The 1,132,711-nt window shown below is 37.0% G+C and overlaps 2 protein-coding genes and 5 long non-coding RNA genes across 20 annotated transcripts; 4 read left to right on the forward strand and 3 right to left on the reverse strand.

Annotated features, from left to right (window-relative positions):
- Window positions 1-2,542: 2,542 nt before the first annotated feature.
- Window positions 2,543-323,502, reverse strand: cadm1a (cell adhesion molecule 1a). 4 transcript variants are annotated; one of them, XM_088618969.1, is made up of 12 exons: window positions 323,345-323,502; window positions 96,774-96,794; window positions 85,329-85,475; window positions 77,949-78,101; window positions 74,424-74,561; window positions 64,747-64,905; window positions 60,698-60,794; window positions 57,598-57,770; window positions 47,701-47,790; window positions 38,518-38,550; window positions 9,480-9,608; window positions 2,543-6,378 (listed from the first exon to the last, which is right to left on the reverse strand). In XM_088618969.1, exons 1-12 carry the CDS (start codon window positions 323,418-323,420, stop codon window positions 6,260-6,262), a joined length of 1,335 nt encoding a protein of 444 aa, XP_088475095.1. In that variant the 5' UTR covers window positions 323,421-323,502; the 3' UTR covers window positions 2,543-6,259. The 4 variants fall into 4 exon arrangements, with proteins under 4 accessions (XP_088475095.1, XP_088475097.1, XP_088475096.1 ...); XM_088618971.1 differs by lacking the exon at window positions 47,701-47,790; XM_088618970.1 differs by lacking the exon at window positions 38,518-38,550.
- Window positions 323,503-326,223: 2,721 nt separating this feature from the next.
- Window positions 326,224-329,038, reverse strand: LOC148641058 (uncharacterized). Its single transcript, XR_015930289.1, has 3 exons — window positions 328,973-329,038; window positions 327,030-327,168; window positions 326,224-326,443 (listed from the first exon to the last, which is right to left on the reverse strand). It is a non-coding gene; the product is annotated as an uncharacterized LOC148641058 (long non-coding RNA).
- Window positions 329,039-354,888: 25,850 nt separating this feature from the next.
- LOC148641059 (uncharacterized) lies at window positions 354,889-358,441 on the forward strand. The gene is made up of 5 exons (XR_015930095.1): window positions 354,889-355,693; window positions 355,956-355,998; window positions 356,259-356,451; window positions 357,141-357,250; window positions 358,333-358,441. It is a non-coding gene; the product is annotated as an uncharacterized LOC148641059 (long non-coding RNA).
- A 2,008-nt stretch (window positions 358,442-360,449) lies between these two features.
- Window positions 360,450-696,979, reverse strand: LOC148641060 (uncharacterized). 9 transcript variants are annotated; one of them, XR_015930023.1, is made up of 15 exons: window positions 696,884-696,979; window positions 664,778-664,857; window positions 537,669-537,791; window positions 449,937-449,984; window positions 444,361-444,537; window positions 369,179-369,243; window positions 366,451-366,531; window positions 365,464-365,618; window positions 364,254-364,367; window positions 363,910-364,039; window positions 363,211-363,403; window positions 362,726-362,786; window positions 361,782-361,891; window positions 361,246-361,330; window positions 360,450-360,540 (listed from the first exon to the last, which is right to left on the reverse strand). XR_015930023.1 is itself a non-coding variant. In XM_088619270.1 (11 exons), the coding sequence occupies exons 5-8, from the start codon at window positions 366,517-366,519 to the stop codon at window positions 362,746-362,748; spliced, it is 417 nt and encodes a 138-aa protein (XP_088475396.1). In that variant the 5' UTR covers window positions 366,520-366,531; window positions 369,179-369,243; window positions 444,361-444,537; window positions 449,937-449,984; window positions 537,669-537,748; the 3' UTR covers window positions 360,450-360,540; window positions 361,246-361,330; window positions 361,782-361,891; window positions 362,726-362,745. The 9 variants fall into 9 exon arrangements, 1 of the variants encoding a protein (XP_088475396.1); XR_015930027.1 differs by adding an exon at window positions 363,676-363,713 and having other exon boundaries at window positions 365,464-366,531; XR_015930024.1 differs by lacking the exon at window positions 369,179-369,243.
- On the forward strand, window positions 517,702-548,220 carry LOC148641061 (uncharacterized). 3 transcript variants are annotated; one of them, XR_015930031.1, is made up of 4 exons: window positions 517,702-518,092; window positions 519,905-519,974; window positions 531,541-531,619; window positions 544,046-548,220. It is a non-coding gene; the product is annotated as an uncharacterized LOC148641061 (long non-coding RNA). The 3 variants fall into 3 exon arrangements; XR_015930032.1 differs by lacking the exon at window positions 544,046-548,220 and adding an exon at window positions 530,058-530,152 and having other exon boundaries at window positions 531,541-532,314; XR_015930030.1 differs by lacking the exon at window positions 544,046-548,220 and having other exon boundaries at window positions 531,541-532,314.
- LOC148641062 (uncharacterized) lies at window positions 592,321-619,473 on the forward strand. Its single transcript, XR_015930063.1, has 3 exons — window positions 592,321-592,619; window positions 616,564-616,664; window positions 617,410-619,473. It is a non-coding gene; the product is annotated as an uncharacterized LOC148641062 (long non-coding RNA).
- A 207,380-nt stretch (window positions 696,980-904,359) lies between the features above and the next one.
- LOC148641063 (uncharacterized) lies at window positions 904,360-962,913 on the forward strand. The gene is made up of 5 exons (XR_015930304.1): window positions 904,360-904,475; window positions 952,429-952,514; window positions 954,307-954,355; window positions 954,934-955,001; window positions 962,131-962,913. It is a non-coding gene; the product is annotated as an uncharacterized LOC148641063 (long non-coding RNA).
- Window positions 962,914-1,132,711: the final 169,798 nt, after the last annotated feature.

Below are 1,132,711 nucleotides of genomic sequence, written 5' to 3' on the forward strand. Positions count from 1 at the left end.
CTTATTGGTACAGCAATCTAGTAGGTCTTCACTTTTGTAAGGAGAGTTTTAAAAACAGAGAGTTTTTCAGAATTACAGCTGAATTTTGATTGCTGTTAAAAAATCTTTGCATTTAAAGATTCCCAGAACTTATTATTAAAAGCCCAATTGATTCCAAAGTGTCTACATGGCGTGTCATGTAAGCCAGGGGATTTCCATTTATGCAAAGATTGGGCAGTTTAACTGCTGAAAAGTTATTGCAGCATTTAAAATCTCAGCTTGTCTGGGAGTCAGCTGAGGCTGTTCCTGTGGTTTTAACAATTGCTTGATCTTGATCAAATTGGTACCATCTTCAGTAGCCCAAATATGTGCAGTTCTTGAAAAAAGTTATTAACCTGTTGGACTGTACAACATTATTAATGCAGCTGGGTGCTTCAAAATAAGCTCGGTGCTTAAAGTTTTATTTCTTAACAAAATAATGCACATTTATAGTTGGACTGCTTCATGTTATGTTAGCATGAACAACTGTTTAACTCTCCTAGATAAAGGAATACCACTTTTCTAGAAGAAGGGTGACAATGACCAAAAATGTTTGCACTTTTTCGAATTACAGATGCTTAATTGATTTTTATTTGACCAAAACCATGAAAAGGATTTTATATTTTTAATTAAATTGTTATTGGTGACACTGTTGTACTACCATACAATTCTTAACCTGGATAAAAGTAGGCATAAAGAAAAACTAAACAAATTTAACAACAATTGTATACACCTCATGTTGAGTGTTTATCAAATTCTGTTATCCATCCTGTTGGTGGTCACAATTAAAAAAAAACACCCCATGACACACTGAAAGTTGGTTCAACATGTTCAGTAAAAAAACAAATGAGAACTTTGCCCCGTCGGTAATGCCTATATAACAATGGATGAATCCAACTGATAGAAAGGAAGTGTGCATAAGTTCAATCGGGAGCTCAGCTAACAGATAGGCTTTTAGTTTGTTGTTCTGCCCTATGCTAATTGGCGTATTTTAACTCTGTAAATAAAGGAGCACTGTTGGTTTGCAAACTCCTATTTTGAGTGCCCCGTTATCACCCATCCCATGTGGCATCACAACGTGAAAGCGTTTTCTTTCAGATTCTTGAGAAATCACAGAGGTCCTCATTATCCAAATTGCAGATGGCCGAAAATCCAGGTTATTCCTCGGAATCGAAGTGAATAAAAGTGCCTCCAAAAGCTGAATGCAGCATTTTATGTCATGCCGAGTGGTTCACAGCATCTTCAGGTGGACCAGCAATCATAATGCACAGCACAGACCTTGTAATAATTTAAATGAAATTTAAACATTGCTTTTGTAGAACTTTCCATTTCAATTTATTTGAAACAGCAATCTGGAAAACCCATTGAGCAACACTATTCATTGCGTGTGCTGTCAGGGAGAACAGAAAACTGGAATGAAGATTTGGTTTGACCAGAATTAAAATAGGGAGATGTCTGAATGGCAAGTGACTTTATGTGCACTGAAAATTTAGTCTGTACACAAGTATTAACAGTTTAAAGATTGTTTACGGCTGATGCAGCTGATGTCATATATAGGACTGTTGCAGAGTGGGGTTGTGCACTTTGTACTCTGTGATTCAATTTTCTCCTGAAAGATTGCTTAGGAAAACTCCATTTTCTAGTTTTCTTTTTTATGCTTTAATGTTTTGGCAATGCAGGAGATACTTATTTTTTAGGTCAATTTAGTCTCTCAGTATGTGAATGTGTCGTTCTATTGCTGTTTATTTTTGCTCACATTATGGTTCCTCCATTCAGTTTTGAAGCCCTCATTTAAATCTGAGCACATTTGTGGGAAAGAATTTTCAAGACCTCGAACTTTTGGATGACCTCTGCTTCCTTCTCATCTCGTCATGAATTAACTTTATAAATGTCTAAATGAACCTGACCGTTTGAAAAGAATTCCCTTTTCTGCTGTATCCCAGAGGTCACCTCACAGCTTCTGCCTCCCAAGGGGGAGGTTCTGCATGTTTGTGTGAGGGGTTGTTACAACACAGGGGTACAGTAGCTCTACAGGTGTTTACTGCCTGAAACAGTTGAAACAGAGCTCTGTTATTAGTACATGGAACTGCACCTATATGGCCCCTTTTCCTGTTAACAAAGGTGCAGCTTTTCATAATTCCATGCCAGTATTTTACTTACTTTTTTATGTACCTTAAACAGCAGTTATTCTTTTTTAATAGTAATGCTTTGAATTCATACAACGTATGAATACAATCATGTAGAATCCTGCTTGCACGGGATAGTTGTTTAGAGTGTTGCAAAACTACAGTGAAGGAAGAGGGTTCGTAGCACAAAGCCATCCACCCAGGTGTCTGCTCCAAATTCCACTACACACAAGCAATGAGACTTCTGCGTTCGCAAACACATTGTTTGTACACATAAGAACTGGTTTTTCAAAACCATTTTATCCAGATTTTATTGACTTTATCCCAGAGCTAAATAGATAAATGTATTCCAAAAAACAAGGCTTAAATAAGGAGAAAAATAACGATGCCACAATTACTTTGGAACATTAATATCTCTTTTTTTATTAAGACAAGAACTCTTCAGTATTTTTTTGTAAAAATGTCTTTTTATGAACCAATACAAAATGTGTATGGGAACATGTGGATATTTTTTTTTCATTAATACACAGTAACATTGCCCAAGTACAGCAGAAAGACAAAATAATTGATCTAAAAACAGCTTGAGTGATGCAAGACCAAACCTCCTGGGCATAAGGAACGTTCATAAACCAAATCTCGATCAGTTCTTCATTACACACTTTGTGTGTGCATGTTGTATGCATGTGAGTGTATAAGATATATACACATGTGTATATATAATTGATTGTTGCACAGCAAGTTTGTTCTTTAAAGAAATGGAGCAATCTTCCTTAGTGAACTAGGTCTATACAAAGTAATACTTAACACATTTAAAACAGTGCACTGTATTTTAAGAAAATACATAAAACATGTACAACTAAATCTCAGAATTTGCCACATTTTTTTTTTCAATTTCTTCAACATATGGGGGCCTAGACTTTGCATTCTACCTGAGATGCAAAACACACCATTCAGTACACATGAACCTGAGACATGGCTAAAAACAACAATAGAAAGAGAAAATGATAAAAATCATATTGGTAACACTGTTGCACTACCATACAATTCATACCCTGAATTACAGTGGGCAGAAAAAGAAAAATGAAACAACTCAAATTCAATAGCAATTGTATACACCTCATGTTGAGTGTTTATCAAATTATGTTATCTTCCAGTTTAGGCTCTGTTCCATTCCTTTTTTGTTTGTAAGCGATACTGAGGTGTTCTTTTTCTGTTGTTGTTGTTTTTGCACTTGTTTTGGGAAGTAGAGTGAATTCCTCTTCTTTTTAAAATGACTTTTAAAATCCATCCTGTTCCCAAAAGGCCCCTTTGGTGGTTACAATTACAAAACCACCCCATGACACACTGAAAGTTGGTTCAACGTGTTACAGTAAAACAAATTATAACTTTGCCCTGTCGGTAATGCCTATATAACAATGGATGAATCCAATGGTTTTGTAATGTTCACCTACATTAAAATCATGACAAACGCTGTCCAGTTAGCAGAGGATGAATTCTGAATATCCAGTTTATATAGAAGCTGCCACACTTTTGACCCAAGCTAAATAATGCTCACTATTAATAACAAGTCACATTATCTCAAATTTTAATTTAAAATACTGTAACTTTATAGTCTCTGTTCTACATCACTTTGCTTTGTAGTAAAACTCGAAGAGAGGAAGCCATCAAAGGGTTCCTGAAATCAAAATATGCGTCATGTTATATTTTAAATACTCTAAGCACACGAGTGCCCCCTCCCCTCCCTTCCCCCTCCTTTTATGAACTAAGACAAACCGTTCTGCTCTTTTGAAATGATTATCATTTTTGAAAGAGTTTATGATCGGAAGTTTTAAGGCAGTGGTTGTTTCTCTCTTTTTTTCTTTTAAAGAATCCATTTGGAAAAAAAAAACGCACAGAAAGACCTTTACCTTCTTTTCCCACCCCTTTTCTTACCGAGGTTTACAGCACGTGTGTGTGTGTGTGTGTGTGCGTGCGTGTGTGCGTGTGTGGGGCAGGGGGCTAGGGCACGAGAAACAACCGCCAAGCAATGTTATGTTCTGTCCACTTTAGCACTCAGAAATTAAGAGAAAATATTTCAAGGTGGTCAAAACTTGATTTCTTTTTAGACCACCCGGCCAATTCCACCCCCTGGCCCTCTGAGGTGAAATTAAATCAAAAGTTGGGGAAAAGAAAGTAAAAGCAAACGCAACACCTACACTTATTTATGTAGGAGTAAGGTAAGTGGAGTCCAATTAGGAACGGCCCAGAGGACAGTTGTTCATTTCTGAGCAGACTTCGTTCTTTTTTGTTTGTTTTTCCTTGTGGATAGGAAAAGACTGCCTCCCCCTCCCCCATAATGCACCGGGCTCACGGACTGTACTGTCTGTGCCAGGGATACATGTGACTCTCTGGTGCCTTTAGCCAAGCTAGAGTGAGAACTTCAGAGTCAGCAGCTTCCAGACACACCGTTAAGAAAGTTCTCATTCTCTCGGTGCTCGTCAGTTGCAGAAAACTCTGCGCAATCCCTTCTCTCCGAACGGGTTTTTTTGAGAGGCGGCCTGGCCTTGTGTCTTTTTTTTGTCAGCATTTGTTAATTCTGAGCTTTTCAGTAGCAAATGATTTTAGAAAAAAAAAACAACATAGAACTATGTAATAAATATTTTGAACACCATTACGATCTGGCTCTCCTGGAAGCAATACCGGGTAGTATTTTGTTAAAAAAAATATAATTCAAATTACAGATCGCCTGTGACTTTCAAAACATTCTTCTAAAAAATACCGACTCAGTATTTCAATATCAAAGGGCACGCAAGTCAAGCTAAAGTATTTTTTATAAAGCTATTGGGATATGAAGTTCTTATTTTCCTTTCTTCTACCTTGGTACATACTTAACCGTGTGTGTTTATATTCACACTTTTCATTACAAGTACCTTCTTATAGAAGGATCTTTCCAAGTGATTTCTCTACTTTGGTAATAAAACGTTTTATGTCCGTTGAATTATATGTGCATGTCTCCAAAACCGATGATGCCACGTCAGTAGAGTTAATTATTTACAAATAGTGGTGGATAAGATAAAGGCTGGCATAAAAAAAAACATAGCAACCCTTGGTTGTTAATAATGCATAACAACTGGACTCCCTCTAGCATTATATAAAATTACTTTCTGGCATAATATTAAAGTGCAAGGACCTTAAAGTTACCATCCATATATTAAAATGATGCTAGGGCACAAGTTCCTAATTTCACAGTTTTTGGACATTGATCTCACTTAAAAATCGGCCATTGTTGAATTCAAATTTATGGGAAGTCCACCATTAAGACTTTGGCAAGAAGAAAGCAAACTCAAACAAAACAAATTTAGGCACCAGGTCCGCTGCAGTTGTCTTCATTTTTATGGGATGTGTAGTGAATGTGGTCCAAAAAACGCCGAGCTTAGAATTTGTTCAGCTGTGCCATGGATTTCAGCCAATGGAGTACAGGACTGGTTCACACGCACTGTTCGACCGAGAGGATTTCCTGAGCTGACGACAAAAGGCCCAGTGGCAACCGAACAAATGTGGTGAACGTCCTTCAATGCATTTTTTGTCAAAAGGAAAGAAAGGAGGTGCGAGACGACCTGGAACGTGCTGGTGAGAATGTGTCTGGGGAGAGAATGAGAAGTCACGGAGGCGTGCTGTAATTTTGCTCCCTTTGGAAAGCCGACCACAAGGGGATACAGGGTGGGGAGGTGCCGAAGAGGAGGGGGGGGCACCGAAAACCAAAAAATATATATACATATATATATAAAAAAAAATAGAACAAGGCACAGAATTTTCTGCAAATGGTTGAACTAAACTAAATCAAAGCCTTACCAGCTGTTTCTGAGGTGTCAAATGGTGAAGCTCACTACAGTGATTTCTTGGTAAAGTCCTTTCCCATAGTCCCACCCCCCCCCACCCCGCCCCCCCAAAAAAAACCCTACTTCCAGACACGCTGTCTTCCACTCCACACCTTGAGATGCACAGGGTGCCCAGAGACCACCTGAAACCCCACGCTTCTCCCCCTCAATCCTGACCCCAACCAGACTCCAGCGCACCCCCACCCCAACCCAACCAACCAAGTGCCCAGCATCGGACACCTCGTAACCCAAGCAGATTTAGATGTAATATTCCTTCTTTTCATCGGAGTTGTTGTGGCCACCCTCTGCGTTGATAATAGCGGTGTCGGCGTCGGCGGCGTCGTCTGCTCCTTTGGCTTCGTGCGTGAAGTAGGTGCCTTTGTGAAACAAGGCAAAAGCGACACTGTCTCGGTGCCAGGAACTCTCAAGAGCATCGCGAAAAACATTCGGCTTCGCTACCCAAGACGACGGTTTCCCTTCAGTTTTGCGTCCAGATTGCTTTCAGCTGCATTTGCTTGTAAGGAACCAGTTTGGAAGTACCAAACAAACTTTGACTGAATAAAGAAAAAGAAGGCCTAAGCGGCTATTTTTGGGTCCAGGAAAAGGGCACACAGCTAGTTTCCACGTGAAAACAATAAAACAAATGCGGATTTTGATAATAGCAGATGGACAGACAAACGTAAGGATGATGTTAGCTGCTTTGAGCACAGACTGATGTCAAATGCAAGATAACAGTTACAAAATGGGGATAAATGGGAGTAACGCCTCAAATTGCTTTCTGATAAAAACCTGTGCTGCATGTGCTAATTAAACCAGCAGACTTCATTCTCGTGGTTTTTTTTATATTTGGACAATAACACTCTTTTCATTCAAACACTTAAGGGAAAGCTTTTTCTAGTAATCTGTAATATACAAAAGAATCACAGCATCAAGGCTTATCGCTTTAGTTTGATGTTAGTAATCAAGGATTTATAATACAATAACAATTTTACCACCCAGAGGAAAATGTTCTTTGCTTTGACATGTAAACCAGTAGTTTTAGTTCTGGAAGTTATCCAGGCAGAACTTCACATTTCTTTTGTTACTCTGATATTAATGTTTTTTTTTTTGCCTCTACCAAAATAATAACCATGCATCTTTTCCACAAGTTAGAGCCGTCATGTGGTGATCTATGACAAAGTGGTGATCACAGAGTTATTTTCGCAAAATCAGACCCAGTCTAATTGCCATTTGTGGTAAAAAGGTCCTATTGTGAAAGGTGATATACAAATCCAGAATTGATTCTGACAAATCAGGGCTTACAAATTGTGTAGTTTGAATAGGGCTTAAGACTCTTTATTTACTCAATTTTTAATCCTACCACACCACATACAGTGATATGAAAGAGAAAGTACACCCCCTTATGAGTCTATGGTTTTCCATCTGAAAACATGTCTGACCTTCACCTAGTCCTTGCCAAGTCCAGACAGAAGATAAATCTGACCTCACGTAACAGAAAACACACAAAATTTACTTTGCCGTGATTTATTAAACAAAAAAGTCAGCCAACATTCAGTAGCATTAATTGAAAAAAAAATTGTGGACCCCAACTGGAACCCCCTTTATCAGCAATAAATTGAAGTAAACATTTCCTGTGAGAGCCGATCAGTTTCTCCCATCGCTTGGGAGGACTCCTCCTCACAGACACTGCTTCAGCTCAGTGATGCTTGAGAGTATTTGTTTATGCATGGCTCTCTTTAGGACCCACCACATCATCTCAATGGGGTTGAGATCTGACTTTGACTTCCAAAATTTTGACCGTTTTCTATTTTAGCCATTCAGTCTTCGATTCACTAGTGTGTTTTGGATTACTGTCCTGTTGCACGATCCACTTTTGGCTAAGCCTTTCCTGTTGGACACCAGCAGGAGCTTGACAGTTGGTTCGAGGGTCTTGTGGTCATTTTGCAGTGTTTGGTTTTCGCCAAACATGACGTTTTGCATTATGGCCAAACAACTCCATAACACTTTCATCTCATCGGTCCGGTCCAGAGGACATCGTTCCAGGAGTCTTGTGGCTCATTCAGGTGCAAATGTAAGCCATGCAGTAAAGTTCTTTTTGGAGAGAAGGGGTTCTCTCCTACGACAAAAGCACTTTTTGATGATCAGCTTATAATGTGCATGTTTTAATGCACCTAATTGTGATTACCTCCTTAACTGATATACAGTAGAAGCAGTAAGGGTGCACTTACTTTTTCACACAATGCATCTGAATGTTACCAATTGTTTTGTTTAATAAATGATGATGAAGTAAAATTTGTTTATGTTATTTGTCACATGTGTTGGGTTTACCTACTGTTAGGACTTGGTGAGGACTAGGTGAATGTAAGATATTTTTTAATACGTAAAACCATAGAATCTTAAGAGGGTTTACTTTCTTTTTCTCATCATTGTACGTAAAGCATAACTTTAACTAACTTTATATTAAATTAAATAAATAATAAATAAATATTAAATAACTTTAATTAACTTTCATTTCCCTGAACATTTTTTTTTTCAGTTTTTGATGTCCATGGCCATGACATTCTTTGTAAAATCAATCATCACTCTGGTAATGGAGGCAATATCCCCGGTAATATAAAGAAAAAATATGGAACTTGGTGTCCATGAGTAGTGAGAGGATTTCAAAGACATTAACTGCAAGATTGATGATGGCTCAGGTTACAGGCTTATGAAAATGAAAAAGTTCCTTCAAAAAAAAATTCTTACTGAAAAAAAACCATAATGAATAACAGTGCTAGTTGCATGTTCTTAAAATCCAGGCAAAAATGTTTTGCCTCATCAAATCTCAACAGAAACATAATGTACTTAACTCAAATGTGGCTATAAACACAAACCATTGTAAGTAACCAATGAATGAAAAAATGTATTAACATCATAACTTTTAGATATTTGATGTCAAAATGAGTGGCAGAGAATTATAGTAATGTTAAAATGATAGACTTTGGCTGGGTGAGATTCAAGTGTAAAACATACATTAGATCGATCTATTTTAATATGAGGCAATGAATTTGCTTGACAATTTTGCTCCTGGCTCTGTATCTCAAATAAGACAATACTGTGATGTACACAGCAAGCTGTCTCTTGTGTATATTTTTACTTGATGCATAACTATGACATTAATAACATTTTGAAACACTGTCAATTGTTTTTACAGATAAAATCCTCTGGTGCTTGCATAAAAAAATATTCTCTTTCTGTTGAGGGTAGTCCATAGTCATGATAGCACTAAAATAAAGACTGCTTGGTCCTGATCTAGGACATCATTACCAGAAGTAGTTGACTTGAAAAGACCCCACATAACTTGCTTCTTTTGGTAATTTAAGTATTACTTGGATTAGGTGACCGACTGTTGAGACAACTAAATGTATGTCTAGTAATCGGACTTGACATATCCAGTCTGTGAATGTCACACAGCATGCTGAAGTAATGCAACACTTACCTTTGTGTCTTGCGAAGTATCGTCCCAGAATGATGAGCAGGCATAGCATAGCGAAAACAACAACAGCTACAACTCCTCCTATGACAGCATGGTCAACTGTTCTGGGCACTCCTTCACCTGCTCTTGAATCTGCAATCACAATGAAATCTCATCGTTAGCTAGCAATTTAAACAGTTCAACATGCGCTGAAGAACACAGCCAATGGCAGTAGATAATAATGCATCACAGTATTTATTTAACGGACTTCAATATTTTCAGATTTATACATAGTCAGCCAAAGCGGAGGACTTGGTTACACTCTCATTTTCGTTGACAGAACCCCATTTACACAATGGAGTTTGAAAAATAACCTACTGTAAATGAAAAAAACAGGCCATCTATGCAACCAGAATAACCAAAATATTTTTGAAACGGGAGCATATTAAAGCATTTTAAAATCATAGAATGATAGATTGGATATTCATGTTTCCAAATTATTTTGCTCCAAAACAGGGTAAGTAGTCATAATAAATAATGTTGAATGATGAAATATATTATACTACTGTAAATATGATCCTTAGACTTTGGGCAGAGCTATGTGAAGGTACATATTTCTGGTTTCTGAGTGGTATTAAGGCTTTTATTGTACAAGAAAAAGCAGGCCAGTCCCAATAGAACATATTCTATATGGTACCTGTTAGGATAATGGCAAATACAAGAAAAACGTTTCCACAGTTCCTGCTGGGCTCATAAAGGAAAATATGATTTCACAGCTGTAGAAATGTACTGCTTTATAGAGCCCCTCGTGTATGAACTGAACTGCCTCTTAACACATTACACATTGTTTTTGCGGATTTGACTGAAACAATGCAAGTATTTGTCAACGGAACAGCAGTTAATGCCCCTGGTCATTTTCTGTTTTGTAACACCTTACAGTCCATAGGACTCCTGTCGACATGTTTTGTAAAACAGGATTTATGCAGCATTCAGCAATCTGATCTTTTATTCACACCCAAGCACAGTGGATTACACCTGATACCCTCATTTCACATAAACGCACGTACGAAGACAGGTGTACATATTCTCAGCAAAGCCTGAATAATTGCTCGTCTCATGAATGCAGAGAATATTCTTGACCTTTCAAGACAAATATTGAAAGTAAAAGAAACTTGATGGGCATCTGAAACAGGAACAGAAATGCCATGTTGGAGATAAATGACTATTTAAAAATAGAATGACTTACAAAGATTAGACAAATGTCATTGCTGATGTAAGAATTTGCCTTGTCAGCACACACCACTGCATTTCAGTTCCTCCATGCTGTCTGTAGATGTAGCCGAACACAACATGCCTTTTAAAGAAAATTAAATCAATTTTCCTTATCAATCAGGATTTCCGCTGTTTCTAAAATGTAAATGTTAATTTATGGCAATGTAAATGTTTTTTTTTTCCTTTCATTCAAACTGTGGTCCAGTCCACTGTACTGAGTCTTTGAACTATTTTGCTTAATTACTGTACTTAATTAATCCCTTCCCCTCAGTAATTTCACCCTCTTTGCTTTGTCTTTCATTTGCAAACTTCCTTGGGCTTACATGACTTACTTTTTTGCTCTCAAGTTTGTGGTTGAAATAAATTGTATTAAAAGGCTAGGAGATCTGGGGAACTCAGGGGTCACCTGTCTTCATATTCCAATTGGGGCTGTTTTATAAACCTCTCGCCATCGGTGTTATGTGCACTAGCATCTTACATTGTTAGGAAAGTTAAAAAAAGAGAAAGGGTTTTGTAAAATGTTCACTGACAGTTCCATTAAAGTGATATACTAGGCATACCTCAAAATTTAAACAGAGCAGCACCCGAAACAGTAAAATATTCCAACTTGTACATGATTTGTGAAGTGATATTTGAAGGATCTCAACTTCAATCTTACTGTGCAAGCACAGCTCAACAAATAAATCTGCCCTCCTGCGCTGTCTCCAGTCAAAGCGAAAGAAATACATTTTGCCCGCAAGACTAAAAGTGCGAATCTCAGTCAATTTTTAAGAAAGATTTATAACTATCTTGCTAAAGAACAGGGCAGGTCTTTGAAGCTCCCAACCCTAATAATATTTGAAGTGTATTGATCAAGTGTACGGATCCATGTCAGCCAAAGTTAATGGTGGTTTGTGGAGCTGAAACCAGAGAGCCTGCTTTGCTGCATAAAAATAGGACCTACATTTTCTATCAATATCTTTAATTTGGCTCTGAAATTAAGTGTACTGGGTGGAAGATGGGGGAGGGAGAGCAGTCGTTGGGGGTAGGGGGACAGGTAATGACTTTTCATTTGAAAGCAACACAAAATGTTCTCCCAATAAAATTAAAATTGAGACGGAAGCACTGGGGAAAATGGCAAAGAGAAACAGCCGAGCTTTTGTAATCCGGTCGCACAGGGTCCTTCAGATTTTCCATTTACAGCTCGCAATCTCCTGCGCTCATCTCTGTGCTAAAACGGAGAGCAATGAATTTCCTGTGGGAGTTAAAAAGAAAAACGGCGGGCCACGACTTATTAAGAATAACAAAGGCGAGAAAGCACACAGCTTGATAGAAAGGAATGGGCATACACAATTCACCTGTCTCTCCTCATAAATAGCTTTGAAGCAAGACCCAGGGAATAATACTACAGTGCTACCTGCCAGACACAACGAAACATTACTTGATAATCTTAATAGGTTATTTTGCCTTTAGATTTTCTTTCCATGGGGGCAGATTCAATTAAAGTCGCCAGAAATCCTTCTGACACCTAATTCGCTCTTGTCGGAGTAGAGGTAAAGACGTGCTTTAACACAGTTTCCTATTAAGATGTTAATGGGGAATGGTTTACGCTGGCTTCAAGAAGCAGCAACAGGCCACGACGTGAAATAAACAGCGTCCAATGAGGATGTCAAAGATTTCCCTGTTTCGGCGTAATGTCTCGCGACTGGCAGTACTGAATCCGGCAGCGAAGTCCTGCAGCATCGCCTGTGTTTTTTTTAGATATCTTGAATCAGTCTTCTAAAAGCTTCCAAACTCACTTGATCTGACTATACATACCTGATGGAACAGGGCAGGGCTTATGCCACGCCGGAAGGAAAAGAAATGAAACACAATGTCTCGGCTGTGGAGCCTTCTTCAGGTGTGAGGCAGAGAGGGACAATAGCAGATGATCTCACACCTCTCTCCTCCTGTTCTCCCTGAGTTTGGACACTCAATTTCACCTGCTTCATGCCCATTTCTCCACAGCTCCCTGCCCCTTCTGCCTGTCTTCTGTTCTCATGTGCTTTATTTATCTGCTACTGTCCCTCTCTGCCTCACACCTAAAGAAGGCTCCACAGCTGAAAAGTTGTGTTTCTTTGCACTTCAGCAGGGAATAAATCATTACCCGTTCCTTTGCAGCCTACGCATGCTGATGCAGCTCCCTGCTCAAACTTTTACACATACTTAGCGCTAATTAACACAGATAAGAATGTCGGTTGCTGTCCTCCTCCAGTGCAAGTTTCCATTTATCACAGCCAGTGCCAGCATCAAACGCAGAATATCTCAGTTTTCACTTGGAAGCAGGAAAGGAGAGCGAGTCTTAAAACAGCAAGATTCAGCATGTTCACAATAATGTACAACCCAGCACGACAAAATGAAAGTACTCAATTGTCTAAAACACACATGCACACATAAAGTCCTGCGAAACAGTGAGAGAAGGAGCAGCTTCAACAGAACAGAACCTGCAGGAGGGACTGGAAACACCAAGGACTTCAGAAGCGTATGATTGAGCCAGACTATTCACAGGCTTATAAATCAGTCAAGATCTTTACAGGCCACCAATGAAGAGATTCGAGAGGAGGAGTAATATGCTGCCAGGGCCTTGTGAGTAAGAAGGCTAGTTGCTGGGTTTTCAACTAATTGAGGAAGGTGCAATTCTCACAATTCTGTGCTTTTGTCATTCTGTAAAGTGCTTTGAGAAGCCACCTTTAAAGGCGCCATATAAAATAAAGTTAATTCTTTATAATAGTAGCTGTGAAGCTGTTTAAATACAGAAGAGAATTGGTAAATATTAGCAAAATAAAGAAGTAGACATAGAAAAACCTATACACTGCTATGAGAGTACAAAAGTGAGTCTATAGACCTTCCACTTGGCTACTGCGCTTATTATTGACTAGAGTTTCACAATATACTACTGCAAATGTGCTGACAGCTGAGCAGGGGGCTAGTCAGTGGTCACTGGTTTCTACTTCTCTCACCTTCAGTGTTAACGACAATCCGTGAAGTTTTCACACCTCACAGGGAACACCTACCTATAAATTAACATTTCACTTCAATTATTCCACCTGTCTGCTTACTAGCAGGAGAAATCATTATGCCTGACAAGGTTACTCAGAAGGTGTGCACCAAGTGATAAGGTGTCTTGTCACCAACATGTACAGATCCTAGGGTGCCCAGGGCTTTTATTTTTAAGTTGGCTTCATGCTTTGTTAGCCTAATTAGATGTTATTCCCCACCTTGTTTTTTTTATGAAGCGACCACTCAGAAGCTGCCAGATTCAGAAATCAAGGCAATCTATTAAACCGAGACTGAGGAATTGAAATACCTCGTCTTCAGACAAATGTACAATTTATGTAGAAAAAGTAAGCACGCATCTGGGAAATGCTAATTTCACTAGAATTTCACTTCATTGTTGCTAACGGTAGAAGGTTTCGAGATTGGATCATTGGTTTAGTACAGATCACAATAATGCGGAGCTGAATACATCCACATCAGAGAAAAATAAACAGCGGGACAGCACTGTAATAAAAATTAACTGACACTCGTTGAATGCAAACCTCCTTTCAAAAATGACTGACACCATCGGATAAAACTACAGTCTTCACCACTGCGATCAAATGTAGGTTTTTCCAAATTAAGCTTTATTTAAAACAAGAGGAGTGGTGGGAGTGAGTACTGTATAAAGTAAACACAGAGCTGCTTTCTGAAAGCTCACTCACTGAAACATCTTCAGATAAATGTCTTGATGGCTTTTTCAGATCATTAAACTTCCAGTAACCCAGTGAGCAAGATGGGCTGCAGGTCTTCTTAAGTTCTTAAAACTATTAAGAAATTTTGCTACAGCAGACAATAAAGCAAGTGCTCTGAATGTCCATTTATTCATGCTCTGTTCTACACAGTAATATTTTATAGTGAAAACTAATATTTCCTACGCTGGAATGCCATAAAAATGTACTGAATGCAAAAACAATCTCTGTTCTGTAAAAAATCCACCTTCACAAGAGAAAAAAACACAAGAGCAGTGTGACTGAATGAAATGCTCTAAAGTGCATCGACAGCTTCTGAATGGTACAAAGTTAAACCTAACATCTTTCTGCAAACTATAATGCACAATTTATGTGCTGATTTTAACAGATTGAAAATAATTTAAAAAATGAACGTGGCATGTGCAAAACTTCATTCATTACTGCTTTCTTCAATTTGTGATTTTCAAAGGCCCCATAACTTGATTGACTCATTAGGCCTTAAATTAAGTCAGGTGAAGAAACTTCCAGGGTTAAACAGACCCTTCTAACCCCTCAGATTGTGCCTGTTGTTCTGCCTACTTTCAACAACCATGGGTTCCTATAACCAGCTGTCTGAGGATTTGAAAATAAAGATAATTCACTCTTACAAAGCAGGGAAAGGCTATAAAAAGGTCTCTAAAGGCTTTCTGCTTGCAATTTCAACTGTCAGAAACTTCATTTTGAAATGGAAGTTAAAGGGATCTGCTGGAGCCAAGGCAATATCTGAAAGACCCAGAAAAATCTGATAGAAAAACTGGTCAGATATGCGAAGCAGAACCTAAAGATCCCTGTAAATGACCTGTAGGAAAGTTAAGCAGAAATTGGAGTAGTTGTCCATAAGTCCACACACAGCGCTGCTAACGGAAAAATGATCTGCATGATCCGAGAGTTGTCGGAAGGAAAAACCTTCCTATGACGTTATCACAAAAGTTAACATCTTAAGTATGAAAAACAAAACCTTGATAAGCAGCAGACTTTTTGAAACAAAGTGCTGTGGACCGATGAAATGAAATGTGAACTTTTTGGCTACAACCACAGAAGACACATTTGGAGAAAAACATTTGAAGAAAAGAACACGCTGCTAACCGATAAGCATGGGGGTGTATCTATTATGCTATGAGGTTGTGTGGCAGCCAGGAAATATTGTGCCTGTGGAAGGAAGAATGGATTCAACAAAATATCAACAAGTCGTAGAAGCTAATGTCCCAGGGTCTGTGAAGAAACTTGATTGAAAAGTGATTGGATATTTAATTTAGGCAAGTATCTAAAACATACCTCAAAACCTACCATGAAGTACTTACAGGAACCAAAGACTAAGGTTTTGGAACAGCCTTCACAGTCCCCAGACTTGCATATTCTTAAAAGTCTGTGGGGAGATCTCAAACATGCAGTGCACACAAGAAGGGCTAAGAATATTTTTGAGCTATAAAAGGAAGAGTGGGAAACAATTCCAAAATCAAGAAAAAAAAAGACTCTTTTGGAAACAGACCGGGTGCCCAAACGTTTGCATGTGCCATATTCACCATTTCATTATTTTGAATATCTACAAAACTGTAAATACATACTAATCTGAAAGATGTCAGATGTTTAAGTTTGTACCACAGAGAGTTTGCGTCACTCTTTTTTACTACAAGATTCACTGAAACATACAATTTGACTAGGGGTACCTACTGTACATCTTTGCACACAACTATACATCTTCAAGATTATTCAACACTAATCAAGCACAGAGTTTAAAATCATTGTTTATCAACTGCTTTAAGATCCTGTTGCCACCAAAAGTACGTAAAAGTACGATTGTACAGTTACCAGTTTTTACTGAAATAGCTAATCTTTTCTCAAAACAGGTAAACTGTACCGTGGATGATGTACTGTTTCCTTAAAATCAGTTGTGAAGCACAATGAAGGAATATGAAAGCTATAGGAAACATTCACTAAAAACCATCAATGATAAATTAATCATAGTAAAGTTTCCTCTGCATATGTGTACATATATAAATAATTTATCTTTATTATTACAATAACGATATAACATCTGTTTCTAACTGCAAAGCTGTCAAAGTTTTTGTACAGGTTTCTTCCATTTTTAATTCTATTACATCACTTCTCCATGATTTCTACTGTATCTTTCCTTTCTGGTAAGAAATGGGTGTTAATGAACTCGAATAACAAAATTACAAGCAATGCAAAAAACATTTTTCCTTCACAACAGTTCATACAGAATATGGAGTTTGTGTGTACGAATGAACAGCTATGTTTTTGCAAGCTGTTATAAGTAAAGAAGGTACTTTCTTCCTGAATTCAAGCCGAGCAGAATAAACATGGTGTTGTCTGAGGCAACTTGTCACAAGGAAGAAAGAACCTTACAGACAGCACCATGCTTCCAGACTGCAACAGAGGTAGCTGTTAAGCCTGTCATTCTTGACTGATTCAAGCACAATGCAATTATAAACCATGCGACTCAGTCATAACCTGCCTACAGCTAATAAAATGTTTTAGCTCTTTGCTTAAGTCTACCAGCTTTGGAAGTCAAGATGAAGATCCTGCAACAGTTTAAAGAGAGAGTGTTGTCAAAGTTATAGAATATCTAGTGGGGATGTATTATTAGGAGCTTGTTCTGGAAATGCTTCAGTTCATCAAAGAGAGGAAGACTGAAAAGGAAGCAAAGCCTAAATTCTTATTGTGGTTTAATGTAAAATCAGAGTTTAGTTCATGGCAGCATTATCAGAAGAGCAAAAATAACAATGATGTTAAAGGTAAGTTTCTAAAACAGGCATGTCACCCTCAACATGAGATGAGAAAAAAAAACTAATCAAATAAAAAGGCTGCATTTGAAAGGTAATAATTTAGTGAGAACCAATTAGATACTGGATTCTAAAGAGACCAGCTGTGTTTTATTAACTACTGCAGGTAGCGAAATGAATTGCAAAAGTTCATCTGTCAATTACCTTTGAAATAGGACATTCAATAAAAACCATGTCTAATACTAGACAGGTTTAGATTCAGATTATATATCTGTATGTCAGCTGTAACATTAAAAAAAAGCTTTCTATGTCATGAAAAGATTAATTTCAATTCAGTCAAGTCAAGCAATGGGTTCTTTTAGCAAAGGTTTTCTTCTCAAATGCAAACCTACACCCTGCAGCAGTCACTGAATAATATACATGCAGTATATGCCACTGCATAACTCTGCCAGTACTTAATTTTCATGTAAATTAGTATGGCTGATGTGATATCCATAAGGGTCTGCCGTCTAATTTTTAATGCCCCCACTACCACATCCATTAGTGAGACCAGTGCAGCAATTTCAAACACAGTGTAGGAGTACAACAGAGGTTTAATTGTATAGAAAGTGGCCCAATAAATAAACAGCCTATTTTGAGTACTTCCTGCACTGCAATTTCCTGCATTGCTACAAAATGGCACATATCAAAGCGTTCTTTGCCTTTTTGCTCAGTGTTACTAATCCTTTCAAAGCACATTCCAACAGCTAATTAAGGTAAGACAGAACTCAGCTCAAATGTACCCATCTGAGCACAAAGATCACTGATCTCCCTGTTATTCGCTTATCTGTAATGAAAGGAGAGGAAAAGTCTGCTGGACCAGTTTTTGTAATTGGTTATTTGATCTTCACACTTGGACAGAAGTGAAGGTGGACATATCTGTAATAATAATAATAATAATAATAATAATAATAATAATAATAATAATAATAATAATAATGTTATTTTAAATAGAGCCTTTAAAGGTGTATTCTCAAAACGCTTTACAGAATTACAACAACAAAAAAAGATAAAACACAATTACAATATACAGAGGAGACTGTGGGTGGTGGTACTAAGAAAAGCAGAGGGGTGAAGAATGAAACCAGTTAAGTAAAGGCTCTTCTAAAGAAGAAGGTTTTGAGTCTGGAAGAAGATTAGAGAAGGTGACTCTCTGATATTCTTGGGGAGAGAGTTCTAGAGCTTGAAGGCATATTAGGAGAAGGCCCTGTCACCCATACAATGTAGACGGGCTTGGGGGACAGTTAGGAGACCAGAATTAGAAGAGCGAAGGTTGCGAGGTGGGCAGTAGGACGATAACAGTTCAAACAGGTTTTGAGGTGCCAAGCCATGCAGCAGCCTTATAGGTGAGCATGAGGATTTTAAATATCCAAAGATATGTGTGTGTGTGTGGTACCATAAAAAGTTCCAGAAGAGCACGCTGTGTTTAATTTTCGGTCTTGCAGAACAAAGACAACAGTCCTGTTCCAAAAACTTGGGCCAATACTAGCACTTAACAATGAAGTGAACAAGTAGAAAGGCCAACAGTTACAGTCATCTTTTTGAAACTGGAAACAAATAATTAAAGAGTATATACTGTACCAGCTACAAAGCTGGTTTAGTCACATTTGCTAATCAGAGCTGCAAGAAAATAAAAAAAACGGGATTTCGGACAATAATAATGAGTAAAAAAATATCTAGGGTGGGATAGCATATCTCATATATGGGTTATTATATTTCAACTCCTTTTCAAAGTCACCACTTTCAAGTATGTTTGAAGTGGAACCAGAACAGTGCTAATAAACCTGAGGTAAAAACCTTTTCTGTGTAAAGCCCCATCTTCTCTGTTGACAGTCACCTACTGTAACACATTCTCCTCTGCTCTGTTTCTTTGCGAAACTTCAACAAAGTGAGAAAACATGTTTTTAAGGCAAGGCAAGTTCACCCAACAAAGAGCCTGACCTCGCCTTTATCTTCTTCCTGTTTCTGCCTCACAGCAGGTTGCTGATAGATCAGAGTGCTTTCACACACCTAACTTGGGGCAAGTGGAGTTTCAACAAGAGCCAGAGACTAGAACACAGCAACTGATCTCAGAAGAATCCCTTCAAAACCGCTTGAGGCAGCGTTAAAGCGAAGTGTTGCACTTTGGGGGTCTCAGGTGTGTACTGGCCTCTGATCTTAGCTTAAAAGCTAGTGTTCAGATAAATTTTGTGGTTCATCTTACATATAACGTTGCTAATATGTGATGCTAAATTGATTATCTTGTAGTCTGTCTGAGAACAGAGTAGTCTGGCAACTTGTCAGTAGAACACAAGTCTTTAATATTTATTTATTAGGGGGCTATGACTTCTTTACAAAGTGACTTATTTCACTAATTGCCACTCTCTGGCAAAGGATGTTCTCTACGTTTTTGTTGAATTTTGAAACCTCAGGAAACTCAGTTCCCTCTCTGAATAATCTGGTCCCTGGCTACACTGTAACTAGTTAAGTAAGCCAGCTGGCAACATGTTTACTTCTCCTCAGGATACGTTGATTGTTTTTTTTTACAGCTCACAACTGCAGCCTGCATTCCAGGTTCTAAAAGCGAATACTGTCTCATTGCTACCATCTCTTGTGGGTAATTAAATTGTATTTGACTGTTCCTACTTTCATTTACCTTCAGTATTTTGATATTATGAAGAAGGTGGTTAGCCACATATTAGGTATTTGAATTTGTGGCTGGCAGAGTATTACTGTCTCAATCACTTCGTGAATCGAAATAGTATAATCTTAAATGTCATAAAATACACACAACTGTATTTATTGTGGTTAATTGGCTGGGACAAACATGCAATGCCGACCTTGGCTGCTAGAGGCAACACATTCAAATGTAATAATGGAAATTCCACATGCAAATATATAGAAGGAATGATGCATCTGAAATATGAGTTAGTTTGAGATGGAGTGCGTGTGCTTCTTAGGATATACTGTAGAAGGCCAACCTAGGAAGTGAGAGAATGCACTACAGAGATTGCAGAAATCCCACTGTGCAACAGAGGTGGACAGCAAGCATGTATCCTGCAAGGTCAACAGCTGTATAACCTCTTGGTCCAGTGAACCAAGGAGGCAACATTCCCTCCTAACCAGGGGAGAGACTTTCCTCCCAGTGGTGGACGTGGCCGTGTTGGAGGTCAAAGAGCAGATAAAGAGAGCAGTGGGCCATGGCAAACCAGGGCTGGAGAAGCTGTCTTACTCAAGGAAGACTGTGCCACAAACCTGGAGGGGAACAGTACCAAGACTAGTACCATAATCGAGGAGTATTAACTCTGGGAACAGCAGTCTGCGGAGGGGAAGAAATGATTTCAGTAATGATTTGAGAATCTCTCCTCGAGAGACGGACAAATCTCTTGGGCTCCCAAATGGGAGAGAAACCTCCTGAAAAAGAAAGAAAAAAATGGAGAACTGCTGAGATCTGACAGAGGTAAGGTAACTCTGCCCATTTGTAGGAGTAATGGGACTTAGTTACATACCTAAGAAAAGTGACTTAGCTCCCTTCAGTCCTAGGAGAAGACAAAGGACTTGGTTACTATGTAAACACCCAAGCTCAAGGTTGTATGACCCTAAAGATCCCTTTTGTTCGCATTTTGTGCATTTTACAGACACAGTTGATTCTAAACAATGGTAAGAGACTAGACTAGTTTTTATTGAACCAGAAGGTCATGGGGAATGACCTCAGTCCGACCTGACCCATAGGTGGAAGACAACTGCACCAGAGGAGAAGGGAGCAGAGAAAGAAGTGACTGTTAAAGAGTGAGAGGAGTGAAGTTTCAGTTTATCTGGAAGAGTTTTTTTTCTGAGAAACTTTAGTCTCAGAGAGAGACTTGTTTGTTTTGGTGTTGGCGAGCAGCTAATAACCTTCCCAGCTAATAAACAGAGAGTGACTTTCAACAAGTCTAGTTAGAAGCTCACAGAGGAGCTGAGGTTTTGTTTGGGATTTTCTTTGCACAGTAAATAAAGAACGCATTTTGTCTACCTTAAAGTACCCAAGGTTTTTTTTTCCTGCCTTTGTTTTCTTCGAATCCACCTATTTAAAGATCGTGAGACCCTAACCGACTTCTGGATATGTATCTTTAAAGTTGCATGAAGTATGTCGGGCTGTGTGTGTGTCACAGCAGCTAAATGATTTGGACATGGCCTTTTCTACTGGAATATTCTTCCCACGTGGTGTCCCAATGGTACCAAGAAGGAAGAATGGACGTTTTCAGCTTTAATTCTTAATGATTAGTCCTAATTAAACAGAGTCACGAGTAGGCCTATAACAGAACACTGCTGTTTCACTGGAGAGAACACTATGCAGCACCAACTGAATCTTTTCTACTCCTTAGTCTGCAGCATCTTTATGTGGAACAAGTAAAGGTTTATTCCATGCTTAAAAGAGAAGAAAAGAAACACAACGTTTTGGCTGTGCAAGAAGGTTATGCATGTTGACACAGCTCCCTTCTTGAACAACATCCTGACACGATCACTGTTATAAAGGGCAGAGGTTGAAGATCCTCTCTGCTTCCAATGTCTCTTACAGTGGTATCAAGTATCCAAGAAAACCGCTGGTCTGTGATTTTTTAAGGGTATGGAGGTGAAATGCGGAAGAAGTCAACTATTTTTATTCAAAGTACCGTACTCTGGGACTGCAGGTGCAAGTGTACTTGTTTAGGACTCTCATCCTTCCCAAGATAAAACTACTTTTCATACCCAAGAATGACATGAAATCAGACCTTCAGAGGTAAACCATAACTAAGTGTAACTAACCTTGTATGAAAATAAATCTGAAATGAGCTGGTATTGATCACGCATTTAAGCATAGTGCTCAAGGATCTCCAAAGATTCAGATCCTCAACTAGGTAAACTTATAAATGGTTTATACATTTTCAATTTGTGGATGATTCAGCAGATACCAACCAGAACCTTTAAACTGCTGTCTACAGTAAATGTGGTTCCCCTTATCGACACCCAATAATAGGAGCCCCCAATAAAAGTTATAGCTGGATTTTAAATATTCACCTTCCCTTCCTTCAAGAAATGGCTAGATGTGATCCTCGGATTAAGTCGTTTCTGAAAACAAAATGGCTTGACTGGCCGAATGGCCTCCTCTTATGGGTGACTGCTCTTGATGTTCATATACGAATGAATGGAGCTTCTGAATGGCTTACTGAAGTGCGATATGTAGCTACAATACAGTACCTGCACCCTTCTGCTTTAAACGAATCCAATTAAAACCTCAAGTGAATCTAATTAAAAGCCCATTAAACCTATTTAGCGATGTCTATTTAAACCTCAGCTCTTGCATTATGCTTCATTCTGTTTGTGAATAGTATTTAACTAAATGCAATTAAAGCAAATTTTACACTTTTAGCTATTGCATGTGATGCATGAGGCTCTCAATTAGTGTTTACTCAGTAAACAGCTCTGACAGATCTCTCTCTCCCCTACGTTTATTGTCATGCAGTGTGCTGGATTCATTCACTTTTCCTGTGCCTGGGAGGGGCACTTTGATTCAACATACGTATTGACGTGTTTAATTTAATATTTATGACTACATTTCAGTTTCATATGTATCCTCTTTACGTTACTCCCCTTTAAAAATGCACAAAATATCTGAACAAAATACTCAGGTGTTATACCTGCGCAGTGCACCACCATTCTTTCTAAATAATCCTGTTAACTCCAAACAAGGATTTGCCAAGCTTGGCTGAAATGCAATTAACTAATTTTACTATTTTACCTGCCCTCTTTATAATTTAATTGATCCCCAGATTTAAGGTACAATTTTCTGTGTAGGAATGTTTACTTTATTTAACGCTCTAACTCTGCTGAGTAATGCTTGAAAAGGGCAAGTACAAATCGTATCATTTGCACAATTAAGGGCTCTGTTAGCTAACACATGTTAACTGGAATGTCCAGCTGGAGCCGGAACTAGCACACTGGGGTGACCAGGACTGGCACTGGGAAACCATGCCCTTAGCAGTCTCCAGCCTTTGCTCATCCGTCATTGTCCTCAAGAGCTGAGTAAGCCAGTGTTTGCTTCGCAGCCTTAAGACCTGTTTTCACTAACAGATACCAAGTTTTATGTGCAAACGGAATAAAATAGGATATAAAAAACTACACAGTACTGTTATTAATCTTCTGAAACTTTACGAGCTATAAACATTACATACATCTTTATAGCTTACAACTGCTATTGTTATTACTATGGGCGATACTACTACACCTCCTAACTTCTCATGCAATTAGAGCATACGAGGCGATATTTTAAGACGCCAGCAGATTGATCTTCAACATAACATTCTGGTTCCACCTGTTCATGCACGTTAGTGCCGTGTTGTTTCTTTTGCACTATGGTAGTAGTTGCAAGTACAGCTTGACAGAGGAATTTACGACCATGTCCTTTAACAGCTCATAATCCTCCCTTGTTCCACTACTAACTCCCACTTTCAGCTTTGATGTGGGGAAGCGTAGGTGTGATGTTGGCATTGAAAAAACAAAACAAAACCTTGGTTCTCTCTTTTAGTGTTAAATAGCCCATCCACTTGTGAATTACTGCCGTTCTGTATTCGTATATTGGGTATATTATTCGCAATTACTCAAAGAAACGAGTCTGGCTTACGCCCGCCTGTCAGCACTAAATTTTACAAATTTAACAGTATGTAATCAATACCACTATATAAGGGTTTACAAATCAGTCCCCGCAAACAGAAAAATGACGCCATAATGCAGTGCCATTCTTCGTGCTTTTTACAAGTTCAAATAATTTCATTAATATTAAGCCTATTGACTTTGCGTACAGAATAGTGATGAGTGTTCTAGACACTCGTATGTTATATGAACCTGCGTCAATGACCGGTTTCACAGCAGTACAGATCATACAGTCTGAGGTTAATTGCTTTTATACGTGTAATAATTGTTTTTCCTAATGGCTGCAATTAAGTAGTGTTCTCACATGCAGGAAATATTTAATTTTTATAACAAACTGCTTTCATAATTTGGTGATTACACTGAAGCACGGTCTGTGGAAAAAGACAAACATGGTTGTGCTCAATTTCCTCTGGTGAGTTCTCAGGGGCCCCTGTAAAAGGTTTTCAGTTAAACTCATTAACACTCAAATTACTTTACAAATACAGAACTCTAATGTGGCTGCACTGAAAGGGAAAACAGAAAAAAGGTTTCCCACTTTTTAAAATACCAGGACCACTGGGAATAAAAGCATTTACTATTATTTTATTTTTGCAATGCAAAAAGCAGTACCAACTCTGCACTCTCACCTCTTCAGAACTGTAGTGATTTAGTAATCACACTTTTTAATAAGTACTTTCACAAATAACACATGCGAGACAAAAAGCCTGATTTACGAAGGGAGGTGAAGCAACTTTTACTACTTGCTCCTCTTATTCTGCCAAGCAAAAACTTTCATCTTAGATTTCATCTTTTATAAATCTTAAAATATGCTTAGTATCGGATTTTGTCAGATAAAAAACGTTTTTCCACTTTCTAAACAAAATTGTTCCCAACTTAGCCTGCTTTAGCCATGCATGGTTACACAAAGTTAACGGTTTATATTTTTATACAAATCTTATAAAAATCCTTAAATCCTTTACATGCAACCCATTTGTCCAGTTTTAATATTAGACAGTTACAATGCATACGTAATGATGGCTTACACTTTATCAATGAAAGCAAAATAAACGCACACTTGCATGAATCATTGAGCACACAGATGAATCCTAGGTTTACAAGAAAAGAAACTATCATTTATCACGATGACCCGGTACATACTGTATGCAAACAGTATCAACACACATTTGTATTCCTAGATTTCTGCGACCTTCCTGTTCACTTTCAATCTACTTTTCCTATTCCAGACTCCCCTGACATGAAACTCCACAGGGTGTGAAACAGATGCAAAATATGACAACAGATACAAATGAATGGAAGTCAATTAGACCATCCATCCCATGTGGTTATTTGCAGCTAATTGATTCCCGAATCTCATCCAGCTGGTTCTGGAAAGAAGCTATGGAATCATCTTCAACAACAATGGGTTCCATACTCCCACAACCATTTGTGTAAAGAAGCAAGTCCTGTTCTCAGTTTTTGCATGCCCTTTCACTATTGATTCTGGAGGAGTCCACTGGAGTGACTTTGCCAGTTCCTTTTTAAAATGGGGATCAGATCCGCAGTATTTGAATCAGCTCCCCTCGAACCAAGACTTTTGGGCACTTTTTAGATGTTAAGGGAGGTGCCTTTTGGTTTAGAAGAAAGTAATTTACTTTGTGGGGATGTCCCCTCATCATCTGTTTGTCAGGAGTTACCCTCTCTGTGGGGATCTGCTCTCCGTTTTTACATCGTACATATTATGTATTAAATAATACAAGTCCCCTGTACCCAGAACAAAATAAGTCAGTGTACAATTAAAAGTAGAGGCACTCTGCATGTTTCAAATAAATTCTGTATTCCATCTTTTCATATGATCACTCAATACATTGTGACAGTATTTCACACAAGTGCCAGAATTCAATGTCAAAACACTGCATTTTTAAGAAAAATGACACCTGTTTCTCAGGCTGTCTCATTGAATTCACTGCAGAGTTTCATTCTTGTTCTGATATCTGGCTGACAGACATCAAAGTCTGTATTTTGCCCCTTTTTTTTCTGACGTTTGGTGGGGTTTTTTTTTTGTGTGTGCAATTTTAGGCTGGAGACTCATGAGAGCTCTGGTTTTGCAAAGAAAAAAAAGGAAATGGAAAACAAAAGACACCATGGGAGCTGTAGGAAGGTATTGAGGAAAAAGGGGAGGCTATGATGTGGAAAAAAACAAACACACAGGCAGCGTGCATGTTCAGCTGGCACAGCCTCTCACAAGACAAGATTATTATACTCTCAGTAATTCAAGCGTACAAGATAAAATTAGCTCCCGTATAGATCCCTTACACACACCATTTTCCCACTTTTAATGTCCTATCAACATCCCCGGCATCACCATTTAGGTGCTTGGCAGGTGCCCTGTGTGATAACGGGGCGTCCATATGTTTGTTATTAAAATAAGGTAAAATCAGAAGGGACAGATCATTGCTCCAAAATGTTTCTGAAAACAGGCAACACAACAAGCACAAAAGAAAACCAGTGTTTTACCGTCAGCAGTGATATAATATTTGTCTGGTCAAAAGCCACCAAATATTGTAGTGGGGTTATGTGAACCTTTGTTAATCAAGTATAACCAACCAGGAGAAAGAGAAGCGAAACGACTTTAAAATGAAGATCATGTCTAGGGGTTTCTCATGCTGATTTCGAGAGCACAGACTCCAGGCCTGACTGCCGACACGCCACCGCCATAGGGAGAATGGGGCATCTCTTTTCAGCAGCCGGGAGTGGTGAGCAAACGGGGAGATCGGTGTGGCGAGAAGGTGGAGCACAGGAGGCTGGACTGCATGTTGAAAATAAACTACAGCAACCAAATGAATCTATGGCTGCGAACAAACAGTAGAGTAATAACTAATAGGGTTAACATCAAAGCCCCTCTCGTTCTCCCAGCTGTCTACTTATCATTTCAGCTCTATTGCCGCCTACACAATCCAACCTTTTTCTGTCATATAGTGCCTGAAGCTGTGTTGTTACTCCGCTTAAAAATGACTCCCAAAGATCTATATTTACAGTACTGAAGAGAGGGAAAAACTGGGCCAAGTATCCCTAATGCTCAGGCAAGGGAGAGAGACCCAGGCTGTTAACCTCTACGAGCTGCTGTACTTTGGGTCTGGTGAGACTGTGCTCCTACAGTACATAGAGACATACAGTAATAAATAAGGGATCCGTTTTTGCATAATAGTTTTGCAAATGGAGTACTTATTAAAATGCAATACCTCAAAACATGACTATACATAAAACTGCCCTTACAAGAATATCCTATAGGATATACTATGAAGGACCAAGGGGGGATTATCCAGTAACCCATAAAATAAATGCTAAATCTCCAGTGCAGTGTCATAGAAGCACAAAATGATTTATCACAGAGTGCAATAGCCTCCTTAATTTTTTTAGGCTTCCTGCAATATTTCAGATAGGCACAGCTGTTATAGAGAAACATCCAGACTTTTGCAATCTTCTTATCCTTCTCGCTTGCACCACGATAAGCAAATTAGTGCAGGCACCACTTTCTTGCCTGATCCTCCAAACTGAAACTCGGTAGGTACCTCCTGTACTGCTACAGATTAACAGATTTATCAAAAATGATAATAAGCACAAAAATGTCATGGTAAAAACTGAAAGCTGTTGAGCAAACACAACAAATGAAGGAGCTGCTTTTCGCAAAGCATTGCTCTTTTTAATGCATATTTTAATGGTACTGAATCCATGGGATTCCGTCTTTGAGAGTAAGTGCAAACAGTAAACTACCTTACAAGCAAACCACATCTAAGCCCTGTTTATACAGTCTATCCCACCTGGAATTGGTTAGAAGAAAGAGTTCGTCATGGGCATCTTCCTTCTTTAGAGAATATTGCTGAAGGAGGCGGCAAATACCCCAAACAGTAACTACCGTGTAAATGGTGCACAGAAAAAAGTCAACACAATTTCATGAATTTGTTCCAGGTCCTACATGTAGATACCTCAAACAAATATAATATTTCACCTCCAAGTTTAGAGATTACAAAAAGTAAATTAATCAATTTTTTGGGTTGTCCACATGCTCATCTTTTATGCCCACACCTGAATTATCTAAGAAATTGAAATTTAAAACAAAGTGTGATTAATTAATAGAAAAGTAATACCATATGTATATACAGTAGCTGTGTTCTGGCTATCAGTTATGGGATTTAGATCTTGGGTATATCAATATACTATTGCTTGCACTGATAAATATTGGACATTCATATAGATTTCCATTCTTTTACCTGTACTTTTTCATTATTTTCAGTATAAATCAAGTTCAGAAGATTGTCAACTTTCCTGTTTCGTCATTCAATACCTTTCCTGTGAAATACAAATCAAAAGCCCCTTCTAATTATTTCCTTAATGCTACAGATCTTTTAGTCTTAAATTAGAACGTGACTGCAGTTCTCCTCCACGATGGTCATTTCAGCAGGGGATTAATGTAATTTCTTTGGCAGCTGTTGTGCTCTTTTATGAACACTTTATTAACACTTCAGTTTACACAGTCCTACAGTACCTCTTCACACAGTGAGCTGACCAAATTAAGCACTGTTTTCCCGGTTAATACCATTTGCCTTTTTTTCCCCCTTCCCTATAATCCAGTTGTTGTTTCTAAGTGTGGTGTGAATTTAAGGTGAGATGTCTGAATCAGTAGTTAGTGTCAGTGTTTGCTTCCCACCCCAGAAACTCATCACAATCCCCCTCCTGTCCAGTGTGAGAACTGGCACGCCAAACTACAGTTCATTCTCCTTGCTGAATATAATCCCAGCCAGCTCAACTTCCTGGTGTGCTGGGCACTAATTATCTACAGGTTACAGCTCATGAATGTCATTCATACTGTGCTTTTCCCAACTCTTCTCACAACACAGGCATGACTATCTGCTTGTCTGTAACTCTCTGGATATCACTGTGAAAGCCGGTATCTAGAATTCTCAACTGCCTCTTCCCAGAAAAGTCTGGGACATATAACCCTAAAAGAGGTCTCGCTGGCAACTAAGTATGGTGTACAGCAGTTTTTGTAAAAGATTAAGCGAACAGTGAATAAACCTGTTTTGGTTACAGGGTGTGAACAATTAGGTCTACACAGGAACACAAGTGTCATGGAAATGGAAAGGTATTCAGTTTTAGACAACTCTAGATATATGCACAGCGCACACTGCAAAGGAAAAACTACTACATCAAAAAGACTTTATTTTCCATACCGAAGACCTGCAGTTTCAACACTAGGAAAACCTGCAGATCTCCCTACAAGCTTACAAACCTTGGAAACAATCAAGCTGTTCCTTCCCAAGAGCATTCCTCTTCTTCCCAAACCCATTTACCAAACATTGGGATCATGGCTAATCCTTTTCTTATTTAGGCACAATCTGGCCAACCAGCAGCAGCAACAAAAATCATGCCTGCTTCATATTTCTTATTTAACCTCACATCACCTTGTCATGCTAGCATCAAGAATGGCACACTGAAGTGCCTCTAATACTCTTGTGGGGGCAAGTTGTCAGCACAAGGACCGTAAATCGCTTTGTGATGGATTACCACGAAAAAATGTGAGAAATACATGGCATTACACGGTATTCCATGTGGAAATTTCATTGAATTTGCTACTAAGTACAAGGGCTCTCCTCCTCAGTGTACATCGCAGACTCTCCTGTTTGGTTTGCTGAACCATCATTAGTGCATATCAGAAAAAAACAACATATTTGTAGAAAAAAAATGTTTTTACAGAAGTTTATCACCGGCTGACACTCAATCAGATGAGTTAATTTAAGTGAATTAATAGGTGTCACAATGATTGCTGTAACACTCTTGAAAGTTGCCCTTATTTTTCCACTTCAATCAATGTACTACATTAAAAGAAATAAAAATGATATAAAAAACATATATACAAACATATACATATATGCCTCTTGAAGTAATTTAATATATACTGTATATCCATTACCTGACTTGTTCTGTTCTGCAATGGGGAATACAGGCCCATATGTTTAAAATTACTAATTAAGATGCCAATTTGATATGCAAACAGATGATGTAAACAAATAACCCACCCAACCATTTTCTAACCACTTCTTCCAATCCAGAGTTGTGGGGGTGCCGGAGGCTATCCCAGCAAACAACGTGCGCAGGGCAGGGTAGACCCTGGACGGGACACCTGTCCACCGCGGGACAGACAGACACACACACCGACACAGTCCCAGCAGGGTCCACTCTCCCAGAAGACAATTAACCTACCAGCATGCCTTCGGGCTGTGGAAAGAAACCGGAGCACCCAAAGGAAACCCGAGCAAATATGGGGAGAACATTCAAGCTCCATGCAGATAGTACCCCAGGTCCGGAATTGAACCCTGGGTCCCAGCACTGTGAGGCAGCAGTGCTCCAATCACATATATCCTGTATTAATCCAATCTATGCAATAAGATAACAATTTTGACCACAACATTAAAAAATAACGCATAATAATGCATCAATGAGACCCTTGCTTGCAACCATATGTATCCCATATTGATTAACAACAGGACACCACATACAAATGGGCAAACAGGGACAGGGATAACAGTATACTGCTCTGACACATAAAATATAATCTCTCAGAGGATCTGCTACAGTCTGCAGTGTTTACTACTCAATTGAGAAGCATTCAAAAACAACAACTGGTCACAAAAATAACAGTGGGTGAGGAGACGCCTAAATGCTATTTTCTGACAGCTGTTTTTCATTTTCATAATATGGGATGTTGGCTTAACAGGAACAGCATATACTTTGTGCAGTGCTGCCATGAATTAAGCATCCATCTACTACTAATTAGAGTGATCGTTAACCTGTAACGTGACATTTCTTTAAAAATGTGTCATCTGTACTTCTCAAACACCAAAACTGCAGCTCAATTAGAAATTGAGAGTGAGATTATGCAACATGTAGTGCGTGGAAGAATTATTTTCTAGTACTGACACTGCTTGTCTCCAAAGAGTGACAAGACTGATGTGCAGATGTTTCATAATGAACAAGACTGTATTTGAGCCAGGGAGCTGAATTTTAACAGCTTTGCTGTGTGTTACTGTAAGTATTCTGGAAGCCCCTTTGTTATCCTGTGAACTGTTTACAATCTACCACAGTGCTGTGTCAAAACCCAGAGGAGAAAATTAAACCATTCACTGACAATCAAATAAGGGCAATGTACCTCAGATGGATTTTTTTCCAGATCCATCACCTCTCTGAAAGCAATGGCTCTGTAACACACCTGCAACAAATGCTTTAAAAAGTTTCTATTCAGCTCATTTGCTGCTGAACAGCAAAGGGACTGCGGCACACAACATTGACTTTAATGTCATTCTTAATTGGACTGAAAAAAACCCTGAAAGTTTGGACTGAAAGTTTTTTTTCCTAACAGTTTCGGCACAGGTTTATACACATTCTTAGAAACGACAAACAGGTTCTCCGTCAAAATAAAACCGATCGGCCTTTGCAAAATATTTCGCCAGTGGAAATCAGGGCAGACAAAAGGGTGTGAGCTCGGGGAATAGGTCTGCCTTGTCAGAGGAGGAGGAAGATAAGTCAGGGAGGCGATGAGAAGCTAGGTAAAACAAACTGCTTTGAAACAAAACAGCAACAAATATTTAAACAGGTTCCCTTTAGATGAAATGAAAATATGTAGGCGGAACTCCGCTACCAGTGCTCGATGCAGTTCTCACCTGACAAGACTACAGGAAAACACAAAACAACAACATCTGCTGGAATTCTCGAGTTGCCTTCTTTTACAGCCACAGCATGGTTACTGCTTCAGCTGCTACTGTACGTAGGGTACCAGATCCCCAAGGCTTTACAGTCATCAGCAGTGGAGAGAGCACTGGCATGCATCAGGCTATAGGAACCCTGAACTGCTCCCTGCCCTTAACGTTAAATATTTAAAAGTGCCATTAGAAAGCAGCAGCTAATGAATCAGACTATTCACAGAGGAGCAAGCTTTGGGTATCTCTGTCTCCATGCACAGCACATTACACTTGCTCCCTGATGCGCTCTCCATTTGTTCTTTTTAATCGCAGCTAATACACCGTAAACCATTAACCAACTCCAATGTTTACATATTTGCAAGGTCCAATTATCCAGCAACATAATCAAACCGGAAAAGTATTCCCCCCTCCCCTCTGTTTTTGCCTTTTGTTTTGAGATTTGGGGGGGGGGGGTGTTGGCAAAAGTGGTGGGGTTATTCAACTTATAAGGCCACATGGTAGCGCTGTGTGTGATGAAAATGTCAGCGAGGCGCCCGAGCTTTGTATTGTCATGCACAGTCATTAAGGGGGTAGAACCAGATTAGCCGTTGGAAACGAGGAACTGGCATTTACAGGGAGAAAGAAAAATGGAAATAGGAGCGAGCGAGCGGGGATGAAAAGGCAGGGGAAACAGGGGAGTGAATCAACTAACGTGCAAGGGAAAATAAGCAACACCAGAGGGGGGAGGGCGGGGGAGCGAATAAAAGCAGGGAAGCAAAAGCCAGGGGAAACAAAAAAAAATAAAAGCTAGAAAGCAAAAGCCAAAGCCAAAAACGTAGTAAACTCTGCTCTAAAAGAGAGATAAATGGGTTCTATTAAAAAGAGCTTCTGTTGTGCTGTCCCTTGCCAGCATTTGAGAAGCTCCAGACAGCAGTGTGTAGCCTGCAGCAAACACATACCAAAAAGGAGGAAGAAACACACAGACGAAACCCAGGGATGAAGCCAGTATAGCAGGCGCTAAAGACAAAAGAGCTGTGGTAACAGCAGTTGGGAATATGGTTATCCAAGTGATGGAACTGATTACTAACCCAAGCGGCGGACTCGTCTCCAAGCCTTTCGAGCCGCAGTAGGCTGTTGGGTAGCAGACACTATCAAGATTGATTCAGTCTCTCCAGGACTGTGAGATCAAGTTGTCTCGCCCTGTTAAACTTACCAGCAGGCAATGCAGGAGGTGGCTGGGGGTGTAGAAAGTGCAGTCTGGGGACTCTCAGTGTAGCTCCCAGCTAATATGCAATGTTCTTTAATTGGATCTGAGTCTGGAATTAATTATTGCAGCATATGTACTTCACCTGTGCCCCACAGGTAGTCTTTATGCCTCCTTGGAAAAACTCTGCTTATAAAACCAACATAATTAAAGCTTAACTGAGAAAATGTGACTTCAAATAAAAAGTGCAGAGAACAAGGACTACTAACACACTCCAAGAAAACATGTACAGTAGAAGAACTTTACACAAAAGCAAAGCACACAGCAACTAATACAGGGTGAAACTGCAGAGAATTAGAAGTGAAATCTCTAATCAGTGGTGTGTGAAAACTTAGGCTGGGATCAAATTAAAACTCCTGCAAACCCAACAAAAGCAAACCACGAACTCTGTATTTATTGGCAGATTTCCATTAAGTAGCAGAAAGAAGTCTCTGGCAAATAAAACACTGCTGTCAAGTACTGGGGTCATTTGCAATTGGCGAGTGGTTTGAAGTTTTAATTTGATCCCAGCTTGTCTCACACATCACTGCTGAGAGGCTCCAGATGTACGTCCCTGTAGTCTGTCCCTGGATGTGTTGCTCTAGTAGTCTCTTGTGCAGTTTTGTTCGAAGCACTGTTACATTTTTCTTGGATCATTTTAGTCGTTGTTGTGAACTGCCCTTCTATTTGAAGTTCGACAGGAAATACCTGAAGACGAAAAGATACAAATAAGAAAGGTACACAGAAGAAAGCGCCCACGCTTACAAGTTTGGGATTGAGTGCAGAGGTTGATTTTATCTCCTGAACCTTTGCTAGGCCCTGATGCCATGAAACATTTTCCCCAGAAGCATTAACTCCTTTGGCTTTTGTGACATTATTTACTCTGTATTACTCTGGTTTGACAATTTATCTTAAACACCAACAAGATTATTTTGAAATACTGTGCAATATTTTAAAATACTGTAAAATATTCTTTAAAATAAACTAAGGGAAAAGCTTTAAAGAACAGTGCAACAACCTAAATATATAATACCGGAATTTAGTGGTCTCAGAAAATACAGATACTGTAACACTCTTTTAGAGAGACAGAGTGTATAAAACCACCAGGCATCTCTCTCCATCCCCTGCACTTACTGCCCTGTGAGCATGATAAGAATGAAATGTGAATGAAATGTGTTTTTTTAGTGTCTTGCTTGGTCACTTCAAACCTGGCTTTTTCTCAGAAACACGGGCCTGCAGCAAAGCAAGGGAAACACACTCATTGAAGCAAGCTACGTAAAAGCTACGTAAAGAGGAGATAAGATTATCATGGCATTCGGATACTGCTGTAGTGTCTTTTCTTTCCCCAGACATGCAGTATAAACGCCATTGGAAAACACTCCTGAAATTATTCATCCCTCCAGAATCATTTTGCTCCTCTGCCAGTCACTACTTGGGTAGCTTGTGAGCCAAACCACTGAGCTCGTTGGGTTATTTCCTATCACGCCCATCCACTAACTGTCCAGCAAAGGCCTTCAGTGTCAGCGCCAGTGCACTTCTGCCCCCTTTTCAGGTTTCTGTGCTGGCACATGGACTGGACGAGATGGCGACTAAAGCAGAGAAACGGTCACGGTTTGGAACAAAAGAACATTCTAGGAGAAACACGCTGCCATGGCCAAAGTATCACCTTGGAGACAGTTCACATTACAATTCTTACACTAAAAGAAAAAAGGCCGACATCACTGAAAGAAAGCTCATCTCATGCAGTCGTTCTTCAGGGATTAATTTACTTTTAAAAGTCAATTTGTCAGTTGTTTTTTTTCTAAAAAAATAACACTCATCAGTCAAGTCCCTTTTAACATCTCTAACTTGCAACTGCCAGCAACTTTCCGAACCAAAGAAATGACAAATGGAAACAATTACAATGGTGCATCTTCCAAGGAATGTAAATCAACAAGTTTCTTTGCACTCTGAGCGCACTGGGATGTACTCTGGCACACAAAAGGAGGCTTTTAACATGATGATTTACTGTATATAAGAATAGTATAAGAATAATACAAAGAATATATATAATGTTATATATAAAAATATAGAATACATAGTCTGTTAGAGCTTAAACAAACTGACAGCTATTATCCAATTCCATCCAGACACTATTACTAAATATCAAAAAATCGTTTTTTAAATCAATCAATGAAAAAATGAATCCACCCATTTTCTAAATGTATTTTCTAACGAAAGGTCGCAGGGGAGCTGGAGCCAAAAACAGACATGCACGTACCGGAGCAATTTGTTTCTAGAAGCCAAACAACCTACCAGCTTGTCATGGGACTGTGGGAGGAAACAGGAGCCGGAAATAAACTCAGAGCCCCCGTGCTGCAAGGTAGCGATGATAACCACTGCGATACACTGCCACCATAATTTAAAATGTAATTTATAAAAACACACCTGTCCCTGGTATCCGTCAAATAATTTAAACCGTTGCCTCTCACCTGAGCCTTAAACTGAAGTAGCTGTGCCAGATTTACACCTCATCTCTTATTCTAATTTCAAATAAGCACACTAAAGTACAACATGAAATTGTGGCAAAAATAACATTTTCATGAAAATGTTTTTCAATCTAGAAACAGCAGTCCTCTGGGACTGCTTACACACAATCTGCACTACATACGGACACTTTTCATTCTAAATTAGCCGCTTTAATTACTTGTCTTTTACCACACGGATGTTGGATATACAGTACACTCAATCTAAGTCGGTGTACCAGAGCAACCATGTCTGAGCCATCTGTGGCAGTATGCGCTGTAGGTGTGTGGCTTACAGACCAATCAGAGAGAGGAAAAAGCTCAGGCATTGACATGGCACAGTGATAATAAGATCTTCCGTGTCTGTGTTCAATCACACTCTCTATAAAGAGGTTCAGCCCACGGTTCTTAATGTCTAATCGCCTAGTCACGGTGTCAGGCTAGTTCAAGCTTATGGTTGGACTTCCCAACAGGGTTGCAGGGAAAAGGTTGGCTCTCCAGTGGCTTATAGAGGGGAAGCAGGTTAACTTTCCCTGTGTTTAATGTTTGAAAGGTGAAAGCAGGTTAGCTCTTTCATAAGATTCAGGTTAAAAGGGAAAAGCACAGTGTCAGTGTTAGGTTTATACAGGGAAAAGCCGCCGAGGTGAAATGGCTTACGGACACCAGGACTTGTGCGGCCTCAGCCCCAGTTTTCATAATTGCCCAAAAATACTATTAAAACTTACAGCGCGTAGGGAGCAGAGACTGTGCTCTAAAGGGGGTGTATGAAAATCAGGTACACTCAAAAACACTTGGCTTCAAATCATGATCCTCCTCCCCAGAATGTAGTTGAGAAAATGCTGTGACTTAACACAAAAAACAACGCTTAATGCTTCCCTTGAAATGAACTGATTAGGGAGAGAGAAAAAAAATGTGCGAACTTTCTGTAAGCTTTGACAGAAATGCCAGCAATATGATTTTTGATCTATGACTCCATGTGGCAAGGCCTGCTGTGTCTGTAGAGTTCAAGCAGCAGAACTTTGTTACTGGGGTAATAATGAGCCCAACATCACATCTATTAAAAGAGAGTGAAAGCCCTGTCAAACATGAGTTGTCTGAATTATTTAAACAATCTTTTTTACTGAAACCACACACACAAACAACTAATGCAGCAACATACAGTATTCTGTACGCTTCTTGCTTTGATCAAACATCTTGTTCTTCCTCAAATGAATTCTGTACTTGTTCTAAGAATCCTGCCTCAATTCTAGATCACACACAGCAGTTAAAGAGATCAGTGCTGGGGAAGAGCTCCTAAAATATCAATGCATAAAGCCTGGCAAAACATCATATGGATTCATTATCCACAGCAGCACAAACAAAACACTTGTGATACCCAAGCAGTCGGATATACAAAAACCACTTAAGGATAATTATATTTATCAGGACAGTTATTTGCTCCTGGTCTACCCTGCAGTGCATGTCAGATGATGTTTCCATACTTGTTAGACAAATATCAGAGGTTACATAAAGTTTTCAAATACCTCATAGTTAAATAACACAGAAAAAAACTAGGATGTATATTGTAAATAGAACACAAACATTTTAATGTCATGCTTTTGTAGTTTCAGTCACATTCAATGCAGATAATGAGCTTTTGTCAAACAAATCAGAATGATAAAAACAAACAACTCTCTTTACGAATTGCAGTAGAATTTAATGCTAATATCTGGCAAATTGTGACTGTTGTATTGAATTTCCAAATTGTTCGGAAGCCACAGTTAAATTCTTGGATAATTTAAGAATTTTTCCAATGTAATCAGTAATGAGAATGCATCAAATTAAAGTTTTTCTTTTCTATTCATTTCTTAAAAGACTCCTGTTATTTCAAAAGCTTAACATTATTCAATTTTCCAAGGGGAAAACCTTTTGTATGTACATCATAGAGCTTTGTTTAAACTGTAACAGAGAAGTACAAGCAATAAGATAGACTTGAGATTTTGTTACAATTTAAAATTTGGAGTTTTTGAAGCAGTGTTATTAAAGTGCCCTTGTGTAGATTTAATCAAGCGCTGCATGTTTGTACAGAGCATCTAATTGAAAAGAATTATGATGTGTGAGCAAAGATTTACTGGATTTATTTTTGTGCCTGGTAATTATAATTTGAAAGGTAAAACCATAATCTCATAGCAAACACGGCTTTCTGATAGCTGATCAAAAATTTATTAAAATATAATCAGCCTGATAATGTAATAAAGGTTGACATTTAGAAGTACAACACAATAGAATATGCAATTCCTAGGATATGAAGTTTAAGCAAATTGCACTGCATTGTGCGAGTCAATTTATCTCCATCTTTATCTTATGTACTCTTCTTTTGAGTTCTATTTGATATTCAAATAACAAATTAAGGTAATTTCAACAGATTTCTCAATGGTTTACATGAATACAATGTCATAAATCAAAGCCTGACGTTACTGAACCAGGTGGAGGTTACCGTTATGGCACAGTATTTATTGCGACACTGAAATGCCAGCAAACACAATCAAAGTTTTAGTGAGTGATGAGCATAAATCCTTTTAATTCATTTTAAATGTATTCGTCTGATGCAGGATGTTTTCAAAGCATAGCCGATGTGCAAGTGATCGGCTATGATTACAGCCTGCTTTGTTACTTGAGGTTACAGGTATGCACTGGATTAATGACGAGCACTGGCTAGCAAACATCCAAACATCATATTCAGTGTACCTAAATGAACAGTAATCAAACCCTATAAGTTAAACCTTATAGCATTTCTTTTTCTTCAGTAAAAAGATCATCTTGATCTTTGCAATTTAGAAGTCCTTTTAGGAACGCATCTCACAACAGAGAATAACTTTTTTGCAGAAGACACTGCCCAAAAGTTAGTGCTCTTCTTCTAGCTGTGTTAGTAGTTAAGAGTGGAAACTTTTCAATTAACATCTCAGTTGTTGAAAGGACAGCTGTGGGAAGGAAAAGAAGTGTGTACGTTTCTTGTTTTTAACCATATCGGCTTCCCACAGTAAAAACAAACGGCAAAGCATTTCTGTTTTTAATCTGCTGGTCTATTCTGCTAGAGCTGCGTGGCTAGAAGTAGAAATTAGGGGGTGATACCAACCGTGAGCTGCAGGTTCTGTAGTCAGCGCGGTGTCTGAACACACACAGGGAGAAGAGGTTTGGAGGAAGGAAGGAAACAGGAGGAACAGCATGCAAAAAAAAGGGAGAATGGAAACAAAAAATGGAACAGATATAAGATGTGAGAGGCAGGCATTGAGAGACCATCTGCATGAGAAAGACAACAAGTTCAGAAAATAAAAAAAAGCAATTACAATCATAACAGCAACTACTGCAACAATAACAAGAAGGCAGCAACAGAGCTGTCTTTGTGACGAGAATAGCACAGACTCACACATTTTCGCCACACGGGTGACTGCTGCAGGGTTGGGGCAATCTTAACTGACCTCTTCCTAGCTGGACACTGGACACTTCGGCTTCTGTCCATTTCCCTCTTTACAGTTCTAGGAATTAAATTTCACCTGCCGTGTCATTGTGTGAATAATCACGGAGCTTCCATTTATGTAATTCTGTTTAATATATCTGTCTAGTTTCAAAGTATTACTTAAGTATTAAGTGGGGGGTGGGGGCAGGTATGATTCTGCTACTCCCGAATTGATGATTACCTTCTTGGTGGATCTAATCATTTTTGTTAACAGGACTAAATGCTTCCCTGCAGGTCTGAAAATGCAGCATTCAATTTTTTGTGTAAATCATAACATCACTTAAATAAGCCCAAGAAATCAAAACAAGAAGACCTCATGTCTATCGTGGACCCGAGGTTTCCTCCTCTACCTCATATCATTCATTTTCTTTAAAGCACTCATGCATAAAACATCAAGGATTACTTCAGCACCATAACAAGAAAATGTATCATATTTCTGTGGAGTGAAAAATGCATACGGCAGACCCGCACCAAAAACAAGCTGTCATATTGGCTGGGCAAAAACAAAGTAATCCTAAAAACGGATCTCCAGTCAAGTACTTTATATACTTGAAATGATATTCACAGGGGCTACGATACAAAAATAATTTGTACAAAATAATTTGTTACATGAGCAAGTAAGTGCTAATTTGATGTATTGCTGGATGAGAAGCTTGAGGAACAGAAGGCTCTAAATGACCAACTCCAATTAAAAAATAAAGAGCTACAAAACACGGACTGTATTTCAACTCTTTGAGTAATGCAGTCCTCTAGGGGGTATATTAATATAGATTTAATTAGCTGTAAAGGCTGCTTTTGGAAAATGACAAAACCTGGTAAAATAGCACTGTCTAGAAACTCCTGTCTGGATGAACTATTGATTTTTTTTTTGAGAAACAGTTATAACTTTGGCTAATTCTAAACCCTCCCAGCAATGGGATGTGGATCAGCTCACAGCAGCTGAAAGGTTAACCAGTTACATCACATTTTGAGCTGCTTTTCAAGGTTACCGAATGGGGGATGGCAATTTCTTTTAAGGTAGAAACAAGGCTTAAATCAAAATTATAGCACTGCTTCTGCAGTTAAAATGATGGCAGACCATGTCTTTAGAGTGTCATTGACCCAGCAGTGCTTCCTCCACTGTAGGAAATACAGACATGAATGATGGTTGTCAACCAGATATATGAGGTGACTTCCCTTTACTATACCTAGGGGCACAAGACGCAGGGCTCTAACACATCAGTAAACATATACTACATAGTTTGGGAGGCGTTTATTTTTATTTATTTTTTCCTTAACCTTTTTATCTGTCCATAATACGTAATACTCAGTCAGAAACAAAGCCCAGCCAGATTTTGAAACCTAGATACCAAATCGCGCATACATCTCTTCTTTCTTTTTGGCCAGACAAGAACAATGAAGTTGGCTGTATTTTGGAGATTTTTTCTTTCATTTCGAATCGCAATCGGTTTTGGAACTTTGTGATACCTCATCTGCTTTGCACTGCTCCTACCGATAGAGGACGGAGTCTTGTAAAAACACTCAGACATATTTTGAGCCCTGGGGGTTTTGGAAGCTCCTCTGCCTGTGCTCAAGGAAATGTGTGCTTTTCAGTCAGTGCTATTCACAGTCCACCATGGCTTTTTAATGTTTTAAAGAACTAGGAAAAGGAAAACAAAACTGTGCAGTAAGTATAATGTACATGAACAACCACATCATAGCAATTTTACAATGACAATGACTGAACGAATATCCTGACCTTGTTGGTTACAGAATTAGTAAAAGCATTTACAATACCTCATCTTTTGTTAAAAACCAAGTACAAACATGCATTATGATAACGATCAGGTTAAAGTTCATTCTATGCTGTAAGGCTAAGAAAAAGAGACACCTGAAGAAGGCTCCAGAACCGAAATGTGTGTTTTTTTATATGCTAAATATGCAGACAAGATATTTTTGTTTCTTTTTTTAAAACTGGGTTTTTCTTACAAGCTCACCCAATCGTGAACAGCCAGCTGTGCGTTCAGGCTGTCTTGGCGAACGGTTATAAGCCCAGTAATCACCCATGAGGGAGAATGAAGAAGTGTGGGCCGATTCTTCCGAACTTCCCACCTCTGAAACCTTCATCTTTCAACACGTTACAAGCTATGAAGCCCCGTGTAGGAGAGTAGACGACGTGTCCCCGGCCAACAGTACCACTAGCATACAAGTGTGCTAGGAGTCACAAGTGTGACTGTGTTGCTCGGAGCCAGGAGACCCTTGGTTGTCGACAAGCACCCCCAATATTTGATCATATTACTGTTCAACCAGGGATGAAGGTATTTTTACTCTGCACAAGTCTAATTTGTGAGCTTACTGTAGGATGCACAATGTTAATTATTATGTCTTGTCCTGAACTCCTTTGTCAACCTATAAGACTGTTAGTTAATTATGATTCATTTCATTAACTGGTTGCCTTTGTGCACGCAAGATTGCCACTACCCATTAAGGGAACCTAACGGGATCTGTATCAAGACACAATTCCACATTCTGCACTGAATTTGACTGAGAGTAACAAAAAATGATGGCTAGCAGGAGTGCAATGGGAAGGAAGACAACCCCCTTAAAGTATTCTTACTATTCACGTAACATAATGAATTGCTTAAATTTTGTATTAATTTGAAAATCTGGTGCCTATGGTTACAAAACCAGGAAGCCTGGATCACAGAGCTCACTGAGCCTGAATTCGGGAGCCCCACGCAGAGACCATACAAGCGAATCCACATAAACATATTTTGAAATAATCTCAGAAGAAAGCCTAGGGTACTGCAGTAGGAAGGTCAAAAAATGATTTGAATTAAAAAAAACAACATTGGGCAAAAAGGGCCATAACCCAGGTGTTCCCCTTAGTTTGATGTCAATTTTAGAAAAGGGTACGCACTTATACACAAATATACAACCGCAAGGTAACGGGTTTAAAAGGTGCTGCAGTTAGAATGCTTCTTGTGATTATAAATGGGATATTCTAGCAATCTGAAAATTTCCATTTATCCCTATTGCAGACAATTCAAGATTATTCACCTGATTGTTGTGTGAGAAACTGCTTGACCTGTTAATCAGGGAGGAATTTTCCTTCCATTCCCTATGGCAATAGACATTTCTTCTACAAATTCACCCCTCCATTGCAGCTTCCTTTAACACTGCCTCTGCCTTGCTGTAGGGCTGGAAATCAGTGGAGAAATACAATCTCTTTTCTCTTTAGTGCTTCTCTCAGTCTCTCTCTCTCTTTCAAGTCTCTTCGAAGTTCTTTGCTGGAGAGAGGAAAGCCCACTTTCTGTAACTGGGTGCAATTAAACAGTGCTGGACCTGTGAGAGGACACCAGCACAGCAGCCCCTCCGCCTGCCCTCTGGTGCGACGTGCCAGAGTCGCCCATCGCAGAAGTACGGGGATCATGGAACTGCCACACAAACTGCACTGGCTTCTGAACACCTGAAACCTTTAAGGTTTAGAAATCAAGCGCCTTTGCTTTTGTTTTTCGCTCACCCCAGAGACAATCAGTTCACTACCTAGGATGTCCTCCTTGTGCCTACTGGAGGGCCCCCACATTGAAGAGTTCCCTGCTGACCTGGGATTAACTGTCAGAATCCGAAAGGGAAACAGGAAAGAGCTTTGGCAAGCGTCTTGCTTTGAAAATGCTTTCCTACCTTGAAATTATTACCACACACAAAACCTCTAAACGAATTGCAATTAACTTCCTTCTAAACTTCAGAAATCTAAATGAAAGGCAGTGATGTGTCCCTGTTGGCTTCATTGTTTAAATCAAAGAGTAACAATGAGCGCCTTTTTTTTAAAATGCAGACCTTTGTAATTTGTAATAATTAACAAAGGCGCAGACATATCTTTGAAAGTAACCGAGATTTATCAAACGTGAATTATTCCAACTTCTTAAATATTACACAAAAAACTGTTTTTGAATAATAAATCAAAATCACTTAATTGTATCATTTAGCTCCCCACTATGCTCAATATCCTAGCAACACATAAAAAAAATTAACAATTATTGTACAAAGGATAAACTTCTTGTAATTAGGCTTGCCTTTTAGTTTTATCTCAAAGGGACATTTCATCAAACACGCAGAGTGCCAGACTGGTTGGTCAAGACTACAGCCCAAAGTCCTTTGATTTCTGCCTTCAGACTGTATGTCTCTTTTTTTGTTTTCTCTGAATTTTTTTTTCTTTCACCTTGAGCATTAATAAAAACCCCTTGGCTGTGTCCATTATACTGAACAGGGCACCTGGATCAGTGAAAATAATCTTCAAATGATTGTTTGACATTTTCTTATTTCAAACGCAGTGCACTTCACATGGGATGGATGCAAGTCACCCGGCTGCAGATTACTGGCTATTGCTACAGATCACAAGCGGGATAAGGCAACTTTAAAGCAGCAGGAACCCCCGTAAGGTGGGATTTCTTGCTTACTAAGGGCAAACCATGATAATAGAAGCTAATTGATCCAACTTGGAAATTAAATGCAAAATGAATGAGCTTAAATCATCATCAAGTACCTGGTTTCTTGAGCTAACTCCATCACTAAGTTGTGGGATTTGCACAAGTTGGTCAATATGTCATCAGATGAGCAAACAAGATTCCCCAACCCAATCCCTTCTCTTCTGCACAGGCCCCAGGTCAGCATGAACATGAGATCATCAAGAGACACTGTGGTGGGGAGAAAGTGTCCGTGATAATTGTTTTTTAAAGCCTCTCGGGTTCCTTTTCAAGTCATCGAAATGCCATCCAAACCACAAAGAGAACTGTCCTGCTAAGCCTGCCTACATCAGTATCTCATCAAGAGTATGTACGGCTAGGTTTTTGGTCAGAAGCATTTCATTCTACATCTTGAGCGGTCTCACTCTTTTAGCAGGTGAAAAGCAAATATGATACACGTACAGAGCAATACTGAGCAACAGAGGAATTGCGTCGCTTGTAATTCACAAAGTTATCAATTAAATGACAGTCTTCTCTGAAGCAAGCGCACTGATATTTTATGAAAATATACATGCCATATGTAAAGTCATTATGCTGATTAACATCTGACATCAAAATTTGTTTCTTTAAAATAACACAATGGACTATAAAGTTTGATGTTTTTTTACTATATGAGACTACAGTATAATTCTGGGAAAAAAAAGCCTCACGAATATTTTTTTGGGAAGGGAGTGTTTAAAAACATGTTTGTAGACTAATGCTGACTACCACGCGAATATTTAACTTTTTTCCAAGCTATGCGAGTCATCATGGAATCCAATCACAGTACTAGCAACAATATATAAACAATAACTCAGTACATTGTTTATTACATTCAGGAGCATTTCTTCCTTTGCATCATGCTAAGCACGATAAATTCAACTTGATAGTCTGCCTTAGCTGTGTATCATGTGAGCACAGTTGCTGTTTTCCCAGTGGTAATGCTATTGACCTTTAGAAAATTAGCCCTTTTTCAGTCTGGGTACTATCTCTCTGTCTGCTGTTTATCTTGCTGGAGTTATTGGACAAGGAAAGATACCGACTCTACCACCTCCCTCATCCAGAAGCTCTTTTTGGTAAATTTATTTATTTTTCAAATCTCCAGATGGCATATATGCTATTAAATTCTACACAATAACCTCCAGACTTTTTTGTTCAGGGCCAGATACATTGCTAGGTGATTTCTGCTCAATGCTTTTACCAAATATACTGCAGATAACAAAGATCACAATTAAACAAATCTTTACATCTGCAAAGTCCATTAAATGAAACTTGGTGTCCCAGCAAACTGAGCTGATGATCTCCCTTATTTTAATTACACACAAAAAGAAAACATGGCATAAAAAGTAAAAATATGTTGGGATGCTTTGTGGTTAGACTCTGCAAAAGCTTATTTTTTTGTAGGAGATTTTATACAGTATACGCTTAAGGGGTTATTATGAATGGAGTTACACCTACAAACAGAAATAGCAACTTATTTATTGGGTTATTATATATATTATTTTTATTTATTGTTTGATATATTTATAAACTGAAATTTGACTCCCCCAACTACTTTAGTCGCAAATGTCAACGTGCTCAACAGTGGTACCTTTAGCACAGTTTACCACTTGTGGTGTGAACGTCAGGGAAAAATCACTATCAACTGAGCAAACTCCCTTCTCCTAATGAGTCAAGTTTTGAAATGACTGTATTTAAGTAGGAGCAGGTGTTCAAAGTTGTGATGGAACACCAAAGGGAAACTTCTTAACTGTCAGCAATAAAACAACAGGAAACAGCATTATGGGAACTGGATGTAGTTCTGGAATTTAAAAATGCCTTTTGGCATGTAGTAGGGTTCTGCGTTTTGCCCCCTGCAAACAGTCAATTAAGTTCACAGGATTGTGTAATTCTGTATGCCATTTTACTGTGACCCCTTTCCATTCTCAGACCTGTGGATGGCAGCCTTTTCCTGGGCTCCACAATCATGCCTCAGAAAACGATACAAAAGCACACAGGAGACGTGGAAGGCCTCATTTCACTCTGTTGTTCCCCCCGAAAAGAGGGAGTTCATGTCTTTGCTCAAAACCACAAAATCTTTTTTTTTTTAAAAGGCATGCTTTTACTGTAAATATCGATATACATCCATTTCGAAGCTGTGTTTAGCAGGAAAAGCAATACAAATAGGAATTAATGACATCTGTCCCTGATGCGGACAGTGGTGAGAAGGGCCTTCCATTTAGTCATTTATTTTGCAGTATAAATGGCAATTTAGTCATCTCTAAATGTCACCTCCTGCAGCTGTTAAGCACTTTAGCCCTGTGTTAGACTTTAATAGATTTTTTAAAAGTGCAGTATGCCCTATTCCATTTCTCTTATAGCCAGTTTATCAAAAATGTATTAAATTTCTAAGTGGCCTCTACCTCTTTTCACTGATGAATTCATTTGGCACTCATGATCTATAACCATAAGCTAAATGTGAATAAATGGAATCAGCCTTCTAAGGGTATTATGGTTTTAAGCAGCTACCTTTATATATAAATACACACCATTTTCAGAAGAGGAGGGGAACTTATAAAGCTGCATATATACAGTATATTTCTCTTGAAACTCAGCAAAAGATATGCATAAAATACTAATGCTCAAGATGTATGCTGAAATGCCTCTTTTAATGTAATATATGAAACTGAAACTGCTGCCTTTCTAAAGTTTGTTTTTCGCTGTATGTAATTCAGAACTGTCTGTGCTTTAAACTACTATAAATCTGGACAGTATTAGCTAGAGGCTCCAAACACTGAGGGAAATATCACAGTATTATATTATGAGCTAAAAATGTAAGTTACAAATAAGGAAAGGGTTGGAAACTACGTTCCAGGGTTGGCTTCTTAAAGTACTGGACTACAACCCGCCTTGAGTCCTTAAGAAAAGACGTGAAATATTTTCCCTGGTAGACGTGTCAATTGTGTTGGAGGAACAAGGAGTGGCGATAACTCTTCAGCTCTGGGCCAGAAAGTTTGAATGACAGGCCCCGAAAGCTGACTGAGGTGCCATCCTTTGGGTAAGACTTGGTTTCTGACTTTGTGGTCAGAGAAGATCCCATGGCGCTGCTCACAGGAGCCTTCATTAATCTGACTTATCTAAACCTTCCCTTTAATTCAAGTGGCGAAGTACTGTAAATGATCCCTTTTCTACCTCCTCAGAGGGGGTACAGAGGTGGGTGAGGATAATTTGGTATGAAAAGCAATATAGAAATGCTAGGTACTACTACTACTAAAATCCCTGTCAGTTAAAAGTGTGAACTGGTACTGTAAATGTATTACATGTAAATGTTAAAAATATACAATTACAGATATATATATATTTCAGAATAAACCACTCAAATAAAATATCTCTAAATGGAAACTGAAGATAAAATAGTATTTCCATAAAGCTTACGCCGTGGGGGCCGATTTTTAAATATTTCTATTTTACAGTTTAAGTCAAGCTAACACCTTCTGACCAAAACCTGCAATAAATAAAAGCGTCAAAATAAAACACTTTCCCAACATCAAGAAAACAAAGACCTCAACCTCCGGCACTGGTTGTACATTTCTATTACATAATTCTATCTCTACAGTCGAACTCGGCAAGCCAAGAATTTATACAAAAGAGAAGAATAAGCTCACTGGCAGTTTGCTTGTGGTCCACTTACCGTAGTTATTTAATAATAAGCTTAACAGCCTAAATTTGTTGGCGAAAGCAAAAGAAGTACAGGAAGAGAATACAGCCACTCTTTAGTAGGGCAAGCAAAGCACTCTGGACAGAAAGGTCACCAGAAAACTTAATAAAAAAAGGCCCAAGACTTCAACTCCTTAGGGTAGTAAGGACAAAAACCGATAAAAAAAAGGCAGACACACACACACACAGCTGGGCCAAACAGTCCTGATAGCATCCTAAGAAATTCAGTTTCTTGGCATCCAGGGAAAAAAAAATATGATGTCATTGTCACCCATCAGGAAACACAATGGGTTGCTGTAATCTGTCACTTGGACAGGATAGGAAACAGTGAGATTCTGATAAGATTGTGAAGCCTGGGAAATGGTGCTAAATTTGGAATGATCAAAGATGTGACAGGAATTGGTTTTGACAAGCAGCATTCACCTTACTGCACTATGAGAAAGCACTGCCTGTGCAACTCAGCTATCCTTATCAGCTATAGGATCTTATCAGGTTCAGGCTGTTGGCTGTCTCTCCCCCCTCTCTCTCTCTGACACACGCACACACATATGCCACCTCTTATCAGAAAGCCCAAGGAGACAGGTGAAGGAGGAAAAGCCAGGGCAGGTATGAAATACTGTACCTTCGGCAGTAGCTGGAATGATGGTGGTGGTGGTGGTTGTGGTAGAGGTGGTGAAGGTTGTTGTGGGTAAAGGGGTAGTTGTGCAAGCATCTGGATGAAAATACAAAAATTAAACATAGAGAAACAAATAATAAATAAATAATGAAAAAGCAAAATGAAAGAAGTAACACAAAGGGTGTATACATTTATGATGGGCTTTTTGCATACAGTGTATATACTGTATATGCATGCGAGGATGTATGCACACATATAGAGAGGTACTGCATATTAATACAAACCCATCATAATTTCAATGACATATTACAACAAACCCAATAAGCAAAGCAATACCAACAAGAAAAAAAAATGACAATTCCAAGGGTGCAATTTCTTAGCACAGACAACACGGACGGATGTGATGGAAATAAAGGCAGAGAGCACATTCTGTGAGATGTCTTCGAAAGACATTTCCTTGACTTGTACTAAAGGGCTCTCTAGTGTTGCAATTCCAATTACTTTCTCGGATGTCTTTTCTCCATCATAATACTCAGAGCAAAATAAAAAAAGAGAGCTATTGAGCCAGGCAAAGAAGCGGGCTATCATTATGAAAGGTGACAATCTCCGTGTCGAAGTAATGATTTGCTGAAAGACGTGACATTCTCGCATCGCCAAAGGCCCTAGTGCTGACCCCGTGATGGAAGACATCAATGCAGATTGTGTGAAAAGTGCTGGAAATTGACATCGGTGTGACTCAAGGAAAGGGAAATCTGGAAGTCAAAACAGAGCCCATGCAAAAAAATGGCGGAAATGTGTTATCTCGCTATTCAAAAAGTCAAACATTAAGGGGGAAAAAAATATTAAAAAAAGTTTGTTGCAACGTTAAAGTCTGTGACAGTAGACATAAGCGATCTGAATATTTGCCCATCTCTCCCAGACAAACATCAGGGCCCCTGCTGGGGTTAACTGAGTGAACATCAGCGGCAGATGAAATTGTCTCTCTCTCTCTTCAGAGCCGTGAGCTTTATTGTCCTTGCTGCATCAAAACATCTCAGTGGGAGCCAAAACACTTCCAAACTAATGATAAAATATAAAGGAAATGATAATGTCACTGGAAATGGGGATTCTGAACATCTTCTGACAGGCGTCCTTTAAGGGGTGTCATGCTTCAAGACAGATTGCTGTACGCTTTGAAATTTTAATGTCTGTCCATAAAATTGTGCATGCATGGCACTGCCTAATACAAACATTAAAACAGGACGAAGCCCTTGCGATAATTTGACATATGGATTTCGGAAGATTTATTTACAGCCTGGAAGTGTCAAAAACTCCAGATGACAAGGGCAGAGGGCCGGATTTGTTCAAGAAGGGAACTTCAGTGTTCATTCAGCATGTCTGTGCGGCAACTGTTTCAAATATTTCTGAGCCTTCACAGATAAACATAAAGAGCTGCAGTGATGTAAGATTGTCATTGTTGCTTGCCATGACAACACCCTTTTAGTTGGGACCCTTCAATTACAATATTACAAGGTTTTCTTTTAAAAAAAATATTTTGCTATTTATGGATCCACCATTCATAGTCAATCTATGCTGAACCATGAGATTTTCTTCTTTACTTCAACAAATGCTTTCCTCTGACGTTTTCCTACAATATTCATGGATGTTATGAAATTCTCCAGAAGCTGGCCTGGCGTTTTTGTAATATAGTGTCATATTAGGTTTAGGCTTAATCGAAGCTCAGATATTATTGTCAACAAGAAAAAGGAGGACATTTAGTGTGAATGAGACCAGCAAAGATGCTGACATCTTGCATTGGGATGGTCATTTTTTTACTAAATTGTATTGCGACTGCCAGCACTGAAGGTTGAAAAACAAATTCCATAATAAAAAATAATTTTAAAAAGGCCTAAGGCTAAGACACAGGATCTCCACTGGACTCTAAGGGATTGTCTGCAAAGGCTACTTATTTGGTTATAGTTCCATCATTTTTTTAATCCATGTTTACTGCTATACTTGTTTCCGTGACTAATAAACATGACAAATTTTATGTCTATCTCTCTTTGACCAAGCTTTGCCTGGAATTTAATCCATAGTCTAGTCACTTAACCAGCCATGTGTGCTCAAAATGCAGGTGTGTCTTTTATACAGAAGCATATAACCAAACCTAAAGTGCATCTCTTTTACCACGCAAAAGCATTAGAAATTAATATAAACTGCCACTGTAAGAAACTCAGTTGTTTAATTTCTACAATATACAGATATTCTCAATCTGTTACAAAGCACTGCAAAGGACCTTTTATTTACTTAATATTTACAAATAAACAAAGTGAGAGCATTTTAGTTTTTGCAATGCAGACAACACTATATAAACATACCCAGTGATTTTAGCTAAGAGTTATGTTTGTATATTTGTATATTTATTCACAAGTAATGAACTATTAAATTAACCACAAAAGGCACATTTGAACATGGAGGAAAATAATTTAAATTCAGATAAACCTGAAACATTGTAAAACTGTTAAAAATGCCACATGTTCATATACAACATCACAGTAACGTAATAAAAAAATTAAATGTGATAAAAGAGCAGCACAACACATGCACTTTAAAAGCTGAAGGAATGATGTTTAATACATGACAGAATAAATCTGCATATATTTTCATGTTAACTCTTGCTTCAGATGCAGCAACTGAAGTAATCCAATGCTAAATGTGAAAAAGCACAATATGTGTGTGCATGCATTTGTGAATTGGAGGCGCAGAGCAGATGTTGCGTTGTGTTACCAAAAGCAGAATATTTTAAGAGATTTGTATGTCTGTGGTGTCAATAAACCTCTTTAATAGATCACAACCTGTCAAAGCAAAGTTGTTATCTGTCCTAAACTATGGTGATTCACTGCACATATGTGTTAGCGCAATTGCCTTTTCTAAACTTCTGTGGACCATGCTTCAATCTTGATTACGCCTCTTGAAGGCAGGAACATGGACAGCATGTGCCTCTGTCGAAATGAGACAAGGTTCGGATCCTGAAAAGACCATGACAGATCCCGGGAGCTCCATTAGACTACAGCCCTTTAAAGTGAAGGACCGATGCAGACAAACTTCCCCAACTTGGAATGTTTTCCGGGAACAGATTCACCTGGACTCCAAGTAACAGTGGAGATAACTATTTCACAATGAAAGGATCTACATACTTTAGACTAACTCAAAAAACTAACTGTATTAATTTGTGGTGTTATCTGCTGTGCAAAACTTTATGATTGTGATTCTCCCTTTAATCATACATTGAGAAGCCATTCAGAAAGCTGCTATTGCATTGGCAGCATAAAGCTTAGCTTTACCTTCAAAGGGGAGCCCAGTGAAAATCTTCCACCGCAATAATTTACCATTTTTTCCAGAAATAACAATCCAATTACAATAATACTGTTTGTACTGTACCATTACTATAAGTGTTGTAATACTAACTGGCCAAATGCATTTTAAAATATTTTAATTGAGAAGAGATGAAAAACACATCGCAGATCCACACAGTTTTCCAATTAAATTCTAAATTCCAATTTAGACTGATTAGCAAAAATCACAATGTGCCTGAAGTGATTTTGCATTGGTAAATTAATTTGAGACTGGAAGAAAATTTGTTCTATGGCAACAAGCCTCAGTAATAACTTCAAAATATCAGGTCAGGACAAGAAAAGATCAAATCAAATCAAAAACGTGGATTTCCTTGAAAAAAGGGAAAAAACAACATTCAGGTACCACAGTAGAATTACAGTTTTTTTTCTTCAGGTTAACTATGAACACTCCTACATTATCTGACATGGAACAGATGTCAAAAGTCAATGTTTTTATTAGCAAGAAAACGTGCTGTGTTAAAACACAGAGTTACTTTGCTACACAAATCTGAAAATGCACATTTTAAAGGTGTGCTCTTCTTTAAAGCCTTAGAGCTTATGACGTTCAAACTCTAGAGGGTCCCCTGGTGTCATATAGGTGTGTTTACTGAGGCTGATTCAAAATCATCTCCACCATTTGGAACCTAATGAGCAGACTCATTAGACCTCTGTGCGGCTGACAAGACACATCCCTTAAGGCCTAGACTGTACTGGAAACTCCCTGGAATTGGTAAGACAGGTGGAGAACGTGAAGCAGGCTCTTTCAGTGTTTGCTGTTTTCTTTCTCCCTATAGGCTCGGAATAAGGATATCCTTGCATCTGCAATTCAAACACAGGATTGTTTGCCCATTGAGCTCTGGGCCCTGGCGCAGGGCTATAAATGCTTTAACCTGGATCGCTGGTACTGAATAAAAAACCTGCACAGAGGGGCTTGTTAAGGACTAACAACCACCCAGGAAAGGCACATAAAAACAATCAGGCTAATAGACTATGCACAACAGTGGATTCTGGATGTTGATAATCCCCAGCAACTACACAGGCAGCTGTACAAGAATTCTCTTGCTTTATCTGGTAGGTGTTCTGAAATGGTAAAGAAAGGGAATCTTCAGAAGTGGGTTTCTCCTTTCTTATAATGGAAAACAAAGGCAGTTCACCTTTTCATCATTTTGTTAAGGACCCATTTCGCATCTCTGGGACATGCTGTGAAGCGAATAACCGGTGGAAAAGCAGCGCTACAAGGGAGATAACAGCTTGTAAACAGGGGCGTCACCATTTGCAAATTCCGAAATTCTATCAAGAACAGTAATGACAACAGCCTGGACCATCGCAACAGGATGGTGTTACTTTTAAATGGGGTGGGGGGGGTTGCTCCTTTTTGTCTAACACCTGGTTGAAGCAAAGCCTCTTTTTGTCCAACCCATTTAACCAGGTTTAAGCAACTCAGCACTCCAGATGAAGTTTTGCCTTGATAAGCAAAACTTTTGGAGATTTAACACTGACATTAGCCTGAAAACACAAAATGTGCTTGCAATTAAAAGTAAGTCAATTAAAAGCTGTTAAAATAAATGAGTAAAATGCGATACAAAAAGAACTCAGAGCTGTCTCCAATAGCATTAAAGCTCAAATTAAGAATCACAGTAAAAATACAGATATTAAAGGTGTGCAGGCAGACAGTAATCAGGTTCTCTGGTGCCCAGTTAGCCTCCACAGCCTAAATCACTGCCAACCTGCCAACTGCACATTAAGACATGCAAGATGGATGGGCTCTTTCAAGCCTCTTTTCTAATTAAGAAAAAAATGAGAAACAACGGGTATCTCTGGCAATGCTGATGACAGAAAAGCCAATTAAAACCTCTCAGCATACCTGCAGTGATAATTCTTCCCTGATAATCAAAGAAAGAAACTGATGAGTTAATAAACATATGCTGTAAATAAGCAACTCCCATTTTTAGGTGAAGATGTATATGAAGTAAGGAAAGAGGCAACCTTGTAAAAATCCATAACCAAACCAAAAACATTAATTATTGATTTGATATTTTATTAACTCCTGTCCAGCCACAACACTACGAAAAATAGTACTGTCTTATAATTTCTTTATCCAGGCTCCATCAGCGTGACACAGATACCTCTGATCAATGCCACTTCATACTCTAAAATCTTTGTCATAGCAATTATGTATTTTCATTGGGAAAGGGCTGAATTGGTCCAGGCAACTGCGCTCCAAAAATACAAACAGGCCAGGCTCACTTCCATTTGAATTAGGAAAATTAAATTAAAAAAAACATACCTATCTTTACTACGAGTGATCAAGAGATAAAACACGTTAGCCATCTCCATCATAATTACACTCGTGTGTAAAAAAGGGCTTCCACAACTGAAGTTGTGTCCTTCACCAAGAAAATGACGTTGCTCAAAACGAGTCATGTGGACCTCCAGTGGAGATGAGATATAATGAACCACGAAAAGATCTACAGCAAGGGTGATGATGAGGGCAAGAACGGATGTCAAGAGAGTGTAAGAGGACCCGGGGAAGGGTCATCTCTAACAGGTATTTCCGAAATGAAACACTGAAAATGCTAGAGATTGACCTTAGCAAGATGGCGGACAAAAAGAGTCAGCTGACCAGTAGATGGAAAGGGTCTACCTTAAGAAACAACGAGACACAGCTGAGACGCATCAGGAACCGGAATATAAGTGGCCCAGAGGCAGTGAACGGGGCGGAAGCCGGTAAGGTGAATGCGTTTTGGAGGAAAAGAGTGGAAAGAGGTGGATGTTAAGGATCGGGCAAACGAACGACTGCAAGGAGAAAGGTTTATGATTTTGGATTACGGACACTGGTTTAGGATACATCGCGGATTGTCTTTATTACGAACTTTTGGAACTCGGAACGAATCAGGACTAAGGGAACGGATTACGGACTGTATTCGGAAGACAGTTGTTGGAAGAAACGCCACGGATCGGAGGACAGTAAAGTGTGGTGTAAGTACGACTATCGTTTACATAAACTATTCCCCCGGAGACACCACAAGAGGAACAGTGGGAAGAGGTATTTTTTACGTGCCTACTGTAAATACTGAGCTAGGTCAGTGAGGGTGGGAGTGAGCTTCAGTTATAAACTCAGTGTGAAATTTTTATTTTCACGATTACCTGATCACTTACAGTACATAGTACGTAATAATATAGATCATGTATGCGATGCATTTTCTGGGGGGAGGGGGGGGTCGGTGTGAGTTCTTCAGTGGAACTTGTCCTAAACGTTATTACACCTGCTGGTTTTCTCAGAGCAAAGAAAACAAATAAGAAAAAAAAGTACCCTTTTTCAAAAGAACACAAAAGGGGCGGAAAAAAAGAACAGAGAAAAGGCAATGGGATTTCTAATGGCTCTTAAACGAAAAGGCGCTACATACTTTTTGAACTGATAGCTTAGGTTAATGACTTCAGAGGTTAAACCACACAGCTTCTGTCACAGAGTTAGAGATGGGGAATCTGATACGAGAGAGTGGCTGAGCAAGAAAGCAAGCCTGGGTTACTCAGCAGACTGAAAAACAGCAGTGGTGTGAGCAGTACAGGAATCGATCACTGAAGGAATCTGACCCCCAGCTTTTTCCAGTCACTGATGTGGGGATCACGGGTTAATGACGCTGGAAGAGATCCCAGCAGCTATGGGCCAAAACGGTTTATCTGAAATCACTGAGACCACAGCCCTGGCTGCTGATGTATCGTTTTACTTGAAAAACGAGAAAAAAAAGTTCTAAAATAGTAAGCATTTAAGCAGGTAAAGTGATTTTTTTTAATCTTGGGGGATACAAATGACTGCACATTTGACAGGCTGAAGTGGGCTCTACAATAAGAGCAAAGCACAGAGGTACCATTGCCTTTTATTAGGTTAGAAAGGCTTTATAAACTTTTTAGACTCCTCCGAGGTAGACCTCTTTCTACTGCAGGGCTTTCTAGATGGGTGTGTAAATTGCTTTAGAAATGCATCTCAAAGAATACATTTTTCACTTTAACTGGTTTAGTCTTCACTGCCCTGGAAATGCTCTCCATCACTCAGCCTTTGCAGACTTCGAAAATGAGCAGATTAAAGAACTGTTGAGAATTCTACATCTGTCTTCACCCTGTCACTGTTGTCTTCAGGGGGCACAGGCCGGCCAGCAGTAGCAAGTGAGCTGTCACAGAAGTGTCCTTTTCTTCTGGGATATGTAAAACCTGGGCAGCCCACACTTCTCTCGATGGCAAACAGGGGTCTGGACTTGCACAGTGCGAGGTTTTATCGAAACGTACACAAACTGTGTGAATTTCCTGAATGAAATGAAGGAAACGTGGCCTGGAATGCCAATTAGAACTAAAGTGTTATTTTGGACTGCGGGAATACTCACAATGCAGAGTAGTTTAAGTCATTTTATATATATATCTATATGAGTTGTTGTCGTTGATATAAAAAGTTTCTGGACATTTTGCACAGTAGCCTTGTTTTGACTAAGGCTGCCCTGGATATTGGGTAGTCAGAGTAGTGCAAGAAAGTATTTGCTCTTCTGCTATATCATTAGCCTGTATATACTGTAGTACAGCTTGAAATACAATAATAATACAGTGCAATACAATAGTAAGGAGTATGGATCACACTTCCCATTAACTACTAACTACCAAACGGGCTAGATGACACAAATAGCCCCGCCTTGTTTTCAACCTTTCTTATCCTGAATTCCTATGTTTCAACAGGAGTTAGTAGATGAGAAAACAGTGATGCAAGCCCAGAAGAAATACATTCAGGATGCTCTGAGTGCGCCAGGGAAGAAAAGGCTGGTTTGCTTCATAGGGAGCCAAATGTGGGGATCAGCAGTTTGAAATTACAAAAGCGGCCACTTGAGATATACTGTACAGTATAATGCAGTTTTAACTTTAAAAAAGTTTGTACAGGGCACAATTAATTTAGTCATTACAGACCATTTATCAGCACACAGAATACAAAAACTGGTGTGGTTGTAACACATGGAAAATCCAGGAATCCAAAAATTAAATGGAATCCAAGAATGCGACCAATATTCCCACATCTTGCTTTTCCAGTGTTGCAGTAATGAATAAAAGATTATTCTTTTGGCTTTCGTTTGGGTCTTTTTTTCATGTAGGAAATGAAGCCTGTCAGATCAGTGCTCTTCAGCAGAACCCTTGGTCATTTGCGTCAATAAAACTCTCTCCGTGTTAGTTTTTTTTTTTATCCCCTGCTGATTTTTCACCTTAAAAAACCATCAGTATTCGAGCAAGGTGTCGCAATCAAACGTTGCCTTCTGCCATGGAGCACTTACAGGTTTTATTAGCGACAGAGGCTGAATCTATTTTTTTTTCTAATGGATGGAATTGAACATTATCAGACTTATCAGTTCTGTTCTAGTACACGATCACAGATATGTCAAAGCCAGGCTGTTTGTAATAAGCAGATGTCACCCTTATATGTGAAGAAGAATAATTATAAGAGTATGGAGCAGCCAGATGTCACTCCTGCCTGCTTCTCTGTGCGTGTGCGGGGAATTCTTTAGTGTGTCAGAACGCTCTGTTAACAGCAGAAGCTCAGGTGGGGGTGTCAGAAAACATGACGCAAGATTAACTGGTGACAACGGCAGTGCAGCATCCTGATCCCTGCATTAGCAATTCTAATGTTCAACATGATGAGCTGGAGGATCGGTGCGGATACCGAAGTGTAAAACACTTCAAACGCATCAACGTCCAGACGTTTACGCGTAATATCAGGAGGCGGTTTAATGGCTGATTAAGGCCTTGTGTCATCAGTAGCCGACAGTCAACAGGTTGTCTTCGACCGCCTTTTCCCTTTTTTTTTCCCACTGTGCTAGGAAGTGTGGCTGTACCATTCTACTCACTGAAAACCTGGAACTGCTGTGGACTCTTGATTACTGGGCTTTATAAGCGGCGAAAACAATGTTGTCCGCTTTGTTCTTTACGCTATCAGATATTTGGATAAATGCTTTTAGAAAGTTCAGGGAGTTTGTGGAAAGTCTGTCCATCCACGGCCCAGAGATAAATTCTGCTCTCATCTTTGCTCCCAATTTTGTTCAGTTGCTTAAACTATCCACATCTGTTACTAACAGCAAATACGTTGCTGTTAATGTGCTCTTTGTTGTCTGAAGTCCTGTGTTAGACCTTTTTAAGGACGGTATTATGCTGCCAGTCATTCATTTAAAAAACACCTCACCTAAACAGCTTTTTGGCAGCTGATAGTCTGGCCGATGTAGTTTACTAAGAGGGGAGTAGGCCCTTTCCCACTTCATTCCTGCAAACTTAAAATAGTATCTAATCATTTTGGCACAGGCTAGCTCAGCACGCAGTGAGTGGAATTTAAAAGTGCAATCAGAAATAAAGCACGGCAGACCTGTAAGAATGTTAACAGAAACTTACTTGACTTACTTGATTCAAAGCAGGGATGTGAAATGAGTTTCAAGGATAAATACTCGCTGTACTGTACATATCAGCGGAGAGGAAAACTGCATTCAGGTTTATCAAAGCCAGAACTTACCATATACATAGAGGATGTAGTCATCGTAGGACTCTCCCACTGAATTTGACGCAATGCAGCGGTATGTCCCATTGAAAGACTTGTTCAGGTTTTCGATATACAAGTCTGCGCCAGTGATGACCGCATGGGCTGGGACATCATCATCAACTTTCATCCAGTTAATGCGCTGTGGCCTGTAGGCACAAACACGCAGGCTTAGGACAGGGGCGGCACTGGGTTTCAATGTCAAAAATGGCAGAAAATTGCATGAAGATTCAAGTGTAGGTTTCACCCGATGGAGGAGAAAAAGACAGTGGTGACAGATCTCATTGAGGAAGAGAGGGGTATTAAATCCTTCATGTGTAGCATGACAAGGCCACCCAAATGTCAGTGTTTTAGAGAGCTCGGCCAAAAAACCATGAGGTAAAGGCAACTTTCAGACTACAAACCGTTCGCAGCAAGGCCAGCTCCTGGATGGGCTCAAGAAAGAGGGAAAATGTAGAGGGTCTGGGCTGGGGGGTGGCACTCTGTGTCCATTACTTCTAAAGCAATCACTTCTGAAGCTTCTCAGTGAGAGAGTAATTGCTGGTGTAGGTTAATATAATGGGATTGAAAAGAACACCTTCTAAATAAATTTGATGCGGGTCTAGACAGGAAGAAAAAAAAGCACTGGTCACAATTTCAGCAATCACTAAGGGCTTCTTCCTGGAAACCATTAAAAGATATTCTAAGTAAAAAAAAACATACAAGTAATACAAGTAACTGTCCTCAGAATAAATGGAATTTGCTCGGCAAACGTGTCCTAATAAGTGCAATGTTTACTAAGCAGGAATCAGATCAGTACATCAAAGTCAAAAAACCTCAGCCCCAATATGTCACTAGCACTGCCTGAGTCAGGTAGGTTATTAGTGTAGGAGGAAGTGACAGATTTATAATGCCAACCTTGTCAGGCTCCAAACTATTCTTTGTGCCGTAGTCTGTGAATAAAATTATCAAAATGATTGACAGTTTCTGAAAGGACAACCTTCTTCCCATTTAATAGTCTTTGTTTTGTGACATTTTATTCACTAGTAGGATGCAAAGCTGTGGCCCATCAGCTACAATTTTTTAATTGTGATCCTTTTTTAAATAGACGGGTGGCACGGCTGCCTCATAGAGCTGCACTTCTGGGTTCGATTCTCCCGGGATGGAGAACTCTGGGAGCCTGCATGTCCTGTCCATGTGTTTTTTTTTCTCTGGGTGCTCCAGTTTCATCTCGCCTCCCAAAGACCTGATGGTTGGGTTTGATTGCCCACACTAAACTACAGCGCTAGGCTCGAGCTTACCAAAAACAGCCTGGCATGCTGAATCACACTCACACACGTGACAAACAGGAAAAACTCTTTTAATGTTTTAAGGATTTTAGGGACATCTGAAATTAAATCTTAAAAGTTCCTACTTTGTGTTAGAATATAATGGCGATGAAAGATAAAAAGTGGAATAATGACAGGTAAAACTTGAGCTCTTTGGGGACCTTAATTAATTAAAACAGAAACTGTTTATTTTTTTTGCTTTCCCTCAGTTCAAATTGACTGATATTCTCAGTATAAAATGAAAATTTAAATTGACCTGTACTGGCAGTCTGAAAAATATCTAAAATGATTGTTTTGTATTTCTGTCTGTGAGTTTGCATACTGTTCGTCATATCCCAAGGGTTGGCACACTATTGCAGTTGCCTTCTGTCACTTTTAAACCTGATCTTTTTGTATTTTGTGTGGTGTGAACTGATATCACAGCCATGGTCTGTACTGCTCTGCCACTGTGCAACAAGAAACATGTTGTAATAATACATACAGTATGCAAAGAGTACAGAATTAATACTTTTACAAAAACATAAATATACAGCTTTGTTATATTCAATTAACATGTTTTTGGTAGAAATATTATCCCCCCTATTTCTGTACTGAAGTTGGAAATAAATGGATCGATTGACTTCAAAACAGACGTCCCAATATGACAAAGGAAATTAATCGGAAATAAGAATCATGAGAGTAATATCTTTTTTTGGTCTTTTGTCATATTTGTTACCTGTTAGATCAAACAATACTTATATTTTCACATGGCCTGAGATGTTATTTTACGAGATACATACAGTATAGTACTTCTTTCTCCTGTCCAGCTATTGTCAGAAAGCTGCTTATTCCTGGGAAGGAAAACCGAAGCCAATCTCGGAAGCAGAAGGCACAATGTGGGTCTACAGCCGAGGAGAGTGACCTTCAAGACACTCTTTTTCTGCGTAACACGGTCTTCATCTGAATGTGCAATGTTTACAGCAGGGCTCTGTTAGGGTCATGGAAAACCCAGCACAGCACAAGCAGGGTTGAAATATTTTTATTCAGGCAAAAATCTTAATCGCTGTCTTCTGAACGCGCATGGCACATGTGTGAGACTTAACAGTGCAGCAGTACATCCAAAGAGGGCATTGACAAAAGCCACTATTACCAGTAAACTAAGGCCAACTGTGCCACTGGTGTATCTGAAGGTTAAACTAAAGTAAGGATTAATTTCATAGGGAGCCCTCATCCGAAGGACGGCACCTGTTTACAGTATAGTGTCCCCATCACTATACTGGGGCATTAGGGCCCACGTGGACCACAGGGTGAGCGCCCCCTGCTGGCCCCACTAACACCTCTTCAAGTAGCAACCTTAGTTTTTCCCAGGAGGTCTCCCATCCAGGTACTGCCGAGGCTCACACCTGCTTAGCGTCAGTGGGTTGCCAGTTGTGGGTTGCAGAGTGATATGGCTGCTGGCTGCAAGATGCTGGCTTCTGCCAGATGCTAGCACGTCATGACATCTTTCTAAATGCGACCCATTAGCTACACGCCTCTTTAACTTTCCTGGCCATTGAGCATCTACTTTAACACTGGATCGTACTGTAGAAAGTGTGCTGGTGGATTTATGGTGGTTATAGTTTGTACATGAGAATGATCTTCTGGGAACTAGACCAAAACTCTATTCACATGAAACCCTGTGCTGCAATTTTAGAAGAAATTGGAAGTACAGCCAGATTTCAGATCCACTCGTCGGACAGCTCTCACTGTTTGGTGTGTGGGGTGTAAAAAGATGGTAAACAAAACCTTACTTTGGTTTGCCATCAGCTTTGCAGGTCAGTTCTAGATTTTCCCCTTCTCTTGTCAGCCCTTCAGGGAAGCCCACGATGATTTTCACTTCCGGTTTATCTGCAGAAGAAGAAACTGCATGAGATTGACCACAAAAAGTTCCTATTGTTTGGCCGAGCGATTTCTGAAGCAGAGTTGTCTGGGTTCCTGTTTTAACGGCCACCTGGCAGAGATTTTTTTTCCACCTTTTGACTGGAGATGCCTATAGAAGGAAAGATAAACTGGAGGAAGGCAACATGCACTTAGCGCCTGTTAACTCAGTGGGATCAATTTCGAAACCGTGTTCTCCAGGGGTTTTAACGGTTCACATATCAGAAAATAGAAGGCCCTGGAAAAGGTGAATTCTTTTAAGAGGACACAAATTAGCGGCAGCTCACATGGTAAATGACAAATGACAAATAGTTCAGATGGTAATCACGAATGCCTGACACCTCTAAATATGGAAGTGTACTCTGTATGGATCATTTTTTCTGGGACCGGCCAAACTCTATTGACATGCAACCTGTGCAGTAGCATACTGTAAATAGCTCTGTCTAGTTTGGTCTCTAAATGTGTCAACAATCTGCTCGCCCAATATGTTCCCAACTGACCCTTATGGTCAACAACTAATAATCTGTTCGCTGCCTGTCCCTTTAAATTACAGCCTACTAGAAGGTCCATTTCTCTTACAGCAATGGGCAGCAAGGCAGCAAAATATCACGAAGCCAGTGGAGAAATGGAAGTGATTGCAATTTGCTGATTTTTAGAATGACAGAAAAGTTTGAGTAATATTCAGCCTTTCTGCTACATGTCGTGATGCAACTGTAAGTATAATGAAGACTCATATATACCTGTACCCAGTAATGCATTTTGCATATGAGTGCATGAATAGACAGAAAAACAAATATATTGTGCATACACAACATACATTTAGAATATATATATAAACAGTATTAATGTGTGTCTGTGTGCAGAATCACAAGCTTCAAAGGGTAATGTTATTTTAGCATTAGGAAATTGTGGCCTTTTCCCTTTTTTTTCATCCAGCTTCTTCCAAAAGATAAAGCATGTCTCATATCTGTAAGGCAAGGACCCAAAAGAGACAATTTTGAAAAGCAATCATTTACAGAATGTGGTTGCAGTTTTACTATCTCTCCAATCGACAGTTGTGCATGACCAAGCAATAAAAAGGTGACTTAAAAATACATACAAATGAGAGGCCGTGAACTGTGTTGCAGCTGTACATTTTGTTTTCTGACATTACAAAAAAGAAAAAAAAAAGAGTTCAAGACTGTTCTCTCTATATTAACAATATTTGTATTAGATACGATGGGAGAAATGCCACTCTTCTTCCTAATTGTTATGAAAAAATGCCACTGATGTTAACTCGCCAACAAAGTTCTTCACTTACCGTATTTTAAAATATATCACACTGCTGTGCAAATGTTATTCACATGGGTTTTTTTTTCTCACCATTATACAGCCACTGCTAGCAAATGCTACCACTCCTGAGCATAAAGTCCCCATGGAAAGGACTGGATGAACGAATAAATCAAATGCAAATAATTAACAGACTTATACAAGAGATCAAGCCCACCCCTGAAATTCACACCCTGGCGATCTGAACATCTGTAGCATTTGCCAAGGGTGTTTTTTTCTGTTAATCTTGGATACTATAAGCAAATGCTAATCAGCATCTATCTTGTCTGTTTGGTAGGAGCTGCGTATTTGAGGAGTTCCCAGAGCATTCAGAAAGGGATGCTTGAATGTTGCCAAGACTGCTAATGAGAGCAAGACAAAAAAAACAACTAAATGGAAAAAAAGGAGCAAGCTAGCACATGGTCCTTCTTTCAGGTTGTGCTCCGACACTAAGGTTTATTAATGAGCCTGTATATAAAATCCCAAGTGGAAAGTGATCCAGTGCTCATAAAAGCTAAGCTCTGCCATTAAGTGGAGCTGATCAGACTTGAGGAGGTTTACAACAACAGTACTGTAAGTCTCCAAAAAAGAAGGCGATAAAAATGATGCAGGATGTCATGCTAATGTAGCTGCTGATCTTTGCCTCTCACTAAGACTCTTGTCATCTCCCTGTAATGCAGGCCTCTCACAGCTCATCGTTCTGAGTGCAGCAAACTCTTATTTTAAATTCTAGCACAAGAATTGGCTAAATTCCAGTTCAGGCATCCTTGATTTGGCTTTACTAAGATGTCCTTCTCTAGTTTAAGCAGTTAAGTACTTCTTCACTTTCCACATTTGCAGCTGTACAGTATATTCAGCAGCAAGCTCAAAATGGCTGCTGAACTCCACAGTGTGCAGCAATTGAGTAATGGGGTTCCTCCTAATTGTAAAGATCTATAGGATTATTCAGGAAAAATGTGCTGCTTGAAACCAAGTTATTCCTACTGTACTACATAACTTTATTTGGTGTTGCTTTTATTTTCATGTATGACACATGAATAATTTTTCATTGTTGCCCTTATTATATAATAGTAATTTCACCTCGGGATGCCTACCTTCTACTGCATTTTTTTAACCCTTTGTAAATAAAAGACACTTCTTCCATATTTTTCCAGCAGAGCATTTCTTTCAAAACTTTACTGCTGACATATAAAGTGGTTTGATCTGTAAATATGTCACCAAATTGCTCAGCCAATATGTTCCTATTCGACCTTTATGGTCAACAAATAATAATCTGTTAGCTATCCAGGCCTATAAATTACAGCCTGCTGGGAACTGAAACAGTTTTTTTCTAACAGTGATTGACAACAGGAAGAAGGACATTTTGCCTTGTAATCAGGAAACGTTAAAGCCAAGATACGTTTTAAATTCGTGTTTAAAGTTTTGACTTTCAACCGAGATCCTGTACGAAGAACTGGATAATTAGTTTTGAGCCCTAACTCTATGAGAATGGGCTTCTTTCTGTCTTCTCGAATTTCATGACACAAGAGGCGCAAAATGTTCAATATGTTTTATTGTACATCTGCCTCAGCTCCTGAAACAGAGTTTATGCATTATGCATGCAGTTATAACACACTAAAGATAGTTTACTGATGTTTAGATCCAGAAAAAAAAAACCTTATTCTGGGCAAGTTACTTTTTCACATTTATGCTGCTGTTTATTAGACTCTCTTTTATTATTTGACAACTGAAGTGGTACTGTAGAGTTGTCTGCCCAACACAGCTTTACAAAGGGCCCTGGGGGCACTGAAATACCAAGCAGTATCATCAACTCATTTTCATCAATAGTGTCACCTTTTGCTCATATTTAGAACATCTAGCAATACAAATATTAAATCAACAACTCTACAAGAAATTGCTTTAATTCTTAAATGTGTTGGTATTATACGGCTGAAGAAAGGGTATTTCCATGGCAGAGTCAGTCTTCAGCAGAAATCTGTTTTTTTTTAATCACAACACCTGTGAATCCAGACCCGTAATTTTACAGTACAGGAAATGTTTTCTTTTTTTATCCACTTTTATCCAAGATTGCTAAAATGTCAAGTTGCTGCAGATGAACTGATCTTTCCTGTCTTTTATCCAGAAAGGTCAGGCGAAGCTTCTTTCTTTTAAGAATAAATGAATGTGCTACAAATGGCAGAAAGGGTTTGTTAACCTTTCATTCAGCTCCTGCGCTATGCCACGTACACACTGTATTTTAAGACTTTACTTTTAATCGATAAAGCCATAAGAGAGAAAGCCATTTAATATGGAGTATAACTGAACTATTTATCTCGCTTACTGCAGCCTTTTTACTCTAGGATTTCTTTCAAAGAAAAAAGCCTCACAAAACCTGCCATGCCCCCAGGCCCTGGAACAGTGTCCTGAGCGCTTTGTTTCCAACTGGCAAAGAGTCTGATCTTAACTAATTTGAATTCAATTAAGACTAATAAGCTTGTCCACTTTCTGACAGAGCTGCTACCAGATGCAAGGAGAGAAGTTCGGTAGCCGGGTGATTTCTTCGTTTTCAAAGACAACAAAAAAAATGCAGTCCGCCTGGAGCACAATCAGAGATTTGAGCCAAATCAATACTCACACAGCACTTCTAAATACTTCTGCGCCTGGAAGTCTTTGACTGCAGGGTGGTCGAGCATGCAGATGATGGGGACTCCGTCATCCTCCTTGCTGACAGTGAGTGTCAGAGTACTTGTCACGGTGAACATCTTGTCCTCCATTTCCTCCACCACTGATTCGCCTGGAGAACAAAGAAGAACACGATAGTTACAGGACAACAGTGTGGAGCAACTGTTAGGGTGCGGGATTCCAAAAACCAGAAGGTTTGGGGTTCAAAACCCAGGTGAGACAGGGCTGTAGTGCCTTTGAGCAAGACGCTTGATTTGAACGTTTCTAGTAACATACCCGGCTGTATAAATGAAAGTCACTTTGTATAAAAGTGTCAGCCAAATAAATGGGCAATAACAATAGGAGTAATGGAATTGATAACAAAAAAAATACTTGATGTGGATTCATTTTACATTGTGCTTCCCAAGAAGCAATTGGCTCAGTTAAGCTTTTTCCACTGAACACTTGCACTTAAGTGGTAGGATTATAGCTTCATATATGACAGCTGGATCAATTCCAGTTTTGTTCTGCATTACTTTTCTTTGCTTTGAGGAAAGGTGCTATACAAAACTTCTGGTTCAGTGCGAAAACCCCAGAATGAGAAACACACTTATAATCACATATGCGGTGATTCTAAAGACATCATGATAACCCTGTGAATAAAACCACCATCAATCTGGCCCTGTTGATCCAGTTACACAGGACAAGCTACATTACTCATCTTCTCATGGGATGTTACCCTTTCATGCTGAGAGAAATGTACACATTGTTTATGGATGAGAAACGTTCTAAGTCATACTCTGAAAAATAGGTCTCACGTAGACTTTTGGGGACGGTAGCCACTAGCACATCTGAGTACACAACAAACTTGTTTAGTCCTCCACCCCTAACACAAACCCTACTCTTAACCTAAATCTAAGCAAATATTTCTGACTGACTGGTGTAAAGTATACTGGATTCTGAGTCAACAACGATACCAAGGATACAACGAGTATTTCCGCCCGGCGTACGTTTAAATCATAAAATCTCGGACACAGAGTAGTTCAGAAACACAACAATGGGGAAAAAAAGAGTGCTTAAGACCTTGAGGTTTAGGAGCAACGGCTTGCTTGATACGGTAAATAATGGGTTTCCACTGAAGAATTCAGAGGTCAATGGAAGGATATCAGTTCAAAATTGCTTCCTGTCAAGAGCTATTATTTGTGAGACAATCATTTGCTTCCTTGCATATGACGGTTTATCTGGGCTTTATGAACTGAGATACTGTATGATGGCTCCATTTCAATACGCTGACCTGCAATGTATAAGCCTCAGTATCACTGAGCGTGACGTACACATAAGAACATTACCAAAATATAAATTATATTCTTTTCAGCATTTACCTCACTGTCCTTGTGGTACAGTATAACACATGAACCACATTCATACAGATGTACTGTGTCTGTCTCTACACAGTAAGCAAAACAAATTAGGAACTATTTCTTGCTAAAATTATCTTTCCACAACAAGTTAAATTTCTTAAAACAACAGTACCCACAGCCGTTTTATCTATACAGTGTTGTACAGGATGATAGCATAATAATGGTTAGCTGAGATGGAAGTCAGGCCCAGGTCGTCCAGAGAGATTCCAGCTGAATGAGAAGGAATTATAGGAAAGGTCTCCGAGACCAGACCTACAAAGCCCCAGTCCTGTACAGTCAACCCCCAAATTTGGGTCAGCCCCCAAAAACGTTTATCTCCTAAGACAAGAAATGTAGGATATTGATCAACTGAGCAATTTCTGTAATTAAGGGTAATTTTCACCTTGAAGGCTGGAGAATTTTGTTTCAAATCATCTGTAAATGACTTAATTTACAAATCGCCTGCAATTGATCGCAAGCCATTTTTTTCAAGCCCTTTGAAATTGCTGGTTAAACGGTTTTGTATAAAACCCTCTGTATATGGGCTCTGTAGGAGCAGGGTTGGAGAACGTTGAACAATAGGAATGCACAGCACCAGAATGTGAATGTGTAGCAGACGACGACATTGCCACTTCATAACTGTAATCATTCTAGATCAAACTGGACTCAAAACCCCTGCAGTGGGCAATCTGAACTTACACTGAACTTGCATTCAATTTCAAATGCAAGAATGATTTGGCATGTTTAATAAGCAGGCCTGTTTCACTGATGTATTCATTGGGACTGGAGTGCCAGGTTGCAGAGATCATCGCACTCTGCCTGTGCTCATGTGGTTATTTGAACATGCATTATGTTCAGGACTAGAATATTCAATTGTTACCGTGGCTAGGGGGCTTCATGGATGATACAATATAATTATACTGCTTCACTATTCTCATATTAATGCATGGCATGAAATCTTCTTAGTTTACATATGCATATGATTAACTAAGTTGTTGACATAAGCATACAAGTGTAAGGCAACTTAGCACTCTAAAACATATGTACAGATTTATTTAATGATTTAAAGTTTCTAATGAGCCCAACTTGCAGTGCTTCAAGATCAAGAAAAGTACTAATTAATCATTAATTAATAAGATAACGTAAGAGTTTCTGCTTCGGCAATTAAGAGAATATGTAAAGCACAATGTGACAGTTGAAAATATGACTTAACCACACAGAGCATTACAAACTGTAGCGTTTTACAGGAATAATGAGCCTCAAGGTATTGTAGCTTACTTATATTAACGTTATCCCTAGGGCCGGAAAGTTCAGCAGGTGAAACCAGAAACTTAAAATGCATTGACCCTGCTCTGCATTTATATCTACACAGAACACAGTACATTTTTAGTGAAAAAGCAATCTGTTTATTAGGGTTTAGTCAGCTTCTGACTTCATTAATTAGATTAGACAAATTTCACAGCTTTGAGTGTAAAATTATTGTCCAATGGAAACATGTTTTATTTCTGATATCTATCCCATGCAAATAACTTTATGCTTTAACCTTGCCTTAACAAGCCAAAAACTAATACAGATCTGTTTTCTTTGTTGATGTTGAGACTTGATCACCTTTTTTCCCTCAAAAAGACATTTAAATTATCAAACACTGCTGAAATACTCCCTTCCTTTGAAACAGCTACACAGTTTCAGCAACTATGGCACTGAAAACTTTGTATTATATATTTCACTCTATAAAGGTCAGGCTTCAAAGACTGTGACATATATTTCATGCCTATGCTGATGAAAAATGATAAACCTCCCTTTGATACAGAACTGCATATTATTTACCAAGAAACAATCACATTTATCACCCAAATTTACAGTACAGCACCTCAATCACTCAGGGGGTATCACTGTGAGAAAAGCAGTTCGCTGTCAACCAAGCAGTGAAAAAGTAGGTTGCCACAATCTTCAAGTGTGACATGTCCACACACTTACTCCACCACCTGTAAGAAACACTGTACAACAAAAACGTACTTGCGCAATACCCGAGGGAAGTGGCAAACTAAGGATCTATTAAATAGAATTAGGAGGTCAGGCTTTTTTTCCTGAACTTAATTTTAAAAGAACAAGAAATCTGCTGTAGATTGTGGGCCATCTGTCCACCAGCACTAGTGCAGTTTTTGGTCTATCTATGTGCAAACCAAGCTAATCTAATTACACCGTGATTTAATTTCTGCTGAGGAGGCAGCATCCGCCTTCTGCTCTCCCCTTAAAAAACCGAGGGTTACTTTGTCATTGTATTTTCAGTGCAAAATGTGTAAGGATGCCATCATTCAGGAGCAGTGATCCCCACAAGAAAGAAGCGCCTAATAATTAAATCATCATAAAAGACTGAAATATCTAAGTTTTACATTTTTCCTTCTGGACAAAATGTCTAATAAAGACATTTATTAGAAATTTAATAAAGACCTATCTGGGAAAGGTATACGAACAAAAAGGACAGGAATTATGAAAGAAATTATGACAGGAATAATCCAACTGTAACAGCGCAACTCATTATGTGTGATGAGACATGCTGCACACTGTAAATTTTAAACAAATACATGTGGAAACTAGTGTATGTTCTACCACACAGTACGCTCACCACACATCAGCTATCAGTGGGGAGGAGAACAGAGTGATGAAGCCAATTTGTTGATGAGGATTGTTAGGAGGCCATGACTGGTAAAGGCCAATGGGAAATATCCCTACTCTTCTCTGAAAATACCTTGTCATAATACCTTCCCTGAAACCATATAGAAAAATAAGATGTTTTTAGCACATTCCTTAAACCAGTGGTTTCTAATCCTGATCCTGGTGACCCACACACCTGCTGCTTTTAATTCTTGCACACCATCATTAGGTAACTGAAGTTTTAGTTGATCTTAGGAGTTGCTTCAATTGAATATTTGTATTTGGTTTCCTGTCGCAAGATTTGACTTCACTTACAAAATACAGTGGTAAAATCTTTAACACGTTTAAAAGCTGGGAACAAACAGCTCAAATTAATCTTATTCTTGTTAAGTCAAAGAAGGGTTTGATTGTGTAGCTGAGGGCTCGGTTGCAACAAAAACCAACAGGTGTGTGGATCACCAGGACCAGGACTTGAAACCACTGCCTTAAACACATCTTTGTTTTAAGCATGGTATTTTTAAAATAAAGTGCCACCAAATGACCATTTGTTTAAGAATACAGGCCTAAGACAATTGCCGATTCTTGCTTAAATGCACTATTAAAGTAGGCTGTTGGTGCTTTTAAATCTACTAATATAGTATACAGTGCGTTACAAAGGATTTAAGATCCTTCCGTGTTCCAGTGTTCCATTTTGTAGAATTATAAAATGATGCATGCATATTTTTTAAAACTTTTAAATCATGTTTTAAAGTTAAAGTCAGCAAAAAGTAAAGAGGGAAAAAAAACTGAAAAATGTTGATTTCTTGAGTATTCAGACCCGTAAAACCACAGGCACTAATTATAGCTTCAAGTCTACACCAACTTTTGTACTCAGGACTCACTTTTTATTCTTAAGCCACTCCAGTGTATTTCTGGCCTTGTGCTTTGGATCACTGTCCTGCTGAAAGGGGACTTTTTGTCCCAGTTTTACATCTGAAGCAGGTTTTCCTATAGGACTTGCCAATATTTTATCAATGCATGTTCCCATCAGTCTTGACAAACTTTCCTGTCCCCGCGAATCAGAAATAGAACTACTGTATGACATAATGCTGCTATCCCTACGCTTGACAGAGGATGGTGTTGACGGAGTGATGTACCATACTATGCTGAGTTTGTGTCAGATGTAATGCTTTCCATTTAGACCAGAAAGTTCCAAGTTGATCTTGTCTGATTGCAAAGCCTTTTGGCAGTTTGCAGTATGCAAAATGCATTGTAAGGAAGGAGACCAAAAACTGGGCAGTGTCTTTGCAGCTTGACATACATTCCAGTCCTGAATAATCAACTTTCATCTCAACCATCAGACATAAAGACGGTCTTTGAATGCTGTTGTTCATTTTTCTTGATCTGTAATCTTTGAAAGCTTCACGGTTTTCATGGTTGCATCTTTGCTTGCAATTATTCTCAAATCATATGAATTATTGCACACAGAACAGATGCAACTGTGTGGTGCATTAAGTAATTGGGTGTGTCTAAATTAATGCAGATTTGCCACAGTAAAAGCTAAGAACAATTATGCAATCATGACTTTTTATTTTTCTTTCATAATGACGATTTCCTTTTGATTTTTTTATTTGAATATGAGGAATATGTTATGTATACCACAAATATACACAAGAGGTTAATTGCTACTTCAAAGTGTCATGAAAGCAGCAAAATGTGAAGATGGAGCATGGGTCTGAATAGTTTTGCAATGCGCTGTATAAAGTTAATAGATTCACCTTGGAGTTAAAGCAGCTTTCTCCACCGTGCACTGAACAACTAAAAAGACAAATAGTACTCTACACTAGAGTATTAAATAATACTTAATAATAATAATTATTAATATAATAATAATTAATAATTATTATTATTAATACAAAATAATGCCCTAGGTTTATCTGCTAGCTTTCTGCATCAAAGTGACCTGCTGGCTTAACGTTTAGTGCAGGTGCTTTCAAATCACAAGTCTGTGGAAACAAAGCCTTCAGAAATGAAGAAGCCTAGAGTCAAGGTCATAACAAATCCTCCTGGCCCACCTTCCTACATTCAGTAATTAAATCAACTTTAAGGTTTATCTTACATGCTTTTGACTTATCAAGTATTTATTTAACTTCAATTCATATTCCACTCTGGAATAGGTTAATCCACATAGGTCACTTCAGGTAACAGGGTTTTAAATCTGCAGAGGACACTGGATAATTGACACCACTGCTTCTTGAGATGCAGTTCCGCTGCCCAGTTTAACTGTATTTCTGCTTGATCCTTTGAGAAAACTCATGTTTGCCTCTGTCACATGGTCTGGTGCATAAACCCAAAGGAAGAAACAAGATAAACTGGATGACAGTTTCATCTTTTAATCACAAAACATAACACAAAGATATACCAACAGCTGTTTTTTAACAGATTGTGCTTAAACAGAAAGTAATAAGGATAAATCTAGTTGATACGATGAGACTTATGCATGACAAGGACATTTATTAACATATATGAATGAAACAACTAAATTATTGCCATCAGGCAGGACAGGTGGCTTTCAAACAATGAAAGATCATGGGGGAAAAGAATATGAATATTATAATGGAGAAGTAGGTGGCTATTCCTTCTTGCAACACAACATTGCTTTCCACTGAAATCTGATGGAATTTACATACATTACAAACATCTTAGAAGGAAACAGAATCTACCCCAATTCAGTTATATTTCTCACTGAGCTGATCTGATCTGATCTGCATCTTTGATGAAGAACAGCTTTATTGAAACAACAGCAAAAAACAGATCCACCACTCAATATATTGTTACAGCTATTGAAGTGCTATCGACGTGTGTCAGGATCTAGAGACAATGTTCAACATCTAGCTAGTGTCAACATTTACAGTTGCCTATTAAAATTAATTAAGGCCTCATGACTCTCACTTTAGCAGGGGACCAACATGCCTATGTGAATTCTGAATAGGACCTATGAGACAAAAAACACATAGAAGATTTCTATGCCAGACCTGCCAGACAATTCTTTGTGGAAAACATCAACCCAAACAACACTCTCCACCTTATCAGGCGCACTGAACATTAGGCTTGGCAACAACAACTCACTGATTTGCCTGATGAATGGAAACAAAACCTGGGGACATTAATTGTCTAAACACTGGCACGTGACTGAATATTTCAGATTCTGTGCCTGAAATTACAAATCAATACATTATTAACCCACTAGAGCAACATATTATGTATATCAAGCTGGCTCCTAATCCTTGCCTATGAAATATCAATATCGAAGTACTGAAATATCCAACCAAAACAAAACACTTTCAGGAATACAACAGGGAAAAACTCTATGCATCATGTCTCAAACAAAAGAAAATCACTTGATAAGAATTCAACCAAATGTCACCAATGCCTGCAAAGAGACCTTGGCTTAGAATTTATACATGGAAACACCAGGATTGGTTTGATAAAAATGACTAGATGATCAAAGAGTTTACTGATCACAAGCACAAGACTTTCTGTGCATGGCAGAGTGACCGAAACTCCACACAGACAACGCTGATCCACCAACAAAAATTCAACATATTGCAAACAGCTTTGACTCCCTTCAAGGCCATATTAACTGTTTACAGCCTGAGTACCCAAGGACTAGTCCATCTGAGAACTAAGGAAGGGGAGGACAGATTAAGAAGGACTTGGCATTTATGGATGATTTAAATTATCAAGATGGGGGACAGACCTGTCAACATCAGTGCTCTCAAATAGGCACCATATGCAGTGAACATCCACCATAAGCTGCATTGGGCTGGTCATATCATCCAGATGTCAGACACCAGACTCATAAAAATGGCCCCTGAATGTACTGAAGGTAAAGAAATAATATCCGGGAAAGGCCAAAGTGTACAAAAGACATCAGAATGAGGAAGTCAAGCACTGTAAGAGAGTTAAAGACCACGACTGGGCTGCACAGTCCGCAGTCAGATATCTCCAGAGACAACAACTGCTCAACGTGCCAGAGGGTGCCCTACTGGTGCTCACTAGGTCAAATGAATACATTTCTGAACGCACAAATGTCCCATGAGATTCATCGTCTTCATAAAGTGTTGTGTATCCACATGGAAAATAAGTCAAAAACCATAAAGTCTAGTCTTCAGGACTGTCTAGCACTACTCATAGTTCGGGTTAACAGGCTATTATCACAGTATTTCCTGTGCTTTACAGAGCTCCAGTGCTTCTATCCCTATTCCAATTTTTGGCATCTCTGACAGCTAATATCCTCTAAAGCTGACCAAGGACATAAGGTTCTCTCTAAGGGTTAGGAAGCCTCAACAACTGTTATTCAAATTTGAGTGAACCCACTGCTACTTTTTTTCCGATTTGTAACACCTGGCCTGTTCAAAATCATTGCACACGCTGCGGATTAATCCTGGAGCTGGTTAAGCAAAGTTAAAACCCTCTGCTTCTTGGCTTTCATTCAACATGCGCCTTAAGCGTGAAGTTTTCAGAAGAAAAAAAAAGGGGAAAAAGAAAATATTAAAACATGACCAAAAACAAGCCAGATAAGAAAGAATAAATAATGATGGACTAACTGGCTTTACATTGTAGGGTGTCTGTGTGTACACTACCAAGTTAAGTTGGTGTAACCTTTAAATGATATTTGAAAAGCTTAAATATCCAAAAGGTAATTAGGTTGAATGATGAAAATGTTTAATTAAAAATAGATCCACCCAGCAGGAAGGCCAAAAGCAATTTATTGCCTCTAAGTGTTGGCTTTCTGAATAGCAATGTCAGGAGTTGAAATGGCTCTCTTCTCTGTACTCAATTAAACTCCAATACTCACTAATAAACTCACTGCATAGAGAAAACACAAGTCCATGGTCAATCTCTTGAGGCCTTCGGACGCCCACTCAGGAAATTGACATAGTCTTAATCTGAGATTTATTTTGCACCTCAGATTAAAATCATACGGGGATAAAAGATAAAAACTAAATATTATTAAGACTTAATAATTAATTGAAGTGTTAACAACTGCCATGTGTCCTTTATAGTAAAGGATTATGAGGATTAACACATTACTTCTAAGATTATATGCAGTTTTGGTACTTGCTGGCACCTTGATCTGATCAAACACAACAGTAATGGAAGATTCATAATCTAAGCCATCAACCTGTCCCTGAGAGCATCATTGAGCTGTTACTCCCTGCCGCTTAATGTGAGAATAAATTTACGAGCAGATTAAAACATGGTAGTTAAAGCCTTTCACAACAGCCCAAACAGTCAGCTCCAATCATGTGGGCAGAATCTACAGGGTGGGAGCAATGATGGCGCTTTTTGTTTTCCACATACACTACAGCCAGACTGCTCACTGGGATAATTTGCCGATTTTAATGGTATCTTGTTTTTAGACGAAACCATGGGATGATTTTTTTGGCTAACAAAATTATTACGTACATTATCATAAACACAACAAAGTAACAAAGAGAGAAACCCCCTTTTAACGGTAAGTGCCACTGGCGAGCTGCTCCTTTACAAAGAGCAAACCATAAAAAAAACTCAACGAAAATGAATACGCACAGTGAGATTTTTTTTGACCAACCTTGCAGTTCTTTGCCTCCCTTCATCCATCTGATTTTGGAGGCGGGCTTGCTTCCGATGGCAGAGCAGATGATCTCCGTCTCATTCCCTTCGCTGACGATGTCATCCCGGGACTCGATGATGGGGTTGCCTGGCGGGACTGACACCAGACAAGCAGCAGTGGGATGAGAAAGCCGGATGGCGGCAGTACTGAGCGGGGCTCAACCCCAACCCTAGCAGGCGGGACTTTGCTAAGAGGAGATGCCAGCACTGCAGGTTACAATGGGACTGATTACACCTCACCGGAAACCGGGCTGCTTCAGAAGACGATCTCATCGCTCAAGCTAGAGCTCAAATTGTTTTTATGCTGGCCTATATTAGTACGTTAACCGCTTTCTTGAATGTGGATTCTGATTATTCATACAGGAGAGAGTATTAACTTATTCTGCCATTTGCATAGCGTTGCCCCGCATACAGTACACTTCATGGGTCTTAGGATTTGCACAATGAAAACATTGAAGCTGGTTCACGTCACTTGCTTGACTCCAACAAATGACCTCCAAATAATCCCATCTCCTCTCAAACACTTCAGCATTTTCAAAGCGGTAGCACAAAATGAACTTCTCAGACACCCCGACTTGATAAGCGCTACATCTCATCTTCCAGCCCAGTCTAATAGGATGATATTGCCTCTTCTGCTGGCTCTGAATATATGCAAGTGATATTTAAAGAAAAGAGAAAAGTGGGTTTTAGTTGTCAAAATCTCTGGCCTTCAGAAATCATAACACTCCTTTTACAACCACTGTCTGACAAGACTGTTTTGTGAGAGTTCAGAGAGAGTTCACATCTTGAAAATCCACTAAGTGCTTTTTTCAAGGAGTTATCAGAACACAGGAGTTTCTTTTTGACGTACACATTAACAGAATGGAGGGCAGGGGAATGCTCCAAATAGGAGTAATTAAATTAAAGGTTCTTTTAAGACCTTTGAAACATCAAAAGGATATAATTAAACCCTCAGATCTGAATTCCTGCTGACCAGTTCACATTCAGAAACACAACAGGAGAAAGGGGCTTTATGAATAATCATTGTTAAGTGCATTTAACAGACATTTCAAAGCATGGACATTTTGTATTTTCACGTTCATGTTCAAAATAGTCCTGGTCTTTTATAGTATTGGAAATAATTATGTAAATAGAAGTGAGTTACATAAAGCAAATAATTTTAACCGAGAAGATTTAAAATACTTCCATGTTCCAATGAATGCATTATTATAAAAATATGGAAAGAATATGGAAATTAATGTCTTGTTCAGGTAACTAGTATTTTGCATAGGTTTTTGTTTTCGAAACCATTGACATTTTGTTTTTATCAATCTTCTCACTGCTTTACCCAGTACAGGGCCACAGGGGAGCCAGAGCCTATCCCTGCAAGCAACAGGCTCAAAGCAGAACACAGTACACCCTGGACAGGACCTCGGTCCATCACAGGGCACACACAGACACACCTGGGACGATTCCCTCAGAAGCCAATTAACCTACCAGCACGTCTACAGACTGTAAAAAGGAATCAGAGCAGCCGGAGGGAACTCACACAAACACGGGGAGAACGTGCAAACTCCACGCAGACAGCACCCCAGGAACTGAACCCAGGGCCACGGCACTGCAAAGCTGCAAGGCTAACCACAGCACCGCCATGCCACCCTCTTGTTTTTATGCTTACATATGTTTCTCGGTGAAGGACAGTGTAACAGTATACCAAATACCCTTCAACAGTTCCCACATTTTCCATTTCTTCCATGGCTGCTGCATACTGACTGTTACAACAATGTCCAGTTTTACTATGAAACACCCGTCGTTGATTATTTCCAGACGACTCAGAGTTGGACTTGTCCGTAAGGACCATCTCGTCGCAGGTCTGATTATCCCGTTTCATTTAAGCCCCCTGTTTCGATGCCTCTCCTCAGCAATGCTTTCTGAGTAGCTTTGTACACATTGACACCCTTTTCCCTAAGATTTATCCAACTGTTTCTCAGATCTGAGTCAACCCCCAGTACCTGCAGATTTATCCCATCAAGCAGAGTATTCACTGTATTGAATCTGACATCTACTGGTTTTGTGAAGTCTGGGTTTTCATCGTCAGGTATTCCTATTGTCAAGACTACCAGCATCACAAACACTCCCCGGAATCTCAAACACAACAAGGATGTTGGGAGCCATCTGCGGAAGTGAGAGCCCTTCATTAGCTAAACCTTTAACTTCTATACAGGTGGTTGTTGTGTGAGCCATAGTTTTCGCCACATGTTTTAAACTCTGCAATGTAATCACTGCCTGTACTTATATAAGCTTTGAGCTGTTGTTGCACTTTCTGATGGGGTTCTTGTCCGTACGATTCTGTGTTAAAGAACGTTTCACTTTTTCAAAAAGATGTTAACCTATGATGTGCCATTTGCTTTATTTTCCCTCATTTTTGTTTCCACCACTACTTCCAGTATAACACATAACAAGGACACAGGTATTTGTTTCAGTTGCAGGACCTGAGTAACAATCACCCGGGGGAGGCGTTTTTGATTGTCTTCAAGCACGTGTCTCAATTGTTTTAACTATTTTTGGTAGCAGGGCGATTTCTTCCCAAACTGTGCAGAACAGCTGAAGCATTGCAGGACATCATCTGCTGTGGCCCCGACTTGATAATTCCAAAAGATTTCACAGATCAGTGTAATTGCCAAATTTAGCTTTCCTAACTGATCTAAGTACTGTCAATCACATACTGCAAGATCTGTCCCAGGATTAGGTGTGATTGGCAGACCTCATTCTGTTATTGGAAATTACTTCTGGACTTCACAGGTTGTGCAGAGAGTCAGTGTTCATCCATGTTGTGAAAATATTTGTGTGAAATTCTCTATTTACATTCCTATCGCCTTCATAGTGCTGGAACACATAACATTATGTGGGTGGAATAATTTAAATGTTATTTTCTTCCTATTTAAAATTCAAGCTGATGACAACTTGAAAAAGCAAAGTAACCAGGGAACTTTTTGACAAAGAAGTTAATAAAAAATTACAATCTGCTCTTTAGGTGTACTCAGTTAACTACTGCTGACAGCTCCTTAAAAACGAAGACAGGTGAAAAACTACACCTCTTCTGGGAACATAGTAGAAAGATTGTGTGGATTGTGTAATTTGATGTCAACACCCTTAACAAAAATATAAGTAAGGTTTTAGAAACATCTGAGCTCGTGATAATATGTCCTGCCCTAATTAACAAGAAATTAACTTTATTGCTTCTCCTTGGAATAACTTTTCACGTTGGCTGATAAAGTATGTACATACAGTATATACTGTCAGTGCTTTGGAAAATTTAGAGACCAAGACGTCACATTCCCCCCCCCCAAAAAAAGTTTCCAGTATACAAATCACACACACTTCAACATGTCACGAGAATTTCCATTGGCCACAGTTCACACTTTTATTTCTGGATCCAAAGACCCTTGTCTTTCCTTTGAATTAGGTTTTGCATAAAAAGGGGAAAAAAATGAAGACATCCTACCCAGCACTGTTAAATCAGCATAGGCTTCCTGTGGGGGGTCAGTGTAGAGCTGGCACACATATCTCCCTTCATCAGAGAGGGACACGTTAGACAACGACACTCGTAGCTCATTGTCTGAGAAGTTCACCAGCTGAAACCGGCTGTCCTTCAAGGCTGTCGTGAGATTAAACAAGAGAAAAAAAAGGCAATAAATATCTGAATTTCAGACATATACCACATACAACCAAACATTTTATGTTCCTTAAGCTTGGTAACCCATTGATTCAACCATTTTCCAAAGCTGTTTCCCAGAGACGTCATGTCTAAGTTCCAGTTCTGGATGAGGACCAGTCAGAGGGAACCAGATTCTCATCTGTGCATCCAGGTGTTAGGGTAGGAAAATCGACTCTTTGCACTGTTACCCTGCTAACTGATGCGCCACTTGCCCTGGGCAGCCAAAGGTACAATTTCAGGGTTTTTTTTTGTAGTGACTAAACCGCTTGCTGTTTAAATCTAGGGTGATTGCAGAAGTCACAAAAAAAATAGGCAAGGCACAAATATGAAGTGCAAAAGCCGAAAAGAGGACAAACATCCTACAAATATAGCCTAACTGTAGTTTAACAGAAAATTCCCCACTAACAGTATTGAGAGGCCTAAGCTCAGCCTGTTTTATGTTATACAGACCAGGTTTTATTAACTAAAGAGAGAGAATGACTAACTCTACAGTGTGACTGCCAGGTTAAATACACTAAGCAGCACCCTTGACTCCTCTTGATGGACAGGTCAGACTCCATTTAACAGAGTCAGAGTCTGAAATCTGAGACAAAATGGCAGAACAGACAGGAAACAAGGAGAACATCGAGAATTAATGCACACATAAAATACCAATGACAACATCCAATACACAAAATATCACAAAAATTGATAAAAATAATACTTGTTAATAATAAGGATGAATAAAAAAGCTAAACAGAAGTCCTTTCCTTTCCAATATGTTGATGGATGGCAGTGAACTTGGACAATGATGATGATGGACAGGTACATGAATAGTGATTATGACAGACCTCATAAAAGGTCAATGTGACTTTCATGACATACAGTATGTCTGTTTTTCACAGCACAAAATTACATCTGAATATCTGGCAGCACAAAATAAACTATATCCTAAACACAAATCTAATTTTGTCATCGTATCCTTAGTTCTAGGGCTCTGTATTAATTAGGAAGTGTAAAACTCGTTACTTTCTTTGCGTAAATCCCTTCAAAAATAAATGTGAGACAGATTTGTCTCAGAGAAAATATCGTATTTTGCTTGTAACTACAACCCTCAAAGAACACAGTCTATACATAAGATGAAAGGCCAACACTAAACAACTCAGAAATTGAAATGTAGCCAACATGAAGTATTTACAACTGCTAAGACAGTGTTACCAGTGTGCTTCTCTCAGATGTGATGTGAAACGGCTTAAGGGAGCTGAAAGGTACGTCCAAAGCCTTTCTGTCAGGTCCCTTTGATTTCCTAATTTAAAATATGAGCAACAGAGCTAAAAGAAAAAGCCTAAAAAACCGACATCATTACAGTGCATTAGAGTATTTGAAGCTGTGTGTTCTAGAAATCTCTGTCTGATGGTGAGCAGGTTTGACTGATCTATGTCCCTGCTGGGTTGTAATGCTCCTAAGCATTTATGCTAAAAAAAGTTCAGACGGGGAATTGTTAGAAAGGCCAGGAGACATACTGGAAATAGAAGCACTTCATATTTTTGCCATCCTGAATGAAACTGTAATCTTAGGAAACAGAACAGATTCTTGGTGACACAGAGCACAGTCCTTTGACTGCCTGGCGCATCTGTGAGGAGTTCTGATAAGGGTCCTGCTCATAAGCGGCACCGTGATAAATGTAACAGGTGTTTGTTCAGTTCAGGGGCAAAGCACAACCGCTTTGGGAGTGCAGACCTGTGTCATCCCCGATTAATGCATTAGAGACACATCAGCGCGAAACGGGTTTGGTACAGGCAAGACAAAAAAAAACAAAACAAAAAACCACCAGTGAGATTTGTTTATACATAGACAACAAATCAATCAATCAATTAAGCTTAAAGAAATAGGCAGCTTGAGGCAGAATGTAACTTTGTGACTGAAAGGTACTGTATAGCAGTGGCACTCTGGTTCAAAGCACCATCTGAAACATCACGGGCTTCACTCCGTTTTGAGTATGTGCCATTTCTTGCCTTGCTTTTCAGCACTGTGTGGCACCATTTTCAGGAGCATGAGAAGAAAGTGTGACTAATTAGAGCACATGACATGAAAGCAGGGGATAGCTCTGGCAGGGAGAGGGCAGTTAAAAGCTAATGATTTAATTCAATTTATTGATTGAAGAATGCAAAGGGATTAGAAAAAAAATGAGTGTAATGCCAGTGATGCAGTTTATAATCTGTTGTGACAAACGTCTAGTAGAAATGATGGAGAATAATTAAATCATTATAAAAACACTAATAACTATAATGTCAGGTTTAATGGGAAGCACATGGACAGCATGCACAAGAGCTGAATTCATATCCAGTCATAATGGAAACTGGGGGAAACAGTTCTCTATTCCGACTGCTTTGTGCCACAAGACTGACTGACAGGGGTTCTAAAACGAGAACCCAATAAATACTTCAAATACAACACTGAAGGTCAGACTGTTTCAGACAACCGCTCACAACTAAATGTGTTTGACACCGTTTCTGCTTGCAGATGGGCACAAGCATGTACAGGCACTCTTCGGATCAAGACCCAGTTGACGGAAGACCCACAGCCTGCACTTATAGATAAGGTAACAGACGCTGGAAACACCTTTGTGAAATGAACACAGAGGCAGAGATGTGGGAGGTCTAAGGATGTTTAGCAAGAAACGTGGGAAAGGAAAGGCTTATTCCTTTGTATTTAAAATAAACCTGGGCACGAAGATAGGCATGGGTCATGAACACGGGGCTGTCTTCTCTCCTGAACGTCCATTCCAAAAAACCCACTGATCTCCATCAGCTCACCAGCAAGGTATGCCACATTGCGGCTGTCTGCATCAATTGCCTAAACGACAGATTTGATCTTAAAAGCTCAACCTCCGTGCATGTCTAAACCCACAGTTCTAAAATCACAAGCTCCAAAAAAATAAGGGGAAAAAAAAAGAAGCTCTGCAAGGAATCTGAACCTCCAGTCTCGACGTTCCAGGTCACACAAGCTGTCAGCGTCACCAAAATGATTTTTTCCTTTACTGCCATAAGAGATTTCTTTCACTGTTCTCCAGCTGACTATTTAAAAGCTCAGGCAGAGTATTAACCGAGTATGCCATCAACACACTCTCTTTGCTGCTATACCACCATACTGTTGTACAGCAGATTTAATTATGCTTCAATTTTCTTTCTTGAGAATTCTATCACAACTTTCTCAAGAAATCTGCGCAGTCCTAATTCTGCACACAAAGTCTCCCACTGTGGGGTGTCTATCTTTTGTGGCTGTTGTTTATTCTTCAAACAAAATGATCTCTGCCTCCCTTGCCAGAGCAGCCCACATGTCCCTCCAGTGCAGCCCATGTGAATGAGAACACTCAAACACAGCGAGAGACGTGCTGTTCGCCACAAGGGGCAGTCCCAGAAGAAGTGTGGGGTTGGAGCAAAACATTTCTCCAACATCTGTTGGAGGGATTCTGTTCCTACACAGGTGGAGGGAAAATCTGGCTAAACTCGTAATTCAAGAAGACTGTGAGTACACACCACAAGATTTGTTCTGTTGGGATGTAGATCCTTGAGCGTTGTGCTTACAGCTGTTGATGTTGATGGAGGTGAGCTTGTAAATATCAGGAAAAAGTTTTCTTGGCTCAGTGAGCTACAAACAAACGAACTAGTACAATCGGGGGTTCTCCCTGATTTTGTAACTCTTCTTACCTGCGGTCTTGTTAAATTCTTGAGCCTTTACAGCTAATTACTGCCTTAAACACAGTAATCACGCCTTCTCTCCCTAGTGCTCCAACCCTATCATTTTATGGTGCTTTATAAAATATTTATTGCGCTCTAAAGAAAACTGTGAGGCTGCAAGTTCAACTTAAGCCTTCCTTGCTTTGTATTTATATATACTGTTTATACAAACTCAAATACAAAACAGAACAAACGCTATCTGGAATGCGTAAAACACAAATTGAGTTTTACCAGCCTGTAAAAAGGACTACTTGACATTACGTGGTCTTAATTAAATGTGTGGGTCATGTTAGACAGACCCACTAGCAGGGGTCGGACTCCTTCTTGAGAGGCTGTCATGCTCCATCAATCAGACCTAAAGACTCTACGATTTGTTAATGTGGTGGATTAAAACTGAATCAGGAGGGCACCAAAATAGTAAACAGTGCCTGATTTATGTCATAATAATACTGTATACTGTGTGTGTGTATTATTTGGGCACGTTTACAGGTTTTTACATCAGACTGTCACAAAACACCTTATGTCAAAGGGGCCTGAAAATCAGGCTCCACAATCCTGAACAAGGCTGCTGACAGATGAATGAAGACCTTCCTGGATACTGCGTTTGCACTACTGTAGAGCATGCAGATCTTTAGAAATACAAATGCACACTTTCAAGAACCCTAATGGACATTTGAACAATTGCAACCATTAAGATCGGAAACACGGAGTAGGTTTTTAAAATATTTTACAGAGCAGTTATGCCCACAAAGAGTTCTTTTAATTATATTCTAAGTCCAGTAAAAAGATGGCAGACTGATCCAGCTATAAGGAAATGTGATCTGTGAATGTGGCAATCCCTAAAACAACAACAACACACAAAGTTAAATACCAGTGTAGCCTGGATTGGGGTCTGACACAACAGTAAATATCAGACAGAATAATAGATAACAAGATAAGAAATGGCTGGCAGGCTGGGCATCTCTCCAGAGAAGTTATTTCCTCTCTAATAATGTGTAAGCTCCAGGGTGAAACACTTCTGCAGGCTTTCTCTTCCCTGGCTAAAATGCAGTATAAAATGGAAGACTTCTGTCTCCTTCTCTCAATTCATCTCAAAAACAAAAAGCTGGTAACAGATGTAACAGCAATACAACGTACCTAAAAGCAGAAATCCATATTTTTAAAGAAATAAAACAGCATATCAATTAAAAAAACCCTCAAAAAAGCCATAGTGTTTCCTTGTTCACTGTCAGAAATCGATAATGAGTTCCACAATAGTGATTGTTCCTACAGCAGGTTCAAACGGATGTTTGTATCACGCTGTGGATCTGTGTACGGGGGAGCTCTCTGAAAAGTTTTAATTTTCAACATTAGGCCTGGAGGCAATCTTTAGACAAAGCCTGCATAGTCTGACTGAAATGATCAAAATATACTCAGGCGAAACAGGTCATTCATTTAGCAGCTGATGTGCTTCAATTAATTTTAAATGATAAATTATAAGTTTTATAAAAAGATAAATACACCTGTCATGTTCAATTTTAAATCAACGTGTTTCTCATCTTAGAAAGGCTATACTCCTGAAACATTTACCACGTTCTCTTTTCACACTTCTCTATCCCTTTCGAAACAAATCAACAGTGGAAACAATGTGGATGACTTTGGATTGCTCTTTCATGTAATCCATGCTTCAGTAACTGAATAACAAACTGCATAACAAAACTAATTACATAGCCAAAAATAAAATGGCTTTTTATCATTACTATTACGTGGCTGATAACTGAAAACTTTGTTCTTAGGCTGTTTTTTACTCAGAAAGTTGTAGGAATTATTTTAGCAGCACACAAAAAAAGCACAAAGCATTCTCAAAAGGTAGAACTCAAAGAAGGAATGGAGTACCTAGCCATCTCACAAATGGAATTAAGCTTTAAGGAAACCTAATTGCAAACTTCCAGTCACAATCAACAAAGAGAATAGCTCTCCAGATGATTTTCCCTTCTTTATTATTTCCTTCTCCCGGGGTTTCTTCCTCATCTCATTTGTATTGTTTTCACAGGTTTAATACAGGAGGCTCCAGTGGACATGCCATTTATCCCAAATAACTGCAATCAATTCTGATTACTAAGCCAGACCATCTTCCTTTAAAGGAGCCCATCAAGGTTTTATTAAGCAGAAAAGGGATAATTATACATGTCATATGGACCCAGCTGTAAAGGGCATGAACTTTATTATAATTGCAAAGTTAAAAAAATAAAAAAGGCTGCTCAGCAGACACACTAATCCAAGTAACAAAATAAGACATTGTCACTGGCTGTGGGTCTGGGAGAGATGGCGACAACCTGGTCTCCAGCACTGTCCTGTGCAAATTCTTTTTCAATTCATTTGCTGACAATTCCACAGTAAGTAAGACACACGGTATCTGACTGTACCACTTCTCATCTTGTAAGGAAAAAAAAACACATTAATCCAAAACACAGGATACACTTTTCCCCCCAAAAAAGTCGACCCATTGTGACACTAAATCCTATGAACATTTGATTTTATCAAATAACAAAGCACCGGAACATAAAAAGGTTTTAAATGAGAGGCGGCCATTCTGCACAACTTTTTATGGAGTAGCATAGTGGGTAAATCTCTGGGCTCATAATTGGGGGGGTTGCAGGTTCAAATCTCTGCCACAGATGCTGCTGCTGTACCCTGATTGAGGTGCTTTTCCAGAGCTCTTCCAGTCCTCCTAGCAGTATAAATGGGGACCAGAATTGCTGGGGCCAGTTCCTCCGATGGACTGGCATCTTTGGATATAGAAATGATCTACTTACCTAAACCAAAACATACATAGAAATGTCTAGAAAATTCTGCACCAGAATCGAAGAACTGCCTCTATTAGGCTCCTGCTATTACCCATTCAGGGTAATCGACTTAAAACTTCATTTAAGTATTTAAGTATACAAACTTAAAAAATAAATAAATCCGGATTATGGCTCAGATACAGTATGAAAGCTTTATGTCAACGGTTCCTTTTTGGTTACTCTTCACTTACTTGAGTTCTAAAGGCTGTGGGTTCAGTCGTATCGAACAAAATGGAATAAATGCTTCACAGCACCTATCAAAATCTTTATACAAATCTTTGGCACTGTGTGATCAAAAACAAAACACCTCTCTTTAAAAACAAAACAGTATCCAAACAGCTCCCTGTTCAGATGCACAGCAGCCCTGTAGCATATGCTCCACTGTTATGATGCAAAAAAAGTACTACCGCATTCTTATTTGAATACAATTTCACGATAATTTGACTGTTTCACTTAACATCCACAAACGGCAATCCACATTATAAATAACAATATAACTTTAAAAAAAACAACAAACCGCCACCCGTGGAATTTATACTTTGAAATACCGGCTCATTTTCAAAGACCTCCTGGAGGAAAAAAAAATGAAGGAAGTAACAGAAGTTGTGAGAAGCAGCACTTACGTCTTACGTCCCTGAAGTAAATGGTTTGTCTGTTGGGGTTGAGAAGCTGAATGACAGAGTCGTCGTTGTTTTTGACTCTGCAGCTGATGGTAGCCACTTCCCCCTCCACTACAGAGACATTATCCGTCACCAGATTCTGACCTTGCACTGAAAAGCAGAGGACGGAAAGAGAGAGTGGGAGAAAGGACAAGACAAGAAAGGTGAGAGATTAATGGACATACTGGATGGATGTCTTTTATATATCAAATTAAATGTTTCCTTTATATTAAAAACGGTCTAATTATCCATTTTTTAAGTCCCCTTTCCCAGAATCACATAACAACGATACATTGAGCAGAAAGGACATTTTTTAAAAGGGATTTCCATAAGCTTGTCATTTGCTGAAGTCTAGTTCCACGCACTATTTGCAACTTTGTGTTTCCAGAACAATGCTATAAGCTTCCCCAGGAAAAAAAAATACAGAGGTTTTTATTTGACAACAGTTGCAATTCAGAGAACACTGGTTGGTGATACCATTGCCACTGCTACAACAGTTACCTAGAGTAACAAGAAAAAAAAGCCACAAAAAACAAATCAGAGCTGTTCTGTCTGATAAGCACAGAAGAATACGAGAGCATCACAATAAAACAACATGCTAGAACAATAAAAGGTGAGAAGTTCACCATTTCATCATTCCTGATTGTTAACCTTTAGAGAAATTTCAAATATCCTGGATATTCATGCCTAATTTTTACCAATTTATTTTTTTCATTTAATTAATGAAACACTAGAATATTAACTATATATACACACACACGTCACCTCAGAGCTTTTAATCTATAACAAAGAAATCAGCCACAGAGGGTATTAAAATCTTTTATTTCAGCAGGGAACCACCATAAGGAAAAAAAAAATGACACTGCAGACCATCCTCAGATGAAAAAGTACCATTGCCTAGATGCAGCTTTAAACCTGCTAAATGTAATTTAGTACACAACCCTGCTACTTTTAAATGAACAACCTTGACATAGAAAAAAAAAACATGAGAAAACGGCAAACTAGCCAACAAAAACCGTACATACTGTATAGATCTGAAAAAGTAACCTTGAGCATTATGGAAGGTCATACAGAAGGCTGATATTTATGTGGCAGGCATGGGAGTACTGCAGGAAAATGACTGCGCTGTTTTCGGAAGACATCGTTTTAACATGGAGTTTGCCTGGCAAAGGTAATGAATTCTTATTTTTTGCCAACCAACCAAACGCTGAGGAACGGCACAAGAGCCTTGAGATAAACTTTTCAGATAAAGGCAGGAAAAACCTAGAGAATATAACATAAGAAGGGTTACAAATGAGAGGCAGCCATAAAGCATCGAAAAAAAAATGAGAAAAAAAATGGATGGTATCACACCAGGCAGCAGATTCTGCTAAACTCTTAATCCTGTGGATGTAAAGGTTCTGTACAGTGCGCAGAATTATTGATTTTGTGGGACTACCTTTTTTTTTTTGTCCCAGCTGGACTGAAACATTACAGATCTGTAGCACAGGGATTTGCGAACCCAGTAATTGCTGCTCATGGCTGTGCTGTATCACAGCACCAAATCACAGAACGAGCTGATGGAAGTTGGCAATCTTGAATCAGCCTAGTGCAACATCACTTCCAGTGAAGGAAAGCCTAACACCTCTGGCTAGATGGGCTGGATTTACAGCTCACATTTACTTTGCGTAATTTCCACAATCTTCTGGGGTCTCACGTTAGCAGTTAATTAAAGTATGAACAGGAAAATCTCTTTTTAATCCACTTAATTTATGGCCAGTGTGGGATTTTTTTTGAAGATGAGAAGGTAAAGAAAATAATCATGCCCATTTCTATATTTAGCTATTATTCTGGGAGAAAAAGGGAACAAGAGAGTTTGAAAATGCTTTTAATTTTAAGAAAAAAAAACACCTCACTAACAGGAAAGGAGAAAAAATCCCTGTGCCTAAAAGAAAATGTGTAGATTTGCATGCCTGAGTTGTCCAACATCTTCAGACCTCACTGACATTTAAGGGAGAAAAAAGCAAAAAAGGATCTTTAGGGGGTGATAGATAAGGAAAGACAGCTCAACTAACATGATTTACACTGGACTGCCCAATGCAGAGTATATTTGAACAAAGAACATTTAACCTTTAAGGGAAAATGTTTCTGACTTGTCATACAGAATGTTTGAAAAATTTAATACTTACGGTAAACAGGAACATTTTTAGTCCTACCGACAAAAAATGTAGTCATATACATTTTACATTTATACAATCATAAAGCATTCCTGCTGCAGTTTTTAAGGTTAATGGTGCCTAGCAGTGCTGAACTTCGTGGTCCTTTCTATGGTTAGATAAGCATGACTCCTGGTTTCACATTACTTTTAGATGTGTATTTGAAAAGCAAAAGCGGAATGAAAAGCTGTCAAAGGCTCAGATCAAAAGCCCACATTACCCAGGGGGTAAGTTAGTGGGTCAGGCTGTGGGTGTTGAGACCAGAAAATAGACAGACTGTATGTATAGCGGCATGGCGGATTCAACGCATTGTGGTGTGCAAAACAATAATAATTAAACCGTAATAGAATCATAACTATTGGGTTCACTTGCATCTGCCTGGTAGACAGTGGAGGCACAGTACAAGAAAATAAGAGCCTAAGAATAGTTACAAACAAGAGGGAGCCATTTGGCTTGGCTAGCCTCTTTGGTAGTTGGTAGCTAATTGATCCAAGGATCTAACTCATCCAACTGTTTCTTAAAAGAAACCAGGGTGTCTGCTTCGACAACATGGCTAAGTAGCTTGTTCCAAACACGACAGCCCTTTGGGTGAAGATCTGCCTCCTGTTCTCAGTATTAAATGCACACAGATTTTCCAACTGTGTCCTGAGGTTCGTGTTTCACTCTCGATTCTGGATCTGCCCAATGGTCTAACTCTGCCGTTGAGGATTTTGAATGCTTATATTGAAACACCTGCAGCGTTATTTAGCCATCGGGTACAGTATGAGACTCTGACCTATGCCTCTCGAACCAGCTTGGGTCAACAAAAAACACATTAGACCGCTAGGACGTGATGTGATGTTATGTTTAGATTTTGGTGGAGGAATTCATAATTTATCCTTAAAAAGTAACTTTCTGTTGGGATAGAGAGGCTTGCACATTGCTCTGTTAATGTTCAAGCTATATTAGATGCTATTAATTTTCAAAGTAAAAGATTAACCACAGGCTGAATTCAAATTCATCAGAATTCAGGTGTGGACTTAAAATCCACTATAGGAATATAGAAACCCACCCTTACAATTTTCACCATCAAGTGGAGTTATTCTTTGGAATACTTATTGACAGTTTTGTGGGCTGGTGAAATGTCATTTCTTTAAAATAAAATCATTATCTGATACTGTAAACGCCACAATCATAGTACTACAAAAAACTGCTGTATGAAGTACTCTGCATACTTATTCTTATGTGAATATTTCCCATAGCATAAAAAGATATGAAATGTTTTTTTACTTTAAATACTCAAAGGCAGAACCATATGTTTAGCTGATTTTGCCCGATCAGTACTGTGAAATGATGAGCTAACATCTCTTCACAAAATGAATTAACACATACTTCTATATAGCAAGTATCTGCAAGTTTGGTTGACAAAGTTTTGAAACTATTTATCTATTTCTTAAATGGTAACAAATATTACACATAGCATTTAGCATACAAATATACCAATGCAAAAAACCAAACCAAAAATATCTGTACCTAAAAATCACCTGACACAACAATGTTTGAGCTTTGGCATGCACATATTGGACATCTTTCATGACTCACTAAATCAATTCAACGTTGTCAGTGAGATTCAATATCTACAAGTATCTTCTTATCTAATATTGAAACACCCCCCACCAACACTACCACCATCTTCCAACAAATCGTTATAACATTAAAAGGAAGATTTCAGAATAGTTTTGCAGCAAAGTAATTAATCCAATAATCCTGCTCGCTATCTCTTTCATTTTAATGTCAGACTTTACCACGATTGCATTTTTGTTGCTCAAGTCTCTTTAGATTTGGTTCTGAATGAACTGGATAGAACATCAGTGTGTGAACGTTTACAAAATAGAAATTCAGACCTTTCCACTGGAGACATCATGTAACCTCAAGGATGACTTTTCCTGCCATTGTAGCCGTAGCTACAAGTTACTGTAAGATGTAGTAGCTCAACGTTGTGTTTAATTTCTGATGCTCCTTTCAACCGTGTTGTTTGGTTCTTTAGCTTGGTTCCTTGGCCACGACAGACAAACAAGAGTGTTTATCTCCTGAGAGTGTTTATATATATATATCATTTTGGAACTGGTAAGCCTTTATTTAAGATTTCTCCTATAGCCCTCATACAAGTACAGGAGATGCAGACATCATAAGTCAAGAATAACAGAGTTAAGTGTGACATACTGTAGGTGACTGAATGACACAGCTCTGGGTCATAACAGCATATCGATGCTTGGCAGGCCAGAGGGGCAGCTGTTCTGCAGTGTACTATGAAAACACTTGTCCACTTCAAACCCACCCATTTATGATGGCGCTTATTCATTTGTGTGTTTCTGCCTATATGGGCCAGACTGGAGTAAGTGATCCCTGGACTAAAATGCCCATTTCTCCCCATTGCATAGATCCTTCAAGAAGTTGTGAAAAAAGAAGCCACTGTTAACTTCACATTTCTTTAAAGTTAAACTTCTCAAGAGCATATTTGCAGTAGCAATGCATATCAAGGGCAACCTGAAAAAAAACCCTTTTTTCTAACACATTTTACAATAGTAGCACTTTAGAATGCTACAAATGTTAGGCGCTCCACATTTTCCGGCGAAGACTTACACAAATGTTTCATTACATTGCATATTCATTCCTTATGAATTGTGAGTGATGGGAGCACTTAAAGTCCTAATTATTTATCACCCTCTACATCTGCCAGTAGGAAACACATCTTGGTTGGTACAAACATAGGAATCAAAGTGCCAAAACACTCTAAAAAAGATCTTCATTAGTCAACAAAGAGGAGAACAGCTGAAACATTTTAACCAGATGAAGTTTCTCTAGCCATTTTCTTCATCCACAGTTTGCATTCTACGACTGGGTACTTGTATTTATGGATAAAGCATTGTATTTTACATCAGGCTGACAGAGGAACAAAACAAAAAAAGAATGTCAGGCCTTTGAAAAAAGAGGAAAAAAAATCCCTAAGGCTAAGTTGTTTCTAATCTGATACATTATTGAACTGAGGGAAATCTTATTGACATGACTCTGCTGATTAATTACATACCCACTGTTAGACTGCCGTCTCTGGCAATGTCTGGCTTTTCTCAAAGATGTAAACATGAAAGAAAAACTACTTATGTTTTTTTTTAAATGTATTTTTACACTGAGCGTGGTGCTTAAAACACCCAATAGTCATATAGTCTGTCTCACAGATCTAAATAACAGAACTTACATCGTTTCAGAATGGGTTCTATATCTGCCTGAGACGTGGGTGTAATGTAAATGTGATCTGTCTTTATGTGATTATTTTTTTTTTACTTTCAGATAACTTTTTGCACACTAACATGGTTTCTGACAGATGTTGAAATTTGTATGAACACAAGAGAAGCACCTACCCTTTTCAAACAGAAATAGATCCACGTGTTTTTCTCCTGTTCCAATCTTTTTCTTTTGTTTATAGTCATAACTAAGGAGATGCATACACTGTGCACTAGTCTATTCATGATTTCTTGCATCACTTATGTGTTCATTCCTGTCTATTACATTCTGTAGGGTAACACTGTGGTCTAGGGGTTCACACCTCAACCCCACAACTCTAGAATCCTTTATCATAAAGAGGGATTACAATTTACTGTATTCCTGGATGAAGCAACCTTTGACAATCGGAACATGTTTTCACAATTCTCTGTGTGCTTTTGTGGTGATAGGGTCTACTTTTGCAGAGTTAGACAAAAACTCTCTTACAGAAACTCTACAACTCTCTTAAGAAGGTTTGGTACGGAGTAACGATTACTGTACCTTCCTCATTACGAATGTTGTTTGACTGAATGTGTCTCATTCAGAAAAATAAAAGAGAGCAAAAAAAAAGCTGTGCTTGGGAAGGAAAATTACAGCATATGAAGCAACATGGAAGATACAGTACCCAGTGTAGTATAGGACAAAACCAATAACAACTCAAGAAATGAAATGCTAGAAAAAAAACTATAAACCTAAAAACTGCTACATGATACCCCGGAGAGTATTTAAGCTTTACTGTATTTAATTAAGAACAATACTGCCTTGTTTTACATGCAGATTATGTGACAGCATTTATAAGCTGACCTCCTACGCCTCTTTGAAAGTATACCAGAACAAATCCCTGAAAAGCTATTGTCTCTTGTCTAGGCTGTTCCCATAAGAAAGAAAAAGCCTCTCAGCAAATTAAAAAAAAAAACAATGCTAATGAAGGGCAAAACAGATAGAGAACATAATTCAGGCTGAACTTGCACTTTTTTTTCCTCTCTGCACGTTATGTAGGCAGCATTCGACTGGGTGCAGGCAGGAGTAACACAGAAAAGCTGAAATCAGCTGAATGCTGTGGAGATCGCCAGTTAATGATTTATGCATCAAAAAGGTTGCAGTAGTGAAGCCCGGCACCAGAGGGCACGCCATCATGCACTCTCACTCTGAAATCTATTTCAGGAGCTCTTCGTTTTTTTTTCTCCGCTGTGCTGGATAAACAAGCCTAAGCAGAACTTACATAGAGCGCAGCAGAAAAAAAACCCATTAGGAGAACAGACGGTCGACTATCTCTGAAGTACTGCAGGTGTTGCGGTTCATGTTTTTTTGTTTTATTTTATACATATAAAGAATAGTGAATAACGCAAATCAATTAAAAAAAAATCCCAGACATAGAAAACAATTTCAAAGCTAATAAGAGATCACATTGTCAGTTTTCATCAGCGTACAGTGAGATGCCTGCACACTTAGGGGAAAAATGATTCAGCTAATGGACGTGCATTTTAAAAGGCAGCTATTTTCAACTCAGTATGTTCTTCTCTTTTGCCCTCCTGCTTTTTTTTTTCTTCCCAAGTGCAGACTTTTGTAGTACAGCCAAGCCTTAATAAATTACCTCTGTCTCCCATTGTGCTGCTCCAATCCTGGCTTATCGTCTGAAGGAAGAACGTGAATAGGCAGTCTGTAATGATATCATTTCCTAACAAAACCCCTGAATTATGTACTACTGCTTCTCTAGTTCCACTACACTAGTTACTTTGCTCCAAACTGCCAACTATCCAAAGACTAGAATGCTGGAATTGGATACAATATTAAAATGTTCAGTATGAGAACATATTTGTATAAATCTTTTAAAATGTTGCTCATTTGAAGTTCATACTGTATGTATCCTTAACATCTAATGATTATTTAAAAACTAGTACATCAGAATTTATATAAATACTGGCTAATACATTACCTAAACCCATCAAAATAAATCCAAAAATGAAACAATGCAACATTTGTGAAGCATCTCTGAAGGTCCAAATGTCTTCCATGGATATAGTGTAAATTTCCTTCTCTAACGAAAGCATCTGGGAAAAAATATCCTACAGATGACAGATAGACCTGCTTGTGCCCTGATCTTAGGTGTGTCCCCCTATAAACAAGTGAGAAACTCTTCTCCCCTTCCTACAAACTGAAATGTACTTTACTTCAACACAAAATGCTCAGTTAGTAAAGAAGCCATTTATGTGCATCTAATTTTGTTTTTCATAAAAAATGCAGCCTATGCTTTTAGATCATAAGATGCCACGATAAGGAGCATTTTTGTAGTGTATATTATAACAATTTCATTTAACAATATACTTTTTAGGGATGTTCTGCGGCTAATTCCTGCTTAAGGGTCTGGTTATCTCTGGGAAGACATTGATGAAAACAGCAGGTGTGACATCCTTTCAAAACTGAAAATTACTGTATACTGAGAAACACATTCTGAAGGGAATTTGCACCCTCCACATTATTTGTTTCCTGCCTTTTGCCTTTTGCCTTCTGCCTTTTGTTGGAACAGAATGCTAAGAACACCTAGGATAGTATTACCTTAACAAAGAAGTCTCACAGAGTTCGCAACGCTGGTTATTGTTTCTGAATGTCCAGCTACGGTACAACGCACTACTAAAAACGTGAAACAAGCGTGCTCGTGTCACTTCTCCAAATATTACTGACACTCACGATAAAACACACTGGAATGGAAAACTGCAGTGAGCTTAAAACTAAGGACATTTTCCCAATATATTAGGCAGACAATTCTGGGTACCGCCAAGGATAAGCCAAGCGGAACATAGCACACATATTGAAAAGTTTGGGCTCCATCCAATGCCCCTTGGGAATTTCCTCTTAAGTTCAATTCCAATTAAGGCCCACTAACTTGGTAGTAAATTAACAATCGGATCAAAGGCCTACAGAACCCATTTGCCAAGCTTGGGCTCTTTTGCAACTACAGTAAACATTACAGATTGCCTCAGCATCATTTTTCATGATTGGCTGCAGATGGAAAAGGCTATAGCTATTAATCCCTGGTGTCAGAATGCAATAGCTGGGTACGGGCTGCTTCCGAACACATTTCCCCTAATTCCTCGTCCTGTCTGCAAGTGAACTACGTACATATTTCAGCTAACATTTCCTTTGCAGCCCTGACAGCATAAGCTGGTTATTGAATCTTGTAGAAAGTGGAAGTGTGTGATCTCAAAAGCAGACCAAAGCCATAGGAGTGAAAATCAGAAAATCGTCGTCGGAATGTACAGTAAGTGCAACAAAGAAAAACACTAATCCAATTACACAAGCGAAGGAGGTGAGATGTTAAGTTTAAGTCTTGCATTTGTATTGTGATCAGAAAGCTTTTTTTTTTCCTCAAGAAGGGCACCTTTAAAGTTGGCAATTCCATAAATCCTTTCACTTTGAACTTTTTTCCCTTCTTCTTACATGAAAGAAGCATGAAAGTTGAAAAGGATACAGGGACTACAAGTTTCTTAATGCCAAACCCAGCCACTGTGGCCAGAAGCAAGCCCTCTCTATCATAATTAACAGGGGATTTGCAAAATTTGGAGGCCAAGCCTGAGGGAAAGTAAAAAAAAAGTGCTAAAGTATGGATATAGGAGTCACAGATTTTCATTTACATTTGATCAAAAGAGATCTTACGTGTGTCTTAATTCTGATAATATTGGATTCTCTGAGTAAGCTGCCATGTTTTTAAGTTTAATGTACGCTGTGTTTAGATGATGAAAGGGGGGTATAATCCAATGGACACAAAGAGAGAAAACAGATTTAAACTAAATACTGCAGCCTTTTTTAAAGGAATATCTGGGCATGATGGAGCTTCCCACATTACAGGTTTGAGAACCATTTCTTGAGGATGAGTTGTGCACTGACATAATATAAATATTTATGTGTTAGAGGTTTTTTATATCCGGGACCTTGATTTCTATTTTCAGACTGTTTCATGCCATGTTGAATGTTTCCCCCTCTGTAAGAGTGGGGAAGCTATTTTTCAACAATGTCCAAAACCAAGTCAAATGCCAGGTCATACAGTAGGTGTTTCAAGCTGGGTTATTTCCTCTTTATGACAACAACATAGTGTTACACCTCTGTACTTATACTGCTATACAGGTGTTTACTGTAACCAAACACAAAAGAATACGGAAAGGTCTTGTGTTTGAAGTCCAAAGAAGTCAATATGTTTTACTGAATACATTAAATTACAAAATAAAAAAATATTGAATAATGTATTTAAGTGAACCAAACTTCATTTTGTATTAATAACTTTAATAATAAAGTTTGTAATATATGAACTTTCTTTATATAGCACCTTTCATACATTCAAATGTATGGAAATAAGTGAAAAATCTTTAAAGAGCGAGCATAGACTAACATAAAAGATAATGACAATAATAATAATAATAATAATAATAATAATAATAATAATAATAATAGCAATAGGAAATCCCAAAAAACAAAGAGTCATAGGAGGGAATCAAAGTAAAAACGGTAACGATGTAAAATGTGATTGAAAAGAAAAAAAATGTCAACATAAAATATCAACATAAAAGGGAAAACATAAAAATCATCATTAAAAAACAACAAGCAATAAGAAATATTATCTAAAATCTCTTATCTATTACATGGTTTATGTTGTCATGAATCTTCCAGGAAGATGCTTAAGTATTAAAAACCACAGAAAGAGAAGTACTGGAAATTAATGTACGTACAGTATAGAACTCACATCGCAGCCAGGACAGGATTAAAAGTAAGTTCACCTTACGAGAGCCTTATGTCTCGAGTTCGCAAGCTGCCATCTGTTCTTCGTTTTTCTTGGCAATTTAACCTGCCTGTGATAAATGTTCTATTGCAAAAATGCACTGATGACTAAACAAACATTCTATATTGGAAAAGAAAATCAAATTAATTGAATTTATGCAGTGGTTTCTCGCCCATTACAGACTAAAACCTCTGCTAAGCCTGCAGGCTGTCATGGCTGAATCTGCTGGTGGCACTGTGTTTTATTTCTTACAACAAGGATTTTGTAATTATAAGAAATGTATAATTACAGAGCTTTGACAGTGCTTCACATTGTTGTGCCTCCATTTACTTAGCAAGCATTCTCAAATATACCGAACTTGAATAATAATAAAAACAACACAAGAACCCAATTAATAATCCTCAGTGTCAGTGTTTTGTTACCTATAAGGGCAATTATAGTAGATGTGCTCCTCAAATATAACCATTAGAGTTTTTTAATCAACAAAAAAATGCCTCGCCTAATGATTCTGCTCCAAAGCAGATGCGTTAAATAAAGGTTTAACCCTTCCCTGCCGCCTTTGCATTAATCCAGCCAATAAATCCCATGTGACTATACATTCCTTTTTCTTATCATTTAAAAAAAAGAGGTTAAAGGCCAAACAGACTGCAGGCTGATGATTTCAAAGGCAAGCCCAGGCACTTTCTAAAAAGCTACTGAAACAGTGAACAGTAACCCTAAAATGCCAAGATAAACTAAAAACATTTTTTTTTAAAAAGACACAAAGATCCAAATAATGGCCTGTGTCTGCAAATTGATTGCCTGGTCAACTATGATATTAATTTGTCTGCTCACAAAATTAGAATTTAACATTGCCTGTTGTCGGCAGGGGAAAGAGAGGCAGTGCTACTGAGGCATATGATTCTTACCCCTCTCATTTTCAAGCACCATTTCCCCTTTCCAACATGTGCTTTTGTCGAAAACAACAACCTCTGCCAAACTGAATTCAAAACAAAATGATTGACCAGGCTCTCTCAAGGCACAGGAGTTAGATAGTTAACCACCAGCTAGACTTAAACCAATGGTTTCCACAGGTGTGTGGAACAAACAGCATGAGCACACACGAAGACACAGGACAATACAAGTTGTTTTCTTTTTCTCTACCTGGGATGTTCTGCGCAGCTCCTACGTCAACGATGAGACAGCAGAGAAGGAGAAAAAAAAGAAGAAAGTCAAGATGTAAACAAGAGTTTTTATTGTAATACAATACAATGTAATAAAATAATTAATTTTGGAATCACAGGAATCAAAAAGAGACTTTGGATGGATGGGATATGTCTTCCAACCCACCATGCTGTCCCACATATTTTTTTATATTTAAATATGTTTATATTTATTTCTGTCTTAAAAACACAACTAATTGTCAGTGGTCACGAGCTATTGATAATGTGTTTCTTTTGAATTCCCTTTCCTTCCCTCTACAAACCACTGCCGGATTATCCCTGCTAGTTAGGTCAGGTAAACTACAGTATATCAAGCAGGCGTGACTGTGCCGTCATCCATCAATCAGATCTGCACTAAAAAGTTAGGAGAATTTATCCTTCGTTTAGGAACTGATTAAATATGCACATTTATTTGCAAATCGTGCATATGCGCTATGTTGTACCAGCTTTTCATGATCAGTGCTTGAGATGGAACATGTCAGTAAAACTGTACACTACAAATAAGTGAATTTACACTACGGTAGGTGTGCTCAGCAGAAAGGGAAAGATCAAAGAACACAGAAAAGTCAAAGACCATTTAAAACACAATACGTGTCAATGAGCGACCACACAAAACTACCAGTAACATAACTGCGTGTTTCAAACACTGAACTCAATAAAACAAATAAAGCATGACTTTCAGAGGTATTTGTAATAATTCACCTGTCACCATATTTATTTTGCAGGTGAGCAGTATTTTCCCCAATACACTACTGTGGCACACAATGTATTTGTTGATGTTTTGGAGACGGAAGACTGTCATAATCCATGTTGTGAGGTCAGGATTTTGAAAAGAAGAACTATTGTGCATTCAGGATATGCCAAATTGCAATTTCAGTATGCTGACACGGATTATAACATATTCCTAGACTTGTATTTTTACCTGCTGTAGAACCAGGCAAGCAGTGACATTAAGTGTGAACAACCTCAATCTTCAAAGAAATGATCTGACTTTTCTGCAGTGATTCTGCTGTACTTTAAAGATAAATAGCATTTTTAAACATAAGCATTTTATTTTCATATTCCTGCATAGGATGATTAATTTGAATAATGCACTGCAATGTTTTCAAAGTAAAAAAATACACATCTAAAAATATTTCTTACTACATATTGAAGTTGTATATATACTATATAGTATATGCGTATAACAAAAACCTCCAGTGATAAAGGGATAATGACTCTTTTTTAACTTCTAAGAGCTTCCTTCTTCTTGAGAAACTTATAAAGCAAACCATTATAAATATAAGTAATAGGTTTATTCCATGCTGAAAAAAGAAGAAAGAAAACACAACATTTCGGCCGTGGGGCCTTCTTCAGGTAAGCATTATAAATATATGTGTCTTGAGATTATAATTTAGGACATGTTCAGAAAAAATGATGTTTATGATGTCTTTGAACAGTTTTGTTTAGCTAATCAAACCATTTGATGTTTGGTCAGTTCATGTTGAAAAGGTATTGCAATGTTTCTTGCAAAGTTAAGCCAAACGTTCTCATGAAAAATAAAATGTTCTGTTCACTTGCAAAGGTAGGTTGCAATTTGTTTTGGCAATGTGGATTTAGGAATATTTAAATGATGGGCAAGATATACAGTATTAGTTAATTAAGATTAATGAACCACAGTAATTAACAATCAAATACAGTAAACATGAAAGTTACCCAAGACCATACATGTATATTTTTTTCTGTGTTGATGAGACTGCCTCACTCATTTAAAGCAACTCTGTGAAGCAAAAACAGAATGTAGAAAGTTACATGATTAAACTACAAATTCTGCAAGAGGTACTGCTTAGATGAGTGATTATAATTACAAGTAATCTAAAATGTCACAAGTCTTAATTCAAATCCATTCTCTATTGGAGTTGTCAGACGGTTGACAAAAAGTAATTGTCAAAATTAGCAAGCACAGTTATATAATGCAATATACTGGCAATGCAATATCAAATTCAAAATCATAAGGCTCCAAACATGAACCTTAAAATTTTGTATTTCGACACCCATTGAACTGTCTTCAACTTCAGACCTCATCTGAACACAGCTATGGCATGTTTGTCACAGAGAGCATGCCTGTGTTTAAGTAACATTTAACATAAAAATATAACCCTGGGTTGACTGGCTGGTAGATATTAGAATCTTTCCTTTGAAAGATTTGCATCCAATTGGAGGGGAATTATTTAAAATAAAACTTTTGCACTAAAAACATCTGAGTATACTGGCCTTTAAGCCATCCAGAATCACATCTGTGGCAAGATGTACTTCTTTAATTACTTTTCTTGACTTGCACGCCCTCTGATGCAGAAAGATAAATGAACTAATAAATGCACCTCCTTCTACTGCTGCTGCTAATAATAATCATCCCCACAACATGTACAAGAACAACAATAATAACCTGTGAGTTATTATTAGTCTTAAAAAAGTCCGGTGGCCAGCTAGGTTCTGCTACGGACAGTATGCAGTTCTGCGTATACATTTCTCATCAGTGCTGTGTGCCTGGAATACCAACAGGGAAACTGAGAAAAGATCCTTGATGTTTCTTTTTAAGAATTCACGTCAGGGCACAGGCTGAGCCGCTAACTAGTTCTGAGTGCCTGCTGGCCCCCAGGCCAGCCTGGGAATCACAAGCTCCGAACACATGCCAAGGGAAAGGTCCACCCGTGTTAAGTAAATGCAGGGCTGAGAAGAATAATTCTGTGTTGCGAAATCCCCGGTGTCTCATTGAAGCCATCTCCACCTTGCAAGAACTGTCTGTGTTGATGCCTGCACTTTACACCCAAGGTTAAGCTACCGGTTTTGACCACAGAAATGCATTATGCATGAGTTATTTCAAGAAGAAGGTGCCTCCTGCCCCAATGAGAGAAGCACATTAACTGCGGGTCAGCATGCATGTGCTCTATTAACAAACTTCTATGCCACTGTACCACATTCACACCTCAAAGACTCACTGTGTATGTGACATCCAAAGGGCGCACAAGAACAGTCAATTCATAGTGGGGGTTAATTACAGTAAAACACCAAAGGCATTAGAAGAAAACTCTTTAGCCCTGAAAGACGTCTGTAGGTTGGTTTGTCTTGTCAAACCTTTCAATTTCAGAAACTGAGACGCACAGGTGGAAGGACATACTCCATTTTATTCAGGGTAGGTCATCCAACAGTATCTGCCCTGCCTGTTTTGAACCTAGTGAACTTCCGGTTTTGCGCTCATGAAAGCAGGTGTTGTGCAGAAGCAGTTGATGGGCTGGTCAATTTTGAGGTGCTTGCACCCGTTGAGCTGGTGAACAGCCTCCTGTAACGAAAGTGTTCTTTTAGGACCCTATGCAGACGACACGATCCAGGGTAAAGTGAGGAAAACACGGAGAAAAAGCATGCGGGAGTCGGGAATGAAAACAGGGGGCTGGTGTTTGGGGAAGGTGTGGCCGAGGCAAACAATCCAGAAATAAGTCCAAGGGGGAATCCAAGAGAAGGCAAAAATCCAAAACCGGGCGGTCCATCCAAGACTAACAGAATAAAAACGGGAACCGGGTCGGAACCGGCAGGAACAGGAACTTAAAAGCTTGACGGGACCAGGCGCTTCCAGGTCCTGGACTCGCCTGGTATGGAAACCAATGCAGAGCCCGGAACAGAGTAGGCATCTGGGGAACTGGAAAGGGCTGGAGCGTCCTTAAGAGGATGGGTTTACGAACGTGCAATGTTAAGCAACAGTTCTGTACCAGCAGAGTGATGCTTCCTATTTTATTACTGAAGCTTCAACAAGTGATCTCCAGTCTCCCTAGAATACATCCCAGCTGGCAGCCCTGAAGCAGGCTGAGTTTGCTTTATTAAGGTTTGCGACACTGCACTCGTGCATAATATTCTACTCAAAGAAAGCATGCGTTGCTCATTTCAAAAATGGGAACTTTTTATTTAACCACATTTTTTTTCTCTCTCTTTATAGACAGGGTTCAAAAGTATTAATGTTTTGATTAAATCTGAAAGGAGCTGCCTACAGGCAATTAAATATGACATGATATGTGTGCCACATTAAAAAAGAATTAGGGAGTGGGGAAAAAAAGAACATTTATTTTAACTCTTTCCCACAGCGTTTTCCAGTGTGCCAATACATAAGACATACATTTAAGAAGATGTATTTTTGGATGAGAGCTTTTGATCACTGGCTGCCAACTTTGAACTTTTTTTTTGCATTATGCTGCGCGATTAAAATACATTCATCATAAAGTTCGTAAACAGCTCTAACATTGTGAGCAAGCACTCGAGCATGAATCCAGGATAAATGCATTAGGGCAATGTATTTTATCTCAGCATGGCAGCGTCGCTGTCTCCCAGGAAGGAGCAATCCATAACAAGGGAGGTTTAAGGAGCTATTTCACAACGCAGACAGGTTGGAGAATAGAAAGGGTTACACATTCCTGTTGTATGCACTAGAATGCACAGGGACAATAAGATCATTTACAAAAGTTGCAGAACATTCAGTCCTGCCGACACTATTTATAGAATATCTGCGCCCGTCCATATGCTACTGTACTTGAGCCACATTAGCCAAGGATTTATGGGCTGTCAGCACTGCTGTGATTAGATGTCGTTGCTGTCATTCTATTAAGCTGATATTGATGGCCAAAATTCTGTGAAGATGCATTATGTGCCTTTTGAAGGAGCAAGGCCACCCGATGCTGGTAATCGATTCTACTGTAATCTGTCAGCAGCCGAGGTGAAGGAAGGAGGGACAGAACGGAGCCACGTAAAAAAAAAACAACCTCTCGTTCCTGGGAAGGTGGCAAAACATTCCCCCCACCTTCTCTTTAACAAGGGAGATTTAGCTTCTTCCCTGAATCCATAGGCATGGCAAGATAACTTGACATTTCAGCTCTCGGGAAGAGAAAACCACACTTGTGATTGGGGTCACTGAGGATAGAGTTTAATGGAAAGGAAAATTAAAAAAAAAAGAATTAAAAATTACAATAATGTCCCCTTAAAGAAAAAAAAATCAGCCGAATTTTTAAAGTCCATAATACTAAGTGGACCACGGATTCAACTGTAGATACACCGATTTATTTTAATCTGTAACTCTGAACACTTAATTTCTTTTATCAGTATAACAATGGTGCACTACCTCACTGTCCTGGCAGAAGAATAAGTATTTGGAAATAAATCTGCATATCTAAGGTAACTTGTGCAGAAATTAATTCAATAGGTGAATTGGACACTTGAGAGGAAGAAGCCTCTTGCATAGTTTTCAAATTTGGTTCCTTTAAAGCTTGCGGTCATGCCTCTTTGAAGTAGCAAGTCATATTTCTTATGCGGACAACCTGCTCCACATATTCAAGGCAAAAAGCAAAAATAAAAAGCAGACAGTTAATATGAAAGAAACATGGAGAAGTCAAGACTGCATACTGTAAGTATTCAAACCTGTGTAAAACCTCAATTTAGGTGCACAATTAGTTGAGTGGCCTCTACAGACAAGAACAATGGTTATTGAATGATTTTTGAATAAAATCATCTGTCTCTATGAAGTCCCTTGGTCCGGCAGTGAATTTCAAGTGAAGAACAAATCATGAAGGCTTTGGAGCTTTCAAAGCAAGTTAGCGATAAAGTATATGAAAAGCACAGATCGAGAGAGCAAAGAGGAGAAGCTTCTGAATATATCTGTGAGCACAGTCTTAAACATCTAGAAATGGAAGGTGTATCGCATCAAAGAGACACTGGCATGATCAAGCTGGCCCTCCAAACTGAGCAGCCAGGCAAAGAGAGATCTGGTGTGGGATAGTGATGAAAATTTGCAAGAGCCACAGAGTTCAATGGCTGAGGTGGGAGATTCAGTCAACTGTATCCAGAACAGTCTTTATGGCAGGGTGGCAAGAAGGAGCATAGGTTTTTTCAAATCCTGCACGGAGTTTACAACAATATACCTGAGTGGTACTGAATAAACACGGCAAAGGGTCATATTGTTGGATGAGATGATATAGAGAACTTTTCAGTCTAAATGCCAAGAGTTACAGGATGTTTAGTGCAGACCCAACTGAGCACATCTTGCAGTCAAAGACATCGCTGCAGTCAAGCATGGTGGCGGCAGCATCTCGATATGAGGATGCCCCCCCTTCCCAGCCTTTCCAGAACATGGGTTCAGCACAGAAGTGGCAAACCCTAGACGAAAGCCTACATATCAGTCCAGTAAAAACTTAAAACGGGGGGCAAAAGGTAAACTTTCAGCAGGTCAACGATCCAAAGCACAACGCTCAACCGGAGTGACTCAAAAATAAGAAAATAAATGCCTTGCGTGGCCCCTCAAAGTCCTGGCTAGAATCCTGTTGCGAAACTTCGAAACTGCAATTCAGAAGCTATCCCCAAAAAGCAGGCAACAAATGCACCAAGCTGGTGTGCAAAGTTACAGCTGTAATTGCAGACGAAGGTGCTCCCTCCGAATATTCAATATTTTAGTTGAATACCTAATCTAGACACAGATTTCCCTTTTTCCTCTTTAGGTCTGCATTGCCTGTAATCTTATCCATAGAAGTCTTCAGTTTGGGTATTCCAATTATCAATAAATTTCAAATTACAAATGTGTATGCGTTTATTTTGTATTTACATCCCACCAACTGAGACACCATTTTTAGCTGGATACTGGATATTAAAGCTGAATAAAAAGGTTATATTAAAATGCCATACATAGAAAACACAAATAGAAAACAATGTTTAAATCTAGGTTACAGAAAGAACACAGGTTAAGATATGTTTGAAAGCAACTGAAATTCTTTCTAAGTAGAATGACAAAATTTTGAAAAAAAAATGTAAAAGGCAGCAATTAAAGTTAAAGTGGCTATTTCAGTCTAAATTATAGATGGCTTATTACAATATTTTATAAAAGATCACCCTTCTTGTTGATGTGGGTAACGTAAGAAATGTTTGCAAATACATGTGCTTACCAACACATGTTTTTTAAGAATAAGTTAGGTATTGTCTTAGAAGCACTTTGGTCATGTAAACTAGAAGCACACTTAAACACCTTCTTCATATTTTAAGTTGATGATAACCCAAAACAAGCACACTAAGCAGTCAGTAGGAAAACCAAGTTCTGATTTATAGGAAAATATCTACTTCATTTACAGATAAAACACAACTTCACTATTCTTATTATTCACATTGCTCGGCTTTATTTAGTGTCCAGGGCACTTGACAACAGCTTTATTCCTTCACACATTCAGAGGCTCTGCAGGCATGGGGACAGAATATCACAGCTAGTTTGAAATATTACATTTATGATTGATTTTCGGAAGGAAATGACACAGACAGCAGTTGGTACCTAGAAATGCTATGAAGAACCTTCTCTAGTTAATGTATATAATTTCCCCTGGCATGAGTAATCCAAAAATTCCAATCCTACATTTATAACATCTTCAGCTCCTGAAATAAAATATAGGCAGATAACAAATTTTAAAACATCTGTCATCTCCTCCTTGTTAGTTAATTTATAAAGCTGTGGCAAAAAAACTAAAGTGTTTGGTACCAGTCTACACTTTTTTTTCAAAAGTGTTATCATTTTTTAGAGTTTAGCAATAGACTGGTAAGTATTAATAATTCATTAAGTGATTTATAGTACAAATTGCCAGAGCCTAATATCCATGGTCCCTTTCTCTCCTTATTTATGTATAAGGCTTCAATTTAGAATTATGGTACAGTTTTCTCCCCTAAGAGGAAGTTGTGCAATTTCCTTACATTTCCAGTAAATGACTAGCTAAGTGTTATACACCAAGATCACCTCTAAATGTTTGTTCCATATTAGAAATGAGCATAAACAACAACTTCAACATTACTTGAGTTAAAGGAGACCAGGGAATTTGAAAGGCCAGATCGTTCTTTGAAAAATCCAAATAAAGTTAAACAGATGAGCATCATGTCATTGTTACAAAGCTAGGAATTCTGAAAAAACAAAAAGGGGGAGACTTCTCAAGTCAAGAAAGGGAAAGATCTGCTAACAATGGTGACCCTCTTTCACGACGCCTTTTAAACAAAACTCCCTTCGGGATCCCAGAAATCTATAATCTTTCATTTCCTTGTCTCACACCGAATTGTGTTTCATCAGATGCTGTTGCAGAAATTGGTAAATCTGTCAGTCTAGTGATACACTTTTAAAATGAAAAGAACTGTCCTCGCACAGTGCACTTAAGAGTGGAAATGCCCCTTTTCTTTAGAGGGTGGCAGATGGATAAAACATTTGAGATAGCAGATTTCACTTACCCCCCTTAAAAGAAAAGGGATAAAACAAAATCACAATCTAGGGAAAACGTTATTAAGGAAATGGTAGCAAATAAACAGGGAAAGAAAACATAAGATTATAACAGGCAGTACTGTTTTAGAACATCAAGCTCTTACTGTATATAAGCTGTTCTTTGAACACGCTGGACTGGGATCATGAATGGTTAAAAATCAGGGGATAATTTACATTAAATCCCAACAGTGCAGATCAGAATCTCTAGATCTTTGGTTATCACTGGTCCAATTTGAGTCAAGAATGACAGAAAGTAAGAAGCAGGAGAAGTTATTAGTAAAAAGAGGTCTGAGGCAATAAACCTTCATTTATATGGAAATATATATATATAGCTGTCAAAGAATATTAAGAGGCCTGAACTTTTGTGTTAAGAGAGGAGTGGACTTATTTCAACGAGATTACTTAAGGCACAATACATGCAACCAGAACAAGGATGACTGGTGATGACAGGAGAGATGATTGCAGTCTGCTTGATGCCTCCAATTTCTGCGCATCCATTTGGAAAAAATAAAAGTTTTTTTTTAATTTATTTTTGGCTTAAAGATGTGGCTTATCTTTTGTCACCCAGCTGTGTGGCCATATTCGAGTATTCTGAACATGGATGGCTTGACTGCAGGATCGAGCTCTGAAGAATACAGGCACTGGTGGTGGTCTGGACCCATGCTTCAGTGTAACCCACTGTGTTGTCATTTAATTAAAAGGTTAGAAGCAAAAGTTCTAAACTTACTTTAGTGGGGATTGTATAGAAAAGCCCCGGCTCGCTGTGTGGGTTTGTGGCACAAAGATTGGCATCCGGGGTTATAATTTGAAATATCTGAAAAAAATATTTTTAACTGTTTAACCCTTCAGTACAAATGAACTGCGGATCAGTTAAAGGATTTGTTTTTAAAGTCTGTGCAACTGACTCATCTTCTTTCCCCCAAAACTGCACTTTGCAATTGATCGGGTGGACCGTCGCGAAACAACAAAATGCATTTTTAATGAGAAAAACTGATCAAATGCCTAGACTCCAGACAGTGAGAGACCAGCCTGATAAATTTCTTTGATATGACTGAAGGATCAATGACTTTTTTTAAGACACAAGCAAAGCAATGATGTGGCAAGTTATCTGTAAATTACAAAGTAACTCTTCTTGAAAAGCATTAAAGTATTAAATCTCTAATGTACCTTCTGAATCATTTTTAAAACTAATTTAATTTTATTTTTAATCTGAGGATTAATTTTAATGGTTAAATTAACTGGTTTATAACCTACAAATTTTCAAAATCTTTTCTGCACTCCAAAAACCTTTGGAAATAAAATGCCAATTGCCTTTTTATCATTCACTTTAGATATTTGTGAAATATGAGTCCTGAAATTCACAGTCCTACGGATTTTGAAAAAGTAAAAGTTTAATTAAGTAAATGGGTCAATCATAAAAGAATTAAACCAAGTCTTTGTCAAGTCTTTGATGATAATGCTACTAAGAGTAAGGCCTTTACTGTATATTTTAAAATTTCGCAAGGTTTATTCATGTCCACACTGACATAATGTAATGTAATTTGAAGAATATGTATTTATCTGTGAAGAACTATTCTGTGATCTAAAAGATGGAATGCAATGTTAAAAATACATTTAACAAGAAAATAATATGAATACCCTTGGACTAAGTCTACAGATGCAGGACAATTATTTTGAAGAGGTGTCCTTCTGTGAACACTAAAGCATCAGGAATTTTAAAGGTCTGCTGTAGAATCAACATGGACCTTGAGGAAAGATTGAAGACTTTCTACATCTGCAGATTGAAGAATGGCATAATGGATGGATATCAGATGGCTAAACTTGTCAGAGGAAGAATTGTTTCCTTTTACGACATAGTGCCAAACTGTAAAATGAATAATGTAGAACTTTTGTGCATGAAAAGAAGATTACAGTCATGTTGGGTTTAAAAGTTTTCAGAATTCGAGAGACATGAAGTGTAGTTCATTTCTTAGAGCACTATAAATTGCTGGAAGTGCAAGAGGATGGTCATAAAACAGGGCCATGAAATCTCTAAGAAGCAGTGAACACACCTGGATTTTTCTTCAGTGCAGTATTATGAATGGTAACATTCAGAAAAAAGATACCATTAAAACCTAAATATTTGATCATTAATGTTCAGTCAGCTAACCAGCCTGGATAATAATAAACTGGAACTGGGATGAAATCATTTGTAGTGCGATAAACAAACTGTATGAGTTCTTGGCAGCTTTGTAAATAATTTCTATAGCAACATTATAGAGGAAAGAAGATCACAAGGTTTTCAATCTGAACTCTATATAAACATTTCCTGAAGTCTCTGAATCAACAACAAAAACAATACTATACAACATAGCCTCAGGTTACTCTATAGGACACAGATTGCACAGTCACAGTGTATTATCAATGAAAGATGACTACAAGCTCATATAACGAAATTAGCTTTCAAAATGAGACAGCACATATTAAGTAACAACTATTCTCAGTCTAGCTAGCACTTTGCAAAATAAGTGACATTTCATGGTGAAACACTTCAGAACAAAATAGATCCACTCTAGTGCTGAATATCAGAATTTGTATTAAGTGAAGCATTGAGACATTCAAACATTTTTTGTTCCCCCTTGCAGATGCTTTTGCTCAAGTCTTTTAAAACACGACTTGCAGTGAAAATAATGCAGAAGCAGTGCATGGATTGGTGTTTTCTATTTGTTTTCAGATTTGACTGCATGAAAATTACATCAATGCAAATGTGCAAGTTCTTGCAGATGAATTTTTATTTTAGTACTTTTTTCTGGTTATGCTTAACCATGAACCAGGTCTTTTATTAAGAAATATCACTGAACTAAGGACCTTCCTTTTTCAAGGAAGAGCCGGGGATTGAGGATAAGCAGAGAATAGAGTTTTTTTTTCTCTTTCCTTCTCAAAAATACAAACTGGACTTTTAGTAAGCAGCAGTAACGCAAATCACAAAAGATCTTCTGGCTTCTGGAAGGTTATTTTAGCCTTGTATACTCCTACAGCAGACAAGGCGTTCCCAGTTTTAAACAAAGCCCTGCAGTGGGAATAAAGCCGATCTATAGCTTTTATGATTCAGCATGGTACATTATGGCTGGGAATACAAAGGCATCACAAGTAACATTTTGTGACATGGTATAAAATTCTGGTGCATTATCATGATGAAGGCTGTCAGGCTGAGAGATGTGCTCTTCATGCATTGTGGGCCTTTTGCTTAAATTGTCAATACCAACAAAATGCCAAGATTAACAAAGGCCCTGGAAGTCTCAAAGTATGCGCATTTGTAACAGACGAAATAATGACAATCGATGCAAATAACACAGAACGAGTTACTGTTGTACAAATTAATTCAAAACTGACTAATGCAGTCTGTGAAGATGCAGTACGAGCTGAGCTATGCAGTCGAGTTGTCTTTTCAGCCCATAGAAGACAAGCACTGGTATTTACAGTGGAGGCCAGAAGCAGCCACATTAAAGTACAATAAGGAATGATTGATACAGCCCCCCCCCCCAAAAAAAAAGCTCTGTATTTGCAAAGCATCCTATCGTGTTCAGCTCATGCAAGACTCTCCTAAATAATGTTTCACAAATCTCTCAACACTCCAGGGATTTCTTGAACTAATTCCTTCCACCAACAGATTTAAAAAGTGTTAATCCACTGGGTTTAGATGTGGCAAATTCAGAGGCTATTCATCTCTCAATGGTTTTCAATATGCATGTTGGGGAGAAATAACTCGTTCAATATAGTCACAGGGGACTTAACTTGTCAAAGCAGTTTTTCAAATATCTGAGGAAGGTACAATTGCACCCAACTGCTAAGACATTACAGCACCATGAAACCTGTCACTGATGCTCGATCTGACTAATGCCTACTTCAATTTATTCAATTATCAGATAGCCTTTGGTTGACTGCAAAACATATCTGTATCTTTTAATACAATGAGAGAAATGGAGAGTAAAAGGGGATTTTAATGCTTGGCATCAGTACCACCAAAAAAATGTGGGGTCTGATGCATACAATTAAAACATAACTGCTGTTAAACCATATATTGTAACCCATATCTTGAGTGACAACAAGATAATCCTTCACTATAAAATAGTTTTTATTCATAAGTTCAGACAATTTAGTAATTTAGCAAATAGTTCAACATGGCTTCTTTAGGTGTATCTAGACATTACAATTCCATAACATCTTCTTCTTTCTTTATTTTGAGAAGGATCTGGCTGAGACCAGACAATCTGCTCATTTTTCAATGCAATGTTATGCAATAACACTACTTGCGTTTCAGGTACTGTACATCACATGAACCTATCACTGCACTTAACTGCTGTAAAAGTGCAATGAAGTTTTGTTATATAAGAGTCACAAAAACCCTTATTGATGATTAGCACTGGAATGGAAAGTAAGATTAGTTATATGAATTTTCTTTAAAAAACAATGCACGTTTACTGTGCTTATTATTCTTGTACTTGAACTGGAGCATCAAAGAAAAAAACAATATCTGCCTCTCTATATTGATTAACCTGCATTTGATCACTGGCATTTAAATATCCCTCAACCTATTGTAGCTAAGTGAACAAATTAAATTTTAGAGCAAGCACAGGTCAAAAGAATAATCGAAAATAAGGCGCTTGAGCTGGATATTTTCGTTTATGAAGAGAAGTACGTTTTGCTCTTATTGCCACTTTTCCACTTAAAAGCATTCATTAAAATTTTTAATGTGCTGCTTGTAATACAATAATACTGTATATTTTGCCTATGGTTATCCTTGTTGGACAACAGTTCATAGGCATACTGTATGAATGAACAAGACAATTCAACAACATTTTAGCTTACCGGGAACAACAGGAAAAGTATGGAAATGGAGATGCATCTCTTCATATCTGAAATCTGTACCTCAGGGGGACAAAACAGAGTAACCAGGCTGATGTCATCCTTTGGCTACCTTAGCTGCTTAGCTAACAATACAGAGTAAGTCAATTCTATTTTGCAGTTATTTACCTCTGATTTGGCTCCCTGAATAATGACATCCAGAACTCAAAACAAATTAGCAAAATATCTCTGTTTAAAAAAGAAAGGTGTAGAAAAGACAGGAGCTGTGATCTATTTGATGGGACTGGGAAGAAGTTTCCCCAAACCTATTTTTGCACAGTCATAGGCCATTATTCTACCCCAACCTGTTGCACCCTAAACCCCTCAATTGGGAAGTCAGTGCAGATCATTATACTGTAGGGAGCCATTACAGAAACACTCCAACAGACTGATTTTCCCAACATGCTGTACATACCCTACTGTCGGGATTTTTCTCCGACTCTCTTTCCCCTCTTTCTTTTTATCAGTGGCCAGCAACCGTGTAATGTAGTCTATAGAGACCGTATGAGCAGAAACAACTGATGCAATCAGCTATAAGTGTGCATTTCTCTACATTATGATAAATAGTCCAACATTATAAAGCCCTTAGTTGTACTGTATTTTACATACGCAAGTGATGAATCCAGACCTCCAGGGCAAACGTAGTTCTACATATACAGTACAGTATCTTTTTTCCATAAGGGAGCAATACATTTTCCAAAGCAAAGAGAAAAAGTCCTACATGTTCTAATTTATACGCTCTAATTCATGGAGTGTCTTTCATGAAAGTGCATAATAGTTGTAAAATACAGCAACTTGCAAAAGTTAAAAGTTATAGTAGATCTGCAAGTCAGCATTTTGGAGGCAGGGTACATTTAACTAGATTAAAATGTACAAATTCACAGAATTTTCATTTGGACGATCTCTCACATCATACCAGGCTACAGTTCAGAGAAATGCAGTAATGCAAAAGCACTTCAAAGCGCTGAAAACGTAGCACAGCAGGATAGTTTCCAGCCAATCAGCTTTCAGTTTTCACCGTCACTTGACATATAACCACAAAAGAAAACAGTTTGTGAATTAGTTTCAAGGGCAAACATTTGAACCATCCTTGATCTGAAAGACAATCTCAAGGATTTTTGCTTAAAAAAGAATTCAAAACATTTGCCTGATTACACTGACACAGGTTGCATGGAATCAGTTTGAAAATGGGTTTTATGTTGGAGCCAATTATCCTTCGAAATGTCCTCAAAACATATTGCATTTTGCCAGTGAGTGACCTCCAGCAACGTCACCCCCCTTGAAAAACAAAGCAAATGGCTTTAAAGCTTATTTTCCTCAAAACTGAAGGAAAGGAGAAATAACTGACTCAACAGAACCAACAACAGTTCTTCGGCCTTGATGTCAGAAATATAAAAAAAAACAGAATATCCTTTGAATAAACCCCAGAGGAATTTACATGCAACAGTAACATTTCTATCGTAGAAGAAGCCTGTTGGGACCACCTCAACTCCTTTTCAAGGCTTTAGAGCTTTTCAAAGGTCTTCTCCATTCACAGCCAAATAAGAATGGAAATGGAGCACCTGTTCACATAAACAGCTATTTATCAAGTCAAGCCTGTCCCTTTTCACACGGAACCTAAAATTTAAAGACTAAAAGCAGAAGACTCTACAGTGTTAATGAAACAAATTTATGGATCGCACAATTAAAAACCAACACGCTTTGGAGTAGACCTGTAAGTTGCAGCAGGAATCCATAACCTTTGGTTAGAAAACCAGAAAATCCAAAGCTTTTCATTACTAATTCAATTATTTGCAAAAGTCAAAACAGAAACTGCCTAAAGGTAGCTGCTCACCAAATACTGGAAGGCATATGTGACATTTCACACATGTCCTTCAAAGTTCACATACACTTTGTGATGCTGTTTCATATTAAGAAGAGTGGTGAATATTTTAAGGAAATACCTCAAACCCACATACCAAGTTGAGGCTACAAGCATTTTCTGCTACAGTATATAAAAGAAGTAAAGACTTCTCTTGTTAGTCATCAGACTTAAACTAAACTAACAAAAGGGCAAACTGAAATGAAACCACTGGCAGCTATCTAAACAAAAATATAAAAATTGCTTTTAAGCCTCATAAGTTAAGTGCTACAAAGTTTTCAATGAAATTGTTTTGATATTTGACCACAAATTAATGCTTTGATACAATAAGTAGGTGGCAAAGCCTAAAAGCAGGTATTCTTCCACATGCAGTATATTCTACAATATTTTGTTTATACTGTGGGCTGATCCTATTTAGGTGCAGTGTTGCAATACACTAATAATAATCCATTTAAAAAAGTGTCAAGGAGCAAAATATATCTTTGCAATTGTTTGCCAAGCAGTTTATATGTGCAGCTGTGCAACATACTGAATGTACATTTCTTCATTTGACAAATCCTTCTTTTTCAAGGATGAATGCCAGTACAGTACTCTGTTGCGAATACAAACTGTACTCCTTTCACATCATTAACAGCGAAAGGCGATGAGTCCAAACATTGGAATTTAATCAGTAAAGTGTTCAAGAACATGGTTACTTATTTTTAATTACCTTGGCACTTTCATCACTGCCATCAACAAAATTCCTGCTTCTCAAGTGCCAATAAGAACACAGATTCCTTCAAAACGAAGAGAGCTTCATTCCTTAGAATGGAGAGTAAAAGTTTATCAACCCATGAACAAGCTGTAATTTCTACTGTCTGAAATGAACACCGAACATCATCGATTGTCAAAATTACATTTAGTAAAGCAAATGTGTACATTTTAATGCATTTTTTTTCCAGTGCCAATTTTTCATATCAGGAAAGGGCAAGTGCTCGCTCATTTTAAATGGGTTATACACTGTTTGTTACTCATTGCCTCAGAAATTGTGCTTACCACATGTGTTCCTAGTGCAGGTGGGTATTCAGTTTGTACTGCTCCTTCAGATTCTATTTAAGAAGTGGCTTAAATATGCAGGAACATTATTACGCAACCCAGCACAGTCCACAGTCTTACAATCAGTAGCAGCTGAACAGTGTGCTCTACAGAATGCAGATGATGCAACTACCATTTACAAAATTACAGAATAGGATATTTATGACAAAAGGAACCATTTTGTTGAATCCAGAATAAAAAAGACAAGGATAATGCAAATCTGTAGTGTTCCTCACCTTTTATTTCTAACCAAGTACTGCAAAAAGACCTATCCTGAATAATTTTTATACTCCTCTGGGCTCCTTATCAATTCCAAACTCTTGGTGATCTGGAGATTTGCAGAGCTCCAGCTCAGTGTTATTCAACACATAAGAATTGCATACTGTCGTCAGTACCAGACCTCCACACACATCAGACTTCACACCTGCCACAATGGCGCATTGTACTGGATTATAATTCAATTTAACACTCAATCCCATTTTCATGGCCTGTTCTATGTCTGCCGGCAAAACCCCAAGATCTGTTGCAAAGCTCCAAACACATTGATGTCTCAATTGCACAAATGTGGGTAGCTTCTGAAAATGGATTACAGAACCGAGTCAATATTAAACAAAAAGCTTCCGATTTTAAGACTCTACTTACAAAGGTATTAAGATCTCGGTACGTGATAAAACCACATGATTCCTACACTGGCTGGAAGGATTGAAAAGGGGACTCTGAATGTTGCCCCAGTTCCGCAAATATTTTTCAAAACTCCTGCTACAGGGTCTTGGTGAATACGAAAATGAGCTGTTTGCTGGTAATGGCCTTCTGAAGCCCTGTTTTTTGGCAAAATATATGGACACTTTTCTGCTATAACTCCATCCAAACATTTTCAAATTCAGGGATGCCTGGATGAGATGCCACTCCACCTCAGGGTGGACACACAGACACTCACATCCCAGGCCAATTTTTCCAGAAGCCAATGAACCTACCAAGCACCCAGAACAAAACCACACGAACACAGGGAGAACATACAGGCTCCACAGGCCCTACAAGGCAGCAATGCTAATCACTGTGCCACTATGTAGTCCTTGTTCCAGAGCTGATTCCAGTGTTTCTGTATTATTAGGAAAGCTTGAAATAGGGGGTTCAGGAGGCAAAAAAGCAATCACAAGCAACTTAAAATGACACATTTAAAACTAAAACCAGCTCAACATCATTCACAGCACATAAGAAATACATTTCGTAATGCTGTTATGCTATTTAATGTAACCATTTCGTGAGTAAGGAGCCTTTTTTGGCCAACAGACAAAATCATCCTGCAATTCTCCACTGGCAGCCCACTGAAGCTCAGCAGGTGTGAGCCTGGCCAGTACCTGGATGTGAGATCTCCACGGGGAAAAAGTCTGCTGCTGGAACTGGTGTTAGTGGGGCCAGTAGGGGGCGCTCACCCTGAGGTCTATGTGGATCGTAATGCCCCAGTATAGTGACGGGGACACTATACTGTAAAAAAGGTGCCATCCTTCGGATAAGACGTAAAACCGAGGTCCTGACTAATGTGTGGTCATTAAAAAATCCCAGGCCATTTCTTGAAAAGAGTAGGGGTGTAACCCCAGCGTCCTGGCTAAATTTCCCCCTGTCCTTTACCAATCATGGCCTCCTAATAATCCCCATCTCTGAACTGGCTTCATTACTTCATTAGCTGATGTGTGGTGAGCATTCTGGCGCACTATGACTGCCATCGCATCATCCAGGTGGGGGCTGCACATTGGTGGTGGTGGAGGTGATCCCCATTACCTGGAAAGCGTTTTGAGTGGAGTATCCAGAAAAGTGCTATGGTATATGAGTGTAAGCAATTAATTAATTAATTTTTATACATCTCATAAATGTGTCATTTCTGCTTCCTGGGGAAGGAGAGACATCACTTTTTAATACAAACTTGCAAAGATCACAGTTTACTGCAATCTAAATTGGGCTAAGGAGCCACAACATTTGTTCGTTAATCATTTTTACAGCCTCCTTAGTGTTTTGTGACATTTACAGTGGTTTGGTGTGGCATTTTATATCCCTCTTTTGTAAAACGAATGTGTTTTTTTTCCTCCTTACTCTGTGGCCTCTGCTCGTGTCTTTCAATTTACTGAAAGAAAAACACATCGCTCTTTTAAGCACTTCTCTGAAGTTAACATGGATGACAATTTCCAAGTACCAACGTACAGCCCGTCCACTACAGCAAAAAAGAAAACGGAGAAAAGAACATTTTTTTTTCTGAGCGTATTTTGTTTTCCCTAAAAAAAGAAAGAAATCATGAAAAGACAAAGAGAAAAGAAAAATGTAACAAGCATGTCAGATAAGCATAATTAAACTTTTAAAATTAAAAGTAAACCCTATCACAAAATGATTCATCATTTTAAAATGCAGTTAAAATGCTGTGTTTATCATGTAGTAAACTGTAGTGGAACAAAAGGTAGTCATCTACTTCATTAATATGGCTGGGAATGAAGAAACGTCTCTAGGGTATAAGCAGTAGGATGTTTAATTAGAATGTTTTGCATGGGGATACATAACATGGCTTGGCATTTTCCCTGTTTATGTCCATTCAGCACATAAAGGGAATCTGACAATTGCCCTTCATTTCTCATTACTGAAACAGCCAGACATACACAGAAAATCTCAGGTGTCTTTTCTTATAAGGTCAGTGGAATGCCTCATTCCATTGTGTGGCAAAGCACCATAATTCTTACTGGCATGTAAACATACATTACAGTCTCAAGTCTGGACTGCCTGAGGAAGGCTGCTTTATCAAAACATTACTCCCCCTTCCAAAACAAAATATTTTTTACTCTTGCGAGTGTCTTGCAGGTAGTGTTATTTCAATCCCTGTAACCTCTGCTGTTCCCTTATGTAAAAGAGTGCATATTTATAATTTATGGTACAGCACACAGCTGTGATGCGGGACTTCAAGTCGTGTTTCATTACTGGGAGCAATACTGTGTTAGGACACACATTAAAATGGTTGTTAAATAAAAGATAAAATGCAATTACTTCTCCAAGAACAGGTTCTGTTACATTTAATTAAGGTTTAGAAGTATCACAAAGCAGCCTATCTTTATCTTTTCCATTAAAAATATAGGGTGCCTTGCAAAAGTATTAAATTGTACTATATTAACTTATGGTTTCGATGTATTTTAGTTTTTAATTGTTCTTTGCGGTGTTCGCTGAATTTTAATTTTTTTCTCCTGTAAAAGTGTTTGGCTTGAGCTTTCAAGTCACGATTAAATATTCATTTTAAAAAGGTACAGTATATACAGTACAACATTTATAATTCAACAAAATGAGACGTCACTGGAGGGGGGGAAATGCATTTGTAAGGCGCTCTATATATGCCATCTACGAGGTTGCGTTTTTTACGCTGCTTTCTTGCAGCTCTTCAGTTTGATTCCAGACCGGAGATCATTCCGTGGGGAGCTTGCACGTTCCTCTCCTGTTCATGTCTGCAGCCTTCACCAGGACAAGTAGCGTTTTTGATGCTAAAAAAAGTCTAAAAGATGGACGGGCATCTTGATGACAACACGCCAATTCTCATGGCTTTGTAACGGCCCAAGATTGTTTGTTACAATGCTGCAGGTTCTTACACTGGAATTTTCTTTTCTCTCCTCCACTGAGAACACCTGTGCTATGCAGCCACCGAATCCAGCTACCGTATCCCTTGATAATAACATCCATCAGTACCAACACCAATCACATGAAACCCACAAAATGCATCAATTTGTTTGCTATTTTAATGTGTTTCTGTGAGGCACAATCAGACACCTGTCACAAACACCTGCTGCCTATTCCACAGAGCGTGAAAAAGGAAGAGAGGCCTTTTGTTTCCGCTCAAGAGTTTATAATCAGCTCAGGCTTTCTAATCTTCACCAAGTTCTTCTTCTGGATTTTTCTGGGATATCTCGCTTATCAATTAGTCTTGGCCTTAGGCGAGATACAGAGCTCCTCACAACAAAGACATACTGTATCTGCAATAACCTGACTCTATTTGTCTCTGCTATCACAAGGACATACAAAATAATGTTCACTGAATTGAAGTGGTGTTTGCTATTCCTCTGTCCCTTGGCCATGGCCGAGGCAATGTAAACTAAGACATGTTAGATAAGACTGTTAGAATATAGGAAAAAGTATTTGAGGTGTTCCATGTGCTGGAAGTGTCAAGTTTAAAGATATTAATTTTTGTGCAAAAAAGTAGGTGAGAAAAATTTTTAAAATCCTCCTAATGGAAAACATCAAAGTAAAGGCTTTGTCATTCTTTTATCCAACCATCCTTCCAAAGAGACCGATCTGAAATCTCACCGAGGACGATCTATGGATAAGCTTTATTGAGAAAATAAGAATGTTTCTTAACATGTTCGCATTTCCTCATGGGCTGGGGCCATGTAATGTAGAGCACACTACTGAGTTTACAAAAAGACAAAACATGGGCTGAACACCCTCTTCTGATTTGGAATCTTCTGTTCATGTTCTTATGCAGCAGGTGACAGCGGAGCCTAACCTGCATCTATCAAAACCTCACACGTAACCTTTTAATGCGCAACCTGCTTTGCATTTGTCAGGTAGACCCAACTGTTTACAATTTTCACAATTCGGAGATTGATATGTACTTTAAAAAAGCAAGATGGGGAAAAAAAGACAGACCTGACACTAGAAAGGCAACTCATTAAAATAAATAGGCAAAAATAAAGAAGATGAGACAACATCAAATTCCCTAAACAGCAGAACTTCATGACCCCCCCGCTTGAATTACATGTATCACCTGCTCCCTCCGGAATCATGGCAAAGTTAATCACAAGCTAGAATCCAACAGAGAATCCAGATGAGGTCTGCGTTATGGCTGTAAAAAACACTTCCTTTATCTCATCAACACAGAACAGAGACATGAAGCTGTCTGCTTCCTGGTGCCAGTGTAAAAAAAAAAGCTGATGAGACCTGAATCTGACACTGACAGGGTGAACATGATGAATTGAGGTGGTGCAGCATTACAGTAAGAGGTTTTTAGAGTTTTTTTTTTTAAACTGTAAATGAGGACATTTTTTTAACAATGAACGATCCCATGATTTCCTGTATTCCCAACCGGCATTGCCAGCTAATTATCAAAGGTCTCATCCCTGCCACCGCACCACACTGTTTATAATGAGGCTGTTACTGTGACACCACCTGCCAGGGTCTCTCTAGAGCACCCGAACACCTATGTAGTATGACCAAGCTTTCCAGATCATAGTTGGCCAAGTGACTTGGATGCTCAAAGATGCCACACGCATGAGATCCATAGTGTGATCTCTAAGCAGCAAAGCCTCACAGTCAAACAAGCATCCAATTTAGTGTACTAAAAGAGGACTTCCCCAGTGCTGGAGATGCAGTGTGAATGCTTCGGTAATTATTACGATTCAAGATTGCAGAAAAGTTGTTAAAAACAGTCTTAGAACAATCCCATAACAATAATGGCCAAGGTTAACATAGATAAACAGGATTGAGATCCTGACAAAATTCAACAAAACCTGCCTTCACCTGTCATCAGTGGTGCTTAACGAAATGTTATGATTCTTGGACGAAACAGGATATACAGTACCATAGTACAATACTTGTGACATGTTTCATAACACCAGGTCTTCAACATTCAAGGACATATCAATTAAACTATACCGACCCCCCGCCCACCTCAAAATTGAGTTATCAAAAACTGGATCACCCGTTGGGTTTTCGGATCGAGCTGAAACTCAAATTTTGTTTGCCTTTTCATTTTTATTCCTCTGTGCCTCAAATTTTAATTTGTGTAATACCCTTTCCAGCAGACTCTCTTACATCTTGATGTGTTTTGCAAAAGGTATCATCCTGCGTACAAACAATGACAATGATCGCTGGTAATGTAGGGAATCTGCAGAACTGCATGGCCTTAGCAGAACTTGTTTTACCACACAGAATCAACCGTGCAGTAAAACTGTACTTCTATGTCAATTCAGTGCATACTGAGAAGATCTTTAATTCCATAACCGTAACTCTTAAGGTTGATGTGACACTTGTAAAGCATAGCTGTCATCGAGCTTCTGTCATCCTTGACACAGAATCACAGAAAATAAAGCAAATCTAAAGATGGAGCAATTTCTTTTTTTTCTGCATTATATTAATTAATATTACTTTTGTGATGGAGTAAGCTGAGGCATAGTTAAAGTCTCTTCCTGCCCTGCAGTAAATTGGACACACCTGCCCTGACTGAGTGATTGGACTCCTGTAGAATGGAATTCCACAGGCAGGGAAGGGATCAGCTGATTGGCCCTGTGCTTAATTAGACATTCCTCAGGAACAGCAGCAGTCAGTGTAACAGCAGTCTGGTGCAGAGGGCTAGGGAGTTTAGATAGCAGAAGAGTGTTTCTTCTGTTTTGAGTGTTCCAGGGAATGAAAGTAATAGGTTTATATTTGCAAGGAAGAGAAAGGGAGAACTTGGTTGTTTATTGGGAATTTCAGTTCTAGCTCTCAGTGAAATAGAGGACTGAAGATCTTTAGGGGATTAACAGCTCTATGCCTCTGTGAAGGAGTGTTCTTTTGGGACTGAGCTGGCTTCTCAGAAAGCGGACCACCACCACAATTTAGGAGCCCAGGGGGTTTGCAAGTCAACAGTGACAGACTGCCCCAATGTGTGTGTGTGTCATTTGGTGATTCTATTAAAATGCACATTCTTGCTGTAAATGTGTTTGACTGTGTTTGAGAGAATAACTGGAATTTCAATTTATAAAAGAACTGGTGACTAATGAAAGACTTCAATAAGGAGAAGAACATAATAGTAAAAAAAATTAATCTGTTCCTTAGGTTGAGAACTGAATTTAGTGGCATAGGGGACCATTCATTGCATTTCTGAGAGGAAACATTTGCTGTGGCAGCTTTTAATGATAGCTAAATATTACAGATCATGAGGGTCTTGTATGGTGTTTCAGGCTCCAATCGTTTCTTATGGATGAAACATTTCAGAAATTAAGTGCTTTTACAGAATCACCCCCGGAGTAGATTAAAAAAAAAAACTGAATAACTAGCCATAAACATTCATCAAGTAATGTATTTTACATTCATCAAGGCATCACAACAGTAATGTTTTCTCTTGAATACAAAGACACAAATTCTCAAGTGCTTTTTTCATTACAATAGACTGTCATGCTTCAAGACCACAGAGGGAGCACTCTTCTCACGATATCAGCCATTATTAAACCAAACAGGCATTTGGCATTGCTTTGGAACGAATGGGGAAGTGTCTTTTAATAAGGGGAATAGAAAAGGCTAGAATTACTCTACATGGCAAACCTCTATGGGCTTATATAATTGGCTTGTTAGTCTTGAAATAGGTCTTACTTTGCTCACAAGCATCCCTAGAAGAAGGAAGAAAAAATAGAAAGCTTTGCACTCAAAACATGTAAAATTGAAATAAACAAGCACAGCGCGCCAACGTATTTTAACACCGTGATATGCTGGATGGAAGAAGTCCAATCAAGCAAATAAAGAAAAAATAAAAAAAATTAGGTGTGGCATGTCATCAATAGTTATGTAAAGAAATCATAACACAAGAGACATACTAGACCCAGGTTGACATAAGAGGTGGGAAGGCAGACCGATCGATATTGAGCTTTCTCGTCAGCTTAAATCGCTGCAACCATTAAATTGGGTCCCACACTTACTGTATTAGCATAAAGTGGGAGTAAGAAAAAAAAATGGTAATGCCACCCCATATAAAAAGTGAAAGACTGAACATCAAGTCTATACTTTCACAGCATGAACTTAAGGCCTGGCACTGGATGCAGAGATGTATCTGCATATATTTCCCACCAAATCATTAACACATCCTCCAGCTGCACTCTGTTCCTGCATTCCTACAAACAATATGATCCTGAAGTTCCTTTTGGCTATTCCATGAAGCTAGACAGGAACTGAATTATTAGATTTCACATTACTGTGCAAGACATATTGCGGTGCAGAAGGAAAATAATGAAACCTCAATTATATCCTTTTTTAGCTCTTTGAATCCTCTGAAGTACAAAGGCAGTGCTTGTAATGCATTCCTTTAACTTTAAAGCAGATAAAAAACATTCACAACGACGCTCCAGCACTTCAGATGGCACAAAGCTTTTAGGAAACTACAAAAATTGAAAGAAAGTAAAAACACACACCACATACAATATATAATTCAGTCAACTTAAAAGTAATAAGCATTCTTAAACATTTTGGGAGTGTAAAGTCATCTTACATTTACATTAACTGTAGATATAGTACAAGCTTAAAATTATCAGTCTAAGCAGATTCAATGCTACAGAGTGAATTTCAGAACTTTTCCCCCCACTCATTCAGTTTGACATGCGCTGCATTCAATGAAAAAAAAAATCAGAAGCTAATAACTCTGAAAACAATTAGAAAACCACAAGCTACTGATCAACTTCACAATCGAGACAGTGGACAGTGTTGCAAGAAACTCTGCCCTTACGAAAACAAAAATCTTATGGCAGAGACAGGAAGATGATAGCAAAGGGTAGATGAAATAACGTCAGCGGTACAGGTGAACTGCAAGGGAACTAGAACTACAGTATACCTACCAAGCTTGTGTGCCAAAAAATAGGTATGAGACGTGTTTCATCAAACATGTGACGACCCATTTTGGGTATAAAAGGTATCACAGTATGAGGTTCACGTATAAAGCAAGTTTTATTGTGAAGAAACTCAAGTTTCAAGTCATTTGGTACAATGCTTCCTAAGACACTTGTAGTTTAGCTTATACAGCAGCCTTATTGGGCTGTTTTATTTTGCATTGTCTGTTTTCTGGAGTTAACTAACAAGCAGTCCTTAGTTAGTTTGCATTGCAGTTAACCCAATATGGGCAAGTAATCACCGCAGTAACGAGTATAAATCAGGACAAATGTCTAAGTGTTGCTGATACAAGTATGCAAAATTTAATGACGAAAAAGCTTTAATTCAGTGGGTGTGGAGGTTTTTGCTCTTCCCAAGAACAAAATGTTGGTGATGTGGCCATCTTGGTAGACACAGGAACAACAGTTAAATGGCCAAGAAGCATTGAAACCGTACAAGTTAAAGTTACAGCAACAACCAAGAAAAATAAATGTAAGTCAGGCAGCCACCTTTGTTTATGCAGGAAGCACATTATCATACATATCCACCCTGTTGGTACTAGAAAAGTATTTAAAGATTAGCTAGCCAAAACGTTTTTGGAGTGGGAGCAGTTTACAGGATGTGCCATGTTTCTCAAGAGCTGACAACCCATAGCAGGTGTAGAAAGGATTATTTTCAGGCGCACTTTGAAAGAGCTTTTTTTGCTTAGCCAAGACTCAATTCCATTGGTACAGCAGGTCATAAGAGCAGGATTTGAAAGTTTTTTCACATCAGACTTCCATCCTGGTTGATGTAAGACCCTAATTTTTGCCACAAATCTAACATCCTTTCTGTTCCAGTTGTGTCAAACAGTATGAAGTTGTTCATTTGCAGTTTCAGATGTGGAAAAGGAAACAGAAATTCTACAATATATAGTTCCGTGACAAAACATTGTAGTGTACTGTAAAGACTTTGACAGACTTAAGCCTGTTCAGTTAATTATAGGTCAACATCTACCTTACTTTTCTGTCAAAGAAAAGAACAGGTTTTCTAGAACAAGCTGAAGTTCAGTTACAAGCTCACTTATCTGTAAATAAGCTGTATAAGCCTTTCCAGTCTGGGTTTAGATCAATGCATAGCACATAAATGGCTCTTGATAGAGTTACTAATGATCTCCTGATGACTGCTGAGTCTGCTGCACCTTAGTGCTGCGTTTGACTTTGTTGATCAGACCACATTGCTGAATAGTTTAAAGGTGGTTGTTGGTTTTGCTGAACCACACTGTTATGGTGAAATGAGTCACTGTTACTCCTCAACAACATTGCTCACTTCTGGTGTTCAGCAATGCCATTTCTTTCAAGTGTCTATATGTTACAATCAGGTCAGAATCCTTATTGGTGTAGCATCATAATAAATAATTTTAGGTTTATGTTTGACCCCAGCCTTGCATTTCAACCTCATGTTCGTAGAGTTGTGAAGTTGTCTTCGTAACATTGCATATATACTGGATGTACACATCTTTCCCAGTCTGGGTCTTTTCCCAGCCTAGGGATGCCTTTTCCACACTTCATTTTTATAATTTAGCAAGCATGGTCTAAACAAGTTGCAGCATGTTCTGAATCAGCTATTCACTAAAACGCATGAGCATACAGTATATCACCTCTTTCAGCTTCCTTACACTGCTTCCTTGTGGATTTCAGAATGAGATTCAAAATGCTCCGGCTTACCTTTAAAGTTTTTTAAATGGTTTGGCTACTGATTGCATCAGTACACTGCTCACCCCCTATACACCCACATGTCATTTACCATCTTTGAACTCTGGCTTCCAATATGAGGCTCCAAACACTGGGATGTTTTCGGTTCTGTTCCTCTAATGATTCCCCAGCCCATATCAGATCTTCTAATTCTTAAAATTCACTTTCATACTTTAGATTTTAATTCTATTTAATTCACTGTCTTAATTTGTATGTATCTGTCTCTTTTTTGGTTTTTGTACAGTTCCTTGAAGTAATAAAACATGAAAGTCAGTATATAAAATAAACCTTCCTATTGTAACACATCAGAGTAAAAAGGAATACCAGCTATGATAAATAAATAAAGCCAGAATATTATATATATATGCAATAAACTGCAATGCACCTTTAAAACAAGGGTATAACAACTTGATAAATACTTGCAGCTTCTCCTGTTTATGCACTGATGTAAAGGACTTGTTTTGTTAATCAAAAGGATTAAAATTCAAATGTAGAGAACCCACCTGACTGTATGCACAGGTAAGACAAAACATTGCCCTGCAGTAACAAATTTCAAACAATCAAAGGTCTGCGCAGAACAAAAGGAAGACTGATAAGAGAAGATCATCTCCTCATTGAAGTCACTCCTGAATAGATTATGCATAATATACATTAAGTGTGTCTTTTCAAAAGATTTTGCAGACAAATTTAGCTTTGAAACAAGCCTGTTACTCAAACTTTTCTTTTCCTGGTCTCTTTGAAGAACGTTATCCAAATTATCATAAAAAAACATTAATAAACATGGCAGATCACACTGTCTTAAGAAGTAATGTTTTATTTATATCTATTGTACAGCGGAGCTCCAAGTGTTACAGCAAATGGAAGATTTGGAACAGTTAAGAGTAATAACTTGCACTGACAGATTCACTCTACAAAAGAAACAGGTCCCAACAAAACAGAAAAGATCTAAAGAGTAAAGCCTTTAACATAATTAATGGAAGAGGCTCTTGTTTAGGAAGACTATGTAAATTACCACAACTTATGAGTCTCTTTGGTGTGCCTGGGTTTGCTTAATACTTTATTATAATGATATTTCAAAATCTCAATTGTTTGGCTCTTTTGGGCATTTCGCATAATATAATACTGAATACAAATTAGTGCAAGCATTTAGAGCTATGGTGATTTTTTATGCTATACAGCCAAAACTCTACCAGTACATTTAGGAAGGATTTATTCCTTATTGTCCATCTCAAACGATAGACCAGGTAGGGCAGAACCAATGCCCATTAAAACTTTTTGGTCACTGATGCCACAAGATTGTGCCATATGATGCACATTTCTTTGTCAAAGCATTTATCTATCTCCGACTCGTTGCCACATTGTGCCAGTGCAGACAAAAGATGACAAAAATATCTTTACCTATATCACTGTTTATAACCTCAGTCTCCCAGAGGCTCAATAAGATGAGACAAAGATACATATACGGTGTGTGTATATATATATACAGCAAATGTCCACATTGTGCGAAAAACAGCAACAATTTCCAAGTTCCTTATCTGGTTGAGAGGCATAGTGCTAATGGCTCATATTGACTGATCTATTTATTGAGGTTTTTCGAAACATTGTGCAGTATGTATAGTTGGTAAACAGTACTCTGATAAGTGTGGGTTTGACAAAAAAGGGTGTGAGGTGAACCACTGGCTTCAACTGTGCTTTATACCAGTCGCTGTGCTTATCTATGACACCAACAACACATTCCATCTTTCTACAGATGCCTCTCGCAGCAGAAGAGTACAAGCCGTAATCATTTGTCCTAGTCCACATGGCTCCATTACATGGTTAGAGGGCAGATATAAGCTTCCAGGAAACTCCCCCCACCCCCCACTTCCTCTCAATCATTGTTGATGGCCACCAGTGATGTTACACAGTGAATCTTGTTGGCAGGATTTGAACACCAGGGTTAGGGCTGTCTCCCCATCACAGTTCAATTCAACAACAGAATCTGGGCATCTTTTAATGCTAAGGATTCTCACTTTAATTCTCTGTTTATGAGCTCTTTTGCTGCGAGTTGCCAGTGCAACCAATTCTCCATTCCAATGAAGACCCATTAACTGTGGTCTGATATAAGGCTCATTTATAATAGCTCTTAGTAAGTACACAGAACATATGGAGCTTCAATAGAATTCTGCTGAAATCTGAACATCATCCCATTTTCTGCCTTTAGAATACTCCGGTGCTCCAGACTATAGTCTCCATATCTCTATGAATAAACTAAGACATAATGGTCCCAATTAATAAACTGCCAACATTATATAATCATAGTTACTAATAAAAAAAAAGAAACAGAATGTCATTTGTGCCACTTTTGAAGTTGCCTCCTGAAACATTCACACCAGGTTTAACAACACAATATTGGCTATTTTTTTGTACCCATAAATATGTCAACAAGGGATTAACCGTTATGGCAAAGTCAAGTTCTTAAATTCATGTCCATTGCTATAAATGCACTGTACAAGCCAACCAGAACTGACAAGTTTTATTTTCCTACCACTGTTGTACTAACTGCGTAATTCACCAATTCCCCAGCCTGTTAGTTGCTATTAAAAGTCGGTTTTCAATCCATGACCTTCCACTCTGAGTTATTGCTTTTCTATACAGCGTGCGTTATTTATGCAAACGGAAAGGTTTAGTTTCATGGACGATAATCCTGTATTTCGGCAAGCTGCAGCCTCAATTCAATCAGTACCTAAACATTTACTCTGCGGTGAAACGAGGGGTTAGGGGTGGGGGGTGTGTGATTCAATAGCGTGCTCTGTTATGCAGCCTTGGCAAAATATGCTAGTGATTTGCACAGTGTATTGATTAAAACTGAGATCTATTAGGACTGTCTATATTTACTGACAGGCATATTTACAACAGCAGCAAAATATACAACTACAGTGCTTTCATTTATTCTTTGGGTGACATTTCGCTCCTCAATACAGAACACATTTTAACTGTATGCCAATGGGCATATCATTTAGACTTGTGGCTGAACCTGCATGAATATTTAATACCAGCATACCAGTTCATGGGTTCAGGGAGAATGAATTATTTTGTATATGCTTTAGAGAGACAGCTAGGAACTGCTTTAACGGTTTTGATGAATTGCCGAATAGTTTATGTTATATTAAAAGGGCAAAACAAATGACTATCAATCATCTGATGACTCTGTGGCACTACTTCCCCCTTTCCTCCTTTAACCAAATGTAGTGTGCCCGATTCGGAAACTGCTGGTTCAGCTGCCAAAACAAACTACACAAAGCGCTTGGCCAGATAGGCATTTGTCCCCAACCCACCACACAAGAACTGGGCGTGAAACTGGCAGTTACTGTGTAAAGTTGAATTAAAAAAAAAATCTTCTTTAGCTACATTCTTAGTTCTGTACATGATCACTGAAATCTCCCTCTGTGTGAGAGCAATTTTGAACTTGAAAGAATTTCACTTGCTTTCCTTCTTTGCTTTATAACATAAAATAAGGGAATGCATCACTTCCTTGAAGACTTAAGAACCTCTAATGGAACCATATACAGTATAAGAATATTCACAAGGCGGCTACATAATGTGTACTTAGAATGCACATTATGGGAAAAAACAACTGATTTCCACTAGTGATATATATATATTGAACTTAGCCGTAGAAAGACCAGATTCAACTGATTGGAAAGCAAGAGAACTGAAATTTGAGTTACCCATTTCAATCAAAAATCCCATTACTTGTATTTAAAGTATAACCTAAAACATTGGTACCTAATTTCACTGCGCCTACTTTTATTATAAGTAGCATTACTGAGATGCAGGCTTTATGTTTTGAGTATATACTGTTAAAATACAACAGCACCAGCATGCCATCGATCTCTCAGCTCCAGCTAGAGCAAAGTGGCCAGCTTCCAGCATCCCGTTCTGTCACAGCTCAGCCTGGGGCGCAGTTATTAACTAGGTCATTTATGCAATTTAGAACTGAAATGCACTACGTATGCAAAATGCCTGAGTCCAGGGCATAAAAGTTAAGAGATGGGGAAACAGTGGCACATGCAAGGAACTTTACACTACAAAGTCTCAGCGATACGGTATGCAAAACACAGTGCCCCAAGAAGAAAAAGAACTGTTTAGACATAGGGCACCATTTACCTCCAGTGTGTTACTGCAGTGTTACTAATAGCTTTCTATTCAGTTTCTATTCAGCTTTCTATTCAGTGGGGCTATACAGGTGGTCCATTAGATGGAGTAATGCATTGTAAAGTGGTCTGGCTCAGCAGGTTGTCAATAAGATATAAAAAGACTCATCAGCAGCTAGCCAGTTCATCTGTATAATAGCTTAGGTCAGCAAATGCAACCTGTTTTATGTATTTCTGCTCAATGAGGTTACAACAATCCAGCAGGGAAAATGTAAAATAACAACATAATTTGCCATTGGGACAACTCGCCAATTAATATACTTTATATATATATATTAACACAGTACGTACTGCATCACTTACATAAAAGCTCCAGCACCCCCACAACCCTGAAATGAATGAAGTGGTTAGAAAATGGATGGATATACAGTATACTTTATACACCGAATATGTGCATATACAGTATTGTGCTTCAAACCCTCAAAAAAGGGTGTGCAGGTGAGGTAGAGTATAAGATGTACAATGACTGCATAAAGCAATCCTGCAACAGCAGATACACCTCATCATCTTGATCCCAGCAACGTCACCTGACGGGAGTGTACATACCCTGCACAGATGACCAAGTCAGCAAGTCATGAATGCTAATCTCACCCAAGCGATTGATTGCTGTCTGTGGATGGATTCTTTGTTTGCTGTCTGTTGCCGATGCCGTCTGAAGGCAATTACAGACTTGCTTGACCCTGATCCATCTATCTTGTGCCAGTGTTGTTACATCCCGACCTCCGGAATATGCCCCGTTATTGACGTTCTGACTGGTATTGTCAAGCCTCAGAAACGCAGTCACTAGCAGTGCTTCTGTGACATCTGAAGCAGTCTGCAAAGTCTTGTCAGGATGATCAAGCTCACAGGTCACTGGTCCACCACTGGAAAATCATGGCATCACTGTGAGCTGGGCAGAGCCTTTCTAATGAATCTGTGCTTGCTCATGTCTTGTTTAGAGATGTCTCCCTAAATACTGCATAGTTATCACACATGTGCCAGTGCATATATACAGTACAGTCAACCCATTGCACATGTAAAGCTTTTCTGTGCCACTAGTATCCATACAAAAGATGTTTGCTTTTTTGTTTTGATGTGATTGACAGGGACGATATTTTGTGAGTGTAAAAATATGCTAGAATCAGTGTAATCACCTCACACGTGGTTTCCCTTTCAGCCTTAAAAGTCTTTAAATAAAGTCTTTAAGCAAGTCTTTGACTGTTAAGTTATTTGACTTTAAAACATCTTCCTTGTTCGTATTAGAAGACAAGATATTAAAGGACCTAAATAGACTTAATTTAGTGCACAGAGCACGCCAGTGTTTTTGAAATCACATCTAATTTCAGAATTCTGCAGAAAGCAAAATAGGGAATTATTAAGATGGGAACAGAGAACCATTTCACTGAACAAATTCCGATTGAACTGACCTAGCAAATAATTCATATTGACTAGCTTCACAACACACACACATACTGTATATATATATATGTGTGTATGACCTTGTAGAAATACACAGTGATGAGACACAGTGCATGTCAGCTTGCTTTTTTTGTCATGCTTTTCAGACTGTGTATATGAAATGTTAACACTGTGAACAGATTGCAATAGCTCTAACTCCGGCTAACACAAAACTTTAGGCCTGTTATGGTAATCATTCAACATCGCTCATACTGTATCCACAAATGAAAAAAACATTGAATTCACCAGCCATTTTCAGGTTTCACATCACTGGTGCAAAGCGGCTAATGTATTTAATCTTCTAGACGTATTGTTCCATGGTGTTCGTTCTCTTAAGAGTAAATGGTGCTGAATTCTGCCACACCCAACACCAAACGAGGATATAACAAGATAACAACTTCCTTCATTAAATGGAATTATCTTTTGCCCATTCAGAGAACTCTACCTTCATAAGTGACATAAGTGATGATTTAAGAGTTACATTAGTGCTTTCCATGATTATTTGTTCAAAATCATTGATTATGTGTCACTTCTTCTTTGTGCTATGCAGCACCCATTGTCAAGTGCATTTGGGTGTCGGCCCTTCCTGGACTTCCCTGAAAATGCCAAGTTTCCTCTAATTGGCTGCCTGGAAGTCTAGTATTTTACACTAAATGCTGTAAAAGAGCAATGACAGATACAGGTCTGGAGGGTCAAGAAGGATTCTCCACCCCCTACAACACTGGTACTGATTACTTACAAAGCCTAGAGCAAGTGCATTTTTCAAACACAAGACAAAAAAAGACCTCCAGCAAAAAATAGCTCGGCCCTAATTGGACTACCGCTTCGGTCGAGTACTTTCAGATGCAGAGCGCATAACCTTAAACCTCTACCCATCAAACACTTACACACACAAACACAAACAGACACACCGAAGGAGAGCAAATATCTTCTCCCCTCTTTTACCAAGTGCATAAAAAAAAATCAATGAGAAGGAAGCTGCAGACCAGAACAACAGCTTAACCCTTATACAAAGAACATCAGTCTGTTTGAAAAATCACCCCAGATTCTTTCACTCCGAGCCTGGATTAAAACCCACACTCGGGGAGATGTGACTCAAAATCTGTCTTTCAGGACTCTGTGACCTCTAAATGTCATTTTGTAAAAAGGGTGTGTGTCAGTTTGAGGGAGAAGGGTATTTTCGGAGTATCACCGAAGAAACTGAACACTTTGCAAACTCTCCACAATACATACTGCCTTTTGTCAAAATGAACTATGGATATTGTAATTTGCCATTCAAGACTTGCATGTAATTATAGTAGCTGAAATGTGAACTGTGTGTGAACGATGTTTAAATCAACACTAATTTTAGAGCAAAGAACATGCACCTTTATTTAACACTAACGTGTTAAACATAAAGGTAAAATACAGGTTTTTGTCTGAAACATTGTGCAAAATGAGCACTTTAAACATTTTAAGGACACGGGAGCTTACTGCAACCTTAGTGGGTATTTTTCCAATTCATAAGACATAGTTTCATTGGCACGGTAGTTTACATTATTGCCATGGAAGGCAAAAAACACACCCTTTCTCCCTCATTTGCATTGACTGAATGTGATAGAAATCTAACAGAAAATTGAAATTAATAATAAATAGAAAAGAGAAAATAGACAGAAAAAATAAAGACTATAATTAGGTTTTATCAACATACTCACCTGCAAGCAAGAGCAATACTGCCTTATCAATAGGAAAAGAATAACATTATTTATTCTGTTCTCATGTGATTAATACATCGGTGTTTGACATGACAGTATTTTTATCAATATTAATTTAAAGTATGAATGTGTGGTTGTACCAGCAAAGCACTGTAGTGACATTTGGTACTTTTTCTTACTTCTGACTACGACATCAGTGCAACTGAATTAGAGCAAGATACTTTACATTCTTCTTTAAGAAATCCTTTAACTTGATTTGGTCAGCTTGTAACATTAAACCTCAAATCGATAATGCCTCTGTTTCTGTTCATGACATTTAAAACATACAGACTGCCATAACGAAGTGGGATATTTCTAGAGAAACCCTTTGGCCACCCATATATGTTATTTTGCAGATGGGAAAGGCTTCAGCTCAACACAAAACGACTTTAAATACTGAGGCACGACAGATTTTTTTACCCAAAGGGTTGTGGGAGTGTGGAACTATCCAGTCATGCTGTTGAAACCAATACCCGGCATCTTTCAAAGGCTGTTTGAGACCCTTTGATCAATTAGCTTCTAACTACCAAAGGGGCTAGATGATCTACTGTATAACCTTTTTTGTGACTGTTCAATATAACATTTTTCATTGCCACAGCACTGCATTATCAGTCTTGAACTGAAATGGAGTGAAACAGACTTACTGTCTATTTTTATGAATAACTTCCAATATACACTCTACATGAATGTACATTCATTTAATATCTAACAAATATGTAGTACCCTTATAACAAACACTGTAGTACACTTAAAGCCTTAGTATTATTTCAAATGTCATTCACATTATTGTTTGTCATGCAGAATACATACAGTGAGTTAGATACCATTCTCTGTATTCTAAATGTTACGATACACTCTTGTTTGTATGAGTTTTTCAGCTGAGTTCTTCAGCCTATCAACACTGATTATATTAACACAGAAAACAGCACATGCTGACTGTAAGAAATCCTAAACAATATAATCTCTCTTAGCTTCTTAAAGTCAATCCCTGTTTTGAAAAAAACAATGGAAAAAATATGGTGTTTGTTCATGCAGAATCAGTACACAAGCTTCTTTGCTGTAGAAATATTCTACTCAACATAAACTAAGGATCTCCTTTTTCTATGAAAAAAAAGTGAAGCTCTTTGGAATCCCATTCAGAAAATAAACAGAGACACAGTGTACTTGTGAGAGACAAGCCAAGATATGAAGTCTCCATACCATTATCTCCGGTGAAAAAAACATAAACAGAGGACTTCTCTGTCCTGCCTGCCCTTTTATCATCTGTTATTGCTTACAATTATACTGAATACCAAAACACGTTGATAAAATCAGCCTAGTATATCCCCTGGCAAAGCTTTTACTGAGAGCATTTTGAAAAGATGGAACTGCCTGTAGTACAATCACAAACATAGGTACTTCGATTCAAAAGAATAAAGTAGAGAATTATTCTAAATGACCTTTTTATAATTATATAAATGATGGAAAACCTCATCTAAATTACATTAGTTTTAAAATATATATTATAAAATGATTTTTTAAATTAGAATAATTTGTAATATTATACCGATTCCAAAAATCCTAGACTGATACACCAAAAAGGCAGATGAAGATGCAGGAAAAACAGTACTTACAGATACAGTATAGATGCAGATGCAGTACTCCAGTGCAGCGTAATGACCATTATTTGTTAAAAATATCTTTTAGAGAGCTAGACAGAAGATCGAGTAAATTTACTGAGGGGACCATGATGTGCAAGAAAGTAAAGAGTGATAAAAATTTATGGGACCAAACTGAAGTCAGTTTAAAACCATTAAATTACACTACTCACCGAAAAGATGAAAGTCACCCAAGCATCACATAACCTAAGCCAAAGACGGGACTTCACTGACAGATGTGGAAATTAACTGATTCTTTGCCATATGCATCTATCTAATTTCTAAACACTATTAGGTGCAGACCAGCTTTCCCAAAAGATAAAAGGTAAAATGGTCTGTAGCCAAAGTGCGCGGCCTTTATCAGCAATTCTTGTAGACCTTATGTACAGTACATTTCCCCTCTTACATCTGGTAACCTGGAGTGAGAGAATGCAAAGAAAAACACGATGTACTTTAAATTTTAATTCTTTCAAACCTCTCATACACTCAACAAGTGTAATTGTGTATTACTGCTATATTTTTCCATAAAGCAGAAATATGTTTTTTTTTTACATTTTGACCAAGAAAAGTCTCTCCTAGAAGCAATTAAAAACTTACAAAATGGGAGAAGGGGTTACAAAAACAAAAAAAGCGACTTGTACTTTGTCTCACACAATGTTTTTTATGTACTGTATGCAGTCTGTGAAAAAAAATTCAAAATGCACACATCAGAAACTCTGTATCATAAACCATTCTTGACAGTATTTATAAAAGTTATCACTTCACAGATATGTCATTACAAGCAGGCTTGTGTGGAAAGAAGGGTATTAAAACCTTAATATTGCTGAATGTAAATTACTATTTTTGTATGAGACATGAAGAAACTTATAATTCTCTTTCCCTACACAATTACTGCTCAAGTCCACAGATCTCCCAGATGACCTAAGCTCTAATCTCAGAGAAATGTTTGATTAACTCTGAATTTATGGCTTAGTGTCCTACATGGGCTAAATGCATCCCCTGAGTTATTTTTTCATTTTCAAGATACAAGCTCTATATTAGGCAAGTTCATTAATACAAAGGAAGTCGACACTGCTCAACCAGTTCATCAACTTGCCACTGCTGTTGAATGACACTTACTGTATGTCTGTGATGTTTTGTGTAAAGTCTCAAATATACTGGGATACTGGAGAATTGCTGAATCGTTTATTTTAGAAAGCAATAAAATGAAGCCTATAAGAGACCACATCCATAACTATAAACTCTTACAGGACAGTGTGTTAGGGGCTATCCCAAACAAATTCAGTATGTCATCCCATGATAAATGTTTTGCAGCCTCAACCTTTGGTGTGGTACAGGGAAAGATCTCAGTTTTCACCTTTTCCAGCTAATAGGCTTCACCTCCCATTAAACTAAGGTAACAGGACACATAACTAAATTCAAACCTAGAGAAACAAATGATGTATGATGCTACACAGTATGTACAAAGAATAAAATGAGAAACACTAGCAATGAAGAAAAGACAAAGCAGGACAAGAGCACGAAGAAGATGGCTTATATACAGTGCCCTCAAATGTATGCCTTCCCTCAGTGGAAAAAAAAATCATCACAGAGCAGAATAAGTTAAGGGTTGAATGTGTCTCAATTAAAAATCATTCTAGTGAGCAGTGCACAGTGAAAAGAACATAATAACATTACATCAAAACAAAAGGGCCACAGTTTTTCACACCTCTCAATATTCCTTTAAATCAAGTTAAACAAAAAACAAATCTACAGTGATCTACGAATCAACACTGGAAGTCTGAGGAACGGCAGCAGACAGAGACCTCTGGGGATTTTCTGTGCTCCTGAGGTATAAAAGAAGGGAATGCACAGAAATCATTCAGCAGTAGCATGCATCACCATGCTTAAGTTCTTTGAAGACTGTAAACAAATTGTCATTGACCTCTACAAGTTGAGGGTTGGCTACGAGAGAACCCACAAAAAATCTGGATCTTCCACTTTCCACTGAAGTTTCGATTAATAAGAAATTTAAGGCTACTGGTATAGTGGCAAGCCTGCTAAAGGTAAGACACATGTATCTTGCCACCAAGGGCAGTGGCAAAAGAGGTTTAAGGAGGCAACCATATATCCAATAGTAGGAGATCTCAGACACGTCGAAACCTACAGTACCTTTAAAAGTGCAGCTTCATAGCAAAAGGAGAGCAACTTGCAAAAACAAGCAGTTCAAACTTGCCAAACATCATCTGCTTTTTGCTAATTTCTCATTAGCATTATGTTTGTTGCAAAACCAAAAAGATAAAGCTCAGGTTGGGTAAGTGCTCTTGCCCACTGTAAAACATTGTGGGGGGGTCTATAATGTTTTGGGGTTGTTTTGTATCTCAGTACTCTGGTGCCCTTGCACTGACAGGAGAAACCGTGACCTCTAACGTGTGCCGAGCCAATTTGACCAGACATCTGATTGGTTCTACTAGGAAGCTAAAGCATGGCCAAAACTGGACAGTTCACCATGCCAGTGATACAAAGCATACCAAGAAAATCAACAAAGGGATGCTCAACTGCCCACAAAATAGCACAAAATGCCAGCAGCCATATCACCTGGATGGGAGACCTCCTGGGAAAAACTAAGGTTGCTGCTGGAAGAGGTGTCAGTGGGACCTGCAGGGGGCGCTCACCCTGTGGTCTACATGGGTCCTAATGCCCCAGTATAGTGATAGGGACACTATACTGTAAACAGGTGCCGTCCTTCGGATGAGACGTAAAACCGAGGTCCTGACTCTCTGTGGTCATTAAAAATCCCAGGGCGTTTCTCGAAAAGAGTAGGGGTGTAACCCCGGCATCCTGGCCAAATTTCCCATTGGCCCTTACCAATCATGGCCTCCTAATAATCCCCATCTATGAATTGGCTTCATTACTCTCTGCTCTCCTCCCCACTTATAGCTGATGTGTGGTGAGCGTTCTGGCGCACTATGGCTGCTGTCACATCATCCAGGTGGATGCTGCACATTGGTGGTGGTGGAGGGGAGACCCATTACCTGTAAAGCGCTTTGAGTGGTGTGTCCAGAAAAGCGCTATATAAGTCTAAATAATAATTATAATTATTAATTAGGGAAACTGGAGAATATAGAGCAAATCAATGGAGGCGCATTCATAAATTTCCCCTCTGAAGTATCAGAACCTGATACACTACAGGAGGTGTCCAGTCAGTGTATTCCCTGCCAGAGGAGGATTTACAAGGTGTGAATAAATGTGGCCGTTACGCTTCCTGGACTTATTTATGACAAATATTGCAATGCGCAATGCTGTTAAGATTACAGTATGACATTTTTAGATTTATTAAATAGATTTATAAACTAGCCAACCTGTAAACCTGTATATACTGCTTATAAAAGGTTGTTGTTTTTAAAAAAATTCGAATTGCTTGCTTAGACGTGAAAGCTGTCTTGTTGCAGATAAGATAATTTACATATACTGTATATAAACACAATAATAATAGTTCAGGAGATATGTGTCTAAATATGTATGTCTCTCAGCCACTTTAATGTTTCTTTAAAAGTTTCCTGTTGCAAGATCATTTGTCCTTAGCCACTCAGGACTATATACATATAGTATCTTTCCGTTTATTTCTTTTATCAGTGTTGATTGATATTCAATGACCATTTAACAAGAACAAGCTTCACACCTGAGCACTGCAGACTTGAGACGGTATCTTCTGCAGGGAGCAAATGAAATGTACTGTATAGTAACTGGATATGCCTTAAGAGATGAAGCGCGTGAGTTTATAAAAGCTGAGAGCTCCGTGTTCAAACTCTAGGGAGCGTCTCACAACTTGAGTGATCAGACAAGGAAGAAATTGGAGCTGTAATGACAGAGAGCTGCCTGTGATCTGTGCCAAAAGAATGAGGCAATTAAAAAGTGGAGAGACAGGTAGACAGATGTGCATCTATATGAGCGGGACATGAAATGCAGGAAACAAGGGCTTTGATCATTACCTGGATGCCAGTCTTTCTTCCCAGGGGACCTGCCCATTACCTCTGCTTATGTAGAGTTCTGACAGGTGGTAGATACAGGAAATAGGTTCAAAACACACCTTGAAGCAGAACTGCTGCCACACTCTACACCTAATTACCAAAGGAGGGGATGAAGCCATCTTGATAAAACACTTCAAGAGAATGGCTTTTAAGAGGGGTGGATTAGGTTGAGAAAGCACATTTAGGTTTGAGCTTGGTTCAAGGTAAAGTTACAGAAAATACAAGGGGTGCACCGGAATAATGCCAAAATATACTGAAAGAAATATATCAATATTTAAATGTAAGAAATTGCAAAAAGGCTAGCTTGATGTCCTTATTTCGATGTGCATGAAATGATTTGCCTGGTATGTGGCCAACAACTAAATTTTATGCCTTTTTGACCTAAAGATGACCCATGGAAACATTCCTATATTATAAATATCAAATACTTAAAAATTAGAAATAGAAATGCTTAAAGTTTGAAAAGCTCACTATAACACAATAAATACAGCACAAATCAGAGGTAGCAAACATTACTTCTGGTATTATTTGACCAAAGCAACAGACATACTGTACAAGAACAGATTCAAACTATTTCAAACTATGTGGCGGTATAACAAGCAACATGTTGAGAAAAACATGGTGCGATGCAGAATATGACCAAACAAGTATTCAACATACACTTGCATTTACTTTATATCCTGACATGAATCAGGAATCTCAGAACTTTGAGAGCTGAATGACAAGAAACTTTTGTTATCAACAGCAAAATGACAATCTTTTTTGTGGCAGATAAACAGATACATTTTCTCAGGCATGACAAGCATGACATAGGTCAATTCAAAATGCTTTTTAAAAATTGTCATTAACGGGGTGATTACACTTAAAGTCACAGGCTTGTAGCATGAACGGCTACAAGCGGAAGTAAAATAAGCGGAAAAAAGCAACACACGCTTTGCGTGAGGGGGCAGATGCTGTCTTGTGGGATTCTGTCCCATTGCTCTCGTTGCTGAGCCCTAAATGCCTCAGGTTGTCTCAGGTCAACGCTCAAGTGTTCAAAGGGTCAAGCCTGACAAGTAGTGCATCCCCTGCATTAATATCGCATTCAGATGATGTTAGAAAGCTGTTGGTACACAAGCAGCATGAGACTTGCTTTGTCCTGCTGGCTGTAGAGAGTAGGACACTCCTTCCCAAACCATCACATCAGTGGACCTCTCCATTGATCTTGCATCATATGGTCTCCTAGATCATAGCCTATCATTGATGGATTAGTAATGTCTTGCCAGGATGAAAATGACTCCACCCCCTGACATACTGTTTGCATGAAGATATTGTTCCCTTGGTGGGTCATTCTGGATCTTTTCTATACTGGAACCCTGTGTAATGGTTGTATTTTCTATTTTCAAGAGGCTTAGCATTCATCTGGTTAAATCACCTTAGCACCTGTGTTCAATCAATTCTCTCACTAATTCAATTCAGTTCAACTTAAGCTTTATTATTCTCTGGTGGAAATGCATTTCGCAGCAGAGTCCAACACAAACAAGGCGACAAAAACAAACCAACACCAGCAAAAGATTCACTTATGCTCATAATGTAGAGATTCGAAGAGAGTGCTCTTGTGACAGTCCAAGTCATTCGATTATTAAAAAATGTCATCAAAAAGATTTGACCAACATCCAAAATGTTTATATTTTATTAGAAATATAAAGAATAAATACAGTGATCAGCTTCTTTTATTCTCAGTATATTTTTCTTGTTTAATTAGTTTTCATATTTAATTTTGTTGCCAAGTCAAAACAAGAACATAATCCTAAATGTTGGCTGTTTCAGATCAGAAGTGTTTAAAGAATTGCAAACTAATAATGTATCTAGCATGTTTCAACGCTAAATGAAGTTATGACTTTTTAAAAAGTGCATTTGTGTTGATCTCAAATCTGCCTCCACAAAAAAAACTACTTTAAGCTTGTCATCTGCCAATTTCAATAGATTTTTCCATCTTTATCAGGTAGATTTCATCCATGCAAACATACCCACTGAAAGCATTACCAGCAGGACATAAGACTCAAAAAGACTCCAAAGTCTCTGTCTACCCACACACTAGCCTCACACTGTGAGTCTCGTCAGTATATGATGCACAGCTTCTGCAAAAAAGAAAATGCTGCTCAAGCTGATATGATCTTCTGCTGGCAACACTGGTGCTTGTTCTGAAACGGCAGCTGTGGCATTGCTGGAATCCGCTTTCCAGCTTGTGGGAAGAGAAAAAAAATATCTTTAAAAAATCTGACAGCAGTACAGTATCCCTAGTAGACCCGGTCAAAAGTAAATTAATTCTGAAACCAACACAAGCCTTTGTGTAAAGCATAATGCAGTAAATCAAAACAACAATGCAAGCATACCATCATATCCACAGTTGTCCCAGTGCTTGCTTAGTATTCTGCAGCTGCACAACCAACTTTTTTTTCCCAGTTTCCCTAATGCCTTTTCTTGATTACAACCATTCATTACCTCTGTATAATTACTGCTCTGTCTTTATATACAAAAGCAAAGTTGACGCAACAGTCTAGGGTTGTTAACACAAAGGAAAAACTCAATGAAACAGATAAAATTAAAGTAATATAAATTACTAATGCTTCTATTACAACTATTAACGCAGTTCTGCTCACTATTACTAGTCTTACTATTATCATCACCATTAGTAACACCACCATTCGAGAGAACAAACAACAACAAATACAGCTGCTACAGTATATGCTGGCGTACATGAGTACTAAACAGCAAGGAACGCAAGGAGAACAGAGAATGTGTGTAACTCCTTCTTATCATTTTAAAAATGACCCTTAAAAAGCGTGACCCTCTATCTGCATGCCTAGAGCAATTACTAGCATTGTAGGATACAACCCACACGCATTGTAAATCTCCTCAGTCTCAGCTAGCACACCCAGGCTGAGCTGCTGCAGTGACTGCAGTCCTGCTTGGCAACTAGACTGGAAAGGATTAAAGCGTCTTTGGGGAAAGTGAAATGGGCTGGTCTCTAACTCGCCCTGTAGGGAGAGTGCAGCAACGGAGCCACACAAACCGCAGCTCTGCCGCTGAATCTCAGGTAGAATGTTCTTGGGAAAACAAACGAAGGGGAAAAAATGGAAAAGATTAATTTTTGGTAGTGGATTGCCTCTTGCTGCACAGTGCCTTGCTCACAAACAGGTTTTGGAAAATTCCTACAGTATATCAATCCATGTATTAACACCTGTTGCGTAGACAGACTTGCATCTTTTCTAACACAGTGCTAGCTTCTTGTCTGGACTGTATACAGGGTTGGGGTGCTTTCAGGAGACAAATCAGATTCAAGACAAATCAATATTTTTACTATTACTATTAGTAACAATTACTACTGCTGCTAAGCTATACATGTACAAATTCCCACACTACTTCCATATATACAGCACAGTTGAACCGTTTGCACATGTGTGCATTTGGTTTAAGGAAGCCGGAAATAAAAGGACTAGTCTTTTAAAGTACTGGGAAATTGCACTGAAGCATTTTACTGATGAGGTTGGCCGCTGACCAGTGGGGAGTGCCAGAAAATGGCCTGGGCATTGCACAGATCTATGGAAGGGGATATCAACGTGTGCTTGGCTCACTCCACTATGCTATGCATCTCCTCCCTATGCAGACAGGAACCCTTGCCAGCCAACGGCAGGAGAGATCAGAGTGTCATCATTCAGTACGAGGTTCAGTAGCTTGGCAACACGTACTGATTACGCACTCAGCAGGGTGAGTCATATAATACAGAGGCCACTGAGCATGGCTGGGAAACTCGCAGAGAGCAGCGACTTGCTGCTCGGACCCAGCAGGCACCCACTGCCTCAAGGAGGGGCCAGGTCAAGCAGAAAAAACGTTCGGAAATAAATAAATCAGAAACAAAGACAGCACTGTGCATGGGTTTAGCAGTTTAATCAGCACCGTGAACTGGTCTGCCCATGCAGAAGCCAGAATTGAGGCTGCTAACTTCATAGGAGCAAGCTGGCTTGCTTATTGACCCTCAATCCTCACGGTGCACACTGCAATGGCTTTTTAATTAAACAAACTCCTTCAATAGTAAGTAATTGCATACTATAGTGAAACCACAGAGCGAAAGCCCAATGTTCGGTGAACTGAGGAACATCCGTCTGTATTCTGAGTAGGAATCATGGCCTTTCATCGTGTACTATGATTTGAGCTAGGAGGGGCCCAAGACTTATCGACAGGTATGAAAACGAAATGCGTCCAAACAAATTGTCTAAAAGGTCAGAAGCAGGGAGGAGGTCAACTTCAGGATGAAAAGATTTTAGGCAAGGCACACCCTATAACCTGAAGTGCATAAATCAATACTGTACTTTTTTGTTATTGACAAGTAAAGGTTGCTAAAACAGCTGAATGACAGCAACCTGTTCTGGAAACACAGCAAATAGTGAAACAATTCTAATCTTCCGGTGCCAACTCATGTAAAACAAAAGCCTTGGCGTCTCAAAAAGAAAAAAAAAAGAAGTGAGAGAATCTCTTTCCCCTAGCTCCTAAATGAAGTATGACAGATACAAAGACTAATCACCTTCACAGCTCTGGGCCTGGCTTCACATTTTCAGTGGCTGGTGACCCAAGGAGTTACTATGGCAACAAACAAAGTCTGCTTTATCTGTAAGTCACATTTGCATTATATTTGGTAGGGTACTAGTTCATTTTTCCTCTTTTCTTCTTCTTATTTTTTTTTACGTGAAGCTCACATGGTTTGCTAATTTTTAAATAAAAATGTCTCAGAACTGCCTTGCAGATCGAATGTTTCCAATTACACGCAGTATAAAGATAACCCTATTATGCTTATAGGTCTTTAGGGACAACAAAGAAGTGGTTACATGCAAGGAACTGTATAAAATAATAATCATATCCAGCTTATTATTACAATTATTATAACTGCCTATATACTGTATATGTTAGAAACACACAGGTTAAAAAAAACACTGAAAAATAACCACAAACTTGAGATTTAAGTTCTGTAAGCTTAATGTAACAGTCTTCATTAGCACAGTGAGAGGCGATAACGCAGTTAAGATGCTTGGAGGGACAGAAAAGAGAATCATAATTATGGCTCTTTTACAAGCACTTGCACCTCTCACACTTCATTACAGAGTTTAAGAGTCTTTCCTTGAGACAGAGATCATACTGACATACAATATAGGCCTGTGTTCTGCGTCCGTATCCCAAGCCACATTAAAAAAGTCCCTGTGACACTGTAATATCCATAACATTCTATTTGATAACACTTAAAATCTGATCCTTACATAAACATGCGCATACTCTTTCTATCCTTTCTGTGCAAGACTGGTAAAAAGGCCATTTCTCACTACTCAGAATTAGGCTGGTGATCGCAACTGTTTTACATGAATTACACAGTTTACAAAGCAGAGCAGGAGAACCTATAATGCACTTAGTTTGTTCATACTCAAACGTTCAAGACAGAAGGAAAACAATTTAACTAATGGACTTTGCACTGTGCCTTAGTCTATTGAGAAAATGTCAATCTCAAGCCTGTTGAGCACGTTTACTTAATTAGCTAACTTTCACTTCGGCATTTATTTTTCAAACCAACTATTTACATTGTCTTTCAATACAGTGCCAAGGCAGCATGGAGGAATTGATCAGGACAGGCGGCAGAACTCACTGTCGCCACTGAAACAGACTGAAACGACTGAAGCAAACAAAACAAGCTCAAGCCCAGTGTCTGACCTTAATAAATACAACATTCTCGAGTTGCACAGATATTTTTTCTTCTTAAGAACTGTAGACAGTGCTAATATTTTTATTCTGAAAATACCTGATAGCATCAATTCTAATCCGTTTAAATTATGAAATATGGTCACAGATCTTATAATACACATCATTACTTTAATTTGACTAATTTTCACACCATGATCATGTGAATGGAAATCATCTACTTTGTACACAGAGTATATAAGAAGCTGCTATATTCTGGGGGGGATTTAGTTTCTTTGCTACTGCATGTTTCCGAATCAGAACTGTTTTGAGTCACGTGCAGGAGACTCTTACACAAATAAAATAATTTACTTTTCTTTCCCAAATCAGTTTATTAGCATAGTGTTATGATAATGTAAATACCACACTTTAAGCTGGAAAACAAACATCTTTTTGTAATCATGAAAAAACAAAAGGTAAATTAATCCTCATTAAGGAAACACAACACTAATGTGCACAGTAATTTAACTAGGGCAATATTTAGATCAGACAGTATGAGATCACAAAACAGACTTGATTAAGTTTAGAACGGCTGGTATTCCACACCACAAAATGTTACCACACTACATCGAAAGTATATGAAGTAAAATCTGTATTCAGACCTACTGGTTTATTAAGATGGGTGTTTATACTAGTTCTTCAAAGCACATTGAAAACACATCTGTCGGACATAAGATGGGTAAACTGGATTGGAGCAACAATGCACAGAAGGGTCTGTATGTCAGTTTAAATATTAATATGGCAGTTCAATGCCTGTGGAACAGTAGGTACTGTACATGCACTTTAGGTTAAATCTAGTATGTAAATCTTATCTTCTTATTAGTCACAGAATACATGTGCTTATTTTTCAATTGAGTGCTACCCCTGTGTTATTTAATTCTTTAAAAGTAAAACGGTAACAAAAAAAGAAAGCCTAACCCAGCATTCTGTTCTTGCTTTCAAATGAGCAGACACAGTATTTCACATTGTCAAAATGATTCCCAACCAAGGAAGTTCACAGAAGATTTAAGATGTACAGATTTGTATACACATGACTAACGTATTGGGTCTCCCATACCACCTCGCTATTATAAACTCCTTTAGAGAAGACAGGCGGTACGAAAACGCTGATGTAAGACACATCAGCACATCTGAATTAAAATTTAAAGTCATTCCTCACTGTAACATGCTTACTTAAAGCTTTTAACTCACAAATCTACTGCTACATTTCTCATCAAAGACAGCTAATGCTTCACACTTCACTTGCGTGGGGCTCTCTGGTTATTGCTTCAGCTGGGATTTCATACAGTTGAAAAATAAAACACTTTACCCGTACAAAACAATAACGAGAGCAATTTTATTTCATTCTGTGCCACCTTCAAAACCCCAGACTATTTTCTGGATATATAACCTGGCAACAGAGAGACTATAAAAGGTGCAAAGCTACTGAAAATCCACCCCTAATTCACTGGGCCGTGAAACCTTCAAATTTTGAATGCCAGGCCAAAATCTGATTAGTTGAAAATGCCAAATCCACTCAAAAGTCCCTGATGATGAAGTTCAGCGAACCTGAGACGTGACCATAACCCGTTCCCCCCAATTCAATTATAAGCCGGCTTTACTATGCACTGATATCGTCCTACCAGCCCTTGTTAGCCTTCGTTTCAAAATTCATTACAAGTAAAAGGACTGCCTCTTGCTTGGTTGCTCCCAGCTAGGACTGCATTCGGAGAGGAACATCTTTTAGAGGCATTAAATAAGAAGTGATTTTGCTGCAAAACCTTTCATGAACCATCTACGCAAAGTCATATCTGAACTGCAGCTCAGACAATACAAAAAAAATATACTCTTTGAAATACGATGGCCTTGTGTGATGGAATACAGACTCTTGGAAAAAAAACCTAGTAAGGAAAAAAAAATAATCCTGCTCTTTGAAAAACATAGAGACACCTTTACCTGACATGCTAATAACGAACGTTTCCCCCAAAACCAAAATGGTAAATGCAGTCAAATAAAAAGACATTTGTTTCTATATTGGTACTTATGGCACCACTGACCATAATGACTAGTCTGAGTATTATATGAGAACTATATTTTTTTCTGTTTACCCATTATCAATAGCCGAGCCAGGAGTGCAATGCTTTTGACATGTATCTTGACATGAAATGAAACATAAACATAAAAATGTATGGACAGTCCCACCCTTTAGAAGAACTTTAAAGATTAATTTTAATTGAGAAGCATATCCCTCTGGTACTGAAGGTGCTATAAGCTAAAAGAAGATTTCATTGAGTGAAGCCTGTCTTTTCAGAAATCGAAGGATTTCATTTCCCTGTCTGGCCTCAGACCTGTAACAGGCTACATAACATGCAAAAAACAAAATTAGGACCAGCAGATCTTTGACTATTACAACTGTATATCAATAGTTAAGCTTAGTATTACTACTGCATTTTAATAATCAGGTTTAGTCCATTACAATTGCATTTTTATAATTAGGCTTAGTTCTTAGCTTAGGGTCTTGAAATTGTTTTGACAGGATAATGACTAACACCTAATTAGTGCAAGCCAGGCTTCCTTCACCCTGCCCGCACCCAGGAATTCTGTTTCAAAGTAGCTGGAACAATGCCCAAGTTTGTCAGGCAGCACAGGATCCACATTTGAGGGACAGAGTTATAGTCCTCTGTGCTCACATCCACACAGCTGAATGTCCACAGTCAGAAAGATCCCTGTTTGCTCAGTTGACATGACAAATGATACTGAGTTAAAACTAAATGTACTACACCCAGGTGTCCCTATGCTTGGGGCTTTTCGGCAAAAAGGGATGAGGTTGGATTAGGCCGGGATGAAATTCTTTATTAACATGACATGAATATCCATGGTGGCCATGTCCTTGTTTTCCCCTGATGCAGGTTAGCATTTTGAGGTGCTTTTCAAATACAACAGTGTTGAACAGTTTTTTAGGGTGGCACTCCCTCAAATATGGTATGTGTTACTCTGGCACAGAACCAATCCACCCCAGGTACAATTTGTGGACATTTTTGTACAATTTTTTTAGCTTAACTTGAACTTTATTGCCCTATGTAACCGGTACATGTACTGGTACAATGGAATTCTTACTTTTTTTTGCTTAATACACAGTATATTCCTAAGCAGCATGAGCAGGAATGGGTAAAAGGGATACAGTGATTTGTGGATTTAATTCCCAACCAACATTTATTTACTTGGTCAACACCCACCAGCTACATACTGGATTGTGAATACAGTCCTTGTAAGACGAGGTATATCTCAATGCTCTTTGAGATAAAATCCATTACAATACACTTTCTCCATAATATATGGCATATTGTTACACTGGTGCCCAATAGCACATCCAGATCACTTTAATACAACAAGACTCTTTTCAGCAAATCTCTGAGAAACTCTGGACACTGAAGTGTATTTTCTATTTCTTCTGTTTTGTGTGTCAGAATACAGAAGAACAGGTCTCTGTCTTCCGCTATAGAAAACAACAATCTTTTGCACACGTAACCAACAATAGAAATGAGCATGGCAGAGATATTAAACAATAGAAACATGAAGATGAACTTGATACAGGAGTCACACAGCATTCAGTACAGCACTAAATATTAAACTAGCATTTCGATCAATTGATAATCACATTCTTAAAAGAAGAGTTTCTCATTGCTGGCTGCAGGTGAAATGCTATGCTATATTAAAGATGTGTTACACTACGCAATGTAGAGCTCAACATGTGTACTACTATTCCAACATACTGTATTAAAGGCCTGTTACATAACTCTGCCAGGCAAATTTGAAAAGTCCATAGTCCTTTGTCACAGAAGAGACAACGTTCTTCTGATGTTGTCAGAAAATAAACACGCCAATTACCAGTAAAGAGAAAAGGGCTTATTGAAAACTTTGTAACTACTGCACGACTACTGTATATGTTCCCAAACCACTGGAAACGTAGTGACTGCAGAAAAAAAAAAAAAGTCTTGTTCATGAACATGTAGACAGCAATTAGTTAGGAAGAGTGTAAATAACTAATTTTTGACAGTGTCTGCCTAAACACTTGGGAGTTTAGAGTGTTTCTGCCATTCAGATCCGAAAGGTATCAGCCCCTGTAAAGGAATGGTACAACTTTTTGAAACTGTACATCAGTGTCACAAACTATTCATTACAGAGTTTTTACATGACAGCTACCAAGTAACGTGACTTCTAACCGCCTGGTTTAGCTGCTACACATAAAGTTTCTATTCATCTTTGTTTTCAGGCACTTTATGCAAAATAATTGTCACCACTCAGCTTCCTTTAGTGGAACGGTGTTGAAGAGGAGCTTATTCTTGTCAGTGAACAGAGGAAAACCTTGAATACCTAATGATCTCCATAAAGGACAGGAAGGTAATGCAACCAGAAAGAAAACCAAAACACAGCAAATAAAAAAAAATAGTGATCATGAAAAGAGGAAAGCAAAACGAAAAGGCTTAGAACTTCCAACACTCTTCTTCCCTTCAGGAATTTATGGATTTTTTTTTGTTTAAATCAAAGACTTGAAAAATGAATTTCCTCTTGTGTTCATGGTTCACAGTTTCTGAATTTGCAAGTAAAGATGCAACAGGGATGAGACTTTAGTAATCATAAATCAGCAAGAAAAATACTGGAAGGTGGCGCATATTTTTATTAACCATTTTTAAAAACAGAAAGGTTTTTTTGTTGCTAAAGCTAGATATAAACCAGCTTTACTTGCTTGTCCAGCTGTGTTTACGAAAAATGTCAAATGCTACAATATTCCTGCTGTTCATTTTAATGATCACTAATGGAATCAATGTACTTGTTTCTATCGGAGGGTGAGGTCATTGTAAAAGAGAAAACTGACTCCATTTTTAGGCCATGATGGACCTTTTAATGGGAGGCACAGCTAAACATTAGCTTTTTGCTATGGACATATATAAAACAAACAGTGACAGCTTCTAGTTTAATTCCTGCAATGTATACATGTATATTCCTACATGGAATATTCCTAAAGTTTTTTAATCTCACATAATTAGTGGAATGGGCTGGCACAGTGGCTAGCATTGCTGCCTCACAGTGCTTTGGCCCTGGGTTCAATTCCAGACCTGAGGCGTGGAGTCTGTCTGCGTGGAGTTTGTATGTTCTGCCTGTGTTCGTATGGGTTTCCTCTGGGTGCTTTGGTTTCCTCCCACAGTCCAAAGATATGCCAGTAGGCATATGAGAAAACTGGCCCTGGTGAGAGTGTATATGTTTCTGTGTGTGCCCTGTGTTGGACTGGTGTCCCCTCCAGTGTGTTTCCTGTCTTGTGCCTGTGCTTGTCGGGATAGACTGGCTCCCCCGTGACCCTGTATTGTATAAAATTGGTTAGAAAATGAATAGATGGATGAATCAGTAGAATGACTAGACTGTAAAAAATAGGCTTTAGAAACCAAATTTGTTATTATTTAACATTTTTATTAAGACAGGAGCAACGTAACTGTGGGATTATAATGTCTGTGGGGGACTGAAGAAATGAATGAACAACAAGTATTACCGCACTAAAATTTAATGAACATCTTTTAAATATGTCCATGCTACTCAGAATTTTAAGTGTCTGAAATTTACAAAAACATTTTTTTTCCGCCACAGAAGCCCCAGAAGATGAATAAAGGATATTTATTCAAGACATCTGTTTCTTGATTTCAATTAGATGAAAAGAATACATCTGTCTTGAGGAAAAAGAAGCTATTCTGATGTGCAAAAATACCGCCAGCAGTTCGTTTAGACAGAATGAGGAAGGAGACAGCTCCGGTAGTCTGAAAATGGCATTTGAGTTGGCATGAAAATTGATATACTACAGTGGCACTTCTCCCTGGAACAAAATGCAAAGACTGGAAACGATGTTTTCATGTGCTAATTTTTTTAGAACTACAGCTGTACAATTAGAAAAGCATTTTGCAAAAAAGTGCTCCATTTCCATACTGCGACCTCGACAAACACTTGAAACATATTCCAAACCCCTTCCCTTCTGCTTTCTCATAGACCAAGTCATTACACATCACACCTCCTCACATATTCACCTGGCAGTACTCTTGCTGTCGGTACTTAACATTTCAAGCTTTTAATAAGTGTGCTTCTGAAGGCAGTGTTTTTTTTAAAAAGGACCCTTGGCTGTATTTCAAAGGAAAAGAACTGTGGTTTGTCAAGAGACATACTGTAAAAACAGAATTCATGTGATGCATAACCTCCTCATGAATAATAGCATGGAGATATATAGTTTGATAAAGAGGTATGTGAACTTAAATGACAAATTCCAAGAATGTAATTAATACAAATGAATTAAGTCAATCATAAAATAATAAACGTTGCTAGGCTTCATAACATACAATATATTATTTTTTAAATAAATGAAATATGTTGGTTTTTACTAGCAAAATGTTATCCTTGTTGCCTGGGGGGCAAGGTTTTCTGCATTGTTGTCGGTTTAATTTATTGGATGGCTTCAGCATTTAATAAATGTAGAAATCACATTTAAGCATTTGGGACTTTGCAGGAGGGAGTTATATCAGGATGGTATATCAGGTTTGAACTGCTTACTGTATAGATATTCTGTACTCAAATCTGCAAAGACAGTTACCTGGCAGTAAAATGTAAGGATTTTTTTTTTCAATTTGATTTTGTTGGTGAAAAAAAAAACAATACCTTCCACCCCAGAATCCTGCAAATTAAGTACAGAAGCAAAGAAACACAAAAATATTTGAAAGAAAAACTCTAGTAGGGCAGACTGCTAAAAAAAAGTACTCAATTAAGTGCAAAAATCTGAATTAGAGTTTAGAGGAATAGAAGTCAAGGACCTTTAAATATCTGCACAAATGTCAACACAGACACATGGAACAAGGTTTCTGAAGAGCTGCTTTTCTACTGGAGGGTTAAAGGGTCTTAGGGCAACAGAGGCATTTTGATAGGATATCTTTCATGACCTGGTTTTGTCATTTTAAGAAAATGTGGTTAATTTCTGATTGGCCAAACTATGTGAGTATGTTTCTAAAATGGATTATCCTGTTTATTTTCTGTTTATTTTGCTTCTTTTTTTTAGCTTGCAATGTAAACAGACATATCTGAAACAACCCAATATAATATCACTACTAATTCTAAAAGTCTTGAATATCTAACAATTACTGCTTGGAAGAAAAGCTGGGAAATGAGCCATTGGTTTATATCTGGTTCAATGTACCCCTGTTAATCTCAGTATGTTTATGCATTCAATCAGGAATTATGTTGGCAAGCATTATTATACATTTTTTGGCTACTAACATAAGAACTAAGTAAAAAAAACTACTGAAGCCAATGAGGTCAACAACAACCCATAAATTATTCCAGAGACAAAGACTCTGCCACTTTGCATTATTCAAAGAGGATCAATATAATTTTTGATTTAAACACTAAATCCCATTCTTCTTGCTTACCCGCACAAGTTCTACTAAAGCACTTTCCTGTGATCAATTATTAAAATCAACTTAAAATTGCTGGCTTTGTATACAAACAAGGAGACCAAAGATTTATTTGGTAGCTTCAGCAATGAATGGGGCCATACGTCTTTTAATAGGCTAAGAACTTTGCTTTTGTTGGTGTCATCATTGTTTTGGATTCATCCCCATGGTCAATTTAATTTTAAAGGATTGTGCACGTGTTACAAAGTGTGCTCAATGAGCTTCACTGTAAAATCGCTGGCCTCACCCTGGATCACGATTTTAAAGCACTTTGGGATCCCGAATGACTGGACTACAAGTTACCATTCTTGCTAAAAACTGAAGCACTTTGTGTTTATAAGTTGTAAAATTTAGAAATTTAACTTCAATAAACAGTGGTTATAAACACTCATTAGAAGCTGGCAAAACGCTATCCAGTACAAGACATGCTGGCTGGAATATGGCCGTTTGATCTTTTCTTCTATTGCTGTGATTCCCCATTATCAGAAACCATACTAAGTCTGAGCGTATTTTCTTCTTTGCTCCTCGTATCTGCAATTCCTCAGCACATTCGATTAGATTATCTGAGTGTGTCATGTATCTTAAATCCCACCTAGAGGCATTTTCTCTCTTTTTTTTTTGGTACGTATGTTTTTTTTGGGGGGCTTGAAAGCCTCTTTCCCTCTCCATTTTCTGAGAGCATTCTTTCCTATTAGATTTGTTTAATGATGGCAATAGATTAAGTGATGAATTGATTGCTCTCTTTGATGTCTCTTGAACCCCCCTGGAAAAAGGGGTCTTTGAAAGGTGCTGTGAAATGAAATTTCTATTATGCAGTATTAAGCTATATATCATTAGCACTGATAATTCGAAAATCATTTCATAAGTTTTAGAGCAGCAATTCCCAACATGTTTCTCATGAACTACTTGAGTTCCATTAATAGTCCTCTATTTTATTTTAGCTGTCAAGCTTTCAAAACGGCGTAACATATGCCGTAGATTCATCATTTCTGCTCCAAAATAGATGCTCTACAGGAGATACGGCCGAGGTGCTCACAGACTCAAAACCATAAATCGCCTCAATCAAAGCAAGCTGTGTTCAACTTTTATTTTTCGTGGTTTGATTTCGATCAGGGAATTCACAAAATACTCTGGCCTCAAGGCACTGATCTTTAGAAAGATCGTGGCTTTGTTTGGGCTTGTGCTGCTGGTGGTCTGTGAGGGGAAAGTGAGAAAAAAAAAAGGTGTAAGATGCTGCAAGCCATTGTGTCAACTGTTAAGCTTTATCTGAACATAACAAGGCTTAAATGTCGAACTCATAGGGAAGGTATATAAATACCACTTAACAGGCAGTATTGACAGTTTAAACAACTATACTTTTACCAACTAGAAGAGTAATAATAATAATAATAACAACATTACTTTATTAACCCTTTACAATTTCTAGCATTAGGAATTTGTCTTTTCGCATACCCCAGTTTGCTCTCCATAAGACACACAGACAGGGAGAGAAGCTTGGGGTCAGAGCGCAGGGTCGGCCATTGTACGGCGCCCCTGGAGCAGTTGGGGTTAAGGGCCTTGCTCAGGGGCCCAACGGAGTAGGATTTCTCTGCCGGCTGCTCCACCCCAAATGCATGGTGTACAATGAGTTGTTCTATGCACTTACAGGCCTTTCACTTCATATGTGTTCAATATTCTAATACACTGCGATGCTGTTCTCAAACCGGTCCATCAATATCACCAGGAACTCACAAAGATAATACCAACATCACAAGCCACAGGCTATAAAAATCAAGAAGTTCTGAACTTTACAAAATTAGGCCAGCCATTGGAAAACACCGCTATATTTATCAGCTCTGACAAACCATGCAATACATTTACCCAGAAGACTAATGCCAAATGCCACCGGCTATATTTTAAAATCACACGTACAGTAGACATCATAAAATGAAAGAAAGATACACAAGACAGGGGCAATAGATTAACAGTCCACCTTTACTGTGTCTTAGTTAATCTCAAGGTAAGTGAGTGTCACTGCAATTCAATATTGAGCTCAGTCTGAAGAACTCCATGATGATGAAGCGTGATCATAAGGCGGGACGTGACCCTAGTCATCCACCCACAAGTCAGACTTCCGCTGCACTCTGAGTGAGTGCTGCCCTCCTCCTCCCCCTCCCCCACATCTCTCAGAGCCTCAGGCATCACTGCAAGGGCTCTCCCACAAGTGATGAGAGAGAATTAATCAGTCTTCATTTTGATTCAATTCAGGGCCTTCTAAGACCACAGATTGCAGAGCACTGGATTTTGAACTCTGCGGCTGCTTTACAATGAAGTCCTTAATCCACTAAGCAACCAGTGTGAACTCTCAGGAGCTAGACTGCAACTTGCATCGCCAAACAGACTGAGGGCAGTGAGGGTGATGTTTCAGAAATTGTTTTCATAAATCCCTCTTAACATTTCTTCAAAGACACTTTTTATGTAAGAGCTGACCTTTGAAGACCAAAGTGAAAGGTAAGGCTACCAGAAACGTTTTGGTTGTTGTTGTTGTTTTTTTGTTGTTTTGTATCTAATGGGACAAAATGCCCTTGTATGACCTTTCTCTTTCCAAGCTAAAAGAGAAATCAGAAATCAAAACCTGCATGATCAGCTAAAAGAAAAAAGAACAAAACCACTGACATTAGTGGATTCATCAGACACTGAAACCATCTGAAGATCTGCTAGAAATTGAGAAAATATGACTCACTTTTGACTAGCAGAGCTCTCTACCTTACCTACGGTACCCCTAGATTTCCAACACGTCTGACAACTGCTAGATCTGTTGGCCAAGCAGCTCAATCAGATCTTGTTCCCCCATCTCTGCGCACACAAAGACAGCGATTATCTCAAGCGAGATTTGAAATCACTCCTTACTATTATAGCCATGTCACCGACAACCCTGTGTTTCAGGAAGATGAGATGCCACCTTCAAAATTAACAAAGGCAAACAGGCAAAGGCACTGCGGAGAGACAGCGTTCCAATGGGTTTCGAATCTGAGTGCTGACACTTTAAAACAGTTTAATTTTGAATTCGCTCCCAAAGGGGACTGCCTTGCGAAAAAGCAAATGCCTTGAATCACTCCAAGGTAGATTTCCTGTCAAAAACATCCCTCTGTGACACGAAAATCAATTTCCCTTTCTCCTTCCCTGGGTGCCTACCCTTCGGTAGGAGATATGAAATTAACTTATATGCAGTGGAAAGCGGTGACAGTGCGCTCTGATTTGGCTTGCGGTAATTAGTGATCTTTGGGATAATAGGACTAGGGCCGGCAGGCTTGCCACTCATCTGTCCTAATAGCTCAGATCGAGGCCAGCCTTGGTTAGACAGTGGTACAGATAATGGTTTTTTCACATGGCTAGGAGATGTACAGGAGACACTAGTCTCACAATGAAAAGAGAACTCATATCATGTACCATGCATCATGAATCGCATATCTGCAAAATACGCATTCAACACGCATTCAATGTGTCACACTTATTCTGCGTAATAATGCATCATGACTTACAAAATGTATGCAAATTTAGCCCGACTATTATAAAAGCCATTTACTGCACATCTCCTTAAAGACACTCAAACAGATGTTTACCTGTCTTCAGCCAAAAATCCCGTTGGAACACCTGGTTGGAGTAACTAAACTGTTAAAAAGCAGCAGACAGCACCCCCCATGCTACAGATTACAACAAAGCGCACAATAATTAAAAAAAACGAGGTTAAATGTGATGACCATAATGATTCCTCTTACTATTGTAAGCTTTCGTTTTGGCATTGTGTTGGTCCTTTTCTTGTGTTTTCAGTTATTAACTTAACTTTTTTGAGAAACTTACACTTTTAGCGTAAGTGCTTCACATAGGATGCAAGTAAAATGAGTGAGAGGATCATATTCATGGTGTCTCCTGACAGTGATTGACATAATAAGGGTAACATACATTGCCAGAGAATATATATATATATTAACCTTTTCTCTTCACATTAGCAGAACTTAGTTCTGTAGTTAATTTAGGCTTCGCAAATTAAAGAAAAAAAACGTCTCACCTGACCTTAATATTCATTTCAAACTGGAAATGCGCAAGTTTTGCAGGGTTGACCTAGTAATTAGTCTGGTCTTGGGTAACCTTCAGCTCTCCACAAAACTCTCAAAACCACTTACCTAAAAAACAGAAAAGAAAGAACATTTCAAGATTAGACAAGGAAAGGTGACTCTTCTTGCTTTCAGTTTTGACGGGACATCGCAGCACATCTACAAAATGCTTTGCACGGTTTCTCTCACACACAGGTAGGTACCTGTAGGTAGGTCTTATTCAAGCCACACAAGCCCACTGGGATAGGGTGTTTCATCCTGGTTTCCATGGAGTTACACAAACAGAGAGTATAATAACCCCCCTGGAAAACGCTGGTCCCCATTCACACAGCCGGGTGGACTGTAGCAATTGGGATAAAGGATCTCACTCACATTACATTAGTAGTGTCTGCATAGGGGACTTGAGCTCAAAAACCAACCTGTTAAGAGTCTAGAGTCTTACTCTGCTAGACTGATCCCCACCACACACACACAAAGGAAAATAAATCAATAACTGTGTAAATTAAAGAACAATGAGTACAGCTTTTTTTTTTTGCTTTTTAGACAGGTCCCATATGGACAAATCTCTTGCATATTTTGCATTATGAATGCAAATGCATGCTTCTGGTTGGCAAGGAGGCAGTCTGAGATGGGATTACTGTGATGTGAACTGCACAGCCATCCTTCTGTCTTGAAGGCACAATTAAGTTGGAACTTCTGAACTGCGTGGCAAATTGCAACGAGACACCAAACATTTTTATTTTCTGCATAGTATTAGACTCCAACTGATTAATAATTTATTATTAATATATTTCTGTAAATTAAATTCTCTATTGAAAGCAGCTTACAGGGAAGAAATGAGAGAATGTGAAGGATGGGAAAGAAGTGCTGCTACTTAATAAAGATGACACCCAGGGATTGCAATTAAAGGCTCACATAATAATCTGCAATCTTGCTTTATTAGGTAGACCTGATGTTAGTGACTAACGCTTCATGCAGTTAATTACAGATTAAGTTAACCTGCTGATACTCACTGGAGAAACATGAAAGTTTCAAAATGAGTTTTAATCAAGTCAGGGATCATCTGATTTAACTAAACAGCACAGAAAGTATAGGAAGCTCATACCCCCTTCACTGCATTCTCCATTAAGATTTTCATGTTCTCTACAATATTGGCACAGTGTTTGGCAGCATTAGCTCAGGAATACTTAAAATATTTACTTAAAATATTTAAGTTTAGGGACACATTCACAAACTATCCAGCGCTGCTGTAAATTCGACCAAGTCTTGGTAAAATAAAAATGGATCTATTTCAAAACCTAACAATGATGTACAATGAAAGCAAAAGATCTTAGTTTCCCCATAGTAGCTCACTGGACATACACATGACGTTGTTTCATTTGAAAAACAGTTAATAGAAAGGTTTTTTGATTATCACCATTCCTTGGGATGACAAAACACTTTTTATCCAATGTGAATCACACCCATTTACACAGCTGATCAGTTAACTAGCAATCTGGCCATAATACCTTACTCGAGTGTACAATGGCAGTGCCTACTTACCACTTAAGACTTCATCCCTAATCCTTCCAGTGAGACATCCAGAGCTCTAAACACTATGCTGACTATTGACTTGAACTTGAACTTGAACTTGAACTTTATTGCCATATGTAACCGGTACTGGTACAATGGAATTCTTACTTACAGAAAGTCTCTCGATTATAAAACAAGTGTAAAAAACAAAACAAAGTGCAAACAGTGCATCAAGACAATGTACAAACAAACAATAGACAATGTGCAAGTAAACATGCAGACAGTTTGACTGTAAACAATACAGACGTGTAAACAATGACTGGAGACGTACAACTCTCTCTCAAACCAATAGGCAATAGGCCATTGCAAGTGTAATGATGTTAGGGGGGATCCTCTTCAACACATGATTGCCTCCGGTGCAGAATAAGGGCACTGATTCATTTTAATGAAATCCTTGAACCAACTGTGTTTTCATCCCTGTAAGCCAATCTGCAAGTGTCGATTTCCCAGCAGGGTCATGCAAGATCACCCAGTGCTAGGGTTACAGTGGCACAACTTTGGGAAGCAACGCAAAGGACCGACATATCCATGAAATATTAGCAGGATGTCCCACAGCAGTCAGTCCATAGGCTGAGGGGGTCTATGCGTCAACAGTATCCGGAATTGTGTTAATGCTCAGGGAAGTAATTTTCAACATTCCAACTTCCTTCGCAACGTTTTCATTTTGATAGGGTTTTAATATCCCATAATCAAAAGTTATCAAGCCAATTTCAGATGCTTTTCCATCCGCAGGGGGAGAAGAAGGAGCAAGGTGGGTCTGAGAGCATGCAACTGCTCTCCCTCTGGACAGAGTGCCAGCTCACTGTCTAGAGAGAAAAGGTTGATTTAGAGTGAACCAGTCAAACCTTACCTGCAATGCCTTTGGGAAGTGGGAGGAACACTGTGAGAGCACAGGGGACTCCTGATATATTCTAGGGTTAGCTGCCGGAAAAGATCTACGTACAGTGAAGTTACTTTTTTCAATATTTATAAGGGAATTTTTTTCAATAAGTAAGAAAAGTGTGTAGGGATTGGAACATTAACGTAGTCTTTGTGACATCAATGCAGGGATTTTGTCCCTGGAACAAAACTGTCCCTGGGGAAATTTAGGAAACAATGGAATATGATAGGAATACGAACAGTAAAGAAATAACACTTGCGTTATATGTTTTTTTTTCACTTTACTACATATGATATACAAATATTTAGAACAACTACTGAGTTTACTATATTTGACATATTTTACTCCATCTTAATAGAAAACAAATTTATGTGAGATTTTTGAAACATTTTTACCCCAAGATGTCACACATTTATTAAACATTTCTTTAGCCATCATTTGCGCAGAAATCCCTTTTTTAGTGTCACAGAAGCGCCTAAAAATGCATTTGCCAAATAAACTACCTTAGTACTTATCATTTCAATGATCTCGCCTTGCTAAGTTGACGAGTTGCTTTTTAACTGCCCCACTGTATGCACTTTATGCTTACTCATCACTCGAGATATTAGAGACTGTACAGGAGAAGGATTGAACATGAAGAATATGATTTTGCTGTTTTCTACAGAAAGTCAAAATTACATACATGTTTATGTTTGGTTACTCAAACAGTTGAAGATTGTACGAGGGGTAACATATACGGGCGAAACGTATTGGAGATTCTGTCTCTCTGTACATGGGGAAAATCTGAATGAACTGGGTGAACCTGGATGAATTTAGAGAGAGCTTGTGAATACCACACAATCTCAGATGCCCCAGGCTCAACCCAGACCCTGGAGCTCTGAGACAGCAGCACTAGACATTAGTGGAATCTATCGGATGTGTTCACATTTACAGTTTCTGTTCAGTATCTGTGTTTAAGGTATCTGATAAATCCATCCAATCCAAGTGCTGTGTGTTTCTTTTAAGCATCGGTCTATCTGACAACGTTTACAATACAGTGCAAGAAAGTATTGTTCACCAAATAAACTCCTTAGGCATGAGTCAGAATTTGCATCTAAGTCAGTCAGTACAGGTGATATCAATAAGGGAGCTGCTGGCGTTCTGTATGAAGATTTATTTGACAAATGTGGGACTAAGCAGATCTATGTACTGTAGGTGTTATCAATAAATATCTTATTGGCATTTTATTTAAAGATGCTTTTCTAAATACTCTGACCACTGAGTTTAATTTTTGCGAAAACAGATATAGAGAAAATAAAACAATATTTTCTTGACATTTACCATGGGGTTTCTTCCTGATTTCTAAAAGGAAGTTTTTTGCAAGGACTGTAAGTAATGGCCTAATGTTTAGAAACCTGCAAGCTGTGTACTTAAGCCATTATGTGCTTTAGCAATCATGCTGCAAATAGAAAACCCATTAATTCTGTTCCTGGTTTGGGCATAAATATGCTTTTTGTGATGTGCAATTTTGGACCTTTAGTTTATCTCGAGTTTCTTCGATTACATTCCCTGCTTACACTCAAAGAAAAAAAGGTGGTGTCTTTACCACCAGATTTGCACCTCCAACGGGTTTTCAGCCTGATCATGAAACTCCTTGGGCTTGAGTGTATGCAGTTCCTGGGCAACTCTTGTTTGGCTATTTTCTAACAAGAGCTTGAATCATCTTCATGTTATATTATATTGGGACAGTGCATCACGAGGGCTAACACGCTTAGGTCTATAATGTACAGTAATTCTTTGCTATAGGTAATTCCTACCTGTTATTTTTGTTTTACTCTTACTAGCCAGGCTCTCGTAAAGCCCTGCCGAGATTCTTGTTTTCTCGCATCTTCTCGGATCAGGAATTTACTCTCTATTTTTATTACTTTTTTTACAATAAAGGCTAGAGTGTTAGGTGCACATCGTAAAGGATAGTATCTAATGTTGACGCATTTGCTAACAACTGTACCTGTATGAAGCAGAAAAACACTTATATACAGTGCCTTGCGAAAGTATTCGGCCCCCTTGAACTTTTCAACCTTTTGCCACATTTCAGGCTTCAAACATAAAGATATAAATTTTTTATTTTATGTGAAGAATCACCAACAAGTGGGACACAATTGTGAAGTGGAACGAAATCTATTGGATTTTTGAAACTTTTTTAACTAATAAAAAAATGAAAAGTGGGGCGTGCAAAATTATTCGGCCCCTTTACTTTCAGTGCAGCAAACTCACTCCAGAAGTTCAGCGAGGATCTCTGAATGATCCAATGTTGTCCTAAATGACTGATGGTGATAAATAGAATCCACCTGTGTGTAATCAAGTCTCTGTATAAATGCACCTGCTCTGTGATAGTCTCAAGGTTCTGTTGAAAGCGCAGAGAGCATCATGAAGACCAAGGAACACACCAGGCAGGTCCGTAATACTGTTGTGGAGAAGTTTAAAGCCGGATTTGGATACAAAAAGATTTCCCAAGCTTCAACATCCCAAGGAGCACTGTGCAAGCGATCATCTTGAAATGGAAGGAGTATCAGACCACTGCAAATCGACCAAGACCTGGCCGTCCCTCTAAACTTTCAGCTCAGACAAGGAGAAGACTGATCAGAGATGCAGCCAAGAGGCCCATGATCACTCTGGATGAACTGCAGAGAACTACAGCTGAGGTGGGAGAGTCTGTCCATAGGACAACAATCAGTCTTACACTGCACAAATCTGGCCTTTATGGAAGAGTGGCAAGATATCCATAAAAAGTCTCGTCTAAAGTTTGCCACAAGCCACCTGGGAGACACCCCAAACATGTGGAAGAAGGTGCTCTGGTCAGATGAAACCAAAATCGAACTTTTTGGCCACAATGCAAAACGATGTGTTTGGCGTAAAAGCAACACAGCTCATCACCCTCAACACACCATCCCCACTGTCAAACATGGTGGTGGCAGCATCATGGTTTGGGCCTGCTTTTCTTCAGCAGGGACAGGGAAGATGGTTAAAATTGAGGGGAAGATGGATGCAGCCAAATACAGGACCATTCTGGATGAAAACCTGTTGGAGTCTGCAAAAGACCTGAAACTGGGACGGAGATTTATCTTCCAACAAGACAATGATCCCAAACATACAGCAAAATCCACAAAGGAATGGTTCACAAATAAACGTATCCAGGTGTTTGAATGGCCAAGTCAAAGTCCAGACCTGAATCCAATCGAGAATCTGTGGAAAGAGCTGAAAACTGCTGTTCACAAACGCTCTCCATCCAACCTCACTGAGCTCGAGCTGTTTTGCAAGGAAGAATGGGCAAGAATTTCAGTCTCTCGATGTGCAAAACTGATAGAGACATACCCCAAGCGACTTGCAGCTGTAATCGCAGCAAAAGGTGGCTCTACAAAGTATTAACGCAAGGGGGCCGAATAATTTTGCACGCCCCACTTTTCATTTTTTTATTAGTTAAAAAAGTTTCAAAAATCCAATAGATTTCGTTCCACTTCACAATTGTGTCCCACTTGTTGGTGATTCTTCACATAAAATAAAAAATTTATATCTTTATGTTTGAAGCCTGAAATGTGGCAAAAGGTTGAAAAGTTCAAGGGGGCCGAATACTTTCGCAAGGCACTGTATATTATTGATGGAAAATATATATATAATTTATCTGTATTCAACACTACAGTGTTGGTTGAGGCGCATTGTTTAATATGTCGGCTGTTTTAACATATCTTAAGCAGCTCCAACAATTACAGCTACACATCAAAGGACAAGACTTGGGACAGGACTTAGCAGGTCAATTCATGTTACATATCAAAGGACAGCTACACATCAAAGGAGAGGACTTGAGACAGGACCAACCGGTCAACTCATGCTACATATCAAAGGGCAAGACGAATACACATGAAGCGGTGAAACAAAACATCTTCCTGAGATCATACTGTATATAAGAGCTGGGAAACCGTTGCGGTTTGTCTGTCCTGCGACGCAGACCCAACGCGCGTTGATGTCATTATTGAGCTCAATAAAAGAACTGAATCCACAAAGACTGTGTCCTGCTCCTTGGATGAAGGATTTTCCACAACACTGTATAACATACAGGAATGGGACTGTTGCTGTTTTCCTACGAATGGCTTACGCATCCGCTAATGACTTTAAGCAAGTTACTTGAATAATTAACCAGGTATGTCACTGTTTTCATACTTAGGCACCATTCTGTGCTGCTTTAAGGTTAAGTTAATAATAAGGTTAAGTATTATCGTTCTAACCTTTCATGAAAAAAAGGTTCCAACCTAGCTGTTCAATGGGCTGTTTTTGGATTCTTAAGGCAGCTGATTAACATTGATTAAAACATCAGATTTTTTTTAAAGATTAACATCTTTAACTCACCTAGGGCATTCCACCCATTCACTGAATTTCAAGACTTCTACAACACCATCTCTCTAATCTACCAACAAGACAGGTTCTGTTCCACTTTCCAGGCAAAACTTGGCAATCTCAAATCTGATTTATCTGTCTCAAGGCAAACAAACTCATTAACACACTCCAGCAGGCAGATGTCACTGGCTAGCTACATTTGAAGCTGAAAAGCTCTCCTAGTGCGTTAAGAGGGCTAATCTCTGCTTCATTTCACATCCTGGCAAATCCTGCTATTGCAATGCAATGAAATGCCAAAACGGACATCATTTAAAAAAAAAAAAAAATGAAATCAAATTACAAAGACAGGAAATATGAGGGAAAAATGTCTGTGCGTATGTTTATTCTGAGCTTTCAAGAGCACGTACAGTTCATTGCAAAACAACCTATTCCTTTCTATCAAAAAGCTGTTTGAATTTCTGTCGTAGTCATGACAGCATCTAGGGAATTTCCACACCTGCGCCCTCTTATGTCAGCCAATCAGCTAACTCAGAGGGGAGATTACCTCCCCAGTAGTGCTGCTTACTGATCCCTGATTAACACATCTTTCTTAGTTAGTGCTTCAGTTGCTTCTCGTCTTCTGTCAAGTGCATGTTCTCTCAATGGTCTACTGATGTCACAGTGTGTAGAATAGCAACACCACCATGCAGTGCTGGTTAAGTACCGTATTTATAGCATTTCCAAGGAGGGAATGCCCCATCATTCCTTTTCACCATTTGAACATATTGTGGGATTATTTTTCTATGGATAATTCCCATGTGACAGCTAAATGATGTTCAACAGGTCTGAGAGCATGTGAAACATAAACACATTTTTATGTATTTAAATAGCCCCAAGGGCCATATGAGTTTGGCATACATACACTGCAGATACACACTCACACATTATATATAATACAATACACCTGCTGTACCTCAATATGGGAATTGGGCTACTTGAACGCAAAGCAGATAGCTGAATATGCTCAGCCACAGCTGGTGTTCCTTTGAAATTTCCCCACCAAGTGCTGCTTGTTCTAATCACTATACTTAGCACCTTAGCATTGCCAAGAACAGAATCCATTCTGGTATACTTGTACTCACCATGCATGTTCAGTCAGTGAGAACAGTAAGCTCTCGTAACACTTATTAGTCCAAATGTAAACCTTCCATGAATTAGCCACTGAAGTATGGGGAATGTACTGTACACGGTAACAGAGTAATAGAGCACTGCAACATCAACACAACAAACCGAAAGCTTCAGAACACTTTACTGAATTATAAGACAATTATAAGAGTTTTGGAAGCATGAGAATTACGCTGTAGAAACACGCTGGGTTTCTTCTATTGAGGCCTGTGAAAATATACAGTACATCACTTTTAAAATTGTGTCCTTTGTTCCCTATTACTGTTCCCACTACACTGAACTGTGTGCTAATGCTGAGTAATATTAACAGACCATTGAATCCCAGACTTTAGGCTTTATCTTATTTAATTATTTAGCTATTTAATATTTGCTTTTCATCTCCAAGTTAATCACGAAAGCAGTTTTAAATATTTTAAAAGCTACATCCTCAGCGCCAGATGCATTCAGGTGATGAGCACAAAATGGCAGAGTTTGTGTTCTTTATTCAGAAAACCTCAGGCCTCAAAAAGATCTTCATCTTCATGGGTTGAATACGGTTCAACTTGACACCCTTAAAATGCTGCTGCAGGCAGTTATTGGAGAAACCAGTTCTTGTATTGTGAGAGAATCAACTGTCATTTTGACTTCTAAACTTTAACATTCCCCCCTCAGGCTATATAATTTAATGCGTGACCTTTAGCTAGACAGCTTTGAATGTCTACATGCAAAGACCTGAAGCTTTGACTCTGATCTCTGAAATGACAGAGAGAATGGAGATTCCCTAAAAAGAAGAACACAGAATCCAGCAGTGGGTGAGGCTATGCCTTCAGTCAGCCTGTGGGGGTCAATGGTTGTGTAGGTGTACCACAGGTTTTCTCAATAGGCGGTCCTCTGAGAGGTGGAGTCCTTTGTTTGGCAAGCCGGCGTTTAAATCTGATTCCTGCTAGCAAAAAGTCTGGTGGCCTCATCTTGGTGAAGACTCTGCAATTCAGCATCAGCAACATGGTCATATTTACTTAAAGGAGGCTCAAAACAGACAGGGCATATACAATCCATAAACGTTTTGCTTCACTGTTATGAGGCTAAAGTGTGTTTTAGCACTCTGGTTGAATGAAGCACCAATAAGGAAAATAAAAAGAAATTTGTAAGCTTTTTTAAAGAAAAATACACCTGAAATAAACCACTATATTCTTCATGTCCCTTGCTACATCCTGAAAAATGAAAGAAAGGTCTGAAGAACTATTATGGATGATTTCAGCTTTTGCAGTTCTTGCAGAGTGAAGAACTCACCAAGGCTGCGTATCGCACAATTTACTATAAATGGCAGATTGCAACCTGTTGGTCTTTCACCTGTGAACAGCACCATCGCATATTGCATTCTTGCACGGTTACATGTAGGACATCCCTTCCCCCGTAAGATAAACCTCTCTTTAGCGTCTCGGTCACACCGCAATTTCATGTGTCAGATCCAGTGCCCACTGACCGAAGTCAGAAATCCACCACGCCGTCCAAATTCAACTTCCATCTCCGCCGCTGGTTGACATGTCTGTGATATGGCCAGATAACTGTTCAGGTCTGACAGCTGTAATTCACTCAGTGAAAATAAAAACAACACAGCAGAAGCAGTAGAGTTCTGCCTCCTGAGACCTGGAGACTGCCGAGTCCTCCTGGAGCGTTAGAAAATGTCCTATCCTGGTCATCCACTTGAGTAAATTGTAAAGACTGAGGCCAAAGAAAAGACAAAGACGTGAGGAGAGTAACCACACATTTTTTATTTACCTGAAGTATCTAACAAAAGTTAAATGCCACAGGGTATACTGTATGTATTTCAATGAGTGCATTACTTGTGGTTGGGGGGAGAATTTTAAATATTTTAAATATTAAAAATCGAGCATAGCTAAAACCAGTCCTTGTGTCCTTCAACAGACCAATTTGCTATGTGATGTACAACTGTTTGGTACAATAGGAGAAGTTGGGTTCACAGTGTAAAAGACTTGTACTTGCTTTTCCAAATGAGAAGGCAAATGTTTTAAATATTTCACAAGAACCACAAAGAGTGCTCTGTTATCATGCTTGCCATGAGCCACGACAAATATTTCCCATAATAAATTTACCATATATGTTTTGCAGCATTTACAGCCTCCTATAAGACTTATAATATTCAAAGCTGCTTGTTTTAAAAGGTGAAGCAGTGGATTATGCAAAGATATGTCTGAGTCATTCCTAATAGACTGAAAGCTCAAGTCTTACGTGACAAAAATGGTTAGGTCCAAGCTACTGAGGAGTTGGTTGCTAAGTGAATATGTGCATTTAAAATTCAGTGTTGATATATGTATTTATGTCTCTTAATTTTAATTCAGAGTGGCAAATTAACTTCAGTTTGCATTATATTAGCCTAACTTGCATAAAATTAACTTCTGTGGGCCTTCATAATTATGACACGGCAATAGGCATACTCTAATTGTGATATACTGTACACTGCCTCTCGTCCTGAGATTTAATGTGAGCAACCAAATTATTAAATTCCTTCACATGTCATTTCCTAAACAAGGAGAAAAAAAAAGCTGGCGAGAAAAAATGAAATCAGACCCTGCAAATCCTGCAGAATTAAACTGAGTCACAGCAAAGACACCTCTTATATCTTCCTCCACAAAACGTGAAGCTTTTGATCATCCTATTATCTGTGGAGAAAGACAGCCAGGGCACTTTTCTGCAGCAAATTCACAATCGATCACTTCCCCCTCCTGTCTGGCTAGGTCTCATCCAAAAGTGCAAAAGTGGGGCCTGAAACCTGGGAGATTCATTTCAGCTTGTAAACCTGTACTCACAATAGGGTGGATCAGAGGTGGATTGGCTCCATGCTCACTGCTCAGTCCAGAAATGTGGTTCTGTATCAAAACACAGACTGCAGTTTCCTTCAAATGTGTCTTGAATGAATCCCTGGTTGTACTGTTTACCCTAACAAAACTGTGTAGAAATCATTTCAAGTTACATCTGTATTTAAATGTTTGTTGTACTATTATTCAGCCTGCAAAGGCTTCTAATTTCTCATACAATGAATACAAATCCATCTTGAAAAGTCCTCAAATCAGAAAAATCCCACTACCTGGTCAAACTGAAAACATTTGCTCCCGGTTTAAAAAAAACAAGAGCAATTCTGAAGGTTGACTTTACAGACCACAAATAATGTGCACATTGACAGCAAACACTATACTATTCTTATTTTTCCACAAAAATGCATTCAACAAGTTTTTAAGTCTAAATGCTTTGCTATAATATACTGCATGTATACAGAAAATGAGTCTGGTATGTAGAGAATGTATTGCACACACACACCTAGGGAAACACATAAATTAGTTAATTTGAGCACTGAAGGCAGAATACTGCACCAAAAGATGCTCATCTATGGCTTGAAATTGATTTCCTAACTACGTTATGACAAATCTTGGCCACTCCGACAGGAGAGATAGATCACACAAAGCTGTTTACACAATACAATTTGTATTTCATACAAAACCTTTCTCATACCGTAAGTCGTTACATACTTCTGGCTCAGCCAGCTTGGTGTCTAGTTATTTAATTTTAGAAGGGATAATAACAGTATTTCCCTTAAGAATCTAATGTGGAGTGAAAATGAGTTTTGGCTTTTTTTCTTCCTGACCTCGCTGTACACTCTCAAACTTCTGGACTATAATTTTCAGCACATGAAAAAACAGACAGAGATCAAACTTTTGTACCACAAAAGGCTTAAAGAACCTTGCCCTTCAAGTGCCAAAGAGCTCCCCTTGTTTCTTCTCCAGAAAAAAAAAGGACTGGCAGCGAGAGAGAAAAAACAGAAATCTATGAATATTGAACAACATCTCCTTCTGTCAATGTTTGACACAGCCCAATGTCAACAAGGAGGTCTCCGAGACAGTTTCAGCCCACAACTTTTCATCAAACAAGATAAAAAAGAAAGACTTCTGCAAGTGTAACTGCTGTGTAGTGACAATACTTTTATTCTGCCATGCAATACTGTGGTTCACCACAACGCAATTGTTAACACAATTTATGCTTTTAACTTTTAGTGTATCTCATCGTGTCTTCCTTATAGAAAAATGCCCTTACAATCCTTTTCAATCGTATCTTGATGCCAGTCTCACTGATGCCAGTAAGGTCCCATTATTAAATACAAACACGCCACAAAGGTTTAACTCGACAAACTCTTGCACAATTTATTCTGCATTACTCTATTACCCAATAGCCAATTATAATATTAAGAAACTTGATAGAAGCAAAAAGACCAGAATGCAGCTAAACAAATTTAAATGATGTATACTTCAAAAGCCCACTGTGAAGCTCAAGATGCAAATGAAATCCAAGTTCAACAAGAAACCAAATAAATGTTTTGTTCTTAATAGAGCGAAAGTGGCCTAAATTGCTGAGAAGAACTGTAGTCTTTAGATAGCCTGACTCCATAAGTCGCACTCCATGTTGTCCACAAGAAATTTAATTTTGTAGCTGTGGTGTCCAATACCATAATACTTGATGCTGTCAAATGTTTTTTTTTCCTTCATTGTTACAGGTTATTTCCCCACTGTCTTATCTGTCACAGGCATTATCGCATCTCCGATTATATAGACGATCCCTTATCTGTCCCTGCAAACACATTTTATAAGAATGGGAAGAGATGTTTGAGCAAGTCCTTACAAGTTAAGCCTCTCATTTAAAAACAGTATGACAGAGACTATTCTTTTTTGTTTTTCATGCGCTCATGAGAATTCTGCAGTGGTCAAGAAGTCAGTCTCATTCCCAGTATACGTCCTGTACTTTATCTAAAATCGTATAGAAAAAAACAACCCCTTTCAACATAGTTAAGCTCATCTATTCACTAGCTCTATGCAATTGCTAAGACTGACACTATCACTGGAATATGATATACTCATAACATATGAAAACATGAACATATAAGCATACATCTGTCAACTAACCTACAGAAACAATATTACTAATAGTATTTATTATAATCACAAAAAATAATACCTCTTTGACCTATTATAGTTCTGTACTCACTGATGCAGCTGTCAGTCATGAGACATAATATGACTCATTACAATAAAAATAAATCAGATTCACACTAAATACAGAGTATATTTTGTCTGCTGTTCCACTTCTAGAGACAAATCAATTTAAAAAAACTACTGTTCATAAGAAGACTGAAGGGATTAAGCTACATCTACAGCACAACCCACATCTTTACCTATTTCAGGAATCTATGCAGGCTTAAGACAATTCTTTTCCATTTAAATAATACTTAACCTGAAAGGGATTAAACTGAAATGGAAGTAGCATACACTTCGTCCTACAATAGAAAAAAAAACCTTTGTAACACAAAATCATAAACTTCCTGTCTCCTCTAATTGGTATTTAGCAATACTGTGTGCCTAAAAGAAGACATCAATACGGGAATGTGACATGAAAGAGACCTATCCCTACCGAACTGCCAAGTGCAGAACATGTAGCTGCTCAAACCAGAGTTAAGCAGTGGTTTGTGAGGCAACGCAGGTGCAGGCAAAGGAACACAGACAAGTATGATACCAGCACCGGCAACCACAATGCAGAGATGAAGACAGGGTCGAAGTAAAGTTAAAAGGTTCAATGTAGCAATGTAGCAAAACACCAAAGGAATCCAAAGCTAAAGTCTAGAAACAAGCCGAGTTCTGCCTATATCAGACTTAAGCAGCCTGCTCCACCTGAGACAGTGGAGGTCGTAACTGCCCAAAGGTGAAACAAGCTTCCTGTCTGACTGTGTAACCACAGCAACCTATGGTGACTGACAGATGAGTAGTGGCTGGCTGCCGTGGTAATGCTTGCTTATGCTTGATTACTCCACAGGGTTCCAGCAGGGACGACCATGACAGACCTAGGCTCCAAGGAAAGGTTGTTTTTAAGCCTATTGTAACCCCCAACACCTGATTCTTACAATCAGAGCCACACGATGAGTGACGCAGTGAGTCACTAATGGACTGTTCCAGAGCTCTGTGTGTTTCCAGCGCTCAATCATGAAGCAGCACTTTTTTTCATGGAAAACCTTTCTTGTGCTCTTATGAATACTTGGACCACATACAACAGTCACATCAAAGGAAAAAAAAAGAGATTGAACTGTAATTGCAGGAAAAGGGTACTCCTTACCACCATGTATGAAAAGCATAATAGCATGGGCAGGATTGCAAGAAATTTGAAGGTTAGACACCAAAATATATAATCTGGTTCTTTTTTGCTCTTTGAGTTCTATAACAGAGCAACAGACTTCTCCAAAAACGCTGAAGCCTTCAAGCATTGCAGACTGCTGTAAAATTGTATTTTAAACACCATATTAAAAATGTCCCTTTTTAAAAAAAACAATTATGATTGTTCTGATATTTCTATACGTGACTTTGCTATTGCAGCCAAAGGATATTTATCAAATGAGGAATTGCCACCAAAGTCATTTGTTTGCAATCTGAATTTTGTGTCCCTGCAGCAAAGTAACACGAAAAAAAAATTAAATCAATTGAGGAGAATGGGTAATTTGGGATTTTATTAATAGTGTTTATATACTGGTGTTTGTTTTTTGAATCCAGAAAGCAGTAGATGTGGAAAAAATAACGATGTCATAAAAAAATCAAAACTATATATGAATATGTAATTACAGGATTCTGTATCCTTTGCATAATGAATGGATAAACGGCACCATCAAATACTTAAAGAGTATGTACATGAATTCCTTGTAAGTGTCTTTTGCATTCCTTCAAGCCAACTTTTTTCCAAAGCACATTTTACCATTGTTTACCGTGTTCAATTACCCTGTTTTGAGAATGCCGTGCTTGATGCAAAGATCACCTGGACTAAAAGAAAAACAAAAGGCTACATACCCTCTGTATGATAAACTGAATCTGTATGTACAATGTGTAATCCAATACTGGCTATAAATGCCTTCCCAAGAATTGCTTGCATTTTGAATCACCTCAGCTCTGAGTTTGAATATAAACTTTAAGCGGCAGTGCTATCTCTGGAGGAAGAACATTTTGTCAAATAATTACCTTAATTCTTGTAAGTAGTACAATAAATTACCATGGATCTATCTGTTCTGTTTGAAAATATTAAAAATTATTTCAAGCAAGGAACTCGAGAGCCTATATACAGTACACTCCACATCTCCAAAGACATCTGTTTTCTATGTAGATATCTTATGGAAAGAGGACTTTCATTTCATTATCTGTGATGTTTACCTGGTGCCTATCAGGAGCAAGTGTAAAATTAAGCAAATAACTAAAAAAAACTGTGTGAATGGCTCTTGATTGCAGCCTTTTCTTTCAATTAACTTGCATAATGTATTTGGCTATTAGTGCAAGCTAATTTCAACTTTGCAAATGAACTTTTAAACATCCCCTTAGGTAAGGACCAGAATTGGAGAGACAAAAGTGCAAACAAAAAAGTAATGATAAACAGCTGCTACCATCCTCAGCTTGAAACAGCACAGTTATTCTGAGTCAATGCCAAAACTAGCAATATGTTCACTGCCTGAGTGCTTGCACACAAGGTAAAAATGAGACGAGTGCTGCAATCTCAGCTTAAACAGAATAGGTAGATTTGTTATCATTACACAGACTAAAAAAAACTCAGCTGTTTTTAATTCCAGAACAGTGTCAATTAAAAAAAGCAAAATTCTTATTTACATTCCCTTCACTATGGTACTCAATTCAAACCCCTTTTGAAGGGCATTTCACTTGAAAGTGTTTTTAGAAACTCGTATGTAATTTCTAAACAGAAAAAAAATGCATAGGAGCCTTGCAAAATCTGTCTTTTTAAATTGAAACTGACTACAACAATCAAAGGGCAATACACCTCATCTTACTCAAATGCCTTCGTCCTCACAGAAATGGTTATTTAGGTTCAAAAGTAACTTCAAATGAAAATACTAAAAGATTATGTGAATGTCGGGAAAATCATATTACTTCAAATCGAAACATTTGATTTTTACCTGATCCGTTTTACCTATCTGTAAACTCCTGGTAGAGGAAGGGCTTGTTACCAGTCTCCATATTGTTCTTGCATAAACTCGCCTCTCCTATTGCGGAATATTTTGTGTGCAATAAAATGTTGAAAACCAATATTAACAACATACTTGTAGTTTAGCAGCCTGTTTGGAAAGATACCTGAATGAAGGAAACCCCACTGGTGTTGATATATGATATGATATAATGCTGCATTAGTCTATTTTGCTAGTTTTTTCAAAGTCTGCCCTGATAAAATACAATCAAGTTCCCTCCTTCCATCATCTGAACAATACTTTAGACTTTAATGTATTTAAATCAAAATAGTTTTGGTAAAGCTAGCATGTACGTTCGAACTAAAATGACTGCCCTGTACTTTCTTGCATTCTCTTCTTATAAGAAAAAAGTTTGAAAGGAAAAGCAGAGAAAAAAAAACCCACTTCGAAAATCTTAGGTGAGCTCAGCACAACAGGCCCTCGGATGATCCCAAGCTCTGGTGCACAACCCTACAATTCACACAGCAACCCAGCCGTGAACTGACACAACACAAAAACACAGCTGACTGTCCCAGAGCACCTGGGATATATTTGTACAAAAGCAGCTCCAGGCCCACAGGAGAGCCGTAGAGCTTGAATTTAGATTTCAAACTGTTGCAAAACATCTGTCTACCTACAGTACTCTGTGCAATAAAAGAACACATTTCTCTATGTCTGTTTCTCCATAAGGTTCTCCAACAAGGCTGGACAGACTTTTCTCAGTTGTATGCTTGATGAACTGCTGCAACAGGAATCATATGAAGACCGCAGAGACAATGCTGCCCTCTGCCAAGAGCCTGAAAAACTGTCCTGTGCAAGACCCTACCTACTTAAACAACAGACCAAATGCATCCTTTATATCCTGAGCAGATCTGTCCTTTTAAAATGTGCTTGTTAAAAAGGAAGAAAGTATTCTTGCTTCATGCTTTCCTGTTGGGGAAGTGAACTATCATATGTGCAGGAGCAATACAGAATTATATAGTAATTGTGCTGAGGAAATTAGTTCATTTAAGAAGATCTTCTGATCTGATGCAAGGGGCTGCCAAAGCAGACTGTTTCATTCACTACACTATTACCAAAATACCACCTGCCCAGTATTTATCACGCCCGCTGACGCCTGGCCACAGATCTCATCGATGCAAACTCCGCGCAAAAGTAACGATGATGGATGCTTGATTAAAGTAATTTATTAGGCCAATTTAGCCGGGAGATTCATTTTGTAATTAATGTCTCAGTTCCGTTATCTCTCATTTATTTCAATAGAGAGAAGGTGACTCTTTCAGTAGATGGAGAACAATGGCCATTTAGACAGACTCCCCGCTTGGCAGAGAGCTGGGAGTGCAGGGAGAGTAGAATAGCCATATCTTCATCCATCAAACTGCGCTGAAAATGAGCGCGCTGAATTCAGTCTTCTAAAGTACTTCTGGGAAGCAGAGACAGAAAGACAAAATATTTTTTAAATGATAATTAAACTTCCCAAAACATATATCTTAAGGCACTGTACAGTGCTATTCATCAGGAGGTCGGAAATCAAAGGGGAAGAGATTCCCTTTCTTGACCATTAAAATCAGAAGCAGTATCTATACTTTACCATTAAAATTTAAATCTTTAATGTGTGTACGGTATGTATATTTCAAAATGCAAGGATGCAAACATTTCTGTCTACTTTGTCTAAATGCCTTTACGTATCAAAATAACAAAGGTTGAAGGACTTTAGTCCTTTACTGCAATTAAAATTAAAAACTGTAATAAAGTACAAATACAAACTGGTAGTACAACTACTTGTACTATCAAAATAAAAGCAATGCTATATTGTCTATAATACGGTATATACACATATTTAGTCTCCTTATATTCTGTATAATGGTAATATGAATTTAATCGTTTTTGTTCCACCCACAACCAAAACCAAAAGCTTTAAAAACAGTTACAATATATACACAATAGAACTGATGAAAAAAATCCAAGAAAAAACAACAGGTGTTTTCTAGAGTTATTTAGAACGTTAGTAAGGAAACCAGACAGAAGAAAAGAGCTTGAAAATGCAACCTGAAAGCTAGGAATTGTATCACAATTCACCAAAACATTTTTAACTGTGTTGGGAATTACCGTTTGTTTTGTTTTTCAACAAGTGAAAGTGTACTTAAGAAATACAGTATATTTGTGTTTCATTACAACTTTATTTCAGATTCATGGCTGTTTATCTGTACTGCACATGGATAATACCAACAAAACAACAGGTTTTAGAGATATAAGATATATATACATTTTAAAAAATCATTCGGGCCCCTAGAGCTTGTGTTCCTGTTCTCTAAGCTGTAAGTAAAATGTCAGTAACAACTTAACAACAGGGGTCTGGCTTTGTGCTCTTTCAGTGTCTGAAATCAATCAGAATTCTAGTGGGGTACACTAGCACAAACATGTCTTTAGTTTAAAAGAAATACTTCCAGCTGACCCAAGACAAGTAAGGCATTAACTGTAATACCACCAAGTGCCTGAAGGGGGAGAGTGGTCCCAAACCAACAGGACTTCAGTATTGCTTTTGTAAAGAAGCAGAAATCAATAAGAATCCTTACAGGGCACTGACAAGCAGACATTGCAAAACCTTACAAGTAACATATACCAAAAACCAGTTTACCTAAAGTAATGGGCTTTTTAAATCATCCATATCTAGGGTCTTACAGATCATGAAATTCTCCAAGAGATTGAAGTGATGCTTTCCAAAATTGAAAGTGGCTTTGTTTGCCTGAAAAAGACATTTGCCAGCAGCCATATCACCCTACAGCTCACAACTGGCAACCCACTGAATCTCAGCAGGTGTGAGCCTGGTCAGTACCTGGATGGAAGACCTCCAGGGAAAAACTAAGTCTGCTGCTGGAAGTGGTGTTAGTGGGGCCAGCAGGGGGCGCTCACCCTGCGGTCTGTGTGGGTCCTGACGGAGACACTATACTGTAAAAAGGCACCGTCCTTCTGATGAGATGTAAAACCTAGGTCCTGACTCTCGAAAAGAGTAGGGGTGTAACCCTGGCATCCTGGCCAAAGTTCCCACTGATAGCTGGTGTGTGGGGAGAGCAAAGGCACACTCTGACTGCCGTCATATCATCCAGGTGGAGCTGCACATTGGTGGCGGTGGAGGAGAGTCCCCATTACCTTAAAGCACTTTGAGTGGAGTGTCCAGAAAAGCGCTATAGAAGTATAAGCAATTATTATTATTATTTCATCTCCAAGGTGGCTTTTTGTTCAACTTTTTGCTCTGGAACTGGCTGATACTTTATGTTTCACCCTGCTGAGAAAAAAGTGGGATTCTCCACTCAGGTCAGGAGCTGTCCTTTGAGGCACAGTGGCAATTTCTAGATTGGTGTCACGCATTAAACAAAAATTAGCAATACATCTACACTCATGAATCAAAGGGAATTTGCAAGTACAGTGTTTTTTGCAAGCTGCTTTTGTCTTCATAAAAACAACACTGATCTGATTAACAACAAGGAAAGAGTTCATACGAAATGGCAGAAAAACATTGAACGCTTCCTGGAGGCCTTGTAGTAATAAGAAAGTTAGTAGTAGTGTAATAATTAAATGGCGGTCCTGCCATTTAGTACAAATGAATTCAATTTGAAATAATACGATAAATAATTTATCATTCAAAAGCAAATATTAAATTCCACATAGACACCTATGTTTTTCATTTACAAGTGTGAATATAGCTCCAATAAAACACACTTGCTTAAGAAAAAATAACTATTTGAATAACCATTAAACAGAAAATCCTTCTTACAGAACACACTCCTGGCTACTATCACTACTTCTTCAAACTAATTTTTCACTGAACTCAATCCAACAATCCAGTGTTTACATAACCTTTTGGAACATCTGATTAGACCTGCATAGTCTACCACACATATTGGTTTGCACTGTAAAAGCTACATTAACAAGGTTATAACTGTGACCAATGCCTTAGGATGAAATTACATTATTTTGTACAGTATGCCCAGTGATATAATTACTTCATCTCCAAAAGCTCTGCTCATTTCCAAGTTTCCAGACTCCAGATGTGTTATACGTCCATCCCAATTAAAATTAATTGGTAAGGACCATCTTCCCTGTAGCCTTCTTGCGGTTTTTTTACCTGCTAATTAAGTGCAACACTTTCATTTTAAAGCCAATCAAACAAAGCATTAGGTTTTCTTAGCAGAGAATATTCTTCTTAAAAGATAGAAACAGCTATTTTATGTTGTGATGATGTTTATTTTTGGTTTTGTCACCCAAATGTTTGAAAACAAGATTATGTGTATATAGTCTAGCTTACAGGTAATGAACTATGAACTCTCATGCTAAAAAGTCCAATTGAGATCACTGGGGAAATGAAATTTATCAGATCAGATCAGAAAATCTGATGAAATTTGTATAATGAAGTATAAAAACCATCTGATTTTTTTTCACTTAAATCACAGTAAAATTGACACATACTTCATGACAGTCACATTTTTTTCTGCTTTGAAAATGGGGCTTTAATTGAGAATGTGAGGCAATGTTGTTTTCTGACTTGAGCCCATGCTGACTGACTGTTAAAGCACCAGTATATGGGCAACCATACAGTCCTATCAAGAATATTACCCGTACATCACAGCATTAGAACATTATTGCATTGCTTGTAAAACCAACTTAATCATAGATCTGGAACTTGCACAAAGACTCCTCACTGCAGTTCTTCAATTAGCATAATTCCAATTCTCTCTGTTTCATTTGAAAAAAAAATACACAACGTTTCTTTATTTCTCCACTGTGGCTGCAGCAGAGGTGACATATGCAGTAATCCAGAAAGAGGATAAATATGTAAATTCCACTTAAAATTGTTTTACATTTGCCATAAAACAGACTGTTGCACAGGAGGCAGTGGATGGGAGCCCAGACAGCAGATTTTAGAAGAACACTCCCTGGAAGCCAAAGCTTTTTCATTTAACATGCAACCCTGCCACCCTCCAGCCTGTGCTGTATGACCATAGTAACAACCGTTCACCCTTCAACACCTCTGCACACACACCACCCCAGACCCCCTAAATGAAATGTACAACTCTGGATCTAGAACAAGGCAAACCACTCACACAAGGCCATTAGTGGGCTGAGATCACAGGTCTGACTTCGATGTTCCACCTGGCTCATCTGTCACCCTAAGCGATCAAAAGATCAAGATGAAAAGCTCAATGATTTCTAGTGGGTCTACTATCCTACTACTGTAACGGACAGTTCTTTCCGGACCCTATGCGGACGACATAATCCGGAGTTGAGGGAGAATACACGAGGGAAAAAAGGCATGCAGGAAGCGGGGATGAGAACAGGGGGGCGTGTCCAGGAAGGGCTGGTGGTCGGGGGAGTCCAGTGCGAAATCCAAGATGAAAGCAAAAGGTCCAAAGCCGGGTGGTCCATCCGAGACTGACAGTTAAAAATGGGAACCAGGTCGGAACCGGCAGGGGGAACGGGAACAGGAACAGAAACAGAAACTTAAAACCATAACGGAGCCAGGCGCATCCAGGTCCCGGGCTCGCCTGATGAGGAAACCAATGCAGAGCCCCGAAATGAGTGGGCGTCCGGCTTTTAAGGGGGGCTGGAAGGAGGCTGGAACAAGGAGCAGGTGCACAAAATCAGGTCCGAAGTGAAAGAGCTGGGGCGCCCTTAAGGAGGAGGGATTACAATTGTGACAACTACACTGGGGTCAGCACTGCGGCGGAGCAACTCCAGACAGGACAGATTAATGAGGAAGGGGTTTGACTCCTGCTCCTCATGAGATAGATGCATTAGCTATGCTAAACTGTCTATTATCACACCTACAGAATGGGAGGTGGGAGGTAGCTGGAGCAGCCAGAGAAAACCCAGACAGAATGTGCTTTAGACCAGAATCTAACCCAGGACCCTAGGACTGGGACAGAGGCACAAACTGCAATGCCCCTGTACTGCAATAGAAGGAGAATCTGACTGTATATACTGTATGAAATTAGCTGATCAGAGAAAATATCGTACTGATACAATTAGCTAATGTCGAAGATTTTCCTGAGCCAAAATAAAAGCTGAAATCAGCTAATTAGCTGAATAGAAAAAAGCATGGCTCTTAAGTATAGTCAAGAATAGGTGGGTGCGAACGATTCTAAAATAAACCCTTAGAGACAAAGGTTTTCGCTGTTCTTTGTCATGCAGGTCTCATGGGATCAGCTCACAATAGGATAGTATGAGCTGGAGGTGAACTGCTCACCTCTTTATCACTGCTCTCAGTCACAGTGCATGGAGTTTTTTTTAACTGTGTCAGGAACTGCAGAGACACAATACTTTCCACTATAACCTGAAGACGCAGAAATCCATTGTCAATGTGAATGTCAAATTTTAAAAAGTAGTATTAAAAATATATATTTAAAAAAAATCTTAAGGAAAAGAGTCTAGGTGGTGATTTTAAAGTAACTTCAAAATTGCAACCAAATTTCAACACAAGGTCTTTCTCAAATGCCTTTCTTTTAAAAAAAAAATTTGTAACCTGCAGTAAGTTCCAAGTGAAAGTTTAAGATACGAAACTGTAACATTACATGCAGTACAAAGAAAAGCCAACAAGATCTTTGCAATCCCCCGAATGAACGAAAATGTTGTTTGCCAAAAGTGCTGAGCTGTGACGTGGAAATTGTCGAAGAAGAAGCCGTTGAGCAGGAAAAAAAAGACATTCCCAAAAGTACAGGACTCCTGATCCCACAGTTTTAACTCTAATGAAATCTCATTAGCAGACAGAAAGATGCTGGGCACCAGTTAATGAATCCCAGCGCACACAGCATTTCATTCTGCTGTTGAATAGCAGCTCAGAAATGCAGAATTATGGTAAAGAGAGGACTGCGCTCAGCATCTGTGATCAGGCCGTCGGGAAAGTGCTAGGAAAGGGAGAATGTCCTGAGCTGAGGAAAACCTCAATCCTAATTGACAGTCAATTTCTGCATGTTGTGGCCTTCACCAATCCAAAGGTTTGTGTAGTCTCCCTCACATCTAATTAGGGTACAGCAAAATTCCAAGTGTTTTACAACGGCAGCACTTCTGCTTGTGCTTCAACAGACACCTATCTGACAGTTCCCTGAATGAGCTGTGTAGCCCGACAATACATTTATACCCCCTTTATCTGAACAATCAGAACGGGGAAGAAAAAAAAAACTTATTAAAATGAATAGTCCAAGAGAGTGACAAAGCTCTTCTCTTTATACTTTATTTTACTGTAGTTCCAAGAAAACATGAGCCTCCTACACTTCATTTACAGAGAAAGCAGAGGAGTAAGTGCTTTACTTAGTGAGTTTTCACTGGGTTTTGCATGAAATGCCTACCAAACATACAAACACAGCCAGAAAAAATAAATAAAAAAAGGAATACAGTATGTGCTTCTATTCTAACAGACTCACAGCGAGTCACATCTTACACTTATTCATCTGGTTGTGACTAATCCTGGAGCCAGGAGGCAGGTGCTGGGGTCCAATGCAGCTGTATGTTTTTTTTTTTAATCTTTCTATCTCTTCAACACAGATCTAATGCCTGCCCACTGAGGTCTATGTGGAATATGGATCAACACAGCTTGAGGAAAGAAAAAAAAAAGAAAAACGATAGTCACATGTATTAAAAAAATGCAATTACAAAGAATTACATAATGGGAAGAGGTCAGAAATATTATAGCTATAAAGAAGTCATCTTTATGGCATGATTACACATTTACTTTAAGCCCATTGCTTACTTAAGATTCACAACAGGCCGCTGTAAATTGATTTAGCTATATAACTTATTTTGTCATTTGTCCTGATCATTTCGAGCATTTAATATGGACTTGCCTTTTATTTAATTAATAAAGTCCGGCTTACCAATTTCAGCCCTAAATTTCAGCGTGTCAAAGTGTGAGAACAATGTTTTCCCATTCTCAGTCTTCAGTACGCTCTTGATTTGCATTCAGCACAAGTAGTTCTAAAGAACAAGTGTTTCTTGGAGGGAAAATGAAGTGCAAAACCACTGGATAATTTATTTTCCTTTCTTAGTGTGTGTTCAGTCTCTGATCTATAAGAGGTAGTAACAGGGACAGTTTTGTCATCGACAAATTTTACAACAGCAACGGTAATGATTTAAAATTGTTTGTATTTTAAAAACGCCTTTCAAAAATTAAATGTGATGCGCTCCGAACAGTGGGCAGCAAACCCAAAATATTAAAAAGAACAAAATGACAGAAAAGGTAGAGTACAGTTAATATATACTGTATATCCCAAAAGAGAAAGAACATTTTAAAATGTGATTTCAGAGAGACATGGGGAAAGAGATTTCCAAAGCAAAACATGACTGTCAACCACCACTTGGCCTTACGTGTCAAGCACTTGTGACCAACTTCCGTGGTATTCTGGGGAGGCCGTTGGCCGCGAAAATCAAGATGTTCCAGCAAATCAACAACAAGAGTCAACAAAGTTGACTTCAACAGCATTTTGTTTTCCAACTGGTAAAAAAAAAAAGCATGCTGTAAAATAAATTATTTCTGCCCTTTCTCAGTACAGATCATTAGGCTTCATCCATTTCCACGTCAGTATTTCCAGCCAACAGACGTGCCTATGTGACTTCTCGGGACAGACAGGCTCTGCTATCCAATGCTTCTGCTGCCTGCTGTCCTAATGGCGGATGATGATGATTCTAGCGAGTTTAACCTAGGGATTTAAAAACCATCACTATTAACCGATTTTTATTTTCCTTATTCCAAAGGTTGTGCTAAAATGGGCAAATCACCTGGGGCATTCCCATTTGCTTTGATACACATTTGACGCTTCCTAATGGCCTACAGAAACAGTGCCCGGAATGGGAGGCTGGCCTTTCCCATAGGAAAATGCGTCTCTCTCTTCTTGCAGGCAATCACTCCATCAGCTCCATAGCTGCAAATAGAACCTGCTATGTACTGACCGTGACAGAGCTAGCTAGCTCCACTGCATCACACAATAAATCCATTACCCTGATGCTGTCATATGATATGTCCAAAGTGCAATTCATTGATCGCAGTGTGCTGTGTGCATCGTCCTTGTGGTAACAGTGCACATTCACAGGCTGTCCTCCCCCCCCCCCCCCCACGACGGCTGAGGGCATTTGCTTTAGGGGACAGTGTGGTCAGCCTTGCACCTGTGCGCTGGAATCTTGCTGCATCGATCACCCGCCCAGCTGAATTGGAAAAGCTTCCATTTAAAATAACCGCCTCTGTTCTTTGAGACGAAGCGAAGTAAAGATATTTGTGCCCGGCGAAAAAGAAAATATCATAAACACGCGACAAAACTAGTAACTAGTAACATACTGGAACACATAAATCTTTTTTTTTCACATACAGGATTTCTCTGTTTGACTCATAACAAAAACTCACTAACATGTATGCTTGTGTTTAACTTAATGAATGTCATCTGGCTCAACAGAGCAGTCTGTAGGGAGCAGTCAATGTGAGCACAGTTCTAAGGGGTTCCTACATTCCTCTAGGTCCTAAGCTGTAATGGAAAGTTTAATTGGCTGTGTAAGCCCTTGGTTCCAGCGCAGACTGAAGTCGCTTCAGAATATGCTGCACTTTAGGGCTGGATAGAAGGCAGAACTCTCCCACCTAAAATGCACTCTGAGATCCTTTAAGACGGAAAAGTGTTAAAAAGCATATCATGAATTTTATGACTACAATGTTCTGAAGTCTACTACAAAGAGCCTTTGCAAACGTGACTTGTGACTTGTGTTACAGGCTACTGTAAAGCTGTGGTAGTCACACATGAATAACAGCCAAATGTGTGACATCATTTTACTTGCAATACATTCATCAACTTAAATAAAGATGTCATGAGGGCAGTGCAATGTGTATAGCACGTTGTATCCAAGCATTATGCTTTTATATCGGCAGGATTTAATGAGCTTCAGAGGATGCATCTCACCCCATGATCACTTTCTTTACACTTCCCTCTTTTTCAAGGGATTTGATTCGCACAGCTTAGTTAATTCCAATGAATGAAACTTTCTAGAAAGGTTAATCATTACTTCCCATGTTCAGCCTTCTTAAAAAGGGTCTTCTGGCTAATGCTGCACACTATCGCATCTCTTTGCCTGTGCTCTTGTCAAGGACGTTGTGGAATTTACTATTCTAGTGCTTAGCCTTATTCATCACAGCCGGGTGGGTGTACTAATTTGTATCCTTGGTTGTTTGGTCACTGTTTTCATAGCTTATTTTGCCAGGAAGACAAGCCATCAGCTTTACAAAATGAGTTCTTTCATCTTTTAATGTCTTCTCGGAGGAAACCAGCTTAATTTATTTTTTCATGCCTTGATATATACAGTAATCGCCGATTCTGGGGGGGGGGGGGGGGAAGAGGGCACACACTCACCTTTTTCTCTTAGAGCATATTTGTTGCATATGAATTAAACTCCAAATTAAAAAGACGGCCTCATGTCTCTGAATGATGTGGGACGTTAAATTAAACAATGGAGGGAGGGGAGATTCTTTTGCACATTGTGTACTTCTGATGAACACAGACGCCCAAGACTGCATCTCTTCAAATCCTCCAGGCTGTGCTTTGTTTTTTTTTTTAAACTAAATTTTTCTAGCCTCCACACATCTGACATGCCTTCTTAAATAATGGTCACACCACACACAGACAAAAAACAACAAATAATTTTGTGCCATCTCAAAAGATTCTAATCAATAAAATAAAATTAATTAATATTGGCAGAATTTGCATGTGACTCTGTGGAGAGGCAGATGTAGTCATCCAGGTTAGATGGACTGTGCTGGGTTTTTCATTAGCCCAACTACAATTCCTGAACATCTTTCCCAGGAGATTTCACATAAAATGCGCCTCTCTGTTCCTTAATACAGATAATAATCTGGTCTTCCACTCTCACTTTCTCTGGATCAACATAGAACTTCAGAGAAATATAAAAGCCAGACCAGATTTAATTTAAATTCATGTTGGCTTCTTTCCTTTTTTTTTATTTTCACCATAATTTAAATCAAATTACACTGCCATGGTATTTGAGGAATTAGAGTGCGGACCCAATCCAATTTTGACTGAGGACAAGCAGACCGATTCACAAAGTTAAAACTGAAATAAAAGCCTGCTAAAATTAAATCTTCCGTCTTTTCATTAGAGACGCATGGTGAGTACAGAAGTCTCTAAAATTAGCAGCTTAAAACAGATGGCGTGTAGGTAAATATGGTGCCGTGATGTGATTAGAGTTTATAGCTAAACTGAACTTTTCAATGAGATTTTAAGAACCACTGAATTAAATATACAATCAGGCATCAGAGAGCTGCACTAGTGACCTATTCTGTAAACAGATATCAAATACGGTATATTCATTAGCATAACACAGTTTACTTGTACAAAGGTGCAGCCTTTGCAACTGTAGCTGTACAATAAAACCAATTACAATGCTAACACAACCAAATGAGTAAATCTGAATCTATTCCCTGAAGTACTAGTTAGCATATTAAAAGTTGTTCTTGTTAAAGCGTTTTTAGAAGGATAATTATATATGCATTAAATTATACACAGATGTAGACAGAAGTTGAAAGTTTAGTGTGGGCATCTGAAACACATGTTGTTTACTCCACTATTTATAACCAGATAACATCCTTTGCTGGGAGCAGGAATATAGTTTACATTTTCCCCAGAAGCAATAAGCATGGAAGCCAGCGTTTGTAAAACAACAACTTTTCTTTCCATACGGTGAATGGTGAATCTAACAGAGCTCATCTCAGTTCAGGGCTCTACCTTCTTTTACAAAAAAGCCTTGCAGCATCTACTGTACTGTTGATTTAAGCCTCCAGCTCTTAGCAGGCACAATAAAACCAACACACAATTAAAGTCACCTGGACTGCTTTTACGCAGTACCAAGAGAACAGGTATGAACAATGAGCTGTTCTCAAACTCCTTAAGTAGATGGTTTTTTCCTTTGTAAAAAACTGACAGAATGTTCTTTAGCACCGTAATGAAGGCACTTAAATGAGGATGTTTTTTCTGCAGTACTGAAAGGCTCTCCAAGACAAGCTACAGGCTCTTCCTAACTGACAAGAATGTCCACAATATAGATTAGAACCGAATGTTACAATATAAGGTTAATTTCCCATTGTGTGGGACGAACCTGCTTAGGAAACAGGACTTCTTTTTAATTTGCTGTATCTCCATTAACTACAACAAGACTTAATATAATTGGGAAAAAAAAACTTTTTTTTTTTCACCACGGTATCCGTTTGGGGATTTTTTCACTGCCCATGGTATTCTATTCTAGGATTTAAATTTTTTTACTTAATTTGTAAGAAAAGCCTTTGTGTTCTAGTTTAACTCCAACAGTGGTTAAAAATGGATAAATCCCTTTGCCCTGCTTAATTTAATTTAAAAATTAAATCCCCATACTCTGTAAATGAGGGCAGAAGGATCCCTTGAAATGACAGCCTCGATCCCGGTGGACCTACATAGGAAAGAACAGTAATCATGGATGCATGGTTTTAGCTTATTCCTCATTGCAGCAGCAAAAATTCTATTTTATTTAGTTAGTTTTTAATTAGAAGAAAGGTTAGGGAGACCCTTTTGGGTTTTATTTTTTAAAGACATCAGAATGAATGTGGAACTGCCATTCTATTACAGTATCATTCAAAATTAAGTTAAGTCAAGTCAATGGAAATCAATGCATTCATGTGTGTCTTACAATTTACTATGTACAGTATCTTGTTACAGCAGGAAGAATAATCAAGGACAAAATTTGACCACTTGATTACATGTGATTTACTATGAAACGCATACCGTAAAGCAAACAGACGATAACACCGAAAACGATATCAATACCTAAAGGCATCACTTTTCTCGCACCACAGATAAAAGGCATAACACAATATAATGCTGGCGCCGCCCATGTTCAGTGATTGTGCAGCGTGCTGGCCAGACGATTCTCAACACAGAATAGCCAAGCCTGTAAGGCTAAAATATTACTAAGAGCGCTTAGTAAGTGTATTAAGGATTGTTTTATTATTACAGAAAGAAGACACGGCAAAACTTAAGTGTCTCGTTACAAATGCTTTTCGGCACACACCAGAAAGTGAAAGTGGAAGAAAAAAAAACTTCTGAAGTCGCATTTGCCAAGAGGAATTGCGCACTGGAAAGAATCAGTAAAGCACCGCGCTGTATCTGTGGATGCCATGCCATGTGATATAGCTTTTCATTATGCAATGTTGCCTCTGGCGGCTTTTAAAAACTGATTAATTTCTGAGCAGATTATAACACTTTTTAAAGGAGGAAACTGAACCATTAAATCGGTATTGCCTTAACCTTATTATAGATATTGGGAAATTTTCCAAGACGGCTCTTTACTTTGACCTCAAAGCTTCTGAGCTGTGCTATTTGCGCCCCACTGGCAGCTCTCCTGTTCATCATTTTGCACTGAAAGCATGGAAGTGTACGTATATATAGTGGCCATTCCATACCAAGGCAGCCATAACAGGATCTTCAGATAGGTGGGTCTAGGTAAAAAAATACAGTTCTTTTATTTACAGTGCAGGGAAAATAATCAAACTTTTTCAGTCCCTCTCTATAACACAGATGGGCTGCTAAGCTTCTTACCAGCTTCAAAATACCCAAGACTCTCTCCAAGACTTAAAGTTTCTCCAAAGAAAACTATTTTGCTTTCACAGAGTGTCAAAAAGTGTTCTTCCAAGTCAACCCATTCTCTCTCCGAGACTCCTCAAAAAAACAAAATCACACTTAGTGTCCTCGCTGCTTACTTCCTTTCTCCCGTCTCCTCTGGGGCAGCGCATCCCAACTGACAGCTGTTCATGGTCAGCCTGGACACCACAGCTTTCTGGTTTTTAGTGTCACCCAACCAATCGCCTTCCTCCAATTCATCATGTAACTGAGGCCAACATTTCCCATTGCTCCCTGGGAAACGTGGTCTGGCCAAGGCCTACATCCTGTCTACACATGCCGTCCTCTTACTGTACATATATTTCCAATAAGTATTGTAAAATTCAAAACCACCAAATTTTCTTCTCTGCCACTGCATTCACACTACATGACTTCTCCATTAGTCACTGTACATTCCCTAATATTTTAAAAACTAAAAAATTCAATCATCTTTGCATTATTTTCCTCTAAGTTAGGAAGGTCTCGCAGATCTTGCTCGATTGGTAAACGTCTCTGGGAATCTTGCTGATAATACATAAACTTGTACGGATTCAAGGGTGCATTTTGAAAAAAATCAGATCTCAAAGCTCAGGACCTTAGCTAACTGTGACACTCCCACAACACGATTAAATGCACATACTGTACAGTACAGTATATATAAGTATAGGTTTATTCCATGCTGAAAAGAGAAGAAAGGAAACACAACATTTCGGCTGTGGAGCCTTCTTCAGGTGTAGAAGGAATTCTTCTTCACCTGAAGAAGGCCCCACAGGCGAAACGTTGTTTTTTCTTTCTTCCCTTTTCTGCATGGAATAAACCTATGACTTGTTCCTTTGCAGCCTACACATGCTGACGCAGCTACCCACCTGAGCATATATAAGTATATCCATACAGTATGTATAAGTACTTATAATGTACTGTATAAGCTATATCAGCATTACAAGCCTTTTGAGGTGGAATGGTTTGTTTGTTTTTTTTAATATCACAGTTTAAGTGTTAGCCTTACTAAGATGCACACAAATAAAAAAAAAAGGCAATCATGAATTTCTTTGCATAAGGAGTGGATAGCACTTATAGCAATGATTAGGTGACAGACAGCATGCTGTGGGAAGATGGCTTCCACCCCCCAATCTCTATCAACAGGCAGTAAACTCTGGCATGTGAACCTGACAACATAAATGATTATTAGACTAAATGAGCAGAGCGAGATAGGTTCATTTAAATCACACCGTATTCAATCAGAATCCAGCCGCGATGCACAAGGCAGTGTTCGATTTAATTTCTTTTAAACATGCCACTGTGATTCCCTGCACCCCTCAACCCGAGTCTGAATCTGAAAGGAGGAGGTTATTTTACCCAGGTGATTACAGCTCTGCAGACGACTTCTCTCTAGCTGAATTCTAGCATAAAGATGCCTTCCGTCCTCACTGAATTCTGCAATTATGAGGCCAACAGGAGCCTTTTATGTTTAAAATTCAAGGAAGCACATCTGTACAACATCGCTGCAACTCCGTCTTTTCATTATGCTGTTTTTTTCCAGCAGCATATAACAATTATGTGAATAACAAGGCAGTACTCTGGACAGCGACAGACTAACTCTCCCTGCTTGCAAATGAGTTGTATTTTCATAGTTCTGGTAGGTTTTAAATCCCTTCAAAGTTACGTGTTTTACCTCGCAACACATTCTTCTAAATCGGGACCATTGTATTTAAAAGAGTACCACCCTCAGCTCCTAGTAATTGAAGGGGGAGACTTGTTAGGGCCGCTAATTGCATTTTGTTTTGTTCACAGCAATGCGTTTTAAATAGACAACCTGTCATGTCTCAGCAGATCAGGGCACAAGGCAAAGTAATTGTGTTCTCGGGGGTCCGGGATGAGCTAGAAAAGGAATCCAATGAAAACAAAATGAACTCTTATCACATCAGCAGTGCTGATATTTCTTAACAGTTTTAAGACCATAACAGGCCGTTGTGGCCATCAATAGTGCTGGGTACATACTGTATGCTGTATACAGTATGTGCAAAAATATAGTTTTTTAAACCACGATTAATCAGCAACTGTACCACCAAAAAAAAGCAACAAAACAGTTTCTAAGAGTCGACAAAAAACATTTTTCATTTCAAATCCCAGTCCAAATTTTGAATAGTTTTCATTAATAACATAAATAATTGCTTACACTTATATAGCGCTTTTCTGGACACTCCACTCAAAGCGCTTTACAGGTAATGGGGACTCCCCTCCACCACCACCAATGTGCAGCATCCACCAGCAGCCATAGTGTGCCAGAACGCTCAGCACACACCAGCTATCAGTGGGGAGGAGAACAGAGAAATACAGCTAGTTCATAAATGGGGATTATTAGGAGGCCATGATTGGTAAGGGCCAATGGAAAATTTGGCCAGGACCCTGGGGTTACACCCCTACTCTTTTCGAGAAACGCCCTGGGATTTTTAATGACCAAAGAGTGTCAGGACCTCTGTTTTACGTCTCATCTGAAGGACGGCGCCTGTTTACAGTATAGCTGGGGCATATACTATACTGGGGCATTAGGACCCACACAGACCGCAGGGTGAGCGCCCCCCTGCTGGCCCCACTAACACCTCTTCCAGCAGCAGCCTTGGCTTTCCCAGGAGTCTCCAATCCAGGTACGGACCAGGCTCAAACCTGCTGAGCTTCAGTGGGTTGCCAGTTGTGACTTGCAGGGTGATATGGCTGCTGATGTTATCTTTGCATTCACTTACCTAATACCAGCCGTTATTTTAATTGCCTATAACGTACAAGGTTTATCAGTCAAAATGTTGCAAATGAAAATGAAAAAGGAGATCACTTGACTGCTTGACCATTTGACCAAGCTACAGGTTATTGCACCCTCCTATTAAAAAGACTATACGCTAGTCAAATTTACAAACCCTTCACTCGGGGGATGCACTTCTTTACTAACGCACATCATTCCAGGTGAGCGGTCTTTGTGCTGTCATGGTTAAATGAGTCTTGTTCTGAAACCCATGTCTGTATTTTGACACACCAGTACTCTGTAAACCCTGTAGAATTTAATGACAAATTCAAGAAGATGGGAGCCACTTTTGAAAGGCTGCTTACTTGTGACATGTTGCTCCTTGCCAAACAGGGGCATGAAGGGTCTGATTTTGAAGACGAGGTAATTGGACACCATTTCTTTACATGTTGCACTCATGAAAGTGAATCTGTACAGTTCAATTTTCATGGTTAAATCTAAAAGTTTAACCAAAAAAAAAGGAGTAGCAACACATGCTACATGGCTTCAGAAATAAGGCCTCAAGGGAAGTTAAGGTTCAAACTCTTGCAAAATTTGAGAACTAATAAGAAAACAGGCTATTGAACAGAGCTTTTATATTCACGTTTGCACTTGTAAGGTGGAGTTACTGATTTGCTCTGACAGTGCAGCCCACTGGAGACTGCTCTCCATGAAGCTATTCTGACAGATAAGCACAGAGTGAATGAATAAGACTCCTGTGTAAGGTATGGTTTTCCATGTCAAAAGACTTCAGACTTATGCTTATTTTTAAAGGATTAAATGAGATTTCCATTTTTATTCTATTGAATTCAGTGCTTAGTGGACCAGAACACTTTAACCCACTTTAAGGATATGAGAAATCAGGAAAAGAAAAAAAACAAGGAAATGTGTTTTCAGCTGAGTATTGTTGTAGAAAACACAGGAGTGCAGTACCACAATAAAAAAAAATACTTGTTGTTATACATTAATAGCAAAACTATTCTTAGCCTCAATATATTAGGCAGATAACACCAATTCAACTACATTAACAACACATTTCTACAAAAAAAATGAAATCTGACATCATACAACCTGCTATAATGGAAAAATGAATGTACGAAAATCTGTTAACACATACGTATATAAGATGACTCACCTGCTGTTCTTGTGTTTTCATCATACCTCTGCTTATGTACTGTATGTATGTGTGTGTATTTTTATTTTTGTCTAAAACGTTCAGAAATTCTAACATGATTAGCTAATGCCCATGGAAATCTGTAATGATGCATTTTCAAGCCCTGTGGACCTACAGAACTGAAACAATTAGTTTCAAAACAACAAGAACAAAAAGGTTTGATATGCCTCAGCAGCATTGCTGTTGTTACCGTAATCACGCCACACGAGAGCAATTCTTGTTCAGAAGGATAACTTGCTCAGTGGCATCTTCTACGACTGACTGCATTCTGTCACTGGTGATATTTTATTATGGAAACATGTTGCTTGTCCTCTCATGGACACCTATGATGTTACTACCCCCTATTTGCCCATCAGTCCCTTTTTGTACGTGTTTCAAATTCCGCTGCTTCACAGTAGTTACTGCGATGCAGCGTTTTCTAACAGGTTGCCTAAATTTACAAGCAACACATACCTATGTCACCTACCATCTCTCATCGGGAAAAGCTCAGGACGTTTACCGTCGTACGTCCAGCTATGGGGAGCTGTCCTGTTTTGGTTTCGGCCCTGACTGCAACACACATTGGGGACTGTCCCCTTTTCCGCTGTCCGCCTGCTCCGAGCTATTATAAAGCATAACTCTGACTGGAGTGCTGGAACTCCTCAGCCTGTCATCTCAATGAGGTTAAGTAAGTGGGCTGGCAGCTTTTTTTCTGAAGCAGGTTTTGGAGACAAAGAACAAAGTTGGCTTGTAAATATAGTTTCCTGCTTTGTGCAACACCTTGATATCGTGTCTTATCCTCTCACACTATAGTATAAGCCTTGCATGTTTTCCTTTTTTATACTAGTGTAGACTGTAAGGGTATTTTTCTGCTGTTTAGTTACTATGGTAACATGCAATCATTGCGCATGTTACTTGATTTAGCCAAGAGAACACCTTATTTTCTTGGGCTGGCATTCAAACATTTAATTGTAAATTGTCTAACAAGACAGGAACGACAATCATTATTTCACCAGAAAGCCAAAAGGAGCCATGATGTGCCATCCATCCATTTTCTAACCACTTTATCCAATACAGGGTCTTGGGGGCAGGAAATACCCTGGGCAATAAAGAGATCCCGCAGCCGGCAGAGGAATCCCACTCTGTTGGGCCCCTGAGCAAGGCCCTTAACCCCAGCTGCCCCAGGGGCGCCGTATAACTGGCTGACCCTGTGCTCTGACCCCAAGCTTCTCTCTCCCCGTCTGTGTGCCCGTGTGTCTCATGGAGAGCAAGCTTGGGTATGCGAAAAGACAAATTCCAAATACAAGAAATTGTATATGGCCAATAAAGTGATAAAGTAATAAAAAAAACAAGAGAACACAAGGAGAACACGCACAAATAACAACTTTGGTCTAGAACTGAACTGTGGGCCCCAGCACTGCATGTTAAGCACTGTGCCACTGTGTCACCCACTCACGACAAAATATGTTGGTCTCTTATCTAATGTTTATAATTCTATTTTAATTTGCTTGTTTTAAGGGTTCAGAGTTTGAGATACATTGACTTAATTTTAAACTCAGATCTCATTAAACTTTATTTGTAATGAAAATCTAAAATTAAATTCACTGCGGTCAAACTAGCTGAAAGTGACTCCAAAAAGTTAATCGCTGAGGTGAAGACTTTTAGCAAAAATGTCAGAACAAAAAGAAAAACTGGTTTGCTTTTGTTAATATCCTTGAATGGTTCATTCCCTACTACATAAACTCTGACTGAAGATGTATCTTGTCAGGCAGAGCTCGTCTTTAGAAGTTGTTAACGGGTAGCTTCCGTTAATTTAAAAAAATGAGATAGTTTTTGATGTTGAAATGGAAAAAAAAACAGTATAAAAAGGCTTCAAATCACCATCAAGCTCTTCTCCAGAACACAGATTGAGAAGTACGACATGTCAAAGGGAAATTCTTTCGAAAAACTCTAAAAAGTCTGATTACTTCAAGAATACACTTCCTTAATCCTTTTTGAGGAGTAACAATAATAAAAAGGCTACAGAAGAAAACAACTCGGCTCTAGAAACATATACTGTATAACTCATAGGAGTTCATTAAGAACATTAACACACCTCAACGTTTGTGAAGTCCTTAAGTCAGTGACAGCACTTGTTCATGTGTGAAATACAAGTCCAACTCTGCAAACTGCTTACATTCCTTTTCTTTGCCATTCCATGAGCCATCTTTTTTTCCAGCCTACAACGTAATCCCCAAGTTGATTTTGTAAACGGAAATAAACTAAATAAAATAAAAGGGGAACCCAAGCGCGTTCTATTTGCCTGATTGTTGCTCCTTTACACAAATGGATGTAGAAGCGTGGAGCAGGTTGTGCAGCCTTGTTGTTGTTAAATCTGACACCCTGACACCTTGCAAGAAAAGTTTAAATAAGATACTTATGTCAATTAACCACTAAGAAAATCCAAACAAGATTAAACAGGTCAAATCGACTCCTCTAGTTTGCAACCTTTCTTATGCTCTTATGTTCACTGCTCCAAAGTACTCCGGCACATAACTCAATGTGAGAGAGTTGCTATTTTACAACATGGAGCCCTATGGCTTTTGTTGCATCCTTCAGAATTGAAGATGCTTCAAACAAAAACTTCATCTCTAAAGTACGCTGTGAAGTGACTGAGGAATACGAAAATCGGGACATGGTAAATACACAGTCTCGTGAACACTTTTCAAACGTCTACTGGATGTGGAAAATGTTTCAAAGATACAGAAACTCAGTCAGGACTGCAGCTGCTCTCCTGAGTGAATTCTGTGCTAAGAAGTTATTATTTTAGAGAAAGATAACTCTGTTTATAAGAGGCCTGGGGAGAACACATGTGTTCTATGTAATTGGCAATATCAGAGACTAAAGCCACTTCTGAACAGCATACTAGAAGCCCAAGCTTTACATGGATTAAAATCTTTTCAAGAGAAAGCCTCCGGGCTCTCACCATTTAGGAAAGATCAGAGGCCAAGCAGTCACTTTCTGGGCTTTGCTACTGAAATGTCATCTGAAGCTTGATTGCCTTGTTTGTAAGAATAAAAAGCCAGCTTCACTGTCATGTCCTAGATGTCTGTGAAAGAACAAAAGGCCAATGTTAACAGACGTAAAATATGTTACTCAAGGTCCGAAATTATCGTTTTCAGCAAAAGTAATAATCAGATTTTTTTTCTCCATAATGCATCTCAAGATGTAGCCAAAACCTGCTATGGTCATCTGTGCGTGACAGTTGAAGCAGATCTCCTGGTTCAGTTCTTTCCTGTCGCCAAGCTCCACAGGGTGAGTAGGCTTTGAAGCAGCCTCAATGCAGTGTTAGGTACTCAACCTTAGAAAACGTAAATATTAACATTTTACACTGGTTCCTTCATAGAAACAGAAAACAGTATAGTAGAAATGTATAAATATCTTTTTTTTGGTTTGTGTTGATCTGCTTTTAAATGTTTTCATTCTTTAAAATTTGGAAATGGTTATTTGATCATATTGTGGGGAATAAAATAAAAAGTGCCCGGATTTATTTCTTCTTCCCTTAGCTGTACAGTATAAGTAGATTCGCAGTCTTATGGATATTCTGTGATCTCTCTTTTCTACCACCTCTTATTTGTAACTATGAATTACTTCAATAGAGAACAATTTAAAAAATGAGCATGAGTAAAACATTATGCTACATTTGAACATGAGACATTAAACTATTTAGACAGCAGGGAAAAAAAAGTACTAAACTCCCAATTTGAACCACCTCATCCAGCATTTTTTGACCTCAGTAACATTTTCTAGTGCAGTACTTGAACTCCAGTTCACCCTGAATATACTCCACGCTCCATCAAGTTCTGTTAGCGCTATGGCAGAAGTGGTTTATTTTTAAAGCTTTAAATTTTAAGTCTAATAAATTAGTTAGTATACAGCCATGTTCTTGTCTTTGTTTTTTTTTTTTTGGTTTAAACACAAAAGTAATTCCAAAGTCAAGTTATCTGCAGTACTTTGTCAGATATGGTGCAAACATAATAAAGATACATTAGGAAACGTTAAATATACTATAATCCTTCTTTTAGCTCTAAGCATGTTTTTGTATTTGTTGCCAACTTAATTACAATTGGCGGTGGAGACGTTGATTATTCACTGAACTACAGTGGAGCTTTCAACCAGGTAGGAACAAAAGGTCAGCATTAAAAAGAAAGAATCTATCAAGTGTAGGTTCTGAATCTCAAATGGTAGATAGTTCTAAATGTATATTTATGTTGGACAGACAGACCTCAAACCTGAAATAAACCGATCAATAGTGTTCCGAATTACATGACGTTAAACACCCGTTCATTAAGAAAAAACATCTTTGCTTCCTTGATTCCCTAACAATTTAAAACCTTGAAAACATAATTGCTCAAAGGTATGAAACTCTTACATACACAATCAATAAAATGACCAAATCAAATAAAAGGTCAATTACTGGGTAACTAACCAATAACACACCACTTTAGTGAAACTGAATAAACCACCTTGTATCTTGCGACAAAGATGAAGCAAAAAACTGCATATTTTCAAGACACATGTCATTGTTGATGCAGAGAGCTTGAAAACTCAGAACAGAACCAAAATAAAAAGTGAACAATATCCACTGGAGTCACATGAATGTTACTGAATACACATACAATTCTGTTGCAAAGACAAGACAACAGGGATATTAGAAACATCTTGGTCTGCAAAACCTTCAGTATTACCATTTACAATAGCCAATAATAGTACATTAAAAGTGCACTTAAAATATCTTTGTATTCCCCCACTTCATTGATTATCCAGAGATAAGACCCTGCCTGTCCAAATTCAATAGACTGAGACATATCGTCTTACTACATCTCATCCTCTGTACAAAAACGTCTAAGCCATCTCAGTGGTTGATGACGCCCTCTTCCACTCCCAAAAGGAACAGAACTTATTTTTTAATAAAGCACTTTAACGGACCATGCCACCAGAAGGCATAAACAGTATCTGGTTCCGCACAGGACATCTACTCATCACCAGACAGCCGGTGCCTCATGGTGAGAGATCCAGACATTTGGAGCTTATCTTGGAATGACAGGGCGCAAGGCAGGACTTTGAGTCTTTTTGGAATGCCAGTCCATCACAGGTCCACGGCAAGAAAGGCAATTAAGCATCGCCAATCCTTCTTAGCTAGGTGTGTCTTTCGGAGGAAACCAGAGCACCCACAAAAAAAAAACTGAAAACACATGGCAAACTCCAAATCTTAAGCCAGAATCAAACCCAGAACCCTGCGAGTGTGAGGCCAAGAGCTATCTGCCACGCCAACCCCACCCGGCACTCTGTTTAATTACAATGCAAAATGGTTCTGATTTAAACAGAACATCCTGTGTGACTGAAACAGATTTTCGCAATATAATGCCTTTCACACTGTTAAAGTAAGAGAACAGCAAAAATGAGGACAGAAGATAGAAAGCAGACACTTTGAATCAAAGAGGTGATGTACTCTGAGCAATATCAGAGATTCTAAGCTTGCCTCCTTGAAGGAAAAAAAGAGCTTCAAATGGACAGTGGTCTTTTATTTCCTGAACAAGCACAAGTCAAGTCCCTTGGTGAGTAATTATGTGGAACGTTTGTTTTGTTTTTTCACCTATATTCCAATTCAAGGCCTAGTTTAGTCACAATAATGACAAAAGCAAAGAGTTTTTGATAGAAAAGCGATTCTCTCACAAATCACTCACTTTAAAAAGCACACAGGAAACCTTCAGTGTCAAATTCAGAAAACCAAAGCCCTTAGAATCTGACCCGCCCAGCACAAAAATATAAGATACATGACTAGTGCTGCACTAAATCAAAAGCAAAAAGTAGGCCTTGGACGGTATTTTATAAGCAAAACTGTCGGAAACACAGTGTGCTACAATAGACCATTTCTCTCAAATGATTGCTGGTTTATTTTCTTCTTCTAGGCATCACTTTTTCATCTCACAGTGTATAGTATTAGCAAGTTTTGATTACAGCTATTTGTTTTTCAGGGGCCTTCAATTTGCCACCTATTAAAATTAAATCACACAGAATATCCTTGTCAGACTTTTCTGTGCAAGTTGCGCTACAGAATAACAACAGAAAACCTACTATAGACAGGTCCTTTTTTTGTTGTTCCAGACTTTGTTTGACCTCTAATACCTCTAAGAGTCAAGCAATTCTTTAAATAAATAACTTGTTTTTGACACGTTTCCATTCGATATGAAGACTACGGCAGGCAAACTGTCAGTCACTCTGCCTGACAGCCACAGAAAGGACTGTGGACAATGCCTAAAATTCACCTCAGTCGGTTTCATGAGCTGCCACACCAAATCCGTGTGTGGACCATCTGAGACTCTCCAAGTTTGAATTTATAACCAAGAAAGATTACTCTTACATTCCATGCTCAAAGCAGGTGTGACACAATGAAATCCACTTATTTGGAATGCAAGATACAGTATGTAAAAACAGCTTTTAATTATGCAACGGATGAAATTACACTAATGACATTCAGCGCCATTTCTAGTTACAAGCAAAAAGGTATTTTAAAATATTGATGGAGGTCGCCCTGTGCCCTCAACTGTAACGGCCTGACAGCAGATGGATTGCCTGGCTACAAATGGAAATAATGGCTGAGCACAGGAAACAATGAGACAAGGTGAGTGCAAACTGTTACCATTGATCTGAGGTTCATTCAGAAACAAGGCATTAAACTCTCTTGCTTCGTAAGGAAAGTATAAGGAAAGTAACAGAGTATTCTCTGTTACCCCATCAAGTCCTTCAGAGCCAAACTGCTACAGGTTTTACTGTATTTCCATATAAAATTCTTACTTTAATTCTTTTCTCAATCTGCTTTTATCTAGAAACAAAACAGTTAAATTCCACATCAATTGTCTTATGCTCATCTTTTGTAGGGACTAACTTACAAAAGATTAAACTTGTTAGGGTCTTGACCAAATTAGAAGGTGAAATACTGCCTATAATGTCATAAACAATGGAGCTAATGCATCTCAGACAATGTGTTTCACAATCTTGTAATTGACAGCATCAAAGATGAAGGGAAGAAACATGCCTTTTGATACCATGTTGAGGTCAATGCCATTTCTATACGATTGTCCAGCTTTTTGAGGATTGTCACAGTTTATATTTGAAGAGAAAGGTAGCACACAGCCACATACTGTGAAGCATTAAACTGCTATTTTTTGTGATACCAAACCATTAAATTCCTTTAAAGATCCAAGATCAAGTTTTACTGCTACCATCTAGACCTCAAATGTACGGGCTTGAATGGAAGATATGAAGTTAAGAATAATGAATAGCTCTGCTTATAAATGATGCCCTAGAGAATGAGAGCTAAAGCATTATTAAATATTTGCTTGTAAAGAAATATAAGTGTTGCTCTCTTTTGTGGTTGTCACATATGTTGAAATAGGGCATACTGGATAGGACCATTTTATTAAAGCATGTATCCAAGTTGGCTTCACTGTTTTGATTGAAGTAAAAAACACTCCTTATCTATCACCAATCAAAAACATGCAGTTTTTAATTCATTACTGTACTTCATTATTGCTTTTAAATGATGTCTTTATTATGTAACTAAAATATCGCTCTTTTATGCACAGCAAAGCGATAAGTGGTGTACCCTGTGAATGATAGCTCTGTTCTGGAGGATTCAACCTCAGCAGCCCCTTCCAGTTCTCTCATCCCACTCCAAGAGACTCTTATTCTGTGTGAAGTGCCTCCTACTGCCATTGCTAATACATTATAAATCAATTATCTTTGGGAACGGATTGAGGTCTCTTTAATCTTCTGCTTTTATCCAATTAAACTATATGACAGCAGTACAGTGGGGATCAGATCCCTACTCATTCAGCATGCTTCAAACCAACTTCTGATTTTATTTTTCCCATTTTATTTTTTGCTTATGTGCAGCATGTCGACTTGGGACCTGAATGAAGATCAAAAAGTAGCTAGTTTTTGGTGAATGCATATGTACTTATTTAATCAGTAAGACTATAAACGAGTCTTATATTTTGTTTAAAGGCGCCTGGTACCCACAGGTACATACCAACCTCAAAACTGCATTTTTTTTTCTAACGTCAAAGAGATTTTTTCAAGGAAATGAGACTAGAACAGGGAATAATTATGACAAACAGAGTTAAGTTCCTTTTACAAGGGCACAAAGGGAAATAAAAGGTGCTTTTTCATCCATGACTTAAACTGTAAAGGGTTTTCTTTTCAATGTGCTAAAAGTTAAAGGCAACCATTTGGGATCCATTAATGGAGTCTGATTTTTTTGTCTTTAATTTTGTTTTTTCTCCCACCTCCCTTCTGTAGTGCCATAGGCACTGCAAGAACATCTCAAAGAATTCCCTTCATTTGTCCTTTCAGCCTCCAAATATATATATATATCTTATATAGTGATGAGACTGTCAGGTTCTCAAAAAAATCCACACATCACTGCATGATGGTACCCAAGACATTTCAAATCCCATTTAGATTAAAGGCAGTTGCCTTCACTTCTTATCCAAACTCTTGCACACTGAAGAGGTCCCTGGCGTGTTAAAAGTTATTTTAGCTACACTTCTTCTTTTAACATTAATGTTTGTGTCAGGAGCATTCATTTCTTGCTTTTTCTTCTTTTTTTTCTGCAATTGACCTCCTTAAGTGATATCTATCTGCTTTTCCTTGTCAAGTTCCCCAGTGAGATTGCAGAAAATCCCCTCCAGGAAAGACAAGCTAAGGTTAAGTTTGACTATGGTTAATCTGTTCCGCGAATTGCTGCTCCTTTTCTGGGTTTTTTTTTTCAAATAGTAGCACCTCAGGAGTTTGATGAGGAGGAACAGACACCTCTTTCTATGTCTCAGAAGCTTGGCATAAGGAGAGCGGCAATCTCAAACATGAGTTTGTCTTTCATTCAGAAAAACAGGTGCCTGGTTGCACAAAACGGCTCGACCTGCTGCGTTTCTCCAACACACAAAAAGAAAATTGCCTTTCCCACACCACCCATGAGGGGTTTGTGCAGGAACTGATCGTTGAAGTAAAGCTCTCCATTCACAAAGGCTCTTTTCCTGCCCGTGTGGGGACTTTTCAGACGGGTTTCTGCCATATCTGAATGATCGCAGGGGGCAGAGTTCCCGAAATTTCGGCCGTGTCCATTCTAGCTTATACATAAGTTTTATAACTTCAATCCTTCAATGCCTTTAATTCCTTTCATGCTGCAAGCCTATGTCTCTAATAACTGCCACTGTTTTTTTTTACCTGATTTCCTTTTCTCTTGCAACCTAAGATGACCGAATCATGGAAACAATAATTACAGTAATAAATCTCCCCTTTTTTTATTTGAAGTATTTGAAGCTTCTTGTACACCATTATTTGTGAACGCACTACAAACTGTTCTGAATGCAAATTACCATTATTTATGCACTTGAAACGGAATTCAATTATCTACTTATTATTAAGTTTATGCCACACTTCTATAGCATGTTGTGACACTTTGTCCTGAATTGGTAGCATCAGGCATCAGAGGTCACAGCTTAACACTTAGAATACTGAAAAAGATTCAGAACCAGCTCATTGATAAATTAAATGTTTGTTAATGAGCAATGTCAATAGAATTAATGATACAGTATTTAAGTGTCACCCACTTTTTTATTCCCACTCTCACGTATAATTGGTATGGTGCTCTCCACTGGCACAAATCCACGCTAACTTTCCCGGACTCATTATCAGACCAGAACATCAGAATTTATTTTTGTCTTGCACATTCGGCACTGGTTAAAGCTAAAGCCCCGCGGAATCTGAAACGTCTGTTTGTGAATCCAGCCAAATTCCGATGTATAGCGTTGTCTGAAAAGACAAGAATTGACTGAAAACATCACCCACAGCAAATCTGCCAAAGTCTGAAAGCAGCCACTTCACAGAGTTGAGGCTTGGGCACCAACGCTCCCCTGTGTCACTGAAGAACTGCTTAAATTTCACCGAAGCAGATTAGCAGAAACCATTTCTAGCTGGACAAGAGTAACCAATGGCAGCTGCATGTGCAGCACTTTAAGTATATCTGTGGCAGGCAAGGCACGTATATCATGACATCTGCAATCAACAGAGTCATGAAAAGAGTGAACTTACTGGGACACAGAAGACGACTAAACTAAATGGACGGAACACCATAATACTGCAATTTAATTGTCCTGAACTCTCAAAAGAAAAGAGTTGCTCCCTGAATTGTAAATCAGATGAAGAAAGTAAAGGAGTATGTCTGATGAACAAACCAAAGGGGTATATATGACAAATACTTATTGGAGCCACTGTATGTATTTGTACATCAATACAATTTCTTGTGTGCTCCAAATATTTCTCGTTCAATGTTTTTATTTTTCCCCAAAAAGCTATTTTATATTTATTTCTGTATAAACAAGCACTGCCCCTGAAGCCACATTGCCAAGCAAGAAACATTTCATTTCATTTTGTATTGTCAGAACATCTCAATTCAAACCCCAAAGAAGCACTTTTTCTCCACCAAGGAGACCTTCAAATCCGGTTTACCTTCGAGCCATGACTGCTTGTCTATAGAAAGATGCTAATTGCTGTCCCGATTCTAGACATGTTATCAAGAAGTGGGAGGGATTTTCCCCGTCATCAATGTCGTCCCTCCCTTCTTGGAAAACAAGTTGGTAATTGTTGATTTTTTTATGCTATGATTTGCTTGAGGGCAACATCCTCTGCTCTTAATAAATTAAAACGTAACCAGCACCCTCGCTAATACTTTGCTTCTATGGCAACCTCCACCTACCAGCAATAACATGCCACCACTCTGCTAGGCTGAAGGATAAAAAAGATTTTTTTTACAGTGTTGGCTGGAAAAAAAATAAGAATTAAATTTGCTTATCAACAAGCATGCTAATGTGACCTTTAATATTTGAAGCAAAAATTATTAATGCTTAGAAACTCAATACCTAAAAGCCATAAAAATATTTCTTAATATTTAAAGGCACCTAACATCTATCAGCAGTGATTTATGTTCATCCCCCATTTAATAATGTATCACGTGTCTGGTATCCTACTAATTAGCTTAACAGCTTCAGTACAGCTGGAGTCTCAGTAATGTCTAGCACAAAGACAGAACTGTCAATTCCCATGACTGTAACTTACAACTCAAGGCTCAATAGCTTTGCCCCTTCATTCAGAAAATTTTACATTGGTGTGTTCACTCAAAAATAAAGTTATTTAAAAGTTATATGAAAAATAACATTTTTCATTATAAACTACCATTTAACAGTCATTGTGCATCCTTTTAAAAATTGACTAAATATACAGGGAAATGCAAAAGAACAGGAATAAAATAATGCTAATCACAGTCTCTAGTCTATTATCAATGTGGAAACACGGTCCACTGCATTGCAAGTTATACAGATGGAAAAGCTGTAAAAACAGGCCCTGGATCTGCATGCACCTTTAGACAGGAGCCTGCAGGTTTTAAGAGATATTGGAAATTGGCAAAAAGGTAAGCTTTAAGTTTAGATTTGAAAAGAGTTAAAGAACTCTTTTTGAGAGTCATTCCTCTAGCGCAACCTCAGCAACTCACAGGTTTTGGAGTCTAAGTAAGTAATCGTGATCGTGTCGCTACAAAGACCTCAGTTTCAGAGACACCTCCAAGTGCTCAAACAGCAAAGTTCAGACAAGCCCCATGAACATTACACCAACAGGAGATCCCTTAATGTGGAGGTTTTGGGCACTCTTGAGAGTCCTGTAAAGTGACATGTTACAGTCTTGTGTTACTGTAACATGTCACTCTACCTATCACATACAGTAAGCACAAAAAATAAGACTATAACTAAAATGGAGGTGAAATGTAACCCACAGTCATCACTATAACATGCCACTATATGGTCCATAAATTATTAGGACATAATACTACCCATGTGTTTGATTGTATCAACCTGCAGCCTGACACCTGCAAAAATATGAATACGTACAATTAAACAGTTGGCAAACCATCGCAAGGTACTCATTTATATCTCATTTTACACTGTCTTTTCTGTTAATTTCCAAAATATTTTGTGACAGGGATTTATTTATTTATTATTACAAAAACACTTCATAGAAAGTGTAAATCTGAAATTGCATATTTCTGATTAAGACTGAGTTTAAAAACAACGAAGATCCTTTCATAAACAGTAAGATGTTAAATATAACTAAACAAAATGTCACAGGTGTATGGCTATTATATATTTATGTATCTTCATACCAATGTCTGCATAAAAATGTTTTTTTTTTCAATTCTAGAATCTACCTTCTGTTTTCTGATTTCAAAATCTCACATTAGTTTCAACATAAGGGTAGAAAATGAATGTGTTATACTGAAGAATGACAAATGAAACCATTTTCTTAAAATCCCCTAATTTTTACAGTTATGCATATTTAATAGCATCAGTTTCTTAACATGGGTAAGAAAAAAAAACTAGTTTATTTTTTCAATTATATTACAATTTAAGTTACTATAATTAATATTATTTTTAAAATAGACATTTGTTACTTACAATAACAACACAGAACCTATGAACCAAGATGTAATTTTCATTTGTTTTAAATGTTCTTGTAGTGTGCAAATTGTATGAATATTGAGCATCTGGAATACTAATCAATACATACACGTTTTAGTTGAATGCAATATCTATTCTGAAAAAAAAAATCTATAAACCAAACAGAAGATGACATTAAAGCTTTATTAAGTCTGAAATTGAAACTGGAGTCTCGCTTCACTTGTTGAATTACTTCTCAAAAACATTCAGTTCATTAACTTACAATGTTATTTTTTTGTTCTCAAGTACTGAACTCGTTTTTAATTCTGAATTGCACTCTGGGATGTCTAGAAAAAGGGCACTAACTGAACTGTACTGCACAACTCACATTGTCGACCTCATGCTTGTGGTTCAGTCTGGACAGAGGTCAATACAAATACATTAAACATGTAGGACCAACAGTTCTTACTTATGCAGTTCTTTTAATTACTGTTTAGTATGCACATCTCTGTAACGCAAACAGTATATGTACTGGCTTAAAGATTCATTATTAGTTGGAGCGAAAATATGGCGTATCTGAAAAAAAAACAACCTCAATTAGTGTTTATGATAAAACTAAAGGTTGGAAGTTCTTGCAAAGGTTAAGTCTCTGGCCTCGGGAAAATTAGAAGTAAATCCAATTAGCTGTACAACCAAGATACAAATTAACATGTCCGTGATAAAAAGCGCTTCAACATCAGTTTATCAAGGAGACCGGAACAGGCAGTCACTGTTAAAACAATTATTTCAAGAAGGCATTAAAGAGATGACAGGTAACTAGAGCAGAAGTGCATGAACAATTAGAATTACGTAATGCAGGCCTTTGGACTTTATTAATCATTCTTACTGAACACATATTTCTTCTTGTGGCCAACTGAAAAGTCTTGCAGCAACCTAAAAATGGGCAAACTGTATCTCCTTTCTGCCTGTCATTTCCTGCTCATGAATTATCCCGAACATTTAAATTTTTTACGCAGTCTATTTAATTTCTTCTTGTCAGAACAAGCCCTTAACTATCCCAAGTACAGCTTAAAACAAAGTGTTTACAGGGAATATTTGGTAGGTTAGGTGTTTCACAGATTTATCACTCTTCTGCTTTGACTAATGGTGGTAATACACATGTACTTCACAGGACTTCCTTTCTCTTAGTAGGTGTCAAACATTTCCAATTTTTTTGTGCCTGTTTTTATAATGAATCACTGAAAAATAGCTCTCATGATATTCTATGATAAATTTTGTACTTAGAATTACCTTCTAAGATTTTTGGTGTCACTGACGGATCACTGACGAAGGAATACACTCTTTCAGCTTTACCGCCATTCTGCCAAACGTCTTTGTGCAGGCCGTGCTTATTTGCCTGCTCCTTTGTGATGTGAGAGGCTAGGGAAGCCAAAGAGAGCAAACTACAGCAGCAGGAGCAAAAAGGTACTGTAGCAACGCCAATGGGACATTAGCTGAATGAGCTAATGCAGGAGGGATATCTTCTAATAAACATTTCCGACATGCTTACAAAGGCATTTTATTGACAAAGAAACAAACCTTTACCCAGCATTGCACAATACCAAAAAGTGGCAAGCCCAAAAAATGCAACTTGTGCTAAAGTGCTAAAACGGGTGGTTTGAAAAGAGCATATCCAATTACATTTCCTAAAAAAATAGAAAAAGTTGATTCTCTCAAATGCCAAGCAATGCAAGTCACCAGGGAAAGTACGGAAGGAGATATATTTTTTCATACTGAATCAACTGCCAATAATTACTTAAAAATCATTTTTTTATGTCAGGTAATGTTTAGATTCATACTGTAATTATTGCAGTCCCTCTGGTTAGAAGATCTGTGGAAATCTTACCCAAACATACAACAAGGTCTGTTCCTTACTCATTTACAGTCTGTGTCAGTGCCAATGAAATATCTACCATCAAGAACTGTTTTTCATTAACAGAAGAGCGGGGATGTGCGAGAGAAAATACTTTAAAAAAGGTTTAATGATGTTGACATGGCTGTAACAATCATGAATCAGTATAATTTAGAGGGAAAAAAAAGGAGAAAAAGATATGCACAGGACTCTTCTTGTTAGTATCAGATTTGTCAAGTGGGTGGAAATGACTAAGTCAGCCAGACATCCAGTGTCAGACAAATGGACATTAAGAGTCAGAAAACTCTTTTGCTGCTGTAAGAACATTTTGGCAGCTTCTCTAGAGAAACCTTTCTTTTTGGGTGTACAGTACGTCATAAATCTTACTTTTTTACAGATCAATGTATACTAAGAAAAATTAAGATGCCCATCGTTTGATCACCATTTTACATTATACTACTGTATCTTAATCAGATTTACCCAAACAAAAAAAAACATTGTTAAAAAAAAACACTGGAAAGTTAATTAAGTTTGTTATCATTCAGTTAAGGACAGAATTAGTCAAAATAAAGCTTTTCTGCAATTTGTATATGATCCTACAAAACCCTGTAGTATTTATCCTACTGTTATAATCAAAACAGGTAGAGAAATCCACCAACATTATGGTACAGTACTCACTTCACATTTGCCTTTGCATAAAAGTTGTACATAGAACAAACACAAAAAAATGCCAGAGCTCTGTGTTATGCCACTCTACTGAGATCTATACTGGCTCCCTCATGATTCTGCTGTAAGGTAATGTTGTTTCTTGGTCTCAGCCTTTCCTTATGTTTTAACTTCAAAGAAGACAATAAATTGAGACCAACCTGGTAGGAAGTCTTTATTCACAGATTGCAGCCAGGCACTAGATAAAAAATAATCCTTGTTCTCTGCATGGCACATTTCCTCCTTTTGCACTAGACATAACTGCAACACATCTGTGTCAAATCCGTCTTTTGCGGGGATAAACACTGCCCTACAGATGTTTCGGGCCAGCTGAAACCTTGTACTGACAAGCTAAATTAAGGGATAAGTGGCCAGCTTACCATTTGGGCTGGAACCTGCATTTCATGCTTATGGAAACGGAAGAAGAAAGAGTGAATGACTGCAGATGGAAACATTGGCAGATACCCACTGTTTACTTAATCCCTGTGAACCTTCAAGTGCTCCCATTTTTTACTGTACTTTGAAACGTTTGTACAGTAACCGGAGCCCAGGCTCTGAATCTTCATCATTAGCATTGCAGACTGTGTGGTACTGTATATTCATCTGAGCTACCTATTGCACATGACTATCCAAACACCTTCAAAATAATGATGAAAGCAGTACAGAATATACTTAAAACACCTATAAGGTAATGTTGATGACAAGTGCCTTTTGCAAGAAAGAGGTCACTTTGTCTGCATGTGGGAGAGTTCACTTAGTGATACTGTATGCTTTACCTTTATTCAGTGAACAAGCTAATGTACACACACTGACTGAGGCCCTGCCACTGTGCCAAATCATTCACATGTAATTCAGGTAGTGGGCAGTCAGCTGCATTGTCCAGATTGTGGTAGGAGGAATAATTTCCTTCCCGCATCCAGTACCATCTGCTTTAGAGGTCTGGATGAAGCTAGTTCCCTTTACACAGAGCTAAAGAGTAGCCTGTAATTTAAAGATTTTCCAGCAGATGGTGTTTATGTATATACTATGGTTAATATAATGGCATAACATTTGGAAACTTATGTTCAGGTTGAATGTATGTCTTATATAGTTAAGGCTAGCTGTGGCTGGAGATTTGGGACAGTAGTTGCGGCTTGGCTGACTTACATATTACATATTACTCCCTCTTTGAATTTTTAATAGAGGCACATCAAATTGCATGTACAGTATATATACACAACTTGTACATGAGTTAATGTAAACATTTTAGATTACAGATTTAAAGTGGTAATTTACATATGTTAACATCCCTGTGGTATTTATATTTAACTGTATACTTAATAAATAAACTGTATACTGGATTACTTTATTAACCACACAGTATATTAGTTTTCACTTAAAAGTAATTCTTGGTAATGGTGTAGCCCTATTGGAACAGAATGAATGTCAGTACATCCATCTATTTCAGCTGCAGAAATTAGCAGCTCTCTCATGCAGTGGTCAGTAATAAGTCAGCTAAAGACAGGAGCTCATACTATAAACACATTGTATCCAAAACCAGATTCCCCTGGTGCGCATCTTTACCCAACATGAAGTGTGCAGTAGTGCTGTACGTCACCTTAACCAGGCATTCACTGCTTCACACAGAACAATCATGTCTTGGCTGCAACAGGGGCTGCTCCTCAAGAACGCGGTTATTATGAAAGAAGCAAAAAATGCTTACCTACAAAAAAGAAAGGAGAGAGGGGATTATTAAATTGGTGCATAGCATTGCAGTCAGCAGTCTATAAATCTGCTTTTGTAGATTATCTAATCACCCCCAAAACACCTCACTGCTGTAGCAGGTGTTTTATGTTAAATGAAATGGACAAAGAAACGATTAGCCCATCCACACCAGAGCTCAGCATTTTGTGATGACCGCAGTAGCCAAACAGAAAACAGTGCAGTCACATAAAATACTAGCAATTATGAGGTAAATCTATTAATCCCAAAGTGTTCATGGTCAACAGGTTTTTCTGTTGTCATGGCAAGAGGATTTGTAAAACCTCCGAAAATAACATCGTCTCTGGTTAAGTCTCTGAAAAGAGGTTTATGCAGTTTACTAAAAAAAAGCATATAAAAAAATATTAAAATATAAATATAAAGAGCCAGGTGGGAAAAAAAACATCACCGGAAGCAAAGAATTCTCCCTTTTTCGATTTAAAAGATTAAGTGTGGAACAGCAAGACTGTCAGTTTGGCCATACAGCAACTTGAGCATTATCTTTAAAATATAATCTGACAGCAGCATTTTCCAACCTAATACCAACTCACACAGTATACATAAAGTAGGCCAGTACACTAAACCACTATTTCAATGCCTTAAGCTGTTCTATACATTCCGGTAATCAGTTTTAAGAGTTAACTTGAGTTTCATACGGCAGGGAAACATTCATATTCCGAGACTCCCACAGCACAGAATTCCTTCACCATAACCTCTCACATCTGATGTACAGTTTAAATCACTGCAGAAGAAGCAATCTCACACTGACCAGGGTTTTCATTCCTAAGGATGCAAGAGGTTTTAAGGCCACAGATTTCCCCTAATTGAGTTATTTCCATTTCCTAGAAAATCCCATGTTTGTGACGGACTGAAATACAGTACATTCCCCTTGAAGACGCCTTTGAAAATGTCCTTAAATTGTTAAAACTACATAAAAGGAAGTTTGTCAAATCACCTTTATTTCTGTTCAAGTCCCACCTTAAAGAGACATATAAATTCCTGTATAAGATGTTAATAACTAATGACACTTTAGACTGTGATTTATTATTTTTAACAATTCAACACCTTTATTGGTTTCTTATTACTGTATTACTGTTTGATATCTATATTGCTAAGGTTCAAGAATGTCATTTTATGCTATGTTTTATGCCATTCATATCTTGATTCAAGACTCAAATGATTCCACCAATTACTATAAGAAGAACCAATTACTGGATGAGATGTAAAGAGTAAAACTACCTTAAGTCTGAATGCCTCTTCATTATAAAACCTATCTTTCCAGTCTTTATTTTCTTGACTGACTGATTTATAATGACAAAGCTGAGAAAAAAAAGTGTTAGCTGACCAATATAAACTGAAGTGACTTACAGTTATTACAATTGTAGTTTTGGACAAAGGCTGATTAAAAAAAAATCTAAAGCAAATGTGCCAACACCTGTCATGGTTTGAATGAGCAAAAAAGGCAATATTACGTAATGTATGAAGCAGAGCCGTGATATGACAGTAAAAATGATGCAAGACAACACACAAGAAAAATTCTACTGATCTGAAAGATCTAAAAATCTAAAGTAAAGGCAATTGGTGGAAGAACTTAAACAAGAAACATTACACTAATGTAGGAATCCAAGATACACACCTACTGTATACAATCAATGAACCCACCTGTGAATCGTTTTAATTATTTTTAACCAATAACTAAAAATATATTAAGTTAAAATCATATTAAGGTTAATAAAAATCAATAAGAAAACTATGTAAGAGACCTGGAACTCAAAAAGGAACACAGAAACTTTGATGTATCATGACTACCTATGCTTTAGGTTCCCAAGCCGTGAAAGCAAGACACATCTCTAAAGAATCATAATGATGTCAGACTACCTTGCAAAAGTTAATACAAGTTATTAGTGTAATCCTGTGGTTGTTAAAATAGACATGTAGCTTCTTTTAGTTTGAGAAGCTACTGGAATTGTTGCCGTTTTTGAATATATTTGTGATTCTTCAAGAAGAGGTTGCAAGCCGTTCTTAGACTCTTGGGAAACTAACTAATATCAACTGGCATAAAGACATTTTCCTATCTGACGACCCTTCTCGTGTACAAGTGTCATGAGGTATAGAAACATGTATTTACAGTACCTACTGTGCGGTGAAGTTGGCAATGCTTTTTTGACCAAGCAGGGAACTATTTTCACAGAAATTATTAGTCCGCCGCCAGGGAAAAATAGTGAGTCCTCAAGCAAACAGCACCGCAACACAACTTTGTCTCCAGTGAAAGGGCAGTTGATTTCTGCCAGTCTACTGAGCCACCAAGTTTTCAACAGCCGCGCAGCTTTGTAACTTTAAACTTCACGGGGTCTGAAGGCAGCAGGCAACCAGACGCAAGCAAAGCACCGCAGGGAACCGCAGAATCGATACTGGTAATGCAGTCCAAGCCTTAAAATGTCAGCCTCCAAACACCACTTCTACTTAACAATGGCCGGAGAACATCATAATGATAATAATAAAGCCCTGAAGTCGGAAACACTGCGTGAAAAAAACAATAACAACAAAAGTTCGCATTACACTTTCACCTAAGAAGTCATGAAAAAGAGCTAAAACCCCTGACAAAAGCTGAAAGCTCTCCAGATGCTAATTTGCTTAACAGACAGCAGATGATGCAGAACAAGGCTTTCACCTACTTGTGCCATAAATTATTCATAATATTGATAGAGGGCTCATAAAGCTATGTAACTTTCACTTACTTACCGAAGCCAGAAAACCTCAAACATTTTCATACACGTACAACACGTAACATTCACTAAGACCACAAACAGAAACTTTGAAATATCAAAAAACCAGCCTACATACCATGCAAATTCACAATTAAGTGGGAAGATTTTTTTTTTTAGAGGAAACACCAATTGTTCCCAAAGGACACGTTAACTGTAAATGAACTGTGCATCTTAGTTTGACCGACTCTGAAGTATTCCTTAGCAACTACTAGCTATGGACTCTCAGCTATTTTACAATGTAACAGTAATTATTACAAAGTCATAATTACTGGGGTAAATCATGACCACGAACTGTACCTTATGGACTCCCATATTACCACATATTAACTACAGGAAATGAATACATATTTGTTCAAATATCATGACTCAAGACCATGAATTAATAATGCACTTTGTTCTAGTTATAGTGTTCTTTATATATAATATTTTATGGCTCAGAACGTGTCCAGAGTGACTTGGATATCTATAATTAAACATATATTTCATATAACTTCATTTTATTTGGAAAATATTGTTTTCCAAAAAATACTGGAAGAAAATACTTTAAGTATATAACAATACCAAACACACTGCAAAAGGTGCAAATCTGTCAAAATATCCACATAAGGCAATATTTGCTTATTTGATTATGTAGTACGTTATCAGTGATTCCCAGAGGCACAGGGACCAAAAATCATGCCTTCTGTCAGGAAATGTACCTGTTCTTGTCATTAATGTACAACAGGACTGCAAGACCTAATGTGCTGTCACTTTGCACTCCCACAAAATGCACAATATGCCACACAATTCAAACTGTGGCGTGTGTGAACATTCAGACACCAACCCATTGCAGGTCACACACAGACACAAAAACACACACAAAACACTCTCCCCAAGGCCAGTTTTCCCAGAAACTAATTAACCCAACAGTATGTTCCCAAACTGTGGGAGCACGCTGCAGCCGCCGAACACACAAACTCTGTACAGAAAGCACCCCAGGAATTGAAATCGAAGGGCTCCAGCCCAGAGAGGCAGGAATGCTCACCTCTGCACTTCTGTGCCACCCTCCTACAGAACACCCTGTCCTGTAATGTTTTGGTAGGTCGCCGTTATACACTTGAACAATACAAATGCTTTTCTTTTTGTACTCTATGTGTGAGATTTTAACAAAAGACTGCATTGGCTGTGTCCTTCAAATACCAGAACAAATTATACTGTTAATTATTTTTTTAAATATTTCAACAGTGTTAAACTACTGTGTGTTTATTAGATCTTACTGCACGTTTTGTGAGGAAAGAAATACACGAAAGCAACTGCTTTCACTTGAAAATGTATGTATTTTACTGATATGCCTATAAATACAGCAAGATTAAAACCTCTATAAACCACATAAATCCCCCATGTACTCCCTGTGTTTTGCTGCAGACAACGTGGGGGAAATGTAAGCTAGGAGAGAGCCTAATGAAAGAATAGTGCTGTCTTTGCTGTCTGTCAATTTCAATTTTATTTATATTTTGGGGGGATAATTAGGTACCAAGAGGTGTAGTTCTCTTATGAGTGCAGGCAATTAGGACAGTGCCTCAAGCACAGTGTGTAGTTGGTGGTCCCAATTTCACTTTGCAACAGGCACCTATGCATTTTTATGTAGTTCTGACTCGAGGATCCCTTACTGTTTTCATTATCGGGGAATTACAGATACACCAAATTCAATAAACTAAAAAGAAGTAAAAGAAAAAAGTAACTTCAAAGTTTACGACTTGAATCTGGTAAAAAGAACACCAGATGGTGACATACATTTAAAGACTCAAAATCAAGCTGGCACAATTCCAGATTTTATTTACTGTCAAATTTATCTTAGTCTCCTTAGATCCCGTGTGTCTAAGCCTTTGTAATTGTCAATCAACACACCAGTAGGTGGTAAACAAAAAAAGGAGACCAAGGGTCTGGTCAAGCACATATTTAGAAACACAGTTCTTCCTCATCTTTTTTTCCCCCAAGAAATGTTGTACATCCAAGGACGCACACCACAGCATGGCCACGCCAATTTTTTTTAAAGAAATAGCTCATAAAATAGTTCTACAGAATAGGTAAAGAAACAAAGAATGAAAGGCCAAAAATAAGTACAAAAACAAAATAATTTGTCTGTATGCAGCACCTTGCCAATATCCCTCTATGCTGAACCTGAGCAGATGTGTGCTGTCTGTGGATAAAGCTCAGTGTCTCCATTCCCAGAGCACTGTACCGGATGAAGCTGTAGGTTGCAACACGCTCCACAGCACAGTCACACATACACATGGAAAGAGGGCAGCTGATGTGCTCAGACAACACACCATTCCCACAGGCCGAGCTTCCTCTCTCCTGAGCTCCCAGGGCTAGAGTGACCACACTGGCCACCTTTAAATAAATAAAAACACTTCACTTTGCAAGTTCCCAAGCTCATGCTAAGACTTCCTTTTACCTTACAGCTGCTACTGTATCAATGCATCACCGAGAGCAGAAACCTCTTGTGATAAATGTGCAGTTGACTAGTTGGTGTGACTGATCAGAGTTCTACTGCATCTCAGAAACTGTATTAACAGACAAGAGAAAGCTAGAGTTGTGAAGGAAATAACAGGTGAATCTTTTGAATCTCTTCAAAGAGATAACTCCCCCTAAAACGTTAAAAGCTTGTTAAAAGCTGAAGAACATTTACAACTAAATCGCTTCAAAGTTACAAGACCGATGCAAAACAAAACCTTCTGGATAAACAACAAGTAAAATAAACTCCTTGAGCAAACAAGAAGTTATTTCAAGTACTGGTAAAGCTACTACTGGTTCCTAAAAATTACAAAAACAAATTGCAAAAAAACATCACAGATGTGGTGAGCCAAGTATTTGTAAAACCCAAAAGGTTTCATTACATTAAATGGATTTACTTTCAAATTTTAAATTACAGTCTTTCCACAGTGTAGTATATTTCAATTTAACTCTAGGTTTTAAAATGTCTTCATTGGGTGATGGAAATGACCCACTACATCTGGGACAAGGAACGCGAACAGAATAAATGCCTTGCAATGAACGCAGATCTTTTTTAGCCGGAGATTCCCATCAATTTGAGCCGTTAAACAAATGTGCACTGATGTTGTGTGGAGAAATGGCCCATTTGTGAGGAAGGAAACAAAAGGGACCACAACAGATGTCCAACTCAGGAGGGGGGTTTTAATGTATGATTACGACAATCACTTCATCAAATAAAAGTTATCAGAGTTGAACCAATCAGCACACACCGCACTCATGTTTCCTGCAGGTTCTGGTAACAATTCAATCTGCCTCCCAAGAGCTGTACAGTGAGGCAGCTTGTGGTCCTTGTTCCATGAATTTCTTAAAAAATCAACAAACGGCACAATCAGAACCATAGTACAGTACAATCATTCTTTTAATTTCACCAATCTGTCTTCGGTGAAAAAAAAAACTTTGCTGTATTTCTTCCCCAGAGATCACTCTAACTTCCAAATAGCACAGTGCCAGAAGCGTGCTGGTAATGTGTTTTTGTACACTTGAAATAAATGTGGAAAGTCATATTACGTTCATACTCTTAATTCACTGTAGGTTATTTCTCCTTGCAAAAAGAATAAAAAACAACCATATATTGTGCTGCATGAAATTTCAGTACAATTCTTAGTTAAAAGTGCTTCGGAGTTAAAACTTCCTTCAGCTAAACAGACACAAAACACAGAATGAGGGAGTTTATTCTTTGTTGTCAGAGCATTTTTCCTCACATGCCTCTTTTACATCTAATCTGATGTGCAGACAGTTTAATTTCTTCCTAGTAGTAAGCTACATTTTTTTTTTTACTGCAGATGACAATTAATTCATGAGAAACGTTCATGGGACACACAAAATGAATTATCATGTCTTTCAAGATGCATAAGTTTAGATGTTTAGTACACAGACCAGTCCCACTGGTATCTAAATCAACTTCAATTCTGCTCTACACCATTCACATCATGTCTTGTCCTGTCTCACATTTGTCTCCCTATTGTATCAACAATATGGTGATTTTGTGGGATGGACTTGCATTTCTAAACGGCTTGTTTAAAATCAGATTGCAATATCATACAACACTCACCACTGACATTCAAGATTTGAAAAGGCAGTGAATGAATTCTTTAATCTAGCGTTTCTCAAGGAACACTTAAGTGTTGTGACATGTGTCGACCCCAGTAGTACAAGCTAGAAAACTCAACTTAACACAAACTTAACACAAAATGAAACAACACATAATCCCATAACAACTCAACTTTGTTCTAAACACAATACCCTATGTATCCTTTCATCCCTTCTGAATATGACAGTGTTAATACGCTTTCCTTAATGGTTTGATTAATTTTGATTAACGTTCAGGCCAGCAAAAATCTGTATTTTACAGAAACCATTTGGTTGGATTTTCCAAGAGGAAAGCTGTTCAGACATGTAACCATTTTTTTTACTTAAATTTACTTATGTGTTTTTGCATTTTACCAACCTAATAAAACACTTTAGGAAATGGTCATGTTTCAATGTAATTATACCTTTCAGTGTGCATATTGATTTGATAAAGTCTGACTTCCATAGTTCATGTGATTTTAATAGACGCATGTACTGTCCTTATTCATTAGGAAAACATTTACTGACTTTGGAAAATTAGACCCTAACTTCATGCTGTGCCTAGCCTGTCTAATCTGAAAGTGCTCTTTTAAAACATGGTTCAGGATTACCATTTGTCAGAGATGATGTCTGGGCAAGGTTAATGAAGGATTTCATGGTTTTTTCGTGGTATAAGGCCGCTGAAAAACAGTGGAAACCACCCAAGTAAAGAAGGACTGCTTTGTGATAACACCATAAACTATTCTCTCAAGGGACAACTTGGTAATTGAGCAGCTCATTAAAGTAAAAACTGCTTTAATTATTAATTGGCCATCTCACAGTTGTCCTTTCGAAGTCAAATTTAATTTCTTCCCTGAACAGCCATGACATTTTCAGATTAGCCTCTCTGTTCTGAGTCTCCACCCTTAGGACGAGCGTTAGAACACACACCTGCCACATCAGAAAAAGCAGTATTTCCCCATCATGCCTTGCCACAAAAAAATAGGTACTGGAAGTCTGCGTTTTCAGGAGGAAATCTCAGTTTCATATCTTCACCCTCAGCCCCCTGGGCTGAAAAACTGAGAACACTTCTTCTCCGACCTGTTTTTCATAGGAATCTGATTGTCTGATAGATGCACCAAAAAATGGACAGACCATAAATAATAAACAATCCTTACACTTATAAGGAACAAGTAATAGCTTTATTCCACGCTGAAATGAGAAGAAAGAAAACATGTTTCGGCTGTGGAGCCTTCTTCTTCAGCCTTCACAGCCGAAACGTTGCGTTTTCTTTCTTCTCTTTTCAGCATGGAATAAACCTATAACTTGTCCCTTTACAGCCTACGCTTGCTGACGCAGCTGCCCACCTGAACTACTTACATTTATAACGTCATTTTCTGGACACTCCACTCAAAGTGCTTTACAGATTTTTTTTCTATCAAAATAAACTGTATTTCACAATAAGTATCTCTACTATAAAACAACTGTTCTAAAAGAAGAGGTGATTGTCCTTTATCATTCAATCGGAGTGGGTGGATGTTGGGGCTGGATTTGCATAATGAAAGAGTCCCTCCAAGCCCTACCACTTGCTTTTCCCTGTCCCAGCTCTGAAACTGCAGTTACCCAGTCCTCCACAGGAGCTCCAAGGATCAGGGATTTCCTCTTTAGTCCTTGTACAGGGCCCACAGTCCCTTCCAGCTCTCCTGTCCTCCTTCGTTACAGATAATGGAGACTCCCCTCCATCACCACCAATGTGTAGCCCCCCACCCAGACGATGCGATGGCAGCCAGAGTGCCCCAGTACGCTCACCACACACCAGCTCTCAGTGGGGACATGAACAGAGTGATGAGTCACTTGATATGGCACTGGGCCATCACATGCAGCCTGTGTAGGGCCATACTTACAGACTTACATATTCTTGCAGCCTATCTCACTGGAAATATAGGCAAACAGACCTGTCCGGCATTTCGATACATGGTCCTAAATAAGCTGGGTTAATTAATGCGTATGTCACACACATGGGGAAGCCTTTCCTTTCAATGTATTTGATGCCCCTAATTTACACCTTAGTGTTTCCATTTTTTTTGTCCATTACCTCTACAGAACATTTACACAGGATCTATTAATGCCTTTTTATTATCCTATAATGAAGACTCAAAAATGACAGTTTTATTATCCTATAATGAAGACTCAAAAATGACAGTCAAGCCCAAAGAACTACTGCCGGACTTTTTTTTCTTTGATCTCCTTAGTGCCCCATCTAATTTCTCCACACATTGTATGACAACTTGCACTTCTACTGCTAACTCAGATATTTTGTTACTGCTTTGGAAGGCTGATTTGACAGTCTACTGCAGAACATCCCCACAAACTCTACTGCAAGCCTTCACATGAAAGGCAAAATGAAGGAGTATGAATCTGAAATTGTTTTTGACCACTCTTCCACATTTGGAACAAACCGTGCTTTTGTGAATTTACTTGGCTTGCTCATTTTAACACTAGAGTGAGCACTGACAAGTTTGTTTCTTCCTTGATTCTCAAATCTATTTGTGAGATTCTGTTACTGGAATAAGGGGTTTGTCTGCATCGAAAAATACCTGGCATGCGCACCAACAAAATGTGTTTGAGACGTGAAGTAGAATTAAAAGTTATTTCCTTCTATTTTGCCAATTAGTTACTTTTAGCACCGAAATCAATCAATCGCTCAAGAGTAAAACATCAACCTAATCAAATGCTTCTTAGTTGGATTTCTACCATATTTTGCTTAGTGCCCACATGTGCCAGTATATATTACACCATGATGTTCCAATGCAGTTAATTCATTTTCCTGTATACCCTCTCCAAATGCAAAACAAAACAATCCACAGCCAAAAGCTTGGCAGAACATCAAAAGCTAACGAAAGATCAGATAGATCTTGCAGTGCAATTAAAAGACTTTAGTAAAAAATGAGGCCTGCATTCAAAAGAGGTGTTAAAATCACACGCCGCTAAGACTGCACCAATCTATCCATGTGAAAGACAATTGCTTCTAGTGCTTATCTCTATCTAAATTAGGTCTCTGAGAACAGTGCGATTTTAGCTGCTCCTCAACGTTTGACATTATGGATGAAAGTCGTTTCAGCTTGCATCACAAGAGATGGCGGCCTGTGCTTGGAAAGGATACAGCAAACAGCGAGGAGAAACAGAAGATTAGTTACGGAACCTTGTTTCTCACCAGACACATTATGAATTCTGCTGCTCCACTGTCCGCGGCACAATTTCCATTAAAAAATGAGATCATTCTCTCTACTGTCCAGATTAGAGAATCTGTTTTTTTAAATATATATATTTTATAAATATATGGAGGTAGGGAAAAAAACAACTTTTAATTTAAAATAGGAAGTCCTGGGTAAGTATCAAAAAAATAATTTCACATTTTACTTTTACCTTTACTTAACTGGTTCTGTTCTTTACCCTACCCTGCTCTTACTGTATTCTGTATCCCCATCTACTGTCTCCTCTTATTGTGTATTCTCATTGTGGTTATCTTGTGTATTTTTTTTATTGTTGCTGTTGTCATTCTGTAAAGCGCTTTGACATGCCACCTTTAAAGGCGCTATATAAAATTAAGTTTATTATTATGATTTTATCTGAAAAGGTACAATATGCATTCATTTTTGTCAATTCTGATTGCTAAAGTGAAATTTTGCAAGGTAACAATGCCATTCATAAAAAAACTCCAGCTGCACAAATAATAAAACAAAACAACTAAAATATATATTTGTCAAAGCCTGCTGCTTACAGTAGGCTCCAGCAGTAATAACTGCAGGATTGGGAAGCAGGCCTGGGAATTCTTCCCACATATTCCCAATCAGAGTCTTTCCCAGGCCCTAGACACAGCCAGAGGGGAAACCGTCTCCCACTGTCTCCCTAACTGCCTGTCAACTGCGTCTCAATGAAAAGGAAAGCACTACTGTGAGAGACTTAAAAAAGAAAACCGGTTTGTAACCTAATTAGGAAATGTTAATGGATAATAAGGGCAATCAGATTTAAGGTCAAAACTCCCTCTGGATCATTTAATCTGCAGCAATACAGTACATTATAGACTAACATGAATGACCACTGTTTCTCGGTCAAATTGTGACCTTTTTTAACCCCTCTTCATAACTCAGACAGCACGGCATATTTTATTCATGAAGTTAATGGCTTTCTTATTTATTTATTTCCATCTGCCTCCTTACTAGAAATGATGCCTGTACATGAAACACATTAAAAGCCTCATTTCTGCTCATTTGAACACTTAATGTACAATACCCTGCAGACGTGTTCAGACCCTTGGACTGTCTTGCCCATTTTTGTTTAGCTTTAGAGCTTACAGTCATGACAACCTGTTCCATATGTTCAGATCAAAATTCAGAAGTGACTAGATTATTAATATGAAAGAATGATGAGGAAAGAGTGTGAGAATGGGAAACCCACAGCAACAAAACACCTGAGTGCGTTTTAGCTGGATGAGACCAAATTGGAACATTTTGGTTTAAATGCCAAGAGATATGTTTGGCACAGACTCAACATAGCAGAGCTACTGTACCCCTCAACACCATCTCTACAGTTGATGGCGGTGGTGGCTGTATTACGATATCCGAATATTTGTCCGCAGCACGGCGGAAGTTTGTCAGTTGGGGAATACAAACATGGAGCAAAGCACTGACAACCTGCTTCAGACCTAAACCTGGGACAAAAGAAATCACCTTACAGGTGACTTCACCTAAAGCACAAAGCCAGAGCTATACTGCTACAGTCTAGAATTAAGAAAGTGAATTTCCTTGGCTGGTCAAGTAAAAGTCCTGGCTTGACTCCCATTGAGAATACGTGTAAAGAACTGTGGAAACTGCAGTCCAAAAGTGATCCCCAAGCAACCTGAGAAGGCTTGAGCAAATCTGCCAAGAAGAAGGGGCATGTACCAGTGTGTAAAGCTGAAGGGACTTACGCAAACTGACCTCTGGCTATTTACTTACACCAATTACGGAGTTGATGGGTCTGAATGCTTAGGCAATCAACACATTTGTTTCCTTAAGTTCTTGCTAGTAAATAATGTATCTTACCCTTAGAAGCCTTCACTTTAAACCCTTTAGATTTTGAATAAAAAAATATTTTACTAAAACTTGTATGCACCATTTTGTGATTTCAATTTGACTACTTTTACAAGGCACTATACAGTACATCAATTGTATAAAAAAAGTTTAAATCTCTACTTCTTCTGTTATCGTATGCCATCTATAGATAAATAAAGGTTCATCATTGGATGTTCATCATACCACACAAGCAAATACAATGTTTGACAGTCTCCTTGGTGCTACATGCTGATACTTAATTAGTCAATCTAGTATATCTCTCCCTCATTAATGAAACAGCTGCTGACACTCTATTAAAGTGTTTGAAAATGATTTCATGAGAGACACGCTTCTGATGTCACAGCAGTTTCGTGGTGTGGCATTAAACTTAAAGCCACTGCCGCCAAAGATAACCCTCATCTCCTTCTCCAAAACCATTTTTGATGGATCAGTACTGATTTAGTTCATGTCGCTTAAAAGCAAACTGGTGATGGTCCTTGATTGATTTGCTGTAAAAGATTTTGGCCTTACACTGCTGTTTTGCGAAAGCACCGCTGCGATCTGATAACCAAATGAGGCCGTGTCCTTCAGTCTTAATACGCAGCATCACAGAGCAACATGGAGTTTGGGAGCTATGAAAACTGCGAAATTGAGAGTGATAACGAGGGCGCTTGAAAAACAGCTTTGGAAAAGCCCGTGCAAGACAAACACTAGAGTCATCTGTAAATATTTCCTAACTGATATGCCCTTCTTTGCTATTTGAGCCCATCTCGAGCCCATTTTACTAATATTTACATTACAAAGAGTTTCTGTCGCCCATGAAAGAGCATCTGAAATGCTTCACACTTCACCTCCTTCAGAAACCGATCAATTTCATCTGAGAGTCAATATAGTTCCCACTGCCACTCATACGCAGCACAGAGACAGTTACCCAATAAAGTCAACATGCACACTGGTTTATTTGATACCTGTTTGGATACAGCAGATGAAATTTCCATTATTCTTCATTTCAATTCCTACTACATGCAATTTCCATCAATGTGCCTCGAAATGCTTAGGCCACTGCCAGCCTCAGCAAAATCAATTTGAGCTCATTTTCACTCAGTGGCTCCAGATTCTCATTTATTTATTTTTTGTCTCAGAAAAAGTATGATAATACCGATCTGCATTTTGAAGTTTGGCCCCCAAAAATGCAGTCGCTACTTATAATAAAGTAGATCTGTAGTCAAGCTGTTGTTTAAAATTCTTTCTACACTTAAAATGCACAGAGTACTAAAAAAAAACCGCACAGAACTGAATTTTATTGTCAAACCCGATTGCCTCTAGAATGTCTAACCACAGAAAATGTATTGTAACAAGGTAAAAAAGCTGAGGCCTAATTTCTGAGCACTTCAGACTTTTTTATCCTCACACAAAAGATATTGTCACCTCACCTCTTAATATCAAGGAGAGCTAAATTACATGTTCTCACTAATGTAGGAACTGGAATTGTGTTCTTCAAAAGGCCTTCAGGTTTACACAGAATGACAAGCCTGAATGAGGTCAAGTTGTAATGGAACAGTGTGGGAGGTCAGAGGTTTAATCTACCAGCCTTGTGGGACTTAAATCTTTGGAGTACTAGTAGTCTTCACACCATGGTGGGAAATAGTGACACATCGGTAATTCAGTAATCCTCTTTCGGTGGGATTGTTCAAAACTGTTACCTGATGGAGGGCAAGGATAAAGGAGAGGATATGTTCAGAGAGCCAGGTTTTGAAAAAGCCTGGGATTTTTTTTCCTCTCCGACTACTGACAGGTACAAGATGAAGAAGCTATTCCACAACCTGAAAACGAAATCTAAATTACTCTTTCCTAAGCTTCGAACGCATACCTCCACGCCCGCGGGCGAGGAGGTGCGTTATAGTAGAAGGTCAAGGGGATAATCATGTATCGTCACCCAGACTCCTGATACTGTTTCACTCCCGGAAGCACGTCCACACCACTCTCCATTTGCATTAAGTACTCAGGCAGTACTGCGGGTCATTTAATTAAAATTAGTCGAACTGTGACATCAAGGAAGAGGAACTAAAGCTCTCATGCACAGTAAAGAGGAATGAGCTTTGCTGGGATATGCAAACAAAGAAAAGACAGATGGGAGGGAGTCTGGATCCTCTGGTCACTATGTATGCAAAGACTGCTTAAGTAAACGGCCTGCAGCACATTTTGGCTTAATTATCAACTTTTAAAACAAAGACTCAATCTCTCACAGGGGCTCTAATGAGACAGAGCTGGGCTGAGAATTTGACAGCCTGCGACGTCGATCCACCAGCAGAGGCAGCAGAGAGAAAAACAGGTAACAGTGAGTATGGACTGTAAACCTGAGACCCCACTAACCAATATGTGAACAAGTCAATCAAAACATTGAGCTTGATGGGCTGGGTGTCTTGAATCAAAACAAGGACAAGCCATGAAGACGATTGAATAGAACAGGCTTATATTAGTTGTTCCTAAATATTTACTTGTAAAAAAGCAAGACACAACAGTCTCCAAAGCACTATAATGGGGACTCTAACCCCTGTACAGCAATTCCCTTTCGGGTTCATCCATGCAAAGTCAGCAAAAAGCGCTTACTTTAACAGGTAGCCATGCCATTAATAATAATAATAATAATAATAATAATAATAATAATAATAATAATAATAATAAACTTTATTTTATATAGCACCTTTCAAGGTGGCTTCTCAAAGTGCTTTACAGGATGGCAACAACAATAAATAAGATAAAACACAATTACAATATATAGAGGAGACCGTGGATGGTGGTACTAGGAAAAGCAGAGGGGTGAAGAATGGAACCAGTTAAGTAAAGGCTTTTCTGAAGAAGAGGGTTTTGAGTCTGGATTTGAAGGAATTAAACTAAATTAAGGATTAAACTGGGAAAAGCAGGTGCTTTTTTGCTAGGAAGACCAGAACATGCTGACAAGCTTGTCTTCAAATACCTATCAGGACATCTTTAGAATTCTAAAAACACGTGTACACAGCATGTACTAACAGCTGCACATGACACAATAACCAAGAACAGCCAGCAGAACTGTTAAAAAAAAGGCATGCTCTTTTGCTAACAACTGTTTCTCCTCATTGCAGCAGAAGCCTCTTCATTTGAAATCAAACCTGATATGCCAGCAATGATGAGCCTAACTGATCCTGAATGCATTAACCCAAGAGAGATGAAGTATCCTTCACCAGCAGCAGGATCTGATCTTTGTAGTGATACAGGAGGCTCCCATCCTTTCTTTCCCCTAGAAACATGCAACCTCCCCCCACCCACAACCCCCCACTACTGTTCTGAATGTCAGGCTCCATCCTTCCTAAAAGATGTTACACAACTGCGATGCTTCATTCAAGTGAGAGGGAGAGGGGGAAAAAAAAGGATTTTCCTATCATCATGAAGCCTGTAGCACGAGCAACAACAAAACCCGATCATCGCAGTGCGACCGATTTTCCATCGAGTGGTCACGTGAGAAAAAGGCAACAACATAAAAAATAAACGCCTCCGCTACAGGCCGAAGCGCCATCAGATTAAAGTACTGTTTTTGTGTGTGTGTGGGGGGGGGGGTTTCGGTGGAGAAATGAATTGTGGCGTCCATTTCCTTAATAAATTCGAAATGACGTGAAGAGTGAGTGGCTTCTGCAAAGAAAAAGAACAAGCTTTTTCCATCTAATCTCTTCCCCCACCCCCACCAACATGCCTCCTTGTCAGCAAACTTACATCACAGTGTAAACCGACAGTTCCGTAAGAGACAAAAATCATACTGTTGTTTTCAGCCCAGAACAAGCTATAGGAATGCTAACCTCACAGTGCAGGTGATGCACATCTAAAAGCTAGGGGAAATAAATGAGCTCTCAATTCTGAACATAATTTATTCCAAGCACAAGAAAGGTACTGTATTTTAAAATGTAAACTGGCTGAATATCTGAAATATTTGAATGTCATAACTCTCAATCTTTAACCATTTACCTCCCAGAAATGAAAAAGTAACAGCTTAACAGCTCCCCAAAAACAGTGCTTGAAACCTGCCGGCTTTGTAACTTCAGAACCTCCAACGTTAACGTTTCTTACATGCCTCGTGATAAGTCAGAGGACAGAGGGGAAAAAAGTTCATGCTGAGCTCCTCTTGAATAAAACAAAAATCCCCAAAATATTCTGAAGCATATCGCATTCATTTACAGTTCTGTTTTGATATTTATCTGTTTGGGGATACATCTTTAGGTTATACACTGGAGCAGTTTCCTCTCCCTTCCGGGTGAAATATCACGTTTTCTAAAACGTATCAAGACAGCCTGAATAAAGCATCCACACTCTTCTCCAGCATGATGAAGCATGTGCAACACCACAGTCCTCAGCCTCGATTGAGAAAGAAAAGTGTTGGGGCCCATTGATCTCTTTTTCACATATAACCACTCATTTTCCATCAAAAGGTATGGCAATACTACGCATGGCTTCTTTAAGTATCTCTTTATTAGAGGATGCTGAGCTCTGGAATAGTGAAGAACAGTGCGATCCATTATACCAATACAAAAAAAATTTCAATCACTCTTCAAAATCTGGCAGAGAGGGCATGAAACGGGCAGCAAGGCCCTGCGATTGCTATAAAAACATTTTTCAAAACTGGAGCCTGTGACACACCTTGAAATAAAATTAAATTAAAAAATCCTGTCGCATTAATAATAGTCCGCGTTAAGGGATTAAATTAAATCAGAAGGAAACGCAAAAAAAAAGGCCCTCCTGTATCCAGAAAACTGAGAGATTGCACACTTTGCTGCAGTATTTCATCAATTTAACATTGACAAAAAGGTAATAAAGCTTCAGAGAAACACTAATGATCAACGACAGCTTCCCCAAAAATAGATGAAAGGTATAACATTACGACAGGGATTGTAAAAGGTGATGGTGTGCAGTTAATGAGTAATTAGAAGGCTCTATAGAAGGACAGGCTGAAAGCCAAAAGGCCAGGAGTAATTTAAAGAACTCTACCCAGAGATGACACTAATTGCAGCTGTCAGGATGGCATTGATTTTCATTTGCAATAATATGAATCTGCAGCTCTGACATGCTGCTTTAACAGGCACTGTCTGTGACAGTGGTCACAGTGTGGCTACCTGCGGTGTGAAAGTGTTTTTTTTCTACTTTATAAAATCACCAGATCACTACTGACTTTCTTCCAACTTTTCGATGGAGGGCTTGTCCTACCAAATGCCACCTAAGAATCGTATGGAAAAGGCTAGGTTTGAGGTTCTTGTGTCGAGAAGAAACACTTGGGAAAAAAGCTGCAGGTATCCCGCCCTCTGAGTTTCAAAGCCGTGAGAAAGTTCCGGTAAGTCTGGAAAAATATAATCAAGACTGCTTTTCATCGCCATCATCATTCCCTATTTCAGAAACCAGTAGCACAATATAAAAATGATCTAATTTGATTTACTGTGCATATTATGTTGAGGTCACAAGCAGTTAGCTTCCAGTACCACAGACAGTGTTCAAGTCCCCCAGGGCTTCTGAAATCATCAAGTCTCCCTCATCTACCCATTCTGCTAAAGAACACAGGCAAAGAATTAAAAGCTACCATTTACCAATTCAACTGTGCTAGTTTAGGAGCACGCTTGCTGAATATATGGTGGACTCAGGGCTGGAGAGCTGCCAGCTCCCAAACGATAAAACCCATTTGAAGCCGCCTTTATTTCCAGTTTCCGCCAGGCTCCCTTTAGCACTCCAGAGCACATTGCGGGAAACTGTAAAGAAATATTTGTTTACTGGTTTAGGTGCATTAAGGCATCTAAATACATGATAAGCCTGAAATACAAATGCTGTGCTGAATTTTTCACTAGCAGCAAAATCATATAACAGCTGTTAAATGTTACGACGCTGCATTTTAATGCATCTTCCATGGAAACTGAATCCAAAAGGCGGAATTACTCAGTTGCAGTGTACAGATTACAACAGATGAGAGATACAGTATTTTTTGGGTGTTGTTGGCCTTTCACGCGCACTCATTTCAATGGACTGCATTCACAGCCTTGTATTCCAAAGACATTTTAAAAATAAGGATTAGACTTTACTGTAAAGGCTTAAAATTGCAAACAGTCCAAAAAAAAAAAACACCCTGTACCTCAAATTCCTTCATTCACCACTACTTAACTAACCACTTGCAAAGATGAAGGACTGCTCAGTAAACTCAAAGGCATAGCTGGCATAGAGGGACTCAGCAGTTTAACAAACAACAGGCATTTTTTACACTTAATAAATTAATGCATTATCTTTCAGATAGAGGAAACCAACGGTCATGTCTGCAAATCCTTATTATAGTGAAGTCAGCAGGATATAATGAGGCTCTATTTTCCAGAAAATGATGTAACAAGAAAAAAGGCAAATCAAGTACTATACATTACCAACACCTCATAGACTGTTCCTTAAGACTGAAACTGGTGGGGAGGTAACGCTGTTACTAAAATCAGTTTAAAACAAATGTCAGGCTTCTTTCACATGTGTAAAACACGTGATAAAGGGTCAAGAGGGAAGAATGAAGGTCACAAACTTGAAGACACACTGAGGTGACGGAAAACCCTATAACATATGGGAATGGTTTATGGGAGGGAAGATGGAACACAAACGGCAACACAGAAAGATAGCCTTGGACAGGAAGGTTAACAGAGAGCAAATGAAACGGCAATGCAATTTCACTTGTGTTTTATTCGTGAAGGAGTGTTTACACAGAAGAAGAAAAAACACACACACATGCACAAACTCTAGGGGAATAATTTGTTATTGTCACTCGCACGAGATATTGTCAAAAACAAAACCTGAAGAGGCCGGGGATGCGATTCCGCCGCTGTCTAAGGAACCGGCACCAAAGAGCACTCAAGTACCTCGGCTATCAGTCAGGCTAACGCGCTGTGAAGAGAGGTTCACAGCGCCCGCCCCTTTCAGCAGGAGCCGCCGAACGGACTGTCGGAGTGGATAGTTGGCGTGATCTGTGTGGCGCTCTGCAAAACAGACTGACAGCTCTAACGCACCCAGGCACTTTCTTGTATATATCTAATGGGCCCCGTCATGGAAGCAGTGCTCCAGAGGCAGTTAAGGCCATCGGAAAAGACCTCTGCACTGCTTGGTGAAATTATTACCATAAACCCTGGTAAGAGAGCCCAGCACACCGCTTTAGAGACATTGAAGAACACCTCTGCAGATACACTGCAGATTAAAGTTAACCATGCACACACATACACACACACGGCTGTGCAAATGTCTTAGATCTTTTGCACTGTTCTAATCTTCTCAATGTTTTCCTTAACGTAAAAACAGTAGACCTGTAAACTGCAATACAAAAGGCAATCTTTTACCTTTATGGATGTGCAGAGAGGAGCAAATGCTGTTCACGATGATGAACACCTGACAAGAAGTCAATTAGACTAGAGTGGTAAAGGTGATGGATTAGCTCCTGGAACAGTTCCTATTGTCTGAACGTGTATAGTTTTCCTTGAGTTGCTGCAATCACGTTTTTTAAGGATCCTGATCAATGTGGGTTTTAGTTCCTAAATGTCAAGTACGGTTTCTTTTTCATTCAGACGAGTAAATGACATTTAAAGTAAAAGCACCAGTGAAGACTTGTGAGCAACTTATGAAAAATTAATTAAATCTGAAATTCTCTAAGACCCCGATGCTGTTATTCCTGAGCGTCAACAAAAAAACACCCATTTGAATTTTGAACATTTGAAAATAAAGATGGCAATTATTATTTTAGAGTCTCGTACTAACAGGTGTTCTCTCTATTGAAGGACAAAGAAAATATTATGGTGAAAAATATATCAATATTTGTTTGGGTTCTTGTGCCTTCAGCCTGAGGAATTGTAAAGCTGCATATCTGAATCATGTAATTATTCAGTTTCTAAATATATACTGGTTTAAAGATCATATAAAATAGTTTCTAAGTTTATAGTTTACACTGGTTAATGTTTCTTTTTCTGCTGTCATATCGAATCTTTGGTAATCGTAGTCAAGAAGACTCACATTGGAACCCACATATGATTTAAAAGAAACAGAAGCATTTCACTCTGAATATCATGGAGCATTTCAAATTGTTCCAAATGTCATGAAACATTTTATTTAAAAAATGCCTGTGTCACATCCTGCCGATGGGTTTAAGATGCTGAAATGAAGAATATTAGTGAAACTGGTCTGGACACTGGGTCAAATGTCAAATAAGAAACATATATATATAACATTCTTAGTAGAACACCAGGACACTCAAAAACCAATTACCATTATTTTGCAGAAAAAAATAAATGACATTAATGCACTTAAAAGGTTGTTGGAAAAAAAAGACCACTTTAAAAAGGCCACGTAATAATAAACAGAAGAAAAGGTCAATGATGCTGTACTTCTGCTCTCCTGGAGCTCCTTTTTTCTCGGTCACAGAAAGGGAAGTTTCATAATGACTTAAAACACCCCTATTCAACACTGGCATCAATTTGCAATCCGCATTCCTGAGAAACCATTCGCAGACTCTTCCCCAGGGGGGAAAAAAAAACCCAACTTCCTGCCAATTCAGATCTATTACAAAATTTCCGTGACACAATAAGCGGACTTATTTTTAATAAAATGGCAGAAGATGGAAAACAATTTCCTCTGGAGTTAATACGGAACCCTTCAAGTCACAGTGCATTTGATGGTATTTGAAAGGACTTCCTCTATGTTACAGGGAAGAATGCCGAACATTCACTGACTGCGAAATTTTGCCGAATCCTCTCACCTCTTGTCCACTTGCTCAAGCCTCCCTTCCCAGCTGTCTTCAAACAGAAAGAGCTAGATTGTTAATGTTTACAATTTTTAATAATAATGCAGGGAACTGCCACCCTAATCACCCCTGAACTCAGTTTAGCCTATCTTTATTCCAGCTATTACGGCAGTAATTTAAACCACCCCTGAGAATCTTTAGATTTCATTTAGGCCTTTTGGGATGATGCTGAGCTGCGACACTCGCCATCCATCTTTCTTAACAGTCCTAATCTTAACAGAGGATCCAAACCTAAGATTGTGCCTTTGATGGATAGCCCCCCATTTTTCACATGCAGCGCCTAAAGACATTCCATTATCACAGCACGAAAACCACATGCTGCAGAAGGGGCTACTGGCTCATTCACTGTCCAAAACAGTTTGGAAGTGGACAGCGGCCCCATAAACAGTGTGGGCAGTAAGAGAGCTGCCTTGCTCTGTAAAGGGCGGCCTGCGTTTTGCTTTTCTGCTGCTTTGTGCACATTTATTCTGACACCGACACTAAATACTCCTCTCGGTCTAGGAACGCGCAATGCGTGTCACATGAAATCTAGTGGGCTCGTGTCGTACATTTTCTGATTAATTAACGTATCTGGCTGATATAACAGCATTATCGCTGATTAAGGAGAGTGAAATTAAATTAAAAATGTAAGGACCCATCTCTGCTGGACTCTAGACCAGGGAGTGACTGAAAGAGGTCAACAGATCTCTGAGAAGAGGGGCTGGTAGTATCTCTGCTTTTTAATTACACAATGTAAAGTAGTGGAAATACACTTAGATGGAAATATCAATGTAAAGTCCAGGGCCATCATGTGGCAACTATATACAGTACAGCCTGTATGTGCCATGGTATAGAGTCGACTGGTGTCTGGGATTCTGCAGGAGAGATGCAGCACTATTCTTCCATGAGAAAGTCAATCAACTCGCATCTGGCTCATGGAGGTGGAAAAGGCTTTTTCAGACATCTTTCCAGAGAATCCCATAAATGCTCGACTGCATTCAGATCTGGTGACAGACAAAGCCTTGGCACATGGATAACATCAGTGTCATGCCCATCAAACCACTGAGTGACCACACGTTCTGCAGGTGGGTGGGTGGTTTGCTCATGCCATCCTAGAAAGACCTCCTACCAACAGGAAACAAACACTACAACAAGGGATAAAGATGATCATGCACTAGCATAAAATAAGGATTAGGTCTGACCTTGCCTTCTAAGTGAACAAGTTCACCCACACCACACAGGGAAAAAGCGTCCCACGTTACAGAACCCCCAGAACCCTTTACTGTTGGCACAAGGCAGTCAGGGCCAGAGTTCTTCAGGTTGGCACCACACATGCACTTCTCCATTTGCTGAGAACACAGTAAAGTCTGAATCATCGGACCATATCACATTTCTCCATGGCTTGGCAGTGCTTGAGCCCTTTGCATCAGAGGACCCGCAAGTGTGCACTGCCAGGTGCGAAGAGCAGATCCTGCATGGCAGAGGGACTATGGTATGCTCTGGCCAGCTCTAGGTGGACTGCTTTGATTAAACAGGCTGCTCATGCTGCCTGGTGGAAACCTGCATTCAGCTGCAGCTGCTTGCCTGTTTTGCCAATCACATCCCACTCTTGCCCTTTGCTGATGAGGTCTTTCCCTCAAAACCCAATGCTGACTCAAGCTTTGTCTCGCGAAACATCAGCAAGTCTTGGTCACGCAGCTCCTTTCAAATGTGTCTCAAGATTTACCCCTCTTTTAAAGCTGCTGAGCCCTTTTCTGGGAGCCATGCTCACCACAATTCTAGACAAAAAGGGTCTGTCCTGCCTTTTTATTTCTTAACTGTAAGCACGACATTTGCTTAATGAACATATGAACCACACCTGTGAATAAGCTCATGCTTTCAATATCCTTGGTGTTCCTCATTTATCCATTTATTTTCTGTTTTTGCAACAAGTCGTAAGGAAAGTATTAGTACCAGAGCATGTTTATTTCTGGATAAAGATGCAGGTTGGCATTCTGGATGCAAATGGTGCTTAACATTGGAGGTAAGAAAAATTACAATTTTTAAGTTAACTTACAATTTATGCAATGGACTTTTCTCTATACCCTACATGAAACAGTCAAAATTAAAATACCCACTTTTATTACTCAAGTGTGAAGACCAAAAAACCCCAATTAATAGCTACACAATATCAAAGTCAAGTTTTAAAAAAGACAACAAGGCAGAAAGCTGATTCTGATAAGGCACAGAAAATTACTGATCAAACTGCACAGCAGAGATAATTCATTTTGTGACAAGACAGCCTCTTTTATTTAAGAAATCTACGAAAGACTTAAAAATTAACAAAACAACTTAGAGGGGAAAAAAACTCCAGCTTAATAAAAACAGTTATAATATCTTATATCTGACTTCTTTTGGGGACAAGAGATTTCCAAAGCACACAACATAAAAGCCAGAAATACATTTAGCCAGAAAACGTTTAACGGAAATACTTTAAGTCAGAGACCACGGAATTTGTTCCGTATCTGCCAGCCTAGTATGGTGCTTTCAGTATATATTTTTTATATTATTTTTGTTGTTTTTTTTCATACACATGACAAATATAGAAATGTAGGCTGGGTAGTACCACTAATGGAACAGAAAATTACATTCAAAAGCATCTAACTTTAACATGGTCAGATGTGTGGTAAGTGCAATACAACATAAAGAAAAGCATATGATGATTTAGTGTAAAGTAGGAGAAAAGTCTCGGAACAAGACTTCTTCAGGTGTGACACCTGAACTATGACACCTGAAGAAGGGCTCACGGCCGAAACGTGTTTTCTTTCTTCTCTTTTCACCATGGAATAAACCTATTATTGTTCCTTTGCAGCCTACGCCTGCTGACGCAGCTACCCACCTGAATTGCTATTACATGCTTATAAACAGCAAACAATAGTCTGGGTTTGCTTAAAGAAATCCACATACCCCTAGTGAGGATTTTAGGTGAAGATATTACTGGGTTGTAGTACCTTTCATTAAAGCTTCCTCCTCACTGCTGATGCAGTGGAAAGTTTAGCAAAGCTGCTTAAGGACAGCATCACTCAGAAGAGTCCATGCCAACCTAGACTTGACTGAAACATCCACAAAGCAATTGTGAAGGCTTCTCAAAACATTGCAACAGTGAAACAGAGACCTGCTTCATTTCTAAACAGTGTGAACTATTTATGAGAGCCTTCGGTACGCAAGTTTTTCAGTTTTCTGAGGTTTGTTTGGTTAGTGTTTCCACAAATCGTTTCAACAACAACAAAAAAAATCAATAACAAAATAAGACTGTTTACTGACACTGCATGGTACAGGCCAGTCATTAAGCAATTATGGCAGGCATCAATGCTTTAGTAATTAATAAATCAAGACTTTAGCGATTAGATAAATACATTTGCTAATCCATGCATTAGACAACATCACAGACCTCCTGTCATCTCACAGCACGGTCGTCGTCACCATCTGTATTTAACTCATTTGAAGACCGTTTAACAAAAAATAAAGACAGAAAAAAACAGCATGAACAGGAGAAAATCTGCTGTCTGACTGGTCTCCAAATGTGTTTGTTCATGAAAGTTCATGAAAGTTCATGAATTTCGTAAGCATATCCCATCTGCATGAGCACAGAATCGGCAACGGGGAAAGTTTTAGTTGGGTTAATTCCAATGACAAAATCACATTGAGACATATTTCAGGACTTTGCTCAAGTCGTATCTCACAGCATAAAAGAAACGTCAAAGCGACTCAAGGCCTGCGTGCTCTACATGGGCATTTTATTAAGATAAAGGAGCATATTCAATACAGTATATACAGTACCTACCGTACGACGCACCTGTGATCAGGATTCTTTTTGTAAACATTTAAAAATCATTCTTTTTAATATGCGAAAAAGTAAACCACTTTCTTTTGATGTTGGAACTTTTAAGTGGATTCAATGTTTTTAAAACACTATTATGGATAACATCTTCCGCATTAACTGCATCGCTGCCTCACAGGAGGGGGCCTGGGTTCAATTTCAGACCTGGGGTGCTGTCAGCGTGGAGTTTGTATGTTCTCTCCATGTTTGTGTGGGGTTTCCTCCAGGAGCTCTTCTGGGAAAATCGCCCCTGGTGCGAGTGTGTGCATGTTTGTGTCCGTCTGCAATGAGATGGCCTGGTGTCCCATCCATGGTGTACCCCGCCCTGTGCTTGTTACTTGCTGGGATAGGCTCCAACTCCCCCATGCCTCTGAATTGGAAGGAGTGGTGACAAAATGGATGGATGGATTTTTCATATTAATAATTTGTCCATTTGGCTGCAACATTTATCCAATGCCAATCACTGGAAAAGATACAACTGCATTTTATTACATTGTAGGCTAAGGGTAAAGAAACAGAACCCAGTATATACTAGAGCAGTGTGAAAAGGCGACACCTGAGGAGACCATGAAAGGTGGTCAGACAGTCCAAGTCGCACGAAGGATCTACTGTATTTACTATCACATCCCAAGCAGACATTTTTACCATACAGATCGGTGGCTTTAAATATTATAAGATGGGATGTAAACTACTCAAAAATAAACCTATTTTATTACAGGAAGAGAAAGAGGCCCAGCACTATTATTAAGCATTACTAAGATTCCCTCCCATCTGCCTATAAATCCAATTACAATGCACTAGAATGCTCGTCAGTACCCTGAATAGCGCAATTAATACAAAAACATAACAGTTGTGTCACAGATGTACTGTACTCTGGTAATTTATGTGTGCTTCACTATCTCAACACTGTCTTTCAGAGCTGTTTCTCCTCAGTTTATCACTGCATCATTGTATGTTTAAGTGCCACCTAAATAAATCATTGTTTATAGTCTTCATATTCATTATACCTTAAGGGAGCTGTGGAATAAGACATGATTTGTAAAGTTAATAATGAAACTACAGAAGAATGCAACATTTTTTTTATATATTTAAAATAAAAGTTGATCCATCATAGAGACAACTAATCCTGTAATCACTCAACCCAGCTTAATAACACCATTCAGAAGCAACTGTACAGCACTGAAACTAACTACAGTGTTGACATGACAAGCTGATAAAATGAAGACAGATTTTTTTGTACAGAGCTCTTTTCTTTTGGGCTGAATGTTTATAGTGCCTGCAAATACTTTCCACAAAATAAGGAAATCACAGAAGACCTCAAAACATTAAAACACACTTTGAAGCTTGCTAATACAGGGCAACTGCACACAGCAACGGCATACAACAGAAAACTGAGTATCTGAAACTTTTACTGAAGCTTTTTTCATGCAATAAAAGTAAAAACAGGCCACTTCACATCCACCTGCATGCATGTTCACACATATACCTTAGCATGTTTACACACATACAGTACACTGCATATATGTACTGTATAGTCAGTGGAGAATTTCAGATTGAAATGAATGAAGGGAACATCTAAAAGGCACTTGGCACCATAAATGTGAAACATAAACACTTCAGTTAAAACAACATGCTTGCCTATTTAGAGTTTTTCAACAGTAAAGCTGACAGAGAGCATGGCTCAATCAGAAAGCAGGTCTTTTTCAGCATTCAATGTTTTTATTCCCTAAGGAGTATTTTGGAAAATGGCACATATGCTTCCTCTTTCCTGGAAACCAGTACATCAGCTTTCACCAGTTTTCAATGCAGCATTGTTTTGACATTGGCGGGCCTTAAGATTGGAACCTGAAAGGAGAGTCTCTCTCCCGATTAAGCAGTTAGCCTGAAACTTGAATTACTGACGTTGTACTGAAAGAAACAGAAGAGGAAAGCCTGTATTTGCCTTTCCATAATATACCTCGGTGATAAGAAGCTGAGAAAATTGGAAATCGGATAAATAAGATAAAGTATTTGAAAAGGGAATAAACTCGGCACCTCTTAAAAAAACAAATAATAATGCAAATAATGCAGGATTTAGTGATCTGTTCTTTTTGTCACAATCATTTTAAGCGTTTTCATCACACATACTAATGTGCTCATATAAAATCACCTCAATGGGTGATGGTGGCATAATTTCTTTTGGGGAGGCTTCATAAAAACCTTTAGTAGTCTTCACTATTGGTTACAAAGGTTTGGGAGAAATTTTCATGGATAACATTATAGATAATATAAATTCAACTTCCAGTAATCATTCGTGAGCCCTCGTTGACACTATCATATGAAACTGGCCCCTAAACCCTTTGTTACATAAAGGAACATTGTGGGCTACAGGCCTAGGGGTTACACTCTTTTCATACAGGTTGTTACACACTTTGGGATTGGGATTGAGACTGTGACTTTGGGATTGTCCAGATGTTCCTAAACCCTGCATCTGGGTTTCCTTCCGCCTTTCAGTGTACAATTCTAGACAGGAACATTGCTTGCTTCTCTTAAAAGGATCACTCCTTTCTTGGTCTATCAAAGCAGCAGAAACAGATCTGTTAGCCTACCTACAGTTGCTCCTGTGGGAATTGCATCTTTATTACACTGGCTTTCTAACCCCTTTGTATGATTTGACTTTCAGAGTTAAATTCTAATCGGGTTAAAACTTCTTGAGAAGCAGAGTTGTGGTAGGAAGAAATGTTGGTTTTCTTTTGCCTTTGAGTGGTAACATTTCGGAAAATTAGAAATGTATTAAAAAATCTTCACCAAGATACAAAGCTGAGGGCTCTGACACATATTCTTCTGTTCTTTCAAAAGAGAGTCCAAGAAGGGTCTGTTCACAGTAGTCACTGTTCCTGAAGAATCCTACTCTTGTTTAACATATGTGTCAACATAATGATCCCATTCATTTTGCTCTCAGGATGTGCCTCTGCTCCTACTATAAACAAGGAAACTGCAGTATCAGACAAGGCAATGAGTCCAAAATGACACTGATGAACAGAACACAAAACTGGGAAGATTTAATTCATTGTGCTGTCTAAAAAGGCCTCCTTTGTCGTGCTTCTTTCAGTCTCCCATTTCCATGATAATACATCATTAGAGTAATTAATGTAGAGCTGCTCGCTATTGCTAGACTTCCAGTGCACAGAAGACCTTAAGTTGGCAAGGTCACTCACTATTTCTGCTTGCTTAACTTTGAAATCATCCTCTGAACCATTCTCTCTCTCTTCAAGGCTAACTAGAAGACTAAAAATCTGGTTGATTTCTTAAACCTGAGTTTCTTTTTTATTAAAGTTGTATTAGTTTTGAAGCACCAAGGGTACATCCCAAATCCACAACTTACATAAACAGCGGTAACTTTTAAGCATGCTTATTTTGGCCTAATTAGCTTATCATACAAGCCGCCACACCAAAAATAAGAAAACCTCACTATTTGTTGTCGTACCTAAAATTAACAAGATAGAACCTCTACTACTATTAATTTAAACTTTTTAGCGCTGCATTTTACTTTTAGTTCTTTCTGTTGAAAATAGGCAACTCATCTTCATTAAGTCAGGTTTACATTTTAAAAACAGCAAAGAGAAAGAAATTCTGAAACCTGCAAGACAGCATTATAATTGAAGCCATAGCCAGGAAGCTAAAATTCCTTTTGAGGACATTCAGTACAGTAACCACTGAAGCCTTTTCTAATTTTTAATGAACTCTGCATCTGAAAGAAGAAAAAAATGACAACATTTTTTTTTAGCCCCTTCAATCCTTTTTAGCCACTAGGTAGACCCATTAGAGTGAGCCCTGCGATTTTGAATCTCATCATTAAGAGCATTTGCGACACTACTAAGAAGAAAACATGCCTCTGTGGTTACCACATGAGAACACTGTTATGACATCTAAAAGGCTTTTCTGATTCTCCACGGAAGCAGTCTTTCAAGTCCTTTCAACATTATTCCCCGCTCTTTTAAACCTGCATGTAATTTCTGAGGGCTAATCCGCTATCGGAGAAAGCCATATTTCTGCCTTCAGTAGAAGAATGCATAGTGCCAGACCTTCCACTGTACAATCTTGCCTCTAATATGTGGCAGCTTTACAGCTAGGTTCTGCTGATCCTTGCTCGTGACTCAATGACCCTTGACTAAAGAATAAGCACATTCTTCTCTCTTCCCTTCTGTTTAATTTCATCTATTTTTATGAAGCACCTTTCAAACAAAAAGGGCATCTGTAGAAATTACTTCAGTTCAAAAACATTCTAATTCCAAATGGCAAATTGAGTAGCTGCCTACAGAACAGACACAGGCCACACTAAAAAAAAGAAGAATAGGCAATTGACAGCCATTCAAAATTACAGCTTTGTCCCTTTGTGAATCCATGATTGTCTCAAAGAGAGAAAGAAATCAATGCACATCACTGTCTCGAAGACATTACTCTTTCTGCAACTATCATCGATAATTGAGCTCAATTAGACACAAAGTAAGACTTGGTTGGTTTATCGTCTCCAATGCAAACATTTTCAGAGCTCTGAGGTTTTTTTCCCTTTCACTGCCTGATACTCTACTTAAAGCATATCATGCAGCACTCATAGAGTACAATTTGTAAGCATCAATCAATTTTTCTTTTCAATCATAACAAGACAAATTCTTTGTTCTATATAAAGGCAGCTCTTTCTAGGAACTTATTCCGTGCTGTAAATACATACAGTATATATATAAATATCTCTGAGAAGTAATCATCAAGTCTTTTGATGAAATCTGAATTTCATATGTCACAAAAGATAAGACTAAATGACACACCCACAGATTCAGTTTCTCTAAATGAGACATCCTATACCAGTGAGTGCCATACTGTAGGTCTTCTTATCCCCAAAATCCTAACCTGCAGATCTATCCTGCAAGTAATTTTCTTCTTTTCTTCCTTAGAAAATGAGAGCAATCACGTATGTAAGGAAACGGCAGGTGCAGCCGTCTTTGTTACTGCACTTTAGACACAGAGAGCTGAAAAGGAGACAATGTAAGTCAAATACCTTTTGTGCCCATGGAGGGGAAACAGCACTTGCTATCAGCAGTCATCTTCACTCCAGAGTCTAAGAACAGTGGGAGTTGTCACACAACTAAGGGAAGCCTAACAGACCAACTGAAGGGATTGAACATTAAAAAGCCTAGAAAAAAAGAAAGAGAATCCCAGCTTGCCTAAACAGAAATCCTGGGAGTTGAGCACTTTCATATGGTACTAAAAGGGATCAATCAGACATTTTTCAATTGCTACCTTAGACCATGGTCCAGCTGCGCTAATGTTCATCCATTTTAGTCCGTCACGAAACAAGCTATCAACTAAACGCAAAACTGGATCATGCACAGTGACTGTGCCATATATGGCAGCCATTAGACTTGTTTTATACCATAAAATCTACAACAGACAGGAGAATGTATTCTGTTTATTGATAGTTGCCCATATCAACATCAGCTCTGCAATACCATGGTAGCTGATGTCAACTGTAGCAGAAGAACAGAAAAGACCCCCAAAGCCCATTCCCACTGTTAAAATAGCAGACTTATTATAATGAGCAGTTCTAAAATTCCAATGACTCACCTACTGTACCTGAAGCACTCCACTAAGACAATGAGACACCTGCTTAGACAATGGGTGAAATTAACACGAGTACGAAGTCTATTCAAGTTCATGGATTTTATATACGGCAAAGTACAAAACAAACAGTCCACCAGAATGGTTAGTTTTTTCTTGTGGATAGATCAGTACCAATGCCAACTGAGCTTTTCAATTGGATTGGAAAGCCAGATTTCAGAGACACGGGGAACAGCACTGAAAATACAGACACTGTATACTTTCCCATTGTACTTTCTGACATGCAGTTGTTAGGAATTTATTCATAACTAATGTCTCCTGCATATAGTCAGAATGAAAAATGCAAAACGTACGCAAAGGTATCAAGGAAATACTAATGAGACAGGCAATGGAATAAGCTAGAAATAAAACAATAGATAATTTACTAGACCGCTTTACGCAGTTCAAATGGAAAGATTTAGATTAGACGTTTTCACAGTGGTAGACCACACAGTGGGCGCTCCTCCTTGTTCAATACAAGTTTCTCTCTTCCCACCAGAAATCATATACATGCAGCAGACGAGCTGACATATTGAGGGATTTACAGCTCCTGCTCTCCTCTGCAATGGCTCTCATGTTTGACAGCAATTTATTAACAGCTCCAGAGAAGCCCGAAGCAGCACTGCTGTACACGTTCCGTCTGAAGCATATTACATTTCCAACAAGTTCTGATGAAACCCTGCAAAGTGTCAACATGCTGGATATGTGTTAATAGAAAAAAGTTAACAACTTGAAAAAGGTCAGGTTCTTCCTAATTTAAACCTAAAAGGATCCCGATTCTTTTGAAATGAGACTGCTCAACTTAACATGGTTCCACACCTGCAGAAAATCAAAAACAAAACCTGCAGTCATGTTGTTTGCTATCTCGCCAGTTGCAAGAATTGCATACGACCAAAACCATCTCAGAACACCTTCTCAGCAAGACATAATTAAACTCCTTTTTGTTGTAACTTTATCATTTCCTCATCCTGTGTTGTTCCTACTATGTGACATCACCGCATATACAGTAAGAAGCTCGCAAGTGCATGTTCTAGACTGAATAAGAAGCAGCAGATTTTAAAAAGCCTCAGTCTCCAGAGAGAGCACATGAGTCATCAAAGAAAACTCTAAACTGAAAGCAGTTATCCAGGTAAAACATAACTATTAGGCTATATCAATGTGAAGACCCTTAAAAATGACTGTAATTGTTATAAGAAATAACTATCATTATACTAGCAGTGGAATAATCCATATAATGCAAAGCAATCAATACATTTTCACGTGTTGCTTTAGGGGGATAAGACATCGTTGTTTATAAGCCTCGGAATGCCGATTTCTCCAATTGCTTAGAATTGCTTATGTACAGAAAGAAATGCTCCTCTTCTTTGACTGAACAACCTGCCGCAAGATGATATGTCCAGGCACTACACACAGGAACAGGTGGCGAAGAGAATGATTAAATAAGTGCATGGTTAATTTATATTAGCCAGAATTCTTTCAAATCAGCCAGGAAGTCCAGCTTACTCTTCCGAAGAGTGCAATGGGATCTTTAATGAACAAGTAGTCAGGACCTTGACTTGTCTTATCTGGAAGATGACACCCCAGTGTGCCTGTTCACCATACTGGGGTGCAATTTTGGACGTAGTGGTCCAGTGGAAAGAGCCCAACCTACAGATTCATTTACTGCTGCAGCCTGGTTTTCCCTTCCTTGTACTAAGGCTTGCTTAGCTTCTGAGACCAGATAAGAACAGGCTACAAGGTAATATGGAAATGTTACTTGTGTGAAGATGATCAAATCCCATACGATTCTCTCAGTCAAGGGTCAGTTTCATTTTGATTTCAGTCGCCAGGAGGAAGATGAGAAGGTAACGACACACTTCTGTACCAGACCTTGAGGGACATGTGACAAGGTCTTGGAAGCACATATGTTTAGATGTGTTAGACAGATAATCAATAGGAAAGCAAAGGAAAAAAAAATGCCTGTCCCCCTCAGAAAGCCTTTTAGGCCATGTGCTGGAAAGCATGGCAAGAGCTTTACTATCAAATTTATAAGTCATTAGAGGAGCTAATACAAACACTGACAAAATAAAATCAACACCGGGAATAGGAAACTAGTTCCAGATACACTAAACACATTTTAATCCTGGCCATCTTCCTGTAATAGAGGAAAGTGATCATCTGGATTTAGAAACCAGACTAACACTAGACTTGGCTCTCAAGGGTTCAATATGTCAGGTAGCTAGAAGATTTTGTACATAATGTTAGAAAAAATGATGGCAGACACTGCCCCCAATTATTCATTTCTCCAGTTATTTTATAGAATGATAATAATTTAGGTCCTGTAATTCAGTTCATTTATTTCATGGAAAGATACAGTAAGAGTAAAATTAAAATAGAGGTATTTTACATTCCAATTCCATCAATAAAACAGAACTTCTTATCATGCAAGCTTTGTGCCCTGAAATGGCTTTACTGATTTTTAGTATTTTCTATTCCTGGTCTCGTCCTCAATTAATTGCTCAATTTGTTACCTCTTGCCAGAATTCGTCATAGCAAATGGCACCAGGATGTGTTGAGTTCTATTAAGTTAAATATTATAAAGTCATATAAAAAACCTATTGCACGGTTATCAAGTAAAAAGAAACCAAATTAGGCTGTTGAAACTGAATAATACATTATCTGAGCTTTATAAAACTTTTTTTAACATGCAGAGAGCAAGACTGCGTATAATTGGGGGCCAAGGTGTGTCGGAAAATTCTGTGAAATCAGGAATTAAAGTGTTATAAAATGTTCCTATTTAAAATAGTATTGCAGTTTTGTGAAGTAGCAGTAGCTTTTAAAGTTGTATCTTAGAAGGACGAAATACTTTATGACATCAAAACTATTTTTTACGCTAATGCAGAAGTAACAGCCAAAAGCAATAAAAGATCTAGGCTGCTTGTTGTGCTGTAGAATTTGCATTTAACTTGTAAAGCTCAAATATGCTTTATGCATTGTGGACAGGCCACATAAACACTGGCTCTGAACATAGAACTGAAGGAAGCAAATAGATGAGGCACATTTTGAAGAAAGATGCACGTGTACCAATGAAAAAAGCAACCTGGATGTCTAATTTCACAATCCAAAGCGTAGAGACATAAACTCGGGGTTCTTGAGAGTAAAAACCTTAAGAATACTTGCTATTCTATGACAGATAACGCTTAAGTCATTTCCAGGCTCAAAAAGGCATTATCTATGAAGGAAGGCTAAAATCATTTTCACTCGGAGCACGATCAGTTTATAGGAAGCAGTTGTAAGTGACATTTGTAAAATTGAAATGCAAGGAATATGTGAAATACCAATTACTATTTCCAATTGAGCAAATAAGGGAGAACAAGAGGGCAAGAGAAAAGAATCAAGAGAAGCAGCAATACAATCTAAGATTATTCTTCTTCTACTGCTGCACAGATAGTAGATTTCTGATGGCCACAACAGTCGTGTTTATACTTGAGAAAGGATGGAAGCATTTTAGAAACATTATTATTTCTTCAAGAACTCACAGGCTGTGAAAGAGTGAAGGAAATAGCTCCTTCCTGATTTTCTGGGTTTTCTGTAGAGAAAGCAGAGCTGTCTATGATTGGCATGGAGGGAGACACAGACATAACAGCTCCAACCAGATGAATATAACTGCAATACCCCAAAGTATAAAAACAAAATTGGCTCTTGTGGCAATACCTCTTAAATTGTGTAAAACCTCTCCAACTCCCAAAGACCCTTCACCAGTAGCATCCATTCTCGTTGATTCCTACATTAAAATCAGTTTAAAGCAAACAGGTCATGTGTGCTTGGTTATCCAATAATTCAGTCTTATGCACATTTATTCACCAGTTTATTATTATACAGGAATTTGAGAGTTAAAATCTTGTAATGACCCCAAATTATAAATATTATATTCTGATAAACCCACTGCCCTAGTTTTCTTTTTCAGATTAGCATTCGTGTATTCACTGTTGCTTTCACTTTCTATTATCCATCATAATTACACAATAATATTTTAATGAGACGACGACAGGGAGACAGCACCAAATGCGTGCTTTTTTTCTCATGGGAGAGTTGAGGTTCTCGTTAAGACACACTCCAAATGCAAGACGTCTTAAAATACATAAAACAACACAGATGTTGGGCTTTTTTTCTCTCCTATATAATAAGCCAACCAAGCATTGCCTAAAAAGTAGCTTTTTTTTACCGTTTTAATTAGCTGTCTGCACAGAACAGTGTAAAATTAAGGACTGCAGGATGAAAGAGAGTGTACAGCACTGTGAAATTCTTTGAGGGTTTTACTGTGAATCAAAAACTAACATGTGGGTGAAGAAAATTAATTCTGATTTACAATTCTGATTTGGGGGCCCAAATATAGTTATATTTGTCAAAGACAGACACACTACCAAAGCTATCAACAAATAAGTCAATCCATTCACCATGAATCAAAAATAATCCTCGACATTTCCTAAGAAAAATATATACTGTATTGCACTGATTACAAATGTGTTTTTAAAAACAGCCACAGGTAATGTGCAGATAGCAGATGTACACACAAACTAGATAGATCAGTATCTTACAGCATGACAGTCTAATGGCACTCTACTGTCTCTATCTACTCTCTGAAGCTGGCTAATATTCCACCATGCTGCATTTGAGCCAGAGTCAGAAGTATCTGTGACTAGTGGAGATGCTTAATTAACATTTACTTTGATAAGTTACCACTTCATTTATCGTGACCATAAATATTTTACTCTGACCACCTAATAATGAACCGCAGCACTTGTGAACGTGGTGCCAAGAAATTCGCAAAACTCTGTCACCGATATTTCTTCGACGACTGATAAGGTCCTGCTATGACCCTTGAGCTAAAAAAAATAATTCCAGATACAGATTACCCGTTTGCACCGTAAAAGCGATACAAGATGTCATTTTTTTTATATCACAGAAGTTCCCCTTACTGAATCCATTTCCCTTTCAACACAGTAGTATGAACCCTTGTAATGGCACCTTTTAACTGTTAATCATTTTCCTTCACAGATTTAGGGAAATATAATAACAAATTAAGTAAAACAGGGAAAAAACAAATACAGGGAGCTGGTATGCTTTCAGAAGCTAACCAACAGCATCTGGAACCTGTAAAAGATGTTTAATAGCAAGCCACAGCACAGTAACATACAGCTCAAGAGTAATTATTAACAGACTATCCAACACGCTTGCTGTACATGAGCCCAAAACCCGAATCAAAATAGGCTGTAAAAAATAACTTTTGTATTTTCTGTATATCAAGGAACACACGGCAAATACATCAACTCAATTTGTCCTAATTTATGAAGAGGTAATATTATACAGAGTCAACTACATAAATAAATGCATTGGATGCACAATATATTGTATGCAGAACAGATCTCAGACCTTAGGCCAGTCTTGTTATTTTGACCTTGAGCAAAAAACATTTAGAGAACTACTGTATAACTGGACCATTGCCAAAGCTTACTGAACAGACTCTGATTTAATAAATTTAGAAAATATCCTCGGAAATTATATAGAAAACAGGAGGAGAACATACAGTAACCCTCTGTTTGGTTTGATTGACACAACATAAATCATCTTTTTTCCCTCCTGTTCATTACAAATTAAGTCAATAAGGAATAATTAAGCTTGCGCTGAAGCAGTTTTCAAATTCATTAATTTCTGAACTTGAAACGCATTAAAATTTCATCATTAAGCCCCGAAACAAAACAAGACGAACTAGTCAAACAATCTGTACAGATGTGATAGCAACAGCCTGTAAACTTTACTCACAATTATCCCACCACCCCATTCTTGTGTTCCTGATTAGAAAACCATAATACAGCTTTAAATGTCACCAATCTGAAGTTACAATATGTGATATGTATATGCTATCTAGTGTTTTACTTTCTGTTAGTATGTTAACACCACGCACTACAGACATAGAAGAGTCTAACGCCGAATGTGCCCACAGCTGGATAAGATCAGGAAGCAGGACTCAAGGCTGCTCCAGTGAGCTACAATCCCTCATTCATCCCAGCCACATCCCCGATGAAATAAGTCTCTTTAATTTCGAGATCTGTCCTCTCAACCTATAGAGCTAAAATAAACCTCCATTAGGCATCTAGATTTCCTTGTTAACATAGATGTCAATAAATTGAAAAGGTATTAGGAGTGCCCTTGCAAATTAAACAAGATCCAATGTGGGGCTGAGCTCATAAAACTGAAGGCAACTGTGCGTACAGCTTTTCTTTGCAAAACAGCACCATTTCCCTTTTAATTCTAGGACCAAATGGCTTTTTTGTGTTCCTTCAAATTCCAAAACTAAACAATCAAACCTTGGATTACGATTAATAACACTGTAATTCGTACACATTTCGGTTTTACAATTAATAAACCAAAATCTGCAAAAAGGAAAGTAGAAAAAAAACCCCAGATGAACAAGAAATACTTAAATATCACGTCAGTAACTTTCTGCACACAAAACACCTCTTTTGATTTTCCCAGTGATTGCAAACCTTTAATTAGTCTGTCGCCTAAACTATAGAAAATGTTAGGTTTTTTTCCCTTATAAACATAATGGACACATTTAACAGCTGCCCATGTTTATGCAGCCCTTAGCTACATAAACATAAATCTTAATTATAATTGATTTCACTGAGGACTATTTTAAAACACCTCATATATTACTGTATATTAAGACTCACTTCCTGAAGATTACAAAGCAGCTAGCAGGTTGCCCTAAGGTTCAATTCATAAGTTTTTAATACTGCTGTCTTTGCACAAACATCTTGAAATACAATGATCTATGGCCTTTAGAAATCCAAAAGGTGGGTTCTGTTTCAGGTTGGCTCGGCTTTTAAGATCAACATGACACAATCGCTGTCAGCCGAATAACACCACACACCTCGACACAGCAGACGCTGAATACTTTCACAGGTGGCACAAACTGTGGGGGAGGAAGAAAGCTTTATTCCCCTGGTTGTGGCACAGGTTGCTAAGGGAATTAAATAGTGTACACACAATATGGTGAGCTTTCACTCCTCGGCTAAATTCTTTCCTGGTACGTGACCTCTTGTGGCTTGTGTCAAGCTTCCAGAAGAGCTCTAAAATAATTAATGATCAAGACGATGCATGGCCACTTCCTGCACGTTAAGATCTGCAATTGTATTCTAAAACTGCAAAAAGCCCCATCTTTGTGTGAAACGCTTATAGACTTCAAAAATACTATATCTCCTAGCCAACTGATTTATTTAACCCTAGCTTGTGAGCACGTCAGGCAACCTATCTTAAAAACATTAGGCAAGGTGTGCAGACCAATTAAAACCACCAGTCTGCCAAATCGATCAGGAGTTAGTTCTAAAAGGAACAACATGCTTAAATTAATCTTTAAAAGGTCGAATTAACTGCAAATTAAATCTTAATTTGGAAAACACTGAAAACCGGTTTTACTAATTTCGCTGCAGACCCTTTATCATGTTAAGAAGACCAGGGCGGTTATGTGGCAATCATGTTGCAGCAAACCTAAGACATAGTCATCTTTAAATTGTGTGTCTGGGAACACGCATGATGATACTAATCAGCGATCTACTGTTTTTATTGAAAAAAGAGTTACCTGACCTCCCAATAAGGACTATACTAGCATACGTACTGTACAAGAATCAGTTACTCTTCTGTTGAGTAATGAAAGTAATATGCTGCACATTGGGGCAGCACAGTGGATCAGTGGTGAGCATTCCCACCTCACAGCACTGGTGCCCTGGGTTCAATTCCAGACCTAGGGTGCTGATTGGAATTTGCATGTTCTGCCCATGTTCACAGGGTTTACTGATAACTGGTAGGTTAATTGCTTCTGGGAAAACTGCCCCTGGTGCGAGTGTGTGCATGTTTGTGTCTGTGCCTGCCCTGTGATACCCCGCCTTGTGCCCGCTGCTTGCCAGGATAGACTCGGGCCTCCCCCGTGATCCTGTATTGGATAAAGCTGTTAAAAGATGGACGGAGAAGTTGCACATTACGACAATGCCATGCACTCTCTGAAAATGGACGGAAAATGGACTCTCTGATGGACAGAGAAGTTGCACATTACGACAATGCCATGCACTCTCTGAAAATGGAACTACAGATAGATTTCCACAAATGGAAGAGGAAGTTTATAAGAGGAAAGAAACCAACAGACTTACCAACCACTTAACCACAACCAGTGCACTCAATACAAAAATTCACAGCTGCCATTTAGAAATGTCAAAATAGTCAGGCTGTATTCAAAACTATACCGCAACACACATATTCACACTATTCCTGCATGCTATACATTTTTTTAAAAACTGCCACCTTATATGGCAAATCAAAAGGATGCAGAATGGGAGCTTAGGAGTCCAGAAAAAAAAACTATTTTTTCACATTGACTTGCTAAACAAAGGCAGCCTGAAGAAAATATATTTGGCCCCAACAAACTCCTGATCAAAGGAAGTCTCCATGGGATTGTGTCACCTCCTTGCTACCACTGCATGTGCCACTGAGGTCTTTCTTTCTGAGATCTGGTGCTCGCTTCTTCTGCAATCTATATCGAAGAAAACTGACCGGACACAACATACTTCACAGCATCATTACTCTTAAAACAACTCTATGTAAGAATCAGACCCCTGGATTTTAAACCGCCAGCTAACAGTAAATGTATCAAGGCCTTGGCGAATTCAACAGCACTCTCCTTCCAAAAGTGCACCCTGTTGAACCATAACTAATGCCATTGCCTGAAGCAACACTCCAGCACAGCAACACTTTCTCTCACTCAGAATCACAGAACCACAACATTTCTGCTGCTCCTCATGCTGCTGAACTGCTGCCTCTGTGCTCAGTCTTCTTCAGCCTGGTTCACCCAGGTGGTTGAGAAATTCTTGCTGTTCCAAGTCAATACCAAAGTAAAATTGGAATCATAAAAATAACAGGACTGACATTTCTGATAAAACAGTGCAGCTGTTGTGCTTGTTTTCTCACAAGTCCTTTATTTTAATGTCTTTTCTGGCATTAAACAGCACCGTGATTAGAATAGGGCTACCCAACATGCAGTTCCTTCCAGTTCTCTATATTGCAGGACTTGCATACAACCAGCTCCATAACTGCTATATTGATCCTACTAATTTTCAATTAAATAACTAAGGAATTGGCTGCAGCTGTGTAATGGCAAAACTGTATAATGGAGTGGACAGGAGGAGTTGTGTTGTCTTGAAATAGAAGAAAGTACAGCATTAAAAACATTTTTGTTCTCATAAGTATAATATTTTCATTTAAGATCTTAGGACTGTTGATCTCAGTTATTGCACTAACACTGTAACTAAGTGTGGCTTCTCAACATGGGTTAAAATGTTGACAAAACAATTTTACGAAATAAAGATTACAGTGTGGGCAGACAAAGAGATCTGTTGTTTGAATGTTTCATTTTAATGTTTCACATTTAAAAGCTGTTTTGCGTCTATAGGCGACGAATATCAGCTTTGAGAGTAACGTGTCATTTATTTCATGTATACTACTCTCTATGCACAGACATTCAGAGAAGCAATAAACTGCCTTTAACCATATCAATCACTAGTAACCTACTTGTTATTCCAAGTAAAGGGACAATAAATGGTTTTACCATGGTAGTCAAAGCAAATCTTCTTTACAACATGCACACAATAATCACAAGGTGAAAAGCAGGAGAACTTAAACTATCACAACGTGGCACAGAAAGACGGAAATCAGTTTAAAGCCTGGCATTATGGAAAAAAAAAAATTATTCTTCATAAAAACTGTGAGCTTTGGGATCAATTGTAAATCACTGCAGAACAGTTACCATAATAGCTAAGAGAAGAAAATGAACCTCTGTTGTCTTGAAACAACTTTATAGTCCTCCTTTACATGAAAAACTCTTTATAGCAAACCCAGGTGGATTTCATAAACAAATTTAACATCTGTATGCTTAAAGGACTTGATAAGGATGTTATGGAGTTATGTTCTTTTATAAGCTGTTATATATGAAAATATTCGTGCCTTGTTCAGCTGTTCTTTGATAGTTATTTTTGCTTTAAAAGAATGTAACTGTAAAAAATCCTGTATCTTTTAGGAATCAATTTGAATAACAGTTTGTTGGGATGTTCTCCATCTCCCCCACAACCCTAAATTGGAAGAAGCAGTTGGAAAATGAATGAATGTATTTGAATAACAAAACAAAGTGAAAAACCGAGCACTGAAAGAAACAACACTATCCATGCATACTTTTAGGAAAATAAATATGTGATTTCTGGATATAGAGTGATTTTGGTGTCGTTATGATAAACAGATTATTCAAAATTGACCGTGGTACAGTTGAGTGATTCTTACTGTTAATAAGTGCTACATCACTTCATTAACTGACCCTTAAGTGAGAACAGGCGATGAAGTGATTTAACTTGTTGACTGTTGAGCCACGTGAAAATTAATTAAAAAACTAAAGAACACAGAAAGAAACCAAGATGCACTGCGTATCGAGCAAACAGTGGTCTTTGTGCAAGTGGTATCCTCCAGGCTTGACTAAGTCACCTCAGGTGGACTCGGTAGCAGTGGAACCAAGTTCCTTTTAGGGAAGAATCACACTTTGGCTTAAATCACTCTAAAGATTATCAGTGATCGTGGCAAAGATGTGCAGAACAATCCACTAACTGTTGCATTTAACAGATCAAAAAAAACAAAACAGGTCCAAAACAGATGAGCTGGACAGTAGTGCCCAGTCACTACAGAACTCCACCTGCAGTGACTTGACAATGCTCAGGCTGCACAGCAGTACAGAAATCAAATCCTGGGATCTCCCCCGCTGCCTTTCCTGCAGGCTCGTCCTGATGTGACAGCGTTCCAGCAAGTTTCATTCTGTGAGCTAGGGATGTCATGTGGCACCTAGACTTCAGAGACCATCAAACAGGCACATGCTTGTCTTGTCCGGGTCCTGCAAAGTGCTGCAGCCCGTAAATGTGAACTGTCAGGTGTGATGAACAGCTGAAGCACTGCAATCCGACTATGGTATCCCGCCCTGTGGAGCTCTCAAAGGAAGGTTTTCTTTTATGGAACCAGCTGCTCACACCCCAGGTTGCGCTTTTAGCACCAATATATGGCTGCAGTAGCTCCACCGTTTGGCACTGCACTTTGAACTGCTGCGTGAATATCCTGATTCTGGCATGTTGGCGTCTTTGTGCATGTTGCTGTCTTTGCCCGAGAGTTCCGCGTTGACATCACCTGAGACACTATTGCTCGTGAAACATCAGCAAGACGAGCTGTGTTGGTCACTGAAGCGCCTGTCAGATGTGGCCCAACGATCACCCCTCTTTCAGAGTCACTGAGGTCTACACTTGCAGTCATCCTAGCCATAATTAGAGGCATTTTTATACATGACTTGAAGTATGCTAAAATGTCATTTGCATAATTAGCCTAAACCATGAGCCACACCTTTGCAGAATTCCTTGCTTTCAATATACTTGCTTCCCTTGTTTCCCACATGTTCCTTTTTATTGCCCACTACCTGTATATAATGTCTGTTTTATCAGATGTCAGGTCACCTGCTACACAAACAATATTTTGTATTGTTTGTGATAAAAAATCACTTTTTGCAGTTGTAAGCGATACGTTTCCTCTGATGCCTGGTGTAAAATACAAAACTTAATACAGATAAAAGATCATGCTAAATATCTCTCAGGGGTGAAAGGGTTACATCAAATTATGTGCTTAGAATTATAACGAGTCATGTTTCAGGCAATGAACAATTACACTGAAGAGAACAGGCATAGGCTTGTGAAGACCTAGCCTTCCATCTGAGAAATCAACACCCTGATATTTATTTCTTGAATTTAGCAATTGTTATAATATCAGCAATCCTGGTTTTATGGGTTTTTAAAAAAAAAGACATAACACTTGCTACAGTAATCAAACACCTACATCACATAATGGCAAACCTACACAAAACAAACACCTACACAAAATAATCAGAATGATGAAAATTTCAAAGAACTGATTTATTTTTTGTTCTTTGCTTTTCTCAGTTATGGGAGAAAGTGGGCTATCTGTATACAATATGAAAATGGAAGCAGACAGATATCCAAAACAAATTACAGTACCCCAAGGCACAAAACAGGTGACTATTACACATAGGCACATACTGTAGTACAAAGAAAAACATCATGAGGCATTAACTGTACAGATAAAATACTACCACAGAGAGTAAAAATGCAATTAAATTAATTCAACAGGAGGCACCTATTAGATTCTTTAAACTGTTTATGGAATTGTTTGTTAAAAGACCACAGTTGGATCAGAGGATTTTGGTCTAATCTACTTAAAAACAAAAAAGGAATGATAAATAGAAGCATACATTAATGAAAAAGTTTTGTATAAGAGCTGCTATCCTCCAGATTGAGACCTGCTTACATATGAAGGAAAAATGATATCTAAAGAATTCATAACCTGTGTTTGAGACATCTGAAGCAATTCCAATGCATAGTGGGGAAAAAAGCATAGCTCACATAGTTCTTTTCGTTTGGTGCTGTTAATATAAAATGTTTATTTACTGCATCAATGACATGATTGAATGAACAGCGAAGGCATGGTTATGAGATACTGTCAACATCTCTCCGAAAGAATGTATATACACACGCAATTCTTCTGCGTTAACAAAAACATAAAAAAACAAGGCCTGCTGCCATCACTTCAGAGTTTTCAAACTGAATCAAAAACTCAGTGACTTTGAAAGACTTTAACAAGAGCTGTTCAAGCTTAAAATGCAAAATTAAAAATTGCTGTTAAGCTCCTGCTGTTCCAGGCTTGATTCACCGTTCTGTGACTCAGTGTGTATGACTGCTTCAGATGGTTCCTTTCACTTGGTAAATTGAAGGATCTGTTCAACAACACAATAAATCATCAGCTAAATCCATATGAACACGCCTTGACCATTTCCTTGCTTGCACAGACTCCATCTATTGGACTAAAAACAAAATAACGAGGGTACTCTTTTCCTCTTTATGTTACGTTTAATGACTTCCTTCTGCTTTTTAACAATCTTGTCCCGACATCCACATCTCTTAAAACACTGAGGAAAAAGAAGCTAATTATGTTGCAGAATCTCTGTTGAATTAGACTCCAATAATACTCTCACAATAATACATTCAAAAAGGTTATCCTCATGATAACTGCACTAGTACATGTTTTTAGATCACATTTTGTAAATGTCTCACAGGGCCCGAGCTTGATAAGCTGGGATGTAGGGCATACTCACTGCCCTACCACTAGAGTGGGTAGCCTGTACAAAGACAGTAAGTTTGAACGCAAGGGGCATACAGTACAAAGCAAACCAAGTCAAATCATTTTGCGCAATTACTGCAGAGAGGACATTGAAAATCTCTAACCAGCTGCAGGCCACTAACACAGTTTTGAAAGGACTCTTTTCTGCAGCCTTGGGAAGAAGAAATAATGCCAGCAGAGTAATGCCTTTTGCATCCTGCAGCAGTGTTAAGGAGACACTAATAGTTGCAATTGAACCCACTGCTGCAAGAAGCTGAAGTGCTTGATTCAGCCCACATGGGCTTGAGCCCAGCCTGTGGGAGATGGAGGCAGGAGAAATGTATATATGGGACAAAGGTAAAAGTAATCATTATAATCAGTATTATTATTAATTTGACTGAATTCTGTCTAAATGTCAGTCATAGTATCCATATACATCCCACTTACTGTATATTGTTGCCTGATTGTCTTTTCTTACATACGAGTATGGCTGAATTCTATTTTGTTCGACTACATGTGACATTTGTCTGTAATAAATCCAAAATTATACTGCAGTGTGCTCAGGTAAACCCCAAATCTAAAGTTCAGAATCAACTGCCCTCGCGTTAGTGTTTTCGCCCATGATCAAAGTCCTATAAATGACTATACTAGCTGTAGTCTGTCTATTATACTTTGAACTGGTCTGCTGCAGCAGACAACCGTGGGTTACGGCACTAGGAGTCTCTCGGGAAAACAACGTGAAACTTTTCAGCCCCACACCCAGCCGTGGATAAACCTGACACTCAACTGATCTGCTCTGAGACGACGGTGGATGTGCTGATGTGCACTTCTGCTTTTCCTACAATCAACACTATGTATAGGTAAATTTAACTTCTTGCTGAAATAGGGGATCCTTAACATGGTTAGCCTCTTGAGGAGGACAATGTGTAAGAGAAAATGTTGAAATGTTGTCTGGAAATGACGAGTGTTGCGCAAGAACACCTATTATTTTATTCCTTACTGTTCAGCACGTGATAAGCACATGGCTGTTTCTGAAACAGTCACTCTGGATTAACTGAAACAGTTTTTCCCCCAGGACTGAACAAGCCTTTTTTCCATAATTTACACATTTCTTCCCTGTAATCAAGAAACTATCTTTCACATTCTTTTAAGTACCGCTTAAAGGGGAACAGATCAATGTAAAAATAAACCAAATGAAAAGTCCCTTATATAATACAAAACGGCACTCAGCCAACTGGTAATCATATGGATGGTGCCATTATGGCAGCACTTAAGAGAAAAAACAATACAAAAATCATTAAAAATAGTAAATTAAACAGTGTGGTAACATTTGTTTTCTAAATTTACCAACTGTGAATTGCTTGGCTATGCTTCAGCTATTATTATATGTGCTCACAGTCCAATCTGTGAATGTTTTTTTTTTATCAGTCACAGACCATGTCACTAACCATTACCACTTAATTACTACATCTACAAAATGCCCCTTTTTTACACAAAATTGGATTTCCTCTTCCACTTTGTTAGAAAATGCGTTTAAAAATGAATTGCATTTTAAGCACTGCATATATATTACTACACATCAACAGTCAACCCTTATCAAAACCATTCAGTTTTCTAAATGCCTTAGACAACATCACAGATTAGCTTCACTGCAGATATTTAAATCTCAACTGATCTGTACCTTTAAAAAAAATACTGTAGATTTACCAGTTTTTCTGCAGACTATCAAAAAAAGTTCTTCTTTCAAAACAACAACATTTGATTCACCGGAGATTTTGCCCTGCATTTAATTTCATAAACAAAATCCTAAAAGCAGTTAAAGTCTGCCATTAGGCTGACTTTTCTGAACCCGAACAAGGCTTATTTTGTGGTGTTCTTCTTCAACACTGTAATTCAAAGTGTCCTTATTTGAAAGTCTTTGTAAACTAACAAGACCACAAATTGCATTTTAAACCAACACTTATATGAGGAATAAATGTCGGCATAAAACAGTACTATCCTGCTGTTAATTACAGTTTTTTAATTTAATTTTCACCATTTGGTGTCAAATACAGCACATTCCAGAAACAGCAGAAAGCTTAGAAAGCAGAGGTCTTCAAACAGTTACACGTGGCCAAGACAAATTTGTATTATGGAAAAAAAAGTTCCCTTTCACCAAAAATCAGCTGTTACAAATAGAAATTGACCTTTTGGTATTTAAGTCTCAACTCCCAAGTAAAAAGTGAGGCATTTCTTGTTGGTCGTGGATAATAACAGACTTCTATTTCTGTGCTAGAAGAGGTTCGGGCGTGGTTACTTCTGTGCTATGCACTTGTTTTTGATTGCATTTTTTTATTGCTGTGGAGATTATTATTTGATGTGAAATGTTTTTTTTTTTTACAATGACAGAACTTTAATGGCAGTCATGTTATGCTAGTCTACGTAGTATATATGCATATTTGACTTAATGAAACATTTTCATTATGTCCCACCCCATACAAACGCATACATACTGTACAGAATATGCATGTACAGTATGCCTTCGATTCCTCTTTTACTTAATTTACTTTCTAGACTTGAAGGAAGAGATTTTTTATACCACTCTCTGCCCCCCCCCCCCCACACACACAACAACGAATCACCTCCAAATGCAATCAATTTCTTCAGCTGCCGCTCATTGCTTTCTTGGGTACAAGCAGGTTCAGGATAATATCAGACGGCAAAGATCACTTACCTAGAGGAATAAAGAGAAAGACAAAAAGAAAAATTAAAAGCGAGCCCTTAAATTAAATTGCATTTTTTATTCTTATTAAAAAAAAAACCACAGATTTTATATCAGCTATCAGCTCCAAGTGACCTTTGCCAAGCTGGGACAGCTGGGTGTTTCTTGCTCATTATAGTTTTTGCTTGGGGGGAGGCCTACGTACATGGGTGCCATATGGTTCTAGATCTTGCAGCAGTGGGACAAACTGCCAGCTAAGACTGCGGGTTTCTGGCCACCAGACCCCAAGTTTCCTTTTGAAGTCAAGTGCATCTTCAAGTATGTGAACCAATAAAAAGTGTCCTTGAGGGGCTTCTCTAATGCACACTCATTCTCAGCACACCCTGTGTGGCCTGTTGCCAAGACCAGTTATAACTTCCATTCCCAGAAAGCTCACACCCCACTGGCCTTGAGCTGGGTGAACGTGGGGGGACCTCGGTATTTTGGGGTTGACACGTAAATGCAACCCCTGTGACTCGAAGTCAACGGACAGCTGCGTTTTTCCCCGCGAACAGTTCGAACTCTGCTGCGCACACAGTTGGATTCCCAGGGTTCAAAATGGTGAACACCCATCACTGTTGGCTTTTCGGTAGAAAGCATGCACGATTGTCTCTCGCGTGCTAGGTGCAGGGTCACAGCAACAAAGGCTGATGATTGATGAACAATTGACGATTAACTGATGAACAACTGGGGATTCCACCTTGTGAAGACAAAGTAAAAAAGAAATACAATATAAATGACAGCCTTAATATTGCTATGATCAAGAAGTCTAGCAACTTGCTGTCTTGGTCACAGGGCAGGTACGAATATCATTATTTCTGTTTACAGTTCACAATGACAAGATGCCCATGAAATAGAGCTTGAGAACATACACGGGTACCATTTCTGACTTTCCCTCAGTGTTAAATCACACAAGAGCTGGAAAACAAAGGTCTACTGCTCTTGCCAAATTCCACACACATTGTGTTGGCCCGTTTTTTGGCCTCTGTTCTGAACAGCAGGCACTTCATATCTTTCAATAAAAGCAAAGTCAACGTCAATCAAAATGCAAAGCCCCGCTTTTATTAGAAAGCCAACACCACTAAAGACAAACGATCATTATTACCAAGGGATATTTACATACTGAAAGCAGCACTGGTGAACACAGGCGATAAACAGTTATAAAAGATCTAATTATAATTATATCAATTTCTTTTAGTATTTAGCCACAACATAAAATACTGCATCTATGGTGAAATGAAATATAAAAAAGAACACCCTCTAAGAAAGCAATTTGAAATTGGTTGATTATTTTTCACAGGTTGTGTCCTAATTAAGGTATTAGTTTATTTCTGTTTACTGTCATTTTTCCTCCTGTTAAATAAGAAACCCACTGACCTCGTTATTATATTATATATTCAGAATGGCAAATGGCAAATCTGCAATCCATTAAACACTACAAATAACCTAATTCCACATTAATGTGCCATCAATAATTGATGGATACTAAAGGAAATGTGAAAAGAGCTATTTGAAAACCCCTTTCGGTGACATTTAGACAGTTAAGAGTCTACAAATGATTCTTGATGATTCAGGTTGGTTGTATACTGCTGACTCATCTTACTTCCATCCTAACCAGACATCTGGAACTCCCGTTAGAAATCTAGATTTAAGGTCAGAATGCCATATTCCAAATGGAGATAAAATATACTGCATCTTGTGGATTAAAGAAGTTTTACAGATTAAAAATTTAAATTAAAGAGTTACTTAAAAGTCACAGAAGCTGCCCAATGATTTCCCCTTGTTTTTTTTTAATGCTGGTGGACTCTACTAAACATCTTCATGTCATTCTACATGGGACTGCCAAACTCAAAATAAGGAATGGTCTTGCTAGAGGCAAGTACCTCTGTGGTCCTTGTCACTGTTATCACGATGCCATTCAATCGGCAGCTAAGCCTGTTTGATTTATATTTTTTTTATTAAAAAAGGAAAGTGTTATGCATGTAATATAAACATTTGTGATCCGCATTGGGAAGCAAAAAGTAAGACTTTTGGCTTTAATGATCAATCAGGTTAATGTTGCTTACATTTTCTTTATTCTTCATTAAAAGCAGAATGCACAGCCATGTTGGACAAAGAGTTAAAGTGCATTAAAAGATTCCTCATAAAGACCTAATACCTAAAAACAAAACTGCAAGTCGTTCTCCTTGTTCTGCAAGGAGAAACCGGGCTTCCTCTTCTATAGAGATTCACATTATAATATTAAAAAGAATCTGTACTTAAGCCTATTAACATATGCCACATACATAAGATTTTGCCTTACCCTATGTTTTGTGTCTCTTGATAATTGCTGTATGTTGATTTTTTTTTCCACTACAGAAAGAGGAATAAATATCTCCAAAAGACAAGGATGCAGTACATCAATGGTTTGCTGATGTGGTTTGGCTGCATCTAATGACTGATCTTAATCATTGTCTTAAATTATTTTGAGTGCTTTAGCTTTTACTTCATATAATCTAAGACGCTCTCTGGTGTGGGAAAAAAACAGCCTGAAATTACTCTTGGAAATGCCTGAAGAAAACTTAAATTGTCGTTTCTGTTGCTATCATGATAAATAATGCAGTCAAAATGGAAAGATTTTTGAGAATCTACTGCCATTTAGTACACAAACAAAACTCCTAAAACAGCTCTGGAGCATTTAAGAGGCTCCACTGTTTTTTGCGCTGTTAGTTTTTCCTGACAATTTATCGCTACTGGTGTGAGTTTCCATGCTCTTCTTCGGTCCCAGCCTGAAAACTTTGGTAACCATTATGAAGAGCTTTCGTAAGCTTCTGTGACAGTTCCGAAAATTTTGTTGAGCTACTGTACACTGTACAGCGTAGGCTATACTGTGCGCAACACTGAGGACCTGTCAGTGTATACGCCTTGTATGCAAATAAACAATAAATAAATGATAAACACGGGAACAAAATTATAAATAATACAGTGAGTCAGGACAGAAATGCAGACAATTTTGCCTGACAAGGCTATGAATAACACACATGATTCCACAGTCTCTCTCTCCTTTTTAGTGCTGGTCAGTTCAGTTGCTACTCTATAATGCGTTTCTGAGCAGATGTGACATCCTGCTTGTTAAGGTGTCCTTCTTCTCCAGAGATTCACCCACTCAACCTCCCAGTCCCTGAGCTCTGGGACTGTCTGGTGACCTTCTGCTGCTAACCTTACAGGGAACAGCTCTAATGGACATTAACAAATCACTGTGCCAATCTAGCAATTCTGACAGATGGATCTTCAACAATTGAACTGGCAGGTTTCTTCAGAGATAAGGGTATACCACAGGAAACCTTTTCTCTTGAATCTTTTTATTTTGAAGTGAGCTTGTCTACAGTTAAACAATATGGTCATGGAACACTCTGTACATTGTGCTGTTCACTCAAGTATAATATGTTACAAAGCCAGACTCCTGCTGAATGTTTAATCTTGTTACAGTTTGGAAGGTAAAGACACATTATTACACTTGCAAACAGTACAATTAAAACAACATTCATAGGTTTTTCCTTAGTTGTAACGTCAAGGACTCTAGTCTATCTAGTGTCTAGTAAGTCTGTTTCTTATGCATATTTCAAAAAGCAGCTACTTGTTAGAGCTTCAGATGTTCTATACCATAGTGTTTAATATAAAGATTTCTTTTCCAGAAAAACGATATCTGAGGTAGGCAGAAGAAAAATATAAATGAAATTCTATAATTCAGATGATAATCATGTAACCAGGAAAGTAAAATACTAAATGTGCCTGCAATATTATACAATTCACAAAAAAGAGAAAACTGAAAGAAAACCACCACAAGCTGGGGAATTTCTATGGCTTCACTCCCTGTGAAAATCTTCAGTCGTCATTCTCTGGGTAGTACGCATTACGAATTTCAGAGATGAGCTTTGCTGTGCATCCAAAGTGTGTTGGCCTTCCTACTTTTCCCCACCTATTTCTCAAGTAAATACAAACCCAGAGAACAACGTGAAACTCATTGGCTGTTACAATAAATGTACTTTTGCTTAAGATCGTAAGTCTAACTTAGACTTAACTGTCACATTTTATGACAGCAATACTTTAGGTAAGCACTATAGCCTTCCCATTAATTTTCATAAGATTCAATGATCTCTCAAGATAAATCCCTGTACTTTACAGCTCTATCCTGTGTAGATGTGTGCATAAAATGTTACAAGCTTTGCACAGGGATAAAAAAGAAGCAATAAAACTTGGATTGTAAAAAGGATTTGATCACCTGTCCGCCCAGTCAGGTTCACCAATGCTTGTCATTTGTATTCTAAAAGAAATTAGATTGAAACAGAATGAAAGCCATTTGGCTTCTCATTTAATTGAAACCAAATGGATGGAATACTTACAAGTGCTTTATAAATACACACTGCATAACATTCCGACTCTGATGTCTTCCATTTGGCAAACATTTGGACGCAAACTCCTTGAAATGCACAGCTCTCTGCACGCGCCAAGACTAAAACGTTTTGGTAATAAGACACGCAATGACTCTTAATGGTCTTTTAGGGACGGTAGCAGTCTGAGAGGCCTGCAGGGGTGTTAAAAAGCTCTGGAACTGAAAAGCCCAACTGAGAACATCTGCTCTGCAGGCCACAGGACTGCAAGGTCACATAAAAAATATAGACTTAAAGAGCTGCATCTGTTTTCTCCAAAACCTTTACAAAGGGAGGGAAAAAACGCTTCTCAGGAATAGCCACAGCTACCGGAAGAAAATGAAAACAAGGTTAATGCATTCAGTTGTCATTATCTCTGTTAGAAGGAGCCACCCCAATAGTGCAAAGGAGCACGCAATCAAAACAGCATGAGGTACAATATAGCAGCATCCCAGCTGCACGGCCTGCAATTCACATTTCATTGTTCCTTTTTCTGTGTAGGACATTGTATGTAATTTATCTAGCGTACATAATAAAAGAATCAATGTCACTTGCAGGGCACTGTTGCACTACTGCATTAGTATGTTATGTTAAGGGTGAATGTCAAGGGACCTGATGAGCAATTTACCAGATTAACTGAGTTTTAAAGAGCCCTCTTGTGATACCCCCCAAAAAAGGGACATGACATTGTTTCTGTAATATGGGTTTAAACTTTTCAGTGCGCTGACATCAACTTAATATAATCGCATATTTCATTTTAGCATGCATCTTAAATAGTACTTAAGCAGGAGAGGAGAAAACAGCACACTGCTATCCAAGCCACACTGGTTTGGTTCAATGTACATGTCAATGAAATTAATGTAACAGGCATTTTTGTAAGCTAGCCTGCCCACACCGAACAGCCCGTAGGAGGTAACGACAAGTGTAAAATCAAGCCCAGACTGATCTTTGCCAGAATCGGAAGCTGTATTACACATAATCACTGAACAAGGAGTACCTTGCACCCAAAACATACCATCCATCACGCTAATGGTGCTCTACTTTAAATTCATTATAAGAATCTAGCCGTGTAAATATAATAAAGGCAAGATTACACTATTTGCATAAAACTTCAATAAAAAGTGCAATGATTGGACTAACAAGCTCCACGTTAAGGGATGCATGCTTCTGTTAAACAGTTTGTGTCAGAAAGGGAACCGCGAGTGATATATATTTTCGTGGGAATTATCTCAGCTCCATTTAACACAATCTGTGCCAATCAGCTAAAGTGCAGGATTCTAGAGCTGCGCCTGCCATTCTCAGAAATAATATCCATTACATGATTTCATAAAGGAGCCCTTTGACAGGTAAATGCGTCTCAAAAGAAATCTGCAATGATGAAAACAGCCAGTCCAGGATGAGTGTTACTCCCCATTCATCATTCTTATAATTTCTGGCGCCTTGCTCATTTCTTGATACTGCCTATCGTCGGCTCTTTCCACAGAAACAGCTTAGCTCCCATATCTGTGTAATAGATCTATATTCATACAGTAAACCCCTATTGCAAAATGTTTCACTATAAAATCTGGTGTAAGATTTGACTACATATGATTACCGGGGCTATAAGCCAAATATTGGATTAAGCACTGAGTCAAAAAATTAAAAAAAAAACCTTTGTGTGATATTAATAAAAACAATAATCAAGTGACAAAAGCAAGGATTATCCTAAATATTGTTGAACACATTCAACAGTTCAGACACATGAAAATTATTCATCCTTTTGTTCATTTTGTCTTGCAGCATGCAACAAACGATATACTGCTCAAAATCCTGTTTGCCGTTGCTTTGAAATAAGGTCCACAGGTGTCATTAAAGTCCATTACCAAAATACTGGAAGACACAGTTAAAGATCCTGTGTCTTATTCCATCCCTTACAGTTTTACAGACAGAACAGTAACTATAAAAAACCGTCAGAAATTATACCACAAAAATCATTGTGAACTGGTATGCAACGGTCATTCCCACTGTCTTTATTTTCAGTCAGGAAACCCAACCAGTATGTTAGATGTGCCTTCACATCTTAAACCTTTAATTTTCTATTGAGAACATGAATACACTGTGCATTCGGCAGAGACCTAGAATATAGCAATCTGACAACTTAAAAATGCGGCATGCAACTTTGCACAGCTCTGAAGCTTCAGTTCACATACTTAAAACTTGCAGACTCCGCAACAGAATCTGCCTGACAGCACAACGAAGTCATTTGCCGACATGTCTGCCACCGTGTCATTTGAAGTAAGGTGGCATATACAAAAAAAATAAAAATGCTCTTGGGAATCATTTCCAGTAATGAGATTTGGAAAGTGCATTTAAAGTGGAGTTAAAAACAAACAAACAAAAAAAAACACTTACTACAGGAACAGCTTCAAACAGAACCCAGTAAAGCCTAAAATAGCAAACTGCCAGCTGAGCAAACCAATGTTTTCTTTAAAGGAATAAGAAATGAATAAAGTTGTCAAAAAGTCCTAAAAGCAACAACTAGTTCACAGATCACAAGGTTACAGTCTTAAATACCACCTGAAGATTCGCATGTCAGAATTGTTTTCCTACTTTGTAAGTATAAGTGTATACAATATGTGGGTGTCTGTTTCAGTGACGTGTCCTACTCAGTGCTTGGGGTTTGTACCATCTGACAACACTGAAGATTCCCTTGGAGACCAATATTAGATAAAACGTGTTGCTACAAATGCCCTGGTTTATGAACAGGTCCCCGAACAGAAGCCTACATATGTTACATACCAAATGTAAATGCGATCTTAAACACTTTATGATACACTAATAGAGGCAGATTCTTCTGTTGCAGGTAAACTTCCCTATACACCGTTAACCATAAACATAATGGCCACAGTACTATTACCCTAATGTATGATATTACAGTCTTATCATTTGAGGACAAATACTCTTCTACAAGCCTAGTGCTTTCAGTTATAATAGTGCTACAAAAGAACCTCTTGCCCTCAGCCACCAACTGTTGAAAAGATTCTAAATAAAACACTTAACACCCAGAGTGGAAGATGACAATTCACAATGCAAATCCAGCATTTGCAATATTCGAAAGGATACCCTCCAATGACAAGGCTCAAGTGTTTGTAATCTTACAGTAAACACTATTTGCTCATTATCAATAAACTTCAGGTAAGGCTAGAGACAAACCTTAAGGGTATGATAATTCCTCCATATCTCCAAATTGTCAACCATTAAACTAAATCAGTGTTCAATAAACCAAAGCTCATTTACACCGGAAATTGTCAAAGACATTGATGCAGGTGCTTAGAGGGATTTTTTGCCTAAATGGTGCCTGGTTTCTTGAATTTATATTAATCCTGTAGGATATTTGGTGACAAAATTTGCAATATCCAACCACCCAATATTAACGTTACTCAAAACAAAACAGCAGCTGGCATGAGATCACAGCTCAAAGCATACCCTTTCAAATGATTTAATTACAGCTTGCAGGAGAGTATGTATTTTAAGCCTTCATTAGCTGACAGCACACGTGGCTGCAGAACTGTAAATGTGGCAGGTTCACACTAGAAAAAGGCTTAATGGCAGTCCCACTGCCCACATGACGCAGGCAGCATTACACAGCACTTATTTGTCTTTCGAGACTAGAGATTTTAAGAAAAGCTTATGAGGAAAAAGAACATGGACAAATTCTCCAAGACCGCAATCCCATCTTTAAAAGCATATCACGTTACAGCTGAAAAGGCGTACACAACCACACTGACATCTGTTCTGAGTTCCAAGTCCAATTATTTACATATAGAAAAAAGCCAGAAAAATCCAGAAATGGAAGGTTTCTCCACAAACTGGGGAAAACGCCTCTCAATTCTCAGTAAAACAGCTGTGCCTGTATCTGTGGGATACCATGCGAAAAAGCACAAATACTCTCTGGCCATCAAGATGAGATGAGATGAGATTTCTTGATGAGAAAAGGCACATCTTTTTAGGTCAACTTTCAAATCTTTTTTTTTATTATGAGATAAGCTAAAATTGTCATACTATAATTAGGAAAAAAAAATATGAATATATGCTATATATATCGACAGAATACGCTATATATAATACTATAAGGTAATATATATATAGTAATATGCTATATTTCACCTTCATATCCTAACAATACTATAAGAAAGAGCCATTGAAATGTCTGAAGGATAACACTTCTGAAAAGTGTTCTGAGCACAGAGCATATTTATCTGCCCATCTAGATATAGATCTATTTTAAAATAATTACGTTGTAGCCTTCTTCCACAAACCAGCTTTGCCAAATACCCACAAAAATGAACCCTGTACTGCCTACTAATACAACTAAGTAACCATACATATTGATATACGGTACATGGCCTTACTCTGTAAATACTGTTTATTTAGCACTTCAAAAATGCTTTTTAACCCATTCACACCAATATAAATTTAACTACAGGCATCACCTGCCTATTACATTGAAGTGGGTATGAGAAATCGCAGAGAGCTCTCGACATAACTGTATTCAAGACCTATGTTAGGCAAATAAAAAGACCAAGTCATTTTTAATGCACTGTCTGAAGAGACTGCACACTTATTTTCTTACTAAGAAAAAAAATTTGGCTTACTCTATAATTTATGAAATATTCGATTTAGAATCCCCACTATGTTTTTGGCAGAACCCCACTATCATACCATAAGTTAATTTTACACCTTTTTAAACTTGTGGTTTCTTCACTATCTTTATACTCCACCAACCTGCAGGATTATTTAATAAGGCACATTTACATATATAGTGCTGCATGCTGCTCCCCCTAAGCACACATAAGGAGCACTGTTCCATGCTGAAAGGTCCCTACTCCACAGTGAAGCACAGTTTATTTGCTATTAAAAAAAGTTGATAGAACTAATCTGGAATTCACATCAGTACTCAATAAACTTAAATTGACGAGCTGTATTGGCCATTATTTATTGTAGCCCAGGTGGGTAGCTGCGTCAGCATGCGTAGTCTGCAAAGGAACAAGTGATAGATTTATTCAATGCAGAAAAGAGAAGAGAGGAAACACAATGTTTTGGCATTATTTATTGAATCCTCAACTTCGCCATGGCTTTTACTGAAACTGGAGTAGGAACTGCAAATTGTCAACTCCTATTCTCTTCTTATGACATGAGACCTGGCATGATTATCATCTTAATCTTAATTCATTTGCAATAAATGGAAGGAAACGTAACGATGATGATGCCATAACCATGAAAGCATTCTCTCCAGAAGTCATATATGGCTGAGATGCTGTTGGAAAAAGCAAGAAAAGGCAAAGATGACCCATGTTTTGCTTTGTTTTGTTTTGTATTGCCAAACCAAGGCCCTGGTGTCTGTTGGTTTTGTTTCACAGTTTTTACTGCACCTCTGACATAAAGCTCATACAATAAACATCGGTATGGGAGGTAGACCCTGCTCACACACAGGATTTGGTTATTGGATTTTCCAGCAACTAAGGACGAGGACCTTACTGCATAAGCTGGAATTTGACTTGAATTAAAAATGGGCTTTATACATATGTTTTCCCTCTTAATTTTAGGAGAGCTGGCTGGCTGACTGTGGAGTGCATTCAACTTTAGAGTAATGACTGGAATAGCAGCACTGGTGAAAATATATTTCCTGCATAGAATTATGTGAATTTCACACATTGAAGGATGCTGAACATCCCTTCGTAGTTACAGCGTGCCCAGCTTTCCTCAGACATTTTAGATAGCATATGAAAAATATATGCACCAGACTTTGGAAACAACGGTCCAAGTTTAGATTTTGTGTTTGTGTCGTTCAAATTCAGGACAGTGTAATTTCCGGAAAAAAAAACTTCTTGTCCATTATTATATTAGCCGAAATGCTCATGTAAACCATACGTCCTTCATAAAAATCTGCTTGTCACATCTTCAAAATACGCAATAACAAATCAAATCTAGGTTTTAAGAATTTCAATTTTATTCAACAATGAACAATACTGCTGCAAAGACTTCTGTGAAAAAAAAAACTATTAAAAACTAATAACATTGAAACTATGTCACACTTCATCCAAAGAGTCAATACTCATAATGGTCAAGTCATAAAGAGTAAAAAATGGTCTTTATAACAAATGGTTGTTTAGATGTTTAGATGTTCTAAATACAGAGAAAACAACATTTTTGTGGTCATGCAAAATGCGACAGTAAAACGTGCTGTCCTGGATGTTCAGGGAATCTGATTAAATATAGTTCATGCTGAGTACCACAAGGGAATTGTAAAGAGCCACTGTAAAAGTTTTCCAAGAGAAAACAGTATATTAAATCTAAAGGAACTTGAATTGGGTTTAGTTTTATCAAGGTAACTCCCGATGCTATAAGAAAGATTGTTTCTCACTCCCCAGAGGAAGCGAGCGCAGCACTTACAGTTTAACGCTACCTACAAGAAACCTCTGTCGTGCGAAAGTACAGACACAAAAACCCATCCCAGGTTCTTCCCTATCAACAGCCATTCAACAACACCGACTTGTTCACTTCGGCTGAAGAACCACAAACAGCTGAACGTCTGAAAAGGTGCTGCAAACACCTGACTTGGTCCAGGCACTGTAGCAGAAAAGCAGGTGTGCTGTCATGCTGTCTCTACAGTCTGTGATTAATCGTCTTCAAAGAAAGTATAAAATCAGCAAAACCAAAACAGCCCCACAAAAACTTTAATAATTCTAATTATATTATTTTTATATATAAGATCATTATTAATATTACATATAATTTGACACATAGCTTCATAAGTACTTTTTTTCTGTAGTATGTCTTTTAGCTGCTGCCAGATATTAGCAATACTTGGCGAATCTGTTACTCACCAGATTCAGCGGCTGAACATTTATGTCTAACGAAGGACACAAGAGTGTTGCTTCTCATTACTTAAAGACGACGTGTGAGTCGTGTGTCCGTTTAACCGATCAAAACCAGGCTTCTTTTGATTGACCCACTGATACGCTGAGGATTTACTACCCCAAGAAAGGAAGCACATCCTCCAGCTGGAGCAAAAACCTGTGATGTTTGATCCCTCACGAACACCTTCTTCTTACAAGGGCATTTAATTAAGTCCTGTGGTGTTCTCCAAACTGTGCTGTTGCATCATATGATTTCAGACTAGCCTGTTTTCATGTCTCCTTGGGACCCAATTAGACAATAATATTAATAATCCACGTTCCAGTTTCAGTTCATGGTTTTTAGCACTGAACCTTTTCATATTTATAACGCACTTCCACCAGTGCGCATATTATTGACTCACAGACCATCAAGTTTTATGGATTCGATTAAGAATGCAAGAAATAAAACGGTCATGATCAGCTTTGCTAATTCAAACAAGAGTGCTCTTACAGCAAACTCCTGAAACAGCACAGTGGGCTGATTTTTGAAAGCAGTGTGCATTGGCTATAACCCTTATTAAGGGACACAGAATTAAAAAGGTAAAAATCTTGTCCAGTTTGGATAAATGTTGCATACGGGCAAAACATTCTGTCAATGCCAGCATGAAAGAAGAACCAACACATCACCCCAATAGTATAATAATCATAACAATAATAATAATTTTTACATTTATATAGCACTTTCCCGGACACTCCACTCAAAGTGCTTCACCGGTAATGGGTTCCCCTCCACCACCACCAATGCGCAGCCCCACCTGGATGTCGTGACGGTAGCCAGAGTGCGCCAGTACACTCTCCACACACCAGCCCTCAGTGGGGAGGAGTGCAGAGTGAGGAAGCCAGTTCAGAGATGGGGATTATTAGGAGGCCATGAGTGGTAAAGGCCAATGGGAAATGTGGGCAGGATGCCGGGGTAACACCACTACTCTTTTCAAGAGACACCCTTGGATTTTTAATGACCACAGAGGGTCGGGACCGCAGTTTTAGGATTTATCCTAAGAATGGAGCCTTTTTTTACAGTATAGTGTCCCCATCACTATAGTGGGCCATTGGAACCCACACAGACCGCAAGATCTCCCTACTGGTCCCACTAACACCTCTTCCAACAGTAACCACGGATTTCTCAGGAGGTCTCCCATCCAGGTACTGACCAGGGTCATACCTGCTGAACTTCAGTGGGTTGCCAGTTGCAAGCTACAGGGTGATATAGCTGCTAACTATTCAGTATTATACTGAGAAGTAATCAGTATTATACTGATTTACTGTTAGGCCCCTCAACATCATCATATAAAATACAGAGAAAGTAACAAACAGTTTTTTAGATTTTATTTTCAATTTTAATGCTATATTGTTCTAAGAAGAGGATAATGAAAACACTAAAATTAACAAAAAATTAGGATATCGCAATCACATGCAAATTAAGGGTGGTTTATTCTTCTATTTCTTTGGAATAACTTCACCTCTACATGCATCCTCAATGCTCACAAACCATGAAGATGGTTTAAATAGGCCCCTGGTAGCCTGTCACAAAAAATGCATCACATAAATTGTTTCACCATGCAATAGAGACAATGTTTATATTCTACTGGTTTATTAGCATAGCAGATTTCTAATTCTCTAGCTCTTGCAGTCAGAAATTTGCTCACAAAAATGACACATCTACCCTAGAAATCACCCTCTCATACATATAGCATAGACATCCCCCATTAGGGTCTCTGTGCAGTAAAGGTATACAGAATCCCTTCACATTTCATCGCAGTGATGTATCATTTTACACTGCTTTGCAGTAATATAATACATAATCATTACATTACATAATCCTTTCTGTCAGTGGATAGGTAGCTCTTGATTGTCTCTTGTGTGCCAAAATATTGCTAGTCTATAAAGTAAGAGGTTCATTTCACTGTTGTCTATGTCAACACATTCATATAGGAGAACTCATATCCATCAAATCATAAGACGTTTACTACACCAGCATTAGTTCTACAACCACCATTAATAATAACATCACCGGCATCATCAGATTATAAGCCAGCCTGAATTTAAAAGACACTTTACTACGGCGTTCAATTATTTTACCAAAACGTCATCTGTGTCTAGCAGTGTGGTAGAGCTATGAAAGCCAGACAAGGCAACTGACACAGTGAGCCTTTGCCTCCGTGTCTTCAGCTGAACATGAAAGTGTGAAAAATCCAGATGTTCAAAGCAAAAATACCAGTCACATATGAAAAGCACTATACCAATATGCACCTTATAAAGCACAAACAAATCTGCCCAACCATGAACGAAATCGGATTTTTGCATTTTTCCTCCTCACGGTAACTCCGACTTAAAGGTTTAACACTTCTCGCCCGCCAAACTGGGAATCTTGGCATCTCCGTAGCAACAGGGGAAGGGGACAGAGCCGTGTCAGGAAGCATTTTGGTCTGGGTTTTTTTTTCCTCCCCTTTTCTGAGGCGGCTGAGGGGGAGGTCGGCTCGAATTCCCCAGCCTCCTTTCGTAGCCAGTGGCCAGAACCGCACACTACGCACCGACTCCTACACCCCATCCAAGCTGCAGCGATAAATCACTGCCATCTCCGGGGCTGACAAGCCGAGGTGAGAAAACAGCGTCCTAAATGAACAGAGCTGATTACCTGAGAAAGCAATCCGTCAAGGTAGCCTGGCTAACTAATAGCTCCATCTGCTTCCCACAACCACAGCAGCAGTCCTAACCCTAGTGCTACACTGCTAAATGGCATAGCCTTCATATATCTATCAAAGCAATCCATGTAAATTTCCTTGCTTTTATTTCCCTTACTTAACCCCACCCTCATGTGATAAACTGCAGCCCCCCCCCGTACGACTCTCAGAAAGAGGTAGCTCTGCTTTTGGATCATAAGGTGAGATGTTAGACATGGCTGAAGCATTTCTCTAGAAAAAATAAAAAAGTTATTTTGAATTACACTGCACATACAGTTGTGGCTGCTCATAAGAATGCTTTGGAACCAGGTTCCGATCTGCGAAGAAAAGGTAAAAGAATCAGATCAAAAGGAGATCAGGTGTGAGATCAGGATATCAGGGCGATCGGGAGTGAAACTCAATTACAGTAGATTAGATTCACTCAATTATGAAAAACACAATAGTTAAACACTGCACTGAATCAAGGGCCTATCACTCCTGACACTCTAGAGTACCAAATAAAAGGCTTTCGAGAGAAAAGGAAGTCTGCAGTGCTATCCTACAAATATTTTTGAGCCCAGTCGTGCAAACTATAAATAGGCCTTTAAAGTAAAAGAATACATAATTACAATAAAAGAATAAAGATTTCCCACATAATTCTTCATTGCCTGAATTCTCAGTTTGCTGGGCAATTGTTCTACAAGAGGGGTGTTGCATTGTGTAAAAGCAAGGGTTAAAAGAATCATATTCAAAAGAGTGCAAAGGAGCAATTCTGATACTAAATTCTGCACTATCAGATGAAACCCTCAGCCAGGTCTCACTTCCCCTGCTTTTTATATAAATGTTTCCCATTCCTACAGTGCAATGTTTTTTTTCGTGCTGGCACTGCCTCAAGCCTGATAAAATTTGAGGGACCGAATGAGGTTTTACAAATAATCTACCTTTCACACTGGCAAACCAATTACCATGACGAAGATAACCTCTTTTCAGTTGGGGAGAATTAACGATTGTTAGCGCAGTACCTTTCTCAGAGAATAACACACACGGCCTGAAAGTCAGCACTATACTCCACAACACCCAATACCCCAGTTTATGCAAATAAGCGATTTACATTTCTCACTGCACCTTATTTACATTTTTCTATAAAATTCTAAATTGATGACTGTCATCTCTGCTCCTTGAGGCTATAACTCATGCTTGCTTTGCAATAAACATTTTTAGGCAAAACTTTCTACGCCAAGCCATATCTCTAAGCTTGCAGCTTTGGTTTATTAAGCCTATGTCACTCTGAAAAACTTCCTGAAATGCTCTATGCTTTGGTTGAGAGACTCTGAAGTTAAGTTTCTGTTACTACAGGCAGATGTACTGTGCGCATCACAGCACTACATTTTATCTGATGAAAAACTACAATTACTGACTTAGAGAAGTGTCTTGAATTAGTTACTATATTAGATTAATACACAGAGCCCAAATTTGTCCACAAGAACGTCATGAAAACAGCAAAACAGACAGATTTAATAGAGAGCACAATAACAGAGACTATTCAGGAGGAGACAAGCATTTGAAAAGCTTGATTTGTTCTTGCACTCAACTCCTGCAGCTCCTTTCTGATGTTTAAGTGTGTGATTTTAATTGACTTCACTTACAATAGCCTCCCTTTTACCAATACACAGCAGCAAGGCATATAAACAAAAGTTTCGATTAGAAGAGTCGATAAACTTACTGTTACGGACGGAAAGATTATCTATCCCAGCTTCTATTTCTTCAATGGCATTAGTTTTGCTTCATTCATTTCTCTCCCACCCAGTAACCCCTCTGAAGCTGAAGCACAGAAGAAGGTCAGATTGCCGCACACAAGAGGAGACCAACTGACCCATCAAGCTCATTGGGTGCCATTTCTCCACAACTCCATAGTCATCCTGATTGCACGAGAAATGCACATCCCGTTGCAATTAAGAGTGCCACTTTCACTCTGTCCCTCAGTAAGGAACATTTAGGAAAGCCTATGCAAATCTAAACAGTATGCCTTACATATAGTGGGAGGAAACCACTCTACCAAGGTTAAACACATGTCAACATGAAGAGAAAATGCACACAGACAGGTGATCCTGCTTGGGATTGAACAGGATCTGGAAGCAGTGTGGCAGTACCCCTGAACATTATGCCACTTGTATTGCCCCTTACTGATTCTCTTCGTGTTGCATTAAACCACCCTCCCTTTCAGATATCCTAAAACCCTGATTGTCCGGAGGCTCCATGGGGTATCTGAGCATCTGACCACCTCATCCATTTAGAGGTAGAAAAAGAGGCACAGCAGAAAAAAAAATGAATTATATATAAAAGCCTGACAAAATACATTGTGATAGGGACTAACAGTGGGTATCAGTCACAATCATAACATGTAAAACACCAGCACCTGGTAATCTCTTGCACATATGTTATCCTCAGGTATGATTATGTGGAAAACAACTACTCTGTTTTTCTCCTGCTGACTCTGTCACAGAAAAACAGGTGGCTCTTATAACAACACTTCAGCCTGCATCACGTCTGAGGTTGTAATAAGGAACAAAAAAAAACACTTGCATTAAGAGACTGGGAGTTCCCAAGTATCATTTCTAGCTACCATTATTGTTTGAAAGCCCTCTGTGGACCAATTACACTTTGGTTTCAGATTCCTGTACACTCCATTGTTTCTTCATTGCAGCATCACTCCTGCGGATAAAGTTAAGTACACTCTCAAGGTTAAACAGCCCCGGTGCTTAATAAGGGCTGAGGGATCTTAGCCAAGAGTTGTAGATAAATAAACCCTCACCACTTATGTAAACTCATCTGTCTTCTCAGTATTTCACGGCTGTCTGTTTGTCCAGTGGAGTTGTGCTAATCTACTTTATTTGGAAATCTTCCAAAATTCCAAATGTGCCTGCATCAAAGAAGCATAAAAAAGATAGCAGTCTGGCAATTTTTTTTAGATAACGACTGACCTTGTATGACTCATTTCTTCGCAGCTTTATGCAAGCAGCTATGCTCAGTTTTACAGAATAACCTTATGTCTTACCCCTCAGAGAAAAGTACCTTGCTTCCTCAACAGCTACAAACAAGCACTGAAGAACCCCCCCACACACACACAATGTTTGCCATTGAATGCTAATTCAGTCACAGTGCTTGTGGTGCCTGACAAAGAAAAGCAATTTACTTCAGTGATCAAAATACCTCAATGTAAGCCAAGCACACAGCTATGCATTTACGTACAACTTAAAGTAATCCCTGAAATTTAAGATTATTGAAAATTCCCAAGCACAGCTCAACTCCTGTGTCGTTTGGTCATACACAGTAACTCATTCCAAAAAGCTACTGGATGTAATTTTCAGAGCATCCAGGACTGCACAAAGTGTTGACAAGCAATTTCATCAAAGCTGACTGTTCCTTTGACTTGTGAGTTCCCACCCTACATTCAGCTCCAAATTCATGTCAAATGTGTCACAGTATTTGAAGCAGCCATACTTTGCTGAGGCTTGTTAAAGCTGTCCTGCATGTCGTTGGGAAGTTCAGGCTTTGATTCCACACAAAATAACTGAGATTAAAATAATAAATGTATCAGAATAATGCCGTCCATTTCCCCTGTCCTGATGTAAAATTAACTAGTATTCCAAACATCATTAGAATAACTAATTATTCTAATTAGTTTGATTAACAACTAATAAAAAATGGTTTGCCAGGAGAATTCAGAAAAATTCCACTTCAACTGATACAGCAAGATCTGCTCTTTAAAGAGATGAGCTCTGCCAAAGCACAGCTGCCAAGCTGGTTTTTAATTCTTAAATATTAAAAAAAGCAGAAACATGAAATACTGACTCATATACTGTCACCAAAGAGCTTTTAGAGAGACTTTACTCAATGACCTCAATGCTTTTCAAGCTTTGCTACATATTTCATCTTTGCAAAGCTTGCTATGCTAACTACAGTTGGTATCTGATTCAGAAATAAAATGGGACCAGGAAAGCGAAAAAGTCAAGTTAATGCAGGTAGTTATACAACAGGATTTAGTCTTATTCTATTAAATGAAAAGAAATACTCTAAAAAGAAAACAAATCCCACATTCTATTAATTTACTCAGATCAATTGCTCGAGTCTCTCGTTTCAGGATGTCACACAAACTCTATAAGCACACAAAATACCTACTGTACCTACTGTACATTAGTTTCCCAGCTACGCTATATTCACTGAGAGTAATTTTCACCTTTAAGGCAGTAATTGACAACTGATATGGTATTCTCAAACTCAAGGGAACAAGGAGGATAATGGAAAGTCTATTTTTCACATTTGCAAGGTCTGCATATGGCAAGAGACGCATTATTGTCTAATTGTGAGGATTTCAGATGTCTAATACTATGAATAATAGAAAATATTGTCATGCCGTGAGCAGAACCCCATAATTTCCATTTTGGTTTCAATAAATTACAGAAGCAAATTTCATATTCAATAGGAAGAAAGGCAGAACAGTGACTGAACTAAATATTAAATTGTACATCAGCATCAGAATAAATAAAAGGGCACAGCAAGGAGGTAATGAAACCATGTACATCACACCCACCTGTGTGCTATATTAAGCAGCAAGAAGCTGGAACAGAAGAAGCCTTCTTCTAAATGAAAAGTAGGACACACAGAAAACAGACAACATCAATGACGGAAAACACATGACAGAGCGAAATGCAACTGGTAAGACTGATGCTAAATGAGAACACAATGATTAAAAATGCATTGAAGACCTCAATTTGTTCTGCAAAACTGAGGCTTTTGTTTGCTTTCTTTTGTGCTCCTCCCAGTAAATCCAGTTGATATTCTGATGTGGAATGAGAATACAGTCTATCAATAGATCACTGGGGACATATATCATATTATGGACAATATAAATTATTTAAGTAAATGGATAGAATTGCTGATTGTTGGGAGTGGCTTTGGATGAGACAATACTCAACTCAAGTCACATGGTTTCATACAAACACCAGGTGCTCATTATTTGAAGTACGATTTGAATTAGTTGAATTCAAAGTGCCAAAATGAACAGCCAATTGGAAAAAAGACATGATCTTAGTCACCTCAACAACAGTGAAATATACGTTCTTACCCTGCTCAAGGAACAAAGATTGTGCGGCAGCTACCAGCATGATTGAAAGCAACCTGTCTGTTGAGGCTGCACGGAGAATAACATGTTCTGCTTCAGAAATCAACAGACTATTCCAGAGTGACCAAGAAGTCAAGAAAAGGGACAGACCATATCCCAGAAGGCAGAGAGTCACAACACTGGCTTTGGACAATATTCACCAGTGGGGGATAAAGTACAAATGACTTGTTCTCCACTTGTTCTCCCTTATTTCACTTTCCTATTTGACACTTTGGGAACCAATACCAATTTAAAACTGCCAAAAACAACTGATTAAGAAAATTGTGAATGTAAATTACATGGTCAGTCCTTTCCACCTTGAGAAACTACAACATAAAGTGGATACATACCTTATCTTTCCCATTACTACCTCTGTTGCTGACTAATGACGTAGCCTTTTGGGCATTCAACGTGGAAACAGCACTGATTAACAACAACATAGGAACGCCACATCCGTCTGATTAATCTGCACAATTGCCGTCAGGCTTTCGTGGGTATAGCATAAGAGATGCCAGGAAGAAATAATGCACTCATCAGCAGAATGGCTGTAGTATAACATCTGTATCCTCAGAGGTCATTCAGGAGTAACATGCTGACAGCTGAGAGACAATACCACCATCTTCTGTGGATGCGGTGTGGATTATGCTGACTGTTGGATTGCTTGAGCCAACTGGTGGGATGGCGGCCGTGTAATGATCCTTTAACATCAAAGAGACAGAGGCAGCACAAGGGCTCAGCGGCACTTAGCCAAAGTCCCTGAGCCCAACCGCGTCTCCATTCCCACAGGCCAATCGAGACGTGGCGAGCAAGGAAATGCGAGACCACACGGCGTGAGTTGCTGCAATGGCACAGCTTCAAGACAGTAATGCCTCCCGGCCTGCTTTTTCCTCTGACCTGGGTCAAACGGAACGCATCTGACCAGTTCGCCAATACCAGCTGGGATCACCAAAGCTCAGCCAGCTGAGTAGAGTGGTTCAACATCTCACAGCAGTTTTTACACAGTCACACCCATCACTAGCTTTATGTTGTCATTTTGATAGTGTATCATTTCATGATGAAACCCGCTGTGATTCTGTAATTTTTGTTTGTGTCTACATCATTTGGGATTTGTTTAAATATATATGATTAAACTGATCAGACCTGAGTTCTTCATTTCTTTTGCACAACAGCGTATTTTCTCTCTTCTATCCACTGAATCTGGTCATTAAGTACGACTTTCCTAAAACCACAAAGCTTGGCTGACATAACAATCCTGAACCGGCCCTTGTCACGTGGGAACACAGCAGTACTTAAGAACTAGGCCTATAGTATATAACACTGTAGGCCTGCCAAATAATAAAATTTTCCCCAAAATGGCTTACTGTAGTAAGTACTGGAATGTCAGAGGTGAACAGAAGTGTTTAATTTACATTAAATATAGTTCTGCAGCATATTTATAGGTTACCTGATCTATAAAAGACACAAAATACTTCTGGACCAGTCCCTACAACCTTTAAATTCCCTCAGCTCACCCACAAAAGCCTTCCATAGGTCTGAGAGACGGGAATTTGGCGACTGAAAAATAGAAACCATGGCAGAAATATACAAAGTCAAACTAAACTGCAGCCAAGAGCTTACACTAAAGCATTGCTAAATAAACATGATTTAAGAAAGTCCAAGAGACTCCAAATGTCTAAGGACGAATGCTGCCATGAAAATGAACAACAAATTAGTCCAATCTGCAATGTCATTCAAGAGATCTTACCATTCATCTTTAGGGTAGAGGGAACAGAAATCAATTGCCACGATAAGCCAAGGTTGAAAGCACTGGGGTTAGAGGACAAACTCTACAGGTGAACAAAGGACGTTTCAGCCTTTAGTGAAAGTATCAAGGAACACAAATCCCAGCTCTAAATGGTACAGTAAGATGAACTAAAAACCTAAAAAAAGTACCAACTTTCAATTCATTCATGGCGTTTCTATCTAATCACAGGTTTCCACAGAAACTTCTGTTTGCTAACCCTTCTCTACTCTTTATCAACTGATATAATGCAATAACCAAACCCCCCTCTATACATACCAGATTGCAAGTCTCATTGGCTTTTGGTATGTCATTACACAATTTAAGCACATAAAGGCCGCTTCTCCAGGTTCAGAATGTCCACATTTCTAAATCATACATCCAACATATCACTATTCATGCTAGTGGAGTGAAAAACAGAAAGTTTCATTGCGTGCTACACTGATATGAAAGTATTAACCCGAAGGTGTTTCTAAAGGGAGCCATTTGTATTCTGTCCTCCTCCAGTACATCAATTGTTTCTGAAACACTGCAGTGCAACATTTTTACTTGGAAGCACTTTATGTACTTCCACTCCCAACTTAACCCAGTACAGCTGTCAGATCTGCAAGATGCTTATTAAATTAACATGTCTCACTACACCACAAATCGCTTTAGCTTGATTTATTGTTTGTCAGTTTTGTTAACAATAATGTTGACAAAACTGAAAAGGGAGAGAAATGCCACACGGGCTGTAATTAATACTGAAATTTCCGTCCTCACCAGTAAAAAAATCACCCAATGCAGTTAATTCTACTGCCCAGGTTTCAAATGGGCCTTTTAATAAAATAATCACTTTCTCAATGTCATTTCGAGCCCAGAGTTTGCCATTTAATCCCTGAAAATAATAATTCTGTCAACATCAGATGGGGAGTAGAGAAAAAAAAAAATACAAGCAGTCCAGTCACCAGAAAAATAAAAATGTCTTGATTGTATTTTCCCTGTGCTCAGCATCAGACCTGTCAAATCTAGCCAAAAACATCTAAGTTCATCTCCTAACGTGTTTCTCTGGCTCATACTGTATATACAGGCATACAAATACAGTAACACTGATTCAATTAGAATTCATTAGTTCACTTTCAACATCGTAGCTGGGAAAGACAATGTTACCACAACTTAAATTGGTTCTTGCACTCTGTCATAATACCATCCTCAAAGTACACCTCCATTTCAGTTAGAGGACATAAATCTTTGTGTTTCCCAAAAGATTTTGTGACATTTTATGCTTCGATATAGTACTGTAAGTGCTGACACACCCACAACACTGATGGGGCTACTGTCTCTACCATCATTTACAGACTGGTCAGCACCTTTTCATATTTCTGCTGAGGCAGGCGGGGCAACTGGTAAAGGGGAGATCGACTCCCGCATTATTAATTATTCCGCATTTAAAAGCGCACAGCAGGATGCCTTCATATCTCCAGGGCCGCGGAGTGACCTGAGCACCTTGCATTCTGAAATACCACCTTGATAACATTTCAACAATATCCACACAATGCTCCCTGAGGGTTCCAGATAAACAAAACACATTAGGAAAAAATGCCAATAACCGCAGCCCTCCTCTCAGTAGCACGACTGAAGTGAGAGGCTCCCAGGTGCAACAGCAACATACAGCATTCCCAATTCAACTCCAAAGGGAGAGAAATAAAGTCAATAAGCATTCTCCGCTTTCAGGCAGAAGGAGTAAATCACTCCAAGGGCAAGCTGATAAATAGTGCCACTGGTTTCCTTGAGGTTCTGGCTTTGTAGAATTTCCGTCTTTTAAGTTTATATACTATAAGTATATAATGCACAAATATACGAAATCAAAAACTAAAAGATTTATAACATCTCGCTTAGTAGGCGGATACATGGGACACGATTCCACCTCAAACTTTCGCTATGCAGTATTTTAAAAGCGGCAATATACAAACGCTTTCTATAGAATGCTTCCTGGGAGAGAAAAAAATGTGCATTAAAAATGCAATTGCCTGTTCAATTTCTGCAAGCTAACTGAGTTTTAATGAAGCTTGAAAATGCCATTTATTGAGTAAGCATGGCTCATAGGCTGATGCACAATCTTTCCAAAGTGTCAAGGGATCATTAGCTGCTTGTACCTAGAATAAAATGAATCCACAAACTTTTTTTTCCCCCTGAACACACTGTTTGACAAAATCGAGTACTGTACTTTATTAACAAGTACAGTACACGCAAGTAGTATTTTAGGATTCAATATTCTGGTACATCTGTGTTGCTTTGGCAACAGCTAAAAGTATCTAACGCTAGGACTCACTTCACTGAATCAGAGTTTTATCAAAATACAATAGAGTTGTTTTAAGGGTTTGTCAAGGCTCTGTTAATTTAAATTGCAATTTTGGTCCGATTTTGTTTCTTGGTTAATAAATGTCAGAGTTTGAGGGGCATGGCAATAAGCCACACCAAACCAGTGATCTTCACTAACCAGTGTCACCCATGCTTTTTGTCCTGAGGAACCTGTGCTCTTTTACCCTTACGTAAAAAAAAACGGGCAACCATTTTGTGTATGCCCCTGTTCAGTTTCACCTGTTTGACTACTAAAACAACTCATCTTTGTATCAAATATGAAATTCACCCACCCACAGCCTCAAGACAGCAACACAGCAATGTTTATGCATATAAAACAGCTCCAATGCAAAACAAGACTTAATGCTGTATCTTGTCACACTGTAACTGTCAGGCCTAAGACAGACAGGGGCTCAGATGCAAAGCAGCTTTGATGCTAGATATAAAAAAACAGTGAGTTACGGTTTTGTAGAGACGCACACATACAAATACATAGTAATCTGATCATTTTCTGCATAAACCTTGCACCCATCTGGTTTTCACGCTGAAGGAGGTTCTCCAGTTTTATTTTCAGGAGCATGAAGAGTGTAAAACATATTTGGAAGGGCAGTTCTGTTATTGAACATCTGACCCAAAACAGAATTGCTATTGATCCACTGTACTCTTCGTGTTAACAAGAACCCCGTCTTTTCACACAGACAGAGTGTGTCATAATCCATTTAGCAACATCCAGTTGCCACCTGCTGTTGTAATTTTCCACTAGCCTATTTTGGCATTGTGCTATATGTCACTTCACTCCAGTTTCAGGGTCCGAATTTAAGGAGTCTGTACAGGTACGTCTACTGTACATGCCACATGCAGATAACTCAATATAACTCAATATCATCACACAGAAATGACACACTTTTACTTTTGTACAGATTAGTTTCCTTCTGTAAGCCTCAGAAGTTATTTCTTTTATTTGTTAAGAGTTTTTTTCACATGTCGATAAAGGTTCTCACTCTTGTAAATTTCACACAAAACATGTGTAAATGATAGAAAAAAAAGTGGTTTCATTACAATTCAAACAATTCAGACCACAGCTTGTCTCGAAGAAACACCAAGAAGAAGTGAGCATACAGAACCCAGGAGAAAACAGAAAAGCCCAAGTCCATGCCAGTTTCCTGCCAGGTGTCGTCATTTGACAGCCATGTTCACATTAGAAATATATATTAGATCATCTCACTTTAAAGTTGTAGCATAATGACACCCTATCATTACAATCTGTCAAAAAAAGAAGTTACATTCAGCATGTGCACATAAACTACTTGAAAATGACAGTACTTCAGCAGCCTCTCTAAGACTGATTTGTACAGCAAATTGCTACATTTAATATTGGTATTTCGCTCTATGACAGGAAGGGAATCAGGAATCCATGCTTGAAGTCCTTGTTTCTAATTAAGAAGATACATCCTTGTCAATTCCCATACACGTCGGAATATGTAAAAGGTAAAAGCAGAGAAGATGAGATTTAGTCCAGTGCTTTAAGTTTATAGCTGTACTGCACCATCCTCTAGGAACGCAGTTTTCATTACATATACAGAGACGTCCCGCTGCTAGCATGGATCAATAGTCTACTGGTTTAGGTGAATTAATATTATTGCTTGGATTGCACAGTCCTGCTTCCATTGACGATGATAAATTAGAGGGCTTTTGTGGTGGAGTAATTAAGACAGTTCATCTAAGCCAAGCTGATACCTCAGTGGTTGATGCCCTAGACAAACGACTTAAAACTAGGCTACAGTGCCAGCCCGGAGTTCAATTCATGAAGCTATCGTGCTTAGAATCCAGCTTCTCCAAAAAACAAAATGAACAAAAAGAAACGTTCAATGGATTACTTGGGCAGAGGGGGCACGTAACCAACTCTAACAACAAGGGCCAATAGCAGAATTTTTCAGCTTGGCTGGCAAAATATGAAACTGTGCACTACATTCAACCAAACTGTTTCCCACCCCAAAAATCCTGAATTTACAGTTTGAAAATGAACAACAATCAAAGCGAAGGAGTTTTCTTCTTCCTTTAGCTGAAACGTTTTCGTCCTCGTTCCTGATTGATGTATAACGTCGTGAATCTGAGCCTCACCTGTTGTTTGAAATGTTGTGTTTAGCCCTACGATATTCTGCCAGCAGTAAGGAGGTGTTTTAAATGCAACGAGAAGAAATGGTTAAAAGAAAAAAAAATCATGCTTGGATGATATAAGAAAGTGGGGAGGATGAAACAACATTTAGCTGATTGCACTGCTGTAGACAGATTTTGTGGGGATTTACATTCTGATGGCTTCAAAGTTGCAGAGGACCACTGTAAAGAACAATCAGTAGTTTTGAAGGAGCTAAGGAAGGATGAAAGTCAATTGTATCCTGGCAATTTGTCGCCAGGATGCGGGCAGCACCAAATCAAACATTTCAATGGGGACAGAATGAAAAAGAACCGAGGATGAATTCATAACGGACGAGGACTCCTAAATACCTAAAAATAACATTATTGTGTCCTTGTACTGTTCGTATAAGCTTGATTTTAATTTGTGCAAGGAGAGGCTCATCAGGCTATTGGGAGAAAATACTAGATTATGTAACATGTTGGCGTTAATTACATTTTAGATTCCATTAATTTAAAAAAAAACAATAATGTTTTGGAATGGGAAATCTCCAAAAACTAAAACGTTTGGCCGGTGTGAAAGAAATCTGGCCCACAGTGAAAACTGTTTGCCACAGGTCACCAAGGAATGATGTTATTAGATTTACATTTAAATTCCACACATTTTAATTCTTTATAATATTTTTAAAAAATTCAATACAAAAGCTTATATTTACACTCTTCTTCTAAGAAACCTAAGTTAATTGTTAGCAGCTTTGAACATTGCAGAATTTAAATGGCACTGGTTCTTTCCTCTACAATTATCTATCCATCCATCGTCCAGTCTGCTTTATCCAGTACAGGGTCTCGGGGAAAGCCAGGGCCTAAGCCAGCAACAACAGGAGCAAGGCTGGATACTTCCCTGGACACAAACACATACTCACACCAGGGCCAGTTTTCCCAGAACATAATTAACCTACCAGCATGTCTTTGTACTGTGGGAGGAAACCAGAGCACCTGGAGAAAACCCATGTGAATATAGAGAGACCACACAAACGCCACGCAGATAACACCATAGGAACTGGTTCCAGGCCCCCAGCACTATAAACAATGCTAACCACTGCACTACCGTGCCACCCTCCTTATAATTCTACTTAAAAATAAAATACATTCTTCAAGATGTGACGCACAGATTTCTGAATCTCTGTCTCCTTTGTTTCATTTTCTTTGAAGTTCAAAATCCACAATGAAACACCTACAGCCGGACACACTGAATAGGATACAGTGAATAAGCACAACGTTTTTGTGTTGCTGATACACTGCATCCTGCATTTTGTTATACTTCTCCTGATTTGGGATTACAACAGAAATAAAGGGAGACTTTCGGTAATCCCAGGTATATTTCCAGGTTTAAAAGAATGTTACATACTTAAGACACTAAAGAAACTGAATCTTTTAGGTCTTGAACAGAAATGTCTGAGGGGGCCTGCTTCATGTATGCTAAATACCCAAAAGCATTGAAAGTGTAGCTTTACTTTATGCTACACTTTTATTTAAACCAGCTTCTGACACAAAATCGGTTTCTTAGCAGTAAAGCTGTAAAACAAGAAGAAAAACTAAGAACATTCTGTGGTTTGCAGTAATTCTTCTTCTTTACAATGTGTAGTCTGCAAATTCAGGTTCTTGACAACGATCACACAACCTCCTCAAAAGAACTTTCCTCCTTCAAAAGTACTAAAGAAATAAAAAACGTTTCTATACATAGACAGGATCATCAAAAATGCATTATGTGCTCTAACTATGCTTCGTACTAGCGTACAAGTTTAAATATGGAAGAGTAAAGCAAATAAGACAGAACTACACTATAATCCGGGTTTAGAAGACTGTTGATTAATCTGCAGAGTCAGTGGATCTCCAGCTGTCTGAACGAGACAGAATCACCAATCAATAGGACATACAGATGGCAACTCAGGAGGGAGGTCCCATTCAACAGAGCAGCTAAATACTTAAGAATGTCAGGGCATTGAATTTCTTTAGAAGATAATCTCATTGCCTAAATTAATGGCTAAGGGATATCAACATCTGTCTGCACAGCTTTTGCTGGGACCCCATTAGTTGCATCCTTCCTCCCCCGTTTAACTGACAGGCATTAGAAGGATGGGCAGAGGCCCAAATGAAATTTGCACAGCTACGCTCTGCTGGTAATGGAATGATCAATGAAAGCTGTCTACCTGTGTTTAGCAAACCCAGGTGGTGCGGGGCAAGGGGGCTGTTTTCTTCTTATAAAAGCCTCTCATTTCATTTTGAAGTTAAAAAAAAAAGTTACTTAAGGATTCAGTTCAAAGTACGAAGGCTTGTTTCACGTGTTATCTGCTGCGCTCAGCTTGCATTCACATTAGCATGCGAAGATGGAATCTAAATGTGTAGACAAAGCACATCCCCTGGGCTGAAGCCCCAGAGCTCGCCTCCTGTTAAATGTAGAGCCGGCACGTATTGATCACCACACTATGCAACAGATTCACCACAGACTCACACCTTATTCTGATATACTGTACCACTTGGCCACTGCATGTAACCCGTTGCTTCGAAATGCCTGCAGGCTACCCATTCCCTCTGTGTCTTAGGGTTGGGAGGGACAATTTACAGCAATCACAGAGATCACTATACGTATGCACAGTTACATCACAAGTGATACTGGTTGCATTAGCCATCCAAAGAGTCTAGTCTCTTCATTCAGCTTATGCATTATAGAGAGAAAGCAAACAAGCAGGCTACCAAAGAAGGATCTTGGTGTCTGTGGTACAAAAAACAAACATAAGTATTTTATAGTGATTTGTAGAGGCAATTTAAGTACACTGAGCTAAGGCAGCAATAAGTCATACTAGGACTCTCCTGTCCGATTAATCAGCTTCCGTCAAGTTTCAATGACGGCATTCTGATGCTTTTGAAATGTCATCAAACACATTGAAGAATGTCCTTTGCCGTTTGAATCTGTTCAGAATGTTCAGGCGAAATGTGCTTCAGCCTCAGTAGACAGAGGTTCTGAACATCAGAATTCTGACTAGTAGAAAAGTGTAGCTCGTTCTCCTTTTGTGTAAAATAAAACCTTTTGGCAAACCACAAAAGGGAAAATGCAAAAGAGCTACCTAAAGCATGCATGCCCTCAATTAAACAGCTGGAAAAGGAAGAGCCATTTCACATGGACTTACAAGTTCGGCACCTGGGTAAAGGAAAGGACATTAGAATGTACTTATACTTTTCACAGCAAAAAACAGGAGGAAGAAGTTGTATTTTGTGTTTGTGGAAACAAAACTTTCAGAACAACAAACACAACATTATCAAAAGATACATTATCAACATTATTAAAAAAAAACGTGTTTTTTTTCAACTACTGAATGACAGAATGAAAACACCCGTCATGATCACTCGTGTCCACTATTCTCTACTGCCTAATTGACTACTTAGTGTTCTCACGTGACGCAGGGCTGTAGTGTTCTGAAAAGGGGGAGAGAACTGTCCTTAGATGAGCTGAATATATTTTGATTTTGATAGATCCTCGCTTCGAAGGGGACACTTGAACCAGCTAGGACTCGTCGGTCCCAGCGAACCTCTGCTGACAGTTTTATGAAGTGCAAAGTGGGTCACAGCTTATGAAGGTTTTGGAGCGGTGTCATCATTCTCCTGTTCAAGACTCCCTTTCCTGACAGAGTTCTCACCGCAAGCCCACGCGAACTAGGTCATCTGTGCAGAGATGCTCCGAACAAACTTTGCAAATTAAAAGGCAAAAAATACACAGTTAGCTGCTGTGGATTATAGAACCTGACAGGATTTGTACGAAACATTTTTTTGGGGTTCTGAAGCTTCTGACTGGCATCACCTTTTCATTATTAAATATATACATGCAATTCAGCAAGGAAATAAGTTAGTGTTTTTTTTAGCTCTCAAAAACAAGTTCTGCATTTGCAAATTCCTCTCTGCCTCTCACTCCACTTACATGCTCCCTTGGCAGGTTAATTTATAACCAGTAACAAAAAAAAAAGCACAGGCAGCAGCACCATCTTCCTGACAACCTCGCATCTTTCAAAATTTAGACCTCCAGAAAAGCAGCTGTAAGATTCTTCATTGCTCGTACTTAATTTTGATCTTTTTTTAATGTGTTTCACAGCCAAACGAGCAGACCTGTCAAGTTCCACAAAGACTTTTTTTTTTTGCTTCTTTTGTTTATTGTTTATTCCTGGCACTGCATACAGAGGGAAATATCATGCGACAAAGCCCGGGAATGCTTTCCAAAATTCACAACCAGTTCTCTTTTGAACACACCACACTCTTCTATTTGAATATGCATCTACAGCATGCTTAAATAGTCACAGACACAAATATCAGCAAGCTCCATCTCCAGTGGCATTATTTACTAATTCATGAAATCTAATGAATGTTCCTGAACTACCAGACATATCTCGCAATGTCTCTAACGGCCTCTAAGCTTGGCGAACACTCATTTATCTTAAGACATGGCAGCGATGTAAGTTTCTACATCTCCTATATCCACAGTAAATCCATCCATGTTCTCATCACTTCTTCCAGAGCCACAGCCTCTCCCAGCAAGCTATGGGCACAAGGCATGTCTATCGGCATGTCTTTGGACTGTGGGAGGAAAGCAAATCACGGGAAGGAAACCCACCTGAACACAGGGAGAACATACAAACTCCACACAGACAGCACCCCGGGTCTGGAATTGAACTCAGGGCCCCAGTGCTACAGGACAGCAATGCTGACCACTGCACCACTGTGCCGGCCACAGTACATGTTAAAAGATTTTTAAAAACGACTACATTTTAAAAGTCCTCGATTTACTATCTTTCAAGGATTGCAATTTTAAAAAGTGCGCAAGTACAGAGCAAATCTCCACACTAGACACTGATGAGGCCGGCGTGCGTGGCTTTCCTCATGCTTATTTTGACGATCTTGAAGTCATAAAATCCTGGATCAATTCATTTCCGATTCAACCCCGTTTCTATTGACCTCTCTGCCGCATCTGAACCCCAGTGCCAGGGACTGAAGGGCTGTTTTATTGCACCTCAGGGAGGCAAGAACGGGCTTCCATTAATCAATTCAAATGTAACAGCTATTCCAATTAATTGAAGTTTATGGTGGAAAGTAATGAGGAACATAAAGTTCTTTGCTTTTTCGAGAATCTGAGTTAACAGTGAATATTTCGCTCCTACTTACAATAAAGTGGATCGCCACAAGAGTAAGGCAAAGTTCCTAATGCTGTTTCATTTATATATACTTTCTATTATCATCAAACCTCCAGGCTACTGTATATTCTTATTAAAGCTGTAAGTATAGTTTTTAATAAATGTTTTTTAAGACTTTTAAAGTAGTCATGTTTTATCATTGCAGTAAAACTACATCATACCACCCTGACACTTTTTGTTCTTGTGGGCACCAAACAATCTTCTATACCGTACAGTCCATACTGTATGTTACTATTCTGTCCAAAAGTAGCACTCTAATAAAAAAAACAAAACCATAGACATCATGCAACAGAACGCCTTCATTAAGCAATGCAACCCATTCAGATAAAAAGAAAAACTTTTGTGGCTTGGATTAAAAAAAAAGATTGTTTTTTAAGATGAGCAACGACATCAGGAGCCAGTCAGTCCATAGACAAGGGCTTTCTTTTGTCTTCCACAGGTCCACTGCAGATAACTTCAAGGGATCCTAACGTGCACAGGACTTCGCTTTTCAGTCCCCGTCCACAGCTACCAGAGTGCCAAACCATGTTTAACAGAGCGCTGCGGCACTTCTGCAAAGAGGACTAACATGCAGAATCGTACATCACCAAATTCGTTTAACTCGTGACCTGAATTACTTCGGAACCAGGCTCACGGCTATGGGGGAGGTCTCTCCTGCGCTGTGCGACTCGTCACCTTCTGAGGCTCTGCTTCCCGGTTTCCAAATCCGTTTGGCAAAGGGCAGGGAAAGGGCTATGAAACGGTGGAGGCTAGCAGAACAATCTAATATTTATCACCACCGACGTAGCCCTTTTGCCCCAGTCCAACCCTCTTCCCATTAATGAGGCAGCCCATGAATGGAGTATTATTTTTCAGATTTCAAGGGAAGTCCTGCCCCTGCTCCATTAATTGACTGCTGACAATGGCTCTGTGTCTGGCATTTCAAATCTGCCATATCTCTGTGCTCTGATTTATTAATTTCTGGCTCCCAAATCGTTCTGCTGGGGACACCTCATTAACCGACCGCATCCTTGTAGTTTTTTTTTTTGGTCTGCAGTCGGCACTGGCTTTTGTGTTTCGTGTAGCGTCGGAGTCCTGCCGCAATAAATCAAGAGCCGAGGCACAGCTGAGCAGGCCATCCTTCTCCCCCAGCATCTCGTGCCCTAGATTGGAGAGGTGGTCTGGGCTAAAGCACAGAACAAACCACTGTTATCAAACGCTGACACATGCACTTCTACATGCCACACGGTTGCCGGGGTTATAGCATTCAATATGTTACTGTCACAATTTCGAAGCCCACTGCAGCAAAAACAGGCAATGGTCAAGTGTTAAATTATTATTTTTTGAGCGGTGGCATTTTAGACATGGAGTTGTAGAAATTACACAACGTTTTTCCATGCCTGTTTTTGGTGGTGTTGTTTTTTTTCATTTCTGACCGGCACGCATTTTAAGATTTATAAAAAAAAAAGAGAGACCGCAGCTCCTTGAGGCACGGTGTACTCTAGGCTACAACAAGATGCAAAACAGAATTCCGCGCTGCAGTCTGGAGCAGTGGTTAGGGTCCTGGACTGTAGCTCGAAGGTTCGGAGTTCAGATCCCAGATCTGATTTGCACTAGTAAAACAACCAGCTACGGTATATAAACGGTTGCAAAGGTTCCTTTGGATGAAAGGATCAGACAAATAAATTAGGAGACCTAATGAGTAAAAAAAAACATCCCATGCACCAACTAGGCTTTGCTGTAAAATATCTCTTTATCCAAAAGTAGAACTTTCTGCCAGAATAGGAAAGTTGGACAAATGGACAAAGTCTTTGCACATCTGAAAATACCTAATACCTCAAATAAAGATTCACTGAATACAAAAGGGAAACAGAAGATTGATTTATCTTGTTACAGACCTGTACAGTAGATTGACCTAAAGACATGGCCTTCATTAAGAAAGGGCTTCCAAAGATAGCAGTGTAACACATTGCTGGGATCTGGGTTGTTGTTTGAGAGTGAATACAAACTGTGTGTTAAAATGTAATGTTATGAATTTTCATGCCTTTTATGCGCCAAATGACAGCCTAATTTAAAAGATGGAAAGTTCTATTTAGGAATAAAACTGCTGTTCAATAAATTACAACCTATTTCATGCATTTTCAATTGAAACCTTTGGCAAGTTATAGCAGTAAGATTGCATTAAGCTTTCATATTTTCATTTATTTCAATGGTGGTGATGATTTGAAAACAAATTAAAAAGCCAGGCATAAATATAACTTTCAAAAAGCACCTGCAAAATTTAAAAGATGCAATTTGAGACATATCCCTAAAATGTTGTTTTGAGAAAAAACTATCTCTGACTTAACACCAAATATAGTTCTTTGGTTTATGTGAAGACTAAGTAAAAAACTACATAAAAATTAGGGACTGGACTGTCCCAATGATAATTATACTTTGCTTAAAACACACTCTGATAAGACTTATGTCACCTTCACAGAAACTGAGCAGCAGGTCCATAAATGAACTGGAAACCTTATAAAAAATATTTGCCTGTAATATGTTTAATGTTCCCCATTTTCTCTGTTTATTCTACTATACACTGCCCCTTAAACATACAATTAGTGTGCCTTCACAAAATCCCAAATTAGCCAAACATATTCATTGCCCTCTTAGTACAGTATATTGTTTTTATCATCACTAACCACAAAGGATTAAACATCAATATTATAGGTATTACCGTATACTGTATCCATCTCTTTTCTGTTAGAATATCTTTTCATCCGCCGAATATGTATGTGTGATCATATGCATATATATGTATGTCAGTAATTAAACTGCAGCATAAAAAATGTGTTCAGTGTTTAAACTCAAGATGGTCTGAAGCCAAAGAGCAGGCAGTGGGAGTGATGTTAAGTGAAAAGCAGCTCGCCTTGTTTCAGATTTAGCAGAGCTATGGTCTTTTTAACTAGGAAAACGTTTCACCAAATGGCAAGTAAAAAAGAAATCCTGAAAGTGCAGGATAGTGAGTATACTGTCATATACAATTCATCATAGAAGTAGGTCAGCAGCAATAGTGTATTAAATGCACAGCAATGTAACTGTAATTTGGTAACTCTGTATTGTGCTGATTTACTGTATAACTATAGTAGTTACAGCTATCTGTAATGTTCTGCATTTTACCTGTAAGAGGCAACTGGAAATTGTCTATAATGTGGCGTGCTAAATTTGTAAAGTAGTCAATAAGGAATGAGCATAAAAACAGAAGAAACAAGCTGAGGCCAGTTGGCCCAGCTGGCTTGTTTCAGTTTTAACAACATCACTGGGTAGCCTGTTGCTAACTCTTGTTTTCAGTTGTAAATTAAGTTCCCCTTAATTTCCGCGTGCGTCCTCTGGTTTTTGTTTCGCTGTCAGTTCTGGGGGAATCCATTGGGTCGATTTTATCAAAGCCCTTGAGGATTGGGAATAATTGAATCTGGGCCCCTTTATGGTCTCCTGTGTTCAGGGTGAAAAAGATTTGGTTATTTTGTATGTCGGCACAAATCCTTCCTTTAAGCCCAGGAATCTATCTGGACTTCTTTGAGACCAAATCCTAAACTGCTAGAGATATATTTGTAATAGTGACCAAAAAAAGTACAAAACAATTTCATTTCAGTCTAACTAGTACGTTGTATAACCTTGATCTAACATCCCTTGATTTGCATTCTGTACTTTTTAATTATATCTAAAGATTCTGTTTGCCTTTCTTTATTGCCCCTCCACATTGTCTCGAGGAAGAAAATGATGTCAAAATGAGCATCTAAATCTTTTTAAAAACCACGGGTTTTCACTGTAGCAGTGGAATGACTTAATTGCATCAAGCACTTGCATAATGCGAAGACGTGAACTCATTCTCCAGATCTCTCTGCTCACTGACCATATAAAATTGTCTATAAAATCTGCAGGACTGTGCCCTCCCGGGCAACCCTAGAGTATACTAATTTAGCATTTTCTACATTGTTACTGTAATCAGGCACTGACAGATGTCCAGATTATAGTATAGTTTTATAATTGAGTGCATATAAGGTATTTGCATGACATGTTCCCCATTTTGTTCAAATTGCACAGGAATTGCGGGTCTGCTTTTGTTTGGTTTTTTACAGTCTGCCACAAAATACCGTACAGCGTATAGTAAGCCAGACGTTTCACACGAGACTGAGCTGGAGCAAATCTGCCGAGAGGAATGGATGAATATCACTCCTAACAAGTGTGCAAAGCTGGATAACACCTGCCCCAGTAGACTTGAAGCTATGATTGTGAAAAGGCAGAAGATGTCTGTACAAAACATGAATCTGTGGGGTGTGAATACTTCCGCAAGCTGCATATTTCAGTTTCTGACTTTAAGATATCTGCTGACAAAAATCACATTTTGTACAAAATAACAAAAATGAAAAATATGGGCATCATTTGCATTACAGCAACATTTGAAAACTTTTAAAGGGTCTGAATACCTTTTGTTCTCTTTTCATTATGTTTCTGAATGGCGTTAGGTCTCTGGAACTTAATATTTGTTTGTTTTTAATCTAAATCAGTCAAAATCCCACAATCCAAATTACTCAGTTTCCTGCATTCTTGCTCTTGTTTTTAATTTCATCACCCCAGCTACAGGTAACCTTTAAATATTATTTTTATTTCCACACCCATATCTTTGAAGTCCATATATCTTGAAGTTAGAGAGATGTTTCACATTCTCTGGCACCGTGTGTTCATTGCTGTTCTTCATGAACAAAGGCTGAGAAGGTTTTCCTGTGATCAATTTATAAAGCACTTTACAGGTATTGCACACCTGGCGATATATAAATTAGATGAAAATGATATGAGGAAGGTAATTGCTTTAACTGCCATCATGTACAGTATATAAGTACCACAAACTGTACACTAGTTTTTATTTGGTTTATTTTTAACAAAAATCACAATTCCCTTGTGAATTTATTTGACCAGAAGGTTAAATCATCGGCTGTACTTTAAGGAAACACAAACAAGCTGCAGTCTCAGAATAGAGACCAATTCACACTTGACAGTATCTAGTTATGCTCACATTATAGAGACTACAGCATTTTTTCCCAGTATAAATATATAAGGTACAAATCTTTGTTTCTGCAAACGTGTAACTTAATTTCATCATCTTTTCAGCAGGCATGTTTTAATTTTAATCCCTCGTCTTCCTCTTTGTACACACAATGCTTCTAACTTATTAGCTATTTTAAAAGCATCCCTACTTTATTTGAAATTTTATTTCATTTATTTAAACTTCTTTATAAAACTCCCAGAAAAACTGACCACTGGGTTTGCTTACAGGCAACACTTCACACTGGCAGTAGCAATGAAAACACCCCCGAGGTCTTCCTCCACATAATTATACAGGTAAGACGGATATCATTAATATTTTAACTGAACTGAGCTTTAGGAAAATGCTGAATTAATAAACATCTCAAAAAAATTAACCATGTTGGGGAAAAAAAAGCACTGCAAGACAGAAATACAAAAACAGAAAGTTGTTGCCTTCTATGAAAGAAAAAAGAAGGCTCCGGAGAGTGTCCACTATTAAAATGATGTATGTTCAGAGCACAGGGGAGACCTGTAATCCAGAGGTCACCAATTCAAGTCATGCAATGTGGCTTGCAATGGTACCTTGGAGCCGGCAGTAATGTCAAGCCTCCTGTAAACACTGCGGAAATCATGGCATGCAAAATGGCAGATGGCTCCGATAAATAAAGTCTTCAGAGGAAGGCAGACCTGGTCCTCAACTCACAGCCAGTCTGACTTGAGGGCTGTAGACAAGCTGAATAACAGACACCATCAGCTTCCATGTAGCAAGAGAATATTGATGACGGCAAATACGTAGAAAGATAAAAAAATGCTCCACAGCTCCACAGCTCCACACAAAAATCCAAGCTTCAATCTTAAGGTTATCTTTTATTTTACTTATATTAGACTTCCTGCTTATGCAGTGTGTTCAATTTTGTATTTTCATTCCAGGTAAATGGATGAACAGATAAGATAAACAATGCTAAGACTCTTATCGGCTATATAAGGCAACCCTCACAATCTCTGCTGTAGTTTTTACAGCTAAGCACTTTGTGAAAGCGTTCTTACCAAGTTGTAAAGTAAAGAAGCTGTAATCCACCGTCTCCACGCGTACAGGCTCCACACTGAAATATTCATTTTCAGTTTGCCAGATTTAGCATGGATTATTCTTAGCTACTGCATTGTGAAAAGGTAATTTATTCCGCCTGTCGCCTTGCACCTCACTGGAACAGGTCTGGTGCACCTGAGATCTGTGCATAACCTATACATGAAATTTTATTTATAATTCATGAATATCTCTCTTTGAAAATCAGAGCATTCACAACTCTACACCTTGTGCAGTCGCTTGCTCCACTTGCAGGGATGTCCATGTGCTTTAGCAGCAATAGTATCTCCATACATTCCAGCATTGTTCCGGTGGGCCAGACATCACCATAATGCGAGCAGAAAATTAAAACAACTCAGCATGAAGACAAAATGTTAAATCAAACTCAACGTTCGTTTTGCTTGCAGGGGAAAAAAGAAATACTTTAACAAGCAGCCCCCCTCTGCTTAGAGAGTGAGATCGTTCAGCGGAGTTTTAAAAAGGCATCCATTTTATTCTTGTTCAAGAAACTGACACGGCTCTGAACCACTGTAGAAGAAGGACCGACAGATGGCAACATGTAGAAAGACGCTGAAGCTTCAGAGTGAGGAGTAGTATATCCGTTCTTATATTCCGATCTTTTCAGCGTGCAAGTAAATAGTAATGAAAAAAAAAAAAATACTGCACAGTAACACTTCAAATACAATTCAGTGGGATCCAGTTTGCCCGAAAGCCCCACACACTGCGCCATACCGAAAATGATAGCCGTTTGCGTAACAATCTGTTTATTGGGCGGCTGAGTAATTATATTGTCAGTTCAGCATTGTACAAAGCTAAAGCCATATACATTGCACATATGTAAATGTAAAATAAAAAGTGAGGCACAACGGCACTGATTAGTGAAGCAAGACAAAGCTTCAACAGGAACCCAGCATATTTCATCCCTGTGCAGAACTCCTAACCACACCACCACATGCCACTCCCTCCCTGTCTTCTGCTACCCACGTTCCATTAATTGTCAAGCAAAAAAACTTGAAAAGACCAACATAGGTCAGATACAACTGTGGTTAATGTGAGTAAATGTGACCCAACTCCCTTCAAACTAGCCAAAACCCCCCAAATAGAAGTCCTGTGTTCTGCACATATCCGGCTACAGATAGAGTACAGTAGCATTTCACTACACTGGCAGATGGAATTCTTGAATACTATACGCTGTATACAAAATAATGGTGCACTCGCACAGGGGTGTCCAGACCTGGTTCTGCACATGAGCTGCGAGAAGTAGTTAAATTGTTCCAGTTAAGCCCGTTTTAGCTCATTAAAGAGCCAAGTTGAAATGAAACCCTGCAGATACACCAGCCCTCCAGAACCGGGACTGGACACCCCTCCACTAACCTCTTCACGGGGCAGTTAATTCCTTGTATGCCTAAGGATGAGAATGTAATCTAGAGTAAAAGTGTTAAAAGTCATTAAACAGAGGCACTCCATGGGTGAGAAACAAAAGATTCATTCAACGCTAAACCAACATTTTTCTTGACAGAATAAAATGATTTCTTGCTCTCTAACCTCTGCAGAGTGCACATCATAAAAAAGAATTCAGCAAGGGATAGAGTACACTGATTGGACTTGAACCTGTCCTTTATATTTTTATTTCCCTTCCAAGACAGAACTCCAACATGTTTATTAAACCAAAGAGCCTCTTTTCCCTCAACCAATAAACTGTACTCACCCATTCGACCCCACAGGAAATAAGCCTTTGATCATTTCCTGAACAAGCAAGGTCACTCACTCCTTGTAAAGCTGTTCCACTGGCTTGCCAAGATCTCAAAAGGCCCCAAATACCCATACCTACCACACAACAAGACTCAACTTGTTTGCTTTTGGAGACCAAATAATGCAGTCTACCCTTGCCCTCTACACTGACCTCTTATTACATTGCTTGAATTTGTATTGTCATGGCATAGCCACTCAATCCCAATTCACCATGTACAAACAAAGCAGAACTACTACTTGCTGAGTCCTGACTTAAGGCCTAAACTACAGATTCAGGCAGAGAAAAACACACAGAGAAAAAGAGACAACTTCACAGCTGCCCCTGCAGCTTCAACAGCAATGGGAACAAGAGTCCTCTATGTAAGATGTGCCCCATTCTCTTTTCTAAAAGACAAAGCGAGCTCCCGCAAACAATAACTTGTTTATTTCGGTGGACTGCATCTTAGCATTGTGCTGGATCCTCAGCTTAATCCCAGGCCTGTAGGCACAGTATAGATTGATGCAACTTTGAGCAGGGAAGGTAAAAAAAAAACAAATCTGAAAATAAATAAAAGCAGAACACAGCTACAGCAAACATCAAGTGGACCAAGTAAATAATTGAATTTGTTTTGCAAATTACATGCCATTCCATGTCTGACTGAATCTGAGCACTGTTCTAACATGCTCAAGTTAATGACCTTAATTGGCATTGCCAAGTGTTAACAACCTCCCTATTCACATGATTCGCTATGCCGAAGAGCCCTTTTTCTCCCTTTAGCCTCTTCTTCAGTCCTGCCTGGAGTGGCAACTGCTTGAATATGACAGTAGGGGGCAATTTTCAAAATGACCAATAAGTAAACATCCCAAATCCACACCTGCGACATTCCAACGTTGTCCTCAATGCTGCATAAAGTGGCCACACCCTTCACTCACATAACAGGGAGGTTTTCACCTCCTTCAGACTCTGCCACATCAAGTCAGTATTGGTGCTGAGAGCAGATGAGAGATGAATACAGTTTGCACTTGAATTAGACCAGGGCTACATTCCCCCCTGAGGACACTCTAGCCTGAGATGTACAAGAGAAACCAAATTACAGCAAAGCAAGTTAAAACAAAATCCTTTCAAAGACCATAAAAGAGAAATAACACCCACAGCTCTGCTAGCAATAGACTGTACACCGACAAAGCATCTGAAACATTTCACACTCTGCATCGGAGGCTAAATTTTAACAGAAATAGCTGAGGCTTTGTTATAAATGGGTGATGCACCATTGTGTAAGCTTAATACGCAGTAAACAAATATCAGTACAGACGGACTCTCCACACAGCAAATCAAATTTAATTTTAAGATTATCCACCTCAATTCTAAAATTAAGCATCTACTGTTATTGGACTTAATAATGCTAATTCTTCCATTGGCCTAATCTTTTAGTTGGCAATGCAATAACGTAAGGCACACACTATGGAAGCCTTTTCAACTACAGGCTCAGCACATGATGTTAAATCATCTGAAGGAGCCAGTAAGTAAAAGGGAAAGTCTCTCTTATTCCAGTGAACCATTAGGACAAAGGTTCTGTGCAAAATTCCATAATGTTCTGTGCAACTGTGAGGGAGGGGGGCAATCTCCTATCAATTTGTTGGTAGGATTTGTGACAAAACAACTTTAAAAAAAAATAATTGTTGACTGTGCATTTTTATTCAATTTCCCAAGTTTTAACACAGAACTTTAATACACAAACCTGACTATTTTTCTTGATGAAATCACGCAACGCATCCACTGCTTCTACACAGGTACAGTGCAATTAAACTGACCTTATAAAACAAATGAGAAGGATGATCATTTAAAAATCGATCAGTATGTCCCGCAGTATCGAATAGCTGTGTTAAGTGAGGCAGAGATCAGACTGCACGCTCAGACCAAATGTTTATGCTGACATCTCTTATCCTGCCCAAGGTAATAGATACTTTGATAATCATCATCAGTCGCATTATCGTTATTAAGTATAGCATTTTGTTTTATTTGGATGATAGTATAACAACAGCAGTCAGCCCACAAGTACGTTCATAAGACTGGAAGGTTGTTTTCATCTCGTTACCAAAGTCTTTTGTGTGTCAGCAAGACAAATTAACAGCACTGGAATGAGCACATGGTACTTACAGATTAGGAAATCAGTCATCCTCATTGCTCACCCCTTTAGATTTGGCAGAGGAGCAGAAGGGACCTTCACTAAAACCTTTTTAGCAGTATTGCCTTACTAAAAGCACAGGATTTTTGTACTCAAGTGAAACATCTTCCGACAAACAAGCTTTGCGACTGTAATGCAGTCAAAAGCACTAATTACATTTTTGGGCCCGATTAGCAGAAGTAATAATTATACTACCTTTATTATGTAAATTAATTGGCTGATCTCTTTAAATTAATTAGCCTTGTCCCAAGTTTGATTAGTAAATCATCACGTTAACACATTTTTTTTTGGTTTCTTGCTATTTTTTTTCCATCTCTATGCGTCTGAAAAAAAAAAAGAAAATGCCAAAAAAAGAAAATTAAAGGAGATGCAAATGAATTATTTCCCGGTTAAAGGGGAGATGTCTTATAATTCAAAAGATTGCTGAAGTTTAAAATGAAATTTGTATGTCGGCAGTGCAGTTTAATTAGTTGAGTTTGTGTCACAAATGATCCAGTAGCTGCCAAGGCTGTTAATCAAAAAGACTAAAAAAAATCAGTAATAGCACTTTTAGACATGATGACGAAAAATAATTCTGTACCCTAGACACTCAAGTAAACTGTATCCATGCTAGGTATATATAGATTTATGGTCAATATAATCATTTACTACAGATGGCATCATTTGACAACCTGTACTACCATACTACCTATACTTTGTGTGAGCTAGTTCACATGGAAGATGGAATAATGTGTTTGGATTTCTCTCGAAGTGCAATTTTCAACAATGGTGCATACTCAACAGAGCAGGGACGTGCAAGTCCACTGCTAGACAGCCACTGCGTTGCGGGTAATTATTCCAGCTCCTTCTAATTTGATCTAATGGATTAATTGCAGCAGGTTAGCAGCTCTTCCCATCTCTTAAGGCACTGCTGACTTAAAAGAAACATATCAGGTCTATTGGACAGCGGCCTCCAAGGCACCTCAGAACAGTATATTCTTTTTACCAGTCACGAAACATACAGTACAAGAGGACACAAGCTAGACCTGTTGCGACACAGTGCAAACATCTGTTTGCCTGCCATAGAGGAAGACAAAGTTGGCAATTGTAACAACAATGAAACCTTACTACTTACTACAGTGTGATTTGCTAGTAGCTTACCAATAAAGCCAAAATGCCAGGAGGGAGGATGAACAGGATGGGCATAATGGCTTTGAAAATGGGTTCTAGAGTCTTGCTACACATCTTTTTGAAAGAACCCCCAAGGCTCAGTGGACTTGAGAAGGTCAGCACCCAAATCCAATCAGACTCAAACCTTTCCCCACCCAATCACTCACTTTTACATCAGGACTCACGCGGAAATGTATAGAACTTGCCAGGTCGAATTTAGTATCAGCTACACAAAACACAGATTATTGTTGGCTATCCAAAGCTTCCATCCATGAAACTAGACCCCCAGCACAAATAATAGTTGGCACACAAGCCATCTATTCACTGTTTAAATACTGAGACGAATGTAGAGGCTTTAATATGCGAACTGTGAGGGAGGGGGGGTTATCTGCTTGGAAAGATGTTCCAACCTTAAGTACAATTAACAGATAACGTTAATCCTTTAAGTTCGTGTCGCAATACATCTACAACTATTGTCGTGTGTAATTAATAGGACAGCAGGCATGCCATTCTGCAAATTCCCACATGACAGAACACTAATTTTCACAGCCATGATTTGAAACACTTCTTTCCAGCGGTGGATAATAGAAGTGGAGAAAATGCAATTAAATATTGCTCACCCTTTGCAAGATTAACCCCAAGAACAACTGCAGGGAAAGAATGAAGCTATTACGAAAGCAAGTAAGATTAAAATATGACATGAATACTAACATATTGGAAGGACAGGTGCAATAGCAATTACCATTTTAATTTATATTATTTTATTTGTGAAGTTATCTATTAGTCAATAAAGTTCACACGGAACAGACTTGCTAACTTGTTGGAATTTTGATGAGATGGCTTCAAGGAGCTCAAGCCAAGTGCTACCAGTATCTTATGAAAAGCAAAGCCCTTTTAATTTCTGTTTGGTTCTTCAACCATTGTGAAGTGCATTAATTATTTCTGTAAACCACTGTGTTTGCATAGGTTTCTTTCAGGTGATCTTGTTTCAATGGCTTCTGAGGTAAAAAACACCTGTTGTGAGTGTGTATGTGTCTGTGTCTCTGGCTGTATTCTGCCTTGTGCCTCTTGCCTAATGGGATAGCTTCTGGGTCTCCCACAACCCTGTATTGAATAAAGAGATTGACATTAGATGGATGGAAAAGTTCAACATACCACAATGAAATATGTATCTTGGATCTCCCTCAGAGACAGCACAACTACAACAGAAAGTAACAGCAGTTTTCATTTTACTGGTAACAAAAACAATACAGGCGTATTGCAATAAAACTCAAGAAAAATTTAAAAGCAATCCACAATACGATGCAAAAATAGAAAACAAGGTTCGTTTTTGCGATTGTTTTTTTTCTAATACACAGCAGTGTCACGCCCTCTGCAGCCAGGGGGCGCTCCTTCTCTGTCCTGTCCCTAGTTTCTGGTCTGCTGTCCTTCCTGTCCCTCTCTTTCCCTTGGGCTATATATTTCCAGGTCTTGCACTCTGTCCTCGCTCAGCATTGACGTTCGGATGTCCTGAGACCCGCCTAGCTCCAGGGCGCCCCACGTCCGCTCCCTGAGGGCATAGGTTTCTATACGGCATTCCTGAACTCTTTGCACTAATGAGCCCGGGCCTTTTTCCCGTCTCGCCGCTACGCATATGGGTCTTTTTCTGCTCTCCTACTCCCCACGGTTAGTCCCTTTGGACGTCCGTGACAAGCAGTCCTTTCAGATATTAAGAGATTTTCTAAACTCTCAGCAAGAAAAGAAAAACAAAACTTACAGTAGATGAGATTCTTTCCGATTGTCCTTAAATTTCTAATAATGCCATCAAACCAACTTTATGCTTATATCAAACATCACTCACTTTCCTAAAATCATGCAGTTCTGACAACCCAATGCATTTAATTTTAACAAATGGCATTAAAAGTAAAATATGCATCAATCCCCCATGTGTGTGGTTGCCAAGGAAATGACAACGATTATTCACAGACCTTTACTAGCATACAAAAACAGAATTACTTTATTCTGCAGCAAAATCACAGGAACTTTTTACAGACCTTTTGTGTGATAGATTTTGAAAAGAGAAACACCTTTAAAAATTGAAAACTACATGGAAGGACCCATTTCATAGTGCATGATCCAGCTGAGCTTGTAAAACTTTTCATTGAGTTTGAGACCAGCTGACATGTTTTCAGAACACAGGAACATAAGAAAGGTTACTAACAAGATGAGACCCTTCGGCCTGTCGAGCCCGATCCGTAGGAAGGAGCGGATCCGAGAATCTCATCGCGCCGTTTCGAGACAAAAGCCGGGTATCGGCTTCAAGAACATGTTTGGGCAGCTTGTTATACACTCCCACAACCCTTTGAGTAAAGAAGCACCTCCTGTTCTCAGTTTTGACCTCTGTGGCGGTCAGTCTGGAGGACACTGAGACACTGGCAGTGGCAACACTAAGCAAGTGCAACAAAGTGACAAGAATAGCTCTCTGTGAGCTTGAACCATGACCCTAACAACTAGACAGATTTTGCAGCAACTAACACAAACCTATAGTGAGTCTGCAAAAAAACTCCAGAGACCCACACGTTGGGTGGAGTCAAGTGTATCGTTCAGTCATGAAGGGTTTGCATGCCTTGTTAAATATTAGAGGCCTGAAACTGTAATTGCTATAATGAGTGCAAAGCTGTGTGCCATTATACCACAGGACTGTTTTTTTTCTTGGGATTTACTTCTTGGATTGCATCCTAACCCCCAGCTGATTCCGTTTGGAACACATCTTTCTTTCACCTCCTCACACATCAGGAAACGTATAACCCGCCACTAAAAAAAAACACTCATATGCTCATTAGCGTAGCCCTTTGCTCGCGAGGGATAACAAGAGGTAATGACAAAGCTGAGCATTGATTTTTTAAAACCAAATGGTTTCATTTTTGCATTTGGCAGAAGCAGAAGCTTTAATAGTCGCTATTTTAAAATCAGAACAATTATCTTGACAGAACTGATGGAGGCTGAAACCTCTACTGTATAGGGTACTGCACCTATGGTGTAACAAAGGAAAAGATCTTACATGACCCAGTGGCAATTAGAAAAAAATAAAAGCTTGCAGTGAATTTGGTACTTAGGATTTAGTGCCATATCTGAAATTTCTCCTCAAAGAGGAATGATTGCTATAGTAATGCTTTCTCCCCCATAACATAAATAGGCTACATGCTGTATAGGAACAAGTAATGTTCCACCTGGACCCACCCACCTGAACTACATGCTGTATATTCAACAAATTAACTAGACTACATGAATATCTGTTTCTACAGGCATTACATTCAAAATGCAGCTCCATTCATTTAAATATGCACTGAAGCTATCCTTTCAAAGGTATTTCAGAATCACCACAGTGGACTTTACTTTTATCAAATTAAGTCCCTTGGAAAGAGAGCCCCGCTTGTCTTTACTGAATTTCATCTGAATTACATCCCTTACAGCATTATAAATGCATCAATCTGTCAATAAAAGTGTCTGCATCACACCGATATATGTGTTTTCTAAAGTACACTTACTACACATAATAAGGTAAGCCTGACACCAGATCTTAATTGATTGTTGGCTGCTAAAAATGATTTGGAATGTAGTAAGCAGCAGGATGCTACTGGCTCTGCTTTTGTGTCATTGCTTGCTTTGCTTTGTTCCACGTTGCAAAGAGGCCCTGTTCTCTTACAAGATGACTAAAGTCCACCTGTTGTCAAAAACAAACAAAGACATTTTTTAGAAACAAAGAAACAAAGACATTATTTTTCTACTTATTTTCCTCATTCATTTATTTCTTCCCCTTTCTGCCTCGGTGGTGTAGCTCCCTGGTCCCTGTTGTCACAGCCTGTAGAGTGTTATTTCTGCTATCGCCCCGCCGAAAGCCCATGGAGGACAGACTGAGGATGTTTATTCCACTCAGGCTCAGAGAGTTTCTGGTGGCTAACTGCGTCTCTTCAGTTTCCATTTACACAAGATCAATACACAGTTTAAATCATTTAACGGAGGGAAAGCATTGATTTTGTTCTGCAGGCCGGAACAGGTTTTTATCTGCTAGGATGGCACTATCCTGCCCCCCACCACCGTCATGAAAAAGAAAATTGGGCCTGAAGAGTCCAGCGTCTTTACACTCCGGCACATATTCCAGAGCCGAAAACAAAAATGCAGGTATGCGCTATCAAATTGATTCGACAGGAAACGTTCAATGACAACTAATTGTTAGAAGCAGTTAGTTAAATGCTAAAAATGCTACAGAATGAGCTGAATAACACTGAACGTCAAATGCAGCGCTACGTTCCTGATGAAAATCAATGCATTACAACAAACAAACCCGTTACAAACGAAAACACATATTTGAATTTTGAGATTCGTGCCTTGCGCCAGTTAATTGCAATATCCAGAAAAGCATGTCTCGGATCAATTTTAATATAAAAGCTTGAAAAACAACCCAGTATGGCAAAGTACAATTGCCAAGCTCCTACTGTATGCTTAAGTAGAAGGAAACCTGTACTTTTGTAAAGAGACCAGACACCACAGTAGAGAATGTAAACCTGCAGCTACATACTGCTCTGCTTCAGGGGGAAAAATCTGAGAGCAGTGCTGTCCTGCTGACAAAGCTGCGCTGTCTCCAGTTGTCTAGGTTTCAAAGCTGTCTCCAGCCAGATAAGCTAATGATGAAGTCAGACGTTTTTCCTCGACAAAGCAATGTTTAACCTGTACACATCTGGAAAGGAGCTGCTGAATCAAAAATCTGCAAAAAGGATAAGATCTGTTCCCACTTTGATGTGTCAGAAACCCAGAACATAAAGACTGTTTATGAATGGGGAGTAGTGGTCAGCATTGCTCCCTCGCAGCGCTGGGGCCCTGGGTTGCTGTCTGGGTGGAGCTTGTATGTTCTCCCCGTGTTCATGTGGGTTTCCTCTGAATGCTCTACGTTCCTCCCACAGTCCAAAAACATGCTGGTTCATAGAAAATGGGCTCTGGTGTGTATGTGTCCTTCTGTGTGTACCTTGCAATGAACTGACGTCCCATCCAGGGCGTACCCTGCCTTGTGCCCACTGTTCCCCCACAACTCTGTGAAGAAAGCGATTAGCAAATAGAAGGATGGATGGACTGATTATGAATAAATATGGATTTCAATGGCAGTAAGGCCAATTTATAAATTAAAATTATACTGTAGATCATATGTACAAAGCTGTGCATATGCAAGAAAATGACTAAGTTGAAAATAATCCTGAATTAAAAATTATAGATGTAAAAAGGCTAATTATGCTGTAAAATTGAACATAGCCTAGAGTTCTTCAATGTCACAGGCACTACAGCGCTTGGAAGATAACACTGTCATGCTGTTACTGGAAAACATATCTTAATTTAAAAATTAAAGTTTAAAAGTGTTTTTTCCTTTAAACTAAGTGTGTGGCTTCACAATACATCCTATTATGAGCATGGCATGCACTGGAAGATTACCGACAGAAAAGCCAACTCATTACTTCAACAAACCAACAGAGAACAGAGACTGCTATCTCTTAAAAAGCTATTCCAATGCTGAATTCTAAGGATACAGTAGCAGCAGAACTCAGCCATATTAATGAATATGTACGCCTATTTCGTACAATAAACTAGCTACTAGAAAACAGCTTCATTTCAGTCATACCTCTGGCTGAAATCATACTAAGAATTTTAAAAATGTTTTTCCTCAAGCAACAATCTGACTACTCAATATGCACTTTGAGATTCAATTGGTAAGTGATTCAGCTACTCTTCTTGGTCTAAGTAGCCTAGGTTTCAGAAGCTTACATGCTATTGTGACATATTTGGCAGATGATGAAGAAAGGAGCAGGTGATCATTGTTTTCTCAAGTGGTCCTTAGTACCCAGCAGCTCCCGGAAGTAGCCTGCTCTTGGCAGGGAAGCAAACTGCTGAGCTAGTGGACCTCATAAATAGGGAAATCTCTCATCACTAAACTTTTTGTTTGAACTCCCTGGTCACTTTGCTTATTTTAGGCAAAAAATATTATTAGGACCACTGAAACGCAGAACAAATTTAGATTGCTTCCTCTTTGTTTATTTTCAGGGGCTGTCGGATGGTCTGTTGATGTCCACTTTCACAGACCATATATTTATTTTCAACTAAACCAGCTGTAAGTCCCCCAGGAGTTCATTCGTGATCTATGGCCTCCTTGTGGTTTAATCCAGACAAGAAGTGCCCATACAATCACCGCTCACTAAATGCCCTATTCATATAGGCATATAAGAAGAGCAACAACATTGCTAATACATCAACATAGAGCTACAGTATACATTTGCATTCAGCATTAACTTTGTTCAGTAGGACTGAAATTGCCTTGGATGTGAAAGTATACAAATGCACTAATGCCACTGACAAGACAAAGGAGTCTTGTGCATTATTTAGCAGTTAGTTGCATACATTTTATTTCCATACTACTGGTCATTTTAAATACGTAGAAAGCAAAAGCAAAAGAAGGAATTCATAGGTTTTCATTCTTTTTCAATTCAGTACGAATCTTCCATTTGCACAACAACGTAGAATAAGGACATTAAGCATCTTCATTGTAAAACTCACATTAAGTAATATCACCTCTTCATCATGCCTGCCATAATATAGACTGCAGATTAAGAAATGCAAATCCACTCTGCACATACTCATAAATATAATTAAGAAAACATGTAAATGAACCTCCTCCTGAAATTATAATATTAATTTAGGTTAATTTCACTAAGCTCTGTTACACTATCATACGGCGCCTTTGCATCATACTTAACTGAGAGTCATTATCTCTGATGCACTGAAATTCAAGCTACAAAACCTGTTATGTGAAAGTGAAGTCAATATACCATCATCCACGGTATAAAATACATGGTAAATATAGGGTGTTTATTTCAACAAATGTTGTGCAGGAGAACAGGGTAACCCATCAAACTACATCTATTGATCGTCACCTTCTATTTTTTTTCAATTTAAGGAAACCAACTGAATACATGGCTCAAAAACCAGGCCTGTGCTATACATTCAAGTCCCTTGAGGGGGTTTAGCTTCGGAAAGTGTGGCCTACTGTATGTTTCCATTTACTGCACATTACAACCTGAAAGCAGAGCCACAGAAAGTATATCATTTCCTCATTACTGAGTGCTGGCAGATCCATAAAATGCCAATAGTTCCACTTAGGTTCATTTGCAACCTCCCTTTGACAAGAAACCTTGGAGTTGAGCATTTTTCAGTGTTGCATCTTCCCAACTACCATCTGCTGCAGCCACATCAAGGAGTCTTGTGCATTATTTAGCAATTAGGAAGAAGCTTATTAACTGGAGGGGGATGTAAATTTAATGAGCTATAAAGTCTATTTTTCACCCAAAAAAAAGAAAAAAGGATATTATTGTTGTAAATGATGTAGTGAACCCACATGAAGAACAGTTCAGATATCTCACAGGCTGGCACAAAGCAGTGGCCCATTAGTGGGATGTTAATTTTGACTTGAAAATGAATTAGTCATGAACTTCAGCAGAGGATGTGGGGTGGAAGTTAGTCTCTGGCGGTATTAATGCCACAAGGAATTAAGCTCATGTATGTCTAATTCCTAACCCTTTGTACACATCAATTAGAAAAATATTATATATATACACACACACATAGGTTAAAGCCTCAATTCCAGCATTTCCCACATTGATATTAAGCTATTATAGGTTTATTGTGTTTCAACTACATGTACTTTTCTTTAAGTAACCTGCACTTTTATCCATTTGCTTAAATGTAGAGATATTAAAATGGCTTTTTTTTTCCAGAAGGCCTTAGCAAAGAACAAAATTAAGATCAAGTTGCGTAGATATCTTTGTGAGTTGAATGCTTCCTCTCCTCTTGTACTGGGTTTGTCCCTGACCTTCACAAACGATGCATCGATGGCTGTACTGGCGTCACCACTTGTTCAAGCAATCAAAAACAGCAATATCTGAAAACTGCCTTATACTACAAACCTACTGATTCACACCGTTATCGGCTTTACAGCTCCTTCCATTCCTAACACACTAAAAACTATTTTTTCTTCTTCGCACTTCCTCAGACTTCCTCAGTCATGCAGTGATGCGATGGCCTTTCATAAGAAAATTAAAACCTGTTTATCTAGAAATCAAAGCACCTGAGAGATCTTCAGTACCATATGTTCGCTGTGATTAATTTCAAACAGTTGAATACTGTCATTTTAACGGCACATTTGAAATTTGAAGGTGGAAAGGTAGAAACAGCAAAGAGGAAGTTTCTGTAAAGAGAGAAACATTTCTGTAAGCTACATTTTTTACCAACATGAAAAGGGAGCAGGCTGATTTCCAAATGAACAATAGAGCCTATATTTGTGGCAACAATGTGTCAACAGCTTGAATCATTTTTGAGTTGTTAGACAACTGACCCTCAGCGCATAACCCACAACCTTTTCAAGTCATACCAATATGGATTTCCTATCATCATCCCCCAAAACACCTTCCCAAAGACTTTTCTCATTCTGTTGCAAAACATCTTAACAACTCACACGAGCTGAAGTTATATATTGAAGTTAAAGCTATTTAACTAAAAAAGTGTCGCTGGGGTCAAAATAATAATTCTAAGCTCTACAGAAAGCTCAAACTTATCTAAAAGTATTTTGTTTTAAAGATCTGTGCTGCAGTAAAATCGCCACTGGGAATGTCATGGCACATAGCACAGTTGGGGGCCTGCATACTCAATTTTAGATTGACAAATGATGGTGTTTAGATTGCTTTAATCTTCGTTTCTGTATTCAGATGCAGTATTCTGAGAAAATGTTATTAAATGAAACAATAAAGAGAAATTCGAAAAATCTTGACACTTCTCTCAGTAAACTTTATATTAACAAACTGCAAAGGTTCAAACAGCTACACTATAAAAATTCTATTCCCAACTGTGTCACACAAAATCTGTAACTGATCTTTAATTTAGAGTGTACTTTTAATGCATACCCTCCTGGATTTTCTCAAAAAGAGGAAAGACATTCTTCAGAAAAATCACTTTATAATGTTTCTTTTTAATAATACATCAGGGCAAGATTATAGTTTCCATGTGCTTTGAAGAACATGATTCTTTTTCAACGAAACAGGCAAGTGTTCGTCTATATACAACTATGTCAGCTCAATTCAGCCTTGAATGCTTTCATCAAGATCAGAATGTACGTTATAAAGGATGCATTTATCAGTGCAGTCCAAGGGCAAAAGTTTTCAGCTAAAGGAACTGTTTTTTTTTAACATCACTTTATTAACCCTTTAAAATTTCTTGCATTAGGAATTGTCTTTTCACATACCCCAGCTTGCTCTCCATGAGACAGATAGGGAGAGAGCCTGGGGTCAGAGCGCAGGGTCTGCCATAGTACAGCGCCCCTGGAGCAGTTGGGGTTAAGGACCTTGCTCAGGGGCCCAACAGAGTAGGATTCCTCTGCCGGCTGCGGGATTTGAACCAGCAACCTTCCAGCCACAGGCGCAGATCCTTAGCCACAGAGCCACCGCTCCACCCCATAAGTCTTGTATGTTTGTCATAAGTTTTGAAGTCTTTCCATCCGTTAAATAAGTTTAATTTGTCATAGTAATGATTTTTTTATTTGTACTGTCTCCCAAGAAACATCCTGAGATGTTCAACAAAGATCTCTTTACTAAAGGCTCATCCAATAAAACACATTCCGAATTTACTGTCAGCAAAGGTTCCATATACACCTCAATTTATAAGATAATATTATATTAAAAACATAAAATAAGAATTATTAAACAAATAATGTTTTATTAATAAACATTTATTAATTAAATGTAATTAATATATATTAATAATTTGTATTAATAATATTGATATACTGTTGTTTATTTAACATTATTAAATAGGTAAATATTATATTAAAATAGTTTTAGAAATATTTTTTTCTCGGCAAATGTGTTTGAATCTTGAGTTTATACTGATATATGTTAAAAATTCTTTTTATTTAATACCTGCTAATTAATGATGTCCACAGACACAGCTGAGTGGAAAGATTAGCAGTATGCATACAAAATTGCATTGCATTCCTTTGGATGAGATGTAAAACCAAGGTCCTGACTCTCTGTGGTCATTAAAAATCCCAGGGAGTTTCTTGAAAAGAGTAGGGGTGTAACCCCGGCATCCTGGCCAAATTTCCCTTTGGCCCTTACCAGTTACGGCCTCCTACTAATCCCCATCTATGAACTGGCTTCATTACTCTGCTCTCCTCCCCACTGAGAGCTGGTGTGTGGTGAGAGTACTGGAGCATCATCCAGGTGGATGCTGCACACTGGTGGTGGTGGAGGAGAGTCCCCACTGTAAAGCACTCTGAGTGGAGTGTCCAGAAATGCACTATATAAGTGTAAGCTGAGATACGGTAACACATCATACAAAAGCCAAAATACTTGACCGTCATTCGCGACCTGCAAGACTACCAGAGAGGGAAAACCAACACAGCCAATCAAAGGGCAGATGCTCAAGACTAATGAGTGATCGCTGTGCACAGAGATGAAGAGTCTAGTGTGGTGAGGATTCATACAACTGCTACAGTTGTTCACTAAGGAAACAGGCCATTCAGATCTAGAAAAGCTATCAAGTCAGAAGAATGGATGAGGCTCCATCACAATAAGATCACCATGTGGGACGAACAAAAGGACAAAGAATATGCTATTAGGACTGACTGTCACAATATAGTCATTGAGACCTAATACAGCAGCTCTCATCAATAGCCTAGGGAGCACTAGATACTGTAAATACATTTGAAAATTAGTAAATGAACAAAATCACTTATCTCCTGGGCTTTGCATGCAAGACATCTCTAGGTTAATTACATCCAAAATTATTACAATGACAATTTGAGAATAGTGAACAATACTGACACTTGCATGAGCTTATAAAGACATACACGCTGGATTTAGCGCAGAATTTACAAAATGTACCAAAAAGATTGAAAAGATCTTTGTAAAAGCCTTTTCTTTTATTTGTAAAAGAAATCTTCACCTTATTGATATTTTTGAAATATAGCTGAAATAAATTTGCAGCTAAAAGAAAAGTTATTTAATCTATACTTGGAATGAAAATGGAGGTCTGTGTCTGTATCAGGATGCATAATGATGGGGTGGCTTTGTATTGAAAAGGTTAGCGAACAATGCTGGTTGTCAAAAACAGCACAAATGTGCATGCTCTCTAAAATGTCAGGAGCCAAAAGGACTTAAAAAGAGAGAAACATAAGCTAACAAAGCATTTGTAAAGCAAAGATTCAGGAAAATATACAGTGTTAACTTTAGCAAGGTAGCATTTCACAAAAGTAGTACTTCACAGAAAATAGAAGCCACTGGTATTGTCATGGTACTCTAAAGCTGAAGATACCCATAACACCGCAGTTTAATAATGTATCTTAACATTACAGTGCTTTTAAATATATAGAAACATATAGAGTAATATTCTTAGCTATTTTACTACTACTATAGTATTACCACAAATGATTTAAGATTTAGACAAATTTAAGAACATCTGTTATTGATGTTTCATTCCTCCCTTTGTTTCTTATTTCTTGACATGCAGTGTTACTTAATGATAGATACGAGAGGAATGTGGTGGTACTTTTCTTGTTATTTCTACCCTTGTTCTCATTCTGCTCAATAGTTGGTCCTCTGTTCTAATCTTCACCAGCCAGAGTAATTTCCTTTTTGCTTGACCCAGAAAGAAAAGCAGTTTCCTATCTCTGGCTGCTGCCCTGTTAGTAGAGTAGGGCAACTCCCTGTGACCTAAAAAAAGGCATGACAGTGGTCACAGCCGCAGGAATATTTTCTGGCTCTGAGCAGCACAGTTCTGAGGTAGGACCACAGGGATAAACACATTTACAAACCCAGATCGAGGACATATCTTCTAGATCTGAAAAACAGCAATATGCCATCTTTATTTCATTTCTTTTGTCTAATTATCTTACCGAACTAATCCTCCAACCTAATCTACTATCATTCTGTTTACTATGCGTTACTTACAGATCTTACAGTGATTTATGTGGGTTTACATTAAGTGGCTAGGCCTTGGCCCAGATGTTTGACTGAGAAACATATAAACGGCTTAGATGGGTTTTGGACTGCAACCTGCTAAGATCCAAACTGCTGGGTACATCTGTAGTAATCTGTCTTCCTAAGAAGAACAGAAATTTATTACAGAAAGTTACACACAGAATCCATAGTGTACACAACTGGCTTTAATGCGAAATTTTAACTCTCCCTAGTGCATTCTTTCCTGACTTTTTTTTGTTTTCATTTTGAATTCTTTCTTTAGGAATATTCATCAGGAACATAACAGTGCATAAGTTCATGCTTTAAAGCAAAGTGACCTACGCGGGTGGTTTGTGTTGTTAGCATTTTATGAGAAATGACAGAATTAAAAGTAAAAATGGATGCCTCATGCTCAGTCTACGGCACTTGCACCTCTTCCTCTTATCCATACTCCACACACTTGTATCTCAGTTCGCATGACTGTTCAACAGCATCATGCCAATCCACCGACAAAGCAGATCCACAGCTCCAAACTAATTTCTGATGTGGTTCAAGTAAGTGACACTTGAAGAAGGCTCCACGGCCGAAACATTGTTTCTTTTCTTCACTTTTCAGCATGGAATAAACCTTTACTTCGAAATTTCTGATGTGTACTGTCCTCAGAAAATGAAGACAGGTAAACCAATCATTACTGCTGTGATGAAGCATAGTTTAAGCAGATCCATACATAAGATTTGCGTGATTACAAATGGCTTCATCAGATAAGCCGACAATGACTATACATATGGAGGATGACATATGGAGTCTAAATCACAGAAATCAAAAGAAATGAGGCACCTCCTCCCCCATACTTCTATCTTTAGAATTTATTTTGATGGATGCTTTTCATTTACTTTTCATCATGGGAACTCTCTCCACTTCCTGTTGTTTCTCATGATCTCTGAACATTTCCTAAAGAGTATCTGAATTGTCTTAAATCAGTTCAGCGTACGCCTCTTTTGCTTACTAACTTTTCCACAATATTCCCCAGAAACATTTTTTTTACTGTTAAAAAGAGATGCAAAGGCATGCAAAGTGTACAAACATAAATATTGTTAGATGCTGCCTGTCATGGATTTCACAGCGCCGAAGCTAAAATTAATGCAGCTTCTCTCGTGCAAACATATGGACAATTAGCTTCCTCGACCCATGTGTTCCAATTCCCATTAATAAAATGAAAAAATCGTATCTTCATATTGCCAGAATCCCCCCTGCAGCACGCCACCATTTGACAGTCCCACAAGGTTGAAAAATCTCTGTTCCTCACAAGCCACAGCCTTACCAAGCAGCAAGTTTGAATCTAGATGAACCGCAGGCTCTTCCACAGCCAGCAAGAGGTACTGTTCTTACAACAGGCTTTCAAAGAACGGCAGGCAAAAGCCCCTCTCACTTCAAACCACAAAGAAAATTCATAATACTCATAACTGCTATATAATTCACAGAGAAACACAGTATGCGCTTCTAGCAAGAAAAGGTAGACCAATGAAATACAGATATGGTTATTTTCACATAGATTTTTGGCAATCCAAAAGACCACATTTGGGATCACTGAGCTCTTCTTGATTAAAGACGATCCATGTTAGGATACGCTTCTTTGAAGATTAATATTAGAAGACGCTGGTGTGGTTTCAGCAGAATAAATCTGGATGCAAAGTAACATACGCATTAGCTTCCAAGCGCCATTCCCCCATATTAATTTGGCCGCTTACTCCTGCCAAGTGTTGTGGCAAGCCGGAGCATCCTGGATGTACAGGGCACAAGGCAGGGCCACAATCTGAAAGGCTGTAGCAGGGCACGCAAGTACTCTAAATATTGAAAAACGGGTGTCCTCCGTCTTTATCAAAGATCCTATATCGGAAAATTGCTTGAATACTATTTCATTTTCACGTCACTTTATTATCAAGTGAAGCCTCAAGAGTTTAGCCAAATATGGAAAGGCGAAAGCAGATGGGAGGTACAGCGCACTTTCTAAGTAGCATCTAAACCAGCTTACTGTCAGTGACGGTGGACAAGATTACACACAAAACGAACAATGCAATTCTGGACATCAGCCTTTTACGTGTTGTTGCTACAGAGTGTAAAACTGCAGTAAAACTTTTAATGGTCAAAATTTCTTAGCCTAGTAATAAAAAAACATCTGAAGCAGCTACAGCATCGACTTCTTACCAACTTTATCAGAAAAGAACAGAGCTTCTTAAAGAAGGAATTACATACTTTATAAATCCCCCTAGAATGTAGATGTGTATTGAACTGCTCTTATGATACCAGGAATGGAGAATGAACATGTTACTTTCCTAATCAATTGCTGACAAACTATGGCAAAGTTTATCATTGATTAAGTATCTTCCCCCAAGTACAGAAGTCATGCATAATTTATTATGGTCTTGAATTCGAACAGTGTGTGGAAACAAAACAAAAAAGGCAGAGCAGGCAGGCATTTAAACTTTGTTACGCAGAAAACGTTCTTCAGAGTGAGTTACAGTAACGGAAGCCCAAATAAACTCGTTATGTTTTAAAGAACGCAAAATCTCTCTCCAAAAAAAAAACAAGTGAGCAATGTTTTCCTTGTCCCCTGAAAGCTTATTTAGCTTTTTTCCCCGAAGTTCACATTTTTGCCAGTCAGACCTTTTTTAGGACTCCTAAGGCCCTCCTTTACAGTCCAGTGCATAAAAAAAAGAAAAAGAAAGGAAATGAATAAATCAGAAGTCCTGCATGAAAGCCTGTTTATCTCCCTCATTTGGGACTGCTTTGGCAATAAGCCAAGACTAACCTGGTCACAAACCTGTGACGGAGAAAAACCTTGTGCTGGACAGATGGGCCAAGTCAACTGACTTCACTAGAAAGATGAGTGCCAAATTTATCCACAGAAATCTATATACCATACAGTGCAATCTTCATCACTCCGTCTGTTAAAACTACATGATCAAGAAGCTTCCCAGATCTACCATCTAGCAGAAAACAGGGAATGGAGGGCTGAATCCTGAAGAAACAGGTCACTTAAAACAACATCACCATCACAGTACAGACAGACCTACAGTGCTGTAAGGAAAATGTCTGTAATACTGCAAACTTGCACAGTCCTTCTAATGTACAGCAACCTAAAAGCAAATTATTTCAATTTGAGCCCTTTACTACCTCCTGCAATAAAAAAAAACCAATGTAAGTTCTTTAGTCTGCCTCGTAAAGACTTCAGTCTAACTTGTAACTGGCCAAAGGCTAATAACATTCTGCTTTTCATGTTTTGGCTGAGACTGAGTTTGGCAAAAACTCAACAACCAGAAGGAAAAAAAGAGAACCAACACAAAGCACTTTACATTAAAATTAACACAAACACAATTAACCATGCAAATAACACATGGACAGTCAATCAAATAGCGAAATAAAACATCTACATAAAATGTAGACAAAACTTCGAACAGAGTTTGCAGCAGATTAGGTTAAATTGCCTCTTGTTTGGCAAAGCTTGTTTCTCCCTCCCCTGCCTGGCATTCTGTAAGATCTGTAATGCGTTTTAAATTACTGGATTACAGGATATGATTGTGTGCTTTTTTTTGGCAACAGCAGATTTAATAATGTTTTAACACATAGCAGAAAGCCACTTGCTGAAAAAAATTATTTGGCAAACAAAGTTTTAATGTGCGTTGGCTTCCCCTCAAACTACTTTTCTGAAGTGGCATAAAAACTGGTGCAACATTCTGAAGTTTGTGATCATTAAATCTTAATAAGCTAGGACAAGAGAGGACAAAAAAAATAACTGTAATAATGTCTCATATTCCTACTGAGCTGGGTACAGTGATGCTATGCCAGGTCGACTTGAGCTATCAGCTTTTGAATGATATGTGTGCAAAATAAAAGTCCTTTAAAAGGCCTTCAAGTGAATATTCCTGCAACTTTGCAGTACCACCTGTCACCCCGACAGAATGCCAAACACATTCAGAACAATCGCTTGCCAGACTGTCAGTCCTCCTCTGTGTGGTATGGACTGGGTTAAAATGTGTCGGTCATTGTACATGAGTGTCACACGTAAAACAACAGCTTGAGAACAGAAAAAAGTGGGATTTAATGAAGGACTTGGGTAGGCAGAAATGATACAGGCCAAGCTTTATTGACCTATGTAGCATTTAGCTATCATACCCTGACATAAAACACCTGCTCTTTTGAAGTCATGCCATTCAATTGTTACTGTCCGTCGTGTAAAAGGGAGCCTGGTAACGATAAAGAGCAGCACCTGCGAGGGAAAATAAATAAATCAAAGTGGGTTATTATGTTATTTTTTCCTTAAAAACCAGTATCAAAAGATGAAAGTTAAAATGTCCTTTTTGTTGACCTTGAGAGCTAGGTTTCTGTGTGACATTAAAGCATGACATTTTTTACACAGAACCCCTAGAATGTTCTACAATTACCTACTGAGAGCCTCAACAGGTCTTTTTCTTTTTTTTTCCTCGCCTGTATAGGACATTGGGAGATTACTGTACGACCTAGTTTTACAAGAAGAAATTGGATCATTTTTCAGAGACCTAGGGTGCACCACAGGACACAATTTCATTGCCACTGGTTCTCATCTCAAAACAGATTATGACATTTCTTCCACTTTGCCCTTGGAGTGGGACGTGACAACAAATGAAGTCAGGGCCGTGAAACCTCGGAAACGCGGCTCACTGACGGTTAAAACAAACAAACCCAGCGAGGGAAATGCAACAAAGGGGTGAATTCTATAGCCTTACAATCTGTCATGCTCTCGAAGTTTCCAGCGCCAGAGAGAAATTGAATCGTGACAAAAGAAGAAAATAAAAGATGTGTGGCACTTGTGATTCCTTAAGTGACTGGACTTTGAAAGCACTCAAAAAAATACAACATAAAATGCACCAAGTATTAATCTTTGTCTGCTTGGAAACTCGGGTTTTCTACCTCAAAAGAAGCTCTTGTTGGGGGAGCAATAAGAGCTTTCAAAAGAGGAATTGTTACCCGAGAAAAAGCCGACATCTTCCAACTCATTAAATGTCATTAAAGTGTCCAACATGCTGAATCATTTTTGCAAGCAGAGTCACAAGAAGAAGCAAGTAAAAAGCACTCCCAGCGTAAAGACTCGGTCATTATGAACAAAAGTACCCCAAGCTACTGAAACCCCAAAACAACAATGATATCAAACGGGTAGCTCTATTTTCAAGTAGGTACTGTGTTCAGGATTTCTTTTACCCCCAAAACCTGTTCATCAGAGGATTTCTTCTTGCATCCTCAGCAAAGAAACTTCACCACAACTTCCTCTTCAACATCATTCCAATATATGACAAAATGCAAAAGCAAGGCAGTCCTTTAGAAATAAGTTGGTGATGATAAAAAAGCATAAAGGACGACAAAAAGACCAATCACTGTATTCAATCGGCCAATATTACCATAAAAACCACTTCCTCTAAAGATGCCACAGTGTCAAATTCCTCTGGGCCTCTTGTTCTCTGCACGACAATGGTTTGAGGTTTTGGTGAATCGCACTGCTGTCATGATCATCATTGTACTGTCAGCAACAGGGGCGAACACAAAGTTGACTACAAATGTGTGTCTACAGAACCATATGCATATGTAAAACAGAAGCTAAGATGCGACTTATCTAAAAATTGCACTGGCCTCAGTGTAACTCCCTGTGGGAAAGGCAAGAGACAGCCTCTAAGGAATTATGATGACTCTCAAAACAAACACCTTCACAAAATGAAGTGTAGTGCACAGTATTTATATTAAACAATACTTATAGCAATTCTTAACGAGTTTATGTGAATAAGAGTTATGCAAAACAGCCATCGTACTATTTCACAACACAGTAGCAGCTCGTAATCTTTTAATACAGGCAGAATGCAATACAAATAGAAGCGATATTACTACCCTAGCATTTTACACATTATAGAGTGGCTGAAGAAACCCATGGGAACAAAGCTCAGGTACTGAACTGTTTTCTAAAGCTACAATGCCACCTGATATGGGCAAGGATTGCATTTGCTTGCACAAAATTCCCCGATTCTCTAATCCTTTTGTAAAACCAGCGCAGCTCTGATTAACTTACCTGAAGTTGCCACTTTCCTGTGTCTGCACAGAAAGACATTCCCCATTGAAATTCTGCATTTATTTTTAGAAATCTGTAAAAATAAGTCAGCCAGCTTGAAATAGAAGAGTGCTTTATCCATAGCCACATTAAAAGTACTTAATTCAGTAAAAGAAGGCATTTGCTCACGTAATCAACTGCTCTAATTATCATCAACTATTTGTTAAATGATGGAAACTTAAACATAAATATTTTATACAAAAGACTTAATCCTTACTCACACATTAACAGCTGACTCTTTTTATGTATTGTGATAAATGAAAGTTCATTTGGGAGCCTACTGCTAATTAGATACCGTATCTTACTATGCACCATGAGTTTTATGTGATATAATGCAAACTCAAGCTACACCATAAACACTGACGTGAGATGCATTGTGGGTAAGGAGTCAAACATTAAGAGATGAGATTTGTAACCATGGGTCACAGTCTTAAATGTTCACCAATAGATTTCTGGATCAGCTACAGTATTGAATGCCCTTATATGTGTAATTTTCCCTCTGTAGACTATGCACTGCTTCATTTTCAATTGGGTTGGCCCTATGTGTCACAGAAAAATCAATTGTTGCTAAAAATAAACCCTGGCAAACTTGTGCCCTTTACAAATGATTACTAAGGGCACTACATTATCTTGCCCAACTTTACCAGTTATGATACCTTCAACGTGAATGCACAAACCGTGAACTGTGCCTGCATAACATGGAAGGAAAAAAAAAAAGATTAATAGTAGACTCCAGAAAATTCAATAAGCCAGTGAGGAGATACAATGTGGGCCGGACGTGAGGAGAAATTGATAAAATTATAGTTTACAACCACACCAGCCCACAGAAATACTGATCCAGTGAATTTCAGATAAATGTTGGGTCATGTAAGAGAAGGACCCAGTATCCTGATTTCTGATGCTCCCCCCCCCACCCCCATCCCCACCCCTTCATTCTGAATCTCAAAGGAATTATACAAAAACCCATCTCGAAAAGGCGAAACACCTCAACGCAGCCGCAGAGATTCTGCTCCAACTCCTGCACCTCACGGGTTTCAGATCTTTCACAGAAAATTCGGGATGGCTGTATGCAAGACATTCACTTTCATGGACAAGCTGAACCTCAAACCAGTTTGCAGCACCTAACCGTTGTGTTTGCATGTTTTGAGGGCTGTCCCCGGAGTTTTATTACACTCATTTCAGTTGTGTAGCACTGGACGAGATTCAAAATAACCGGATAGTTACAACAGCTGACGTGCTTTCTTCAAATTTACAAATGCGCTCTAAATAATTCTGAATTTAATAGGTTTAGTTTTGTCTTATAGTCAGATGTTTGCCTGTTTTTTTCCCCTACTTTCTCCAATGGAAGTCATATTATAACCAGTCATGGCTCAGATTCTACTGCACCCCCATGACTGAACACTCAATGCACCTAGCATTTGAGACTAATAAATCACACTTTGTATGGCTCTGTTAAGAATATCAGGACACCAACATGTAAAACCAGATCATATGTGTTGATGAATGTGTGTACAACTACAAAATAAACTACAACTGATGGCAATTCAGAACTGCTTGGCCACAAGAATCAGGAATCCCCCCAAAACAATCTACAAGCAGGATGCTGCATCAGAAATTATATGTAAATAGAACATAAACTAACCTTATATTAAGTCTCGCATACTAAAATATGAAGCACCATGTCGAACGCTACGTATTTTTTTTATTCGTTTCACATCAATAGACATTGCCAAATTAATCCTCGGCCCTTTCTTTCATAAAAATGATCAACTTTTATTTTCACATTATCTATATGGTTTCAGAAACGTTATCTCAAGGGCCTGGCAGTTAAAGATACGCTTGCTTTACAGTGCTTGAAATTCCCAGTGCGGTCAAGAATGAACAGAATGTCTTCAATCGTTGCTGAGAGTTCATGATTTAAAAAAAAAAAAAACTTGATCGAGCTTTGGCAATTTTTTCGCTACCCTTTTGCACTGATCCCAACAGGCTACCGCCAAATAAAGGGAACACGGAAAGAACGTAATGTCAGTAATCAAGTTTGAGGATAATCTTAAAGTATATTCACTCCACTGCTAAAATAAAGCCCAAAAAGAAAAAATAATTTACATTTAAGGACATACATGTTTAAATCCTTAAATCTCAGAAATTTAGGAGAGAGCACTGCAGAACCTACTGTAGATGTTATCTGTACTACTGCACTAACAGAAAAGATCCCCCCCTGCCCCATCTCTATATTAAATCAATGGAAATTCACAAAGTCTGGCTAAAATCTACAATTTCTGTGTAAATATGGGAAAAAAGGGGGGTTTAACATTTTTTCTTGGGTAATATAGGATGCAATACTGAGCACAGTGCATTAACACATGACAAAGCTCAGATAGAGTTTAGGAACTACCTCAGAAGTCTAGGTAATTCTAGGAAAGAAACTTAAAGCTTTTGAACAAAGCCCTAATTAATGTTCATTACTTGAAAGCTTCAAGTTATAAACAGACAAAAAGTGTGTGCAAATAAGAGAGCTAGATCAATTAGCTATAAAACACTATGGTGTTTAAATTAAAAATGTGCCTCCTATTTAGTTAGCAAGTGCAGGAAAAAAATAGCTTTTCAAGCAAATAATGAAGTAAATCTTGAAGTTAGAAAAATTAAGTGTCTGACCTTGATCTTGGGACGTGTTATGATGTTGTACAGTACTTAAAAAGATTAGAGAAAGGCTAATAGATCACTGTAATCCCTTCTTAATTGGAAATCATCCTTATAGAAGAGCCAACATGATGTATAGAGAGCTGCTTTTTTATCCACACCGAGTTAAGCAGAAAAAAAAAAGAAAATTGTGTGCGTCTCAGATTTCAATTCCTCAGTTCATTAACTTCCAGCAGAATATGTCTACACCCTTGGTTAATAAGATGGTTTCCAATTTCCTGCTAATGTGAAGGTATATTCACATAATGACTGATCAGGTTTACTTGTAAATAAGTGAAGTGCAAACTGCTTTCACTTTGCAGTGCAGGCATTCTGATTGTTAAAACAGCATCTAATTTCATCTTGAACATGACCATGGAAAACAAACAAACCAAAAAAAAAAAACTTTATTGAACAAATACAATGCCAAAAACAACATGCAGAAAATAAAAGAAGGCTTGTAATCGCACCAGAACATCCGAGAGAACACGTCCAAAGCTGTAAATAAGAAAAAAAAAGGGGTAAGAATTGTGATGGCGTGAGAGAGGCGTTTGTAGGGAGCCTCGTGCCAAGATGGCTGCTGAAAGGAGCTAGAAATGGGTTAAACCTCGCACCCCTACAAATTGAGTGAGGGACACTCAGAAGAGCAGAATTCTGTGAGACAGAAAGGAGGTGTTAGGACAGGTCCCTACAAAGCCACACCCACACCCCGGCCCAAGAGCCTCGACTAGGAAGGAACAGGACAGCAAACCAGCAGATGTCATGCTAGTGGCAAGCAGCTACCCCACGCAGAGCAAGAGCAGCACCACGTCGCCACAGGACAGCACCATCTTGGTTAATGCCCACTTCGGAGCAGGGAGGTTTCAACACCCAAAAAGGGTATCATCCAGGAGAAGGAGAGAGACAGCGAGTTAGTGCTCTGTTGCTAGGACCTCTTCCTAGAGCTGGCCATCAAGCCCGTGGGAAAGACACGGGAAGGGTGTGTCACAGGTTCTGGACAGGCAGGCTGTGCAGTAGCTCGTTCTCCAGGCCCCACGACGATGTTCGCTGCCCAGGAACAGGAGGGGCATGCCGGACGAGGGCTGACAGGACAGAAGGCGTTTTAGCGCTCAGAGAAGGGTGGCAATGCCTGGCAAGGCAGCAGCATATTCTTGTAACTGCAGACAAGAGAGCAACAGAGTCCACATTACAGAGTAAACCACAGTGAACCACTCTGTCACAACAGCTGCAGGTGAATGGGCAGCCTGAGAGAGAGGTAAAAGGAAACCATGGGTAAGAGCCAAGAGGGTGCTTTAAAGGGCTGGATTCCACAAAGTTTGATCAGAATGAAAACTCCTAGTGAAGGGAAGACAGCGTTAAAGAATAAGCCTGACGGAGCACATTGTGAGGAATATCCCTTGCCTACAAGAAAACAAAGGTGAGAGAAGCAGAGGCTTGATGGTGTGAATATTAAAAAGAAAAACAAAAGACTCCAAACCTGAGAGAACAGCCTGAGGGAGAGATTAGAAAGTAAAAGGACAAAAGTTGCAAGACAGATCTGGAAAAGGAGAGGGTCTGCTCAATTCTTACTGGTCGGGGACAAATGTACAATCTGATGTCAGAGGGGCTCAACATGTACTGTTATAGTAACACTAAAAAAAAAAAACTTTGTTCAGAACATTAGTTTTTCCAAGTTACATTAAAGAAAAGCGAATGAATCACTATCTTGAAAGTTAACCCCTTTCTCAAACTTTTATCACTATAAAAAAAAGTCATTTTGACCTCAAGAGCAAAGCTCCTGCTGGTGAAGCAAATGTTCTTCCTGAAAAGAAAAAGTGGATGTACACTTGCACTTTTGAGAAAGTAGGAAAGCAAGTCTTGAAAGAACACAGCAAAGCTGCCAATCAAAATGGAAGAAAAGAACTATGAATGTCCTAACAGAGGACTGAATCCCAATAGCGTTGACATTTCCTAAAACTTGTTTAGAACCAAGACCATTCAGGACCGATTTCTAGTAGGCCTAACTGCCTTTTGTCCGTTTTTGATTGACAGCTAATTGTACTCAAAACGTGGACACCTATGCACACAGGAAAGGCGTGAGAAATCTAAGGTCAAATCTGTATTCATAAATCAACAGCTAGAAATCCATTTTAAATAAGCTTTAAGGAAGACATTTTGTAAATATTCAGTGGTAGGTAAGGATGCTTTCTTGGTGAGCTTTTTGGTTAAGTGCAATTATTTAATTTTTAAGCCATTGCAAAGAAAGATAAGCTTATTTGCTTTTTTTCCTTAGGTGCCTTAAGGGATACAAATTAAGAATTGTGAAGGCTTCATGCCTGAAATGAAGAGGCCCACTGGCTAGCCTTTAAAGCCAACTAAACCAATTCCAAATTCGCTAATCCCATAAATTCAGCATACAAGACAGACCATCTCGGTCATAAATGCTTCTCTGAAATAAAGACCCTCCGCTCTTCTTCTCAACAATCTACATTCTAGAATGAAATGCAGCAAAAACAACACAAAACAAATGCTGACCTGTAGGATTTTTAGTTAAAAAATGGCCTTTGTTGCAAAAATATTTTACCCCCCCCCCCCCAAAAGCCAGAATTTTTATCAGAAAATCAGAGCATGTTTTATGTTACAGCTCGGACAGGGAGTGTCATTTACACAGAGGTAATCATGTACAAAATGCATATGAATACAAGCATTTGTTCTTGGTGGTAGCTACAAATCCTTTTATATTCATTTGCAAATGTCTGAAACATGAATCAGTGGAGACCCATTCTGTACTTGAAGTTTTACAGATAACTGTTGTTCCCAAATTAAAAAAAAGCTCATACAGCACACTTTTTTTTTACAGATGGAGAACATGCTATGGTTAACAAAACTCCCTCTTAGTTAAAATGATTTTACAAATGTTGGCATGGCAACAACCAAAGAGTTCCTCCCCCACTTTACCTCAATGAGGCCTAAAACAATGGCTGTTCAGTGCTCTACATCTTCTTTGTCTCTTACCCTACTTTCACTGATGTCATAGAAGAAAAATGTCTTTCAGTACCAAAGAAAGGGAATTTATTATTGAGAGGAGGAGATTGATGGGAGTCACGCTTCTAACTATACAACATTTAACTCTTGTGCCGTTTCTATGGCTTTCCAGCTGGGATGCAGGGTCCCTCTGCTAAGTCAATCTGGACAAAATATCTCCCTATGGAGACAAGAGCAGGAGCAGGAGTGAGTGTGAAATAAAAGATGTGCTGTCAGCCAAAAGGGCCGAATTAGTAAAAAAAAAAAAACAGGTCATTCCCAGAAAGTTTAGTTGAACAAGACAACTGGCAACACTCAGGGGAATGAAGTACAGACAAGGTGACCCTGCCAAAGAAATTGCCCTCCTACACTCCCACCCCCTCAGAAAAAAAAAAAACATACAAATGTAAACATTCCCTTCTACATGATTGTAAGGTTTGCGTGAGACTTAAAATAAGTTTTCATTTCATCCACCCACCCCCTGTAAATTTAAAACATTTGCCTGCAAAAATTTCCCATTATTCTTGGGAGGGGAAAACAAATCTTCACCAGAACCCCTAAGAAAATGATTTGGAGGAGAACGTCAACAAACAAATGTTTTTTCCTTCCTTCCCACTGTGTTATCTTTTGGAACTCTTATCGCAGCCCTAGAGAACGGCAATGTAAACTAAGCATTAGAGAAAGTCTGGGCACCCCTCATGCTCTCATTTGTGTGGGCTTCTGTTAATGACGATCACAGCGCATGATCAATACAGAAGCAAGCTGGTGGAAGCCAGCTCTAATCCATCATAAAAATTCTTATGCGGATTAGAAGCTCCATCACCCATTTTCATTTTCAGGCTAAAGGTATTAGTTTAGCTGCCAAGTGGCACCCCACACATTCTACACTTCAAAGGAGAAAAAAAAAAAACTTCTTCCCGAAACAAAAGCCCGGTTAACCAATTTCATCGAATTTGGCCGTCCCAAGCAACATGTGACACCGTGCAGTTCATGAAAAATCCAGTACTGACACAAGAAGCATCAGATACATCACAGCAAACCACAGCACTGTCTCCACAGTATTTATTACATTGACAAAGTTCAGATGTTTAAGTGTACTACTGCGCACTTGCATTAATGCAGGGCACATTCCACCCAACATACAGACAGCTTGTGTATGCAAAAAGGACACTTCACATTGAATTGAGCCTTGGAAGGCTTTGCCCCAAGCTTCACTGAGCACACATGAGCACGTGGCAATTATTTTGAGTTAAGGTATGACTAACGAAGCTTAAAGTAAAACCTAGGAAAGATGAAACTGCTCTGTTAAAGGCTCTTATCTCTGACTGACGGCAAGCTAAAAAAGCAGCACATTAAACTGATTTAATTATTGTATGGTTACATAGTTAAAATGTGTATTCTGGGGGTTCTCTTAATGACAAAAAACTAACAGTGCCCTGCAGACCCACTGAACAACCTTTAGAAGGACACATGCTGATTATGGAAAATTATTCCCACGTGACATGTGCGATATTTGATATTTAGTCCCTTTCATGTTGAAATATTTACACTGAATACTGATAAAGTATTTTTTCAGAATTTTGAGACAAGTGGGTCTGAATTCAATGAAAAGCCCGCTAGCAAAGCCTACCGCCTTTATCTGCAATTTTAACGTGAACCATTTTCTTGATGCACTTCTTGAAAGGAATGTGTTGAACAGCAGCGCCTTATTAGTTTTAATGTCTTCCATTAATGCAGACACTCGGGTAACAAAGACTCCCACTAAATACTGTTTGAATTCTCAAAAATAAAAAAAAATGTATCACCCACTGATGAGGGTAATATTGACAGCTGAAACTTGGCAGAATTCAATTTACATTTGGAAGCGGCAGTAGCAATTCAATATTTCTACATCAATGGCGTCTCGTGAACATATTTTCAACATTCCTGTTACACTAAAAGGACTGATTGATCACTGATCACTCTAAAATTCCCAGTCGCTGGTAAAAGTGTGCTTTTCCTTTCATGGCCACTGGCTATGAATTGATTGCCTGCACCTTCCCAAAAGCATAACTCTGAAGAAAAACCCGCAACCAAACTCCTTTGTAAACACTGTAGGAGGAGGATAATAAGCATGGCTAACTTTGATGTTCTCTGTATTTTGTTTCCAGGATTCACTTAATTGTGCCAGTGGGTGAACAAAGCCCCTATGCAATCGGTGACCTGCTCAATAGCATCTCCTGAAAGCATTTTGGTGCGACGCCGCACAACCCATGCGGTAAACAGCATGACCGAAAGGAGAGCCTTTTACACCCCCCAGTAAGAGAGAACTGCAGAGGAAGAAAAGATCAGCATGTCACGCCTTTGGGATTCCGCTACAACTTGGAGAGTAAGACAACCTGGAGTTCTGACAGATCAAAAAAAAAAGCAGAAATGGCTGCAGTACAGTCTTGCTCTATTAGGCAAATTCCTCCCTAGGTTAAAAGAAAAGTTAGCACTGTAGTCATTCCCTCACCCAAACAATACATTAAAAACACATTTTTGGTGCATGATGATGATCCAAAGTGATTTTAAGTACAAATTCTTTGGTCTACAAATGATCATTCCTGCAAGGAAGAAATTACAAACTTAAAACTTAAAAACTGCAGCACTTTCTGCCCTGACAATACTATACAGAATAACATCACCAAAGAAGAAATTTCACCACCACCTGTTTACTGTTCCCCAGTGGGACTGGATCTAAAGGAAGCAAATGATTAAGTCAGTACTCGAGAGAATCGCTGTTCGGCAACGCCGCTTCACATGTGTGCCACTCGCTGGAGCTCACTCCTCTGAAGAAAAGTAAAAAACAAATATAGGACTGATGTTAGGTGTGGCACGTTACCTGGCTGAACAACGCATTTCTGGAACCGTCATGAAACCATCTCTCTCTCATCAGAAAGATGTTTTTCTTGGTAAGGATGACTGCAACTCCAATCCTGCCACAGAAGCATGAGACATAAGGCTGGACTACACCCTGGACTAGACACACACACACACATATATATATATAAGCACACAGGGACAACGTAGAGAAGCTAATTAATCTTGCCAGCATGTCTCTGGAAGGCGAGAGGAGACCACAGCACCTGCTGAAAACCCACGCGAACACAGGGAGAACATGCAAACACTGCTCAGACGATGCCCAGTCCAAACCCAGGAGCTGTAAGACTGCAGTGCTAACTGCCACACTACTATTATGCCCCTAGCCATGAATGGCAACTAGTATTAACGGCTAAAAGAAAAAATCATTGTTGGAAAAGAACATTCCCCAACCATGAAACTGAAGTAAAATAGATATACTATGGTGAACTGTAGAAAACTATTGTACAACAGGTATTTTTTACCAATCATTTTCCTGTTACAGTACATCTTGTAGAATACTATTAATAATCTACTGCACTGAAGTTTCAAACTCAACCCAGCCTGACATCACAAAAAACGTGCATATAGGTTGCTCTCCTGGAAACAGAGGGTTATGCTATTCTTTCGCCAGCTACAGTGTTCCAGTAAACTGTTAATATAACAATAATAACCTTCTGATATCAGGTTATTTAATACCTTTTGGTTGTGTTCCTTTAACAGTGATACTGAATGTTAACAATTGTTCCTGGATAAAACAATAACCTACTCTTAGTAACTATTAAGTTACTTTCTATTATAGATTATCAATGCCCACCTGTTTTCAATTAAAAGTCCTAAGAAGCCATCCCAGACAGATGAAAGATCTGGTAAACTTCCAAATGTGTATAAAAAGTGCAGTCATTTCAATATTAGTCTTAGATCTTCTAAAGATGAAACTAGAGCAACCATCCAATACAGCAAAACAGAGCAAGCTATAAATTATAAGCCCATCTTGGGTGTGGTTTAAAAACCACCAAAAAAAACTGCACAACTTCATGAGAAGATTTACTCCATGATAGCAGTGTCCGCAAATACCCCCTTTGTGGACTCTGTCACTGAGACACTAGACGTTCCTGAATAAAACAGCTAGAAAATTCCCAAGCTTCCCATGAGAGAGGCTGAGTTTGGGAAATTGATCCATTAGTGAGTGAACTAAAACAATTCTGCTGTTTAAGTTGATTCCTTGAAATGACTAGATGAATATAGAGACACACATGTATAGCTTAGGAACCACATAGCATGAATCCAGCCAAAAAAAAGAGGCTGAAATTAAAAGCAACAGTTTACTGTATATACAGTTTAAAATATACAGTATGCCTACTGATGCTCCACAGGTTGGAAGACAGGCCTAACTCTTGGGCTGAACTGGTTCATTCATGCTTATGTAAAATCCTGCTCTTTATCTGCGGAAGCAAAGAAGTTGAACTAATCTTTTCAGAACACTAAGTCTAAGGCTTGTATGGGCTTTATTATAGTAAGTCAAGAGGCATGCCTGTCGGGAAGCACAAACAATTAAACTGCCCGTAGTTTTGGGCCCCTCAACTGAGTCAATGTTGAAGCTCACGAACAGCAATTAGGAAGAGAAAGGCTGTGAAAAGTCATGCCATTTGCTTGCTTTTCCAAACTTGCCTTTTGTGGGTCCCTTCCTAACATTAGGCATTCATTGATATTTAAGTACTTTGGTCACAAGGCAGTATATTTTGGAGTTGATCAAACCAACAATGTGGCAATATCTACATAATAAGCAATCAAACAAAAGACCCTGCAGCATTTCTTGGCTTGGATACCATGCAATTTATGCCTCCCTGCAGTAGCTACATTAATCTTAAATTCCCGCAATGCTTAGCATATTGTATAAAGTAGTGTTATTCCCTGAGTGCACTTAAAAGTTCACAGAATGATAGCTATCCATTTTTTTTTTAAAGAGGTAAAGGCATTTTCCAACAGATATCGCAGACAAGACGGTAACAAACGAGAAGCACTACAGTTGCTTTCCTCTCTCCACAGAAACTTCAGGAAATTAAGACCCGTATGCTCATGAGTTTCAGACCTCTGGGCTTTTATGTTAATCATCATTTTCTGGACAGCTATTAAAGACAAAGACTCTCGGTTTTCCAACAGGGGAGTTGTTTCCCCCCCTATCCGGACGCCCCAGCGAGTTTATAATGAATTGCTGTATTGAGTCGGTGAGGCACATCACTAGAAGACAATGCAAATATTTCTAACCAATGCCACGATCGTTAAGACGCTGTTTTAATGCATTGAGCAAAATAGAGTCATACATTTATTAAAATAACCGATTTTCTGAAAGCCAGTTTCCAAACGTAGGAGAGAGAGTCTCCTGTTGAATAAAAAAAAAAAACCTTTCAGCCACTCATGCATTTTTTCCGCTCCGTCTGGATTTAAAAAAAATAATAGCAGCGAGATTCATCAGATTTTGCCGTAGGTGCTAATAATATAGGGGGGTGGAGAGATTTTAAAGATTTTATGGTCTTCCACCTGTTGATGTCCAAAGGGGATTTGTACATCCGAACATGCACCTATTTTTTTCGGCAAAGCTTTTTTCTCGAATATTTACAGTATGCACAACCAATATCACGAGCTTATTGTTTACAAGTGCAGCTATGACTAAGCCGGAGCGCTGTTTTCACGCCGTCTTTCTGTTCAAAGCAAACACTGCCCTCTTAGTTCCCAAGCCTGCTACGTTCAAACAGGATCTCCAGAAGGAAGCGTTTCAGAGATGGCACTGAGGGCTAAAACCTTCACGTCGTCTCCGATATCAAAACCAGTCGTTCAAATACCCCGTTTCCATCAAACAAGCCTGTGTAAGACGCGTCAAGAATAAACAGATGATACAATTCGGGGTCTTTAACTCCAATAACGCGACTGTTAACGCATATTTTAAGGCCGCGATTAATTTGACAAATTTGCTTAAAAAACGTTCAGCTGTGCAGTTTCTTTTAGATGAGAACTTTTCGGTTTTCGCACGATATAAAATCTCTTAACCACTTCCCCCCCTCATGGCGAGTTGTTATTCGTGTTCGCTACATACTGCCGCTCAACGAAGTTTAGCAGAGACTGCGTCTATTTAAACCGGTGATGCATTTGAAAAACCATGTTACTTGGGGGAGAAAAAAAACAACAGCACAACCACACACACATATAACCGGCACAGACCCACTACACAGCTGTGCAATTATGAGGCACGTCGGAGTTTTCAGCCGCATTTCGCAAGAACGAGACGAGCAAATCAAAGCACGGGAAAACAGCGTGTGTAGTTTGCAGAGCGATTTTACGGCTACGAAACACGCTTGCATAGGTTTCATCCCACTATAGCGGCACAACCTTTAATTATGCACAAGAAGTAGCGAATAGTTTCCGGAACTCTAATAATAACAACAACAAAAACAAATCCAGGCAGAAAGTGGAAACATCAACAAAGCCCGGAGGGCACTTAAAACTAATTCAGACGACGCCTTTTTCACGTAAACCCCCCCTTAACATGCCCAAAAGCCACCCGCCAAAACATCGCCGCACAGAGCTTCAGCACATTACAGACCGGCGGTACAAGAGCAGGATACGGCGCACCGACCTACTGCGACGCGAAAACAGGGTTATTTGTCCGCTAAAGCCACTTGCAAGTCTCCCCGAAGAGACTACCGCATCCCCTTTCCCCGTTTGTGCTGCCTGTTTTCGGAGCACAACCATTAATTCATACCCTAACCTGCGCTCTCCGCCAATAGTTACATCAATCACCCGTTATCTCCAGTCCCCGGCAAAACAGCCTACACGGAACCAAAACCAGGTCTTACTCGGTGTTTTTTTTTTAAAAAAAGAGAGGGGGATAAAAAAAAGAGGTCCTAGTCATTTTTTCTCTCCTAACACGCAATGAGAAAAAAACCCAACACTTTCTAAAATGTTTGCCCGAGGAGCGAGGTAGGCACTTGGCTAGTACACTTGTTTGCTGGAGCAGTGATTGGAGTTGGAAACATCTGCATGAATCTGCGACTGTAGCGAGCCTGCCAGCACCGAGGACAGGCAAATCGCGCAACTTCTCAACTCTCACATTCATGCACGAATATATTTCTTTTTTGGGGGGCTCGCAACACCGTAATCCCACTTCGGACGCAGCGATCTCACTCAGTTTTTCTTTATTTTACTTATCCATCCCGATCCAGAACACGGTTCTAAACATCCCAGAAATTGACTGTTTTTCTTTCCCGTTTTTTTTTAAACTGATACTTTTGCCATTCCTTTGCTTTTGCACAAACCGCAGAGAGCTCCGACTGGAAAGAAATTCCATTCTCTCTTTTTTATTTTTCTGGGTTGGGGACAGGGGGGCGCAGTTCGGGTTCCTACCTTTGAGAAGAAAAGCTGCCGAAACCAAGAATAAAGCCAGAGATGTAGGGAGAGATCCGTTCCCCGTGATCGCCATGTTGGACACCTGCTTCAGTCTGGCGGCGCTACTTCACCTAGAGACAACGGGCGAGAGATAATGAGATGAAAAGGGGAGGGAGCACAGATCTAATATGTTAAAGAGGAGGAGTGGTTTTATTTGAGGGGGGGTTCGTTCCTCACTTTTTAGAAAGGCGTGATTTTGCAGGGTCTGCAAAGCTGTGGAAGGAAGGAGGAGGCGGAGGTGGGGTTGTCTTTTTAAAAATGAACACATAAAATCAACAGGTTCTGTTATTTTATTTTTTTTACATCCCAATGATCTGATCTGGATTAATCCCCCCCTCAATGCGCTCTAGGAAGATGCACGTCTTTTTGAGTTTGGAAAATTTTCAACCACCTGCCTTTAGATTTTAGAAATTATGCAATACGAATGCTTCATATTTTGTAGCCCTGAAGCGGGCAAGAATCCAGTAACCTGCTAAAAAGAGATTAATAAAATATATGATTACTTGTTCGGCTTAATCTGACCATTCGATTGATTTTATTATACAATACTTACATATATCGCTTAACAGACACCGAACTTATACGCAAGTATATCCTCCCTTAGATTGTGAAAAAAAAAATCTTTAAAGAATAATTGCCAACATCAATAACAGCTGTTGCAATGAATCACGTTAAGTGAAATCACAGCTGACAGTGATGTTCCAGCTTTGCAAAAGATTTTTTAAAAAACGCTATGATTGTTATCACGGTTTTATGTAGAATGTGCATAGTCACAAACCATAAAAGCACATAATGAAAGGTATGTACAGTCACGCTTCAAGTATAGAGATAAAAACTCTTAACGATCCGTTTTAGCAAACCCTTTAGTTCGCTGGACCTGACAGGACGCAGTGAGATGAAGATATGGCGCCCCTAGTGGATGAACTGTAGAAAAAAGCCAGGCTGCAGGATAAATGTTACTCTTAAGGTTTTAATGTTTATATAAACATGTAGGCTCGGATAGTATTTCTTCCCATAATGATTGCGCAGATATTTGAAAACAAAAGTACTTAATCCTCAAACTAAACGAAGAGGAACCGACTTCATGTTTGTAAACGCTATCAAATTTTTTTCTTCTTGGCGTTATATAAAGCCCAACTCTTACGGTTGTCAATATTACTAGTAAACACACTGTTCCTATCCGGAGCGCAAGTTTGTAAACATTTTCTCAGTTTTGGAAAAAATAAATAGTTGCCTTAGTAGCAGAAAAAAAGGGTATTCCAACTTAATTTTAAAACATTTTGATTCTCTTGATAGACAAAACATGTTTACTTATACAATAGTTAATGTGTTACTTATTCAGTTCGTCATTTCTGAACGCAGTGAAAAACCACTGAGGTACCCTTAAAGCAGACCCGCTATTTATGTTCTGACACATTTCGCCAGCAGTTGGAAAGGGTAGTACTAATTCCTCTGAGCAAAAACGAGTTATTGTAATAGGCCACAAAATTGAAAAGGAAATTGTGTATGATTTATATTCTAAATATAAATGCCATTTATTTGTGTCAAGAAGCTTGAAAACGCAGTTGCTTTTTTTGTTTGTTTTTATCGCACTGCAAACAGTCATTTATCAACCGAGACACATTCCAGGCAGATTTTAGTAAAACGTAAGTGCATCTCATGAGCTACTGGTTTTCCCTTTTGAAGCACATCTTACAAATTCAAGTCTTTATGTCTTAGTGTTACAAGTCACAGGGATGTGAAGGATACCTATATAGTAATAAGGGATTACTGTATAGCCTCTGAACCTTCAGATCACTGCTCAGTTAATTACTGGTCAGTTTTGTCAGACTGACTGTATGCACTATGAGCTGTTAGATAACAGTATAGCAGCCTTCCTGCTCAGTTGGGCTCCAGGGTGTCTGCCCATATAATGGATCACATAAAACTCAGTTATTGGGTCATCCAGTAATAAGATTAAATACTACAAAAACCTCCTAAAACAAGCACTGTAAAAATATTTTATTGGAAAGAAGGAAACATCAAAAGGAAGATGCATCACACAGTCCATGGTATTCCCTCCAATTTCCTGAATGCCACAGGGACTACTGGGAGATTGGCATTCCGAGACCAGAATTGACAGCCTGGGACGTTCAAAGACAGCAGGTCGACAAGGAACAGCCCTGTTTAGATTTTTAACCAAACAGTTTCAGCTCTGTTTACTTATTTATGGGGACATGCAAGGGGAGATGAAAACCTGTCTCATTACAAGCATAGAGTATGGAAAGAAAAATCGAATTTAAAAAGTGACTTGACAGGTGGTGAGTCAATAAAATAAGAAATGTAGACAGGTCCGCAGAACTACAAGTAGCAGAGAGCACCATGGATTAGCACAGGGTAGACTGGTACACAATTCAACATGCAAAACTTTGTACAGTTCTCAGCTTGTGCAATTCTTACTCACTCCTTTATCTCCAACCACAACAGCGGCTGAAATAATGTTTTCCACTTATTGTTGAAATGCCTCCGATCCGAGGCATGTAGTTTCCATGAGAACATCTATGGAGCATGCCTGGAAAAGCATGGAAACCCCAGCCAAGTGCATTGTTAACTAAAGCTGGTTTACTTTAATTGGGTACATCAAGTGTAGGAACCAAGACTCAGTCTTCAGTCATAACAGATGGAATCTTAAAAGCATTTACTGTACAGCACATTAGTGTTGTCAATTAAATGTTTCACTTGGGAATTTTCTGATTACATACCTAATACTTTTCAGGCTTGTTAATACCCAACCATATTGTGAGCATTTCCCTCACTTACATAAACTTTCATAGGGCCTAATGTACCACAGCCCCCCCCCCCAAATCTTATTGTTTGCAGATTATCCATTTTGAGATCCCCCAAAATAGGAAATAGGAGCCACATCTCCTCTGGAACTCAAGAACACCAATTTACATTAGATGTAGACTCATCACATAATAAAAATTAAATCCAAACCTCCGCATTGAGCCATTAAACAAGTCAAAACCCATCCAACTGTTCCCACATACAATTGTGATCCATCTGGGTAGATCAGACCTGAAAAATACAAGCCTGGTGATTAAATTGTAATGACAGTGCCACCACACTTAAAAGTTTTGACAAATTCAGAATTTAAAATTGATACTTGCTTCACTGAGCTTCTAACAACCAGTTGGGTGTGATTAACCAAATAGCACTTTGTGCTTCTTAAAAAAAAAAAATAGATTTTTAAAATGTAGTCAAAACATGAATAACCCTTATATCAGGTGTAACCAGGTCGCAATGTCAGGGGATACGTTTTCAATGCCGATTAACCTTATGTGCATGTGCCCTGTAACAGACTGGCATCCCATCCAGGATAGATCCAGCCTTGTGTCCATTGTTCATCAAGAGACACCAGCCCCCTCATGACTTTGTATTGGATAAAGCAGTTGTCACTTTCCTCAAAGGCTGATGGTAAAAAGTACGGAACTGAATTCCCCCCCACAAAAGAGAAAAGCAGTTAATGTACTTTTAAATTCAGAAGTCTGCAAAAAACTGTTGAAGTTTGACAAGTTAAACGACATTGTGATGTGCTTTAACTCTTCATGAAGTCAACTGGTAAAATAAAACCGCACAAAAGAAAGCGTTGTTGCAGCACTACCTGTGGAGGCAAACATTCTCCTCTTTTGGAGGCTGGAACTTGTGGTTTGAAGATGTACCAATAATCACAAGGTCCGATAGGAGGCAAAATCGGATTTTCCACAGATCTCTTCCGACAATGTTGTTATGTACTGTATATGCTATAAAACAAAGGAGTAGAAATGGAAGTTTTAAATACCCAAAGTCAAGTTCTCATTTGCAAACCCAACATTTTTCCCCTCAAGAAAAGTGTGGAACCCATGGGAGTGAGCACCTTTGTTTATTTGTAGAGAATTCAAAACAGTGACTATATTTGAGCCTCTAAAAGACCAAAAATACTAAAAAGATTAAGCCTTGCGAGTTCTATTCCCTCCCCCCCCCGCGTGAAACTCAGAATTGAGTTGCAACAAACCGGCTAATGATTTTTGCATTTCCTATTGTCATGAATCCTCTGGCAATATGAACTTATTCAAAGAAATCTCACCTAAGGGTCCTGATTTCATACACTTAAAAATAGTTGAGGTGAAATGCAAGAAGTTTTTTTTAGTGACCGGCAGCAAGACACTTTGAGGCCTTTCACCTAGAAAGGAAGATGTAATGCAGAAACACTGCTCGCCATATTTAAAAACATTGGCATTTTTAAATCCATTTAGGAAAGCAAGTCTCTGCTTGTGATCTGCAGTAAGACCAGCACAAATTCCAAATCTGATGCACCGTTTCTCACTGTAATGAGAAATGGAATGTAAACTCCCAGGATGAAATATTTAAGTTGCAGATTAGTTGTAATAAATTGTGCATTTCTAGACCTTGACTTAACAGACAAGGTCAGCAATTTCCTTGGCAAAGGTGCTGGGAATGACATACTACAAATCTCACGACGGCTTTCAGTGAATGAAGATCAGCGAGTACTTCAGTCTTTCTGCAAGCTGCCACTTCCCCAGTTTCAAAAGGCGATGGCCTTAAACACCAGCGTAAATAAATAACAGGTCAGTGTAGTATTTTAAAAATACAATAACATACTTCAGCCATCACAGGCACTACAGAAAGCTATATTGTAGATCAATATTTTCACACAAAACAAAAATGAGCAAGAAAAAGGTCAACCTCCCTTTTATTCACCACATTTCTGTGTCTTTAAACCCTGGGAAAAAAAAGGCAACAATAGTCTGTCAAAATAGGGAAAACTTCTGATCCATGCTGACTCACATTGCAATACAATGAATATTTAATCCACTGGAAAATTTAACAAAGTTAATGCAATGCAGCAGCTGTAATAAAAACATGCTCCAACTAGACTTAAAATAGGGGAGAAACAGCCATGATGGGTTTGAGCTCAAGACTACTGCAGAAGTTTATCCAATGAATGGAACCTCTAATAAGTACATTAGACATTTTCTAGAGGAAAATGTGGAATAGCATATTGCAAGACCAATTACAATCCAGTCCAAAAGGTACTTAGAATTATGATCAACATCAATTTCCATGGCTTAGGTATCAATTGGATGTGGTGGGGCAACATCACAAAAGGTGTAATTATGTTCAAATCAACTGGGCACCATACCCTCCTCACTCCAGAGGTAGGGAATGGACAATGTAATTCACAAACACTGGACAAAATGGTTGCCAGTGGGTTATTGTAGCTGTAGCCCTGGATGGATCTCACCAGAAATGCAGTTTTAACACCTCTAGTGAAGCCAATCCACTTCTCAGCAGTGAACCAATCCCAGCCAAAGGAACAATACAGCAATGTGCTCCAGCAAATAAGGACAATGCAATCATATGGCCAAACTCAGTTTATGCATGAAGAGCTTTCTGGTAAATGCTTTTTTATTACTAGTATGTTTGAGACAGTCTTTCTGACGCCTCAAAACATGCCATTTAGCCCTTGAATGCTTGAGCATGTTAATCCTCTAAAGCATAGTCCTAATTTATACCCTGATAAGCATAGGGTATAAAGTAACTCACCCCACTTTACACAGGTTTTTAAAGGACACTGATCTGAGCAGCACATCTTGGGTGGAGGGAAGAAACCAGAACAGCCAGAGAAAAGCCATGTGGATACTATGAGGAAGACTCCTGTATTTGTGTGACAATTTCTCCTTTTCAATACATTGCACAAGTCACCCACAAAGTATTTCAAGTTATAGCAGTTATTACAGGTTGTAACATGCCAATGGGCATGTCACAACAGGAACCCTTTAAAAAAAATGCAGGCCCAGGCCAACCAACACACCCCCATAATGTTTAAACACCCTAATACAACTTATAGTGCAGAGTACTCAAAAGAAAACCCTAAGCTCTTCATTGAGATCCTGCCTAAACATTTCCTGAAGTTCCTATCTAACAAAAGCCAAGCAGCTACACTGCTTACCAGCCTCAAACTTCCAAAACCTTCCAAAAGTGTCTCCCTCCTAGAATCTAAACTCACAGTTCCTTGGCCAGCCTTTCTCTGGGGAGTGCTATCCACACACAGAACTTCTTACCCTCCATTCCTCCTCTCAGACTGACTCTAGAAGCCTCTTCTTCCTGTTCCTTTAAAGAGTCAACTGACCAATTGGATTCCTGCATCTGGTCAGGTGACTAAGCAGCTGCTCATTTCCCCCCAGAGGAATCTGTGAAATGTGGTCAAACCAGGGCTGTGCTCTTCCCAGGGTGCAATTATAATATTACAATTAGACCCGGGACTAGATATAGTCAAGGTCTTAAGATCAACAGTATGGATTGGTATTTGTTTTCTTCAGTGACACAAAGGATTTCAGTCCTAAATATTTCAAACTTATGCCTTGGGGGATAAGTTTCTTTTCTTGACTACTATAAAGCTGAAAAGTTGGTACTATTAATGTTTCATTGTAGACGCTGTCCTTTGTCTTCAACTGAACTTTGGCAGGGTGGCATGGTGGTGCAGTGGTAAGCATTGCTGTATTGTGCTGGAAACCTAGGTTTAATTCTGTAGTGCTATCTGTGTGGAGTTTGTATGTTCTTCCTGTGTTTGTGTGAGTTTCTCCTGGGTGCTCTAGTTTCCTCCCACGGTCCACAAAAAACAACAGAAACTGGTAGATTCATGGACTTCTGGGAAAACTATCCCTGGTTTGAGTGTGTTTATGTATGTCTGCCCTGTGATGGACTGGTGTCCTGTCCGGGGTGTACCCTGCCTTGCGCCCATAGCTTACTGGGATAGACACTGGCTCCCCTGCGACCCTGAATTGGAAAAAGTGGTTAGGAAATGGGTGGATGGAGGACCTTTGTCACCTTCTTTGAGAAGCAGTGAATTTTTTACATTTCAAGCCGCAGAATTTTCTCTTTGTACATCTTGGCAACTGGATGCACGAACTGTAGCTATGTGTATTTTCCTAAGATGAGTCATTGCATGTTGGCCAGCATCCACAGATGCCCTCCTGTTCATGTATCACTTGGCTGTTCTCTGATGAATAGATGTTCCACGTTTTGCCAAATCATTCTGTGTTTTCTTGGCTATTTATGTATGGATTTTATAGACCTTCCGAACAATTAGTTTTGATACTTCTTGATCTACATAACAATCATTTGTTAATTGTATTAATCGTATAAATGGGTGTTTATACAGGTACTTTGGTGAATACAATTGCTATTTGCTGTGTATGTATACAGTATGTATGTGTTTTTACTGTTCCTATGAATGCATCAATGCATGTGTGAGTTTCTAAAATAAAAAAGAGAAGCCGAAATGATGACGATGATGAAGAAAAAAGCATGACAAAAGATTCACAAAACAAAAGTGACAAGCAAACAGTAGATTAGAATGATGGCTAGTTCAGTTCCAAATCTATCACTATTGCAAAGAAGAAATTAAAATGTGGGGGACTGCTTATCAATGTAATTATGTTGACTTTATAATGTAAATGAATTGGACGCTTTTTCAAATTGACTAGCAGTTTAAGCCAGGGTTGCAAATTGCTATGGTAATCCAGGTAGCTCTCCCCTTGTGTGGCTCATTATGCAAATTTGCTGCGAAGGCTCATGGGGTAAGTGCTTTGATTTTATGGAGATGAAGAGGAATTAAAGAGAAGTTTATACAAGCTTCACATTCCAATCATATATCTCAATGCCTATACAGAGTCTTGAGTCTGACTTTCTACACCAAACAGCATCTGAATTCATCCATAATATTTACTCAGGTTTGGCATGTAATATAGGAATAATAACCTCTAATGACAGAAGCGCTCACTATGATGAACTCAAAAATTGGTGCTTTACTCCCTGTAGTCCATTCCTTTGCATACTCAGATTCTTAAACGGTGCCTAAATCAGAATTTCAAATGTGCTTTCCTTGGTTTAGTTGGAATATGATGCATCGTGATGCTTTTAATGTGCTGAAAAATCTAATGCAACTGTTAGATTCGCTCATTAATAAAATAAACTCAGAATGGAGTCAAGGCTGTTAGAGAGAATCTGCTGATTTTATCCTGCTCGCTCACAGAAACAATGGCAGACAGACCTGACAGACTTTGCAAGAGATTTGCTCCTTTGTTATTATTTTCGATGACCTGTTATGGAGTACACTGATGTGCAAATATCTTATGCAACTCCACACAGAAGAACTGGTAAAATATCACTCTGTTATTGAACTAATAATAAATCACTTAATTGGATCAATATGTTAAAAATATTTCATATACTGTAGGTGCACATTCTTTTTTAAGAAACACCCCCATCTGAAATTGTCAATTGGTTCTTTACATCTTGGCTCAGAGTAATATCTCCAGTGCTGTAGAGGAAACACAAGCATGGGGAGACTAATACCACTGACTCATTCACCCATAAACTCATTCATCTTTTCACAGGCTCCAAGCTGCAGGTGCCTCACAGCGTGTTTTAGCCCCAATTGGCTGAGAGCAGCAGCACTTTCCTCACCGATGTTGCTACAAGCCTACGAGCATTCGGAGAAATTGAGAAATTCACTGTTTGCACTGATTTCAGTGGAACTTTGCCACTGGGCAATGCTCCTTATGGCTTACTAGTGCCATGACCTGCGTTTAATTTTGTTGAGTGTGCTCTCTGGGTTTTCTAAGCACAGCACCGAAACTGAAAAATCTAACATGCATGTTTGCAATTTAAAAACATAGTGAAAGGCAGACTTGAAGCAGAAAAATGTGGTGTTGAGCCTCGTTCCCTTCTGTTCCATACAGTATGTAAAAAAACAGTGAAGTACATGCTGGAAAAAGTTTGATGAACATGCATGAATCAAGCATGCATTTAGCCCCATCTAGTAGAAAGCTAATGGGGGACACTTCAGTGCAAGATTGATCCAGTGATCAATCTGAACAAATATCCACCACAACAAGAGTTTTGTTGTGTACCTCTTACTATGAACCCGCTTATGAGTATGAACATGAAACTGTAAGGAATTGAATGAAGTGATATGGGACAGCATTCCTTGATGCATGCTCAAAGATTGAACAGTACATTTCCTCAGAAATGAGGAGGAAATTGTTTGAGAAAACAGTACAGTGCAATTCTATAACAAAGTTAATTGTAGATGAAGCTACTAGTTTAAACAAAAAATGTGTCTTCCCTACCTGATTTTATGAAAACAGTGAAAAAGGAGTAAAGTTTAACATAAGAATAATTTCTTAATACACTTAGACTTGGGCTGTATATTTAACACACATGGCTGTGATCTGCCTCTGCTGTGATTTGATCACAGTCTGTTGCATTCAGAGCCACACACTGCTGCTTCACAGACAGCAGCAAACTCCGATGAACCAGAAAACATGCTCTGTGAGTGTGGCATAATTCAACACAGACTAGGTTTCCAGAAAGGGACATCATTTCTACATCACGTTCACTGTCCTGTGCCCCATTACATAAACAGTATAATACTGGCTAGTGGAAGACCATACAGATATTGAAACCCTACAGAGTTCATTGGAGTGGAAATGTTCCAAAAAAAAGAATGGTTTCTAAGTTACCATTTTTGAGACATGTACTGTACAGAACATTTCACAATTGATGCACATGTCACGATTAAGCATTTCAGTAATTCTTTTGCCTCTCATACAACTCCTCATTGAGATCCGGCAGCTCTTGATTGACAAACTAAGTGCTGGCAATGACCCAGTCTTGATCACACATGTGACTTTGGGCCTTAGGGCACGATCTGCACTAGAAGCAGGTACATTTACTGGTCAAGCCACTGAGGACCTGCCACATCTGTGTCTTCTTGTCATTTCATTCTTCTCTTTCTGCATGTGGAATAATACATTATCTGCATGATTAATCTTTTGTTCTTTTGGATACTGCCTATTCTTATACATCATTTATACATGGTACGATATCATAGGTGCTCAGCCTACTCTACTCTGAGGATCTACTCTGCATCCTGTTTGTCAATATTTTTGAAAAAATGTGTTGGTGTTAGAATAGTGTGCCTGTCAAATCGTCACATTAGGGAAGCAAAGAACATACGAATATGTGAATATTCTTAACTACTTCTTTCAGGTTTTCTTCAATTAACTCTTCTTGGCTGAAAACGACCTTAGCTAGCCAAACTAAAAGTGGCCTCTGTCTGTGTGCAACACAAGAGTTCAGAATAAACAGACCCATTTCCATGGAGTCTCCCAGTTGGGTAGTGACATTCAGGCAAAGACTGAACCATGAATTTTAAGGAGCTTTCAAAGCAACTCAGGATAAAGCCGTATAAAAGCACAGATCAGATCAACATTTCAAAGACCCTTAATACCTCTTTGAGCATGGTGATGCTGATGATTAACAAGTGGACGGCACCCAGGCACAGGCTATATCGGGCACTGAGCAGCAGAACTGAGCAGACAGGTAAAGAGGAAACTGGTTAGGGGTGATACTGGGAGGCCAACAGTGACTTTGAAAGAGTCCTGTGGCTGAGATGGGAGAAGCATGACATCCAACACAAACCCAACATAGTATATCTGTCACGGATAGGGTGATCCCCTAATTCAGGAACTACTTCTGCTTCGTGCAGAAGGTGACAGTACCTTTCTTCCCTTGCCACAGGTTATTTCATCAACCAGAACCTCCAGTACGCCCACAGAGCAGACCTGACTGTTAGTATTGCTTAAGGGGCCTTTTTATTCACTTGCAATTACAACACACGGTCTCCCCAACATCCAGAGCCCATGACAAAAAAAACTTCCTCCAAGGGGCACACATTCCAGACCAGCGACCCCAGTTACCAGAACAAATGTCCAGAGAGAATGCAGTCCAGCAGTTCTGTCTCCCATGTAGCTCCTTCGGTGGCTCCAGAACAATGTGTTCCCGCCTTCTACCCTGTTCCTCTCAAAACTCCAGTTTTGGGTAGAGGAGGGAGAAAGAAGATGCTGGATTTTCCTCTGCTCTCACTCCCTGGTGTGCAAGGCAATTCCTCTCCTGGGTCCAATCAATCTCTCACACAATCCTTCCTTCTCCAAAGTCCCGCGTTTTCTGACTGGAACTTTTTTTTTTGCAACTGAAGCCCCTTTCACCAGGTTTCTTATGTCCTTTTCCGATGGCCAGTCCCACTCAGTGGGGGATTGCCATTGTCTCAGTCAGAGGCTGGAGTGGCCAGTTGATTACAGGAGGAGGCTTGGGGACACAATAGGAAATGTTTGAGGACTGTCAGCATGCAGATTTCCAGGTGTCGTGGCTCTCTGTCACTCTTTTGTTGCCATTTTTTCCTGCTCCCACCTGCCCAAAGTCTGGTTTAAACTACCACTAGACACGTTTGTGGAACTTCATATTCCCCTCTCCCTGTCAATTGCTTCCTGCCCCACTGTCTACATTTAACAAACTTCATCATGAGGAGAAAACAAACACACAGGCACATGAAAAACACACTGATGGTGATACAGTCACTGGCCAGAACAAGTAGACTCGGTGAATCACCGCCCTAAGCCTTTTCCCCTTCTTCACTGCTGCCACATCACTCAGTCAACACCATCTCTGCAGTCAAGAATGGTGATGGAAGTATTTTGAATTAGCTCTGTTTGTCTTCAGCGGGGACCGGGACATTTGTCAAGACTGGGGACGTAGGTGGAGCAAAGCATTGGCTGATGTTAAAGGAACATTGTTTCTAATGTCCTAAAGCACAAAGCCAAAGCCAGACTGGAGTCGTTTAAGAATAAAAAAACAGTAAAGGTGCTTGAGAGAGCTGTCTACAAGTGATCCTCGAGCAACTTGAGCTAGAGCAAATCTGCCGAGAATAATGGGGAAAGATTGCATCAAGGCAGTGTGCAAAACTTTGGTGGAGACTTAACCAAAAAGACTTACAGCTATCAAAGGTATTTACACCAAATATTGTGTTCAAGGGTGTGGTTAGTTATGTAATCAGCATATTTCAGGTTATGCTCTTAACTTTTTGCTGTCATTTACTTAATTTATTTTTAGAAGTCTTCAGTTTGAGCATTCAGGTTTTTAATAAAATATTAAGGTTACATTAAGGTTACATATTAATTTTTTTTTTAAATGCATGCATCCTTTTTATAAGTTCTCAAAATGGGGCACAATCGAAATGATCTGAATACCTTCTTAAGGCACTGTATCAAAACATAAATTATATTCCACTTCCCTGTAACAGTATTGATTCAAATCAGTAAAGAAGAGAATAATTGGGGATTTCAACAAAATTTGTGTTATTATCTGTGAATTTGCTATGGGCTGAGCCTGAAATATATGACTTAATTCTATGAGCCATAAAATTAATATTTTCTGAAAACAAAAAACAAGAAATAGATATATACAGTACTGGATTACCTGCTACATCTACGGCTATTATAAACATTAGTTTTACCAATGTATTGGTAAAGGTTTCATTTAAAACATTTAACATCTATAATTAACAATACTATTCAACTGCTATTTTTTAAAAGTAGTTAATTAGAGTGATGCGTTGCTAGGCAAAATGTGATAAGCATACTGCTCGGTGTTATAATTCTCAGCATTGCAAGGTAGGCATTTTGTGGGGAATAATTTGTCCTGAAACCTATCTTTATTTATCATCTTTTTACAACAGGCTCAGCAACGTGCCTGAGACATTTCTGTTTCAAAGCAGCTAAAATTCCTTTGAGTTCTGCATGCATTTGACACAACTTTAAAAGTGTCCATATCTGCAGCAGAAGGCTTGTTACAGTGTCTTTACTGGAAAAGCTTGACCACAGCGCCCCAGCTATGGGGCCATTCTGTTGAGTTACTACATTTCATTTCCCAGCTCTGTTCCATATACTGTACTGTACGTTGTTCGCATTACATACAAATGGGAGAAACTCATTTTGAATGACAAGCTTCAACAAACAATTCATAAGACACTGAATTATTATTATTCACAAATAAACCACAAAACCCACCAGATTTTCAATATTTATATCAGAATAAATATTGATGAATGAATACGTCTACACAATTTTCAAACTTTGCAGACCCCGAACCGGGTGTTTGCTTTTATGCTGACTGCATTTACTTACTCTCATGGTTTTTTCTTTGTATTTTCAACTTTTACTGTTTCTTTCTTTCATTTGCACTGGTTTTGTAAGGTGTCCTTGCTTCTTCTTGCAATAAACTATTTTGATGTGCCCTACTTATAATAATACAACATATTATTAGTTGTATTATTACTGTTGCACTAAGAAAATTAATTATAAAAAGGTCTTGCTTAAAGACCTTTTGGATTCATGGTTTTATCCCTTTAACTGGCTTTTCAATGTCATGCATGTGATTTATTATAGATTTGTCAGTATCATGTTCAAGCATAAAATAATTTAAGAGACAGTTGTTTCTCACCTGAGAAGTAGGTTGAAATACCAGTGAACCTTAATTATGAAAAAAGACTAAACTCTTTTTAAGTTACTCCAGTGGGAGGCAAAAAAAACTTGTTTGAAGGGAGCAGAAAAATAAGTAGCCCATTTCATTTTATGTAAAATCTCACAAAGGGCATACTGAATGTAAAGTAACTTATAAAAAGAATCTTATTTCAAATTGTCCAATACATCTATAAGGTTCAGGCGCTCTTTAACTTGCATCTTATCTTAAAAAGGGTTACTCATGAATATTTTCTAAAAAAACCTCAAGCACTAGTCAAACTTACGTTTACAATTGGATTTTTTACTGTGTAAAGCATTCAGGAGTTTCAACCCAATATAATCAAAACTTTTAATATTAAACTCCAAACAAAAAATAATATGTCTTTCAGTAACTTTTTTAACAGTTCATACATTTTCAGTTTAATTTCTGTTTAACAACAAAATGTTGGCACAAACAAAATTCTTAAAAACATTAATGAGCTCATTATCTAGAATCATTAAAGTACACAGCATCAACAAGAATGTGCATACAGTATGTATTTAGTGCATGGACTAAGTGAATCTTTAATGGGTAATATGAAAAGTAATACGTATAAGAGTCCCATTTCCCATGCAAAAATATGATCAATAATAGATTTAAATCTACAGATAGTGACATCAAATACATTTATGTTTCCTAAGCACAAAAATAGTCAATATCCGGGAAGATGCAAGGCACACAGTATGATGGGGGTATAGGTAGTTCAATAAAGAACACTTTCCCCTGTAGACCCGCAATCAAACAATGCCCCAAGAAAGGGTGTTAAAGAGAGCATTGACAATAATGAGACATTAAGCCAAGGTCTCGTACTGTACTATATTTGTTGTGAACGTTATAGATCTCCATCTTTCAAAAGAGACTGCAGGTATTTCCTTCTGTGTAATGAATTAATTTTAAAAAAAGATTTAAAAAAATGCTTCTCTGGCAAGTCTTACTTGTGTTCCTGAAATAAAAACAAAGTGAAAAAAGTACAGTTACATACATTATGTATATCAGTTTATTACAGCTACAGGCATTTGGTATTCAGAGAAATAACACAAAATTAAGCTCAGATAATGTGCTCCACAGGGTCATGAGGTCTAAAACAGTTAACATATTTTTCATTACTACTTAACTATTTGACTCTTCTGGCAGAATACCTGGCATTTTGAATTTTGGCAAGATTTCACTGGAATATACAGTGCTGACAGTGAGGTTTTAATCCAAGGGACTGTGATGCGGACAGGTGGCTCTGACAGCTCTTATAAATTATCACCTCCCCCACTCACCACTATATAATACAATTTATTTTGCAGAATAAAATCTCAGTTTACTTTCCTTTAGGGATTCCTCAAAATATTAACATGCCATTAAAGCCATCGAATCTGGAAAATAACTATACTTGATTGTCTGTTAAATTAATAACACAATCACAATTTTTTAAATAATATTTTTCCTACACTGAGGGGCATTAAAAAGTCACAAATGAGTATTAGTACCACTAGCATTTATTGTATTTTTAATGTATCTTGTTGCATGACAAGTTGGGTATTGTAGTTTCTTTTGCTAAAACACTACATAACTGCACCATGGCAGTAAACAATGTTACCAAATCATCGAATCAAAATAGCCAGTCAAGCATAATTAAACAACTGTCGAATTAAGCAGAAAATGTTACATCGGGTACAATACAACCTTTCACATTGTAAATTGTAGCATTCAGGAATCAAGCTGTAGGAGAGAACAAGCCCAAAGTATCTTGTTTGATCAATACCTTTCTCTTGGAAAGCAGTCGGACGAGTAGTCCCGCTAATGAAATCTTTCTGTTGTATACATATTCAGTGCATGATCTCTATCCTAGTCTGCACACAGGGTTTATTTAATTTTAAAAAATAGTATACATTATCTCATGTACAGTACTACCTACTGTGCATTACCCATAATACATTTTTTGCTTAACAATATCTACAGTAAATATGTTGTGACATACATGCGCTTCCAAAGGCCAGATGGTTTTGAAAAACCTAAACAGTGTTTAAAGTGAGCAAAATCCTAAAAATGTGCTGGCTTTACTTTGCTGCAGCCTTCTGTGATCAAGATCTCCGTTCTTCTACTTCCGATACTTGCAAAAGAGATATACACTATGGGTCTCATTCACAAAGAATTTCAAAGACATATGCAAGCAGTATCCCGTTAGATGCTTGTGCTAATTGTAAGGAAGTTAGTATCCACAAATGGAAGTGAGCCACATGTAGAAATGTAATCAAAATAAATGATTAGTATAGTTACATGAAGCCATATACTGTAAGAGTTCCTTATCAGAAGGTGCTCCTAAAGGTAATGGGTATTGAATATAATGTTGATTTACGTAGGCTCCTTTGCCTTTAAAGGAAATGGCAGAGATTGAGGACTTGTGTGGAATTATAGGAGAAGTAGCTTTGGAGGGAACTGTTTTTTTGTTAGGAGGTTTAAATTTTTCTTTCTCCATCCTCTTTGAAATCGAAGCTATTTATTGAACATTCAGTTCTGCATTTTCAAAAAAGTGTTCTGAGCTTCCCTGGCCGCTCTTCCTCTCTCCTTTGAATACAGCGCCTTTCCCTGTGTGCACAGAACACCCTCATGTTCACATGAATGCCTCGCGTAAGACACCTGAGCTCGCAGGCAGGAGAAGGGACCTCATGTGGTGGAGAGAGAGAGAGGGGGAAGGACGTAGATGCGACAGCAGCAGAAAAAGAGAGCGAGGAACCCGCAGGCAGATGCAGGAGGTGGAGTAGAATCAGACATATCCTGTAGTGCCAGGTGACAGTAAAGGGGACCTTGCGGAAAAGTGGATGGGTCTCCAGTTCATTCTGTGGAATGAACCACAAACATAGCATGAGGCAGCTCAGGAGCTTCCTGCTACTTGCTGCATAAAGTTTAAAAGCAAAGCACAGACATTTCCATCTTGTGCATTGATTTAGAAGGGGCAGTCTTGGAGAACTGTCTCTCATATTGGAAGGCAAAGAGTTAGAGATAGAGACCAAACAGAAGCTGTGGCACAAGCAGGACTGCAGCTCTTTGTGGAGCAGATGGCCAGAGGTTCACACACAGGAAGAGAGAGGAGCTTAGGAGAACCTACATGGCAAGAAATGTGCAGGTCAGGCAAAACCGGGAAAGATCCAGGATCAATTACGGGAGTTCCGGAATTACTAGAGGAAGATTGGAGAGATCCTTTCATCCATCTGTGGATAACGGCTTTATCCAGTACAGGGTTGTGGGGGAGCCAGAGACTATCCTACCAAACAACAGGCACAAGGCAGGGTACAACCCTGGATGGGACACCAGTCCATTGCAGGGCACACACAGACACAAACACACACGCACGGACACCAGTGCCAGTTTCCCCAGAAGCCAATTATCCTACCAGTAAGTCTTTGGACTGTGGGAGGAAACAGGAGAACCTGGAGAAAAAAGATTAAAACACAGGGAAAAAGCACAAACTTCAAGGAGATAGCACCCCAGGAATTGATCACCCCAGGCCCACAGCTCTGTGAACCCACAATGCTAACCACTGTGCCACCGTGTCGCCCAGGATTGAAGAGATCTTTCAGACAATTCAATGGCATGTACAATTCCCTGCTTTCTCTTTTACTTTCTAAAGAAGGTACACTTATTCAGGGCTGTGGTGTCTCCTTTAATGAAGCATTTGTGACCCCAAGAGCCTAGAGAGGGGCCTAAGAATGGAAATCATCTTTGAGCTGCCACAGTTTTTTGTTGAAGCTGCTGCTGTTATTGCCTTTCGGTTTTTCTGAAACGTCTCAGACCTCATGATTTCTGGCACATCGAACTTTAAAATAAAGGGAAGTGAACAAGGTTAGTAAATAGAAAAGAAATTAGTGTCAACACCTCCTCAATGTGCTGGACTTCTAATCATGAAACTCTACATCCAAATGAATTCAGGGCCGATACTTGGAAAATTACAGCTCATGTGTTTGCGTTCAAAAAAGACATTGCACTTATTTTAAATTGTGAATACATGACAAGAAAAGCTAAACTGTGTATAGGTATTTATGTAATGACTCATATAAATGAATAAATTCAGTGCATATAAAACATTAAAATGCATGCCCTTATAACTGTTACTTCAGTGGCCGATAAGATTGGCATGTTCAATGCGTGGTTTCTATAGAAACTTCAATATATTTAGCCTTCCAAACATGCTGGAAGCCTAGAGTGATGATAAAGACTTTTCAAGGGTACTTTAATATTTTTCCTCACCAGTTTGAACATGGGCATGATCTAAGACTAAGGAGCCCAGTAATGTCACACCTGGTAGGTATTCTGGGATAGATATGTTTATAAAATTCAGGACAAATATATACCTTTTCAAAGTCTTCTTCTTGGGAACTAGTGGGCCGTTGGCAGATTTCAGGGGTTATCAAAACAGCCTGGGATTTGCACCTCACAGGCTGCCGCAATACTTTCTACACCCACACTGGGTCATCATTAGTTTGGCAAAATACAGCTTTTCATACAAACTGGTCCTACACAAAAACAGATTGGCCAATCTTAGTATTTTTGCAGTGGCAATACAGTTATAGGTTGATAATGTGAGGTTACTGCACACTACAAGATGGCCTCCAGACTGTTCTTCTTTTCTCTTGGCAACACACAGCCTGTCCCTTCACTGTTCTTTTTAACACATATCATCCTAATGCTCCTTTATAAACCAATATACAGTAGTTACCTAATTGCCATTGGTCATTTGCACTATTGTATTCTGAGCATTCAAACTGCTCATTCTCTAATTACACTGTGTAACTGATCAATATCAAAATGAATAAGTATTATCCAGGGGGCTTGCTAATTGACACTAATGATAATATAGATACCTAACTGCTTCATAACAGAATTTCATGGGAGAAACGTTTCTTGGTGTGTCTAAGTGAAGCCACAAATCCCTTTTTTAACTTTCTTTGCTGCTAACGCACCTCATAACTACCTTACTGCCATACTGCTGCACTATAGTATGTCATGAACTTACTTGGAATCTTTCAGAACTGCTTGCAAATTCCTAGTTTACTTAGTCTGCACTCTATAAATGTATTCTCTCTTACATTATATTTTCAGTAAGTTATTAATCATACTAGAATGTCCTGGGCAGTGGTATCATCATCACTCATACCTCTGTCATGTTGCCATGCATCTGTGCAGGCTTTTTTTCATTATAATGAAGCAACTTCCCCTGCACCCTTTCTCAACAGCAACAATTCTTAACTTTTATATACGCGTTCTACACTAACTGCTACTTCAAAAGTATGGACCAACCCAGGAGGATTGTGTCCTGGGAGCATTCATTTTGCCAGTCAAACGATCTTATGTTTCATTGCTGTGTACATTGCTTACGGATTCAAGCACACAAACATTTCATTGGAGTTATTCTGTGGTAGGTTTTCTAGTTATCTAATAGCTTTTGCTTCAGTATTATTTTAATTGCAGGTGCTTTGTATAATTCAAAAACATGCCGCAGGGCAACTGTCACGGATATATACAGCTCTTACTAATGCCTAGTTTCATGTTCTCCAACTGTTGTTTAAAAAAAGTCTTACTGCTGTAGACTTCAGAAAAACATGCGGAATAATTAATCAATACACATTTATTTCTCCCTGCTACTTATCATCTCCTTAGTGGACAAAGACATTTTGCTGTTAACTGACAGGTCTGCAGCTCCCTATCTGGAACATACATTAGAGAGAAACTAATTTTCTTTTTTAATATTTTATTTTAATAAAGACAATTTACAGCTTTTAGTCAAAGACTTACAAAAGGCATTTTCAGTGCTTAGCCATACAGTCTACATCAAATCGTTGTTTCTCTCAAATTCTCGTGTGAATAAATTAACCAGTTAAATGTATTATTATTCATTTAATAAATGACAGCACTGTGGCCTCTTTCTTAATCTGTATACTATTGCTACATGAAGATTTAAGACAGACTTCACTTTATTCCCAATACATCAATGTAAATTATGAATACTTATAATAATTTCACTAACATTACTAATGAGACCTCACGTCTCTAAACATTAGGACACACCAACGTGGTCATTTGGCGGGATAAAAAGTTTTCGATCCACTTAGAAATGAAAAAGTAGATGCTAACACGCATTCCTATCCAGTTCAGGCCCATTGCTAGCTGTCATCACTGTCTTTTCTTCTTAAGAGCCAATGGAAAAGTTCAGCATTACCAACTTGCATAAGGATTAAGTCAAGTGTCCATTTTTTTTTTGCCTTATGCAGATGTGTTCTGAAATAGAGGTAACTGAATTGTGACAGCTGCTGGCAGATGATGTCAAGAACAATTTATACCGAAAAAAAATGGTCCTCAGCATCTCAAAGTTAATCCCCTTCAGATCAAGGATCTGCCACTTTTTACTTAGTAAGTGACCTGGAGATCAGAACATTCTAGAGATTGCATATTTCATGCAAATTTTCATAATATTCTTTTTGCATTGTAACACATTAACCATACATGCTGAAATGTATAATTTGCACTTTACATACAATCAGCCCCAGATACTGAACATTGAAACAGATTTGGAACAGTTTGTTCATATCATTTAATCCAATATTTAGACTTTCAATGTATACTGTTTTATCTCCTTAAGGGGAAATGTATTGTAGTACTTTTAAAAAGAAAGCATTTTAAGGGTTTGGAATTAGTTCTACTTAGGTAGCTTTTAAAAGCAAAGCATAACGGCTTATTTTTGCACTTTGAAACAAAGGACCGATTTGCATTTGCATGGAAAACAAAGAATGATCTAAGCCTGATAAATGCTTAAAGTCTGGAGGAAACTCAGTTCTCTGTGACTGCTTGAAGAAGAATCACAAAAATAGATATCCAAGAAAACACATGTTGACTGAACAGGGTTAAGAGCAATGGTAGAAGGAGGCTGCCATAATGATTTATCCAAACATACTGATAAACTAACAATATATTAAGAATTATATTATAATTGATGGGCATGTAATTACCTGACAACAAATTGAAAAATATGTAAAGCTACAGTACAATGGGAGTAAAACGTAAAGACTTTTCATGTGCAAAATATAGTTTTAAGAATGGGTAATATAAGAATGCATTAGGAAACAGGCAAAGGTTTTAGCAGTCTAAAATGAATTACAATTTACAAAGCAAGGAAGTATAATTTCTTAATATACAGAATCCTGGAAGGATAATAGCTGTTTCATTACAGATGAAAGAGATAGTGCAAATGTTGATTAAACCTGTAATTTGTAATCACTGCTGTTTGTTTTCCTAGGAGGAACCAGTTACTTTTGGCTCCTGTGGTCTGCAATGCACAAAATCCCAGAGTGTTTAAAATTAAATCCAGCCTGAAGTTATTCTAAAACTCTGATAAACACTTGCTCAAAGTATTCCTAAAAAAAACTGCCTATGGATAAAAGAAAATGAAGTTAAACATGATTTTTTAAAAAGTTGCATTAGAGGGATAATCCCTTTTCAGTGCTTCCAGATCTCTGGAAATGGATATAAATTCCTCCTGCATTTGGCATACCAAAAGGATTATAAACATGACGCTGATTCTACAGGAATGGAGTTATTGATTCAAAATTGCCTTCAGCCAGAGCAAAAAAAAGGGTAGGCACAGGCTGGAGCAGTGCAGCAGCAGATGCCAGGATTTGTTGCACGACATTTAATGGAGTTTTGTAATAGAAGTTTGGGGAAGGATGACAGCAACCAAGGTCTCCTTCACCTCTGCTACTTTAACTCGGAACTCCATGACCTCACAGCCCCCCAAAAAACTATGAATATGATAGGAAGCCCCCCTCTCAAATTCATTTTTCTGTATCCCTTCTCCTGCCCTTCCTGCCTTTGTGACTCCCCCTTACCTTCTCTCTCTGTATGGACGTCCACACTGCCTCACCCTACGGCCAGGTGGTTGGTTCTCTTCCAAGCAGATTAAGCCAAAACGTGGTGTGCCCAGCTCCTCAAGAAATACTCCTACTGTAAATGTATTTCCTCATTGGGTGATATTATTCTGCGCTACAACAGACATGGCTGCATTTCCAAAACAATTTTATAATGGGTACACATTTGGATCTAAGTGAATTTAATGTATTTTAAATGAAGACAAACCCATTTGAATTTAGGAGGTGAATTGTATAACTGTGAGGAACAAAGAGTCCTGTTTGCCTCAGTTAACTTGTTATTTGGTAGAGGGCCAATCTTCAAATCATTATAATTAACGTTCCTGGAATGAGTTTTTTTCTATTTTTACTCACTCTACATGCTTATTAACACACTTTGAGCCTAGGTCATTTTATTAATTAATCTCAAGAGAAAGCTATTAATTGTGGGATGAGTTTAATTGTTTTCGCACAGCAAGAACAATGAGCACCTCACTGATGATAAGGCAATGGCAAGGAAAGATGGTGATGAAAAAGTACAACATTCATTTCTTATCCCATTTTAATCATTATCTTTCGCACCTCTTCCACATCTTTTTACTCCTTAGTCAACTTAGTGTTCCTTGAAAATGTTCAGTCTCTTCATTAATATTCATCAGTTTAACAGGGGAAATGCCCTAATTTCCCCCAGTAAACAGGCAGTATATAATGTGAAAAATTAAATTATTGGTCAGGTCATGAAACAAAAGTTATTTATTGCTTTGGTATTAATTTCATACATCAATTTACATTAGAATTAGCCTTTAGAACTTTAAAAATAATACAATGGAAACCAGAAACCAAAATGACCATATTGTCTATTATTCTAATGAGTTCCAGATGAGAACAATTACATGACTATTTTAATGACAAAATAATACAAAATGTAAACAAAATGTCAGGGGATATAAATTAAACAGAATTGAAGTAATATTAAAAATAAAAAGATAAATCGAGAAACATGATATTAAAATTGCACAATGCATTTGTAAAACCCTGTTCAATATATCGTGTACAATTTTGATCGCCAGGTTACAAAAACACATTGCTTCTCTGGAATTAGTCCAGAAAAGAGCAACCAAACATTCAAGGAATTAACGAGATGTCCTACACTGACAAGTAAAAGAATCGGTATAGTCTTAAACAGAGGCTATGAGGTGACCTGACTCCGATATTCAAAGGTAATAACAGAGCCACTCCAACTGAGCTCTTCAGAAAAACAGTAAAACAAGAGACCACAAGTGAATTAATCAATTTTATCAATTTCCCTACAGGATCAATAAAGTCTTATCAATCTACATGTATCTATTCCATGAGATCAAAGAGTAGCAACAAAAATGCTTCCTGGTCACAGGGGGCTGTCATACATGGACAGGTTGAGGGAGCCAAAACTCTTCAATCTAGAACAGAGGACATCGAGAAGAGACTTGATTCAGCTATACAGTACATACTGTAAGTACAGTATAGTTTTGTCATAAGAAATAACTTCAATAATAAGTGGCATGGTGGCACAGTGGTTAGCATTGCAGGGGTCCAGAGTTCAAATCCAGGACCTAGGGTGCTATCTGTATGGAGTTTATGTGTTCTCCCCGTGTGTGCATGGGTTTCCTCCCACAGTCCAAAGACCTAGGTTAATTATCCTCTGTTGGTGCCTGTCTGCCCTGCGATGGAGTGGCGTTCCTCCCATGGTGTACCTCGCCTTGCGCTCTTTGCTTGCTGAGATAGGCTAGATTGACCTTACCCTTGACCTTAAATGGATAGATAGATAGATAGATGACTGCAGGAATGATTACGAGTTTGGGCAGCTGAGGTGAAAGTGAACTTGGCATCTCTCAAACCTCCCAAAATGTCTTTATAAATTTCATTGAAAGCACAACAAGACATTCACAAATGACTTCTTGCCTGAAGGATTTTGAACTACAACTTCATTATAGCTGGTCACATAATATGTCTTCAAATGACGTGTGTTGTTCAATACAACTCCATTTAAATATTGAGATATTGCTGAAAAGACATGATTGGTAATATAACATCTATTTAAAACACCTTCAACTAAGTACAAAGTATATACCAAGCACATTCACAGACAAACAGACAAAATCTTTCATCTTCTCAAGTACTTGCAAGCATGAAGGACCCTACAGTTACAATTTGTGAGCAAAGAAGCCACCAATTAAGATGCACTATTGTGGTTCAGATGCTTCAATTTCATTCCATTTCAAATTTTAGCTTCAATCAGTCATTTATAGAAAATTACATATAAAACCTGCAAGACAGTTTCTTCCTTTTCTCCTCCTTTTTCTTTATCAATGAAAAAAAATATACTAGACTATTAGTATTACTAATACTGGCCTAATTTATAATGTCTGTCACTTAACATTCTGAAATCAAACATACCTACTGAGCAGGCTCAATGCATTGTGCAATAACATGAGAGACCTATCATTATACATATCTACAGTCTTTTCCATGGCAATTGCTTAAGCACTAAATCACTAATCACTATTATTATGGAGAGAGGTGATTGGGCACAGATGATGAGGGGATTTAACCTGTTGAATGGCGTGCTTGGTGAAAATCAGAAAAGAAAAGCACAGGAATCAGCCCGCTAATCAAGAAAACAATGTCTTTGTGCTACTGGTATGTTGGAGGCTCCTACTCCAACATGCCATGGTGTGGGACACCAGCAGTCATGATACCTCTTCAAGATTTACATATCATCATCCAAGTGTATTGACTATTGCAGGAGTGTCTAGCTGCTATGGAATTCCTCCTGCAGAGAATCAGACAACCTGACTTCATACAGTTATATTAAAGCTCTTGGACCTCAGCTGGTGCCCTTCCTGCAGGTTCAACCCAACACCACATGCTCAGCAGGGCATTGCGTTTTCTCATGCTGTGCATGTACCAACAGCTTTTAACTGAGATGAGATTGTGAACGACTTTCTGCAGACGCCCTGCTTGAAAATTTCTGGATTGAGGTAGGATGATAAGTAGCTCTCTCATTTCCTTTTAACACTTCAGTACTGTCCTCTCTGTTGGGAATGCTTGCTTTCCTTGTTTGATTGTTGGATTGGCATGTACCATAAAAAAACAAATTTCCCTTAGCCTAGAGGATAATAATACAGCTTGAGTTGAAAATGTGGCTCTGAGCTCAGAGACCAGTAACAGGGCACACCTTTGTCCAGGCTCTATGAGAGGAAAAGGACAAAACCTGACAGGACAGCGTCTCAAACGTGGTGCAAAGCATAATTCACAGAAGTACAGCTCGTATTGCTTCCAACAGTGGACACAAACACTACTAGCCTGTGGTTTGACCGTAGACCCTGTTGACCGATGTTAATTGGTATTATAAATTTGCCTGTGAGATACCAGCCCAATTAAAATGTCAATAAATCCATTAAAAAAGTTGTTGATAAGCCTTTGTGAATTTGTTCCAGTACAGTACAGGTATATTATATTAATTTTGCACTTTTAGTCTCACTGGTCTATTTGGTGCTGTTGGTGACTGGAATATTACTGTACTCATACTCCACAAAAGGTAAGTTGTTTTACCTATAGATGAGGGGCTATCAATGGCAGATTCTGCCATGAAGAAACATAAAACATTGTCTGAATAAATGATAAAAAAATAGATTTAAGTAACTGTAACTCTTTCTGGATGTCTCTTTACATCAACCTGCCATGGAAACTTGAAAAAAACTTGTCTCCACTGCCTTTTTAAAATATATTAACTCATCACTGTGAGACAGCCTTTTTGATGTTTACACTAAGCTACTGAGTAATGGGGAATGTAATGTGGAAATGGAGTATAAGTTTCACTTTTAGTTTAGAATGTGTTTCTGTCACAGCTTTGTTATGTTTTTGTCCAAAGAATGAACATGTAGAATTCGTACATCTAAATTAAGGCTCTTTTAAAGCCTTTTGAGTTTCAGACCCTACACAGGATTCTGTGCACCAGACAAATAAAAATAAGGCTCATGGTAATTGCTAGAAAAAAAATAGCATTGCCTCATTTATTTATGGAGAAGGCAGATCTTTAAACAATAAAAACAGACGAAAAGCACTGCCAGACTACCTCCTTATTCCAAATTAGGATACATGCAGTGGCAGATAAGGCAGAGATGCAATGACATAACCACAGGTGTTTGCTCAATGTGAGAACACATCCAGTAAATAATCCATTTAAAAACTTCTCAGAGGACTTTGGACAATAATCTTATACATGTTCTGTAAACACAATCTTACCCAACTGCTTACATAGAACTATGCACAATTATACACAGAGAAAAAACATTGGGTAAATCATAATACTTTAATATCGTAGAGAAAAGCATAGCACACTGGTTGCAGATACTACAGCTGACACAGCTCTCAACTTGTAATTTGTTCTGAAGTTAGAAATGTTTACGAAGGATCCTCAACACATTATCCAATTCCAAATGAAAACTAGGATAGAATGTACAGCACTCGAGCACCCAGAACACTACTCACAATGCCTCAGCCAGATTAAAGAAAATAACTGCATTAAGGCAAATACACAGCTGAATTTAAGCAATTTTTATAGTCATGGTCTTTTCACACAGCATGTACAACCCAGTATTCTAAAGGTGTGAGTCTCTGTGTGTGGCAGGGGAATAGTTCACTTCCTAACTTTGCTTCGGCTTCCACACAGAGCCACGCACAAGCTCACCATGACTGAAAATCATTAAAGCTTGACAGCAGCAGAAACCTCATTGGGATCACTTCAGGTAGTTTTTAGTCACTAACGATTACCGTGCTGTTCCTTTGTTCTCAATTGTTTTAAAAAGAAGCAGGGCTCTTTTGTGATAAAGGGCAACAGTCGTGCTACTAAGGATACAGAGGCAGTAACATTTTTCCCAAACTATGTGAAAATGTTAGCTCTGGTTTTTCCATGTTTGCCAGAGCTAAAGCGTTGCACTTGTAGAAGCAGAGAAAAAAAATCACAACAGCATCATGCCCACTTAGTCACATTCATCCATTCATTTTGTACCTGCTAGCATTAAATTCTGGTCCGAAAGGAAGCCAGAACCTACCCCGGCAAGCAAATGACCATCAATCCATCCATTTTCTAACCAATACAGGGTCTGAGAGGAGTCCAGTCCAATGCTGTTGTTAAACCCAGGTCCCCAGCAAAAAAACTCACAAAAGGCATTTTGTGAAGCAGCTTAAATCCCCGAGCAAAAACTAATGCACATCAATAGCAGAAACAAGCTAAATAGCTTAAAGATATGCAAAATAGTGCATGTACTGTACATGAAGAGTTTAAAATTAATGACTACTTCTAAAATGTTTAATTTTGCCAAACAAAAAATGGCAATGTAAAATCAGAACTCCGTGACTTTCAATGTGGCGCTTCTGATACATAAACACCATGACACTTTGCCCAAAAGACATCTTATAAAATCACAAAATGAGGTTGGATGACTTTACCATCTCTCATTCTAATTCCTTTGAGATCAATGGCATTTGTGCGGTTTTTTGTGTTAAGTCAATTTGCAGCTGAAGGATTTCTCAGTGCCAATAAGACTCTTCAGGATAACTAAAAGGTATATTTTTAACATCAGAGAGCAACTATATATGGAGGATGTTAATGTTTTCCATTTGTTTCCCTTGACAACTGTATAAGTAGCTTTTGTAAAGCTGAAAAAACTAAAAGTAGCTGAAAACATATACACAAACAATAGAAGATTTTTTTTCTGTCTGGACAAAATTGTTTTAAATTATAAAATACAGCATAAAAAGTGGTGTTCATTATTCAATCAATGACTAATTTCAAAAACGAGAGTCATATGCCCTGCTTAACATTTAATTACTTATTTTTATTTCATTCTTAAAGTTCTAAAAATGTGATTTGATTTTAACTTTTTTTTTTAATTCTAGGGAACTACAACCAAGACCATAATCTATAAAATTCAGGGGGATTTACTCTTCTATGCTTGTCCTTTTAAATGCCAAATAGTGTTGGTTCAAGTGGCAAAACACCATAAACAGAAGTCAGCATTTCATGTTCATACATGCAAATTTGCAACTGTTTTGTTTGGCCCCGATGGAGCACTGCAGAGCAAGCTAGCATTGCTATGGCAGCTAGCCCCCCCTCTTTTCCCTGTCAGTCTTGCCCATTGCCATGGTTATATAAACAGACAGGAGGCCTGTATCACCTGGGGCAATTTATAGCCAAGCCTTCCTCAGGTGGTTCAGGTTCCTTATAGTCTGCTTGGATTATGCTCTGGTATAGAGAGTACCTGATGCCTCCCATGCTATGTTCCCTGTGTTCCTGACCATGTACTCCTCTTGTATTTGTTATTTAGTACATCTTTGGATTTCTTTAGCATGCTGTTTCTGATTATGGACTCAATTTGTGTTTTGACCCTGGCTTCGGATTCCTTCGGTGCTGTGCTTACAGTGTCTTCTTGGTTTAGGACATCGCTTTTACCTCTGCCCTCAAACTGTGTTTGCATGCCTGTGTACTTTGCTCGCCAGTTCCCTTGCTTATTGGACACACTGCGCTGCCTGCTCATGTCAGCTTGCTTAGTTCCTACCGCTCTGCTTCATTACTTGCCTGCTCCTGGGTTTTCCTCTCGAACTATGGACAGCTGCTTAATTCCATCTCAAGCAGCGGACATGACAGTTCCTACTTAATTAATGTTCATGGGTAATTACATTATCTAATCAAGAGAAGCGCTAATATTTCTGTCAACCAAGATATACTTCTCTCTGAAAAAATATTTTAAACAGTGTATTTATATCTACATTTTATATCTAAGCAGATTTTTTTTCTGTACTGTAGATGAAAAAGCCTATCATTCAAAGATGACACCTCTTCACAATCAATTTCTCCTCATTGGGACAGGACAGGACTTAATTTGAATGATCCTTGCACATAATGGCAAGTTTCTATTGGGTGGAAGGAAGAAGCATCTGGCAATAAACTACAACCTTGCTATCAATTTTCTAAGAATGTGATTTGGGAGGGGGAATAAAAACTATGTTTTTTTCCAGACCTAAGTATTTCATCTATCTGTTTTGTAAAGTATTCCAAAGTGTTTGGTGCAACCACATGATTAGAGAGATGGTATGAGACACCCACAATCCTCCACAGTTAAGTGTCTCCTGTTTTTTGCCCTGAACACTCCTTAACATAATTCCCACTTGTGTGCTGAGGTCTTTGTTTTTACAGAAGCTAACTTATAGACATGGTCAATGCCTGTCAGGATCACATCCCCTCTAAATATTCACTGCTCCATTCCTTTAAGTGGTCAAAGTATGACATTGTATTGACCTATATTGTGCAAAGTATTCAAAGTGAAGTCTAACTACTGCTGAATTAACACTGCCTGGTACTCAGGTAAAGAACCTAGCCCTTGAGAGGAAACCTCACTGGATCCATTTCCTCTTGGACTCCAAATTAAACAAGAAAGAAGTTTTGGGTAGATTTTTTGATCTATCATTTAGCTTCTGGCTGATTTCTGCAGCAGACTTTTTCTGATTTTGAAAATGAAAAAAATAATGGAATGAAGATTATATTGTGTAGTAAGGCAGTTCCTTTGCATCTGAAGCGTTTGTCCCCTGCATGTCTGCTGAGCTCATTGGTACAAACTACGTTTGGCGATGAAGTATATAGTGATTGAAATCTGACTGTGTGTTCTGAAGAAAGAATTGACAGCTGTAGAGTGAAACAAGAGATCTCATTTATTGAAAACCGGCTCTTTCATACTTAGCCAGAGGGAGTTTTCACAAGCAGAACCTTCATTGCCAGGTTTTAAAGACAGACCTTTGATGACAAGCCAGGGAGGTTCTTGACAATATTAAGATGAAGACATAAATAAGAATGCATGTTTAAAACATGAACAAAGATGATCACATTAGCTTGATTAGCTCCTACAGACCAGCAGAGCAGAGTTACAGAACCGCTCTTCTGTAACTGAGAATTCTGAATTGGTAGGCTGCTGTCGCTTAACTTGTAGGAGGAAAACATTATTGCTGTATTGATCCAGGCATGTAATATACAGCATTTCTAAATAGATTCTTATCAGGAATGAGAAACAAAGCAAGCAGAAATCAAAGGGCACTGAAAAAAAATGACAAAATAACATTGCAAAAAAGAACAAAGGCCAAAATAGCAAAACTGGTTTTCCAGAACAAAAATTTGCATTCCTCTTTTACTTTAAAATTAAGAAGTACCTGAAGTTACAGCTAAATATATCGTATCATCCCCTGGTTTAAATTTAGAAGTTGCCGATAAGCCAAAATAAAATACCGTTGTCAGTGTTGGTGGAGTTCTGAATTCATCTGGAAATATCTGCAAAATGAAATGCTATGAAGAAATGGACACCCAGCAAGAATGGTGTCCAAGCAAAATACATTCTCATATTATGAATCTATAGGTGGATAAAACACTAACATAACAATACAGATTGTTGATCATCTTTCATATAATATATTTGGATGTTGACACTTCTGGTTGTCTAATGGCTGATGGATAGCATTTAATCTGCTGTTCCCCTAGATCGGGTTCTCTACAGAAATGATTAGTCAGCTTTTCTAATTTTTATCGAAAGTGATATATCATATAAAATATGCTCTTTCTGCATCTGCGATTAAGTCCTTTCCATGACTGCTAGTGTTGGGGCTAGTAATACCCTGACTGTTATTATAATGCTCTTATTGTACAGTGCAAAGAGATAGTATCTTGTGGAATTAGGCAATATTTTGAATAACCTTTTATATGTGGACTTGATCAATACTGGGGTACTTGTGTATATTTAACCAATTTCAGCTCTGCAGATTACTTAAATTTGAAACATTATTGATTACATCTGTCTTAGATTTATAACTCCCCATTTATTTGACTTTAAATGTAATAGATATTACATTTCTATAACTGTACACATCATATCTATGTAATCAATGTGTAGATAGTTTAAAGCATACATTTGGATGAACACCCCCAAACATTGAACACATTCAACACATTTTAAAACATTTCAAATGTTTTGAAATCAACAAATGCTGCTTGGATAGCATTCAGGGTTGGGAAAATCTGTCTGCTTGGTCACCAGGTTTGATTAAGGAAAGCTGACAATGGTGACTTTCAGAGAGCGGTTGGCTAATTCCTCTAGAGATCTGCCATTTTAGCAGGCTGGACCTTGTGCCCCACTGAGGTCCATTAAGAGAACAAAAGAGACGTTTGCTCCTAATAATTTTATGATGTTATATTGTGGTTGTGTTCCTTGGAATGCAGGTTTTATAGATGAAATTTAGAAGAACCTCAGATCCTCTTTTTTACTCTTATTTTTTAGATTTAAATAACATGAAGATCTGTGAAACTGGATAGACACCAAACTGAACAGTATAAAAATAAAATGAATAAAATATAGATTCAAATAAAAAAAATACTATTGTGTACTACAAATGTCAATCCCTTGCCTTCCAAAAGACATAAAGAGCATCATACTTAACTGTAAGATACTGCTTTATTCCTTTGGTCTAAAATCGAAATAGCATCTTCTATTTTGCAAAAAATGTCCTTTTAAAGGTAAATACCAGCAATACACATGAAAAACATTTTTAACAGGGTCTGAACAGTTTAGTTTATAATCTGCAATGAAAAACTATTGTGGCACAAAAAAAAGGTTACTTTTATGACTTAATGGTTAATTTTAAAAGGCAAATAAAGTGAAACATCTCAACCACAAGAGTATCTTCTAAAAAAGCGAGAGATATTAAAGAAATTTCACTTTAGAAGGCTTTGCACGTTTGAGACATAATTTTTTAATTAAGAGAAATACATTTTTTTCTGATTTATTTTGAAGGTTTTATATAGTCTTATGGAAAACCGCTGCATACTGTATACAGTATTATCGCGCATGAAACGGCGATTAAATAGCGCGATTTACGTTTTTAGAATATGAAAATATAAAGTTTATTATGTTTTTAAAAGTTTTGATTTTTACCTCGAAATTACAATATTTCTTCGTGCTTTTGGGGTGTCGATTAACCATGATTACAATGGTGCATTTTGGAGAAAACAACCAAAATATTTTTTTTTCCTTAGATGTCCGACTGTAGCTCAAATAAGATAAAAATCAGGTCGTGTTCACCGGCCAGGTGGCGTAGCGGGCAAAGTCAGTGTTGCAGCTATTGAAAACCAGGCTCTAAACCCTGTGACTTAGAGTAGCCTAGAGCCCCCCCGGCACCTCTTCGCTCAGAGCGGGTTCGAATCCAACCCGGGTACGGTCCGATCACGCTCCACCGGCGAAGTGCGTTTTCCAGCAGCCGGGTCTGCACCGGGCCGGTATTTTTAGGGGGGTGGCCATTCTAGGTCACACCCCTAAGAATGGGGAACATTGCACGGGATTAAGGCAAAAGGGGGTTCCAAAAAATGGAAGATTTGACGTAATTGCAGATATTGGCGGCGTTTTACGTCACTGTCACCTGGCATAACTTCCCCACGAGTGCGACTCTCTTCCCCTGCCACGCGTGGGTCTGATTCAAGATGGCGGTGCTGGCAGTTTGCGAGGTAATGTTTCTCTTTTTAAACACTTTGAAATATTATTTTTCTGCCCAAAACGGGCTGGAATCCGGTGTTTTTGTTTTTGAGGTTTCATTCAGGTGCGAGACTTTTCAGAAAGATGTCCTTTTATTGAATGAACAGTGTATTTCTGCGCTGTTTGAACGGGGGTGACGTTTTGCTCGGCAAGGAAAGGAGTTGAAGCCATTTTCTTAGCCAAACCTTGTTGAATATTAATGCATTTTTATTTGTGTCGTTTTGCAGAACTTCTGTTTCCCGTCCAGTTGCTGCAACCGAGACCTGAAGGTGTTGGGACCAATTAATTATTATTTATTTGGAATTGTTGGACATTGTTCGGAATTGCCGGCGTGTGTTTGGTTTTAAGTAAAATGAAATAAAATGGTAAGAAAACATCCTTTTTGAACTCCATTAAATATACTCTACGTGGTTAACTAACGATAGAGGAATAAAAGGGTGAAATTGCTGTAATGGTTTTCAGTTGGGAAGGAGTTGAAACCATTTTCTGTAGCTGAACTTTGTTGAATACATTAGTCTTTTTTATTAGTGTTTCCTATCCAGTGGCAGGAACCAAGACGTGAAGCTGTTGAAACCAGTCATTTTTAGAACTTTGAACTATTCTTCTTTTTTTCTGTTCCGAATCCAGTATAGATAGAGGTGTGGTGTTTTCCATTGGATCTGTAGACGGGGTAAGTTTTGGCTTTTGATAAATTCCAAATGGTCTGTGCTAGCACTACATATAAGGACAAATCAGACTATATTTACACATTGCACAAAAAACCTTTAGAATTGTAAATAGTACTGGGCATCAAAAGAAACACCGCATAACTCACTTTGCTGCAGGTAGTTATCAGGAAAATGGCAATCAGTGTAGCAGGTGTACTGGCATTTTAATGAGCAGACTAGACATAAGTCATTTCATTTTGCTGATCATGTTTCTGATCAACAGGGGGTCTCCTTTGAAAGGCGCATGCTAGTGTCGTGTGTGGACACACATTCCAAGCTGCACATCTGCAGGGCCTGTCTTGCAGCGTGCCGTGGTCACTGTCTAGAGGGATTTGGTTCTCTCTCCCAGATCCCGGACAAGCACGTGCCCGTTTGCTGATCACTGAAATATACGTGTTCAGTGGAGCTTTCGACTGGTGAGTAGGGCCTTCGTGGTTTTGACTGTCTAGTTGTCATCCTGCACGTCAGCTGGGTTTACAAGAGCAGCATGAGAACATGCACTGTCCTGCAGGCATGTTGTCACTTCAGGATGAGTCTGCATGAAGGCCAGGTAGTGAGGACCCAGGACAAGGGCAGTGAAGCACCATGCAGTCAGGTTGTTCAAACACTGCATGAGGAGTTTTATAGCAGCTAGAGCATCACACTAGAATCTCATTGTTTCTCTGTAACATCCAGTGCTTTGCAAAAGTATTCAAACCCTCTACAAGTTTTCAAGTGTTGCTGGATTACAAATGATACTTGTGTATCCTTTTCAAATCACTATTTGTGTTGCAAACTCACATGCTCATTTTAAAAGACAAAATTAGTTATTTGTCTGCAGATTTCTTAAAGCAATTCAAAAACTGAAATATGCTGCTGCATAAGTATTCATACCCTATTCATATTTGATTATGCCTTTTCGGAATGACTTTAAGTCTTTGGGGTAGGCGTCTACTGGCTTTGCACACTGGTTAGGAGTAATGTTCGACCAGTCCTCTCAAGAAAAAGCTTTGTGTTCTTTGACTGTAATGCAGAGCAACAGTACATGTGAACTGGGGAAAACAGCTCTTGAAACGTTTTGTCTAAGACTTGCATTCTAAAGGGCATGTGTTGTCTTTTTCCTTAGACAAAGAGAGCCAGTACTTGGTGAACACGACTATTGCAAGTCCAGTTTTGCCACAACCTGCCTGTTGCTGAAGCCTCACTCCAGCGGGAATCACTCTGTTTCCACAGCCGGTAAGTGTTGTCATTGTGCTCATGGTTTGATGTAAGATGTATACGTAATGGACCACAAAATAGAAATGCCGATGTTCTGTCACTTAAGACGGCATTTGAACAAGCTGTGTGCATCACCAGTAGTATATCTAGCTGTGGCAGTAACCCCATTGCATCACACCTCCGGTGTGTTGAGTGGGGCTTTGCCATGTGGTCTGGATGCTTCAGATTCTGGATTTTGGTTGAGCAGGGCAAAAGTGCTCCACTAAAACTATTGATTGAACTTGCTAATGGAAAAAACCCTGCTGCCTGAGCAGAACAGCACCAAAACAAAATCTGTTTCACCTTTAATATTAATTTGTGAGCACTTTTAATTTGGGGCCTTCCGATCGTTTGGGGACCTGTGCACCCCTTTTCTTGAAAACATTGTGCTTTATATTGTGCCAGTCAGGCCTCTCGCATACTTATGACAGAAATGTAGGGCATATGAGTTCATTTGTGGGGGTGTTTTAAATGACACCCATTTTCTTACCACTTCTTCCAATTCAGGGTTGAGGTGGAGCTGGAGCACATATTGGCAAGTCAGGGTTTACCCTGAAACGGACTCCAGTCCATCCCAGGGCGCGCACACGCATATATGCTCAGCTCTTTGTCCAGGCAATCAACCAGTTTGTTTTCAGACTGTGTGAGTAAATAGGAGCACCCATAGGAAACCCATGTGAACCTGGAGAGAACGTACAAGCTCCATGCAGACAGCACCCCTGTTCCGGGACTGAATCCAAGTTCTGTGAAATCAACTATATGGATCCTGGCACTTGGTTGTAGCCAACTGAATTGGTATGGACTCATCTTGCTGTGAATCTGTTCCTCTTCTCACCTGCCAAATGTATCACTTAATGAGACCGCTTCATGGACAGTACATATGAAGTTACTTGTGTATTTTTAGAAGTAGCTTGTAGGGAGAAGTGAAGAGAAAGTGTTTTATCCATTGACTCTAATGAAGAGCAACAGTAAATCTCAACTGTGCAATCTGAAGTGTGAACATTGGGAACTTTTTGTCTAAGGAGTGTATTTTAAATGACATTCGTTTTCTTCTTTCTAAGATCCAGAGAGCCAGTACTTGGCCAGCATGACTACTGCAAGTCCAGTTTTCCAAGCCTACCTCTTGGTCAAACCTCACTCCAGCGGGATTCACTCTGTTTCCACAGCCGGTAAGTGTTGTCTGTGTGCTCTTGATTTATTATAGAATGTATAGGTAGTGGACAGAAAAATTGGAAACACCAATGTTATGTCACTTAAGAGGGCAAGAGAGATGCATGGATACCACAGTCTTGGGAGTATGTGCTCCCATCCTTTGTTGATGAGGTCTTTCCCACGGACTTCCATGCTTTAGGTATCATTGACTGTGAAACATGAGCAAGTTGAGCTGTCTTACTGCAGCTGCTGCAGAACCTGCCCTAACCATCACCCCACTTTCAAATGCACTGCAGTTTCTTCTTGCAGCCTTGGTAGTTGTAAAAATATCTTTTTCCACAAGACCGCAAGCATGCCAATCTGCTTCATGCATGAGCCCTTCTGCCCAGGTGTTTCCAGTTTTGTCCACTAACTGTAGATCAGCTTCTTGAAATGTAGCTGTTGGAGTTTCAGCTATTTTAACTTTTGCTTTTATTCTGTGCATCACCAGTAGATTAACTAGCCATGGCAGTAACCCCATTGCGTCACACCTCCAGGCTTCTGAGTGGGGCTTTGCTTCTTGGTCTGCATGCCTCAGGTTCTAGATTTTTATTTAACTTGCCAATGAAAAAAAACAGCCGCTGTCAGAGCAGAATGGCACCAAATCAAAATCTGCACTCTCATTTCATTTTAATTTGTGAGCTTTTTTAAGATGGGGCCTTCAGACCAATTGTAGAGCTGTGCACCCCTTTCTCTTGAAACCATTTGTTTTATGAGAGACTGTTTAACCAACTATACCTGTTGTCTGGTGCCACTCAACCCAGTTTCCATTTGCTGCTGTGGAGAAGCCATTCTGTTTCAGCTGATGGGATTATTTTCAGTAATATTTGATCATTGTGATTTTTTTTGTGCAATTGTTAACATGGTTATTGTTTCTCATCTAGGACTGTCCCCCCCCATGGCTCCGCTGAAGTCTGGCTCTGCTGCCGGAACCTTAATCCACCCATGTCCCAGAGATGGTTCTGCTCCTGTTACTGTCTGTGTTCCTTTTGCACTGTACTCAATAAACTATGGTATGCTCCACTTGTTGCCTCTTCATTGGTTGCAGGCTTTGTGCAGAGGAGGAACCAGGGCAGGAAAAGTCAGGTGGGTCTTTTTTGCATATGCAGCAGGAGGTGGGGCTTTGGCACTGCTCCTCCCAACATGACCATAATTTTGGAGAAGAGCTGGTTTCAGGGGGAAATAGGTGGGGAGGGCTGGCTCCTCCCCAAACAGGGAGATAGCCAAAATTTGGGCCCGTTCCTGGGGGAAACAGGTGAGGGTTAGCTGGGGAAGGGCTGGCTCCTCCCCAAACAGGGAGATAGCCAAAATTTGGGCCCGTTCCTGGGGGAAACAAGCCCTAGCTACTCCCCACCTGTTTCCCCCAGGAACGGGCCCAAATTTTGGCTATCTCCCTGTTTGGGGAGGAGCCAGCCCTTCCCCATCTCCCACCCTAGCTACTCCCCACCTGTTTCCCCCAGGAACGGGCCCCAATTTTGGCTATCTCCCTGTTTGGGGAGGAGCCAGCCCTTCCCCATCTCCCACCCTAGCTACTCCCCACCTGTTTCCCCCAGGAACGGGCCCAAATTTTGGCTATCTCCCTGTTTGGGGAGGAGCCAGCCCTTCCCCATCTCCCACCCTCTGCCCTCCTCCCTATCCCCCACCTGTTTCCCCCCAGGAACGGGCCCAAATTTTGGCTATCTCCCTGTTTGGGGAGGAGCCAGCCCTTCCCCATCTCCCACCCTCTGCCCTCCTCCCTATCCCCCACCTGTTTCCCCCCAGGAACGGGCCCAAATTTTGGCTATCTCCCTGTTTGGGGAGGAGCCAGACTCCACCCAACCCTCCTCCTGTGAAACCCCACCTGTTTCCCTCCAGAAACCAGCTCCAATTTTGGCTATCTCCCTGTTTGGGGAGGAGCCATACCTAACCCACCCCACTACCACCAGAGGGCAGACCTGGAACAAAGCAGAGAAGCGGCCATTGAAATAAGGCATCCATAACACCATAAGGAAGTGAAGCACTTTTGTTTATTAAAGCACCAAAGACAGACTCGGGTGTGTTCCCCCTGGCAACAAGGCTCCTTGAGTCTTTGACACCGTCTGAAACGAGACATGAAAAAGATCAACATTAGTGACACCTCAAAGGCAGCGTGTGAGAAAATTTCTCCCTTTCACACAGCATTAAAGTGAAAAACGGCTGTTCACTACATATTTGACAAAAGAGGGAAGAAGAGTAATTAAAATCTAAAACCTGATAGTCAAATTATTTTGCGTACTTGTCAACAATTGGCTTTTTCACCAGCCGAGATTGAGACGCCAGGCAACTCAACACTTTGATTTCAAAAAGCCCCATTCATTAAAAAAATTAGCAAGCCGGAAGACTGCACAGTTAATTTCCAACAACATACATTTCTCATCACAGGTAAAACTCTGGGCAAGCACAAAGTTCTTTTCCTTAAACACTTAAAATGAGTCTGTAGTCCTCAACTGTTAACATGCAGGCTGTTTGGAAATGCACATAAAAGCTAGGCAAGAAATGTGCCACCATAGCCAAAAGCACTTCAAATCTGACCAGGTTCAACACGGAAATCCCTCAGACACGTGTGAACGATACAGCGGGACGACAGCTGTCACAGAGGCCTCTCTCTTTTGCCACACAAACTGCACAATCAGTCTGGAAAGAGCTTTGTGATTCTATAGGAGCTACAGGTTTCTTTTTCTACAGAACAAAACCAAGAACTTCCAGCTCAGGAAGACTATACCGACATTATTCCACACCGTTACAGCAAAAAACTTATGTCTTACCTGGCTTAAAAGGTCTTGGGAAACACTTTGCTTCTCTTCGTGGTGAATCAAGCTTCAGGGGTAGGCTGCTTACCACTTTCTGCACCTTTAGAGGCAAAAGTAAACAGGATGAAATGAAGCCAATGACCTCCATATCATACCTGCTTATTCCCAGGCTGAAAGAGTCCTCATGCCCTCACCCAAGGAAACATTGTTTCCTCTTAAACAAGTGAAAACTTCAAAACATTACACTAATAGCAATAAACACGTGGCAACAAAACCACTTTATGCATCACTTCTTTTCAATTATTTCCCATAAATAATGCATATTGGCATGGTCTGACTGGATGGCAGAACACAACCTCATCTCAATATAGATACACCATAAAATTTTATTTAATAGCAGTAATGTTAATTTCTTCACCTTCAATTATTTCTTAATAGCAATATAACTTTTGGGGGTCCTGCTATTTCTAAAACCAAAAACACAAAACGTATGCCTGGTTTCAATAAAGAGCTGCTTCTAAGCAAACCAAGAGCACAATGACAACACTTACCGGCTGTGGAAACAGAGTGAATCCTGCTGGAGTGAGGCTTCAGCAACAGGCAGGTCGTGGCAAAACTGGACTTGCAATAATCATGTTCACCAAGTACCTTCTCTCTTTGTCTAAGGGAGAAGACAACACATGCTATTTAGAATGCAAATCTTAGACAAAACATTTCAAGAGCTGTTTTCCCTAGTTCACATGTACTGTTGCTCTGCATTAGTCAATAAACATTATGCTTTTCTTCCATTCTTCCTTCAGAATATTTAATTAAAGAGCTGCTTTTTAAAATGCTTCATTACATGAAGCAGTGTCACAAAGTGATACATTTGGCAGGTAAGAAGAGAAACAATGGTGCACAGGCAAGTCACTGATTCATGGCAAGATGAGTCCAGACCAATTCAGGTGGCTACAGCCAAGTGCAATATTGAGGATATTTAATCATCACTGCCTGTGCACACCCGGACCTGGGGTGCTATCGGCATGGAGTTTGTACCTTATCCCTGTGCTCACGTGGGTTCCCTCCGGGTTCCTCCCACAGTCCAAAAGCATGCTGGTAGGGTAACTGGCTTCTAGGGAAATATGCTCTACGTGTGGCTGTGAGTGTGAATGTGCCCTGCAATGGACTGGAGTCCTGTCCAGGGTGTACCCTGCCTTGAGCCCATTTCTTGCAGATACAGGCTCCAGCAGCTCTACCTCGACCCTGAATTGGATGAAGCTGTAATAACATGGATGGGCCTAAACACATCTGTACTTCGCTATGCACTACTGTGGCTGGCCTGAAGTCCCTTTACACCTGGAGTGCCACTCATTCAAGAATGAAGTTTAGATTGTTAGTTCAGTATTTATTATACTAAGCATCAAAAGAACCACTTTCATTAAATATCTATCAATATCATGAATAATGACTAATGATACAGAATACATGATTTAATATAATGTGAGCCCTAACTCACCTGTTCATGGAGAGCGCTGGTCAGGTCACGACGTGGTGATCTGTCCTGTGGAATAACAAGCCTAGTGAAGATCAAGAAAGAAAAGCACAAATTAACCCATATGCCTTATACATCCAAACAATGCCTTTCTGTCACTGGTATGTGGAGGCCAGATTGTTCACTGTCTTCTACTGTTCTACAGTAATTTCTGTTCAACATAATTCTCTAACCAATCAAAACATTGCAGACAAACACCATGAGGCCCGAGTGTGACAGTCTAGCTGCTATCAAACTCCTCTTGCAGTGCTTGATGGCACCCTGGCTGCACGGTGCTACGCTGCCCATGTCCTGGGTCCTCACTACCTGGCCATCCTGGCCTCACTGCAGACTCATCCTGAAGTGACAACATGCCAGCAGGACAGTGCATGTTCTCCTGCTGCTCTGGTAAACCCAGCTGATGTGCAGGATGACAACCAGACAGTCAAAGCCATGAAGGCCCTACTCACCAGACAAAAGCTCTGCTGGACACGTACATTTCAGTGACCAGAGAACAGGCAAGTGCTCGTCCAGGATCTGGGAGAGAGAACTGAATCCCTCCAGACAGTGACCACGGCACGCTGCAAGACAGGCACTGCAGATGTGCAGCTTGGAATGTGTGTCCACACACGACACTAGCATGCGCCTTTCAAAGGAGACCCCCTGTTGATGAGAAACATTTATCAGTAAGCATTAATCAGAACTGACCTATAATAAAATAAATAAATATAATGTTGGCGCACCTGCTACACAGATTGCCACTTTCCTGACACTTACCTGCGGCAAAATAGCAGTTATGCACTATTCATTTTCATGCTCAGTACTATTTACAATTCTTAAGCTTTTTTTGTGCAATGTGGTAAATATAATCTAGTGTTTCCTCCTATGTAGTGCTAACGCTTGCAATTCGGGGTTTATCAAAAACCATAACTTACCACGTCTACAGATCCAATGAAAAAGCCCACAACTTGATCTACAATCGATTTACAACAGGATTTACACGAGAAACAATAAGAATAGTTAAACAAGTGTGGCACAAGAAAAGAGCACAGAGTTGCAAAATCTCTAGGTAGGCAAGTCTCTACATAAAACATATTCACCCTTCTATTCCACAATGGTTAGCTAAAATAAAGTGTATTTAGCGGATTCTAAAACGGAGATATTCTTACCATTTTATATTTGAAAATCGCACCACGCCGGCAATTCCGAACAATGTCCAACAATGCCAAAGAAATAATCATTAACTGGTCCCAACAGCTTCAGGTCTCGGTTGCAGCAACTGGATGGGAGACAGAAGTTCTGCAAAACAACACAAATAAAAATGCATTAGTATTCAACAAGGTTCGGCTAAGAAAATGGTTTCAACTCCTTTCCTTCCTTCACCCCCGTTCAAAAGGACATCTTTCTGAAAAGTCTCGCACCTGAATGAAACCTCAAAAACAAAAACACCGGATTCTAGCCAGTTTGGGGTAGAAAAATGATATTTTAAAGTGTTTAAAAAGAGAAACATTACCTCGCAAACTGCCGGCGCCGCCATCTTGAACCAGACCCACGCGTGGAACGGGGAGAGAGCCGCACTAGTGGGGAATTTACGCCAGGTGACAGTGACGTAAAACGCCGCCAATATCTGCAATTACGTCAAATCTTCCATTTTTTGGAACCCCCTTTCGCCTTAATACCGTGCAATGTTCCCCATTCTTAGGGGTGTGACCTAGAATGGCCACCCCCCTAAAAATACCGGCCCGGTGCAGACCCGGCTGCTGGAAAACGCACTTCGCCGGTGGAGCGTGATCGGACCGTACCCGGGTTGGATTCGAACCCGCTCTGAGCGAAGAGGTGCCGGGGGGGCTTTAGGCTACTCTAAGCCACAGGGCTTAGAGGCTGGTTTTCAATAGCTGCAACACTGACTTTGCCCGCTACGCCACCTGGCCGGTGCGCTCGACCTGATTTTTATCTTATTTGAGCTACAGTCGGACATTTAAGGAAAAAAAATATTTTGGTTGTTTTCTCCAAAATGCACCATTGTAATCATGGTTAAACGACTGCCTTTAGCACACCCCAAAAGCACGAAGAAATATTGTAATTTCGAGGTAAAAATCAAAACTTTTAAAAACATAATAAACTTTATATTTTCGTATTCTAAAAACGCAACATTGCTTAGAGTCTGGTTTTCACTAGTGTCAACACTGACTTTGCCCGCTACGCCACCTGACCGGTGAACATGACCTCATTTTTATCTTATTTGAACTACAGTCGGACATTTGTTTTAAAAAATAGAAACATTTGAATTACTGTTAATCTAATGCCTTATGAAACTGGATGTTTTTAAGCACACCCCAAAGCAAGAAGAACTGTTGCAATTCTGAGGAAAAAAAAACCGAAACGTTTAAAAACATAGGTTTCATCACGTTCTCATATTGTAAAAGGTGAATCGCGCTCTTTCAGCGTGATGCTATATGCAGTCATATTCAGGTAACTGCTGCATTTATAAAGTTGCACGCTAGGTTGTTAGTCTTTTAGCAAAACATTTCCATTCATAATTCCAGTTGGATTGCTTTCAATTAAACACATTTTTACACAATTAAAAAACCTAGATTTGAAAGGGCCAATTTACAGCTTCATAATCTTGGTGCCTTTTTTCAATAAAAAACGGATCTTTCAGCTGGAGAGCTATAATGCAGCAGGCCTTTAAAATTGTGTTTATAGTTTGTGACGAGTGTCACCTTTCTTGGGGCAGTTAGCAATGCTGCTTTGCTGCTCCCTGGTACAGGGTTCAATTCTGTCCTGGAGATGTCTTTCTCTGTGAAGTCTGCATGTTCCCTCTTGTGGCTGCAGTGTAGTCAGGTGAGTTTGTTGCAGGCACCCTGGCTGAGAGACACTGTGAGCAGGCACAGGACTTCTTTAAATTGGTGACAGAACAGAGAAGGACTGAAAGACCCAGACAGACAACATTGTCAAAGCACTGGCCAGACACTGTCAGAGGTCAGGTCGGAGAACCTGGAAGAAGACCCACTACATTGATAGATGACCTCATCCCCTTACCCACCTTAGGTCATGCAGCTTCAGGAGGATTGCTGCTAAACAGGAAATGTATATAAGCTGCTGAAAACTTGCATGATGTATCTTTCCAGTCTGGAGGCAGTTTGCTGGATATGATCACTCCAAGTGAAGCCTGGGGTGGTTGTGGAAGAGAGTTAAAGTGCCTCTACAAGAGCTGCAGAGAATACAGATGATGACTGTCCATATTCCCGTGTCCTGAGAGTCATCTTCCCCACTACATGCAGACTAGGCTGATTGACATTTATTAAATGTGCCCTGAGATGGACTGGTGTCCCATCCAGTGTGAATCCTGTCCTGGACCCGTTATCTGCTGGGATAGGCTCTGCCGAACTGTAACCCTGTATTGAGTGAAGCGGTTATTGAAATTGCTTTGAACATGTGTCGCTTTTCATTAAGGTTTAGCGGTTCGTTGAAGTCAGGCATGGCCAGTTGTGGTCCTTGAGAGCTACAGGCCATTAGCTAATGGACGTCTTCAGATTAAACGTTGAAACGTGAACCAAGAAGACACAAGAGGGAACTAAGGATTGTCTTATATACCTCAGAACACTTTGTTTTAAAAATCATGCTCACCGCCAAACTACTTGCCCCAGATCAACTGGTGAAAAAATAAAATTCTAGGTACATCATTAGCACTGGGCACTCAGACTCACTGTTAATTCTTCAAGTGAAGTTAATCTGAAAAGCCTCGAAAAGCCTTCCTTCTCAAAAGGTGTATGCATGAAGGCTGAAAACTGAAAGAGAAAAGAAACATCAGGCAGTGGAAGTGCTGGTAATTCGCTATAGTACAAAAACATGATTCTATGATTATGAAAACCACTAGCAAATTAAGCTCTACATATTGCATTATCCCTGCACCCAGTATATTTCCAGAACCTTAGTTACCACTGCCAAACGTTCAGGAGCACTGAAATTGTTGGTGACAGAGGTTGTACAGTAGGTCACCCCTAACCTCCGAGCAAGCACTAAAGGAGGCCCTTAAATGGCAGAGGGCAATACAGAGGGTAATAGAAGGTGATCCCCAAACCCAGAATGTCTTATGAAGAATATTATACTCCTGTCCCTGAGCGTTGGTGGGAAATGTAACAGGAGTTGTTTGGGGGTGTGTCCCAGGGATCCAGAACTTTCAAAATCATTCCCAGAGCTTTTATCTCACTGAAAATAAATCCTTTACTTCTTGCAAACAGGAGGAAGAACTACTAATGAAGAAACCCGGTCTTTCTAACTCAATCAAATAACTGCTTGTGAAGTTGCAGTGCACCGGTGTTGTGTTGTTCATAGTAGAAAAAAGGAATGTGGAGGTGGCAGAAAATGCCCTTGTAAATTCACCTCTTCGGGAACCACACTTGCTACAGAGACACGTAAAAATAACAAGAGAAAGTTCAGAGGATTGCACTTCTGCCGATACGGAAGAGGCCCATATAGTATTTTGATAAATAGGGCATATTAGTTCCCTTCAATGTTTTTCGTTCTCGGCTTTCACCAGGCTGACTTTTAACGGGTTAAATCAACTCATCACCAAGGCCCTGTCAACTATTTTACTAATGAGGAGTTTTTAATTTAAAGTTAATTTAGTGCTTATACAACACTCAAGTGTACCACATCCATCACATTCATGGACTTAAATCACTTAATCAGTATCCAAAATCCGTATTTTATGTTTCTAAAAGTCATATAAACCTGAATGGAGTGATACATTTAATTTGTTTTCCTTTTGTTGTTCAATACTGTATATACTGCTTCAGGCGCATTGATTCGTGGACATACTGTATGTACACATAATAATAATAATAATAATTGCTTACACTTATATAGCGCTTTTCTGGACACTCCACTCAAAGCGCTTTACAGGTAATGGGGACTCCCCTCCACCACCACCAATGTGCAGCATCCACCTGGATGATGCGACGGCAGCCATAGTCCGCCAGAACGCTCACCACACATCAGCCATCAGTGGGGAGGAGAGCAGAGTAATGTAGCCAATTCATAGAGGGGGATTATTAGGAGGCCATGATTAGTAAGGGCCAATTGGAAATTTGGCCAGGACACCGGGGTTACACCCCTACTCTTTTCGAGAAGCGCCCTGGGATTTTTAATGACCACAGAGAGTCAGGACCTCGGTTTTACGTCTCATCCGAAGGACGGCGCCTGTTTACAGTATAGTGTCCCCGTCACTATACTGGGGCATTAGGACCCACATGGACTGCAGGGTGAGCGCCCCCTGCTGGCCCCACTAACACCTCTTCCAGCAGCAACCTTAGTTTTTCCCAGGAGGTCTCCCATCCAGGTACTGACCAGGCTCACACCTGCTTAGCTTCAGTGGGTTGCCAGTTGTGAGTTGCAGGGTGATATGGCTGCTGGCCACATGAATTCAGATATGAACATACACCACAGGTATGAGACGCACTTGGGAGTCTTGGCCTGACTGCTCATACTGTATATGGTGCCCACTATTACCAGTTAGTTTAGTCTTTAGATTTGATTTTGTTTTCTACAGTTTGTGTTTTGTTCTGTTTGAAATGATTAAGTAGGATCTCACCTCAAAGCTGCTAATCACATGGCAGTGCGGGGCTAGTGGCAGTGAGAAAGGGGATGGGCTTAGCTTGGGCTCCTCCGCCCATGACCATAATTTTGGAGAAAATTACTAGAAGCCCTGATGTAGAAGGACAGGAGACTATGAATGTTCTGAAGTATGAGATGAATAATGTACTGTATGCTGTTGTGCAGCGGTCTAAATCACAAGAAGAAAAATTTGTTTCAGAAAGAATTCTCGGATTGCTGATGGAGACACTGCATATGGATCAAGAAAGCATCTCTTGGATCTAGCAAATCTGACCAGATTCAACACGGAAATCCCTCAAACATGTGTGAACAATACAGCGGGGTGATAGCTGTCACAGAGGCCTCTCTGTTTGGCCACGTGAAGAATCAGTCTGGCAAGAGCTTTGCGATTCGACAGGAGCTGCTGGCTTGTCTTTCCACAGAACAGAATCGTGAATTTCCAGCTCGTTAAGGCTATACCAACATAATTCCACACTGTTACAGAAAATGCCATGTCTTCCCTGGATTAGAAGGTCTTGCTTGTCTTCACGTGGTGAATCAAGCATCAGGGGTGGGCTGTTCAACACTTTCTGCACTCTGAGAGGCAAAAGTAAACAGGGCAAAATGAAGCCAATGACCTCCATGTCATACCTGCTTGTTCCCAAGCTGAATTAATGCTCACCTCCTCATACCCTCACCCAAGGAAACATTGTTTCCTCATAAACAACTGAAAATTAATTATCCCAATATTTGGTAACAAAACAACGCAATGTGAGCAAAACAAATCCAGTCATAGTGCAATTTCAAATGCAGTAATGAACATTAAAGTGATTAACTTACCCCTGAAGACAAAACATGATCTTCATAAGTTGTTCCTTAAAACTGCACCGAAACCAACACCAAATCTGATTAAAAAAACCCAGAGAACTCGGTAAACAATTTATATCTGACCCCAAAAAACAACCCCCAAAATGAAACAAATTAATGAAAAATGTTTCTGATTTTCAGAAACTCAGGCCTACCCCATCCCTAGGAATTTGGAACAGCCGCCATCTTGCGCTCTCTCGCCGCCTCTAGTAGCGGAGAGAACTGCAGCTCAAATCCAATCACGGATACCGCTTTTCGCATTTGTCCCGCTTGTATTTGCTCGAAAACCAATTTGAGGAAATACTATACTGCTCAATGCCAAATGCAAAGTGTAGTTGTGAATTTCTGGGATAAAAACACCAAAATATACCTAGCAGTTAAGAGAAAAACAAACTGCATTGCAAAAGTTATGTAATGCAGATAGACATTTCATGAATGAATAGCTTTAATCAAGACAGGTGGTTTATCGGAATGGTGTAGAAATAAAAACACAGAAGCATTTGCTGGTCACACACAGCAAAATCCAGAAGCGATTGGCAAATGTTTACAAAACATGATAGTGCTTGAGACCATAGTTTCCTTTAGTGCAGAAATAATTGAAAAGATAAACACATTTTTTATGTATAATGAGACTAATTCACTCACATTCCTTTGCATGTTCTATATTATGTTAATTCTATGAAAATCACTATTTAGATGATAAAGTGTTCGATATGAATTCTGTAAAAGCCTTTAGGTTCATTTCTTAGGGGACGTACTTGTATATTCTTTGCCTGCGAGGCAACTAATGATTTTCCTGCATGAAAAAAAAACAAATTTTATTGTGTATTGATAGTATTAAAGTTATCTTTCTCAAATTCTTGCCCATACAGCTTTGCTTTTTGCAATGCTTTTTAATCTAGCAGTTCTTTCAGAGCCTTATCAGTTCTTTAAATTCTCATTGATAGAGCATCAAGTGTCATGTCTGTCCCTGTGTGCAGAAAGCCTTATTCTTATTATGACACCACGTAACATGAAGTAATATTAAATGTTCCATAGGTACACTTTTGTTGAAACTGAGGCTTCCTGTGCACTGAACAAGACAAAGGAAGCCCGAGTCCGACTATCCAATCAAAGATGTTTACATTCTTGATTTTCTAGTATAAAGATTCGAGAGAAGAGTTTTAAAAGACGGGCTGTGAAAGCTGTCAGCACTGTTAGCTATGATATTTTGGTAAAACAATGTTTTGCCTGCAAATTGTTAAGGAAGTATTAATTAGGATTTCTTGTTTAGTCAAAAAGTTCACTTACTCCCTCTTGTACTGTACGTGCAGGTATTTTACTCCTATTCTTAATGGCATGACGCTTTATCGTAGAAAACTGAGATTGTGTGTTACTTTGGATAAAGGGGCGATCACAAGACATTAATCTGTAAATCTATTTACTTTAAAGGAATTTGAAAAAGGAATAACGGCGAGATTCCCTTAGAGACATTGAATGTATGAATCTAATACAGTGTTGTTTGTTGAATTTGTACGCGATAGCAGTGTTACATGCTGTTTTGGGGGGTCCACATGTGGAGGTGGGCGTGTCCCTAAATTGGGTCTCCCTCTGTATTGGTGGGAGAGAAAGCGGTCCGGTTTTTAAATGCCAGGACGGGACAGCTGAAGAGAGGACCAGGAAGGAGAAACGGCGGAAACGTGAGACGTGTCGGGTTTGGTTTCTTACCGGTGGGGGTGGAGTTGGGATTGTTGTGGCATCCGTGGTTTTTTTAGTTTTCCGTTATAGTTTAGAGTAGAAAAGACAGTTTGCGGAAGACTTTTCTTTGGCTTTGCCACAATTTCTCGGGAGACAGATTTAGCAGGTAATAGGGTTGTTTTGTTTTTTTTGCTGTTCGTTCAGTTTTAACTTCCTAGCACTTTCCGTCATCCTATGTGTGTGTGTTGCCGTCCGTTAAACCCTGGCAAATATGTTAATTCCCTATACTGAGCCATATTGGGGATGAAACAAACCGTATGTGTAAAAACAAAAATACCCTGAATTTGTCCATGTTTGCTGTAGTTGCAAAAACAAATACAGTGAATTTAACAACTTGCGTAGTTTTGAAAACAAAAGCCTAGAGTTTGTACGCAATCAATCCTTGTCAATAACAATGTTACAAGTGGTTAGATTTGCGCTGCTAGACGTATTTGTATTTACACAACATCCAAAATATTTAAAAGGATTAGAGCATCCAGGATGCTTACTCTTCCGGAAGAGTATTCCGAATTTGCTTTGCATCTTCCTTTGTTTTCATGATGTTTTTATTTTTTGCAAGGTGTACTAATCAACTGTGGGATCTCCCGGAGATAGGTGAGTGTATGTAACCTGAATGCATGTGTAACGGCTTAATTGCACACTGGAGAAATCCACTCAACTGAACTTCTTAATTCTAAAGACAATTGGTTGCACCAGAGCTTATTTTGGAGTGTCATAGCAAAGGGGACAAATCCATATGCAATTAGTTTATTGTTCTCAAATTCTAATTGAGGAGGATGTATAGAATTTTGAATCTATCAATGGCCAAAAAATCCAATTAACTACATTGATTGCATATAGTAATGTAATAATGTGAAAGCCAGGATGCAAGATCTGTGAGGCAGCAGATCTTACTTCCTAATTGCCCCACAAAGCCAAATAGTCAGTTAAGTTTAGATATGATTAAGGAAGTGTTAAATTCTTACTAATTACTGGTTAACTTGCTCATGGAGGAACTTGGGTACTATGATTAGTCTAAAGACCTGGTACAGATCTTGAATGGTTCTTTGTGTGAATCGGGTTAATTTTATAACTTGTCATGCAGATGCTAACATGTATTAGAGTAGAATTAAAGACCAAGCTTGGATCATGACCTGCCAAATAGCTGTGATTCTTCTGAATCCAGAAATATTGGGCTGGCTCTCTCCTGACTTAAATTGAGGAAAATAAAAGTGACATGATCCAGAGGGAGCAGATCTCCACCACAACTGCTGAGACTGACATTTTAATTCAATAACTTACATGTCTTTAGACAGGACAACAAGAGAGAAACGGCTAGAAGGAAGGGAGTTCCTCAGGAGTGCAAAAATATTACATCCAGTACTGCGAGATGAATCTGATGCTGTGGTACTAGTTCTAGAGCTAGTTAGTTCTCCAGCATTACTGTATTTGTATATTAATTACCAAGAGTTTGGTACAGGCAAGTCTACACTAGCAAATGTATTTTGAAAATTAGTTGACACCACACCTAAACCTCCACTTCAAAAGTGCTGAAGAAATTGATTTTAAGAATAAAAAAAAAAATCTGGTATTACCTCTCCTTGATTGGGTAGGTTAAGTGTCTATTTCACTCTTGGGGAAATGTGTGTGTAATATCCATGAAAAGATATTCCATTGAATACCTTCTGCATCTTCACAGATTGATTACAAATCTGAACTTTTCCTTTCAGGATTCCAGATCACTACTGGACTTAAAATTCACACTGTTGCTATAGTACAGGCTGACTGACTTGGTAGCCAAAGCTTTTTGCCAAAGTCTGACATGATTAAATCTTCCTGGAAAAAGAAAAGTAGTCTTGAGTACAGCATCTACTTTAGGCTTTAGCTCCTTCACTTGAGCTCCTGTTTTAGCTTCGCGTTCAATCAAAGTCGCAAAGTGGAGGATATCATCCTGGGATGGAGTGCGCCGCATTCCAAGATCTTCAAGCAACTGTTGAAGTAAATATCCAGATTGTACCCTCTTAATCTCTTGAGGAATACACTTCCCTTAAAGATCACTCTTAAAAAGAGGTATGCTTATTATAGAAGAAAGAAGCTTCTTGGTTGCCATCCACATCTCTGAACTTCACAGCCTTGAGAACTTGGATGATCTTTGATGCTTTTTTTTTTTTTGTAAAGCAGTGTTTTTTTTTTTTTAAAGACCTTAAATGTACTGGAAGAATTTAATAGGATTTTTTAAAAATAAACTTTGGCTTAAATCTCATGACAGCCTCTGTAATCCTTATCCATAATGAAATTATATGCTGTAAACCATCTATAATCCTAACTAATTGGGACCAAGCATATTTCTGATAATGGCAGACTTCAGATAATCAGTTATCCATATGTATGCATTTATATTTTTACTGACTTCAAAGGCATTGGTGTAAAAAAACCTCAATTAGCTCGACTACAAAATGAATGCCATTTAGCATTGTGTATGCAGCTTGGAATAGCTATGCTAATAGAAAACCAAATGACAATCTCAAATTTATGAAAAATGGGTTTTCTTGATGTCAAATAAGACAAGTCTAACATTTTTGTAATCTTCATTTTAAGAGTGAATTCAAGTCTATATGCCACTCAAATGCAAACACTTCAATCGGGTGGTCTTGAAACTACACAAAAGCAACACATTACTAACGTCCTGAATGCTCTGCCACTGTCTGAGTGTGAAACTACTCAAGACCTGAGATTGCAAAGGGCAACAGAAAAGATTAATGAGGATGAGCCCTGGAACATAAAGACGATTCTGAAAAAGGTCTGTCATATAAACCCACCGGTGATAAGAATGTAATTTTCTGTTTCTATCAATGTTCACTATACCCCTTTGTTAGATGCTGTAATTCACAAAGAGGCAACACCATGAAATCTGTTTTGGCAAAAAAAAAATCCTAACTGGAAGACTGTGCTTTTAAAAAGAAGCAAACCTGCCAATTGTGTTCAAAACAAATAGGGACTGTGCAGATTGATTAAACATTACGCAAAGCAACAGGCAACTGAACAGGAATGGCAAAAACAGGACAATACCAGCTACACTAAATGCATTGTTTAATAAAAGAACAATAATAGTTATTGAGCATTGATTTTGAAGGATTTATTTTTCCCCCTCAGCAACAATTAACACTTTATAAATAAGGTACTCTACAATGCATTCATTTCTCACTGAGAAAAGCTACAAACATTCTGCAACATGTCTGTATAGTTCTAATCCAATCACAACACATCAATCAGTATTGAACAGATTAAAAAAGTTATTTGTATTTTTTTTTGCAGTGTAGATAATTGAAATTTGTTGATATGTTCAAATTTATAAACTACTTATAAAAACTCTGTCCATTTGAAAGGCCAAATACTTCCAGGACAGGTCCCCAGTCCATCACAGGGCACAAACAAGCACACACTCATGCAAAGGCCAATCTTCCCCAGAAGCCAATTAACCTGCCAGTATGTTTTTGGTCAGTGGGAGGGAAACGGAGAACCTGAAGGAAATCCGCATGAACACAAGAAGATAGCACCCCAGGAATAGAACCTAGTGGTACAAGGCATTGATGTTAACCACTGTGGCACCAGGCTGTACACTTATCTCTGTAAATATTATGATGCCACGCAGGGGTGTGCCTTGTGAGTAGTGGTTTTTTACTGCTCTTCCCTGCCTAAGATGGGAGTGCACAAATCACAGGCTAGCTGACAGGAAACCAGCAACCACTGGAGCAGGATCAACTGGATCAACTTCTTTCAGCAACGACGGAACAAAAGGTGTGCTGCTAACACATTTCCCCAGCATGGGCTATTTGTTTCCCAGCTAGAATCTAGAAGGGCTTTTTCTGCCAGAGCTCAAGGCTGTTTATTTTTCCCCCAGCATACGACAACCCGGAAGAGCTCATTTCTGCCACTGTTTATTTTCATCCTTGATGGAAAAGACCCATTTTTTGGCTACTATAAAATAATACTTAATAAAACCCCTATTTTTCACTTTAAAATCGTGTTTCAGGTTTGGCTGTGCTCGGGACCTATCTGGAACCTGTCACTTATTGTGGGCTGCCCCATGTGACATCACAATATATATATAAATGCAAGACTTCCTGACATTGTTACATTTTTAATTAAATCCAAAGGCTACAAAGAATAACACAAACATTTCTTTCAGCATAAGGTTACACTTGTAAACCCAATTTAAAGTAAAAGCCCTTAGGACATCACACTTAATCTGGTGAAAAGGGCAAACTCTAACATTCTCCAAGTCAGCAGTTCTCTGAGGGCAAGATTTCTCACCACACAGTGAATACGACTAATAGTTGTCAATGGAAAATTCAAGGTTTTTTATTTTTGCTCCCCTTCCAGAATACTGAAAGGGATTATTACAATGTTTCCTTAAAAACTAGGTTCCTTTTTTTTGTGTTCTAAAGATATTTTTTAGGTTTTATTTTTAACAATGTAACTTAACTTTTTATTGTTTTTGATAGTTCTACCAAAGTAAATGAAAAATAACTTTATGTATTGTACAACTTCTTGTTTATGTCCTCATGCAGCTACTCTATGATTTAAAAATACAGAGTGCGGACAGATACATATATTAAAAGGGACACACAGGTTATACTGTATTTTAACACCAAACAGTGAGTAATGGGTATGAATATTATTGAGAACTCATCCAGTCACAATGCAAATGGAGACAGAATGTCTTATAATGATATAATTTCTCATTTCTTCTTTTTGTGCATTAACAGTTGTTTTGCACTTATGGATTCTTATTCTGCTTCCCATATGATTTTAACTGGAAGAGATATTTATATCCATACCTATAACTAATCTGTATTCTGTAATACGCTCCCATATGTGGAGGCATATTACATCTGTATATGCATTACAGTACCCATATTGTACACAGTACTAGTCAAAGTTGGCTATAACACTCTGTCCATCCAGTCATTCATTGTTCAACCACTTCATCCAATAGAGGGTCAGGGAGGAGTCCAGACCACTGCAGGTCTCACACACACACTCACAACCAAGACAGTTAATCTTCCAGTATGTCTTTGGCTTGCGGGAGGAAACAAGAGCATCCCGAGGGAAAACCAGGAGAACACGGGGAGAACATACAAACTCCATGCAGATAGCACCCCAGGATTTGAACCCAGGGTGCCAGCACTGCCCTGCTGTGCCATCCTACTAAAATACCACTCTAATAAGTCCTAATGCATCCATGGCTGTAAGCTTGACTACATGTGCAAAACGACAAAATGAAAAGATGTAATAAAAGAATGGTCTTTGTTAGAGTTTTAACTGGACGATGGGTTATTAATGTGAATACCCAAAACTCTGTTCGATACAGCATGAAAACAAACTTATGCGTGTTCTTCAAAAATTAAAGCATACAGATATTGAATGGCGATGAAAAGATTTGGGCGTCACATTGATTTATGGATCGTCCATGACTGTAACTCATTCGAAGGACTATGTTTCTAAGGCGCTATATCACCAGGTTAGTGAGAGAGTTGGTTGAGCATAGTTGACGAAGTTAGGAGATTTAACCTCTTGAATGTCAAGCCTGATGATAAAAACCACAGAAAGGAACTAGCGTGGCCTGTTTGATGACAGCGCCTTGTGCCACCAATGTGTTGGGGACTGGGATAAGTCACCTTGGGCTGGCTTGCTAGCAGTGATGCAGTAATAGGCTTCCTTGCCGGAAGTGGGCCTCATTTGTGCTGTAGTGATGATGGTACATTGTGCTATTCTCAGGGAACCTGTCACTTTTCACCACATAACGGACACAGGATCTGTAGGTGTTGCAGCGTCTCTGTGCTGTTTCAACAGGACAGAACAATTGTTTCAGTTTGTTTGCCCAGTACAGAAATATCTGTGCTGGTAAAATTAATTAATTCTTTCATCCTTTCATCTCTTGTTCTGTTTCAGTCTAATCTTAGGAAGATGCACAAATAAAAAGCATATTTCATTTTATTTTGAGGAATGAGGCTCTATATCCCTCTTAATCTCTGTTTACAACTTTTTGTCTCAACACCTGCAAGGTTTAAATGAGGGATTTGTCATAGCAGGTTGGTAGAATGCTATTTTCCTTTAACATTCCACTGTAAATATCAGGTATAACTATCTAAAAAAAATAAATAAAAAAAAAGCAATTCAGCAATCACGCCTCAAATTCCATCTTCCAGAAATATAAATGCATTAAGACGTACTTCATCTGTACATTTGTCTTTGTACATTTATAGAATGTAACCTCTAGGAGACAACTTTAAAAGATTAACCGAAAATGTAATATCACCAATTGGCATAGTTTTGAAAAAGGAGTCTGATCAGTCTGATTAAAGTATATATATCTTTCTTTCACTCAGCACTGAACAGGTGGTAACCATAGAGTTATTCAGTAGCTCAAAGTGCAACCTACTGCTTACAATGGACTTCTTGCTCACGATTATGACATTAATTTAAAAAGGTTTGTTGTATTAAACCCTCTTCAAAGCAGTCACCCCGGTTGTGAATAGAATCAGTAGTACCTCTTGACATTTTAAAAGGGTTTGTAGTTTGTTTGGCACTCATTGGAAAAACACTCAATGTTTATTTTTATTTTTTTTACAATAAAGCCTTCTGCAAAATGGGTTTTGCGGCAGAGCAGATTTTTAAAAAAAGCATTTGGCTTTGTATTCATAAGGTCGGGATTTTTAAAAATTCTTTGACACTGATTTGCATTTTTTTTGTTTTCCTTTAAACATTGCATGGAGGAAAATAGGTCCAGATAACACCCTGCTCATCACGAGCAGCTTAGCCATGGTAACAAAGCCCAGCTTCAGTGAACAGTTGCATTGCAGGTTATTCATCTGTGATACATCTGCTCAAGATACTTGAATTACTTATTTAATTAATTTTGCATCCAGGTTTTACCCTTGTGCCGTAGATGTTTAGATATCCTCAAGTACTGTACTGTACAGTATTAACACATAACACTATACTAGCACATAATACTGTTGTAAGTGTTACAACCCAGAGTATTTCAAGCAAGGTTTTTGGCTAATTCACACATAAATAAATATAAATATTGTTTGCTAAAAGAGACGGCAGGCTACTTTTGGATTGACACATCATCCATCCTAGCAGGTGATAGTAAAGAGATTCGTGTGAAATAATTAATTTACAATACTTCCTTGTATGATAAATCTTTCTGGATGCAAAAGCTTTATTGCATAATATCACTCTCACAGTTATGTAATTTCTTTTTGAATATTTGATTTCTCCGTTTTTTCTTTTGATGGAGTATGCCCTTCTTAAGGAAAAAAATGTGGAAGAGTCAACAGGATTTCAAAGTGCTTGACTCTGCTTGACATTACAGAGGAAAGCCATTCAGAAAAAACATTTCCAAAAGCCTATATACAGTACATATACTGTACAAAATTAAGTTGACGCTGGGAAAAATCAAACAGGAAATCACAAATCGTGTGACACGCTGCATCCAAATTTAAGTGAGATTTGCATTTTCCAAAGAAATAGGAAAATTTGACTCCATGAGAACTTCAGCATTCCCACTGGGCACACTGTAATCTTAAATGTGGGGGTCTTGAATTGCTTCCATTATATTCCTGCATGAAATCTTGGGATAAGTTCAAAATAGCCTGGAGTTACCTTTGTATTGCCTGCAAGTATCTAACTGCTTGCTGAGGTAAAACATAACAAGGCAGAATATGAAATAAACAAGTGAGACTGAGTCGTGACTGCACATATGGTGCCTCATATTTAGCCTTAAACATGCACTGCCTTTAATAAATGCTACGTGAATCCCAAACTGACTTTCTTACTCTTTCTCATGCACAACACTCAACTAGTGCAATATAATACACAGGATAAAGGCTGGTTAGCTCCCCTGTACTAACTTCAGCAGTGCTACAAAGTTTTCTGTGACCTCACTGGCGTGCAAAATTGTGCACTGTGGGTAAATGTATTGCCCCATTGACCCACAGCAACCAAAAGCCAGGGGTGGTGTGCCTTTCTTGTCATACAAGGTGTGAAGGGCGCCCATTCTCCGCATGTCAATTGTCTCAGGCACCAGGGTCAGCCCTGCAATGATGAGGGTGTCTAAATGTGTGTGTGGAGGTCGAAATCATTGTGAGCACTTAAAGCTGAGAGTGCAGACTGACACAGAAATGTGTATGTGTCTGCGAGGGGTGGAGTAGCCCTCTGCTCAAAAGGACAAGCTAAAAGCCAAGGCATGCTGTGTAGGTCACAGACCCATTTACCCTTAAAAAAGACTTCACCTATCTATAGCTCACAGGTTCTCTAAATGGTAGGGTCTGCAGTAGTATAAATGTTGTGTTAATGATAAGCTATCCCAAAGGAAATCATGTAGCTGTACATTAATTTATCTCCATACATCTGTCTAACTGCCATCCAACCTTCACAGAAACACCTTATGAAGAACTGTGTATTGTTTTTCGATCAACCTGAAATTCCGTGAGTGAACTCTTCATAAATTATTAATGCTTGCAGTTCTGCTTACATGTTAGTACTGTAGTTATGCTTACAAGTTAAACATAGTAAATATATTGTATGCATATACAGTCAGTATTAATTCCAACAATAGCACAAATTCATACAAACATAAAGCATAAAGGAAAAAGGACCAAGTAGTGGTGTAATTCTATGTTAATGGGCGATGATTTGCTCTCTTGAAGAAGTTGACTGAAGTTCTGAGTCTGATGATTAAGAAAGGAGTCATCAAGCAATTGGGTGACATGTTTCCTTTGTTGTTTTGTTATATTTATAGAGCTCCCTATATATTTTCTTCATTTTGTTGCCATGCTTTTGTCACAGTGATTTGTTTATCAGATGGGGTAACGTGAAAATGTGTTTATCGAATGTTCATAAAAGGAGGAGTTATTGTATTTAAAACTGTCTTCCTGTACACCAAGGAGACCCCAAAATGTACTGTAAATACCACTAATTTGAAAAACATTCAAAAATAAATTGAGAGAATAAGGTGGCTCTCCAGAGAGCACATCAGATTCTTTTGTTATGGAAGAGAGCTTTGCCATGAAAAAAAAACAGACTCAACTTTACTTTCTACAGGTAAATTTTGAATCTTTTTTTTTTCCCGCAATGCAAAATGGGTGACATGAATGTTATTATTTCATCTCACCGTCTAATCTACTTGGTCGTGATGGTAACAGGCAGAGGAGGGCAGAACAGATTTTCCTTCCCGAGCAGCAGTGCCCAGCTTCTCCTGGGGGATTCTGTCGAGAGATATAGTCCCTCCACTGTGTCCTCGGTCCACCTGGGGTCTCTTCCCAGTGGGGTGTGCCTGGGGGGCATCCTCACTAGATCCCCAGACCACGTCAGACAGTTCCTCTCAACCGTGAGGAACACCGGCTCTACTAGAAGGTCCTTCTGGACTCCTCATCCTGTCACAGAGAGTAAGTCCAGCAGCCCAAGGGAGAAACCTAATTTCCGCCGCTGGTACCTGCAATCTCATTTTTTCAGTCACTACCCAAAGCTTGGCCAGCATTATTATTTATGATCTTTTTCATTTCCTTACATGGGTATAAATCTGGAAAAGAAGTCCCCGCATTTACAGCTTTCATAATTTATCACCGCAATTGACCTTGGAAATGGAGGACCTTTGCTCCGCAGTAACATATTGAAAATGAAAGGGTCAATGTTTGTGCCCCCTAAGGAATGAAAAAACAACCAAAACAACACAAGTTCTGCTATTGCGGAATCTGCAGATCAAAGCCCCAAGGAAAATAAATAAATAAATAACACAATTACTAACAATATTTGGACAATGATAGATTTTTTTCTAATTCCTAGCTCTATTTCTCCAAATATTTCACAATGAACAAAACAGCATCAATCGTACTTTGATTCCTTCGCTTTTGGTATCTCAGGCGTAAAAAGGAATCATGAGTTTTGAAAATGCCTCCGCCCATCTATCTCAGGACCAAACCAGGAAGCACAAGGTGGAAGGCATGACTGGATTACGGGACATACACACAAACAGGATTAATTCTGAGTCACCAAGTGATCTGGTCAGCATGTCTTTGAAAGGCGGAGGGATACTGGAGCACACAATGCTAACCAAGAATGAGAAAATGCACACTGAACACAAGATGCCCCGGTCCACAATTGAACCCTGGTCCCAGTAGCTGTGATCTACAATACAGTACATCTCTGAATCTGTGAGTGCCTTTTTGGGAGACTAAGCGCTCCGTGTTAATGCAATGAGTAAAGGTTTATTTCATGCTGAAAAGAGAAGAAAAGAAACACAACGTTTTCGGCTGTGGAGCCTTCTTCAGGTGTGAAAAGAAGAGGTTAATTGTGCGTTGAATAGTACGGAAAAAGTCGAAAATACATTTTTGGCTAGGCGGCCATTACTTTTCGCAATGGAATGAACCTCTTCTTGTTCAGTGTTAAAAAGAGAAATGTTAACTCCCAAGATATCTTCCTGTACACATCTATTCCAGACACACCTCGCCCTGAAACATCTGATGCGCCTACTGTTGTCACTTTACAACAAATGCCTGTGTACATACTTCTACTTCTACTACTAATAATAAACATTTCCCTTATTTTCTACATTGAGAAAGCAGTACGGGAAAACTTAAATGTTCACAAGACTCCTGCCAATACGATTTATGCCAGTGAATGTTGGTGTGTGTGACGACCTCATTCCCAGTGTTTATTAGTCATTTACATGGAGGAACATGTCCTTCGCACTCCCTTCTTTTGAGGTTATTGTAGAGGTTGTGTTGCTGTCTTATATTTATTAGATCCCAGCATTTACAAATCTAACTTATGTTCAGGCATTTTTGACATAATCCACTAAAACAAATCAGGCTACCATGAGGTGACTGCAAATGTTCCCTCTGAAGCCCCTGGAAAGCCCTATAGCTACCTGCACAGTGCATGTGTTTCATGAGAGAAGACAAATGAATGTCAGTATTGCCAGAACTACCTTTGGATAGATGAAGCTAATAATGAAAACATTTTAGAATTCTGAGAATCCTTCAATCTGTGTGTATCAGTTTTTACTTCCAGGATCCATGCGACAGGATGAATACTTGTATGGTGGTGAGAATGATAAAAAGCAAAACAACTCTGGATTTTGGCGGTATGGTAGTGATGATAAGCGATAAGATTCTGCGGGATGAAAGGGTCAACAACACAAGTTAAAATCGGACAGGTAACACGGAAAAAAAAGGAACTTTAAAGAAGACATACCGGCACTTTTCTTTGACACCTTGGAATAGTTTGCAATTGTTTTTTTTTTTAGCAAAGGTCAACCTTTGCATTGCTTTCACTTTCACTCCCAGGAGATAAATTTTCCCTGTCCTTGTGAGCTATCTGGCAAATGTGTGGTGGAAATCACATGGGTATTGATTGCTTAAAAGTCAATAAAACCCATTAAATTCCCATTAAAAAAAAGGGATAATTGAATTTGTAGTTCTGAAATAACTATGATTATAATAATTTCTTAAATACAGTAACCCTTATTAAATACAATATATACGCGTATTTCCAACATTTTAGGGTTGTTATAAAACGTTTTGAAGAACTGTTTTAACCTCCACTTTAACTTTTGACAAAAAAAAAAGCCACTCAGAGCCTCTGAAGTATAGTGGCTTTTTCCAGTTGCAGATTGAAGAGGATGAATACTTTCAGTATAGTTTCCTCCAAGGACCCCTGCTGTCTTCCCTAACCAATTGTGGTAACGAATACAACTGCTTTTAGTGCTATATTCCTGCAATAGATTACGTTGCTGTACTGTGCAGCGGCTTTGTGGTAATGACCAGCCACAATTCGTTTCAGTTGATCGCCATTTGAAAACTATACGCCGCCAACCTTAGTTCCTGGTGGACTTCTGTGTGTCTGTGACTACTCAGTCCTGCCTGCCTGACCTCCTGGGATGAACAATAAGGACACAGAGCTTTGGTACCGGGATTCTGTGTGTACTTTGACATAAGGCAAGGGGAAATGAATGCTTCAAAACTTCATAAATTGGTAAGACCAGAGCTAGCGAAGTTTTCAATTTATCCCCTGACCGAAGGGCATACAGTGCTGAAAAACTAGAAGCATTCGACACTTCCCTATAATTACAATTCTGCTTCCTCTGCCCTACAGGGAAAAAAAAAACCTGAAGGGTGAAAAGGTAGATCTGTGGTCGAGTTTTGTATGCCTGGGCTGCTTGTAAACATACATAAAGTCCACTGTATTAAAATCACATCACGGCTTGGTTACTGCATTCCATTTATAGCAAATTGCAATAAATAATTCCACTAAAACATCAAGGTGCCAAGGGCTACAAAATTGTTAATTTTGTGTTGTCCCTATTATAACCTTATGTGTGCATTTTTAAGTGCCTAACCTTAGAAAAGTTTCTTAGCAGAGAAATTAGTGGTCAGTAAATAATTCCAACCCCCAAATTATCCTTCGTAGAAATTATTTGTTAAATAAAAAAAACCCAGAAATGGTAAGATTAACCTGCTGCAAAAATGTCTTTTAGTAATTATAGAACTCAATAACATACTTTTTTGTTTTTTTTTTAAATGACTGATTACATGATGTTTGATTTTAGTGTTCAGCAGTATCCATGGAGGTAACACGCTTGAAATTGAATAATTGAGTAAATGAGTCATCTTAAGAAATAGCACTTAAAGGAATTCAACTCTGCTGTCAGTGGAATTTACTTTTACAGCACCAGTCAAAACTAAAGTTTGAATTTCTAATTCTTATATACAACTGCATTTAAAGATCCTATCGAATGAAATGAAAGGTATTGTTCCAAGTGGTTACCAGTCAGATCTGGCAAAGAGCAATATAACAGTCACACTGACAGAAAATCTTGACAAAAGCATACTGTAAATCCAACCAAATGAGGTCTTCATACAATTTCTAAGATCTTTCCTTGCAGGATAGGATTATAGTGACACACTCCCACTACAAAACACACAATACCATGTTATCATCATTGCGTTTCCTCCTTAATTTTGTTTCTCAAAAAAAATCAGTGCCACATTTATTATTTATCTACTGGCTAGTGCTATTTCCTTGGTTTGTAACAGTCCATTCTCTTAACTACAACTTTCTCTGTGTGGAAAGACAATAAGTGGTCTTGCTATAACTATTTTGCCCTCACAGTTCTCCACCTTTCTCTCTATAGAAAACAAAGTGTAGACTTTTTATGAATCCTTTTCTTGCTAGCTGTACTCATTTAGCTCCTTTTGTTAGCTTTAGTGCCTAAACTGCAGAGGGTATTACAAAGTCAATGGCAAAAGGTTTGCAGTATTTTGACAAAAAGGTGAGACTGAGAAATAGGTTCTCTTTGAATAACTAGATGTTGATACAACCAGAAAAGAAGCAGCTCAATGTGTTCTTACTTTTGAAGCTTTAATCTCATGGATGGAGGAAAGTAATCATTCTGACTTAAGTGTCTGAGAAATGACAGAGGATACATCTTAACACAGGAGGAGGTGGAAATGGCAATACCGAGGAACAGGTACTGAATTGTGGAAAAATAAATATAAAGCAATTACTGTACACTGTCTATTTCTATTAACAGACACTACCACTGAAGAGAGGGTTAAAGCACCGTTCATAAACAAGGATTTAAACCTGAGCAAGTTTAGACAATATAGATATATAAAAAACGATTTTCTTTTTAAATATTAAGCACAGCTGTTGTAGGGAAAAAAATCTCATTAGTGCCATGGAAAACTCTGTTTAAAGTAAGCACCTTTAAAGGAATTTACAAACACAAAAGGCAGGTTTAATGAATGAAAAACTGGAACAGTGCTGTCGCTACAGTAAATACTATGCAAAAAAAGATGCACTGCGAAACTTTTCGATCTATAGCTTGAAAAAAGTCCTTCACTGGTGTTTGATTTTTTATATTCTACAGCCTTGCAACATGAAAGATTTAAGCAAGGTATTTTTAGACTTTAAAATGGATAAGGCTGAAAGTTGAAATTTCTGTGATCCGAAGCACCGATTAATTTATTCAGTAGGACTGTGTTTATCATATTTACTCTCAGTCTATTTTATTAAACAGGTCATTCTGACAGACTTAGTGTTTAACAGTATTCATGAATCTACTCATGGAACAGCTGCTCTCTCTCCAGCACCATATAAGCAAATAGACATGCCCCTTCTACTACTAGAGGGTCAGCAAAGTAATTATATTCAACAAATATTTAATTGCTCAGAAGGAACTACTGCATTAGAAGGTGGAGTGTCTTCATCAACCAATGAACATTTTATTGTTCTGTGATTTTTTTTCCCCAAGGAGAATGTGGTTATTGTGCTTCCACAGATAAAAAAGAAAGTTTTATCTTCTACTTTCTTTTAGGTCAAGGATGTCAACCTGACTGCAATGTATTCCAAACGGCCTAAATGTTAAATCAGCACATTTGGAGTGGTGTTAACCATTTTGTATTGATCTGGAGCATTATCATTATATACTTATCCTTACTTTTTTTCCGAGCATATACAATACAGTATTTGGTGAAAGACGCAGAGGTCAGGGAGTAAATCCTTACATTGTATGTTGTATGGATGCGATTTGCTGTGCAATGGCTGCCCATGTTCTGAATCTTTTTGCCTTTCAACAACTACAGTATGTAAATCACATCTGGAAAGAACTCATGGAATCAAACCTCTGCCTGGATCAAGAATTCGAATGTTTTTGAGTTTCTTTTAAAAACGTCTAAAGTGAATGAGAGAATACATTTGATCACCTGTTAATAAACCTGTTAAAAAGAAAGATTTCTTTCTGTCTTTCTCTCACAGAATATATACAAGAATTGTTCAGTGAAAACTCAGTTCAGATCATTACATAACTATTCGTGCCGATGAATATAGTCTATAGCATTGACTTGTTTTCACCCCAAAGAAGTCCCCAAAAGCTCCTGGCTAAGGTATGAAAAAAGACTTCATATTCTTTCAGATCAGGCTGCAGACAGGTCCTGTCAACATGATCAAACGTTTACCAAACAGCAGTTGCACCACATACGGTTTTCATGTGGAACAAAACTAAGTGAACTATACAGAACTGTCTGAATAGCACTTGGAGAATATGATACAAGTCCTATATATAATTCAGTTGTGTCTAAAGAACTGTCATTTCCCTTCTTTCTCTTATTTTTTGGCATGACCTGAAAGAGTTTTCTTCACCAAATTTTGCACAGTACAGATATTCCAAACCTAGGAGAATGAAATAACATTTTTGAGAATAACAAGAAACACTGGAAGTTTGAAAAGAACAACCTTTGAAAATAAAGCTTTCCAGACCCATCAGTGCCTTCATTAACTGTATTAATAAGTAAGTAAGCCCACTAAGGACTGAATGTCAGTTCATTGTGGGACACACACTTACACGCATGTCAGGGCAACTTAGAGATACCAGTTGTCTTTGGACTTTGGGAAGTATCAGAACTAGAGATAGTAGACAAGAAAGTACACAAAAACACATCAGAACATGCAAACGCTCGACAGAATGCCACAGCAGAGCTAAGCAGAAAAGCACTGTGCCGTCCTCGAGGGAAAAAAACGACATATTTTTAATGACACAGATTTGTGTTCTTGTATTTTTACAAATGAGAAATGCCGTGATAAAAAAAGCATTCAGTTTTACGCTAGCAGCACGTTTGCACCCCATCTGGCCTTGCCTGCGACGTCTTTCAGGTATTCTGACCATTCGTGCTTTTGGGCCGTGACGCAAGTTTTAAAACTTGGGTTTCCTGCACCGGGAGGAATCTATGCCCTGCTCTAACAAACACGCTGGCTGGGAGCAAGGTTTAACCCAGTTTGATACTGCAAACGCATCCGTAGGCTGTGAGAGCATTTGCCATATTCTCAAATCCATCCCTCTCTGCCTGGGATTTGGCACTGTGTGTTCTGTGGAGCCTGAAGACATAGGACATTACAAATTAATAGATTGCTTATTACTGAGCTAGCCTGCTTCGCTTCTTCTGCAGTTGTTATTTCTGTTTTTACCCACTTGAGCTGCTGCTTATTTGTGATCACATATGGGGTAAAGGATTTGTTTCATCTCGTGCCAGTTGAGTGACTGTCAGATGATAGACTACAATGGCTTCGCAATTTAAGTTGCTTTCTGGGTAAAAAAAGAAAGAGTGGTCTTTAATTTTGGAAACCAGAAATGCACTGGAAAAAAAGAGCTAGCTGTAAAGTACTTTCCTTTTATCTGTAAAACACTGTGGCCTGACTGAGCTCAACTCATTTTAGACTGCTAGATACGTTGGGTGGCAAGTCAATTTATTTCAGATGGACAAAGCTCAGTGCACATGCACTGTAAAAGCACTGACACAGTTCGAAAAAGAACCGGCATATCCAGATTAGCGCTTTTTGATAAAGTAAAAATGACTTTTCTCAGAGTTTTCTTTTTCTTTCTCAAAAGGTTATATTATTGCTGGCTGGTTGCTTCCATACTTTACCTCCAGAGACCTGTGTTCTTTTTGTAGAAAACCAGACTTCTTTTGGTGTCTTTTTGTTTTTGACAGCTGTGATGCATATGGTATTGGGATTTTACAAATTAAACAAATAAACATGAAAATAACCTCTGGTTCCCAATGTTTTGTAGTCACAGTAAGAGAGCAGGGGATTGAAGCAACCAACATGAAATTTACCTGCATCCTTACGAAATCAGCATTTCCCTTAGCACTAAGAAAAATTAATCAATTCTACATGTTTTAAAGGAAAGAGTCAATAGAATATACCATTACATCCTATTTTCACTGGAGAAATATTGCTGCAGGTTATGCTATGATATGTTTCACACTTCAACATTTAATAGAAAAGGTGTAGTTTTCATATGCCTAAATTTCAAAACAGATGCAGCTCTGGCACAGAGTTTGACTTTAGTACATCACACCTGTATGATTTATTTTAAAAACATCACAAATCTGACTATGAAGTAACTTCAGAATTCCAGCAGTAAGATTTCAAGCAAATGATTTGAGATGTGTTGAAAACAAATCTTCAATGTAAATATAAAGTAAGCATATAACAAATACGTTCAAAGTCACAAGTTACATTTAACTTGTTTTCACTCTTTTTAAAGAAAATAAAATGAATACAGTATATTTATAGAATAACCCTTGGTATGTTAGCTCTAGGAGGGAATCTGAAACCAACCTACCAAACCCGTATATAATGTTTTTATTCCTTTTATGCTCATTTATGTATCGGAACCAATCTTGTTAGAAATGCAGACAAATCATTTCATGTTAAATTATACCATGTCAGCACTTGACCTTTAATGAGTACCTATTAATGAAACTACAAAAGCCTTGAGACTGCAAGCACATTATGTTGATCTTTTGGTGTTCTAATACAAACCTTTATTGGTTCTCAGCGAAAACAGCTTTGAAAAGCTTAACAAGACAGCTAAATGGATTAGCTTGTCTAAGGTGTTTTTGCACAACACAGAAAAAAACTATTAAGTAATGCAAAGGCTAACAGTAATATACCAGTATTGGAAAGCACTAAGAGCTGAGAGTTCTTACTAAGATTCCCTTAATGGGCCATCTGTAAAATCTGGGGGCCAATTCAATGGTTGATAGACTGCCTATCTTAAATTGTTTTAGAAAAAAATCTATTTGGCTCTTCCAAAGTCTGCTTCCTAATTCTGAAAAAAAAGCAAAACAAGACAAGACAATAAATTACAGAATGAAAAGAAAGTTGTTGCGGTAATTCTCAGAAACAAAGTTCTGCAGTATTCCTTCAAAAAAGGCACAACATGTGACTTTTATAGACCATTTTCTAGCAAGAGCTGTTCTGCCCAGAAGTATCCAAAGAAAAGCTAAGACGAAATGTGGAGGCAACAGACCAGAACTCTCACCCTCTTGACTTCAATACAACATGCATTGCTTTGACTGGATTAGAATGGCTTAGTGGTTCAAAATGCTGCTCTCCCTAAATGTAAAATACAAAGCATTATGAATGTATGAGATGCAAACCCCTCTTATTGTGCTTATAACCTAAAAAAACTCACGTTCGACACAAATAACCCTGAAGAGAATCACTGTCGGACAATGTTGACAAGCTACTCTACCATTCTAGTCAGCTACAGAACTCTGTAGATGCTAGGAAAATGTACACATTTTAAATGAGCAAGGGCAGTATTATGTCCTTTTGATCAAAAGTAACAGAGATGGATTCAAAATGATGTTCCTTTGGGCAGGAGTAAAGAATGAGAAAAGCATTAAACAGTATTACACTTGTACAGCTGTTTAATAGATTAAATGAGTTTCTGCAGGGAGATTTAAAGTCAGACATTTGTCAATCAATCCTGTAAGTAAACCTAATGTTTTGTCTATTTAAGCCCACTTTCATGGTGGTACTGCCCATACAGGGATAAGACAAAGAACTGTCAAATTCTCTTCTTACAGACAATTGACTATTACTGCATACTGCATTCTGATTATCTTAACTGCACAAATTCGTGCTGCCTTCGGGATCGGTTTCTATTGTCCACAAAAAACAAAAAATAAAGGTGTACCCATAGTTAACAAGTTAATCAATTCTCATTCATCACAAGACATTGGTGTATTTTATTTGTTCAGTTTCTTCAAGTGATACAATAAATGAGATTGTGGTCTTGGGCCTTCAAATACTCACTGTTGCCATGCTAGAAAAGTTCAGCCCCGTAACACACAATGAGAAACTGCGTACCAGATCGGTTCTGAGTTTAAAATAGGGTCAAGCTCAGACATGTCGTTTGCAGTGTGACCCTTGCCATTTCCCACAAGTGGTGAAGCTCTACCCTTCTCTGTCCTGGAAGGTGTTGCTGAACCTTCTTTCACTCACTTTCCCATTCGCACCATATTTCTGCCGTAACAGACTCCTGATGTCTTTTTCTAAACCATGCCTGGACAGTCTATCTTAAATTGTTTCAGAAAAAAATCTATTGGACTCTTCCAAAGTCTGCAGTCTGTATCCTTTTCTAACCATGTACTCTAATTAGCTCCTGGCTGTTCTCTCTAGAGAGGGCCACTGGTAATTGTCTCCTAGCTGGCCTGTCTGTGCCAGCGCCCTTGTCTTGCTAGCATATCCAAAACTGTACTGTTTGCTTTATATCCTTTCCTCCATATATTCCCTCTTCTGTGCAGACTGCACTAGTTTTGTTTTTTTTTTCTACTCAGATCTAATATAAGGTCCCTGTTGCTCCCTTCATCACCCTGCCTGCCTTCCATCTCCAGTTCCTCGTTTCCCTGTCTAACCTCTTTGGTCCTCTCCAGTCTTCTCCCGCAGTTGTGTTTCCCCTCCTGCCTGTTCGTTATCCTCCCTTGCTCTCCTATGGTGGAAGACCCTACCACAGGCCAGCAGGACTCACCTAAAAGGTCCCTGTAGTTTCTATCCCTTGCACTGTACTGCTTCTGTGTCAGTTGTCACTGACAGCCGTTTTTGTAATTTGTGTATTTGAAGATTTCTAATTTGATTTGGTTGTTATGTAATGTGATGCTATTTGCACAGTTTCCTTTTGTTTGGACTGCTATATTACTTTACATCATTAATGTTTTACAATTCATTGGCTAATTATATATTAATTTAAGGATTAGTCTGAGAGGCAGTAGAGCCTACCTGCTTATTCTTTCATAGTTGCGAGACCTAAATGCAGAAATGCAAGGATGTGAGACTGCTTGTCACCCCGGCTCTTCATTATTATGCCTTTGGGACACCATGTTGTCAGTTACAGAGATAATTTGACAGCACAGTGTAAACAGGTGAGTAAACAAAGGCTTTAGCATCAAACACATTAATCCCTTCCCAGGAGCTGCAGTGCAGAAAAGACTGTTGCTTTTGAATCAGATCCTAATTCATCTGGCAAGTGCAATTGGAGAAGGATCCTGGGACAGGCTTTAATGTTGTTTGGAAGGAAAATCCCGAAACACTATGCAGTCTTTTTTCCTTTGGTATGTGAACCAAAGGGAGAAGGCGATTTTTGGAAAAGCCACGACTCAGCAAATCCTTCTATTAAACTTCTGAGCACTTCTGAACTACTGTATATGAACTAGGACCGTTTTAATGCTGTGTAAGGATGATAATCACAGCTCCCGCCGGGTAACAGGTGTTTGTCAGGTACATTGCCTTTTGCTGATCTAGAATAAAAACTGGTGCTTTGCTCATAACCTGACAGGTCTTGTAGATTTTCTGTGAAAATTAAATGGTCATCTAAAAAGTTCCTTTCTAAAATTCTGGGATTCAAGCCCTATACCATTTTTCAATTGAAAATAGTTTTTTTTTTCCATTTGAAACATTTACATTTATCATTAAGTATATAGTATATAGGATATAATTATTTTTCCTGGGAATAAAAATTGCTTTCATGAATATTATTAAGGTTCTCCTGGAGTTTTCTTATTAATTTATTTTAGAAAATGTCATTTTAAAGTACCTAACACACATAGTGAGGATTTCAATTTGCCCTTCTGTTAATTACATTCTACTTCAGTCTGGAATAGTGTTTATGTTCTTTGTAAGCAAATGTATTGAAACTAACAGAAAATAATGGCCAATGGCTGCAGATTTACCGTAAGGCCCTGCAGCGGGTGGTCAAAACTGCCCAACACATCATCGGCAGTGCCTTGCCATCCATCCAGGAAATCTACAACACCAGGAGTCTGAAAAAAGCCACCAAAATTATGTCTGACCCCATTCACCCCAGTCATAACTTGTTTGTGCCCCTACCATCTGGCAGAAGGTTCCGGACACTCCAGTCACACACAACTAGACTCCAAAATAGCTCCTTCCCCAGAGCCGTCAAGCTGGTGACGCCACCCACTCCCTCCCATCATACTATGATCTCTCCTAACTTCTTCCTAATCCAACACCACTACATACACGACAACTGAATGTAAGCTGAAATTGTACTTAAAACTATACTAGTTGTAATATTTATTAATCACCGTATTCTTTTTGCACTGTTCCCCGAATTACTTTTGTGCTGTTATTGTTATTGTGTTACTGTCTATTGTCTTATCTTCTGTTCTATTTATATACTGCACCTGAGTGACTAATGTGAAACACTTTTCACTATACTATGCACCCGTGAAAGTATAATGACAAATAAAGTTGAACTGAATTGAATGTACAACATGTGAGATTAGCTTTCTTCTTTTACAGCTTACATAATGGAGAAGATAACTTAGCAGTGTTATCATCATTATAAATGTCAAATTTAAGCTTTGAATCAAGACAAGCGCCTGGGTAATTAAGACTGTGTCCACTATTAATCACAGTTATATATTATATATATTTAAACATTATATATATTTAATTAAGTCATTACTCTATTATGAGCAACAGGGTGGTACAGTGGTTAGCATGGAGCCCCGAGTTTAAATCCGGACCTGGGTTGCTATCTTTGTGGAGTTTGTATGTTGTTTGTGTTGATTTCCTTCAGCCGCTTTTGGGAAAATTGGCCCAGATTTGAGTGTGTGTGTTTATGTCTGTGCATGCCCTGTTGCTTTCACCTACTGCTTACCGGGATAGGCTTTGACTGCTTAGCAACCTTGTACTAGATAAAATGTTATCTAGGTTAGAAAATAGATAGATAAATACTGTATTATGAAGCAATATACAATGTTTTCTTGAGAATAATATCACAGAATTTTGTGCATAGATCCACCACGACAAATCAAGGCACCCTATTTCATCTTATCATTACAGCTGGTGATAGTTTGAAATTTAAAAAAAATATCCAAACAGATTATAGCAAAATGATGTTAGGGAAGTTGAGCTTACATCTGACACTTTACATGGGTTTTGAAATCATTTGAGTTATAATTAGCAAAATGTTTGGCCTAAGTGAGAGTTTTTTTACAGTGTACATTTCTGTGTGCTTACGTTTGATTTATGGCTGCAGTTTATCTAGGGAATGCAAACAGCAGCTGCTGTTGTAGAATAATACACACATGGTTCAATGTATGCAAGCACTACACTCAGGTCAAAAGAATGTAACCTACAATTAAAGCCATATACATTAATGGGATTTAAATTTTACATGTATTTTCAACAGGGTTTGTAGAAGATGTCAATTTTTTATTGTTTCAGAGGCAAGGTTTAATAAAATGTCCATACCTAGTATTAATCATTATATCTCGAGAAACAACTGGTGATTGATTCTCCACATCAGCCCTATTAGTTTCACATCATGAATTGAACCCCAATTGCCTTCTTCCAATACTTACAAATTGTGAGTTTACTCAAAAACATAGCTGACATAATAGGTACTGGTCAGCTGCCAAGGATTTCCTGACATACAGCGTTAACTCTATTTACTCGATCACAGAAAAAGCATAAACCATAAGACCACTGCATATTAAAGAAGTCTTGGAATCAGGAGATACAGAGCTGCACTCACACCCTCAGCTGCTCTCTGATGCCACAACTCTGAGGAGAAGTGTATCTCACCAGTTCAGCAGACAAACTGTAATCTAAAGTGCCGAGAAAACAGATTCACAAAGTGAAATGGCAACTCTTGCTTTCTGCTACAACGACTCAGGATCCACACGTTTCGTGACAGAATGTTTACTAATGTACAGTGTACTGGCATTAAACGGGTGCCTCCAGTGGAACAGAGGAATTTTCTCCTTTTTGACAGCACGTCTGTGTCTTTGAATAAACAGAAACACTATTCTCTTGCACAGCCAATAGCAACAGTGGACAGATAGTTCTAAAACTATCATAAATCATATTAAGAATTCACTGGACTCCATATGCATAAATTGCACAGCCTTTTTCAGCCTTCCTACAGGAGCTGCATTTTCCTGATGGATGATCCATTGCAGCGCATTGATCTACTTAACTGAATTGAACTGGCAGGGAGTTCATCACAATACCTAAAATGAACAACAGATTGTTGCAGCATGATTAACAGACACATTACAGCTACAAGACGGCAACATAAAATCACTTTTTTTAACTTTTAAGTTCTATATTTTCTACTAAATGTGTGGCACAGTGGTTACCAATCCTGCCGCATAGTGGTTGGGCTCTGAATTCCTGGGGTGCTACTGTTTATATGGAGTTTATATGTTATTCCCGTGTTTGCATGGTTTTCCTCCAGGTGCTCCAGGTTAATTGGCGTCTGGGAATTTGGCCCCTGGTGTGAGTTTCTGTGTGTCTGTGTCTGTATGTACCCCTGCCTTATGCCCACAGCCTATTGGGCTAGGCTCTGGCCGTTGGTTCTGAAGAACCAACTTAGTGTCTAGGGAATGTTAGAAGGACCAGCTATGCTCTTATGTTTTCTACATTTGTCTCACAGAGTCTTAGGATTCCTTCCACGCCACAAATGATTCAAGCATCGGACAGAGCTTCATCGAGAAACAAATGGGCCCAATGGTACCTGACAATGGAGTATGATGGAAGCTAATGACATCCTTCTGTTGGCAGCAGGAACGCCAGTCGACTACACCCTGTTCTGTGCCAGTGTGAAGTTAATACAAGTGTCGTCTTTCAGCAGAAAGATCAAACGGTAGCAAGGACCACCCTGCTTCAACACTATGGACAGTGTCCACACATACATTCCCTTCCAACAAACTAGAAGATCTGTGAATTCCCAGGCCATACAGAAAAAGAAAACCTGTGTCTGCAGCTCCCTGGGTCCACTAAGTGCACTTCAGGGAGTCGGCAATATGAAGTAGAAAACGTTTCTCTTCTCAGAGGTTAAATAGGTTCCATGAATAAAGGTGAAACGGGTCAAGTTGTGATCAGGATGTTTTGATGCATAATTCAGATTACTCCAAATAGTATCCCAGGAGCTGTTCCCTTCTACCAGAGATAAGTCTCTTTTCCAACAGTCTTTAATCCCTAGTGATTTGGATGAGGATTTTCAAAGCACAGAAAAAAGTAAGGACACTAATCACAAAGTCCTACCCCTTGCATTTAGTATTTTCTTCAAAGGGTGGACAGGAAGCCCTGTGGCTCAGGGAACTACTTAAATTACGCTTTATTAACATAGTTTTTATTGCTATTGGTACTTGCTTACTGTACACTATACACCAGTGTTTGTAAATTTCGGATGATGAAATGTCTTGTAATTGTTAGAAAAAACAGAAAGAAACACACTGACTGGAAATACCCTGTTAAATATTAAACTGGTCCAGGCATAATGCATTTTTTGAAACATAACAATAAATAGGTAAATTTTTTTGTGTAATCTCTGAAATTTCAAACTATTGATAACAGCAAATCAGCTACTACTGTAATGTACAGTGGAACAGTACACTATTACACACATACACGTGTATTAATATCCATATCTATCCATTATCAGAAAGCTCCTGGTAAGGATTGCAGCCTATTCTGCCTATAGCCTATTCATAAGGTGCAAAGTGAGACCACACTCTCATCTCAACATCAATCTATCAAAGGCCACACACACACAAGCATGAGCTAGAGACACCAGTTAAAATGTCCAGTATGCCTTTGGATAGTGGGAGAAAACAAACTGTCCCAGAAGAAAAACATGTAAACAGTACACAGAAATAGCCCCAGTCTGGAAAACCCAGATTATTTCTTTTTAGGTTGTGCGTGGAAGTTCTAATCTGTATACCAAAGTGGCCCTTCCTGTGATTCTGACATTTACCTTGAGAAAGAGAGCCAGGTCTAATTCTGAAAACAAAAAATGCTGTACCATACCAGCTTCGTCTGACGTTTTACAGAAATGTAGTCACTGAATGAATGAAATAAATGAGAACACAGACATTGTTTGGCATTTAAAACTAAAAGTAATCATGGTTCACTGAACAAAGAAATTCAATATGAATAATTTCATTTGGTAGTGAGGGCTTAAACTTTTATGGGTATAGATTTTTATTTATTTTACTGCACCCCTTTCAAAATAAACAGTGTGTGATTTTGAATTTTGAAGTTTAATTGCATCTAACCTGCATCTGTACAGCTCTAAAAATCTAAATCAATGTTGAATTACACGATTTGACATTGACTCGATCCATATCATTTTATTAATCACTGTGCTGGAGCTAGCTCCGGAATTCCTGCTGCTACTCGCTCAATTGGAAAAGTTGAATACATGAAACTGAAATGAAAACACACAGAAACAGTAATTGATACTGCAGCAATGTGCATAACCATGGATACAGTGCTTTAAATCATCCATCATTTCAGCATTAGACAAAGCTATTGTAAAACAGATAAACAGATACATTGCATTACCACTCAAGTAATGCTATTGGGTTTCAGAAATGCTGTAACAATGTGTTTATTTGCTCAACAAGAATGCCTTCAAACGGCGCCTTTCAATCCAGGAAAACAGGAGCTCAGGCATTAAATTTCTCCATGTGTAACCTCTTCCGAAGTGTTACCTTTTGTTTGCTATTTAAGTCCATAAACCACTGCATCACCACAAGGCCAAAACTTGTGTTGAGCAGAGTTTTTTTAATGAATGTAATTTAATGTACATTACAAATCCATTTCTAACAGCATATGTCTGCTACTCCAAAGATTAGCATTTGAATAAGAGAACAGACAGGCAGAAGGCAGGAAATATTTTAAGAAAAAGTATCTGTGGCAAGAAAACTGTGCAAAACAAAGACACTGTTGATAGAAATGGCATTTCAAATTTATGACCAGTTACCCTCTACGAGCACAGCATTTAAAAGAAAATCTTTGTGATAGCATTGTCTATCATTTAATGAGAGAAAGAAGCCATTAAATTAAAAAAGCATAACATTTATAGAAGAAAAAACACTTTATTTTAATCATTTTATTGAATTAATTTTCCTTGATTTTATAAATGAGTTTTAAGAGTCTGAAAGCAGTATAAATGAACACAAATAGTATAAGCACAGGATGCTGGGTAGTGCTGAACATTCTACTGTGTTAACCACAACACTATATCCACAAAACTTATATTAATGCACATACAGTACTTAGTACATGTAATTGTTTAATTCACAAAACAAGAATATTCCATGATCAGTGTGGGTGCTACTATCATTCCAAAACAGATTAAAATAAATGAAGGGAAAACGTAAATATTTCATTTTGTTTATGACACCTGTTCTGGATAACAAATGTATTCATCTTTTTTTACATACAGTATATACTCTTTGATGAATATAAGGCAAAATCTTAATGTCAAACTTTTAAGATGTTTTAAGAACTTATAATGCTCAGTATGGATGTAACAGACACAAAGATCTACACTTGAAAAACCAGGATGCACTGGAAACAGGAAGTGACCCAAAGAATGATCTCCTGTATTCTCTTTGCTCAAAACTAAAATTGTGCAGCATTAAAGCAGCAATTTTGCAAATGTTTCTGAGGTCAATCTAAAATCGATGCACATCTTTCAGACATTGAAATGGCAAGCTAACAGTATTTGATGCATTACAGACCATTTGCCTGTCATTCTATTTGTTTCATTTCATTGGAACATGAACATTTGTTTTTTTCCCATTAAGAGAACTGGGAAGTAAAAGGATATCAATTTTATATGGATTTGGAACACCCACACTTGTCACCTTATATATACAGTATATCATATCAAAATATCCTCATTTTACAGCCTGCTATTGATCAGTTTAAGTAACAAAATCCAAGGCTTCGTTAAAGCAGAATATGCAATGCAGTAATAGTACTATTCTCACATTTGTGTGTAAAAGCAAAGAACAATCAGACAACATTATATTTCTTGATATTTGATAAGTCATAACATTTGTAGAGGAGATACACTTCGTACTTACTATACTAACGTGCAGTTTCAAAGAAACATATTCAGGACCGTAAAATATTTTAATGAGGTGTGCAAAGTCATCAATGCCTTTTTATGAACTGATATATGGAACCGTATTTCAGTATTTTACATTTTGTTTTGTTTTATCCTTACAGTCAGGTAAACCTACAGCAAAACCGCTAAAACTGACATTTAGTCGGGTATGGAGTGTTTACAAGTTCAGTGCATGTAACAGATTTGTTCACAAACCAAAGGAAATTGAAATTTATTTTTTCTTCACCTTATGTCTGTAGCATACTTTGGACAGGCTTATCTCTCATGATAAAGTAATCAGTAGCCTCTTACCATCATGTCTTATATTGGGTCAGGAGACATCTAAAGCTGATGAAAACCTGCAGCAAGTTCTGGGATCTTTACAGATATTTTACAGATAGTGAAAAAGGGGGAAAAAAGTATGAAAAAGGGAGCATGAGTTGGCTTTTTGACTGCCTTCTCATCCTCTGGAAGGTAAAATATATAAGTCAATGGTACAAAGGCTCTGTGTGGTCTTTTGTTATGTCTCTGTATTGCTAATCCGTAACTTTGAACAGTCAAAGTAAAATTTGTACAATTCATAAAGAAATCTGAAATTAACATCACAGCTGAAATGCCAAAATATTTATTCATATGCGTAATGGAAATACAACTGTATGCTCTTTCAGGTAACTTCACTTTTATAAACTGTGTTCTGTTTTTATTAGTAGATATATACATGTACAGTATATATAATCTGACAGTTTGCTCAAAATCAAACAAAATATGTATCCAAAGGAACAGCTCTGAGAGGAAACAAGCTGATTGTGCATTTGTAACTGATCTTCAGCAAACCATTGTACAGTATGTATTGAGACTGAAAAATGTTTCATTGACTACTGCCATAAGATGAATGGAGGTTGTCAATTATATGACTACTTAAACAAACTCTTCTTTCTTGCATTAGGACATACTGTGCTAGAATAAAAATACCACTAAAAAAGATTATGCACTGCATTACAAAAAAATTCCCCTCTTGCAAAGCTTATACATTTATTTGCTATCTGAACTTACAATTATGTTACTTTCAAACAAGACTTGATGTAGCATCTAAACCAACTACTCCAAAAAGCTAAAAATTGCTAACACTATGCAAATCCATTAGCTTTTTTAAAGAAAATTGAAAATTGAAGGTTCTCAATTGCATAAGTATTCAGACTCTTTGCTATGGCAACCGTGAATCAGTTCAGGTTCAATAGAACAGTTTGAAAGGTCAGAAACGTAGTGCACTGGCCTCTGTCTGTGTGTAATTAAAGTGGTTTAACTTGACTTTAGAGTAAATGCATCTGTCTCTGCAACTTTATCAGACAGATATTGAATTGCAAGCCACAAGTCACATAGTGATATGACAAATCAACCATGAAGACCAAGAAGCTTTCAAACCAAATGAGGGATAAAGTGGTAGATAGGCACAGATGAGTAGAAAGTTACTTATCCCTTTTAAATACAGTGAAGTCCATTCTTAAGAAGTGGAATGTGCATCATACTATCAAGACAGTACCTATATTAAGCCATCCCTTGTAAACTGCACAGCCGGGATAGGGATTCCTCTCTGAAGCCGACAGTTACTTTTAAAAGATTAGTAAAGTTCGGTGACTGAGATGGAAGTCCCTGTTCATACATACTTACTGTACATCAACAATATCCTGATCCCTAAAAAAATGTTATGTGCTGTGTGATGTATGGGTGAGTGACAATAAAGAAGCCTTTATTGAAAAAGAGTCATCCTCAATATTGTATGAAAGTATGATGCAAAGTTTGTAATGCAGACATATAGCAGAGGATTGTATGGTCAGACAGGACAAAAATCTAACTTATTGTTCTAAAATTTGGTCTAAATGCCACATGCTACTCAAGCCCAGGACGTCACTCAGCCAGAACTAACACAGCTGTCAAGCATGTTGGTGGCCGCACTGCATTGTGGGGATGCTTCTAATCAGCAGGGGCTTGTCAGGATTGAAAGAAGAACTGTCTGTACAGTGTATCGGCAAGCCCTGCTTGAATCATCCGAAAATCTAAAACTGGGTCAAAAACCTGCACTTCAGTATGTTATCTGAAAAAAATGTGTGAATATCCTTGAGTGGCCCAGTCAAAGTTCTGATTTGAATCCAATAGAAAATTTATGGTGAGGCCAGACGATTTCAATCCATCAATAATCCCCAATGAAACATGTCAGAACTGAGCAGAGCAATTTTGCTGGTAGAGAGCCATTGAAAAATAACTGACAGCAGTAATTGGTGCCAAAGGTACTGCTACCAAGAAATGACTTATGGGGCTGAATACTTATGCAATCAGTAAATTTCACTTTGTGTATCTTTGCATAAAACATGTTTTTTTTTTAGGTGGAAACAGACTTCATAATGTAAGCAGCACTAAAGAATGTAAACAACTGAACAAACAGAAGATGGATATGGAAATTAATCTGTGGTTATTTTAAAGCGTATCCACAATACAGAATGGATTAAATGTTGTATTAAAGTTGAGAAAATGAAAAAAGGAAAATGTAAAATGAGACCTTGTCTCTGAAGAAAATACTTAAATGTTTACTTAACCTAAATAAGGACAAAGTTGCAGGCGTTTAAGAAAAAGTCAATGGTATTCACCTCCATATTTCCACATCATTTGGAATACAACTGGACTAGATGTTTGTAGTCTATGATCAGGTAATCACCTTGGGCAAATCAGCATAGGCTACTATTAAAACTGTATGAACAGAACCCTTTGAACCAACATGACAGAATTTATTGGCACTCTGTATTATTTTGAACTCATTGATACTTCAAAGCTTGTTGTGGCGATGCAGTCTAATGTGTCAAATCTGACCTTCAAAGTCCCTTCATGATCAATGCAGCAACTATATGATTGATGACTGGGAAAGAAAAAACCCCACAAAGTCAAAGTCCACTGGCATTTTTTAGTGACCACAATACCAAACGCAATGTTGTTGGCAGAGGCAGAATCACACTTTCAGGACTACCCCAGGCAAGGTCATCAGTACATTACACACATGGTTCAGTGCACTATTTTATTTTTTATAGTTTACACTTTACTGCATTTAGAGTATCTATTCTTTAGGCAATGTAAGTTATTTTTATAAAGAAGCATAATTATTTCTGAATGCAAGGTTTTACCATGTGGAAACAAAAAATGAAATACTGCACAGCTTCAGCTAAGATGTGAAAAAAGCACAAACATCAACCTACTGAACTAATGAGATAATATAATAAATCACATATTGAAATGATATTTTCTGTGAAAATAAATTAAGTTTCACCTCAGTCTTGTTACAGGAGCCACCAGAGTAAGCCATTTCATGAATCTGACTTGTAAAATGAACATTGTGATTTTAAGAACCACTAATAAAAAAAAGGGTTGACTATTGTTGTGCAGCAAGCAGAAGAAATCCTGGCCTGTAAAATCAGTCCTGGCAGAACTTTTCAGTTGTGTGCTGCTGTTTGAGGAGTCACAGCCCAGTAAGGAGTGTTTGAACAAAACCCTTCTTCTATTATCGCAGATATGCAAAAAAAAAAATCAATCGCTTTAAAATGTATTAAAATGAAATGTCACAGAAAAGGTATAGGTCTAAGGTGGTACTGAGCAGTTTCATATTAATTTAATTTAAAAATGATTATTTTACTTTTCGGACTGCAGCATGAGCCTTCTATTGCATGTCTCCAATAACAAGATGGGGTTTTATTTTGTGTTTTGGGGTTTTATCATTGCCCAGGTTCAAATTAGCAGTCACCTCAAGCTCAAGTTCAATGCTTTTTTGCCATAATAACTAGAGGAGGTGCATGGAATTTGGTTTGGCGAGCTCACACAAGTAAAAGACATGCAATACAAATATATAACATAAAGCCAATAATAAACAGCATTCACCCTGCATGTTTCTACATACCATCCTAACCACACACCAGTAATAAAATAAAAAAAAACAGTGAGCCATGCCAACATTTCTAAATCAAAGTGCAGAGTTGATGCATCTCACTGCCTCCAGGGAGGTGCTGTTGCGCAACCTGGTAGCCCTCATCTTGGTAGACCTGAGCTGCTTCAGCTCTTCAGGCCAGGAGAGCACACAGAGACTGGGCAGGGTGGGGTCAACATGAGTCTTTAGAGCTTTACATTTCAGTCCAGAGAAGTAGTGAGTCCCTAGAGGGAAGGTGGCATCTTACAAATTTTGGATGCGACATACACTACTTTCTCCAGCTTGTCCTGGGCAGATGCGTTGCCATACCACACAGTGATGGAGCTGGTCAAAACACTGTTGATAACAGATCTGTAGAAGTGGGTCATGGCTTCCTGTGACACTCCAAACTTGTATAACTGTCTCAGGAAGAAGAGCCTCTGGTGAGCTTTGTTGTCCATAATGGATGCGTTTATCATTTTAGAGTGTAGGAGATGGTGGTGCCACAGAACTTAAAATACTCCACCACCTCTGCAACCTGACCATGGATGTACAGACTATAATGACTTGAATTTAATGCTTTAAGTTGCACTTTGAGTGTAAGCCAAATGAACACTCATTATATTATAATATTTTCATATTTTATAAGAGTTACATTATAACTATTTTATCTAGTTACCGCCATCAGAATTAAGAGAAACCAAAATGTAATTTATCAGTGATCCATATTTAAACACTATATTTAAATATTTATTAAATATTACAAAAAAAAACAAACAAATCCAAAGGCATCTAAAACATTGAGACAAGTAGTTAAGACTAATGCCAATATTGCACTCCACCAAAAGCCTTATTGGTTAGCAAGAAAAAATCTAAACTATCTTTCAGTCTGTTACATCGGAGGTGATACGATATGTATTCTCAAGCAAAGTCCAGGTAGATGTTTTAATGAAGTGGCCTTAAGCAGAATTCTGTGATGTGCCACTGAGACAACACGATGCTTGCTAGCATCAGAGAATGTGAACTAGAACAATTTATCTAAGATCTTCAGGCTTAACTCGGAGGGACTCGACTCAAATTTGAAAGGGACATCTGGAACCAAAGCAAGCAGAAGAAAAGCAACAGATGACTGTTTCAGCTTCTTTTCATTTTCTGAAGAGATGCTGATTTTTCCCAACTGCCTTCAGCTTCAAACCACTGAACTGTCTAAACATAGCTTGTTGGCATATGCTACAGTTGTTCTATGAATTGCATAAGTGCATTAAGGTCTAAATGCATAATGCAGAAATTTCATTCCAGCATCATACAAAGATTCTAGACATTTTTTTTCCTTTTAACCAAGATCTACTTTGAACCCCTCGCATTAATCATTCATAGTTTGTGCATTAAGCTGTTGCTCCAACCAATTTGTGTCCAGTGAGCCAGGAAACACTGCAGTGGGTAGATATCATCTGTGGGTACTGATGTGGCCCAAAACATTTCTCACAAAGAATTTTGGGGAAAGCAAGACATTTGTATAGCAAGTTCAGTTCAGTATCAGACAATACACTGCATCTGTCAAGAACTAACAATGCAAATGCACACTATGTGGTTTTGTTCTTTTCTCATGCTCTTAATTTTTTTAATGTTGATTAAACTTCATGCATGTTAGGGACCTACATGTAATATTCTGGTGAAGGAAGAGGAAGTGTTGGTTAGGTGATACAAGAGTCCAGGGAAACATATGATATCTATAGCTCAGTATACAACATGCTGTATGATGAGTGGCGACTGGGTGTCCAAGACAAGAATGACTTCAGAGCTTCTTACACTGGAAATGCTTTACTGTTGAATCAGTATTTTTAAATGTGAGCGAAAACAGCTGGAAATAGCAGTGATTCTCACTTACAGACATAATACGGTAGGAATGTGAAAAAAAAACAATACTTCTCTCCTTTTCTGAAGGTGTGAGTTTTCTTTTTCTTCTTTCTGGCTTACATGCAAGGACAAAGAGAACACGTATAATGACGGGTCTGTCCACCCATCTTGCCGGTTTTGGTAAAGTTAAAGTTTGTGCACATCAGTGGCGGCCTCTAGCGGTTGAAAAGGGCGGCGCTGGTACTTCGAACTTGCACAGTACTACTGCACTGGAGCCTTTTAGGCCTTTTGACTTGTCTTTATAACCAGGTCAGACATACTCTCAGTTTCAACAGCTGTACTTCAAGGGAACAATACGTGATATTTCAGGTTGAAGTGGAGTTATATGAAGTATTGTATTATCTATTATACATGATTATACATATTATACAATCAGTTCTAAATCAATTTATTGAGTTCACTAACACTTATTAACCAAATTGTAAATTTGTACAATTAACCAATTCTACAAACTGTGAAACAATTTGAAAGCACACTGAATGCAGATTCATCTCTTTCAAGAAAGAGTCAAAATTCCAGGTGGCTGCCAATACAACACCAATAATACAGAGGTCAGCAAATCCACGAGAGAGAGATTGTTCACTAATCAGCATTCAAGACATTTTGAAAGAAATTCACTGATGAAGTAAATCTTAAGAAGCAAAACAAAATGAAGCTTCTAAATGAATTAAAATTCCATGATTCTCACATTACAGATTATAAAATAAATGTGTGGCTTATTACAAAGTTAAAAATAATAAGTAATACAGTATATATTATGAATAATAAAAACTGCCAGCTAAATGTATATTCTTTGTTTCTTATGATCATATATGAATTGGTTTATTTATGTCCTCGTATGTGATTCTTGGCAAAATGGATTGTCACAAGGCTTAAATAATGGTTAAGAGTATGAGTTATTCTCTGCTAATTAGGTCTCTGAGACTTTGCCAGATATTAAGGATTGCTCTTTAGCCAATGAGTTTGTCTCCCTGCCATTGAAAACTAATCTCCAGTCCCTTTTCACTGATATATTGTCCCGCGGACATAAAATGTTCTGCTGGAAGAAAACAGAGGGGAAGATTACAGTGAGCCATTTTTATTAACTGTACATTCACTTGAATAATGTCTGCTGTGACTTCTCCTTACTTTATCTAAAGCATCACACGGTAAATTATATTCTGAAGCCTGGCATGAAAAGTTAGTGCTACACCCATCATTGTTTATTTGTCAGGCGGCTCTTGGTTATTTCACAAGGGAATGGATGAGGTTACATGGAGTAACAGTTGGATGTTGATTTGTGAAATGGTTTCCTGCACATTATAGGACACCCTTATTGTGCAACATAGAGATCTTTGCTTATTTAGGGTTGCTGAAAAGGTCAAAATTACTCCAGGTATAGATGTGGCTTGAAATGTGAACCAAAGCAAAACTGAACCAGAATTCATTTATGTTCACTCATGACGGGACAAACACAATTTGTCACGATAACACATCACAGTACGAGGAGATTTTACAGTTGTAAGATCGGTTGTTCAGAAATCAACAACAACATGGATAAATGCAAGTAGAAGTAAAAATGATCGCAAGGTATAATTTCAGATAACCACTTTTTACAAAGCCATTAACTGACGCAATAATGTAACAAACCTTACTTTCTTCTCAACACCTTTGAGTCTGTATCGGGTTAAACGTAAATATATGGTCAAAGCCATCACCAACTCACTTATAATATAAAACCAAAACATGGTTTTACCACGTATTTAAGTACCCCACTGTGGACTGAACTCCTGGCTCTTCAAACTGAAGATGTCAGCAGTTCATACATATGAAACTAAGCCCTGCCAAGTTATAACAAGAGGGGTGATAGGTTCAATATAAAAGGAAAGCAAAACAGTCGAGAAAGAATAACCTAATTCTATCTAATGTTTGCACTTCTGAAGATGTTCCGAGCTCAATGCTTGGATTAATTCATCTTCACAGACAGCTTGTTCATACAGAACACAAAAGGACTTTTGACAGATCATTAAGACCTTCCTTGTGGGTACTGGCCTGTGACCTTTTTCATTAATCTGGATTAGAATTAAATAAGAAAAAATCAGAGAGGTCTTAAAACGACTTTCAAAAACTGACATTCACATGGTCGCAAAGTTAAACTACACGAACATACTCTGGCTACTGATACTTGTTTTAAACAACACCTGCTCAAAGATTCAATTCTATATTGTGTCTGTGGTCTAAAAATGGGCTTTGCATTAAGTAGATATCCATTGACAGAAACCACAAATACATTCGAGCAATGCAGGAAGAATTCTAGTGATATACTGCTAATGGACTGTCTGATTGCCCTGAGAAGATTAAAGTTTCAGACATCACATAAAATAGAGTGGGCAAGTATTTTTAATTACCTGCATGTAATGCATAGCATGAAATTCTCCGTTATGAGTCTTATGCTTTAATTCATTTGTGAAATGTTTATTACATAGTCTGAGAGTCCAAAAAATGGAAGCCACTGCTCACTTTCTTCTTTTTAAACTGAGGTTTACAAGTATCTTGGTATCAAATGTAGATCTGAAAGTGTAGAAAGTGTATTCCTAACAGCTGGAACTCTTTACTCTAAGGAGAGCTGGGGTGACCCTGTACATTGTCTTCTAAATCAGTTGGGCACAAACCGTGATGACTTATCTGAATGTTATAAAAACAGCTGGTTTTTGGGAAATCATACCCCTAATTCTTTTAAAGCAGATGCACAGAGCATGCTGCAGGCTTGTAATGAAACTATCTACAAGACGTCCTGTATCCGGGTGTCAGTGATGCATTCCATACACACCCAAGAGCAGGTCTAGAATTCATAGGGAAGAAAAGAATTAGTTAGGTGTGTTCCACATCAGTATTCTTGCAGTGGGGAGGCAAGCGTCTGCAGGTAAGAGAATGAATAAGAGCCATCTCTGCAGGCAGTGGACCCTGAGACCCAGTTTGAAGCAGCCCACTGAGAATCATATTTTACAGCTGAGAAAATTCGAACAGTGCTGTTAACCTTAATTCCCACCCAGTTTCGCAGATGATAGGACCGCGAGTCAGTGTTATACATTTCGTTGGGAAATGCAGCAAAAATTCTAAACGAATTAAGTGAAAGAATTTGTTTTTGGGGGGAGAGCCGGACAAACGAGCATTGCTGGTTTGGGTCTTCATCAAAGAAAGAAAGGAAAGCACTGTAAAAAAAAAAAGATCCACCATAAAAAGCAATTTCACACACAAAGCCTCACCCGCTAATGTCTTCACCTTTCTTTCACACCATCCCATCCTCTATTAAGGTGTCTGAAAACACATTTATTTTTTTTCTTAAATTTATCAATACTCATTACTGACATGTACCCCACTCCTCATGTGAGCAAGATTTAAGCAATAAAAACAAAACTGTAAATTCTTAATCTCCAGGTGGCATTGCTAGTCATGCATTCGAACATGCTGTTGTGACACGACAGAGAAATTGGTAAAGAGAACCAGGAATTCTTAGAACTGACTAAAGTGACAAACATATTGGCAGAACTAACGCATTGATTAATTCTGTAGGCAAAACAGAATTCTCCCAAATGCATTATACTGCAGTATTCAAGACACACTTTAAATGGAAATGTTATGAGTAATCTAGGAGCATGTAACAAGATAATTAAATTGAATTAAAAGCACCCTGATCTTTAAGATATCAACTGGCACTTCAAGCTTGGATACTTAATATGTAAATGTTTATTCATTACAAAGCAGTTACTGCATCAATCTAATCAAAATCACTTTATTGCAGTCATTGGATTCCTTTGTTAGAGTTAATACACCAATAAAACAGCATTATTAGGCTGATATATGTGATTAACACTCATCTATACCTATTATACACAAGTGTTTTGACAGCTCAAAATCCAACAGAATACAATATTTTGAATTCTAATTAGTCCTTCTACTTTTTCTCCAGTTTGTGTTTTAATAAATAAATGCATGTTAATTAATGAGAGGATGTTTAAGTGCATATGATTGTATTTAATTAGACTGTGGTATAGTACTGTAACAATGAATAATGTTCAGTGAGTATGCCTGTAGGAAATTTCTATGTGTTCAATCATTAGTTTACTGTTATATAAGATTGTTGAATGATAGCAACCAATGTTATTATCAGGAAAATAACCAAAATAACCAAACCTTTTGTAACGGGTGCAGAAAGATTTTATCAAACAGATATGATATTGGTACATTCATTATGTAGATTAACATTTGACAGCATAAAGGTTGTTCAACAGGGGCTCTACCCTGAAATACCCTCTACCTCCTGGATAAGCATGTGCTTCTTCACTGGTTTTTGATCCCTACAGTACATGCAACACACCATCTCAAGTAATGCCTAAAGCATTCAATGGGGCTCATGTTTGGCACACGGAGTGTCCGCATCACCACCGTCACCATCTAATCTTGCTAGAAAACCATTGTTGCACAAGATGCATTAAGGTGCGAGGTGTCCTGCTGGAATGTTGTCAATGTAACACCAAGCACTCAGATGACTCACAAGTGGGATTCTTAGACTTGGACCTTCCCTTGTCCAAGTCTGTGAGGAATCATCCCATTATTGAACGGCTAAAATCACTTCATCACCTGTTTCCATTCAATTCTCTCACTAATGAGGAGCTTAAACAATAATTAAAGTTAATTAAATGCATCTCTCTAAGGTCCTTTCTTAAGTTCATCTGAAATGTCCTGGTTACTGTCGTAAATTCCATAATTTCATAAACCTATAAATATGTTCTTCCACTACCCCTCATAAAATTAGAGAATTTTCCTAACAGTGTGTCAATCCAACTACAATGGCAGCATCCCAGCAATAACCAGCTATTTCTTAGGTAGCCGTGCAGATATGAGACCGTTCTGGCAATAACAGTTCACACCGCTCTGTTGTGGGTACCAGCTGAGGAGTGAATTGTGCTTTTTGCTGGTGAAAACTACTGCCTGTAAATCCCTGTGGCTGTCTGAATTGAGATCTCCTAACAACTGTATCTCTGGGAGTCACTTACTGCAAGCCACAGAACAATGAGGACAATGGTCTGGTCTGCTAAAGTCACACTTTATAATCTGCTGCACCTTATGGACAGGGCAGTATGTAGATAGATAGACAAATAACATACTGTACTATTTCTTTCAGACTGAAAAACACATCGCAATATGATGAACCTTTGTTCTTCATTACACACAATCTTTGCACAGTGTAGTTTTTTTATAGTTCTGGAACGGTGTTTTGGAACAGAAGGCACCTTGGATAAAAGCATCAGACAAATTAATACAAATATACATGATATAAAAGCATGTGTAGGGTGAGGCTCAGTAAGGCAGACTGACTGGGGTTTGCAAGATGCTGTTAAAAGCTATGTGTTGATAAATTGCCCAACATTATTATTTATTTATGGACGTGTGAGGTGGGAACCTAATATAATTGCCTGGACACTCTGATAAAAGGCTATGCAAAATAAAACCACTTTACAGAAAGATTCATCATGCATTATTAACTACTGTATATATCACAAAGGGAGCAAAAAAATGGAGTAAACTTACTAAAACTAATATTATTTTCAACAAATTCACCAGTTAAAACGGTGACTGAAAAAGGGATTATGTCTAGCGACTCTCCAATTATAGCTGACCATGGGAGGCTTCAGAAGCTTCTGGCTGTATTTTTATTTATTTATTTTAACAGCAAGGTCTGTTTGGGCTCTCTTGCACCGCACAGTGATTTTCACTTAGTCTAGTGCCAGAGGAGCATGTGTATCTAAAGCTGGAAACTTTCTTGTCTTTATTTTTTTCCTATGTTTTTTTGCTCACATGTAAAGCAAAGCAGTAGCAATTAAAGTCATCTGAAAATCCTATTTACTTGATTGCCTCGTAAGCATATTTTTGAGAAAGAGGTAACTGCATAATGAATAGCTGCAAAGAAAAGATTAGGAAGATGACTCCTGCATTGTTCCAAGTTGTGAGAGAATCAAGCTGTTTTGCATATATGAAAATCAGGGTCCACACAAAGGTTTTCTGTACAGTTTGATCCTTATTAAACTCTGAAGGCTTGCAGTTTTCATATTGCATATTAAGTAATGTATTATGCAGATGAGAGCAAAATTGAAATAAATGTTTTGCTTAACTGCTCGCAACTTTAAACATCACAATTGTAATAGGAAATGGTTTTGACAGGTGGAAATTCAATTCAAGTACCCATGGTGAAAATAACATTTTTCTTGTAAAGGTACAGCAGATTAACAATTATTTTCAAAAATGTTATCACTTGTACTGTAGGTTTCGCTAAAACATTTGATTTAATCTAATTTTAGTGTCACAGCTGGACTGAGCCAAAATAGATTAGGAAAATGGAATGAAAACTTCACCTATATTTATTTTGCTTTAATGTCATATTGTAGGCTGAGGAAATTTGCCAAGACAAATTAAAGGCAACAGAGTCTTGATAATGTTCAAGTTGAATGTCCCTGAAGGTGATTTAAAAGGTTCATTCAAAAAATTGATGAAGCTCTAAGGACAATAAGATATCACTCATTTGAGTGCAATGGGCTGAATAACTTTCCCTCATTCAAATATTCACATGTTTCTAAGTTCATCTTACTCCCCGGTTGCTTCAATATCATATGACTCATTTCCACCTGTCACTGGAAATGCAAGGAAAGTGATTTTCAAATTGCATCCATCCTTTTCTACAAACCCCTGAGCAATGTGTAGCACTTTGTATCCAGTCTCTGATGGCACCCGTCTGAATTATGGATGAATGAAATTTGCTCTGTTTCTGTTGACTTGAAAGAAGTGACACAGTTCAAGTGATGCCCAAGATCAACTGATTCATAAGAACCGGAAACCAAACACAAACATCATTCCTTTAATCCAGTGTTATTAGACTGTATTTTTTTGTATAGTAATTCAGTAACTAAACAGAAACTCAGACGAACTCAGAAGAGAATATCTTCTGTGATGTACTTTTTTATCAATCATTCTGCAAATGCATAGTTTGTAGTTGTGCTAATTTATGTATTTTGTTTGTCGCTTTGTTTCGCTTCAATTGCAAACTTATCCGCTTTTTAAAAAAGGAAGGGGTGTAATGTGCTATTTGAGCTATTAAAAAATGCAAATCCTTGTTTAGACACCCGTAAATTAGCAGCAATTAATTAAATCTGTTAACTGGGGCATCAGGATTTCTCAAAACAATATTTATCTAGTCCACCCCCAACGTATTTTGATGCCTGCAAATAAGGATCTAAGGCTGAAAATGACTGAGTGGTGTTTTATCTTCATTATAATCTAAATTTGTTTTTGTTGAGGACTAGGAACAAAGCTGTTTCCTAATCAGACATTAGTTGAAACTATAAATGGAAGTGTAACTGTCTTTAAGATGGCCTAAGACAGAGCTTCTTATAGAACAGGACATAAGCCGAAAATAATAACTTCAAAGAGCAATTATCTGAGATATGACAGCACTGGCAAGGCTTAAATAAGTCATTGTCTTTACACAAACTCAAAGAGTTTTTTGTGGTGTAGAAGCCCCTCGACATTTCTGTACTTTATTATCCCAGTCTGCCTTACAACTGTTACATCTGGATTCACAGATCTCACATGAGGCTATGACATTTCTCACAGTGGGGTATGGTTTCATGATTGAGTCTCATTCAACTACTGCGAAAATGCAATGGTAAAAGCTAACACTGGGACTGCATCTTGGTTTCATTTCCCCCGCTATTTACTTTGAGTTATAAGCCTCTTTGCTGAAGCAAGGGAAGCGCAACAACTTGAGTTCTAGTGAACAGTTTTCCTATGACCAAACCATGCAAACTACTCCTGTATTTGAATTAAAATGGTGGCAGTGTATTCTATGCCCGCTTTCATAGGCTGAATAAGGACCACTCTGCCCCAAGAATGAGGAAACATATTCTTAAGTATATAAGATACAAGAGGTGATTTCCATTCATGCATTGCTAACAGTACCATGGAATTGTATTAAAAATATCAACCCTTTAGTTCCAAACAATAGCGCTATTATTCTATTAAAAAATAAGTACTTTAAAGAATATGTACTTAGCATTTCATGGTTGGCATATAGTGGAGCTCTCAACACTGCCTATGGCACTGGAGGGCTCCTGACCCTGCGAGATTATTTCCCCATAGAAATATTTTATTTAAAACCACACCACCTCTTATAGCCTGCCTTTCAGTGTATTTTAATTATCCTATCCTACCTGTGAAAGGAAGAGCACAGCAGTGCCTGCAGGCAGTTGTTAACTTCTATTTTCACATATACTGTACTCCCATTAATTATTTAAAACCAGTGTGTAAATTAAAAGGAGGAATTACGCACTGTATGACAATTATATTTCTCTGTGAAAGCATAATTTATATAATTGGTGCCTCTTGTCTTGTCATGAATACTACATTATCTGCAGATTAAGTTATGATGTCCCTATTCCCCAGTGCATCTTCTTCTCCACTGGAAGTTCCTTAAAAAGATTCGTGCAAAGTATAAGGTCTTAGAATCATAAATGGAGGAGAGTACATACTTAATTGTAGCCTAAAGCTACGGTATGTCATCTTTGATTTAGGTCACTCAGAACTCTTAACTGAAGCTTTGGGGCTAGTCAATTGTCAGAAAGGCAGATTTCTTGGAAATGTAGGGTGCTGTTCAATGGAAAAGTGGTTTCAATACCTCAGTTTGCTCTTGGTTCTTTATTACTACACTAGACTCCATGGGAGGGATCTGACTTCTGTGTTGTTCATGATTTGCATTGCACTAAAACCTTCAGGATAAACAATAATAAAGTTCCACAGACAAGCAGTAGAATTAAAAAAAGTTGATTAAAAATATCTTCCCTTTGATCTCATTACAGTACAAGAGGGTGTATTACTTCTATTAAAAACCAAAGCAAAGTGAAGTTCGCTCTCAGACAAGCATACATTATTATGATAAATAAAAACCCACAATTACAAAACAGTCTTACACATTCATCTGTAACTCATTAATATTCAAGGCTCAATTTAAAGATCATACCTGACCTTTCCCTCTGATTATTTCTTAATGATCCATGCATTTTACAATCACACAGAAAAGTCCCTCATCCATAATGTGTCAGTTACACAGCCTTGCCCCTGCAGCTGTCTACTTAAAATTGCCTAGTAACTTATCAATATGCAGTGTTATGCCTTTTTAGTGTTATTTTTACATCAATAGACCTCCTTTACAAAGGCAATTAGCAACCTTTGTATCCTTAGTAGGTCCCCATTTAGTGAAACACAAATTGCTCTCTGGGTAAATAAAGTTTGTTTATCATTATTAACCACAACAATAAATATACAGTAGTTGTGATTATTACAGATCTCTATTCTGTTGTTGGGGCTTCCCATCCAACAACTAATTAACATAAATGTACAACCATTTCTCAGTACCAATTGGTAAACTGCAGGTGAACAGGCAGAAGGATTATCAAGACCTGTAAACTCTGCTTGAGAGATTGTTGAGGCAAAACCTTCAACAGCTGGATGGAAATCAGCTCATCTTATTTCATAATTCACCGATCTTAAGTGATTTCAATTGGGAAACAAAATCGGCCTAAGGGACAGCGATGTGTCAAAAAATAAACACCTATACAAAACAACATGTTTGGAGTTTATGAGTTTTGATCAATACTAGTAAATGCATTCGAACCTGCTGCCACTAGTCTAAGAATTCCAGTGGAGCCCATTAATTTCCTTACAATCCTCTTTATCTCTGAAGAACTCCTTTCTACTAAACTAATGCATTAATTTCACCTTTTGACTCTGAAACTCATCTCAAGCAATGTAACAAATAATAGATGGGTAACCATGTGGAACAATTCTAATAATGGAAAAGCATTTTCCTCTTGCTTAATTAATTGTTCTCAGTTTTTTCCAAACTGCAACTTTAATTTAATTTGGAGGCATATCCCCCTCTCTGTTGTGTTCCAAATGTTATTAATTATAAATAACAAGTCATTTCTATTTTTGCCATATCAGAAGTGTCTGAGCTTGTGTATGTCTTTAAAAGATTTTCATTTAAAAATAAATAAACATGTCCAAAATCCTTCAGAGATAAATACATTATATCGAAACTAGTGTGTACAATATACACTTCAACTTTACCAACATTCCTAAAGCACATAAAAAGGCCCAAAACACAAAATTAACTTGGAAGATAGTACTGCATTATTCACATTATTTTCATTTGGAAATTTAGGAATTCTGGTATTACAGTTGGGAAGCACATGATCATACTAATATAAAGTGGTGTTCTGACTCTCATAACTCAGTGCTGTAATTTAATTTCCCTTCAGTTAAAAGCTAATACTCAGGGAAAAACAAATGTTGGAGACCAGTCAATTGTGATCTATCACAACCCAACAAGGATTGTGTGAAATTAGCAAGGGGCCAATGCAATAATTATATTGTGGTGTTTGAAGTAGCAACGGGAAAAACAAAGATCCTAATGCATCTCTCTTGAATGCCTCAGGTTGTGAAATCTGAAGTTAAAAAGCAGGTAATGAAACAGTCAAAGAACTGCAGCTAGTTCAGTCTTCTGCAGGAAGGTTGCAATCTCATGTCAAGTGATTGCAAGGGAATTTTCCTTAGGTGTCTAACTAATAATTGGAGCTTTTTAGCTTTCAGATTTTTAGTCATTAAATGTATTCCCTTTGTCTGAGAGTCACTGGTGTTGTTTGTGTACTGTTTTTTTTTCATGTTTTCCTCAGCTTTTACTCCCAGGGCTCTCCACTCTCTGCCTGTTCCTTATTATCTCTTTAATCCTGGAGTCGCTCTTGAGGAGTTATGGAATCTGATATTAGATAGGACATTTAATTAAAATCATAATTAAAGCTGATCTAATCATTAGCATGCACCTGCTCTACTCCTCACAAACATTAAATTAGACAGTAAAGGTTCTGGGTTTACATGTGTAAAGTAGGCAGTCCTTCAGCATGAATGGTTTTCTAAAGCATCTTTTTATGTTTGGAAGAAATTTGATTAATAAGTAGTTTTATTGTACTGCTCAGGTTCACTCAAACTGCTGTATATATAGCAATTTGGCTTTCACTTATCAATAAACTACCTATTACCACTATGATGACCCACAGACAACTTTAGAATGTGCTGCACCTTTTGCAACACGAGCAATGCCTCCAGTAATCAAATAATGTGACAATAACTTCCCAAAACCTTCCCAAAGTGTACCACTTACATATGTTTTGAGAGCTGGAAGTGTTGTATTCATTGTGTACTACATGTAACAAACAGTTCTTTCCGGACCCCATGCGGACGACACAATTCGAAGAAGTGAGGAAACACTGGGGGATAAGGTCATGCAGGAATACGGGGATGAAAACAGGGGGGCCTGTCTAAAGTGCGCTGGTGCATGGGGGAGGTGTGGCCGAGGCAAATCCAAATCCAATCCAAAGGTAATCCAGACGGGGAATCCAAGAAATGGGCAAAAGTCCATAGCCATCCACGACGAAGGATTAAAACCAGGAACTGGGTCGGAACCAGCAGGGGGAACAGGAACAGAGACTTAAAAACTGACGGAGCCAGACTCATCAGGACCCGGGCTCGGACGATATGGAAATCAGATGCAGAGCCCGGAACTGACGGAGTGTCTGGCTTTTAAGGTGAATGGGAAGGAGGCTGGAACAAGTGGCAGGTGCACAAAATTAAGTCCAAAGTGAAAAGAGCCAGAGTGCCCTTAAGGAGGAGGGACTACAATCGTGACACTACACAATCTGGTTTTAAAGTGAACTGTTGCACCAGGTCGACAAGCTGCTTATGGGATTTATATTGCATTGTGTGATTTAATCTACAGGGTTCAGAAGGACACAAGTGAGGTAACAGGGTGCAGAGTGTTAATTATTTTAATTAAAATGTGGTAATAAAGATGAATTTTTCTGCGTTTAAAAATAATATTCCTATTAAGTCTTCACACTTTCCTGATAAAGGAAAACATTGACTAGTTCCATTAAGATCTGGATTTTTTTATGTTAATCTTTGCAGAAGCAAAATAATAGTGAAGCATCACACAAATCATAAATAGGGACAAGGAGAATGCTGTTTAGTTCATTTAGTTCATTAGTTGCTGTCAGCTAAATGATCCAAGCATCTCATCCAGACATTTATTGAAGGATGCCAAGTGATCTGCTTTGGCAACATAGCTACACTACAGTAAATAGTTGTCCCAAGCTGAGAACCCTTCTCTGTTCCAAGACAAAAGAGATTTTGTTTTTCAACCTCTCAGTACAGGACGGTACTATACTCCCAGGAATGTACTATGCTGTTCTTCTTTGGACTAGTTCAAGACTAGTTTCTGTAAGACAGCTAAGAAAACTGTAAATGATATTCTAATGAGCTCTTTCCAATGTACTATACAATTTCAATATTTCTTCCCATATACACTATTTGAAGATTCTGTTCATCCCTACACAAAATTAAAACAACATGACATGCATTAAACTGTTCAAGGTTATTGTCAATAAAAATAGTAACAGAAATACAAGTCCAAATACTTTTTCCTTCTCATTCAGAATGTAAACTGCTTTCATCTAATTTTCACGACCATCAGAGTTGGTCCATTGCAGTGGTGGGTTATTACCAACATTCATTTACTCCTGTCACTATATATCTGTAGACTGTAAAGTTTGCGGCCCAATTATAGTACCTCAGACATGAAAATGAACTCTTCATTAAGGCCCAGGAAACCTTAGAACAAAATAAGAAGCTGTTGCAAGTCAAGAGGCTTTGCAGATGAAACTTAAGCAGGTGCATGACATGCAGTCCCTGAGTATTAATGTCAATTAAGAAGAACACATGACTACTATGCTAATTGCCAATTCAATGTAGACACCTGGAATCTAAAAAAGGAGAAAAAAAAGAGAAGAGAAAAAAAACATTCTTATTAGTCTTCATGAATGAAAATGAAAGATTTGCAATTGGCTTGAGTGCCAAATGGATCTTTAATTTGCACCAATTCCAGTTATGCCCCATTGTTTTTTGTACAATCGTACAGAAAGGAGCTTCTCTATAATTAGCCCCTTCTTGTTTTCTTTGCAAAGCTGTAATTACCCAGTAGCATACATAACAGACAGGTAATAATGAACTGCTGTGTTTAGGGGTTGTTCTTGCACCTGTGGATACCTAAATAATAGCAGATTGCACCTCTAGCATTGATCTGACAAAAGAGAGATTGGAAATCATTATATTAATTATTAGAAAACACGTTAATAATACTAATAAAGCAATGGTAGTATTTGAAAGCCCAGGATGGTAATGCCTGACCTACAGTTTAATAACTCTTTGCTGTCCTTCTTCGGTATGTGGTGCTCAAAGAAAGAAAAGTGATATAAGAGAGCAATTTCTTTTAGTTTCCCTTCTTATCAAATCATTTCAGCAACTGTAAAATAAACTATAAAACAATACTTCAAATAGGTACCATTCTCTATTTTAGTGCTCATTTCTACAGGCACTAAAAACTTATTCAGATGCATATATTCTTAGATCTGCTCTGCATTTCTCTAGTCACACTTGCCTTGGTACATTTTAACAGGATCAATGACCAGATGTTTTATAGCTGCATAACTATAGGAAAGAGGTAATTGTAATATTGTAACATTACAAAAAGAAAAGCTTCAATGTGTCAAAAGCTTAATGTCCTTCATCGGAGCAGCTTAGCCTCATCTCTTTTTCAATTTCCCAAGGCAACTACATTTCAAAAAAAGAAAACATGGTTATGAATATAATATTTAAATCAATGTAAGAGCTCAAGTGACCTTTTCCACCTTGACAAGTCTTAGTTCTCCGATAAGCTGGAATTTAAGGATATCACAAAGCTTACAAATCACAGGTGGCCAATTAGCCTATTTCCCTCATTTGAGTGGTAGGAACTTATTGATCTAAAGATTGCATCCAGCCATTTCGTAAAGGATCTTAAAGAATCTGCTTCCATGATATGGTTGAACAGTTCGTTCCAGACTCCCCAATCTCTCTGGGTAATTAAGTGTCTTAAGTTTTCCCATCTTACTTTTCATTTACCGTATATCATAATTTTCTTGTTTCTGTGTAAAAGTAGAGACTATTCAACTTTTAATTATTCAGGTAATCCTCCGGACATACTTTGTCAATACCAATCTCCTCTGTTCAAGACAAAAGATATGTGGTTTCTTTAACTCCAATATCTGTACTGTGTAAGAGGACAGGCCACCAATTGATTATTAGACCACAAGCAGCCAAAACCCACTCTAGCCATAAGCATGAAAGTAGATCTAATTAAAAAAAGGTCCACAATCTGGAAAAGACAAAAAGTCAAGATGAAAAACCAAGCAATGAATTTCTAATTTCTCTATCTACCTAATGCAAAACCCAGAGAAAAAATATTTTCTTTAGTGGTTCTAAACTATGACTAAAGTATACATGTGATTAGAAGCAGTGTAAAATAGAGCCTAATTCTGGATTTACAAGTAATATGTTTTTAGAGTGCTTTTTGCTTGTTGTACAGTATATGAATTTGCGGGCATTTTATTTTCTAGATTAAATAAATCAAATTAATTACGTTACATTCTTCAAGCAACAATTTACACAGCATATGCTATTATATAAATTGATGTCATACTGTATGTGACATTAGTCATATGCAACAGATGTACAACACAGTAGCTCATGCAATGTTTTGGTCATCTGAAATATATCCCTTCTTAAAAAAAGCATGTGAAAGCAAGTGTATATTGCTTTAATAAATAAAGCAAATTTAAGGAAATAAATTATATTTCCTTCATCCAGAAAGAAGCTGTCTGTAAAAAGAAACACACACTCAAAGCACTTTTCTTAAAATAGCATGTCATATAACAAATTTGGAAAAAAGCTAAAAACATATACAAAATGGACTCGGGGAAGTGCAATACTAAAGCTGGTGGCTTTGCGTAAGATAACAGGAGTGTTAGAACAATAGTAAAAAGGGGTCCATAGGTATTACAAATCAATCTTTTTTCCTGAAAGCCCACTGTCTAGAGTTAGATTGGACCACTGGACTGGAATTATTGAGTTAATGAGCTATCAGACCAATACATTGCCTGAACAATTGGCATTAACTGGTAGTACAGGGGCAAAGACACGTGATCTCACTGCCTCCTACTAAGGATGATAAAATGGCTTTCTTTTGCAATGGATAGTGTTGGGTTTTGATATTGTAAAGGTTTGCAGGTTGAGCTTTCAATACATACATATCGAAGAATATTGTAGGGAATATACTGTATATTGGCCTCTTTTCTTTTGTTTTCAAAATGAATATTGAACATTCTGTTACATCAGGGTCAAAGCGCCCATGACTCAGAAGATTAGAAAGTCAAAGGTACCAACCTGCCCGTGCTATGACCAAAAAAGGTTTGAAACTACTGTATCTACTGTTTGCTGCTGTTACAAAAATCCAGAATGTTCAGTTAACAGTTGTCGAGTTCATGGAATTCAACATTTGGAATTCAAGAGGAATTTTGCTTGGATGTGTGAACAAATAAAAATGCTTCATTACGTTTTTTTTGGTTTTATGTTAATAATTATTTTGTTTTAGAAGGAAGGAAGATATTTAATTTAAATTCAAGATAAAAACCGTTATTTCTCAATAAAACAACTGATATTAAATGTCATTTTAAACTATTTTATTATTGTTACTTCTGGTAATCAAATCTCAGAGATGTTAAGTCTAAGCTGCACGTTTTTTTTGTTAGAGACAGTAAACCTACAGAATTACAGAAAAGGAAGATAGTAAATACTTATTAAAAACCTATTAAGAAAGGAAAATAGAGGATACAAGCTATTAAAACAGTATCTAAATACGTTTTCTTAAATATCATTTCAGAACAATTTTTGCCCACTTCCCCTGTTGATTTGTGGTAGAGCATGGAAAAGCACAGCTCAAAAATATATTTATTAAGATGGATATATCTTCAGAAAATATCTTTCATCTTTCTTGGTATTACTATTAATATTATTAAGATTAAGATCAAGGCACTGGAGAACCATCACCATGACAAAGTGGTTAAAGGAGTCTGAGAAACTGGAGTCATTTACTGATTTTTATACTTACCATCTAGAGATACAGACAGTGTGAAATATTATAAAAGGCACACATCAGTTCATACCACCGAAGACGGTATAGAACAGCTGAAACTGTTTGACTTTATGTGCTCAAAATTTTACAATAAGAAGTCAGAAGACAGTTTAGTCTTCCAGAGCAGTGTGATTGGACCAGATCTAATTAATAACCATACCCATAACTCAATGTGACTCTTAACACACATCCTAACCTTGAAGAGTATTTCTTCTGATATAATGAACAAGTGATAAGAAATAAAAATCCTTCCTGATCTCTATTAATGAATAAAGGAAAAGGGTTTATTCGTTAAACTTCCAAAGGATGTAGTGGAGCTGAAAAATCTTTTTTTATTACATTTTGTAAAGAGTGTCAAACAATAAGTGTCAGAGTTGTAATTCCTTACATTTACAGTACTTTGCGAAAATATTCAGACCCTTGCACGACTTTCATATTTTGTTGCTTTTAAGCTTGCAGTCATGACTCTTTGAAATAGCAATTACTATACACCTTTTATATACACCACCTGATATCCACATTAAAAACAGTAAATAGTCAATATAATAATAAAATAATTTATAATAAGGCAGGACAGTGGCATTATGGTGAGGAATGCTACCTTGCAGCACTGGGGCTCTGGGTTCATTTTCTGGGGTGCTGTGTATGTGGAGTTTGTATGTTCTCTCCATATTTCTATGGGTTTCCTCCAAGTGCTTTGGCTTTTTTAAAACAAGCTAGATAACAAGCAGCTAGATAACAAGATAACAAACTAGGTTCACTGGCTTCTGGGAAAATTGGTGCTGGTGTGAATGTGTGTGTGTTTGTGTCTGTGTGTGCCCTGTGATGGACTGGGTTCCTATACAGGGTGTATCCTGCCTTGTGCCCATTGCTTGCCAGGATAGACTCCAGCTCCAGCTCTTCATAATGATAAAAATATATGAAAGAAAATTCATGTTAGCATAAGTTAGTATTTACTCAGTTGAGTAAACCTATATGAATGAAGGTGTACAATATGGTTTGCATTATTTCAGAAAAAATACACCTATCTCAGTCAGGTAGTGAATTTCAGGCAAAGATTCAACTAAGAAAACAAAGGAGCTTTCAAAACAAGTCAGGGATAAAGCTGTATAAAGGCACAGATCAAAGAAGGGTATAAAACATTTCAAAGACCCTTAATATCTCTTTGAACATTAAGAATTGGAAGGTACCCATGCACTGTCAATGTCTGGCTGTCTCCCCTATCTGAGCAGCAAAGCAAGGATGAAACTCATTAGGGATGCAACTGTGAGGCCAACAGTGAGTTTGCAAGAGGTACAGACTTCAATGTCTGAGATGGGAAAAAATATGCATGACTCACAAATATCCAATTCACTCCTCAACATTGGCATGTATGGCAGAACAGAAAACTTATTTCATATTTCAATAATGTTAGGTTTTTAAAAAACTGCATGTCATTTTGTAATTTCACCAAATGTGACAACATAAGTAGGGTCTTAATCCTTTTGCAAGGCACTGTATAAAAGGAGTATTGACCATTCTTTAGCACAAAAATAAACTTGATTGTGTAGGGGTAATCATGGGGTAATCATGAAGCCAATTTCATGCTGCCTTGATCAGAATCTTCAAAAACCTGATTGCAACAACTCAAGGTAAAATGTGAGTTTCCAATATTATAATAAGTATTGCAGAACTGAATCCATCGCATTTACCAATAAGATCTAAATGACACATTTCCATGTGAAACCCATAATTAACCACATGTTCATAATGCGAAAACGCTACGTTCTGTACCACAAAATGCTGATCTATTAAAAGTTAGCTAAAAGTTTGATCATATCACCATAAACAGAGAAAACATTGAATGCGAGAACAATACAAAATACCTAAGACAGCAGTGTATATTAGCAACTTCTTTCACATTTCAATAATAAGAACTGTCCCAAACTTCAGCATGGTGTGGAAAGCTTTCAAATTCCCTTTTCAATGAGAAAAAAATTGCAACTCATTGTAGAAAATACAAACAGTAGGATACCACTGCTGACAGATCAAATGTAAAAGGAAGAAAGGAATAAAAGTGAACCAAATTTTGTGCTCCAAAATTACAGTATAATAGTCTTTTTATTTGCACAATAGGACAAAAGCAGACTATGCTCTAAATGGAGTCTTGCTAAATTATTGTAATGAAAGGTAAAAATCAGGTAAATTATTGGAATCAAGAGTGAAAAATACGAACATGAAAAAACATGAAATAAAATTAGTATAAAGCAAGATCTTGGCACTTTGTAATTTTCTTTGAGAACATGTGCCCCTCAGAAACAGCAGGAAAGTTTAGAAGCATTTCTAAAGGAAAATAAACTACCAAAGGAAAATAATATATGATTGCACACATAATATCAAACGTTCAATTTCTAAAACTAAATCCTCTGGTGACTATAGTACACAGTTCACCTAAACCTTTCAACTAGCCCCCTTGATAAGTTTTTTTTAAATGTACATACATTCAAAGCTTTTTCTCCATCATTCTCATAAATAATCTCTTTACTTCAATAACAGACAAAAGATCCTTTACTGTGCAGAAATTATAGGCCAATCTCTTTTCTGAAAGTGGACAAAAACAAGATAATGGTGAAAGTACTTTCCTGACAAAAATACCTACAACACTCCATCAGGAACAGATAGGGTTAATGGAAAATACTAAAACAGTAAGAATTATTCCTCTTATTCCAACAGATGATCTTATTTTGCCACCCAGTGGTTCTAGCCTAAATAAAAAGAGGATTGGGGGAGTGAAGGAGGCCCTGTTTTGATCTTTTTTGTTGTTAAGAGGGGCACGAGATAACGTCTTTAGTGGAAAGTGATCCACGAGGATATTAATTCCTCACATTAAACCTGTTATGTTCAGTACATATTACGTAAATACACAATATCTTTAGAATATTTAGAAAGTAGTTCCACTTAATCTTTTTCCACATCAAGAGTGCAAGTGCCTTAAACTGTGATTTTTTTAACAGTATGCAGTTTCCTGAAGACTCAACACAAAAAGAAAAGACATGGACATGCCAGACTCTTAATGACGTTTGGCGCCATATCAGATGAAACAAAAAATTTTTCCGTTGGGAAATATGGAGGAAAGTCTATCTCGCTTCGGGTTTTTTTGTTTGCACCTTCCGATTGTGTCCTTGCTAGAACTGAGGGAACAATGAAATCAAAACATAAGTATTAGGACATTTTGACCAAAAAGCATGTGCTCTCAGCTAGGAGAATCAGCTTATTAATTAAGCCAAAATAAATATTTTGTAGCTCGTAAACATACCCTTTTCCCCGCTGGAAATAGGGATCCAGATTTCAAGAGAAATGAGACTGGAAATACAAACTTCACCTCAGACTCCTAAAACCTCCCAGGAAAACAGCAGGGGTGTTCACTGTGTTACAAGTGCTCTTTTTCTAAGTGGAAATTGTCATTGTGCAGTATGACAACATGCGTGACGGCAGAAATTGCCACTGTATCTAATCTTTCTGAAGCACTTAATTCACAATCACTACACTTAAAGTTAAGCAGAAAATATGTACTTGGCTTCACTCACAGATATTTTGTGGGCAGCCAACCTAATGAATACATTAGAAAAAATGGAGTTCATATTGTTTTGACAATATGTTTCATCTATTTGACTTTTTAAGTACAATTTAAATTATTTAAAAAGCTATAAAGCGTGGGTGAGCTCAATAATATCTGAATTTAGTATACATTTCTAATCATTCACACAATTGTCTTATTTTTTTCATAGTATCTTTTTGGCTCTCATGTATTACAATAATAGAGAAACTAAATATCATCTCTGCAGGAGTAGCACAAGAAAAAATATTAAACGCACTTAATTGTGAGCACCATAAAAACATTTCATTAGCATTTTAATAAAAAAAAATACTTCAAATTATTGTCTGGATTTGGTAATGTCAAATAACTCCAGAAAGAAAAAAAATACGTCACCGTGTTTTTTTTTTTCACTTGCTATTGAAAGTTCAAATGCTAAGTATCTTGAAAGGAATGTCAAGACTTAAGACTTAAGAAATGTTTAGGCCTTTTAGGCCTACATGTCTTGTCACTTGTTAAGAGACTGCTAGTCCCAAGGGGAATATTTTCTGGAGAGAGTTTGAGAGTGAAATGCCACTTCACCCTCAAGTATTCCTTGTACTAAGTTTGACACCTTTAATTTTGTGTCCGGATCTCAAAGCTGAGCATCATGTTACATAAAACATTGGTTGAGACAGAAATGTTCTTTCCAAAACCTTTTAGTCTGTGCTGTACGAGCAGTTTAATTAGCAACTGCCCCAATCTTTTCATCAGACACTTTGTCATTTACACACTCTCCTCCCTAAAATCAGTAAAATAATGTTTGACATGTCGTCCAGAGAGGTTTTTCTACACCCTATAATTAACAGCAACATGAAATGGTGCATTAGTGCACCATCTAAGAAGAAAATATGCATTTTCCTCGCATTCCACTGTTTACATGTGATTTGATTAAATTCAAAATAAATAATTTGCCAAAAAAAAGCCTACATATTGGTAATTAGATCTCCATTAGGGAAAAAAAGTAAAAAAAATGGTTTAAGCTATTTAGAACTATCAGCAAATACACTCACATAATGAGCTAAACAGAATTAGGCAAGTCACAAATCCTCTAAACTAATACTGTATGTAAGGGGCAAGTGTTGTATTTGAAGGCTGTGAGTTATTTCGCAGACTCAACACCAGTTCCAGTAGTTCAGTAGTTCCATCCCACTTAAAACATTCTTATGACACCACATTTTCATATGTACTGTAAGTAGCTTATATAGACAGACCCACACTTTAACTATAAATATAAAGTATTTCAAAACCCTTTTTTCTTTAATGAAAGGGCAAATAGTTGAACAATTAAAGTATTGTTAGAATTGATAGTTGTTTATGATCGTGACAGGTGAGTGTTTTGCTGCAGATGTGAATCTAAATGAAAATGTTTGCATGGTGGTGCTAATGTACAGTACGTGCACTGCTGGCAACAAGTCAAGTACACTTAATGTGGTAACTCGTAATTACGAGAAACTTATTTGTAATTATGAGATAAAACGTCATTGTGCAATGACAGGACCTAGAAGCTACCAAGAGCTGTGGGTTTAAACCTCGTGGCAATGTCCAGCGCTGCAGAATGTGCACAGCTTTACTTTCGACTGGGGGTTAATCATGATGAAATATTACAATTTACACTTAAAAGAATACAATCATTGGGACCACGAGGATACTCACACGTATCCTTAAACAAGAAAGTGCGAACCGTGCAGTCGATTCCACTGCTGAAAACTGAAAGTCAGCTAATGATAATCTAGGTATTGGCAATTGTCCTATTGTGTGATTATGACACATTATGTGAGAATGTACTTTCTCATAATTAGGAGATAATCTACTATCCTGTAATAACTGGATTACAATTTAGTAGCGTCTCGTAATAACGTTATCTCATAATTACAGGAAATTATCACTTGAAATATTTTTTTTTGTGATGGCAACAATGTGCTTCCAAAATAATGCAGCGTTGTGATTCAGATAATTTCAGCACTTGATCTTGGAAGTGCAATTACAAAGTTGAAAATGCAATACAAAGAACAAGCGTGGCTGCAAAGCTTATTTGTCGAATGCTTATGGTTGTTGAAAACTACAGAAGAGGTATGGATGGATTTGTTAAAACGTTACTTTTGTTATTCGTCTCATTTTTTGTTTACCTATATATGTAATAATTTTGTAATATTTATTTACAAAATTGCTAGTTAACAGTGGTAAAAGATATTTTTTTATTTATAACCGTGATAAATTAAATAGACGCCTTAGAGAAATCAATTAGGTATTGTAGCTTAATAGTTTGGGTTTTAGGTTTCTAGCAAAGTGTGGAGTGTGTCGGTAAAGGTGTTGATTAAGTAGCCAAAAGTGTGGATTATGTATTTAAAACATTGTCCTCGCACTGCCCTTGTTTCAAAGCCACTCTGCCTCTTTAGTTTGCAGCAGATTGAGCAATATACAGTTATCAAAGCCACCATCAAAGAACATTGCTTAAAACTATAAACAGTCTTAAAACCTAAAAAGAGTAGAAGAACTCCTGTAAATGTTCAATAGGAGTGCCTAAATGAAATATATATATGTAAAAATATTTGCATTAAGGGGGTTATTTAACTTTATTTGACTATTAGTATATTTGTCTGGGTATTGTGGATTAGTCAACTTTAAATGTCATATACATATTACACCGTTTATATTATTATGTTTATAATTATGTTTATTGGTAGTTACAGTATAAACAGCTGAAGTCATTCTGATGAATTTTTTGTGTCCAGAATATCTGTTTTTTCCCTTATTTTACTTTGTAGTACTAATATGTGAGTTCTGCATCTTTAGGTGAGTTTTTGTTTTGCAAACTGCAACATGACATCGGAAAAATAAATATTTTAATGGTATGGACGTATACAAAAGCACTGCTTATACAATGGTATGATGACATATACAAAAAGCTGCAATGCTTTATTGCTCAGTTAATTCTTTCCTTTCATTTCAGATTTTGCTTGATGTTTTCTGTACCCCAGTGTTGCCGGCTGTAACCTCCCTTGATGTTTCTCACTTGTCACGCACCCCACCCTTTCGGATTTTGTGCCATTTGCCTCAAAAGAAATCAAAGAATTGCTGATGTGTTAAAATTGTTCATTTCAACACAGTGCCGAGTTAATTCCGAGAAAACAAAACAATCAATATACCCATCTTGAAAATGAAACAATTGGAATTGAAACATTCATAAAAACAACTTGCTGCCTGGCAGAAAAGCGCATTTCAGTTTCTGATTCATACTCGTGTACATTATCCCCAGTGAGTGTTATTTTAAAAGTAGTGGCTGTTCAAAGCAGCACCAAGGCCTTTAGCCTTAGTAGAATTCTTCCTACATTAATGCTTATTTACATTTAAGCTACATCATTAAGGACACAAAAGGAAGGTCACACGGTATTGTATCTGAAGTCATTTCTTGTTACAGACCACGCCTAATTATTGACTGATATGTGACAACTTTTGTAATTAACTTCGATGTTCAATATAAACTGAGCAACAAAAGAAATGTAAGACCGAGACACACAAAGTTTGCACCAGGAAAATGACAAACTTCTTCACAGCAGCTGCGCTGACGTTGTACTGAACAGACATGACATACGTTCATTCCTTTTGCTGATTAGCACTTGACGCCAACAACAATGATCATCGGGGGGGTCTACTGTGAAAGCTGTGGGCTAGTCCAGACACTGCTGGAAACAAGGCACGCTAAATCTGTGATGCCGTCTTTGCACCAGGTTGCTGATGCTGTGTTCTGGGATTCTGTCCCATTCCTCTCGTAGAGTCTGGACAAGCTTTTGCCAGTTTAATGTTTTACTGGGAAGAGCTGAGACTGCCTTCCTGATAATAGGTGGATGAAAAAAAATCAGGAATTTATGTCAGAATTTTCATTTATTCAAGTAACCTGCAGTAAATAATAATTTATTTACACGTAACAGGACATAATAAACATATAGACAGATTAAATAAAACATATATAGTACCTTTGTCCTTTTAGGGGTATGGGATTGGGAAATTTTAATATATTTTTCTTACAAATTAAATTCATTGATACAGTAGTTCTTTTAACAAGAAGAGTGAGCTCATTTCCCCATTTTCTCTTAGTCTGAATAACACTGATGATCCTGACCTAACCCATTTTGGCCAGTTTTGTGTTTTATGAACACTTGACTAAAGCCACTTCACAATTTTCTCCATAAACCTTCTCTGTTCAAAATTAATCACATTTATACATCTATTTGACATTGTTAAGAACCTTAGAAGAATAAAAATGAGAGCGGGCTATTCATACCATCTTGTTCATTTGGATACCATTGGCTAATCTTTCGGCAATTCTCATCCTGATATTTCTTAACAAAAGGTTTCTTGATAGAAAGTCAAGTTATCAGCTTTAACAACAATCATTGTTAGTTTGTTCCAAACAGCCATTTGTTTGTTAGAGCTATCATTAACCTACAATAGTGATGTATGAAATACCAGTTAACCTTAATATTTTTCGTTAGCATTATTTAATTTGTTATTTGGAGGTTATTTTGAATGTATTTTTCGATAAATAAACCAACTGACTCTCTCACCTGTTTCACTAAGAGCTCATAATACTGATTACTGGGTAGTTAGTAACACTGAATTTACTGTTCTCTTCATCTGAATAGTAGAGTTTTGACAACACACCATCCAAGATTACATAGTTTACATGTACTTTTGCTTTAAAATCCATGCAAGAGAGATGAAGAAAAGCTAATAAGGTAAAAAATATTGAACTGTTTGAAAAGTACAGTAGCTAGCTCCAGTCCTATAATCAATTATTTCCATTACATACCCCCTTTTACCTTTGTTTCCAGAGCTGTTATATAAGTTACAGCGCTAATATGAGATAGAGAGATACTTAGGTTTGAACACTGCAGCTTTGAAGTGGACAATGACATGTTCATTTTTAACAGTTCTTTATTAAACTCCTACCTGTACAGAATACAAAAGGATACAATGACATGGCATGTTCTTTTTATAGAACACATGCATGTTTTTCACTAATTATCATAATGCATGGGAGGTATTCAGTAATTAGCTCAGTTTAATGAATATACAAAGAAAGTTGTTTTCATTATAAAAACAACAAACAAAAAAAAACAACAGATGTTTGTCTTCTGGGTACAAGTCCGGTGAAGCAGGGCTGACTAAAGCAACAAATTGGATTTTTAACGAGATTTATAACAAGGAATTAAACTAAATGTTAACCTGATACAATAAGACAGGGAAACTGAAAATAACTTAATTAAACTGAAACAACTGTAAGGCTTGAATAATTTAGGAGTCTTTTCAAATGTCACAACACTTTAAAAACTTGTAATCAATTAACACATTGAATGTATTATTTCTCATTACAAACCACAGGATGTCAGAATAGGTGTTCACCATTCCCAAGTCAAGAATAGAAAAAAGGAGTATCTTAAGTTTCTCAGGACAAAATTAAAAAATATATACAATTAAAAGGGATGCTTTTTGATTTTGTTCTTAACAATGCCAAACTAGAAAAAAAACCTTAATGAGAAATTTTGACAGTGATAATAACAGGGATTAAATTTGTTTTCATTTTTATTCTATCCTGAGAAGATTTAGTTGAAAGACATAAAAATCATAGTTTTTAACTCCAGTTGCATTCCATAATAGATACAATGTAAGAGGAGACTTGACATAACTGGACTTGTGCCATTAAAGTAATTCCACACAATACAGCACACAATTGGCTGGTTTTTGGTTTTATTTTTGTGTGGAGTCTATGTGTCTGTAAAATTTAATCTGGGGATAAGAGACGCTATGATACTGTGGCAGTCAGCATCGCTGCCTCACAGCTCCTGGGTGCTCTTCCTGCTTTTCTGGTGCCTTGTGACGGTAGTGTGCATGTTCTCCTCATGTTCTCTGGTTTCCTTCAACATTTGAAAGACTCGGTTAACTGGTATCACCAAATGATCTTTGTGTGCAACCACACATGTTCCCTATGACAGACTGGTATCTCGTCCAGGATATAGGCACCCTGTGCCCTGTGCTTCTATCGTAGGTTGCCCCAACCTTTACAAGGAGACTTTACATTGATTTAACATAACAAACATCTGTTACACACGTCCTGTACCGTACAGCTTTTATGCTCTTTTAGCCTCTGTGGTAAATATCTTCACTTTTGTATCTGTTTTGTTGTGATTATTATTACCATTTCACTGTGTTACCAACAATAGTAAAATATATGCATATTGTAACAGATGTGTGATACACACAGTGTTATGTATCTATGATGGACATCTTCCATTTTTAAGAAGACTCATAAACAAATATTTCTTTAGTAGTCAATAATACAGCTACTGTAAGTCTTTTCTCATTCAGACATTATTATGTATATAAATATTTTTTTGGTCCACAAATTTCATTGATTGAAACAGAAAAAAAGTGAAATTTCATATTCAGATGAGCATGAGCTATATCAAATATGACAGGACGAAAACCAAAAAGCACAGATGGAGAAATATAAATTGTTCAGAAAAAAAGTGAATACTATATTTTGTTAAAAAGCAGCTATCTGAGAATAAACAGAAGCTTAGACATGATCTCTTGCTTGTTATTTCTTAATCTCAAAGAGCTAGATGGGCTGACTGGGGCTACAGTACACTGTCTGAAGCTCTAGCTGGTCTCCAAACAGACAGTTGGCTATTCCTCTGTGATCGTGGTTCACTTTTGATTGATAGTACTAGAGCTCCCTGCAAACTTACAAATGCTGTGACTAAGCTTTTCGGAAGGATGCCCTTGACCCTGTGCATAACTAACTGTATGATGAGAAACACTGAGCCCAAGTAACTCATGAGAAACACTTTGGCATTCATACTGTGATCATTTTCATCCTTTAGAAAGCAGCAAAAGAAAAAGAAACAAAATAAACAAACTTACAAAAGTAGAGTTTACATCTATTTTGATTTTTGTACAATTAACCTAATATAATATATATTGCACAATGTTGCTCACATAACAACATAGATATCACTTTGTTTACCAGATATTGATATTGCACTTAGGTGATGTCTCATATTAGCCTTTGGTTTCCCATGATAAATATGTAGATGTTTTAGACAAATTATGGACATAAACATGATTCGTAAATCACCTAATACTGAGGGATACAGTAAGAGCAGGCTTGGAAAGATATAGCAAATCTCTTAATGGAAAAATTAAGCCCACTTATTATGTTAAAAAGCCTTCTAGTGTAGTGTATCAGATTGCAGTTGTGCACTGTGCTCAGGCAGAGGTAGTGCAAAACAGATCAAGTAATTAAATCTTCCGGTTTTGTAAAAGACAAGCTCAAAGGAAAACTTGATAAATATCTCAACAGTGCTAATATATTCTATTTAAGTTTACCATAGTTTTCAGCCAATTATCTGCATTGTGCTGTATGATGTCCCAGTTTATGTACCTATGTTACACGTTTGGTACATTGTCTTTGTAAAATGCACTTTAGTCTGAGCAAAGACTTTAGTCAGAGACTTGTGACTTCAAAATATACTTTTTAAGCAGGGCTACAAAAAGATAAGACAACAATTTGTAAATATTGAATGCATCTACTAAAAACAAACCTAATTAAATATACATACATCTTTCTTTCAAATTATTATTTTATAACACCTAATGCATTGACTAAGTACTTAACTAATAGCACCATTTATTTTTCCCAGACTTCATCAAAAAAGAACACATGACAATGATGCCCATGCAAAGGCACTATGCTTCAGTTTATTCATTTTCCAAATGCATTTTAATTGCCTTGATCACCCAAGTGGGTCTTTACAAAAACATCGCTATGAATTGTGCCAAACATTCCTGGCGAGCATCTACCACTGCTATGTTCAGGTATGTAAAATCTTAACATTTTTATAAATCACAAAATGCACATACTGTATAATATGGATGAACAGGCAGTCTACAAACTTCCACTGTTTTATTTCATTTGCTCTAAGTCAAAGCCCAGTAAAAAAATGCATATCTCGTTTTGGTTATTTTCCATAAATCCTACCACAATCAAGGGATTAGGAATTTTCATTTCAAGATTTGCATAGAAGCATCATGCATTTTAAGAGTGACATAGCAGCAGACTGACTGCCAAGCAGTCCACTGATTGACTGGTGGTCACTATGTGATTTGCTTGTTATAATGCATGGCAAGGTAAAGGAATGGAACATCTGTGCTGGCTATTAAGAGCCTTGCAATTTCACAATTCGCCTGCCTACATTTGTGACACAGATAGAATGTATGAGGCTAAACTCAGCCATCTCTTAGATAGGATTATACTTGAGAGTAATCAGTCAAGCCTCCTTCTGCCTCACATCTTGACATTTCTTTCTGAAGCAGCCAAGTGTTGGTCCAACCCTGAAATGACAAATCTACAAAAGCACTAATTATATAACAAGGCCTTCTGGTGGAGCGTTTCAGTTTTAACCAGTGCACTATGAGCATTCACAAGGAGTGGAAGATGCATCAACTAATTAAATTTTGCCATTTCAAAAGAGGAAATCGTGCCAAGGGAAACATTTTCTGCCTTTTTACAAGTACTGCCAGTTTTTCTGACAGAGGTGAGACACCAAGTGAGTACTGACACCTGCTAGTTCTTCTGTCTTGCCTCCAGATGTCCAGACTACCTTCTCACTGATGGATTGGATCATCTTGGAAATGTCATGGTATTTCCTCACACACCTCTCTGCAGATGTCCTCAAAAAGCAGACATATTTATATCCCCACACTTGAAAAATTTAAATTTGCAGCTCCAGAATAAAGACAGCGCTCAACACGTGACTTGTAATGAATGGTGCGCCCATGTTTAACAAGAGCGCCTCACAAGAGTATTCACCCCCTTTCAAAAATGTTTCATTTTATTAAACTTCAACTGATATTTATGTATTTTAAAGTATTTTTTCAACAAAACTTGATTTCTCAAATGGAACACTTTTATGAGTGAAGCAAGTTAAATTAGAGAAAAAAACATGCAAAGAAGAATCAATATGTTCAAGAACAAATATGTTGACTGCATAAGTATTCACGCCATTTGCTATTGCTGGTGCATAAATTTACTTTGGCAAGTCTTCTAATTAGTGGAATGGCCTCTGTCAGTGTGCAATGATAGGTCTTTACTATGTTTTCAGATGAAATACACCGATCATTGTAAGGTCACTCAGTTATGTTATGAATTTAAAATAAAGATAGAAGCATGGAGACTAACAGATAATGGTAAAATATTACACTTGACAGGTGGAATTAGATCATTAGTGTGGAGGGCGTATATTTTGCAGTATATGTACAGCACAACATTAGTTCTATATTTATCAGAAAAGGACATTATAATAATGTTAGTAAACAACCTCCCAGCCAAAGTTTGATCAAAATAGTACGAACGCTGTTCTAATTCTAATGCAGCTTAAAGAAAACAACATCAGCAAAAGATTCACCTCATGTATTCATGCTGCTTAAAAATCACTTGTAAAGGAACAAATTATTCCTTAAAGTTCAAGGATATTCAACCTGATACACATTCAGATCCAAATGTTCTACAGTGTTGCTAATATTAACCATCAGCAGCAGGAATCTGAGCACCTGTTTTAGCATTTTTTTTGTTAAACAGAAGCAATTAACCTCATAGACAGCAGTGTATGAATTCATCCAGGGCATGTCTGAGGCAGAGGAGCAGCTGAAGAGCATTTTGGCCGTCCTTTTGCTTTGGTGTACTTCTCATGCCGCGGCCATCTGTCAGGACTTAGAAGGGAGTTGATCTTTAGCCACTAATGCCTGTCTTCACTCTTAGCCCAAGGATCAAGCCCTCATCACAATGTACATAACAAGCTTAAGGGTACAATGAGGTGTGCACGGGCAGTAAGTGACTTACCATATTCCTAAAGGCACATTTGCCTTTCTTTCAAAATAGATAGGAATCTGTGGCTGCCAGAAAGCTGGCTGCACTTCAAAGTTTTCCAACTGGGCATTTTCAGAGCTCAGTAGTTATCAGATGCAAATTGTTTTTTAGTGACCTTTGCACAAGGATTTTCAGCGAATGCTTCAAAAGCATGAATACACGTTGAAACGATTTATGCAACACAAACCCCTTAAGAAACACTGCCACCTTGCTCAAATCACTTCAGCTTCCCACTGTTATTTGGAACTGCCATATAATACAACAGACTTTTGCCATCATATAACAAACCTTCATTATGCTATATGGAAAGATATATTTTATACATAAAACTTAACATTCTTTTGATAAATCTGAAACCTTTGCCATCTGTAAACAAAAACTATCCTGAGCATCACGAGAAACCAGTCACTGTACTATATGCATGCATAGTTTTATAAAAAATAAAGCATGCCGATTTTGGATATTGATAAAATCTTTTTGGTGTCATTTGGATTAAATGATCATTCTTGAGTAACTATGATATACTTGAGTCTCTCTGAGGACAGTTGCGTAAGAACTAAATTGCTTCATGAGTAAGCAAGTTGATAGGGCACAGGTAATGGGCACATTGATACTGTCCTGTGTCCTTGCTTGCTGTCCTTCCTGCTCGCTCATCCTCATACTGAACATTCCAGCAGGACATTATATATCCTAATGTTGCTCATGAAACAATGACTTTCTTGCAACATGAGAATGGGACCGTTATATCATGGATGCCCTACTTACCAGACCTGTACCCCATTGATCATTTGTGGGATGAGTGGGGATGACAAGTGGAAAGACACATGTTTGTTCAGGTTGTACAACAGGATTTAGAAAGAATCCCACAAGACAGCATCTTCAAAACAGCGTCTTCATCTTAGCATGCATCGTAGATGTAAATCTTTCAAAGAAGTTCATAGCATATGTTTTATCAATCCTTCATTAAGCATAATCAATCAATTAACTGTCTTGTGTTTGTTCAAGTAAAGGTCAGTGCATAAAAAGGTCTTGCCATTCTGATGATAACTTTGTGAATTTATAAGTGATATATAAGTAATAAGTGAGAAGGTATAAGTGATAAGTTTCTTTTGATGCTCAGCATTAAAACCTTCCTTTCCTCAAACCTCTCCATGAGCAATTTTTCAATCCAGATTGCTGAAACACAAACAGTAATGGTTGATCTCTCTTTACCAACCATTCCTACATAAAGCCTCAGGGGAAATATCTAGGTGCATGCAAATACTGTTGTTTTGTACACTGAGGGAATTATAGTAAAGCTTTTTTTTTGTCCTTTGCGTTTAATTATAAATGTTCACTTTCATTCTACATTGCCCATATCATTTATGAGTTTGTGTAGTATATGTGCGTAAATAGTCAGACAGAAAACTGTTTTAATTTACGTAAATCATAACCACTAAGCTAAAACGTTTTATTTTATATACCACACAGTTGTTATTTCATAGCTACTACTACACGGTTTTATGTGTTGAAGTTTATTTAATAAAATAACTGATCTCCTTTATTCCTTACTGTGTGACATTGTACAATTGTCTACCTTTAACTTTTAAGTTGGTCTCATTATAATTAGAATTAATTTGCCTACTGTGTGCCTATAATGTAGCCATCTGTATTATACGGTAATACACCTTCCTTTCTTGGCTTATGACTAATTCTAGGATCCTGATTTCCTAAAATCCATTATTTCTGGTGATCTGCGCATAAACACCTATCTTTGCAAAACATCAGTCTGTCACGTCTAGCCTGTCTGATTTCAATGGGTTTACTTTTCTTTTGTTCCACAAAAAGTGAAGATTTGTCATTACAGCATGCAAGTAAGCTCACAAAACCACTCATTCTGATATTGTCATACACACTTTTAATAAAAAAATAAGAACATTTGCAACTTTTTGAAAGAAACCACGGTGCTGGCTTCATGGCTCTGTAGCTTGTCCTATACTCCCACAACCTTTTGAATTGCTTCCTGTTCTCTGTTTTGAACGCATTCCCATACAATCTCCGCTTGTGTTCTTTTGTTCATGTTTCATTGCTCGTTCTGAACAGTTTGACTTTTTTCAGTGCCCTTGAGACTTTTTGAACCTCACGGGTCCTTGCGGTCTTCCAAGTTCAAGACTAAAACAGTTCAGTTCCTTCAGCTTGTTAATGTGAGACTTTAAACCACAGAATGTGTTTAAACCAGAAAAAGTGTCTGATCTTCTCTGAACTGCACCCAGAGCAGCAATGTCTTTTCTATAACAGAGTAACCAAACTTGTACCCAATATTTGCAAGGGTATTATACAATTTTGACAATTTGGAACTAAATATATTTTTATTTTGTTTGCCATTCTGTTACTTCACATTGTCTAGAAGATGTAAAATATGTAGGGTTATAAGTCTTTTTCAATAGTAATCTCTTCTAGCTCATTGTTTCCTATTTGTATGTACTGTATTTATGTTTTTACTACCTGCCTGCAAAACTCTTATCTTGTCTACATTAAATGCCATCTGCCAGGTCTTTGGCCAGTCTTTATGTACAGTAAACCTTTTTAAATTTCATTAATCAGTTCTCTTAATTTGGTATGAGGCTAATTCACTAGCTATACCAGAATTTAGTATAGAACATTAATATAAGATATGAAGAACAGTGATCCAAGAACGGTTCCCTTTGGTACTCTACTAAATGTATCTATTGTCTGTACCCTCATTTGCTTCTTATCTGTACTTGCTAACTCACTACTTACTGCAATGCATTATATTTTCTGGAACGATGAAGGTTTCATTTATAACAGTGAAGAAATGTGGATGTGTTTTCACTCATTGAGCTCCTAAGGGAATCATCTTCAGGTGAAGCTGGGATCTTTATTATTGACAAAGGCTACCAAGGGTGGGTCTTTGATGAAAAGGAGTATTCAGGAGGAGGAAGAACAGAATGCCTCAAAATGATACCATATAGGACAAGACATGCAATTAAATAGAGATGACTGACAGACTAATGGGGAAATGTAAATTTGTCTCTGAGAATCACAGAAAGCTTTTAGCCTCAACAGCCTGTCACAAACAATTTTCTTCACACAAACCCCATCCATCAGGAAGCAAGACTCTTCAAATCATACCTCAGGTGATGGCACCTTAATTGTGGAATTTCTCAGAGAGGGAATTCAGGACTAATCAACAGCTTAAATGCAATATAAGTACAGATGCATTTAAAATACACCACTCACCATTTCCCCAAATACATTATCATTTAATTGTCAATCTTCTCATTTTTCAGACTTTTGTTATTTATTGTATGGCCATTGCATTTGAAAATTCATCAAACCCATGATTTAGCTTAGAAAATAACTGACATATTTTACTCTGAGCTGCTCCATTATCAGCTCCCTGCAGTTTTTATTTTCTTTGTGATTTTGTGGTGCAGTGAGTTTTTAGGGGTGGATTTATGTTTTTAAATCTATAAAAAAAAGTCTTACAGTATGCATCTTGTTAAATGATGGTCCTTGCCTGGTTTGCGTAAATAATTTCATGAGGCCATTTTCCTCAAGTCTCAATAAAATGTTAATGCCATTGCATAACTGTACACTGCAACACAAAAAAAGTTCCACATAGGATAGTACTGCAAAGGATTAATGAAAGTGTTTTATGGGCACTAAAATGGCAAATTAAGCTTTTATTCCAACTCATTTATGAGAAGGAATAATTAATATTCCTTAAAAACCTCTCAGACATGGCAGTCAATGGTATTTCAAAGGTGTGAATGATGCACTTGACTGACCTGAACTGTTCACAAGCTCCAAAGAATCATGTGTGGTACAATCTCTAAATGTTCTGGAAAACAGCTTGCAATTCTGATCTAATTCAAAAAGGTAGAACTCTCCACAGTGATTAATAGCTTATATTGTTTATATATCTTATTGGTAGATATTTAAACAAGCTGCCCTCTGTCGTAGCTTTCTTGTAACCTTTCAAGTATCAGCTGTAATGTCCTCAGAATTATCACTACTGTTCTCTACCTGTCACTAGTGGATAGTCTTTTAAAAAGAGACAAAAACAGAAAGGCAAAAGCTCTCTGGTAATAGAGAAGACCTAGAACCAGCATGCACAAAACTAGAGGAATTAAACTGAAAAAAACCTCATGCATCAATTTGTATGAGACATACCAAAGGCCTTTCATCTCTAAATTTGCATTTCTGTACCATGCTGAGACAGTGGTAGATGAAATTAAAATACGGAAAGACTATGCAAAAATACATACTGTATAATGACTGGAATTTCTAGCCTGTAGTATGATGTAAGATAATCACAGATGAATCAGTCACAGATGAATGGCAACAAAATGTAGTATTTTTGTTTATATACAATAATGTTGTATTCAATAAGCAAAATGAGTGGTTGGTCTTGGGAAATGATTCAAATGGCATAGTTGAGGTGACACAACTTGGCTTGGCTGATAAGTAGAAAAATAAAACTCAATGCATTCAAGCTTACCAAGAGGCAATGAGGCTTTGGAACTGAGAATAATTCCAAGGAATTCAATAACTGTAGAGGAATATTTTATCCAAAGAAAGAGGGACTCCCAACTTTCATAAAAAAATAAATGGACATCAAGGTATATGAAGCTTGCAGGGGGTCATTAGGAAAGTCAACAGTAAGAAAACTGTCAAGAAAATGAAGATAAAGTGAAGTTTGTAATTATTTAATAGAATCCAGTACAGGGCTTGGGCTAGAGTGTTAAAAAGTTTTGGTTGTTCCTACAACAAAAGGATAAATTACTGCAAGGTATTTTTTCCTCCAATTAATGCCAAAGAAATACCAAAAAGTGGGGTGAAGTGGTGCAGGAAGTCTGGTTAGGAAACTCCTGGCCCTGGTTTTTTAATGAGAAATATAGCATGATAGACTGTGGCACAATGAAGAGAAACTCTTCAGGTACAAATGAAGTTGTTAATGCTTGAAACAGAAGAGGTATGGTGGGCTGACAGGTCAATTATCAATTGTTTAATGGGGATTCTAGTGGGTCTGATATAGTAGACATTCTATAGATATTCTAGTCTTCAGTCGTAAGTAAAGGGTCTACAAACTCTGTGCTGGAAGTGGCCTATTCCAGATATTTGTCGGATGAATGGAAAGTGAATTAAAATGTAGAAACAAAACAAAAGAAAGGCCAATGAGTAAACAGTGACACTGGGATCGGGGTAGCAGGGTAATTTGGAAGCAAATTTGGGAATATCGACCGGGGAAGAGAAATGAACCAGCGGTAAAAGTGAGAGGGACACACAGAGCATGGCATGAGCGTCACCAAAGATGCTACGAATACGAAGGGAGCTGCAATAGGAGGAAGAGCGGATTGAAAAAGTAAGAGTTGGTACTGGCTTGACAACCCCAGAAAGCAAAACAGGATTGCCACAAAGATCTTTAGGGCAGCTAGTTTTAAAGCAGATCGTCTGCTTAAATCTTAAAAGAAGGGGGGGAAGAGGAAGAGATGAAAGGATCAGGAATAATCTTGGAGATTGGCTGCCGGGTCGAAGTGTGAAATTGCAAACAGTAAGTGCTGCAGGGGAGGGGTCCAAGCGAAATGCCACTTGTGTCAGTAAAGATCAGTATCAGTGGCTTTCGGTAAGGGGAGCATTTTGAATGCCAGGGGAGTCAGTAGGGTGCCCGCTGGATGAGCAGGAGGTAGGATGTCAGATAGACCCTGGCCAATAGAATCAGAGGCTCAAAGATTGGAAACCAGGGCCGAAAGCACAGGAAGAATTGGAACTGAATTGGAGCTGAATGGGATGCCAGGAACAGAGGTAGAAAACATACATAGTATATAATTAAACTTTTTATATAAATAACACAAAAAGAGAAGAAAAGAATAACACCTACAACTTGCAGAGGTGCTGTACTGTATAAAGAACAACATGAAAAAAGTCACACAAAAACCTTCATCAGATCAAACATCGAGTTTGCGTCGACGTTGCTGGATGGTACTCCTTTGCAAATACTCAAACGTATTCATGAAGAAACGAATCGATAGGATAAACGAATGTGCCTCAGAAGTCGATTTAACAGCTTGATGGAAAAAAAAATCCCCTGAGCTTTAGGTAAAGTGGAACATTTCACAAATCTGATGCAATAAAATGATTGCAGGCTATTATCAGAAATTATATTGGAGAGATATTGTGCTCAAAAGGTTTATTGGTATACCAGACTTGCATCTCCAAAGTGTATAGTTTATACAGACTATTTAAAATAATTGTTTCACACCAAGTCTTCAATTCAAAATGGACAGCAATGTAAATTAAAAGCATTTTAATTTACTTCCAGACCACCTAGGCAATATTCAGCAGTCTGTCTCTCTTTGTTTGAGAGCCATCACTGCTAAACCATCCAATACTGAATATTATTCAGTCTATTATTCTCACATGGCTAATAATACACATTTACTCTTGGCATATAAAGAGAGGCCCCAGATGTGGGTTTGTATCAACAGATCCAGTTAGCTTCACATAAGAAATGTCAGAGATATTTATTAGAGGGACCTACTGGATACCCTGATTTTAGCATGATTCAAAGGTTTTTTCCTCTAAATTTCTGTCTAAAAATGGAAAGCATGTGTTATTTGTGTTATGTTTATATCACTCCGTTTGAAGTGACAAAATAACTGCCAGAACCCTGTTCCCAATCTAAAAAAAATAATAATGTCAGTAAAAATACTTGACAGAAATAGACCTGTTTATTAACACTAGGTAAAAATAAGAAGAATCCCTATCTTTAGCTATGAACTGTAAAGACAGAGATGTCATGGATTTAAGCTATTGAATTGGAGAATAACTGATGTGTCTATACATGCAGTTCTTAAAGATATATCTCATCAGCGTGCTGTGAGTGCTGTCAGTAAAATGAGTGTAATGATGCTAAAGTATAGCTGGATGTAGCAATTATGAGGATAAAATTCCTTCTTAATTACATACATTATTGGAATACAAAAGCCATTATAATGAGATTTTCCAGAACATAACCACTTTTTAGGGAAATACGACAGCACTGACAATGTCAACTTTGATCCTCCTTTATTTGGCAAATTCCGAAGCTAATATCTAGTGGTAAGAATTCACCGACTAAAAAGAAGGAAGTGTCAAAACAACAGCTGCCTCCAATATTTGAGTTCGTCATTTTCAGCTTCTGAAACTTCTGACAAGTTCTTTTTTTAAATAGTTTTAGAAGAGGCGGACGTGGTGAAAGCACTTGAATTACAGAATTACAGTGGTGAGATGAACAAATGCCCAGGGCTTGACGGCATTCGGATTTGGTAGCGTTCTTTTATAATAAGCAACAGCAGTAATAGACACAGAGCACATGTGATATGGTACATTTAAATTGTCATAAAGCTGCTGATGATCCGGCTGGGATGATGTAATTAATGAAGTGCCACAGGGATCTGCACTAGAACCACTGCTTTTTCTAACTTATATCGATAATCAGAATAAGTACACTAATGAAGCCTGCGAGATATTAAAACAGGAGAATTATCAAACACTGTGGAAGCTACAAAGGAAATTCAGAAAGTTTTAGATAGAACCCAAGCCAGGGCTAACATCTGGCAGATGATGATTAATGTACAGTTGAGAAGTGCCACCTGTTATATGCCGTTTGCAAAAAACAATCTATAAATATAAGACGGGAAACAGCTTGAAAATATGTTGATGAAAAAGATTTAGGTGGGTAAGCTGACTCATTTTGGACAAAGCAGCTGCAATAAAGAAGGAATATAGAAAGTCCGGTTACTATGAATCCCTGTTTAAAAAAAAGGTGGAAATAGGAAGCTTCACTCATGAACCCAAGAGGTTGCCTGCTTTATTAGCAAATAATTAAAACAAAATACTTTTTTAAATGAACTCTACTCTAAAATCAATAGTAGTCAGGAGAATGGCAATTACTACCTGTACGGCCCACATTGCTACTACTTAACTGTCTATAGCACAATTATGGGATTATTCATAATAAACGATTTCACATCTGCATGTGGTTTTATACATATCTGATTAGTTAGACAATTTAATTACATACTGTATTTATAGTACATATCTACAAATCTTTGCGGCCAACTTCATGTTGGGCACCAGTTGTAGCTCCATATTTACTTTAACTTTCTGCCAGGTAATCCATATAGTTATACAGTAGTTCAATAGACATATGGTTTAAAGTATAGAATTTAAACCAAGTAACGTTATGTTACAGTTGTACAATAGATTAGTAAGGCCTCATTTAGAATATTCTGTATATTTTTGGTCAGCATACAATGGGACATTGGACTATGCTGATATATGCTGATAGCCCAAAATAACTAAATACAGTGCTTTCCTCAAGTATTAATTAAGAACACTCAAACCCAACAGTTTAATGGGGGACAGAAGTTAAACGTCAGCAAAAGTAAAAAACTAAAATATCATAGTTGCAACTAGATCCTCCCATATGAGTCAATTTTTGGTTGAAGCACCTTTGGCAGTGATGGCAATTGAGTGTTTTTGGAAAGGTCTCCTTTTCTAAGTTGTGCAATGTTCGCCCATTCTTCATTGCAAACTTGCGCAAACTCTGTCAGGTTTTTTTGAAGATCATTGACAGCCTGCAATTTTCAAGTCTTCTCACAGGTTTTCAGTTAGGTTTCAGAAATCTGCAGACCAATCCCTGGGACAAAGAAAGTCACCATGGTGGCCTTTCACATCCGTTTGACATTCATCTGCATTAACTTTTCCAATAGCTACTTTACTGTTCAGTGATACAGTAATGATATCTAATGATATCATACTAATGATAATACTAATACCAATACTAATGATAATGTTTTTCCATTCCTGCAAGGCAATCTAGTTGTGTTGATATACCAGCAGGGCAATGCGAGACCACGTGTTGCTAGAATTATAGTGACAGAACCTCAATAAAATGTTGAGATACTGGCATGGCCAACTTTTTCACCTGACCCGAATACAACAGAACATTTCCGGTACCACATTTTTAGTGCCTTCAGCAGAAGATAACTGCAACCACCCAGCCTTCACCATCTGGCTCCAATTGCACAGGAAAGAGGTACAATATTATATTCTACAGCAGTCTGACAAAAACATGCAATTTACAAAAAAGTACATTTCTAGGATTGTCTTAATGCTCAAGGAAGTTGTAGCTAGAAAACCTGTGTCATGTCTCCTGAGCATTGCCTATCTTTTTTACTGGTAGATGTATACAAAATACATAATCTAAAATCCATTACATAATTTAATCTGCAAACAAGTTACTTTCACATTAGTGAAAGTGTTGTTTTAGCCAGCTGCTGACATTCACAAATGGTGAAAGAATGTGTTTCCAAATTTATTTTGCAGCAGCAGCTAACATAAAAACAAATTTTATCTGCCTCTACAGTAATTACTCCCTCAAAATATCACAGACTTCATCTGGGAGGATAAAAGGACCTATCCATATGGATTTCTGTCATTAACGGGAGTAAGAAGACAATTTAGATCTCATGCTCCCAATAGAAAATAGTGCAATCTCCTTTTATAAAATAATAAAGTAATTATAGCCTTGTTGCCTTGTGATTACTGTTGGTGGGACTGTCAATGGAGTGGTTTGATTTTTGTTCACTAGAGAATTTCAGATTGCTACGATGACAGTTTTCTTAACATAGTACTATATTCCCACAGCAACTCTAATGTTCTGTTAAACCTCCCGCTCTCAAAACTAAAAATTCAGTTAGAGAATATTACAAATCAAAGGAGACCAGTTTTGCTTATTTGGGGTCTGTAGGTGCATTTCAGGATGTTTACTACTTGTATGAAATCCCTCTTTATCTCCTCTGATCAAAAGCCAGCAGCCATATCACTCTGTAACTCACATCTGGCAGCCCACTGAAGCTAAGTAGATGTAAGTCTGGTCAGTACCTGGATGGGAGACCTCCTGGGAAGGGAAGACCTCCCTTGCGGTCCATGTGGGTCTTAATGCCCCAGTATAGTGACGGGGACACTATACTGTAAACAGGTGCCGTCCTTCGGATGAGATGTAAAACCGAGGTCCTGACTCTCTGTGGTCATTAAAAATCCCAATCTCGAAATCTCGAAAAGAGTAGGGGTGTTACCCCGGCGTCCTGGCCAAATTTCCCCCTGGCCTTTACCAATCATAGCCTCCTAATAATCCCCATCTATGAATTAATCTGTTCTCCTCTCCACTAATAACTGGTGTGTGGTGAGCGTTTTGGCACACTATGGCTGCCGTCGCATCATCCAGGTGGGGCTGCACACTGGTGGTGGTGGAGGGGAGTCCCCATTATCTGTAAAGCACTTTGAGTTGAACATCCAGAAAAGCGCTTTATAAGTGTAAGCAATTATTATTAAAAGTGAAGAGATTTAGGTCCTTTAACTTCTTTGTTCTGGACATTCCTTTCAGAATTGAAATTATCCTGCTTACTCTTCCGTGAACTCTTTTCAGGGTGATATCGGTTTTATAGGACAGCAAACAGAGCTGGTCACAGTATTCACACACACCATCATATCAGTTAATTTAAATTTGATACTTTTCACAACATACCCTGATATTTTGAATTTTTTGTTTTTAACTGCTTCACTATATTGTGTTGGAGGTGACAATGATGAGTCACTATAAATTCCTAAGTACCATTCACAGGATGCTTCTTTTAGTACTGTGTCAGGAATTTGACCAGCTGCATGTGTTAATTTGCTCTTCACAGCACTGAATTTCATTCGCCATTTTATATGTCCTTTACCACTTCTGTAGTATTTTCCAACCCTCCTTTTCTTATGTCAACAAACTTCACAAGTTTAGTACTGTATGCCAGACTCAAGATCATTTATATAAATAGGGAAGATGAGCTTCCCAATTAAATTTTGGCATATAAATGAATTATGTGCATATATTTCCAGCCATTTTATAAAAAACGAATACCCAGGATTTAGTACAGCAGATCCAGTTTTGCAATGATAAAAACCAACTCTAACTCTCATTAGCAAAAATACTTGTGAAACCGCGTTGTTATTTTTGAGATAAAGACTTTAATTGTTTAGAAACCACAGAACGTTACTTACCTTAAGTAGTTTTTTCCAATTCTTCGTGCATTTGACTTTGTCTTTGGAAGAACACTTTGAAAATAAAAGCAGTCCAGGTGCAGCGTTTGCTAGGACAGATGTTCACACAGATGAAACGGACCATTGTGCATCCTACGGGACCTATCTGGAACTGCATCTCCACAGCACATGGTCTCCCTGTTGAAAAATGGATGGTTCTTGCTCAAATTCAGTGCTATTATTTTAAGTGTATATTGCATGGGAATTTGGTTACTTGGCCTTATACCAATTTTTTAATGCCAATCTAGTCTCTCAACTGCAGCATTGTCTAATCATAACCTGAAAAATATCTAGGAATGTACTTTAGATTTCGACCTCATCTTTGCATGTCACTCAAAAATGAGCACTCAATTTATTAGGAGCAAATATTTGCCAGGTGCATAGTGCAGCCGGAGGTGATCTTGGTGAGCAATGGTAAGGTGGGTTATACTTTGGAAGGGACGCCAGTCCACCACAGGGCAGTCCCACTGCCAGAGGAACAAACATGCACACACTCACACCAGGGCCAATGGTTCTGAGAAGCCAATTAACTAACAAGCATGTCTTGGATTGTGTGAGGACACCACTGTGCTAACCACTGCGCCACCCATTGTCTGATTTCAACCTAAAAATATCTTGGAATCTTCTGTAGATTTTGACTTAATATTTTCATGACATTTATTACATGAAAAGTGGGCCATTTGGGGCATACACCCAAATCAGGGTTTAAGTTCTGGGGAATTCACTGCAAAATAATATCTTATTCAATTCTAGAAAGCAGCAACCTGGAGGAGTAGTCCTGACTATATATGGCAGGGTGCTCTTAGTATTAAATCCCTCTTGATCACCTGGGCACATGCTTAAGTGCTTCTGACTCTTGAAGCTGTAGTGAAATTCTGACTTCATCTGTCACCCAACAGCCCATGTTCAGATATTTCTAAAACATACCACTGGCAAGGCATATCCCTGAGATGTGAACATTCTCAGGCTCTGACGAGTCTCAGTTTTGCCACACTTATTTATGCTAAGGTCGCAGGGAAACTGCAAAGTAGAGTTATAGTCTCAAAACTCTGCAAGGGATGATTAACTAGGCTCTTTTATATAAAGCATTTAGTTGTCTCTTACATTTTTTCATTACAGTCTTTCAGTTGGGTTCACTAGAGCAGTCTGGGTAAAGTACTGTTAAGTACTTTCAAAAGAAATAGTGCAGCTCCAGCACTTGGGATTTGAACCCAGCTCGTTTAAGACTAGAGTCCAAATCAGTACTCTACTGCTGCTGTAATCTTACTAACAGGTGAAAAGAACTAACGTTTTTCAAAGCCTATGCCTGTTGTCTTAACTACCATCATATACAGTATTTGACTGCCAGACATTAATCTAAGAAAACAATTGCAATGGTAACAGGTACTGTCTGAAAACTACTAATAAAGATTCATATGGCAATTTAAGTAAAGCAGTCTTGTCTTACTGTCTCAGTCTGACTTCACTGGGAGGTTGATTTATTAAGTGCGATTATAATTACTTTGACATTGACAAAATTATCATGGAATTTTCCGCCACTCCAGGCTTTACTGCACTAGTGTCCTGTAGCTACACTGGGGGAGGTAATGTGGGTAAATTTTGGGAATCACATAGGATGTGGTGCAAAAGGTCACTTGAGGAATGCGCTACAGAAAAGTGAGCAATTCTGTTGTTCAAACAGATTAATAGTGACATAAAAGGACTACTGTATGTGTATATGCTGGCAATCCTGGGTTGGGGAGGTGTAGACAAATAAGCACATAAAAATGATCATTTTATGTATAATCTAGCATATGCAAGTGCTTTTTTTAATTGCTCCTCCACTTTATCTGGCAATGATAAGTCAACATAAACTCCTTAATTGGGTATAATGATGAAACATATTTTGTATATTTAGCAAGCAGTGAAAAAAAATCCCTGGACCACAAATGCTTTGTAATTTTCCAACTGAAACAAATGCTGTAAAGAACAATATGCTATTTTCTTTCTTTTAACTACTTTTGGAAGTAAGTATGCTTGTGTAGTACTGAAAACTAAGTACACAACTGTTTAACTCAGAACAACTGGTAAGGTTTTCAGCATTAGTTTTTCTTACCCAAAGAATAATCCACACTTTAGGGTTGTTTAAGATTCTTCTTCTTTGTGCAGCTGGTAGGGTATGTACAGTATGTATGGAAATAGCTATAAACATGCCATAATTAATATTGATATATTCTTTGAAGAATGCATCTACAAAACATTTAAAAATAGTAATAATCATTAAGGTGAAAACCTGTAATGTCACCCACAACCCTGAAAACATAACCTGACAGCATTAAAATACTTTTTGTGGAAGCTGTGAAGACTTATAAGCTTGTTTACCAAGGCTGATGGAGATCATAGTCCAAAGCAATTTTCCCTCCCTCTTAGCCAACAGAAAATATAAGCTCTATTAAGTGTACAATTTTTTCCAGCCTTGATCACAAATGAAGCCAAGCTTCATGCCCTAAAATGTAGCTTCTGGAATCCACCAAAATAAGTAACCATGGCAGCAGGAGCTGTTCAGGTTTTGTACATGCATGTAGAATAAACTTTCGGTTTGCTGTGCTTTCAGGTGAAGACGTGATTCCACATCATTTAACATTTTCGTGAATATGAGAATGAGTGGGTGGAAGTGAACTAAGAGATTTAGGCAGAAAGAGGAAGGTGATAGACTAAATGGGATGTTTTTCTTCCTCCCAAAAAAATATAAATGCAAAAGTTTTATGAAGTTTGATGTTATCAACAAGAAAATCCACTTTGGACAGAGGAGATTAAGCCTGGGATAAAATATATTGAAGTGCATTAGTCTTAAATGTAAAAAAAAATAAATAAAAAAACAATTATCCAGTAAAATGGATTAGATTTGTGATGAGATGCACTTTCGTCTCCTCACCAGACAATGAATAAAGTCCCAGAAGAATAATGCTTGAGCTGATATTTAGCTGAGTCATAGAAATAAAATGAGCAACAGTACAGTAATATACTGATGGTAAATTAGCCCTTGAAATGGTGTGTAGTTTTTGTGATAGGCTGACAAAGCAAAAAAAAAAAAGTTAAGAATTGATGTAATGTAAAAAATGCTGGATTTATTTTAGTAGATGATATAAAAACAATAGTTAGGGGCCCAAGCAACAATTTTGCTGGAACTGCAGTATATTGTAATAGCTTTAATTATTTTCACTCAATTTTCAAATACCTATGAAATCCTAAGACCCAGGCCATATGCCCACAGGAAACATCAGCCACTGACAATCTGAGTGGAATACACTCCGGAGAGACAGATCACAGTACTGTAGTTTGTTTTTCTTCTTTTTTGTTTACCATCTAGAGGCAGAACTAAAAATGGCCAAGAATAAAAGAGACCTAAAAGATAAGCTGGAATGACTGACAACAGAGAACACTTCCCAAAAATACATTCGGCAAGTTTATATACAAAATGTTACCTTGTATCTGAATTTTGATGACAGCGTTATTCATGATTTATTGATATCCCACATTCAAGGTGGACTAATTGTGTAAGACAATGCAGAAACCAGGAATAAAGAGATGGAGAACATAAACTCATAGCTATATGAGCCTATATACAGTACATATAAAGTACAGTAGTTTAGAAAACCAAACTTGTACATTTTTGCAAAGTGCAAAGTATCTGCAAGAACAGCACAGAGAGAACAAAACATTTTGATAATAGTAGACCTTTTACACAGGATGAATGCTCACATACAGGAAAAGCAGTAACTGAGTACTGTCTTCTCAAAAAGATCAGAGAATAGTGTAAGTGATTTATCATAGAGTACAAGACATACTGCCTCTAAAGGACTAAGGTAGCTCTGTGTTACTACCTGAATGGAACTGTTTGTATTAAATTGCAGTGTCAGGAGACTTTCCATATTTATAATAACTTGCTATTGTTTAACAGAAGATTCATCACTAAGTATCTTATTTACAGATGAGGATTAAAAATGGCCACATATTGGTCTTCCAATTTTTAAAATGCCTAAATACAGTATAGTCTGTAAATAATAGTCTCACTGGACAAAATGTGCTTTTTTCACTGATAAATTCACAAATACCTATATTATAATCACTTTTCTATTGTCATGGATATAATTTTTAAATGATCACCTCATTAAGAATTAAAATTATTCTAATTCAATGGACAGTAATAATTTAGTTTGAAAAAGTTTCGATATGTAATGAAAAAAATCAAAAAATGTATTGAATGTTATTTTTTCTTTCAATTGTGATACAAAGAAATCAATACTGTAGACAAAACATTTTTATCACTTCCTCTTTAAAGCGCGATTCAAGGACATTTTTCTACAATCAGACAATCAATAAGAGGTGAAAATAAAATTGGGATAGTGTTGAAGATTAAGTGAAAGCCTGGAAGCAATGTTTGTGTTTTTGAGCAAAGAACTTATTGTAACACCTCTTTTCATTGAAAAATGCTTTAATGTATGCTACCACTTGCGAGATGCGGATATCTTGGTTCTATTCAGAAAATTCCTCCAAACTCCTGTAGTTTTCAATTATGCAAAGAGGTTTTTTTAAAATATCTAAAGTTATGAATAATATGCTTATGCATTTGAAAAGGCAAGATAAAAGACCTTTCATTCAGTTAGATACACCATTGTAAGTCACAAAAGTATTTTTCCTGTACTTTTTCATAGTTATAGGAATTTTTTTTTAATGAATGTTTGTGAAATAAGAGACAGTATTTTATTATACTAATAAGTATGAATGTCCTAAATCTAAAATTTTCCATCAGAATTTCAAAGTTTCATACATATCATAGGCATGTATCATCATGGCGGTCATAAAATAAAAAAAAGTAAAAGCTTGCAAAAATCAGGGAGCAGGTGTATTTGCAAACTGTCATCATAGGTGTCAGGTTGTCAGTTTTTCTTCCCTAAAACCTTTACACCCTTTTTGTTTGTGCTTTAAGTAACTGTAAAATCAGTACTAGAGAATAGGAGGTTGAGAATAAGACGGGTATTTTTCTTCTATAAAAGCCTTTTTTGCCATTTCAAGATTCCATTTTATCAGTCAATACCTGTCTTTTCCCTTTTTTTAGCAATTTACTTCCTTTAATGGTATTGGGTACTATTATTGCTGGTCTTGGAATATTGTTGCTGGCCTCTGTGTTGTGTGAAAGTTCTTTTTTTTCCATATTGCAAAATATTTTCAATACAAGGTCATCTAGCTCCAATTTAAGAAAAAAAAACACCTTTTTCTTTCATTGACAGAGAGCTGCATCGCTATGTGGTAGTTACCTCTGCTGGCTCATGGCTTTTTGGGTCCTGGGTTTTATTCCAGAGTGGAGTTCTGTTTGTGGAGAGTTTTCATGCTCTCCTCATTTCTGTTTGGATATTTGCCAGCTGCTGAGGTTTCCTCTCACAGCCCAAAGACATGCTGTCCAGGTTAATTGGTGTCTCTAACTTCCCCCTACTATGTATGCATTTGTGTGTGTGCTCTGTGATGGACTGCCATCTAAGGCAAGGGTGTAGTCCTACCTTATGCCCTCATCCTGCGGAGGTCAGCTCTGGCTCACCCCTGTCCGTCTAAGGATAAACAGATAATGAAAACAGATCAATTTACAGAGCAGACAGATTGTTTTGTTTGTATTCTCCGCCTCCAGATGTTGGAGTGGACCATGAGGCTCCCAAGGATGGTGAATGATTGATTGATTGATTCACTAACATGAGTAGACACATATTGTGTTATCTGTGTACAGTCAATCAGCCCGTCAAACTGGGACCCACCACCAATAATAAAACCTCACCTTGCCTTATTTGAGATACACTTGCTAGTCTGATGCCTGTGTTTTTACCCCACGGATCAACCTTTGCAATGCTATAGTCCCTTTTGTTTATATGGTGGAGATACCCTGTGTATAGTTCCCCATCTGCTGCTTTGTTTTTGTGCTCATTTTTAAAGAAAATTCACTCAAAGGCAACATTGTGAGCTTCTGTTTTTTTAACCAGCTGACCCTGCCTGGACTGCAGCCTGCCACAGTTGGAGATATTTTTGACCCATGCGTGTGAAACATCCACAGTTCTTGTGGCAAACACTCATTTTCTTCAACAGTGCCACTGTATTTCATGACTGAGTATTTACTTTTCACATGGAGGTACCATGAGAAATGAACAAGTTTTTACTAGTAGCAACTTAAAGTAATAAAAATCAAGACTTCCATATCTTTGAAATCCGAGTGATATCAGAGGTGAAACATTTGTTACTTTCCAGTCTCTTGATTTTTTAAAAAGACATTCTTCAATTTGAACCACCTACCATTTGATGTGCCCTGCTTTGGAAATGTCATTTGTTTATCAACTCAGTTTAATGTTAGGCCTCACTGGGAGAAACAACTCGATGGAAAACTCAAGAGTCCATCTGCGTTACATATCATCACACTGTTCATATTTGATGCAGCTTTAGAACATCCCTTATCAGAGGCGCCTCTTAGCCACATTCTTGTGTCCTTAAACAGAGAAGCACCAGGCTTCTTGGTCAAGGAAGCACAAAGATTTTTACAGATGTTTTAAAACACAACATTTCCAGTTTAATTAAAGGCCTTGTCCCCACACCTCTGGGAACCATTTGCTAACTGGCATGCAGCCAGTTCCACGGTGCCTAATTGATGCTTTGCAGGGGACTCATTACCAGCTGGAGGACTGTCACATCTCTTTCTGCCACAAATACAAGTGCCTCCACTGGGCTGCGCAGGTTCCAGGAGCTGTTGTGCCATTCAAAGGTGAGGCTGGATTTGTTCTCTCTGCTCAGCCTCAGAAGTACTTTGGCACTTGTACCTTAGCACCAAGTTTTTTTTTCACTGCCATATCCTACAATACACGATGTGAAAAAGCTTGAAATCAGAGTGATAGACAGTGTTTAATGTAATAGCGCCTTGCTGAACAAATGTGACATTTAGGCCTCTTAAGATGATGGGGACCATTCTAGCACTTGTGGGTACCTTAGCTCTAATGCTAAAAGGTCTGTCAGTTGTTAAACTCCTACCTTTGCTGTTGCCATGTTATTACCTGTGTTTCCCTGTATGCCTACCCTGGTGCTCTTGAATGGAATGCACAGCACTTGGAAGCTAGGACTGGTGATTTCTTACAATTGTACATGTGTGGTCACCTACTGTACTTGCATTTGGGTGGTGCCGAACTGGAAATGGAGCTAGAAAGTCTTTGGATATTTTTTACCATAAAAAAAAGGTTAAACAAAATTCAGGCCTACAACCTTCTAGGTGATTACAGAATAGAATACATATGTTGTTAATCAAATTTCCATGTACATTTAAAATCAAAGTTCTAAATTCTCAAACATAGAAAATTTGTTTCACCCTGTACTATGAATTTGGGACCCCTTTCCAAGTCATTCTGTGATTGTTGGAAATACAATAAGGTATTAAATTAATCCCTGGAACATTACATTTTAAAGTACGTATGCCTACCTTCGTAAGACAGCTGTCTTAGAAAATATCCTCTAATAGACCCCACTCTCCAAAGTTTCTCAGTACTGTAGGTCAAGGGATAAATTTCCTAGACCAATAGAATTAGATTGTGATTCTTAAGAATTATAATTTGCTATCAACTAAGAAGGAAATAAAATAAATCTAAGAAAGAGCTAAAATAATTTTAATTTCCACTCTGGTGATACATTACCATCCATGATTGTTAAATCTAAATTAGGTAGCATATTTGAAAAATTTTACATTTCATCAATATGTATAAGGAGCAAATGAAATTAATAGGAACATAAAGTGGCATTTATATCTTCACTAATAAACAAACATTATAATGGTCTTATCCTTCAGAAATGATGTATAACTACAACGTTTTGCAGTGGAGCTCTCCACATGAGCGAACCATGCACAGGGCTGTGGATTAGCTAAACTGCTCCAGTATAATCGGTGAGGACTACATCACCTCATATGAAACAAACTGCTCTCTGCATGAGGCCATGGTGTTAGACTGCAAATTCTTAATACATCATGTCTTTCAGAATAGGCTTGCTTTGAAATACAGCCTGGCACAATTTTAATTAGGCTTCATATTCTCCTTGCCTTTGTATATCTTTCCCTGGAATTGATGTTTACTGCCTTTGCTTTGAAAAAGGTGTGTGACTTGAAAAACAGAACCAAGCAATTCAATATACTGCATGATAGCTTTATAATTAAATGGCAAAAATAAGATATTTAAAAGGGGCAATAATACGTTTTTCCTTGTCGGAACAACTTCATGAATTTGCCTCTTAAGCTTATTATTGATTTTATCTATAGCTTATCAATCAATGCTGACCACATCAAGACACTTTGTAATAGAATGTCTAAGCACATACAGAATATAATTATGCCATTTTCTCTTCAATAATTCCTTAAGTTTCCTATTTATTACTCAAAGCAAACAAAGAATGTATTGCCAAATCATGGGACCTATTAATCTCTTCACAATACAGTACAAAATAATGTAAAAAAAAAACCAAAGAAAAAATACAAAAACAAACATTGGAACCCACACCTAATTAATATGTATAATCATCTCTTATAGATTATCATCTATAAAGATATTTAAACGTATTGAATACATGGGTGTATATATTATTTAAAGATATAGTGTATAGTATAGATATAATAATAGTGTTGTTGAATGTGATATTTTTGTTCCAGAGCTGTACATACTGTACATTTTAAGCTCACACATTAGTGTATTAATAATACAAAGGAAATTATTTGTCTGGAGAATTTAAATTATTCCAATAATTACAGAATTTTCTTAAAAATGGTTGCCATGACAAATGATTTGAAAGTCTTTTCAAACAAAATACAGTAAATGTATAAACATCTTAATGCAAAAATTCTGCTAATTAGTACATTTATCAAGACTGAAAAAATGAAATTGTTATTTCAGAAAGGATGTGTTTTTACTACATTCTTAACTGTCCACCAAATTGGCGATATATACATATATATTTAAAATACTAAATAGACAAATTAAACAAATAAGCCTAATCAGAGTATGACAAAAGATATTAAGACTTTAAACCACCAGTCCAATAATCACAAGTCCAATTCAACGTCTTGGAATGCAGGATCTTATTCTTGTCGACAATAAGCACGTGCAGGATTCAATCACAAGGCACACCCAAGCAGCCATTTAGACATGTCAGGTAATCTAGACATAATGCCTTTGGACTGTGAGAGGTCTATATACCTCTAGTGAACTCTATACCTGACTGGCCAGAAGCAGAATAAACGTGCTCAGTGCCACTTGACATGAGGATGCACAGTTGCACAAATACAAAAATAACAAGCCAGTTTCCCAATCAAAGCAATTGTACGTTATTGCTGAGTTCTTCTCCACATATCAGAGGTAATATCTTGAAATGAAATTGTTATAGACGGCATTGTTTCCACAAAAGCTTTCTTGGTAAGTCAGGTGAGCTCACGTATCAATCCATCCCACTAATTCTTACATCTCCAAGGAAGTCCTCAACCAGTCTGTCTTGGTGAGAGCTGGAGATATCCATTATTAAGACAACATCTGGATTTACAGCTATTGCCAATTGCTAATGAGTAGTAATTAGATACTGCTCTTGTTGTATATGTGTATTATACCAGTTAAATATGAAATAAAATAAAATACTGACCACATGTCAAACAAGTAGGATAAAGGATGTTGATGGATGGTTCCTTCAGGGGCCAGTGTATACGAAATGTCATATTCAAAACACATAACCTTTGATAGACTGGCATTCCAGTCAAAAGTGTAACTTGCCTGAAACCTGTTGTTTGCCAGGTTGTCTCTGGCTCCACCACAACACAGAATTGGTTAAAGTGGTTTGAAAATGGTTGGCTGGAAAATGCATGGCCTTCGATTCCTCAATGAAGTGTCCATTGATCCATGTACCAAGCTGTATAGACTGCAAACAATTTTCAAGTCCCGTAATGTTCTGATTTTTAAAGTATATGAGAAGGAGAGCCAACCTTTCAATTTTTACTCCACTCTATTTCCTTGAAATGAAATGAAATAGCTCGAACATTTTAATTGGAGGGGGGGAGCTCTATAAGTCTGAATGATGCAAGTTATCGTTAAGTGAAGGTTTTCATAAGCTTCCATTGTGCTATGTCTTGAGTGATTTCATTTGTTTTTCTGTGCTTGGCTGAAAACAGTGTCGCTGCCATGTACTGTACCTCTATGAGCAATAAAATGCTAATGAAACTGTGGTATTTTTTTTTGAAAAGCCTATTAGATGATTTTCTTGTCCACTGGCATTACGGCCTGTCAGATGATGCCGAGGATTAATTACCCTTTATGCTTCTCGACACAATTTCTATCTGCAAATTGACTAAAGGCATGGGTGAGAGGGCAAGGCAAACAACCAGAGGAATAAAAATATATCTACGGATGTCTTTCCTGCAAGGAAAGATCAACCAATTTTTAAAGCAAATGTCAGTATTATGTACAGTATTTGTACGCACCATAGTGAACACAGAATAATAAAACACTGTGCTAAACTACTCATTCTAATAGTTTTACTCCTGAGTCTTCCAGTACTGCTCCTACTGCAACTATTATCACTGTTACAGAGCCTAGTCAAATTGTTTGTCTATATGTAAGTCTTGTTGTTAGTGACGTTAGTTTTCACGAGTTCACCTGTATCAATCCAAATTAAAGTCTGTCTGAAGAAATGCTTATTAAGTCTCATTCTGCATCAGAGTGTTAAGACTCTGAACCTTCCAGTTCACTGTCAAGGAGCAAAGGTCTTGTTCACTGTGGGTTGCTGTCAGTATTTATATAGCAATTGTTGTTTTGATGATTTTTAAGTAGGCTGAATGTGGACTTTGTTGCAAAGAGCTTCTCTTAAGAGGCAGGTACATCTGTAGCATACAAACAGAAGGTACAGCAAGGAGCAAGAACAATTTTTTTTCATATTCATATTTTAACATATTTTTAACTAAAATAGTCCTTGCTGTTATTTTCTTTTAAAAACTGAGAAACACAATTCTTTTCACTTTCTATTTTTACTTAGAAAAATTACTGTTTTAAGACGTTCAATTTAAATTTAAATATCCCAGCCACTAACATATTTTACCAGAGAATGAACAGATGTAGAAAAATATATATTCAGTTAAAATCTTGATTACCCGTTCAATCAGTGAGTCTTACTACAAAAATAGTACTTGTACTTTTAGATCTGTGATGGTACAATGATACATTTTCTCTATAGTTTACACCTAAAAAACTAAACTTGTTGGGAAGTCTTTGATAAATGAGACTAATTGCACTTAATTTATCTTACACACTGTAGTATAGGGTAAATGTATTGACCACGACCATATTTCTGCAAAATAATTAGTCTAAATATTCCCCAGAGCTTATGGATGTCTTAAAAGTATGCAAATTGGAAGGAAAGACTGGGAATACAATGTTCTTGAAACAAGCTTTTGTTCCTCTGATATGTGCATTACTTTACATGCTAGTGTCCACCAAGTAAAGAAGATAATCTCTTCCCCATCTTAAAATAAAATAAAATCAGAATGACCTTATCTGACCATTTGATCAACTTTGGTAAGGCAAACACCTTACCAGACTGTATAAAGCAACTTTTGGTCCTGTAATTTCAAAGGTTAAAAAAAATGAAAGAAGTTGTTTTATAAAAACCTCAGAACAGGGTTGTAATATTCACTATAATGATCCTGTGATTGTGGGTCTCAGACCAAATTTTAACAATACATACAAAACAACATAACATGTTTTAAGCAAAGCGCCACATATTTTAGATAAGCAATGAAGTTTACAGACATTTCATTCACCCCCACTTGTCAGTTATTAAGAACAAAACATTAAAATTCATGCTACTATCTTTCATGAGAGATTTCATCTACATCTCATATATTACCCCAAAGACTGACCTATTTAATCATGTCTGGAGTTTGTTTGAAATATTTTTTACAAACCTGTGTTGGGACCTCTGAAAATCCTCTAAACCTTTTTTTGATATGTGTACAGACAATGAATAATAAAATACACCATAGCTAAGCAGTAAGGCTACAACTTGACATATCTTCCTTCAGGGTAAAACTCTGGTATTCCAATACTTCTGAATCATTATCTTGGGACGAGATACCAGTTTAGAAAGGATTTATCTGCACAGCAGGCTAGAATACACAGCTGGATAGAACTTTGAATGACAATTGGGTCGCCTTTTAGGGAATGTACTGTAGGTCTCATGCGCTGTTGAAATGAGTTTCTTGGTCTTAGCTTAATCTACATTTGATAGTCCCTCATTTGTAATTGGCACAATTGACAAGTTCCATCAAGGGTTGGCACACCTGTAAATTACAAATTATGTGTGAGTCTTAAGTGAGAAGTGTTTGCATACCTAAGAGGAATAGCTCTTGTAGTACATACCTCTCTATAGCTATGTGAATGTTTCTCGAACAAAAATGTTTTCATTCCATCTGGTACATTTTAGACCTCAGACTGTTAACTCGGTGTGTACTTATTAAAATTATAGGAAGCTATTGTTATACATCCTATTCTTCATCAACAGTGATGCCAGCTGGCACTAAAATGTAGTGTTTGCAACTGCAAGAGTGTTAACAAACAAACAAACAAACAAACAAACAAACAAACAAACAAACCATAACAAGATCTAATTCTCCAGAAAATCATGTTAGATATTTTAATGTTAAGATAAATAAAATTAATATTGAGGCACTTTCCATTTAGGATGCTAATTCACTTTAAGGAAGACTTAAATCTCAAGGGCTGAAAAAGCAGCAGGGACTCTTTTTAAAAAACAAGATGTCCTTAGTACTCGCATAACATTTTCATCATTTGGTCTGTTGCCTTCAAGGAGTCTGTCCTAGCATTAATTCTCCTGAGCATTTTTCATTTTAAGTAAGGTCACTCAAAACCATGCAGGCATGTCTAATTGTATCCAAAAAACAATTCCTCACCACGTGAAAACAGCATCAGTCTCTTGAAGAGAGTCAGGAATGTTGGGACATTTACGGTGCCTTGCTGATGTGGAATTTAATTCAAAGCCAGTGACACATGAAGCCACATTTGAAATACATTTTGAAATGTACTTATATATTCAGTACAGAAGTTATTTTTAACATAAGCAGAGCTTTATTTGAATTTTTTTAATACATTAATAACATTCACATGGCTATCACATATTCAGTAGTTCATTTAAATTATAATAGCAACTAAAAGAGATGACAAAAATAAAAAAAATAGTACTTAATGCTTTGGCATTAACTCTTCTGCATCAGGAAAGTACTTTTATCTGGCGCTGTCACAACCCCCCTCACTTATAAGGAATGAACCAGGGAGGCAGCTGCAAGGGTGCAGTATGGGCGGAGATAGGGGAGCTAGAAAAGATGCTTGCCGAATTGTGGGCATTCAGCAAATATTTATACATAGGACAGTGGAAGTGCAAGATTACAATTTGACCTCTGAACTTCTGTTAAATAACACCATTTATCCACCCATATCTTTCCAGACTTATAAACAACGAGATCCCTGATTAATATTATATTACTACAGTATATTTATTACATCCAGATTACCATTATAATTTCTGCTTATTACCTGCAAAAAAGTGTGTGTGGTTTTATCTCACTTTCAGGAAGCTTTTTGATTTATTCGATAGAAATGCCTTTAGAATTGACGCCTTCAGTGCAAATATTGTTCTAAATCATAACAAAAGTTTATTTGGGTTTCGTATCGGAGTTGGTTTGTAGACTGGAAGAAGCCCCCATCGACCAAGGTGTTATTTTCAAATGAGACATGTAGTTATTTTAAATTACCGTTAACTGACATAACAAGACTTCAGCCAGAAACAGTTAGAAGAACGACTTTGATTTTAAGAGCGATAAGCTATGGAGAATGACAGCACATAAACAAGCTCTATCCACGAGGAATTGCTCCTATGAAGAAAATCCCTAGTGGTAGAATTCGAGAAAGCTACACGCTTACAACAAACTTGTAAGTTGTATGAAAATGTGTCACGTCAAGCCATGTCTTCAGTGTATCTAAAATTTCTTTGATCTAAAGAAAGTAAATTTTTGAAGTTTCTTTTGAAGAATGAATATTCCCATGTATGGCATACAAGTTTGATGAGATACCGAAAAAGAGCTTTGTTGCATGAACACTGGCAGAATGGTAATCGTGATGTAGTTAAATCTCAATAGAAACACACAGAGGAAACCTTTATAAATATGGTAAAAAATCACGAGTAAAAGATGTATTGCATAATTTCAATAAATCAACATATATACTGTATAATTTCAATACTGAAAATGTAAAATGGCTGTATTCATTTAGGTATTTCCATTTTTTCCCTTCCAAAACACCAGGACTATTTGTAATTTATAACATTTGTAAGAACAAAACAATATTTCAGTTGTGTTACTACAAAGGTAACACTAATCTTTTGAATATTACTACTGTGTAAGACATACTCACTTTGGAATGAGACTATTCACAATTTAATCAAATCTTAAGATAAAAACGCATCTTATATTTACAATTTTCAACAGAATTTTCTCCATAGAAAGAGCACAACTGCAGCACCTGCCTAAAAAAAGGTTTGAAAACATGTCAGTCTTACTGCAAGTCTGTGGCAACAAAATACTCTGGCATTAAATGTTAATACAGCATTTGTTGTATTGTGCTATGTTGTTGCTACTTTCTCCAGCATTATTTTACTCACACTGGCCTTTTGAAATAATTGTGTAATGTTTAGATATAATGACAATATGTTTAAGCAATAACAATAAAACTCTTAGATGCTGCAATAGGTTTTGCAAAGGGTAAGAAAGACAAATCACACGTCTAAGCAATATTCCTGGTTAAAGCTTCACAAGGTAAAAAGCCTGTATCTTTCCATAAAAATAATTCATTATTTGTATAATTACCTTAGTCAGATCAGATAAGCATTGATCTAGTCAAGATAAATAAGTCTGTTTATGCACTGCAAAGGTTGGCTACATTTTATAGAAAAACAAATAAAAGTACTGCAAATGTGAATGGAAGACTTATAATAGCTGTTATGATCAGAAAACTAAAGATAAGGGAATCAAATTTAATGTGTCTTGATGATTTCAGCACGAGGTTGTGTTCTTTATAATACATTATCTCTTTATATCAGAAAAATATCTCAGCAATGCTTATCACCCTTTCTGTAGCCTTTAGCCAAAAAAAACCCTCAGACCCGTTTCCTTTTAAGTCCAACATGTGAAATCTGGGTGAGCTGGGATTTGATTCAAGCAGACACATTCAAACTTAGAGAGTCAGTCAAAGGAATGTTATATTAGAGCAGCCAACAGAAGAGTAAGCAGTCTGAAATCTTGTTTTATGAGTGTCACTGTGAAACAAGCATCAATGATACATGAATCTGTCAGTGCAAATGTGAAACCTGTTTGCAGCAGGGCATTGCTGGCCATCTTGAGCCTCTATGGCAGAACTAATAGCCAAATGTCATTGCAATGTAAACTGATGCCACAAGGACATGTCCTATTTTAAATGAACTGTCTCCTGTAGGATTCAGCTGAATGGCCCTTTCAGGATCGAGGTACAAAAAGAATAAAAAAGGGAAAGGGCATATTTATCAACACAAAGGTCTGTTAAATGGCTGATGAGAACTGGCAGTTTCATAGCAGGGTGTGAAGTGAAAATCTGTTGTTTGGTATGTAGTGGAAACTTGATAAAAAGTCACAGTAAAAGAGCACCTCTCATTATTTTCTGCTGAGCCTGCACAAGAGCAGCAGCATCATAAGAGTTTTATAAAGATTACCACAGGGAACTCTGACTTCCTATGATGTAGGCTATATCTGGTAACTAATGTGGTTCCCAGGAAAGAATCGTAACTTGGCAGTGACTTCTTTATGTGTGGAAAATCTTTCAAATCATGATAATTTAATATTTAATTTATTTTCAAGGCTTCAGCATTTTCTTAAAATCTCAGAAATGATTAATTTCAAGATCCAGCAATAGCAAAGCAAAATAACTGTTCCACTACTTTTGGAGGACTAATTATTAAAGGTATTACTGCAAGGTTATGTCCTTTATGATGAAAACGATATGCACTGTTATTGGGACTCCATGTCTCACTACAACATGAAATTATCTAGGGTTGAACATGATCTTGATTTGTATTCCAGGCATATAAAACTGAAGGAAGAAATATTCCCTTAAAAACTGTGTCCCGCTTGCATAGAAAATTGAATAAAGAACCTGAAATCTATGAATTAGTCTGGATATCAGTAAGACACTGTTAGTCAACATAGACACTGGTTTAAAATGCACCAAATTAATCTGAGGAACATGATTGTGTCTCATTACATTTTGCAAATCAACCGTCACATGTTTCCATGCAAGAATTAATTAAATAGGCTCTGGTGACATTAACCAAGTCATATGGAGAATAATGCTTGTATTATTTTCCCTCAGGAAGCAGGAAGGTGAAAACATTGTAGATTAAGGGGTGTGTATGGGTGAGCTGTAGTTAAAAGATCCAAATGCTTTTGCATTTAGGGTGAATGAGCTGACAAAATGGGATGATTCTCGCATCTTCTTCAAACAGAAAAAGGAGCATAAAATGATTCTGAGTTTAGAAAAAAAAATCCAGTTACATCTGAGAAGTACTCCTTTTAAATTAATATTTCCAAACTTTTTTTAATTGGCTGTCATTAAGGAGTACTTAAGATAGTAGCAGGAATTCTTTTTTGTTTGTTTTAAGACTCTGATGTCTTCACAGTCCTTTAAACCATTTTGTATAATACCAGCTATAGCAATTAAAATGCCTAAGGCACTGTAAAACCAAATCCCTGAGGCAAAAACTGTTTTACAAAGTTTCATTTGCGGTGCTGAAAAGGATAATAGCACGACAAGGTCTTAATGTGTCCCAGCATATGTGGTCAGTAGAGTTATGGCGGGTTATAATTATGATCAGTGGCTCAGTTCAAGCATCATGGTGGCTGATTTTGCACAGATCATAGGTCCACTCCAGTTCTCAAGAGCTAGAATCCAGCAGGTTTTCTAAGCCTCTTTAAAATAATCGACAATTGAATGCCTTTAAACAGTTGGAGTTGTGTACCACTGGCATAGACTGTATAATGATTTGCCCCTTTAGGAAAACACATTTTCACATGATTTTGTAGAGATAAGGCTTAAAATATGATGAATATAATTATATCGTTATTAATTTCTTTAGATACACGATTCCATATAATATTCCCTATGAATCAAACTCTAAAAGTATGCTTTTTTTACTACGATAACGAGCGTATTCGCAGAAAAGGTTAAAACATTAGAACTTTTCACAAAGTATATAAACTTAATATGGTCAGAAGGAGCACGTAAAAACATTTCCAAAATAACCACATGTAAGACTTTTATGCTTAAAATGTTTAGGAAAAAAGTGGAATACTGGTGTGTATTTTTTCTTTAAACTACCTATACCAGCCATATACAATTTACATTATATGTTTATGTTTCTAAATTAATATCGTTTATGATCATCAGATGCATTATGCTCCTCTTCGTTTTATGCTCAGCTACTAAAATTTCCCTTTAGTTGTAAAATTCCATATAAATATTTAATACTTAGTGGATTAAAACATGCACAGTAAAGAGATTAACTGATTAAAGTTTTTCAATAACGACCAATGCACCACGAGTGCCCCTGTCAGTCATTTTGGCCAGTCAATTACGTACCGCGGCTCAGCGCAGTGGCTTGCAGGTAGTTGCAGCGGGTACGGGTTTGTACTGTGCATTTTGAATGGCTGCATCTGTAGCATACTGTCATGTTTGTTTGGGTGACCATGCGACATTTACTGTAAATCAAGGACAAAGCTAAAAAGAACTTACAATATTCCAGTATGGAAAACACAGCTACAATTACAAAGCTACTGCACACAAATGAAAACTAATTATTCATCAATTAGCCACTTTGGGGCCAGAAAAGAACTGATTTATATTGTACAGCAAGTGTCCAAGATGCACCAGTTATCACCAAGAGCAACTGAAAGCCCCAAGCACACTGTGTAACAACTAAAATGTGCAATAACTGTTACAGAGGAAACGCCAGAACGCAGGCTTCTACAATACATTTCAATAAGATCGAAAGAAATAGGAAATCTCATCCAGTTGAGACTATCAGGTGCCAGCAGGAATAGTACAATTCTTATAAACCTTAAAGATGAATCATGGTCTAGTGCAATGTTCTTCAGTAAGTCTATAGAGTTTAAGGTGAAAGATTGTACAAAGATTTCTCTTGGTCAGAATGAGGTGAATTCCCTGTGACTGGAAAACTGATATTCACATCCAAACTACCTGGTCCACATCTTCAAATAATATAATTTATATCAGATCTCAGAATGTAATTTATAGGTATGACCCCTAATAAAAGAATTATAAATGTCTTGAACACCACAGGAGTACTTGTACATACACTATATCGAAAATGTGTTATTGACTTGAAAGCCAAATTCTTTAGTTGTCAAGAGCTTGAAAATCTAAGAAGGCACCACTTTACATCCAAACTGTATTTATGCAACATCTTGTCCCCATAAACACTTAAAGTACAAAACGACTTTAAATGTATTCATAAACCTGAATATCCTGATATTTTCACACACATCGCAGGACATGTTTTGTTGTGGAAAATGCCAACGTCTGGAACAGATTCTTTAACAGAAATTATACGCAGCAGGTCAACCTGAATCCTCACTCAGTTCTGACGGATCTTTGATAGTGTAAGGGGCTGGCTGGGAAATGATGTTGACAGGATGTTACAGCAAGCCAAGTGATGAAAACTACACTTGATGCCTCATGGTGCTGTCACAAGTCAGAAGTGCTTAACTGACACTGATCAGCCTGTATACCAAACAAGCCTAGGATGTGTACTTATTCCATGGAAAAAGGGTAACAGTCTAAATCAAAGAAAATTTGCATTTTATACTGTATATAAATCTAAGAAAAGCTAATAAAGTTTGAAGATTAATTTGATCTCTTTTTCATAGTTGTTGTCTCTTGACTTGGATCATTCCTATTTCTCTAAATAATAACAGCTTTGCCAGGTTTAAATACTGTAGATAACCTCCCATTTTCTGAAAGTTATTTCTGGCAATTGTCGCAACAGCCCAGAAACCTGTTGCAAAAGCGATGGGCACAAAATGAGACTGTAGCTGGATGGGATATCAGCATTTAACAGGACACAAGTACAGTGGGACCCCTAAGAGCAGGTCTCCATTATCAAAGTCATGGAGAGTTGGTGACTGCACAGGTTTTCAGTCTAGCTGGTCTCTTAATGACTGGATTCAACTCATTATTGATTTCATTGACACATTTAAAAGTATAAATTTATTGCATGAATTAATATATTGGAAACAACTGCATGCACGTGATATATTGTATTATATATTTATATAATATATTTAAATATATATTTTAATTTTTTGCCACTTGCAGAAACAAATATTTAGATTAGCAATGCTAATCTATGTATATGCACAGTTCCAGTGAAAAAAAAAGTAAATGCATTTACCTTTCTTTAATGATGCAGTGCCACCCACATTGACTGCTGAGCACTTTTGTAATTTATGAGTTTCATAAACCTTCATTTCAACAACCTTAATTATTTTTTTTGCGTACTTGTTAATTTGTTTGCATTTTTCTTCTCCAGAGTTTAATGAAGACTGGAAATCTTTAGATTTCTAAGGCATTTTGGTACATTACCTGTAATGAACTGCTGTTTACATAGAAGGCACTTACAACGTAAAGACCTTAGAAACGTCTAATGAAACTGACCCTCTCGGCTCTAAAAAGTTAGCATTAAATCATCCATATACTGTATGTTGACACTAATATGGTCTCTGTCATATCTTTTGTGTTTTTTTCTCTGAAATAAAGCTAATTGCTCCAAGAATATATCTTAAACTTTTCATATTAATTGAAATTAACAAGTGAAATTGTGAAAGGTCAAACATTTCTTATGTCTGCCTTTAATTAGGTGCATTTGCATATGAAAATTGGGTCTATTAATCTTCAAACATTGGAATACTCTCCCTAATTACTTGAATACACTTCCCTCTCTTGCTCTTTATTTATAGCTATATTTGCATATGTTAATAAGACAAATGCAAAGTGCTTTAAAAATAATGGAAATATGGGACAATTTTTGCCATGAAATGCTCTGATTGGCTATAGAGTCCACTAACATTATGCAAAAGAGTTAAACCCTTTGTTTCTTCTCAGATGTCTGAACACTTTGCAACTAAATGTATAGATATGTGTTTTTTGTATTTGTTATATAAAATCACAAGGTAGAAGCATGTATGACCAGCATTGGAAACAATACAAATTTTACACCTGGAATACATGTTTTGTAGCAGGGTCCACAATTTGTCCAGTGGGATTCTGTCCCATTTCTCTTGTAGATCCCAGACAAACATGCACTTGTTCACTGGCATCCACATGTCATCCCATCTCATCATATAATTGTTCAAAGGGCCTGTAGACTGATGTGCAGGCCATCCACGTTATAACTGTCCCATTCTAATGTCTCAAGAAAGCCCCAAAAGTATCCTAGAGGATAGTCTGCATGGATGTTGCAAAGGTTAATCTTGTTTTGCTGGCTTGTTATAGTTCTTTGAACGAGCGACAACGGTAACAGAAACTGTTTGTAATGGCTGTACAGAAACGAAAGAAAGGGTGAAAGCTCCGATTAGGCTAATCAGTGGGGTACCATAGGGCTGTATTGTTGGAAAAGTGCTTTTCGCAATGTATTTCAATGATTTACATTCTGATACAGTTATAAAACTAGTGCAGTTTGGAAATAAGACCAATATTGTGTTAACAAGCGCAGTAGAAGCTGCAAAGGAATTTCGAGGGCATTGAACGATTAAGACAGAATTCAAGAGCGGACTAACACCTAGCAGACAAAGTTTAATGAAATGAATGCGAACAAGTGCAAGAACAAGCTTCTGTACAGGTATAAAATGGGAAGCACCGAGTTTGAAGAAGCTAACCAAGGAGCTACTTACGTTTGTATTGATGTGAAAAGTGGTCGACACCTCTGTGTTGGCAGAGTTTAACGTATTGCATGGTAGAAGAGTCCAAGGCCTGAGGGAAAAGGTTCAGTCCGTATCTAGAGTCAAGCAAGAAAGAGTATAGTTCCTCTCTCTCGGCCTCCAATAAAAACATGTATTTAGTTGATTATTAAAGTAGTAAAGAAAATGGATTTTAACTGATTACATCCGTTCCTTTGTTTATTTTGTCTCTCAAGCCATTTGCAGTCCTTTTTTCGATACTCTTGCAATTATGACATGGGTAAATCTGTTAAATTAGTTTATATCTCCATAGGGGATGTGTCTGGTCAACCCATAAAAAAGAACAACATTCTCTCTTGTTTTTATATTCCTAGATGGTTTGAAAGATTTTCGTGATTGATGGATTTTACAGGACTTTACGTTCAAGGAACATACAGCATGATTTGTGTTATAGGATAAGTGCTGTATTATTGGAACTAAAGTATTGATCAAAATGATAAAAATCACTGTCTGTTCTCTGTGAGCTATAATGCTGCTCAGGATAAAATTAGCTGTTTTTTTTTTCCTCAAGACTGCATTCAGCAAACCTGCTGCATTAGCCTGGGCTGAAACAAACGTGGTAATTTTGCAATCTCTGTTATCTGTGTGAAAATCCAAGGTTGTCTTATTTCCAGCTGCAAAGCTCAAAGGCTAAGGAACTCAATTCACAAAGCCATGTACAATACAGACTCGGTGCATTAGCTCAAACCTTATCTTAAAATTCATCTGCCAGCTACAGCTATCTTTTTTTCTAAACCTTAGATTCACATATTACATTAAGATAGTTTTGTGTTAAGGTTGCTGGAAGAATACAGGGTGATAGCAAGTGTGAAAACATATTGCAAATGCACAGTCCAATTTTAAGGCAATTGTAAAAACGAGACCTCAATGTTTTGTTGTTTCTCATATTGTAAGGCCTTTGTACCATTTCTTTTTGTATACCACCTTCCAATATGACTTTATTTGTGCCCAGTTGACATTTCATGTGTGAAAAGATGGGAACAATAAGGGGAAAAAAACAGAATATTAAATTTTTCCCTGCCACGGTCTCAGTAGTGGATTCTCTTAGAAATTACACTGCACTTTCTGCCCAGTTTGAGAATGAATTACAAGAGGCTCGAACATCGTATTTGCCTCCAATTATCTTGAAATGGTCCTCTGAACATTGCACCACCGTGCGGAGAGCCCACTGTCGGTGAAAGAGGAAGGGTTGGAAGCCACACTGCAGAAAACTTGACACGACCAATGCAATTAAAATTCTAAGATTTTCACTGTAGAGACAAAAAAGGGGGGAGAACTCAAGGAGAACTATAAAGTTGTGTTTCTCAGTTCTGGTGCCTGAACTATGAGATATGACATGTCCCTTGAAGATTCTTTCAAACCCAAGACACATCAAAACCTCAGAGGCTCCTTTCAGACTTACATATCCATCTAGACCTCCTGGGAAACCTTTCTCCTCCTCAAGCCGATATGAAAACTTCCCCTTTTCCGCCTAGTGGCTTGCTTATTTATGGGTTTAAAAAAAAATGATCAGAGCCGAAGCATTACAGTAAAAGCAGACCAGGCCTGAGCATAAGATTTGGCACAGAGGATTATTTTTAGGTTCTTATATCTGAGAATGTGTCACGCATAACAAAAGCATGCTAATGCCCCATGCCTTTATGAAGGCACTCAGGAGTTCATCAGGTTTGAAAAGAAGCAAAATTAAATCCAGACTTAATTGGGTCGTGCATGTATTATTCATACAGCTATTTCTGAAAGGCTTGCAAAGTAAAGGTAAGAAGGAATCTTTGAAAAGTTGCTCCATTCTGATTAAAATGGAGTGCACCTGAATCTTCAAATAAACCGTGTTCCTTTTTGAAAGCAAAAAGGTACATTAAGTACATAAATCTGCTGCTTTGGGAAATGTGCTTTGAATTTTCCGTACTTTTGAATTTATTTTCTTTGCATTGAGTCCAAAGAGCTGACAACAGGTCGTTTATCTCCTTTTCCATGGGGAGAGGTGCTGTCTTTTAATTTTACTGATTTTACTGTACATTTAAACTGGCTGATCCTCTGCTTTGCAATATAAACTTGAAGTTTCAAGTCCCGTCTTCGTGCATGAACTGAACAACGTTTTTTTTCAGTCTGTGTTTTTTTTTTCAGTCTGTGTTTCTCGGTATTCCCCTTCCACCACCCCTCATTCTCCAAAGTATAATAATTCCTCATCCTCATGTTTTTTTATTTTTAAAACAACAAAAATGTATTTCACTAAACATTGCAAGGTCAAACATCCATAAAAGGTCCACTTACAGAAATCATCACATGGTTCTCTTTTGAGACTGATAATAAGAGAAGTCAGTGATATTTACCTACTGTATACTGTATCACAGTGAGCACCAAGTAACCAAATCAAATCAAATTTCCATCATCAAAAACAGTGCTTGCTCAGCTGTTGTTTGAATATCATATTCTTATGATGTTGTACGTGTAGATAGAAATACATCAGTACAACATTAATTACACAAATACAAAAAAATATAAAACAAGGAACAAAGCCATTTGGTAGCATACTTTTATCCTAGCCCTTCAGATACCAAAGGAGGTTGCACAAAAAACATTTTCACTTTGAATTTTTCCATACATATGGTTATTGTGGTCACAGCTGTTCATAATAAAACCAAGATGTTTGAATTAAATTAGTTTTTTTTGTGTTAATTAAAAAAAAATGTGACCATATCCACAAAATATATATTTTCTGTGACAGAAATGGTTGATCTTTTTTTAACTCTTATTTCTTGTTTTGTGATCTTTCTTTTGCTCAATCTTGGTTTTGCCAATTTAGTAATTTTTATTATATTTGATTAATTTTAATTTGCAAGTGCTGGAAATCCACCACTTCTTTGCTTTAGTAAGTTATAAAATGACACTAATACAGAGGATCGAGAGCACTCTAAAGCACTGAAGCTAAAAAGATATTGCAGTGATGAATGAAGAATACTTCATCTTTGTTTATGTTCCTCAATACTACTCTATAGTAAAACAAGTTAATAACAATATATAGTATATGTTACAAGCCCACAGGAAAAAAAACAGTATCCCCAATTAAACATTTACTCAAAGTGATACTAAAATCAAAATAGGGTGATTTGTGGGCTTTGTGGACAAAAAAAGCTCTGAAGGATCTGAAAATACTCTAAAATATAACTTCTTGATGAGAATATTTTTTGTGAATCATCTTTAATTAAACACAGCAGCTTCTATGAACCAATTGTAATTTACAACCGTGTCTATAAATGAAAAACCGTTTCATATTTGCAATGGGGGAAAAGATATAGCATAAGAGGTATAAATCTATAATTGTTATGGCTTATTGCACATTTAGACAAATATTCCAGCCGATTTACTCAAAAACAGCACATACAAATAAAAATAAAAAACGTATCTAATGCATACCTGACCGAGCACTTGACAATTAGCTCTGCCTGATATTAGCAGCAGTGGAAACATACACTGTATAGCATACCTGTATATACCTGTCAAATATTGTTTCTTACTTTTAAATTCTAATTCAAAATGTGTTTAAATTGATAGAACTAGTTTTGTTTTCGGTCTGTCGGGTATCTTATTTTTTAATTGTATTTTAAATATTGTGCTTAATTCTTATTGTGTGTGAAATCTAATATAGTGAATTAGCCAACTTCAAAGCCATAGTAAAGACATGGTTATTGTAATCCCGTTATTCTTACGTAAGACAAAATAAATCCTATTTGAGCTGAATAACAGGGTGAAAGTCATTCTTAATTAGTACCCAGGATTTCACATTGACAAATGAATCAGTATCAGGTAAGGTCTGACAGAGAAGAAGAACTCTCTCTCTGTCTAGGCACATAACAGACAGTGAAAGGCTACTGTGAAACATTATTTCTTACTGATTATTGCAATATTCGATAATGATGATGATATTGAAGAACAACAATTCTTTCAACACTAGTAAATGGCAAGATAATTGTCCACTCATCGGTTCAGGGATTCCAGTTTATGCTGAGGGAATATTGGTACCAGTTACTGTTGTGCTAGTTTTTTCTAACAAACATGAATTATCATATTATCAGGCGGGCTCAAATGAAAGCTTCTGTTTTTTTAAATTAGTTTCTTTTGCATCTTAGCCAGAGGATCAATTTAATAATCCTAATTATAATGAAAAACTTTTGTTGTGAACTTAATATGTAATACTGAAGTCTTTGACCGTGAAAAAGACCTATGAACACACTTTCAATCAGTTAGGGTACATATAAATTAACAAATCCTATGGATGTGTAAAGAGGATATAAAGGAGATAATGTGTTTTCTAAATAGCACTGACAAATACCTATACATACATTATTATTCTAATTACATGAAATCAGCCATACAGTTAACCTATTAATCTATAAAGGATTGGACACTGCTTTACATTCAAATGAATGATTAGAGATCACCATCTCTTCTGATATTCAGGGCGCATACTGTACATGTGTGGAAAACAAAGTACACTAATAGAAACATATCAAACCCAGGAGATTTTGCTCTCAGATCTCTCTGGTGAAGAATGAAAAGATATGTTGACTGGCTAAGTTTATACCAAAGAGCTTTCTAATTTGAAAATCAATCTGCCTCGTCAATTAGACTTGTTTTCTGCTTCCGAATGTTGAATCATACAATCAATTGATAAAACTGAATACATTAAGGGTTATCAAACAATATGTCTGATAACAAGCCAAACCTGCATGCTTTTAAAGGTGTATTTCAAAGTCCACAGGGATGGCTGGCTTTTCCTAATTACTACAATTGAACATACCTTCCAATGGTGAATATGTTTGCATGGCTTGGAAACTGAAAGTACTTGGGGTCAAATCATGAAATATAATTTTAACACACCTTTTAAGATGCCTGTACACAGCCTGATCCCACAGCACTATTCCCCTAACTTTCTGTACAAAGAGAATTAAAGATTTAGATATTCTCCTCCTGATTAAAGGCCAAGAAATATCAGAACAGTGCAATGTTGTAGAACCAGTGATACATCTTCAAGCTGTGTGGAACATTAAAAAAGACTTTCTCTCATTTAATATGAAAAAAGCGTTGACAATTACTTTTCACAATGGCATAACTTCTGAATTGAAAACATTCTAAATCCTGTGTAAAGTCTAAAGGAAGACGGCAAAAAGGAAAAAAAAACACTAGGCTAATATTCATCTTCAACTGAAGAAAACAACCGAGGAAAAAATAGAAAATCAGCATTTTGAGTCTTTATTTCAATAGTGGTGTACAAATGAAAAAGGCTGTGCAGTATGATCAGTTCTGTGCAATACACAAAACGTGGATGTGACAGTAGAATAACTCTAATGATTGAAACACTGTAACATTGAACAAAATACTAATAAGAGGATATTGCATATAACTCAAAGATCAATGGCTTTTCATAGGTTCAGTGCCCCCAGAAGAAACAGGAATTGTTTTTTTTTTCTGCATAAAAGAAATGACAAGGCATGCTGTACAGATTAAAGGCTGAGCACCAGTTTATAGTGGGACTCCTGTAGAGATAAAGCACATCACTTTTTGCACTTCACACATCTACAATCCATTTCAATCAGTAACACAAAAACCAAGATCCTCACAGAGAAATATTATGACAGGGTCTTCCAATGTATACAAAAATTTACAGGAACTTTCCCAGTAGCACAGCGGGAGGAATCTTCATTCACCCCAAGGCAGAGATTTTTAGAAACACAATGTAGCTTTTAGCAGTGAATGCAATTCTTTTACCAGCCTCCTTCAGTGTATTTTTGTAGAAAAGATTAGGACACCTCAGCTCAGGCTAAAGCATTAAATGTCTGTTATTCTTGGGTGTGTTTTCAAGAATAAGAATAGAAGACGTTAAGAATAGTTGCCAACGAGTGGAGGCCATTTCCATTCCATGTCTCTCAAGAACACTAAAACTGTATTTTTCACCATCATTTTCTGTCAGACATGTTTTTTGTGATTATAATCATGTCATAATTGCCTGTTAACGAGCCAGTGTCTATGTCTGTGCATTTACAGTAGTTTCTAAGACTCCTAGCATTATGGTATAAGCCTTCTTCTCTGTGTAGTTTCTTATAGATTTGCTTTGGATTTTTCCTCCTTCATTTCTAGTTTGCATACTTTTGAATTCTCTCTGTGATATCCTTCTCTGTGGATCCTTGCACCAAGACAACTGGTGACCACATCATACTGTATATATACTGTAATTCGATTTGTCTGTACAGATAACCTTTGCCACTGAAAGGTATTCAATGGCTGAGAAAGCTGAAGCCTATTTCAATACATCATACCCTCAGCCACGATTTGCTGACTGATTAACATTTGCTTTTGTTCACCTTTGCATGGGAAGACCACTCATTTAGTCCTGTTTTTCAGTCTGTTTCCAAGGTGAATTTCTTGCGGATTCAAAGTAAACTGTTTAAGAAGATATTATTCAACATGATAAACATCAGTGGTGTTATCTGCCTTTGTTAGGAGCCTACCAACTTTACAGACTGTGTTAGTCACTTATAGCTGAATGGATGGCTAGAGACAGGGTTGAATTACCAGAGGACGGAGTCGTATTCCTTGCATTCTCATTCTCATCAATGAACTCACTGCTCCAGGGGTCACGAAATTCCTGTATAAGCATTGACTGAACAATCAGAGGTTGTCTAGCAAAACTCTCCCGGTTACTGTGAACAGTGAGCACAAACTTTCAGATAAACTTCACAACGTTTAAAGATAAGCTTACTATTATACAAGTTATACAGTATTTGTAACGGCATACTCTATTAGAGTTTATGTTAGGTTATGACTGGATAACATTTTTAGCAGCCTCAGTTGCTTTCCGTGTTGGGAAGGAAGGTGGTTAATGAGCACGACCGGGCAAACAGAATCAATCTGCTATAGATTAAAGACAGGATTTGGTTTGGGTTTTTTATTCAGGGGGATCTTTCACATCACTACAGCTCAAAGGAGACAGCATACTGTTGTTGACTCTGGGTCCTTTTTGCATATCTCAAGCATTCCTGAGAACAGAGTCTCTTTTTTGCTTTGGCAATATTTTCAAGTTGAGACCAGTGTGTAAATTTCAGGGTCTGTGATGATAGTGTCATGGGAACTGTTGCCTTGAGCTTCTAAGTCTTGGTTGTCTATTTCCAGGTCCTGAAATAGGCCAAATTTGTTTGGTGAGGACTTGTTATGTGGGGTTTTTTTTTTCGGATAGACTGCTGTATTTTATTTTCTTTCACCACCTGGGAACCAGCTGCTCCAGTTCTGTCTCCAAATTCTGTCTAGCATGTGCTGTATGCAACAGGTTCTTTCACAACCAGCAAAATAAAGGCCTATTCCTATACACCTCCAAGGAGACACTCTCACAGCAGCTTTAAATTTAACCTTGTATTACACGTAAAATATTATATTTGGATACCAATTAGCCTTGCACAGCAAGGCGTTTGGCAAAGTGCTCCCTATTGTGTCATTATAACATTAGTACTTTCATTTTCTGCACCTTTTCTATGCTGCTTCCAAAATCTCTACTCATGCTCATGCGTTTTATGGGAGGCATAAAAGGGATGCCTTATTAGTCATGAACTGTACAGTACATGAGAAAAAGATAAATATGTAAATAAAAAGCTTGCTGATCATTCATCACGTTTAATCTCTGAAAATAAAAAAATAAATTTGCTTCACAAAAATTAATCTCTTCTCAAGTTACAGAGTATTAAGATTATATTCCTGGAACTCCAATCATAGCATTGTGTTTCATGTGTTTTTGAAACATTACTATTATATACCAGAGGATTCTCCAAATAAAGTACTTTACGTGTTGTGAAGGAACCCTATTAAAGGGAAACTGCAGTCCCAATTTCTCAGACCACTTATTAAATCTCGGTCATAAAATAAAATCAGTGATGGTATAGAAAAGTTTTACAAATGTTAAATTAAGCACAAAATTGTGAAGTTTGGGAAAGTAGTGTAAGTCGCCATGCTGTCGCAAACTGCTGGTCTCTTCACTGTGACACAATATGCCCCTTCCTGCTCACTGTAATAGACTAATGTAATGCAATGTACAAATGAATAAAGTGCAGGTTATGCAGCAGACATTTCACTGCAGAAATATTCCAATTTAATATGCATGCAGAGTTAACAAGTAGTATTTGTTGGCAAAACTGTTTTGAAGTCTAGAGCAATATTTCCATTGAATTAAAAGAAGTGTATTCACAAGCCTGCTTTTTACAGTGTAATAGGGCCACTTTATGCTATCAGACATTTTGTTGTCTCATTGTGAATATGGTGCTGTAATGTAAATGCATATAAGAAACAAGAATACAGTGGGGTGAAAAAGTGTTTGCCTCCTTCCTGATTTCTTATTTTTTTGCATGTTTGTCACAGTGAAATGTTTCAGATCATCAAACAAATTGAAATATTAGACAAAATGCAGTTTTTAAATGAAGGTTTTTATTATTAAGGGAAAAAAAATCCAAACCTACATGGCCCTGTGTGAAAAAGTCATTGCCCCCTAAACCTAATAACTGGTTGGGCCACCCTTAGCAGCAACAACTGCAATCAAGCGTTTGCGATAACTGGCAATGAGTCTTTTACAGCGCTGTGGAGGAATTTTGGCCCACTCATCTTTGCAGAATTGTTGTAATTCAGCCACATTGGAGGGTTTTCGAGCCTTAACCGCTTTTTTAAGGTCATGCCACAACATCTCAATCGGATTCAGGTCAGGAATTTGACTAGGCCACTCCAAAGTCTTCATTTTGTTTTTCTTAAGCCATTCAGAGGTGGACTTGCTGGTGTGTTTTGGATCATTGTCCTGCTGCAGAACCCAAGGTTCACCACTGTTCCATGTTTTCGCCATTTGTGGATAATGGCTCTCACTGTGGTTCGCTGGAGTCCCAAAGCTTTAGAAATGGCTTTATAACCTTTTCCAGACTCATAAATCTTAATTACTCTGTTTCTCATTTGTTCCTGAATTTATTTGGATCGCAGCATGATGTCTAGCTTTTGAGGATCTTTTGGTCTACTTCACTTTGTCAGGCAGGTCCTATTTAAGTGATTTCTTGATTGAGAACAGGTGTGGCAGTAATCAGGCATGGGTGTGGCTAGAGAAATTGAACTCAGCTTTCCAAAGATGTGATAAACCACAGTTGATTTATGTTTTAACAGGGAGGACAATCACTTTTTCACACAGGGCCATGTAGGTTTGGATTTTTTTTCCCCTTAATAATAAAAACCTTATTTAAAAACTGCATTTTGTGTTTACTATTTTGTGTTTTGTGTCATCTTTGTCTAATATTTCAATTTGTTTGATGATCTGAAACATTTCAGTGTGACAAACATGCAAATAAATAAGAAATCAGGAAGGGGGCAAACACTTTTTCACATCAACGTATATATAAGATGTAATTTGTAAATATATATTAGAAATAAGAATATATATATAAGAATGAGAAAATTCAAGAAATTCACCTAAAAACTACAAACCCTTTTTATTATTTTTTTTCAGCAAAGGTATGTACCAAAATTACACAAGGCTATTTTTTTTTTTGCTTTGATGCCTGGAAAAGACATCAGAGTTTTAAGCTAACTGCCTGCAGGACAAAACCTGATAGCACGGGGTACGTGGTAGATTCAGGTGAGAGAGAAGTGAACTGTACAGGTAAAGTTGTAAAATCAGCTAGTTCCTATTCAAATAAGGTAATTTGTTTTAGGTGGGAGATTTCACATACTGTACATAAAACAGTTGTGTTTCTGCTTAAACAATGTCCTTTAATGTGTTTTTGCGTGAGTGTTGTTTCTATCTTTGTTATGTAAGACAATTTATGGTCACTTGAGATAATGGTTTAATTGAGATTAAACAGAATATGTCTTTAAGGGCAAAATAAGGAACACATTTCTCCCCCTCCTCAGACAGTGAAGGAATGGTAATTATTCTCTCAAAAGTGTAACATCTTTTAAAAGAAGAATATCTGCCCTCAGTTATCAATTTTGGTGAATCATCTTTACCACCTCTGCATGAACATGATGTGGTTAAGGTTTTACAATGTTTTTTTATAGGCCAGAGATAGAAATTAGTGGCTTAATATTAAAAAATACTTTTTTTTTAATTTTGAGAGTCTCTTAAGCAGAATGAATTATTATATCTGGCAGTGAAGAACAGTCAATAATGCCCCTGATCAATTTATACACTGATATTTGTTTCTCTGCGGACATTCACTGATCATATTATTCATGGTTAGAAACTAACTGTATTGGTGTTCAATATAACTACAGTTACTTCAGGGACTGAGTCAACAACAAATTATGAAGACAAATGCACTATTCTTTAGCAAGGCCTTTTTTTTCTTTTTATGTCTCTACATCTATAAATTAATTTGTGTCTTTATTATTGAAAGCCTTATTAATATACAAAGACCTAAAGGTCCGTGATACTTAAAGCCTTAAAGCATGCAAGAATAAAAAACATCTTTTTAAAAGAGAAATAATTCTTTGCCCATTATACTGTACATACAGAAGGTATGGTAAAATGATGAATTGTGTTACAGTAATTTCTAGTCAGGAACATTTATATGTCCCAAAAACAGGCTGGCAAACTGCCTGCAAAAGGGAGCCACTTTGTTCCCTTTTGCATAACTAGACAAACTGATTAAAATTGAAATGAAAAGCTGGTCTTTCTTTGAAATACTTGAAATAATAATATTCTGGATCGTCGAATACAGTAGGATGTCTTTGTTTAAAAGTATAAAGTAAGTGCCTAAACCTAGTTATGTTAAAACAAAATGCAATTGGTTTGACAATTTCAGTGTTTTCATCTGAGACTAAGCAACTTAATAACTATGGAAATATATGTTAAATTAATTGGAATATAATACTTCCAGAATATATTTACGTATGAAGTTTATTCCCATTACACATGTCCTGTTCATGTGACTTAATTAAGAAAAACTGTGACCGTTGACTTTGTGCCATATTTTCAATTCGGTCTTGAAAGATGCTTCATGATAAAGTTTTGTTGCTTCACTTTGTCTTTACTTATACTGTTCAGCCCACAGAGCACATCTCTTTAATTAAAAAAATAAAGGGAATATAAAATAAGCTTCCTTAATAAAAGTGACATAATTAGAGAAGTTATTACATTTCAGCCAGCCTGCTTTATTATGTCTGAAATTATCTGCCCTTAAACTGTATTCCTCATTTTAATAATGACCTAAGCAATTATTTTATATGCCATGTCGTCTCAACCAGTCAATTAGGTGACTATATGACAAACATTTCTATACTTTCATAGCTTTGAAATACACTTTAGACCCCTGTATTTCTCTTGGGTATTCTCTTTAGACATCCTCTCAACCTTAGCCGTTTATTTAAAGCTATAAATCTACACTTCAGATAACTGAGGGGAAAAAGATACTGTAAATTTAACCTTTTTAAATGGGATTCAATAAATGTTCAAAAAACCAAATTATGATGGTTTCTTCTCGTTTTCTTTCTAACGTAGTATTTCTGGCAATACAATACTGATCTCAATTGCAGCACATTTCACTCATGTTTTCACTGCTTAAATTAAAAAGGTTGCAAAAGAGGAAAGGGTAATGCATTGCTTAGGTTTCAGGGTTTGTGTCATGGGACAGCCTAAAGCTTTCACTCTGTCTTGTGTAGCTGTTTCTAAGTTATAAAAGTTAAAACATAACAGACACTTGCTTAACTTTGTTCACTTACAAGTGTTATTACCTGAACATTAATGCTTTATTCAACATTATAATAACAAATGACTCCCAATAACATGTTCCTTATACATTTGAAGCAACCTGCTCCCTAATATTGTTCTTAAAGCTTAGGGATCGGTAATTATTGCAAATAACCTGGAACGTCACATGTTTAATCTGCATGTTGTAGGAAATAGGACATATATTTTTTAACAAATTCCATTCAATGAAGGAACAAGCTCTTATATTAATTAGTTGAATCACAATTAATCAGCTCCCACTTAATCTAAATAAAATACCTGGACTATCTTATAGAAAGACCATTCTTCTTTCTTTATCCATCAGGTTTGTTGTTCATTGAATTTAGGTTTCTGGCAAGAAAACAGGCCCAAGGCAGAGCACACCCTGGACAGGACACCTCCCATCACAGGGCAGACACAGGCACAGACACACTCATGTGCCAATTTTCCCAGAAGCCAGCTAACCCACCAGTATGTCTTTAGACTGTGGGAGGAAACCGGAGCGCCCAGAGGAAACCCATACAAACATGGAGAGAACATACAAATTCCATGCAGCTCGCACCCCCGCAACTGATCCCAGGTGTTACATGCAGTATATGTCACACACAGCATGCGTTTGGGTTCACAGCGTTGTTGGGCTTATGTTTTGGGGTTACTGCGTTAACGAAACCTGTCCACCTCACTCCCAGGTTCTCTGCGGTGTAACACCAGGGCCCCAGTGCTGTGAAGCAACAATGCTAACCGCTGTGCTAGCTACCCTCATCCTTCTATCAGATTATGAAATTCAATATTTTCTGTAAATATCACAGAAAAAAAGTCTGACACTGTTTTTTGTTCCAATCCCACCATATTTGTTGAGTGACTGATGTGAATACTGTATCTAGAACTCTGACTATCCAAAGACTCACTATTTATATTTTCTATAAAATATTTATACAGCACCTGCTTAACAAGAGTTTCATGGTTATTTTATTGCTGGGCTGTCTAAAAGGCTGTTATCACAAGCAGAGATTTGCTTTTATCACTTTCCCGTGTCACTCTATTTGACACTGTAAGAATGTTCTGAATTTTGAATGAACTTCATGGTAAGTCCTCATCACAACTCAGTCTCCCCTCGCTTTGTGTAGCATACTTTCATGTCAAAAGCAGCTTGTCAAAAAAAGTCCTTGGAACTGCTCACATATTTAATTTCTTCATTGCATTTGCAGTACTGCATCAACAGCCCAAACCTTACCTCAGAATTAAAGAAATACTCGCATTGACTTAAAATACAAAAGGTCTCACTATTTGAATCAAATAGTTTTGCTGTGCCAAAACTATGTAATTTTTAGCTCTACATCCCATCATTTAAAGTCGATACTTTTGCTGTTTCCCTACATTATTTGGAAGATGTGAATGATGTGTCAACATAAACACACCACGGGATGTCACTGGAAGGGGGTGAATACTTCTGCAAGGCACCGTATATGAGTGTGTGTGTGATGGAAGCCAAAGCAACAAGACCACAGTTATGGTATTGCTATGCTGTCACGGGGAACTGGACTTCGGTGGATTGGGATCCTATGCGAGGCACTTCTGATATCGAAGGTTAGGAGTTGAGACAGGAGGCGAAGACGTGGTCGAGTACAAGAGCTGGGCTCCAAAATCCGGGATGGTGTCGGGAGATCGTAAGTACCAAATCGGGAGGCGAAGACGTTGTCGAAGGGAAGCACTGAGTCGAAGTTCCGGGAGTCTAATTACAAGTAAAGCAGGATAGGAAACGTCCGAATACGCAGCTCAGGGAGCAGACCTCAATCGTGAGCAAGGAAAGAAAGACTAGTGAGGGTTTAAATAGTGCTGAGAAGACTGGTGCGTGAACGTTTAGGGAGAGAAGAGCTTGAGGGAATGTGGGAGCGCTTACATGCCCGAGTGCGATTTGTGACATATGCAGTACTAAATAGCCCTATTTAGGGCAACACCATTTTGTAGCTACTCAATATTGTGACCATTTCCTGCTTTCTCATTCATTGAACTGCAGAAAAGGGTAATGTCATTCTATTTTAGGATTTCAAGTTCCAAAGGGACATAATTGTGTAAAATGGTGTGAAACACATAGAAACCGGTTTCCAGGCTTTGCCCACATTATGGCAACTGGGTCATTCTTAGTCAATGACGTCTAAATTTATATAAATTGCTAGTGATTTTGTATGGGCATTCAATGAAATAAAACTCCATCCATCCATTTTCTAAAATTCCATAATGCACTAGTCAGGCCTCATTTAGAATATTGTGTACAGTTTGGACACCGTGTTACAGAGAAGATGCTGTGGTAGAATCAGTCTTGAGTCGGGCAGCCTGATTCATTCTGGGATTTAAAGGAATGTTCACTACCTTATGGAGAAACCCAGAGACGGGTGTGCTTATTCTGAAATCACTGAAATCATATAAACCACTATTAATAAATACAGAGAGAGGCCAGTCAACTAATTTTGTGGCTGTCAAAATAATTTTGTACACCTGAACTAATTTCTATCCATGCAATAGCAATGGAGTTGCTTACATTGCAGTGCGTTCACCCAAAAATATTAGAGCACTCAAATTTTGATTAAAATAATCACTTACAAATGCACTTACATCATTGGGAGGGGTTGAATGCTTTTGCATGGAATTGTATATATTGTATCCGCTCGTAACCCCCGAGAAAATATTAGAACCTCTTAGACAAATGAATCCACTTTGGCACTGGTAGAAAATGCATGGCTGGCTCGAAGGAACAGACTTCCTTCAGCTTTCCTGCCTAGAACAATAGCAAAATTAAAAAAAAAAAGAAAATTGGGTGAACTGGTTAAACACCTAGTTCAGTCAACGAAGCTGTCATCTTCCATCCAATCACACACACCATCACCATTTGACAGCAACGCTACTACAATATAGCCTGATCTCACCAGCTCTCAAAACCTACAGTATTGCCGGACTTAATCACTACTGGGACAGAGGAGCAACAAGGAAAACCAGAGCTGGATGCAGTGGGTCTCCTTATCTATGTGAAGAATTTCCAGATGAAAAGATGAAAAGCTGCCTACAGTAAATGCAAGCAATTTATATCACATAAAGTACCATGTCCTCAGAGACACAATACAAACAGTAATGTTTTGGGGAAAGTAATATATTGGCCACATGTTCATACTGTATAACATTCCATCTATTTTCTAAGGGCTTTATTCTCTGCATGGCAAGGGGGATGTCACATGTAAATATGCATTTTCTATTAGAAAATAAAATCGATTTTTTAAAGAATTTCCATTTATAACTGAAATAAAATCCTATTTAAATTAGTTGTATCATAGTAATAAGTCTTTTCCCACATACTCCAAATAAAATAGTTAGACTACGTTATTTAAAGACCACGTGTAAAACCTCAATCTTCATTCTTCTTTCCCATCGTCCATTCTCTAACTTCAGCCAGAGCCTAACCCAGCAAGCAACAGCCTCAAGACATGTTACAACCTGGATGGGATGCCAGTCCATCACAGGGAACACACAGACACAAACATGCATACACTCACACCAGGGCCAGTTTTCCCAGAAACCAATTAACCTCCCAGCATGTCTTTGGACTGTGGAAGTAAACTCGAACACCCAGTGGAAACCCACATAAACATGGGTGAACATACAAACACCACACAACTGGTACCCTAGCCCCGTGAGGCAACAATGCTAACCTCTGCACCACCTGTGCCACCCTGTACATATAACCTGTTAGGAAAATCCTTTTCTGCTGAATAGATAGGTTTGTCATCAACAAAATACATAAATCAAATGACTTCTTTAGCAGTTCATTATCATTATCAATGACCTGTGAGATGTTTTTGTTCTTTAATGGCCTTAGCCTAGGTAGGAGAAACATAATATTGATGCAGATGCCAACTTGATTATGCTTTGCCAGAGTGAGGATCAATAAAAAGGTCACACTCCACCATATGGTCTTCTTCAGATCCCTCTCCACACAGTGCAATAAACTGCAAAGGAAAATCTGGACGCGGTTTAGTGGACAACTGCTTTATCGGAATCCTAAATTTCCTTCAAATACAAAACATCTTTTCTTTTCAAAAACAAAAATATATATATATATATTTACTATTAAATCAAAAGTAGTAATATACTTTTCACTAGACCAGTTTAACACCCTGAGCCTCATTAAGTTGTGCTGACTCTGCCTGGGTGGCAGATAAACATTAGCTTCACAGCTCACAAAGCAGAACCGCAGTCTTCAGGCAATTTGGATGTAACAAGTTCCTCTTCATACCCCAGAGAGCATTTAAACTGGGTTTTTCTTTACCCAGCCTGCCAATCATGGCCTGCACGAGGGGAAAAGCCTGCTATTAATCTATTTCCTGCAATCCACTCCATAGCGAACATTCCTCCAAGCATGCTACAGTACGTGCTTTCATTCACTCGCTTCAGCCTGTTGGCAGATGGGTGTTGGTAAATCTGCCAAAAGTGCATTTTAAGCAATAAGGACTTTTGAGGCAAAGAAGATGCTATTTATAATCCTGCCCCACAATAAAATTAACCAATTTCATAGATGAGAATTGAATTTACACCAAATGTAGGGATGCAAGGTGTCACAGCGCCGTCCAGTGAAGGTTCGAGACGAGTTTAAGGGTAACGAAAATGGCCACTTCCGAAAAACCCTAAAGGAGACGCACACGGGGTGTTTCCCACAGTGCCCGGAATTGCAACAATTTCACAGACGTTTATAGAGTCCCAGTTGAGTCATCTCATTACCATGAATGGGGGTTTAAGAGTCCGCATTCTACTTATGGTCCAGTAGCTATTCTTGATAATGTTGCCCTGCCTTTCAGCTATATCTGTCATGTCACGTGCAATAGCAGGCGTTTGTTCAAAATTCTCCCTAGCCAGGTCAGGCCTACAATAGTTCTCTTTTATTTTTACTTTCAAGTGGCAGAAAGTTGAGCAGAAACAATCAAAATAGGGATCTGTCCTGTTTTGATTTTAAGGCAAAACGGTGCTTACTGTGTGCTGTATTTCACAGAGTTAAGAAAGGATCTTTTCCAGTTCTACTCCACCACAGTAACAAAAGAAATCTACTGCTTGAAGCAATTATACCAAGGCAGTACATAAAACAATGCTAATTTAATTACCTTAAATGTGTAACTGAGAACCCAGAACATCTTAATTTAATAGAGAATGCCAATTTAGTATTCTTTTTCCCCTCTGCCATGAGCATTTGTAAGAGACAGCAAACGTGCAACTTTTCATTATGGTTTTCAATTAAACACAGGTTTGAACATAAGGCAACATATGTTTTCAGATTAAACTACCTGGAAAGAAATCAGTGGTTTTTAAGCCAACGCTTGTTTTGAATAGAAGGTTGTACAGTATAATACCTATGTTCAAAAGTAATTTAAAAGTAATAAGAACACCAGCACCATAAATAGTAAGTAAAATATTCAACTAGACAGTGAATCACAGATGCATTAAGATATCCAATCCCATAACATTATAAAAAATGTAAGACCCAAATTAATTTAATACATTCATACATTCTGATCAATATAAATTAGACATTCAACCTGCTGGCATATAGTATATTTAACAATAGTGTTACTTAGTAACATTACTTAGAACTGATTATCTTTTCATCATTCATAGATTTCAGATGTTGAACGAAATAACATATCTTAAATAGGAATACCAATGTACAGTATTCTACAGTAGTTAATTCAATGAAGACTGTTTCTTTTCAAATTAGTTCTGTAAACGATCCCTAGTTTTGGTCAAGAGGACCTCACATTGACACAAGCACATTGTCACAAATGGTAAATGAAAAGTTCATGGGATGATTAAAAAAATCAAGACATCTTAACTGAAGCCACTACATTACACCTATAGACCTAGCCAACCTTATTCTTCCAAACCCTACAACTACTGCTATGGTTTTCTTCCGTTAGCTCAGCACCCTTAAATACACTAGATCCACATGTTAAACCCATGTGAGAATGTTAACCTTCAACAGCAATTTATAAAACACTTAAATAACACAGGCAAATATTTGCATAGAAGTAAATTAATGACAGTTTGAGTCTCTCAGGCCCATTCTGGTGAGACTTTCTTTCTAATAATCTTTCAGAAATTTTAATCCATACCTTTTAATCTTACATTTCAACTTTCAATTAAAAAAGAGATCAATGTGATCATGGAATTTGTACCTTTGATCCACTGGAAATAAGAGTTTTGCTAATGAGCGTGATGAAGATATTTACTTGTACACAGCAAAATATTGCATGTCTCTTACTTGGTTCATTTACGTAATTGATGGATAAAGCTCTAAATGTATACCATTATGAACAGTTTTGTCTTTCTTCCATGGAGTATGAAAGCTATGTTTTTCAAGTTTCAAGTTTTGTTTTCAGTTTGAACAAATTCAGGAAATTAAAACAGTTAGCAAGGATTTGCTCCTGCACTTCACATTTAAAAAGAAGCATGCCAATGTACAAAAATGGCAAAGCTACTGTACATAAGCATTAAGAAGAAATCTGAATGTATTCAGCTACAAACAATTAACTTAATAATGCATAAACTGGATTAGTTTTTATTCTTCTTACATTTTTCATTTATAAATGGATTATTTTCCTATTATATGTATGAATTCATTTTTTCATTAGGCACCTACAGTTCTACTTAACATTGGGCAACCGCTTAAGATAATGAAGTCTAGTATTTTGTTTTAGTTGTTTTCATGAGAGTGTCATTCAGAAATTTGCACATTCTCCCTAAGGCTTGTAATGCATATGACACAATAGTAAAAAAAAAAGTCACACACACAACAATAACCATATAATTTAGCACCCAGCAAGGATTCTCTGTCTAACTGTACACAAAACTGCCCTGACAGAACGAGCTGCAGTGAATTACAACCTTTTCTTTTCTTCTTTCCTATTTTTCCCCAGTAGATTTCAAAACACAAACAGTGCCTTCTGACCACCACGCAACTCTTCGAGTATTTATTTTCTAAATCTTTTCAAAATATGACATTTATGTTTGCTTTGCATTTATACAGCCAAATAAAATGCTTATGCTAGGGAGACAGAGATAAATCCTGCTGTTTTGTTTACGCCAACATAAGCACAAATTGTTTGTAGGTATTCTAATGTAAATAGGACTTCAGTCGGATTATTGAATACAGATGAGCCTCTGACTATATCCCAGAAAAGCAGCTGGTATGTTGTAGCATTCTAATGTTAGTGAAGGAAAGTTGAAGAAAAATGCATGTAAATTCTGAGGTGCCTCACGTAACACTAAGTGGCAAATGTGCAATGAAGTCATCTTGAACATCTTGATCATTTTGAAAGGACTATTGCAGCAGATTAATTTGTATTGGTCAACGCGTTTCTGGCAATCCTGTAATGTTACTTTCTTTAACTTTTTTTTTAAATCCAAACTCCAAATCCAAGTGGGGAAGGTAAACAGAAGCAGAAGCATTTCAGAACAAATAAGACAACGTGCTCACCTTCCAATTAATGTCAGTGTTAATTAATGACAGAGAAAACTTAGACAAAGAATGCAAAACATCACATCATCCGAGTTACTTTATCAACAGCAGTATTCCATGACGCCAATATATGGATAGAGGCCGAGTGCAGCCGAGCCATGGACATTTCTTAAAACAAAATATCATGATATTCTAAACAAGCACAACAGAACAAACAGAAGGCTCTATCTATCACTTATCGAGCACTGATAGTATTACTTGTGATATATCGGAGAGTAACAGAACTTTTGGGGATTGGTACCTAATATATAACCAAACAGAGATGACCCCACATATTTTCAAAAGGTATTTATTTTCCATGAAACATGTCTAAATAAGTGCCTTTTACCCTGGACATATAGAGCTGACAGGTGGGAAATGTTGATAACCTAATCTGAACTCTCCTACGTGGAGTAGCATTGGATCTGTGAATAAAGTTGAAATGGATAAGTTGTTGAGCTATATTTTAGATTCAAAATATGAATGATTCAAAAATATTACCCCAGATCAGCTCCCACTCAGTATAATGTCTCACCTATTCAGCTCCATTCCAAATTGATAACACAGGGAGGGGCATAAATGTATTGTATAATGCTGAAAATACCTGACTTTAACGGGGTTATATTAAATTGAGCCAGCAATGGGTGAGAGAGCAGACTTGAATCCCAAAGGACACCAGAAGCATAAAGAGATGAAAAAAGCCTGACGTATAAAAAAAAAACCTGACAGAAAAAATCGACCTTTTAAATCCTGGAATGAACGACTACCACAATTATCAAATATGTCGCTGAGAATAAAAACGTCATTGGTCAATAAAGGAGAATAGACAAAGAAAACATAATCTTTGATTAATAAACTGCAATTGCTTTACGTCACATTATTTAAGTGTTATTATTATTATATAAATATTTTTTTTTCAGATCAACGAGTTGTTAACCATTATACTTCCCACCCATCAATTTGTTATGTACTGTAGATAATACTACAATACTGTAATTCAATCGATTATTTAATTTCTCCCATTACATTCCTGATCATGGTGTAAAGTACTGATTATGTGAGGTAAGATCATACCATATTATTGACATGAAATATAGCTTAAAAGAACTACAGCTTTATATGCAACTGTTAAGAGTCTTATTTTGGTGCACAAAATCTGTTATTTAATATAACAAAAAGACATGAAACTTCATCAAAGCATCTCACTTTTCTTCTTGTCTGTGTGGTAAACAAAAGGTGGTGCAAATCTTGTTCAACCCAACACTGCCAGATTGCCACCTTAGTTTTTCATGTTTTTAGTGGTCTTTCCTGTTTTTTCAGACCCTCTCCCTGATCCTAGATCCTCTCCCTGAGATCTGCTGGGCCTCCCTTACCCCTCCTGAAGCTCATGTTTATCACAGACACTAGATCTTCTCACTAACTCTTCACTCTTTGTCTTCAGAAATCACAAGGTAATAGTGTATCCAAGTTGATGAACTCCTTGTCATCCAGTCCTCCTTATGCCAACTCAACTCTTCACTCTCACTCTTCTCCGAGCACCAGATCATCACTATTAGTCACTAGCTTTCCTTGGCTGATCCTGGTTGGCCAGGGCCACTTCTCTATAACCAGGACTTGCTTCCCTGACACAGCAGAAGCCGGGTTTGCTATATTCCCTCTTTCTTACTCACACTCGGAGACTGCCCGCTAATAGCAAGGCCCAGGGAGTACTCAGGACTCAATGAGTGCCGTCTAGACTCCTCTCTCTCAGCTGTGGGGAGGAAGTACTGAGTTACAACACATTGCCAGGCAGTGCCTCACTCCTCCAGCTTCAGTCTTCCATGTTTCAGCAAGCACTTCTGTTTCTCAGCAATGCACTTCATACCCAAATACCACAACCTACTACTCAGCCCAGCTGTCCAAACTGTGACACCCCGCAGATCAGAATAAGCTGTACTTTTTTTTCAAGCCTCTGTAGTGTGCTAAGTTCCACAGGCCTTGAAGCCAGCCCAATGCATTAGTAGTAACAAGTTCCCCTGGAGCTCTCAGTCTCCCTCCTACCAAGCTGGAGCCTATATGCAGACTAAACCCTTTTTCATCCCAACACAGTTTATAAACCTCTTAATTAGCCCTGAGGAGTGGCTAAATGCACGCATTTCCTGTCCTGACAGCTCCTTTCCCTCACGTGGCATCTCATTCCCTCTGAGTGCTAATTGCTCATTCAGACCAGCTGCGCTTCATTCTGCAGGATCTCCCAATTAGAACAGGCGGCCATCTTGATTCAAGGCCACACTGCTGGGCCTGGTATGGAGGCTTTCTCCCAGTGCTTCTTCTCATCACATCCCAGTCTCAAAATAGCCTATCTGTTTGCCCTTTCTAACTTTAAACCATTTCAAAAGTTTGATAAACTGAGGGTATATTTATAAACTATAGAAATAAAGCGCTGCTCAACATGTCTTTTACATTTCTGTGTACTGTATGTTATTTGTTTTAACAGAGATATTAAAAATAGGCCATGGCTTTAAGCACACATGCATTAAGCTGCAATTAATTCAAAGGTTGAATTGTTACAGCACAACAGTTAAAGAAATCTGTTTTCTAACAAGCCATGAAAAGAGGTAGTCCCTGATTTGAAATGCCTTCGTTATCACTGCAGCTTAGATGCATTATGTCTTTTCAGTTGACTCATGAGGAAGTCATTTCCCAGTGGTGAAGGGGTTGCAGGAGATGCTATCCACCATATGTGTGCCATTTTCTTGGGAAATCATTTATTGACAGAAGGCGAGAGCTTAATACCACTGATGCAGGTCTGGCTCCAGTCCTGCATTTTAACATTACGGAAATATTATTTTATCATATCTGAACATCTTGTAAATTCAACAACTGTTGCTTTTGTTTTTGCTTTTTGTATACAATAATATCAGATGCATATAATTAAATTGCTATCCATGCCTTTAAACAACACAAATATTAAAGCTGAATTACAAACCTTAGGTGAGCTTGTAAAATAAAAGATAAATACATAAGAATAACATACTGTACAAATCTCAGCTGATGACATAGACATAATTATTCCGTAGACACCTATTTTTGAGGATCAGTTTACAACATTATTGCCAAGTTGAATTAAAACACGAGTGAATTCTGTATATTAATGAGCCCTTTAACTAAGGTAGAGTTAAAACAGAGGAAAAGGCTTAAAACCCGCAAAAAAAACTCCAGTACTAATTTTAGTGGATCACCTTAGCAGTGTAGATGTGCAAATTTTGAAATGGGAGTAAGTAGGTAAAAGTAAGACCTTGAACTAAATTGATTCTTAGTAATTGTCAAATATCGTATGTTTCTATAATACAATTTATTCTGGCTCATGAAAAAAACATATTTCTGCAATTGTTTAGACGGCTGAAAAAAACTTAGTGCCAGACAGTGTTATTCTTATCTCACACCGCTACTTATTTAGCAAGTGTACAGCAAGAAAGCTGAGAAGCAATCTCCAGAAAAGCTGGTAAAACATGATATTAGAGATGTTGTCAGCAAGTAGTCAAGTAAAATATTATTGGAGCTAGTTTCTGCATTAAAAAATATGCCTGGATGTGGGAACAGCAATTTCAATGATACGATCAAGAGCAAACTGCAATCACTTAATGATCCCTAAAACGGAAAATTCTTGTGATGTGATTGAGAATATCTAGCATGCGATGGACAGCCCACTGGTGCATCACTTCAGTGAAATTTGCTCCAATTGAGAACTTTAAATGAATCAAAGCTCAGCCCTCAGGCATCCCGTCATCCTTGTTGGTAACTGCAAGATTTCAGCCACATCTCTTACAAGCTATGTTTCAAAAACATGGAAATGCTAGCAGCTATACTGTCCTACCCAATGACTTTTACTGCTTTTTCATATTTCAACAAAAAAAATGCGAGAAATATCTATATATCTGTTTTAAGGCATGGTCTCTGACATTGCAAATTGTCAATGGAGAATATGTGCACTACAATGTGTGCAGTGCATGACAACTCAATGAGTTGATTACACGTTACCTGTGTGACTCGGGATACACGGTAAGTGCAAAGTATCTCATGATGTAACGGTGCAAATCTGAATAATTTCAATGAGAAATGTACAGTAACACAAACCAAAATCAGTAATAATCTGCAATCACTTTGGAAATTGACAACCAGCTTCATAAGAAGTTTGACCTGCAATATTGATCATAGGCTCTGTTCAGAAACAGTTTTTCAACATTAAAACTGTAGTAATTAATTCTGACCACTAATAAGTACATTTTTCTTTAAAGGCGTACATGCATGAAAAAGTAATGCTTGAGAGTAATTCATCAGTTAGCCAATGAGAAGCTCTTTGAATTACCTTGCAAAAGAACCTGAAAGAAAATGGTTTGGGCAAGTCTGGTTACTTGCTATCAATATGTCAGGCATGTTTTCATTTCTTTAGATCTTTCTATTAATGAACACCCGGAGATAGTAGGTCACAGGCAACTCATGCATTATGCGTTCCTGACACAGAAAGCTCAAGTCAAGGAGTAGAACTTTAGATTTCAATTCATGATAAGTAGAGAATTCATAAACTGAACAGAAACTAGCAGTAGCTAATCTTAAGGCACAGCCAAAGTACAAGATAAGAACTATTGCATTGAACTGAGATTGAACGATTGCAACAAAATCAAATCAAACAACACATACAAAACTAAATAAAGCCTGAATTAAATTAAATAAAATTAAATGCTCTCTTTGCATCAGAGAAAAATGCAAACCATTTGATAAGGTTTTTAACAATCCATTTTTAACGGATAAAAATGTTCCACTTAACTCACATTTCACACCCAATATGTCATTTTCTAAAAGACGCTAAACATCTTAGAATAAATTAGGTTAATGATGAGTTCCTTGAAAGGTAACATGATACTTGACAATGCACTAACATTTGCCACTGAGTTTGTGAACTGTCTGACAGATTAAATTTCCATGTTCCATACAAGACTTACTATTAAAAGTCTTGTCTCTTGAGTTAGGGTGACTGAGTGTCCAAAAGAAAATGATTAAGAGAAATGATAGTGTAGTGACTGTTGTTTTTCCTTCAGGACAAGCATCCACCTTCATGTAGCACATGACGGTAACAGAAGCTCAATGTTAACAGGTCTAGGAAAGAAGAATACTCAAAGCATAACTAGTTTGTATCACTGTTCTATTGTTATTGGATTTAGAGTAACAGCAACAAAGCCAAAAACACTGAGCTTAACAAGTGGAAATTTAAGCTTTGTATTGAAGTCAATTAGAAGTGCTCCTGGTCCTTGTATTGCTTTACTGTATGCAAATTAGCTGTTTGTGTCTGATTAGCTCCCAGCACTTTGGTGAAGTGAGATAAAGAATATTGGATGAGACGTGAACATATTAAAATGACAGTTAAGCACCACATGGACGATGCTTGAACTTTTCTTTCCCATCCCAGGTGCTTTAGTCCCCTGAGTGTGTATTACTCACAGTGCACGCTGCCGAAATTATAAAAGGGCACGACAATATCTCACAAAAGCACGAACGCAGGGTCGACTGCAGTGGCACACAACCGCTTTTGAAAGAGAAACAGAAGGAAGGCTGGCAAATGAGGTTTGTTACAGCCATCAATTCTGGAGTGGAGGTAGAGAAGTGAAGTCATTATTATTCATGTTTTCTTTCTCGGCGAGTATTCAGCAGGAATATGAAATATAAGAACCCGGTGGATATGACTCTTTGAGGGTCTCTAAAAAGAAGTCAAAGTGTTATTTTCCCAAACAGGTGATCGAATGCTGCCAATCAGCATATATTGGAGGCGAAAATAGCGTTAATCAGTACCCCCCCCAGCAAACTATCTATTTATTTTAATCCTTCACTTCTTCACGAGCAGCTTTCCAAAACCTAGCAAACTGGGTGATCTGATCAATTAATGTTGAGATTCTCCTTTTAAAATACCCATATTGATTTAAGGTTGCTAACAACCTGAAACAATGCCAAATATATATTTTAATGAATCTGCCTTACTTTATTTGTCTTATCATTGTATGACCCCAAAATACTTAAGAAGGAAAACCATCAATTGCATCTTAAAGAAATCCATATTGAGGTGCGCACATGGGTATTTCTGCTTTTGCTCTGTGGTATTATTTTTGATTTAACACAACAGAGAAAAATAATTAATGGACGCCTTTGAAAAGTTTAGTAACATAATTTAAGATTATTTGTACTTGCGTTTAGGGGGATAACACGATATGCATGTGGATAATCTTCATGCAGTGCAGAACAGCTACAGTACACAATAAATTTTACTGTGATTGGGAGGATTTACAGTTCCAATGTCTATTGACAAACGCATGATTATTTTAAAATGAAAAGGGCCTTTTATCCCCTCTAATTTGGAGCCATCAAATCTTAATCACACAAGCTCACTGCTGCAAGCCTTGCAGGCCAAGTGAAGTGCACGAAACAGGTGCTGGTGAGACCATCTGACTCACTGTGGAACCACAGTGCCAGTGAGAGAACCAGAAGGGGGACAGATGAAGAGCAGGGAGCAGGCAAGCGCCTGGCAAACCACAAGGATGGCTATTCCACCTCAAGCTATGGATACCAGGCTTGACTCGAGTCTGCCCGACTCTGGCACTTCAGACCTGCCACCTGGGGTATCCCAATTGCTCTTGGCTAAGAACACAACTGGGATTCTAGAGAGTGGAGTGCAGGGCTCAGCATGCTTTCTGAACCTGTGCCCTTCTTGGCCTGCATCACTGAGGATCTCTTTTCCTATTACCCTCCATCTGAAGAATAGCTTCCAAAGGCTGAAATGGGAATGCAAATACTGGAATTCAGTGAATGGCGGTGCTAAACGATATCTACATTGGACACAAAAGTGTAACAGGACATTTTTAGTCTTCGGGTGGGTAGCTGCGTCAGCATGCGTAGGCTGCAAAGGAACAAGTAATAGGTTTATCCCATGCTGAAAAGAGAAGAAAGAAAACACAATGTTTCTTCTTTTGTGGAGCCTTCTTCGGGTGTATTTTTAATCTTCTACTGCTATCAAACATTCATAACTCAAAACCTAAAATGTCCTTCATTCAAAGAACTTTTAACTTGGCAGTAAGTAACCAAAAACTTTGTAACCTGACCCCACTGTTCTTAAACACAACCCAAGGGAAAGCGGATTATCGGATGCTAACAGATTCTACTTCAGCTGTTTTTTTTTTAATTTCTACAACTCCAGGCTCTTTCGGATGTCATTTTAAATCTTGCTCTTACAGTTGTCAGGGTTTTTGCAGTTCCTGTTTGGAGGTGTTACAGCAAGAGTTACACCTAGGAGTCCCAGTGCTCTGTGTGATCCCTCGAGGCAAGATGGCTATTCTAGACCTGTCAAGTCCCACTCTCTGGCTGGGTGATACTTGGTGTCAGGGTCTGCTGCCCCATCAGGCACAGATGTCTTGCTGAATTCCAACAAGGTCATTTAAATTCACCCAATCGTGGTGGGTCTGGATTGACACTTGGCATACTCAACAATGAAAGTTTGCACCAGGTTGCAAATGAGGTGAGTTCACCAGATCTGTAACACCTGGCCTTGTGGCAAGAGAGAAAGAATACATGACAAACGCTAGCAAAACCTGCCTTTATAATACAGCCCTCTATTTAATTAACTGATTATTAATTAAATACTTGAAAAAGAACTGTTGTATGTTTTACTCTGAGGAAAATATGAACCGTTTTCCCCTACAAATAGGAATTGCATGGAATCATTCATATAAAATATACAGTATATTATTACTCTTTCTTTACTGCTTAGTTGAAACAATGTTAATATTATAAATGGTTATGACTGGTTAGACCACAGGGCACAGATTCTATACACGCTGAACCATTAAATCAAAATATTATCTTCACGAGGAACATGAACTAATTTATGCAAAGTACATAGAATCCTACAGGGCTAAACCTGTACCCATATTATTTCTAACATATAAAAAGTATACCATGTAAATTACGAATTTCAAGAATAGAACAGTAATATTTATACACATATTATAAGAATGAGATACATATCTATCCCATATCATGGTACTGTACATGTATATTGGATCAATGCTGGTGCATTGGAAAGGGCTCAGAAAAAAGGGAGATGGTTTAACACAGGGCCTAAGGACATATGTTATGTAGACAGGAAGAAAGACCTTCATTGCTTTACCTTTGGAAGACTGACGTTTTTGAACTGTGGAAAGGATTAAATAAAAAAATACTCATTATTTTTAAAAACAGATCTTGTGGGTATAGAAATGGAAGCCTAAACGTTTCAGTGCTGGTAAGAAGAGAGTCACCAATGTTTAAAACAGATTCGCAAATCATGCCACAGAAGCTTCTAACTCAAAATTTCCAATCAACTGGACTCTCTGTTAAAGTTATTGCAGTTAAAAGATGTGAGCATACATTCAAAGATAATTTAAATGTTTTTCATCAAAGATTACCGAAGCAGGGTGTGTTCAGTTATCAAGTTATCAAGCAGTTATCATTAAAGACAAGTGTAAAGAACAAAAATAAAACTACTGTACAACAATAGTACTAATAATATTATCATTACAATAATATTGATAATTAACCACATCCAAGAAATCCAGTAACTTTAGTAGAATTTAACAAAGTTTTCACTTTAATCAGTATACGATTGAAATGTTTATCCTTTTTTCAGTTACCAAATGGAAAAAGTCCATTTTAAAAGTATGAGGAATTGTATTGAAAGTTTCCATACTGCAATATACCCACAATTTTGTTCTGAAAGACAGTACTGAATAAAAAGCTTTATTAGGCATTAGCTAATGGAACTATGATTCTTTGCAGTCCCTTATTTCTTCAGTTTAAAGTAGCTGTAAAATACAGTATTATAATAGAGGAATCGGGACAATGAAAGAAATCCTTTGTTCTCTAGATGAAAAGCAGAATGTGACTTGGGAATCTTGAGAATCAGAACAAATGACAAACAGAGATATTTCATTATCTTGAACAGGATAGAAGAACATCAATATACCATTCAACAGATGATGCACAAAATGATTCTGAAACATGTCCCTTATTGAAGCACAAATAATTCCTACACATTATTTGGCACTTTGTGAATGAATATACACACTTTGAGAAATCGATTGTCGTGTGCATGTTTCAGTCAAAGAAAGGAACGACATGACGTGATGCTACTGTAGAAAAGGCAGATTTTAAGATGTGATTTAAGATGTGTACAAAATCCTGGTCAAAAACTGTGTGGTGGTGATACCTTTGCTAGGGTGATTTGGCACACACAAATGTGGTCTCTTTAGCTGTTCTGATAATATGTTACTAACTGGGTTGAGTCCCTCATAGGATTCAAGGTAGCAGCTTCACTAGTGCACAGGGACGAAAAACGTGACATGGCTGTCAGCAGAAAGAAAATGCATGAAGCAATTAATGATGTTCACACTAGGGAGTTTATTACTACACTCTGTGGTCACCGTGTTATCGCTCATCTGCAGCCAAGTGACACTTTTTTAAAAAGATGACTTCATTATGTCCTAAAGTATAGAAGCAACTTCCATCCTTCCATAGCTAAGCAGCTTTCTGTAAGTTCTACAACCGGGTCATTGAGGTTGTGACTACATTTTAAAATGCCTTCTTGCCCTTTCTAAATATTCATTCAAGCCACAGCTTCACGGGCATTGTAATGTAATGAATGCTGCCAATAAATCACAACTGTGGAGTCCATGTGGCTGACTTGTCCAACATGTTGTAACACAATTTGCCTTGGTTGGAGCAGTCTACAATCCATTTGAACAGTCTCAAGACTACGAAGTGGTGGTGGTGGCTGTGAAGGAGCAGAAAACTGTGCATTGTACTTGCTTTTTTAAAAATAAAATTCAACTGTGGTTAAATTATTTATCTTATTGGCTCAATTTGTCTCTTTTGTATTGGAAATTCTGTTCCTGCAAATGGACCCTCACACTTTGCAATTACTCAAAGCTGTGACCCTTGAACAGAATAAAGTAACTTAATGGCCACAATTTACAGAACACAGTATTGCACTTCCATAAGCATGTTTTAAAGAAAAAAACAAAAACAAATGTTTTGCTTTTAGCCTTACTCAAAACCTTTGCTGCAAGACAAAACTTCAATTGAATCCAATCCAATACAGGATGGTACAGATTTATACAAATATTTCCTAAGGGCACAGATTAAATGGAGTTTAAGGCACAAACACGTTTCCACTGGCTCTAGTTGCGCAGATACTTCATACTAGAGACAGCACGCAAGGCAGCCTGTGTTTTTGGGAAGCACAAGCACAGTATTAATACTTATAACTAAATTCCATTACTGCTTTGCTGTAGTCGGACACAATAGAATGTCTGCCTTCTTACTGAGAGGAACACATGTACTGTGCTACAATCACGCAAGACTGGTGATACAGGTGCTGTGTCTAGGTTCTTTTTTCCAGTAATAAAGATTTAACTCACAGGAGAGGGGTTTGCTGATAGCATTGAAAATAAAAGAGCTCTATGCCGAAGCTGTTTGCCCTGGAGAGATTCAATTTGGTAAATGGCACAATATGTGGTTTGCAATCTGCTGATCATATCAATAATAAATTCCATGTGTATTTACTGAGATAGACAGATTCTACTTTGTGCAAGGCGATTCAGACAGGATAAAAGAGAAGCTCTTCATGAAAGATAGAGTGCAGGACAAAAAGAAGTTTTTTTCACTCTTGAACCATAGCAAAAATAAGTCTTTAGTGATATTTTTTTTCCAACAAAAGAAACACTACTGCACAATTAGATATTGTCATGGAGGGGCACTGTTAGCCTCTTACAGTAAAGCAATTTTCTTTTTGTCAGTCACATTTTTTAAAGATAACTAATCATTCTCATATTTGCACAGCTTTACAGAACACTGCCAATAATGTTCACAGTTTAATTAAGATTCAAGGACAATTTGAGTTCTGTCACTTACACTGTCAAACGCACTTGTCAAAAAATTACCTAACCTGCAAGATTATAACTGATTCGACAGGAAGCACCTGGAACTCTGACAATATTAAAACACAAGAAAGTCAATGAAAATTGAGATTCAGAATATTGCTTCTTACAGGTAAACAAAGAAGGAAATACTTTAGGAAGAATGCAATACATTCCCTGCAATGCTAAATTAATTCACTTTCACATAACGTGATGAATGTCGCTGAGTGTAAAATAAATTATTTGCGTATTAATTGTCAATGTAAACACATACCTGAAAAATATTTAGAATCAAAACAAAATCAAAACACATTATCAAGGCCAATATGAAGACATTCATACTTATTATTAAAAAACAAATCTAATCTAAAATATACTAGAAAATTAGATTGCAATTAGCAACAGTTGAATGTTTAGACAGTATCAAAGTAAATCATTATAACTACCTTCTGCTGTAGGTGCTACACGTTTTTCTTTATTGGCACAGATATTCTTATTAATGTCTGTATTGACCTGCATTGAACCACATAGTATGCAATGTACAGTGGAAAGAAGCCAGATCTCTGGGTGATGTGAAAGTGTGATCATTACAGTGGCAAAAGAGAGAAGGAAAAACAGTGTAAGGATGATTGTGAAGTAAGACAGGATGGTGAAGAGGTAAAATCCTTTGTTAGAGCATTAAAAACAGTATTAGTTGTAACCAGAGGCAAACTATTTTTCAGGTCTATGTTTTAAATGAGGATGAAATTCATTGCAAATTATGTCACTGGTGAGTCATCAAAGCCTTGTCTATATGGATCTGAGGCAGAGGTTTGATAAAAAAAGTGAATAAATAAACAGGGCCATTCTCTAAACAGCACTAACAAAATGACTGTTTTTTGTGCCATCAAATCAATGCCTTGCTCTCACAGAAGACACTCAGCAGGGAGTAATACTTCCCCATCTCCTTTTGTCTAGAAACTATGAAGCACAAGTAGGTTCACTAGATAAATGTCACTGAGTTAAATACATAAAAATATATAATATATTGATCACACTATATAGTAAACCCTCCTCTTACCAGACTTCACTTTAATGGACTTCAGCTTTAACTTTAACTGGTAAAGGGGGTTTTTGTCCACAAAAGGGATGTCTGTGGTTTTGAATTGTGATCTGCGGCCAAACACGAGAAATTGAGGTTGAAAAGCTGTCATGGATGGCTTTGGCAATTTTGTAAACAGAGAAAGAACTTATGACTTACTTAAGCTTTGAGTGCAACCCACGGAACCGTTCCATAAGAAAATGAATGAATTAATTCAAGATTATTATATATTATATTATCCCATCTGTATTATGCCGACTGTACAGAAGACAGGTCTCTTTTGCCGTTTGATCCCAGAAAATATCCCAGCATACCGGAGCTAGACATCTATGCCAGGACATATAATCAGCAAAGAATGGATCTCAGCTTCACTGCGTGCAGACACTGACAGCTTATACAGAGGGACATCCATAGCTGTTGGCAAGTCATGGAGACCAAGGCTCCTCAAGGTTAGAATGAATGGGCTTTCAGCAGTCTTTACCATTCCAAAGACGTTTGATGCACTCTTGAGATTTATTTTCTCGTATCCTGTATGGATGTTTTAAGCTTGAAATATCTCGTTGGCAATTAAATGGGCAGTGAGCCTTACCAGACACCCTCTTCCCCCTATTAGTCAGGTAAAGCAAGGGTATGCAGCATACCATACAGTGCATTATATTAGAGTGCAAATATACTGCACTTTCTTTAAAGATGGACATTTAATTTAAGTTTTTTGGTTTCAATGGAGGATCTAAGATACAGGTTTTGTGACCATCTGAGGGGTTTGCTATTTGGAATGAGCTGCGCTTTCAGACAGTCCACTTAGAGATAAATACATCCCAGTTAGGTGACATTTTGATAATCTCATGAGTCTGTATGGGTGTTATAGGAAAAAAAAAACTGAAAGTATCACTATACACTACTTATACAGTAGTAATTATACCGTATCTTGCAATTATACCGTATCTACCCAAATGAAACCTGCTGTCAGGAGTGGAGCATGTTATTTGTGTCTGGCAAGTGGGTCAATATCTTGATTTTATCTGCAACCACTGTGTCCATCTTAAACATGACAATGATCCAAAGCTCACAGCCACATCAATAAATCAATTTCAAAATGTTTTATACTGTTTTATGGCTGAATATGTGTTTATGCGTGGTAGAATTTAATTGTGACCTTTATTTCATTGCATACTGCTTATTTGCATACTGTATTCAGGAAGGGTAATGTTTTGGTTTGTGCCTGTATGTGTTACAGTGGAGAATAAAACCCTCAGTCCAGTAAGACTTAATTGATTAATACCCATTGCCAGGAATCCATAAGAGAGTGTAGGTGTTCTGAATGAAGCTAAAATTTCAAAAAGCTTTTCATAGAGTCATATGACCATCTGAAGACTTTTTATTTTTTGTTCACCTGTATTGACACACAGAAATGGCATTTAAAATTGTAAAAAGAAATACAGTTGGCAGAGAGAAATGGAGTCCCTTTGGGCATCTGAGACTCATCTTATTTTCTTCAGATCTCTCCTTCAGAACAGCACTGTCTTTCTATATGCTGATTCTGGCTTGGCGTTTTTTTACAGTCCCAAATGGTTTGAGAGATAGCAGAGAAGTCATGGATAAACAGGCAGGTAGTTTCACTTTTTTTTTCTGAAGATACGTAGAGAATTTAAATACCTACCGATAATAAAATAAATAAAAAAAAACACTGTCTGAGATATAACTGTCTTACAAAACTAACTCACATACACTAGACTCATTACTTTTAACAAACAGTGCAGGAGACAAGCTAGGTTGTGATAATGAAGGTTATGCTCTTTGTCCCAGCAGGGTTGCACAATCTCAGTGTGGTATTTGTGCATTCTGTGTTTATTAGCTGTGCATTGGAGTTAATTGCAAGAAGTACAACATGATTCCTTCCTTTCACCATGGAGTGAAATGCTGTGCAAAAAGTAATGTAATAAATACAACATTTTTGTTCCATATTTATTCCATATTTTTATTCATTTAGAACTGAAACCTTCACGTTACACTATTTTAAGTGCAATTCTAACCATCATTATCAAAATTATTTCCTGTATAATACTGTAATGTCACATAATGTTCTATTGGTCTTAATACCGTAAAGGCCTGAAGCTTATTGAACGTCTTATACAGTACAGTATGAGTAAAAACTCTATCGTCATAAATTATCCAGTAGCAAGACCTACCACGTGATAGTCCTATAGAAGCTATTGTGAGACTTTCACCTATGACTTTTATGTTATTTTTTCATGTTTTTCTGATTTTCTTAAACAATATTAGCATAATGCATCATACTTGCAGAAATGGTCATTTTTGCCTTTAAGCTGTGCAAAACAATGGCTTTCATGGTGATTGTTTAAGGAGTTTTCTTATAATCCTGAACAGTACCAACTAACTAAAGGCAATTCTGCTCCAAGTTCTTGTTCTTTTACGGTTATATATATATAGACGTGGTAGTGCATTTATACAAAGAAGTTAAATATTATGAATCTTCTTTTTGTGTTTTGCCAAAAAGACATTTTTATAACAAAAAGAAAGCTATTGTTTTTTTTTTCTAATGCCACTGCTACTCATAATCAATTCACGTCTGATGAGCTGATGTGGCTCTCTTTACCTATTTTACTTACTGTATATTACTTCAATTTTATAGTGCAAACGTTAATTTCGAAAGGTAATAAGGTCAGATGAGAATGAGTGGCAAACACCCGCCGTTTTCTGAGAGGCTGTTGATTTTAACCATGGAATTTGGAATTTCTCATTATTCGCCATAGCAGAAACAGAACAAAAAGATTAACACATTCTGACTGAATTTCATCTCAATGAATGCTACTGGTTTTACAGCACAGCTGTGTAATCTGAAAACCACTGGGTTAAACCAGCTGAGGTTGGATACTCATGTGTGAATGCTCTCAAGGGAACACATGCTGATAATTCGGGAACTTTGATCAATTACCATTCATTTATGTAAATAATATAATCCTAAAGGGCCTTAAAGGGACTACAGATCTGTAAATTGAAACACCAAACAGCACTCAAAGCAGTAATAGTTAATTCTCAGGAAGAGATAAGTGTTCTGTGCACATGTTGTATTGAGAACAGGGTGGCTGGTAATCAATAAATACAATACTTTTACTTGGCTATGTTGCAGGGACCAGAAAAAAAGAAGCAAGCCCACAGGAATAGTCTACTTTCTGGACTGATCTATAAGGAGGCAAACAACGAATACAACTATTTAACCAAAGGGTCATTTTGCAAATGATGTACAAAAGCAAATCCATGTTTTTTTGCCAGAAAATGTCATTCAAATATCCCAGTAGTTCCAATAAACATAAGAAATTAAATTGTTCCTATTCCATTGCAATAAAGGCAACATACTAAGAGTCTGGTATGATCCTAGACTTCAGTAACATAGAGTAACTCTAAAAAGTACAGGAAAATAAGAGGAGAGGATGGCATCCTGAGATTAAAGTACAGCAGAGTCTAATACAGAGGAAAACAACTGGATAAGTACATTACGTGTTAAACTTTTCAAGGAAAAATGTAAATCTATATTCTCCAACTATTTTATCATCTGAAAGTAATTCTACTTTATCCAAACACTACATACTTTGTAATATATTCTATGCACTCTACTAAGACAAATATAAAGAATTCCATGCGTTAATTGTGATGTGAAGGAATACCAAGCCTGTTTCAAGTTTAAATACACTGAACAGAAGCCTCCAAAAAAACCTGACACAGATGTTAGTATTGTTGCAGTGCATGAAAGGCCACTAAGTTCAGAATCATACAAACGTTTGTTTCAAATTTGTATTATGTGGATTTGGACCTAAAAACTCTAGAATCCTACATTTTAAAAAAGATGTGTGTTTGGACTCCCAGGTCACAAAGAGTTTAGAAACCATTTTAAAAGCCCCAAGATGTATTGCTCAGGCTATTTTCTGCCCTGTTGTGCTTTTAATGGTTTTGGTAAGATGAGTTTTTTCCTTTTCCATAGGTAGAGGTGACTGACAAATGGAGTCTATTAAAGTAGGTAATAAGGAATGAGGGGTATAGTGGCTGAGGGAAGATTACACGAGCCAAGAAAAAGCTGTAACCTTTAATAGCTTGTGAGTGGTCAGAAGAAAAAATATCAACAAGAAACTTGAAATGTTCCTTAATTTAAACACTTTATACAGAGACGTACACTGAAGTCTCCATTACCTCAAAGCAAAGGCACTGGAAATGTTTTACAGCGCTATTTCAGCTTCTCTAAATAGAGACCACAATTGGAAATAATAATGTGAAAGCCCAATGTAGTACAGTGTGTAATTTGTTGTAAAAAAAAAAAAAGCCCAGGTATTTACCTCAAAGAACATCCGCACTGAAAACACACACATGTAAACACAAATTTATGCAGACACAATGATGTGATAACACAATAACCTGTACGCACACTACCTTGGTTTACTTAGCCCCCTACCAGTTACAGAATTTAAATTAAAAAAGCTAACCACAAAGGTAAAGAATACCGAATTTTGCCAGAGTACTTTTCAAATCACGTGCAGAATTCCTGGTACAACTTTTTTCTTTAAATAGAAACATAAAAATGTAGACAACATTTATTTTTCAGAAGAAGAGAAGTATTGTATCGGAAAATCTGGAATCTGGGCAGAATACATCTATGTGATAACATACATACCGTAAAGTTTTATTTTTTATTAATGCAACATGTTTCTCTTTCTGCTTGGATTATTTGCTTTTTCTAATACAGTATATCATTGGGGGGATATTGATAGGTATTCAAAATGGCGGTCAAATTTTACAGTCTAGTGCTAAACAATGGAATCACTGCATGCAGTTTAATGTAACAGTAATATGTATCCTGATGTTATTTTGTAAACTTTTACACACATTTGTAACATACATTTAATATTGTAACAATTTAGGTTATATAACAAAAATTAAAACTGCCACTCCTGCATTGTGTTTAAAACAGACTAGCAACACTAAAGTTCATCTGACCTTTGAAAACATTAGCAGTGTAAATGAGGCATAGATTTACCATAAAGATTACCAGCAGGAGAGAATTATCAAACCTCCCTGATCTACAAAAAAGGCAATTTTTTTTGTTCCACACAGAAACTACAAGGTGCAAATTCAGAACCAAATGGCTCTTGCATGTGATCTCTGGCTTCCACAACCCAGAGTAATTGAGACACTAGACAAAGTGGCACTAACCTGACAGCTGTGAAATAACTGGTTTTGTGATTGCTGTTGATGTAACACTCATCCTTGGAGGTGTGAAATGGAAACATACTTCCAAGTTAAGATACCACCTTGGCAGATTTCATATTAAATAAAATAGTGACAAAATTTCTTAACTTCTTAAACTTCTGCAACACAGCAAGTATAACACAAAATGATTTGTACTTACAGAACTTAAAACCACTGATATGCGTGATCAGCATTTCACATTTTAGCATTGGAAGTTACAGGGCAATAGGGCATTGTCCCACATTTATAATGTATATTCTGTGAGATTGTATGTCTGTATAAATCATATATACTACAAACAGTATATATAAGAAATATACTATATAAGAAGAAATATATATTACTATATAAGAAGAAAGATATATAAAAAATATATACAGTATATAAAAAACATATTTTACTCTAATATGCATAAAAGTAAACCATAAACATAATCGGTCCATAGCAGCAAATTCTTCTGCGGGAATAATGATGTATTTGCACAAAGTAATTTCCCAAGTCTCATACAAAAAGATCTTAAGGGCCTTCTTGGACCTCATAAAGGTCTTCAACCCCATCAATTGAGAAGTATTTTGGAGGATTCCTCTCCCCCACAAAATTTGTCTTTGTACTTTGACTTCTCCGTAAAGATGTATGACCAGTGATTCTCAGTAATGTCATATAGCTCCTTAAAACCTCTTTAACCCCTGTTTAAGATAGAAATCTTAAATCTCCAAAGAGATAAGACAAGGTAAGGTCTAAGCTAAAAGTAAGCTGTCTCAATGAGAAGTTTCTCATTCCACCAGTTGAGATTCATGGGCAGACTGGAGAATATTAAGCATTTACTTTACGTCCATAGTCATCTTCCACAGACAGATGACATCAACAAAGAGATCCATCATTGTCTCAGATGTGAGGGCTTCTCCTGTTTCGGGAAATAGGTGTTTGAAGAGCTGCAACACCAGTTCTGAAATCAACCTAATGGTCTTTCGAGTGGTTATGATCTCCACCTTGCTCTACAAAGCTGAGATACAGACAATGTTAAAAACAACACCAGCAGGCATGGAACAAGTATCATCTATTCTGCTAGCAGAAGATCCTTTAAATACAGCCAGAGGACAGATAAACCAGCATCAGTGTTGTCTTACATGCAAACTCAACGAAGAGCAGGTCAAAGATCATCCAGCTTCACTGGGCAGGCTATATTGTCTGGTTGGCCAGTACCTGAAAACAGGCCTTCTCTTAACTTAGTCATTAGCATATACAGTATTGCCAAAAAGGTGGTCTCAAGGGCCATTTTGAAGAAGTCCAATATTGACACCAACCAATAGTGTGAGACTATTCCCCAGGACCACTTCAAATGGAGATAGCAGTGAGGATTTAGGCATTTTGACGTCAACAAAGAAAAACAAGCTGGAAAACCAGAAATGGTTCTGGATCTGCAGCCCAGAATCACCCATTCTGCTTAGAAACACATGCTCAGACTACAGCCGATCTGGCCTGGATTGCTCCCATCAGCTAAGACCAGCATCTACTGTATGCATGTCCTGTTATATTTGTAAAAACAGATAATGAATACACCTATTGAACACAGAACTTAACAGAACCTCGTTTCCTGTCAGTACTGTGGTTTTCACTGGTAAAGAGGCTGAAAAATAAGGAAGTGTACAATTCCAAAGTGGGAGTTTACACATTTCTGTTTAATACAGTAGGTATACATACAGTATATTTTTGTTCTTTAGTTCTTCTTATTTTTATTATAGTCCAGACTTGACATAAAATAGGAATAGCACATAAAAAGTAATACCAATCAGTGATTCCATTACTAAACTGAGCAGGCCATTGGCTGAAGAAGAGTATCAGAGCACAAGAGGCTGCACTGAGATGCTCCTACTGCTTTAGTTGTGTTTTGAAAGTAAAACAGTTCCAAATTTGACTTTCATGAATAAACCATCAGGTTGTTTTTAATGCAATTAGAGCATTATCCCCCGAACAAAAAAGCAGACTGAGAAGGACTGTTTTGGAGCTTAACTCCTGGATCTGGAGGCTGTCCAGAAACTGTCAAATCTCTTATTTACAGAATACATATTTAATTAGAAGGTTGTGCAGTTTCTATGACACGCCGGTAGAAAGACGGAGAGAGAAGGTGGCAAAGAGACATTCCAATATGCAAGAGGCTAATAGAATTATGCACAGCAATGAAACATATGAATTAGAGAATCAGCTAAATGGAAAAAGGAAAGGCAATCCTACTTCAGAAATAAATAGCACTTTTCCATGCTGATTGTTCTTAACTATTAATACAAATGCATCACACATCCACATACACAGTTTATAACCTGAAATAAACAGTTTTTGTGCTGTACTTAAAACTCAGAAATGATTTACGCATGTGTTGTAGAGGACATTTCAGACTAAGGTCTTTCTTCAGCTGCGAAAATAAAAGAAAACAAACAGCACAGCAAACTCGTTTTCGGGATTAGTTTGGGATAGGATGTCACAATCGAATGCACATCCCAGTGGATTCCAAGCTTCTTAGTCTGAAAATAAGTTAATCTGCCTTTTGTTATAAAACTATTTCCTTGGGTCAACAATGTCTTTGGCAGTACAGTATCATGATTGTTACCAAGGTGTTGGACAATTGGAAATGGTCTTAATTTAAAGGATTCATAAATGTTCACAACAACAAGAGTCTGTTAAGCATATTTTAGTTTCGTCTAGATAGAGTTGGGTGAGTTTTTAAATTGCACCTTTTATATGCATATTTACAGTATGTATATAGCATGTCAGTTCATACTCCTCAGTTATATTCACACTCTCACTGTACATAGACTGTACCTGAAGAAAAACACGCAATGGAAACAAATGTGAGGCTCTGTTACACAGTCAATTAGCTTGAGAAGAGATTAAACGTCAAATCCTTCCAAGGGACCACAGATATTAAAGTGAACTTATGAGGGAGCAAGGCACTTGTAAAGCCTTCATGAAAATGACCTCAAATATTTACAAATATGTTTAATTCTAGGGCACAATAACAGCTGATGCAGTGCTTTATTGTCTTAGTGACTGCAGAATGTTCTTGTAGATACTATTTACTTATGCTAACTTGGTCACTCAAATATTTCTTAGTTGACATATTGTTTTTCTGCATTTAAGTGGAACAGTAAATATTGTAAACCTTTGGGGCATAACACCAGAAATACATAAGGATTAACATTCAATAACTATTTTCTTACCATAACACTTAAGTATTATTTGAAAAGTCCATTGTTTAATACTGAGATCAAAATAAGTTAAGATAAATATCATATAACTATGCAGACTATTTTTCCTTCAGTGGTTAGTAAGCAGTGGACCTGTATGAGGGTCATTACTAATGAGAAAACAATGGCTCAACTCTTTTTATAATTTAACTATAAAATGTTGTAGACCTTTTTGAAAGCACTCTCAGTAAAGTCTTCGGTCCTTCTAGACTGTAAGCAGACAGCAGAAATTCTGTACAAGCATAGCTAACATTTAAAATAGCCGAGAAAGGCTTATTTTCCTTTCAATAAAGAGATGCAGCGCTGAAGGTGAATGCTGCTGACCAAACAGTTACTATTATACTGTCAGAGCCAACAATAGCATTTAATGGGTTTCGATGCACTGAGTAGGTGGGAATTGCTGAGACAGTGATTGGGAAGACTTGGGAGTTTTGCTGCTGAGACACTGGACTCACTCTTCTACAAGCTTTTCAACTCTAGGTACTGTATACTCAACATCATTATTTCATCAGAACCATGATTTATTCTTAGAGGTTGCAGGTAAAGCATAGCATCTCTTAATCCACACCTGGTAATTATAACCATTTTTCTTGTATGCATAATGATCTAATACCTTAGTTCACCCTGAATAACCGATGTAGCCAGTAGATCAACTAAACGTTCACATAGGGAGCTGCGTCAGCATGCAAAGGCTGCAAAGGAACAGGTAAAGGATTGTTTCATGCTGAAAGGTAAAAAAAGGAAAGAAACATAGTGTTTCGGCTGTGTAGCCTTCTTCAGGTGTGTGGGAGAGAGGTGGAGTAGCAAATAAATCAGGCATAGGAGAACAAAAGACAGTGTACCTAAGAAGGAGTTCAAGTAGGTACAGTAGCTGCTTCAGCATGTGTAGGCTACAAAAGAACAAGTACAGGTTTATTCCAAGCTGAAAAGAGGAGAAAGGAAACATGATGTTTCAGCTGTAGAGCCTTCTTCGGGTGTCCAGGCTCTACAGCCAAAGCGTTGTGTTTCCTTTCTTCTCTTTTCAGCAAGGAATAAACCTGTACTTGTTCCTTTGTACTGAAGTAATGCACAAGATGTAAAAAGGGTTAACTTAAGTCAGTTCTGCCTGAAGATTAGACTTCTAAGTAACAGGGGTTTATGGCAGGAAAGGGGGTTAACTGATAAGGATTCCAGATGCGAACTAGGAACCCCCTGGGGGCGTAATCTTAAACTGACCATTTGCCAGGGTCTCTTAACTGGCCAAATACCATGCCCCCCTCTTTACCATAACACCGAATGACGTCCGAAGCAGCAAGGAAGGACTATATAACCTAAAAGTGTGTACCGGCACATCAAACAATACTTCGGTTTTGTTGTTTCTTGCGGGAAACAAGACTTCGGCTTTATTTTTCCTTGCAGGCAATAAACTCATCTGTTTAACTTCATCTCGGGATCCAGAAACTTATTCTTTCTGTTACAACAGTACCTAAGACAGGGCAGGGAGCAATGGAGAACTGTATATAAAGCAATGACAATGAATGTCCAAACTCAGGGAGAATAGGAGGAGAGGTGTGAAGACAAAATATGCAAACAAATGGAGATGATTTAGAAGAAGGTGAGTCTGTCACTGAGAGAAGTGGGAAGGTGTGATCCAAGTTTAAGGATCATTTGGGTTTATGATATCTTTCTGCAAGAGGAGCCAAAACCTTAACTACCGAAAATGTAACTTTTATTTACAGTAGGTGTAAAGCATCTAAGAAGATCATTCAGAAAACATGGTTTGAGTACCAGAAAGAGACAGAATGTACAAGATCAACAGATCATACCAAATATTATGTTTTGTGTTTTTTTATATTCTTATTTTGTATTTCTGTATTATGAGGATAACCCCATGACTGTTTAAAAAGCATGGTATATCTTTCATACAAATCTATAGACACTGTTTTTAAAATTAAAATAACAAAGTTTAATGCAGTCCAACTTATTTACATCACACATTTAGTAAATACTGTGCTTCACTTCAGGACTTCAGTATGTCAGTTACTTAAAAGTCCTTTTTTTCACTGCAGATAATAAAAACAAAAATTACACAATAAGTTATCACACATGGCAGTCAGGGAAGAGCAGTAGAATGACACTAAATCTTGCTAAAGATAATAATGCTTTGGGGTACTGTTTTAAAATTTTACGGAATCTAATGGCTCCAATTAGCTGCAAATAGTCTGGCATAAAACATCAAATTGCTTTTGTATGAGAGAGGTATGCTGACCCAGTGCACACTGAGCACAGTGACTCATTGGCTGAGTTTTATGGTTGGCTGGGAATACCAAGACAGGAACAGCTTTTCATGTGTTCTCTGGATGGCACAAGTAGGCTTGGTTATTTATGATGTAACTTTAATCAGTGTTTTCTTAAAAGTAGTTCTTGCACTCAGCAGCAACTGTCTCAAGGGACTGGGAGATACTTAATATGTTTAGTCCATATGGTGTTATTTTCTACAGCACATAGCTTTTTTTTTAATGAGTTTCTCTGAAAGCAATTTGTCCATTGTCTTCAGCTACAGATGGCTTACAATAGGAAGTCACCCAAATAATCTACCACGCATATCTCACTCCAGGCTTGCCTCAAGAAGGGTTCCATCGTCTTGTGCTCACATCACTTAAAGAGAGTATGTTGTGATTTCCATTTTAATGACTCATCATAAATACACACTACACATGTTAGCAGCAGTGCCAGGTACTACTTGACTTTAGAAGAAATTTGTGTTTTGTGCCGGTTTAGTTTTTTCAATTACATTTCAAAACTCTTTAAAAAGTTGTGAAAAATACTACATCCAGGCTACCAATTATTTTGGGGGTGGATGTTTCTGAATTTTATAGAATATTTAAACTTCCCTTGAACCTCGAAGTTATTGCATTCCTGTAAGCAGAATTGCAAAATTGTTTTTCAGGAAGTAGTGATGAGACATTTCAAACTTGTCGGCGTCAGAGGAGATGCAGAGAGTATTCTTCATTCTTTTGTTTTTCTGCAGCTTTTAGTAACAGGGCAAACAACAGGAGAAATACTGTAGGTTGTTAGTCTGGAAATGTTAATAGGTTTCATCTATAGCAGCTAATAAGCAATCAATATCATCAATCATAATCATTACCTTGTAGCAATCAATTATATTTAAACATGAAAAACATTTAAAAACAAAAAAGACCTATAAAACATGAATTTATTTATTTACCTGGAAAGCAAAAGCGACAATACTCAAAACTCAACCTATTAAAAGTATTAAATCCCTTACAATCTAGGACAAGACACTAAAGGCAGCAAAGATGTGATTTTGATGTTTAATTACATCTTCCTCAGTGCATATACCGTATGCAGTATTTGCACATATTACAACAGACTTACTGTACGTACAACATACTGTAACGCTTCGGGGTTCTGGCGGGCGCCCTTGCCGTTGCCGCTTACGGTTGGCCCCGCACCGTCGGGGATGTGAACCCCGAAGCGTTACATTGGTGTCAGAAGTTGGGTGGGATAGCCCTTCGCCAAGGACGGCGAGTTAAGCGGGGGAGAGTGTAACGCATACGGCCGACAGGCACTGTGTAAGAGCTGGCTTACCAGAGCGGGTGACGTCACCGCCCTTCCCTGTAATAGCAGGACCACAGCCACTGGGCTGGGGAGAGATCTCTCTTTAGCTCACCAAGCTGGGTCCCTGTTGAGTGGCGCCGGAGGCCTGGGTTCGCGTCCCGACTGTAGGCAGCAGGCGTGGGCGCCCACCTGAACCCTGTTGCGTTTCAATACTAAGGTTAAATGAACATTGGGTAATAACTACATTAATAATGTTGTTATTAATAATTAATAATTAACATTATATAGATTACTTATTACCAGCTATTTGTACATTTATTATAAAGTGTTATCAGTGTTTAAGGGCAAATCCCAACACTCATTTAATAATGTTTTAAACATGAAAATGTCACGTTTTATAACATTACTAATCCATCACTACCTGGGAAATCATCATATGACGTCATACAGCATTGACAGTACTAATTGTTAAAACTGTTTCACTTGTTAACCACCTTAAGTACAGTATCTGAGCTCTCTTTCATAATGGTTCAACAAATCCAGCTGGAGTACAGCATGGACTTACCCCATAAGTCCTTGGAAACATACACAGACATCTAAAAATATTTTTTTTGTTTTTATTGCTATTTACTTACAATGCATTGCTACATTTTACATTCACTGTGTTGTCAACCAACAATGTAAATACATATGACAGCAGTTAAAGTTAATAAAACAATTTGAAAGGAAGTTTGTGTTAAGGAAAAGGAACTTTTCTTTTTTTGGTGGCGTTTTAGTCTAGTTTTTATTGCCGTTACAATAAAGAGAAAAGAAATGTTGAATGTATTTTAGTTTCTGCTAATATGGCGTGGAGTGAAACAAAGACTGATCAGCTTCCATTAATACAGGCCCTGTTACTCAGACTGCTTAAGCTTCCATTATAAAAGCTGGAATCTATTCTCTCTGGTTGTGTTCAAAGGAATGCCACTTTGGGTGTAATAAATTCATATTAATTCCCATTATACACTTTTGTGTATTATACTACATTTTTATCTATGTAGAGTCAGCCCAGTCGGCTTTCCCTGGAGCTGTTCTGGGCACGTCCCACTGGGTGGAGACCCCATGGCTTGGGAGCACTGGGGGATCCCCCAGGAGGAGCTGGGATCTGTGGCTGGGGACAGGGAAGTCTGGGTTGATCTACTGAGTGCCTGCAGCTGCCGCGACCCTCACCAGGGAAAGCGGAGTGTAGATGGGTGGATGGATAAAGTGTTCTGTCCCTTTTGCAGACTAACAGTATTAACACAGTCAATGTGCTACGCAAATCCAAAACCTAGACCTTTTGGAAATAAACAACGCCAATTATGATGAACTTTCAATTCATGTGGTTTCTTGTGCATTCCCCTGAGCCCACAGATTATTTTTTACTCATAAAAGACAACTAGCATAATATTACACACTGTCTTTATATGAAAGGAGAACAAAATACACCCTGACAGTATTAAAATGGTGTTGTGCCAGTTTAATTACTTTTTATTTAGTAAGCAAGTAAATGACTTATTTTATATCACAACCTGAAGGATACTGTATGTTATATACACAGCTGTATAAAACGTTTGCAAGAAATGAATGAATGCAGCCATGAATGGGGACTGATGTTGGATTGCTTCAAGAATGGCACATACTGAAATACAGATACTGTATCAGTCTGAAAACATCAGATTGTCATTCAAGTGACTCCGATGAAAATGATGAAGAATAATCATTATAGCTTATTGTTATAAGAGCGATAACTGAAATTCTTTAATGCCAGTGCAATACCCTTCGGTATTTGATGTGCAAATTAATTTAAAAGCTCCTGCTTCATTGGAGTGCAACACAACTGGAAGGAAATCATGGGTGAGATACAGTCATATTGCATGAACTGATGAAAAGTTTCTCTGTTGATTAATTAATAACTACACAAAACCAAAATAAAAAATAAGCAAACCATATCTTTGAGCAATTCACATATAGTACAGTAGCCATGGTTATGGATTTCATTAAATATACAGGCGTTATTAACACAGACAATTACCTCTGTCAGACTAAACATTACTACAGTACTGTATATGCAAGGCTTTTTTGTTGGCTCTGTACTCTATTGCATTTTGTTGAAATAATATAGCACCACTCTTTTTAGTTTTTCTGTACACTCAAAACTTGCTATGGTGTGGGCCTGTTACACAGTACTGTAATTGTTGCTCTTTGTTTTGAGGCAAGTTTATATTACCATCCAGTAATGAATGTGTGAGTTTTTAAATTACAGTAGTTTTGAGATTAGTTTGGTACTTCAGGTTGGATTAATTTAACATCTTAAAAATTTGAACAGAAAAAAGGGGTAGTTGGCTAGTTTATATCAGATTCATCTGTACATTTAATGGGATCTTGCGTGTACTACTGCATCTTTTTAGATACAGTAATGCAGATTAAATAGTGATTTGAGTCAGATGACTGAGAGGTTTCATACGGTGAACTGCTTAATTTGTAACTCAGTCCCTGAACACGGTACAATACTGTATATAATCCTTACATTAAGCATCCTTTCTTCAAGGTGAAAGTGCATGAAGAGCTAAATTTAAAATGAAAATGGAAACTAAGGCTTTATCATTCAGTGTTTTCGGTTCAAGTGTTTAGTTACAGCAATGACAAAAATCCCTTTGAGTTTAAGATTCAAAGCTTAGCACAAGATAGAAAATAGCATTAAATATGGTCACAGGGTTCACTAAAATAATTTATTTCTTTTCTATTTTTAAAAAAAATATATACAATACAAATGCATTTCTCAAACATAACATTTTTAGACCAAAGTTTTGATTTCCCTGTTTTATGGCTTTGGCAATTAATGAAAACATCAGCAAGATGAGGTCTTTCAAGTTTCTATCCAAAATATAGGAAACTAGAGAGGTTGTGGATGAGGTTTTACAGAAATACGCATTTAGTCCTTTGGTCAAAAACTTAATTAAGATGGAATAAATGCATAATTTGTATTTATTATTTTAACCTGCCTGTCTGAGGAAAGAAAGATATGGATGAGGCTATTAAACCTTTCTTTTATATGAGAGATGAGCTGGGGAGCTTCAATAAAGGAGATCAGAGGGTGGAAAGACGGATATGAGGTGATAATGTGTGCACAGGTGCACCAGAATAGGATACTTATGCTGTACAGTATGTACTGTAGTTGAGAAAAAGTGGGCGATGAAAGGGTTTGATCCCCCCTCCCCAACTTACATTTAAACATCCATTTTATTTCTTGAATAGTATAGATTTCTATTCAACAGTGTAAATCTACAAGCATCTGTGGTGACAAGTGAGGCATTGTCAGCGATAAAAAATGCATATGTTTTCATCAGGCATTACAACTCTGAGATCCAACTCTGAGTTTCTTGAGATAAAGTTATTATAGTACCTCAAGTGTGACTTCTCCTGTGATTTTAATTTCTGCAGTAGATTTTGTTTACAAAGAGCATATTTTATTTTTACCCTTTTCTAAAATGATGGCACTCTTTAGTTCAATGTTTGTCCAAAAACAAATATGAGATTGGTCTTTGTCTTTCTGCTGAATGACTACGGTGAAAAATACATTGTGTTAAGAAGAATGCTGACTTCATGCAGAGACGTGGATTGTGTGCATTTGAGCATGTGCAAGATCTCTCCTTCTAAATTTGTTTAAAAGATGTGTTCATCAGGATGAAGCAGACTGACATTCCTTTTCCAATCAAGGACTGTGGTGTCCTTCATTTAAAAGCATCTGCAGATATTTTGCTGAATTGTTTTTTGTTCAATTGCTAAGGACTTTGTCTATTTCTTTGTGATGTTAGTGTTAAAATGACCTGCTTAAGTCACACAAATGACACACCCAAATTATAGTCTGTGAACTGATCTACTGCTCTGTATCTGTCAGAAGCCGATAGAGGCTTCATCAGCTTTAAAGGGATACTTACAGGTAGGTTTCAAGAGGTCAACACAACACAAGTCACAGATATCAATGGTGACCTTTCAAAATAAGTGGTGCTTATGGAGAAGCAAAACATTTAGAAGATTATTCTTTAATCAGTAATTGCTCAAATGGAGGTCTAACCCAGTTGCTAGAACAAGAGAAAAATTAGATAACTTAAGCCAAGCTTAAAACATAAACCCCCTCCACCCAGGTGCAAAAAAAAAACGTTCCAACTCTAAATCCTTTTCCAAATTTTTTTTCCATTTTCCCCTTCTTCTTGCTTTGCTAGAGTTAAAATTGTAGGAGCTAGTTTCTCCTGAAAGGAGGTCTTAAGGTTGCAATGTGAAACCCATCGCATGGATACTTGATCCATCAATGGAGTCGCATGGGGGTTTAGACTAACTAAGGTAATGTCTTGTGCGAGAGAGCACAAAGTACTGTAATAACACTCTGTGGACTCACAGGATCCCTGCAGGGTTACAAAAAAACAGACAGGCTACCGACACACAGGCCTGTGAGAAAACAGCTTTGGCAACATTTCGGTTTTGTCTCCAGATCACTGATTATGAAAATGACTGTAAAAGTCTAATGACTATTCAAAGAATGGGTAGCTCGCAAGCAGAATTCTAGCACTTTAAAGATAATGTGCTACTTTAAAAATGTTAAATTAAAATGCAGATATTTTAAAAGTCTTCAGGTACAGTGAAGGATACTTTTTGATTTTGCTCATCTCCATCTTCAAATTTCTAAACCCCAAGCTAAATAAAAGAACACATTAAAAAAATAAATCTCTAATACATTGTATTACACTACAATCCAAAGACGCACTAAAATCAATATTATACTTTATTTGTCCTCCTCTGATTGTGCTTAACATATTAGTCAGTTATATTTCAGTTTGGTCAGATGTACAATGGGTTTTGCATATATAAATTTAGTCTTCTCATGGAATAAGCAGTGAATAAATTGAGAGCAGTTATCATCATGAGGGGATTATTTCTGTTTTTCCACTTTATGGAATTTATAATGCCCCGAATCCATCAATATTCCTGATGATAATGTTGCATAAATTATCAATAGGGAGATCATTAAGTCTGAAATAGAATGCTAACTCTGTGGCAAACTTCCATCAGTTAATGGGATTTTACTGTGTGAAATATGCTTGATTGTTTTCAAATGAGTATTTTAAATTATATAAATGCCATTATTAATAATTATTTGTATTTGTATTTTGCATCTTTTTATATTGGTAGATGTAAAATGTATTCATATTACTGCTACTATTTTTGTGGTTGCCTTCCATGTGTATAGAAGCACTATAGTGTACAATACAGATACACAAAATACCTCGTGTACCATATATATGCCATGAAAGTGCCCGGAATTGTTATAAAACCCAAAGGCAATGACATATATTTAGCTTTGTTTGTAGCCTTTTCCTATAAACTAAGACACCAACACCTGCAGAACATACAAATATTTGAATAAATTATAATTCCCACATAATAACTGAAAATCAATACTTAAATGCAGTTAAACATTTAAAAGAAACAAAAATAAGTCATTATTTATATTTATATTTATATTTATAATTAATTATAATTATAAAAGCTAAACGAAAAAATACAGCATTTTCTGGAGAAAAATTTAAAATAATCAGGTAAAAAATGCTGCCTGATAAGTGAAAAACCATAAGTCAGGTTCAGTTATATAATTTCAAACTCAACATCATCTGAAGACTTCATTGCCAGAAAAGCTGTCACATTCATCTCTCATTCCTCATTCCTCATCAGTAAGTTCATACAGTGTCTTTATAACACTAAATGAAAAGAAGTCTGCCAGACAATGCTTCAAATATATGTTTTTCTTGTATTGTTATGACAATGAAGAAGACGTGCATTTTTCATCGCTTGGATCTTCAAATTCACAACATCTACATAATTACACAATTGTGATTAAACTGATAATCTTTCAGGCCAGATGTACAAAGCTGACTGACTGCATTTAAGCTACTTTTCATTTCATTTTCATTTGACTGAATTGAAATATATTTTAAATATATTTCTCCTTTAAAAGGCCTACAGTAATCTTTACTCAGGTAGGGGTTTTAGAGTAGGGATTTTCTCTCCCCAGAATTCATATTCTTTTAAAAACTCATTTTATCGCTATATTCTTTATCATGACCCCATGGAAGGCATTGTAGGTACAGTAGGTCCCTTTTCAGGCCATAAAAGGCCCATGGGGAATGACCATCCAACACTGGGGGTGGAGGTGATGTGGTCAGCATCACGCTCCAGCCAGCCTCTTACCCCCGGAAGGATTAACCCCCGGTACTCACTTGGAAAGCAGGCTTAGTGGACCTGGGAGCAGCCTGGAAGGAACTAGCTCTTGCTTGCCCCTCCCTGGGATTGAACCTGGGACCTTCCAGTCAGGAGCTTCATGTCCTTGCAGCCTGAGCTACCACGGCTCGGAAAGACATTGTAACTAACCTGAAACGTAGGGAGGACATAAGCTTGGATTCTGAGCTGAAAACTGCAGGCTTTACAAGTGTTAATTATTTTTGCCCATTCACACATTTTCTAACCACTTCATCCTCTTTTGCCAAAATGACTATACAAAACTCAATTCTTATTGGCAGGAATATTTAAGAATATTGAGTATAGCTCACTGTTCAAGTAATCATCTCAAAAATCTCTTTTCCACAGCTACTGAATATTATGGAAAAATATACAGTACCGGTGTATAAAATCTAATATTCCTGTACTACCACCTAGTATCACATATATTTTGATACATCTTGAAAATGATTTTTCCATTGCATAAGTGGTACTGTGAATTGATGTGGCTTTTTGCAGAGCACTAGCAAATACTATTGAGGGGGTGTCATTTATTTGCAATATTCATTTAATTTGAACTCCTTCTTACTACAAATCTATATCTATGTACTATTTGAAAGTATAGAATGTAGGAAATAGACACCATCTTCACCTGAGTTTATATTCTTTTTATATTCCTGTGAAAACAATAGTATATACAAATATGTCTCACAAAGTGTTTACAAGAACACTGGTTCCCAAGAATCATTCTATGCTTACTATATCCATTCAAATGTTTGAAACACTACAAGTTGCTTCACATCTGGACTCTGAATTTATCGTGAAATATGTGAATGAATTGCATGTTTGAATTGATATTTAAGCACCATTCTTTTAAAAACTTATTTCAGAAAACATGGCAACTAATTAATTTATAACTTAAATTTTGGTCATATAACACTGCAGATGAGGCTGTGACATGAAGACGAAATCTGCAATCTTAAAGGAAATAAGAGTACATTTGGTGCTAAAACCTATACCGATATTCAATTAGTTGAAAATATGCTATTTGGTACCTCTAGGAACATCGTGCAAGAAACAGAGTTCAGGAGGAATGTCTAACTGGTCATTCTGATCCCATAAATATTTATATCAGGGTTCATTGACACCTAGAAAAGTCAAGAAAGCTAAAATATTTCTCTCTAAGACTTGGATTGGTCTGACCAGGGATGTACACATGTCACCATTAACCTGTATATGAACTGGCAAGTGCAACTTAAATATGAATTCCTGATTTTGTGTGATCTAAGAAATAGGTTCTAGCCAGCGGTGCTTGTGTCAAATCATTGGACACCATTCTGTTGGTGACCAAGCTAGTACACATGAATATGCTAATAACAAACTGCTGTAAAGTGAGAAGGGAATGTTCGATTCTTTCGAATTCTTCTCCTTTAGGAACACAGTAAATGGTCCCTTCAATGTCTTAGAAATGACAGGCCATAGACTTCAAAAGCAAATTTATGGAAAACCAAGGAGTAGTGAAATTAAAAGCCTGTTTCTTGCCATTTACTGGTGTTGATTCTTAGTGTTATAAAAACAAGAACCAAGAAAATTCCAATCCCCAAAACTTTGTATTATTATACATTATTTATTAGAAGTACTGTAATAACACTTGGACCAGCAGCGATAGTAAGAGTAGGAGTAGTAGCAAGTGTTGGAAATTCTAGTTTGGACTCAACAATAATATGAGGGGAAGGTGGTATATACATGTACTGTATATAACCATATTTGACTTTCTACTGTTTGTTTAGTACAGCTCCTGTCAAACCTAGTTACTAATTTACCAAATGAGTCTCAAGGTTGTGATTCACATTTACATTTTATAAGAAATTCAGGACCACTGGATTCTTTCAAATATAGTGAGGCATTTTCTGATCTTGCTGGAAAAAAGAACGCAGTGTCAGCAAAAGAAACCAATGCAGTGCACAGCAAGACATAAGAAGTGCTTATCAATATTCTCATTAATTCAAGCAGGCACATGTTTTGAGCAAAACAGAACTGAATCCAGGCAAGATGGATTTTCACTGACTACTGAGAATATGAGTGACTTAAGGGCAGGGCAGGTTAATTCGCTAGCTTTGCAAGCTGTTAGCTTCTTGCAGTCATGGTTTAAGACTGGCACAGGTAACAAAAGAGAAATGAGATTTCTGATTTCAACCTGGACTTCAGTGGAATTTCACTTCCATACATAAACATACCCACACGCACAAAAGCATCTGCTTTTATTTGAACTTAATGGAAAAAAAACGGTATCCAAAATTTGTCTGCAAATCCGAATTTTTCTCTAAAGGTGTTAATGTTGCCTGTTGAAAGGAGGCTCTGTCTTAAAAAAAAAGAAAAACAAACCAATTTACTGATCGTATATAACCTTGTTTCGCAAAAACGCATTTGTTGTCATAGAACATTCAGTTCCCTTCAAGTTTGGACGTGTCCTATTTTTCCTTTTTTGAAAGCAAAAATCTGAGGGAGTGCAAAGCCTTGCTTTCAGGGGATCTTTCAAGGTCAGGTCGTAGGTTGCTGCTTTCCGAATGAAAGCCATTAAAACATGTTGAATATATAAAAAATGTAAGCGATAGCACAAATGTAGCAACCATTTAACTACTAGCAACCAATATATCTACTGATATGGAATGCTCATGACCTGTGCTGATAACTTTTTTTTTTCCAATTTGGAAGTTACAATCAGCCTGGCTATGCATCAGATTAATTGGTTTCGTTTTTCTAACAGGAACAGTTTTGAAGAGGTACTCTAGTAATCAAAGGAATGCAATCAATGAGTCCAAGGACATTGGAACTGTACTCTTTTATTAAAGGTAAGGTTTGATTTGCTACAGGTTACATATAAGTAAAAATGTGTCTCAGCCATCTTGATTAATGCGGCTGTCACTTGAAAAATTCTTCTACAAGAAATTGCTCTGGGAGTTTTTTTTTATACTGGTGTTACAGTCCTATAAAAGCATAAGCAAGTGTAAGTAATTAGGTAAATGTGCTGGGCAAAGATATACAAATGACCCTGAAGCACTAACATCACACCACTATGATGACCTTTAAGCCAGAGATTCATTTTGAACTGAATGTTCAAAGGCGTACAGTATCTAAATAAATTTTTAAAGTTAGTCTCTTTAATATCTACAACAAATGCCTTAGCATAGATATTGCTGGTTATGTTTACTTACTGTTATTAATTAGTAAGATACTGTAAATGTTCATATTCAACATGATTAGAATAAATAATACAATTTATGATATAAACACTGATATCATTCTGATATTGCAGGGTGTAGTACAGGACATAAATATAAGATGAAAAGAAACATGGATAAAATACTTGATGTACGTTTCAAAAGATACATCACTTAGAAGATTTTAAAAAATAGGTTTTAAATAAACTTTTAAAACATTTAATGTTTAAGGAATGTCTAACAGCCATGCTGGAGGGAGTACCACTGCCACAAAGCTGAAGGTTTATGGTTTATAGATCTTGGGCAACACAGGAGATAAGGGTCTGCAGACCCTAGTTCAGAGGTTTGGAGCAGCTCTGAAGGTAACGAGTAATGGTCACTGGAAATGTGTCCAACTTATAAACTCCTTCCCTGAGCTGCACAAAAGAAAAGGTCAATCTGACATCTGCAAAATCTAAGATTTGCTAAATAAAACAAATGACTAAAATGTTATCATTTGTGGTCTGTACAGGTTTCACCATTTTTTTATCCTCTTTCGGAATTGAAAAGGAAAGGAAACTATTTCATCTCGTGCCACCTAATGGCACATTTTATTTGATGTAGTGAAAGTACCCGTAGTTGCTCAAGATATAGACAATGCCCAAACATAACATGCAAAAATGTATAACCTGAACTGTGAATCCCTTTAAAACTCAGCACAATCAAAGCTATAATAATGTGGAACTGACAATGCTGTTTATACGTTCCCCAAGTATTTATATTTTAACAATTTGTTAAGAGGTTTATGAATCACAGAGGTAACTGGAAATGGTGCTGGGTATTGATTCCTAATCTCTTTCTATACTTGTGCGTGTGATGTTTTATAGCACGTCAGAATAATACCAATGAATACTCCATCACTGTCATATTTAAAAAATGATCAGCTATTGTGATGTTGGAAAAGAAATATATGTGCTTGATGGGAGAGTGTAATAAAATTGCAATAAGAAAGCTATTTGTGCTTGACTCATTGCTGCCTGAAGAGAGGTTACTATCTTCTTAAGCCATAATTTTGAAACAGCATACCAAACTGTCATTATATTTCAGAAAACCTTCTTTATAAAAGTTCAGGTGAACTGAAGGTTCATTTGCTGAATGTAGCATGGTGCATAAATCTGTTTAATGCTATGACATTAAAGTGAGATATATGCTTAGATTACCAAAGGCTTGTGAAACTCTCTGGTTTACAGTTATTGATAATGTAAAGTTATCCGTGGTTCTGATCTTGGAAATGGAAACTTGGGGAAAGAATAGCTTAAATATAATAAAAAGAGTGTAGTTTTAAGCTATTCTGGGCAAAGAGTACTGCAGGTGGTAAAATCAAAAGCATTTCTGAACTTGATCATCCATTAATACAATCCTAAAACAGTTTATCATATTATCTATTGTATTTTCTTTCTGCAGGAACTGGGTGACTTCACCCAGTTTCATGAACCAGTGGAATTACCACCTTCATGAATGTCACCCCTGGGAGGTAGGCAGAGTTCTCCGACCCCTTCATCTCTGAGCCATTTGACTTTTCATACTTCACAGGTGATATGGCTCCGTACTGAAGATTCAGTGCTGATGGAATGAGAGGCATGTTCCTCACTGACAGCACCACGAACCTGCAATGGGTGTCACTGTTTGTCAAGAGCCAAGCGAGCTCTGGCCCACTGTTTCTAACCAATTGTTTGTGGCAAGAACATCTACACTTTTACCCAGTCTCTTTCCAATTCAAATGTAAAAATAGACAAGGGGCCTTAATAAATATTCCACAGGACCCTTGACCAAACAATTTCCTTTTCATTTTACTTTCCAAGCTGTGCGAGAGAACATACAGTATCTGTGAGAGGCATTTTTAAATGCTTTCTTCTTCGATTCAAGCAGTATAACAGTTTATTCCTGAAACCGCAATGTCAGTAAAGTTATGGTGTGGGCAACTACAAAGTAAATCTTGACAGTTGAAGCTCACTTACATGAACAAAGACTTTTGATTTTTATCATATTTTATTTGTCATTCAAGAATGCGTTTTCTAATATTTTTATTAAATATTATCATTTCAAATAATATTCCATGACATGACGTGGTTGTACATATTAAATACATGCTTAGCAATATACATTTTTTTTATTTATATTGCCAGCATGTTCCACCAAACTTTAACTAGACTGTGAAATACATTTCAATAGTATATACAACTCACATTATATAACATTTTCGCTTATACAGTACCTAATACACGTATGTAGTTCATGTATCAAAAAACAAAAATATCAAGAATTGCACTATTTTAAAAACCATACAAGTTCATTTAATCGTTGCCTCTGCAGACTATTTAAAAAATATTTTTTTTTCCTTTCCTTGCAACATAAAGATATTGTAATACTGTTATTGTAATACTGTTACACTGCTCCACCCACCCGGATGGCGGGGGTGGGCTAGGAGGTGTTACGGACCCAAGAGCAAGGGCTTCGCAGTCCAGCGGCAGAGTCTCTGCTTCTCAGGGCCGGATACAAGGAGAAGAATCAGGGACAGGGCAGGGCCTGTCGCTCTGTGGGAGGCATGCGAGGACCCGAGCCGAGATTAGTGTCAAGCCGTCAAGTCGGTCTGCTCCAACGACCGGCTTGAGCTGGGCGCTCGCTCTCCGACTGGCCTGCTCCCGAAGCCGGGCTGAACCAGCCACGTGCTGTCAGGGTGGACCTGCAGAGGCGCCCCGCCAGGGACCGGGCCGAACGGCACGCCCCACCGAGGACCGGAACCAGTGCCAAGTCCCGGGGGCAGGTCAGGACACGGGTCAGGCAGTGTGGCCAGCAGGTTGAGGCAGTGGATCCAAAAGGCGGTGAGCAAGGCAGGCAGGCAGGGAACAGGGCTGTAGGGCAGATGGGCGAGGACGGGGATGGCTGGCCACGGCACCACAGGAGGACCGCGACTCCGACGAAGCAGCAGCAGCAGATCTCACCGCCAGCGCACACGCCAAGGGCAACAAGAGTGCCTCGCCCGCTACGGGGGGACAACGCAGTGCGACGTGAGCGCTAGTGGAGCAGAAGGCTTTGGGTTCAGCGGTCAGAGACCGGGCCGCACGCCGCGCACAGTTGGCTGGATCGAGCAAGGGAGCGCGGCACAGCAAGGAACGGGGCAGGGACACGGGATCAGACGGGATACAGGAGGAATTCAGGGAGGAATCCGCTGACTGGCGGACCAGCGTGACGCCATGGTGGATCGCCAAGGAGAAACTAAATATCCCGGAGCACCTGGTGCAGGGTTGACTTTTCCTTACAGCCAGGTGCTCCAAGTGTCATGTCTCCTTGGCGATCGGTTCAGGGTGGGTGGAGGCAAGGCCTGTGGCCACTATAGTTGCATTCACACTCATCTACGTCAACGCTGGGCAGGCATGACAAATACAGTTCAGGGGTACAAAGGCAGTTTTGGATGTTTGTTTCTGTCCGTTCTGATTAAATGAAAATACCCCTAGACAGTACTGAGTGACATTTTAAACAAACATTCGCCCAACCTAAAATAACAGTAGGTTGAAACATGGCTTATTTGTTGACAATAGAAATAGGATAACAGTAAATGTTGATTATAACAGATTTAAAAAAAGGAAACACAAGCAATAAGCAATGATGTTAACAATGCTATCAATGATAATAACACATCCTGTACTGTACTGTGACAAATTAGAATCCTACATTTTAGTGGATTTCACCCATAATCTAAGAGGGATCTTTGCAAAAAACAGTAGTGTAGTACACAGCCAGAGTCTCTTTTGATTGCTGTGTTTTAAAGCATTTATTTTCAACAACTGGTCATTCAACTTTTTCAACAACTAAAATGTCTGTAGTACTTATGAACTGGCATTTGATTGCTCTGTTATTGTAAACAGCTGGCTGTTCCGCACACAACATTTATCTGCTTCTTTGCAGCTTTTAGAAGGTGAAGGGTTAATCATACCCTACAGGTTAGCCTTCAGCAATGGAACACGTTTTCATTTGAGGTCAAACCCTGTGCTTGCTGTCTGCCAAATACTGTACATACCCGGTAGCTTAAAAAATACCTCAGGAAAATGCCAGATTTTTCTTTAAATATGAGCAGTGCACAAAAATGAAAAAGAGAATGTATTATCTTTTGTTGACACGCATGACAAATGAGATGTATATACAACTGCGCATATAGCCTTTGAAGTGGACAAGGAACTAAAAACAGTAAGAGAAAACTAGGAACCTAATCAAATTTTGAAAAGCAATATGCAGTACAGAGAATCCTGAATTATTGTTTCTCTCTGTCTAAGAAAGCCATCAATGCATATTAAAATTGACTTCTTCCAGCACAGTGCCTTTCTGTGAGTTGTTAACCATACTACCAACTTTAGTATTGCATATACTGTAAGCCTGACCTTTTAAATTGTGATACCGTGTGCCACGGGAAGGGGTCATAACCTTTCTTGAAACAATATATTTTATTTTGCAATCGTTTTTTTTCCCCCTTTTGAGAACCCACATTCCAGTAAGGGTTGGAGAAGAGGATGTGCTGCTGTGGTTAGATCCATCTGCCATTTCTAACATGGTGCACTCACAGGAGAGTTCGCATCAATTGGTGAAATGATGCAGCTAACAGGTTCCCAGGGTTTCTGGGTGTCCTGACCAACTCTAACAGCACTCAGACACTTCTGCAGTGCTGCTTGGGGACCCCAGATATTTGACAAGCACAGCCGTTGCTTATTGGATGTGTGGATGATGGGGTTCTATTTTCTCTTAAAAGTTTAGGATGAAACAATAAAAAAAATGGCACAACTGCAATCCTCTACAGTATAGTTTTTTACTTGACAACATTAAAGACAGGGGTGTGTATGTTCATTGATTTAATAATTGTGATTATGATAATTATGAACTATCAAACTAAAACATTTTCATTATAATTTGTATTCCAGACTACTTCATTTTACTTCAGAGTGAAATCAGTGAAAATTAGCAGGAGGTTTATTTTAGAGATCTGTCAGGTGCTTTGACAAATCTGGTAGAACTGCTAATCTGCTAAGAAATAAAAAAAAGATAATTATTCACTTCAGATACATAACTCTAAACACTGTTCTTGAAAATACCCTTGCTGATTTTAATGTCTTTTTCATGGGCAATTAGGTAGTGTGTTTTTAAATTAAGATTCAGCCTAATTGAGTCCATCAGGAAAGATCAAAGAGTGTTTCCACCTTGTTTTATGTTTCTAAAAGACTGAACAATAACAACTCAAGAGAGTTTATTGGGTAGAGAAACTAGAGTGAAAATCTTATTTCATCTTAAAAACAGACTTAATAAGAAGCTTCAACTGGAACCTTTATCATGTAAAATATAATTCCATGTATGAGAATGTGATCCCAGCTGTAGAAAGTACAGCTGTATATACTGTAATTCAATATGGTATATTAAAAACCATAGAATATGCTAGGAAAGTGAAAAGTAAAATTGAAAGCGAAGGTACACATACTGTATACATGCAAGTGATACTTGAATCTGAGCAGAGGACAGAGAAGTACCAGAGACAATCATGTCAGGGCAGGGCACAGAGATGGAGAGCCTAGCACCTTCTCACTGAAGAGCAGACTGACTCGATAAGGGATCAAACACTGGGACCCTGGCTGTTCAAATCCTATGGTAAAATTCCTTGAGCTACCCAGTCCCCCTACGCAAAAAATAACCACACAAAGGATTCAATGTATACTACTATGAAGTTCAGGAATCTGTAACAAGCTTGTAATGCTGGATGCAGGCTGACATTTCAAAGTGATCCTACAAGAAGGCTTGGAAAAAAAGGTGGATTAAAGCAAGGAATGACATTCTCAAAAACGGCAACTGCCTGAAAGCTCCGACTGTAACCGTCTTGGAGACTGAAGTGGTGAATAAGTCACAATAAGAGGAAAGGGGTTAACCCCAGTGTTTTTGCAGCCACCATCTGGATAATAAAAAATGGAAAAAGAAAACATGGCTGAAACAAGACTTCTATCACAGATCCCCTAGAAAATCGAACATTATCAAGTGCGGCTGTATGTGTTCAGTGTAATGTGTTTTGGAAATACATTTTATTGGTAAAACAAAGGTAGAGTGGGGGGCTCACTTAGTTTTTGTAGCCTTGTGTTGTTTTTACAGGGCTCAAGTCAAGTATATCCTCTGCTTATATCCAAGGTGAAAGTCTCAGTGTACTGTAACACACAGTGTGCAAACAAATACTGTAAATGGGAATTTCAAATATTCAGAAATATAACGTAATTCTCCTAATTACTAGTTTCACACTGATGTTTAAAGGCTGTCCTAAGAGACAGAATGAAGTCCGTGACAAAATGCTTGCAATAAAAATAGCTGTTCCATGATTTATAGATTTATAGAACAGTCTAGGCACAAGACAAATTTTTCTCTCAATGACATCAGTAAGTTAGAGCCTTGTCGAAAGAGGCTTTAAATGTGACCTATCCTTCATTATATATGAACGCAAACATATGAAAAGCTCAGTGGCTCCAATTTTACCTGAAATACTCTTTACTTTGATAAGCATTTACAACGGCACATTTCACATTCATTCACACTTACAAATCAATGGGAAAATGTAGTTATTTTTATAAACCCTTGTCCCCTGGCACTGAGCTGTCAGAGGCAATGTCTGTAGCAGTCATTACTTCTGAGAAAAAGAAATAGAACAAAACAAAACATTAATAAACATCAAGTTGCAGGTAATAACATACCAAAAAGCTAAACAGCCTTCTAACTACCCTGGGCATTGACAGAAACAAAATAACAATACAATAAGATTAGAGGATTTATTAGAAAATACTAACAAGAGGTTTAATTGTGTTACACATTAGAGAAAATATCTAACCAGTTGGCCATGTAGCAGGTTTATATGAGTTACTGAATCCAAGTAAGCAAAGTGAGACCACTGTTGTCTTCTTCAAGCAGGCAACACAAATGACACAGAGTTTTGTCCAGACTGTTCAGCATTTTCAAATACATTCTGCACACAGTCATCAGACCCATTTCCTTGCCTAGCAAAGAGGATAACAGAGACAGAGTTCAGATGGGCATTCAGCAAACAAAAACAAACAGCTGATGCATTTTCAACTGTGTGAGAGAACCAGGCGCCAGAGGTGGAGATAATGAAACATCAGCATGATGACATTATTACCGCATGACCTGGAGATATTAACCTTAGTTAGATCTTTGCTTTACAGCTACATTTGCTGGATGGCTTTTGGCTTTCAGGCAACAATTAGCTAATCTGCCGTAAACATGATTAAAAGTTATTTTATGACATTATTGTGCAATTTTAAAACTTGGCCTGCTTTCTATATATTTATATATTTGCAATTATTATTTATCCAATTGCTATACAGTATACAGTGAAATTATATATATACTTGTGGAATTATGTATTAGTATTCTATATACTGAAACAGTTTTGTAGTAATCCTGTTCTATTCTAGGCTGTTAAATGTGTTTTTAGATTTGTTGTGAAAAAATCTGAATGATGGACAAGCTATACAACTGCTGCTGGTTAGGAGAGTGTAGCCTCATAACAATATCCTTTAAGAAGATGTTAAAACAGCAGCACATAAATGTGTAATGACCTGTTTGAAGCCATCTCTTCAAACCATCTACTACTTACAAAGATTACCAGAGTGTGGTAAATGCAAGCTGATGCTCACACACAAAGAGTCAGAACTTCCTGTAAACTGGCAACCTCATTGGTAAACAACTGATTCTGCTGGAGTCAGCCCTATAGTATCATGTCTACTGTTTATATATACAGTACAATGCATTATTAATGAAATGAAGCTAAAACACTGAAAAACAGATGCAAAGGCATACAGTACTCCAGTTTAAAAAAAGCATTTGCCTGCTTGGCTTTGTGAAAAGATTAGCTTCATACGGGCTTATAGTGGAAATATCATCCAGGAAAGGGAATCCATTATAAGTAACATACTATAGAAAATCATAAGGCAGCGATGCACATTGGGAAAAAATCCTTAAAGCAAACATGAAACCTAACAATCTAGCCCTCTTTTATTAGCAGTCTAAGCTGAGAATTGCAAAAGTTGAATAAACAGGATTTTAATGGCAATATGAGTCACAATCCTGTGGGCTTTACAGATAATGTACATTTTAATAACGAAATGATGAAGACCTTAGGGAAAATGTTTATTTTGACTGATTAAGTGAACAATTAAAACTCAGCATTGGCTTTTTTTTGCTTTGTGGCATGAGTAGCTCTCTGTATTTTCAGAGTTTAGTTTTTGACACATGCTGTCCCTTACAACTTGCCTTTGGGCCGATTCCATTTCCAATTCTCAAAACACTAAAAATCTGTTAATTATAAAGTTCGGCCAGTTCCTTCACTTAACATCTCAGCCACAGTGTGTTCCCTACACATACCTCAACAGTCCCTGAAGCAGTTTTTACAAGTGCCACTGATCACGAATCCCAGAGGCTGTTTTTACTCATGTCTGAGTTTTACAGTTTTCAAAATGGTTGCTTAATGGTTTTGCCAGCCATTAACAAGAGGTCCAAGAACAGTCTTTTCAACAGTAATCTAAACCTTTTTCATTTCCTTCGGGGCACATTTTAGTATCACCTGCCAATTGGATACATTTACTAACTATACCAGAATCTAACCCAGTGATATGAACCACTGTAGGAAGATCAGAGGTCTTAAAACATATTCCTAGTATGTAACAATGATCTATATTTGGACCATTTTAGTACTAGAAGTCAAATGAGCTCTGTGTTTGTACTCTATTACAAGCTGTTGCACACTGTAGTTCTTAATATTTTCATTTCTAAGAAGTAAAAAATAATTCAGCTCTTTTACATTTAGAACATACTGTAAGTACTACAGATAGCAAAGACTCAGAAATTGTGTCTTTAGCTTAAACATGTTCGTAACCTTTAATTATAGATCAACTTTATTTTTTAAGATAATAAGCTCTCATATTCAGAAAAACATGCTTGCAGTACATTGTATATTACCTTTACACATACTGTTTAAGGTTATTAGGTGACAAACCATATGTCATTACATCTAAATTACTTTTACTACTTTTTAACTTTTTTTTTACTACAGTCTTAAAACATTCAATGTTTGCCATTTTACAAAAGTGGTGAAAATTAGCTCCCTGTTTTAGAAAGGTAGCCCTAGGTATACATGTACGCTCCTGGGGAGCAAGAAAATCTTGAAACCTACAGTTCCAATTCCTTCAAAGGCAGCAGTGGGATATCTTTGGGGTATCACTACTTTTAAAGCTGAGGCCTAATGCACAGTCTGCTAGGAATAACGTGCATACAATAAAAAATAAATTACACAGAATAAGTAAACTGCTCATTTCTTTCAAACTTAACTGTAACTGTATAACAGTGCTTGCATTTTAATTTGTGCTATCTGTTGTACCACTAAGCAGATCAAAGTAACAATAAGCTTTCTCAAATTGTCCAATGAACAAAAAATGTAAATGCATACAAACAAGGTTAAACACATCTACTGTCCAATTTAAAGCTAAACCAATAGGCAAGACTCACAAAAAGCTCATGCATTTCAACGTGGGCACTCGAGACTTTGACTTCTCCTGAATTAGATGGCTGTTGATGATATTTTGAAATTGAATTCTGAACTGTCCTGATTGACATCATATTTATATTTTACTTTGATTTCAAAATAGCCAATATTAAGCAATTTAACTTGGTGTAATCAAAGCAGCATCTATGCTAACCTAGTGCACTTTATTAATAATTGTTTTTAAGAAAAGCCAATGGACTGATGGCATTATGATTTTAGAAGCTATGTTTTTAACGTGGCTTTAAGTCATTGCCAAATTTCCAAGTAATGCAAGAATGTGAGAAAAAAATAGACCATAGAAACAGGATTTTAAGGATTTCAATTAAATTCGGATGCTGTTATAAGGGGAACTGTTTTCTGGGCAAACTACAGAATTGAAATTAAGCTAAGGAAACCACAAAAAGAATGCAAACTCAGAAATAAAAAGACTTCCAAGAATAAAAACATAGAATAGGGCTTTACTGAGCTTTGAATTATTCTCATTGGGCCTTTCAGTCCATTATCCCACAATGTGAGAAAAGAGGCACAGCTTTTGCGTATTACTGCCTCCCTGTGCTGAATCTATCACACACAGACAAATGCTTTAGATTATGCATCTGGCAATATTGTCTATGCTAGATTCCTCATAGTAAATTGTGCTGCTGGGGAAAGTTTTATTGTTTTTAAACGAATGTATTGCAACATATATTTTAAAGGGATTATTTTTTAAATTAATTTTAAAATCAGTGAAAATTGCTTTTAAGAGATGTTAGTTTTACAAACCGTGCAAGCAAAAAAAGCCATATTAAAATATATCTGTCAATTTAAGAAAAGTAATCTCTTCACATGTAACTTGTAAAAGTAATACATTTTTCTAAGAGTAGTATTATTATGAATTATTATTATATTGAATTGTATTCTTATTATTAAGAATTATTATGTTGTATATTTCTGTCTTCTACCTGAAAGACAAAACAAACAGGCAGTCTAAAACTGCTATTACTTAATTATTACTTATACTTATAAAAGTATAGCGATGTTTGATAAAAGGCAAACGTCACAACATATTAAGTTGGATAATTGGATATCCTGTTACTGTTCTATCCTCTTCAATCTAGTTATAATGCAGTCAATTTCAAATTTAAATGAATCTAGAAGATATATGTGTCATTAACTTTTAGACTAAAAGCACACCAGGTACCAGATTGCCCTGACTTCAGTGCAGTTTTTCACTTGTATCTCGTTTCCTCATTTTATAACATGGAAAGCCACTTCTTCCCAGATGGATGGTCTTAATTTAAGTGTTAAAATCCACGTACAATATTTTATAATGTACTCGCTAATGACTGGATCAATAGGAACTATGTTTGCTGAGCTCACATGTTGAGCTCTATGATCCAAACATCACTTGTTTGAGCCTGGGTCATGTTGCTAGCTAACTATGACCAGGATTTTCCCTGGCGTACCCAGAGAAGGGTAGGAATTAACTGGCTAAGGCTCTCTAGAAAACAGCTACTCCTGTGCTTTGCCAGGCACCTGCAGGCTTATAGTGACATTAGTGACTGACAGACGAGTTGCTTCTCCAGTTAGCACTGCCACTCCTGTGAGGAGCTTGAAATTTTCTATGTGTGAAATGATAAATGGCTCCACAGGCAGGTGTGTCAGAGGACAATGTCGACGTTTCTCATTCTTTCCTGTGAGAATAGTGGAGTTGTTACTGGAGAGCTGAGACTTAAAAATAATTGGCAATCACAACATTTTTTAAGAAATATAGTGTACGCTTAAAACCAGCACTGCTATTTCGTAAAAACACAACAACAACCTTTTACATTTTAACAACTAGACTCCAGCTTTCTGCTGAGACTTATATTCATATTCATTCACAAACAAAGCCAAGTTATATTACTGTATGTTATTAGCTTTCCCCTTATAGCTTTCGTTATTATCCTGCATCCCATTGTATGTTCTTCATGTGATTCTCTTCACGTTATCTATCTCCTTCAGCGAACTGGACATGGATAAAAACCTCATTACCAAAAAACGTACAGGAGAGACAAACATGCCTCCCACAAGCCCTCCAAGAAACACTGCGGGCTCAGGTTTGTCAAATCTGGATTTATGACGCTGAGCCATCACTGTTGTTCTCAGTCAGTTTGAGTTTGCTGGACTTAAACAAGAAAACAAACAAACAAAAGTAATAAGAAACATGAAGACAAACAAAACCAGCATGGTAACATAAGATGTAAGATAAAACACTGATGAATGTCTACAGTATTATGTTACTTTTTAAACTCGCAATGTCTGTTGTTTGTATTCTCCAAAATCAAACCTTTGGTCTGGGAATCCACTGTATGCATGCACCTGTATACAACACAATTGTAAAATATAATCCTACATCAGGAAACAAAAGTAAACTCATGTTCTTGGAGAGAAACATAAAATGAGGTTCAGTCTGAAATTTAAGGATGTTTTCAGATTGAAACATTGTTGAAAAAAATATTTCCTTAATGAATCTATAAAAAACATTTATCTATGAATCACTCATGAATCACTCATTAACTATTAATCTAAGAAACATTAATCACTAGGGAAAAATAAAATAAAACACATCAAAATAGTTATTTTAAAAGGCATCCATACCTTAAAGTGATATCTAATTTTGTTGCCAGTACAGTAGCATGGTTGTGAGTGCTGCTTTTTCACATTCTGAACTTTTGTGTGGAGTTTCCATGGTTTGCTTTTTGTCCACGTGTTTTCTCTGGTTTATCCAATTTTCTCTCACAATCCATAAATGTCTTTGTGCACGCCATCCAATGAATTGGAGAACCACCTTCTCACCTTGTGCCTTATGTTTGCCATAATTAATTTTGGTACTGTAGGTTTCAATTAATTGTGATATTTTAGGGCATTCGTTTGGAAAGTCACAATAAAGATGCTCTAATGGGACACCCTTAAACAGCTGATTTTTAAGGATGTGGAACACTTTGTTATGAATAAAGAAGTAACCACAATTATGGACGTGATTAAATTATTGTATTTATATGTATGTTTGGAAGATCGTGCTTTAAAGGTGACCAAGGGCATAAACCCTCATACTCTTCAGGCTGACCACAACGTCTCTAAGGACAGAGTATTTACTGAAAATTGATGTATGGCCATATATTTTGAAAATTAAAATGAAAAGAGTATAGATGATTGATTTTTTAATTCTGATGTTTAAAGCCATTTAATTATTTATACTGTCCATCTAATATTCTAATACATCATAGAAAGTATGTTTACCATGTAGTAAGATTCTTAGAAGCTTTGCTTACCATTCTAACTACTTTAAATTTACCCTTATTGGTCAGGACGAAATCATTCTACGGGTATTGTTGCATTCAAGCCACAAATGCACTGCATATAAATAGCAATTTAAGACATTGCACACCAATTAAGTTCACCTGGCCAGAAGCAAGATAAAGGCAAATCTTTTTATTTTATTTAGGTGAGTCCTCACCTACTGTAGGGTATCCTGTGATGAGACCAGAAGGGCACACAGCTCCAGTGGGCTGAACTATTACCAGGTAATACAGAGCACAGCACGACACTGGAGGAGATAAAATAGAAAATCTAGCCGAAAAGATCCCACTCACTTACTGTCCATCCTGTATAATAAACTCCCATAAACAGAAAATCTCCACCCTTGAGAGAACAACTGATTCCCAGATGGCATCAACGCAAGTACAAAGCACAGACTTGGCAAAAGATTCAAGGAGTAAGCTGAAGGCATTCTCTGTTGCACACTCACAAGGGAACTATATCTAAAACTCAGCTATGTTTCTCTAACCATTGTAAAGTATTTTTTTATCACCCACTAAAGACTTGATCTCAAATGACTGAATAAGTGTGTCTTTATTCAAACAGTCTATGCATGTCTTTATGCATCCAGGCCTAGCCTTGGTGCACGTCTTCAAAAGCAATAATACGGAGGTCTTTTCTCTTCATCAGAACCTCCGTCTTTGTCCTCCCATCCTTCAAGTACAGATGTTTGCTCTGAGTGCAGACTGAAATGGTGTGTTTGAGCATTGTCCTATCATTAGCCAGTCATAAGCAGATTTCACAAGCACTAGTGTATGTAGGAGTAGCAGAGGCAGCTGGACGGGCAGGACTGGGGTTAGTTAGTCAGTGCTCTCTCAGCAGCTCCTGTGACTTGCCGAGAGCGTCCAGGTTTATGGTGACACCAATGAAAGTTTTGCCACACCTCCACTTGGCGCAAACTCTCCTGCTATCAGTGCTGCAGCAGTTTGCTGCATGTTGAAAAGAGGAATTGCTCGGTGGGTGGGCATGCTAAGATAAGTGTGTCTCTTTTTCTCCCAGGGAATCATTCCTTTGCAACACCATGTAGAGAAAATAAACTGCATCTTTTTGGCTGGGAGGGACATAAAATACAAAAGACAGTCTTAAAAAAAATTACAATTGTTATTTATGAGAGCTACTATATGTCTCAGGAGTAAGTGTATTTAAAACTGAATTGATGTGAATGTGAAATGTGTCATGATGTCATGTAAGTGCATCCTTACACTATAACTTAGTAACTATGCTATAAATTAGTAAAGCACATTTTTGTTTAAAATTAAATTAATTGTTTACAAGATTAAAGTACCGGCAGGCATATTTATGCAGCACCTAATGGCTAGTGTTGTATTGTACTGTAGTTAATCATGTTGTCACGATTAGGTGATTTTTATGTCTTTTAAAAGATTTAAATGTAAAGATAAGAAACAAATATTAAGGTGCTCTGATTGTATTCTTCCACTTTGTTCTTTAGTTGTAGTTTGTTTTTCAAAATGATCAACATTCAGTTTAGTTTGTGGTGCTGCTGATCAACAATCAGTTTTGAATTCCTTAATAACAAGCTGTTTTACAAGGACGAATTACATTAATATTTAAAAAAAGATATATTTGATTTTGTACATAACTAATTTCAATGGGTTATGAGCAGAAATCAATGTTAAAGCTTCTTTTGCATCAAAAAACCCAGATGACAAGCTGAAAATTTGTTTTCAGGTATTGACTTTGCAAAAATGGTTTGGTTTTGTTCAAAGACAAAAGTCTGAACTGCTAAACTGATATTATACAGTGTATGTCTCTTGTCCATTACTGAAACTCAAATTCATGCAGACTTTCTTCAATGCATGTGCAGGATTTTTTAATTTATTTTCTCGAAACTGACTTCTCTTGAAGGAATTGTCTTCTGTGCCCCTGAAATGACTCTGCACCTTATTTTTGACTTCCAGTCTTGTGCTGTGCAACTCTGTCATATTAATTACTGCGCATGGCTCCGACTTACCATGTCTGAATCTTGCTGGAAGAACAGTTGTTAGCTGCACAGCTCAGTGTTTTGGAGCTGAAAGGTAGAGGAGACTGTCTGGGTGGTAAAGTGATGCAACTTAATTAACCTCTGGGGACCTGTGTGAGGCCTGTGTGGATGCATCCAGCACAAAGACCAGCAGAACTGAAGCCCTTACTGAAGTGAAATCAGCCCCTCAGAGTTTTCATTGTGTAAACAGTGACAAGGTGGAAAACTGACAGGGCAATCAATGTAGTGTCACAAAGCCAGCTGTGCTCAAATATAAATCTTTTTTTTTAAAACAATAAATATAATTCCTAAATAAAAATATCCCAAGAGATGCGTGCAGAATTCAACAATTTGCAATCTTGAAAGCTCTGCGGTTACACACATTACCATGCAGATCAGGGGTCAACAACCTTTCAGAATTTGAGTTAGCTCATGCATTTGTTTTACGAACTCTTTTTTTATGTCAGTTATAACTCTACTCACAAAATATATTAAAATATAATAGCTAAAATTAATAAAATAATATGCACGTTTTACAATTTACTGCTCCTTGCTGAAAAACATATGCCACTGGTATCAATGCTCTACGGTTTCATCTGAAAAGAAAACATGGAGCCAAAATATCGGGAAATCTGGAAATCTGACAGGAAAAATCTGAGGCCAGTTGTCACAAGTACGCTGCAAACTCAGCAGCATGGATTATGCAATCTTTTGAAAGTTGTTTAAAATGTTGTGAACAGTAGAACGTTGAGGTGTCAATATCCCGGGAAAAAGTTTGGCAAAAAATGCCTTCCACCTTTCAAAAAGACCTATCGAGTTTGATTCGCACCCTGCAGACAGAGGTTGAGTTCATTAATATAGATGAGATAAGATAATTTTATTGGCCATATACAATTTCTTGTATTAAGAATGTATCTTTTCTCTTATGCCAACTTGGGGTCAGAGCGCAGGGTCAGCCATTTATACGGCGCCCCTGGAGCTGTTGGGGTTGAGGGCCTTGCTCAGAGGCCCAAAGGAGTAGGATTCCTCTGCCGGCCGCGGGATACAAACCGGCAACCTTCCAGCCACAGGCTCAGTTCCTTCGCTATAAACAGAGCCACCGCAACCATCATATCCATGTTTATGTCAGCTACTGTAGATACATTAGTTTGGATTTTTTTTCATTGTGCAATTTGGGGTACAACATAGAGCGCAAACAGCACCATACTGTATTTATGTTGAAGAAAACAACATTTTTCTCTCCAAAAGGGCTGCAATGAATGAGCACCTAGCTTTACTTTCCAAGTAACTGTCATTTTGTCCAAAATGTTTGATTTAAAAGTTAATTGCATGGATTGTGAGCTCTCCTGTGAAAACAATAGGCTACCCCAGCTAAAAATAATGCAGATAATCGTTTTTGTTTTCCTACGCCTAAGAGCTTTCATTGAGGAGCATGCTGTAGAGAATTACAGAAGGGTCAAGCATAGTTTTGATAATTTTTGTAACTTAGTTTCTTCTTTTTTTATTAGATTTTAACGTGCCAACGTTTCCTAATGTACACTATAGACTCAGCTGGGCTGAACTTAATTGTAATTTACTGTTTAATACTCTAACACCAGGGAAGAGAGAATCATGTCATCAAAAAAATATTTAAAAAATGTATACAGTACTTTGAAATTGATTCCATACATATGAAATCAATGTAGGTAATGCCATATCATCTTTTCTACTTTCTGCATATTATGAAAAATAACAGTATAGTGAATACTGCAGTAGTAAAACAGAATATCACCAGTTCTAGTTTTTATGGGAACAAATGAAGGCAACTAATGGTAAATTTAGTAGTTTTATGAGTTTATACTCCATTTGGTTTATTAAAGGAAAAGCTTATTATTGCACAGAGACATTTGAATTTTAATTCCAAATTATGAATTTCACGCTTAAGCCCCACATCTGAATTGAGATTAAAATAATTTAGAAAATATAATTCAGTTGGCTGGTTTTCATCAACATCTTCCTTCAGACATTACTTCTTACTGAGTTTTGTCGTTTAAATGATGTTGTGGTTAACTAGCATCAATCTGTCCTCAACAACTCAAGACTGACTGAAACAAAAAGTACAGTTTTTTAAACTCCAGGCCAAGTCAGAGATGGAAACAGTTCAACCACTACCATTTGCACTCCGGCTGTGCTTTTTATAAAGTCTTTGACCTGGAAAAGAAAGTGAATGAATAGCTTGCCAGTTACATGTTATCGTATCTGATAAACAACCCATTACTCTGGTAAATGTTTAGAAGCTAAAAGGTTCCATATCCAGCCCATTTACACAAATGGGATGATTGATGCTGATCTCAGGCTATTACCTGACGGTTTCCAGATCATTTTACTCGTCTGCAAAATGTACACTTTAAAGTGACCACTTAAAAGGTCAACTTAGTATCCATGCTGAGAAAGGGAATATTTTTTTTCACTGACAAAGTAAAATGGAAGTTGCACTGCTCTTCTCAGTTCACAGCATTAACTGACGGCAGAACATTATTATAAACTAATTATACTACAATGCCACTGTAGTATAATTGTCAGCTGTACATACACTATGCTGAATTTCAATGGTTGAGCAAATGTCACATGTAAAAGGTATCTGCATGATATCATCCATAAAACAGAACCACAGGAACTGTACAAGGATAAAGACATTCTTGTTTATAATTACTAATGCTATGAAGGATACTAAAATAATAAGTATGCACCTTCCAAAGCTTTTAGAAGGTTACTTGATGGCCAGACATTCAGTTTCAACCCCCACTGAGACAAAAAGACTCAGAAAAATATAATTTTGATCATTGCATGTGGAACAGCTATTAAAATTAGTCTGCTTATTTATTCTAATTTCTTGTGCAAGAGCTGTTCAAGGGGCGGTTAGCTGTAATATTCCATTTCAAAAGTGAGATGTCCTGTACATTTGTTAACAATAAATGGAAAATGGCAGTTAACAACAGTGGCAACATCTGTGCTCTTTGTGCGAGAATAAGAAGAAACTACTGTGCAGACTGGAGTCAACAATAACAACGCAGCCTCAGTAAAATGTTAAAAAAATAACCTTTGTTAAGTACTGTACTTGTAAAAAAATGTGTTTTTTTGTGGATCAAGTCACTCATCATAAGCATATTCCTCCATTTCTATGGACATTAATTGCTTCTCCCATTTTCAGTTGCTTATTTACAGTAGTTAAGCAATTATTTGCAAGGAGAAATGTTCAATAACACATCAGAGCCGTATTTAACAAGAAAAAATAAATTTGCTGAAAAAAATAACTTGAGGTGCTAATTAACATCACCGTAGAAATATAACCAAGAAATGAGTCAAATTAATATTGCTTTGACAGAAAAAATAAAACCAAAATTGACAAAACAATAAAGGTTTTCTATGAAGCTAGTGTTTCTCTCTGATAAGCGTCTGGGGGTTTATACTGTATGGTTTAGGACAATATTGATTTTTTTTTTGCCTATTAACAGCACACAAAGTAGTGCTGGTACTGTATCTCTTTGCTGGACTGTGAAATTCACCATTACAAGTTAGTTGTATTATTTAAAACCAGCTGTGTATTGAAAGATGGCAAATTGCACACATCAAGCTTGTAAATGGCTTACCGTTAAAGTACAGTAACTTCATTTCAACAAGAAGCACCTAACCATTACTACTACGTACATAACTACAAACACTCCCATTTTCAAACACCTTATCACAAAGTATCTGTGAAAATGGCAAAAAAATACAGATTTTGAAAAACATTAATAGTAAACTAAATGCATCAAATCAGAACCTCAAAAACAGGAAACAAGGATAAAAAACTAAGACCCATCTTTTGTGAAATAACTGTTCATCTCTATACAATATACAGTGCCCTTAAATAATGCAAGTTCAGCTTCAAAGCTTCAAAAGCTGTCATTTCCTTCGGAAACATACAAAAGGCACTCTAAAAGTGGTTTCACTTAGGTTTTATTTGTAAGTTGAGAACAATGGACTGTCCTTCAAACTGAAATGAGTTTTCTTGTGTTGTATTTCTACAGGAACTAGTGATTTCCCATGATGGCACCTAATGTATTAAAATCCAAAAAGAACATCCTTTCAGTTGCAAATGACTTAAACCCTCTCTTTGTGATTTTCTCCGTTTTTAACACCTTTAAGCACATTTATCAATTTTACAGAAAAAAGCAAAATAATAAAGTTGTTTTCTAAACGTTGAAAGTTGTTTACATATAAGTATTTTTTTTAAATCCATCTTTACAGCTCACCTCATGAAGGAGACATCCCTGGCAGTGTTTTGGATGAACCTTGTGATGAACGTGCCATCAAATTATAGTTTTAGATAGCCGATGAGGAACTTCACTGGCTTCACTAGCTACGGTACCCAGTTGCTGGTGGAGGGAAAATTAGAAAGGGTTACGCTCACATTTCCACAATAGGACCACATTTTATTTGGCAGGATAATTACTATAGAGGATTGGAGGGAATGTGCTGTAGGGCAGTCACTGATAAAGAAAAATAACAAACCATGATACCCAATAACCCAAATTGCTCTTTCTCTTTTTGAAATGGATCAACATGATGCAAGAAGCAGATAGACTCTGCTAAATGTACAGCAAATTTATACACACTCAAAAAATATTATAAAGTTTTCAAATGAAAAACAGTTACTAAACTTGTTAGCTCACTGATTGTTTAAGATTTTCAACTTATTCTCTCGAGGAGACTAAATCAAAGAGAATTTACAATGTGACGTGCTGGTAGGGATATTTTTTCACACTCCCAAAAAGAGTGTAAAAAAAAAAATCCCCGACTACACCTGTTTTAAGATTCTCTCTCATCTTGACTCTGCTGTTGAATTGGAAGAGTTGTTGGAATTGACTTTGTTTACTCCCAAATGAAGTAAAAAATGTTATTGCTGTTAGATTCTTGTCCAAATACCCAGTAGCCATTATGTACAGTATATGTTTCATTTTCACTTGGTTAAAAACAAAGGGTCAGTTAAAAATGAGAGGAGGTCCTTTGGCTCAGCTACAGTAACTCGTATAGTTAATTGAACCAAGGATTTCATATAGTGTCCAGCATTTTTTGAAAGAACACAGGGCACAAGACGGATTGGGAGCCTGTTCCATGCTCCCGCAGCCCTTTGGGTAAAGAAGTGCCTCCTGTTCTCAGATTTAAATGTACTTCCACATAGTTCCCATTTGTGTTCCCTGGTGTGTGGACTGAAGAGTATCTGTTGCTTTAGCCTGTTAGAAGTGGGCATTCCCATGAGCTCTGCAATGTATGGTATGTTTGCTTTTCTCTGGACTGGTACCAGCGAAAAATAGAGGCTAAAGGTTGTTTCTGTGACACTGTCATAACTCAGTAACTTCTGCTTATCAATACTTCAAATAAATGCACTTGTATCCATTTGTAATATTATTTATACTGGATGTTTTTATGCAGTCAAAGAATGATGAATTTTCATTAAGTCTAACCATTAGAGATAGGAAATTACATTTATGATGAATATAGAAAGTAATATCGTGATATAAACTCAGTAACAGCAACTCATGAACACACCACTGTTTATACAAAACACTAACCCTGACAACAGCCTAAGTTAAAATACTTTTAACTCTAATTCTAGGGTTACAGTGCCTTGCGAAAGTATTCGGCCCCCTTGAACTTTTCAACCTTTTGCCACATTTCAGGCTTCAAACATAAAGATATAAATTTTTTATTTTATATGAAGAATCACCAACAAGTGGGACACAATTGTGAAGTGGAACGAAATCTATTGGATTTTTGAAACTTTTTTAACTAATAAAAAAATGAAAAGTGGGGCGTGCAAAATTATTCGGCCCCCTTGCGTTAATACTTTGTAGAGCCACCTTTTGCTGCGATTACAGCTGCAAGTCGCTTGGGGTATGTCTCTATCAGTTTTGCACATCGAGAGACTGAAATTCTTGCCCATTCTTCCTTGCAAAACAGCTCGAGCTCAGTGAGGTTGGATGGAGAGCATTTGTGAACAGCAGTTTTCAGCTCTTTCCACAGATTCTCGATTGGATTCAGGTCTGGACTTTGACTTGGCCATTCAAACACCTGGATACGTTTATTTGTGAACCATTCCTTTGTAGATTTTGCTGTATGTTTGGGATCATTGTCTTGTTGGAAGATAAATCTCCGTCCCAGTTTCAGGTCTTTTGCAGACTCCAACAGGTTTTCATCCAGAATGGTCCTGTATTTGGCTGCATCCATCTTCCCCTCAATTTTAACCATCTTCCCTGTCCCTGCTGAAGAAAAGCAGGCCCAAACCATGATGCTGCCACCACCATGTTTGACAGTGGGGATGGTGTGTTGAGGGTGATGAGCTGTGTTGCTTTTACGCCAAACATATCGTTTTGCATTGTGGCCAAAAAGTTCGATTTTGGTTTCATCTGACCAGAGCACCTTCTTCCACATGTTTGGGGTGTCTCCCAGGTGGCTTGTGGCAAACTTTAGACGAGACTTTTTATGGATATCTTTGAGAAATGGCTTTCTTCTTGCCACTCTTCCATAAAGGCCAGATTTGTGCAGTGTAAGACTGATTGTTGTCCTATGGACAGACTCTCCCACCTCAGCTGTAGTTCTCTGCAGTTCATCCAGAGTGATCATGGGCCTCTTGGCTGCATCTCTGATCAGTCTTCTCCTTGTCTGAGCTGAAAGTTTAGAGGGACGGCCAGGTCTTGGTAGATTTGCAGTGGTCTGATACTCCTTCCATTTCAAGATGATCGCTTGCACAGTGCTCCTTGGGATGTTTGAAGCTTGGGAAATCTTTTTGTATCCAAATCCGGCTTTAAACTTCTCCACAACAGTATTACGGACCTGCCTGGTGTGTTCCTTGGTCTTCATGATGCTCTCTGCGCTTTCAACAGAACCTTGAGACTATCACAGAGCAGGTGCATTTATACAGAGACTTGATTACACACAGGTGGATTCTATTTATCACCATCAGTCATTTAGGACAACATTGGATCATTCAGAGATCCTCGCTGAACTTCTGGAGTGAGTTTGCTGCACTGAAAGTAAAGGGGCCGAATAATTTTGCACGCCCCACTTTTCATTTTTTTATTAGTTAAAAAATTTTCAAAAATCCAATAGATTTCGTTCCACTTCACAATTGTGTCCCACTTGTTGGTGATTCTTCGCATAAAATAAAAAATTTATATCTTTATGTTTGAAGCCTGAAATGTGGCAAAAGGTTGAAAAGTTCAAGGGGGCCGAATACTTTCGCAAGGCACTGTAGATGTACTGTATGTAATGATTGTTTATAAAAATGTATAACTCCAGAAATGAACCATTACTAATAATTTTAATGGATGGTATACAGTTATAACAGAGACCCATGTTCTCAGATTTTTTGCAAAGGTGGGATGAAGGTTTTGTAAGCTATACTAGCTTATAAACTATACTTGTGCTATACATTTTTTTTTCAAAAGTGTCAAAAGTAAAATGAACCGAACTGCCATTCGATGACTCTCTATTGAGCTTAATTAATAAATGTTTCATAGCTTCACTTAAAGGGTCAGAGAAAGATTTTTGTGCCATTGTTCATCTGTACTGGGATATCAGAGGGAGAATCTTATCAACTTGTAATTATCCATCTCCAGCTTGTAATTATCCAGTCTTGAAATGGACTAATTGGTTCTCCAGAGTACAGTAAAGGTACCTATGAAGGAGAACACTGACACACAGTGGGATTCCATCTGGGGCTGTGTGGGCAGAACAGATATGTCTATCAGGCTTTGTCTGATACAACCAGACAAATGACAGAAAAACTGATAAAAAAGAAATGCTGTTTTGTTTTCAGCTTGTAAACCCAACTCTCCTCTGAAAAGTACTGGTACCTGCCCCTTTGTCAGTATAAAATACATTACAACTATCGGAAAGTCATTGTATGAATGGTGTGAAAATATATGCTTTTCTTTTGTATTTTGCATGTTAATTCAGCCTTCTTTAAGGCACACTTTATTATACACAACTTTCTGTATAATATCCACTTTATCCAATACAAGAACAGATTTTGGCTGGCAAAACATTCTTCCAACAAAAAAAAAAATACATTATGAATACCTTTGGCTTCTCAATGATGTGAAATAATCCACTTCTCATGTTGAATTTATACTGATATTAAATTTTGTCTAAAAAGCTTAGAACGAAATAGATTTCTTTGAATATTGCATATCACATCAATTCACTCCATAACTGGTTTAAAATATATCTTTGAAGCTGAAGATTATGCCAGCGATGTGAAGAGACTAATTGGATAATGACTGGCAAGTTCCTTTCCGCTTTTTAACAGATTTTAATATAGCTTTAATATTGTACATGACAACATCTCATGAAACAGATGGAAACTAATAGAAGCTGCTACACAGAGCAATTTTGTTAACGTTTGCCCAAGTTTTTCATAAACCCCTTTGGATAAAGAAATTTTTATACACTGTGATCAACAAGGCAGGCTACAGCAGGGGGAGGGTACATACAGTACATGTCTTCTGTTATTTAAGTTCACTAGTGCATAGCACACCAGAGACTAACAGGCTATATCCCAGACATAGGTGAGGGCTCCCAGTTCTCCATTCCCTTTTGACAGTGAGCAAGGGACTGCAGTGGCAGAGAGAGTTGGACACAGAAATGGAGACAGAGACTAAAAACAAATCCAGATTTACACCAAATTATAGGCGCACACGGCATTGTTGAGGCTACCCTCTTGACCACTTGTGAACGTAACTTTCAAACTGACTTGTTTTATTGCATTTTTAAGTACTTTAGCTTTGTGAGGAGAGCAGTGATGAAATTCTTTCCATTTTCTTTTTAATCTGTGTTCTCCCGTGCTTTATGTTTGCAAACAAGATGGTGTGCTGACCATTGTCAGTGTCCTTTTTTTTTACCACAGCTTTCACCTGTTGCTCAGCGACTTATTGCTTCACAACTGTCACCCATCCATGTAATCATATCCTACCCAGAAAGAATAAATTAAGGTCTGAAGATCTGTGGTCTTAAATGTGAGATATGCTGCAGTTTCACTGAAAAAACAAACTTATGCACAATCTACTCAGCATACAGAAGGTTATACGAGGAATCTAAATGAGTCTTGAAAGAAGCCTACCCCATTCTCAATGAAATGTAAGAAACTGCAGCGAAAAAAAGTATCATTACTTTAAAAGCAGTAAAAACTCTTGATTTCTATTCATTCTCTGATAGATAAATATTGTGTTATTACTGAGAAGAAGGTCGGCAGAGTAATTCAGATTCTACAGGAAATTCACAAACAGATTGCCTATTTGAAGCATGTTTGCTTCCACTGAAGCATGTAGTAGGAAGAATGCTCAGATTTTGGCACGCCAAGGCAGTATCTGTCGCTCATTTGTCTTTGGCTCTTAGGGACTTTAACCAGGACATTATAGTTGACAAAGGACTGAGTACTTCAATCTTTCATTTTCACAATAAACCGGTACATCAATATCAACTTTAAGGAGGTAAACGGGAAACGGTGTATTCCTGGCAGAGCTTTAAAAGGACCAAAAATCTCAAGATTCAGTCTTCTGCTGATGTAAGTCATCATTTGAGCAGCAGATTAGGCAGCAGTAATGAATTTAGCTTTTATCTAAGTAGACGACCTCTGGGACTTTTCATTTAATTTGATGTGTTTTCCCATCTTCTTTCAAGCACATACTCAGCAATTGCTTCCGAAACATCTGAATACATTATCAAAATATATGTTGTAAAAAACCCACAACCCCTCCACACACAAAAGAAATGGAATGATCAATCACCTACTAAAAACATCAACATTTACATTAATGTCGCATATAAATCACTGACTTCCACATTGGTACCAGATTATTTGTCTAGAATGGTTCAATGCTTTCATATTTCATTCAGGATATTAAGACACTTTACCTCAATGTAAGGTTAACAAATTATGTAATCATATAATCATAAGACATTTGAAAAAATACAGTCTATTCTACATACAGTAATACAGGTGTATTAGAGTCAATGACTGATTATACCTGTAATATGAGTTACAGCTTCATGTATCTTAATTAAAGTTGTAGCTACACCTGTTTTGGGGGAGGACTTATTACAAGAAGGCCACTATCTTACAGGAACAAGACACACATTCTAAATACACATTTACACAAGTATTAGACAGGGGCACTGCTGCTATGAGCCAGAAAACAAGATGACAAATGGACTTTTCTATTTCTTTTGTTCACTGACCTGCTCACTTAGCCCGTGAGGCACCTGTGAATGAATCACACTTCTTGATAAGATAGGTGGTAAGAGGATCATGATGACATCAAGATAAGATAGGCTTCTAAGCTTCAGGTTCATGAAGACACCATTGCCTGAACTCGGCTGGTGACGACTTCTTTCTAATTGTGTCATAACACCACGACTTTGTTTTCTGTCAGGTATACATGCTTTTCAAAAGGCAAAAGCGCTTCCAGTGCACAGCAACTCGAGAGATTGATAGAAAGAACACTGTGCATTGGTTAGGCAGTGCTTGAGAATGATCATAACACCGGCAGGCGTAGCGTCGTTTCTAATTTCCCTTGAGCCCTTAATATTTAGTACTGTCTCCTGCAATCCTGCTCTCTTTCCCTGACAGACTCAATTCAGAGCACGTGACCAGCCAGAGGTGCTGTGAAGAAATACAGCCTGAATAAGAAGTACATGGGGCATTGCTGTTCAGCGCTGCAGTGGACCTCAAATTGCTTTCGCCTGCCAGGTTATTGCTTCCTCATAGGTCATCTATAATACTTTCAGACCCTACTTGTATGCAGTAAATATTACTTTGCTCTTTCATTTACATGTACCTCCAGATTATGGACTGCAAAGGTGAATCTGTTTTTTCTTTTTTTTTTCTATCGCACTGTCATGTCACCTTATCTTTTTGCCCAATGACATGCAGAGCTGTCTGTGTAGGCTCTCCAGGCCAGTGCTCATTGAATGTAGCCATGGTTTCCCCCAGCAGAATAACTCACGCATCATGCCTATAATGTTCGTCTTTTTATCTCTATGTCCTTTTCCTCCCTCCATCTCCTCTCCTTCTGTTTCCACTTCTCAATGTAATAAATTGATCAATATAAATTAAAGCGTTGCCTGAAGAAATATTCTGCTCTGGGACGAAGCAAAGCAACAAATTAACAATAGCTTGGGGCTTGCCTGAAGTACAGATTTTAACATTAGTTAAACACGACAGCTCCCTCTACTTTCATTGGGCATTTATGTATTAGCATGTATGCGTGTGTGGAGGTGTGTGCCTTCTAGATTCTTGATAATGGCACCGCAATGTAATAATTGGACACATATGACGAAAAAACATGAAGATTGGCAGATTTGCATGTGACAAAAAAAAGAGTTAAACTAGTAGAGATTATATCTAATCACAGTTTGCAAAATCAGTGTTAAGGACCAGTTACTGCATGTTATTGTGATGCTGATAGACCTGACAGTAATAAACCAAGAACTTTAATTATGGGGTTTAAATGAATGTACTGCACATAAGGGTGCAGACTACAAAGAGAAAAATGTCAATTTCTGGCAGCAGGCAAACAGTATCCTGTATTATTGAAAGTTTAAAAATGTAGGTATCAACTTTATAAACCGGCACTGCTCAATGCACTTAATTATTTTGAGACTTTTCTAAGTTTAACATTCAACATTTAACTGCTGCTTTGAAGCTGCTTCATTTCAAACTAATCGTGCAACCAAATGTTTGCTTCAAAATAGAAACTGCACGTTTCTTCCTTTCAGACTGCATACGGTATATTCTCTACTGCTGCATAAACATACAGTGCCGTGTCGCAGATCACCACATGACAGAATAAGAAGGCATTTCTGAACCTAGTATGGTCATTTTAAAATTCTTAAATGAAACCTTAATAAAGTGATTGAATTTTAACTAAAATGATTTACATTGCTTTTTCATTCAAAGGTTGCATAATGCAGTGTATAAATCACTGGTGTTAGCTATATAAAACAGTTAAGGAGCACAAAATTGTGTGGGGTTTGCACATTATCTGCATGTTCACAAGGGTTTTATCCAGGGGCTCGGGTTTCCTCCTGTCTGCGATGGCAAGTTTGATTGCCTATTCTAAATGGTCCCCAGAGGCCGTGGGAGGAACAGGTGTCCTAAACAGGTTGTGAGCAGTACTGTAATCTTAGTCTTGCCTTGCTCCCAGTGCTTCATGGGTAAGCTCCAGGCTGCCACAGCCCCCGCTGGGAGAAAAGACTTTCTGATAATGGATGAATGCCTGGATGTACGTTTCACTGCAAATACTGGTATTATGCATGAAAAAAAAATCTCAGAAAGTCTCCAGTTAGTACTCAATGCATCTTCTTTTTGGCTTCTGTTACCAAGTGCAGGCATGCATTTCTATGCTTTGATACAATTTTGTCCTATGAATATTTTCAAGATTCATCATGCAGAGAGCTTAGGGTATTGTCTGGGTTCCCTGGTAGTCATCGCTTCTTTCAGCTCCACGAATAACCTAGGCAATTGGACTCAGCAGAGGTGTACTGACAGCAAAATCCTTTTGATCTTTTTTCCTGTTTTGAAATTCCAATGTTTACTTGTGAGCTGTGGGTTTTTGCTGTGCTGAAAAGTAAACCCAGTTCCACTTGTTCTATGAACATACAGTGTGATTAAGCATATTTTGTCTTGTTACTGTGTAGATCATAAGTTTCCTTCAATTGTACAAAGGTTTCTAGTTCTTTGAAGGCTAAAGTAAAATTTTTGGAGCCATGGTAGCTCAGATGGCAAGCACATCTAGCTCCTGACTGGAAGGTCCTGGGTTCAATCCCAGGTAGAGGCAAGCGATGTACTGTACATAGCTTGCTCTAATTCCTTCCAGATGGCTCCCAGGTCCACTCAGCCTGCTTTCTAAATGAGTACCGGGGGTTAATACTTCTGGTGGTAATAGGCCAGCTGGAGTGTGATGCTGACCAGATCACCTCCAGTGTCGGATGGTCAAGAAAAATGGTGGCATCATATTTTCATCTAAATCATAAAATTCATCTAAGTACTGTACTGTTATAATAATTGCATTCTATGAGTCAATAGGTGACTGAATATTGACCAGGACTGTCATCATCTTAGTCGTGGGAATGGAAATTAATAAGTTCTGCCCACAATGCTAGAAAGCTGTGCTGTCTGAATTTCCATGTCTAGTTCTGTCATGATGCTCAGTTTTGACCTCCTACCATTGTTAACATTGACCAAAAGCACAAAGCAAAAGGCTACACTAAAGTGGCTTCACAAGAAGAAAGTAAATGTTATCATGATGTCTATTCAAAGACATGACTTGAATCTGATTGAAAATCTGATGCAAGGCTTAAAAACTACAGTCCATCAATCGTCTCCAGCCAACACAAGAGGGTGAGCACATCTGTAGACATAACTTGTAACATTCTGTTTTGCATCGTTGGTCGAGACTGATCCGAACACCACTCATGGCTGGAACTGCTGCTGTAGGTGCTTTTACCAGATATTGACTAAAAGGGTGTTAAATGCAATTAATATTTTTGTTTTGAAAGGACTTTTTTTTAGTATTTCCTGACCTTTCATACAAAACAAGTTCCATCTGCACATTCAAGTTCTGATTAAAATTATTCACTCCAATTTATTCACTTGAAATGGTGTGGACATTATTTGTAATTTAACAAAATGGGACATCTTTGATATGGGGGGGAGAGGAGGAAGTCTAAGTATCTGGTAAACTCTTGGCTATTATTGATAGAACAGCACTCTTTCTGCTTTAATAGATGTTTGGACAATTATTTCTGCTTGTAATTTGCACCAGCTGATCTTGCTGTACATCTTGGAAAATAAAATATTTCCTCCGGGTTTAGTCTAGCCTTTCCCCTTTTTTTCTGTAGTAGTAGATTTTTGAGTTGTACAGTTTCTGTGAAAATACACTGCACAATCTCATGTGTTCCTATTCTGCTGCAAAATTCTGTTGAACCAAATCACAGTGTAAGAATGAAATATGCTAATAACTCCAAGATCATTCACTATGCTAATGGATTTATTTGGCGCAGCAGTCCCTCGAGTTAGATGTACTGTAGCTAAGAAGCTTCATCAGATTGGTTTTTAATTTCTGGTTAACTGATTTTAAACTACTTAGAAAGCTTTTTTGTTCCTTTGATATCATATTGACATCCATTTTAAGCACTTTCCTCATTTTCAGAATGTCGTATTTCATTAGATTCCTGGTAAGCTTTGCACTTTGGGTGATTTCTGTTGTTTTCATTCTGAAATAACATTACCTGCAAGGAGGATGAAGCAGACAGCAGGGATCCAAAATAAAACTCACATATGAATTTGCTGACATTTAAAATGTTGACTTTTTATTTTACATAAAAGGAAACAGAAGACAACAAATTTGTGTCAGTCTTACTCATGTCTGTATATTTTGTCATATGGGGGAAAAGTAATCTATAAAATGAAAGAGAAATACTAAGTAAACCTTTTAAAAATCTGGCCCGCCAACAACGCTGTCCCATATCAACGAACAACTGCTGGATAGGTGTCTGGACAAAAAGGATAAACAGCACTTTAAACCAAACACCAGAGGAATGTGGAAGACAAAAATTAGTGTCTACTGCCTCCTACTGATCATAGCATTTATCTTCTTGTGTATTTACAGAAACTTCTGTCTTCAGCACATCACTGTTTTATAAAACCAATATTTATAGTTACTGTGCGGGCCTTCATTAAAATAAAAACTAATTGTGGGCAAATAAAATGTTAAAGCTCTTAAGAGGCTGTAACTCAGGTGTTGTGGCCTAAGGTTAGCCATTAGAATAGTTACAAATAATTGAAAATCCAACTATTCCTAGTAAGATAACAACATGAAAAGAACATCATCCATTAATTCCATCCCATTAATTTGCAGACAACCACCCTCCAACCCAAACTTGTATCACAATGTTAAACTATAGATTCCAGATACACATTTAATAACTCAATTAAACAGGAAAATTAAAATTAATTAATTAATTTTAAATAGCATAGTATTACTACTGTATGAACTCCTCTTTATACACTTGTACCTATAAAATAAAGATAATTAAATATTAGAAACAGGTTATGGCCACAAAGACATTTAAATAAGTGCCTACTGCACCCTAGATAATCTGCAACAGGTGAAACATACCACATACGTATGTAAGGTAGAAACCCCTACTTTACAGAAAAATGTCTCTATAATCATTTACAGTCATCATATCACAGGAAGAAATACAATATTACTTCTGTGATGGTAGTAGAAACATTCCCTGATCAATCATTCAGCTCTTTTGTTCCTGACAAGTTTAACGTCATCAGCCCAAACATTCACTCCAATTTATTTTACTTGAAGAGAGAATCTTTAACCTATCAACAAAGGTAATATGCTTTGTGTTATATTACAAAAGGCCAAAGCTTCACTGTCTGAGTGTTAAGACAGCATCTTGTTTTGATGTGAACAATAGTATGCCTGTATCTCATTGCTGTGCAACTAATGTTGACAATCCTGTCTCATTACTGTCTGTCTTGCCATTAACCAGCCTTTCTCATTAAAGTGCTTCAGATGTGGAAAAATAGTCATTTAGCTGATTTTGAGCATGAACATGCTTGTTTTTTGCTCATTATACACTTGTACAGTGACCTTGGGATACAATACAATTTAGTCAGTACACAACACATCATATCTCTCAGACATTTTTTAGCACATCAAAGAGAAATACATTTTTCTCAATGGTTGCAAAATGTCTTTTTTCAATACCTAGAATAAATTAACTTTGCAAGGCATGTCATAGAGTGTGTTGCGTTACAACTTGTTAATCAACTCTGAAATGTACATATTAAAAAAATCACAATTAGTTAGTTTCAAAGACCAAGGTGGAATAGATTTGTTAGTGTTCTTTCACTTTAAAATGCAACAATTCTAAATTGAATTTTTAACCCAGAAGTTGGCATCTGGTAATGATATTTTTCTACCTAAATGTACAATATGAATAATGTACAAGAAAACGCTGTTCTTACAATCTGCGTAAATCTTTGACATTTGAGAAAATCTTATTTTCTAGCAACAATTATTTCAGCAGTTTAAGTGAAATCTTAAAAAAAACAACTTCTGATATTCTTTGAGCAGGCATTCATTTCCAGCTTTATCAGAATCCTAGCCTTTGGTAGTACTGGTTTTAAGAGACAATGCAGCATGAATTTCAATTGCACTCCAAAGAGGACCTATTTAATTAAGTTCTTAACTGCACATCCGTTCTGAGATGACAGACCATGACAGTAAAGTATTTCCTTGCTTTAAGCCATGCAACAAAGATTCCAAAATATTTTACTTGATACACAGATCGAAGAACTAGCACAGATACACTTGGATACAATCTATGAATTAACCTTTGTCGACATGCACCTAAGAACTGCAGGTACATTAATTGCATGTTTTACGGCTATTAAGGATGTGTGCCTCGAGAATGTCGGACCCGCTGGGCAGCTTTAAAATGTTTATTTAAAACTAAAAAATGGAAAATCAACACAAATTATAAATACAGACTCAGTGACTCAAATTTAATTTGCCCAAACCCCAAGGCACGCCTTATTCAAAGACCAACTTGACAAGTCTAAGGCGTATCTTTATCAGCCCCCACATCTAATGGTTCCAAAATTTACATGAGGGGGAAATACATCTACAGTACAGGTATGTATTTCCCATTTCCCTCATTATAAATAATTATTTCTTAATCTGATGGTGGATTAACCGTAAATGCCAGCAGATAAATTGTGAAAAATCTGAAATTATACTGATCACAGGTATGTAGTTTTCACAATCTGTCCTTTAAAGATGAAAAATTAAATGGGGAAAAAATGCTCAAAAAGTATAAAACAACAACAACAACAATCAATTGCTTTGAGGTACTTGCAATAGTCAATGCAACGTAAACACTTCATGAGGCTGTGTTACAGTACATAAGCTTTTATTAAATGGAAAAACCAAAGCAAAAGGATCAAACAAACTGCCATATTGAACAGCATCTGAGTCAAAAACTTATGTTCCAGCACAGATGAAAGAACTTGCTTTGAGGTATGCCCCAAAGACAGCTAACAATGACACTATCTTACCCAGTCAATTACTGAGGTATCCTGTTCCACCAAGCACATATTTAAAATGTTGAATGTTACCGACAGGTTACAACTTAAGTGGGCAGAGTGAAAGTAATACGAAAAAAAAACAAACAGTCCTCTGCCACAGAAACAAAAATGATACTGAATTAAAATGAAATTTAAAATTCATCCTCTTAGTAACATAGGGTAACTGACAATGCTAGAAGAATATCGGGAGGTTAGTTATTTCAAAGACTTATTAAATCGAATTAAAATGAAATTTACTAGAATCTTCCAAATTGTTTGATGAATAAAAACCTCCCAGAAATAGAAAAACAACAGATGATTTGGTGCCAATTATTTTTGTAATCAGCTGTATTATTTTACACGTAAAATTACTTCAGCTCCATTTAATAATTAAGTCAAAAGGTTAGGAAAATGAGTACAAACCTACAGGTAATAGTCTGTATTTACTGCAATGTGCCTAATAAAATGTAATAAAAAATACAGCACATTAATGACTTAATTAATTTATCATCCTTTTTCAACACTAAGAATGAAAGGTTTGATGTGATAACAGTTTGATGGTTGGAGAAAATCATGAGGATGTTCTGCAGATGCCTCCTCATATTCAATTTGGAGGTGCTCAAATTTTGTTATGGAGCTGAGAGCTACATCTGATGTTTGGCAGCTGCATTTTATAAATGACATTATGGATCAATAGGTGTACTGAGAAATATAGGATCAGAGGGTAATCCCATTTGGTAAGAAGTCAATATCCCAGAGCAACCTTCTAAACCTGTAAAATAGTTTTCTCTGGTAAAGTTCAGAACACCAGAAAGGCAAGCCCAGGCATCTTATCGTTACACAGAATATGTGATAGGGGTTCAAGGCGATGCTGAACAGAAAATCACTACCAAAAAACAATACAATTTGGAATTTAAGTATGTCTGCAGACCCATGGAAAAGCATTGCTTCCCCATTATGTAACGCAGATTTAAACTTACCGACCTCAAATTATTAAAATCAGGATTTAATTAGGATTAAAATCAACACATTTGTGATTTCAGGAAGGAATAATAAAAAAAAAACAACAACTAACATCTTACACAAACTTTTGATACATCCCATGATTGCCACATAGATGAAAGTCATCTGAATGGTCTCTGCTGGAAACAGGTAGGAGTGTGTCTTAGTAATTCCACAGGACAAAAGCCTGTATATTCACTTCGCAGTAGGCAACATGCTCACTTGAGGAGCCTGGGTTTGATTCCAATCGTCCACAGGCTTGTCTTCACTAATTTACAGGCTTTTTCCTGGAAAAGCACTCCAGCACTGTGTTGTTAAGTTAAAAGGAGGGCAGGGCAGTATGCGGGGATGTGGTACAGTACATTCCTTATGAGTTGTCCATGCTGTGACACATTGTCCTCTACAGAGAAGACAAACAGTACAGCCCATGTGGGCAAGAGCATAAAACCATATAGGCTGTCATAATAATAATAATGAGTTGAGTAAATCAGTAGTTTCAAAGCTTAGTGTTGACATTGAGATAACCAATGAAAACAGTAGGAATTTTGAAAAAAGGTTTAGTTATGGTTCTGTTAACGTTACTGAGATGCAATGTTAAGCGCAAGAACTAACACAGAGGACAGAAAAGCTGTCCACTAGGTATCAAAAATAAATAAATCAGGTTACTTATCATTTCCTCCCAGTAACAACTTGCTTCTGAAAGTTTTGTTTTCAACCACAGACACAAGGTTAATTATTCCCTGCAATACAATACATCACACATGCAGTTCTGTGTGTCTGAATTAACTTTTCAATCTCCATTCTGAACAGTTCTTGCCAAAGTTTATGAAAGTAGGTGATCTGCCTCACATACCAGGGAGCTTAATGACACTGCTTTACCAATAATAGCTGCACAATCTGTTAAAAGGATAAACACTTAGGTATGAAACTTCAGACCTAAGATGATACATCTGCAATTTCCAGAAGTGAAAGGAAAAAAATAGTCACTTGAGTTGTTTGCACTTCTGTGAATTAAAAAAAAATATTCACATGATTTGTCTGTGGAAAAAAACTATTGTTTGATGCTGCTGTAGAATAAGAGGCCAAAGCTTTTATGAGCTTTCATCTTTTTTTGTGCCAGCCTCACTTTACATCCCAGACACTATAGGGAAAAGGTACATACTTACATTGGCATTCAACTTACATTTCCCCCTGTATCCTAGGGAATCATAAATGCTGGTACATGCTTTTGCTTTCATACAAGGAAAAGTGAAATGCAAGGGGGACAAAATCAAACTGACTATTCATTTTCTGTTTTTTTTAAGTCTTAAATGTGTGCTCTGCGATTCTCAATATTTTTTAAATTGATATTCATTATTGTAAATTGAAAGACCCACACACGCTTTTAGATGAGAAAAAAATGGTTTAAAAAGCAAAGTTCCTACTTTTAAAGAGCTTACTTGTGATGAGAAACCACTGTTCCCACAAAAATGAAGCTCTGCATTAAAGAATATTTACAAATATGATTTTCAGGGGCAGCAAGCAGATGTGGCAGCTCGTGTTGCTGTCTCACAACCTTTGGGTTCTTACTTCCTTTCTGGCCCGGGGATCCTTCTGTACGGAGCTTGCAAGTTAACACTGTTGTGTTTTTTTGTCAGGTTGCTCTGGTTTTCACTTGCCTTCTAAAGGGATGCTGGATATCTACTGTAAATTGGCAGTTTAACGCTGACACTTAACTTCTTTAATCCCCAAAAGTGTTCAAGACAAAGCTGAATGAAATCTGTGTTTCATTTAATGCAAATACATTACTTCTCAGGGTGTTGTCCCCAACTCCCGAATTGGTTATCGTCAAAATGTTTTTTATTAAATATTTAACTTGGCTGCAAATTGGTTTTCTTTAACCTCCTGGTTTATGAATGCCTAGAATTCTCATCCTTAACCTCTTGGCTTAACAATGACTAGAATTCCCTGAGCCGATTTCATGCTGCAGTCACTGTGTGCTCGTGTCCAGTGTTTAATCTGAGGCCCACCTGTGATGAAAGGCTAGAAATTCAGTCCATTGCGAACCAGAGCCATCTACCAGCATTTCCCAAAAACTTCTAGAAATTTGTGTACTGTAGATATTTTTTCCAATTAAGATGATTCCTCCCATTAAAAATTTGTTTTAAATTAGAGCCTGCTTGTTTTTGAAAACAGTTTTGTTTTAACCAGGACACAGTTCCTGAAAAATGGCAGCCTTGCAAGGTCTTACACAATCTCTGTAACATAATTACATCAAGCAATTAGTGCCAGATAACTCCCTCATGTAAGAGTGTAACTAACCATTAAACTAGGTGACATTAACAAATCATTTTATGCAAAAGAAGTGAATTCCCCTGTTCCACAAAGAGATAATAGCAATTATTTTCACCACCCTCAGGTCTGATCTAGGAATTGTTAAAGAGATATTTCTCACCATAAATATTCTGTGATGTACATTTTTTTATATTTTCTAAACTTGATAACAGATGCCCGTGATAAGAATGTCAGGCTTTTATTTATCTCATTATACTTACATAGAGAAAACAAATCTTTCTATTTTTACTTGTTTACTTCTACAAGTTTTACTTAACCTAGGGAATTCTTTCATAATCCACCTTAATGCCAGTTTCTCATGTGAGAAGTAAGACGGTATTTCACATACTTATTTGGTGATGCAAATTCTAGACATAAATCAGCTGTCATCTGTTCCAGACACAAAATAACATTTTTAAGAGTCAAATCCAGCATTAGATAGGATTGAGGTCAACGATTCCACATCCCACAGGACAGCGTATATTATGGTTATCTGCCACAGCAACTGAAACATGTTCATGACAATGCTGATCCTAACACATCACTTTTTACTGTATATCCTCACAAACATAAAAGGTTGAGGACAAATGTGTTTTAATTTTGTTTTAAAGTCATTTTTTACATTTGTCTATAATACAGTAAATATGTACTTATATTTACATGTAATAATGGACTTTCAATGTATCTCACTGTATTTTTATGTAAGCCTGTTTTCTGTTGAGCTTGCAATATGAATAAAGATAGCATATTTTCTATCAAAAGTGTCAGCAATACTAATACCCCATGTTAATACAAGTCCCAAGAAATATCTGAAATAACACTTTTTGGGGCTAGAGAGATAGTAAAGCATTTTTTTAAATGACAGATTAATGAAACATTCCTGAAAGGCTGAAAGTTGTACTTGACATAAATTTCATTAACTTTGAAATTAAAAGGTTGAAACATGTCACCGAAACTTACCCCCCCTCCCCCCTTTGTTATGTTACTTTGAATTAAAATACAAATATAAAGTGACTAGAAAAGATTATTCAACAAAAAAAAGGTTTCTTGATTTCCTAATAAGCCAAGAAAGAAAATATTAGTAAGAAAACAAAAGGGCTTTGCTAAGCCTTATGCATGGCTTTTGTGACCTGTCATAGGACATTTGTACAGTTTTTATACTGTAAGTATCTATTGCTACAGTATGTAATTTCTGTATATGTATTGTTGTATTTTGGTGTGTATAACCTGTTTGTGGATCCATAATGTTGTCCAGCTGTACCAGTCTGTTCCACCAACTTGTGTCAGGTTACAGAGCTTGCTGACCTACTCCTTTAAATGGAGGCCCACCTGTCCATCAAGGAGGCCAGGGGTGGGGCTTATGGTACAGTATATATCCTGGTGGTGTAGTAGCTTGTTGATTGAGTTTTGGTCTTGTCCTGTTGTTATTCTGTTTGTGCTTTTTGGTTCAGTATCCCTTATTAAACCTGCACTTATTTTGCTCCTTCTCTAATGGTATGGTGTGTTTTTATTTTACTCAGCTGACTACTTCTGCTGTGTAGTCTCAAAGATAGCTAACAGATGCAAAATGTTCAACTTTCAAGCATACAATACTGTGAATTGTATGTGAAACATGTATCGTCTGTGCTTGCACCATGTTTGCACCAACAGAATCTTTTAAAATACAAAGATGACGTTAAATTGAAAGTCCAGGTAAAAATGGGATAGGTTGCAAAATGATTAACAATGGTAGTGAACTTTCATTAAATCAATTAAATAAATTATTCAAAGACAATTACAGTCTTGCCTTCAGGAGAAAATAAAAATGAAGTTGGATTGTCCTTGTGCCATAAAACAATCAAAGTGTGGCAAGAACAGAGTTAAGATAAATGCATTAAAAGCAATAAAAAGCAATAAAAAATTAGGCATATACAAAGGAGGAAGGAAGTGGGGTATGTTTGTTGTATGCTGGCCTTGTGTCCCTGCCAGTGGATTTTTCTTTGATCTCTGGCCTTCTTGATACACATATGTCTCTAATTATCCCATACTGTACTGTTCTTTGGAAACATCTCAAAAATCTGGTACAGCATACAGAATCTTCACCGCTATGTTGTATTTCAACCTTTGTTTCATTATTTAGTACAAATGTATTTTAATATTTAATACAAGCAGCACCACACACACCTTAAGTGAATCCTTGTGGGATTTTGAGAAGAATGTAACACTGGAAATATCAATCATGTAAAATAAAGTTTAGTTTCATGGAAGGTTGCACTCAAGCCACTTGTCAAAGAAGTTTTTGCAATTGTAGCCCATACAGCATACTCAACTATAATGCAACCACTATGAACCATTAAAATAAAACAAGACATGCAAATTTACAGTGGATAACTGACAGTAGTTTTAATATCCTGTAACCATCAATGTTAAGAAAACTATAATTTCAAGAGTGGAGCAAATGATGTGTGAAGGTACAACTTAAAGAAAAAAAATAAAGGGGTTAACAATATGTACACAGTATTCGCAAAATCCTGTTAGATGCGTATAGCTGGCATTTCTAGTTTGTCTGAATGTGAAAGCAGGTTGCGATGAGCTAATATCCCTCTCAGAGGAAATGAGTGGTTCATTTGAACATGGAGGTGCTGCTGTCACAGAAGGAAAGGTGCTGTTTTGAACAGAAAGAGGAAAAAGAACAGAAGTCTATAGCCAAAGGACACTGATAACCAAAATATGTTATTGGGAAAGGCAAAACTTGATTAGAATAATGAGGAAAGAAACCACCACTAGACACAGGCAGCCCAAATGCAGACATGGCAATATGGGGAACACCCACCTCATGTACAAACAGGTTTTGCAATTGCAGCCCGTAATTTCTGCATCTCTGAAGCTCTGACGTCTTAACTTGTGCAAATTCCTAAGGCACAGACTTTTTAAAATTCTTCGTTCTGCTTTCATACATTATAAAACAATTTCTCGATCTCTGTCTCTTCTTTCAAGGCGCACCACCTGACAGTGTTCAGATTAGACCTGCGCTTTGTTTACTCACTTCTGTAAGTTACATGTAAAGCATGAGGCTGTACTAAGTAATATATGCTAATAAGCTAATTTGTACATCTACAATATGAGCGCTCACTTTTATGAATACAAACTTAATGGTGGTGGATAAACACAAGATATGGCATATATCAATCACACATCTTTTTAGACATTTACTGACTCTTTGTGAAGGAGGCCTTAGTTCTTTTAGCTTGACAGTGATAGGTATTTCTTGCAGACTAGGAATGTGTCTGGGTTTGATCCCCTGAGTGCTCAACAGGCCTGCTATTTTGTCCCCTCTGCAAACTGAGAGCAATGCAGTATTGCTTGCCACTGTGCCAGTATATTTTGGAGTAATTGGCATTCAATCTGACAAGTTACTGTAAGCCCAAAATTAAATGACACGCTGGAGTGTATACAATACTTCCACCTTACTATCTTACCACACTGCTCACCTTCTTTTTAGAATTTAATCAGAAACAGACTTGTTGAGTCTTCGTGTCAGCATGGAAACGGCAAACTGAGGTCCCCTAGCTAAAGCTACCCCACCCAAATCCTGATGGCATCTCTCCTGTCTCATCCTGACGCTTTGATTAAGCAATCCCCAGCCACAGCCAAGCCAGGCAGGCACATACTGTACACAATTGCAACAACTGAGAATCCTGGAATTGAATAACTTTTAGGTCCATGTCAAAAGAAAGAGCTGTTTCTCATTACCAGTCTTAAAATCTTCAGACTCTGAAGGGAGGATAGTTCCGTGGAGGAGCACGGTGGCATTGGAGAGAATAATGCGTTAATGGGGGGAAAAAAAACTTGACTGTTTTACTAAAAACAGTGTTGAAAAATATATTAAAAATTGCCGCGGCACATTACCCCCTACTGTTCTGACAGCAGGCCTCCTTTGAGAAAAGCTGTTCAATACAATTGCATGTGGATTATGAATATTTAATTTTGTTTGAAATTCATCCCAACTGATCAATAAGAAAATCATTAGAAGGATTTTTAATGTTTTATACATTCACAATCATATCTAAAAAAGCATTAATAATATTGTTTTGCAAACTGCCTACTTTGAAGGCAGATAAATTAACTTGAAACATAATTCTAAATCTCAGGCTAAATCTCAAGGTTCCCAAGGTCTTCCTCAGCCCTAAAGTAAGGACGGTCAAAAAATATATCATCTTACTGAAGCCATGATATCCATTTCTGCTTCAAAAGAATGTAATATTTTTTACTTCCTGGTGCAATAATCATAAGGGTAGAGAAGCTAGATGTTTGGTTAACAATTGTCTCTAGAAAGTCCAGACTCTCAGGATGGAAGCAAACTGCAATTCATGTTTTAAATAGAACCCAGATAGCCAAAGACACAGACATTTTTGCACAAAATGTTACAAAATTGGAAGAGATAAGAAAAAATCACGGTGTGAGAAAAAGGGGCTTCTAAACGTCTGTACATTCTTAATAAACAGAGAAATCTGGCAACCTTGCTTGGAGAAGAGATCAAAAAGGCAGGAGTCTAAAGACCAGAGACAGAGAGGGGAAGCAATTGTGAACTGTGTGCCAAGGTAAATTTCTCAGGGGGCATACAGTATAGTGTGCTATTTTATACAGCATGGTGAAACCACTGTATGCCTGAACAAATAATTGTTGTCTATAACAAACTGTTTTTTACAAAAAAACAATTGGATACTTAAAATATCTTACCTATTTTTGCAAATGGTCTGTGGTGGCTTTCATAATGATGTTTCATCACACCTGGGCTACAGTATCAAGGTAAAGAAACAGATCCACTACAATGCTCGTAGTTAACTGTACATTTACAATGCCTCATTAATGAACACAATGCAGCTGATAAACAATTTGCATAACTTAATTAAATTTCCTCTAATCCTTTCTCAGTTTAATCGTGACGTTCCTCACAAGTAAATTGAAAGGAAAAAAAAAATAACCAGAGACTAAAAGCAAATCAATGCAAATGATGAAAGAGACGATTCAAGTTAAACAAATTATGAGGTGGCCCTAATGTTCTCATTTAAATAATCTTCACTGTGAATTATTTAAATGCAGATCACAATTATAAGCAAGATAATAGATTTCTATGTGATAAGTGACCTTAATTATCCAATTTCATTATTAATAATTCTTCAGAAACTAGTATAAAACGGCCCAATAACCAATTTGGACCAATCATATAATCATTAAAGAGTTATGTAATGTATTAAAGCTTAACCAATTTCTTAAAACAAATTAAGATAAGATGGTGTAATAAAAAAATCTGAAAGAAAATACTTTTCTTTGAGGTGTGTGGCACTTAAATGCATCTTTAAAATATCATTTGACTGCATTTGTTTTAGCACTTATTTCACACTGCAACCAATCTGTTATGAGGATGTTAGAGAGGATTTCTCATGTGAATGAGAAATGAAGTCTTACTAAGACAGGTTTAAAGAAATTAAGCTCTTTAGATGAGAGCAAAGACAGCAAAGAGAGTTAAGGAATACACAAACTAAAATAATTTAGCACCTGCACTTACAAAATGACTAATCAGTGAAACAGAAAAAGTTCCCAAAAACACAGCTAAAAGGCATGAAACTGACTGTTAGCTGTTTTCAATGAGTCAGAGCTTGCTTGAATGTTCAGATTTGAAACCCGAGATATTTCCATAATACAGACTTATAAAGAACTTCTTAATCATGATAGTTACAAAAAATCTGATGAAACTCAAAAGACAGATGAAAGAACTGACTGCCTTATTATCAAGGAAGTGAAGAAGGATAGATGCGCTTCAATAAGCATAACACTTAAGAACACAGTCTTGGTGGAAATGAGAGCCTTATCTTTTAGATGCACAAAAAAGAATTTCTTCTGCAAACTGAAAGAAATAAGCCATTTGATATACCTCTCAAACATTTCTTTTGAAATGGCATGTTAATAAACCTACAACCTCATTTGTGCAAAGCTGAATTCGTGGATGGCACATAGTGAATGTCTCCTCCGAAACGTATTCAAAGAAAGACAGGAGCACAAAACCAGAGGGGGTAAAATTCAATGACAATGTCCAATCCTAAATCTTGTTTTGAGCAGGTACTGCCTTTAGGCAACTATTCATATTCATAAGTGAATCAATAAATGGAGCAAAACCACAATTAGATATGTATGAGGGGCATTTGAAAACTCGGCAGATTGTCATTCTCAGCTATCTGCCTGTGTGGCTGGTGCTTGTTAAACATGAAAGGTAAGGGATAGATCATTTCATGTACATACCTTCAGCATACTGTATGTCTCTATTCAAAGCATTGCATTACCTCCACTGTGTAGCAAGGCACTATATGCAGTTTGGGGGGGGGGGGGGGGAGTTTAATGTTCTTCAAATCTATGGCAACGTACTGATTGGAATGTCTATATGATGTTTGAAATCTTAATAATCTAGCCACTCGTATGCAGGTGTAAATGTAAGATATCCATATACAGCAGCATAGCCTCAAGTCCAGACTGTAGGATGGGTGGGGATTCACATCCCAAATTCTTTCTTGCCTGTCTGTACAGCATAAAGCATTTCCATGAAAAAGAAGGAAGTTTGCAGGATGTATGGTCTACTGCTTAGACACCCCTGTTCTTTGGTTGGTGGTAATCAAGTAACAGTGCTACCTGACATTGCAGCCTGCAGAGGTAGGTTTTAGATTTGAACTGGTTGGTCCATTCTTTGCCATAGGTGATAGTGGAATAGAAGAACTACATCACCTCTCACTTTAAAGAACCGCACAAACATATTGAAAATACGAGATTTGTCAGACGTCTATGAAAAAAGTGCTAATCCCAAGATAGCACACAGTGTCTACAACATATATTCTCCTGTTCACACGCAAAGCCTCATAAAATCACTAGGCAATTGCAGCAGACAGTGGTGATCTTGGTCTCCCAGATGACGCACCATTACTAAGGTTAGTTCGCAACTTCAAATGTCTTCACCAGCTCATGCACTCTAGACTAGCTCATATATTCACCTCTATAAAACTTTTGTTAATTTCACAAATAAAAACACCTACAGTAGCATCCTTTGAAGTATTTTGTTTTCTTTCTTTCTGTCCTAACGATCTTTCCATGTATGATGATATTTTGACTGGAAAGAACAATCTCCTGTTGCGAACGAGGAGGCAGCTACTTCTGTATTTCTCATCTGCTGATGATAGCCAACCTTCCAACCAGGAGCCCAAGAATGGCACAGACTGAAGAAGCACAGAATTGGATTTTTCATTTGAAAAAATTAAATTCTAGATGCTTTACAAATGCTCCTTATAACTTCAAGAAAAAATAAAATGTCAGCACCCTTATTAGAATATGATTATGGTAAAAAAGAGTGGAATGGACATTCTAATTCCTTGATCTAAATCCAAATAATAACATAGATGACAGCAAATGTAGAGATTATTATTCAGTCTTCAACAAGGGACGAAGTATTATATTGAAAAAAAGGAAAGAGGCAATTTGGAAGATCAATATGCAAATAATGCAAAATCAGGAAAACCTAAAAGCAACTATGTAAAATAAGAGTGTCTGCCAACACAAGATGATTATGCAGTGAAATAACGCATACAAAAATGATCAAAATTCTTCAATTCTCTTGAATCATTTTTTATTTGACTTTTTGCAATTTTCCACAAACCGTTTCACTCAGAAAGTGGAGAGCATGGCATTTTCTTAATTGCCGAGCCTGAAACTGCTGGCCATTTCCTTTGTTTTGAGAAAGAAAAATCAATAACATAAGCAAGGTACTGTAACTTGCAGCAAACCCATACTGAAGCACAATGAGATTCAAAATATGAGAGCACAAAAAGGGCCACAAGAGCAGAAAATCACTGTTCCTTTCTCAGCAACCATCTAGGGGAATATGATATTAAAACCCCATTAGGAGAAGCCTGACACAATGGGGCGATTAATACTGATATGGCTTCAGCAGTCCCTCTGGTCCATAAGAGATGACTGATTGTGCAGCATAGTGTGCTTTTGTCCACTCGGCTTCTTTCCTAATGGAGAAGTGCCTAGTGTGGTCTCCTTCAAAATACTTTATAGGTAACAGTTTTAACTTTTAAAATTCAACATGACTGCACATAAACCAGTTGCCCTATTGATTTTTTTTAGAATGAGGTAGAGTCTTGGCGTGTATTGTGTTTTCCTATTTTCCTATTCAGATTTCAGACATTTATATACAGTAGGCTCAATTAGTACAGCACAATAATTAGATTGCTCCCTCAACGATTCTATAGTATTTTTATGGCCACTAATTAAAGAAAACATATTGGAACTTTAAAAGAACATTTGTAGAAAAAAAGCAAAATGAACAGGTGAAAAAAAAATTGGGGTATTAATTGGGGTAAAAACGGAAAGTTCAATATATATAAAGAGGACATAATACAAAGTGATTTATGCCTCATGCAGAAAAAATGCATCACTCATAATACTGAGGCACTAATGACGCATTAATGGTCAAATACATTATCAAATCAAAGGAGATTTAATATCAAGGGCGGGTCCATTTTCTCAATGGAAGAGTCTAAAATCTCATGCATCCTCCATTTCCTGCTGGGGGGTGTTCATGCTTGACGTGGCATTGCCATTACAAGAGCCTTTATCTGTCCTGGGAAAATTGTGAGCCACTCACTGAGAAGTGCTACTCAGCAAGTGTACATGTTAGTGGATCCCCATGGTGCACAGGCCCATCCGGTGTGCCTGAGTAAAGTGGGAGGCCAGTCCATCACCATGGACGTTAGTCCATCCCGGGAAAGTGTGACTGGCAAATGGGCTGTCATGCCTTAATCCACAATGTGAGGGTACTGTATCATCTTGCACATAGTTGCAGTGTCTCTACAACATTGCACATTTCAGGAGTCACCAAAAACATTTACTTTTAGATCCTCTGATTTTACCGTATATTGTAGTCATTGTATACCATCACTTGCGGGTGTCCCTGTAGCAGTTTGGTAATCTGGGCAACGCTGATCCCAGAGATACCCAAACTGTGTAAGAGTAGTGATGTGTGGCTGCCCTGGCCTCCTGTCGGTCATCAGGTGAACCTCTCTGAATGTTTTGAGACTGTGGACCTGAACATTAACATTCCTGGCCTCAGCATCCTGATGAACTATTCCCTTCTACCCTGTGGCAGTGAAGGCATTTTGTCTCAATGAGTGCACCTTGTCCCTGGCCATTTTGTATCCAGTTTTAATTTGGATGCATTAAAATGTTAATGCCATCACATCCACCTTTGTATATCTGCAAAAGCGTACGGCCATATACTATGTGTTATCAAGCATGTGTGGCATGTTTTCAAGTTTGATTAATTGATTGTTTAGAAAAAGAATAATTTTATCATACATATTCCATGAATATAAACTTCAGGGGAATAGTGGAAACATACCATATATGCAATATTGAGAGAGAGGAGCATTGTAAATGCAATCAAATCAATTTTGTATGCAATGTGTTGTTTTAATGTCTCAAAGCATTTGTGTGCAGCAAATGAGAAAGGCTTGGAACTGTAAACTTTTGAAATATTTTTTATGACATCCTTCAAATACTCTTTCAAGGGGGAGCAGCAGCTTTAGAAAATAATCCAAAAAGTTAGATTGCTATAATAAGACAGAAATAAAAGTGAACACTGCAATTTATCCCTCTTAAAAATAAGTTACAGTTAGTTCCCAGAGACTTTTAAAGCATATTGAAACTTTGTCTCTGGCGGAATATATCAAAGGTTTAAAGTCCCTGGTGGTTCACTTTTGTGTTTGGATCCTTCAAATCTCCATCATCATTTGAAGTCTTTTTGCGTAATACTGTAAGTCACTCTAAAAAACGCTTTAGAAAATATTCTATGATGAAGTTATTAAACTAAACAATCAGTATTTGAATATGTGCACATACTAAATCGTTTTACATTTGGAAAATTATGACACTTAGATAATAAAGGAAAATGCATTTTATCAAAGTAATGTATGTACTGTAAGGTGAATTATTTTCTGAGAATACTCTTGTAGCAGATTATTCCTGTAAATATTTACCAATATTATGTTTTTATATTTTTTAGCAAGCCATTCTCTTTTTTACCTCTTCATAGATGGACGGACTGGTAGGTAGAGATGATATAATTTGCAGTGTTATTTAAACATTCTGAAGATGATGCTGATGCTGGCATGTCGAGGCCAGGCAGAGGATAAAAATCCAATAGGAATTTTCATATTCTAAAAATGCAGTTTTCTTGAGAGGGCTGTAAAGATCTGCAATATTTTCAACATGAGGGTGTAGGAAAATTGTGTGATATCATGAAATAAATGCTTTTTAATCAACTGTAGACTAAACAAAATCTTAATATTCCCTACTCCAACTATAATCATTAATTCCTCCCATAGCCACCCTCTGTCAGCTGTTGTATACTGCTTGCTTCAATAACAGCAATGGTCAGTGGCTAACTAAACTACTCCCGGTGTTTGCAGCTAGGCTTTGTATTTTATTTATACTTCACAACTCAGCTTCATGCATTAATTCAACAGTGCAAATCTTAAATCCACAGACTCCTCTGTTTATGAAATATTGCTTTGATTACAAGCCAACTTGGTGAAGCCAGCTGTCAGTCATCACCAAAAAGACAAGTGGAATATAAAAAATGTAGCATCCCTCTGCTCAGACAACAGAAACGAGCATTAATTAACAACCAAAAAATAACCTCCAGCCCTCAATTCTTCACTTTTAAGTTATTTAAGGTTGTTGGATCAATAGATCCGCTATTTCTCAGTCCAGAGGATCGGTTATTGACTGATACAATTTGAAACGTCAACCCATTCCTTCTGGAGACATTAATTTTTTTTTCTACAGGAAAGGGATTTGGGCCAAAGCCATAAAGAGTGGATTGATTAAACAGAGTGAATGAGTCAGCATTGGGGATACAGTATGTCATAAAGATAGGAAACTAAATGTCTTTGTCTCTAGGTTGCTATTGTTACAAGGCTTCCTGGGCAAAGTCCAATGAAACATGCAGAATTGACAGCACAATGACACACAGCTATGCAAGCTTTAAGTGGTGGCAGTGGGTGAAAAAATATATCAGAGAGGTTCTGTTTATCTCAGCATTTCATTAGTCATTTGCATGTTGTTTCTGAAAAGTCTGATAACGGAATACACAACTTCTCTTGGAATGGTGCAATATACATTAATGCTTCATGTTCACATTTCCCTGTTTTATTTTGATTACTTCTTCAACTAGTACCATCATTCAAAATTGTCTCAGGGTTCAACATAAAATATAGTTCAAAGTAATACTTAACATTTGTACATAAATTTCATGTAAATTTGTCAGTTTGGTTGGATGCTTTAACTTGTACAAAATCATTATCGGAATTACAATACCCACCTCTTAAACAAGAACTACTCTTACAGTGATAAATTAATTGTGTAAATAACTCATTTTAATATTATTTTGTAGAACAAAATATTCAGTTGTGTTTGTTTAATACCTGTACATGGTGTTATTTATCAGTTCAGTTGGAAGCTAAATTCTTATGATGCACTTCCATTCCCCTATGTATAAATACTCCCTAAAAATAAAAATCTTTTCTAGCACCACTGCCTATGTCTACATCACTGTTGCTGCTGCCTCCCTGGCTCATTCCCTGTAAGTGAGGGGGATTATGACAGCTCTGATCTTCTGCCAAAGTATTAACTACATTTTACTTGATATTCATCTGCTCGTTTCACCTAGATTTAAGAATATTACTGAAGTGCTGTAATACAATGACTTCAATGGCCATAATAAATACACCTATCTGTAAGTTCTCTCATTCAGTTGGTGAATTTTAAGATTCAAAAGCACAGATTCAACCATAAAGGCCAAAGAGGTTTTTGAATAACTCGTAGATAATTTGTAAAAAGGCACAAATCACAAAATGGGCATAAGAAATATACTGCATATACGTATACTTTAGAATTTAACAAAATGGAACATCAATGGAAGGGGGTATACAGTATCTATCAATCAGTCTTATTTTTGTTTTTCCCTTTAACCACACAGTAATGTATGAAAAACAATTCTTATATTTCTATAGCTGTCTTTGATATCATACAGCTCCTCATCTTCTGACTGAATAAAAGTGAATTCTGTTCATTCCTGTTTTTATGGATTTAACGTCCGCTGTTTCAGTGACTGATTTCTGGTGCAATCAGGAATCCCATTCTTAATCTTTTGTGCTCAGCAATCTGTCATTTCTACCCTCCGCAAATCACACCATAGAAGTAGTCACAGTGACAGGATGATAGGAAATGCCTAAACTAAGCTTTGGTATGATATATGCAGATTTCAAAGATCATTGCGTATACATTTTATACTACAATATTTCTTTAAACTTAAAAAAGAAAACAATGCTCTGTTTACTGTTTTTTTCAGGTTTCCCTTAATTTAGGTAAAGTTACATCTCCTTAGCATAATACAATGACATGTGTTAGCTAACAATTACAGATATGTAGGGTGACAAATTGTTTTTGACATGGAAATCTACAATCTGTGCAGGCTGTTTAAGTTAATGGTCATGTACTCTGACAATGTATCTCAAGATCTTGTTTTTCATGAAAGGCGGCAAACAGAACACATTTAATTGGTAATCTGGTTGTCTGCATCGCTCAAGTACAAAAAGTACAGAAAGAAATTGCTATAGCTATTTTCATATGCAATGGAAAAGTGTTTTCATATCACTTGATTTGAAAGAAGCACAGTATGTTTATTCAAAAAAATTATTAGAATGTCATGTCATTTGGTAATGTGAATGACATCTGCATTCTTTTATCTGTTAATTCTGGACATGATTTATAAGGTTACAGGTTTACCAAAATGACTGAAGATCGTTTTTTGTTGTAGATTAGATATGGCCCCTGAGCTTGGTACTGTAGGTGGAACAAAATATTTCAGATTCTAAAGGAGCCTGTAGGATTTTAATTCATTTTCCCCTGGATTATTTCAGGGTTTCTAGCTTCCATAATCAGAGCTGCCTCTAAAACCTAGAAAATTGATAAATCTTTACAAGATCAATAGATCTACCTGTTTCATCCCCAGGATTTTATCCAGTTAAAACATTTTACTGCTTTCAATTTAAAGCACATGATATATATATATAGTTGCAATAAAATATGTACGTTTTCCAAATGTGATCTTCTAAATGTATAGATTAGTTGTGACTGATAAGAAAACAGCTGGGTATTGCAGAAGAAAATGAGTGTATTTGCTTTAAAATGTCATTGAAATGAGTCTCTCCTGATAAATGGAACTCCAGAAGAATGAATGTAAATGTCAGAGCTCTATTTCTGTTGAGAAATCCCTCGGAGTAATGTGACAGACAGACTCTGACGCAGCATGTCTTGCACTCTTGGCTTTTATGCTTTCTTCTACCTTTGATTATCCGTTTGCTACAAACTTTTAAGGCACAGGTTCAATCTCATAGGTGTGCCTCAGAAAACGAGCGTGAGAAAAGAACTTTAAAAAACAGATGTCTTGGAAGCTTTTGTTTACACCATTTGGCTTTCAGCTCAGAATGTCAGTGTGAAGTTTTACTTTTCACAGGACTTAAGAGGTACTGTACATGGCTCAGTGATTTTCATCAGGAAGGCTCAGAGAAAACTGTCTATCACTCATATAGTTAAAATTGCATTCTGTTGTACTGTCCCAAACCACAGTCTTAAAAGTTTGTAAGATTGTCTGCTTAATGTGTAATGTTTATAATGTGTGACCTGAGCATTTTAATTTAATTCTAGGAAACCACTAACTACATAAGGTAAATACATACAGGTAAATTACAGCAGTCCATCATTATTCTGTATATAACCGTCTGTGATTTTTTTTGCATGATCTTATTGAAATAACACAATAACTTTGATTCTGATGATAAAGAATTTCAGTTCAATGCCATGGTGTGATAGTGGGGATTTGTGTTTGGTTCCAGCCTGTGCAGGCGTTTTATATTCTCTTTATGGGTTTTCTTAGGGCGCTCTGGTTTCCTCCTACAGTCCAACGTCATGCTGTCTCGGTTAATCTGCATCTCTAAATGTCCCCCATGCGTGTCCTCCAATGGACTGGCATAGTTTGCAGGATGTATTCCCATAATCCATGTCCATCTCACTGCAACCTGTGATATTGCTGGGTCAATTGTAGTCTTTCAATGCATGAACTGCAGAAAGGCCAGTACTGTCTCCTATTACTGAGACATGATTATACGTATTTAGGCATTAGGCCTCATACATACTTTACCCATCATATAATTGTCCAATGCATATTATTTTATACTTTAATTTACATTACTGCTGGGGCAGGAATAATTAACAATTTGAGGTTTCAATTTTTAAAACCATATTCATCATGTGTTTCTGATTTCATCCATGAATTTCACAGATTGCTGAACATAAAGCATCAGATACAGTAGGTACTGTAGCACTTAAAGGTGTCAGTTATGCAACCTTTTCAATTGACAGAGAGAAGGAGGAAAAGATTGCATACTGTATGGTGCTCATACAGTGGACTCCAATGGACTGAAGAAGTCCTCCTCCTCTTTAGAAATTAGATTTTTTATTCTATTTTAAAACTCTTTAAAAATAAAATATCTTAAATATCTTGTTGATAGATTCACATTTGAGTCATGTCCATTTATGAGGGTTAACTCTGGTTTACTCTGCGTGTCTTATTTTCTAAATAAGGGGGGGGGGGGGGGGTTGCTGCAGTTCCTTTTAAGCTAGCTTGTACAGGGTGACAATGGTGACAAATACAGTACATTCAGATCTACTTAGCTAAAAGTGCTTGTCCTGTATTTTACAGAATGATCTGAGAGATCATTAAAGCAGCAACAATGCTTTCATTGTAATAAGCAGGTTATTGCTTCAAATTCATACTGAATCCAAAACAATAATATTTTGTTTTATTTTTATTTAAATACTTTTCTCATAGTCATTCTACAGCAGTATTTCCAGTATGAATGCTTGTGTGTAACAATAGCTTTGTAATTTCTCATTATTTTTCAAGTGACAACTGTGAATGTCCCAAATCCTTCAATATAGTTTATTGTGTTGAGAGTTTATTATGTTCTAACCACTTGCATATCACACAAAATACATCTATATGTAAGGCAAACACAATCGATCTGAATACTGAAGCATCAAGTTTGATCTTTAAAAAAAAAAACATTTTAGATTTTGGTTCACTTAAATAAAGATCTATGTATATATTTTTTAAAAAACTTCACATTTTGCATTTAAAATGGACTTTATCAAATTTAATTTTAATATTTATTATGAACTAACCGACATGCTGTGCCTTATAATTTGGGCAATGGCTGCAATTTTAAAAGCCAATATGTTCCAGTTCCAGCTCGAAGGAGTTGGAAATGAGATTGCCAGATTCCTTGCACACTTCTACACCTGTTCGCTGAAGCAGATGCAGAAGCATTAGCTGGAATGGAGCTCTGTTACTGAGCACAGGTACATGACTGATTCTCAGCAAACCGACCATTCTCAAGGGAGTGCTGACATTAAAGGTAGCATTCCCAAGGGCAGGAGGCAATCAACTGATGATGCTTCTGGCTTAGAGTCACTTAGACATCTTCTCCAAACAACATCTGTCTTTCCTTCCAACTGAGTGATAGATTCCCTAGCCTGAGCAATAAAAGGTGTGGGTCCTGTCAAGCAGCCCGCCTTATTTCTCTGTCTTGATTTTACCTTGCTCCCCAAAATGGTCATGCATTTTTCACAACTGGTATGCAAAAGGCATGGGGCTGTGGATGCGACTTCATCATTGCAGAATAAATATGCCTAGCTATCTGCCAAGTTAAGAAGGTGAATTCACATTGTGTAATTCACAAATTGAGGGAAACATTAAAGCAATATTGTAATCTGATTTCAAATGGATCTGGGGTAGCCAATGAGCAGTAAGGTTAGCATTAGGGTGCACTGAGCACATATAAATTTCATAAACACTTCAGCTTTCATCTGCTTTTGGTAATTAGGGCTCAGTACCGCATTCAGTTAACGTGGAGTGGGTACTTTGTCCACAAGAAAAAAAAAACATTAAACAAATGGGTTTATTTTTACTTGATTTTTTGATGAGTCACTCATGACCATTAGAATATAATTGTTTTCTGTGCCTGTGGTTCCAGCTATTTTCATTACTAAACATACTGAAAGCATCATATAGAAACTAAATGAGGAACAGTATTTGTCTTTGTATTTATTGTATTTTTATTTAGGATTAATTTGATTTTTTTTCCCCCACCAACACCAGGCCGAAACTGAAGATGGGAGGCAGCTTTATTTGGATTTTTACTGAGATTTGGATAGACAAAACTAACAGTAACAGCATCAAATGTTAAAAAATGTGGGTATGTAAGAAAAACAGGAAGGAGAAGAGGATAAAAAATAAAAACACAAAGTTTAAAAGTTAATAAACTGTTGAAAATGTGTAAATGTGAAGGGAAATACTTCTGCATTCTGGCTAATAAGATAACAAGACACTAAAGCCTTCAGATCAGAACAAACCGAGCCAAAACACAAAATGTCCATACTGGTGGCATGCTAAAGGTTAAGTGTGAGAGGGTTATTAACTATAGGGGTTTGGGGCTCCAATTGAGGGATAAAACCCCTTTTGAAGAAACTCAGATCTTGCAAAAACATTTTCTTTCAATATTTAAACTGATGCGAGTCTGAAAACCAGAAAGCACAAAAACATGATTGCATTAAGGCTTTACATGAATTTATACAGAAATATGTTTAAGGCTCCCGATGACGCTGATTAGCTAATGAATGAAAAGGTGTAATTGACCAAATGCCATCTAATACCGCTTTAACAGCAATTCAAGTTCAAGTGAACATAATTACGTAAATCTGTTAATTATATAATATGTTAACGGCATGATATTACTGTCAATCAGTCTTGGTTTCAGTTTTTGCTCTCTTGGATTAGTGCTGAGCATGAGCTTCTATCAAAATGATGATTACAAAGACAAGCAGAAAAGAATTGCTATGGGAATGAGAGATCATCGAGGTTAGCAACCATAATACATTTAGGTTACATACTGTAGGTTAAAGCTGTATGCCTATTCTTTAATAACTTCCACCAAAAAAGGAAATAAATATCTTAAGGGTCATATAGGGTGGCACAGTGGTTTAGTTGTTATTGTTGCTGCTTTGTAGCACTGGGGCACTGTGGTCAAATCTGGACCTGGGGTACTATCTGTATGGAGCTTGTATGTTCACCCTGGGTTTGCGTGGGTTTCCTCCAGGTGCTTCAGTTTCCACACACGGTCCAAAAACATAATGGGAGGTTAATATACTTCAGAAAAAAACTGGCCTTAGGTATAATGGTATGTGCCCTGTGATGGACTGGCGTCCTGTCCAGGGTGTATCCAGCCTTGCGCCTGTTGCTTGCCAAGATAGACTCTGGCTGCCCCGCGACCCTGAATTGTTGTTCTAATGTTGAAAAAAAAAATAGAAACATTTCATGACTATTCATATTCATTCCAGGAAAAAAAAATATTTTTCCAGACGCCCTTTGAAGTTTCAAGTATACATGTTTTGCTTTGTAATAAGGGTCTTACCTTCTGCATCTAGTGAAAAGTGGAGCTTTCTTCATTTCCTGACAAAGTGAAAGATAAACTACAACATTTGGGTGAAACATGAAAGCCACTGCAGACTTGATCCATTGTTTCATTTATCTTTGCCAGTGATGCTCCATGTGAGGTTTATTGGAAACCAAATGCATTAACATACTCCTTCTATCAGCAGATGGACAAATGACATTCTGCCCCAGAACGGATGGTACAGTATGTCAGAAACAAAGTGGTGCAGCTTGTCATAAAGAAATGCAAGCTGAAGTGAAACCATATCTTAATGAGGATAACTCCCATGTCAATGACATCTATTAAGGAGCTTTTTTTTCTTTTGTTGTCATGTTTATTTTGCTTGCGTTTTATCAGTTCAAATTAAAGCGCTATGGAGTGTAGGATCTCAAATTTCCAAGTGATGATTATCAAATAGTTTTCCTTGTTAACCAGACTACCCCTCCCCACCTAAATATTAATCTGCTGACATGTAAATGACATACAGTACTTGCTAATATCAGAAGGTACATGACAATGGTCTGGTTGGGGGCATTTTAAAATCACTTACAGAGAAAGAAAGAATACATGTCTTAACTGTCCTGGTAGTAACAATAAAACATGTTCATTAGGTTCTTTACTTACTGACAATTTTAGGGCATTGCAAGACAGTTTATTTTTTTATTGTTATTTGTACAAGTATCTGCATTGCAAATGAGGGGAGCAGGCACTGAAACGGATCATTGGGTAAGCTGCAATAGATATTGCTTTCCCATTGAGATGGGAAAACCTGGAACATTTTCAAATGCTAAGAAGAACATTAATGAGCAAAAATAATATAAACTTTCAGCAGGGGTGCGTCAAAATTTAGAAAATGATCATTTTCAGAAGTACAGCAATAATCAAGTTAATGTATCACACAGTCAAGGAAAATGATGGAAAAACAAAATGAAAGGGAGGTGAAATTAGCTTTTGATTGCTTTGCGTTTTCAATCTATAGCTTTCCTACTTGGTAAGTAATATGTGGAGTAGGCTACTCAATCTGTACCAAATGGATGATCCCATTTCTCCGGATAGCTGTCTGGTGCAAAATCTAATTTGGAGAACAACAAAACCAGCAGACAACAAAGTACCTCAGTAAGATGCCAGGAAAAAAAAAATAAAAAAAATCACTGCTTTTTGCAAAACAAATATTGCTTTTAAAAGAACAACTCCAAATACCATTCAATTTTAAAAAGCTCCCATCTGAATAAAAAGAAATCTGAAAGTATTCTTCCTGGTTTTTGCATTCCATTTAAAGTTTTAGTGCTCTAGAGTTATACTTCAAAATGAAGTGTGTCCAACATCCCCTGGCACCTCAGTGTCTCACTTATTTCAAAGTAGTGATTGTGGTGATGCATGTCTGACAAGTTTACAGCATCTGTGCATGTATGTGTGAATGTATCTTCCTTATGAATGTCGCCAGAAGAGCTATGATGAAACACAGGGCTGATGCTCAAGCAAAATATTAATAGCTTTTTGAAAGTCACCTTTAGTTAAAACAAAAAAAAATGGAATCATTCCAAAGGATCATGTGAGCGAAGAGAACCATAATCCAAAGCCATTGATCTCTGCAGATGGCACTAACTCCTTGCTGTTATCTTTTACTCCAACTGCTATGTTTTAAATCAATTAAGTATTGAGTGAAAAGGGTGCTTATTAATTATCTTTTCCTTTAACCTAATTTTCATGCTTCTTGGATAATTTATTCACTTAAAGGAATCTGATTTTTAAGGGATTGACTTTTCTGACATAAATGGCATTTCATTTGCATTTTATAAAGCTAAATTGTGCAAGGAACATTGCAAAAGGATTCTGAATGTTTCACTGTTGCTGTGTATGTAACCCATTATTTATTTCACTCAAAAATATTACTGCAGTGAATTTATTCTGCTTGGTTTATTACAGTTTTATTCATCTATACCCCAGCAGTGTACGTGAATATGCTTACTGCGTTACTACAGTATGAATGCAGTTTTATCATTCTATTAAAGTGCCACTTGGCCCATCTTCAAAGCTACACAGAAGTGCAAACAATAGCTACTAAAATACTCAACATTAGTTACTGTACATTAGCTAAAATCTTAATTCCTTGACAGACAAATACACCTCAAACTAAAGAAACAATGCAAAAGATCTGTGTTCAGGAAAGGGAACCACTGTTTTTTCTCCCAGGGTCAACCTCTAGGGTTTCAATTTATTTTCCTTCATCTATAGTACCTCATTGCTGGGGGATATTAAAATAAAGTTGTTTCTGCTTTCTGTTACTACAGAAGCATAAAGTTTGGGTTGGAACATGAAATACCCAGTATTTTCCTGACAAGTTTTAAAAAAGGGACATGACAGCTGATTGAATGCATACTGTACATGTCTGTAAGGGAAACAATCTTGCACAAACAACCATCATTTACGAGAGTGAAAGAACTGGTAGACTTAATAAACAGTATATTGCATATGAAATGGCATTTTATTAGAGATGGCAGTCTTCTCAGCCTGTGTTATATATTTATGAAAGGGATGGGTAGCCTTTACAAAATGTCTGAGAAGTCATGAAGTGTTGTGTTATGACATTTTCATATGATACCACAGAGCACACACTTGACAACCCCTGACCTTTCAATCCTAGCTCTGCACTGACATTTTCTGGGTTGCTACCTTGGGCAGGAAAGAGAAAATCCTGTGCCATTTAATATATATTTCAGCATGCTGTGTTCTATTTGGGTAGGCATAATTAAACTTTAAATGAAAGAACTAAACTTCAATAGAGAAAATCTATGCAGTCTAGGACCTCAAAGATTTCAGATTTTCTTACAGGATATGTTAAAATCACGAACGAAAAAAAAAGTACTCTGGTAATATGGATACAAAATCCATATTGTATCCACTAATGCATTAACAAGTGAAATACATCTATTAACAAAACTGTACATGTGTACCGAGTTGTTTATGATTGATGTGGTTCATGCACTATTTTACAGTGAAAGGCAAGTAAACAAAATGATGAGGTACTGTACATAGCTGTGTAAAGTCTTAAGACATCTTTGACATAATCAGCAGTTCTACTGTAACATGCATATTACGAGCATCAGCAAATGTACTCAAAATCTTAGCAAGTGTTACTATTAGAATACATATAATTACATCTTAGTATTAGAAAAAACAAGCTTGTTTATCATTGTAGTTAACAATTCAACGAGTTCAAAAACTTGATCACAACTCAAAGTAAACTACACATGAGCAGTCAAAATGACATGCTGTAGTAACTAATCCAGATTCACTATTCAATTGTAACTGATTCATTATCAGGTTGGTCCTGTCGTTAGTATCATTTATTACACATCCATAAAGCGGTTTAAAATATGTACTACAAAATACTGTACGTATCACACTTGTGAGCTGTGGTGTGTTTCTGCATAAATAAAGGAAAAACTGAGTGAAAAGAGAGGGATAATGAAAGAAAAAATGTCTAAGACTTGTATGCTATACCTACTTGACAGTAATATACAGCCTACTTAATGCATAGGTCCAATAAAATATACTGGGTATATTGGATATATAAAAATATACTCTGCACTTGCCATTTATAATTTAAATTCTATTGGGTTTCAGTGAAGGGATTCCTGTCTTTTTGTAAAACATTCAGGAAAAGTACTTTCTGATGATTTCTGCTATTGCATTATTTACTGTTCATTTATGCTATGCAATTTGTACAAACACTCGATGATGTGCTCTATATGTCATTTAGTTTGTCAGTGCTAGCGATGGCATTACAGTTACAACACACTACCGCTGTTTTGTGGTCTGAGGTCATGCTTTCAGTGTAGAGATTGCATGCTTTAGGAGTGGAGAATGGGTATATTAACACCTACAGTAATTTCATTTATTTTTCATTTATTAATTTTAGACCTACAAGAACCAATGGAAGAAATTGTTTGTTAAAGATCAGATCTCTGCTGTTTCTTGACTCTAAAAAATCATTGGCTTCCCTAAATTAGTATATATTAATATACATAAAAAAACTATTAAACACCCCCCCCTATCTTGGTGCTGAATTCTATTATTTGCAAGTTGTGTAATGTGGAGCATTCTGACATTCTTCCAAAGGAGATTACATGATTACACGAGATTCCCCAAAAGTCTTACTTGTATTACATGTAAGGTTACGAAACCGATAATTAGAACTATACTAAAGGATCATCTGCATGGAAATATGATTTTAGGTGAAGGGAAACATGGATTTAGAAAATGTAGGTCTTGCTTAACTAACTCTTGAGTTCTTTGAACAAGTACTGTGGCAGCAGTGATGGATTCAACCAGAGCATACAATGTCGTATATTAAGATTTTCAGAAAGCTTTTGATAACGTTTCTCATAAAAGATTAATTCTTAAATTGCAGGCAGTAGGCATTAAAGATAACATGTCTTTGGATTAGGAACTGGCTTATAGATAGGAAACAGTACAGATAAGGAGTGAATCAAATTGGGGTGATGTCATTAGTAGAACACTACCTCTGTTTTAATACTGCTGTTCTTCCTAATTTATTGTTCTGTAGTTATCTAGAATTTTTTTGTGTTCAAGATGATTATGGGAAGTAACAAAAAAGGCAAACATTTCTGGAACTGTATAGTTAACATTACAGACTTTTAATCATAGGAGTTTTAAAATTTGGAAAAATGCACTACAACAACCTTTTCTGCAATTTTGTTTACATTTTTGGTAACCACAACATAAGAAAATACTGCATATTGTTACACTGCAATAAGTCCAGAGATTCAGAATTCAGACACATTCCCATTGTTAAAATAATGTTCTGCTCTGACAGGCAACAAGAACTGAATCTTTTCTGTCCATAAGGATATTGTCAGCACAATGGTCATCTTAAGAGCCAACAGCAAAAGAGGAACTAGAGAATATACTGTACTGTACAAGGAAGTTTCAGAATGTACGCATCTCACCTGTGCAAACATCTTTCTCATAATGGGTGGTTGAGGTGAGTGGTGTTTATGTAGCCTAGTAAATGGTGTCTTTTAAGAAAATTATAAAAATAAAAATAATCCTAAACATACAGTAGAAAAAACAAGAAATAAGCTTTTTGATCCTGTTTTTCAGAATGATCTTTTACAGGAAAAAAAAACAGTATTCTCTGTAGATTGTGGGGGAAAAGAAACAATAATGAGTTCCTCAGCCATAACATAAAATATTCCCACTTGTGATCTCTTGCGATGGTTCGTTAACTAAACTAAAGCTCTGCAAGAAACACAATAAAACACTTACCAAAGAAAAAAAGAAGGCTTTTCAATTTAATAACAGACAAGGGAGTGATTCTGTGAGTTTAGGTGTAAAGCAGGACAGGCTGAGTTGTTTTTGGGATCACTCACTCTTGTTATTGGCAAAATGAGCTGTCAGAATTCAGATTAATGTGTTTAAAGTGAAAGAGGAGTTTGTGAAGATGGGCACTGCATCGTGCATCTAAACCTTTCTTTTTTAGAAAAGATAAAAGCTTTCAGGGCAACTTAAATGAGGTCAGAAATAAATTATTCCTTTTTTTCCCCCTTTTTGCCTCTATGCAGCTCTGTATCTCTGACTTAACCTATTAGTTTGGCCTTTTTCCCCACAACAATTGTTGTTGACTTTGGGACTTCCACCTCACTCCTTTCTATTGGAAAGCAATCTAATTTGTGATATTCTAAAAATAACAGACTACTCAAACATACTTGCCGAGAAAGTCTTTCTTGTGAAGTTAGAAGAGTATTGTTCAATAGTTTTCTTCTTTTAAGTACTTCATACTTTCAATTATAGATAAGGTTCAGGACATTTTTTTTCTACAGTGGAATGTTTGCCTTGCTAAAACAATTTGTGTCAGTTCAAGAAGTAGCTTCAATCAGCAGCACAATCCCTAACTTATATCTTGATGATACTCTGGTATATTATCTCCTTAGGTTTTGGTGTGTGCTTATTATGGAAACAACAACAATAACGGCAACAGAAAAAAAGGACTGCTAAAAAAAGAGCAATTGTTGCTGGTGTCATGATGGTTAGTGCCGCTATCTCAGCTGCTGGCTCCTGGGTTCAATACTTCTGAGCAGTTTTCCCTGTGTGCCCTGTGCTAAACTGATTTTCTGCCTGGGGATTGCCAGCGCTTATGCAGTAGGTTTCAGGTTGTCAGTACCCTTACCAGGAATAGGGGCGTTTTCTGAAAAATGGATGCATGCTTTGATGCTCTTTGGAGAAAAAGGAAATGCAACAGGTTGCTGATAATAATGCTGCAGTAATAACACAGCCTGCAGCTGCTTTCTGTTTTTATGGGTTGTTTTGTTTTAGTTACAATGAGTTGGAAATTATTACAAGAGATGATTCAATCACTTTTCAACATTGTAAAAGCCTTTTGAGGATAAAACTTGGCAATGCCTTTGTACATACATTCATTCATCATTCCCCCACCCAGGATCTTCTTGATAGCTGCGTTACTTTGTGTGACTTCCATTTTACTTCCCCTTAATGCATCGGAATTTAAAGTTTACATGATTGATCACGAAGGCTGTGATGAATTCCAGCTTTTAACACTGACAAACAATTAATTTCAATTAGAATGGCCAATCAGTGGAAAGCAACTTTGTCAATTGTAAAAGCAATTAATTACTTTAGGGACAGACTTAAAATCATTACAATTGACTACAACTGTGTTGTTCACCATTATTGAATAAGAGCTCTTGCTGCTGTCGCTGTCAGTGTGCAGAAGATGCTGAGCACAAACCAAGCAATTCTTTCGGCTCTCCTATCAATAACATGATTACTTAATATTGGCAATTTACCCCAAAATGGTTATGCATGCCCTTTCAACACAAAAAGCTTTACATGCTAATCTTGTGTGCATAATCTTTATACTGTACATTTGCATATGCTATGAAAAAGTACTGCATTTGTGAAGTCATGTAAAAAGAGAATGTTTTAATCCACCCTTTTTCTAACCACTTTATCCAATACAGGGTCGCAGAGGTTAGAGACTATTCTGGGAATCAACAGGTGGAAGGTAGGATACACCCTGGATGGGATACGAGTCTGTCACAGAGCACACACAGACAAATGTCAAACCAGGGCCAATTTTCCCAGACTTCTTTGGACTTTAAGAGCAAAGTAGAGAACCCAGAGGAAACACTGGAGAACATTGGGAGGACATGCAACCTCCACGTAGACAGCAGCCCAGGAACTAAACCCAGGTCCCCCGGTCCTTTATTATCCATTAAGTAATTATCTTTGGCACTGTAATCTGTTGTGGGAAAGTAATGCCCGGGTTTTAGTTAAATGAAACCACCTCAGGAAGACAGCAAACTAATGAGTATTACAGTAACTGGACCAGCCTAACAACAACATCTTATTCAGCAAGAAGTGCATTATCGTGAGTCTGTAGTGTACATTAATCCCAGGAGATGATGCCAAAGGTGATCCTTATTACCATCTACTGTATTTCTTCTTAAAGTAAATCTTATTCCAGCTTTTTAGGAGTCAGCGTTGTAGCAAAGATTTACAGGCCAGGTCGGGTTAATGAGGAGGGTGCCTGACTTCTATTCATCATAAAAAGGCCGTGCGTTTTGCACAACGTAACTTAGCAACCTGTGATTCAGCTGTCCAGCCTTACAATGCCAATGTAGCCTCTTCATTAAGTCATCAACGACTGTTTAACTGAGTGGTATACTGTACTTAAGTACTGGCATTATTTAATCATACATACCCTGTGTGATTAAATATTATTTTGTTAATTAGTGAAAAGAGTTAATTTAACAGAGACACAAATTTGTAAACAGAAACATTTTGTTTTATGGTTCGCATTAGCACTTCGACTTTTGGGAATTTTGTTGCTCAGATATTACAGTCAAGGGCTACTACAGTATGTTGGCAATACAAGTAAAATGTCTTACATTTGGTAACAGACCTCAAATAATGTAATTCTTTTAATGGTGGATAATTCTGTGTGTTCAGTCAAAGAACTGACTTTTGATGTAGTTATGATAGTCTGCCTAAGCATTTTTGTCAAGGAAACAGTTTATTGAAAATCACAACAGCTCATTATAATGTTCTTTGTCTAATTAATCAAACGTTTGGTGTTGATTTCTTAAATTGGCACTGCAGTGGGGAAACCTAAAGGATAATAGAGATACAAGGTATAAAACCAAGTCATGTACTGTAAATTGAAGGGTCCTATTCATGAATTCAGAGTGGCTAATTAAGCATCCATTTCTATATGTGTTTGGGAAATGGGAGAGAAATTGTGTACCAAGAGAAAACCCATGTTAAGACAATGAGTGGATGCAAACACAGGGTTTTGAGCTTGGAATGAACCCAAGCCATCTAAAGCTATGTGTATGAGCCAGCAGCACTAATTTCCATACCACAGTGATCATTATTAGTGTGCTCCATATAAATATGCATTATTTACAGCTGTCCATGTTGGCAGGCAATTTGAACAAATACAGTATATACAGTAAGCAGTCTAAAAATGAACCAAAAGGAAAAAGTCAACCACATTGTCAGAGGGTGAAAGGTATGTCTTCCATGTATGTTTACATGCAACTTTTGTCCATCCATCCATTTTCTAATCACTTAACCTGGAGCCTATCCCAGAAAGGAGTGGGCACAAAGTCCATTTTAGGGCACACACAGAGACAGCTACACAGACTCTCACACCAGTGTCAATTTTCCCAGAATTCAATTAACCTACAGTACCAGTATGTCTTTAGACTGCGGGAGAATACTTCCATGAATACGGAAAGAACATACAAACTCCATGAAGAGAGCGACCCAGGTGCGGAATTGAACCCATGGTGCTAGCTATGCCTTCCAGAGCCACTGCGCTGCCCTGCAGCGTTTTGTTTACAAGAGGGAAAAAAAAGATGTACTGTATTACTTCACTACATTTTTAATGGTGTTTGATATTCTAACAACGAGGTGACACTTTTGTAAATAAGACCGGCTCATCACTTAAACTCTGTGAACAGAACATATTAGAATTTTCATTTTGCAGAAAACAGCATGTGTAAACAAAAAAATTCATTAAATACATTTGTGACTTAAAAACACACTTTAGTGTAAGTAATTCTCATTTAATCAAGCTGGCTCAATGAAAGCCTGTTTAAAAAATTGTCTGGACATCAAAAATTTAACAACCAAAAAGTCTGCCGTTACCACACAGCAATTATGTACAACAAAAAACTCAGATGTGTGTATGGTACTTCATGTGCAATACACTAAGATGACTACAAAGAAGAAAGGAGACCCATAAGCTCAGAATTTAAGTCCAGCCTGACAGCCAGTCGATCTTCATGGAGATGTTCTGACATGCTTCGTACATTTAAGCTACTAAATGGCACTCTACATCACTTTATTTTGGCTGACACATGACAAGGCTGTGTGTGGATGTAAGTAAACATTTCAGCCATGCTTCAAGACACAAGTGACACAAATGGCTGTTTTCAGGTCCGATTGATGTGGATAAAATTGTCAAAAGACGGCAACAAAGGGAAGATTTGTGTTGACGTTTAAATTAGATAATTTTGCGTATCGGGGAGTGGTTCTTCATGATGTTACATTCCCTCCAACCTCCCCCCACCCACCAACACATAACCCTGGATAGTTTATTCACTTCCTATTAAATATGTATGAATCTTGCTTTTTACATTGCTCTAGCTGCGTTCATGTCAATGTTTCATATAGCCAGGTTATTTATTTATTGACAGCTTCATGTTGCCTTTGTAATATATTATACATGGGCAACTAGTTAGGGGAAAAAAACCCACAAAACATTTCTCTGTAATCGGCTGGCCCTGTTGCTATAGCAACCTGCCAAAGCCTAACTTTGGATTAAAAAGTAGCATTTCAGGAGGTGTGCTCTGGCGCAGCAGGTGGTTCTGTCAAGGAGCTTTCTGCACTCAGTGAGACTGGGTGCTGTTTGTTCTAGAAAGACTGCAAGCCCAGAGGTGCAGCCACACAAGGCCCTTAGCACCTGGGAAAGGAGTTATTCTACAATATCAAATCCCTGAAGCACCCGTACTTATAAAATCCAAAACACAAACTTTTATTTTCAAAACAATATATATGGGTGTCAGTTAGACAATATGTCTATTCCCTAAAATAAATAGTCCATATATACATATATACACAATATTTCTGAATATTTTTGTCAGTGGATGCATACAGTAGTTCTCTCAGTCAGATGACTGGTCATACATACAGTGTGAAAAAACAACATTTGCCTGAGAGGAACAGCATGCTGTAGTATTAAATTCTTAAGAAATGTAAAATCTTCTTATAATATTTACAGTAGTTAATTTGTGTGAATTGGTGTGACATTTTGTCGATAAAGCAACTAGACTGTAAGATGTCACACTGCATTTCATTAGAATCACTGCAGTATCCAAAACAGCCGTAAACAGGTACAGTAAATAATGTATTAATTTTATGGTGCTTATTTATTCAATGTGGTTGCAACCGGAAATGTATATTTTTATTATGAAGTTCAAATATTTTTTTTAGAGTTAACTGTGTGAGAAGCATTATTTATACAGTATTGTTAAAAGTGTGTGAGAATTTAAATGCAGTTTTTATGGAAGTACTGTAGGAATGCACTGCTTTGATATACAGGCTTTCATTCAGTATAATCTATCAGTATTAGAAAACAGTACATGTGCTTGATGTATGTATGCTGAAATAGGAAAATAGAGGAGGAACGGATTATATATTAAAAAGATAAACTGACTATGTCTGCTCTTCTTTGCAAAAGTCTGCATATTACTTTCACTGACAATACAATTACAAAGAGTTAGGAGGCCTGCATTTGATTGAAAAAGTACTTGCAATAAAATATAGAATATCCAACTGAAATCGGAGAGGAGGAAACACTGTCTCTTAAAACCACTGTCATAAGCAATACATCAGAATCATGGGCATTTTGTCATGACATCTGTTTAATGAGACTCTACAGAAATGTTTAAGGCTTGCTATAGCCAAGGACAGTGATTTTTTAGTGATCATGAAATACTAAAATACTAAAAATATTCTAGATTAGAATATACTGTTGGCACACCAATCACCACTGTGTGAATTTTTAAAGTTTATTACAAAGCTTTCATTGAATCACTTTACTGTAAGTTGTAGAGGTGTACATCAGAGGTTTTGTCTTTTTGCAAAATTCCCCTGGACTTTTCATCCAAAAGTCAGAAGTGCTTTCTCATGAAGATGCCCGATTATAAGAATGGGCAGTCTGGAATGGGTTAAATGAAAGTCTTTGGGGCTAATTCATTACTTTAATAGAAGAATACCTGTTTGGATTTGTAATGACTGGCCTTTGTCAAATGTCTAAGCAGAGAAAGCATTCGCTCTGCATATTTCATTAACGTTATAGGGTGAGGAATTTTAATTAAATACTGCTGCAAAGGTTATTCCAATTACTTGATTAAATGAAAATTGGTATTATTTTAATAAAAAAAACTTGTTTGTATTTGATTAATCCTAACTAATGAAATCTCAACACAAAGATTGTTTGAAAGAATGTCTACCCACAGCATTGTGGCTTTATCTGAAGCTCTGAGATTGATCAATTCAGAATGGAAAAATGCTTTGCGGTTCTGCGGTGGAGTCCTGTGCTAGTGCTAGAGACCAGTACATATTTTGAGGTATGGGCTCATTTTAAATGGTCTTTGTTTAATGATCTTGATGATGGCCTGAAGCACATTTGTATTTTAAAAGAGCTATCTAAGGGAGACTTTTGCTCAGTGCATTTCCCAGGGCAAACAATTCTACTGATTAACAAAACAAAATGGAGCATGGAGCGGGAAGGGAAACTTCCACCCATCTTCTAACTGGAAGCCGGACTGTGGGAGGAAACTAGAGCACCTGGAGGAAACACGTGAACATGAGGAGAACATGCGAACTCCACAAAGATAGACCCCCCCAGGAACATCGCATATCAAAAACACAGGACACAAAAGACTAACATACTACAAAAGGAAAGTTAGGCGCAATTGAGCCATGACGGTAAAAATTACTCCAATCAAACCACATAGAATGTCATCAATAAGAACCTAAAGACTGTTATGCCAAAGATCATTTAAAAATGAACTGTCACTACAGAAAACTAATATGTTTAAGGAATTACAGATTACTTACATCAACCTTAGGGATTAATGTAAAACACACACAGAAAAAAAGGCACTGTGCCTGTGTGACAAAGAATTAAACACTGTCATTGGATTATCCTTTCCAATAACGGAAATAAAACAAAGTAAACAATAGGTATCTTATTTATTTTTTCATTAATACTGCACAGGAGTCACATACTAATATATAGCTTTGGTAAATAAGCTTCCATTATTTATGATTTCCTCCCCCCCCCCCCCCCACTCCATACTGAAATAACACTGAGGGAGAAAACAAGATTTTACTCATAGGAAATTGGACTTAATGCGGTCATCAAAATGGTTTTAAATTGGAAAAAGTAATTTTATCGCAGGTCCATTTGCTTGACTGGCGAGACCACTTTTCATTTAATTTTGTAGAATAAAACTATTCGAACTCCAAAGTATGTCAGATAGAAAAGATATTTTCACAGAATTAATTATGCTATGCATATTGGCTTGCTGGGTTTGCAATGAAGTGTCAAATGCTTAAGCTAAGAGGCAATGGAATATGCTTTTTATATATAAGATGTATAATTAAGTGGTTTTATTTTAAATCAAGTTTTGCGTTGGAGAAAAGTTAGAAGGATAAAAGGAAAAAGCTGTGTATCAGAGGTATCATTTACTGTACAAATACAAAGGTGTTTTTAATGAAAAATGTAATGAAAGAAAAGTACGTTTTAAAAACTCACATTCCTGGCACAAATCACACAAAGAATACTGTATTCTATTTAATGTGAAGGTGCACACTGAGCTCACCGACAAGAAAACAAACAATTTCAGAAATATGCACATGACTTCTGCCTCTTGCTCCTTTGTGCCACGTGTGAGTGTTACCTTCAATCAAGGAATGTTATTTTCTTGCGAACATGAGGTGCATTCTTAATGTCAAGGTAAAGAAAAACAACAGTCACAAGAGTAATTTTAAGAGCAAGAAAGAGAAGGACATTTAAGAAATATATACAAGTACATACAGCAAGAAAAATATTAATTAAAAAAGAAGATAAACATTTCTACATTTAAAATAGATCACCTCTGAAGGTTAGGCTGCAATCTATATTTCAAATGCAATCTCACATTATATTCCACCATTAACTATTAGCTTGTGTTAGTAAAATTGTGCTATTAGTTAAATGTGAAAAGTACAGTTCGTCTTTCCTTCAATACATTAACTGAAAATTGCACTGCAGTATCATGGTGAGGGTAGCAGGGCAGAAAGATGGACTGAGAGGACACTATCATTCTCACCTCTAGATGGGAAGTCAGTTCCTAGTCTAGCCAATATGTTTTTAGTGGGTAGGAAGAAACCGAACACTCTGTGAAGATCAATGCAAACACAGGGGGAACTACTATTTTACAGTCTCTAGAAATCATAGGACACAGAGGACATACCACATGCTGTGCTATTCCCTCAGCTTTGGACAGGATGAATCATCCTTTGCAACACTCTTAAGATTTTAGTGGAGGTAGTGTGTGTGTGTATTAACAGTAGCCTTGAGCACATACTGTAAACCTCTGCTCTACCAAAACAAGCTGAAAGTCCATACACTGGACTTCTAAATTTAAAGATTTGACAAGGTGCGTGAAACAAAGAGAAGCATTAAAAAAAGACTGCTAAGCTGTGGCAGCAACATGTGGTTATGTAATGATGATAAACTGTATAACATCATTTAACAACAAGAGTATTTGCTCCTTAGGCTATCATTCACTTTTAGTATTAGAAGGAAATGAGGAAAAAAAGATTTGTGTATTTTGTAATATTATAATTTCAACTGTTCACCTAAAAAACATTGATATTCTGGCCCTGTGGATTTTGTATTCCAAGCTTGCATTTTCTAACTCTCATTGTTATGACATAAGGACTCTCACCTACAGTACATAAATGTAAGTGGAATGAACAGAATGGATGTTACCGACAGGATGAGACAACTGCCACAGAAAACAGGGCTATTATATGCACTTAGCTGTGAATTTTTAAAACTCTGCAGCAATTTCACGCAAATATAAACAGATCCCTAACACAAGTTCACATATTAATGGAAAACATATACACCTAAAACTTCTATCAGATTTTACAAGATCGCTGACCCTTTATGAAATGTTGAGATGTTAGTAGACTATTTAAGAAACAACCCAGAGGCAGCTCAGAGCACTATATGTCAAAAGCTTTGAATTTATGTAGCACACATCTGTCAAACCTAAAAATGTGTTTGGAGAATATTGCAAACCACATTCAATTAATGGAAGAAGGCCACAAAATATATACTCTTCTATTTAGAGAAATATTGTAAATACTGTATATACAGTATTTAAAATATCAGATTCTGTTGTATCTCAACTGCACATTTCAAATAGTGTTTTACCCAGTTCTTCAGGTGAGCTAAGATTTTGAAAAAGATCTTTGTATAGCTGGAATTTAGATTACGCCATTTTATTTATTTAAATCACAATGTAACAAGAGAGAAAGCTTTGTATAGTACAGCAGTAGTACAACGAATAATTATAATGTCGTGTTTATTGTGTCAAATTTATCAAGGTCTTTGTACCTCAAGAAAATCAAACTGCTAATGTTACAAACCCAACAACAGCTTTATTTTTATAGGTACTTTAATTGCATGCTTCTGTTTTTATAAAACAAGCAGACATGTTTTCATTTCACAAAAATGATGCAAATTGCTGGCCTCTTGTGGCCTGTTTGGAGATTTAAATACAATACAGTAAGTAAATGAAGATACACTAGATGTTTTTTTCCATTAAAGATGCACAGTTCTACAGCTATTTCATTTCTTAATGGTTGCTGTGAAGTTAGTTTCGAGATATCATCTTGGTTTTATTTTTCAGCGTAGTTCAGCAGACTGATTGAAAGACAGACGCACAGGCAGATTACATAGATTGGATAACCTCGGGCTGTAAGACTTTTAAAAAGGGGTTAGAGAAAGCATGTTTTTCATTTGAGAAAGAAATCTAAAGAACAATGGGACAGACAAATGTTGGGAAGGGATGTTGCCCTTTCTAGAGCAACCCTCTGAGCAACTATATAAGACTATTTTACATATCATTAGAAGGCACATGCAATAAATCAAATAAATAATCTAGTTTCCATAATAAATGTATTCAAGCAGTAGGCTTTAAAATATATTTAACACAGCACATTTTTTTCACTTTAACAATTATTCTCCTGACATTTAGCAAGTTTATTACAGCAGCAATTATTTTTCACATGGGCATAGTTAGTTAACTGGTTATTTTAGCTATACTCTGAGCCAGCCAGCCAAGTAGATATTTGAATTTCCGCTGTGATCTTTGTGCAATGTATAAAGATGAATCAAACTCCAATTAACAGCTCTTTCGCTGTGAGTTTAAATTTTTGGAATGAGCCCCTGAAAACATTTAATTATTTTGTATTTGTCACTTCTTTCAGCATTGTGGTAGAAAGAGTATCAGGAAAGTTGTATTCATACTACTGAATGAGTGAATGTTGTGGTATATCAAAAAGACAATGCACTTAAAAATAGGCTCAATTAAGACTCTGAAAGTTATAAATCTGCTGAAGTTGGTCCAAAGACAAAGAATAGTACAAGAACAGTATTATTAATTAGTTAATGCCTCCTTTTTTCATTACATTATCACACAGTGAAGACAGAAGTAAAACATTTTAAAACAAAATCCTACATCTGAAAAGTGTAACACAAGGGTCATATTAATTCAGAACGCATTAATTAAAATTATTTACCCATATTTTATTGACGTCTTAGGCACAATAAAGTACAATTCACTACAAAGATCTGGATGCCACTGTGGATCTACAGTACCACTGTTCAATTTTTCTCAGCTAATTAGAAGATTATGAATATCATGTACTGTATTTGAAATTTCTACCTGTAAGCCTATACAGTAATTACTGCTTAAGAAAAAAATTATAATGACTGAAAACACAGAAATATTTTTATCCAAAAGACAATCTTTTATTATTATACTGCAACAAAGGCACAAGGATTCATTCAGGTGTGGTTCAGCTCAAAGAGGAGCTCACTGTGAAACTATGTACTGTTGCAGCCAATTACTAGACTCCCTACTGTCATTTTGGTGGAAGAATACACTTTTGCTATGTTCTTTTGATAACATAGGATCAAAGCAGAAGGCAAAATTAAATTTCTGTATACTGCCTTATGAGCTGGGAGGTGCCTTACTGCTTAAACAAAACAAACAATGAATACAAAATACATTAAAATATGTTCAAACATAATGTAGTGTGATAAGAAGAGATTTTTGTACTAGTAGTGGGGACAGACTAACGTGCACTTGATATTTAGACATTGTTAAAAAAACATGGGAGAATGAATTTCTTAATTGTTCAGTTAAAGCCTATCATAATATCAACCGTTACTGTGGGATACAAAGGTTACATATACAGGGAAGAAGCGTTTGGTTTGTAACCATTAGTGCTGATACTTATTAAATATAGATTCTTGTACTGACAGATTGTAGTGTATTTCAGATTCATTGCCCTTGGCTGTGCTGCTTTTCTTATTCTGAGGCATAAAGGAAATTGATCCACTAAGATGCAAAAAATGGTAACTTAATTAGAAAGAAATTATGTGTTTCCTCAAAGAGGTAATTTGGCTGCCATTAGAACCAGCAGGATGGTCCCTTGTGCACTTTAGGAATAAAAAAGCATAACGAATGCATGTTCATAATTCTTCTATCAGCTTCTCTCTGTGTTTTCTGGGTAGACATTTTGTTTATTTATTCTTAAACAAAAATCATCCAGGTGGGGCTGAACATTGGTGATGGTGGAGGGGAGTCCCCATTACCTGTAAAGTGCTTTGAATGGAGTTCTAGAAAAGTACTATATAAGTGTAAGGAATTTTTATAACAATAAAAACAGAGACAGCAAGTTCTAAAAGTGCACGACACAATCATGTTGTTTTCATCCTGTTAATATAGTATTTGACAATTAATTGAAATTAAATAAGACTTCAGGGAACACTAAATGAATGATTGAATATAGCCCATAAGCAGAAACATCAAGATCAATTGTTACGATGGTTATATCTAAATTGGTTCAGTAGGTCTCTTCACGGGATCGCCAAAAGAAGAAAATAAGACTAGACCCTTCAAAAGCTGAAAGGGATTAGAAAAATATGCTTAGCAGATGACGGACCATTAACCTTTAATGACAGAATTAATAGAAAAACAAAATATTTTTTTAATCACATGCTTCTATGGGCCTGTTAGCCATTAGCAATTCATTAGCGCAAGACGCATGTCTCTTACATGAGCTGTTGTTCAAACATTTCTTCTTCTTTCTTCACCCTGCCTTCCCGTCCAGTTAGCATGGCACCATCTGTTACCTTACTGACCTCTGCTTTTCAGCCTGTCACTATGATACAAGCTGGCTCTTTTTTATGTTACCTGCTTCACCTGTCAGTTTGGCAATGCTAGTTTCTGCACTGCCCTCTGATAGCTTACCTGTCATGGTGTCACTCCCTGACAAAACAGTCACGTACATCAGTTCTCTTGCTGACAGCATTTTATTATTAATTTCAAATCTAAACTTTAAAAAACATATAATAAAAATAATAAGGGCTTCATAGATTTGCCAAGAATGAAAAATACTGATGTAGAGTACGTTTATGTGGTTGACCAGAGAAGAAAAAATAAAGACTGCTTCTCAATCGTAGATCTTCAAAGAAATGTAACATCGCCACACAATCCTTTAGCTTGTCGAAGAGGGGTCCAAGTAAAATTTTCATGCCCAAGCCAATTAACTGGTTAAAATATGACATATCTCTCTAGCTCTACAGAAACTGTCACAGACAAATCAGAACATTTGAATTGAACATTGAGCTTGCTTAACTGAATAATTAAGAACATACAGCAAAAGAAACATGAAAGCATCCAAATAAGAGGAAACAAATTAAGCCCGTCTAGCTTGTTTGCTAGTATGTAATTGATCCTGTAATTGTAATTGATTGCATCCTTGAATGTCCCAAGTTTTAAAAACATACTGTAACACAATAGCTTTCTCCAGATTTTCACCATATCAGTTATAGTGTACTGCAGAATACTGCATATTATAGGAAATGGCAGTGAGGATTTAAAGTGATATGAAGTTGGTAAAAAGTGAATTAATATTACATAATAAAAGTACTGACAACTATTTAACAATAATAAACTTGAACATCAAACAAGGCAATGAATCAGACATAAAAAAAAAATTCTTATGGACTGATTGCAGCATTGCCATTTGAACTGTTTTCCTTCAGACTGACCATAAAATAGTAACATAATATTTTATTGCCAGTGTTGGACTATGACCAGTCTTTCAACTATTGCTCACATTAACATTCCTATGTTTTTTTAACTTTTATTAATCTGTGCTTATTTAAAACTCCTCCTTTCAGCTAACAACACAATAAAAACATTGATGAGTTACAAAGGCTTGGCGCACTGCTTCAACCCCAGCTGAAAAAGGCTCAGAGATTTGAAATGCAAGAGCAGACTGCAAATCAGCTGCAACCACCCATCCAGATTTTCTGCAAGATGAGGTGAATTGCAAGTTAAGTTGGTGGGTATTAAGTTCTTTAGGATCCAGACCAGGCTTTTTTAACAGAGGTGTGATAACAGCTTGCTTTTAAGCGTGCATGTACAGGAACATATTTCAGAGACTCCTTGCGGTTCACAACAGATGGACAAAGTGGATAAGTGGATAATTTAGTTTTGAGTAGGGGAGTAGGAATTCAGGAGAACATAACAAAGGTTACAAACTAGGTTATGAATAGGATCAAAATACAAGTGGTAGGTCTCACTTAAGCTAACAACTCAAGGTTGTTATATAGGTTGTTATATAAATAGCATAAACAGCACTAAAATGAGAGAATCTCAAACCTGTAAACGCAGGAATGGGTGTAGTTGTCATGACTGCAGGAGGTGAGGCCAGTTATTAATATTATGTATTTTGTTGTGAAAGAATTACTTGAATTTGTCACACTGTTCAGTAAAGTGAGAAAAAGCAGACTAAGTGTTTCAAGCACTTGATATTGATGGAGGGAAAAAAGGACTGGATGATTACTGCAACCCATTGGAGCATGAATGGAAAGGGAGTAGCATTTGGCAACCTTAAGGGCATCCCTACAGGACTTCTGATTGTGGATGTTGTTCATAAACCTGTAGTTGAACTGTCAGCTCGGACCTCCTCCACAAACACTTAAGATTTTGTCCTGCTGCCTGCATGGAACACAGTCCATTTGTGTACTGGGGGAAGAAATGCACAAAAGAAATGAGACAATTTTATAAGAAATAAAATGTCAATAATGTCTATTGTACAGTGCAGTCATCATTGCAAATCATATTGAGCTTGTGAATTTTTGTGATCCATTCAACCAAACTAGTAAAGTTTAATCAAATTAATTCAAAAGAAAGTCATAGTCCATTTAGTAGTAAAAAAGCAAGGTCCAAAATATTTTAGCAATGTGGTCTGAAAGGTCCATTTCAAATATTTGTAGGTTGGAGCACCACAACAATAGATTAAGTCTAATGTATAGCAACACTTACGAGTTATCCGAAGTAGCAAAGAAATCAGTAGCCATAGTTAAAACTAATAGTAGGATCATGAGAATGATAAGCCAGACTAATAGCACTGAGATTTTTTCCATTGGCATTATGTGATGAATGTCCAGTATAACCACTATCCTGAACTTTCAAGAGCTAATAGATCTTTAAGTCCAACACAGGTATTGTATAGGGGAACAGCCTCATTCAGTAGCAGATCTGGTCAATTGGTAGAAGTTATGTTGCAGTTAGGCAAAATAAAATCCACTTTCTGGTCAATAAAACACTGAAAATCAGACCACTTTTATATAACAATGGAATATTAAAGAGAACAAATGTAGTTGAGATCCTTACCAAAAAGAGCATGGGCTCAGAGATCACACAGATTACAGTTTTAGGAAGATAACACACAGAGTAATTGTATGATCAATACCAAGGACTTTAGGTTAATACTGACATCAATGCAACTTGATAGCATTAATATTGTAGTTAGAGGTATTAAATTATAAGGATTATGGACTTAACTTTTTGTGTGGAATTTTTACATGCAAATCTGAAATTAATAATGAACTGTAGTAATCATGGTTATTAGGATGTGACAGTGTGTACACATGGATTAAATATAACCACAACATTCAGTGTTTGCTTCCTTCCATATTAGATTCCAAAACCTTTGTAATTAGTTTATAGATATATTTTTTTCAATGTGGGAAAGCCTCTGTTTGGAGTTTCTTATAGTAACTCCCCCACATACAAATTAAAAAACTCTCAGGAAGCATACAGTACAAGCGAGCTACTCTGGTGCCCATGGAGACATAAATGATTTAGTTTCAGGGAAATAGTGAGCTGTTATAAGCTCCTTTAATAACAGAGTCTCCTGAGATTCACCTCGACACAGGAATATTCTATTATGCTGCATAAAAATGAACCAGTCCACTCTCTATGGAAAGGCAAAGAGCAAATTGGTTAAAAATGTGCAAAGTTCACTTGTGTGAACGAGTAATAAGGGTTGTACACTGCCAGCCTTTCTTATCTTTCCAACCTAACTGCTAAACAAAATACAACCAAATATTTTTTCTCAAGTATGTTTTTTTGTTGCTGCTGTAGTGTTGCAACAAAATTTGCGCATGGATAGCCCAATATTTTGCACTTAAATGTAAATAGACTTGCTCAATAATCTTAAATACTAATCCTTAGACCCTTCAATTATTCTTAAATACTTTATCAACCAATATCCTAAAAAGTGCAACTATCCAGACATCCTCCAATCACCGTCTGTATATGATAAAGAGGAGTTATTGCTATGTAAAGAACAGACTGTCACAGTGAGTTCTGAGGGCTGACGCTGAGAAAGGGGTAAGTTTTGAATGAATGATTTTTAAATGTAATATTGGTGAAGAGAGTTGAGAAAGAGGGCAACTCCATTGGTGTGTTAGGCGACGGAGCTAGCGGTGATGGCGGGGCAGGGGTAAAGTGAGTGCACAGCCTGGGAGGCGCGAGTCAGGCATCGGAGGGGCTGTGCGGATTTTAATTTGTGGGTGGAGCGCGAGAGTGAGGAGTAAGAGACCCGGCCTGGGGGCGTTGGGAGGTGACGTCAGCGGGTGGAGCCGGGCGGGCCTGGAAGCCTGAGGGCTGAACCAGCGGCCGTTGTTGGGAGCCAGAGTGAGGGAGCAGGAGAATCCAAGTGCAGTGGGTAGGAGCCACCACTGAGGAACGGGAGGCCTCCAGGAGGAGCAGCCTTGGCCGCTGCTGCAAGGGCTCTGCCCGTAAGCTAACAAAGGTAGTCGAGTGGGTCTGGCCAAGCGGGATCGACCGAGTCGAGGAATTTTCCACTGCTACACCCCAGAAGGGAACAGCCTGAGGGCGGGAGCTGGGAGTGAAGCTCGTTGAGCCTGAGAATCCGCGAGCCATAGGGCGCGCCCATGGAAGGAACCTTGCTCTGACCTCAGAGGAGGTCATAACAGGACAGGGGCGTGGGTGAGCTGGAGGCTCTGGGCTCAGAGATCGCAACACACCCGCGCCACATGTCCTGCGTACCCCCCACTGAGGGGGCCATGTACAGTACTACTGTTGGAGGAGAGTGTGCAAAAAGAGAAGGAAACAAGTGGGGAAAAAGTTCCCCAACAGGCTGTTTTATGCCCACATTGGAGGCCACACCTCCTGTGGATGCACACTAGGTACATTTCAAAACATCGCTGTACAAAGGTATATTATGCATATTATCATTCCAATTACAATTTTAAAACAGATCTTGTCATCTTATTTTTCAACCCTATAGATGCACATTTCTTAAATAGAAAAAAAAAGAAAATAATACCTAAATGAAATATCAATTCATATAATTATGGGATTACAATGATCAGTGATTGTAATACGAGAAAGCTAAAGCAAGCTGGAATTAAAAAAAAAAAATCCTTTTTAAATTCAAGTACAGTATCTCACAGAGGATACTGGCTACGTGAAACACAACTGTGGAAAGCAAGAGAATAACTAGTTGCTGGATACAGGATTCATTTAGAAATTTACAATAGGGTGGATTTTTGTAAAAGCTGATGCAGCACAAGCTTTTTGACAATCAGAAAACGTGTGGAAGTTTCAAAGCCGCAGACCAAACCATAAACAGACACACACATTAAATTATTATTCAAATAACTGCTTTTATGTGAATATAGGGGATTCTTTACATATGCTCGTTAACTGTTAATTTCTTTGTAGCAAAAGAAACAAGATTCTGAGTGGTTTAAGTACAGTATACAGATTTCTCTGGTTCACCCCTTATCTGTTATCTATAATTTCTAGTCACTAACTAGTTATCAATCCAAAGACATCCAAAGGCCTACTGCCTATAATTTGAGAATTAATCTTATTAAAAACTTTATCAAAAGAATAATTGAAATTAAAATCTAAAGAAACTATATCATACTATATATACTTTGTATCCATTACTCTTGTCACTTGTCCAAAACCCTCATTTTCCTAAATCCATCTGGACTAAATCCTAGTGCCATACTAATGATCCTTTGGCTTAGTTCTAATTATTTTACATGTATCTTACATTTAATAGACTGTTAATTCAAAACTGGACCTGGATCTACAAAGAGATAAGACAGAAAGTGAATTCTGCCAAAAACCCTACAGCACACGGTATATTGCTAAAGTCATAAAACAGCATAGAAGAACACCATGATAAAAAAAAATGAACACACCAAATCAATATGAAATGAAAAGAGATCAAATTGTATTCAAACAGTAAACACTAGAATGGTGTAAGTTAGGATTGGATGTACATTTAAATACCGCTTTACTATCAACGAACTTTACATCTTGATTTTCTGAGATGACAGCTGTAGTGGCAAAATACTCTGAAACTGATGCTTCTTTGGCAAATTTGGGGGTTATTTAAAAGGTGAAAGAAAAAACAGCAAGAGTCTTCAATTCATTAACAGTCTTCATTTTATTATTCACCTATTATTCTTATGGACTATAGTCTACACTGGTATAATTTTCACTTTAATTTTAAATTATAAATTTAATATTTTTGATCTCCTAATCCATGTGTTGAAAATATTCATTTTGACCAACTACACCTGTCCCTTTTAGGTTATTGAACACTTCAATCAAACCTCCCCAGTGATGGATTTCAACTTGAAATGTGCTATATGTTTAATGAAAATCAATGTCATTTTTATCTGCTGCATAAAGGCAGTTAAACCACCCACCGCATATTGTATTTGATAGTATTCTGCAAGGATGCAGTTTATTTTTAATTTGGGTTTAGATTTTTTTTCCCAATCTCACACAATCTACCAAAATGAGGACTGAGTCAATCCAAGTGCAATAGGCTAACAAATAAGGAGAACAACTGATGTCAGCTAAACCTCGATACAGTTTCAACAGAACAGTATATTTGAGTTCATTTCTGTGTCGCTCAATGTACTTTGGCTACAGTTCTGAAAACAATGGCTATGTTGATATTGTGAATTCCCACTAGGCACAACAAATTCTGCAGTATAGAAAAGAGTCATCTGGAAAATTGATTTGAAGCAGAGATCAAACACCAAAAAGATCCTTTCTCCAAAGAGACATTGGGTTTACATTTGAAAACACTGTAGCATGGCTTAATTAAAGCAGACAACTGTTAGTATTCCACAAGCTTTAAATAGCAAAAATAGATCTTAAAATTCTTCTTCCTTCTTAAACTTACTGTGCCCTGAATATGGTATATTTAGACGGCATAAAATAGTTCTGTTTTGGAATTCCTGAAAATTCCCAAGCATTATGAAGGTTATCAGAGCATTTTTTCAATTGAAGCATGAACAGGAACGTGAGTGGAGCAATAAGTTTGATTTTTAGCTACTTAGAGCATAAATATAATGTCTTCAAGCACAACACAGCCACTTCTTCAACATTCTAAACTTATTTAAAGACAAATAATGCTAGAAATTGCATTTTTTTTTAAATGTGCATCACATTCAATTTAAGCAAATATAAAGAGATTCAACAGTTCATCTCATATCTACATTTATAGAAGCATTCATACTGGAAATACAGACTACAGTACATACCCATCTGCTTACATGGGGGAAACTACCTACCGTATATTACAGCCAAAAACTAATTTAGCTCTCAATGTTTATCCACAAAATATTTCCCATGCTGCTTTTCAGTGTAGAACAGACATAAAAAATTAACACCACTTCATACAACTGCAGAGAAAAGCAACACCACTACTCTAGAGGACAAGAGTTCTGAATTACCAAAGAGTATATAGAATTAAAAGTTTTAAAAAGACAGAGGCAACGGCTTTTGATTAAATGCGTTCTGTGTGTTGATATACATTCACACACACTTCACCTATATGCTTTGAACTAGCTGACATATTGGAAATGGCAAATCATCTTAAATACTCCCTTTTGAAGTTCATTCTTTAAACGGTTGTTAATCCTTCCCTTGTCCAATTGTGTTCTGCACTTCTGTCATCAGTTCTGCAAATTTCTGTCACGGCAGCCCTTCTGCTCAGAAATAATTAGCTTCCTTAGAGAACAGAGAGGCATCTCCAATATTCACTGCTGCTCATATTCCATAGCCTGTGAGGCCTAATGGCATTTGGCTCACTGTAAATGACCATCTCATCTGTGTTTCGACTGTACAGGACTTGAATGGTTCTTCCCTTAACTATAATGATTAAAATAAAGTATGCAGTGATGAAAACTAAGAAGTTATATTTAATAATTTTACATATGTTTCTATAGTTTCGTAGTCAAGCCCCTTTTCTGCAATGCAACATGTCGCTAAAGTTGCATACTGTACATATCACTGAAATTTCTACAATAAATGTTAAGATCAAAGAAAATACAGGTTTCCGTCTATGCTGTTAATAGAATATGGAGATTCCAGAGAGATATTATATACTATATATATGATATTGGGCATTTTACCAGTATGCATAATTTAAAAAATAAGTTAGAGTATATCAAATATTCAAATAAAGAAAAAATTATCAGAAGTACAGGATGATTTAGCTGTGTTAAAGTAAAACATTTCATAAACAAAAACTTGAAGATTACATAATTTTTAAAAATAATGTTGTAGTATACTATATTTTCTGTTCAATATGCTTTATTGTTATCGTCTATGCTTTTCTCCTTTAGATCCTTGTTTTGCTTAACAGTGACCCCTGCTGATACAATTAGGAAAAAAAACATTTGTGATCTATTATTTTGAAGAAATGTTTAAATTACTGTTTGGGGAAAAAAGAAACATGATTTTGTGACTTTGGGCGAAAAAGATGTTGATATCTGTTCCCCAATCATATTAAAATTTAAATACAGTTTTTAATAGAGAATAAACTTTATGTGCGCGAATTATTCCTGCAAGATTTAACATTGGGGAGTGCCTTGGATGTCATGGTAATAGCAGTTATTCTACTCAGTCAATGTATCTGTATTAACTAGTTAAAGCAAATGACAGAAAAACAAAGTGAACAACTATGACATCTTGATTGAAGGACAAAAATGCCATCTTAATTCAAGAGCAAATCATTGACATCAAGCCCCTTTATGTACTTACTGGGAGATTGATCAGTAATGCCCAGAGAACTGTCATCTGCTTTTCACAAGTTAACAATCATGTATTACTTTAAAAGAAATGTTAGTTTTAAAATTTGAAGACATGCACATAGTGCATTCAAAATGAAGAGAGTTTAAAGCACCCCAGCTTTAAACTCTCTGCAATCAATTTTCAGACTTAGTCCTTACGTGAAATTAGTTTCCGCACATTAAATTGACAGTTTTACCAGCTACGTTGTTTTGAAGAGCAACTTCTTTAAATGAATACATTCATAAAATGTCTGTTTTTATTCCCTTTGCAGCAAAAGTTCGCTAATCTGCCAGTTCTTTTGGAGTAGTAAGATTTTTACAAATCAGCCTGCAAAGCCTGAAAGCCTTATTACAGTAACAAAAACACTCTACACATGAAACCAAGCCTGAAATTCTTGATAGACATAGTTGATGTGCTCATTGCACATTTCACTGATCTAACCTGTCACATTCTTTTGATAGAAAATTTTAGATTTAGATTATTTTTACATTTACTCTATTTTTACAGTACAGTAAAAGAAGCACAGTCCAACCCAGTAGATAACATCTTTGTGTTAAGGGTTCTTCAGAACATTATTTTGTTGTTGTTTCTTTTGGGTAATATTTGCATGTGCCTTTATAGGACATACCGTCTGGAAACATGTTTAAGCTTTACCAGCTTGGATTATGCTAAAAAAAAGGCATTAGCATCATGTTGAACCGTACAATGAAGAAATGTGTACATATACCTTTTCAGATGCATATTTGTAAATGGAATGCTTTTTCATTTTCATTCCTGGAAAAGCAGTCATATGCAAGGAACAAGTAGTTCCCTTCACTACAGTATTTTAAAAATGATTTTTTTTTTCCTACTTGGTAGCATGGAATGAATCCCCGCTTGTTTCTTTGCAATTTTTTTCTTTAACAGTTTTACAGATTCTACATAATTCTTTACAGTTCTGAGCGTTGTCTCAATGCTAGTGTTACCTATTGAAAACATTGAGGATAAATAATGTGACAACTGCTTTAGGTACAACAAAAGATGTTTACAAACACAGGACCAAGCAAATGTTTGACGTAAGTAATTATTATGAGATTCAACAGCCACAACAAGAAGTAAGCATAATTTCCAAGTAGAATTATATGAGATAAGAAAATTGCCCTCGTATCCTATTCAGCTTCCAAAGATGAAATTCTTTGGGACACCTTGCATGAGATGCTCGCTGAATACTTTCCTTCTGCTTTTAAAAGCAACAAATTGTGACTACCAAAGCCACTGCATTAGAATAAATCCAATCAAATAGTCAAATAAGTTATTGGTTTGCATAGCTCACCTCAGGAAACAAATTGCTATGGAATTTGTAGAGAGGAATTCATCAGACTGCTTTGAGCATGCTGCTCATTGGGCATTCTAGGGAATAGACAAAAGTCTGGCATATATAATTACTGCTCTCTGGTGGCCTGCACAAAAAGACTACAAATGACCTTCCGACGAGTAAATATGTGCATTGCAAGTGCAGTAACAAGCTTGCTAATGAGCCACACCAAGGCCAAGCTACGCATGTGGCATGTGCTTTGAACATCATGCGCATTAATCATGTTAAATGGCCTGCAAATAAGGCATTATGAAGCCAACTAAAGCCTGTGTCTGGCGTAATAATATTTATGCTTTCAAAAAAGATGTGAGTAATACAGCAATCCATCAAACCTGGACCTGCAGAAAAAGGAAACTTTCCTTTTGCCTGTTGCAAATTTATAGCTTTGACATAATTTGTGAAATAATGTACTTTAAGCATTTTCACAACATCAGGATAACTATCTAAGGTGTTCATCAATGCTTTGGTGTGTGCAACAGATGCACTATCTTCCTTCTAGTATGTACAAGTACATACTAGAGATTTGGTATTGATTCTTCGTCCAACATCAGCTCATGTAGTGGACCAGATCTTGTCTTTTGGCTCAGTGAGTACCACCAACGTTCCCTGAGACACATTTCAGTCAGGTGTGTGATATCTATAAACATGTTTAAAGACAAAGCAGATATCTGAAAATTTAGATTTTTTTAAACTATTCTCAGGCTTAAAAAATATTGTTTGAAAAGTGAAGCTGAACTTTTGTTGATCGGGCAAAAGGCTTTAACGTACTGTATGTCCTTCGCATTTTGATGTTGCTTCCCATTATATTTCACTTCTTTATACCCATTTACTTTTAAGAAAATTCCTTGTGTTATTTTATGATACCGTTTTCATGGTCTTTTTTTTCTTTGTTTCTCATCCCTGAAGTATTTCTGAACCTGCTGCCATTGGTTATCAGTAATTTCAACACAAGCAGTCCTAGCCGAATCATTAGTCATAAGTGTCACTGAGTAATGAGATGGCAATTTGCCAGTTGTAATAAGACATAAGTAATAAACTGCACCTAGTCATGCATTACATTATTGATACTGTATTTTAAATGTGCTATATACAAGATCTGCTTTGGAAATGACTGACTGGCAACCAACACTGTCTCTCATTTCCTTTAGTTGAATTACATTTATAGAGGAAGGAGGGACCCAGCTGAAATCTCTAAGCTTAAATGTCAATTAACAGAAGAGAAAGCCAAAAGCAGTGTACAATGTATTACAACTATGCACAACCATGAGGTGTTTTATATAAGAGGGAGACGTAAATTAATACACTAAGGAAGCAAAAATACTACAATGAATGTTTAAATACCATTACTTAATTGACATCGCACCTTTCTAACTGCAAAAGGTTATATAGTGCTACTGATATCTAAATAATTTTCCCATACATTTCCTAAGCAGTGCCCTCTATTTAAAAAAGTAAAAATTCAAAGCACATTTTCAGTTTTCTTGGCAAATGTATTTATATCTTCATTTGATCTCATTATATCCTTATTATTCTATTAATTTTTGGGGAGTTTCTCTTGAAATGTTCCTTTATTTAGATGTTACACAATAAAAGCAGTAACCAAACCACAGTACAAAGTACTGAAACTAGATTACAGTGAATGAGATAACACACCTGCTTTAAATGTAAAATGTAAATGATACTCAAATAAACAACACATTATTATTGCATCAGCTGGGGCTAAAGCGGTAGAAAAAAAGAGTAGAAACTTTGGGTGGAAGAGGATATTTTTCAGGTGGGTCCTAATACATTTTGACATGCACTGGTGTATTAGATTATGTGATTTTATGGCTTGTTAAGTTGCAGACAAACCCCAAAAAGATTAATGGAATTCAATTAGATTGATATTGATTCACTGCCTAATGACTGACTATGTCAATATCACACTGTATATCCTAAAATATCTTATGTAAGGAAAATCATTTGAAAGGTCTGCAGTATGGCTTTTGGTTGCATGATGCATAATCTTACTTTTCCAATACACCTCATAAATATTTTGTGAAGTCTGCATGTTATGACAGAAAGCGACTGTATAAAAGTTACAAGGTGAATGTAAGATGTGCTATCCTGTTGTGTTATACTGCCTGGTGTAAGGTTTGCGATATTCATCGTCTGAATAGAACCGATCCACTGTATACCCTGGAGGTCTTTAAAAATATCTGCATGCTCAGGCATACTGTACTTGAGAGTAAAATCCCATGCAACGCTTTCATTTGTATTTAGCATCAGTGAATGGTGTGTTGTTGAACCTCTTTACAGGATCCTTGAGATATGATTAATTTTTAATGCTTTACATCTTGGTGTGGAGGCTTGAAGAGTTAAGGTGACATTGAACAGTGAAAGCAACTTTTCTGCCGATCCTCACATTCCAGTTCATCATTCGGCAATAAATAACCAATTGAAGAAATTTAAAAATTTAAGAGTCAGGTTACATTAAAAGATGCACCTACTGAAGCTATTGTTACATTATTATAATATTTGGGTATTCATATTTTGAAAGCGAACAAGAATAGAAGAACTTTGAGCCGTATTAAAATGCCAACTTTTTGAAAAGGAAATAAATACTATAGCATATCCCAGGCTCCTTTTGCGAATTTTATTTGCTCATGCTGCTGAACTTTACCAATTGTTTTTTCATGGAAATGTTTTGGATGTTATTGTTTGACACATTAACTTGTTTACTCCCCCATCAGGAAGGGGCCCTTGGAAATCGGAAAGTGTCCTTCTTAAACTAATGAGAACTTTCTGAGCAAAAAAAAAATGTGCAGCATAAGACACAATTGGCTGTTTAGCTGCTGTTATATTTTACTAACCTTTCAATCAAACCAGCAACGTTGCACATCACTCACTCATTTGGCATCAGTGGGGAGGGGAAGATATCAAGGAAACAAGATTTTTAGTCTTGTTAAAAAATAGTATCACAAACCTAACACATACTGTATAGTAACCTACAGTACTGTATGTGTACTTGACCAAAGAAAACTTATTTTCATATCCATATTAATTCAGACACTTTTTTCTGGCACAAGTCTCACATGTTTACTGTGGTTTACTCTTCATTTTCCCTTTAAAACATTTTCATGCTAGTTTAATTTTCTGAATTCCTCCTTTAAGATATACTGCTGTACTCAACTTACAGTACTTCACAACAGAAGCTCAGAACTGACACTAATAAACTGTTATGACAATCTGATTTTAAGCCATGCCTCAGCATGTTTTGCACATTTTCTCTATACAATGTATAAAATCTTACATATTGTACAGTTGAAGTGTTTCTAAAGTATATGTACTAAACATTATTTCTTAGCTCCACCAGCTAATAACCTACAGTAAACTGGCTTTTAAAAGAATATGTATTTTGTACAGCAGCACCGATTTAAATGAACTCCCTAAATATGCACAGTTGTTGAGTGAATATACCATTAATTGTGTCTACTACTGATTGTATCTACCATTAAATGTACTGTAGCAACAACAACACCAAAAATAAAATTAACATCACTTTTTACACATCCCAGACAAATTTGTATAAAATACACATTAGATCTTACATTACAATTAACTTTCCACTATCATTTCCATTTTAATTGATATAAAAAAACTTTGAACTTAAGAAACAGAATTAAAATTAAGAAACCACAAATTAAAAGCACAAATCATTGGTTACTAGCAGAATTTCATGCCCTGTTTGATGCTGCAAGCTTTACCCATAAAACTTGTACTGTTGTTAGAGGACAACAAAAGTACAGAAGCGGTATTTTATCATAGAACACTTTTAGAAAGTACAAATAAACAAGCAGCCAATGGCTTATGCGTCTCTTGATAACCTACCACCTATCTACCAACCTACCATCACATCATTGACATTGTTGACAACATTGTCCTGCTGCAATAAAAAAAATGCAAGAATGTGTTCCTATCACGCTTTAGTAACTGAAAATCAGCCAGTCTGATGTCTTGTGCTGCAGTGAAATTTTAGAACCGTGCAATTTCTTAGTAAAAAACAATTCTTCAGACTACACACAGGGGGCACCAATAGCAGGAACAGAAAAACTCTGACTCAAGAACAAAAAAAACTGTAACAAGTTTGGACTGCATACTGTACATATACAGTACAGTATGTTTAGAGATAGAGTCAAAGGGAATCTTGACATACTGTAGAAGATTTTTGTTTACAAAGAATGAAATGTGTTCTTTCATTCAACAAGAAAGGAAGCGATATTCAATCCAGGTTATCTAAATATGTTTCTTTTAAAAAATTCAAGACTGCAAATGTATCATACAAATGGTCTCTGACTACAAATAAACTGTAGACAACATGTACTGTTTACCAAAGGCAGATGTTGAATTAGAGACAGGAGGATATACCTGTAGCACATTACCAGTTGCAATACAGGTGTAACAGTAGGATATATTTTTCACTGGTACTTTTTAGAAGATATTTTGGTATCACTGTGAGGGAGTATGGAAGGTTACTTCAGCTTAAGTGAGATATTCAAGTTAAGCTGTTTTTCCCCTAACCTATGACCTCCAATAGTATACTAGGCATGGATTTGCTTTTAAGTCTGAGCTCTTGATGCAATAAATTGCTTACAGATTCAGGTATAGACATAGATTCAGAAAAAACAAAGACAGGATAGGAACTGAATCCCTTCAGCCTTAAAAGGAAGGTACTGCAAGATGACTTCATACACATTTCAAATCCTGCTGGGTATTAGCAAAGTGAACTTAGAGGAGTATGTCTGGACTGTAAAAAGTGTTGTAAAAAGACACAGGGTCACAGGTGGGAACTAATAACATTTCTACACAAAAGGTTATGGGAGTCTAGAACAAACTACTTAGTTTTATATTGAAGAAGATTCTTTTGGATCCTATAAGAAATGACTGGATAAAACTTTTAGAATTAAGAGCTTCTAGATATCAAATGATGAAGATCGGCCTTTTCTCATTTGTTGCCTTCTTTCTGATCTAAGAGTGGTGTGATAAAGTTCAGATTATGATACAGTAAACACTTAACATTAAACTAATATGACACATTTATCTCTAACTCATATAACTTGTAGAATGCTGAAAGAAAGCACAGTAGTGTCAAGTACTCTAAAACTTTTTAATAAGCTGAGGCATTGTTTGTTGTGGACAAGAATCATAAATCTCATCATGAGGTGTGAGGGTCCATAAATATGAAACTGCCATTTTTATTACACTCTAAAAAGCCTTCTTACATACAGTACATTAAAAATTAAGATGAAGACATGGAGTCATCAGCTTTTCAAACGCACTGTTATCCCCACTTTTTAAAGGGGAATGATACTTTCACATAAATCTGAAAAAGCGGAAAACATCCATTTATGAACATGGCTATATCTTTTAATGGATAGAGTGGTCCCGCATTTTCTCCTGAATTCAAGCATTGTATGTACCAGCTGTATATGCTCAGGAATTGTTATGTTGTGTAAATTAAAGACTATATAAGGATATATGAAGAAAATGAAAAAAAATATTAGAATTGCTTAGTACTCCAATTTTAATGAGTACTTTTAAAATGATAATTTTGTTGAGGAACAGGTACCATTTACAATGAAATCCATTTCCTCCGCAAGGAGAAATCATTGTATGTGCTTGAATATTCTGTAACTTGTGTGGCAGAGATTTTGATTACTCTTATTTTCTCTCCAAAGAACATGCATACTAATGAATTCATGGCAAATGCCTTTGAAGCCAGTAATATATTCATTGTAGCTTCCAAGTATCCTGTGTCGTGACCAAGTGCCTGTGTCTGAAATCCCCTTTTCCTTTTAAATGAAGCCAAATAAAATCCATCCACAACTTTACATTGTATGAATTAATGTTTGCTTCAGCAATGTTTCCTTTCATAATTCTTTATCTAGCTCATTTTTCCCCCCTGTAATCAAGGGTCCCAGTAGAAAATATTGAGTCTGCCCCCATTCCACTTTTTACTGTCTCTTCGTAATCAAATGTGCAGCCAACTGTGGATGAGTAATAAACCAATTAGATTTAAATTTGTGCTATCCCTCGGCTGCACAAAACTAATTATATTCTTTCAAAATAACACATTTTTATGTTAGAATCAGAAAGCATTCAAATGGTACAAAACATAAATAGGCAAGATTTTCATATCATGAAGATTTATCTGTGTTTTTCCATACAGTATGCCTGTACATGCATGCACACTCATTAATATGCACACACACTGCTAGCCAGATTGATTGGGACACCTGAAAAACCTACCTTATTGAAATAACTTCCCCAACTAAAATGTAACTAGCTTATTCCTATTTATCTCTTGCCCTGGTAATGAGGCCCACTTTCACTCAGCTGTACAGTACAGAGCTAATAGAATCATAACTAATACCAGACAGAGCCATGTTGTTTATTGAGGTGAGAAGAACCGATACACTTGTCATTAAATCAAAGACAGCTTTAACATTATAAAAGCTTAATATTATGGATAAATAAAGAAAAAAAAATTAGAAGCTACAGGAATAAAAACAGAACCATACATATGCGTCGATACAGTAGATAAACAAATACTATGCAGTACATATTGTACATGTTATTGCGGATTTCACTGTTTTAATGTCATGATTTATTAAACTGTGCCACAAAGACAGACTGTTTCTAACCTGAAAGAGGACTCATTGGGACATTTGAAGAATCCTGACAATTCTACCTGGCACCAAACCAGAACTTTCTCAAAGATGCCATCTACCTATAGATTGCTCAGACCTGCCTCATCAGATAGAGGGCTGCAGCAAGCATCTGGAGAAAACCAAACAGAATATAAGGAGAATCTCTGGAGGCTCCAAGACTGGGGGTGTGATGAGTTGTAAATTAAAATGCAAGAGATATGAATAATACTCCAGATGATTATCTAAGGCAACCATCGGTCAGGGGAAAAAAAAATGAAAAGAAGCCACCTGTCTTTGATGTGCTATTTGTTGTAAGTCAAGGCAAAGAGAAAATGCTACTCTTTAATTAGCCCGCATTACACTGACAAAAGCTTGAGAGTAATATGAGGCTTGACAAATATTTCAGAAACATCTTGGCAACATAATTGGTCCCCATTTAGTGTAAAGACTCCTTACCTAATCTGAAATCTCTTACTTGTGTTTTAATGACTTACTCCCCTTTTCATTCAGCTTTGCTTATGCATACTTTACTAATAAGTACTATAATACCTTTTGATATAACCTGTTTCATCTCACAATAAACACATCTAAGAAGAATTGATTCAGCTCCAGGACAGAATGTTGGTGTAGTGGTTATCATTGAGGCCCACACACTGCTGGGCCCCTGGGATCAATTCCTTTGGTGATATCTGTGTAGCGTTTGTATGGTCTGCCCATGATTGCATGAGTTTCCTTCCATCGTCCAAAGACATACTGGTAAGTCAATTGGCTTCTGGGGAAATTGGCCCTGCTGCAGGTGTCTGCGTTGGCATCTGAGCCTTGCAATGGAGTTGTATTCTATCCAGGCTGTATCCTGCCTTGCGCCCCATTGCTTGCTGGGAAAGGCTCCCACTTCCCTGCAATTCTGTACTGCATAAAAGCTGTTAAAAAAATGGATGGATGATACAGCTAAATGTACAGTATACAGTATCTACAGTATTTAAAAAAAAATGTAATTGCAAAATAATGAATGAATTCAGTCTGCATAAAAAGATCTGCCTTACTTTTTTCCCCCAGTAGTTTAGACATGGCAGATTGACAGGTAAATCAGGTTTAATTATTTTTTATCAGCAGCAGTGATCGCAGCATTATAACATTATGTGTCAAAGTCATAGAAGAATAATGATTGCATTGTTCTCCTGGTGCATGTCAGACTGTTTGTGGGAAATGCAATGGCTCTGTAAAGCAAATGAAACCCCAGGAAATTTGAAGTCCCCACTGCGTCATGACCCTCTGTTTAGCCTTTGCCCAGCACGACTGAGTTTTAATATCAGAGACTTCTCATTCATGTGACTAACAATGCAAACTGTTTGCAATTCTATATAATACTCCTAAAAAAAAGTCTCTTCAGACTCTTGCGTGTGTGCACATTTTCTACAGTATAGCAACTGCAGTAAGAAATAAATTTAGTCCAAGTGGTGCAAAAGGAAATGGCAGTAACTTGAAATGTCTTTAGAAGACAAAAACAGGAAACCACCTCATAATTCACCAAATCAATGCATTTAAATTTTACCATTTTAGTTAAACCAATCTACTTATGTTATTTGTTGGGGCAGCATAAATATTTTATGTGCCATTTTTCTTGCAATATGTGGGCTTATCAGGTTATGTCCCAACCTATTAAATGTAAAAAATGAAAAGAGTGTTTGGTTTGCAAATAAACTGAACTAAAACTCTAGAATAAATTCCCTATGGTTTAAAAGTTAATTAACGTATGGCAGCCTAATAAAGTAGTGTAATGCAAAACCCCACATGAAACAATGTAATTATGTTGTTTTAAATGATTTACTCCAATGTCTATTGATGTTTTAATAATAAATCACGTCTTTTGTCTGTTTTATAATGGCCTATTTTAATTCTGGAAAAAGTATATATATAAATAAAAGACAATTCAAGTTTTGAATTTATTATGCATCCTTAAAAGATGTGCTTTTCAACCCATTTCATTCATTCATTATTTTTTTTACATGCAGAAAGGTTTGCACAAAAAGAAACCACAAGGTTTGTCTTTTTTTCCCTCCAAGGAATAACTACCCCTCAGTAGAAATTCCACTTCAAATGACGGGAGGATTAATTTAAGTGAATAAAATTATAGTATCATTTGTACATGCATGTTTCAGCACCGAAACATTAATGTCTTTAGGGACCATCTAACCTCTGCTGAAAACCATGACCTCTACTTGCATTTACAGGCACTAAGTAAAGGTGGCATTGCTCTTTTGCAGTCCGTTTAACCATTAAATCATCAGTAGAGAAATATATTAGTCATGAACTCAGACATTTTTGTTTTCTGAATTGTCTCTGAATTCTAGGAATTACTTTCATTTCTGAATTTGACAAGTAAGCCACAAAGAGAGGGCAACTGAAAATTAATTGCTCATACAGTATGTACAGTATATATATTGTTGATACACTGACCATCAAAAAATTACTTATAGATTAACTCCAACAAGCTCACAAATCTTTGACAAGGTCTTCTTTGTAGCAAAGGCACTATTGAACAGTCCCGATAAGTTAAATTCATTATGACATCAATTAATGTTTCTGATCAACAGGAGGTCTATTTTGAAAGTCACAATCTGCTAAAAGTTCATGCTACAAGCGTGCCAGGTTCCTGTTGGAAGCAACACAAGCTGTCCATCAGAAACTCTTGCTTTGTACTGGGTTCTGTTTTATTCCTCTTATCCATCTTGGATAAACTGGATCATTCACTAATCTCTGAGCCCTGGATGCAATTCATTGTCCCTGCTCATCCCACAAATATCCAGCAGAGCTCAAATCTGATAAGGATATCCTCATCATGAATTCCACCTTCTCATCTTGCAAAAAAAGCCATTGTAACATGAGCAAAATGAGGACTTCAGCTAACCTGCTTGAATGTTATCACATTCGTATGAGCCCTCATGAAGGTACAAGGACTTTGCCAATGTAGTGTGGTCACATGTGCCATGTGGTCAGGTTGGCATTAATCACTAAAAAAAAAGAGTTCTGTAGTGGCAATGGAGTAGCAATGTAGTGGCAATGGAGTATCTAGGCACATCATCCTTCTTAGAGTTTTCCATCAACTGTTTTTTCACACAACAGTAAGCATACATTTCTACAAATCCGTGCTACACTCACTGGTGTATATCAGAGTGGTCTACCTAAGGTATTGTTCCAATATACTAATGTATATATACCAATACTAAACAGTTGCATTGTTTTCCGATAAGAGGGACAAAATCAATATGCTTTATTTTTTTAAAAATGCATGCATACATTGTATGCAAGTTTATTTTAATAACTAATAATTACTTACACTTATCTAACGCTTTTCTGGGCACTCCATTCAAAGCGCTTTACAGGTAATGGGGACTCCCCTCCACCTGGACCAGTGTGCAGCAAGTTTAGTTGCATGGCATTTTGTCTCTTTATAGGGCTGTCAGGACTGTGCAAATAGAGTAAACATTAAAATCTGTAAACTGGGATATGACAAGGGAAGACTGAATTTGAAATTTAATGGATATAAAACAGTTTTCAAAGGCACTTCAGAACTTATCAGTGACCAAAGTTTACTCATTTGGAGTGGCTGATGAGAATACAGTCTCGAGTCTCCTGTACCTCATATAATATTTCTATATTTTTTGCTCTTCTTCCCATAAATCTAAAAGCTCATATGACAGGGAAATAACATGATTCTGTACACTAGTCAACTCTATAAAACAAACTCACCTCTGCTGTAAACAAAATCTCTCAAGAATGTCTTTTTTAATGCGACTTCAAAGACAATAGTAGTGAGCACTTCACTGACACAGTGAAAAGTCTATTGGTACAATTTTATTGACTCAAACATCAGTTAAACAGAAAAATCCTTTCCTTCAAGAAACTAGTACTAGAGTGCTTATACTCTGCAACGTCCCCAACATGAAAAAAACAATTTTATTTGGTCTGCTTGCAAAAATACCTCCCAGCCTCCCCATGATTAACAGAACTACAAAGTGTTTGAAGCTGAATATACACAGCATACAAAACAAAAATGACTAAATCAATAACATATTTCTCAGTACTCCCATATGGCTTTGAACATCTATTTAGAAACCCCACTGTTCTTAGATTCATGTAATAGTATCTTAACAGAACAGAAAAACTAACAACTAAAGGACAGTACAGCATAGAATTGTGTGAATATATAAATTTAGAGCCCATTGAGACAGACAGACTATTGAATTTAATGTTCTATTTTATGTACAGTAACTAGAGGGTTTAAAAAAATATCAATGCACAAGAGGAAAAAAGACTGAAGTCTTAGACCAGCTCCAGGCCTGACATGTTCAAATTTATTTTCAATATTCTTAATCATGCACAGGCTGTGGAGAGTTGCTTCTTATTTCTATGACACAGTATCAGAATAAAATGTTTGCCTTTAACTTTGAATGGAAAATAACAGCACAAAAAGTGAAAAATAATAAGAAATAAAACTGGAAAAACAGAATTGTTTCTCTTTAAAAGGTTCTAACATTTGGGATAAGAAATCTTTATAAGATTCTATAGACCTTTAGTAGTTTGTGTACTTCATCAGTTGTTTGTTATACTGTAACTTCGAAAACAGTGCTTCCAGTTAAGATCAATATAAAACTTAACCTTATTTTCAATTCATGTACAATTTTTTATATATATATGGAACTACTGCATTTATTCATTCTTTCATTGGCTATCTCTCCTGGTTGAAAATGATTTGACCAAACTGTGTATGTACTGTATGACAGGACAGAAGACAACAACTAGCCAATCAATGAACACTAAATGCAACAATCTACTCATTTACTGAATACCAATTGATCTAAAAACAAACCAAAAACAAAATAGACTTCAGGAAAATGTGAATGGAAAATGGTTCATACAATATTTAATAGAAAAAAAATCTATTTCTGGTCATATGTTGCCATATATTTGTAACCATTCCTAAAATGCTATTATACCATATTTCCAGGCAATTTTTCAGCAAATCAGAGGCATGGGATGAATTGAAGAAGCAGTAGATGCAAAAATAAATGTCAAATGTCTTAAATATGTGCATCCACACACTTCTGGAGGCTGATAAGTGGCAAGTTTGGCTTCTGCTTAACATAACATCTGTCTTCCAAACTAAATCAGCAACAGCCTGACTATATGTTGACAATCCATACTCTTCAAAGACCTTTCATTGTCATTGAATTACAACTGTTACAGTTAACATACTGTACTATAAGCTTACGTTGAGTTGTCTGAACCACACTATTTTGAACAGAAAGTATGTTAGTTAGTGGGAAAAATATGAACTAGTGAAGTTTGAAGTCAAGCTTCTAATTTTTACAAAAGTGTATCATTGCAGACCTGTTTATCTTTTCAGGGTGTCTTATTCTACTTGTCACCATCTTCCACCCACAAGTTAGGGAAATGTCTCAGTAATCAATTGTCATATTGCAACAGGCAGGCAATGTCACGGAAGGCATACAGGTACCCCATCAAACCCTGCAACAAGCAAATGACCTGTCAGTCTGCAGTATGTGTTAGCATCCTTGATTCTTGATCTAACAAAAACTGCGTTCAGGCAGAATAAATGTATAGGACACACTCCAGTCCTGCAATTAAGGTTGCATATCTGAACTTAATGAAAACCATGTGCAGTATTTTTCTTTTTTTTTTCTTCTTAACCTAATGGTGCAATTGTTTTTCCCTGTTAGGAATAAAAGGGAAATATGATGCATTTTCTTGTTGCCGTCATGCTACTTCAAAGGCAAAGGGCACTGCTTGCTAACAACTATATAATACTTGTGGTAAAGTTAATATTGTAACTGTAAACATTGTATGCATTGTTCACTCTTCCACTTTATATTAGTATTAAATTGCCGTGTAATGATTGCAACATATTTTGTTCCATCCATTAGACTGTTACTGTGCTTCTCCAGCTATTAACGTTATGCAACCTTTCAATATACCTGTAACTGTCCTAAAGGTTCTTTTAAAAGGTTTCATGTAATCTTAAAACACTAATCACTTGCAACCTAATGATCAGATGGAACAATGGGCACCATCTTGTTTTCAGATTTATTTGCCTGACTGTTCCTATGTGGTAATAACAGCTTTTAGCAGTTCAAAATTATGACTAGCATTTCAGTTCATATCAAAGCAAATTCCAAATAGAAAACCAATCATCACATCGTATATGTTTCTGTTTCACACTATAATAATGTAATGTGGTTATTTAAATAGCTCTTCACTTGGTAAACAAATCTATAGTTCAGAGCCACACCATGATAAAATGTCTTTAAGAATTTGTGAGCAGCTGAATCTTGTTACTGTATATCTCATGATGACAAAACAGGATACAAAGATATACGTTTAACAGATAACCCAATACTACAACTAATGAACTATTAGGACTCATTCTTTTTTTAGAGTTTTTGTAGCATTTCTTTTATTTTTAGTTGCAGAATTTCAGTCTGATGTCAGTGTTGGACAATTGTAAAGAGCTCAGTATCCCATGTGGATTATATACAATTCCCTGTTGTTATTTAAGCAAGGATCAAGTGTAAATCTTTTGGGCATGTCACATCAGCATAATTATAAACTACACAGGGATGACAATGGTATAGCAAAAGCCTTTCTTAGATTTCATAAAGCCATTCTTAATTTAATCCAGGGTTATTAAAATACCACTTGGCTTTTATCTCTTTAAATTTACTAAGGGATTTCTCACTAATGCCTTATGAAAATGACTTGAAATTGATTTAAAGCTTGCATTGTAATTTAAATTGGGAGAGAATAATCATAATAAAGGGCATTCATTCTATAAGACATTACTAAATCAACGTACGCTGGATTATTCAATGCTTTATGACATTTATACTCTCAGATAGATCAACAAGAAAAAATGAATAATTTTGCATTTCAATAAAGGCTATGTGTTTTAGCTTCAATTACATTCTGTTTGAAACTTGTTTCAGTCCTTCATTTAAATTCCAGAACACTTGTTACAGTTGGTTTTTCATTTGTCTTTGGGACTCGCAAGGCATAAAGTTTGGTGAACAACAAAAACTGCAATATTATCTAGGATTACATGTGACAACTTCTCAGTTAAGACTCTGAATTCTTTTTTTTTTCCTGAAGTCCAATCTTTTGTATTACTGTAAAATTACCAGATACAAAACAACGAAGAGAAATGTGAGGTGTACAATAGCTACATTATCACTTAAAATATGTATACTGTAGTGTTATAAAAATGACAGATATACAGTATATTCCTGATATCTCCCTGCTAATAGTGTGAATGCTAAACAAAGATCCCCACATAAAATATTATAAAGCAAACATTTGATCTGAATTAAATAAACCTGCCATTAATGTTCATTATTGCATTTCCCAGAAATAACACACATTTTACTCCTCGCAAAGCTCTATGAGGAATGTAACCTTGTTTTATTTTATGCTTTTGATTGATGATGCCTGACTAAAGATCTGTAGGATAAAAACGGCCAGAACACAGAGCACAGAGCTCTGCGATATCAGAGTGTGCCTCCAGATACAAGGAGACTATACTGAAAGCATTAGAAAAAGTGGTGACTAAGCAATCTCGTCACCATCATTTTTCAAAACATTATACCTTTGATAACTCTGTGCCTCGTGGACAAAAGTAAAATGGTCTAAATGTACACTTTATTTAAAAGCAAGAAAAAAATAAGATACTCGATTCCCTATCTACAAATCAAAATAATCCTCATCATAGTAAAAAGGATGACAAAATTGTTCTTTTTAACATACTGTAATCCTTAGCCACATCTTCAGATGATTATTACCTGTAATCAGAAGAAAAATATCTCCCCCAAAAAATTCTGATATCTAAAATAATGAGGATACCGTATATTCTTTTGCTTTTCATATTACAAGGCAATAAGACTTTTTAATGTTCAAATAAAAATCTAGGTGTTCTCTCCTGGCAACGAGTAGGGATTCACACTTATTTATCAATTATCCTCTTTCTGCAGACCCTAAGGACTAACCCCTGACTGTGTTAATTATGAGACATGCTGTCACTAATACTCTCTGTGCTTCATTATTTTTACCCCACACAAACTCCCACACTGTTCTCACTCTTTCTACTTCAACAACTGTCATAAAAGCAGTCAGCAAGAAGCTAACAACAAGCCTTTTCTTTTCTCTTTGAGGCACTTTTTCAAAACCCAGTATTAATGTCCTGGGAATGTTTCTTTTTCCTATTTCCTTCAAAAAGTATTTTACTTACAAATGATATTTTATAACAAATATGTAATGCCTCCAACAAAACAACAAAACTACAATGAGCCGATAGAAACTCCTTTTCAGGACTAGTACATGCATACGAACAGTGTACAAATGCAGTCTCAGAACAGTTCCGCAAGCAATGCTACTGCAAACCAGAGAAGTAATTTCATAAACCTGTAGCAGCTACAGGGAAACATTAAAAGCAACTACAACACATGTAGAATGTAAAATAGTTAATTGAAAGGTGAAACCGAATAAGAAACATACTACAAATAAATTCAGTGCATGGAAAAACTAGATTTGAATATTTATAGCACATTTGTTTTTGAGGTTATGCTAATGTTGATGAGGTTATTTACTCAAGAATAAACGTGCAAGAATATATGCTTTTTCTTCTTTAATCTGTTTTGTGGATTCAAAATGCTTTTGTCAATGTTTAAAATGGATGCCACTGATCAAATCCACCAGCAGTTAAGCCATATCAAAGTACTGACTGCACAATTTAAAGTTTACAATTACACTTTAAACTGTACTGAGAAACTGTTACTTTTTAAGCAATAACAAACCATGCCCCAAGACGAGGAATCCCCCATTGTTCTGTTCATTTCTTCTATTACTTTAAAATGAAACATTGTGCTGAATCGTTCACGTTTTCTGCCTCACTGCATCTGTGCTTTAGAAGAATAACGGCTTGACACCGTCTTCTCAATCTGTTTGTACAATCTGCATTCAATCACTCATTTCTCCAAATGCTCACAGAAGGCACCTAAAGAAGAAATATATTATATCCATTTGCCTTTCAGGTATAAAGAAGGCACATCTCTGTCACATTAATGAACAGCATAATCATGAAAGACTTTTACTTCCATTACCCTGTCAGTGAACCTTACATTTAACTAAGACAGGGTACCATTATTGCTACTAATGAGCTTAAATGCATTTTTAACCATCATTATTTTAATTTATTGCTTTCTGTGACCATTGGATCTTATTGAGAATAATAAAGTTCAACTAGCCAACGTTAAAAACATGATAAGGAATCAGTCAAGCATTCACTAGTGACCAATTAATTGGTAGCCTCATTTAATTACTCTGCTTTATTTATCTTTCATAAATTCAGCTCTTAAACAGCATCTGATTTTAGCGAGATATCTTCACTTCAGTTTCAACAGATCCCGTTGCATAATTGAGTGCAGCATTTGTTTATCTAATTACATCAAATATCCATCAGTGAAACACTATATGGGTTTGAAAAGTAAAGCATGCTGATATGACACTACAGAAAATAAGGTAGAGTGTGCTAAGACATATTCTTTAAAAACAAAATACTGTATAGTTGATAATTCCTAATAAAATCTCCTTGTCACATAGCTTTCTTATTCTTAATTTCATCAGATTACATCATTTTGTTGATGTCAAGTGAGAGTTTCTTTTTCATATCTACAGTATCTGTTAATCGCACATTATTAAAAGCATGGCATAATCTAAAACTTCAGTTATGGGACAGATCTAGAAATGTAAAACATGTTCAATTCACTGTTAACAAATTGTCAATAAAAATAAAAAAAAGTTTCATGCAGAGCAGGAATCAATTTTTGTCACCATCAATTATTCACATAATGTATAGTACTAGTTCAAGAGTGGCACATTTTTATAAACTGAATATGCATAATTTTAATTAAATGAAACGCATAACTTTGTTTAGAGCAGTTATAGCTTAACATCTTATTTGTACAGTAGCTGCATACAGGGAGTCAGGAATACTGTAGATCTGCTGCAGTAACTTCCCCTCACAGTCTAGTGACTGTACTTTCACTTTTACTATAATTATTTTAGTGGCCAGCTGTTGCAGTTTGAATTCCCAGTGCTGTGCAGTGAAAGATCCCCCCCCCCCAACACAATAGGGCAAAGTCACAAAGCCCTGCAATGCCCATGCTATTTATGTGCTGCATCAATTACATATCTGTCACAGAGTGGCATCCATACTTCTTTTAACTTCCAAGGGTAAATGGATAGGATGCTGCATGGTGGGGTATTCCGCAAGATGTCATCTCCAATAAAGAATCAATATGTTCTCTCCACGGGAATGTTCCAGTAATCCGAATTGGTCTCCATGACAACCCAGCCATCACCAGCCTCCCCTCCCTGGTGCTTCAGTCCTCAGACTCATTTTTTTTTTAAATTGAAAGAGGTTAAACCTGTTTAGAGCTTTACAATCTTTATGCTCTGTCATTTCTCAGCGCTGCATACTAAGCACTTGGAAAAACTTCATGTGTAAAATGACTTTGAAGTTAGGGAACTGACTGACAGAATTAAGGGAAACTGAAAAATTTAGCAATACTGTATGTCAATTTTTATAAGGCTAAGCAGTCTTTTCGTGGCTAGATACTATCTTTAGAAGCTAATCTGATAGCCTCCAAAAGACTCACATCTGGTGACTTACAACTCAGTCAAAAGGTTCAGCTGACCAAGTTCACCAGCTAGCTGTCAGGCAGAGATGATAACCCTGCCTGAGTAATTTGAGGCAGCTAACCCTGCAAAGGAAAGTGAATATGAATCTACTTCTACTTAACAATGACAAAACATCTGTTTTCAATTTTCAGACTATATGAAGTATTATTGGATAATGCATTTGGTGCAGAGATGCATTAGGTTCAGATTCAACACAAAAGGGAAAGCACCCTTATACATGTACTAGAATAATTGTTCTATCCCTGAAAATATATTTTCATTCCAGACGAGAAGAAATATAAGATGTTGGGAAAGCACACCCCCAATAAACATTTTTGTCATTTTACTAAAGCAATGATTGATGTTTCCTCTAATGCCTTCCACCAATATTTTATTGGATATTTTCTAGGAGATATAGAGAACCGAAACAAAAGGATAGCACCAAGCAAAACAACAAAACAAAACTGCTTCATCACAGATACGACACCTTCATATATTCATTCAGACAAGGTGAGTTATTTCTTTTTCTAACAATTCCTCTTATCAGCCCCTTAGTGACATTGGCTCATATTTGAGTTATGCCTACCAAAAGAGTCTGCCATTAACTCCCTGGGCTATCAAACATTCCGACAAGTCCATTAACAAAAATATCTGCGGTCCTTGGTTTCCTTTGTGGAGTCATATGAAAATCTGATTCTGACCCCTTTTTAGCAATTAAACTTTCACCTTGTGAATGTAAAAGTACTCCATTCTTGCTTGTCAAAATTCTTTTACAAAGGATCAAAAATTAACACGCATACCGTATAACATTGTATTTGCTAATTTTTTTCTAAATACTTTAAATGGCACTGTAAAATATTTGATCTTGGATACAGGACACTCTGTTTCTGAATCCAGGCTTCAGTCCTTTGTAATTTGCTGACAAATTGAGGGTTATTTTCGTCACTGACACATACGTTTATATTAATATCTGCACTGACAGTTTGTAATCAAGAAAATGTATTTCCTACAAATATTCTTAGAGGCCAGGGTAAAGGAAAAATATTCATGTATCTGATGTTTCTTCTTATAGACAGCTTTCTTAAACATTTTTAGACAAGGTAGACATGAATACAGCTTAAATCTTTGATGTACAAAATTATAAGCAGTACAGTACCTCATATAGATTAGACTTAATCTATGTCAAAGAAGCAAGTTCAGACACTAAGCGTTTGATTTTTGAAGATCTGTGCACATAATACCATTTTATTTTCAGGACTTTCCTTGTGCAAAATGGAAAGAGATGACTTAAGCTGACAACTTGGGTGCCTCATTGAGCAGAGTGAGCTCGATGAAGAATAACAGCACAGAGGAACAGCAATAGAAGTTATTCGTTTCTTTTGGCAAGTTTCACTCTGTCACAGTAAATTCAAAAGCAATGTAATAATCTCTGAAAACTGAACACTTTTTAACACCAACAATTCAACTCCTATGTTTTCTTAAATAATGCAACTGCACTTTTTATGGCTTTAATTTGCTTTTTGCTCCCTTGGCTTTATTTAAAAGGACAGTAATTGGACAGAAGTGCAGCAGTTTTGCCGAACAGTGTCTGTTCTAGATGCAGAAAATTATTAAAGCATCTTATCAATTCAATTGGTACAGTACAACAGTTGGTGGCAAATTTTGAATGGACGATTTTGAAAGCGTTTGAGGACCCCAAGGTATAGGACTATCGACATTAAACCAAACAGATCATGTACACGAAACAAAGCACAGACAATTTTGAAGAAATTGGAGTAAATTCAGGTGTTCCAATTTATTACAATAACCTACTGTAAGTGGGCAGAAACTGGAATCACAGAACTAAATACAGTAAATGAGGAAGGACATTCAGTTTTACTATGGAGATGTGGGTTTCAAAAGAATTAGGGAAATGGTTGCATCTGTTCCAGTCAGCGTCTAATATCAGTGTCTGTAATATCACATACAGAAACTAAAATCTCAACACCAAGTTATCTGAAGTGTTTCAGCAGCTATACAATTGAAGGTAAACTGGCTTTCTGCACTGCTAATTTAAATAGATGAATGCAGACTTGGACCAATTATTTTATACTGTGATAGAGCAATGAAATCATCAAACACAGCTAACACGTTACAAAGGGACTGGAAACCACTGTGTTTATATAACAATCTATCAGCTGCATAGACCAATATACAATTTATAGTATAAACAAACATCAATACAGACATAAGATTAACAACCCTGCTTGGAGCTCCTTTGACACAAAAACACAAACAGAGAACTGAGCATTCCTGACGAGTGCCCTAGAAATACTGGGAACAGATGCAACTGGGAATAATGCTTATTACCTGCCAACATCACTACTGTAGGAGAGTTGATCTCAGTGTCAATATTGAAGAAGGAAAAAGGCAAATGGACAATGATTGATTGAATTTGCATGCAATGACCAGTGATTTTGTCAGTATTGGTACTGTATGTTGTCTTTTCCTATGTGTTTGTGTCCTTCCCCCCTCATCCCAGTAGTCAAACTCAGGAAGCAGTTAACAAGGATGGAGGAACACCACGTTTGCTCATTTTCCACAACTCGATGTGTACAGTACGTGTTGGTGCCGAACCAGTTTGGACCAGACCTGGGGCAGAAGAGGGCAGGAAAGGGATGTGTGGCAGGTCCTAAATACTCCTCAAAATCTGCCAGTTCTTAAACAACCCATATTGTTTTCCCAAGCCTCAGCTGGACACATGTGCCCTTGACTGAGACAAAAGGCAATACCCCAGTGAAGGAGAAGAGCTGGCCAAAGGGGATATTACTGTAAGAACCGTAGACTTGGACATAGAGCTCTCTCTTTCTCCCAGGAGCCCACACAGAGCAAGGGAAGATTCTTTTCTGATAGACCTCAGGAGAGAAGAACAATTGTCTAGGAAATGCAGACCAAAAGAGATGTTGGTGATGAACTGAGGTACCGTATTGGGACTTCTATTTCCTGGTGGCAAAAAACAGGCATGGAGAGCTGATACTGAGGCAAAAGAGTGGAAACAAGCTCTAGTTTGATTACTTTTGTTCCCAAAACGTTCCAACTGTTGTGTGTGTGTTCTGTATCATTTTATGTGCCAATTGGTCACAACACAGACAAACCAACGTCAAGTTGTCACCTGAGAATCGCAGTTCTCAGGTGTAGCTCCAATCTGAGTGATCACTGCAGCCTTCTACGTTTTCAGACGATGTGCTTGCTGTTCCTATGGCTGCTGTTTAGAAGCTGCCATTTTAACAAGGGGAGTTAAAATCTTGTCTTGTCTAAAGTCTTTGGAAGAGAAGCAGCTGCAGCAAGGTTCAACCCTTTTCATTTCCAAGGGCAAAAACGTGGGTGCATTGGAGGTGTTGGTGACGGTAACAGAAGCTCCAGGATTTAGTTTTCATTCCGGTGAACAGCTTATGTGATCTCCAGGGTTTCAAGGGTGTGTTGCCACAACTAATTAAGATTCACATTCCCAAATATTCCCTTTACATTAAAAATTTTACATTTGTTAACATTCATACAAAAGCCTTCTTTAAGTTTTTGTCTCATTAACTTAACTTTTCGAGAAATATTATCCTAATATTTCAGTCTTAGTAAGGGGTTCTCGATTAAGGTCGTTCTCATTATCAAACCATTGAATCTCTTCTGTTTCAGCTGGGAAATGTCTCTTACAGAGTTGAAGCAAAAGAAATAAAGCTTGTCTGCACAGATGGGAAAACATTCAAGGTTAATTAATGGAAATACTTAGTGTTACATATCGAAGATGTGCTATATAATTGAACCCAAAGGATTTTTTAAATTCTCTTTTTTCTTTTTTTACCTTCTGAAAATTACATCCTAGTCAGACACATTGATGATCTCTGTTCCTTTATGTCATAATTTATACACACAAAGCCTGCTTGGCAAATAAATTGAATACTGAAATTATGTTTTTAAATAATGAATGGCTGTACCAGATGTACTAAAGTGTACTTTGCACATTTTGTAGCTTATGAATGCTGTGTTGTAGCTGCAAGCCATATTATTAAACTTAGAATTAGGTGTTATTAAGGATTTCAATAATTTGTTACTTTCAATGACACTAAGATAGTTGGACTCTTTTTGTTAACATCCTGAATATCCAAGTATATTCAGTAAAAGCTGTAGCTTGGACAAACCTAGTCTCTCACGGTCACATTTGAGGTTGGACCCAAGCAGCAGACTGTGCACCAACTGGTTTGAAGACTGAAGTCCAGCAACGCTGACTTCTGACAGAGCTGTCTTCAGCAATCTTAGGCAAAGCTCCCACTCTCTTCTCTCTGGACTGGGACATAGAGCAAGCAGCTGCAAAATCAGACCACAGATCAACCCAATCTTGTTCTGTCTTCTCACCATGACGTTAGAATTTATCAAGGATGGTTTGACCAATGGATCTTTGAGTACTTAACTTTTTATTCACATCAAAATAAACAAATCCATCTTCTGAACTTGTCTTATTAGCAGAAGAAAACACTCATGTTTTATAAAAGCAATACTGTACCTTTTTTAAATACATTCATGTCGGTATTGGTCAATAAGCCTGTGCATATTTTTAATCCTGAAGCACTGAATAACAAAAGTTTAAAGGGACAGACTTACTTCAACTTCTGTATAAAAATGCACTTTAATTCTTCATAATCTGAAAAGCACACATTCAAATGTATTAACATTCCATGCCACCCCAATTAAAAGTAATAAAATGTTGAGAATAACTAATAATGAAAGTAATCCTAAATACATCACATATACAGCACTGTGGATGTAAACTTTAAAAAGTTAATTAATAAGTAAATATGCTGTCATAAGTAAATTCAAAGCTCTCATCTCTCAGTGGGGGTCTCTGTAATTGGATACTGAATCCCAAGGTGCTAGAGGAGGTGTGGAAGAATGCTGTTTCAATCAAAAATATATACTACTTTGGAATACAGTCCAACATCTTCCAGTATGAAAATATCCAGTTTTATTAATAATTTTCCAAGCTGTAGTCTTGGATTGTTCTCTTTTGCCATAAAGTACGATTTCATATCTCACTACGAATGACAGAGAAAAAAACAAATTGGATTTAAAAAAGTTTCTTATGGCTCAGAATTAAAATACCAGGATGTATTTGAGTGGTATGCAGTGAGACCTCCTCATTCTCCTCTTCCAGAATGGAGATTTTCTTAACTAAGCTCACATTTCATCTCGAAGGTTAACCTCACTGGATTCTCTCCGAAGCTAAACAGGAGTGGGTGCCAGTAGTGTGTTGAGGGGTGGGGTGGGGGGGATCTTAAAGCCAAAATATGCAGCATTAAGAAGCTTTACTGTTGACTTAGAAGAAGGAACTCATCTCACGGAAACGGACACTCTGGGATCATTGGCATTCACTGTGCATTTGACAAGCCTCCAAGGATTGATTGCACAGTGTTATGAGACCATCTTGTTGTAAGCAGGGCTTCCATGCAGTAGGCATAATCTACTCTTGGACAAAAGAGTGCTGCAAAGCATGTTCTTTTGCAAGAGGGGTAAGGGTTAAATGTTGTGCAAATGTAGAAACGTTCAAATAATATTTTCCTGGAATTAATTGTTTTGTTCTGTGCCACAATAAGGAAAATTAAAAAGGGAAACTATTTGGAAGTGCATTTAAAATGGAGAGCAGTTACTTATTTATTCTAAAGTTTTGGGAAATATTAAACAAGCTACCCAGCTGTACCCTGTACCCTGGCTTCTTTTAAGAAATGACAGAATGTGATGCTTGCATCAATTACTAGATGGATCAAAAGGCGTCTCATTTTTAACTGTTTTTAAGACCTCTTGATGTATTAAAATATATCACCATAGCAAAAAACATAAATCAACGCATTTCTTTTCATGCATTTGCCAATGAGAATGACATGACAATTTCAATATTTACATTTTCTTAACACAAAAGACCACACAAAGACTTGTTGTGCATAGTGTTGCAGTGGATAATAAAACTGAAAGTACACCCGCTTCACTGACTGAAAAACTCACAGGGGTATCAATTAAAAATGTCTATTTGGCAACTTGCCTGTAACCTATCTTGAGGTACATGTTGAGAATACAAGATTTTTTAAAAGACATGCAAGGAACAAAATGCCATTTATCTTGTATTTCTCACATGGTTTTAAATCTTAAACTGTGCACGGGTTAAGCCAAAATACTTTGTATATTTCAATAAACATTCATAACACTTTCTGATTGTGTGTTGTTCCTTGCCTTATTCTGAATTCACTTCTTTTCACTAATTGTTAGCTGATTTTGTTTTGAGCCAAATGCCCATGTCCTGATGAAGGTTAGTAGCAAAATACTGACACCATAAAATTGTTTTAAAAAAAGTTAAGCTAAGTTTTTTATTTTAAATGTTTTGTTTTTTATTAAAAATGGCAAAACAGGCTCATATGTTGGGTCAAAGTCCAATCATTCTAGTTTGTTTTATAATTCCCTCATACTGACAAAATCAGTGGACTGTCTGTAGTTTATTTGCCATTAAAACAGGACGTTGTATAGTTTTCATAGGGCTAATTTTACTTGACCATTTTTATAATTTTTTCATCGGAAGGAAACAAAATTGGATGGTATTCATCTTAGCTGCATTACAATAAATATCCAGGTGATCCAATCATTTGTATAACCGTGTTTATCTCTACCTATTCAATTATGTTTACAAACAGGCATTGAAATTTCTAAATATAAATGACTCAAAATATTTTTCTACAGCATAAACATCATTTGAGCTCAGAAGGCATCAAAAGACGTCTCATTTTTAACTTTGTAGTGGAGGGTTTTCTTCTATAGTTTGTCTACAGTTGCTTAAAAGCAAACAGAAGGATAAGAAAAAGAGTGGAAACCCATTTCAAAAACGGGTTTAGAGTAATCTGCTTGGAATGATTGACTCTTTATGGAGAAACTTACAACCCTGAATAAAATATGAACTTCGAAGAATGATATCACTTAAAAAGGATGAAAAGTTCAAATGAATGATTCTTTTGAAAGAAAGACTTGTCTGTTTTACTAATGTAGCAAAAAATATAAAATTACCAAGCTCTGTACTCAAGGGATGAAGAATTCATCTATTTTTTTCACACATGCATTCACATACACAAACATAAGTTTGGCTGTCATATTTTAAAAATGTATGGCTGAAAAAGGCATTTTGTGGAATGCTACCAAGTGAAAAATGTTTCTGGTGTTGTGAAGGAGGAACTATAAATTTATTAACAGATTTATGGAATATGGAACACATACCTCTGCCAGCACAACAATTTACTTCCCTTTCAGTTACCAAAACATGACATTTCTATAATGCTAAAGATGACACAGGTCTATACCCCCCCCCCCCCTCTTCCCCAACACATACAGACACACCATTTTTTTAGCTAAAGTTAAGCAGCTTCAAATTCAAACCTATTTCAATCACAAAAAGCTCATATCAAAGTCTAAGGTTAAGGCTGAAAAAATCTCTGCAGTTTTAAATATTTCAGATAATAAAAATGACTAAGTACTAATTATCTGTTAAACTATTCAATTATACATAAAACCAAAATGCCCACAAATTGGGAAGACATAAAATTCTCAATTTAAATATTTGATATAGAGAACATTTGGAGTATGACTAGTTTAACACTGGTCAAAAGTGTACAGTTTTACATAATGCATAATGTACAACTAAATAAAACCCTTATTTTCTATACTTTGTGCTACATGTCCTACCATTATTTGCTTTTTTTCATTATGTTCCCCAAATTGATGCAAATAGTGTGTTCTGTATTTCTCCTGTTTATGTAACAGTAGTTCTTGTGGTTTGTGCAATTTTTACTCGTGTAGATTATTCATAATCTCTAAAGTGTGTGCTTACAGTGGTCTGTATCTAAATATTTTAAAGAGTTTATTTAAACAGATCTAAACAGAATCTAGGTCATTGATATATAATTAGCAGTAGGGGTGGCCGTAATTTAAATTTCTGTGATGCCCCTACTGATTGCATCATCCAAAATGGAACACCCTCCTTTACTCCCTCTATACTTTTTTTATCCTTTAACCTGCAATTTATGAAATTAGATTTTAAGAAGAACTTTATGAAAAGCCTTTGGAAATAATGAAAATAGCACATTCTACCACTCCCCATACGTATTCACTTACCTTTTTTGAAACCATGTTGACTATCTGCTAGGATTATAATTCTGTAATGACGGTACTTCAAGTTAAATTCCAATTATCTTTGCGTTAACTTAACATGTAATAGCACTTTGAAGGAAGTGGTAATTGCAATAATAAGAGAGTCTGGATGCACTATGATTCCATTGTTAGTGGTTGAGCACCTTTGTGTCTTTTGTTTAAATTCAGCATCTTTCAAAATCTAAATTCCTAAAATAGAAATTCCTAAAGATGTTTTAACCTTTGTGCATGGGGTAGTATACCAAAAAAACAACCCAATGCATACAGTTTCATATCCAGAATTACAGGTATTCAAGATACTGTTATACAGGGCTCATCTTTTAAATACAATCTGTCTGCTTGTTTAATTCTTTAGTTCTTAGAACCCATTGTCTTGCATACCACTTCAGGTAGACTCTTCCCAATTTAAACCTTGTCTGTAAACTCATTTACAAATAATTGATAACAAATGCACTAATGGAAAGCTTCTACAGCAAATGTCTGTTTCAGTTTAAAAAAAAGACAATTATAATTTTGTACATATGTATATCACACACCCCTCTGTCTCCCTCCAAGATTGTACATTTTACAAGAAAACAAATGAGGAGATGGAAGTCTCCCTGTAATTAGAGGTTTGATACTTTTTTGTTAACATACAGCATGTATACAGAAAAAGCAGACTGTTTCATAATTGTAAGGATACATCCTACACACTCACCTTGATGTGACTCTGAAAAATGTGTTGTTAGGTATTATTTAAGGAATTGTGTGAGGATAGCAGTGTTACTTCAAAAGCAGCAAGTTACAATCAGAATGCTGTGTTAAAAACATGAGGTTAATGTTATAAAAAATGTTGTTAACATACTGTACTGTAGAACCTAAGACGATTGCCTGATACTGTAGGTCACCTAAATTGTGATTTTCATATTATTTCCAAAGTAAATGAAGAAAGCAATTATAAAAAGCTGACAATTCATGTACTATAGGCACTATGACCCATGAATATTCAGAACGTTCAAAAGGATACTAATTACATACAGTAACAATAGAGAATTTTGGGGGAAAACAATTCTGGCATGTGTGCTTTCTAATGTAGGCTGAACAACTAAGAATGTTAAAAAGGCAAGACAGTCAGTTTCTGCTTGAAAAAGAAGCTTGAAAATAACTTTTCTGCAAGCATGATGATAAAATCAATCGTACTACTTAATGCTTTAGATAAAATTATATTTACAGGACAGCTTTCAATAATAGCTACATAAAATTAGTTTGTAGTTCAAAATAAATGGTTTAAAAATAATATTTGAAGGTCCTAAAGATTTCATTTTAAAATCATTCCTTCTTGTTTTCTACAGTGAGGAAAATGTATGCATCCATTTGCTTAAAAAAACAACAGAAGGCCAAACTCCTTCCAGCATTCCTTCCCCCCACAAAAGCCACCTGAGACTTGAAACAAAAGAATGTGTTATGAACATGTTTAGTTAGGGTTACACAAGTAAATATTCCAGAATATTCACCATTGTGTCCACTTCTTCTAAAAACTCAGGACTGGGCAAGCATCTGGCACATGACATTTAAGGTGCAGTAGATAAGGGCAGAATATTACATGGAGATGGTGGAAAAACTACAGATGGAAGACGGTAAACACCAAGCTTGAAGAAACCACCTGTGAAAATGACTTGTTTGGAGTTTATGTTGACATCATTTTATTCTAGACAATGCGGGGATGTAAAATAAAATGTCAAACAGGCTGCAACACATATAGCTAGAATATCATCTATGAATTCAGTAATGCTGTGTTAAAACTGTACAATGCACTAGTAATACCAACTTTTAATTATTGTTTTCATTCTTGGTCACCCACATACGATAAATGCTCTTTTGGAATCAGGTCACAGAACAACAATTAGCTACATTTCCAGGCTTATACAGTAGGAATGTGCTACACTGACTGGCTAAAAGAACTCAGTCTTTTCAGTTTTGAAGAGAAAAGACTACAGAGGAGCCCAGTTTCACAATTCTCAAAGGTATTGACCAAGTGATAAAATGACATTGTCTGCCCTCAATATAGCTAGCAAATTGAAAATCTAAAAACACCAATGCAAAATTTGAAGAGGGTTTTAAATCACCTTAAACCAAGGCTAAAAGATTCATTCTTTCACATTCTTAACTCTGACAATACGTAAGGGTGTTATGTGAGAACCTGATTGTAATGTCTTCTGTTTAATGTTCACTATATATTCACCCTTATCTGAACTAACACAGTTTCTGCCCTGTCGCTCTGTTTCTGAGCAACTCCTCTGGTTTTCATGAGAGATTGGACACAGAATAATGGACCCAAATGACCCACAATACTGGAACTCTGTTGGTTGACTAGGGTAAGCCTTTAATTGCTACTGCTGAGACACCTTCACTCGAGTCCTTTAAAAATGTCTGCTTTTTACCATCCCTCCTCAACTTGCTAATGAGGAACTTGATCCCTTCATTAGACCTTAAAAGGTGATCAGCTGATGAACAGATGCAGGTGAGAATAAAACCGTATCAAACACACCCACAATAAATGTTTGATTATGCTCCTGCTTAATTCTCATTGGCTACATTTCCACTAACACACCTAAATGAGGGGAGTTCTGAAATTCATGGAACTGGCAGCTGAGTTATACCAATTATAAACATTATAACACTATTAAGGAGCTGAAATTTAACAGTACACCTGAAATAGAAAATAGAAAATTAGAAAATTGAAATCAATTGTCCTGATTAAAATCTTGGATATACAACGGCAAAAAAACAGAAGCCCCAGTGCTCCCCCAGAATCAGGGCTGACACTCACTTCTAAAGGTGAAAAATGTCTGCAGGTTTTTCTGTTTCTCTCTTCTATGACTGATAGTTTTTGAACTCAGATTGAAGGGTGCTACACTAAATAAAAAAAAAAACTAAATTCAATTGACAAAGTCAAAACAATAGACTTCTTCAGTCTCTACAGTGAAAAATACAAACTGGGGAAATAAGCAGAAACTGAAGTTAAATACATTTCAAACTGAGAAACTGAGAAAGAAGCCTAGGGCTTCTTTCAAGAAAATATTAGATGAGATCCTCATACTGTATCACTTAAATGCTAGCAATCAAACTGGCAAGATCGGCTGACAGACTAAGGCCCACATCTGGAACAAAGGGAAATGATTCAATTTAATGCAATAATAAAAGTATCAGTTCTCCATGGATAAATGTATTTGTATTGAGCTAGTTTATCCTAAAAAAGTATCTAATTAAACAAAAATAAGTATAAAAAAGTAATCCACGGTTCAATTATTATTTTGTTAAATCAAAGACATTGCAGCTCTGAGCCTACTTTATAAGGGATAGTAAATTTGTGGTTTTAAAAACAACCCAGTTGGAAACCTCTTGGGAGAGCATGGCTATTGGAAGGGTGAAGCTGGAGAATGAATTACTGTTTAGCTCAATTGGATTGAGATCATCAGAGAGCTGGACAATGAGGTAACGTCACACAGTAAAAGGATATCAAGACTTCAAAACCAACTTATTTTCTGTCTTTATAAAAACCCTCAAAACAGGGGAAACATCCTGACCACATTTTAATGAATATATTTCTGGCCTTTTATAAGATTTTAAGCACATGGGCAGTTAAAGAAATCCAATAAAATATACAGTATGCTCACTTTGCATGTGTATTTATTGAGAGGAATTAATATTCTGTCTAATGTCTTTTTTGCAAAAGATGTGCACTTACAGCTATTTAGGTTACAGTTCAGAAACTGCCAGGTACAGTGTTGGCTTTAACTCCTAGCTCACCATTATGATGACATACATTTAAATATCCCCTGAATTTCATATTAACAAATATGGAATGTGTTGAACTGCTTCCTCTTCTGAAAATAAAAAAAACTTTTTTTTTAGAATTAGAATATTAGAAATAGCTACAGTATTTCTAAAATACATAAACATACTTTTTGGTTTGTGTAAAAGAGTTACAAAAAAATTGAGATTTCAGATGTTTTAAGTAGATAATATGGAAGCACACGGTGCCTTTCGGGCTCTTTAAAAGTTTGCTGGATTACAAATGATCCTATCTTTTCCCACTCCGTATTTTCATTGCAAACGCAGATGCTCAAAGAGAACGTTTTTAAAGACAAAATGAGTTACTTGTTAGCAGATTTCTTAAAGCAATTCAAAACTGAAATTTGCTGCTTGCAAAAGTATTCAGACCCCACACATTCATATTTGGTAATGTTCGCCCAGTCCTCTCAAGAGATTTGCTCCAGCACATTCAAGTTTCTTGGACAGTGCCTGTGGACTGCAAGTTTCTCATCATACCACAGATGCTCGATTGAGGCCAGGAGATTGACTGGGCTACTCACGGACGTTCACCTTTTTCTTCTCCAGCCACTCCAGTGTTGCTTTGGCCCAGTGCTTGGGATCTTTGTTCAGCTGAAAGGTGAATATTCTCCCAAGCTTCAATTTTTTAGCAGAATGAAACAAGTTCCCTTGCAATGAATGGTAAGAGAATACACTGAATTGCCTAGAGACTATTCTATTTATCTTTCAGCATAAATGGTAATGTTTTGTAAAATTTGTTTAAAACTCCAGATATCTTGATCACTACCTGAAACTACTTAACAGATTTCCTCTCTCCAATTCACTAATGCTCCAATAAGCTGTCCTCAATAGGTGTACAAGATGATAAAAATGATGCAGTTTAACTGTGAAGCAAATAAAAATGCAGAAACAATGTCTAGGTAATATTTATCACTACTACTCACAACATTGACTAAAGTACTTTCTGGGTGATTTGTTTTGTACATATTGACTTGTGAGCATTTCTATTTCATTTTTTCTGACTTGTATGCTTTGAAAGACAGAAATGTGCATGCTGTAATAAAAACCAATTGCTTGCCAGATCTACAGTGAAGAAAAAAAATAATTCTGCTGAGATAACATCATAGTACAGTGATCATTTTATTTGACACTAGTAAGATATGAACTTTAATCTAATGTCTGAAAAGACACTTAATAAATAAAGTTTAAAGAAAACTGAAACAGATAAATCTCTCATTCAGATTTATTATTGAATCATCAGATGACATTTTCTCACTTCAAATGAAGCAATATTGGATTTTTCTGCAACTGAGTTATGCTTACAAATGGCTAAGAGGTCATAAAATTACAGCTCCATGGGACATGTCAAGTTTCTGGAAGCATCTGCACATAGCAATAAGTCTAGCTGGAATTTCTCCTTTTATTCTTCTCACATTTTAATTATAATGTATTAAGTAATACAAGAAATGAGTAATTCATGTCATTTACCACATCATTTTGTATAATTCAGCTAAAATAAATCTTTCTGATTTAGATAGCAAGGGTTTTTCAATCTACTCAGGAAATTACATTTTGTGCAACTAAGTTTACCCTAATTAGTTGATATTCTTAATTAAAAATCTACATAAATGCCATGAGAAACAGTAATCTATTGGTTGAGACTTACTAGGTAATTGACAACATAAATGATTTGGTATGCTCGATTGCTTTGCTGGAGACTGAGTATGAGCACTACAGCAAGTCCCGAATCATGAACCTGCAATAAAATCACTGACCTGTAACTTGACTTCTCCAGATTGAAAATTAAGCTAACCAATTTAAACCAAAGACTTTTCTCTTTACAACCCTCTTTCCTTAGCTTAGCACTGCATTTTAAAACAAGGTTCTTGCAAAATCAAGTATTTATCATTCCCCTACTGCTAAATCTTCATCTGATGACTATACAGCAATAGCAAAGTCCTTCTTGCTGTTTACACATTTTTTACCAATTTCATTTAGCTTGATTATGCTTCTCTTAATCTGCAGACTTATTTGTAATGCTTTGTTTATTTGTGATTATGGAAACAGGATAAGGTAATGAATGTTAAATATCTCCCTCTATGCTGAAAGAAGAGAACAACACTCAGGTGTTCAGAGCAGCTTTCCTGTTTCTTTGCAAACAATATGAAGTGTGCTATCACAGCTGCATACAGTATTGTATATAAGACAGTAATTTGTTTGAAATAACCTAATTAACTTTTGTTTTCAATATGTTCATCTGCATAGGACTTTATATAAAAAGATATAGTATAAAAATATTTGAAATCAGCTTTCAGAACAAGAATCACTCATTTTCATTCACTATTTAAGGTGAAAGTTATGTCTGTCAGATATGATAATGTGTATCAATGTTAAGAATGACTTCAGTGATCCCCGAAGGCTCAAAAAGATGACTGAAAAGTCCTCACATCAAGTGTAGCAGAAAAATAGTTTTGATTTGGATACCATCTAAGTGAGGAATAGACATGGCAATCATCTTGAAGTCAGGAGGTCGAATTTCAAATCTACTGAGCTTATGTGTTCTGTCACATTTAAAAGTAAAAATAACACCCTGGAAATAACCATGATGTATAGTAAACTGCTAAACTTCTTTTCAGTCTTATTTTACAGATTGTGCATTGTGAAAATCACCTCACTTCAAAATTAGTATTTCAACAAGCTTTGCTGATCATTCTCCCCCCCTCCCCCCCAGCAACTCAGTACAGTACCCCATACTGTATGGATGTGCTTTAATTTATGGTTCACAGCATGTCCCATCAGAAGAGTAAGTTAAAAGCCTAGGTCCGGAACTTCAAAAGCTGGACTTTTTAATTTTGCAAAGCAGCTCGGTTTGGTGTTGGGAGCCTTTCAAACAGCATATATCTTGTTGAACAAACATTTAAGTAGCTACATATTCATGTTCCCACTGTTCAGAGCATTTAGAACAACTAAATCAATTTCAGGGCATCTCAGTGTGAAAACATGGTATCAATAGTGCACGCTTAAGTAATACTGTTTGATGTGGGACAGAGCTATACTACATGTAAATCCAATCTACACTTCACTTTGGTACTCTGTTTAAAACTGCTTGAACTATTCTCTGGTGGCTACTTGTAAACACGTCTGTGTGAGCTGTAAATGGGTAATTAGGCCTTTTCCATTCAACAGAATAATTACAACTTCATCTTCAGGAGAACTGCACAGGATGCGTGTACACACCTTAAATCTTACATTATGCAATTTTAACATGCTATTTAATTATGTGGCTGATGCACACTTTTTGTATGAACAAGCTATCAAAGCTTTAATTATAGTTTTTGCTTTTGTCAATGCCTTTGAGTCACAAAGCTGAAATATAATCATAAAAGGAGAAAATGGCTTTTACAACTAAAAGACATGCTATTTCATGCATTTATTCAGCCTGTAGGGACACGGGATAATCTCAAATTCATTTACTACGAGAGCAACGAGACGCTGAAGAACTGTTACCTTTAACGGCAAGGCAACACAGGTTTTGAGCGTTGATGGAGGTCCTGGCTTCAACAAAACTTTTTTGGGGGGTTGAAAAGAGTGAAAACGTGAGCCGAAGTGTGCCATCTGCCTTTAAAGTTAATTCTGGTGCTCTTGACAGCATCCATCAGCGTGCTAAGTAGCTACATTGTCAAATGCAGACTCTGAGAACCCAGTGTGATCTATAATCCATCTCTGTTTACCTGACCTGCTTTCCCACTCCCATCCCCTCCTGTCATTCGTCTTCTTCCACATGGCATGTGCCAGGGCTTTGGTGAAATCAAGAGCGCAAAGGAGCATGCAGCCACACCACCTCTTGATCAGTCACTGCCTCCAAAAGGTTATTTGTCACTATGGAGACAGAATAAAGTGCACTGCTGTCCTGTAGAAGACACAGTGCATAGAGGAAAGGAGTACAGTAAATCAATCACAAACCAGCCTTTTCTTCCTTTGTAGTAAGCAGCTTACAAATTATTGCTTGGAACAGACAATGCCTCTGCTGGCAATGTTGCTTTACATGTGTTCTCGAACTTCTACCGCATATTAGAAAGAAATAAAAATGCCCCCAAAACTGTGTTGTGAAGGGATTACTGTATGTGTGTATATAAAAACCATCCACATAAAAAAGGAAATGCCTGTCAGACTTCAGGAACTGCCTGTCATGGTCTAGTTTCTTCCACATTTTCCAAGAGCAATTGGAGAACACGTTTGAAAGATCTTTCATTTTCACTAATGACACTTTCACATTTTCATTTTCTAAGTTACAAACTCACTCAAAGCCTCAAAAGGCTCACTCTAGGTATTATCCTAGAACTAAAGAGTTTTTAAACTTCATATTTAAATAATGCGATATTTTATCAAGCTTAAGTTCATTAAGCTTTTAATCTTCATAAATAGTTTGCCATGATATTGACTTTCTGACATTATCTTATCATTTATTAACATCTTTTAAAGAAAAAAAAGGGCTGAAAACTTTGCTCATTCTTTTATGATGTAATGTTTTAAAAATTCTGAAGGTGAAATTGTGAGTGAAATCATTTTAAATACTGTAGTTACTGTATATACAAAGTTTCAGAACTAATAACATGAAGCATTCAACACAAAGGTCCATAGGTAGGGTAGTGAAGAGCAAAGTGAGTTATAGGCATCCTACCATTGGGGGCATTCTTGGAAAGCCTTTAATGAAAATATCTTGGTTCATTAAGCTACTAAAAACAAAATGATCTCTTCACCTCTAATTATTCACATACTCACATTATAGTGTCCGGCCACTCCCACTATCAATGCGCAACGTGGCTTCCTAATGTTTTTTTATGACAACTGTTGTTCTGAAGTTTATTTTCTGTCAGTTCACTGAACATTGTTTAGAATTTGCATTTTTTTTGCATAATGTGACAATATGATGCTGCATATTAATTATACCACAGAAACCCACATAGAAAAACAGGTTAGGTAAAAGGTTAACAATAATTCTCATCTGCTTTAGTGACACATGAGCAATCACCATAATTTCCATGCTAGGAGACCTGAGGTCATAGGTTCTTACTGCACAGAGCATCTGATTCAAGTACTTGACATTTTCTCATGGCTTTTGGCCATTACTAGAGAAAATAGGTGTTAAGGACAAAGAGCTGGAATAAATAATTAGCTGCCTTATCATATTGTGGAAAAAATCATTCCATAATACACAGGTGTATTACTCTACACCTGATAAATACAATAAATATCCACACATTTCAACTGTGGAATTGTTACTTAAAATACATTTTACTGGTGCATTATAGAAATAATTTTGGACAGCAATATGCGATTGTGGTTAGCATTGCTCCGTCTCAGCGTTGGGGTCCTGGATTCAATTCTAGAGCTGGGGTGCTACGATCTGTGTGTGAAACTTGAATGTTCTCCCCGGGTTTGTGTGAGTTTTCCCCCACAGTGCAAAGACATACTGGAGGTCAATTGGCATCTGGGAAAGTGGGCCCTGGTGTGTGTGTGTGTGTGTGTGTGTGTGTGTGTGTGTGTGTGTGTGTGTGTGTGTGTGTGTGTGTGTCCTTCTGCTGCCTATCCAAACTTTATTTGAAATGATGTTCAATGTTTTCTTGTAAGTTTCTTGCAAGTGAATGCACTTGGTGCAAAAGGGAGAGAGTGGCTATCTTTTGTTACAGATCCCTCTGGCAATGCAGCTGATGACCTTTCAATCGGCGATTTGCCCTCAAATGAAAACTTTAAAATGTTTCAACCTTTTCTCAGCTACATGAGTCTATAGCTCAATATTTAAATACTGAATCATAATATTCGTTATTGGTTTTATTTACGTTTTAATCATTATTGATAATGGAAAGCAATTTGTCACGCTGGCCTGAACAGTGCTACTGTATGTAAATAAAGATGACACTGATGATTAATCATCAAAACCGAGTTCACCATTGCGTTCAATAGATTGTGTGATCAAACTATAGTGGGTTTGGTGTATAATCATTCCACCCAATTCCCCTGTGGAGAGAAGCTTTAGTCAAAGCACAATGTCTGGTTTCACGAGAAATTATTTAATACTGCTGGCACGGCAGCCAAAATTAGCCAAGCATGCTTTCGAAAGACAAGTCGGGGGTGGGTGTGGAAGCTCATTAGGAATGGTTACTGAATTGGAGCTTTTAAGAAGCCAGTTGGTACCAACCCAGAGAGTGTTCTGTAAATAAGAGCTGGCATGACTTCCCTCCACGAAGCACAGAGGAGATTAGAGATCCCTCCACAAGTTCTCCAACGAGACAAGCTGATCTCCTGGAGGGAGCCGGGGGTAGAGACGCTTTTGGACCTTCACAGAAAAGCATCTCGCCCACCTGCCACTCTCACCGTCTAATTTATAACATCTGATTCTAATTACAGAAATTATGCAAATTGCTTACAATAAACACCATCTGCCTATTCGGGTTTTCTTTTAGCAATGGCAAAGCACACCAGGGATCCAGGTAATTAAATCTATTTTCCCAATTAATTCTGCCATTTTAATCAATGCAGAGAAAAAAAAGGCAATACATATATGTTTTATGTTATACATCTAAGAGCAGGATAGTTACAATGGCAACAGCCACAGGACACACAAAGATTGACTAAATACTGCAGTAAGATCTTCACAGCAGTATTTTTATTCTGAAATATTGTTTTAGGCTGCTTAATAAGTCTCATGTTTGTGATTTCCAAAGTCGGAAAACACCCAAAGCTCAAACATGAATTTTTCAAAGTTTTCCTGGTTTATGTCAGACTAAATTAGATTAACTACCAAATAATGCTTGGGTTCAGTGATCCTCATGTGAGTTGTTACACAACAAATATTATACTAGTATAATATAACCCTTGAAACTATCAGCAATACAATATCCATATACACTTGGGTTTAAACATTAAACCCATTGCTCTGCAATTAATTTAACCCCATTTTTAAAGGAAACATAAAATGTCATAATTCTTTACAATCAAAATCTAAAAGGAAAACAAACCTAATTCACCCTCATCCTCACAAGGCGAGGGAGCGATTTAGACCCACCAACTACACAAATAATGATACTTGACGCGTTTTGCTGCTTCACGTATGACCTTTGTGACTTTGTTTGTAAGACCCATCTGCAATGATGAATGCATGAAAGATACCCAGATGGATGCCAGGCCTAGAGACTTTCAAGGTTATATCTCATGATAATTAGGTGGTCTTGACCCCTGTGAGGATGAGATCTCCATACTGTACAGAAAGCCAGGAAAACCGTCATCTGACTTAACCCCACCCCAGCGAATTTCCTTATGATTTGTGGTTAAGAACATGTGGGATGTCTTAACCATATGTATTTTCTCAAATTATCATGTTTTTGGCATGGACTTATTTATGGCTAAAATACTTTTTAAAAAATCCTAGCTAATACACGAAAGCGAAGCTTGCTTAAAACTGCTGTGTTTTGTCACATGTGAAAAGGACAAGCAGTTGTATTAATGCTGTGTATTAAGTCTTGCAGGCACTACAGTACTTGCATTAGATCATCAATATTATATCTTCAGCATGAATATAAACACATTAGCTGCCAAAACCAAGCACAAAAGAATTTCATTAGAAAGTGCTTTAAGATTATCTCCCTAGATGCTGAATAAACAATTAAAAAGCACAGTAGTGACTGTTCTCTTCCAGGCATGACACAAGAACTGGCTGCTGGTTCAGCAACTTGATGCCCAAACTATATTTATATCCGTAAGCATCTGTTACAACAACTGGCCTTTTGTCAGGCCCCTCTTTCAATGATTTGGAGCCTGAAAACAGTTTCAAAGTCAGTTTTTATCAAGGGTGCCCCCTCCAGGTGCCAAGCAAAAGGAAATTAATTTACAAATCATTACGTGTTCCCTTCAAATACTGTAGGTCTACAGTTCCCGTACTTTATGATCTGATGAAAATCAGCAGCAAAGTACTGTGATCCCTTTTCTATGAACACAGGCTTCAAAGACATACCAAAGAGTTACCAATTCCACTGGGAAAACACTGAGGCATTAACACTGTTCAACCAAATGACTTCAGATGGGCTTTATATTAATGGTACTTGAACATATACAAATATTTATTACAAATATCCCAGACTGTTCGTTTATGGAGATTTTGACATGCTCAAATTGGCTTCTTATTATTATGTTCATATTTTCTAACTGACGGAGATTGGAAGTCTACTGTACATCAGACATTAATAAAACCCAGCTATGATAGGAGTGGATGTTAGTTTTTTCATTCATTTCATGAGAGGGCAAAAGGATTGCCAGCACCAGGGATCCTTCACTACAGCTATATTTTACATATCATTCTGATTATTTTTCTCACATTTTAAAATAAAGTCATTTTAAGAGTCATTTGACATTTTATTTAAAATACAGAACCAATGTAACAATCCTTGCATCTCCAAAGGGACAGCACTTACAGTAATCTGGATTTCACACAGCGACTTAAGGTAACACCTCAAGAAACAGCACAAAACAATATTTATTTGTTCGATAATTGGAACTGTACTGAAGTACTGAGGACTTCAAATAAGAAAACTTTAAAGGATGGCTGTACAGCAAAAGTTCAAAATGCTCAGTTACAGTATATAAGCAACAACAGGATGACTGTTATCTAAATTGAATGCTGTAGCATTTATCTTTAATATGAGATTAATGTCACATTAGCACAGTTTAACAAAGACCAACAATTGTTTTGCTATCCTCTTTTAGTTTCCAAAGCACTTAAGGTCAGGTAGAAACAAAAAATAAATAAACTAGTAGCAAGCTCCTTGTTTGCTTAAAGACCACTCTTAAAATACAATTGACTTCCGGAGCACAATTTTAAATGACATAAATACGTAAATGCATGAACAGTCCCACTATAACTTTTGCTACTAACTCTCACATGGTCCAGGAAAGGAACACAAGCAAGCTCTAAGGAAAGAGAGACTGCTTGGACCATAATGCATTTTTCATCAGGTTGTAATTCATCGATATATTGTAGGAAAACGAATTAAAGCAATTTTAGAATAAAAAATGATTAAGTAAGCAAGACATTGTGAAACAAATGACAACGCAAGTGTAGAGGATAAGAGCTTAATTACATCAACTGTTGCATTACTTTAATGCACACAAAAGTACTTAGATTGTACCTCTATTTTTCTTTTCATCACTGCATTGCTCTTTAGATCACAGGAAAACTTTAAAAGACTTTTCACAAAGAACATTCAACAGGTAAAGAATAGTAGTAAAAGTAATAAAATCAGATATTAAACACAGATATGAAATAGTTTTATATTTTAATTGTTTCCTCATGTTTATATGTCAAAAACAGTTAATTTAGACCTAATGCCTGCACTGAATTTTTACATTTACATTATTACATATTTTCCATGAAATGTAATAATAATAAACACTACTTCGTACACTTATGATAAATCTTTTTAATCATCAAACCTTTGAGTAGTATCTTCATGTTACAACAAGAAATGACACACGTATGTTTCCAGATGAAAAACTTTCTTATTCAAAACACTTTAACATGTTAAAAGATTCTGAAAAAGTAGTTACAATTGCGTAACCTGCTTTAGTGTAATTAAGGTTTACTGTGACACCAACAATAATACAAACAGCTCATTCTCTCTCTAAAGAAGTGGCAACCTCTACATCTCTAGTACTTTCTCATTTGTCACTGTCAGATCTGGCGAGATATTTATTTAACACCCAATTTCATTCCAATTTAACTAATCTCAGCATGGAGCATCAAACAGACCAAGTAAGACATCAATCTACTCAAGGTTTTACAACTGCGGCTGTTAATATAAAGCCTCATCTAAGTGCTTAGGAAAGATTTGTTCTGAAGAAGATTCATCAGGTAAAAATATGCATGGTCTAAGCCTCATATATTTGTTGTGCCTTATTTATGGGTATTGCTGACCTTGAACAAAATCAGACCTTTCATGAACAATTTATGCTTGGATAATAAATAGAAGGCAAGGCTCACTCAATTGTAAGTGACCTTGTTTTTAGGTCATTAAGAAAAAGGGATAAGCTATAATTGCATTGAGGTATAAACATCCAACTGAATTCATTATGAATAAACACAAACACATCTAGTTGTTAAATGTTGTTTAAGCAAAGGGGTACCCACCACTTTCATTCAATAATTCTTATAAATGTTAGTACACATCTTGAAAGAAGGCAGGGAACACTGAGAACTGAAATCTGGAAAATAGAGGATTTTCCCCTTCATTGCATTTTAACCTAGTACACAAGCTCACTAAATCCCCAAAAATAAGTATATCCCCATCATGGATCTTAATAAACTGATATCCAAAATGTGTTCTTGAAACACCTGTTGTTTACTACAGCGTGCACAGTATAATGAAAAACGAATCCAAAAATCAGACATGGGAAAAAGGACATTTCAGACTTAATTCCTTCAAAACAGTAAGGTGTTTTTAATATAGATCCACATTTTAGTCTTATTTTGTGCTTGTCCTGCAACTTCAAATATGCCTGGATGGCTGCAGCAAGATCACACAGGAAGAAAAGATGCATAGTTCCAGCTTTCAGAAAGATCAGAGAAGAAGAGTGTCTTTACATATTCATTTCTTTCTTTAAGATCCTGTATACTAGTTTTCAACAGGAGCTGTTTTGCAGGGATTTATGCTTGATAAATACTAGATACCTCATTTACATTTTTCAAAACTTTTTAACGAAATAATCTCTAAAGTAAAAGTAACACAACAAGGGCTGCAATCATGAAAGAGCTAGTATTATTAGACCGTGCCGATAATACTAAAACCTGAGACTCTCTGCATTGCAGCAAATAAATGTACATTAGGTGTACATTAAATTTTCCTGTCCCATCTATAATACATTTGAGCTAAAGACAGATCTAATGATCACTAGAATGAAAAGATGGAATTGCACTCAAAGCATATTTTTTCCAATATAAAAACATTATATTATAATTAATAAAATATATTATATTTCTGTACTACAGAATATGGCTGTTCCTTGCCATACTGTATTTCAGAAGCATGATTTATTCATGCATAAGATTTAGAAAAGCATGTAAAAATTGTTCAAGATGAAAACATGATGGCAATTGAAGTGATGCTGCAAGTATTTTAAAGGGATCTGTAAATCCCCATCCTCCTGAGAAAGAAGGTTATTCCTGGTTAGGTTGGGGCTGTAGGGCTGCCATGTCTCAGAAGCACAGGGCAGAAAGCAGGGCCACACCTTGAACAGCATGCCAAGCTGCACAATTTAGAGACCCAAATAAACTCTGGGAAACAGGGAGGACATATAAAGAACTTTATAGACCTGCTCCAGTAAGGAATCAAACCCAAGGCTTAAGCTGTGAGGCATCAGGACTAGATTCTATGCCTCCATGCTATTCTTAAACTATACTTGTGTGTTAAATGTACTTGGTGAATACAGCTTTGACATATTTCCTTGCAATATAACTATTTTCACACAGAAAACGCTACATTAGCCCATAACACGCACAGGGAATGTTTTGATTTCCCATTGCTAGAGCAGCAGGCCAACATTCACAAAATGTGCAGATGCCAATCAAGTTCATGACGTGTAAAGAACAATAACATCTCACATGACATGAAAATTAGCTATCCTGTAATAACACAAGTTGGTCATTATCCTTCAAAAGAAGGTCACCCCTGTAGTTCAAGGTAAAGTCAGGGAATCTCAGCTCACAGTTCTTGAGTTTTTAAACCAGTTCTTAATGTTGTCAGTCTTAAGGGGGAGTTTTTGGAAACTGCTATAAACTGCTTTTAGTTCCCTATTACAAGCCCTAGATATTGCCATACAAATGTAATAGACATTTAGCATTTTTGTACTTTCATTCTATGTTTTTTATTCAGAAACAATTCCTCAGTTTTACAGATGTGTACACAGGAAGCTACTGTTTGAAGCTAACGATAAGGTGCTGCTGACAATGACATCTGATTGGTTAATGAGATGGACTTGTTACACTTTCTATTTGGCTGCTCATGTACACTAATTGGAAAGTATTTTTTCCCCCACATCCAAAGTTTTACAGCCCGCTAATTTTCAACAATGTTACTATATATTCAAGTGTGTCCAGCACTTTAAAGTTACCTGTGACATTTGTAGAGGCATAAAAGGACCTCCGATATCATTTTCCCTTTCTTATTGAGAACAAATGTCTCAACATTTTAGTTGATCATTTTCACCACAGGGGGTATCAAGCTGGTGCCGTGGTTAGCGTTGCTGCCCCACAGCACTGGAGCCCTGTCATTAATTCCTGGGAGTTATGTTCTCTCTGTGCTATAGTGGGTTTCCTCCCGGTGCCCCCACAGTCCTCCCACAGTCCTAATAGATAGAGTACAGTATTTGTAGTTAATTGACTAGTGCAAAAACTGGCTTAGGTGTGAGTGTAAGTGTGTCCGTGTTTTCCCTGCAACCCTGATGTCCCGACCAGGGTGCATCCTGCCTTGTGCACAAAGGTTCCTAAGACAAGCTTCGGACCAGCGTGACTTTGAATTGGATAAGCATCTATTGAAAGTGATGAGGACTTTCATCACACTCCCTTTTCATAATGCAAGAAAGGCACTTTTATTCTGTAGGCATGTTTGCACAAGTGTTATGTTTGAAATGGAAGAGACCCCTATAGCGACCAGTTAAAGGGGTATGACTGTTTCAAAGAAAACATCTTCCTGAAATTTGAGAAAAGAGTTAATATTGTAACAAGACTAAGATGGACTGCACAAAAATTCACTTGCAGTGATGTATTCCTTCCAGATTCTTGCCACAGGATATTAATGGCCCCAGAGGTACTCTTGAAGCATTTAGAACACAGGTACAGTAGTTTACTGAAAACCAAGTGATTATGCATTGCACAGTACTGTATATCATAATAATTGACTTTAAAATAACCTTCTATCATAGTAGCTGCTTCAGTTTAAAACATTTAGCTTTGTTTAAAGCAAAATTCATTGAAAGATTACACCCATTCATTATGAGGCGTAATCAGTAAGAAGAAGGAACAAGACACCCCTCGATAAAGGTGACCCCAATTTAAGTGGATGTATGAGTATATGATGGGAAAATATTAATTAGAGAGATAAGTATATAAAATTACAGCTATGTTTTTTCAGTTCAAGGGGAAAAGAATAGCAATTGAAATGCAAATTGCATGTTAGGTTTGCACTGCCCAGCTAAAGCTCTTGGATTTAGAATGCAATGACCAACAAATTAAAAACCCTTGTTAACAGGTTTCAGTATTTATTCTTGATTAAGAAAATATTATAATAGAAGTCTATTCAATCCCTTTAAAATAGCACTATTTCTGTTATTTAGTTTAGCTATTTTTGATATCATATACAATGACTGCAGTCAAGTCATGGGATACTTTACCCACCCAAATGCTAAACATTGCAATTGAAGAATTGACATATACAGTATTTGACTTCCACCTTAGTTCCTGCCAACAGTCATATCACCCTGCAGCTCTCAACTGGCAGCCCACTGAAGCTCAGCAAGGTTGAGCCTGGTCAGTACCTGGATGTAAAGCCATGGTTGCTGCTGGAAGTGTGGGACCAACGGGGGGGCACCCACCCTACGGTCTGTGTGTAGTCCCCGTTTAGTGGCGGGGACACTATACCGTAGTTGGCGCTGTCTTTCGGATGAGACGTTAAACTGAGGTCCTCCTGACTCTCAGTGGTCATTAAAGACCCCCGGGTGTTTCTCAATAAGAGTAAGGAGTTGTCCCGGTGCCTGGGCCAAATTTACCCCCTCAGCCTTCTACATGGCCTCCACATTGTCCCCATGTATGATTGGCTTGCACTTGCCCTGTGATGGACTGGTGTCCCATCCAGGGTGTACCCTGCCTTTCACTCAGTGCTTGCTGGGTAGACTGTGGCCTCCTATGACAACGTATGGTACAAAGCGGTTTGGCAAATGACATGACCTGAACATAGTTCCTATCCTTTCAAGGAAGACTTCAGATTGCCATGATTTTTACCAGGAATAAGAAGCTTTCTGATAATGAATGGATGGTTTACTTGAAAACATTTCTGATCTTTACGTTAGTTTGCAAAACAATCGCAGAAACGTGACCGTTTTCCTTTGTATAACAACTCTGTTTGCGCGATCACTAGCAAAGAAACAACAAATTCCAACCCATTTATGCAGTGACAGATTAAATATTAAATTCCCATATATTGAGCTTCTTTTTGGGACCAAGCTGACAATCTTCAGAAACTGAAATTATTCCAGTATGCAAGGACATCTGCCATCGTGTGTGAAGTTAGGTTTTGATATGGTTTATTACATACAGGTATATGGATTGCATATTTGGTTTATACCCTCTCTTAAGAGATGACAGACAAATGGCATGCAGCTCTAAGTTGTACTTTTCATGTCAATGTTAAAAAGCAATAACCCTGAAGAGTTTTTTCATATTCAAATTTGAAGTTTTTATTTTGCTTCTAAAATTTTACCTATCATTACTATTCTTTGACATCTTGCATAGTGCTGGACACAATAATGCAACTGTTAAACAGTGATGTATCTCGCAGCAGTGAAAACTTAACTTAAACTAGGGGGAAAAAACATTTTTTTCCACATGAAATAAAAATATAGATGAACTTCTCACACTAACTTTGTTGCAATTTCTGTGTTGCTAAATTAAAACTATAGACAGAAAGCAATGGAAAAAAAACACCTAAGTTAGCTTCCTTTTCTTAGTCTACTTCTTTTAAGTTTCAACAAAAACAAGTTTCACAAAACCTTTAGGGTGCTTTGAAGATCTCTGCTCTCTCTGCCTCTGATTTCTATGGAAACAAAACTCCATAGGGACTCGAAAAGCAGTGAACACTTGTGCTGTCCCTGCTCTGAAGATAAACAAAGTAGGCTTCAATCTCCGTTTACTTCAATTCTTTTGAAAAACAGACACATCCCATTTGCTTCTTATTCCTTTAAGTGTGTGACAGGAAAATGCTATGAAAATTAAATACATTCTGCCTTACCATAAGAATGCTACAAAGGATCCTTTTGGCTAAATGGCTACACTACCTCTGCGGCTAACAAACCATTTGATGCAGAAAATAGCACAAAGAAAAATAAGTGGTCAGAAACTTTTAATAATGCGAGTTTCATGCAGCTACAAAGACATCCCCATGCCAGAACTTTCCTTTGAAAAACATATTAAAACTATTTCTTTGCTTTTAGAAAAAAAAAATATTTTTTTTAAATAACTGTAAATGCAATTATTCCTTATTAAAAGATAGTACAAATGGATTTGATTGAAAATGGGTCATTTGTTTGAAGACACGTTTAAAGGTTAAGTGCCTAACAGCTGCGTCTTTCTAGTTATATGCATTTGCAGAGAACATTCTTTATCTAGGAATACCTTTTGTCATACTTTTCAACAACTGTAGAACTTAATTAAACTTGTAACTAAAAATGAATTGCCAGAAAGAATGGAAAAAAAAAACAATCACTGATTGTATACACTTAAGATCTGAAAAATATATAGCACTTACCGACAGTTATTGATTTCCTTCCATTATAATCAACTAAAACGAATGATATACTGTACTAGATAATGGATGAAAAAGCACTTCTACACAAATATAGAGTGGTCAGCTTAACCCTAGTATTGAGCAACTGAGTGAATAAGCGAAATAGCTATGTATTTGGCTTTTTATTTCAGCTCATTGGGAAAACAACAGGCTGGTAATAAAGACAGGACCATTGTAAATTCCCCAAAAGTGCCAAACAGCACCCCCATAACACCTATTGTTTTAACCTTGGAAACAGTTTTCAGATTCACGTATTTTCAAAGAGCTTCAACAAAAAATATAGAGAGTAATTCTAGAATTTAAATGTGAGATGTGTCGTTTCAATGACTAGACATAAGGACAGGACAGATGAATAATTTCTCACTAAAGCCATAAGAAAATTGCCCTTTACTGATAATGGAAACATCTGACATTCTGTCTGAATGAAGAGGAAATAATCCTGCTATGGTCTAACAGACTCTCCTAAGAATTATACCAACAATCATAAAATCACGATTGCATTTAATTGTGATAGGAGGCCTGGTGAAGCAAGATTAAAGCAAGATGCAGAGACAATGGGACAAGACACAAACCATGGCCAGCAGTGGCAGAAATGGAAACTGGACAAAAGACACTGCCATGGAGGCCACCGAAGGAGTATGGGCAGAAGGAAGTGGCTGTAAAGACAAAGCCTCAGTACATAATAAAGCCAGTGATGGGATGTGCATAGGAGCTTCCCATGACCTGTGCTGGAATGGATTAAAGTAATAGAATTGGAAGGTTGAGACAAGAGGGTGACAGGGCTGTAGGCAAACTGGGAAAATAGACCAAAGCATTGGAAGGAGCTTCAAAACAGGGAAGAGTTTCTTCAGAAAACAATGCTCCTGTAAAGAGAGGGGAAAGGTAAAATGGTGGTAACGAAGTTAACAGTAGGTAGAGGAACAAATGACAGTACTGTACAGTAGACATCCAAAAACGGGCAAGCCACGGGCCTCGTCTTCGATGTCTGCCACTGCAAGGGCCAAAATATGAACTTGGAGGTGCAGGGGCAAAGAGAAGGGCTTAAACAGAAGGCCTGATAAATGTAAGAATAAAGGGACGATAAAAATTGGAATCAGGATTTGGACACCTGCCATTTGGGGGGGGGGGGGGCAACATGGCTCCTGCAGCAGCTGGGCCCAGTGTACAAGGTTTACTAAACAGACATCAGCGACTGTAAAACTCCAATTAGAGAATAATCACTGCTGGGAAGGGGAGTGTAAATAGACTGCGAAGCAGGAGACGGACCTGCCCTAGTATTAGAGTAACTATTAGAGTGATGGTTTTGAGGGGCAGAAGATAAGAAGGAAGAGCTGAACATGTGAGTTTCCTGAGTGAATGCCAATATGAGAGACTTGGGCCTGTAACATCAGCAGCCAATGCCAGTGCTACAGAAGGAGACATGTACTGTTGAGTCGTACAAGACAATCAGAAAGGGGGTCAAATGCTGTGCCAGGATGCCGGCACTAAGACACACCTGTTGACTGAGGCCTAGGTGGAACACGTGCATTGAGAAGACAAATTGCAGTCATCAGAACTAACAGGGACTGGAAAACTAGGTAAAACTGAGAATACAGGCTGTCAAAGATGAACAAAAACAGCAGCAACACAGAGCACAAGAGAAATAAATCAGATTTAAGATTGAAATACTCCAGGTGGTCCAACATAAAGTGTACAAAAAGCTTGCTCGGAGATCCATGCATAACTGTAAGCTTCTGAAAGCAGCTGTGTCAAGATTAGCATGGTTGCTATATTAGTTTTGCTTATGACACAGAGCAGACTGATACATAGAAAACAGTTCATTTTTCCTCACATATTGGGGGAAAAAGTATCCTCAGTCATGCAGAACCTTCTTTAAACAAGCCATTGTCTAGTGTCTTACATTAGATTTGAGGCATGAGCCAAGCCTGGAGCTTTAGCAAAGTGATTGTATAGTTTGATTGGGTGGAGGGACAGTTCTGGTTTAAGAATTTGATTTTTTAAATCTTGAAGTGATAGGAGGCACTGCCGCAGATCTCCTCCATTTCCCATGGCATCAGCAGAGTTTGCTGAAGTAGGAGCTTGACAAGCCAGTCAGTGGCCTTTGCTTTGTGCTTTAACAATTCTTGGCGTGCACTTCAAAACAGGGAATTTTGATCACATACAACACATTTTGTTAGGATTAATGTTTTTTTTATTAACATTATATACCAAAACTTTGTTTGCTCGACAAATTTGGCAAGCGAGCAGTTGAAACTACCGATTTGGATTAAATTATAAGTAGCATACTTTCGCAAGATTGGGTCACAGGGAGACCAGCTGGAGTTAGAATGTTTTTTCAGGCTGAAAGCAGAAAATAATGAGTGAAACAACAGGTTAGATTGGTATACAGCAGTAGCCAGACTGGTACATGCAAAGCAATGAATGCCGGAAAAGAAGTGTTCATTGCCTAGTTATATAGGTCCATTAACAGGTGAAATACTTCATTCCTCTTTTCCTTAGCATCCTTTAACATTAAAAACCAAGCAAGTTTTCTGGCAAGAACACATTATGCTTCCTTATTATCGTCAAATATTCTCTTTTTCCTTTGGCAATGCTTTCATATGCAATCACAATTCAAGCAGTCCACAGGTAAAGAAGAGTGCTGCAAATGTCAAAGAAAAGCAGTAAAATTGATTGTTGCATAAAATTATTAAAATAAATATGCTTAGACTTGCAAACCAAAAAGGTTAGAGAAAAGAACTCTTACAAAGAATATTTTATATTTTCCACAATTTCTCTTGCTTTGTCATTTTCCCTCTGGGAACAAAGACAACAAATTATACTTTTCCTGTTCTTAATTATTATAATGTCTTAACATTATTCTTAGGTTTGTTTCACACTTATAATTTGTCAAAATTTATTTACCAAAAACAACTTTTAGAGTGCCAAATTACACATTTAACATTACACATTTATTTTACAAAACATTAATAACTATTTATACAGAATTATATAATCTTATTAATATGTATTTCACTGTTTCTCTGCATCTGCATATCAATGCAGTACACAAAAGCATAGCTCGGTTACTTTCAATACAACAGATGACAATATAATACATATAAGTTAGGACTATGCTCAATGATTTTTAACAAATACATTCAAATTCAAAAATCAAATTATGACATAAGTAATAAGTGTAGGCAATAAGTGCAGGCAATGATAAAGCTCATGAACGTAGATATGCAATAAAATGATATGCAATAAAAACTAAGCTGATTTTACCATCTGTTCTGAATGTCAACTAGTATGCAAAAAAGCTTGTCTATTTCTGCTGAAAAAGCTTAGCATTTAAAAACTACTGTCAACAAAAACAACATATTTGCACATTTAATACAACTAAACGAAGACTGATCTGCTTGTATTGTAATATAAAAAGAAAAGCAATGCATGTGTGATGCAAGCATTGATAGCACAAGTATAAATCCAGCTGAAAAGCATAAAAAGGTGGCCAGATGGCTAAAATAGAAGTAATTAGGCATGGATGTTACAATCTGGAGAGAGCAACCATATCATTGCATTTGAGGACGAATGGAAACATTGGATTCAGAGTGTCAATGTGACTATAAGTTATGATGCTGTTTCTCTTCCTCCTGACCCTTTTAAAAGGGTATAATGTTAAATTTACCAAGTAGTTCTCAAGTTTTCATTCCTTTCCCCTTGTGCATAGGATTCAATTACAATCTTCAAATCTGGCTTGTGACCTTTTGTAAAGTTGGGAAAAAAAACAAGAAATCAGGAACTAAAAGTCAGGTTGGCAGAGGACAGAATTATCGTAAATCTTCTCGGAGTTGGATAAGCAAAGTAAAAAGTGCTGCTCTTCCTGACTGCCTCCCCCGATTTTTTTTGAGTGGATAAATATTGCACCCTTTTGAAAAGAATCCAGCACAGAGTCAATATACTCAGAATCAAGTGAAATTTTTCCAGAAGTAGTACCCCAGGCATTAGAAATTTCCCAAAGACTGACAACTCAAAAGAACCCTAAGGTTTGAGTGTGTAATCACCATGTTTGCTAGTAGAGGCAATTGGGAGTGAGCATTGTTTCAAACGGCACTATTGAATGAAGCAGACATTCATCTGTGCACTACTCAGTCTAGTTTTAATCCGAGGGATATTATAAGGATTTCATATCAATTTCTATTCAGTTATCTAGGTTATACACATATATAAACAGTCACATTAATCATACATACTGCATACAGTATTTCATTATCTGTTGTGCACATTGAGAACAGCCAGTTATTCTTAGAATTATCTGAAAGTACCTGACAAAGCTTGAGTTTTAAAAAAACACATTTGCCCAGATTATGAACTACTTACAAAAAAACGGAATTGAGAAAATTGTTTTTTTTTCCAATTACATTTCAGTCTCATCGCCAAAGCTTGAGCGCACACTGCACGGCCTTCTGCTGTTTTAGATGAAGATTCCTCATGATATCCATTTGCCCAGAGATGCCCCCTTGGGAAAGACTGACACATACAGTATCTCCATATGTTTTAGGAATATCAGTTTGTCAAACACTTCTAGAGATGTGTGGGCACTGTTCCATCAGGTATCGTGTTCCTCTTAGTCTTCATACTGTATATTGCAGTGCTACAGTACTTAGCAACAGACTCCAGCTTGAATTTGAGAAGCCCCGATACTTCATGCTTAAATATAGTGTGATGTAAAATAATTGTCCCTCCCAGCAAAACCTTTTGTATTTCTATCGTGTTTGCTTTATTTTTTTATACTTTTTTTTATAGTAACGATTTAACAGCATTCCAAGAAGCACTCCTTTAGAGCTTTAGAGTTCAGGGCGACTTGCCACTAGTCCACCTACAGTATTGATCATTACATGTACATAGGGGAGCGCAACTAGCCTAAATAGTACAAGTTGCAGCAATATAAGTGGGATGGGGTGAGCTCGAGCAAAACAGTTCAATATAGCACGAAAACTTTTTCTCACCTGGTTCCAGAATTTAACATTAAACCTGCTGGCAAACCAGCCATGGAAGAAACAAAAAGGATACCATTTGCACACATTCCATTGACTGAAACTGACATGTCAATGTCCTACACCATTTTGAGTCCATGTGTTTTTTCTTATTGGTCTTGGTTGAATAGAATGGGTGGAGCAAATAGGTGAAGGAGTGCTGAGAGCAATGAAGGACATTAGAAATGAGCAGCAGAGTGGGTTTTTAGGGAGTTGTAAGCATCTGGGTATTTTTGAGATTTGAATTGTGTATTTTGCCTACAGTATTTGTTTTCCCCACACTACACCCCCTTGTGCACACCTCACTGCTGATTCCTTTTGTATATATTTAGTTTGCATTTGTTCGTTTTTGCACTTCTACTGTATATAAACATTACATTCATTTTCCCCCAAAGTACCCCAAAACTCAGCCTCATTTTTTATTTCCTCATTGCTGTTATGCAAAATTAATAGTGTTGGTTGGGAAATATCCTCTAACACCTGTGAGATTGTCTTCTGTAACCTTACATCCCAAATGCATTTATACCATCTCCATTCATTCAGTCACTCCTCAGAAGTAAATACAGAAAATACATGTTCATACCAAGGTATTTTTTAACTCCCCCGTTCTTCCTTTTTAAATGTTGTACTGTATGTCTGTTCATTAGCATTCACATTATTTATTGCCAAAATCCATCATCTTTCTATGCATTCAGGGTAATGGTTACACCAGAATATTGTTGAGCTAATAAAGGCAACTTTTCCAAGCCTCTAAACAGCTTATCAGTACATATTCCAGCAGTAGTTTACTATATAAAATGAAGAAAATAGAATAAATAACTTCTATTTCTTTAGTTTTGATAAAACGGTTCACTAACCCAAAGAAAATAAGGTTGTTCATTTTAAGAAATTACCAACCAGTGGTTTAAAGAAGTGGTTGGCACAGTGGTTAGCATTGATGCCTCACAGCGCTGAGGCCCTGGGTCCAATTCTGGAACCAGGTTTCTGTCTGTGTGGAGTTTGTACGTCAATGTGTTTTTTTTTCTTAGGTGCTCTTGCTTCTTCCACAGTCCAGAGACATACTGGCATGTTAATTCAATAACAATAACATCACCCAAGACGTATGTGCACCGAAAGGATTATGGAGTGCTTTAGCCAAAACATGCCTTAACCCACTTGGCTGAGGGCTGACCTCCTGGCCAGAGGAAGAGGAGGCTGGGATCCCCTGCAGAGTGAGGAGTGACCAAGGGGCAGCTGCAGAGGTGGAGCTGGGATGCAAAAAGACGTACTGTATGGGAGGGAAAGATGCTGAATTCCCCCAGCAGTACAGTTTAGACTTTAAAACATCAGCATTGACATCAATGGCTTGTAATGAGATGTATTGTACAAAAACAGAAATGACAGACATCTGCACTATGCAACATCTTTGTATCCCTTTTATGATGCAAATATCCAACAATATTGGTTATCAGCAATTTATGAGCTCCATTTATAAAAATGTCAGTCTCGGTCCCTGGGCCAGATTGTAAAATGTAACATGCCACAATTGCTCATGAGTAGTAGGTAACCAGGCGATAGGGTTGGACCACATGGAGAACATTGATGATGTGCATAATGACTAGAGTCAGTGTTAATAAATGGACTAATAATGGAGTAATAATGTTTGGCGCTATATTGGGAAATTATATCATGCACCAAAAACAGATGATCTAAATAGAGTGGAATTATTGTGGGCAATAAAACCAGTCTCCACACTCCATTTAAGCGTCTGCTACTGGTATGCATTTAGTTTTGTGGCCATCGTGGCTCACCGTTCATTGTGACAGATTTATTGACAAGAAGACCTTGAAACTAGACTTGAGAAATGTTAACTATTGTTCTGTATCACCTTAGCTGTTGCAGAGCTTCAAATGAAGTTTTTAATTATCATAATACTCATAAATGACTGAATCAATAACAGTAGGACTAATTAAATTTGTGGCTTCTTAATCAATATTTTTCTTGCACTTAAAATGTGATTGACTTTCTTTTTTCCTTATTTTCTGTAATAAATTTTAGATTTCTACAGTTCTACAAAGACAAGAATGGGGTGAACCTCAATGGGGAGGTTAAAATAGACACTTGTCTTGAAAATCTACTCCTGGAAAGGGTATTAAGAAAATAACAAAAGTGCAAAAAAGCTTGCAGAGGATTAGAAAATGATTTGCAATTGATTCTTAAAACCTAGCCCTTTGGAAAAATCAAGGCGTATAAAGTTCTTTGGTGTACAGCTTTAGCTTTGCGATTACTGCAAATAGTCCCAAAGAAACACACGTTGGACAGCCACAAGAGCAAATAAATAAAAGGCACAAAAATGAAGCATGGGAAAAAAGTTATTAGGAGTGAATAGGTAGAATTTAGACTAAGCTCAGTAGGGATAAACTGTGAAAAGGGAAGCATAATCGAGGTTGAGAAGAAATTTTCTGCTTTAATATGCTTCAAGGCGGTATGAATTGATACTTTTGCTACTACTCATTAAAATCAAATGCTGGTGTGTATTAGATATACAAAGAATTTGTCTATTTGTTAACAAAATACAAATGTATCTGGAATTTGATTTAATTCAGTTGAGAAAAACAAAGGAAAGACTGGGGTTTCCAGCCAAATTTCTCTTAACATCCCTGGTTACAGGGAATATTACAACTTCAAACAAGAATTTAAAGCCTATTTATTAGGTTCAGATTTCATTATATGAGCGGAAAGCACATTTTATACAAGTAATGTGGTTTTCTAGACTGTCTTAACAGATTATTCTTAAAGGTTTTTGGAGAAAAAACATTACATACAGTAAGAACTCGTGGTGACATACCCTGCAGTGAATTGCATAAACATGAGTGTTGATAGGCAGGTCAAGGTAAAATGGGCACAAACCGAAACAACTGTAAAGAGTAACTGCTCTTATTGACTGTGTGAGAAAAACAAACTTAAGCTCTTCTTCTGAAGTCAGTAGCTACAGTAGCTCAAAGTCCATCTCTATCTATAACTGGGTAGCTAAGATACATAACCAGCTTCCAAAACAGGTTTCTCTTTGAGATTGTACCCAAAATTAGGTCCCCCTCTGAGACTTCACTTCAACTCACTTGATTGAGCACTTCCTTCTTTTTTCTCCCCTCTGTCCTCAGGATAGTCTTCCTCTTGATTGAACCTATCACCTTCTCACAAACACTGTAGCTCAGCAGGGAGCCCACCAGCAAGTGCTGGTAAAGTGGAGCAGAGTGGAAGCAAACAGAGTGACCAAAAAGAGATCGGAGGAAAGAGGCACAGGTAATGCTGCCCTATCAATGGTGTGGTAACAACACCCAGGTAGCTAGGGGGCAGGGCAACAGTAGGCAAGGAAAACAGATTTTTGGAGGACAGACGAAGGAGGTGGGCTGAGCTACAGGTAGTGCAGAGTGACCAAAACTCTCTCTCTGGGTCAAAACAGGAGCCACCTCCCCTCTAAATCTACTGCCAGGTGTGAATCTTTCACTGTGGAGAAAGAGCAGGGATTGCTACAGTACCTCCAACCATCACTTGAACCACAGCTCAAGAAGGAGGGTTTTTGATTCAAGAAGACAGTTAAATTGAATAGTTCTTCTTTGGTCTGCCATGTCTGGAGAAGGTTAAAGCTCTCCCCATTAGCTTGAGCTCAGAGAGGGAGAAGATGAGGCAGGCCAGTCTGTGAAGGAATTGTCGCTCCAGCTGACCGGTCACTTGAGAACCTCTGATTATTTTCTAGAGACTTTGAACAAAAAAGTAAAATCTGCATTAAAAACCACTGTCATCTTCTGTCAGCCTTATTTTAAATGTGTACAGATTCCCAGGACCACCCTACCTAACAGTAAGTTTTCTTTTTACTATCAGAGAATATTTCTATTGTGAAGGACATTACTGTTTACACTAAGATAGCATTTTTTTAACATCTTAACAAAGACAACAGAAAACTAATACCATAATATGCTGATGTGAGCTGTGCAGACTTCAATAATTCATGAGATTTCACTCCAATTATGGTTGCCATTTATGATTAAAGTAAATTCTTCTACTGTAAGTGGGAAAAGCACAGCATGCTTTTATGCAGTGCAAGAAGTCTCATCATGCTTTCCATCGCTATGCTTTCCAGTAAACAAGTATGTAGGCAGTGGACACTGGACAGTATGTGAGCATAATTAGAATTTCAAAACTGAAGTTACAATACCATGAAACAGCAACAAGACTGCAAAAGCCAGGGAGAGATGCGTTTAGCACACACAGAAGACAGATCCAGCATTTTATTTTCTTTCTCTTTTGAATGTCAAACAAAGTGAAGGATGGACCTATTAAATTGCAGAATATTCTCCCAAATTCTATCAACACGGGTGATGTTTTTTTTTTATGTAACTGCATGTTCTCAAGGTAAATGTGCTATTGCCAATAAAGATCAATAAAGAGATGCACAGAATTACCCCCTTTGGTGTGGCTTAGTGAGTCAAAGTGAAAATGTATCTAACCACAGACTGCTCTGTCAAAATTAAAGGCACCCCAGTAAAATTCCAAAGAAGTTATTCAGTACCTCAGCACCATGTACTGTATTACTGTAAGTACTATTTCTGAAATCTCTGCAAGAGACAATTCTGTGTCTGTCAAACCATAACCCAAGCAGGAGACTAAAAAAAAGGGCACTTTTCGGTCTTCTTAACAACATACAAAAATCAGCTGTTTTTTCACTGCCATAATTCTCTAATTACTGCAGATATCATGGGTGATTAACAAGATGCAGATGAGCTCTGAAATTGCCAGCCTTCTATTCAAAGGGATCCAGCCTCGCGCTAATTTGCAAGAGTGTAAGACCAGTAGTCCTCATTAGTGAAACTGATTAATGAAACAATAATAAGTTCATTATCTTTTCATAAGCCATTCTTTTATAAATCTCACAAAGGTATCAGTGAGACAGAAGTCATCTGGCAAATTTCCAACTGTGAAGTTTAAAAAATAATATTGTATTTGGCAGGCCTTTACAATGTATTTCATAAAATTATTCTAATTTTCACAGCTCGTGATATGGTCATTAATACATCAGACAATGTTTTATCCATATCACTTGGCTACAGGTTGCAGTGATAAGGCAGTTCATATGGCCTGTATACTGAATTGTAACAGCCTTAATAAAAGTTATTTAATGATGTGTACAAAACATGAAAATAAAATACAAATATTGATGTTCATATCAATGGTGTGTACTTCCTTTTTTCCCCCACAATAAATGCAATATAGAGGTACTCTATTGCTGTACAGCCCAGAAATGGACAAGAATGTTTAGGTTATTATTTTTCTCTTATCCACAAAATTCATTTCTTTCCAGAGTAACTGAGTTGCTTCTGTTCTCTCTGCCCTCTATTCTATGCATTCTTTATGACATCCCCTTTTCATGATGTCCCTAGTGTAGTTTTTGCCTCAGTTTAACATCACATGCCAGAATGACACCTCCTACAGAGTCCCCTGTAACTATACTGAGGTAGCAATTCACTCTAGATCAGAGATTACATACACATTCCTGGAATGACAAAGTAAACATGAGCAAAACACATCTGGCAAATCCACACAATCATAATTCTGCACAGTGGTCAGAAGAACATTTTTAATTCCTTTCTATTGGCTTTTGGGAGCAGTGTTTCCATCTTGTGGTCCATTCTCATCAGTTCTAAAGTGCTAAGGTATCAGTACTAGCAGCAGAGACCTCCAAGGACACACCAGTGGTGTTGGAGGAACTGTCTCTGGTGCTCTTCTCTCTGCAGCATAATTGGTGACTGAAGACACTGTGCTGTAGTCACTCCTTGGTCATTAAAGATTCCATGGCAGTTCTCAAAAGGCATCTTAACCCCAGTCGCCAAACTCATCACCCATGTGGGTGCTGCACAGTAAGAGGATGATGTGGGTCTTCACTAATACGAAGAGGGCTCGGGATTAAAAGCGCAATATAAAATGCAAGAAATTTAGAATGTGCAGATCACACAAAATGAACATGGACATTTTTGCACCTCTACTGTATCCTTTCCACAGTAAATCCACCAAAATGCCCCAAAGCATTTTTGTAGAATCATACACTACTTTATTTTCTGTAAAAGCCTATGTTTTGAACTTGGGAGGTTTAATTCCATGCTGTTCCTTCCCACCTTTAATTAGCTACTTTCATGTTCTCTTGTTTAGAAGCCTCAGGAATGGTTACCAGAACAATTATGTGCACAACTGACAGCATGTGTCTGCAGTTCTTTATCCTCACCCTTTGAATTGCAGGTCTCATTATCTTACTTGTTTCTTTGAATTATCATTACTTTGAAGTGTTTTTTTATCAAATCAAATACTTGTTTAGTCAATTTATAGGTCCGCTTTTATCACTCTTCAATAAATGTCTTTCGCAATAGTTATGCCTCTCTTCTTTCCTTTTTTTCTTTTGACATAAAAAGATATCGCTGTGTCAGACTTCTTTATAAGTCCATTAGTTTTAGCTGAGAAACTTTTACTTGTAAGGTTTTCGTTACAAATATTTTAGATACTTTTTCGACTCCAATAAACTAGTTATCCCTGCATGTTAGAGATCATGGAGTTGTATTTACTACTCACGCAAATTGCAAATACATCTGCCTTCAATGCCTTAAAATGCCCACAGGAAAGCATACTGTGAGTGAAGTGCTTGTTTTTCCATAGCAATGTCTTTCTGAGGCTCCAGTGCATTTAAAAAATCTATATATACACAGCCCTGTCATTTTTGCGAGACAAAACTTCACCTTCTTTAAAAGAATAGAAATAGCCATAGCATTGTTACGAAGCAATGGGAAGGAGAATGAAATACAAACAATCTGCTATAAAAGCTGATTAGTGGATGAAAATTAATCAAAAGTCAATTTTTTGCCCATCTGTTAAAGGATATACTTTATACTGTATTGGATCTGCTGTTACCAGGAGAAGCAATAGAAAAGCAAAACCTTCAAACACCAGTTGAAACTTTGGTTGTAAACTGCTTGCTTGAAAGACCAAGTAAATATGGAAAGGAAATCCTTGAAGATTGTAGTGCTATTTTTGAATGTCTTGAATGACCTTCTTAGCACCAAATACAGGTACCAAATGCAGCAAAGAGTGGTCAGTTTCAAGGAGAGCAAAGTACAGTATCTGAAATCAGGGAATGTACTGTATGTAAAACAAAACTATAAAGGTATATTGCCATAAATACCATAAAATAAAAACAACATTGTTCAACAGAATCAAACATTAATTTAAAGATTTAAACAGCCAGCACTTTATTGAGAACAAAGGGAGGAAAAAGCACCAAAAAGTAGATTTCAAAGGAATAAAAGAACAAAACACACTCTAATGAATAACATTACAAAGCCCAGGGCACACTTGTAATGTTAAGGATATATGTGCTACTGCTAACATACTAGAGTGTCATAGCTCATTGAATTTTCAATTAATATAAGAAATGTTAAACATTTTACCTTTATTACATTTCCCTCATGCTGTGATCTGTGATCTTAGGGTCTGAGAATTTCATTCTGTTTTTGCCCTCTAGTAGTTCATTAGACAGTACCTTTGGATGTTTATGTTACTTGTCTGTTGTATTAAACAGAAAAATGTGACAGATCTAATTTCTAAGACATTAGAATAGCATTTTATCTTTGCCACAGGCCCATTAACATCAAAATCATTTGAAGGAGTGTTATAAAATTGTGTATAAGCCTGGATACCTTTGCATATTTGCCGCTGTGAAACACAATCAAATTATAAATACATTACATTTCAGGGACTCTAACATTAGACTAGATTATTGCACATTTAGTGCAAAGCCTCTCACAATTTCTCTGCATGCAAATCAAAAAGACAGGAAAAAAATCTGACATGGTTTAAAATGCAACTGCCAACTTTTGTGCAGATTCATTTGCATTTTAACATTTCTAAATGAAGTAAAGTGAAATAGCAATACTTCATGGTTTGCTTTAAAATGGCAGGAACAGGGTTGGTTAACCACCACAGCTGTATTTTTACGAAAGGGTTACTGAGCAATATACAGTACTGTATCATAAAATGTCATCAGTTATGTTAACTACTAAATTAATAACTAAATGAAGTGGCTAATGTTAATATTTGAAGTTGTAATTTGTAATGCTCAGTAACCTTCCATAAATATTTTACAAGGCTACTGCTCAGTTTCTCTTAAACTTAGTGCATCAGTAGGGGTTCAACTGCTAAAATCACAGGCTAGTGTGTGGTCACTGTTGGAAGCAAAACCAGCTGGTCATTGTGATGCATGTTTTGTACTGTACCAAGTTACAAATGCTGTCTGTACTGTGGGATTCTGTCTTAGTCCTTTTGAAGAAAGTGGATGAGCATGTGCCTGTTCACTGGTTTCTTAATTCACTGTGGCTAAGGATCTGCGCCTGTGGCTGGAAGGTTACCGGTTTAAATCCTGCAGCCGGCAGAGGAATCCTTCTCTGTTGGGCCCCTGAGCAAGGCACTTTACTCCTGCTCCAGGTGCGCTGTACAATGGCTGACCCTGCGCATCGACCCCAAGCTTCTCTCCCTGTCTGTGTGTCTCATGGAGAGCAAGCTAGGGTATGCGAAAAGACAAATTCCTAATCCAAGAAATTGTATATGGCTAATAAAGTGATCCTATCTATGTGGTTGCTCTTCTCTGGACTGATTCCAAGGCAGAAACAACTCATTTATATTTAAAAGTAAAATACCCATTTGTGAAATGTAAACTAAAATCTTTGTATTTTGGTATCTTGAATAGCAGTTTTGTAGTGCCCAAAACTGTCTACTTTATCATAAATGAGGTCTTGCTAGTGTAACATATAATTTGAAAAATGCATCCCTTAATTCCATGCTTTTAGCAACATATTTGAACATTCTGTAAATTGAATCTTTTAATTAAATTAAGTCTTTCTTCAAAATTAGCTGTATGCTTCATTCATCCATTTTCTAATCACTTCATCCAATTCAGGGTTATGGGGTTTATCCCAGCAAGCATACACCCTGGACAAAACAAGTCCATCACATGGCACACGCACACACTCCAGGGACAACTTTCCCACAAGCTTATGCAAGGGGAATTACAAAGCTATTTTTAGATTTCGGGGTTAGAAAAAATTAGCATTGACGAGCGCATTTGAATCCATAATAAAAACAAAATTTTTAACACAAAATAGATTAAATGTCCAGGTATGAACAGCACCATAGTCTGCAATTCAGAGCAAGACAATGAAACTTCTGGTAATGTGATGCAGCCCTATAATATTGTAAACAAGCAAGTTCGTGAATACACCTCTTTTAATCCAATACAAATGTTGCGCTTGACTTCGAGACGGTTTTGCTGACACATACTACTTAACTCTGCACACAGATTTCACAGGAATATTTCTGCAGTGAAATGTCTGCGGCATTACCTGTACTTTTTTGCATCTTTTTACGCTAGTCATTACAGCGACTAGTGAACAATTCGATGAGATGATGACAAAGTTCATGATTTTGCGCTTAATTTGAAATTGGTAAAAAAAACTACATTAATAACTTTATAATATTATAATAACTAACATACAATAACATTAATGTATTTTGTATTCTGCCTCCGACCTCAACTCCGCCACTGCCTCGCGTCTTTCGGATTTGGTTACCTCGCTCTTTTGACCTCAGGATTCCCGACCTAGCCTGGCTACCCTGACCTCGAACTTTGTCCTTCGTCCCTTGGAAGTCTGACTCGATTCCTTTCAGCATCGCATAGGGTCCGATCACCTTTACCACTAGTCAGCATTGATTAGTGTGACAGTAACAATCAATACAGTCACTGTATGTGACTTTTCTCATACATGCATGAATAGAGTGACATTTATGTTGATGCACCATTACATGATTACTATCTAATGCTTTTGAAGAAAGCAGATATCTGGCATGTTTAATTTCAGATAATTTTCTATTAAAATGACTGGGCTGCATCGCTTGTGATTCTTACTTTATGCTTTCATTACCCATCACCAGAAGCACTCCTAATCTGATCTTATTCAGTGATTTGATGAAAGAAAAACTTTCATCGCAGACAATACAGTATATACTGTATCATATTACCAGATACTGCCTCATCAATTCTCAAAATAAGTAGCAGGTTCTGACTTGCTTACAATTGTAGGTATGTGGGTAGTTGTGGTGTTTTACTCTTTCATAACATTTACAGTAGCTCCATGCCAGTACAAAATGCTATGGTTTCTTGGAGCAGTCAGTACAGCTGTTAAGTTATTATAAAAGCACACTCCATTTATTGTAATTTTCTGTGATAGCACATTGGTATTTGGGCACAGTTAGACAAGGGGTGAAGATGAAGATCATGTGCTGGACTGCTGAGAAAGAGTCCTGAAGGAAAGTCACTCTGCTGATCATTTACAAACTGCAGGTCATATGAGGTCATTGGTGTTTTAAATCTAAATATAATTTCTGTATACTCTCTGTGGAACCAAATAAATCAGATTCAGCTTGAAGTTCCACTGACGTATTCTGGACTGAAAGAAGATATTACTTAAACAAAATGGCTAAGTAATTTAATATTAAGCAAAGTGATAAATTTGATCACTGGTGGGATGAAGGGGGGTTGTGATAGGAATGCATTCAATGATAGCAAACATACTGGTGTAATTTATATTGATAATTTTAAATTCATTAGAGTTGTATACACTAGAGTCCTTTTAATAAAGGGTAAAGTTGGTACATGTTGAAGTTTGTTGCTGTTATAACAGACACAGGAAAAGAGTGCTCACATACTGTACTGTATTACATTTTAAACTTCATTCAAAACATTTAATTACAACTGAAATCCAGACAACATCTCATTTCCTATTCTGACCATTTCCTTTGCAAAGGGTTTGATGTAAACTGAAGTGCAAAGTTCAGAAACTGTTTGCTTTAATTAAATACATTTACAAATTCTATTAGTTCTGAAAATCAGCATTTAGGATATAAAAGTTTCAGTAACCTTTGTCCATCACTTTATTCCAATTCTGCCTGTCTAATGTCATTAATGTAGTACTTTAATATGTCAGTAGTCATTATGCAGTTAACTGCTGAAAAAATGTCAAAGACATTTAGGAAACATTTAACTGTGCATTCATCATGGAAAGGGAACCACCAAGATCACCTGTCTTAGGGAACTGAGGTAAACCTTAAGTTTCAACATTTTTAAGTTAAATGATGTACTTTTTATTCTATCTCCAAATTTCCAGATATTGGGTTGCTTGGAAAGTGCCTGCTGATAGGTAAAAACTATAAAGCGTCTGGAAAGATGAATTATGTTTCATTTATATCAAAAAAGCAATTTCTAAACCCATTTGTGATCAAATTTGCTGTCACAGAAGCTTTGCTCGATCTCATTACATCTGATGTCTCTTGGCTCCTTGTCCTTGAAACTATTAACGTTTCATGTCTACTAGTGGACAAAATAAAATTTCTCTATATCACTTCATCAACACTAAAGCATCATTTAGACCAACAGTTTGCTCTTTTTTGACAGCTAATTACATCAGAGGCGTTTTTGATGTTTTTTTCTGATTTTAGAAGCATGCATGTATGTTATGGGTTTGGAAATCATTGTCAGTTTGCTTTGTTTATTATTTATTTTTTAGACGCCTTTGTCTCGCAAGTCAAGTTGAATGCTTTCTTTGAATCTAAGGACTGTTGTAATGAGGGTCAGAGATCACAGTCATTGAAATGAGCTGTAAAATCAACACTTTTTCAGAACTGGTAGAAACGCTATCAAGCGCTAACCCTCAAAACTGAAGAGTTGCAATTGCCAATAGATGTTATTTGTAGAATTTCAGGCAAACTAAATTTGCATTTACTCAGGGCTTCAGTTACAAGTTCATCAACCTAAGAATATGCAACTCTCTGCCTCAAAATATATAAAATGTACGTGATACAAATCCTGAAAAATCCAAAATCTGACTTCTTATAAGCACGTAAACGAAAAAAAATATATAAGTGGGAATGGGATTTTTTACCTCATGATTTTTATTTTTTTGTATTACTCCTTGCTTTTGCATTTCCATTTTGAGAACCTCACTCTCTTACAATGATAAGGTTTTTATGAGGCAAATGGGTAGTTCTGCAGTTACTGTAGTACCATTCTCTATTACATAAAATGTCCAATGAGAGCCAAATATTGAAATAATATGTTCGTTAGGGATAACTTTCACTGCATTTCATTTTATCTGGAGTGTCATGTTGGACAGCTTGTATAATATGAAAATAAAGAGTTCATTTTTTACCAAGAAACGTGCCAGGTCACTGAAGAGCCTTGAAGCTTAAATGTGTATTAATGTCACATTCAACCAACAATTTCCAGGAATTATTTATATAGCCCCGGCATCACATATGGGGCTTTATCCAAATTGTATGTTTCTTTGAATATAGCAAATGGCAAATACGTGGAACAATGAGCATGGACATTGGTGCATTGTGCAACGCACCTGTCTACATTCAAAAACGGATGTTTCTAACACATGGCATGGCTGCACTAAAGGAACTTGGGTGATAGGGAAGGCGGAAAAGAGAAAGGAATAAGCAGATTGAAGTGCTCCTATATTTTTTGCTATAACTACATTTCTTAGTACTGAGCCCTCTACAGTCTTTCAGGAGTAATGGCAAAACACATGATAAAATGCTTTAATATCTCAAGTTAGCCAATAGTTTATGGTCTGAAGGAATTTATGGCAGCAGTTCATGTTCATTGTGTGGCATGTCTAATAAGGCAAAATGATCCAGGAATGACATTGGCATCGTTTACCATTATATGTTGTTTAAGGTAATCCAGAAGGAAGTGATTTTACATTCACATACTGTACTGCATATAAAGGAAACCCTACCTTGTTAAAGAATGGAGAACATGCCAAAATTTTTCTGTATTGCATTCATTTTTCTAACCCATGGTCACCTCAGTCAACAACACTTCACAGGGCCTATTGGCCAAACTGCAGCAGGTGGCTTTTTAAATAGATTTTTTTGTATCTTGGCGTGAAATATGCTACTCATCTAAGAAGAAAAAAAAGTGAATCAAGTGCTGAATAAGTGCATTGCCGATACATTTCCCACATGCAGATGGATGATGTTTTTTGGACACTTGCCATTTTAGAGCAAATGTGTGTAATAACTTTAATAGTTACCTGCAATATACCAACAGCGTTATGCCTACAGTAAGTGACAAAAAATAAAAGGGAAAATGGCAAAATTGTGTATAGAACTAATGATTACAAATTGCAAAAGTGCAATATCAATGCAATTCTAACCAGACAGAAGAAAAAGTGGCCGCCCACCCCTTAGGGTGGTTCCTGAAATTCACAAGATCCTTCTAGGCCTGAATCAAATGCTGCCATTTGACCAGACACAACAGAACATCATCTTTTACTCAATATTCAAATATGGTGGGTGAGGCTTCACTAGGATTTTATCACGGCAAGTCTCAGGCATTCTTGATATATTCCACTATGCTAAAGGACTGGGTCCCCTGTCATTGGCAAATTAACTACTATCCAGATTTCTAACAGATAACATCATTGCAACTGGCTTAAATCAGCCCCTTGATATAAAAACTTTCATAAAGATGGCACCACTTTTGACTACAAGACATATAGAAACATTTGTGATGACATCTGATACCAGACGTTACATTTCGGGAACTTTACTTTTTACACTACAAATTTGACCACATTTTTGAGGGGAAAATTTGATAGTATACCATCACCACATGGCTGCAAGCCAACCTCAGAAGTCAATGCATCGGTAAGATCTAAGAGAGCCCTGGCCTGACTCCACCAATCACATGCAGCCACTGGGAAAATCCTGATCACAGTGGGCTACTGACATGACCAAGGCTCAACCAGTGAGCACAGACTCAACCTTTACCAATGAGTCACTTTGGAAGCTCCTTTGCTCTTTAATGGCTTGAAAAAGATCTTTGAACAAAAACAGCACCATACAGCGGGTTGCATCATCGGTTTATGATGCTTTGGCTTGGTGCTTTTTGATGCTCATCGTTTTGTTGTTTCACAAAATGCCATAACCGAATGCTCACCTTTTAACTGTGCTTGTTTTATTTAAACTCAGATAATGAATGCGTGTTTCATTTAAGGTGACATTTACACCTGTTAATTACTTCCTCAGGGTGACCAGAGGTTGGGGAAATTCTCCATTCAGAGCGATAACTGTCTTAACTTAACGTGGTGCTTTTTGTCCTGTGCGTGCACACCAGCGCGTGGATTACTCAAAAAGTTAAAGCTGCCTTGAATCACTTAATTTAAGTCACAGTGGGAGAGATGCATCTTCTCAGCCTTTACAAAAGGCAAAAGGCTGGGGGAAGGGTGGTTACTGAATACTTGCATTTCCTGAGAAAGATTTCATTTGCATGTCTTAATGCACTGCAGGTGGGTTATTAGTAGTTAAGGGTGAAGAACATATTTTAAATTGCTACACACATTTTGCACAGCTAAACACATAAAAATAAGTAAATTACAAATCCCCCTTTAGATTAAAAGGCCAGTGTTTAATCACAATATTTTGTCAGAAAGACTCGGGTCTAATTAGATTAAATGTAAACATCCCTAAAGCTACTGACTCTAGTTTTAAAAGGAAGAGCTAGAACTAAAAGCATTACCTTGTATTACTTTTTAGACTTGATTCACAAATATGCAAACCTGAATGGGAATTATTGTGAATATCCAAGTATTTTGAAAACGTTATTCAAAATGCTAGATTAAAACATGCTCTCAGTACTCACCCACACAGAGACCTGGGTTATTTTAGACAGCATTTGCTTTCTGCTGCATTTGAAAAACACTGTAAATATAATACCCTCACTATAAACTGAGGTTTACCAATTAGATGGAATGACTTAATTGTTCCCTAAGATTGTGTAACCTTTCAAAGCTATTTATTGTCAGTGCCTCATCTGCATTAGACAATTGGTTTATAAATGATAAATTATGCTGTCAAAATATATAGCCCAGGATGAATTGCTATACACCTTTTAAGTTTTGTATTTTTCACACTGCTTCAAATACAATTGAGCTTTATTTCTGAAATCTCAGGTTTCATTAAGTTGTGTTTTGAAATTAATTTAGATGGCTCAACTGACAATACTAAACACTTCATACAATGTCAAGGCAACAGGGAGATAGAACCTGCATCTCATTGAAGACTATTAAGTGCATAAGCTTTCCTTTTACAATTCACAATTCAAATTTACAATTTGCGCTGTACCAGCTCTGCAGCTGTAGTTAGAGTATTGTACAAAAGCCTAAGTCTGAACTTTTGTTTACTCTGGATCAAACCCCAGTAAGACAATTTGGTGAAGCCATTTTTGGATATTTGCAAAGGGAAGGGAAGAGGGAAGCAGTACTTTAAAGTGCTTGAATGACAACAATAAGGCCCTAATCTGAATCCACCAGAATCCATATCCTCTTACCCGGGGTCGGAAATAAAGAGAAGAAAAAGTAAGATAAGGTCAAATAACCTAATAATACTACAGTGTAATATAATTACTGTCCTCCCTTACAAAGCACTTACACTATAAAGACCCCTCGCTTTTTTCAGCCACGGACTTTGTTCCCAAAATGTTTCACAATAATGCCCCTGACAAACCAAAAATCACATACTGAAGAGCAGTTTAATTGTGAGCCGAAACATGGCCACTGTGTTGCTTCAACATACTGTAACACTCACCAATTAGACCATGAGGTTCTTTTGTAAGATGGTTCTGAGTAATCCAGATGGTTGTTAACTGCCCAAATACCAGGCAGACATCTTAATTTTTAAGTAGACAGATAAAGTGACATTTTAGGCAGATAAATAGGAACAGATACTATATACATATAAGGGGCATGATAGCATAAAACACACAATCATCAGATTTTGAAAAATTTCATTAGAGCAATATAACTGATGCACATTAGATGGAAAATCAGTCAGAACATACCGTTGTTGTAGTTTAAAAAACATTGCCACTCAGCTGACTTGATGAGCCCTGTATCATCTAGCAAGTAGCCGCACCTCATCCTAAAATGCAAAAAAACAACAACTTTAAAACAGACAAACAGACAAAAATCAATTGATGTACGGAACTATGGAACACTGAAGATCCAGCCGTACATAAAATACAAACTTAAAAAAAAGAAATTAAAGAACCTAGTGAGGTTATTGACAGTGCATCAAGTATAAACTTAATATTTAACACGTACAAAATCCTGTTGAATTAGTTTTAATGTTTAAACATGGTTTGCTACGTTATGGTTCAAGCAAAAAGATTCAGTAGTGAAAATAATTAATAAGGATTGACCATCCAAGACAGCTCCTACAAAAAAAATATATATATCAATGCGATACTAACCAGACAACAGAAAATTGAAGTGGCCAGCCCTGAGGGTGGTGACTGAAAGTTCCCTAGACCCCTCTGGGACGGAATGAAATGCTGCCATTTGGCCAGGCACAAGAGAACATCATCCTTTACTCAATCTCCAATATTCAAATACGGTGTGTGAGACTTCACCAGGATTTTTCACTCTGGCTGTATTCCACTGTGCCAAAAGACTGGGTCTCCTGCCACTGGGGACCATTATTTTAGAACTTGTATAATTTCCGAGATCCTGATTCAGATAAGAAATGTCTTAATAAGTGATGAGAAATCTAGTGTTTGCAAGTTCTGTCATTGTTTGCTGGGGTTTCCTCTGGGTGCCCTGGGTAACACCCACAGTCCAAAAATAAAGGGGTAGATGAATTAGCTTTTGGGAAAATGGTCCTGAAGAAATCTGCCCTACGATGGACTGGTGTCCAGTCCAATGTACCCCACTGCTTCCCAGGATAGGGTCTGGTTGTTACCCTGAATTGGAAGAAGTTAATGTAAAAAGAGATTCATAGATATAATCTTCATGTTAAATAAACTCACAAATTTAAGTTAGGAAGATTAACTTAATTTCAGACATTACAATCATCTTATTCAGTTCAATTCTTAAGATCTACTTCATTACAAGACTACAAGACAACCTATACACTTATTTATTTAGGATGTTTATTGACTATGTTGCAGGTCTATAGCTTGGAGCAATGATATACAGTATGCTTTAAGCAGACAAAGCTTAAAATGATTTTCTAACTTAGAAATAAATGTAGTCAGTTTTAGAAATATTTGCTATGTAGTTTTGCTTTTTCTCCTGAGGTAAATCAGATCCATAAAATGAGGAAAACAAGTTGTAAGAAAAATAATGGACTTCCTTTAAACCCTGTTATAATCCCACATGGATGTTTGTACATGGATGTTTGTACATGTCTGGCAAAATGAAAAGTTAGAGAAATGGGTTAGAATTTAATTTAAAATTAAATTATAATAACTTGGTAAGAGTGAAGATACTGTACTAAATTGGCAAATGGCTAGCAAAAATCCAAGATACACAGAGAAAAGTAGAATACTAGGGAGGCCTTCATCATCCAACATACTGTATATACATCATATATCACATACAGTATACTGTATACATAAATTCCACCCTATTGTTATATTGCAGCTACTGTATCTATGTAAGACTATGATATACTGTAGCTAAACAGAGCTTACCCACAGAAAAACACTTACAAATCCAATACAGTATGTTCTCTCAGGAGTGTTTGTGCACAGCATAAATCTACTGCATTATATCAAGACCAGATATACATCACACATTTTTCTGTGTGTCACTTTTATGAATGGATCCTCCGACTTTCTCTTCAACTTTTATCCATCACCTCAGTTTATTTGACAAGTTTCAAATCAAATCACAACAAACATCTACTTATTTTAGCCTCGCTCTTTATTTTTTACTAGGTCAACAGAATTCAACTTTTGCCTATAGAGACTAATTTTGTTTCTGTTCTATGAAGAGTTTGATCTCAGGCAATACGTTCCTTATTGAGGTTCTCACAGCACTTTAGTCACTAGCTTTATACAGTATGGTACAGTGAAACATATTCACAGTAAAGGTTAGCCAGTTGGTTAGTAGAACTAGCTACATGACTGCAATATGTCCAAACCTGCAGTATGGCAAAAGGCCACGTATACGATAACTATCATAACCCAGAAATTTAACTTGCAAAGAGACATATTTCATCTAAGTCGTACGTATATGGATTCTGTATGTGGTGGTCTATGGTAATGTAAGAGACATTTGCACTGAAGTGGAAAACTAAGAAATATATCTTTAAATTGTTTTCCTGATGGCTGGCAATAACTGAGTACTTGTGTGAAGGATACATACAGTAAGAACACAAGAAAGATCCCAAAAGAGAAGAGAACCAATGCATTAAATCCCAAAAGACAAACAATACTCCAACAGTTTGGGTTACTAGCATTTACTACAAAAATAACATGTATTTCTAGTATTATTAAACAATTTTAGTTTGCAGTGCCAATTTCCAAAACAGAAGTCTCCATATAGCAAACACCATGAATTACGTGCCCCTTGAATATTTTTAGCTTGTGAAAAGCAAGATGATTTAAATGTGAAACAATACCAGATGAATTTGAAGTCTAATGTTGTTGTTTACTGTCCCTTTACTACAAACAAGAAGCTACTAATCTATGTTAATATCATACAGCTGTTTTGTTGTTGTAATTAAGATGCACAAAAAAACCCTCACTGGTGCTGCAGAATGTATTACTTTGCAATATGCAGATCATATCAGATTTTGCACTAAAAGGCAAATGAATCATTGCATTGCAAATTCATAGTGAGGCAATGAGCAGATCAAAATCTGCTTGAATTCTGATGTTACAGACTGGCTATGCAATTAAAATAGTGAAGTTCAATTTTCTAAAAAGTAATATCTAAAACATTAAGAGCTCTACAATTTTGCATTGGTACAGATGCAGTCATCTAGCTTGCGTGCCAAAACTGGCATTATTGGAAAGCAAACTGATGTACTGTATACTACAGTCTGGTCTGGCAAACGGAATTCAGTCTTTCACTGCTCAAAATGACTAATACAGTAGGTGGCACTTATGTTATGGAAATAGTAGCTTCATTTTTCATGTTTTTTGAAAATAGAACACAAAGAACATAAACATAAAATACATAACCTACCTACAGTTTTAAAATATATGTGGCTATCCATTTTTTTTTTCTAAAAAAACTATAACAGTACATCCCTTGAATGTCAGGATCCATTAGATTTGAAGGTCCCAAATTTGACAACTATGTATGGTACTTCAAAGCACAGTACTGTAACATTAATGTACTGGATGCCTACTTCTTTAAATCCACTTAATATGGTATCATTTACTGTCTAACTAATGGGAAATTTTGGTAGCTGAAAATAAAAATAACCGAAATATAACAAAGCTTCCAAAAGTTAACAATATTAATGTATGAACATATTTATATAGCTGGTAGCTGAAAATAAACCATGGATTTCTGGGAGAAGTACAGTAGTTCTTGTGGGGAGTCATAGCTTCTGCTTTCCCTAGTAAGCACTCTACTGTTGTCAACTGTAGATATATATAATTTATATTGAACAAAAATCAAAATGATCTAATTTGCTCCAATTAATGAAAATGTTTATTTTAAATTGTTGGGAAAAAGTACCACAATGGGTTTTTGGGATTTCAGATGTAATCAAGTTTAATCAAAGCTCCTCTTTAGATAAAATAAAGATAAAATTAAAAGGAGTCAAGGGACATACATGTACTTAGTCCTGGATATCCATAAATTGTTTTCTAAATGTTATGGTGTATGTCTCAAACAGGGTTGACAGGAAATACTGTTTTCATTCGTGATAGTTTCAAATAACACCATTAAGCTGCACCAAGTGCTTTTTTTTCTCTATATTTGAAACCATGTTATCATTAAACAAAATGTTTTTTGAGAAATTATCTGATATTTTTAGCTGTTTACAGGTTACAAAATGTACTGCAATTGTAGAATCGCATGGCAGCTCAAGGAGTGCGAGCTTTTGCACTCAAATCCTTGCCCCCACTCTATAGCATAGCCAGCAGTTGACTGAAAGCTGTTAAATTGCATGAGAGATACCCTTACCATGTACATCAACCCGTTTCATTCTTTGTTAATGGACAACAGGGACAAATGTGACGCCATTTATAAAAAAGGCAGACAGACTAGCTCAGAAACTCTGCTTCTTTTCAGAAGCGTTTGAAAACTTCCTTAAGTATTTCCTTACTTAGTGGTTTGGCAACATCCATATCGCTAATTGTAATAGGCAGGGAAAATGAATGTTGATAACCAGCAAAATAATTGAAACAAATCGAATAAACCTAGATGCCCTACACACCCTGTATAAACAGAGGACAAAGAGCATCATGAGTGTGCGGTACATCCTTTCTACTGTGAATTGACACTACTCCCATCTGGGAGACGTCTCGGTGTCCCAGGTGTAAACTTCAAACCTCACTGAACTTATCTGTGACCTCTTGCCTATGTATTGTGATTCTGAGTCAGGCAATCAATATGTCAACTGTAAACATCGCTAACCTTTCTGAAATCCAAAAGTAAATGAAAGCTAGTAAACTAGCCATGTTTGAAGATCATACCAATTTAGGAGGATTAACAAAAACTGCAGAAACAGAAAATTAAATTAATTCCATTTTGATAAAATTCACATCTAGGCAAATAGCTGAAAAGGCAGATAGCTGCAAATTTAACTTGCAAAGTGATGCACATTAAACAGCTGATGTTTAATGTAGATAAGAGCAGGGTTGTGACTGCAGCTAGTAAAAATGTGAACGATATATATATGAAATTACTAGTACAACACACGTCTCATAATATTAAGCAACAAATATCAGGATCACAATTATTTCCATTGTATTACCAAAGTATACAGTATGGTTTTATTTTGCCACTGAAATATAGATAATATACAGTGAGAACAAAGCAATTACGGTTTATTGAATTAATATATTAATAGTCATGTACAGTATGTAGTGCTCATAAAACATTGTTACATTGTGATGAATTGTCATGTTGAAAAGGGGTTTATGTACAAAGTTGTTTGACTAGTTGTTTGTCACTAATATGAAAGAATGAATACTAACAGGTTAATAAACAATTAATGTTGATTTGCCATAGTACCCAGAGTATAGTGTGTGCTATTCCCCAAATCAAGAATATCTGCTGGCTTTTTAAACCTACAGTAGTTCATTCCCATGCAGTGCACTGCAGATGTTAAATAATAAATATGATACATTTTAATAAAAAATGTGTTCTTCTCAGTTTAATATCTGATACGTCCTTAATACAAATAGTGTGAAACGCCTCCGTGAGCTGAGCAGGTATTAGCTGCATTTGTTACAAGATACCAAAGACCAGGAAATCAAAGCACTAGGAAAAGTAAATTGTAGAAACTTATTCTGAAGCACTTGAACATTTATTATATGCAAGCCATGATTTACTGGTATGACTGATAGATCTAAGTGGTTTAACTTGATTATCAATACTACTTCTCTTGGTCTGCTGTATATTCCTCGTGGTCCTATGTTATCTAAAGGTTTGGGTAAAGTTTAATTGCACAATGTATTGCTTTGTGTAAATAAATATGCTTTGTAGGGTTTCAAAGACATGGATACATTATCAATGATATTTATGGACAGAATGTACCATACTTCAAAATTCAGTTATTTACATTTGGATGACTTTACAATAAATGAAACAGTTTTACATAAGTAATATATTTATCTAGAACACATTAAATTGTGGATAAGTATAAATCTTTGACACATTTTCACACATTTCACTTGAATGCCCATAAAAAAAAGCATTTGGATACAGTAATGTGGTAAACTAAAGCTATAATGTAACCCTTGTGGTCTGAAATAAGTACTCCCTAAGCCTTTTTGCTAATTTTTAACTACACAGATTTCATGCATGTTGAGCTTAAGTCAAAGACGGGTTTTTTTGCCACTTTTGCTACACATAATACTTTATAAACTCACTGTTCTTGACTGAAGAAACATGCTCATATGCAGATGGACTGCATTTTATGAAAATCCTCCCAAATGTTTTTCAGCACAAAAACACTAACAGGTCATTTATAAGTGTCAGATGAATGCTACCAATGTTTGACAGTGACACAGTGCGTACATGAATTTAACAGATGGAATTTTAATGTTATTTTTTGTTAGTCAAAGGGATTTTCTTTGATGGGCCTCAAAATGTTTCACACATCTTCCTGGTTTCTCACTCGGAAAAATCCTTTATAATTACATAGGAGAGCAGATAATTAAATCTCATAAATGAAAACAGCAGCACATTAAAATGTGACAAAAGACAGATGTATACCAATCTAGGTACACTGAAATGAAGCCATATCACATCATTATCCAATGACAAAAAAAAAGCAAGTTATTGTTAAAAATGATAAATGCAAACAAGCTTTAAACAAAAAAAATCAGACATTTTTTACTTGCATTGGCAGCAAAACTCTTTCAGAATAGTATCCAATGTATCCAATTTTAATATATTTCCTAAAGGATAAAGTTTCAGCATCTTCTACAAGAGCAGAATAATTTTATACACCCTGTTATTCTTAATGCTTATATTCATATGCATAAATTATTTGTTTTTGTGAAAAAGCAAGTGATGAACATCCAAATGCAAATGGAAGGGAAAATATTTAGCAAATATAACAATCTAGGAATTCACAAGGACAGAAATGATGATTAGATTCATACTATACAATGTCAGAATTCACTGCTTAGAGAAAGACAAAAAACGAACAAATCTGCTTGATGTAAGATCATTACAAATTAATTTGCAAAAATGAAACCTAGTTATAAAGTTAAATCATGTCTAAATAGAAGATGCTTGATAATAAATTTATAACAGAGATTCATAAATCTGCTGTGCAGTACCATAGTGGATTGCAAAATTTATCAATTAAAAATTACTTGACATTCTAAAAGGCTTATGAAAACTACTGAAGTGTGGTTAATCACCAATGCAGTATCATCTGCTGTAATACTGTCAAATCCTTCAGTATAAACAATAGACTAAAAACAACCCTCTTTAGCTTTTTGTAATACAGAAAATAACCATGTGAGCAGATTTCCAGCAGAATTATAAATAGCCAATATTATTTTCCAATTGCAGAAAGCAAACCAATTTTTTGAAAGAACATTGTTCTTCCATGCAAAATAAGTAGAGATTTTCTATCTTACTGACTGATGTGGAAGCTTGCCCTTACCATGAGCTATACCTTGGCTAACACAAAGGACAAAAAAGGAAAAAAAAAACATCATTAATGCTTAAATTCTGTTTTTTGTCAAGTATTCTGTTAATGGAAATCCTATGTTGAATGGTGTCCTTAATGAGCACTGTTTTGGGCATAACTAGGGCAAGAGTCAGGACTACCCAATAAATTCTCCGTTTCTCTGTTAATATGCCACTGGGTTGATAGCTTGGAAAAAAACACTTTTCCTGCATTTCATATCTGTCCGCAAACACAGCCATGCCATCAAGAATTGTCTACCTTTTGAGGGAACCCTAACCTTAGCTAAGGATTGGGTAGGTTAGGGTTCAGACCTCCTTCAAAGAATCAATGCCACCTTCAACTCATTTCAGTGGAAAATATACTTCAGCAAATGAAAATAACAGTCAGAACCTACATAGCAACCTTCCCAAACCCAAGAGAAAGCATCATTAATGCTTAAATTCTGATTTTTGTCAAGTATTCTGTTAATGGAAATCCTATGTTGAGTGGTGTCCTTAATGAGCATTTTGGGCATAACTAGGTCAAGAGTCAGGAATACCCATTCAGTTCTCAGCTTGTCTATTAATATGCTTCTGGATTGATTGCCAAATGCAAGAGGTTCAAAATTGTATTAACTTTCTTTCAATCATTTACTTTTAGGGCAATTTAGACAACATTTTATGGGAAATGCAGTGCCATGTATATAGACATATACTATACAGTCAATTCCTCAGCAGCGACCTTGGTGAGATGTGTTATCCATTATAAACCATGTGCCAGAATATTACAGAACATAATGAAGTATAGTGAGAAATTGCTGCTTGAATTAAGTATTAATTCTATTTAGGTCGTATTTTGTAAACCCAGAGTGGAATTTATCCAGAACACCAGGTTTAACATCCCTACTCTTAGAGGTACTGTAGTGTAGATCCTATGAGAGCTTTTCTGTCCTATTACTGACTAGGAACAACCTTGTTGCAAAATCTTACTATGTAAAAGACTTTGGTGCTCATGTTGACATGAATGTCATCTTCTATACAATGCCGGAACATACACAGTAGTTAAATATGGAAGATGTTTTATTGGTAAAATCCACTAGCTAAGATATTTTGTATACAATATTGTATACAAGCTGGCCTCATTTGGATCTCATAAATATATTGTAGTACAAAAAATATTGCTTCTCAGGAAACAGTGTAGTGGATCGCAGATAAAACACATCATTGGAATGGAGGAATGTCTCGATCATAAAAAAAAATTCAAGGGGACCTTTCAATTTAAGAGATTAAAACTCACAAGAGGATTGATGAGGACAATTCCAGACCTCTCCAGAACAAATGATGAATCGCCAATCTAGAGGACATAAGGGAAACCTAAGTATAACTATAAGTGCATTTAGATCTCAGACCAATAAACATTTTTTCAGAGTGCAGATTGGGAGACTATAACATGTTACCCAAAGCTGACACCTTGGTTTCTTTCATGTAAATAGGTGGATAACATTCTCAGCTTACTTGGCAAAACAAGATGGGCCAAAACACCTCCTATTCTTTTAGGCAATTACTATAAAGCATTGGAGGCATTAAGAAAATATGATGATTTTCTTTCTACTGATTACTCTGTAAAGAAGGAATTTTAGAAACAAAATAATAGGATGACAATTTTAAATGGCCCTTTGTGTTTTTTCTTAATGAACCAATTAACTGAATAACCAAAAGGCTTTAAGGTACTTATGCATACAATAGAAGAGAGATAGGATCTGGTTATGGTTCACCACATATCTGCTTTGTGTCTTCTAGACAAGCCTGACTGTTGTAGAAAGCAAAAAGATTGGAATTATTTGACAGACCATGAGAATTGATTCTAAATGGATTTTGCTGATGTGGATAATGTACAGTCATAATCCATTGGCCTCTCGCTTCTGTGAAATACTTCTTGATTCAAGAGATATTGAACAGTGAAGGCATTTTCACTCATTTGTCTCCTTTCAGAAAATAAAGTACATCTAAAAAATAAACACTGAACGATGAGATATAAAAGTGAACTGAAACAGAGACAAAAAATAAACTACAAAAATGATTGCAAGTTGATATAATAAAAGGTGTCATCCTGAATATCGAAAAATGGATAACAAAAGTCTTAGGATTTTCTCCAATTCAATTAAAAGCTCAATGAAATCCGTTTAGTGGTGTGAACATACCTGAATTTAGAGCTATGGCACCCATTTTTGAGTAATTTGGCTTAGAGCAAACATTAAATCTATTACAACTATAATTATAATGAAGGAGCAAAAAGAGTGTATTAAACAAAAACAGTCAATGTTTACAAAAACAGGGCCATTTTTATTACCATAGAGGCTCAATTTCCCAATAAGTCAATAGATAATATCCCAGAGGGTGAGGTGAGGCCATAATCAAGTGTACAGTATCTATTCTTTGTTTACGGAAAGTATTTTCTTTATATATATACAGACGGATTATGAAAGTAAAACAAATCTACAAAAAAAAAAAACAGGAGCAGCAGATTCAGATCATCAGTCCTTCCAATTTACAGGTATTTACACAGTAAACATAATGAATTAATTAAATATAACTCTCCTAAAAAAATAGTTAATAGATTTCTGGAATTAAACAATCTTACAGTGAGTGAATGTCTTCCTGAAACACAATAGCATGTGTAATTCCGTAAGGACACTAATAATGGTATTAAAAATGATGGTCATAATACCCTACCAAAAATATGATGATAGTACTGAGATTTAATCAATCTCCAAAACCAGTTCTACTCTTCACCTGTCTTGAATGACTTTAAGCAGATTTAGCTAAGTTTATTTCACGGTATACATTCTAAAAAGCAATAAACTGTGATATTTCTACGACAGAACTTCACGGAAATTCACATTAAATCTTCCACGCTGATTCATTTTAAGGGTTTTGAGCTAAATTATTTCATAAATGAAAAGCAATGTCATATCAAACATGGTTGGTCGTTTAATCTTGTTTCTAAAAGCTGAATTTTGATGTGCATAGAAAACGTTAAGTAAACCACTTGTGTAAAGGCATCTACTACAGTACTTGGCTTCAGCATGCATAAAATAGCCATGCATCTGCAAGGAAGCTGCTATTATTGTGGTTTATTATAAGTAATTTATAGAGATGATTACAATGTACTGGGAGCAGACACATAGCATTCGTATTTTTATGGTTGCAGTTTTACATTCCTTAATATGGCCTCCTGCCGGCAGTACTTTGTCTATTCTCCAGCAGAACAGTTTACTCGATAGGAAGATGACTGTTGTTATCAGGTGGAAGATGGTGTCTTCCGGCAAAGCTTTTCTTTTATTTTTTTTAATGAAAGTGTCCTGTGAGTGCCTTTTATTTTAAATGTGCAGTAATTATATATAATTTTTCTCCCCTACATGATGCTGTTAAGTAACCATGGTTGCGATTAGCTATCCATCATTCGCAGTTCATAAATGTTTAGCACAGCAGGTGTTGTGTGGTGCTTGCTCAGCAACAAAACATGTTGTTTAATGTGATTCTGAAAGTGTGAATCAACAGTTTACACATGTTGCTTCCATAGCCACATGCAGATAGTAAAATAAAATTACATTTATTACAGCTGACACGACATCTCAACAAACAAGATATAGTTCAACTGAAAATATCTGGTTATAGTATCTAAATACAGAATCATATATATCCAATCTTATTTTCTACATGGGCTAAGATCATCCATATTTAATTAGAAAGTCACAAACTCCAAAAAGAAAAATAGATAAAACGTCTGCAATGAATGTTTTATAAGAAGGCATCATATAGAGTCCATGGAAAAGTACCAGCTGTACGATTGATGGTATATATATATATGAGAGAAAATTCTATTAGTTTTGCTGACATTAAACATTTTATAACCAGCTCCTAAATCAATTAATCTCACACAGAGAAAAAAGTGAAACAAGCTGGACAGCTCGTTGCCACAAACAGCTTCCAGGCTTTAGGAGATAAAAAGACACTGCTATGACTGTGGTTCACAGTGTCATATCATTTCTTTAGGATCCCCATTTAATTTTTCTTTTCCGTTTGTGTCTGCTTTTATTTTTATTCATTTTAATAACAAATGCTGTATGTTACTACTTTATTAGAATTTATTAAGGAAGCAACTATTTAATGTTCCTACTTGTTGTTTAAACAAGCTTCCAGAGGACTCACAATACAGACATCATCTATCCATCCAACCTCTTTCAGTACTTTAATAGATTAGTAAACAGGTTTGCATTTGCTTGAAAAGTACTTGAAACAGCAAGTTTGCATTTTTGTTTTAGTTTGCATCTTGATCTTTATTCACATCTACACTTTCATGTCTTCATTTTAACTTCAAAAGTTAAAAGGAATTTATTTCAATGTCTACTTTTGCTTTACATTTGTACATTCTGACTTCAGGGCAGGTTTATCTTATGTTTTATTCAGTACCTCAGAAGTCTTACGTATAATTACAGTGTAATTCATAACTTCAAAGTCTGAGCTTCTGCAACCACATTACTTAATAATTACATTTTGAAGGTGCAAGTTCTGATCTGTATCCCTTGTTCTTTTTTAATAAAAATAAACAAATAACTAGCCTATTTAGCATTTAAGGTCTCAAAAACAAATCATGCTAGATTAAAGGTCGCAAGAACCTGCTTTACTAATTATGTGGTGCATTTATTGTTCCACAGAGGAAACAAAAACATGCATGTATAAAGTGAGGCTCATTTTTACAATGCTGTCTTAAAATTAAGATCCCTTAAGAATTTTAATAACTGTTTAAATGCATCTGTTGTCTGTGAGTTTAAGATAATTGCAAAACTAATTTGTTTTTGCTTTTCTCACAGAGTGAAAAATGATGGGTGTGGAACAAAAGGTGTTGATCTTAAGTGAACATTGAATCGCCAGTGTCTCTATAAGAGTGGTGCTTTTGTATGTCCTGCATCAGCCTCTTAAGCTTTCCTCTGATTTTTCCCCAAAGACCTCACACAGACACGAATTAATTACCATACAGCTCGGAGGGGACACGTGGGGTTACAAAATAAGTTTAACTGTGCCTGGACCAGGGTACACAGTGCATCGTTACCTCCGGCTATCTGCATACAGCAAGTTGATAGATGATCCCTGAGCAGATCCCACACCTAAAACATCAGCAAGACACTTCAATAACCCCCTGGGAGTGAATCATGAGCCACACTTAGGAGAGAACCTAGAACTTTTGGAGAAAGAAGGATTGAGAGAGAGATCGCAGCGTTTGGATACAGGAGAGGACTCAACTTGGAGACCAGGGACAGAGAGCAGAGGAGCAGAGCCGAGCATTGTGCTCCTCCCTCCTCTATCCAAAACTGGACTTGGAGACAAACATGGAAGAGGAGGGGAACAACTGGGACACGTAGCTTAGGATACTCGGAACTAAGCAGGAAGCCTGGAGGTTCACTGTGTGTATGCTGTGGCGTAAGGAAGCACACCAGGTTACTTACCGGAGCTAGCTTCAGAGAATGGGACTGCCAGATTTTCATTGCCGACACTTGGTTCTGATAACTGGGGTTCTTGGACTGCTCTGTGAGCAAGTCGTGTCATGTGTTCTGTGCATTGAGTGAGAAGCCATAAAAGTTACAGGGCTACGTTGGTGTGACAGGAAGATCTAGGTACTGTAATAAAATGGGATCATGTATGATAATTGTCTTATCTGGTCTATGGATGCACTGGTGGTTCTGGGAGATAAGAGAGTCTGTGGCAAAGACAAGGGACCCAGCACCCTCTTAATTGCTGGGTGGTGTAGTCATGCACAAAAAGTCATTCCTGCATTTATGAGTCCCCTTATCCATGACACTTTCAGCACTGCTCAAGTCAATCTACTTAATTACTGAAACCCCCAACTCTGGAGTTGGGTGGAGTAAATGGCCTCCAGTATATTCTATGATGTTTGTTATTACCGTCAGGAGTACAACTTTGAGATAAAATACACAAGAGGTGGTCCTGTTTTCGGCATGGAATAAACCTTTACTTGTTCAATTTATGCCACTTCCATCTGAACTACTGAAATATATTTTTATGACCAACAATTTTCTACAAGCTGAGTATTCTACACCAGTTTTCGACAACTTTTTATTATTAATGCAGCTATGTTTGGGTGAGAAGAAACCACGTTTGGTATTTAAAACTCAATCACAATACCTCAAGGTAAACTGTACTGCAAATGAAGAGTCAACAGGAAATAAATATTTAAAACAGCTGTAAAAAAGGACTGTTTTTGCAGAAAGATGAACACTGAATGAAAAGTCTAGAACAAAATAAAATGTCTAAGACTTTTGCATAGGAGTGTACTTATTTTATGAAACAACCATTTGCACAGCATTTCAAATATCTTCTGAATTCAAGGCAAAGGACCAGATTAATAGTTCCTGTGACAATCATATCTCTAATCGCAGTAAGCAGAATGCTTTCTTGGCAGTTTTTCACAACAAACTAACAAGGCTCTGGACCTTACAAAGAATCTTTTGTGTCAAAAAGATTCAATACATAGAGATTTTGATAAATTTTAAGATAGTTTTGTTATTTTGTCAACGCTACAAAAATGTTTTGGAGAAAGACTAATGTTTCCAAAATACCTTCTATCTTCTATCAGATTTAAAACTCGAATGCCAGAAAACAAAAATAATTAACTGATGTAACATGAAGAGAATTTTTAGTTTCAGTACTGCAACGGATAAATAAAAATTAGGGTTTGTTTCTTCTCTCCTAAGCAGCAAATTAACATTAGCAGCCAAGGCAACCATGTAAGTATACAAGCTGAGAATGGATATGCAAACACTACTTTAACACTTATATTTATATAAAACTGTATATCTGTTATTATTCCTATGAAATAATTCTTGTTGTTCGTTATTCTGTTGAGAATCAATTCGAAAGTAGTAGAAGTTGTCACACTGTAGTACATATTGATTAATTATTATTTTTAATTATTAGTATTATGATTATGCATGTGTATCAACAGACATGAATTTATTAAATCAGAGTCTTTAATATTTTGTCAGGCAATGATAATAAATGTTTGATATTTCTAAAATAACGGGAATATATCCATTAACTTTCTACTGAGAAACCCAGGAAGCCAGAGAAACTTTTAAATGGTAGACTAAAAAGAGAATTTTGCATAAAATAATTTTCTAATAGAATAGTCTAGGATAGTCAGAAGCTGCTCTTCAAAGAGTTAATATTTGACAAGCCCTCTTCAATTGTTACCTGAATGTGTTTTCAGCCATCATTATTAGATACCTAACACAGTTCACAAGATCAATACATCTTGAGCTACTAAGATCTTGAACCCTGAAATGAGACAAACTATCACATCAACTTCACTCATCTGGAACCTCTCCTATATTAATAGCCTGATGGAAAAAAGCAATTCAATCATCAGGATGTTTAATTTTTTTAAAAGCTTTAAAACACTTAGAACTTTCTCTGTTCTTAAAAGGTAAGAACCAAACTTCAGCCCTTTGGGTAAACAAGTACAATCTTTGGAGGAGCTTAGCAAGCATTCCTTTTGCTCTCACAATTTGCAAGTTTACAATACGATCATAAACAAGTAATTACCCTCTCAAATTTAAGCCTAGAATTTGGGCAATTCAGGCAAGCTACAATTTTGAAAAAGTTCTGCCCTTTGTGACTAATGTTAAAGGTTTTGTATTTTGAAAATTCAACTTGATTTCTTTTTATACCAACCTCAAATTAGGATTCATCAATTTTAATCACTCTGGCTCAGTTCTACATCTGTCGTATTAATCCAGGAGATTAAGACAACATATGCATTTTCAAAACATGTGTTGTGCTTGTGATCATTCATTTGTGAGCATTTTCCTTTTTCCTACTGTCCGCAATAGCCAAAACAGAGCTAGGGTGCAGCTTTCATCACAAATTTTTAACTTCAAAGTCACAGGAGGTCCTATGCCGTGGAAAACAATAATGACTTTATTGGCCATATACAATTTCTTGTGTTAGGAATTTGCTCAGGGGCCCAACGGAGTAGGATTCCTCTACCAGCCACAGGATACAAACTGGCAAAATTCCAGCCACAGGCGCAGATCCTTAGCCACTAAATCCCACTTGCAGTAAGATATTGACATAGTTCATACGCAGGCCATTGTGTCCAAACTACAGGGAGAAGGCTTGTATACCAAATAGCTGTCATTTATTAGGTATGCATAAGTGTAGAAATAAATGCAAAATCATGTACAGGATCAGATGCCACATGGTAGCAGCACCATACATAGAAGATCAAAAGCTCTCAGGGTAGCACCGATTTGGATTATGCAGCCAGACCTGGGGCTCCTCTGTCGGGTTTGCAGCCTCATTTTCTGTTCTAACTTGGGCCTTGGTCAAGTTCCTTATTTATTGTGGCGAGTTACAAAATTGACTTTTTTTCCCCATGTTATTTCTTTTATAGTTGTTACAATTGCTCAGCAATTGATCGTTATTTTCCCTATAGTGTTCTCTTTTGGCATTCCTGACATCTTTCATGCAGCTCCCGTTGAAGCTACAGGAGCTTTAGGCCAGGACTTTATGCACTGTTTCTGGTTTCCTTTGAATTCATCTTGCCACAAACAGAAAACTCCCCACCCATCCATTTTTCTGCCAATTTATCGAATATACAGTAGGGTTGCCAGTGAGCCAGAGCCTAGTCTAGTAAGCAACAGGTGCAAGACAGGATAGTCGCAGGACTGGACACCAGTCCAGCACAGGGAACACACAAACACTTGAGCACCCACACCAGGGCAAATGTTCCTAGAAAACAATTAACCTACAAATGTGTCTTTGGACTGTGGGAAGAAACCAGAGAACCCAGAGGAAATCTACAAGAATATGTATGTACTGTAAGTATTTGGAAAATCCTGTGTAGCTAAATAATACATTTGTATTCTGTATTTATAAGCAGTTTCACAATAGAAGATACAGTATGGATATACTCTACCCGTGTTGACCATACTGCTAGCCCAACAAAAAACCTTAGTGCTCAAACTTTAAAAATAGTAAAAACATACACAGTATGATTCCATGTTCACACTGCTGCTAATAAAATAACAGAAACACTAAATGATCATGGCAAGGAAATAGAATAAAGAATTTAAATTCAAAACAGATAATACCTATTGATTCAACAGGCAGATGGGCATCTAGTTTATGTCATTTCTGATTACGAACATCACATGAACATTTGTTGTTTGTAGATTTGAATGAATTATATGGAGTTACTTTTACACATTTTATTTTTCTGTAGTTCTTATCCTCTTCGCCTTTCACCCCAGAATCCCTAAGCCAATTCTGAAATTCCCCTTTAAAAGGTGAAAGCATCAGTTTATGTCATCTAAGTTTAAAGTCATAATGAAAGGTTTGGTACTTCAGTTTCTTAATTAACTCCCATTTACACCTTAAAGCCCTGACCATGCACTGGGAGCTCATCATTTTGTGCTCAGTTAAATTCACAATTTTAATGCCACTATACAGATCGTGAAGTCTTCTACTTAGAAAATAATTATAGATAACTCAACACAGTATTATCAATTGTTCTGCATGCCTGCTTGAAAATGGAAATTGTGAATTCTAGTTGACTGTTGCTACGATAATTCTGTTTGGAAACTAATACTTCATTATCCATAAGGAACCCTTGAATAGTTCCCATCACAGGAAAAATACTCCCACAGCTCCCACAATGGTAAGCTTTTCTTAAGGAATCAGAGCATCTAGAAGAGATACAAAAATTCAAACATTTATTTAAATAAGCCTAATTTATCTTTGTCTGGCTTTAAGTTCATTATTAGTAACAAACTTTTATAATTGTTCGGACGGTCATGACTAACAGAAATATGTCGTGACCATTCTATTAAAAAACGCTACTATGAATATTTTACTTTTTTGGATTTAAAAAGTAAAGTCTTCCTTGACTTTATTGTTCTCATTTAAATTTTGCTTTGCACAATTAAATTGCTTGAAATATTAAAACGCTTGAAAAGGTTAATTTGATAGATTTTTATAGAAAACCTTAAACATCAGTTTCCAATGAAATGGAAGCTAACTCCTGATTCCTTTTCTTCTTTCTTGTGTTTTGATTTCATATTCTTCCTATGATCAAAGATATGGTACATCTGAACACATCCACATATACTTTAAAATTTTGTTTTAGAATCCCATTCTTTGATCAACTTGTTGAGCTCTACTGAAAAAGCCTATAAGTTCCCAGACCTCCACATCACTTACTATGAAGTTCTCTTTAAATCAAACAAGATGACCATTCATTTCATATTCTTAAAATGACTAAACAATTTCAACTACACAATACAAAAATGTAAAGTATACAATATTTACAGTAGCAAAATATTACAAATATTTCAAATGAATGTTAAAGTGCTTATGGGTTCGAACTTGAGAATATGGAGAAAGTAACTCCATACTGTACTGTATATACAATGTAATACAAGGAAATCTATTCTAAAGACTTGAAGTCTAATATCTGACATGCAGACATTTTCAGAAGTACATGTACAGTACACAACTTCCACAACAATGGCTGTTCATATATTTAAATTCTGGGTCTTTGGTACATTTCCTGATATCCTGATTTCTGTACAGTTTACGGTTCTGTCACCCAAGGATTTAAAGGGATTCAGAAGTGGAAAATATTTTAGATTTCAGCCTACTTTATTTAGTTTTACACAGTGTCAACACAAAAGTTTGGAAGTATTGACTTTGTGCATGAGAACAAGAACACATAGGAAACACTAGGTAGGTAGAACATCTTTTTAAAGGTCAGCCACAGCTGCTTTAAAGAGATTCAGAGATGGAAGAATTATCCTTAATCTTAGACTATTCCTAACCTCAAATACTAGACCCTTGGCACAGCTCAGAGACATGGCAAACTGTTTATATACCATTTGATGTTCCCTGGTGTTCAACCTACCAGTCATGAAAACTAATTTATTGGGATGTTGTGAGCTGCAGGGAATGCTATCAAAGGTACAACTTTAAGAAGAATCTATTTTATGCTATTAAGTCTTGCCGTGTCATCGTAAATGTCACACAATTTAAAAATGTTATCACTGTCCCCCATCCTTCACACAAAGCTGCTTTGATCTGGTAAAGTGCTCCTTTCGTTTTCACTAAGTCGAACCAGGTCTGCTGACACAACTGTTTCAACAAAACGGTTTCTCATATTTACCATTTTGCTCCCAACGGCAGAGTGTATGAGCACAGAATATTTTGGGAAGCCAGCTGACAAATGCAAGTGGATGTTACCTTGCTGCTCCCTAGAATTATCCAAAATAAAATGCGTTTTCATTTTCATTTGAATGAAAAATTATTTTGTTACACCACTTAATACTTTGTTGCACCCGATTTGAATGTCAAGCTTTTATGGCATTTTTAAAGTGCTTTTGAATTATGGGCTAAACATACTAGGCTTGCATTTGTAAGACTCGGGATTGGAGTGAGTTTGATATCTCGCCTTTGTGTGCAGAAAGCACTGTTCCAGATTAAAGGAGACAAGCCAGTTCTGCAGTTTTTGTTCAAATTCGGATTAAGCATGACTGGCACAGTCCCTGTTCTAGTGCCTGTACACTGCATCATTTCATAAAGCAAAATGCAACTCAGCTTACACTCTCTATGGCACTTTACCTATAATGTATTTCAAAAAACCCTTTAAAAAGCTATAAAAAGTTTTTTTTTAATCTCTACACTTTTGCAATCTAAAGCATACACAAGACTGTAAAAGCTACAACTATATACCTAGTCATTTTCAAAGTTAAGTGGCTTTGATGAATAGCTTTAAAACATTTGTGTGTCAACTAAATGTTCCATCTGCAACTGCACACCAATTTATTCCTCCAAAATGTGTTTTATTCATTCATGTTTGGTTCTTGTTTTCTTTTTGACAAAACATAACCAACAATCACATTCACGCTTGAATGTTTCCTAATAAAATACACATTGGTACAGACCTCTTATTACTAAGCAAACTCTGAGATGACAGAGGTAACAATTGATCATTTTAAAGTGGAACTGTCATTGAGCCATTATCTAAATTAGATGGAGCAATTTAAGATGAAAGCACTCCATATGTGCGTTTTAACTTATATGCATTTACAGATTTCTTTGCGGTTTCCGTTCCCTGCCACTGTAGTTGAATACTGATTCTTTAGAAGAATACAATATTGATTCAATTCCATGGCATGACTGCCAGATACATACAGATACTATAATATTAAATATTCTGACAGTGCAATTGTCCTGTTTCTTTTGATACTTGTGTGGGACTAGAAATTCATTATTTTCTAAAAATAAAATTTATTTTTAAAAGTTGTTTGATATTTGTTGCATCAGATGAAATATGAAATGGAATATTTTAAATTCAAGAACAAAAATATCTGTTTTGAAAATTGCAGGAAATGAATGGACATCTTCTAGTGATGATTCATATGCAGGAAAAACAAATGCTCAGCGAGCTGCTTTAAAAATAAACTGTCTTCATATCTCTATATACAGTACAGCAGCACTCAAGAACACTTAAAACTAATATGAAACAGTTTCCTGATAAATACAATTTTAAGTTCCAATATTGTTCCATGATAGATCTTTACCTTCTATAAATACGCACAATGGATAATACGGTATATAACTAATGATAAACGATGTACATAGGGCAATGAACATTAAAAATGTTCATGTAAGCAAGCACTCTGCATTTGGAGTCATTTGTCATCTTCTTGTTTCTTGAGAAGAGAAAGAAAAACTCCGTATTGAACCATAGCTTACGGATATACTGTATACTGTATATTCACACCGTGCTAAGCAACTGCAGCATTGTTCTTTGTCCATGATAAGGAAAACAAAAAAAAAAGTTAAACTAAATCATCGTGGATACTGAGGTGATATCACAATATGAAATGTTTTTTCAATATGAAACACAGCTTTTACTGAAGGAAACTACAGTATTTCCTTTCTTTATGTGAAATTATATATAATGTTATATACTATATATATATAATCATAAAACTTTGAAGCAATGTTACCTTGCAATGTGTGTGGAGTTTGTATGTTCTCCCCATGTTCATGTGGGTTTCCTCTAGGAGCTCTGGTTTCCTCCCACGGTCCAAGGACATACTGGTGGGTTGATAGGCTTCTGGGAAAACTGGCCCTGGTCTGAGTGAGTGTTTTCATCTGTGTGTACCCTGGGATAGATGTTCCAGGATGTATCCTGCCTTGTGCCCATTGCTTGCAGGGATAAGCTCCGGCTCCCCCACAGCCCCATACTGGATAAAGCAGTGGAAAATGGATGGATATGCATGTTAAAAAAGTTCCAGTAGGTTGCTGTGTCAGCATGCGTAGGGTGCAAAGAAAAAGGTAAAGGTTTATTCCATGCTGAAAGGAAAAGAGACCACGTTTCGGCTGTGGGGTCTTCTTTACATCCTTTACTGCCCTTCTTCAGGATGGTTGAAGAAGGCTCCACAGCCGAAACATCGTATCTTTTCTGTTCCTATGCATGTTAAAGCAGACATATCACTTTGATCTTGAAATGTCACAGCTTGAATGGTAACATATTTCCAATCTTCATTTACCAATGAAATGTTAGACTGGCGTTGAACAGCATGAACAGCAGTTGTTTTTTTTATGAAAAGGACTATCTTAACATTAAACCCTTAAATGCATGTGTACTTCACTGTGCATTTCACCTGAAGTGTAATGTCCTTCCTTGATCTGTATTTATTGTGCTAATGACTGAACAATAATACAGACTAATTCATTTCACTTTACTGACAATGACCTGCATTCCACTACAAAGATCAGCAGGTATGAATTCTGTAATTCCAATGAATCTCCCTTCTCAAGATTGTCTCAATTTGCATTTTCTGTTTTTAAATAGGCATTAAAGATTAGAACCACCAGCAAGCACAATGAAAATGTGCAAATTATCATTACTGGTCAAAGATTCCAAAAGTACTGGAATAAGAACCATGGAGAAATATATGAATATAATGACTATGATCAATCTCATAGCTTAGCAGTTGTTAATTCTGTATATATTTGCAAACATACTGTACATTTCCTAAATCGGTTCAGAGCATGTTCAAACTGCTGCGAATTCGATTGCTATGCTTATATTGATATTTTAATAGCACTTTTAAACTTTCACTTACAACTGAAGTTTTAGCTTTTTAAGGTACTGTATTTCCCAGCCTGGTGCTTTATTGGCAACCCAGAGTTTTGTTTCTATTGTCCCTTGAGATTATGCTCCTGAGCCCACATTAATATTGTACGTCAGCTGTACAAGAAGTTCACTTAACGTGCAAGATGGTTGAGGCTTCTGTCCGTCAATTTTTCACTGTGTTTTATTGGATTCATGTCATTGAGTTGAAATACCCACAGCAGCTAGATTAAGTTGTACATCTGTTTTCAATAGGTGAGTAGACTAGAGGAACATCATGACCTAGAAGGAACATCATCAGATCAACAATGCAACACAAAGAGGATGGCAGGGACAGCTGAATGTTATCCTGCACCAGCAATAGAAAACATACAGTAAGCAGCTTCTATACTAAACTTCATACAACGTGCTGTCACTTGTATTCAAATAATCATTTTTTCCCCCAAGTGTTACAGATAAACATATTGAAAACATTATTAATTTATAGTCAATTTAATAACTTAAATGGAGCAACTGTTGATGTCTAAAAAGACTATAATCGGCAGAAACTGCATGTCCTCCTGCATATTTATTTTAAAAAGAAAAAAAAATCAATCTGGCAGCTGAGAATGAAAATATTGAGCACCAAAGATATATCTTCAAATGGATTCCTTTATGTGATGAAAACAATAGAAAACGTAGTCAATACTGTGTTTGAAATAGAACAACCTTTAAAATTTATTGGATTTCTGCCATTTCTTTGTATTTCTGGGTATCCTTAACATTAAGGACATTTTAAAAAAGACAGCAGATTTTGAACTGAATAGAATTCAGTTCAAGCTACAATGGAAGTAAAGAGATAAAGCAAAAAAAAAAATACATTACAGCAAAGGAATCCCCCAATGATATTAATAGAGAACAGGCCTTCAACATTGATAACTATTGAAGAATAAGTTAAAGAAAGTTGAATAGCCTGATACAGACTGATAAAATATTATACTGAAGATATCCCTTGTGGAGGTCTGGAATATATATATGTAAAAGGAACAATGAAGTGCAATGAGTTTAACTATGCATGCTTTAAAAAGAAAAGAAACGTGACTAAAACTAAAATCTACTCTGCAAACTCCCAGGTGTTGATATTGGCAGGAGTAGAGGACACACTGTCATAAATTGCCTTCAGAACTATTAAGAAACAAGGTTCAAATACTGGTTTCTCCCAACTGCTTTTTTCAAGCCTTTTTATGACAATTATCTATTCATAATTAAATTGAGTATAAAAGATTAAACAATCGTTTTTTTTAGGATAGAGTGGGAAGAATTGTCTTAAATTACTAAGATCAGCTATTTTAGATAAGCAAATTAATCACTTTTTATTACAGTATTTTGTGTACAGCAAAAAATAGAGAAAAAAGTATGAAACCTAAGCTTAACCTACAGTATTTGAGAGCCACATATAAAAACTTCCAATTTAATTTTAACATCTGTAAATTAATGTAGCAACAGGGTGATGAAACGGGGATCTATTTATAGGTGGAGTGTCAGAAAACAAATACACAAACTCTTCCATTACAATTCTAACACAAACACAGCCATAAGGTAAAAAAAAAAGTGTTCCAACTTTTACAAGGCTAATAACTTCCATATACAGTACAAAACCAAAAATAAAAGCATTTTTGCTCAAGTTTTAACTAGTCAACATTTACAGTTTGGCTCCTCTATAAACCCAACCAGGTCACTAAGCTGCTTAGCGACTTCAAAATCAGCAAATCTTAACTTCCTTTCTCTCAAAAACAGTCTCACAAACTGTCAGTGAGTCTGTCCACCCATTGCTTCTTTGTGCCCTTCTCTGATGCAGTGTACAGTATAACAGAGGCCCTGCTCTCTTCTTAGCAGAATTTGGTGGTAAATTGAAGGCCTGGGCTTCCTAGCATTTAACTGTAACCTGATCACTTGTCTTAACTGTAATTAGTGACAGAGGATGGCGGGACACTACGCATTTTTCTCTAGGAAATATAGTTCAGACTAGAACCTCCATTTTGACCCCGTTATATCCCACTTACTGCAGATAAACCATGTGTAGATTGTTCCTTTAGCACATCTGGCAAAAAGTGACAACTTTCAGCACTTCAATACACTACTTTGACACTGCAGAATAATTCAAAGGTACAGTATTGGAAGGTCTAGATGATTGGCACCAGTTCATTCTGATCTTCTATTTCCATGAGCCCTATTACATATTGTCCTCTGTATTGAGACTAGTCAAGTCTAGTCAAGTTAAAAATCCTAGTCTTTGCAATACCAGTACCACACTTTCTTCATCACAGCAATAACTTTTTAAATTAATCATATAATTCTGACAGGAAAAAAAAGAGTAAAAAGTGGAGACTTATAAGGTATAAACGTTCCATTCAAAAATAACATTTAGCTTGTCCTTTATTGAGATTATATTGTACAAATAGTTTTTTATCAGCATCTTTAATTGAGAGAGAAAAACAGGAATAATTGTCCAATGTTCACAACACCACATAATTAAGGACAGTTCCTAAGAATGTGTTACTCTGGGAACAGTTTGATTACAACAAGAAATGTAATTAACCTTCATTAATTCTTAACAGGATTCACGGATAAATATGGATGCACATCTGTCTTTCTTTCATATATGGTCAATGCACAGCTAAGACACTCATTAACAACAAAATCTATTCATCACAGATTATCACGTTGTAATTATTTAACTAGAGGAAGATCTGAATAGTCTTTAAGCCTCATTTTTTAATAATAATCGTGAAAATGATTATTGTATAGTTAATTTTTCAAAACGTGCTTTTCTCCTAGGTTTTAGCTACTGGAATTTAGTCCTATAATCCAACCTTGCACATTTGGATGAAGCAGAACGACAAAAACATCCATCTTTGTGTCCAGGTCACATTTTATAGAACATGACTGAGATTCAAGTGACATCAATGAAACAGAAACTTTCTGCTTAACTAAGATTACAAGAAAGAAAATTCATGCCAATTGCAGTTATAGCTCTACCATTACAGCTTCACCTATAAAAAACATTACAAATACCAACATTTATTTCTTATATGCCTTCATAGTGTCATCAACACGACAGCACTACAAACTACAGTAGGTGAAATAGTTTAATGCTTTAGGCAGAGATGGGCAATTGAGACAGAAGTTTTTACATACCCCCTCAAAGGAACTGATGAAGTTGCTCAATGCATTAAAGATCAATGGATTTTCTGGTATTCTGTCTGAACCCAGAGACACTCCTCTTGATTCAACATTTTATGTAAGTAGAATTTGTTCTCACTGGACCTGTGGTTTCCCCCCCTTTTAGTATTTTCTAACAATAAGGCATCTCAGATCTACAGTATGTGAGTGCATTTTGCACTGTTTCCGTAGTGTCTTGAGGGAATAAGTGGTAAAGAAAGTTATGAACCTAGTGAGCCCTTCGTATTCTGTGATCTAGTTTCAATTTTTCCTCACAGCATGTCAAATTACATGGATGTTTCAGCTACATTCTATAGGAAAAGTATCCACTAAATAAGAAAAGCAAATTACACAAAAAATGGCATCACCAATGTAAGAAATTCTCAGGTCATTCTGTTTGAAGAACTTTGAAAATACCATCGTGGTTTTCCTTTTTACTAACCTTCAAAAAGGCACTCAAATTTTTTTTTATATTTTTACAGATTGAGTGTTTTTTTTCTGTTTCATACCCATCCAATTTGGATTCCATTTTTTCTTCTTTCTTTACATCGCATTTCATAGCCACAACTCCTGTACCACTGGAAACTATTGATTTTTTTTAACAAGCTCCATATTACAGGAGCAGTGTAGTCTCACTGTCATCATCACATGTTTAAAGCTCTCCAAGAAGCCAAAGGGGTTGGTCTTTCATCAAGAGCTGAGAGTGTCCCGGCCAATTAATCTCAACTCGGTCCCCAGCACCTCTTTGTTAATTGTACACTTCCACTAGGGAAATACAGGTCACATTCGGCAACTAACAAGGTCCAGAACCGCAGTTTGCAACATGAGGACTTTAAGGATTAATCTGCACCTGGAGAGAGCGCATTACTGGTAGTCAGGTGGGAGCCACCTAGGTACAGGGTCTTAAAGAGAAAATTGTCCAAGAAATAAAACATCTAGATCTTTAAATTTTATCCAACTTTACAGAAGGAATCAGTGTGCTTCATACTGTTTAAATCAAACAGGCCTGGGTGCATCAGCCAAATATTATTATTGCTGCTGTTTTTTTTACTGCTAATTTATACATTGATTGAAATATTTACATTCACTTCTATGTGCAAATAAAGAACACGTATCAGGCTTTAAACAGACGGTATAATCGCAGCACATTTGCATTACAAAAAACTAAATAATGCCTCTTCCTGCAATTAGAATTTTTTCTTTACGCATTAAGTAGGTTTGATTCTCCTATTAATGACCACTTTGTGTGGTGAATACACTGCCCAGGATGAGCATATTACCTGCATGGTCCTCTGATAAAGAATATACAGTATGACCTCTTTCCTGGAAAAAAGGAGTTCCTGAACAACCACATGGGCACAGGAGATAATCAGATGAGAGATGATAATCAGTGCAAACGTTTTTTTTTAAATATATAAATACAATGAAAGTCTAATTCATTCCACTATTGGAAATAAGGAAAATGAAAAAGGGACATTAAGACTTTTGAATTTTAGTGAAGGCCTTTAAATCTGTTCTGTAAAACAAGTATTACGGATTCAAGTAAGAATACATATCAATAACTATACTAATTTCAGCTACTGATGACGTAGAATTAATTCCTATCCAATTTAATTTTACATTTCATAGTAGTTAAAGTCAAATTCCAATAATGAAATGAGTCCAAAACCCAAACTGCTGTTGAACACTTCCATCTTCCATTCAAATTAAGAATGAAAACCAATGTAAAATGATGTGCGTTCGACAAGCGATCCCAATCACTCATTCCCAAATCAGTCCTATCTCACATTTGTTTCTTTTCATAACTTACGTTGAACCTCCAGCATCTCTTTATGCTTTTGAATATTTTCACCATGTGCTGTACAAGAGCTCAGCTGACTGTTTTAGATTTAAATACCCATGTACTTGTATGCTATCTGAAACAGAAAATTGCATTTGAATGATTTTTTAAAAGGATCTAAAAATGCAGGTTGGATTGCATACTTTTCTCCTAATTAGGACACACAAATTGTTTAAAAAGCAGTAATTATAGTTTAAGTGGAGGTGTGTCACTTGAAAATAAATACTTAAAATCAGAATCCATGACTATGATGTAGTAAGCAGAACTGTATAATTATAAACAGTAATAAGATTGCATTGTTTTCTGGAAACATTGTCATAGTCTAAGCATTCCCTTCCCATCTCATTGCACTAGATCCATACATCCACCCATTTTCTCATGGCTTCATCCGATTTAAGGGCTCAGGGGACCAGAACCTACTGTATCCCAGCAAGCAGCAGGTGCAAAGCAGGGTACATCCAGTGGGACACCAGTCCATTTCAGTTCGCTTCCTAGATCTCTCGGTCTAAATAAGTGACAGACAACAGCTATAGATGTAATACCAGAGGATTATCACAGGCATTTTCACAGGCTACATCTACAGCTGAATTTAACACATGATTGTCTCAGAGTACAGGAGAACTGGACATTTCTGTTAATCCCCGGTTATTTAATTTTGTCGCTGTGGCAAATAAAAAATAAAGTTCATTGGGGGTAATTTTGGGAAGAAACAATGGAAACCTTGCATGCTTTACAGTAATTGTACGCAATCGCGCATTGCCAGAAACAGGTGTACAGTATAATAACGCAAGACATTTTTTCAATCATCCAAAATTTAAATACATTAAAGAATTTGATTTTAAAAAGTAACTCGCAATAGCAAAGAGAGTGTCCCAATACCCACATTTTCTGAGGTGACAAAATGCATCTAAAGCTACAAGATTTTAACTTTTAGCTAAAGTAAGATTTTATTACCAGGACTCAATTAATAAAAAAAAATAGTCTTAATTTTAATAAAAATGTCAATAAATTTAGAGCAATAAAATCAGGCAAACTGTTAATATTCTTTGTAATGTAGAATGAGATCAAAATAAATCGAATTCAGTTAAAAATGGGACCAATGAGCAATGACCTTATTTATCCAATACTGTCCTTCATGGCCATGATTTAGATTGTGATGCTTTCTTTCATGATCTGTAATTTTAAATTTTATATTGCCTCTGTTGTCAATGTGGGACAGAAAGTAAATTGCATCCCAGAGCAGATTTCATTACACAGAGAAATTTACCCTTGGTTGCCATTTAGCCTTAACATAAGTTCTCTTGATACATTTCGAGTGATTGCCCTTTGATGACATTCTAATGTACGCTATTAACATGCCATATTTATTCACATAGTAAGAGATTAATTAACACAAAAATTGTAACAAATGTAACAAACAAAAACTCAATTGAAAGAATCCATTCAAATTACAATGCATCAATTCCTCCACAGAACATAAGCCAACCACTTCCACAACAAAACCCCCAGAGGCCACTTTCTTGCGCAGATTCAAACAGATTGGACTAGCATGATTACAGGTCATGTAGCTTCAAGTGGATTTTAATACATATTGATGTCCATCTGCATTTGTTCCACTGCAGTACAGACAAAAATGCCCTTCTTATATTTGAGGCAATCATGTTAAACATTGACCAAATCAAGGATTTAATTTTTTCTGCTTTAACAAGGTAAAACACTGTGAAGAAGAAAACATTGTCTCACTGACTATTATTTCTCCTGAGGTTTAATCTGTATTCAGTTCTCCTTCAATATGTAAGTGTCTTTTAGTCTTCTGCTTTTTATCCATTTTCAATTCTCTGCTTGACTACATTGCATACACAAATATTGCACAGCTCTGATAGCTCTCCCTTATGGATCAATCTGGCAGGCTTGGTATTCTGCTGCATAATTTCTTGTCACTGATCTAAATACCTTGGTTTTCCAATTTTAAATATGAATGCCATTTCTATGACTTCTCCTTTATTGCAAACAAATAAAAAAAAGACCATAATCAAGCTTTGTGAAGGATTCTGATAATATATAAAACTGCACAATATGCCTTACATAAAATGAAATAGCTTGCCTATCATAAATAACCCAATGAACAGCATTCTTTGAAAAAAATGAGCGAGGCCATAGAGAGTCATGCTTTGCACAGCAACATCGGTTTAAATGGCAATATTTGCCTTCCTGATGGCACATTTACTCCTATATGACAACTACAAAAGGGCATTCATACTGTAATTGTAAACAACAGATTTATGAAATGGGCATTTGTGGACCATGGTAGTAGGCTGATCTTACAAAAATCAAAATCAAAGCAAACATGAATTATTAAAAATACTCAGCCAGTTAGCTACTGTCTGAAAGACTAGTGGAAAAAAAAAACAACAAAAACAAAGGATATTAGCAGCAAATTTGCATCCGAATTGAAAACAATCTTTAAAACCAGTACTTAGCAAGATATGATCAGGTTATAGATTTCTATTTTAGACCAACTAATACTTCATCCTTTGATTTGTACTTGTGTGTGGTGTGTGGCATACAAGTTCATTAAATTTAAGGCCATTAAAATAGGTTGATTTGGTTCTGAATCAGGCCCCTGCAGAGTCATTTATACTTGTCTTGAATTTGACTGAAACATCTTTTTAGATGCTAAATAGCTATGAGTAAAAAGAATTACTCCTCCCAGAACCTTTTTTTTTTTGCATTTTCCCCATCACGATGGAGCTATTTTATTTATCTCAGGTTAGCAGGAAATAAAGCACATAATTTGTCTTTTAAACCATTAAGTCCACTGTGGCACCACTTTCATAATTGATATTGTTGCTGGACCTACTATGTCTGCTGTTGCCACTCCACTCCCATAGAGGACATCATGCTATTTAACTCAAATCTTAACTACACAGTATGTGAGAGTTCAGACAAGAACCAATACATTACTACAAGTGCTCTGCTTTTACTGTAGTAATGACTTGAAATATACAGCTAATGAAGATGCTTTCCAGCGCACACATGCTTGAGCCTAGAATATCTGCAGTTGTTTTCACTTGCATTCTCAGGCCGCAGCCCAGTCTTTCATCACCCGTCATGTCTCCCATTTTGTTTTCACTCCAATTCCCCACAATTTGCCTGTACGTTATTTCCCAGGTACCTCCCAATCAGTCAGCATAGTGCCACTGCTAAAAAAAAAAAAATCACTGCCCCGTGGAAACACCCACTTGATTAAATTCATTCCTTTTGCAATTATTAATTTCATTTTTAAATTCTTCACGGCTTAGGTCATTTTAACTTAAATGATGACATATCTGTATTTCAACAATCTGTTTAAGGTGCCCAGAAGGATACCTCCTATTAATGGTCTCAATTTACAAGGAAATGGGATCACTGCCTTTTAATATTACATAAATGATAACTGCATTAGGATGGGTCATAGTGTGACAGTAAACCCCTTTAAGTCCCATAATATTACAGATTCCAATGTCTTTTCATTATCCTGATTCTACATCATTTCACCGTGTTGTGTCTGAATTGCTTTAGTAATCAATTACTCATGCTGAGCCATCACTCCACCATCCTTGTCCTGGTTTTCCCAAGGAAGACAGAATGGGAACAAGGAATAGCGATAAAATACCTCCATCAATGTGATTAAAGATATGCAACACGGCTGACACACTTGCAGTCCAATGATCTGAAATTATGAAGTATTGACGAATCTTAGAAGAAAACTACAGTATTTATTCAAAATATGTCCTGTCCTTCCTGTTGAGGTAAAATGTTTAATTATTGTTAAGGATAGTAGTGTGAAGTTGTGCATTGGGCACTATTAACTATAACTGTAATTGTGTACATGTGCATGACAGCATAGATAAAACCCATTAGCTAAACAATTTAATATAAACCTTCCAAGCTAAAACATTTTATGACTTACAACAATTTTTGACTTATTTGATAATCTAATTTAGACATAGATAACTTCATTATAAAGCTTCATAATGTAAAAATTAGTTGTTGGTTACCTACAGTTAAATAAAATGTACCTCCAACATTTACTAATTTCAAAAACCTATAATTGAAGACTTCCACTTTTACATTATGTCATGTTACTTGTGCTGTACATATGAAAGTGTTGCTTGTTAGTGCTGAAAGGGATCTCAAAGTATACCAAATCCAGTAAGGTTGTACTGTAGCAGGAGGACTTTAACTTTTTTGTACCTATTATAAGACTTACATTATGAAGGTCGAGAAGCAGAATACTTGAAATCAGGTCATTAAAAATGATTACTGTACAAATACTGTATCATAATATCCCACAGCAGGTCAGGGAAGAATACACTAATTTAACAGTTATGTGTTCTTGTAACGAAATTCATTGGCAGAGCAACAAATGACAAACTACTAGTTGTGTTCAATATTGAATTAAATAGTTTGCTTATTACAATACTACATGATACTAATACAATTCAAATTTTATGATTATAGATACCATAACTCCTTTTCTTCTATGAAACTGTCAGTAGAGTATTTAGATACCATTATCAATTTCTCTGTGTAAACAAAAATCAAAAGAATAAACCAATGGACCAAGCATTTAGTTCGCAAACTGTGATCCTTAATTTCAGTTGGAAAACAATTTACTGCAAAATATAGCACCTGTAACATATAAAGGGCTTAAAGGAATGTTTGTGCCTCATTTGACATTCAATATGACACCTGTGAATGTTTCACTGAGCAATAGATCCAAATTTTATGTCAAGATAATTTCTGCTACCTAATTGTAGGCTTCATCATGTCTAGCACAATTCAAGCACACATAATTACCATGCCAGAAGACTATTAAATAAAATCTTGAAAATTATAGAGTTGTGAATAAGTTGAAAGACCCACCTATCTATTCAATACAAAATCATTTGAGTCATGTTAATATTAATACCATTTAAGAATTTCATTGTCTTTAATTATTTCCAAGATCTTTTGGGTCATGAGCCATAAATATATATATATGGTATATATCCACTGTTTTGCAGTAGGGATGAATGTTTATTTATACTTTTTTGATAAATATGTGGTTCTCATGAACATATAAATTTTATAACTCAATAACGAGGAGCAAAATTCATTTCATATCACATTTCTCAATAGCACAATGACATAAGATCTTCAGATGCACAGAGTACAATCTCTAAAATTAGATTTGGAGAGGCCAATAGCCATGAAAATATAAATTGCAGTAGTTAAAAATGCCTTGCAAAAATCTATGAAGACAGACAGACATTTCAAAGTTCATTTCAAATGTGACTGAAAAAAAAATTAAACAAATTAAACAAATAAGTTGTTTGGCTTTGTTAGACTAAACAAATATAAGACAAGAGAGTGAAGGTAAAGTATAGTATAACTGAATGTTAAGAAAGAAAGTAAATCTTGATTACCAAGAGACAAATAGCAAAACCAGCTTGGGACAAGTTGTCCATCTTTGTTTACATGAATGTTACCAACTCCAAGGCCTTTCCTGTACACTTCTCATATGTTTGCATGTCTATGTGATACATATGAAATGTAAATGGTACTTACCTCCCTTTTTTTCTGAAATTACTGCAGTGCTCCCCCCATTCTTGGGACACTGCAGGGTGGGGCAAAATGGCCACCAGAAACGTTTCTGTTTGTAGTTACATCAGCAGTGCTGCAGAGGCTGTTGACCTTAAAGGGAAAGGTTGCGGGCAGGTCCTCCATAGTTCACTGATGTAGGTCTGTTTCCCTTCTATAAAAGTACTAAAAGCCTCATGTGACTTGGTTTAAGTTTGAAACAGTATTGGAAGTTATGTTTGGAATTGTATTAGAGTATTTTGATTTGTTTAAAAATGTTCCACCAGTGTTAGAAATGTGAGTGGCCCCTTTAAGGGAGAATGGCCCTGAAGAAGGAGGTACTGGGAGAGGTCAGTAGGTGCCAGGTGTTTGGGAGGGAAAGTGGATGATGATGAAGAAGAGATCCTGTTTTGGATTCTAGTTGTTGAAGGGAAATAAATTCCAGTTGTGTTTGTATTTAAAGACTGATGTTTCAGAGTTTTTCTTAATAAAGCTAAACCTGGTCACTTGGCTATATGGAAAAAATTGGGTACAAAAGGTTGTTTTAATGATCATCTGTTTTTTTGTTTTTTTCTTCATCTTGTAGCTGAAGAAACCTTTGAATCCTATAGCAGTTTTTAAACAACTATAACTCAGTTGTTCCTAATACACAATTTCCATTAAGTCTTGAAAATCTCTCACTGAATGAACGTGAACATGATGCCACAAAACTTTCACCACTCATAATTAGATACTGCACATCTGATCCTGGTCCACAAAATAAGCTATTGGACTTTAAAAGTGGAAAGATTTGATCCTGTATTCAGTCAGGCTACTGCAAGGCAATCACAGCCTACATTACTAGTGTAAATTTGTGTAAAGTGGAGAAGCCAGAGGTAACCCACTTGAAATTATGGAGAATGTTAAACCTCCACACATATTGCACATCAGGAATTGAACCCAGGGTTTCAGCACTGCAATGCTAACCACTCTGCCACCCCTGATGATGGAATAATCAAAGCTAATTAGTTTTTTTTATATTTTACATAACTGCACAACCTGCTGGACACAAGCTTAAACTGGACTATTGAGAGCATTGTCATAAAAAATTTTCAACCACTTTTCACTGTCGCTCCAGGTTCAGAAATGAAAACTATTTTTGATTTTCTAGATTACTTGATTACTCGGCTTTCTTCAAACACCTTCTGACAAGGTAGCTAAGCTTGTGGCCAGCTGTCAAAAGGCTCGCCGATAGCTGGCCTGCTGTCAAGAGCTCCTTTCTGTCACTTGGAGAGGTGCTGTGCTTGAGATTACTGTGGAAATATTTCACAAATGACAAAGGTGAGGTGAGGGGGTGTCATGTGAGTTTAAGGTGTAACTGACATTCCTACAAAATGCCCTGCAGCTATGATGTTGTGCTCAGTGTTGAAGGAAATGAGGTACCTCCCTGTGAACTAAATGAGATGTCCATTCTCAGATTCAAACTCAACCCTAGAAAAAACAGACTTCTTCATTTCACCTGTGTCTGTTGTTTGAACAAAGCACTTTTCTATACCACAGACCGCAGCAACTGAAGATGGCTTTTCAATATTCTATCAGTATGCTTAATCTTATTTGCGCAAGTTGTCTGATGTTTGATGATGAGAATTACATGAAGCGATTGACATACTTAGCATTTAGAAAAGACTGAATCTCCCTATTTACATTCCGAACTGGATATGGACACTTTACAATGAGTTTTGTGTCATTTTGGCAACCCTCAAAGAAATCTCCACACCAACAGACTTGTACCTAAATGGACAAACTTACTGAAAGGGCCAAGAAGGCCAAACAGACTACTCTGGTGTGTATCATTCTAAGCATGCTGCTTGCAAACACTTTTGTTAAATGACTGGAGCTAAACTAACCAGGACAATTAAGGCATTTTGTTCTGATCCCATCATGATCATTTTCATTTTAAAGCAGCAGCATTAAGTTAAGTGTAATTTGATTGCAAAGCCGAAGCTTCTCTATATGCAAGTCAAATTAATTCTAGAGCTTGTTTCTGCATTGGGCAGTTTTGAATCCCTCCCATGATAAACTCATGCCTGGTTCTGTGGTTTCTGTATATCTATTCCAGCAAGGTACTGTCACGCTCTGTGCCAAAGGAAGACCCAACACTTTTCATGAAACATTTTTTGGTTCTTATTTCAAAATAAAATCAGAAAAAAAAAATACCTGTAAATTTTAGATCTTGACGATTACCAAGCGCAGAGCTTTTCAGGGTCACAGAAATTTGAATACAGTTTTAATAATAATAGGCTTGTATATAATCCTGTTAATAATCCTGTAATTTTGTTTTTCCCCAAAATGATGTTTTTTTTTTTTAAAACAGAACACATGATACACAAGCACCTGATTCCCTTAACTCTGCATGAAAGTCACATCTACCTACAAATTAACATCCCTATGGAAGAGCATGGGAACAAAGTGCCTGGAAAATCTGGTCCTTAGTGTAAACCACTGTTTTTATTTAGTAGAACTATACAGAACAAAGAGTGTCTGTTTGGCATCAGTTCCTCAGTGGGGACTTTAATTGTGAGGAAGAAAAAAAAAGTTAGTAACGTGAAGGTCACCTAAACTAAAAACAACACTTTTATTAAAAGAATGCAGATACTATGCTACAGTAGCTAACTAAGAATGAATAACTTATTTGGGAATAAGAACATTTTTTCTTGTTCTTTAATCATTCCGTCACTTTGAACATCACCCAGTCATGTGCTTTCTGCCATTTAATTCAGAGACTAAAAAAAACGAATATATGACTAAAACCGATAGATTTCAGATTTAAGAACGTTGAAAACAATGCAAACCAACAAAATGGATTTTGTCATACAAATGTGGCCAGCAAACGAGGTGATTTTGTTTTCTTGACAGCTTGAATTCTTACATGCTGGTAGCTTGGCACTTGCAAATATTGTGGTAATACAGTTGTGTATCATGTGTTGTGTGTTATTGCTCATGACAGACCATTACATAAAAATATCCAGCTTCTGATAAGAGTAAGAATGTACTGACACTGTTATTCATGAGCATGTCTTAAATAATATGTATACTTGAGATTTCTTTCTTTCTGGTATATAGTAATTACTACATTTGCCTTCCAACAGAATACCTTTTTTATCAGGTTTCGAAACAATCAGTTTAGATCTCCACAGCATTTTTATCCAATTAGGCTGGGCTGGTACCTAGAAGCCTGTAATTTAAAATCAACCAGCTTTTCAATGAAAATAGATCTTGCTTATTAGTCTCACAGACAATAAATGTGAAACCGAATGAGGTCATTTTGGGGGATTACATGATATTTCTTCAGTTTCTGACAGCTCTAGACGTTTTGCTCAATGCAAATTGCTGATACACTATTGTCTTTTGAAGGCTGGAAAATCAAGAGATTATATATTTTCCTTTTAGGAAAATGGAAGAATGTGCCTCTTTTAGATTCATGCAGGGTTTAAAGGGAAGCTTTTATAATTAAATTAATTAGATTTGATTAAACAAACCCCAGCCTTACTATTTACTTTCATTCAAAGCAACTACAAACCTAAGATGTTATCCTAAACTTATTTATATACAGTATGTGTTTAATGGAAAGTTGCATTTTTAAAGATATGTAAAAATGTATATGAAATCAGATGTTAAATGCAGATAAGAAGTTAAAAAAGCAGTGCTAATGCTGTTACTAGAGTAAGTTATTAAATTATGATGAATCTGATCACAATTAATCATTTTTTTTCTTTTATGTTAGATAAGCTCAGCATTAGTATAACCTATCTGTATAGGTCTAAAGCTGGGTGATAAGTGATAGCACAAAGGGAAATTCCACAAGCAGAGGTTGAGATGAAGCACAAAGGTCTGTAGCACATGGAATATGCAGAGATAACATTATCAGGTGTGAATTACATTGATGTGCACGTGTAAATTAAGAGACAATTAACAAATATCCTACGTTTCACAAGGTTGCTAACTAAAATAAAAGAATAAACACATAATTGGTATGGAATTACCATGTTATTTTCTCTGCTCTTTAACTACAGTATACACATTGAATTATCTTATGTATTATTTCAAATAGGGTGGCATTGTTCAGGCCCTGGGTTCAATTCTGGACCTGAGGTGCTGTCTGTGTGGAGTTTGTATGTTCTCCCTGAATTTGTGTGGATTTCCTCTGTGTGATCTGGTCTCTTTTCACAGTCAAAAGACATACTGCCAAGTTAATTGGCTTCAGGGAAAATTGTCCCTGGTGTGAGTCATACACTTGTGTGTGTCTGTTTGTGTCTGTGTGAGCCCTGTGATGGACTGGTGTCCCATCCAGGGTGTATCCTGCCTTGTGCCTGTTGCTCCAGCTCCCCCACAATCCTGAATTGGATGAAGTGGGTTGGATGGATGGATTATTTAAATGCTTTTCTACTAATATACGCTTTGGAGTATTGATCCCTGATAGTGTCTTAACCCAGAAATGGAGGTTAGCACTTCAGCTTCACAACTTCCAGTTTTTGATCAGATTCCAGGTGCCCTCCAATGTATAGTCTGTATATTCTTTCCATGACTGCAAGTGGTTTCTTCTAGTGCCCTGGTTTTTCCATCTTCCAACTTCTTGGCTAAATTGTGTCTCTGAATTGCCCCCATGTGCTTGTATGTGTGTGTCTTTGTCTTGTGTGTGTGTGTCCTCTCTAAAAAACTGGGATTCTGTCCTGGATCTAGTCCCACTTTGCACCACTTTGCTGAAGTACGATGATGTCTGGCTGTTATGGCCCCTATCACCCTACCCATCAAAAGGTAGAATTTAAAATCAGCAGTTGGAAGCAATTCACAAGTCAAACGCTTAAACATAAGAGCCCAGAAGAAGTTTGTTTGATTGATTTTTCTTGTAATAGCTTATTAACAACTTGACTGACACTTATCAAAGGCAACCCATATTTGTGCAAGCTAATACAATGGGACATTTTACTGGACCAGCTTAAATTAAATGCTTTAAAAAATTTTTTTGCCCTGCCTGGAAAGCCACAACTTTCCAAGCACACGAAAGGGCATTAACTGCATCTCTGCAATGACTTTTTTGGAGTCTAGCAAAATTCTGACAGTTAACATGTACACCCAATTTTCCTTGCTATGCCAAAACAACACAACGTGCAATCAAGATGACTCGATAAAGACTGATCCGAATTCTGATCCAAGTTAGCAAAACCTAGCGAAAAGGCAAAGGAATTACATTTCTTGGTAACTAAGTAACACCCCAACAATATCTGTATGAAATGTATACAAATTTACTATCTATGTGTTCGTCTGCAATCTTAATTTCACACATCAAGGTTAACAGAAAATGAAATTCTGCTTTATGAATGAAAGTAGCACTTCCACTGTTCATTGCCTGACATTTCTAGCATGAAAAACCTTGGAGCTTTCCCATGTACCTATAGGTTTAATAATAAATACTTTTGAGGAATAGCACACAACTGTTTCTTTAATGGGCAACAGGATTAAGCAAAACATTCAGAAATGCAGAGCCATAGCCTAATTCCTACTTTCGCTTCACATCCTGAACCAATACCTTCAGGGAGTTCTCAGTGCAAATCACCAGGGGACAGGAAAAGGTTTACATATTACCTGAAAGGGGTTTCCGCAGCTGATAAGCAGTAATATAATCTTGGTTTCTACATTTCTTATAATCCACAGTACCAATCCTTTGACACGCACAGTTCAGAAATTCATTTATCTGAGTAGTCACAGTCAGGGGGCATAATTATGAAAGCCCCGGTGCTCCATACATCTTCGTCAGCACAGTCCCTTCATGAACCTGAAAGTAATTGAAGCCCTATGCGAGGCTGTTTATTAACCCCTATGCACCCTTGGGCAGCACAAAGAAAGCAAAAAATTCCAGTCAGGGGACGGACCAATGCTGTCAAATGAGTAGTCTGATTTCTTAAAAGCAACTTGATTTGTACATATAGCATTTTGGATTCAGTTTATCAGACATGTGGGCAACACAAAAAAGACATACTGATAAATGTTTAAAAAGTGTACCTGTGTGTTTCCTACCTGTGTGGGCTAAAAAAAAAACAGAGAGTGGATTATTCAGAATTGACAAACCCACCTTTCCTCAAGAGGGTACAGCTTGCATGCTAATAATGCAAGGAATTGCAGCATTTGGTATAATGAAAGCAAATCCCTCCTTTCAGTGAATCATTCATGTGTATATTTTTTTCCCCAGGAATGTTCAAAAAGATTGCTACAGTGTTTATTTTTTATGCTATTTTTAGTCATCCTAAGAGTTTTTTTCTATTCACATTAGTGGTTAAAAAAATCGGGGGAAAAAAGCAGAGCCAAAATATCTATTCTCAGGCCTGTTGTGCAGCAAATTCAACATGAAATTAAGAACACACAACATAAAATATGTGCATACAAATGTTTTACATGCCTATACATTATGTAAGAATGTAAACATAAGGTTTATTTGACAGGAAAAACATCTGATAAGATGTTGCATACTGCTTTCCATTGTGACAATACCAATGCTCATTCAGGCATAACTATGAGCATCTCAAAGATGAGGTTACTGCACTTTCTCAGAAAGAAAACATAATTTTTCACAATGCCTATTATTTGGGCTCCTTATGAAGACTTGAAACTATAGACTGATGTCTCCATCAGCTTTTAATGTACTTACTGTGTATTTTAAAATATCTACGGTATTTTGGCACAGCCTCACAGTTTCATCATGTACATACTGTACTACATGCAAGTCAGAAAGTAAAGATGTGAAAAGAATGCACATATCATGTAGAATCAGGTAAGTTTAGCAGAAATATAGTGGAAAAACAAGCTTACATGTACTTTAACACTGGAAATGCATACAGTATAGGAAAAAAAAGCTCTCTAATAATGCATACAGTAGGCACTCATTGTGGTCCGGTGTCAGAAAGTTCACTGCAGAATTGGTATTCTAACAACAGCAGCAATACTTGTTGTTACTTTTCGAGTTCATATAAACATTACAGAGGAGGAATAGCAGCCTTCAAATTAAACTTTTTTTTCTTATTCTTTAGTGTATGTGCAGCAGCTGCTCCCTAACATTCAAACACCATTACAGTGGCACTGCAGGCTGTCTTGGCAGAGGATCAGATATTACATTTTATATGGAACAAGTGGAATATTATGTGACTCTGACTTTCATTTTCAGAAAAGATTGCCCTTGTCACCGCCACATATTTGCGACTTGTAACACTGCCACCGAAGAATAAAATAGTGACTCATTTTCAAAAAGTGCATTTGTGAGTATAAAAGGTTTTCAAGCCTTAAACAAAAGTCTGTTCTCAATACAAATAGGAATATAACACTACAATAATGTATATGGTAAATTGTGACTCTATATGCTGACTGGTTCACAATCAGAAACCTACAGTGAGGAAATTGTGAGTAGCAGAAGGATTTTTCTGGAATTTCTTTTATTTTTCTTAAGATATGGCACTCTTGCCAAAGCTCTGCAAACTTACATCATCCCATTCTAATTTCACAGGCCATTTCACACTCCTGCAAGACATTTTTTGTTAATCATTTAGGACACAAGGAATTTTTTTTTTGGTGTACATGATGACTCAAATATGACAACGTGATTTATGCATGAAGCCACGCTAATGTGTATGTGGGAAAAAAAGTATTCATTCCCTTATTTATTTAATAATTAAAAGTACTTTCAAGGTAAATGAGCAATATAAACCCTTACTGATATCAGCGTTGTAAGTAATTTATTAACTCTCTTATAAAAAATACTTTTTTCATGTGCTTTTTAATGCATTTGGAGTCTAGGAAAGGGTGTGTGCATTCCTAAGGGGATGGCTTTGAGCCTTTTCTCTTCAGAGAAGGTACTATGAATAACAGCTTGCATAGTCCACATGACAAGATTTTGATCCCTCAAGGTGATCTTAAAGCCAAGGAATCGGGTCAGGATTTGGTCCTTTTTTTTCTTTGAAGCCAGTACTGTATGTATGATGAAAATAAAGACAAAGTGGAGCGAAAGGATTGTTGACAAGCTCATGCAAACATGAAGTAGCAGCATGAATAAGTATCCTCACTGCTGTCTGACCATGCATGCTGCAGATGCATTTATAAGTGACCGCTTTCACCTTGCTTTAGCAAAGCAAAACACAATACAATAGATTATTAATTAGTATTAGAAATAATGACAGGACTCTAGGTCACTTAATTAAGGGGCGGGGCACTATTTGTTGATAAGTACAGATAAAATGTACTGAAAAATGTTCTCGTACAAATCGTATTTTTTCTGTTCCACTGATTCTGGTAATTTGCTACAGGTATGCAGTGGGTTTGAGATTCACATCTGCACCTTTAAAAAGCAAGTTCCAATGATGTGATCAAGGCTAGGTTCCAGGCTAAATCAATCCAAAGAGGAGCAAAATTCAGTTCACACCACACGGCATTTCTCTGAATCACATGTAGATCGATATTTGAAACGTAAGCATGACTGCACCCGCAGGTGCTGTAATAACTTTACTGATTACAGGCTTGCTAATTTGAAATGAAAGACTGTAAAACAAAATGAAAATCTGAAGGCATGCAAAGTTTCATGATTGAATGCACTTTTGCTCTTTTAACCTGTACCATTGATTTCTGCTCCTTTTAATGTTTTGCAAAATGAACTATTAAATGAGCAACTTTCTGAGGGTTACGTGTGGAAATCTTTGTGACAGTAACTAATGTAACATAATGCAATTTAAAACTAATGCATAATTTATCCATAAAATGTGAAGCAGTGGTATTTAATTGCTTAATTCTGAATAAACAGATGGAGTCCTTTATAAATACAAAGAACTAAAGGAAAAAGTTTAGGGTTTTACGACTGAATTGGAAGCACTTCTAATTTTGACTAAACGAGAAACAAGCACACATGCAGACAAAATAAAATACAGGGAAAGCAAACCCTAGTGTCTTTTCACATACACTATAATAAACACACTTGCCCTTCAGAGCAGGAGTTAAATTATCTTCTCTTTGAATTGCACTCCAGTCCCAAGACACTATTGTAATTCTCTGGGTCAGAAAACATGGCCTAATAACAAAACAGCTATGACATTCCACACTAAAGGGCATAACACAGCTCATTTATCATTATTATTTCATCTTAGTGAGACAGATTCACTCAGGGCTCTATTGCTGCAATGTTTAAAGCACAGCTTTTTTCTCTTTGCTGCCTTTCCACTACAAGTCTATGATACTTTAATTAAACTGTTTTTAGTAATATCTCTTAATTCAGCATTACCAGCCTGACGTGGCATTTTAATGATTTCCAAGTCTGATTATTTCGCTGTTTCCTTCTTATATTCATCTTGAAACACATGCCTGCTGACATGCAGGTATATTTTTCCTCCCTGAAGTACACTGCTTTGCACATATCAAGCCACAGAAACCAACAGAATTACTGTTTTTAAACTTTGAGTAGAAGTCTGAAATCCATTGGGATTCAAAGATTTTGTAAAGGTCACCCATAAATTAAAATAGGACATTTGGGTTAGCCAAACAAATGCATCGGCGTCTTGTAACAAGGCAACTCATATGCAATATCATTTAGTATAAAGATGCTACTGTTTGAGGCCTAATTCACAAAAACATCACAGAAAATCAAAATTAGAATAAAGAATAAGCAAACACAATGTATGTTGTTTTGCTTTTTGGTGTGTGGAGGGAGAAAATAAAAAAAAAGATTTTTAAAAGCAGCTTTGTTTTAGTTTCGTTTTTTTATTCCACTACACCTGATTTATTTTAACTTCTTACACACTGGCCGATTTTCATGGCAATTGTTATCTTCTATGAAAATGTTGGCTAAAATAAAGTGGGCAATAAAGTGCCTTACTTGAACTCTTCTTTTCTCCCCATTTGTGCTTTGCTCAGTGTTGGCTGCCACACTGGGAAAAAAAAACATCTTAAGGGTTATTTAAACATTTGTCATGGTGAAGGGTAGAAAACAAGTTGTCAGCAGTTCTACTTCGGGCTGGAATGCGAAAGAACCCTGAGCATGAATAATGATAGGCCAAAAAGTACATATTATGATAAAGTGGAATAATAGCATGCCAAACCTACATATGATATATTTCTGCTCTCTGGTAGAGCTTGCATTGGAATAATCAATCAATGTAGGAAATGAAAGATTACCTTTCTAAAAAAGTATAAAATGTTTAAGATAGTCTTATATTTATATTTTCTTTTAACATTTGCGAGGACAAACTTGCAGGATGAGGTTGGCCCATAAAAAGAGAAAATGAAACCTGTAATAATCGGGTGCACTGGTGGTCTCAGCACTTGAAGAAATAAATGTGATGCCTTAAATGAAAGTTTACAGTAAAATGAAAACCCAGGTTTAATATTCAGCCATGCCCTATTCATACAAACCATCCATCTTAAAAATAATCAGAACAAAAACTTCTTAGTCCTGGATTTCTCAAGATAAATCTCCATGAATCTACAGTATGAGCTGGACTCAACACAAAAATGTGCAATCACTGAAATCTTCAAAGAAAGAATAAGGTTTAGTTTCATTGCGCATGAAGTAATGATTAGTTTAAATTAATTCATACAGTTCAGTCCATTCTTTAACAGGTCAGGCTTTATAACCAAGTGCCATGAAACTGTTTGCAGAAAGTTAGATTCCTGTTGAATCGACTGAGATGGTCAATATGAACTGGAACAAACACTGAAAGATTCTATGCATTTTTTTCTGTCATGTGCCACTTTCATATATTTTAATTTAGGTTTGGAATCTCGAGTCCCGAGATGCACAAGGAGGATGAGGATGGGCACTCTTTCCTGCTAACCCATCAGAGTCACCCATCATCAGAGGAGGGATAGCACTGATTTTAAGGAGCAGCCTGATCACACTGACACCAATTCAAGTATTAATAATAATAATTGCTTACACTTATGTAGCGCTTTTCTGGATACTCTACTCAAAGCTCTTTACAGGGGAACCCCCTCCACCACCACCAGTGTGCATCCCCACCTGGATGAAGCGACAGCAGCCATTGTACGCCAGTACGCTCCCCACACACCAACTCTCAGTGGGGAGGAGAACAAAGTGATGAAGCCCGTTCATAAATGGAGATTATTCTAAAATGTCATAGGGGTTGCTTTGCCCTTGCCCTTGTGTTCCTCTATCGATTGTGCTGGGGAAATCCCAGTCACAGCTGGTTAGTGATGTGACCAAGGTTCGAACATGCGGCATCTGGTCTGTGAAAGAACCTGCGCTTAGAGTGAGTTTTGCCACACAATCAACATGGGATCTCTGCATTGCTTCCTTTTCAAAGCAGTGCTCGTAAACAACTGAAATCGTCTTGCTGTCATTGAACCATTTTGAAAACACGCAACCCTGTTCATTATTTACAGTCCATTACAGCTCTCTGCTTTGTGCTTTTTTTTTCTTTCAGTTACCCAGCCCTTACTGTGAGAGAGTGACTAAAATGTCAAGACTGCGCATGAGCTGTCACACCGAAATAAACAAACCAGACTACGACATTATGTAGACTTCTTTATGAACAGCAATCCGAGAAATAAAGTGGCACACGTCAGATTGTTGTGTAAGATACACTACTGTATACTGTATCTGTATACTGTACTGGATAGATGGTGTTCTGAACACATTTTAATTTGAAATTATTAAACCTTCCATAAAGGATAACAAAAGTAGCTGAAGGAACAAATTTAATCTTCTTCTGGATTTTGCAGAACTTTTTGTTTTCTCTTTTTCGTATGTATTTGTCCTATCCTAAGCATACAAAACTGCTACCAAGTCTAGGGACAAGCTAATCTTACCCGCACAACCTCTCCACCATCACCACCTTGTGAAAAAAAGTAAAATCTAATTGAGGCCAGAGTCAGCACAGGGCAGCTGATGTGTAGATTAATGAGCCATGCTTCACCCTTTTCCATTTTGATGGGCATGTATTGATTTGGAGGTGAAGAGTCTGAAGAGCTGCAAACTCTGTCATGGATTGCAGAGAATCTTATCATATGGGCTTCGGACACCTTTCCTGCTGACAGCCAGGTTGATCACGGCAGCACTACACAGCTGATTAACATAAGTCATTGTTCCCTGCCATGCATCATTTCTTCCCTGATGTCATTTTAATATTTCATACTGACAATGCACCATTAATTCAAGTGCATTCAGTCACAGCCACTCACGGCACACCATAAGGAAAGCCACAGTTATTTTGTGAAAATTGTATTAGTGCGCCTATTTCTTGGCCAAGAGTTTGTGCTCCCGCTACATGAAAGAGCTTGTAAATCCGGGACAAAGGTTCACACTACACGCGCACGTCCTGTGTAGAAAAAAGTCTTGTAGTTTTGTTTTATTGAGTAAATCAGTTGATGACTGTAGGTACTGTAAGAGGTACAAACAACACCTATTTAACAAACAGCTTAAGTCTGTTTTCATGCTACTTTATGACACATTCATCATCGACTGCCCTTACATACAGTAGGAACGTTTTAAGGAAAAACCTTGAAATGCCACATTCAGCAATTCAAATTATATAGAACTGAAAGCAAATCCCCCCTCAAAAAATAACAATAATAGAACACAATCGGTGTAAAATAACTTTGAGAAAGCAGACTTGTCTGTGTATAGCATAAGACACAATTTGAAACCTTTCTTTTAGTCATCAGGCTAGAGGCAATGGAAGATCTGATTATGGTCTTGTATTTTGAAACTTTCCAGTTTGAAAAGTTTTGCTCTGGAACAGTCTCTGAGGGGCAACCTTAGGGAATTCATTTAAATTGTACATTGACCGAGCATGTCCTCAGAGAAGCACAAGCAGCCAGGCTTCAGTTTCTATGGCAACTCCAAGCAGCATGGACTGCAGTTCACAAAATAAGCAGAGAAATGATGGCCTGCTGGAGATAGATTTATTTAGTACCTCTTCCATTACCCAGGCCTCCTGGCAGTTTCATATTAAACATACGCTTTGGAAAAAAAAAAAGCTTCACACCACAAAACAGTCTGAAATAATCAGCGTATGGTCAATTAATGGGGAAGGCTGTATGCTCATTTGGAAGCGGTATTAATTATGATGTCTCAAATGAAAGGATTCTTTTGAAAAAGTATGCTGGCTGTAGTCTGAAATGTCGCGTTCATTTTCTTGCATTTTTAATTGTGAAAAAAAGGAAAAAGATGAAAGTGTTTCGAATTTCTTTTTCACAACAGTGGTTGAGTTGGACTATGCTGGGAATAAGCTTGGAGAATTAAGGGTTTTATGATTTAAACAAAAGGCATTCCCTATATTTATAAGGAAATCTGAAATGTACCCAGCAAAGCAGCTATTACAGACAGGCCAAACAAGCCTTCAAATAGTGAACATCCCATAGCTAATTGGTATCTTCGTCTAAGTGTGCAGATGTTGCTGTGCCTACCGTGGGGGCTATTAGAGCAGAAACACTGCAATGAGACAATGAGACCTGTTGTTTAGGAATGTCAAAAAGATTTACAAAGTCATACTTGCTGTTTAGCCTCAGTGACAGAAAACAATGACCTCAGCAATAACACAAGCTTTTTTATGCTTCAACTGTGGCGACATGTGGAAAGTCCAATGACAAGAGATCCTTAGGAACACATGCATGTCCTCTCATTAATGCACAAGGCATTTTCCTCTCCAGGGCCATATGGTCTGTTATTCTCCCACAGGGCTAAACATGAACTTCATTGTAACGCAGTATTTATGGAGCTCTTTACGACTTCTCAAGAAAAGTTTCAAAATGCATTAATTAAATAATTGATGTTCTGGTTTCTAGCATTCTGGCATGAAGTAACAATACAGTCTCATGATTCATTTAGAATAAGATACAAATGGGTATCTCTTTCCCACCAGAGTAATTACATGTACACAGTGAGAAGACTGCTTATAAAAGGTTTAAGCGCATGGTTTTCCTGCTAGAAATAGGGTGGAAGTAACACAATTGAGTTAACAGTATTATAACGTCTATGGATGACAAATCAAAAACGCTGCCTGATTAGAAGTGATGAGAGGATTCTGGCAGCAAAGGATCCATTGTTTGCAAGACTGCATCCTAATCATAACTACTATAATTCTGAATATCACAGAATATGAGGTCATTGTTTTATGCAAATGTGAAATACTGTAGGAATCCTGTAAGTCTGTAGCTCAGTCAAATATGTATGTTCTTATCAAAATCATATAGCTATAATATCCCTATCCATGGAAAATATTTTATTGAATATACCCTGACTTTTATGTCCTCTTCATTTATACTTATCTTTTTATTTCCTTCATACTAATAATGGCATTTATTCAGGTTCTTCCACATGATTTTTTAGCTCAACACAAGTTATTTCTCTCATTTGTGTCTGCTATACCTCCTGCTCTAATCTTCCCAAACCAAAGTACACTTTTTCATTATGTTTTTGTTTCAAATACAATATCAGAAATGTCAGTTGGTCCCCAAGGTTCTGTTTGGGGTTATCTACTTCCTTTCTCATGGTGTGAATTAACTGGAATCTTACCCAGATGAAATTAATATTTTATGAACACACTCACGCTTTGTGAAAACCAATTATTTCAGATGAAGGCTGGGACTTAAACTGTAATGTTAATCAAATTTATAGCTATTTTGGTCAATTTGCTCATGTCTAGTACAACCTTTTAACTAAAGGATAATAATACTATTACAGCAATAATGGAGTGTACTTTTTGTTCCTTAGAGCCTTGTGTATTTTTTTTTCTGTTCACCTTCTAAAATCACTCGAACTTTGGAATAAAAACATCCCAATATTACTAACAAAGAAACCCTGATGTGAATTATGATCTGCTTCCATGGTCACTTTGTGAACCAATAAACATAACAGAAGTTTTTCAAGAATAGTAAAATATACTACACAAACCAACACTTATTTTTAAATTATCATTTAAAATACAATTAAAAACATCTTTTCTACATTTGCAGATCCATTGGAAGTGCAGTTTGTTCTCTTCATGGGTAAATCCTGGCACAGTATGCAATATGTGGTCTAAGCCATGTGTGTGAATGGACAACATATGATCCCAGACTTTCACTTTCACTTTAAATTATATGAAATATGATATGGAATGAAACAATGTCTGATGCTCCATTATGTAAAAAATGAAAATAAATCACAATCTCTTCAAAATGACCTGCATTTCATGTCAAGCTTTCATCAAGAGCTTGATACTAATGCTTCCTAACACTCTTTAATATTATTGCATCCATCAAAGCAAACTCACTGGAAACAGATTGGGTTAACTTCTAGAATTTGTAGCAGTAAACTAGTTACTTAAGGTATACTCACAGAAAAATAACCATTCTTCTACTGACACTGAGGTAGAGGAACCTTTATTTTTTTAGTTTTAGTTGTCAAACTAACATCAGACAGCAAAAGATCACACAGAACACCATTATCAAGTTGTAGCCTTGATAGAAGGGGGACAACATGGAGAAGTTCAAGTTATGGTTGCAACCATGCCAAGGAAACCATAGCAACAATTAACTATTGCAGTACTAATACAGACATTTTGATCAAAGAAGAATATATATACTATACTGTATATATATCCTTTATTTTCTAACACAGAGTACGTGGAGAAATTCAGTATTGCCCTTTCTTTTGAAATGTGCAAATCATTTTTATGAGGTAATACATTGAATTTGTACAAAATACTGTATAATTCAGTTACATTTATGGTCTCTTTTAAATCCGCATCTCTGATTTAGTGGTTAAGAGTTTCTCAAGCAAACAACTAAAAACAGATAATGTTGGACCACAGAGCCCATAGCCTTTCAGTATCTCTGTGATTATACAAAGAAAAAAATCATCCTAGAAAACATGTACAATCCATCTAAAATATACAGCATGTTAAGAAATGAAGTGTACTTGTGAAACATGTAATGGTAAACATTTCAGAGGAACAAAGTGAGAGGTGTAGTCATAATTTGGAACAAAGTAATACCAGGTACTTACCACTGCTAACAGAAATGTTCTACATTATTCAGAAAATGAAATATTTCACAGAAACATTCACCACATTTGTCAATAATTCATAGAAGAAAAGTCCATAACATGTGCAGCTGATACCTACTGTAACCACAACGTACCACAGAAATAGCAACACTGTCAAAGATTTGTTTTTTTTGTAAGTGACTTGTATGACCTTTTTGTCAGTGATGATTGCATAGTGAGCAAAAAAGATCCTGCCTGTCAAACTGATAAAACACAAAGTGTCAGTTTACAGCTGAACAAGGAATGACAGTGACATTTTCAAAAAACGAGCAAAAGATATTAAAAAAGGTTGTGTTTAATGAGTATCAGGCCCTTTCATGTTTTTTTTTCCCGACAAACTGACTGTTCCTCATGCTGAATCTGTCAATTTCCAGCACCTTGTAAGTTGACCTTTTGTATTCCTGCATTTTATTTATTTCCTGCACAGGTCACATCTTGATATGATATGCATTTTTATTGTTTAATTGCAACTTTAAACAAGATTAAAATAATATATAATTTTTTTAGAAATGGTGTGACAGGCCTACCTCTCAACAGGTGGCTCATGAAGCCTGAGCAGATGGAAAGACAGCAAAGACAACATGCAAGGAAAATTTATTTTCATAAAATGTGAAGATCACACAACACAAACACCTACTCCAACCCACCTCCAACAACTACAAAGAGATGCTTTATATAGAGCACTAAACTGATTTCAATTAACCCTGTGTGAAAATGTGAATCTCAGCCCTTCACTTATTAAATAATTAGTCACTGCACCACATGTGAATCAATATACAGACAATACTAATGACCTCTCTTGGCAGGTTAGTAGTCTGTATCCTCACTACTATTGGCCTGCCACAAGTGGTTTTAAAATGCATCTGTCCTAGAAGGCACATGCTTGCAGCAAAGAAGAATGATTTAATAATCTTCTGATCTCTTCATTTAAATGCGACTAATAATTGCAGTAATTTCATAGCAAATGATCAGATGGTTTCAGCTAAGCCTGTGTATTGAATTGGTAAACACAATACAGTTGTGGCATATCTATTGCACTGATGCTTTGCTGAACAGCTGCTATGATGTTTCCCAAATACTGTCTTATAATGCTTCCCTGCTTGATATGATGTATTAACAACAGCACGAAAAGTGCCCTAGAAATGTAATGGACTAAAGTACTTGTAGTCAGCTCCTCAATTTAACGTCTCATGCTGTACATCATGAGATGTTAAATCGAGGAGGACCATACTGTACATGAGAACTAGTTTGGAAATCATGTATGAAAAAGGTCCATAGGGAGCAGTGTCACCTAGACGTCCATCAACACCATTTACGGCAACAACAGTATCTTCTATCCCTTTACTGACTTCGCTTAGCCTTCCTGAGCTCAGAAATCTGACTGGATCAGGCTATGTGGTAACACTGCTATCAGTATTCACCAATTACAATATTTACTGTTTTGCCGCAACAATAAATAGGACCCTTTCCAAGACAAATTGGAAAACTTGTCATTTTAAAACACCACCACCTCAAAATTCAATTAATTAATTTGATCTTTCTCCAATGGGAACACTCACATTGGAATGTTAATCTACCTAAACCAGCCCAAAACCTGTACACACAGAATATGTGCATTGCAGCACTTAATGCTTCTCTACCTCAGCACAAACATCCATACTTCGACTGTCAGAGTGATCTTGGCATTGGACATCAGCACAAACATCCAGACTTCGACTGTCAGAGTGATCTTGGCATTGGACATCACCACAAACATCCAGACTTCAACTGTCAGAGTGATCTTGGCATTGGACAGAAAATCTCAATTTAAAATAGTCTAATGGGGATTAGAAGCCTTGGCACTATCCAAAACCAAGACTTTGAACCTGCTGGTTTATTGGAACAAGGGTTATAATGATAGTGTTGGAACACTGCCTAATTTTCTTGACTTAAAGGCAGCTTGAATTACATTGACCCTTCAGACCTGAAGATATGAAATAAACTAAACCACGCTATGCTTCACAGTGCACGTATATTCCCTATACCCTATTCACGCTAGGCTACTTCTACCATTTACACATCTACTGTATTTAACAGCTCTAAATTTGTCAGAAAATGACAGCCAGGTGACACATTTAGCACCCTTTTATTGATAGAGTATATTTTGTATACAGTAGGCACATTTATTTGCTGAAGGCACATCTTTAAAAAGATTAACACATTCCAAATTATACAAGGAGGACAAATTCACTTTTTAAGGCTTTAACTGAAGACATACTGTACCATATGGGAAAAACTAAAGCTCTTGTACATCTTGCCTTCAGTGCCAATTGCTACTTGAGAAGGACCATTTCTGTATGCTACCTTATCTCACTTTGGTCACTCACCTGTTTATTGTATATCGAAAGAGGTTCAGAAACAGATAACAAACACTTGTCTGCTGCAAAGGCAACCCAAGTAAATACTTCGTTTTTTTAAATGTAACTTTCTTCATATTTTTATTGTACGTAAAACTATATAACAATGGAGTTTGATGACTTTGCTTTTTATTGCATCAGCATTTTGACATTTCTAAGAGTGACATTCCTTTGGTGTCACACTTACAGTAATTGTGGAGCACAACATAGCCTTGCATTTTGACAACTACTGTGTTTATCCTTGTCCTTGAATGGACATGGGCGTTCTTAACATGAGACAAGCCCACATTTTGTTCCACTCATCCATTTCTGGTAACAGTTTTAATCCTTTAGGCTCTTAGCATGAGCTTAATTCTCTAATCACAGGGTGTAAAGCAGAAATGAAATACTGGATGGGACACCTGTCCATCTCAGGGTTAACAGACTTACTGGGGACAACTTAGAGAAGCCGATTTATTTTCACAGCATGTTTTCAGACTGTGTGGAGAAAGTCTTGAGGATGTTGGAAGAACCTGAAAAATCCCCACAGAAAACTATCCAGACAACAACTGAACCCAGGACTCCAGAACATTGAACACTCAAAGTTCCACTGCCCAAGCCTGTATTTAAATTGTATTTTGAATACCCTATATGTCAAAAACTCCGAAAAGATACTATTTATCCTTCTGTTTTAACATGAAAATGACCAGCTGGCAACAGTGCGGATGTCCTTTTTGCAGCCGCCTTATCCACGTTCTGCCTATAACATTTTGAAGTTCAGCACATTAACCTTTTGTAGAAAGTCAATGTGATGCACTTGGAGGGGGAAATGAACTCATCCAACTAGAATTCCTTAACGGTTTTCATTATCTGATGCACATTAGGTTTCCCTATTCTCCCCCTAAAGGGTTGCAAGTAGAATAAAAGCCTCAAGGCTTCCATTGTCATAGTGACAGATTTTTAGGGGGTTTTAATTACAGTATTATTTAAATTTCACAGTGTGTCTACCTCTTTTTGTTTCAGGGAAGAATAGCACCTTTGTTTTTGTTTTCAAAATGCAGTTGCTCAATCTGTCAAATCCTGTGATGGAGCCAGAGAGACAAAACCCCTCCTGTTTAGAAATATGATCCTGGGGATTGGTTTCTCTACGAGCAATGTAATACAGTTATCATTGAAAGTGAACTTAATAAGTTATACCCAAATTGGGTTCATATTGTATTCTTGTATGTTGCTAGATGAGACCATTTAAAATAGACGACTGTCATCAGATTGTCAAATTCATTAGTCAATCAGTTCATTTCCTTGTGAATTTATCATTTAGACATTCATCCATCCATTTTTCACCACTTTATCGGACGCAGGGTCATGGTGGAGACGGACCCTATCCAGGCAAACAACGGGAGCAAAGCAGGATTCATCCTGGATGGGACGCCAGCCCATCTAAGAGCACACAAAAACACAGACCCACACCAGATTCAATCAAGCTACCAGTGTGTCTTTGGAGGAAGCCAGAGCACCCAGAGAAAATCTATACAAACACATACAGAATATAGAAACTCTATGCAGATAGAACTGAACCCAGGGTCCCAGTGCTATGAGGCACCACTAACCACTGTACCATCATGCCACACATTTATATTTTATCCATTAGTAATAATGTGCACCAGAATAATATTTGAATATGGTTTCAAATGTATCTTAAAATTTGTTTATACTTGTTATAATTTTTTGTTATACTTTTTTGATTGATGGGTTCTTGGATGTCTGTTGTATTCACTGAATTGACTGAAATCTAGGGGCTATATCACAGAATGCTGCATATTGATAGTATTATAGTACAAAGAGTTTACTGAAGAAAAGGGACTATATTCTTTAGTGAATGGAGGAAACAAATCAAGCAGGCAGCATGTGTTAAACTCTAGAGAGTACTGGACTCCTTAAAGACCTACCGATTTCTCCTTAGGTAACATGTTTTCTTTTTTATTTTGCAGTCACCTCAGTCACACAACTCCCCCTGTGCAAATTGTGAATCTGTCTTGATTGCTGCAGGTTAATATGCACTTACCAACAGGACTTCCTCTTCAGCTGTAAGGTGAGTAAGGCAATCTGTCTGCAGGATTGCAGCTCTGTTTGTGTTCGTATAATGCATGTTCTGATTAACTAGCTGAATCCGCATTATATACTACATAAATTATCAGCAAGAAAATAACGCTGTCATAACAAGTTGCCATTATCCCTCCATCTATAAAATATGTGCAGCTATAAAATTTTAAATGAGCAAAATAACATATTTTATTTTTGTATACATTTTTTTTTAGATTTGCATCATTTACGGTAGTTTAGGATAACATTTTGCCCATTTGTACATTTTGCTGCTCAGATAGTGTGAATACATTTAATTGATTGCACAAATGCATAATTCATTATATGTAGAAAGACTGTATCTTTGATTGTTTGCCTTTTGTACTGTACTCCTCATTTTGTGTAAATGCATGTTTGTGCAAAAACAAATGTCAGATATAAGTAACATTTCATTCATACTTGTCAAACATTTCTGCTCAGAGGCAGGCATACATGTCAGAAACAGAGTCAGTGTAAAGCTTTCTCATGGTAATGTACTGACAGGTTGCCTGGAATGCTGTGAAGCTCCAAAGACAGCAGCAGCATCCCATTGAGTTTTATTCCAATTCTTCCTGTTAATGCATTTTGGAGCTAATCTTTAAACTGTTCAATAATTGGAGTGAATAGATGAGCACAGATGACTGACTGCCACAAAAGATTGCATTGCTTTTCATGAGTACCTCATGGTAAAAAATAAGCATTTTTTAAATTTTCTGTAGCATCTAGAAACCTTTGACTGAAAAGCTGTGTACTGTTCTCCATAATTTCTGGAATCCCTCATGATCTCCAACACTCTTAAACTAGATCACCTATTTATTGTGTCTGGATTAAAACCTTAATTCTAAGATGTGCATAGGATGTGACCATAACTATGAAAATAACCTGTAAATAGTTGCTACAAATGATGAATACATTAATATTCATTTTTAAACCATGTTGTATGTCTCAATTCTGTTCCACATAATTGCCAAAAACCCATTATTTGTGAGACGCCCCTCATTAGGTAAAGTTTTTGCTGGTTAGGTCAGAAAATTCGATAAATGTCAGTAAAATTATTCCTTGATACATGTTTTTCACCACCTCTGTAAAAGAAGCAAATTGCACATGACCCTTTGGCAATCTAAAGGAGTTTCTTTATCCTGGTTTAGTTGCGGTAAAGGATTTACAAGTCACAGATAATGTGTCTCACCTAAGAAATTCTATTCATGTTACACTCTAATCACAACAGCATTGCACAGAGCAAAGTCACATTTAGTATAAAATAATAGATTGGATTGCAGCACGTTCCAGAAAACAAGAGGGACATATTTATTCATGATATCTAGAATCAACAGTATTAAACGCTTTCCTGTTTGCCTACGTATAAAAGAAGATAAAATACAGAAAACCGTAGCAGCCTGTATCATTGTGGTTAAGGTCAGAGATCGTGTGCAAATGCACATTGACCTCCATAAGTAGGAGGATGGCGATAAAACAACCCATAAAAAGCTGAATCTAAACTTTCCACCTTAGTGTCCAATATTAAGACACTTAAGGCTACTGGTATAGTGGGCACCCTGCCAGTGAGAGGATGTAAGTGTAGGTTGTGAGACAACCATAAATCCAAAGACAATGGCTGGATACACACTGGAATCTCCAGGACAGAAAATGTCAAAAACCATCTTTAAAGAATCACACGGTTAGGTCGAAGGAAAGAAACCTCTTCCGACGTTGAATCACAAAAAGAAGGCGCTCAAACTTCAAGCACAAATAAAAATGGTCAGATGAAATGAAAATCATCAGAATTATGTTTGGAGTAAAAAGAGAAAGATGAAACTCCTCCTTACAATGGAACATTGTGGGTCCTGGAGCCCTTGTGCAGATAGAGAAAATCGAACTGAACTCCAACATAACATTTCTAGCCAGGGTCGTTCTGCGGAGAAAGTTAAACCCGGCTGAAAATGGGCATTACGACATGACAATGATCCATATCATACTGTACTGTACAGCCAAAGCAACAAAGGAACATGTAGCTGCACGCAAAATAATAATTCTCAACTGCCAGTCTCAGTCTTCAGACCTCAATACAATTGTTTACAGAAACTGTTAGGTCTGAGGGGCTTATTCCACACTACAGGAGCTGTCTAGTTAGCAGTGCCCTCCTTAGGAGAATGTATGAAATACTAACTACAGGTGGGTAAATAAACATAACCTTTGCGATTTCTAGACTTAAAATATTTTATTATTGACAAATATAGCTTTTCTCTGTGCTATGCTCTTAAGAATAGTTCAACATTTTTAGAACTTTTTTGTGCAAAAAGCATTATTCAATGTGTAATTCTCTCTGTTATTTGATGTTTTTTTGTTCCTGTTTCTTCAGGGATATGACTATATTTGGAGGGCACTATACTACTGTATGTTAAGACAGTGTTTTTGAAGTGATGAGTGATTTATTAATGCTGGCTTCTTGATAGCAAATACGTAATCATTACAAACTGGTAAAAGCAAAGTGAACAAGGAAACAAGTCTTTGACTTGAAGGGCTTCTACTTTGCTTTCAGACAAATAGGAAAACTGAAAAAAGTGGAAAAGAGTACTACAGCTTTCATATTTTGCATAAAGAGCTTCAGGTTAAATAATTCTCCAAATGTGTTCACATTGTGTTTGCTTAACATTATTCAATATGCACTAACAAATATCATAGATTTTTATATCAATATTCATAGATTTGATTCATCTGAGGCTTCTGTGATTTAGATTAAAAATATGCTTTATCTGGTTTGTACGTACAGTAGCTAGATAGACTATAATATTCAGACTACAGAAGTCTTCAACACTGGTCCTGAAAAACCTTAATCCAGTCTCAAAAGTCACCTGTCTCTAAAGATCGGTAATATGTGAAAACTACTGATGAATTAATCAAGTAATTTCTTCCATTAAGAAAGTCAAGAACCTCTGTCCTTGACTGCTGGAAGGGTCTATGATTTTTTGTCCCAGAAGATCTGCAAATTACTTAATTTAACAAGTCTCAACCTGATTACTAAATAACTGCTCCAGGTATTTAGAAACCAGTAAATCAATGGTGCCACATGACACCTGTGGGATTTGAGCTCTCCAGGGCAAGAGCTGGAGACCAGTGCTCTGTATAGCTAATTCTGGATTAAATATAGACTAAAAGGAATGCAAGTCTAATACAAGCACAAATGACCTCAATGCTAATTTTGGGGCGGCACATGTATTGCATTGTTGCTTTGTAGCAGTGAGGCCCTGGACTCAGTTCCTGGGGTGCAATTTATATGCGTGGGTGTGGTGCTCAGGTGCTCCCGTTTCCTCCAACAGTCCAAAGACTTGCTGGTAGGTTGGTTTCTGGGAAAATTGGCCCTGGCGTGAGTCTGTCTGTGTCTGCCCTGCAATGGGTATATCCTGCCTTGTGTCCTTCTCAGGATAGATTCCAGGACAAATGAGCCTGAATCGCATAAATGGTTATTGGACGTGGTGTGAGAATGTGGTTATGCTTTATGATGATGTTATGGTATTACTGTATATATTATTTTAATCCCATTCCCTTAATGAAATATTTTCAAACATCATTGCCTTGCCCAGTTGTACTCACCTGAGGTTGTAAACATGCAACTGTTTGTCCCAGACATAAATCTCCTATTGCAGCTATTGAATAAATTGTTAACATCCGCTACATAAGCACTACTGAGATTAACTGGTCACAACTCAGAATTATCAAAGGGGATGTTCAAATAAGCAGTGTCCATTCAACTATATTCAGAGCTTTTGCTCCTGGATATTTTTCTCAGAAATGCCATGATGTTTCACATGAATTCATTAGATTTGTCACCCTTGTGAATTGTGTTACAGATGTAAATCATACTGATGGTAGAGGTCAAGCAGCCCTGAAAAAAATATGCATGTGCACTATAATTGTATATGGGTACCATTCACACTCTAATAACCAGCAGCTTTCTCAGTAAATAATACAGTATGCATCCAGTCATCCCAGACATTCACAGGACATCTCCCAGTTAGCTATGTCATTTAGTGGACCGTCAAGGATAATGAATTTGATGGATGATGTAGTGACAAAGGGAGTCATGATCTCCTCCAAGAGGGCTAATGAGCAACCAGAAACAAAAACAGAAGGACCCAGTGGGGAGTGTTAAGGGTACAAGATGTCAAACTGTAACATATTAGACTGAAATGGATAGATAGCCATGAAGGCTGAACCACAAAACCCTCCACTGACTTCTAAGGAGACTCAACAAGGGAGAAGTGGTGGCTTTTTTAAAATAATATGTCATAGGCTGATATGTTTCCTATTAGCATGGCGACTGTTTTGAAGAAACTAGATTTTGTTCATACAACGAATTACAATTATATATTGCAGAGGTTATATTTCTGTTTTCTAATTATGTTTTGCTTATTAATTGCCAGTAAGGTCAAACATTTGGGTGGGGAGGAGCAGTGGCTCTGTGGCTAAGGATCTGTGCCTATGGCTAAAAGGTTGCCAGTTCAAATCCTGTGGCCAGCAGAGGAATCCTCCTCTGTTGGGCTCATAAGCAAGGCCCTTAACCCCAACTGCTCTGGGGGTGCTGTACAATGGCTGACCCTGCACTCTGACCCCAAGCTTCTCTCCCTGTCTGTGTGTTTCATGGAGAGCAAGCTGGGGTATGCGAAAAGGCAAATTCCTAATGCAAGAAATTGTATATGCCAAATAAAGTGATCTTATCTTATATTTTAGTTGCAATATTTATCTTGTATTACAGTATTTGCTTTTACGTTTGACTGATTATTGTTCGGCAGATTTACTGTAAGTCATTCTTAAACTCTCGGCTCCAAAAATGTTTATACTTTTTGTACCCTGGTTTTGATCTTTATCTTAAGTTGTTATTAGGGGCAATGTGTTTCGTCTGATAATTTTGATACATATCATGCCTTTCAATTGATAATGTCCTGAAAGCCAGTAAGTTCAATCTTGATCTTACTGAAATGTGATGCATGGCCTGTAAAACATTGTATAAAGAAGTTAACTGAGTTAGACTTACTGTGTCACGAGACTACAAGTGTGGAAAGTACATACTGGATAGAATTTATTTGATCTCCCCCGAATGAAAAAAAAAAAGGAAAGATCATCTTCCCGTGCTCATGAAATAAAATGAAATACTTGTCTTTTTAATGTATCTGTTCGGGTTACCTGTTCTACAAAGGGAATTGATTTGAAATCATGTTTGACATATATACGTGGAGCCGTTGCATATTACTAAGCATGCAGAGGTTTCTGTGTTTTTTTACAAAGCACACGTTTCTGCTTCTTCCCAGTAGGGATTTGCACTCAGAGAAGAGAAGCTTGACAGGGTGAGAAAGGTTCCTATCCTCTAGAGGAAGAACTGCATTGCAAGTGTGGCAGAGGAGCAGGAAAACACAGAAAAAAAGGCTGATCTCTATGCAGGGTTATATTGCTGTGTGAAGATGAGTTAAAGGAGTAATTTATGTGGTATCATTAGCTATTCTTTTTTTCTAATTTCAGCTTTTTATGTTTGTACCAATGCATGCTCCATCCCAAATCTATATTGTGTCTTCTTATTACTGTAGGTAGTTTTTTCACACACTTTAAAAACTCCAGTGATATTTTTGCGAATTTTTCTCCAAAGTAACTACAAGGATACAATAGGTTATGGGGAAGCAAATGAGCATTGCGCTATCCTGTGAACGCCACTGGTGGGGTTTTTGAAGGATGTTGGCATCAAGCGGTTCGGCCTTGGGTGATCCTTTAGTAAACTCTTTAAACTGCCATTGTTAGTTACAATGGCAGATGACATTCAAAGCAGAAACAACAAAAGAGAAGGACAAAGAATCCAGAATGTAATTTAAAGTCTGTCGACAAGGGAGGAATCATAATTCCAGCTGCCTTAGCAGAGGACACCAATTAACCACGTCCGGCAAATTATTTTTGATTCAGCAACAATCAGGCGGACAGAATTCTTAAGGTATATCAATTAATTTCTTATTATCTTTGCATTTTATAGTTTAAGACAATGGTAGTGGTACGTTGTATCTGAAACAAAGCCACTCGCTTACACTGCAGTAATCAATAGAGTTTCAGTCACTGAGCTCAGGACAGCATGGTATAAATCAGTTAATGCAAAAGAACATCAGTAAGCTGAGGACAATTCCATAGGAGTACTGTAGGTACGATATACTGTAGGTAAAATGATACTGGGAAAGATTTTTTAGTTCTGAGAAATGAAAGGAAAATTATTCCACTAGAAATCCATGAAAACAATTAAACAATAAATGACCAAAAAATATACAGTATGTGTAATAACCGTGTTTCTTCAGACACAAATGCATGTAGTAAACATGGTGATAGTGTAGACAACTACATCCTTATGTCTATTCCCTTTGGGTGAATAGTAGCATATGATGCCTTCAATGTTCACATTTTCATCATGTATTGTCTTTCTTCCACTTCATCCTTACATTGTTAGAGACATGTTAGTTCCCAATTCTTTTAACAGTAGCCTAAAATAATTCTTCAATCTTTTTGCTTAATAAAAGGAGCCAAAATCTAAACAGAGTATATAATATGGATATTACACAAAGAGTAAAATGTATAATGTAGCTAAGGTTTTATTATCTAAAACAATAAGCATGATTAATGAATTACTGGTGCTTCTCAGATCATACAGTAGCGTCTGTGTAGATTTTGTTAAAAAAAGAGAGGCTGACCTTTTCAGAGAATTGAAACACTGCAAAATGATGAAAGACTGAGCATTGTTTTAACTAATCAATCTTGGATGTCAGTCTAATGTCTAAAAATATTGTACGATATCCTTTGAAATGTTTGTTTTTCATTTTAAGCTGATTGTTAATCTGCATTCTACATTGCTAACTATAGAAATTCTGAAGCTGAAGCATTCACTTGTGGACACTGTTCAAGATTTTCAATCTCTCCTTTGCACTTGATTCTAATTGCTTAATTAAAGTGCTGCCTCTGTCAGAGCTCAAGGCTGTTTCCTAAATTTATTTATGTAAGAGAGTGAAAATTACATTTTAAAATATTAATCTGGCAGCGCTCAAACAAATGGCACAAGTCAACATCACACACTAGAATAACGAAGAACGGCAGTGTATTTTGTTATTATCATGTGAATGTGAAATTAAGTCGGAAATATGTTTTATAAATAAATTAAGGAAATATCCTAAATCATTCAGGAAGGATTAAGGATGATGGTTCACAATATTATAAACTTGAAATGTTTTAGGATGGAAAGTATAATAAATATAATATTAACATATCAATCATCTCTGATTCTCTAAACATTTTTTCCTCTAGATTTTGTAAATCGTGTACCAATTAGTCCATTTTAAATACACAGAGGAAGCTTTTGTATGTTTAAAGCTTTCATTTATAATGTAGTGATTGAACAAGTTCAGTATATTAAATATGGCATTACATTACATTGGCTATAATGACTTTGACAATTTGCATAGCTTTTCCTAACATGCTGACAGAACATGACACATTCTGCTCCTGACATTGTTCTCCTTGCACTTTTACTAACTACCATTGCCAAGATTGTAGTTACAGATGTTAAGTGACTGGAAAACAAACAATAGTGTGTTATTTTGGATTCTGTATAGTTGTGGGAAGAAATAAGTAGTCAATTCCTTTTGAAAAAGTCATGATGTCAACACTGTAACCCTTCAAAATGGTGCAGCTTCCATAGACTACAAAAACTGCTTCCAATATGATGTAGAATGTCCTCCTCATCTTTTCAAAAAACATTTTTTTTTCCACTGTTACTCTCAAAGAAATTTTGATCGTTTATCTACGACATTGGAATCAGCTTTTGGGTGAGAAAAACAATACATAAAAAATGTGAAGCTCTTTAAAGAGAATGACAACCAGCTTTCATCACTATCTTTCACCAGCAATTGTGTTTCTTGTTTGAAAATAAAGACATGATTTTCTGATGAGAGGTACTTGGAGATTTGTAAAAAAGTGTTCAATTGTAGAGTAACATACATAAAAAGAATTAAAAAGAGCATTCTCTTTTTATCGCAGCAGGTAGATTACAGGCCGCCAAATATGAGAACATATGTGCTTAGATTGAGCTAGCACTTCTATCTCAATGTGTGAATACATCCCACTCAGACTTGGACAACTTGGCTGAATGGCTAGTTGCTAACTCCCATAATCCTTCATTTAAAAAGTGACTCTTTTTCTTAGTTTTAACTGCATTTCCCCCTAGTGTCCATCTGTGTCCTGTGGTTTGTGTTTCACTTTTGATTCTGAAGATTTCCATATAAGGGGCAGCACATTGGCACAGTGGTTAGCATCACTACCTCGCGGCACTGGGGCCCTGAGTTTAGGTCAGGTTCAATCTGCTTGGAGCTAATATGTTCTCCCTGTGTTCCTCCAGGGAGTGGGTTTCCTCTAGATGCTCCATTTCTCCCCACACTTCAACACCATACTAGATTATTTGGCTTCTAGGCTGCAGGTGTGAGTGTGAACCTGCCTGTGAGTTTGACCCTGCAATAGACTGGCACGCTACCCAGCGATCACTTTTAGTTTATTAGCCATATACAATTTCTTGCATTAGGAATTAGTCTTTTTGCATACCCCAGCTTGCCCTCCATGAGACACACAGGCACACAGACGGGGAGAGAGCGGCTTGGGGGCAGAGCACAGAGTCAGGCATTTATACGGCGCTCCTGGAGCAGTTGGGGTTAAGGGCCTTGAGGTCAGGGGCCCAACGGAGTAGGATTCCTCTGCTGGCCGCGGGATTTGAGCCAGCAACCTTCCAGCCAGAGTCTGCCCTGTGACCCAGACTTTTTCAACGTCTTTGAGGATTGTCATAACTGCCATGCCCTTGTAATTTTTAGAGCTGAAGATTAAAAAGATTCAGTGCTTTTCATCTGTCAAAGTAGAACATTCCTGTGAGCCTGGAAATGTACTGAGTTGCTCTTTACCAGACTCTCTAGACCAGCAATATTTTTGTTATTATCGATATTGGTATCAATATTGTGCACAATATTCTTAATAAAGTCCTACTAATGCATTATTCAATTTTAATTTAACATCCATTTATTCTAATTCTGCACTATACATAATAAGATTCTACTTTTAATAAGATTCTTTTAGATTGCTTCCTCATATTGCTTTGAAGATCCTTTTAGTTTTTATTTTATATTCAGGGGTGGCATAGTGGTGCAGTGATTAGCGTTGCTCTAGGGCCCTTGGTTCAGTTCCCAGGGTGATATTTGCAAAGGGTTTCTATGTTTCCTCTGCGTCTGCATGAGTTTCCTGTGAGTGCTCCGGTTGCCTCCCACAGTCCAAAAACTGTGGTGTGTATACCTGTCTTGGTAGGTTAATTGGCTTCTGGAAGAATTGGCTCTTGAGTGAGCGTGTGTGTCTGTGTGTGCCCTCCAATGGACTGGTGTCCCATCCAGGTTGTATCCTGCCTTGTGCCAGTTCCATGCCAGGATGACTCTAGCTCCCCTACAACCCTGTATCGGTTAAAGTAATTCGAAAATGGAAGGCATTTGTATAGTTTGTTTATGCTTCTTGTATGTAACAACCTAGTCATTAAAAATCTTTTTTTCTATATTTTTAAAAATCTTTGTGAATATCCCTCGCGACTTCTGAAGTGTGAGCTGATCTTCCAGTTTTGTTATTTCACCCATCGAGTTTCATTTTGAGTGTAGAACATTAACATAAATCAGGAAGAGCAGTGGTCCCAATAATACATCATTTCAATCTGAGCACTCACCATTTGTCTCCATTCAGTTTTCTCTCCATTAACCATTTCTTTATCCTAATACATGTATTATACCACACAGCCATACTAATGATCCTCTGTTTTAATTCCAGTAATCATTTCTATAACCTTACATTTAATAGATGTAGAGTAAGACTCATTGGTCTTACTGGTTGGTTACCCCATTTCTATTTGAGAGCTGCATTTGCACCTTTCCGTTCTGTAGGTATTGCCCCACTGTTGGAGGAGTTTTACTGACAGCTTATGAATAGCATCTCTTGTTTCCTTAAATAAATTGTAGGATATCATCAAGCCCTGGAGATTTATCAGAAGTGCTTCTAGTACCTGAGACTCTTCTGCCTCTTCTATGCTAATATTACTTAATATAAAATTTTGTCTTTTCTCAGCCTGAGGCACATTGTTGATTTCTTCCTTGCTGAAACCCTGAGTGGAAAAAAAAAACTTAAAACATCATTCATTCCCTTCCATTGACTTAATATTTTTCACTGTTACCTCTGAGACACTGCATCCTTTACTGTTCTATTGCTGTAGTAATAGCATATATATATATAGTTTGCCTCCATTTCAATAATCTTCTTCATCTCTCTTTTGATCTTTCTAATATATACAGTTTATAATAATAATAATAATAATAATAATAATAATAATAATAATAATATTTTTTCCAATGCTTGCAATTCATTACATTCCCATTCATTATCTAAACCCAGATCTTTGTTGGCTGCTGCTTTCTGGCCTCGGAGGTGCTTATACTTGGGATGAATCTGTTTTGTGGTTCAAGCAGAATAATCTTAAAACTTTCTAATAACTATAAAACGCTATCCATCCATTTTCTACTGATTCCATATTTATCCTATCCCACATGAGCTCTGACATGTCAGCTTTCTTGAAATCCTAAACCTGTGTCTTACAGTTCAAACTATCTATACAGTTACAAAACAGACTTCAAAGCATTCTAAATTATTATATAAATTCCCTAAGAGGTATCAGATCTCTGTATTCCTTGCTCTTTCTTGACTGGAAACACTTGATCAATATACGGTATGCATTCCCTCTAGTACAGTCGTTTTTATCTCTATTGCTGAGGGACTTCTGTGCCTTCTGGTTCTTGTTTCAACTGAGCTCTTAATTGCAGATTAATTGAGCTAAATTTGTCTACCTGAGGGATATGGTTTTTTAAAAATTTGTTTTCAGCTCTTAAAAAGTTGAATGGGATTTATGATCCCACTGGTGGGAACTTAAATTTGGGATTAGAATACACCCTGTACAAGTATCTTTATTTCAGACCTGCCATCATTCAGGTGCATTAGTCAAGAGGTAATCAATTGGACCTCTAGAAAAGGAAAAACAATTAGATTTATTGTAGGAATGCTTAATACACTGCCGTGCACACCTGTTTATGTCCATTATGAATTGATCACTTGTTACAAGCTGTTTAGAAAGAAAAACAAATGGAGAAAACTCCTAAAAAATGTTGAGGGGAGACTGCCTTAAGTTCTCTATGTAGAAGGTGCACAAGGTTTTTGTGCAGAAAATGGTAAATAAGAGACTACAGTACAGTATATACAAGCAAGCTGATCACTTAAAAGTGTCATTGTCTAAAACTTCAGCTGGAAGCAAAGCCAGCAGGCACGGGAGTTCCCCGGGATCAAGAATAGTATCTACTGCTCTAGGTATTTAGACACGCAAAAGAAGGCTTAAGCCATATTTACTGTTCCATATTTAGAATTGACATCATTGATGGGGTTTTTTCCAGTCTTGAAGAAAATTATATTACTCTCCAAAAGAGGCACTTCCTACTTTCCACATAAATCCCAGACTTCCTCGTACAAGACTGCATTATAATTATGAAACTTCTTTATAAGCCTGACGCATACAGATTCTGAGACCCTTGATTCACCTGGGTTTAATTTCTGTCTAAATATTATGTTTAATGCATAGTGCTTTACTTCCATTTCCTCCATCTTTCCTGCCTCTTTGTAATGATGCATACTGTATTCTCTCATGTTTCATTCGTCACATTCACTCTCTGTTAGCCATGTTTCTGAGTTTCCAATTACAATGTAATCATTTAATAGTGCAGTAGCTTCTATTTATTTCATACTGCTCCTAATACTGCTAACATTAAGTCATAAGCATTTCATTACCTGGTACTTTAAGATTTTGACAGTATGTTTTTCTTTTAGGATGAGCTCCCTGTGTACGTCTTTTGCAGATCTTCTTTAGACTTTCTCCTCTTCCATTCTAACTTACACATTTTTGATTTTCTGTCTAGATCCATGCCGCATGCCAGGCGGTACTCAACTCATTTATATGGAATCATTTACATTTCTACAACTAGGCTTTGCAATAGAATTGGAAAGCTGGAGCCTTGTTCAGTATGCTACTGTATGTTCTTTGCATTATGTTTAGTGATTAACATGTTTTATGTTTGCTTTATGTCTGCATGGTGTGGGCAGGATTCTTTCAGTTTGTATTCCATATCTGTGAATTTCTGCATGGAGAGAGCTGTTAATACAGTTTTTAATACAGAAACAGTTTTTTCTTCACAAAATTGTAAAATGTTAACTTGCAAGGAATCTATCTACCCTTTGGACAAGGTTGAAGACAGAATACTACTTGTTGATTTGAGGCACTTGATCTCTCACTTGATGTGTTCCTAAGAAGTAGTTTCCAACAAACACCACACCTCTCTTTGTTTTTTCAGGTCCTGGAGTGGAACAGATTTGTTTGGTAATACGCTATTAGGTAGCTTTGTTAGAGTTTAATTTTGTATAACAGTGGCATAATGCCTTTAGTAGCAGTCTTGATTTCTGAAATTACTGTATCTGTAGGTTCTAGACAATAGACAATAACAATACAAAATACACTAAATATATACACAATGAATATCTTGGGATTTAGTTGTCTTATATAAACATTATTTACAATCTTTGTAATATATTGTATCTGACGCATCTAAAACACTTAATGTTAGCAATGATAATCTAGTCCTAATAAGCCTCTAAATAGTAAATATTTGGATGTGTGAAAACCAACAAGAAATCATGCAGGATTCTAAGCCTATGCCTAAATAATTGCATCGACCAATTCTTTGCCAATTAATAGAATTATCACAGCAGCTGTAAAAAAAAACATGATCTGTAAATTAGCATAAATTAATCACAAGGTACAAAAGGAGAGAAATTGCGTTAGTAGTTATTCAAAGATTCAATTTCCAATTGTAGTTGCTTGATGAAAATCAACAGGAAGATTAAATAGATGTCAATGTAAAGTCAGTCACTGCACACCCTGACACCTAATTTTCAGTAATTCTGAAAGAAAACAAACTGCTTACATATAAACGAATGTAATCAGTCTGACATTGTTGCCGCATTGACTACTGTATATAAAGCATTTGAGATTATGTGGAAATAGCCCATTCTGAATTGAAGGCAAGGAACTGTGACATGTTTGACATTGTGATCAGGAAAGAAAACCTAGAGAATATTGAACATGCAGATTTGTATTATTTTAAGTGCAGCATTCATTATCAGCCTGTTTTCTTCATCCCCTTGAACTGTGAAATGGTGGCATGTTATCTAAAAGAAATGTGGATTGGTTTTATTGCTGAAATTGAAAACGGCCATTATATTTCTGCAGTAGCGTTGTGCTGTTTCCTTTTCATTTAAATGAGGAAGGTCTCTAAATAAAGTGAAAAGCAATTATTGCTTTAAGAAAAAAAATGAAGTCCCAAACCATTAAAGAGACAAAGTGTGGTTAGATTTTCAAAAGTGCAGCTCCCTATGTGTGATTTTTCTGGAAACAAGGGACTTGTTTGAATTTTTAAGCCATCTGCTCAAATCCTATTTTTACAATGACTGGTAATGATTTGGCTTTATAAAGAAAACCTTTTGGGATTGTGAACAGTGTGTGTATAGATACGTACAGTATATAAATCCATATAAACATACACAGACTGAGAATTAAAATGCAACAAATGGATACAAAACTATAATAGGACTGATCAGTGATGATGACGAGTCCACTTACAGGGATGAAGTCATACAGCTGCTTAGGTGGTGTCATAGCAATAACCTGGACTTGACGTAAAGAAAACGAAAGAGCTAATAGTGGACTTTTGGAGACACAGGCCACACACTCACAGCCCACTCAGTATTGATGGAACGGAAGTGGAAACAGTCACCAGCTTTAGGTTTTTGGGAATTCACATCTCTAAAGATCTAACCTGGACTGTGAACACTGACTCTATCATGAAGAAGACTTAGCAGCGCCTCTATTTCTTGAGGTGCCTCAAGCGATGGGGGATGCCAATACATGTGTTGGTGAACTTCTACTGCTGCACTATAGAGAGCATCCTCACCAACGGGATCACCGTGTGGTATGGCAACACCTCTTCGCGAGAAAGAAAGGCACTGCAGAGAATGGTCAATATGGCCCAGAAGATCATCGGCTGTGGTCTCACCGAGATTAAACAGCTCTATGAGGACCGCTGCCGTGGTAGAATTCTGGCCATCACAGAGGACAGTCACCACCCCGGGCATGAGCTCTTCACCCCACTGCCCTCAGGCAAGAGATACAAGAGCATACAGACACTTACCACTAGATTCTTCAATAGCTTCTATCCACAAGCAGTGAGATAGGCGAACACATTTAGCCATCCCCCCAGGACCACACCTACACCATCTACCTCATTATGATTTCTTATTTATTGCACATCTCCAGTCATTGTTTACACGTCTGTATTGTTTACATTCAAACTGTCTACATGTTTACTTGTACATTGTCTACTGTTTGTTTGTATATTGTCTTGATGCACTGTTTGCACTATGTTTTGTTTTTTACACTTATTTTACAATCGAGAGACTTTCTGTAAGAATTCCATTGTACCAGTACCGGTTACATATGGCAATAAAGTTCAAGTTCAAGTTCAAAACACCCTGTGCCATGTGAACATGATCAGGGCTATTGCCTGTTCAACCTGCCCGCAGTTAACAGGCTATCACCTCAACCTTATCAGCACCACATACTCAAGCCTGATCCAGGCCTTTGTCTGGCATATTCCTAAATAAATTACTCAACTTTTCCAAAGTAATATGACAGATGGTCTGTCCAATGATTCTTGATTAACTTTAAATGTCCAGTGATTCTTGATGCACTTTAAAGTAGCAGCAGACCAGACCTTTTCCTCAGTGTTTTGTGCTAGAAGGCTGATGTACTGTAAGTGTCCACACAAGAAACGTGTTAGTTTGCATGCCTGTGATGCACTGCTGCGGTTTACAGGCAGCACTTATCAGATTTAAAACCTAAGCGCCAAGAAGAATTGCATTCAGACCTCAGGAAGTTACCAAACCCCCCCAGAAATTAACAAATGTTATTTCTTACAGGGAAACCAGAGAGCGGATCCATATCTCCACGGACATCAGTGAATGAGGAGCACAGAGTGGATCCAGGCCCTCCCACTGAGTCTGTAGAAATGCAGCAGTATCTAAAGAAACAGAGAGTGAACCAAAGCAGTATTGGAGCTTGTCAAAGGTTTCATTCACAGTCACAGGGATGTGGGGGCTTTCTTACATTTGACAAACTACACACAGACGGTATTTGAGAATTGAGTATGAAATAGTATTGTTCACCCTCTATTTATATCAGTATTGACTGCTTTATTCCTAGTTAAATAATAATGTTGATTTGCGCTAATTCTTTGATGATTATTTTATGGATTTTAAATGTATTGATATACAGTAGATAGCAGCTGCAATTGATTTTGTAATATGTGATGCAATAAATCTTTAAGCTACAGATTGGGTGTTTCCAGTTGTCTAGTCTGAAGTTATTTAAAGGTAATCCTATGAGGTTTTTTTCTTACTTTTATCTCATGAGGACTTCATTGGTGAAACAATGGCTTTTTCTCTTTAAATAAAACACCCAGCGAAACATTTTATGAAACATTGGATGAGAGCAGCAATTTTGAATATTTTATTATAATCAGTGCAGAAATAAACTTCTCAAGAGGTTGAAGAATGTAAAACTGGAGTATAAAGTGCCATTATATAAATAAATTAGTGAAAAGAAATGCTACTTACACTTTGTTAAGAAAATACAAGTTTGGTTTCAGCTAAGAAATCGTCTGCTGTGTGTGAATGTGAATTTTTACAATCAATATGATATTGATGCAGTGCACCTAATGTAAAGTATATCAAAAATGATTTGCTATAGAACATAATTAAACGAGCTGAAACTAATTATTCCTCTTATAATGGCTGCCTAAATGCTTTTTGAAGAAAGAGTTTCAAATATGTGCCTGGGGGACTGATATGGTGTACACAAGTCAGTAGAGCAATTAAGTTTTCCTATTCTTATTAATGACTATTTAATGTTAAGTTAATGCTCAATTAATTATATATCATAAATTGATTATTTTTACTTCCCTTTCCAGTTTTTGGGACAATTTGCTATGTAGTTAGTACTGTTTTTTGTACAGTATATAAACTTTATTTGGGGTTAACTTTACTAGCAATTGTCAGCTTCTCTTAATAACAATTAATCATTCGCAATCATTCGAATGCACTGAATTGATTAAATCACTGGAGCGATTACATTTTGGTGGTCAATATAAGTAGAGAGGATTCTGTTTAGTGTCACTACTTGATGACTCTTCACTAACAGGAGGTCTGTAGTTTATTTCTCCATCAGAAAACTTGCTTCTTTCAAAGGAAACAGCGATCCATTTGCTGCAGGAGTCCATAGCCATTAGGGGGTATTTTGTATTTTAGCTCTAGGAATGTTTGATACTTGCTTGATACTGCTGTTAGGTACTCTTGTTCTAAGACATACTGTAACAGTTTCTTTCAGCTTTAGTTAATAGACGGAAAACATAGGGGATTACCTTTTCTTTTTCAGAATAACATAAGAACATAAAAAATATTATAAACATGAGGAAGACATTTAGCTCATTTGGTAAAAGTGAACTTCACTCTACTGTGTAAGTATAGCTGTAGCCTGTACACAAAAAGGTAGCTTGAAGATACTGTAGGTGGACATTAATACTTTAGCAGAAATTAAAGCTAGGGTTGTGGTTATTCTATTCTAGTCTAAAAAGCAAGACGGTCTATTCAGCCAAAAGTATCTGTAGGGAACAACAAAGTTTTTTTTTCTCTGTGAGCATGGTTCATGAATTTGAGGCATACTGAATGCATCTTAAGGGGTTTTGATGACCCCTTGTAGTCATTATAGACCCAGAAACCCCACTAATCTTCAAAGTCAAAACAACTGAAGATATCCACAGAGGTCTATTGTCAGAGTTGAAGAATGCTCCTTCTCATCACACCCTCCTCTTCCTCTTCTATGACTTTCTGCTTCTCTGGACTACTGTAGGTCTTTAGAACTCACCCTCCATATACGACTTTATTGTTTTATCATGAGCTACAATAATAGCCCAGGCACATTCTCTGTGGGGGTTATTATTTTGTAGAGTTGAGGAAAGATGTTGAAAAAAGGAAAAGAAAGCAAAACTTATTTTCTTTTATGGAAGATTATATCAAGGTTCTATGTAGTTCAGGTGGGTAGCTGCGTCAGCATGCATAGGCTGCAAAGGAACAAGTAATAGGTTTATTCCATGCTGAAAAAAAAGAAGAAAGAAAACACAACGTTTCGGCCGTAGAGCCTTCTTCAGGTGTGAGAAAGACAGGGTTCTATGGTCAAGCCTGAGAGAGTCTTGTCTTACTGTCACTAAGAAAGACACAGTGTACAGTACATCTTTCACAACAACACACACAGTGGAAATCAACTTCCATGAAGAGAACAGGCAGTGTTCTCTAATACGTCCAATTATATTTTTGTGCAATATTTTATATTTGCAACAGATAGAAGCACAAAAAAGCTATAAAGAATGGGAATATATTTCTTATGATATCTTCAACATATTACAAATAGCTTTATAATTTCCATTCCTAATTTTCTAGCTTTAATAACAGAAACTGTGCATACAGTATTTTGAGATCATATTTTACATTACAAGTGCTTTGCCACATATTTCAACTGAAGTAGAAGACAAAAAAAACGGAAGCTGTTGTCTAGTCTGAAGCTGTTAACTTGAGTTATGACTTGTGATGGCAGTGGTCAATTTCAATGCATGTGCTTATAAAATATAATATCTTAACATATTTTGTGATGTTACACGGTATACAAAAACATAGAAGTATATTGTCTCACTCAGTGCTCTGTATCATTGTAGTGTCACATCAGATAACCTAAACAAGATTCAATTTATGTTGCTATACATCACAAAAATATATTAAAGGATGGGTTAAAGTTAAGACTACAGCATGTACGCAGTACCTGGAATATACCGTAAATGGAAAATGTCAGTAAACTACAGTATTTGATTCTGTTGTAAGCAGAATGTAAGCTTTATTGTGACAAAGTCATTGTAAACCAAATTTTTATTTGCTTACACTTTCAATTCATTTACTCCTTTACATTGCAGCTTTTTATCTTAAAACAGAAAATCCTTTATGAGAAGTATATGTTTGGTAAAACTGTTAGTGTAAATGTTACACAAGTGTACAATATTTTTGAGAAAACAATGATAGAATATGCTGCCTACCTTTTCCTTCTTAATATACTTTCTGTTTACATATGGAATTATACTTATTTCCAACAAAAAGAAAAAGATTTTGCGTTTATCGTCTAAGCATAGGACATTAAATGATTCAGGTTTCCTTGTGTTAGATCTTCTTGTGATCTTCCTGAACTGCTGCAGTTATTTCAATTTGTGACCAAAGGTTCAACTGTAAACTCAGCAGGGGTCTAGTTTTAATTTTCATGTGCCAACCTTATTAAGCCCAGCAAATCATATATTTAGGGATTTGCATAATTCAGTTAACAAGATTGTAAGGTTTCATCTCCAATCATAATATCATAGCTAATTAAACTGTAGATTGTGCACTATGGTAAAAAAAAAAGAAACTAATGAGTACTTATTTGAAATTTAACATATTCACTTTTATAAAATAAAGTTATAATGGAATCCTTAGTGTATATACAGTATATAATCTGGAATAGATCTAGTGATATTCTCTCTCTGGGACATGTGAGGGTTAAGAACAGTGGTATTCTATATGAGGGAGGAGGATACCAGCCAACTGAGGTGCCAGAATGTATTGTATTCATACACATTTTGAAAATATTTTCATTTGTGTTTTAATTTACAACAACATCACACATGGGGTGTTCCAACCCAAATAAATGAATTTCTGTGTAACAACGTTAATTCAAAATGTGTAGAAATGTATTTCAAAATAAAATTATACATACAGTATTATACATGGCAATATGTTCCAAAATATGCAGAGATATAGTTTGGTTAATTTACCACCTACTGTACAATTCAATTTAGGCCGCAGTAATCTGGAAAGCCATCTTCATATATTTCCATGTCCAGATGGAAACTACCTATAATTATAATTTCAATGTTTTTTCCATGTCACTTTTTAATTTAATTAAAAAAAAAATTGCACTCAATAAAGTACTGTGTTTTTTTAATTTATCTCATTATAATTATATCTACGTGGGATGAGAAAACTATGAATATGCTACAGCACTAGAAATATAATGTAAAATAACCTAATTTCTCTTGGACCGAATTTGATCCAGATTTTCCATCGAAAGAGTGTGTGGATAGACATACTGAGACCCAGGGACAAAAAGTGAGAATCTTTAGAAACTCATGCATCATTCAAAGGCCACCGTTCAATGTTAACCTGATTCACTGTTAACTGTAGACTTCCACAGCAATATCAAAAGAGTTTATCAACGAGCGAATAATTGACCATCAACTTGAGTACGTTGCGGTTGATGAAACATGAGGGCTGCACAAAATCTTTCATTAACAGCATGTTCGACGCAAAAAGTGAAGCTCATTTTGAGAAAACAATAAAGCATCCTGGCATGAATGGATTCCCGAAGAAGGTTCCACAACCGAAACGTTGCGTTTCCTTTCTTCTCTTTTAAGCAGGGAATAAACCTTTACTTGGTCCTCAGACAAAGTCTGTCTTCTGTTTGAAGAGGACCTGAAAGGCAGTCTGGTTTCTGTGACAGCTTTTCTGAGCTATTGCGGAAGTTTGATAGTTACCTTAAGATTTCATTTGCTTATACTGTAGCTCTACTCCAAAAAGGGGAGTTATATTTTGTATTTTAGTTTGTTTTGGTTTTGTTTAGTGAAGGACGTGAGGCAGAGAGCTTCTACTGGTCTTTTCACTGGCAATACAGGATTAAGATCCCGCCTGGTTGTGAAGTGGTTGCAGAAACTACAACAAAAAAAACTCCACAAGTAACAAAATCTGTATCACGCTGTTAAATGCAGAGACTTACAAAACTGAATGTGTAGCCTTCATAGGGTCAAGCACTTTATGATGCCCGAGAACAAGCTCCCAGCTATTAACATGAATAACCCATTTGATTATGAGTGTGTGATGGGCTATTAAAGTAAGTTACAACCAGGAGCGTTTGCTTTATTATAGCATAGGACTATACATATCAGAATTGAGCAAATAAAATGCACATGAGAACTTTATTATGCCAGAGCAAATGCTGTGTTTTATTGCGTACCCAAAATAACTTTTCAAGCTTAGAAAAAAAAATTGAATCAGTCTCCCTCATTGCTGATTTGGAATTTAAAAATAGTGGGAAAAAAAGATTGATAACATTCTTTGTAATATGTAATGTATACTTTTTCCTGTGCCAGGAATCTTTTCACAGTATTGTAGGAAAAGCTAATACAGAGCTTGCAGTATAATTTATTTACACTTCTTTACAAACTTTTTTTTGCATATCTGGACTTGCATATTCTCTCCCTTCTTCGACATGTGATGGTAGATGTATTGACAGATTGTGACATTTGGTATTTCCTAAGAGGTTTTAGCTAGGAGGAAAAAAACACAAAATTAATGTCATGATGGTTCTTTATATCAGATCTATAGCAATTTCCTGTGTTTTTTTAATTTTGTTTTAGAAGGAAAAATATATTAGAATTAGTACAGTGCATTTAAATTGGATTTGTTTCCAAATAGGGACAGGAGCTCAAAGAGTGAGTCTCAGTTCTGGCAGTAAATGCCCAGTGCTACCACTATTGGAAAAGGGTTAAGCGATTGGCTGTGTTTATGTCACAGGTACATAATGGCTGCTGGAACATAATATATTTTATATGTAACATAATTATACATTACATAAATTAGTATATACTTCATTGAATTCCTTTTGGGTGAAAAGTGTTATAGTAATGCAAGTAATGATAATGAAGATGGTGATTATTATTTGTAAGAGGGCAGGTGTGCCTATATATATATAGTCAGAGACTATATGGCAGTCCTGTCTGAACCCCTTTCCCATGACAGCAATGGAGAATGACCTGCCTTCCTCGATCAGCTGCTGGCAGACAATTGGTCGGATGGCATTGAAAACCAGGAAGCTGAGGTTTCTAGTTTGCTGTCAACCAGCCAGCAGAGCCTCTGTTATGTGCAGAGCCAGAGCAAGAAGAGAGCAAGGAAGAGACTTACAAGGAAAGCGACAAGCCAGGGACATGAAGCATGAGTGTTTTATTGTTTTTTTAATAGTGTCAAACTGAGATTCTGGAAGAGTTCTGGAGAGAAACTGAGTTTATTGGAAGAGGTTTTTTTTTAAAAAAACAAAGTTGGAACAAATTGTGTTTTGAAGCTGGTAAGCAGCTTAGCTGCCTTACTGTTATTAGAGAGGGAGTGAAGAATTCTAGTCAGAAGCTCAAAGTAGGGCTTAGGGTTTTGTTCTGTGGTTTTGGTTTATTTCCTTTCACTGTAAAATAAAGAGCACTGAACCTTTAGGATGTGTTTTTGTGTGTGTTTTACCAAGATCCACCTATTTAAAGATCTTGTGTCGTTATCTCCCTCCCATGATGCCACACTTGATAGATGTACCACAGCATGGTTACCTCACAACTGGCAACCCACTGAAGCTAAGCAGGTGTGAGCCTGGTCAGTACCTGGATGGGAGACCTCCTGGGAAAAACTAAGGTTGCTGCTGGAAGAGGTGTTAGTGGGGCCAGCGGGGGGCGCTCACCCTGCGGTCCATGTGGGTCCTAATGCCCCAGTATAGTGACGGGGACACTATACTGTAAACAGGCGCCGTCCTTCGGATGAGATGTAAAACCGAGGTCCTGACTCTCTGTGGTCATTAAAAATCCCAGGGCGCTTCTCGAAAAGAGTAGGGGTGTAACCCCGGTGTCCTGGCCAAATTTCCAATTGGCCCTTACTAATCATGGCCTCCTAATAATCCCCCTCTATGAATTGGCTACATTACTCTGCTCTCCTCCCCACTGATAGCTGGTGTGTGGTGAGCGTTCTGGCGCACTATGGCTGCCGTCGCATCATCCAGGTGGATGCTGCACATTGGTGGTGGTGGAGGGTCCCCATTACCTGTAAAGCGCTTTGAGTGGAGTGTCCAGAAAAGTGCTATATAAGTGTAAGCAATTATTATTATTATTATTATTCCTAATACAAATGACAGATAATAAGACCTTATTTGTAATAAAAAAATGTTTTACTTCTTTTTGATTTTGTCCATATCTGTTGACCAACATTTAAAACTGCATAAAATTCTAAAAGATTAGGAAAGAGTTTTTCGTTTCAGTGCTCGTTCAATAAATGTTGGAGCACTGGAGCATTAGGTTTGGAATTATTTTTGGGATCAATTTCCACAAATATGTATTGACGATAATCATTATTTACTTTGATTAAATTTACTTTGTACCAAAACACCTGACTTTTTTTTATCAGTCAAAACTGTTCCTGGACACATACTGTAGATGTAGAAAAACTAGCTTGAGCTTTTATTTATTCTATTTTTAAAGTGTTCATTAAAGTTGTATGTCTTTCAGTTAAGGAGCAGCTTTGGAAGCTGACATTTCAACTTTGCTTAGCCAAACTGAAATAATACTCAATCTTCCTTGAACAATGTTTAGATAATACAGTCGTTTAGCATTCAGTGAACGTTGGGGCGTTTTGAGATTTAAAGCACAATGGACTCCAGTGTTAAGCCCACAAATGCATTTTATTCATGAGGCTTGCCGCAAAGTATTAAATCACACCAAGCAGGTCAGTTATTAATGCTGGCAGAGGTTTTAAGAATTGGAAGAATGAAATATGGAGCACAAAATTAAAATATATTTTCTAGAAATAAGATCCCTTTATCTTAAAATTACATTACATTTTAGGATTGTAGCTAGTAACTCTGATACTTTAACACCTACTACTATTAGAATACCTAATATTAATAATGTTCCTTAATACTTTGTTGCTTTTTGTGATTACTTCAAAAAGAAATAACTTTACATGTCCTTCAAAAGCCATATGTCTTTCCAATCTATTTATGTAAGCCCACCACTTACTGTTAAGAATTATGCAGTGTTTCCCCACATGTTTCAAATATTCTCTTTTATCAGGAACTGGGTTTTCACATCAGATTTCCCTGGACTCCCTAATTGATATGTTTCCCTCTGAGGAACCTGTCTGTCTGTGTTTATTCCTTGTAATATGTGTCACTGTATGAACCAAAGGAAGCAGGAATATCTGCATCATGAATTTAATGCTCTTATCAACATCCTAGCAGAATAAGGCTCTATTTTCGGAGCTCTCAGGAGGTTCAGAGACAGTCGCCTGCTACAGTATATTTACCAAATAGCCATGGAATCTTGATTTATGGTTCACAAGTGTCTATAAAATATTTTAGGGGGAAAACACTGTCCTATCCCTTTTACAAAGCATAACATAAAAATAATTATGTTCATATTGTAGCGTTTTGCAGGTTCTTTTTCAGAACTAAAGAACAGTGGAGACGCGATTAACCAAGCACTGGCTTTATTTTACAACCACACCAAAACCAAACACAGGATCTACACACACATGAGGAGACTGACGAACACGTACACACATTTAGGGTGGTAATTACCTAACAACACACTCTACTTTTACAGGACTACACAGGGCACTAGAATTACTAGGACATTATTTACACAGGTAGGGTCAGCCGCTGGTCATCGTGCTGACCCTCAGACTCTTCCCGGCTACCACTCCCAGCATGCCCAGCGGTACTACGAGCGCCTAGGGGCGCTTCCTCCTCACCACCAGGCGAGGGCGTTACACTGCCCCCACCTGAAGCGTCTGGCGTCTCGCCGACGTCGAACACCCCCCTCAGGCTGTACTCGTATTCGGCCAACTGCTGCGGAACCCTGCGTGAGCGACCGCTGCGCCGCGGTGACGGCTGGCGATCCACGGACGCCCCACTATCGGCCGGCTCCGGCCCCGGCTGCTCCTCTGGAGCCTCCCCACACGGCTCCTCCTCCCGGGCCCGGTAGGGGGCCAGGCGGTCTCGGTGCAGGACCACCACTCTCCCCCGTGTTCGCAACCGGACACGGTAGCAGACCTCGCCCACCACCCCGAGTACCTCAGCGGGCCCCTCCCACGACGGCGCCAGCTTAGGACTGAGGCCTTTGCGGCGCCGCGGGTTGTACACCCAAACCGAGTCCCCGGGCTGGAAGGCAGGCCCCCTGCAGCGCAGGTCGTAGTACCGCTTCTGCCGGACCCCCGCCTGTGTCAGGTGGGTCCGTGCAAAGCTGTGCACCCGCTGCATCCGCTGCCGCAGGTCCCACTCGTAGTCCGGTCCAGCCGGCGGTGCCGACCCGTCTCCGGGCGGCGGGCCGAAGACCAGGTCCACCGGTGTTCCCATTTCCCGGCCCAGCATGAGCGAGGCCGGGGTGCACCCGGTGGATTCCTGGACCGCGGTCCGATACGCCCAGAGCGCAAGGGGGAGGTGGCGGTCCCAGTCCCGTTGGTGCCGGGACACCAGGGTGGCCAGCTGGGTGGCGAGCGTCCGATTAAACCGCTCTACCAACCCGTCGCTCTGGGGATGCAGCGGGGTGGTCCGCGTCTTAGTGATCCCCAGGCGCTGGCACACTCTGGCGAAGACCTGGGACTCGAAGTTACGCCCCTGGTCACTGTGTAACTCCTCCGGCACCCCCAGCCTGGCAAACATCCCCTCCAGCAGTGCATCGGCCACCGTGGGGGCACTCTGGTCCGGGAGGGCGTAGGCCTCCGGCCACTTCGTAAAGTAATCCATAGCCACCAAGACGTAGCGGTTCCCGGCCTCGGTGCGCGGAAACGGGCCCAAAACGTCCACTCCCACCCGCTCCATAGGAGCCCCCACCTGGTGTTGTTGGAGGGGGGCCCGAGAGCGCTCGGGGGGACCCTTCTGCGCCACGCACACCGCACACGTTCAGCAGTACCGCTCCACGTCCCGGTGGCAAAGACCCCAATAAAAATGGCCTCGGAGACGCTGCAGGGTTTTTTTACCGCCGAAGTGCCCCACACCCGGTTGGCCGTGCACCGCTCGGAGCACCGCCCCGCGGAGTGAGCGAGGCACCACCAGCTGCCACCGTACCTCGCCACTGGAGGGTACCCGCCACCCCCGGCGCAGCACCCCGTCCTTTACCTCCAAGGCCTCCCACAGGGCGTAGAGGGCCTTGACGGACTTCGGGTGCGGGGCGAGCTCCTCTCGTGTAGGCCGCACTCCTGCTGCCCTCCAGCGGAGCACCGGGCCCACGTCAGGATCAGCTGCCTGACGCTGCGCCAGGTCTGGCAGGCCCACCCCCAGCGGCCCCTCCCGGGCCGTGGCCGCGGCGCTCACCCCCGCCACGGTGCGGACAGCCTCCTCACGCTGCTCCCGCCGGGCGCAGTGATGGCAGTCCGCGGCCTCGCAGGGGCGCCGCGAGAGAGCGTCGGCATTGAGATGGCGAGACCCTGCACGGTGCACGACAGTGAAGTCGTACTCCCGCAGGATCTCTATCCATCGCGCCATCTGTCCCTCTGGCTCCTTAAAGTGGAGCAGCCAGGTGAGGGACGCATGGTCGGTCCTCAACCGGAACCGGGTCCCGAACAGGTACGGCCTGAAATGGTGGACCGCCGCCATCACCGCCAGCAGCTCGCGACGGGTCACGCAGTAGTTCCGCTCAGGCCTAGTCAGAGCCCGACTATAGTAAGCCACTACGCGCTCCCCATCCGGCCCCTCCTGCGCCAACACCGCCCCCACCCCCGAGTCACTCGCGTCGGTGTCGAGAATATACGGCAACCGCGGGTCGGGGTAGGCCAGCACGGGGGCCCCCACCAGAGCTTCGCGCAACCGGCCAAAGGCAGTCTCACAGCCCGAGTCCCAGTCAAAACGGCGGCCCTTGTCGGTGAGGCGGTGCAGCGGGGCGGCGATGCTGGCAAAGTCCCAGACGAACCTCCGATAGTACGAGGCCAACCCCAGAAAGCTGCGGAGCTCCGCGACGGTGCGTGGAGTCGGCCAGCCCCTCACTGCGGCGACCTTACCTGGGTCCGTAGCCACCCCTCGCGGTCCAACAACATGTCCCAGGAAGGTCACCTCCCGCCGCAGGAGCTCGCACTTGCGGGGGTTGAGCCTCAGGCCAGCACGGCGGATGCAGGCCAGCACCGCCTGGAGGTTCGTCAAGGCCTGGTCGAAACTCCGTGCATGAACCAGCAGATCGTCCAGATATAACACACACTGGTTCCGCGGGACCGATGCCAGCACCCTCTCCATCAGCCTCTCGAACGTCGCCGGGGCATTGCACAGGCCAAAAGGCATGACAGTAAACTGCCAGAGGCCCTGGCCGATGGAAAAGGCCGTCTTCGGGCGAGCATCGGGAGCAAGCGGTACCTGCCAGTAGCCGCAGCGGAGGTCCAGGGAGCTGAACCAGGTCGACCCGGTGATGTAGTCCAGGGCGTCATCTATCCTCGGCAGGGGGTAGGAATCTTTCCGGGTGACCTCGTTCAGCTTGCGGTAGTTGACGCAGAACCTCCACGAGCCGTCTTTTTTTTTAACCAGTACGGCTGGCGCCGACCACGGGCTCGCGGAGGGCTCAATCACCCCCGCTGCGGCCATCTCCCGGATCTTTTCCTCGGCGGCGGTCCGCTTGGCGTGGACCATGCGTCCTGGTGGGATGCGGATGGGCCGAGCGTCGCCGGTGTTGATCTCGTGTTGGACCAGGGCAGTGCGGGTGCAGTCCTCATCCCTCGCCGCAAAGAGGTCTTCGTTCTGGGCGAGTAGCTCCTGGAGCCGCTGCCGCTGGTCCTGATCGAGGCCCTCGCAGCTCCGCTGGAAGAGGTCCTCAACGGCACGCTTCGCTTCCACGCAACGCTCGGCCCCCGCCGCCGCCTTGTCTGGCCCCCCGGCCGACTCAGGGGCAGGATCCGGCACGCTCGCTCCCCGGCTCGCAGGCCTGGTCTGCCCCGGCGACTGACGCCGCCGCCGCCGCCGCTGCCTCTTGTTCCCCCGGCTCCGGCAAGCCCGCGTCCCTCGGCCTTCGCCGGACCTGCCCTCCACCAGGTGCAGTCGCTCCCCCTGCCACACCAACTCCTGCCGGTCCAAGTCCAACCTGGCCCCCACTCGCTGCAGTAGGTCCAGCCCCAGAATGCAGTCCTCCTGGATGGGTGCAAGGTAGCAGGGGTGGCGCACCGTCGCTGCACCCAGACGGAAGGCAAGCACCCGTTTCCCCCGGACTGCAGCGAGCTGTCCCGTCACGGTCCTCAGCCGCAGGCTGGAGGCCTCCCATCCTGGGGGGTTGGTGCCCTCGGTGTTGGGGAGGACGCCCGGCCGAAGTAGGGTCACTGATGAACCGGTGTCGAGTAGGGCCAGGCAGGGTTGGTCCTCAATCCGGCAGCGGAGGTACAGGCCCCGGCTACAGCCGACTCGCCCCACGGTGGCGTGAGGGGCGCCGGTTTATACAGCGCTCTCCGGAGCGGGGGTTGAGGTGTTCAAGGGCGGCCTTCCCCGCGCTGAGCCGCCCCGTTCCCGTTTCCCGACGCCGATCGGGGAGAGCGAGGTTCGGGTGTCCGGCAGAACCGGGCTCGGTGTCCTCTTTTCCCGCAGCGGTCGCAAATCAGCGTGCGGGGCTGTTCCCCCGGCGGTCGCTGCTTCGGTCAGCCGGCAGGGCGCACTGCGTCTGCTGGCGCTGCCAGTCACCCCGAACACTACCTCAGCCCGTGTAGCAAGGGCCAAGGCCTGCTCCAGCGATGTTGGCGCGGCCAGCTGCACGTGGCGCCGCAGCTCCTCGGGCGAGAGGGCCTTGAGAAAGGCCTGGAGAGCCATCTCCCGCTGCGCCTCCCGGGGGAAAGTTGGGTATCCTCGGCGGGCGAGGAACATGACATCCGCGGCGACCGGGCCCAGTCGCTCTCCTGGTCGGCGCCGCCGCAGGGCCAGCCTCTCCCGCATCAAGTCCGGCGCCTCCTCTACACCGAAGCGCAGCTGGAGGGCTGCTGCCAGCGCCGTGTAGTCGCCTCTGTCCTCCTCCGGGACGTCCAGGAGCACCTGGCAGGCCGCTCCTTCCAGCGCCGCCGCCAGGTGGCCGGCCATCTCCGCCCGGCTCCAGCCATTCGTCCGGGCCGCGAGCTGGAACTGCGCCTCATAGGTCTCCCAAGGCGCCTCACCATCGTAGCGACCTGGTCGCACCCGCGCCGATGGGTGTGGGAATCGCTGATCGGCTCCGGCAGGGAGGGCATCCTCTCTCCAGGGCGGCCGCCCCAATTCTACTGGCGGGACCACTACTGGGTAGCCCTGGTAAGGGCTGTGGCCACCTGTCGCACCCAGGAGTTGCTCAGGCTCCCTATGTGCGCCGCCGATGGGTTCTGCGTCTTCCAGCGTCAGCCGGCGCTTTATGGAATCGGGTAGAGATCTCTCTTTGGCTCACGGGGCTAGGTCGCTGCAGAGAGACGCGGAAGTCCCGGGTTCGAGCCTCCAGTCGGGATGGGGCCGACCAGATGCGGCAAGGGCGCCCGCTTGAGCCTCCGTTGCGTTACATTGGTGTCAGAGTGGGATGGGATAGCCCTTCGCCGGGGACGGCGATTTAAGCGGGGGAGAGTGTAACGCTTACGGCCGACAAGCAGTGTGTGTAAGAGCCGGCGTACCAGAGCGGGTGACGTCACCGCCCTTCCCTGTGATAGCAGGACCACAGCTACTGGGCTGTAGAGAGATCTCTCTTTAGCTCACGGGGCTAGGTCACTGCAGAGAGACGCGGAAGTCCCGGGTTCGAGCCTCCAGTCGGGATGGGGCCGACCAGATGCGGCAAGGGCGCCCGCCTGAGCCCCCGTTGCGTTACAATATAAAGAACATAATTAACCCTGCTTTATTATACTGCATATGATTTACAAGTACTATAAGTCTGTCACAAACACTGTACAGGAGCCAGTTCCATCTTTGTTAAATAGGGATGAAATCTTTATGATCAGCATAAGAGTAAATGTGTTATGCTGTCTCATTGCTTGCGTAGTGTTTGAAAATTTAACTGTCATAGTTACAGTAGGTATTCTACATCACCTTGGTCTGTAAGATGTAATCTAATTCTCCTTCATGTGGATTTCTGTACCCCTACCTCTCAACAAGGTAGAGCTGCTGCCTATTTCCCATCTTTAGCTCCTAAATTGTGATCTAAGTACGTGCAGTTTAACTCATTAACTGGTTAAATGTCTCATGACTACAAGGCTGGGTTTTCCATAATAGGCAAACTGCTAGTTCATTTAGGGACTCAAGCACTATAAAGACAGTAAATTTCCATTGTTACTGCCTGGCAGGAGAATGCCACACTGTGTTAAGAAAGGCAAGGTCTGCAGACTACAAAGCTACACAGGGGCGCTGAATGCACACAAGACTAACCAGGAGCAGCACTAAATACTGTACTGCACTCACTACCAGACTATAGTTTTATTGATTTTTGGTTTTATTTAATAACATTGGTCACACTCCTGAAGAAATAGTCAGAAGTATCACCCTTTTTGATTGCTGTTTATAATAATGTAATACATTTGTATTTTATTATAATAATGAAAAGGTTTACATGTTGCATTCTTCAATTGTCTATTCTTTTGGTACTGTAGATTATTTTGTGTTGCCATGAAGACGAAAGATGTTTTAGAAATTTTAAAAAATCTTAACACATTAATTTGATTATTTTATGGTCTTGAGACAAAATTAAGTTCATTTAAAAACAATGAGATAAGCCCAAAATAGTTATGGCATATTAAAAGTGAGGTCACAGAAAGTTCTGCAAGGATACCTAAAAGGTATCTAGATAAACACCCAAAACACAGTATTGAATGATTTTAAAAGTGCAGAAAAATAGAAACCCAAAATATAGCTGTTATCTTCCATGAAATTGAGGTTTGGTTTAGTAAATTTATTGGTTTTAAAATGTATGTACTACATACAGTACATTTTTTTTCATTTTGTTTGTGCTTGCAGGCTAAATGAACCATTGTAACCACTTCAGGAACAAAGCCTTTTCTGTTGGTAAAGACTTGAGTTGTAATTTGAATTTGCCATTGAATGATTTATAGTTTCTGCTATTTTTCATTACACTGCAGTACATGTTAAATGCTACACCCCTGATACTCTGAGTTAACCCATTGGCTCAATATCAGGCTAGAAACTCAATTTCAGGATATACATTGCTAACAAAGCTGTAAGGCCCAAACAGTTGCTCACAGCTGCCATGAATTTAGATATGCAACTGAGCACAGGAGCTGAGCACCCCTGATTTAGATGGTTCTGCGTTTTAGTGCTGAGAAATGGTGAGGACTTAATAATAATATTGATTCTCCTAATTCTTCGCAGCAGACACGAGCTATCTCTTAGAACACCATAACCCACTAAAATCTGGTTTTTATCACTTGAGATACTCTGTTTTGAGCCAACAGCCATATCATCCTGCAACACACAACAGACAACCCACTGAAGCTAAGCCTGTGTTGGTCTGGTCAGTACCTGGATGGGAGACCTCCTGGGCAAAACTAAGGTTGCAGCTGGAAGTGGTGTTGGTGCGGCCAGAAGGGGGCACTCACTCTCTGGTCAGTGTGTATCCTAAGGTCCCATTATAGTGACGGGCCACTATGCCGTTAAAAGGCACCGTCCTTAATGAAACATAAAACTGAGGTCCTGACTCTCTGTGGTCATTAAAAATCCCAGGGCATTTCTTGAAAAGAGTAGGGCTGGTGCCCTGGCATCCTGGCCAAATTTCCTGTTGGCCCTTACCAATCATGGCCTCCTAATAATCCTCGTCTCTGAACTGGCTTCATCACTCTGTTCTCCTCCCCACTGAGAGCTGGTGTGTGGTGAGTATACTGATGCACTACAGGTACACATTGGTGGTGGTGGAGGGGTCCCCATTACCCGTAAAGCGCTTTGAGTGGAGTGTCCAGAAAAGCTCTATTGAAGTAGTATGTCATTTATGAACAATATCATAATGTAAAACTGCCAATCTTCAAAAGACGTCTAAAGGAAAGAATGACCTGCAGCACAGGATGGAAAGTATTTGTTAATAGATTGATTGATTAAACATCAATAGTTTAACTAAATATTTTAACACTCTTATTTCCATCTGATCATTTTGTAATACTCTATTGTCAATGAGTTGAATTACTATTCAGGACACATTTTAGGACATTTGGCAGAAGATCAATTTGTTGATTGTAATTCTCCCTGCACTTCTGTGTTAATTTTTTATTGGACTACAAAGTATTTTAAGTACAGTACATCATTGCAACTCATGCATGACCTCCCACCCCACATCATTTGTACCACAATGAACTACAGAAAGTAATGAAGTACAATCATATTGGGATGTTTTGTATAGAAAGTTAATAATTATCTCCATGAAAATGTTGACTATTAGTTTAATCTGTTACACACATTACTCAAAGGCTATAATGTCTGATTGCGATGAAATATATTTCCCTGACCTTTCTCTGCATGATCTTCTGTTCTTTTTGTAGACAGAATACAACTTATTGTATAACAGCAGTATATACCAATTCTCTGGATTTCTTTTGTTGTGATCTGCCCCATAGCTCTGCAATACTACCTTCATCTTTCGCACATTACCATGAATGTAATAACTCTGGGACACAAAGTGAATATACAGTGGCTCCCTTTAGTACATACTGTACAGTTTGGGTATTACACAGATCCTTGGGAGGTGTTTGGTGATGTCTTTGGAATGCATTGGCAGTAATTAACATTGTTATACAGTATGCCAATGACTCAAAACTAGAACCATGTGGAATCTGGTCTAGGTGTATGTGAAAGAGGAGTCTGAAAGACTTTTCCTTGGTGGTCTGAGTGGTATATGCGTATAGAGTGACATGAAGTACAAGACTACATCTCATGATGTCAGATTAAAGATCTTTCAAAGCACATTGTTGCAAGAAAATGTAAACACCCTATCAGTAAATTGCTGGATAGAACTGAACCATAATTACCCGTCTTGAACTTCTTCAGCAGTCTCAGGAAAATCACAGTGGTATTTTGATGCCACCTCAGAAGAGATTTTTACTGATAGTTATGCAATGAAACCTAAAGGTCTTTGAAATCTTGACACCAGATCTCTGACCAACAGATTCCACCAGATCCTTCTCTTTCTTTTTTCTTCTGTTACATTTTCCCACTCTGAGCTTCACATTTTTATCAAAGCATCAGTTTACCAGTGCATCAGCCTCTGCACAGTACTCAGCAGAAATGTTATCAATGCCACAGATGTAATGTCATAAGCCAGTTTTAACCTCTTTACAGACTCATGAGTGGAAATGCAGTCATTTGTAAAAGGGTAAAGAGTAGGAAAAATGAACACTCTTGAGTGGCATCAGTGTTGGAAACAATTGACTTGAATAATCTGTTGTTAAATTTCACTATCTGGGGCATAATGTCTTTCTAGTATCTAAACACACAGGGCTCATTATGTTGAAAGCAGTGCTGTAATCTGTAAAGAGCTCTTGCATAGATAATAAAGGAATTCAGATGTTCTAGAACAAAATGGAAGCTCAAAGACAAAGTATCCTTGACAGACCTGTTAGCATAATATGCAAACTGCACGCCAGTGACAAACTTCAAGTGCTTATTTTTCCAGCATCGCAACTTTCACAATCACTGAAATAAAGACTGCAGACCTGTAGTCATTGGGACAAATGCCTATGAATTTTGTGGGGACAGGGATTATTGCAGAAATTACAAAGAATAGTTGAGCTCTACAATGTTGAAAGCGATGGTTGAAAATGTCAGTAAAGAAAGAGGCAGGCTGGTTGCCATAGTATTGCAGACAACAGTGCTTGCCATAGATTTCTGGCAGGTGTGGGATTCTGCTGTCGAACTGTTCAGTTGGTCAGAGAGGAAGGGGTTCACTGACTTCATCTTCATCTTGTTATCACATTTCTTCTTGTCCCTAAATTCTGTTATTGGTAGAGAATTGTTTTTACATTTGCATTTGTCTTCGGGTATTAGATATGCGCCCTGCTTCTAAAAAACAAGAAAAGCAATTTGAGTGTTTTTTTTTTCACCTGTAATATATAGTTATTATTTTTGGGTTGGAAACCACAATAATGAAATGGTAAGCTGGCCTTCCATTATTAAAATATATGCAAGCAACAGGGTGGATACAAGGTAAGTAAGGTACTGTAAGTAAAAAACATTTCAGCATTATGCGGGACTTTCTCTTTATTTATACATATTAAATTTGTAGTCATGAGACTATAATCTGACCACATCATTTTAAGAAACCTTACTACAGATTTTCAAATTGCAGAACAACAAAATGAATCTACACCCCCTTATTAAGAACAGCAAGTTTTAAAAATTGTTTTGGAGCTCAAAATAATGAAGTGCATAAATTTGCTCGGGCAAATGCATAAATATGCAGCAGGTGTTGTTGCTGCCATTTAGCTTTGTGAGGTTTCCTTTATATCAGAAATCAGAATACATTTAATACCAGACTAAATGTAGTCACAGCAGTTCAGACTATTTAGTGGAGATGCTACTCAAAAACATTTGCGGTAAAAGTGAAATTGAATGACTAGATTGAACCAGGCTCAGAGGTGCCCTTTGGGAGATGAACCTTGACAGAAGGCTGATCCTACCTGGAAGGATGATGAGGGCATCAGCCCCCTGAGGTCTACCTCCCAAATATTAAGAAGGCTTTAAAAAAGGAAAGAAACCTGACATGTAGTTTTCTTTAGCTTTCTTCTTCACTAATCAGGATGAACCTTGTCATCAAACGCCATACTGTAACTCATTTATATTTAAAATGACTGTACTGCTTAGGCTACATACACAAATCCTTCAGTATTCTTAACACAGTAACTCAGATACTTAAAATAGTAATCCTGTTTTCTGGGAAGAATAGTGTCTTGTTAAAGCATACTATGGATGATACTAAATTAAAAGCAATTTAGATGTTTGTTACACATGTATTGTAACATAAAGCTAGAACAGCTTTCTGTGAAATTCTTACTTCTTATATTTAAAAAACAAAGTTTTTATGGTGGGCATTCACCCAGTAATAGGCTGGTTCGAACTAAGCCAAGCTATTGGACTAATGCCCAAGGTAAGAATTAAACCAAGCCACCGGAGATGAAAGGTGAATGTTTTAACTGCCACACTTCTGTGCCTGCACCTAGTCCCATACGAATCGGTGTGAAAAAGTTTCATAAATCATTATTCAGATCATAGCTTATTCCGTTTGAAGTTTTTTCTTCATTGATCTTGCAATGATTCAAAGTAAATTTGATGGTGGTTATGAATGAATCATCAGAAGACATTTGACAGCTTGCAAGAAACGGAAGGGTCAAATTTGACCATCCTGCTGTGAGAAGGAGGGAAGGGGACCATGGTCATTAAGCTCAGATCTTTTTACCCACACCCACATGAACATAGCAAGTACTGTACAGTTTCATGCAACGAGACCACACAAAGGTAAAACATTCACATCCTAAAAAATAGTGCTTGGTTCCTGCTTCGTTCCATTGACAGTATACTGTGTGTAACTTTTTTTTAAATGTGTAATATTTCACTAACTGTATTACAGAGTCTAATTTCAGTAATAGGAAATGAACCAAAAAAAGATGCTCTGCTAAGCGCATGAAATTGAAACAAAGCAGTTTTTGTATGGGGTTAGAGAGAAATTAAATTGACACAGCAAGGTCAAGTACATCTTATTAGTTTGTTAAAATTAAGCTTTAGCGACGTTTCTCCTTTCCCAGTCAGCATGCGTTGTATTGGCCTCTTGCTCTGTGGGTGCCCAGTGGCTTGTACTTTCTGTGTCCCTTTCCCTGTTCTTCTTCATACTGTAGACACTGCTCCACAACAAGCAAGAGCTCCATCTAGAGAGCCATGGCTGTCAGGTCCCTGCTAATACAGTGCAAATAGGAAGAAACCAGTACAGTCTATACAGTACATCTTTTCTTGAGAAGATTTGTTACTTCCCAGTGTCATTATATAACCTTGTTCTTATGTTTCAGAGATATTATCCTGGGTTTCTGGCTGGTATTAAAAAACACTCACTGACATACTGTGTGGTATTAATGACATAATTGCAGTGATTTGCTGAAAGTGGGGCTTGATTTTGATCATTTATTGACACTGATAACTTTCCTATTGTTTTACATACCCAGTTTGTAATCACCAGCTGGGTTTTTGTATCTGGGCTCACAGCAGTGACTCCTGTAATCCCATTGCAAGCTCCTCTAATGCACCCACCCATCCAACAGATCCTTTTGTCTTTTGACACACAGAGAGTCCCAGTGCATTAGAAGAGTGTTAGCACCCGTGAGTAGACCAACCTGTCTCTGACTGACATCCAGTTTGCAATCCATCAGGTTCCTGAAATGTCCCAGAAGTCACTGTGTCACCAGATGAAAAATCATTCACAAACCCCACTTGTACCTCACATAAAAGTAGCAAGTTTGGTGAAATTATATTTTGCATTTTAAAATAAAATAATGGTTTAGACCACACGTTAGTTACTTTAGTTACAAGTTGGTTACTTTTGGTTTCGTCTGTTTCAAAGCAATAGCATTTGGGTATTTGTATGCCTATATGAAGCCCTTTGACACGTACTGTACAGTACATTTATATTGGGGCAAGCACCTGTCACAGTCATTTAATGAATAAAATAATACAGATTTTTATCTTTGCTCCACCATGAAAAAGCAAAGAATGCAGTCAGCATTTTTAATTAGCGCAGACAGCAAGATGTTTTCGTGAGGGTATTAACCTTTACAGAAGTTGTTGCAAATAATAAACAAGACGTGATGTTCTCTCAACTGAAGCAGAACACTCACTGAATCTGTCATTAATATAATGACAATAAATCTATAACAGAGCCATTGGGAATTCCCCCTTGACTTTATCTTTTTAAATTTATACTCCATGGAAAACTGATAGATTGTACGCAGCATCATTTTACTGGCTCAGTAGGATTTTTCAACACATAGTTCCATACAAAACAACAAACCATTAATTCTGTTTGAATAGACAAAAAAACTCTTCTGGATTGCTCAGTTCCATACAGTATAAGAATTCCCTAAAGCAGAGATTGCTTTGAAGAATTTTGCAACTCTTTCTTTTTGACATTAAACTCCTTCAGCATATAGTCTATTCATTGGCTTTAAGTGTACGGATTATAACAAAAGAAATAATCATGAGAAAACATCCAGTTGCAAATATTCAGAATGCATTTAAGCAGCCATTCACAAAAATAAATAAAAACACATCAGAGACTCTAAGATGATCCATATTAATTTGCATAGCAAAGACATTTGCTGCATGCTGTGTCACTGAAGTTTAAAATTAGCTTTTTTATTTTTGATTTGTGTTGACTATTCAATAGAAGATTGTCATCTCTATTAACTATTGCATTAATCAAATTGATGCACTCCCCCCTCTCCCAGTTCTTTGGTTATGTTGCTTGGTGCCTTTTACACTTTTCATTTATGTGCTGTTTCATAACAAGTATATTCTTTAGCAATTCCTTTTATTTCGTCCTTGAATCTATTATGATGGTTTTTGTTTGCTTTACTCACCCTTGTCAACCGATATTAAAAAATCTTCAGCAAGCTAAAGACTTCTAAAAGTGCTGTCAAAAGCTTTGTCAAAACCTCACATTTTTAAAGAACGTGCTTGTGAAAATATTTTTTGACAAGCTTCAAATGTGCCAAAAGATTAAAGTGACAAACAGGAAAATAAGGCATTATTTTTTTTTATGACTGGAGTATAAAAAATAAAGGAATTCTAATCTTAGTGTTCATTTTTTTTCTGTGATTTTAATTGCAATTGCTCCCTCTGAGGAACAGGCTAACTAGACCATCCCAATTTCCCAAATGTGAAAACTATAGTATTGTAAAAACACTGTTCTGCCCTTTAATAATCTCGGGGTCGATGAGCTGATACTGTACAGTGGTTAAATGTAAACATGCCTGAGATTTCAATAGGGAAGCCAGGAAAGCATTCAAAGGTGACCTTTTTGGAACTACAGAGTGGTGTCCTTTGAGAATTGCAAAATAAGGTATATCAGGTTAGCACAAAAGAGGCTATGCACCATACAGAGTGTCAGCTGATTCTGCAATCACAGGTTCCAAGAGCTGGTTGAGAAGGGAGTAGCTTTATGCAGAAAGTCTGTTATGGATACCTTCAGACACATTTGCAGACAAGGACAATAATGAACATTATTCAGAAACACCTTAATAAGTGTCCATGGAAGGTCCACTTACCATAGATGAGGCTGCCCCCAGAGCATCTGATGCCCTGTCAGATTCTCAGACCATAGCCCCCAATTTATAACCAGACTGTCAATTCTACAGGCTGTAGGCTGTTGGTGCTGTGAATGGGTTAGGTTTGCAGATATAACATCAATGAGACTCAACTCTGCAATCGCTCCTTCCCTCCTTTCTCTTTCATTAATTGGCAGAAAGTTTCGTTTTTACATTGTGTGGTTCAAATTTTGATCTTGTTAAAACTCAAACCAAAAGTAAACTTCTTGCGTTTAGAAGTTTTCAGGAGGGTCATTTCATTTTATGGATTTATTTTGGAAAAAAACATCTCACATTTTATAAGGCAAAGCCAAATTGCAATGAAACAGAAGTAAACATATTAGCAAGATTCCATCCATTTATAGCTCTTGTGTGTCTTTCATTTGTGTTAAGGTTTTTCTGGTTAGGAGATTGTTGCATGTCCCTAACTCTAACTTGCTGTCTGTATTTCTCTGGTTTTAAGTGAAGGAAATTCAAAAAGAGTAATTGTTATAATTGTGCCAGACGCATATACTTTATATAGCAAAAAAGTAGTTATTGTAGATCTCAGCCCTTCAAGGCAATGTGACTTACAAAGTGTTGTTTATTGGTTCCAAATGGAATGAGTTATCTACCCCTGAATATAAATTTCAGCAAGCAGCTGCATAATTTTGCTTGCTCCATTTTACTGAGGAATTTTCAGAACTGTTGGATAGAGAAACAAATTTGATGCATTCACTCGCTGAAAAGAAAAGATTAAATCTTCTATTAGGTAAAATATATTGGTACTTTAAGCTGTTTGTCAGCCTGAAAGAATTGTCGATGTGATATCTTTAAAAAAAAATGAACCTCCAATTGCCAAATTTAACAATGAATAAATGATATGGACAGAGCTGTCTAACAAACTGAAAAGCCAAGTGTAAAGTTTTTTTTCTGCCTTGCTTAGACTGGTTTAAACCTATTTCCTAAACAGTGTAAAATGACAAACTGACTTGGTATTCAACAGCTCTTTAAAAATAAGTTTATTTCATACGAGCAAGATTATCAATAATCCTGTGAGTATTGTTCCGTCACAGAACAGAATATCTTCATAAAACTAAAAGGGATATGCTTTAAAGACAAATATACATATACAATAAAAGAGTGTATGGTGCTCTCTTGTGTGTAATAGTAGAGAAAACTCATGCAGACCTTGAAATTAATCACAGTGCTTGAAATTACAGACTACATATGGCGATAAGTCTATACCAACTGATTTTTAAACTTTTTACAGGGACGTATTAGGCTTCACTATATCTTCTCTACAAGATTCGTGGACTTCAGAGATAATGTTTTCTACTATTCTTACAGTACATATATACATACCTAAGAAGAAGCTAATTCCCTGCTGAGGGGTAGCAAAAAGGAAAAAAACACTGTGGTTTGGTTACGGAGCCTCTTCAGGTGTGATGAAGAAAGATGAAGGATACAAGATTAAGAAGAACAAAAGAAAGATCATGTAGGAGAGGGAATAACTGTTTACAGACAAATGGACGTCTGGGAGACAAATTTCAGGAGAAGTCTGAAAATCCCCAGTATGTAAACGAATGGAGAGGTTTAAAAATTAAATTATATAACAGACAATTTTAGCATGGTACATAGAATGAAAAAAAGACAATGAGTTTAATATTCTAGGAAATAACACATTTTCCCAATTAAGCCACTCCATTTTTATCACAAGGTTATTATCACACTTTACATTATAGCTTTATGACAATTTATGTTCAGATCTGACATATCATGAGAAAATCTCACTGTGGGCCATTATACTAACTTTATTGCCTATCAGCTGTGCTAAACCATATATAAAGGCCACATATCATTAAGCTAGCTATCTACACTTTAATTTTAAATATAAATGATGCACTTTGTCTTCACAGAAGAATGACTCAGGGGATCCTATTTCAGTTTATGAAATGACAGTCTGAAATTGTTCTTTCTCTAACACTCTGCATTAGGTCTTTGCCTCATATTGCTGAAGTTTAGGCACTTTTTTGAAAAAAAAAAAGAAAAGATTATGATCATCATTCCTTTGTCACTTCACTTCAGCCATCTCTGTAATTTATTGAAAATGCTAATCATTATTAGTTCATTAAAGATCAAGTACTCTGCACTATTATACCATAATTATAACTACTGAAAAAAAACAGATGTTACTCAACTGGCGATTAACTACCGAAGCTTTGATTTCTTTTCATTATACAGTAGTAACAATGGTGTGATAATATAATTAGTGCCAGATCACATTGGTTATAGTTTAGATGGTGCTTTTATATTTGGAGGGAATATTTGCAGACAAAACATTTTCTTTTTTACAATAACATGCAAATAAAGTTGTACAGTATAAGATATTGCCTCTTAAAGGACAAATTGCTATTTACGTTAATATAAGGGTAATTCTAGCTCCAGTTATACTACAATAAATTTCCGATTGGCTGGTGTTATTTGTGCAATCAAGTCCTCTCGCATTTTAAGGACTCAGTCAGCCGTCAATACCATGCGTCACTTCAGTGCTGGATATTTTCAGGCCACAATTCTTCTTGAGGTCTAAATTGCATTAATATTTCTAAACTCTGAGAAAGATAAACAACAAGACTGTGAACCATTTTAATTAAACAATGGACAAATGCATGAAGCATTTCTTGAAATACCGAGAAACTTGTGTGTGCTGGATGATGGTGCCATACTCAGGTTAAGGAGCTGTCATGATCGGATTTCAATTTTCCCTTTTTAACTGGGGCGTGGAGATACGCACAGCTGGACCTAGAGGTCAAAGTCTGTATCCTGATTCAATCACCAAACAATTTAATAAGACTTATTACATCACTGATACATTTTATGTACTGTATACAGTAAGTACACTGGAACAAACTAGCATTTTATAGTGGACAATCGCCTAACAATGAACACATTTGCTCGAATGAAAAAGGAAACTTGGCATCCAAAGGGGAAGCATTAGAGTAGCACTCAAATTCATTTAGAGCCAAGAGGCAGGAGAAATAACATGGGAGGCCCTGTGTGAAGTCAGCCCATTGGCTTTATCACCCCCTGCTATGGTCGCCATCTTACCCAGGGGAGCCAGAGGGCCAGCCAGTTCAAACAGACAACCAGTACGCTAATCCTGTTCCTCCGCAGCACACTTCAACCTCATTGGGCCTGGCAAACAAACTACCATGCTACCCACGTGTTGGGCAACACACACCTCAGTGCAGCCTCAGCTCTATTTTCCCAAGCCTCCCTAGATCACTGGGTCCCACAGACTCATAAGCAAGCCATATCTGTTACTGTGATTGAACTGCCCCTCACTCTCCTCCCTCCAAGCTATACACAGACTTAAACTATTTTCCTCTTAGTGTTTCCTATAAGACTTAATTAACCCAGAACAGTGGCTAATTCCACACAAGAATCTATTCTCTTACAGCTCCTTTCCCTTACATGCAGTTTCACTCCCTCTGAATGCTAATTACTCAATCAGACCAGGTGTGCCTCATTGGGTAGGTTTTCCCCAATGAACAGGTGCTTCTCTCTCACAGCCACCTCTCACTACCTCACAAGCATTAAAAGCTTTGCCAATCACAAAAATGAGAATCATTTTTAGGTAATAAAAAAACACTGTTTAGATGCATCTGAGTACAATACATACTGTATATTCTTTTGTTTCCAGTATTATGGAAACGTACTTAAATATTTACTGACATTTCAAAGCTGTACAAAACAAAATAACATACATATTTATTTTGCATTTTTAAGTATGAGCTTGAAAATTACAAAGCTTTCATGGCCCAGGAATTTCTTTCCTTCTAATTAATTTTTTGTTTAAATTTTTTTTATCATTATCCCTAATTAGGGGGTTTATGTTGATTTATCATTTTCATGTTCCAGATAATGTGGAGAAGCAATTAAAATGCACTTACTTATTCTAAGTTTTACATAAAGTGATTACTTTTACAGTATGTGCCTATTTCTGGCAGCACACTGGAAGGCCAGTATGTACAGTATACAAAAAGGCTGTTATGTTAAAATTTACTTTATTGTGAACTGCCGAATTGCCCATTTTCCTGTGCCATGTCCAGCATTGATCGTGTGCATCAGGCCCTGTTAGATTCCACTGTGAAGTTCTGCTGAGTTTGGGCCTTCTTGCTTTTCTGTCAAGGTACTGTAGGTCCATCAATGTCACAGGGTTGTGTTACCCCCTACTTCCGAACCCAGAAGCCGAGGGACTCCAGTCCAGCTAAGACTGGAGTGACTGAAAATGCTGGGAAACGTTTGTATCGGTGTTTGAACAATTTCTCTTAATAAGATCTTGAATAAAATCTCTTAAAAACTAATCAACCTCCCAGTGATAATCGGTCCTGGACAGTAAGGCCAGACAATTTTACTAAAATGGCTGTACAAAGTTCTTGACTAGTAAGTTGTTGTGAAATACACGGACAGTATCTTATAAAATTCTTTTCCTAGATTGTCTGAAAACCTTCAGATAAATTAATTCTCCATTTACTGTGCTCATCTTTACATTGAAGCAGACTAAGAATATTGTTCACCTAGCTTTTTCAGATTACTTTTCACTATTTGGTACTCCTTTGTTGCACTTCACCTATATTCTAACTCATAAATAAATGAAACTAATCAAGTCTTTATGTAGGGCTATGCCTTGGAACAGGTGTGTGCATTAGGCGTTTTTAAAATAGGTGGGTGAGATACTGTAGCATGAAGGCAGATACATGCCAGTGTATTACAGTGGTATACAAAATGTCATCTTTACAATTACATTCCACTGCAGAGTCATGAGCTAGAAGCACTTGGATTGTGGCCAGGTACTGCAGGTGATTGAGAGAGTTTTAACTGTAAGAGGCTCTTCTTACTCTTAGACAGAAAAACCCAACTGAAAAACTGCAACCAAAACGTTTTAAGAGACATGTAAATGCTTCAGACAAAAGTGTTAGCGTAGTTAATAATCCCCAGCACAGAGGTCTGAGACAGTGATTCTACATTGCAGTTTGGCTGTAACTCAACTCCTAAATCCATTTGACTTAGACCCTTATTGCTAACTGCTTCATCCCTGAATTTCAAGACATTGTTGTTAGTCTTTGCTGGCTGAAACATGATAATTCATTTCAGACCCTGATGTTTGTGTTGAGTTGTTGCTTTGTTTGTCCACTTTTTGCGAGCTGTGAAGCATTAATCTAAAATAATAAATCTAAATGTTTTCTGACCAGTATGGACTCCGGGAGTCTATTGAGTCCAGGAAGAGGATCTGCTTGGTTTCACATGAGAGGATTTTGCTATTGCATACTTGTACTAATAGGTTTTTGCGACATTTCCACATTAAATTGAAAGATGTAGAAATTGAACAAAATGTATACTGTGAACTGGTTATGTTTTAAAAACAAGGAATAGTGACAAGAGAAAAATGTTTTAATGTTTTTTTTGTAATAATTGGACTACCATTTCTTGACTTGCTGCCCTTTCAACTCTAATATAAATGATCATTACAGTACTCTTGAATGCTACATTTTCTAAATTTCCAAGAGACAGAGAAATGGCAAATATTACAGAGGCATAAAAGCAAAGGAAATATACAAAACACAGAGAATGTGTTGTTCAAGACTGGGCAAGATAAATGGCAAATAACATTTAATGTAGTCAAGTCCAAAGTAATACATGCAGGTAGTAAAATTGTCTATATCAGAGAAGAACAGAAGTAGATGAAGCAACCTATAAAAGATACTTAAAAGCTTATAGTGACTCATCGTTATAATCTCCAACACAATATGGAGTAGCAATTAAAAAAGACATCAAAATGTCATGGTCTGTAGTGAAAAGTATAGAATTTAAATAAAATGATCTGATGTTAAGGCTGTGCAAATCATTTAGCATTACTTAGAATCCTGTGCAAAGTTTTGGTCCCTGCGCTACAAAAGGGATATCAGCCATCCTAGAAAGATGGGAAGAACAAGCCAAATAATTCCAATTGTAAAAGGAACATCAAACACAGACAGGTTGAAGGATCTGAATATCTTCAATCTTGAACAGAGATTAAGATTGTACAGTAAATTATCAAATCATCAAATCATTGTACTGACAATGAGAACTCATTGGATTTATTTAATGCCGAAAAAAAATAACACAAGTTGGAATTTACACGATAGTGCATTTAGGGTCAAGAACAAAAGGTCCTTTTTCCACAAAAGGTCAAGTTGGGTGTCTAGAACAAGCTGCCACCCCTTGTTTTTGAAATCAGAGCTTAAGCAGCTGAGTGAGATCTGTGGATTGTTATGGTACTAGCACCCAAACAAGCTTGATATGTTGAGCGGTCTCCACATATCTGTGCTGTAGCTTTCTTATGTTCTAACATAATGTTTTGGGAGAGGGAGATCAATAATATAACAAACAGAGCCGTGGGAATATGGGACTACACTAAGAAAACTGTCATTATAGACATCTGAAATTCCCTAATGAGCAAAAATCAAACCATTCTATTGACAGACAATCCAACTGTAATCACAAGGCAAAAAGACTGTAATTACTCTATTATTGTGTACAAAGAATTGCAAGGTCTTCTATGGGGAGCATGGGATCTGAATTGTCTCCTTACTCCCGTTAATGACAGAAATCCATATGGATAGGTCCTTTTATCCTCCCAGATGAGGTTTGTGATATTCTGAGGGAGTAATTACTGTAGAGACAGCTACAATCTGTTTTTCCTTTAGCTGCTGCTGAATCATAAATTTAAGAACACATTCTTTCACCGTTTGTAAAAGTGAACAGCTGGATAAAGCATTTTCACTAATGTTAACTCGTTTGCAGATTATTTTGTAGCAGATTTCATAGGGATGTGTGTATTATATTTATAATGTAAGCACACGAAATGCAGCATTCAGACAGAAATTTAAACTGCATTAAATCATTTGTTTTCATAATGAAATTCAGTACATTATTGAAATGGAAACTTTACAAAGTTATGATTAGCTGTAATCTCCATAAGCATTAAAACAATACTTCCATTGTTGATGCATGGACCTCTTCATTGATTGCTGTTGAATGTTCCTTCACTCCTCTTGTGTAGCTGCAGCCAGATGGTTGAAATCTGTTCATGGCACTAATGAGTTGATCAAACAGATCTTCTATTGGTCTCAGGTCAGGAGAAAATGTTAGTCATGCCAAAACCTCAAATGTGTTTTCTTTGCAGTCCTGCCATTGTAACCTTATTACTACATGCTTGTGCATTGTCCTAGTGGAAATTCAACACCTGCAGATTGCTCTCATGTGTTCCCTGAAAAAGAAAAAAAATTGCTGTTCTTCTACATGTTTCAACAATGTACAGTAAATGGTGATGCAAAAAAGGGGACTGATGGACAAGCCTGAGATCCTCCAAATTAGCTTAAAATGGCCGGAAAATGCAACATACTGTGCATTTTGCTACAATAAGTGCCTTCAAAACTGCCATGGATGATTAAGGGAACTGTGTATAAGAGGTCTGTGTAGACTAATTCAACAGTATGGAGTGAGTAGTGAGTCTGAAAAAAACACTCACTTGAAGGTTCTTCCTGAAAAATCGAGAGGTTCGGTTTAATGACCCTGACAATAAATTAAATTATTTCATTGGTAGTATTAATTCCTAAGAGGAATTCGTTTAGAAAGGAAGAACTAATGTAATGTGGTTTTGACCACAGGAATGTTTCATTGCATCGCTATTCTGAGAACTGTTTTGTTTTGGATGAGGGTCTTGCCAACGCAGTGCAAAGGATATTCTGCCAATGAAAAAGACATTTCAAGGGCTTGGGTTTAAAAATCATTCTTGACATTGAAACCATCTTGTCTCGTCGTTGAAACCAAAGTCTGAGGAACGGGGAGAAAGAGGTGTGTGGGCTGGAAAGAACTATAAAGGAAATAACCATGTGAATCAGTAGGTTTGTAATACACAGACTTTTTTAAATTAAAAGATAAAATTACATTTGAGACAAGGATGTAAAGATTGCTGCAACTAATTGTTAGAGCTGGAGGTCGAATCAATGTAGCCATCAATGTATGGCTTGTAGAGTTCAAGGACAAAGCCCGTATACTATAGGAGGAAGACAGAATATTTCTTCTACCAAGGTGACGAAGACCTTGTTTGTACACACTTACTTGGCTTTATTCTGATTGACCTGATGGTAGGAAATATTATTGAAAGAAATGCATTCAATATAATCATTATAATTAATTATAAGTTATAATCAGAAATTAAGCATTATAGACGCGTGTGTGACCAGTGACAATCTTTACTTGCAAAGCATTGACTGCATAACCCTGAATTTGCTGTTCCAAAGAGCATTGAATCCGTTTTATTTCTGATATTCTTCCCTCTAACACAGCACTGTTGGACAAGTTTGTCCAACCACATGGAGTTTTATACACTATACTGTATGTAATAGGCAGTCCTTGTCAGTATAAAGGATTATTAAATGGGAAGAGAAAAATGTGCTGATGATCCTTATTTTTAAGGACTTTTTAAAATAATTGTTTTAAACCAGACAACGTATATTTACTAACATTACTCTCAACTCCACACATACTGTACACACATTCTTGTATTTAAAGCCAAGGCATTGGTAAAAAAAAGATTCAGCAGAAAAAGATTTGCTGCTGTGCAAGTGTTCTAGGTAGCTCAAGTGTTTGACTTTTTGAGTTTTTAATAGCAGTGAAGTGGTGAAGAAGCAAAAAAGCTACTACAAGTTGCATTATTCATGTTAATGGTTTCTTCATGAACAGTATGCAGCATGTTGTAGTAAAGTGCCTCATATATCTGTTAAATTCATTGTTCAGTGCATGCATTATATTTGGCTTGTCACATTAATTTGTAAGTCTCTCAAAAACAATACCCCTGCTCTATCAAGTGTGAATGTTTCTTGGTTTAATTTTAACTGTTTGGTGAAGAAAACATTTACAAATCAAAGCACAAATGGATGGAGTGCTTGTACAAACCAATGTTACAATAAATGATGAAATCTTGCAGCCGATGTTTAGATTGTAACTGAGTGCATTGTTATATAGTAGGAGTTAAATTAATTGTAGTGAACAAATGCATAATTACAGAAGGGAATGAATGACAATACTACAGCAATTAAAGGTACTAATACTATAATTATTATGACTGCTACCATGGCAAAATAATAATTTACATCAGAGAAAGTGGAAAATAGGAAAACTTTATTTAATGAGCTTCTCAAACGTGAGAACTAGTATATCTAGGTGCTAATTAGACAATACAGAAAAAAATACAGTATATGCAGTAGCTGGTGTTGAAAAACTCTTTTTTATGTTCAAAACATCAAGATGGAGAGGAGGCCAGCAATTCTGAAATGTTAAAATTAATTTAGAAAAAAAGATAGACTTGTTGCTGCAACAAATAAAGCTCATAATTTCATTAAGACACTATATTTTGTGGGAGAAGAAAAACTTGAATCACTGACATTCTTTCACACCGTTCATACAGTGTATTGTCACATTTTGCCTCACTTTCCATTTACTGTCGGTGTAAACCTGTCAAATATGAGAGTAATAACAAAAAACAGGTTGTGGCTACTGTAAGTGTTGATTGGTGACATAGTGCTGCATGCATTGCCATCCTTTGGATGAGATGTTAAGCTGAGGTCATGACTGTTAGTTCATTAAGGTTCCCATGGTGCTGTAGGAAAGAATAGAGTTGTTAGCCTAGGTGTCTTGCTTAAATTCCATCATGGGATTGGACGTTCTGGTCAATTAAATTTCTCTCTTAATTCAGTTGGGATAATCATTCTTTACTTGCTGAAGTAGTTTCTGCACTTAAGATTGGTCCCCTCCTACATGTAAAGTGCTTTGGGATCCTTAGTGATGGTTATAGAGATGTAAGGAATAATAATAATAAAATTCAAGGACTGAGGCAGTGGAGAAAGGGCAATTGATCTAAAAGCATGGAGAAACAGTTGTACTGACTTGCACTCAGAAACAAGGAGGCTAAGATATGTATCCTGCAAAGCTATTCTGGAAGGTGTCTACCTCTACTTTTCTATTTCCACTTTACTGCAGCTCCAAATGTATTTTTGGACTGCTGATGCCCCCCCCAAAAAAAAACCCTGTATACATTCCAATACTCCAATTCAATTAATTGTAAACCGAAGGGACTGCTTACAAGTTTATTTTCATTACTCCCTACCACAGTGGAAAAAGTCATTGTCATGACTTTATTGTACTTCTGTTTTACAGTTTGCATTTTATGACAAGATCATAGATCTGAGAACTGTCTTCTGAGAGCTGTCTGTAACTCTTGGATGTTTTGAAAAATTGGGCAGGTTATATACTGTATGAAAGATTTCTGTTCCAAAGAAATATTTTTTTTTCTTTCTTTTTGTTCATATTTTAAATACAGTTTGTGCAAGGAGTTTGCAGTGCTAATGATAATGATATTTCAAAAGTCTGGTCTATAATTCTGCAAAATAAGTTTACATTGTGATGTTCTGTTAAGATTTTAATAATGAATGCCTTCTAATTGTCTCAGGAGGGTTAAAATGTGTTTCCAAACTCAGGCTGGAAGTTCTTTTGAATCACATTTTTTCATTTACCAATAACATGCAAACGTTGTTTTTAAATATCTCACATTTCTGGAACAGTTTAGCATTTTTGAATAGCTTTGTACTTTTCATAAGTTCAATTCTGAGTGATATTCATTTGTGGGCAGACATTTAAAAACACTTAGCTTTTACAATATACTGTATATACTGTACAGTATAACAAATGGATATGGTTCTTTGTTATTTCTGCTGACATCGTTTTACTATTTCATTTACTTTTTAAAAACTACAGAACTCATTATAAGGAATGAAGCTCAGCAATCTAATTTTCCTGTTGACACAAAGCATGGTTTAGGAAATTTCTTTTGCATTTTGACTGAATCACACATTTCAGAGCTGCATTCATGTGAAACCACAGAAATGGGAAAAGTATTTGGCAGAACTTTGGAATACCTTTATTGTTGTTGGCAAAACTAAAATAATGCTGTGATGTTTCACATAAAACTCAAATTAACATACAAAGACCATCATATAAAATCATTGGACTTTTCAGCAAAAGGATGCCCTTTGTTCCTGTATGAATCTTTATAATTAATATCTTTGAGAGTGTCTTTTTCTTTTATTCTGAAAAAAATCTCTGTGTGGGACCAAAAACATTGGGTCAAAAATGAGTCACAGAACACTGTTATTTGTGGGGAGACAATTAACCTGACTATCTACTATCCTGTTGTCAGCCCAGAGTAGCCTAAGTCATTAACATACCTCAAACCTTTGCTTTAATTGTATTGGCAAAATCCATATTTTACTGATTAGGATGAAAACTGAAGTTCAAGGCTTCTTAGTCACACCAGTGCTCTCTATTTTTCTAGCTACAGTATACTGTAATAATAATCATAATCTTTATGAATTATTAATATGACATCTCACAGTGACTCTGCATCCCAGGGTGTAGTAAATGCATGAACTATTCCAAGGAATTTTGAAACCCAAGACTTGCAAGATGTGTATCAAAACATAATCATTTATAAGAATGTGCATCCACACAATGCTAGAAGTCCTTTAATTTGATCTGAAGTCTGGCCATGTGCTCTGCGGGAAGTTCTGAAGCAATTATGTGGAATACCAGACAATGTTGTGTCATTTGATGCTTTGGAACAATGCAAGCCAAATCAAATGGCATTCCAAACATATTCTCAATTACAAAATAACAACAGTAAAGCCAAAAACTTTCATACTGGAGAGCTAAAATATTTAGTTTGGGGCTCTGTAGGATTAATTATCAAGCATCACATCACCCTAACAAATACTTTCAGGACCCCATGCAATATAGCCTGGAGGCATTGTCACTGAACTGTGCACATTCTGCGATCTGTGGGAAAACTAATGGGTGATGGGTTAATGCAGAGATGCTGGTTATCATCACCCAGGAAAAAATGTGCTGCAAAGCAAAGATATAATTCTGATAACCAGCAAAAAATTGTGACAGTGGGATGCAGAGATATAATATATCCATGCTTTGGAACATTAAAAAAATGTCAGAAAGTGAATTTAAAAGCACTAAGAAAAATGTGATGCATTTCTTTTTGTAAACCACTCTACTACTTAAACAGCTACTAATAACGAATAATAAAACTAATTAAAGCTAAGGGAAACAAATATGTAGAGCTTAGATTTATTTAAAGTGAGAACAAAACAGTAAAAGACAATTAGTAGAGCCTTAAAATTACTTCTAATTAATTTTACTGTTCTAAATTTGGAAACATAAAAATACAGATATGATAGAAATAGACACTTGCATGCAAATTAACCTTTAGAATTCAAGGACGGAGTAACTATCATTAAATTGACTGGGACAGATTTATACTATAGGCAAATTGTGCATCTAATTATTTATTATGAATTGTAGTGCTTGTCCACAGTTTGCCCACAGGGGAAAAAAAAGGACTGTTACGTTTTGAAAGAAGAGAACATTGTTTATTCTTTTGAATAGGGTTTTACAACCCTTTGGCAAAAGTAAAGGAATAATATTAATTCTATCCAATTTTTAATTCCAGCACAACCTATTTGTGCATGCAAACAATTCTCGTGTTTCCACTTGAAAGCTGTTCATGTCATTGACTCACCTACAGAGTCAACAAAAAGTTTCTAGGCATATACAGTATATATATATACATACACAGTATACAGGCTCTTTCAGAAGTAGAAAAATAAAAACACATATCTTTTTAATAACGTGGATAGAAAAACTAAATAAAAAGGAAATTCCTACTAGTTTGCTCGCATGCTTTTAATGGCATCCCCCGTGGACAGATATAGAGGTAAATGTTTTTTTTTTTTTATTATTGCCACAGGATTGCACACAGTACCCCTGATGGTTATAATAGTGTGTACCTATCAAATATGTCCTGTAACACCATTCACTGTTCCAGCTGTCAAGCTGTTTAACAGCATGGGATTCTGAAACCCTTTTTTTCTACAATACCCGGGGGACACTTACTAAATTCGTTTAATGTCCATAGCTTTCAACTCTTCATTGTGCAACGTTTTTGCAGCTCTAAACTACCTGCAGCTTTATTGTTAATATGGTGTATTGGATAAGGTATTTGCACAGTTGTTGTCATCATATCATTTGTTCCTCGTATGCTGCATTTCACCGAGATTTTCTGTGATAAAAATCAATGATGCTTCTTCAAACTGCACACAAAGTACAAGGATACTGCTAAGAGCCCTCTATATACTGTATTTTGTATGTATCATTTAGAGTATTATATGTTTTCTTTTTCGTTGTTTCTGAACATAATCATTAGAAAGTCACTGCAATTCTTGAATTCCATAGTTCTCATAATAATTCTTTTCCATAATTTCTAAGAGTATACAGAGTATCTAAACTTAAGTTTTAGGAGACTTAGGAATGTAAGTGATATTTGCCATGTACAGTAACTGAGAATAAAACATGCTGTATTTACACAAGTAGATAAAAATAGAAAATCAGACTTAAGACAGCTGAAACAACACAATTGTACTGTATCTACACTTTTAACCAGCTAAATTCGTGATCTTGATTTATTTTGGACTGAAGCAATGAGAACCCGACAAACAATACGCAATTGCATACTAGGTTCATAACTTGGTGTGTGGATTCATAGATTCTGCATCATTTCAGTTATTCAGTGCATCATTATAATTGCTTGTGTGTAAAAAAAATATTTGACTTTTACGTTGGTCATCAACTATTTAGATGAAAAACAATCAGCTTTATTTTTGCAGCAAATATGTACAACAGAAGCATAACATAATGCACTTGCGTATCTTATCCCAATTTTCTAACAGCAATATTTGAAAACTAATATAAGACCTACTCATTTTTAACAGGCCTGAACTGATATAAAATTCAAGAATCAATTAGATGTCAATTCTACTTCATCAGGGGTGTATGTCTTTAGGGCTGAAATACACACAACAGGACAAAGACAAGCGAGGTTTGTTTTGGCCTTGCAACTGGGATGTTATTGAATATTTATGACTTGAAACTCCTCTGGGTTAATTAGCAACCACACTGGCAAGGAATGTTGGCAATCTATCTTATGCATATGTACAAATGGAAATATAACTTATTTGAACATAAAAAATGGTAATCATTTCTCTACCGCCTAACATCGGTTCCACCTGGGTAACTTCAGTAAGAGCCATTGCATAAATAGATGATATAGTACAAAAATACTTGTGTACATTTGTGTTTCAGTATTCTGCTTCAAAATTGCTTTCACTCTGAAATAATCTGCACTACCATGACTTTGTCTGATGTTTCTTTCAATTGCATTAATTATTTTTTTCTGATTTATAATTCATTGTTGATATCTGGGTTTAAGTTGAGTATTGTAGACAAAAAAATGTTATAATTGTATGATTTGTATAGCCATAGCACATGAGGATACTGTAACTTCAAAAGCACTCTCCTGAATTGAAGGCTTATTTGCAGATGTTTCTCACTCTCTGCAGTATTCTTCGATCTACTGTACCTTGAACTTGCTTCTCAGAGAAACACTGACATTTTTTTCTGCTAATGCTACTGTGTCTAGCACATTTTAACTTTAGAAGTAAAAAATGGCAAATCACATACAGTAAATAATAGCCTGTTGAGTTCTAGATATACAATACTGTAAATATTGTTATCCTGTCTTACAATGTTTAATTTATTGGGGCATTGTCAAAAACTGGGTTGCTAAATAAAATCAAAATAGGTGCAGATAATATATATATACTGTATATACCTGAAAAAACAAGTTTGCTTCACAAAGTAACAAATAATCTTGGTTCTGAAAGCATTAGTTCTACAAATTGTGTTTGTTTTCAGAAATAAAGCAAAACTTTCATGTGGTACTGCCTGTTCTGTGATATGTTAATTGAGGTTGATTGTCTACTTGAAATATTATGACACAGTATTACAATGAAACTTCAGTTTATTGAACTAATAGGGGGACTGTGGTGTTTGTTAACGCCAAGTATTTGTAAATCCTTTAAATTAGTTTTAGCACCAAAAGACACTACTGTAAGATATATATTTATACAATACATTACTGTATATACTGTACAGTATATACAATAGTTTCTGAATCTTTTGACTTATTTTAAACACAATCAATAAAAATTGTTCTTGGCTCTTTTTAGCTTAAATATACAGTACGCTCCTTATTTCATGTTTTGTACTGTACATATGCTGTATAAAATTCACTAAACCATATGAAACACAAGCAACACTCACCACAAGAAATTTACCTACCCCTATAGAGCACCGCTCAATGTAATGTAATATTTATTTTTTCCCTTTTTATTGTTTGTGCATTGCCTCATTATTGCAATGTCTGATGTTTCTGATTTTACAGACAACATTCCCCTTTAGCAGATTTTGGCCATTAGCTCTAAAGTCCAGTAAAGAGAAGTCCGTTCAACCAACAGCTCACTGTATTTTTACTTTAATGATATTGCTGTCTAGTAAAGAAGGTCATCTCCTCATATCGAATGCTGGAGTTTTAAAAATGCCCCAGAATTCAATTTTTTTGTTTTCACCTTTTCAATCTTATCTTTTCAAATTGAATTGAAAACATTGTCCCAGAGCATGCAATTAAACACCAGCCTGGGAGTCTACTAGCACTTAATGAGGTGATAAAAGTCATCATACAAATGAAGAACAACAGAGCAACAAGAGGTGTTGGAATTCTCTCTGAAAGGTTTAAGTACAGTGCTGAGTAACTAACACTACATCTCCCTGCCCTCATCCTACAGTGCTGGAATGAAGAAATAATCCTGAATAATGTCTGCCTTAGGAAGTAGCTGTCTGAGGGTCTCAGCATTAAAACTGACACCAATGCCATGTAGTCATCATTTCTACTATACTGCACAGGGCTAAAACAAGAAAACCATACAGGAGAAACCTAAAAGGATGAGAATGCTTTCAGATCAGATCATTTACAGTTTCTTGTATGAGAGATATTTGTCTTTTTTCACATACCCCAACTTGCTCTCCATGAGACACACAGACAGGGAGAGAAGCTTGGGGTCAGAGCGCAGGGTCAGCCATTTATATGGCATCCCTGAAGCAGCTGGGGTGAAGGGCCTTGCTCAGGGGCAAGGAGGGACAGACATGGAATATAATAAATGTTTCCAGTATCCGAAGTAAATCCAGTCATGACACATACTGTAAGTACTGTTACCACGTAGCTCTCATTCTTCAGAGAGAAAAATGGCAAAAATAAATGACTAAATTAAGTAACACTTACAACATTTGCACTTCATCACTTGTGAGAATAAATACTGAGCCCCTCAAAAATTCTGCATTAAATAATAGTGTCACAGAAGAAATATACCAGTCTTGTAAGAAAATAAATAATACATTTAAAAATACGTTCATTTCCCAAAATTAATGTTTTTGAGATTCCTCAGTAGTCACCAAGTGGGAAAACACAGCTGGATTCATTACACTCCATATCCATTAGAGTGGAGCCACTGATAAACAGACTATTCCATCAATGCCTCTTGCTGCCTGGTACTTCAAACTGCAGTGTTACTTGACTGAACTAATCCAATTTCCATAATTGATGATAACAGAGAGAAACCAAAATTTCAAATGAGCGATATAAGTACCGATGCTGTAGAGGCTTTGAATTGTCTCTCGCAGCCTCACCCAAATGCTGATGTAGAGATGGTTCATGGGCAGAAATGGATCATTTCATCAACACAGCACTTCATATTTAAAAACCTGACAAGTACGGGACAGCACCCTTGACAATTTTAACTAGCACTCACATTTCTTAGACCTTTATTGCAGAATCCAACACACATACAGTATCCCTGTAAGTTGAACTAAATATAGTGTTTTTGGCCTGTGTACTGTAGTCATCCTTTTTTGCCATAGAACCTCTAATTCAGAAACAAAAAGTAAGCAATTTATTTTTTTTCTGGCTGGTGAATAGCTGGCTTTTGTGGGGAATAATAGTATAAAGTTGATCCATTTGCTGCATTTATCCCATATTGACTCTGTAGTCAATTTGCAACAGTTCACGTTTTGCATCATGCTTGCTGTTCAATTTTGAGAATTTATTATGCACTAATGCAGTTAAAGTACCCGCCATTTTGTCATTTGCCAAAAGCTCAGATAATGCAGCAGTGGGGTTAATTTTACCAGTATGTATGAAAGCAAACAGCACTTCAGTGAAACATTCCAGTAAGCAGGATCTTGAAGGTTTTTTCTTGTCCAATAATTCAATATTATTTCTATGACATGTTAGTAAGTATATACTGCACCACTCAGATAAGGCAGATGGTGCCAAGTGTTCATCACTCTAAAATGCACTCTTTATTAAATAAATCTTATACATTATATATCTATGTGACTTATTACCTTTTCTTTAAAATTATTATTGACAGACGTGGTACTATATGGTAATTTATTTATCATGTGAATGTTTGTGGGTTTATACTGTATGCATGTATACTATAGATAAAAGATTCCATTAAGCCTCCCACATGGTATTTAAATTACATCATTTTTTTGTTACGAGCTGTAGACTTAACTGACACGTGGTGCTACTAATAAATATTTGTTTTTTCCACAGGAAATGCACAGGACTTAAACTAAGAACATCAGTCATGTAGAAGGCAAACCCCAGAGCATCACATGCTAATTAGATTTTGTCAGTGAACTGCAAGGTAATGTGTTTAATTAAGATTAACACCTTATTCTCTTTAATGTTTCCCCCCACCACTCAGATGGTGCCAAGGCCATTTTGATTTGTTGAGTTGTGTGGAAATGAGATTCATCAGCTAATGAGCTGTCACCCTGTTCTTGCTGGTAGGAGGTCACAGATTCCGAACAGGAAAAAAAACACACACACAATTATGAAATGTGACCGCATTTTGTCATATTTGTTATTTACAGTTAAAGGTGGTTATTTAGGGATGGATGAAAAATCTAACATTTTCAGTTTAGAGCATGATTGTTTGAAATTAATACAATTTTTAAGAACAAAAGCAAGTGACTGTTCTATTAGTGGTAGTGGGTAATTTTTAAAGAGTAATGCTTCCATTGCTTTCATTTCATCAATTTCCCTTCGGGATCAATAAAGTCTTATCTATCTATTGCACATATTATTAAAAACAAATTAAGACAAAAAGCTACACTAAATATATAGACATGTATTTCTGATAGTTGTTATCCCTTACTGTCATGCAAAAGATATGTTTTTAATAATATAGTATATTTGCCTTATAGATGGGGAACTGCAACTTGACGTTGCAATGTGTCGACTTTGACAAATGAAACATTGAAGAACCATTTGTATTCAGTCTATTAAAGATTGCATTTTGGCAGCACATGCCACAAACCAAAGTAGGAAATTATGTAAATCTCACCGCCGATTACCCATACAAACCTAATTATCTACATCCTAGGTAGCCATCATTTTCACAGCTTCTGTCTTCACCAAGGTAAGATTTACTGTATCAGACCTGCTGCAAATAGTCGAACACACAGATGAGATGCAATGAATCACAATTACTTGTCAGAAATTTGATCCTCGCACTTCTACTAAACCTCCATTATGAACACTTGAGAAAGGCCTTAATTGCCATGAAAACCCCCAAAGCAATAAAACCAGACTAAAGAAAAGAAACCCTGATAATCATTGTGCTATCAAGCTTTAAGCAATGAAATGTGAATGCAAGGGCAACATTTAAATAACAAGTGGAGTGAAACTGTTTTAAATCTTAAGCGGTAAATCTTATTCTTTCCCACCTCTGCTTGTCTATAGTACACTATATATACTGTACAGTATAGTGCTGTTTTTGTTTTGGCATTTATTCTCACCAGAGACTATGAACCACTGCTATGCTACAGTAAGTCCTCTCACCACCTTTACAGCAGTTGGATCCGTCTTAAGTCATGCATCTTTTCTCCAAGTGCATCTTTTTCCAACCAGGTCACCCCAGTCTAACCTCATTATGCCTTATGTCTTGAAAACAACCTGTTTGCCCAGACAGCCTTCCCTTTGCCTTGTTTCCCGATTAGGTTCCACTGAAACGGCAATCCCTTCTAAAAAGTGGCAGTGAGCAACCTGCCACTAGCTCCTACACCACTCTCTCAAGGCACAAACTTTAGCCACAAATGTTTTTCTTCAGCCATTCCTTCGATTAGCCTAGTGTTCTTTACTGCTGAATTCCCAAACGCCAAGTTTGATCCTTTGAGCACTGCTCCTCTGGAGTTAAGTAGTTTACGTCAAATCCAATCCTAATCCTACTTAAGCACACGCACTTCTTCACCTTTACTCAAACATTATTCACTGGAGCAGCAGGTCCCAACCTTTCCTCTCTGTCATTGATTTGGAAATGTTGCTACAGTGAAGCTTCCTTCCAATTTTTTCATTTTCTCTCTTGTATTCAATCTTCTATTCATACCCTCATCCCTTTTCTGTCTTTTGTTTTATAACTTAAGGATTCTGCATTGGTATTATAGCACTCTTGGGTTCACATGGGTATGCGCCCTCACCACTGCCACCCTGGGTCGGCCCCTCACTGCTGGGAACTCGAACCCGGGCCTCCGGCGTCACTCAACAGGGAACTAGCCAGCTCAGCTAAAGAGAGATCTCCTGCTATTCACAGGGAAGGGCGGTGATGTCACCGTGTTGGCAAGCCGGCTCGCACAACCTGTAATATGGGCCTTATGCATTACAGTATTATGGGGTCTCTTTCATCTCGTTTTGGGGATGCAACAGCCCTGTCCTTTGGGATGGTTATTGTTCTCCTCAGCCAGCTTGGTCTTCTGCTTTAAAGTTTACTTTCTGAATCTTTCTACTTTAATAAGGGTTTGACCAAACTCCTAGAATAGCGTTTTTAACAGAAGATCTGGAAGAGGTCAGACGCTGATCTCACTCACTTCTGCTTACCTATAGTACAGTATGGACCAATAAAATGCTTCTTGCCGACACCCTTGTGCAATTCATTTTTGCATCCTTTGCTCCATCCCTTTTGTGCTCCATGGCTTAAGGGTGGTTGGTCATTCTCCTCACCCAGGATTCAAATCGATCAACTGTATTGAATGTCTGAATTGGTATTAGCAGAGAAAGTGGCAACAGTCTTCTTCATCAGCATTTCCAAATCCCCAAAGTATTGTGGTGGAAACACTGTGCTCTCTTAAGCCTACTCAGATCTTGAAGATTCCATGCCACCGTTTGTAAGTGTGTGGGATCCCCTGCATCTTGTCTAAGTTTCATGACGTCTGTGCACAGTGTAGCCTCCCTAATGTTCCACTTTAATTCAAGTAGTGAAGCGATTAAACTCGTTATGCCTGATCTGCCATTCAGTGGGGTGGCTGGTGCATAACAACGACTTTGCATTACCCAGGTGGATGCTGCTCTTCAGTGGTCGATGAAAAGGGTCCCATCCTATATGTACAGCACTATTTGGTCCTTTACAATGAGCAGAGCTATAGAATGTTAGCATTATAATCAAACATTTTTGTTATTTTCTAAGCACATCACGTGTGTTCTTATAATGAAAAGATTACATTTAGAACTAAATGATTCTTATAACTGTTTTCATTAGATTTCAATTGCATTAGATTTGCAATTAATCCACTGGGGATGACAGCAGTCTGTTGTCTCCAGATCTTCTATAACTTTTTTTAATAAAATAGTTTCTGATTTGGAGCAACAAAATATATCAGCACTTTGTTTTAAACGTCTCAGTATTTGTATGATATCAGGCACTCATTAAGACCTCTACCCTGAGGGCAAGAGGTAACATGGTAATCTCAGAAAATATTTCCTTTGTGCTCAATTTGTGTTAAAACCTGAGGTATGCAAAAAACAATGATATTATGCATGCATGATTTACCTACTGTTTCTGTCCTTTCAGCAATCATTCAGAATTAACAGAGCAAGGAAAAACCAGGACACTGTGTCGCTCTCCAGAACATGCTCTTCAGAATAAGAAGTCATTTTAAAATTGTCACACCTTACATTGTGAAGTCAGTAATACTGTAAAGTTTTTACCAATGCCTGTCATACATATTCTGTATAAATATCACTTAAAATACTTATTAAAATAATAAAAATTAATATTTAATCTAATAATTAATTGCTTTAACTAGCTTGTGTAGTTCCTCAATTAGTTTCTAGATGGCTTATTTCTGTTGAATGAAAATGAACAGTACACACTGGTTTTCTATAGATTTGTTTTTGTGTCCCTAGGAATAATTTAGCAGGTTTGATTGATCCACTTGCTCTTACAGTTCTAAAATGTTTCTTTGTATAAAACCGTAATACTTGAAACATGCTCAAACACACTACAGAACAATCAGGATAAAAAAAAATCAATCTCCCCTTCCATTCCAGTCCCATTGGACTGAATGTGACTCAACAAAAAATTGAACATTAAAACGGAGGTACCAGACATTACTACAGCAATGCCATACATGGACCTGTCAGGAACCATCTACTGTTGTTGAGGACCATTTTCTGTAAGTGTATAAGTTCATCTGTATACTCATAATAATTTGTTTTCTAGTTAGTTAAAATGTCTGCAGCTTTTAAAAATGAAAATATGAAAAAATATGAAATTAACACTAGCAAATCATAACATATAATCTGTGCAGCATAGGAGACTAGATACATATCTATATAAAGAATAGATAAATTCAGTGGTCTGGAATGGAAACCTGATAAACAAAATCTCAGATGAAGTTGGACAAATATTATTTATTCATTTGATTGTTAGAATTGAATTATAATTCAAATACATAACTGCCAAATATTGTGATACTGCACATTACACCACATAGGAGATTGTTTAGGAGCAAAATTCGATCGGCCTTCCTTTTTGATTATTTTCCTTGACCTACAGTATAACTCATTCTTCTGAAAGGGACTGGCAAACCATACAGATTAGTAAAAGAACAAAACAAATGTCAATAACATGGACAAGAGCAAAATGCATTTGTTGTACAGTTAGATTCCTTGTTTACGTGGCTGTTTGTAGTCTATTCATCTTATTGGGGAAACAAAGGAGATGGAAAATATACAGTATGGAACATACATACAGTATGACTGACAGAGGATGCAATCACGGCTGATTGCCATTACACCACTCAAGAGGAACCAAAACCGAACTGCACTAATTCATTTCATCAGCACAAACTTTGCAATTCATTGCATAAACGCCACAACTGTTTCTAATAAGATATTGAACTCTGCTGGGAAGAATGATTCTACTCCTTAAAAACAAGAAGTGCTGTGTCCTGTCCCTTTCACATGGCGAAAAGATCAAAGATCTGGTCTTGCATCTACAGTGTCTGTTGCAGTCTTTGGGAAAACAGAATCGCAAGATAACTATAGCTCAAATTGTCATTTAGAAGTCCAGCAAAGATTGAAAAGAAATGAAAAAGGGACATGAATGGTCACTTTCTTGAATGGTCAAGAAAAGACGTTAGTCTTATTTACCTTACTAGATCTTGAAATGCTTAAATGCAAAACATGTTTTGTAGAGCAGTGCATATAATAGTACCATTGCTAGGTATAGCATTTACTGTAGTGACTTTGCTCAATTAAGTCTGCAGAGCTATAAGTAAAGAGTGATGGCACTTTAAGAAAGAACAAAGCCAGGATCAGCAGAATTGTTTTTCTTTTTAAAAAACATAGATCGCTACAGTTGTAGAGGTGAAAGGGATTTTTCACACATTTGTTTTGTTGATTGAACGATTCATTAAATTAAATATTACATTTAAATCAGGTGTATTAATCTAGAAACAGCGTTGTCAAAATCTCCCCTCCCAATCTAAAATCGCTTTGGTCTAGTGTTGTTCTTTAAAGTTATAGTACAAAACAGAATATAATAGACACTCTTAATAACTGCCAGAGTTATTCATTGTACATTGAAATGGAAATTACACAGAAAATTGACTGGCACAATTTTCTTTCACCTGACAAAACAAGTTTGAATAGGGATGTGAAGAATGAATCTCACTCAGGGATCTTGTTATCTGTAATTGACTCTTATTTTTTAATAAAGGCCGCTGAATGCTTCCATGATTCTATTGTTTCTGTAGATGGTAGAACAAAAAGCCTTTTCAGATAAAATGCAGTCAAACACTTTTCTAGATATCATATTTAAATATTATCATCTCTGACCTGTCACAAAGCAACCACTTTTTTGACTAGCGTAGAAATTGAGGTGGACAATCTTCCTGAAGTGAATGACAGGTATATGTAAATTGTTACATGGCATGGAACCATAGTGCGAATGTATGAGACATTATTTTGTTTTACATACAAAAATTCAGTAAGATTCCAAGTTTGATGATACACAGAAGAGTCTGCCACAGCTTGGGATTTCTAATCACTATTCATGTGTTTACGAGTTGGAAGTAATCTAAAATCATTTTAGAAGGATACCACCTCATTGCTTAAGTTAACACACAGTAGTTAGTCTCACTGGATGGCCTTTGGCTTTCTGAATAAGTGGAAGTTATTAACTTTATTTTCCATACACCAGTGACACAGAATGGAGTTTATAATGAAAGGTAGGGATAACAGCCACGTTCAATGTGACTCAGCTGTCAGTAACTCAATCACTCATGATGTTATTCCTCACCTAACACATAATAAATACCGTAGGTGATCCCCTTCTCTCCCTCGCATACATCTTTTTACATCCCACCTCCACCCCATCTCCCCCTCTGCAGCTGCCCCTTGGTCACCCCTCACTCTGCAGGGGGGTCCCAGCATCCTCGTCCTCTGGCCAGGAATTCAGCCCTCAGCCAAGTGGGTTAAGCCAAAATATATTGTAACTCAAACACTCCATAAACCTTTTTAAATTATTTGGTGTTGTTATTCCTAGTAAAATGCTAATTAGAATTACAAAACAGCTGTAGTGCTGTCACACATAAGCATTGGGCATTGACGCATAAGCTATGATTAAAATGGTATGGCAATATCCTCAAAATCTGTTTTTGCTTAAAATTTAAGCCAGGCCCACAAGACTGGTGCTATTATTCTCAATATGCACACAGTGTCAACACAGCTACTCTTTTAAAATTTTAATATTCCTTCACCCTTTTGCTCATTTTGACCTTTCTATACTGTATATCTACATTAGTTATAAACATTACCAAACACTGACAAAGATCTCTGCAGATTCCAAATTCTTAAATTTACAGTAGCTACACTATATACAGTAGAAGGACATGTCAATTTATCTATAATATAAAGAATTAGCATCGCTGCAGGCAACCTTGGCAAGTTAAAAATGTTTGCCCAGTTGCAGCTGTTTGTTCTAAAGTTACAGTATGCATGTGTGCTTCCATCAGGTGTTCTGTACAACCTCTCCATTCTCCCACTTCGTTCCCCAACACTGCTCAGTCCCTCTCCATGTTTTGGTTTACGCTCCAGACTCATCTATTCAGGCAGCCCCTGATTTCTTGTCTCTCAACTATGTTCTCCAATAACTCTAAAACCTGAATGTGCTGTAGTTTTTAATTCTCAGTAATTACCAGTTACTGGTAAGGCAACTTGCTAATTGTACTCATCTGCTGTAATCATGGAATACATACCCACAGAGAGTAGGTTATTGCAATTTCATGTTGCTTGAGAGGCACTTATGTTGGTCTTTCAGTTTGTGTTAGCTTGGTCCTCATTTTATTTTTATTTTTTTTGGTCTTATTGTATTGTCTATACAATTGTGCCTTGTACTTTACACTTAATGTACATTTTATGTCAGTTTAATTAGGGTTTCTACAAATTAAACAACAATAACACGATTCCTTGTGTCACTAGTAGTCTTCTTAAATTTTACTGAGTGGAACATCATTTCAAAAGGAAAAAGAAACAAATGGTAATTTCTGTCCCTAAAGGAACACATTCTTCAGTCATGTGGAGGGATACACTTTGAAGCTAGATAACCTATTGATCCTTTCATAGCGGAAATAGCTTCCTTGTGGAAAGTGTCCTGTACAAAGGGGTAAGCATTAGTATTTCAGGCCATTCTTCTGCATGTGGTAGAAGGCAGAATCTGAATCCCAGAATCTCAGCAGGCTTGCTGTTAGCTGAGGTTCTGTAATTGTAATGGGAAAAAAAGTCATTCTAGATATGTTTCCAATATAACTAGATTGAGCTGTTTCATGAAACCCATCAGATGTGGTATATCACCATCATCTGATGCTCTGTATTCCCATCTCAAAAATTCAAAATCACACACAGACAATTTCAGAAATGCAATTGGTCATGTGCAAATAACCACATATCTAATTTTACTTTCAATTAATGTAGTGAAAAGAAGATTTCCTGGATAATTCTTGATAATTATCAGTCTATTTTGGCGATGATGCATGTTAACTACTGTACTGGCATAAGGATAGCCTTCTAGCATTTCTAACTTTTGTTATGATTTACGTGCAATTAGTGTGCTTTCATTACAAAATTAAACTGAAAGAAATCATTAGTATTTTTAGAGTGATATCATATGTTCCAGTCCCGTTGACATAAATAATTCATTGAGACATTTATTGTCTGACAGAAGTTTACATATGTATGCAATTAATTGTTAATTAATTACATTGCATCCCAGGAATGCTGAATGAACCTTAAAACTGGTCTAATCCTTAAGTCTCTTGAATGAAACTACTGTGTCCAACCAGTGCTCACTCGCTGTGCTTTCCCTAATATGTACTCAAAGATATTGATCAGTTTTCACTCCAGGTTTGATTTTTTTCCAATATTTATCTCACATGCAGCATTAGAGATCTTCTGATGTTACACATTTTACATGCACTAACTCATAAACAAAATGAAAATATTTAAAACTAAGCTACTGCATCAGCATTTCTAAGAAATAGACTGTAGGATTGCATGCTCACATTTCCAGAAAATGTTAATGTGGATAATCAGCTCTCATGTTTTGCTGAAAAACTTAGTCTTAACATTTCTGATCGTGGCTATCGGTATTTATGCCTTTGAATGCTTTGAAGTTTGTATACTGTTGGATCCACACCAAACCTCAAGCCAAACAAGGATAAATAATAAATAACTTTAAAGTGTGAGGGTCATATTCAAAAAGAATTTACCACTTTACCTTGCAGGAAATGTTATCTGGCTTCCTCCCACTGGCTCCATGTTCAAAGCAATTCAAGAAACAATCTTTGACAAGATGTAAATACCTCTTTTATCTTTTATCACATTTTAATAAGACTGAGCATCAAAGTGAATGCTAAGAATAAAAACGTCATCTGGCACAGCATCTTTGAGTATCGAAAAAATGAAGTTTGGAGGCTTCTTTAAAGTCTGCAGTGCTCTGTGAGGTGTATGAAACACTGTGCCAAATTATGTTTCTGGATTATACGGTACATGCATGGATTTGGGTTTTTACTGTTAAACAGGAGTCCAATATGATCAAATCACATTTGAAGGCAAAAATAAATATGTGCCCTCCTCATCTAGAAAACACACATAAATGTACATTCAAGGTAATTTACTGTATTTGAAAATTAGATCCCTCTTTGTGGCCCATAACCAGAATTGGAGATTGCAAAGTGAGAGCTGTATTTGAAAAACCCTCCTGTCATAAATTAAATTTGCATTGTATAAGCACACATGGAGAACTGTGTGAAACTTGAGGTGAAGTAGATGCTTGTGGTAATGAAGCAATGATGATACAGAGCTTTGTGTTCTATTTCTTTTAAAGTATAACTAGACGGCATTTACAGTACAATAAGTTAATGTTGGATCTTATGGATTCGGGTTTTTTTAATTTATAATTCCGTTTTTTTTTCTGAGGGACATCATGACTGTAAGGCATTGTCCATTTGGTGGACAAGACCTCAAAAGTCATTAGGCAGTGAATGTTTGCAAACTAAATCTATAGGAGTAGGAGAAGCATTCTTGATTCAGAAATGTTTCTTTTCCTCTTCCTACTGGGTTTGTCACCAAAATCTACAATTGATACTTTGATGACAGTATTGGTGCTGCCACCAGCTCAAGCAATCAGTTACAACTCTATTCTGCATTACCTCATCAGCTTCTTTAATTCACTGTCAATTTTTCCTTCACCAGTCTTTCCTTTCTTATAATAACTCTCCCTATTAACTACCAAGGACTGAAAACCTCTTTGTACAACATACTCACTGTTTCAATCAGTTATCTGCTTTACAGCTCTTTCTGTTCTGTCAAACACACTATAAACCTACTTTCTCACAGGCTTTGTAAAGTTTTGCAGTGAGGAGACTTCTGAAACCATGCTCCCTAAAATGAAATGAAATGGAATAAAAAGGTCGTACTGTAGGAAGGGTTTTCTCACACACACACACACACACACAAAAACACCCCTCAAAACATCAACCCCGCAAGGAATTCCACCACCCAGAACTTCACTTTACTATTTCTGATTCTTAATTTGACATGATGACTCCTCAGGGGAAACGTTTTTCCCCAACTCTCCAATCACCTCATATCTTACACTCCTTAATCTCTGTAGCTGTCTTGTCCACAGTTCCTTTTACCTTCTACAGCCTCCTTTCCATGCCAGGCAATTTTGTTCCCAGTGAAATCACTCTAATAACTGTAAATAAATAATCCACCACCACATATGTGCACGGCCCCTCCGGCTATTCCATGATCATTCAGATGACATTAGGTTTGTCCGGTAATCTCATTTATCATGGAATCAGGAAGTGTCCTGTGAAACACATTGATGAATCAGGAAAAAGACTACATGATCATTTCAGGGATTTCTGTCTGTTTCTTCTGACATGGATTCCCAGACTTTTACGCTTTTGGGCTTGTCACGATTCTCCTGGAATTGGTCTTCCAGATTTCCATCTGTTTTGGACATTTATTCTCGCCTGCCATGGCCATTCTCACATGCTCTTTCTCACGTTTTTTGAAACAAAACAGGTTGTCTTGCTGTGCTCTTCTGCTTAAAGTTTACAACAGAGTATTTCATTTTAATTATCATTGGGAGCTCTCTCAGAAAGTCATGCTGTAAAGCTGTCAGAAGGATCTTTTGCACATTTCATTGCAGGTTGTCACATTTGCTTGCTGTCATCTGAGACAATTGATCTCACAGATAAAAGATTTAGGACTGAAAGTAACAGACACAGCTTGAAATTGTTTCTCCCCCCTTTACTTTTGTTAATTATACCACTTCAATCCTGGTGGCTTAAAATGTATGCTTGGCCTTCAGTGAAAAAAGAAAACAAATCGCATTGAAAATGCAGTTAATTGGCTGAGGCGGCTAATGACAAGTAATCAGTTTGTGCTATTGTGTGTAGCTGTTTCACCCGATCATTGTAAATGTAGATTTACAGAAAAGGTACTCACTCAACACAGTAGCATTTACATCACAAAACCTTTCCCATTTTCTGTATCTAAATTCTGCTCTGCCCTGCTTGACTATGCAATTCCAGCCCATGCCGCCATAACCTCTCACTCAGTAGCTGATTTACTTGCTACAGTACAACTGTTGCTATACAGATGTCTAATATCAATATTCCCTGATTTTAGACCAGTTAACTCGCATGGTTATGTGGAAACTGAGATTCACTTACTGTATTGTACATACAGTATTTACATGAGCATGCTTTTCAGGCCAGGCTAGGGTTAGGGTTCTGGATGTTCTCCATTCATACTGTACTTCTGGTTCTATTTGAAATGACAAAATTGAGAGAGTTTACAAAACAGAATGGGTTTTCTAGACATTTTCAATTTGACACAGTTTTGGAATACCATTCTTGAAATGTGCAGTGCAATACAAGCAGCCACACATATCCGATAAATAAAACTAAAAGATAGGAGAAAAGTATCACTCTTCCTAGCATTCACTTGCGCCCCAAAATATAGCATTGAAGCTAAAAAGTGTCTAAGTGCTGTGGGAATCCTAACCCTAACCCTAGCTGGGGTTTAATCTGAGCAATTCTGTAATTTTAAGCAAAACAGCATTATTTCTGTTTTTCCAGCTCTCTCTCTCTGTCAAACTACTGTATCTGTGTACTCAGCATACGATCCCTATTGATAACATATTCCCTTGGTCTATATACTGTATCTTGAGCAACCCAGATAAGTTTTATTGGATGGACGTTCATCAGAGTAAATTAAATGTACTGTATTTATACAGTAACAGCCCTGCTGTTTTAACAGCACATTTCATTTTACTTAGAGAACAGTGACCTTAGGAATTCTCATGGGGTGGAAAGATGGTTGAAGCGGATGGATGGAAACAAGGCAGCACTGAATGAGAATAATAAATATGAGCCTTTATTTTTCAACTCTCCAGAATTAAAAATCTTTTGATTGTGTGTGTGTGGGAAACAAACCGGAAGAAGCCACCACAGTAAAAAAAGTTGTTTATTCTTTTTTTCTGTTCTTCAGGGTGGAATTAAACTCTATTTGATCCTTTGCACAGGATGAAGTCCTCGGTAGTCTCATTAGCAGACTTTGTTCAACTGCTATAACGATGCTATAAAGCATCAGTTCTCAGCTGAGACGATAATCACTGGTGCTAGGTGCTGGCTTTAATTGACATATTTTCTTGATTAGATTTATGTTGACCCGTTTCTGCACTCAGTCTTAAGTTTCAAATATACCCTGCCAATTCCAACAATTCTAGCGTGCAGTCTCTCCTCAACTTGTTTCAGAAGATTTTTTCAGTTTAAGCACCTCTTAATAGGTGACCAATTTATGATGAACAAATGGGAATGACAATGTATCGAACACTCCCCAAAACAAACATTTTGTATCCTTTCTGAAGATGTCCACATGGAAACATTCAGCAAACACTCCTGAATGAGGGAGGTTCTGAATCAACAGGACTTCAACTTCTTAAGAACCGAAAAAATTAAAAACGTGTCCATTACAAAAAACATGGGGACAATTGCAATAAAGGATAACAGTTAGTATCGGACACCATTGCAATTAAAATAGTTAGTCCTATCTGGGGTACATTTGGACTTATAGCATTTGATAAACTGCTTATAAAAATACAATAGTACAGTTATTTTTAAACTTTTGAAAACACGTCAATAACTGACATTTTGCATTATGTATTTCTTAACACTCACAGAATAAACAGCTATTATCAGGTTGTTTCCTAAGGTAAAATTCTCTCTATTCTCTCTATTTAATTTTGTTACCCTTCAAGCCCATACCCTAACAAAATGTTAGAATATTTTTATAGTTTAGAATTTTACTTAATAAATGTTGTATGAAAATAGTCCAATACACTAGTAAGACCTAAATTAGAACTATCAGTATTGTACTGTACAGTATGCTTCAGGTTTTTATTTTTTGGCGATTAATATCCCTTCAAACCTGCTATACATTTGGCTGATTCTCTTTGCAGTTAAAATCAGCTAATTGTGAGACACGCCAAGCTGTTTTTCACTTAAAATCTCAGGTGCTGAGTGTTTTGCCTCATCAATCCCTCAAGCACAGTTTTCAAGTGACACCGGTCACAAATCCCAGAGCCTATTTAACTTGCATTTCAGTCCTGCTGTTTACCGATTGCTGTGTGTATGTAAGGTCACTCATTTATTTTCTCCAGCTTTTGAATGAGACATTCCAGCAATATTACCTTCACGAGAATGGAGATATATAGGGTAGATAATAACCACAACAACAGTATTAAAAAATAATTATGGAAAATAATGGAAATAGCACCCTATACCCTGGGAACAATGAAGATACCCTGGTAAGTGAAGATGTAATGACTGCTAATTGCCTTTTAAAAAGAGTTTAAAAGGCAATTTTTTGTTGCCTAAAATGAACACAGAAAATGTGTAACACTGAATATTGTTTACAGTTTTGATTATCAAATTACAAAAATATTGCTGCTCTGGAATCATTCCAGGCTTAAATTAATGTCCTACATTTTCAGGATACAAGAACAGGTTTGTTTTAATCCCGGGGAGAAGACAATGAGGGAGCCTTATTCAAATATTCAAAGACTTACCTGAAATGCCTGAGATGCCTGTTTTTAGCACATTATTTTCGTCTTCTCAACAATCTTGGCCTAAAAGAATGTTATGATATATAGTTAAAAATGTACAATTTAAAATGTTATGTTAAAATTGCACCATGAATTAGTAGGACCTCACTATTTTGGTCTCCACATTACAAAAAAGATATTACTGCTCTGGAATCAGTCCAGAGAAGAGCAACTGGATGCATTCCTCTATCTAAAGCAAAGTTGTACAGTACAGTATGTGGAATGAAAGAATGTATCATGAGAGACCTTTTACAGTAAGAGTTGTGAGAGTCTGGAACAGGGTATTCAGTGTTCAATTTTCTTGAAGCCAGTACTGTGATTTCTATCCAGAAACAGGTGAATGAAATCCTTTGATCCACTTCCTATTACCAAAAGGCAAAACAAGCTAGCATTCAATGTAGAACTCAGATAGCTTACCAAATACTTTTTCACAGTGAGAGTATGATAGTATTAGTGAACTGACCAGGCATATTCACCCAAAGCAAATAAGAACTTTTCTCTGCCTTCTTATTTTGTGTTTTTTTTTTCCAATTGGTGAATTAGTTTGATATTTACAGTAGATATTTACAGTATATGTTCTGGAATATAATGGGAACTATCAGAAATTCAGAGGGATCAGGGATACGATTAAATGAATTACCCAGCCTTATGGAGTTCCATTAAATGATTACTGTACTTAATTCTGCTTTTTTATAATTATATTTCAGTCAATGCATCAGTTACATTTCTATGGTAATATGAGAGAGCTTCACAGGATATCCGATTTACCATAATTTTCTGTAACCATTCCAAGTAGAGAATAATGTTTCTTTTTTCCATATTGTGCCCTGAAAGTTCCTACAGAGTCTAATCAATGAGACAATTGCTAGCTGTTTTGCCAAAAGGATTGTCAAGCACTTATTTTGGCTCACTTCCACATTATGGTACAGTATGTGTGGTTCCAGAAAAGTTTGTGGAAGTGATCAAATGTATTGCTCAAAAAATAAAAACAGACCTTTTTCTTTCTTTTATGTATGTTTTCTCTGTCAAATTCTAATCAGGTGGACAAGGATTTGACACAGAACATGTACTACAATAAGAACTGAATTATTTTACATTTTCAGGGTGCAAAGCTCTGTATGTCTTGGGGGGGGGGGGGGGGGAACTTGTAATAAAACAAAGAGCCGGTGCATGAGATACCTATCAATCAAATGGAACCGTGTAGCAATTAGTTTACTGCCAATGTTGCAGGGTTGTCAATAAATTGTCAATATTACCTGATGGGCTCCCATTACATTTATTTAGTCACCATATGTTTTTATCATTTATTGTCTATATTGTTAGACACATTTATAAACAGAAGAACACAGTGCTTGGCAGTTTGCTGTCAGCACTCAATTAAAAATGCAAATATGTTTACTAAAAAGCTTTGTGACTAATTATACCAAATTGAATGTGCCACCAATCACTTCTTAAATGATTCATGAACTGCTTCGCAGTAATGTAATGAACCCTTTTATAAAAAAAGGCAGAATCAGATTTTAGGTGTGTGTTGAGATGCAAAGCAATACAACATGGTAAACCGATGTCATACCACACCAAAATATTTCAGTAAACTTCACAGCCTATTTCTTACAGTAAATTGAAGTTAATCTCTGTAGATCCTAATAAACAAATATTCATTTTTCATGCAAACTGTAATGCTAAAATATAGGATGCACAGGAAAATTGATGGCCATGAAAGGAATCATCAATGGAATCCTTTGTACACCACTGTAAAATGGACCCTTTCAACCAATTTCAAATAAATTATTTATGATTAATTAATTATTTCTGCAGCATACTAGTTGCACCCCAGTTAAAAGGAGAACCTCATTTTAAGTTTTAATTTACAGGATTGAGATGGAGTTAACTTCAATCTGAAATATATGAAATACCACCAATGTCTTTGATTAATAGTCTCCTTTCTTGATAGTTTGTTGTAGTACAACCTTTCAATAAAATAAAAATTGAATTGTTTTCTATGCAAAATTAAAACATTTATGCTGGTAGATCCTTGGGGAAGTTTGATCTATGTCCCCCGTACTTTAATATCCATATTGAAATAATTATTTGCTGTTTTATTTATTTTCCTTCACTTCAAAGGCACTGCATGTCTTAAGAAGAAGACCTTGAAATTTCTTTTTTATTACAAACTACAGCCTTGGAATTCAATTATGTCAGAGATAGACAGATGGAAATATCTAACAATAGCACTCTAGGGCTAGATCAATGCAATTAAAACAATAATTGCTCCCAAAATTAATTATCAACAAAGCCATCTGCCTTTATAAATCCCAGGAAAATCAATACTATTTTGACCATACACTTCTGTCTTTAAAAAGAAACATTTGAAAGCAAACGCTAATCTTTATTGTCTTAAGTGACCACACCATACTGCAAAGTCTGTCTATACTTGTACATCATTATAATTAGAGACGGTCTATCTAGCATGAGAGAGAGTTTATTACAAAATCTTTTTCATGCATATATTTGTCATAATTCTGGGTTATTTACTGTACAACAACAAAAATGAACTGCATTTTTATGCTTGTTTGCCTACACAAGTTCCCAAATAGTAGCAATTATTCATTATTGGGAGATAGAGCAAAATGGAAATTATTTTGTATTTTATTCATTTATGATGCAAATTATTGGTTTTCAGTTTAGGATGTGACAACGGTATGGCAGATCCTGTAGCGCCGCTGCCTCATGCCTCTCAGGTTCAGGACTAGGACTGCAGTTTCCTTCCACCTTCTAAAGACATAGTGGGTGGGTTAACCTGATGTTTCAAATGTTTCGCTATGTGCTTTGCAAGGAGGCTACTTTGGAATAAAAAAAAAACATGTGATTGTGTGTACCCTGCAAATAAGAGACAATCTAAATTATGCACACTGAAGGAAGACCTAGGAACTCCTGGTTGGATAGTATCAAAGACTAAGCCAGAATCATCATAGAGAATAGGTACTGTACCGTTAAAAAAGAAGAAGAAAAAGTTAAAACCAAAACAAATAGTGCAGATGTGTGTACTGTAATGGGTTGACATACCAACCATAGTGTAGTCCTGCCTCAATTCCTAGGCTCTGGGTTACTGAATCATAAATATGCAGCTTTCTGATAAGAGAAGTGTAATTATTATTTTCATTTTACAAAACCAAGCTTTTCATATGTAAGATGATTTTAGTTCCAACCTAAACATTCTTTATGAAAATTCCAAAGTAAATACAGTGCCTTGAATTACTCCAAATAATTTACTGCTTGCAACACACCCATTATTTAGAGATAAATAATCCTGATTTTTCCATTTCATTAATGACAGAATGACATTGAAGGTTTGTCAATGTAAAACATTTTGGAGATTTTTAATCATTTAAATATTTACTTTAGTACAAATATAATACTTTCTGCATTATTTCCACAAAACAAAAAAGCAAAATCTATATGATGAAATTAAAGGCTTTCTCTCCATTATCCCCAGTGAAATTGATTAGACAGCCATATGCATACACCAGCATCCTGAGAATATACCAAAATGAATATTTGTTTCTGTCTGATTACAATATATTAAAATATTTAACGACATTAAAGCATTCAGGTCTAGTGTGCAGGGAAATCTATAGTTTCAATTAATTATTTCAGCTTTTAATTGCCTGAAACAGCACCTCGTAATTTCAATGACATCAGTTGTTATCATGTACCTTTGGCTAACAAGGAAGACAGTTATTGTGATGGAGGACTGAAAGGCAAAGCCAAGTTTCTACATTCTATGACAAGGACATGAAACATGCTCAGTATGATTTGAAGCCAATTGCAATGTCAACAGACGGTGACGACATGGCTAGCATCATAAAGATGTCAGAAGAGAAGTGTCCAACCTGTTTTCTGGATGTTTATACATGGATTTATTAATGATAGTCAAAATTATTGATTAACAGCACAGAACGTCATTCTCTCAATAGTTCACTTTAAGTCGTGTGTATATATACAGTATATAATCATAGAATGTTTCTCATATTAGCTTGTAATTACAGGAAAATATCTAATAACCTAGTAAATGTCTGTCATTCATACAGTATAATGTCTTTTGGTGCTTTCTGTAATAGCATGGGCACTTCAAACATTCATGCCATTATTAATATATGTGTTTTGCACGGCTTGTGTAAGTTCATGCATAGAACATACAGTACATCATTCATAATTACTGCTTCAATTTAGGCCCATTTTAAAAATAGACTGTCATCCCACCCTGAAGAAGAGCCAAGCACACTGTCGATAGTTCTTTAATAGTGGTTCCAGATGTACTGTAGCACTGCTTTTTTGTTTCAATTTTTTTCAATTGTCAGGCAAAATGTATTATTATGAATAGCTCTACCTTTCCGCTCATTTTTTAAATACTTATTTTTGCTTTCTGATTTCATATCAAACATTCTGGAGGGAATGAATGACACAGTCTACCACCAGTAAGTTCTGGAAATAGCTGGAGCTGATTTTAAGGAGATTTCTACATAAATGAAGTCCTGCTTCACAGTCTAGATACCATACTTTAATTAGACATAGAATAGAAACAAAATCTGATCCATTTATTTATTGCAAAAGAAGGTTAAAAAGCCTGTTGAAACCTAAAGAGACCCAGGCTTGCTACAGGCAACATGGTGAACAAACCCCCTTGGGTGTTTTAAGTATTAATGTGGAGAGTAAGTTATGATTTACTTTTGAGGGAAAGGAGGAGTTTATACATGAGATGATTAGGACCATTTGGTCATAAAAGATGAAGTAGGACTCCTTTGGGAAAGCTAGCATGGAGTGAATGTTATTCATTGGGAAGTCCAATTTTTACATTTGTTGGCAGCATTCACTTAAAATATCCCAACGGGACTGCTTGTGTATTAATTGAATGTTTTATGTCTGACTTTACTCAATATATAAGAACCTATGATAAAACTTACTGCATGTCTCAACAGTTTGCATTTCAGTAGCAGTAGAGTATATGATGAGCATTAATTTCATATGAAACAGGGAATTTAATGTTCTACACTTTTGGAAGAAATGTAATTTACCTGCCTATTTGTTTCTCTGTCTTTCTATGCCTGTTTAAATATGTATGTATTTCCATTGTCCTTAACAATGTGTAGAATTAAGAAAAAATATTTTTGTTTCGGAAGAGACACCTTTCATAACATACTTGCATCAGGGTTGATCTTTCATATAATCAAAAATTATATAATCACCTATTTATTTTAAAGGCACACTTGTAGTTGTTTCTTTTAAAAAAATATTAGAAAACAATAGTAAGTCTTTTGAGGACCCCTGGTGGCAGAAAAGTATAAGCTGTAATTCAAGAAAACCTCTAGCACTGCTAGAACATACTACTGTAAATGGCATTCAACGTATTTGTTATATACTGTATATATGTATATATACAGTATATATTACCGAGCATCAGATTAAACACTTATGGGGGACTACTAATGTGAACATCACAGGCTAATAATGCGTGTTACACTATTGGAAAGAAACACAAGCTGTCCATCTGTGATGTGTGTTTTGCACCAGGTTGCTGATGCTGGCTTGTGAGATTCTGTCCCTTTAATCTTACAGAGCCTAGACAAGTATGTCCACTGGTCTCTGAGCCCTAGATGCCACTAATTATCCCAACTCCTCCCACGGCTATTGACTGGGGTCCAACACTGGCGAATTAATGACAAATTATCTTCATGGCAACAGGAAGTCAGTGTTACTCAACAAGTATGAGGATGTGCACTGTAACAACAGGATTAGCCCAGGGTAAGGGCACCATGGTACCAGGAATTTATAAATAAAGTGCTATGCAGTCACCTGTGCCTTCACAGCAGTCAGCTCTCACAAGTGAGGTTTAGTGTTTATATAACAGTCACTTGAGTGTACCAAAATGAGTTATAAATGATCAATTAAAGGTGGCCAAAAACATTTAATCAGTATCCATAATATGTATATCTTCTAAAAACATACATTCATAAATATTGTGTTAGGTTTTATAAGCTCAATAGATACAGTAAATAGGTCACAGCATTTTGATATTGTGATTTTACGACTTCAATCTAAGTACAAACATAGGAGACGGTATTTAAATTTGAAAACAAGTGAATGTCAATAGTACCAATTTAAGCAAACCAAAGAAGAAAAGGCTTTAAGGTATAAACTCGCATTTTAGTTTTAGCTGTCCTTTCTGAAAAAAGCAAGTCATGAACTTAAAATAATTCTAGTGAAAGCACACGTCACTTTTTCAAGACAGAAAATATACAGAAGACTTTATACTCCAAATGTTTGCATAGATTTAATTGCAACTTATATTTCAAATTATGTGCATAATCAAATAAATATTTGCATGTGAAAATAGGAAAAGAAAACATTATATTCAATTCTAAACATTCTATTGTCATTCTATTACTCCAAATTATTTTATGCCCAAGGCACACCTTTAGAGGAAAAGGCCATCTCCTTTAATTGGCGGTTCTTATGAAGGCCTGTGAGCACTAGAAGAAATGCATTCAAGTAATCTACTTACAGAATCATCATCCAAATAGCATGAAAGAAATATTCAATATGACTCACTCATCATTCCTGCCAGAGAATGTAAAATTGTTTTGTAAAAATCATTAAATCTAAACTATTTGCCTTGCAATTCTTATGCCTGATTAGATCTGTCCACATTATTGATTTTTTTTTATGATTTTTAGATGTTCTTCTCTGTCTTGGCTTTACAAATTGCCACTTTTTGTAGTAATGGAACATAGTTCCATTACTTTTTTTTCTTTTGTCTTTGAAGGGATTCCCTTCTAAATTTGAGACCAAAAACAATTTATCCTGAGTTTATTACACAAAATATATATTTTAATATTGAAATGTAGGACACAATTACCAGAGGATTTATTTCTCCTTTTATAATAAGTTTGCAAGCAGAAGCAGTTATTTTATTTCTGAACTCTACAACAGATTTTAAACCCTCTGTGTGTTAAGCTATTTTTCTAATTGTAGGATTAAGACCTAGTGGAAATCTTTGTTTTTATTTCTGATTGACAGCTCACTTTGAATAATTTGTTACATATGTATGCTGTGCATGTACTGATGTATGTTACATTCCATTTAAAGTTACTTTCTTTTTTCAATGCGATTTATTGAATCCTGCAACATTCATAACACGATAAACCAAGAACAATCCAGTCTACCCAACTTTCCATTTTCATGGATTTAATTATAGTCAATAAACCTACATACTATATAGAGATTAACAATAATCCTGAAGAATTAGCCCCTAAAACTCAGAAGAATTGAATCCCACGAACTAAGAGGTGCCAAATTAAAACACAAGGACCAAGCCAATCATGATACATTTAACCCAGACTTTGAATGTCATGCAGTCATGCACATTACAAACGACTGAGATGATATCTGAAACATTTACATTGCATAAACACCCAAGCATATGATAATAGGTGAGGGGTCAAACAAGAATATATCATTGTTAACATGAAAAAATAGAAATTGGCAAGAAAGACAGATGGCAGTTGAGCCAGAGAAATTCAGGAAGTCAGTTTTGGTCAGGTGGCAAAAGTAAATAATTTATTGTAGCTTGCTAGAGAACATAAGGTAAGAATGTAATAAGGTTTTATTCTGAAATGTTTATTGGCTTGATTTTACCAAAGCTTAAATACAGTACTGGAATTAGGGGTCCTCATAATCTTTTCTGCTCAATAATGGAGTTTTGTAGCTTGTCAAAGTACAACATTAAACTAAGAAATTGCTGACTCAGAGCAGCAATACTTATTTTGTTATTATAGTGTATTTCATGATTGTAATTGAGATCAATGGACTAGTGCATTGCACTATTACGCATTTTAACTACTAATTGTCCGTTTGACTTTGTTACCCACATAATATAAAAATGATGTGTCAACATAGACGTAGACAGGCCTTTTCTTGGTAGCATTTCACATCTTATGTCTTTATTTTTTTTCTTCTCCTTTATGTAACAGTCTGCACACTGTTACACACACAAAATGTCATCTGCCAGGTATTTGCCCAGGCTTTTTGAATTTTGCTAGTTGCTTCTACAATTATTATTGTACAGTAGGATCTACTGTAGGAATAGAGTAGGAGGAGCAGTTTCCTAAAACAGATACAGTACTTGTGGTACTTCACTGGCATTTACCTCTTATCTACAGTACATTCTTTGTTTTCTGTCCAGTAACCACATGTATTAACATGAATGCTTGAACCTGCAGTTTCTGAGTTATTTTTATGAGGAGCCTTATCATAGCATTCTGAAAATAATGTCTTTACTAGACTAAACCATATTGCTATACTTGTATCCTTAATGATGTTTTGTATTTAAAAACATGTTTAAAAACTCTAACAAGGTATTTAAAAGCAAGGCCTCCCTTTTCTTAATCCACAGAGAATCCTATTGCCATACCAGTGATCTTCTAATTTGGTTCAAATCATTGTTTTCATAACCATACATGTAATAGAACTAGACTTATTGGTCTATAATTACTTGATTCAGTCTTTTGCCCTTTTTTGTGGATGTGTGCTATATTAGCAATTTTCCGGTCAATGGGTATTACCCCAGTCTGGAGTAACTATCGCAAGAGCTTTATTAACATTCTGTAAATACCATGTCTTGTTTCCTTTACTAAAAATCTGTAAAAAAAAATTGAATACTTCTTCCTTTTTTGTGTTAATTCTGTTTAATAAAGAACTTTGTCTTCCTTAGCTTCAGGCATTTTTTCCCATTTCTTCCTTGGCAACACATGACTAAAATATTCATTTGACATGTTAACCACTTGTTGCTCTTTTGGTTTAGAAATACTGGGGGAAATAATTTTATTCATCATTATTATTAATAATTGTATTTTTTTTTGTTTTAACTTGAAATGTGCCTCACTCATGGCCTTCCTCATATCCTATTAACCTGTGTGGTAAATTTACCTAGTAGAGCTTCTTCAACTGAATGTAGTTCTTATTCCTTTTATTTTTAATATAGTTTGTTTATATACTCCCTGGATGCATCTGATAGGTGTTTCAGGCAGAATTTCTTTAAAATGTTGCCATACATTTTCTAGTGATTAAAATAATATAGTACAAGAGCTTTTTAAAGATTCCATTCCTAAAGTTACAAACCTCCATTTTGGAGTCTGACTGTATAGTTTTGAACTTATACAGTTTTCTAATATTTTTTTCACACATTCTTGAAGGTTCTCTGTAGTTTCCTGACTCTGACTTCGTTGTTTTGAAGCACTAGATTGATTCAGGCATTTTCTCTAGACAGTACTCTTGACAAACTGAGTTAGAAAAGAGTCATTAGCCACGTCTACCATCTCATTTCCAGACAGCTGACATCTCTGATGGTTAGTCCCAATCTGTGCGAGGGACACTAAAATCCCCCATGACGACCATATTACATACTGTACAGTATACTTTGCAGATTTTGTTACATAAGATCTATAATCGTTATCTGAATTCGGTGGTCTGAAGCACAATCCTATTTACTTTTTTTAGCAAGAAAGTGAATAAGGTGAGAAGATTTAGAAGAATAATGTTATTTATCTAGCAGAAGGAGAGAGCAGGAGAGATGGAAGGAGAAATTGAGTGAATCAAGTCTGGGACCATACGGAACACAGACAATGCCAGTCTTTCAGTCATTTCTGGTGCTGCCCTTTCTCTTTGTCTGGCAAGATGACAGTATGTAAACATACAGTACAATGTGAATCAAAAAGTGCATTTATGGACTGAGAGAATATTCTGGCATGAATTCCAAATGGGACACTTTAGTGTGCATTAGTCAGGTTCTTGTGCAGTGATTGGATAGATCATGGCAAAGGTGAGAGGCTTTTTCTTACACAATCACATTGGGAGATCACATGAGTAGTACTGTACAGTATGTGGGCATGGAGTCAAAGCTCATCTGAGTCAGGGAACACTGAACCAGGCAGGCTGATATATCGGAAAAAGAAAATTCGAGGTTGTTTAATTTTTCAACCCTACGATGCTCAAACATGTCTTACATCGTATAATGAACCTCTTTTGCTGCTGGAACGTAACGACCCAGCGTTTCGATGTGATGCTGAGTTCAGCTGAAAATCCTATCACAAACCCCATACTGTATGTGCAGCAATAAGCAGAGATTAATTTCTTTCTGAATAGTAGGAAACAGAACAAAAACACAATGTTGTGTTTGCCTTTCTATTTTTCAACATGAAATAAACCTCTTCTTGTTCCTTTGCTGCCCACATGAGCTTCCCACCCAGTAAATCATGTAATTGACAGATCATAATCCTAGGAGGAAAATACCCATTCTCTAGCAACTGCAACATTGAGAAATAGTATGTCTAGACCAGATATGGTACATAAATGGCATATTTAACACCACACCTGAATTATTGACTATGTTTGTGCAAGTAACCATTTCAGTAGGAAAAACATCCATGATCTGACCTGTTTCTTGACCTTGTCCTTCATTCTTCAGACATTTCTGATTTAATGTTATTGGAAACGTATTTTATGGTGTTGGAAACAGTTTACAGCAGTATATGACCTGATTCATGTATTGCACAGAAATGAAAAATGAACCTTAAAGAAAAATGTTGATACTGGGATTCAGATGTAAGAAATACACAGGTAGCTTTGCATGTAAAGAGGATTAATTTCGAAATGTTCATTTCTTAAATTGGTCTCTTTATTTACAGTACAGATATATATATATATTTCAAGTGTATTCATTGCAAAATAACTCTTGCCAATATGGATTTTTTTTTAAAAGAAATAAAAAAATCTGTCTTTTTATTTAGCTGATTAGTATTGCATTGGAAAAGGACTATATACAGTACATGTACATGTGACAGTGTTTAACAGTTCTGTATTTGATAAAACATGAGAAAATGGCCACCCAGGACAAATCACAGAAAGTAACAAGATAACCGTATTTTATAATTCAATATTTGCTTGAAAGTCAGCAAAGTCAGATTGTGGTCTGATTCACCAAAAGATTAACAGACTATTAATATAGACAAATGCAAGTTGTACAGAATGAACACAAGTATACTGTACAATTACCAGTTGTCCAAATCGTGCATTTACCAAATATACATGATTTCATTACACTACCTCCTATTGTTTTGTCAATTCTCTGATACAGTACTGTATATAGCAACCCTAAACTCCCAAAACACTGAGTGTTTTAATGGTTTAAAAATCATATGAGTTGGATAAATTAATCAATCATGATCCAAAGTTCAAGTCAAGTCAAAGTTCAATGTTCAAGTCAAAATATTAAATTAATATTAAATTCTACTGAAGATTGAATAATGTTATCCTGTTGTGAAGATAGTTTCAATCTGAGATGGGGAATACATAATAATATTAATATCACTACTACTGATAATATTCTAAAATACTAAAAATTGCATATAGAGATTTTAGTTAAAACAGCAGAACATTCGGTTACATTTTAAAAATACAGCTTTGAAATGTACTGCAAGCTCATTCACCAAAGTCGAGTAAAATTCTGAAATAATGGGAAAAAAAAACTGTTTTTCAAATGGTACAAAAAACATCACCACATCAGACAATTTCTTTACAGAATGTTTTATGATGCTGTGTTTAGTCATTCCCACACAGTGGTAATGTTCTTGTTGGTAAGGATACAAAAAGAGATGTAAAAACATTTATTGATCCAGTGTTGTTTGTAATAGTTCTCTATCAAGATTTACTGAGGAAACACTTATAGTTAATGCTGTTCATTGTTTGTCTCTCATGGGAGCATTGCAAATGTTTAATGGTTTATGTATCGCCTGTAGTTACAATAATGAAGACGAATAGGGCTGCAAAACTTGACTTGAAACCATATTTGAACGAAATACAGAAATATGAAAGTCCTTTGCAAAGAGAACCAAATTAAGAATCATTGTCTAAGTCATTACATAACTTTGTTTTACTGCCACCATTTAAAAGCATAATATAGCAAATTGCCAAGACTGCATTGAATCTAGAATAACTGTCTGTTTTAGATATGCTGTACTATACTGTATGTACTGTATGTGCATTTTGTGTTTCATGAAGTCAACCCACTGACTAACCAAAACAAAATCAAGTTTTAGTTTTTAAATTTTAAAGTAAGAAAAAGGTTGATAAAGTATAACATTAAATACTTGAGGAAACGTCCTGGGATTTTTAATGATCACAGAGAGTCAGGACCTCGGTTTTACATCTCATCAGAAGGATGGCGCCTTTTTACAGTATAGTGTCCCCGTCAGGACCCACACAGATCGCAGGGTGAGCGTCCCCTGCTGGGCCCACTAACACCTCTTCCAGCAGAAACCTGATGAGCTTCAGTGGGCTGCCACCTGTGAGTTGCAGGGTGATATGGCTGATGGCCAAAAGGTCATTCAGCTACTGTATATAAACATTTTAGCTGTCCATCCATTTTCTAACCCCTTCTTCCCATTCTTGCCTATCACGACAGGGAATGGGTGCTAAGTAGGGTACAGTATTCCCTGAACGTGATGCTAGTCCATTGCAGGGTAGATACTGTACATAGACAAACACAGACACACTATCACCTAGGACCAGTTTTCCCATAAGCCAATTAGGATAAGATAAGATCACTTTATTGGCCATATACAATTTCTTGTATTAGGAATTTGTCTTTTCGCATACCCCAGCTTGCTCTCCAGGAGACACACAGACAGGGAGAGAAGGTTGTGGTCAGAGTGCAGGGTCAGACATTTAAATGGGTGCCCCTGGAGCAGTCAGGGTTAAGGGCCTTGCTCAGGTGCCCAACGGAGTAGGATTCCTCTGCTGGCCGTGGGATACGAACTGGCAACCTTCCAGCCACAGGCGCAGATCCTTACCCACAGAGCCACCACACTGCCCAAGTGACCTACAGTATATGATTGTGGACTGTGGGAGTTAACTGGAGAGTTAACCCGGAGAAAACGCATGCAAACCAGACAAGAACATACAGACTCCACACAGATAGCATCACAGGTCTGGAATTGAACCCCGGGTTCCAGCACTGTGAGGCAGCAATGCTGACCTCCTAAACATTTTGTTGGCATTCTTATTATGCAAACATAACTATGTAATATAGAGAAAAGAGAAAGAAGAGTTAAACAAAATGTTTTTGTTCAATATCTAATCAACTGAAACAGAATGGACCCGAGTGTGACTTGTAGTTTCAGTAGGTTTTTTTTCCTTTAAAAAATAATCAATCTTATAACACAATACTCGCCAGAGTAAGTCTGAAGACAATTATTTAATCTTCTGACTATGTCGCTTTTATTGATCCCTGGATGCCCAGAGCCTGAAAAAAAGCCTTTAAATCTATTGTTACCAGATCTGTCAAATTATTTTGAGAATCTCAAAGAACTGGGCTACAATCCCTAACAATGACAATGATTGCATATCTTTGTGACTGTGGACATGACAATCCAAACAGTTCCCCTTCTGGCTGTTGTATCAATTTCAGACATGAAAGCGTAACAATCGTGCTTTTTGTTGCCTCTCTGCGATCCTTTATTTTTTAAACTTCCCTCTAGCTTGGAATAACACGATATTTGTGGTTAGACTGTAATTTTCCTGGCAGAAATTACTCCTTCCAAAAATCGGGGTTAAAAAAATGAATTTCACTTCTGAATTAATTTTAGACCGTTTCATTCTCAAGTGCGGTGGATTTGTAATACGAAGGTTTGGTTCTTTTAGAAACATTATAGGATGAGTATGCAATACGTCTTATTATTTTTCAATTTTTACATTTTCTGACATATGGTTGTTCCAGTAGGCTGAAATCCCCAAGTTTGCAAAGTATTTGAGACCAGGAGAAGGAAATAAACTTGAACAATAATATGAGTTCTTCTTTGTGCTGCCCCTCAATTTAACAATATCTTTGCATTTGTGAACAGATCGCTGTCTTCTCTTTCATAGTACAGTATGTTACAGACATTGATGTCTAAGTGTGAAGGCAACCCAGATGGGGAAGGTTTGTGTGTTGTCTGATATACCAGCTTTGGCAACTTGCATATTAAACGTGTTGGTGCAGTCTTTCCCAAAATTCATACAGAAGTTCCACAATGTTACTTAACATGATTTTGTTTCATGGACAGCAGACACCTTCTCCAGTTGTACAGCTTTCTCAGTATCCTCAACAGTGTCTGTCATACATTTCTAAGAAGAGACAGCTATGCATGCAGTGATATGAGTGTATCTGCAATCACAGTGAAGAAAAATAAACAGTATCATTCTCTCCCTCAATCGCCAAGTCGGTATCTAATGCTGTACATTATTTTACTCAAACAGTCATTAATATTCTGTTTACACCAAGATTGTGTGACATAAATGCAAACATAAAATCCAATGTTGTTTTCCATTTTTATAGCTGTCTTTCTTTCCTTCTTCAATAGTAGCATATCAGTGAATTTGCCTCTCTTTCTGGTTGGTTTTTACTCTCACTTTGGGAAAACCTGGAGTGTCTAAGGATTTGGCTTGTGCATTCAAAATGGATTATACATTAAGTGTATGTTTAACTGAAAAGATTAACTTCACTGTTGACATACTGTCTGATCAGTTTGGAAGAAGTTAGGGCACACTAATAAATCTTTTAAATTCTGCAGGTTGTTCAAAAATTATCTTTACCCTTGATTAATAAATAAATGAAAAAAGTGTTCAAGGTAAAGTGCAATTATTATTTAATCCACTTTGCAGTTTATAGAATTAGACTGTGTAATGGTTTTGTATTGTTTTGGGGGGGCTGACCAAATTGTAGTCTACCTATTAGGCTGAGTTAATTCAGCACTGTTTCTCTCTTTCATTTGTCACTTTGAAGTCATTATTCTTGGAATACATGATTAGATTGCAAATGTGTGCCTTGCAGAAACCATACAACTTAATAAAAGAACAAAATAAAGAATTCTGCATTCCTATAAGGTTAAAGAACACATCTATGAATAATGATACTAATTTTGCTTTCAAAGACCACTTTTTAGATTAAAGAGTTGCTTAATAACTCTATCAATTTACATTACCTTACCTTGTTTCTCTGTAAAAGATATTTTAGAAAGAACACCAGCTGCATTTAGACTATCTTAAATTTATTTAAATTGATTGAATGCCATTAGGCTATTTTCTTATAATCTTTCTTTTTAGTTTTTTTCCTAACTTTGATACGGATAACTTGGAAAAACATGATTCTACAATGGAACAGTGGATGAGCCTCCAGTTCTGTCTTACAGAGGCATAATATAGGAAACACATTTAACATATCGATGCAATATAACATTCAACATTCATTTTAAACAGAAGCTTGAGATTACAATGCTGCATTTGGTGACGCAAACGAAATGCCAGAGGAATAAGACAAACCCTTTGAAGTGGTGATATTAAAATGCAAGTGTAATTGCTACATGCTGCTGTGTCTGTTTATTAACCTTTCTATGCAATACACATCTTTAGCAATAACACTATGATTCACACTGTTGATGTTTTAACCATATATGGAACAAAGACACACTCTATATTTTCATTACATGTGTGATAAGTATAGAATGTGCTTACATTTCCCTGTCCCACACCTTCAGAGTATGCTGAACGCTTACTATACTGTAAGTAAAGAAACCATTTCAGAAATAGAAGCTAAGACTGATATCCATCCATCCATTTCCTAACTGCTTCTTCTAATTCAAGGTCGCAGGTGAACTTGAGCCTATTCCAGCAAGCAACAGGTGATAGGCCAATAACACCCTGGATGGGACGCCAGTCCAGCTGAGACAACATAGACATACAGTACCCATATTAGGGCCAATTTTTACCAGAAGTGAAAAACTAATCACAAACTATCAATAAATTTCATATCACACTAAAGAGAAATAGTTTGTTCTACATACATCAATTTCTAATTAACAAACTATATACTGTATGCTAATCCAAAAAATCATAAATATATCAACCATTTTGAAAATATTTAAAACTCTATTTGAAGAACTTCTTTGGGATGGTAAAAAATATTATTCATATAGGTTCCATGAACATAAATTAATGTCTTCATCTATATCACAGACAAAGCACCTAAATCCATTATGATGTAATTTGCTGTCACAGATACTGCACTCAATTGCATTACATCTGATAGCAGTTATCTCTGTCTGGTAGAAGCTATTAAAATTTAATGTCTACACTAGACAATCTCATGGAAAACAAAACATATTTCATTGAAAGTCAATGCCTTGACAACAAAGTAAAACTAGAGCACAAGAAATAAAACAACAGACAAGGTTACAATAAAGTGTCATCAGAGGAAATTATATTTTCAAGTGTACTAGAGGATCACAGTGTGGTACAGGCTCTGGGCTCACCCTTCAGGAGGTGTCTGTAATCCAGACATATCCTCATATGAAGGTCAAAACCTGTGATGTAATCGGACAGGTCTTTAAAATACATTACCTCAATGACATTTAACTCATAAGTTCAAAATATTATGCTTGCATTTGTGTTGTGCTCTTTATCATTTGGAAACGACTTCAAAAGTGGCATGCATTATACTGATTTTTTTATTTTATTAGCCATATTAATATGGTCCTTTTTAAATAAGGTGTACATTTATTGCATTGCAAAGAACATAAGTCTGAAAAAAATGTTTTGGTTCCTTCAAACCGTGCACACTCATTCTTTGTAGCACATCTGACAATTATCCATAAAATACTGTGAGCATTCTCTTTACTGTGAATAACTGTCTGAAGGATAGGATGATATCAGCATACTGTATTTGATTTTTATCTGTTCATACAGATTTTATTAAATATTACTTCAATGCTTTAGTTGAAAAAGCTTTAGTTGACGAAAAAAAGTCACACCTACTGTATGTTTGTTTGTTTTTTGCCTTTTCACAATGGTAGTATCACTACCCTATTAAAATGCAAACCATATTGAAAAACAAGTCAGGCAGCTTTTTATAGATTGTCATGTGGCTCAGATCCTGCATGCCGTAAACCAAAGAGTATCTAGTGAGTTTAACTTAATGCTGTGGCAACTGTACGTCACACTACCAGCGACTTTGAGCTCCAAACATTCGTCCTGGATGCAGATCTCACTGACTGTCCTGAGTTCTGCAATGATCCATGTAGCATAATGCATCCTTTTTTTAGCAGCTGATAAACCTACCAGCAAGATTTAATGATTCAAAAGTAACAAGGAAGGTACAGTTTGGTGTTCATTCTCTTTTTATTTATGAACTAACTTGAAATAAAATGACATGTGCAAGTAAGGGTGGCAAGCTGCTAAAAGTACAGGCTGATTTAAATTGATGCTGTCTTATGCAATGTTAACAGAGCACACACTCTAAAATTCACTTGAAGCATAATCTCGCTTATGACATAAATGTCATAGTCATCATAAATAAAGTCCAAGATCTACATTAAACTTGATGGAAACTTTCTGTTCGCTGGAGGCTTCTTCCCTCCACCCATGTGAGGCCCTTTCATCAACCACTGAGTTTGAAAGTTGTGATTTGTGGATGGTGGCAATTTTTTTTATTTAATCTCAGCCTAAGACACATTTTATTTCACATCATACTAAATCTGTAGCCGAGATGCAGTAAAATGTTTGCCTTGACATATTCTGTCCTGGGTTATTTTTTTTATATTAACATTTTTTAGTATTTTTGTTCAGAAGATAAAAGTCCATGTCATTTGATCATTTTTGTGGCTTTTGCATGTGATCAACATAAAATAATGACAAAAGTCAGAGGGCACATTAATATTTCTATATTTGCAGTATATACTAGCACAATCAGTTCAGTTCTATAGCCAGGTCGTAGGGGAGAGAAACACCAAAGCCATTTTCTTGTTCATCAGTTAATGAAGAGCCGTGCCCAGTTCCCTTACTCATTTGCCTCGGAAAGGGATCAAATTCTTGAGCCTTGATCCCTGGTGCCCTTAATTTCTGTCCATTTCACTTTGTTTACTTCACTACAATCCAGGTAGCCAGGGGTAGCCATCTCACCAAGGAATAGGCACATGGTAAGGAACATGTAGACACAAACACAACACTCACAACAGGGCCAGCTTTGCCAGAAGCTAATTAACCTCCCAGTATCTTTAGACTGCGGCAGGAAAGCAAACCCCAGGGAACATGGGAAGAACATGCAAGTCCATGCAGAAACTCCACAGACACCGAAACTGAACCCAGGGCACCAGCGCTGCAAGGCAGCAATGCTAACGACTGTGCCACCACACCGCCCCTTGACTTAATTCACTTCACAAATTCAAGACATTCTCTCAACATTGTGGAATATCCTGCAGTCATCTCTATTGTTTGAGTTTTATTTAAGAATGATACTGCTACTAAAGTTGCCTCTACTTTCTAACAGTAATATACATTGAAAGTGCACACAGCTTATTTAATTATCCACACTGGAGAGGCTCAACGGCTCACGACTGGAAGGAAAAACATCTTGTATGTCCCTGTTGATCAAAAGATTCCTTAATCCAGTGAAGGCTACAGGGGAACGTGAGTGTCAAAAGAGCAGTTCATAGAGAATTTTACATCTTAAAGGGCTTGTTTTATTGAGTATGCACTGAGAGAAAAACAAATTAAAATTTCCCTGTTTTGCATAAAAATCACTTTTTAGGGGGGGGGGGGGAGCAAGAAAGTTTAAAAACTAAATTACTTCAGTGTTTCTAAAATGTGGAGAGGGAAGATTCTCTATGATTTAATATAGTGCTAAATCTCAGGTAACATACCATACAGTATTTTGCTTGAATAGAAAGCAAAGTCAATCATGATGAGAATTGTAATAATAACAAATAGAAAAGGGGTAATACTATATTGGATAAAGCAATTAGATGGATGAGTTGATGGGCTGGGAAATCGAATTCTGTTTAAAATGTGCAGGGTGCCACTTAAAAGAGGGAAGAAGTTGTAAATATAGTTCTCCATTAAGTTGATCTGCAGATAATTTTACAGGATGTGCAACTTTTGCTCATTACTGATCTGCAAATCAGCAGAAGTGCAAGATTACAATTTGACCTTCGCCCAGACTTGTGTTTACTGGTACCATTTATTTCTGAAAAAAAAAAATGGATGTGTGACATTCTGCCACATTTATTAAACCGCTAAACAGTTATTCTCCCAAGACATGAAGTGTAGATTTTTTACATTCCAGCTACTGAAAACAACCACTAACACTAGCCTATACGTCATGGCCTGGTCATGGCCTCTTCAGTGGTTAACCTTTTCCTTCTACTCATTTTTGTGGCATCAATCTGACAAATTTCAGCCAGCATTTCTTTAACAGCCATCGTAAGTTGGGTATTTCTCTCACTATGTCAAACCTCATTATAAACTGTCCTACAAGGTTAAATATAAATATATAGTTAGAGTTTGGTGTTAAATATAAACATTGAAGCATTATTCCATAATATATGCATAATATCCATTATTCAGTTTTTCATTCTAATTAAAGACTAGCAATTTAAGGTCTTATTCAACTTATTTAATAATGCTTGCATACACTATATTTTAATCTTTTTCCTTCACAGTTGTCCAACTGCTACAGCCTTCACTTCATGCACTAAAAAAATCTCTCATGGAGCTTGTGAAGCAGTTACTCTCAATGTATGTTACAGTATCTGTAGAAGCATTTGTGTGCTCTCTGCCTAGATTCATCATTGTTATATTGCCGTTATCATACTTTTTATTTTAAACATACTTCAAAAATATGCTCTTAGATGGTTTGAAAAGTGAGCAATGTCATACTTACTGCACTGGATTTTCATTTCTGAGGGGGCATTCAAAAGCTTTGATAACAGTATATAGGAAGGAAATAATTTATTGACTTTATTGATCTCCATTGAGATTGCCCTTCATCTTAACACACTTAGCCCATTTGTCCTTCAGACTAGCAGTTACCTGATAAGAGAACTCCTCTGACTACTTTTATTTTAACCATTCATCAGCAGCGGGACTTCAAGGAAACATTGAAACCCTGTCTGAAGCAGTGCAGACTTCAGACATCAAAACAAATCATAAATGCTCGGAGCTGTTTCTTCGCTGTGAGGTGGGTGTTTCAGCCTCTCAAGCCCACATCAGCAAATGACAGCCTATGCCACCCTGGCATTTTGAATCAAGACATTGTCATGCAGCAGAACACTGTGCATTAATATTCCCCAACATTATTTGTGGATGGTTTCATGTTGCCAGGCCAGCAAGTCAAAATAATGTTGACTGGCAATTGTAGGCTCAGGTGGGACGTAATTCATTAGCAGAACTACTTTTGAATCCCAGGAGGCAATGGCCAGGATTCTTGCCAGCCGAGGGCTGTGGTTCCAAATATTTTCAGGGGTGGAGAGACCAGTTGTTTCCACAACTGCATAAATTCAATTGGTCTCAGGCCTCCAAAGGTGTACCCATTAACCACAAAAATATCTCTAGCAATTCTCTGCTCTCGGCTTCTGATCTTACGAGCAGAGATTTCAGGGCAACCTGTCTAGCACAAACTTTTGACATGTCAGGATGTTTGCAGATAATGGTTTCTATGCTACAGTTGCAAAATGCCAAACTCTTGCAAAGTTCTCCAACACTGTTTCAGCAATAGGAAACTACTAAACCCTTTTCAGACAGTGGAGATTTCTGAACTGCTCATGTCTTGGGGTCAAGCAGAGCTGTAGCCATATTCAATCTTCATTAATTCCCACGTTTAAACACCTTTGCCCTTTGGGTTATTGGAATAATGGGGGACAGGCTCCCTTTCTTACTTATTGGTTTACCATTAACTCTACCTTTAATCCCACATTGTGACCCAAGATTACTCAGGCTTTGAAAAATCCCTACTTCAATGAACCTGGAAAAGAACAGCAATTAGTCAGTTGATTCAAATTCAATTCAAAATACTTTATTCATCCTCAGGGGAGGGCAATTTAAGCAGTAAATGGTGCAACATACAACACATACTGTAGCAAATAAACATTACTAAGAAAAATATATATAGAAAAAACAGACCGCAAAAATGATTATAAAAGTAATGATGACAACCTAAAAGCTACACCTGAAGGATACATGCAGTGTTCAGTTACACTGATGTACAGTATCTTGCTTTCTTATTTTCTTACTTATGTAACAGGCATGTCCAAGAGAATAGCAAGTCTTTTTGAATGCTTTTCATATATTATCAAATTAATTAACTGTTTAGTGTAGTATTGTTTAGTACAGTATATTTAGTATATAACAGTTATTACACATGTACAGTACCACATGTGTAATGTCATTCAAAACTAAACCATTCTGTTAATTGGAGCTATGCAATTATGTAATACTGAATACAAAGGTAAGTACATATCACAGAGACAAAAGCAAGCTATTCAAGATAAATAATATTCAGCGCAACAAAGATATGATAAATGTAAAAAATAGAACTAAAAGAATTGAGTGAGTAGTGGCACAAACCACCAAGTATCCAATTATTTATGTATTTAGTGACAACCTACCAACTTATCACAGGAAAAAATAAAACATTTTATTAATGAATAGCTTTTATATTACATATAAAATATTTATTACATTGTAATATTTTTCCTTTAAAAAGTAAGTATCAGCATGTCATGCATCCTTATGATAGCAAACTAATTTAATAGTGTCTGAAGGACAGCAAGAACCTTTGTGAATGTCAATTAGGTGCAGAATACAAAATTGAATCTTGTAACAATTTGCTAATGTACTTCAAATGTATTTATAGTAAATGGTGTTATGTAAAGGTCTAGACCACAGTGTGCAGTAAGGCTGCAGTAAAGGATATTGAGGGTCCAACAAGCAACTGTTAACGGTCAAGGAAGTCTTATAAATAGTTCCTTGGTGTTGTCGTTGTGGTTCAGAGAAAATGTATCTGCACATTGCTAGGGCATACTGTGTTGTTTGAGGTTGAATCCATAGGTAGAATTATAGTAACTCATCCGTTGCTTATGAAAGATATGAAAGATCCCATTAACAGGCTTCATAAAAGCTTCTTTTGTACATTTTGTTGTTTTTTTTTCCAGTAAAATATTTCATATATTTTTAAGGAAGCTTAAAAAAGTAATTTTAGAAGGCACAATGGTAAGCAATGCTTCCTTATAGCTCCAAGATCCCGGATTCAGTTCCAGAACCTCCCATGTGGTGTCTGTATGTCCTCCTCTTCTTTTTTGTGGAATTTCAGCAGCTGATGCAGGTTTTTTTTTCCTGCCTCACAAATATTCTACCCCCAGGGCTTATTCCCATGAGGGAGGTGGTTGGTCTTTCCACCTTGTTTCATTTTCTTGAGTATCTCTGGCATCCCTGCTGCCAGTTCTGGTGCTGCAGGAACGGGCAACAGTTTTACAATTATTTTTAGCAGTAATGAAAAAAATATATATTTTAGTATAATTAGTAAATACTGTATCTAGAAAAATCCATTTAATTTTTAACATATTAGAGTTATGTTTCATATTTTATGAGAGAACAACTGAACCTAAAATGAAAAGATGTTTACGTATTACAAAACAGTCTGAAATACCTTTAGATGTTTTGTGCCATGTGCGGTTTTTGCTCTTTTCCAAGCTGATGAGCAGGGTTTCACCGTGTGAGAAATGCAGTGCCTTGCAAAATAATTTTCACATTGTGTTTTAAAGCTTGCAGTCCTGACACTGAAATACCAAATAGTAACTATTATATGCACAACCCTTCCCACACATTAAAACCTAATATTATATCTAATAAATAGATTCTTAATAAAAGAAAATGGGAAAAGTAATGGATTCATAAGTACAGTTTTTAAAACCTGTCCTACGGAGAACCTTAATTAATTTAGGCACACAATATTACTTTAAGGAACCAGACAGTTAGCTGAATAAGCTCCATCTGTGTGCAATAATAGTAGTCCACATGATTTAAGAATAATTACACCTGTCTCACTAAGTTGACTCAGTCAGGATGTGAATTTCAAGCAAGGATTTAAAAAAAAAACTTGGAGATAATCTTTTATAAAGTAGACGATCAGGAGAAGGTTATTAGACCCTTAATATCCCATTGAGCATGGTGAGATGGCCAGGAGAGCTACAGGGTTCAGTGGCTGAGATGGGAGAAAATGTCCATTGGTCATCCATATCTTAATTATTCCACAAAGGGTGGTTATATGGAATAAAAACAAAATCTTAAATCCTAAAACTATTGAGATTGGCAACAAAGGATCAAAGTGATACTGCAGATATGTAGCAGAAAGTCTGAAATAACAAAATTGGTAATTTGTTATCTGAATGCAAAGTGTAACCTCTGACACAAAAGAGAGAATGTGGGAGAAAAGGAGACAAAATGGCCATAGTTTTCTTCCATTTCTAGGAAGACTGACATCAGAACTAAAAGAAAAGAGCAGACAGCATGGCAGGTAGAGAGCTGGATGTTTTCTGTAAAGAATTGGAGGTTGGAGAGGGGAATGTTAGAGGACAGGTAAGAAAATGACTCTGGTCTTGTCTTGTTGGAGGCCAATGTCATAAAGGTAAGGTCTTAGTAACAGGGAGTGCGAGAGGTGCCTACCTCTGACGAGACTGAAATGTCAAATGCTAGAAAAGATACGAGCAGAGTTGTGGGCAGCCAAAGAGCAAAGTATTTATACAGGAGTGCAGACTAGAATTTACTTCCTCATGAACGTTGGTTAAATAAGAACATACTGTATACTGTAGCGCTCAGTCAGCACCACCCCCGCTGTCAAGCATGGCTATGACAGTATAGGTTATAGTTTTTCTTGTCATCAGCAGGGTACTTGAAAGCTTGTCAAGACTTTGAACATAGATAAAGCAAAGTAAGGGCAAATCTTTAGAGGAAACCCTGTTTTCCTCTTAAATCACTATTCAACAAATCACTATCCAGCCGGATAATGACCCCAAGCTCAAGACCAGAGCAACACTGGACTGTCTTAATAAGAATGTCCTTCAGGGGCCAAGTCCTGAATCTTATTGAGAATATGACTTGAAAACTGCTCAGTTAGTGAACCCCACACAACTTTAAGAGAGCTTGATAAAATCTACTAAGAAGAATAAGCAAAAGTTGACAGGGACCTACTCTGAAAACTGATGAATGTACTGAAATTGCTCTCAAGGGTGCTTCCACCTCAAATAGAGGATTAACAGGTCTAAATGTTTATGCAATCAACATTTCAGTTTTTCTTTTTGTTTTGTTTTTTTTTTACATTTAGTCTTTTTGTTGGAATTTTATTCTTAGCAGCAACTATAGGAAATGTCTGAATACTTTTGCAAAGCACTGTAGCTGAAAATGTTAGTAACAAAAAGTTTGGGAAAGATTAGAATATATAACTCTACTGCACTCTGTGGGGATTCACACAGAATTGCAAGTCTTATGTTAAAGAAGTTGCATCCTAGCAAAGTTGACCAGTATTCATCATTCTCTTTCAAACTCCAGCTCTTTTCCAAGTCAAAAATACTTTGGGTATTAAGGGTGTTCTACACACACTTCAAATATATTGTAGGATTCTAGGGTTATTTTTAAAATATTAAGGAACTTTTTAACTTATTGGTATAATTTACAGTATTACTTGTCATTTGTATCTGGTCATGAACATAGAGTGCAATACATTCTTGTTTTTTATATTTTGTTTACTCTTAATATAATTTGAACATCATAAACTCAAAATGTTTAATTGTTGGTAAAAAAAAAAAATTCCAGACCATGATGTTCCAGTCATTTTTATATGTAAATTTTTTAAAGCAGCATCAAGCACTCAACCATATGGATGAAGATCATTTAAAGCTTATTTCAATCATGCTTTGACGTTTCATGGTAGTATTGTTTTATTGTATGTGAAAGAATAGCTACCATATGTATTGGAAATATGCAAGATCTGTAAAATAATTGGTTTAAATGTGCATATTGCTTTGAAGGCAACCAAATGCAAGGGGATGCAGAGCTGAAGTCAGACTAGAAAAGACTATAACATGGATGGTTGTAAATTGGGTATTACTAATACTATACTGTACCTTTAGAAATATGAAAAAAATCAAAGTTCATAAAGATCAAGACAGTATTGCTGTGTTAAATACTTTTCTAATATTATAACATAATGAAAGACTATAATGATGCCTAGTTTCATAATTATCATCTTATTGAACTTTTATTGTCTACTTCTAAATACCTTCCTAATGCAGAACAAAATTCTGTCTTTTGCTGCTCTTGTCAAGCTTGCAGCCCCAAACTCACTCATGTCATCTTTTCATCTTACTGGATTTTTTCTGCTTTGCTGTAGTTTCAATACAGGAATAAAGTTTAGTATTTCCTCGTTCCATTCTTCTGCTCATGTGTCCTCTTCATTCCTTACACTGAAGTCACCTTTGCTTGCTGGGGCTCAAACTTTTACTATCAAATTCTCTTTTTAAAAGTGCTCCTTCTTTACCTTGATACAGTCATATATCATTTGAGATTGGGGTGGAAAGGTGATATAGTAGCTAGTACTAGGATCCTGGAGCACTATCTGTGTGAAGTTTCCCTTCTCCCTGTATTCACATTGGTTTTCCTCTGGTGCTCTGCTTTCCTCCCACAGTCCAAAGACATAATGATAATAAAATGGCTTCTGTGAAAGTTGGCCCTGGTGTGAGTACTGTATATGTGTGTCTATGTGCCCTGCAATGGACTGTTGTCCCATCCAGGGTGTATCCGACCTTGAGCCAATTGCTTGCTAGGGAACACCCTGGCTATACCGTGACCCTGTATTGGATAAAGCAGCTAGAAAATGCATGGATATTTGAGAACAAATTCTCATGTACAACAATCGCCTGGAGAGTATATTGTAAAAAGAGGGTTTTGTCTTGAGCACTTTGCATGAACTACCTTGCTAAAGGGTATGACAGCAGCATCCCACACAGGATTTGTCCCAACTGCAGTGCCTTCTGGTCAGGAATTTGGAGTTCTAGCAACAACTACTCTGCATAGCCATTTTGATGTTGTTGTATACATATTTGTATTTCTTTCTCTTTATATACAGTATATACACTTTGGATTTATTTAATGAAACAACTTTGATATCAGCTTCAAAGAATTGAAGAGGATTCTCATTATTCGTCCTTTCATATATTTTATCCTTCAAATTGACACTTCAGTAATTACAATGGTGACATACTAGTTGACAGAGATAGAAATTAAAATTTTGGTATACTAATTTTAAACTCTATCCAGTGTTCCATTTTTAAATTTCCTGCTGGAGTCTTTGGAAATAAAATCATCTTTTATCAAAAGATCCAGACACCATACTTTTGTACCTCGTGGCAATATTAAACCCTTTTAAGTGAACAGTAGGAATTATGTTTAATAATGCTCAGTATGTTTAGTTATGGTAAATAACTTAGGTGATGGGTAGATCCTTATTTATTCTTGCAGGGATAGAAGCAGGGAACAGCATTTGCAGATTTTAATTTGTAAATAATGCATGAATAAAAGTAGTTTGTGGTATCTAAAATGTCCAAAATTGCACATGTATTTTCTGTGGAAAATTCTGTTATTATTTCTATTAATGCTTTAGTAATAGTATCATTAGAATTTTAGATTCAGATTAAAAGAAAGAAGATAGATGTTTGTTACCTGAATAACTATATTCAATCTACATTAAAATATGTTAAAATCTTTAGATTAATCAATATGTACAGTATTATTCCCAGCTCTCACAGGTTTTTGGTTCTGGGTTGGGAAGGTAACATCTACAATAGACGTTTGCTAAAGAGAACCCCTCTGTCATTCTTTCAGCAAACGTTTCAGCCTGTTTACATTAAACAGCCTGTGGCTGTTTCTGCTTGGAAAATGGAGAATACCGCTTTAAAGGACTTTATGCACACACTGCTCCCAAGATTTTGGCAATGATTAGAAAGGGCTATCCCCCATACAACAGTGGAGCACAAATGTATTGTCAGATGTTTTATATGCACAAATTTCATTAACTCTGAGCAGATGCTAAGAACCACTTCAATGTGATGGTAATCTAGAGTTTAAGAAGGTCTTTATTACAAATTTGTTTTTGGTTTTTATTGACAGTGATCGGGTTACCAGTGAATTTCCAATAACCTCGATTCATCCACTTTTGCCTTCCTTGTGTAAAAAAAACCTAAACTGTCTATAGACAATTACTCTCAATAATTAAAATCCAAACCACAATCCCTTAAGAGGATTAGAAAAAAAATACATTAGAAGGAAATTGCCCTGTGAGAAAAATTTATTTTCAGGACTTTTAATCTACATGTTTAACTATATTTCTACATTAATATACAGTAGATGTAACACCTTACTGCACCTTTCTGCTTTTCACCTAATAATTATGTATTATAATTATTCTTGTAATAACATGTTTATGAATTTACAAAGTTATATGATGGCTAAAAATACCCAAGCATTTTCTATTTTTTGTTCCGTTTTAAAATATTTTTTCAATTAATATATATGGCTTGATTTTGAGAAAGGTTTAGTAAAAAAAAGTTGATTGGTACAGTACCTAAATATTTATATAGGAATTTAGAAAAGAATGATCTGGAAATTGCAAACAAAGTTAAAAATGGAAAACAAAGCCCCTAGGATGCAAATCCCACATCAAGGAATGATACATGTGCACATGTGGATTATTTGAAATACCAAAGTAATGCCACATCCTTTATTTGTTCTGTGAAAGTCATGTGCAAACATTTGAACACCCATTGCAAATACACCTTAATCCTCATGACTTTACTTTCTCATTTACAACCATTTCAAGTAAGTCCCCAAAATGCACATGTTCCTGTCTGGATATTGGAGACATTGGTTTCACAATCGTATCTATTGCTGGTGGTGAAAACGGATAAAAGGTTAAGTACAACATTTGTTAGTATTATCCCAAAAACAGCACTGTGAAACCATTAGAAAGATTAAAATTGAGAAGAGGCCATTTGGCTATCTGCAGTAGTTTGTTTGGTTGCAGTTCTAATACCATTGAATAGTCATAGAAACACATGATTAATGGGTGATTATGCTCCTTTCATTTTTCATTCTTGCATGTGTATAAGACAGATACTTAAAATTCATCCTAAGAGATAAAGAAAATTAATTAAATAGAAAACATTATGAATTTAGTGAACCATAACAATATGGAAATAGCAGTGCCTATTCATTCTCTCTGCATCCCTGCTGTGAAACCAGTGCATGGTTTTATGCTTATTAAATATGTTAGCTTATGTATGCAAAACACACATATTAAAGAAAAGAGATTCAATATTAGAGCCCTGGGATTTACATCACATAGGTAATGAGGCATGCATTATTTGAATCAGATACAAAACTGTGAGAATATACATAACTGATTAACAATGTTTTGCATTACACCTATCCGTCAAGGCATGCGTGTCAGGCACACATACCGTATTGCCTCATGCATTGCACTTTTCATTTTAGACTGGTCTGTCTATAAAAACAAGCAAGGGTCAGGTTTATATTTCATTATGTCTCACATTATTGAATCAAGCCATAATAAAGACCAGGTTATATTGATTCTAATAATACTGCAAATATTTCAAATTAAGTATTTGCAGTAAGAATGTTGTCCATCAGCTATGCATGACAACAGTGACATTTCTAGGAGGTACCAAACCATTGTCCAGATGAGGCTTTCCTGGCTCCTGTCCCTTATCCATCGTACAGTATAGTTTTGTCAGTGTTCCAGCCCCCTGCATAGCGGAGCAGCTGGTTATTCACTCAAGGGAGTACTTCAATAATTCTGAGCTATCTCAGACTCAAGACAGCTGGGTTGCAATGAAAAAAAAATCTTTCTAAACTGGTTTGCTTTATGCTTGTTCTCCCAAAAACCGAAATTTCACATACAGTATAGCCATCTACATTCAGAGTGTATATCAAACATTGAAATGAGTAAGGAAATTTCCAGCACCCTTACCCATCACGTTAAAAACAAAGGAGGCCAAAGGACTTGAATGGCTAAATTTGATTTAATGCTGTGAATGCGTCACGGACGTCCAAAGGGACTAACCGTGGGGAGCAGGAGAGCAGAAAAAGACCCATATGCGTAGCGGCCAGACGGGAAAAAGGCCCGGGCTCATTAGTGCAAAGAGTTCAGGAATCCCGTATAGAAACCTATGCCCTCAGGGAGCGGACATGGGGCGCCCTGGTGCTAGGCGGGTCTCAGGACATCCGAACGTCAATGCTGAGCGAGGACAGAGTGCAAGACCCGGAAATATATAGCCCAAGGGAAAGAGAGGGACAGGAAGGACAGCAGACTGGAAACTAGGGACAGGACAGAGAAGGAGCGCCCTCTGGCTGCAGAGGGCGTGACAGAATGTTCTCTGAAGTTGTGCCTCCATTTACCACAGCCACTGGAAGCTTCAGCCAAACTTTACCGTAACTGAACTGACATCTATAATCCACAGAGACATGCCGTAATTGTCTGTTGTTGCATGCTATTTTAAGAAAAAAAACTTTAATACCAAACGCACTAAACACCACAAAAGAAGAAGTGCAAGACAAAGAAGGGCCCATTAAAACTTCAACACGATACATGCTATTTAATGCAAAAACCTTAATAGAGATACATTTGTCTAGGCAACAGTTGGGTACTTACTGTACACTTCCTTAGCTTTCTAAACCACAAGCCATAAATTATGTAGAACTATCTCTTTATATATATTACTATGTCTAGATAAAGTGTTTGAAGAATTATGGATCTGAATTTATGAAAGAGGCTCCAAAAGCTATATATAATACAAAACTTAATAAATGTTGTTAATAAAATAAACTTTTACATTTTATTTATAGATAAACATGCAGTGAAGACCTCAATTGTAAACCAGTTTAAGGCTCAATAATATTTGAAATACTATTGTATAGAGAAAGCACATTTTCTGCTCATTTTAAGCAAAATAATAAATTTTTCTACAATGGACTGGCATCACATCCAGGGTGTACCCCACCTTGTGCCCAATGCTTCCCAGGACTGGAAGGTTCTGGGCTCTAGATTCATAACTTGAAGGTTTTGGGTTCAAATCCCAGAATAGGCACTGCTATCATCCTTGAGAAAGTTATTTCACTCAAATGACTTTTTAGAGTGGAAAAAAAAAACAGCTTTATGCCTGTAAATCAATTTTGACACATTAACTCGTTTTCCTTACAGACACTGTCAAATCCTTCTGTAGTAGTGATCAGAGTGTTCAAATTTGTGAACTAAGAGATATATAAAATGATAGGTGTGCAGTATGTTTGTATACAACTGGATTATGTGAACTACAGTGCCATCTTCTGAATGTGTGCTGAATTGTAAGTCGAATTTCATGCTCAGGAAGCTTATTCTATATACTGTACAATCTTTCAATAAAAAAAATACCAGGATCTAATATTTAATTGTTAAGTAAACCGCACATACTGAACAGACTTTAACATTTTAAGCTCTAACAGGTACTTTCAGTTAGAAAATGGTGGCCTACCTATGTACTGTACCCTTAACGTACTGTATGTTTGCATCTGAGAATGGAAAGATGCCAGAGACACTCTCCGCCTGGCAGAGAGACAGTATGGGCTTCCAAGCTCATTTTTGCACCAGGGCTAGAAATTTCAAGGAGCCAAAATGGCTGCTTCATTAGCAAACATTCACATCATAACTGATCAGTTGAGCTGTTAGTTGTCATTTAAGGAATCATTGAAACAAAATCAATCTGAAATCTTAAGTAGATAACATCATGTGGTGTGTGGCTTTTTAAATGTTAATAAGCACCCAGAGATGAGCAGAAGCAGAAAGAAAAGTAAATCATTTTCATATAAGTTATTGATTAGTCAAGGGTATCGACGTACTGAGTTAGAAGAGCTATTCAAACTACAAGTGAGAAAACACAGCACCATCATTAGTATGAACATGCAAGTTACCTTTATGTTTTATTTATTCAAAGAGTTCTAGAATAATTTATTCAGGTCTGCTGTGAATCCAGCAAGTTTGTTTAAATATAAAGCTATACAGGGCATATACAAACACATACTGTATACAAAACTTATCCAGCTGTGTAAATTGTGCATCAAAACTCATGATCGTGATGCAATTCATCACACTGTCCAAATAAGTTCAACAGGTGGCACTTGTGGTGTGCTAGATGCTAGTGAAGACATTATCTTAGTTTAATCTGTTGTCCTACTTCTTTAAATCCACTTAATATGGAGTATTAATAATTTATCATGCAACTAAAGGGAAATTTTGGAAGCTGAAAATACTGAATGAATAAAATCCTGAATGTCATTGACAATATTAATGCTATTATTAATATCAATATTCTGAATAAAAATATATTTATAAAGCTGGTAGTGTTCACTTGTTGTGGTTATTTTGGTGTGCTCATCTTAACTACATTTTGTCATTACTGGTATCATGAAAAAGAACCATTCAGTCATTTAACTCATCACAGTGCTGCAAAGACAAATTTACAATCTGTACAAACAGGATCATAAGCCCCCCTCAACAGCAAAAGCAAACATTTTTTAGTCATCTTCCCTAATTCCGTTATGAATCTTGACAACAATCCACCAGATTAAACTTGGCAATAGAAAGAAGCTTTTTGTTGGATTAATTGTACTCGAGGCACAGATATCAGCATTCAGTCTCTCTCGTCATTTTAATTTAAGATCACCTGCATGATTCTCCCTTAAAATGTGGATATAAAAGGTAGAAATTGGGTTTCCTCTTAAATAAGTAACTTCATATTGCAATGACTATGAAGCTAATATGTTACATTGTTAAACATGTAAATATTCACAAGAGCTGTACTTAATGAATTAAACTGCAGTCATATTCTGTACAGTATATACATCCCTACATAGCAGGACAGCATGTACTCTATATACTGTAACACTTTGAGGTTTTGCTGGTCACAACAGCTAGACATTTCCTGCCATGTTTCAGTACATGTTTTCTTGTATCCAAAAACAAAAAAAGTCCTTTACTTACAGACTTACTTTTTTCTACATGACAAACGTCTGTCTTTGCTCTCCAAAACATTTCCCTCCAAAAACTGCTTGTTTACTTGTTGCTTTTAACTTTAAAACCTCCCAAAACATGTTTCCTGCCTAAATACTTAGCCTTACAACAAAAAAAACTCACTCCTGCCTGTCACACCCTTATTTTATATACTCTGAGCACAGACCTGCCTTTCCACAACACCTGTGTTTAATTAACTCAGGACAATTTGAATTATCTCTGATTTCTTTTCTTTTTTTCTCTCAATACAACATGGGGAAAAGGTACAGAGGTTAGAGTCTATGGTACTTTATATCCCAGGCTCATAGTAGACTCACCTTATAAAATTACCCCATATTCCATCATAATACTGAGCTCACCCAGCACAATGTTAAATTTTAGGGTTTAAGGTTTCAATCACTGAAATATATTTTTAAATCAAAACTAGAAATATAAATAAAAAGTCATAAGACTGTTCTTATACTGTACTTTCTGGTTTTGTTTACTGTAAGAGACACAAATTACTGCAATACAATAGTGTTGGTTTAGTAGTCAACCAGTGTTTATAGATTAAAAAACACAGGTGTTTTATTTTTCAAATTAATTAGTGTTAAATTCAGGTAAATACATTTTGTCTTATGAGCTTATCTTATAATTTTTGTTCCATTCTATAAAGGTAGTATTCGTAAATGTTGAAATAAGTGTTTAAAATGCATTTTTTCTGCTTAATCTTTAGTTTATTGCAAACAATTCTAGGTTTTTAAGCACTTTCTCCATGTGGAATACATATCCAAAACTTTTAAAATGCGATATTAGAGCATGCATGGTGGTGGCTCAAATTACATGGTGAGACAATGGCTGCTGTGAGAATCGGGAGGGCAGGGAGGTCAGGGATGTTGAAACAATTGTTCATAAAAGTTCAAGAACTCTTAGTGCTGTCTCTGTTCATGGCTTCAGTAATGCGTAACAACAGCACTGAAACAGGAGATGGACTCTTGCTGGTGTCTTCATTTGCTGTAGGGGCATTGAAGGCCAAACGTGTTGTCATGCTGTGATTTCCAGAGGGTGTGGAAATGACAGGTTTAGGACTGGGTATTGAGGTGGAAGTTTCATTCCTTAAAGCTGGTGATGTGAATGTAGCTGTTGACTCAACTGTTGTAGCCGATGTTCAATGGGAATTGTTACCTGAAAATAGTTTACATTACGAAAATAACAGCAATTCTAATTGCATCTATTTCCTGGAATCCTGTTATATAAATATATAACAATGCTGTTATTATGCCATGTGTACATTTTTTACCGATATACAGTATGTGGTTTATTAGGAGCATTAAGGCTAGTAATTAAGCATGATGTAAGTTCATGTGAATGTATTATTTTAATAATGGTATCATCAATAAAGAAATCTTCATAACAGATTATTTTAAAATCCAATTTGAAATGCAAGCTCTCCTGCTGTTTCCACCACTTTATTCTATTATATTCTAAGACTTTGATATATTCCTATTAGAAGATTATTCACACAGTATAAAGTATAAAGAATATGTTGAGAGAATCTATAATAATCAAATTTGCAAACATAGATACGATAATGTTTGTTTTGATATTTTCGCTTCATAAATACTTAAGGAATCGTATCATTTAACCTTAAGCTGGGTCTTTACAGCAGGTAATGCCATTAAAAACAGACCTAAGACTGTCACTGCTATTCTGTTTAATTTAAACTGTTACCCTGTTATCAAAGAATAACAGGTTCATGTATTTCATTCTTGTTTAAAAGCTCATTACACCTACAGTATAGACCAAGCAGGATGGGTTCAGCTTTCCATGCATGAATAAAACCTGGGATACATACCGTAGGATATGGTTATGTAATTAATTATCTTGCATCACATGACACAGCACAGGGCTTACACTCTTGGTTTCTTTTCCCTTAAAGGGCCTGGACATACAATTTTTATTAAGTGAGTCAGATTGTGTGCAGGTCTTCAACATTCCCATTGTAGTGCATTAAATAATGACGTTGTACTGCAGGTGTCTGGGAGAAGGTTAAATCGTAATCTAGCTCTTCTTCTGTCTAATCAATGAATACTCATCTGTTTTGCTCCCTTTGGGTGCATCTTTTTGAGCACCGCTCCCTCTACTCCATCTTCAATCTTACATCAGCTCCGTCAGTTAATGTCAAACACTAAAATATTAAGTATGCTCTCCCTTTATATTTTCCACCAAGTCTCTTAGTAATAAGAAGTTGATCTACTGAAAAATGGTGTTGTTTCAATAATTTACTACCATAGCGATCTCAATATTAGCTCATGTCATAAATGCATAACTTTGCTCATTTTAGAGACAGAACATTTATGATATGCACAAGTAAAAATACATGGCATGTATACTTTATACTATGGCATACAAAATGTCAATATCAAAGACATAAGTTCAGTAACATGAGAATTAATGAATATTTTACATTACATGCATGTTGTATCTGTGGATCAAAATTTGTCCTGCTTATAAACATTATGTATTCACAGGATGTATGTACTCTAAAGCTCTTTTCCTTAACAATTCCATCTTTTCACCCAACCATTTTGTTCATAGCACAGATATTCAAGAGCCAACTAAAGGAAATGGAATGTAACAAGTTGTAACATACTGTATATAGTTCAGTTTTTTTAAAGAATTGTAGGTGTTGAAAAATGGAATTAGAACAAAAGTCTAATAATAAAATCTGGAGGAAGGTTAGAGTCTAATCTTGCAAACTTCTGCTCGCCTACAGATCTCACATTGGGACTTCCCATAGCATATCTCTATCATTTGGCCTGCATCTTCTTAGCACTCTGCATCTTGTGTTGTCACAAATAGATGAGACATTATCTTCATCTCATTCATCCAGGACTGGAGACCGGAGTCGTTCTCACTTCTTCAACCCCTATGCTTTACTCAAAACACAGCGGCTCTGTGCCTACCATATTGTTTTTAAGGTCTCCTGATGTCACCGAGCCTCCAGAATCTGCAAGCAGCTGTGGCGTTTTTTTTCCTCCTCTTGTTTCTCTTCCTACTCTGTCCCACTCCAGTATCCTCCTCCCCCTCTTCTCTCTCTTTGTGGTTGAGCATATATCCTAAGACCTCAGCCTTTATATGTTGGGTAATCTCACCCTTCTTCCCAATCCTTATTTTGGCTAAACACCACAGGTGCCATCAGCTGTTGACTCCCATTCCTCCCCGCTGGGGCGAGCACTTGGAAGCAGACCACACTGGAGCTCCTGCATCATTCATGTTCCTAGCATGTGGGCCTAGGCAGCTACAGGATTGGGTTCCCCACCTATTTCCCCCCTTTAACTGCGCCCAATACAGTATGCCGCTACCGGTGTTCAACTTTCTCTCTCCTGTGCTTCTAGCTTCCTACAAGGGTAATATTCCTTCCTTTCCTGGGGATTGGGTTCGAAATTAGTTCCAGCAGGTACATTCCATTAGCCAGCGCCTTCCAAGTCTCAAACAAGCCAGTACAGCTACTGTACCTGCTGACGTCCGGCTGTCCATCTGCCTGCCTCTTCCCAAGCTCTGCAAGTCACCACACAAACACAATGATGACATTGTTGTAACCCGCTCATATGGTATAGATAGAAACAGGAAAATCAAGACTATAACATGAGAAGTGGTTCCTATTCCACATCGCTTACTTTTACAGAGTCAACACAGAGTCTTCCCAGCTCACCAGCCCAATTCGAAAAGCAGTGTCCATTTTCTAATACACCTAGCTTTCTGGAGGGGGAAACAACAGCCATTGGTTCAGGATCCCCAAAGGGTTATTTTCTCCTACTGGGAGCTTTTGTTTTGCTGTTTCTACATCGTGTACAGCTCAATACTTCCAAAACTCTGGTTCCCTCAGCATACAGCATCCGAAACCAGTTGCTCATACAAACTCAAGCTTGCATCATACTCATTCTGTCATATGTTATATGTAGGTGTTTTGGGCTAAGAACATTTTGTTCAATTCCAGCTAAGCCACAGCCACAACTAACTTACTCTTAGCTTAGTTTTCAACTCTGAATCTTATGGTGAGGCTGCCAGTTTCCTCAACCAGACCACTGCAAATATACTCTGCATATCTTGTCTCTCTCTCTTGGATTTATTGGGATCGAACCAAACTACTGAAACAAAGTTTATCAAAGCAAAGCGAGTTTCAGTACCTTTACATAAGAGAGTTCACGTAGCTCATCATTTTTTACAAAGGTGTTATGCAGTAACACCCAGGGCCCCTATCTTCTGATATGAACTATCTCATACTCTGCACGTGTAGAAAATTTAAGTGAACAGATCTTGCCTGCTTCGCTTACACAAGGTACTCCACATTGCATGAGGGATTCTTGAAAAGAATTATAATAGGCCTTTTTTGGAGTCACGGTGTTATCACCACCTACAGTAACCCTGTTATTCTAGACAACGTGTATGGATGTGCAGTGTAACAATAATACATGCGGCTTCTGACCTAATTTTGCTTGACTGTCAATCAATATCATGCCCGGTGTTATTTAGTACATTGTGTCAGTTGAAAAATCAGTTCACAAGTGCAGTAAAACAAGCTTAAGGGACTATTCTGCCTGTTGTATACAAGTTGATTTTCATTCTTAAAAATGTTTTTTTATTGTTTTTGCCTTCATTTCACTTCTTACACTTATACCTGATGTGCTCTTTAGCTGGTACTCCCTATTTTTATTTTCTGTCCTCAATAACTGAAAAGCTGTTACAGTATATTCTCTGAAGTTTTGTCTGATTAAAGATGAAAATGAAGTTCAACCATAATTCACCCAACAATATATTTACTGTAGTTTATTCCACTAGCACTTATTGGAAATTAATCTTCTATGATGTAGTACAGTAAGAATTAGTTGAAAATACTGTAGCAGTCCATCTCATTTATACATATTGAGAGTTAAAAAAAATAAAACCCTGGGCTTTTATGCCCTTTAAGATTTGTGTCTTTTGTGTATTGTGTATTTTATAAAAACTGAGGTTATTATACTATAATCACTTAGAACATTTAATCAGTCAGTTTATAATACTGTTCTTCCTTACCAACTGTAAAAATGTTATTTCAAGAAAGTATTTTTGATGGGCTTACTGTTATTGCTTTGAAGTATAATCAAAGCATTTACTGTTTACTGTTCTAAAGTTCTAAAATAAATATATTAAATATATATTATATATTTAAACAGTGGAAAATATCAAAACTAACTCAATCCGCTTCTTTGTTCTATATTTACTTCTTTGCTCCTCTTCTTTGATCGAAAAATAGTACTTTCAACATGACATTTCCTGATATTTACATTTGACTCTGCTTGATTTCTTTAGGTTATCAAATATACTTTGGATGTGTAATATTCAGGTTAATGACTCTCCATTGATGTAATTATTCAACTGTTCATATTAAGAACAGTAGAATTAATCTGTTTTATCCCAGATAAATATGAACACGAGAAAAACAGTAATGCTAAAAACTCCATCACTTCTGCATATATAGTGAAATTTGCCTGGTCTCTATATAAAATGTACAATAAAATAGTTTTAGGTACAAAGTAGTTCACAAGGTTTTTTTTAATTTTTTGCTAAAAGAGTTGTTTTTTTCTGTATGAGAGTATGAAATACAAGTAATGTAAATACAAGTAAATATAATAATGAATTATTATAACATGGTTTTACTTTGCATGATATTTCTGTTTCTGTTTTGGGTAGAATAGCCTCTGTTTGTACAACAAACGTTCCAGAGCTTGAGGAAGAAACAAAGTAGTTTTCAGGGATTGTAATTAACACTTACACATCAGATCCCTTCTACCTGGAGCATTCATTTATCCTTTTTATCCCTTGAGTACTAGACCCTTTACAGACAAACAAAATAAGCTTTATGCAAAAAATAATTACTGAGAGAAATTCAATCTATTCTAAGCTTCCTTCTAGTAAATGCAAAAATGCAAACAGGAACAAGAATAGACTACATGTTTTCACCATTAAGTTCATCCTTGCAGTTCACTCACGTTATCGTCCAACTAAATGGACCAACTGACTAACTCCTAGTTAGATAACCTTTTACTCCCTATGTAGCAGCTAAACACACCCCTAGGTTATCGTATATTTAATATCAAAGGTAAAAATCCCATTGCAATAATAAGGTGAGTTCGGTTTCCTCTGTTGTCTCCATTATGGTGTGTTCCCTCTTCTTTTCAGGAAAATCTTAAATGTTACGCTTCCATATATGAAGCAGACAGATACAAATTAATGTGGTTTGGGGATATTCAGCCTAAAGTGAGGATGTGTCTAAAAGCACATCATTACATGCAGTACCCCCTACCTCAAGCTTGCTCCTCCACTGGGAAATAGGAAAGAAAATCAACAGGTTAGCCAGGACAGGCTTATACTGTATATGACGTTGAAAACAAAGGGCTGTAATTCTGGCATTATTATTCTTGTATTTGTGTTTTTCATTTCCTATAATCAAGATAGCGCTCTGTTGTCTGTCTGGAGCACAAACTTCTTCTTCCCAGTCAGATCATATTTAGATTTATCCACAACCCACTCGATTGCCAATATTTTAGTTTCAACCATTGAATGTTTTAATTCTCTAGGGATAAGTATGATAGTACTGAAAGTGATCTCAGATTCTCTTTCGACACCCTATGTCTGATCAGCCTTCAAAATTTAGAGAAAAATCAGGACATTGTAAATTTGGCTTTTTACACATACTGTATATTCCTTCAGAAATGTATTTTACCTCCCCACTGATAGCTGATGTGTGGTGAGCGTTTCTGGTGCACTATGGCTGCCGTCGCATCATCCAGGTGGATGCTGCACATTGGTGGTGGTGGAGGGGAGTCCCCATTACCTGTAAAGCGCTTTGAGTGGAATGTCCAGAAAAGCTCTATATAAGTGTAAGCAATTATTATTATTATTATTATTATTATTATTATTATTATTATTATTATTTTGTTTTCTCATTCCTCTGCTACAGTATACAGTATGTAGTTTTATTCTTCTTTGTAATATCAGTGAGCACAGTGGATATATTGGAAAATCCAGAATAAAACTCATATACTGTACCAACTCACAAAACAATACAAGAAAGAAACAAAAACCTCTAACCTATCTTTCTAGATGATACCTAAAATATCTCATACTTAGAAAACTTACATTAATTGCTTCAACTGTGCTACCCTGTAACCCAAAATACATTGCAGTAAACTGGAAGAGATCACAAGGTATTCTAAAAGCTGTCAACCTTTAAACTCTTAACGGTACTTGCCAATAACACTTGTTATTCTTAAGATCTAATGTAGTAAGGATCTGCGCTTCACCCAAGCGATCAACACATCAATTCTAGACACTGGGTAAGAATCAAAGGCTGAAAGTTTTCAAATACATTACCTACACAGAATCTTAATTTACCATCTTTCTCGGGTATTAAGACAACTAGACTACTACACCCTTTCTGAGAAGGTTAATTTATTCCTTTTTGTAACATTGCTTTCATTTAATCTGTCAAAAGAGGAATTAACCTACTGTGAGCTTGATAAAATACTTGTTTTATAGGCTCCGTTGATTTCAGCCTGAGGTCATCGCTTTTGCTGTAATTCTGGGCTCCTCTCAGAATAAACTTTCAAGAATAAAGTTTTATCTACACAATAACAGGAGGGACCATTCTGACATGGAAGATAGTGAATTGGATTGTTGTTCTGCTATTTTCAACTGTATACCTGAATGCCCTAAACATGAAGTAGCAGGAGGGGAGCAATATCACTTGGAAGACATTTAAGACAGTCTGTGGATTTGAAATGAGACTGGGTCTGTTCAAAAGTCAGCTCAAGAATGGCCAGTTGCTCCTGATGATGTTGACTCAACATACTGTAGTTGAACTGCAATGCTCCACTGAAGAATAGACACAGAGAACTGACCCTCTTGGAATTTTACCAGTCAATGGACCACAAACAGTTTCCAAATCTGTATGCATGCAGTGCAGAGGTGTCACCATCAGCAGCTGGTGTCAGAGAAGTGTGGCAATTTCTCTGACTGACTGACTGACTGAGTTAAGATTTGTTTATTTTATATATATATAGTTTTACATTTTACCCATGCGCTGAATGGAAAAGTAATTGTTGTATGTTGTATGTTGACATACTGCTATAATACTTGCGGAAATGTTATGTGTGTCAACATGGATAGCAGGGATCTGGAGAGGCATGGGGGTTATTTACCAATTGTGGGTCTTTTTCATGTTTTTATGTCCTTTTCTGATAAACAAATCGTGCACCCCTTATCTAAATACTCAAACATGAGTGTGTTCATTTTTAATATCAAAAGCACGTCGATCATATTTGTGTTGCAATTATTAAGTCATTTTCTTTTTTAACCTACCAGAAGTAATAAAAACATACACTGTATTCCTGAAATAATCCTGAAATCAGGACGGCACTTTGCACTTGGTTTAGCACGCTGGCATCAGTCTTCACTACCATCCCAGGACTGCCCAGCAAACAAAGAGCAAGTTTTACAGAGGCCTCAAAAACTTCAACATTTTCTCAAACCTCTAGAATAAGGCAATTTTGCTAACCTTGTGGATACTCGGGTGCCCCCTGCCACAGCAATATATTCCACTGTAACAGGAAAACCTCACTACCATGCACTTTTGTTGAAATACCTTTCCTTTGCCTGGGTTGTATAAATTATGCCTTATTATTAGACCACAGAGAAAAAGCAATAAAGATCAATAATATGTTAAAAGCTATACATCATGTTGTCTAGTTTATCCCTCATTTCAGATGATCTATGCATTTTCTTTTCTAGTTCTGGTTTTAGCATTCTGGTCATATTGCCCCTGAAATGAAACAAGTGGGGATATAAATGAACCTGAATAAAAGTATCAGTAAAGAAAGGATGAAAGGAAATGTGCACTGTAGTGAAACAGTGGGGAGGTGATATTTTGCAGTTATTTAGAAATGTAGGTATTTCAATTGTAATTTAGTCATTTACTAATTTGCAGGATGTTTTAAAAAAAATCTACAGAAAATTTCATAAGCGATCAAAGCAGCTCAGCTCCTGCCACAGGGTTTGATTGTGGCTGTACATGGGAACATCCTGCTTACTGTAGCTGGCATACAGCACCTCTCCATGTATGATTTGAAAGTCTGTTGGGCAGATTTCAGCTTCCAAGGTGATGACGTTACCTTCTGTAACAGCACAGAACTCTGCGCCAAGTGAACGGTGTTACTTTAGCAGACTGAAGAAAAATTAATAGAAAGATGGCCGTGAGAGTTTTGAGGGATTTGTCCAAATTTTCCACCACTCTGCTACTTGGTTTGGAAAATATCATGTGGCAATACGAATGATAATCAGATAACCCGATTGTGCGTGTTCATGTACAATAGGTCATGCACGACCACATTTTTATTTTGTTTTAGGAAGCCTAATAACGCACTTCAGCATAGTCTCTGGAAGTATTTACATAATGAACATGGACAGCATGAGTATGGCACCGCATAAAGTGTTTATCTACAATTAACCATGGAACTTTCAATCGGCTAGGGGAATCTGCATGAACCACTCGTTTTAATCATTTGAATTTTATCTTTTTGAGGCAAGGAAAGTCTTAATTACCTTGGGGTGAATAATTCCAGGTGTCAAGAAAGTCATTTTTTCTGACTTAATACCTTATATACCACCTCAAAATGAATCCTAATTAAGCTAAAAGTGATGGAGTCCCTGCATTCAAATTTAAAGCAATGAGAAAGATAGGTACACTGTATATATAAATAAGCTAACTTAATTTGTCCACCTTGTGCTGTACATTTTGGTTGAACCTTGACGTTCTCCAGCGTAACAATCATATTGACTAAAGTCAACCAGTACAAACCAGGGTTTAAAAAAGAAAACAACAAAATGTGAGCTTTATATGGAAAAGTGTATGTCTTAGGATATTAAACGTGACTTATAAAAGAATGCTTCTGTTGCAGCATGTGTTATAAGTGCTTTCTTTCGTATGTTCTCAGTGAGTCACATTGAGAAATGGAAATTGAAATGCAAATAGAAAAAGGAGAAGTGGAGCAGAAGGATACTTCAGTCAGTGATCTATAAATCCCTGGGGAGACTGGCCGATTGGACTGTGTCCTTCAATCTGTAAGAAAGACTTTCTCCTGATGTGAGCTTTTGTTCTCTAGGGAGACTCAGAAGCTGTGGATACTATTCTGAAGTATCTATCATTTTAACATGGGTAGCTAATAAAGGTTCAAGTCAAGCATGAACAATATTTGTTTGTATGCCCCCAGGTAAGCAAATTATATAATTCTGTCATGAACAAAAAGTAATAAAGTCAACAGGGCGTATTTTTGTGGCATTAGTGTACTCTGTGTATGCGCCATGGATTTGTGTCATAGGCTTATGTGTTCAAAAGGGCAATCATTAAATGTGATTTTTTTTCTAAATGCAGGTACATGACTTGTCATGAGCAACAGAAATTACTTTAAGGAATTTAATTTAAACAGTAAAGATAAACTGGCTTAATTTTGTAATTTTTGATTCTTCAGTTGTAATTTTGACAGCTTGTTCCACCTTTTTCAAAAGTGGTCATTAATGAGATTTACCATAACAGATTATTTAGAGTGTTGTTAGTGCTATAAAATTCCTTAGTTGAAACATATACTATGTATTTTTTCCAAGGTCTATTATAAGCAGTAATCAAGCCTTCTATATACTAATAGGTTCACTATATTGCATGTACATTATATAATGTTTTTAATCCCAGAAGATCCCATAGCACTTTACAACTATAGAAGGGGACCCACTTCATCCACTAAGGAAATGAAGTACTCGGTGATACCAGCAGCCCATTATATAGACCATGTAGTGAGTTTAACATCCCAACTTTACCAGCATAAAGTCCCCAGTCACCATACTGAGGCACGAGTTTGGAAATTCTGGACCAGTGAGAAAAATTTGGCCTACTGGTCATTTGGTGTCACATAAAACATCAAACTGGTTTTCATTTGAGGTCTCTGGTCCTACTACTGACTACGCTCTAAGATCTGACAAGATCCGGCTGGGAGATGTTAAAGCTTCTATGCTATGTTCCATTAGTTTGGCACCTGTGAAAGGAGTTCAAGGTGAGCAGTTAGTCTATGTCAGCAACTGCAGAAACTGAACACAAGCTTTTAATTGCAGGAATTAATGTCACATCCACCCTGCCTTTTTCCTTGTAACCTTAGTCCCTGCCTCCTGTATTATACAAAGAATGAAGCTATATATTGTTTGTTAAACCAGAAGAACATTTCAGTAAACATTCACCTGATCCAGAAACAGCGCATTGTGTTGTAAATGTCACACAGACGTGCACAAATGCCAGGCTTTGTGACATTTTTGTATGTGTACCTTATTTTTTTCACTTAACGAGAAGCACAGAGAACGCTTTGATCCTAGTAAGCTTCAGTATGATGGAGATGAATTGGAAGGGCCTTTTAATGCTTTACAACTAGAGGAAATCGATGATCCGGAGGTACTGTGTCTGCACCGATGCCCTGTGCTCTGTAGATTTCTCAGAAAAATTACCAGAAGGGAAAATAGTGGTGGCAAAATTGGTGCCGTAAACCAGGTTCACGAGAAGCCCACTTTTCATTTCATGGCCTGCTTTAGAGCTCTATCAGTCAGTATATCTGTTGTCTGTCAGAGCCTCACAATAAGCTGTGATTTTGTTCAGGCAGATGCATCACACCAAAATCATTTGTGTCGTAGTCACCTAAATGTGGCACAGCACCCTGCAGGGCTGCTATTTGTTTCTATATCTGTATGATACTTAGTACACATACTGTATTATTTATACGAAAGCCATGCTTTTAGCTGTATTACTTATTGAAAAAACTAGAAAGCATTATCCACTGGCCATGTTATACAGTAGAGCTCATTGAAATAATCGCAGACCTCTTCTTTATGAAAAAAAGATTTATTGAGAACACACTATGATTTTCACAGAACATGGACTTTGCAGCTCTGAGATCAGAAAGTTTTTTAGATGTTAAAAATAAAAAGGTCAAGGGACAACTAGTGTAAGCATGATCTATTTTTGTATCCTTATTAGGGATTATATATTTATTATAAGTATTTTAAAATATATATAGATAAAGGGCATGGATTACAGTGTTTTTATAGGTACAGTCTAAAGCACAAAGAGAAGCTTGTGGGGGATTCACTTCAGTTATGCAGAATAGATGACATGGGTCATTCTATTTCGTCCAGTGAACTCAGAAATGGTCTTCCTGAGTATAAGGCTGTATTTACCAAAAGAGGGCAGCAATGCTTTTCATGTCCCAAGCTTTGCCTTGGATAATGCAGCTGCAAGAACAGTTTTGCATAAAAATATTTAGATTTTATATGAATGAGCATGCAAAATGCAATTCTCAAAGTGCTCTTTTAGATCATTAGGTTTATAGTGTAATAATTGAATGTTGTCAAAGAGGTAGAAATTGCAGTGTCCATTGCAAAGTATTATTTTACTTATCAATATATTCTCTCATTACTACCAATTTACCAATTTTCTTATGTCAGCTGTACATAAAAGTAGTAGTTATGAATACTCACGGTATATATTTGAGAAAATATATGTTTAATTGAATTTTAATATTTTGCTTGACAAACATGTTTATGAAAACCAGTATTGCATTTTAAAATAAGTGTTGCCACTATCAAATGAGATCATTTGTTCATATCCATATTTAAATGGCAAGTAAACATAATTAAGAAAAACAATATGCCCACACACTTTTAAAATTCTAATAAATCAGTCTGTAGGAATCCCATATGATAATTGATGATACAACCAGCAGCTTAAAGTAATGAAATCTCCAGAGGCTAATGGAGGCATTGCTTTTAATGTGTCATGTTTGATATGAAAAAGTGCTAAAAGTAATGCATTTCACATCTGAGACTCCATTTCCTTGTTACGTTTTATTTAAAGTAAAAGTTATTTATAAAAAATGCGTCAATGAAAATCTGACACATCTAATAATTTATTCATTATTGTGTGTGCGTTTTACTTAAATTTCATTGCAGTGTCTGTATAGAGAGTGAAGAGAATGAGCCCCCACAATCAGTTCCAATTTTATCCTGAAAGACCACCCAAAGCTGGAAGAATAATACAGCAAGAAAACAGGAGATGGCAGTAGTCATACATCCAAAAACTCAGGCTTCCTTTTAAAGTATCAAAACGACATACATTTTATGTTTATTTTTGCGACAAGTGTGCTTGCTTCTGTGTGTTTCTGACCAACTCATCGAATAAACATAACATAAATTGTTTTAAGGGGAGAGATCAGTTGCTAAAAATGGTTGATGACACAGGCAACACTAATTTTCCTCCTTTATCCTGTTTTCTTACTTAACGTACAGTATATGCCTGAAATCCAGGAAAATGCACAAGAGCAGCATGTGAGCGTAGATCTCTCCCAATTTTGCCCATCAGTATGCTTTAATTCCCTGATTCAGGCAGATCGTCGTGATGGGGACTTTGAATTTTCCAGTGCAGCCGAAGAAGTCCTGTGAATTGACAGTGGCAACACAATTGCAATACAAATTGCTTTCCTAGCCTGTGCATTATTTAGCAGAAGCAATGAAATCTGTACTATTGATAATGTGTTACCATATTCTTCTATTGGCTGCACTGAGGAACTGCAGAGATTACAACAGAGTGAACTCAGTAATAAATTAGGATTTTGCATTGATTTATGATTTCTTTCTTTCTCGCTGTTCGCACTGCTAGCAGTGAGAAAGCCATGCTTGTCGTCTTTTTTTATGGCTTGCGGCCAATTTGATTATGGAAAAAGAATTCAAAACGTGTTTTTTCTAAGTGCAGTATGTGTTTTTGGGGGAAGGCAGGGAGGGTTATCAATGGTACTTGTGTGCATAGTGAATTTATTGAACCCCTTGTTATAGTATAATCAGCATAAATTATGTATATTTTGATTAAAGTGATAAATATAAAACCAAAAACATCTGGTTATAAATGTGAGCATAAAATAGATCATATAGAAGGTGGTACTGTACATTTACTGTAGTTTTCTTTCTGCAAGCTGAAACTCTTCAAAGTTAAAAGATACTTTGTTCACCTTTTTTGAACAACTCAAAAACATTGAATGATGTGACCAAACATTAATTTTTAAAATACTGTATATGCTCATCTTGTATTTTCACCCATAGTTTTTCTTGATGTCCTTGTCTTCTGGTGGAAAACATCATTAACATTAGGTTCTATATAAAGGTTTAATTTGAACAATGTTTCTATTAGACTGTCTATATTTTCAACCTTCAGCATTCATCTGTGCATACTATTTTCATGATATGCACATCTAAGTCAACAAAGGTCAGCAAACTGTGGTATAGGAAAAAAACCCTTAAGTAACGTAAATGTTCATCTTTAAATAATATTGATCACAAGGAAGTTCTTATTAAACTACTTTTGCCTCTAAGTTAAACTCATATTTTGAAATAATTGTTTAAGTAAGGGCTTTAATGGTGTTAATGCTGAATGTTTCTAAATGATACAGAGATGTTAGAAATGTTAGGATTTAAAGCAATAGTCAGGGCATTCTGGTCCATACAGAAAATCAAATTCGCATTCTTTGTGCATTGTGAAAAGAGAAAAGAAGCTCCTCTGCAGTTATTTGCAAGCACAAAAAAAAATCAACCTGTCCAATATATGTCAGCAAAGCATTTACTGCATACTAAAGACATCTTGGATGTGTACATCAATAATTGATAATTGGATAAATTAGCTTATATACAGTATGTGACAGCCAGATCACTATACTTATGCCATAACTCTATGGATGAGAAGATAAATGAAATGTTAGCCAAATTCAGTGTTTTGGTTGGGACAATACCAAACGGCAACACTGCATTGAGGAACATGGCTTTCCCTCATCTGCAAAATCCTCCCTACAGTGAGCAAACCAATCTCCCTCCATCCATAACTCATCATTCCTTCCTGGGAGGCAAGAACGTCTCTCTCCATTCATGAAGAATCCTAAGAACAAGGCTTTGGTGGCTACTTTTATAAGCAAATTTACTAAAGCGATAGACTTCAAGACTGGTCAGACACCTTACAGATGGTACTGTATGTAAGGTAGACAAGAGCAATGCATCACATGCAGGTAACAGAAAAGAAACCTGTTACTCTTACATGGGAAACACTGAGGGTGATGAAGCTACTGAAGAAAAAGAGTTCAAGTTTTATGTTGATAATGCATGTCATTTCCATCTTCTAATCCAGGCAATGGTTGGATTGGTGTGGGAAAAGCAAACATAAATGTCAGGATATATGAACACTGTCCAGAACATAAGTCAGACCTCACTTAAAGTGTTGTATATGATTTTAATCAACATAATGCAGATAAGGGTCCCTTCAAAAAGTGATTGAATGAGATCCTCAAATTTGTTAGTTACTAACAGCTAAATGAGCTGCACAGACTGAACGGCCTGCTTTTGTTTGTAACCTTTCTTAGAACAAGTATTGATTTAGGTTAACCTCATTGTAAGCATCCTGCAGAAATAAGCAACAGCTTTTATCAATATGCATTGGAAATATTGCTCATGTACAGTAGGTAGAAAATACATTCTCACAGCAAGCAAATAGAACAAGCCTATATAAAACTGACCTACAATAATTTTATAGTTAGAAACCTCCCTCTGAATAAAGCACTGTAATAATTTATAGGAATTTGTTTATCTAAAAGCTACTGTATGTCTTCCTAGCAAGAGTTGTAGCAACGTGGAGCCTACCCAGAATCCCTGTCACAAGACATGAGCCCATCAGAGGGCACACACACAAAAGCAAACGGGCAATTCAGAAACACCAACTATGCTGGCCAACTGGTCTTTGGAACATTTTAGAAAACCCATATGAACATACCAGCTTCACACAGGAGGCATCCTAGTCTGGAATCAGGCTCAGGACCCAAGAGCTGTCAGGAAGCAATGCTAACTGCCACATCACTTGCCATCACCCTGGCTTTAAGCAAAAAAGCAAATTTTTCTTAGTTATTAATATGTTTTTTCTGGAATTAGTCTTCTATAATTCTTTTTTCTTGCAGCCAACTCTAAAGCAATGCACTTTAGATGTATTTTTAAAGTTATTCATATGGGAATACTGTAGGAATTCCTTATTTTAAGTTCTTACTGTTTTTGTTTTAAATAAAAATAAAACTGTTGGCTGTAATTCAATGGAGAAACCAAGTGTGGGTGAGCTCTGTTTCCTCAGCTATTAAATTGTTTGCCAGAAAGGGCAGTACCTTTTGATAGCTTGCAGCTGGTTTAGAAACACTGTACCTCATTTAATTCCAACACACTGCTCTTGTAAACAGACAATAGGTGAAGGCCAGGGCTCCATCTTAAGCTTACCTAGTCAAATTTTCAATTAAATCCTTCCCTGAAAGTACAAGCCTTTTTACTGGTATAGAAGATGAGAGCAAGTATGGGAGGGCAGGGATTGTAGTTATCTTTACAATACAGTTGAGGTTATTTTCATTAACTCTTACACTTATCTGTAAGAGTTTGTAAGATTGTAAGTTTGCTTTTCCCTGAAAATACCGTTTAACTATACAGTATGTCTGTTTCTGGAGTGATCACAGCAATCCATGGGGTCTTCTTGCTTGTGTATAGTGTAAGACTGAAACATTAAAAATTATTGAATTAAATGTCATTGCGTATTTTCCATTATTATACATATATCTTATACAGAGGTGTGTACTGTACAGTTAGATTATACATCGAGGTTGTGATGTAATTATATTTTTCTAACACACATGTATCCTTTAAAATTGATCATTTGATCTTAATTAGATAATTGACTGAATTCTCATTTGATGAGGGATTAGAGGGATATAACAGAAAACCAAAAGTTTTATTATGTATGAAATGGGCCAGATTTTTTTAGAGACTGTATACAGTACTGCTCGCTAAACTGAAAAAATGCTTTACTTTTGAGAACTGAGAAATATATATTTTAAAAAACAGTAATCATAGATCATAACTTCATTAAATTTATACATTTGTGTATGTGAAACAAGGAACACACAGTAGCAGAGAAAACCAGAGCATTTGTCCAACAGTAGTTCTGTTTGTTTTTTTATGGATTTCACCTCTGTAATTTCCACAAGTACTGTACATTGAAAAGTAAAAACCAAAAGGATTGTTCCCCTGCAACATTTTCTGATTATGTTTAATCCAATCCCCATCACCACTATTTAAATTAAAATTGCTCCAAAAAATAAAACAACCTCAAGATTTTTTTCAGATATAATTCTTTGTGAACATAATTTGGTGCTCTTCATTCCAAAACTTATTTTCTAACTTTCAGAGAACTGACCTCTTTGGCTGCTGCCCTCTACCTCTGTTAATTAATTTAATAGTTATTTTACCAGATAACGTCGCAGGTATTTAATGAGTTGTATGTCCCACCATAGTAGCAATTTAGATTATGATATCCAGTACTGACATCTGTTACTTTGATATACAGTATGCTTCAGCTGAACAATTGTGAAATCTTTAGGAATGAGTGGGGACAGATAACAGATTTATGTTTAATTATTTGATGAACAAATGTTAATGTAGGTGAAACAGCAAAATAATTATACTGATAATTAGATTCTAGAAGTTACAAGTGTGATACCTGCTGTTTAATTATCAACTAAAGCTAAACTAAATGCCACACTTAAAATAGCTTGCAATGTTCAGAAAATTCCAAAATGTTAGGCAATTGTCACGATCTGAATCTTAAGGGCGCTCCGACCCTTTCGTATATTAGTTTATTACTTGCACCTGTCTCCTGTTTAGTCCATCTATTTAAGGCAGGCGCTCCCACTATGCCTGGCTCAGCGTTGGGAGATGGGCGCCCAGAAGCCCGCCTACCAGTGGGTCTAGGAGAGACCCGATGGCATAGGCTTCATCACGGTGTCCTGACCATCTGAGACCAGGGCTCGGAGCGCCTGGCCTCATTACCCTGTTTTTAACTTCCTGGTTCCCTTCCGGATGTTTTGTCTCCTCTTGGATGGATTACCCAGTTTTGAACTTTGGACTGCACCCCCGGATTGTCTGTACTTGGTTGCCTGCACCATGCCTCTCGAGCACCGGATCGCCAGATCACACGCCCCCCTGTCTGTCAACCTATCCTGAACTTCATCTCCTTCTTGTCGTCCTTCTCCACTTACTTCCAGATTATACCGTCTGAACAGGGTCCTGAACTACGCTTTGCGGGAGCCTGGACCGGCTCCTGTTACAGCAATGCTGTTTGTCAGGCCTATCTCTGTCATTAGAATGTAAATGTTATGTCTTAAATGACTTATAGTTGGCACATATGGGGTAGAAGAGATTCCAATTTTTATTTTATGTTAATAGTGCTACCCTTACTATTAGTTATAAAACATAAGGGATGACAAGGACCCTTGAGAGATATTTTAAGGCTTTATAACTGTTAGACCTAACAAAACCTACCTGTCATCATTAATGATTGAGTATATTTGGCTCGAGTTGTGTCCTAATGTTGGTGTCTTTGACTCTTGAGTGTTCAATCATGGCAGGTGCTTTTCTATAATAAATAATGATCCCTATAGTACACATATTACAGTTTTGTGTCTAGGCTGTGTCTTACACCTACCATGAAAGAGATTCCACAAGTGGCAGTGTACAAAAGTGGGACCTGTACAAGGTGATGTCAGGCAGGATATTGCCGAATTGCTGCACATTAGCAAATCATGTGTCTTGCCAGGCACCTGCCAGTTACAGTATGTCAATGAGAGCTTCATCACTCCTCCCGTCAATGAAAACTCTGTTGTGAGCCAATGTACTTCGCAGTGTGAATAATGGAAAAGGGTTCTGACAAGAGCACATTTCATAGGAAACCATGCATGGTCACAATCCATTTTGTGCAGATAGCCAGGACATAGTAAAAATGTTGGGGAAAAATTCAAGCATGCAAATGAAATCTTTTATACAGTGCCGTTAGTAGCTTTAGAATATACTGTAAATGGCAGTGTTTGTTTTACCTAAATAAATTGTTGTACTACATAACAAATACATTATCTTAAATATGGCAGATTTATTAAAATAGAAATTTGATTCAGGAGCTCAGGTAAATAATAATAATGACAAAATAAGCCTACATATATATAAGGAAAGTCTACTTGTTACTTGAGCATTAACTCACCTGGCTGAAGAAACTACAACGTCAGCCAAAGATCAGCACAGTCAAAACACCCCCTCTCATTTACAAGTATGAATGAGGAAGGCACCTGCAAGAGTGGAGCTGGATTGAGGGAGGAGTGCTAGAAAAGAAGCAAGCGGGTGTTTATGCTTTAGAGAAGTGGAATGTGAGATTAAGAATTTGACTTCACAGTGAAAGGATAGTGTACTTAACACTTTGGTGTTAACTCGCGTGACTAAGGAATTGATCATGCTGGACAAAGGTCAGCTCTGCTGCAGCCCCCAAAAGGATCAATTCAGTTCGATGGCAGTTTCGCTGGAACTGATCGGAGAACATGCCCTCTAGTGTGGTGTGAATGAGAAGTAAGTATGACGGAGGCAATGGATGCAAGTCAGCAAACATGTGACAGTACAGTCATGATATCCTACCTTGCTTGAGACTGGAAATTTACGGTATGTTGCAGAAGACGCTGTGGAGACTCATAAGAGCAGCTTGAGGTGAACTATGCAGATTCAGAAACAGGACAGAAAAAGATAGTGAGTTATCACTTGCTGGACTTCACTTAGACTGAGGGCATGAGGATGGACTCCTAGTGGAATTCCACAAAGAAGAAACATCAATTACTTTCGCAGGTACAAACCTGATGAGGGGAAAGAGTCAAAGGCCAAATCCGCACCTGTTGGACTCCAACACAGGGAGGAGACCGGCTCCCATAGCAGCCAGGGCTGTGAACAAAGGGCCATAGACTGAGTGAAGTCTGATGCTGTGTGTTCTGACCATCAGGTGGAGAGAGAGAATCATCAATGGGAAGAAGGGAGGCTCCTATGGGAACAGCGAAAGGTTTGAAGAAAGATGAAACAAGGCATAGGCTGGAGTACTGTGGGTGCAGTGGGTTGGAAGATTGACCAGAAACAGACAGTAAAGGGGATGGTGAGAGAGCAGGATTAGGAGAAGTGGAAAGACAGTGAGGGGGAGCAAGTGGCCATGATAAATCCAATTTTATGGAATATTTACAACATCAGGAGAACTGAAAGAAAAGAGTACAATTATAGTTGTTTTCTGTAGAGGAATTGAGGATTAATGTGATGTCCGTCCTGGCATGGAGGAGGCAAATGCAGAGGTAAATTAGCAATTCTGTGTCTGTCTCCAAAAAGACTAAAATATAGAGTACTAAAAAAGATGTGCTTAGTTTGGGGCACAGTGAGTTGAGTTGTGGGCAGTCAGTAAGTATTTATATGTAGGAGAGCTAAAGTATAAGATTTGAATTCAACTTCTTCCCAAACTTGGGTTGATTAATACTTTGTGTACAAGCCATGCATAGTATATTAGTATGTTCCCCAAAACATCTTAACTTTATACTGTCACCGGTGTATGTACATTACTATACTTTAAAGGACATAAAGGTTATGGATTTTGATCAGATGAGATCTTGTTAAAGAAAGAGAGCTTAAAGAGAAGTGCTTCAACAGCACACCTTTCAATGAGATGCTCTAGTAGAAAGTAAAAAGGAGATTTTGCCCTTTGCTGTAATCCAGTACCACCCTGTGCATAAAAAAGGACAAAAATCCCAGGGATCATCACAAGAACAGCAAGTCCTTGAGGGACTCAAAAAAGTTTTTTAAAATACCTTTGTTCATCTGAATCGGGACATCAAGTTACACAGTCTTATGCTGAGTAAAACTTTGGTCAAGTCTTCTGTATTAAATAGGAGAATCCTAATGGTTAGTGTTTGTATTACAATACAGCACCCTGTCATTTTGAAAATGTATTTTTTTTTAGTATGGAACACAACAAACTGAGCAAGGGCTTCATTATTTGTATGCTACATAAAAAGACACATAAATTGCTGTCATAGTGCTGACAACAAAACCAAATTAGGATTGATTAGTGTTAAGAATGTTTAAGGGAACACAATTTGTATACATTTTTACCTTTTGAAGGAATCGGCAGGAAAGCTGAATTACTTTTTGATGAAGTAATTTACGTTAAGAAAAATCCATAAGAATGTATGAATGAATTTTGATAATCTACACAGAAATACATCTACTGTACAGTATGTACTGCCACCTGCAGATTTCAAAATCATATCATGTTATCAGTTGATTATATGTATGCCTGATCTCCTGTCTCTTCATTTGCAGCTGAATACACAATAAAATTATTTATTTTCTGCAACATAACTTTCACGTTTGATATGAGTAAGATGCATGTTGCTCATGGATTGATTTAAAAAAAAAATAAACAAACAGTCTGATCTTAAGTCCATATACTGTATATTACAGTTTTTAAGTCCACATTTATGTGAAAAATAAATTAATATTCTACCTACTGCATGATCATTTTGTTCTGTTTTTATTCACTAAAGTATCTACAAAATGCACTATATTCCGAAGGTGAATAGTCCTTACTTGCAGTTTAATATTTATTGATATGAATGCTATTTCTACATTTTATATCTAAAACTTAAAAGGGAAGGATGCCAGGGTATATGTAAACAGTTAGGTTTTCTTTATACCTAACATCCAGATTTAGTGCTGACAGCTACGTCAGACTTAACAGCAACCCTTTCTTGTTTTCAGATAACAGATGGGAAAAAAAAACAATCATGAGAATGAGCTGGAACACATGGTCTGGATGGCAATAATATTTGATTTAAAATAGCCAGCTCTTATTTTTTAATCAAACATTAATTTGTATATAAACTAAAGACTGTTTATTTTTACCTGACATCATGTAACAATACTGTATGTGGTAACACGTGTTGCATATTACACGGTCACTCTTTGCATTTGACAGATATATTTAAAAAAACAGTTTTCATCGCATTTCACTCAGAATAATTGTTCTGTGAAGAGCCAATACCTAGTCACCCCTATAGTGCAGTACTAGTGACGAGTTTTAAAAATATTCCCGTACAGATGTACAAGCATGGACATTTCAGAAAGATAAGGATGAACTATGGCGATCACTAGTTCTGAAAGCCACAACAGTGAAAATTTTCCCTACGGTAGGATGACATGGATAGATTTTTCCTACCAGTTTTTTTCATTTGGGATCAGTCTGACAAAGACTATAAAGATAAGTATATGCATGGAACAAACATCTCACCTCCCCAGCTGTCGTATGCATTTATGCAGTATTTGTCCGTCCTCCATCTACTGTATGTCAATAAAGAACAGAATATCTTCTTCATGTTGACTGTATGCCCTCTTGGTGATACTGTAGTTTTTTTTTTAAATAAAGCTGATAAGTGCATACTAATCTATATATATAGAAGCTCAATGATGGAATCAATTTATTATGTATGGTATAGATATTTCCATTCTTATCATTCCAGATACAGTACCTCTAACACCTCAGTTGACTTCAGTTATTATTGTTTTTTTTAACAGTTGTATGTTTTCACATATAAAATAATGCTATTTAACTTGTCTACCCCTAATACACATTAGCCGGTTTTAATATTTGCTTTGAATATTAAAAGATTTTGTGGGGTCCATAACACAATTAAATTCTGAGATGTCTTCATTTTTCGCTTCAAAATTAACTGCAAAATCTGTACTGCTATCCATGATGACGTGCTCCTTCTTTAACTCTACTATTTTAAACGGACCACATGTTACACAGTATAAATTAGGAAACTGACCACTGAGGTTCCAAATTTGGAGAATTTAATTTAGTAGCTTCGGCTCAGCTTCTGCCAAACTTACCCAATTAAAAAGATAATAATACAGGCTGGTTCCCTTGGCAGTCAGAGACAGAAATAAAATATTTTTGTCAACCAATTTTTATTTTCATTTTAAATTTTGGAAGAAAATAAATCCCAATCACATTTGTTGTAGAACAGAGACTTCATAAAGCACATTTAAAAGCTTCTTTAAATCTATGCAAGATTAATGTTTTAGGTACAAGACATTTTCTGCATCTATTTTTAGAGACATAGGATGAATCACTTAATCTGAACTAGACCGGTCAATTTGTAGATGATTCGTGTGTGATAGATCTTTCTGCAAGAGGATTGTTTTTATAAGTCTGTTATAGTTACCATTGATGGTTATACAAAATATCATTATATGCACTTTATCTGTCAAAAATAAAGGTGATCAACTGATTTAAAGTTATATGCAGTATAAATATATCTAATGTAAATAAATGTCCATACAAATCTAACAAGAGCTTTAATTAAGAAGCTATGTATGCAACATGCTTTGTGTAACTAGATTAAGTCCGGTCTTTTGAGTGCTGTGCATAACATCTACTAATGCACTTATTTTTAACAGTTTTTACTATAATAGTTGTAGTACTTGCTGTAATCATAAAAATTCATATACTTACCCTTATATAGTAAAAACGTGTGTAATTGACATATACTGTACAATGCACTTTAAGTTTTATGGATCTTAGTTCTGCATTCAAATTGCAGACAGAAAAGAGAAAATTGTCAGTTTGTGGAAGTTTGGTGGTTTCATTTTATTTGTATGAGACAGATTAAAGAGAAAACCAAATTTTCAGAATCAATCTGTATAAATTTTGTAAATCACCCCATTAGGTTATAGAATGCATACAAATATAATGATATAGATGGTAGTACATGTAGAATTCCCCATTTTGAGACATTTAATCTCTTTGAGAAATATCTGTATTATAATCCAATTATTCATTTACTAAGGATAAAAGAATCTGACATCTAACTCCAAAGCATTCTACAGATTACTTAAATTCTAAATAATCTCTGAATAGGATTTCACTTGCTGCAGAGTTTAAAGGCTAAAGAAAGATGAGGACATAAAGCTACAAGAGGTTTTTCAGAAGTAATTTTAGTTGCCAAGGAAACCATACATTTCTTGGTCTTCAAATTACACAGGGTGTTGCAAAACCTAGCTTTAATCATTCAGTAACATGCATGGCAAAAAACAGCAAAAGATTCACTTCTGTTGAAGATAGGGTCACCCATTTAATTTGAAAACATTAAATTAAACATTTCAACTGGAGAAACCCTTCGGTTGACAATTTGCTTACTTATGTTGTTTCTTAGAGGAGTCAGCCATAACTAAACAGCAGTGGACTAAATTTAAATACCAACAGTAGGGATTAAAGTCAGAAAATAGTCATTTAATGACTCTTTTCTGGAAAACTTTAATTACTCTCTGCTCTTTCATGTTTGATTTTAACAATGTTTTGTTGTGACACCTTGCAGCTCTGGTGACAACATGCCTCAACAATTTATATCTCACACTGTGAACTGATGTGAGCTAGTTAATGAACAAATCGTGCTCAGTGTAACCTTGGCAACTGAGGTACACTGCAATGCACCACTCCAGAGGTGTTAAAATCCACAGCTACAGCATTCAAGTGCAGCTACTAATGATTAAGACCCTTCTTACAGTTGAAAGCATAACAAGAATGTCTGTGTTCCAGCACGTACTGTAGACTGTTTACACTGTGCATTTTCTAAAACCCTAAGAACTTATCATACTTGTTTTTTAGAACTATGTTTCAATTAAAAACAAAATAGCATCACTATTTGGCATTACATCCTCTTAGTGTGGTATAATCAACTATGGCTTGATGTATTGGACAGTTTATATTCTCTTACATTGAGCCTTGAACTTTCACATTCTTGTAAATTTTTACCTCTTGTACATTGCTCACACAAGGGAGCAATGTACACATAGAATGAGGATGTGCATGCAATGTCTTCAGATCAACCAATCCCATGTCATTTGTCTTTTGATAAGCTACAGGCACTATGGTGACAGAGGAGATTCAGTACCAGTTGGAGGATAGGTGTGTTCATTCATTCTGTCACTTGCCTACAGTCACACAGAAGAAAATTCACTTCAGTCTCTATCATGTACTGAACCAGGCCTCTTACCGTCTAGACTTCCAAAGATGTCACAAAAAGTCGACATCATTGCAGGTGGTCAGTGATAGTAAAAGGATTCGCAAATTAGCTTCTTTGCGGTTCGGTCTGGCTGAGAGAGCAGAGCAAGATGAAACTGAAATGAAAGTTGTAAATGCAACTTTTGAATAAGCAGCACAACAGACTAGGATTGTGAGACAAATTTATCCAATGACTGAGCATCTCCCTTCTCAAATACGGACAGTTTTAAGGCCTTCTCATTAAGGTGGGACATGTTAAAACACAGAACGAGGAGGGAATACAGGAAGGCAGAGAGAGAATGTGCAGACACCCGTCGGAAGCAGAGCAGGGATTCATGCTGTTTGTTTTTGCCGATGGTTATAAGTTTGTGATTACTGTTGTTTGCTTTAGTTGATCAATGTTATTTAAATGAACTTAAAGACAAGGCATTTTTACTTTAATTATCATCTAATGGAGGGTGACTTATGTCTTTTAACCCTACATATTATGTACTGTAGTACATTATGTGACAATATAGGGTTGGACTTGGTTATATGTGAATTTGGCTATGTGGGACGGTTCTCTGTGCTGAACCCCCACAAGTGTAGAGACACTAATGTATATGGGTATTGTAAGCCCTTCATCAAGGTAAGAGTAAGCTAACAGTCACATGTCATACCTTTTATTTATATTACTATTAAGCCAACTTTGCCATGGAACAAATTTTCATTAAACAAAAATGTAACCCAGCTCACAAAAACCACTAAATGCCTTTAAATTAAAGATTTAACTATATGTTGCTGTCCATTGCTAAAATAAGTGCAGTGAGATTGCAATGTTCAGCTTCTCAGCTTTAAAGAATGTTCATTGTCAAACTTAATCTTATTGATAATTCTTTCAATGTTTCAAGTAAACTGAATCTTTTGATATGAGCATAATAGATACTACAGGAAAAGGAAGCCATTTTCTTTTGAGAACACAGGCATGTTTTCAAAGACAGGGCATTGTATTAATAGAATAAATCACCAGGACTGACAGGCAAATGGAGCTTTGTATGATGATGAATGGCACTGAAATGAATGTAGTTATGGATGTCAGCATATATTTGACACCAACACTGATATTTCATTTTCACTTGGCTATCACATTGTTTTTGAAGATAGGCTTGCATGAAAATGTCAAGTGGTAGATTTTGTGAATGGGGAGAGTGTTTTTTTATATGGGTTAATAACACATTATTAAATTAACAAATTATGAATCTCAGAGACTAATGAGAACACTCTGAAGAACATGGGCAGCTAAACAGTATCAATATGTAACACTAGAAGTTAGACTGATTAAATTATCCTAAAAAAAGCAACTGACATTCCTTTTTTTCTAATAATCTGAGTTATGGCTAAAAAAACCTTTAATCAGGAAAAGTAAAATCACAACTCAAACATAACTTATGCAGAAGGAATATTTAACAGGAAATTCTTCACACCATGATTAATGAATGACTGCAGACTTAACAAGCATATAGTGTAGTGGCTGTAGACTTTGAACAGATGGATGAGAAAGTTAAAAACTTCAGACCTCTTATCTTTGAACCAAACTACAGTAGCTCAACAGCATCCACCACCACTTATAAAACATACATTTTCAATGTAATAATTGAAGAGATTACTTTGAAAAAAAGGAAGAATTTAATCAAATTAGTTGTCTTTAAGAAGAGATATAATGTGAAACGTACAAAAATTAATCTTATGAGGATTACAATTTTATATTCTGATAACATTATGCACGCTACCACATGCACACTACCAACTTGAATTTTTCCTGTCTAATGTACGATTTAAATGCGATTCAAAAGTGATTATGATAATTATTAAAGGTACAGTATATCCCTCAAAAGGAAGTCACTGAGTTTGGACTGAGTTTAGAAAGGTATGCATACAGTACATATTTACACACAGTACCTAGGATATTTGAGATTTTTGGAAGTGTTACAGAGAAAGAGACATTTATGTTACACTGTATGTAACTGCATCCTTTTTTTTGTTTTTTGTTTTTAAACCAGTTCATTCCAAGCTAATGTTATTAACTTTTAACATCATCACTTTGACTTTGCTACAGTATATGAACATGTTCTTATCACATTTTATGAACTTTGTTTTTCATATTTTTTTAAATCAAAATCTAATGGCTTTCATAATAAAACAGAGCTCATTGAATCATTCAATATATACTATGTATATTTAAAGCTCATGTTTTGTTGTTTACAAATTCGAGTTCTATTAATAAAACTTAAACTTTATTTCTGTTGTCAGAACAATGACTTTCTAGAAAAAACTGGAATACGATCTTTAAATGTTGTTGTAGGCAGCACCTTAATGTTGTGTAGAAGACTTCTGCTTGATAGTTTTATTTTAAACTGCCAAATAATTAAACAGAAAATTCAGAACTTGAATACCACTAAAGAAAGTTTCACTAGGAAACCCAAGAATTAAGTATACTGAAAGGATTATGGAGTGTTTAGTGAACATTTGTCTTAACCCACTTGGCTGAGGGCTGACCTCCCGGCCAGGGTACGAGGAGGCTGGGACCCCCTGCAGAGTGAGGAGTGACCCAGGGCCAGCTGCAGAGGTGGAGCTGGGGTGCATTTATAGTGTTTTAGGAGAAGAAATTACGTCAGGAGTGATTGCGAATCACTGACAGCTGAATAAGATTGAATTTAGCTGTTGTCATCGCTCTCGCATTTTCATTATACATTCTTTGTACATTATATTTTAATACAGTATATGAGTTCTTGGGTAGCATGGTGGTATGATGATTACCAATGCTGTCTGAACCAAAACATACTGGTTTAAACTATTTGGAGATTCAGTTTTTCCAATTTTCTCAGTTTTTTTTCCTACTCCTTCAGTTTCCCTTTACCTTCCAAATGCATGCAGTCTAGGTTAAACAGTGTCTCTACATTTTCCCTACTGTATGTCTTTGTGCCCTGTGATGCACTGACAGTATATAATGCTATACCCTTTAGTTAGTTTGAAAACGTACTGTAAGTCAAAAAGCTGTTCACTTTTTATTTGGTCAATTTGAATTTGCATTAAATAGGAGACCGTCATGGTAAATCTCTCAGGAAACGGTACAAGGCCTCAGAATTGTGTATTAGACTATATTTTTAAAACGTGTATGATATCCTTCACATGGTATAACAGCTATATTTCTACAGGAACTGTAGCATGTTCAGCAATTCCTCTTCAGGTCATTCATTTTTTTTAATCAAAAAAATTAAATAATTTTGTCTTCAACCCTGGATGAGATAAGGTAATGTGCGTTATTAAACATTGGAAATGTCACATTTTAATTTTCCTTGTACCTTTACTACTCCAATGTATTTCTTTACATATGCATTATGACTAGGTACAGTCAAATGTCGTAACATTTGTGTCTTTCTGATAAGTGCAGAGAGTTTGTAAGAGTTGAACAAAGTTTACATTTCACACATGCACATTATTTACTGTGACTCAGTGAAATAAAATCCCTTGATTTCCCGCAATGTTTACCCATCAACCACATTGCTTCTGAGGCTGAATAATTAAAGTTAACAGTTTACCATTTTTATATCAAACACCACAGCTTCAATATCATAATGCTTATCCTTTTATTTTATGAAAAATGTAGCCTCACACACAAATTTTTGTTAAGAGAAATGTAAATGTTGAGTGGTACTTTTGGAATCTTAAAAAAAAGTATGACTGCAGGCATTTAGGGCATACAGCATGCTGTAATTAAGAGAGGAATTACGTTGAGCCTAGTATTAAAGGAAATCAGACTTTGAAATTATTCTTTCTGCATGTCAGTCAAGTTGTGTAAAATTGCAAAGGTTGACCACATCTTTTAGCACATGGAAAGTAGCTGTGAGTTAATTTTCTTCCTGTCTCTTCCAATGAAAAATTCAATAAATGTAATCTATTTAATCATTTCCATTTGAACCCAAATCTATTTGTTGCCGTTATCCCTTATTAAGGGCATGTTGACTATTTATATTCCGTTTGAGGACATTAAATATTCATTGAAGAAGCTCATCATCAGTTCCCTGCTGTGTTCACTGGAGTTGATAGATTCTGAATGTAAAGGTTACATTATTGGATTGAGACACAGCAGAAAAGCCCTAATTCTTTAGGTGTAGTGTGATATGGCTTATAAACTTGATTGTGAGTGCTGCACTTGAATTATATTATTGTCAGATTATTTACAGCTTTCCAAAATTATTCATTATTTATATTGCTTTTGGCTTCTCTGAATATCTCTGAATATTTCATGCATCTGGCACTCAGTGTTCATTTTCCATATTGAGACCATGGCACAACATAAGGAATATTTTTTTTAATTCTCACGTTCTAAATTAAAGTACATAATCTAAATTATCAAGTATAAATAATCATAAATATAGCTTAACATTATTTTTGCTTATAAACTCGTAGATTACATTCTCCTTCCTTTTCATTTAAAATGTGATAAATTCTTGACAAAAGTGGTTTGTAAAAATTACTACGTGAACTTATATTATTAATATTATATTAACACTATGTCTGAATTTCTTTGGTTTTTAGGTTAGAAAACTTACAAGTTTTGATTTTTTTCTACAATGAATTTAAAGAGACTGTTTTCCAAGATAAGAAAAACAGCTTGAAGTAAATTTCACTAGATTGACATACCTTGAAGTCTTCATATTTTATCATTATCTGTGCAGTCAGTGTGTTCATGCAATTTCAGTTTTCTTTTTCCTATCTATTGTACAGGTAAAAGTACTGCAGAGACTGGTAAACCTTGTTTTGACTATGTCCTTGCTTTATCTGCAATTTATTTTTCATTTTACCTTAATATATTTCAGCATGCTAAGAACATAATGTATTTAAATTTATACATACAATTCTCTTAAAAATCATACCTTAGAAACAATAATAGAATTGTGTCTGAGCCTGATCTTGACAGAACGATCTGCATTTGAAAGGTTATGAAGTGTAACGGTCTGGAGGGCAGCCACATAATCTACCTGTGCTCTGAGAGTGCCCTCGAAATTTTGTCAGATCAATCTACAGTGCCTCCTAGTTATTAGTCACAGCCTGATGCAAGGCAGGTCACATACACCTGACAAATATCACTTTAACTGCTGATAGAGGAGGAATGACCTATAAAGCACTTCTCAGCCGAGGGCTGCTCAGAGGTTGGCCATTCCTCTGACCAAAAAGATTGCTTGTCATGTTGATTTTGACTTCAAAATGCACTTCACACAAACAGGAAGTATTCCATAGTTTGGGTGACCCATTCTGTGGTCAGTGTACTTTATCAGTATTATGTTTGGATGGTCTTATAGGCTCCAACTTCAAGGGTGAAGATTTATTGGAACTGACTATAGCTGGGAAATCATGTACTGTATGTCTTTGGATTAAAACAGAATCTATTCATGTTTTATCTTAATCAATGCAAGCGAATTTACTTTTTCACTACATCCCCAGGAAAATGTACAGATCCTCATTCAGTTTTAAAATAGAAATTTTAAAAAAAATCGTATGCTAGGAAATTGATTTAGATATGACCGATTCATTTTACCGGTACTAACGACTGTACAGTATATGATCATTGCATTCTTTGGTAAATTGCTTTTAAAGGAAACTTACTGTAACGAACAGTTCTTTCCAGACCCTATGCGGACGACACAATCCAAAGAAGTGAGGAAACACCGGGGAAAAAGTCATCCAGGAATATGGGGATGAAAACAGGGGGGCATGTCCATGCAGTGCTGGTGATCCGGGGAGGTGTGGCCAAGGCAAATGATCCTAGAAAAAGTCCAAAGGAGAATCCAAACGAATGCAAAAGTCCGTGGCCGGGTGATCCATCCAAAACAAGAGGTTAAAAACAGGTGCCGGGTCGGAACCAGTGGGGGGAACAGGAGCAGGAGCAGAGAGTTAAAAGCATAACGGAGCCAGACGAATCCAGGTCCCAGACTCGCCCAATGTGGAGATCAGATGCAGAGCCATGATTGGCGACTGCATCTGGCTTTTAAAGGGGGACAGGAAGGAGGCTGGACCAAAGGACAGGTGTGGGGGATAACGCAAACGAGGAAGAGCTGGAGCGCCCTTAAGAGGAAGAGTAGCGATCGAGACACTTACCTAGTAAAATGTGTGCTCAGGGAATCCAGAAGAGTTCCACTGACAATTCTTTATTAAATTGCCTTAAGTTTCAGATACATGTTTAAGTTTTACAGTTTTCTGTAATGTTTTGTGTAAGCACTGTTGGATAAGGTGCTGAGAAAAGTCAGTAAAGGTGCACAGCCCTAAAAACTTTTTCTTTTAAAAGTGGTTGCTGCACTCTCAGTGCAGGTCTTGCTATACTTGTAATTCAGGTCTCCTGTTTATTCATTTGTTTTATTTATTATTTATGAAGCTACATTCCATACAGTACAATACAGCATAAATTACAAGGTGGTGGAAATACATCATCTGTGCACATTGCTGTACTTATACAAGATCTTGCTGAGCATTTTCTCCAACTAGAGAGATGGTGATTGAGTTCTGCATCAGGAAAGGAATTCCATTCATCAAGGGACAATTCTTATAATATATTGGATTTCTTTCTTTTCCAAAGGGGAATGATATATATTTAAGGGTTTATTATATACTCTAAATTAACTATTTCAGCATTATTTTAGATTTCATAAGTAAGAATATTACCTAATCCATCAACAGTGGAAACAAATCACATCTAGAAATATACTTTTATATATCCAAAGATGCACACATACCCAAGCCATCTGTTACCAAAATAATTATACTATTGAATGATACAATACAAAGTAAATAATGTTATACTTCACTTTTTATATTTGAGTGTTGCTTCAAAACACTTGAATCTTGAATTTTGTAAAATATCTCTTCTTCACAATGCATTTTCAAAGTAGCTATATGTAAACACATGAAGGCCATTATTTTCCTTTCTGTGTTAAAATTATCATCTCAAATGTCACCATCTTAAATGTAATGTAAACAAGCTCATCTGCACTAATCACACTCATGCAATGGATGACAAGACATCTGCTTTTAATTAGCAGTCACGTAGGAACAAAAAGGATTGTGCATGTGTACTTATGTGTGCCTGGGTATATTTCGACTTCTGCCCCTGAACTCCTGATAAATAATATTCATCCTAGACTTACTGCCTTTATTTTTAACTCCTTTATTTTTTCAAAGCACTAAGCAAATGAAGCTTTTAATTACTTAAAGCAATGTTGCTTTAGAAGCATCAAAAAATACAATGTGCATCAGTGATAAGACTGCACAAGTTAATTGCCAAGTTAATTAACATAATGTCAAAAGAGGGCATGAAACGAAAAGCTTTCAAATGAGAAGGAAATGAAATCTGCAAATACATTATTTGGCTCTGAAATGGTCTTGTCTTAATAAAAGTACTTTATTTTCCTCTTGCTGTTAATGATAAGGAAATTTGCATAGCACAATGTATTGTCTCCAGTGTGTGATAAATGCTCTAAGACAGTTTTTAGAAGTTAAATGCACAGGTTACATTTTGATTTTACTTCTAAACAGGCTTTTTGTTATGGCAGTAGACAGCTACAATAAACATAGACCCTTACAACACTGGAAAATATATCCCAGAGAAGGCAGTGAGAATCCTGTTTCAATGCTTAAAGCACAAACAAACCAGTAGCAGCAGAGAGCAGTAAGACAGCTGGGAAACCAGAACTTCTATTGACAAATATGAGGAAGATGGAACTGTAGTGGATTGTACTGCAAGGCACAGCAGAATGAGAAAGGAAAAGCTTATTGACCAACATCACAGATTGATGGTGGGAAAGAGTAGACAAAGAGCTGAGCTCTTATCATGAGATGGTGATAGGGAAAACATGGAGAGAGATTACTGTGTCAGCATGACCTTTTTGGTTCTTAGATTGAATAGAAATTGCAGTATGTGGTCATTTCCCAGATTCCAAAATCCACAATTTTATATTGTAATGGATTCGGGGTCTCAGGGTTCTGTCCTCGCCGCTCCCTCCCCAGTTTGTTTCTCCACCGCATTGGCACAGAGGGACAGGAGAGCAGTGGAGAGGAGGAGCAGAGAGAAAAGAAAAGACAGAAAAGAGACGAAAGCATGTACCAGGAGAGAGGTTCCTGGACAGATCATCTATAAACACCAGATTTAAGTTAAATATTTGAACCCTGTTAAGAGAGCTTGTCATTCTGTTGATTTTCCTGTATAAAGAATTCCTAGGTTAAAAACGACCTCTCTTGGTTTGTGGCTGCATTCTTGGAATAGATAGATTAAAACTCATTTTGTAGCATCTGGGTTTATAAAGAAAGAGATTTAACTCTAGATCATATTCTGTACAGTAGGTGCTGGAGGTATGTTTTATCTCTCCAGATGGCCTGTGTAGGTGTTATATACAGTAGGATTTGAATATATGGTAGCAGTTTGGAATTTTCTGGTTGGTCAAGACATAGGCCTCCTGTATGCCTCGTTTGTAAATACTGTAGTTCTAAGTTTTATGTTTGTGTTGTGTGTTGTTAAGAGTGTGTAGTATTATCATTAATAATAAATAAAAAAATTAACCCAGTATGAAACCTCTTTTCACCAAAGCTGTGCCAGAGAACAAAGAACTCAGGTGTCTCTAATTAACCAACAGCTTGGGTATTTTTGGCAAAATCTTATGATTATTCATTTTAATTATTAGCCTGTCCAGTCTATTTTAGTAATTCTCTATCTTCATATCCACATATTTGTAGTAATATCACAAAAAGAGATCACCAAGAGTATAAATGATTCTATAGACCAGGGTACAAAGGTAAATGGCTGAGAAGTACATACTGTAGATGTTCCTAATTAAGTTCTTAATAGAGGAAAGCTGTCTTTCATAACAGCAGTTTGCAAGCGGAGAGAGCATTTAAAAAATACAAAAATAACTACAGTTTTAATTTGTAAATGAACATGAGCAGCCCTGATTTCCTTTAAATACGTTTTTTTTAAATAATCAGCAAAATGCTTTGGTTAGTTCACCTATAAATCCATTCTTATCATCAGTACTAAAGTTTGTTCCTGAAAATGAATAAATATTAATTTTGTTGTATTTTTCTGAGTTATCAAAGGTGTTAAATGTTAGGGATTTGTATTTGCATAAGTAATGTAGCATGAAATTTACACAGAGCGAGTTTATTGCTGCATATTTAAAATTGCCAGGTTATTGGCAGGTTGAAAAAGGGTCATTGTGAAGGTCATTTATAAATGCCATCAACATTTCAATACAATGCTTTAAAAATTAGCATAGTAACATGATGTGTGGAATATGTAAAACAGGGTGATAACACATTATGCAATAGATTTCATATGTCAGACATCTTTTGACAATATTTTTCTATTTGGACATTAATGCCTTAATTATTAAAATATTGTGAAGTTACACAAACCAGAATCAGATACCAATATACTTTACAAAAATAAATGAACTACTGAAATACACAGGTGTGAACTTTTGTCACTTACAAAACTTTATAAATGGCTACCCTCAAATGTAGTCTTTACTATGGTTAATACTGTTATTGGAGTTATATAGCCTGCAGGGAGTCCTTAATTTTCCTGTTTGTCTTAAGCTCTTTAGTGAGATTCTTATATGATTTAAAATACTTTACTATATTTTTGGCTAGATTTTAAGAATGTCTTATGTTAAATCAAAAAGGTATCACGGATATCATCATTAAGTACATACCTTGCCTCTATCTTTAAAGTATAATATACAATTTACTTTATAGTATATACTGTAAATTGATCATTCTTACTTTAAGAAAGTATAAAGACAAGAAAGTGTGAGGTAACATTTTTTACATTCATTACAAATATGATTATATTGTATATTATAACTGATGAGTGTATTTTGATCTGTATCGAGTTTAGGTTTCTTAAAGTCTTTTGAATTGACACCATATAGTGAGAAAATGGTTCGTTTTTCAAAACACTTCAGACAAGTAGTTTGAGTGGTGTGTTAAAGTTATGAACATCCTTTGGTAAACAGAGATAATACTGTATACAGAGCGAAATACTTAAATGGGAAAATACATGTTAAAATGTAACCTCAAGTGCAGTCATTATAAAAAAACCAATTCCTACTCTGTCACCTTTCCTCAAGATGTCACAAAAATGATCGAGATAACGTACTGTATCATCATTATTTTGTAATACTACATTGAATACATTGTACTGATGCTTCTCTGTTACTGTAATGAGCAGATCAGTGTTGAAACTCTATTGTAGCAATTTATTTTGCATGTGTTTGTGTGTTTTCAAGGGACTGAGATTTTTCAAGGCTTGCACGTTTATCAGAAACGTAGGATTTTTGTTTTCAGAAACTAAAACAGGAATGACACTTTCCCTGAGAAGAATTCTGATGTGCAGTACGGCTGAGAAAAGTAGGTTATGCATTTGTTCTTTTCTCGACAACAAAACATCAGTTGAAAAGATTGTTTCCATTTTAAATGTAGCTAAAATATCCACTTGCTTTGATTTTTTTTATCGTCAAACTCCTCAATGGTCTGTGCTGTATTGTTCTTTAAGGATTAAGAATGTTTCTTAGTTACAGCAATATGGCAAACGGATTCCAAAGTCTGTAATTATGAACATTTGCAACATTATCTAATATACAGAACCTAGAGAAGTTGTGATATGCTGTGCTATTATATATATTCAGCAGTATGTTATAAGATAACCTTGAAATATAAGGAGCATCCCATTGCTTTATTCAATATCTTACAGGCATTAATGATAACAGTTTTAAATTTTCCATCCTCCTGCAGCCATATTACCCTGCAACTCACAACTGCCAACACACTGGCACTATACTGTCAAAAGGTGTCGTCCTTTGGATGAGATGTAAAACCGAGGTCCTGACTCTCTGTGGTCATTAAAAATTCCAGGGCGTTTCTCAAAAAGACTAGAAGTGTTACCTGATTAAATTCCTCCTGGCCTTTACCAATCATGGCCTCCTAATAATCATCATCTTTGAATTGCCTTCATTACTCTGTTCTCCTCCCCACTGGTGATAGCTGATGTGTGATGAGCATACTGGCGCACTATGGCTGCCGTTGCATCATCCAGGTGCGGGTACACATTGGTGGTGGTGGAGGGGAGTCCCCAGTACCTGTAAAGCACTTTGACTGGAGTGTCCAGAAAAGTGCTATATACAGTAAGTGTAAGGAATTATTATAATTATTACTATAACAAGGAGGGTGGCAATGCAGAGTAGTGCCTAGGGCTCTGGAATTGTAGCTCCATGACTGTGGGACCAGATCCTAAGTGATGTTATGCTGCTGTACCCTTTCATAAAGTGCTTTGCGCAGACTGAGCCCGTAAAATTCCCGGCTCTATAAATGGGTACAAATAAAAGCATTAGCCAACTAAATTGTAATAAAGTACTAACATGCCTTACAAATTCTTCATTAATATTGCTGTCCTTTTTTATTTTATTTTTCTTTTACTTAATGCAAAGCAGCGTCATGTTGAATGGCTTAAGTATTTAAGAGAAAAAGAGCATTGCTTTGTACAACGTACTGTATGATTATACGTTCAGAAAAATCAGAAAAATGACACTGTGCATTTAACAACATTCTGACTCGTTACAGTTCAGATAAACCCTGGTAAATCCCCTTACAGTGATGAGCTGACATCTGTTGTGGTGGACAAATAAAAGACACTCACAAGAGGAATAGGGAGACACAAGTAATTTCACAGTTGGACACCCCAACCCTACCCCCAATGTCTCTTGGGTTTAAATTCACTAGAAAACAAAATATTCTGCTTACTCATTGCAAAGACACTAACTGCTACCTTTAGCTTGTGATGGTGAACAGAGATAGACCTTTGGTCGTCACTCATTCAAAACAATAGCTTATTAAAATCTATTTAGTACTGTTAACATTTTTATTTCCCTCAAGAGGATAAGAAACTGAAGAGCTTGTAAAACTGAGAAGGGAGATATCCTTTACATGTCTTCAAAATCGAACAATGCCATGTTAATACATTACAGCATTGCTAGTCTGCCACGTTAGTTTTTGCATTTGTCTTTCCTATTTTCTAGGATGTAGATAGACAATGTACTGTATGATAACACCAGATTCCTGGTTATGACATATTGATCCTTTCTTAAGTAAAGCTGCATTCCTCTTCCTTCTGTTAATCTTCCCTTTGCTCTATTTACACACTTTTTCACAGTGTCTGCACCTGGCATTGGAATATTCAAATTTATTAACTCAATGTCACTCAATTCTCAGTCTTCACTTATTAATCACTATTCCCTAACACAACCAGATAGCTCCGTTGTCTTCCTGTCACCCAAATCTCTTTCATCACATCAACTCAACCCTTCACCAAGCACCAGATATTTTGCTTGTTTTGCCAGCTGATCCTGTTTGGCCAGGATCACCTTTGTAACAAACACCTGCATCCCGGACACAGCTGCAGCAGCCAGGTTAACCATTTCCTCCCTGTCTCTGGGGGGTCTCTGCCGCTGTGCCATCTTGACTCCTCTCAAGAAAACATACTGCTTCACTCCTCTAAATGCCAAGGCCTCCAGTCAGTTTTTGTCCAACATGCCAACCCTATTACTCGACAGGCACTTCATCAACATTTGACCCAGCAGATGAACTGTCATTCAGTTTGCCTGTCCTTAACCTGCAATACCCTTCATTTCAGTGTAACACTGTATTTTGTCAAGCCTCCCTAGCGCCCACAGGCCTGTAAGCCAGCCTAATACATTTCTAGTAAGTACTCTCCCCTAAAGCTCTATTATTTTCCTTTCTTCCTGGCTTGAGCCCAGACACAGACAACCTTTATAATCCCAAATGATTTTATAAGCTTTTTAATTAGGCCAGAGGTGTGACTAAATCCATATACAGTAGATAGTATCTGTCATGATTGTAAACCCCTCCTCTTAAGGATGCTCCAGCCCTTCCTAGTTTACCTCAGATTTCCTGCACCTGATTCCTGTTCCAGTCTCCCCTTTAAAAGCCAGATGCTCCCACCATTCCAGGCTCAGGTTTGGAACATGGACGCCCAGAAGCCCTCCTACCAGCGAGTCGAGGAGGGGCATAGGCTTCGCAATGCCGTCCTGACCACCTGGGTCTGGCGTTTGGAGCACCTGGCCTCGTTACCCTTTTTTATTTCCCCGACCCTTCGCCGGATCCCACTCCGGCTTTTAATTTCATCAGTCTTTGTCACGGATGGACCACTCGGTTCTGGACATTTGCTTTCACATGGATTTTCTTACAAACACCCTTCGGACTTGATTGCCCCCCCCGAGCACCTACGCACCTTGGACATTCCCCCCTGTTCTTCCAGCCCTGATCCTAGTCCTTTTTTCCCCGTGTTTGTCTCACTCCCCTCCGGATTTTGCCATCTGCATAGGGTCCTAAAAAAAACTCTCAAGACAGTATCCTGATAGCTCCTTTCCCTCACATGAAATCTCACTCCCTCTGAATGCTGTTTACTCTTTCATTCCAGCTGTGTCTCATTCTGCAGTATTTTTTCCCAATTAACAGGTGGCCATTATGACTGATGGCCACACTGCTGGTCCTGGCTTTTAGCTCAAGATAGTGACTTTCTCACAAAGCCATCTCTCACTACACCAAAACTACATTGAGCTGTTTGCCTGGATTTAAATAAAAACAATTAATCAAGAATGTAGATTAAAGCAAGGACATGCACCATCTGTTTTGCTCTCTTGTATTTTTATGCTCACTGATCTAAGTTGTCTATCTTATGATCAATCCATCTCCCCAATATAATATGATTAATTTTAATTCCAGTAACATGTGCTCATTATGCTTTGTGGCAAGTTCCGGTCCTAATCAACAAATAATAAAAAGGTACAACAATTCCCAAATTCTTTTTCTCACATCTGAAATTGTTCATGCGCCACTGAACCATTAAGTGTGCTCCCTTGAATACATGCCTAGCCAGGTGTGATGTTTTATCAACTATAGCCTTCAAACGCAGCTATTTAATAGGTACTCTTCTTCCGAGTTGCAGCAGCAGGCAATCCAAGCAATTAATTCAAAGTGCTGCATTATACAGTACACACAGCAAAAGGTGCACAGTTAGGAAAGCTGGTGATCTCCAGTATAAGTTCTATTAAAAAATAACTTTCTGTATAGGGAAAAACAGACAAGGGATATCTGCAATGTCAGCTTTATTTCATAAACTATTCATATTAAATATATATTTAAACACATTTTCATTTATTTTTAAAATCCTTGTAGTTATTATACATACTGTAGACCCTTTATTTTGGCTTTGGGCTGTTTGTATTTAAAGGCCTAAGAAAGACAGAAAGTGCTACTAAAATGTTTCTCACAATGAAGACAAAGACTTTTTAACAGAACATCTCTATGTTTGATATGGAATGATGCATCATCACCTTCATGGGCTCCTTTGTGAGCTATTGCTTCTGTGATCACCTTTCCATCTTGCACATGAAACATTTTTACACCGTAATCTTGAAGAACATCAGTGTAATGTCAACTGGTGTGGTTCTTGTTTTATCTTCATGGCACAATATTTTTGAAGTATTACCTTGGAAAGGTTCAGAAGGAGTTTAAGTGTCGCTAGAAAAAGTATATTTGAAAAAAGTATACAAAGGTGCTCTATTGAAATGTTTAACAAAACCTCCATGTCAAGTTAGATATACAGTATAATGTGAAATCTGAAGGAGAAATAAAAGAGAAACATAAAGTGGTCAACCACTGCCTTATTTCCAATTGGTAAGGGCTAAAATGCAGATACTGTTATACAGTCTTAAAAATACAATAATTACAGGTAGCACTGTAGGTACATTGAATATGCAGTTTGTAGAGTTGTTCCAAATTCAGATTTTTTTTTATTAATTACTAAAACATTTTCTTTTTTCAGCTTGTGGGCTGAAAGGCAATTCTGTTTTGTGCAAATGAAGAGGACTGAAAAGAAACAGTAGGGATCTACAAGAGCCAGGTGCGTCCAATTATTTTCATAAACCTCTGGGAGCTTTCTGGAAAAGGCTTTCAATACCTTTCCAGTGCTCTGGGTGCACAGCTGCGCATTTAAATCACTTTATTTAGAACTAAAAAGGAATGACTGAGGTAAGGTAGAGAATGTAGAGCATGCTTCATAATTTAACGACTTGAACATTGGGGAGTAGAAGTACATGGGAGATGCGTATATTGAAGGACTTTGTTGGGGTTTTTTTGTCTTCTACAGAAAATATTGTTCTGAATTCTAACCTTTTATCCTTAAACATATCAAATATAATTCCATATGTTTATTCCCTTTTTGCAATTTCATACATGTGTTGAAGTAAACAAAAAATCAAATACCAGAAATGTGAAAACAGATTTTTTGTCAGGCAAATAAGTTCAAATACATTAGCTTCTCACAGAAACAGTAGCTGAGAGAAACCCCTGGGAAATCATTTGTAATGGTTTGATTCAGTAATGTATTGTACATATCTCTAAAATGTCTTCCATTCTTGTAATATTGTAATCTAGATACCCTGCATTGAGCATATTTATTTGCTAATACGATATGGGCATATACACTGCATATTCAACAACTCATGTTTATTTGAAGAGTTAGTAAAGCAACATCTGGAGGCATATAGCTTCCATGATGTACTTGATACATTGTTCAGAACATTTACCCAAACAGAAGGTAGATCTTGATGATATTTGAGGTTGATTTTGCAGAGAACAGTCCAGCATTTCTTGTGTTGTAGGATTCAGACGTCGGCCCTGATTAAACCTCATCTGTCAATTGCTAAGAACAAACTTTTTGGGCTTTTCATTCGCTGGACAGCTAAGGGACTCTTGCTCCTACTCAAAGGAAACCTACCATCAAAACCTGGTATTGTAATTTAAGATTGGTGGGTGGTTTTCATTCACTCTAAGCCTTGGTAATCAGCATACTTGTATGGAACCGTTAGTATCTGAGGCTGCAGTTATTGGAAACAGCACTGACGGACTGAAACACATTAGATTAATAAGGTGCTGCAGAACCTGACACTAAAGGACACTGTTTGGCTTCTTTTCTTAGTAAACAGCCACAGTAGGGATGAATTATCTTCTTTTAATTATTTATGACTGGGTCTGAAATTGCACATTCTTACATGGGGTTAATTAGGCTTGTATTTGGTATTTAAAGGGTGTGCACCATGACAGTGGTGTAAGGTGTGTTTGAGGGCTCTTTTTGGTTTGGGTGAACTGAAAGAGCAGACAAAGTTTCCTGGACTTTACTTCTTTACCATTGTGGGTTTATATACATTCAGACCCATGGGATCATGCTGACTAAGAAAAATTAAGAATGTATCATTCAAACTGCTTGCCAATTTGGCTAGCAAAAAAGGTATAAGGATAATCTTCATACACTATTTCTTTGAAGCTGAGCAATAATATTGTTCTGTATATACTATAATAATTTGACCATTTAATTGTCATGTCTTACTGAAATTCTGAAGTGTGCTTTCAGTCTTTCCCAGTTTGTCAAGTTTGTCAACGACTGGACTTGGACTTTACAATTTTAAAAAATGGTCCCAAGTCTGCAGTTAATAGAAATAACCTACTTATCCTTCACGTGAATCCATTTCATTATATTAACAAGCAGACATCCTCTGTGCTCATAGCGTAGTTTATCATTGCAGAGATTTTTTTTTTATCCAATGGACAGCATATTGTTCTGCTTGAACTTTTTCCAAGCTTCTAGTTGCCAACTATAACAACATTAGGGGCTGTGTTGACATAGTCTTTCTTCAGGTTATTATTGAGCACAGTAGTTATATCTAATAAGACACATCCAAAACATTAGTATTTGTTTGGTTTTCTTGCAGCACTTATAAGGAATGAATGTGCCCAGTACCTTGTACTGTATTTCTTGGATTCTTTTGTACTCTGTTAAAAAGGAGCAAAGAGTTTACTAGGCAAAGTTCCCTGTAAATGCTGCTAAAATGTCAAATTTTACTGTATCTGTTAAAGAGAAGAAAAACTTACATTGATTAAAATTGCATGGTTGACATTTACTCAAAAAGCCCCTACTTGAGTGATGGTTTATGTTTTTTATAGATGTCAGAGAAAGACGTCTTAAAACCAAAAATCCATTAGGCACATTAGGTACATCAGGCACATCAGGCTATGTATAGCTGCTGCATGTAGCACTTCAATACCATTATAGTCTACAAATACAGTATAAATAATATCTTTGAACAGGCAATTTGTATGTTCTGCGTTATTAACAGGTATTCCTAAAACAAAACAATCTCACTTTTCTGAGTCCTTGTGCTAAGCCTTATGACATACAAAGACAAGACAAGTGGATTTAAACTCGTGGAAAGGTTTTTCTATGATTTCTGCAGTAAGATCCATTACACTGTTTAGGATATTGGTAGTGCTCACCTTCCCACTTCTCAGCGCATATCTATACTGTATATGCAGGCTCTTCATTGCCATTTTACTAAGACTCATCTTCTGCAGTTTTGGTCAGTTGCCCTTTGGATATTTGCTTACTACTGTAAGTGCACTTGCAGAGGTGGAATATGCCACAAAGTAAAAATACCAGGAAAATACCCAATAAGAAGAAGGCATTAGAAATTATTGTCCAGAAATATCTTTATATCTGTCTTTTTGTCACCACTGTCTTCCATTTTCTATCTTTCAAAATAACAACACTAACCTCTGCTTTTACCATTTGTGTTCTTTCAGGAATCACAAAAGCAATTGATTTGCTTCTGTTTGATTCCAATTTGTCTTAGGGAACAGTCAAAATAAATTTAGAAATGTACCTGTTAGATTTCTACGAACAAGCAACAAGTATACTGAACAAAACAGATATCAGGCAATATGGTGTATTTAGAATTTCAGAAAGCTTTTGATAAACCTCTGATAAAAGATTATTTCTCAAATTACAGGCAGCACGTAAAAGGATGGCTTAATAGATAGGGAAACGCTGAGTACAGGTAAGAGGTAATTAATGGAGTGAAAACAGGCATATGTAATAGATCCACTGCTTTTCCTAATTTATGATTTACTGTAGATGCTAGGATAGTTAGCGTATTGAAGACGTTTCCAGATGGTACCACAAAATAATAGGATTCCCAAATGCTTTAAATTCAAAAAAAGGATGAAATCCAGGACTGTACAAACCTGGCATCTATTACATGCAGGCAGCATAAATACAAAATAGGAAATTCTGAACTCAGTGATGCTACATATGAAAAGGATTGAGGAGTTTACGTTGATACATAATTTTCAATTTCTAGCTAATATGGGAGCATCAATTAAGAAGGTTACAAAATACTAGAGAAAATAGTCAAATGTATAGAATTTAAATTAAGGAATGCTATTTTCAAATTGTGCAATACACTAGTAAAAACGATGGCACACAAAACCTATGGACTAAAATCAAGTGCTACCATACTTTATAAATATAGATAATATAAAGTAATATCCTATATTTGTATTCACTAAAGTTTATCCAGCATTCCAAGATTAGATTTTCAATGTTATTACAGTACTGTATGTCTATAATGTTGATGTTTATTTTATGTGGCCCTTTAAAAGCTTTCTTTTTTCGAAACTTTTCCTGAAAGAAACCTGGTTTCTGGTCAGCATCTCAATTACTGTCATTGCACCTCTACTTTCAGAAAATTCTGAGGCTTCAAATGGCTTTCCCCCAGCTAGCCTCTGCAATGGTTTTCCACTTTACAGCAATCATCCTTCTGCAAAAGCATCAGTGAAGTGTAGTCAAAGGTATTAAACAGTTCGTAATACTTTAATAGAAGCAACATGAAGAACACATTTCAATAATATAGAGAATATGAGAAAGTAATTTGATAAGAATATCATAATATAGAGTTTTCCCAGTATATTGTTTCAATCTGAAGTACTGAAGATAAATGTCACATGATTTAAGACAGAAATATAACTCCTAAAGAGGAGGTATCACATATCAAATATATATAGTATATACCGTATGTACAGTACAGTACAAATTATGAAATATCAATCCAACCAATTTAAAATACACCATAAAACAAAAAGTATTATATGTTTCTCATTCACACATAAAGTTTATTGTTTGTTGGCTGACATTTTGAAATGGAAATTTTAAAGAGTGTGCACTGGGACTCTCAAAAGACCCTTCATGTAGGTGAAATGAGCTACTCTGAGAAAAACCAGGCTGGGTTTAACAAAACCCCATTGCTCATCACCAAATGGCTGGACAGAAAGTTGCAGGGCAATCTCAAGATACAGTATGTCTGTCTGGTAGCTGAGACTTATTGCTCTAGAAATTCTATTCCTCTTATTGTCAAAGAGGTTGACAAAAGGTCTTTAGGTCACTGCAATGGGAATTCTTTTCTTTGTGGTATTTTATTTCTCAACCCATTTCCATTCCTCCAGAAAACAAATATGATAAAGGAGACCCAGTACATCCCCAGTTAATCAAATAATTGATTGTTATGGTGGCTTTGTTTCATTTCTTTCCTGTAGAAACCACTTTTTTCTCTTTTTTTAGTACTTTAGGGTACCATAGAATGTACTGATGAAATTGTTTGACTCCATGGTAACCTGCATTGGAAAAACGGTGCTTGGAGAAACAGATAACACAATGATCTAAAACAAATCACATTTGGGATCAGTACTAAGGCCAGTACTACGACTCCTAATCTATATCAATGATATAGTTTCTAGTATAGTAACCTAGTCAAGCATGCAGTTAATACCAAAACAGGAGGATATAACAATTAGCAAACTGTAGAAGATGTAAATCAAATTACAATAGATTTAGATTTTAAAATTTAAACATTAAATGTAGACAGGTAGGATTACAAGCAGATAGCAAAAAGAGAGCCAATTCATGAAAAAGACTTTTCATACTTTCAAAGGCATTGATGTTGGCACATCTTTTGCACTGCCAATGAGCATGAAAAAAGGCAATAAAATGTTAAGAATTTTAAATACATGAATGTTATTGAAATTGTATAATTTACAAAAGTACTGGAAAGACCATATTTAAAATTAGTATTGTACATTTGTTTTGTTTACAAAAAGATGTTGCTGCCACAATGACAGGCTAAAATAATTCAACCGTTTTAGTGTAGGATAAAGAAAGCTACAAAGGGTCATGATTCAGGTGTTGAATTTTAAAGGCATTGATAAAGGCCTCTTTAAAATCAACAGTGTAATACGAACTAGAGGACATGAATTGCATGGAGTAGCATTCATAGTTGAGGACAGGTCGCATTGCTTTACTCAAAGGGTTGTGGAAGTATGGAACAAGATAACCAGCCATGTTGTTCAAGATTATGCTCTGGCTTGGATAAGATCCTCACATCAATGAGCTACTAGACGGAATGAATGGCCACTGTCAGTTGTTACAGTATGTAATTCTTTTGCACCAATGGATGAAGTTTATTTATCTCAGCAAAAGGCAGCGATAATGTGTGCCACTTTGAAGTATGGTTTCTTTATGCTTATTATCCATTACCATTCTGCTGATTTAATTGAAATAATGCAGATTTAACAATCCAATTATCATGAACTTAAAATTTGATCTACACGGAAATTAAGTGGAGCACAACACAGCTGTTCTGCTTTAATTAATCTAGACTTTACTTATTTTCATTTCTGCTTTCTGTTCATAGATTCGCGACTGGCCAGGATTTTGTTTCACTGAAAAAAACCCACTTTACCTCCTCCCTTAAGGTGCTCTTATTTCTGTAGTGATAATGGCCGTTCTGTAATACTGAAGCCAGTTGTGAATACAAGATTAGACTGTAGCATTGTGCAGAGGGACTTCTGCAAAATAAAGGAAAATTGCACAGAAGAAAAGAGGAACAGAAAATAATAAGCCTTTTTCGACAGAGATATTCATTATATTTACAAAAGATAGGGTTATTGGGATTTTTTACTTCACTTATTTCAGTGATTTGATTAGAAATCCTTTGTATTCTCCAATCTTGCTTCTTCAAAGGGATTTATTGATTCTGGATAACATTTTGGGTAGACCTCTGATGCTATAATTTAATAGCCTTAGATATAATATTGGGAAATATTATTGAATGGTGCTCAACATAGATAAAACTCAGGTACCAAGAGAAGTGTTTTCTGGTTATTAAGACCTTAAAGTAATTAAATTACTCTTTCTATTATGTATATTTAAAGAGCATTTTTTACTATCTGTCTTCATTAGGTTATGAAGGTCACTAATAAATAATAGAAACCTAACAACTGATGAATTAGCATCTGCTGTTTCTCATCTAACTGGATTGAGAGTGCATTGTTTTGATGAGCACAAATCAATTTCTGCTCTCTAGCGATCTGTATTTATCTTTGATTCTGTCAAAAGAGATTGGAATGTCTCAGAACCAACAAAAATCTGTTAAAAAACAATCACACTATGCCTTATATTGTTCACAGCATTACATTATCACTGTTCATAATGCTGTGTCTACATTGCCAGTCTTGAGCAAAAGCACCACTAACATAAATATGGTTTGATACAGTACATACTCATGTTTATAAACATGTTTATAAGCTCTGTTAAGGCGTGGCAATTATCTATATAAATGAGTCAACAAACAAAATTGGATGTGTAACAGATTTGATCTGCATCCGCTTACACACAATTAATCTTGAAAGAAATAAAAATTTTGAAACTTTCTAAGACAAAAATGTTTATTATATTTCATTGCAGAAGGATACAGTACAGTACCTTGGTATGGTAATGTCAGAGAAATAGAATCTGCATTTGTTTCTGGATACTGTTTTGTTTATGATTGACAATCAATCAATGAAAGAAGCACAGTATTTTTGTTTACACTTTACTATGAATAATTTATGGGGAAAGTAAAGTGCCATAAATGTACAAAATTTCAAACAACCGTAAAAGGTAGTATTGGAAATTAGCCTTTTGTTGTGCTTTTGAATTCAAAATTCATAACGTCAATCCTATTTAAAATCTGAACACAATCACAGACAAGTCCTAACTGTTATGGCAGAACAGCACACAGAGTTGGTTAGTCATAGTAAAAAAATACAATGAGACATCCAACAGCACTGCAATTTTAGATAGGGAGAACGCATATTGTTTTGTTAAACCAGATAACTTACACTTATACTTACTTCTGTCCAAGGCGATTCCTTATCATTCAAGCAACAGAAGCCTTGGGGACACAATTTTCCTCACTTTAGCCACTTTATTTGGGCAAATGCACACTCTAAAAGGCTTTTTTTTTCATCAACAAAATACAAAGCTACAGTACCAATCCAGGTTTTTGCCCTGCAAGGCAAATTTAATTTCTGTTGTATGGATGCCATTCCCAGGAATACTTCCTTTATTATTTTTCTTTCTCCAAATTATAGATAAAATTCAATCTCCTTTTGAAAAAAGGAATTGCTTGCATTTTAGGCAAACAGTTTGTAAAGAAAGATACGCCTTGCACAATCTATCAATTATCTCTATGGTTAACCTACTAGTTTTTTAGTTTGGTTTTGGTCCAGTGGAATATTTGGTTAGTATATAAGGTTATTTTTGGCAGTATGTATACTGTAATAATAAAGCACCTCTCCCCCTAAAGGAAGGAAAATGGTAATATGGATAAAACGTTCTTTGACTTTTTTATTAGCTTTTCATTAGACTGGATAAGTTAGTATTAGGATGAGTTAAAAACTGAGGTCTTAATGGTATGCAAAAAAATTCTCTTTTTAATTTATGACACTTCAATTTTCAATACCATGTATCATTTTACAGCATCATTTATGTGTTTCCATTGGAAACTTATTAGTGCCACAGAGAAAAAAAAAGCATTTAGACTAGATATGTTGGATTTTTAACAATAAAAGTATTGCGTTTATATGAGTATTATCTTTATAAATAAATATTTTAAGATATTTTATTATAAATGCAATAATATTGTCCCTTGCAAAGTAGAATTGACTTTAACAACAGAATAAAATAATATGTTAACACTACTCTTTTTGGAAAAACAACAATGTTAAGGAGAATGTGTACTGCCTTGTACGCATGAAGTAGATCACAGTGTCAGTGAGCATTCCTGGGTTAAACGCGTGTCTTTGTCACCATTTCTGTGACAAGTAGAAATGACAAGGCTTTCCAAACATATGTTATTCCTGATGTAAAACTACAAAATCATAGGGTCTACATAGGTTTCTGCTACTCTTTTAACATTGAACAGAATACATTTACACTGACTTGACAGTAAGACTTACACCTTACCTACAGTATACAACTTACTGTTACTGTTCCAAAGTCGTCATTTGTATATGAAATAATGTCTTGTAACACATTTTATTAAGCATGTTTAAAAGCCCCTATAGTTTTTTTTAGCATACGTTTCATTCATTTTACTTTTAATACTCTATTATGGAAGCTAAGGGAAAAGGCAGCATACTGTACAATATGAAGGACACAATATTGATTAAAAGCTTTGTATCAAAATGAAATGCTGCCTCATACAGTAAATTACCGGCAAGATACTGTACAAGGTTCTTTAATCATATCAGCACACCCTACCGGAAATGGCGCTCATGAAAGCAGACTATATAAATGAAGTGATAACATTGCAGGATTTTAAATGTTTGGTGAACACTATTGAAATCAAAACATTTTAGCTAAAGAGGGCAAATCCTCTTAATAGAAGCTCAGCTTCACATTTCACTGAGATTTGTGTGTAAGGTTTCACAAGGGGTAGCAAAACCAACACAAATGACAATAGAACATGTTCAGGAAGAAACTCTCGGAAAAGGATAGCAGGTTTGTCATAATTTCTCTGTGCGACAGATAATGGTACTAGAAGTTCTGAAAACATGCTTTCTGCAAGTACTGGAGTTAACATTTCTTCTAAAAGAATGAAAAAGCAGAAAATTACCACATTTATCGTGCAAACCTTTTGTCGTTTCTTAATGACAAAAAATAGATCATTCTACCTTTACATATTTTTATTTTGGCACAATGCAGAATTTTGAACTCATGTATTTTTATGCACTTTTTGGATACTTGTGGTGTTATACTTGACAAAATCCATGTACCGTAGGGAGTTTCTGCTTACAATGTGACCACTGCTTACAACTTGCTCAGAGAGTTATATTCCTTTTAGTTTGAGCCTATTCAGAGCTAATTCAGTGTCACCTCTAAGAGACCCATTGAAGAATATGCTATACAGTAAATGAGCCTATGCAGCAGTGTGCAGCCGTTCTCAAGGTTGTAATGTCCATGTCTCGGATCTTCAAGAAGAGATTTTCAATGCAATACCCTGAAGGCTTTTGTAAGCAAGCTGCACCTCATGCTCCTCTCTGTATCTCAACTTGAAGGCTCAATACTTTTATAAAATGCCCTTCTTGTTCTCCTGGTGGTCACTATCAATGTAGTATCCTGATTGAAATTCTGCCTAACATTTCAAAACATGACATGTATTATTGCCAATTGCAGTATAAAGACTTTCCACATCTATCTCACTCAGGTGATTATTATTGTCATTATTGCTATTATCCGCCCAATCATTTTCTAACTGCTTTATCCATTGCAACATTGTGGGAATCTATCCCGGCAAGCAACCGGGTGCAAGGCAGGATACACCCTGGACAGGACATAAACATGCTCACGCTCACACCAGGGTCAGTTTTCCCAGAAGCCAATTAACTTAGCAGTATTTAGACTGTGGAAGCAGGTGGGAGCAGTATTAGTATTAGTATTGATTTTTGTTACTTTAACTAACTCATAATCAAGTCATGGTGAGATTTATTTTTTTGCAATTAATGAATCACTTGACCATCCTACTATTTCACGATTCCTAAAAGGCAATGTACTACACTGTATTTTAATGCAACTTTTTGGCTTGGAATTCAGCTTTGTTTATTTGGATAAACTGTTCCTTCTTGGAATTTTTGCTTAGCAAAATGTTGCGGTTGTGACTGACAGCAAAAAGATATACAGTACGTTGTGTGGAGCTATGATTCTGCTTCCACATATTCATGATTGGGATAATGTTTTTTTTTTCCATTACTTTGAGCTTTTTCTGTGTATTGCATTTGCAGATTTAAAGGCTTTCCATCCCTGGATACAGAGTTATCTAAAGTATGTTTGTATGAGTGCAGAATGTAGAAAGGCTATACCTTCAAAAACGATTGAAAAGAAGGATTATACCCACACTGACAAGATAAGAAGATGGCATTTGTGTGGGGACTGGGCTGCTTTCCTACCCATATGCATCTATAGTCACAGATTATTTTTCAGTTTGTGTACAGTTGCATTTCACTTCTTGATTTGTAAGTTGATTTTAATTTAATTGATTGCTGATTAGTTATGCCTTAAGTAATGAGTTGCTCATCAGTCTTGGTCTACAAACCAGACGATAAGAGGCGGTGAGGAAATTCTTTAATTGAGGATTTTGTTGCTTGTTTATTTACAAAAACAATCTTGCTGTTCATTAGGAGCAACAACACCTAAGAATGGAGTGTATTGAAAATGTTTATTGAGTGTTGTAGTAAATCTGACTTAACCCACTTGGCAGAGGATCAACCTTCTGGATGAGGAAGTTAGGAGTCCCATGCAGAGTGAAGAATGAACAAAAGGTGCAAAGGTGTAGGAGAGGATGAATGGGGGAGAGGATTTTTAAATTGAGCAAATGACTTCAGGAAAAGTTACGATTTAGGACAGCTGAGGCCCATTGAACTGTATTTACAATAAAGGTTAGACTGCAAATTAATCCAGTATCCTAAGAAACATTGTAAAAGCAAAACCTAAGCAGATATGAACACTGCCAACATAAAAAAAAATCAGGAATTCAGTCCCTGGAGCTTTTATTTTGGAATTCCGTTTCTCAGACTTCAAAGGGAAGAAAAATATCTTTGTAAAAAAAATCAATGCAAAAACAATGAAATGTACTGGAAACTCACCACATTTGTATATGTGTTGACACAGCAATGTTAAATTTGATGGAATAGGGATGACTTCACTCCTCTCTTGAAAAGCACTGCAGATACAACCTCTTAACAGAATGCTGACAATAAACTGTCACTCACTGTCAAGAGACAGTGCTTTCAGCCTTTAGGTTCTTACTTGCACAATGCGGTAAACATTTTGTGTTGGAAGAAAGAAAAACAAATTTGATTCAGTTAATGCATTGTACTGTTCAGTATGTACTTGTTTTATGAAGATGATTTGGTATGTTTTGTGCACCAGAAAGTATAAACACATCCTTTACAATACAATATACATTCATTACTCTACATTTGTTCTGAGCAATGTCACATTTTGTGCCAACATGTTTTCTGAAATAACAAAACTAATTAATTCATTGCCATCCTGTTTTCAATAGTATAACATCCATATTGATATGATGTTATTTTTCCCTTATCAGTGGTAAAATCATAGAGCTACAGTAGAAGATTACATTCGAAGTATTTCCTGAATAGGTTGTTGTGGATCTTTGAAACCAAATCCACTAACCATCCCCTAGTGCTCCATATATAAAGCTAAATCAATGATTTTTTTTAGCTTTGATAAATAACTTCTACAGATTTAAGCTTATGCAATATACATAGGATAAGCTGTTGAAAGCTGTTAGCCTGACACAATATTTGGACAGTTCTATAGAATTAAGCTTTGGGAAAGAAATAGTATAACATGTATTATTTATTTTTAAAATTTTTAATATTGTAGATGTCTTATGTGGGATAAGTCTTGTGTCAAAGTTCTGGCAAAATGACCGAATGTTGGTCTCTCATTCCTGGCTGCCATTACGATGTTATCAATTAATTGAATTTGTGTGAACTCTGTTGACCTCTGTAGCTTCATGAACCACAATTGCTTTCAAAAGCTTGAAGACACAGTAAATGTTTTGTATTTGTCAGGATACAAGTTCTTAGAATTTCTGTAGCAACACCAACCCTAAACAATTTAATTAAAGAAGTAATGCATTTTATTGGAAGGAAACCAGCCTTTAAGGAAGTATTAATTAAATGCATTATGTGGAAGAAGAAATCCGTTTAGAGTGTAATCAAACAAGCCTCTCATGCAAAAATTCTGAGGACATTAAGCGAGCCTAATGCCTCATTTGTACAAATGATTTGTTTAAAATTGAAATGTGTTTAATCACAGAGAAGTTTTATTTGAAGCCCAAAAGTTATATACTTGAAGACGGAGTTGACAACCCTCCTTTTACCATCCTATTAAAAATGGGAAGTTTATTACAGTATATAGTAGGCCATTAATAACAGTTCATATTTTGTATTTAAATTCTCATAAAATATATATCACACATGTACTAGGGTATAATGTATTTAAATAACGATTAATAAGGCCTGTTCTTGGGCAGCTGGGTTCAAACCTTGTTAAACATGTAATTGAAATTAGTTTAATGGTCATAAGTCATAATGGAGACATGTTGGGGAACCAGTGAAAGAAAGATTGTTTTAACTTTGCACTTACTATGCTGTCAGTGCTTATGGAGTTCAGCTTTCAGTACATTCTAGAAAGGAACCTTCCTCGCTTTTTAAAATAGGACAATGGATATTAAACAAATAAAAGCCACTGCCATTCTGTTCTCTGAATGTTATCAATCTGATGATATGTTAATTTCAGGGTCATTAAGGTACAAATGTTCACGTTCACCAATTATTTATAAGCGATGTGGCTTATTAGGACATTACAAAAATTAAATCAATAAAAATATGAATTAAGCCATAACAGGGGTTCTTTGTTGGTGCAATTAGCTTCCATCACAAATCAGTATGAATGTAAATTAAAAATTAGAAACTGATTTTTTGTCAAGCATGGTTTTTTTTTGTCTCGGGAGAAAAAAAAATACTTTTTTTTTGTACCATCTATTGCTGGAAAATAGCCAAAAAGAAGCCTTTACAGACAGTTTAGGCACCTAAAACAGCATACAGTAGGTCTCACTATAAAACACTCTCCTGATGGGCCAACGATTTGGCAGTTATAGGGGTATTTCTAATGAATGAGAAAGGATGGGCATATAATGCCAAAAGTAAAAAGAGAAGAGAATCCTTTCTAAGCATTATTGGACTGACCTGTAGTGTGCTTCAGTCATATGAAAGAGGCTAGTGATTTATCTTCTAACAAAATCAAAAGGATTTGCGGTGAGGGGATTTTGATTCATCCAGAACTGACGGATCTTTCTCTTACCTTCGAAAGAAATTGCAATGATTGGCGTGAAAGTCTTGCAGTGGTTTAAATGATCAAGTCAGAAGTGTGCCTTCATTTCTGGAGCTTGTCCTTTTGCACAATTAAAGAGCGAAATGCAAGAACACACCAACAATACTCTAACAATATCAAGAAACCATAACATGCAGCTGTAGTGATTAAATCTCAAGAATTCTCGAATCCATAATTGAAAATCTTCCAAAACAGCATAACATCCAGTAGCTCATAATCACCCATCACAGGCACAGGAAAAGGCACTTGAGCCTATTCTGCATGAAATTAATGATTTATGTGCATTACAGAGTTTTTAGTCTCCTAGTTTAAATAGGTTTGTCTACATATTATGGCAAATTCATAAATGTGCTTTTCAGTTATATTATTGTTTTTCCTGGATGGATCCATTAGGGAAAAAATGTTTCCTTTTCTAAAACTAATCAGGAGAAATGTTAATTCCCTTTGAACTAAAATGAAAAAGTGAACAGAATATACTGAGTTCATTTTAAAGTCTAAAGTACATTAATCATCGTAACAGTTCTCAGCTGCTTTTAAGCTTTAGTTGTGCCATTAAATCATATAAACAGATGTTGCTTCTAATTTTAGATGTGTTTTAAAGTATGCTACAAATTAATTTATAATCAGTATGACATCTTCAGACCTGGGCACATATACAATCTCTGGGATTCACTTCTTTCTGTGGTTACCAATATGTTGTAAATATGTCTGGTATTGCATATTTGCAGAGTGCTTTCATCATTTCGAAATGAAAACTTTAAAAATAAATCATGATTCAGCAGCTTGACAACTCTAGTGTGCAATTTACAAATTTTCTGCAAGTCTGGGAAGAAGATTTCAATATCCTTTTTTTCCGCTATGATAATTGTATACCATAATTTACAAAGATCAAACCCAGATGCTTCAATCTTATACTGAGCCTGCTGTAGCAAATGCAACTTCTGTACTTTCATCACCAGATGACATTTAAATACTCACAATTAGGCAATGTAAAAGAATTGGCTGATACATCACATGGATATTTGACTCTGGTGTTTATTAAGGAAAAAAGAAATCAAAAACATGCTTCAGGCGGAGGAAAGACAGATCTGTATATAATAATAATACTATAGAACTGACAAATGTGTCAAAGAGACTACAAGCATTTTAGATGCTTTATGAGGCCTAATGGTATTCTGTCACATGAATTTAAAGAAACAGAAGCCATTACCATGAGCCATTAGCAAATCTCCTCCAGTTGTCTGTCAGGATGGTGGTAACACTAACTACTGTAGTTCCCATAGAAAAAGCTGAGCAGATCAAAACAAATAGTTACAGACCAACACAGTGTATTTCTGAGTGGCACGGTTAGTGTTGGAGGGCCGAGGTGAGTTCCGGACCTGGAATGCTGTTTGAGTGGAGTTTGTATGTTCTCCCCCTGCTGGCATAGGATAACAGGTGCTCTGGTTTTCTCCTGGTAGGCCCTGGTGTGTGTGTGTGTGTGTGTGTGTGTGTGTGTGTGTGTGTGTGTGTGTGTGTGTGTGTGTGTGTGTGTCTCTCTGTGTGTGTCTTGTGATGGACTGGAGTACCGGTCAGGGTGTCTCCCACATTGTGCTTGCTGGGATAGGCTCTGGCTCGCCCTTGATGCTAGTTTAAACATTGGATAAAGTGCCTAGAAAACGGATGGATGGAAGTCTTACTTCTATTTCATGTAAGGTTATGGAAAAATAGAGAAATTGCTTGCATGACACAAATTGAAAACCCATTTAAGAACTATTAATCAAAAAGTACATCTTTACAAGATAGGTTGCAAGAGTTCAATGTCTGGACAAATAAGCCACTGACTGTACAAAAAAAAGAAGTAATGCCACAAGGAGCACACAGCCCCCTTTCATTTCTAACTTTCTTTTCACTTTCTTAACCCTGAGATGTCCATGACTGCCAAAAACCAGCAAGCACGGATCAACTTGTGCATTTGCTGTGGTCATGTCCAGCCTGAATAACACTGAGACAACTTCATCAAACTTCATGTGGAGCTCATTGCTTGTAGCCAGAGTACAGGATTCATCATCCAGTGGTCAGGTCTTGCAGACATCAGAGTTCCCACAGAAGACAAATATCTCAAGACTTTCTCTGGACAACTAAGAACTTAGAACATGTCTACTGTTTACAGTGTAATATATCTAGGATATCCTTGTAAATGTCAGTTGCTCACACATAATCTAAGAAAGCTGGGCATAACAAGCTGGGGAAAAGATTTAGCCAATTACAATACAGTAGGTTACTTTGCTGTCAATAATGGGCCATCCTATTATCACCGTCATGTGACACAAAGCATGTTACCTCCAAGAGAACACTTTAAGCTTGCGAGCATCGCAGCCACATTTTGAGATGTTTAAAAGCGTTATAGTGTATAACATACAATGAGATAATCTCTAACTGAATCCATACGTAGATTACATTCGGGATAAACTGAATTCATTCATATAACTTGGTTGTAAGGATGATATACTCTGCGTATTGAAACACATAAAGTTTTCATAAGGTAAAATATGTTTTTTAATATTAGTGTTTAAATATTCAGACTTATGTTGTGCCTACTAATTGAATTGTCTTTATTAAAGCTTGGGATATCATCATGAGTCACCAAAATGAAAACTATTTAAATGCATTTTCTGATTTTCAGCAAGTGAGGTTTTATTACAATTTCAACTACAATTTAAAATATTTACAAAAAAAAACTTCAGGACAGTAACCTTCAAAAAGACTCCAGAGTATACTGAACAAGTCTACTGAACTTTTTTGTTTTCCTCTTTCTCTTTATTCGTTTATTAAATAATACCTTAGGATGGAGCTGGCCAGTCCACAAAAGCCAAAAAAAACATTCCACTCAAACCTGACAATCTGTATCCCAAATGAACTAGTTATGGACTCACCAGGAGAGTCTACTTTTGATATGACCAGTGTTTATTTTTTACAAAAAAATACATAGTGTCAGTGCTGTTCTTTTCTTATTTTATTCTACTCCTTTTATTGTTGGGGTGCGTTGTAACAAATCAAAAAAAGGCAAAAATGTGCTAATTGAAGTATCTGATACATTCAGCCTCTAACACAGACTCAGAAAGAATAAATAGAATTTAGTGTGAGGAGTATTCCAACAACAGGGTTTGTGTGTTTTAACTATAAAACTTAAAACTATAAGGAACTTTATGTGGTGCTACAGTAAATCAGAATACTGCCCAAGAGTTCAGTAGTCTTGGCTATATACTCCATGCCTACTGGTCCTACTGTATGTCTTTGTACTGTACCTGGTTTTGGCATCTATTTTCAAAGATTTTGCTAATTTTGTAATGAACCTAAAAAGACACAGCTTTTACTTCTCCTTAACAAAATGATGATTTAGAAATGCTAGCAAACTAGGCTTCTCCTTGCAGGATGAGAAATGTTGTGTTGATCCCTGCTGATTTCCCTCTGAGATAAATGAGACAGTGCATGCATTACTGTACTGTACCTCACTTCTTGTGTAGTCTCTCAACTGCAAGTGAGAAGCCTTTGTTTGTAAAATATGAACTGGGTTATCTGTTTTGCTGAGAAGTCTTAGAATTAACCAATGCTGCATACTGTAGAGTATGTTCAAACTGTATACTGCAGGATAACTATTCATGTTCTGTGGGCTGAAATAGCAGGAAAGGTTTGCACAAGATAATGTGTGACAGGGTAAAATATATGACTATTTAATATGACTGGTAATAAAATAAAGACAGAACAATGGTAACTGATGTTACAATCAAGTGTTTTATTTTCACTCAGAAAAACGTGGTTTTATTTTATAAAGGAAAATTTGCGAGAACTAGCTAGTGAGTACTAGCCAGAAATTGAACAAAGAGGTAATAGTTCAATTGTTATAAAACAGTTCTTTTTCAAACACCACATATAGACACAGTGGCCTCTTAGTGAAAGGTTGATAAAGTACAGTATGTAGAAACCCACTGTGACAGATTACTTTCTCCCTCAGAAGCTTTATAGGTTTATAATGAAACATATTTTGCTCCCAAGATTGTTTTGTATGCACAGAAGAGTTTTATTATCTGCCAGTCTGATGATTAATATTAAGTGACATAGTCTGCAAAGTAACAGGGGGGCTTAATTATATAAGCTAATGTATATACATTTGTAGAAAATGTGTACATCTTTATAGAATTAGACAGAATTCTTTCTATTTCTCCTAGCAAAACTCTCAAATAAGTTAAATGCATTTTAAATACTGATCTAATTATGTGTACAGTGATAGGCCTCAAGGAAAGAAAGGAAAGAGATTAATTTGTTTTTTTTTATGAATATATCATGCATACTGTATCCGTTCAGTGTTCCACACAGTTGTGGAAGGACTTCTTATGATATTATTTGAAACAAAGTACATTTTAGATTGTCTACTATGTCATAATGTAACTGTATGTAAGACAACAAACACAATTCAGTTGTTAAATTGAAATCAGTTGATACATTGCATTAAGTTAAATAAATCAATCAGAACATAATTTAAAACAATTATACAGCATTTCTGGTGTAAACAATGCTTGGTAAAAGAAAAATATTTTCTTATCTAAGAAAGTTTATATAAGGGCCCCAGTGTTCAAATAAACAGTACAAAACTGAAATACGTTTTCTCACAAAAGATAATGTGGAGTTGTCAGTTTAGAGTACCTAGAGAGCAAACTGGGATTAACTGGAGTGTGAAAATTCTCCACCCTCAAACAAGAAGCTGTTTAGAAGTTGAAAATGCAGCTTTTGACGGAACATACTCCCATTTTCGAGTTCAAAAGAAACTGAAGGATACTGCTTAAGAGCTTGACCAAAGTTGTGCAGCAGCAGGATCGTATTTATTGAGGATGAAACAAATGCAAGTATATTTTAGGCCCAGGGTGCTGCACGATGCTTGTCTTTCCATCTTTTTATCTTTGGTTTTAATTAGGATATAAATATTCTACTGATGTGTTCTGTCTTTGTCAGCCGTTTGCCAGAATGGATTTGGGACTACATTTTACATGAAGCAAACGCCTTAGATTTAATTAACGAAATTCTGTGGGGACTTGGTATTTAAAGCTTTTTATCCTTTGCAGGAATTGCACTTTTGAAAATAAATAATTAAAACCACTTAAAAAAAGTGACTTAGCAAAAGAGTGTTGGCAGAAACCATTCATTTTCTGTTTTAAAAAAACCCAACCTCAGACAGAAAAAAGAACATTTCATTTGACACCCCTTAAAAAGAACATAATAAGATGACGATTTTATGAGAAATTAAAAGAAACTAAACCGACGGAATAACTTCCTCAACAAATTAACTGTCTCTGAGATAACCGGGGCCTTTGACAGGTGTAACAGAATTGTGAGCTTTGTTAAATAAGCTGACGGAGATGGAGAATAACAGATACTGCAGCAAGAAAGAAGAAATGATGAAAACGTACAGTAGAAACGGAGCCTTATCATACAGAAAGAGCAGAGGGTGAGTGAGGCATATTGTTACATAATAGAGTCTAGGAGACACACAGGAAGAGAAACTGAGATAGAAGAGAAAGACAAAGGGAATGACAGAAATAAAAGGTGGTGTGGGTGAAAAGAGTTCACAGCATGGAGGGATTTTAACGACCACAGACAATAGCTACAGAAGTGTATAAGCCAGGGAAGAACGTCTGATTCTTTGCTTGACAAAGTTGTGCCATTCCCTGTGCTTCTTGAGCACTGCATGTGATAGATATTACTTGATATGACATGAAACACAACTTTTAATTATAGATATATGAAGCTTGCATGGCTATCTTTATTATTACAGAATTATTACATAATTACAGCATTTTGCAGTGGTTGTGCACCCAGGCCTCAACATTTAGGAAGTGGCATTGAACAGAATACATCTGTGCTAAAGTGTACAGTACAAGGTGGCGTAAGTGAAAAAAAGTGGTGCTTTGTCACGTGACAAGAGTCTTGGCATTTGGCCTCCACCAGAAAGCACGTCCCACATAATCTTTCAGCAGCCTAGGAGATCTGCAAAAGGGACAGTGTCCTTGTGTTTGCTTGTCATTGGAATACGGGTATTGCCTGCCCTGTTCAACTGTGTTCGAGCATGTTGGGCCATAGGTTCATGATTTTGCTCTTAAGAGCACTGCTGGAGAACCCAGTGAAACTAGTAGCTGCATCACATTATAAGTTTTCCACAGCTGTTTCATTTTTTAACAGCTGTACACTGTAACTACAGAAGTGCACATGGTGATGGAAGAGAGTGGCCGATATTTTTTATAAAAATAATAATGGGTCATTCCTATTGATCTTAGACAATTGCACAGCCCCGCAATAGTAGATCATGCACACTAATCACAACAGATGAAAACGCGACCACATGAACATTTTATTTACCTAGATCATAAAGAGAAAAAAATAATAATTTAAACTTAATTTTCTAAACTTGCTTAGATAACCAGGCATTTAGCAGGTATGGACCTTAAAATCATATTTCAAATACAAATCTTAAGTTTTTTTATGGTACAAAGTACAAGCTGGAGGGCACATTTTGTGTCATGTAACTGCACATTATTATTAGATACAAACTTGCTTGTTTTGTAACTTTGAGAAAAGGTTAGGATTGGGAAGTTTGATTGGAGTACAGGAAGAGAAAACATGCTCAGAATTAGGAGCAACAATAACAGCTGTATTAGTGGCATAACATGTCTCATTGGCACTGTGCCTGTTACAAAAGGTGATATCGCTTTCTTGGAACCTGAATAACATTGCATTCTCTTCTGGTAGGAAACTAGTCTTTGGCGTCGCAGAATTTAACACTGTCTGAGGAGCAGAGCTGTGTGTCTCTGAAGCTAGAGTTGTCTTCGGAAGGATGTGACTGAATTTCCTAGGGGGCACCACTGCACTCATCACAATGGAGCATGACATGCCAATCCATGCCCTAAACACTTAAAGGTCTGCAGTGCATTTTTCAGTATAATTGATATTTTTTACATTTTGCACCTGGTGACTGACAACAGAGCTGCAGGCAGGTATGATTGATGACACTGGCAGTGCCGAAGAAGGGGAAACTTTAATTCACTTGACTTCAAGGCTTAATGTATACAGAATGTCGTAGGTAGAATTACACCTAGTTTATTTTTCTGTCACAGCATTTTAACCTGAACCCGTTGAGATAAGCTGCTCTTTTGTGTAACCTAAGTGAGATACATCCAGAAAATACGTTTGGCTGCTAATGAGAGGACACAGCTATGCAGGGTTCCCCCAATTATTGCTAAAAGAAGGCAGCAGGACTGTGATGTGAATTCTCTCACTCCACAGATTCACTATGACACCTGAATGCAACTCGCTTACATTGATACAGCAACTAAATTGGAGTGGTTTTCAAAGTTTCACCTAAACACATTTCCCAAAGGTACAGATGGTTTATTGGGGTGATTTTGAGGTATGGTTTCTACATTCTTTTTTGATCTACGGCTTTTTGGGTGAGCTATTGAAACTTAAACTTAAAGCAGCTTAAACTGAATTTTTAGTGTTTGTTAAATACATATTTATTTTCTGTAAGATAAAGAAAATTATTTTCCTCTGGATCTACAAACCTTAGTCACTTGATGTGAAGTGTCACATTGCTTAGTTAATTGTAAGAAATATTGTGTTCTAACTTTAGTCCATATTGAATAATGATCTGGGCTGTGGAACTGTTGATAGGGAAAAAGTGGTGGGTCCCCAGTGTAGTTAATGTTGTATCATTGAGTAAAATGCTTCAGTCAATTGCTTCAGTGAATCAACTTATGTGCATTAGTGGGTTTCAGCATTTCTGGGGAATTAAATAGGCAGGATATGGTCTTTAACCAAAGCTTTTTGCTTAGACGTCAACAGTTTTGGAAGTGTGTTAAATTGTATTTTAAAGGACAATTTCTGCAAACTTCACTACAATGTCTTTTCTGTATGCAGTGCCCAACAAAGAACTCTATATCCAAGATGATTTTATCTCTCTTTAAATGCAAAAGAATACAAATAATTTAGAGGAAATTTCACGATACGTAAAGATATAAATCCAAGCTCCTGCAGTGTTGAAGGGGTTCTCTGTACAACAGAGGGTGCAGAGGTCATCCCTTGCTGTTTCGTTCATCTGAAAACTGCTACTCAAATCTTTTGTAAATTGAACACCTGGTGAGTTCAGCTTTAGAAAGCATGGCACAACTGGTATGACATACCTTAATCACTGACTAGGTGTATTTTTATAGTTTCCTAACAGTTCCTAAGTCTGATTAACATTTTGATTTGAGATTTGCATGAAGAATAGTTGGCAAAATGCAAGTGTTTTTTTCACATGGGAAATTACATTCAGAAGGATCAACCAATGATTTCGGAAGTGATGGAAAACAGATTTCAACAGATTTCAATAATGAACATTTTCCATAAATTAATCAATAACAGGTGAAAGAAAGGACCATTCAAAGCATTAAGAATATATTTCTTGAAAGGTGGAGAAAGCTCTTATAATTATATTTGGATTGTATTTTGCAGTCATACACATTAATGGAGATGAAGAAATATCATAATTTTATAATGACTTTACATATTTAACCAGCATGCAATGTACAGTAAAAATTGTAATAGCAGTTTCTTATCTTGAGCATCGTCCTCATAACATAAGCAACCTTTGTATTCCAATCGTTGTGTATTTATTGAAAGGGGATGTGAAATTCACCTATCGTTCTAGCCATTGATCCGGTTTCCATTGGGATTCACCCTTTTTGGAATTTTCTTTTGCCCTTGACCTGATCTAATTAGTCATAAACCTGTCCTGTAGTGAGGTTAATATGTGTAAAACCTTCTTCAAGACCTTAAGGAGTGTTTCAATGCACTGCATAAAATAAACTCCTAATTTATAACATACGCCATAAGAATGATCAATAAGTGAATACTGACTTGCACACATAGTTACAGAGTTTTAAAGGACATTTGCAATAAGAAAGAGAAAACGTATTACCTGTGGATGTTGAAAACCGCTTTAAATATCAGGTTAATAACTACAGTACAGTATAAAAATCTACAAAACTATTTAAACTGGTCAAAAGCCTTAAAAGATCAGTTTAATAGTTCTGAGAGTATCACATGAGTTTGGTGAATGAGTATCATAAATACTGTATGAACAATCTGTTTAGGTACTGGAACATTAATCTTTGATGATGATGATGACATTAACGAGCACTCTTGAATGTAGAATTTAAAAAGTGATATGAACAAAACATTTACCGTTTCCACAATCACAGAACTGTAAGTGATTAATTATACCTACTGTATACCTTAAAAATCATTTTTAAATAATCAACCTACAGTATTTTTAACAGGCTGAATATTATTTTAATATGCATTAGTTATGTTTCATATTCATTTTCATGAGTTTAAACACTATTTGCTCTTCTTCAATATGAATATGAGAAGCATTGTACATTTCAAAAAATTATATTCAGTATAGCATTACTGGGTTAAGGATTGTGGAAGAATTCATTACAGACTCATGCAATTTTTAAAATTGCTTTAGTCTGTTGTCGGGTTTTAATACCCAGGTTTTCTTGTGAAGTGTTTTTTTAATTTATAATAAATGGCTTTCTATTACGTTTCTCCTAAGTAATTCTGAATCACATTTTATTTAACACATTGAAAATAATTATGCTTTTTTAAAGGGTATTGAATTAAAGTCATTTAAAAGATCATCTTATTTCTCTCCTTTCATTTTCCATCCACATACTGTATCAATATCTGTAGTTTATTCTCAAATCAAGATAAGGATTATTTTAGTAACAAATCTAAAAAGAGTTGAAGCTTAAACTTCCTGCCATCAAGATTATTGACACATTTAACAAGGATTGAAAATGCACAATTATAGCTTTAGGGTCAGTTGGAATAATTGACTAATTCTAAATTATACTGTAGGTAAATTTTGATTCTTTCAATTATAAGTCCTACTTTTATTACATATACTTTTATAACAGGCTGTAGAAACAGTAATGCATCAGCCTAGGAGTTTTAAAAGAACACACAGATATTAATTGTGTGCTGGAAATTGGGAAAAAAGAAAAAGCAAGCCTTATTTAGGTGTTTAGCTGCGTCAGCATGCGTAAGCTGCAAAGCAACAAGTAATAGGTTTATTCCATGCTGAAACTAAAGAAAGAAAACACCCCGTTTTTGCCATAGAGTCTTTTTCAGGTGTGAGGAAGACAGGGCAGTAGGCAAAGGTAAAGTAGCGGGAGAACAAAGGCTGGGAGAGAGGAGGAGCGAGAGGCGGGAGCAGGGGACAGAAAGAGAGGCCAATCAAGAGGTGTGAAGTCAGGATAGGTAAAGAGAGGTGTGAAATGAAACTTACAATGAATAGAGAGAATTTAGAAGAAAATTAGTCTAGCTAATAGCTGCAGGATAATTTTAGTTTCTGTAGGCTTTCTGATGTTGGTGTTAGGAAATCCAGATTTGAGAGACAGAATGCTGGTTTAGTAAGAGAAGGGGGCAAGTGACCCAGGGAGAAAGAGAAGGAATGACGAAGAGATCTAGAAAAAGATTTGGAAGAAGGCATAGTGGGTCGCCGCAGATGTAGGTTGAAGTAGTTCAGGTGAGGTAGTTGTGTTATTTAAGATGAGGTGAGAAGAGTTTTTTTTCCTTCTGTTCAAAGAAGACCATCTGTAATTGCTGAAAATAACACTTATGTTCTTAATAACATCTTTATCTTCTCTCATCATAACTGGAAAGGAGTGTCTTAAAAGAGAAATTGTGTTTTAGTGTTGAAATGGTTGAGATGTCTTTTAATCACTGAAATCATTTCATTTGTAATTGCAACTGAAATTCTAAATGTGGAATAAAACTAGCCTTTTTTACTATCTTCAAAAAGTTAATAAGAACTTTATGTCTATACAGTTGGTACTGATTTTATTTTTTTAAGATCAGCAATGCTAAACAAGGTAAATGACAGGCTATAGCTAAAAGCTATAAGCATGCTTTGTTATAAAATTCTGTAGTACAGAAAGCTAATATTTTCTGAAAATGGATATCCTTGGGCAACTTCCAGCAAAGCTTTATCTCAAAATCAATTGTTCTTCATGCACAAACATGTTGAAGGCTTTTGGGAAAAACACATTTGAAGTCCTGACACGACCTTTCAATAAATACACAATCGCGATTCCTGCTTCTGGCAGACTTAGCCTACTGGGCCTGTTACATGCATGAAGATTTCTGGACATTCTTTCCTGATATCAGGGAACTAAAAGACAAGCAAGAGTCACAGGACTGTAAAATGTTAAGATAACATATTTTTCAATGTACAGGTCTAATAGCAAAACAGCAGAATGACATATGCAGTCAAGCAAGTAAAAACAATTATTTATTTGTAAATTAGCTCAAAATTAGTCTTCTGTGTATCAGTCGATTATTACAGAGCTGTTTTAACCTTGACTTCTAACTCACATTGCAGAGTAAAATCGCTGTAGACCAGTCTGCAGGTATACAGTAATGTCTTCAAGAACAATTGTGTGCAGTATTTTTTATTCATCTTCTTTCTTTATTCATCCCATCTTGTGTCCATGCCAGCAGAGCGCATTACTTCTACATCTGAAACATAAGACAAATCCAACAGAGACACGTTAGCAACCAGAAAACAGGTTCCAAATGCAGATTATGCTGGCCAGAAACACATTTCTAAACTCTTGCCAAAACAGAGGTCATTTATGCAGCTGCATTTCTATCTGCATCTTTTTTATATGCATGTGTTTAGCAATAAGTCATTGACAATTTAAAACGGACAGGTTTCTAAAATATTAATTGTTAATTGTTATAAAATGTTAATTACTTGTATGTCATCTTTTTTTGCAAATAGTTGTCTGAATTAAAAAAAATATAACACTACCTTACATAGTTTTGATCCCTGTTGTATTCTACAAGGTTAATGCCCTATAAAGTAATCTGTGGGGATTATGTTTATCATATTGACAAACTTTTTCAATCAGTCGATCAAAAATATGGTAATCAGTGGAAAATGATTCCATAAGTATTCTTTAATATTCAGTAACAAATTAGCAAGTTTTAGTATTAAAGTATTAAAATAGCCCATACTATAACCATCGTGCTCAATGAACTAAAATATTGACATATTACATCATTTCAGATCTAAACATTTTGATATTTATGAAGGAATTAATTGTTCTTTTGTCAGTTTGGCTAAAGTTCAATGTATCATTGTTTCATTTCAACTGAAGTTTATAATCAAAATATGGAAGTAATACCTTCAGTACCCATCACTGATTTTCCAATTTAAAAATTACTGATTTTGTGTCACAGTGTGGCAGCTAGAAATGACAAGTAATTTGTGTATTCAGCACACGGGGAAAGAATACAATGGGTTGCACAGAATAAGAGTGTAGCAATCCTCAAGCTACTGCATGCAGATGATGTATTAATATAAGAAACAATATTGATTACTTTGAAATACAGTAGATACACATGATTTGTACAGTATGTCATTTAACAGGTATGACACAGAAAAAAACAGTTTCAGAGAAAGAGTTAAAATCGACTCTTTTTTTTTTTGCTATCAGCCACCTAAGTTAAAGAAAACAGGAAAAAATGTAAGATTGAGTTCAGTTACCTGCAGATTAAATATTGATTACTGCCTAGGTTGGTGAGTGCAGTGTAGCTAACACTTTCCCAGAAATTCAATGATATTAGTCCTTTTAAAAGGAAATTGAAGCAGGTGCTAACAGAAGTCCTTTGTGGTTACCAGAAACGAAGTGCACATTTCTGTTTTGTTCACTCCGTCCATCCATTATCAGAAAGCTGTTTATTCCTGATAAGTATTGCATCCACCAAAAAGTGTAGCGGAAGTAGACTGAGACTACGGTACATCCCAGGCAGGAAGGCAGTCCATCAGTGGGCATGCACACAGGGAACGAATTTATAAAACCCAAATGCATTTAGCTGCCATGTCTTTGAAAGGAGGAAGGAAAGCAAAACGCCTGGTTGAAAATTCACTCTAACGTTTGATAAACATGAAAGATCCACACAGCAGGCACTCTAGTCCAGAATAAAACTAGGATTCAAGAGCTGTGAGGCAGCAGTGCTGTTCTCATGGCACCGTACTGCTCCACTTTACTCCCTAGTCTTTGTAAAAAAATACTCCTGCATACATTGCTTGTCACTCAATTTTTTTTCTGGCAATAGTTTATTGCTAATCAATACCATTGGTAATGTAGCAATGTAGTGCAATTTCCACATTTACTCAAATATGGGTACTGCATACAGTATGTTGAAGTACATAGTGTTAAAGTGCAAGAATAACCATACAATTCTTAGGTTCTCCTTGTTTCTTCCTACAAATAATCTAGAAAAGATTAATAAAATATTCATTCCAATGTATTATTGTAATGCTTTTCTTGACATATTTTAAATGATAACTTTTTTACAGGTTTGTTGAAGAAAGAATACATTTGTATCATCTCATATAAATATGAATTTGAATGTCCAAACATATTGAGAACATACAGTATGCATTGCCTCTACTATACTGTATATTGGCAGTGCCAATAAGGGGATAGGCCCAGAAGCCATGGTTCACTGAGCACTGAGTGGAATATTCACACTCAGTGATTTGAAGAAATAATTCTAATAAAATATCCAACAAGACGTTGTCTGAACCGATTTTAAAACCTTGCAATTCTGGCAACTCCACTAGGTCAGAATTATTTCTTTTTCTCTGTTGTTGTTCCATATTCAAGAAACAGATGTGGTGTTCTAAAGCAAGGGAATATTTCTTATTGTGTTCAGTGGAAAAAAAAAGATTTAGTACGATTCTGTGATCTGCACAAAGTAGCAAACACGAAACCTTCTCACCTGCTTACTGTAAATCATTTTTCAAAAGAGTACAGCTCCCTGTTTTGTGATTCTGCCCTTTGCTATATTGCAGGAGATATTGGTATCTGGCACTGTAGTGACATCTTTCACCAATCCTTACATTTTCAAATTATCTCATCCAATTCAGGATTATGGAGCAGCCGGAGCAAGCAACAGGAGCAAGGCGGAATACACCAGTCACAGGGTGGGACACCAGTCCAACTAGGGCACACACAGACACAAACACAGACAACAACTCTCACACACTCACACCAGGGCCAATTTTCAAAAAGCAGCTTAACCTACCAGTCTTTGGACAGTGGTAGGAAACAGGAGCACCTGGTGAACATCCATGAGAACATGGGAAAAATATATTGTAGAAACTTCACACACATAGCAGTCCTGGGAATTGAACCCAAGGCCTCAATGCTAACTACTACACCAAGCGCTAAAAAAATCTGCACTATCAGAAAGTATTAATTTACTGGGAAATCCTGAAGCAGTTAGAGCAGAGAAACATTAGTTCAAAACATGTTTTGTTGAAAATAAACAAAAAACTAAAATGCTAATTTTTTTAGAAACATTCTTCAAGATCTCCAAGCATTTGAAATCTTTGCTGAATTTGTATTTTTCAACAAAGTGCTTCTAAACCATTCCTAGTTAGTTTCCTAGTTTCTTTTGTGCTGGTTTTCTGTTCTTATCAAACAAGCCCAAATGTTGCAAAGAGATGTATTTTTGGTTCAGAACAGAAGAGATGCACACCAGCAAGTTTGAATTAGAATCATACTTAGTTCAAATTAGTTTTATTTACGTGTTTCTGCTCCTGCTTTACTGACTGGGAATGGCTTAAAAGAGACTACTCTTAATGAAATAGCAAGGATTAGCATTTACAATTGTGTAAATACTCACCAGATTAAAGAGCTTGTGAGGCTTTACAATTTCTAAAGCAAGGTTTTATGCACACGTCTGTAACTAATTACATTCATGTTCATTTTTAAAAAGAACAAGACAAAGCATCACAAAAAATATAGCAGCAGGTTTTTTAATGTCAAATTTATGGGGGGGCATTTACAGACTTCTATGATTAAATTCAGTTTCATTAAGCAGTTCTGGTTTAATGCAACAAATACATTTACTCCATTTATTTCTGCATTTATTAGCAGGCATATCAAAGTTAATGGAAACTAAAATACATTGACCAACTCAAAATATTATTAGTTCACTTTTTTTACACAACATATTGTTGTTTGAATTTAATGGGTTTTTTTAACAATAAGTTCAGTTTAGTCAAATTTATCATGGGTGTGGTGGTAGGCTAAATAATTAGTCTGCATGTACAGTAGTACAGTGTGTTTCACACATCCATTGACACATGTCAAACAAGGCTTCTAATAATGTTATTGTTGAAAAACCTACATGCAAACAGTTCAAAGATTGGGATGCAGACAGCTATTATGCAGTTAAATATCCAAACATTCAAGACAGACTGTTAAAATATTTTAAGTTATGGTTTTATTTAGATCAGATGTGGTATGCAAAACATGAAAACGTTGACTAGCTGCCTCAAATTCTTATAATATACAGTGACAGTCCTGTTGTAATTACACTGGAGGGCACCCATTCTTGGTGATAACAACAACATACTGTAGGTAATCACTCCTGTGATTCTATCCTGTCACCAAAGATTTTCCAGTATGGGTCCTAAAGTGCAGTATCCTTGCTTAAATAAAGTGCATATCATTTATTGATTCATGTATAAGAAACATATTTACAAAGCATCATATACATGTTTTTATATACTGGATGTTACAAACACATCTGCACTGTGTGCAGTAGAACAGAAATATATATGTAAGCTTCATCAAACAAGAAAGCTTGTTTTATTTGTTTTGATATGTTCTATTTTAAAATAATCTTAATATCTACAGATAGACAGTTCCAAAGAGTACTATGCAAATACTGTACTAGGCAGAATTAAGAATATGCAGGTTTTACTGAGGAATCTTGTAAATCTTGTGAAGACTTTCATGCATTAGGAGAACTGTAATCTTAATTAAATACTACAGATGTCCCACCCATTTACACAGTGTGGTCTGCAGTGGTTTAAACAGAAAAGCTTAATTTTTTTTTCTGTATAATCTAATATTTTGCATAGATTTTGAAAACTGATGTATGCTGTCATTTAGTTGTTGTTTCTTCTTCTGACTTATGTATACATAAAAAGGCAATGTGGCCATGTACTGTATGTCATCAGATGTCATGAATACAATTATAAAGTAATTAAAACATATCCATTATACTTTACTCTACAGATTTGTTAATTCTTTATCTGTAACACCAGTATATGTTTAAAACATGCCGGTTCAATTGTATTTTTGTTGCTAGAATGCCTGGGGAGAAAACTCAGCATTGTACGAGCCTTTTTCTTTTGTATATATGCATACATTACTGAAAGAGAATAATGTCAGACATGAATACTCATTTAAAATTCCACATCCGTCAGGTCCAGTAGGAACGTCTGTTAATGCTTCAACTGGGTCTTGGATTTCAGCTATATGGGATGTTTGCCTGTTTATGCCTTCCGGCGTAAACAACACATCCTGTTGTTGTTACCATAACATTAGTTTTTTATGGGACAGGGCTGTTAGCCTTGTGTCCAACCTCCAACATGGAGGACCTGGCGCCCGACATGGGACGCGAGCCCACTACCCTGAGATTAAGAATCTCATGCTCTACCAACAGAGCTACTTGGGTCCCAGTCAGCTATACTGTGTATTAATGTAGAAAAAAAAAGGCCAAAGAAGATTCCCACCACAAAATAGTCATCAATACTTAGGATTCTTTGTCACCGTTCCTTTTACAGAGTAAATAAAATAGAAAGAATAAATGTCTTCTACGGGGTCCAGTTTTTAAGAACGCTACAGTACATGTTGTATAGTGGCTGATGGCGAGCAAGGTAACCAATGCAGTTTGTAAACATATCATGTCTCAAGACATGTCTGAAACAAATTGTGAAGTCTACAAATTAAATTCTTTGCTTTTTTAATTTCCTACCAACTTCAGAATTACATTGAAACGCAAAGCTGTTTAATTCTCTATAATCAGTTTGTAGAGCCACATGCATGCAACAAATAGTATCGCCCATAAAATCAGGGACAGCCTCAAATTAAACACATGGTTTTCCTTTCACTACAGTATTTTATTCTCTGGTTAGTTACGGCCCTATTAGCCCATGTGGACAATTGGTAAAAAGCTCACAATACAAAGATGATACAGTATATCTTCTTGATGAAATTAGAAATTGATTCAATTCGTAACAAACATGCTCAGTATTTTGTCCAATCATGCTTTAGAAAAGGTTACTCAACTGTGCAGCCGTAGTATTGTTGTGGACCCATAATGAGTGGTTAGTGTCACCGCTGTGGTGGCGCTGGTAAGTAAAAGCCGTGACAATAAGAAAACTTGAAAATTTGACTTAGAACAAAAAATCAAATGTGATTAGTGGTATGGGAACATGATATTGTCTGAGCTACCAGCTTGAACAAATGTTGCAAACCATTCACGCAATTGCTCAGAAAATGAATGAACAAAATGTTACCGAAAAGTTAAAAACATTATGTGTGAAATACGTCTGCACTTATATCCACTGTCATTGTTTCTATCCCATGTAAGTGCTATTTACCAAATGACTTATCTCAGAATCATTGGGGAATACTGTACCTGTAATTTGTTTACTTGTTTACTTGGTAGACAGCCTTATACAGGGGATCTTATAGTGGTGGAATTGAGTTTTATACCCATCAGTTTTTACACTGATTTTACACAGGTACAGTAGTTTTTGTTTTTACATTTTCACCATATTGACTCAAGCACTGCATGGTACTGTACCTGTACAAGACGGCTCTTCCTTATTGCAATTCATTTTTTGTAACACAGATTTTTTAAACTATTTTCTAAGACTCATAAGAAACAGTTTACTGCACTTTACCTAATGCAGTAGGCCATATTGTTATTAAATACTCAGACAGAATATGAATAATAAAATATTACCAGTAATAGTGTTGAAAATGTTATGAAAAAAAAGTTATAATTTTATTAATAAAAGTGTTTGCCTGTAGGCAACAAAAATTATATTTACTGTCACCCAAAGACAAAACTAGTTGCCATGGTAACTAAAATGGTCACTTCTTGTACGAATGCTACAGCCCCTTAAAAGTAAGCGACATTTATTTAAATGCAGTAATGCAATATACAATATATGTTTTGTTTTTTAAATTGACATAAATCCTGTTTTCTTTTTAGAGGTGCATAAGTATTTAATCTAAGTCTGATAATTTAATGTAATAATTCTGATACTAATAATTTAATAATAATCTCCATAATACCATAATAAGGAATATGGTTTCTGATTTTTAAGATAGAGCATGTGTTTTGGTCTATTGTAACCTCATAGAATGTAATGTTATATATTAATACAAAAAATGGAATTTTAGAATCCAGTTTAGTATTATGACTTAAAATGCTTTTAAAGATGGATAATGTAAAAATATAAGAGCTATTTTAAAACTTGTATAGCCAACCAATGCTAAATTGTCTTTGTCTATCCTCTAGAAAATTGATTGACATTTATGCTTATAAAAGAGACCAGTTTTTAAAATTATTTTTACTTCTAATTGATTTGATACTTTTGTCTCTGTTGTACCACAGCACTTAAAGGGAAATGTACGCAGTGTGCACATCTTATGGGCATTGAAATGAAACACTAATGCACTATTCATCAATTTAAAAAGCATCTCTAAATGCAAACTGCTTTTTTATTATTATTATTATTTTTCAGTAGCAAGGCAGAGATTTAAATACAATAATCTTGGAAATTGTTAGTTGCTAAATTATCTTACTCAGAAACACACATACAAAATGCTTGGTTTTGATGATTTGGAAACCCTAATGGACCTAAAAGGGTTAGTCAGTCTTGCCCATCGTGTGTATTTATTTTTCAGTCAACAAGTAATTGAAGTATTCAGATAGAAATATCCAACCATTTCCATAAGTAAGAGCAGGGTCATCCTTTCAGATACATTTAAAATAACATTTCGTCATGCAACCCACAAATGAAAACTTTATTTTTTTACATTCAGTAGCACAGGGTAATCCATTTTGGTGCAAATGTGAGACCCTTGGCTCTATTTACAATTTAAAAAAGACATTTAGAACCAAAAAAATTGGATTGTTCTCATGCTATGAATTTGGAAAGCAGGCTGAGTGGACCTGGGAGCCATCTGGAAGGAATTAGAGCAAGCTACTGTACAGTACATCGCTTGCCCCTACCTGGGACTGAACTGGGTCCTTCCAGTCAGGACCTAGATGACAAGATGGCAAGTACAACATAATTTTCAATTTGTGCCTTTGGTCTTTTGCACTCATCTAAGCCCTGGGAGGGTTGAATAGACTGTTAATAGCTATTACTTTTACTTAGCATATTCTCTACTGTAAGCAAGTACTTTGTAAGTTCACAAACTTTTTTTTGTAATCCATCTGTCCATCTGTTTTAGAAAGCTGTTTGTCCTGATAAGGGTGGGGGCAGTCCAGTGTCTAGAAGTGGAGGGACTGTGGCAGAATGGAGAGTGGCATGACTTCTCTTTCTCTCAAAGAGAAGCCAGTCCATCACACGGCACCTGTTTGGAATACTGCAATTTTATTTTCTCTGAAAATATGGTGCACAACATTATAGTCAGGTCATACACTATTAGCAATCTCTCTGGCCTTTAAGAAATTTAGATGGATGACTTTCCTCTCTTTGTGTCATGGCAACAGCAGTTGAAATGCAATTTGCTTTGAAAAGTATAGGCATTTCTCTGCTATAAAATCATTTGGAAAATCTCCAGGTTTCAGCATTTGTACACAGGACACATAATCGCATGAAATTGTGTGATTCCTTCTTACCCATTTCTCCTTTAAAGCAATAATTATCTGCCTGCAATGTAAGCTATGTTTCTCATATTGAGACCATCTATAAATAAGCAGCATGTCCGATTGGAATTATTTATGATCCTACTTTTAATCAATCCACTGTCTCCAGGATAATATAAATTTCAGAAGAACAGCTGATAAATCGTTTTGGTTGACAAAACAATGTTTGCACACACTTACTCAAACACAAAAGCAGCAATTTATGGATACTGCAACTAAATTATTTCATTGTCTTATTTATTTGGTTCCATAGTCTGCATTTGATTATTTCATTACTGAAATCAAATGTATTTTGACGGATTAAGTGTATGCAGCACATTGTATGGCTTAAGATAAACACAATACAACACATTTGATAACCTAGGGAGGTGAAGACTGGGTGTAGTGTTGGACTTGTGTTTACTTTATTGCCTAGCTTTGAAGTAATCATTTCTGATTTATATACATGCCATTACAGCAGAGTTCACATATACCAAATATCTGGGGTTTAACATAATATCTTTTATTGAAAACTTGCAAGATAACCCTAAAAAATCATACCCATACACTCCATACAGTATATACTATGAGAAAACTCATGTTTCAAAACTTACATGTATTTTCCAGTCATACATTTTGAGTGATTCAATTGTCTAAACTTACATAAAGAGGAAGTTGCATTGAAGATGAACAGCCAGTGAAGAATGTCTTTGACAGCAGCTACTGTAGCTAAGGTGTACCATCTGGTCACCCCTAATTAAAAATATAAAACAGTGAAAAACAACAGTGTTGGTAAGATGCAAATTATGATAAATATAATAAAAATTACCTTCCATTTTGCACAAAGCATTTATCAATTCATTGTCTGCAATGTTCATATTCTACAAGTCACAGCGTTAATCAGAGATTGTTAATCATTAGAAATTGTTTGTGGCAGCAAAATTATTGCATCATGTTCAATTAAAAAAAAATATCTGTGTGAGTTAGCACCCGAGGTTAATTTTCAAATTTTTAGGTTTTTAGTTTTTCTGAAATATAAAAAATAAACATGAATTTGTTATATACTGTATATATACAGTATAAATCTTATTTATAAAAAATAACAAAAACAGCATGGGAAGCTGTAGAAGATGTGAAAATGTATGTCAAAGAAAGGTGATGCCAATTAAGTCGTTTTGACTATTGTTCTGGTATTGAATAAACTTCTTATGTAATCATGGTTGAAGGATGAGAATGTCCAAGGCAATGCAGTGCATTACATCATTTCCCCTTTGTCAGATTCTATGTTCCCAGTCACACAGTTATTTGGCTGTACAGTGTGTTTTCATGTTTAGCTGGAAAACGTAGATCTTGTTAAACATACTGTAGGCATCCTAATGAACTGTCTTACCATGTATGGGCCCCAAGCACTTGATGTTTTAGCAAAATCTTGAACAGAAACCTATAAATATCTGATCTTGGACTGATTCACAACAAAGGATAAATAGACAAGGACAATGGCCTAAATCTTGCCTCACTTGTGGTGCTCTAAGGTTGTGTCACTGCAAACAGTCTCTAATGGATTAAAGCTGATTAAAACTCTGAAAGTGCAAAACATGAATATAATTTGCAAGCACCAAATTGATAAATGCTTCATGCTAAATAGGAATCCATATACATATTTATTTCCATTATCACCTTTGCTGTTTTTAATGGTTTAATATTCAAATTAAGGTTGTTGAAATGCTACATCATGGAAAATTGCTGTCAAAATTTTCTTCTTGCATTTTATTGCTTCGACCATGCTGCATGATTCATAAATCACTCAAAATAATGCCTTATAAAACACTTATAAAAGCAATGTTCAAGTACAGATATGCATCAGGGACATATATTAATATTAATATCAAAAGTGTCCAGTAATTTATATAGTCTGCTGTAGTCTGCTGTCTAGACTTATTTTCTTACTTCACCCACCAGTAGTTTGCTTTGTGCAGTAGTTCAGCTTTGTGGTGCAGATGTCATTAGTCTGAGCCTCCTTCAACAGCTACTGTACGTGTGATTGGGAGTTGTTCAAGTGTTGATGCTGGATCTTTTTAAATCCTAGTATGAAAAACCGCTGTTACAGCAGCTTGTGATTTTCATGCTTCAATGTTGTGGCAGTTGCAATATGAAATAGTGACTTGTACAGTACATGCATGGGTGTCATTGCATGGGTTGCCCTACGTCCTCAAATTCTTAGTGAGCTGTAATGAATACATTCAATGCAAAATAATTTGAGTGTCTCTGCATTTAATACTCTGAAATTATATTATGGTGAGCAGCAGCGAAAGATACTGTGATGCCCCGAAGGAATAAGTAGCTTCTAGTATTCCAGCAGCCATGATGATTTTGTTTGTGAAAGAAGCTTCAAACAACTCGAGGTCACTGTTTCTCTTTATTTTCAAGCCACATTATTTGCTACTGAATCTTTAAAAGAGCTTTTTACTGCAGCAAAAGTCGGAGCCCTAAACTGTCTCTCCACCTAACACAATATTTATAAATGTTGTTTTTTTTTTGTGATACAAAGGGTTGAAAGACCTTGAAATGCAAAACTCTCACAAGGAATCGTACCTCTTGTGCTGATTAAGGTTCATTGTGAGGTTTTCCATACAGAGGTTCCTAGCAACTGCTCTTTTGCAGTTTTACTGAAAAGCCTTGGGAATACAAAATTTACAATTTGCGATGTTTAACACTCTCTTCACCACAATCCTGCTCCACATGTTTTCTGGCCACATGTTTCACATGGTTTTATCTATTAATTTATTATACTGTAGGTACTGTAGCATTTCTATTGTGTATCGTTGTATATCACCCATCCATATTCTAAGTGCTTTATTTAACACAGGGCCGCTGGGGGTCAACAGCCTATACCAGTTAGCAATGGGCACAATGTTGGGCACACCATGGACAGGAAGCCTTTTCATTTTGTTTCTTTTCTTGTGTTAAAATATGCTGAATATAATTCTTGTGTTAGTGTAGTCAAACACATAATTATCAGTCTTATATAAGCCATCAACATTCCTAAATGTTCAAAAGACAAGTGAATATTAAATTATGTTAGTGAATTAATCTCTTCATTTTCAAGTCTTCAGTTAACCAAACAGAAATCTTTGATATAGAAGCAATGGCATATGCAGTGTGGTCTCAGGACTTTAGAACTGGCCACAGGTGAGACTTAGATGGGGAGAAAGTCTGCTCATCTGTATTTTGTAGTTGCTATGCTGAACATCCACTGAAATTTAGTGGTGTTAACAAACATCCAATTATATTATTTGGATAATCAAGCAAATAGTAATGTTGTAATTGTGATGTATTCAAATGTAGTGTCATGTTCCTCATAGGTTGATCACTCCAGCTCTGTCAGTGGATTTATGACAGTCAGTGCTGACCTCCAAATAGTTTTAGTCAGCTAGGGTCTGAATAAGTTTGTGCTTCCCAAATGTTGCTGTAAACCGAGAGGCATCATTCAGGCACTTAATCACCAGACCCAGTCGAGTCAAGATGGATCCAGTTTGTGGTAGTCTGGTTTGGGGTGTTGGGGTGTTCATATCCTATTTATTAGAGTCTAATCGCAACAATATTCCTAAGAGCAGAGTAGAATGACTTGAGCAGTTCCAGTGTCTTATTTTCAGTTCAAGGCAAGACAAAGATACGTAGCCTTGATAGTACAAGGATATGTTGGCTGTTTCCAGGTTCCAGATAATTAAATTCTGCTTGAATGTAATGCAAAGACCGTATTTTTCACTTGTATGTCTAAAATCAATAAATACACTACATTGAAGGAGCAAATTAATTGTAACTAGAACATGCATAACACAATCCAAGAAGATAACTAAAGATTTCACCCATTTTAACCTTTTATTTCATTTTAATCTGCAACAAAATAGTAGCATTTTTCCCATCTTCTTCATAAAACATGTAGAAGATGTTTTCTTCTTTCTTTCACTACTCCCTGACCTATTGTACCTTGGTTCTACTAAAACAAAAGAATGCAAGAATAAGAAGCCATCTAGTCCATATAGTAGTTTGATCTGAGAATCTCAATCAGATGCTCTGTCAATGAAACCAAGGATCCTATTTCAACAATAGGCTGCACTTGTTTGTTATTTGTTATTTTATGAAAGGCTGAATAAAAATACTGGTAATAATATTTTTATAATATAACATATAGTATTTTATTCAATATTATATTTGTGTACAGAATGAGGAAAAGAAGCTATATTTACTTATGAAAGTATCCTCAAACGGCCAACATATTAAGTCCTCTTAACAAAGTGAAAGGCATTTCAAAAGAAGTTTTTGTGAATGTTAATTTTGAATCTTTGAATACCTACAGTACATGTATTAGTGTCATCAGAGACATCAGGCTCAGATAAGTAACATAAGTGTTAAATGTCAGAACACGTTGCAAATTTATGATATGACTTAATTTGGCTCAGAATTGCAAATGGGGATCCAAACTCAAAATCTAAACAAAACCTGTATGCAAACATCATAAACCCTATCTGACAAAAACGGTAATCTCCAATGGAACTAGATGGAAGCAACAGGTATCATGCGCAGGTGATTTTCACACTCTCTACCCTCAGTATCTCAGATTCACATGAAGCAAAATTTTAATCCCATTCCTCTTGAATCGGGATGTGGAGAAATTATTACGCAGCTCTTATGAAGTCTTTACAAAACAACAATTTAACAATTAAACTTCAGACAAAAGTACTTTAATGTTTCTCGTTGTAAATGTAAATCTCAATGAACATATGCTTTGTACATGAAATGTTTTATTTTCTAATTACCTTTCAAAGTGCTTATTAATTAAAATGCAGCTAGGTAGGTCTAACTCTTTCTGAGAAAAGATTCATTTTCTTAGGAAAACAATCACAAGTTCTTAGAATATGTGAGTTCATGAACTCTTTTATTTGTAACCTCCAAAAACCATCCTAAAAACTAAGTATCTGAGATCAAAAGACGTGTTCCATTCAGAGTACGCCATTATTCCACAGTGGAAAAACGCTGCTTAACAAACAAGCGTTCTTTCATTGTTATGTGCTATCATCGGAGGAGGCTTGCAATGTAATTTTAAAACACTAAATGGAATGCCAAACCTTGCCTAACAGACATGGAAAAACAGAAGTCCAGAACTAAACATTGTTATGGTTCAAAATAGTTTCAGCCCCTTAGGCTGAAAAATGGGTGATAAAAACCAGGAAAGAAAGTGCTGTTATTATTTGTACTGATTAAGCCAAATAAAAACTGCCATTAAAGATTTTGAAAGCTTATGACTGGCATCTGTCATAATAGTATCAACAAAACAAACAGGCTTTTGTGCATGTCGCGTACAGTATTGTACGCGACATTACTGAATCAATTACTGAATCATTTCACACTTGTGGGCAGTTCATACTGTATCTGAATGTTTATATGTTTCATCCACATAGAAGGCTAAAATTGTGAGTTTGTATTAATTGGTTAACTAAACTCTTCACAGATTGCGTATGCTTCGTGTGCACAAACTATACACGATTGAATCGGTCTCCACAACGGTATTAAAATGTTGGAATTAAAAATTGACTGCCGTTTGACCTATTTTAATGCAACATAATTTTTTCTCATTTTAAACCCCTTTATTTTTTGCACACTCATGTAGGTTGTTTTATTTTTGTGTTTAATGTCTAAGTTTAATGTCTTATCAGTCTTTTCTTCAACATTGTTTTAATTTTACTCTATGAGTCCAAGTATCCTATTAACAAATTCTTGTGTGAGTTGAGAAAAACCCTTTATACTGCCCTTAGCATGACCTTGAACAACAGGTTATTCAGAGCTTGAATAACTCCTGGTGTAGTATAAACACTCTCTGAAATCCCCTGGAACCTAATAGACATAAAAAAATCCTTCATTGTTGTATACTATCTAATTAGCTTATGCAGTGTAAGTGTATATTAATGGTTTTTTTAGAAATAAAAAGCAAATTATAACCTTCTCTGTGATTTTAAATTGATTATCATCCATGTTAGAAAATACAGAGCAGCAAAGACTATCAATTTTCTTCCTACTGAAAGGGAGATTAAATTAAATGGCTGAAACTTAATAGCAATGGTCTGCAATCAGAAAGTAATAAAGAGTAATAAATTCTCTGTTTCATTACTGCTTTTCCTTCACTTAAAAGAAGCTTGAACATCCATTATGTACAGTATTGAATGAGTGATTATGTGACTCACTTTTCAAATTTATTATGGCTTTGAAATCTAGAATTCTTCAACTAATGATCTTATAATTGACTACGGCTGCTGCCAATTATTTTTTATGCATTATTACATCATAAATTGGCTCCTGCCCTTTCTTGTATACTGCACACAACCTGCCCACTAGCCATTCCAGAGAAGGTCATTAAGAAACAGTGGATAAACACTGTGATATACAGTACTTTGTTTTTACTGTGTGTGTCATTGTTGGAGAAGGTTTAAAAGGACCATTAAGGACAAAATGCAGACTTTCAGGATAAAATGCTAAGTTGAAAGGCCACTATAAATCAAGCCAGTGAAGCCTGTGAGGGCACACTGTATGCCTTCACAACAATCAAATTCTAAGAGCATACACAAGGCATGAAAGATACTAAACACTCATATATATACACAGTATGGGAATTAATATTAATTAGCTCACACCTTTTCGCAAAATTGAAAGGTAGAACTGTCTGAACAGACTTCTGATTTTGCTTTGCTTGTACTGTATAAAGTCACAGATAACCAAGGACAGCAGTTCCTCCTTCATTTGGATCTTGTCTGTGGCTGCTAACTGTGAGTTTATATACTGTACATTTTTGCACAATTATGAGTTTATTTAGACAGCTCTGCCATTCAGCATTATGAAATAGTCCGGCTAATATTCCTCCCAATAATTCATACGGGAAGGAATTTTAAAGGTTTCCTCTTAAAATCCACCATATTCTTGATAGGTGTTCCTTGTATGACACATATTCTATATGCATAGGTATAACTCTATAGCTTTTTTAAAATACATTTAAAGGTTATAATAATAAAGTACAGCAAAACCAAATAAAACTGGAGAACCATCAGGTATTGTTCAGAATGCAAAGGTCCCATGGTTTCTCAAACCTTTTCATTTAGAAACATTTAGTAAAATATTAAGTGAGTGTAAACAACACTGGCTGTGAAATCCGGCCACTGTTGTCTAGACCACATGATTTTTATTTAATCGTTTTTACCAACTAAGTTCCTTTGCTTCTTTATGATGGAGGGTTTCAGGTTATGGGTGACTTAAGGGATTTAAATTACTTTCAAGTGGGATTTGAGACTGTTTGAAGGGTGTATTTGTTGTTTCATTTTTTTTTTCTTCTCAGAGGACTCAGTGTGCACCAGGTGTTCCACATCAATATACTGTATTACAGAGTCTGAACATCAGAAGCAACAGAATAAAAATGACTGTCATTATGACCACAGCTCAGCAGACCTCCTTCTCAGACAATTTCAGGGAAATAAGAAAACAGAAATAAAACAAAAAATATTTTATGTCCCAAAAAGTATATTTGTGCAATCTGTGATATTTATCACATATTGCTGCAAAATAATCTCATTAGTTTAATGACAAGTAGCAGACAGAATACAAGGATGCTCTGTTATGTAGTACAATATAAACTTACTAAATAACTGAAGTTTAAATCCAGTTTCATCTCTGCTGCCATAAAAAGGATTTGTTTTCTTTAAGTGGTTTCAGTAATGAGAATTCACAGGTTATAGTCCTGGAATATTTGTTTCAGGTTAGTGCATTCAAATTATGAGAGCAATACAATTTTCCTTCTGTATCCGTGAACATGTGATTTCATAAACACATTTAATATCTTCAGTCTGTTCTTCACTAGTTTACATTAGTGGAATATAACAAATATACACTACTGTATATACATCTTTATATTCTTTTTTGTCATGACGGCTGTGATTTGGTCAGACTGCTTGCACCCAGTACCTTTTGACAGGAAATACATGCAACTTGGTTAAACTGGCAGGACATTGGCATTGTTGTGCTGTTTTAAATCTGTCAATTGTTATGAAAAAAAAATTGATCTCAGCCTCAATTCATGGAATGGCAGTCTTGCATAAGTCAAGAAAGCTACCATTCAGGATGAATATTTTGACAGGCTGCTGAGGCTGACAACTAGTCTTTCCTCTGCTTATGTCATTAATATGGATAAGGCACTTTTATTTTTGAGTCTTTCCTTTTTATCAGTGCGGTCATAAGGAATCACGCCTGCGTATCACCATGTGATATACTTTTGACACTAACAGACAATAACCTGAATTAGCATGACAGTTGTTTTATGTAAAGGATAGAAATACCAAACCACAACACAATGCCTAATCTTAAGATGTTAAATTTTCTCACTGAAAATAATACCTATGAGTCTCTTTTAACCAAAGACTTGTCTTACTTGTGTTCTGTCAGGATGTGATAAGAAAATGTATGTATGTATAAGATACAAAACAGCAATAACTGCCTTCTTGACAGCTCTTTTCAAATTCAGCACTTCTGTTCTCCTTATTTAAATAATTTCACTATATAGAGCTTTCCCTCTTTCTTTTTAGTTTGACTTATTTCAATCTGATTTGACATATAAAATCAAAACACTAACAGATATTCTATAAGAAAAGCTAGGCACTGAAAATTCAGCCTCATTGAATAGATCCATTTCTTGCTATTGCTCATTAAATTAAAGCTGTCTTGGGGTCCTGATATCTAGTGTATATAATTACAACCTCTGACAATTTAGAATGTTCAATTGTAGCTGATCAGGCTCCAAGTTATTTACACGGTTTTACTATCCTAATAACATCAATAATAATATTAATTATATGTATATTACTAATAAAAAAATAAGATAACATGGCTGTTTTATTACTTGGCTTTTGGTAAGACAATAATATTTGTTGGTACATGTATTCAAGACTCAGAGCCTAACACAACAATATAATCACAATTTTGATAGCTGAATATGTAGTACATCTGAATCACATAATTACAGTATATTTTTCCATACTCAATACATTGGCTGTCCGTCAATTTCAGAGTTAATATGATCTTCCTGTCTCCGTTTTGTCTTTAACAAATTATTTAGTGAAAGTGGAAGCGATATTGTGAAGAATTTGTCATGCATAAGATGCTGGCACAACCAGAAACATTGTTCTTACTAACCCAAACAAATCAGTAAAAATGAAACTGTAGTGTTCTTTTAGAATATTCACCTACAATTCTAATTATCAGCTGCAACACATTGCTGTATCTATTTCACTAGATAATGAGCAATGTCTTTGGACATTTGGCACCGCTCATCCACAAATAACATACTGTACAGTACTGTACATGAGATGTGGTAGTATCTCAACAACTACGTGTTGCCTCTATTGCCCTTCCTGTTGGTGTTTTGTTTATCTGTACAACCTGTAAAACCTTGAGGATGGTTGAATTATTACATTGGCCTTCAGTGATGCACTGGATTCTAGGGGCTTCAAAAATATTTTCTAGGCAATCACTCAATTTCTAAAGACTCACAATTGTTAAACATTGTTAAACAACAGTTAAACACTTACTGCAATCATTTGCAACAAAGATCCTCAGGACTTGAATTCCCTTAAATGAACCAATTACTTGTTTAATTGATTACTAGAAGCCTTTATAATCTTTAAAAGACAGATGATTTAAGGACCTGGATTAGAGACTTTTTCACTGGAATTAATTGCACCTAGCCATATCATCCTGCAACTCCCAACTGACCACCCACTGTTAAGCAGGTGTGAGGCTGGTCAGTACCTGGATGGGAGACCTGGGTGACACTTTCTTGCTGCTGGAAGAGGTGTTAGTGGATCCAGTAGGGGGAGCTCACCCTACAGTCTGTGTGGGTCCTAATACTCCAGTATAGTATAGTGGTGGGGACACTATACTGTAAAAAGACAAATGTGACAACAAAAACTTCCAGACAGACAGGCACACTAAGGACAGGAGTCGAACCCAACTCAGTGAGGCTGTGAGGCACCATTCCAATACGCTGCCCCCAACAAAACAGAAAACAAAATATTGTACAAGAAAACATCAAGATATTTTTGTCTAATCCTTTGGAATAACAAATAAATTGTGTCGGGATAGGGTTTTATTTTAAGTAACATTCTTTTCCCTTTGCCTCAGGAAGATATTGCTAACCACAAACACAAACCTTGCTTTTGCCCCTTTTATCATCTGCTGTTGCTTTTGAATGTTTACTCTGCATCTTGGCCTATATTAGTTCCATGTGTCTGACCAAAGAGCCTCCTAAGTTTCTCTGTAACCCTGACCACATAACGGGTGTGCCTGTGTGTGCATCACCAACAATTCAATTTGAGATTTTCCTCCAGAAAGATCATCTAACCAATGTCTCTCTCTCACAACTTTAAAGTGGTGACTTGTGCATGGCTCAGCTTCAGTTTAATTACTATAAATAGAAGAAACAATCTGTGAACTTTTGCCATTCCTATGGTTGCGAAAGTAAAAACGCACGAAATTGCCACATTCTGGCAAGTGTCTCTTAACCATAATTACTGTTGTGGTTTCTGCATCTTTCTGTGCCTCTGCACACATGGTATTCTGTAGATACACAATTGGGTTAAAGTATTTTTGACTTACTTTCTTCATTTTAAATGTCCCCTATACAAACATATATTCATTTTTCTTTATTGCTTTTTCACAAATACTTGATTGGTGATGCAAAACGGGTAGCACAGGAGTATTTAAACTGTAACTTTAATTATCCGCATCAGCAAACAGTTCTAAATCCTTTCATGATTCATGCAACAGGTATTTATTTTTTCCATTGTTAACGTTCCTAAACTCAAGTCTGAAACTTTTGCTATTGTTAGGTTTCTTCTTTCTCAACCCCCAAAGACTATTTTTCTAAAGAATATAAATCCACACAAACATTTTCTCAAAAACCATATAATCTTTAGAAAAAGAACCATAAACAATCTTTTACAGTCACTTCAAGACCATGAAGTCTAATTGAACAATTTTTGTTTTGATTTATGCTGGTACAGAAGAAAACAGTTTGGATGACTGTACTGTACATCTGAATAATGTAAATGTAACTGTAAAATGATAATATGACATTTTTGGTCAAAATTACATTGTCTTAAAGATCGTTATCAGAGCCCCTTTCCTTAAATTCAGCATAGCTTTTAGTAAACTAGGAAAGTTTATTAGTAATAATAATTTAATTATGATTTCTCATTAGACCATAATTCTGAAGGGAAGACTGGCAATGCCATACATACAGAATATCAATTTGTGTTTTGTTTTTTTAAAAACTTGCATTAGAACAACGTTCCATGGTGTTTCAGGTTGAATAAAGTATACGTTTTATTTTCTTTGACACTGAGAACCCTCGTTTGGACCATACAGAACAGTATAGCTTTCACAATGACTTGTTCAAGTCTTCAAAATGCTTTTATACCAGTCATTAAATCTATAAAAAAAAACTCCTGATGTTTTATAAAACAGTTTATAGATATAGCCTGAAATAAAGAGCCAAGAGATTGGGTCTAACTGGGTAGATCATAGACAGGAAGCATAGAAGCTCCATTATTTTTTTCACTGATCAGCTGGGGCTAACTTTACAAAGCTTTTCAAGTTGACAGCCTCCTAAATTCACTTTAACAGTATTGAAGAAAATGAGAGAAAAACATTTAATCTTTCAGCCATTTGAGCAACTAAACTGGTTATGAGAAAAATGCAGTATTCTACTGTGAAATCTTATTTTGTGAAGTGAGTTGAAAGAAGGCGACAAAGATCCAGTATTTCTTGTGAGTTAAAATTCTACTAAATGTAAGGGGCTCTATAAAGGCATATAGGCATTCCTCAATCCATCAGTATAATGAGGATACTGAACCATCAGTATGACACTGTGTGCAGCTACCTGTTACAGAGGCCACATTAGCTCTGCATCTGCCTGTCCCCTGCTCAAATCATCTCTGCCATGTTGTTTTCCATTGGGGATATACAGTAGCACACCGAGAGCAGGAAAAATAAATATGTCTTAGTTTTCCTTAAATTTTTTTTGCAATGCACAAGCTAAAAAAATTCAGAACTAAAGCTCTGAAAAGCCAACTATATGACTCAACCTCCCTTGCTGTACTTTAGCACATGGATGGATAGATATTGGGTCTTACAGCTAACACCTCGTGGGACTGAGCTGTGTTTTAAAAGCAAGCAGTAGCTACTGTAGGTGCGAAAATGTGACTATGAATCACTGTAACTCTCAATGTTTCGCAAAGATGAAAACAAGACCTGACTAAAAAGTCTTACACTTACAGTATATACTGTAACGCATACGGCCTCCATTGCTGGCGAGAGCCGGCTTACCAGCGCGGTGACGTCACCACCCTTCCATGTGGATAGCAGGGACCCCAGCCACTGGGCTGACGGGAGATTTCCCCTTGGCTCAAGAGGCTGGGTCCCTGCTGAGTGACGCTGGAGGCCCCGATGGTGGGGGGCTGACCTGATGCGGCAGCGGTGAGGGTGCCCGAAGTGTTACAATACAATATAAATCCAATGTAAGCAGTCATAGACAGATGTCTATTTCATTGTTGATATTCATGATCTCCTAATTCATAGGGAGATATTGTACTCAGTAGTTTTAATATAATTAATGTTTGAAGAAACCTTATAGCTTCTTTGAGTTTTAACTGTTTTACAGATATACACAAAGCAAGGACCAATTGTGTTTGCTTTTACATGGTTCTTGTGGGAGAAATGTAATGTGCTTTTTTATTACAGGTATATCTGATGCAACAGGACTTCTTGGCAAGGAGACAGTTTTCCGTCTAGTTTGAATTTTCTGTGTAGTAGGAATGGCAAATTAATAAGTGCTAGATCATATTTTCAAATGGACATTCTTACGAAATCCATTTGGAAAAAAAAACGTTCCCAGTAAAACAGAAGTGAGAATCTTATATTATCATACATTTAAATTTAAATGACTGAGTTACACTGATTTATGAAGTGATTATGCATAACATTCAAAAATTACCAAAGCTTTCAGCAGGTTTACAAGTGCCATCAGTGCCACTGTGCAGTCTGTGGATTTTAAATTAATACTCGATAAGTCACAAAATCAAAAGAAAAACAATTTAAACAATTGTACTGGGGATATTCAGTCTGACACTACAGATATATTTTTTCTCTTCTTTAAGGGAGCGGTGAAGGGACATGTTTGACACTACATGCGCACGAGGAAATTAAGCAATTAGCTGCACCTGTGCACAGCCTGTCCGAAATCATGTGGAAGGGCAGACTCTCAGGATAAGGTAGGACTGTGAGTGCACACGTATTTTAAAAAGAAAGGAAACAGAACTTGAGTTCTTTAGTAACAGCCTCGGTCGTAGCCGTGTCAGCCGCTGGTAAAAAAAAAGACGGTATTTGGTGGTCTGGCCAAACGGGTTCGACCGGGTGTGGGTTTTCCTCTGTTACTGACGGGCTAAAGTAGGGACCTTTATTAGGTTGGGAAGGTTATAGTACGCGGTGTTTTCTGTTTACCGTCTAGGTTCTTTGATAAGGATAGTTCGTGTGCAGTTTTCCCTTCCGCGCTACCAATCAAGGTGGGGGGGACTTTTAGTGTTCAAGTGTGCAATTGCATTAAACGCTTACTTGCAAGTTTTTGTTCTGCAACATGTTTTAAGCAAAGGGTCAGAGGATAATCCTAATTAATGTCAAAAGTTTCTTTGTTAGACTCCACTGACGTTAAAACTCAAAGATTTAAAGTGCCGTCCTCATGATCCTCTTTGTAAGAGAAGTCATGAGAACCCCAGTGTCCAAGTCAAATTCTACCCACAATGTTGCTGACCTCAAATCCTTAATTTCACTGTCGATAATTTGTTAATCTGCTTGTAGTGGCGCTCATGTGGGTGCTGTGCCTCAATGAGGGAAGAAGTACAAACTGTCTTCCAACATGGAAAGCACATGGGAGCTGCTTGGGGAAGCATCCTATGTAGGTGGAGGAAATAAATAATAATGGTGTGAGTGGTGTTTGTGTGTATACCCTATGATAGATTGGTGTTTCACCCATGTTCTATCCTGCTTTATGCCTGTTTCTAGCCTACAGTATACAGTAGCTCCCCAATGTCCCTGTATTGGATTAAGCAGTTAGGGAATGGATAATATGTTCATGAACTAGTGTTTCATACAAACTGTAATAAGTGAGCAACACTGATAATCTGGGCTAGGTTTTAATTATTTTGGATCATTCAAGAGTGTAATAGTGTGGGTGTTGTAAAGCTTAATAAATAAGTCTTTGCACCCCCTCCCCTTCTCAAATGGCATTGTTCAATGCTGGCAGAAAGCGCCAGTGCATTTTCCCTCTGCATACAGATTTTTTAATGTCTCTTAGGTCAAGATGAAAGCTCAGCTATCAGGGCAGTAATTTCCCTTATCTCAAGTGTTGTGAGCCAGAGAGTAACTCATTAAAGATGAGGAGGGAGGTGGCATCAAGACCAGCAGTGATAAAAAGCCTACATTTAGCACTTAGTCTCTGCAGAAGGCCTGTGCGGAGACTGGAAAACAACTGCGAAGCAATCTCACTTGGAGATTCTCCAGATAACTGTCAGAGGGCTAGATGTCTGCTACATTAGCAAATTGATTTTAACGTATTTGACACAGTACTGGTCACTGACTTTGTTGTAGTTTGAACCATAGATTAACACGCAGCTGTTTTCAAAGGTGAATTTACTGGATTATTCTACTGTAAATGCAGAAAGTTTAAATGAATAATAGAAAAAAAGACGCATTCAACAAACAATTAGTGTGCCGTTGTTGGTCCCCGGAGAGGCCGCTGCTTGCTAGCGTGCCACCATCTTGGAAACAAAGGCAGGAAAGCCAGTGAAGTAATTTTAAGCTTGCATCTATCCGACACATAGTGAAGCCCCAAAAACAAATGTTCAAAAACATTTACCAAAGAAATTAAAATACTGTACAGCAAGACCCTGAATGCTGTTCTTGGTACACATGGGGGAAAAGTAAATGTAATATATTAATTATTTAATGATTATCTATGATTACCATGTAAGACAGGCTCTTAGCATAACAGTAAACTAGGATTTTAATTCTGCCATGGGCAACCTTCTCATCTGCAATAGGTTTATTTAACAGCCGATGGCAATATTTAGCCTCTTAGCCATCTCTATCCGAGCAGGGGTCTCCTCCTCCTGGGACACAGTTATCCTTACTCCTTATACTTATTAAAATGGCATTCAGCCAGCTTGAAGCTGTACAAGGGAAGCGTTATTACATTTTTCAACCTTACCTATGTTAACTCTTTCATTAAGGCTGTAAAAACATCTCCACTATCTTGGAATCTTGTCCAATTACTTCATATCCTCTGTTGATAGTAACTAAATAGGAGGTTAGCTATTCAAATAGTGAAAGGCACTTTTTTTGTTTGCTACCCAGCTCTAGGATGGCATTCTACATTAACAGACGAGTTTATGAAAAAGCTTTCTTAGCTCCAATAACACTGAAGTGATTAATGTCAGTATAACAGAGGAAGAGATCAAATTTGTTTATCAGCTGTGAGTGCAATATTTTTTCAATTCAAGGTAGTGGTAGATATTCTGCCTCTGTAAAATAGATTTATCCTCACCATAGCCTAGTCCTGGATTTGAGAGTATTTCCTCTCATCCAGACTTCATAATGTGAACCTGGCAGTGATTTTATGTTTTAAACTCCCAATTTTCAATGCCAGTGATGCATCAGCTCATAGTATTTTTTACTTCTTTGGGAGATAATTACATTTTTCTATGGTAACTAAAGTTATTTTATCTTTCCCGTGCAGTGCAAGTTGTGCTTCACTTTATCTGTGGTTGATGGACATAACTGGGAAAAAAAATGAACAATCATAGTCTTACATATGTTTTTATGCTAAACTTGCACAACTGTGTAAGTTTAGAAATTCAAAGTCTCTTAAATCTCAGTTGTTGTCAGTTTCAAAGTCAAATAAACTGCAGGCTGTGCTTTTGTCTTATGACAGCACAAAAGAATGAACTTGTGCTGCTCTAGATGGAATTAAATTCTTTCTCTACATTTCTTTCGCATCTGAACACTTCAAATGAGTCTCCTAAACTCCCACATGCACATTGTCTGAAAGTGCCTTAAGTCATCAGTCATAAAGGAAGAGAATTTTCCTGTAAAAGCACAGCTATAAATACAAATTATTTTTTATGCATGGCCCATAAGGCTATGACACTTTAAAATGATGATGTTCCTTTGGAGGTACATGCTGGAAAAAGTACAGTACATTGCAGAAAATGGGCTGAAAGTGCATGAAAAAAGGAGGAAATAAAACAATCAGCTTGCACATGCTGAATTGACTGACTTAAATGCTTTTAAACTGGCTTCAAACAGTGCAATGTACAGTATGTATAAGCAATGCATACATTAAACACGAGGTCTGGAAATTGTTGGCCAATGAAAAAACCTTGAATTATGATCTCTTAACTATTAGATTTGGTAGATTTGGAGATGTGCTTGAGTTTGCTATCCTTCTCAAAAGGCCTATTTGCAGTCAAGCTTGAGTTTCTTAGCAGATGAAACCAGGTTTATAAAATATAGGAGAGTTGGTGTGTTGAAAGACTTAAACTCATCGGAGATGGAGACCAGAACCTTAATGGGCCTAACTATTTACAGGGTGGGGAAAGCCTTAAACCATTTAGAGAGAGACCTTAAAAACAGGTCTGTGGTATTCACAGTTGTTCATGTCTTTGATATGGAACAGGCATCCACTAACATTTCTGGAATCAGCAATAGGGAAACCTTCCAAATGTCAGGCCAGAGAGAAGCGAGTGCTGCAACATCCTTATATAGACTTCATCCTGAATAAATTCAACCCTCAATTCTAACAAGGGCATCTACTGTCAATCAGAGAATAGAAAATGCTCGTAAAACATACTAACTCACCTCCATACTCCATTGATTGTTTAAATACCCCCACTTTGCGTTTGCCCTTGAATGATAGTTTTGAAGATGATGCGGGAATTTACTGAAGATTTGCCATTGTAGCCTTTTGTATTGCCACACATACCATACTGTATGTCTGGGAAGAACGTGGACTTCTTGGTTGGGTAACAACTGTTCCATTCACCTTTTGAGATCAAAATAAGGATAGTTTGCAGATGGCCATACTGTACAGTATATCCTTTTGTTTAATGACTACTGAGTTCACTAGAATTGTTGTGGTAAAGACTTAGACTTTTGAGCATTTTTTGTCACTTTCCCTATGATGTTGCACTGAGTATTTTACTTCTATGTTGTTTCAAACAATCATAGTGTCCTTGAGAAACTCCTGTAAACATTTAGTAGCTTTGACTGTATTGACACTTTTTACAGGGTGAACAACTTGTAAAATGGCTCAATCAAATTTTAACTCTCTTAGTACCAGTTCTTCAAGGGCATTAATACATTTTGAGGCTAGAAGTTTTAGTTTTAGCAGTCTCGGAACAACAGGCTTGTTTCAGTTATGGAATAAGTCTCATCTCTGGGGCTTTTAAGAGTCAAGACCCAACTTTTCTCCAATTAAAGAGTGCTAGAATATCACAGGACACTGATTAAAAGTGTTTCATACTGTAAAACAAAAGATGGGTTGTTCTTTGTATTAAAAAAATACATAACCAATGGGTTTTCTGACTTAATGGGATCTTTCACTAATCAAATCAAAAATTCAATTTTAAAATCAAAGTCACTCGCAAGTGAATAAAACATCACAAGTGGCCCCAGGACCTTTTGACCACACCTGAGTTATTGTACTAAAGGGTCTTATCATAGAATACCGTATATGGATTTGCAGCACATTGTACTGTAGTAACAAATATGAAGAACAGTGTGATGTTTTAGAGCTAGTGAGAAAGATTTCAATTTTTAAAAATTGATCTAAATGTTGCTATGGGTGATGTGGAGAGCACCCCTGGCACTGCTATCCCTTTTTAAGAATGGATATTACTTTACACTATCTCGGAAGTTGCCAAAGGAAAACTGCATCATTCTAGGTTATCTGCTTTGGATGCCTGCGGAGAAAAGCAAACCTGACATGATGGATATTGCACTAGATTCCCATGCAGTGCACCAAAATTTGCTACCCAGCTGACACCCACAGACAAGCTGCCTTTATTGTTAAGTTATGACAACAGTGAAATGGAGAGGAGCATATACTTTCCATGGGGTCACATCTGCAATATTTCTCAATGGCAGAGGAGTTTGTCTTCCTTATATTGACAAATCTTTCCCGTTTGTTTCAATTTTATCAGTTTTTTTTAATTTATTTTTGTCATCTGTATTTTTAGAACTGGTGGGGGGGTCTGTGCGAATTCCATTTACTTGCTTACCTGTATTTATATATTGGAAGGCATTTTGTAGAGAAGTTACTATGAAAATCAGATTTGAACAGGAACAGTAATTAATAAAGGTACGTTTATTGCCAAATTATAACATTGAATCAAAATTAAAATATGAATTAACATAATAAAATGTTAAATTAGTAGAGAGGTTTTAACTACCTCTCAGTGGATATTAGTGGATGAAGGGGTGGTTCCCCAGCACCCTGGCTAAATTTCCTGTTAGCCTTTAACAATCATGGCCTCCTAATAATCCCCATCTGTGAACTGGCTTCATCACTCTGCTCTCCTCCTCACTGAGAGCTGGTGTGTGGGGAGAGTACTGGTGCACTTATGGCTGCTGTCGCATCATCTACAGTAGGTGGGGCTGCACATTGGGGGTGGTGGAGGAGAGTGCCCATTACCTGTAAATTGCTTTGAGGGGAGTGTCCAGAAAAGCGCTATATAAGGAATTAACGTTTGTGTGGTGCTGTTATCAGATCTGCAGTGTTATTAGATTGGATTCAGTCCAGAAAGAGTGGATTCCACCCATCCATTTGGCAAATGCAAAGCAAGCTATACTGTAGTACACTACTATAGTCTTTGTGCATACATATACTGTAGTATGGGCAAAACATTGAAAAGTCTTTCAAATTTTTATTCTAGAAGTTAATGATTTTTCATTTTGCTATCTGCAAAGGACTGTACATATAACTGAGAAATAAAATCAACAATGTAATATTTTGGTACCTTTAGTTTTCCAGACATGATATAAAAGTAGATGACATACTGTACTGCAAGATTATATACTGCACTGTTTTAAGTTTGACATCATTTAGAAGTCAGAAGTCCATTCCACATTATTTGAAGTCTAATGGCTTTTATTCCTTTTTCTAAGGCTTTTATAAAATAGATTCCCAGTGGAAATAATTCAATGGTTTTATAATTGATTGTATTTGTGAGGCTGTCCAAGTAAATTGATTCTAAAAAAGTAAATTCGCCAAAAGTAAAATGAAAAACCTTTTACACACCTAAGAGTGTCTTAAAATCTGAACGTGTGGCAAAATCGTCTCCCAGACTTAAGGAGTGATTCCAAGCATGCTGTAAGTGCTGCCTGTGGTAATTTAGTTGCCCCAAAACTGGTTCAAGCATGAAATGGGAAAAGTTCAAGAAAGACGACAAAAAAATTTTTTACACTTTCAAAGCCTTCAAAGGATTTTTTGTTCAGCAGTCTGAGTGGTTGCCTCTGCTGACATGAAATCCTAACTTTTTTTTTTCCTTTTGCCAGCTGTAACTTTTGTGACTGAAGTTTAAAATATGGATGATGTTCAATGCATATCCTATCCCCACTGAATGTAATCTACAGTATATACTGTACGACCCTTGACATTCACGTTCTGTGTCTCTTCTTGAGAGATCTGAAAATAACTATTAAAAGGATCATTTCAATGGGCCTTTAGCAAGAAAGAAGATATCTAAAGAATAGGCAAGAATTTATCTAAAGTGCGAGGAAGATGCAGGATTTCAAAACTCGCATTTGGTTTTGAGGATTATCCCTTTTAGTGCAAGAGCACTGCAGAAGGTTTGATCTTATTAATGTTGTACTGAGCCCCTTGGAAAAAAGCCAGCAGACGCTGTGGGACAAGATTATGGAGGTGGATTTGTAGACAACTAAAACAGCGTCATTAAAAAAGCTCCATTGTGTTGGTTCAGTTTTGATTACATGGCTATTTTTACAGATAAACAGTATCTGTGTAAACAGCGTGGTTTTTTCCCCACTGTACAGTATTTATCTGTAAGAATCTATCAATCTCTTTTCCTATTAATGAATCCCTCCTTTAGGCCAGTATCCAGGGGGAAAAAGGTAAATTCTATTTGAGAAGACCCCATAATTTTTGAATTCCACTAAACGACACAAAGCATTCCTGTGCTCTAATATTGCAGAACAATTCCCCAAACCACTAAATTTATTAAATGCCAGAGATAATACATTTATTCTCTGATCAACATGAAGCTACTGGAACAAATTCTGTTTTCACTTAGAAATGTACGTTGTTCTTTATTTTTATAAAGATATATTGCTTTATGTCCTACTGTCTCAATCCATCCAAATCGCATTTAGTGATGAATTGAAAACTTGCACGTATGTTTGCTTCATCTTTAAGTGAAGCTTGCAGCAAAATATCTTAAGTGACTCCATAATCAAGATGAGAGGGTTCTTGAACATGATGAAACCTTTTCAGATAAGTAAACTGTTGCACATGAATTAAGTTTTGTAATAACTCCTCTGATAAATGTTTTTAATAAAGTGGTGTAATTTGTTTTGTGAAAGTCTCATTAGAACATGTTAAACATTTGAGCTTTTGCACGCTAAAATATTGGTTATTTTTAGTTTTTTGTAGTTATTTTGTTTAGTGATCTTCCATGGAAAATAATAATTTATTCCACGATATGATGCTATTCAATAGAAGTCTGAGAGGAGGTCAAATTCTAATCTTGCTCTTCTGCTGTCTTATGTACTGTATAAATACTTGTTGACTGCCCACAACTCTAGGAATCTTTTTCCACTACTCTGCGTTTTTGATCCCAGTGGAGAAAGATGTAATTCACACTCAGCATTGATTATAGACCTTGTCTTTGCTGCATTCACCAGGACTGGAGACACTTTCTTGCTGCTTCTCGAAGCAGCTCTTCAACCTCACATTCTTCATGGAAATAACCAATGCTGTACCTGCCATGCTGTCTATATTTTTCATTCTTTTCTTGTTGCTGTCAATCTTGGAACTCCGTATTGTTTATTATTAAATTATTGGAATTGTTATTTAATAGAGGTTTGTGAGGAATTTGAATTCTGATTTTGCACTCTCCTACATGTAAATATTTGCTGGCTGCCCACGACTGATTGAATCATGTTTTTAATCTTATCAGTACCATATCAGATGGTTTTTCCCCATGAAATATACAGTACAATTGTATTTGTGAATAAATATTCCTTCCAATGTGTGTAGCTTGTATCTTTTCACTGTTTTACTCCTCTCAAAACTTGATGTACTGTACCCTGTGGGGGGGAGAAGCAATGAGTTTTCCTAGGACAGTGCTTTCTGCATAAGTTATTGTATTCATTATATTAATTGTTTTTGTTGCCTTTAATGTATGATAACAAGGATTTTTTTCTTTGCAAAACACCATTAAAGTTTTATAAATTTCAAAATTTATTCTTCAGCAGGAAGCTTTCAAAACAATTAAACATTAGTTTCCTTTACCCATAAGCCCTTGATTATACAAGGCATTATACCAATAATTCCATGTCTCATTAGTCCAATTGAATTTATATCCTCTCTCTGTGACTTAAGGATCAGCGTTCTGCACTCTAGATAAGAACTAATGACTTGCATGTTCATTATCTGTGCAGCACACAGATTGTTTAAAATGTATTTACAAACTACCTGGTGAATTATGAGAATAACAGAATAACCTCGCATATAAAAAGCACGTCTCTCCAGTTGCTGAGTGATCCAATAATTAATGTCTAGATTAAAAGTCAACTTGGAAGGACATTTCTCATGCTCATTTGGGTCGATATGTTGGCTACACTGTCTACATTTAGAAGTCAGTGCCTAGGCTTCGGCTGACTAGGCAGGCTCACGTTTTCAAATGAGGATTGGATTGTTGTTTAACACCACCTTTCACAATAGCAAAGCTAAAAGAAGGCATAATGAAGGATTTGAAGGTGACTTATGAGGATTGAGTGGGTTATAGCTTTCCTCCAATAATTTGGCATGTGAATCCCCTATCATTCTTTCCAGTGAATGAATGGGTCAGTTTTTTCTTTTCAGTAGGAATAGTCAGAGGAATTTCATATTCCCATATCTGAAAGCTGCATGTTTTCTGTTGTTTCCTGATAACCCAAATGTAAGAATTGTGATAAATTGTGAAATTTGTTTTTTTTTCCCTGCTAGTACGTGCCATTGTGTTTCTCACATGCTTGCATCCCTTCATATCTTTCCCTGGATTAAAGTACCTGATTCCAATTTGTTTATTTCTGTGGTTGCATCAAGAAAAATCTCACTAATCTTGCTAGAGTTCCTTGTAAAATAAATGGGTGCAACAGAGTTACACAATCTATTTTATCCTTCGAATTCAAGAATTTTTAGTTTCTATATGGAACTGTGGCCAATCACAGTATAGGATACACAATTTTTCTCTTTAGATAGATTTACTGTATATGTATAAAGGTGTTCAAGTAAATACAAGCTCTTCATCTGTACGTAGTCACAGGTATAACAAGTAAAAAACTATACATACTGTATCACGTTTCCACGTAGCCTTCAGATACTTTGTAATATTATTTAATCTATATACTGTAAAAGCTATTGAGATGCATCATCTAGGCGTGTCCCCTGTGATGACATGAAGCTTTAAATGCACTTTAGGTAAGATCTCCCATGAGTTTCTAAAGCAGAAGGTCTAACTGTCTGCTGTTCTTCAGCACGTTGCAAATCATCTGCCGGATGGGAGGTTCATAAGCAATCACACAAATGGCAATTGCTGGGTGCCAGGTGAGGGCTTCAAAGTGGATGATTTAGCACCTCTTACCCATAAAGATTCACATTTGCAGTTGGCACGCGTGGCCTGGCATTACTATAAGCAAAGTAATGTAAGGTGTCTAAGGCACACACCTCTTCTGGAGAGATTTGTGAATGTTTGAATCTACTTGAGTATGCAGCCAGTGTACACTTTGAAATACAGCCCATGGATGATGTTCACAATATTCAGGGAAATGTGGAGTTCATCCACAATCGGAAAGTTTCGCATGTCTGTGCTCCACTCATGCTTTCGGTATGGCTGTCATTCCCGCCTGAGGAGGAGGAGGTGCTTTAAGACGTGTTGCTCATCTCAAGACCTTACTGAAGGCACCAAACCCACACATTTCTATGCTAAGACATAGAAATACATACATTTCCATGAGCTGATATGGAGAAAAGCCCATTTGTTGAAATGCCTTCATTTACATTCTTCTGCTGAATTTGAATTACTTACTTCAATTACATTTGAGCAAATGTTTCAAAAACATTGTCGAGTGTTCTTTGAACAATGCAAACATTTTGCTGCCGATTTCTGGAGAAAAGCTGCTGTACTGTACATGTAAGAGTCAAAGTGATCCAGCATCTGATACTACACAAGTATGAACAATGTGGAATATCAATGCTGGGTGTCCAAGATAAATGGGTAGCTTAGACGTTTAAAGTATTAAAAGATAGTGATGTGTATGCAGTAATTAAACCATAAGTGATTAGTAAACATGTTCTCAATCAAATCCGTATTGGGTAAACTTGTATGGGAATTTGTTGCATTTTTTTAAGAAATCAAATCTTTAATTTTTAGATTGCTGCTCTGACTGTTCAATGATACTTTAAGGCAGAAAGCAGTGCACTGGTATTTGCTCAGTGGAAATTGACAGGCTTATTAACAGCGCTGCTGTGGTTGAAGAAAAAATTGTTTGGGCCTCAAATACATTTGCATACTCTTGATGAGACGCAGTGGTATGTTGATGAGATTCTGAAACCTGTAGTGGTTCTTTTCTCCCAGCTGCTAAGAATTGGACTTTGCATTTCAATTGTATGATTTTCACGTCCCAGAATGTGAAGTGACCTTGATTTGCCTTGATTAGGAAAAACATTGACAGCAGGTATTGACTTTTCTATTCACCAATTAAATATACATTTAGGACTAGCCTGGTGAGACCCTCCGTATGTTTCCCCTGATTCACCGCAGCAATGTCCCTCCATTTCTGTAGAGCAAGGGAAAAAAAAATATTTTTATAAGTGTTTATAAAAAATATTCATGTTTTAGAGAAGAAACAGATTTTTTTAATTTAAAATTTCAAAATAATTAAAGGTGAATATTCTTTGTTGTTGAATCCTAAAGTAAAGTTTTTATATATATTTTCTCAGAACCACTAATGTTGAATTAACAATGTTCTGTTCAAAATCAATTACTTAGTGGTTTCACCCTACATTTAGTTCTGTAATTAACATTCCACATACCTTAATCAGTTCTGTCTGACATAGCAAATGCATGAAATGTAAACAAATTGTCTGCCCATAACGGACTGACTAGTCATTCTGTTGCTTGTTGTACAAACTATCATGTTTAATTTTGCCTTCATTCAGGAAATGATCTTCTGACCATTTGTATCATGTTTGTTACTACATATTACCATTTACAATGTACTAATTTACCTGAGATATCGGGTTTTGATTGGAGCCACATTACAGATGTTAACCTGTCTACATTAGTTGGGATTTGAAGGAGCTGAAGGAGAAATTCTAATTATAAAGTAAGAAAAAAAATAATCACCCGCTGGAACTTCAAATTACACTTGACATACTATCAAGGGGATACAATTGGCTTTTTTGCATTATAATCTTATTTTAACTAGGGTGAATTGTCTTGTATATTTCATTAGGACAGCATGGCCTGTTTTTAATTGTGTTGAGAGAGGTAGAGTGTGTACAGTCTTCTAGAGATTTACCTGAAAATTAACCCTAGAGGTGTTTTTTTTATTTCCCAATTTCCATATTGATTGACTCAGACATAACTTGTGGCTGGGAACATGGTGCATTTGAAGAAGACATTTGCTTTCTTGGTCTCTGGAAACCCCTCTATGTTGAAGGCTACTGTACAATTGTGATGGGTTACATTCAGATGAGTTGGGCATCAGATGGCCAGAAGCTAGGATCCATACAGAAATTCTAAAATAGTGGAATGGAAGGGGAGATCAAAATCCACAAGGGAGACGCACAATATGAAACTAGAAACAAAATGGCAATGGAGCAAGTAATTAAATCCTTATACCTACATGCAAGGAGCATGAAGACTTAATGCCAGAGGTATAACAAGTTCCTTTGTACACGGTTGTGCATTTGCAACTGCTGGAACATGGAAAACAGAGTGATGGTGATGAATACAACAAACACACACATTTTGAAGAGACAGGAAAGACAGAGACAGTGGTATAAGTAGTATCATGCATCAAAACAGCATTCAGACAGAGAAACATAAGCCTAGATGAGAAAATGATCTGAGACTGCATGGGTTTTACTTTAAAACAAACAAAAATCAGTGGGTATTGTGTTAGAAATATGGTATGGTAAGAAGCAGTTTTCATGGGAGATTTAACTTTTTTCACTTTAAATTGAAATGGTAGACAGGGGGTAGTGAGTGCTTTCTTATATGGTTTGTCAGAGTACCTACTGGAGGGAATGAGCTAATCAAGACTTTTAAAACTCTCAAAACAGAGTGAGGAAAACAGAGTTGGGAAAGCCTCTTGGGATCTGTGATCCTTAAAAATTATACTGTATAGTATACTGTACTTTGTACAGGTTGAAACCAAATCAAAGGTTTACAGTTTCAGGAAAACAACTATGAAGCAATGAGACAGAAAATGGAACAAGAAATTGAATCTCAGACAGGAAATCAGTGGCCGAAATGCTTACATAAACGAGTTAAGAAGAGAATAAGGAAGAAGAAAGGACTTTGTCAAACATAAAATGCATGATTCAGTTAAAGAAAAGGGATACCTGACCTAGCCACCTGTAAAACGAATGATAGGCCGAGAGAGAGGATTATTGCAATGGAACCTACAGCAAACATTTGTTTTGCTTTACAACAGAAAAAGAGTAGTAATGGATGAGGCAAAATGAAAATAAGAAACTTTCTGTAGATGACTGAGAAATGTATTAATGAATGTTTCACTCACGTGTTTAACATGTACATTACAAATCCAATTGTGTGTGTGTGTATATACAAACAATTGCAAGACAGCTTACCAAGTTATTGGTTACAAAGAGAAAAGTTATTACCTTACTCAAATTGTAGTGCGTTAACTAAATTTCTTACTTAAGCTAATTATTTTATTCAACAAAAGAATTCATGCTAAGCTGTATTCTGCATTCAGTTCTCACCTCTACATCCACCAAGGGATGTGATAAATGTGCTCTGCTATTTCTTTGGTGGCAGCTATGTGGATTAGTCTTTAGGGCTCCAGACTTTTGATATGGGTTCACATCCCAGGTCAGATTTCATTGCTTTTCCATTGGGCAGGTTACTACATTCATATTCCTGCAGTAAATGCAGCAGCATATTGTACATGGCTCTTCATGGGGTTTTAAGTTGTTGATTTTTGGTTTTATTTTACTTCCTTTTAGTTTTTTTTGCTTGAGAGCATTTTATACAGCGTTTCATTTTTAAGGAAATGCTTTGATTTTAAATAGCATGGAACATATAGTATAGCACTGGAACCGGCTACACACTTTTTGTGCTCCTTCAGCTGTTACTGCCAAATGCCAAATTTCACAGCTCAGTGGGCAATAACTCATTCATTCAAATGTTGAGTCGGGCCTTGTTGCTGACCCTTTTGTTGGTCGGTTGGTTTGTTTTTCCAAGAAATGAATTTTAGCATTTGCATGTTAACAATTTATTGAGATCCCTGAAGGGTCAATAGGATGGTTGTTTTGATATTATTTTTGTTTCTTGATGCCTTTTTTTTTTGTCTGACTTGCAATAAGGTACAGAACCTGTGGCAATATAACCCAGCAGAATTAAATAAGATGCAGTTGTAGCTGGTTTGCATTACTTTATGCAACCGAGAATCCTGTTTTAAGTGTTTTATTTTCTAAAATGTCATAGCAACCCAGTTTTATTTTTGATCTTTCTGACATGCTTCACATTGCACAGTGCCTGACACATTGCCAATATCGCTACAAGCCTGCATGTACTCAGGAAGACAGGAGTCATTTTTTTTTAGAAAACAAGCAGGCCTCTTGGAATTTCCTGACTTGTACGTTTTAAAGTTTTATACAATCCATTTGGAGTTGCCTTTTCTTCAAAAATAGTCCATGTTTTGCTGGACAGGCGATAGTTTCAAGACCAAGTAATTCCAACCAAATCTCATAATTGTGCGCTTCCATTTGGGAAATCCCTGTCAGCTACACTTGACATGTCCCAGACTCGAACCTGCGATGTCTGAGTCATAAAATTCAACATTTTCTTAGTCGATGCTTTTACATCCCTTTTTGCATATACAGTACCTTTGACACAGTATCTTTTTTTATTGGCGCTTATGAGGGAAATTGTTTTTGAGCTCAATAAAGAAATCTTTGGATGTTTGCCAATCCTGTCCTTTTTTTAAAAGTTTTTCTTCTAAAGGTTGAACACAATGGTTCAAAGATACAGCTCCCAAGGGAACAAGGGTACCTCCCATAGATTGATATTGACATACAGTAACAGCTCAACTTCACATGTCTTTATACTTGCTGTACATGTGGGAGTCACTCAAAGAAGTAACAGACTTATGCAAGTGTTTGTACACTGTATGTATTTGGCAAAGTGTGCATAAAAAAGAAAAACAATAAGTTCATTATAGTATTATTTTGGAATATTGAAAATATTCAGTGGCATAGTTTGTGCGAGTCCAAGGAATGCATTAGTTGACTAAAGCATTTACCTCTAACGACCTTATTCAGCGGGGTTGGCAAAAATAGATTCAACACAAACCTTGCTTGCTGTGGCAAAGCAGAAAGGGGTAATTTTATATTGGGACAGCAGTTTTTATTTATAGTTTTCAGACAATAAGTCAAATTTGTTCGAAATGATGTACCTACAGTACAGTAGGTTAACAAAACTACGAACAAGGTCAAAACTCAGTTATTGTTAGGATAGTACTAAAAGAAAACTGATAAGCATAAGGTAAAGGATGTAGCTAAATAGGTAATTATTAAGTAAATATTTAGTTTACTGAAGAATTTCTGAAAATATAATACAGACTTTACTTAATATGACTTGTTGAAGGAAATTATATAATAAAGCAGTTCTTAATTCAAGAGAATTTCACAGCCCAGAATATGGTCATTAGAAATATTTGGTAAAAACCTACACATGCTGGGTCTACAAAGTTTTCAAACATGGGGAACTATTTTTTTTTGTCTGGTGCATCTCTTGACAGGTTGCTTTTCAAGTGCTTCCTATTTTAGCTTTTGCTTTGGACTGCAGATGTTGGGAAACATCTTTATCTTTTAGCTTCGATTTTCTACAGAAATATCTGGCTTACATAAAACACTATTGCACATTTTAGACACTTATTTGTATTTAGGAAGAATATTCTAGGAAGAAAGTAAACCTGGTATGGTTTTAGACGTGCTCCTGATTCTAACATTTATGGTGATGGAGTACCAAATAATTTGGTCTGACTCAGCTTGTCTGAACCTCAAAGAAATATTAATTTGATATGAGTACGTGCCTAATATACTGTCAGAAGTATCAGCTATTTATGGTTTATCTTTTTAGTATTTTCTTAACTCTTGGTTTCCGTGTTGAACTCAGTGGTCTAGACGTTAACTAGCATTGTTTGTGGCTTGGGTCATGTCATTAACCAACTGTGACCAGGTTTTGCCAAATGGTAGTGTACAGTTGGAATGATGCCACTGTTGTAAGAACAGGATTAGTCAGTCAGGGATCTTTTAATTTTTGGAAAATAGCAAGAGTCATTTGTGTGATTTTCCTCTCACTTGAGTGAGAGACATACCAGTTCTCCACCATTGTGATCCTGGTGCCAGTTGAACTGAAAAAAAGTGTCACATTGTCTTAGGCGCAGATCCCAGAGATGTTGCCAGTGTCAGATCCCGCTGCTGACCAAACTAGCAGCAGATCTTGAGGGGCAAGGATGAACCCACATGCTGGGTCAGACTGCCGAATGTACTAGGCAAAGTTGTGCAGCAGTGAGCTGACAAGGGACTCTGCCGGCAGCACGTGCATATGGGGGTCTGCTTATCATGCAGGTGACGTGATGCTACAGCCAGCTAGGGACACAATGAGGCGCAGCTGTGCATGCAGACGGACGAAAAACATGGGGAAAGGGCAAGCAGCTTGCAGACTAGGGAAACTGATGCACATGGAAACTGGGCTGAGGAGGCAGTGCACACAGAGGGTAACTACGCAGGCAGCCATGCTGACCATGCAAGTGACATGGTGCTGTAGCTACTTGCGTGCCGACAGGCGGACTGAGGAACCGCAGTTCACAGGTGGTGAACTGGTGGCTTAGCGGGGAGAGATGGTCATGATGCAGACAGGGAAGTCCATAGTTGGTTGAGGAAGTGGGGAAGGGGATCGAAGTGGGAGGATGAGACGCGAACAGTTTAAAGCACCATGGGCAAATCCAAAAGCAGTAGCAATCATGCAGAGTATAGACAGAGAGGCGATAAACCAAAGAAAGATCCGAGATCAACGTAGAAGAGGACACAGAAGAGGTCCGGAAGAATCCGAACATTATACTGGGAGGAGGCAAGAATCAGCTCACCAGCCAGCTTAAAAAAACAGCCTATTTTCAAAAGCAATATAAAAATCGCAAAAATAATCATTTTAGGTGGGCATGTGAGCAAAAATAATTGCTGCTTCTAAAATTATCCACAGAAAAAAACACACCAATCGTTCACTTGCTCATGAATGATGTGTGCATATAAGCTGGATATACACAAAGGCTAATGTTGGTTCTCAGAGGGTTACCACTAGTTTTATTTTTGTTCCAGTTGTCAGTTATGTAATATTTGCTTAATTGGCCAAATGCAACATTTTATTTCCAGATCTTAAGCTGCTCCTAATTAAGAACCAGATTTTTTACTCCGAGTTATATATGGCTATGCAGCTATGTAGAGAACATGTAATGAACTGCTGTCACACAGTTCAACAAATGCGTTTAATTACAAGAAAATGTTATTATTACTATTATTATAATTGGGTGTGCAGTATGCTTGATTTAAGATCGATTGATTCAAGCATAAAATACTTCAAACAGACCTAAAGCCTATTAGCATTTTAATGTAGCAATACCACAGATGCATTATATTTTACAATGCCTTGGAAAGGAGAAGACATTTAATTTTGGCTTTCTGGAGAGCTGCATTATCTCATTACAGGGTTCAAGCTACAGGAGAAGCTTTGATGCACATTCTGAGTTTACAGAAAGTTTTTCTTTCAATTGAAATGGCTTCCAGGTGTGGTAGAGTAAACATTGCAATCCCAAAAAATAGCAAACCAAAGAGAGAGGTGGCTTTGTGAGTGAATTACCTGTCAATTGGAAAAACTTGCAGAATGTGATAATGCTGGTCTGATGGAGTATGTCAGAAATTCCATGTGAGGGGTAAAAAAAGCTAGGCCAGAATAGGCTCTGTATGGAATTAGCCATGTCTCAAAGCTAATGAAGACGATTATAAGAAGAGTTGGAGTCTCTTGGTAAATTCAGGTTGCCAGTCCTGTTCATGAAGGCCCACGTACCTGCTGGTATTCAATCCACTCACTTGAAGCCTTACTTGAGCTCACAAGGTGCTTGAATGGAACATTTGGAATTCTCATTTTGGATTTAAAAGTTTGGAATTCGCTGCCACTTCTCCAAAGCAAAGTTAGTAATCCGTCAGTTAGTAAAGTCAAGGTAATCCGGTTATTAAGTTATTTTGATGGTCAACTATGTAACCGAGAGCTTGTATGGAGAAAACTTAGGATATCCATGGGTCTGCAGAAACAGGATTGTGAACCACTACCTTACAAACCTGCGGCACTTATTGAGCTAGAGATGCTTGAGAAAACACACCTAAGGCTGTACTGAGGGTTAGTCAGCTGCTGCAGGTGTTGATTCCAGAGTTCTCCTTGGCTAATCAGGATTAGTTGAGATGTTTAGTGATCACAAGAGTTAGTATGGACTAATTGGGTATTCTAGTGCTTTGTTGTATTAAAGTAACTAGTGAAGATGAAAGCTTGAGCAACATGGAATTAATCAGGTTTAACGCTCTAGTACCTTGATTAGTTTAGAGACTGAAAGGTTGGCGTAAAAATATTGTAAGTGTGAGCACGTGCAGTATTTAATGACTAATGAAGACCAAGTGAAGAGTTACTGAAACCATCTAGAGACTTTTATGAGTAGGCCCCTCGTGAAGAGCAACTAAGAAGGAAGGGGACTGTGCAGCCTTCCTTGAGAGGGGAACACTAGGGGGCAGGATGGGGGGTAGGATCCCAGAATAGGTCTGAAATAGACCAGAGATTGTAGAGAGTAGAGTAGTAGAGGAATTTATTGCCATATGTACATGTACATTGGTATTCTTATTCAGGCTGATCTCTTGGGACATACACAGTGCAACAGACAACACCACACAATGTAGACAGTATGTTACAAATATAATAATAACAGGAACAATAAATATGTTGTGGGATAATATACTGGATATGTAGTAATGAGAAAATAAATGGTAGACCGTACAAGAAGTGCAAGGTGTAGATATGTATTGAGTCTGAAGCATTGCAGTTAGCTGTTGAGGATGTGTACTGCAGTAGTGTAGAAAAAGCATATTAGGATGTAAAGAAGTGAATTTATGAGGTAAAAATTGGGTCTTTAAGAATATGGTTGTTTTGGCTGCGCATTGTGATGCAGAGCTTTTTCTCACTGTACCTTTTTCAATGAATAATGAATGTAAGATACAGATGTTTCACATTCTGTACGCTATCCTTTTTCTGTAGCGGTGGTGTTGAGGCTGATGTTGTTTACAATGAAAAGTATTAGGCTCTTTTTTTTTTTGCTGCTTGTGAATTCACAGTGCCCCAATTGCAGTCTGGTCTGAGAAACGGAACACAATCTATAAATGTGAAGGATTAAGTCTCATTACAGTTTCATGTACCTTAATGAGAACAGACTCAAAACACATTACTTGATCCATTCTTCTTTTGCTTTTGCATCCATCTAATCTCCAGCAAATATATGCAGATACACTTATCTTGGAAGGGAAGCCACAATGGAAAGCAGGCAAATAACTTAAAGGTTTCCATCTAACTGATGCACACTAGGCAGCAATTGCCTGCTGCCTCCCTTCCTAAATGACGGTAAAAGAACTACATGAACAAAGAAACAGTCCACTCTTAAATGGATTTTATAGGCCACAATTGAGATGTATGTGGTATTTTAGAGGTCTCTACCCACCAGACTGCTAAAGCTTATCCTCTTATAACTCCATAAACTTTGTCCTCCTAACAGTTGTAATGTGATAAATATATTGCCTGGAACACAGTTTGTTTCCAGTAATGGAGACATTGGATTCTGTCAAGTATTGTAGATTCAAGAAATTGCTTTTCATTCTTCAAGCTGTCATTATGCCTTCGAGTGGGACACAGATGTTGGTCATATTCGATGAATAAAGGCTGTGAACTTTTTTTCTCGGGTTCGTTTTGTCCCCCACAGGTTTTGTTCCCCACAGGTTTGATCGACAGATGACTTATTTTTCCTCACGCCGCCTCCAGTACAAAAGCCGGCCCCCTTTGACACTGCTTTAATGAAATCTATCTAGCTTGGTATTCTGAACAGAAAAAAAAATTACAGCTTAGTGAAAATGTATAATAATGAGTTCATTGGTGCTACATGCAAGTCAGTGAAGGTGACACTAACTGAAAGGAATGAAATTCTAGGGACATGTCTTATTTGTTGAAACTAATTGCCCCTCATAAAATCCAGAAAATGGGATTCATGTTGTATCCAAACAGTCTTTGGACAGACTAGCTGAACCATACATTTTAACTAATAAAATAACAAACATTGAAATTCTTCTGAATAGATTCAAGGTCTTTGATTACATCACTAAGATAATCATTATCATTATGATATTAGGATTCATGTTATAATATACTGTATATAAAGATAGTATGGGTAACTCTGCTAGGACTCCATCCTCTGTGCAAAAGACATAGGTGAGAGGCATGAGGGCCACTCCGCACAATATCTGGGGAAATGCAGTAAGGACACCATGCCTCTTCATCATGGGTTAGAAACCCCAGAGTGATGATCCAGGCTTTGGGTTTTCTTAAGTGTGCGTGTCTGGGGGAGGAAAGCAGAGATGACTGAAAGATCACGTGAGCATGAAGAGATGATCAGATAGTGTTGAAAGCTGCACTACCATTCTCACCCTGTAGGAGTTAAGTTTTCAGAAGCTCAGTGGTTTATTAAATGCAAGATTGTGGTGGCATGTATTGGGAAATGTTGTGTACCTGATATAACAAATAGTACTTATTTTACAATCACTTAAAGCCCTTTTATAATTTCTTTTGAATCACTAAAATTCAAAGTAACATGTTGTTCTCCTCTGCTGAAATGTGCATTTTATTTTAGCAGTTTGTCACATAGGTGTTAACATTTGCAGCTAAATCCTTTGGTTTTATCTGATAAGTAGTGTCTTCTGGGTAATCTTAAAGAAATTAAGAAAAACAAAGCTAAATATATAAACATGCTTAAGCCATTAGTTCTTGATGGATGGTTTTGGGACGCTTCCAGACGAATTCCCTAGTGGAAAGTCACAGCACTTAATAAACGAAGCAGGTATAGGAATAATTTGATTGAGCAATGCATCACAAACGTTGATGGCATCTTAATTATGAACTAACAAACAGAAGCAGCAGCCAGGGGATTAAAAGGTTTTTCAAAGAAAGCAAATCCAGTTGGTTTTGCTGTATGGAGAAATTTAACAAATGTAAGGCTGCTTAAAATGGTAAAACACGATCTCAGTAGTAGTAGTATTGGTCACATGAAGTTGCACTTGAGTTATAATTAATTAATTGCAAGTGGCACTGAGTTCATGACTTATCTTAACAGTCCCAAGAATGCCTTGTATACAGTTGAGATAACATCAAACTGGACTGGGAAAGATTGCTAGATTATTGACCTGTAACAGGTGTTTTTCTCTAGTACATTGGTTTTAAGTACGTAAACATTTACAAACAAATGAGAGAGGCCTTTCTGCGGTGCAGTGGCCCTGTGGCTAAGGATCTGCTCCTGTGGCTGGGAATTGCCAGTTCATATCCCACGGATGGCAGAGGAATCCTACTCCATTGGGCCCCTGAGCAAGGCCCTTCACCCCAGCTGCTCCAGGGGCACCATATAAATGGCTGACCCTGCACTTTGACCTCAAGTTTCTTTCACTCTCTGTGTGTCTCATGGAGAGCAAGCTGGGGTATGCAAAAAGGCAAATTCCTGATACAAGAAATTGTTTATGGCCAGTAAAGTGATCATATCTACTACCCACCTAGTGGTTGAAAGAATCTATTTGATTTGATAATATCCGAATATTGGCTTGCCAAACCCTGTCTTCTTTTCTCGAGAAATTCACCCTCGGAAAGGGACATCAATTTTAAATTAAGTCAAACTAAGGTCTATAATTACTACAAATAATTCTTCTGTAGATCCCCTGGAGGTGTCATTGCATTAGAATGATAAATTCACTCACTATTAGACTTTGGATGCGGAGGTAACAATCATGTGCATATTTGGAATGACAATCAGTGGAAAACAAAACTCCATCAATATCTTCAAAAACACATTCTGCAAGTCTGCAAAGCCTGAATAAGCACAATACATATACCTCACTCCATACTCTCATCTCTTCATTTTTCTTGATTGAAGGTTAACAAATATATTTGTAAAATTTCTTTAGGAGCCTTTTATTGTCCAGCAATACCATTCCAGCATAATATTGTTTTCCACTTTGAATTTAGTGCTCTGCAAGAATGAAGGTCTTTGAAATGAGTTTTTATATGGGTTAACTTCTCACATCAAGAGTCAGAAACAATACCAAGGCTTCAACATCTCTTGATCAAAAACAAAGGCTTTAAAAATATCTACCCTGCCAAGACATGGTCTGAAACCCAATATAGAATATATGTAAATTGCAAGTAATTTACTTTTGAGATGCTACTTCCACTAACTTCGCACAACTGAATATATTACAATCGGAGTGTTTTGCGATAACCTGCCTGGCACTAAATCATACTTTCTCCTTATCATATTTTTACCACATTGCACACATTACCACACTATTAGTCACAGTGTGGAGCAAGCAATTCAACAATTGCTCAGGTCGAAAACTTATCTTCTCAGTCTTCCACCAAAAATGTGTATAAATAGCAATACTGTTTGATTTACTTTGATCTACCACACAGAGGTGTTAGAAATTAAACTTCAATAGATTTTTGTAATCAAGTGACTTTTGAGAGGTGCAACATTGTGCAAATTAAGTATTATTTGAGAATGTGCAGCCCAGGGGAATGTTCTTGCAGAAACCTTAAATTATGTTATATAAAAGCAAGAAAAGGTCACTTTACACTTCAAATCAGCAAAATATTTTGCCTGCTACTGTATATTTGCTCAGTAGTATTGCACATAATGGCTGCCACAAAACACAAAATGGGTGCAAATAATATTTGTCCTTGTTAAACTATGACATTCTACATGGATCACGTTGAATTATTGTTTTTAGATTTATTTCAATGCAATAAATGAACACTTTTTTTCAGAAACTATTTCTCGAAGTATACTGATCTTATGGAATAAAAGTCACATTCATGTAATCTACAGTATGACTTTGTCATTGATTTTGTCTTTAAGGACACATGATCATCCAGTTCATTACAAAGACCACAACTGTAATTAGTAACAAGATTTTAGGATTGTGCACTGGGGCAAAGCAATAAGTCGAGATTTATTTCTGTAATACAATCAGGCACCATACAGTATTGTGTGGTGTCTATAAAAAGTATATCTTTAAACCAACTGTGCTATATAAACTGACATCTTCTACAGAGAGAAAATGCTGAATTACACAGCCAACACTGTAAAGATGCAATGACAATTACAGTGACAGTAAACAGTCTAACTTTATCTTTCTAATCCTATTAGTAGTAAAAGAAAAAAAAAGGTATGATAAATGCTTTTTATACAATACGCTTCTGAGTTAAAACCTGTCTTCTTTTTTATATACTGTTTTTTCTTTTTTTATATATATATACTGTACGTACTGTATATAGAATGTGATGTTCTAAATACTGTTGCAAATCTTAAAAGATGAAAAGACCTAATCATTGTTACATACTAAAGTGTAGAAACTGGTTTAGATTGTAATATTTCTGTATAAGGTGGTGTTCCATAATAGCTTTTTATTCTCTTGGACATTTTTTTGTTTTATTTGATTTCTGTGATTTATGCCAGATATTATAAGGCCCTTTGTGGTATAATTAATGGTATCCACATCCATTATTGAAGAAAAGAATTGTACTTTAACATTCAGACCAGGGTATAGGCCATAATGTGTTGAGCTGCAGTGTTTCCCCCCAATCTTTTATTGTATATAGAACAGTGATAAGAATGATGATAATGACATCTGCTGCTTCTGAGTCTGCTTCTAAGACAAGCTCTTGGAACCGAAACAATATTGTGACTCGTTCATTCTAATTCCAGGTGGCAAGCATTGAATGGGCAGAAACAACTGTCCAGTGCACACAGAGTCTGCACAAGGACACACACTGGATAATCTTCATAGTGTGCAGGAGCTTTCTGCGGGAAGCCTGGCAAAGATTCACACACTGTGTTGTCCTGTTGCCTCTGGGGTGGGTAACTTCCATTCAAAGCCACTTGAAACAAGGTTTTGTTCTTTTTGTTATAATTGGAAAGAGAGAATTTAATGTGCTTTGTTTGCCTGTTTCTTTAAAAGGGGAATTAATTTCATTTTTTTTTAATATAATGGTGCACACTTCAAATACTACCAGCTTCTATAAGATGGTTTTGTAAATGTGTTCTTATACATCGTGTAGAACAATGATTTGGTAAATAGTAAGTCCTAATACATAACAATGTGTTCAGTATCACCAAAGGAAAAAACAACAAAGTTGCCCAGGGAATGACATGACCTTCTCTACTGTACCTCTGGATGATTAAAATTTCAGTCATTCTATCAGATATATCAGATACAGTAATAACCCTAGCAGGAAGATTTACAGCTCGATGACAGGACCAGGGCACTAATTCATTAACACTGTATCTAATTGTATGCTCAATGTTATTTTAAAACCTCTAATTATGAAAAGGGCAGAACAGGAGTGTGGGGTTAATGCTGCTGCCTGACAGCTCTTGGAAAGAGGGTTTGATTTAAGACCGGGTAGCCTTCTTGTATAAAGTTTGCAGGTTCTCCCCAAGTTTCTCCAGTTTCCTTCTTCCTTCCAAATATAAACTGGCTACTGTAGGTTAATTTGTCTCTAGAGTGTGCTGGTATCCTAGTGTGCGTGTACCTTCCTGTAGAGTGGTCTCCTGTTCAGGATATACAGTAGTTGTGCATTAAGCTCTTTGCTTCTGGGGTTGGCTTTTGGGTTGCCATGACCCTTATTAGGAATAATTGGCTTTCTCATAATGTATGGATAATTAGGAAAAGGTCACTCTTAACGTTGGATGGGTTAAGTAAATTAGTGTCACTTAAATGTAATCACATAGCTCTTGGTCATTACTTGCAGTACACTGAACCTTGACGGGTCATGTTTGTAGCTAGGGATTTAAAGCATTACCATCCCCATTAATCTCTTATGATCTTTAAAAAAATTATACTCTGCTCACCATTTCACATAATTGTGCAAGATTACTTGAAACCTGTTTTTCTAATTATTTGACTTATACCTAATTATTGTGGACATTTATCTAGGGCCACAAAATAGTAACGGATAATAAAAGGAGATGGTGATGAAGCTGATTTTTCTGCTCTGCAGACACTTCAAGAACAGTACCTTCAGAAAGTATTCACCCCCATTATTTATTTCTACATTTTTAGTTACAAACTCAAACGGTAATACATTTATATGGGATTATTTGTGACTGAACTTTTGTGACTGAGCTACAGTACAGTACTGAAGTGGAAGGAAAGTTCTGGAATTTTTTTACATGTACTGTAGAGGAAAGCACTGAAATGGCTTGATTTGATAAGTACCCCCTTTGCTATGACATTCCAAATTGAGCCTAGGTGCATCTAATGTCTTTTTGAAATCTAAAACTGGAACCTGTGGTAAGTTCAATGGATTGACATGATTTCAGCAGAAATACAGTACATCTGTCTATGTACAGTAAGCTCCTTCAGTTACACAAAGACAGTCTTTCTTTCTGTCTTCATGATTTAAGAAGAGAGGTGTGCTGGTCAATATTGAAATAGATTTATTGTATAAATGTGAAATATCTTTCTTAGGAGTGAAATCAAAGGATTTAAGTTGTTTAAATTGCCATGAAGAATGAAGAGTTAGTCATTAATTGGAAGTAGGCATAGATCTGGGTAGGGGTATAAAAACTAGGGTGTTAAAAGTTCCCAGGAGCATAGTTAGGGCCATCATTAGGAAAGGGGAAGAATTTGAACCGTCATAGCATCTTTCTTATACAGGATCTCTGCCCAAACTGAGCATCCAGGCAAAAAGGACCTTCGTCACAGACCTGTCCAGTTGACAGCAATCCCTGCAGCACTTACAGCACAAAGGTTTAGCCTCTGTGATAGAGTAGCCACTCCTGAGAAAAGACCACATCAGCTCCGTCAAAGCTACTGTACATAAATACATGAGAACAGGTGCCAATGACATCCTTTCCCCCATTTGAAGAGCCTTGTGTCCTCGGTTTGGTTAAAACGGTAACATTTGGAATAATCTTCAGCACTGCAGGTCAGTTTGCCATGTGACATCTCCAACCTTGAATGTAAAGCCTATATTGGTATGCAATGTTGTATTAGGTTGACTAAAACTTCCTAAAAAAGTAATCGGAGAAATCGGATAGCAAACATCACCACACATCAAACCCAGGAAAACCAAGACAATTGCTTCGTTCAGTTGAGAACAGAATATGAAATAAAATGAATAGAGTTTTTTCCCTCTATTTTAACCGGCTTATTCAGGCAATCGCTGCAAATAGCTTTTATCTTCCTTACCCAAAGGCCTTGGACAATTACAGCAACTTCTCCATGCAACGCTGCAGTTGTCCTTCCATAAGCTTTCATCAATGTCCTCCAAACAAGGTTTATGGTTCTGTCTCCAAAAGTAATAGTAAATTGATTATTTACTCATGTTGAAGAGGTTTGCCTTTCTTTTTGACAGTTTTTTCTTCATTTTCTTATTTCCCTGCAGAGAAACACATTCATTGTAGGATAGAATCTTTACAGAGAACAAAAATTCCCTTCGCTCGAGGAAAGAAAATGCTCAAGTATTTTTTTTTCCCTTGAGCCCGAATGTGTTTTGCTGCTTTAAAAATAGAAAAAAACAAAGGAAGAGAGAGTATCAAAAATGTTTATATAGCATCTTTAAAAGTAGTATCTCAAAGAGATTTACAGTAGGTGAAATAAAATTACAGAATAAGAGAGAAGAAACAAGCAGGAAACAGTAGAAGTCACATGGTCTATGAAAATGGAGCAGACGGACACTAAATAAAAGCCTTTATGAAAATTAAAATGAATTAGATGGGATAACATTAGGTATTAATAATATTGGAAAAGTAATTGATTTTATCATTGAAGCTCAAGGGAGGATTTACAGTCAGGAATATCCCATGTGGAGTGCTTTTCCCTATATTTTGGTTTTGCACACTGTAAGTGTTCTGGGTCTGCTAATGATCCTTAGATGCAGTTTCATGTGAATAAATGAATAATGAATCATTCAATATGATGCTTATTCTTAATGCAAATGTTCATCCTGTGTCAGTTATAAATGACTCTAGAATACATTAAATATGCACGCATCCAAGGCCACATCTTGTATGCGTCTGAAGTAAATATTTTTTTGTTAAAATATTAAAATGATTTTTAATTCTGATGCAGTAAAAATAGCCATATTTCCAGAGAAGGAGCTTTAGTCTGTTTCAGTGCTTTTTTGCAGCATTGTGGTTATGTCTGACCAGAGAGATGTTTTATTCAAGAAGTTGGCATCTCTTCTGCTGCTACAGTATACAGTGGGCTTGCAAGGGCAACATTTGATAAGGTACAGTAGTCAAAAGAGAAACTTCATTTATAAGCAACAAATTGTTCAGCACCTACTTTTCAGAATTTTGTTTCTGGTTTCGGTATAATTATTTTTTTTAATGGGCATACAAAATAACACTGGAAACAAAACCCACTAATCCTTACTGTTTCGTAAGTGTACCCTGTTTGGAGCTTTTAACTCATTTGCCTTGTGAAGTGAGGGGGTTTTCAACTTGGCACTCCTGAGGCACAAGGTCTGAAGAAATGAACCTTCTTGAAACCCAATGCAGTATTCTTAGTGTTGCATGCATAAAATGTTGTAAATTAAACCCTGTACCTGAGAGGAAGATTCACCACAGTCTGACCTCTCCCTCCATGTACATGACCTACAGTAGTTCTTTCAAAATCTCCTTAAAAAAAACACGTCAAGTGTCAGCATGTAGACAGTGGAGTATGGGGAAATGTGCCAATTAATTTGATGAAATTCGATTTCATAGTGTTCAATTCCACATATACCATGATGATCAGATGCGGAAATAGGAAGCACTCGATACACAGTGTGGCATGACGCGGGGGCGTGCCCGGTGTGGAGGCGGAGCCTTGGTAGACGGGCGGAGCCTCACCTTTGTAGTCCCAGCTGTCCCGGCTTCTAGATGTAAAGGCACACTGGCCAACCCCCGATGGTGCGAGCAGGGCCAGGGGGACTTTTACACCGACGGTCCCGGAGGGGATTACACTCACGTAAGGTGTCTTCTTTTTGCCTGTCCCATCACGGAGATTCACTGGGGAAGGCAGACGCACACTTTTTTCCCCATGCACTAAGTTCTTGTTTTGTTTTTGCCTTACCTGCCCTGCTCACCAGACTGGACCCTACTAAATTGGGAAAGCCCAGCCTGGAGGTTACGGGGCACAGCGGTACACTTTTTAAAAAAAATGTTCACCTCTTTTTGTCTTATTTTTGGTCCCCTTCTAACCTCACACCGGTGCTTCCGTCTGCTCACCCGGGACTTGGATTTTTCCCCACCGCACTGGCACAACATTTTGATTTAAGTTAATCTTGGTATGTCATCCTTATGCCCTTTTCCATTTGTTTAATAAAATGTTAAGAGAAATACATCATTTCCCATTGCATATCTAAATATCAAATAATGTACTCTCTTGACCACAAACCAGAACTTGTTTGTTCTTTATACTCTTGCACATTAAAATGCAGTTACATCCACTCCTCTGTAAGGATGTGACAGGACAACGTGCAAGGTGATATCAATCATCATTGATAACTATGGCCAGGGAACTCTTGTAATGCCACCCATAGAGAGGCTTTACATACAAAGAGCAAAAGTAAACCCACAAGGAACACCAGAAAACTCCTGGAATTGTAACATTCCAAGATGCCTCCCACAAGTACTTCGATGTGCATCAGCTGTAGCAACCCAGGGGTAGTTACTGCATAAACCCATTGTCCCTATTGATAATCGCTTAAAGGTGGTAGCACTGTATACTTAATAAGAAGATGGAGTTTGAGGTCATATTAAAATAATTACCATACTGTAGGTACCGTATGTGTATCATTGGCCACACCCATCATCAATATGCTGTAAATGGACGGATTCAGCCTTATGTTCTTGTTCCCCATCATTAATTGTCTTCAGTTGTGGGATATCCCTGCCTGTCAGTCCTTAAGCTTTCTAATGAAGATTGCTGTCTTTGTCTTGCACATAGATTTGTTTCCAGGCTTGCGGTAACATTTCTTTTTTTCAGTTTTCACTCTTGTTTCAAAGCACATCTCATCAATACTCTCTTCTTCGTTATCATTTCCATTTCATGTCAGGTCTCTTAGGTATGTTTTCTGTCAGGTCTCGCATATACTGTATATATTACACAGTAACAACTTGTAGAAATAGTTTTTGGTAGCCTAAGCTGAAAGTCTGTTACATTTACATTTTTTAAATTTTTATAAAGTGTTATTTTAGAACAGAAACTGCATTGATTTACCGTAATGTCTAACAGTCTGTAGCCCTTTCTCTAAGCTGGCGCACATTTATAGTACCGACACTGCTATTAAAAGATGCTGTTTCAGTTGCCCCAGTAGACAAGCCTGAGACAGTATCCTGTCCAAGTACAGCAGGTGCTCTTTCACACGTCTCTCATAAAGTGCTTCTCCTAATGGGATACATGACTTGAATCCACACAAGTGGAGGCAGTTGTTGGCACTCTATTTGTCACCCACTGATGAAATGTTTACAGCACACGGAGAATGATGGGATGTTTCTACAAAGTTCCATGGTATTCTGGGATCTGGGGGCCAAAGAGTACAAGTCCACAGTGTGAAATAAACCATGCTTGACATGTTTTTTTTAATCAACTGATAACCTGAACATGTATTCAAGGGATGGAAAAAAAGTAACAAAAAATGCAATTTTCCTGAAAGAGATAAGTGTACTGTTCTGTGCCCTGCTAAAGAAAGGAAGCACAACAAAACTCGGTACAGAGATAAATTGTTTTATCATTTTCTCCATAAAATTCAATTTACCAATGTATGAACTATATAAATTAGGCTACATTCTAGGATTTTTTTTTCATTTAAAAAAGAAGCGGGTGAAATTTTCATTGTCTTAAAAACCGTTTTACCACTCTTCTTGTGAAACTTAAGATTTCAAGTGAATTCCTTCCACTCCACTCTGGTAATTTGCCTTTCTATTATTGTGAGTTTCATTTGTTTTCACTCTAAGCCATTTCTCTTTGGTGAAAGGCAGTACATTGGAGCTGCCTTTTCTTTGTGCTGCTCTTCAGTACCACAACTCTAATTACATTACTGATGGAGAAAGTTGAGGGATGTCAAGCAGTACGGTATAATTTCAACAATGTGGAGTGTTACTTCTCAGCTGCCATTCTTCATCATTACCAGCCTTTTCCTTTCCCTTTTATGTTTGATTTTTATTTATATATGATAGCCCACAAGTGAGTCACCATACTTGCTGGTGCATTAGTTTCAATGCTGCTCTAATAACTGTCATAAGCATAGATTAACCTTTGGTTCTGTCTTTGTGAAGAACAATCGCATTTCAAAACGTTACTGACTTTGGCTTTCCGTCCGGAAAGAATTCAAAATGCAATTATAATGAGTACTGTGAGCTACCTTATAACATGTTAATTAAATATTGATTCCTACATAATTGGAAGTGCCACAGAACAGGACTGTTAAATATGGGGACAGCAGTCGGGAACTAATATATATATTCAAGGCTCCCCTGAACAATTTGAATGTTGCGAATTTTGTCAGTTTTGTGTATTACAACTGGAAAAACTTTTCTTGTTCCATAACTTGAAATTTCAATGTCAAATGACTCAACATGCATTTCCTTAACTGTGGAAATTTTATTTTTAAATGTATTTAATGATTTAATGAAAGCTTCCATAGTTGGGTTTTTTTTTGTCATTGGTTTCATAAAGTCGAATACTTAATGTTTTGCACAATGGGAGAAAGCCCACACAAACACAGGGACAACATACAAACTCCACGCAAATAGTACCCAGGAATTGAAAATTCCCCAGTGCTGAAAAGCAGTAATACTAGCCACTGTGCCACTGTGCTGCCCTCAACCTTGCCCAATTAATGAAATTATAGAAATGGGTGAAAACCATACTCAAAGTCCTACTCATTTCAAATCCTGCAAGCATCCAGCTCATAACTCCCATGATCAGCTGGTGTCCTGCCTGGAATGTTCCATTCTTCTTCCACGTAGACCTACCAAACATTACTACTACATGTTTCAAATTGTGCTTTCTTCTCCTTGCTCTTACCATGGCCATTGCTGACAGATGTCCACCACCTGTCTTTCTGCCATAACCCTCTACTCTCTGTAACAACATCACTCTGAAGGGACAGCATCTTATCGCCTTTAACATTCCTTTAGGGTTCTGCCTGTTAGCCATCATGTTCATGTTGGCTCTCCCAGAGAGGTTTACTCTCTGCACTCTCTCTCTTTTGTGTTACCCAAGGATCTGGCCAGCAGCCATATCACCCTGCAACTCACAACTGGCAATCCACTGAAGCTAAGCAGGTGTGAGCCTGGTCAGTACCTGGATGGGAGACCTCCTGGGAAAAACTAAGGTTGCTGCTGGAAGAGGTGTTAGTGGGGCCAGCAGGGGGCACTCACCCTGCGGTCTATGTGGGTCCTAATGCCCCAGTATAGTGACGGGGACACTATACTGTAAACAGGTGCTGTCCTTCGGATGAGATGTAAAACCGAGGTCCTGACTCTCTGTGGTCATTAAAAATCCCAGGGCGTTTCTCGAAAAGAGTAGGAGTGTAACCCCGGCGTCCTGGCCAAATTTCCCATTGGCCCTTACCAATCATGGCCTCCTAATAACCCCCCTCTATGAATTGGCTACATTACTCTGCTCTCCTCCCCACTGAGAGCTGATGTGTGGTGAGCGTTCTGGCTCACTATGGCTGCTGTCGCATCATCCAGGTGGATGCTGCACATTGGTGGTGGTGGAGGGGTGTCCCCATTACCTGTAAAGCGCTTTGAGTGGAGTGTCCACTCAAAGTGTCCACTTATTATTATTATTATTATCTGTCCTGGATCTTGCTATTCTCATGATGTTCCGCGACTTCTTGGATCATTTTTAGTTGCTGATGTTCAAATCTTCCTCTCCATTCCTGCCATCTCCTTCTGGATGATGGAAACTACTTTTCTACTCCCCTCAAAAGATTCTCCGTTAAGACCACACCTAATTACTTTTCACTAAATCCTTATATTGTTTTACTTGAGATGTGTTCATTTCTGAATACCATAATACAAAATAATTTGTTGCATTTATTCAATGCAAACATTGAATAAGTACCTACTGGGTTTCTTCATTATTTCTTGAAATCATGAGGCTAGTTACTTCATTTATATATTTCTTTAACAGTATTTCAGTTTCTATACTAGCTTTATTGTGGTAGCTTGAATGTCTTATAATTTTATTGTATGTGATATTGCTTGTAATCATATCCATTGCTTTATTCTGTGATTATACTATGAAACTATCAAAACTGTAAGTCACTTTGGACAAGATCACCTGCTAGGCAAGTAAAAGTAATCCATCCATTACCTGAAAGTCTGTTACTGGAAGTACTGAGTGCAAGGTGGGACTAGAGCTCAGACAAGATGCCAGTTCATTTAGAGATGCCAATTAACCTAGCCAATATGTATCTGGGGGATGGGAAGAAATTGGAGAAAAACACAATTCTCCAGGGTGGATATTAAATACATGCAAGCTCCACACATAGTCAACCCACAAAAGTCACAGTAAGCATGTGAGCATCAATGTCTTGTGCATATAAAGCCTTGCTTACTAACTCATTCACATTTTGATTGATTCTTGCTGAGAGTTACAGTATATACCCAAAATATGTAACGTATGGCAACCGTAGACCCTTGATTTACTGGTGAGTAAATAGCTATTTAATGTCCTATTGCAGGTTTCTTCCACTAGAGGGTATCCTATTTGCATTTTACAAAACCTATCATCTAATACTTATGCTGATGAGCAGACACGAAGCAACCAGGCACAGCAACAAGTTAATCATGTCATAATCATCAGCATCACAACCCTCTACATAAGCTTTCATTTATTTTTTTTCTTAGGCAGGCTGGTTTTAAAGTGGTTTATAGAAAAATGCTCACTACTTTGCCAAATTAAACAACTTAAATTAGATGGAGGAAGCACTGGAGAAACTTCAAACATTAGACATTTCCTATAAATGTACAACTGAGCCTTATGCTAAAAACATTTACGATCACAAATAAAATCGGACAATTCTATTTTTGGAATGCTGAAAACCAGCGATATGATCACCAGATGCCCTGTAGGAATTCCTGAAATAAGTGAAAGAGACATCCACTCCTGACAGAGTAACATCTTGGTTGACATATAAGAAGGCATCCTTGTGAGTAAAGGTGAATGAGCTAGCAGAATAGCTAAGGGAAGCCTCCAGGCATTCTGTTACATCAAAAGTGGACTCAAGACTAAGTATTGTGTAGCATGGTGCCCATGCAGAGGAGGTCATTTCTGTTTCTCGTTAGCCGAGTCCATATATGATGAAAACAGATGGTCTGATCAGGAAATTTGGAAAGTAAAACCAACAAACATTAGACCATTGCTATTCTCCCCTGTAGAGTACGAAGCATAAAAAGAAAACTAGATGAAGTGGTCTTATTTTCTCATTACACAATAGGAGTGGTCCTCCTACCTTGTGGAAAAAGCACATATAAAAGGTTCCTCCATTGCTTATTTAAGGGGACATGTATAAAACAATTTTAATAACAGAGCATTTTCGTAACATGGGAACTATTAGCAAGAAATCAACCTACATTTTTTGCTTTTAAAGAGCATATTTTCAAAATTGCTTTATAAAAACCAGTGTAAATCAGTTACAATAAAAGAATTAGCTTTTCAAAAAATCCATAAATATAGGACAAACAATTGGTTTACGTTCCAACTAGTATAAATCTTTCTAATAGGGATACAGTAGAAAGAAGGAAAGGTGAGTTTCATGTAGTTAAATCCAGCTTTAATCAAGGTGTCCAAATCTCTTGATGCTTGCAAGAAGGAGATTTGGATATGAAGAGAAAGACAATGAAAACCACATGTACTGTGTCTTCAGTTTGAATTTGAGCAAGGCAAGGTCCTCAAGTAACAGCTCTCTAATAGTCATTACTCACAAAGATGGGATGTGGGAATAATCTATTATTTCTGTTTGATTTTTTCAGCAGGATCTACAAATGATCTTCATGAAAACCGTTTGCTCCAGTCACCTTTCTAAACTGTTTGGCTTCTTCATTTTGGAAAAAGTTAACATTTTTCTCATAAGAATGAGAACAACCAATTTGATGCCCTGAGGGGACTTTTTGCTTAGAGCTTTATAAAATGCTGCTACACACTATTTGGGAGTCTTTGTTTTCTTGTGTGTGTATTTTCAATTGTGATGCTTTTGAAAACTGGGTTAATTTCAAGCATTCCTAATCTTAGATATTTTAGACTAATTTTTACATGTTGCAAAATGTAACTCTGGTTACTCTGGGAATATGTATAAGACATTTTATTGGTGCTTTAATTTTCATATTGTTTTGGGCAGGGACAGTACACTGTACAGAAAATAATTTCCTCATAGTGAAAAGTTGCAGCTGAGTGCTTTTTATTTAGTTTTTATTTCTTTTGCCCTTGAGTCAGCTTATTGCATTTTAGCAACTAAATGAAACTCCTAGAATCTGCCTTTTCTGGTGGCCTTTTTAAAGTTTTTGCAACGTTTTTATCATGTTATTGATAATTTATGAAAACAAAATACTATGGACTGAGCATAAATAAACAGAACAGGAAATACTGCAATGCAATTCTCATACTGTAGAAGGCAATTCAAGTGTCTGCATTGTGATGACATTTTTTACAAGGTGTTGGAAGTCAGACAATTCTGTCATTTTCAACACTTGTGTAACACCGTGTTAGTATCCATTGGTCTTGACCACTAAATTGCCCACAGCTGAAATGAGTACAGAATGGGTGAAGCTAAAGGAGTTTTGCGAGAACAGTACATTTCACTGCACGTCTTTCTGAGTTGGAAAAATTACAGCAATGAAACTGCTTTTATACTTTAACATTTAATAATAATAATAATTGCTTATACTTATATAGCACTTTTCTGGACACTCCACTCAAAGTGCTTTACAGGTAATGGGGACTCCCCTCCACCACCACCACCAGTGTGCAGCCCCACCTGGATGATGCGATGGCAGCCATAGTGCGCCATGGACCAGGAGGAACGATAATTCGTTCCACTGTGTACTGTACTTGTATATGTGGCTGGAATGAAAAATAAAACGTGAACTTCAACTTGAACTTATCTAGCAAGTCTTCAGTTCACTGCATCTGCTGCCATGCTCAATACCAGACCTGTTCTAGTAGGACAGTATTCCTTCATTTGGCGTTTGATTACAATGCGTAACGTAAATGTATGAAGATAATTCTCAACACATAATGCTACAGTCGAATTTGATGTGCTGATTATAGAGCTGAACTTTGACTTTTTGAGAAAAGCAACACATAATTAAGTGAAGTCCACAAAGATGATACAGGGTTCTATAATGCTAATACCACTGTTAAGAAATGATTCCATGTGAAAATTAACTTCTGTTAGATAATGTGAAATGTTTGCATTTTATTGTCTGGCATGTAATTATTGGTATTACTTAATTTCACACTTCTAGGCATTTCATATCTGGTAGCAAGCTTCAGTGCATTGATGATGAAATGTAGACATGAATCAAAATCTACTAGACACATTTTAGATTTATATACATTTATATACATTTAGATATATATATATAAGTGGCAAAACATTTGAACATTTTACATTTTACATCTTTGCAAACTGTCAAACCTCCTTTAAGAAATGCCTAAACCTCTAGTTAAACAATTTTTAATGTTAGGTTTCCATACCATTTTATGAAGTTGGAAATTTTAAGCAGTTTGTAATTATTATTTTGTAGATATATGCAATAAAAGTATTTTTCTTTCCTTATGTTTAACAATGCAAATGTATGAAGATAGTTCTTTGGTCTAAAGATTCAGAAAAAAAGTGGGAAATGACTTCTGGTTTGCTGTCCAAGTGTGTGTGGATTGATGTTTCCAGCAAGCATGGCTCATCTCTGATGAATGAAACTGTAAAGTCAGATGTTTTAACACTACTGTGACATTTGGTACAGATGCTCAACAAATGCTTATGACAAGCGCTTGATGTCAGACCAGAAAGGGAAATTCATTTTTTTTTGTGAATTTAATATTTTTTTCAATGGTGGCATGCTTAATGTTTTAAAATCAAAGCAAAATCTGTTATGCCTAAATATAAATTGTGTTGATTAAAAAGAGTAAGTTAGTGTTTTTCATGTACTTCCAATATATTTTCCATTATTTTTTGTATTTATCTTTCATTTGATTTAATGTTTTTGAAAGGACTTTATGGAAGTACATTGTAAAACCTCAAAACATTATAAACATTAAGTCATTTTAGCAAATACTTGTTTTCATTTATACTTCATCACGAATGCACAGACAAATAAAAGGCAGAATTTAGTTGCTGTTGACGTTCGGCATTATTTATTCTCTATCTTGCGCTAATCAGTCTCGCCTGCAGTAGCAACCAGACAGTTCACAAGTTGTGACCAGGGTCTTAAACAATAAATAACTATTCTCACAATAGATTTTTTTTGTAAAAATTGATTTAATCCTAATCTCTGAGGATGTACTTTTTAGCTTGGATCTCCTGTTATGTTAATTGTCTTCTACCTCAGATACCAATTAACAAGACTCCTTATGCATCCTAATGTCTCTTCCTCAAACCATGGTTTTGATCTGTCAGTGTGTTTTGTAGGTCAAGCATTTTAAGCTGTTCTCCACATTTCTTAGATGACAGAGTCTGTGGTGCAGATGTTCTGAGAAGACACTGCCTGATGTAGATTACAGAGGGCATTTTTATTATTCATCTCCAGACTTGCAATGAGAGTCTCACAAGAATTGTAATACATACAAATATCCCGTCTAGACTTTTAAGTACTGGTTCTGGATAAGAGTTTATAAAATCATGAAAAATGTGTGAATATCTTAAACATTTTGGTTTTCTCTACTAATAGCAAGTTAATTTGCAGATGCAAATGTAGTCCAAAGTAATAACTGTAATTGTGAAGTACTATAGCAATACTATTATTAATATTTTTTTGAGAATTCATAAGTTTCAGTTATAATAATTTTTCATCCATGAATGAATACGATGGGCAGAAAAAAGAAAATAACATGCTTTCTTTAAACACAAGACTTAAGAATGGTTTAGTTATGTGGGTTAATATACACCTGAGTTGAGACCCCTTGATGCCTAAGTCTTTTCTCAATCCAGATCTCGAGAGGAGAAATGGGGAAGTACTTTGCTATCCCAACAAGCAAATGATTACAGTGTCCCTGGTTATTTCCTTTAAGCCAGATGTGTACAATAGCAAATTATTTAATAAAGGGAGCATACTCATTATTTTAGTATAATTATTAACAATTGGTTATGGTGGTATGATTTCCATCTTTGCTACATTTTTAACACCTTTTGGGTATGCACAATTTAAGTTAATTTGTTTACATCAGAGAACTTCAGGGGGAGACATTCTGGTGTTTTTAAATTTCCTTTAGTTACAGTCCAATCCAGCAGTGGAACTTTGCCCTATATGACCCCAGGTCACCTTGGTTCAGAGCATTGTGGGTAAAGTTATTTTTTGACCAGACTGTTCCCCTTGAAGAAAATAAAAAGGCGTCATTTAAAACAGACTATATAGACTATCAAAAACAGCTGGCAGCAGGGAGATCAGAGTGCTGCAAATGGGTGTAGTTTGTTTTCTAAATATTTATTACTGCATTTGTAAACCTGTTTGGGAACAGCAATTCCTAAGAAGTCACTTGACAAAAAACATGTTGCCCTCCAGATGTATTTACTATATACTTCTAATGAACTGACAACAATATAATCATGTAATGCAATGAGTTACAGAAGTGTTTTGTCCAAAACAATTGTAAAAAATCTTGAACATATTCATTGGATTCCAGAAAATATGTGGGTCGCATTTAATCACACCTGTAAGTATTCCATCCATCTTAGCAGTTCATCTAATTCAGGGTCACAGAGAAGCTGTGGCCCATCCTGCCAGGCAGGGAACGCAAGGCACGGTACCCCTGGACAAGACCCTAGTTCATTGCAGGGCAACACACAGACACAAACACACACACTCACACCAGGGCCAATTTTCCCAGAAGCCAATTAAGCCACCAGTATGTTTTTGTACGGCAGGAGGAAACTGGAGCACCCAGAGGAAACACATGCAAACAGGGGGAGAACATACAAACTCCACACATATAGCTATCCAAGTCCAGATTTTATTCCAGGAAAACTGGGGGGGAGGTAGTGGAATACTGGTTTGAAGTGGTGCTGCGAGGCAGCAAAGGCAACAATGCTAACCACTGTGCCTGTAACTATTCATTTAAACCAAAATCCAACAAAATGCAAAACTACAATAACTTTCTACTGCAATGAAAGTCTCCCGACTTGTGTAGAGGATTCTGCTCTTTTGAAGTGCAGCAGAAACTTCTGGAACCATATAAAGATCTCCAAAGGGTCCCCGCTTCCCTGGGGTGTAAGAAAAAGAGGAAACACACAGAAGACTTTCAGTAGTAACATACTTCAGCGTGGTTAAGGTCAGAGATCTCTCTGATGGTCACTAACCTTCATGTGTTAGGGGATGGCTGTAAAAGAATCCACAGAATGCTGAAGCTACCGCTGTGGTATCCATGATTAAGAAATGTAAACCTTCTGGTATAATGGCCTGGAAAAGAATGTAAGAGTGTCTAGTCTCTATGGTCTGTAAATCAGAACAATATGCTCCCCCAGGACCTAGATTCCACACCACTGTTCTATTGCAATATCATTTTATTTTATCCGACAATTGCAATATACTGTCCTTTTTTTCATATGGACAATACAGTATTATACAATCCATACATCTATCAAAATAAGAGGGTCTATGCCTCAGAAAAGTACCATGATCAATTTGTATGCTTAATTTACATCCATTATTACAACAGAACACAAGATCCTAAGAGACCCCTTGGTACCTGGTACCTTGGATCTTGAGAAGAGAAACAGATAAATAATTTGATATACTGTAGCAACAACCACATGAATATACAATATACAAGGTCTGAACCATGGATTTCCAAAGAACAAGGAAATAAGTATTAAGACATTGCAGTGTAGACACGAATCATACTTAACCAATTACAATACACCAGACGACCATTATTTGGATTGCCATTTAAACAGCAATGTAAAATAGTAAGAAAAAACATCAGGGCCAGCATTATTCATATTGGAAGAAAGCAGAAACACAAGAGGCGATTAAAAAAAGATTTTCTTTTTAACAGATGCTAATTTCCTGGTGGGGAATTTTAAATGAAGTCAGTTGTATAAAAATGGACATGCTGACCAGTGCTCATATTTGTTCAATAAGAAAAACAACACTACAAATCTGGGGAGAATTAAGGCGAAAAGTAAAAGGTATTTCCGATGTGATCAGCATTTTTGCACAGCCAGTTCTGATTATTTTTGTTTCTAGACTATCTAAAGTTCAATCTATTTATTTTTTCTGTTCTTACTCTTAGGCTACAATAGTACCATTGTGAGTCCTGCTGCTTGCTGACTTTGACCCCATTCCTGTCTCTTTGTGGTTGTTCCTTGTGTAAGCGCTTTGTGTTTTCCTTACATTTCGGATCTGTTTATTCCCACTAACACAGAAACCACTTCCTTAAATGTTTCAGGAAATCCTATAGGCTAGTTTGAAGACTGAGATGGGCAGAGTTCAACTCCCAGTGTGACCCTAATTGAGCTTGTCTGTTCACCTTGTTGGACCTCTGTCTACTGCACTACAAAAACTGGCTAGAAAACCAGCCCTTGTGGGAATAGAGTGTGTTTCTCAGTAAAAAAAGAAAAAATAATAATGGAAAAGAAAGAAGGAGAGCAAAAATCAGGTTCATTAGCCTTTCACTGCTCTTGATCTAGCCAAGAAAATCAAAGGCAATAATAAAAACCTTCTTTAGGAGAGTCATCCAGCAAGCAATGTTTCCCCTTGATTAAGATATCTGTGGGTTTAAAAAAAGAAAAGCTTCTATAGTGGCCTTACCTACAGTACAGTAAGACACCAGAAAATAATGTAAACTCAGAAGTAGTCTGTTCTTAAGAAATGTGCAGTTTATCTTGAATAGAACTAAGATTCAATATCCGAATGCTGTCAGTGGAAGCTGCAGAATTCTACAATTACAGACCAAGTTTGACAAAAAAAAAAACAACAACATTCTCTCTAACTGACAAATAACCAGACAGAACTGTCACTTCTTTAGAAACGTGTATGTATAGTATTGGGTCGTGAGTGTTGTGTAGTGGATAACGAAATGATCTTGCTGTGCCGTTCTTTTTTGTTTCGGCATCTTGTGTGCGTGGGCGTGTTTTGCACAGGCATGCTTGTGCGTGTTTGGATCATATTGCAGGGAAAAAGGCGCTGGCAGGGTTGTGCTGTCGGATCCCCTGGTAATTCATAGAGAACCTTGACGCCTCAGCTAGGCTTCCTTGTCAAGAGTGATACACCTGCAGGTATGGATATATTTTTATGCTTTTAGTAGCACAGAAGCAAGATGAGTAGTGGTTTCCTAAAAACTAGTGAGGATAGCCTTTTTACAGGATCAGATATCAGCCTATACTGTATGTAGTCCACAAATTAAAATTGTAAAGCGAATTAGGGGCATGAAGGCTCATTCACATGTGACCCAAAGAAAATGCATAAACTACTGTAGCACTGTAATTCAGCTTTGCCAGGATTTCAGTGCGCTTTGTGAACAGAAGAACTTTGCTTTACCTGACTGATGGTTCTGTACTTTTGTGGTGTGTAGGCTTGATGAGGAAGGAAGATGTAGTCCTAGCCCCTGGGTTCACAGTTTAATTAAGCAGAGCAGTAGCTGCTACTGCAGAAACGCTTCTAATGAGGACCCCTGAACTCTTCCCAACCTTATTATGATGTACGTTTTTATTTCTACATCATTGGCGTGGGTGGCTTATGAATTCAGGTGTTTGCTCAGACAAAATGAATAAAATGACAGTGTATATGGCCTGGTTCAGCAAATAGGCCAGTATTCAATTCAAAGAAAAAAAATAACCCACACTTGCAAGATTAAAGAAAGGTCCCTTCATCTGATGGGAAACGAAAAACCCTTTCCACACGTGACAATTTATCTCACAAAAGGCCAGACTACTTTTTTTATTATTATTTTTGTGATTCCACTAAAACACATATACTATTTTTATGTTTTCATTATACCAATGGTTTGAAGAATAACTATAATAATAATAATGTTAAGGAAATTTCCTAACGAGTAGTAAATGACATTATTGGAATGTTCTTTGTGGGCAACTCAATAACCTACAGTAGTTATCATGATATTCCTTCCTTAAACATGATGTGTGCTCTCAGATTTTCTTATTTAGTGACAAATATAACATTATTAGTTCAAAGACTGATCAACTATGGATTATTTATTAAAGTCTTAGGATTTTCTAATGCAGAGCCTACAGACATTGAGCATAACCTTCTTGTAAATGTGTAATCATAAAATAAGCTGCTGGTTTTAGCTAGGAGCTCAAAGCTGCTCCAGTAGATCATTTAGGCCTGTTTCTATCCCTTGTATTTCTTATTCAATTATAGAATCCTTTGAAATATAAGTCCAAGTTGTTGCTCTCAGCTAGAGGCTGTGTTTCGCTTTGCACGTGGTTTGTTGCTGTCATGTACAGTATAAGCTTCTTATTCACAAAGTGGCATTAATTTTAGGGTGGTTCTGAAAGCGACTACTCACCACCACAGTCACTGCCAGGCAGGTGTCTAGATTCTACCCAGTAGAATGCATCCAAGTGTGCTTTCATCTTTGTGAAGAGAGGATCTGATTGAAGGATGAGATCCAAAGGCTGTATCTCAGTTCTTCCTCGCTCACATTTTTATTGCAGAAAATTAGCATCGTGTCAGTGGCCACACTCTTAGGTTCTGTTATCTCTTCCCCTCCAGAATTCACTGCATAAAGCCATTTTTAACACGTAACTCTAATCTAGAAATCTACTGGCATTTAATTTTCTTTCTTTTCTTTGCCTTCGTTCGGTTGCTCCACTGGCAAATTGAAGTATTCTCTGTGCCCGCCTTAATCGTCTTACAAAAATCTTTATCTGAGCTTTGTATCCTTTACATTATGTTCACTACTTAAGAGACTGAGACATCACTTGTACATAAGGATCTTTATGGTTTATTTGATTTAGTTTTTCTGAAGGATGAACAGTATGGAATCATAATGGCAACCTTTTTCACTGTTTAAACCTGTTTGGTGTTTAACTTAAATCTTTAAGGCATGTTATTGCAATACTGAGGTAATCAGCTCTACAAATGCACTCTCTGTTCTGTTGGCTCCAAAGGCTTTGACAGCTTTTACATTGACCACTAAAGAAACAGTGTTTAAAAATACACAGTTTTAAATCAGTTTAAGATGATAAAAAATAATACTGAGCTGGCATGTTATTTAGTATAGGAAGGGACACGCAGGAGGATAAAGGAGGAAAGATAAATAACTAAAACACCACCAACATTAACGTACATCTTAGGCTGTAATAAGAAAACTACTGTAAATCATCTTCTTCCAAGTGACATAAAACATATACAGTAGGGGACATTATTGTAAGCAACACAAGCAAAAGGAAAAATGCACGTGCCAGCATTTTAGGTAGCAGACACAAGAAGCAGACCTAAGAAAAAACAAGAGACTTTAAATGCAAAGTCATGCTGTCATTTACAGAGGCAATCTTATTCCAGTTTCATTAAAGACAAAAATGTGGTAACCTAAGTACCGACCAGAATTGTTTACAGGGTTGACTGAGTCATTCCTCTGTGTATGCTTCTGATAGGACTGTAAGAGGGAGAACTTATTAAATTAGACAACATTGTTAATTGTGTTGTTTTCCACAATGTATACTGGCAAATCACTGTTCATCATCCTTTCCCAGAATACATAAACAGTATGTGTTGTAGATTGAAGCCTTGAGAGCTACTCTCCCATCTACAGTACATGCATGCTGATCAAGCCAGTAGTGGTGAAGAAGTAATCAATCGATGTTTAATTTGTTAGGTTATACATTGTTTTTAATTATTAAATAGAATGTCTAGAGGTCGGGGGGGGGCTTGTGATGGGAATGGGAATGTAATAATGTTCAGACTAATCCAGTGACCCTTGAGACACAAAGATCTGTTTGAAAACAATAAGCACATCATCTCACGTTTTGCTTTCGAGAGATCTGTTGAAATCTGGCTTTCAGGACTGTTCCTGTTTCTTGGCAGTCTGCGTCAGAGCCACTAAAGCTCATTTTTAACATTTGTGTTTACTGAAATTAAATCATGCAAAACAGCCAATGCATTTCCAAAAAAGGCCAAACTGTGGCAGGGTATTTTAAAACAGGGTCGCATATACAAGTACCATTAATTCAAAAGGAATTTATCATTCAATTTGCAATCCAAGTACTGGTGAAACACCAGGTTGTGTTATTCTATGCAGAGTCAGGTTGTCAGCAGTCTATTGTGAAATGTGCAGCAGGCATTTGACGGTTTTGTGTGATCAACTTAAATTAATGTTACTTACTGTACATGTCTAACAGTAGATGCAGGGCAAGGTCCACAAGTGTCAAAATAAATAGAATATAGAATAAAGATCGCAAGCCCAAACCTATGCATTTTATAACTCTCATTAATTATAATATAGTTAATAAAATAATATATAGTTTGTGTTGGATCAATTTAGCTTTTTTGATGAATGTCTTGTTGCCAAAAAGTCTCTTTTACCTGTTTGTCTATCTAATAAAACCAATATGATCTAAAAGCTGAATATTTTAATAGAACAATGCTTTGTTCTATCTTGGAGTGTGTTCCTGTTTTATGAAAGTTGAAATGAAATTGGGTGATTTTCAATAAATGAAACAGGATACTATTTTTTGGATTTGAACTTCATTGGCAGCGAGTTCTTTACTCGCTCGATGAATTGTGGTCTTAACCACAGTAAGCACTAGGAAGAGGGAAAAAAAAGCTCGCTATTGTTTCGTTAACTGTTTTCGTTTTGATACTTTTGCAATTATTTAAGTGTTTATTATGCAAATGTGAAGTTTAAATAGAATGCTGTACAGTTCACTAGGGACAACAGCCACCAAGAATTGAATGCTTTGTGAATGTTTGGAATACTGGGTAAGGTAGGTTTGGCTTAAGCCGCTTGGTTAATAGGTAGCCTTGGCCATAAGATGAGGAGGCTTCAACCCCGATAGGACTGAACCACGCTCAGCTATGAGCCATGAACCATGCAAGGCAGAGATGGAGTAGAGGAGTAGAGAAGTTTGAGATGAATGTAAAGTGAGGTGTTTGTGTTAGAAATATATATATATACTGTAGTTAATTTCCATAATGTTTGTGATTGGGTGATTGCCTTGTCTTTGTTACCCATTGTGGACTTCAGTTAATTACTTCAATTTGTTACTTTATAATTGTTGTTGTTGTTGTTGTTGTTTTTGTATTTTCCATGCGTTTTTCATCCCAGTATACACTTCATACTTAACAGCGGTACTAGACTGGGTAATGCACAGCAGTCATGAAACCAGAGGCACTAAAGAGCAAATCAGGTGACAATAAGAAATGACTGTGGTTCATTAGTACTGATGATATTCAGGTAGGACAATCTGGGCAAGCCTGAAGTTGAATGTAGGCCGGATTCGTGGGTTAATACCTCAAGTCTTCTGCACAGTGCTACAGGATCTTTAATGTCACTGTCTGAAGTATGTGTCCAATAGCAAAATAATACTTAGTCAACAGCAGATCCTGGATGTCTGCCATTCATTTGGTTAAAACAGGTCTTTAATTTTTTGGTTTTGGCATGGACATAGGCATTGTCTTTTAGCGCAAGTCCTAAGAAGATTAACAATATTAAAGATCATAATGCAATCATTTTTTTCAATATAGAGTATGTGTTTGACAGGGACTTGTATTTAACATTTCTTGAATATCTGCCTCTGTGGTAGTGAGCAAGAATGTCTAAAAAAAGCCATTTATTGTGCATGATAGAACCTTCTTTAACCACAAATCATTCTCATCTTACAGTATACATTCTGCCCATACCTGTATATCATTTAGATGGCATTCTAAAGTTCTCAGTGAAATTGAAAAAGACTTTAATCTAAGTAAACCTATCAAAGTTCCACTTGAATGAGCATTTTCAGTATCTGCATTTTGTGTATAACCAAAAAATATGATGCAGACTGCATTCATGATCATGTATCATACAGAAAAGTCACGATTTAGGAGTTTGTACAGTAGCTTACCAGGAAGTAGGAACATACGAAAGGTAATGAGTAAAGGAGCACTCGATGCTAATAGTATAAGAAATTCAAGGATCGCAACTGGCTATTTCCGAAGAAGCCAGAGTATCAGCTTCAACAACATAACTGGTTAGCTGGAAAGTTTGATAATGTGTCTCATGAAAGATCGATTTTCAGTTTGCAGGTGGTTCAATTCAGTGCAACAGCTGTCTTTGGATTGACTATTAATCCAAAATGAATGATTAATGGATAGAATACAGGGAATGTACTGTACTGTAGATAACAAATGATTGCTCGAATAGAGGTGACACTTGAATACCACAGCGATTTTTATTAGGTCCACTTCTCTGCTTTAATTTACATCAATGATCAGGCTTCTGATATTGTTAGTCACATTCCTTGATGATACCAGAGGGATCAGGGAATACTATAGAAGTTAATAAAGAATTTCATGAAGATCTGGACAACATTCAAGATTCCACAGACACCTAAACTGAAATTCATGGAGAGTTATATGCAAGTAAAAGAAATATAAAACTGTTTTTTATACTAATCTTGTATAAGCACTTCAAAGAGAAACGCTGTGCATGAGGAAAGATACCATTTTCAATACTAGTTCAGGTGGGTAGCTGCGTCAGCATGCTTAGGCTGCAAAGGAACAAGTAATAGGTTTATTCCATGCTGAAAAAAAGAAGAAAGAGAACACAACGTTTCGGCCGTAGAGCCTTCTTCAGGTGTGAGAGAGACAGGGCAGTAGGCAAAGGTAAAGTAGCGGGAGAACAAAGGTTGGGAGGGAGGAGGAGTGAGAGGTGGGAGCAGGGGACAGAAAGAGAGGCCAATCAAGAGGTGTGAAGTCAGAATGGGTGCAGAGAGGTGTGAAATGAAACTTCCAATGAATGGAGAAAATTTAAAAGAACAGTAGTCTGTTGTTAAGAGAAGGGAGAATGTGTGATCCTAGCTGCAGAATAATTTTAGTTTCGGTGGTCTTTCTGAAGTATGAGTTCGGAAAACCATCTTTGAGAACACAGACGGAGAGATTAGAGTGGTCGTGGCCGTCAGAGGTGAAATGAGAAACAATGGGCTTGGAGAGATCTTTAATCTTCACAGCCCTGACGTGTTCAGAGAACACTTCAGAGTGAACTTCAGAGAACACGTCAGGGCTGTGAAGATTAAAGATCTCTCCAAGCCCATTGTTTCTCATTTCACCTGTTCACTGTTCAGTGCATTAGGAAAACCCCAATTAGAACACTTAGTTACTGTAAGTAAGAATTATTGATCTATGATTACCTGGTTCGGTTTTGTTTCCCGTATTATGGATGGGTATTACGCTTGTTGGGAGAGGCTTGGAAATGGGCTGTGTATAAGATTTTGTTTCCATAAGATGAATTGCTCCTTAAATTGGTACTTGTAAATTGATATACTGTATGTGTAACAGTTTGCCCCTTCTGTGCAAACTTTGTGTAAAATCCTTTGTCTTTGATCAGGCAGAGACATAATGTCATCTTCTTCCTCAGTAAAGATTTGAGTAAAATATCCATTCAGTATTTTAACTACTTCCCCTTCATCATCTACTGTAATTTAAACTTGCCTTATGTCTGAGACTATGTAAAAAAGTCTGTTTTTTTACATTGTAATATTGAAAAAAGGCACTTATATATTATAATTCCATTGCAGACAACACCTTAGCATATTGGCTAGCACTGCTACCTTCTGTCTCTGGTGTTCTGGGTTCAATTCCAGATCAGGTCTACAGTTTGTATGTTTTTCTCCTGTTTGCATGCTTTTTTGCTGGGTGCTCTAGTTTCCTTGCAAACACAAAATTAGACTTGTTTTACTGTTCTAAGTTTTCCCTTTACAGGTTGGATGTGATACCTCGGTGGGTTTATTCCCATTAGAAACGGTACTGCATACAGGATTACAGAAAAAAAAACTAACCAAATGAGATTGATGAGCTGGATGAGCTCTGCTCTTTTGTGGCTTTAATGAGGTTCTGAGATCATTACAATATAATCATTTTCTTTTTAAAGAAGCACCAGGGACCCAATTTAAATTTGGGTTCTGTTTTATTTGTGTAAATTAAAAGTTAAGTGATTTCTTCCATGGCAGTCTTTTAAGATTCAGGTATGCACATGAACTAAACAGTATATACAGTATGATTAACTCTCCAGGGCATCCTGGCATACATCTTTTAAAGTCCTTTTGATAGTGTCGTTTTTCAATTAACTTTATATGCATAAATAATATCCTGTGTTATCAAGAGGTCAGTCTTATAAAACAATCATCAAAAATGTCATGTCTTTAAACTCTCATGTTGTAGCCAGACATGATGGCATCCTCAGGCCTAACTAAGTACTAACAATAAGCCTGAGATAAATGCCTCAGCCTCAGCTGCTTACTTCATTTGTTGTGAGATAGTATTACTCCAATGGGCCAGGCTTAATGACATTGCATTGTAGAGGTATTGCATATCAGGCTTGCATCAGAAAAAAATCACAAAAGAGTAAATGCTCTATGTCATTACTTCAAGGTTACTGGAAACAAGTTGTATAAACAAATCATAACTGCATCGTGATGCCAAGTCCTTTAATAATTCATCCAAAAGAAAGACATAAGAGTGTAGGTCTTTTTTTTTTCTTTCAGAGGAAGAAAAAGGCACAATTAGAAAGTGAGAGGCACGTGTTTAAGGACTTTGTAAATACCCAATATTTCCTAGAAATACAGCACAGCAGTTGCTTGGAACTTATTTTAATGCTGTTTTTCCATTTAGTTGATTGTTGTCTTTTGTAGAAATCATCTGGAAAATATTTCAGAGTATTTCAGCTAGTAATATGGTGATTCACTTTAACAGATGAGTGGGGAGTTGGTAAGACAAATACTGTGATGCTTTCAAATCACTCTGTCACTTCTGTTTTAGGACAACTGTTATCCCAAAATAACCATGGAAGAGTAAGAAGTCATGACTTTTAATCTTTGATGTGCCCTTTTTTCATTTTCTACATTAATTTCAAAGTGAAGCTCCTGTAGCTTGTTGGAAAAACTAATTCTTGAAAATCAATTATGTCTTTAGAAATGACTCCTGGTATTCTGTGAGATAGCAAGACTTCAATGTATTGTGCACTGGGAGCTGAAGATACTTTGTGGAGAAAAGAAAAGGTAATTGAATATTCAAAATGTGAAGGAAAAAATATTGAAAATGTAATTGGATATGTTAACTGAATATTTAAGAATTATAGTGCTGCATTGAGTTCCTTAAGGCATAAGATAATCTACATCATTATATATTGATGCACACATATTTTTGTGAATCTTTAATTTGTATGTACTTGAACATCCAATTTAATTTTAACTAATAATTAGTATAAATGCATTGTACTGACCCCATGATACTGAATAACATCTCCCACAAGTATGTGGTGTTTCAGGCTGCAGTAACACTAACAATGAAATGAAAGGCATCCATCTTACAGAAGAGTCCTGAACTTTATTATGATGCTATTTCTTGGTTCTTTGGTTCACATTTATATTTAATATTCACTTGGCAATGAGATTCTCTCAGGCAGCGTTAGCAGCTGTCATTTCATACTTGTTTGAGCACACAATCTCAATAGCTGTTTTAAGCCTTTTTTTAGTCACCAAGGTGATATGTACTGTATTTCCCCCCTGAAGGTATCACAGCACTTCAGAGGCCATTAAAAAAATTGTATCCTGTATCATAAAGCCCAAATGTATTGTAATATAATCATAGCATGAGAAGAAAAATGTCACATTTGTAACAGAAATTAGGAAATTAGATTCAAATGCCTTCAAGTGTGCCAAACAAAATTAGAATCTGAAGATACCATATTTGTTCATTTACACCTAACGATTTAATTGGACGTCAGCAAAGTTTTGACATTCAGGAAGGTCTTAAAATGTAAATGCCTTGAGCACTTGTCAGATTTTATCAGTTAATGTTTTTTTGTGCAAAAAATTAAAGTAAAGGTACACCTACTGTAAGATTAAAGAATTATTTGAGGAACCTTAGATCGATCTATCCATCCATTTTCTAACCACATTATTCATGACACAGTCGAGAGGGAACCATTACCTATTTGTATACTGGCAAGTCCACTCACACCAGGACCAATTGTTCCGGAGGTGAATTAACCAACCTGTATGTCTTTGGACTGTTTTAGCAAAACCCTCACAAACATGGGAGGAACATACACATTCCATGCACATAGCATCCTTAAGAATTGAACCCAGGACCCCAGCACTGCATTGCAGTCATACTAACCTCTGCACCATCATATCACCTAGGAACCTTAAATCTGAAGTAAACAAATTCCTTCATTTTCTGTATGAACCTGAAGATCTAAGGTCTATATTAAATCATGTCCAATGACTGTAAGGAGTCACCGTGACCTGATATTTGTGTTCAGAAGTATAGTTACTGTACATCCTTGATCCCTTTCCATGCCTGTAATGATGTAGTTTACTTAAAAGAAAATCATCTTATTTAGAGAAATAGTTACACAGTTATATATTTAAGGTTACATCAGAAAGTTAAAAGTCCATAACAAAGCACACAGCAGCTCATCAGGCTAGAGATCATATTTGTTTTTGTAGCATTAAGGGGTTAGAGAGCACATGTCACCTGCTTCTTGATGAGATGCCCGTTTTATATAGCAAAGAATGTTCAAATTCTAAGGCACATAACTAGTGTGCCAGTAAAAACAGAATAAAAATACAATTATAAATTAAACAAATGTTTTTAAGTGTTATTTATGGTATCATGCCCTCAAAGTAGATACAAAACAAATCCGAGAGGCCCAGTATCTCATGAATTTTTCTGATTGCCATCTGAGAGAAAAGGTTACTTTTTCCATTACATAGATTTCATTTACAATATCCATCCATTCATCATCTGTTGGAGGTTCCTGAACAAGTCATTTTCTTGTAATAGTTCTCTTGCAGGCCACCAAGAGAATCCCCAGAATGTGGACATCGCCCAGGTACTGTATGTTGATGAAATATTTAGTTCTGCTTCATTACTTTCTGTTTCCTTAAGAACAAAACTCAATTAGCCAGAACTGCTGGTTCCATTGACACACCCACTTTTAAAATTCCAGTTAGACACTTTCTTACCTCTTTTGTAGCTCTTAGCTTCTGTTTGCCTCCTCTTTACACTGATAGATAAGCATTGTTTTTATATACCATATATATATACCTTTTCCCGTATTCATGAGCAAGGAATTAAATATCCTTGTATCTAATCCTTGTACTGTATCTAAACTCTTGTTCATATTGGTTTTCAGTATTTTGTTGTTTGCATGAAGCCTGCTGGTGACTGTTTTGCATCATTAGCCTTCTAATAATGATATATCCAATGATTTGATTACCGGAAGGCAGAATACACCCTTGTTTAAGATAATTTATATGTCAGTATGTAATTCCCTCCCATTGTTGAAAGATCACTCATTAGCTTTCTAGTACATTTTTGAGCGTACGTAATAAGGAAATTGAGAATGCTATATTTAGGACTCGTATCTCTTTTAGGACTGAAAATGTAATTGTAACAGTTCTCTCGTAGGCCACCAAGAGAGTCGCCAAGATGTTTCCATCTCTGCTCTCTGTTAACTTAAAGTGGACATCGCCCAGGTATGTTGCTGATTTAGTTCTGCTTCATCACATTCTATTTCCTTAAGAGCAAAACCCAAGTAGCCAAAAATGCTGCTTTCATTGGCACACCCACCTGACCTGGTTTGCACCCACCTGGACTGTTAAATATTTAAATTCCATCATATGACTAGTGTTTATAAAGGAAGCTTTTCTCTCCCAGGTCACCTTCCTCCTTATAGTGTTCAAAATTGCTAATCAGTTGTTCGATTTCAAAATAGTGTTTTGTATAGCTCATTGTCCCACTTCAGTACCTGAAAGTAATGTAAAATTTTATATTAATTGGGGAAAAAAAGGGTTGGCTGACTTAACACATTCATTAAGGACACTTAATCTATGGAATTTCCCATCTCTTCTTGACATTTGCTACAAAATAATCTGTCGGGTAAATCTATTAAATCGTTCCTGAGTGAGTGCCTTGCAATTTGGGCATGCGACTATTACAAATATTATTACAAACGGATAAGGAGGGGGAGTTGAACAAATAACATTGTATTTCCTTTGGTTTTCCGTGTCTTTTCTAATAACAAGATTATGAATATGAAGAGAAGATTGTAGCGCTCAACAACATTTTAGCTTGCAAAAGCTATAAGCCTCAAGTGAATTGGATGACTTACAGTATAGGCTCTGTGAAATGCTTTTCCGACTACATGGCCAAATCATTCTTGGATCAGCAGGAGCGGTGAGAGACTTTCCAAAATCACAGACAGTCGCACTTCACAGCATCCCTCTTCAGTCTGTTTTCCATTTCAGATAAACCAAGGCATTGTCAATATTTATAGACATAATTATAACTGTGAATGCAAATCAAACTAGAAGAGAAGGCACATAAAATATTTTTGGAATGTAAAGCTGTGTCATAAAATTGCACACGTACTTAATGGGAAAAAAAGGAGGATAAAATACCTTGCTTTTGGGAACCTCTGTAGAGAAAATAGAAACTCATTAGAGTGGGTTTTACATTTAAGAGCAATTTGTCTTTTAAGTGAATGCAGCCCAACACAGTATAGATGGAAATGCAAAGTTGCAATTTAAAACTCTGTGTTACCATGCTACCACCTGCCTGTGGCTGTGTGTCATGTTTGTGTTTAGTTTTTACAAGTTTTTTTTTCTTTTTTTAAGTCTGCAAGAACAGATGTGCTGGCCCCACTTTTTAGTTATGCAATGGAACTAATGTAACCCATTCCCTTTATGAAAACGCCTTTTCATTAGGCAACAATTAAGCTTCATAATTTAACAGTTTGAATGCTAACACTCTACTTAGCAGCACTTTACGGAAAGGACACTTTAGGATTCCAAAATATATAAAAGGGATAGTTGTTTTTTTCTCTGTTAAATCCTCCGCCATAATGCTGGGTAATCAAATTAATTTGCATATCTATATGTAATCCTTTTAAGGGAATCCGGTGTAGTGTACTCCAGCTATTATGTCAATACCAAGCACTTGTTGAAAATCAAAATCTTGTGACACCCAGGAAATCTTAAGCCTGTATAAATAGATTTTGACTAATTGCTGAAATTATGTGTTCTGTTTGGCACCTGAGTTTCTAAAATGGAACATCTGGTGGCCTATTGGAAAGGCCACAATAGCATACAAACAAAATATTTAACATCAGAGTGTTTATTGATCTGAAAAAGTGATATTTCCATATTCATCAGTTTAGGGAATTTGCTTTCATCCTGCTTTGTACCAGTTTTAGAAAAAAAAAGGTAGATTGGGTGTGTCAATGACTTTGAAAGGTTTATTTATTGTGCTGAACAAAAAAGTATACAGCAAGCATTTTGATTTGCACAACAGTGCTTGATTACACTTTTCCCCCTAATATTTTTTTCCCAAAAAGAGCTACTAGTGATACAACAATCGATCAGTTGCAATTCTCCAAGCACTAAACTTAAATATACTGTATCAGAGTTCTTCTTATGTATCAGTTTTCTCTAGGTACTGGGTTGTCTTCTGTGCTGTTTCTAAAGCCTTGTAGATTCTTCAACAATCCAACCTTGGGTGTTTTAGATCTTTAAGATTGTTTTTTACAACCTCAAGGGTTCACAGAGCTCCCAGGGTAAGACTTTTTGATTGGTTTCTCAGCGTATTCTTTTGAAGCATGCTACAATTCCCGATTCTTACTTAAAAATTAGTAGTAATTCAACAAGCCTTCAGTAAAGGTACTGTAATGTGTTCAATGCATGTAAGGTTTATCACACAGCAAAAAAAATAACGGGGCAAAGATGGTGAACTTCATAAAGTATGTTTGGTTAGCCAAACAAGATTTCAGCATGGTTTTTAACACATTGAAATGTGTTACAATGTGGTGTTAAGCAAGTGCAGGTTGTACAGTAGTTATTTGAAGAGCTGAGGAGCAGGAACTGATCCTTAAGGCAAAGCTTTCTTCAGTGAATGCCTGCTAGACTTATCCTTGCCAATGTGCAGGATGATGCAATAATTAGAGATGAGTTCTCAGAGGAAGCATGTTCACCAGGGATCTGAGGGCCAATGATAGGATCCAAAAAGCTGTACGGAAGACACTCCAGGAGCATGTTACTGACTAGACGCCGGAGTCTTTGTTTATAAAATGTGTTTTTTCCCTTATAACTGTATGCTTACCTGCTATTGTAGACAAATAGCAAACCTGAAAAAGTGTCAGTTTACGGTACATTACAGGTTATATCTATCACATCCTAAAAACCTGATTTTTTTTCCTTCATACCAATGGCCTATCAGCAACAAATTACAAATTAAAATAACTAAAGGAAATGATTGTATTTAATAGTTAAAAGTAAATGTGTTTATTTAATATAAAAATTATTAAATGTTAACGTATTTGTAGTTTTGCCTTGTGCACTAGGCTTAACTTCATTAGGAACTGCCATATCCATTATTAGTTTTATTTAATATTCTGGTAGTAACTATAAGTTATACTTAGGGGGCAGTCAGTCAGTACAACCAATAGTTAATAGTACTTTTCATCTTAATGCAGCACACATCACTAGTGTAAATCTAGACTTTGTCTAGACTAATGTCATTAGCTGAGTGTGATGAGGCTTCCCCAAGTAGCAGCACTAGGCCGATTGGACCTAAATGAGCTTGCATCAGGCAGAATATCTTCTTTTGCTATGCAAAAGTGATCTTACCAAGTGCCTTAGAGCTTGCAGTGCTGTCAGTGAGAGCTGCATGACTCATCGTTTCTCTACAGACAGTACTACAGAGCTGACTTGCAGTAGTAAAAATGGTGATTAGGGCCGACAGAGGACATTTGCATGGACCTCATTCACTCCAGCAAAGTGAAGCTGTTTACTGTTGATTCTAAACTGGAATAGGGTGTGTGTGAGTTGGGGGTAAAACAGTGGTGTACTTGCTGACTGAAAGCAAATATAGACAGCACCTTACTGTATATTATACAGCATATCATGTACAGTAGGTGCACTATAATCAGTGATAACACCCTTGAAGTTTCTGGAATATTTCTATTCAGAATGTACTATAAACGTCCTCAGCTATATTATTTGTGAAGTACAAGTTAAGACAGAAACCTTGTGTCAGATATTTTAATAGAACTATTGAAAACCTTTCTTTCTAGAAACTAAATATTGGTCAAGATTTGGATGATTTTAAAAATGTCCTTTTTTTCACGCATCTAGATAAGAAGCTATAATGATTTTATGGGTTTGATTTATCATAAGATCATAATCATGTCATTCACGGAGTACAGTATATCCACTTTATACTAGCAGACACAGTTATAGGTTTTCTAAAAACTCCTCCTGGATAGTGGGAGGGGGAAAATCAAGAAGGTCATCAGTCAGGCAATGGGCAACGAGCCATTAATTCAGTGTATCATGAAGATGATAAAAAATCAAGCACTGTGTTAATATATTTCTTTGACTTTAGTTATTTCAGTGAGTATTTGTTGGATGTGATAAGATGATAGCTTTTTAATGGCTAGGGTGGTATATTATTAAACTCCTTTTGAACCTGACTTGAAGAGCCTCCTTCTTAGTCTGTCCCTGGAGACATTCAAACAGGTAATCTCAAATAAGCAGAAAAGCAAAAGAGTATATCTAAAGAATATCTAAAGAGAAAAGAAGGTTGTAGCCTTAAAAGTAAATAAAATACCTGAGGGTATTTTAGTGCAGGAATATGTGACCTGTGCTGTATTTAGGAGAAATATACTATCAGATCATGAATAGTTAAATCCCTGTGACAATAAATAACTGTTTTAGCACAGGGTCATAGGCTCAGGTTCTTTCAAGGAAGTGATCATCATTAAGAAGGCGTTCATGCTTTTAGATTTCACAGCCGCATGGCTCTTAAATTACACAGTTCTTCCACTTCTTCCTTGCAAGAAAATTCAGCATTTTCAATTTTTAATATGAGTTGAGTTCTGTCAATAGTTTTCAACATTGATCAAATTAATTGTGAATACCCCCAAGGCTACGACAATTTCCAGTGCATTAATGAATACATTTTCACAGCATTCATAAGTGCTGTACACATTATATACTGCATATATACAGTACAATAATATACTATATACAGTACTGTTTGTGTGTGTGATTCTACATTTTACATAGTTTGTGATATTTAGTTACGTAAACTTCTATAGGCTCTTTCCCATTTTTTCCCAGTAGCTTCCAGAACTTTCATTGGTATTCAGTGCCTGCAAGAGCCCTGCAGGTCTTTTGTTTTGGTTTTGGAAGGAAACAACTCAATATTCATACAGGGCTGTCTTTTGGATTATGCAGTTCCAATTATAATTACTGTGTATTATTTCCAAGCTTTTTTCCTATTGTGCCGAACACTTTCGCACCATTGTAAAATAACAGCTTTCAAAACCCTTGATACCAGAGGACTGATCATAAGTCGTGCTGCTCTAAAATTCATTTTTTAATGAATGTTCAAAATAGAAGCCTAAAACAGAAGGGTATATATACAGTACATGTATACACACTCACACCACCACATAGTTGTTAAAGTATTCTCTTTCGAAATACATTTTGCTATGAAAAATACCTTATAACACCACCAAGCCATGCTTCTAAAGGCATCACTTTTATTTCCAAATGTGAGAAAAGTGAAACAGATTCTTCTGTTTCAGTTGTAATATGTTTCAGTGATGAAAATGCATATGGCGAACAGCTACTGCTACCTCACAGATGCAGGTTTCCGAGTTGAATCCCAGTCATAGACATCCATCTGTGTGGAGTTTGCATATTCTCTCATGTTTATGTGAGTTTTCCATAATATATTTTGCACAGGTACCAGTGAAAACTCTAGGAATCTCTGAAATACTGAGAATTGTCTCCCTTTCAATAGTCCTCTAATGTAAACTAGTATCCTGTATAGAGGTAGAATGTCATACTGTATGACCAATGACGCATGGACCAGCAGGAAGCAGAGATTGAGTGGAAGTTAAATTTTTAAATCCATCAATCATTTAAAACCAGGAATAGGAGGGGGGCATCTTTACTCAAAAAACAAGGGGTTTTGGAGCTTTTTTTTCCCCCCAGAAATTCTTATATCAATCAAATCAATGAGATTTAAGAATTTAATTGATCCAAGAAATGAGATTCTTGAATCAATGAGCTGCTCACTACCAAACGGGCTCAACAGGCTGAAAGGCCACCTCTTTTTTATTCTTATATCCTTTGAATCCTGTCCTTCTGGAATGCCCTCCACCTTACCGCCATCCTCACTATTGGCACATTGACCATGCAGGGGTGGAAAGAATGGAAAATGCCAGCTCATAGACACCAAACTGACATTAAAGGGCTATGCCATCTGAGATACAGTACCTGTTTTTAATTCATACAGTATATGTCTTTAAAAAGTTACTGTGATATGCCTGTAGATCTCAGCTTCTTTTTCTTTGTACTCGCCTCATATTCCTTCATGTTTTCCAAGAAAAGGAATGTTTTCTTCCAGCAATTATCTGCTGGAAAGCGTGTCCCAGACAATTTTAACATTTATCTTTTTTTTTTTTTACAGTATATCACAGTAAATCCTTTCCATGATAACTGACTCAAATCAACAGTACACCCTAGCAATTTTTTCTTAGATCAAAAAGAATTTAATTGAAACCAAAACAATGGTGGAGTCTGAGATTTAGGCAATTTCAAGCAAAGCAGTACCATATAATGTAGTAATTACAAACAAATATGAGCTCAATTAAATGCTTGTGGAAGGTAAGTGAGCTGTCAAGTTAAATGTTTACTTATGCGCTATTAGAAACTGTGTTTGCAATGGATGCTGTTCATATCATTTTATTGTTGTTTACAGGTAATATCCCAGGGAAAGTAAATTTGTTCTTTAAAGCAACCTTTGTCATTGAAGAAGTTTGTGCACTTTTTGAGCTTATTGTCCTTGACATGTGCAATTGAAAGAGGTGCAATATTTTATTAACTGGTTTTATAGGCATTAACTTATTTTGAAAAATGTAGTAACTTCTTAAAAATAAAATGCATAGTTGGTGTACAGTATTAATCTGTGCTTCATGTCTCAAACAGAAGACCATCATGTACAATCTAAAGAAAAATGAAGGTCTTAGAATTGTTTTAGAACAAAGTATGAAACTCACACATACAGTACAGTATGCTTCCTCATTTTTTGTTTGTGAATTTTAAGCAAAGAATAATTTGATGTTCCAGTGGCTTTGTGCAGTTCTGCTGACACTGCCTTATGAAGTGTGTATAGTAAAAACTGAATTTATCAATTCCATTTTGATATGTTTTTCTTCATCTTTGGTTAGTTTAAAGCAAAGTAAAATAAGGGTAGATGAATGCTGAACACCACCAAGCTGTTTGTTTTATTTTGTCTGTACATGAAGATCATCCACATACCTCTGTTCTTGACCTTGCTATCTTACAAACAACATGCTAGCCCATTTTCATTTTTTTAAACAGGAGCAGTGCACTTACTAAAAAGCTAGTTGGACAGTCAGCTTCCACAAGGTATTGTAAATGGTTATGGGTGTTCAGACATCCTATTGACTTCAGTACACAGGGAAAATGCAAGAAACCTGCTCATAGTGATTCGTAGCTATAGGTCCTCATGAACTTTATCAATATGCAGTGGAGCATAATTGAGTTGAAAATGTTTTTCCAAGTTTTTTTACAGGTTTGGCTGACTTAATTATCCAAAATGATAGCATTTGTTGGATACACTCACAAGGGTTTCCTGGAGAAAAGTTGATGAATCAGTAGGTAAACCTGTAAATACCAGGTTTCACAACAGTTACCCAGACAGTAAAGGTCTCTCCAGTTTCATCCAGACTTGAATAAGTATCTCAGTTTCAGTCTGGCAGAGATAAATGTGCTTCAACCGAAGAAGGAATTATGTGTCTCTTTCAAGACAAACTCTGATACCACTCATCTTCCTCTGAGCCTAAACCTGGAAATTTTCAGGAGCTATCCAGGATATTCCAATGCTTGAGATTTGTCCTTTGTCCAGTGTTTGAAGCAGTTATTGTAATACCAGTTTATGTGCACCATAAACTGCATTATACAGTAAATGTATGCATGTTTGTCTTGGCCAATAGTTGCTCCAATTATTATAGAATTGTACAGCAGCTGCATATGCTGTATTATATATGATAACTCGAAGAACCTACTTTATGTACTTAATCGAATGTATTGTTAATGTAGATCTTTTGTGTTTCCCATTAATCAGGGGTAAATGAAGTGGGATTTAAATTCATTTCATACTGAACATCTTGTGAATGTTCTAGAAAATTCAAGGTTCAGCAAATAAACGAAAGAAAGACAAATCAACAAAAGCTAGCATGAAAACCTGCATAACATGCATTACATTAATGAATGGTAGACATTGTTTAATAAACATCATTATCTACGTTTGGGTGTACTGTTATCATTTAACGTATTTAAAGAGGATATGATTGAAAATGACATACTATACTAATAAAATTCTAGCTCTTTTTGTCTGGTTGTGTGACTTTAATTCTTATGATTTTAAGTGCAAACCTTCCTTTTGTACAAGCAAAATCATGTTTTTGGCTTCAAGAGCACCCATGGTTAGAACAAAAATGTGAAAAAGTGATAGAAGGAAACGCACATTATTTAACTTTTTTTAATATTTACGGAGAAAGACAATATTTTTATTTCTACTGTACCCACAAAACACTGGTCCTGGGATAATATACTGCCCATTTTAGTTTAATTATACGTTTAAGCATCACATTTATCATACATGATGTATTGTAATATAATTTTAGAGTAAGCCCTTATAAATTACATAGCCAGACCTTTTGCTTAAATTCACATTCCCAGATGGTAAAACAATATTCCATAGTTTTATTTAGAAGTTATTTTGCTGGTGTATGGCAAAACATTTGGATATAATTTATGTAGTGGTATGTGAAGTTGAATTGTCAAATGTCAAACTGTTGGTTTCGCACATTTATTAAATGGTTGCATCTTATTTGGAACCATGATGTTTGTTTATTTATTTTCCAGAGTTAAATTTTTAACAATAAACAATCATAAATTTCTCATTTTTGTTTTGAAGATTTTCCACATGGTTTTATGAACAACTAAAATAACTTTAAAAGCTTTTAAATTGAAATTAATGTATGAGCAGAGCTGCACGTTTTGAAAAATTTGCATGTTTGAATGCAAGACTATGTTAAATAAACTTTAAAAAGTCGTTTTAGAGAACATGAATTGCATAAGAAGAGTAAAAGCTGATTTGGATAGCTGTCGTGTGAATTCAATATCTGCAACGTTTTGCTTTTTTTTCTTATATATAAGATATATGTAAATGTATTTATAGTAATTGAACAATTTTGATTGGTGTAGGTAGTTCAGGAGCCATTTAAGGCTATCCAGTAAACAGCTATTTTACAGAGCTTGTTAGAGCTCAGATACTGTATGTACAGTATGTTATGCCATAGTTTTGTCAAGTAATTCAACAACAGTGAAAATTGATGGCTTTGTTTGGAATTACAAAAATAGAGATCATGGACCCGAGCCAGTCTAAGAAGAGGATGTTTTCACATTACAAAATGTGACAAGTAAGATGTTAATTAAGTCTCCTTCTCTTGCAGTGTGATTGAACCAAGCTTTGGCTTATCTAAGAACAAAACCATATATTTCCCCTCAGTAACCCTGCAGAGACTTTCAAAAGCTTCTCTACAACAATAGATAAACTTTTTCAATGCACAATGAGTTATTCTGCATCAATCAAAGTGGGGAATACACAACACTGGTTTGTCTGAATAAGTAGTCTTTCTTCTTTCATAAATTATTCATTACTAAATATGTAGCAGTTCTGAAAGACTTGAATCTTCACGGTTTGTAAATTGTACAAATTGGGATGGGCTGCCAAGTTAAAAAAATGTGAGGTCTATCCTCACATACTATACCCACACAGAGAAAATAATTTTGTGGCCTGACTGCATCAGAAGTAAAGGTAATAACTGAGGGACTGGGGAACTTCTATGTGAGTTTTAAGATTTCCAAATACAATCTCACATACGTTGTACAGTAGTTATCAGTAAATATGGTTAGGGTGGCCGCTGTAGCAGAAAAACAAGTCTGATCATAGGTGACACGACTCTTAAGCATAGAAGCCTTGTACAGTAATTGGGTCTAGTCATTGTAGGATAATTGTAGCATGCTTGCTTTGTGGTGCCAAAGGTTGACTTTCTTGCACATTGATGCACACACAAATGCACAATTATTTGGGAAAAGGTTGTGTACAATATGACATTACACAGAATAACCGATTGAGATTTTCTAATTAAAATTTTACTGGTTTCACTTTACTGTTTTTACTACACTGTTAACACTGTTTAACAAGTATTTACTCTTCAGTGCAATGTAACTGGCTAGCAGGTTCAGACAACATCTCTTGTCTGAACTACATTTCCCGGATAGCTGGGGCTGACCCATCTCAGTCATATGACTGCTTTCAAAGAAGACAATTGGTCAAGAAGTATTTTAAAAACCAGAAAGCAGCAGCTTCCAATGGTTTGTCATTGTCTTCTATCAAGGAGAAAAGAAGATCTATACCATGTCCTGAATGCATCAGAGGGATAAGGTAACAACCGTGGAACTTCTGTGTGAGTTTTAAGAACTTTGTTTTGGAAGATTTATTGGCAAGGTTTTTGGAACATGGTTTGGAGGGACACATTTATCACAAAAGATAAAAGATACTGTTTGTAAAGCTGGTAAGCAGTTAAGCTACCCGGTTATGTGCAGTGAAGGACACTGAAGTATAGTTAGATTGCAAAGACAATATTTCAAGAACTGTAAAAAAACAGCCTTCACTAGAATGTTACAATCAACTCTTAAGTTTTCTAGTGTTAAGTAAAAACAAATTTCTGCTTCGGTTAAATGTACTTTTAAATGCATTTCTAAGTATTAGGATATAGCTAATCAATGCACCTTAAGGTCTATTGTGTTGAAATGCTGCACTTCATTACAGAGTACAATTACATGTTCTTTTGTATGGAGAGAATGTATTATTCCAGTGAATGAAATTTAAACAAGAACTATTTCTCTGGATAGCTCATGGCTGTACTTAATAGATATTAAATCAGCTTTATAAGCCTGCAAAGCATTAACTGTGCATAATATACACATCTAAATAAATATATATTTCCACCTTATTTGTACTTTTGTAGTTTTCAAGGATCATGTATTCTGAAGAAATAAACACTGTGGTCAAACATGAAGCACTTACTTGTAATATATTAAAACTCACATCTTATCATGATTAACTTTTCTTAACTTTTACTTTCCACTGCTTTTTGACATATTTTCAGACATCTTGCACCAAAGGTGTTTTTTAAAAGTCTTTAAAATACTGAACAAGCCTTTCTGCATACTATTAAATGTATGTGTGTTCTAAAAGACATGCTCCTCTTGGATGAAACACCAAAGGCTTGATACATGTATACTTATGAATATACTATTAGCTTGGATTGTAGCACAGAACTACACTGTTTAATTCAGACATTTAAATAACTACAATATAGCCCATGAAAATGCTTAAACATTACCATTGCTTTTTCATTTGTTTAAGTCTTTCAAGCAAAAATACCTTTTAACCCATCTTCTTCCATCTTTATGCTTGTGAAGTATTCTAATGCCTCAACTGTGTTGTTTATTTCAATATTCAATATTCCCATTAACACACGTCACTAAAAAAGTAAAATAGATATACCAAATTTCTACAAATCCTTAGTTAATACTCTATAATTCAAACTGGGTCCTTAAGACCGAGATGAATATTCAATCAAGCTTATCCTGAAGGGAGATTCATGTACACTTAATATTATAATATACAGTACAGTATAAAACTGTAGTCAACCTATATTCTGCAAGATGCAATCACAAAGTTATGATTAGCTAATTGCTTTTAGTTTCATACTGAATTAATGGTTAGGTGTCCTCTGCAATAATGTCTAATTATGTATTCAGGAAGCAAATACATAGCTTTCCCATAGTTTGTGCTGGGTTCTCCACCCTTAACTTTTTAAATACATAACTATTTCTTTTTTAAACACAACAATGCACCCACCTTTGCATGTTCATTATAGAGCATTGTAAATTCATTATTTACAGTCAGTAGTCATATGACATGAATTGTTGTTCTGCATTTTAAACTTGGACTAAGGAAGTACATTTTGGAAACTTTTAATTCATTCAGAGAGCCTTGTACAAGATAAATACAGTGTTCTTCAGTACAAGGTCTTTAGGAGTTTCAGTAGTGCTAATGAAGAATTTCATTCGCTTAACGGAATTTATTTTAAGAAAAAGGTGGTTATTTGTTTATGCTGAAAAAGTTTTTGTTTGGTGTGCATGAAACAGAAAGGATAAACCAACTATAATTTGCATTCTGTTTGCAAGACAGGATAAGCTGCCACAGCAATTCGATGTTCAAGCTGTCAGGACCAAAGGGGGAATTCTGAAAAGCACTGTTAAATAAAATGCAGAGATTTAAAAGGATTGCCTTTAACCAGGTTCTGAATTAAGAGAACCTGTAAGACAAGCTTCATTTTTTACTTGTGTCCTTTGCTTTGTTTTGATGTACTACAAACAGCTGCACAATCTCCAAAATGCATTCATAGAACTTTTAACAACACACCTAAATGCATAGAACACACACAAATCTAATGTTTTTTTTTTCGCCTCAGATCAATGTTAGGATGTTCTTCCTGCATTTCCTTCATTTTCTGTAGCTCTTTTAATAACAAAATGCCCTTTTGCTATTTGAATGTTACATACTGTATTCTATCAGAACACAATAAAAAGGGTTTTAGTTCATGACGCATATATTTGACTTCCTGTGTTGCCAAGAAAGATATTAGTCTTGGGGCCGTAATGTACATGCAGTATATGTACTGTACCGTAAGCTAATAAATCAAACAGCTCCTGGATGGAGATAATGTGCTTAAAAACAGTGTTTGTCTTTGTTAATAATAATTGCTTATACTTATATAGCACTTTTCTGGACACTCCACTCAAAATGCTTTACAGGTAGTGGGGACTCCCCTCCACCACCACCAGTGTGCAGCATCCACCTGGATGATGTGACGGCAGCCATAGTGCGCCAGAACACTCATCATACATCAGCTATCAGTGGGGAGTAGAACAGAGTATGAAGCCAATTCATAGATGGGGATTATTAGGAGGCCATGATTGGTAAAGGCCAATGGGAAATTTAATAGTAAAAATAATCGTCTTTATTTTATATAACACTTTTCATTAAACAAAATGCAATTAGTTTTACAAGAATGAAATCTGATAATAAAAATACATTATTTGCAAAGATTTTGATGGTAAAAACCACAGTATACTGTAAATAGTGTCATTGAGAAATCATTCTGTAGTCTAGCAACAAAACAGCAGAGCAGTCTATGGAGGACCACCATTTTGTTTAATTATCTGCATGCACAGCCTTGCAGTAATCTGTTCAAGAGAATGTAAAGGTCTGTATTTGCTTCTGCATCCATCTCAGACAGAGCACAGTAAACATGAGATGGAAAAAGTCAACCGAATAACATATTCAAAAGACAGGATAAAAGACATGGATTATTTACTTCTGTACTAGACTGCATTTTATGATTCTATTCTATTCTATGATTTTTTAATATATTTGTGCAGTAGAAAGAGGAGCCAGTTAACATGACCAAAATTCAGCAGTATAAAACTTTAGAGGGTTCAATTCTTGATATCAGCCAGACTGCTCAATCCATGCTAGGAGTTAAGCACGGGTAAATTTGAGCTTTGTCAGCACAGAAATAAATGTGAATGCTACATTTGTGAAATGTGAATTTGTGATCCAATGAGAATTTACGGATACTAAATGAGATCCATAGAGCTGATCCCTGAGAAACGCCCAAATTTAAATCCTCATTTGGGTTTTCCGTTTGATATAAGAAACCTGATATAAGAAAAACAGAAATCATTGGATAATCCTTTAAATAGCTTTATTAGAAAAGTACTTAAGAATCTTTAGAGATGATTTCTTTAGCTAATCAATTATACCTGACAAGCCTCCACAAAAGGGACTAGAAATGGACGAGATGGATGATTCCTGACAGGCTACAGATACTGCAGTCAGAAATTGAAGTGTCAGCAAATGTAATGTTGTGTTTACCATTGATTGAAAAGATTTACAATGTGTGTGTGCTTGTGCATCTAAAAACAGCATTGAATAATACTGCAAAAATATAAAGTTTTTAACACATTCATCTTTGTGTAATCAAATAGAGCCTACAGTCTTAGTTAGGAATTATTTTGTACAAGTTGTATCTTATACCCTGAAGTCTGTTTATATCTGTAGTTTTTTTAACCCTGAATGCTATTTCTTGCATTCACACAAGTCCTTAGAAAATCCATTTGCTTTCCTCACAAGGGTTAAATTTAAGGATGAAAAAGTATCTTTTTCAAAAAGAGAACCATGAAGGGATATTCTTCTGAATTCAGAATGACCTTATGAAGCGTGATCATGAATATTGCAAGGGGCAAACGCAACAAAGAATCTAATAAAATCTATATAGATGGATATGTGACTGAGAAAACATAAATTATTGATAATGCCTACAGGATAAGTTACAATTCTGAAGCCTTAACTGTCTCTGTTTAAAAATCACTAGAAAGCTGGTACTGTATGTACTGCAGTATTAGAATGTGATTTTTATTTTGCATCGTTAGATTTTGTTGGTATTGTTTTTTTGAAGCCAGGGAAGTGGCTTTCATCTGAACAGTTTAAAATGTGTTTGCCCATAACAGTTCAACTCATTATTGCCCAATGCCCTCGAAAACTTTGAACTTTGTCTTTTTCTCTTAAAAAATTGTATTTTGTATGTTGAGAAGCTGGACTCCTGGGGAGATACAGTATCTGCTCAGCTGACAACAAATAGAACAGAACTGCCCTGTTACTGCTGCCTTAGCACACCATGTTTGTGCATGCTGATCTGACAGACTGCTGACCACAGCTCCCCAAGGGTCAATTCTGTGGAACCGATGCTTGTTTGGAAAATAAAGTACCTACAACACCATATGCATGTACACCAAACCTCTTTAAAGCATTGCATATTTCACACTTCAAAATAAATTGTAAATGAACTGTTTCTTTCACTACTTCATTTTCAACATGATTTAAGATGGATTAATACACATTAGCATGTTGTATCTCAATTTCCTAGGACTCAGTGGTACATTTTAAGCTTTAGGCTTCATTATTACTTTTTTTTTCCTGTTGCAGTGGTTTCTGAAATGTGCCAAGGTTGTTCACAGCAAGACTCTTTTTTCCATCCTTACAGTGAGTCTGTCTCTATTGCTTAGACTAAGTAAGTGATTTTACTTAAGTAAAGACTATTGAAGATCTGCTCAAATCAATAAGCTTCCCTTCTGAGAATGTTGAGTGACCAAGTTAAAGGTAAGAACCCACCTAAGGTTCAAGATAACAACTATTACTCTATCAGCTATCAATTATAAAATATTGGTTTTGCTTATATACATATCAATTCTTTTATAAACATATATAATTTGATTTTAAGGAATCTCATGAAGTGAATGCCAGCATATATTTGTTTGACAAATTTATTAGGATTGTAACTAAAGGGGAAACGTACTGTATATTTTTTTTGAGGAGACAGAAATTGCACAAATACTAAATGTCTGTCTTTTTCAATACAAAATATTGATGTGGCAGTAAACGGAAGAGGATGAATGAATCTCATAGTGGCAAGGTACAGCTGTTCCGATGTTTAAAGAACAAGCTACACCATATATCGTACTGTACAGACAAGCTAAAATAACTGGAACTTTTAATTTAGAACAGAGAAGAGTACAAGGGACCTGTATCCATATATAATCCTCAAAGACAATGGCAACTCTTTGAGCTTTGTTGGACTCAACAGGGAAATACAATCCAGATGACACAAGACACTATTCCATAGGATACCAACACCAGAGGTCAGTAGGAGGAGCTTTTTACATAGAGAATTATGGGAGCCAGTATGGGAATTAAGATAGGTGATAGCCTGGCTTCTTTCAAGAAATAGCGACTGTAGATGAGATTCTCAAATCAATTAACTACAAGCAATCACAAGATCTAGATGGGCTTTATGGCCTCTTCTCATTTAGAATCCTTGTGTTCTTGTGTAGATATTCAAGGGTGTTGTGCACAGTACTTGTTTTTTTGCTGGTCATCTGGTGCAACGACAGTCCAGGTTCTCTCTTGTGAATTTTCACTTGTCTTAAGACGCATAAAATCTTCAACAACAACCTCAGAGGTGCTGTACTATAAGAGTTTATGAGAAGTCTTTGTTAAGCATTATAAATACTACAAAATCCAGCAAAAGGAATCACTTGTTAGAGTATCTATGGCATATTAATATTTTATTTTTGTCTCTGCAATAATGCTATGTGACCACTAGACTGTACTGTATTTTAAGATGCAAAAAGACTTGAATCTTTTCTTTTTTGGTACAGTATTAGCTGGCACACTTGGAAGAACAACTGTCTGATGCACTTAAGAGTCCATGCAAAATGTCCTGTATATGATGGATTTTGTACTAAATTATGGCTTTATTGCTATGTGTACATTTATTTTCTTCTTGGCATCTTATATTTGTTGTCCTTCAGATTTTATGGCCGGAGAGGCGTGTGGTATTGAAACGTGAGCATTCATCCTGTGGGATGATAAATTCCTGCTGCACATTGTTTGCCTCCAATGGGAGAAGCCAGGGGTTGCACTATCCTGGTAATGTTTATATCCATGGTGCATTGACCCAGCTGTGACACTGTGATGGCATGGTTGTGAGCCAGCGAGCTGTGCATTGCTGGCATTGACCATATTCTAAGGGCCCATATGTCTCCCAGCAATCCTTGAGAAGGTTCAAAGTTCAAAGAGCAGTGAAAATGCATCGAGGGCAGCTCCACAGCCCAACCTAGACAGTGTCTCTTGGATGAACAGGAAAAAGCAAAACAGAAGGAAAATCGAACTTCTTTCCCTGCTGTGGAAACAGTGTGCAACAGTGTCCTGGTGTGACCAAAAAGGATTCCTACATCCAATTATGGCAATCGTAAAATTGTACACATCTGTCTTTTATTAATTCGAGTGCAACAAAATGGCTGGAATTCCAATACATCTGGTAACAGTGTATCTAACAGGGTTAATTCAGTCTTTAAGCCTGTTACAGTGATGTACAGTAATCCTGTAGGAACCTCAGGGGCTTTCAAGGTGCTCACAGCCTGGTGGGAGTTGAGCTTTACACATTGCCAATATGCTTGATTTTATTTCCACTAAAGATCTACTGTAAGTGGAAATTAATTGATAAAACACTGATTGGATCTTAATCTTTTATCAAAAAGCCATTAACATTAAACCTAACTTGGTTCACTAGGAATGACAACACCCAAGAATAAAGTGTACTGAAAGGATATGGCTGAACACGCTCCGCTGATGGCTGGCCTCCTGGCAGGAGGACGAGGAGGCTGAGACCCCCTGCAGAGTGAGGGGTGACCCAGGGGCTGCAGAGGTGGAGATGGGGTGGAGGAGGGATGTAAAAAGATGTACGCGAGGGAGAGAAGGGGATTAGTACAGTATTTATAGTGTTTTAGGAGAGGATATGACATCAGGAGTGATTGCTAATTACCGACAGCAGAGTCTGATTGATCTTAGTTGTTATCATTCCGCCCAAACTTTCCTTACGAGCTCCATTTAATTAATTGTTTCATTTTCAAACCGTAAATAACTGTATTTTAAACACTAAAAGAAGTGTTGTGTTCTCTTCGAATTACACTAATTGCACAAAAGAAACAGGTAACATTTCTTACACTGAAATACTAATTAAAAAGTATCAAGAATTTCATTGTTTTTTTTAATGAGACATTTCATAATCCTTTCAAAATATAAACCTTCTAAGTGTTTGATGCACTAATGTGTTTTTTCTCATATGAAAACTCGTATGAAATTGGCTTATTTTTTTTATAAGAACAAGATGAATCCAAAGATAAAAATTAATTAAGGATGCAGTTTCTTTTGCTTTATGAAGATCCGCAGTTTTAAGTATTTTAGGTTCTGACGCTTAATGAGAATTCTTTGACCTAATGTCTGTAAAAACTAAGAAATATCTTGTATAGAAAAGGTTTTTCAGTGATGCAGTGCCCTCCCAGAACAAAACAAACACCCACACATTATAATAGATTTACATTGTATTTCTATTTGATTTGAGCCATCACAGTAAAGTACAGTACATAAAATCAAATTAAGAATCTTCACTCTTAATTATATGGATTTTCCTTTTAGGAAGAGACGTACATGCTCATTTTTATGAAAACATACTGAAGTGAACGGAAAAACATACATTTAATAGTTACACTATGATTATCATATTATATCATATTCACTCTTGTATTATACAGTACATGTACTATATATGTTTACACTGTGTATGTATAGTACAATTATTTACTGTATGAATTCTAGGCTGTATACAGAATGGAACAGAATCATGCACCTACATGGATGATTTAAAATGTTTTCCAATGGAAAGATTTACTGTATGTATTTTAAATACCACCTCTAACTTTCTAGCTTTGACTCCAAACAAAAGATGAAGACCTTAATTTTAATAAATCTAATAAGGGAACTAAAAACCACCTAAATGAGAGTCTGGTGGAGATTCACCAAAGCTATATGGCATCTTATAACATGCTCTTTATATATGTATTGAATATATAGTTCTTAACATGCCTTTATTTTAAGGTTTATCACCAAGCTCAGGTGCATTTTTCTTAGTGTGACATGAAACATTTTTACCATGTTAAACATTTTATGGTTTTGAGAAGAGGATTTGCTCAGTGAGGCAGGACACCTGCCACTGAGCAGTCTGTGGAAACGACAGTAAGGGAGATTTTTTCTCCCTTGATAGGACATAAATCTTATCTTGCACAGGAGAGGAGCTCAACTGCACGGCCCTGACAACAGAATAAGAGATCAAACAAAAAAGCAACTTTAATGCTGGCTCCTTTTTTGGAGAGCATATTGAAAAATAAAATCCCTGTTCCTCAGGAAGTTGCGTGAATGTTTAGTTTGAATTTTTATTCTTATTATGGTCATCTGAAAGAGGAGACAAGTATTCAGTTTCACTGCAGTACTTTGCATAAATATTTAAGGCATGTTTTGAAACTTTTTTTAGTTTGATGGCTAGAACTATGAGGCAAATGTCAAATTATAAAGCAGCTAAATAATATAAATGGAAAGTATTCTATAAAAAGTAGCATTATGTGACATTGGTGAGGTTGTGTGCATTGCTAGCGTAATGAGCATTAAGGCTAAATTAATAATTCAGCATTTTAAATGAAAAACAGATGTACTGTATTAGTCACAAATAATAATTCATTACCATCAATTTAATTTAAAATGTGCATCTTCTGCGGGGTTATCTAATGCTCAAGCTTTTCTCATCTAAAATTGTATCATTGATTTGGTATCTGTGGAAAGTGGGGATGTTTTGAAGTTTGGATTTATTCTCTGTCCAAGACAAAGAGTGCACCTTGCTCCTGAATTTGCAGGTAAAACCTATTATGTCTGATATTCGTAGTTGTAAGCCTTTTCTATTTAAACCAGTATTCACAGTATACAGTGTGTGGGAGAGGACCAATCTCTTTAGCTGCACATTTAGAAAAAGGAAGCAAGAAACTGAAGTGACAGAGTGGCAAAAGGTCAAATCAAGGAAGGGCAGCAGATTATTAAAAGCTCCTGGGTGACTTGGCGGTGAAATATATTATCTAAAACCCCGAAAATGTAAACAGCTAATCTGTGAGCTTCTTCAGTCTCTCAGCATTCCCTTGGAAACATAATTTCAAACCTCAGTGGTCTCACTGTTGCTTTCGCTCTCACAGTCAAATGAGAATAAACAACTCAATTGAAAATATTTGTACTCAGGCAAAATCCACAAGCTTAACCCTCATTAAAGCATTAACTGAGCAGTGCCAAATATTTTTTTTAATAAAGGACTCGCAGAACTGCAACGGAACCCTAATGGCTAATATACTGTAGCTTAGTTATCATTTCAAAACTCTCTACTAGGTGAGAATCAATGGACAAGGAAGAAACAACTGCAGCTGGACTAAATTTCATTTAGTCAATTACAAATAAATTGTCAATTCAATTACAAGTGAATGTTTGTTTTCCACGGCTGAAAATATTCTTGCCGTCTGACAGACGTTTTGTGGAACACACAACAAGGCGTTTATTACACTTGATGTTTTCAAAGTGCATTCTTACTCTCTTCGGACCAGTGAAGCTGCTTTTCCAAGTTCTGATCAATCTGGACCCAAACACCACTCATCAGAAGAATTGGTCTGCTTAAAGGAACTCTACATACAAGCTTTAGGTAAAGGTTTACCATGGGATTAGTGTAGCAGGCTCAAAAAGGTCATATTTAGTGCTTTGTTTTCTTGACCCAGCTTTGCTGATAAGAAACCAGCTGGCTGTTTATCATAGCAGAATTTCATTTTAAGGGTGACAGTGGCTTGTCTCACAAGTTTTGGTCTGTATGGAGTCTGCATGTTTTCCCCAGGTTTGCATGCTGTAGGTTATTGAAGGGGCTCTGTTTCGGTACTCTATGCGATACTATCCTGGGGTGGGGACTGGAATATTTTTCTAATCTTTGGCAATACTTTTTTTGTTTAGTTCTTTGTTTTTTGTTTTTCCTGTCAGCATTTCTGAAATGGAATAGTAAAAAGTGTGTTAGAGAAGAAGAGGGTGTCATTCAAAGATATTGACTTTGGTTCACCACTGAAATAAACATTTTGCCAAATTGAGTAGCCTGTGTTTCCTATGATGTCTTCAAATTAATGTACAGTGTGATAAAGTATCATAATATGTATTGAGTTCACAAACAGCCTGCTCTAATAAAAAACATGTCTAGTTTTCTCACTTTTCATTCATTTTATGTTTGGAATTCATAATGCGAGTGTTTAAGAAGTTGCCTGTAATGAGATATCATGAGTTTTTATAGGTTTACCTTTCTAAATAAATGATTCATACATTATATTGTAGCTTTCACATATTGACCATGGATGCTATCCATGCTAAAAATAAAACTAGTTCTGTATTACTCCTTAATTATCAATGAGGTATTGCACCACGCATTTGAGAAGCCAATCTTCCTTTTTAATTGCTAGTTAACATTCTGTAGTGTTAGTCAGAGAATATGCAGTTATTGAATATTCTCATTTCACAAGCCAGTAGCACAGACAGTTCTACATAGCTTTCTGTTACTCTTGGAGTCTAATAACATTTCAACTTCAAAGTCAACCAAATAACATTTTGAGAAATGAAAACAACCTTGTCTTGTCAGCACGGGCCTTGAAAAAACTTCATACATGTTCAACATTTTCACTAAAATACTTTGTTGTTATGGTCACGGTCAAAATCAAAATGCCCCTAGCAAGCACAAGAACTATACTACACAAAAACATGAAACGTTCATACAAAACATTTTATAGCAGCTATGTCTTTCAATGAATATTCATGAGTAAAAAATTGTAATGTAAGAATTCTGTCTGCACATGTTGGAAGGGAATCTCATTTGCTAAGCAGCTAAATTGCGCTTTTAGATATTACTTATTAAAGGCAACGGATTTTGCTCCAGAATGACATCACCACTCTTTAACACCTTTATTAAGTGTTAGTGATGCAAAAACCCCTGATCATTAAAAATATAATGATTATTAGATTCTAAAAACTATTACAAATAAAGGGGAATGTTTTCCAAAAATGAAGCCCATCCCAAAACTGAGATTTTTTTTAAAGTTAGAAAAATAATTAAAATCACACACAGATGATAGTGTGAGGTTTTTTTTGTGTCTTTCTTACTGCATTGACTAGTACAGATATCGGTTAAATTCTGTAATGGTAATAACAGAAATAAAAAAAAGTATTTTCCTTTTTACATTTTATATTTATTGTGATTGCAAAATTCCAGTGTGATTGATGAACTGTAGTTGCCAAACTGGTCAAAAACGTAAAATGCACATAATAAAATATCTATCTTCAGGGTTTGTGGGTTGAACCTAGGGAATCTTAATATAACTGACTTGTTTTGAAAGAAGACTTCCTTTTATATAGATTACACAATTAGGTGCTTCAGACACTTTATTTAAATGTTATTATGCATTTGTTCAAAGCATTTTGAACATATTAGGCCTGATTTTCGCTGTTGGCAAATCCCCTACCTAATTCATTCACAATGGAGCCTGTACTTTGTGCTGCAGCTTGTTGTTCTTGGCCTAAGGGTGCTTCTTCAATGATTGACCTGTTAATGTTTAATTTTTAAGGAGCAAAGGAATGCATGATGAGGTGAAGAGGATGCCACCAATTTAAATATGCTTGATGTCTTTTTCTCTAGTTCTACACTTTTATTCATGCAACATATACCAAAAATGACATTTTAAAAATGAGAGTTCCTGTATATTATTCTGCAGGCCTCATAAGGCAATTCAAGGACTTAAGTAGATATGCCCTTAGTCACATCTGTAAAGGTTTTTTGTTCATGTTTTTATGGATGAAGGTAAATGTTACACCGTCAAAGCAGACAAAACTGATAAGCAAACAAATAATTCGCGTTTCATACAAGGTGAAGTGTGAATGTATAAATCATTCATGCAAAAACCATGTGCATGAGAAACAAAGTACTAGACCTGGCAAAGAGAGCATAGGTCTATAAATTCAAATCATTGTTAGGTTTTCAGTCTTGGTGAAATACAAAGGTCATGGAAAAGGTGCATTAGACAAAAGGTCTGTAGAATTTCTAAATTCTGCACACAACTTAAACCTTTTAGGTTTAGGTATTTGGAATATGTAGTTGGCTGTGGCTGAATTAATTAGCTATTAAATATATTGATTATTAAGACCAATAGACATTTTCTTTCTTGGAGATTTTATTGTCTTTTATGAAAGTGTGAAAGGGAATAATACTTTATTCCTTCTTTGTGAAAAGAACAGACTTCATTGATCATAATGTAATCTCTTGACTCCAAAAACCTTTTAATATTGTCTCAAAAATAACTTTTGATGTCTCTGTTATATTTTAATTTAATTAAAAGTACATCTCTTGAAAACTCAGTTCCCAAAATCTCGAATGACTCCCAAAATGACTGAAGCTGATGGAAGCTGTGTATTTATTTTTTTCACATTTGCATTTTATATGTTGTCCAACATCATGAACAATACAAATCTCCCTTTCGTTGGACCGGGATGAGAAGTTTTTATAATTAGATTGTTACTCAGATTGATGTTGTGTTTTTTACTAAAAATCTTCAGCATGCAGCATACATAAATACTTGCATATTCCTACTGTAGGGTTTGAAATGTTCAATTGTTTTGTCTTCTAAACAAATACTAGAACTTCTATCTTCTGCCCTAAAATCGATACTCTTATGAACTACAGCAGAAGTGTTAATTTATCTTACCAATTGTTTCTGCTCCCATGCCATTTTAATGCCCTGTGAGCATAAGGAATCAATTCACAATGCAGGATTTTTAGCTACAGTGGCAGGAGTAATATAAGTAGATCTGCAACTGATGATCAAGATCAGGGAAAAAAGCAAAATACTGTAATTGAAATTGGACCGGTTCCTCTGTAGGTTTCTCAGTCCATTAGTATTAGTTATTGCTGTTGTTATTAATGGCTTTTTCCAATAGAAGGTTTGGAACAATTCCAGTTCTAATTTTGCCCATTTCAATTCTCCTTGGCATAAACAATTTGCCTCCTGAGTATCCCTTTTGCTCGTGTTTTATCACACTCCACATTTGGTCTCGCAAGCAAAAATCTTTAACTTCTAATTCTCCATCTCTACTTTCATTCTCTGTTGCTCCTATGCATTTCCACACTTGCCTCATCAGCTATGTTGAGGATTTAGCTACTTGTAAAATAAAGATAAAAGCAACCCAGCAGGATGGGTCAAATGACCTCCTCTCATAACCTTTATGCTCTTGGGATGAGGAAGATTTATTTTGTATAGTCACAGCCATGTACACTTGTCAGTCCGTGATAAAGAAATAATCAGTTTAGAAATGGTTTTAAGAATCTGCACCATCCAGTCATAACGTTATACAGTACCTCCCAATCCAAACTATGATCACAGGTATTCATATTGTCTTCTCCTTTAAATATCAGCCATTCATTTGCTCTGACAAGACTGATCACGTAAGAGTCGCCACCACTGTGAAGCATGAATGTTGGCTCCTAATATTTTGTAGAAGTACATCAATTTCCATCTAAAGCATATGAAATGCGAATATGTTTGCATAGCGAAATGAAGTAGAGTAATATGGAATTTGTGAATTGGACATATGTGCATTAGCATATCTGCTTTGTCTCCCTCTGTAATCTGGATCTGTGTGCAGTAGTTCAGACAAAATCCATATAGAACTAAAAGAGACCTGAAAATATAAAGATTGCCCTGGCTCCCAGCCCTTTTCTTAATGATGATTGGTGTTTATGCACAGTGAAAAATGACCTTAAATGCTTTGGGGGTGTGTAATGAAGTATGGTATCATTAGCAACACTATGCAACCAGCTCTTAAAAACTGAATTATTACTTCTTGTACAGAAGCAGGCCATTTCTCTTCAGCTTGGAAGATTATTGGTCGCCAGTAACAGGAGTGCAATATCATTTTTAGGTTTAATGTCAGGATTACACTACTAAAGTCATTAGTATTATGACCCAGTAGCCTTGTGATAAGGAGAGTAGTCTTGCACTCATGGATCCTGCTTTGTACGTGAGCTTCAAGAAGAGTCCCCAGCTTTCCTAAGCTCTCAACAGGAAGAGTGGCTTTCAGGTAATGGACAGAATACTCCCTGAGCCATCGTTGTTTCACCAAAAAAATTGAGATACTGTACAAGTCCATTTCTTCCAGTCATCTAAATGACTCCTGTATGTTTCACTTGTAGTCACTTGCAGACTTTCACAGTCTGGCATAGCTGGGTTTCAAGGTTAATGTTACAAAGACAACTCTGATTACCACCTGTCGTCATCTTTATGTAAGATGAAAAAGTATTATGCAAATCACCTAATAGATAAACTGCCTCAGTAATAAAAATTCAACACGATCTTTGCAGGGGCCCATCATTCCAGGTTATTTAACACCGCACGAAATAAAGCTGATTCTAGTATGATTTAATTAGCAAATACCGGTGAGGCCAGTTATTCAAATAACTCATTAACAATACTCTACGTATCCCGACATCTGACTCTCTTGTTCTGTCATTTGATTTATTTTTCTTAAGTGTGCTACATTGAAGTTATTGGAAATCCCTAATATATATTTTTATTCTCCAGGAACTAATAACTGATGTTCAAATATCTTAGTGTGACCAGGTATAGACTGGAATCCAGAACACAAAATAAATCACATCATGAGAAATGTGTGATATTGATGAGGTATTAATGCATAATATAGAAGCCTGTTGTATGACATTTTTCTATGATAAACCTTTATGTATGACATTTTGATCTGCCAAAGACTGAAAAGAGAAGCCTTCCTTTTTTAAATTAAACTGATGCAATCTGAAAACTTTATTGAAAGTAAGTGATGCGTTCTTTTCATTGCTTTTTCCAATTATTTGCCGTTTAAATGCCTCCTATTATAGCTTGACCTCAAAGAAAACATTTCAGTTGCTTAAAGTTTCCAGATGGGAACTTTTGCATCTGTAGACAACTTTTGAATTAGTTCAGAATGAGCACCATACAAAAGCTTTTTTTCAGTTCCATGGCTTTCTGCTCTGATTGATACCTAATTCAGCTACGGCTCAAGGGATGAACAAAAAAAAAGAAAAACGTTTTCTGTGCATGAAAAAAGTAGAACCTAGTCCATCCATTGCTAGTCTCATTCTAATTAAGGTGTACTTTTTACTGCCATGTCACGACTTTACCAAAGTACCTTTTTAATACATCAACTTGTAGAATCAGTGCATCCGAAAGTGGAAAAAATACTTTCCTCCTAATGGAGATAATAATAATAATAATAATAATTGCTTACACTTATATAGCGCTTTTCTGGACACTCCACTCAAAGCGCTTTACAGGTAATGAGGACTCCCCTCCACCACCACCAGTGTGCAGCATCCACCTGGATGATGTGTTCTATACTATAACAATCGATAACATTCATTGAAACAATAGCAGACTATCATATATAAGACAGTCCTGGACACTTAACAGAACATGCAAGAGAAGACGTTAAATGTTAGAAAAATGCAGATCACAAAGCTCTGCCTTCGATATTTCACATAATGGGTTAAGCAAATCGGCAAAAAGAAAATTCAATTTTTGGACCTTTTTATACAGAACATGTAGAATAGCTGAACTAGTAAGTTTGTTTTTCATAATAAAAGTCCAACCCCTGATTATAATTTGTGTCGTAGCTTGTTTATTATTAAATATACACCAGAGAAAGCTCTTACAAAAAAGAACCAGATATGGAGCATTTGTTTTCCATTGAGGATAGGCATTTTAATCAGTACTAAGCTGTCAGCTGATTGCCTATGAAGCAGGGGAGTTAATTAGAGATGTTACAATTGATACTAAAAGAAGTTTCATCAATGCTAAGTGCACTATCAACCAGAAAGAGTGCTGAAATCGTTAAGAGCACTCCAGGCCACAAAAAAAATCATTTACAGCCCCTATCCTGCAGGCCTGAAGGTTTTATATGATTCTAAAAAGAGCATGTTATATTGATATTATTCACAGAGTATTTTCATTTACTGCTCTCCAATCTCCAAAGATCTGTGACATTTCCTTGTTTTTACTGTGACATCCCAGTAAAATACAAGCTGATGATTTCTGTAGCATCAGAGCAGATTTGTAGGGAAAGGCACTATTAGTGAGAATAATGAACATCAAACACCTTCAGATGAGTGAAAAAAGCTGACAGATCTTTAAAAATATAAAGATCATGTTTTAATTTATTTATGTTATGAATTGTATATTTATTTATATTAATGTTTTTCCCTATTAATTCGTAAACATTAACAGTTATTCTGCTATATAAGTTAAGTAACACCCTAAACTGATTTTTGAAACCTGATATGTACAGTTTCAAAGATTATTTAAGCATACAATATCATTAACTTTCCAAATATTTCCTAAAAGTATTTTGCTACCTTAAATGACCCTCTTTTGAATAACCTTGGCATCAGATTGAAGTCGTGCTGAATGTAAGGTTAAGCAAAACAGGAATCAAAGCCACCCATGCCAGAACTGATCGCAATGATCACATCCATCCTGTGACTTTCCGTCTTACTCACAGTTCCAGCTGATATGATCCTGCCCTTGCTTAATGACTTTTTAATCCACTCAATGTGGGATGGCTCTTTTAAATTAATTCATCAGTCTAAACGGCTTAGAGACAATAAAACCACTTGTTGTAAACCTGGAGCAGGCTTAGAATTCTAATGTCAGTAGAATGAACTGCTGGCAGTCAACAAATCAAATTGTACTGTCGGCACATTTAAATTCTGTTTTCCTTCCTTGTCATTGAATATTTGAATTGGCAGCAAAATATTTCAGCTAGATATTGGGTTGTGGTTGGCGTAATGGTATAGTGGTTGAAATTGCTGCCACAGCACTGGGGTCCTGGGTTCAGTTCCAGAGCTGGGGTGCTATCTGTGAGGAATTTGTATGTTTTCCCCATGTTTTGTGTGGGTTTCCTCCAGGTGCTCTGGTTTCCTCCCACAGTCCAAAGACCTACCAGTAGGTTAATTGGCTTCTGGGGAAAAGGGCCCTGATCTGAGTGTTTGTGTCTGTGTTTGCCAAGCGACGGACTGGTGCCCATCCAGGGTGTATCCTGTCTTGCGCCCACTGCTTGCTGGGACAGGCTCCAGCTCCCCTGCGGCCCTGATTTTGATAAAGGGCCTAGAAAATGAATGGATGGATATTGGGCAGCCTAGCTGGTTTTGAGAACAGTATAAGGACATACCAAGTTCAAAGAATTTGATCTGTACGTTGTTCTTGCGGGTGATGGCCTGCTGGTGTTTAAGCTTATTTTGCATCAAATGTAATAGCTTTGGTGATGTTGTAGCCGGATACTGTACACGTGTACTTTGCTTGGTACAACCTGAAACTTCACCCTGTTAGTTGATGGCCTTATTTTAATCCTTTCCACAGTGTAATGGAAATTAAAATTTCATGACAGCTTTCTCTAAGGATGGCACTGTCCAGGTCTCCTCAGGTAAAATTGAGGAATTCCTGTTGTTGACAATTAATATATATAAAATATGTATTTTGTCTAGCTTGATTTGATTCATTTTTTAATTTTCAGTGTTCAATTTCTACAATGTACTTTATGTTATAGAAATTTACATATTTGTAAGCCCTGTAAATAAATCAGACTTGAATTGGACAGACATGATCATGTTCCATTACTCTATCCAATGATCATTTGAGCAAGACAAAATAGTTCAGTGCAATATTTCCATGTCATCTTGTTCTGAAACTGGCCGCATGCCCAGAGATTTTTGATATTGGCACATCCATACCTGGTGCGATGGCTTTCTGTTCATCCTGAAACAATGTTTCTGATGGCCCCATCATGTTCGATGTGCGTCAGTCTGAAGGCTCTCTATTTTAGGAAGAGCTGCAGTGCATGCTGTCTGTCAGCACAATTCATTCTTAGTTTCTTTCGTGACAGTTTTGTTTACATCATTCTGTATGGCTCCCAGAAAAGTGAGAAAAATTAAACAACAAATTCAAAAAGAACAGCTGCATATTCAGCAATGACCTGAAACCATGAATTGTTTCTAATTTGTAGTGTTTTTGTTACCCATATTCCCCTTCAGGGTTTGCATTCTGTATCAAAGCTTGAATAAGGTTTTATTTACTTAATCAAGAAAATACTTATTTGTATGGGACACAAGAGAACTTCAAAAACTGGTGTGAATGGAAATGGTTTGAAAAGATTGAAACGCTGCGCATGTCAGAAAAGGAAAATAAAACGTATTTGTATCTCCTGTTTTTTCTTATTATCTGTGATGTTAATGGTATGATAATGATGGTATCAAGTGCTTTTCAGTTTTGTGTAGAACTTACTGTTTTAAGGAGCCATCCTTTAATGAAGAACTCTCTTCATAATGATTTCTGAATTGAATCAAACATTAGTTAGTTCTACTGTATAACTAACTAATAGACCAAATCTGAGAAAATGTCTACACTAAGATTCAAACTCCTGAAAAGCAGGGGTCATGAGGCCTAGCTCACTGGTCTTCAAAAGGGCATTGTTTGTACATATTAAATGGTATTGTCGTAAAATATGTGGTTCTACTTTCACCCCATGTTAATTTTCAATTTGACAGAGTAGTGAGAACAATAAAAAAAAATAGAATGAGAGTTGATGGCAGGTTCTTACAAGTACAGAAATACAAATGTTTATTTGCATCTGAATAGATAGCTCAACACTTTAAGAACAGAAGAAAATAAGGACAGCCAGCTGTGTCTTGAAAGAACACAGGGTGTTGGATTCAATAACGGTAAGGGGACATTTTTTTACATATGCCAGCATTAGCTATACCCATTTCTTTATTCCAGAGTCCAAAAGGTTCATTTAATATTACTGTGCTCCACAAAAATGTTGTGAAAGTTGCTCTGTGTAGTGAAATTAAAAATGTCCCTGTGCAGCCATACTGTGCAATCTATTCAAAACTTTAAAGTCTGCGGTGAGCTTAATAAAATCCTAGAATGCACAAACTTTGCTGGCTGTCTTTTGAAGATTTGACAATACTCTGAGTATGAGAAAGCTCTTCTGAATGACCGAGAGCTCAAATGAATTCACTTGCAAGTGTAATCTACAAGGGCAGCCTAAGACAGAATAATAATTCTGGAGTATCCCTCATCCACTAGTGGATCAATAAAAGCAGGGAAATTATGACAGTTGTGATGATGGCTATGAATGGACATACGCGTTTTACCTTCGTCGGCAAATGTACCGCAGAACTGAAGCTTAATTGATTCCTGATTGTAATATGAGCTATAACCACAATTAACTAATTGTACAGTGTGTTGCCGACAGAATCTGAAGTGGAATAAAAGGTTTCTGTAGATGTCTTCTGTCTTCCTGCTTGGTTTCAGGCTATGAAGATTCTTTCTTCTATGCTTTATGTTCAAACACCCCGCTTAGCACAATACATTATCTTGCCCTCAAGATTATTCCCTCCTAGGTGTTGTTCAGTTTTACTTACCACTTGTAAATGCTGATGGTAATCTTAAATAGCCAGAGGGTTTGAATTAGTACCTAATTTTTATGAGCAGGCTTCAGTGGAATTGAATATACTGTAACAGTGCATGGCTTAACTTATACAAATTAAAATATGGCTGTTGTTAGTATTAGTTTTCCCTTTGTGTTTCGCCCAGGTGAACCCTAGTTTTTTTTTTACATTGTAAATTTTAATCTAGTGTTCTCATATTAGTATTCAACATATACCTCCATCATGAGACATAATTATGATAGTACAATGTTTAAAGAGCCCTTAGTGCCTAAAAGCTGGTTATGTTTAAGATAGAAGGAAATGAGAAAACACAGAAGACATAAAAATCTTTCTTTTTTTAACCTTTGCACTTAAGAAATACACAATTGAGCATTGTGAAAGACCTTCTTGCTACCCTCTGCTTATATTTTGTAAGTAAGTTTGATTTTACTTATAAAATATACTTTTGTTTTTCTCAGCTGGAACTACTGGGGGCTTGTGTGGTTATTCGTTGATTTTTGATTTTTGTTATAATATATATTGTTACTTTGATGGTAAACTGAACCTTATGGATAGTACCTGTATCTACATGAGCTGGTTAAAAACATAGTGACTGCAAATTCACACCCTAAATGAACAAAGGTGATATAATGATGTAGACTGCAAAACATACTGTATGTCAGCTGTATGTATTTCCTGCTGTGGCCAAGTTTTCAACTGCTGAAGGTCACCAAACAGTGTATCAGTCACAGCCCACTGAAAAAGAGAAAGGTGAGAAATTCAGATTGATAGGACTGTGCAGCATGGTCTTCTTAAGCACAGAGGTTTCTGCTTGGCCCTTGAGTTAAAAACGTCACGTCAAAGCATCATATATTGCAGCGACTCCAGAAATTGTAATATACCATCAACCATTTTATACTTGACGCACGGATCGTCAAGATAAAGCCAGCATTTTTATGAGCAGCATGGTGCAATAAAATTCCAATCTATTGCACAGCAAAACCATAGGTTCACATCAGCCTGACAGCTGGTGAAAATAGCAAGTTGTCGCGTTTTTTCTTTGCAGGTCTAGTTAAAGTCATAAAGTAGTTTCTAAATGGTAGAAGAAATGTAAAAAAAAACCATCAGGTCACCTGTTTATTACTTTCACTTTTACTTAAAGCAATACTCCATGTTCTGCTAGACAGCTCCCATAACAGACAAAGTACAGTACAGTATATGTCATAAAGATATCTCTCCAACTCTCTTGCATGGTGCTAGAAAATATTGTAATATCTTGATAAAACATTTGCTATTGTTTAAAAAGATATTGCAAATTAAGATTTGAACATTTAAAAAATGTTCAAATATAAAAGCAGTTACATTCAAGAAAAAGTAATAAAAGTACCATTTCTGTTGGGTCAAACGGAAGTACTTGGCAATGTTAGAATTTCATACTTGAAAATATAATTTGGTGAAAATATAAAATGGTGTCACTGTTGATGGATTTTTTTTTCAGGCAGTAGCTTTAACATCGATAAATGCGCAGCTAACCATAGTGGTAGTGAAACATAATTTACAGAAATATTTGATTATTTGTAAGAGGATCAATATCTGAAATGTCTATGAACTTTCCCTTTTTCGATGTACTGTATTTTTAACATGTTCACTTACTGTATATACCAGTCTGGCAAAAAGTTCACAGTTTAATGACCATTGTTGCCAAAAGAACTGAGGAAAGAGACTTCATTAAATGTTTATCCATTGGTATATCAGTTCAACATCTGGTAATATTCTGCGAACAAAAATTGAATCACACTTCATGACTGTATCAGGTTGCCAGAGTACAGAAGGGATAACGATGTCATTACTGATCTGGCAAATCACAAGGGACTTGGACAAGTCTGATGGCTCCATCTGCAACAGTTCAAATGACTAAACCAAATAATGTCTCAGAGAATTAGCGCAATGCAATCAGCCAACCTAATTATTTAAAGGGCAAACAAAAAAGACTACTTCATGGCTGTCTAGTCCTACTTAACAGTCAAAAGGATGAGTTTGGTTTTACAGAGGCTGACAGATTTGGCATGCATGGTACACACTGTGGGACAATTCCTTTCTCTCACTCGGTGAGGTACTTTGAAATTCATTCAGTCACAAAAATGAAAAGATCAAACTAAAAGGCATCATTAGACACACCGGGATACCACAATGGTATTTAAGTACATCAAAGAGTTTTTTTTTTTACTTTTACTTTTTTCTACTTTTTCATGTATTAACAGGATTTGTTTCAATCTGCATTCTTTTTGATAACGTGTTCAAATCTCTTGGCGGGATTTAGGAAATCTTTAAGCACAATGCATTGTGGTATTTCATTCTATAAAACCTTTAATTGGCATTTCTACAAAGACAAAGGTGTTATGTGAAGGATAGAGACGGGGATTTACAGTACTAAAAGATGAGATCAGCACAAAAAAATACAAAACTGAAAGGAAAGGTGACCTCCGTTTTAAATCCGGGGTCTAGTGCTGTCTAATGCAGATTTTGCATCTGGTCACTTGAAAAAATCCTGAAATTGTTTGACTTCACTAGTTTAGCAGATAACGTGTGATATTTAGATAAATGCAATAGGATGTTGAATACTTTTTCACATACAGTACTCCACAAGTATCAATTTTAAGTTTTCAATAGGTAATAACAGCACAGAAGTAAACAAATTGTTTTCCTCTAAAGGGAATTGGTGTACTTTATCATGAAGCCTTTTACTAACAGATTATTGTCAGTATTGCTGAGGCTCAGAAGATGCGGACTCGCTTTCTTTTTCTGTATGTTTAAAAACGCAATAAATTTGATTTAATGTATTGAAGATTCAATGGATTCCATCAGCAGGCCTAAGATGGCACCAATCTTTGATGAGGAATTGAATGAATGTATTTTTTGAATAGTCTGCACTGGATTTCTTCTCATGTCAACAAATGAGACTGCATATAATATGTTTTACAGTAAAGGAAAATTGTTATAAAAATTTAACTATAAAATGTCACATTGTATAATGCGACAATTAGAAAAATATATATAGTAAGATGACTAGTCTCTCTAAGCATGAGCAAATAAAGAAGTAAATGTTCTTGCTAATTAGTAATTTTTTTAACTCTTTTTAAACTACTGTAATAAAAGCAAATTGTTGATTCTACAGACCATATTTTAAGAATTTCCCACAATTTTGAGATTGCTTATTTTGAAACAGGAAAATCCATGAATTTCATCACGAACAGCTTCAAATCACCCTTGTTTCCTTTCTTAAATGACAAAAACACAGAATTAATTTTTATTCTCGAAAACGTGCACTACAAATGTCTCACTGGTTCTTAGAAAGAAGCAGATTTGCATGCAACACTCAAAAATACTATGGGAAGAAAACCTTCACTTATGTTTCTGTAATTTATATGTTAGTGAAGCACGTATTGTAAGGTTGAGTGTCGTATTCCATTCCATTGGTACTGTAGTTTGGAACATGAGAGAACTGGGCCTAACCCTTAAGCAAAACAATATTTTCAGTGTGAATACATTGTACCAATAGATTAAAATATATTTTAAAAAAAGCTGAAATTATAAGACCTGGCACTGACAAAGAAAGTGACAAATCCCAAGTTAGAGGCAACAGCAAAAAAATATACTTATCCAGAAAGCATTTTTTTATTGATAAAATATTGATTTCTCTTCAATTTTTTTAATCGTATATTCCCCATTTTAATATGGGTTTTGAATGAGAACTGTCTATGAGAATTTGTCTAGGTTTATAAATTTGTAGCATTCATTTAAAGTATAATTTAAAGGTATTTCATCATTCTTAGGATAGGGTGAGATTACTGTACAGATGTTTGCATTTAGTTTTATTGTGTAAAACCAATACATTGGTCCAGTACACATATTTCTATATTTTGTGACAAAACTGTATGCATATGATTACAGCTACAGCAGGAATAAACTAAATGGTTAAAACTGTTGAAGTGTTTAGAAACACATGTTTAGAAATGACTCACACCATTAGAAATTTGATGAGGGAGGACAGATGGCTTTAAAGTGGGTTTGAGGCATCTGCCTATATTTCTAAATTAGCATTTTGAATTACTGACAGCTGATAAAATTAATAAAACCACTAAATAGCCTTGTTTGGCGTGAAACACGAGACGCAATAAGATTTCAAGAAATCTTCTGTAGTTGGAGGCAAAAACCTTCAGGAGAGAACTGTCTTCCCTATTGATAATACAGTAAATCTACTTCTTAATAAAGGAAGGGGTGGATATTACAACTGCATGACAACTAAACTGAGCTTTATAGTTGCTGATGATGGCTCGAGCCTTTTCTATTCATTATTTATGGTTTTGTTTAGTAAGTGCCCTTATTGAGAGCCTATAGGGAAATTAAATTGGATAGATAATGACCATGTACATGCAACTAGATCAAGTTATCACTTTTTTTTCCCAAATGTGTTGAAAGCGGCTTTTTCAAACTAACACTGCCACACTGAAATTACAGGAATTAAAGATATTACCCAGTAGGGCAATGGGAAATATTATAATGTGGAATGTATACCGTATTTACAGTATTTCTCTTGCACAGGTGGGGGTGTATTAAGAGAAGCAGGGGACTGGAACAACAGCCCACTTGCTTTATTGGCCTTTTCAGCTGTACTGGTGTGCTAGCCACTCAGGAAGGAGAGGCAGGTAGGAGGCAGGGAGAGGAGAAAGAGAGAGTAATGGCTGCAAATGCTAGCTTGGGAGTTAGGTGTCAGGGAGGGAATAAAACAGAGGGCCCTCCTATTTATAGGGGAAATGAGTCTGTAATTTTTGGACAGTCAAGGTCAGAGTCTCGGTCTCCCAGGCAGCTGGCTTCAGAGGGGAGGGATGCAACAATACTGTATGTAGATTCTGCCTCCTTTTTGCTCTCTGACGGCAGAGGCAAGCTACAGTACATTTTCTGTTTTCTTTGGCACCTGCCTTTTTTGTACGCAATTCATGCCCAAACAAAGCACCCTGTTTATGAATTCCACCTATAACTGACAGAGTAGACTATCAAAACAGTCAGTTCTCGTGAAGATGATGGGGGAATTTCTGTTCATAAAACTTAAATGAAATTTTGCAACATAAGAATTAACCTGGAAAAATAGATCACTCTTCCGGAACAGTAGTTTTCAAACATTCTAATGATAAAGCATGTACTACATATCTTCTATTTGCATAGAATGCTTGGTAAATTGGTCTCTATGCGATTGACATCCCTGGAAAATCCCACCAGAAGAGATTTTGGATTTAATTCTTTTATGATCTTCAGTCAAATTATACCTGCCAGTTCTCTATCAGCCCAGTAAATTTGCCTTGATAAAAGAAATCATGGGGAGGTTTCACATTTAATTAGAATTTTGTGCCCTTTACTAATTCACTCAGGCTATGACACCACTAAAATCTTTTCTTACTTGGTGATTTTAACAGGGCAGTGTCATAAAAATCATTTAGCACTTTAAATGAAGCATTAAAGGCCTTTTTCAAATTGATTAATGTGGTCTGATTGCTGGGATATGCTTTCTTCATTTATTCAGCTCCCCTTGTGTTTGGAAAATTGATTTTCTTTACCTATTACAGTACATCGCTTGCTTTATTCTTGCAAATGTGATAGCAAGAGATTATAATTTTCATTCCAAGCTTCAACTCTCTGGTTTCTGGCAAACAGAGTGTTGGAAAAGGTAATTGATTACTTCAGAATAAAAATTGTGTGTTGAAAGAGTATTTTATTTCTATTTTGTTCTCATTTTAGTATTGTAAGGAATTGCATTCTTTAAATTGTGTTTCTGTGGTGACATTTCATAATAATGATAAACTTTTCTGTTTTAACATTCTGAAATCCCGAACAAAGAAAAAATGTTGTGTTTATTACAGATAAGAAATGTATAAGACGTAACTGATATATTTGATATAATATATAAGATATACAGTATTTGATTATATGAATGCATTTACTAAGATGAAATGTGCAGGTTTTTCCAACATTGGACAATAGTGTTACCACATTTACTGTATGTAGTGTGGAAAGTAAAAAAGGGCAAGGGTTACAGTGCACAGTTGACTGCAAAAAGCTAAGTAAATTAAGTGTATATCTTTTGGGCAGTATATCAAAAAGCAAAGATTGAACATTGTGTACGCATTTTACAGCATGTACGGTACATGCAGGGTGTGCATTATGTAATATAAGTGCACTAGTAATTGTACATCAAATGTAAATAACATTAAAATTTAGTTTATCTCAGCTACATTCACTTATCGGCTTACTTTAACTTTCTTGCCATTAGTAAGTAATCATTCTCATTAGTGCACTTTATTTACTTTCCTTATTGATACCAAGATAAGGATTATGGTATCAAGACAACCGGGTTTTGTTTCACAAATCGTAGGGTTTTGTTTGATCAACATATTTTGTTATAACTGCATAGTGTTTTGTTGTAAATATACTCATGTGGTGAGTAGATTGCAAAGTGCTTCTCCGCGCCTTGAAACGCATACAGAATGTTCCAATTTCACACTGTCTAACTGTACGGAGCTTTAGCCCACACTGTCATAAAATGATTATAAATAAACAAGAACTTCTACTGTGTGGGAACGTTCTCCAATGGTAATCTGCAGAAACTGACAGTCAGTGGGCATGAAATCTGCCAACAAGTCAGTTTATACACTGAACTTGATGAATTGAAGTAAAGATATGCCGAGTGATTGTCTTCAAGTTTGCAAATTAACTGGCGTTGAATGTTTTAGAACAGTTTAGAATTTCTGTAGATGATCCATGTGGACATTTATTCTTCTGTTTCTTCAGATCTCTAGGATTTGTAGGAAGATCTGTAAAAAACAATTCCTCTTAGTCTGCATCCTGCACTGCTTACAAAAATAAATGTCAATCTCAAAGCTTAACCACTGGTTATTTGATGTAATTCAAGTTGTAATGTCTTACTTTGTCTACTTTAACAGATACTTTTGCTACTGAAACAATCATTAGGCTGTATTTAAAAGTGAATATCCAGCAGAATTTTTACTTCAGGAACGTAACGTAAACATAATTTTTCAGTTTTAAGTATGAAACATTTGATCTTAGGTTATCCCAAAACACTAAATGATGATTGGATTGGTATTGACCCCCCTTCTGTCAGTAAAGTTTTTTTCTCAAACCTCCAACAAATAAGAAAGCATTTTTCTACAGGATTTTGTTTTACAATGAAAACAACAAAAATACTATAGATATAATTGTACTTAGATTATTATTCATTTAGTTGGATGAAGCTCTCAAAGCTACTTGCATTTGGACCCATTTATACAGTTGGGCGTTCAAATGAAGTACCTTACTCAGAGGTATAACAGCAATGTCTATCCCCAGATCCTTAACTACTCCTCCACACTGCTGCACAAAACATCCATCATAGTAAGTAATACCCACATTTTTACCAATAGGCCTGTCTTTATAAAAGTCTTATATTGTATACAACTACCCTAAGAAAAGTTTCAGATATATGTTTAACCAGATTTCCATTAAAGTGTGATTGGAAAGTATTGGTATTGAGTAAGTTTTTAATAAATATCTTTAAACTCTTGTAAAATATCTTAAGTTTTATACTGTATGCATAAGTAATGGATGATCATCTTCATTATTATGTAAAGACAAAAATTATTTCAGAATATCGGAAACCTTAGAGGTGCTCGATGACTTTTTTGATGTACTTGATATGTGCCATACTGACTTCAGGCAAGTCTTAGCTTGTGGACACACCAGGATCCTCAATTTTAAAAATGCAGTTATATCAAAACATACATGTTAACGGGGGCTCAATAATGAGACAGGATAGCAGGCCGCCTCCAAAGAGCCTATATCTTTGTCCAGTTTTCAGCCTGTGCTCAAAACATATTTTTGACCTTTTAAGGTACCATATAAAAGGTTGCGTCTAGATTATCAGTAATGTTTAACCTCAATGCCAGAAGTCTTGTTATTTTTTACTGTTGTGGCAGTACTGGTCATCTTAAAAACTGTGGTAGTTTGGTAGACTGTGGTAGACTTTAAGTCACTCATGTCCTTCATTTCTTTAACCTTGACACTAGATTAGGGGCTGAACTATCGCCGGAATAATGGGGAGTTCACTGTAGTGATTTGAGGAAGTCAAATACCAATTAATTCCTTGTGTGCATCACATTCACACACAGGCATACAGAAATTAATAAGATAACTGGAGTAAAAAAAACAGATATTTGCCCTCAGATTAAGAAAAAAAACTGTCAGGCTACCCTAATACCCTTTTATTGCATTTTCACAAATTTAACTTAGCAATATGCTTTTTTTATCTTTTTTAACACTTTCATCACTGGATATAATTTTTTATGATATCTGGAAAATAACTGGTTTTACCCCAAGCCAGTAAAATAATACAATATTGGTCCAGTACAGCTGATGCCAAATGGAAAATATCACAGATATTATGTGGATTAACATGTAAGAAGAGTAAAAGCCAATGATTTTTCTTTGCTTAATATTGTTTAAGCAAGCACTGATTCAGAATGCCGTTACACAAAGAGGAAAGTATTATAAAAAGGAATTGAATGAAATGAAATTGTCTCAGTGCATTGTTTTCCACACACAGGGCCCTCCAGACTTGTTTGTTCTTCTGTATTATTCAAATAGCAGTTTCAATTTGAAAATAAGCTCAAGCCTATTTGAGAATAACAATGACTCAAAGTATATATTTATATTCAAATCCATAAAGTAAAAGTTAACAGTGAACAGTATAAATGATCTCAAGCCAATCAAGTACAGGTAGTTGTGGGTAAAACTCAACAAAGTACAGGTAGTTCACAATTGGTAAGCAAAAGGTCTGAAGGGCCTAGAGCAATTCTGCCTGATCAAAAAGCTCCCCATAGGGGTGCCACAACTGCACATCCCAATACAAGAGGTGTCAATGCCACAGGAGTACTTACAGAATACTAATTTCAGGTGTGTGAATACATGAGACCCTACTGTATGTGTTTTCCAGACCTAAGGTATTTATGACAAAGATTACTTTGTTTTGTCCAATACTATTGTGGCTATAGTGTGAGATTTTCATATTTTTAAGCAAGACGCCTTATCCAGTCTGTATATCTTTCTGTCACATGATCTTTTTTTGTTTCTATTTCAGAGGTATGAATAAATCTTGAGGGCACTGTTTACTGTAGTAGTATCAGGACAAATCTGTTGTTTAAGCCAAGCTGCTCTAACCAAATCAGTTTTGATTAAATCAGGGTTAGCACAGTTCAGAAATGCTGTGATTCAAATCACAGTTGAGTGGCACAGCTTTAAGTAATTACTTGCTGGCAGTGACAAGACCAAACTGTCTCAGAGCCAAGCAAGGAAATCCCAGTTTTAAACATTTTTCACTTCATCAGCAATTTTGGCATAAATAGATTAAATGAAGTGCAGACAAAGAGATCTTTTATTTTTTTCTGTCTTTTTTTTAAATAGTTGTTTTTTTCTTTCCGAATTATGAGACAAACATTAGAAATCAATTTAAAAAAAAAGAAGAAAGGTTAGCTAGTTTGGCTAAATACAGAAGATGATGCTCATAAAGATCTTCCTCACACCACTGCAATGTGACTACATCACACCCTGTATGGTATCAGTGATAGGATCAAGGTTGCTGCAACTCTTCCCAGCAATAGTGGTTTGGCTGCCTGGTGCTGGATGGTTGTTTTATAACCCTCTATGTAAATAAGGAAGTAAGTTGAGCACAGATTCTCATTTTCAATGGTGATGTACAGAGTAAATGTTCATTTATACAGCATTAAAATAGAGAATTTTTAGTTGCTCAAGGGTGCAACACTAAATCTCTTGATTTCCCTTTCTTTAAAGGGTGGTTGTTGCTATTACATTATGTCTCCCTACTGTATACCTACTGTATAGTCCTTTTTTATGTTTTCTCTATAAAAATGCATGACTTGCTCCCTCCCATTGTATTCTGATCTTAGTTTTCTGAAAACACCTCTGGTGAGTAGCATGCATTAAAGTCATTTCTTCTCTGTTGCAGAAACAGCTGGGTAAATTCACTAGGATAAATTCTTTTTAAAGACACAAAGGTTTCATTTGTAACATTTGCTGATGAGTATTAAAGCATTTTTATTCATACTATATGTATGGATGTAGCCGGTCATACAGAAAGGGAGCGGGGTCTGTCCAGATTGGAAGGATAAATTGTGCGAATGGCAAACGCAGGACATGTGTGATAATGTGATTTTAGCAATAACCTAACCAATTTAGAAAAGGATTGCTGCTGGCTAAGTGGCAGTTCCGACCGTTCTATCCTTGCGTTATCATAATGCTGATTTGATTACTGTGTTACAGCTGTAATACATTATGTTAACTTATCTGTTTGCAATGTGCTTTTTTACAATTTCTTTTTGTTTAATTTTCTATGATTTTCTCATTTGTTTACAATTAAAGATTAATTTAGAATGCAGCTGGTCATCTGGGTTACATTTTTGTTGTATACGCAATTGCAGGCGTCTCTTATTCTAGTTTGTGAGCCGACATAAATCAACTCCAACATTTAGTTAAGGCAAAGATGCCTCAAAGAATCAGCTGATTCAGAAAAACTGGTACTGTATATGCTGATATAGGGTGTTTTAAAGGAAAGATTAATTGTAAATAGTTACCACACTTCAAAGCTTATAGTTGAAAGACGAATTAATAGTATTTAATGACAGTATTGACACTATATAATTGATATCTTGAATCTTAATGAATAAACACATCTTTCCCTAACAGAAGCTTACAGTCAAGGGAGAACTTACATCTTTTCTTCCATTAACTGGCTTTTTAAATGTCTGTATTGATGCACCACAGAGAGTGGACACGCAGTACAATCGGTCTAATTTCTCCCTGCATATCCAGTTACTGTTCTTTGTGTCTATTTGCATCCATCAAACAACAAAAGTATATACAGTCGTGTTTGTTCTTTCTGATTTACTAATGGTGCACTCTGAAATAGAGCGAATAAGAATCACAAAAAGGACAATGAGAATTACAAATATATTCTTATTTAACTTTGCAGTGCTGAATCAAAATTTAATAGTGTGAGATTGCTAGGTAGCCAACTGAATATCTAGTCTCTTTAATATTGTTGGGTGAGTATTGGGAATTAAATATCTTATTTGATAATGTTAAGCCACAGGGTTGTATGATTTGCTGTTATTTGATTTTTTGGTGCCAAAACGATAGGGCAGTGAGCGTGAGATTGAATAATGTTTGCTGTGAACTCTTGCAGAACCCAATAAACTAACGTCACACTGCAGGGAATATTTGAGTCAGAATATGAACATTAATTAATGACAAAATCTGAGCTAGGTAAACAGGAACAATATACAGCATAGATAATACTGTAATGTATTCTGCCCACATTTTGTATTTGGACTTAATAAAGGTCTTCAAGCATTATTCTTCTGTGTAGGTTATGGAAAAGCAGAAATAAGAACAATATACGTACTGTATATTTGTCACTTTCTGGTTCATGGAATGCTTCTTAAAGGTGATTGACATCTTGTTTCAAGACTTTGAATTTACAAGACACCCAGACTACTGCCCATAATGTAAAATACATTCATAAAAACATGTTAATTGTGTCAATCATCATTCACAAATAATTTTGTGAATGTTGACCAAACAGAATTGCTGGTGAATGCCTTTCTAATTCATCAGACAGCTCAGAAACTGGAATTATTAAATTATTTTCTTGACTACAATAATGCATGTTTTCTGTTTATTATTACACATGTACAGTCCTGGAATACCAAGTTGGCTTGACTGAATTGTGACCAAAACTGTTTGTTCGGAATATCAGCACGTACAGCCTGAAGACAGGCATAAATTTAAGCTTCTTTAGATTTGTTTCTTGGGTAATGGGCATCAGAAACACATTGACTCTAGTCATTTGGAACCATCTTCCAGATGACCCCTGAAAACTCTGAGAGTGGGTGAATGTTCAGATGCAGAATGACAAAACAGGAACCTAGTAGTACAATATGTTGACAAAGTGGAGCAGCTGTTTTTATCTCATTTATTGCAGGACTATTAGTATTGCAACACCTGGGCTTCAGTTTACTGCTTAAAATCAAGAACACTGCAAGATGCCCCATTCATGTAGAATTAGATGAGAAGAATAATGGAGGGACACAGGAAAAGTAATGGATGAAAGCAAGTCATTAGAACCACCTTGCTCATGTGGTTGCTAGCAAGGTAATGATGAAAAAGATCTCATCCTCCTAAATCTTGATGAAACCAAAGAAATCACCTGCAGCCACATGACATTTAATATGTACAAGACATTTCCTGTGAAAACAACAACTGAAGAACAAAGTCCTTAAATTTTAAATATATAGAACCCACAATTTTCACATACCCCTAAGATTTCAAGTTTTATTTATTTAGTTTTTAATGGCACTTGAATCATTCGTTTCAAAAGCACAAGAATAATCAAGTCGTTGTTCATCATAGATTACTGTTTGCACATGCAGACAAAAATGCAGTTTGAGCTTAGTCATGCTTCTTACAGGAAACAATTGTAATTCTGCACATGTTTGGGTAAATACAATACACACTCAAATTGGTGCAGGAATTAGATTACAACTTTGCTGCAGGAGAGCCATTAAAAAAAAGACTTAACCTCAAGAATTAAATAGTTTTCTCATAACTGAAAATAATAAATTCCCATTTTTCACCTGTTTTCTTGATAGCAAGCTTTGGTAAAGCAAAAAAACGGAGCAGAGATTAAACATATTTTGGTGTATGTTACAGGTAAACACAATTCTTGATTTCTTAATCCGAACACAGAAATAAGCAGGCAGACGCACAGGGAGACAAGCAAACAAATGTATAAGTTGGTGAGGAAATACACATCCGGGTGATGATAATCAACTGTTTGACCTTTCTGGGGTTGGAACCGATCGGATAGACAAACCAGATAGTGGTCAAGCATGTGTAAGAGCAGTGAGGCACAACGCTCATAGGCCAATTGTCAAATTGTAACCAATTACAAGCCTAAGTTATGTACAGTAAATGCTTAAAAGTAGAGTGAGAATGTGGCTACTCACTGGACAAGACATTGATGTAACCAAGTACTGTTATTTAATTAAGTAATAGCTCAAGTCGATAATGGCACTTTTTCTAAAAATCCTCTTAAAATTATTTAAGTAAAGATTCGAACATTACTGTAGGACCTGCTTCTCAAGCTAGTTTTGATTAGTTTCTCTTTTGTATATCTTGCGGATTGTATCATCTATTGTCTTTTCAATGATTCAGTGAGCAAGAAAGGTGCCAGTGTTATCGACTTTTTGGGGCGAGCTTTGAATAGAAATAGTGTGGCATCATTCGCCATTCGTTCTACATCATTCTTCTATACGGCTGTCCTTCTATGTCTTTTTTTACACTCTGTCAGGCAGACCCTAAGTATAGTTGTACAGTAAATGTAACACTCATTTAATTTTGAAAAAGGCATTGAATAAAGCGAAATACAAAAAAAGGGATCGCAATGTATTTTCATATGTAATCGTTGTACAGTAGTGTGACAATAAAAAAGATGATGCAAGCTCTCACTGAGACCCCTTCCTGGTCCTAGTTTAACAGTGAACATAAAGTGTTCCGAGGAAAAGATATGTATTACATCCATCTGACAGCAGTGGCCCCTTCCATATACCCCTGTCTGATTAAATGGTTTCAGGGGTGTTTTTTTTTTTCCTGTACAACATACCTCTCTTCCATGTGGCACAGCAGATAGTGCTGCCTGGGTTACTCTTGTATTCCTGCAGTATAGTTGGTAGACTCAAACAATATTACAATATTGATCCTTATCTGCTTTCTTCATAAGCAATTTCTCTGACAGTAACTTACTTTCTTTGCTGCATGAAAGACGGTGGAATATCTTTTCCGGATGTGCTGCTGGAGATGAGGATACAGCTGTCATTTTTTTTTTCAGTATGAGACGGTTAAAAAATAATTCATATACCAGAGTCTATTGGAAAGATCCAAATCTCAGTCAAATCAGGTTTCTAATCCTATTTTTTGCCTTCTACCAAAGTGGAGCTATTAACAATGCTATACTGTTGACTCTTAGGCAGCTGATTACTTCATGGAAAACATAATATTAATCAAACCCCCTGGGGGGCAAAGCAAGGACTATTGAGGGCAACATACCATCTTTTTAAAGCCGTGTACAATGCACCACTTAAACAGTGAGAAATAAACAGAGATTGACTCCCAGTTTCTTTCATTTGTATTCATTGTTTAGAAGTAACATATAATTTAGTACTGAATGTAATGCGGTTTGTATATCTTCTTTGCTTCTAATCTTTCCCATTTTTATTTTACTTCTGAAGTTTATATCTTCTTCTCTCATATAGCAGAAAAATGTGTTTTTCATTAACAGACTATAACATGAGTTGAATGCATATGTATTCATTAACACACAAAATCGGCTTCAGCATATTGTGGCCTTGTTGTACTGTTGCAGGACATGGAAAGAATCTTGAATAATTCATGCAAAATTCCAGGAGCACAAGTGTGATTTTCTCTGCATGACTGTGTAGGATAACTGTAAGAAATGGCCGTGGATAGAATCTGCTGGAACAGGTACCACTGCTGCCTCACCTCTGACAGTTTGCTTCCCATCTGCCATTACTCTTGAGTTCCAATTAAAATGGGTTTCCCTGAAAATTCAAACTGGAGAGTTTTTAAACAGTTCACATTATGCAGTCTCATATGGTTATGGGTTTTCATTTCTGATATGAGTTGCAAAAAGAATGATAAACACTCAGCTTTCCAGAAACTTTTATATAAAACTTCATTTTGCACCAAGCTGTCTGTTGGCCAAATGACTTGACATTTCAACAGAATATGCTGGAATAAAAGTGGCCCAAAGAGCTCTGGTGCATTGTGGTATTCTACCTTGTGTTTAAGCCTCTGAGATACAGTAAAAAATTGGAAAACTCTTTAAACATAACTTGCACATTTATAACTTGTAAGAGATGAAGGCGATGTTTCTGTAATTTGGACTAGCTACTAGAACAGTGAAAATTCAAAGAACGGAAGTAGAGACTACAAAATGTTAATTACAAGGTTTATGGCGACCATTGGTGAATTCTGATTTTATCTCAGTGTTACTAGGGGATTGGTAATCCTGTTGGACATATTCCTACAAAATGAGCTCCCATATTGACAGAACTGTTAAACCAACAAGTGTAAGTAGAGCTGTAATTTGTTCATGGAACACTAAGGTGTTCATTTGTTATTGGACAAAACAGTAGCTATTAACCTGAAATACAATGGCTTCTTCTTGCTGAAACAGTGCTCCTTTTGTAGATTAAATTCAACCAAAACCATGTTTTCCGTCTTTGTGTTATCACTAAAGCACATAGCATGTCTTTCTAGAATCCAATACCTACTGAAATGCCTGAATGGCAATCAAGGCAGAAGAAAGGGTGTTATATAAAGACTGAATGTTTGAGAGCTGCAATAGAATGTTTTCTGATTAAAAACTATCAGTAGTAATGTAGCTGGAACTGGTGAAGAAAATTCCTTTCTGTTGAAATCAAAGTGTGTTTTGTTTACATTTTCCCAATGACTACAACATTTTCATACTAGTCCCCCCCCCTGTTTACTAATTATCCAAACATATTTCGGTATTGCACATTTTTTCTAGAAATAAACATCCATCTTGATACCTTTTTTCTCTAGGCAACAGTGACTGTCCTCAAAAGAACTTGTGAGATTACTCCTTGATGAATAAATGAGCAGTTGGAAAAGGAGAACCGAAATCTAAATGGAAATGTTGCCAATTTAATATTCTGAGGTTGTGGTTAATTGCAAATTAAGCTTTTTAAGAAGCTAATGAGGTTAGGTTCATTCTCACATTACTGAGAGTCTGTGGCCTTTAACAAAAGATGCGCTGTCACATGTAGGAAACTGTGGGTCAAAATGGGAGACTGTTGTAAGAGAAAGAGGTTGCTAGTATGTAGGGAACTAACACAAATAGAAATAGCCACAACAATTCCTATCATTTTACACAAGCCACTGGTTCTTGCCCTAATAAAACCTTTGATCTCTAGTGTTGCACCCTAGAATTACTGACTACCCCGTCTAACATGCATGTGCATTAACCTCTGCTGAACGTCAGCAACCCAACAACTAAAAGCAGACTGCAACACAATCAATTCCCTACAAAAAATTAATACTGACTAATAACACACAGCATGACCAGCTGACATTCCTTCTGCATGCAAAAGAAATTATAAAATGTACCTCCACGCTTTACATTAATTTTAGCTGCTGTTTACAGCTGCCCTAAATACTAAAAGCCAAAACCAAACATTGCATGCCTTAACGTGTGATAGAGACTTTCCTAACACGAAATGAGTCTGTATATTTGATGGTTAGAACAAATTATTTTCCTCAAAATACTTTGTTGACTAGCTCATTTTTGACCAAAGTCTAAATGTGGAGAGTTAATGCTGAAGTTGGATACATTCTATTCTTCTGCTAGAATTGTGCTATAAAAAGGCAGATTTGGACAAATACCTACAGTAAGGCCAAGAATAACAGGAACTGGACAACAGAATGTGTGTGTGGCTGACATTCTGCCAGTGTCACATGTTCCAACTTCCAACATGCAACAACAACAAATTGGTCTTTACTATCTACTATTTTCACTATGACCTGAGCCTGGTAAAGTATGTAAGAAAAAACATGTCAAGATAACTATGAAATACTGCTTTTCCTACATTTAATTTTTGTCTTGAAACAACATGCCATCACAACCTGTCTACGTTTTCAGGGAGTACTAACACTAGTTAAGGATTGGGTTGGTTAGAGTTCAGACTTCCTTAAAACAATCAATGTCACCTTCTACTCATTTCAGTGGAAAATATACTTCAGCAAATGAAAATAACATTCAGAACTGACATAGGAACCTACGCTAACCAAAGAGAAAGCATCATCAATGCTTAAGTCCTGTTTTTTGTCAAGTATTCTGTTAATGGAAATCTCATGTTGAATGGTGTCTGCAATGAGCTTTGTTTTGAGATTACCTAGGGCAAGAGTCATGAATACCCATTAAATTCTCACTTTGTCTGTTAAAATGCCTCTGGATTGAATGCCAAATGCAAGAGTTTTAAAGCTTTCTTCACTTTCTTTCAATCTTTTGCTTTTAGTGCGATTTAGACAGCATTCCCTTGTATGGCGATGCAGTGTACAGTATATACCAATATATGTAAGAAAGAAAATGTGAAGCTAGCTTGGAAATTGCACTTTTCCTACATTTCATTTCTCTCCTGAAACACAGCCATGCCATCAAAAATTACCTACATCTTGAGGGAATCCTAACCCTAACCGTAGCTAGGGACTGGGTAGGTTAGGGTTCAGACATCCTTCAAAGAATCAATGCCACCTTCTTCTCATTTCAGTGAAATTTGTGGGACTAGAATTGTGGGACTTTCTTTTTCCTCCATTTGATGGTCTCTCAGTTTCCATAGTTCCTGCACCAGTGCATTAGCCTTTTCAAAAAAGGACCAGATATTATTGCAGTTTTCACGAATACTAAATAAAATGCTTTTTAAATAGCTCTTTTCAATGTTTCAATATTATTGTCATTTCTCTGTATTAATCTCAAGTACATCAAAAATGCATGAAATCTAATAAGTTAAATGCCTCTGCACCATACTGAGGATGTGCAGCCAGCCACAGTAAGGCATTGCATTATTTCTTACTAAATAAGCCCCCTGCTATTCACCAGATGCAAACCAGTTCATCAAGGACAGTTTCTTGTATTCGAAAAGCTATTGAAATTTAAAGCTGTTGTGGGCTACTGTGCATAGATTAGATAGATAACCATAGATTTATATCTAATGTGGGGGTCATTAATCATTGTTAATCTTCATGTGGCCATTGTTTTTTCAGAAAGTGTTGTGGCTCTTTAAAATACTAGACAAACATCTTTATCTTACATGTATTTTTACTACCTATTCTAAAAGTAAACATACAGCAGTATAGATCCATTGTATATCTCTTTATGGTAACATCTGGATAATGGTTATTGTACAGACTAAGTGACTGAAATAGTTATGAAATCTGTCCTGCTACGGATCCCAAAGAACTTTGCAGTACATTAAAAAAAAACATTTTTTATTTTTTTTACCTTAAATATTAATTTATCTTGTGAGATCACTTTCTGCCACATCAATTACTTCTGGAGTTCAGGCAGATTTTGTACTAGAAACTTGTACCCTATGACCCTAATATCCTGGTGCTGTTTTCAAAGAGAAACTTATAATCAAATTACCTGACCACAGTGGGAATTAAAGAAATACCACCTAGCAAACAATAACAACTTGCCATAATTGTTGCTGCTTTAAGTGCAGCCATCACGACCCAGGTAAGGATCTAGTCTTTCCTGAGCACTGACATCAAGCACAGAGGGAATTATAGTACCAGAGATGACAGAATGGGGTTTTGGCTCTTAAAATGTCTTTAAAGATTCACTTTTCTCCAATGTGCCTTTAGTCTCTCATAAATGTACAGTGGGAATACGGAATGTGTACGAAGCTTGCAAACTGAGTAAATGGCTGATAACTATATGAATTTCTGAAGTATACCTGCTTGTAAATGTTACAGTATTAAATTCCATTTAAGATAATAATCTTATTAAAATAACACCACAAGCTACCCACAAGCTACCGATCTCAGTGCTGTGAGTACTTCATACACTTTCTCTATTTTTATTTTTTTTTTCAGATTTGGCTGTTAAATTAAAGTGGGATATTAAACGAGATCACCTTTGTGCTTCAGAAGCACTCCAGCGGAAATAATACATTAGCTGGCGCTATACTATTCAAAGATTAACCTATTTTAAATGTATGGAAACCTGGACTGGGATTTAATCATGTTGATAGCTCTAATGGAAGAGCAAAATATTTTATTAATGGTGATGTTTTAATAAGTTTTTTTTTTTTCCTTCACTGTGTGACATGAAGGATTATTGGCATAGCCTAATGGACATTTTTTTCCCCTTTTGCATTATTAAAATAGTGTCAGATAGTGGGAGAACTTTAATGTTGCCGAAGGCAGTCGTACAAATTGGCTCTGCTCATTTTTTAAGCGTTCTGTAAAACTGTCAATGAGCCGTCTACATCCACAATTTAATATAATCTATTCAGTGAAGTAAGGAAGTCTGTACAATAAATGCTTTGTTTTTCTCTTATCACGGTCTTCCCTGTGGCATCTTTATCTCTTTCTGAACAAAAGGTGGAAAAGGAGGGTGACACAGAACTTGCGAGCAGTTCACAATAACACAACTATTTTGTTTCATCAGAAAAAAATAATGCATTTAATCTCTACCATTGAATTGTTTATGTCTTATGTACTTACAGTATAAATATAGTTAATTACAAAAACGGGTACATCCCTGCATTTTATACCTGACATTCTTTTGCATTTACAGGAGACAGCATCATCAACATCTGATTAATAGAGACATTTGACATTATGTGCAAAGTACCCAGTTCTGGAAGAATCAACACAACAGACGTTTATTTATCCAGAGTATACTCACGATTTATAGTATCATTCATTAAACCCTGGAACTCTGTAAGTAACCATTGGTAATGAAATTGTGTCCCTCTCCAACATCAGATGTGATAAACTCTGTATTTTTCATTAGGAAGTTTGTTTTATAACTGCGGAATGTGCTGTTTCCTGTTCCTTTGGTGACTGATTCACATTTGCCTGTCTTATATTTATTACGTGGATTTGGATGTGTTCAGGGGTTATAAACTACAAAATGCATTTTTGACTTGACTTCCCTTCTTCACAGCTGCAAAACCTATCAGGTTTTCTTGAAAATCCAAAATCACCTTTGTTTATGATTTGGGAGTTACAGTAAAAAGTCTGCTTGATCAGATTGTTATTAGTTATATATTTTTTTAATGTTAATATTATCTAAATCTCAAATTATAAGAAGAAGCTAGCAAACACAGCTTTGGGTCTAGCGCTTAAACAGCAGCTGGATTGAACTCGATGGTGTATCATATTCTTATCTTTAAAATACCCACATCAGTGTCTTATGTTGAAAGGGAGAAACAAGAAGAGTGCAATTTAAAAAATGTATTTCTATTGCAGAATTACATCTTCATTCTGTATCCTCTCTGATTTGAGGATCAGTATGCACTTCCACTGTTCACATAATAAGTGTGGTACTGTAGGCTGTCAAGCTCAGACCTACATGCTTGACTCTGTTAAAGTGATAGATGGATGTTAAAATGTGTTGAATTCAGAGGGCATTTGTATACCACTGAGATATTTGTTTCACTTGTGCCTTTGTTTGACTTCATGGTACATTCTTAGAGACTAAATACTTATTTTTTTGGATATCATAGCTGGTCTTTATACAGTACTTTAGGTTTAAGACCACAAAAGTGCAATATAAAGCAAAACCCCTTATATGGGGGGATTTTTTTTCTCATATAAATACTGTGAAATATTATTTTAAGTGTGATTACAGCCAACTTCACCTATGCAACTTAATCAGCACATCATCCTCACCTGTTGCTAGAAAACCTGCCTCATTTACGAATTTAATTGTATCACTTTTTAAATTAGAATGGCTTCGAATTGTTCTGTTAAACAATGTGTGTGGGTATATTTTACATATTTTTACCTAAAACATCAGCTATGTATGTGCGGGTGAACATATAAGTTGTCTAACCCGCCACCTGCACTGTCACTAACACTGTGCTTGCTATTCATTGTAGGAAGGTTTGCATTGATATTTTGAGATACAGTCCGTGTCAATTATGATGAGCACTCACTACGCACAGTGTGAGAGAATATACTGATCTGAGCTGAAAAGGTCATCATGACATCTGTGCAATAAAATTGTGGGTTCCTCAAAAAGTGAAACAAGGTCTATCTCAACAAAGTACCATATATTACAGATCCTACGTACAAGGCATTCTGTTATACTTTAGCAGGTTTACAAGACAGGTTTTAAAAGGTTACTTTTTTGCTCTAAGCCACTGAAAATATCATTGGTAAATGCAACACGTTTTATGAAAACCTGATCTAAACCATGTGCTCTATTTGCTTTGGGCTTTGCAAATCATCAGAGGCTATAAACAGGTGATGCAAGCCAAATATTAATTTAACTATAAATCAGTGAAAGAATGTTCCTTAATTCCTAACTTTGTTTCTTATTAGTCTTGCATTAAGGCATTACCAAAAAATGTTAAAAACAAGTATTAGCATTTTATTTCTATATTAATCTCTTTCTGAAAGTTTAAGTGTACATTTAGCAGTGAATGTTCTTTTCCAATGGAGTGAAAACCCAGACAATTTCTCACCACTCTTCTATTCTTAGTATTAAGATAGACTTATTTGCACATCTAGATTGTATTCTGAAAGGATGAAAATTAGCCTAGATTTATAGTATTTGCACCCTGGTGATTTATGCTGAGAGGGTGAATATTAGTTTATGAGAATTATATCCCTGGTATTCTATATTTAGATGTGAATATAAACCTAGGCTCTTTATAGCATTGGTACAAAAGTAATAAAAAAATTCAATTTGTACAACTTGTTGAGCATCTCTCAGAAGGATTAAAAAATCGTTTCTTAGTCTTTCCTCCTAGTACAAAATATGGGCAATTTTCATTTTCAGCTTTTCCAAAATGTGACAGCAAACATACTGTATAAACACTTGTCCAAGAGACCAAGATCACTAATCATGCAAAACTAATTTGGCTATTTTGAAGCACAGAAAACGTAGCCTGTGCAAATTTTATTTGCATGCCAATTGGGTAATTCAATTGCCTGAATTGCTGAGGTTGTCACTATTAGTTGAAATGTAGTGTGACATTTGATTCTTTTTAGTCTGTCTGTGTAACCATGGAGACTGCCTTTGAGATCCTACTTGTCTGTGTAGTTTCCTACTTATTTTAGTCTGCCTACAGTGTGATTCTTTTTCCTCCATTTATTAATTTTCATCTAACAGTTGGCATAATCCTGTGAAAATGAGATTGTGTGTTGAAGAGACAGACGTTGTTACATTCTCTGTTGCGTGAAGTCCTATATATCTTAACATAAGGCTTTCTCATTTAATTTAGTATATATAAAAGGCTGTAATCCAACTCTTTGCAGAATCTCCTAAGTATTTGTTTTCAGTGTCTTACAAAACGTAATTCTGGTTTCTTAACTAATTTAATTCATTTATCAATTTTTTCATTTGAGAAAAATCCTTTTCACTCATATTTTTATTATTATTACATTTGTTAATATTAAGTTCATTTATTAATTAGGGGCTTAACTTCTGTAAAAATTTAGTGGTTAAATACTTTTGCTGCTTTCAGAATCCATATTATTCATACAGTTAATATTGTTCAGCAGTTTTTAGCTTAATAATTTTAAAGTAGAATGTGTTCAAGGTGTTTTGATTGTAAGCTGATATAGCAACACAATATGGGAAATGTGTAAGGCACCCTAAATAGCACCAGAGGTGATGGTAAGAGTTGTGATTCAGGATGAAATTGTACTGCCTGACATTTCTCCAGATTTTTGTTTTGACATTTAAAATGTTAGGTTTCCCAATAATTATTCTTTAACACACCAAATTCAGAGTAGACATCACATCTCATTTCTATGAATTCCATAACCACACACATTCAAGCCATTTGTCTTTAAACATGTCACAGGCTGCAAGTGTTATCAAATGTGATATACTTTACAATACATTCCCTGAAAAGTAAACAGGCAACTTTCAGTTTCAGTGTTCAGCAACAGAATAGCAAAGTATGTTGTATCCAAAGTGCAGCCATCACAAAACCTATAAACTTTCTTCCATTGTAGGATTAATTATTTACAGATGACTGGTGTTTTTGACATACTGTACAGTACATTGAAATTGTATGTAAATATTGTATACTAAAATACTAAAACTAGGTGTAGTAATAAAGATGACTCTAGTCAGTCTTTGTCTTCTTACATGTATTTCTACATCTGAACTCTTCAAATGAACTGAGCTAATTTAATAGGTACCTTTCCTTCAAAAAACAACTCTACCATGGTATTAGACTCGGAATTTTCTAATTCAAACAAATGTTCTTCCAACAGTAATTCTGATTGGTGAGAACGGTGAGAGGATTAATTATCACGGCAGGCTTTGAATTAAAATGCTTTGATTTACGGTGCACAAATTCCAGTTTGACTTAGGAGGAATCTTATCACATTTCCAATGAAAAAGCAGCATGAAAGAGGGAATCAATAGTTATTTTGTTCTAGATGTTAAGTTGCTAATTGTAATTGGGAGGAATTGGTGAAGGAACAAACATCAGTCCAACCAATGCATCATGACCCAAGCTATGCTGTTTAAATCTCATAGAAGAAGAAGCATTTTGTTTTCATCTCGATGATGTATGGGCCACTAAACTGCTGGTAGCAACTGTCGTGGTATGTTACTTGCATGCACCTCCAAAACCAAGGACCAATCTTCTGTAAGTTGGAAAAATGTGGTGTAGGATAATAAATAGCTGACTGCAAATCCAGTGCAGGGATTAAAAACAGAGAAGCAGTAAGAGTAAAGCAGAAATGATGGAGAGTACTGTGCATGTCTACACTCCAGGACTTTTCTCTCTGCTTCTGCTCTGTGCGTCCATCTTCATTCAGAATTTAAGGTTTTTTGGACCTTTAAAAAACCTCATAGTATTCCAGCACATCAAAAATTGAAAAAGACCTGTTTTTAGACCCATTAAATTGGTTGTTTCATGTATGTATAATGTGTGTGCATGTCTAGATAAGTCAGACAGAGTTGGGATAGGAGTAGTTAGAACCCTGAGAGGTTACAGCCTCAGACTCTTGGTTTTGTATATTTATTCTTGCAGGTACAGTACAAACAAGTACAAATGGATCAAATGTAAAAGGTTAGCCTTAAATAATAAGCAATGTCTCTGTCAATGTCAATGTCTCTGAGACAAGAAACCATAGAAAATAGAACTTTAGATTTTCTTCATTAATGTTCTGTGAGGAGGGCATTTGTGAATTTTTTTAAGTTACTCTACTGAAGGGAAGAATCGACGATCATTCTTTATACAGAAAACAAAGTTCAAACAAACTTCATTTGCTAATTTATTGAACTGCATTGCAATCAAAAACCCACAGTAGCATGTTCCCTTAAGAAAGATGAAATTGTCCTGAATATTGTAAATATCAAGAAATATTTCAGGCTTACAGCCAAAGACGGCTGTATGTTTTATTTCATTTCATGTTTCAGTCACCTTTTTATGACTCTGCATGAATAAAATGTGTATTTTCATTTCATTCTCTAGTTAGAAGCAATTTAGTTTTCTCATTGGAGAACACTTCAGCAGCATATAAAACAGTTTTGTGTTCTCTTTGCATTCTGCACTTTATTCTTTCATTTATTTAACCATTAAATTGACATAATCACATTACATTCAAGAAGGGGCACATCAATCTCTCAGCCATCTGTCATGAAGGCTTAGAAAATTTAGGGAAATTACCACTATAGATGTACTCACAGTGTATGGAGTCTGATTGCTGCTTTAGATATTGAGACAAATGATGCTGTTTTAGCAAAAAGCAAATGGTTTCCAGAAGGATCAATGAAAAATAAGTTATTCAGCATTAAATAAATGTAATTTAATAATTAAAGACACAGGTGGTTGTGCCCGCTCAGCTACAGCTTGCTCCTAAAATCCAAAAAGCAAATGTACAGATGGTAATTGAACATGTTTACATGAACTATATTTGCATGTATTTGCATGGGTTATGGATAAGAAGTAACATTTCTGAAAATATAAAATTTGGTACATTATTCATATTTGTATGATCGTAAAGAATCAGTTCTGAAATTAGGACAGCATGCTGGCGCAATGGTTAGCATTGCTACAGTACCTTGCTGGGTTCAATTCATGAAGCGCTACAGTATGTACAGTACGTGCAGTACATGTGCTCCATGTGGGCTTCCATCAGAACTCCAGTTTCCACCCACAGTCCAAAACCATACTGGTAGGTATGGTTGTGCATTTGAGAAATAAACTTTGATTGATTGATTTATTGACTGGCGTCCCAGCCGGGCTGTATCCTGCTTTGCTTGCAGAGATAGGCTCTAGCTACCCCGCAAACCTGAATTGGATGAACTGATTTAAAAAACGGATGGAGTTCTGAACTTAAGATATAGTATGTCTATAGTAGTTATATTTACATCTATTAAAATATAAAATATATACATATTTATGGAGTTATTTGTGGACACTCATGGCAGCATAAGTGGCACAGGTTTGATAAGCTTTAGTACCTCTACAAGAAAAAACTTAGCATGTATTCATGGGAGATCTGTTAGCAAACTGTTCTTTTACATTCATTATCATAAATGATAGCAGGAAAGTACGTATCAAAATTCAGAATCCTCACATAGAATCAGTTGGAAGGGACGCTAAAAAGTCCCATTTCAGTATTTGAATGAGTTGTTCTTTTTCCGTAGGTTGATGTGGTATGGCCAGTTCAATAGAAAGAACAAAAACAGGTGTCTACGCAGGACATTGTCCATGATGGTGGAGAGAAAGAAATGTTAAAAAAGACCTAAAAAAAGTGCATAGACAACATAGGCGAAAATCTACAGTAAGTGGTGAGTGGCTGAATCATACAGGTATGTACTGTAGGATGACATAGAGTACTACTCAACAGCCTGGGGGTGATTTTAAGGCGATTTTTCTTTATTAGAAAGGTTTAATAGAAATGGAATCACTTTTGAAAAGCAAAAGCGTATGGGCCTTTATGTTTATGGCTTTCTGCAGGACTGCCTGCTGTCCCCTGATAGGTTTGTGACATTGTTTCCCCTCGTTAGATGGCTGGATTTCTGCGCAAGATTTGTGGAGCAAGTCCCTGTGGAGAACCATACTTAGATCTTTTTTTTTTCTATTTCAACCACAGCAGCAGCAGCAGCAGCAAATAGTGATATGGGAATCTGGGGTGGAGTTCTTGAGCAATCAGTTTTAACTGCACTCCTAATCTTATGGTGTAAACAGTAGAAACTGCATAACCAAAAAAGGGGGGAAAAGGGATTAAAAGGATTCTCCCTGTAACCCAGGTAAATCATAGGTTTTTGTATCCCGAGACCTGCACAGTCTGGTTCAAAAGTACACCCCTTAAGATTTTATGGTTTATAGAGTCATGTTTCTTCTTCAAACAGTTTGACAACCATTGTCAAAGTCTTTATAGTAGATAAAACTAACCTCATTAGACAAACAATAATTAAAACTTTTTTGTCTTTTTTTTTTGCCTGATTTTGTCATTTTTTTTATTCAAAACACATCAGCCAGCATTCAATGTCCTTGTGCATAGCGTTAGCTTCACAATCTTGTCGGTGGTTTTATCTAATATTAAGACTGTCTGAAGACTAGGTAAAGGTCAAATATTGTGATGGAAAAAAAGTTAAACCATAAAAGTGTACTTTTTCACCACACAGTATATAGAATCTCTGTGGCGTAAGACCTATTGGTTTAACATGTAATTCATCGTACACAACCATATGGATAAATATTTCGTACAATTTAGTCCTTGTTTTTCCTGTGGACAAACTCTGGGCATATTGCCCATCTTAATCACTTTGCCCACAGAGAAAATAACTAGCTTTTATTTTGTTTGTATTTGCCATTAAGAAAAGTATTGTCTGTTTTTCTTGCTGCTAACTGCACTGAAATACAGAATATAAAAAACATTTCTTCACAACATTTACTTCAAAATAATATTTAAAGTTTGCTATAGATATAGTACAATTTATTTGTCTTAACTTCTTTTATAACAATTTTGCGTATTTTGCTCCTCTTTCCTAAACATTTACATACAATACTAATCTAATTGCTGCAATAAAACTACTCTAGCTGCCCATAACCAAATGAGGATGTTAAATTTAGGGAGAGATTTCATAAATGCTTACAATACAAAGATAAAGAGAGACACAAAAGGGCAGAAACAACAAATATTAAAACTATAATTAAATATATATTTATTTCTATCTGAAAAGAAAATATTAAGTTATTCTCAAATGTTTTTTTTTCTAGAAGAAGACTGCATCATCATCTATTCTTAACGTACTGCACTGTTCATAAAGAGTCTTATTTCATTCTTTATTTTTTGTGCAAAAAATATACATCTATCAGTTTTAAATGAGCTTTCGTTGAAATGCTATTAAATTTCTGGAAATAGTTTTTATTTTTATTTTTTTAGTTCAGAAGATAAAAATGAATAATCAGAATTCTAAGTACAAAAATAATGAGAAACTATAATGCTTGTGATTCAGCTAATTAAAATTATTTATTTACAACGAATTTTTAATTTCATTTATGCTCCAAAGAAACATATGAGATATGAAGCTTTTTTCTGTCCAGAATTCATCCAAGGGTGATTGGGTTATATTACATTTGCTGCTTTTAAGTATTAGTTTCTGTGGCTACAATCAAAACCATTTTTGAAGCTGAAACAAACTTAAAAATCAAAGAACAAAACAGTGCCGATTATAACAGAGCTTTCATAAATGGTACAGAGGTGGTAATGCTACAGAGATGCAGTGCTTGTAATGACAGGATTCAAAGGCTTAAATCCACTGAAAACTGCAAGAAATTAGAAGCCAGAAGCTATGGCAGGCCTATAGGTAACAAAATGATTGAACCTGGATTGTGGTTATTCACCCTCCAATTTGTAGCATGACTTCAGAAATAACAAGAAAAAATGGCCTTTCGTTTTGTATACCCGGAAAAAAGAGACTAAACTATAGTGTGGAGGACTTTCTCTGGCCTGTAGATAATGTCTTTTTATGGCATTTAATGATAAGCAAAATGTCGTTAAAGCTATATTTCTGATCAAGGACTAAAGCTTTGTGTTGTCACGTGAAAGGTTGTTTTAAACCTTTTAAAAGCTTTTTGAAAGATTATTTTTTAGTGGAGTGCTGTTATTTACTGGCATACCTTGCTATTTTGATGTACAAAAGCACACCTAAGTTTCCAGTTAATGTGGTATTTATCTCTAAACTTATTCTAAACTAATGTCTGACTTTCATCTCCTCTCCAGGACAAACATAATGACATTCACTTTTTATTCTTGCCTTGGATTGTTGTCTTTCTGTTATCTATGGATTACATTTCCACTTCTTATTTGAATATTTAATCTTTAACCGCCAACATATAGAATTGTCTATGTAGAATTCTTTATGTATAGAATATCAATGTTCCATCAATTTTATAAAAACAAATTCTGTTAAATTGCACTGATGATTATTAATACATTTGACAAATTATGAATCAACCTGCTTGATCGGTGCCAAATGCTATTTTATGTGCTGTATGTATATTTACATTCCCAGAAATCTGATAAAACTTACTGTACATCTCCAGCGTACTACATGCAAGTGTATTACATCCTAATCTTTATTGATTGAATATGCTTAATGATTTCTGATGGCAGTGAAATCCAATTGAGCACTGTTCTGGGATAAGACATGCAGATATTGTCTTCAAGATGATGTTCCAAGTATAATAAGACTTGGACAAAAACAAAAGGGATTTGATGTGATAAATGTGCGCTGCCTGACATGTCCCGGCCAAGAAGAAGTGTTACTGTTGTGCTGCTCTCCCAGAATCCCTTAAAGTCTTTTCTGCTCCACTCAATGGCAGCAGTACTTAGGCACTTTTCTGACACAGCTGAGTACTCTCCAGGCTGCCTGACAAACAGGCCGCCAAACCACTGGTCACTATGCAGGATATTGCACCGGATTCCTAAATCTTTTTTTTGTCTGGTGAGAATCATGACAAAAGGATTTAAAGTATTGGGAAAATGAAGGTCAGAATACCTGTAAAGCAAAAGAAAAAAACATTACTGTACAGTACATAAAGTTAGAAACAGTTGATTTTAAAATTGCTTAGTGTAATCACTTTCAGTAGAAAGTAGAGTACTTAATTTTAATTGTCCGTCTTTCCATGAAAATCAAATGCAAAATATTCTTGTGACACACATTTAAGTTCATTTTTACATTTTGGGCTTTTTAAATATTTTATAGTCATGTTCAACAATTTATTTTGCCTAAATTCTTTCCTTTCTGCATTTTCATGCACTGGTCGTACTGAGCCGGACCTCACATTTGCTAAATGAAGGACCTGTTTTGAGATTTGGAGGAAAGCACATAGAAAATATTGCTGTATCTTCCTCTAAAAACCTTAGAATTATTTATTTGCTTGTTAATTTAATCATTTCATACATACACTGTAAGTGCAAGAGACCAAATTTCTCGATTTAAAGTGGAAAATAGGCATATTTTCTAGACATAAACATGCCCTGAAGTGTTTGTTTTATGTTATTAACTTAAAATGCTTATGTACTTCATGCACTTTACACACATTTCCTATTGAAAGAGGATACACTTTATTGTCTTAGGTTTCCAGTTAATCTCCATATTGTATGGAACAGAAAGAGTTGTGTGATAGCTACAGCATACTGTATAAAGTGCTGAAGAAATGATTTTGTTTTGTTGGCTCCAAAAAATGGAAGACAGATTTGGGACATTTCAATGTTTTGAAGCATCCTTTGGGTTTGGATACTTCACCAGGACTTCGAAATATGGAACTATGGTATTTTTATGGTCAGTGGAAGGTCTGTGTACGATGTCTTTGGTGCTGGAGCTTCTGTATATTTTGAACCATACTTTCAACATACAGTACATATATTTTATTGACACTGTCTATGGAAAGAGGTACTGCCAAATATATTGTGCTGATGTACAAATTGTTTAAAAAATATCCTCATTCATGAAATTTACATGATTGTCCCCATTTCCATTTTTTTGCCATTTGTATGAGCTCTTATGTGATTGTTTAATTTTCATTAATTCCTTGTTTCTTTAGTACTCTTTCCATTATTCTTTTGAATTTGTATGCATTTGTGTGCTCCCCAAAAGCCGGAGGTATAAGAAAAGTGTTTAATTCTGACCTTAATTCATTTAGAATTTGCAGCAAACAAAGACTGTCACACCTCACATAATCTTTGCCAAACGTACAGTATTAAACCTTTTTGGTTTTGTATTGTGTGCCTTGTTCTCTAATACCACAAAGCAGCTAAGCGATTAGGACTAATTGAAGGGCAAGCTTTTTCATTTAGACACAGCTCTACTTAATTAGACATGCCCTTGATACAGAAAGCTTAGGTGTAAATGATTAAGATCTTAATAAAATCTAATGTGGATTAAATTGCTATTCCATGGAAGCTGTAGTTAACACTGTATTACAGAGTCCATATTTCAACAAATATAAAAAATGTTTATAATGAATAGGGAGCAATTTAAGCTCATATTTCCATTTTTTAGATTTCCACAGGATTTTACAAATCCACTTTTAATTGTTTAGTGGAGAATTTGACATAAATAAATTGATACTCATGTATCAAGATTCAGTAAGTGAAGAAAATGCAAACAACACTTTCCAAAAACAGATAGTTGAAACCGTTTTTGCAAGATTATAAAGCCCCATTTCCAACCATTTGCAGCCTGCATATTCTTGAGAAGATGATACTGTCTGAGAATTTGATTAACATAATTGCATTTTTTTTAAATACATAGGAAAAATGCTAGAGTCATTTATTCTTTGTCTATCTAAAGAAGTTTTAATTCCATTTAACAAAAATGACTGGAGAACAGGTATTGCTCTCACTTCTTTTGTGTTTGAAATTTGTATTAAAACGCCAATCTGTAGGAAACATCCTGTAAAAAAGATGAATGAGGCCTTGCTATTTTGATGCACTTTAGATTTAAGTGAACCATTTCCCAAAGGTTAAAGGACTCTACGTTAAGGTCAAATGTATTAATCACATTCGCTGTAGTGTCAGAAGTTACACAGAGGCCACAGAAAAATCATTGTGCATTAAAAGACAGATTTGCACGAAAGATGTTGTGCTTGATAAAGTGCTACTGTTTGACAGATTATCTATTTACACTTTTCTTATTAGAAGAACATGGGTTTCATATGAGTTTGTACAATTTAAAAAAAGGCTTTTATACTGTAACTGGATCATTGCTTTCAGTGTCTAGCCTGTGGTGGTCTGAAGTCGTATATTTTTGTTAATCAGTATGATATTGCCTTTGAGAGAGATTGCAGTGCTCCCTCAGAATGCACATTAATGTTCATTGAGTTGAATTCCAGTTGAAGGGATTCATTGATTGTGGTGGTTGAGTATTCAGAGAATTAGAAAAGATGTTGAAATCTAAGGACAGAAAAGCAATCTTTGATCATGCCATCTGAGGAAATTTTCAATTTGCAAAAAGAAATTGAGAATGAAAATCAGGGGGAATAAAATGAAGCAAAAAGCATTTTTGGTACAGTATATCCACAAGCAGATTTAATACCCCAGGTTCTGGTTATCATTAAAGTCCTCTCCATCCATCCATTCGAAGGTAATCTCAGCTCCATCATCCTATTGTATCAGTTTGCATTATGTGAAATGTATTTACCTGACAAAGATTTCTAAAACTAGGACTACATCTGCTTTTGAACTTTTTTGGAAAAGTTCTGATCTGAGCCATTAGCAACAATATTGCCAAGCACAGAGGACTGAGCAATTTAACCTCAATGTAACACTTTACCACCATGACTAATGTAAATGTTAATTTATTGGTCTCTTTTTTTTGCAACTAACAATATAACTACGGTATAGAAAGCAGCCTTACCACCTTGTTGTCTGATTTCATTGGATCTCAAAAGCTGAACAAGGCAGGATGTGATCCCTACAGAGATGGGAGACATCTAAGGAAAAAGCTGTAATTAGGGTTAGCAGTCTTCCAAATAGACTAGTAGGTGAAGGTTTTCGACTTAATTTCCTGTGTCCTGGAGCTGCTGAGACAAAATGGCTGCCATGCATCACCCAGTTGGGTAGTGCATTTCAGTGGTGGATGAAAGTGTAGCACAAATACAGTATGAGGAAATAAATTCAGCAGCTAATAAGTAATCTCATGTACTGTATAAAGTGCCTTGCAATAATATTCACACCCTTCAAATTCTCTCTTATAGAATTATAAATAATTCCTACACATTTTCAAAATGATTTTTTTTAATCAAAACAAAAACTGCAAAGAAAAAATAAGACCTGACATGTTAAGTGCTATGATGACCGTTGCCATGGTACAACGTGTTCAGCATAGATTTCAATAAGCTTTCCCAGTTTTCTGCTTTCAATTCAAATAAATTCAAATTGGCTTCTTACACTCCTTTATCACCTGTTCTGAAGCTGCTTTGCTCTTTCTAAAGTCTTTACACAAACTTCTTAGGTGGTTTCTTACAGGAAAAGAAAGCTGTTCCTTCAACATTTTGCAAGATGTAAAAGCTCTGGGCTTGACATTGGCAGTTTATAAAGATCCCCTTTTCCACAGTGCAACCCAAGCAGAATTTGACCGTTTTTATGTTTTCTAAATTGCATTTGTCTCCCTTAGCACAAATAAGTTTGACAAAACCTGAATCCTAACCACATATTTCTGCAATGGAACTTAAAAAATGGCTACTCCATTATCCTGTTATATTGCTTAACCTCTAATAGTCTGAGGATTTCCAATTCATTAAGCAAAAATGAAAAGGTAAATGTTCTTAGATAGCTTTTTATTAACATCAAGTCAATGTTCTCTTTGTATCTATTTGTATATTATTTAAGTAGGATGTTCATGTTATAGTTCAAGTAGCTAGCTGCGTCAGCATGCGTAGGCTAAGTTACAGTAGGTGTATTCCGTGCTGAAAAGAGAAGAAAGGAAACAACATTCCGGCCGAAACAATTGTTTCCTTTCCTCTCTTTTCAGCATGGAATAAACAACTTGTTCATGTTATATATGTTTTTATATTATCTCTGTATGCAGGACTTCCACATACTAAATTTCACATTAGAGGGCTATGCAATACTGCTCGAAGCAGCTCATATATATTTAATATTTTTATATAGTGGGAACCATCTTCATCGGCAATCCACTATCAACAATTAAAATAGTTTCCGAAAGCAGACCTTATGGCTGTTATTTTTCATATGAAAACTGATAAAATAATTACTTCATAATAAAGTTACATCCAACATATTAATGACTTGTAATAATGTAAGGTTTGGGACAAGGTTGTTGTGTACTTGTAATGAAAAATATAAATTTCTATATTTTATGAACTAGCACAAACCCATCAATGGAAAAAGCTTCATTTGCTTTGACAAGTAACACATTAGAAGTATTTGATTCTTTCTAAATTAGGAATAAAGTAAAAGTGCACAATGTTGAGGTATTTATGCATACCTTTAAGCAATTATGTCCTTTGTTATTGATGTTGTGATTTTTCAACATATCCAATTCTACTTTGAAACTCCACATTTAGTTTCTAAAATGTCTTGTATGTTTTCACACAAATTTAGAGGAAAGCTTATTGACATATAGGTATTTACAGAAGAAGCAAGGAAAGGGTAAACCTTCTTTTCCAAGAAGTATCCATCCTGTAATCTTCATATTATGGAAGTGGGTTGCAAAACTTCACATATGGAACACATTCTTGCATGACTGTGTATCTAACAATTTATTTTATCAATGTAGCACTTCATCTGTAGCCAAGGCAGTGGTCAAAGATAAGGAAGGATGTGTAATATTTTTTAGCTGTGTCATCTGCAGAATATATGTCTTACAGTGCAGTCAATGTAAGATTGAATTACTGCAGCCTGACATTAGTGCTTGTCTGACAAAAGCAGGAAGACATTACACAAGACATTCTGTTCCTTTTGCCAAAACTGAAGGGGTAGAAAAAGGTGTACTTTGTATTGGATTCTTCGCTATACAACAATTACTCAGATGCAGCATATTCCAGCTGCTTCTATTAGTTTTTTAGTGCCATTCAGTGACAGCACAAGAAGCATTTGTTTTTCTTCAAAGGGTGATGTCTTAATATAACACACTACATTAAAAAATGCTGATTACACATAAATAAGCAGCTAGTCAACCAGCAAGTTAATCATTTTTCATTATGTTGCCCTGAACAAATACTTTCTCATGGCATTATTTTCATCTCACAGAGTCATGGGGCTCAAGCACTAATAAATGTCATTTTGTCTACTCTTTACAAACCATTAACTCATTAAAAAATTGTGTTAATGAGATACTTTGAATGATTAATGTCCCACATGCAAAAGGAAATTAATATCTCCCAGCATAATCAGAACTGCAGTATTATTTCTTCTCTGGCCCTTTTTCCACTGCTCCTATTCATCAAGGAACAACGTAGGTTTTTTTAGAAAGTTTTATTCAACTGATGCAGTGCTGATTGTTGTTTGTGAAGGATAGTAAGTACAGAGAGCCTGACATGAAGGTAAACTACAGACAAGGTACAGGGAGGCTTCTGTTAATGATTTCTCCTGTCAACTACTCTATGTATTATGCAGAATGTATCAGTGGATGTTGATCAGCGTTAAGACTGGTTGACTAATCCCATGCTGTCCAGTACAAACTGCAAATTTAAGCAATACTTATTTTTATCTAACAGTTGCCAAAACAATTGAATGTTCTTGAAATTTCTTGTCTTACAAAAAGCAATGAACCTGTCCTTACTCCTCCTTACCTGATACTTGCAAACTGCTCTGTACCTGCAGTAATCGACAGTATCTATCTATTGACTTCATGGTTTATTGGTTTTCTGTGGACACTATCACCGAATAATTAAGATTTTAAACTCTGTAAAACAAATGCACCTTTCAACAACTTAAATGATCTGCCACCTCTTTAATCCCTTTGAGAGAAATGAGCACTCTTGGCAGTAACTAAAAGTTTCAGAAATGAATTAATTTGGATGGGCTTCAATGTGCATTATCAGAGACAGAGGTTGCAAAAAGCTCTAAGTACGTCATGTCGGACTGTTGTGAAACAGGCAAACCTCAGTTCCTAATAGACTGCCACTTTTGCTTTTTGCTCAGCAGCCCAGACATTTAGGAATGGAAAAAAATGTTTCTCTTTTAAAATCCTCTCCACAATAAATAAAATGTGGCTGGTTTTGAACTTTCCTGCTCATCCTTCCGGGAAACCTGTTGACCCCTGTAAACACAAATACTGTCTTGCAGTTGTCACGTTGGCAAATTCATATGGGCTCTCTAAAGTAAGCGTCACCTATTATAGACCTTTATGTTTGAAACTGTGCTCACTTGTTCCCAGCTGTCAAACACTTGAAGCAAATTATGGGAGAACTATGTCTCTGAAAATTGATTTTCAATCTTATTTTATTGTACTACATTACAGAGTGCAGACATTTGTCGTGTATTTTCACCAGATTTAACAAAAACTTTAAGGCATTCTTGACAAAAAGAAATTCACGTGTGGCTAATGTAGAAATGATCAGTTCTTCACATACTGTATTCAGAACATCAGTTTCCCAAATGTACAGTGATTCAACCCTTTAAGGTTGTTATAGTCTTGTAAAAATGGTGGCGAAAAAAATGCAAAAAGACTACATTGCAGGATGCCACAATCTAATCTTTCAGGTGTCTTTCTCACACCTGAAGAAGGCTCCACGGCTGAAATGTTGTGTTTTCTTTTTTAGCATGGAATAAACCTACTGTATTCCTTGTTCCCTGACAATTATGTCAGTTTTCAATGAAAGGTTGTGGCAGACTTAAACCTGCACCATTTTCTTTCATACTGTATGTGCATGTTTGTGAAACAAAATACTATATAGTCATCGGGGTGGTGCAATATTCGGTTTGATTTAAACATCGGATAGAGTTTCGATGTTCACCGCACGGTTGCCTGGGTTTTCACCAGGTGTTTCAGTTTCCTTCTTAACTGCTTTCAGCTCCCTTCTTCCAAAGTCATGCTGGCTAGGTTAACTTGTGTCTTGACATTGTCCTTGTATGTCCAAGGTGCAGTACCTCCTTGCACTCTGTATCTGCGGGATATTTTCCAGATATCCACAACCCTTACCAGAAAAATGTGACTTTTTGATAACAGATACTAATGAAACAATTGCTAAAAACACTATTGTTCCCAAAAATACTTTCCTTAGAAAATGTGTCACTGCAATCATGGTGAAACAGAGTACTAGCTAAATTCGATTTTTTGAAAGCAAGAGTCTATATTTTATAGTTAATCATTACATAAAAACTAACAGTTTAATTTTAGAGTTTTTTAGTTTTCTTTCACAAAAGTGCTAGGCATTTTGGAAGGAACACACTGCATTAAACTAGAATTGGGTTCATTTCCCTGGATGCTGTCTGTGTGGAGTTTGTGTGTTGTTTTGCACATTCTCACTGTGTTTGCATGGGTTTCCTCTGTGTGTTCCAGTTTCCTCCTAGGGTCCAAAGACATACTAGTAGGTTAATTGGCTTCTGTAAAATGGTACCTTCTGTGAGTGTGTATGTTTGTGGCTGTGTGTGCCCTGCGATGGACTGGCATCCCAGTCAGGGCGTATCCTGACTTGTGTTTATTGCTTGCCAGGATAGGCTCCTGCTCCCCCTTGACCCTGTGTTGGACAATGGGTGGATGGATTCAAAGTCGTTGACATCATCTTATCTTGCTCTGAGGGCCAACAGCTGCAGAAAAAATAAAGTGTGAAGGTTCAGTTGCAAATGTGACATGTACAGATGCGAAAATTAAAATTATACAGCCTTCTGCTCTGTTGAGAACAACAGCATGGGGCAAATTATAAAAGGAACAGATCAAGATGGAACGAATTATATGAGCATAAAAAATAATTTCAAATTAATAAACCCAAAGGCATTAGTAGAAATTAATGCTATTAGTCCTGATGGAGAAAAGTATTTTCTTGATATGAGAAATGAACTGCAGTTGAAAGCTACCTTTCAAACTATTATGCTTCAACCCAGGTCTCCTGCTTTGTCCTCCAGCACAGATTACTTAAATGTGGATAATTACAGTGCAGAAATGTGTAGCTGCTGTTTTATGCTTAAACAATATTGTTGATTTGGGATTTTCTTTCAAAGCAAAAACCAAACCAGGGTATCTTTTGTAATAACTAGTCCACAAAAACAAATTAAAAAAGAAAACATACATCTACAGTATGTGTTTTTTACTGTTTTTTTAACCAATGTTCCTTTTTTGTGTCTACATTTTTCTATCAACTATCTTCTGTCAACAGGAATTGAAAAAGGTGTTCAATAGGAACACAATTGTCTTCCTAAAAATAAACTGCTTTTCATAAAAGACTATGAATTTTTTTTATTTTATTTTGATGTGGTGCTGGTTTTTAGATTTACTGACACAAAACACAAAAAGGCTGTGCCGCCAAAGTTTCTTTACTGTATGTACTGGAAAGGTGGGCCTACACTATGACTGAGGAAATTATTATTTCTCATTGTTCTATGTGATTATAAATACTGCAAAACCCTTTAAAATCTATCTTGCAAGATATGAGGGTTTTCTGTTTAACATTTTGATCTCATTGCTATAAATTAACATACTGCAGCCAGGCTTTGACGACATGCTCAAGATGGGTTTCTAACGCTGGTTCACTCAAAGACAGGAATGCCAAGGCTCTTGTGTGGATCTTTAAAAGCTCCCATAGCTTGAGGTTTGCTCAGACTCTGTTGACAGCTCAGGATAGAGTTTTTTCTACAGGAAACTCAACTAAGGTGAGGTTGTGTTCAACCACCCTCTGAGATTGTTTCAGGATTGTCTTTTTCCACAGCCTTTCATTAAAGTGCTACAGTCTGCATTCTGTGTTGAGAAGCACATGGCTTGATGATGCACTGTTGGATAACTTGGTTTGTTCTAATCTAAGATAAGATTAATCCAAATCTACCAGAAAATCCTGACTCTACTACTGAATGCGTTTAGACAGAATTACACCTTCTTTTTTCAAAAGTCCCATTTGCTCTTTGGTGCTACTGTTTAGCGTTAAGGCTAACATCCAAATACCTGCCAGCAATACCGTACCATGATGTTGATCCACTTTTTTGATAAGCTGGGGTATTATCTTGAAATGGTTAAGCTTCTTTTTGGAAGTGCCTAAAACTCTTAGAGGTTTTAAAGTATTTAAGGGCACAGCAAGGCAAATACTGTATTATCATCTATTCCCATAAAATCGAAAAAAGTGGAGGTCATGCACTTCACGTCTGCCATGCATTAAAAGCAATCTAATTAATCTATTACAACCAACAGTTCCCCATAATTCAGAGTATCCAATGAGAATTCATAATTCTTAGTAGCCATTATGTTTAAGTGTTAAAATACTTATCCCCTCACCTCTCAATATGAGATGTACTGCATAAGTTCTATTACAGCTCTGGAAAAGTCCCCAAATAGAAAATCAGTTTATTAAAACAAATGGTTATAGCTCCCTGTGCTTAGCTGTCCACATCCTATAGCGGTCCATTAAGCAAATGAAATAAAGGCATCGAAGTCATCTTTTTTTTCACTGCTGTTCGTGATTAAGAGCACAATAAAAATGATATTAGATGGACATAAATTGTGTAAGCTGCAAACTGAGTGCCAAAGCATTCAAACTGAAGCACCAAACAAAGGTCAGTTAATTCAATGGAACGCCTTAATATGAAATTGTTTAATATTATAAGTACAAATGATAACTTATTCTCCAGACAGTTTATTTTGATTAGTTTACATGGCAAAGATCAGATGAACAACCCAGCCAAGGTTTTTTTTTAATACAAATTTAATTTAAGTTAAAAAAACATCCCATTATAAATGCACTCTTGTTATTAACTGTTGTAGTGTTTTGCGATCACACCACTATATGTGACAATTAATTCACAGCTCTCTGTCATGATTAGACTTGTTCAGAGCCATGAAAAAGATGATTGTAAGGTGTCAAAAAAAGACCTTTTAAATGCAAATCAATATTGTGTCTTACACTTTTCTTTTTCTGTATTTCGATAAAATGCTAGTCAGTATAAGGATACACTGCAGTGCAAGTTGGAAGTGCTTATAAACTACGAGCAATAACACTTTCAAAAGCTGAAAAATGTCACATCAGTCATGTGCTCAATGAGGTGAAATATTGGAACTAGTATAAATAATACTGTTATCTTCTATGAAGGAATCCCTTACATATCTGATCTGGAAGGAATCAGTGTTCTCTTACAGTTACACAAAAAGCTACCCTCTACACATTATGTGGACATCACCTGTGATCTCTCCACATTTGTGTTAACACTGAATATAAAATGTTCATTGCTACCTTGACTGCTAATAAACATTTAAGCTAATTACTGACCTTGTCTATTTGAATCTGAATTCACATACATTTCAGAAAAAGGGCATTTTGTCTCCTTCAAAATAATATTGCTTTTTTTTTTCTTGTGTGACTGTCCAGTTCTGCTTCTAATAGGGTTATACAGTATGAGACAGACATTTTAATGAAGCTGATCTCTTCTGCATATTCAACAAAAAAAGTATTCTTAGAGATTTATAATATACTGTACTATTTAAATTATGAATCGACACATTAAGATGGATTAATTACAGTATAATTCTCAGCTCATGAATGATTTTTATTTCCATTCCAAAGTCTTCAGTTATTTGATTATAGTCATTTACATTTTACAACGCCCAGATATTGAGTTTAAACACATGGCTTTGACGCCCTACTTTCCATTATGTTAAGTAGCAATGGAGCTTTGATATTCCAAAGATTTCAAGTTATAAATTAATATTTAAAATCAACACGACTTTTTCTTCTACAAGGGCAAACATAAAAGATCAATCTGGTCCATTTTGTATGCACAAATGTGTTAAATGAGAAATTGCACTTTTTATTATTATGTGAAAATAGTACTTGGCATACCTAATGGAATGCAATCAGTCTCTTGTTTACAGAAGTGAGTTCAGTTTCAGAAACCTGACAAGATCAGAAATCTGTATTGCTAACACTGCTGTCAGCAACCACATCATCGTAATTCTCTTGAACATACAGTATAAATGAATAGGATTTCAGCGCATAACGTTACCTTAAAAATGCAACAGTTAATTGACTAGATGGTGACATTAAATTAGGGTCCTTCAAATTTATTTAATAATTTAATTGACCATTTTTATTTATTTTTTTAAATAGCAGTTTTAAAATCATAGATGTCATTTTACTGAGGCTCACCAGAGCTGGCCTCAGGATAGACCACTCTCTGGAAGGCTGGTCCAACAGCTACTGATAACACCTAGACTTGCTTGTGCACAGATAGTGATAGAATGACAGTTTGAAAATGCCAAAGGCATGTCTAAAGCATAGATACCAGACCTCCTTGACTCTTCAGAAACATCTATTCTGTGTCACTCCAGTAAAAGTTTTGCACATTTTTTTCTTTCCCTGTATATCAACTAAAACACTTAATTCCCCTAGCCATCTACTTAGTAAGATGCTTTTGCATGCATTTATTTTGAACAGCAACTTCCACTGAGGTAAACAACTATATGCATTTCACAGACTGTACGGTAATATATATATGTATGTATGTATTTTCAATTATGCTTAAATAGTGAATTGAAAACAGTCTAAAACTGAAAGTCTAAAACACACCTTATGGTGATGAAACAGATGCCACATTATTGCACTCGGTTCTCTTAGATGTTAAACAAATAAATCTGCTGTGGTAGTCAGATGTAATAATTGCATGCAAACAGTGTACGGTACAGTATGTCGATGGGCGAATTCATATTAATACTACTCAGACTCTCAGTTTAATATAATGCATTCCTGGAACTGAAGTATAAATACACAAGTGGTAACACACTTTCCAATCAAGTTCATGCTGACTGCATGTTAAGAAAATGTAGAAATACGCTCCATTTGACACAAAATAACAATCAGCAGACATTGATTTTAATCGTGGATCACTGGATCTCGATAATATATCATTCAATTATAAGCATGAACAAAACAGGAATTTCTTCAAATTCAATGTTACTTTTTTATTATTACTGCCCATATTTCCTTTCACATATCCAGGATTTTTTGCAAATAGTCACATGCCCAAGACAAACAAAATGTTGTCTTAAGGTCATATTAAATCCCTACATTTTATTCATGCTGCAGTGACTGGAATAATTCTGAATATACTGTATGTTAGGTGTTAAAATGTTAGGACATTTTTGTGTCTTTGAGTAAACTCTTTAGGAATCTATCAGCTATGATACCAGTTAGCTGATTGACAACACCTGATCCTATGGCCCTGGCTGCTATCAGAGAGGCAGTGGCTTTATGCTGTGCTGTTGTTAATGAGTTCACAGAGGTGAAGGTAGGTTTCAGAGTCATGATGAGCCTTGCAGTTCTCCAGTCACTAGAGGTGCAATCCATCACTTTCTGCTGTCTTTCAGTACGTACAGCCCTTTTCAGGAAAAATAAAATGAAGCAGTTTTCTCCGTGATGTACTGTGATTCCAGGACAGGCTTAGTATCAAGTGGAGGTCAACTGTCTCCCCCTTCAGTCCTCAGCTCCGGTAACCCAGGTCCTTGTTTGGCTTAGAGAAACTAGTCTCCACTTATCCCTAGTCAGACACAGCACAAATCATGGGCATTACACAAGTCACAAAAGGTGTAATTAGATGAAAAATGAAGAAAGAAAACGTTACTTGACTGACAATCGCAAACATACTATAAGCATCAACAAAAAAGTTTCCTCCAAACTCTGCTGCTTCAGATAAAACTCTTGCTTTACAGGCTCATCTTTGAGTTGCATCCATGCTCCATTCTCTCTCTGGTGCACCACAGAACAGAGGCTCTGCTCTCTTTAAAAAGAGCTCAGGTTGACAATTCACTGGAAGCCTCTGCTTCCCGGGTTTTTTAGAGCTGGCCAGGTTCTATTGCTCTCTGTGGAATGTGATACAGACAATCTCCAACTTACCCCCTCAATCTGCTACAGGGCAATAATAGCTGGGCTGGAATGGCTGTCTACAACTCTAGTAGTGAATTTAAATCATGGGTAAATTGAAAGAAAAAAATTATAAATTTTTCATTCCAAAGGGACATTTTTTTTAGTTTGTTTTTATGAACTGTGTGTGAACAGCTTTATGTAGTGCACTCTGTTTACTTGGCAACACTTTCTATCTCTTTGGAGACTTCCTACACTGCACAGGATAGCATAGCATGTTTCAAGTTATACTGTACAGTATGATGGTGCAATAACACTGGCTTCAGCTGATTTAATAGCAGGACCTGTAAGTAAATGAAAAAAGAATATATTGAGTAAAAAAGTAGAGGAAGAATAGTATAACATAATCTCAAATTAAACACCTGCCTGCAGGAGTTGTCTACTGTATGTTCGTTTATTACACTGCTGATTCATATTCAGGTCATACCTTGCCTTTTCCTCCTTCCTGCTTAAACACCCAGACTCACAGTCACAGTTAAAATGTGATTTGCTTTTCCAAATAAAAAATCTGAATGTTTGAAAAATAAAATAAACCTTACTTTAATTGTAAAGCTGACTAAAGCCCTAAATCAAGGGGCTGTCATACAAGTCATAAAACTGTGCAGGAAATAAAATTGAGGTGCAAACCAGTCTCTATTTAATAAAGTGTTCCGTGAAGAAAAAAATTGCAGTAGAAGGAGAAAAATGGAAAACACAGTTTGAAAATAAAAAATCAAGCTGTGGTACAGCATTTAAACATGGTTAGATGATGCATACTGTATAACCTGTTCTAAATAAAGATTTTCTGCCACGCCATTAGTGCCAGATTAAATACCCTAGGCTCTGCCCCCAGTTTCTTCCATTTAATAGCTTAAAGTAACAACAGTGATAATGAAGATGGGTGTACTACAAATTGTTCATTTCTTTATACTAGTTCCGGGTTGATGGATGACGATGGTGAACCTGGAGTCAATGACATGCAATGGGTGAGTAAACAATGCCCTTCAGCATTGAACCATCAAACATCCGTTATTTATTTAGGTGAAAGCGGTGGAAAGGCAGATTTTAAAATAGATTTATAGCTAGCAACACAATGAGACAGCAAAAATAAATCTGTTTTATTTTTTAGATACTGAAAGACGCGGGATCCATCTTTCAAACACCAAAGACATTTTCATTTTTTCATTTCTATACAGAATTAGGTCCTTGAACAATAAATTTCTTCTGTATGAGAAGATGTCTTTTATGTCACAAAATAAGTATATGCAAATGCGATGTGTATTCACATATTAAGCAGCACTGATGAGGTGTTGTATTGTTTTTAGTTTTAAAGGGATATCCACTGGAGTATATCATAAAAATATTTAATTGCAGTGCCAATAGGTCTGATAATTCAGAAAAAAAGTGTTACATTGTGTAAATGAAGTGTGATTATTCTGATTTGTTATGAATTTTCAGGAGTTTGGTTAATGCATGGAATATTTTACGGGAATAAATGGCTTAAAATTCCCGTAAAATATTCCTTTTTAAAGTTAACATTTGAATTGGTCCTATTGTCAAATACTATTGTATATCCTTTTTTGTTTCCAGTCCATGCTGACTCAAACAGTGATCTTATGCCATTCTCAAAACATCTATTTAAGCTCTGAACAGAAAAACAAAGTTATTTTATTGATCAGTGTCTTTCAAGTGTTACAGTAGTTTTTATTGGTTGATCTAAGTATACTTGAGGAATATTTTAATATGGATTCTGACATGGCAAAGAAAAGGTGCTCTGTATTCCTGAATTTGCAGCAGTATTGCTGCAGAATTGCTCCCAGAATGCTGCATTTCTTTGGTTGTTCTGCACTGGCTTTGTGAAATATGTGTTTGAATAATATTTTTGTGAAGTATAGACTGAATCTATGCAAATGCTTTGAATAGCCATGGCTTTCAAAAAACCATAAGTATCAATATGTTTCAGCAAAGGAAAAAAAAAATGTTCCTTCCATGTATGCAAACAGATGAACACCACTCTCCCTGATTACTGGTTCTGAAATCCCTTGCAGAGTATATACAGTACATAATCACAGTATGGAGGTAATGAAAAATACATAATGTCATGAAATATGCAATGGTTGGTTTGAACATGACCATTTGAGGAACCTTTTAAGATAGAAAATGTGTTACAAGTCATTAACTGTCATATGTTAGGAACTCTTAGGAATATGAGATATATTAATTAAATGATTGCTTTTTAAATAAAACTGTTTCATTAAGATATTGAACCAGTGATAATATAGGAGAATATAATGTTATTTTTTCCTCTGAAATTCCACCAGTCACATGTCGGCCTATCTACAGTAGCTCATTTCTAAGTTCTTATTTATTCATTCTGGAAAGAATTCAGAGTATCAGCTTCAATAAAATTTCTCTACATAAAAATGTCACCTGTTCTTAGTTTTAAATGCAGTTTCTAATTCTGTCCTCTGGTTTGTGGGTCACTGTTGATTCTGAAGACGTCCACTGGACTGATTTTGTCAAAACCTTTGTAGGTTTTGAATAATTGAATCAGGTTCCCTAACAGCTGTTTAGATATTTTAGTGTGTTACTGTAGGAACATTTCTTTAAGCCTGGGAATGAATCCTGTTGCTCTTCAATGGACTAATTCCAGAGAAGCAATATCCTTTTTTAAAATATGTACTGGACTACATTCCATGTTAAGTTCAGAATGCAGATAGTGCCATTAGAAAAATAAAATGGTCAGGTGTTTAACAATGGTTTGCATTAATTAAAGCTAAGACATAGCCTTGCCTTTTAAATCCAATGGTTAGTTACAATTCACTAGGTCTTTATAAAAGTCTTGAATTGCAAAGTGCAAAACCAGTTAGTATGTGTGTCAATAGTATATAAGAAGAATATAATTAGGAAAGTAACCAGGCTTTCTTATGTATCGACTTCTAGTTAAAAAAAAGACCAATTTAGTCAGAACAGTGCAAAGATTTTAATCTCAGAGGCATTGCATGTGAACAAAATATTTAGAGTTGAGAGACATGAAGTCTGATACCTGATTTAAGCAGATCTCACTGGGGGCTGTTAAAAGCAGAGATTTACAGCTTTAACATTTATTGGCTTGTTTCAAAGGTGAGCCAAAGAATCTGGCTTTAGGCTCAATTGAAAAAGTCAGTATAATGATTTCCTCTTTTTTTTTATTCTGCACAGCGCTTTTTAGATTACCTCTGAGGACTCGGCTTCACTACCTTCAAACACTGTAACATAATATCGGTGGAATATTTAAAAAGGAACTTTAAAAATGTGTGTTTTACATGGACGATCAAAAAATATACAGGAGATGAATCTCATAACCAGCTCAATAACATCCTGGTCCGATGTTAAAATGAAAATATATGTAGTTCAAGAAGGGAGCTGCGTCAGCATGCTTAGGCTGCAAAGAAACAAAGTAAGAGTTTATTCCATGCTGAAAAGAGAAGAAAAGAAACACAATTGTTCGGCTGTGGAGCCTTCCTACAATATGTATGCATGTGTATTGAACACTACCATATCAGAATGAATAGTGTTGTGACAAAAATAAAAACTGCAGCAATAACCTATGGTATCAGTTCAAAAAGTTATGTGTTTAATGGTCCTAAATGTAGATCAGGAAGAGCAGCAGTGGGCATAGAACAGATGTATGCAGTGCTGACATACATTAGATGAAGCCCCTTGAGATTCTGTTTTTACTTAAACTAATACACTGTTTTCTTGTACATGTTTTTGATCCATAACATAAAAGATCTCTGTTTTCAATCTGAGAATGAATGTTTTGTGGCAGACCTTATTAGAAATATACATTGCCCTCCAGATTTACCCAGAGTACCCAGAGGAAATAGGGGCATGAATAAATCTGGAGAAGAAGGAGTTACAGACTTAAAATTCTTATAATGTTATACAGTAATCATGATAGCATTGCGCAGAACACAGCCATATTTGTCAGAAATAATTGATTTACAGAACAGGACTAGATTTATTCATTCAGATAAGTATTCCTTTCCTAAAATTCAATACAAACAAGACTATAGCAACATTCAAGTCTTTGTAAGCAGAATGGAAGCCTTCAGAACTACAGTATATACTTACTTTATATTTTTCTTAGTATATTTTAACATTACTGTACAGTATGTTAGTTCCCATAACTTTACAATTCTATAGCTTTACTTCCATAACTTTTTTTTTCTGCCTATATTTTCTTGTTTCAACTCCCACCTTGTTATAAATTGATATAAGTGAGTGTTACAATATCTGTGTCTTTGAATAGCATCTCTCATTTCTTTAAGTCTGAGTGGGAAAATGCTTTAACTCACTGGCAATTTATCAGTTTAAAGCTGACCTTTAATACTGACATGGCACCTTCTATAACATGAGGCATTAATTTATCACATTTACTATTTCTTTTAATCATCCGTTATTAATTCCCTATCATCTTTACAGGTATCTACTGTTCCAGTATTGAAATAACATTTTGTTTGGCATTATTTTCAGACTTTGTTGCAATATTCTTTTCTGTTTCTCTCTGAAACTCAATTTTTTTTTTTCAGCTGTGCCAGTACCCCAGTTCATCACTCAGAACCTGCTGCAGAATGTCACACAGAAAGCTAATATTTACAGTTTGGGTTGGGAAATTTGTCAGTTTCACCTTTTTACATGAACATTTTCAATTAAGTATGACAGGATTCTCCATATACACATACATATGAAGATAAGCAAAAAATAATTTATCACAGCAGGAAAAGTCAGAAAATGCAGATTTTGCAGGATGGATCTAAATTGAACAGCAGTCTCTCACAGTGATATGAGCAAGGAGAGAAATACATTTAAATAATCCGAGCAAACAACTGTTCTATATTTTTAAGAGAAAGTCTAATTCAGCTCTTGTCTAAGAACATTGATCAAATATTTGCTAACAGAAGACTTGCAAGCGTATAAAAACTTAACTCTGAGTAACTATGGAGTTTTTATTTAAGATTTCAAAATGTGACCAACATGGAGAAATACAGTACTTCATTCACTACATTTGCGACAATAAGAAACGTTTTCATTTTTTTCCCATTATTCTTATTTGCAGTTTGCCAAAACTTTAATAATCCTCTATGTCAAAAGCAGCAGCAGAAAAATGCACTTTACTTTGTAGTTTGACAGTGGAGAGTGAGGACTGAATGTTTGAATGCAGGAGAAAAGTTAAAAAGCTGCTTTTGAACCAGACTTTATGAAGTCCATGCACCGAAGGTTGACTCATGTAATCAGCTAACCTTTATGAATCACCTCAAGCAGCTTATATCATACTCTGTAAGCTTTATAAAAATACAAAAGACATATGTATAATGCAGTCAAAACCAGCTAGCTGAGAAGAAAATGGTTTACAGACCCCTTTTTGTTCAAAACTGCTGTTGAAGGAAAGCGTCACTCTGAATTGTGGCAGGCTAATTTAAATTGTTAACTGTGTTGGAGTGCCATCTGCAATTAGAGATTGATTAAGCTTGAATATTACTGTTTTCGTTTTGGCAGTGTAACGCGTAAAACGGCTTCAGGTATAATTGAGCCAATCTAAGTTCCCTTGTCTAATTGCATCTGAAAAAATGAACTGATTATTTAGACATACTGTACAGCTTGGTTATCAGTTTGCAGCCCTTCAGATACCAAGAGAGAAGGCAGGAATCTACTGATATGGACAGTGGTTTGCTAATATAATGGATTCTCTGAAACCCTCTCAGTTTTAAGGAAGGAATGGACAATTTAAGTGATCGTACAATAATCCTTGCAGTGGCAGTGACACAGACACAGTGACAAACATTTTAACTGTGTGTGTCCCTGATGACTTAATTCACTGCAAAATAAGATTGGTGAACTTGCCTTGTCAAAAACTGGATATCTAGTATTTGTATAATCTGGCACCCTGGCTAAATTTCCCATTAGCCTTTACCAATTATGGCCACCTAATAAACCTCATCTATGAACTGGCTTCATCACTCTGTTCTCCTCCCCACTGATAGCTGGTGTGTGGTGTGCATACTGGCGCACTATGGCTGCTGTCGCATCATCCAGGTGGATGCTGCACATTGGTGGTGGTGGAGGGGAGTCCCCATTACCTGTAAAGCGCTTTGAGTGGAGTGTCCAGAAAAGCTCTACGTATATACAGATCGTGTAAGAAATAATCATCATTATCATCAAAGAACTGTTGTTTTTCTCTTGCAAAAGTCAAAACAAATAGTCTAACCTTATTGCGAGTGTTGGTGAGTTAGCCGAGATGTGGTAGTTCAAGCAGTACATTATAGAGGTTTAAATTATTCACCTTCTTTTGTGCTTTGGCATTACGGGGTTTTCATAACCGCAAGAATAATATGAAATTAACTTCATGGAAAGACATGGAAGGAGTGTCAATGTTTTGTTCTCAGCCGGCTCAAAGTATGCAATATGAAGTTAAGGAAAAATCTAAATGCACCTAACAGTTTTTTACTCAAAATAATAGGTAAATAAGTACTTCTTACTGAGACCCTGCTTTGAAAAAATACATTCAGTATAAAAACAGAATTGCACTGGATTCTAAGTGAGCATCATAACTTCTATTTGTATGTATTTTGGGGGGATTTTTTGTTTTATTGATCTTTATTTTCAGGACATGCCTGAACTTAATTTGCTCCAGAACCGATTATGGAATGCTTCAATAGGAAAAGAAGAATAAATCTCTGGATATGTTTTAAATTGCCTTTTCTGAAGGTCTTTTTCTGAAAATATCAGCTGTTTTCATAACAAACACCAATCCAGATGGATGCAAATAGTTGTTTTGCACACAGCTGTGAAGAGATTATTTTAATTTAGTTCATTTTACTGTATGAGTGGGTTATTTTCTTTAATTTCTTGCGCATTAGAGAACAATGCAAAGACAGATAAACATTCTGGAGTCATGGATACTTTTACCTAACTTCAGATTTATAAAGCTGATTTTAATTTGTTTTAGTAGTCTCATTTCGAAGTTATTCTAAAGTGAAAAAAAGAGAACAGATGATCTACAGAACGGGTCAAAAGTATGAAGGCAGACTTGTATATGAAGTAAAGAAACTACCAGCACAATAGCCTAAAGATTTGTTCATAATTATGGTTACATGATGGAGTAGAACAACAGGACATCAGGGTCTTTAAACAATGATCTCTCCACCCCAATGCTCAGATTTCCCTTCAAAATATTTGGGATGAGCTTGATAGAAATTTTGGATGATTCTAGTCCTATGAGAATATATTATTGTGCTTAGAAATCCTTGCATTTGGAAAAGTTTGAAAATCTTATTAAAGAAATGTCTAAGTTTTAAATTTAACTGTTATTTTATTGATCAATTGGAAGGCAACTGAATTGCATGCAGTTGTCTTGAATATGCAGATATACTGTACGTTTGCTCTAGTTTGGGATACAGTATTTACTGTATTGTTTCTCATTTCTGAATATTCTTAACCCACATTGTGAGATTGCATCTTGCTGACAGTAACACAAAATTACAAAGACCGAAAGAATCAGCTGCAGAAAGGATACCGAAATTCACAATCTTGTTTAATAATGTTTCTTTTATACACTGCAAATGAAATAAGTATTACATCTGAAATACTCTGTACAGAAACACAAAATTGTGTTCCCATAGAAACAAGATCTTCTTAGTGTCCATTTTTTAAATTTGTCCATGTAATTCATGCATTGCAGTACCATTATCGCAGCATATTTTCATGTCCCATCACTTATTCATGTTTCTGCAGTAAACAAGAACATTAACATTGCAAACTGGGAGGAAATTGAAATGGCATCCCTATGGCAACCATATACAGTACACCTTACAGAGCTCATTTACAAACTAAGATGTGAAGCAAAGACATTAAAAATCAGTCAGAAATAAGGCAAGTTAAAGAATATATTACATGTCATTGCATTTTTTTGCATACATTGCACTCAGTCATTCACTTATAAACAGTATGAGCTGTGACAAAACGTGGGGGAGGGTGATATATTTTGGGCCAAGAGTTTTAAGAAACCTCTACTCACTATTAGCCTGCAAACTAAAGTTTGTAGTCCTGCCTTTCAGGTAGGCAAAGAGAAACATAATTACCTTGTTTCCTGTGTGATGACACTCAGCTGTTTGTGATTTGTTTGCCTCTCAGAGTATAAAGCAGAGTGGCAAAGCCCAGCTCTTTGTCATTTGCTAGAAGTAGCTATGGGATAGAGGGTTCTTGTTTGTACAAGAGAAACCAGAGGAAGAATTTGAGAGGGGAAGATGATTTTCTGGGGAAGAGTGAAATGTTTGAAGAGATTGGCTTATCTAGCCAACCTGTTAGATACTAATTATACTGTAGCTTCAGATCTTGTGCTGTATGTGTAGCTACAGTAGGACTCCAAAAGTGGAGCTAGGTTTTCCTTTTTGGTTTGGGTCTGGCAGTAGGCTGAAACCCTGCATGTTCTGGAAGTGCTTATAGAAATTAAGAAATTAATGCTTCATTAACATTAGGCTTGGAAACAAACTTCATTAGACAATATAGATGGAAGAACTCAGTGGTGACTTGGCACCCTCCAAATTGTCATAGGGTTTATTTAAGGACATAAAAGATTATTGGTGAGAGGAAGACATCTGACTCCCTCTAGCTTGTGTGGTACAGTAGTTAATAGCTAATTGATTCAGAGACCTTGCTTCTTGAAAGAAGCAAGATGTGATTGGGCAAACTTTTCCTTGTTCAGGTTTTCCAGAGTAGAAAAGTTTCTCCTATGCTCAGTTATTCCATACATAGATATTGGCTTATTTCTTTTTAAAATGAATTTGAACTAAAATACAAAATCCAAAAAGCAGAACATTGATATAGGAATCCTTCGAGCCAGGATAAGGATTTTTTTTTACACCACTATTGAGCAACTTTGTTTTTTCTTTCTGGTTTTGATTGAAGTTGGGAAATGTATGCTGAGTATTATAAATGATAATAGCTGTATGAATGAGCTATAAATGGAAAAGAACATACTGTATATTTTAGATCCAGTAGTGGACAACTTGTTTGTTTTTGCACTGATGCTAAAGTAATACCATTGCAGTAACCATTTCTTATCTCTTTAGATTTGAATTTATAATTTCAGAAACCCATATTAGCTACTGGGGAAGAACACAATTTGAATACAGACAATTAGGGGAGGAATAAGCATTTCTTTTCAAGCAGATTGATCCATTCTTTGATTATCCAAATGCACTGTAGCATTCTTTAACTTGCAAAAGTAGGTTCTGTTTAAATGTTGCTTTTAAAGTTTTTATATCCATTCTGTAAAGAAAGGAAGAATCTTAAGATAACCTAGGCAGTAGCATAGAGTAGTGGTTTCTCCTCCAGACTCATGACTGGTACACTGTGGTTGCTCTATCAGTGGATTTCCAGACTCGCTGTAAGTCGGAATTTATTCTCAAATGATGTAATAAAAAATAATAACTTAGTCTGTAACCCATTTAATTAGGTTGGACAAAGAAATATTATCAGTGGCACATAAGCTTAATAAGTAATTTTTCAGCTGTGGATCTATGTATGCATTGCTAAATTGGCTTTTACATGTTTGCTATTCAACAGACTAAGGCGCAAGGAACAGTAGTGAAGGGAACTTGCAAATTACATAAACTGTTCCAGTTTGAGAGTTTATTCCCTTTTTCTTCCCTAGTCAAAAATAAACATGTTTATTCACTTTGTAGGAGTGCACTGACATAAGTAGTCCATTGCCATTCTTCAAAGCACACAGTTTTTTTTTTTTACTATGCGTGTATTAAATAAATTAGCAAAGTTAATTAATTTCAGGGTGGTGTTCAGTAAAAATGAGTTAAATTAAAAATGCAAAAGCTTGCCACAGAATTTATTTTCCCGACTGTAAAAATAACAATAGAAAGACTATATGAACATTTGAACGCTGATGATAATCTGTGGTTCAGAAAAGTGCTAATAGTAGCCTACTAGTTTTGGACAGAACATTCTCCACAAATATGCTAAAATAAAAGGCATTTCCAGTGCCAAAACACTTAATTGAGGACAGACCTTAGCATATGTGTAAACCAAAGACACAATCATTGCAGGTGTGTGTAATTTCATTATTGTAATGTGATTTTGCAATTTAAGCTTAAAAGTGTTAACTATATTGCATTACTTATTCTTAAAATGGTGTGCAGTGTCTCTCAGCCTTCAGTAGTTTAAAGCTACTGTATAATCTTAAAGCAAACATTGCATGGGTGGATAATATTTATTGTATTAGAATTTTTGAAGATCAAGACTGCCTCGGCACATGTTATTCTGGTTGGATCTTGTGGGTTAGCAAGTGAAAGACTTAAGGGGGTTAAAAAAAACAAGATAGGAGAAATAATTACAGAGATGCTGTCTAAACTGCAAAGAAATGTGGGGAAGGTCAAATTGGAGACAGCATTTTGTTGTCTTCAACATGCCAGCCTGAAGGGTAGCAGTCAGTGACCACTCCTCCTAGAAGGATAAACTCTACACTTCTCAGTGTTAGGGGTTTTTAACTTTTCAAACCTGAGTGTGCACAAACACATTGACGTTTACGTGCATGATCTCATGTAATCACATCACCACGCAGTGAAGTTAGGTTTTCATATGCTGTATTTTTGAGCTCGAAAGATTGTTGTGAAGAAGGAATAATTTGTTTCAAAATGTTTACCGTCAGCGTAAAAGTCAGCGTGATTTATTTGCCGATATAGAGCTGGGAATAGTTTATTATAAACTACTTAACTCGTTCAAAAGCCCTTAATTTAGCAAATTTCTCATCATGCTGTAAACAGATTATAAATAGAGGCCTATTTAGACAATATATTGTAATAAAACCACATTTGACAGATTGTAAACATGAAGTTCATACATTTCTACAGCAGTGCAACTAAATGCAACTACTGTATTCCGATTCTGATATCTTTCAAATATGTGGATTTGAGCCCAGTTCATCAGCATCAGGTGAATAGTACACAGTCCTTTTTTTCCAATTCAAACTATCAGACTTCCTGTAAAGGAACCCTGTGTCAAATAATGAGTTTTTCTTTCAGGTCTCTTCATGGATACAGAGCTTTGGAGGAAGCATAAAATGCTAATTTTCAGATTTTCAATACATTTTAATGAATTTTCTGTAGATTTGTTATTACTGGTCAGATATTTACTTTAGTTCATAGCATCTTGCAGAAATCAGGCGGTTCTGTGCTTCACACCAGCCTCCACCATTTCTTTATCAGCATTCATATCCTGTTTGCTTTATTATGTTTGGAAAGCAATTTTTAATGATAAAGAAATGTAGAATTTTCTGAAGCCTGAAAGGGCCCAATCGTATAACTGCTGGCTGCAGTTTTTAATTTGTCCTCAACTTGATGCCACTCACAGGAATCTGTAAACAGTATTTTAACTTCATGCCAGAACAATTTTTCCTTTCTCTCTTTATATAATTTAGAACATTATACAAAAGTTGGAAAGCTGTTTTTAAAGTCATATTAATAAAAATTGGAATTGTTTTTGAGAACGCGACACTGTTTATACAGTAGGTAAATATCCTGTGATATCAGACTATACAGGTAGGATATACTACCTGAAATCGGGACTCCCAGGCTTAATAATAATTAATATTTGTTAATGAAATGTTTAACTTTATTTCAAGTTTTATGTGCAAGGTAGCCTTTGAGATTTACATAACATGATCTATCAGGGAGATCTGCTTCCTTTTAATTGAAGGGTCCCGACAAGTTTGTTTTTTATGTTCTCCGTTGCCCAGGTGTTACAGTATCTGCCACATTTACTTCCAAACTTACTTGTGTTTTGTCTTCAGATGAACTTTTCCAAGAAGGCTGGCGTTTTTATCTGAACATATAAATGTTTGAGAAAACACGTTGTCTGCAGTACCTATCTGTAATTTAACTGGTATCGTGCTTTCTAATACTTATCTCAAGTTATTGTTTTAACTCTTTTAAATGAGTCTGCTGTTTGAAGTATATTTATCTTCATGAGATTAAAAGTGATATATTTTTCACTGAGCCATGTTATTTGAGTTAATACTGCCAGGAATTGAAAGTATATGGTGCTGCTTGTCATGTGAATTTGGTAGTTTATTCTATAAGGTAGCAAGCAAGTGACACAACTCATGATTCCAACAAAGTCACAAATCTGCATGTGGTGTAACCATAATCTTTTCAGGTCAATATATTTCTGTGCCTTTCACCTCATTTGTATTTTGTCATTACCCATCCCCATTTATGGTAGTGAGGAAATCATAATGAGTGTTATAAGCACGTGTGTTTCATTGTTTTTAGTGTGATTTAAGACTGTTACTTTATCTTCCTGACAAGGTACAATATACTGTAAGGCTTTGAGAGTCAGCAGTAATGAGCAGTTCAATTAAAACTGCAGTCATTTAGATCGCAATTAAGACTTTACCTCTGCTGATCTTTGTCTGACTTATGACATGCCTAACCATCTCTAGGACAAAACAAATTCAGAACAGCTAAGCAAAAATTAAATCTGCTGTGTACTTGATGCCCTAAAACATAACATCATACAAACATACATTATACACTTACTGTTCGGTTGAAACATTCCTCTTCTGCACAGACGTTGTTTGGATGTCATTTATGTTGTAAATGCCTGTACAGTACTGTACTGTAAATGTTGTTAATGAATAGCATTTCAAAGCCATGCTAACAAACTTGAGAAGAAAAAAAAATAGACTTTTTTTATGGCCTATAGTTATGGATTGCTATTACATGCCCATGCAAATTCTTTTCATCACACTAAATTTGGTGCACTTTTTGAAAAGCTACAATTATTTTAAAATGTCAGATTTATCATAAAATTTGCATTTGATAACTCTGGAGCCTCTTTTATAAATGGTAATTTAAATATACATTCAGCTCAAGGGCCTACTGGCAGGTAGTCATGTGTGCAAAGATTAGGATTGAATTTCACTCGTTTGAATCTCTTGTCCCTGACTGTTTGTATTACTACTCTGCCACAAAACAAGGGTGACCAATCTCCTCAACATAAAGAAGTTAATTAAAATCCTGAATGCTGTGGCCATTTTTATGTTTGTGTTTCTATCCAGTTCTAAAATCTAAAAAAAGTTTTAATTTCTTTAAAAAATTAACCATAGCCCATGGTTATGTTAGTAAATACTGTCACACCACTACAGTTCAGACATTTCATAAGATACACTACTAAGAAAAGCAGGCTTTAATCCATTGGATTTGTAAACAGGTTTCCTGATTTTTAAAAAAAACAATACTGTCAATATATTGTCAATACAATACTTTTAACAATCATTGAAAAACCTGAAGAGGTATGAGAAACAGTATATTCCATAGTAATTCAGAATTTTTACTCACTGCCAATTGTACTTTACAAAAGGTATGGCTTTTTGTGCAGATTCTTTTGCCGAGTTTGTTGTGTACATTTCTGTTATATTTTTTTCAAAATATCTGCTTAACAACAACATATTCCTTTTGACTGTGTTTCAGACTGTCTAAATGCTGCAGTAAAATAGCCTTTGTTTAGTAAAAAGGCATCAAAGTTGGGCCTGCTGGTGTCACATCATTCTTTGTTTCTATGGCTACACAGGGCTCGTGCAGACAAGTCTTGTGTGATTTCCATCAGTAACATTGTATTGAACAGTGTTATTATGATTGATTTGTGACCTCTAGGGATTAAAACATTCGTCTCTGAGAACTGCAGTTTCTGTATGAGGAATTATTCAACTGCTCGTATTCTGCAGGGACTTTTGGAGGAATGGAGGAATTTTTGCATCAGCCAAAACATTTAGAAATTATAGCAGGAATGTCCAGTTATACACAACTCAGTGTATGTCATCTCTGTGCTACGTTGGGCAAACTAATTGGTATACATTTTAAGCCAGATCCTGTGCTTGTTGAATGATGATTATTCTGTTAATTTTACTTTAATCCTTAAGAAAAGTCTGCTTTTTGCTGGCTTAACAGCAGTATAAAAACAAAACAATTCTATGCTCTGGATAAGCCCAGGCATTGTGCCAGATAAATACTAGATACTCAGATTTCAGTATATTGCAGATTTAGAATATGCTGTACAACAGCTAGAATCAACAAGGCATATCATAAAATGAATCAGTCTTGGGAAGGGATTTCCATCATTACTAGAAATATAATTGTTTCTAATAGTAACAATCATATGAATAAGATATAGGACATATCCAATCCTAGTCCTATATCTGTAGGCATGTAATACTAGTGTAAAGCACACAGGCTTTGGATAAAAAGTACGACTCTGTCGGTGCTGCAGTCCTGAATGCAGTGTTGATGTTGGTTTTTATTTGTTGATATGTTTAAAATCAATAAAAATGTTGACTCAGAAGAAAAAGAAATTACAAAAGTACATGTACTCTGTACACTAAAACATGGGAGGCTCTCAGAAATGAGTATTAATATACAGGATGTGTATATATTAATTGTTGTGTATATGCACGCATTAGTAGATATATCTGATAATGTATATTAAAAATTCATCTTCTCTTGTTTTATGTGTGTTTGCCAACCAAGGCACATGCTGCCAGTGAAAGTATGTCGCTCTGTGGTCCTTTACTCCCCTCACTGAGCCGGTTGAAGAAATCTGAATTTCAGAGCAAAGAATTTCCCATGGCCACAGCATACAGTGGGTTTGAAACATAGAGTTGAGCCCTTCAATTGCCAGTCTTACTAGAAGAGCTCAACCTAATGTTCTCTCAGATCCGGAGGTAAATGTCTGGTGCACACCAGGAAAAATGAGTCTGTTTTTTTTTTTTAGATCACCGATGCCAAAAGGAAAGAACAGCAAAACAAATAAGGTTCCCTCTGCAGGAGGGAGGTGCGCATGTGTCTTTGTGAAGACTGGCTGCCTTCCTTGCTTGCTTGAATGATTAATTTTTAATTAATTCTGTTGTGTGTAATATAGAAAGAATGCCTGGTTTTCCCACAGTTGGAGATCTGGCCACAGTTTTTTTTTTCCTGTTGTGAATGTTAAAATTAGCAGCTGACGTTTTCCAATGGTGTAAACAACAGTTTCATATCACCAATAAGACATACAGTACAGAATATCTCCATGCATTTAACAGTCATGCAACAATAAGCTTACGTCACTTGGTCTAGTATATTTATAGAAAAGCAGATTAATGGATCAGTTGTTTAGATGATAAAGTAGTGTTATATAATGTATCTTTTTTTCTGTATCCAATCAATAGCTTAGTGCCTTTTACCACTTATGTAAAACAATGTTTTGCTCATGTCCCAAGCTTCATTATAAGATTTTTCTCTGACTAACATTTAAAACAGTAGAAATACAGTATACATTTAGATAATAGCTGCTTGCCCAATTCCCATTTTGAGTTCTAAAGATTTTTGTTCTCCTTTTGATTAATACACATGTGTATAACCACATCTTAAGAGACGTATCATCTGTCTATATATTACACATACTGTTCATTTATATAACATCACACCCTTCATGAACGCATGTATATCTGGCACATTATCATTGATGCAGCATGGAGCCAACTAGTGTTTAGGGTCTTCCAACATCAGACATCCTCGCCTAGGTTACCCAGTTAAGGCTGTTCAGACCTAACAATACAACAGTTTGTTAGTTTACTGACAAGGCATATCCAGAAGAATTCAGGTCCAAGTACAGGAAATAAGATTTTCAGTGCCCATGAAGTATCCAGAACATCACCAACCATTCGCATGTGCAATAAAAAACAATCTGATGTCAGAGTGTGAAGATGAGTAGACAGCTGAATGCAAGTTATACAAGATCCAGAAATTCAGATTATTGCTAATCAGATTTTGACTGCACAATTTCCATGAAATTGATTAATAAGATCAACATTAAGGAAATGATCCTAAATAAAAAATCATTGTATTTTTATGCATCTTGTTAATCACTATGATACACCCAGGGGTTAGTGTACCAGAAAAAGCGATCTTACAATTAATCTACTGTAGATAAACACAAACGCAAATGCACCCATCAGGTTCAAACCAGTGCTCTTCATTTTCAGAGCAGAAAAGACTCAAAACCAAACACCACACAAAAGGAAAACCTAATCCTTTCTTTAAGATTCTTCAGTCCCGCTTTAACACTAACCAGGCAGCTAAGCTTCTTACCAGTTTTCAGAACAATGCCACTTAATGAAACTCCCATAAAATTCACACTTCAAGTCTTCAGCCTTGGTCATTGCTCAGACTGCCAGTGGATTTGCCCTCTGTCCTCAGATGGAATCATCCAAAAGCCTCCACTTCCTATTTGTATCAATGTCAGATGATCAATTATCTCCCGACTGGTCAGGTATATAAAGATGGCAGCTCATTCCCCACTGCATTCTGGGGAATGTGGATTAGACAAGGATCTCCATCACAACCTGCTTCCCTCTTACTGTGTACATGGTACTGTAAGTATTATTGTTCCTGACAAAAAACAACCTTTACTGTATATCAGTATTATTTCTGGTAGTAATTATTTATGCCTCCTCTTCACTCTACTTTCAAACTTTTTCTCTAGAAAACAATGTGCAATGTAGTCTAAAGATCGGGCATTTTTGTGTTTTGAAATATAGACTGAAAAATCACATTTTCTTAAAGTGAAAACCCAAGCGCATTATTTAAGATTAGAGCAGTGGAGTAAGACGATGTCTGTGGAATGATACAGAAAGACCATTTATTTCATTAAAAATACAGTATATACTTTTCTCTTTGTGTGGCATGTTTAGAGAATATGCAATGTGGAGTCTTAGACAATTTTAACATGACTCTTACCTCAGGGCACCATGGGTGTTGTCAAGTATTGTAATTTATTTTTCTGAGAAAATAGAAGAAAAAGGTTGTGTTAAAAAATAAACACATTTAGTGACAGGTTAGAGGTTGTATAGATACCCTGTCTAATCTTTGAAAATGAAAGACCTTGCACTGCTATTTGATATAATTCACGTGCCTCATTCACAAATTCTAATATAAGCAGAAGTGTGTCAAAGATGACCGGAATGTCATGAAATGCTATATTCACAGTGGAGTTACAAAACAAAAACTCATCTTAAAGCTTTACACACCTTTACATGCACACATTTAAGTTGGAAGAAGTGCTAGATAGGCTAAAAGCATGCTAATGTCAAATAATGTAGAAAGAAGTAATGAAGATAATGATATTCACACAGTATTCAAAAAACCTTTTAACCTTAAGGCGCATCTAAATTAGTAGCACGTCTTCACTGCTGCAGAGCAGGTGTAATGAGCTGAGATTCTTCTCAGGAAAGGATACTGTGCAACAAGAGTGGCTTATCTCAACATGCAGGCACTCCTTGCACACAGGGAAAGACGCTGTTTTCAAAGGCAAGAGAAACAAGAAAGGTCTAGAGCCCACAGGATACCGATACCCATAATTTAAGGGGCAAGCCAAACAGTTCTCAGAATGTCAGAGGTTAAATTCCCCCATACATGTACATGTAGATACAGATTGAGCACAAGCATAGTCCTAGCACCATAGTGGACAACCACCTGGTCCACCAACAACTCCGCTTTACATCCTTTAAAGTTCTGCCTTCTCTGCTTTTGCTGTATGCAGGGTTCTGACATTTCTTATAATTCAATTTTCTGATCTCCAGTTGCTTCCACATGCTGTCTCTTCAACACTTCTCCACATATTCCCAACCTCTGTCCCACCCTTGATAATCAGTGCTGCCAATGTACAAACGTCGCATACAGTAACACTGCTTATCTACAGTTGTACTGTAGAGAATGTATTTTACTTAATCCTGTGTTTAAGTTACATGTAAATGCAAATTATACACAAAGATGTGCAAATAATTTCCTTTGCACACTGAATGCAAATTGACTTGTGGTTGTTACACCCACCTAATGGGATACCACTTACACTTGTCTTTTTTAGACATCTTTGTAAATGAGACCAAAGTGTGTTTAACATAGCATAAATGCATAGTAGAGGTTGATACATCCTAGTGTGCTTAATGACCCATATCCTTGACAATTATATTAAAATGAACTCGAATGTTATTGCAATCCAGCTGCTTTTGGTACAGAAGCTTTATAATGTGTGCACAGTTTTACCAATGAACTTGTTTTTTTTTTAATTGCTCAGCTTTGTTTTTTTCAATTTTCTTTGTGTCTTATTCCATTATGTTCTTGATATTGATTAATGTACAAAAAACTTCAGCCATATACTGTATATTGTTGTACAATTCAGCCTTGTACTAGAAAAGTCCATCTTAGCAAGATTTGCTTGTTATTTGGCAGTAGTATCATAAAGTAGTATCATACTTGGCCTATTTCTTAGTATGTTGTGTTGGTGGAAAGAATGTTATAGTAAACAGCCACACAACAGTCGTGATAGTTGGTCCTTATGCACTAGAGAATCCACACACAACTGAAAATCCCATTGAAATGGTGTTGTAACGTCTTGTTGACATAATCATAGCTGAAAGCCGACTGTCCTAATTTTAAATTTATTTTGTTCTTCTTTCTGAAGCACTTAAAAATATAATGAAGAAGAGATCCAAACACTTGAATCTGCTGGATTTTGAAATGTGCTTAAAGATTTACCTTAGGCTGATTTAGGTCATTTTGTATTTTTCGGTCCTCCAGCAATAAGCAAGTATAGCATGTGGAACTTCCAGAGGTCTGAGCTTGTTTTATTCATCATTTTATCTGCAGAGAATAGCTAACTCACAATATTTAGACCATTATTCAATATGAAGAATTAATTTAGATCTGTCTTTGAACAAAGAAATAATGGGGATAAAAGTATTCTTAAGATGTGTAATGTTAGCTTGCATAAAACATACAATTTATTAGTGATATGAACAGTGAAACAATAAATATAGTGTTTAGTTTTTGCTTGATGCTTTGTGAACATCAGAGATGTGATCTCTACAACTATAATTTGCCAAATCAAATTGGCACAGAAAGGCTTGCCTTTTTTGTTTCCCAAGGACCTCGACAATTTTATAATTAAGGAGTACTTTTTAAAAAACAACTTGCAGACAATAAAAAAATTTGCAAGGCCTGGGTTTTTGTTTAAAGCCTTTTATGAGACCAAAATAAATTCCCACTCTTCATCATTATACACTTCAGGGACTGTACACATATAGATAATAAATTGACCTGATTTTATGTCTTTTAATGGGTTTTAGAGAATTTCTGTGTACCAGTGTGTGCTCTAATTAAGAGTCCTTTTATCTGCTTGTACACATAAAAAGAATGCTTAAGGTGAAGATTGCTTCAAGTGAACTGCAGTGTCAGGATAACTCACAGATGTAGATGTTGATATTAAGCAGCAGTCCCAAAGCAGCCTCTGCTCTGTCTATCAAATATTTGCTATTCTGTCTTGGTTTATTATTTGTATTTTTTGTATATATTATTTATTTGAAAGATATAGACATCAAAAACGATACTTTTACTGTTCATCTTTACATATACATTTTAATTTGACTCTAGGCAGTTAAGGTCTTGTGCCTGTTAAATATTATAAGATCAGACTATATGAGGCAATAAGTCATACGCTCTGTTAGCAACAATTGTGCTAACAATTTTATCAAGGATTGCAGAAACTACTAACATCTGCTGTACAGTACAATGCTTAAATATAAAATAGCTACAAACAAAAGAAGGGTAAGGTCTAGATAGTATGTGTTTGTTAAACAGGTTCAAAATATATATGATAAAAAATGCATGAATTCCATGTACTGGAGTATAGTATCTCTGTTTCAGTCTCAAAATCTCTATCCTTTAAAAACACATAAGTGTTAAACACAAAAGGTAATACAGTATATTGCAAGTGAAATGGTATCTTTCTAAAAGCAAATCATATTACGCTATGATGTGATTTACCAAATTTTACAAATTATCCATTGACTTTGTACAGTGTAATTTTATTTGTTTTTGTCATTAGGAAACAGATGTTATAGCCACTCAAGCCAAATTCTCCAGCTGTTAATTTCCATTCATTTTTACTGTCACAATCCTCATAACTTTCTGGCTTCCCAGTGTAAGGTCTTTATTTAGTTGTGAGGTATTGGATTTTGTATTTGATACACATAATTTGAAGATAATGTAATAGTAAAAATCACTACTGTCTCAAAGTCCAGAAACAAGATATATAGACCCCGTGCAAAAAAATACATTTACATGTTAAAATTAAAAGAAATTAATATCCACGCAGAGTTGGTACCTGGGTAGTTCTTTTAGTAAATGGTAGTCTTAAATGATATCTTTTTAACAAGCATTTCATGAGGCATATGATTGGAAATGAAGGTTGAATGTTAGAATTCCTGTTATGTGAGATATGGATGTGTAAAATCTGAAAAAACATTCCAGAAGTTCAAGCGGCCCATGCTATGAGACCAATCGTGAACTGATGGAGAAGACTCACTATTATATAGTCCTGTGAAGCAGCTTGTTTCTAACATTTTTTGTACATTTTACTGAGGATAAGGGAGGTTGTGCGAGTGCTCTAGAAATGTATTGATCTTTACAATTTTCTTTAAATGTGCAAAAACACTAAACACTTCTCAAGGATAAATGTGAGAAGTTCATTAAAGCTCTTTTTGGCTTAATAATTATTGCACATAAAAGGAAGTAGCAGCCTGTAGAAATTGTGCTGTTGTAAACAGATATTCAGTCGAGTTTAGAAAGAGAAAGATCTGCTCATTTTTTTAACCATGACAGATGTTTCTAGCTAATGTTAAAGCTTCCAAGCTATATTTTTAGCGGCACTGACATACTGTCTGCTGGCAGTAATTACCAAGCGTAATAAAGTAAAAGACTTCTACTGATTAAGGAGAAGTGCCAATAACAAATTTGTTTCAGTCCTGTATTTTTATTCTTAATCTTATATTATGTAAAAGGGTGATGAATACATACTGTATTACAATTTAATTTACAAAAATACATTTTATTATCAGATTGCGGTAGAAATGATATTTTATGACATATGAAGAAGCCTAAAAATCTTCTTGTAGATTGAAATCCTGGGCGGCAATGCAGTGCGGTTTGGGGAATGAACCCAGATTGCTGGCACTGCAGGTAACCTTGTTACTGCATCACTTGAAGACCGCCTGGCAAAGTGGTAATTGGCTGCTATGTGCAAGCGCAGAACTGGGGCAGGAGGCATATACAGCATGTTAAATTTCTTGTTAAAGCACATCCCTGCTCTGCCTCACACATTTAGGTGTTCAACCTATTTCAAACACCAGTGATATGCTGGAAGCAATTTGGGAACCCCTTTCACTAACGTTAGAGACAAGCTTATAAGCCCATTACACCATGCATGTTATGTTTTAAATATAAAACAAATAATTCATGTATATGGACATGTAGGAAAGGATGCATGGTGTGCTTTTGTTTAAATTATATTTAATATGATTATATTTATTTATATGTAGGGTTAGCATTGTTTCCTTATTCAATACCCAATTTTTGCAAGGTTAATTCTCAGCTCATTTCAATGCTGCACTCACAGTATGACCTGGACAAACCTGGGCATGAGCCAGCAGTTTCATCAAGTAAAGTCCGTCGAGAACTTCACAAAGAGGAATAGTATGGTCGGGTTGCAGTGCACAAACCCATTATTACACCTTAAAGTGCACTTTTACAGGTAGCTGGTGCAAAGAGCACAGAGCAAAGAGCAATGGAAAAAAGTAATATGGTCAGATGAGTCATCCTTCACTGTATTCTCAACAAGCAGATGTGTACATTCATGGTGCAGGCCAAAAGAAGCATTCAGGCTCAAGTGCTTGTTTCCCACATGAAGATGAAATGTTCTGGTGGCTCTGTTATGGTGTGTGGTGTGGTGCATTTCCTAGCAGGCTTTAGGTCCATTCAACCCTTTAGATGGCAAGTTAAATGCCAATAAATACAAAGCCATTCTGAGTGATCACGACGCATGAAGCATTTCTATCCTGATGGGAGTGGAATCCGATTCTGAATCTGAATAGATAGTACCCCTATCTACAGGTGGGGTCGCTGAATGGTTTGTAAAGCATGAAAATGAAACAATGTAGACCATATGCCATGGCCATCCCTGTCACCAGATCTCAACTCCATTGAACACTTATGGGAGATTCTGGAGCGGTACATGGGACAGCATTTTCCTCCACCATCCCACATGATGAGATTGTGGAACGACAGTGTTGCATCCTTCCAGTAGAGTTCCAGACACTTGTAGAATCTATGCCAAGATGTACTGAGGTCATTCTTTCTGCTCTTGGTGGCCCAACACCCAAAAATAACTCTTTATGTTGGAGTTTCCTTTATTTTGGCACCTATATACTGTATTTGTATATCTGTAAATATACCTGTATATTTGGCACCCTTACCTCTATAATGGCTTGATGGGTTAAAATTTTAAAATAATGTTTACACACTGTAACATTACCCAGTTTAAAAATTAAACTAATTTAAAATTCTTTAATCAGTGATTTTCCTTTAAACTTCACTACAGCCATACATTACAGCATGCTATACTTCTCACAAGTTTGTCTGATTCTGGGTTTTGATGCGGAATTCATCATTGTTAGGAAAAACAGTTTCCCTGTTTTCTGAGTCTTCAGTCAGAACTCAGGGTACACCAGGTGAAGATCTATCAATCATTCATAGAAGAAACGCACAATATCTTTATTCTACAAGAATAACAAAGATTACAGGTTTTGCGTCAACAGTGTCAATTCCCCCCAAAAATGTGAGAATCAGATTTTTAGCTCCTGGTGTGCACTGAAGACATATTTCTTCAGTACAGCATATTTCTATAATATATTGAATTACAGTAAAGAAATTCAAAGTCTGAAAAACGTATAACTTGAAAATTTTAACAAATGAGTGTGTGGGGGTGTATTCCATTATGTAATAATGTATAGTATGTGTACATGTATATGTTAATGATCTGTGAAGTAGTATAAAGTAACATCAAAGGTCTTCATTGAAGTGCAATTATTTTTTACTATCTTTGGTATGTTACAGAGGCATTGCTCTGTAATGGAACACTTGACTCTTAACATCTCCAAAAGGAAAGGAATTAATACTAAATCACCACATGGGTAAATAAAAAGATGTATAAATATGAAAATATAAATTGTCCACTTGTTCAGCTGTTTATTGGCTTTTTAAAACTGTTTCATAACCAAATATGCATTGCAATCATTTCCTTCTTTTGTTCATCTTTTTCCATTCATTTGCCCCAAAGAGCAAATTAATAAACTTGTTCTGAGTTCCGCTGGGTAACGAATTCCATGGGTGTCATCATGTGATTCTCTAAGAAAAATCACAATCAGTTAATGCACAGTTAATAAATTCACTCCCACTAATAATGGAAAAACAACCCCCTAGAATAATCTGGACCATGAGGGTGGCTATAATTGTAATGCTGATTGCTTAGACATTACTGGACAGAGAATTTATAGATAGTTTTTACAGAAAGAAATACAGTGACGGTAATAGTTACCCATAAACATGTAGCCAGGGAAAAGAAAGACCATTAATTTTCATGATTCCTCCTACACTAAGACAGAACAGTAATAGTTGAAGCCCCGTATTATGGAATCTAATGTTGTGGCATAATTTCTCCTATCGATCTGTTCCAAACCCATTCTGTATGATTTATGGCAATAACTAGGAAGCAATGCACGCCGCAATGTAAAAAAAAAGCACTCTCAAACTTTATGAAGCTTTGCTAGCCTTCAAGGTTAATAGACTTTAAATCACACCATGCAGAGGTGTTGATGCTTGCCAGTTGACAAATGACAGGGTGATATTAAACTGTCTGTCAATGGTGAAATAAGAGGATTTAGTCAACTAGCATCCAAACACAATAGGAAATAATTGCAAATTATGTTCTTTGGTCTGCTATTGGTAAACAAAACAATTTACACTGACTCTGAAAGGTGTAACATTTGTCCAGTCAATAATTTATTTCTTTGTTCATTAGACATAAAATTAAACATTTGTCTTACACCTACTAGGAATAAATGAATGGCAGTCTTTTACAGAAGATCATGAAAACATGTTCCATTGATTTAACTACTAAAATTAGAAAAATGTGTACTTAAGAATCATACAGTAGTGTCACTCCTGTTACGTGTGTCAGTCATTATGTCATATTTGTTAGGCTACTGTTAAGACAGTAGTTTTTTTCATAGTTCTCTGAGAATATTGTCTGTTGCCTAATAATTAGATTCTTATTTGAAGGAAACTTCTCAATTATATCCATTATAATAAAGAAACATTTCTGTAAATCTTATTTTTTTTTAAAGGAGATAAACATGATTGAGAGGGCTACATTAGAATGCACTTCTATTATCAAAGTGGTCTCATTTGCATTTTTGAAATACAGATTCTTCACTTTTTAAGCAAATTAACGATGCGCAGTACCCTAAGATGTGAAGCATCATACATGTCAAAGTATCTGCTGTTTTACATCATCGCATTTGAGAAACGGCTATTGTTGAACTTACCATGGAACATTACAATATAAGCAAATTTCTTCAAGAGAGAACAAAATAAAACGCATATAATGTGACATGTCTAATTAAGAAATAGGAGGTATAGAAAAATTAGTAGTGCCTCTTAGGATATTTTGATTTCATTTGGTGTTTCCGCTTTACAAACTCCGTGCAGATAATACTCCAGGTCCAGAACTGAACCCAGGTCCCCAATACTGCAAGGCCACAATACTAACTTCTGCACCACCATGTGCCCCCACAGTACCTGATTACTTTTACAATTGTTCACTCCATTTTTTGTGGCTACATTGCATTATATAGTTGGGCACAACTACAGATACCGTTCTTTCCTGTGAAGACTCAGTGGCCTCATATTTTCATCTGATTGTCAGCTCATCTTTTAGATGGCCAGAAAGTTAGATGCACCACTTGATGTTGTACTTCCCAGATTATTCCTTTCTCTTAGCACAGTGCAAACAAATGATGCCATGGTGCAGAAAAGTCTTTCCCAGCTGGCAATCTGGATTCTCACTTTACCCAGCCAAGTCCAGATCAGACACTGGACTTAGAGCTTTTTTCTCTGGCCCTTTTTTTCTCTTTGTGGATAATCTTGTTATAGTGTGCTTCCATTCCTCTGCAAAAATGGATAATCTGCTTCAGTGAAACAGTGAGCTGTCTGCTATTTAGGAGGTGGTGTTTAAACTTGTATGTGATTCTTAGGGTGTTGTTCATATATATTATAACATGTTTTAGTCTGTCCTAGCTTAAACGTAAGCATTTTGGGCTGTGGGCGGGTGTATTACAGCTTGGCTCTAAACCATGGAAGTTGATATTTTAGTTTTTGATTTAGAAAATAGGGGAAGCAGAATGATGGGATGTCATATAGTTAATGCAGGACAAGGAAGCTCTATTACAGACATGCTTAATACCCTAGTAGTTTGCTTGCCCTAAGACTAAAGAAAAATAACCACTTTGCTTCTGCTGAGGTGGTCAAGCAGCAAAATGATGATGAACTTTTATAACCTAGAAGGTTAGTAAAGTTTTCCAAGAATTCTACTCACATCTCTATAAAGACAGTACAGACTTAACCAAGATCAAAGAATTTGTAAACTGTCTGAAATTTCCTCAACTTCTGAACAAAAACAGAAATCTTCTGGCTTAAAGAGCATCCCAGCTGAGATCAGCAGTGTGAGATCAAGTCAGACATTTAATGTTAAATTCACTAAATATTTAATAGTTGTCAGTTTTCATGAGTATCAAAAATCATCTCTAATCTTGCTTCTTGTTAAAAAAGGCAAAGTCTGGAATAAGCCACTTATAGACACTTATACACTATCATCAAACTCATACATAAAACTACTGTATTTGCAAAGGGTCCTCCTAAGCAGATGCTATCTAATTCATCAAAGTACTCTTGTGCCTTCTGGGTTTTTGATACAACTCAGCTCTTAGTTAAAATTACCGAACATTAAATGTAACCACTTCCTTGATTTTAACAGTTTGAGCATTCAGGTTTCAGAAGCCATGTATCTGTATTATTTCCCATTCCTTTGTAAACAGCTCCTAACTGTTATCAGTTAAAGATGTACAGAAGCAGGTGGGAATGATGCTGTAGCAAACATTTACATATTTTGAATTCTTATTGATGTATAGACTTATCACTCGAATTCTGCCTGGTCATTTACTGTAAAACAGTAATCATAAATGAGAGAAGTTCTGAATCCCAGCATCTGGTACAGAGTTCATATGAATTGCCTACTATTTCGGAGCTAAAACGTACTTAGAAATACTTAAAATACTTAAACAATAGTCAAATTAAACATTCACTGTGCTTAGTTAAGAAAGCAATTGGAAAGCAGTTGGAAAAAGCAGTAGACACAGGTGTACTCCAGAATGAGGTCTTGGAAACATTGTAATACATCATAACCAGGCAGGTTTTTTAAAGGTTTAGTTTGCTTCCGATAATGTATGGCACCTCTTCCACATTCTAGGCAAATCCTTCATCAGCTAGAAGCATTAATTGGGATAATTTGACTCCACGAACTTTTATTTTCTGCTCCTAAGGGAATTTGAAGGCTGGAGGTAGACTTGCTTACTTCCCTGATATATTTTATGTCACCATTCAGCTTTCGTCGGGACACTGTTTTAACTTAATCTCTTATCCAGAAACTATTCTATTTTTTTAACACTCCCTAAAAGGGGTCTAGTCTAGTCTCAAAATGACTTTCCCCTCTTGTGTAAATAAAGTTCTCTCTGAGCTATCTTCATATGGGATACAGAAATAGACAAACTGGAGGATGGTCCTGATTGGGAAGCAGTCTGGGAAAATATTTTCTCTTTGTACAGCAACTAATCCACTTTAAACTGTAAAATGTACATTCTGGGTGTTCTAGATGAAGCTTTCAGATCCACCTGTGCCGCTCCTGTCCTTGATAATTCCCAAATTACTGTCTGTCTTCAAGCACCACATCTTTTGTTTGGCAATTTAACTGCAGCCAAAAATGTCCTTGAATTGCACTTTTATATGTAAAGTTTGTTGTTATGGAAAGAAGTATGGCCATATTACAATTTCCTAATGCTTGTAAGAATGTGTTCAAGTGCCTTTTTGCTGTCTGAAGGGGTTGTGTAATTAATCCCCTTTTATTTGTGTTAGGTGTACCCTCCCTTTGGAAACCAGGTTTTAAAATATAAGACTTTAAAACAACTCTACTGTGAGTGCTTACACATTGGAATATACAGTATAAAGGCTGGCACACAAAAAAATATATATTTGAAATACACTAAAACCAAAAAAAACCCACAAGGGGCTCTGTTGAAATGTTAATGTGCCAATAATTTGTTAATTCACTGTGCACTGCTCCGTGATATATCTGTGATGATAACACTGGCGCAAAGGGAATATGGAAGCAGCTTTCTATTATACTAATGGAAAAATTGTAGCAGCAGTTTTTTCCAGCATCGTTTTCTGTGCCAATACCAACATTCAGCACTTTGTCAGCAAGATAAACCCTAGAGTGTACAGATATACACCAGCAAAAGCTTTGCCAGGCCCCTATTTCTGTTTCTGGAGCTACGGCATATGTGATGTAAAATGAGGCTTGCACAACAGTCTGGATATTCTTACACTGTCTACAAACTGTTTTTGCCACTCCAGGCAAACCTGGCTGGTGTCTGCTTTGTCCCACCACTAATTTCAAATTTGTAGTCCTTTTATGGTATTCTTTCAGATTTCCCAAACAATTTTATACCTGTTGTATAGTGAATTACAGTTATAATTTCAAACATGTCTTATCATAATTTACAGTTATGTATCTTTCCTTCAAGCGATTTGTTCTACCAAAGGTTATATAGCCACTTAGCTAAAAATTAGACATTAAATATCTCAGTTTAAGTATCCATGCCAGGTCTGCCCTCCAGATTTCTTCATTCCCATGATGAAATAGGAGCAAATATATTGGATAATGTGCTGCCTTGAAATTTCTTCTGAAAATATCATACCCTAATCTTAATAGTACTGCACAGAGAAAAGTTAGACATTACATTACATTCTCTATCGTGTTTTGCGTTAAGGTTCAATAAGAAAATGTATTTTTTAAATGTAATCTGAAGGAGAAAATGTTTACTCACATAAAATAGCCTAAACCTGGGACAAACTATTCTGTTTGTTTTTTTTCCATGAATGGACTATGATCTTCCTTGCCGATCTACTTCTTAACACTCACATAATTGGGGAAAAAAGCAGCTAATGGAAACTTGTTGAGGGCTAATCTTGCTTTCATAGAGTAGGTTGCCATGGAGATAATTACTGAGATACTACTGACTTTTTTCATTATTGTTTGTTTTTTGAACACGTAGAGAAATATGTGACTCCTTATGCTGACATTACCTTTTCTGTGTGAGGGCACTGTAGTTCAATTTAGAAAAAAATAATGCTGTGATCCGCCATCAAAATAGGAACTTTCCAAAGGCAATCATTTACTGTGACAAAAGGGCTTTGTATGAAACAAGATGGATGCTGAAGTCATGGTTCGTTTTCACACGTCATTTCTTGTTCTTTGCCTGAAGAGAAACAAGAATGAGAACTCTTTTACAAGCATGGACTTATATATTCATATGTTGTCACATCACACTTATTCATATCATGATAAATGACAAAGATATACTAAATTTTACATTTCCACAGTGTATGATGGAATTCCAACAATACTGTTTCAAAATCAGTTCTACCACACACATCATCTAGATACAGTATGATGGACTACTGAACTTGTTAAAAAATGTCCTTTATTATTGATGTTTCTCTACTGTAAAGAATGATAGAATAATATCTATGTGGGCATTTTTTATTATTATTATTTGGTGTTGGTGTTGTTGGTGTAGTTGAAGGTATTTTGATGTCTTGGAAGACGCAATCTCCTTCTTCTCAATCTTTTTGATTCAGTCTTAAAGATTTTGTGATTTTGTGATTCCCGAGACAAGACTTTTCAATTTCTTTTCACTCTGACAGCAGTGGCATGGTTTCATGAAAGACTGTATAGACAGCTATAGACATGAGAAGGAACAAATAAACTTGTCAGTGAAATTTCTGAAAGCTGCTATCTTCTGTCAGAGAAAGGAATTCTTAAGTTTAGCTCAGTAAATAGAAACTACCAACTATTCTGAAGGTGTCCAAACATGTCTATGAATTTGTTATAGTACTTTATGTATAGGACCAGTTTGTCTGACAGCCAAAGTACCGTATTGCTACTGCATATGAGGTGTGTAAGGCTCTATACGTCTGAAACTGGTATAAATATTGAAACCTAGCTTCAATACAGTTGGTACAGCGGTACCCAAGACATTATTCAAAATAAGCTGTCCGACAGACCCAAATCCCAAAGACCCAAATCACAACTTTTAAATTGCAAATTGTAAAAAGAATACTTAGTGCCGCAGGAATTCTGTTTTGTGAGACTGCATCTTCATTAATTCATCGATTTTTTTTAAAAAACAGCAGTCAGTGATAAGGGACACATATCACAAATTTTGGTATGGAACACTGAAGCATGTTTAAGAATAATAAAATCTGCCAAGTTGAAATTCAATCAGTTTCAGTAGTTCCTAAGACCGCAGTAGTTTGAAGCCTGAGAACAAAATGGCCATCAGGCAGCCATCTTGCTTAAAGCAGGAACGCTATTTTTCACAATATTTGCATCCTGTTGCATGATGGGAAAAATGTATCAAAAAACAAGTTAATCATAGCAAAGGTTAAAACTGTTGCACCAACCTTTGCAGTCCAAATTTGAGTAAACTTTGATAATTAAGTAGTAAAACAGTATTGCAAAAAAAGGGAAAGCTTTGAATGTGTTTCTGGTTGGTAGTAGATCAAGGGATCTTCATTTTTAACTTTTTATCTTCATTATTAATGCTTGGCATTATGACAACTGTGGTACTTGTATGGGAACAACATCTTTTACTCTAATCGATGGCATCCTTCTAATGCCTCCACTATAACTTTTTTCATAATTAATTCATAATTGGATTTAATAACAGAAATATTTCTTAAAACAGCCATAATAACCAAATCATAGCCATAACCCATGCAACAACAGCACCCTTGGAGACCTGGAGTCAAATATCTACAGTAACAGTAAGAAAAAATATTAAGGCATGGAAAAAAACAAGTTCAAAAGAAGAAAAGTTTTGCATACTTATTCCATGGAGATCTCACAGTTTTCTTTTATTTTTCTTATCTGTATTACTCTGATGAAGGTCTTCTGAGTGAAATGTATTATTTTTTGAGGGGGGCATTTTAGAAACATAATGCAGTGTGTGGGAGCACTTTTTCTGCACCTTGATTGAAGTCTTCCCATACAGATAACTTGTTTTCAGACCTCATTTTGAGTGTTATGTGCAAGAATAACTCTGTGCTTTTTTTTTTCTGAACCATCTAGAAGTTATTTGTCCACTTGGTTTTGCTTGAGCATCCACAGAGGCAGGCTGAAAGACAAGACCCCCAAAGTCAGTGCTTCAAAGTGTCTTTGAGCATTTTCTCATCCTCATTAGCTTTAAGGCTTGGATGTCACATCCTGTCTAAAAAAAATCAATCCTGGTAATTGCTGGCATTGGAATCAGGTGGATTTCACACAAGGAGAATGTCTGTCAGCACTGGCTTTGATTCTTTCTTATCTCAAAAAAGTAATGATCGCCTGAAAAACCTAGAGTATTCTGAGAGACTCTTAAAAAACCTTGTTTACCAATCATTGTGCAGTGAATTCAATGTGTGGCCCCATACCTTTACAGATTTAGTTTACATCGCTACAAAGTACAAAATAATGCCTTCTATAATGATTTAAGTGGCAATAAATGAGTTTAAGTCAAGGTGAAACAACTGACCTTTTCATTAAAGAATTTTTCATAGGCTTCCAGGAAAATTTATCAACAGCAAAATCATTGTGTATTTGCACCTATAAAGTTGTGGCGTTCATTTTTATGCCTGCAAGGGATCAGAAACGGTTTTGAAAGACAGAGTTGATCACACAAAGTACCCCTTCTCAAAAATATTTTAGCCAATTCACTAAAGACTTCCAAGGTATAGAGTAATATTGGTTACATCTTGTTAAATAAATACTGTATATAAATATGAAAATGCCTATATAACCAAACATGTCTGCCAGACCACTGTTTTATTTTAGTTATGAAATCCATAAACTTCCTCTTTGCAGTTTTCAAGTCTATAATCATGTTTCTAAAGAATATACAGTAGAAGCCATTTATGTGTTTTATGTTATATTTTCAAATCTAACATTATATAAATGTACGGTATATTTCCCTGGTACTATTTACAGTACAAAAGCACAATAAAAACCAATGGATAGCTGAAAAAAACAAACTTTTTTAAGGATCTTTATCTAGTTTTTATTCTGTTTTTCAATTTGTTACCAAAATTGATGCAGTCAAAGGTTTGGAGTTAGTGCAAATGCAATTCCTGTTTGTTTATTTTTTTGTCTGAGGAAAGGTTAAGTGTGTTCTGCAGTTGCTTTTATTTGTTTCTACTTTGTGGGCAATTAACCTTTTATCTATAAAAAATGTAATTGTAAAGCACTTGATATGCAATTATGCTAATATTACTGATACAGGCACTACATTAAGCATTGCATAAAGTAAGCTCTGTTACATTTGACATCAAAAGCCAAATTCTGTTTTAAAAAATAAGGAAAAGGAAATACTGATATACAGTACATATGCTTACCTTCAATAGAGTATCATGTCTTGCAGAACACCACAATCACATTTTAGTGACTTCTTGAACTTAAAATGTATACAATACATGTAAAGTTTTCTTGTGAGTTAAAAATATGCTGGTACAAAAAAATTGCTTGTATGTACAGTAAAATACATTTAAAAAAAAAGAAAATTACATTAATGCACATATTTAGCAAAGCAAACATGAATAGGAAATGTTACTATTGTAACCCTGAAAGGATGAGTAGCCAAAAGCAGAGCAAGCTTTTTCTGGATCTTAGTGCTTAATTTGCTAAATCATGAGGTATGAGAACTCAATATATACAAGAGAGAGTGGCAACAGAGCTACTGGAGCACTTAACTGTAACTTGGGTATAGTTCTTAACATCAGCAGCTTGCTAGAATGTTTAGTTAAATACATTTTTAATTAGCAATTACAAATACATTAATCATATGCTATTAGGCATATTATTTTTAAAGCAGGTCCACTGATGGAGCTAACTTCAAGTCCGTTGGGTTTCAAAATCTTACCGAATAGTGTACTCTATCTCTAGCCTACTGTTTTCTTGATATAGCCCGTGGGTAAAGAGTTTGTCACAAATATCTCGTTTTATTTTCAGGGTTTTTTTTTTCCAATATTTTAGTAAAGCCGTGATTTTGACAGCTTTTTGGTTTAAAAAAGATATAGGCCCATGTAGGCTCATCGGTTATTAGCTAGACTTTAGGGGCACACTGTACAATCCTCTCAAACGATTTTCTCCTCATTTCTCTGGAAATGTGTAGTTGGATGTTGGAGCATGCAATATTAGAATGCAAAATCTGATCCATATCAATCCCATTCATTTCCTGACGGCGTGCAAAGGCGTAGAATGTAGATTGTCAGGAATGCAACAAAGCGTGAAGCTCCATGCGATGTTCTGTTTTTTTTACGCAGCACATTTTTAAAGTATTCTCACATACTGGGAAAATAGGATTTTTTTGTGTTGTAGTAATTGAAGAGTGGGTGAGATTAAGCAGTGAGTGTCTTTAAAATATACATATTTTTTAATAGCGAACGTGCATGTTAAATTTTTCATGTAATAAAGAGTTGCCAGAGCTGGTTCCCGACCACAGCTAGTCTCAAACTGACAGGTACCAGGTCTGATCCCACAAACATCAGCACCAGGAAAGCAGCCAAGGAGACACAGAGGCACAGCAGGATGCAGAGATCATGGAATTGTACAGTGAGGTGCATGGATCACCAGCTATCACCAGCTATCGAGAACATGGTTGTAACAGGGTGCAGACCTGACACAGTGAGACCCAGAGTCTCTTGTTCTATCCTCTCTCTATTCTCTCTGAGTATTGTTTTTTCTCATTTTGACCAGAACACACTCTGAAACAAACTCCTGCTCAGAGAGGTGAAAAAAAGCATCTTTCAAAACACTTGGTGGTCAGTTATTTTGCCTTCAAGAGGAACACATAAAAAGTAGTGCAAATTATTCCGGGAAAGTGGCATGGAGCAGTGGATACACACACACTCGGAGAGCTATAGGCAGGTGCTCAGTCACTTACCCATTGAGGAAAAGAAAGAGGAAGATAAGCTAACATGCTAGCTCTCTAGCTCCTCCAGAGTAGTCAAACAGGGCATCAAATTCCCTAGTGGCCTTTTGACAGCACGGGTATAAAGATTCAACTCTCCCACCTTGTTGGCGGCAGCAATAACCCTTTGGCCAGTCTTTGAAATGAAGGAGAGCCTGCATTTTTAATATGTACGGTACATAAAAGAGAAAAAATTAAAACTCATAGGAAGGTGTCATTTTGGCAGTAAATCCCGGCCAGAGCGGTGTCAAAAATAGCATCATCATTCTGGTTCGGCCAGCAAAGACTCTCCGAAAGCAGACTGAGGGTTGGGTTCCAGCTGTCGCAAGTTCAAGCCTGGGTCATGGCAGTAGCTTGCTGTGACTGGGATTCCCTAGGCAGCTGTGAAACATTGGCAGGGGGCAGGGCTGGGATCAATCAGCCAAGGTTCTCTGAGCTTCCCTGCAAACAGCGGCTCATGTGGCTCCTGTGGTGCAAATAGCATGTCAAAAAGCTGATTGAATGACACCATGGACGGGGCGATTCAGAGAAAAGCATGCCTGCTTTGGAAGTAGCGATTCCAACTCTGGGGTGGGCATAAGATAAAAAAATCACAGAACGAAAATATGCAGAGCTTTAGAGGAAATTGCGGGGGATTTTAACGATTCAGCTTAACCCCTTTTATAACCTCAGTCTTTGCTGGTTTCAGAAACCCTGTCACTCAATGTCCATTATTGATTTGCACTACTGGCATATAAAACGTTTTTATGTACTCGATGTGTAATGTTAGGTTAAATAGCTACACTGGATAATAGTTCTTGGATTTGTGCCTGGTAATTAGCTGACAGTAGGAGTAGTGCATTATCCTGGCAAGGTGGCCAGTCTCTGTCGTTTGTGAAGAGAAGTCTCAGAGGTGCATAGCAGTAAAGGTAGGTGAGCAGTGCAAATGTGTGAAGAAAATTAGCCTTTAAGATCTGTAGTCCTGCTCATAAGACTGAGCAAATAGCTTGGGGACTTGTTACCTGTGTAATGAACAGATCTCATAAATGAGTCAATGCCCCCTGTTCAATTGTATTGTGTTACAGGTTTTGTTATGAATTATTTCTCATAGGTACAAAATAATTACTGAGACAGGGGAGTTCAGGAAACTCATAGCAGTAGGTGTAAGCTCTTCCTTTTCACTAGTATTGGGTGTGGGAGGAAGGGGCACTACCTCAGGCTTTGTATCTCTTGACAGTTTTTGGCAGGCAGGCTACACGCAAAATTCATACATGATACATTTTGAACTCATGAGTGCCTCCTGTTAGACATTCAAGCAACTGCATGGTGGTGCCACAGTTTAACATCCGCAAGTGTTTGTCTCATATTGACTGTGGGAATTAAGCACCTTTCATGTTTTGTTCTCATAGTTAATACCTAGTTAAAAACTGATTTTTGCCATTTACAATGAAGACAGATTGCAACTTTTAGAGCCCCATTTCCAGGCAATATTGTGAAATGTTTTCATTGATAAAAGCTCATACCGGATGCTTGAGATTGGCCTCTCTTCCTTTGGTTTTTATCTCCCCTTCTAAAACCTGAAAAACCATACTACAGTTTTGGGTACACAGGAGGTTTGCAAAAATGTCAAGTCCTTGTTTGACATTAGTGAGTATTCCAAAAGAGCATTCCAATACTTGAAACGTTTTGTAAACCCAGCATTAAATGTTATTGGACTTGGCCAGAGCATGAGAACAGGCTCTGTAACTTCCGTATGTGGCATTGAACACTTTGAAAGTGTTGGATAGTATGCCAGATATGTACCTCAGATATATTTACTTTCACATTTATATGTGAAGAAGAAAAAAGCTTGTCATCTTAAGAACTAAAATGTGGCGTGATTTTAATCATTTGTTATTGAGTAAGCAGCTATAACAACACTCCATTCCGCTTCTCTGCTAATATTGGAAAGAACGAAAGAATCGCTTGAGCGTTATGTTCCTTTGAGAAAGGTTCAGCTTTTCGTTACAGCTCACTTGCATCTCAGAGCTAAATAGAGGAAATGTTTGGGGTTACTGGGATAAATAGTTCATGCTAGTTAAGTGAAGTAAGTAAAACCTTATTTTTATAGCTGTTTTCTAAAACATAACAGTGTTTAATTGTATCTGCCCCAAAATAACCCCATATTAAACCCAAATAACTCTATCTGTGCTGTGGTAATCTATAAACAATTCTTTTAAAATATTCACATATGTTGAATGAACTTCTAGCTTGTTTTGTTCCAAAACTGTATTTCACTTTTAAAGCGTGCTTAGTTATACTAACCACAGAGAGTGAGTATTATAAACACAAAGTTCACTTGCCCTGAAGAGATTTTTCTATTATTTCATTTTTTAGTTATAAACAGTTTTATTTGTTTTCTTATTGTCTTACTTACTGTATGAATGTGTTCCTTGAGGCTGCAGTAGACTTTCACAACATTTTTCTTTCTTTTTGGAGTACTTATGAGATTTGTATTACAGGGCTAAAATAAACCTGTCAATACAATGTTAAGCTAGTAAATGTATTTGCCAGAATGTTTAAATGCTTTAATTTATTTCTTTTCCAAATGTCCTTTTTGCATCGCTATTTTTACCAATATATAAATATAAATATTCACCTGTTCCCACAGTGAAAAACATTTGCTCATCCCAAAAGGATCATCATATTGTAGGATGTGACCGTTGTTCAGCAGTGGAACAAATCTTAGAACAGGACTATTCAATTCCCAACCCATTCAAACCAGGAATTGACACAATCAGTTCTTTAATTGCTGTAGTGCTCCTGCTGATTACCAGAAAAAAAAAAATTAAGGAGCTGATTGTGGCAAAATTCTGGAATGGAGCAGATTGGAAGGACTGCAAGTTGAATAGCATTGTATTAGAAAATGAAGGCAAAAAAACTACATCACATTTAATCTAGCAGAAGATTGGTATAATCAGTTGAAATTCAATTTTCTGCAAAACCACCAAAATTGATTAGATCATTTAGGGATCTTGGAATATTAGTACAGATATTTCATATTGGTATGTTTATATCAATACTTTTATAAACACACAGGGTGATGTTAATACAAAGATATGCAATAAATAACAAAAAAAAAACATTTAATTTGCTTTCGAGATACAGTACCTGTGTTTAGCTTGAGTACATGGTGTGGCCACATTATCAATTGTACAGTTTATAATACAGGACTTGTTTCCTAAGAGTGAGGTTTAGGTTCTTATTTTCTATATAATTGGAAATTATGTACTGCCTACAACACTTACAGTATAATACAAATTGTATTTATTTTTTGCTGCATTGCAACATTTGCTTGACCATGCTACTGTTTTAAAAAAACACTTTCTATGCTTACAGTCCATTTACTCTTAGAGATGTACCATTTTAAAACCTAGTTTTAACTTAGTTTCAGACACTTACTACAGTAACTAGACCTTTGTTCTCAAACTTTAAAAAACACCCTGCAGTTATATTTTTCACAAGCAGCCAACTTGAAAACAGAATCATCCCCCTCCTTCTGGCATAGCAAATATAACCTTTGTCAGGAAAACAGTTAGTTACCTTAATTTGCTTAACAGATACCTTTATCCAGGGTAACACAGAATGTATACCAAGTTTATATGAAGTATCAATACAAAGGCAAAAAGGTACGATAACACCCAATAACTTGTTTTTTAAGCATTCATACTCCCTACCCAATTAAAATTAGCATACGAATAATACCAAAAGTCATGGGAGGACGTGTATGGGCCCAGAGAGTGGGTTAAAGAAATAGAGAAGTGGGGAACAGCTTTGGGTGACACCCCCCCATGGCAGAGAAATAAGTGGTAGGATCTGAACTGTTCCAGGAGATATGATATTTGTAATCAAAGACAGGAGGGGAACCAAGTTTTAACAGTGTCAGAAATTCGGATCAGAAAGGATTAAGAAGGAGAGGGAGGCACTATGCTCTGAGTGAAGGGAATCTGCCACAAAGAGGAGAGCTGCTTCTGTCAAGTAAGCTGAGTGAAGGCCAGACCTGAAAAAGCAGCAGAAAAGTTACAAGCAAGAGGAAACCATCTAGACATTTTGGTAGTTAGCAACCAGTTGATCCAGGTATCTCACCCAGCCTTTAATGTAAAGAAGCTAGACTGTTGGCTACATAGCAGGGTAGCTTCCTCCATAATCCTGCAACCCTTAAACGCAAAGCAAAGAGATGGTGGTGTGCTGCTTGCTTAAGGGTTTGAGAGAAAAAGGAGAAGGGAGATAGAATGATAATTGTGAAGGGATGAGGTGTATCAAGAATAGGTTTTTTTGAAAAGTTCAATGCATGCATTTTTCAAAGCTCTAGAACAGGGAGGTGTCAAGCAGGGAGCAATTATTGGAAAGGGAATTGGGGAGATAGCCTGGAAGAGGTGAATAGGGAGAGACTTCTGAATGGAAGTGGTAGGTATATATTGTAGTCCTGGAAAGAGGATGACATGTCTGAGTGAGATACTGTAAGTGTGAAGGTAAAGAAAGTGGGAGAATCAGGGGGTTATATAGGATAGGATCATGAATGAGTACCCTAAGCAAGGGAAATAGTGAGTCAGAGGGCGATAAAGTGCTGACATGCTTGCAGATATTAACCCTATTCTCTATTTTCTTGATTTTTACATATGTCCAGAGTAGTACACTTTACAGATTTTGTTACATCATTCTAAAAATTCTGTTTATACAGTTACTCAGTGATTTTGCTAAGCAGTGTCTGTTTGTGCAGCTATAGAAAGGAATTTGCTCAATGCCGAATTCCGATGTTGAGTCTAATCCAGAGTCTAATCCAGGACCAACTCAACAAAGCTGCATTAATAACATTATTACTTCTGGCAAGTTGTTGGCAGTATGTTTAGACAAAGAGTTGTGCCAAAGCATACATCTTGTCCTTACAAAAATCCTTGTTCAACATTAGAAGCACTCTGAGCACCATTTGAGCTCTGTAGTCCAGAAAAAGTTCAGTTCTGGTTAATGTCTCATGGCGATTGTGACTAGGATTCCTAAAGTGTGTATATATTTGGCACACTGCTGCTGAGATTAGCATTGGGATTTGTCTGTTAAGGCTCTGTTGGCTGCTAGCTAAACAGCATCTCCTACAGCTTTCTGGGTGCCTGCATGCTTCAGCAACATCAGCAAAAGATGTGCCACAGCCTCTCTTGTCAAAAGATTAATAGTTATGTGGAATGACCAGACTGGAGGAGAATGTCTGTCTGTCATTATCCTCTTTGTGCAGTTCAGGAATTGATACTGATACTTAAGACATAAAGAAACAATTGGTAGTTCCCAATAAATGGGGAAATATTGGGGATAAAAGAAAGATTGCTACTGTAAAACCATTGGCAGCAGTCACTTTCTCCCTTTTGACATCTTTCTTCTTAGAGTATCGGCGGGTGACACCATTGAAACTCCTTTTACATGCAGCTTCACTTTATCTATAGTTTATCAGCTAGTGATATTTGTGTTTACTGTTGCATTGAACTCCCATGGACGCTATCAGATGTTGCTGCTCTCAGTTGTCCGCATTAGTCTCTTTGGCAGAGAAGGAAGCTTCTGCAGTATTAGTGCTGTTTGTCATTTGTTTCGAAAGGATGAGGATCCTAGTTTGTTTCTATTAGTCTTACCATGGGCACAATTTAAAATCAGATGGATAAAAGGAGCATTGTTTAATATATTGGCCAATAGGGAGAGTCATTTAACATAATTTCTAAGCAGGCTGCTTATTCACTGCCTGTAGGTTCTGATTGCAATAGGAAAGATAAGAGCAAAAGTGTATTGTGTATCTACCAAAATTCCTTGTAGGACCCATAAAACCAAATATGTTCAAGACTTTAGGGACACATCCCTTGATAAATTCAAATGTTTTGTTTTGGGTATTACAAAGGGATTATGAATAAATTATTCAGGTTGTTATCTAGAAAAGCAACAACTATTTTGTATGTTTCTTCATTTGTTAATCATAGAGATTCGTATCTCTTCTAGGCTGTTAATTATGTGCATTTGTTAATAATACACAATCTGGGCAAAATGTCATTCAAAATGTTTTTTTTTAATGATGCATTGAGACTGCTAAAAAGCTCTTGGGTAGGATGAATTGTGTGTATTCCTTAAAGTTTTGACATGTTTGCAGAACACTCCTCTCCTATTCTTCTAGCAGGCTCAGTTGCATTTGAGGTTGTGTAAAGGGTAACAGTGTGCAGGACTTGACTATCCATTCCACTGGTTCCCCACCTTTTCTGTATGATTGCGACCTGGAGATATTGTTAACCTGGGCAGCCACAGAGTCCATTCCTTGGATTCCTAATGGTCTGAGCTAGAAGAGTATATACTGTACAGTATTTTCTTCAGTAGCCTGGGATGAAAGAATGGATGTTAATAATTGTAAACAGATTTGTTGGTTTGTTTGCTATGTTGAAGTTATGGCTAAATTTCCAAGACCACAACGTAATTTTACTCAATAATATTTTAAATGTCATGCTGCACAGTTATACAGTGAGTGGTTTTGACCCTAGAATAGCCAAAAGATAATAAACCATATTATTCGGACACAGGCGTCCACATACAAAGTCACAACAGTGCATACCCCCAATATAAGAAACCTCGTACACTTTATAGTTAGCAGTCTTTTCCAAAATGTGTACTTCTTTTTTCAACTTTCCTGCTGTTCTCTTACACTAGATATTTGCAATGTTTGTTTGATCACTCTCTTCATACTGTGCTACGAAATATACTCATAAATGCACATTCTTCTATAATTTGTGCAAATAAAGTCTAAATCTGGTTTTCCTATTTGACAAATGCATAAACACATAACTAGTGTAAGATGTTTTACCAATGTGTAGGTGAAGATTAGTGGTTAGCAAAATGCTCTGTACTGTAATTCCTCTTTTGCCGAATTTTAATTTGTCATTTGAATAAGACATTAAATTGTGTTCATTGGGTTTTCCATTTTCTAACTGTCTGCTTTTGTGAGAAGAGCTAAAATGGGAAATTAGAATCACAATATAAATTGACATCTTCTTGACATGAATACACCTTCCGTTGATTTCTGTGGTCCCAAGAGCTTCACTGATTACAAGGTTAAAATTACAGCTACGACATCTACTCACTGCACAACTGTGGCACATAATTAAGAAAAAAACGCCTCAGCTTATGAAATCAGCTCAACCGAAGAATCCATAGAAGGTTAATGCAGTATAGCCTAAAATTAAATCAAGTTTTTAGCCTGTGACCCTTTTAGAGCCTCAGGAAATTAACCAATCACTGTGGTGATGTGGTGATATCTGGACATGTGTTTAATCAATACTTGAAAGGGCCATAACTATATTAAAAACCATTAGTACTTATTGATCTTTAAATTGTGTTCTCTTCTTTGAACTTCCGACATTTTGGTCAGTAAAAACTCCAGGAAAATAAGGATATGTTATTTATTCTGTTCACCATTAAATGTATCTGTATCTCCCATGGCAGATTTTACACTCCTCATGTTCCCCTTTTAAAGTTTAACTTCCGTGCCATAAAGCTAATTGTTCTCTTTGGTTTGATTTAATTCCACAGACATAAATGAAGGTATTTCTGTTCTGCTTACTAAAAGAATAATTTAATAAGTTGAAATCGACCATTGTTGAGACTAATCTGTAATTATTGTTATTCTTGTCTAAATAAATGCCACTAAATGAGTTCTAGTTCATCTAATGAAAACACTTTCCTATTCCTTTAAAAAAAATCGTTTTTAGAATCATGTTCCTTTATTTTTTATTAAGCAGTAAAATGCTTGCAATATTTTATTATTATTGTTATAAAATTATTATTATTATTAAGTCTCACTTTAGGGGTGTAATATACTGTAACTCAAGATATAGCTACTTATGTTGTAAAATCAATCCATTTATTTCAATTTAGACTCTCATGGTTTTATTTAATTTACTTTTATGAGTACACGGCCTGTTAGTTTGATCTCATAATGAAGCTTGTCCACAAAAGTACATTTATGGGAATTAATTCTTTCATTCAATTAATAGACGAGAAAAAAAGTCCTTTAAGAAAACATTACTTATAGATAAATTTAGTCTTTTCAGTTAAATATCTAGAGGAAAAGTGCTAAATTGCAGAAGCTTAACAGTCCTTGACCAAGTATGACGGTCCTGTTTTCCAGGAATTGTCTCATCGTGTGTGGTTAAATGCAAACTGATGGACCTCCTCATTCAAAGTTTGGCGAAGTATACATACAGTACCAACAGACTATAAGCATAGCAAACTGTGTTTCTTTGCCCCCTAGTTCACTTCCAGTGATTCTAATCAGCTTGTGAAAATAACTTTAATAGGGTTTGGATTTATATCTGGCAACACCTCAGGCAACCACCTGTATCATCAATTGTTTTTTTCTTTCTCTCGTTGGTGTTGCTCTGTCTGTAATGACCTGAAAAAGATCTCTCAGCACTGGCTAATGTGACATTTTCAAATTGTAAGTACAGTACCTGCAGTGACACACAAGTTAAATTAAACATAATGTGCAATGGATTCTATCTAATGGAAGCTCATCTACTGCATCAATCTAAAAATAGCCTTTCCTTAAATGAGAAATCCTAGGCTTAGTCCTGCTTTGTAAATATCATAAGCAGGGGTTTGCAATGGGTTTACTGAAGAATTGAATCCAGCAGTACAGTCATTTCAGTTCCATAATTTAGTGTCCCTTATTTAATTTTGTCAAGGACAATCTGAACATATCCATGCCAAAAATTATAATAAATCTCTAATATGTACATTTTATGTTTGTGCTCATTCCCTGAATAGCAGCTGAACTGATTTGTATTATGTGTTCCGTTGCTTTGAGTAGAATATATCTAGTAATAAGGTTTCATATCAATCAAAGCTTCCTTGATGATAAATTTCTCAGTCCCACACTAAGCTGTGGAGTATTTTTTATTTTTAAGTTTCCTTTCTTCTTAGAATCCCTGCTTTGTGTCTTGTACTGTATGTTACAGTACAGTATGTGTGTGTGATGCATTACTCCTCACACCAGACATTCACTTCCCAAAGATACTTTTGTTTTGTTTTTTTCTAATTGGATCAATTATGGTAAGAAATAACCATGAATTTAAATCAGTTCAACCATATAAATGATAATCATTTTAATATTTCCACTTTTGTTGGTTACTTTTTAGGATACCAATAGTTTAGCATACAGTACAGCTGTAGAAATAGTTTATTAACCAGGTCTTTGCAATATGACTTAATGTATTTTCATAAAGAAAAACGGGTGTAATTTGCAGGGCTTCTTTAAAAAGAGTAGAATTGCTTGCTACTCATTTTGCTTCCCTGGAGCTATTATTTCACTAACAGACACTCAACACTTTATAATAAGCTACCTCTACCTTTAAAAGGTTGGGTTAATTAAGCTTTCAATCAAGCTGTTAATTTGTTTCACCTGCAATCTTTCCTACTGCTCAAAACAATTTAACCTGCTCTGCAGTGCTAATCTGCGTATGATTCATATGCCGCTGCTAATGGAGCAGGATTCTTCTTGATCTTGCTTCATTAGCATTAAAGCCTCTGTTACCTTCGCTCATCGCTCTGACTCTGCCTCGCTAACCTCATCAAAGTCTCAGCCACACTGGTATTGCCCCTTCTGTAGGTAAGACCTCTAGTTATTTTTGATCCAGATTCCCTGAAACCCCAGATTTTGTCATTTTTAAATTTGTGAAAGGACCCACACAAGCTTTCAGTTCTGCACTGCCTTGTGCTCTTGTCTTGGTAAGATCACTGTGGTGCTCTACAGCCAAAGAAAAATGACTTTTTTATGGGGAAAGAATTAGCTTCTCTGGAAGCATTGCACCATTTCTATTCAAATGTTAAAATTAAGAATGCTGTTCAATGGTCTTTTCAGAACATACTTTATTGAGACTAAACCTCCTGATTGGAATGCTGTGGGTTCAGGTCCTTTCTGCAGAAGCTACTGCTGTATCATCATCTAACAAGGTACTTTACCCCAGTAGCTGGTGAAAAATCGGTACAGCATCAAGCACTAGAATCCCATCCAGGAGGTAGTCCCTATCCTCAGAACTATAGAATCCAGGACAAGTTCTGGTCTAATGCAAGCTTGGGGTTCACCTTAGACATTTTTGTATAAAACATCTCAAGAAATGACTAAGTACAGATACGTCAGATGTTTCTACTTGGCAAATTACTGTAAGTCTTTAGACAAACACTCTCTATCTTTCCCCCTCTCTTGGAAATGTAATGGTTTCGGTATGTGTAAGTCACATTATACTAAATCCTATTTCTTCTCTGTCCCCACAAGTTCAGTGTGAGTCAGGCACTTTCAACTAACTTATCATATAGGCAACTGTAAAACTGAAAAAACTCATTAAGAGTTTTATCATTCCCGTCATGAGATTATTAGACTATTTTTGTGTTTGGAATATCTTTTTTTTCTCCAGCCAATGGAAGGACCTTGATTCATGAGCCTTTCTGCTTTTCCTAATAGACTCTACACAAAAATATCCCATTGCCACATTGTTACAAAATGCCTCAGTGCATTTAATGTCATTATATTTTCTATCAGATTTGCATAGTCGAAATATATGCAAATTCCTCTCATTACACACTTTTAATAGGTTTAAGAGGGATGGATTAAATAGCCTTTAAACTGAATATGCATTTGTTAAAGGAATAAATTCAGAGTTTTTAATGAATGTGTCCAAAACATACTGTAAGCTAGCATTGAAGCCAATTTACATTTTGTAATGCATGAATTGAAAGTTCCACTGCTGTTTAATTTACTAGCATTTACAGTAGACACTGTGATGCAACAAATTGAATGGGGCTGTTTCCGTTTTAGTCCCAATAAGAGCTCCCAGTCCCAAGACTAGAGCTTAAAAAATTGAAATATCCACAGAAAGTACCCAAGGGGCTTTGAAACATGGTTATATTAAGATAAACAATATATATCTTTTTTTAAAAAAAGCTTTTGATTAGAAATCCCTGAAAATCCTTTTGTGTGCGAAACAAAAGGTTTTGAATTCAGAGCCATTGGAAATGGAGCTTTAAATTTAAAAATAAACCCTTTCATTTGGCAGGAGCTTGGAACATAAGCATCACTGGCAGAATGCGTTCCTTTATAGGAAAACAGTATAATATAAACACCTGCATACATTTTCTTTTATTTATGTCACCTGCTTTGGGTTGTCAAGAAAATATAGAGTACCTTTCAATAATGAGACAATGACAGAAAATCATTCTCTTTAATTGTCCATAATTTAGTCCACATAAATAAACAATTGCCTCTCACATAAAATATCCACACACAGAAAAGAGCTGTAGATGAACACAAAGTGACAGACATGGGCAGTATCAAAATGATTGAGGTACAGATGTTAAATTTTTAGAAAAGTGAACCGCATTTTGCCAAGATGTCTTATAACTAGTAAATATAAGTCCTGTAAATTAAATATTCATACACCACTGTGAAGATTTTCAGATTTCCTACCACTGTATTCTAGCAGTAGGAAACTTACAATAAATGGAGCAAAAATAGGCATTAATTTGTTAATGTTGTGGTTGTAAAAGCTAGCTTTTTTATAAGAAAGCACTTAAGAGACACATTGTACATATGCAGGCAAAGCAACACATTTTTGGAAATTGTAAACTGTTTCATCCAGGGAATTCTCTGGAGCACCAGTAAACAAATTCTCACAGTCAGCAGGTCTGTCAGTCTGCTAACAACAACATTTGGTAGCTTGATTATTATCATGGCAGGTTTTGTAATAATGAAAATTTTGAAGTTCTGCATCCTGTATTGCTTCAATACAGTATTCTGCATCAGAATTCTTTTTATCAGAGACTCATTATCTATAATAGTTTCTCTTCTTTGCTGTTTCCTGGAACTTTTTTTGAGAATAACAGAACTGGCAGAAGAAAACATTGGACTGTTGTTGCCCAAAAGATCATTGAGATAAATCTTAAAGTGAAAGTAAATTGCAGCTGTCTGTAAAAATTGCTAAAAAGAACCACAACACTCTCAGCCTTTGAGCACTGAACTGCATTACACAGCAGTGTTGCTTGGACAGTCATTTGATCAAGAGGTCAAGGTTCAAATTCTGGTCACACCCAGCTGATGATCCTGGCCATGGTCTGACAGAAAAATAGATATTAGCACTTGTATTCCCAACCTCAGCAAATAGAATTGACTGGGTGTGTTTTGCTTCACCAGATCATAGCAACTCCTGACCAAACTTTCTGGATTATGAGATGAAAGCCAGTGAAGTTGTGTACTCTTCTCCCATTGTATTAGTTGTGCTTTGACAAAAGAAAAAAGATCCAGGCAAGGCAATCAGGTCAGAGTGACCTAATGGTGACCAGGGTCTTCAACAGTGGTGGAGTAAAGGCTAACACAAATATATTCATAGAAAATATGTTAAAATCTGAATGTATCCCTAATTTGTAATATGTGTACACAGAAATGTCAGTTTCTGGTCTGTAAAACCTTAATTCGGTCCAGCATAAGAAGATGGCCATGGACCAAGAATAGTTTTGATGCTTGCTTCTCTCTGACTACCCTCAGATTTTTTTTTGGGCTCCCTTCCCAAAAAATCTCTCTAAAACCTGTTTGTAGGAGTGAAGCTTTTTTTCAGCCAGGTTCACCCAATCACAGGACAGAAGGACATTTCAGTATGTTGTGTATATGATCTACCATGCAGATCAGTTTGATGATATGAGATGAGGTAGTTGACAGTGATTAAACAAATTGAAGCATCAATCTCTCTGCCTTTCTGCCTTTGTAATAAAAAACGTTTGTTATTATTATAATTATGCAGATTATTTTCCTATTTTATATTACTATGTTACTTTTTTAAAAGTGTGCTTGCCTGTGCTAAAATACAGATTTATGCATCACTTTTATAAAAAAAAGTCTCAAGACTCTCAAAAGAGTCTTGTCACAATCCATTTTTTCACATTGGAAGGATAATTCTGTCAGGAATGGCTTCAATAGCAAAACTATAGTCCCGGCAAAATGTCTGTAATAGGATGGAAATGAGTCTTGATCTTAGTGTCTTTTTGTAAATGGGGAAATTACAGTATTTGCTGAGGCCATACACAGAATGTTCTTTTTTTTACCCACTGAGAAATACAGTACAAGTTAATCCATGTGGCTGTCATAAGCCTTTTTTTCAGAAGCATTACCTGCCTCTCCATAACTTCCAGCACCTATGAATAAAACCTCTTACATAAAACCTGCTGAAGACAAGTATTACAACTGGACTTTTCACATTCTAAACGTTGCAGACTCTCTTTCTGTTTGAACAATGATTATGAAATGTCTTGAAACCAGTGACTTGTAACAGCTTAATATGGATTACCTGCCCAGTGATTTCTCATTTCTTCATGGCCGTACAGGGTTTTTATCATGTTTTACAATGCTTAGAATTTTTTAATACTGTTCAATTATTTCCAAGTGAATAGTACAGAAAAACAATACCTTTGAGAAATTCTCATCAAGATTTGAAATACACAGTACATACATAAGTCAAAAGAGATAGATATGCCACATACAAGCTGTGTCCAGGTTTGCCTAAGATAATATCTACGTATAATGAAAATATTGATACCTTCAGAATTACCTTCCAGAAAATTCCTTATGTCTTGAAAATAAATTGAGATTTTTTACGATGAATTTCTGAATGATGAAGATCTGCACAGATATTTGTTTTCTTTAAACAAAGGATTTAACCAGCATAAAAAATGGTCAGTTAAGCATTCTTACACCTTAAGACACAATAAAATAATAAAATCATAATTAAATGAATTGTTACCGTTTTAAATCATTTCTACTGTTTATGGACATTGAAGTAAGCTGTTGGGGAAAAAAAAACATTTTTCAGCCAAGAGAGAAGCACAACTTCTTCCAAATGTTCTATGTTTTCTTGAGTAAACACCACTATGTACTGTATATATAAGTCCTTGTTATCCTTTCACATCTTTGAGATGCAGCTTCGTTTCATGAGTAATGCCAAATTGCAGGAAAGAAAATGTATGTTACGCAACCTAATTTTAAGGTCCAGTGGTGTTGAGGCAAAGATATTAGATTGCTTTCTACAGTATCAAGACAGCAGTACTTAGCAACCACTCTTAGTTGCACTTTTTTGTATTACAGTTGAAATACTTTTCAGTTTTTTCTTTGGGTTGAATAGGCAAAAACACTTTCATTAAAACAGCAGGAATTAATTAACTTGCCATATTCAAAATCTCTTCGGATTAAATAAAAATTAATTGGGAGGTTGGCTGTTCTTCTTTCGAGTACTTTCCTCTTTCATTCTGTAGCACTAAATGTAATGGAGGTTGTCTGGTGCCTGACATGAATAGACCCACTGCTCTTTGTTCTTGTTGACAGCATGCCAGGAGATACATTTTCTAAGACACGTGCTTCAGAAAGAAAAAAAAAATATTTCTGGGTATTCGCACTCTCAGCTGGCGTCTGCTGTTTTTTGTGTGACAGATACACAGTTCTGGCAGAAAATGTGTAGTTTTACTCCAGGTCGACTATGAAAATCTGATAATTCACAGTTTGGGTCTACTTAAGGAAATCGTAGAATAATGAAAACCATCCTTACCAAGCTTCTCGCGTTTCATTAAATTAATACTGGCATTTCACTGCGATTATGGATGGCACGGTGGCGCGGCTGTTGGCATCGGTGCCTTGCAGCACTGGGACCCTGAGTCAATTCAGGATCTACTGGGATTTTGGATCCTCCCCCCAGTTTTTACATGGGTTTCCTTTGGGTGCTTTGCATAGTGTTAGATTGGTTTCTGGGAAAATTGGCCCTGCTGTGAATCTGTATGAGTTTGTATCTGTGTGTGGCCTGCTATGGCCAACATCCCTTCCAGGGTGTGTCCTATCTGTATCCTGTCACCAGTGCTTGCCAGGATAAGCCTCTGGCTGCCCTGTGACCCTGTACTGGATAAAGCACTTAGAAAATGGATGGATTCACCCCAGGAATTAAACCCAGGGCCCACAGACTACTGAAATAACCTTTTTGTTAACAATATGCTTCAGGATGTACAGTAAATGGAAATATCAGTTCAACTGAGGCTTGGTTGTCCAATCAATGTAGATATTGATGGTTCTATCTATATTGTACTGAGTCAAACTGTCGTTGAGCATGTCTTTCCTAACTGTAAGGTTCATTCCCACACAATCAGTATTTTACATGCCAATGTAAATACATAGGGTTTTTGTTTATATTGTAGTTATTTCTGTATTTGTTAACAGCTAGGTGAATGGTAAGACGTTTACAACAAACATTAAACAAAATAATATAATTTGATTAAAAGTTAAACCTTACAAATCTGAAGAGAAGTATTTCCATTTACTCCTGTTGCACACAATTGTGATGGTGAGCTTAAATGTTTTAGCAGTCCTCTTCTGTCTCCCCTGATCTTTACCCTGACATTTGTAAGAATGTGTTACTGAGCATCACCAAATGCAATAAACAGTGGTCTAAAATGTTAATATGACCTTTGGCAAATTATGGGAATTTTTTCTTAAGTCCATGAAAAGATCATGAATATGTCATACAGTAGGACTGGTGTCGAGAGATTTGATTTTTTGTTTCTCTGAAATCACGAAAGACAGCATGATGAGAGTAAGTTCACAGAATGAAAAAAAATATATATAAATAAAATAACTGTGACATCTACAGTATATACAGAGATACTGAGATTAGGACACCCCTGATCAATTATCACATCAAGAAGCTCTGTAATAATTGATATTTCAATGGTCTCCACTGCTTTCATCCTACTTCATTACTCTCTTGCCAAAAGCTATGTCCTAACAAGGTACCAATTGTAATGAAGGTTATTTTAATAGGAATTCATTTCAACTGGAACCATTCAAATGGCTTTATTGCAGAGAGACTGTGAGCTCAAACTGAGAGCCTCTTTCTTTAATGAGCAACAGTAAATGACACTCCCCAAAAAGCCATTAGGAGATAACCTAATTAGAGTAAAGAAGGAGCCCCACTATGGGTCTAGCATGTAATTGATTCTCAGTCCTCAGTTGGCCTCAAAGCAGATCGTTTGTAACTCAGTGTAAAAGGTTTATATGAGGGCTCATCTGCACTCACCTTTTGTGCTCATTTTGGCACTCTGGCTCTGACCACTCCTACGTTGACAGCTGTTATGATCGCAATCCCACACAATCACAATCACAGCAGGCTTGCAGAAATGCCCTCCATTCAGAGTATGCGCTGAACAAAAAGGTGTAAGAATGCTTTCACGAGGGTAATCTGTGGCAAACCATTTTTATGCAGCACAACACTGTGCACATAACGATGCCAAGTTAGCAAATAAGAAGTTGTGTGTCTTCCTAATCCTTCAAAGAAAGAAAAGTAAATGAACTGGTTATACCTGTGCTGTGTATAGCAAATGGGTAGTGTGTTATAAATATGACAAAGCAGTATACAGTAAGGTGCAGGCATTAAGTATATTTCAAGCACAGTATTCACAATTTACACATACTGAAGCTTTTTGCATTGTTGTTTTCCAATATGTGTGAAACAATTTTCATTTTAAAGTGAGTACTTACATCTGAATAATCCCCTATCTACAGATACTGTATAGCTCTTCAGTCCTAAGTGAAAGGCATTTGCAGATACTGATTGATTGTTTCCAAACTCTCCCAGTGGTGAAACAGCATGTGGTGTGGTTAAAAATCCATCAGATCATTTAAGGATTAAAACAATCTGTAATTACAATACATATTAATGGAAAGATAGGTATGAATATGTAATTGCCAGAGATTAAGCAGAATTCTTTTTGCCCAGTATGTTCACTGAGCATATCCCCTTATTTTAATGTGAGCCAAAACTGTTTTGTTTTCATTGTACAGTAAATAGGCACAAACCGAAGAACTGCGATTTTTGGGTTTCCTCATATATTTTATTAGAAATAGCAGTAGGTTTAGGATTTTTTAATGTGATCTTATTTCTTTAAAATTGGGTGTAGGATTTTAACCTCTAAAGGAATAAAATGTAAATGTAAAGAGGTTGTAAATTCTACACCTCATATACCTTAAATATCTGTGTGAGCTTTCTGAACCTTTGCTAGTCTTTCTTACTACATAATATTATTGTCATTAAGGATCAAGATACAATAACTTGACCACGTTAACCCCAACCAGGAGTCTCTAAATCTATTCTAAGAGTGTGATTTTTAGGATTTTTTTCACTGACACTTTTGGTGCTATCTTTCAATGTTCCAAATCTTTTTAAAATATACCTTTTGTAAACTTCTTTGTGGAGTTTCACCAGTGTTTATGTAACCACTGCACCTACGTTTTTCATTTGGATCATGAAGGAATTATTAAACATTCCATTGTAATACTTATTATAAAATTCACAGTTATTTGAAATCCTGCGGAAAAAAAAGTTAACTGGAATTTGCTTTTATAATAATAGGGAATAATAATAATTCATATATATTAAAGATGTAATACTACAATTTTAAAATGTGTTTTTCTATACACTGTAGTCTATATTTTTGTCTTTGTACAACTTTCTTATCTGTTCAGAAGACTGTGCTGGTTGTTTGGTATAATAGAAAAAAATAACATTTAAAAATTAAAAATGAAGCAGCCAGTGGGCTAAAATATGATTCCTTTTCAGGAAGAAGTGTAAACTGATTAAATTTTCATAGTCGCTGTGGAAACCTTTTAACATTTCAAATCTGTCCTGTTTTTGAAGAAAATGGATGTAAATAGATAACAGACAATAAATGATGGGATTTAAGCTTGCATCTGTTCAGTTGTTCCTCAAGGTTAGGACTGGAATGGACTACAGTTAAATACTATTTGAAATTGCTGTTTGAAATCCTCATTGTTTTATCCCTCTGGGCTGCTGGATTCTCTGCACAGATAAAACTACATCCTTTTGGACTGATGCAAGAAAAATGTACAGTAACATTTGATTATGCTGCATTTGATAGCTACTATAGTAAAGGTTAAGGCAAGATTGATCAACCTCTTTCAGAACAGAATCTTATCAATTTCCATTGACTGCAAATTTAGAAAACTTCATTTATGAATCCAACAAGATTTACAACGGCGATTCAGTAGTGGAAAGTTCCTATTAATAAAGACCTGAAAAGTCCCTCAGTCAACATGTTTTGATACACTTTTATTAAACACCGCTTTAAAGTAAAATACTAGAATCAACTCATTTTCTTTAAGCCCAAATCGCACTGTATATGAATTTAGCAAAATTCTAAAACATTTGTGAAGAACAACTCCTTAAATTGTTTAAAGAAATTTGGTTGCAAGGTGTATACACCACAATGACTTATGTTAGAGTGTAATGTCTTTTATAACTGTAGTTATGACTCTAACCGTACAGTTATAATTTTAGTACTTTGTGACACTTTCATCTGGTAAATCCTACTAATGTCTTTAAATCTTTGTACGCTTTTTAAAAATCTGAAACAGCATTATTTCTATCCACAATCACTTGTCATGGTTGATGTTTTTGGCCTTTCAATTTCCTTATTTTTCTTTTACAATGTATTTTCACCGTGGTATAGGGGTAGAGGGTTTTCTGAGGTGTTAGTAGGAAATATTTAAACAAGTGGTGCATGTAGTGTCTGAAACAATTCCTTAAAAACGTCATTTCTACAGTACTGCAACATTCCTGCCAGTGTGACAGATAACATTATCCCTAGAAAGATCAATGACTTGTGATTTTATGCATGGCAAAGATACAAAACTATAATCACTTAGATCTGAATCTTTAGAATCTTTTAATCTTAGCTGTTAGATGATATATGATCTGAATAGTAAATGAAAAAGTACTGCTGAAATATTTATTGGGATTTAATGACAAGTTAGCATATAAATACTGTATCAGTAAAGTGTTTAGACTGAATATGCTTACAAGTTTTTGCCATAAATTGTGTTTTCCTTTTTTCACTCATTGACAGCTTCACTTTTTTCTTTTCCAAAAGGTAATTTATTTATGAGATATTACATTATCTGTATATTGCACCAAGCTTCATAACATAAAAGTGGTGTCTCACATCAAATCGCCTCCTACTAGGAATATGACATTAATAGGCATTCTCCTTTAAATGAGCAAATATTTTTGTGTTTATGAGAATTTATTTTTAAATGCCATGGAACATTTGTTTTCTCACTTCTATAGATCTAACCTAGAAAACCTGTATATGTAGACAACAGAAACAATAGTTTTTATGTTATGTTATGTTATGTTCTTTGTGTCATTATATAACATATATCTAATCTGAAAGTCATCCGTGCTGTTTAGTTAATTGTATCTGTGCAGTTATATTCAAGGTCTTATTAAATAACTCTCCAGTTAAAATTTCTTTCAACATTCATTCATTCAGTATCTTGTACCATTGTTGAGATCAGTATTATCAAAGAACTTAAGCTGCAAATTCCCAAGTTGAAAGGTCACAGTTTAAATTTAAATATGAAATGTGAAAAAATGTTTTAGTACTGGGTGTTACTTAATGATACTCCTGTTTTAAGATCTATGGAAATACAATTGTATAGAAGACTGTTTAAAAGTTCCAGAAGAGAAAAATGAAAACAGATGCTAAAAAACTCACAAAAAGACCTGATCTTGCAAATTTTGACAGCTATTCTCTTCCAGCAAATGTTTTGCAAGAATAAAGAAATTAAAACTAAGATCAAGAAAGCAATCCCATAACAAAAGCAATTACATATTTTTATTTAGGTGAAGAAGCCATTTGATATGTTAAGAATGCAAAATGCTGTTACGTCCAAACCCTTGTTTCCAAATTTATCAACTGTAAAATTGCTTTAACAGTTCTACTCAATTAAATCCTTAAACGTGGGTCTGTTCATTTCTTCCACTAAGGAAAATATCAAACAAACAGTTTATCATTTAGCATTTTAATGCCATGTTACCACTAGGATTTTTTTAATCCAGCAGCCATATATCTATCTATCTTAAATATCTAGGTTTTTTGTAATAGCCCTTGAGAACTCTTAGATGAAGAGTTTGTTTTGTTTTATAGTGATTTGCTAACAATAACTCACCACTGGCAGACTATACTTTTATAAGCTCTTGTAGAGTCAGTGTAAACACACAAGGCTGGATCTTTTTGAATTTGCTTCTGTTTTCTGTTCTGAGGAACAAGGTAACCCAGATTCTTAGTAAACAGTTTACACCAACAACTGGAACTTCAGTGCTTCAGTTGAAAGTCCTTTTAAGGATACATTTTATTTCTTATTTTCCTGTTGGCTGCTTTCTTAAAATATCATTTGAATTGCAAGATAATTGTGTGATATATATCACTACCAACCTAAGTCTAATCACAGTTTTTCAATTATTTATTTAATTATGTACAGTATGTGTGTACTTAATCACTTCTTTTCCTTCAGATCTACTATATACCTTGTTGGGATGTTGATGCTTCAGAGATTTGAGAAGTTGAGCTATAACAGCACCAAAACAAAGGTCACATAAGTGTGGTGATCAGAATTGAAAGGCAATAATATTATTTGTCCTTTAGATTAAATAAAAAACAGCTCTGGTTTTAGTTGGTTTTAGTTCTGGTTTTATCTCCCTATTTGGAAAACGGGTTATACATCAATTATTAATCTGTTGTTTCCCCAGCAATTATTGCTGTCAATAATATTCAACAGATTATTTCTACCGAAGAATGTGGCACATAATCCATATATTTCATCATTAAGTCCTATAAGTGGCTATCCTTTTACTACAGTATATTAATGGTTTCTGTATCAATCATGTGTAGAGCAGTGGTGGATAAATGAAATGTCATAAAAACAGACCTGGGTGTTCAGATTTCACACTGTAAAAACTGAGGAAAAAATATCAACTAAAGACATTTATCTGGATTTGTACGATAAGGCAGAATACCCCATTGGAACTGAGCAATCTTTTTTTTTTCTTGCCAGTTGCACGTGAAAGTCTGAGCAGATTATGCAGTACTGAATAAGGGTGTCTTAGCAGCTGTCGTCCTCAAAATTACTCACTGGTGAAAGCAGCTAAAAGCAGTTAAATTCCCACTTTCCGTGTATGAATGTATGAATAAATTCCTACTCAATAAAACGGCTGTAGCATGTTGAAGAAAATAAGATTTTGCAACATGCCCAATTCAGACACTTTTATAAGGCCTAACATCTATATAAATAAAGAATGTCATAACAACAGTTGCTTTCAGTTTGCTTTAGGCATGTATTATGTTGAGCATTTCTTTCCTTGTGTGTCTTCAGAAACATCTGTTGTAGGTTAATACTATACATACGGTACACTGCAGTGCAAATGTCTCAGATATTATACACTGCTCTTTACACTGCTGTTTCTGTTTTTTAATGCAGAAATAGTTCTGACTGCTGGTGTTTTAGCTTTACTGTTTTAAGTACACTTTAGCTATCTAACTACCAATCCCAATAGGTCTGCATTTTTATGGCACTTAATGAAGCCTTTAGGTGTTATGGATATGAAGAAAAGAACAAATTAGGACTGCTAAATAGACATGTTTCTCACCCAAACCAAGCTGTATTAACAACTGTCAAAGTTGTTTCATAGTAGAAAACGCTGGTGGAGACTCTGAGTAAATTCTTGATGCTCATACACAGAATGTCACTGCAGATTTTGTCTAGGATGTCCAGGACTTTGGCATGTTTGTGTATGTTTCCTGTATTAGGATCTCTGGAAAAGCTGGAAAGTAAATTATTCTTGGGTTTCCCTAACATTCTCATTCATGGTGGTTATCGCACTGCATTATTTAAATATTCTGCTAAATACTGTACAGGGATGACTGTCTAACTTGGACCATGATGTCTGATGATGAATACTGAAACCAAGCACTCAGAAGGGCTTAGATGCTATTCACATTTTGTGCCCCCTCTCTGGGCTGTCAGTCTCTGATTGACCGGTTGCTCATTTATCAGCAGGCTTTATTTCTCCCCCCCGCCTCAGACTTTCAGCTCCAGTACTTTTACCAATTACTGGAGAGCAGTGATTCAGATAAATGCAAATTTGACAGAAGAACTCCTGTTTTATATTTACAGTTGCAGTAATCTAGGATGTGTAAGGTGTCAATCAGTGTATCATGGTATTACGGACAGCAGCACATCACTCTTTTTCTTAATAATCTGATGCAGGACATCGCTACTCTATAAAACTGCCAGGTGGCGCAGTGAATCCTTAAAGTACTGTATCTGTGTGTGGTTGCCAGACCATCAGTACATTATTAAATGGTTATTATGGTATATTATTATAGTAGGGCGGTGCGGTGGCTCTGTGGCTAAGGATCTGTGCCTGTTGCTGGTTCGAATCCTGCGGCTGGCAGAGGAATCCTACTCCGTTGGGCCCCTGAGTAAGGCCCTGAATCCAGAATACTGGCCAAGACTGTACCACAGATTGCTTATTGCTACCATGAGTTTTGACGCATACTCTTGATGGCTGCATCTGAAACCTATTCTTGTTCATAACAGTTGTAAGACTTTGTTCTATGGGAATTTAAAGGTCTACCAGTAGGATTCGTTTTGCCATTCTTTCTCTTTTATTTCCATAAATAGCATTTTTAGTGAAGTTCAGGAAAAAAGCTTTTCCAGTATATAATTTTAATTTCAGTATTAGACATTCTTTACAGAGAATAAACAAAGTTAATTAGATAATGACTTACGCACCTAATTGCTTCTTATAATTACTTCCTTTGTGGTCACTAAGGCACAGTAATGATTGTTTAGCAATGCTATAATGGAATAATTGTTCATTCATTGTAACAAAAGAATTTCAGAAGGCTACAGATAACTGAAGATTTATGTTTGGCTAGTTGCTAAGGTTTTATTGATACAAGGATCTCATCCAGCTGTTTCTTGAAGTTTGCCAAGGAATCAGCTTCCACACGTTTTCATGACTTGTTCCAGACACCCTTCATCCTTTGTGTAAAAAATGTTTTCAGTTCTCAATGCAAAAAAAATATGCAGCTTGCAGGTGTCCCCTATGTTTTTGTTTTGCTGCTGAGAATTCAGTATTCAATTCCCAGATTTTGAATATGGATATCGAGTTGCCTTGTGATAGTGTTAATGCAGGAAAGAACATTCAGTTCTTTTAAAAATATTCAAAAATCAAGAGCATTAGTATATTACAGTATATTAATAATACCCAGAATGCTCGAACTTGAAGGCTATTACCAATTTGCTTTTAATCTTAAGGTACAACTATTTACTATATAATAGCCTCCTCTTTTCTTTTTGTTGTCCTGTTGCCAGTTTCCTTTTATCTTGCCTTGATTTGTTTGTGTAATGTCTAACATTGTTACATCTTTTGATCACTGTAATTAAAAATATATTTAAAACATAGAGATTTTTTAATTACTACATTCAGCTAATTGCATCTTATTCTTGTATTATGTGTTCTGCAAAATTAAAGTCAGTCATTTTTTCTTCACAACATGATGACAGCTGAATAGTTATAATGGGAGATAAAATATTACACTTAAGATTTCTGATGAGAAGAAAGCAAATAACAGCATGGTTAACATTTAATTACACTCCGATGGGGATCTGCAATTGTCCTTAATTTGTTCATCCTAGGATAAATGTCTTTCACTGCTGCTTTTTGAATCAAAGAGCATGCTTTCAAATTTGACACGTCTCTTTTTCTCTTTGTAGTTCTGGGACTGTCAGGTGTTTAAGGCCCAGCCTTATGGCAACAACAGTTCTGCTGTTTTAGCATTCTCTCTACTGTATATCTGTACAGCCACCTGTCACTCAAAAACTGAAAAGAGTGAGTTAGTGCCAACTGGAGAAGCAACATGCATGCCTGTCAATGTCGTCAGTGCCAACTTGGAGTCACTGTATTTCCAAGGGCCACCCTAGTGTCATTCTGCCAGTTGTTCACTTCTGCCTCAGGGAATTCTGCCCACGTTTCCATAGAGACACAGCCTAAGCTCGATTTTATAATAAAGTGACATCTGTATCAAAAAGTTCAACCTATTTGTCTATTTGTGTCATCACTTATGGCACTTATTTCCTAAATCATAATGGAAGAAAAGTTAGTTATTTCCTAGAACACAGAACATTCTCTTAACATAGTTGCAGTATGGTGAGTGTAAGTCAACATTTATTTAGTACTTCTGTTTCCTTTTGATGCCCTTGAGGGGCATTGGTAATGCTGTAACCCTTTCTAAGCTGCTGTGGTGCTAGCTGCCGTGCTGTGTCACCACAAAATGTTGAACTGTTTGTGAAAAGCAGCTTGTGTGACAAAAATGAACTCGTCACAAAACCGGGGAAACTGACAGCTTTCATCAAGTTCAATCAATATAATTCAGCTGGATATTTATGCCTATGCTTTTAAAATGTGTGAGATGCTGTACAAAACTAAATGTTTTGAGCGAACTGTTGCACAACCCGTTTGATAGATTTTAAACTCTTAAAAAACACTCTGCTCTTCAAATGCCAGTTGCTCCTGATGCACTGCCATCGGCATCACAGAAGACATATAATAATTAAAGGCAGTAGCAGCATCCGTTCAAGTGAATAAAAAACAAAGCATGTCAAAGTCAGATCTTGATACGAAAAGCCACTCAGGCAGTGCAAAAGGATTTGATCAAATATTTTGAACATGGATGTGAGACAAAAATAAAGATGTAAGAATCATAAATGCTGAAAACAATAAAAAAATTTGTATTGGGTTTATCTTTTCTGAGTATTAACACACTCCTGACTCCTGATGGCTTATGTTTAGGCTTATTCAGCCTTTGAACAGACTACTGTGGAATATTCTGTCACCCTTCCTGGGCACTTGCATCTAACTGGTGAAGGCTGTCTGGTCACACTTGTCGCGTGTTGCTAATGTTGTCATAGAAGGAGAAATGGGTGACAGCAAGACTTTGTCATTATTTTAACAATACTTTGACATTATTTTGACATTGTAATTCTACTTCTGTGGTCTTGCATTTTTCTACTGGAAGACTATCTCTTCCAGATCAATGTATCCTCAAGCAGTAAGCTTGTCCTCAGTCTGCACCAAAGGCTATCTTGTCTTTAAGAAGATTGAAGAAATTGTATTGCCACATTTCCATAACAATTCCATTGCCTCTCTAGTTAACTTGAAAAAGAACACTGTCAGTGTAAAACTCACCACAGCATCTTCCATCATGTAGATCATTCATCCAGTCATTCTACTGATGTGCGGATTACTCTTTTCTGAAATGTCTTGTGCTGTAGCCTCTGTAGTCTGAAAACAATTACACAGATCAATCATACCTCTGCCTAACAGAACATGGTCTATGGCTTACAGAGTTCCCTGGTTTCTCTGCCCTAATCTGCTGATTGGTGAAGCAGAATATCTCATTCTCTCACAGACAGACCACCTTCAATAATGTCAATAGCAACTTGGCAATCTTCATTACTCAAGCAGGGAATGGTCATATCTTACACTGGTCTTGCATTAATTAAAATCATGTACTGTATTTTTGATGTATGGTGCTGCTCAGTATTTAAAATGTAAGTGATATAAACTACAGTATGTACCCAAAAGGCACCATGTGCATGAGTACATACTGTAACTCAACAAAGTAAATATTACCTAATGACATTTTAAATTTAATTAATGTAAAGTTAAAAGAAAAAGGCAAGCTGATAACTTCAATTCCATAGAAAATAAATGCTTTTCATCCATTGAAATTGGAAAATGATTTTGGGGGCAGTGGTTAGCCGTCTCTGTTGATGTGAAGTGAAGTGTTGATTATAGAAAAGACATCCAAAGAGTTCTGTATTTCTAATGTATGTTTATGAATCCACTGGTTTGAGCATGTCCTATGTGTGATGTTTTCAAAATGAAATTTAATATTTTTTTTAATGATTTCAGTCAAGCCTACATTTAACTAAAAAAGGTGATTGATGTTTTTTTTTAAAGGTTTAAATTCTTTACAAATCCTTATAAGCATATTTGAAAATCTGATTTCTTCTGGTTGCAAATCCTAAAGTCATTATAGGATTTGCTGTATAGTGGGAAAAAATGTGGTTCTGTACATGTAGATACTGTTGAGAGTATTTTTATTTGGGTTTTTTAAATTGATTCTAATCCACATAAGTTATCTAAGGTATATCTGATATATCGCTCCTTCACTTCTTTATTGACAGAAAGTAACATTCAGCTTTAAACTTATGAAAAGTGTGTCTACTGAATTTCTGCTAGGATGAGATAATGTTTTTTTTTTACTCTAAAGCTTTTTCTGAGCAACACCTGACAATAAAAAAAATACATATTTAAGTCTTATCTTCTCTGTAAAAACTCAATTTTAACATGATGGGTACTCTAGTATTAAAAAAGGCTCAGATATCCTGAAAAATGTATTTTTTTAGTTATTGTAGTGAGTCAGAGTTTGAATGGTACTGATATCCACTGTCCTTATGTAATGAAAAAAAAAATCATGATTAATTGAACACAAATTTTTGGTTGCAGCCAAGCAAAAGTTTAAATTATGTGAAATGTGTTTGTCAAAGTCATATTTCAACTATTAAACTAAACAAGTAGTTTAGAACCTGGAGAAATACCTGGATCTTGGGTAAGAAATTTGCCACATGCATTGTATAGATGTAGTAGGCAAAATATATATTGATGGAAAAAAGAAACGCAACATTTCTGGAATGAGAATACTATAGTTATAGCTTCCGTACTTTCACAAAAAGTTGTCAATTTGTTTTAAGCCTGCTGACCAGCAATACAGCCTGTGCAGTGAGGCACTGCAACTTGTCAATCACATAAAAGCTGGTTAGGTGCGCTTTTACACAACAAGGTCCAGGTGGAACAATGGCTGATTAGATTTACTGTAAAAAAGCCTTGATTCAAAGCTTAGGTCACTGCAAAGAAAAGGTCACACTTAGTCACTTTTCTGTGCATTTTATAATGCCTCTAATGTCACCGGGAGCAAGGTAGAGGGCCAATGGCATCCTGCAGGCAGTCTTATCATGTGCCAGTGCTGCCAGACACTATGGAGTAAGCCTCTCCACTGTGTCCTGACTGCAGAGAAGGTTTCAGCAGACCGGCAGGACAGATGACCATCCAAGATCCGGTCGCCCTCAAGTGAACACACCAGAGCAGGACTGACACATCAGACTGGTCCATCTAAGAGATCTTTTCAGATCTGCCACCTGTACTGCTGCTGAAACTGCTGGCAGACACAATGCCTGCATCAGTGACAGGACAGTGAGGCTCCATGCTGCTGGCCTTAGAACATCATGATGGCGACCCATCAGAGGCCCTTCCTAGAAGTCACAACTGACTGGCTTGGGCCACACAGAGGCTGCGATGGACTCGTCAGCAGTGGCATCAGGTCCTCTTCACGGATGAGTCACTCTTCAGCCTGTTCCACGCAGACGGGAGGGCCAGAGAGGAGGAGGTGTTGCGTTTCTTTTTTAGTATACTAATTGCTTTTTACATTAAACATTTGAGTGTATTTTTTTCTTTTTGCTTGTGCATTGAAAATAAAAAACACTTTGAAGTGATGTTCTTTTGTCCTTTGCAGTACGTAAGGATAGAGTGATCATCCAAGCAAACTGCCTTTGTTGCTGTTTATTAAATCCTTTGCTTGCAGCAAGAGTAGAAGTGTTATATAGTGTTTCAGTTATGTAGATTTCCCTGAACTTTACTGCATTTTGGGGGCATGTTTACAGTTATTATGCTGAATTTTGTCACAGCCCCTTGAAACAGTTCATCTAAGTTCAGAATTGATTTGCAAGAAAGAAATAATTGTCTTCACACCATTGTGGCAGCAGGAATAGCATATACTGTATGTAAACAAGTTTAATACAGTACTCATAAGCATAGTACAAAGTACAATACAGTACTGTATATATATATAATAACAGTGATGAAACTGGTATCCAAACCTTTAAAGCGGTTTGCTACTTTTTAGTAAAAAAGAGGTCAGAAAACAAGAAAGTTAAATAATGAGGAAATATGTGGGGCCTTGACGTGTCTGGTAAATTACTGGGAAATTCAAGATTAATGAAAAAGAAAGCATGCAGTTTGACTGTATCATGATGAACAGCAAAGTCACCCAGCCCATTTTTCACAAATGTATTGTATAACAGATATTAGCAGGCTTTATTCTGCACCTTTTCCCACTGATAGTAAGCATGTTACTTTATTTGGGCGAATTTCAGTAGTGTTTAAAAGGTAAGGGATGCACTGTATTCTCAAAGGAATCGCTTGGAAATGTGTTCTTCCCCACTTATTCTGTCAAGTCACAGTGCATCAGGCTGTTTCAAACTGCAGGTTATGTGTCAATTAATTAATAACTCACTAAGTTACAAAGTGCTGAATGCAGTGAAATGAATCAAGCAACAAAACATATTTGCTGCATGACAACCTTAGATTATTTTTTGATGTTTATTAAATTGTTGTTAATAAATTATACATGTCATCATTTTTTTGGTGCACTTTGAAAATAATTTTACCCATGCAAACTACTCACAAGATTACCTTCTTATTTAGAGTGTTAGAGATGACTGCGAATGACTTGCAGTGAATTATTTTATCTACAGTATGATTTGTCCACAATTCAGCCATAGTCAGTATATCGTTATATTCATTCTGAGCCTAATACTAAGATACATATTGAGGAAATAGCAGATTTATTATTTTCAAACTTTCTTAAGTATTGCTAAGTTTACAATTTCTTTTGAAGTAATTTTCAAAACTTTTTTTTATTGGAAGTTAGAGACAATTGATAAAATGAAGACAGGATAGAATATGTGAAAGGAAAACGATTACAAAAGGTGGAGGCTATGCAGTTTATCCAGTTGCTATGATTGGTTGGCTGAAAGGACCTTATGTTGTATTGTACAGGGGGGTGGAATATCAGGGACAGGGAAGTATACTCTTTGAGAACATTTTTCTTATCAGTTCAGATGAGAATTCCAGAAGATGTGGTTAAATTCTGCATCTGGGATTCTGTAAATTTTCAGATGTCTTCCCTTTCTCATGAATGTTTTGAAAAAGGAATTTTATAGAAGTCTAAACACAGTATAAATGACAGAAATAGTCCTTCGATTGTTGTCTTAACAACTGTAACACCGAACTGTAGAAATCATACATGCAGAGGCGCACACTTTGTAATGGGCACTTACAGTCACAGAATGTGTAGCTATTTAATCTTAATCATCTGGGATGTCAGGAAACACCTGCTGATTTTATTTCTGATGTAAAGATAGTTAATATCTAAACATAGAAAAGGAGAAGGAACCAATTTTTATGTCACTTGATTTTAAGTGTTATTCAAATGTCTTTGAATTTTCAGTGGTGAACTAAAGAGTTATTTGCTGCCAAGGTTAGAGCCAGCACTAGCATTTCTCATAAGGCCTCAGAAGTTTTTGCTGTCAACAAATATTATCTGAAACTCAGGTGTTTCCTGCAACCTACCTGCAAGTGTTCACTTTAGCAACCAAAAAATGGATTATGGTACACGGAAGGTCAACTTCCTTTTTTGGGAATGGGTGTTTGCTTTTAAGTATTCGATGGGGCAAGTTGAAACATGACAGAGTCTCACTGATGAGTAGGTAATTTTATTGTGACAAATTTAAATAATCGCTTCTGACTATATTCTTTAAGGGTATGTTAGTATATCCCTGCCAGGCAATAGTCAACCAGAAATTCCAGCCTTCTTTGAAGTCACGTCAGTGCCAGTCTGCTCACCCCTGAACAAATTCATCCAGACAATTCTCAATTGAGAACTGTCTCAACATTAAAAACCCTGTTGCCTTGATCTCCCCTCGTCTCCTGAGAACTACATCACACCGAGCAAGGGGGAGAGGTGTTGTGTCTTTAAAGCCTCTTTTTCAGAGCGAATGACCCAGAATGACTTCTGTAGCAGACCTTCAGTGATACGGCTCTTTTGGGCATCATGGACAGATGGCTTAGCTGGGGGCAGCACAGAGAAAATGAGAAGGGGAAGAAAAGTCAGTAGAGCTGTATAATGATGGCTGCCTTATTTGTAACTCATGTCATTTGGCCTGTTTCACACTCATTCGGGCTTAGCCAAAATCAGAAACAAAGCATTGCAATTTGAATGCATTGTGTGAACCTTTAGCCTTGTAACATTGCGTGTAAATTTTAAGGTACGGATAAACAATCTTTAATTGTTCTTAAAGGATTTTTTCCCCTTCCATGAGATGCAGATGTAGGTACTATATGATTGCTATACTATATACTGTATATATTCTGAATCAGAGCCTGGCATGGTGGTGCAGTGGTTAGCATTAGCACTGGGGCCTGGGTTCAATTGTAGACCTGGGGTGCTATTTGCATGAAGTTTGTATGTTCTCCCTGGGTGCTCCAGTTTCTTCTCACAGCCAATAGACATACTGGTAGGCTAACTGGCTTCTGGGAAAACTGGTCCTGGTGTAAGTCTTTGTGTCTTTGTGACTGTGTGTGTGCCGTGCAGTGCAGTGGACTGGCCTCCTGTCCTGGGCGTATCCTGCCTTGTGCCCATTTATTGCTAGGATAGACTCTGGCTCCCCTAGGATCCTCTATTGGATGAAGTGGCTAGAACATGGATGGATGTGGAATTTTCTGTTTAAGTTTTGTATGAAGAGAAATGCAGCTCGGGGATCATGGTCTGCAATGCAAACCTGAAGAAGGTGTATCCTGCATCCCTACTGGTGCTTTTTATTTCATGTGAAATTTATCCTAATGATAAATTATGTGCTATAATACAAATTGAAACTGTAGAGTACCTTATGATATGGACATATATTTAATGGGAAAACGTATAGCTTACAGATTTAAAGTGTTCCTTTGCAGAATCCCAGAAGCTTTTAAAACAGAATGTTTTATGGGCACATAACAGGGGCACTGGTGATATATAAACCTTCAGTTCGTTTATATATGTATATGTTCTCTAGACACCTTTACTATTTCTTTCTGTTCCAGTTTAGTATAAGAAGTATCATGTAAATTTCAGCTTGGAACCTCATCTTGCTAGATAATTATTTACCAGAAATTAAAATGCCACAAAGTCCTGTGCATCTGACATGATTCAGTGGATAGTATGCTCATATTGAAGGAAGAGAGCAGTGCACTCAGGACTCTTCCTCTGAGAAACTGAATACAAATGTCTGTGGGGTTATAACTGCAGCATTTCTGTAGATCGTTTGTTCTTTGGCTTCCAAGAATCCAAGACTTGAGAGACACCATATCGTCAACCCATTCAGCTCCACCCCAGCAACCCCAGGCACCACAACCAAACATACTGTACATCAAACATCCCCATCTATGAATTGGCTTCATTACTCTGCTCTCCTCCCCACTGAGAGCTGATCTGTGGTGAGCGTTCTGGCACACTATGGCTGCTGTTGTATCATCCAGGTGGATGCTACACATTGGTGGTGGTGGAGGGGAGTCCCCATTACCTGTAAAGCTCTTTGAGTGGAGTGTTCAGAAAAACACTATATTAGTGTAAGCAATTATTATACAGAATGCCAGTACTTGGGAGAAAGGAGTCACACTGCTCTTATTGTTTGAGCCTGAAATAATACAATATACAAAATGAATGTATGGTATGGTATGCAATTACTCTACCAAAAACAACTCCCCCTAATTGTAGTATAAGGATATATGCATTGCATAGTATACTACTTCTGGCAGTTCTATAAACATTCTAACACATAAATATGCACAAAGCAATCAACCTTTAAAAATGATTTTTTTACTGTCTGTGGTTGACATTGCATCTGCAATGGTCACTCTGAAAAGCAGTGCCAAATCGTACCATTCACTGACCGCCATCAAGGGCTGAAAGAAAATTAATTCCCACATCTCCTCTTGCAATCAGGATCTTTATAGTTAACGCTCTCTGCTCCCCCACTATTTGCAGAATGAGGATCCATTAACTGAAATTCATTTCAAAATAATTTCTGCACGATAATCCTTCCCAAATAATTCACACAGCTCAAGCATCTTTTTACTTTTTGTTTTGATTGACCCCATCCCAAACTGCAGGTGATATTTCACACTGTGATTTGTACATGTGCTGTATGTCGAGTTATAATTCTATTTAGGTTGTATGCTATCAGGACTATTTCTTTTTTTTATCCAATGAAACGTTAGCAAATTGTAAAAGCACAAAAAGGAGCAGTTAAAACTACATCCTTTTCAGAATGTAAAGATAAAGAAATCTCTTTAAAGCCTATTTCTTTTCAGCGCAAACCACTTTGTCCTTGAAAAGTAATTCCTTCTAAACTGAATCTAAACTGTTGGCAGCAACAGTGATTAAAGTTATTTGAATCTTTAAGGATTTAGTAAAGCTGTAAACAAAATAATATAGTGTCAGTATGATTTATTATGCTTAGCTATTGTAGTGGCAGGTTTTTAAGTTAAATAAGAAAGCCACTTAAAAACATTTTTGGATCTTAACTGAAGTATCAATTTTTGTGTCTGCCTTTCCATCGATCTTTGGTTCTGATTTTGACCTTTTTACTGTAACTGAGCAGCTATGATTCGCTAAGTGTCCTAAGTGATGGGGGGGCTGCAAGGAGATAACAGTTTCTTGTGACACAGTGAGGAGCTGGAAGATGTCAATGCCCCAGTCAGGCTGGAATCGACAGAATCCCTCAGTCTCTTCACCTTGGCGGCAGTGTTTTGGCCCAGAGGGTAATCGGATGAAAACCCACTGCTGTCTGCTGCCTGCTCTTAATCTGCCCTTTCACAAGCATCTGGGATGTTACTCTGCCTGTCTTCTGCTATGAGACACAAATGGTAATCCCTTGTTCCAATGAACAGTTTTAAAACTGTACCACACTGCATTCTCTCTTTTTTTCCCCTTTTTTTCTGTTTCACCACATTCTCCTTCATACTTCATACAACAACATTGGTTGTTCTGCACAGCTCCACATACTGTACATGCCACTCAAAGTGTTGGGTTAGGTTATTTGCACAATTCCAAGAGATCATTGTTGGAGATACGGATTCAAAATAATGAATATTCCTATTATCATCATCATCTCATAATCATCTCACCAGTGTTGTAATATGTTGAATCAATCATGTATACTGTACATACTGATTTCTTTGGGCATATTGATTCCTCCTCTAGGACATATTTGCATTTGCATTCACGTTTGGTGATTTATAATACAATTTTTGTTTTAAATGTAATCAGCAATTTTGTTTTCTTTTGAATAAATGTATTTTTTGGCCTGAAATTGCTGTTCACAGTATATATCTAAACAAATTACCATGGTTATTGTTAAAATCCCATTTTTTTATTTTGTGTTGTTTATACAAAGGAGAAGCGTTGACAAAAAATGACTTTAGATGCTCTTACACAGCAAAACTACCATTTTATTTCCAGCTGTCCCTTCTCCTGGTAAGGAAATACAGTAAAACCCAGAGCTATAAAAAGAAAGGTTCACACACCTCAAGATGTAGAATTGTTGTGTTTATTGTTCTTTTATCTTATATTTTTAGTGGGGAATGAACCTCGGCAAATTTTTAGCTCATATGCTGACCCATAAGAGTGAGTAGCTGAATCAGCTCCAGGCTCTGATCTCTAAAACAGGTAGAATCAACCTGCAGTCCCTCAAAAGCGCTCCATTACAGTGTTAAATACTCTGCAAGACCAATATAGTCTAGCTTTGTCACATTAAAGCACAGTAGTGTTGGGAATTGGAGGGCCTCCAGGTATGCAAGCTATTATTATTATTGTTAATAAGAAGAGGAAGAAGAATGATGTGAAGGACAATTCCAAGAACAAGTAAAAGTGAAAGTGGCTCTTGACTCTATTAAAACAGAGTTGTTAGTATGTGTCATTTACGATCCAATCTATATTCTGTTTAAAAAGCAAAGTCATAATAATTTTCAGTCTCACAGAAACAGAATATACATTTGTGGCCGTGAAACTAGCAGTTGATGCAGCTACTATAATATCTAAGAAAATCGTTCCCACCTTGTGTGTGTGATATAAAGGTTGATGGGGCTTTTAAGCTGAGATAAAGGGTTTTGTTTGGAGTTCCCTCTAGAGAAGTCTTACAGTGAAGGCTTCAGGCCATGGTGGGTACATCATAAAAATGCTGAGAGCACAAAAATGTTAGAAAGCTTTTATTTGTTTGGTCGCAAGTCTAAAATAAATTCATATGGTAACACACAATTCTCTGGTGAATTATCAGATTTTATGAATATATATTTTGATATTCTTATGTACTCTGCATTGTAACCTAGAATATTTAGAGATGAGTAGAAACAATGTACAGTGTAGAGAAAAAGGAAGTACACCCCCTTAAGATTTTATGGTTGAACATTTTTTACCTTCACCTAGTCCTCATAGTAAATAAAATAATAAGGTTTTATTCAAATTTTTCCTCATAATGCCTTCAAAATGGAATTGTGAAAATTCCTGTAGAAAGTTCCACGAGAAATCATGGTAAAACAAATATGACCTTATATGGTAACAGTATGAAATTTGCACATGTCCATGTGAAGTATTATGTATGTGATTATAATGTCCAATGTAGCAGATATGAAAGTATTATGAAGCCATTATGCAGCCACATTTGATTGAAGCGTTACCGATAAAACTAACCTCATTTAACACATAACACAAAAATGCTGCTGTTAATATTTTTTAAAAAATCATCCAGGATTCAATATCTTTGTGTGAAAAAGTGTACCCTTGATTGAGTAACTTGTGGCACCCCCTTCAACAGCAATAATGCGAATTAAACGTTTTCTGTAAGAGTTGATCAGTCTCTCACATTGCCTGGGAGGAATTCGGGCCCATTCGTCCTCTCAGAACCACTTTGTGCTGTTTGAGGGCTTTCACTTGCATGCACAGCTCTCTTTGGGTCCCACCACAACATTACTATGGGTTTTAGGTCTGGACTTTGTATCACTCATCATACAAATATTAATTCTTCTACCCATTTCACCAGAATAAAAAAGAACATAAAATAAAACATATAAAGAACTATTCTTTTAACCAATTATGTATCCTTCAGAAAGCCATTATGAACACATATGACAAAGAAAGTTTCACTGATGCATTAAAAATTGTAAAATTGTTTCAATGTAATAGTAAAACTGTGTGACGGTAATAGCTGTATGCTGTTTTTCTACATCAACCATGTGCAGACCTCCAAATTCTTCCACTAATAATGTTATATCCTTACATCAGCCTGCTCACTTCAATTATAATTAAGGGCCTGCATTGCAAACATGCTGTAGAAGTTCTTATCAGGCATTCCTGCAATTTCTGTGTCTTGGGTGGAACTTTTGTGCCTGGTTCGATCCACCTCACTTAAACACAAGAAAGCTCTTCCCGAGGCTGAAAAAAGATAGAATTATAAATGGTTTAAACCACACTTACTGATTGTAGCCTATAATTATTTTGGAATGGAAGTCTGACAGAAAGGGTAGGGATGTAATGAAGGTTACGAGAAGCTGCGGTAGCCAGTTTATAAATGATGTTATTTATAAGCTCTATCAGGGTGAATCTCTTCTGAATCGCACTGTTTGAAGTACCCTATCAATGGCACACAGCCCTGGGCTTGGTTGATGCACAGCAGGGTTCAAAAGTACAGAAGGAAGAATGGTATGGTGCACCATACATCTGCAATGCCTGTGCTGTGACTGGGGTTTTAATCAGTTCCTGAGACAAAGACCTTGATTAAGTGTCTTTTTCAATTTAGACTACATTATAGGAATATTTCCTTCCCCGTTAGCGCTGTACATATGGCGAATGTTCTAGCCTTCTGCCCACACATCCCTCTGTTTGATATAGCAGATGTAGGCCATCTCTGCTTTACTCACTATCTCCCCCAGCTACTGTATACTCCACTGAGCTCTGCAAAACACAAAGCCATCAGGATTCGTTCAGGCCTTGCAGCCGTGCAAGGCCATGTGTTCAAAAAAGATTTGAAGCTATTTTTGTTGAGTGACATTGTTTTGTAGGGATAACCTCATTTTCACCACAACCTAACCATTAGAAAAACATAGATAAAACTTAAAATCCTTTTTAATTACCCCTTTTTGCGTGTATAGATTTCCATAATACTTTAAAGCTGGTCAGCTTATATTGTAGGGCAGCAAGTCCTGTGTTTCTAAGAGTTTTGTTTTAGGAATTTTTTTATAGACTGAAATGGTTTGGTTTGGAAAGGATTACTTCTGAGTCAACAAGCCACAGAATAACTTATTTTCCTTTACATATTGAAGTTTTAACAAATCACTTTAACTGTCTTAAAATTATAAAACGAGATTCCCATTTCAAACACAGAATTGGAGCTAGTCTACAAGCATTGTTTACTTAGAAGAAAGAAAAAAATAAATACTTAAACACTGTAAAAACAAATCATTGATTGATCTATCAGTACTTTAAAGAAATCTGTTTTCTTGTAGCACTTTGTATTTGTTGTACATTTTATCTGACTTTTGAGTGAAAAAATATAGGATAATCTAGCCATTATATTAAAGTTTCTCACTTTATTATTTCTCACTTTTCTTGCTTTTATATCAGAGGTGTAGAATCATTACACCTTCCAGTGTTTTCCCCACACAGATAGTGGGAAAAGTGTAACAGCTCAGTTGGTACTCTATGCTGCCCCAACCCTCTGGAAATAGAAATACATTTGCCTGTGTACTGGCTCACATTACCACTCTTGTGCCTTTCCAGATTTTTTCCCTTGCCCGTGCCTTTTTCATTTCCTGTGTGTCAGGGAGATGCCCAAGAAACAGTGGATCAGAAGCAGAACTGCCCATGTTACACTGGTGTCATAATTCACATCAACAAAACTGACGCCTGTAATCTGCTGAGATTATTGTAGATAGAGGATATGGAATTGAGAGGTGGGGCAATATAATAATAATTGCTTACATTTATATAGCGCTTTTCTGGACACTCCACTCAAAGCGCTTTACAGGTAATGGGGACTCCCCTCCACCAGCACCAGTGTGTAGCCCCCACCTGGATGATGCGACGGCAGCCATAGTGCGCCAGAACGCTCACCACACATCAGCTATCAGTGGGGAGGAGAGCAGAGTAATGAAACCAATTCATAGATGGGGATTATTAGGAGGCCATGATTGGTAAGGGCCAATGGGAAATTTGGCCAGGACACCGGGGTTACACCCCTACTCTTTGCGAGAAACGCCCTGGGATTTTTAATGACCACTGAGAGTCAGGACCTCGGTTTTACGTCTCATCGAAAGACGGCGCCTGTTTACAGTATAGTGTCCCCGTCATTATACTGGGGCATTAGGACCCACATGGACCGCAAGGTGAGAGCCCCCTGCTGGCCCCACTAACACCTCTTCCAGCAGCAACCTTAGTTTTTCCCAGGAGGTCTCTCATCCAGGTACTGACCAGGCTCACACCTGCTTAGCTTCAGTGGGCTGCCAGTTGTGAGTTACAGGGTGATATGGCTGACCATATAACAAGTCTTGCTCAGCATGGGCCTGTTATGGGGATGTACCTCTCTGTGGCATTAAAGGATCTGCACATCCTGGATCGCACAACTGATCACTTGACACTTCTCTCCTAGCGGAGTGTCGTACGTTGGTCAGGAGGTCTCCGAGAGACGGCAGATCAAATCCCAGTCAGGAGACAAAAGCCCTAGACCACTGGTAGATTTTATTTGAAAATGAAAATAGGAAATGAATTCCTCTTTTTTCCCTGCACTATTCTATCCTGGACACAACTTGTACGATGCACAGTAAATTAGATAAAGCATCAACTGAGAGGTAAGGTTCTTCAGGAAAGGAGGGAAATTGATGCTCCTAAAATATCCCATTATAAGTCTGTTAGGTTAGTATAATACAGTGATTAAGATGGGTCATGCTACATTAGTAGAGTGCACTTCCTTAACTGCAGGATTGGAAAAAAAGACAGAGGAAATGTAAAAATTAATGTTCTATGACAAGCATTTACAGACAGTGCTAAGGTAGAAGAATTAACATGTTTTAGTCAATTTCCACAATCTTTTTTGTTCTTGTTTTAACTTAAGAAATATGTCTAATGAATGTCCAAAATGTCAGCAATAATGATTTCAGCTGTAAAAATTAAGTTTTGGGGCTGAAGGTTATAATATGGTTGTTTCTACTGTATGTGCTGCATAGAAAGTGCAATAAAACTGTAAGAAACAGAAACACAATATGCAGAAAGCCTGTAAATGGAAATTACATTACTTGATTTTCTACATTTTTATTTCTGTGGACACCTTTCAGGATTTTGACAAATGGTTTTTAGAATCACAGAGGGTGTGGCATTGTTTTCTTCATTTATTGTCTAATATTTTCATTCTTGCAACTAGCACTGCACAGCGTACTGTACGGTACCATTTTTTCAGAATATGAGAGGAACATGTTTCCAATGCAGTACAACAATAACAGCTAGTGATGTTACAGTGGTAATGATAGAATGTCTCTCATGGGCATTAATGTCATTGTACTCCAAAATGGCTTGCTTTGTTTTTCATATGGAGTGCTGAGGGAATTGTAAAATGTTTATTTTAGACAACATCACATTGTCCTTGCAAATGACAGCCTGTGCTTTATTCTGATGAATTCTGTCATTTTGCGCATTTCATTATTTTGGGGAGTAGATGTCTAAATAAACATAAGGATGGTACTATTAGGAGACAAGAGTGGTGTTTTTTTTTCCAATGGGCAGAAAATGAACAGTTGCGACAGCAATGGGCATGATTCCAAACTCCATGTTGGCAGGATCTGCAAAGCCATGGGAAAAGCATGTCACATTCATACCACAATGGAAAAAAGAAATGATGCAAGCTATGCGGAACAACCTGAAATGAGGTTTAATATTAAATGTAAATCACAGGACTTAGAAAGAAAAAAAACACAAATGAGGCATTTCAGAATTAAATTTGAAATAAACTTTTAACCCTTTAAATATAACATAATCGCAGTTAAATCTTGCAGTCACTGCAAATAGTAGAAATCTTATTGTGTGACTAAAAATGACAAATAATTATGTGCACTTTTTTTCTTATTTGATATCACAGTGCTCTTAAAGGAATCTTTTTCACCATTTACAAAACACAGAATGTAGATGAAATATAACTGACGTCAAAGTCAATGAGCATTAGAAATGTCCTTTTGAGCAGGTTAGCATAACAGGTATGTACTACTGACTTGTAACTATAAATTGCCCAATTGATAGTGTCAAGAGTCATCAAACACTTGAGTGTACCAAACCTCTAATAAGGCAGAGCTTACTTTTTTGTATGAGAATACTGTCTTGATTTTTAACACATTTTATTCCTTCTGCTGTTCTTTTCTTTTCCCTGTTTTTTTTATTCTTTATTTCAAAGGAGGCTGGTGCTACTCCTATAAGTATGTAAGAATAGAAAATAAATGGTAATACTGTCTAATTATACCCAGCAATTTAAAGAAAATCAGTGTAGAGCAAGATACAGGTGGAAAAGCAGAAGCTTGTGTTTGCATGCAAAATCAACAAAGCAGAGACAATCAATACGAAAGCAGCTGTACACTGTGAGATATTAGCTGTCTAAATGTCAATACAGAAATTCAGACCTTCTATACATTTGTAATCGGAGGCAGAAAGTGCTGTTGAAATAAGATTAAGCTCGTATTTTACTGCTGTTAAAACAGCTCAGAGAATATTTGCCGCTGAAGAAATGTATAAAACATTATCTTTTCTACACTTCAGTACTTCAATCTGGATGACACAAAATGAATGTGTGTGATACTAAATTGGAGTCAAACCATGTAGTGCTGAGTTGAGAGAATTCATCTCTGTGCATTGCTTTTTTCTTCTCTGTAATATTAGAAAAAAAAGACCTGATTTTAATTGCTAATGGCTAATTGAGGAACTAGATGCAGCCATTGAGAGTAAATAAACAAACAAGTTAAAAATTAATCTGACCGCATCAGTTCAAAGAATGTAAATACCTTATGTAGAAAAAACAAAAATACTTAAAAATACTTATAAACCAACAAACTGTGGCGTCCATAATAATTATGTATTATTGATCTGGAACTCCAGATGATGTAAAAATGTTGAGAAATACCTTTTGAAGTTTGCATCCATGCAATAACTTCATCCAGAGCAGGTTATAAAGAGAAATATAGAATGTGTAAGAGGTTTACATGGATTGAACGGAGCTTGGTCCAAGAGTGAACTGCAAAAGCAACATGTAGAAGTTAGTTCCACACTGAAAAGTAGGAGGCAAAAAAAAAACACAATGTTCTGGCTGTGGATCCTCTTACTTGTGTGGAAACAGTGGAACAACTTGGCATATTTGACTTTTTGCTGTTCTTTGTTTTTTTGATCTATTTATTATTTCTGGCTTGAATATTAAAAGTTCAGGGTTAATGAAAATTATTTCAACAAATTTACATTAAAGATTATGTTATCTATTATGGTGAGTGGTCTCCAAACTGGGTTCTGGAGAGCTTTAATTCATCAAATCTTTTAGGTCACCTGTTTCTAAAGATTGGGAACACATTTAAATGAGTGATGAACTAATCAAGTAATATGCAGAATTAAGAGAGCATAGATTTTGATTTGATTAAGATTTTGGCCCTGAATAATTTACACAGTATATTACTGAATTTAACAGGTAACTTGCTTAATTAGTCACTTAATGAAACTGTTCCAAATTTGTATAAATTGCTGATTTAATATAGACGTCCTCCAAAAACAGGCTGATTGCAGGTTGGACACCTAATTGCCTTTATTTTACTTTTTTAGAAATTACTTTAAGTGAAAACTATTGAGGCTAGACTATTGTTGTCATTATATCGTTGTCATATTGTATTGCTGTCATTAACTATTGTTGCCATGAGTTGTTATATATAAAGATATCACCTGTCACATGTTGCACACTATAATCCTCATCGCTTATCTAGAAGCGATGTCATCTTTCAGGTCCATTTGTCTGAAAGTGCCAAACACTGGAAAAAGTTTCCCCTGTTGACCACAGGCTGTAAGAAATACAAGAAAAAAGCTAATGTTGTATGCAGAGAACATCTTGTTTTTGGCTGCACAGGAAACAAATCAATTACTGAATTGATGTGTCTTGTACACTTACTCTCATAAATCTGAGGAAACCATATTAATTGGGACATAATCCAAAGTTCCTACATTCCTCTCTTAAGACAACCTTTCAACACCAATTATAAATAATGGCCCTAAGGGATTAAATAAAATTCAGAAGAACAAAGACGATGAAACTTCTTACAACTCTCATTTATTTCTGAATAAATGCCATCACGAAAGCCATCTATTTATGTGGATATTGCTTGATTCAGGACACATTCCCACATGATTGAAAAGATGATATTGATGGAACACAAATTTTTATTGTATGTCAGATAAGCATTATGAATATTAGAATCATCTTTCGCATTTTTGATTGAGAGCAAGATTAAGGTGATACTGGTTCAGTAGTGGTCAAGGAAGGCCAGCTAGATTATTAGACATTTGTGAAACTGCAAGAGAAAAAAAAACACAAGTTACCAATGTGTTCCATATACTGTATTTGCTACAAATTACATAAATGCAGAATTTACCTCAGACAGTGGTCACTGTTTCGCCAATTTAAAAAATGTGTAGAATTTCCAAAAAATGTAAAATCAACTGCTGAGTGTACCATACTGACAGTGGCCAAGGTATTGAGGAGGTTAGAAAAACGCGAACGCTTTCCAGAAAGTAATTAGCAGTTGGTGCTGTTTATAAAATATTGCCCTTTCAGCATGTGTGTTTGGTTGTGAAAGTGTATTGCTTGTGGAGAGGAAGTGATATATCTCAGGGGAGTTTCCTGACCCCAGCCAAACTCTCCCTTGATGTGGAATTTAAAGACCGGCTGGCGCTCCTTGTGACCAGCCGTTTCAAATACTGAGCACAGCTTCTGATTGTGAAGCACGACCAGTTCATTCCTAGAAGTCAAGAGTGATTTAGGATTTACAGGTTGTTTTAAAAATAGGATTTTTTGTTGCTTTTTACTGGTAAGCATGTCTACTACAGCACATTTCTATGTAACAAAAATGCCGAAGTAAAGAAACATAAAGTTCCTTTAAAGCTGTAATGACCTTTCGGTATGAAAGTGTCTGTTTTAAGTGTTTTTAGAACACTTTCTTAAGAAAATGTTCTTAAGGATGTTAAAAGAGCTAAACAATTATATGAAGAGCATTTTAATTGTGATTTATGGCAATAAGAGCTTTTAACATTAAATAAACAGGAGGCTTCAGCTTAAGATCTTGTTTTCAACGCTCATTAGCTCTTATAACTTGCCCCCTTTCCATTACATGTCCTGGCAGCATTAATTAAGGCAAGTTTGGCCGTTGTAAAATCCCATCAATTCTGAGTCCGTGGCAGGAGAGTCTGTCCTCAGTGAAGAGCTTTGCTGAATCCCTGTGGGGAGACTGCAGTTCTCTCCCAATGCCAATCAAACAGGCTTTGCTGTTAACCAAAAGGAGAAGTCGGCAAACAGCAGCTGTGTGAGCAGGAGTGAGGTATTCAATAGCATTTACGTTGATCATTTTCCCTTTAGAGGGTTAACCAGGGCCTCTGATGCCCCTGAATGTTCATCAAGCCTCATTAAGTAACGTTTATCTGGGAGTCTGAACTGTTGCCAGGATTGCTAAGGGTATGGTTTGTCTTCCCTGATGTTATTCTATACTATAATGAGCCTTTTAGGAGCTATCCTAATTTGATTTCTCAGGGTGGCACAGCATATGAGTGCTTAAAATGACCTGACCTTCTCCTGAGAACTCCACACAACTGGACCCTGAAACTAGAGCACCCGTAGCCATCCTGGGCTGATTCCAAGTGGTGCGGCTAGTCTTTTAAAACGGCTTAACTAGGAATAAATCATTCTAGGTGTTGCTCATAAATGACTATACCATCCTGAAGTGTGATGCTAAGTGCTGTAATGGTGACTTTGCTGTATATCAACATGATCACAACGGCTTAAAACATATGTTCCTGAGTACAAAGCGTAGAATCAATCCCCAAGTTTTTTAAACACCTATTAGTGCATGATTAAACGCTCAACAGTCATTTTCTATGTACTGTTGTTTATCTTACACAGTGGTGAACCATATACAACTGTGCCAATTACTGCAGAACTACAAAAATGCAGATATTCACTTTAATATGTGCTTAGAAAAGTATTCATATTGAACTCTTAACAGAAAGCATGGGGTAGCTGTACTTTTTGAGTCATTGATGTGCACGTCTGTAGTGGGATAAGGAGTAAACTAAGTTCACATATGACATGTTTTTTTAAAACGATTCCCAAACGCATGTGCAATATGGGTTCTGTTTTTGATGTGCAATGTAATTGAAGTAGAAAGAGAACAGTGCTTAGGAAAATGCAACAATATTTGCAGATCTTCACTGGTAATGATTTAACATAAAAGTAATCTTTCCTCAGGGAAAAAAAAAGATAGGGGTGTTAAAATGATTTATTGTTGAAATGGTTATCATAAACGACGCCACTTCCTCTGCTCTGTTATCCCAGCAGGCTTAGTCGCTCGCATGAGTCCCTGGTGTCTGTGAGACTCAACTGGACTGGTTTTGTGGTTGCAGTGCACACTGAAGGAGGAGATACTGGGGGCAGGGAGATCTGGAACTTGAGACATGTGGAGGGGTTTGAGTGTCAATTCTCTTGTCTGAGCCCTGACAGTGTATTGACAGGTCCCAGCTGAGAGAAAACACAGAGACATCTGAGATCAGTCCCTCCTGGACAGTCCCATTGCTAGACAGAGGAATGCTCCAGAATCCAAGAACTCACAGTGGTGTTGAGCATAGGAATAATTCAGACATGTTTGCTGTGCTTCATTTTTGAGATGAGAAGATGCTGTTGAAGATGTTGACAGCTTTTTTGGAACAGTCAGCGTTTTCTCCTTTTATGTAGTGAAAATACATGTGGTTTGTAAACTCTCAAATATGCTCTGAAGCTAGTGTTCACTATTTTTCAAGGTTAAAATGTTTTGCTTTTAAATGTCACTTCTATGCGAATCTCAGATGTATACAACTAAGGCTCTTACAGTATGTACTAAAGGATTGCGTCTGTTTTACCAGTTTAAAACCTGTCACAAATGAGTCAATAATGTAAGGTGATGTACTAAACACAAGTGATGCATATGCAAGGTTTTAAGGAACATTTTGCATAGGTAATTAGTCTTCTCAGCTAAGCCCTTGATGAATTCTTAAACAGGGTGGAGTTTGTGCAAATTAGGTTTCTTGAGTTTTAAAAGCAGCCAGCAGTTGCCGTACTTAAAATCATGCCAATTTGTTAAGACCTTAAAAGCATGTCTTAAAGTGTCACAGTCAACAAATCATTAAAAAGCAATGCAGGAAAAACGTCGCTCCCAGCATTTGCAGCAGGAAGTAGACATCATCTTTAGCAACAAGTGAACTGGAGAATGAGAAAAGAAAGGGTATTTCATATCTTCTCAACCTTCTTCCAATTACATGAAGACCAAATTAGAAACAGGTATTGGATGACCTAAATGATGACCTGGAGCCTCTCTCCCAGAGAACACAAGCCATCCCTGCTGCAGAGAAAATATTATCCACCCTGCACATTCTTTTTCCAGCTTTTCCTTGCATTACCAATTTAACACTGTGACACAGATGAACAAATTCCTGTTTTCCCTAAAAAGAAATTTGATTATAAGATTTGAAAAGAAATGTCTTTTCCTCTCTGGTTTACCTGAAGTACTGGGAGCAACAAACTGTGCGCATGTAGCCAAAAGCTCCATTTCATTCCAAGCATTTGTGCACAAACAAGAAACATATCTGTTCTGTAAATGGCCATTTGGCATGTGATTCACACTGAACTATCACGATCGTAGTCAGGTATTGTGGTTTATTTCACAACTCTTTTATTCTTAAAGCAGATGCAGTTTGTAACCAACTGAGGATGGAGAAGCATGCTATATCCAACTTGCTGAAAAACTGAGCTCTTTTCCAACATTGCCCTTTGCCGATAGTGCCAGATTTTAGTCCTGGTGAGACAGACTGGGACACTAATATTTTACTCATAAAGTTGTGGGAAAGATCATGCAATTCTTCATTTACAAAAGTGTTGCAACAGGTATTTCAAGCAGTATATTATGTATTTTCTTAGTATGTCCAGCCCTAAACGTGTTTGATATAATCTGATGACATGTTTTATCTGGAGAATGAATGGAATCAGTCAAAGAAGTTTGCCTCCCTGTTTCTTGCAGAAAAAAATGATGAAATAAATTTGATGATGTATGGAATAAAAGACTTGTGTGAAGCTTGTACATACTGTAAGTGTAATTTTAAGCCAAGTACTGTAACTTTTGTATATATTTACTTTGATTTTGTATACTGTACATTTATTCTCTAAATGTTTACTGTAAACCACAGCTTCCACATAATTTTTAATGGAAAATAAACAGATCTGATGGGCTTATCTGGAAAAAATAAACATACACATAAGAAGCTTCATGCAAAATGTTGGATGAACACTGGATTGTATATACATGTATGATTATACCATGAATAGGTGCTTAAAATTCATATTTTTTCACTATGTGGCGCAAACATTATTGGAGTTTGCTTGCTTCTAGATGCTTCACATACAGTAAAAGAAAAACAACTTTTACAACATTTGATTTTACAGAACTGCAAAGGCTTGGCAGTCTTTTTTGATGTATTTTTTTCTGCATACAGCTTAAACTATCTGTCAAACTGGTCTTACTTTAATTTCCTGCACAGCTATTACTTGGGCAATGTAGACAACCCTGAACCAGTGACTCAGAGTTAATTTATGTATTATGCAAAATGTTCTTTTTCCCTTTCTTTTTAGTGGTTCCTAGTTGTCACATCTGAGTCTTTGATTCGTTCCTTTTTCAGTCATGGACCTGCAGTGTGCAATTTTTCTTATGTGGTTGACAGCCCTCTACATCCTTCTCATTTGCGGCCACATTAATCTCTTGTGTGACCACCGTAAATCAATACACTTGGTTTAAAAAATAACTAGCACCACCTTGAATTAGAAGTCTTTGTTGCTTATGATACGGTTCTACAGAAGCTCCTGAAACACCACTGTGCAGTGGTTTTCTACCCTTTCTTTTCTCTACTTTCAATACATTTTTTTAGTTATTTTCTTTGTTTAGTAGGCGGTTTATCTGCACAGTATTTTCAGTCAGATGCTGGAATGTTGCCCCAGGTGCTCCTGCAACACCTGAAATGGAGAGAAACACAAATAGTGCTCATGACTACAATGCAGATGTTCCAATTAATGGAAATATTTGTCCTCAGAGTGCAATGGGTTGTCAAAATTGAATATTTTTGTTAGAAATCTTGAATCATGATACTGTATTAATTCCAGGCCCTAATTGGGAGGCATGGTAGCTCAGACGTCAGGGGCATCTAGCTCCTACTTGGAAGGTCGCAGGTTCAATCCCAGGAAGGGGCAAGTGATGGAGCTAATTCTAATTCCTTCCAGATGGCTCCCAGGTCCACTCAGCCTGCTTTCCAAATGGATACCGGGGGTTAATCCTTTCGGGGGTAATAGGCCAGCTGGAGTGTGATGTGACCAGATCACTTCCACCTCCATTGTTGGATGGTTGAGAAAAATGGTGGCCCTTGCCACCCATTCCCCCATGGGCCTTGATGGCCTGAAAAGTGTTACCAGCATAACAGGCAAAATCATGTCCACCATGGCCAATAATCTGACCAAACTGAAGCAAGTAGAAGTCTCATCACAGAACCCCATGGAACAGCCTGGGGAGATGGGACATTTTCACATTTAAAAACAGCCAAGATTTAGGAATTGATTCCTAAATAACCTAGTAATCCCTAAACAATCTACACTGTTAACAGTTGCTCTTAATGTCCAGAAAAGAATATTAAATGAAAAGGGAGTCAGTCACCATCAGCAGGTAATTAATTTGCTGAAGAAGGTTTTAGTTCTCCTTCTTTGCCTAAAGCCTGACTGGAAACCTTCAGACAGTTCATTAGAGGCAAGATTTGCAGTTGACCTGCAATCAATTGTTCTGAAATTTATGGAAGAAAGGGGGAATTGGAAGTAAGACGGCAGGTATTTAGCATTTTGCGTTCCCGACCAGCTGTTTTAAGTCTATCACAGTTGTGACAGCTGTGTATTTTAAGCCTACAGGTGTGTGAAGTTAGTACAAATGAGCACAGAGCAGAGAAGCTAGATTTGATGTTCCACAAAGTCCAAGGCAGTTGTTCTCATTTTAGTTACCATTTTGGTCACATCAGTAACATCCACAGCATTAAAACAGCAAAACTTCAAACCTCTGAGGGCAGAAGTGTGCAGAGATGACATGATTGTAGAAGCTGAGGGCAGCTGCTGACTAGCGATAATTAAATATTAGGTATCATATGCTGTACAATATGTGCTATTGTATATTCAATATGAATGAGATTGTACTTTGTCAAAATACAAACAATAGAATGTGAGGGAAAAAAGAAATTTGGAAACAAATGTGTAAATACTCAGCCAGCACCAAAATACAATGTGAAAACAGGTTTGTGAATATATAAATGATGATGGCAATTATATGGTTTCAGTTTGTGTTGATCACATATTATTTGGATAATCTGATCAGGCAAAATGGAATCTCTTTACACAGCAAGATAATTTAACATATCACAACTTTTTTTTAATTTTTGTTTGTTTAAAAAGAGACACATATTGATGATGGCAGCTGCTTGTCAAGATGGAAAATACATAGAATCAGAACAAGGGAGACCTATCAAAGGGCAAGAAATTATTTGCTGTTAGTGTTTTCCTCTGTTATCAGTTAAGCATTTTATGGCCAGCTACCAACTCGTTCCATTCAGATTTCCTGATATACTGTACAGTATACATGCGTTACAATCTGTAGTGTTACCCCCATTTTATGTGATCCGAAATTAATAGCTTTTTCACCCCAAAAAAATCACCACCGCATGATTATTCCAATAAAAATAGCTTCATAAATCTCCGCTAGAATTTATATGGGGTTAAACAAGCATGTTTTATTGCAACTATTAATGGTGAAACACCACAGGGCTGCATTTTCAAGATAAACTATCTCAATGTGTTCCTTTGTAATAATCGACTGGATTATTGTGTGACCGAATGGATGGAGGTTTCATCTACATTATTTCCAGTGCTCTGAAGGCATCACTTGAGGAAGTTTACTGTGTAGCCTCAGGGTTAAATTAAATGATGAATTTGCCAAGGGTTTCCCTTGCATAGAGATACAGTGATTGTTCCTGTAATAAAAAGAAGTAAAAAGCACCCATTCTTGTAGTGCAGTTTGATTATACAAATTTTGATGGGATTTAGTTCAAGTATGCAAATTATTTGATAATTAAGTGCACTTTAGAATTGAAATATGAACTATGAATATTTGGTGATATAAGATAAATATTACAGATAGTTGAAACAAAAGCAGGTTTTGGAACTCTTGTTCTATTATTGAAGCATTTTCTTATTGCTTACCCTGATGTTACTTACTGTAGTATAAGTCATTTTAAATATAAAATATTTAGCTCAACAAATGCAGCAAACAAAGCTTGCTATAATAAGCACTGGTGTAGCCTAAAGTTGACCAGCAATGAAATAAACATAAAAAGATGTGCCATCTGCACATAATCTCTGCATTAATCTCAGACATTTACAAAAAGTTTTGAAAAACCCTCAGTGTACTGTCTACCCTACCTAAATCCTTTTTTCTTCTCTTTTGTGAACCAAGTTTTTGCATAGCTTATTCAGAGCCAGGCATTTGTTTTCACAAAATCTGACTATTTTGCAGGCCCTTTACTTTTTCATTTGGATGCTTCTTCTTCTGGTTAGATAGTCCTTATAATGTCACCATGCACTGACTCCATGAAGGGAAGATCTGTGTGTACAGTTTTCATTTTCAGTGAAAAGCTCTTTTTGTGAATGTTTTCTTTTTTATTTGTCCCATCTTGGCTGAACTATCAAAGGCTCCATCCTTAAAGTACACCCACATAAGCAAAAAAAAATCGCAATGGAAAGGTTATTTTGCATTGCATTAATGTAGCTCACAGATTTTCTTTTTGTGTCTTTTGGCAATGGATTAGTGAAAGGCTACATCTAGGAGACAACTTGTCTAATTTTGATTAATGTTCTCTTTGGAAAATTACAGATCCAAGTCAGCATGCATCAAGAATTTGAAAGGTGTGATTTACGCTCTTTGTGTGTGTTTTTTGTATGTAGCGTATATTGTAAATGTGGCTAATATAAGGGATTTCTAAATGCTATTTCAGAAAATAAGTAAAAGGAGCAGAAATTGAGCAAATAGAAAGCAGCTTCCCTTCAGACATCTTTAAAATGCTTTTGGTAATTCATGCATTTGGATGTTTATTTTACAGTCATGAAATTCATTGATATAATTTTGAGTGTCCGATGAGAGTATAGTTAATTGGGAGAGGGATTCCAGAATGGGGTGTGATTGAAGTTGTGTTTGTGCGCTGGGAGTTGAGGATCATTGGTGCTAGAAGTTGCTGCCAACTCTTCCTGACACACTGGAAATGGAGAGGGAATTTCTATGTGGGAATGCTGTCAGATGCTTCTGATTTCACAGCCCGCTGAACAGGTGCTCGACTAACATGCGAGGGATCCGTTTCTGAACATTGAAGTTCTTTCTCCTCTGGCTCCTCAAGCTTTCCTGTCCCCTTGTAATGAATAATAACATTCCCTCTAATTTATTTTAATTACCTGCCTGTCAGGGGTGGTTATTTTCAAGGATGTTGAAGTCTTATTACCCAGTGTCACTTTTATTCTGGTGCCGAGCTTGATGATAGTCCCTTAAACATTTCATTACAGCCACATTAGAATTTAAATGTTCCCCTTTCTATTCCTTTATTTCTCTGGAAATTAGCTTGATCTGACAACTAATTAATATTTAAGCACATATTTGGAGGCATGTGTAGGATACTCACGATCTTACCCAAAATGCCTCTGTTGCTTTGAAAAAAACAGCAATGTAGTATCAGCGCGTCATATAGCAATTGCTGTCCTTAATGTTACTGAACGTATGAAACCCTGGCCTCTTTATCCAGCAATCAGAATCTGGCTCTGTGAGGAGGAATTTCTGACAGAAGCTCGAAGCATGTTCATGTCAGGAGAATATTATTTTGCTGAAGTTTAAAAAGCAAAATAAAATATTCACTTTATGACCATCGTATTTAAATGACACACTTGAATTAGTCACTCATGACAGATGGAAGTGACAGGCACACAAGGCTAAGAAAGAATCAAGCTGTCTTCCAATTTATTTGTCCCTATTCCTCTACAATGGTGATGAACTGTTCTCTGAAAGAAGTCTGCCAAGTACAGTAACATTACTATATAAAATAAGCTTCAGTCTCACCTCCAGTTTGTCTCTGAAGGGGAGACCAGAGGCATATTTACCAGGCAGTACAGAGGACTCCACATTGCTGTCTTTAGTTTTGCAAATCATAAAAAAATGGAAAAAAGGCCTTAAGCTTCATGTTTTCTTTTCGTGTGTCTCAGTCCAACAGGAGGAGGGTATGATGATGTGTGGAAACATTCTGCCAGCAGTGATTCATTCTAAAAATACATTCTTGTTCTTTTGGTGTAATTAACACCAGCTAGAAGGCAGGTCAACAATGGATACCAGTGCTGTTTCTAGTTTAGAAAACCCAGCTTTAACAGTCTGTGTCTTAGCATATATGAAAATCAAAGAAAATGAGTAATTCTAAGCCACAGAAATTCAATATTTACATGTAATTATTTCATCCCCAGAAACTGTATGTGTTCTCACACAATGCATATACTGTATACTGTATAATTGCCAGAGTAATGCAAATCGTATGTTCTGTACTGAGCTATTTATGAGGACCTGCCAAGAGAGTTTTAGTTCTGCAAACACCTGCAACCTGCTTGAAGCCAGCATTTTTTAATCATAATGAGCCCCAGAAAAAAAAACAGTAATAGGTGCACAGGTGTTGCGCAGTCAGTGACATTCCCTCCATCCTAGGAGCAATCTGTGATTGTACACAGTGCCTACAGATTTCTGAAAATTAACTGGAATCACAGTGACACCTGCACAGCAGCAATACAGATATCCACAGGACAAGATCTTCAGCATCTCTTCAGCATGCAGACGGGGCAACACTTATGCTGTATGCCTTATGCTTAATTAATGGGTAGAGAGGAAGACATTTCAATTACTATAAATTACAAATTTATAGTAACAGTATTTGTTTCTTCTAAAAAATGTCTGCACAAACTGATTCTACTTATAGGCATACTAATCTTCGAAATTGTTGAAAATTTAAGATAAGCAGAGCTTATATTAAGATAAGCAGAGCTTCATTTATTCTCTGAAAATGATGTGCAAACCAACCAAGATAAAGTGTAAAACTCCAGTCTCACTTCTTTCTTAACTCCATCTCAGTCACCTTGTCTAATATTCTGCACAAAAAACACACATGAGCAGAATGTAAGAATAAAGAGGAAGGTGAGACACAAAATTGTTAATCACTTTGATGCAACACCTTTTCCAAAGGCCATTTAGTCTATGAAGAAATGAAGCTTTCTGCTGAGCATAAACTAAGCCTGAAATGCAATCCTTCATAAAACAGTGCCTTTCCATTACAGTACATCACATCATTAGCATTGTCCTGGAAGCAGACCATTTCTACTGATGTATGACTTACTTGCAACTTTCTGATTCCCATTTAAAGCATTTTTTATTCTGCTTGCCGGACTGGAAGGCTTCTCAAAATCAATCAGTTCCCAAAAGAAATGAATAGTAGTAATTCAATATAAGCTTTTTTCTAATAATCCTTTCTATAACATATTCTATAGCCATTGCTGTCATTTTAAATTGATTTTAAAAAGTACTTAAAAGAACTTCCTGCACAAAACATGTGTAAGCAGTTTATTTAACAGTTTAGATGCATTTAAACATATGACCGAACGAAAAACATTTCCTCAGATTTTACAAATTCTGTGCCATATTTTATAGCCCCTTGAGATCAGTGTTTTTGTTACATGAGGAAATATCATAGAAGTTATGAGGGATATCATGATCATGATGATCATAACATTATTACAATTCCAGACTGAAAGACAGATTTAAGATAGGAAAATGTCTCTTCTTCATTCTTAATAAAGTAGGTCATATTCAGGTGCTGCACAACATATTAATCTGTTAACTTCCATATATTATTTGAAGTAATAGATTTTGTGAGCCACAAGTGCACTGAAGATTAAGATTTGTCACTACAATAACTGTGTCAAATCTGACAGTTTCACAATTTTCCTAGTTTTTACCTCAAGAATATTTTGAAGCTGTATAGCATATCCTCCCTGCAGTCGAGCTCAGGCCCTGTATCAGCACAAAGACAGACAACATGAGTTCTGTGACAATCACTGTGGTTCTGACTGGCATGACAGACTAATCAACATTCTTTGAAGTTTGGAAGTCAGATTGACCTCAGCTTGCAAATGATCCACAGTTTGTGGTCTTGACTCAATCTGCACTGCAAAACAACCGCAAATTACGGCACCCTTCTGGACAAAAAAAAAAGTTTAAAGTAAAAGACACTCTTGGCAAGGAGTCAAGCAAGAGACGGCTCTCTTGATGCGGTTGTGTTTCACTGTAGCTGGTGTCCTTGTTCTTCCTTTCTAAACAGCACAACATGAACAAAAGGAATAAAAGCTCCTTTGCCCAAATGAAATAAAGGGCTCTCCAGTGTGGCCTTTTGACTGATTAACCATTTAGCTGGCACCTTTTGTCACATTGGAGAAAAAAAGAATAGGAATTACCCAGCAACTAAATGAGAGTAAGAAAAGCCCTTTTAAGCAAGCAAACTTTATTCTTTTGCTAACAAAATAATTACAATGGGGTAAATGCAGCTTCAGTACCATTCCTTCTCAAGTTCTATAATATAAACAAGTTTGTGATGTTGGTCATATTGTACATTTTTCTTGGTAGATGGATCAAGTATATCTACACATAGACAAGGAGCAAATAGATGTTGTGGTTTCAAACGGTTGTGTTTACAATTGTCAATATGTTTTCAGCACTGTATTTCTAAGTAGTAAAATGAAAACATTTACACGATGTCTTATAATCAGCTCAGTGTTTGAAGGAAAGAGCTTCTTCGTTTGAAATGGACGGTCCTTGAAGGACTTTCAAGGTGGCTTGCAAATGATTTCACAGAATATTTTACGTTACAAACATTCTTCTGCTGAAATAGTCCCTGGCCTTAAATGTTGTTGATAACACAAAACCTGGAGTGTTTTTACAGGTTTAAAATGCAATTTTAACAGTTTGTTGTAAAGTTTGTAATAATAGTATACAATTCTATATAACAAGAAATGGCTGTTCTATCTTGTGCTTTGTAACATGATGCTACAGTTTTCAAGGATTGCTGAAATAGTTTCATATTGTTTTAACAGTTTGATGTTCATAACAAACATGGAGAGAAGGCAGATCACTTTTACAAGTACGTGCCAGCACAAACTCCCAATCAAAGGGTTTTTTCTGGTTCCTATGTGGTAGTGAATAAGTTCTCAAAATATTTTTAAAATCTGGCTGTTATTGAAAGAGAGTCCAGTGTTCCTATTGTAAAACGTATAAAATTCCTTTTTATCAAATGTTTATTGTTTAATGAAGACCACCTATTGATCTTCTGCTTGCAATCATTATAAAAAAAGCTCTGATGTAAGAAGGTTACACTGAAAAGGTTCTCCATAACAAATACACAAATACTGTATGAACATGATTGTCACATAATGGTCCATTTAGTAATGAGTCAAAAATTAGACCACATGCTGAGGATGGAAGCATAGTTTAAGCTTGAGGCATAAGGTCTGTTTTTTTGTTTCAAAGCTTAAATATATTTGCTAATGCTGTGGATGTAAATATTTTAAAATTATGTTGTTTTTTATACCACTTGATGTGATGTTGTCCAGTGGCAGGACATTCTGTGAACTCTTAGTAAATGACAGTCTTCGGATTTAAGTGAAGAAGTCATAGGGTATATTCTTAACGCCAGATACTGTTTAAAAAAGGCATGACGTTTTTGCATGGGATACATGGTGGTAAAACTGAAAATTAAAATCTTTTGTTTTTCGTTCCCACGACTGACTTGTCCTGTTTTTTTGTCTTGCCAGTTTAGAAAGCTCATTTTTTCAAGTGACTTTACCAGTTCAAACCCGTTTTAGTCACCCTGTTGAATTAATCTACACAGGGTTATTGTACAGGATTTATTCTGAGTGCCACTATATAGAAAGTATTAACTGAAGTTGGGGAGGGATAACAATGACAAGTCAGTCTCACACAGCTGCACCTAATCACCATCATTATGAAGCCAGCTTCATAAACTGAACTCAAATGCCTCCCTTCACACCATCTCTCCTCCACCCCATCTCCACCTTGGAGCTGCCCCTGGATTCACTCAGTCTGAATGGGGTGTGAGGCTCTTTGTCTTGTGGCCAGGAGGCTGCCCCTTTACCAAGCAGGTTTAACCAAACTTTTCTCATCAAGTATTCCAGGTATTCCCAAAGCATTTAATGAAATACCTGTTATAAACACCTTGACTTTTTCTGTCATAAAGCCAGATTACATCTTTTGCCCTTTTTAATTTCTTCTTTATTATTTTGAACTATATTCAGTTCTCTTATAAATACAAAGCAATCTGGTAGTGCTCTTTATTACGATAAAGTTGTTATTGTACACTGTCACTGCCACTGAGTGTTTTCCTGTGAGTAACCAAGCAATTCATGTATACATCTCATCCGTCTCATGAATTATTGACAGTGGCTGATATGATTTCCCAAGAAGGTAATCGCTCAGCTTTAAAATTATCTCGCATAGAAGTTTGCAACGTAATGGGAACTACAGGTTCAGTATGTTCTCAGAGAGGTTCGTTCTGTACACACTGATGTCTGTAGAGCTGCTGACACACAAATCACTGGCTCACTGAACCCCAGATGAAGAACGTGATTATACAGTACAGTATGTGAAGAACATAAGAATATTGAATTCTTTTCAAACCTTAGAGGAGGTTATCATTGACAATTAAGAATAGCTTAGCAAATAGACTTGATCATGAATATCTGGGGGAAGGACACGGCCCAGTTTTCATATCTCCCTGATTTTAGAGCATAAATATGGGTCTTGACGTTAATCTTTTCCAGGGTTCATTGTGTTAGCATCTCTCCACATCCCCAAAATCCATTGCTCATACTGCATGCCAAGCTTATTGTAACTCCTGAAATCCTAGTAATTACATTTTACACAGCAAATAACTTTTGTCAGATGCATGGCCCCAACACTTTTGAGTCCAGTTATATGTATACAGCATAACTGCATATGTATTTTCATGTACTGAACTGTATGTTTAGACACTAGAAATTCACTAGCATTCATTCTGTCTCATACATAGAACATGTTATGCATTGCTGTGCCACACATTTTTATTCAGTCTCTGTGAGGAAAGCAGATTGTGTGGCACAAACGTTTTATGTAATGCTAATTCATTATTCGGAGAAGTTTGTATTGTCTCTGGTCAGTTTGCCACTTGTACCTCAAATTAGAAAGACAGTAGAATCTTCTTTGCAACTCTGCATTGAAAACAGAGGATAATCAGCCCCAGAGTTTTTTAGTTACATTTGCAAGAGTATATTGGTTAGTTGTGAGATGACTTTCAGGTTTTCTTAGGCATATATCAGACATACCATCGTTTCAGTTTAATAAAGTTCTATTACTTTAATTATATGCCAACTTTAAAATCCCACCACAAAGTAATACATTTCTGTGTCACACCATATGCATGCTAATTAAAGCAAGTGCTAAAGAAAATGCTTTATTTAAAAAAGAATCTTGTTAGTTGAAGAAAGTTGTGGCCACAGAACAATGGTTTACACATCCCTGCTTGTTAATAGTTTTTATCCTTACTGCAAATGTAAATAATTTATTTTTTTATAATTGATACATTCCAGGTAGTATTGTGGTTAAACATTTAGATATTTGTAAAACACATATTTGTTGAGTGAATTACAAGCTATAATTGTTAGAAAACAAAAGCATATGAGGTATGTTATTTTTAATGTCAGATTAAGTAAGGTACAGTATGTATAAATGGGTGCAACATGACACGAAAAAAAAGTCACTGAAATTGCAGTATAATAAACTTACTAACTTAATAATAACTTAAATAAAACAAGCAATGTGAGAACCTACGTACAATTGTTAATAACCAAGATTGTTGTTTTTTAGCACAAGATTTCTTAGATTTTTTACTCTTGTGACCACAGTGACTTCAGTAAAGGCCTACCTCTCCAGCTCCACCAGCATTGTTGTCTTAACACTGCCTTTATTCCTCAAGAGGAGAAAAACCCAAGAGGGAAAACAGGGTTATCACTCTGCAACCTGTTGGCCAATGTGAGTAAACAAATGTAAAGACTGACCTTTGCCACGGTTTGGAAGGAGTCATTAGTCACACTCACTATCAGCCTCTCAGTAGCATTGTCATTGTATCTCCTCATGTCACCGTTCTGTTGACAAGAAACACATTAACAGTGATTTCAGAGCAAACAAACGGTGCCTCACCTCCACTCCTTTAGTTGTCATATTTATTTTCTGTAGAAAGACCTACAGAAGACATTTGAAGAAGCAAAAACACAACTAACTCTAGGTGCTGCATCTTTGCATCATCACAGAGGTGGCATTGCTCTGTTCTGCTTATTTTCCAAATGATGACTCTGACTAAACGTCTTCAAACTTGTGGGTTTTTGTAGGCTCAGTCAATGTAACATTAAAACTAGCAAGAAGTCTTCATTTTCTGTGAATCGACAATGTTACCAAGTTAAACTATTCTTTATCTTCACCGTGCAACCTGATGGGCTGGCATTTACTTATCAAACCAGGGCACAGTTCTTTTCCCTGTTAATGAACTATTTAATTTATTAGGAATGGTTTTAGCATAGGTCTTTAAGGGTCTTTATAGTTTATCAGATTATAGAGGTTTGCCAATTGTGTATAAATACAGATGCAGCCATTTAAAGTGTGCAGTAAAAACCCATACTACATGCAACTACCTACAGTAAGTCATTCCGCGGTACATGATTGCCTGGCCAAAATGACCGACGGGCACTTGTGGAGCATTGGTCGGTAGTGAAAAGATTTTTAATCATTTAATCTCTTTACTGTGCACGTTTTAATCAGTTTGGTATTGAATATTTATATGGAATTTTACAACTAAAGGGAAATTTTAGTAGCTGAGCATAAAAAGAAGAGGAGTATAACGCGTCTGATGATCATAAACTATACTAATTTAGGAACATAAACATATCATGCAAACTGTATATGGCTGGTATTGGTAGTTTAAAGAAAAAATACACACCAGCATTCCACTTAAATGTTATTGATTTACTTTAATTTTATTAAAAACCTATTGATTGCATACGACTTGTATTTTAGAAATACTGTACATGGGTGATACCATCTCTACTTAAAGCCTTCCTCTTATAGATGATAGATGCTAAAAAATTTAAACTTAAATCTTTAGCTGTTAAGCTGTCAATTAACACTAAATAAACTTTGATACAGTATAAGCTTATTTTTGAAGTGATGACAAACAGCTCATGAGAATGACAGAATTTGTTTAAGCCATTCTGTCCAGTCTGTGGTTTTTCTTTGTCTTTTTGTTTTGGACAGCACCTCTATTTTTAAAATACCTTAGCAAATACTTGTTTAAAACAAGCCAAATGCAAACCTTCTCCTTGTGTTTGGTTTCCAACATGTTAGACAAATGGACACACAGACAAAATTATGCAGGTTAACTTATTTCACACAGTATGACAATAGTCAGATCTCATCTCATACTGTACCTCCTACCTGCCTCATAATGCTGTACAGTATGTACAATACATTGACATACACATCATTACCAAGGTTATTACCACATCGTTACCAAGGCTCAACTCAGGGTTAACTCAGTCCTAGCATTCTTTTTGGTGTAAACTTATTTAATATGGTTCTGAAAAGCATCCTCTGTAGATGATTTCCTACACTACAGAGCTCAATAAACAGTGAATACACATAGCTTCAGGGCTCCCGGAACAGGAATAAAATTTTCTGTTCTACCTCTATTAAATAAATCATAACAATCTCTTACAGAAAACCATTAAGTACGTTTTGCAATTTAACAACAACTTCATGCATTTAGCAAATTAATCACGTAGAATGTTTCAGTTTTGCACATCTGTGAGTATGAATTGCAGAGTGATGGTAGCGTTTATTTTTGTTTAACTGCTCTGTACATGGTGCTGGGCTTGGTATTAATAGTAAAAGAAAAATCTGTACAATATACTATACCACTAATGCTGTCTTTGTGAGATTATTTTGAAGCATCATGCTATGGACTGTTCTTGTAATACAGCAACAGCAGGCTTTTTTTCTGAAAAATTAAGAATCCCCTTTTAAGGAATAAAATAACACTGAAACGTGACCCTCCTGCAGAATGTGGGAGACATTTCCTAAGTCGAAACGAGAGATTTGTGGGAGGTGCTTTCTTAAATGATATTACTGACCCTCTTTGGACTGCCATTGCACCCTCACTCACCTCTGTCTGCACAACAGACTAAACCCTCAACCTCTTTAGCACTTGTAATATGATATAGCAGCTAAAGAGACCACTAGAAGGTAATGAAAACTTCTCTTTTAGCACCCTCAAGAACCTTAAAGAACACCTTTCCTTTTGCAGCTACATTAGGGATAGTGCAATAGTAACCTTCAATGAGGTCTTTTCGTTATGAAAAAGTAGGGATCACTTAATCAGTGACGTGTTATTGTAATGCATATTCATAAAGGTAAGGAAACAGTATGATCATAATTGAAATGACATTAAATTATGAATGCATTTCAAAGCTTGAATAGTTCCGAGCGGCGTCAGTTTTCCTTGCCGAAATGTGAGTTTTCAAACAACAACTACAAAAAGCATTTCTAAAATGGAGACAACAATTATGGGGAGCCCAGTGTTGCAGTGGTTAACATTGCAGCTTCGCTGCACTGGCATTGTGGGTTCAATTCCAGACCTGGGGTGCTACAGTATCTCCGTGAGGTTTGTATTTTCTCTTTGCGTTTGTGTGGCTTTCGTCCAGCTGCTCTGGTTTCCTCCCACAGTCCAGAGATACAGTAAACTCGTAGTTTAATTGGCTTCTGGGAAAACTGGCCCTATTGTGAACGTGTGCATGTCTATGTCTGTCCTGAGATGGAGTGAGGTCCTGTCCAAGGCTACCCTGCCTTGTACCATCCTGTATTCGATAAAGTAGGTTAAAAAATGGATGAAGGGAAAGTAATTATTTTTCAGTTAAATTATTTTAGAAATAAAAGGGTCATTACATTACCATACCTGGTGTGTTTCTGTTGTATTTTATTAAGGACTTATTTAGTATTGACATACTAAATTGCACATTGGTATGAACAATAATGTGTAGTTGTTGTGTTTGAATCCAGTAAGACCGAGCAAAACAACTCAAACTGCAACCCAGCTTTATGAAGGAAAGCATTTTGATCACATTTTGCAGTCTGGTTTGACTGTTCAGGTGAAGATATTTAAAGTTTAGGTAAGGCAGAGATCAAGAGAGAAGGCAGAGAGAACAAGATTATAATTAGAGGAGACACAACAAGCAAGTGCTCACTGCATTTCTCCAGGACAACAATCGGTACACATCCTGTTTTTTTTTTTCATTTTAGAGGTAGATCTTGCCTAGTTAGGAATCTGAGAGATATGCACACTGCTGAGATGTGGAACGATGCCATCCATCATTAACAGCTCCTCAACAGTACACCCAGCTGGCTTTGCTTTGAGACACACTCATAGCCCGCTGATCCAGAGAGTGAAAGTAGGCTGGGTGAAGCTTCTGTTTTCATAATGAGAGACAAGCTGGGGATTGCTGAGAGGCAGCCTCTGCTATACGGTATATGCACAGGAACCAACCGAAACATGCAATTTCAACCTGCTTACTAAATGCTAATATGGTTTGTGCATGTGTGTGACATCCTGCACATTCTGCAAGCCATAATGAGGGGTGACATTCTGTATAACAGCTGTATATAAAATTACAGTTGTTATTTCAAGAAAAAAAACAGGGGAGACCGTGCTCACAGATTTGTTACAGATTGTTATAAATTTGTTATAGACCACAGGTCATTCTTCTAAGGGATTACAGTTTGCACTGAGGCACATGAGATGAAGGCAATGCAAAGCCTAAAGCATCTTTGTCTAGTGTTGATGTCTTCAATAGGTTTGCATAAGCCCATCACAAAAGAGAACTAAGAGGAAAATGAGTAATGTGCTCAGAGTATGAGCGATTGCTATCTTATTCTTGTTTTCTGTTTCTTTTCTTATTAAATTGAAAAAGCAATTAAATTCTGTTGGAAAAGGAGGAGATAATTTCCATGAGAATACATCATAATTTACTGGATTACATTCAAGGTTATTGTATTATTGTGGCAATGCAGAAATAGGCCACTTCAGTTTGCACACAAATGGATATGGTGAGAGCATTAACAAAAATTGTGGGAGATAAATTTTCATAGGAAGTTACCATTGCTAGAAAAAATGATCATCAGGGTCCTTTACCTTTGCTAACAAGTAATGTAATAAAGAACCAGTAAATAAGCGAAGGTTTGCTTTCTGGGGAACTGAAAAAGACATAGGTGTGTACACCTAAGCTATTTATCAGCTCCACAGAACTAAGAAGAGTCATTTAGTGATGGCAGTTGTTCATTAAAGCTGTTCTCAAAAGCATTTTCACCATTTCAGAGAGAAACGTTAAAGTCTCTAAATATGTACATAGTCACTGCCATTGTGTTCCCAACTCATACACACACAGCATCACAATGAAGATCCAGGACAGTTCATAAACAACCTCATCTTAACATACTGTAATGAAGAGTGCACTTGTTTTTGTTTTCATTTTCTTTACTTGCACTAAGAAAAGGTTTAGAAATAAATAAAACATTCATGTCTCGTGTTTTTAATTCTGCGTCTTTCACTGTCAGGCAAGACTGAGCTCCAAGGTCAGTGTCCTATAATTTCAGTAAATACAGACAGGAAGGTGTTCCTCTAAAGAAATGAGAAACTTTCATTAAGAGATATTTTTATACAATCCCACACCTGATTACCTTGGTATCCTGTAGCAGTGGATGTTGAGTGATTTACTCTTTGTAGCAGCTTCTAATCTTCTAATCTAATGCCTTGTATGGTACGTCCATAGCAACAAATGGGCTTCACGTGCAATTTTTATGTAGCTTGCAACAAATAATGTGGCATACACTTATCACATGTATAGTGTGAATTCATCATAAAATACATAAAAAATATTGATAGCCATTTCTCCACTGGCTTTGCTTGCTTGACTTCATTGTGGATCGGGGACAGAAATCTGGAGGTGTCTGCAAAGATCCAGGACAATCAGTTCCTTAAATGGCAGGAGTCCTTTAGCACAAGTATCAGAGAGAAGCTCTAGCAAGGGTGAAGTCAGGAAAGAAACTTGCAAATGGCATTATTTATACTGGGCAGAGACGCTAAGGTTAATGCTGGAGCGACGAACCCAAGATGAAAGTTGTCCTACTTATGCTTGCTTCTATTTTTAAAACATTAAAATAAATCTCAATTATTCAGTATGAACAGCACATGAAAAAGGAATTACTATATCAGACCAGAGGAACAGGAGCTTAATTTAATCCTTCTGAGTACACCCAGCAGTAAGATTACTAAATTAAAAAGAATTCATCTTGGCATCTTCTCATTGTAACCTTTCTTTCTGTTCTAATGTCCTTTTTTTTTTGCTGTTGCATCTTTTATAATTCTTAAGTTACTGGTTCACTATAAGGAAATACATTATGTTTACGTAATAAAGGTTATTTTAAAAAGTTGTTCATCTTTATTGTCTTCCAGTTTAAATAGAGTGTTTTGGTAACATAAAATACCACTGTCTGGAACTGGTGATCGTACAGTAAAATTCTTCACACTGTTACTCTGTGCTTGTGCATATTTAGTATCATACTGGATGCTTCCTTTTAACCTGGATTGTAGATATTTTATTCACCAGTTATTAAGCTGATAAAGATGACATGAATATATACCAAATTCAAGTGTATACAATAACTGTTAGAAACACAAACATTTCTGTTTGTCTATGATGGAGCAAGGCTATGTGAGAGGGCATGATTTGTTACAGATAACACAGTATAGGGACCTTCAGATTTGTACTTTGTTTGCCAACAGAAGGTTATGCCTTCAGAGATAATTTATTACAATTAGTGTTGATGTGATATACAGTAGTGTAAAATTAACATTTTTCAAGGCAGATCTTTTGAGGGAGAGACCAAATCTACTTTATAATTGTCACTAGTATGTAATTACATTTTACTGTGACGTTTCCACTTAAGTTGCCTCCACTGGGCAATGGGTTTGGCAAGAGCCGATTTTCTAAAGGAAAGACTATTTGATCGTTTAGCACCAGTAATTTCACAACTGTGTTCTAAGGTGGCTGAGTCCACTGATTGAGACTGTATTTATTGTTATAAATTATTAAATGCATTGGTATTAGGTCTGTAGCACCTATTATTTCATATTCTGTCACTGCAACACCTTGTATATCATGCGTTTGCTGGCCACACAGATGTAGGTATTAAGTAACTTATATACAATATATACTGATGGAAAAAACACTCTGGCCCTCCCATCTGCGTGGAACAGGCTAAAGAGTGACTCATCCGTGAAGAGGACCTGATGCCACTGCTGACGAGTCCATCGCAGCCTCTGTCTGGTCCAAGCCAGTGTGACGTCTAGGAGGTGTGAGCAGAGGGCCTCTGACAGGTCGCATTGCTCTAAGGCCAGCAGCATGGAGACTCACTGTCCTGTCACTGATGCAGGCATTGTGTCTGCAGGCAGGTTCAGCAGCAGTACAGGTGGCAGATATGAAACGATCTCTCAGATGGACCAGCCTGATGTGTCAGTCCTGCTCTGGTGTGTTCACTCGAGGGCGACCGGATCTTGGACGGTTATCTGTCCTGCCGGTTTGCTGTAACCTTCTCTGTAGTCGGGAGACAGTGAAGAGGCTTGCTCCATAGTGTCTGGCAACGCTGGCACATGACATGCCTGCCTGCAACATGCCAATGGCCGTCTCCCTTGCTTCTGGTGACATTCGAGGCATTATGGAATGCACAGAAAAGTGACTAAGTGTGGCCTTTTTTTGCAGTGACCAAAGCTTTGAATTAAGGCCTTTTTACAGGTGACCTGATCAGGCATTGTTCCACCTGGACCTCGTTGGGTAAAAGTGCACCTAACAAGCTTTCATGTAATTGGCAAGTTACAATGCTTCACTGCACAAGCTGTATTGCTGGTCAGAGGGCTTAGAACAAATTGACAACTTTTTGTGAAAGTACATAAAGTATAGTATTCTAATTCCAGAAAATGTTGTTTCTTTTTTCCATTGGTATATATTCTGAATCGGAGGGCTGCATGGTGGTACACGGGTTAGTATTTCTGATTCCCAGTTCTGGAGTCCCGGGTGCTGATTGAGTGGAGTTTGTATGTTCTCCCCGTGTGTGCAAGATTTTCCTCTGGGTGCTCCGGTTTCATCCCATAACCCAAAGACAAACTGGGAGGTAAATTGACTTATGTGGAAACGATGGTAACATTGCACTGATTGCTTGCCAGGATAGGCCCCGCAACGATGTATTGCATAATGTAGAAAAAGTCACGACTCTAATCCGAGTTAAGTAAAAAGGTTGAGGAATTTTCACTTCTCTGTAGATTTCATTTCTTCAGCCTGTCTGGATCAGCTAAAGCACAAGAGAAGATAAAAGTACACAAATCCTCCAAGAAAGAAAGATGCAAACATTTGTTAGATTACATCACTTCACAAATGTTAGTGTGAGGTTTCTCTTGTGTACAGAAGACCAAGGAGGTTGAATCATGTCCCTGTAGTCATCCAACCTACAGTAGATGTATGTTTCATCGTTTCTAATTTAATTAATTCTCTTGCATTTTTTACTCAAAAGGAAATCTTTCTTTTGGTTCCTAACTAACAATAGTGTGGTCCCACATGTTTACCATTTCTGCAGTATTATCATACCGAACCTACTGTTTATAAGAATGTATATGTATCTATTGCTTTGAGCTTTTTCTTTACTGAAAGTTTTGGGAAGCATAATGAGTTTCAATTATACAGATTTTTCTTTTAAATCTAATTTTATTGTCTTGACTGAGATCCTGCAAGATTGAGGTCTTGACCGTTGTTCACCACCTTTTGTAAGGGAGGTAAGTTTGTGTGGGATTGAGTTTCCATAGTATTTCTTCACTACCACTAATGAGCAGAGTTTTTACTGAACCAGGAAAAGGCTACAGGCAGCAAAGTTCTTGACAGTGTATACAGCGTTATGGTTTTCATGCAGGAAATAAAATAGGCTAGTCTCTGCAAGATTATCTACCAGCTCACAAGAAGCAACAACACTCCAAATTATATGTATTAAAAAAGCTTATTGAGTGTTTAGTCAAATTATGATTGGTTTATCCTGACTGACCATAGGGTGAAGAGGTACAGATGCAGAGACAGAAGTTGGACCACTTTATTATTACTTTCCTTTAATGATTGGTGTGTTGGGAGATTAAGGTACACTGCATGTTCTGCAACTCCAATCTTTGGTCTGACAGAAATGGCTTCTGTGTACACTGTACTGTACATAAACTGTAACTGCAATAACATGTAGTTAAAGGGGTTGCTTAACAAATTATTCGGAGTGCAGTAGCAATAATAAGCCTAATAAATGTTTTTAGGCGAATGTCCAACAAGATCAAAGACAATGATGTGTTAACCAACAGTCAGAAGACACAAAGATAAGGAAGTACTCCTCAGCAAGTTAATCCTGAAGACACACATCACTGGCTAAGGATCTGCTCATGTTGCCAAGTGCTCTTTTGAATTTCCTTAGGCTTGTTTAGGCAACACAGCAGACAAAAACTAGTAGAGTTTGCCCACAGCTATAGAATAACACATCTGTCAGTATCCGGCTTAAGTTTATTTGTGCTCTTTTCCCTCTTTTTCTTGTTTTTATTTGATTTATTTTTTCCTGTGACCAGGAATACCCTCCAGTTCATACCTCTACTTGAAATATGCCACAGGCCACGTTTTGTGATCCATGTTTTAACTAATACAATTGTTGTGCTTTCAGATTTTCACACATCATTTCTCAAGATATTGCCATGAAGTTAATTCTGCCAGTTTGGTAGTTTTTCAGCATGCTGCTGAAGGAAGGTGGAAATTTTGCATTCTTGCAGAGTACATCAGCTACAGCTGTGATAGCAGAATAATAGGTTTGGAAATGTTGTTTTTTGTAGACTGAAAGAAACAGGAACACATGTATAATGAATTTGGTCAGTGAAAGAATGTCTCACTCCACAGTAAGAAACCTTAAAAAATAATAACTTGCTGAAAGTTTGTACTGCTTTTGCATTGCATTCTCAGTCTGGTATTTGGTCTTGTCAACGATTAAGAATTTTCTATTCAAATTATAACTCAGAGTTAAAAAACTAACACCCTTTTGAGAAATTGATGTTTATTTTAAGAATATCACAATTTACTGATGTTTTGATGTGTGGTCTGTTCTTCAGGGGGTGCTATCTTGAATACCATGCTGACCAGAATTTAAAATGTGTGTCTGGACCAAAGTGCTGCACATTTCCAGCGCTGTTATCGCTCGGGTACTGTGGTGGAACAAGACTCAGTATCATGCTGGTGCTAGGGTCTCAGCTCTCGCAGGCGGTTTGTGCAGTGTTGTCACAGCATGTTTATGTGATTGAAGATCTGTGCTCCTCCTGCATGAGTTGCTTTGTTGTGTTCTGTATGCCATCACTGGCATTTACTGCTGTACTCTGACTTGATCCCTAAGCTCGTGCTGGCAAGCCTGGCGGAAATCACAAACCGCTGAGCAAAAGTCAAACTTTGGCATATATCGAAGGAATTGTCTTCCAGTTGCTTGCAGTGAATATTAATAAAGCTATATATCCAATTCCATAGATGTTCTATGTTCCAAAACAAAAACTATTCCCATCATAATAATTACATGCTTCTTATAGCTGTATACAAGCTGACACAATCTGCCAAGTCCTCCACTGGCAAAACAAATTAAGATTTTGAATCATGTTCATGCTTCTATCAAGGTATATCAATATGAATGTTACAGATCTGAGGTTTTTATTATTAATTCATGTTGTAGTCACAGACACAGACAGTCATAGACACAGTACGAGAAGTAGTAGCAATAGTTTCAACAGGGTGAACTCAGTATCACAAATGGACACGTGCTTATGGAAATGATCGTCTGCGATATTTTGCTTATTTACTGAGCGACCAACAAAATCCTCATGTGACAATGGTCAGCTGATTTGCCTGCACTGCAAAACACATCACAAAGCAGAGATCATTATCATGAATTTATTGATGCATTGACCTGTTTGGGTTTTTTTTGGTAATTACCATCAGGCTTGGATTTGTAAAGGGGTATTTCATCCAGTTAATCTATTACTGTCCCATGGGTGGAAAATGAAACTTCAAAATAGATTCAAACCTACTGTAATTGTCTCTAAAATACAATTTTATTATAATTCATTGGGATTCGGAAAACTGACAGGTATAAAAATATATAGACTATCTGTGCCTGTGGCTGGAAGGTTGCCGGTTCAAATCCCACAACCGGCAGAGGAATTCTACTCTGTTGGGCCCCTGAGCAAGGCTCTTAACCCTAACTGCTCCAGGGGTGCTGTACAATGGCCAACCCTGTGCTCTGACTCCAAGCTTCTCTCTCCCTGTCTGTGTCTCATGGAGAGCAAGCTGGGGTATGCGAAAAGATGAATTCCTAATGCAAGAAATTGTATAGGGCTAATAAAGTGATGTTGTTATATAGTCCCCATGCAATAATTTTCACATTTGCACTATTTTTGTAAAGAATACAGAATAAACTGGGAATGCTGTTCAGGGAATGTAATTACTTAAATTCTTTGCATGGCAGTAATTCAGTGTGCTATTCTCTGCATTTTCTCTTTCGGTGTGTTTTGGTGCATGTTGGAATGTCAACATGAAATTGCATTCTTCACTTTACTCCTCAGAGTAAAGAAATTCACTGCCTTAATTACATAGCATTTATAAACTGAAAGTTAAAACACAAAATTTTGAAAAGTGTTATCGCTCCTTCACATACTTGGTTATATTATATTCTTCCATCTTCGCTGAACAACTGAAAGGTCAGGCAATACTTAATTTCTGAGTTAAGGAAATCCATTGAGTTAACATAAAAAATGAATTCTCAAGTATGATAGAAAGGATTTCAGACTTTCAAAAACTCAAAAAATAGTGTTATATCAAATGAAATAAGTCAGGAATTCACAACATGAAACAGAAGCAACAAGCAATTTTGACTGATTCTCTGTTCCTTGAAAAACAAAAACCAAGCTTATTTAATGTGTTGTGAAGCATAGTTTAGTAGTAGGATAGCTTTATCAGTGGAAATAATCTATGCGGTTCTGTTAGCTAGAAGCCTTATGATGACCTCCCTGATTTTACTCCTTTATGACTTATTACCATGTAAGGTTTAGCTACTTTAATTTAAGGCTTAAAAGTACAGTTACTGTATGTACCAAGGCTCTCCATATTTATGCAATAATAAACCTTAGCCCTTCTTCAAAAATGTCACTTTGAATTTACATACCAGCATTGAAATGCAGAACAGGTCAGTCTATTTCAGACATCTTCCTGGTAGCCATTCCTCTTTAGAGTTTGGTTATGCTCTGTCTTCTCTTGTGTTCCAACACTTTGTTCATTTTTCAGTGCAGTACAATCTCTACTTACATGATATATAGCATTTTTATTTGGGACAGTAGACAGGAACCAAAAATGCATCTGAATCTTATTGCAGAATAAAGGTGTGAGAGTCTGTGTGTGTTAGGGTTTATCATCCATAATCATATTTCAGTCTGACTCCTTGACAGAATGAATTGCAGTACAAAGAAGGAAATGTAAAATGGATTTCAAATGTTGTTGCCAAAGACACAAACGTGGTTTGGAAGTCTAATGCCTAGTATAATGAGACCAAACCTCTGCTGTATTTGGATCATGTTTTATGATACTTCAAATAAAAAGTTTCCATTTAAGCCTTGCCAGGAATGAGCTCATTTTATGAGGGACTATAATGGAGGTCAGATGTTTCTGTACTGTGCCTATATCTCTCTGTGAAACACCTTACTTAAGTAAAGTTTTCCTTCTGGAAGTGTTCTTGCTGGCACTGAGGAACATGCAATGCATAGTATATGTTAAACGTAAAATATTTTGAGTTCTTGAGATATAAACACTTTAATTTACAATCTGTGAATGTTATTATTTCTTTAAAGGAGTGTATTCATGAAACAAAATGCCATTTGTGAGGGATTGTACCCTACTACTGTTGTTTTTTGTCTTCGCTGGTGGTGTTGTAGTAACGAGAGCATTCATAATTTTGTCGTGGCAGAAGAATCAAAGGTGTTTAAATCAACATCCAAGTGAGTCTTTCCAGATCTGAGAGGAACACACAAGTGGCTGCGATCACAAAATGCTGTGTTTCGTGAGCACACCTTACGAGCAATTGAAGCTGTAGAGGAACGGCAGAAACTGTATGACAGTATTCTAAAGCAAATCATCACATGTCACATAATGCTAATTGACATCATAATCCCCCAACAGCTGCTAAGATAACCAAAGAATTCTAAATATCTCGAACCCTGCTTCTGGGTCCACAAGTGAACATAACAACAAAGGAGCTGTTAGGCAGCAGTATGCACCACTATACTACTATGCCGAAACATTTACCTGTTGCTTAAGATGACTGCACGTGAAAGCTGAATGAAATCATTGAGAACAAATTACTTTTAAAATTATTTTCTAATATTACAATAAGGAAAATTACATTTCTAAATTGCAGCATTGGTTTTACAAAGTAGTTCTAAACCCTATTTAAGTTTGGGGTGAAGCTAAATGTGTTTTGCAGACTACCTGTGAAGGTTCATTGAGGATCACAACTGGGAGTACCACAGGGAACTGTACTAGGACCACTACCTAATGTATATCAATGATTATAGATTCTAGTAAACTAGTCATGTTTGCAGAAGATAGCAAATTAGGAAGATTAGCAAACATTATAGTGAATGAAATTCAGGCAGGCTTGAAACTAACAATCTGAAAAACATAGTCCAAAGTCATAGCCAAACAAACAGTCCAAGCTGAGAAAGCACAGAATGAAGGCACAGAGGGTGATCCATAAGACTAGTTCAAAGCTGCAGTGAATTCCAGAGTCGTGGTCCAAGCAAGGTAGCAACAAAGCCAGCTAAAACAAGAGAGAACAAAGGCAGAAGCTAGAGACCATAAAGACAAGAGCAGAGACTCCATGACTGAGTGAAGAGGCACTGTCATAGCTGGTCTTCAATACCTACTGGTAAAAAGGTAAGTAATGGTTTAATTGCGCACAGGTGGAATTCGTTTTTTGGTTCCAGTCTTGTTGTCATGGCAAATGGTGGATTGACAGGCTGAGTAGAAGCTGGTTGCCATGGTGCTTCAAATGCACCCACCAGCATTCCCATATGATCAGGTATGATAGTCCAAACCTGTGACGCCCCTCTGTACGGCCTAAGATCTATTTTCCTCTAGCCTCTCTAGCTCCCCAAGTCCCACAGGCCTGAAAGCCAGCCCAATCTGTTGCTACCTCTAGCACTCTCCCCCTGACCTCCCACTATCCCTCCTTCCTCTCCTTCCAAGGCAGGTCTAGATACAGACTGAAACCCTTTTCCTCCCAACTTGGACCAAATTAATTAGCACAAGGGAGTGGTTAATTACATGCAGAGCTTGTCCTGACAGCTCCCTTCCCTCACATGGAACCTCACTTCCTCTGAGTGCTAATTACCTATTCAGTCCAGCTGGGCTCCATTCTGCAGTTTTGCTCAACTGGCAGGTGGCTATATTGAACTGGACCTGACTTTCGAGCAGAGATGGTAGCTTTCTCAAAAAGCCACCTCTTATTCTTACATCACAGACCTAATTTAGAATATTGTGTGCAATTTTGGTGAGCATGTAATAGTAATTAGTCCCGAGAAGAGCAGCATATACATTATAGAGGAATATCCTAAACTTACAAACTGAAAAAATGAACCTTTTTAGTCTTGAACAGAGAACACTACAAAGGGACCAAAAAGCACTCTCCAAAATTGTCAATCACAAGAATACCCTAATCTGGAATTGGATAAGAGAAACAGATCAGACATACTGGTGTCTATAAATTGTCCATGTGTGTATCTGTAATATATTATGTAAAACCCGTAATATATTGTTTATATAATCTGTTGGATGACCACAAAAAATTTGATTACATTTGTTGACGGACTATATAGTGACATGTTTCTCTTGCTTTGCTTTGTAACAGTATTTTTACAGTTTCCCTGAGTAAAAATACAGCATCATGCATCACAGCATTTTTACTTTTTCTTTCACTTTGTTACTGTGTTTTAAAGCATAATAGTGCTGCCTGCAGAAACTCAAGACATGCTCCCATAGAAAAGAAACTTGAACTTAGTCATTATGGTCAGTGTATTCAAATTTTCCTTCATCTGTTAAAGAACCTGTTAGAAGACAGATGTGGAAACATTTATAAGTCTTTTATTTTCCCTATATTTTAAGGAATTTAGTAAAAGCACAAATACTTGAAGTTGAAATTGCTTCCAAAACAGCTACAGTATATACCTAGAATATATTGTATATAATGAATCATAGGGCAGACTTTTGATTGTTGTTAGTATTTTTACACATCATTATCAGAGATACCCAATAGCCAATGTGGACTAGAAGGACAAATGGAGCATTTTGCAACATATTGTGTGTCCTGTGTATAAGTACAATTTGCTTACACATATGAATTTTAATTCACATATTAGATGTATTTTATAGTATTAAATACATAGTATCTTATACTATAAAACTATGTATTAGATACAGTATATACATTACAGTACAGTATAACAAATGTCTTTAGAGTTATGGTTCTGAGTGAAATACATCATGATCATAGAAATATTTATTATTAAGTTTAGTAACACCTTAACCTAATATTTTAATATTTGTTTATTGTTATGGCTGGGTAGTTTTTAATTTCTTTCTTAAAATATCTTTGTAACATTGTCATGGGCTATATAAAACCCAGTGTGTCCTGACATTATGAAGCCATACACCAACAAAATAATAGACATAGTACATCATCTTGCTTCCCCTAAACATGTATGAAAGCTTTAAAATACTGATGATATTTTTATATCGTCAGAATCATCTAAGAAACAAAGAATTTAACAATAAACACATCAAGATCTGAAGTTAAAAGATTATCTCACTCATCAGAACTTTTGCTATAGTTTTTATACAATTTTGCATCATGATATTCTGGTTGGTAAGCCCTGTCTCCTTCTTAAAATAATTATATTAATGAACTACTATAGTAAAACCTTATGAACATCTATACTGCAACACACACAGCATTGCATTTCTTATGTTCAAACATTTTTTCCCATATTTTCTTAGTCAACCAAAATTAAAGCAGAGTTCTATTTCCATATTTCTGTTTTTGCTGATATCACTTTGAGAGCTATCCCCAGGGTTTCTTCTGTGCTTATAGACTTCTTAAGGCTTCACTGTAAACTGTTAGTTTATGTAAAAAAGGGATTTTGTGGTTTTCTGAAATATGTTGAACCTTTCTTATTTATAGGAAAAGGAAATGTGCTTGAAACAATATTAAAGCTTTCAAAGAAAATGACAAGTGCAGTTCTACAGTGCTTGTGAGGAATGACACAACAGCGGAATGCACACTCTGTGCTCTTTGTGTTCAATTTGTTTATACTCATTTATAAAAGGTTCTGCTCTAATTTTGTATCTCCACCTTGCAACTGGATTAGAAACATTTTGCAAGATATTACACAGCGTGTTACAGACCTCTGTCCATTCCCAAGCAATGAATCATTTAATCGATCAGTTGACCTCTATAGTCTTCCCAGTGCTCAATGCAAGCTTCCCCCACTCCACCCATTCGATGGATTCTAAACCTCTCTAATCTCTTCTGAAATGCTCAATGATTTGTGAGATTTCTCATGGCACTACTCATCTATTTCTTCTAGCCATTTTCTTGCTGGTTTTCTCCATTTCTGCATTTCTTCCTCCTTTTCTGAAATTACTCCCTTCACTATTGTGATTCTTCATTTTGCATGTATGCCCCAAAAGACCCATAATAATAATAATTATAATAATTGCTTACACTTATATAGCGCTTTTCTGGACACTCCACTCAAAGCGTTTTACAATTATGATGCGACGGCAGCCATAGTGCGCCAGAACGCTCACCACACATCAGCTATCAGTGGGGAGGAGAGCAAAGTAATGAAGCCAATTCATAGATGGGGATTATTAGGAGGTCATGATTGGTAAGAGCCAATGGGAAATTTGGCTTATCTTACTTAGTAAGGCCCCTCCTAAGGATGCAATATCTTCTCCTGGTCTGCAAATATGACAAACAGTCACAGTCCCAAAGTCATGTCCAAGGGTCTATCATGTCAGGACAGGGATCTGGATCC

This window comes from Lepisosteus platostomus, chromosome 25, assembly GCF_059453375.1.
Source record: "Lepisosteus platostomus isolate fLepPlt1 chromosome 25, fLepPlt1.hap1, whole genome shotgun sequence".
Classification (NCBI taxonomy): domain Eukaryota; kingdom Metazoa; phylum Chordata; class Actinopteri; order Semionotiformes; family Lepisosteidae; genus Lepisosteus; species Lepisosteus platostomus.

Coding starts and splice junctions, on each gene's coding strand:
- LOC148641060 (XM_088619270.1), bottom strand. CDS start 366,519: ATGCATACACCTTTTGAGAAGGAAGGCTTTTCGAGGCTTTTCAGATTA. Junction 364,368..366,450: donor CTTCACTTGAAGAATTAACA/GTGAGTCTGAGT, acceptor ACGTAATTGCAG/ATATTGGCGGCGTTTTACGT. Junction 363,404..364,253: donor CGGCGCCGGCAGTTTGCGAG/GTAATGTTTCTC, acceptor TCTCATCAACAG/GGGGTCTCCTTTGAAAGGCG.
- cadm1a (XM_088618969.1), bottom strand. CDS start 323,420: ATGGCGATCACGGGGAACGGATCTCTCCCTACATCTCTGGCTTTATTC. Junction 64,906..74,423: donor GGGAGGCAAAGAACTGCAAG/GTTGGTCAAAAA, acceptor TTTGTTCTCCAG/GCGAATCAGTGGTGGAGGAA. Junction 60,795..64,746: donor GAAGTATTTAGAAGTGCTGT/GTGAGTATTGAT, acceptor CTTCTTCTGCAG/ATAAACCGGAAGTGAAAATC.